We start from the raw sequence: 868442 nt of genomic DNA, 5'->3' as shown, positions 1-868442 counted from the left end.
CTGGCCTGGCCTGGCCTGGCCTGGCCTGGCCTGGCCTGGCCTGGCCTGGCCTGGCCTGGCCTGGCCTGGCCTGGCCTGGCCTGGCCTGGCCTGGCCTGGCCTGGCCTGGCCTGGCCTGGCCTGGCCTGGCCTGGCCTGGCCTGGCCTGGCCTGGCCTGGCCTGGCCTGGCCTGGCCTGGCCTGGCCTGGCCTGGCCTGGCCTGGCCTGGCCTGGCCTGGCCTGGCCTGGCCTGGCCTGGCCTGGCCTGGCCTGGCCTGGCCTGGCCTGGCCTGGCCTGGCCTGGCCTGGCCTGGCCTGGCCTGGCCTGGCCTGGCCTGGCCTGGCCTGGCCTGGCCTGGCCTGGCCTGGCCTGGCCTGGCCTGGCCTGGCCTGGCCTGGCCTGGCCTGGCCTGGCCTGGCCTGGCCTGGCCTGGCCTGGCCTGGCCTGGCCTGGCCTGGCCTGGCCTGGCCTGGCCTGGCCTGGCCTGGCCTGGCCTGGCCTGGCCTGGCCTGGCCTGGCCTGGCCTGGCCTGGCCTGGCCTGGCCTGGCCTGGCCTGGCCTGGCCTGGCCTGGCCTGGCCTGGCCTGGCCTGGCCTGGCCTGGCCTGGCCTGGCCTGGCCTGGCCTGGCCTGGCCTGGCCTGGCCTGGCCTGGCCTGGCCTGGCCTGGCCTGGCCTGGCCTGGCCTGGCCTGGCCTGGCCTGGCCTGGCCTGGCCTGGCCTGGCCTGGCCTGGCCTGGCCTGGCCTGGCCTGGCCTGGCCTGGCCTGGCCTGGCCTGGCCTGGCCTGGCCTGGCCTGGCCTGGCCTGGCCTGGCCTGGCCTGGCCTGGCCTGGCCTGGCCTGGCCTGGCCTGGCCTGGCCTGGCCTGGCCTGGCCTGGCCTGGCCTGGCCTGGCCTGGCCTGGCCTGGCCTGGCCTGGCCTGGCCTGGCCTGGCCTGGCCTGGCCTGGCCTGGCCTGGCCTGGCCTGGCCTGGCCTGGCCTGGCCTGGCCTGGCCTGGCCTGGCCTGGCCTGGCCTGGCCTGGCCTGGCCTGGCCTGGCCTGGCCTGGCCTGGCCTGGCCTGGCCTGGCCTGGCCTGGCCTGGCCTGGCCTGGCCTGGCCTGGCCTGGCCTGGCCTGGCCTGGCCTGGCCTGGCCTGGCCTGGCCTGGCCTGGCCTGGCCTGGCCTGGCCTGGCCTGGCCTGGCCTGGCCTGGCCTGGCCTGGCCTGGCCTGGCCTGGCCTGGCCTGGCCTGGCCTGGCCTGGCCTGGCCTGGCCTGGCCTGGCCTGGCCTGGCCTGGCCTGGCCTGGCCTGGCCTGGCCTGCCTGGCCTGGCCTGGCCTGGCCTGGCCTGGCCTGGCCTGGCCTGGCCTGGCCTGGCCTGGCCTGGCCTGGCCTGGCCTGGCCTGGCCTGGCCTGGCCTGGCCTGGCCTGGCCTGGCCTGGCCTGGCCTGGCCTGGCCTGGCCTGGCCTGGCCTGGCCTGGCCTGGCCTGGCCTGGCCTGGCCTGGCCTGGCCTGGCCTGGCCTGGCCTGGCCTGGCCTGGCCTGACCCTGGCCTGGCCTGGCCTGGCCTGGCCTGGCCTGGCCTGGCCTGGCCTGGCCTGGCCTGGCCTGGCCTGGCCTGGCCTGGCCTGGCCTGGCCTGGCCTGGCCTGGCCTGGCCTGGCCTGGCCTGGCCTGGCCTGGCCTGGCCTGGCCTGGCCTGGCCTGGCCTGGCCTGGCCTGGCCTGGCCTGGCCTGGCCTGGCCTGGCCTGGCCTGGCCTGGCCTGGCCTGGCCTGGCCTGGCCTGGCCTGGCCTGGCCTGGCCTGGCCTGGCCTGGCCTGGCCTGGCCTGGCCTGGCCTGGCCTGGCCTGGCCTGGCCTGGCCTGGCCTGGCCTGGCCTGGCCTGGCCTGGCCTGGCCTGGCCTGGCCTGGCCTGGCCTGGCCTGGCCTGGCCTGGCCTGGCCTGGCCTGGCCTGGCCTGGCCTGGCCTGGCCTGGCCTGGCCTGGCCTGGCCTGGCCTGGCCTGGCCTGGCCTGGCCTGGCCTGGCCTGGCCCTGGCCTGGCCTGGCCTGGCCTGGCCTGGCCTGGCCTGGCCTGGCCTGGCCTGGCCTGGCCTGGCCTGGCCTGGCCTGGCCTGGCCTGGCCTGGCCTGGCCTGGCCTGGCCTGGCCTGGCCTGGCCTGGCCTGGCCTGGCCTGGCCTGGCCTGGCCTGGCCTGGCCTGGCCTGGCCTGGCCTGGCCTGGCCTGGCCTGGCCTGGCCTGGCCTGGCCTGGCCTGGCCTGGCCTGGCCTGGCCTGGCCTGGCCTGGCCTGGCCTGGCCTGGCCTGGCCTGGCCTGGCCTGGCCTGGCCCTGGCCTGGCCTGGCCTGGCCTGGCCTGGCCTGGCCTGGCCTGGCCTGGCCTGGCCTGGCCTGGCCTGGCCTGGCCTGGCCTGGCCTGGCCTGGCCTGGCCTGGCCTGGCCTGGCCTGGCCTGGCCTGGCCTGGCCTGGCCTGGCCTGGCCTGGCCTGGCCTGGCCTGGCCTGGCCTGGCCTGGCCTGGCCTGGCCTGGCCTGGCCTGGCCTGGCCTGGCCTGGCCTGGCCTGGCCTGGCCTGGCCTGGCCTGGCCTGGCCTGGCCTGGCCTGGCCTGGCCTGGCCTGGCCTGGCCTGGCCTGGCCTGGCCTGGCCTGGCCTGGCCTGGCCTGGCCTGGCCTGGCCTGGCCTGGCCTGGCCTGGCCTGGCCTGGCCTGGCCTGGCCTGGCCTGGCCTGGCTGGGCCTGGCCTGGCCTGGCCTGGCCTGGCCTGGCCTGGCCTGGCCTGGCCTGGCCTGGCCTGGCCTGGCCTGGCCTGGCCTGGCCCTGGCCTGGCCTGGCCTGGCCTGGCCTGGCCTGGCCTGGCTGGCCTGGCCTGGCTGGCCTGGCCTGGCCTGGCCTGGCCTGGCCTGGCCTGGCCTGGCCTGGCCTGGCCTGGCCTGGCCTGGCCTGGCCTGGCCTGGCCTGGCCTGGCCTGGCCTGGCCTGGCCTGGCCTGGCCTGGCCTGGCCTGGCCTGGCCTGGCCTGGCCTGGCCTGGCCTGGCCTGGCCTGGCCTGGCCTGGCCTGGCCTGGCCTGGCCTGGCCTGGCCTGGCCTGGCCTGGCCTGGCCTGGCCTGGCCTGGCCTGGCCTGGCCTGGCCTGGCCTGGCCTGGCCTGGCCTGGCCTGGCCTGGCCTGGCCTGGCCTGGCCTGGCCTGAGCCTGGCCTGGCCTGGCCTGGCCTGGCCTGGCCTGGCCTGGCCTGGCCTGGCCTGGCCTGGCCTGGCCTGGCCTGGCCTGGCCTGGCCTGGCCTGCGCCTGGCCTGGCCTGGCCTGGCCTGGCCTGGCCTGGCCTGGCCTGGCCTGGCCTGGCCCTGGCCTGGCCTGGCCTGGCCTGGCCTGGCCTGGCCTGGCCTGGCCTGGCCTGGCCTGGCCTGGCCTGGCCTGGCCTGGCCTGGCCTGGCCTGGCCTGGCCTGGCCTGGCCTGGCCTGGCCTGGCCTGGCCTGGCCTGGCCTGGCCTGGCCTGGCCTGGCCTGGCCTGGCCTGGCCTGGCCTGGCCTGGCCTGGCCTGGCCTGGCCTGGCCTGGCCTGGCCTGGCCTGGCCTGGCCTGGCCTGGCCTGGCCTGGCCTGGCCTGGCCTGGCCTGGCCTGGCCTGGCCTGGCCTGGCCTGGCCTGGCCTGGCCTGGCCTGGCCTGGCCTGGCCTGGCCTGGCCTGGCCTGGCCTGGCCTGGCCTGGCCTGGCCTGGCCTGGCCTGGCCTGGCCTGGCCTGGCCTGGCCTGGCCTGGCCTGGCCTGGCCTGGCCTGGCCTGGCCTGGCCTGGCCTGGCCTGGCCTGGCCTGGCCTGGCCTGGCCTGGCCTGGCCTGGCCTGGCCTGGCCTGGCCTGGCCTGGCCTGGCCTGGCCTGGCCTGGCCTGGCCTGGCCTGGCCTGGCCTGGCCTGGCCTGGCCTGGCCTGGCCTGGCCTGGCCTGGCCTGGCCTGGCCTGGCCTGGCCTGGCCTGGCCTGGCCTGGCCTGGCCTGGCCTGGCCTGGCTGGCCCGCGCCGTTCGCACGCTCCTGGCCTGGCCTGGCCTGGCCTGGCCTGGCCTGGCCTGGCCTGGCCTGGCCTGGCCTGGCCTGGCCTGGCCTGGCCTGGCCTGGCCTGGCCTGGCCTGGCCTGGCCTGGCCTGGCCTGGCCTGGCCTGGCCTGGCCTGGCCTGGCCTGGCCTGGCCTGGCCTGGCCTGGCCTGGCCTGGCCTGCCTGGCCTGGCCTGGCCTGGCCTGGCTGGCCTGGCCTGGCCTGGCCTGGCCTGGCCTGGCCTGGCCTGGCCTGGCCTGGCCTGGCCTGGCCTGGCCTGGCCTGGCCTGGCCTGGCCTGGCCTGGCCTGCCTGGCCTGGCCTGGCCTGGCCTGGCCTGGCCTGGCCTGGCCTGGCCTGGCCTGGCCTGGCCTGGCCTGGCCTGGCCTGGCCTGGCCTGGCCTGGCCTGGCCTGGCCTGGCCTGGCCTGGCCTGGCCTGGCCTGGCCTGGCCTGGCCTGGCCTGGCCTGGCCTGGCCTGGCCCTGGCCTGGCCTGGCCTGGCCTGGCCTGGCCTGGCCTGGCCTGGCCTGGCCTGGCCTGGCCTGGCCTGGCCTGGCCTGGCCTGGCCTGGCCTGGCCTGGCCTGGCCTGGCCTGGCCTGGCCTGGCCTGGCCTGGCCTGGCCTGGCCTGGCGCCTGGCCTGGCCTGGCCCTGGCCTGGCCTGGCCTGGCCTGGCCTGGCCTGGCCTGGCCTGGCCTGGCCTGGCCTGGCCTGGCCTGGCCTGGCCTGGCCTGGCCTGGCCCTGGCCTGGCCTGGCCTGGCCTGGCCTGGCCTGGCCTGGCCTGGCCTGGCCTGGCCTGGCCTGGCCTGGCCTGGCCTGGCCTGGCCTGGCCTGGCCTGGCCTGGCCTGGCCTGGCCTGGCCTGGCCTGGCCTGGCCTGGCCTGGCCTGGCCTGGCCTGGCCTGGCCTGGCCTGGCCTGGCCTGGCCTGGCCTGGCCTGGCCTGGCCTGGCCTGGCCTGGCCTGGCCTGGCCTGGCCTGGCCTGGCCTGGCCTGAGCCTGGCCTGGCCTGGCCTGGCCTGGCCTGGCCTGGCCTGGCCTGGCCTGGCCTGGCCTGGCCTGGCCTGGCCTGGCCTGGCCTGGCCTGGCCTGGCCTGGCCTGGCCTGGCCTGGCCTGGCCTGGCCTGGCCTGGCCTGGCCTGGCGCCTGGCCTGGCCTGGCCTGGCCTGGCCTGGCCTGGCCTGGCCTGGCCTGGCCTGGCCTGGCCTGGCCTGGTCTGGCCTGGCCTGGCCTGGCCTGGCCTGGCCTGGCCTGGCCTGGCCTGGCCTGGCCTGGCCTGGCCTGGCCTGGCCTGGCCTGGCCTGGCCTGGCCTGGCCTGGCCTGGCCTGGCCTGGCCTGGCCTGGCCTGGCCTGGCCTGGCCTGGCCTGGCCTGGCCTGGCCTGGCCTGGCCTGGCCTGGCCTGGCCTGGCCTGGCCTGGCCTGGCCTGGCCTGGCCTGGCCTGGCCTGGCCTGGCCTGGCCTGGCCTGGCCTGGCCTGGCCTGGCCTGGCCTGGCCTGGCCTGGCCTGGCTGGCCTGTGGCCTGGCCTGGCCTGGCCTGGCCTGGCCTGGCCTGGCCTGGCCTGGCCTGGCCTGGCCTGGCCTGGCCTGGCCTGGCCTGGCCTGGCCTGGCCTGGCCTGGCCTGGCCTGGCCTGGCCTGGCCTGGCCTGGCCTGGCCTGGCCTGGCCTGGCCTGGCCTGGCCTGGCCTGGCCTGGCCTGGCCTGGCCTGGCCTGGCCTGGCCTGGCCTGGCCTGGCCTGGCCTGGCCTGGCCTGGCCTGGCCTGGCCTGGCCTGGCCTGGCCTGGCCTGGCCTGGCCTGGCCTGGCCTGGCCTGGCCTGGCCTGGCCTGGCCTGGCCTGGCCTGGCCTGGCCTGGCCTGGCCTGGCCTGGCCTGGCCTGGCCTGGCCTGGCCTGGCCTGGCCTGCGCCTGGCCTGGCCTGGCCTGGCCTGGCCTGGCCTGGCCTGGCCTGGCCTGGCCTGGCCTGGCCTGGCCTGGCCTGGCCTGGCCTGGCCTGGCCTGGCCTGGCCTGGCCTGGCCTGGCCTGGCCTGGCCTGGCCTGGCCTGGCCTGGCCTGGCCTGGCCTGGCCTGGCCTGGCCTGGCCTGGCCTGGCCTGGCCTGGCCTGGCCTGGCCTGGCCTGGCCTGGCCTGGCCTGGCCTGGCCTGGCCTGGCCTGGCCTGGCCTGGCCTGGCCTGGCCTGAGCCTGGCCTGGCCTGGCCTGGCCTGGCCTGGCCTGGCCTGGCCTGGCCTGGCCTGGCCTGGCCTGGCCTGGCCTGGCCTGGCCTGGCCTGGCCTGGCCTGGCCTGGCCTGGCCTGGCCTGGCCTGGCCTGGCCTGGCCTGGCCTGGCCTGGCCTGGCCTGGCCTGGCCTGGCCTGGCCTGGCCTGGCCTGGCCTGGCCTGGCCTGGCCTGGCCTGGCCTGGCCTGGCCTGGCCTGGCCTGGCCTGGCCTGGCCTGGCCTGGCCTGGCCTGGCCTGGCCTGGCCTGGCCTGGCCTGGCCTGGCCTGGCCTGGCCTGGCCTGGCCTGGCCTGGCCTGGCCTGGCCTGGCCTGGCCTGGCCTGGCCTGGCCTGGCCTGGCCTGGCCTGGCCTGGCCTGGCCTGGCCTGGCCTGGCCTGGCCTGGCCTGGCCTGGCCTGGCCTGGCCTGGCCTGGCCTGGCCTGGCCTGGCCTGGCCTGGCCTGGCCTGGCCTGGCCTGGCCTGGCCTGGCCTGGCCTGGCCTGGCCTGGCCTGGCCTGGCCTGGCCTGGCCTGGCCTGGCCTGGCCTGGCCTGGCCTGGCCTGGCCTGGCCTGGCCTGGCCTGGCCTGGCCTGGCCTGGCCTGGCCTGGCCTGGCCTGGCCTGGCCTGGCCTGGCCTGGCCTGGCCTGGCCTGGCCTGGCCTGGCCTGGCCTGGCCTGGCCTGGCCTGGCCTGGCCTGGCCTGGCCTGGCCTGGCCTGGCCTGGCCTGGCCTGGCCTGGCCTGGCCTGGCCTGGCCTGGCCTGGCCTGGCCTGGCCTGGCCTGGCCTGGCCTGGCCTGGCCTGGCCTGGCCTGGCCTGGCCTGGCCTGGCCTGGCCTGGCCTGGCCTGGCCTGGCCTGGCCTGGCCTGGCCTGGCCTGGCCTGGCCTGGCCTGGCCTGGCCTGGCCTGGCCTGGCCTGGCCTGGCCTGGCCTGGCCTGGCCTGGCCTGGCCTGGCCTGGCCTGGCCTGGCTGGCCTGGCCTGGCCTGGCCTGGCCTGGCCTGGCCTGGCCTGGCCTGGCCTGGCCTGGCCTGGCCTGGCCTGGCCTGGCCTGGCCTGGCCTGGCCTGGCCTGGCCTGGCCTGGCCTGGCCTGGCCTGGCCTGGCCTGGCCTGGCCTGGCCTGGCCTGGCCTGGCCTGGCCTGGCCTGGCCTGGCCTGGCCTGGCCTGGCCTGGCCTGGCCTGGCCTGGCCTGGCCTGGCCTGGCCTGGCCTGGCCTGGCCTGGCCTGGCCTGGCCTGGCCTGGCCTGGCCTGGCCTGGCCTGGCCTGGCCTGGCCTGGCCTGGCCTGGCCTGGCCCTGGCCTGGCCTGGCCTGGCCTGGCCTGGCCTGGCCTGGCCTGGCCTGGCCTGGCCTGGCTGGCCTGGCCTGGCCTGGCCTGGCCTGGCCTGGCCTGGCCTGGCCTGGCCTGGCCTGGCCTGGCCTGGCCTGGCCTGGCCTGGCCTGGCCTGGCCTGGCCTGGCCTGGCCTGGCCTGGCCTGGCCTGGCCTGGCCTGGCCTGGCCTGGCCTGGCCTGGCCTGGCCTGGCCTGGCCTGGCCTGGCCTGGCCTGGCCTGGCCTGGCCTGGCCTGGCCTGGCCTGGCCTGGCCTGGCCTGGCCTGGCCTGGCCTGGCCTGGCCTGGCCTGGCCTGGCCTGGCCTGGCCTGGCCTGGCCTGGCCTGGCCTGGCCTGGCCTGGCCTGGCCTGGCCTGGCCTGGCCTGGCCTGGCCTGGCCTGGCCTGGCCTGGCCTGGCCTGGCCTGGCCTGGCCTGGCCTGGCCTGGCCTGGCCTGGCCTGGCCTGGCCTGGCCTGGCCTGGCCTGGCCTGGCCTGGCCTGGCCTGGCCTGGCCTGGCCTGGCCTGGCCTGGCCTGGCCTGGCCTGGCCTGGCCTGGCCTGGCCTGGCCTGGCCTGGCCTGGCCTGGCCTGGCCTGGCCTGGCCTGGCCTGGCCTGGCCTGGCCTGGCCTGGCCTGGCCTGGCCTGGCCTGGCCTGGCCTGGCCTGGCCTGGCCTGGCCTGGCCTGGCCTGGCCTGGCCTGGCCTGGCCTGGCCTGGCCTGGCCTGGCCTGGCCTGGCCTGGCCTGGCCTGGCCTGGCCTGGCCTGGCCTGGCCTGGCCTGGCCTGGCCTGGCCTGGCCTGGCCTGGCCTGGCCTGGCCTGGCCTGGCCTGGCCTGGCCTGGCCTGGCCTGGCCTGGCCTGGCCTGGCCTGGCCTGGCCTGGCCTGGCCTGGCCTGGCCTGAGCCTGGCCTGGCCTGGCCTGGCCTGGCCTGGCCTGGCCTGGCCTGGCCTGGCCTGGCCTGGCCTGGCCTGGCCGCCTGCCGGCCTGGCCTGGCCTGGCCTGGCCTGGCCTGGCCTGGCCTGGCCTGGCCTGGCGCCGTGCGCACTGCGCCTGGCCTGGCCTGGCCTGGCCTGGCCTGGCCTGGCCCTGGCCTGGCCTGGCCTGGCCTGGCCTGGCCTGGCCTGGCCTGGCCTGGCCTGGCCTGGCCCTGGCCTGGCCTGGCCTGGCCCTGGCCTGGCCTGGCCTGGCCTGGCCTGGCCTGGCCTGGCCTGGCCTGGCCTGGCCTGGCCTGGCCTGGCCTGGCCTGGCCTGGCCTGGCCTGGCCTGGCCTGGCCTGGCCTGGCCTGGCCTGGCCTGGCCTGGCCTGGCCTGGCCTGGCCTGGCCTGGCCTGGCCTGGCCTGGCCTGGCCTGGCCTGGCCTGGCCTGGCCTGGCCTGGCCTGGCCTGGCCTGGCCTGGCCTGGGCTCGGCCTGGCCCTGGCCTGGCCCTGGCCCTGGCCTGGCCTGGCCTGGCCTGGCCTGGCCTGGCCTGGCCTGGCCTGGCCTGGCCTGGCCTGGCCTGGCCTGGCCTGGCCTGGCCTGGCCTGGCCTGGCCTGGCCTGGCCTGGCCTGGCCTGGCCTGGCCTGGCCTGGCCTGGCCTGGCCTGGCCTGGCCTGGCCTGGCCTGGCCTGGCCTGGCCTGGCCCTGGCCTGGCCTGGCCTGGCCTGGCCTGGCCTGGCCTGGCCTGGCCTGGCCTGGCCTGGCCTGGCCTGGCCTGGCCTGGCCTAACCTGGCCTGGCCTGGCCTGACCTGGCCCTGGCCTGGCCTGGCCTGGCCTGGCCTGGCCTGGCCCTGGCCTGGCCTGGCCTGGCCTGGCCTGGCCTGGCCTGGCCTGGCCTGGCCTGGCCTGGCCTGGCCTGGCCTGGCCTGGCCTGGCCCTGGCCTGGCCTGGCCTGGCCTGGCCTGGCCTGGCCTGGCCTGGCCTGGCCTGGCCTGGCCTGGCCTGGCCTGGCCTGGCCTGGCCTGGCCTGGCCTGGCCTGGCCTGGCCTGGCCTGGCCTGGCCTGGCCTGGCCTGGCCTGGCCTGGCCTGGCCTGGCCTGGCCTAAGAGCCTATGAAAGAGACATACTGGCACAAGAGCCTAACCACAAGAGCCTAACCAAAAGAGCATAACCAAAAGAGCATAACCAAAAGAGCATAACCAAAAGAGCATAACCAAAGAGCATAACCAAAAGAGCATAACCAAAAGAGCATAACCAAAAGAGCATAACCAAAAGAGCATAACCAAAAGAGCATAACCAAAAGAGCATAACCAAAAGAGCATAACCAAAAGAGCATAACCAAAAGAGCATAACCAAAAGAGCATAACCAAAAGAGCATAACCAAAAGAGCATAACCAAAAGAGCATAACCAAAAGAGCATAACCAAAAGAGCATAACCAAAAGAGCATAACCAAAAGAGCATAACCAAAAGAGCATAACCAAAAGAGCATAACCAAAAGAGCATAACCAAAAGAGCATAACCAAAAGAGCATAACCAAAAGAGCATAACCAAAAGAGCATAACCAAAAGAGCATAACCAAAAGAGCATAACCAAAAGAGCATAACCAAAAGAGCATAACCAAAAGAGCATAACCAAAAGAGCATAACCAAAAGAGCATAACCAAAAGAGCATAACCAAAAGAGCATAACCAAAAGAGCATAACCAAAAGAGCATAACCAAAAGAGCATAACCAAAAGAGCATAACCAAAAGAGCATAACCAAAAGAGCATAACCAAAAGAGCATAACCAAAAGAGCATAACCAAAAGAGCATAACCAAAAGAGCATAACCAAAAGAGCATAACCAAAAGAGCATAACCAAAAGAGCATAACCAAAAGAGCATAACCAAAAGAGCATAACCAAAAGAGCATAACCAAAAGAGCATAACCAAAAGAGCATAACCAAAAGAGCATAACCAAAAGAGCATAACCAAAAGAGCATAACCAAAAGAGCATAACCAAAAGAGCATAACCAAAAGAGCATAACCAAAAGAGCATAACCAAAAGAGCATAACCAAAAGAGCATAACCAAAAGAGCATAACCAAAAGAGCATAACCAAAAGAGCATAACCAAAAGAGCATAACCAAAAGAGCATAACCAAAAGAGCATAACCAAAAGAGCATAACCAAAAGAGCATAACCAAAAGAGCATAACCAAAAGAGCATAACCAAAAGAGCATAACCAAAAGAGCATAACCAAAAGAGCATAACCAAAAGAGCATAACCAAAAGAGCATAACCAAAAGAGCATAACCAAAAGAGCATAACCAAAAGAGCATAACCAAAAGAGCATAACCAAAAGAGCATAACCAAAAGAGCATAACCAAAAGAGCATAACCAAAAGAGCATAACCAAAAGAGCATAACCAAAAGAGCATAACCAAAAGAGCATAACCAAAAGAGCATAACCAAAAGAGCATAACCAAAAGAGCATAACCAAAAGAGCATAACCAAAAGAGCATAACCAAAAGAGCATAACCAAAAGAGCATAACCAAAAGAGCATAACCAAAAGAGCATAACCAAAAGAGCATAACCAAAAGAGCATAACCAAAAGAGCATAACCAAAAGAGCATAACCAAAAGAGCATAACCAAAAGAGCATAACCAAAAGAGCATAACCAAAAGAGCATAACCAAAAGAGCATAACCAAAAGAGCATAACCAAAAGAGCATAACCAAAAGAGCATAACCAAAAGAGCATAACCAAAAGAGCATAACCAAAAGAGCATAACCAAAAGAGCATAACCAAAAGAGCATAACCAAAAGAGCATAACCAAAAGAGCATAACCAAAAGAGCATAACCAAAAGAGCATAACCAAAAGAGCATAACCAAAAGAGCATAACCAAAAGAGCATAACCAAAAGAGCATAACCAAAAGAGCATAACCAAAAGAGCATAACCAAAAGAGCATAACCAAAAGAGCATAACCAAAAGAGCATAACCAAAAGAGCATAACCAAAAGAGCATAACCAAAAGAGCATAACCAAAAGAGCATAACCAAAAGAGCATAACCAAAAGAGCATAACCAAAAGAGCATAACCAAAAGAGCATAACCAAAAGAGCATAACCAAAAGAGCATAACCAAAAGAGCATAACCAAAAGAGCATAACCAAAAGAGCATAACCAAAAGAGCATAACCAAAAGAGCATAACCAAAAGAGCATAACCAAAAGAGCATAACCAAAAGAGCATAACCAAAAGAGCATAACCAAAAGAGCATAACCAAAAGAGCATAACCAAAAGAGCATAACCAAAAGAGCATAACCAAAAGAGCATAACCAAAAGAGCATAACCAAAAGAGCATAACCAAAAGAGCATAACCAAAAGAGCATAACCAAAAGAGCATAACCAAAAGAGCATAACCAAAAGAGCATAACCAAAAGAGCATAACCAAAAGAGCATAACCAAAAGAGCATAACCAAAAGAGCATAACCAAAAGAGCATAACCAAAAGAGCATAACCAAAAGAGCATAACCAAAAGAGCATAACCAAAAGAGCATAACCAAAAGAGCATAACCAAAAGAGCATAACCAAAAGAGCATAACCAAAAGAGCATAACCAAAAGAGCATAACCAAAAGAGCATAACCAAAAGAGCATAACCAAAAGAGCATAACCAAAAGAGCATAACCAAAAGAGCATAACCAAAAGAGCATAACCAAAAGAGCATAACCAAAAGAGCATAACCAAAAGAGCATAACCAAAAGAGCATAACCAAAAGAGCATAACCAAAAGAGCATAACCAAAAGAGCATAACCAAAAGAGCATAACCAAAAGAGCATAACCAAAAGAGCATAACCAAAAGAGCATAACCAAAAGAGCATAACCAAAAGAGCATAACCAAAAGAGCATAACCAAAAGAGCATAACCAAAAGAGCATAACCAAAAGAGCATAACCAAAAGAGCATAACCAAAAGAGCATAACCAAAAGAGCATAACCAAAAGAGCATAACCAAAAGAGCATAACCAAAAGAGCATAACCAAAAGAGCATAACCAAAAGAGCATAACCAAAAGAGCATAACCAAAAGAGCATAACCAAAAGAGCATAACCAAAAGAGCATAACCAAAAGAGCATAACCAAAAGAGCATAACCAAAAGAGCATAACCAAAAGAGCATAACCAAAAGAGCATAACCAAAAGAGCATAACCAAAAGAGCATAACCAAAAGAGCATAACCAAAAGAGCATAACCAAAAGAGCATAACCAAAAGAGCATAACCAAAAGAGCATAACCAAAAGAGCATAACCAAAAGAGCATAACCAAAAGAGCATAACCAAAAGAGCATAACCAAAAGAGCATAACCAAAAGAGCATAACCAAAAGAGCATAACCAAAAGAGCATAACCAAAAGAGCATAACCAAAAGAGCATAACCAAAAGAGCATAACCAAAAGAGCATAACCAAAAGAGCATAACCAAAAGAGCATAACCAAAAGAGCATAACCAAAAGAGCATAACCAAAAGAGCATAACCAAAAGAGCATAACCAAAAGAGCATAACCAAAAGAGCATAACCAAAAGAGCATAACCAAAAGAGCATAACCAAAAGAGCATAACCAAAAGAGCATAACCAAAAGAGCATAACCAAAAGAGCATAACCAAAAGAGCATAACCAAAAGAGCATAACCAAAAGAGCATAACCAAAAGAGCATAACCAAAAGAGCATAACCAAGAGATAACCAAAAGAGCATAACCAAAAGAGCATAACCAAAAGAGCATAACCAAAAGAGCATAACCAAAAGAGCATAACCAAAAGAGCATAACCAAAAGAGCATAACCAAAAGAGCATAACCAAAAGAGCATAACCAAAAGAGCATAACCAAAAGAGCATAACCAAAAGAGCATAACCAAAAGAGCATAACCAAAAGAGCATAACCAAAAGAGCATAACCAAAAGAGCATAACCAAAAGAGCATAACCAAAAGAGCATAACCAAAAGAGCATAACCAAAAGAGCATAACCAAAAGAGCATAACCAAAAGAGCATAACCAAAAGAGCATAACCAAAAGAGCATAACCAAAAGAGCATAACCAAAAGAGCATAACCAAAAGAGCATAACCAAAAGAGCATAACCAAAAGAGCATAACCAAAAGAGCATAACCAAAAGAGCATAACCAAAAGAGCATAACCAAAAGAGCATAACCAAAAGAGCATAACCAAAAGAGCATAACCAAAAGAGCATAACCAAAAGAGCATAACCAAAAGAGCATAACCAAAAGAGCATAACCAAAAGAGCATAACCAAAAGAGCATAACCAAAAGAGCATAACCAAAAGAGCATAACCAAAAGAGCATAACCAAAAGAGCATAACCAAAAGAGCATAACCAAAAGAGCATAACCAAAAGAGCATAACCAAAAGAGCATAACCAAAAGAGCATAACCAAAAGAGCATAACCAAAAGAGCATAACCAAAAGAGCATAACCAAAAGAGCATAACCAAAAGAGCATAACCAAAAGAGCATAACCAAAAGAGCATAACCAAAAGAGCATAACCAAAAGAGCATAACCAAAAGAGCATAACCAAAAGAGCATAACCAAAAGAGCATAACCAAAAGAGCATAACCAAAAGAGCATAACCAAAAGAGCATAACCAAAAGAGCATAACCAAAAGAGCATAACCAAAAGAGCATAACCAAAAGAGCATAACCAAAAGAGCATAACCAAAAGAGCATAACCAAAAGAGCATAACCAAAAGAGCATAACCAAAAGAGCATAACCAAAAGAGCATAACCAAAAGAGCATAACCAAAAGAGCATAACCAAAAGAGCATAACCAAAAGAGCATAACCAAAAGAGCATAACCAAAAGAGCATAACCAAAAGAGCATAACCAAAAGAGCATAACCAAAAGAGCATAACCAAAAGAGCATAACCAAAAGAGCATAACCAAAAGAGCATAACCAAAAGAGCATAACCAAAAGAGCATAACCAAAAGAGCATAACCAAAAGAGCATAACCAAAAGAGCATAACCAAAAGAGCATAACCAAAAGAGCATAACCAAAAGAGCATAACCAAAAGAGCATAACCAAAAGAGCATAACCAAAAGAGCATAACCAAAAGAGCATAACCAAAAGAGCATAACCAAAAGAGCATAACCAAAAGAGCATAACCAAAAGAGCATAACCAAAAGAGCATAACCAAAAGAGCATAACCAAAAGAGCATAACCAAAAGAGCATAACCAAAAGAGCATAACCAAAAGAGCATAACCAAAAGAGCATAACCAAAAGAGCATAACCAAAAGAGCATAACCAAAAGAGCATAACCAAAAGAGCATAACCAAAAGAGCATAACCAAAAGAGCATAACCAAAAGAGCATAACCAAAAGAGCATAACCAAAAGAGCATAACCAAAAGAGCATAACCAAAAGAGCATAACCAAAAGAGCATAACCAAAAGAGCATAACCAAAAGAGCATAACCAAAAGAGCATAACCAAAAGAGCATAACCAAAAGAGCATAACCAAAAGAGCATAACCAAGAGCATAACCAAAAGAGCATAACCAAAAGAGCATAACCAAAAGAGCATAACCAAAAGAGCATAACCAAAAGAGCATAACCAAAAGAGCATAACCAAAAGAGCATAACCAAAAGAGCATAACCAAAAGAGCATAACCAAAAGAGCATAACCAAAAGAGCATAACCAAAAGAGCATAACCAAAAGAGCATAACCAAAAGAGCATAACCAAAAGAGCATAACCAAAAGAGCATAACCAAAAGAGCATAACCAAAAGAGCATAACCAAAAGAGCATAACCAAAAGAGCATAACCAAAAGAGCATAACCAAAAGAGCATAACCAAAAGAGCATAACCAAAAGAGCATAACCAAAAGAGCATAACCAAAAGAGCATAACCAAAAGAGCATAACCAAAAGAGCATAACCAAAAGAGCATAACCAAAAGAGCATAACCAAAAGAGCATAACCAAAAGAGCATAACCAAAAGAGCATAACCAAAAGAGCATAACCAAAAGAGCATAACCAAAAGAGCATAACCAAAAGAGCATAACCAAAAGAGCATAACCAAAAGAGCATAACCAAAAGAGCATAACCAAAAGAGCATAACCAAAAGAGCATAACCAAAAGAGCATAACCAAAAGAGCATAACCAAAAGAGCATAACCAAAAGAGCATAACCAAAAGAGCATAACCAAAAGAGCATAACCAAAAGAGCATAACCAAAAGAGCATAACCAAAAGAGCATAACCAAAAGAGCATAACCAAAAGAGCATAACCAAAAGAGCATAACCAAAAGAGCATAACCAAAAGAGCATAACCAAAAGAGCATAACCAAAAGAGCATAACCAAAAGAGCATAACCAAAAGAGCATAACCAAAAGAGCATAACCAAAAGAGCATAACCAAAAGAGCATAACCAAAAGAGCATAACCAAAAGAGCATAACCAAAAGAGCATAACCAAAAGAGCATAACCAAAAGAGCATAACCAAAAGAGCATAACCAAAAGAGCATAACCAAAAGAGCATAACCAAAAGAGCATAACCAAAAGAGCATAACCAAAAGAGCATAACCAAAAGAGCATAACCAAAAGAGCATAACCAAAAGAGCATAACCAAAAGAGCATAACCAAAAGAGCATAACCAAAAGAGCATAACCAAAAGAGCATAACCAAAAGAGCATAACCAAAAGAGCATAACCAAAAGAGCATAACCAAAAGAGCATAACCAAAAGAGCATAACCAAAAGAGCATAACCAAAAGAGCATAACCAAAAGAGCATAACCAAAAGAGCATAACCAAAAGAGCATAACCAAAAGAGCATAACCAAAAGAGCATAACCAAAAGAGCATAACCAAAAGAGCATAACCAAAAGAGCATAACCAAAAGAGCATAACCAAAAGAGCATAACCAAAAGAGCATAACCAAAAGAGCATAACCAAAAGAGCATAACCAAAAGAGCATAACCAAAAGAGCATAACCAAAAGAGCATAACCAAAAGAGCATAACCAAAAGAGCATAACCAAAAGAGCATAACCAAAAGAGCATAACCAAAAGAGCATAACCAAAAGAGCATAACCAAAAGAGCATAACCAAAAGAGCATAACCAAAAGAGCATAACCAAAAGAGCATAACCAAAAGAGCATAACCAAAAGAGCATAACCAAAAGAGCATAACCAAAAGAGCATAACCAAAAGAGCATAACCAAAAGAGCATAACCAAAAGAGCATAACCAAAAGAGCATAACCAAAAGAGCATAACCAAAAGAGCATAACCAAAAGAGCATAACCAAAAGAGCATAACCAAAAGAGCATAACCAAAAGAGCATAACCAAAAGAGCATAACCAAAAGAGCATAACCAAAAGAGCATAACCAAAAGAGCATAACCAAAAGAGCATAACCAAAAGAGCATAACCAAAAGAGCATAACCAAAAGAGCATAACCAAAAGAGCATAACCAAAAGAGCATAACCAAAAGAGCATAACCAAAAGAGCATAACCAAAAGAGCATAACCAAAAGAGCATAACCAAAAGAGCATAACCAAAAGAGCATAACCAAAAGAGCATAACCAAAAGAGCATAACCAAAAGAGCATAACCAAAAGAGCATAACCAAAAGAGCATAACCAAAAGAGCATAACCAAAAGAGCATAACCAAAAGAGCATAACCAAAAGAGCATAACCAAAAGAGCATAACCAAAAGAGCATAACCAAAAGAGCATAACCAAAAGAGCATAACCAAAAGAGCATAACCAAAAGAGCATAACCAAAAGAGCATAACCAAAAGAGCATAACCAAAAGAGCATAACCAAAAGAGCATAACCAAAAGAGCATAACCAAAAGAGCATAACCAAAAGAGCATAACCAAAAGAGCATAACCAAAAGAGCATAACCAAAAGAGCATAACCAAAAGAGCATAACCAAAAGAGCATAACCAAAAGAGCATAACCAAAAGAGCATAACCAAAAGAGCATAACCAAAAGAGCATAACCAAAAGAGCATAACCAAAAGAGCATAACCAAAAGAGCATAACCAAAAGAGCATAACCAAAAGAGCATAACCAAAAGAGCATAACCAAAAGAGCATAACCAAAAGAGCATAACCAAAAGAGCATAACCAAAAGAGCATAACCAAAAGAGCATAACCAAAAGAGCATAACCAAAAGAGCATAACCAAAAGAGCATAACCAAAAGAGCATAACCAAAAGAGCATAACCAAAAGAGCATAACCAAAAGAGCATAACCAAAAGAGCATAACCAAAAGAGCATAACCAAAAGAGCATAACCAAAAGAGCATAACCAAAAGAGCATAACCAAAAGAGCATAACCAAAAGAGCATAACCAAAAGAGCATAACCAAAAGAGCATAACCAAAAGAGCATAACCAAAAGAGCATAACCAAAAGAGCATAACCAAAAGAGCATAACCAAAAGAGCATAACCAAAAGAGCATAACCAAAAGAGCATAACCAAAAGAGCATAACCAAAAGAGCTGAGGGGCTTCGCCCCCCCGACCCCCAATTATATCTCTTCTTCTTTTTTTTTTTTCACTTTCACATTGTTTTCCTTGGTTAGGGCGGGGGAAAAAAAATGCGTTGATCTACAGTAAAAAAAAACCAAACTATTGAGTTCTATAACGCAAAAAAAAAAGAGACCACTATGCGGAATTTCAATGTCATTATGCTAAAATGCATTAAACAAGCGTTAATCTGTAGAAAAAAAAAAAAAAACGAGAATATTGCGTTATACCACGTGCAGTTAAAAGGAAACGTTCTCTAGACAATATTTTACTTGTATTATATTTAAAAAAAAAAAAAAAAAAAATTGAACAATCGTTAATCAGCAGTAAAAAAAAAAAAAAATGTTGCGTTCATTAACGCGCATTTAAAATGAATCTTTCTCTATGCGATACTTCACGTGTATTATGTTAAAAAAAAAAAAAAAAAGTGTTTAAAAAGCTTTAATCTGCAGTAAAAAAAAATAAAAAAAAATAAAAAAGAGAGAAGGCCCAAAACATTTTGTTACTTAACACGCAATGCAAGTTAACCGTCCTCTGTGCTATATCTCACATTACGTTAATAAGCACTGAACAATTGTTAATCAACATTAAAAACCAAAATCTTGTTTTCTTTAACGCACAAACTAATTGAACGTTGTCTATACGATATTTGATTTGTATTACATGAAAAAAAAAAAAAAACATTGAACAAACTTTGATCAGCAATAAAAACCATTATACTGCGTTCATTAAAGCGCATTTTTCGTAAAACTTTCTCCATGCGATATTTCTCTTATATTATGTTAAAAAAAAAAAAAAAGAAGAGAAGAACATAAAACAAGCGTTATTCTGCACTAAAAACCAGAATATTACGTGTTTTAACGCGCATTTAAAATGAAACTTTTTCTATGCAATGTTTTACTTGTTTATGTTAAAAAAAAAAAAAAAACATTAAACCAGCTTTAATCTGCAGCAAAAAACCAAAATATTTTGTTCCTTAACGCGCATTTAAATTAAACGGTCCTTATGCGATATTTTATTTGTATTACATGAAAAAGCATTGAAAAAGTGTTGATCATAAGTAAAAACAATTATATTGCCTGCTTTAACGCGCATTTTTAATGAACCATTCTCAATGCAATATTTCACGTGCATTATATTAAAAAGCATTAAATAAGCTTTAATCTGCAGTAATTAAAAAAAAAAATATGGCTTTTTTTAACGCGCATTAAAATGAAACGTTCTTTATGCAACATTTCACTTGTGTCATGTTAAAATGCGTTGAACAAGTGATAATCTGCAGTGAAACCACAACATTGCGTCATCCAACGCGCATTTCAAATTATACGTTCTCCATGCCATATCTCACGTGTATTACGTTAGTAAACATTGTATTAATGAGCATTGAACAATCGTCGCTTTGCAGTAAAAACCAAAATATTACTTTCTTTAACGCGCATTTAAAATTAAACCTTTTGTGTGCGATACGTCACGTGTATTACGTTAGTAAACATTGAACCAACCTTGAACTGCGATAAAAACCAAAATAATTCGTTTCTTACCGATTTTTCTATATAAAACGTTATCGATGCGATATTTCACTTGTATTACATAAAAAAGCATTGATCAAGCGTTAATCTGCAGTAAAAACCAAAATATTGCGTTTTTTATACGCCGGTTCCTTCCTTCCCAGAGACGTCTATAATTCCGTCCCTATTTCCCCGGCTCTCCCTCACACAATGCAATATTTCATTTGTATTATGTTAAAAAGCATAAAACAAGCGTTGATCTGCAGTTAAAACCAAAATATTGCGTTATTCAAAACGCATTTTAAATTAAAAATTTTCTATGTGGTATTTTACTTGTATTATGTTAAAAGCATTGAACAAGCATTATTCAGCAGTAAAAACCAAAATATTGCGTTATACAACGCGCATTTCAAAGGGAACGTTCTATATGCGATACCTCACGTGTATTACGTTAATAAAAATTGAACAACAGTTGATCAGCAGTAAAAACTAAAATATTGCGTTCTTTAACGCGCATTTAAAATTAAACGTTCTCTATGCGATATGTCACGTGTATTACGTTAGTAAACATTGAACGAACCTTGAACTGCAATAAAAACCAAAATAATTTGCTTCTTACCGCTTTTTCTAGATAAAACGTTATCAATGCGACGTTTCACTTATATTACATAAAAAAGCATTGAACAAGCGTTAATCTGCAGTAAAAACCAAAACATTACGTTTTTTATCGAGCATTTGAAATATATCGTTTTCACTGCAATATTTCATTTGTATTATGTTAAAAAGCATTGAACAAGCGTTGGTCTGCAATTAAAACCAAAATATTGCGTTTTTTAACGCGCATTTTAAATTAAAAGTTCTCTATGCGATATTTTACTTGTATCATGTTAAAAAGCATTCAACATGCGTTGACCTGCAGTAAAAACCAAAATATTGCATTTTTTATCATTCATTAAAAATAAAACGTTTTCTATGCAGTCTTTCACTTGTATTATGTTAAAAAAAAAACAAACATTAAACACATGTTGATCTGCAGTAAAAACCAAAATATTGCGTTATCCAACGCGCATTTCAAATTGAACGTTCCCTATGCCATATTTCACGTGTATTACGTTAATTAGCATTGAACAATCGTCGCTCTGCAGTAAAAACCAAAATATTGTTTTTTTAACACGCATTTTAAATGAAAAGTTCTCTATGCAATATTTTACTTGTATTATGTAAAAAAAAAGCATTGAACAAGTGTTAAACTGCAGTAAAAACAAAACTATTGTTGCTCTTCGGAGCGCAGTTCAAATGAAATATTATCTATGCAATAACGGGAGGGTCGCAGATGCGCACAGGCCCAATTGGACACCACCAATTATAGCGGCCGATGGCTAGTGTATTTCCGTTGGTTGGGTTAGATTAGATTACGTGATTGGTGGTGTCCGATCGGGTCTGTGCGCATCTGAAACCCTCCCGCAATAACTCACGTTTATTACGTTAAAAAGCATTGAACAAGCTTTGATCAGCAGTAAAAACCAAATTATTGCCTAATTTAACGCGCATTTAAAATTAAACGTTCTCTATGCGATACGTCACGTGTATTACGTTAGTAAACATTGAACCAACCTTGAACTGTAATAAAAACGAAAATAATTTGTTTTTTACCCCTTTTTCTAGATAAAACGTTATCAATGCGATATTTCACTTGTATTACATAGAAAAGCATTGAACAAGCGTTGATCAACATAAAAAACCCATACATTGTGTTTTTTAGCGTGCATTTTAAATCAAACGTTCTCTATACGATATCTCACGTGTAGGTATTACGTTAATTAGCATTAAACAAGTGTTGATCTACAGTATAAACATAAATATTGCGTTCTTTATCAAGCATTTAAAATGAAATGTATTCTATGCAATATTTCACTTGTATTATGTTAAAAAACGTAGAACAAGCGTTGATCTGCAGTAAAAACCAATATGTCGCGTTTGTTACATCCGGAGGATTTCACGATTTCCTTTTTCCCATCCATTATACAAAATATGAAACGCGAAACAAGCTAAAAAGTTCTTTGTAAAATTTGTAATATTTATATCCGGAACTCCACGATTTTTTTTTATAACACTATCACCCGGTTACTATAAAAAAAATAAAATAAAAGTCAAATATTGTCTTTAGAATATATAATAGCATCCGGAGCAATAAGTCCGTTAAATAAGCAAAGAGAGGCGAAATCGTGCGACGACAAAACTACATATAACGGCCTATTCTAATACAATAATCCATATAAACGAACAAAGCCTGGACTCGAGAATAAAAAGAATCTATATGTTATTAAAGTCTGGCAACAATCAAAGTTAAGATTGAGTCGCGAAGCCAAACGGAAACTATAAAACTATGAAATCAAAACTTTCAATCCCGGCTTTGTTTATTTCAACCTATGTTTTATCACGAACGGAAAGATGATCCATATGGAAAGCTAGTCCCAAATAAACGGACGAAACGATATAAAAATCGGGACCGTAAGTTACAAGAAGAGAAACCGTAAGATAACGAATTCCTTAAGCGATTGTGTGGTGCAACTGCTCGCTTCTCTTAAAGTTAAGAACAATCGGGAGTAGATGGAAAACTAGCCAACGAGAGATCATCCGAGAAGATGATTGGTAGTGAGCGTTGGTAAACTACCCAACGAATAAGTTCAAAATTTTGATAGCAAAAAATATCCATGAATAGGGAAAAAGCTCGAAAGGGCTTTAACCAATCGAATCTCCATCTCACCCACTGAATCATTTCCACGCCCTTTCCTAAACTCTATAAAATGTGCAACTTCCCGACACTCCGTCGTCATTATCATTTTTATTTTTCAAGATTCGAGATTCAAGATTTTATTCTCAGTTTAAAGTCGAAGCTGTGCGCTTTATTTTTAAAATCGTTTTGAACTTAGAATCTGTGCGCGAGACGCAGACTGTCTAGTTTTAAGATCATTCTCCATCAACAATTTCCAAAAATCAGAAAACGCGTCATCTCTCTGCTACCATGAGTAAGTTTTGTAAGTGAGCAATCGGCTCACTCGGTATAAATTTCAAATCGGCCACCACTGAGGTGGCGTTGTCAGCAGATTGCTGCTAGAGTCCCTAGAAGTAGAGAGTCTGAACATCTCGGGGTTCCACGTGATTGGATGCACGTAATTGTGTACCTAAAATGGCAGCACCAATACGGATCCCTGTTTCATCCTCTTTAGCCAAATGCGATCACAGCATACAACACGTTCAAGTGCACACAATGATAAACATACAAACGCATAAAGCTCACGTACATACACTGATATATTCATCACCGACATTTTAGGGGCAGATGTCCAGACTCTCTACCTCTAGGGACTCTAATTGCTGCCTGCGTATTGCTTGCCTGATTGGCTGCGTGGGTCACGTGACCTTCTGTCTCGTGCCCCAATTGGTTTTGCGAACCACGCGATATATATACCGCCATGCGATTGGCCTTGCAAGGCTCACTAGCGCGCCCCTGCAGTCTCTCTCGTGGGTGTATCGTCGCAAGCGTTAAGCCCGTATCAGACTACGCATTGAAGATTGAGATTGAAGATTAAAGATTAAAATTTGACCAATCGAAACAAGGAAATTTTAACTCTTTTTATTTTGCTTAGTCAAAGCTCAATCTTTAATCTTCAATCTTCAATTTTTAATGCGTAATCTGATACCGGCGGGCCCCGATAGCGCACATCCCGATAGCACACTAACCACTCGCAATGGCAGATGCCTAAAGATTTTCCGTAGGTTGGGTTAGATAAGTCAAGATGATTGGTTGGTGGGCTATTGGGATGTGCGCTATCGGAACCTTCCCGTCTGATACGGGCTTTAGACTCGTCGAAGCTCTCTTCACGTGCGGCATAGCCGCCACGTTTCTGTACACCCAAGGACTTTGATTCTGTCCATAGGGAAATTTTCCATACTGAGAAGTCACCACTTTCTATATACTCGCAGTTTATGATTAATGAAACTTCTAGAGCTTATTAGTCGTTACGTTAATCATGAACTGTAAGTATGTAGAAAAATAGCGACTTTTTAGTTTAGAAGGTTTCCCCATGGACAGAATCAAAGTTCTGGGGGTGTACAGTCGTGAGCTAAAAGGTTGCAACACATTTTCTTTGATGGTTTTTGGAATGTAAACTTGCTCATCGATAGGCGAACGTAATTGGTTGGATCCACAGGTAAACCAATGACGTTCGCCGTTCGATGAGCAAGTCTACATTCCAAAAACCATCGAAAAAAATGTGTTGTAACCTTTTAGCTCACGACTGTACACGATCGGTGAATAAAGTTCAGTTCTGCCATTGTATTCTTGGTGCGCAGTTAATTTCTGTTACCCTTCTTTCCGTCGGTATTTCCGGCTCCTAACACACGAGGAACCGTGTCGAGATATTCCCTTTCCTAGTATTTTCCGGTTCGCAAGTTTTCCTCTTTTTTGTAAGTTGGAATTTTAAACTCCTAGTAACCCGCTTTTACAGTTCTTTTTCTCTTTTTCGGTATTACTTTAATTTTCCATTCAATTTCCCGGGAATCTATCGCTAATGACCAATCACAGCCGTTCACGTCTCAGCTCTTTGTTCCCAATATTTTTTTTTCGGATTAATACAGCAATTCTCATTTTAAACAATTCCCGACTTTTCCTCTACATATTTCTTAAATCTCTATGTAAATGTAAATGTTCTATTTCCATTTTTAATCTTAGGTTTTGATTTGATTTTATAATATGAATCTCAACGCATAATTATTAATCTATTAAAGAATAAGTTAATTCCATCTTCTCCTGTATACATAATAAAGCGTACAGTTTAAATTTTCAAAATTAATTATTTGTAATACCAATGTTAATTCAATATGTATAGTTTTGAAATCAATTATTCAATATGCATCGCTTAGCTTTCTCATTTAAACACTATACTTATAATAATAGATAATTTACACTAACATTAATTCTTTCAACTACTCGTAATTAATTATTTGTATTCTTGATAACTAATCATGTACTATCCTGTAATTTTCAATTTTTCCAAACCTCAAAAATAATGTTAATTTTATAAATTTTCTTACCAATATTAAACATTGTACTTAAATTTTTATTTTCTGAATAATCATTACCTAATCGATTGCGTACGTACACCCAAGGACTTTAATTCTGTCCATGGGAAAATTTTCCAAACTGAGAAGTCGCTATCTTTCTACATCCTCGCAATTTATGATTAAAGTAACGACCAATAAGCTCTAGTCGTTACGTTAATCATAAACTGCAAGTATGTAGAAAAATAGCGACTTCTCAGTTTAGAAAATTTCCCCATGGACAGAATCAAAGTCCTTGGGTGTACGTATGTGTATGTGTGTGTATATGCGTTCGCGCAAGTGTATCCTATTTTTAATCGATTCTTTCATAATTGTTTTATTTCAATCCGATTAATCGATTGTGAATTCCCTTCTGTAAAATTTAATCGATTATAAGAATCAATTTTTTTTGCAAAGTTGCATCACTACCATCTTGTAGGAACCAAAATGGCGGGTAAGAATACTTACATATCTAGTGCCTTAGTATAAACTATTTTTAGCGCAAACTTGTTTCGGCCTTTGCTCTTCTGGGGGTCGATTGCGTATTCCAAAATCTAGTGAAAATGGTAAAAATAAGCTCTCACTCAATTGGGTACTTTTCACCATATTTGAAATGCGACATTTCTCACGTGACATTGCTTGGCAAGTATTTTGATGTCGAGTTCAATCAAACTGTGTCGAATTTGGTCGAGTTTGCGGAGTTTTGTATCGTTTCAGAATGGAGTACCTTTTACTTTTTATCGAGCAAGAGAAAAATGCGAATTGAAAAAGAATTAGAAAAAGAAATTTAAATTTATTAAGAAGGAGACTGAGAGATACTCAGGGTCCATTCGATATTCTAGATAATATATTCTAAATAATACATTGTAAAATTGTATAAAGTATATAAATAAATTAATAATTATATAAGTATACAGGGTGTCAGGTAACGATCGCCCGTGGTTTCGTGGATTGCTAGATCAAGTAAAACTGAGCAGAAAAGTCCTTTACCATTTTTTAATATTTGCCATAGTTAACGAAATAAAAATTAATAAAGTTTGCGAATAAGCGCGTATCACCGCGCGCAAGAACCGCCCGTCGGTCGCCGAGACGTAGGCAGCCGCGGCTGTAGGCGTGGCGCGGTGCGGTGAGGAGGGAAAAGCAGGCCGCAGCTATTGTTGCTTTTCCCTCCTCACTGCACCGCGCCGCGCCTACAGCCACGGCTGCCTACGTTCCGGCAACCGGCGGGCGGTCCTTGCGCGCGGTGATACGCGCTTATTCGCAAACTTTATTAATTTTTATTTCGTTAACTATGGCAAATATTAAAAAATGGTAAAGGACTTTTCTGCTCAGTTTTACTTGATCTATCAATCCACGAAACCACGGGCGATCGTTACCTGACACCCTGTATAAATAATAAATAACAATAAATAAATAATAAGGTATAAATAATATAAGTATATATTGTAAATAAATTATACAATATTTACGCACCGTTTTTTTTAAATTGGTATCTTACTCGGGACACGCGTCGTCAATCGTCAACTTTGGTCAAATAATCTCCAATAATCTCAAAGTCCCTTAACGAAGAGAGATTATTTAACTCGGAGGCGACGCACCGTTTCTTAAAGGTTATATAAAGGTAGTCTACCATTGCTCGCACTCGCATTTGTGATTTTCACTCACGTGAGCATAGGGATATTGCATTTTCACTATGCTCATAGCCAATCGCGCGTATTTTTTCATGTGAGATGAAAATACGAGAAATGAGAAAAGTCGACAAAGATACACAATCGAACGCTGTATTCCGATATTAACTGCCAGTACTGAAAATGTATAGTATATGTGACGTAAACTATATTTTTTCATGTGAGATGAAAATACGAGAAATGAGAAAAGTCGACAAAGATACACAATCGAACCCCTGCTTTCTGCTTTTCTGTCAATTCTCCCTTAAGGGAAATTCACACTTTGACAGAAATGCAGAAACTGGAAAACAGCTACCAGCGCGAGTTCTGATTGGCTCACTGTTTTTCTGTTTTTTTTCTGCCAAGATGTGAATTTCTCTTTACTCCTATTGCCTGTGCTTTTTATTGTCCATTCAGGCCCAGTTGTTCCACCTTTTGGTAAGTATTATGTAATTTAAATGTTAGGTAAACCCATTGTTAGGTAAACCCATTGAAATATAAGGGCTTTACACATGAAATGCATAACATAAGCACAGCATAAGGCTGATGAACCAATGAGCATCCAGCATAAAGTCGCCATATTTATTTACATAATTTCCATTGGTCCAGAGGCCTTATGCTACGCTTATGCTCTATTATGCATTTCATGTGCGAGGCCCCTTAAAGGTTGGTTTATCCAAACCGTAATCACTAACTTATGCCGGGGTGTTCCAAAAGTTCTATCAAAAATATCTCTTTTAATAATAAAGTTGGTAAAGCCTGCCGCAGATGATACGTTTTTTCTTACGGGATTGCTTACGTGCTCCTATACTGGCAGTCTTACGTGCTCCCGTACTGGAAATGGGTAGCTTACGGGCTACGCTACTGGCTCGCGAACTGGATTTTCGTAATAGATCATGTCCTATTTTTCCATAGAACTTATAGTATATGGAACAGGAATACGAGCGCAAACGTGAGAGCAACATCTAAAGGACGGAGATATATCTCTGTCCTTTGCGCGTACGATCCAATGTTGTGCGCATGATTGCGCTCCGCCAATGAGCGTTCAGATCCTCTCCCCCTCTACTCGCCGCGTCGTGTCAGCTGACGGAGGATGGAGGATCGGGAGGATACAACACGGAGCGCTTTGCTTCTCATAATTATACTCCGTGTGATCATTAACATCGTTGTCGATTATTATTGATACGCAATTTACTGGTTATTATTCATAATAGGTCGTTACTACATTTTGTGTTACAATCATGATAAAGCAGAAAAACAAATCAGACAAAAATTTGCACGGACTCATAGAAAAAAAAATAAATGGAATTTAATTAACCCGAGTAAAGATGTCATTGTTATCACAAGTGCGTGCAAGAAAATTATCAAGGAAAATAAAAATGCAATTTAAAAAAAATGTTAAAGATTTTTTGGCGTCAAAAGTGTTAAATAGTATTCTTACTCGTTGTTTTCTTCAAGAAGAAATGATTGAACACATTCGGAATCAAGAAATGTTAAACAATTATAGAATTCAATTGGTTAAATGTATCATACGTTATACATAAGAATTTGTTTATTTCACAAGACAAAGATTTATAATAATACCGAAAAAAGAGCATATATACGTCATAAATACACAAAATTAATACACTTTCATCATAAATAAAAGACTAGAAAAGTCCATTTTACATTTACTTTTTATTTTTTCGCATCACATATTTAGAAATTATTATAAATAAGACAAAAAATGATTCAAATAAACGAATTAATGGACTCGAAAACAGGCACAATGGATTTCTAACTGACGATACGTGGTTCATGAATTATGCTCGCTTAGAAAACAGAGTCTAACTCAACGCATGCGCACTGTGTCAAGTAGGACGCGCAAAGGATAGAGATATATCTTCGTCCTTTAGATGTTGCTCTCAGTCGCCACTCATTGCGGAGATAAGCTATTCCTGTTCCATATACTATAAGTTCTATGTATTTTTCTTACGTGATTCTGGACTGGTTTATTGTGAAAGCCAATCAGGACGCAGTCTGTATAGGTTATACTGGGTTATACCAGGTTATACTGTCGAAGTGTTGTCAAAGTTCAAACGTAAATTCACTTCGCAAACATGACGTCGTGCAAAAATGAAAAGACTTCAAAATAGTCCAAAAAAAGTATTTTATGTTTAATAGAGGCCTACTAATGGGAACCATGTTTATATGCGATAAACAAACCAAATTACCATAATAAGCACAGTAAAAGTAAGGCATTAAAGAATGTATTGACTATTGACTCCATAAACGTCGGCGATATTTATTTTGTTGTCGCAATTTTTCAATAATTCAAAATAATGCAATAGCAATTTTACGACAATGTACAACTGTTGCAATAATTTCATCTATCTCATCCATATTTAAGCGTGCCGCTTCTATGAAACAAATTTCAGTTGCTCAGCCCGTACGAAAACTCACCGTGTGAAGCCACGGCCAGTAGCACTGCCAGTACCATTGCCCGTACGGTAGCAAGTAAGAAAATCCAGTTAGAAATCCAGTAAGAAAAAACGTATCGTCTGCGGCAGGCTTAACACTGTAATTAACTACGCTGTGTTCCGTAATGAAAGTTGAGTTTGTGATTTTGTTAGCTTGCAAAGATCATCGGAGATTTTTATTTAATTTCTTGTAATTTAATTATTTATAAAAAATAATTTTAACGACGTATTATTTATTAAAATAATTATAATCATGTATTATTAAAATAATATTTACTACTAATAATTTTTTTTTAATAAGAATTAAGCAAAAGATGGATTTCCAAAAATTCCGTGACGCTAAAAATTGCAAATTCTAATTAATTTTAAATTATTAATTGTAAGTAAATTAGATTATATCCGTTTGTGTGCTCTAATAGTGCATGATAAAATTGATTTTATTTAAATAGTTGAAGAGGCTGCAGTAGCTTAGCTGACATGCTTATTTATGATAGACTTTTATTAAATATTATTATAATATGATTTTATACTTATTTCAAACAAAATCAAATAAGTGTAAGTGATTATAAAATAATAATATCAATATTGGCAATATCAAAAAATTTATCCTACAAACAAACTTTGCAGTTAATTTTCAATCTTTGAAAGTTCTTGTGTTCTTTAATTTCTATTTTAAAATCAAAATTATTGTCAGTAAATAATATTTTGCAAACCAACAATAATCACAAATTAAACTTACATTTCGGAACACAGCGTAGTTAGTTACAGTGCTACCAACTTCATGATTAAAAAGACTATTTTTAATAGAACTTTCGGAATACACCCCCGGAATCTATAAGAAATTGACCAATCATAATCAATTTATACAAAAATAATCAACTATGATTGGTCAATTTCTTACAGATTCCGGCATAAGTTAGCGTTTATGGCCTGCATAAACCAACCTTATGGACCTCGCACATGAAATGTATAACAAAGCATAAGCGTGACATAAAACCTTTGGACCAATGAGAATCTTATGTAAATTAATATGGCAACCATATACTGGTTGCTCATTGGTCTATCGGTCTTATGTTGTGTTTATGTTATGTTATGCATTTCATAGGCTTGTTTCCTATTCCTGCACTAGACTGCCCTGGAACGTTCCGTTTTGCTTTGGACGTATTTATACTTGCATTTATACGTGAATCGGAGATAATCGGTGAATCGAAGAAATTCAAAGCTACTTAAAAAAAGAAGAATGTGAAGGTAAGGTTGAGACTTTGTACATTAATAAAAATTGTGATAATTGTTATTTCAAATTTTGTAAACTTGAATTAGAAGAAATTTGGAAAGTTATAAGAATGAGCTTATGTGTATGGCTAAATTGTTGTATTTCATGTTTATAACAACAGTATTTATTGCAACAGTGATTTTTGTTAAAGATAATAAATTTCAAGTATTTTTACATTTTTATATTTATTTTTTTTAACAGCATCTACATTTTAAGTATGTGTGACTACATATGATTGTTTCGTATTTAAATTGCGCGGATATATTTGAACCCAAATTTCATTGGCTCATCACATCGAGCCACGCCTCTTACCGCGCATCGAGCCGCCGACGATGGGCGTTGTTTCACCTTGTTTTTTACATCATGGGGTCGATCATGAAACTTTTTCCCTAGAGCGGAAACGTGAAAAGTGAAAATCTTTACCATTGAAGTTAATGGAGAAATTTTTCACTTTTCACGTTTCCGCCTTAAGGAAAAAGTTTCATGATCGACCCCCAGGAACAAAAAACAAACGGCATGTGCGAGGCCCTTTAAAGCCTAAAGCACATAAAATGCATAACAAAGCATAAGCACAACATAAGACAAATGAACCAATGAACATCCAACGTAAAGTCGCCCTTGAGGGCCTCGCACATGAAATGCATAAAACCCGTATCAGACTACGCATTGAAAATTGAGATTAAAGATTAAAGATGGAAATTTGACCAATCAAAACAAGGAAATTTTAACTCCTTTTATTTTGATTGGCCAAAGCTCAATCTTTAATTTTCAATCTTCAATTTTCAATGCGTAGTCTGATACGGGCTTAACAGAGCATAAGCATAGCATAGAGCTTCTGAACCAATGGAAAACTTATGTAAATCAATGTGGCGATCTTATACTGAATGCTCATTGGTCCATCGGTCTTATGTTGTGCTTATGTTGTGTTATGCATTTCATGCGCAAGGACCTTAAAGGCTATAACACACCCCTTCCATAACCGTAACCACAAACGTACCGTAAGAATTAGCCAATCACATTTGAGAATTAAGAAATAAGAATCTAATAGCGTTTTCGATTGGGAAAATGTTAGTGTGCACCAGTGCACACTCATTTCACGCCAACACTGGACAAGTTCCATGAGTTGCACTGAACAGTGCAAATGCAAAAAAACGCCCAAATTTTCAGTGCAAGTGTCACTTGAGTTAATTATAATAGATCACGCAAAAAAGAAAAAATAACCTTGAAAAAGTAATCTCGTGCTCAGTAAGTAATGATTTTTACTATATGTAATTAAATAGTATATAATCATTAAAAAAATGCTATTATACTACATCATTAAAAAAATGCTATTATACTACATCAAGTAATTAATTATATTTTAAAAAATTATATTTTAAAATAAAATTGATGTACTTGTATAAAAGATATAACACTTACGGTGTCATTATCCATTTTTTTCACACATGCTACATAATTTACAGTTTTTGGAATCATTCTTCTAGTTCGGAAGATTGCAATTATTTCTTCTTTCTCGTTTGAACCAGAAAAAGATTCCAAAAATGTCTCCAAAATATTCAAAAGATCCAAATCCGGATTGCTCATTCTTTCAAATTTGAAACTTTGTTTGTTATTGCTTACAATAAGGCACTGATGCTTGCATGCATCCAGTGCACTGAACTGGCACGGTCAAAATATCTCGTGCCACTTAGTGCGCACTAGAGTCCTATATAAAGAGAGAAGCGACATCGAACCCCCACCACAACCTTTAATATCCAATTGAGTCCTCCACCGCCATTTTGGGACCGCTCTAATGGCTCTGGCAGACCAGCGCAATTTGCGACACGCGACGCGCGATTATCCAATAGGCGTACGTCTTTTCAAAAAATTGTAAACGCCTATTGGATAATCGCGCGTCGCGTGTCGCAAATCGCGCTGGTCTGCCAGAGCCATTAGAGCGGTCCATAACGTCATCAAACACCATTCGTATCATTCTGCAAACAGCGTGGTCACAATATGGCTGCTCGTTTAGCCAATCAAGTATCAATAAGATTACCAATCAGAGCTTCGGACATCAATGTCGCTTCTCTCTTTATATAGGACTCTAGTGCGCACTGAGTACAGTCGTGTTGATTATAGTTGCGACACTTTTTCTTACATGCGTTTCTGAACGCGCAACTATAACAAGAGCTGAGAACATGATTGATTCTTACTTATGGATCCAGCCAATTACGTTCACCGCTCGATGAGCAAAACTACATTCCAAAAACCATCGAAGAAAAAGTGTCGCAACTATAATGAACGCGACTGTACGCACTATGCGAGTGTCGTGCGTTCAAACGAACACGTGACACTAGCCAAGTGCGCATTGGCACTGCCAATCGAACACGCGACTGTCACTGAGTGCAGCCAGTGCATCCCAATCGAAAACGCTATGAATTCTTGACTGTGATTGGCTAATTCTTACGGCACGTCTTGTGGTTACGGTTATGGAAGATGTGTGTTATAGCCTTAAGGCCGCAACACAGGCTTTTGCATAGCTGTCTAACAGTATGCATAAAGAAATTGATTAGTCCATTTCCTTATGCATGTGCTAACGGACCAATCAACTTCCTTATGCTTAGGATTATGCAGCTATGCAAAAGTCTGTGCTGCAACTTTTAAGTAGTATTGCACTCGTTACATACCGTTTGTTTTCTGTTCCTAAACTCCCTGAATTAGTGTGCACTTAAAATGAAATAGATATATATTTGAAAGTTAGTAAAAGCAAGAAGGAACGTTCTAGTGCAGTCTAGTGCAGGAATAGAAACTAAAGGGCCTCGCACATAAAATGCATAACATAACATAAGCACAACATAAGACCGATGGAAGTAGACATGGTGTGCGCGAAACTCGCAAACCACGCCCCTTTTTCGCATCGAGAGACTGTAAGTCCCCAAGTCTGCCAACTACGAAAAACTAAATGTTTGATGATATCAGGTTACTACAACTGTTTTGATTGCATCTTTGTCACACTCTGCTATATGTTCGTTATGTCCTTTTCTCTCATACCTGATACATATCATTATGTCTCTGAAGGGTACCAAATAATGTATCCCTCTGATGAATTAATTCATATTAGTAAAATTGTTGAAAAATGCTTTATAAATTTTCATGGTGACTACTTTTCCCAAGAAAATTATGTAATACACAAAATAATTACACTTGTTAAAGAAAATATCGAATACTATCAATGCATTCTCGATGAAATATTATAATTAATGTTTGGTACGAACTCGTACTTATATACGAGTAGAAAAATAAATAAAAAATATGTTCAAAAAGATAGTAGATTAATGTTAACGTTACGGCTGAAGAAGGTCAAGTAAGACCGAAACGTTTCGTAATCACAATCTTTTTAGATTTTAATAAATTTATTAAATTAATAATCGTCTTGCTTGTTTATGGCCTATAATTAATCTGTGATTTATAACACGAGCGCGAAACCATTGGTTTAAATATATCAGAGTTTTTTTTATATAAATAAAAGTCGTTTATTATTATCCTTCATTATATTAGTTTTTTTCCTTTAATATTATCTTACATTTATATACTTTATTATTATCTTACATATCGTAGTTGTCGTTAAATAAAATTGACCAGAAATAATCAATTACAATTGATACTGAACTAGTCACAAACAGGAGATTTTAAAACCAGCTCTTAGAAATTGTAATAATATTACGATATTCTTTGATTACTATGGAAAAGTTTATTTATAAAAGCCCGCGATGCTAGAAATGGCTAGAAATCGGTCCGAGTTCTCAGATCAAAAAGTTTGTAACCAATCAATGTTTAGCTTTTACGGAAAAGTGACAAGCTAATTGATCACACAGTTCTCAGCTTGAAAAGTTGCACCGAGTTTTAGCATTGTGGAGATGAATCTTAAGATTTTCTTTTCAAAATTATCGACATCTTCCATACGTTTTTTATATCGAATTTAATGTACATTTTATTATAATTATACGATAAGTGCAATCATACGACATTCACGCATGTATATGATAAAAAGAGACCGAAAGAATACTAAATGACGTGCGTGCAACGAAAACAAACACATTCAGTTGTAACAACTTTACGGAGTTAAACAAGGTTGGTACACATGGGGACTTACGGTCAAAAAATAAGTGAGAGGGCAAAGAATTAGAGAGAGACGCTTGCAAACTGCGCACACCATGTCTACTTCCACCATGCATAAGCACAACATAAGACCGATGGGCCAATGAGCATTCAGCATAAAATCGCCATATTGATTTACATAACATTTTCATTGGTCCGTCGGTTTTATGTTGTGCTTATGTTATGTTATGCATTTCATGTGCGAGGCCCTTTAAGCCTATATTCTTTAGTTGATTCTTACGATCCCTGATCAGGTTATTGCAAGGAGAGGGATGGGAGGACAGTACGCAATAACGGAGTATCGTGACTCGTGGAGATTCAAAAAATAAATAAACGGAACCTGTAGGCCCTGTAGCCAGTGCGTTATCGAACGAAGCTCCTTGAGCAACTGTGAGAAACGAGATTTTATGCCTCAAAAGGAATAGACGTGTTTGAGGAAAGAGAAACACAAATCTTTCGGTTGTCATAATACTGGAGTAAGTACATACTCTATCTACTCAATTTTACATGATGTTATATACATATGATCACGCCTTATGAAATGTGGCGTTTTGCTCCATTCTTAGCTTCACACAGTTCCAATTGACATTGCGATGTGCTTTTAAGTATTTTCATGAATTATTATCAGTAGAATGATGTACTCTATGGAAGTAATCAAATTTGTTAACTGTAAAAAAAAAAACAAGGATATGTTGCCATCAGTTGAAGCTCAAGCATTAAGATTGTTTTAAAAGAATCTAGTAGCACATTGCTAAATTTATTGCAACATTTGATAATAATTTTCTGAATTTTTAGGAAACCATATGGATTGCTGTTTCGCCAATCAATATGATAGCTCTCAAATTACAGAGACATTTCCAAATGTCTCTAGTCCAGAAATGTTTGACAGCGATACTGAAAGTGATACAGATAACAAAAATGTTGAAACGTTAACTGTGGCTAATACACTGGCGGTGATTCCTTCACGAGAACCTACGCAGGCTGAATTAATTGCAAAATCGGACAGTTACATGCTGATTAGAATTAACAAGTTTTTGAGTGGTGTCCCACCTCCACCGAGACAAACGACATGTCAGAGTGATTGCTCCGATTTTCTACAACATATTTATAAAAATCGTCAATTGTTCTACATCGGATATCCATTGTCTACTGAAAGTTTGGAATCTACAGAGAGCACCCAGCAATTGAGAATTGCGGAAACTAATGATGGAAATGCCTCTAATCGGTGTGCAAAAGGCACTTTGAAAAATTTGACAACTGCCTTTAATACTTGTGATTTGCCAGTTGATAGTGCAAAGGATACAAAATTAGATATAAACAATAGTAATAACGACGACTCAAATGTACAATATAGTGTTCCTAAGGAGTTGAAGAATCCAGTTAATGCGATTAAAGAAACAGTCCAAGTTCCACCTATCGTAGACAATTCAGACGTATCTCATGAGCGATCTCCTCTTCTTTATCATACAATTGATGAAAATGAAGCTAAAACATTAACGTGGCCTCAGGCTTATTCTCACAAATTTCATGGCATACAGTGAGTTTACGTCAGCGTTGAAAAAGTTACTTTTTTTTAACTAAAGTAAATTAAAATTAACAGCTTATAAAATCAATTTAGTTAAAAGGTGCATGAACCCAAAAATAACTTGTCATTCAAAAATTAATATTAAAAGTATTATATTTAGAGAATTGAAAATTAACTCATTACAGTGATTTTTATCATGAAGTTTACATTCAGCAAACTTTTTATCTAAAAAATATTGATCCCAATTTTGATAATAAATTCCAAGCGTGTGCGTTAATTTATTATGAATTATTAATTCAATTAATGTATTAAATATATTTTGATTTTAAATGCTTAAAACTATGCTTTATTGTATATAAAATAATACAGCGCATACAAAATGTTAAATATAATGAGTAAAATTAGTTGAAAAATAATGTTGAAAAATCTTCTATTTAAAATACAAGTGCATAAAAATTACAAAAAATTAACAGAAAGGTAACGTGAAAGATAATAACTTTTTACTTTTGAGTAACTATAACATGTTACTTTTTCAGAATAGAAGTGCAAAATCAATTATTTTTGTGAAATTGAATCGAATCTAACCATGTTGGAAATCAAATCTAATCTCATTGATTGGTATACGAATTGAATTCTAATCAAACTTTCCTGGATTTACATTATATGTTAATTTAAATATTTACAAATATTTAATTTGTAAAAGCGTTTTCAGTGATGTTGAAGATTCTTTTTAATAGATGAGAAAATTAATCACAAGAATTTAAAGAAACAATTGCAAAACGTAACGTATATGTACGTGTGTTTTAAATATTATTGACAGGTACTATATAAATAATAAGTGTGAGCGTATTGCATTGATAAACGAGTATCGAATATACAAATTACTTATCAAACGTTACTACCAAAATGATAGTACTCTAATGCGCTTCGTTAGGAAAATTATAATGGAACAATTTTTTTTCAAATTTTAAATTCTATAAAATCATGAAACAAAATGTTGCAACAAATTTATAAAGGCAATTTATCGTATACACGAATTTTTGAATGTAATTTATAAGGTACAGAAACGGTAGAAATGTTTTAGAAATTGACAATTAGACGCAAGACAATTGACACACGCGTATTAATTTGTACGAATTGACAGTTTTATTCGTAATAGCACAATGATCTAGGGGCTCGTTAGTTCTTGAAGTTTTCTATTGATTTTTAAATCTACCGAGTTTATACGCTTGTATCTTTTAAACGTTAATAACTTTTAAAATTAAAAGAAAGAAAGTTAATAAGTTAAAGTTTATGCATTTACAAAATAATTAATGGAAACTAACAATTAACTCATAAAATTAACAGAATTAAATTAAAAGTTATTAACTTTTTAACTAATTATTATCTAACGTTGGTTTACACTTTTACTTTATTGTCAAGTGCAATAGTCTATCTATTAATATATTATCTTTAAAATTTCAGTTATAACAGAAGTAGAACCGTAGAAGAGTTTGAGAATTTGACAGTTAAATTATGTGAAAGGTACATAGGAGCTGAGACGCAATCTACTTGTAATATATGGTTTTCAAAACAGCCACCGGGAAGTGCGAAAAAGCGAAGTTTATTGACAAAACGTGGAAACGGTCAAAGTCCAGAGAAAAGATTGACGCATTTAGCTAAGAGACGTAGAACTTTCTGTAGCGCTAACTTGCAAGGATTGGGACTCACTGATAAAAGGCAGTTGATGATACCAATCAAGTATGTATCTCCTAAAAAATATTACGATAATTAGCAAACAAAATATAATTTCATAAATGTTTGTATAAAATATAGGAAGCTTGCGCATAAAAAGGGGAAAAGTCCAAGAGGTAAAAGTTTACGTGGTAAAAGTCCAAGAGGCAAGAGTCCTCGAGGTAAAAGCCCAAGGAGTTCAACGAAAAAAAAAGTTGTTCGGAGATTAATGCTAGATGAATCGAGTCCCTGTAAATCCAAATTAGAAACTTCGAAACGTGCGTTGTTTCAAAGTCCTCCATCGGATCATGCTGGTCCTAGCAAATTGTTAGGTGCGAGTAATACGGATACTCAAAAAATTAAACGCGTTTTATTTTCAACACCGAGAAAAGATGAATCTGAAGATTCGAAACAAACATCTTCGAAGGAAGAAAGTAGAAAAAGAAAGTGCGAGGAAGAATTGCAAGGGCCACGATTGAAATGGGCAAAGAGTTTATCGTTCGATTGCACACACGATTTAAAAAATACCTCGAAAGTTACGTGGGATAGACATTCGTCGAGCAGCATTCTTTCGAAAAATGAAACCTCTTTTAATCAAGCGAAGAACGAACTAAGTGATACTCATAAAAAGGTTCGTATTCTTGAGCCTTCTATTTGCTTTGATAATAGTAACGATACATTGTTTCATTAATAATACGTTATTTTTAGAAATTACTTTGGGCGGTTGCGGAAGCCCTACGAAGCAAAGGCATCGGCATGAGTCACCCGAAATTTAAACAATATGCTGCAAACTTGGCACGCACAATCAAAAAATTCATGCCTGAACTAGAAAATAAAAATATTCCGCGGAAACCTGGAAGTACGAGCGATCGTATGTTGAAATTAGCCAAACATCACGTGCTGTTTCTTATCGATACTAGGCCAATAGATTGACAGTACTCGTTAGTACGATTAGTAAAATTCAATAAATTGCACGAATGATTTGCTTTTTAGCAAACGAAACATTACTGAAACGACCAAATATATATATATATATATGGGTGCTTGTACATTTAGCCGACGTGTGTTTACATTATGACTTTTATATAACTTAATAACGTAAGATAAATGTAATTAAAGAGTAATTATATAAGATAAAAAAATGGGATTGTATATTGTTACACCACATGCAGGGTATTAAACATTTTTTATCGTGTATAAATGAAAATGTGTTTTTTTATAAGCATAGTTTTATTAGCTTTAAAATAGTTATATTTCACAACTTATAAATAATTAATAAAAAGCGCTTTCCTGAAGTAAAACGCAATTTGCGATAACTATACGAGTTAATGACCGTATACATACATCAATCGTATCTAACATATGTTTATTTAAGATAGTAAAGGACAAGTAAAAAAATAAAAGACTAATCGCGATATCTTATTTTCATTCCGAATTTCCATGCCCGACTCTGGCGATAACTTCGTCTAGAATCTTCGCGAGTTCTTTGTTTTCCTTAGTTTTCTGTTCCACAAGCTCGGTAAGCGAATTACTTTTAAGATCCGCTTTCCTTATCATCGCGTGCAGCTTCACTGTTTCCGCCTCGTTCTGTTTTCGTATTCCGTCCAATTCCATATTAGCTCTAAAATATATTAATATATATTATAAAATATATATAATGTTTGTTTTACCCAAGGAATAGATAATGATACATAAATCTATATTGATCGCATACTTTTCTAGTTGAGCCATCGCATGTTCTTTAAGTTGATCGTATCGCGTTTCTAATGTTTTTATAGTTTCTACATTTTCCTGGATACTTTCTTTTAATACAGCTTCGTTATTTTTATACACCGATACAACTCCTTTAAGTCTCTCATATTTTTGATGCACATCGTTAAACGCTGCCTCCGTGTTAGTTAGATGATGATTTGCAGCTTGCAATTCTTCTTGCAATTTTGCCTTGTCTTGTTCGAAGCTTGTTCGATCCTTTTCCCGCGCTGTGACTAATTTACTAATCGATTTTTCATATTCTTCCAGAACGACTCTGAATCAATTATTTCCACATTTTATTTAAACAGATTTATTTCGAGTATAAATTATTTAAATAACAATTTGATAAAGGTCACAACAAGCATAATTAATGATCAATGTTGAATCAAGCACTACTATCCTCGTGGAATCGCTCGTTATGACCTTTATCGAATTGCCATTTATTTTCATATCGACGAGCTTGTAAAACTTTATTAATAAAAATCACTTACTTCATCTGTGTTCTATTTTTTATTTCTTGAGACAACTGTGCCTGTAGTTTATTCATTTTTTCTTGAAAAGCTGCTTTCTGTCTTTCCAATTCTGCTTCATGCTCCTTCTTCCGTTTCTCCAATTCTTCCTCCAATTGTAGCACAGTCGTTCTTACGAGTTCAAGTTCTTTACTCATATCTATATGATCGATAAGTTGTCCGTCGGATTTAGGCTCTTCTACTGGTTGTTCCTGAATAAATTTTATTTTTAACGATTATCTTACGATCGTAATTAAATACGATACGATAGTAATTAAATATTTCACATTTATTTACCATTAGAAGTACAAAGTCAGGATTGGGAAAATTGCTTTATAAAAGTAATAAATTACCGTTACCATTATTCATTACTAATTTTAAAAAGTTACACGTTATCACTACCATTATTTAAAAAATAACGATTCGTTACTTTTTTTGTAATAAAAATAAGATATTAAATTTTACAATTACATTATTTAATAATCAATATAAAATGTGATAATCAATATTAAAACTTACAACTTTAAACTAGTCTCTGCAGCTTAATATCAAACTTCTCTAATATAAAAAAAAAATCTTTTTTTATGTTAAATGTCTTTATTTTTTAGTATATTTATTTTTTTATCAAAATTTAGATTGTAGTTTACAAACACAAATTTTATCGAAAATTGTTATTGCTTTTATGAACATTAATATCGCTAAGAATGCATCTCGGTACTCACAGTACTGAAAATTTCTAGTTTTTATAATATTGTTGCAATGACTAATAGGAATGAGGCCTAAAATGTTAAGTACAAAATATTTTTCAATATTTAAAATAAAATATGAAAATAAATAAAACTTATCATTGGATTTATCGCAACCTTTGCTCTGGCAACCGACGTCGATTACTGCATGCATTTACATATTGAAAAGATGCACAAATCTATATTAAATAGATATACACTATACGATATTCAAAATAATAGAGTTTGAATAACGATCGATAATTGAATTTGTTACTATTGACATAACGTAACGTAGCATTATCGTCGTCAGAAAAAAATAATACGATTGTTAGCGGAAAAAAAAAAAAAAAATAACGACAACAGTAACGATGTCTCAAGAATAATGCGTTATTTCCCAACCCTGCAGATAGTATACATCTATAAAATTGTTACTTACATTTTTTTCTTGAGTTATCTCTAACTTTTGCATTGTTGTATTAGGAATAGGACTATAAAAGAGTAGTCTGTCTATAGCTGCTATGGCAGGATTACGTTTTGGTGTACCAACGGGTGTACAATCGGGAAGTGGCGATTCGTTTTTGCCATTTTTCTCTTCGTTTATCGTTTGGGCATTTCCTTGTGGCAACATGCTGGTGTTCGATACCAACGGGTCAAATTTAACGTACAAGGATTCCGCTCTAAGGCGATTTGTGTGCGTGGGATTACTTCGTGCTAACAAAAAATCAAATGTCGAGGGATCTTGGAAAACTAAAGACAAAAAATATTCATGTAATTAATAAATCTCTCAATAATAAAATCACAGAAAAAGTTCAAGTTCAAGTTCAAGTTATGCTTACTTTCGGGTGTTGCACTGACGAACTGATCTGTGTCTTCCGTGAGATCCAGTGAAAGATCAAGTTGCTCGTCGGTAACTTTTTCTACTGTAGACTTTAATTCTTCGAAATATAACTGCTCATTGATCACTGACAATGTAGTACTTTGTCGTTGAGGTTTAAATTCCTCGTATCGTTCTTCATCTGGTGTAACATTTGTCTCTGTCTCTTGTAAAGTAAGTGTACAATTGAGATCTTCTTCAACAGATATCTCTTTTTTAATAGCACTCGTCACATCTGCACTTTCTACAATATCATATTTTTCTCTTTCTATAATTACAGTTTCCGAGTTACATGGTTTTTCTACAATACGGGTCTCGTTGCATATGGCAATTTTTTCATCGGACAATTTTTCTAATTTATTCGATATCACGCTATTGTCTACTTTTAAATCTTTCTCATCGACATTCGTCTGTAAGTTTTCTTTAACTTCTGATATTTTTGGTTCTATAATACTGGTTTCATTTAGTAATTGTATGTTATCTTCTTTATCCGATATAGTGTGATTATGTAATTGAGAAAACACTTGTTCCTTGATAATTTCGTTCTTTTCAGCTTGAACGATAGAGTTCTCTACGATTACTTGATCGAGATAGTCGGAAGACAATGCTGTCGATGTGTTTCGCTCGGGCTCTGATAAAGCTTGTACACTGGTATCTTTTGTTTTACTATCGATATTTTCTAACGATGACGATACATTAGGTAATGAAAGATCCGCATATTGCGCTAACGAGGATATGGACGGAACAGAAATCTCGATAGGATACAACTGTGGATCTTCTAGAGGAAATGTTTCGGTGCTACAATTGTCTTCTACTGTCTGCTCTTCACTAAGCGCTATCACATTGAAAGACGTATTACCAGATGAAACGGTAGTCGTTATATCCAATTGATTATCATTCGCATTACTTATTGGCAGTGTATTCTTTACAGTACCACTTGCAATGTTGCACGTTTCAAGCTCACTCACTGTACCATCACTTTTCTGTAAGGGAATATGCTTATTACTCGAGTCTTCTACTTGCGATTCGCATTCTTTCGCAGGAGGATGTAAGGTCACGAATTGTGAATCTTCAGCGGGAAGAGTGTTATCAAACGGTTCTAAAATTTGCGTTTGATTCAAGGACGTCGTTTCATGCGATTGGAGATTTGTCTCAGTTACTTGGGTTTCATTATCAGTATTATCCAACGAATCTTCGTTGAGAGAACAATCACTCGTAGGATACGGCGTCTCGTCTATGGCCGATGCAAAGGTTTGATCTTGACTGAGATCCTGACCGTCGCGTTCGCTTCCCAGGTGGATGTCTGCGTACGCGAGGATCAAATCCTCTACACCAGGTATGTTAGAGTTGACGTATGATGTATCTGCGACATTATCTGAAATCTCGGGTGACGAATCGGGACATATGCCGCTACTACTCTTGGTACTGAGAGTGCTACTGAGGCTATGGAAACTGCTGGCCGACGAAAGACTCTCCGGGGCCAAGCAGAGATTCTCCGTGACCGATCCTACATCGGCAAACTCGCGGGCAAAATGGACCTTGACCTCATGCTCCGCTGTCTTCGCGACAGCCACGGGACTATCGTTGTCACTCTGAAAATAAAAAAAAAAAAAGAAAGCGTTAAGCGTGCTTTATGAAAACGTCGTATGTACTTCTTCCCTCTCTTTTAAATTAAGTATCTATCAAATATATAATCGTCGGTTTGTGAGAATTTTTTAATATAAAATAGAAATATGACCTTTTCAGCATCTTTCAGTGAAAAAAAACATTCTTCGATTTTATTTGTCACAAAGATTTATAGATAATCGTCGCACCAACGTGGCAACGAAAGTTCGACGGAAAACGCCTTCGAAAGCGTTTGCGACGCAATATACCGTCAGCGTGGGCGAAGGAGACGTTCTTGGGTTCGTGGCACGATGCAAAAGTTTATGGATATACTCCATATTATACCAGTCGCAGCCGATCTGTAATCTGCGAAATATCAACGCTTACTGATGACTTTGCGACTACTACGTCGCCAAGTCAGCTGACAGTTGGAGATCTGGCAATTTTCATAAAAGAAATTGCGCAATCACTTCACGCTTCGCTCAGGCTAATTATAAGGCATTCGGAGAGAGAGAGAGAGAGAGAGAGAGAGAGAGAGAGAGAGAGAGAGAGAGAAAGGCAGTCCTTGTCAGTTCCGCTCGCTTTTGCAAGACTACGACAGTACGGAAGTATCTATCTCAATAACGCTACAACTGCTTTATACTGGGCAAAGAAACGTTGAAAATCATGTAAAGTCAACATTCCTTAACTTATGGCAAAGTGCGATATAATGGTATCGATGCAAGGTACAGGTGTATATCAATTGAATACAGAAGAATTTCCAGTTACCACAAAATTAGAGTACAAAAATGTTTCCTCCCCCAAAAACTACAATTCATCGATACAGAGACTCGCCAGACAACATTCGTTCGACTATTATACGATATCTACTGAGGCATACTCAAAGGAGGTTGAACCTCTCCTCGACCCCTCTCCTCTCAAAATTTTAAAAATTATTTACGTAACACAATGCCAGAAAATCGTCCGAATGGTATCTCTCGTATCAATTCACAGAAATATTATGAATCCTGAAGACACGTTGAAATCGTTTTGAAAAATAAAAATCGTAATCGACGAGTAAAATAGGCCAATTTTACCACCTGAATGCCAGCATGAATGGCGGCAAATATTCTGTAGTTCGAGTTTCATAGTTTGAGTTTTTGTAAGTGCTAAATCTGATTCTGACCTTCAAAAATTTTTATTTTATCAAGAAAATATTTTAATCGATATAAAGCTATCAACACATTAAATACCATAAGTTATTGAGCTTTACGAACGTAATTCGTCTTCTCCTACTAATAACTAATAAAGCATGATAATATTCTCATTTCTAATAATTCATGTTCTGCTTGATAAAACAATTTTTTTTAATTACTATCTAAAAACAGAGGCATTATCGATAGGAGCCATTTGAAATCTTGACTGTGGCACTTGACAGCATTGTTGTACATACATTACGTCTTTCAAGGATTTTCTTCAAGAGTATTTTTTATATTCTATTGTAATATTTTATTACTGAAAATTTACTACTGAAAAGTACTAAGATTCGCACAAAAAATATTTTTAAGCACCATTTCGACCGTATAAAGCCTTCTTCTCTTATTAATTTGTGTTATTTATATATTGGTCAATTTTCACTTATTGTTTATTTTACTATAATTTTACATTTTTATTAAAACACCGCTCTCATAATAACTTTTTATATTTTTAATATAATATACATTCATCTCAATTTTTTCTGATAAATTAAAACTTTTCAAAGATCAGAAATAAAACTTTACCCCCTCCCCCTCCGATATTGACAATGTCGCGTGCTGCTCACTCAATTTATTACAAAGATTTAGTTGAATAAGAAGAAATTTATTTAAAACACAAATATTTATTTTGTTTATTTAAAACGCAAATATAATCTTTTTCTGCAAATAAATTATTTACATTGAGAAAATTTAGTTAGAAATTTAGTTGCTTATTTATGAAACAAACTTTTATATAACCACAACTTTCATATTTAAAGAAATCCACTTTCTTCTTTTAAAAAAATTGTTTAATTTTTTACTTTTAAATTGAAAAACACAAATTAATAAAAAATTACTTAATATATTTAAAAATATTATTACTTTAAATAAATAACTGTTTTCTTAAATTTAATAAATATTTCTTTTACTTAAGACTAACACGTTCAAAGAAATACATTTTTTTAACAAATATTTTTCTCAATATACAAATTAATATTATATTATTGTAAAAATAAACAAAAATAGATTAATTTTTTTTATATGCAACGAGAGAAAAACGAATATTCTAACTCTCTAGTTAAAAAATAGTACTCGTAAACTATCTTATTTCGCGCGGTAATTGACTCGTTGTCGAGCAGTATTCGTGTTGTCGAGCAATAATCCTCGTGTGTGGCGCGACTACTGATGAAACGTTAGAGATAATAAAATTAAACGTTTTATGACGCATCGCAGAATTACCTTCGAAAAAGGAATTCCCATGATTTTTTCGAATAGTCTCCACTTTGACTCTCAGTCACTAACGCATAACGTAGTCCCATATTTATACACAAGTTCAAAGAACCCCACCGCAAAATGGTTTTACCTCCCCTTCTATGTTTTTCATCCCTGACATAATTATTCTCCGCCGAAAAAATATACCATGTACAAAAAATTGTGAGATTAACACAGATATTAATCCTCCTACAGATATTATTCCAAGCGTTACTTATGTTTTCGACGCAATGCGCTATTTGATTCGTTTCTATTTTATTTTTTAGCTGCGTAAATATAAATATTTTTAATAGCCTCCTCTCGTTTTTTTTTCTTCAAACATCAAGAATAACTCATTACAATCACCGAACATTCATTCACGTAAGCGATTATTTAAAAAAATCTATTTACTAATATTATTTATTTTCAGAAACAGAAAACAGAGATTTCATCAATAGACAAAAAACAATTTTTTTTTTTTAGAAATGAGATCATAAACAAAAAAATAACAATTTAATTACTGCGAGACGCGAGTCTTTCGCGATCCTTATTCGGCGTGCTCTTGACACCATCGAGATTGCAACGCAACCATCGGAATGACTCATTCTCATCTGACCGCGCTGACAGAGGCTTCATCGCTATCTCAGGGTGTGTCTCTCTCATCCCTCTAAGATGAGCAACCCTCTCACTAGTTTTTAACGCGTACTTGAGCGCGGCACTTGACACTCGGATGCTAGCGATGACGTTTCCAAGTTTTTCTTTAAATAAAATGGACGCAATATACATAACGAGATAAGAACTTCGTAAGGAGGCACACGCGATGTTATCGCATTTACATTGTCATCATATAGAGTCGGATATATCGACCTTTGGAAAAAAACAATTGGAAAAAAAATTATTATCAAGCGATTATAGCAATAATAAAAAATTATAGAGTATAATTAGTTAAAAAAAATCATGGACAGGTAAATATGTGTAATCTTTATAATAAAATCAATTGATAAAAGAGTATTAAGAGAACAGTCATTAATCAGAACGAAGAGGAGGTAATGACGAGCAATGACACGCGATAAGAAATAAATTAAGTGATACAAAGAAAAGAAGCAGACGGACAGAAGAAACAAGTAAAAGAGTATGATTGACAAAAGTATATGGTATGACAAATGTCAAGTCAAATCTTTTCTAATCGATCGAAATCGACCTATCGCTGTGACATATTTCCGAGGTCGCGCATTGGAATTACACGACGCGAAAATGGAAATTCTTATTGGAATGTTCCAGGAGAAGAGGAAAGAAGGAAGGAAGGAAGGAAGGAAGGAAGGAAGGAAGGAAGGAAGGAAGGAAGGAAGGAAGGAAGGAAGGAAGGAAGGAAGGAAGGAAGAAAGAAAGAAGAAGGAAGGAAGGTATTCCACGAAAGCGGACCCAAAATTAGGGCCCGTGGCGGCGGGAGATAAACGGCAGATATATATCTCTCGTCGAAATTCTAATATTAGCCCGGCGCGTCCCTAGTCGATACTCCAGACGTCCACCGCCACTACTAACACTTGTATCGCTACTACCACCATCACCACCAACGCCAACACACTGTCGCTGTCATCGTCGGACCGACACACTCGGCAGCGCGACGCATGTACGTGCATGTGCACGCGCAAAAAGTCGTCCAAGAGGAAGAGAAAAGGCGAGGGGAAAAGGATAAAACACAACGCGGGGCGCAGCGTCTCACCTTTTAAAAACTAAATTAGAAATCCTCGCCACCGAGGTAAGGGCTTCACACGACGTTGTCGCGCGTCGACCGGACTTTCGGCGAAAGCTGCACCATGAGTAACATCGTCTCCACCATGCCACGATGAAGCGTACTAACACTAGCTGCACCGAGCCATACCGAACCGCGCACACGCCGTACGGACATTATGCCGCAAAGATCACCAACTTTGGAAGTGGTGGGAACAGGATTCTCGGCCATCGAGCCGCGTTAGTCGCGCGCGATCGACCGGCGTGGCGCTATCTGGAGCGATGGAAACGCACTTGGTAACGAAACATCGCGAGATAAAACGACGAGTACGTTACACAGGAAACGAACAGGCGCGAAGCTAATTAGCTTTTCGATATATTTTTCATCCCCCAGATTGCAAAACGACGAGAGCGACACACCCCGTGTGAATTCACGAAAAATATTTTCCCTGCGGAGATCGGGATGCCGCGCACGGATTTAGAGAAATGATGGTGTATACGATGACGAACTGGAAATCTCATTTAGAGCCACGATCATCCGGTAAATCGTTACGCTCAAAGTCCTATCTATCTTTACAAACAAAGATAAAATGACGCCAATAGTGCTTCGAACCACGGGCTTGAGACGCATCGAGAATCGTGAACGTACACCCAAGGACTTTGATTCTGTCCATGGGGAAATTTTCTAAATTGAGAAGTCACCACTTTCTACATACTCGCAGTTTATGATTAATGTAACGACTAGATTTTATTGGTCGTTATGTTAATCATAAACTGTAAGTATGTAGAAAGATAGTAACTTCTTAGTTTGGAAAATTCCCCCGTGGACAGAATCAAAGTCCTTGAGTGTACCCAGGATTTCAGTTGGGGGCGAGATGCCAAAAAAATTCATCTTTACACAAAAATTTATTTAAATGGAGAAAGATCGCCAATACAGGCATAGACTTTCTAAAGTCACACTTTATTTCTCGGAAACTAAACATTGCACTGTATTAAAATACTCTGATAAAACATTATCTGCTTGAATAATTAAAAAAATAAAAAGCCACATTTCATAAATTCATTCAGCTTCAGTCTATGTATAAAATCTGCTGAAAAGGGGAATTTTTGTAGAAAAGCGATATATTTGTAAACCAAAATACTCAAACTTTCCTACTATAACAATATCGTAATTTCTGCTTTATGAAGTAAAATTGATTTCCATTTTTCTAAAAAGCACTCTTGAGAGGTGATAATCCAGTGATAATCGGATCATCTCTCTCGGACTGATAGAGAGAGAGAGAGAGAGAGAGAGAGAGAGAGAGAGAGAGAGAGAGCGGATCAAATTTTGAACATTAAAAAGTCCTCTACCATGTTGCAAATATTTGCGATTATTTATTTCCGTGGCCTATGTTCTGTACACAGTTTTTGTTCTTAACAATAGTAGTTGTCGGTGTCGCTGTGGAGATATTTTATAAAAAGCTGCACAACGATACAGAGACAACTATCGTTAAGAACAGAAAGCGTGTAACGGAATAGAAATCCTGCTGTACTAAAGCCCGGTTGTCATCGTCAAAACGGGCACAATATAATACGCGATATAATAAAATTAAATAATAAAATATAATAAACAATATAATAAAATTTAAATAATTTCTCAAGTACTTAAACTTTATGTCTTAAATTTATTTATTAAATCATAACAACTTTTTGTTCTGCTTCTGAATATAATATCACTTTGTATCAGATGATAAATTTTAGAAACATTTCTTATGTATTGTACGATATTGTATTTCATATGACATTTTTGCAGAATCCAAAATTGTTCCACATAAAATTAAAAGATTAAAATCTTTTTGAAAATTTTTCGCAACAATCCATGCTATATTAATTATCATTGCACCACGGCTCCAAAAGTCCTTTGCATGATACCGATAATGGTTCAAGCCTGTTCATATTAGATTCCGTTATCACTCACAATTCTCCTAGTAATTCTCAGAAATTAATCATAAGAAGAAGACAAGACTTATTTAAATTTCAAAGCATAATATTCCAGCTAACGTTGGAGGATTACCGCTATTGAAAAATTAACGTTAAAATTCAAAGATCTCTCGAAATAAAAATGCTCCGGGAACAAATCCGCGTTCCTTGTACGCGTCAAAGAAATTCTCCGGCGTGGCAGTAAGTAAAACTTATTTTTGTTTCAAGATACTTCTGGAGAGATACGGAGTTTATTTATAGAAATACATTTTCCGGTCCGACTGTCAGTCGCGTAAACGAAGAAGGAAGCGCGAAGAAGGATGTAAAGAGAATATGCGAACGATAAGAGCGGATCGACCGCCACTGTCGCTTTCTGAAAAAGTATTATTAATTTACCAATGAATTTTATTCGTTTCGATTAATTCCCCAAACGAATGTGAGAAAAGTATCGTCGCAATGTACATACATTCCCGTTATGCTTTTCTCACCAAAGTCAAAGTAATAATTCTATCTTATCCTGAGAAGATAAGAAGATGAACATGAGAATAGTCATCAGTGATTTTTACATCCCAGTGGGGAGAAAATTAAACTCACGTCACAGCAATTTTTTTACTGATCTAAAATCCATATCTTCCATTCGAAGATTCCAAGACCGAATTTGTACAATAAAAACGAGTTATGACTTATATGTATATTTATAGCACCGAAATGTTATAAAAAATATATGCTATTAATATTTTTATATTTATACGATACAATACAAAAAATTTGTATCATTTCCCATAAATGTTTACTTTGTTAAAAAAATACATCATTTTTACGTTTATTTAACATAATAAATGTAATAAAAGTAAAACGTTTTTTCTTCATTCTGAAAGAGCAAATATAAATGACTCTATATGATAGCGACTTGGCCTTAAGTTGCTATAGAATGAATGTATATATTCTCTCTCATCAATTTTCAATTTTAGACACCTTGAGTTAATCAAAAATACCTTATTCGTCCCTCTGTGAAGTTGGCCCCACTTTTTCAAAATTTGAAAAAAATAACCACAGTTTTGGTTGCCTCCCGAAGAGTTCTAGAGTTCTCAACCAATTAAGAAAAAAAAGGGGGGGGGGTTCCGTCGATTAAAGCGATAGAAACAGCATTTGAAGAAACGGGGGGAGGGAGTGGGAGCCAACTTTACAATTCAGCAACTTCAAAGGGCTATAACTTTTTTGTTTTCAACTCTAGCACATTTGATCATTAAAGATAATCGATAGAACTCTTTGGGGGATTATCAGAACTCTAAAGAAATTGCAGAATTTTGCAAAAAAATTTTTCGAAACTTATAATTTCCTATCAAACGAAAAATTTTCGAAAAATCTAGTGTTCTACCACGAGTTCTGGCAGTTCCCCGAAGAGCTCTACCCTTTGACTATGCGACTGTAGAAAAAAAATTGGCTAGTAACTAGTTAAAAAATTGAAAATTAAATAATAAAGTTAAAAATTTAATAACTTTTAACTTAACTCAGTTAATTTTAAATGAATTGATTGCTAGCATGCAGTTATTTCTAAAATACACAAACTTTAACTTATTAACTTTTGCCCAAGTTAAAAATTCATGTAAAAGAAAAAATACATTCTCGTATAAAAAATAATTCTGTTGTTTCGTATAAACTTAATTTACAAATAAAATCTTACAATTTATTTGATAATCTACAATGTAATTATTTTATTTAGAGTTACCTAATTTTAAAACATTACAATATACTAATTTAATATAAATAATGCTTTTCGAAATTAACATTTAATTTAACTTATTTAATTATTGTAACTTTTAACCAAGTTAATTTTTCGTTTATGCAATCTTTACTGTAAATAAATTAATTTTATAAACCATTAACTTTAATTTAGTTTTAAAAAAATATTGATTTTTCCAATCCTAATAAATAATAAAAAACTTTTAACTGTAGAATGTAAAAATTACTCCAAGCGTTTACACAAAAAAGTAATTATTTCCAAATTAAGCAAAGGAATAAAAAAGTTAAATAAGAACAGCGCTGAAATGCAGAGACATTTAATAATTTATTAAAAATACCTTTTGTCGAGAAGGTTGAATCAACGAAGAGTTGTGGAGGGTCGCAGTTATTTCTTTCAATACGATTCTTGTGCCCTCACGAACAGATCCTCTTGGGCTCGACATTCTCAGACTCTCCTCAGACTCCCCTTTCCTAATAAAAAAAAAAATATATATATATATATGTTATTTCTATTTCAATAAAAAATTAATTTAAAAGAGTATTAATATCAGTCAAAATATTTAAAATGTTTTGTTCCATGTAGTGTTCCAATACAGCAAATGCATTACAAAGATGAAAAATAAATGTATATACGGAGTATACATATACTTTTTAATCTTATTTTTGGAAAATGTCGATTGTGTCTCTTTTTAAAGAAAATTTGATTTTTTTAAGACTTGAAAAAATCATGACAATTTCGCAAATAATAAATTCCGTTGATAAAATCAAGAATTTCATCTCCTCCCACTCTATCCTTTAGAACCAATCTTTGACAAAATATCACAGCGTATCTATACGAAAAGGAACGAAAGTTTAATTTTACTCACCGAGATCGAAGCACACTCGAGATGACTCGAGAGCGGCGAAGCTCGTACACTTCCACTCTCTAGACTCGCTTGGAGAACAAAGAAAGTTAACGCAAAGACGTGTTTACATTCACATTGCTGTCACTCGAAGTGTCATCGTCACTGGCATCGAAATTCAGTGAACGCAAATTTGTAGCGCACGTAACGCACTCAATGCCGTTCGTACAACACCATTCAACAGCGTCCAAGTATAAGAGGATGAGCAAATTCGTTGCACGACTCACGATCGGTTTGACTAACGGCTACAAGCCGTTTGATAAACTTGAATGCGAATGCATTGACGAATCAGAGCGCGCCGTTGCGTCGAGCCAATCATAGAGACTCTAAAATAAGAGTCTGGGGATAAGACAGCCAATTTTTATTGGTTACCCACTTTCGAGAGAGAGAGAGAAAAAAAGAGAGACAAAAGGATAAGTAAAAGATACAAGAGAAAGAAAATAACAGGCAATGAGAGGATAGTGGCACTATATATCTCTTTCTCTCTCTCTCTCTCTCACACACACACACACACACACACACACACAGAGAGAGAGAGAGAGAGAGAGAGAGAGAGAAAGAGAGGATCTCCATATTAACCATGGCCAGATGCTGATTATAGCGTCTCTACCAGGCGTCACTCAACATCAACAGTCTACTTCGCGATCGGTAAAGCAGGACTATCGAACGCGTTGCGATACTAATCGATCATCGTTCAATTTGAAATCAAGCCAGAACATCGTTCCCGCCCATTTGTTTGTACCGCGGCGACATCGATCGATAGCTATCGGCGAATCAAATTTATAAATTGCCAACTGTAAAACTTAAAACTGATCATCCCTAATCTTATTTTTTTATTTTAATTGAAAAATCACTTAATAATTAAAAATGTTAATCATATAACCATTTCAGATGAATTTATTACAAAAAATAAACAAGAAAAACAAAAATAATCGATCGACTTCGTTAAATATAAATGAATTAGTAGAGAAACAATTTATTTTACACTAATGTACGTTTGCAAAATATTTATTGTCAAACTCATCATACAAATATGTATAAACCGCCACGTTACTACATGCCTGGCAGTGCAAATTCACCACAAAATTTTAATGCTTACTCGTTAGAGATTATTAGTCTTTTTATTTTAATTAACCGTCATACTTTATCCTCTCATTCATCCCTCATCATTCACTCCTAATTTAAGGATATGAAGATTTTGTTTTCTATAGAATTTCATAATGTACATATACATAATAAAATGCATTCATCTGGCCAAGTAACACACCGCCGTATTACATAATTGTATTACACAATAAAGTGAGTGTTGTACAAAAGAATACTATTCACAATGCTCTTTCAAAAAATAGAAAGAAATAATCATTTAAGGACACTTGTTATAGACAGTAGTATTTCTCTTCTTACAGTTTACAAAATATGTGTATAAAGTATATAAAGTTGAGCCTGATCTAATAGGCATGTAAAATTTCACTGTATTGGATACAATCACAGAAAGCAGTCAAGTATGCTACTTACAATCATAAATGTGCTTTGAGAGACATTTATAAACAACGCAAAGCCATAAATCACTTTTTGTGTCTGTAATAAAATAAGTGATGTGAATTAATCGTGCTATTTTATGCATCATTATTTGCAAAATGCTCGATGTCTTGTACTGTAACTTATTGTTAATTCAAAAGTACAATCGTTCGGTATAAAGGATGCGATGAGGAAGCATCGTATTATTTACAATAACGTGTCACGACATTCAATGTTATCAGCATTTCTGCACGTATTTTTTTCCAAAATATCTCTTTCCATATAAATTATCGTACTGATTCACGCGACTATATAGTAAATATAACCAATTTACTATATATAGTATACGAAGCACTTGCAAATATTTAATTATGTATAAGGATTATGTAATTGTGGTGTAGGGCAGGCTGACAATGGAGAATTTTTCTGATTACTAGATGGCGGAGTTAAAAGGCCACTCTCGTTTGGGCTTTGCCTACCAGATTCAACGTTTATGTCAGAATCGTTCACATAACCGCTCGGGATTTCTCCGGCTAATCGTTGCTGCGCCTTTTCCAGCATATTCAAATCGACCACATGAGTCTGTATGCGATGCGATTCGTCCACAACGATATTAGGTACAGTGGCCTTCAGTCCAGACCCAGAGTGTGATTCTACAGGTGTAATCGTAGATCTTAAAAGACACTGGGATTCCTCTTCCGCAACGGTAGTAGCAAACGCTGTGAGCCATTTGACGCAAGGTGCAAGTTGTTCCCATGATAATCGAGATACCCTTAACGCGCATTCCCTTCCTTGGGTATGGTAAATTGCCGCCGCAGCTATGTGACTATACGGAAACTTCAAACAACCTTCGTCCAAAGTCGCCAGATCTAATAATTGAGCCGCTTGAGAATATTGCGATCCACCATACTGTGGATATATAAAAGTGTTTGGTCTAGATGAATCGCCCGATTCAATCTGCATATAAATATTGAGCCATCCTGGAGCGGTTATCGGGGATAGATTCCATCCAAGTCCTTTCAAGATCATTAACTCCTTTCCCAAAATTTCTTCTTCCGTACAGGCTCCATCGGTGACATATGCAAATTCCGCAATTTTAGGTGGATATATTTCTTCAACCTGCAACATTATTTTTTGTTATATTTTCTCGTTATAATCTATTTATTTTATTTTTTAATTTTTAATCCACTTTGCTAAAGATAGATATATTTTCAGATTGCAAAAATAAAAAATAAAAATTAAATTAAATTTCTCTTAACCATTTATTGTAAGGTGATGTCCCAATGATCAAAATGACATGTCCTTATACTCGGACATTCACACAAAAACTTATTATAAAATCTTAACTGTTTTTTTATAATATTAAAATTTAATTGTAATCCTAAAGATGTTTATAAGATAGGCTATTTTAAATATTATGAAAACTGATATTAAAAAATAAACTTATTATACTAGGTTAGAATTTATATTTTGACAATATTCTTAAAATTTTTTAAGAAACATTATGTTTGTTAAGATGATAATTTTTTATATTTATTTTATAATCAATAAAAAAATTAAGAACGAATATTTAGGACAGAGAAAGAATTTAAAGCATTAAAAACAAGTATTTTAAATTATCCACATATTCGTTCATTCAGATGCTTTACAAGTTTTTATTATTTTGGAAACAATCTAAAATTTTTTTGCATTTTTATATGTTAATAACAGCATTTTATATTTCAGTTAATTATATAATTCAGGTTTGGGTAAGATAGTATATTTTTTAACTAAAGTTAACGGCTTGCATAATTAATTTAGTTACATTGGAAGTTAGACAAACAAAAAACTAACTCAAAAGTTAATCTTGTAAAGAATTATTCATCATATTAAATTAAAAATTCGTAATTTTCTATAGCTACACTGTTCAAAACAATTATAGCATAAATCAAATTTTTAATTATTTTACTTGTAAATTAAGTTTATATGAAATAAGAAAAAATATTGTTTTTATGTGAGAATGTATGTTTACTTTCAACTTTTTTACATAAATTTTTAATTTAGGAAAAAATTATTAACATAAGATTGTATTTCAAAAGTGACTAGTTAAAGTTAAAAATTAAATCATTTAAAATTAACTATGTTAAGTCAAAAGTTATTAACTTTATAACTTTGTTCAATTTAACTTTTAACTTAACATTTACTATCAAATCCTGATATAAAAAATTTTAATATTGTAAATTCTTAAAAAAATTCAACAATTTTAACTCTGTATCATTACATATTCAATTACTAGAACATTTTTAATCTGCCTGTGATTTAAAATAAAAAAATAAAAATATTTACAAACCTTAGAAGCGATAAAAAGACACGTTATCCCTATAAGTTGCAATTGATTTTTAGGTACATCGTGATGAATAGACAGATATCTGTCTATATAGTCCATAGCGAGATAATAAGTTTCTCTATGTAATTTGTACACCTCGCAAACCTCGATCAACCAATCTAACAAAATTGCTCTCATCCGTGGCTGCAACGTTGGATGCCTTTGAAACATTTCTGGATCCCTCTGAATTAGAGTTTTTTGATCCCCGAGACACATGAGGGACCACACTTGAGAACCATCGGCCCATGGAAGGGATGGCAATGGACTAGGTCTAACAGATGTGCTATTAGAGGCTGAGGGTGTTAAAAAACAAGTTGCACTTCTTAATTCGGACCATGTAGCTGGCTCCTGCTGCTCTTTTAACGGAGATGTCTGATAGGGAGTACACGCGACGTCTACCGAGTGTGTGGAGTGACAGGACTCGGAATACGAAACATGAGACAGCGTGGGCACTTTACTAGGTGGATATATGTTTTCTGAATCTTCTGAGAGTTCTGTCGTGCGCCTCTTACGTTTCAAAGATTGTGTCTTGCCTCCTTGCAAATAGGTTTGTGACTTCTTTTCCTGCAAACTAAATACAAAAAAAAAGATTTTGAAATTCCTGTGCGTGCAATGTCTTTCGACATCGTCTATTTATAACAATTTGCATAAGGCAAGCAAAGTAAATATCTTCCAAAGATGTTAATTCCAATCAAGATGTAAAAATTGAATAGTCGTGAAAAAATTTTTGGAGCTAACGTTATTTTGTAGATTTACAACGCGAATAGCAAATCATTAAGAAACAACAAATTATTACATTGTTGGAGAAAAGCTGCTAAAGTTCCAGAAAAGAAACCAACTAAAGGAAAAAGGTTATAGGCACAAGATTTAAGTACGGATAGAAAAATTGTATTTTTAATCGGGTAACGGATAGGCATTAAATCGATCTCAATGTAAACTAGACAAATCAGTAACCACGAAGGAAAGATATATATGAATTTTAATGCCAAATGGAACGTCGATCGCTTACCTGCTCTGTGGCATCTTGTCGCGGAATTGCCAACGTGTACGAAAAATATTTGTCGTAGGAATAAATTTTGCCCGGGTGTACGTGACTACGGAGACCCTTGGAACAAGCGTCCGCACAATTTTCTTGAACCGGGCGCAATGATTTTCCTGGGAAAGTGACGAAAAGCAGAGGAGCGCGCGAAGCCTACACGCATCCGATCGCCATAATGCACGTTGCTCTCGATCGTCTTTGATTCAGCATGCGACTCACGATTTTGGTCCGGCGTTGATCCCGGTGGTCGGAAAATTCATTAATCTCCTGGACGAGCCGTATTGCAGCGAGCGTGAGCCGCGAATCGACGATATTCCGACAAAAATAAAGGACGTGGATCAGTGAGCGCGGGAGAGCAGCGCGCGAAACGACGACCAACCCCTGCACGTCCTATGACGCCCTCTATATGCGCCACATAACCTCAAAAAGGGGGCGAATTTTGGAGATTTTCACGATACATTTCATACACGACGTCGTTAGGACACCTCAACTCCCGAATACTCTTCCTTTCGCACTTCAGTCCCGATTTTCCTGTCCATCAAAACGCGACTCCAAGATCAGCGTCCTTCCGCGCGAGACCGCGCTTGGCCGGCTCGTTCGGGCGAGGAAATCGGGTAAAATTCGACGTTTGACGTCGGCCGAGCGAATAGACGCGTATCCCGATGTCGTCCCGGAGACGGAACGCGTCAAGCCCGGAAACTCGCGCGCGGGAAAGGAAGGACGACGAAGGAAGGACCAGCCGAGGCCGTGTCGCGGCTATGTGCGTCACTCACGTCCGCGTATCTTCCGCTCTCGTTCCGCGTTGTCGCTCTCGTGCGCGGATATCACTTCAGCCTCGGTGTCGGGACGGAAAGCGTGAGCACCCTCACGCGCGGATTAACACGGCCACACACTCGCGGAAGATCGCGGAACACTCGGAAGACACCGGGGCACGTTTCTGACGCGCGCGAAGCCGAACTGGCGGCTGCAAAGCAAATTGGCGTTTCGCGGGAACGCCGGAGCGATGGGCGCCACGCCGCGCTGCTGTCCTCCCCGCCGATTGGCCGAGGCGCGCGGCACAGCTGGCGCTCAGCTGATCCGTCGTACGCACACGAACACGAACCCGTACACACACGATTGCATTGCGGTCGTCAACGAACGTCAGCGGCCGCGAGCGGCCGTCGACCACACGGGAAATATGTGCGCGATGCGCGCGTAAATCGCCCGCGCCGTACGCCTCGTTCGCGGGCTTTTCCTACTTCCACGGTCAGCCGTTTCGGGGCGAGCAACTTCTTGCCACGTATCCATCGCGCCATTACCTGCAGCAATTACCCGATGTCGCATCGTGTACTATTATATACTTATCGAGATTGCTTCCTGAGGAGCATCGTCACACTTATTCGCCTCTTTTTTTCCGCAAAAATCGCTTAGCTTGACAAATTATCGGGAATTGTATCACAATACATTTCAAGACTATACGTCTACACGGCTTGTTTACTCTATGATTTCATGACTTTCCGTATAGACTAACAATATGTAAATTAAAAAAAAAAAATTATGGAAGAAAAATTAAAAGTTAAAAAATGACTAAAATGACTGCAATCTTTCTAAAATATTGCTGATCATATTAAAAAGTTACAATAAAAATTAAAAGTAGAATCTAATTAACGTTTTATTCTATTCATTTTTATTTATTATCTGATTAATATAATATTATTATATTCTATGTAATAATATTAATTGTGTCAAAATGTATAAAAAATCCGTTATATCAAATGCACGTGCGAGTAATGTGCATCGAAATTGAGACGAATTCGGTAATAATTATAATTCATCAATCTTAGAGCCACTTGCACCAACGCAGATTAACTTAATCGGCTGATTTGTCTATCGGAATTGACCAATCGTATTTGTCATTTTTACTTAACGACAAATACGATTGGTCAATTCCGATAGAAAAATTAGCCGATTAAGTTAATCATCGTTGGTGCAAATAGCCCTTAATAAAAGACGAGTTCGGTCTTTGACGTTAGCGTTAGCTCGGGGTTCCACGTGATTGGATGCACGTGACTGCACCTAAAATGGTAGTACCAATACGGATCCCTGTTTAATTCTCTTTAGCCAATGCGATAACAGCATACGACACGTTCAAGTAATACAGTGCACACAATGATAAACATACACACACTAAAGCCCACGCCTACAGTCGCGTTCATTATAGTTGCAACACTTTTTCTTAGATGCGTTTCTGAACGCGCAACTATAACGAGAGCTAAGAACATGATTGGTTCTTACTTGTGGATCCAACCAATTACGTTTGCCGCTCGATGAGCAAAGCTACATTCCAAAAACCATCAAAGAAAAAGTATCGTAACTATAATGAACACGACTGTATGTATGTACATACATACGACGTATTATAGAACAGGCTTAAATTGAGGTTGGTTTGAAGTTGGTTTATAATAGCCGTAACCATAAGAAATTGGCCAATCATAGTTGATTATTTTTCTATAAATCAACTATCATTGGGTTCAATTTCTTACGGTTACGGCTATTGTAAACCAACTTTAAGGGTTAGTTTATAACAGCCGTTACCGTAAGAAATTCACCAATCATAGTCAACTATTCTTCTATAAATCGACCCTGATTGGCCAATTTCTTACGGCAACAGATAATATAAACCAACCCTGAACGTCTGATCGAATGGCTGCGTTCAGCAGACTCAATAGTTGTGAGCGCTCGCTGTTATTGGTGTATTCTTCTAAATTTGAAAGTCTGATTGGATAATCTAGAAGAATATCTCAACATGGTGAGTCTGCTGAACGCAGCCAATGATTTAGATTATTTAGAAGAACATTTCAACGTGATGAGTCTGCTACATGCGTTGTAACGTTACAATAATATTTCTGCAAACTTTTGTGCTACATGGCATAATATATATTTTTTATCATCTTTCAAGTAAATTTAAAATAAAATTATTTTTATATTATCCAAAATATATTACATGCAACTTTTTATCTTTAGATAATTTGATAATTTTAAGTTATCTAGAAGCAATTAGATATTAATTGTCATATATTTCCTTGGCGAATTATTAAACGTGACTAAACGCGGTCACGGGCGTCACGCTGAGCGAGGTGCAGTATATGGTACGGCCAGTAAGCTCCTTGTTAGCGAAGAAAAAAATTTGCAATAATACGACTGGGTTTTGAGCCTCTGGATATCCAACAAAATTATAGGTACCGTGTTTCGATATACATTGTCAATATTGAAAATCTACAGTTCACGTTACATATATAATAGATTTTTAGTACTGGCAGTGTATGTACATTACATATATCGGAACACAGTCACGAATACGTAGTACTTCAATTCTAAATTGAGAATTCACAAGCGAAAAGGAAGAAAAAAAGGGGGAAAAGTAAAGAATCGACGTAGGCGGAAAGTGCGAAACTGCGGAGGGACGAAGCATGGTGTAAAAGATAATACATGAGACGAAACACAGAGCTCGTGGTAATGTGGGGCGCCCGTGCCAACCGCACGGCCCTGGTTTTCTGGAAATCGTCAGTGGTCCGGGGCCATTAAACGCGTTATATGTGTCTTGCAATTTGATCCCGCAGCGCTCGGTGCGGTGCCCCGATCGGGGAGTAATTTACACGAATTTCTGGGCATCCAGATCTCTGTACGACCAGACCTCTCGGGTTCTTTCTCACGCCCGATGCCACTGTCGTCTCTCCGCTCTCGTCGCGCAGCATCCGACACTCGTCGTGCCGAACGTCGACGGTCACCAGGAAGACGGAGTGCGCGTACACGGCATTGTCTTGTTCATTCTTCGGGTTCTTCGGTAAGTAACGAGACGCGTCGTCGTGGCCGTGGTGCGAACGCTGATCCGATCCTGATCGCGAGTACGAGTGTCAACGATGAACGGTGACGACGAGTCTCGTATCTCGTATCACAAGACTTCCGCATTTTTAAAAAACAAAAAAATGTCTCCTTAATCGCTGATTCGGATGCAGCAGAATTAGCGTACATTGTCCATTTATTATAAATCTTGAGATTTTCATGTTTTTGTGCGTACAACTGTTTAGAATTTTATTTATTCTTTGGAACATAAAAAAATTCTAGTATAATAAACATATGAAAGTTGGGTTTACTATTAGTTCAAAGATTAGAAGTGACATTAAAGGGATACTATGTTTTTGCAGAATAAATAAATGCAAGTTTCTGAGTAATGCAGGGCATGATGCCAGTTAAGACAAAATCACGTGTTCCCGAAAATATGGGGGTCACAGGTGGACTGGTGGATGCCCGAGCCAAACAAGTTCTAAGAGAAGCGGTAGATGCAGTCGTTAATAGCTTTGCGAAGCATAGTCAAGGTTATGGCAGAGGTATATATCGCAGAATCTTTCTCAAATTTTGTATTTACGATGCTAGAAATTGATTCAAGATCTCAGACTAATTTCTACCATTGTGGACGCAATGTTTTACAAGAGAAGATCCAATATATATCTCATGGATTTTGGAAAGTTTGATATTAAGATAGAGTTTGATGTCAAGAGTAATACATATAACATTCAGGTGTCAATGAATTAAAAGTTGGAATTAAGAGATTTACAGATTTTATAATTACATGTGTGATAAATATGAATGATTCAAGTTTCAAAATCAGTCTAACAGTAATAAATTCTCAAGCTCACAGGTTTTATTAAACATCGTACATTTAAGAACTAATTTAATGTCATTTGATTTTTTTAAATAATTTGTTTTTATTTTTTAAATAAATTAAAAAATATTTCTTTTGTAGAATCATAAAATTTATAAATACAAGAAAAAATAAATATTGAGAAAAAGAAATATTCAAATGGTAAAGAAAAAAAAATCTTGTTACCCCAATCCTTTAACACAGGGTTTTTCAAACTTATCTGGACTGCAGCCCATTAAAAAAAAAATGGTAAATATCAACCTATTTAGCTTTAGGAAATATGAAAAATGAATTAGGGGAAGAGAAAGATAGAAAGTATTATGATTGAAATTGATTATGTATTTATACCACTTTATCTCTCCTACCTTTTAATTTTTATCGAATGTAATTTTTATATAAATTTCTATATAAACCTGTTTGTCTTTGACTATGTAATAAGATATAAAGTATTAAATATACTTGTGCTATTTTTATCGATAACAGCTTTGACGTTGAATATGAATTGTTTTCATGAGATATAAGAAATTTGATAATTATCATGGTTGGTTAATAACTAGTTAAAAAATGAAATAATAAAATCAATAACTTTTAAGTTACATTAATTAAAATTTAAATAACATTAATTTTAACTTCAACTAGTTATTTTTAAATAACACGATTTTGAATAGTCTAACTTTAAAAAATTACAATTTTCTAATTTAATATAAATAATGCTTTTCAAATTAACTTTTGATTTTATTTAATCTTAACATAATTTTTAACTGAATTAATTTTTTGTTCATATAATTTAACTAAATTAATTTTATAAGCCATTAATTTTAACTCAACAAATAGTTAAAGAAGGATATTGACTTACTCAACCTTGATAATTATAGTTTAAATTTGGTTTTGATTCTCTTACCATGCCTGGAAAACTAGCTCACTAGTGGGGATTCATAGCTTTGGAATCTTTTAATCTATCGATATCCATTTCATTTTTATGATATCAAACTCTGTCTTAATATAGATTTCAAAATTTATAAGATTTGGATTTCCTCTTATTAGCTTAATTTTATTAACTATTTTCTCACTTTTAAATTTATAGTTTTGTACATATATATTTTTTTTTTCTTATATCTACAGTAAATGTCGTGGAGGCATTGCAAGAATTTTGGCAGATGAAACAAGCCAGAGGAACAGAATTGAGAAATGGCGCATTAGTTATTTATGAATCTGTTCCTGGTGCCAATCCACCTTATGTTTGCTACGTAACACTTCCTGGAGGATCTTGCTTTGGAAGTTTTCAAAATTGTCCTACAAAGGCCGAAGCGCGCAGATCTGCCGCAAAAATTGCACTAATGAATTCTGTATTTAATGAGCATCCGTCGCGAAAAATTACTGATGATTTTATTGAAAAAGCAGTTGCAGAGGCACGGGCTAGTTTTGCGAAACCTTCAGCAACATCAAACGGAGTTGGTAGCCAACCACAAGTAAATAAAATATTAAAAAAACTTTATTATGTTAAAAAGAAGGTGAATAAAATGGGTCGATTTTATTCACTAGAGAAAGAAGAGCAAGTAAAAACAGTATATATTTTTGTAGTTTTTAAGCTGCTGAATTAGAAGAGTATTTTGAAATAGGATTTGTTTTCACTTCTACACTTGTTAATAGCTCACTTGTTGTTCACCTATTGATTGATTTTTACTTAATATTGTTTATTTTATTCTAGTTTTACACTTATTAATTAATTAATTAATTTTTTTTATATAATGCTTTGTACATTTAATAGCTTCATATACTGATTTTAATATTTTCCCAATAAATTTTATATAAGAATCAGATTTAAAAGTTCAACAAATAAAGTTTTTATTTGCTATTTTGGACTCGTCAAATCAGCTCATTTTATCCATCGTTCTCATAATAAAAATGTTAACGTATGTGTGATTTCAGGGAAGTGGTGATGAGAAAGAAGATCCAAACACAGGTATAGGTGCGTTTCGTTTCATGTTGGAGTGTAATCGTGGAAGAACGATGTTGGAATTCCAAGAGCTGATGACAGTCTTTCAATTGCTTCATTGGAATGGCTCTTTAAAAGCTATGAGAGAGAGACAGTGTAGCAGACAGGAAGTAGTCGCGCATTATAGTCATCGAGCATTAGACGATGATATGCGTAGCCAAATGGCGTTAGACTGGGTTGCTAGAGAACACGAAAGCGGTGGCGGGATCGTGGCAATGGAATTGGCCTTAGCCGAGCGTGAACTTGAAACTGCGCGATTAGCGGGACGAGAACTTAGATTTCCAAAAGAAAAGAAAGATATATTAATGCTCGCACACGCGCAGGTCTGTCCACAGTGAATTCTAACGTAAATGTTACTAAGATAAATAATCCACAAGACTGGTTTTTCGCAAGAAACGATAAGTTGAAAGAAGTAGTTTCTTGAAATTGTTTTATAAAGTCTGTTTTACTTCATTTTTTAAGAGCCTAACTTTGTGGCACGAAAAGTATTCCGTCCTTTTTATAAAGTGTATCTCTTTATAGAACTTCTTTTTATAAAGCGTTCCTGGTGATAATAGATCTTAAATGGGATATTTTGATATGTAGGAATACTAACAAGAGGAAATCTAAGTATACATCTTGTGGATTTTAAAAAGTTTAATATTAATAAGACATTTTATGTAAAATGTAATTTGTAACATTCAGGTGGCAATGGATCAAAGGATTGGAGATACAAGATTTTAAAGTTTGAAATTATTGAACTCGTAACCGATGATCACAGTGATCAACGTTTTACAAAATCTGGCTGAACCCAATTTTCTCACAGTTTTTATGAAATATTAAATATTTAAGAAATAATTTTATATGTTTTGATCTTTTTATATAATTAATTTTATGTTTATTTTTAAATAAATAAATTTTAAAAATGTTTTGTAAATTGTGAAACAAATTGAGAACATGAAAAAAATAAACATATATCGAAGAAAAAAATATTAATCGAATAGCAAAAAAGAAAATAAAATCTTGTAATTCCAACTCTGACCTAAATATTATAATATTTTTACATTAAATATTCTATTTCTTAATATCAAACTTGCTATGATCCGTGAGATATATACCTAGATCTCTATTGTAAGTATATATATAAATGTCTGTTTAAATGTCATCACTAAGAATTACACAAATACTATACATAGTATAGGACACTTGCATTTTTACATATCACACAAATTTACTTGTATATGTATATATTTCGGAACGCAAGATTTTGTCTTCCATTATCTATATTTTGGCTGTGTTCCGAAATTTATTGCCGGTACTGAAAATCGATAGTTTACGCTACGTTACATAAACTATAGATCAGGGATATCCAACCTTTTTACATCTATGAGCTACTTTTTTTAGTAGAGCAACTTCGCGATCTACCTATGTATGTCTAAGATGTAAGAGAAAAAGTATACAATTATAAAATATGATTTAAACGTTTATTAAACATATTAATAGGGATAGGTGTTAAAACTATGAACAAATTAATAAGAAAAAGATTAATATAAAAATTATAAATTTTATAATAGAATTTAAATAAAATCAAAATAAAAATATGAATGTATAATAAAATTTAAAAAAAGTAAAAAATAATACAAATATTAATGAGATCTTTGACATTGCGTTGAGACTTGGCAATTTTTTAAAAATTAGGATTATAAGAAGACAAGGATAATTTTAAACATTGATCAAGATGTTCATTAGTTAAAGAATTTCTGATTTTTGATTTTACGATATTCATATCTAAAAATGCTGATTCTATTCTATTTTAATAGTTCTTGCAGTGCTATAATTTTTTAAATTTATTTGATTGCAATCAATTAAAATAATGAATTTAATTAGACGTAATTAAAGAAGAAAGATCTACCAAAAAATGTGCGATCGACTGGTAGATCGTGATCGACTGGTTGGGCACCCTTGCTATAGATTTTCAGTACTGACAGTGAATTTTGGAACGCAATCTTTGTAAGACTTCTACTTAATCATCAGAGTACAATTCGGTAAGATCGGCAGATATAATTGCGTAATGTTCTTGAAATTAAGAGAAAATAGAAGATGTGTGCGCACATGCACGTGTGATATACTCACAACAATAATAAATAGCGTTTTTAAGATAAAATTTTAAGATAACGGTTATACAAACAGGGTAGGTATATATAAAAACAGTTTATTTTTATGATCTACGACAACTTGGACTCTAAATTTTCAACTTGCATTACAAGCAGTACTGGGGGAAAATGGTTGAAATAGAAAATATAATAGTTTTATGGAACTATTTATTTAAAAAAATGTATCTATAAAAATAATATTTGCAGGAAGTAATTTATGTAGTAAATATAAAAGAGCAAATTGTATTTAACATGTATATTTTCATTTATTTGAAATAAGATATTTATAAAATCATATAAAAATTATTATTTAAATATTTACATCCTACAGTCGTTATCAGCCATTATCGTACACGCACGCACGCACGCACGCACACTTGAAACAAGATACTTATTTTAAACATTCAATATATGCGGTTTACAAAATTCAAAATTTATTTTACTTATTTCAATATTATGGACAAAAAAATAATTAAAATTGAGAAGACTGATAAAAGTAGCATGTTAATATTCAAATAATATTTCTTACATGATTCTATATAAATTTTTCAATTCTTCTAAATTCTGTACTCTGTTTCATATATATATATATATATATATATATATATATATATATATATATATGTATGTGTGTGTGTGTGTGTGTGTGTGTGTGTGTATATACATACACACATACACAGGATGTTGATTAATGGTTGTATACACCTTTTACCATGAGAGCACGCCTTAACTATGACTTACCAATTGCACTCCATGTAATTTATATGGAATAAAGTCGTAAATCATTTCTTATAGTAAAAGATGTATACAACCCATTGATGAACACCCTGTACATGTATATGTGCGTACGCGCGCGCAAGTGTTAAATAGTATTTGCTTTTTTTTATATTTGCTACTCAAAATATTTATTTCAATTAGTTTTTTAAATACATCCATTAAATAAATATTTTTATCAAATCTATTTCAATTTTTTACCAGTTCTGCGATTACGAGTTATAAAAGAAAAACTATTAATACACTATTCTTTAGGTAAAAAGTTTTTCATATTGCAAGTTGTATACTTGCTTTTATCACTATCACGCTTCTCTGAAGATATACTCTAAAGAACTAAATGATTATTCTAATACTCATTCATATTGCTGTTATATAAATCAGTATGTTTTATATATGCCAATTTGAAAGTGAATATGTCACTTTCAGTTGAATAGGATATAGTTTATATAATTGTTTTATAAATAGTTTATTATTATTATTAAATAATGATACATCTTTTTAATGGTCTTATTGCAACGTAACGGTAAAACAACCTATATATCCATCCCTACCTAGTAGCATTAAGATTTTGTTGTTATATTATCTGTTTTTTCTATCGTTGCTTCTGCAGTTTCTTCTTGCATAGGATGGGCCAATACTTTATCTATAATTCCAAATTCTTTTGCTTGTATTGGGCTCATAAAATTATCTCTTTCCATACTCCGTGCTGCAACATGATTTTTATAAAATAAAGAAAAATACTTTATAATACTTCAATACTTTATGTATGGTAAAGCCTAAAGAAAATGTGATAGCAGGAATACCTATTTCGTCTAAATTTTGCCCAGTGTGTTTGACATACAGCTCATTGATCTGTTGTTTTAACTTAAGGATTTCTGTAGCTTGTATCTGAATATCCGTAGCTTGTCCTTGTACGCCTCCTGATGGTTGATGTATCATGATTCTGGCGTTTGGTAGAGAGTGACGCATACCTTTGGTTCCAGCTGCTAAAAGTAGACTCGCCATAGAACACGCTTGACCTACGCACCACGTAGAGATAGGAGGAAGAACATATTGCATAGTGTCATATATTCCGAGTCCTGCCGTTACGCTTCCACCAGGTGAATTAATATATAAATGAATAGGATTTTTACTGCTTTCTGATTGGAGGAAAAGTAGTTGAGCAATTACTGCGGAAGCTACAACATCTGTAACCTGTAAGATGATTGAATTTATTATCTTGTGAACATTACTACCAATATAGATTATTTTTTTATCTCTAATTTAAACTTTTTTTTTTCAAGTCTTAGAACTAAAAAGAAAAAATAAAAAGTTAAACCAAGATTTAAATTAATATGTATTGGTGAAAAAAGACAATGTTAGGGCTCATGGATATTTAAAATTCAGTACCCAATCAATTTTCACCTATGCTAATTTTTCAAAATTTCAAAGATAATTATACATTTTTTTTCCAAAAAGAAGTAAAACAGACATTTGTTCTACAAAATTTAAAAATAGGTTCAGGAATTTCTAAGATTTTCTGAACGATTTAAAATGGTTGAAAAAGTAAAATGGACACAAAATAATCATAATTGGATTGATGAGGTATGTCAAGGTTAAAATGATAAATTTAATGTGTAAATTGTAATATAAGAAATTTGAATATCGTACTGGACCCATAAGACAAATGATTCTCTCCTTCAAAAGACGCGAATAAATGTCGTATGCACGTTCACCACGTCCACTTTGTTCTACTACGATAGGAACAAAATTTAGGTATCTGCTGCTCACTTTATGCCCATATGCCTATTAAAGAAAGACTAATTTAATTTTCACGAAATTATAAATATTTCAGCAAGTTCACTCTTGTATGGAATATTGAATGAAGAAAATACTTACGGTAACTTGTAGTAAACTATTTATTCTTTGCAACATCTTCACAGAATGGCAATTATGTAGAAAGCAATGTTTTCCAATAAGAGAACGTAATCACGTAATAGAATATGGCGATAATCACAATATCTTTGAGACAAAAATTTATTGCATTAAAAAAAAAGGGGGAAAACAAAAAGATCGGTCAAACGTAACCTATACCTCTAAACGTAACCTATACGTTTACTAATAAAGAAATAATTAAATTCTAAGAGATATTCGTCGGAAAACCGTGCACAAATGCGAGAAGAAAAAACTCTTTCATGCTTATTAATTTATTTCTTATTATTAGATATAGTTTACTATTATTTATCTCACATAGGTTATATTTTATATTTCCGAATACGTTCTCTTCTACACAAATTTTTTTAGTAATTTCCAGCATAAATCAATTCAAGAATAGAGAAAGACTAGAGTGGACTAGAGAGCGGTCTACTCTCACCACGCTTGGCTGCGTTCAAAAATTTTACTCGTCTGGTAGAGTAACTTTGAGTGACCAATCAGGATAAAGAAGTCTTGAGGTTTTTTTAAGATTTCTTCATCCTGATTGGTCATTCAAAGTTACTCTACCCGACATGTAGAATTTTTGAACGCAGCCTTTGAGAGTTGTTACACTGTTTGACGTTACCGGAAATCACGATACTACCCAATACTAGCTTCATCCCCGTGCGCTGTGCCTGGCTGCGCTGCGCCACACGACCGGCGACCACTACGCTGTAATCGTGGTCATCGTGGCGCATGGATGTGCATGTTTTTCTGTTTTACGATATAACATTTTAATAAAATAACTTGACAAAATATTGAAATAATTTTACAACAGTTTTGTTATATAATTAAAATTATTGTCTGAATATTAAAGTGTGCTATAAAATAGAAATATATTTCTTCATGCCACGTGGAGGTTAGAAGCTTGAAATTGTTTATACGGTAAGTCATAAAAGAATTTCTAGTATTTTTATATGAAAAATGTAAAGTGTACAAACTCTACAATATTTATAATTTATCAAATGTAATTTAAAAATATTTACGTTGTAAAGGCTTATTGAAATAGAAAAGCTATCGAGGAGTTTATAGGTTAAATGGGTCGCAAAGCAAAATTTGATAAAGAGGTTTCCAGTGGTCGTGGAAAGAAGGCAAAAAAGCAGGGCGATCCAATATTTCCAAAAGGAGTTCTAAGTATGAAAATATAATATATTTTTGTTGGCATTTGTATAAAGATATGTGTGAAATTATTCAATTTATTTTTTTATATTGCAGTTAAAGAATCAAATAAATTAAGTCATCGACAGAAGCTAAGAGCAAAGAAGAGATTATTGAAAAAAAATGCAAGAGAATTGCTCAAAAAGAAAACTAATATGAAGGAAGAACAAATACAATTAAAAAATGTATGCTTTTTACTTATGATAAATAACAGCTGTTATTACTCTCCGCCACTTTTATATAAGCAATCTTTTAATTAATTAATTAACTTAATTTTAGAAAGAAGATGTATTAAATCAGCAAAAATGGAAAAAAGAGAAAAAAGTAAAATTTGTCAATGACCGTTCTCACAAAAAGATGGAAATTTTGACTGATCGAGGATCAAAACTGGAAACAAAAGTAAAGCAAACTAAAAAGAAAGAAAAGGTGAAACAAAAAGATACAACTAAAAATATAGGAAGTAATAATGATGAGAATTGTTATAGTGAAGATGATAAAATGGAAGTGTATTCTAATAATCAAGTATCTAAATTAAATAAGAAAACAAAGCAAAGTAAGAAAATAAAAAGCCTAAAAGCTAAGGCTGATATAGAAAGTGACAGTGATGATCATATGCTATTTAACGATAATGATGACATTGAGGAAAATGAAGATGGACGAATGAACGAAGAGGATACGAGCCGAGATGACACTCGACTGCTTTCTACAGCGAAATCAAAAAAAATCTTGAGGAAAAAACAAAAATTTATGGAAGATATAGAAAATGACAGCGAAGAAATAGCATCCAGTGATGAGGAAGAATCTGTTGAAGATGAACAAATGGAAGATGAAGAGGATACGAGCCGAGATAATAATCGACTACTTTCTACAGCAAAATCAAAAAAAATCTTGAAGAAAACGAAACAAAAATTTATGGAAGATGATATAGAAAGTGTCAATGAAGAAGTAGCATCCAGTGATGAACAATCTGTTCAAGATGAGCAAATGGAAGAGGAAAATGATAAAAGTGATGATAATGATTTACTTCCCATAGAAAAAGCTAATAAGAAATTGAAAAAGAGGAAGGAGAAAGAAGAGTGAGTAAATTTTTTTCTATTACTCGTACTCGTATTAGTTTTTTTAATTCTTTTTGCCTTTTTTATTGAATAGCAAACTTGCAAAGGAAGAAATGGATGATATGATGTCGCAACAAAGTGTGTTTTCCTTTCCAACTGAAAAAGAGCTTGCCAATATTACTAGCTTAAAAGATATTCAGCAACGAATACAAGATGTTATCCTAGTATTAAAAGATTTCAAGAGATTTCGAGAGAAAAATAGATCACGTTCTGAATATATTGAACTACTTCGGCGAGATTTGTGTACATATTATAGTTACAACGATTTCCTAATGGAAAAACTGATGCAGCTATTCTCACTGGATGAATTATCAGAATTTTTGGAAGCGAGTGAAGTACAAAGACCTATGACTATCCGCGTGAATACCTTGAAAACGCGACGACGCGATTTAGCTGAGGTAAATTTATATCCTTACGATTAAATCAATACTATTTTTATGCAGGATTGGGAAAGTTACTTTATATAAATAATTACTAGTTTCTTCTAAAAAAAAAAACCCTGGTTTTCGTTACAAATTACCGACTCTGAAAAATAACACGTTATAGTTATAGTTAATTAAAGAGTAACGAGTTGTCACTTTGTCTATTAATTTTTTGTAATGTTCATGCATTGCATTCTTAAATAGAAGAATCTTACATTTCTAACATGACTCAGTTAATATTAATCTATTTTCTAGCTAAAATGTTTGTCAAATTCAAATTTGTGTTAAAATTATTATAAATCAGTGGTGCAGAGCTTATTTTATCAAATAAAAACTATTCTGAAAAATTATTTATCACTTTATTCCGTTGAATGTGTATGTTAAGGAATAAGTTTGAAATATATGAAGTAAATAGTAAATTAGTAATTTAGTTTTAAAAAATGTAACTTTAACAAAGTTAAGTTACAATAATTGTAAAAAAAGTTACTCTAATTTTGTTACAAGAAACGAGTTACTTTCAGATTTTATTTTATATCTCTAATAATATACTTGTAACGTCAAATCTATTTTCAGGCTCTCATTAATAGAGGTGTTAATCTTGACCCAATAGCAAAATGGACACAGATTGGTTTGGTAGTGTATTCCACACAAGTGCCTATGGGTGCAACACCGGAATATCTGGCTGGACATTATATTATACAAGGTGCTTCTAGTTTTCTGCCCGTAATGGCGCTGGACCCGAAAGAAAATGAAAGAATTCTTGATATGTGTGCCGCGCCAGGCGGTAAAGCCTCGCACATTGCTGCTATTATGAAAAATACAGGGACACTATTCGCTAACGACATAAATAAAGAACGATTAAAAGCCGTTGTTGGCAATTTTCACAGACTCGGTATTGTCAATTCTATAATCTGTAGTTATGATGGACGAAAATTTCTTAAGGTAAAGAAGTCTCTTTTATTAGAAGTCACTCTTTATAGCATAAATAAAAATCATGCTATAATGGCCAAAATTAATTGATGCAATAATTTTTAGGTAATGAAAGGCTTCGACAGAGTTTTGTTGGATGCTCCATGTACTGGTACAGGGGTAGTTGCGAAAGATCCCAGTGTGAAGGCGAATAAAGCGGAAATAGACATTCAACGTTGCTGCACGTTACAAAGAGAACTGTTATTAGCTGCAATCGATTGTGTTAACGCGCGTTCAGAAACGGGTGGTATTATCGTTTATTCAACTTGCTCGATTCTACCAGAGGAGAACGAGTGGGTCATCGATTATGCTCTTAAGAAGCGAGACGTTAAGTTACTGCCTACCGACTTGGAATTTGGGACTGATGGTTTCACGAGCTACAGGCAACATCGATTTCATCCCACGTTGAAATTAACTAAACGGTTTTACCCACATGTACATAATATGGATGGTTTCTTTGTGGCAAAACTGAAAAAATTTTCCAACAATGTTCTTAATCAGAAAGATGTAAAGGAAGAAATATCTAATTAAAATTTTATCAAAAATTTGTTTAACAATTTTTTTTTTAATTGAATTACAAGAATGCTATTGTATTATATTTATCGCATACAACTATTACCATAGCATTACTTTATCTTATTTACATATATCAATTTTTTTTTAAATTGATTAATATAAAATATATAGAGATAATTTACATTTTATATCACATATGTATAAATTACATTCCTACTACTAATTAATATAATGTATATTGCCTGTTGATAATTAGCGAGATAGAAAAATGAAGAATCAAGAGAAATTTATAAAGACATTTGTCTGAGACAAATTTCTGTTTTCCCAGATTACGGATAAAATATCGGATAGAATCGCACTATCATTGAGATATTCGCAATTAAAAGAATCTTCAGCATGGATTTTGTGGAGAACAAAAATTTATTCTGAATCTCATTCAAAAATTCCATTTGATCTGCACTATAATGCAGTTAAAGTGCAGATAATCTTATTTATTATCTTTTAAAAATAAAATTACAAAACCTTTAGATTTCACAGTTTTACAAAGCGTAAAGTAACAAAATGGATCATGATATAAATATTGATTCCATAAGATAAAAAAATATAGTTGATTAGTAGCCGGGATTCTGTAACTCTTAATAATAGTATCGGTATCGTTATATTATCGTTGCAAATCTTTAATCATATATAATATCTGCGCAAAGACGGTACAGCAGAGCCTCCCATATCCGACGTTCCATTAGCCGAATTCTTTAATATCCGTTCTACTATCCGAATATTATAACATATTGTGAAATTAATTTTGTTTTCTTTACATAATGAATTCAAGTTTTTTTTTTAATATATGAAGTCCTTTTTGTTGAACATTCAAGTTTCTGTTTAAATAAATAAAATTTAATAAAAATGTGTTTATTTTATTATTTCTCAAAAATTCCTTTATCTGAACAATTTTGTCTCCCTATTATTTTGGATATGGGAGACTCCATTGTATAACGATATCAATACTGTCGTTAAGAGTTACAGAATTCCAGTGCTAGATTATGTCTGTACCATGAGTACAGAGCAAATAATTCCATTTATTATAATATTTTTAAAAACAAAATTGCAAAATCTGGCTCTGGATTTCATAAAGTATACATAAATTATGAGCAAATATTACTTTTATGAGATAAATTATAATAAAGTACGGATATAAATTTGCTCCACGAATGGGATGCGAACGCGAGGTAAATGTTGGCTCCTGTCCACCCTTAATTTAATAAAATAGGAAAACAGTATTTATAAATTTCATCATTTCTATTCTTTGTTGCACATTCATCAGTGAAAAAAGATGCTTTTTAATTGTTTCTCGCAAAGCTTCTTCACTTCATCTGTAATAAACAGAGAGATTATTAAGCGTTTATCGTAAGTTTAATTGCATAGAATGCGTTGTACCCACCATCAATTTCTATGATACTTGCACTCTTCTGTTGTATGACAACAAAAAACTCTCTCAAATTAGACAACTTTCCAATAACCCAGTAATCGCTCATGGTCTTAATAATTATTTCTCCAGCTTCCTTCAATCTAAACGTCAATTGAATAACAGTAATTCTCATCGACACACATATTTTATGAATTTTGGAAACATACCTATTTCTATCATTGTATATATCAGTAATAATCCTCAATACTTCAGGTGTCGTAAGTACATTAGAACAACGTCTGTTATCTAAATGTATTGTACTTTTGTATGCTAAATTCAACTTATTAAAATATAGGTATTTGGTACACGATTCTGGCGTGACCATTACATGTTTGGAGCATTGCTCAGCTACAGAACTAACTAATGTGGTTAATTGTGGTCCCAGAAAACTGTCTAAGCTCTTGAAGAAGTCAATTAATAAACTTGTTTTCTCTGGAAAATAAAAAGATACGAATATTTTAATTTTCTCGCATTGATAAAAATATACTAATAATAACTTTTACTTACTATCGACGAAGAGACATATTGTAGCGCTTAGCGCGCGATACACTACTAAATACAATGACACAGGCTTAGTAGAATAATTGATAAAAACTTTTGGTGATTTTCCAATTAAACTAGGTTCGTTAACGCTAGCAGGCCCGGTAACAAATCTAAATAAAAATATTTTTTTTAATATTCACAGCTTATATTTACAAGGTGTTTACACAAATTTTATACAAAAAAATTCCAGATTTTCCAGAAATTCTATTCAAAATTCTAGATAAAGCGAGAACCTTTTAATGCAGCTTTGAAATAAATTTATTTTATTATTTTGCGCTTTTTGTTCCTTAATCGTACAATCACAAAGAAAAACTATTTAAGTTTTGAATATCTAATTAAAAAAAAATAAATAAATAAAACAGCATAAGATGCCTTATATATTGTCTGCTATATTATCATTACTTTCTTTATAAAAACACGTGTGAATGTACGCAAATGAGTATACTATATTTATTGCTAATTGAGTGTCAACATTTTGCATACATCGAGAAAAATTTATGTCAAGAAAATAATTTTGTCAAAGAGAAAGAGATAGAATTTAAATTTAAAAGTAAAACTCCCAAAATTTCTCCGAGTATCAATAAAATCCCATCAAAATCCATGATTTTCAAAAATATAAAAAAGAAATCCAAAAATTCTAGGTTTTCTCTATTTTTATCTGATAGTAAACACCTTGATTTAAATTGGAGCAAAAGTATATATCTGTTCTTACTTTCCATAATGTGAAGAAGTGAACGGTGAGGGAGAGTTTCTAGGTATTGAGCCTCCATGCAACTCTTTTTCGAGATGAGCTGGCAAAAGAGTGCTTACTAAATAATTGTAAACTACTTGCATATCTTCGGGTTCCAAGCCACTCCTAAATCATATATTGCATAAATCTCATACATAAATTATTCAAAGCATGCATATCACAATAGAAAAATAATGAATGCAAAACTTACCAAACAATTTGGTCATTATAGAGAAATGCTGTGTATTTTACTTGTGTAAACATAGCTTCTACAAGATTCATAAAACATTGCACTTTGAGAAACGTAATTTTGTCAAGAGGTAAGAATTGTAGACCTTGAAAAACATCTAGTATGTCACTATTATTCAGTTTTAATGAAAGGAGATACTGAAACAAATCAAAAGCGAAATAAATTAAACATATGATCTATTTGTCTATCTTACTCAATTTATATTTGATAAACAAGTGTTTATTTACTCGTGAGTAAAAATGTTCCAGTTTAAGCTTCAACAACATTACAGAACCACATTCAGGATCGTTAATGATGGTTTCGAAGGAGCCCATAAATAATCTAAACATCATATATGTTTGCTTTAATATAGCTTGGCAAACACTGCTGGACACTTCATCATTCTGATACTTATTACCATCTTTTTCTTTGTAAATGTATGGTACACCAACAATCTATAAAATATCAATATAGTTAGCAGAGCTAAGGCTAGACATTTTTATGCCCGAGACAAAAGAAAAAAATGTGTCTCTTAGTAATATAAAAATAATTTTTTCAATATATTATAAAATATGATATTAATTTGTAGTATTTGTATAGTATACATTAATATTAATTTATCCAAGTACACACACACACACACACACACACACACACACACACACACACACACACACATATTACAAACATACAGATTGTTTACATGTGTATTACAAATAAAAGAAATATATTTATTTTGAAAATCACAGTGTATATATTTTAAATAAATGTACGTTTAGATAATATTATTTTTTGTAAATATTTACAGAAAACGTATTTCTTTTTTTTTATGTAATACTTTTCATGCTCCAATAGTCACAAAATCATCAATTATTTTATGAATTTATATCCATATTTTATTTTCAATGGAAAGAATTGCCACATTAGATAATTTTTCTTGGCTTAGTAATAATCTTGAATAACTTTTTAATGAACTTAATTAACTTCAATTTACTTCTTCTATCTAAAACCATTGTTAACAGAATAAATACTTTTTTACTACCTCTAAATTTCTCAATTCAATTTGATTAAAAAGTAATCATAGTTTTAAAACATCTAAAATAGAAATTGACTTTGTATTAGAAAATGTATGCTGTTTGGAACTCAAATTTTCAAAAGAAATTCAATTGCATTTAGATCATTCATATACTTTGAATTTATACTGTCATTTTTGCACTTGAAATTTTTTACATGAGACAAATGCCTCGTTTGACATATCCTCGTTTCAGCTTTGATAATTCGTAGCTCAGAGTAATTAAAAAATGGTAACTGCCCATATTGCCTCATCTTCATTATCCTTATTAAATACGTACCATTACCATCCAGAAATTAGGCTCCGGTTGATAGTATATTTGACGTGTCTTGTGTGTATGACAGTAATCACATGGCTGCCCCGGGTTAAAAGATCTGCAATGCAGCATCTTTCATAAAATATATTCACGGAGCTCTTACTTTAAAATGTAATTGTACGATACGTACTCTGTAAACTTGATTATTGCTTCGCTGAGCCCTATGTTCTTGATTTGAACATCTAGATCCTTTTCCGGATAATAATACAATATCTTTTTTTCCTCCTAACAAAGAAAAGCATAAAGTCACGATATAGGCCACTTATTTGATCAGAAAAAGATTACTCTCTAATACATTTCTATATACTTGCCTCTCCTTCTTTCTTCGCATAAGTGCCATTAAAAATGTAAAAATGTTCCAACGTGATCTCAGACTTAGAAGTCATTCTACAAGTTCGACCAAGGTATCAACTTTACTGTAAACAATGCAAAAATCTGATTCATTGAAGCATGTCAACTGATAGTTACAGAAAAGAGATACTCTTTTGACTTGTCAAGAAAATTATTATAATCCCCTATCATTCACCAATTGAATTGATTTTGAAGACCTCTAGTGGTAAAAGTACGAAGTTTCAGATTCAGCTGGATGGGCTGGATGTAGCGTAGCAGAGAGGTGTATGCACATACATACATACATGTGGTGAGCTCTTTTTTGCGCATGCGCGTTAAAAGAGCTCTCATTGACGTACTCAAGTCGAATAAAATGAGGTCTCTATAGCCCCCTTTATTTATTTATTTATTTTTTTTATTAAAAACTATTTATTTCTGAAAACTTAACTAATAAATAAAAAAAAAATAATAAAAAAGTAATATTAAATAATATAATATTATATAACATATGCAATATAGTATGTCCGGAAAGATCAGGGTCAAACTTGTAAGTACAACATGTTAAAATAAGGCTGACAATGAGTAGAGTTCATATAAACTTAGATTTGATTTAATACAATTTTGAAATATTAATTAATATTACAAAGATAAAAAAGAAAATAATGTTAAAATAATTGTTCATAAATACAATTTTATATAAATAAAAAAGTGCGTACTCATTTTACATATATACATAACTGTACTTGCCACCTGCATCGCGCATGCGCAAATAAACCCATATGACATCTAAATATATATATATATATATATATATATGCGTTGTGTGTGTGTGTGTGTGTTGCGTGTATGCTGTGGTCTGTGCCCTGTGGTACGCTTGGTCCATACCCTGCGCTGATTCTGGCTGATCTCCTACAGCAGATTGATACATAAATTGTGCCCGGTGATGTCTTTAACAAAGTAAGAAACTGTTACTTTTATATACATACATTCGTGTACGTTTGATAAAATCGTTTCATAGCTATTTGTCAGAATAGTAATAGTTTTTAAGTAAGAGCTCCGATTTGACTTGAAAATAGATACCTTAATCTAACCTAAGTATAGATTCAATATCTACAAATCTTCTGATTGTAATAACAGCTTTCTCTCTGTAGCTTGTTACCTGCACCCACCCAAGTGGTGTGGGACAGGGAGGACGAGGCACGTGAACAAAAACTACGCCAAAGACCCGTTTCGGCGTTGGTCAAGGCTGTCGTCACCGCACCTCCCTATGGACAACGACGAGGATGGGTGCCACGCAACCCAGAAGTGAGTAATAAAAATTACTGATTTGATTGAAAACTTTATGAAAACCTTTACAAGCAGGCATTGTTCAACAAGCATAATTCAATTACTTTTATATTTCATGAAATCATTGTAATCCATAAACAGGAGTGTGCAAAGAGTTAGCCATTCACATAAAAATAATATTATTGCTTCAGAAATATACACTTACTATAGTTACTTATACTTGTGCCCTTTTCTTTGGCTGATCCTTATTTCTAAGGATCGACCAATGATAAACAACATAAGAAATGAATTACACTAAATACGTCTCAAGTTGGATATAATAACTAGCAGTAGCAGAATTTTGCAGTTCTTAACAATAGTGTCAATACTGTTACATTATCGCAGCTTTTTTACAATATCTGCGTAACGACAATATAATTATATCGATACTGTCGTTAAGAGATACAGAATTCCGATGCGGTTAACATATTGACATTATTTGTCATCACTTTAATGTCAAAAATAATGTCTTTGGCAACGTTTCAACATCATAATGATAACAAATAATGTCAGTTTGTACCGACTATAATTCGAAATAAATCTCAACCTCGGTCGCATCTAGCTTTGGCCACCTGCACGTTTAGTATACTCTCTAGACACGCTCCTCATTATGAATGATTTCAATGACGCTTGCAATATATAATACTTAATAGTTTGATATACATATTGTACGTTATACGTAGGACTTTGGGGATGGAGGAGCTTTTCCCGAGATTCACGTTGCGCAATACCCACTTGGAATGGGGATGAAGGGCAAGGAATCAACAAGCAATGCCTTAGCGGTACAACTCGACGCTCAAGGAAAAGTAAAGTATGATCTAATAGCAAGACAAGGTCATAGTAAAGATAAAGTAAGTTTCAGTCTTGTTACGAATACATTCTGGAACTATAAATTAGTATTTTTAATCTATATTTATAAATTTTTTTTATAGATTGTTTATAGCAAATTGAGCGATTTACTCCCATCAGAAATTACGAACGAGGAAGATCCTACTTTGCAACGACCTCTTGATGACGAAATTGACGAACTCACGGATAAGACGAAGAAAGCATTGGAAAAAATAACGAGATCAAAAATTGCAGCGGCTATGCCTGTGAGATGTGCGGAGAAACAGGCTCCTGCTCAATATATACGTTACACACCGTCGCAGCAAGGCCAGTCATTCAATTCAGGTGCAAAGCAGCGAGTTATCAGAATGGTAGAAGCACAAGTAGATCCTCTGGAACCACCCAAATTCAAGTATGTAGAGTGAAAAATAATACGATTGGAAAAATTTAACAAAGAACAGATATAATTACCAAATATTTTAATGTAATGATTTGCGATTGCAGAATTAATAAAAAAATTCCGCGAGGACCTCCGTCTCCTCCAGCGCCTGTGATGCATTCTCCCACGAGAAAAGTGACGGTGAAAGAACAGAAAGAATGGAAAATTCCACCGTGCATAAGCAACTGGAAAAATGCAAAGGTACCTACAAAAATATTTTATGCCTAACGTTGTATGTATTTCGCTGCCATAAGAGAGATAATACCGCAATGTAATATCATATTTGATTCTACCCGAGATTAAATAAAGCTATATTTCATTTCAGGGATATACAATTCCATTAGACAAACGTCTTGCTGCAGATGGTCGGGGTTTACAACAAGTTCACATCAATGAGAACTTTGCCAAATTAGCGGAAGCTCTTTATATAGCTGATAGAAAAGCTCGTCAAGCTGTCGAAATGCGCGCGCAATTAGAAAAGAAATTGGCTCAGAAGGAAAAAGAGAAGAAAGAAGATCACTTGAGGCAACTCGCGCAAAAAGCTCGAGAAGAGCGCGCTGGTTTGAAATCTGCCGCTACGTTAGGTTTGTATAATTGCTACTTGTTCACTTATAAAATAAAATTAGTAAAAAAAAAAATATTGTTGAGAGTAGCATCAAAACAAATATTTAAGTGATAAATCTTTTTCGCTACAGATAAAGCTGAAGAGTCACGTGAAAGAGACCAACTCAGGCAGGAGCGGCACAAAGATCGCGCTCGCGAACGTAATTTGGCTCGTGCCGCACCTGACAAGCGCTCTCGTTTGCAACGTGAACGCGAGCGCGACATTAGCGAACAAATCGCCCTTGGCTTACCCGCAAAGAGCATTCCTAGTACGGGAGAGGCACAATTCGATCAGCGTCTTTTCAATACCAGTAAAGGAATGGACAGCGGTTACGGACACGATGACGAGTATAACGTCTATGACAAGCCGTGGAAAGATGGCAATTCTATCGCTTCACATATTTATCGTCCTAGTAAAAATATTGATAAGGATACATACGGGGACGATTTGGAGAAACTAGTTAAGACGAACAGGTGAAAATATTTATATTTTTGTTTGCAACTGTTTTAACTTACGAATAATTACGAACAATTATCTATAAAATTAAAATTATTATTGCGTAATTTTTCTTGTAGATTCGTTCCCGACAAGGAATTTAGTGGAGTTGATAGATCAGTTCCGCGATCGGGACCAGTACAGTTTGAGAAAGAAGAAGAAGATCCTTTTGGTCTGGATCAGTTCTTGAAACAGGCTAAGCGCGCCAGTAGCTCGACCACGACTACAACAAAGCGCAAAGATGAACGCGAACAGCGTAGAGACGACCGTGATAAACGTAGGAAGCATTAAGCAAACTTGATGCTTTCATAAATCAGGCGAAATTTTCTTAAAAGTTTATCATTCTATGTTATAACAAGAATAAATGATTAAACGCATTGAACATGCGTTTAACACAACGCTTATGTACTTTTATTTATATGTAAAGACATGATACTTTTTAAATATAATGAATTATTAATTATTGAAAAAATGTACTATACACCTCTGCTTTGGAATTTTATGTAAAGGATAGCAGCACAATTTGTCAATATCATTATAATCGTGAATGGCATTTTGTTGAGTGTTCTTATTTTTAATTTGTGTAATCTAGAAAAGAATTTTATCAGCGCATAAATCACAAAATATGAAATAAAATAATGATATTGCTATGTCAGTATACACTTTTTAATAAAGTAAAATTTCCGAGATTGTGGTAGCATACGTATGAAAATTCAGGTTTATATCCACATATTTTCCCTTTTTATTTTTATTTTTTTTACACTCCTTGCTTCAAAGAAAAGTAAACGCGTTTAACATTTTAATAAGGAAGTTTCCACAAACTTAATATCAAACTGTAAGAGAGACTTTATAGGTCGCTTTTATGGACTTTATGGGCCGAAATTATTGCTTTCCTTATTTTCATTCATCTTGGGTTTCATCGTAGAATAACGTAGTGTTCCGCGCGTTTTTAATCAGCAACGATTTATTCTCGCTGTAACATCTAATAAACTTTTAAAAAATGTGCAATGAACGCAATTATATATAAATATAAAATATACATATAATTGGAAAGAACAATTTATCTTATAATTTTTATTAAAGAAATTTAAACCTACTTTTTGTAACATTAAAATTAACAGGAAAAACATTTAAATTAGTGTGATTTAAAAAATTCATAGATCTGAATTCTCTCGTAGAAGAAAATCGCTGATATATACACCAACTTTATGTGTGTTGTCAAATAATATTTTTTTAAACAAAAGGTCCCAAGTTCGATCTCTGACTGAGGTGTTATTTTTCTTATTAAATTTATTACAAATATTTCATATTTTGTAATTAATGTTTTTTCTGGGATTGGGAAAAGAGTGAGTAGTAAATTATAAAATTGTTTATCAATTTAATGTTATATCGCAGATTTCTGCTCCACGTAATGAAATGTGTTTTAAAGACTGACAAAAAATTCGGCGCGCAGTTCGTATGAATTGAAGATTGTAATAATAAAATTATTATATATACGCAAACATCCAGTGTCAGCCCCAGCGAACAAAAATAAATGCACATAAATTGCAAATTGCAATTTATTTTAATTTATCCGAATTCGTGCTTTAGATTCTCCGACTATTTTTTATTCAAATAAACTCAAATGAATTGCAATACGAAATGCGCTATTCATTATTTCGAAATCGAATGGATTCATGTTCCCATTATACAATATTATTTTTGGATTCAAATAAATTGAAATCGAAATGAGCAATTCATTATTTTGAATTATTCAGATGGATTCATGTAGCCATTATATCATTTTTAGATTCAAATTAATTAAAATACGAAATGAACTACACATCATGTTGAATTTATATTATTTTTGGATGCATATAAATTCGAAAAATCTGAAGCGCAAATTCGAAAATGTCAAAATGAATTTATTTCTGTCCATTTCAATTTATTATTGTTTGTTGGAGCTCCAGTATTATTATTATTTTGATGTATTTGTGATTTAGTTTTTCCGAGCCTAATTTCTTTCAATTTATCTAAAAATAAAACTTAAAAAATATGAATACAAACTAAAAAATGTCTTCTGTTCTATCAGATGGTATAACAGTTTTTTTTTTATTAATTACTATTTTAGATTATGTTACAAAAATATTATTACAAAATATTATTTTATAATTTGTAATAATTACTGTTCTAACAACATAATCCAAAAAGAACATTTGTGCCAATCTTTAGCCCCAAACTGATACAGTAGGCAGTACTCGGTAAAATAAATTAAAATCGATAGAAATGAATCTATTTTGACATTTTCAAATTCGCGCTTCAGATTTTTCAAATTAATTTTTCTATTTCAATCAAAAATAATATAATTATATGAATACATCTGAATTCAACATAATGAATAGCTTACTTCATATTTCAATTCATTTGAATCTAAAAATAATATAATGGGCACATAAATCCATTTGAATTCAAAATAATGAATAGCATATTTTACATTTTGATCCATTTAAGTCCATTTGAACTCAAAAATACTCTCGAACTCTAAAACGCAAACTCGGATAAATTAGAACGAATTGCCATTTTCAATTTATTGGAATTTGTTTTCGTTTGTTAAGTGACTAATTAGAGAAGAAAATATATGATTTTTTCTTAATTAGTCCATCACAAGTAATATCGTAACGACTGCATTATAGACATCCCTTAAGTAACTTTAATAATAAAAAAACCCATGTACCAAAATTTACTGCTAGCGCTAAAAATCTGTATCCAACAAAGCGCTTGAAAGTTCTGGAGTATTTTTGAATTAAAATGAATTCAAATGGATTGAAATACGAGATGAGCAATTTATCACATTGAATTTAAATGGATTCATGTCTATATTATTTATTTTTGTATTCAAAATGATTCAAAAAAATCTAAATTCGAAAATATTGAAATTGATAAAAATGAATTTATTTCCATCCATTTCCGTTTATTTTCGTTTGAGACACAGCTATAGATATTTCTACTTTTCACGTTTTCGCCTTAGAGAAAAAATTATGTGATCGATAACTTGACCGATTTGGAATTATCCAGCAAACAAAAATAAATTGAAATGGATAGAAAAAAATTTATTTTGACGTTTTCGAATTCGCGCTTCAGATTTTTCAAATCAATTTCAATTAAAAAAATAATAAAGATATCCAAATTTAACATAATGAATAGCTCATTTCGTATTTCAGTTCATTTAAATCCAAAAATAATACATTCGGCTTCAAAATTAAAGCGTCGCCTATTCTGACTCCCTCCCTCCCCTCCACAAAATTAAGCGAAATTCAAGATAGTGTAACTTTGTAAAAAATGATGGTAACAAAATGTTTAAACAAGCATTTTATAGCTCAAAATTTTTCATTTTGAGATTGGTAATTCATTAAATACGACTCACCGATTGTTTATTGATGCTACACAAATGCAAATGCTACGCGGATTCAAATGGGGATGCGTCAAATCTGAAAATTTTTTTACGAACTTTGCAAGGCTCTACGGCGTGAAAATCTCACATAAATGCAGTTTACGACATTTGATAGCGTGATTCTTTACTTTTAACTTGCGCACTCGATGAGCTTTGTGTGATTTTTTTCATCGAGTTATTTAACACTGAAGCAATAATTGTTTTTGAATAACTTGATAAATAAAAATCTGAGATGAATTAAAATTTTTCACACGGGCAAGAACATCCATGAGTAATACAACGTCACACGTTTGAACGTTTTTATTATTTTGAACGCAATCTTATAGTTACTATTTAACACTGTATATTCAATAAAATATTTTATTCAGAAACTTTTATTTATAGGTCATATTCAGGTCATATTCTTCATACCTACTGGATATCTGGTAAGGACCGAATCACCTTTCACGGATTGATAGAGCAGGCTAAACTAAACAGAAAAGTCTTGTATCATTTTGCAAAATTCTTAATAATTAACAAGGTAATAACCATTTATTGCTACGACCCGGCGGCGATGGGAAAGTATAGTGGACAATCCCGTTGTAATCGAAGAAAACAGTGTGCTCGGCCGTGTAAGGCCGAGCACACTTTTTCGTCATCTTTAACGTTTTCGCGACTGTCTTCTTCAAAATGTTTGTATCAATCGTAAACTGCTGTTTTCTTCATAGCAGCAGAGAGAAACCTGAGAGCGGCCATGCCGACACTTATTCTGATTGCCAAAAATTAAGCAAAATTCAAGAGAATGTAACTTGGTTAAAAATGTTCAAAAAAGCATTTTAAAGCTTGAAATCTCTAGTTTCGAGATTGATAATTCATTAAACGATTTACAGATTGCTTACAAAGTTACGCGGATTCAAATGAGGATGCGTCAAATCTTAAAATTTTTTACAAACTTTGCAAAGCTCCACGGCGGGAAATAAAAATTGCTCGCAAATGTGGTGCACAACATTCGAAAGCGCGAATCTCTATCTTTAATTTGCGTATTTGTTGAGCGCCGTACGATTTTTTTATCACCGAGTTATTTAAGACTAAAGCAACAATAGTCTCGTGCTTCACACGCACGCAGCGTCGTCTCTGTTAAATGCCCCATTCGGATTGTTGACCGCGCACGGTGCGGCATGCCGCGCGCCGAGTGCCACTGCCGACTGGTCGGCCGGCATCCCCACTCTTCTCGGTCATTCGTACTACCCGAGGCGCACGTGGCCGATGGGTTTAATGCCCTAGCGACCGAGGAGGGTGGGGAGGCACCGTGCGCGGTCAACAACCCCAGTGGGACATTTAACAGAGACGGCGCGGCGCGGCGCGGCGTGCGGAGTCTCTCTCGCTGTGCGAGACTATTGTTGCTTCGATGTTGAAAAATTCGGTGATAAAAAAATCGTACAATGCTCAACAAATACGCAAATTAAAGATAAAGATTTGCGCTTTCGAATGCTGTAAACCACATTTGCGAGCAATTTTTATTTCCCGCCATGAAGCTTTGCAAAGTTTGTAAAAAATTTTGAGATTTGACGCATCCCCATTTGAATCCGCGTAATTTCGTAAACAATCTGTAAATCGTTTAATGAATCATTAATCTCAAAACTAGAGATTTCAAGATATTTTTGCTTTTCAACAATTTGTTTTTAATTTTATATAAAAAAAAAAATACAGATGTATATGGACTTTTATTTCTTTAATTACACCATTTAACATTTTTGAAGGGCCTGAATAAACAAAGTATTTTTCGAGTGAATTTTTGGCGTTGAAAATAAATTTGGCGACCAAAGTTGAATTTCATGTCAATTTTGAGAAAAATGGCATCAAAGAGATTTAAAACAATAATTTCTAGGATTTTTAAGACGTTGCAGCAATGATATTAATTTTCTTTTTTCAAATTTTGTTAATGCCGTGAAAAAATATCAATTTTGACATGCATTTTGTCCTATTTCAATTTAATTCTTCGTCTTCGAGATATAGTTAACATAAAGGACACTGATCGCGTGTATTAATATCATGGCCATTATTATTTTTTTATAACAAGTGCAAATAATCATTGCTCCGAAGTATTTTTCACTGCTAAAAAGGTTGTCACATGATGTTGGCTCATATATAAGTCATCATTTATGATGCTTCTTTCGTTCATACATGACTCATTACCAGTAAATTGGTTAATTGTGATGTGATAGCTAAATTTAATTAACGGATTTGTGTTTAGCAATAAAAAATACTTCGGAGATGAGTATTCGTACTCATTGCAAGAAAATAATGGTAAACGTAATTTTAATATCGAGCTTACGCGGCTAGTGTTTCTTATTTGGACTAATGTCCCTTTTAACTGTACCTCGAAAGCGAATCAAATCGAAATAGGATAAAATACATGCTAAAGTTAAAAGTTAATACTTTCGCATTAACAAAAAAAAAAAAAAAAAAAAAATGGTATCGATGCTACAATAATGTTCTGAATATCCTGGAATTCATTATTTTCTATCTCGAAATTGTGACGTAATATCCTTTGGTCCAACTTTGGTCACTAGATTCGTTTTCAGCGACTAAAAATCTATCGGAATATACACTTTTTGAGGTTTATTTAAATCTCAAAAAAAGTCTTTTTGTATAATTATGTAATCTAAGCAGATTATGTTTTTGTCGATATTAAAAAAGTGCAATTAGTTTCCGAGAAATAAGAGAGTGTCAAAAGATCTATGCCAGTATTGACGACTTTCCTCTAATATTTGAATTCAAAGATCAATTCGAACATATTTCTTTTTCAATTTTCAAATGGAATAAATTTTGAATACATTTTATATTCATTTCTACCAATGTATTTAAAATGAACTTTGATCTTGGTTTAACCTGTCCTTGACCATTTTTCTTAAAACTAAAAAACGGTGAAAAGTTAAATCAAGATAAAAGTTAATCTATTTTGGTGGAAATGGATGTTAATCGATCCCTCTTTTACATGATATAACATTTCCGCGCGACAAACGTAATAATTATGTCATTGCGCACCAAGAGACATTACACTATTTCGATCGATTGGTAATCTTCGTGCCCTCGTGCCAAATTTGAACGTTGGTTACTTGGGACGTGAATTGCTATCTTCGAAACTGAATAAAACTGCAAGCCAAAGGTTCCGTGTGCGGTCGCAAAAGTTACAACAAATACATTACGCATACGCACTAACCTTGGTATGTCGATCAGAGATCGTTGGATGTTCGCCGATTTGAGAGAAGTTTTCACAGTTTGGCCGTTCGCCAATCGGTAGTACAAACACGCTGACATAGCTCGTTCCAAGCTGTTAACTTACCATATTCGAATGCCGCCACTTCAAACCGCCGCCGTTTAATTGCGAGATGGACGCATCTATACTGAAGATGTGTGCGGCTGAGACCAAAATCGGCTTTACCTACTGCGTCACCCGCATTGAGCAGGCACGGACTGCAAATAATACAATAATTATAAAATAGAGTTGAAAGAAGAAAGATTTTTTACTTTTATAAAAGTTGATATAGAGTTCATTTTATTTCTAAAGATTATTACGTGTATGTTAAAACAAGTCCAGCAAATTTTTCCATAGAAAAGAATTTTCCTGTCTCTATCTTCCTTTCTTTATCTGCCCAAGTGTCGTTCACCTAACAATGTTCATGATATACAAAGGTTTTTGATGATAAAATAACGCTGAAACTTGTTCTTTCATAAAGATAATACGTAGCTTCATCTTTCATGTGTTCGCCATTCGCGTCGACTTGATGCGGGTGGTGCAGTAGATATAGTCAGCTCGGATCAGCGCGTATCTCTTTAGCCAAGATATGTTTAGACAGCAGTTTGCAGCGGCACTGTTCAGATATAATAATGAAAAAACTTTCTTTTAGGAAAAAAATCTTTATATTAATAAAAATAGCAGGGTTGGAACGTTAAAAAAGTAATACTGTTATCGTTACTTTTTGTAAAAAGTAACTCGTTATTGTTATTGGTTACTGATGTCATAAAGTAACGCGTTACTGTTACCGTTACATCAAAAATAACGATTCGTTACTTTTTCGTTACTTTTTTGTAATGCTAACGTATTAAATTATTAGATTTTAAAATTATATTATTTAATAATCAATATTATATATGTATAATAATAAGTATTAAAACTTAAAAATCTCTAAAGTTAGTAGTCGTTCTCGTTCTCGTTATTTAAATGTGTTGATACATTTCCTGATTATATTAATATATCATTTATATTAACTCATTATATTATTAAAAACAAAGTGTCAAAGACTCTCAAGATTTCACACAAATTAAACGGCTAAAACAGGCTAGTGAGAGTCAGCGCGGGTATAAGAGCGCAAAACACAATCAGTGTTTAAATAGTTATTTATTTATGATGAATTAAAAAAATCGAACGTTTCGGCTCTCTTTGGAGCCCTCTTCAGCGAATTACAAAAGGAAAAAATTAATTTAAATCGTCATTTTCAACGCAATTACAAGTGGCTGTTCTAATCGTCATCAGTCCGTTACTGGGAATGAAATGAGTCACCAACGGTTTGCCAAATCCGCCGTGGAAGCATTGCCCGTTGTCGTGTCGATGAAATTGACAATTTTCTAAACAACCATCGTGTTCGTAGATAGCTGACATTACTATAATTAATGTTTTTTTGTTTTTTAAATTTTAAAAAAATTATGTGACTCACCCATTGGCACTGATGACAACCAGTGAAGCGTTGGATAACTTTGTCCGTAGGAAGCGAAATTCGCTTGTCAAAGTATACGCTTGAATTTTTCGTGTAATGCCGCGTGTTTACTATCTCACGCAATAACGTATACTGACCAAATCTTCGTTCGAACATCCTACCATCGCCGAGGAAGTCAGATAAACGCGAGAGAGCAAACAATAATAGATACATAGATACGTAAATATGAACAGAGAAATCATTTGATACAAAACAAAATAAATTAGCGGGCAACAATTAACAATGTTAGAATTATCAAATTAAAGGTAAAATTACAGACTTAACGTGAGTTGGAGGCAAAGAGATTAATATAATTAGAATCAACATAGTAGCAAATAAAACTTATCTGTTACAGTCTCTTTAATAGTGAGAGGTATGCGTGATGTAGAAATTCAGTATCCATTATATTATTAACTAAAAATTGTGTTTTAACGATTTGAATGGATTTAATTTGTAAAATTTTATTGATTTATTTTGATTCGGAATAAAAAAAAAAGAAAGAAATTCGATTCGACGTGGCATAAAGTAACTTTGATTCAAACACCTCTATTTAATATTCAATCTGTATTAAGATTAAAAAATAATTCGTTATTTAATTTATATTTCTCTTTATTTATAACTTCTTATCAATAACTTAAACTGCGTTCAGAAACATCAGAGATATTTTATTCCAAAGTTTATCGAATGTTGAGCAAGGATAAAATGATATCTGGATACACTTGATTAACGTTTCTGAATGCAGCCTCAAGGCAATATTTTAATGCAAATACCCATTTTTGCGAAGACAATTTTTAGGATTAATTTTATAAAAATAATTAAAGATACAGAGATAATATTTTTATTGTTAGTCAGATAGATAGTTTCAAAACCTCAAACTGTAAGAAGATAAAAAAAAAATCTTTTCCTATATGCAGCCTCACATTAGAATATTCCCTTAATTTAGCTACATGCTTTCAGTAATTAGTAACTAATTTAACGTTTACTTTTATAGTTACTTAATATATTTCAAACCTATTCGCAACTTATTATCAACATACAGCCTGCGTTCATCAGATTTTATAATGATTTTATCATAAAGTTTAAATTTGGTAAATTTTTTTGTTGCAAAATATTATTCTCATAATTTTGATAATACATGCCTAGTACAAATATTAATTTATTAGAAATTATTAATTCAGTTTATATGTTAAATATATATTTTGGTCTTAAATTCTTCAAGTAGCTACGATTCATTACATGTATCATTACAAAATAGTGCATTATACAATCGAGTATTTAATAAGTATAATAAGTAAAATAATTTAATAACGTTAGCAATGTAATATTCTTGTATTTAAAATAGCAATACATAAATATTGCAAAAATTTAACAGAAAAGTAATAACTCGTTACTTTTTAAATAGTGTAGAGAAAAACTGTAATCTACAAAGTATATTTCCAATCCTGATCTTTATATAATATATTATTTCATAAAGAGAAATCGATTTTCTTCGAGTTTCTCTTTATTTTTGTGGAAGTTTTATGACAATTCTGATGACGTGTCGATACAGCGATTCATAAAAGAAATGGTGGGTTTCCGGCGCGATCGGGTAAACGTATCGGTATTTTTAGCAACCGTTTCCGACATCGAAGCTAACATCCCGCGTACGTCTCCAGCGACGGAGAAACACCGCGACGCGCCTTGATGCTTTATGCTGCTTTTAACGATCTCATTACATCCGGTTGCCTCGTTTCCGTCTATGCGAGAGAAATCTACTTCAGGCAAAAACCTGGCTTTCTGTTTCGTACGCAAGTTAAATTACTACGTGCATTTAACGCACGCAAGTGCACACACAAAGTTGCCAATGATTGTGATGAAATCAAGTTCAATACATTTTGGCACTTAAAAATCTGATTCAAATAATCAAATTTTATTTCTGTGTATAGACACTATTTAAAAAACGCAGTTAAATTTTATGTAATGTGTGTGTGTGTGTGTGTGTGTGTGTGTGTGTGTGTGTAACGGAAGCAAGTTTCAAGCAGATACATTAAAAACATTTAATGTTGTCAAAGTGTACTAAATTTCATGCGTATACTTTTCAATTATAGATACATTAAACTTAATGTACTTGTGAAATTTAAAAGCACATTGAATTTCGTTTTTAAGAATGCAGGATTCCTAATAAAATACATAGATGATATGCTAACACAAAGAAATGGAATATTCCCCCCCCCCCTCTCCCCCACTCGAGTAACATGCACTTTTGCTTCGAAATTTCATAGAGAGACTTTGAGGCAATTTCGTCTAGGTCTACTTGAAAGTATCGCTTCTATCTTTCGAAATAATCATAGAGTGTTCGAAACTATGCAAGCAAATTCGAATCTACTTGAATAGAATAATACTCGATCCCATCGCTACCCAAAAAAGCTTTTCCGCGAGACAAGATGAGGCCGAAAGTTGCATCGGTTTAACGAATTGCAATACGAAACAATGTGTGACATTTGATAATTGCATTAACTTTTCTCGAAAGGTATATAAGTAAATAAACGACGTTCAATGAATTTTATAGAGCTTTCTCTAGCGCCCGACTATAGGAAAGATTTTGCATTTGTGTCACGTGTGTACCAAGCTAATGCATCATTGTACAGCAGCACGTTAGAACTCAATTCCAAATTTGCCGAGTTAATGCCATTCGAGAGCGCGCATTAAACCGTATACTATATGCTACAACAGAGCTTTAATCCTGGAACGCGTGACCTATTTTTCACTCAAATAAATGCAAATGAATGCAGTCGAAAAATCCTCGGATGCCGCGTTTTCGGAGAAATTCGGTACAATTGTGTATTTGTTATACATATGCTATACACACGCGTAAGTACGCACATGCACACACATAGAAAAACATTCTCCTGCTAAGAAAAGCAATTACTCAATTTTTAGTTTACTTCTTTTAAATAACGGTTACTTTTACAAAGAAGATTTTCTTAACGATTATTGTAAAACACACTTATCATTTACTGGAAACTAATAATATTTATTTAAAATAAATTGCGTGTACAGAAAAATATCAATATATTAAATTTGAATTAAATAAATATTACTTATTTCTAATACTTCATAAGTTCATTTATTCACTTTATCATAAATTTATTACAAGCATTAAAATATATTCAAAATATATTCTAGATTATAATAATTAGTACTTCAATCAAGAATATTAAGTTAAAATAAACATTTAAAAATTTTTGCTTATTATTCTGCTTATTTTCTTCGATACAATATTATAATATTATTTGAAAAATTATAAATTCTTCTTTTTAATATCATAATAAATTTTTTCTGAAATTTGTTGAATGATGCATTTTAAGATAATTATCAAAAAAGTTATTTGTTAAAGATAATAATTATATTTACTAAAAGAAGAAGTAAATTTAGTAAACGCTTTCCTTGGAATTTTTTTCTGTACAGGAAATAATTACCGAGTACCCCCCAGTCGCCTAAATCATATCTTATCAATATTTTATAATTTTACTTAATGCAACATTTAATGAAAAAAATATAAAATGAGAAATGAGTGATATAGAGAAACGCTAAACAGACTACGAGATATGCATGCTAACAGTTAAAAAAATCAAGTACAACTAATGTTAACTTTGAATCAATTTATTGAGTTGATAATAGTGTAATCATTTTTATCGAATCTTTTTATTTTCATAAATGAAGCTTTACCGTAGAATATTTTACATTTATTGTATTTATATATGCACGATTATTATATATGCACGATCAAGATTAAATAGATTTTTTAAAAATTTATTAGTTTTATTTATAAAATGTAAATTTCCTTTAAATTATATCACCACAAATTTTATTACAATGAATGATATTAATGTAAAACTGATAAGTGATAATAATAAAATTAATAATTAATATAAATAAAAATATGTCAAAAATAAATTCAAACCAATTTTATTTCATCTTACCTTTTAATTATCGTTATTTATTAATTACTAACTATTCGATCCTTTTTTCGGTAAATAATTAATAAGTATTAATTAATCATTCTTTATACTTTTGTCATTATTTTAAATTATAAATTCAATACTTTCAAAGGCAATATAATTTAGAAGATTCACAATTGGTTGGCTATATATATAAATCATTCCTTTTGTACAATGTTGCAACAAGGGTTATAATAAATTAATTTATTATTAATAAAAGGTTAAACACACACATATTGTAGTAATAAATACCTAAAATATCAAGCTACAATTTCCAACGTCCATTTGCGTACAAATGAGTATGTATATCAAATGGAAAAATATGATAAAAGATAATAAAATATCGCTCGTATTTACAAAGTAATAAAATAACAACAAATCCATGCGTAAAGTAACGAGCTTTCAGTACGAGATGTAGATTTACCAATATTTATTTCATTAACGCTAATTAACGTATGGAACGTTTTGACCTACTTGGTCCTCATCAGTCGTTAAACGTACAACAATTAATACTTGCCTAAAATCATCGCACGAATTCCAATAAATAAATTATCATCAGAGACGAAACTACGATAATTTTACGTGATGTTTTGCAAATCTATATAATCCATTATAAACTAAGTAATGTAGAACTCGTTATTTTCAGTGTGAGTTTTATTGTTGTTTCATTAAATAATAAAAAATAACTTGAGTCGAGTACGCATTCGATAGGTCTCCCCTTCATTGTACATATTTCTGTGTAAGAAACGTGTAGACAAAAGCACATGAGTATCGCACAATCGCAGCTATTGCTCGTAAATTATCGCGTTATGATCATCCTCGCGGCATTACGATGATCGAACGATGATCGGAACGAAATCGCCACCCCGCCGCGTCATCGCGGCGTCTTGGCCGAAAAATCACGCCCGTCACGCCGAGAGATCTATTTTTCACAATGGATAAAGGAGATTTTCACATCGCATTCCACCGCTCCCCGACCGGAGCGACCCAATTACCGCATTTCCCAATTAGATCGGGAGGCTTTCGCTCGAAAAGAGATCGCTCGAGCTCCTCTCGGCTGGGGTATCGTAGCTACGCGAGAAAGAGAGGAAAGAGGAGAGAGAGAGAGAGAGAGAGAGAGAGAGAAGGAGAAAGACGAGCCGAAAAGCAGGGAAATATCGCAGTTATTTATAAGCTCAGCGCGAGGGTCGGCGCTTAACCTTGCCCGACGTGGACCGTCAGGCATGTCACCTAGTCGTTTTATTACGACTGTACTCCCCGCTCAAAACGTAGTTCCAATTGGGTCAGGTCCACGTTTGCTTTTCGGAACGTTTCGCGAGCTGCCACCGGCAGAACGTAGCTCTGGCGGCGGATTAAGTCCGCGCCTTCTTGCCCGCTCCTGCATCTAACTCGATAATACGCCGGTAATAATTTATTATGACACCTCAAACGTGGACCTTCGCCTGCGAGCGACTACATTTTGTACTTTCGAATAAATGGCGTGATTTTCTAAAAAAAAAAAAAAAAAAAAAAAAAAACGGCTTAAAAAGAATTTTGCAGGCAAAAAGAGTTTTAGAATATTTTCAATATTTCAAGAAATTAAAATATAATGCGGATAATTGAAAGTCAACGGACCGATAACTAATAATTTTTTATATCTAATCATTACAATTATAAATTTTATAAAATAAACAGTAAGGATATTTAAACATACATATATATTTAGATAACAAAATAATTAGGATAAAGATAAATTATATGTAAACATATCTTAGTCATAATAAAGATAATTTAATTTTTAATTTATTTAAAAAATAAAATTATGTAATTTTATCTAAATAATTTTAAGATGATACCGCTATTGAACAAATTTAAGATTAAAAACGTTATATTTGTTTTGTTACTTTCATTTAATCTTTATTTCTTAAAATAATTTAATTTGACAAGAAATATTTCTCTTTTTATTTGGATCAATACGTAAATAAAAATCAAAAACCAAATATAAAGAAAATACATAATTCATATTATAATAACCGATAGGATTTCTTGTAAAAGTTTTCGAATCACTTTCATGGTTTTGAGATCATTTTTACATTGCATTACTATTTTTTCTTGAGTTTATGCAATCTATCGTCACTCAAAAAACTCTCTTGTTATAAAATAATAACACTTGTTTTATCTAAAAAAATAGAGATAATATATATTCTAATAATCTAGATAAATAACAGATAAAATAAAGCTGTTCTTTCCCATAGATAACTATCTAGATTATTTTATATAGATAACAAATAATGTTCATACATCAATAAGAGAAATCATGTAGCATTATAGTTTTCAAGCATCAAGTTACTATTCTTATTTTTTTATTATATCGTTGATCTAAATGTTGATTTTACATAAAGTTTACAAAAAGAAAATGTTTTCTTGGAAGAATAGAAAAAAAAAAAGATTTTATATTACATATTAAAACGCATAACAATATCTTATAAGTTCGTTTTAATCATTTATAACCAAGTTGTTTTTTCTATAAAGTTCCGTTTAAAATAAAATTATTATGATCCTTTGTACTTTATTAAAAATAAAACTGAAAAACTTTCTAAATAGATAGAGTATGACGTACATTGAAGCAAATGGTGATCGTCTTAATTAATAGAATAGGACCTCGAAATTGCATAACATAATTTTGTTCGTCACTTTATTTCACTTTACTTTTCACAAGCTTTAATACGAAAATTGACCTTCATGATATCTCAATATGTCTTACATTAAGCTAACACGTTTTCTCTTTTACTTTTTTTACTCTTTTATTATTTCTTTTTATATACATATTATGTATATATATATATATATATATATATATATATATAATTTTTTGTTGTTGTTTATGTGCGTATATGAGAGAACGACTGTACTAATGTACAACAACACTCACATTGGACGAATCATTATTAGAAGACTATTGATCCGGATAATTGATTTGGACGAACCGTCTCTCTCTCTCTCTCTCTCTCTAACAATAGAATGAAACTGTGAGTTTAATTGCGTACTAACTTTCGTTGCGACACTCGAACTGTCGTGATGCAATTGCATTAGAAAATCGCAATCGTCACTTCCTGCGCTTCCTCAGCGACTATCGATCCCACAGAGTATACTCGGCATGCGAGATCGGATTCATGGTATGCAAATGCAGCAATCAATGAACATTTTACAAAATTGATTCTTGTTAAATCATGCCTAACAGTATTCTTAATAAGATAGAATTCTACTCTTTAGATACTACCAAGTATTATACTGATTGGATAGAATTGTAATCCTTGCGCAAAGTTTAAAGAATAAATGATCAGATTACAATTAGCGATCATAATTTTTAAAAAATTTTAATTATTTAATCAAGTCAAAATTGTTTCGTAGGGACTATTTTTTTTTATAACATCTTGTAATTTTCAAGTTTTGCAAGAAAATTGAATTTGTTTCTGCGAGCTTTATATAAAATATCTAATCGACAATAAAAATGCATTTGCTTTATTTTTTGAACATTGAAATTAATTCTGACAATTTTCATGTATATTTAATTCCTTTTAATAATTATTATTGTGACACACTGAGAGTTTTTACTAGATTAAAATGTATTTGAGACATTAACTTTTAGGTAAAGATTTATGATATCTTATAAAAGATAATACACACGAGACCATCTTTCACACACGTAATGCACGTGCGAGAAACATTGTCATTTGCGAGTTACTGGCTTTTTTTTTCTTTTTGAAAAACATGCGCCACGATGTAATCCGCTGGCGGTAAAACAACAACGGCGAAAAGGGATTTCCAACGACTCTGATTAATTTCTATTCGCCGCAGCTCGTGTAACGACTTCAAAACGACGAATAGTAATGGCGAACGTGTTCTCGTCGTGTCGTCCAATGATAACGAACACGTTGCACTAATGAAACATTGTTGACGACAAAAACGCGAAATCCCGAACATCATGGGAACAGACGTGGTGAGTTTCGGTGATTTCCGGCCGGCAAGGGGTGAAGAATACCGACTGGGAGTCGGATGTTCCGCTTGCAAGAACGCAAGAAAAAGAGAGGAGCGCGGAGTAACGACGATATTTCATTCTTCTATGCTTCTGTTTTCCTTTGCGGGTAAAGAATACGACGATAACGAATGCACTAGAATCTTGCTGGAACGAACGCGGGAAGAGATAACAGCCACGTGTTTCGAATAGGATAGATATTCTCAGCAAAGAAGATTTATCGGAGATTCAACTCATTTCAGTTCGATAAACATCGATAATGTACTAGAATTAATTTGTGACTGTGATGCGGATAATTATCAATAACATTTATATCAATAATATGAATTACCAATAACATAAATATTATTTATAACATTCAACATATATATGTATATTACCGTCCATAGACTACTCTATTTTTCACTGCTTAGCTAGATTACATGGGTAAACAATTGGGTTTTTCAATGGAGTTTTAAAGGCTTTAAACAAATTTAAACAGAGTAGTATAGAGGATATAGATAAGAAAGAGTTAGTCGGGAGGTAGGGTGTAAAGAGGTATAAAGTACCACGATATTTCGTATAATTCTAAGAACGTTGAATTCTAAAAACCACCGTTTAAAATTACTTCATTACAATCTATGCAAACATTGTAGGATGGTTAGTGGTCACAAGTGTTCACTAGTTAGCGTTTTTTAAAAAAAGCTGAATTTCAATTTTGTACCCAGTAAACGGAAATGAATTGAAAATTTGTAAACCATTTTAATTCATTTGAATACATGTTGGATGAAAATACAGCAATTAAGTCATTTCAATCCTATATCTTGAATTAAAATGGATTGGATAAGTCGCGAAAACTCCTTTTACATTAAAAAAATAAAACTCACTTCATTTCAATCCCCCTTCGTTTCATGGATTAAAATGAATTATATGACCCGCGTAACTTTTTTGGATTAAACAAAATATAAATCCCATAATTTTAATCTCACTTTATGAATTAAAATGGTATCAAAGAATTCTTACACTTTAATTGGACAGAAATGGATTCGTGTGATCATTGCCAAATCCAAATTCTTAATTTTTTGAATCCATTTTTATCCATTTTAAATATTTTGAATCCATTTTCGGTTGCTTGGCAGATAGCAGAGATTTTTACACGTTTATATTCTACATAATTTTGAAAAGTATATTAAATATTAATTTTTATCTTTAGTCTAAAGTTAGCTTGAAGGTTTTAAGTGTGGTTTTCAAATAATGTAATTCTATTTAATGTGTGTGTATGAATTCGGTATATAAAATTATATTATGTATGGGAGAGGCCGGGTCGTGAGCTATTTGCGTTATGGCCGCTTGCGACTTTACCTCATAGTGAACGTTTCATAATGCTTACTAACAGCAAAAAGAATTATTTTAAAAAGTTATTTTTTAAAACAAAGAAATTATTAAAAAAAATTATTTTTTTTCAACTAAGATATACTTAATAAAATATTTATAAAATCTTATTTTGTGGCACTTATCAGTGTGTAAGATTTATTACGACAGATTACATATTTTAATTTACAATTTTTTATAATTAAAAATATTTTTTATGGCATTAGTCATTCGTATGCCACGGCTCTCCTTCTATCTCACAAACGCATGATCCTTTCCCCCCTCCCCCCCCCTCTCTTCCTGTAACTTGCAAATTACGTTCGTTCTATATACCCGATGAACTCTACCTACAGGGTGATTGGTAGAACTCTATGGCTAACAAATTATATTGAAATTTAGAATATTATGTTAAAATTCTGTGGCATATTTTAAAAAGCAAAATAGTATTTCACCATCCTCTTCTATTCTCTACTCTTTCACCATTTAGGAATACGATTGTACAATTTTATGAGCCAAAATGTTTTTTACTACTTTTGTACGTGTCCGAATTTGAGGCAGAATCGGCAAAATGGGAAAAGTCATCTGGGTCAATGTGATTCAGACCAGTCAGTGGATGCTTGATACGCAAAGGTTTCTACAAACATCTTCTTGCTTTTTATACTAACTTTATCATGATTTTCTCACAAAAAACCGTGTATATTATATTATCCCATAAAAATATATTAGAATCCCAGAGTACTGTAAACACACAACATTTTCCAAAGTTACGTGCCAAGCTCTAAATATAGAAATTATCTCCAGAAAATTTGTGGGACCTAGAGAGGGAAGAGTCTTAGGTACCAATCGCTAGGTACAATCCGTGCGCGATAAATCTCTCTTTATCTGCGATAAATTTAACAATTGCATAATTGGGTTACGTAAATTGGAATCGACGCAAAAATTACAAAGTTTCACACTTGTCGCGTTTCTCAGAGAAAATTTTCGGAGCGTGCTCCTTCGCGCCTTCGCGAAAGGAAACCGGCCTACCTCGCTGCCCGCGCCGGTTGCACCAGCAACCGCCAGCTAGTATCAGCAGCATCTGGACTAGCGCTCGCTCCGTCTCTGGTTCTGTAGTCCGGTACAACGCGCTCGTCACCAGGACCACGCCCTCGGCGAAGAACCGACGCCGACGCCGACGCCGTCGTCCCTTCCTCCCCTCTCGAACATCCGCTCCCGTCGCCCCCAACCGCTCTCTCTCTCTCTCTCTCACTCTATCCCTCTTTCTCCGCTGGCAACCCTCGCGTCTCACCCGCCGCCTCCTCCCCAGCCAGTCTGACGGCCCCCCAGGATCTCCTCGTCAGAGCAACTCGACTCGTCGTCGACGGTGACTCGCGCGTTGCCCCGCGCCAGTCCGCCACCGACCTCGCGATCGTCCACGTCGTCGTAGTCGCCACCAGTCGTCATCGTCGCGTCGTGCCGTGCCTGATGGTGGTGGTAGTAGTGGTGATGGTGGTGGTAGTGGTGGTAGGTGAATGATCAGTGTGCGCAAAAGGAAGCGAGAGAGAGAGAGAGAGAGAGAGAGAGAGCCGGAAATCGAATATACTACTGTCATTGACTCGGGGGTGATCAAGGAAGTGGATCGGCGATCGATCGATCGATCGCTAGCACCGAGATCGATCGACTTGGGATCAAGAAGAGCGAAAGACGCCGCGATCGCGCTGTAACACGGGGGTGTCTAGGGGTCCCAGGGGTTATCGCTTGGATGACACTGAGTTGGTGGTGCACGCTGATCGAAGAAGAGTCAGTGCACGGTGGTCATAGAAGATACGTTCGGTACCTGCCGGAAAGACCGCACGGAGACGCGGAGGACTCGCGACAGTTGGTCAAACTCGAAAGCAGTCGCGTCATATGGTACGTTGCAATCTCCTGCAGGTATATCGTACGTCGTGATAGACGTGTAGACAGATTTAGGCTACAGAGCGGGAGATGAGTAGCGAGGATCGAGCCAGTAGTAAGCATTGTTTGGTCTGGTGTAACGAGCCAAAGTAGTACTCGTACCGTAACAACGACGAAATGTTGAACGTGACTAGTTAGTGCCCGTGGCATCGGCCAAAGTTACGCGTTTCCGCGTTTAACGTAACTTTTAACGAAAACGACACGGGAAAACGTACGTTTCTTTCGAAAACGTTCCAGGTGCATCCAGACGATCCAAACGAACGGTAAAACTGGAAAATAAAAACTGAAAATGCTGAGTTGCAATTTTCAGGTTTGAAGAAAATTGATTTCCTCAGTTTTGGAGTGTCATATTAAAAGTTCGCGTCAAGCATATTTCCCTATAGAATTCTGTGGAGCGGAAGATTGTCGGGAGCTGCTTATTAAAAAGAACATTTTGAATAATGAAAAAACGACGAAACATATAATATTCGCATTATTGTAATTATTACAATAATGCGAATATTATATGTTTCGTCGTTTTTTCATACTATAAAATGCAAACAATAACTAATTCGGTGGGACTAAATTAACAGCGACTGCAGGATTAAATGTTATTTACAAATGTAGCGCGTCAATTTTGTATATTGTAAAAAAATATTGATTACAATACGATATTATTAATTGAAATTAACAGTCTGATCTAGATGAATGGAACGAACACCTGCGTGTTCTCTTTTCTTATAATTTTTCCACTCCAGCGTTTCTCTGTACACTGCCGCGTTGAAAGCGGAGAAATCGAATCCCTGACGAACTCGTCGTAAATTTTGCTACGATATAATTTGTTACGCCCGCGTTTTCTTCGCGTTGGCGGGTAGGAAATATACTAGACTATACGTTTTCGCGTTGTTTTCGATGATGTAACTGCGCGGCGGCGACGACGACGGACGACGGGCGACGGACGACGACGCTCGTAAGAGCGTGAGACTCGGTATGGCGCCGAGCGGAATTTCGATGTTCGCATATAGGGCACATGTTCCCTCCGCCAGAGAAAACCGCTTAATTAAAATCCTCTAAATCCTCTAATTAAAATTGCCGCCTGATCGCGGGTGAAGAGCGAGGGAGAGGCGACGCGAGACGGTCAGAGCGACGCGACGTCGACGCCATTCTTCGCGGTAACAAGTAGTAGTAACGAATCGCGTGCGAAAATGGTCAGACATCGGACCGCGATGGGATGTAGAATTTCGGTGCGCTGATACCCTACCGTTAACTAAAAACTCCGTTCCGTCATCTGCAAATTGTGTAACTCGGTTAAAAAGGTTAGAAAGTTCATTAATCAAATGTAATCGGAGTAATTAATTTTTTTCACGCTCGATGACACTATTTCCGCGGCGTTCTTAATTAATTACTAATTAATTAATTACTTTTCGTAAGTGCGACCCTACGTTTATTCTATATCCCATAATTCCAAGTAAGCCTATTTGCGATACGCAGAGAACAAGGATGGAGTAATTATTAAATAATGAAAGATAAGAAAATAATAATTTAATTCAAGTTACACGTATGTATCGATTAGTGCAATATAGGTAGATGACTTACACGATGACTTACACAAAAATAATAGCGTTGGCCTCAATTTTTTGTGTATTTAAGTATTAATTATTAGTAATTGACTTTTATATTATATTACCTGCGTCGCATCGCATCATTTTAGCTCGATTTTTTTTTTTTTATATTAAAAGATAATTCATAAAAATTAAGTATATAGTTTAAAATGCGACAAATTTGAAATCACGTTAGTCACGTTAGTTAAAAAAATCATTTTAGTTTCGTTTCTAATGACAGTGCATTTATCGAAATATCGTTACATCTACGTCTCGTATTGGGGAAGCTCGAGTTACTTTTGGCCTAGATTTGTTGTTGTTTTATCACTTAGTAAATATGAGCGATATTTTATTATAAGAATTAAGCTTGCTCTACGTTTTATCATAAAAAAAATCTTTTATTCATGAAAATCATCCTTGTTGAAATGGTGAAAATTTATTTTTCCATTTTCTCTTCGTAAACGAGTAGAATTATGCTCGTCGAAATTATAACACTTTCCGAATGCTGGCACGTGACGCTAAGATCTCTCATACTGACGTTTATTGAGTCGGCTCGGATATCGAACGATCTCCATATGGTTCCGACAATCTGCAATTCTTTTCAGGGATAATTGGACGGTGTTATAAAATAATTAATTAGTGCAGTTGATCGTGATGGGTATAAAATAAATACTCTTATAAGTTCAGGCTCTCTTCGTGTCCGTTTTGCCATTTGTATAAGCTAAATTCTTTTAATTGCACATCTCAACTCATTCTACAATTTATAAAAACCTAACCATTCGGTATAAAGACAGTTGAATTTTGGTTTTTAAATACTTATCAGCATTTTAACGATTGATTGATCGATGCTGATGCAGCTAATGCAAATCTTTGCGACACTGTATTGTCATACAGTTATGGTTAATACAGTTATGGAAAAATGCAGAAAATAAAAGCTTGAACAAAAAATATTATTTCCGGTATGTAATATTTTGCGCAGTCGATACACGTAGAAAAGTGCAGCGTCGCGTTTCTGTGCCTTCGGAAAGACGTCGCGCGTCGTCTTGCTGAAATCTCGTCGGCAATCTCATCAATCTCGAACGTTGACGTGCGTAAAAGTGCATTCGCTATCACGTGTGTCAGTGACACGCGGATTGTCGCTTGGAAGAAGCGCATCCTATGTAGGTCTCCCACAAACGTCCACTTGTACTAAATACATCAGAACCTTATATTAAATGCGTTTTTTTCTCGAGCAGCAGAGTTTTCTATTAAATACAAAGCTGACGTTTCATTAAAAAAATGTAGAAAGAAGAGTTACAAAGGAAAACTCATCATTCGAGATTAAACAATTTTAATTAATTGTGATAAGACGGAAGCGCGTAATAATAATTTGGCAAACAAAAAGTGATTTACGTTCTTAATAGAAAACGTCATTTGAAGTTGACTACTATTTTTGTTGACTTTCGATTTTTGATTCTTCGAATCCGCTATAAAATTTACGTAATAAGTTACAGTTTGCAGAAGGTATGCCAATGCGTTTCATACATTCTATGTCGAGTCTGCATATGATTTAAGTGCCATAAGTGCACAGTTTGTGAAAATAACGACGAGTGGTCGAGGCATGTCGGAAAATTCGAAACGTTTGCGACTAATGGACCTCGCTGAGTCAGCAGTATTTCCTACTGGGGTAACACGCGAAATGCTTGACTCGTGATGTATCTCAAGTTACTCTTGAATTTTATATTTTATCACAGAGTATTATATTATATAATACATTACATAAAAATTTATTATGCAATTGTGTGTGTGTGTGTGTGTGTGTATGTACTATATGTACGTATTACAGATTAATTAGGGATAAAAATGTGACGGTTATTTATTTGATAAATTACGACAAATTACCCAGTAATTTTTAAATTTAGAAATAAGAAATTTTAAAATAAAGCTTAAAAAGAGTACATTTAGCACGAGTAAAACATTTTATTTGACTCATTATCCATCAAACATTTTAGTACATTCGCACTCTACATATAGCAACTAAAAAACTAGCAGCATAACAACTAGTAAAATAAAATTTTATTATCAAAATGTTAAAAAAAAAAAATTGTTACAAGTGCAATCGTAATTTACATTTTTCTAGTCATCATTCATACTTAAAGTTTATAGCACTTTCATTTAATACCTTAATGCTTTAGTGATTAAGCTGTGATATATAATTGAAAAATTTTTTATATAAAAAATAAAAATAAAAATACTTAAATTTACAATTAAAAATGGAAAACGAAATAAACTTCTTGTAATCAAGAGGCGCGGTCTCGCGCCAAGTGAACGCGCAGCAAAGAAAAACCGTGTCTCTTTTTACATTACACTATACGTCAGAAATATCTAACAAAAGGATAAAATAATTAAAAATAATAAAACAAAAAGCTAAATTTTTAAAAATGTTACTAAAAATGAAGAATTAAATAAAAAATGGATAACTGAATAGAAAAAGCGGACGTTAGTGCTCGATAATAATTTTTTAGATAAATACATTTACAAGTTTCCCCGAACTGCGCGTCGCATATTTAAAACATCAAACTTAAAAACGCAACTGTTAAACAGAACGAGAAATGTAGCATTACAACTTAAATTGCTAGTCAGTTTAATAATTTTGATGTCTACAAGCATCTCTACAATCCTCCTGTCCTGAAAAACTATAAAGAATTTGTTGAGAAAAATTTTACCTCCGCCAGGATTTGAACTTGGATTTCCCTACGTTCGGAGAAAACTTATAAATGTATATAAATTCATCTAGAAAATTATTTTTGAGTCCCAAGATCCGCTTTCGATTAACCGTTTTTCTCAATTTAAATATGTTGATACACTCGCTGGTCATAATAGATAATTGTTATGTAAAAAATTCATTTCAATCCACGTCGCTCTTTAAATCTTGTTCACTATGCGACTTATTATCAGAGGCAGAATTTTCATTCATAACAGGTCGCGCATTCTTGTCATTAGAGCTAGAGAGTTGGAAAATTGATTTCATCAATTTGAGAGTACAATCAATTTTGAGAAGAATAGAAGAGAATGTTGTTTTATCTTGTGCATTCGTGCAAAAGATGGCTCCAGTCTATTTGCGAATAAATAAATAAATAAATAAATAAATAAATATATATATATATATATACATAAAATAAATTTTACCAACATTACCAATAAATTATCATCTTTCCGTAATTGTCACATTGAATGTGTCGGTAATTTTACACATCTCTAATTATAATATAAAAAAAATTAATAGAAATTATTTGTAATAAAATAATGTAAAATTATAAAACGTAACCCGTTGTAAATCGAGGTATTAAAATATACCGATTTTTTTCACATTTCTCCTGTATAAAGGCCAGATATCAAAGATATTCAAATACTACTGCCTTAAAAATGAGCAATTGAAATATTCGACAAGAGAAGAGATCTGAAAAATAGATCTCACGTGAGTGCTTGCGGCATGAAAATGCGCGAGGGGCGACGTCAAGTATCGCATGAGTCGCATCGATTGTCGATTGTCGATTCCGAATCCTTTGTCTAGTGTCCGCGTGAATAATGAAGAAAAATAAGATGTCCTCTGTGACAGGGAATAATAAAACAGAGGGAAATAATTGATTTAATTCCCTTGTCGTTAGCGAGGAATCGATCATCAGTCTAAATTATTCTAACTGTACGCTAAAACTGTAAAAGTAACTGTAAAATGCACGACAACTTTCACAGCGTTCATTAGTAGCAGGGTAATTGATCATCGATAATGACAGCTTGAATAATGTTTAATTCTTATGCTAACAATGGGGGAGGGGAGAGTAATGAAAAATCACATAATCGAATCATAAATTATCCGTCGTCGCGTCTCGCGTCGGTGAGAAGAAAAACGTATATGATCAATGGCTTCAACTTTCTAAGGGAATCGAACGTCCGAAGGGTTTATCCCGACGATAAATGAGTATATCAGGCAATTGCCGAGTATGTTTATCGGGATCGGGAAAGGAATTCGCCATCGTAAATTTATCGTCTTATTTACTCGCATCAGTGGCTGTGTTTGCTGGCGAGTATCGAATGCGAGAGTTCCGATATACGGGAAGAAATAGTCCGGATATATGGGCGAATAGATCGGATAGGATGGAGCGCGTGCGCGCGCGCGCGCGCGCACACACACACACACACACACACACACACACACACACACACACACACACACACACACTATATATATATATATATCGTTCGATATGTAACCTGCGATTTTTCGCGGGAGGGCGGGCGGGGCTCCTTCTGACAGTAGCGCGGAAAGGATTGGCGGGTTAAAAATGCTAGTTATTATGCGCATCTTTATTTCTGCCTATCTTACATCGCGTTGGATTTCATTCCACGAACGATACCGATATTATGTATGCCGAAACATTAATTCTGCGCCCATTCTTACATCTCTCGAAGCCACGCGCGCGAATTATTTTCGGTCGGAATTCTGTGCAGCCGCGCTGATTCATGCGCGACTTAAATCATTAGGCCGCGGAATCTGGGATGCGCGTGAGCGATTATGCGAGTCTGACCGAGATTTACTATCGGCACGGTATTGTCGCCGCGCTAATCCAGACATCGTGCAAGCTTTTAATCGTGTTAAAGAGAAAATCGCACGATGTATCAAGATAAATGACTAAAATTTTCTCCCGTGTAGTAATTTTTGCCCCCCCCCCCTCTCTCTCTCTCTCTCTCTCTCTCTCTCTCTCTCTCTCTCTGTGAGTTGTTACCGTAATTTTGAATATATTTCCATGCTGCAATGTAAACGTTTGTCTTATTTAATAATTATAATTAAATATAATTTCATAATATCACATAAAATTTTGGTAGTAAATTAAATAATTAGCGGAATAGCATTAAATTTATTTATCATGTTACATCTATTAAATCACGTATAGAGATTTTCGAAGCGTATTGTCATTCGGAGCAATTTATTATACAAAATACAAACAAATAAACTTGAGAAAAGAAACATTATCAAAAAGATAATTAAAAACCTTGTACAATAATCGTATTTCAAAGAATAACCGCTTTACATAATAAAAAAACATTGTATTTAAAAATCTTTAAAGATGTTTCTCTATTTTTTCTAAGCTTCTTCTAATGAAGAATATTGATACAACCACAAAACTAATTGTCCGGACATAGGATATATACGAAAGTTTATTTAATAATATTAAATAAACAAGATAATTTTACACACTGTTACAAAACCAATTGTCCGAACACACAGAATATTGCAAGTTTATTTTATACCACAAGACAAAATTATTTCGTCACAATTTCATCATCTTTTACACATCTTTTCAGACTTAATAAGAAAAAAATAAATAAATAAAAAAAACAGATAATAATAGAAATAAAATAAAATTAACGTTTTGCTGCAATTTTATGTACATACATCTTTCAATATGATTTTGTTAACAATAGGATAGTGAATCTTGCATTATTGAAAAGTTTTCACTTCCAAACGAATTTTCCCTGAAAAAAATTGTAATATTGAATGAATAAATATTGAATGTAGCATAAAATACTTCTATGTGCGAACAATTAGTTTCGTGACTATAGAGTTCATACATAAATGGATTTATTGATCTAATATTCAGCGTAATTCAATATAGGTATATTATATATCTGAAAGAGATTTGCTTTCAATATTACCTTCATATTAGTTTCATTATGTTGCCGCATAATTATTCAGCTGCATATAATTATTCAACGATTCAAGGTTTTAAAGCTTACTCTCACGATAGCAAGAAACGTCGTCGATGTTCTTCTTTATTTAGGTCAGCAAAAAGGTGCGCTTGTCGGTTGGAAAATTTGGCGTCGCAATTTGCGGTGGCGATTATGAAGTCGTTAAGATAACGCAATCTGCTTTATGAGACACGTAACGTACATTAACGTATGATCGCGATTAATCACGATGAAACAGCCGTCATTACAAATCTGCATAATAGCTCGGTTGGTAATTAACATATACGACTTTGCGTTTTCCTCGTAACATCTCATTTGTAACGTTGCGAGTTATTATATACTATATACTCTTCTTTGTCACGGGCTTAAATACGAAGTAAGCAGCTAGACGCGAGCGCACGTCTCGTAGGAAACAAGGATGCGCCCATGCGCCTCGGATTACCGGTAGTTACGGATAAAGATACGGCGAGCGAGCGGCGGCGGCGGCGCGGCGGTACAGCGGCTTATACGAATTCCGGATGACAATCGATTATGTACCCACACGCGTTCCTACAAGCATATAAATCCGACGACTATTCAGCGACGACGGGCATTAAGAGCGGCCAACCTGAGAGGGCTGTAATTCTCCGGCTTAAGCGTTTACGCAGTTATTGTTCCGTGATAAATCGTCCGAGTATGCGTGGTATGCATATCTCGCGAGGGTCTCCCGCGCGGCAATCCGTTTTGTTAATTAGCGCGTGAGAACGATTCGCCAGAATTAACGGGGCGTTTGCGGCGACGAGAGCGTACGCCGCCTTCACGCGAATTTAGACACGGCCTCGTACGCGACGCTTCTTTCTCATTCTGTGATCGGATTTCAAAGGACAGACGTTAACGGTCATGCCCGTCATGATAACGATCGAGCTATAATTAAAATTACAATTATATTTCGCTGCAGCAACCTTCGAAACGTGCGGCTTCTGAAAAGTTTCATAAAAATGTACCTTCGAAGTAAGAGAGACTGTTGTACTTATTCACACAGCGCACTATATCTAAAAGACGCCCCAAGGATGTTCTTAGAACGTACAAAAAACGTCCCTAGAAGATCTGTGCTGTGTGAGTAAAGACACTGCTTTAATTTTGTCATTTCAATTTTTATTTTATTTCAAATGTTGCTTATAAATAGTTATAAATTAATTTAAAAAACTTGACAAATTTATATTTAAAAGCAATTTAAAATAATATTTTTTTCTGGTGATCGTGGAGCAGAGAGTTGTGTGGGTGCTTTCTGTGCCAAAGATCGGGATTCAAATCCGACTAATCAGAAATATGTGATTTAAAAATTTATCCTATTCACACACACGCACGCGCGCGCGCGCGCACGCACGCACGCACGCACGCACACCTCTCGGAAGGTAATGGCAAACCACCGAGAATATATTATGAGAACAATTGATTATGCGACCTTAGTACAGTCATATTATTTAAATTATTATCAAAAAACCACGTTTTTATTATACAAGTGAATTTGAAATTAAGACTTTTGGAATCGGCGTTTAAAATGTAGGTCTCGTATATCTGTTTAAATTGTAAAAAAAAGCGCACACCACACGAATACGCTATGAACTCAGGGGGTAAGAGCTAATGATTAAAGAGAGAAAAGAGAGTATTTTATTCATCATTTTTAACAATTTTATTTCGTTCACAAAGTATCCCTAAGTTCAAAGGGTGCCTTATGCCTATAATGTGTATGTAGACCTTGAGGTTTTACATAAAATAAAACACAAATTTAAAAAAAGCAATGACTTGAATTCTATTATATTTGAGAGTTGACTATTAAACTGTAATTATTATTAACAAAGATAATTTTAAACAAATGTCGGCTTTCAATAAAGAAATTAATAAGACAAAGAAAATAAACAAATAAAAAAATTTTAACTATTGAACAATAATTGATATTGGACAGAGAAGAATCGGATCAATTTTTCTTCATAGGCAAAAAATAATCAAATAATTTGATTATTAAGGTAGCTTTACTATAAATTCCTACTCTTTACAACTTTAGCTTGAGTTTTACGGAATAAAATAATACATAAATATGGTATTTTTTATTGCACCACAAAAAAATGAAGAAAAAGCAATCGTCCGATTCGTCCCAACTTTAGGGAGCAAAGCAAATTGCGAATTTATAAGAAATAAAAATAAATGAATAAACTTTTCGAAAAAGCCTATTAAGCCTTACAAACTTATAAAATTGGAATCGTCATTTTATATGAGAGACAAAATTTTTTCGCGCACTCACAATCTCTGCGCTTGTATCATCTACTGACACTGAATCGCACAATGCAAAATTGTTGTCTATTGTTTCCGTCGCAGAGAAAGACGAAGTAACTAGCATGATAAAACAGATCATATAAAGTAAAAAACTTATAATGATTCGATTCGCCTTGGTCTACCGTAAATCCTAAGACAATAACTTGTATAATATAATTTAAATAAAGAAAAGAACAGTAAACAGTTATTGTAATATCTTAGTGTTGAAAATATTTTTTGTCTAATTTTAAATACATTTAAACAATTAACACTGCACATGTAAAATCAATACTTGATAAAATACAAAACAAATCTTTTAATTTTCATCAAACTAAAACTTAAAAAAAAGTTAAAATTAAATTTATGATTCGTCCTCTTACAAACAATCACTTTTCAGAAAACAAAACCATTGGCCAAATGAATTTGTCATTATTTCCACTGTTTTTTTTTTTGTTCGTTTTCTTACACATTTGTTTAGTCTCTAATTTTTCTGACGTATCAGTGAGTGTACTCGAGCTTTTTTTTTTTTCAAAGTTCATAATTCTTTTTTCGATCTTCTTTAAATAACGTAAGTAATGTTAAAAAATAACTTTTGTTATTGGAGTAAATAAACAAGTAGATGTAGTCAAAGATTAATATTATGTAGAATAAGATCTAAATAATGAAATAATTCAAGTAGCATCTCGAGAAAATGGATTTAATAAAAATAAAATTAATACTCGTATACCAGCTTTTCTCCTGAAGATACGTTAAAAATACACGTGCCTATAATAATAATACCACTTAAAATTTAAAAAGAGTATTAAAATTAAACAAAAATAAAAATACACCATTTCACATATACTGAATAATAGTTAAAATTCTTCCAAAATCTTAAATTAGAATTTTTCATAAAAACTTTTCAAAAAATCAAAAAAAGAAATATCAACATAAAGAAGGTTCAAAAACAAACTTTTAGCAGTAAACCCTAAAATATACAAAACACGTAATTATTTAGGTTAGAAACAAGTGATGATATCTAAACTGTCAATATTACAAATCTTGTTATCTTGTTACTTTTAATGAAAAAATTTGTTTCAAGTTACAACAGCCTCCTTTATTTACGCTTACAAAAAGTGACGTTTTTAATTTGCCATATATTAAAGTAAAAACGTTTCCTTTTCAAGAAAAAAAAAAGCAGATAATCGCGTTCGATAGCACCGCATTTGGCATTAATATTTAAAAAACATGACGATACAGCTGTAATTTCATGTTGAAACAAAGATCGAAATTGTTGTTATCGAATCAAGTACACTCGTCGACTTTCATATGGGGGAATAGCTCCTTTCGGAGAAGATATATTTAAAAACATGTGCATCGAAAAAGCTGACTTCGATCTCGACACTAGCTAGCGTATGAAATCTTCAAACGCTGCAAAAGCGTTAAACTCGAGACCCTTCGAACCCACTATTCTTATTGAAATATAAACAGTTACTCGCGGAAATTCAATGCCGATTTCCACGAAACCGGATTTATATGTATATATAAAATTGCTTCTGAAATAATTTAAATCAATATATGAAATCACAGAAGACCGATAAGATGAATTTGCAGAGTTAGTAGAGAAATGTGTAAACTATTCGAAAGTGAATCGTATCGAATCAGGTAATATTTGAATTTGATTCTCTATAGTTCGAATGGAAATTATTCGAAAATTTCGAATCTAACAATAAGTGTTTCGCATACGTATCATATTCGTATAGGTATATCGACAATCTTATTAAACGTTACGAAAGAGAATCAATATCGACACATCACTTTGGTTTTTTAATTGTATTTCTTATACAAAAATTAAGAACACAACTAATTAAAAAGTCTTATATCTAGTGCTGACACATTTCTGCTGACGTAACATATACATTTTCAAGCTCACCACCAACTGTACGCCGATAAATTTTTCGGTCTTGAAACGCTAAGGTTCTTTAATTACATAATTGTGTTTTCACATGTCGATCTATATTCTTCTAATTGTAAGTATTATTAAAAACAAAATATAGAAACACAAATACAAATTGGAAAGTGTCTTTTATCAGATGTGACCATTTCGAATTTTTCAATAATTAAGTGTTTCGTAAGAAACACGAGCGTTTGACATGTACCCCCAAAATCGACGAAGGCAATAGTGTTATAATACATTTTTCTTTTTTTTCCTTACACATGAGTCATTAGCACAACACCGGCAAGATGTTAATTCCTAGAATTCTTTCACTTCAATGTAAGAGTTTATTTGTTCATTTATACAAATACATTTTGCTGTTTCCCACAAGATGCAACGTGTGGCTATATGCAGCGCGAAAATATTTAAAGACTAAGTTAGTTATTTACTTAATAAATAGATCCCATAATGCTATGCCTTCTATTCTATTTTATGGTTTTTATTTATCTTTACAGTTTGCTTTATCCCCAATTTTATTTTTAAAACTTCATTATGAGAAAAATAAAAAGAAAGAAAAAAAAAACATTAAAACGTTATAAATATGTAAGACGATCTAATATTATCACAACACATTCATTATTGTTTAAACTGCAAAAGGAAAATCTTGCAAATCTCTTATTTTCACTTTTAAAGAATAATAATTTTATAATATTTTATTATATACGAGAAAAAAACCAAGGCTATACGAGTATAAATTGTGTTTTTTTACCCGTTTAATTTAAGATCATCTTTGCAACTCTATTAATAAAGTAAAATTAATTTCCAAGAAGTAACGGGGTGTCGATTTAGCTGACCTATATTGGTATTGAACCTCTGGCGATTTTCCTTTAGCATGTAATCAATAACATTTCATTATTCACTATTCATAGAAATCTTTTTCATTTGCTAAAATCTTTCTCTGAAATTCTTGCTAAAATTCAGCATGGCAATAATTATGTTGTTAAATAAAAAGTATATTTCAACAACAATTTAATTCGGTTTGATTCGAAGAAAGAAATTCGATTTGATTCGATTCGGTGTGAAAAAATCTCGATTCACACTTCTCCATGTGAGCTAGTAGACGTGGAGAGTTGTCGACCGGCCTTCCCAGTGGATTAAACTGTTACAGGACTAGACTGTCGTATTTAACTACTGTACGAGTAACTGTCCGCGTCACGCGCCAAAATTCAGTGCTACACCAACAAATCCACCAGATAATTTTGTCTTAAATATGTCATCGTCCATTTAACGAAAATGTGTCGCAGAATCATAGAATACAAGATAAGTTTCTATATATTTTCTATTTATTTTAATTTGTTGCAATCAACTTTTCACGAGAATATGCGAATCTTTGGAGGAATAATTTTTTTCTTTGCACCAAGTAAACTCGTTAAGAGATGCCGGAATTAATGTTGTATGAACTAATAGAAATGCTGTTTCGCCTTGATTCTCCGATGGCGCAGAATGAGAATAAATAAATAATTTCCATCTCTGTGCGTCGACTTGACGAGGAGCCAAACATCTGGGTTTTGTTTGCTGCATTCTGTATTGATTTTGGAATCAGACTGCAGTACAATGATTCTAACATCACGACGAAACTTGAATGGAAAATTATATCTCAAGAATCTCTCATTAAAGTCATTTTAAGTAAATTAATTACACATTAATTTCAGTCGTAATTTTCATTCAATTTTATGTTATCCTATTAAAAGTCCCCTGCTCACCTAAATATACGCTTTTGCACAAAATTAAATTTCGAACGTTAATATAGCAATCAAGGATAGGAATGTATCGGGGATAGAAAGCAACAAATATTACAAGTTACTTAATTTTTTATAATAACGATTTTTTATAATAACAATACAATTTTTCATAACGGCTACTAAAGCCAAGGTGAAAATGGCCACTTTTGACAACTTCAACGAGCAACTTGTTACTCATTGAAAAAGAAAAAAACCTTTTATTCGTTACGTAACGAGTCAACTAAAGAGTCATTTTTCAAAAATGACCGTTCCTGACGTTACCATTACCATTATGAAAAATTGTCATTGACGTAACATTATTAAATCGTTATTATAAAAAGATAAAAATAGCGCTAACTTGGATGCGTTACTTCCCATCCCTCTCTGGCAAAAATGGAAAGCTTCTCGAAGCATCGTACGCTTCTTTATACGTTCCGATGTTTCAATCTACGCTTCTTAAAAAGCTTTGATTACGCTTTCGTCACTCTTTTCATACACTGAGAAAAAAAGTTGATAACTAGACTAAATTTTTCAACTTGAGTAAATTTCTTTAGTTCATGTATTTATGTATTTATTAAGCAGTTAAGTACTTAAACTGAAGTTCAAGTGTTTTATGTATTTCATTGTCAGTCAAGTTAACAACTTTTTTTCTCGATGTACATTTTATTAATCTTTCGTTTCAATTACGTCTCATTTACGCATGTTTTACGCTACACTTTGGTTTATAAAATTCCAATTAGATATTACACAGCCAGGGCTGCGTAATATCCTCCAATTGCAATTTTATAAACCAAATATCTTATTTATTCGAGTGATTCCAAGAATTCTTACGATATTTTCAGCGATATTTCAGGATATATCTCACTTGTAAAAATAACAAAGTGAATCGTTACGAAGTGCGAAGCTAAAATTGCTGCGATCGTTACGGTTTCGCTTTGTCAAATAGAACTGATAACATTGGCCACCACGTTCCACATAGGTTTGCACCGATGAAATGGCGATAACAACCTCGGAACAAGAATTCAGAGGCTGGTATGGTCAATAACCGACCTTCGAAAGAGGCAAGGGCTCTCTCTCTCTCTCTCTCTCTCTCTCTCTTTGACTGGTTATAAAACGTTTAAAAATATCCGAGCGCACATGCCCACGCGAAACCTTGAGAAATTTCCTCATGGAGCTATGAAATTCTTTCCGTTATTTACAAATTTTCAGCGGAAGTACCGTGAATTATTTCGGACGAATTACTCTTTGTTTATCGCAATATACTTTTAAAATACTTCCTCTTTTATACTTGCGCCCTCGTATAAAATTTTCATCCTCGAGGTTCTAATTTAGTCACGTACATATTTTTAACTTTTCCCGCATAAATAATTATGTTTTTGTAACATTTAATGTATAAAATAAAAAAACATTACATGCCATAATAGTCTTTACTTTTAATAGGAGAGAATAATAAATATAGAAAGAAAATTTTGATTACATAAAGAAAAGTCATCAATATTAGCACAGACCTCTTAAAGCGGCACCTCCTCATTTTCGAAAAATAAACATTACACCGCATTGTATTAATACTGATAAAAACACAATCTGTTTAGCAAAGAAATAAAAATCCATAGTTTACATACACGTTCATCTTTCTTTTCTGTATAAAATCTCTGCTAGAGAGAAATTTTTGAAAAACGAGAATAAAATATGCAACATTTTCTTCTGCAAATTGCATGGTTTAAACGTATGAGTACTAAATACATGATTAATAATATTAGTTTATTTTTACATATTACCTTTCTAAAATTGTTTTGTTTGAATTTTTCTCTTTCATATTTTCCTCGTAATGCGGTTTGAAAAATCGCTGCAGGGTAAACCGGTATATTTTTCCATGAGAATAAACGGTAACTACAAAATCTTTAACTACAATGTTGACAGATGTTTCATCAACTTTTTACATTTTCTTTAATACCTTATGGTAGGAAAAATAGCGTCGAATGCGACAGATTCACTAAAAAGGAGCTAAAAAAATAAGGAGAGGATTTAATTCTAGTCTTTTTTATTTTATAAATTAATATCCTTTGTTGTTTAAAATATAAAAATATATATGTTATTGCTTAATTTGTCATTTCTTTTATCGATAACTCCCACCTTACGAGACCGTGTCTGAATTCCGCTGTTATTGCCTAATGTGCAAGTTTTGGGACTTAATTTCTCAGACGCTGTGTTTTGGTTGTATTGCGAAACGTCAATTATTGTAAAATGCAAAACAGTATTATAATTTCTAAAACTGTTATACTATTGATAACTATTTGATAGAAGATACATTCATACGTTTGCATTCGTGTTTGCAAAAAGTTTTACTTTTAGTTTTTTAAGAAATATTACCCAAATACAAAGTGATATGCCAGTATTGGAGAGTTTCCTCCTCTGTATAAAACTATCGAAAGTAATGCTCGTATTTTGTTGTCTTAAAATGAAAGAGGAGTCAAGTCGTATAAATTTTGTTTAGAATATATGAAGAATCTATTCCCGTAGGATCAAGTCGCGTAAAAGTAACTGTTGTATCTCGCTTCTCATCAGCTCTCGCAAAAAAAACCAATGTAGAAAAAGTAAAACTTTATTCGAAAACCGATACGTATACGCTTCGTGCTTTCGTAATACGCGTAAAATTATGACGAGAGCCGATCGCAGGGGAGATTCTCCTCCGCTATTCTTCTCGACGTGGTAAACAAGCATAAAAGCCACAGAGTTTTGTCGAGACACGTTCACTCACGAATGTGAATAAAAGTGAAATGTAAATAGGAACAATTATAATCCTGAGCAGCACGAGCAAAATCACGGATTTCATTTAGATTGACAAAAGAACCGCTGCTTTCGAGTGGCAGCAGAGAAACTCGCCAAAAAATTTAACCGAATTTTTTTACATGCGCGTATTCGGATTAAAAACTGTATTTTTTTTCAGACAGATTAAAAATCTTTCTCAAAGTTCAAAACTGGACTCAATGTACAATAGACATTTTATAAAAATCTCATCAGCTCGGCGGTGGTTATTAAAAGTTCAAGTATTAAAAAAATTAATTAAGCCACCCCACGTCTTCTTGAAATCTTTTCCGGGTTGAAGTAATGCATGCAATGATGCAGCCCATGAATAATTCATTGGCTTGAGAAGCTAAATCACGTGGCCGTCGAATTAAATTTAATTAACGCGCGGATGTAGCTATAACGCGTATAACGCTCACCGTAACGATGACGGTGAATTACAGAACAATGCGCGAAGAAACTAATCTTTAACGGAGAGTTGCGTAACTCCGACAGCGTGGTTGCGAAAGTCAATAACGATTCGTCCAACGTGCGACTGTTGCGCGAAGGAGAAGCGTCTACGTCCGTCGGTGTTTCGCGAGTATTTTTGCATCGCCGTCGCGGCCGTTCCCTCTCCCCGACCAACCGACCAAGCGATAAAATAAAGTTGCAAGTTTTTAAAGAGAAGAGCGCTACCGTAGACAAGAACAATATATATCAGTGTGGGGATATAAAAGGGAAAGACGACACGGCTTTTCTCCTTCTTTTCTCCCTCTCTTCGCCCCCCTCCCCCCCTTTTTCCTTCATTCTTTTTTCTTTATCGAAATGGTTTGTCTGGTACTAAACATTTTTAGGCCCGAATTTATGGCTCGCCACTATAAACTCGCCAAGCAAAAGATCTTTCATCAAATTTCAAATATCCCTATTTCACTTTAAAAGAAAGTGCACACTAGCTGTAAAAAAACTAGTTTAATATTTTTTTCTGTAATTTTCTGAGACATCTTCATTAGAGATTCAAATATTCTCTGTAATTTTAGCTATTGTTCAGTATATTTCAAGTATTGCATTTTTTTATTTATATTCAATTTCAATTCAAATACCTTTTTTATATTTTAAACAAAATTGTACCAAGGGGGACGTGTACCTAGGCTACCTACAGTTTTAACATCTTGAGAACGATGAGCTATAAATCCACCTTCTAGATGGAATAAACAGGGTTATGGGTTTGGGTCGAATAAATCCACCTTCTGGGAGTGATACTTGGATTATTTCGTACAATCTTAGATCCAATTCTGCATATCAATTTTCGCTTACAATCTGCTTGTTCACCTACAATCCAATAACAAAAAAAGTTACCTTTTTGATATTGTGTCATTCTCAAATCTGAATCTCGAAAAAGGAAAGCTCGAGTATACTCACTAATACGGCAGAAAAATTAGAGATTGAAGATAAAAAGCGTAAGAAAATGGAGAAGAAAAATAAGAAAAAAGAAAGTGGAAATAAGAGAAATGCATTCAACCAGAGGTTTTGTTCTTGACTGTTCATAAGATGACGAGTTTTAAATTTAACTTTAACTCTGCTTAAAGTTTCAAATTGAAGAAAATAAAAAAAATGTTTTATATTTTACGAAGTATTTATGTTGCAGTTAAGGTTTAAATGGTTTTTATTTATATAATTGTCACTTGAGGTAACTGTACTCTAATAATGGCCTAGTTAAGGTTTGCAATTTTTTCAAACGTTTTATTTAGTTCTCTCTCTCTCTCTTTCAAGACTAAAAACTGATTGCCAGATATAAGATAGGTAAATTTTAATTTAAAATAATTTTAAGTATAAGACAATTTTAGATATTTATGTAGATTTTTAGAAAAAGTTTAGGTCATATTGGGTACATACGTACTCGATATGGTATAAGCGTATGATTTCCTATTCTTTAGAAAAATAGATAATGAAGTAATCTAATGTTACATTTATAAGTTTATAAATTTATTAACATATTAACGTATAAGAACTTTCGTCAATAATCTATTAAGTAAACAATTGACTTATGATCTGAAGTAACGTAAATACCGAAAGAGACATAATCAATGTGTGTGTACTTATTATCGATATGGACTATATTAGTTCTCTCTTACAAAAAATTTTTTTTCTTTGACTATAAGCAGGACGTTATGACGAAAATATAAATTAAACACAGCGTTGTAAAGTATAAATATAGAGCTATAATAATATGAAGTACGGAAATTAATAACCATCACTTGATAATTATGAAAAGTAGTAACTTTCCCATAAAATGTTAGATCATGAGTAACATAATCAAGAAAATTCTATTATATTTTTGATGACCTCACTATCAAAAACAGAATACACAAGCCAAGTCAACAAGTGTTGTAAATGATCACGTTGACATACTATCAATTCACTACTAGTAACTATTCAGAAATATCGAGTAAAGCATAATTGGATACATTTATATTATTTAAAACTAGTAATAACTTTATTTATTACTAATAGTTATAGTTTAATTACAGTCAGTTTCCAAGTAGAATTCAAGCTGTTCTTTCTTACAAATTTGCGTTTCATTTTATGTGTTCCCAGGTACACCGTCAACATACGTTGTTCTTACGTACAATCACCCTTTGTATCTAATAGAAACGTTATATAAATAGAAAGAAATTGTTAAAAACAATAAGATACTGATACTTTTCCTGAAAACATAAATCCTATATATTTTAATAAAGTTATATGAATATCAGATATCTATAAACAACATTTGGAGTAAAAGTAAAAATTATTAAAAAAATTCCAAGTACCAAAATTAATAGTATGTCCTTATTGTCCTTAGGTACAATAGTCTTCCTTACACTCCTCGTTCTATGTCGGTCGTAATTTAACGCAAACACGAATTTCGATATATGAAATTTTTCGAAAACCGATGATGAATGAGGGAGCAAGAACGAATCATGATTAATGATTAAGTTGACGTCATTAACAATCACAGTTAATACGTATAAATTTCTAGATTACAACTAGATAGAATATATTGGCAATTTTTCAGCCGATCGCACTCCACACGCGAGCACGTAATTCCGTCTGCTTGATTATTAATTAATTCGATGCTATGGCGCCCAAAATTCTGATACAGAGCAATAAATGGCTTTCTAGTTTAGGTCGATTAAGCAAATCAGCCGGCCATTTCATTAGAATATACTATAACCATTAACTACAAGTTACGTGCTCTGATTTTGTAATCAACATATTTATATACTCGTACACACCAAAAATAAATAAATAAATAAATAAATAAATAAATAAAATACTTTTCTCTCTATCGCAATTTTACCAATATTTCCGTGAATTTAATAGCAGATTTAATAACAAAATCGAACAAAAATTTCACTCAAGTGTGAAACTTTTATTTTTATGAATTATATTTCGGGCGAATCGGCAAAAAGCGATGTGCATCGGCGCGGCGTTCGGTTCCGACCGATTAAACATTCGGTCGTTATTTAATTATGCGCAATTAAGCGCTGCCGATACATTCCTTCGTAAAGCATTTTATTGCGTTTAATTCGATAGAAAGAACGAAAGAGAATTCACGAGAATACGCGAGCGGGTAATAGTGTTGAAATACGCACCATTACGTTAGGGAGAACATCCATTATCGAGGCTCGAAGCGGACGCGACAGTGACGGATTAAACCTGCCGAGCACCGGCAACGTAATTCGATAATCGTTCTCGGAGAGATAGGTGCCCACGGTGATTCACGGTATCAATCTACATAAGTAATTAAAACTTGCCGCGAAATCAACACCCACGCGAGACGACGCGGGCAAATCTGTCCTAGTTGCGCTTATTTAAATATTTCTATAAGAAACTGGATTCTCAACTTGTACAGTTTCTTGCGATAAATCGGGAGATGCGATGAAGGCTGGTGCCAAGTGTACAATAAATAATGCTTCCGTGAAAGTTATACTTGAAGGATGCTACCGTCTTCATGAGATATGGACTTTTAAAACATTCGTAAATTCTACCGTGTCTTTTCTATTAATATTATTAATTTGCAAATTTCTGAAAATTATTGCTTTAAAAAGGGCTAGTCGATACAGATCTCAGCAAAAAAAAAAAAAAAAAAAAAAACATTCACTTATATTATTGAGAACGTAACGATCGTTGAAACAAAGGATGATGATAATCCCATACAGCGCAAAGTCTAAAATCGGAATGTAAGACGTGTCTGTCTTTAAGACACCTTTCTAAAAATAGCCTAAGAAATATCTTTTGGAACATCTCAAAAACGTCTTACGAGCCGATTTTAGACCTTGTGCTGTGTGGGGACGTTACGTAGTTCCCATTTAATCCCACAAAGAGTGTACGAGTGTACTGCGGTTGAATTTATACGCGAGGTGGTGCGATTTAGGAGCCGGAGCGATATCGGCAACCTCTTACCTCATTAGCTCGATATACTTGGTCCATCCACCATCTCTTTTCTAGTCTCTCTTCATTCTGTCAGTAAAATAGATTTGGTCAAATCCTGCATTTGCACTATTCACTATTTAGTGGCAATTATTTCACCATTGCGAATTTTTTTCTTCCTAACGATAACGCACGGAAATCGTGTATTATATCGGTAAGATGTATCTGCTGACGTCTCCCTCGCCTTTGAAAGATTAAAATACTTTGAGCGATTTGCATGAAAGATTTATTGCGAGGTTCCGCGAGAAACTTGGTCTCCGCAAATTGTCCCCTTAGAAGCTGCGCGTGTGCTCCGAGTCCGAATAATTCCAGCTATTCTACGCTATACTAGTGGAAAATGAATAAGAGAAACTTAGCACTGCTGTCGAGAGAGAAATAGTTTCCGCACATTGTACTAATTGCACAAGGATTCGCGAGATGGCTTTTTTTTTAATTTCACATACCGGAGATTGTTTCGCAAATTCACGATAAAATAAATATAATTTTGTGAAGAATCTTCCTAGAGAAATTTTCATTTATAGCAAAGATTTTAGGGACGCATTAAAAGTATCAAATTACACTCTGTACACCACAATATTGTAGATTACAATGCGTTTGTCAGAAAAGTAAATGTGGCACATTTGATGTAAAAATGTCATAAACGTGTTATAAAAATTGCTGCCAGATTGAAAGTTAAGCAATTTTCAATTTTTCATTCGAGATTTAGAGAATATAAAAGTGGCATCTCTCTATATTAATTTAGAGTTTTCATTTTATTAATCGAAGCTGTATCAACACTCGGTCTGAAAAGTTATGTCAATTAAGTAACTTAATGATGCTTTTAAAGGCATCTTTATTTCTTGGATTTTTCTGCGTGCAAATGCGATTAAAAGTACGCCGTTGCTAATGGAAAGTAGAGAGACATAGACGAGACTTGAAAACTGAATGAAAATGCAACGAGGGAAAGAGGTGATGAAATAATATCCTATCTATAGATTCTGCAGTTACATATGTATGTAGAATATGGACATACTTTGAAAGCAAGCTTGTCAACAGTGTTGTAAATGGACTGTGACTACAATAAACGGTTTTGAAAAAAAGTTCTCAGCTTCGCTCGTAAGAATTAATTGTATATGCTTAAGTTAAATATGTCAAATGCTGTAAAACCATTTTCAAGTTTTCACATTAAAAGCATAATATCTAGCTCTCTTATGACTCGTTTCACTGTTCAGTTTCAGTCCGCCTTCGCAACTTCGTCATTAGATCAAACAACTTTAATTCAAACAGCTCATTAATCACAAAAAAAATAAAAATAATTATAATCACAAAAAAAATAAAAATAATTATTACAGGGAATATTTTTAAGTTTGCCTTAAAAAATTACCGCAGTTTCCAAGTGCTTTTAAACACTTCGTACATTCGAGTTTCTGAACTCGATCATTGGATCGAAACTAAACGACATCAACATATTTAATTGTTTTTAGTCGTTTTTAATCATCAAGAACGTTACCGAAGGCAGATGTATGTACAAGAGGTTATTAACTTGTTACGTCGTCCCGATAAGCGATAAATATAGGCATGTCGAGGACATGTCGAGGAAACGCAGGAAAACACAACGTGATCTTCTGCGTCACGTTGCCAGCTGGCCCAACTGACCGTCTCTATTCTCTGTCACGTCGCGTGCAACGATAGCCATAGTCAATCAGAAGACAGGACGTTGCTTGTTTTAGACGCTCGTTGCGAGTTGCGACTCGCCTGCGAAATTTAGCGAGAGATCGGGGGGGGGGGGAAGGAGGGGGAGGAAAACTCGCGATCGCTTAAGGAAAAGACGTATCTTCTGGAAAATGATTACGAATAACAGGCCCGTTCATCGGCCGAGGTACCCGGAAGATGCCTAATTATATCTTCGAGAGAGTCTTTAATATGTTCTGTCACACGCTATCTCTGTGCTATATATGTTGGATATATGTTTCTCGGGAAATACGAGAAACATGATCGTTTTCTCAGCTTGACGTAGCAACGATTGCTGTAATAGCAAACGTCGCGCATAAGCTCGATGTACTTCAAGGCGATGGATCGTACGGAGGACGACGATAATCCTTCAGGGGATAGTGAGCGTATATGACACAAACAGCGTCGACTGATGCTTAACGCTGGGCTCTTGGACATACAAACCGTTTGGTTGCAAATATTGAAGGAGAATTAATGTTCGTATTGATTGATTGATCTTTTTCAATGTTTGCCCTCCCCTTCCGTGAAAGAGATGAAATGTATGTATGCGGCGGCTCTAGTAGGTTCACGAAATCGTTAAAAAGGAGATGTGATTGAAAAAATCAAAATGCTTCAACCCGTTTAAAAATTATATAGAATGTTATTTAACTAATGCATTAGTTAAACTATAATATATAATATTAAAATTTAGCAAAACTATAATATTATATGTATTAAAATTTCAAACCGATTGACTGCGTCATTTTTAAGAAAATAAAAATTGTAATTAAAGTTTATACATATAGAATCTTATGACAGACGCATCAAACTATAATGTATTGCGCGTTACTTTTTAAAATGCTTCAATATACATAATACACAATATATATAAATAGTTAGAGGCAACCTCTTTTCGTATCACTCTTGTAAAAATTCCATCATGTAGTTTTTATCGTATGTACGTAAAAAGAAGCTGATAGAAATCTGTAAATGAACTAAGGATAACTTTTAATGAACTAAAGAAACGTAAGAAAAAATTTGGCAATGCTTAAAAAAATAATTTTGACTTAAAAAATTACAGAGTTGGAAAGTGACACATTACTTGTAACACTGTTAATTTTTTTTGCAATAATCATTTTTTTTCGTCTGTAATGATAACGCGCGCGATAACGTCGTTACATTTTTAATTTTAACGAATCATTACTTAATAAATATAGATATAGTACATGTGTGCGGACTGGAGAGATAAAAGTGACTCAATCTGATGGTAATTCACTCGCTAAATTACGGTAAGTTACCTTGTAATTTTGAAAAACTGATCATATGGTAATTTAAAAATTTAAATAAAAATAAAAAATTTTGATATAAACTTTAAGAGGTTTATTTAATCTTTAACATGAGTAAAGCATTTTACTTAGTTCCATTCTCCAAAAAAATATTTTAATTCTCTGTATTCATACGCTACATACAGCATCATACACATAGTAGTTAAGGAATTAGTTATATAATAACTAGTAAAACTTGAAATAAATTTTTTTTTATTCGAATTTTCGAAATATATAAGAGGATACAATATATAGTCCTTTAATTTATATTTTTTATAAGATCATACTTTACAGTCGTACAACATCGTTGATTTCTTACCTTAATGTTTTTTAGCGATAACTGCGATACGTAATTGAAAAATTTTACTATACGAAACAAAAAACAAAAACACTTAAATTTACAGTGGTATATAGAAAATAAAATCTAGCGTGTTCTGTAATTGCGCTATACTGCAGGAATATCTAACAAAAGTATAAAATAATTTTAAGTAATAAAATAAAAAGCAGCAATATAAAAAGGTTAATAAATATTAAGAATTATGTAAAAAAAAGTGTCGGTCTACATTACTCTCTACTTCTCATTCACTATGTAATTCATCGTCAGAGACAGAATTGTCATTCATAACAGTGAAAATCGCACATTCTCATTATTAGAGACATAGTTTATAGGAAATTGGTTTTATCAATTAGAGAATACATACGATATATAAGAATATAGAGGAATGTTGTTTTATATCTTATGGATTAGTGTGGAAAATGATTACAATCTATTTAAACATAAAACTATCAAACACAATAAATTTCACCAAAATTACCAACTTACTGTAATTTTACCGTAAGTAATTGGCAAGTTGAATCTGACGGTAATTTTACATCTCTCGCACCATGTTGAGACCATGTTGAGATCAATCAAAACCATTACAGATCTCATATTAAATTAGTCAAATAGCAAAAAAAGCAATGAATAAGGTAACAAATCGTCATTTTCTAAGATAATACTAACGCCTTATTTTTAAAATTAATTCAAAATTAACAAATGATAGTAACGTGTTACTTTTATAAAATAACGTTTCCAACCCTGAAAAATTATACAAAGATATTAATTAAAACGTAAGCTGTTCCAGGTGTAGATAAGCACTGAAATATATGACATGCGATAAGCACTGAAACGTCGCAGGTTAAATGTACTAGTACAGTCATATCCAACATTTGTAACGGTAAAATTAAAACTATGTATAAATAGTATATAAAATCTTTAAAGACTGTCAAAAAGATTTTATTAAATTAATTTTACATAGTTATATCTAATAGCGATCTCATGATGAGGAATGCAAATGCCGGCTAAAATTTCAGCAATTGTATTTTCAATAATATAAAGTTACTTTTTGCTGAGATCTGTATCGATCATATCTTCTTAAAGATATAGTAAAAAACTTCGATAAATTTACACAAATAATAAACATAAAAATTATTTGATATTAATTTTATAAGTAAAAAAAAAAAAAAAATTAAAAAAATAATAATATAATTTTACAAAAATTGTGTAATTTTGCAAAAGGTAAATAGATCTGTTTTTATTGTATAAATATATTCTATTTTATATAGAAAATTACGTACTTTATGATAAAATATTTTTAAGATAATTATTCATTTTTTAATATTACGTGATACAACAGTAATATTTCATGTATTATCCAGGGATGGGCAAAAAGTATTTCAAATGCAAAATATAAAATATTTGTAATTAATATTTGAATTATAAAATATAAAATACAAGCTTGCATTTTGTATTTCAAATCGAAAAATTGCCACTATTTTAAATTTTATAATTCAAATACTAATTACAAATATTTCATATTTTGTATCTAAAATACTTTTTACTCAGTCCTGCATGTACCGCTGTAAAATATATAGTACGATTAGCTCATTCACTATGTATGCACAAAAATTCTCGCCTAGCATCACTGTGTACAAGCACAGTAGTCATTCTACTGTCTGCAAAGTGTATGCTAAACAACATGTGAATGTATAATACAATTGTAAAAAGTATTGTTACGTTATCATTTCTATAATTATTATGTCATTCCATACATATTGTAAAGTTACTTTCGCAATCTGCTCAACTACAAATGAAAAAATTATTTTTACTCTTGTATATTGCAAATTTTTATAAATATGTGGAAATTCACAACTACAATTATAGTAAGTTTCAAAATTTCCCACTACAATAGATGTAATTTTTCATAAAATTCTTTCATACATGGTATATTTGATTTATTTATAGCATTTAAAAAAGAGAACTCGCGTAAAGAAATTTTCCGATATAAATAAAGTAGGAGCGATTTACTAAAAATAAATGACACTTTTTCTACATAGTTTACAGGCAACTTACTTGTAGAAATGTTTTAAACACTTTACACAATTTTATAGAGTCTATATCTTATTTATATCTTCATTAATTTTATCTTTCCTCGTTTGATTTTGCAGAGCATGTCGTCCCTACGAACGCAGTCGACCGGTGGCGGTGTTCTCGGTCTGAGCAGCGTCGGTTCTGATCGTACAGGCGCTGCCTCGACTGCCGCCGGTTCCCATTCGCATTCCCACTCGCACAGGAAGCATCATCATCACCACAGGAGCAGAAGCGCGCCCCGAGCACCGGAGAAACCGCCCAGAAAGCGTCAGCTGAATCCCGGACAGAGTCTCGCCTCTATTCCCAGTCAGATCAAGTTGTCTATGCTGAACAGCGGCCTCATCTCCTTCGGTGAGACAACACGATCCCGTTCTCCTTAACGAATTACTTCGGCCTGACTTCTTGGTCTTCCCCAGATTAATCCCAGATAATACTAACGATTAAAAGAGACGTCTCACGGGTATCTGAGGAGACACGTTCCAATTTTCGTGATTGCTCTTTCTTCTTACCTTTTTTTTCTTTTTTTCTTTTTTTTCTGCCTGCCACACAATGTGCGACTTGAACGCATTCGTGCACTATACGAACGAATCATAAACAAGAAAATTTATAGAGAGCGTGAGCTGAATCTGAATTAGAAAAATATAATTGGTACAATTCCATTTGCAACGTTACTTTACAGGCAGTTCGAAAGTAAAAACCTAAATTCGATTTGAGACATGACACCTGCACTAAATAACTGTAATGAATTATCGACACAGCGCCGAGACGCGGTATCGATTACATGTGCTTTATATATTTTTCATATCGACACGTTGGATTCATATTTACTCTTTCAGCTGTGATTGTCATGAATGCATTAAAGCTACAAAACAAAATGAATATTCCATCGCAATTAAACGAAATGTATTATCTGTGTAAATACGGGACATTATTGCGCGCTGAAATTCCACGAGTTTCTGCATTAGTATCGTAAATGCATTTTCCATTAAATCAAAATAAATTTTATGCATTCAGGCCACGGAACCTTGAAGGCTCCACTTAACGACTGTGCAATCGACACTTGGTAAAGAACGCGCATAATTCGATAAAGCTGAACGCTCTCACGAGACCTTTCGAAGCATATTAGAAGCTTTTAGCGTCGAGCTAATTGCCTTTTCGTCGTCGTATCATTTTATAAAACTTTTCCTCCCGACGCCTCATATTTTAAATTGAGAAAAAAAAGAGTTTATTCTCTTTCGTATCGGATTAATTTGTAGCCACGGCGCAATTTCAAACTATCAACTCGCGTATCGCTCGAAGACTTTTTTTTTTTTTTTAATGTTTGCAAGTTTTAATTCCCTGTTTCTCCAATCTTATGAGCCAAGAAGACCGAAGCTTCTCTGCCATTATGTTCCCATAGGCTTTCGATTACGAGCACTCAAGACTCTTGAGAAGAAACTCAAAGTGTTCTAAATATTCTCAAAACTCTCGAGACCTTCGAGATCGCATTAAGACTTAAGATGGTTTTCGAGGTTGAAAAGACGTTCTGAAAATTCTCGTAAGTCTGTGGAGTTGTAATGCATTTTGCCCGAGATCGCCTTAATATAAGCTCGCACTCCAGTTGCGGAACTCTCGAGGATGCTTCAGAAAAGCTCGGGAATATTTTGGGAAGAATGTGAGATTATGATGGCAATATTTTTTATAAAGAAATTCTTTTCTACATGGTGTACTAACTACATTTCTTATCGTTACTGTTTTATAATTATATAATTACGTTACTTACTTTTTTATAATTTAATAATGGTGTTATAACGGTAATAGCAAGACTTATAATTGGAATAGTCATTTCTGATAACTCATTACCATCATGCGTTTTGGATACTTGCATACTGGCATACGAGTTATTTGTCAAAAGTGACTATTTCAACTATGGTCTTACCATTATCATTATACAAAATTATTATATCATTGCCAAGTCGTTATTATTATAAAAAAAAATAATAATAATAATAATAATAAAAGAAACGGTGACTCGTATTTGTAACGCGTTACTTTGAAGTAATTTCTTTTGACTTATACTTCACTGCATTTTAGAAGACTTTTCGATATTTTCACCGACATGCGTTGGATTACGCTATCGATCTGAATAACGAATCTACCATCGTTAGCAAGTCAACGACGTAAACATCGGTATTTCTAACGCTAGCATGCCGCCTCTTGATCCATATCCGTAATGAAAGCCTGAGGTATCGATAGTCTCGAATTCCGCGGCGAATATGGAACGTAACACCGAGCACTAAAGCTTTCGCACACCAAACATCGGTGCAAAATATGCAAAAGATTTCATATATTAAAAATCAGTTATTGAATAATATTTAGAAGAAGATAATACCTATATGGAGCGGAAAGATTACAGAAACATTGGAAAAAACGTTGCTCAATGTTGCAGACAAGGTTGCAGAAACAGTATCCTACTACTTTTAGAAATATTACGATAACAGAGTTTTTAATTTAAACGAACAATTTATGGGCTATGTACGGGTAAAAGAATTAAGAAAATAATTATATAAATAAATTTACAATGCGCCAGTAATAATGTATTATTGTTATAGTACATATTACATATGTACTATTATATGTATTAAAATATGTACTACATGTTAATACATTATTAACAGCACGATTGAAAATTTAATATTTGTTTATAATGGTTTTCTTTAGGTTTAGCATTTGTATGTATGTTCCACAGATTATTTGTAATTTAAATAATTTTTAGAATATCTTAGAATCAATTTAACATTAAAACTTTATTGTAAATATAAAATTATGAAATTAATTGTACTTTGATTCGAAAAATTTCTTTCAATTTATATACATATACTTGGAGAAATTGTTATCATTAGTTTCAAAAAATAGCTTCACGTGATTAATCATTCATGGTTAAATGGAATACAAGACATTTAATTGTATAAAAATGCTCGTAAGTCTCATGAATCGAAAAATGTGCACGTGTATAGAAATATTTATATACATATAAAATCTTAACAGTTTATTTTTACAATATGTTTAAAATATTGTTGCAACATTATTAAAAACGTACTGCATAACTATATTTTAACAAGTTTTTGAAACATTGTATTGCAATATGCAAGATTTGCAATATTACTATGTTATTGCAATGTTGTAATAGGAGTAATAATGTGATACAACGTCGCAGAGAATTTTCGAAATAATACGACAGACTAATTCATAAAACGCAAGTTGTATTTGACAATGTGAAAATATTCGCATGTATAATCTCAGGTAATTGTTAATGCAATTTTGTTTTGCAAATCACGAGATATTTCCGGTTTGCAAAGAAGTGAAACACGACGTGCTAGATTAACATCGTTAATTAATTCTAGACGATAGCTCGTGATGCACACGGAGGTAGCTTATGAGGATACATGCGTTGCGTTACAATAATGTCTTTAAGGATATTTTGATTCTGCGATATTAACTAAAAGTTATATTGCATATAATAATTAAAAAACAGTAGGCTTAGGTTTATTTATTTATTATTTTTTTTTTTAATAATTAACGACGAATTATAGAGAATATCTAAATTTTGGCTGTGAATCAACTGCAAAGGAGAAAAATAATGAAAATTTAGTTTGTAATTGCGTAGGCAGCGAAAATGACTCTTTTCGCAATTTCGTTGTAATTTTTGATAAATAACTTTTAAAGGAATAAGTGAATTCAAATGAACTTTTGAACAAATACTTTATTAGAGTTTAATTAGTATGCATTCTACATTTTGATTTAATTCATAATGTGCTACTTTGTCATAAAATTTGCAAATAGATATTACAAAATGCGATTTTACATAAAAATTAAGACCAAATAAAAAATTCAGTAACTTTTAAATCAGTGAGATAATTATGCTTAAATTTTACACACATACTGAAATAATATAGAATAGAACAATCTATTAAAAAAACTTGAAATTTTTAATTGTTTATAACATTTTGAGATGTGACCCGTAATACCTATCCTTAAAGAACGAATCGCTATATCGCAAATTTCTCCGTAACAAAGCCGAAAGGTTGTTTATCCTTAGTAGGCGTAATCACACAAATGACGTATGTGCCTTGACATCTGCCATTGTCACGCAAGAAACCAATTAACGCAAGCGTTTCTTCGTTCATGATAGCGCTTTAACGGGTCATTAAATGTCGACTGAGCTCTCACACTATATCGTAATATCGTAATATCGTTGAGGAAAGTTCTGAAAAATAAGGTTGTTGTAACTTGTGTTTCCAGTGGCGAATTATTTATTTTCTCATTTTTATTGAGAAAATAAAGGCTTACGCGTTTCTTTTTTTCAATGGATAAACATTTCTCTTTGTCGATGCACGTTGAATAGCGATGTCATTTTATTCGAAGGCATATATCTGAATGGACAATGTAACCGAGACACGTTAATCATTGCCTGAGACAATGACACTGCCAGTTATATATTCTCCATTGTAACGCGCCTTGATGGGCATTTTTCTTCCCTTTTTTTTTCTGCTTTCACACGCAGATTGTCTCGGTAAAAGATGGTCTCCTTAATGAAAGTAGTTCGGGCGGTGAAATGGAGAATAAAAAGTTTTATAAATAGTGTGCTGAAAACGCACGTTGAATGGACCGAGATAGCCAATCTTACCATCCAAAATGGATACTCTCGCGTGACATAAAATGACGATGCGTTTTCATTTTTAAGAAGATTGTGAGAGAAACGAAATAAATCTCTCGTATCGGCTTTATTTTCAGAGATATGAAAAGCCCTTGAGAATTATAAATGGCCTTATGCATTTTTACAGCCTTGTAATGAAAATTTTCCTCAAGGGACGAGCGAAAATGTTGAAGCCGTACGACACGCGTGTGACATTCCATTTTATGTCACGTAAGAGGAAATAATATTTCTAATTAAATCAGAAGTCTTCTGTATAAGACGGTAATCCACCGCAACTTAAATTGAAGAGTCGTTTTAAATTATAGGGATTTAATTTTTTATTAACTACAATTTAAGTTACAAATCTTTGATATCACCACGTTTTACCTTTGACACTTTACCATTGTATATTTGACGTTAATTGCAGAGAAAAATTACCAATACTCTTCATACCACTTCACATTTAAATAATATTTTTTAAACGACAGTTAAAAATAAAATTTTAAAACAAATTATGTTTTCATTAATATTAATACAGAGGGCAATATTTAATTTCGAAAAAATAAAGAGCTCCCCGATGCCTCTCTGCCAGTGTTAGTGGCTTTTTCCTCCGACCGATATAATTTGTAATAATTCTTTACACGTCGGCGCTGTAGAAACGATGGAAAATTACGATTAATAAATTGCATCTTTCACATTTATCTGATTGCAAAACACTTTCCAAATAACGGAACTTACTGTTTGTGCAACGTTGGCGATATTAAAACAAAATCGAATTTATTGAAAACGAGCGAGAATCAAGTAAACGTGCATATTAAGAGTGTAAATGCACAATTTATTCACTTAAGAAAATAAAATTGATAAGGTACGTTTATACTTGACTTCATTAGTCAGCCTTGAGCACAAAATTAACTTCTTTTTAATCTTACATTTTCCTGTGTGTGTGATACTTAATTTTATCAATTTATTCGATATCTCGATTCTTTTGTTTATACCAGACCATTTCTCTCTGTAATATTTATGCACTAGTTAAGTCTGTGTATTAATTTGACTTTTTTAAGTGAATGAATTATTTACATCCTTATTTACACTCTATGCTGATTTATTCGACCCTATTGCTTGATGAAAACAAATTACTTACAAAATAAAGAATTGCAAATTATTTAATACGGTTCTTGATATCTAGTGTCTGGTGTCTATTGGTATTGGTTTGCCGGGCCAAATGTTTGGCTTTGATTCACGAATTTATTCGGGAGAAAAGAAACGAGAATGCTGCGAGCAACGGCGCACTAGGTATTTTTAACTGACGCATATGAGACACACTAGAGCTGCATTAACGTTTGGCGTCCATGCCGCGCCCGTCGCAGCGATGCTGCTGTCACACAGGCGAACAAAGTTAGTTGATCTTGACACAAATGCAGGCGACCCAGTGCCACGAGCGTTGCTCCTTACGCCGCGCCGTCACGCGTCGTCGTTATCGTATCTGTCAGTGGCAGCGCGCGGCGCGCTACTCTCTTTCGTAACGAAAATAAAGCAACGCGCCGCTTTTCCGCGATGATTCATTCGACCTCCGTTCGTGAACCGGATACGGAGTGCAAGCATGAAAACTACCATATTGCATGATGACGACAACGACGTTGGAATTTGCCGGAATACTCGACCTCACAGTTGTTATGTTACAAGTTCAACATGCATCAAGTTTACAAGCACCTCATTCTTCCAGCAGCGAAACTTCTTTTCCCGATAAAACGCCAAACGTTCATACGGAGAGATCTAAAGAAGGGACGTTAAATAGGTCCCCACCCCGCCCTTAAAAAATCCAACAACTTGAACGAAAAATACATGTCGACTTAACAGCGCGAAAAAGTTTAATCATTTATTTTTACAAATATCTTAATATAGATCAGTAAAAACAATTGACTTTTTAAATGATATGGAGAATTCTATTAAAGAAATGATTTATCGACAAACGATTTCGAGATAATGATACAGTCGATGCGAATAAATTGAATCTAATGAGATTGGCGAGTATCGAGTGTGGTATCAGCTGTACATAATCAAGCAGAGACTCGTAATTATACGATCAAACGATAGCTAATACAAAGCAAGCGATGCGTGCGCGGTGCGCGCAACGAATGAAACCAGAATTTTATTTGCATATCCACTTAAACGGAAGTTTATCCGAATGAATACGCGGTTTAAACCCAAAGCCTATTATACTCGTTTTTGTTTCCCGACGAGATTTCCCGAAAACAAGTCCACAGGATATTCATCTGCGAATGACACAAGGGGAAAACATGCATAACGTACAATTACTTTTTGCCAGAATGACAATCCCCGAAATATGAAAAATGTAGAAACAAAAAATGTGTTGCACCAACCAATATGCCCTGCTATATTATTTTCTCAAAGTTTTAAACAACGTTTCACAAACATTTTAATTGTTTTTATCAGAATAAGTGATACAACTCAATTATCTTTTATGCCATCTATATACCGAATCTTTTCATTACAATTGTTCTTCTATTCGGGATTTTCATGCTATATTTGACAAAGTATATTATCACATTTAGCAAAGTATATACTTTTCATAAATTTAATTTTATACACAATGATTTCTAAGTGTAAAAATATTTGGTGTGCTTTCATGTGATATTAAGAACCATTTTACTTAATCATATAGAGTTTTGGAAATTAAAGAATAGCACACTATTATTTTTTTTCAGAAGATTAATTAAAACTATAAAAACTATCTTGTGTTTCTCTGTAATGTTATATATATTCATATACGAGTGCATATGATCATATATAATTATATATGATTTGATGTATGACTATATATAAATGACCAAATTATATATATATATATATATATATATATATATATATATATTTTATATACAATAATTATATACGATTATATATAAACTTTTTTCCCAGGCAAGTTTTTTTAAAAGCTACCGTTGTATATCTTTTATCGTTCAGATACTTTAATTTTCTTTTTAGAGACTATATTGCTTACCATTTCGATTTTTTTTTTTTTTCCGTAACACCATGATTTGTTCCCGAATTAAAAATAAAGCTATTTACAGATTTTATTTTTTACTAAAAGAAAGCACTTTAAGATGTTTTCTTTTCCTCATAAAATATGCGAAAAAATATCCTTTCAAATTTTTTACACTCAATTTCTAAAGAAATCACCATGCATACGTATAACGAAAAGTCGGTCGAATAATCGGCTCTGACTTCACAGTATGTGCTACATTGCACTCATCACTCTGTATAAATGATCGATTTGCAAATCAGTAATTTTAACAAACGTGCTTGAATATTCATTTGATCGATGGCAAGCACGCGTCAAATGAGCCGATCGGTAAAAATAACTTGGAGAAATCTTGCATGGCGCACAGTATCTTCAGGATTTGCGGAATATATTTAGGATGTCGAGATAAAACGAAAATATTTCGCTCGTGTACTCGGCTTCAAGAACGTTTTATAAATAAACTGCAGCCAGTTAAGGTTGCAATGCTCCTGCTGCTGATGATTATTTCACACAATCTCGCGAGTACGAACGCGCCTATACATTCGCGCATAATTAATATATTGGCTTAATATGTAAAATTTTATATTTTGTTGTTAATATCGGAAAATACAACGAAATTAAATTTTATTGCGAATTGTCTTGTTCTTCAAAATAAAAAAAAAAGGTACAACTTATTGCGCTATTTGGCGGCTCGCTAGAAGAAAGTTGCCAAATGCGAATCGGTCTCCTAAATAGTACCTCTTCAATTTTACAATACTTGTACTTAATATAAGAACATTTAGTGACAAAAATATGAAATAAATGAAAAATGAATAATATAGATAAAAATTTAATACCCTATGTCTTGTTTTGCTAACGACACTTAAAAAAGAAAGTTTTATTAAATTATCTAAAAATTTTATTACACACCCTAGTAGAATTTTCTACAGAACAGAGTCTGCTTATAGTTAATTGCAGCAGAATTGAGTTATATGTGCAAAAGATTATTGTCAATACGGCCCTGCTGGCAGTCTGTCAACAGTCTGTTGCAAGAGTTACTGCACATGAACTACGAGCAAAAATTGAGCTATCTCGAAACAGATTCTTCCCGTAACTATAATCTGTAAATAGAATGTTGCAATTCTTGCAGCAGATACGTGCATAAGTTTCTCGCAAGAATCTGCCTTGCAGAATCTTTTGTAAAACTCGAGCAAAATGAGGAAACAGATCATAAGGTTCTGCTGGCAGAATTTGTCAAGATTTACTGCAAGATTTGCAGCAGTCTTGCGGCAGAGCATCGCTACTAGGAGATAAATTTGAAAACGATGTCGTTAGTACCTCAAAATAATTATGTAAAATGCTCAAGATGATTGCTAAACTGTTAAAACATTTTGCAGCATTATTACGCTTGAGCGTACCGGAAAAGATCCGGATTCAATATTTTAAAAACTCGTTTATTAAATTTCAACAGGTATTATATTATAATGTATTAAATCAAAATTTTATTCAAATAAATTTTTTAACAAAAAGTCATTTTTTAATTTTAATACTTCAATTTATTATAACTAAGAGAAAAAGTTTTGTACTTCGAACATTGCTTATTTAAATTAAGTAAATTTAATAGTAATCAATACTTTTAATAGAAATAAAACTTTTTTCTTAGTGTACGTAAATCAAGAGAAAAGTTTCTTCGAGTCAAAAAGATTTGAATCAAAATTTGTGCATTGTTATACGAAAAAGTTTCTTTGAAGAAATTTTTAATTGTTCCTTTTTTAGAATTTAAAGAAATAGTTTGGTTGTGCAAATTTTTTCTTAAATAAAAGAAATATATTTCTAAAACCAAACCAACTAAATTATTTCTTGCACTTTTGACAGTATTTTCTTTGAATTAAAAAATTATTTGTTTAAATTAAATAAAAAATTTCAACAAATAATATATGTTTTTACTTAAAAATATCATTTCTGGAAATAAAATAAATTTTTATTTTTAAATATATTCAAATATTTTTATTTCAACTCAAAAGAAACAAAGTTAAAGATATGATTTCATCAATTTAAACATAACTTTTCTCTAGATGTATCACTAAACGTTTCTTTTATAATAAACGATATTAATATAAAACTGAATGTGATTCAAATAAAAAAAAATTTAATCAAGCTTACATTAATTAGTCCGAGAAGAAAATTTTCTTAATTCCAGTAAATATATTAATATTACAAAGAGTTAGATTTACTTACTTTAAAGAAATAATGTTTAAAAATATCAAGCTCCTTCTCTTAGTAAACTGAATTAAAATTTAAAAGTGAAAATTTCTAAAGTGAGTTTTGTTCTCGTAAAAAATGCTTGAATTAAATTCAGATAAGTGATAATAGTAAAATGAATAATTAATATAAATAAAAAAAATTATTTGCAAAAATAAATTTAAGCCAGTTTAATTTCTACATTTTTACCTTTATATTGTTATTCATGAATTATTAAATATTCGATTTATAGTTAATGATTCCTCATATTTTTACGAATTAAAATAATTCGTAAATTCGATACTTTCAAAGACGATACGATTTAGCAGAGCCATAGGTACGATTTAGATTACATAGAGGTTTAGGTTGCCTAAATTGTACCTTTTGCTTGTAAAATAGGCATATATATATATATATATATATATATATATATATATAATATATAATATATACAATAAATTAATTTGTTATCAATAAAAAATTTTACATTGTAACAACTATCTGAAATATTAAGCTACAATTTCCAACGTTTATTTGTGCTTGTAATTAATATAATATAAATAAGAAATATAATAAAAAATAACAGTGCATTGGGCAAGTCGCGCGTGACACGTTGCTCGTGTCATTTCCCACGGATGCGGAAGATTAAGCTCGCAGCACAAGCGCGTTTATATTTACCTTCGTGGCATCCTCGCGCCTTTATTCGTGCCACCTGTTATCGCGCTATCCATCGCGCGCCGGAAAAAAAAGTTTGGCGTTTTCGGCGCTCTCGACGCGTTTGCAAAATTTCGGAATTTCCGAGAGGAGGCACACTGTGCGCTGGGTCGGCCGGCCAACATCGGTCGGCGCTGAATGCCGAATGCCGAATGCCGAATGCCGAATGCGAACTTGTCCTGGCGCCAAGTAAGACCAATTGCTGCGTAATATCCAGATCCTCGGGTCGGTCGTTACCGGTATAATAGCGGTACTCACCATTGCGTCGGCGACGCGTTCTCGCCGATTGTCGCGACGATGAAAATTGAGGTGGAAAGCTTATTTGCATTGCATCTGGTACAAATGCGATAAGCGCTGTTCGCTATACGTACGGCATTACCATCCGTAAAGGCTCGCGAACGTTACGAATAGGCTTTGAATAATCAATAAGCAATCAATCTCAAATATATAATTAATCTCTCATATACTTTCGCGTACACATACTCGTATACTCGTTACCAAATACTTTTTCACATTTATATCGTTTTATAGTTGATATTGTTTTCTTCCTCACTTTGTTTTTTACTCAACTCAATTTGTTGCGAAAACAAACTGTAACATGGACTTTTTTTGTGCGCTACGTTCGTCAACATACATTAATATGCATTATATATATCATTGGATTATCGAGCGACTTCGTGACTGGCAGTAAAATTGCAAAATTCAATTCACGCCGTCGAGCTTCGTGTGTATATGCCTGAGACTTTTCCTGTCGGTAATCGATATTCTCCCCAACGAACAAAGCAAGCGTCATACATAAGTCCGATACGTGTAATATCGAACGCGGCAAGTTGATAGCCGAGTTGCGTTTGCTGATAAGATATAGACCTGTGCATATAGAGTTGTCTCTCACATCGAACTCACGGAAGCCGAGGCACCTATGTTTATTGTCGAGACTACGTCCGCCGCGCCGTTTGGTTCATTGTACTTGCCAGACTTGAGCAAATGCGATTGCGTACCGCTATACAGCGGCTATACAGCGCGAGCATAGGCGTTCAACAACCCGCGTTCAATGCAGTGAACTTGAATAAGTACAGCGGAATTTTCGCGTGTTAGATCACCGCCTAAGTAATACTGTTACTCAAGACTGTTGTGAGAAATATTGTAACTCGTCGTTATTTGTAATGAAATTATAGTTCAGGTTACTTTTTTTCCTAACTGTAACTTAACTTTATCTTTAAGTTCAAATTTGAATCGAATCTGAAAGGTTCGAATTCGAATAATTCTAGCATTTCGCATTATCAATCATTTAATTTCGAATCTATTTCTATTACCTATTTTCATTACTTTACTTGTCTCTTTTGCGCGACTAATTCTAATTAACGCGAGCTAATTCTCGTACCTGACCCAATCCTTGTTTCTTGGTTTCCAAAACTATTTTATTGTATCTAACAATAAATATTATAAACCATTCAAAAATTTACGTACAAGATAGACAATTGTTTTCGCAAATTTGTTTCAACATTTCATAGATTTGCATCATGATTTTATAGAATTTAGAACAATAAAATTTGAAATTGCTCCATTATATTTATCTACTAAAGTGCACTAAAGCACTACTATTTCGATAGTAATATTGTAATTTGTGTAAATATTCAGCTCACTTTTCGATATAATATTCTTATATTTATTGTCTAATATCACATATTTTTATTTAGCACATCATTTTCTTCAACTATTTTCTAAAATTTTTGAGATTAATTTTCTCGTTTATTAAAAAAAAATCTGCAACATTGAAAATACTTTATTACATTTAAATTAGTATGTAAATCCAGGAACATTTAATTCGGATTCGATTTGTTAAAGAGATTCGATTCAATTTGATTCAATTCCACTTTACAATTGATTTACACCACTACTTTATTCTACTTTACATCATATGTGTAACTAAAATTTAACTCAGTTACATTTTTCTAATAACTAGTAACTAATTTAGTAGTACTTTTATAATTTATATACTTCAAACTTTACGTACGTCAAACTTGTTTATCAACGTATGATCTGGGTTTAGCAAAATAAAGTGATAAATCATCTTCGAGAAAAGCTATCATAAATTGGAATATATTAGAGTTGATACTTAATTTTTTTAAATAAGTCTTAAATTATTGGTTTACGATAATTTCATCACAAAGTTTGATAAACTTTTTAGCTAAAAAATAATAATCTCATCATTTTAATAATATATTCCAAGTTATAATTAAATTATTATAAATTACTCAGTTAATTAAATATATTTTGGTTTTAAATTTGGTCTTCAAAAAATAACTGTGATTCATTATATATATATATATATATATATATTATATATATATATATATATATATATATATATATAATATATATAATGTATAATGTATAATAATATATATATGTATATATAAAATAATAATAATAATAATACAGCCCTCATTTATATTTTCTATAACAACTTTGTTAATAATTTAATTAAATATTTTAAATTAAAAATTTAACTTTTACATTCATTAATGTGTTCAATCAATTTTAGACTAAAGTTATGTATATTATGGTATATTGAACATTTATTTAAACATTATTTATAAAATTGTAATGAGGGAGGGAGAGAGAGAAAGAGACCACACGAGACGAAGAAAAACTGGGATGATCCCTGTACAAAAACAGAAAAATTAGTTTTGTCTTAGAAAACACATTGTTTTGTAAAATTATAATATTTATTCGAAATAAAGAGAAAATAAATAAAAAATAATGTAAAAATCAAAAACGAGCAAAAATATGAATGTTGTATAACAGTTGAATCTTTATATGAAACAAACTACATACGTACATACATACGATACTATTAACTGCAGTCTTCTTCGAAAGAAAAAATATTATAGACTATGTAAATGGGTGTAAGAATACACATTATATATTATCTCTTCCTCAAAAGAGTACTGCAGTACTGAAAATCTATAACATAATTTATAATAATTTAAAATTAGATGACAATTTTATTGTAATGAAAGAAAAATAGTAGTTTTCAGCATTAAATATGTAATATAAAATGTTGCATATATTGAGTATCGACAATACAAAATAAAATTTATTTCATTACGCAGAGAAGAGAGAGCAGGAAAAATAACGAAAGAGCAATAAGCAATAAGCTCGCCTGTTACTATTAGTGCTGTTTATCAATATATATTGCAACAAGAATGCATAGCGATATGTGTATCCGCTAACAATTGAGTTGTACGAATAATCGTGTAACAATAATACACGAACGCAGCATATCATCCACGCGAAACTTGGATCAAAAATTCTGCCTCTCGTTGTCATCGCCCTCAGTCGTTCACTCGCTGATAATAAAACCGCTGATTGCAAAATCAAATTAAATCACCAAGCGCGATTCGATCATTTAATCCAGCCTGAAGATTCTACAGTTCAGCGTAAATTTCACGCGAACAAATTTATCGCCTGACTTGATACGTTTTCATTTACACGTGTTGACCTGTCCAATTGGCGAATAATAACCGTCAATTCATTATAGTAGAGTGAATCCATAACAATTTTGCAATAATTTTTTACCATACCGTTTCTATCAAATATTCAGTGCTAGGGAAAAATTGAAATAGATTCAACAGAAATATTTATTTAAAGAATGTATTTATAAAAATACTATTTGAAATAAATGTTTTGTGTAATAACTGTAAAAAAGCAAATAATATTTCACAATTGAAATAATTCATTCATTTTAATATAATATGTATAATATATTTCAATATGTCATGGTGGATAAATAAATTTTCTCTATTTTCTATTGTTTGTTATTTTCATCTTATTTTGTTAGTTACTAAGCTACTTGATAACCAATAACAAATTGAATTTATTTTACATGTTCATAGAAAAATGAGTTACTCATTTTGTATATTTTATATTTATAAAATATGTTATACTCTTCTTTTTTATTTTAGTGTTGCTATTTCCTATTTTGTATTCTTAAGAAATAGAAAATAATTAATAAACAGTGAAAAAATAAACAAAACTTATTCATTACATAATGTAAAATAAGCATATAATTATATGCGTTAAAACGTAAAATAATCTCATTTCACGTAAATGTATATACATATGTTAAATTTCATTTTTTTATATTTGTACATAAAATTTTCTCAAATGGAACTTATTACATATAATAAATCTTTTGAATAAATATTTTCATTACTATTTTCTACTTCAACTATTTTCCTCAGCAGTGCAAATGTGTCTTTATAAATACAAAAAAATAAAATTTGTGACATCAGGAATTATATTGTTATAAATATTACAGTTTTAACAAAATGCTTGGAGTAAATAATAATTTTAATAATTATACGTGCAAAGATTGTTTTCTTGTAATATTGTTGCTCGTTAGATCCTCGCGACATCTTGACTTAAAAATATGACATAAAAACAATTCTAAATATTTTGCATTTACAATGCCTCCGAAATTGCTTACAATCGTCGGCAGGAAAGCCTCGTTTCAGAACCAACAACAATGGACCAATTAAAAAACTTTGTTCGTCGAAAGCAAGTGCTTTACCTTCTCGTACGAAAACCGCGATTCTAAAGCTGACTCTCATCCCCTTTTTCCCTATTTCCCCATTCCAAGTCTATCTACAGTTTTCCCCTTCTCACTTTTTATTTTTTCGTCTCACTCTCATTCTGAGACTACTACTTACTATCGATATCTGTCTTGAATATTGCTTGGCTACATCGAGCTCTTTCTACGAGATAAAATTGACGACGCTTTCTTCCTCGTTGTACGCCTTAACTTTTCACGAGCCGCTCGTAACTTGGTAATTTTCGCCGCGAGAGTGCTCGTAACCCTCAACGATCCGCCGTTATTCCAGAGTCTTATTTCGATACATCAATTTATGTAATTTCCGTCCATTACAAATTTGTGCTCGCCTAGCTTTGACCACGTCAATCGTTATATAGAACTATTGAAAAAGCGTACGGTTCTTTGAAATGCATTCCTAACTGATTTTCGAGGCGTTTCGTTTAATTCTGCTGCGCGCGCACGTGTGTGTTCCCATTCACTTTGTGTACATATTTACTATGCTTCAAGATTAAATGAAATTTTATGTTTTAATCAACGTTGCAATTATTCATGTTTTTTTCGCTTTACACAGTCTACTTATTGAAAAACAGAGTTTAATAAAATCGTGAAATCTAAAAATATTGAGAGTTATTTCTACGGAGTTATTTTAAAAATTAAAATATATTAGAGAGAGAGAAAGAGAGAGAGAGAGAGAGAGAGAGAAAGTAAAAAAGAAAAAAAATAGAGACTCAAAAATTGAAACACGGTATAATTAATTAAAATTTTAAACGTTTATACAGAAACTTATACTGCACAAAGTAATTTTCAACAAACTTAATTACATATTTGATACAGTAAGTAAAAAAATTTGATCAAATATCTACGCAGTTTGCCCAATTTCATAGATTGATTATAAATCAATAGCATTTGAGGTTGAAAGCAGTATTGGGAAAAAAAAAAAAAAACAAATTGAAAGAATTCGTTATGGTCGATTGCGATTGCCACCCTTGAAAACGTCGTCAGTGTCCATACTTTTGTTAGGTTCAAATCCGCTGATCCGCGCGCGCGATGACCTCAATTTTACCAACTCGCAATTCGATTTCTATTTTCAAGCTCATTTCGATAGGAATTGCTTTGCGGATTCCTCAGAAACATTTTCTTGATATGAAGCATGTAATAATGTCTCCTAGGGATATATCGAATCGCTTTGTGGCTACATATTTTGATATATCCTTTACTCGATTGAGTCCCGCTGCTCCAGAACTAAGCGAAGAATTGTTTGAGATGCTACGTGACCATTTCGTGCGAAACAATTACGTATTCAACGTCAGTCCTTAATTAAAATACGTGGAGTATAAAGACATGGTTTATATTATAAATGCGAGTTACAAAATAAGAATATAGAAAAATATTAAGTTTGTTAATTAACTCACGGTAAAAAAAAAGTCATTTAATTCATAACCGGAGACAATAATACCTGACAAGTTCCTCTTTTGCAACGATCGATGTTCTAATGAAAATGCAGAGCGATATTTTTTCTCATAACGCTCAGGTAGAAGCGTCTGTCGATTTTTTTAGTACAGTACACGTCTCAATAGAAAGTGCCATTAATTTTCACCGTACCGAACACGTACAGTATTATATTTAAAATAGATCGCGTGCATGTGTTACAGCGCAAAATGCTGAAAAGCTTAATAGCGCAAAGGTTAATCTTGGATTACTGCCTACGTGTCTTCCGACGCAGAATTAGACGTTGTTATTATTGACGTTATGCTATTGACATTAGCACCACCTGCAATATTCCACCCATAAAGCATTTAAATTAAACACCAAATAAACGTATTTTGGTAATAAAAATAGATATCGGTCGTAAAATTTACATCGAGCGTTGCAATTATTCTCTTTTGATATCTCGTACATGTATGAAGGAGAAAGTGGTATTATGGGCATTCATTTACATTTTATACAATAACTTTGTTAATAAACAATATTTTATATTAAAACTTGGATTATATTCATCAAAGTGTTGATTAATACACATTTTAGATTCAAAGTTATGTAATATTTATTACATACGGCGTGATTTACAAAAATGTGACGTGACAACACTGTACAATGGATGGAAAAGAAAACAGGGTGGTAATATGGGTCACCACAAAAATAAATTTAAAAATTAATTTTGTTTACGAAAAATTAAGCATTTTGTTACAAAATCATATATTTTTAATTTTCGAAGATTTAAAAGTTTTCTGCGTTCAGAAATATGAGAAATATTATTTTATCCTCGTTTAATATTAAAGGATAAAACAAGGATAAAATGATATCTCTTGTGTTTCTGAACGCAGCTGTGTAGAATGACAAACGATTTTTCGAAGAAATATTTCAATACGAAAATCTCAATAGTGTAGTGTCTAATGTCTGACCAACAATCTTCTATGCCTAAATTAACGAAATGTTATACTATTGAATAACTCTGCACAACTCGAAATCTATTTAGCCAAATAAAAAGTTAAATAACGAAAACAACACGTAGGTGTACATACATTCGAGTGATAATTCGCTCAAGTTTAAAAACAATGAGAAACTTTTTCAAGGTACATTTTAGCAATTAAGTGCTAAAATGTACCTTGAAAAAGTTTCAAAGTGCTCAAAAGTGAAAATGCCTTATTATGTATTGGTATATTGACTACATTACATAGCGGCAGGCTACTAAACAAACAATTCTATACCTAATTATATATATTATTTTACGTGTGTGTATATATATATTTGTTTTGTTAATTTAAATTAACTTATATCAATAGAAAAACTACACACGTGCACGTCCACGCACACGCATGCACTATATGCCTTTTCTATCAACGTAAGATAATTTAAATTGTAATGAAAAAAGTATCTATATCGGGGAATTCTGCGAGTCATAGCTTTAATTACTTCTCCTTCCATCACAAGTTACGTTTCTTTTTGACCGCCAATTTACTTTCCGGCGCGTGTACTTTTGCGATCGTATCTCTTTACCGCGCGATAGTCTCGCAGGATGAAAAGGGACATTGAAACTTTGAGTTATCCACAGTGCATTAAAAGCTGGAGGAAGGAAGAAGGACGGACGTCCGTATATTTCTCTGTGTCTCTCCTGAGATTTTCCTACCCGGGCAATGACAGAAATTGGCCAAGATTCAAGCGGCAATGTACGCAAACGCCCTTCGGCTCGACAAAAGCAGATTACTCCGAGAAAGACCGGGCAGACCGAGCAGACCGGGCAGAGCTAGCAGAGAAACATGTGTAATCCATGGAAATCTCTAGCGAAACACGAAGAAAAATCGCCGCGACACTCCGAGACTCTCAAACCGCGCTGGAGAAATGATATGACTTCACATCTTGGATTTACGACGATTTATGCAAAATAAGATGCGACGCTTACAATTGACAGCGTTACGAAAGTTGACAAATTTTCCAACGCGATTTCGCTATAAGAAATTTTTTGGCAGCATCAGCCCTGCTCCTTAGCACTTGTTACCTTGTAAAACGTTGGAGCTATTCTTTGCAAGCTATTCTTGGATGGTTTACACGAGGGTTGTTGCCTTGCCGCAAACCGGTCAATAAAATTGCACGATAGCAAAGTCTTTAGAAATCACGACCGCTAGCGGTATTCCTTTCTTTACTTTAGCAAAAATTCATCGGAGTGGAGTAGAGTTACGGACGGACGGGCTGAGCCGTGTTTACCGAGAGGATAACTACTCACTTTGATTACGACATTAGGGCGTAAACTTTATTGCAGACATAAAATGTCCCACGATATCTCTCGAATATGTTACGTAACTTTATTGACAAATGAGAATTATTATGAGAATTATTAAATATGCGGTAAAAGTTTCACATGTATATGCGGAAGTTGTTTAAGTCAATTCATATTTAAATTATATGCAGTGAAACAAGTCCTTATACCTTTATTATATTATACGAGTAGTACCTTTAAATTCGAGACACTAATTTCTAAAATGGAAATGACATTTCGAATTACATACTGACAGGAGGTATTTTTTTCCGCTATATTAGAACGCATGCGGCAAGAAAGAATTTGTCAATAAAGTTAAAATATAACAGTGGCAGCTACAATCTTCTTAAAATGGGCACAGCAATTGTCGTTCGCGACAATCGCCGAAGCTCATTTTACTAGCTGTTAAAATATAGGTGTTACAAACAGAAAAGTTGAGATTATACATACTTCGATCGATACCAATGCTTTGAATCTTTCCTAAGAGAAATGGCAAATTAATTTTCCTAAATTAATTTTTAAATAAAAATAAACAAAATTGTACCGTTAGAATTTATTTTACTTATCTTTATCTTGGAGCCCAATTTTGAAGACTCGACTTGGAAAAATTCTTTTATAAATTGGAATTCTTTTGTTTTAAGACAAGAGTGAAAAATCTTATAATGCCGTGCCTTTTATTCTATTCTTTGTGCGATTCTTTATTTACGAGAAGTACAGGAATATTTCACCGCGTTCACCTGTCGGCACGCGGCGAAATGTTGCTTATTACATTTCACTTCATGTACGTAAGATATTGAGGAATAACTGCCACTTTCTTAGCTACTAAAGTGCTAAAGTATAGTTTTAATTTCAGCTAATAAATTTGCAACAAAGATACATTTTACCTTTAATAGTCAACTTTTAGCAATCACAGAAAATCTTTCAACCATTCTACCGATATTTAGCTGATATATTTAAGCCATTTCTTTGCGTACAAAATACGAAATACATACTTAATAATAAATTTAGTGATACGATTCGATTAGAGGTATCACTCGTCTGAATTGATGGTAATGCTTTTCTTTAAATTTCTCGTACGTACATACCTCATGCAAAGTATCCGAATCGAATAAAGTCTAACTTGAATAAGGTCACTTTTAAATTTATCCCTTATAAACAAAAGCTTTACGCTTAGAGAATGTACTTAAAATAGGTGTCATAGGAAATAAATAAAGAGTAACTGGGGAATTGGAACCGGCACTGCGTTTGTTTAACGCAACAAAACTTGGTAAAGTGAGTGTGTTAAAAAAAATTCGCTGCAAAATGTATTATGTATACACTATTTTATGGTTTGTTATAACACGTAATAATATTATATGTTCAACATCCTAAAGAGATAGAAAATAACAAATATTAATACATATCGATTTTATGGAATAAATATATATTTTCTTAAAAACAACGTACTCATTAAATAAGATTCGCGCTTATATGCTATTGTTATAACACCAGTAACAATTATTTGCTTATGTGTGAAACTTACACTAGAAGATAATAATTTCGTCGCTACAAATTTTCAAAGTTTAAAAGATTGTGATTAACAGTAGACTAAATTCTAAGGAATTTTGTTGCAATTAATCATTTTAAAATTGCTTCAAAGATTATGTTCATTTGTTATTTTCAGTTTATTTTTTATTCGAACCTTACTATAAGCATATAATAAGGCCCAATAGAAGATTTAAAAAAAAATTTTTTATTTATTGACAAACATTCTATATAAAAAATGTATTTTATTTTTGTGAGTAATTGGTGAGTGAGGTCAAAACTGTATCACTTAATTTATATTTCAATATCCCCATAAAAATTTTGTATCTTATATAATATTATATAAAGCCAGGTATTGGCATTTTTACGTAATTTGTTCAGCTGTTGTTCACTGCTCTTCAACGCAACGTCGGCCTAAGAAAAGTTAATTGATTCTCTTACTCGATGTCGCCTTATGACTTAATATAACTGTGATACAAATAGTTAGCTTTTTTCTATTTTTTATAATATTAAAAATTATATTATTAGAAAATGATATAATTGGGCGCGCTGAATATATTATAAATAGACAATGTATAGTGCGTTTCAAGAAATAACGTAAGGTAAAAACTCGAAATCCAGAGATCCAATATTCAAATCCTACAGAGTAAGTGTTATTTTTCAAAGATAATATACGTAACATCAAATCTATTTAAATAGTTAATTTCAGGTAAAATTATCATATATGCAATAATGCAATTTTCAATTAAAGCAAAAATTTCGAAAATTTTTATATCAGAAATATGTATACAATTTTTTAGTATGGAAATTTCCTAATTTTAAGTAACTTTCTATTTTCTCTCTTATCTTTGATAATATTGGATAATATTGATGTCCTTTGTAATTATGTATGGCTTATATTTCAACGTATTTCAACGTATACCTCCAATTTTTGAAAGCACATGCACTTGAGAGTGTATACAAAATTATTACGTGACATTCAGAACATTGACGATAAAATTTAATTTCGAACGGAATTGGAATACTTTAAGCAAAATTATCATTGAAACTTTCATCGTTTTATCGCTTTACAAAGAGATCTTATTATTGGACCAAAGTTTGTATATATTTGTATTTACGGCAGGACTAAATAGTATTTATTTGCGGTCCTTTGATAAAAATTTCTCATTGTTCTTTAACTTGTTTTTCAAATGACTGTTGACATTATACTTGAAATTATTATATACAAGTATATATTATGCCCTCCACACTCGATCCTCAAAGGTTGTGGACAATCTCTTTAATTTATTTGGATAATAGACTGATCGTAACCATCAATAGATCGTCATCTTATCCGACTTATTTTTAACAAAGATACTACTACTTGTTAGTGAGGCTGGCCAAAACTTTGAGTCGAAACTAAAAAATAGTAAATAATCATTGATGATCACAGTTATATATTTTTTTTCAATGTAACCGCTTTATATTTAATTAATGTGCTCAATAAGCACCGCGTTGACTCCTATTGATCCATTTGCATCTTATTAGTTAAAATTATCATTGTTTCATGTTTAACATTACATGGTGAGAAGTGCTGCATTTTTCTCATCGTGTAGTGTAAAATCCGACACATTTCGTGGTTAGAATTATATAAACATTGAATGATGTTAAACCATCACATTTCAGAGTGTATTTAACAATTATTATTTTATATACATTAAAGCAAGAAATTATTATATATTCTCGCTTATACGTAAAACAATAATAATTTTGCTTATATATACAATGTAATCTTCTTTAAAAAAATTTGATAATTTCAATTTTAGCAAAATATAATATTTTTATTTCAATAATGTAACAATAGTTATATAATAACCACAATGTGATTGTTTTAATAATAATAGTATTAAAAAATTCCAATACTGAAAGATATTATTATTTGTTATGCGATATATTTTCCCTCGCATTATGGAATTTATGGAATTTATTATCTATTGAATAGTAAAAACATATTTTTCTTGTAAAAAAACGACAAAATAATTCTTCTTGTAAACAAGGTTTGTCTGGATTAATATTATACAATATAATCCGGCGACTTCAAAATTTAACATTTTGAAAATAAGAATATTTTCGAAATAAGAATGTCTTAAATTTCTGTATCAAAATGAAATTTCGCTGACTGAAAGGTTTACTTACTTCTCTTTTTCACGTCAGCCTTAAACAATTGACTTGGCCGCAGCGGTCACGCGACATGGCCAGCGAGTCCTATTAGATTAAAAATAGATTGCGATTGATTTCAAGTGGCACGAGTTTTGCGACGAACGAAAAGCGAGCGAGCGAGAAAGCGAGCCGTACTCCGTCCGCTGTCAGATTAGAGGTGTCTGGCCTTACGAAGGAACGTACTACTTCCCGCGAGGCTACTTCTAACCTTCCATCCAAAGCCGTTTCCCATCACTTAGTCGTACTCCCGCTCCTCTCACGTCAGTCCACACGGTGAGTTCGAATTCTCAAGATGGCACGAACTCAATCTATGGTATATCACGGGGACCAAGTTCCATCAAGTTGGTCCGTCTCAATGATTCAGATCCTTTCGCGCGTCGTGTCTCGCCGTTTAAAGTCTCTAGTCTACTGTAATCCACAATATTCGTTCATTTAAGTAAGTTTAGAGATTCTCAAAATATAGATCTTAAACCGATTTTCAGTGAGTCGTAAGAAATTTTTCAGCTATGGTAGAAATCAAATAAAGTATAATTTTTAAATTTATAATTATTAAACTCTTTGTTCTTACATAAAAATAATTCGCATCGAAGCGATGATATTGTATCATCAATCAAAGATGTCACACGATAGGAACAATTTTGCTGAAATACAGATCTAAAAGTAATTGCGTTGGACCATTAAAAAAATTATATTGAACGTCTAAACTGGTTGCTAGAATGTCAATATTTTTTGCAAGGGTATTATCATACTTGAACATCTTGCATAATTCAATATAAACCAAGTGCGTTAAAGGTTATAGCTAGATCTTGCTGCTGATATTTATTGAGTGATTTTATATTTTCAAGTTCAACAAACTGCGCACCGAATATAGTTTTCGGCCACAACACAATTTTACGTTGAACAAGAAGATTTTAATAAATTAAAAATTAATTTAATAATAAATGATGCTAATACGCACATCTGAATGTTCCAGAATCCTTTCCCTCCAAAAAACTGTGAAAACTTTTTTATATTCTACATCGGTCGAATATGTTCTCTATAACACTGACAATGAGAGAAATCGTTTGGTGATATCAACCAAAGTTTAAATAGTAATGAAATAAATTTTGTAGCTACTCGTTACATTTAACGAAACTTTTTATAATTAATGGTATGAAAATAATTGTTTGGTCGACTAGTAATCAACTAGTAATTATAACAAAGTAATTATAACTGTAAAATTCATTTGATCACTATTCAATTAGACTTTGGTTGATTTCATCAAACATTTCTCTCCGTGTATCTTCTCCATAATTATTTTTATGAGCCAACATAGAATTATTTTCTGATCGGTGTCTAGCTAAATTTTAGATATTACAGTAAAATTGTGCATCTTTCCGTTCAATAGAAATAAGAAATAAGTGCATTCTTCATAACTTTATCCCTCATATTATGAGAAATAAATTTATAAAATAATAAAAATTCAAAAGTAAGATATACCAATAAAAGTAAGTTATATAAACAATCGATTTACTTGCTCGTGTCCCGGTCCGCTTTTTCACAATCCCTAAAGCTAAATGGATCTCGAATATTCGTCTTTATAAAAAATTGTAATTCGTTAACTTGGAGAAAGCTTGATTTAAACATTATGTCTTTACATATTTTTTTTTTCTCTCGAGATGTGTTTTTCTTCGATATTGTAAAATTTTCTTTTTTCGTTTACGCACGCATTATATTGATTTTTAATTATTACGTTCTATTATTACGTAGAGAGATAATGAACATGTTAATGTCAGATAATGGATATTTATATTTACATCATGTTGCCGGGATTGTCAGACGTTTATGACGTACTTGTTGTAAGTTAATGAAATGAACGCGGCGGAACGTAAAGTGGACGATAAATGGCCGGATAAATATGTGAACAAAAGAGAAGAATAGGGAGGAGAGAGAGAGAGAGAGAGAGAGAGAGAGAGAGAGAGAGAGAGAGGATAATGGTCGCAGGCATTGTGGTCCTGTGATATATAAATATGGCAGTTGCCCACGAGGAAATTCAACTCTCCTCCGTTTCTCTGTCAACCCGTCACATATCAAACTCGTTCCAGCCTCTATTCGCAAACTCTCCCTCGGGACCATCACGTCTCGTTCTTATTTTTCTCATTCCTTTTTCGGAAACGATACGCTAGCTAGTGTGTCATTTACCTCTTTGCGCAAAATATTAAGGATTTTGCAGAAACATTGAAATTTGTAATTAAAAATAATTTTTGATCGCTCTCTCACCTGTTATCGATTAAGGATTTAATTTGTACGACAAATGTACGTGATATTACGTGAATATTAAATAAAGTTTCCGATTAACAAAGGATAAAATGAGATGAAATAAAAAGGAAATTTAAACTCGAATTGTTACACAAGACTAATTCTCGGACAATGCGATAAAATAGCACAAAATTTTCCATGATTTACGGTCAAATCTATCAAAATCGATAAGCTATCGTGCATGCCGAGAGGTTGGGCAACCCTGACGCAGGTCTCGAGAACTATTTCTGGCCCACTGATATATGTCTGATTCTGCACATAGCTGCCGGCGACGGCCGCGGCGTACGCGTAACAATCTCGCAAAGCCCATTGTTTTGCCGCAAAATTTCAACAATGCGGATTCAAGCGTAAAGCGTATTCGCGGACACTGCCAAAGCGCAACAGTGCAACAGTGCAACAGTGCAATTGAGCTCTACATGTTAAAGAGATAGATATCTGGATTCGCGTGCGACGAAGAGTGAAAAAAAGGCCAACGCGCTCGCGTAACCTCCAATTTCGTTGACTTTGTTTTAATAAAATAGGAACCTCGCTTCTCGCAAGAAAAAAATGCTAACAAACAAATCTTATCAATTTCAGATTGAATAATTACTCGAAGGTAATACTGGACGTAAAATACTGTTTATACGTTTATGCTAATCGAAGGTATATGCATCTGATAAATTTTATTTCCTAGGACAATCTCACTTTTATGCCGGGCTACTGAATTAAACATTAAACGCCGACAACTTTCTTTATTCTCGCTACACGCGGCGAGGCTTGCCGCGTGGCATTTAGCAATTACTCAAAAAGTGTTTCATGAATATCAAAAGAATCGATCGAAAGCTAAAATGCAGCTTGGAGACCTGTCCAACGCGATACATATTCGTAGAGGGAAATTTATTAACGGATCCAATTTATTAACGGATTATGGCTTTCAAATTAATCCTTTCTCTGCAAAAGTGGGTCTTCGGTAACTGAGTTCGATCGATTTTTATCCATGGAGATTTCTCGAAATGTCAAAGAGGCCTCCACTCCTTATCTCCTCGTAAAAAAAGTTTGTGATGATGGAGATTTCTGTGCAACAAAGTGACCAAGACATCGTAGATTTCCCTGCAAACAGCATCGAATTGATTTCTGTATCGAGCACTAATGACCCAGTATTGTAGGCAACGCTGCCTTTTTTGTGAAAAATAAAAATTTTGTAAAAAAATTATTGTACGTATTCTATTTTTATTCTAAATTAATGTCTGAATGACTGCTTCTATTTATCCTATTATTTTTCTCAAACTAAAAATCATTCATTCAAAAAAAAATAAATTTGAATAATTAAGGCATCGAATTGCATTATGTGCGAACAGAAAAACGTTGAGAAGGGCATTATTTTTTTCATCAAAATATTTAAAAAAAGTGTATACTTTTTACGATATTCGATTTTTCCTATTTGTTTTTTATTGAAATGCGCCCGAATAATAATTTATACCTTTTAAAGAATTTGAAATTTCTGTTTTTTTTTTCAAGTTAATACCTAAATTTAAAAATTTTCAATTTCTTACATGCATTATTATAAAAAATTTTAACAATTTTTTAAGTTAAACAACTTTTTAACCAATTTTTGTGATTGGTCTTCAGTATTTAATATAGTAAACTATATTAAAGAAAAGTCATCAAACTGGCAAACCATTTTATTTTCGGGTAATATTAAGCAAAAGCTAAAAGCAAAAACTTTAAAAACATGAATACAAATTAAAAATGTCTTTCATCAAATGGCAGTTTTTATAATATCGTATCGCATTCAAATTTATAAGTAATAACTAATGTTTTCCAAACGTATGCAAAAAAGCGTCTAAAAATTAGGTCCAAAAGCTTAGGCACAATAAGTAGTAATGGTAAAAATCAGACACGGATCCGCAGGAAAGGAGTTCATTACAAAACAAATTGATAAACCAAGTAATAAAATGTGTTTTTATGTTTATGTTTTTAAACAACAAAGTTTATAAAATTAAAAGATTCCTTTCTTTAAAAATCCTTTATACGTTTTACAGACTCCTTATTAATTGATTCAACGATAATTTCCTACCCTATTTCCTACCCATATTTAAAAAAAATGTAAAAAAATTCATGAAACATCTGTCAACGTTGTAGACAAGAAAATCGTGCAAATTTTATTCTAACTTTTCAAAAATTTGTTTTTAGTAGATGTTATATAGAAAAAGCCTACAAATGTGTGTGTATAAATTGCAAGTTTTTATTTCCTTAATTACCTAAACAGATCATGTTTCATCAGTATTAATACAGTGCAATCTTTAATTTTTCAAATTAAGGGAGTACTGCTTTAAAAGATCTATGCCAGCATTAACGACTTTCCTAGACATTTTATTTTTTTCCACAATAAAATACTGACATTTGTTTTAACAATTTAAAAGTAAGTTGATAGATTTTTAGAGATTTTTTAAACCACTTAAAAAAAAATGGATGCTTAGTGAGAGCAAATTCAGATTTGTGAAGGAGAAAATGCTGTTTTGTCGCATCGTATCGTAAAAATTAAATTAATTTTAAAGTCAAATTAATCTAGAAACTTTCCACATATCTATTGCGCACGTCTGCATTGTTATTCCGTTATACCTCTCCAGCAATGTTTATTCAATATTAATACAAACGTTACGTAGTCAATCACTCAGATAATAAACAGCCACAATTTGTTCCGAGATCAATCAAATCGATAATCAATCAAATATCACAAATTATAGGTAACAATATTCGCAGGTCCCTGATCGGTGAGCCGTTGCCCATATATAATTAAATCAATCACCCCTCTCGTTCCTTAACGAGAGAAACTTTAATTGCCATTCGTATTGCGCGCATATCTACTCGCAATGGAATCAGTTATTGGTATTCGGCTTCCGATAACGGTTTACTACGATGATTAAAAAAAAAAAAAAAAAAAATGATAATCCGGTAGGATCAAAGGACCTCCGCCGGATGGACGTCGTAATTACTTCTCATTTTCGTGCGACCAAGAAGGGGGGAAGCTGGGGAGGTAGAGTGCCGAGAGGTCGACGTTAGGCAAGCACGTTGATTGACCGATAATTGTGTTTCTCTTGTCGCTGGAACCAGCGTTTTCCGCGTGACCAACATTAATATTATTCGACCGAGTGCGAAATCAATTCGTTATTTTTGTGACAATAACGTATCGTTTCTGTACGGCATGATTTTTCAGACGGTCCTAATAATCGTGATTAAAATGAATCAACACACAAATGTTTCGTTCGTGTGCGATTACACGAGCCAAAGTGAGCTAATAAACTTCTATAAACGTTCTTGCGATTTGCGTGGTTGCGGAATAATGTTGCAAATTCCTGCGTTTGAAACAAAATTGGACATACCATTGTATTAAAAATAACAATGAAATATGACTTTTATTAACAAATGCAATTAATTAATGGATTGTGCGTTCCCGTGCGTGGATAGAAAAATATTTCCGTGAAGATGTAAATGGCTCTTGAACAACGGAATAAAATAAATAAATGCGTAGTATACACCCGCAAAAAATCCGCGAAATAAACGTTAAATATCGGCTAATAAATCTTCTTGCGAAGATAAAACGCATGAATTTCGGCAAATAAATTGCTATTAAATTCACTATCATCGAACTGAAGCGCATGAGATGAGAACGGGCAAGTTCCGAGATTGCGTTGAAGAGTGTCGGAATGTCCGAATGTCCAGAGGAACCGCGGTAATCTGCGAGTACGGCCGACGATCGTCTCGGATTACGCAAATTTATTCGACGCGAATGAATTCGATTAACGCGCTCCACTATTTCGGCGACAAAGGGACTACCAAGAATGTATGTAGCTTTTTTCGATATTAATGGGCGCCATAAAAGCACAATTGCAGCAATTTCCAGCATTTATTTTCGCTTACTTGGATATATCGCATGGCCATTCTCAAAGTTTTTTTCCAAATACAAAACTTCCGTCCGGAACAATCGAGAATCCGATTATAATCGCGATATCCTCTCGCTCATAATAGAATTTCATATTAACTTTCATAACAGTAATTCGAATCTCGACGATATAATTGACACAATTGTTACATAAATAACATGCTTTCTCATTAGGTACAAGAGAGATTGACTATTCTTGTGCAATCGATTAACAATTGACTAACAATTGTAGGGAAGAATTGCCGAGAGTACGTATTAAATCGTACCTCATCAATAATTTAGATTTTATAAAATAAATGAGAAATGAATATTATAGACAAAAATTTAATAGGTTGCATCTCTCATGCATAATAACTACTTAAAAAAATCATGCACAAACGATATTAATTTTTGATCAATTTGGGTAGCTGAAAATAATGTAAAATAGTGCAATTTTTTACTGAATTTTTTCATTTTCATAAAAGAAGATTGTAGAATATTTTACATTCATTGTATTATACACATTTGAAATTATTATAAAGATTATATCGATATCTTTTATAAAATTAGTTCCTTAAAATGTATTACCACAAATTTTAATAAAAATAAATGATATTAACATAAGACTAATTAGTGATAGCAGTAAAACTAGTGATTAATTGTCAATTACAAAAATAACTTTGAGCCACTCACGTTTTATTTTTACCTTTTTATTGTTATTTATGAATTATTAAATGTTTCATCTTTTTTTCAATAAATTATTAGTAGAAATAAGTATATTAGTTAATTATTCCTTACAGCTTTAATTACTTTATTTTATGAATCCAATCTTTTCAAAGACGATATGATTTAGGCGACTGGGTGTTCAAAGATGTACGTGTCACATCAAAAATATAAAAAGTTCATATATGTTCCATTATTACGTTAGTGTCTGTGAAAAATTTAAGAATTTTCCTAACTGTGTAAAATTTAAAATTTTCTTTTTGCTTTTTATTCTTATGTAAAATCGCGTTTTATATTACGAATTAAATGAAATTCTTTACTGATACTAATAAAACTGAAAAATAATCGTGCAAAAGTTCAATTAGATCCACTCATTCGTTAAAAAATTATTTATCAAAAACTGTAGCAAAATGTAGTTAATTACATTGTATAAATCAAACCGAATCATTACTTATTGTTTTGTTTTTTGCAGCTGATTTTAGAATCAAAATTCGAATGTTCACTAACAATTTCTATCATTGATTAAAAAAAGAATAAATGGAAGAAATTTGTAGTTTTTGAATTTCGATAACTTCTCTTTCTTTTGGCTGGTATCGTATGTTGCAAAAAACGTTGTAATAAATTAATTGATTATCGGTGAAAAAATAAACACTGCAGTAATAAGTATCGTAAATAAAGCTGCTACTTTCAACGTTCATTCGCGTTCTTATTAACACCAAATAGAAAAATAAGTATATATAAAAATACGCAACGGTCGGCAACTTTCCCCTGTATTTCACGTATCAGCTAATTTATAATTTACCGATTAATTCGTAATATTCAGATTGGATAGAGAAAGAAAAGCGAATCGCTTAAATAAAATGCTATTAATTTTATAATTGCATAACAATTATGCAACGCTTAGAGTTACGATGATTATTAAATGCAAATATTGCATTTGAGAGAAATACAAATATTTCCAAATACTTGCATGCCTAAACCTTTCACGAACCTTACTATTAATTGTTTCCGAGATAACACGGAATAATATGACAGGAGCGGTCGCGATATTAGCGTACTCCCTTCGCGTAATCGAGCGCGGTCGATGTTATCTACATAAATAATAACGAGGGTGCTATTTTTCGTGCCTTCTCTCTCGACGCGCGAGTATTTCGCGGAATAATTCGAGGCGGCTACTTAGGTCTCAAAGTCTGGCGCGTCGCCAAGCGGTGCGCGCAATAACAGCGATCTGCTCGATGGGAGTGCTCGGAGATGCGTCGATTTAGGCCAGCACTTTGTCTTCGAATCTCTCGCGACCGGGTCTACGCGCGATATATCTCGTGGTGCATCGTGTTTTCTTCGCGTTTCTTCCATCTGCGCCGCGATACGCGAAGAATCGAGAGAGAGAGAGAGAGAGAGAGAGAGGCTATCGATCGGCCTCCACGTAATACGCAATCGACAACGGTCGGCAAATAAAATCACACGTACACGTGTGTGTAAATGCACGTTGATGACCATTTACAACTCAAGCTTGCCATTTCCGTCGCGTATGAAACGTAATTCCGATACCGTACCGAATTATGCAAATGGTCTGCGACGGCAGTTAACTCCTTTCCGCATCTCAGACACACGTGCAACTAGCAGAGAGTGCTAGATGCGGATTAAGGCAAGCATCGATCGCGTTGCTAACGATGCGCCATGTATAATACACAAAAATTAATGAATCATTTATTTCGGAAGCTGCGTTTTTGAATTGAATTTAAATTTACATTTTAAGAGGAAACTCTTTGTTATTTCAGATTTCAACTTCATGTCTTTATTTAGTAATAACCTAATGCGGGAAAAAATTTTTTGTATGTAATTATACATATTATATATATAGTAATATATATATATATATATATATATATATATATATATATATATACAATTATGTATATTTTATATATACTTGTGCATCTTTCATACATAATTATATATAAAATATGTACATAAATGTTTCAAAAAACCGTTACCTCTTTATGTTTGAGAATTACAATTATTTTTTCATAAGTTCGTCAATATTTTTATCTGCAATAAAATTATTTTACTTGCAAAAAATTTTTTTCCGGAAATCAATTTAGTTGCGGATGAGAAAACATAATGGAAACTGCATATGATAATTTTAACTTTAATAATTTCAGTGGAGGTAAAATAATTTCATTGCAGATAAAAATATTGACGAAATTAAAAAAAAATAATTCTAATTCTCAAACTTAAAGAAATGGTTTTTTGAAATTCAATTCGTTGCTAGAACTCGTAGTATTAATTGGACGATTCATTTTTGTGTAAGTGTCACGATTTCAACCGGATAGATTGCATCAAGTTCCCTCGAATGTGCCCGGTTTTTTTTAAGTGAAAAAAGCTCAGCGCGATGGCGGTTTTGCTTGGGAAAACGTGCCACCAGCACAGGAACCAAGAAGAATAAATTACTGCACGCGCGGCAAAAGTACTGCGTATACTTTCTTCCGCGCGACAGCAGACGCTGAAATATGGCTGGCGTCAATGTCGGAAATTGTTTTCGCCGTTTCAACCGCGAATCGTTGGCTCAACGGCAGCGAGAAAAAACGTTGCTTTTACGACGATCGGTGATAATGAATTTCGCAGATAGAAAGCTAAGATTCTAAAGAAATAGGAGCACGCCAATTATAATAAAGTCAATTAAAAAAAAAGTCTCATTGTGGATTCAGCTATTGTGAAAACAATAGCTGAAAATAATGTAGGTCATAATTTCAGAGATATTTGAAAATATCATCTTATGCTGGAGATATTGGTTGCATAAGCAAAAGATGCAGACAGGAAAATATAATTCTCGTACTGAGAAAAGCGATTACTCAATTTTAGTTTTCTTCTTTTAAATAACGGTTACCTTTCAAAGAATATTTTCTTGATAATATTCTTGAAATACGCTTGTTATTTCTTTCTAGCAATATCCAGAAATATTTAAATAAAACTTCTATGTAAACAGAAAAATATATATATTTGGATTAAATATTATATTGAGAAAAAAATTACTAAGTTTTAATAAACATTTATTCGAATAGTGTACTAATAAAATATTTATTAAATATATTTGATATATTTATTTAGTACAAGAACAATTAATTTAAATTTATCATTTTTTCTTATAAAGTAAATATTTACGTACCGTAAGGAAATGTTTCGTTAGTACTATATTTGAATAAATATTTATTAAAATTTAGGAATTTTTTCTTAAGTGTATTTATTATGAATAAGTTTATATATTCGCAAATCTATCATAAGTTTACCGTAAGCCTTAAATTTATTAAAAATTGTATGAATATTGTATGAATATGTGTATGAATCCTAGTAATTTAATATTTCAATCAAGAACGTTAAGTTAAAACAAAAACTTTCTTAAAAAAGAGAAGAGTCGTGAGATAGGTAATGTAGTGAGATACCGCGATAACTCGTATAATTCACGTTGAATTTTAGGAGCAACCGTTAAAATTACTTCATTACAGTCCATTTAAACAATGTGGGATAGTCAGTAGCGTGTTTTCTATAAAGACTGAATTTCAGTTTGCAGATCAGATTTTTACAGGTGTATAAAGGAGAGTAGGGTAAATCGAACCGTGTTTTAAACGGAACTTTTTTAATTTTAATGAATACGGTTAAACAGATTTGCGTGCCATTTATAATATAAAATTCTCATAAGACACCGAACACGTGATAGCAGTTTGACAGTTCTCTGTCAAAACATTCATAGAATAGACGAGAAAACATTTTCAGCAATTGTGTAAAAATCTTTGTCTTTGTCAAATTGCTCGTTTTTACTCAATACTAAAAAAAAGCAACATTAACATTTTTTAAAATTCTATCTGAAAGTAGATAAAAATAGAAATGCCCGATTTAAATCAAGGAATGATCCGATTTAGAACCAGTGGTTCTACGACCAAGTCAGATTAGAAAGAACGTTTTTATTTATCTTTCCAAGGGCACCTTCGATTTTACAATCGGACTTCATTTGCGCCTAATAAAGAGCAACAATTGCAAATAAGTCCAATTTTTTTTTAAATAAAATATATTTGATATTGATGTTCATAAAACATCAGAGAGATCATTAATTCGTGATTTTTTTATAATTAAAAATGCTCTTCTTTATGCATTAAATGTTGGTATGTTGTGATCCCTTCCTATCTCACAAATGCTTTTTTCTCTCTTCAGCAAATTGTAAATACCTTCGTTCTATATACCCGATGAACTTCTACCTATAGAATTGATACAACTCTATGGTTAACAAACCGTTAATATTTATTGAGTTATTTTAAACAAACAAAATTATTTTATTTTACGAGTACCTACTCTTCTCTATTATTTTGACTTTTCTTGAGACTATAATTGACTATAATTTTCTAATATTCTTTAAAAGAATATACATTCTTTTGATATGCTAATGAGTTTTTCTCAAATTTGTGCAAAATGTTTTTTAAAAATGTTTTCTAAAAAAGGAACATACTTTATTATAAAATAATAAAAAAATATTCTCTATCTGTTAAAGGTAACTATTACTGAAAGAAAAGAAGTAAATTAAATAATTACTTTTCTTAGCTGTAAAATTGATATTTTTCTACGTGTAGGGTGACAGTGATGCCTGCTGCTGTCTTCATTTATTCCAATCTTGAAACAAATATGATAAACGACATTCGTCGTATTCGTGCGCGCATTCGAATGTTACGTCATAACGTTACACACAGTAGACGCGTAAAAATCATTGAAAACGACAATTTCTCTTCATATAGACAATAATACGACTCGTTGTCTTCGTCTTGGCTTTCATCTCTTTTTCGGTTTTGCGAAATTTCAAGGGCAAGTACGACCGTGTACTTTGCCGTCGCTGATCGATCAGCATCGGAACTTGGAAAAGTGTCGCTTCAACGAATTCACCGACCCACCTCCGAATCACTTCCTCCCGCCTTTCTCCGTCACCTCTTCCCTTAAATCGATCCATCTCCCGTTGACCTCCTCTTCTCGACGGAATCCCCCCCCCCCCTTCCGTCTTCGATGGTGACTTGTCGCCGTTTATTTTTGTGTTGCTATCAAAAATTTATTAAATAAATGTGGAAATGAGAGAGAGAGAGAGAGAGAGAGAGGAGTAAGGAGTAAGGAGAAAAGAGAAAAAAAAACATCCCTTTAGGGCGCACCATAGTTAACTTTAATATTACTATAAGGGATTGGAATTTATGAATCACGCTTTTTGACTAAGCTTAATCATTCATAATTAAAGAGAATAATCAAAAAGAGAAGTTAAGTCGTTCAGAAATTTTTTTCACAAAGAAAAGAAAGCAATTCAATTTCGTCCAGCCATCAACATTAAAAAAAATTATCTTATATTTTAATAATTAAAAATTTAATTGATATTATCCAACAACATTGTTTTGTACAAGTGTTTTATTGACACAATCAATCGTAGTTACAGCAATTTTTTCCTTTTCAAAAAAATTATACATTAATCCTTATATATATCCTCATATTGAATGGCGTCACAGATCGAATATTCATGTACAACCGATTAAACTTTCGTACATTTTATTTTGTTATCACATGTTACACATATTAACGTAAAATTTTTGTACATATTGTATATATTATTAGAAATATATTTAAAAAAAAGATAATGAAAGAGAACAAATTCATTTCTTTTCATATTTGACTTATTAACTCCAATATCCGGTGAGGATTAAGGTCATACTAAAGAAAATGATATTATCTAAGAAAGAAAATTGTTTTCGTATAATGCAAATATGGCAGACTTATGTTGCAGCAAATGTGAATACGACGAAAATGCAACTCGAGCGTTTCATTCGTCGCACCCAATCCGTGATTTCGAGAGTTCAAGTTCCGTCCCAACGGGATCTCGAACGGCTGATCAAATTTTCAACGTTGCGAACACCCTCGGTACCGTGAAAGTTAGCGTGGAAGATACGACCTTTCGAGCTTTCCCGTAATTTCGCGATTTAATACTCGATGCGAGCACGGTGTCGAGAGATGCCGGAGATGATCAAATGACGAGAGTCGTGCGATCTCCTTTACAGTCGGAAACTCGATTGAATGCTCGCCGGAAAATTTGTAAAGTTGTAGAAAAACTTCGGAGAATGCACTGTTCGTACTTGCCTTTTTTCTCAGCCTCTTCGCATTCTACGAATATCTCTTAGCACCCAATCTTTTTTTCTCCTCGCCCCATTGATTTCCTGATAACAGAAAAACATCCTTTCAGCGCAGAAGTAGGTCTCAGCTAAAAGATTTCGCTTTAGTACATTTCTCGGATGCGAAGCTTCTTCTTGTCGCTTTTCTCCTCGTCAGACGATCGCTTTCTCTGGTCTTATGCAAGCTTTAAAGCTCTCATATAATGAGAAGACGATTGATCGGAGCTGAACCACCGAGTGCTCTCTCCTCTGTCATAGCGTAGATGTTAAAAAGCGGATTGCAGCACTTTTACACGCCTTACGTTAATCATTTTTGTCTTGGCCTCAGAAGGGATACACTGTTAAAAATACGCAACAATACGTTACATTTTATGTAACGTAACGTAAACAAATTTTTACTAAGTACATTAGAAAAACTTAGCGTTGCCAAAAGTACACTGAATTTCATGCAAAAGAAGATTACTTATTTAAAAAAAAAATTTTAACAACAAAAATTGAGGGATTAAATTGCATTATGCACGAGCAAGACGTAATTTTTAAACTAAAATTTAAAAAAATAAGAAAGTACTTATTTTTTGCGGCACTCAATTTTTTCTAAATAGGAAAAATCTTTATTGAAAGTCATTCACTTTTATATTTTCAAATAATTATACTTTTTGTGAAAACTAAAAATTTTGTGAAACTAGAAAATCTAGAATTATTTTCTTTTATACGCATTTATTATGAAAAGTTGCAATTTTTTAAATCAAACAACTTTTCGTTCAATTTGTGTGATTAATGTTCGGTTTAAATCATACTACATTTTATTTTTTTCCAAAATAAATTACAGATATTTATTTTATTCTAGAAACTTGAAAGTACGGAGTAGGATCCCCTATAACGCGAAAAATACGTTCCGAGTTGTAGCAATCTCGCGTTATATAGCAAAATAAAGAGCGCAAAAAGTTGTTAGAACTGCGGATAAATGCCTTATGATGCTATTCTCCGTTCACTGTATTCGATATCGCAAATCAAAAAAATAATCGTAAAAATTTTTTGATACATAATTATACATAAATATATAATTATATTATTATTATATATATATGTATATGGACATATTTAATATGTATAATTGTACACTAAAGATGTTTTACCGGGTCATCGGGGACCCATGGTATTAATGATACACCAAAATTACGTCATAATTATACATTTGTATATGATACCAAAGAGTATTTGATAATTATGTACGACGATGACCAAATAATTAATGATTCGATTTTGTTACGCTGAAGATGACTCCAAAGCTGAGTCGAAACATACGGAAAATGTAAAAAATGTCAAGAATATTTTAAATAAATATATCTGTTTTTGCGCAATATTAACCGCGCTGGACTCCCATTCGCCTTGTATTTATCGTTTATTATAATTATGTGTTTCTCTTTAGAGCCAAAATATCTCTGAACGGAAAAACCTGCGTGAGCCACCGATGACCCACGTAGCGTGTTAATCAAAGTGTGATGAATTAATTGATACATGATACAATTATATCTGTATCTGGATGATTGATATTGAATCTCGAATAATGGCGCGTGATACTGTTGGCTTTCATGCGCTTCTCTCTTTCTCTCTCTCTCTCTCTCTCTCTGTTTACTCATCTTATCCGCGCTCAAACCGTTTGCGAATAAAACCACCGAACGTTTTCTCGCCCGACAGCATCTCTCTCTCTCTCTCTCTCTCTCTCTCTCTCGTGTGGATTGAAAACACTCCATCTTATTTTCCACCCTTTCTTTCTTATTACCATTGTACGAATTCGCATGCGAGGTTGCCTGATATATTTCGCGAAATACCAAATATACATATACGCTCGCGGCAATACGTCTGCGAAACTGGCGAAAGGACGACCCCGATCTATATGCAAAGATGCGGAATAATTGCATCCCGCGTCCCCCACTAATATTCTACATTTTTCTCGTGCAATCCTTTCATAAATCGTACTGCGAGTTCTGAAAAATGGATCGCGCAGCTTCAATTTATTTTATATTCAAGTTGTCTCTACAATATTGATGTTGATATTATGCAACGCCATTGTACGCGCGGATCCGCTTTCCTGCATAGTTTGCGCATTATCGGTAGCCGCAATATACGTACGCGGCGGCAAAAAGAAAGGCTAGGAATGCACGTCATACCATCTCGCCTACGACGCCGACGATGCGGCGTATAGCGAGCATGTATGAGAGCGCGATTCCCCTATAAGGATCAAATTCGGTCGCGACTTTAACTCATGAGCATTGAATTAATTGCCAGTGTGCTGCATCCCCGGGCATTTAATTGCACGGGGTCACACGTGCGGTAAACTCGTTTCGCCCAGGTAAATTTTAATTCTCCGACGCAGCTCGTTAGCAACTATCTTCTCCTTGCAGGAATATAATTATCTTTCATCGTGGAAATTATCGCATTAATATTGATTTAACTCTTTAAATCACGGCCCTGTTCAGTTCGCTCGACGCGCTTGCCGTTCAGGTCGCTTTCCCATCGCGATCTGAACGGCAAAGACAAGTCGAATCCCGTGGCCGTGGCTATCTCACTGAATTTTTCACACAACTCTGACATTCTCGGTATGATCCAGATATTGATATTATTTTTAATTTTTTATCTCATGGCAAAACATATCAATTTTCGTAAAAGCTTCAAATGCATTCCGACAGTTAGAAGATTAATACCTTGCGTCAACCCATCGCTCATTATTCATTCTGACTACAACACGAGAGAAATGTTATTTATATTCATACTTGGTTGATTCTCTACTATATCTATCTTCCTGTAAATAATAACTTTCTTTGCTTGTGTTATATAAGTTTTAAAACCATTTCTCAATAATAATTTTGTAATAAATATTTGCAAATTATTTTATTTCATTATATTGAGCGTCCCATTTTAATGGAAACAGTCGACTATCTTAAAAAGAATTGAGAAGAACATTTTAGAAAAAAATGTTTTAAATATAAGTTATATAGTCTGTAGAGGGACAAATATGATAAAATCAGTTTTTGAAAAATCGTTTTTTAAGATCATATAAAAGTCATCTGCCAAAAGTGGCACAGTAAGCAGTTAGCAATAATAGAATTCAGACACCAGAAAAAGAAAAGAATTAATTATAAAACAATTTGATAGACCAAGCAATAAAATATATTTTATGTATTAAACAAAGTTTATAAAATATAAAAGACTAAAATTAAACTCTACGATTTATCCACGGATCTGTTGCGTTCGACGCTATTTTTTTTCTACATTAAAGTATTATAAAGAAAATGTGACAAAATTCACGAAACATTTGTCAATATTGTAGTTGAAGATTTCGTCGAGTTATCGTCTGTTCTAAAACGAAAAGGTGTAGTAAAACCGGTTTATGCTGCGCAGTGGTTTTATGTTCCAAATCGCACTGCGGGAAAAATATGAAAAAGAAAAATATAAATAAAATATAATTTATGATTTACGATTTAATATTATCACTAACACTCACTAATGTTTAAATTATGCAATTTGCAAAAGAAAATTGTGCAAATTTTATTCTCGCTTTTCTCAAATTCATTTCTAGCAGATTTTACACATTGTACATGTAGAAAGAAGTCAGGAATAAATAATTTTTATTTCTTTAAGCATGTTTTATTAGTATTAATACAGTGCAATGTTTACCCAGCAAAACGTTACATAACGAGCGTGTCATGTAACAGTTACATTGTTGAATGGGAAATTGCAACTAACATTTATATAATTGTAACTTAATGTTCGCTGGGTTGTTTCTGAGAAATAAGGGAGATGCCGCTTTATATTCTATGCAAATATAGGCGACTTTCCTTCATATAGAAATTCATCATTATATATTTATATAAATGTAAGAATTCTTAGGATTGTACAAAGGATAAATACATGTACAATACATTTATTATATTTAACACTCTCTCTAATTTCTACTATTTTGCTACGAATAGCGAGGAATCTTTGAACGTATCGAATTGAATCGAATCTTCGTGAGTATCACGGATGAAATCTGACCGAGTATCCAGTGGATACACCCCACAAAGAAAGATATGGAAACCAACTGAGCTTCGACGAGCAGTATAAAATTTGAATACATTCGACATCCAACGTGTGGATTCTCGGACTTTACCGGTACATCTTGAATGCGAAAGGGGAACGATATTCAAAGAAATAGAGCTGTTTATATTACGCGGATCGTATTGAGTATTGCAGTAATGAAAAAGACGTACATCTCGAACGATCCCGCCGTGAATGCATCCAAATTCCCAAGAATCGTGATCCCCCTCGCAATCTGCGGAGGTACGGATACACACACAACGGTTTGACACGCGGCTTTCCGTGTCTTGAAAAACGATTGGAATTCGTAAGCAACGAAACACGCCGCTGCTCGAGGGCTCACTTTGAAATTGCCTGCATCACGATGTCCATTCGCGTAACACGTTACATATGCGCGTTGGATAGCGATGCAGCGATGGTAGCAAGTACACGCGGGATGATGATACTGTTTGCAAAGCCCTTATAACAAGCTTTGTCCACTGCGGCGTAATCACTGCCAAGTTGACTCCCTGAGCAGACGTTAGTGAACAATCGCGCAAACAGTATTAATTCGCGGTCGTATCGTATATAGACAGACAGCGTGTGTCTGGCAGAGATTATTTTTTCTTCATTAAATCATCCAATGTTTCGTACAAAATACTGATACAAAAGCGCGCAAAGAAACTATAAATAACGCACAAAATCATTCGAATAAAACGTCGAAACAATTTTATATAATCTATTCGAAACTATTACCCTATAAACTATAATCGACATAGTACTTGAAAAATTTTACGTATATTATTTTATTTATTTAAAATTGATTACGTTTACTATCTCATAATAATTAATTGCCAGAATTTTCGTGTCGTTGGAATTTAAATTGAAGGACCGCGAAGACATTTTATACATGGCATAATTATATATATTTTAATATATATGAACATATTTTATATTTTCTATATAATCCATGTATAACTATATATATATACAAAATTTGTTCCCGGGTTGAAGGATAAAAGTGACGAAATGCCGAATAAATATTGGAAAAGTCTTTTCCTTTTAAACTAATAAAATAAGATCCGCAGGTGCAAAGCCTGGATGAAAAGAGCGGTGACGAATATCTCGAGAACCAATGTAAACGCGCTTGCTTACGAGGGTTATATCGGTATTCGATGGTTTTGCAAGCGAAAACGTTACACGACGCGAAACATCACTCGATTCGACATGCTAAAACAGACACGTGTTAGACGAGAGGCTGTTCTCGATTGCAAACGGGCATACGGATGCGGGACGGTCGATCCGGTTGGCCTGGATTAGCAGCGAGTGCTAATACGCGGATTTTCGGTAAACATCCTCGCCACGCGTCAATCATCATTTATTCGATGATGGACGATCCGATCGCAAGGCATTGGTTATATTGATTTGTCGCTACCGCTCGACAAAGATTCGTCCACTCGTTAGCGCCACCGAAACGTTTGGCTATTTTGCGGGAGTAATCGTAATCCGATCGTTTTCATACGTACGTGCGGGAAGCGCAATTTGGAGATACGAATCCAAATTGCAGCTTAATTTCAGCAAAATTACCGCATATCCGCCCTTAATATTCTAAAATCAATTTCAATTAGCAATCAATAGCAAAAAGTTGCAACAGGAAATTGCAGCATTAAACTGTTACGCGGCGTTCATCCAGATCTTAAAATGGAAAGTCACAGATGGTAATTCAGTTCGATACGAAGCTCGAACTAAAAGCGAAATTAAATTATTTAACGGGATACATCCCATTTCGTGTAAGCTCACGCTCGAGCTTTCCGCACAAGGATTTATTTGCCTCCGCGATAAGGTACTTTACCCGTAACACGGGCGAGGAAGGGTTAAAGGGTTACCGCGCGCGGTGTCGGGTTGGTAATTTTTCTTCTCGAGACTTTGGCGAAATTCGATCGATAGAGAGCTCAGAACACGAAATAAATTCGATTGACCGTCACACGGGAGTAGCGAGGTAGACTCTCTGCGAAAGAGTCTCTACCGGCAATCAGTACTTTGGGAAATATACGTCGCGTCGTCGGCACCTTGGAACGTTTCCGAGTGGACCGTGCGCACGGTTTTCCTGTTTCTACTAAATGTAGGACATTGATTTGCTCATTCCCCATCGACTCGGAGAAATAACTTGGCTCTGCTCGGGAAGAGAACGGTTACGTCCAATTGTCTCTGCAGTGAAATTTTCTCAATGGAGAATAGGGCCAGAAGTATTTTATAATTATATATGTTATTCCGGTTGCGCGTCAATATCAAAATGATGTTTAATTCCATTTATTAATTGTACGGTCAGTGTAACTGTAACAAATTTTCATTCAAGAACATGTATCCTATATTTATACATAGTACATTGAAACATTCAGACAGATCCGGCCTCCGCGGGAAGTCTGGGAATAATTCTGAATCATCGAACCGTGTGCGTATTTATTATTGAATGAACTTGCAAAGATGGTATGCGAGGACTCTTATTGGCGCATAATTCCCGTTGTTATATGCTACTATTAAACTTTGCTTTAGATCTTTGGATCACACAGAGAGACGAAAGATGTAGCTAGCCAGCTATACTTAATCGGAAATGCTCGGCATGGAAATTTAATGCACGACTGCGGCTACTTTGCCGCCCTACGTGCGCTAGTAAAGCTTATCATGGTTGTTCCCTTTTTTGGTACGTATCAGCTCGCATGTACAACGCATCGCCACGTTTCAGGAGTTTAAACGAGGCGACAACGATTTAAGGAACAAACGTGTCTCGCATCGTATTAGGTTTAAACGAGCTTGAGAATTTAAGACCGCCTTATGTCGCGCTCAAGGATGACCGCTCCGGCAGGAAGCTCTCGAAAGACCGAGAACTTGAAGTTATCGAGGCTTAAGAGGATACTAAAACCGCCGGTATTCATAATCGATTTTTATATTTAAGACCGTCTTAAGTATCGTTTTAAGACGTTTTACTGTCGATCAATCACAGAGCCATATTAGCATCTTACTGGCTTGTAGTCGTCAATTTTACTAGCTAAACAGTTATTTACATGTGTACAATTTATTACACACGCACGCACGCACGCACGCACGCACATCTGTATCACGCTTCTCTGTTACTCCCCACCATTTACACAGTACTGGCGTTTACAAAGAAACTCAACAATTAGAGATATCGAGATATATTGGATCAAGAAGTTCTGCATCATTTTATAAGTTGAACCTTTTCTTTCTTTTATATATATATCATTTCAGACATAAGCCTTTTATTCAGTTGTAGCTCCTCGTCCAAAATCTGAATCCCATTCCAGTCATGGGAAAATTCTATATGACGCTCCGTAATACATAACTAAAGTTTGTATCATAGTTCTCTTTGTGAAAACTTCCATGTTCTCCTATTCTATTTTTTAATAGTCTTATAAATAACTGAGAGACTGATAAATTTTTTTCGTCATCATATAATTAATGTATGAAAGGAAAAAATCTCTGAATTTCTACGAGTATTCCTCAAAATTTTCAAACTAAACAAAAAATTATATAATATTATAACATCAAATGCCATCAAAATGATTACTAAAAGTCATTTTTCCATCATTCTCAATTTATTTGAATGTCACTTTGACTTAGCGTAACTTGTCTTGTTTAGGGCACAGTCTACAGTACAAAATTTCATCATCAAACTATGACTATACTCGTTGTGACTATATAATGCTGTTTTGAATGCCAAAGCAACAAATCCGCTATGTCATCCGAGTTCCCTAAAAAAGATTGGTAAACTTCCATATTTTTCAAATAAAGTCTAAAAACCAATACAAAAAAAAACCGAAAAATTTAGTCTTCTATTAAAAAATTACACACGCACGCACGCACGCACGCACGCACGCACGCACGCACGCACGCACGCACGCACGCACGCACGCACGTACACAGAGAGAGAGAGAGAGAGAGAGAGAGAGAGAGAGAGAGAGAATATAGAAAATCTTATATTTTGCCTCACACTATTCAAATTTAATTAGCAAAGAAATTATTATATATTATATAAAATAAAAAACGTCTTAAAGATTTAACAACAAATATTTTAAAAACCTATAAATATTTTAGAAATCACTATTGTACAAAGACATAGCTGATAAATCATGAAAGATCATGCAAATCTCAATTACCTGATGAAACAATATGAAACAATTAATTAAAGTATTATTCGACCAAGTTTACCTTCAAATGATTGATGAGCCTGAAAAAAGATAAATTACAACGTTATATATCATTAATTATTACTACACAATTATGTTTTTTCATTAAACTAATAAAAATTAATATAATTTTGTATTAATATAACATTTTATCTGCAATATGAAAAGATCTTATTAGCCAAATTTCGCTTCTAACTTTTCCATTTATTTAAAGTGATTCTAAAAAATCTATAAAAATTCATAAACATACTTTCAAGTTTATAAAACAAATGTCTGTATTCCTTTTTAGAAAAAATATAAAATGCATAATTTATCTTTGAAATTTTAAGAAATTTCCATAGATAAAAATCGATCAGGCACGAAATACCACGATTGAATTTTTGAAGGATTAATAACGTTGATTTATAAAGAAGCAAAATCTTTGTATCAATTAACGCATATAGCGAACACGCTTGATTATTGTAAAACTAAGAAAAAAATATTATATTTATTGAAAACAAATGCAATTCTCAAATTTCATTATTTTTACTTCAACACATACATAGGTATTGTATAAATAAATGAGCTTTGTGTTACAAAATATTGAATAGTAAATACGGACAAGATTTATATTAATAATAAATTTTTTTATTTTATTACTTTCGTTTTTTTCTCATTAACTAAAAGTAATATAAAATTTAATAACGTTTATATCTACAAAATATTTGTTTTAAAAATGTATTTCACATATTAATTTGAATTAAAAAAGGACTTTATTATTATAAGGTTTCGTTGCTATCGCTTGATTTCATTTTTCTATAAATTATAATAATTTAGTGATTCACCAATTAAAGCAAAAATATCGTTTTGTATAAAATTATTATAATTGTATTTTATCATAATACATTAACCAATTCTAGTTTATTCCATTGAATAAAGTTCAGAACGGTAAAAATTTATCAGAATTTATCATGATTTCTTCTATTGGACTTTTACGGCTCACCATGTTTCTAAGCACTTGGTGTTTCTGTGCATTACAGTATGCAGCGGTATGCAAAACTGTGTAAAAGACGTGTTTGAATCGTCCAAACTTTCGTGTTTAATGCCACAGTTTCATCCTTCTGTAATTCGTAGCAGTGAATTCATGAGCAAAGAGTTGTCGCGATTTTGCTGTCGCCTAAGAATTTCAAGACGACTAGTATCGCGATGCGTAACGCATATTCGCCGCGATACATCACAATTGCTTTTAACGTGCACATAGCACTTCGATGTCGCGAACTTTGTCGTTCATTAATCACTGCTTAGACTGTGCCATTAGCTAAACGATATCCCTAAGCTGATATTAAGTTCCCTCGGGAATAATAATCAGGCAATAATAATCACCTATATACTGTTCCTTCCAGTGTTTTATAGTATCGATTGAGTAACATCATTAAACATCGCATTGTTTAATTAAATTTTTACAGATTCGATATCACTAGTAAAATTTGTAACAAAAATTTAAATGTGTCGCCCGCGAAATAAAGAGGCGAGGGTATAACCGGGATAAAAACAAAATCACACGTAGCTGCGCGGTAGATTTTTCCAACAATAACTCTACGGGGCGTTATCAATCCTCTCAATCCCTGGGGAGAAGACGAGTCGCATCAAAATGAAAAAAAAATCCAAGTGGTGCGTGCGGTTATTTTTATGAGGCTCACCTCTGTCCTATTTTCTATATGTAACAGCTATACGAAAATGTACGCGAAAAATTTACGAGTAATAACACTTTTCTTATGTCATTAATAAAAATGAATCTTATGTCATAAATGAAAATATTTACGCGAAATAATCGAAAAACTAAATAACCACATTATTTCTTAAACATGACCAATATTGATAGTCGAATCTTATTTCAAGATCGTCTTAAATAATGCCTTAAAATAGTAATATGACTCTGTGATTGATTGATGACATCTTAAATATTGACTGTGAATAGCGGCCAATGACAAGTTCAACAAAAATGATTTTTTTACACATCAAAATAAGATTAGTTATTTTCAATTATTTTTTGGGTACTAAATACGAATTCGGTTTCCAAATTGCTCTATTGCATCTCTCTCTCTCTCTCTCACACACACACACACACACACACACACACACACACACACACAAACAAACAAACACGCGCGCGCGCAATTTTGAAAAATTTGTAATTAGAAGCTATTTTCACGTACTTCATCACATTATAATTATGACATGTTATGTACTAGAGAAATTTTATCGCAATCAAAATTAAATTTAAAATAAATGTTAAGATTTTTAGTCCTAAAAAATTTTTTTTTGTGTCACATACATATATAAATTTATAAAAACACGATTTAATTTTTATTTATACTAATTTCATCATTTTGAATTCGTCAATTTTATTATATAGATTCATATTCGATTACATTCATATTACGATAGACTTCTACACTAAGAAAAAAAGTTGTTAACTTCACTAAATTTTTCAATTTGACATTTCTTTAGTTCAAAAATTTATTTATTTAATTTATATATGTAGTTAAATTAAATACAAAAATGTATAATATAAAGTTCAAATATTTTATGAGTTTAAGTTAAATACATAAATGCTTGAACTGAACAAATTTAATCGAATTATAAAGTTTAGTCAATTTAACAACTTTTTTAGAACAAATTGAATTGTTTTGTTTTTCAACGCGAGATAATCTACGTAGAGAAAAGACTTTTAAATATCTCCAAGAAGTTGGGTTTGAGAAGAAAAGACTCATTTAAAGATTATGCATTAAACATTTGTTTATTACAATTCTACCAAACTTTGAAAAATCTAAAAAACAATCTAAAATTTTTTCTACAACTTATTCATTACAAGATAAAAACGCAACGCGATTTAAAAAATTCGAAAGATAGTCAAAAACTTTTTCGACAATTCGTATGCTAGAAAACAACTGCTCGTCGTGGTTTAACAAAATTTGAAAAAAAAGTCAAAAACTTTGTCAGTAATTCTTACAACGCATTATTCGTTTCATGAATTGCAAAACATTTATTAGAAATATTTCCAAATCAAGAAGACTTCTTATAAAAATTAGACAGTTTTCGACCATTTTTTTCAAAAATTGTATTATATAAAAATTGAAGACTGTTGATCTTATATAGTTATCATTGTATGACTTTTTCTAATTCGTTTTGCATTTTAATTTTTTTTTTTTACCAATAAATCTTCATTTACTACAAACTAAAGTGTTTCTTAATTTTCATAGAAATTTGTTAATTAATTTTACTAATACATTCTGACCACAACGCATATCATTTTAAACTTGGATTTGGTATTTTTCTTTTTTTTTTTTTTTATATTATTCCTGTAACTATAATTTCTCCGTATCGATACAAAATGCCTCACACTTATAAAAACAATTCTAATTTATTTTATGAAAAATATATATCAAAATTATCCATTAATGGATTATGTGCAAATAATGTATCAGTTATATTTTGGATTCAACGTGCAAAATCTCAGCAACGTTTATATTCCTACTTCATGTCGCAGCAGTTGTTCTCGAAATTTGAGCGGATGATATGACAATACTACTAAGAAATCAGTGCCATTCGGTGTTCATATGATACGACGAGAATCATCAAACCATGCTATCGATTGTTTCTATTTAATATAATTTGCGGAGATTTTCGAAAAAAACTAAACATTACATTAAATAGCCTAATGTCTCTTCCGTTACTCGTTCTGAATAATTACGGAGTACAAATACTCCATAATTGCTAGTACAAAAACCGCCATTAAAGTGTATAGCTTCAACTGCTGTGCTTTAGATGAGCAATAAATTGTTATCTTCAAAAAAGCTGAAGCTTCTAATTTACATACTTCCGATCACATATTATAAATCAATCAGAATTCTCGACCTTTGTCGAGATCTCGATTTATCGAAACAATAAAGTGAGAGAATTATTAGTAGAATCCGACCGAATATTCAATTTTGGTTTCGGCCAGTTTTGGCTAAAAATTCAATATTCAGTTGAGTTTCAGTTTCGACTAAATCTGAAGAGAAATTTCGGCCACGTGAGCAAAACTGAAGTTGCAACATTTATTAAAAAAGGAAATGTTTATTTTTTACTAATTTGCCAAAGACTTGTTTAAAAAATATTACTTAAAATATTACTTTTATTTTATGTTTTAAAATTTTGTTGTTAACAAGATAATATAACTTGTAATACTACAAAGAGTATAATAAATAACATGTGTTACAGTTCATAATAAATACCATAGATTGTAATTCTAAGAAGGTGATAATGACATTTAATACGTGATAAATAACTGATAATTAATTTACTGTATTCTATATTTACTGTATACATATATAAGTATATAACATATTTCTTGCACATTCATCTATACATGTATCCCTTTCTAGAATTTTTTTAGGATTTTTATATTTTTTGTATTTTTATATTTTTCTGTTTCGGTTTTGGTTTCGATTCCGGTTTCAGATTCGGATTCTACCAAAACTAAAGACTGATCGAATATTCGATTTTGGTTTCGTGAAAACTAAAAAAAATAGTTTTGGTCGGACTCCAATTATTAGATTTCAACAATGGACTTACTTCAGAAGAATATTACAATTACGTACGTTAGAAAACGCGCAAAAAATTTAAAATCGTTTTCCTCAATGGCTGACAATCTCATATACAGTAATGAGGTCAACAGTTTGATGGAGGAATTAGGACAGAAATATGAACCTCGTGAATGGCGGTTATCAGAGATAGTAACAAATTACGAATAACGCCGTTATTCGTTACTCGTTACTTTATTATAATACTTTCTATAATTTGGTAATAACGTTACAATTTTCCATAATGCTGACAGTAAGGCCAGAATTGGAATAGTCGCTTTTGACATTCAATTCGTTACCATCCTGCATTAGTCATTGAAAAATATTAACTTGTAACTTTACGTAACGAATCTATTAACGAGTTACTTTTTTCAATGAGTAAGTAATGCGTAATGACAACGATGGAGTTGCTTGTCAAGTGTGATTGTTCCCCAACTGTAACGTTACCATTATCATTATGAAAAATTATGATTATAATAGTTATTACTAAATTGTTATCATAAAAAAATAAAAAGTAACGATAAAGAAACGGTAAAGTAACGACTTCTCATCCCTAGTGGTTATTTATAGATGCATCAAAAGCTAGTTTGAAAGCAGTACGTCTTTTTAACGGAAACACCTACCCATTTATTCCGATTAGACACGCTCTTGATACGAAAGACACTTATGGCGATATAATGTTTCTTTTAATATGCATTAATTACGAACAACATCAGTGGCATATTTATGCAGATCTCAAGGTTGTAGGTATAATCCTTAGCTTACAGCTAGGTTATACAAAATATTGCTGTTTTCTCTGCGAGTAAGATAGCCGTGCGACGGAACAATGTTACGAAAAAAATGGCCTATAAGGGAAAAATTAGAAGGACCAGGGTTAAAAAACCGAGGTCTTGAATCATTGGTTCAATGAGAAAATATTATATTATCAGCACTATGTACATATAAAGTTGAGTTTAATGAAAAACTTTGTCAAGACAATATATGAAAAAGAACAAGGTCTCCTTTATGTGAAGGAGCAATTCCCAACAATCAAAGTAATCATATCGGAATAAAGGAAGGTATTTTGCAAAACTGCAAATTCGCCAATTAATAGAGGACAATGTCTTTGAGTACCTAAATATTAAATGTCGTAGAAAAGCACGGATGGCACGGATGGCACGGATTAAAGCTGCGCTAACTCTTTAGGTAAAACACGCTTACGAAATAAGCTGTTTGTATCTAAAGCGTTAAGAGCGTACCAAAAAATTGCCACGTATGTCCTTAAAAATACATTTCCTTGTCTCGCATTTAAATTTCTTTCCCTCAAATTTAGGAGACTTTAGTAACGAGCATGAGATTCCATCAGGACATACAGCAGATGAAAAAGAGATGACAGAGAAAATGGAATCCCAACATTCTCGCTGACTATTGCTGCACTCTGCTTACAGAGAGCGACAGCAGACGTACAAAAAGAAGTAATCTAGAAAAGCATTTTAGGTTGCTATAAAACATGTGCTGTCCTACATAGATGATGCCTTTAGTAGCTGCATTATTTCATAATCTTGCCTGTATTGGCCGCGACATGCCTCTATCTTGCCTTCGCTGACTGGATCATTTCATGATCTTGCCTTTATTGGCCGCAACATACCCCGATTTTTGCCTTCGTCGGCTGCATTATTTCACGATCTTGCCTTCATTGGCCGAAACATGTCTAGATTTTACCTTCACCGGCTGCATTATTTCATGATCTTGCCTTGATTAACAAAAGTTGACTTCGAAATAATCTTTAAATTTGACTCTGTCTGCGTAAAAAAGAAAGTCTATGTTTCACGATTTAACGGAAAGATAGCGGAGTGAAAATTTTATTTTTACTTTCGACTTCAATTAGACTTTTTAAGCTTCTACCTTAAAATGGTGATAGTTATTGGAAAATTTCCCATTTTGAGGTTAAAAAGAGATTTCTTAAAATTTCTAAAATTTCTTAAAACCCGTCTACAGATTGTAATCAATATTGTAATCAATAGGTTCGAAAGAGGTCTCTTTGAGTGTTAAAAATATTAAAGCAGGCGTAAAAGATCGAAGGAAGAGATAACTAAGATCAAAAGTAAAAGTAAAAGTATTTCGACTCGGGAGATGATCCCATTTCACGGCTCGAAGATTCTCTCCTACGATTCGCCAGTTTGTTAACGACGAAGCGACGGAAAATATTCGTCAGCAGGCTTTATCGCTTTTCACCGACCGATTGGATCGGCGAACTTCGCCGCTAGTTTGTTTTCCCTCGACTGACTCGATTTAGACTCCGAACTACGTTATCTTCTCACGTTCTCGTAACGTTAATGCATTATTCCCGCCGTTTGTTAACTATCTTGTTGCCGAGCTCCACGGACTTTGTTGGCTTTCGCCCCCTATGCCGTTACAATTTCGAACTATGTGTTTACTGGATCAAGTTTGAGTTGCAACTGAATACTGAGAGAAAGAGAAAGGAGAGAGTTTACGCGCACTAAATAAGATAGACAATTTACGTTGGAGAATGGCAATTATAAATAATATTGTTTCAGTTTAAGGTCATAAATGTGATAAAACAAATAAATTTAATAATTAGACATCCGTGTCGTAATATATAAAAATATAAATTAAAATTTCATTTAAATTTTATATAAAATATTATATTTGTTTTTAACCGTACTGTTCTTCATATCGCGCTACTTTAATTCCGTTCAATTGTAATATTGAAAAAACATGATTGGATTATATCGCTAAATTGCACGAATAACTGAAATAAAGAATAAAGAGAAAACATACTTTTAATTTTTATAATACGTTATTACATACAAAACTATATACAAAACTAATAACTAAACATTTTTCCAAGCAACAATTTAACGTTGTATAAACGTCTTGTTCTTCATCCATAGATGCCTATTTGATGTATTGAAAATGACTCGAAAACATCACCGAGAAACGTCTTTTCTACATGCAATGTACATACATCCTAAAGATAGTATTCAATAGATGTCGTTAGAACGGAGAACGTAAAGTTTAGAGGCAAAAAGGCATCTTAAAGACATCTTTTAGACAAGGGTGTCGTCATTATTACATTAAAAACATACAATTATTACATTTTGACATATCTCTCAGAAATATCAAATTTCTGAATTAATTTTTAAGTAAAACTGGAGAAAAAGTTATCAATATACTTTAGAATCCAATTTTCGACGATTCGACTAGAAGAAATCCTCCATCGAAAGACATCCGTAGGCTAAATATGTAAAATAAACTTATCCAATATTATTTAAAATTTTCAAAAGTTTAATTGTAACAACAAGTTAAAAACAAACGTATTAACGGCATCTCTTCGATCTCCCTCTAAAATATCATTATTATAGGATATTTTAGGGAGATTCAAACAACGTCCTTGAAACTCGTTTTAAACGTCTAATATTTCTGCGACATAACTATTTATGACGCAGTTTTTATTTACGTACTCTATCCCAGAACATCGAATTGTTGTTTGGGCAAGCCTACGAATTATCGATTAATTATAAAATTTGCAGCTCGACCGACGTGGATTATTTATTATTCTCCTTTGTGTATATCTCCACATCTCTCCGGTGAAGCGATTTAATATTTAATTTCTGTAGTTTCCGTAGTTTCCAGCGCAACCAGATTCTCCCTTGAAGAAAAGTCCGACTGTTACAAAGAACATTCCATATTAAAGGAAGTGGGTCGAGATGTCGCGGACTTTGCCGGCTTCTCTCACTCTCTCGAAATTTTCCCGTTGAAATTTTCACCAACTCGTTACCACAGATGTTTGCACTGCGAATGGCCAAATTTGCTCTTAACATTCTACTTAACTTGTCGTTAATGTGCGTTAACAACGATACATGTATACTCGTATTTTCCTCACAAAAATACTTCGCCGGCTTTTAAAATGCGCATATTAACAAGCCGGAAAGTGGGTTGAAAATAGAAAGTCCCTAAGAAGAGAGTTGAAAATAGGGAATTCTGAAAAGCAAACAGAGACTATAGGACATCTATTTAATTTTTGTTTAATCTACCGAACGGAGTAACAACAACAAAAGAGAAATTAAAGCTGAAAATGTATACATGTATATTATATATACATATACTCGCGTAAATTGATCTCTCGAATTATGGCAACCTGCTTTCGGACGATAATTCCCGCATCATAATGCTCCGTTGCTCTAGCGAGTCCAAGTGATTTTAGGCAACGGCTGCCAAAGGCAGAGAAACTTCCGCCCGGGACGATACGTCCAATCAATATCGTGCCATTACGTTTTAGGTATGTATATTTAGGATTGACTGCGGACGACACTATCCGTGAACGAAAAAACTTGGACCTTTTTATTTCGGCAGTCTGACGGAAAACGCTAACGTTCGCATAACAATGGACGGTACACGTGGAATGCCATTATTCCACGCTCATCAAAGCTGGCTTTTGAAAAATAACCGAAATTGAATCGAGCGAGGAGTATAATGGCGCAAAACTGGCTGTTATCTGTATGAGCCACGTAAAATACGAACACGGTGAGAGAGAGCGTCAATCTTTTTTTTTTGTTTTTTTTTATATTCATTTTTTATATTTTACATCGCTTCAATTTGTGTTAATCCGTTATTGACTGTGACGTCGCACAAGGCTATTTCACTTCCGTTTCGTGCTTCAGCAAAATATAAACAAAATATTAATGAAACGCGTTACAATTGCTCGATATTGAAGTTTTAATTATACGAAAAAAACGAATGAGATGAGTAATTCGTCATTTATGACGGCATCTGATAATTACAATGATCTATAATGCATTTGTATGCGAGTGTATGCGAGTTTAAAATGCATTTATTTCGCAACATATGATAAATATTGCGTTTCGAGCACATAAAATGTTAATTGGACATTTATGACCTGGCCATAAATGTCATTTTATATGGTACACACAGGGAAAGAGGCGCGCGCAACACGGGTAACGAAAATATATTCCGTTAAAATTATATGTTGCATTAACAATGTAGAACGTAAAAACCCTTGTACGGAAATTCAAGAGAAACCCATTTGAGAATATAAAATAATTTAAATAATAATTAAATCGCTAAAATTTATCGCAGAAATAAGAATTAATGCTGATTATTCATATTTATTACTCATGTGGAAGATATTAGGCAAACATTTGTAGTGAAATCAATTAAATTAATTAGTAAAAGCTACGCGCCGGTATTTCCGTGCCACATTATTTCGCTGTTGTAATTGAGTTCTCTATACTCGCGAACCTGAAACGGTCTCGGTGTAATTATTACGGCGTGCATATGCATGTCGCTCTGTGCGACTTTGGTCACCTAACAGCTCACGCCAGAGAAACTTCTCGATAGTTGGTTGCGCAATTGCGAAACTTCTGCAAGAGTAATAACAAACGATCTATGAGGTATTTGTATTTGCAGCGGTTTTTACTTAAGAAAATGATATAGAGAGTATGCGTTCGTGAATTTACGTCAAGGAAGAGCGTATCTTGGTCGACAGATCGATGGTCGAGAGAACTTTAGCGAAATTTAAAGACGATTAATCCGTCTTGCAAGAAATCTTCCAATTGTCGGTTAATTCATGACGATATTTCACAGGCGTGGAACGCGGAGCGGTTCTATGCATTTGCGATTTACGGCACCGTTCCTCTTTATCCTCAAGTTTCTTAAAGGATTACCAAGTTCTACATGACCGCAATTTTTAACTTTGCGATAGATCTTCCTGATAATACAAAATAATAACGTGAACAGAAAAAATTGTCTATCCTCGATTCCGAAAATTTATTCGATATCTTTTACGAATTTTTCTCTGTTCGTTCTCCCCCCCCTCCCTTCTCTCTCTCTCTCTTTGACTGCGGTCTGTTTAACAATACAAATACTTCAAAGCGTTTGGCTGGCTAATCGAAACAAAGAATTTTACAAATTGATTTATCAAAGAATGCTTCAAAGCATTTGTAACATCAAGTGGACTGTAATCTTTTTTTTAATGTTAAAAATTGTTTATACGTTGATTTATATTAAAATATTAATTTATGTGAGCCAACGTTATTATTTTTGCGTGAATTATTAGGTGTATTACATTAAGCAAGATATGCATCTAATTCGAATGCGTATATTTCATCCCTAATTTGAATCCTTCTCGTCTGTACATTTTGATAAAATTCTTTACATCTTCATTTTCATCTTTTATTCCTGTTAAAATGTATCATCATTGTCTCGTAAGTCCTCAACATGATGTCAATTATACGTGTCCGTGTATGTACATGTGGTTTTCTTTTCATTTAATTATTTTTTTATAAATTGTAACAATCACAATTACATTTCATCGATTTGATACATATTTTAACAGGAATGGAATGAAGAACTACAGAATGTCACAAAAATATGCATTGAAAAGAACCCGAATTATAGTTGAAATGCGTATTCAAATAATATGTATGTATTGATTAGTGTAAGGTCCTTCGTAAATTAAAAAAAATATTAGATATTAAGAATGGGATTTAAAATTTTAAAATCAATTTCACCAATGACCACTATAGATAAATAATAAGTTATCTTGTACATCACATTTATTTCCTACGTTTTATTCGTATTCATTGTGCATTTTATATTTATAAAGAAAACTGATTCTAAAATTTTATTTCCTGTTCTTAATATCTAATACTTCTCTAATGTGCGTAGAACCTACTACACATTCAGTAACTTACACAAAAATAATGACATTGGCTCAGATAGGCAATTTTTGTGTTTGTAATTATAATTTTCAAAGCTTTATCGTATAAATAATATATTATTTATTAATTAATTTATCTGTTGTAAAGCAAACGTCACAAGTTAATCGACCGAATACACGTTTTATACAAATACTGATCATTGACCATACAGTTCGCACGGACAAAAAATTATCAGATAAAAGATAAGTAAAATTATATTCTTACACTTTTAACTCGCGATTAAAAATGTAAGAATATAAATAATTATGAAAACAACTGCCTATACAGCGATCGAGATTAAAGTTTTATTCTATTAATATTTTTATCTTTTTGCTATATTATTTGCTTTAAATTTAGAACTTTGCAAATGTAATAATTTACCACACACGTAGATACAATTTAGTCTAATATAATGTAAACTCTTCGCGCGCGAAATTATTGACTCAATATTTGTCGCGCCGTCGGAGGTTCTAAACTAACGCGAAATACATACTCGTACTGTGTCTGACTTTCTATTACGCACGAATTGGAGTACAGGTGAACATCGGTTTCGTGTGTATAAATGTGTAATATTAATTTGATTCGTTTCTCTTTCTCGCTCAAAAACCAGGAAAGGTCATTCTACATGCAGTTTGCAAATACTGAAGCAACAACCAATCGCAAGCTTCTACGCGTGTTACGATGTAGATGAGTCTTTTAATTAAGGTTGCCATACTGTAAATTAAAAAGGGACTATAAGAAAAGTGAAATATATTCACCGGAAAAATACCTTTTAGTTACATTTACATAAATTATATACGCCTATTATATATATACACACACACACACACACACACACACACGCGCGCGCGCCCCCACACCACACACACACACACACACACACACACACACACACACACACACACACACACATATATACATATATAATACATATACACACACATCTTAATATAGACGAATATAATGCAGCTCTTCTATAAATATTGTATTAATATATATAATACATAAGGACATGCAAAAGTGCTCTAAAAATAGCGAAACTAATCAGAGTAATCAGAGTAGAGAACACAATCCACTCTAATCTATAATACTTACAGTTTTTTTCTTATAGTCTCTGCTTATACCCTATAAACACATAATATTCCAAAACTATTATTCAATATTTTTAATATTATGGAAATATTGTGTTAATGTTACATGTCCATCTTTACATAATATTCATAATGTATTACTTAAATATCCGTGGCATTATGAAAATATTCTACAAATATTATTGTGGTCAAAAATTCATATAAATTATAATGCATAAAATATTCATAAACTTAATAATTATTCTTATATTGAATTTGTTGTATATAAATCGCAGTCTTGAATTTATATCCTATTATGTTTAAAATTATTACATTTAAAGTTATATTATTCCCAATAAATTAAAATATTGAAATACTAAAATATTAAATATTATTTTTAATACAATACTTCTTCATATAATACTCATATAATATTATCAGAGGAGTAGACATACGAGTATAACCAGTTTTTATTAATATTTCAGGAATATTATTTAACCCTCAACTGACACCCTGGATGTCGTACACCCGAGTTGTTTACAAAAATGCTTGGCATTCATAAATTGTTCGCTCCTTCTCTTCTGAATATTTCGAAGATATTCAATCTCTCAATTTTCGCACCTATTTAGTCTTTTTCCTGACCTTCTGGCGTATCGATTAAAAAAAAAAAAATTATTCAAATTCTATACATACGCATCAAGATATACGCAATTAAAAATGATCGGGTGACATACACCCACGTGTGGCAAAATATCGAATCCAAAATATATGTATCAGCTGAGGGTTAATATTATATAAAAATAATATTACGCGCTTATAGAGTAGACTCTCCTTACAGACTCTCTACTGTAGGGCTGCGTTCCAAAACTGCACTGTAGTAACTACAATTCAATAGTTTACGTTACTTATGCTAGAAATTTTTAGTATGGTTTTGGAACGTAGCCTGGACGAGCAACTATCCCCTTCATCAAGGACTAAGCGCCAATATTAGAGGCGTTTAGCTCCTGGTAGTCTCTAATGGCGCTTAGTTCTCGATGGAGAGGATATTGTTGCGGAGAGGATGGTTGCTCGTCTGTAATATGGCAACTAATACTTGCACTAATACTTTCATTGCCTAAAAATATACGAAGAACGTTCCTGTTTCATTTGTATCGTTTTCACGTAAGAATCAGGTCACCAGTGATAAATCGCGACAGATGTAAAGAATCAATGTCGAAAGATCGGTCGACAGTTCGTCGTTGGGCAAAACGGCCAATGAGTCGTTCTCGCCTCGGCATAACTCATCTTGTCGCCTCAACCTCGCGTCTCGCTACTCCCGCAATATGGTAATACGCTTTACGCCAACATAATCAGTGCGCCCCGAGGATGAAATGAAGCGAGTGCACCCGCTTGCGCGAGATCCAAGAGACTACATATGCCGCGTTGATAAGCGCATGCTAGATCCAGATGCGCGTTACATGGTCATGATGTTCACGCTCGATTCACAACCTCAGTCTATATCGGAACAACGCATGATGGAATCAATCGTGACCTCCGCTCGAATACGATTATACTCTTCAATAAATTATGCATACGTAAATAGAATTTGCACTGCAAGCTTGCCAGTGCAAATCCATAATAATCCATTTTTATAGCATTATTCACAATAAATTCAATGCTTGCAATTATCTATATAAAATTATCTTGAAAAATAGTTGGAAAACAGTTTTATAATTTCGACAGATTATATTTTCGACCAATTGACTGGATACCCGTCCAGCACTCATCTAACGGCGCGCGCACAAAGCATTCTAATAAATAATGCTTAAACACAATGTAAAAAATTCAGTAAATTTATATATAATAGATGTAAAAATTACACGATTAGTCCCGCAAATATAAAAAAAAATCATGTAATTTTATAGAAATTGTGTAATTCCTCAAAAAAATATGTAGATTTGCTTTTATTGAGTGAATATATCTTATTTTATACGAAAAATTCCGTATATGACAGGATATTTAAATACTATAATTATTTAAATATCCGAACGCATGAACAGTGAACATTAGTCGACTAATGTTCACTGTTCATGCGTTCGAAAACTCTTCCCACCTAGCATCACTATGTACGGGCACAGCAAGTAGTTGCATTCTATTGTTTACAACATGTATGATAGAGAGACAATATTTGAATGTGTAATACAATTGTAAAACGTATTGACCTTACCGTTTCTATAACATGTTCCATACATGTTGTAAGTTTACTTCTGCAATCCGCTTAATTAGAAATTACAAAATTAATCTTACCTTGCAAATTTACAAATGCGTGGAAATTTACGACTATTTAGTAACTTTACACCTATTATAGTGGGTAATTTTGAGAAAATTTGTTTACAGTGTAGCGTATTTTGATAGGCGGTTTTTCGCCTATCGCAGAGAACAAATCTCACAGAGATCGATTGGAGTCGGTAGGTCGAATCTCGCGGAGATCGAATTGCACAAATTCCGCGCACCGAACTATTTCTACTAATTTCCGGAGTGGCCGGACTAATACGATACGCGATAGAATGATAGCGGAAGGCCTTGAGAAACAATACTGATTTCGCGATGAACCGCGGCCGCAAGAGACTTGCGGACTTGATGAAACTTTCAGGCGCGTCGCCGGCACGCCGGGATTGCTTCTCCGGTTCCTTCCACAATGTCCTGCATCCGCGGGGGTTATCGCCTCTCGTTACACAATTGGCCGCTTACATATACCGATCGCTAGGACGAGAACTTACATCTCCGTCGCGCTTCCGGTATCTCCATCCCGCTACTCTCAAAGAAACAATTAGGCAAAAAGTATTATGAATTTAATGAACAGTCGCGCGCTCCCGATTCCTTCCCGGGGAGAAGGCTACTCTCCGCGGACGTATCGGTGATACGTCCGCGTGACAGTGCTTGCGAAAGCGTGTCACGTCGCAGTGGAAGGAAGGGGAGAATCGATTAAAACCATCCGCAAATGTAGCGCAACATACTCGTATAGTTAGTCTCTGCTAATCTTCCGCCCTTTCCTTTCTTTTCAATGCGATTACGTTTGATAACAGACTCGAATTCTCCCTGCTTTTTCTGCGCGCTTCCTTTGTATTAAGACGCATTCAGTAAGGCAGTAAGGCAGTATGCGAAAGGCCTGATATATATGATAAAATCAATTAGATGTCACGCTATACTATCGTACCGTAAACTAAGATTATATCCTTTCATAACCGTGATTAAATTAAAGGATTACTGCTATTTTATTAGGATAAAATTGGGATATAAATGATAACCTTTACGCGACAGACAATCACGCAATCAATAACGTGTATTTCTATCAAATTATCAATTTGATTCGTCAAATAAGAAATGCTTCTATCCACCTCGAATCGTTAGTTTGATTCGCTAAATCAAAAGGATAAAGAAATCGACTAGAAAATCAGAATAAATTCTTACAGTTCCATGAACGCATTCGCTGTCATTCGCCTCAACTTTTATCTTTGTGCATCAACTCATTATAGATAATATAGATCAACCGATAGTTGTTCTTCTCTTGGAGCGAGTAAAATATCAAGCGTAGATGACTGGGAATTGAACCCTATGCTCTTTTCAAGCAATTGCTTTTTATCACTTAATCTATCCAAAGTCACACGATAATACTCTGCGTGACGAATCGTCTTGTATATAAAAATTATTACAAAAAAATTAAGTGTCCTATTAATTGACAAGAACTTAAAAAAAAAGTCTAAGAAAAATGTCTTCTTATTTCAGTAGTCAAATACTTTTATTGTATATAACTTGTATATATTTATATATATAATTTTAATATGATATATAAAGAAAAAGATATGAGACCCATTTACATTTTATTCAATAATTTTGTTAATAACCAATATTTTATATAGAAACGATTATATTGATCAGAATGTTTAATAGATTCTACATTAAATAAATAAATGTAATTATATTTATTCTAATTCGGGCATTAGACCCACTTGTTACAGACTTGAATTTAGATATGTAAGACGCGATCATAACAGCAAGTGCGAAGGACAATCGTTAACCAAGCGTCGAACAAGATAGTCGATCGAGTGAGCGTTAAATCAAAATAAAATAAGAGAATACCCGCGAACAAGTGTGACGACGAGTGATCGTTAAAAGAATCTCTGATATCCTGTAATCATGAAATATCGAAATACATTCAAATTGACTAAAGAAGAGTGTCTCCTTTGCAATCTCACAGTTGTAAAATATTGTATTTATTAATTAGAACGTGATTTATAAAAATGTGACGACACTGCAATAGGTAAAAGAGAAAACAGGATGGTAATAACCACCCCAAAAATAAATTTTAAAAATTAGTTTTGTTTAAAAAACACATTTTATTTTGCTATAAATTGATATATTTTTTTATATTTTTCCGTCGTTAAAAATTTTCCTGATTTAACATTTTCCTGCGTGCATAAATAACAGAAATATCATTTTAATCTTGTTTAACATTAAACAACATGTATGAAACGATATCTCTAATATTTCTAAACATAGCCAAGTGACAATCAATTTATCAAAGAAATATGTATTTCGATATGAAAATCTCGTTTAAAGGGAGAGGATCATGTATAACGAGTCAAAAAAATCGAAATTTTTTGCATAATTTAATATTTTAACTCATCGAGAATATGTCCCTTAAGTTTTTTTAAGATAAAATTTCAAGAATTAACGTAGCTATAGACGATTTTATTGCTGATTTTCAAGCAGGTAAAACGCAGCGCGCCAAACGCGCGGTGCATCCCCTTTTTCACTTCTCAGGCTCCGAATACAGCTGAAATATTTCTTTTTGTACTCTGTAGAGACGTTATACTTTATAGTAGCACACGCAGAATAGAAAGCAAAGTTTCAATTCGACAATATGACATTTGGCCCTTAAACACCTCAATTGCGACGTCAAAACAATCGAAATTGTTGTCGCCGCTTTTATTGTTGCTGGCTTTTTAATGAAGGCTACAGCTCCATTTTATAAATAATGCACAATATGAATATTGTTATTGGTCAGCAGTGCAAAATATTTGCTGATCAATACGATGTATTACAACGGTTACGGAGGCAGGCTTGAACTGCGCCGCAGTTCAAGCAACACCAAAGAGGCACGATCGATTTATCGAAAACAAAATGCGGCCTTACAAGAATTCTATGAAGAAACAGAGGGTTTACTTTATGAGCCTGGCATAGCGCAAATTAATTACAAGTATCCGAAAATTATTGATTCTATAGAAAAAACTGTAAACGCGCCGTGGAATAAAGCTCAGAAAACAAATATTCGTATTATACACAAACGTATTATACATATATTCTTTAACATGTTTTTCACAATATAAACCTACTTTTACATAATTATTTTTGCAATAAACAATTGTCTTCAGCACTATTCATTTATTTTGAAAACTATTTATTTATTTGTTTTCAATGTTGCATTCTTTAACTTCCGTAAAATAAGTCCGTGTTGAACGTACCTATTAATTTAATCTCCACCGCGTGAAGCATAAATGGAGTGTAGGACGTGCTGCTTATTTGAAATAAAAAATGCGAAATGGAAACTTTAGTTAATGAGTTCTTTCTTCTTAGGTCATCGTAATTCTGATATTTAAAGATGTGTTATAATAATAAAAATGTTTCTTAAATCATCGATTAGGTGATAAAGTATGCTAAAAGTTTCAAAAAAATTGATTCTATTACATTTTTTACAATAAATTCCAAAGTATTGATGACTTTTCAACTGTTTGCATTAACTTCCCTTTAAAGTAATCATATTAATAAAAATGCTACACTATTAAATAACTCAAAATGTGTATCAAGTGCCGAATAAAAAGTTAAATAACAAAAAAAAAACTTTCGAGTACACGTACATTTGTATAATATGATAAATTATGCTCAAGTTTATAAAGAATGAAGAAGTATGTAAAATTAAATGTTAAAATGTATCTTGAAAAAATTTCAAAGTGATGCTCAAAAGTAAAAATGCCTTATGACGAATATCGATTATTGTGTATTGCTATATTAGCGCCACAATATAAGAACGAATTATTAAACAAATGATTCCATAAGCAATCATTAGAATTTATCACCAATAACGAAGATAGGGCAGCCGTAAATGTCCACAATACTATTTACTCAGCAATATACATATTTCTTTTAATATATATATATATATATATATATATAAAACTTATGTGTATATCATATTTTACATTAATGCATCACTGTTAAATAAAGAGTAACGATAAATGGTCGAAAATTAATATAAAACTTTAAGTACAAACTGTCAGTAATTATCTGGCAGTACTATGTCCCTCGTGAATTAATGCGCAACATAGAGCCATGTAATCGTGAAATTAACATGATCCTGCTCGTGACATCGGTAGCGGTTATGCTTTTTGTGTTATACGATATTCTCTAATGTTAATACGAGATACAAAATACACAAATCAGTTCGGTGGGCTCAATAGCGTTGTAACCTGCGACAGAATAACAATTCGTGCCTAATTGCCTACGTGGCGAGGTCGTAATGAATCGCCATTGTAATTCCCTGAGTGGCTTCAAATTCCCGATCGATCAGCAAAGACAATAACAATCGCTGTTGGGCGCGTACCGAATAACGGGGGCGGATCAGGTTTCTTGTTAATTAACCATCTAGATTGGTGAGTTACTCAGTTAAAAATTACATCGCTTTAGTTTGAATATACAACGAAAAGTTGAATGTTTGATATCTCACGGATAAAACGTTCCAACTGATAACTTGATATCAAGTGTGTCTTTAAACAAAATAAAATTTTTCTAAAATGTTTAAATTTCAAAATGTTTAATTTTAGTAAAAATCAATAAAGCAAGAGAGACATTTACAATTTTTGAAAAAGCCGATATAAAAGCAGAAAAGATTTTCATGAATTCAGCTTCGACATTAAATAAGTAATAAAACTTTGTTCCTATAGTTAAATTTAAAAAGAGAGTTAAAAATCTCTTATTTTCAAGAAAACTCCAAATTTAAGCATTAAATTTTAAACTTTATTAAAACCCATTATTATTTCTTTTTCAAAAATACTCCAAATTGTATATTATTATAAATTTTAAATATTAAATTAAATAACAAAAATTGAGAAAAAGGAATTAAATTAATTCAATAGAAATTTTTTTATAGGAAACAATGTTCGAAAAACGTAAACGTTATTTTTTAAATATATTTTTCAAGTATACTTTCATTATATATTTTTTCCCCCCCTTTTTTTTTATCTGAAATCCGCGATGCCGATTGGTTTTCTCGCTGCGCTAACTTTGTGAGCGATTGCCATCGCGGAGATCGCGTACTCTGACTACGTATACGTACGTGTATTGAGTTATTAATAGGGTAATTTTCCTTGATCCTGCGCAGGACATTTACAAAACGTTAAAATATAATAAGAAAATTGATTTCTGACTCACCGATCCGATGCGCAACGAGCGGAGTTAATCAGCCACGAAGCTACGGTGATTACTGTAACACACAAACATAGGATTCAAAAATTAAAACTGAGCTCGAAATCAATAAGTTCGAAAGTTATTTCTTACACAGTCAGAAAAAAGTTTCTTTGAGTAAAAAATATTTGTTTGACTTAAAGAAATTCGTGCACTGCTATACGGTTAAAGAAAGTTTCATTGACTGGAAGAAATATTTTGATTGTTCCTTTTACTAGAATTAAAGAAATAGTTTGATCGTACGAAGTAAATCTTTTTTTAAATAAAAGAAATATATTTTTAAAACCAGAATAACTAAATTATGTCTTACATTTCTGCCAGTACTTTCTTTGAATTAAATAATTATTCATTCAAATTAAACCAATCATTTGAACAAACAATTTATTTACTTAAAAAAAAATTGATAAGATAATTTCTTGAAATCAAATAAATGTTTATTTTCCTCAAAGGTATTTTCACTTCAATTAAAAAAAATCAAGTTAAAGGAACGATTTCATTAATTTAAACACAATTTTTTTCTGGGTGTGTATACAATTTTCTATTCATTTTCTTTCTTTAAGTAGCTTTTTTTTAATTTATTGCGATAAACAAAAAGAAGAAAATTATCAAATTCATATAAATAAGGAATTATATTTACCCCAACGTTGCTCCGCTGGGGCCTGATGCCTCTCCCAGACCTCCTCCTTCTTTTCCTCCTCCTCCTCCTCCTCCTCCTCCTCCTCCTCCTCCTCTTCCTCTCAGTCCTCCAAGTAGTTAAGCTTCTTCCTTTCGTTGCACACGCGAAACACTCGCGAACAATATACTAAATTTGCGCGCGTGGACTAATTATTTATTAAGTTTTTCGCGTAATACTGCGGCATTTCGGGTTTATAAAACCCATGATATGAGTTCCCATTCAGAGGGATTCCCGTGGATTCAGCACCCCGAGTCGGCGAGTAGAACGCACGCGTACCCGCCCCCGAACAATGGTAAGTCCCACGCGGAAGAAAACGAAATCAATAGCATTGAATCCGACGCCTCTTGTCTCACAAAAATCACATCTAAAATTGACTCGTTCATACGCCCAGCCAACGGATCATCTTAATCAGTCCCACTGGATCTTATATCCAAGCGGCGTCGACAAGACACTCCGGCAGGACGAGAGAAGAAGATACTCATTGCCGACGTCTAGCATTTTAGACGAATCAGGAAATGAGAGCCAGCCTCTCGTCACAAGCTTAACCTACAAGGCCAGGTTCTGACCAAGTCAGATTAAACGTGATTCACCTAGCTCGAACCCCAGATCCAAAGAATCCAAAAAGGGTATCAAGGATCTAAGAAAGCCTTAGGATGGTGGACGAGAGCAAGAGAAGCGAGAGCGAATCCAAGGCAACTGATCCGAACTCTTACCGCTTAGGACCGAACCGATCGTCAGAGACAGAGCGTGTAACCTCACGCAACCAGACAGCCGCGCAACATGCATACGAACATGTCGTACATGCGGCCCGGCATTACCTCGTGCACGGGCACTCGGCATGGGACGTCGCGGTGCGCCGTCTTTCTTAGCCACCATGCGCAACGCCCCAGTGAAGAGATATTCACTGCCAAGCAGCGGGGGTGCGATTCCCAGCCCTCGAATTAGGATTCTATCGAATGGGAGTTATGAAAAGTTCATTAGTCCAATACTTAACGGCACTCCCGAAACAAACGCGCGACGCGACGAACCCCGGCTGCGGTTCGTTTGTTTCACAATAATTCGGCGACAATGGACGTTGGCTTCCTCTCGTCAATTACCTCGAGGAATATCTGTAATATATATACGATATCCATATATTGTATATAAAATATGCAAAATTTCGATGCCTCAAAAGATTATCAAAGACTAAAAAATTTATTTATTCATATCTAGAAAATATTAATTATTTTATTTTATGCTCTAATAATACCATAGATATAAAGTATTTATTTTATATTTTTAGAAATATTAAATATAATATTTTAATACTAACACCGGCGCGCAAGTACTTACACGAGAAAAAGAGTCGAGTTTTCATGTTCCACTAAAACTGAATGCACAATCACAAACAAAATTCTCAAAGTCGATTGCATTCTATCTAAATGTCATTCCGATACTCAAATTCATAAAATTCAATTTCATACACCTAATTTAACAGCGCATTTACCGCGCGAGCTATCGCGAGACATTCTTTCTGCAACTTGTATTTGTCAGTCTGATTACTTTCTATTTACATTGATAAAAGATGCGAGTTAGGATGAAATTTTCAGTCAACTAGTGGGATGAAAAATGCGGGCACACGGTGATAGCAACGTCAATGGAAATTGACGCTTCGCAAACAATATGGAAGCGCATGATTAAATTTCGCTATAAAAATATAACGATATATAGCGATTTCCCCCTGGGCAAATATATTTTATCTTAATCGCGCCGCGCGAATGCGAGATCGGCTGAGAAAGGTCTTTACACGTTGACACGTGTCGATGGCGAAAGAGATCGAGTTACCCTTCGGCGAATCACTCTGTGTAATCACCGAAACCCTTTCGAAAGCAATTGAATCGCTCGGCCGGAATTCATTGCGACTGTCACAAAGAATTGCACCTTTTCAAAGCGAAGGATCCGGAAGGATCGTCCAGCATTCTCGGAGAATATCCAACAACTAAAAATATAATGCTCAATCAATCTTTATGTGCAAGTTAATCCCAGCGGGATAGCGACTCGCATTGATCTGAGATCGGGAAGTATGTGCAGTTATATCGCGATTATGCAATACGACGAACGTATATAACGTATTGCGATCGAAATCTCGACGCAGTAAAGTTGGTTTGATGCGTTGTACATGTGTATGTTATATGGATCTAATAATAGATTCACCCAGCCGATAAATACGAACTAATAAACAACTACCAACGCAAATCATTGAGCTCTATCGTACATTATCGAGCTCAATGACGCAAACGCTTACGGTTCGGCATGCAGAAATTTAATAGAACGCGACATTTACCAACACGGATTTTCCGAAATATGATGCACCGTTTCGTTGGTGCATCCAACCGCGCGATATAATGTACTCGTAAATAGAAAGCTGGATACTAGTACAACTTTTCAATTCATTACATCGTTTCCTTATGAAAAACAGAAATTTAGTTTCTTCACATATCTTGGATTACAGCTAAAGGAACAGAAACGGAAATAATCTTCTCGTCTTATATTTATCGTTTACGAGTTTTATCAAAAACATCATAGTACTTTCGATCATTAATTTTACATATTTAATACAAAATGCTTGAAAACAAGTTCTAAATTATTCCAATTGTCTATTTTAATTTGTTAGTTGAAATAAATTATCAGAGGTCAAAAGTATTATCGCGATGCTGTTATATTATTATATATTAGTAAATACAAAGCCGGCGTGCAACGGAAGCAGCTGCGTTGTTCAGGTGTTAAACGCAGTTTCTTGTATCCGTAAGAGACAAAGGATAATGAGGCTGTTGTACTCGTATAGCCGACTTTACATTCCTGTGAACGTGCCACGTAATCAGAAGCCTCATTCTGTATCGTTGAACGTCGCATTTTAAGTTATTAATTTTTGCGCTCCTATTAAAAGCAAGAACATAATACAGAATTTTATGAAATATAAGAGAAAATGGTATAATGGTCACCCGTAATATCTCCGTTATTAAATGACAAAGACAAATCATTATAAATTTTTCACTCTTGTTTTAACAAGCATTTATTTCAAATAAAAATGAAAATGAAAAAAAAAACTAGAAACTTTCAGGGAAAAAAAACAGAATTAAAAAATACAGTTTTTTATTCTCGTAAATAAAAAATTTTCAAAGCAAGAGTAAAACTTTTTATTCGACTGTACAAATTTCGAGTTATGCAAAGTTAATTAATAACATGGGATTTTGATAATGTGACTTTTTAATCCTTTTATGCTTGACTTTTTTCTAGGAATAATTAGTATTTAAACAATAATACGTTATATCGGACTGACGAAATTAAAACACAAGACTAGAAGGCTTAGTATCTAGTAGTATTCACGCCTTACTAAAAGTTTTTAGGGTCGCTGGTTATAAATCTATGATCAAAATTTTTTAATTCAAAATGGCGGATTTAATATAGCGGACCAAAATATTACTCTCAAATCCAACAAAATTTATTATTTTTATCCGCCATATTGAATTTTGAAAGTTTAGTTATAGAATCATAATCAGTGCTCGAAAATCCTTGGAAAATGAGTTTATTCAAATCCAAGAAAATTTTACATTTTGGTCCGTCATTATATAACCCCCCCCCCCCAAAAAAAAACTCACTAAGTATCTTGAGTTTTGTGAAAAATATGTACATTAGAGATATTTTATCCTTGTAGTTTAATATTAAATAAGGATAAAATAATATCTGTAATGTTTTTGAATGCAGATAAATTCCAAATCAGAAAATTTCTAAATGATAGAAAATAAAAAAATACATATATAATTTTGTAACAAAAGAAAGTTTTTTTAAACTAAACAAATTTTTTAGATTTTTTAGCTCGCCATCTATTATCACTACTTTTCGTTATCCACATTATGCAATGCGTTACATTTTTTATAAATCACGTCCCAAGTAATACATGTTTTATTATTTTGTTTCTGGAATCTGTTAAACAACACTTTGACGAATATAATCATTCGAATTTCAATATAAAATATTAATTATTAACAAAGTTATTCGATAAAATGGATGGCATATTACCCCCTTCTCCTCTATTAGTTTTCGATTATTTTATCGATGCAGGATGCTCCGTAAAGACAGGGATAATTTAACGCTTAAGTAAATTCCTGAAATCAATGTGAGACGAATATCCTAAAGTAAAATGTCGAGACTATAATAATTTTTAAATGAAGAATATTTAAAATTTAGTTATCCAGAATGCGCTCAAGCATGTAGCACATGTCAGTAGAGAAGCTATTCCTAAACCTAAACATGAGATTCTCATTTTTCATATTAATTTTACATGCACCTTCACTGTGCAATGTGTCATATTTGAGCATATAAATGTTTGATTTGCCAAATTTAAATCCTTATTTAAAAACTATTATAATCTCGACATTTTAGTATTAGGATTTTTATCTCAAAATGATCTCAGAAATCTAAATATTGCTACAAGCTTTGTAGCTGTCATGACACTCTATATATTGTACTTGGATCTTTCATTGTATACGAATATGATATTTTGATTAAAATTTCTACCATGCACATGCATATGTAGAAACGTGTATAAGTAAATTATAAAATTTTGCATTTAGATTTGATAATCGGCAATCGATCGGCATTCTGTTGCATGTGCTATTGAGAATATCGAGAGAGTGACTTCTCTACAATATTTTTTATCAATTTAATTCAATTTCATTCGTACGTAAATACGCATATCAAGCGCAACATTATGCGCAGTTGAAATTCGTGGTCCACATGTATATTATCAAACATTGGCAGTGCGAAACGCGCGTCGATTGCTTTTACATTTAAATGTCGATAGCAAACTTTCCGCAAGCTGCATATCTAGAGCGACTCATAGGGATAAAACGCGATTAATTATCGGCAACTATTGCACTCTTTAAACGTATCAATTTCAAAGCAGTTTTAACACTGTAGAATTCTCGTCGTATTCGCAATTAAATATTCTGTATGATTATGATTAATCCTTTACTTTTCTGTACGGAGTTACTGAATAATTCTAAAAACATAAAAAAATTTAACAACGGCAGAATCCAACTCGTAATCTTCCGAGAATAATCTATATCGAGCACCAAAGTTAGTCATGCATTCGGCTTTATATTACTGAAATGGGAGGGGATAATTATTAGGATAATATTAGAAGCACACTTTCAACTTTTATGAGACCGTCGGAAGTGCCGCGGCCATTACGTTTTTAATGTCAGTTTACTCAACCAGGCAGTACAGATTTTATATTTCTCAACGGATTAATAATTTTTTCAACAGCAATAATAAATATAAAGCTATGCTAACACGTACACGTGTTTATAACTGTTTGACACAGGTGCGTGTACCTGCACACGTCTCGAGAGAAATACGTATGTACGTGCAGGAAATGCTGAGAGTGACATGCAGTTGCAAATTTTTCTCGAGCAAAGTAGCGGTTTGTCTCACCCTCACCTGTCTCTCGCATCTTAGCTTACTGCATTTTCCATTTATCTTTCTACCCTGGAGAGAGATCCGTGCTCCCGGACGAAAAATCTCAACAAGCGGAAACAACTTAATCCGCAGATGCTCGGAAAAAAAAAAGAAATATGATATTCCACCACCCCAGATATAGTCCACAACCGCTGCCCCCCTCCTCTCTCTCTCTCTCTCTCTCTCTCTCTCTCTCTCTCTCTCTCTCTCTCTCTCTCTCTCTCTCTCTATATATATATATATATATATATATATATATATATATGTATGTATGTATGTATGTATATATATATATATATATATATATATATGATAAATAGATAGATAGACAGATAGATAGATATAACAATTCTTTTAATTTTTATATTATATATAATATAAAATACAAAAATAAATAAAACTTATATTTGCATCTACTGCACGTAACCTTTGATACAGCCGTATTGTATATTGAAGAAATGCTCACTGAAGAAGAGGTGCGCGAATCTATTAAATAAGGATAAAGATAATAGAAAACTAAAGTAACGATAAAAGTAATGGCTAAATTCGTACCGAATTACCGTTACTGTAAAAGTGTATCGACGTTACAAACAGAAAAAAGATCGTTATCGAAAAAAAAGTAACGATAACGGTAACAACGTTACGAGTAACACATTGCTTCTCAATCTTGCTAGTATCATCATCGTTATTAATATCAGTCGCATTAAGATCCTTCTCTTGTCTCTCTGTTCGCAGCCTCGGAAGAATTGGGAACCAGCAAATTGAGCACCACATTGCCAACCGCTCCGACCGAGCTTTCGCAATTTCCGAAGCTGTGCGATCTGCGCCGAAAATTCCCGGTACTATACCGGGTGGAGTTTCAGGTGAGGCCCGGTAAATTCCATTTCCCGTCAACTCATCTAACTTCGGTCACCTTTCGATCCCGTCGGACTCGCTTTTTCGCTTCGATAACTCTTACGACCTTTTCCTCGCCACGTTCTTCGATACACGCGTTATCGATTATTGGTTACAACGATTAGTCATACTTCATTACACCTTATAATCTTGAAACTGTTCGCTTCCCAGTCTCACGTGCAGTTTAAAGGAAACATGCTTGCAATTATGCGACCGTCGTTAAAAATGTTGTTTCCTCATCGTATTTTGCTACAGATTCATGTTATTACGTCCATTTATTACGCAATTCTTTTTCGCAATTATATCTCACAAGTATTGAAGACAAACACCAATCGAGACACTGTGTGCTGTTAAATGCCAAAATAAATTTATCAACTTGTTTTTTTTCCCTCACTTGATATATTGAAAATATATAATGCAGCCGATCTTATGTACGTTTATGTGGCAAGTAGGCATACTTGTGAATAAAATGCTCGATAGACAGATAGCCAAGAGACAAAGCGAACTTCCTAAAGAAGAGTAGGTCGAGAAATTGAGACTCAGCATAATATCGGTTTCTCATTAGACAGTCGTTTTGGGACGTAAATTCTTCGATATACGAAGATAAGTTTTACTTTGGCAATTTGACAATGTAATGTGTTTCTCCGCTCGATCTACGAAGATCAAAGCCTATATAATCGCGAGAGTATCGTTAATTTTACATCTCGCATAAAGATAACGTTGATTCTGAAACATTTAGTCTGTTCTTTATCAAAATGCAAATGGCCCAAAATTTAGTTTTAGATTGAACAGTAAATAATCCGTCTTTATAAAAATACTGCGAATTTATATGTAAAGCATGTTTATCTTTTATTTATAGTCAGTGGATATTCATTCTTAATAAATAACTTCCTTCGAATTCATGAAAGCTAGTTTAACGGGACATTCTAGTTCGATTGATCAAAAAATCAATTTTTTTTCAATCAGTTTTTTAATCTTTATATTATTAATCCTTAAACGTATTTTGTCCGACTTTTTTTTATACAAGATTACTCATAAAAAAGTTTCATTGACACACAATGTTAGTCTCATAGACCCCAACAAAACTTTGCTGCCGTACCGTTCGAATTCTAGTTAACCGAAAAAGTTGATCAACCATATCAATCGAAAGAGGAGATGTCAAAACTTTCTTTCACCCCCTGATCCGATCTTCCCATCTCATTCCGTCTTGACACAGCAAGCGTTCGAAACTTCATATAGGGCCTCACGGACCCACTTGTGTGTTTAAGGGTTAAGAAAAAGCCTGTAAAATAATTTAACGAAATTCGAATAGTTTGATCTTTTAACGTTTTGAAAAACGCGACGTATGAATCAAACGATGCGTGATTTCACGCAGCGTGACTCACAATCAGAGAAAAATTTATCGTTATGGCAACTATAAAAATGCCAACTATATAAGTTTTATGTAAAATTAATGTACATAGTTCAATAAACTATTTCATAATTACTGCAATTAAAACTTTTAGTTGCGATAACTATAAAATAGTTTGTATCGTTACAAAAATATTTATGTACATATTAGTTTATTAAAATAGCATCTCAATTATAATAACATAATTATACAGATTTTACTACAAATAAGTTGTGACAACTTATTGCACACTTATTACATATTTATGACAACTTATTACATACTTCCAGTTTACGTGCAGCCAAATAACTGTGATGTGATCGGAATAATTATGATAGCAGTGGAGCGTGATGTAAAGCCTTAAATGCTAAAAATGAGGGATTTCAAGTTCGGAAAAATTGAATCTCATTGTCAGTCGATTCAATTTTTCTGTCATCTAAATTTGCATTACTATTATAATACAAATGGTTAATATTACTGTATTTTCTTAGTATTATTATAACTTTGTGATACATAGTTGAGATGCTATTTATTTCCACATATCTAGTTCACACAGTTGTTGATACAATTATTTTCTCTAAGCATAAAATAACGCGCAAGGTTTATTTACCATATCGCAAAGTATCCTTTTATTAATTATTCATAATCAAAATCGATCTTTTCTTCATCCCTAATAATATATCAAAAGAGAAAGATGTATTTTATGGACATGATATATAGTAGAATAAGATAATTCATTCTTTTTATATGTATATGTAAATCTTTTGTAAAACTTTAAATGCCTTTTTCTCAAGTCCTTATTTTTTCAACTTCGTCCCAGACGCTTCTCCAAAATTACTGTTCGACTTCTACCTTGAAACAAATATTCGTATACTTATGGTTATGGTTTAAACTAAAATTTTTTAATACCTTGGAAAGTAAAATAAAGAATAGTGAGCTCAAGAGCCACGCAGGATGTCGGGTGCAAATAAATAACGAAAGACTTCAATGTCAAGCAGGCAAACGTTTCGACCTTTAATAACGGTCTTCTTCAGTGATAATACAAGTCTATAAAAAAACAATCGCACTAATTAAAAAATGAATTCGTCGGAATAAACAAATAAAAATCGAAAAATTTAAACTAAAAACAAAGTTACCAAAAAGATAGAGATTACATCTTATTACAGCGTCTTAGCATAATGATATTGTGAACAACCTCACAGAGCGTGTGCCGAGACAAGAAAGACCTTGGAAAGTATTTTCAATTTTGCAACAAATTTTTGCAAAATTTTACACTATTTTGTAATCCCGTTCTTCATTTTTAGTTAATAAACATTTTGTTCAACATTGCGATAAATGATTTATTCTAGTTCCCATGATAACCACATTCGTGTAAATTAAAATCAATCTTGGATTTTAAAATCTTTACAAGCACACACGAAGGACACAATCTCTACAGAACAATATAAAAAGGATTTTTTTTAAATCACAATGTATCTATAAATTATACATCTGTTTTATATTAATGACTAAAAATTAAACTTTTATCAAGTTTACAAAAGTAATAAACACGCATCTATATAAAACGCCAAATAGCCTCAAGCGAAAAATTTGGAAAAATAGTTTGAAACGATCCTTCAAACTAAAATACCCCCTATAAAGATGAAACAAAGGAAAGTTTTTTTATTAAGAATTTCAAACTTAGAACATCAGCAGTACTATCATCAAAATTGTAATATAATTTAATTCCTAATCCATGTCATCGTGCCTATTATTATGCACACGATGCACGCGAAATAAAATAACTCCCCACGAATAACTAGACGATTAAATTCTTAACTGCAACACCTTCGAGAATGACATCAGGTTCGACATCCTTTACTCTTCCCTTCATATCCCAACCGCATCACGTACCATCCTGCATTGCTGTTTCAGGAGACGATGGATCTCAGATAATATTTACATATTTCACCGAGTTGCACTCACGTCCGTCTTCTTCGAAGCGCAAAATCGATCTTCATCCTTTGTATCGCGAAGAAAATATTTCTCCCTTATGTATGCAGTTTTATACTTGAGATATTCCAATTGCTGATGGACAGTCTCAGCGAGACTTCAGCCTTCATATTTTTGTGAGGACAGAGCCGCAAAATATTTTAGTTTCACGTGGAGATTTTTGTAGCATCTCCGATAATGACTTTCAAAGTGATTCTGAACTATTGGAATTACTGAAATTACAAGTTTAAATTTTCTTCAAATGGGCTTTACAAAATTAAAAATTGTTTTACACACACACACACACGCACACACACACACGCACGCACGCACGCACGCACGCACGTACGCACGCGCGCACACACACACACTGAGAAAAAAAGTGGTTAATTCGATTAAAGTTTTTCACTTTAAGTATTCATACATTTAACTTTATTACATATATATTTAATTTAAGTACATAAATACTTGAACTAAAGAAATTCAATCAAGTTAAAAAATTTTATCAAGTTAACAATTTATTTCCCAGTGCAAGAATACATTCCAGACCTAACTTAAAATTACTGACATATTATGTAATTTTTAATTTTTTTTTTACTTTTAAGCACTCAAGTAGTGTTTCGGAATTTATTTTTGTGTGTAACTTAACCCTTTCATGCCCGGTAGCACACATATGTGCAAAACCTTGAAAAATTCATGGCCACAAAAATAAAGATAACTTCTTTCTACACTCATTTTAAAGATAAAAGGTAAAACTCGCAAAAATCAACATCCTTAGGATTTTCCCCTCTTGATCTGCATACTGCATCAAAAATTTGTAAAATACGGTAAAAGTGAAAAATGCATATATCTTTCACAAAAATTAAGATAGCAAATTTTTTCTGGGCTTATTTTGAAGATCAATGTAAGGGCTATTTATAAAAAAAAACAGTCACTATTTACTTTCAAAATGGCAAATCCAATACGGCAGACCAAAATGTGAAACTTTTTTGAATTTGAATAAATTCACACTTCAAAGGTTTTGGGGTTTTACTAATTATGAATCTGTAATCAAACTTTCAAAATACAATATGTCGGATAAAAATAACAAATTTTGTTGGATTTGAGAGTGATATTTTGGTCCGCTATATTGGATTCACCGTTTTGAATTTTAAAATTTTGATTATAGATTTATATACATATATATAATCAGACCCTAAAAATATCTATAGCATGTATTAGATGCTAATTATTTTGTGAAGAAATCAGACCCGAAAGGGTTAAACACGTAACAGTATTTTCAATTCTGTAACAATCATTTGAAGAAAATTCGAAACCTGTGATATAAATATTATAAATAATTCTATCCCCTTAAACGATCGTTAATTTTATCTTTCATGCGTAAGTTACATGAAGAAAGTCGATGTTCTCAAAAGTTTACGCTGTCCGTTAACTTAAGCGTATCCGAGAAATCCGTGTGATGCGCGGTAAACGCCTCTCTTAACGCGGCAAATGCGGACAGCTTTTTTCCAGGCATCTGCCATCGACACGAGAAAGCTCTTAACCCTGCTCTCGCACAGTATGCATGACGACGCGGCGCGCGGCCTTCAAGTGCAATTTATACTCTGGTAGATTATCCCGAGGTATCCGATATCCTCGTGGCACAGACTTCTAACACTTGCATAATCGCAGGTTGTACGGTGAAATCCCCTTTTCGTAGGGTGGCCACTTTTGACGCTTCGATATCAGCAACCTCTCGTCTCGCGTCGAAAAACGTTCGCGTCCTATCAAGAAGGCGCGTTCTTTCCCACATTTTCTTTTCCGCGACAAATCCAGCATTTTTCCCCTGATAGGAAAAATCCAGCAAACTATCGGTACATACATAAGGACCAGTACAAATTTAAGTTACTGAGAGAAAAGAGGGAATAAATCAGTTGGATGAAAAAAATCTTAAAGGCAAGGAAAGAAAACAAATCCAAAGAGAATTTAAGAAGAATAAGCCTAAAGAATATAAAAATAAGTCCGTAAGATTAAACAGTCGATGACACACGTTAAAGTTTAGTAGGTCGTACTTTTGTATTATATGTTGTGTTTATTGATTTATGTTAATAGATCTTAATTTTATATATTGTTGATAAATTAAAATGTTGTTAGGTTGATGTAGAACCCGTTCAAAACCATAAGGCAAAGAACAGATATTCATCTACTTTTTAAATAACTAATACAAATTATAAAAGCTAGTCTAATAACGTTGTATATCCTTGATTAAAACTTGCAATACTTTCAGTACTTTCAATACTACAATTGTTATTAAATATCATTTTTTAACTAGAGTAGATGGTGAATCGGATCATTATAAGTTTTGAGTGAGTCATCGTTATAGTTTTTTTATTTTATACGATCCGTTTTATCATGCCAATACTTCCACGCGCATTCTCTGCAGCGGAAACAATAGACAACAATTCTGTATGCATGTGCAGAAATTGTGAGTGCGCAAAGAAATTTTATCTCACGTAAAATCACGATCCCAATTTTGTGAGTTTGCAACGAAAAGACTTGATATGCTCTTTCAAAAAGTTTATTTACTTTTATTTCTTTTAAACTGGTGATCCGTTTCGTCCGCAATATTGGCAATTTTCTTTTCTTGATTTTTTCATTATGCAATAAGAAATACTATGCTTATATGTATTATTTTATTATATAAAACTCGTGCCAGAGATGTAAAAGTTAAGAATTTATGGTAAAACTTAATAATAACATTAGTTTTTTTATTATTTTTTTATTTATGAAGAAAAATTGATCCAATTCGCCTCGGTCTACCCTATGTAAAATAATCACTCACATCTCAATCATTTCTATTTAATAAATTATTTTATCGCTGAATTTCCTAATTATAAGGCTTTTACATTTATTTATGTTTGTTGCAGACGGCAACGAAGGTGGAAACGCATTCGTGTAGACACGCCACGAAATCCGCGAACAAGGAAAAGAATCAAAATCAAAGATGTATTCCATGTAAGTAGTAGTAGTCATCAATTTTTGTTCCTATCTAATAATAAATTGATCTCTCGTTTGATCACTGCAAATATTAGGAAAATCGTTAATATCAACATACTTTGTTTTTAGATTATATTTCTTAAACAAAAACTAAGAATAAAACTTTGGAAATATAAGTACAGAATGAAAAAAGTACCTTCCATCAGATGATACAGTAATTTCTATAATGTTATTTCCAAATATTTGCAATAATCAAATTTTTCGTAAGATAAGCAATAAGCGTGAAAAAACCTAAAAAAATAAATCCCAAATAGTATAAAGTATCTAATACTATATTTTCCTTTCCTTTTCTTTCATGTAAGTCATCTGTGCAAAAAATATTTATAATATATAGGGTGGAGATTCCCAAAAGCTTTGTTGTAAAATATTTTCTATCGATTTACGCAAATACTTAATATTATTTTGCAAGATAAAATATGTAACGCGATATATAAAGATTAGGTGGTTGACTTATTGACTTGATTTCATAATGCTGTATCTTGTATTTTATCCTATATAGTTTTTTTACTATCTTATAGTCTGTCTCGATAAGCTAGTTTAAGAAAAAATTGCAAAAAGTGTTGAAAAGTAAGAATGCCTTATAATATAATAATCATTATGACTATTGCATACTGTATATTAGCGTCACTACATAACAGCGACCTTCTAAACAATCTAAACAATCGATTCCATAAGCAAACGTTAAAATTCATCACCTAATAACGGAGATAATGCAATGTTGTAAGTGCAATAGTACAATGTTTATTTCCCGAGAAATACGCGGAGCTGCGGCTTTATAAGGTCTATACTAGTATTGGCGACTTTCTTCCAATTAACTTTCTTGTAACGAAGGAAATAAATCACGGTTACATGATCGTTGCAATTGTCACCGTTGGTACACCGTTCCTTTAACGAGGATTTATTTCCGTTCTAGAATAAGAATTTTTATCATCAAAGGACTAAAATGTTTCCCTTCCCTTCTTTTTTTCGTAGACGATTATAACAGGGTAGTATTGGACACGATAGAAGGCGAGCCTGATTCCGATTACGTTAATGCATCCTACGTAGATGTGAGTATGCCGTGATATTCGGTAATAAGTATCCGTATTAATACGCAAAAATCTTGGAAACAAATCAAGCCGCGAATTCCAAGTCGCGAATCTCGCACGTGATCCAATAACTCAATTGGATCGTGTCTTTTATCTCGAGAGAAAGACGAGGCTTCGTCACGTCGCGCGTCGGTGAATTTGAAATCGCGTCTTTTCGCAAGCCTTGATTATTATTTCCGCGCGGTAATCTTAGACGAATATTAATCATGCGTCGAATATTATGTTTCAGAGTATACTGAAACCGAACGCTTATATCGTCACTCAGGGACCTATGGAGAACACAGTGACGGAATTCTGGCGGATGGTTTGGCAAGAGCAAGCATCCTGTATCGTTATGCTCACGAAAACCTTTGACTTTATCAAGGTAAAAGGTCATTCACCGCGAGACTTTCGTGAAAAGAAGAAACGTAACACTAACAATAAGCTCGGAAATAGTATCCATTAAAGTTGCCACGCCATAAAAAGCAATCTCTATCGCGCGATGATGTTGACCGCGCGAGTCAATCTCTATATAAGAGAGCTTAGAATCCGTTATATAAATTCTTTACGGCCCAACAGCTTTACAGCCACAACTTTTCTTTTTGTAGGTCATGTGTGTACAGTACTGGCCGGCGAGTAAAGAAAAACACGAGGAATATGGAGGTATCGGCGTTTCCGTCTTAAAAGAAGAGGAACTTGCTAATTTTCATATAAGGACGATAAGACTGTACAAAAAGAACGAGAACAACGTGAGTGTACTTGCTATTTTCATATCGGAATTTTTGCGTCACTGTTACCCGTCAAATATCTGCCTCGCAATATAAATTTAAATATGGCGTGTAAAAAATAAAACAAATATTACTTTTTTTTTTCCCAAAAACATTCTTGTATCCCAGATTAATTTTTAGCATATGTAGCAATATCACACACAGAACAAATAAATATTTGTGAAAAAGCGCAAATATTCACGCTGATCGATCGACAATTCATCAGTAACTCGTCGTGTAGCATCGTCCCGAATTTGTATAAAGTTGGAAAATTCGCGATATGCGTTATTCGTTAGTAGTAATAGAGTGATGTAAATCCGTTGTGACTTCACTCGAATATTCGTACACATCGAGGCTTGAATAAATCAGAAGAATGCGACGGGCGCTGATCATCGCGACAACGAGGATTATCCGGATGATTCACGGACGGACACGGTTTCTCTTTTTAACGAGAAAATTTCTGCAGAACAGCCGTGAGAAACTTGCGAAAGATTCCGATTAGATAATATAGTCGTCCGGCACAACGCTCGATATCAACTCGAGATTCGTCGTCTTAGTCTAGGAACGAATGGGCCGAAGAAAGAGTAAAGTTAACGAAAAAGTAGCGGCTAAATTAACCGTATATAGATCGTATCAGCCTCGTAATTTAGGCGCCGCCCGCGAATGCACGATGTGATATAAATTAGAATAAGTTTGCTAAAGGAGCTATTAAGCAAGTAGCTAATTTAATTGCACTTTTATCTTCGAGAACGAGAAACGACAATTGCGGGGACTTTCTAAAGCTCTTCCGAGCCACGCACGCTTTGTGATCTGATTCCACCACTGGCATCGTTACTTATGTTAGTCCTTTTCTTCGTTCAACTTTTTCCCGTTATCTAGAGGGGGAGAGAGAGAGAGAGAGAGAGAGAGAGAGAGAGAGAGAGAGAAAAAGTCCTCTCACAATCAGACTTTAAAGCTGCTTTCTCGCACATTAATATCTCCGTATTTATTCTTTTAACTGTACATTGTACCAGAAAAAGATGTTTATTCTTCCACGTTTATTCTTTTGCGATAAAACATTTTATTTTCATATAACATAATATATATAGTCCACTTTTACATAAATTGTAATTAAAAGAAAATATTAAATATAGATTTATATAATATTTTAAGAAATACAGTTTTCAGAAAAACTGCATAAGTTGATGCTAATACGAATTAAAAGAACAAGTTCATTAAATTTCAATTCAAATTTACATGTAATTGTAGAGGGTTACAAGTTATTTTTCAGTTTCGAATTTTTACAACAAAAACTGAGAGACTTATCGAAAAAGCAAATTCTTGTATCAATTATTATGTACGTTAGGCTATCTAATAATATTTTAATAATAATAATTATATATATATATATATATTAATAAGTGACATTCACATATATAACAAAGTAACGCTTTTCGAATATGTTACTTAATTCTGATTCCAAAATCCTAAAGTCGGGATAAGTTGACTATATGTATTGTTGACTTAAGAAATAATACATACATTGATTATTAATATATTTCAATATATTTTTAGTTATTTTAAAATAATTTATTAAAAATGAAAATAAAACTTATTTATATTTAACTAATTTTTAATTGTAATTCTATATTCACTTTTATGCAGTTATTTGCTTATTTGACTAAAGACGTACAGCCTCGCAATTTAAGTAATTAACTTTATAGTTCATGTTAGTGCGTAAAGAAGCCGGTGAAAAAAATCTATCAGTACTTAAAAGAATCTGTTGCGAGTTTTCATTGCAAATGTATATATTGGATGTAGAAATTAATTCGATGCCTTTTTACATAAATTTACCGTTTATTTATAGGTAAATCATATTTCTTTCAATCCTCAAAATATTCGCCATTATTTTCGATGATTTTGTTCCATTTTTCAAGCAACTAACGAATCCCCTTTTGAAAAAAAAGATGACGATTCAATAGTAAAAAATTTTGTCCTGTGTATCTAATTTATTTTAAGTACAGAAAATGTACACTAATTCAGCTATAAAAAAAAGAAAAAAAGAAAAAAGAAAAAAAACAGGCCTAGCGGGAGCTATCGGCACATAAACTCCGATGGACTAATTCCGGTGAATAAATCGCATGAGGAAAAACTTCCCAGCTCAATAAATAAATGACGACGTCCCTCGTCCCTTTTATGATATGTGACCGAGCTGCAAAGTAACTTGCCTCGTTCCGTGTCCAGTAAACGATCTTTTTCTTTCAAATTCGTCACTCAAACGAATGAGTTGCTGCTGAGAATACTCTAAATTAATAGTCTAATCAGATTCTAGCAACTTGTAGTACACTAATCTCTTCATATTTCACCAAATATAGAGTAATATATTGGCACAAATATTCGGTTTCGCGATTGATCAGGATGCGACCCACGATTTTCTTCATTTAGGATTGTCGTACAATTTTTGCTCACCCATTTTTTATCGCTCGTTATGAATTTGTTAACAAAAAAATCCTTCTGTTCAAATATCGCGTTAGCAATGACATAGCTGTCTCGTATCGTCGTTTTTTATTGTCCGAACTGAGCTCGTGTGGAATTCATCGGCCCAATTTTTGAATTTTTCCTTTATTAGTTCATTAAAACGATAGGAAATCGCTTTCCGGGTTCCGGGTCACTTCACGTTGTAAAACGAGTTTCTCATTTTGGGCAGAATTTTCACTTAGCAACTGTTCATGTTCTTCGCCTTCAATTTTTTCTTTATTTCGCCAGAACGTTCTTATCAAGATTGAAACCATCACGCCGAAATCTCTAGTACCATTTCTTGCATGTTTTATACTTATCACTGCACCTTCGCTCGCTCAAGGTAGAAATTATTTCCGCGGCTTCAGATGCTTTCTTCTTTAATTCAAATGCGAAAAGAATATACAGAATATAATGCTTATCAAAAGCTATTGTTACGTCACTTGTTTTGTCAACTTATACAGTTTTTTTTATAAATATTAAAGTAGATACTTGAAAATCCCAAAATAGCGAAAAAATGTTTAAATATAAAATAGATTTGCAATTGATTCGACGTAAAGGTAGGAAAAGAAATTAATTTCTACACTTTCTAACAATAAATCGATCGATTCTCTTAAGAATTTAATAAATTGGTGATCCATAAATATCTATAATAAATTATTTACAAAATGTACTGCTGAAGAGAGTACAATTTACATAGCTAAACGAACAGATGTCATCGTGAGACAAATGTCAAAGTGTGACACCTCGTTAAAGTCTATCGTTTGTCTCGCGTCCAACACTTTTCGGCGTAAAATCATTAACGAACCGTGCGAAACTATCGCGTGCGCCGTGCGCTACTCCATTGAACGACACACGCAACGGAGTAATTACTTTCAAAATTTACTAGCTGAGCGAAATTTAATATAGAAAAGGGGAGTCTCGTAACCCCATTCCGGGAATAGCAAAGCGCAAGCTGAGACGTTGCAGAACGTCTGGCTCGACGTGCAACGCAGGCCAGACAGCGCAAAATGCGACAGCTATTGTCGAGCTTAACGCGGCATTGTTGGAATAACAATACCGGAAAATAATATGTCGGCTACGCAAGTTGACTCCGCAACCAGCGTACCCGCCTTTCGCTAATTTGTTAGGCGACAACTTTCCGCATTTTAGCACCGATCATAAATCTCGAAACACTTAATTCCACACGCGTACGCGTTCCGAACGATTCGACAACGCGTTGAGAAAAATAGGGAACGATGATGAAAGAAGAACGTAAAGTAGGAAATGATAAGGTAAAGTCGCCTATTGTGAGATACCTTTTTTTAAAGACTTATAATTTATTTAGTTTGTACTATTAACTTTTATTTTTATATCCAAATTATAGTTAACATATTTAAGTTTCATCGGCAAAAATTTATATGAGATGGATCTTATCGACTTTGATCTAACCAAGTTCAAATTAGGTTTTAGACTCAAAATCTAGTTAACCAATCAAATGGCTTTTTTGATACTCAAAAACTTTGATACGTAACATTCTTCTTCAAAATCTATTCTCTTCGAGATATTTTTAAGTCTCAGTGCTGATGCTGAAGCCATAACTTTCAAGCCTCATAATTCGAAAGTCCTCAATGAAAAAAGAATTACTGCATTGTTATAGCATTTTGGAAAACTCTCGAATTCAGAATATGAAATAATAAATGGGGATTTTTGAGTGTCTCTCATATTACGAGTTCCACGCTTTACGGTTTTGCGATCATCCAATCTAACATTTATAATTAGAAAAAAAATCATCACATCCCGTATTTTTCTATTATTACAACGATTGTTCTATCACTGCGTGCAAAATTTATTATCAAATATTTGTTTACTTTATAACAAACAAGGTTTAAAGACTCAACTCAATAAATCTTGACAACATCCAATTTCAAACATTTTTTTTTCAACGACTGCACGCATGATTTAACAACGAATTTTCTACTAAATAGATTTCACCCCAAAAGTAATACGTTTATGATGGTACCAATCACAAATGCGTTTATTAATGTAGTAATAAACGAAATCTCGCTACCTCATATTAGGAACCTATCCTATAATAGGGGATTTTATCCTATGAATAAAAAGTAAAACGATCGTTATCGTAAAAAACGATAGTTGTAACTTTGTTGTGCAAAAACGTTTTCAGGAGATTACGGAAGAAAGGACGTTGTTGCAATTTCATTACACGGAATGGCACTCGCACACGTGTCCCTTCGGAAACGCGGTACTGGAATTTAGACGGCGTGTTCGAGCCGTGGTAGGATCAACGATAAAGAATGAATCCGGCCCTATGGTCGTTCACTGCAAGTAAGAACACTTGTGTTGCGATTATTTATGTAAAAGGGAGCAGCGCGTCGCTCTCGCGCTAATGAGATAATAAATTTGTGTTTGTTTGTGACACAAAGCGATGGTGGCGGACGATCGGGAGTATATTTAGCGATCGACGCAAACATGGAACTGGCTGAAGAAGAGGACGCATTCGACGTGTTTGGCTACTTAAAGAAGCTAAGGCAGAGCAGGAGAGGGCTCATAGAAAATATGGTATAACAACACTTAAATACTATATAAAAGCATAATTATACTGTTCAACAAAAAACTTTTTTAAACAACCGGATCAAGTGAGTCTTATAAATTGTTTTGCTTACCAAAAAAAAACAAAAAACAAAAAAAACAAAAAAAAACAAAAAAACCAAATCCGTAAATACACAAATGCTCTATCACTTTTATATTTTACAATTTTGAAAAAAATGGCATCAAAAAAGTCACAAAACCTCAAAATTTGTTTCCTCAAAGTTTTGTGACATAATAATCAAATTTAGATAATGAATTCGTGTTCAGCAATGAATTCGTGTTCAGCAGATAAAAATACCCTTGGCCAAAAATGTTGGGAATCTTATATTTTTTAAATATTTTTAATTGAAATAATTTTAAACAAAAATTAAAATGTAAATTATTCTTCGGTTCAAGGACCCTTTAAACTTATGCATAATGCCAATAATCAATATAAAATAATATAGCTGAAGGAGTTTCAGAAAAAAATGTAAGTGCCTAACAATTTTGGCTAAGGCTGTACGTCCAAAATAACTATTCCAATTCGTGTTGTAAGAATGTTGAGCAAAAAATGTGATTGTTCAAATTGCATAAGTGGACCATTATTGTCCTCCATTCTTTCTATCTATGTAATTGTAACTTGTTATATAAAACAGACAATACGATAGACTGGATTTTTTTGTCGCTGCAAACAAATTTGCAAATAAAACAGTTTTATCACATTACATCTTTTAAATATTTTAAATCAAAAGTACTTTTTGATACTTTAAGTCCAATTAAAAAAAATATATATATATATATATATATATATATATATATATATATAACGCAATAGAGCAATTTTATAGTGATCGTAGCGCAGAGAATTATGCGTTTGCTGTCCGTGCCAAAGATCCGGATCCAAATCCGATTGATTAGAAACATTTGATTTAAAAGTTTATTCAATTGCTACTTTTCAGAGGATAATGGCAAATTATCAAGAGTATCTTGCCATAAGAACCACTCTAAAATTAGGTCGCTTGGCATTTAAACTTTAAATTTCGTAAAAAAAATTGTAAAAAAAAGCGCACACTACGTAAATACGCTGAGGGATCACCACCACGCTCTGAAAAGAGCTAAAGATTGATGAGAGAGTGCAATCTTATGAATTCTTACGCTATAGATTTTTTGTAAAAATCACCTGGTCCAGTTTCTAATGTAAAATCAATGTTATCAAATAGTGTTATTGATAAATTCTTTGTCTTTAATTTTTCTGAAACATCTTTTCTCAAAAAATGATTGTTAATGATAATTTTCTTAATATACACGTCCGTTGATATAGGAACAATACAAATTCGTATACGACACGCTTGAGGAGTTCGTCGTATGTGGTGCATCGTGGTTTCCGGTAGCAGAATTATCGCACCGTCTGAAGCAGAAGAGCATAAAGAATCCGATAACTAAAGTGAACGAATATCAACGAGAATATCAGCAAATTTGTAAGCAGACACCGCGTTTCACAATTGGTGATTGCGCCGGTGGACATAGAGCCGATAATAGGGAAAAGAATAGAGACGTTCTGGTAGTACCACGTGAGTTTCAACTCAACTGTTTCGAACTAGACAAGTCGCGCAACCGGCAGCTTCGACAAATAGCTATAAAGCTCTTTCATGCCGTACAAATCAATTTTCCTTTTTGTTACAGCGGACAACTTTCGACCGTACCTTATCAGCTTTCAGGGCAACAGTTTTACGGATTACATCAACGCCGTCTTTGTGGATGTAAGTTAGTGAAATAAATCATCCCACTTGACGAATTTAATTTCCTTCAAATTGTTATAAAATCTATTTCACATTCCTAATTTAGACATGAGCTTTCAATAAGAGCTCTCAATAAAACCACACTGATAATTTAATTAATCAATTATCAGCGTTAAGATTGGAAATTAATCCTTAAAACATTTATGTAAATAGGCAAATCTTTTTTGGGCAACAAACTTGGGTAACTCACATCCGATTTCTATTCATGAAAATTTCTCGAAATCAAAAAGAGTCCCCCCCCTCCCTTTAATCCTTCGTAAAAACAAAAGTTTGTGATGGAGATCTCTATGCGGTGCGACAACCGAGATCGTCAATTTCCCTGCAAACAGCATTGATTTCTGTGTTGAACATCTGTATTAGTAACAGTTGTATATAACGTTGTCTTTTTGAAAAGTCCAAATTTTTAAAAAATCATTCCATGTAATTTTCATTCTAAACTAACTATCTGAATATCTGTTTTTATTTAAAAAATATTTTTTTTACAAGAAAACTAATATTTAAAAAAATGAACAAAATGGGACATTAAATCGCATTATGCAAGCAAGATAACGTTACCTCTTAGCAAAGACATTTTTCTTAACCAAAATATTTAAAAAAATGATTATTTTTTTCCGATACTCGATTTTTTCTATTTTCTTATTAAAAATGATTTATTTTTATATGCCCAAATAAAATAAATATTTTCCTTTTAATTTAAAGGTCCTGTATTTTTTTTTTCAAAGCTTTATATCCAAACTAAATAAAAATTTTTTAAATCATTTTTATATGCATTTTTTTATAAAAAATTACCATTTTTAAAATAATATTTTTACCCTCAATTTATGTGTGATTAATATTTGGTAATTAAATTGTATCTACTGTATATTATTTTTTCCAAAATAAAATATAGGTATTTGTTTAAAAAAATATATTTAAAGTATCCCAGAAAAAATTTATATATGTAATTATATATAAAATTTAACTATATATTAAAATATATATAATTATATATATTTATGTATAATTTTTATATATAATTATATATGATTATATATATTTTAATATATGTATATGGTCAAATTCCATGTGTAATTATATAGAAAATTTTTTCCCGGGATGTTTATACATTTTTTAAAACTTTTTGAACCACTTTAAACAGAAATTGAAAATCGGATGGTAATCAGATGCGAGTTGATAGCCAGATTTGTTACAAATAAGGTACCGTATCGTACTTTATCGTATATCATAAAGGTTAAAATTCGATCTACATTTATATTATATGTAATATTAATGCTAATAAAGTTTCGATTCATTGATAAATATCGAAAATATAAAAAGTTCTGCGAATCAAAGTATATGTCACGATATATTCGATAAAAACGATCGTTGCCAAGTTCTTCCAAGAAACACTCATCCACTATCATGCTATGCAGGGTTACACGAAACCAAGAGAATATATCGTAACGGAATGGCCCCTTCGACACACGTGCGGTGAATTCTGGTCTTTGGTTTACGACTATGAATGCGCCGCGGTAGTGGTGTTGTGCGTGCCACCTCAGGGATCTACAAATTTTCCCAGCTTTTGGCCGGAAGGAAGGCATTCCAAGAAATACGGGCCCGTGTTTACAATTGATCACATCAGCCACAATCATTACACCAATATAAAAACCTGGGTGAGAATCAGCCTAATCAGTTCTAATCCTCGTGACGCACATTTGGCCAATTTTCAGACTTTATTTGAATCCTCGCAAAAAAAATCAAATAAAATATAATGATAATGATAACTTCTTCTTACTTTCAATTTTATTTTAATACAATTGTGTTTCCCAGGTTTTTAGGATAAATAAAAAAATCGTTTCATTGACGGAATTAATGGCGGGAGTGAAAGCACCACCAAAGACCGTGCAACTGTTCCAATTAACCTGTTGGCCAATGGGCCACAAAGTGCCCACCTCCACAAATAGTTTAGTAGAGCTCATGAATATGGTTGAGAGATGGAGACAACGAACGGACTATGGACCAGTAGCTGTGGTTTCGCCCGATGGCAGAAGTCGTTGCGGGGTATATTGTGCCGCCAACGCGTGTATAGAACAGGTCATTCAACACGGAGAAGTCGACATCTTCCAAGCCGTCAAAACAGTGCGCAGACATAGGCCCCAGCTCGTAGAAAATATGGTAGCCTTCTTTAAATCGCAATAAAATATTCTCTAAACTTTCAACGCGTTTCGCGAATTGCAAGTTAATAGATGAATTATAAATAATAGTTTTTGTACATTATTATATAGCAATATATATTATTTAGCAATACTTTTTTTGAGCCAAATACAAAGATAAGATAGAAAATGTTAAAGAAACATATGTAACGTTCTTTTCCAGACGGAGTACAAATACTGTTACGATCTGGTTCTGCACTACGTACTGCACTATTTGAATAAAGACATGAATGAAAAGAAGTGAGAATGCGAGTTGAGGGACGAGCTGTGGTTCATCGAATTTGGTCGCGGAGCAGCGCTGCCGTTGACCCCGGAGGAAGCACCGGCGGACGGGGAACCGGTGGTGCCCTGTGCCCAGGGTCGCATCGTCGTGGAGAGTGCGAGGCCGGCGCCGCCACATTTCGCTACCTGCTCCAGCTATCGCAGACCGCTTCTCAGCCGTACATCGATTAACGATGGAACGGCACCGTCGTCCAGCGGAACGGAGCAGAATCAGCAAGAGCAGCAACAGCAAACTAGTGGCGGCAAAGGCGCCGTCAGTATAACAACGACGACGACGACGACGACGACGACGACGATGACGACGATGACGACGACGACGATGACGACGACAACGACGACGACGACGACGACGACGCCGCAAAGTCCTGCCACGAGGCCGGAGGATCTCAGCGTGACACCCTGGTACCAGGAAGATCATCCGACGAGTGATACTTCGCCGGGGCCAATTGGCAATCGAAGCTCGTACCCCTCGTACTCGTACGCCGATAGGGATAGCAAGCTAGATTTGAACTCGACGAGAAACAGCAGTCTCGAGAGCGAATTTCCGACGGTGCCGATAGCACGAAAAGCTTGCATGGATCTAAAGACCGCGATGGAATTGTTGGATGAAACCTGTCCGAACGTAGAACCCAGTCCGTCTCTCACTCCGAGAACGCCCAGAACGCCGTACGCGACACGGAGCAAGCGGGCTCGCTCCAAGAGCAGTGACAATTCATCCAACTACAGCAACGATCGGTTGAGCGATCGTTCGTTCGAGACGGCCAAAGACAAGGAAAAGAAGAGACCCTTTCTCAAGAAAATCGGTATCTCAAAGACGGAGGACCGACCATTCCTGGCAAAGTTGGCACCGAGAATCATCGGCAAGCCTTATTTACAGAAGATTGGACCTAGTAAAGCTATCGAGAAACCGTTCCTGGATAAAATCGGCTCGTCCAAGACTCTGAGCAAATTCATCTTCGATACATCGCGTAACGAACGTAAGAATGAACCTAGGACGAAGACGAACGACGCGATGAAAAATCACGAGACAAAAAATAATATTAGGCACGAGATCGAGCAAGTTGCTATCAAAGAGGATATCGAGAGCCTCACTGAAGTGCCAGAGACTACGCCTATTATTTCCTATCTAGAACAAGTGCCACGCAAACCTATACAGAGCTCGCAAACGACCTTCGAGAGAAGACGTTCGGGTAAAGAGTTTCTGCTCAAGATGTACTCCTTCGAGACGGAGGATCTCGAGTCGACTGTACCGCCGAAGGAACGAAACACCCTACACGGCACATCTCTGGACGATGTGCTGGATTCGGGCCCGAGCTCGTTGCCGACCGATAACAGTGACGAGCCAACGGAATCGCGGCAAGAATTGGAGAAAAGGCCAACTGCCGAGTTATTAAAATGCCGAGTGACCACAAGCGAGGAGATCATATCCTCCTCTACCACGTGTCTGAACTCACCAGGCGAAACTACTAGTTGGAGCAACTCGCCGCGAAAAGCACAGCGAGCGAAAAAGGAATCGGCCACTATGATTCGACGTAGAATCTTTCAGGGTTCTCACGAAGTCGTTCGTAGTGACAACAGCATGCCGAATTCACCCACGAAGAGGCCCATCTCGAGTATCTCTCCTGATCGTGAAATCGAGTCTACATCGAGAAACAATGGTCTGGAGAGAGGAACTCTTTCTCCGACCAAGACGAGGAAATCAAACATCGAAGGTATCAGAACGGTTGAAAATACGCGCAGGTCAATAAAATACAATCAGTTTGAAAGACGGGGCATCTCCTCGGATAATCTCTTGGCGAAAGACGCTCTCTCATTCGTCACTGCCGCTCGCACCATGACCGATAACATCGGAAGAACGCGGGAGATCTCATCGGAAGATTCACTGACGACTCATCGAGAATACACGAGAGAGACGTTCAAACAATTGCAAGACAAATTTAGACTGCAAGAAATACCCATGGAGAGTTACGCGGCTTTCAAACGACGCACTAAAGCCGTTCCGGGATTTATAAGTCGACAAGAAAGACTGAATCTTTTACCAGGTGATCTCGACATGACCATAAAGATTAAAACTAGAACAGAAAATGTTGCACCGGCTGCGGACAATGCGAATGCGAGCGAAACTGCCGTAGACAAACGAGATCGCAGTCAAGAGGGTACGGTAAGATCCATTTTGAGAAAGCAAGAGGGAATCGATCATCCCGATCAGGAATCGGATAGCAACGCGTCCATCAGACGGCCGATGAGGCGAATCTTTCATGAACCATCGCAAGAAACTATGGATCTACTGACGGAACTGCGCAAGGTGAAGAGCTTGTTGAAGACTCCGTCCTGGGAAAAAGATTTGGATGTCGATCAGAAGCCGGCGCGGACGCCGAAGCGTATTCTGCTAACGGATAAGGAATTCTGTCTTTCGGTAGAACGGGAGAATAGCGTGCGACGTCCGTCGAGGATACTTAACTCGCTAGAGACCACGGAAAAGGGTAAAATTATATCGAATCAGGAAAATAAAGAGAACAACTCTTTGCTCTCTAGCAATGAGACGACGAAAACCGTTCAGAAATCATCCGGACCAGCTCTGTTCGAGAAAAAATGTCTGTCGTTGGACTATGCTGACGAAGATAAGCCTCAGAAGCCGGAAGCCAGAGCAATCTCTTTGGCCTCTACGAGGGATTTGCCGTCCGAAACCGAGGAGACCGACGATTATCCCGACTTGGCGTTAATCTGCGATTCGAAGAGTTGCTCCTCGAGCGTCTTCAACTCTCCGTCCGAGGAGACGAACAAGAAAGATTTTGTCGACGACGAGCCAACGGAGGCCAACGGAGAACGATCGAAAAAGCTCAGTCAGAATCATTGCGCCGAGGTAGATATCGCCATTCCCATCGATCAAAAAATGAACAGTTCCAAAGGTGAGGGCGTTCAAGGGCGGACTAGCGATCTTTATGAGATCATATCACCCCGATCGACGCCGTTCCGTGTTAAGAAGCGACTCGGCAAAATCTCCGTTGAAGAGACTGTCAAGCCGGAGAATTTCACCCTCGGTTCTAAGGTCGACTGCCGATCGGTCGTTGCTCAGAAACGGACCAAGTGCTTCCCCTTATAACGCACGTCGATCTGCCTGTGGGCGAGATTCTCTGTGGCATCGACTCGTGTCTTCGTACCGTAAGAAGATACGTAGATAATGCTGCGTCTAGTCTTAATCCTTTCGATATCGCGTTAAATATAATATTATCGTGTTGTGTACATAATTTCTTATATTTTATTTAAACAAAAAGAAACTGTATTTATCCTGCAGAATTCGTCTGCAAACTGTCTTAAGGATGTTTAATATCTATTTTCAAAGAATTATGGATTTAACAAAAGTTTTACAAATTAACAGATTGTCGAAGATTTATTTTAAAAAATTCCGAGTCAGTTTACTAAAGCAGTAAAAAGTTACAAAAATTTTAGTTTTCAACGAATTTACCCGTAACTTTATAGAAAACATATGATCGCGTTAATTCAAATGACTAAAATAGATAGAAAAAAAATAGGAATTAGTTAAAAATTTGAAAAAATATAGTTTAGATATAGAAAAAATAGTAAAAATAATTGATTAAATAATTTTGACCAAGTACTCAATAATTCAAAAGATATTAATCCAACATATTTTATGATTGCACATTGATAAGAAAAATAAAAAGAGAATTATTATTAAACAGTTATATTAAAAAAGTATTATTGTACAACGCGTAGATAGTGAAAGGATTAAATCTATCGAGTGATTCTTAATAACAGTTATATTCTACGTTTATCTTTATACGGTACAAGCATTTCTTCTTGAGTTGCTTCTAAGATCAAACAAATTAATAACTGAAATCTTGTCAATAACTCGCCTAATAGAAAAGATGTCTCAATTCATGTTAAACGGATATTTTTCTCATATGATCATGCTCGTTTAAGGTGATTAGTACACTATCGTTATTAATTCTCAATTAGTTCGAAATTAATCGTGTAGATAAACGACAGTAACAATTTCTAGTTATATGTAAAAACATATAAACAGATGTAATGATGCCATCTGCTAAATATGACTTTTTAGCTTTCAAATGGCCCCTGTTGCATTTCTGTATCCTTTTTTATTTTTTCATCAATATTGTCACTCGGATACAGTGAACGCACAAAAAATATGATAATGATTAAAAAATAAAAAGACGCTCGCGCGAAAAAATTTGAAAGTATGCATAATGATAACAGATGCCATTTCATTTCGCTCTCTATTGCATAATATAAAGATATTATCTCGTCTATTGATCAAATAAAAGTGACAACCTGTCGAAAGTATAATAGACTTGGTTTAACGTTGGGAGATAAAGAGGAAGATAAAAAGCAACGGAAAAAGATCATTGAAGTCTCATAATCGGTAAAAAAAAAAAAAAAAAGAAAAAAGAAAACGTCAGCTTTATGAGGAGAATCTGTCCAGCTTAGAGCCTAATTTCGGAGTTTTCGGCGCAACGAAATCCGGGACGTGCGAGAACTCCTATCGAAATATTCTAAAGTGCACCCCGACCATTTTTTACTCGATGTTTTCGAGAAAGGCCCGAAATGGAAATGAAAGCTCGATACGGCTGTAGAGATTTTTTACTCGACGCGCGAGGACGTCCGGCGAAAAACCCTTCTGTTGAACAGAGAGTGCCTTGTTCATGTGGATAGATATTATTTAAAAGAACAAACATACGCGAAAAAAGTCCTAATCGACGATTTAATTCCGACTGCGCGCCGGATTTTCTGAATGGGTCCACGGAGTCGCGCTCTCGTCGAGTTGACATCGCAATTCTCTCCTTTTCCCATCTTTCTCTTTCTGAGAAAGATTTTCACAATATTGTGAGATAGAATCATCAGTCAAGCATCCTTAAATTCTTGATTGTTAAAATTGATTTCGATTTAAATTCGAAAAGAAAAATTTAAAGAATCTATTGACGACGGATAGGATTTGGAAGAATATTGCAAGCTCGAGAGAGTACGATTCCCACGCAGATTATAGGCGATTTTTGGCGATCGTCTGGTATATGTACCAAGGTATACCAAAGTATATCAGAACATTCTCAAGGTACCAAAAGCTCCACCCCTACCAATAATAACCTTGGTACATATACCAGACAATCGCCAAAAATCGCCTTATATGCGCCTGCCAAGCCTGCTCTTCATTTGGCGCGGCATTTAACGTTTTAGCGGCATAAAACTTATAATATGGATAAATAATGCAAATTAACCGCGTTTCTCTTATATAATTTTCTAGAGATAGGTAGGGTCGACAACGCACTAAAATTGACTATGGGGAAAGTATATTTAAATGTAGATAAATATAATATATATTATAGTATATAGTACATATATTAAGTATGTATCACCGGTATTTCGGTGAGATGTTTGTGCGAATTAATAATGTCGGTGGATGCACTCTTACCTCATAAGTTAGTACTTTTTAAAGCTTAATTCTCCTTCTCTCTCTCTTTCTCTCTCCCTTTCTAATATATGCTGTAATAATTGATGAATAATGTTGATACTTTCATAAATTTGTCAGAGCGGAATTATGGAGTATACTCTTATGTTCTAGTCGGATACAAGTCTAAATCCTTGTCTCTGTTATCTCATAATTAATAACGAGATTAAATGCGTTTCGTCTCAAAATATTAAACGCTCTCAAAGTTGAAATCCTTCATATATTATGTCCGCAGTATAAAAACGCGAAAAGATGCCTGTGACGAAATTAAATGCATCTGGATCGACCTTATACGTGTGTGCATTTGGTGAATATTAAAAATTAATACAAGCTAATGTGTGTGTGTGTGCGTGTGTGTGTGCGCGTGTGTGTGCGTGGGTGTGTGTGTGTGTGTGTGTGTGTGTGTGTGTGTGTGTGTGTGTGTGTGTGAGAGAGAGAGAGAGAGAGAGAGAGAGAGAGAGAGAGAAAGAGTGAGTGTACGTATATTTATGCGTGTATATGGATGCGTGTACCTTAGCTAGCTATAATTGTATGGATCCAATAGCTGGTGAAATGTGCCAAAGAAAAATTTATTGTACGTTACGAAAAAGTTACTTTTATATATACACGTTGTATATATATATGTACCTATTTGTGTGCACGCGCACAAAAATGTGTGTCTGTATATGGATGTATGTACAATGCATGTCTCTCTGTGCAATTGCATTCGGTATGTGTACATAAGTGTACAACGCGCGTACGAAATATGGTAAGTGTATGGCTTAGAAATTTACATGTATTGTACGTGCATACGATCGGTACGAAGATGCATACTGTATTTGCAGCGTTCGCGTGCGTCGAGGAAGATCACGATCCGCTACTTTTTCCGTAGTACCGTGCGCGCGCTTAATTTAATTAATTGAAAAAGAACGGAGTTGTTAGTGCTCTTATCGCAATCTCATTTCCCAACTGAAACGCATTTAAATGTCGTGCACGATTAATGTTTTAATCGTTAAATGTGACTTTCCGCCTACACTGCAAATATAGCAGCGTCACAGAGTCCAATAAGAGATATAAACACGTCCCCCCCCCCGCCGCCTTTAATTCGCGACTGTAATTACTTCCTTTCATTTTACAAATAGTACAAATACTCGGACAAATCGTGGTAAAAAAGAGATGTTTTCTCTCGTATTCGCAAAAAATAAAAAATAAAAAAATCTTTTGTATCCTCTTCATATTTATCGCACTGACATAATTCTGTCCAACTTTCTTCCAACCAGGGTTGGAAAGTAACACGTTATCGTTGCAATTATTTTTATCAGTAACGAAAAGATAATGACGTTACATTTCTTTATATAACGTTAAGAGCATTGCAGTTGCATTTTGTAATGATGAACACAATTTGAATAGTGTTATCATTTATTTTTTGTTTGAATACTCTTATCATTATTTTATACCATTTCTAATATTGCTAAAAGTATGACGCACTTTTTTAATGCTTATTTTATATTATAAATTATATATATATATAATAAGAAAAGTTTTGATCTTTAATCAGATCAGTGAGCTAACAGAAACGTTAGTAATATAAACAATATAAGTCGTTTTGCAATAAGATGTCAAATATAAAATATTAATCAAGTTAAAATTATATTGACAACTTATAATGAAAACAATGTTTAGCTGTTTAATCTGCATCTGTGAAAAAAGTTTCAAACAGCGTTTAATTCCGCTATAATTAACAAATTATTTTGTTTAAATTGTTTTGTTACCAATGTTTTTATAAGCGCACTGAAAATGACCTGTAATAGGATTTTGTAATTAACGTTTTTAATGATTGCGTCGATATCGTTACATTATCATTACACAGCTCTTTACACTATATGTACAATATAATAACTGCGCAACAATAGTGTAACGCTACCGATACTATCCTTAAGAGTTACAATATCTTGTTTGCTGAAAAGTCGAAACTTTTGCAGTATATTCATACATATTCATACATATTCGTATAAATTCAATTTATCAATTTATAATATAAAATACACATGCAATCCAATTTAGCATATTAGCCTACTTCTTTTTTTCTTTAATTATTAACATTTGTTTTATTTATAAAATACGACGAGCATCAGAGAAACCAACTAAAATTTTTATATTATTTCGCAACTATATAAAAGCCTTTAACTAAACTACATATACGATAGAGTTTATTAAATTTTTATCATCAACCTCGGGAAAAAATTGTTTATACATAATTATATATAATTATACATCAAATATGTCCATATATATTAAATATTAAAATATATATAATTATATATAATCATATATAATTACATAAAATAATATATAAATCATTATATTATAATTATACATAATTATATATGAAAACTTTTTTCCCGAGATATACTGTCAAGTATTATATACTACGTGTTAAATATATATATGTATAAAATAATAGAGAAAAGTCCAACCAAAATCAATGTACCATTTCGTTTTTGGCTAATATTTTTTAAACAAAAGCTAAAAATAAATTTTTGAAACATAAATACAAACTAGAAAGTGTCTTCTATCAGATGGTAGATAGCAGTTTTTATAACACTATTTTGTGTTTTGTAATAATTAATGTTTTTGCAACATAACCCAAGAATAACGTTTGAGAAATTGGACCCCAAAACTAGCATATTAGATAGTATTGGAAAAATTCGGTCTTATAGTCAAGGAGTTAAATATGAAATAAATGAATAAAATAATAAAATATGTATTATATAACAAAATTTGTAAAATTAAAAGGCTAGAATTGAAACGTAAAGTCGCTGTACAGTGTAAGTGGGGAAGTGCACCACCGGTATACTTCGCCGTGAGAACATGCTGTAGATCTGGTATAAACCTCACTTATGACAACCTTAATCTTCAATGTCACGCCACAAATACAGAGGAAAGACTAATGCTTTTTTGTCACGATTTAGGATTTAGACACTTTAACTTAATTATGTTGTTCTGCAGGTTAACAACAGTTTACTATTTTTAATCATCAAGCTTTCTTTTCAATCGTCAAGTTGAAGACGTCAACCGAAACTTAAACTCGGCGCAACCAGACATATATTACCTGTTCTCACGAAGAAGTCTTACGTTTCACTACAAAGAAAAAATATGAAGAAAAAAAATATAACCAAAATAATGTGAGGAAACTACAAACATATATAACGATCTAATATTATAAAGAATATATTTACTATTGTATAAACTATGTAATTTACAAGAGAATCATGGAAATTTTATTCTCGCCTTTCAAGAATTCGTCTTTAGCAAATTTTACATAAAAAAAGGGTCATGTGTCTATATATATATATAAAAGAATGTATAAACTATGGATTTTTATTTATCTAAGCAAATCATGTTTTATCAATATTAATACAGAGTACAATATTTAATTTCCGAGAAATAAGAAGGTATCGCTTTAAGAGGGATATGCTAGTATTATAATAAATATACACTAAATTTAGAACAACCGTATCCCTTTACTAAAAGATTGAATTCTATGATACTTATACATAATATTTCATAATACTAATGTCAAAATATAAGAGTAATGAAAACAGTAACGACTCATTAATTTTTGAGAGACGGCAACGGTAACGAGTTACTTTTATGAAACAACTTTACCGACCCTAAATATAATATTTATATTTGCGATAATGAGGATTGCGAGAGTCGATTGCCCACTTCTACTCGAGTCAATGGCCGAGCTTAACGGCTTGTGATCCTCCTTAATTGCGTAAACTGCAATAGTATTCATAGTATTTTCAACCGATGCAATACCAGATACATGGTGAGACAGGGTTCGCTTTGTAATCAGAGGGCAAAACTCGTCCACTCTCGTTTTAAACTTGATATAAAAACTCACCCTTAAACGCCGCGACAGCTATCCGTCCACCCTTTCGGCTGTCCACGCGCACCGTCGTTCTCGACCTCATCTACGATGACACTGTAACGATAAATGAAAAAAGGGCGTTGTAATGTTAATGTTGTAACAAATTTTCGTTCTCGCGGGCGAGATTTAGCGTTTAAACAACGCAAACACGACATTCATTAGTTGCTTTTAGAAGCGCACTCTAAAGAGGAGGATAAGATACTCCTCGAGGTATCGATCATTTCAACATGAATGTTTTAACGTTGGTTCCAAAATATAACAATTGAAGATATATTCTACACACACACACACACACACACACACACACAACTTTGTTTCTACATATAAGACTCCGTTTTAATCGTGATGAAGAAACAGAAGAAAGGGGATGTTACATCGGTCACGTGTACTACTGAACTAACAGTAAGAAGAGCAAGTGCGAACTGGCAAAGTGCGAACGTGAAGAAACGAAATGTACAAGTTAGTTAATACTCGAATCAATTCTAAACTACGCTGCTCGACTTTGCGTTCGACACACGTTTAGAGGCGTTTGGACGCGGTGATCGTCATTTGATTTTCCCATCCTGTAAACGTAAATAAAATCTCAGGATCAAACGATCGCGGCAAATCGAATGGCACGTAAAACCTCGCCTAACTCGCTTATGTATAGGCATGGCTTATGCCTTGGCTATTTCTCAAATTATTCCATCTAATCTCGTTTATTCCTGAAGATATTCACCAAAGTGTGTAAATAACGTTATAGACGTTAGCATAGAGCAAGATGGTACAATGAGATTGTAATGTTAATTAATTTCTGTTTTCGCGTCACGTTGAACGTGTTACGCTATGACACGTGTATTCACGTATTGTATATATGATACACATGCAATGACACGCACACAACACACGCGACGTGAGTGTATGGTTGTTCTGTGTGTATGTACGAGACAGTATCTCTATATGTGATGGGCGTACGCTACATTTATGTCAATAAAATTCATATTGTAACATGCCATTAGAATTACCGCCACGAACAGAACGAATCGACGAATACGAACGTGCGAATGAATATGAAAATGTAATCAAAATCCGGGGACTCGCCTCAATGTCCTTTTGACGATCAACGTACAAAATCGATTATTTACAAAAATTTTTAAGTGCCACGTATTATGAATGGCAAATCCTAGAAACTATCGCTGTACAAATGAAACAACTTGCGTGTTGAATTTCAACAAAGTGAATACGTAATTCTGCAAAAATTACGAATAGATTATTTTTCACTTTGGCTTTTACCTATTAAAGACTTTTAATTTCTCAAAAAAGTTTTTTACTGCTCGAGATATTATTTATCACTAAGATATTGTATAATACTGTTTGTCTGAATATTAACATGTATTTATAGAGGGTGCTCCAAAATTGTATATGTTAAAAACTTTACGGCGAATCTAAAATTGATCTTGGCAATTTGTTAATCGAAATTTTCACTTTTCAAAAAATATTAAATATTATATTAATGTGGTGATAAATGCAAATATCAGACTTAAAATTTTTTTTTATCAAATATAGGTAATTAAAATTTCATTTAAAGTAAAATTCATTTACATGTTTATATGAAACTATATTCAAAAGCCTTAAACTTATAATTTTATAAATTAGAATCCTGTTCTTCATCTTCGTTCAAAAATGATTTGTTCTAAATTGTTCGGAAAATTTATTCGTACAGAATATCTTGAAAACAAATTTTGAACGAAAGATGGAGAACAAGACTTCAATTCACACAATTATAAGTATTATATATACATATAGCTACGCGGCTGTCGTGACGGTTTTTTGAGGACACCACCGTATTCGATGAGTATTGCAGCATAATTTTGCAAAAATCAGTAATCATCGCGCGCCATTGTTACCGCTGCCATTTTCATTACCGTGTATCCAATTTGTGTAACTTAAATGGTATGACTTCGATCGATCTCAACTTCAGTGTTCAAAATTAATAAACAAAGATTTTGTGAAACTCATCATGGACGACTATACTTATGGACTTAGAGCCGGTTTCACCATCTACGGTTAATTAATTTCAACTGAGATAAAATTTACAATAATCAACTGCAAAACTTCAAACTGATTATTTCTAATCTAATTTTTTTATTTTAATTTGAAAAGTATTTAATTCTTAATTTAAGTACAAAACTGGTCACACACGTCCGAGAAAACTTGTCAAGTAGTTATATGAATGAGCAAGCGCGCTTGTTAAATTTGTTGGAACGTGATGATAAAATCGCACACTTAACTATTTTGACTTGAGCAAGCGATTACATGAAAACAGTCACACTTTTACATAGCAAATAACTCTATTTACATTCTTTTTTTTTTTAATCTGTTCTTATAAAACAATTGCTTCTCAATCAATTTTTCTTTATTGTCATATATTATATAAATTATAATTTGCCAAAAATCGACAAATAAAATTAATGATATCAAAATAATACAATTTTAAGTTTTACAGTTGAGTATTCCTAAATTTAATTAACCGGAAATGATAAAACCGACCTATAAGCCGGTAAAAGTTTTTTCATATATAATTATACATATATGCACACACACACACGCACACACACACACACACACACACACACACACACACACACACACGCGCGCGCGCGCGCACACACACACGCACACACACACGCACACGCACACGCACACGCACACGCACACGCACACGCACACGCACACGCACACACACACACATCTTATTTAAATTGTTTTAACACTTGCAAGGATACCATATTCATTTGTTCATTCTTTCTCTTCGTCTGCCCCTCCTCCCTCTTTCTCACACATAAGAAAGTCATCAGATTCGAACCTTCTACTGAGCTGCGTTCAGAATGAATATTTAGGTGCACCCAGACATTATTCTATCCTTGTTTAACATTCAATAAACAACAAAGATAAAACGACATCTAGGCGTACTCGAACGTTCATTCTGAACGCACCCCTGGAGATAATCATGCCGGAGAACTGCTATTCAAATTGTCCACTTTCTTAAGGTGCTTTTTTCGAAAAGGAACGAGGTCATCACAATTTTAAAGAAGTTATCCGGAAACTCTTTCTGTCTGCCGGAGAGCTGAAGTTAATTCTAGATCAATGATTAGACTCTTTGACACAGAGCTACAAATCAATCAGATACTTGTCAAACGTAGCTTGTAAAAATACGCACGCACCCACAAATAATTTGCGCTAACCCTGGATATTATCAAATAATTTACCGAGAGAAATACCCGGTTCAATCGATCGTCCAAATTCGCAAAAACTTATTCACGTTTTTACGCTTTACTTGGCGATTCCCGTCCCGTTATATTTCGTATTCGTCGAGGGCGCGAAACCGTTTGGTCGCATTCAGTGGCCGCCGATTGGTCCGGAATAACGCAGTAACGGAACGACCACGGGCCATTTTTTTAAAACTGTGTGATAAGCGATCTGTCGTTAGACGAAGTGTGATGTGGTTTTACGTAACACGTTGCTACCTTGTTGTAAATAATAAATAGATTGTACGTTGCATATATTACGCGGTTCGTGTACATTTATATCTCCCCATCACGAATAGTTTAGACAAGAATATATTTGTTAATAAACAATATAATTGACCAAAGAAATATAGGAGAGAATGGGGAAATTACGGACACTGCCGTTTTGGTATTTTCTTGTAATCCATCGCTTTCCGCTGCAATGTCACGTATATGAGCTTGATACGCTCAATGTTTAGTAAATATTCAGGGCGGTAGACACACAAAAATACTAAAATGACAGTTTTACACCGGTGTCCATAATTTCCTCACTCTCCCCTATACATCAAGAGGAATTAATGGAATTAATGGACAAAAATTTTTCAGAGATTCTTTCACCATACATTAGTATAACACAATTATAGCTTCTAAGAATATTTTCCAAATAAATTTTTTCTTTTTATTTTATTTTCTTTGCAATTAAAGAATTTATTTCCAAATCGTATTAATCTGTATTTTACAAACAAAGTTTTGAACTGAAACAAGCTATGCAAGATTTGGTTGTAAAACAGACAACTATCGCCTGCTTTAATTTAACCTGTTTTATACTTATCAGTTTAGTAAGACAAAAGATTTTAGCAATGATTTTGTGAAATGTTATTTCATAACACTATCTTACATTAACTCTTAAACTGTAACATTAGAAAAAGAATACATTATTCGTAAATAGTTGTCTAACAGACCGCTATCATGTTTTCGCTAATTTCACAAGTTCTTTATAATAAAAGATGTTTATTTTCAATTATACTGCACTAAGAGAAAAAATGTGTTGAAACAAAAAAATGTAATTAACATAAAACATTATTTATTTAGTGAATTTATTTGTGTGTGTGAAGCTGGCGTATCATTTCGTGGAAACTCACGAAATGTTGAGAGTTCTGGCTTTATTTACAATAGTTCTATAGTTCCTGATAGATAAAACAAATAGTTCTGGCCTTTAAAGCGAAAAAAACGTATAGGACAAAGTGAGACGCCAGGTTCACGCAGCGTCTCAGTTTGTCCTGCGTCATTTTCCAGACCCAATTCTTGTAGGATTTTAAAAGATCTATAGTTCTAGATGAGTTCTAGAAAGAGTTCTAGCGTTTAACATAGTTTATTTAATAAAAAAAAAAAAATTATTATAAAATATTTATTTTATAATATTACATAATAGAGTTCCATGTACAAAAAAATGTTTTTCCTCCAGTTCTGAATGTATATAAACGCCTTTCGAAGAGTTCCGGTCGATTGCATAATTTATTAGTTAATAATAAATTATTAACTACCGCCAAACACGTATTCTGTCATATATGGGTGAGACGCTGGTCTTTATTCGAGAGTTCTGTGTACCAAAAAATATTTTTCCAATAGTTCTTAACGTAACAAAGCGCCTTCCGAAGAGTTCCGGTCGATTGCATAATTTATTAGTTAATAATAAATTGTTAACTCCCGCCAAACACGTATTTTGTCATATATGGGTGAGACGCTGCAGCGTCAATAAATTATGTATGGAAAAATACGTGTTTGGCGGGAGTTAATAATTTTTTATTAAATATTAAATAACGAAATCGACCGGAACTCTTCGGAAGGCGCTTTGTTACGTTAAGAACTATTGGAAAAATATTTTTTGGTACACAGAACTCTCGAATAAAGACCAGCGTCTCACCCATATATGACAAAATACGTGTTTGGCGGGAGTTAATAATTTTTTATTAAATATTAAATAACGGAATCGACCGGAACTCTTCGGAAGGCGTTTATATACATTCAGAACTAGAGAAAAAATATTTTTCTGTACACAGAACTCTCGAATAAAGACCAGCGTCTCATCCATATATGATAAAATACGTGTTTGGCAGGAGTTAACAATTTATTATTAACTAATAAATTATGCAATCGACCGGAACTCTTCGGAAGGCGCTTTGTTACGTTAAAAACTATTGGAAAAATATTTTTTGGTACACAGAACTCTCGAATAAAGATCAGCGTCTAACCCATATATGACAAAATACGTGTTTGGCGGGAGTTAATAATTTTTTATTAAATATTAAATAACGGAATCGACCGGAACTCTTCGGAAGGCGTTTATATACATTCAGAACTGGAAGAAAAATATTTTTTTGTACACGGAACTCTATTATGTAATATTATAAAATAAATATTTTATAATTTTTTTTTTTTTATTAAATAAACTATGTTAAACACTAGAACTCTTTCTAGAACTCATCTAGAACTATAGATCTTTTAAAATCCTGCAAGAATTGGGTCTGGAAAATGACGCAGGACAAACTGAGACGCTGCGTGAACCTGGCGTCTCACTTTGTCCTGTACGTTTTTTTCGCTTTAAAGGCCAGAACTATTTGTTTTATCTATCAGGAACTATAGAACTATTGTAAATAAAGCCAACTCTCAACATTTCGTGAGTTTCCACGAAATGATACGCCAGCTTCACACACACGATTTATTTTGCTAATAGTTAATTTAGTCAAAAGTTAAAAAGTTTCTTAATTCAAAGATTTGTGTAAATCAAATAAAGAAATAATTCTTAATCAAATAATTTTGTCTTGCAGATCTGCAGAAAATATTTACTATTAGATTATTTTTATACTCAAGATAATCTGTTTTTTTAAACTAAGAGAACAATTTTATTAAGTTTAAAAATATTATTAGCTGATTTGTGAAATCAAATACATCAATACATTTATTTAAATGTAAAAAATGTCAAAATTATATACCTAATGTAATATGTCTATATTTACTTCAAAGTAAATATTTTTACTTAAACAAACTAAATGTTTGCTTCAGAATATATAGTTTTAAGAAAATGTATCTTTTTTTATTCAAAAAAATTTTTTCTCTTGTTAGTGTGAATACTTGTAAATAAGAGGCAAAAAAACGATTAAAAAAAGTTAATACTGATATGTAACAAATAAAATTAGAATATAAATAATTTTTTGTACAGTAAAAGATAAATATTTACTAGTTTCTTATCTCCTTCATCACAAATCATTTTTTTCCATATACATATATGACATAAATACAAATCATCAATTGACACAAACAAGAATAAGTTATAAAAAAATAGAAAAGTAATAATAACTTTATAAGTAGTTTATATATAGCAATTAATAACATGTAGTTAAATATTTGCAATTTATTTTCGTCCATCCATTTCAATACACTATAAAACATTGAATTATAATGTTACCTTTCAATTTTCTAATTGTTTGTCATTTACACTATAACAAAGTGTATGATTACAGATGACCAGCCAAAGAATGTTACGGAAAGGTCTGCTTTAACTGCACTCGGAGACACTAAAACAAACATTTTTTTCATAATTTTTGAGAATGAATGAACAATCTAATGGTGCACACTCAGTCGACACAGTTGTATGTTTACTATGCAATAGCTAGTAGTTGAAACTGAAGTACCACATTTTATATAACATAAAAGTTGCATTATATTGCATATTGTAATTACATTATTATTTTTCACCCTTTTTCAAAAGTAACGATGATGGTACATTTATGTCATCTTATTATAATTAATTACTTTCTTGTATAACATCTATACAGTTGCAATGTTTAAATTCTATATATTCTATTGAAGCATCACATATTTATTATGTAAATAATATGCAGCATTTGCACATTTATATTACATAAAAGAAAGCAATAGATACAAGTAATTATAACATAAATATCATAAAATATTTATTGTATAAAGTATTGTATTATTTCCAAATTATATAGCAGTTACAAATTGTGTCAACTGGACAAAGAAAACCGAGTTATATAAATGTTAATTATAATTTCCCACAATATAACTTCTTTTCTAAGAGGGACTCATTCTTCAAACTTTGCATGTAACTTCTATATAATACCCAAGATGTGGGTGCAAAGTTTTAAGAATGAGTCCGTGTTAAAGAGAAAGTCATGCAAATTAATTTTGAAGAAAGACTACTTTTGAAATTCATTTTTCATAACTTCTTTTCTAAGAGGGACTCATTTTTAAAACTGTACACACACTTTATGGATAGTATGAGACAGTTATCTAAAGTTTAAATAATAACACCCTCTTAGGAAAAGTTATGAAAAATTTATTTCAAAGGTAAACGTGTTTTGAAATTAGTTTGCTCACGATTTTCTTTCTAAGAGGGACTCATTCTTGAAACTTTGAGCACACATTCCGGATAATATAAGATAGTTATCTGCAAAGTTTACAGAGTAACTCCCTCTTAGAAAAAAAATAAAAAAATTATTTCATAGGTAGACGCTCTTGAAAATTAATTTGCTCATAACTTTCCATATAAGAGGGATTCATTCTTAAAATTTTGCACACACGTTCTGGGAAGTATGCGGAAGTTTCCTGTCCAGTTTGAAGAATAAATCCCTCTTAGATGAGAAGTTATTAAAAGTTAATTTCGAAAGTGGACACACACTACGATGCCATTGTACAGGTTAGATGTTAGATTTTAAATGTCGGAAAGCACGTCACTCCTCGCGGTCACCCACAGCCGCGATTGTTGACCACTGTTGGCACACCTGAGCGAAGGGAGCGTTGAGCGCGCGTACGGAAATACACGGAAATCAACTTGAAATCGTTCCTAAAATTTACCCGCTTTTGCACGACTGATTGATTCTCGTCGTATTGCATCGACAATAATTTATGCGAACGCAATCGGGATGAAGCGCGAGTATACTGAAACTTAGTGGCGAATAAACAGTAAATACAAATGAATTGACTCACCGTTCGCCGCTGATCACTCCCGGCCGCAACTCTCGAACGTTCGAGTTTGTCCAAGATTCTCCTCGCAACGATGCGTTTTGATTCACACTTGGCAGGAACGCGCGATCCTTCGTTCGCGGCATTCTCGAAACACTCCTGGTACTCGCACGTGTCTGGAACTCGGGATACGGGATACGGGATACGGGATACGAGGCAACGGAGAAGATGCGAAACACAATTAAACACGACACGACACGACGGATGTCGGCCACGAATAATGCCCACACTTAACTTTCGACACACTCCTCCACGACACTCTCGAAACACTCGCTCGAAACAACGAGGCACAACGAGGATACGAGAGGCGAGAATTGAAATCAATTGAAATGCGCCGCGACCTTCCGCCATGCTATGGTTATACTATGGGTGTCCATCTAGATGCGCAACCGCTCACTGAAAGCGCAAGTAGCAATTAAAGATTATTGGCTGGATCCAAAGGTAAGAACCAATCGTCTTTAATTGCTACTTACACTCTCAGTGAGCGGTCGCGCATCTGGATGCAGTCTATGGCGTAGCGGCGACGGTAGCGACACAGCGGCGCGCAGGTGCGGCCGCGCCAGCGCCAGTCAGTCCAGTTGGTCTCGTGCAGTCACGTGGCGTGTCGCGGCGCATTTCAACTCGCATCTTCGTCGTCCCGTACGACGTACGAATTTATTACGCGAGTGTTTCGAGAGTACCGTGGAGTGTCGAAAGTAAAGCGAAATGTCGTGCGAACATCCGTCGTGTCCAATACGATGCATGGTGCAAAGTCGTGCGTGAGGAGGATCTTGGACGTTCGAACGTTCGACAGCTGCGGCCAAGACGAAGCTGAACGAAGCGACCAGCGGCGAACAATGATTCAATTTTTATTTTTATCTACTGTTTATTGACTCCCAATTCAACTCGAGCATTAAATTTAACTTACAATAAAAATATCTTATTTTATATTAATTACAGTTTTTATTTTATGTAAATTAGTTTTCCTTTTCGCTGATGTATTAATTTACGTATCTTTCTATTCAATTTTTTTATTAAAACTATTTTAGGTTTTCTATTTGCTTGGAATTACATTTTCTTTGAATATTGACCTTTTAAGGTAATGGTCTAAAATCTGCACTGTGCGTTTTTTCGTTCTACGTTGGCTTCTTACGTTTGTTTCAAAGTTAAAAATTTGTGCTGCAAGATGCTTGGCATACTTTTCATATAGTTCTTTCCAATGAGTATTGGTAATATCGTATAAATTTTCTAAAATAGAATGGTAAAATAAATAACTCGTTGGCAAATACATTAAATGTCTTGAACAATAAATTATACTTGAATTTATCAAGCTAAATGCATCTTAAATATCACAATAAACAAAATATAATGGTTGATTCTTAAATTTGGATGTATACTTCCTAATAGCATTTTCACAGCCTTTTATCGTTGGAAACTCATTTTCATCAAAATAAGTAACATATAAATTGTTGCAAAAATCTTAAAACAACATCAATACATATTTCTCTTCATTATTATTCCTGAAATTTTATATATATGTATATAATATATATATATATATATAATATATATATATATACATATATATATATAAAATATATATATACATATACATACACATATATATATACATATAAATTTTTTGAAAATAGTATTTATATTTATTTATAGCTTAAATAAAGGAACAACATTGAGAGAGTAATACGTTGCAGTTCTACAAAAAAGTAAAACAATTTAACAGAAAAAAAAAGAAACAGAATGGAACTTAACATTTTTTCTGTATTTTTTTTAGTCGTTAAATATGAATCTAAATTGCTTCGTGTCGCAATTTTGAGAAATTTACAATTAATATTGCAAAAGAGCTATTTTCACTTATGAGTTATTTAAAATTGATGATCATTTGATGAATCCAAGTTGCAATTGTCACATCTTTGAAAAGCGTAGTCGTGGTCAATTGTGCGATAAAATCTAAATAATCAAACATGCATATCATGCAATCAGTCGTTGCCGACTTAAATAAATAATAAATATTAAACAATTCACGCGTATCAATGATCAATTGTGTTAAAAAGCGACGTTTAAACCTTTAAAACAAACCCTTAAGTTTAAAAAAAAATGTACCCTATTTAGTAAATCGTCAGTGACCAGTTTTCCACAATATAGACTCACAATACCCACATATATAGTTAAACATCTAAACACCTTATTAATCATATAGTCACAGAGTTGGATAGTAACTAGTTAAAAAGTTAATAATTTTCAATTTTACTTAATTTACTTTAAATTATTTGATTTGTAACCAATTATTTTTTAATCACGTTAATTTATTAACTTTCTTAAATTAAAAATTTATTTATGTATGAGAAAAAAGCTATAAAAAAGATATAAACTTAATTTACAAACATAAAATTTGTTTGATGATTTATATTATAATTGTTTAGAATAATCTAACTTTAAAAATTTACAAATTTCTAATTTATAGTAATATAAATACTTTCCAAATTAACTTTTAACTCAATTTAACTTAACATGACTTTTAACTTACAATTTTTTGTTCGTGTAACTTTCAACATAACTTTATAAGACATTAACATTAATTAAAAAAATATATTTAACGTACCCTCCCTATCATAGTTAAAATACTAGACTTTTTTTTTTAAGGATTGTTAGTTTAAATAACACAGTTAATTTAAACTACAATAAAACTCCTTCAGCGCATACCATCATAGTTATAATATGAAAAATACATAAAAAATTGCAAATTTCTCGAAAATGTAAGAGATAATTAAAGGAACAATTTAGAAATCAGATTCATATTCAGCACAAAAAATTATAAGAAATAATTGGTTCCATTCTGGTGTTTAAGAAAGTCATTTTTTGTTAAACTTAATTATTAAACAGATGTTTACGTACTTTATTATAAATAAAACTCTCAAATCAGAACTTGGAACAAATTTGTATGTCCCAATATTACATTTCCTATTTAATTTTGTACAAGGCACAAGATTATGAGTATTCTCCTCCTTTTTCTTTTATAAATTCTTGCATATTGCACCAATTATCTTTTGTAATATAAACCCATTGCTTTTTAAATTGTTTCAAGACTACATATTTATGTAAAATCTTTATAATGTAGTGTACAAAAAACCAATGCAATAGCTTTAGTATAATTATTCATTGCACTGTATTATTATTAATTGAATGTAACTACTGAATTTGGGAAATCTAAAAAAATATAGAAAATATTGGACATTTGAATTATTAATTAATAAAAAGAAATAATCTTAACATCAAAGCTTTTTATAATTGACATAATCTTTCAATAAACATACATCCAGCTTTTCAAATAATGATTTCATGTCTAATATACCACCAATGGCATTTGCAGTTTGACCCATAGTTCTGTTAAATATCTGTGGTATTGGTATCTTATTTGGAACTTTATTTAAAAGACTATATATTGTATACTTTATTAACTTTCACAATTTCTTGATGTGACAAATAATTCAAGAGAAACAATTTCATACAATAAAAGACTAAAAAAAGCTTGCAATGAACGGGCATCAATTTGATGCTTAAATTTCAGCATTTAATCTTTCCTTGTTTTGTTCTCTTGAGTTTCATATCTTTGACTATTTGTTGCTATTGTACATTTCAATTTACCAAAATAATTAAATCAATTATATCGATCTTTGAAGAATTCTAATATTGGTGACAATGCAGAAATAATACTATATAAATTAATGTTTATGTAAGATTCAGTAAGATCAATATTTGTACTTAAAATTTTATGGCAAATTTATTGCCCCGTCTTATTGGTCTCTAAAATATATTTCAAAATTTTTGTCATAGTACGATTTGTCTTTCTTATTCAACATCTAGATACAAACAATTTCACTTGAGAATTATATGTAAATGGAACGAGAGATGTGTGTGTGTGTGTGTGTGTGTGTGTGTGTGTGTGTGTGTGTGTGTGTGTGTGTGTGTGTCACTTTTTCTTTTAAATTTAGATATTGTGATTAGATGTTTTCTTCTGTTTACATCTTTTCCTAGAAAAAAAAACACATTTGACTCTTAAAGAAAATCGGATAAGGGGATACGCGCAAATTCCGCGGGATAAGCACTGTCCATCGGACTAATTTTGGACATCACTTGAATTTTTATTTTAACAATTGATACTCGTAGAAAATTTTAAACGCATCTTTTTTGCGTGCAAACCAAAGTTAGCCCAATGAACAACACATCCCTCGAAATCCGCGCGTATCCCTTTAATTATAGAATCCAGCTCCTCAATTATGCTGTTCCAAAACAAATATATATTCAAAACAAGAAAAATAATAACTTATTAAATAATAACTTATTATTCATGAAATAACTCACCTTTTTTAATTTTTTTTGTATTCTTTTTTCACGTGCACCCATTATTCCATAAGCAAGTAGATCCAAATACAAGTAAAAAAACTGTTAAAAGTGACACGCGATGTGAAACAAAACACTGCATTTGCTTCAGCCGGCTTTGGCGCCCATACATTTGTCCTTATTTAATAGACAAGAATAGCTGCGTTCAGAAAACGCAACAGTTGAGTGCAGCCCCCATCGGGATTGAGAGGTATCTTTGACTTGTTTGCTGTACTGCGCACGTGTGGTAGACAGTAATAGGAATCTTGCAAACGTAAATGAAATTTATATCGAGTAATATTTTCCTCAGTGAAGATGTTTGGAAATGTATCAAGAGGAGAACAAAAGAAAAACAAAAATTCATCTGACTGTTGAGAATAAAATTCGACTATGAATATCAGCCTTAAATTGACCAACGGGAATTAATGGAATGGACAAACTCTTACGATCCGGCCAATCCGAAATCGTGTCATCACTCGAGCACGCTCGCTTTGCACGTCACTTCACTGTTCACTAGAAACACTCGAGATGATCAAATGATGACTGTTTGCCTGTTCGTCGTGGTTCGTCGCTCGAGTGCCGCCAATTGTCACCAGCAATACGTCACCAAACTTGCTGCATGATAATTGCTCGTGAGACCGATCGCCGCTCCGAAATATTGTGCATGTGGCACGCACATTGGATGGATTGGCTATAATCATCAATGCTTTCTCTGTAGTTAAAATAATTTTACTAACTCTTTTGGAGGTACGTAAAGTGTCAGACATTCTCTGTTTAGCTGTCTACGAAATTGCAAATTCCGCAGCATCGCTTGTCAGTGATCATTAGATACCGCATGTACAAATTTAATTGTCCTGTATATTCGAAGTGACTGATATGTAGTTTCACAGCAAGTCTGAGTGAAGAGTCACAAAGTTTTGTCAATAAAATGCTCAGCCTTTTTTGTAAAAAAAAAATGCATCTCTGTCTCTACCAGAATTTTATTGATTAACAGAGACTTGCAACAATGTTATTGAATATGTGCACGTAATAATTCCTTCTTTATTTATTGCAGATGAGGGGGCTCATATTTTTTTACATACTCTCATTATGCTCCAGTCATCTTGGAGCTGACAAAATCAACAAATATGTAACAACTTTAATAAATGCCAAATGGAATGAAACGCCTCTTGTTCTCGAGGCAGCTGAATATCTTAGCGATGAGAATTCAAATTACTTTTGGAAATTTATCGATTCATGTTCCAGGTTTACTAATCTTGTACAGGGTAATTATTTTTTTATTTGATTGAATTGAGAATGTCAGCTAGTCATGTTTAATTTCTCCAATTATCCTGAACAGCAACACAGGAGGATTATTATCGCTTAAGTCTGGAATTGGCTGAAGAGTTTCTATCTCAGTCTGAAATAGCAGTTTTTAAGTTAGGATTGTCTTTACGTATATATTCCTCACGTGTGGAAATGTTCTCTCAAATGGCTGTGAATAAAAATGTTTCTTCATATGGATGCAACAATGTTGTTAATATTGGTGGAACATTTACTTGTTCTTTAGCAGATATAGATAAGCTGGTTGATCAGGTTAGCAATTTATTATATTTTGTCCAATGCTTTGTTATACTTTACTTATATATATAATTGTATTATTTATTTTTCAGGATACATGGGAAAATGTAGATACCTATGATGTAGATCATCGATATTTAAGTACTCCTGAATCTGATAAAATAATAATATTGTATGGCCAGGTTGGAACTCCTATGTTCACCGATTTTCATGAAAAGCTAAAAAACATAGCAGAAACAAAAGGGATCAATTACATTCTTCGTCATTATGTTAAGGTAATAAAGTTACATTGTAGATGATACATTTTTAAAGAGTGTATCATATTAATGATGCATTGAGATTTTTAAAAAATTATGGAAGATATGAAAAAATATTTCAGATGAAAGTTGTAGGATTTGAAGGTGGACAAATAATGATAAAACTTTTATGAACAAAAAAATCAATTTTTGAAAGTCATCCTCGATAGGCACATTGTATAAATATTGTTCAATAATGGTATCATAAAACAAAAATTTTGCCATAATTTTACAAGATAATATGCGATAACAATTTTGTTGAAAATTTCTGAATAACATTTGTCAAAAATTATACAAATTCAAATGTGTGGTATAAATATTTTACAATTATTGAAAAAAACATTAGATTTTTTTATTTAAAATGTCATGTTTAATGTATAATATTTATTACAATATTTCTATATTATAATTTAAGAATAATTTTCTGTTTTTGTAAACGTTATATGGATTAATTATATTTCTAAATGTCTTACACGTTATACAGCTAAAATATTTTTCTTAATTATTGAATAATTTTATTCTAAATTTAATTTTGCAGATATATCACTAAGATGGTTCATCATATTATTAGAGTTTTGCCAAAATACTATTTCAAAATTAATTGAACAAATAGTTATCAATATTTATAAAAAATCAATAGGTTTACATCTACTTTTGTAAATATATCTACATAATTGCATATTATAATTTTTATGCAAGAGATTTTGTTATATAGTTCAATAAATGTCTTATTGGAAATACGAAGATCATTACCATTTTTTGTAGAATAGAATTATGATTTTTTTTGCATAATATAATTTGTTTGATTATTTTTCATATAAAAGTATAAAGACAAAGTTATCAAAAAATTGATAGTTTACGAGATATTTTATACTTTATTATGCCATACTTAAACTATTAATTTTTTGATAATTTTGCTTAATACTTTTATGCACAAAATAATGAGATTAATCAATTGAGAAGAAATCATACAGTTTTTCAAAAAAAAAAGATGTAATTGTTAATTGCATATTTTTTTTTAAAGCAACTTAAGACATACGTGATTCTGTATATAACAGATTTATAATTACGTTTCTAATAATTAAAATGATTTACAGGACAGGGAGGAGAAGAAATTGCGTTTATCAGGCTATGGTGTAGAATTACAAATGAAATCTACAGAATACAAAGCTACTGATGATTCTGATATTGAAGACAACACAGGGAAAAGCTCTGAAATGGCAAATGATGGCATGGAGGAAATTGAAGGGATCAACTTTATGATTTTAAAGTAAGGTGGTTAGTAAGAACGTAAGGTATTTAGTTTTTTTATCCAATAACATTTTGTATTGCATCACTATGATGTAATATACTATTTTTTAGGAAACTATATCCAGATCAACAAGCTGAATTAGATAAAATACAAACGTATTTACTGGAAACTAGTCATGAGATTGGTGCTTTTAAAGTATGGCAGTTTCAAGAACTGAGTCACCAGGCAGCTGAAAGGATAATGAAGTCTCCTTCTGCAGAAGCATTAAATATCTTGACTGATATATCGCAAAATTTTCCTATGCAAGTGCGTGTTACGCATAATAAATTTTGTATTTATATCGTTGAGTATACCTGAAATTAATTTATTTTTGAAACGCAATCATAAATTGAAGCTAGAATTAACAATTATTGATGATCAATTTAATTTGTGTAATTATTTCTAATTTCAGTTTATGATCGCGTTTCAAGTTCGGCACGCAGTTTATAAAAACTAAAATCTATTCTTAATTTAAAATTTATATATAAGATGATAGACATTAAATCCTCGACCGTAGTTGACAGTTTTTTACTTACTTATTCGTATAATTACACTTAAACGGTATTTTAAATTATTATGATTTTTTTATTTTACAGGCAAAATCGCTAATTCGAACTAAAGTAAATAGCGATATGAAGAAAGAGATGAAATTGAATCAAGAAATATTTATGGCAAGTTTAAATATACAACCAACTGACACAGCGCTTTTCATCAATGGCTTATTTTTTGACTTGGAAGCTATTGATATTTTAACCCTTTTAGAATCTTTGAGAAGTGAGCTACGAGTGATGGAAGCTCTTCATAAAATTGGTATAATTTGCAAATAGCTAAATTAAATAAATTACTAATATTAAATTTGTACAAAATGATTCAGAATGATTGAATTAGCTTTTTATCATACGAGACAAATTATCAACTGCACTTTAAATTGGCTTAAGTATAGATTAGGATTGAACGTTTATACGTAAAATGTAAATAATTTACATTATGCGTATATCATATAAACTGTTTTATGTGTTATTTATGTAAACAATAATCTATGAATCATTGAAAATTTAGATTTTATCAGAAATAACAAAAACTATATTCCATTTCTTTGTTTTTAATTATGTATATTTTTATTTTTTATCAATGTTAAAGTCAGATATATTAACAATCTTATAACTCAATTATTTCTTTTCTTATTATATTATTTATAATTATTTTTACATTGCTTATATGAAAGATTCATGAAAACATAAACAATAAGTAAATAATACGTATAATAATACGTATAATCTTTAAATGTATACATAATACGGATTATTTATATTTTATGCAAATGGCTCATCTAGTACACATATCACTAATGCTCAATTTCTTTAACTCTAAATAATTATATTCATAAGGTATCTCCTAGAAAATATGATAATTTCTATTAAAATTCTAGTATATTTTGTCAAAACTATGAAGAACAGCTATCCATTAGATACGTAACCAAATATTTTAATGAAGAAAACGAATTTTTAGTTAATTGATGAATATTTTTATTTGCAAGGCTATTGGGAGGTGTGACGAAATCGGATGTAATCGATTTAATGTGCAATTAATAATTCATCGAATAAAAAGCTAGTTTAATCAATCTAATTCTCTGTATTTAATAATTATATTTTTAAATATGATTGCAGGGTTCAGTAATAAAAAAATGAGTAAACTATTAGCTTTGGATTTATCTGGAGGTACGGATAATCAAAACTTTGCAATGGACATAAGAGATTCCGCAATTAATTGGATCAACGATATCGAAAGTGACCCACGTTACAGTAATTGGTCACCGTCGTTAACTGAATTATTACGGCCAACATTTCCTGGCATGCTTAGAAATATTAGAAGAAATTTATATAATCTAGTTAGTATTAAACTAGAAATAATAATATTGCATATTTCATGTGGAATAATTAACATTTTTTTTTTTTAGGTATTAATTATTGATCCTCTAAGTGAAGATTCCATGCCACTAATAACTTTAGCGCAATCTCTCTATGCGCATTCCGCACCACTAAGAGTAGGATTTGTCTTTGTGACAAATTATAATACATCTGTAACAGGTTTAATGGATGCCAGTGTTGCAGTTAATAATGCGTATCATTATTTTGCAGACACTAGAAGTCCGAAAGAAGCTTTACATTTTCTGTCAGAGGTAAAGCTTTACATTTACATGGTGTTTATTGCCGAGAAAAACCGAGAAAACCTGGCATTTTCTGAGAATTTCTCTTTTATTTTTTAAAATCATGGATTTTTATGGAATTTTATTGATTATTGAGAAATTTTTAGAATTTTATTTTTAAATTTAAATTTTATCTGTCTGACAAAATTTTTCCTTTAATCATTTTTTCTTGATAATATTGCAAAATGTCAATAATTAGTACACTAAGGACCGACAATAAGTACAGAATACACATATATTTACATACATAAAGGCGTACTCCGGAAGTATGAACCAAACTGCCAAGTAGGGCCCAGCGCTTGGCTCGTACTCCCGGACAGCGTCTAGAAGACACCTTACGTGACGCAACTATCTTTGCATCACGTAGCCGTCGCTAACACTTTAGCTCAGAAAATTTCTCTTTGTTAGTTGCACTCAATTATATTCCTAAGCAAGTGCATAAATGTAACCTTAAACCCCCCCTCCTTCCAAAATGTGAGCTTATTTGGAGAAAGGTGAGGAGGGGAAAAGGGAGGTAAAAAACATAAGAGGATGTAAAATATTTCAAAAAACTGCAAATTTTTTTTTTAATTTTCTAATAAGGATCTTATTTTGAATAAAATTCCTGAAAAATCCGGAAATTCTCAAGGAATTGTTTTTTTATAAAATTTGAGTAAACATCCTGATTAAGAATTTAGATTTGTCTCTTTAAAAAGACAAAATTTTTTTTACTTTAGTTAGGAAATTACATCGGACAATCTGGTGCTGACGTAGATGATATTAAAAAAGTTATTAGATCCAAAGACTCGTCCGCTAGTATACCGTACATTCTTGGTGAAGAGTCGGAATACGACGTAGGACGGCATTTGGCTAGCGACTTTATAAAACGATGTGGTTTCAAGAAATTCCCACAAGCTTTGTTGAACGGTGTACCTTTGACGCCTAATCAGATTAATTCTGAATCGTACGAGGAAGCAGTGTTATCTACTATTATGTCACAGACACCTATGTTGCAAAAAGCAGTCTATCGAGGTGAAGTAACAGAAGGAGACGACATTGTTGATTTTCTCATGAATCAACCAAATGTTATGCCACGGTATGTAATTCTTATAACGCTGAGCAACAAAAAATCAAATTTTTTTGCCTTAAGGTTTAACAAGTCATTTCTTGTGTACTTTGGTTGCTAAACATGAATCTGAGCATGAAATATCTCTGTCACATCAGGATTTTGAAAAATCTGCTATTAAAGTTGCTAAAATCGCAATTTTAGCATTTTTCAATAATTAATAACTCTGGGCTGGGATGAGTATAGCTAGATAAGATTAATTCAATGACATTAGCAACCTTAAAGTTATTCTTATTTTTTTATCCTACACCGATAGTTTAGATCTTTTGTTTCAAACTTTGCAGACAGCTTTGTAACACATCCTAATCCAGAGTTTAATAGAGATAAAATAGAAACGTTTTACACTCAGATTTGCATTTAGCAGCCAAAAGTATATAAGAAATAACTTGTGAAACTTCAAGACAAATTTCGTGTTGTGCAGTGTAATTAAATCTTTGAAGTAATAGTTTTACATTTCGTTATATTGTTTATTTCACTTTTTAGATTGAATGAGCGTATTTTGAAGGTGGACAAGAATGCATGGTTAAATTTAATAGGTACACTTCCTAAAGATGTTGACTATATTAACTTAACTTCTCAAGATTTGTCAACTTATTTAATGGAGAAAATGCATTACTTCTTTGTACCGCGTCGTAATACGCGTCATCTATATTCCTTCTGGGTTGTAGTTGATTTAAAATCATTATCTGGCAGACAATTACTACGAGAGGCCCTTGAATATGTAGTATGTAATTTAAAACTAAATTTTATATTGTAATTATATGTATATTTTAATAGAATATATAAAATTTATATATATTTTTTATAGGAATCAAATACTGATGCGCGAATTAGTATTATTATTAACGCAAAAAATGACGCAAATCTCAACTCTGATATTAATAAAATTGTGCTTGCTGCAGTAAGTACATTGTCACCAGAAAAAGCTATACTTTACACTCGTAAAATCCTTAGAGAAGACAATGCTGAGCTCATTGCTGATGGTAACTTTAAAATTGAGGTAAGGTATTTATAAACAATATATAGTGAGTGTAAAATGCATTCGTGTAGGGGATTTTTTTAAATCTTATTTTTATTATATAAATAAAAAACATTAATTAACAACTTATTAACATGAAACAATAGGCTGTATATATAAATATATAAACTTGTAACTTACAAATATATGTATACGTTAACAAATTGCTAATTAATATTTATTTTTTAAAAATAAAGTTATAAAAAGTATCTTCTGTACGAGTACTTTTTATACTCACTGTATATATTGTTGAAAATTTTTTATATAATAATAATAAAGCAAGTGAATTACTTTATTAATAATTTGATTGCTACAGGATGAATCTGTGGCGACAATCTTAGAGGATCAAAATTATCGATCGATATTATCATTACATCAACATTATGTTAAAACTGTTCTAAACATGGAGTTAGGAGCAAGAGCAGTTTTGTGCAATGGCCGTATTATTGGCCCCTTGGATAATAACGAAGAATTTACAAGTGAAGACTTTTCGTTATTAGAAAGATTTAGTCAAAGCACTTATGGCGAGAAATTATTTATGAAATTGATAAAGGATCAAATCTTCAATGAAGATGAATACGGTATTTTACGATTTATTAGTTAAAAGCAAAAGTTTTTTAATCTGTGCAATGAAACTAATAAAATGTTTGTAATATTTTGTGCAGAAGAAAATAATATTACGGATGATACGATTATGAAGATTACTTCACTCTTAGTGCCACGTCCACAAACTCGAAGTCGGTATGATGTTCCTTTTCATGGAGATGATCATAGGTGAAATAATAATTTTTTTATGTATAGCATTTATGTTAAGTAAAAAAATTAATGCAACATATATAAAAGCATTTAATCACTAAACAAGATTAAGGGTGATATTTTTTTTAAATTAAATTAAGTTAAAATTAATGGTTTATAAAATTGATTTAGTTACATTAAAAGTTACATGAACAAAAAACTCAAAAGTTACGTTAAGATTAAATTAATTTAAGTTAAATTAAAAGTTAATTTTGAAAAGCATTATTTTTATTAAATTAAAAATTTGTAATTTTTTAAAGTTAGATTACTCAAAACAATTACAATATGGATTATTAAACAACTTTATTATTTTTAATATTTTTGTAAATTAAATTTATAATGATATAACAAAGAAATATTATTTTTCATGAATATAAAAATGCATTTTTTCTTTTATACATTTTTTATTTACGTAGATAAATTTTTATAACTTAGAAAAAACTAATAAGTTAAAATTTGTGTTTTAAAAATAATTAGATAAATTAAACAAATAACTTATTTAAAATTAATTAAATTAAAACGTATTATTTCTTTATTATTTTTAATTATAACTGTTTACTAGTTACTATCCAAATACATATTATATATAAGAACATTTATTTTTCAGCGTCATCAAAATTCCAGCAGCCAATTCCAATAAAGTTGCCTTCAACTTCATTGCCATTGTAGATCCAGTTTCACGTGGCGCTCAAAAATTGGGACCGATATTGAAAACGTTACAACAAGCTTTAAATTGTAATATAAAAGTATTTTTGAATTGCGTAGACAAGAATAGCGATATGCCGTTGAAGAGGTAAAGTTTCTCGAGTTTTTCTTTCTTTCTTTTTTAATTTTTTTTTGTTATATGTAACCTATAACATATTTTTCCTTTTTTGTTCCAGCTTTTATCGATTTGTGCTCGAACCTGAATTGCAGTTTACAACAAAAGGAGATATTAGTGGTTCTATCGCAAAATTTACAAAACTTCCCACTTCATCATTATTAACCCAATATATTCACGCACCTGAGAACTGGCTTGTAGAAGTAGTTCGCAGTGTTTATGATTTAGATAACATTAAGCTCGATAATGTTGCGATGGGTGTACACAGGTGAAATTTTTAAAATACACCTCATTATACATTTGAATTAAATAATTAAATTCTAGCTTTACTAACTTTTCTTTTATATTGTTTTAGTGAATTTGAGTTAGAATACTTGCTGCTCGAAGGTCACTGTTTTGAAGCAGTAATGGGGAATCCACCAAGAGGCCTTCAGTTCACATTGGGTACCGAGAAACAGTCCATAATGGTTGATACTATAGTAATGGCCAATCTCGGCTACTTCCAACTCAAAGCAAATCCCGGCGAATGGGTATTGCGTCTTCGGCAAGGACGATCCGCAGAAATATACGACTTTACTACTGTTGATGGGCAGGACGTTATTCAGAATGGCAACGATGTGAAAGTTCTATTAAGTTCTCTTAGGAGTCACGTGTTGAAAGTAAAGGTTTCCAAGAAGCCAGACAAGGCAAGGCTTGATCTCTTATCGGACAACGAAAAAGATTCCGGACTATGGAATTCCATTTCTAGGTACATTCAATTCATTGAATTACATATATGATGTTTTAATGACTTCCTAATACTGGGTGTTAGTATTTAACATGTATAGCATGATATTCCGTTATCTTTGAACTTAACTTTTATTTGTTCTCTCTTTTTTAGCATTGCCAAATTTTGGTAAGCTTCTCATTATTATGTAATTAATCTCTATAATTTTCTAAAATTAAGTACACATATACATATATTCTACAAAAAAATCAAGCATAAATACATATGCATAACAATGGAGAACATATTTGTGGCTTTAAATTCTAACATCCAGTTAATCTTTAACATTTACTCTCCCATATCATTGTTTGTTCTTCACTTGTCCTCGCGGAATCATTCACGTTTTACGTTTCTATTAAAAAGTTACACTATGAATAAAATGGTTTTCAATTATACTTAATTTCAATCTCTTAATATATAATTAAAAAGCGAAATAACGATAACAATGGATGAAATTATGTTACTTTGGCAAATATGTGAACAAACTCACGGCAAATGCAGAGTAATTTTTGAAAAATTGTAACTATTTTAAATATTATTATAAATAATTAATTCTAAGAAAAAATTGAAATTAAAAGATTATATTTTTATTTAAAAAATATTCCTTTGGTTTAGATTCATAATTTAATTTTGCAACATGAAAATGTCTACTTTATTTTAATACAAAGTCAGCGGATAGTATACGATATTCAATAAATATATCTTCAGTTCTATGATTTTAATAAATTTTAATACAAATCTAAAAAAAAATAAAAATTACATTTTTATATTTATATATTTGTTTAAAATATGTATATTTGAATATATGCGACATTTCTATAATAACAATATAATTATAAAAATATTATTTTTATCAAAATATAAAAAATATTTATATAAAATTTATTTATAATATTTGTTTATTTATTTTTATTAAAACTTAAAATAAAAAATTACAATTGCAAAACTGTTTTCTCTGTCGAACACATTATGTATATATGTATATAATCAGTATTCTTTTATATAATTTTGAAATTTTTACACAAAAATAAAATTAAATAAACTTTATAAAAAATTATTACTATTCAATTATTACGTTAAAGTATAAAATGTAATATGAGATTGACATAATTGTATAAAACTACATTATAAAATATATATGTAGTCTATATATTATGTGTTTAAAATATGTTTACATAATGTATTTTTATTTAAAATTTTTTTTAAATATTATTTAAACTATACATTAAAAACATGTTTTAAATAATAAAACATTGTTTTATTCTTTCAAAAAAATATGATTGTTATTTTATTATTAATCCCAAGTCACCAATATGTGTCTTTGACTTGGCCAATTAACATATCACTGCTTTGATAATGTAGCTTATTAATTAAAAAACCTTATTGGTTGATAGTGACTAACATAAAATACCTAAATCGCAATTAATTCAAATTTGCAATAATGCTTATATGTTTTGATATATTTCAAAAATTAGGACATTTACGGCGACAGATGAAAATGAAGATAAAGATGAGAAATTAAATATCTTCTCTCTTGCTTCGGGACATTTATACGAAAGATTCTTAAAGATCATGATGCTAAGTGTTATTAAACACACTAAGACACCAGTTAAATTTTGGTTCTTAAAAAATTACCTGTCACCAACGCTAAAGGTAAGTGTTCGAGACATATGTTTAATAATGAAATACATCTTATTTTAAAATTCTAATTGCAGAAATGAGTAACAAAATTTTTTTCATTACAGGACTTTTTGCCACATATGGCTAAGGAATATGGTTTTGAATACGAACTTGTTCAATACAAATGGCCCCGTTGGCTTCATCAACAAACTGAAAAACAAAGAACTATTTGGGGATATAAAATCCTATTTCTCGACGTATTATTCCCATTGAATGTTAAGAAAATAATATTTGTTGACGCAGATCAGGTAGACAAACTGTTTGAGATGTATATAAATATTTCAGAGTGTTTATTACTGCGAAAAACTGGGAAAACCTAGAATTGTCAAAGGATTTCTTTTCTAACTCTTAAAAATAGTGGATTTTTATGAGATTTTTTGTCAAGATTTTCTTTTACAAATTTGAGTAAACATTCTGTATGCATTCTTAATTATTTTATACGTTTCTTAATTACTTATTATTTTTGTACAGGTGGTAAGAGCGGATTTGAAAGAATTAGCAAATATAGATCTCAACGGCGCACCTTACGCGTACACGCCATTCTGTGACAGTAGAACCGAAATGGATGGATTTAGATTTTGGAAGCAGGGATATTGGAGAAATCACTTGCAAGGTCGTGCTTACCATATCAGCGCATTATATGTAGTCGATCTCAAACGATTCCGTCGTATTGCTGCTGGAGATAGACTACGAGGACAGTATCAAGCATTGAGTCAAGATCCAAATAGTTTATCAAATCTTGATCAGGTATGTAAAATAAATGATTTGAATATTTACAAATATATATATATAAGAATTATTGCTAATTATTATAATCATTAGATTGTCAGGTATGTAAAATAAATGATTTGAATATTTACAAATATATATATATAAGAATTATTGCTAATTATTATAATCATTAGATTGTCGATGTTTTGCGTTTTTATAAATTATCCATAATGGTTTTAGGATCTCCCTAATAATATGATCCATCAAGTGGCTATTAAGACACTACCGCAGGAGTGGCTGTGGTGTGAAACCTGGTGCGACGATACATCAAAGAAATACGCCAAAACTATAGATTTAGTATGTATTTTCATTTACAAAATCGTACAAATATGTTGTAATATTTCTAATGTTTTGTGAACGAATAGATTTTCTAAGTAATATGTCATTTTCTTTTCCATTTCTTCTGTTATAGTGTAATAACCCGATGACTAAGGAAGCGAAATTACAAGCAGCCATGCGTATCTTGCCCGAATGGGTAGGTTATGATGAAGAAATTAAAACTTTGCAACAGAAAGTAGAGAATGCAAACAGACAGACGGAGAAAGATAGTGGTATGTTTCTCAAAATGTCTTTTAATCAGAATGGAGTAATAACTAGTTTAAAAATTAAAGTTTAAATAATAAAGTTGAAAGTTATCTTAATAATAACTTTTAACTTAACTTAGTTAATTTTAAATGAATAAATTTTTTACTTTAATTATTTTGTTATTTTTAAAATACATAAATTTTAACTTATTAATTTTTTTCCTACGTTAAAAATTTACCTATGTAAAAGAAAAAATATATTCCTGTGTAAGAAACCTATTTCTTTGTTATTTTCTATAAACTTACTTTATAAATAAAATGTTAATTTTATTTGATAATTCACATTGTAATTATTTTATTATTTAAACTAATCCAATTTTCTAATTTAAAAAATTATAATATTTTAATTTAATATAATAAATAGGTTTTTCAAAATTTGTAATTTTAACCCAATTTTTCTAACCCAACTGAGTTAGTTTTTAGTTTATTTAATTTTTAACAACATTTTGAACTAATTTTATAAGATTTTCAAAGTCATTAATTTTAATTGAATTTAATTTTAAAAAGATTTAAAAAGAAAAGAACTTATCTAACTTATCTTTGTTTTTAATATACGTAAGTACTATACTTTTTTTCATTAATATACGTTTCTTCTTTTTGTTTCAGAAACTATTGATCATGTCTCAAGCCACAATGAATTGTAAATTACATTTATACATATATGACGATCTGAGGGATATATCAAACTCGAAGATTGCCGATCAAATTTTATAAAATTCTGTATAAAGAAATTCTCGTTTACGCTACAGTAACAAGCGTCAATACGTAAAAGTTTCCATATTTCACTTTTGTAAGTAACACTAGGCACTTTATGTGTAAATATTTGCCACTGGTGCTCTCGTGTAAGTTCTCAAAAATAAGGATATATTGAGAAAGCTGATGGTCTTTGTTACTTATTTTTATCAGATCCACATCGTATATAAATTATAAATTATGAACTTAAAAATAATCTCTCAACTTTTCATGTAGCGTACGTGCAAGACTATTTCTTCAGTCGAAGAAAGAAGTCGACAAATTCCATTAATCTAATAATTGTTGAGAATACAGTATTCCGATTATTTATGAACATACAATTCTGTTGACGTTATTAAGCCAATTGTGATTGATTATTGTCTACTATGATAGTTATAAGAAATAAATTTGTGACATTTTGTAAAATATTTTTAATATTTTCTTGCGGCGAACGAACGATCCTTCGATTTCAATTATATTGAAGGGGAATAATAGAGCAACGACCGGAGGCAAGATTGAAAATCATTGCGCACCATCATTGATCATTTTTCAATCGAGGATCGAGGATCGAGCGTAATGCACGAAATCGCGCGAAATGGGCCAATTTTTCGCGACATAGTTTGCGTTTATCGTTACTTATCGTTACGTTTCGCTCGATTTTGTGGAAATGCACGTCGATAGATGCACAAAATCGAAACGTTACTCCGTCTATGGTCTTCGCACATTCGTGCACGCTGCATGCAGCGTGATCTGATGAGAACAGATCGGAAGCGGTTCTTATCGCGGACGACGCTCGCAAAGAGGCAAGATATATCTCGGGCGAATTGATTCAGGTCGCTGTTTTGCACGCGTCTCCGTTGTTCATAATATTTATGTAAACACATTGGAAGAAAGAGCCAGCTAGACTACCACTAATGACATCTCCCGACGTACAGTAACCCCGCGCTGTCGCAGATTTGCCTCGGCTTGTCTTGGCTTGCCTTGGCTCACTTGGCTGCGCGCGGTCGGCTGTCGGCTTCTGTCAATCGTTCGATGCTCGTGCACTCGCAACTCGCATCGTCAGTCACGTCGTTCGCGCTCCTCGGCGACAATCTGCCTGGAAAGTGGAAAATTCACGGCGACATGGAAAACAACGGAGATAAGTCCGCCGACATAGGAATTCTCACTGTCGTTGTCGAGCAAAACAACAAAGCCAACGAGTGAGTCTCCTTACATCGTTGATAATATTTTCATGTTACCGGGAATGACCGGGAATGCCGGCGATAATACACAACTCGTTCGCAAATTTCACGTTTAATAGAATGCGACACGTGCCTTTGTAGAATTCGTCGAGTATTTGTGATAAATATGCGAAAAATGTGTTTCTTATTGTTTAAAGATGCGTCCTATCTCAAAAGTATATCATCAAAAGTGTAAAAATTTCATTGATTCTACTACTGTATTTAAGTATAATTCTCTCGTTCGTTTGCTCTCGAAAGCTATTTAATTTTTTTTTTTTATTATTATTATTTTTTTGTTATTTTTGATTCTTGTGTAAAATCGCGCGTGTTTTAACATATTTGCAAATTTAACGCAAATTTAAAAATAACATTAAAAATTAAATCAAATGTTAACCTATATCTATATATTAACCCAGACAGCAATGCATATTATCTAAAAGTTATCTAAAAGATATGAAAATTAAACGTTTTTTAGACATACATGTTTAAATGTTATCTTTGAGATATTTTTCAAATATTTTTTAGACGTCTTTTACATGTGTACATTATCTGGAAATTAAATATAATAATATCTAATAAATATATTTGTACAAAACTCATTTGGATCTGCTTATTTGTTTAAAAGTTTATTTAAAACTGCAACAAATAGGATCGTTTTTACTGTGTAAACCGTTATAAGCCGTTATAAATTTTTCATTATTTTATTTGTTTTTCAGTGTAGATTTTAGAGCTAAAATTCGGATATTTATGACGAAAATTTTTTTTTTCACAGACTAAAAAAAAATATTAACCCTAAGAAGTTTGCAGTTTTTTAATTTTGATAACTTTTAGCTGATATTGTAGAGTCAAAACAGTGTTGTAAAAGATATTTATTTTAAAATGACAAGATATATGATTACATCACAGTTATTTAGAGAAAAATGTATAAACAATACTAGATAAATGTAACAGATACAGATACACATTTTCTCATACACATGAATAACCAAATATAAATTGATTTATTGTAAAAATAGATCTTTGATACTAATCTACAAATACATAATATATAATAATGCGAACTTTACTAATATATATTATTTGTATATTTTAAATTTTTTCGTTTTATTGTACATTTCAAAAAGTATTTCTGTTTCTTTCTGACATAAGTAACATATCCAAATGTTGATCATCGGATAACCGATTACTTTTTTCTAATAAAATTTTTTCTTCTGAACATTCTACTGATGTTGAAGAAGGAGGTAGAACTCTGCTATACAATTTAAATATTTCAAGAATGTACATTATAATTATGCACTGCATATTTAACTCCTTCGATTTATCGTTTAAACACTTAAATAATTGTATAGTACATACAAATGAAGAAGACTATTATCCATTTGGATTTTAATTGCAACGTTGTTTTTGTTTTTTATTGTAGTAGTGAAGGCATGTTTCATGTATCTAAAATATTATTCGTAGATACCAAATAAAATATAACTAATTACATATACGAGTAAAACAGATACACCAAAGATATCTAGATATTTAGTAACTTGCAGTTAGATACTCTGCAATACTAGCTAAAACATCCTTCGCAATAAAATTATTCCGACATCTAACATACGCAATTCAAGTAATTGAAGTAATTTAAAGCGGCGCTACTGGGATAATATAATAAAAGCAAGTATGTAGAAAATGAAAGAAAGATGCTTAAATAGATTGTTACTTGAAAAATTAAAAATTAATTTTTACATATTAAAATTACGCTGATTTATAGTACGTAGTAAAGTACAAAATATAAATACATTTGTTTATTTTTCCAATTTTTTTTAACTTACACTAAATTGCATTGCATTGCTTATCTGTAATTTGAAACCCATTATGATAGCAAGTTATCGAGTATCGACCAAACTACTACCTTGACAGTGACAAAAAATGTGAAATAATTCAATCGACTATTGTCGTCGGAAAGTTTCAATAAATTTAGCCGCAATTGTAAAGCGATTCATCGAAAAATCTGAAATGGCGCGTTAAATAATCCACGCCAGGGACATGCCAATCATTAAAGGTCCTGCGGCCGCTCACGCTCCCCCTTTTTTTTTTTTCCGTCGGTGGCATTTGTACACGTAGTTTTTGATAGACAGACGGAGGTCGTCCAATAATATATATATATATATATATATATATCATTATTTCTTTTCGACAGTCTAATACTCTGTGTAACGACCTTTTTTCTTGCGATCCAGATCACGTTTCCGCGTAAACGTAAAAATGCAACCCCAAGTATCCAATTGTTTTACACGAAACCCTACTTCTCGTTTCGCTAATATCGCGAATGTCGTCGAAAGAGTTACAAAATATCATCGCGTCGGGAAGGAACCGGTAGTTCTGTTTCGAGCACCAACGAGCGAAAATGGACCTGGACTGCATCGTCAACGAGTAAATAACAAAATTGCTAGCTCTTATACTTTTCGCTTTCAGACTCTATTCGCGAATTCGCGATACGAGAGAAGAATCGTTCGATAATGGCAATCCATTTCGATTTCTGCCAAGTTTAAGTGTCAGTCGATTCCAATCGAACAATCGTACGATCCATGACTTGAAAATATTGTGGAGATCTCGAACAATTCCGTGACGTCGTACGATTTAGAATGCAAAGTGAATTTCCGCGTTGCATTGTGTTGATTTACGCGTTAGTTTTAGTGTTTAAGCGTAGCGATAACAAGACCTAGTTTGTCAGAGATAATTTATAAGTAGTCTCAGCTCCTCGCTTTACTCGCGTTCGTTTTTCCGGGTAACATATATTTGCATTGCACATCAATGCGTGATCAATGATGCGCAATGCAAACCGTGACAGCCGTGCACTATCGGCATTTAAAAAAAAATATAGTATGCGTAACAGACGGCATATCTTTAATACTTCATCGCACGTTGGAAGTAACCATCTGATTTTTATGCTGCATCGAGTATAAAGCACAAAAAAAAAAAAACACGACTTTTGTTATACAATTGAAACAACACTAGACGAGCGTTGTTGGCATCATTAGATTTGTGTTAATTTATGATTCTTCACATTTTCAATCTATTTCATTTCGGCTATTAAGACTAATCTACTATGTGCTCTTCGCTTCCTGTTTCACACCTTTTGCTTATTACCTTTGTGCCTCTTCGCGACAATGTTTTATCGAACGAGGCGAGATAAAAGTTGACGACCCAGGCGAAAATTGTTAGTGACAGATTGTGTTTACACCTATTTGTGAAGAATTGCCAATAAGCAAGAAACATTAAAGTAACATTTAGAAATGTCAATTTTACGTATATTTTTAAACGTTGTAAAATAATATTGTACAAATATTTTTAAAGAATCATTTTATACATGATTTTTTTAAACGTTGTTAAAATGTTTTAAAAAAATTGTCTCTAAGGCCAATATTTATGATCCGTTTTTAAGATTGGTTTCTTTCAGGACCATCTTGAGTATTCAGTCTTAAGATGCTAATATGGATCTGTGATTGGTTCACGACATCTTAAAGATTGTACTTGAGATGATTTCAAATATAAAAATGGAGTATAAACACCGACCCTAAATCATGATTAAAATTCGTTCATATTGATGTGTACAACATTAAACACGATATATTTGTAAACTTTACGCGTTATTGAACATTGTTGTAATAACATGGTAATAAATAATAAGAAAGTAAATGAAACCTAGCAAAAATTAAAACGGTGAAATTAAATCAATATGTATTACATATTTCAAAAAAATGCTGCATAGATAAAACGAAATTAATGAAATAAACGCGAATAATTAATTTGAAACATAACTTTGAACACGTTTCGTGCTACACTGATTGTGAGCCTTCATCGGCAATTATTAGAAACAATATTAACCAAAATTAAAGACTATGTAAGAGGTATAGAATTAAACATTAATTATTGATTGACGATTTATGAATATTAATCGTTTAATCGACGGTTTCATTGTAAAGAATTTTGTTGAACATTATTGTGCTGCTTTTTTTCTCTGGCTTATTTATCTTATTTTGAACTGTCTCTCTTCCGTAGCTGCTTTATTAATAATTTAATATTAATTCCAAAGAATATTCCAAAGAATTATACAGATAAATAGCATAAGTTTAACAAGAAAAGATATTTATTTCCGAGGGGGTAATCACTCTTGAATTCCGGTATAATTTCATAAATTCCATGTGTTATATCAGAAAATTTTGGCTTTTATAACGAATTTTTGATTGAAATCAGTTAATCAGTGATCAAGAAGAGACTTTTGATAGCCTTTTTTTAAGGGAGATCTCTTAGCAATCGTAATGAAGTCCATTGAAGTCTGCATAGTCCAGTGCACATCTATTTTCTGATACCCTGATTACCCCTTTCTCAAGAGTGCTTGGAACGCTCTCTAAAATATTTATTTATGCAAATTTGTTGTATATTCTCTCTCCGTGCAATTGTATCTCCTTCGAGTACCCAAGTCAATATTCTCACAATCTTTATCGTATTTGTAAGATTTTTCCGCCAATTTCTCTATATAATCATCTACAAAGGCTGTCGGATCGAGGCCTCAACATTTTTTTCCAAGGACAAACTGACTCTCGCTCGATCGTCGATCGAGTTAAGATCTTGGTCAAAAGCTAACGCTTCGTCAATGCGTGCGTGATGTGACAGCTAGAGGGACAGGAAGAGAGGAGCTTCTCGATGATGAAATCCGCTTCCTCATGCCATCGCGGCACGCGCTCAGCGATTCGTCGCGTGCTCCTGCATCACGTGCGCCCGCGGTACCTCTCTGGAAAGTTACGTGAACGTACCTGCATGTTTATTTCACCTTCGCCATTCACTCAGTCTCGATCCGCGATCTGCCGAGTGATCCACGCGATCGACGACCGCACGTAAGACTTTCGCTTAGGCTCGATCGTTTCGTCGAGCGTCCAACCTCTAAAAGTCTCCCGCTATGAATTGTATCGGTGAAGTTTTGAGGGCAGAAACACATCGTTGATCCGCGAGGAATTTATTTTCTTCTGTTTTTTCAGTCGAAATCTAGACCAAGCAAGATCAAACGATCCCGCGTTGGACGAAGGAGGCAATCGCGAGCGACCGTTGAAACTGATAAAACTGACTATACTACGTATTGGAAGCAGCGCGACTATAATTAAAGATGCGAGAGGGATAAACGACGATCGACCGATAAACGCGTTCGCCGATAAACCGCGCGAATTATTCGCGCGCGACTATTAAATCCATTGCGGATGCAATAAACCGGATCCGTCTTGTGAAAGCACCCGTCTTGTGACACCAAAATGAACGTGCGTACGTCCGAGATACGAGATATACCAATAGAGTATACCAAATGTAATAAAACGTCGAGAAGTTTTTTTAAAGAATGATGGAGTAATATGTGACGTGCGACGAGAAGAAGGTTCTTCACCTAAAAAAATACTTGACTCAATCAACAATTTTCGATTGGAAAATACAGCTTTATTTTTTCAACGATTTCTTCCATTCCAGTTCCAACGAGTTCAAAGACATTTAAGCGTTACGGGCTACTAAAAAACAGTCTGTCTGTAGTGTCTGCGTACTCCGTGAACGTCGAGTGTGGGTCGAAGACTCGATTACGACGAGACGTATCTTCTTCAAATGGAGATAGAAGAAAGAGACGGAGAGAACAGATAGAAAGGGAGCGAGAGAGTGTCGTATCAGCGAGTGGGGATTTCTGATAAAGACAGACCAACTGAGAGAAAAGGCAGAGAGACTGGGAGGAAAAAATACAAAAAAAAAGAAGGGAAAAAGAGAGGGAGAGAGTGCGCGTGATATGTGAAAAGAAGAGAGAGAGAGAGAGAGACTGACTGATCGCTAATGATAGATGTTTTATCTGCCGGACGAGTGGGCCCGGACTGAACACGGGCCCTCTCTCATCGAAAGAGTGGCAAGTTTCCGTAGTTTGATTCTTCATTCGACGAGTGACGGGTGCAGTCGATCCGCGTTCCTCCTCTGGTCGTCCGGAGGACGACAATCGACACGACTTCGCTGATTACAGCACGCACCAGTCGCCGCGCCTCCTTTCTCGTCCGCCGCCTCTATCCGCGTTTCTCTGCCTCGGACGAGCCGCGATCTCATCTTTCTCTTTTTTTTTTCCCTCTTGGCACTTGGCAGTCGCCTGCGATTCGACAAAACGAGGAATCTCGTCCCAGGAAGACCGATACAGTGGTGACGTTGCGCGATCGGCAGCCGCGACCAACTACGTGCTGGCTGGACTCGCGAACGCTCCACTTCGGAATCGATCATGGATGACGAGAAGCTTAAACTGTGAGTTTCCTTCGAGTCGCGATCGTTGATCCTCGCTGTACGCGAATCAGGTGAAACGCAAACGGAAGTTGTGCGAGACCAGTAAATGGAAAATTTGGCGAGATCGCAGAAACTTTGAGGGAGCTGTTGTCAATCTTCCGGATTATGTTCCGCCTCGCGGTTTGCTTGCTTTTAAGGGATGTATCTGTGATATTTTAATTAATTTTCTCAGTAATTTGTGACAAATTGCTTTCTGAAAAATGGATGTTACACGAAAATATAACGTATGATGATGTCTGATGAAATTGGAAGTTGAAATATGCCATTTCGTGAGATAATTGTTGCAAAAACGTTGAATTTCATCATTGATCTTTGCATACCTATCGCGCCTATCACGCTTCCACTCTTTTTCTTATAATATATTTACTACTGATATTGCAAAGTATTGTATTTTTGATATCAAATTAAATTGATAGATGAAAACAGAATCAAATGAAAAATGAATCCTTTGCGAGAGGAATTAGAGAAATACATTGCATGCTCGCAAGTAATATCATCAATCACCGAAGCCTTTCGATAAAACATACAATACTTATGATAAATATTTATTACTATTTATTTATTTTTTATATTATATAAATATTCTATGCATATCTTATATAAATACGTGAAAGAAAAAGTTATAAAATTTGTATTTGACGTGTATTAAAATATAAACTAAATATTTTATACAATAGTTATGGTAAAAAAAGAAAGTGTGTGGTAAAAAAAGTAAAAAAAGAATATTTGTAGTAATATTTTATATATTATATATATATATATATATTTTTTTTTTAACATTTTTTATAAATTTTTTATGCACTTTTAATATTTTAATATTTTTTCAGTAACATTAACGTTTATGTTATGTTGACACGTACATTTTATTTATTTTACTCCTGTAAATTACTCCTGTAAATTATTTACGTGCTGTATATTCCACACGAGTGACCATACATATATATCTTTATGAGCAAAAAGTAGTGTTCTTTAAAGCTTTTTTCAAATATAAGAAAATAAATATTTCGTATTTCTAATTTCTCTATAGTAATAGACAATATAAAATTTGTATTGATATAGTTTTTTAATAATAATAAATAATATTTGATAAATTAAATTTTAAATATAATATGTCATATATTTCATATAAGCTATCCTAGTACGAGAATATCGCGGAATATTTTTAAAATATTCTTATCGTTTGTCGACTGCTTTTTGACATTCGACATTCGTCGCGACGTCAATGAGAAAGCTTTCCTCTTTCGATTTCTCTTTCTTCAGACAATGTCTCCATGTGTTAACGAGTCAGCTGACTCGCTGATTGCCGAAATTATGCAGCAATTTTGCCGTGTGCGACATGCAGTGTGGCTCTGCAAATAACAAGGCCGCAATTCCCCTTCACTTTGCTACGCGACAGGATCTCTAATACAATGGTCACACGCGAGGACGTACAACCAGTTTCGCGAGTTTTAAACAAAAAGGCATATTTCTCCCAATTAAATTCTCGTACATAACCATCAACACAGTTATCGCGTGTAAAATTAATAAATCAGGTTTTTTCTCAACAATATGTATCGTCTTTACTAATCTCGGTGCGCGAGTTTTTTCATATTTTATATTTTTCTATAACACATGATTATTCTTTTATGTATCAAATGTATCAAATTATAAAATTAATAAAATTATAATTTTTGCATTATAGTTTTACGCAAAATTATAATTTTTAAAAAATCTATTATGCATCTGTGTGTGTGTGTGTGTGTGTGTGTGTATGCAAGTGCATATGTGCACAATATTTGTAATAAAACGAATATATAAAACAAACTATACATATAAAAATTATAATTTTATATAATTAATATAAAAGAATATATAAAAATAATTGTATCTGTTATTGAACAAATAAAATATGAAGAAACTCGTGCTAAAATTAGTACAACTCGTTTTACAAAAATGTATTGTACACACACACACGCACACACGCACAGAGAGAGAGAGAGAGAGAGAGAGAGAGAGAGAGAGAGAGAGAGAGAGAGAATTCTGGTAAGGATGATCATTACGTTGCGTTCCGTTGATAACTTTTGTTAAATTAATTTTATTTTTCCATTCTCCGGTATTTGCGATGAATATCATTGAACTTGGATAAAATCATGTCGAGTACTATGTAATTACGAGAAACTCGTGCGAAGATGACAAGAGAAGTGCACTCTCGCGTGATTCCCGCTTCGGTTTCGTTCATCACGGAATATTTTCAGTAAATGTCGAAATAACGGGATTAACTTCAAGCGACCTAAAAACATTGCGGCTGTGTCCGTGGACCTTCAAAATGTAGCCTTGGAATACTTTGTGTCGTCGAGGTTTCTTTCTTTACACGTACATTAGTAATCCACGTAAAATGTGAATGGATTCATTGTCACATTTGTATTTATAAATTCATTAAATAATTTAAAAAAAATTAAAGTGCTATATACATTCTCCAACATGACTGATCAATGCATCGGTATATTTCATGATTACCGATTCATATAATAGAATAATCTATTTGTTTTTATTATTTCGTATCTAGAGCTTTGAAGCTACATTGAAACTCTAGATTAAAGTTTTGAAGCTTTAAAACTACTTTCTTTATGTCTATATTGAAAAAGGTATACAATCTTTCCACACATGGAAAGATATTTTTAAAGACGAGTAACATGGAGTAAATACGATAATTATCAGCTTAATCGAGCTCTACATGCCAAATGACATGCCAGGTAACAACCGAATGATATGAGACAAGATAATTCTGCTGGACTATCTTCTTTAAAGACTCGTGATCGAATAGTCTTACGTCATTATAGTAATAACTTTATAGGAAGATCATCCAACGTTCGTTTAAAGCACGATCGTTTGACGATCGTTCGTGGTTGACTTCTTAGGTTTCTCTCTCTCGTTAGCGCATCGTACCTGTAAAACCGCGTATACCACAAGTCTTTTTCTTTTATTTTTTCACCAAGTTATCGGCTCGTCATGCTTTCTAAGGGAGTTAAGAACAACGAATCGTTAATTCACGATTGTTTAACCGAAACTATGCTATACGCAATTTTCATTTTACATGGGTAGGAGAAGTAGGACTATTTTTCTTTTACTTCTGTCGTTTTTACTTTTTGCCGTTAACATTGTCAAGCTAGGTTCGGCACGCTTGTTATCTCGCGTTAAGTCGCAAGTGCCAAGTAGTGGCATTTGCGAAGTGGATAATTTTATAGCCGGTATAACGATCACGTTTTATCGCGGGGAGGAAGGGTACATTCGCGTGTGCGATCGCGATCGTGCGATCGTGCGATCGTGCGATCCTGAAACGATCATAGGCGCCGCGATGCGTTCGTTCAAGTTTTCTTCTGGAGTAATCAATCAAGATTGGCTGAGTTAATACATACTATTTAATTAAATTAAGTGAAAGTTAATAGTTTTTAAAATTAATTTGCTCACGCTTAAAGTTACGTAAACAAAAACTAACTCAATTGAAAGTTATATTAAGATTAAATTCGTTAAGTTAAATTCAAAGTTAATTTTGAAAAGATAATTTCAATTTTATATTAAATTCGTATTTTTTAAAAGCTAGATTACTCAAAAACAATATGGTTCATCAATTGTAATATTTTATTTGTAAATTAAATTTGTATGAAATAACAAAGAAATATTGATTTTTATGTGAAAATATACACAATATTTTTTTTCTTATCATTTTTTTTCTTTTACATAAATAAATTTTTAATTTAGAAAAAAAGTTAATAAATTAAAGTTTGTTTTTGAAAAATAACTAAATTAAATTAAATTCTCTAAAATTAACTAAGTTAAGTTAAAAATGATTAACTTTTTAACTTTATTATTTGACTTTTAATTTTTTTAATAACTTATTATTCATGATCCTTTAATCAGGATATTATAAAAGAAGAATACTCTTTCTTTTTGGACAATATTAGCTATTATTTAATTATATTAACAATTATTATTTTATGCCAACAATTTTTTTAATTATCGCATTTATTCGTTCATTCAACTAACAACCTCATTTTCGTTAAAATTCTCTATCTAATACCTGTTCTTAAATTCTTCAGGTGTTAGTAGATGATTAGAACATGACGCAATTATTTCTCTTAAGAGTTTGATAAGCGTAAAGAATTCCTGTTATATCAGTAATATTTGTTCTATAAAACATCTTGTCGACTCCTATGAAAATGGTTCTTTCTCTTTCTTGACGAGGCGAGACTGTTGTTCTTGTATTATCACAGTATAATTAATATGACACGCAGACAGGGTGTCGGATAGCATGACGGCGGAGCAGCGAATTGATCGTCGTTTAATAATCCGCCGCGCCGCGCCGGTGCGACTGATTATTTAAGAATACGTGACGATAATCCACAATCCGATCACTCGACTCTTCCTCCCCTTCCCCTTTCTCTTTTCCGATCCAAAATACATGCTGAAAAAATAGCTGAAAATTGCCTATGGTAATTTAAGTTAGTTATACTAAATTACAGTTTTGATATAATATATGGACAACTAATATTTTACTTGTGATACCATATTATTTAATTGTAATTGAAAGAGTTTAGCTGATACACGAGTTTAGTTACAAAACATGTTTGCTACATCCAAAATTTAATTACTCTGTAGCTAAATGTATATTCAAGTTAGTTATATTAATTAACTACCAAGCGTATTGATTGTATGTATATCGGTTTGTGTCAATAATTACTTTTATGTTGCTGTACGCAATGTTATCCGAACAGACACGCATGTTTATTCATACTCGTATATTAGGAACAACCTACTAGCAAACCGTTTTGCTGTAATTTATAAATTTATCGTTGTACGGTAGCTTTAGCTAAATCATGATTAACTTTGGCAAGGAAGATTTTATTTTCCGTGTATAACTATATGCAGATAGTTGCCATGAGGATAATAAGGAGCGTTTCGACGATAAAATAACAATTTTTGCGAAAGCAAACTTCACGTAAGAGTGCTATTGCACCTCAATGATAAGGTTTACATGATAGTAAACAGGGAGTTTCCACAGAGTTTTCAGATCACTTGTCATTTCCTCATTAACTGACGTAGGAGGAGAAGAGATAGGCAGGACCGCGCGTGTATCGTGAACGAAAGGAAGTATGTCGCTCGAGATACGCATCGACGCGAGTCCTCTCATCCTCGGTATCGGCAAAAATCCACGTGTCACCACCGGCGCGCACCTTGATTCAACGATGAAGGCCGACACTAATCTATACGAATATCTATTATAAATAGGTATATAGTGCCGTTCGTCTACCGTTGAAGGACGAATTTCCGAGGGTCAGCCTTCCCTTTCCACGTTGAATGCAGTACTCGAAAAGATTAAGAAGTGATCAAAAATATATATCTATTTATACATAGGTATAACACTTGATACAATGGAAATTAAGAGCTTTAAGGAGCAATCAAACATTATAGTTTGCCGATAAAAGTCCTTTGCTTTGATGATCCTCTGCTTTGGATCATCCTCGGTTAAAATTATTACTTCATTCCACATGCGATGGTTGATAATCAGGGTTGTGTAGCGCAAGTACAAAAATTGGCAGTCGAAAATGTTGTGCTGTACAATTGCAGCCAATGTGATATATTAAGTACGGTTTGCATGCATCGTTGTATAAAAAGATTTTTGAATGGTCATAACGAGGCGGATGTATGTACAAAGTAACAGCGATGTGGATAGAACGAACGATTACATAAACTTAATTTGTTATTTTTTTCGCAAGGTAAAAATTTTTCCATGCAAAAGAAAAAAAATACACTTGTATATAATGAAATTATAAAAAAACAATATTTTTTTATTATTTTAAGTAAACTTAATTTACAAATAAAATATTTATTTGATCCGTAATGATATCGTAATTGTTTTGTTATTTAGAGTGATCTAATTTTTAAAAAATTGTATTCTAATTTAATGTAAATAATGCTTTTCAAAATTAACTCATAATTTAACTTAATTTAATCTTAATGCAATTTTTAAGTTAAATTAATTTTACAAGTCATTAATTTTAACTTAATTTAGTTTTAAAAAACATTAACTTACCTAATTCTGCATATTACATATTATTATTATGTTCTACACATATATGTGCATATCCTATATGATTATATAGATTGAAAATAATTAAGCCTAGATAATTACCAAACTTTAGTGAATAATAATTACACATTTCATTGAAATTTCATCAACGCTTGATTATTATTACCAAATTTTTTCAGTACATATAATGACACGAACATAATTTATGAATGCTGTAAATAGTGTAAATGATATAAATATATATATGTTCCGGATAGTCAAGACATGTGCGGCTTTATGTATATCCAGTTCTATCGCACACTTTTGAACGTAACGACGCGGCCGCGGCGCGCGCGATATCGCCAACCTTCATTTTCATCGATATTGTTCGATCGTATGACTTTGCACACGGCATTATTGTCATCGAATTGAATCACAGTAAGCGATGAGGGAATGTGTGTGATGAATGCGCATTTGCGCACGGCATCATTGATATCTAGCTGATAGATAATGGCGTTCTGCGGAAGACGATAAGAACTGCTCACGTATTAGCGTATATAATCTATTGCCGTTGTTAAAGCGTGTAATAATGTCAACAATACATATTATGCATACAAACGTTTCCGTCAGGCTCGTTACGGAATTGCTTATGTAATTAGAATAGTAGTAAAAATACATTTATGTCCTCTATACTGATATCTCTTCATTATATAATATATTTCACTTTTTTCTTCTTACAAGGTTTTCCTTTCTTAAACATATTGATTATGCTTAATAATATTAAGATTCAGATTCGTATTTACATTAAAAATGCGAATATAATTTTTAATAATAAATATTTTTAAAAATTTATTTAATCAGGCAAAATATGTATTTTACATTTACAAAAATTTAATAATACATTTTGGTAAAATAATTTCAATTAAATATTTCATTAAAATAACCAAATATTTAGTAATATATAATAATGATATTAATAGTAACCAAATATAGTACCAATCAATTATTAAATGGTTACTAAATATTTCGTTACATCAATGAAACATTGTTTTACCGAAGCTTAGTTAACTACTTTATTATCTACTTTAACTATTATTACTTGATTATTATTATCAAACTATTTTTCAATGTACAGATGTTGAAGAGTTCGATATAGATACAGAATTGAGATACAGTTGAAATATAGAATTTGTTATCATGTTAAAAATAATATGTAACGTTCACTCACATCAATGGGTCAAAGAGTTAGAGTTACAAGATTTTTTTTTACTATTCCAAGCTGACTGATAATATTTCTTGTCTTCCTCTATACACTGAAAAAAAAAAGTAATTTAGTAATAATAATCTAGCTTTGGTGAAATAATTTCAATTGAATGTTTGATTAATTTAATTAAATATTTAGTAATATTTAGTAATTATGTTAATAGCAATCAAATATAAGAATAGAGTAATCAATCAGTTATTAAATAGTTATCAAACGGTTACTAAATATCACTAAATATGGTTTTATTAATTAAATATTTAATTGAAAATTGAAACTATTTTACTAAAGCCTAGTAAGTCGAGGCTTTCATAATTCAACAAAGCAAATATATTTTTTAAATTTATTTACTCAACAAATAAAATAAATTATTTAAAAGGATTAAAGCACATTTAATTATTTCTTAAATAAGTACTGTTAGCATCTAGGCACTAAATTTTGTTTATGTGAAGTTTCAGCCATTCGCTGTGATATCTATCGTACAGTCATATCAAATTTCTAAATCTTTTAACTCCATTCCTTTGATCCATTAGTACCTGAATGTTGCATATTACTTTTATAACATCAATTTTTACATCTTATTATAATAATAATTTTTTTTAAATCCGCAACATGTACATACCAGGATCTTATAAAAAATATTAATTTATTATCAAGAAATACTTAAGAAATATTAAAAAATAAATGCATTTATGATAATTCAATAAAAAATGTGGAATATTAAGTGTCTCTATCGAATAAGTCAAATTAATAAAGTTACCGATTTTTGATGAATCCTTATCAAATTCTTATCAGAAAATAGATTCTGTTAAAAGTTGAAATTTTATTTTTATTAAAACGTGGACTTTATACCAAGTTCTCTTTTCTCTTTAGATAGTTGTACCTCTTCCTTTTTTCACATTAACTGACTAGGCACGAATATCTTTGTACAGATCTTATCTAAGAAAGCCAGAAAGCAGAAGATAATCGTGGGATCAACTTAATTTTAGATATTGTGATTTGTTGATCGATAAATAAAAAGCTGTCGAAATTGTTCTGACATAACTAAAAACATGCAATGAAATAAGATTAGCATGATGAGAGAAATAATTAAAGAAAAAACCAATTATTAAACAGGAATAACTACGGAGATATCTTTTTTTTATGTTTTTCCCTCGAATCAACAAGTCGCACGCAATTATTTTACTAGTACGTAATCACTTTCTTCCATTGCGCAACATAAGAAAGAGCCGATCGTCGTGCGCCATTTACAATCGTGAAGAATAGAGAAAAAGTCAAATAAATATCTTATAAGTAATTATTATTTATTATTTATAAATCTAAATAGTATGGTAAATAATAAAGTCTGTAAATATAATTGTAAGAAATTAATAAATTTACAATAATAATCAGAAGCCTAATTTATTCGTCTCAAAAACAAAAAGATTTTGACTCTGTCAGTACAAGAAATTGGCGAAGTCGAACTTTTTTTTTTTTTTTTTTTTATAAAAGTTCTTTCTTATTTAAACAGTGTTCAATTGCATGAAATAAAACTAAATTTGTAATGAATTACAGGTTCAAGGATAAGGCGATTTATGGCTATGGAACAAGTATTCCCCCGAATAACAACGAGGATGAAGAAAACGAGATGTCACCTCGGAAGGTCATCTTCTGCGTCCATGGAAAATTATCAGGTTGTTGTACGGTGGTGAAAGGTTCTAGCGACGAAAATACAACCACAGAGTACCAACAAAATCTGACAAGTATAGTTTTCCACAAAAGAAATATTTAATAATGCATATTTATTAAAAATTTAAAAAAATTATTCAAAAAGAGAATAATAATAAAAAGTCACCAATAATAGCACATGATTTTGTTTTCGGATATATTTCCTAAATGAAAGCTAAGAAATAAAACTTTATAAACGTAAATACAAAGTGTCTTCTATTAGATGATCTAGCAATTTTTATAATACTATTTCGTATTTTGTAATATAATATAATTGATGTTTTCTTATAATCCAAAAAGGGCGTCTGAGAAAATAAATTCCAAAACTGGCACAGTTGGCAACAGTAATAAAATTCAGACACGGCCCCGTTGTTGGGAAAGAGTTAACTCTAAAAATAAATTGATAAACTAAGTAATGATCTAATATATTATTGATGACACACTTTTTATTGTTTAAACTATGCAATTTGCAAAAAAAAAAATCGTGCAAATTTTGTTCTCGCTTTTCAAAAATTTGTTTTCAGCAGATTTTATATACATAGAAGGAAGCCGTGAATGTATAAACTATAAATTTTTATTTTTTTAAATATCTAATTGTAAGATGTTTTTATGAATATTATTATAACACAGTGCAATATTTAGTTTCCAAAAAATAAGGGAACGCTATAAGGTCTATGCCAATATTAATAACTTCCCTCTAAATGACCATAAAAAGAAAAACATCTAATTCTCTTATTTTAATCCAAGACATTAAGAGAGAACAAATTGTGCTTTAATTCCGTCGAACATTCTATTTCTACATTAATCACATAACTTTAATTAATATTTAATGAATCTGACCTTTCAAATAATTTCTTTCCTTTAAATATATGCTCTAACACTATTCTTTTTTTATGATTAATTTTAGTGCCTCTTGAAGATCATTGTCACAGAGAGAGAAATGAAGAAATCGACAAGAAAGCTCGAAAGAAGTTGCTGATTGCCAGTGTACTCTGCGTTATTTTCATGATAGCAGAAATCGTCGGTAATACAACAAAATACGTTATTCGTGTAAATGAGAATACTTTGTAGAAGTTATTTACGAAAACAGACAATATCATGCATACATGCATAAATGTCTTATTTTTCTCTTTTTCTCTTCAGGCGGAGTATTATCGAATAGTTTGGCGATAGCAACTGATGCCGCGCATTTATTGACTGACTTTGCGTCTTTTATGATATCTCTTTTTTCCATTTGGGTCGCTAGCAGACCAGCCACTAGAAAAATGCCATTTGGTTGGTATCGAGCAGAAGTGAGTATTTTTTTCTTCCTTTCTAATTTTTACATGCTTTGCGGCACAATATCTTATAAAAGAAAAGAGATATTTTACAATGCGTAGAAAGTGATAATGGCAACTTTTCTATTACTTTGATTTAGGTCATCGGAGCGTTGACTTCAGTTTTGTTAATATGGGTAGTTACCGGCATCTTATTCTACCTTGCGATAGAAAGAATCGTTCACAAGGACTTTGAGCTGGACGCCACGGTAATGCTGATCACGTCTGCAGTTGGTGTTGCGGTAAATCTAGTGTTAGTGATATCATTAACGACAATATTTATTTAATCTTCTGCGTGACCCAACTGTGATTCATACATAACATGAAATCGAAATTTCTCTAATAACAGGCATTACAATGTACATATTGTAATCGTGTCTTTCTAACAAACGTCAAGTTAAAGTTTATAAAACTGTTAGTTATAATTTTCCACTCAACAATAACTTATATAACACACTTGTTAAATAACAGTTATATTGAATGTGAAATTATAACTAACAGTTCTATAATTATAGCTTAGTGTTTGCTGGATTTCTTCGTTATGTAATAATGTAATCGTCAGTAGTAACGATACCAATTACGGCAATTTCAATATGCAAATATTAATGAAAAAAAATAATAGAGTTATATGAATGGCCTGATTTATACCTTATTTACATTTAAATAAAAACACAGATTGAAAACGAAAATTGCATAATTACAAGTATAAACTGATTGCAGCAAAACTTCTAAAAGATTTGTATTAGAGATTTAATTGAGAAAAAGAGAGAGAGTGTATGCGTACATGCGTGCGTGCGTGCGTGCGTGCGTTGGATTATATAGAAATACTATAAATATAATTTGCTATTGCAGAATGGGCCTATCGTTGCATCAGCATGGCCATAGTCACGGTGGACACAGCCATGGTGGACATAGCCACGACAGGAATAATGACGTGGAAAATGAGCTTGATGATGATCTTAAAAAAGAGCATTTAAAAAAGAACATTAACGTGCGCGCCGCCTTCATCCACGTTTTGGGTGATTTTATTCAGAGCATAGGAGTATTCATTGCTGCTTTAGTCATTTATTTTAAGGTATCTTCAAACATTCGTCAATAGCTTCCCAGACAGCACACGATATTTACAATAAATATTCATAAATATTTATTACTATTTATTTTTGTAAATATATAAGTATTTTAAAATGAATATTAGACCAAATTAACGAGAAAATCATTTACTCGTTAATTCGGTCTAATATTTATTTTAATTTGTTATTAACATAAACGAGTTGGTCTATTGGTTTGTTATGAATATTTTGTTTACATATTTTATAAATATTTTTATATTTATAATCTTTATGATCTGTTCAATCTGTAAAATCATAAAAATTTTAATATGTGAAATATTTTGTCCATATTTAAAATATTCAAATAATTATAAATATTTTGTAAATCTTTGAAATAATATTATGTTGTCTGGGTTACCAATGTACATTTTTACATATTTTTGTTACACTTCGTAGACCACCAGATAAAGTTTTGGAAAGTTATCGTTTATGCGTTCTTCGTATATTTATCTTTGATATCGAAATCAAGTCACGTCTTTATATCAAAAAATTTCATGACATTTTCTTAATTCAATGAGCAAACAAGCTTATCTGTCGATAACATAATTCCAAAATACGATTCAGTGATCGATTTATGTTTCAGCCAAGTTGGAACATAGTGGATCCAATATGTACATTTCTCTTCTCCATATTAGTCATCCTCACTACGGTGGCGATTATTAAAGACGTAGTTAACGTCTTAATGGAAGGAATACCCAAGGGTTTCGAGTATTCTCAAGTTGAGAACACTTTTATGCAAATAGATGGAGTCGTTAAGGTCCACAATCTTAGAATTTGGGCGCTCTCGCTCGACAAGACCGCTCTATCGGCACATCTAGCTATAAGTACGTATACCCAAAAATACAATTCCGACATGTATAATCTTTATCTATGTATTTTAATTACACAATCGGATTAAAGCCTTGAAATAATGTATGTCATTATGAAACATGCGAAAAGCTTGTATTTTTAGATTCTTTAATTCTTATAATAAAACCTGAAACTTTATATTTTCCAATTTGGAATTTAATAAATTTTTGCCTTTTATCAATTTAGGCTTTTTCGAACTTCTAAGTTCCATCATATAAAATCCTATATATTCGTCCTTTCATCCGTTATAGATACGTCTGATGGAAAAAGTTTGTTAAAATATTACTGAAAATGATATTTCAGCAAAATTAGTAAAAATTTGATGAAATTTGATTGCAAATTCGTTGAAAGTAATTTTTTTTTAACAAAAATATTGAAAAGTCGGAAATTGAAATTTCTCTACAATTTCTCTGAAATTTTCTCTGAAAATTTACTGAAATTTCTCTAACATCGCTGAAAAATAGTTTTCAGCCAAATTAAATACTGAAAATTTTATGAAAATAAAATAAAATAACATTTCTTTTAAAGATATTTTGAAAATTTAATATTTTTCTGAAAATGTAAAATGTCGAAATTTCTCTGAAGTTTCACCAAGTATTGTAAAACTACTAAAAATTGGAGAAAAAACGCGGAAATTGAAAGTCGTGATAATCGCTCAAACGCAAACGCGGTCTTACCGCTATCCAATCAGCAAAAGATGTTTTTTGAATATTTCTTAAATATTTATTCTTTATTATATTTTTTTTAATATTTAAAAAAAACTTTAAATATTTTTGCTATTTAAATATTAGATTTAGAAAAGACATTATCTGCTAGGTAATGACGAGGAGGTCGTCATTTTGGTTTGAATCGCGGAGGATGACGCTCGGTTTAATCAGTTTCTAAGAAATTATTCTGATAAAAATATTTGTAAAAAATGTAAAAAGTTTACATTTTATTAAATTTTGTTGAATTTATGTTAAAATTGTGTTATAATTTTATTAAAATTTTGCTAAAAAAATATTCCAAAACGACATAACTTCAGAAAATAAAATAGTTTCAGAAAATTTTCAGTTAAATAATTTTTGCAAATTTTTTGACAAAGTTTTTCCACTAGGGACGTATTATTTTGCAATATTTATTTGTTATTAATCATGTGTTATTTTTATTCGTAGAACCTGGGACGAGCCCTCAGAATATTTTGCGCACCGCCACACGGAATATTCACGACAAATACAAATTCTTCGAAATGACGTTGCAGATAGAGGAGTTCAACGAGCGAATGGAAAATTGCAAGCAATGCAAAGCGCTGTCACAATAAGTTACTGCAATTGTACTTATATACGTGTCTTAGTCACGATATAAGGAATATAATGTGCAACGAAGATACCCAGATAAGAAAACAAACGTTTAAGCAAAATCGCGCGAATCTACGATTGTTTATGATGCTGATAACTTGCCTTACATTTATCTTTAATGATTTAAAAAAAAAAAAAAATATATATATATATACATATATGTATATACATACAGGGTGTTCGATAATGGTTGTCCCCACGTTTTACCATAGGAGCACGCATTTGTAATTTCTAATATAATAATATGTTAGAAATATATATCCGCGGTAAATCATGCTCCTATGGTAAAACGTGAGTACAACCATTATTGAACACTTTATATATATATATATATATATATATATATATATATATATATATATATATATGCATTGCCAGTAATTTAACTGCAAGATAACAGCATCAAAGTTATATCAAAAATATAAAAGCCTCCGTGATTTTATAAATTATTAATTGTAGCAATATAACGGCAACAACACAAATTTTCATGACTACTATTTCAAAGTTTTTGGCATGTTGCTAGTAAATTGCTATTCAAAGTTGTCATATCGTGAAAACATCAATTTGCCAACAAATGCGGACTCAGTTACTGTGATTCTAATAGCAACATGATTGCAAGCTACATGCCAGCAACTATACAGAATACATACACGTTGCTACCACACGTTGCTACCTGAGTAATTGTAGGAGTCTCGTGAGCATTAACATGCTTCGGAATAAAGTCATTGAGACCGCTTTTGCTCGCAAAAGCAACACGCATTACATTGAACATTTATTATATTTTTCTGTCTTTTTTGTTCTTTGTTTTTAGTTACGTAAAGATACGTACGAACAATCTATGTTATTCGTACAACGTGATGTGTTTATTGTGAATAATTTGTTACTCCATTAGAAGATAAATTATAAGTAGTTTCACAAAGAAACCAAGTTATATGACGTTAATTGTTGTAGTTACGATAATTATCGTGTTTCTCGAATTGACTTTGTGCTAACAAATATCTTAAACACTTTCAAATTAAAAATTATAATTAAGATTGTATTTATTTTTAAAATCCGTAAGTATTTCAGTAAAAGTTACCAGTTTATCAGATATTACAGTTGTAGAGAATATTATATACATATATGCATAGAAAAGAAAACAAATGAATAAAATTTATTTTGAATTTAATGAACTCAGAACAACTAATTCATAGTGTAGATGAAAGTTTATCTCGCAAATTTAATCATTGCAGGATTATTGTATTGCCCAGACACAGCACAAAATATTTATCATTGATATTTACAAATATTCTAAAAATTTACCTTTAAAAATTATATAATAAAGATTTTATAAAAATTTTTTGTAAATGTTTATAAATTCATCTAGAAAAAATTATTGAGCACTAAGAACTGTTTTCGACCAATAATGCTGTATTCATTATTTCAATTTGTTATTTTTTATAAAAATTTTGAAATAATACAAAAATCATTATTATTACGATATGTAAAATATATTTTTACAATGTATTGAAATATATTGAGGAAAGTTACCAAAACTGACATATTATTTTGTTTTTGGATAATATTGAACAAAAGCTAAAAATAAAACTTAAAAAATGTAAATACAACTACCCTAGCAGCAATTTGCTGCAAGACTACAAATTTTGCAGCACTTGACGTTGATCTGCTTCCTCATTCTGTTCAAGTTCTCCGAAAGATTCTGTAAGGCAGATTCTTTCAAAAGAAACTTGCATATATCTGCTGCAAGAATTGCAGCATTCTGTTTACAGACTACAGTTAGAGGAAGAATCTGCTTCAATTAAATTCGATTTCTGCAGCAAGCCATTTCATCAGCAAACAAAGTTCGTTTGTTTGTACATTGCACAAATCTTGCTGACAGACTGGAACAGACAGTATGGAAAATAATCTTTTGCGCATCTGATTCAATTTTGCTGCATTTAACTGCACGCAGATTTTGTCGGATTCTGCTCTGCAGAAAATGCTACTAGGGTGCCTTCTATCAAATAATAGTTTTTATAAAACTATTTTGTATTTCGTAATAATTAATGTTTTAGCAATATAATCCAAAAAAAGAGTGAGAAATTAGGCTCTAAAACTGGCACACTAGACAAAATTCAAACACGGTCCCGTTGTAGAGAAGTTAATTATGAAATAAATTGATAAAGTAATAAAATACGTTTTTATGTATTAAAGAACAAAGTTTGTAAAGTTAAAAAGCTATTGAAATATAAAATCGCTGTGTATCGTAAACGGAAAAATGCATTATACTGATTATACCAGCACACAAAGAAATCTTGTGGAGAAACAAAGTGGCAATTGCTGCTGCTAAAGCAGCCGCTCGTAGCGGCTATGCTTCCCCATTCCGGATACCTTACACGGATTTTTTCGCAATAGCTATAATATCACAATATATAACAAGTTCAAAGCCTCGAGAAAGCAACTTGTGAAACAGGCACTCAACACGCCGCATTGTACTAGCAAATTTGCCATAAATACCATTCAATAAAAATTGAATTTTATTTTTAGATTAAATAATAAGTAGATCGGTTTGTTTTATTTGCCTAATTTTGTACTTATTTTCTAGGATCCTTGCGGTCTTTTATAAAAAAATGATAAGATTAGATGGAAAGATTTTCTTATGAAAAATACACCCAACTAGTGTCCAAAATGATACTCTATTGAGTGTTAACTCTCAAGTTGGAGGTTTATTTGAGAGTTAACACTCATTTGAGTATCGTTTCGTACACAAGTTGGGTGTATTTTTTGTAAGCGAAGAATGTATATTATTTAATATTAAATTATTATTAAATAATAGCGAGAAACATAGCGCATTTGTTGAAGCGCTGGAAACATCATAAAAATAACCAAGAGATTAATTCCGTATTATAAAATAAGTTAAGAGAGAGTTCAGTTTGCAGTTGTTCCAGGAAGAAATCCGGGATTTCGGGCTCGAGAAATCGCTCCTGATACGCGGGGATCATGAGGAGCAAAGAGGTAGCAGGAAGTAAACTAGTACTTACCCCATTTTATTCACTTCCTACTTTACCGACTCTCGATGACGGCGCCATAAATAATCGAGCGTCGATAAAGTAAGAAGTAAATCACACTCGATTATCTATGATGAACGCCGTTATCAAGAATCGGTACAGTAGGAAGTGAATAAAATGGGGTAAGTACTAGTTTACTTCCTGCTACCTCTTTGCTCCGCATGATTCCCGCGTATCAGGAGCGATGTCTCGAGCCCGAAATCCCGGATTTCTTCCCGGAACGACTGCAAACTGAACTTTTTCCTACCTTATTTTATAATATAGACTTAAATCTCTTGGTTATTTTTATGATGTTTCCAACACCTCAACGAATACGGAATGTTTCTCGCTATCATTTAATAATAATTTAATATTAAATAATATTAATATATATATATATATATATGTGTGTGTGTGTGTGTGTGTGTGTGTGTGTGTGTGTTGTGTGTGTGTGTGTGTGTGTGTGTGTGTGTGTGTGTGTGTGTGTGTGTGTGTGTGTGTGTGTGTCCTTAAACTTTTTTATCTATATATAATCTTATCATTTTTTATGTAAGACCGCAACAATTCTAGAAAATAAGTACAAAATTAAGCAAATAAAACAAACTGATCTACTTATTATTTAATCTAAAAATAAAATTCAATTTTTATTAATTCTATATATATATATAATATTCAAATAAATCACGTAAGAATACATATATATATATATATATATATACACACACACACACACACATATATATATATATACATATATGTATGTATGTATGTATGTATTATGTACATATGATGTGTATTTTAATCATATGGAATTTTAATATATACTAGAGACACAAAAAATATGAAAAAAATTGTTACAATAAAGTATCACGAAAATTAAATATTTGTATAAGCTTGTATTTTGTCTTTTTATTAAAAATTTAAATTTTAAATTATTTTATCTATCAGTGATCTATCTCAACTATTAATATACATATATTTATCACAAACTTATTCTCAAAATTTAATCGAGCTCTTATGTGAAATTATTATGTAATAAGATTGAAGAAACTTCTTAATCACAATTTTTCCAGGAAGGAATCGTCGAACTTTACCTCAATAATAATTCAATGCTGCTTCATGGTATATTCAGTCCTTATATTGCCTTTTCACATACATGCTTGGATACTCCACGTTACACACATAAACTTGGATACATCGCGTTAGAACACAAAGTACGTTACATGTTATCTGTAATAATACCTTGCTTAGTATCATTCACTACTGAGTAAAAAAATAAAAAATAAATTGATTATTACGACCCCGCAACACTATACCATTGGGGACGGGCATCATTAAAAGTAAAGACGAAGAAGCTTTTGATTGTTCATCTATAACCTATAAGCGAGATGGCAACCACGAGGAACAAGTAAGAATGTTTAATGTTTATATAAACATAAACTCGATTAAAATGTCGTGATAGTAATCACTGAATAGTTAATTTCTTCTTATCTTTATTTACAGATTAGAAGATTGCGAGGTATGCGGTGAGGCTAAGGCACTGTACACCTGTCCGAAATGCGAGGTTAGAACGTGTTCTCTCAGGTGTGTCAACGTCCACAAAAAGGAGTTGGAGTGTGACGGAATTCGGGATAAAACCAAATTCGTCCCCCTAACGTCGTTCACCGACTTGGATTTACTGAGTGGTAAGAAATAGTCGATCTTTTCTCTGTCTAAGTTGTATGGCTTAAGACTTGACATTTAATCTTTTACAGATTATCGCTTTCTCGAACAAGTTAGCAGATCAGTTGATATCAAAAAGAGAAATCCAGAAATGAAATACACGCGTCATATTACTAATCTACCAGTGGTATATCTTCTCTTTTACTTACATTATTTGAAGATACAGAGTTGCTGTATATCTATGTATTTCCTGGTGAAAATTTTTTCATATAATTTTTCAAAATTTCTGTACACAATTTGTAACATTATTAGAAAATTTCTCAGATATTTTTTTAATAAATCAAAACAGTTTTCAAAAATAATTTAAAAAAATCTAAATATCTTCTAGTATAATCTGAATATTTTTTTCACATTTTTTTAAAGAGAGGTCAATATCTAAAATACTCGTAAAGATATTTAAACCAATCTGAACTACTGAACACAGATATTTGTGCTAGTATTTAACATATTGTGTTGCCACATTTTATCTAAGGTTACCAACTCCAATTAGCTTGATCTTCCAATTAAATTTAAGAACTAGCGATCATTAACTAACGTGAAATTGATCATATTATTTTGTTTTTATTCTAAGAATTTCTCATTTTATAATTGCTAAAAAAAATCTTACAAAATCTGAAAAAATATGAATACATATGACAAAGTCTACATCACTTGTATATAAGGCTTTATAGATATCAATTTTCATGTTTTCTAAGATTTCTCATTCTATAATTTCTGAAAGAAAAAAACTAAAAAAAATGTGAAACAATTTAAAGCTTTTTTTCAAAAATCTTCATAAATTTAAAATATGAAAAATTCTGAGAGAAAATTTTCATTACGATTGTATCATCATTGTATGTAAATAAAAATTTTGATACAATGATATGCAAAGACACTACATTGTAACACTGAATCATTTAAATACACAAGTTTGTATCTTAAAAGTGCTACTGTCATATTTTTTTTCAGCATTTACATAAGCTGAGATATGCTGCGTCTTGTAGAAAAGTGTCCCTGTTATTTATGCCCCAAATCTTTAATCGACATAAGGAGAATACTACATATCTTAATTGGAAGACCAACAAATTGTTCTGGCGTCTAGAATGGATTTTTCCACAAGCTGAAAATACAAAATGCATAATGGACAGGTATAAACCAATAAATTATTTCTTAAAATTGAGATATTTTTTAAGCAATACATAATAAGTCATATATTAATTATAGAGCTCTAGACAGCGTAAGATTATCAACATTGGTAGAACAAGTTTTAGATCCAGTCTCTTCAACAGATAAAGCTGATATCGAAAAATTGAATACCACAATGGTTTTAGCTGATAAACTGCAATTTTATAGAGCAGTTGGATTAAGTGGTATCAAAGTTTTTTTAAAAGCCGAGAAAATAAAAAAGGCAAATTCTAGGTAAAGAAATATTTAAAAAATTTTTTAATCTTTAATTTAAATTGCTCGTTGTAATTCCTTAATTTTTAGATTTTATGATTTGGATCTTACACTTACATTGAAAAAAAATTTGGAGAATAAAACTATAATAGAGTTTCCAACATTACATGTCGTTATGAAGGATCACTCGAATATATACGAAATTATAGACACTGGTAATATTATTAATTACATCATCATCAATATATTATTTTAGATTTGTACGTAATTATCTGTGCATATTATTATCTAGATGAAGAAACGAGTGACACAGAGTGTACAAGTCGAGAAACGAGGAAAAGATACAATGATGATAATAGATCTAATAAGAACAAAAAAGATAAGTCAGTAAATTATTTTTTCAATGATTTTTCTGGTTCTGATGATGAAAAAACAGACAATAAATTAAAAAGGAAGAAACAGTCGCTTGATATACCAAATTATGAAGAGTTAATAAAAATGTGAAAATTTATGTTCATTATTATAAATGTTTACTTATATAGATATTTTTATTGTAAATACATCACCATTATAATTTTAATACAGATGAAATACATACAAATATAGTGGCATTAACCTTTTCGGTAATACGGAATAGTACCCTACATAGCTGGAATAAAAATAGTAATTCTTACTCTGAGCGCATATGCGCGCCCACAGACCAAAATGAGCTTCTTATTTCAAGTGCCAACAGTATTAAAAGGGTTAATGACATATAGCCATTTATATAATATATTTTTTTCTTTAATTGGTTCTTTTTCTACTGATATATGTATATATACACACATATTTATATATATATATATATATATATATATATATATATATATATATATATAGTCAGTAGATATATAGATATATGTATATCTGCGTATCACCCAAAAATACAACCTCAAAATAATATATACATTATTAATAAATATTTTTTCTTAAACCTATATTTTAACTCGGGATTTCACAAAGAATCAAACTACGCAATTTAAAAATGTAGAAATGATAAATACAATAATCTCTAGTTTTATCAGTAATAAAAGTTCATAACATCTCATTTGAAAAATTTATTTCCTTCCAGTCAGTAATTTAAAGGCAATTTATTTTTTACCATAAACAAACTACGGAAATAGATTACACAAATATTTGCTACATATATTAAAAAAGTGTTCATACATTTTGTATTATACAATATACATACATTTTTTTGAGAGATTACTAGATCCTTTACGTAAGATTACTAGAACAACTCAACAGAAATAATGTAATAAAAATTGTATATATTTTTATTTCTACATAACAATAATGTAATTTTTGTTATTGAATACCACTAAAAAATCGTAAATATTTTGTTATATAATTATATACTATTTTTTATAAACATAATTTTTACATAGACCAGTTTGAATACATGAATATAATTGTTTTTGTGCAATTTTTATCTTGTACATAAAATTTTAATTTTTCTCTTCTATAAACATAAACGGATGTTGGAATCATGAATAATCCACAATTGGCGCGAGATGAACGAAAATATTCTATCTATTCTTAAAAATGGAATATCTTTGATGTGTATCATTGAAGTTTTTCTACTCGTGTTATTTAACTAAAGAATAAAGAAATATAAAAGGAAGACCAAAAATGCAACAAGACCAGCAACAGCTTTCACATACATTGATTTACTGTTTAGATGTCTCGCATCTTTTTTATACTTCTGCGACAGCATGGATAAATTTTGTGTCTTTGTATCCAATTCTGCAAGATACAATTAATATGATTAGTATACATAGATATTTACGTTTCTGGCGCTTTAAGGAAGTATAATCGATACAGATCTCAGCAAAAACTGACTTATATTATTAAGTACATAATAATTGTTGGAATTTTAGAATGTGTTTGGATTCCATGAGATCATTATTGATTTTAACTGCATAAAACAAAATTAATGAAATATTTTTTAATAATTAATCGTTAATAAGACGTCACATACTGCTAATGCATATTCTTAATTTTACCATTAAAAATATTATACTGTACAATTAAACAGTTAATTGCGACGTTTCAATGCATATTATTGTATATTTCAATACTTATTTTCACCTAAAATCCCACAGTTTAGTTTTTAATTCATAACTCTTTGTAACAATTTTTTGAAATTATTTTCCAATAGTGTTACCAAATTTGTTGTTATATTTCATTATATTTTCTTCATCAAAAATCTTTCATTCATAGATATACTTTTATCACTTATATATGAAGAAACTACATGATGAAAGAAATTGAATTATTTACAATTCAAAAAAATTTGCTCTGTTTATATAATTTGTAGATATATCGAAGCATTTTAAAAAGTAATGAGTATATGCATCTGTCTTAAGATGCCATGTATAAAATTCTAACTTAAGCTTTTATTTTCTTAGAAATTACATGGTTAATTAGTTTGAAATTTTAACATATCAGTTTTTCTTTAAATAATATTCTATATTATTTAATTTGTAAATAGATCAAAGCTTTTTTATTTTTCAATGATACTTCCTTAGGTAAACAAAATGATTTTATACCTGAGAGTACAGTCCCCCTTTGTAAAACATCGTCAATATTTTGTACCATGATTCTTTGCACATCTTGCAACTGGGTGTTAAGCGTGTTCAAATTCCTCCGAGATCTACTGTCTGTGAAAATCTTCTTGGCTTTCTGAATGTATGTATCTAAGAAATGAATGATATCAATATGATGCAATACATTCAACAGCATTAATGTTCATAATTATCTATGGCGTACCAAATTCAATAAAAGTATAAGGCCTGGTCACTGTATTTACACGTTTACCATACTGAGCATGAAATTCTTGCGCTATGTCTTCCAGATAACTGTAAGCTATGCGTGTACTGTAATTTCTTTCGCACAATACCAGATAACACACCTCATTTTCGATTAAATAGCTGCAAACAAAGTATAATATAAAACTGTTGTAATAAAATCAGAATCATATCTAGCTTTTTCTGTGTCTTGAACAAAGTTTTATTTTATGATCTTTTAACTACTTGACTGACATTGGCACGTTTTTTGAAAGATAAAAGTAAAATTAGCACAATTTTCTTTTGTAAATTGCATAATTAAAACAATAGCGAGTATATTATTGATAATATTACATCATTTTACATGTTTGTAACTTTCTAAAACTGTTTTGTTTATATTTCTCCTCTTTCATATTTTTCTCATAATGTGGTTTGAAACTTAAAATTACTGTGCAGAGTAAAGCAGATCATTTTTATAATTACACAAATTCCAGTAAGATCATCGGTCTTTAATAAGTATCTCATTGGTGGTTTCAAACTTAGGTTACAATCAACGCTACAAATGCTTCAAAGCATTTTTTGATTAGTCAATTTGTAAAAAATTCTTTGTTTCAATTGGTTAAAGATGTTCTGGCTATACAATCCCAGACAAAAGTTACTTAAATTTGAAATTGATGAAATTCTATGTTTTTATAACTGAAGACATGCTGGTATCGTGTATAGGACTTAAATAATGCCCATTAACATAATATTTGGCACTACAAATGAATATATTTGTATATTTTGCAATTTTTGCGATCATCGACAAAAAACTTTTTGTACATGAATTTTACCTGAAATTAACTGTAAGAAATGAAAGACCTAAACGCATATTGATAACATTTAATGTATATCAGACATCAAATGATACAAAAATTGATAGCCAATTTTTTAATAGTAAAGACTTAAAAATACACACACCACACAGTGATGAAATTTTAAATTTGAAAATATATCTGACAATTTTTTAGTCAATTACATTTTAGGACTCTTCTTCGTCCTGGACCCTAAGCCTGTGCCACTACCTAGTTACAGCTCTTAAATAAAATAAGGGAAAAAAATTTGCCAACGTCACTTACTGGAAAAGATATGGTCCAGTTTCAAGGGTACACCTTGTCGGAGATTGAGGGCCTAACTTTCTGAACAGCATCTTTGCTTGATTCTGATACTCCACAATATTCTTACCATCCTGCAACACAAAACAGAACATGACAAACTCATATATTATCTAATAAAATATATTAAAATATTAAAATATATTAAAATATATTAAAATATATTAAAATATTAAACGAGATTGTCAATCTAATTTTCGGTTTGCTTTGAAAACCCAAACTTGAGGAAATAAATTTCAAGATCCCCTCTCCCATATCTTCAATAATGACTTCCGTCGACGTATCGAGTTAATTGCAGAAGCAAAGTACGATGCTTGAAAGTGAGGTGACGTTTCACTTCATAGCATATTTCTAACCTGCTCGTTGTCTTGCATGGTGGCCGCCAACGGCAGACCATCCGCCACTCTCGCGATTATCGTGAACAGAACCATTCTATCGAGATCTGTTCAACGATCCCGTGTGAAACGACCGAGAAGATATTAGTCGCACAATCGTCGTCGCACCACTCCACGATTTCAACGTCCGCATACCATTTGCACGTAACTTGATGTAACTTGACTGGCAGTAGTGGCAATCCGGCACTGGTTGGCACCGTTGGCACTGGTCACCGACACTGACACCCGACGGCCGACACTCGCCGATGTGGCCGCCGCGCATCCACCATCCACTCTCGACTCACCACGTCAGTCAATCCGGTCGATCCGCGCGCCGATCGCTCGAGGACACTCGAGGAACGATCGCGCTTATCCGTCGAGCAGACGAACGGAGACGAACGGCCGACAAAAGTACGTTCTACGGTTTTACCATCAGACGTCGAGTGTCTCGCGGTAGTCGCGGTGAACGCGGGAATCGGCGAATGCATCGCGAAAAGATAATTGGATATTGGGTGTGACGTGATCCGCGTGCGCGTGTCATAGCCAACGTTCGCCAGGGCTGTGCGAAAAACTTTTGAGATTCTGCTGATAAAAATGGGGAAGGATGCACAACCGATTATCCACTTATGTGAACTTTATGTGGATTTAAAAATTTAACCTAACCTAAATTATTTTATGATGAATCGGTGTAAAGGGAGACATAACAAATGTATAGTCTACACCAGAGAGGAACCTGAGAGGTGCCACGCCGGCCTTTTTCTTATAACGCTAAACTTTTCTTATAACACTAAACTCGAAGCGATATCAATCGATTTAAACTAACGGTATAAACTACTGTAAATTAGGTAAAAATCGCTGAAACGCCACGTTTGAATCGCGCACGCGTGCGCGCGTGCGATCGTGATCGGTGGCGGTGTGGTGGCGCTCGGCTCGGCTTCCGGTCTCGGGTTTTGAGGTTTTGAGTACAAGTGCAGAGTGCAGACTGGCTTTGACGTTCGTCGCGGTTCCGCTCGCGTGGAAAGTCGTCACGGAAAGCGGGGAGAGAAAGGATTTGTGACGTACTCCGAGGTCCGAGCTCCGACTGCTCCGAGTCGTGTCTGCCTCTCTCTCTTGCGCGCGCTCTTTCTCTCTCTCTCTCTCTTTCTCCCTCTTTTTCTTTGTCTCACTCTCGCGTACGTCGAAATGTCCAAGTACTCGTGAGATCGTGTTCGCGTGCGGCCATCGACGTCGACGACCGACGACGAGGACGAGGACGACAACGACGACGACGACGACGACGACGACGACAACGTTCGTTCCGCTGTAAGAAAGAACCGTGAAAGTGGCTGGGTGGCGACGGCAGCGGCCAATAATGCGCATACCGAACGCGTGGAGACGACAACGCGAGCGACGATAGCTTCAGGTAAGCGGAATGCGTATGTGAAACGTCGGCTCTCCCCGCGCCATCGAGCGCCGTCTCCCGTCTCCTCTCACAGCTGTTCGTCCGGAGCTCGTGATTCCGCCGCGCTTCCCGGACCGCCGCAGCCGGCAAGGCACCCTGCCACGTCCATCGTTACATAATTACGTTAAATCGAGCGCCTCCGCGTCGTCGAGCTCGACATTCTTCGGTTGGCGGGCCTTCTTATCGCGGCCAAAAGGCCGAGAGGCCCTTTCCCCGCTCGCCAAGCGAGTTTACGAATCGTCTTATCGCACACGATCACTTTTGTGGCGTCCTTCACGCTCTCATTCTCCTTTTCTTTGGCTCGCGAGGACGCGATGCGCTGAGAGGCCTTCGGGAATCTTCCAGTGCCACGAACACTCCTGGCTAATGACCCGTTTATAATTTACATCCGTGTACGCCAAGACTGTCAGCATCGCAATGATCAGCATTTTCTTAATGATAAGCACTTGCGCTTCGACGATTATTTTTTCCTTCGGGTCGTTACAAATCCACGTCAGCGCGAAAAATCACTTCCAATCGTCAAACATGCTTTAATTTTCAAACATATAAACGTGACATATGTACGTCAAACGTATACGCGATAAAATTGAACAAAAACATTTTTCACACTTCTAGGATCGTTCCTTCCTTGCCGTTAATTCTCCAACGAAGATATATCAACGCACATATGCTCAATTTTGTAATGTTGATTTACAGATCTCAAAGATTGCTGTAAATCAGACTGTATCGTCCGACAGGCAGCATGAGTGTAAGTACATGTCGAATTGTTTTACATGTTGAGTTATACAGTGGAATAAATGACTTGACTGCAATTTTAGAATCCTTATCGAGCTAGACCCACCAGATCTCGCGTGGATCACTCGGCTGCATATGGAATAGGCAATCAGAATATGTGGATGCCTATGTCAAGGCCTCAATCGGATGTTCCCCCGAGTGATACCACCCAGCAGTCTCTCGTAAACCAATCGAAACACACTGGCAATACATGGAAGGATCCCTGGGACTGGAATCTGGATACCCAACAATCGGACACTCAGCAACAGCAGCAGCAGCAACAACATCAACAACAACCACCACAATCACCACCACCACCACCACCACCACCTTCATCCCAGCAGCAACAGCACTATGTATCCCCGTATCAGAATCAAGGGCAGCTGATATCTGATCCTGCGCAAAACCATTATTACAAAAATGTTAATGGTAACATGTCCGATTTACTTAACCAGAATTCCGTGTCAGGCAAAAATACTCCTAGATCAGAGCCCACCCGTCAACCTGGATCGAATTACATGGATTCTCTGCCACCCTATAATTTAAACTATAATCAAAATCAACAGTATCCGTTACCACCTCGACAGAACAATGCAAAATCCGATTATGAGCATGCTCAATGGTCAAACGAGCATCAGTCGCAAAACGCGGCTTACACCCAGCAGAGACTTGTGTCACAGCAAAAGGATCAGCCACCAATGCATCCGCCGCCGACGCAACCATCTCCAATGGCGTCACATAATAGTTACAATTGGAGTAAAGACGACGCGACGAATTTGCCGTTGCAGCGTAATTGGCAGAATCACACCGATATGCTGGGCCAATGGCAGGATCAAAATATTCCACAAGAGATGCAGCAGCCAACTGTTGACAATATGGGCAATCAGTGTGTGCAACCATCGCAAATGTATAACGCGTCTATCGAAGGAGGTAGCAAGGAACATTCTATAAATTGGTCCACGAGTGGGCAGCAAGGTAATGAAACAGTTAATAAGTCTAATGCTGTGTCAAATCAGTGGCATAATCAAAATCGCGAATTCCAACAATCCTCACATTTAGTACAAACAAATAATGACACATTTGCTTCCTGGTCGCAGTCAGGCAATGTCGGTGCTTCGCACGATTGGAGACAATCCAACGTGCAAAGCAAATCTATACATTCTACGCAATGGTCACAACCAACGGGTGCGGATAACACTTCGTTCGCAGAGAACGTGTCGCAAAATAATAATGACGCTAAGTTTGCCGCAAACGAATGGCAACAGATGCACATGGCGCCTTTTCACTATGTTCCCACATCTACAACTGTACCTACAACCATAGAAAATATTGTTCATACGTCCAATAATAATGAACAACGAGAGAGTGAGAAGCAAGTGACAAATACTATGTCGCCTCACGATTCAATTAATCATACGAACTCAATTAATGTTGAGTCATCGATTGGAGATCATCATAATCCGAACGTACTGACTGACGACAGCACAAAAGGTGATTCTTCTAAAACCGATATCGGCGAAAAGGATGATCAGACTTTTGTTACTACAGCGGCAGAAGAATTAACTAGCAATTTTGGTCAACTTAATCTTGGGAGCAAGTCGGGAAAGCACATGGATTCTTTAGGTGAATCGTTAGATGTGTATTCGAACTCCGTCATTTCAGAAGGGAGGGCTCAACTCCCCGCTAACTTCGCGAATACCCGAGGTAATCCTGTCCCCGACAATATACCCATGCTTCCTTCGGATTATGCGTCAATCGGTACAGAAAACTCTCATTCTGTCGATAGCCAGCCAATTCTCGGTCAAGATCATTCGATATCAAATGCATATCAAAGTGGTGCTACCAAGATAACGGATACTAACTCGCAAAGTGGATACGATCAATGGTACAATCAAAACACATTGGATAATGCATGGTATGCAAAGGATCACTCGCATCCATCTCCCAAGCAATGGAACACCCCTGAGCAGAACGTAGAAAACTACGAGAACATCCAACAAACATCCGACTTTATAAATGTCGAGGTCGTTGCACCTGCGACGTTGAAAGAGCGGGATATTTATGGTTCGCGGGATTCTATAAACAAGGAAACATTAGATAATGATCCCAAGCCGAGCGTGAATCTCAAAGAAGCGACGAATATCCGAGATTTCAGGGAAGAGGTGAACAATGTCGAAGTGCCATCGATACAGCAACAGCAGGCGCGGCTTCATCCACCTCTGACGGAACAGATGCCAGATAACTATGAATTTGCTTCGAATGATAGAAACACATTTTTGGAGACTGGCGAGTTAACGGACTCACATCAAGAACATGAACCAACGCCACCGAGTCAGGACGACGAGAACGATGAAGTGCCTAACGATATTCCTTTTCTGCGCGAAGTACCCGGGCAATCGAGCACCATAGATCCACGCAGGAACGATCCTACGGGTCAGGAACATCACGTACAGATTGGGCAACGTCTGTCTGATCCCAGAAGAAATGATCCCTCTGGTCAGGAACAAACTGTGCAAGTTAGGAATATATCTGACAGAGTGGAGCGTCGCGATGTTCTTCCAGGGCAAGAGAGAAATGTTCCTCTGCTATTACGGGGTGACTCGGACACGCTAGAACGACGGAATGATCCTTCGGGTAGAGAACGTTCTCTTCCACCGCAACAGTCGCGGAATGATCCGTCAGGTGAAGAAAGATACCAGCTGCAGTCGCAAATAATGTTGGAACCGAGCGAGACCCGTGAAGTGCTCGGTAGAGGTAACGAGCCTGATGAAGTTACGCAGCAAACGGACGCGGAGCTTAGGCAGATACCAGGCGGAGCATCCTCCAACGACGTTACGCAATTGTCGGATGACAGAACAACAGGGGGTAGAGTTGTTACCGGCTCTCCTCCGGAGATTCCCCCATCGATGTCCGCGATGCAGGATCAAGCGAATGAATCGCGAAACAAGCGCGAGGAAGCGGTAGGTGCGTCTTTGGAAAGCGAAAGTCAAGGTATTTCTGGCTTGTCAAATCGCCGGGATTCCTACGAGGATGAAGAGGATGAAGGATCCCGTAACAGCCGGGACGAGAGTAGGGAGAGGCGACGGGAAACCAGTCCCGATCGCCGACGATACGAGTACGATCGAAAAAACGCATATTACGAATACGAGGACGATTACTATTACGAGCGCCGACGCGCGGGCGATAATGATCGTCAGTATAATACCCGTGACGATTTCGAGCGACGGGATGTTCCGTATCGGGATGAAGATCGTAAGCATCACAGTCGCGACGATCTAGATCGACATAGTAGAGATGATATGGAACGAAGAGTCAGGGGAAAAGAGGATATAGATGAAAGAGATGGTAGAAGGAGACCGGATGATCGTAGAAGAGGCGATGATTTGCGTCGTCGAGATAGAGATCCGAGAGACTACGATGCACGATATTCTAGGGATCCTAGAGAGCCTAGGGACAGAGAATACATGGATCGTGACAGAAGAAGGGACGACAGACGACCTCGAAGATACGACGATTACGATGTTAGAGATCCATACAGAAGGGATTACTATGACGATCCTTATGGAAGAAGGTATATCAATTTTTTAAATGCAAGATACATAGAAAAGAATCTGTTTTAATGATTAATATATTGTATTTTATATTACATTACATTACATTTATATGTTCTTTCAGTTCTAGGCCTTCCAGTAGATCTTCTTATAACGATAGAGATCGTGAATATTACATGCGTGCGAGAGATCCTTATTATGCATATAATGGTACGTGTTGCAATATAAAATACATATATATTTCAACAGAATATTTACTAGAAAAATTCTAGGGAAAAACCTAGAATTTTCAAGGAATTTACTCGATAATTCTTTTCAGTGACTCCATTTTTTACCCTTGAAAATTATGGATTTTCACGCGATTTTACTATATTATATTTTCAAATTTAAATACTAATAATTTAAAAGTAAAAGATCCAAAAATTGCTATCTTTTCCTTTCTGACAAAATTGTTTCTTTAATTATTTTTTCTTGATAATGTAAAATTGATTAGCAATAAATATGGCATACACGTTCACGTATATTCTCTTGTAACTCGCAAATTTTGATAAAAAGAAGTAGTAACAATAGAAGACAATAAATTATTTTAAATTGATGTATTTAATCAGTTTTCAAATTCTGTGTTTCTGGCTAGATCTTTGTCATTGCAGACAGAGAGATTGCTATATGGCGCATATTTAATTTATATTATTTCTTTTTAATACTATCTTGAATTTAATAATCAAGACTCAAGTGACTTTTCCTTGTGGTTACATGATTAAGAAACATTAAACGGTATAATAAATTAATAAATAAATATAAAAAGTATAAATTTATTTCAATGCTGCATTTAAAATGCTGCATTTCTCTCATCTTACCTGGAACTTCGAGTAAAATTTCTAGAAAATTCGTGAATTTTCCAGGAATTTTTTTATAAAATTTGAATAGACATCCTATTTAAAAAAATACAAAAAACAATATTTTTTATGAAAGTAGCTATTAAATATATATATATTATGAATGCAGGCTACAGTGGTTATGATTATGGTGCTCATTATGGCAACAATTATTATGCATATCTTGAAAACTTACGTCGGACGAATCCTGCCGCCTATTCCGAGTGGTACCACAAATATTATGCTAACCAGCATCAGCAACAACATATTGCTAGAGGAGTCAGCAATTATCCAGAGGATAGAGCCAGCGTTCATTCTGGTCGTAGTTCCTGCGACGACAGGTGTGTTCTAAAATCTTTTTTTCTTAAGAATTAAAAAAAAATTATTTTTCCATAGTTATTCTTTTTTTATCTCACTGTGAATTTTATAATGTTCGTTATATATCAGATTTTGTCCAATCCCAAATGCATGTTTCCACTCACCCAACATGGCACTCTATGTCCCACATTTTGGATATTCTGGATGGGCCGGAAATCTGCGGGAGCGCAGTACGGCTTGTCACAATTTTAATAGGTGAGACCGGGAGTTTTCTCTCTCGGTTCGAAACTGTTAAGCTAAAATCGAAAATCCAGTTCCCTTCCTGTATTTTAAATTATAAATGTATACATGGCACTTAGTTAACTAGATATACATAGAATATGCGTAGAATTAGTCGTAAATAATATGTATAATTATTATTACAGTAATTATTTTAAATGTAGTAAAATAGACAACACAATAATAATTGTTTAAAGTTATAGAAATACGCAGAATTGCATAATTTTGTTTATACTATAGGTGTGTGAATAGTTCAAATTCAAATTGAATTGAATCGAATCACAATGGATTTAATTCGATTCGCTTTCGAATGTGGAAGATTGGAATTTGAATATTTCAAGAATTTTGATTCATCTATGATTTAATTTCAAATTACCTATTTCGATTGTTTCATTTGTATTTTCCGCGAGATCAATCTTATATTAATATGTACCAGTTCTTGTGCTTGATCAATCTTTAAAAATTTTCTACCGTTTTTAAAGTTTAAACTATTAAAAAAGTTATATACACGATAAACAATTGTCTTCGTAAATTTATTTTAACATTTCATAAGTTTATAATTTGTATATGTATTTAATGCTCATTTATCAGTATAATATCCTCACATTTATTGTCTAGTATTTCTTATAAATTTTTACATCATTTTTGCAATTATTTTCTAAAATTCTTGTGATTAATTTTTTTGTTTATTAAAAAGATTTGCAACGTTGAAAACATTTTATTATATTTAAATTAACATGTAATGTAAATTCTGAAAAATTTTATTTCATTCGACGTTGAACAATTTAGAATTCGATTCAATTCGATTTTGAACATGTTAACAAAGATTTGATTCGATTCGATTTGATTCGACCTTGCAAATGCTTAATTCACACACCTTTACTTTATACTAAACTCGCTGTAAAGTTTACATAGAACATGCTTATTTTGTATTATTGTGTGTCTTTTAATATTAATACTTTGATTTATATTTTTTATAGTTATTTAAAAGTTGTTAAAAAAAGAAAAATGTTTATTTCAGGATCACTGGTGATAAGCGAACATTGGGTGACATGTCACTATTGGAAGATTCGATAATTACATCTGCTCGATTGACACCAACTAAATATTCTACATCTCATGCATATGGTATAATTTACGATCAATTCTGAATTATATTATTAAGAATTTTTTTATTAAGGTGTTATAGAGAAGATCCTAACGAATAAAAAATAGGGTATTTTTCGATATCATGTGAAACTTATTGAAGGAGATAGACAAATTATATTTTTGCTTCAAAAATATGTATTTTTATTTAAAAAAGATGCAAAGTCGAACAAATAAGAAAATTAATAAATAATTATAGCGCTCTGCATGGTGGCCATGCCTTGATAAGTTATCTAAAATTAAAAAGAAACCTTTTTTTACATTTGTAATTTTTGGGTCACAGAAGGAATTTTTTTTAATTTTATTTTATATGATATTGAAAAATACTCTATTTTTCGATTCCAATCTAATCTAATTAGAATCCAATAATTTCTTAATATTATTTTAATATTATTAAGCTAATTAAAAAATTTGTTAAAATAGGATGTTTTTCCATTGGATCTTTGGTACATGTTCATCCAAGCTATCCAGCTGATGGCGAGAGAGCTAAAGTAGATATTTTTCGTGTAGATAACTTACTTTTGCATGATCCTATCGCACGTGATTTGCGATTATACCCAGGACCTCTAATTAAGTAAGTAAATTATAAAAATACAATATAGCATAATATAAGCATAATCTATATAACAATGACTTATTACAGTGGTGTAACGCACAAGAAGACTATCATAGAATATTGTGAAAATAAAATTAAAAAAGCAGTGACAAATGAAGAAATAGTTGATCGCTCTTCATACATCTTGCTGTACGAATTGATGATTATGTTAATTCAACAAAATGGAGTAAGTTTTCTTTTGAAAACTAGTTTAGGAAATCTATTGTTCAACTAAATTATTATCATTTAATTTGTTCAGAACGTTGTGGGTGTCGATATTGCCGGGCTCTTGCTGCGTAATAAGGATGCTTATCCTTACGACGTGAATAAATTGAGATCTCAAGATGTGGGACGTAGAGAATCGCAAATATCACAGCGATCTGTAGCAACAGGCAGTGATGGGAGTACTCAGGATATTTCAGCATTATCTGAAAAAACTGAAACCAAGCAGCGTAAAACTGTAGAGCAAATAACAGACGAATTCAGAGATACATTACTCTATGGACGAGTTCAAGAAGCATTAGGTATAAAAAACAGTATTTACTATCTGGGAAAATCTGAAATTTTTAGGGAATTTTTTTACAAAATTTAAATAAACACTTTGAAAAAAGAATTCTTTTAAATACTGTTTAACATTGTGAATGTTACTAATTGATTTTTTTCTTTTTACTTATCTGTAACAGAGTATGCGATGAACGAAGGACTTTGGGGCCATGCTCTTTTCCTTGCTAGTAAACTGGATAAACGCACACATGCTTCTGTAATGACTCGTTTTGCAAACAGTCTGCCACCACACGATCCACTGCAGACATTATATCAACTGCATTCTGGTCGTGTGCCTGCTATAGTTACGGTATGAGTTATATTTTTGTCTTGTAAAATTATTCACTTTTCACAGTGATCCTATATAATTATTCGTTTACTTTTTCATTAGTGCGTTGCGGATCCACGCTGGGACGATTGGCGGCCTCACCTAGCTATGATTATTTCTAATACCTCAGCCAATCCAGAAGTTAATCGCCGATCAATAACGACTCTCGGGGATACATTATTCGCGAGAGGTGATATCCACGCCGCACATTTTTGTTACATACTTGCGCAAATTGATTTTGGGGCTTATGGGTCTAATGGAGTTAAACTTGTATTAATCGGCTCTAATCACAACAAGTCATATCCTGAATTCTTCACTATGGAAGCTGTCATGCTAACGGAGATTTACGAATATGCTCGAAACCTTAGCGATCCGTGTTTCACATTAGTAGACCTTCAAACATTCAAATTTGATTTAACCGTGAAGATGGTGGATTGTGGTTTAATAGAAAAGGCTCTATTATATATCGAACAAATTGCCACGAATATCGCAAATGACCCGTCGAAATACAAGAAATCTTTCATCAAAGCAGTTTATGTATTGGGTGACCGAATCAAGTATCACGATCCAGTCTATAAGGATGCTATCGAGGATGCTGCAAATGTAACGTGGCTTAATAAATTGGCGGAGATAGTTGGAAAAAATCAGGTAATTTTATGTGCTATTTTGCGAGATATATAATATTGGTCCTAATTTCACTTATTATGTATAATATTTAGGTTTACTACGCGATTAATACAGGTATTAAATGGAATTTTGTTGTAGGAACAGACCGTTGAAGATGAAACGTTCGGTTCCCGAACTCTGATAGAAAATCAGGAAATTCATGAAATAAAACATCAGCAACAATCGCAACAGCAATGGAACACTATCCAACCCGATTATAGTGACGGGCCTACATCGATGATGGAAGTTAATACGAGCGAAATACAATCAGATTGGCAACCATTATCTTTGCCCACGAATATTCAGGATACATACGATCCGAACGCGCAATATATGAGAAACGTGGACGAATCCATTCAGTATCAGCAGCCGCAGCAACAGGATTATTGGAACCAGCAGTCGTATTATCAGAATAATTATGGAAGAAACGAAACTATGCCGCCTAATTGGCAGCAACAGCCCGCATCAGGTTTAACTACCGATCAGACTGAAGCAAACAACTCGCAACAGCAAGACAAATGGAACTACGAGGTATATTAAAAAATAGCTATGGATTTATTATAGATTTTTTTAAATACAAAAATTTAATCATTACATATTTTTCTCATAATATATCTGCATTTTCACATTCATGTAATTCTTACACTACTTTCATATTTTTACAAATATCGATTTTTTTTACAAAAATGATACATCATTTCATCTATAATTTCACATATTATCAGGGTGTTTACTGCCAAGAAAAAACTAGGAATATTTGGAATTTTTAAAGAATTTCTTTTCTTCCTTGAAAATCGTATATTTTCATGGAATTTTATTAGGTATTCAGGGAAATTTTTAAAATCTTACTTTTAAATTGAAAGTTTGTCTTTTTTCTGACAAGACTTTTTTTGATCATTTTTCATTGATTAAATTTTAATAATTGGTTAACGAAAAATATAGCATACATATCCACGTACATTTTTGAGTGACTTGCAAATTTTAGAAAAAAATCTGTAACAATAGAAGATAATGCATTGTGCTAAATTGGCATTTAATTTTTTATATTCTTTACTTCCAATAAGCTAGTATATATATATATTTTTTTTTTTTTAATTTAATATTCAAAACTTAATTGATTTTTTGTAATTGTATGATTGAGAAACATAAAAAAATAAATTTATTTCAAAGAGAGCTGTATTGAAAAATGTTTAAATCTTTGAATTTTAAATAAAATTCCTGAAAACTTCGAAAATTACTAATGAATTTTTGTACAAAATTTGAGTAAACACTTTGATTTATCTCAAGGCATTACAATTAACAGTTTTCACTTGTTTCTTGATGCTTGCACACCAATAGACGGAAAGGGAAGACAAAACGCCTACCCCTGAAGTAAGTAATTGCAGACTTACCTCGGATAATATTTTCAATTTTGAAGGATCACCAGATGCTTTCGGTATTAACTCGTTACGTCGTCGCAATGTGTCTGTAAAATCAAATCCGTGTATCGGCTCTACATTTAACGATAATACTCCTGGCAATGTATCTTCGTTCTTTAATTTTTCCGGCAGTAATCTCGATGTTAAAAATCAAAATTCTCGTAGAGGATATCCCAAATTGACCATGAGCTATCCGAAAATTCTACCAAACAAGATACACACGAAAGATATTAAAAAACCGAGACGTGTTGATCCTATATTTTTAAAACCACCGTGCTCGCAACCACCGGTATTCTTAAAATGTAAAGTCAAGAAAAAGAATCCGTCCGAGAATAAAGAAGAAATAACGCCAGATAGACCGGATGAAGAAAATTTATCCGCTTCATCGCAAACTACAGATCTAGATATTCAATTTAGCAAATTGAAACTCGAGTCTCTTTTAGCGCCAGACTTATCTTCCGAAGTCAAAGAGAGCCACATTGCTTTCAATAGTGAAGCACAAACTTTGAAACAATATTGTAATTTCGAGGAAAAGAAAGTTATGAGGGTGGCACCGCACATTCGCAGAAAGGATGTTATTTGCGATACGGTAGACGCGTGGTCGTACGATAGTACCGGCCAGAATATTTCCGAATCGTCCAGATATAAGCCATTAATTTTCGGTGGCACGTATCCGATCGATTTACCGCTTAGATTTAGAAACAATAATTGTCTAATCGATGATACTTCCACTAAGGATGGTACGTCTTTGACCTATGACATTGATATGCCCACAGAATGCGATAAAAAATATAATCTGTAAGCACACACACACACACACAAAATCATGGCCAAGTTTTCTGTACATGTTAAATATAAAGATATGTATGATCATAACTCTATTGATCCTAAATATAACTGAATTTTCTTATTCAAATATTAAGTTCTTTTTTTATATAGCAATTATGTATATAAATCATTCTTTTTTAATGTTTAATATAATTATTGAAAATAGTAAAAAAAACTACCAAAAGGTTTAAAATAAATAAACTTGATTATTCAGTTCATATATTAAAAATGAAAGTTTTACATGTATTTCATGAAAAATATCCAGATGCAAATAAAAAAAGAATCCATACACTGCGATCAAATAAAGATGTTTTAAAAATGTTTTTGTCATATTAATACATTTTGTGTCACATGAGTCACCGGTGTTCCACTCTGGACTTTTCATTCAAACTGAAAAATGTTTTTGCCATAATCATGAAATACTTTTTGATATTATACATAAAATTATGATGTATCGTGCAATTAATTCTGTGGATTATCGATGATCAGTCCGTATGCTGCAATCAGTTTTTCAATTTGAGATATCAAATGCCATGACTAAAGCTTTTAGAATTTCTTATGTAACAATTACCTATTAAAAACGGTCGATTGTTTATAAAAGATTTTATTGCTACTTTATGAAATAATAATTTTGAATAATACCTATACGAGTATGTATGTACTACTCTTTTATTTTATAAAAACTAAAATGTTTATTTTATTACATACAGTCAATATCGTCACTTTAATTATGAAATGTTTAATTAATAATTACATAATTATGAAATGTTTATAAAATATTGTCATAAAGTGATTGTATAAATGTTAGTTTTTTTATTAATTAAATAATTAATAAAAGTATATTTGTTGTGTCGTGCATTGCATTTTATATATTAGAGTAATATCTTTGTAATATTTTTTTGTATTTTTTAATTTATTCTATTTTATATTTTCATGATATATATTATATTTTTTTCATTATTATGCAATATGTTTTACTCCACAAATATAATAATTATACTGCGCAAATCATCGACAATCCACACGATAATTACGTAAAATTAGTTTCGGCACGGAACGTGTTAATTATGGTACTGTACAATTTTACAAAGTTTTAATATTATTTTAAGTACTGTTTGTATAAAGGCGTATTGTTATTGTTGGTATCAAGTGCATAATAAAGTTTTGTCACATACATTTCCTTGAACTTCTTGGGATTATGAACACAATTTGTACATGTAGACTATCATATATATTTACAGGCTGTCGTAAAAAGATATTTTAGACTTAGGGGTCATGTAATATTCATTAAACCCAGCAAAGTTACTTAACGTAGCTTGAAAAGCTGATCTTGTCAAATTATTTCCAGTATAATATTTATTATGTGTCCTCTAGGTCTAAATTCTTTTTTTAACACATAGAATTCATCTGCACTTTTTACGTTCTGCTTCTTTGTACAATGTGATTTCGATTCCAAATCTTTCTGATCGTTCATTTTGAGTATCCAATATATCACCATAGAATAATGTCATTTCTAAAATAAACATGCTAAGCAAAGTTTCTCATTTTTTACTGTAATACATTTGTGAGTATCGCATATTTTATAAGTGTTCCGAACGTAGAATGCAATCAAGATTATTAATTAGCATGTGATAGGCGAACTCGCATTGTTACAGTAAATAGTGATAAACTTTGCTGGAACAAGTTTGCGATGATCAATCGTATATTTTATTTCAGCCTCCGCAACCAACAATCTCTATGACACCGTCGACGGGTAAGCAGTATGATCCATTGGAAGAATTAGACGCGCTTGAGACCCCACGATCGACTGCTAAATCTACCGCGGACACGAAGAAAACGATTGAGAAAACAGCTGAGAAGAAACCCGCGAACAGTAGTGGCTCCTGGTTTGGTGGTTTGTTCAGTAAACTCGCTCCCAAGCCGAAAAATCAAATGATATTGCCAGACGATAGCAACCCAACGGTAAGAATTTGTCACTGCACCGTATCTTTCTCCAGCTTATTAAAAAATTACGACGGACGATTTTATGTTTTATGTCGTTAAGGGTTTGCGCGGATACTTTTGGTAGTAGAATGCTATTTATGGTTACAACAATGCTTATAAGACGGACAATAAACAGGCCAGTATAATGCCAGGAGTTTGTTGAGTAACTACTTGTAGCTAACTATCGACTAACGAATTGCTACTAATACTGTTCTTATTTATTAGTTAGATTTTTTCCTAACGCACGAACGCAAACGATGGAGAGACTTTGCTCGTCGAGTCGTATCAACTCATGTTTTGTATTCCAGATTGTTTGGGACCCGGTCGCTAAAAAGTGGATGAACAAGGATGAGGACGGTGACAGCGGTTCCGGGACATTGGCCCCACCACCAAAAACATCCGATATGAGTTTTCGTGCACCGTCGATGGAACGTGGCCTCGATAGTTCGCAGCCACCTCTACCGAGTGCACATAATGAAGATACGCCAGCAATGGATATTTCGAAATTACCTACTGCTAGCAATATGTTCAAATTGCCGAAGGGTAGGAATATGCGTGCCAACTACGTAGATATAATGAATCCCGCTGGAGCATCCAAAGGTAGCACGGCGTCGTCTAACGTTGCCACTCCTATGACGTCTCCACTCGTACCTATGGCTACCTCGTCCCCGCAGATGTTTATTCCTGCACCAAGTAAGCCATTGAATTTCTAAACTTTAACTCGCCTTAATTTTATTCACGAATTTGATCCCCAGCTTGTTTTTCTCTGTATATTATAAAATCAGAGTTGGGAAAGTTAATATATATTTTTTAACTATATTAAATTAAAATTAATAATTTATAAAATTAATTTATTTATATTACAAATTACATGAACAAAAAATTAACTAGTTAAAATTAAATTAACTTGGTTTAAATGAAAACTTAATTTTGAAAAGCACTATTCATATTAAATTAGAAATTTATAAATTTTTAAAGTTAGGTAACTCAAAATATTTATGAATTATCAAACAAATTTATTATTTATGTGGAAATTTTTTTATAATTTTTTCTTTTTTTAGTTAAATTTTTAACTTAGGGAAGAAAGTAAATAAAATAAAGTTTCTGTTTATATATTTCAAAAATAGTTAATTAAAGTTAAAAATTAAACTATTTAAATCTAGCACATACATCTATATGTCTAGTAATTCAAATTTTCAAATTAAATATCTAAATATTTTGAATATTTTAGATATTATGTTGATCTGAAAAAATCTGAGAAGTTTTCTAAAAATTTTATAAAATTTAGAAATTCTGAAAAATTATACAAAATTCTGAGAAAAATTTTTATTTTATAAATAAAATATTTGAGAATTGAAGAACATAGCTGAGGATTAAAGTATGAAAAAAGTTTATTCGAAAGTAACTTCGCTTTTATCACGATAGTTAATGATCCAACCGCTCCAGTGGATTTTTTGACACCGGCAGCAACACCGCCGTCTGGAAACGTTGCGGAGAATACGCCAGTAAGTATTATGTAGTTAGAACCTACGTGATTTTACGAATATTGAACTATATATACGTATTACCGACGTCAAATTATACATTTATAATATAGTTCCACACAGTGTCCTTAAACTTCACATTATACAGTGTCTTTAAACTTCACATTACACAAAACATTTGTTGCCCCTTGCGTTGTGGCTGCAGTTTCTGGTATGCAGCTTAGCCTTTATTTCAGCGTGTTTCTGAAACCGTAACGTTAACATAAACAGATTCGTTTCTATACGTTCCCTCGTTGCAATGAACAATCCGTACACCTCACATTTATTCCCCTAGTTTTGCATATCGTCTATTTTTCTCAAAGGTATTGTAATATCCTCGAATTAATCGAACTTATTTTTATTTATAATTCCTGGGTACAGCAATTACGTGTTTATTGCAGATCAATCATGTAGAATTTTCATGAAATGTTTACATTTATGGATTAGATCGCTCCAGCACTGCCAATCCCCCTTCTATTTAAACGGATATGACAATCGCTAAAACGATCAATGTTATTAATAGCATTAATTAAAATACACTTCTATTGCTTTCTATATTAAATTTTAGTGACAGTGATACTTAATTAGACTTCTCCACTTTGCTACAGATTCTTTTTTTGTGTACCTGTGTTTAATATTACCTTTCTTTTTATGTTTCTTTATGCAAGCAGTCGGGGAAGCAGAATGATGTAGCCAAATAATAATTATTGCTGATTGTAAGGACATTCATTTTATTAATTTTACATATCATTGTTTTACATATCAGTGTCTTACGCACACGTTTTCTCCTTACCCACCGCTTCGCGAAAATGTACATATAGCTTTTTTTTTTGCATAAAAAGAGGAATGTTGTATTATATTGTATTTCATAATTAAGACTGTTAATATCTTATCTAGTCACTCTAGGCTAAATTTAATCCTCTGTTTAGACATTGTTTTTAGACACCTTCTGCATACACAATTGGGTCATTCACGTTAAAATTAATTTTCATTACTTTAACGAGTATAAAAACATTTTTCAACGACTCTCACGTATATTTTCATATCTCTAGAAAGTATTTGTATAATTACTAATTTAAAAGAAAATTATATTAACAAAATTTAAATATAAATATAGTCGACAAAATCAGAATAATGGACATTTTCATATAAAAATGTATAAGTTTGAAACATAAATAATTTAATGAAAAATATTTTTATATCTTGAAGTTGACATTCTACAAAAACAAAATAGTTCGAGTGTCGACTATTTAAAAAGGTGAATTATTCAGTAATTTAAAAATGTGTTTTTTAACATGTACGAATAGATATAAATTGGAAGTATATTCCATTTACATGTTAAAGATGAACTTTATTATTAAAATAGTGTTACAAAGCTAATTAAAAAAAAAAAACATTTTGAATTAATTTATATTTAACAAGTATATTTACAAGTATAATAACGCCGTTTCACAAATTTAACTCAAAATTATCGCTTACAATATAACTTTTTTGGAATATTTCATTAAATCCCTTCAATATAAACAAGAATTAAAAATAAAAAAATAAAAATTGACAGATATAAAAAGTACTCATTCCATATACGATAAGGTCACCTAAGGTAATTTTTCGAAACGCCCTGATTCGAATTGAGGCTGACATCTGTTCTCTAAATGTCAAACTTTTTTAAAAAAAAGGATATAGATCGGTGTTTATCCTGAATTCGTAGTATTTCAAAGAAAAGAAATGCAGTGGGTTAATGTCATGTCAATATGTGTAGACAGAGAGTTAATATTCTTTGCATGTTTTTATTTTATGCTATTCGCATTAATTTAGCTTGACAAAGGAGTATGGCACTAACTACTTTGTGATCGTGAATGATTTTATGTAATGCACGAACGTAAAATCCATTAATCATTTTATATGCTTGTACTGTGACTGAAGCATGAAAAAGTGTTCTTTTTACTTTGCTAAAACGTTACGCTATAACACACGAGAACATGAATACTGATAATTCGATGATAATTTCACGTTGTGTGATGTGAGGGAGAGCCTGTAGCGAGCGATTTGTTTAATGTGTTCGATAAAACGCCCTTCCACCTTTTTTTTTTAAGCTGTATCTTTACGCGTAAGTGCAATCGTAAATGGTATTACATTCGTAAATATAAGATAAGACTAACTAGCTAATCACGAGCAATATGACAATTATCTATTAGTGAGACAGCATTATTGTGTTGTGTATGGCATATAGCTCTCTCGCTGGAGCTCGACCAGCTCGTTATCACGAGAGGTGCAAAGCTACACAATGAGGGATCCGCGGCTCCTTCAACGGAACAAGGTAATCCAATAACACTTACCTTCCTTCAAGGTGATCACTTTCCAAATTATTACTGTGAAATATCTTATGTTGTGGAGGATTACGCTAGTACAATTTTTCTGTCTCTAATCGATCTGTTCATGTGCCAAGCAAGACTTATCATGACTTAATGCTATTTCTATTACTAAAATTAGCTTACGCTTATCAATCATTATCAATCGCTACTTTCATAAAATCATTAATCATAGACTCGCGGGAAAGCTTGGTAAAGGATACGTTGGGTTCAGGTTTTATAAAACAAGTTTATACATTAATGAATCATTTTTACTTTTGTCACTTGTTGATCTTATACACTGTAAATTAGAAACGCGCGCTTTTAATGAGAAATAACAGGAGAATTTAAAAACGTATATATATTTCCCTTACTGCTTACATACAGATTATAGTTAATATAAATAATTCCAAAGTAAAAAATTATGCAAGCTCGGTAAAAAAGAACTTGCTTTCATTTATATTTATAGTATACTCTTTAATTCTCGTAGAGTGAAATATCACTTGAAATGGAGTGATTTACAAATGTAGCAAAAAGTGAAAATTGAGCCTGTGCACTTCGAATGACTTGCCATACTTTAAATAAGAATCAAAGTTGGATAGTAACTAGTTGGAAAGTTAATAACTTTTAACTTGACTTACTTAATTTTAAATGATTTAATTTTAACTTTAACTGATTATTTTTGAAACACAAACCTTATTAATTTTCTTCCTAAATTAGAAATTCATGTATGTAAAAGAGAAAAATTATAAAAGGAAAAATACATTCCTACATAAAAAACAATATATTTTTGTTATTTGATAACTTTAACTCCATTAACTTTAATTTAATTTAGTTAAAAAATATATAGATTAACTTACTCAATCCTGATAAGAAATAAACTGTGTTTCATAAATTGGAATGAATTCCATTTGAAAGAGCATCCTTTACTATGAAATAATAATGTAATAAATCAATGTTCAGGAGTTAATTATCACTCTATATTTTTGAGTTAGAAATTTGACTTAGAATCTTAATTCAATCTATAACTTTAAAGTGAAATCTGGTGTCACTCTGGTAAATTGATTCACTCTTTGACAGAATGAAATTCTTATGCAATCTCTCTAAATACATTGTATTTACTTTTATTTGGGCTCTTCAGGCGTCTCCAAAAAATTATTTTATTAAAACACGCGTAAGGGATCTTATGTTGCACTTATTATTTCATTCTGTGCGGTTTTATTTACTACGAAATATTGGTGATGCCGCATATTATTATCTGGGTTGTCTCAACATTGCACTATTCCAGTATAGAGTGGATTTTTTCTTCGCTTCGCTCTAAAATGAAAGAGAACTTGTAGATACTGCATGGTGCCGCGTTATGTTAATCTCTCTAAAAATTTAAGTGAAAAGTTTACTCTTAGCTTATGATGAGTGCTCATCTTCACTCAAATTAGATTGACGACATTTCTTTCGGAGTGATTATCACAATCACTCTGAAATATTAGTGGTGAAACCATTCTATGAGACTTAGAGAGTATTATTATTGTACAGAATGTTAACTTTTTACTAATTTTATGTACTTTAAACTAAGAATAATTTCTAGGGACCAATGATGTACAACCCGAGTGACATGAAGGATCGTTCGATGAAGAACATGCCACCTAGCAGATATCATCCACGATAATTTTTGCTTATCAGAATAATTTGTTATTTAAATTAGAAGTTTTCTTATACCACTTGTATTTAATGTGAATATCTGTTCCTGTATAGAAAACGTGACAACAATAGTACATTTTTTTTAGAATGATTGTGCACGATGCACACAGTCTCTTTCGAAAGGATGTATATACCTATATGCATATTCACGCGACGTAAGAAAATAGGCATCTCTTTAGATGCTTTCATGCACGACGTTCTTCATATATTTGTGTTGTCTAGATAAATTTTTACATTTGGAATTCTGTTCGAGTTTGTTTTCTTGTTATATTTATATGTCGAATTAAATAGTATGTTAAAATATATTCAAAACAAGATTCTCATACAATGTAGGAGACAATTTAACGATGTAATGATAATATAGATAATTGAATTTGAGCACGTTTAAAGATTCGAAATTAGAAGTTTTCATTGCACACCTTTCGATTAAAAGAATGTGTTCCTTTCCGACCAATTGTCGCGGAATGTTATATCATATGCAATGTAACGAGTTTATTTAGAAGTTACGCACCGATTTCCGTTTTTATAAATGCGTATTTCCATTGGATAATAACCTATGCATTTGCTGATCATTATCCATTGTTATGGAAATGCGTAAGTGCGCATTCCCGTTACTACTTACTTTCGTCTAGCTTATAAGTAAATCGCCGTCGGTACTGGATTCAATGTCACGCCTAGATTGAAGTCTTGCGAGCAAGTTCGAATTATGTGAGTAAGATGTAAAATTGATATTTTTACGTGCAACCTATAATCAGAGATCTATCTAAGTTACAATTGAATAATCCCTCGCTTGGAAAAGTGTCTTGTAAATGTGTGGTGATAGAGGGAGGATTATAACATTAATTATAACTTAGAGTTCTATCGCAGAATTTGTTACAACACGGCCTCGGTATGTGCTGTAAATCTAAGTCTGATTTTATATGTACGAGGAAAGAAAGGAGTATCACGCGCAGTGCCGATAAATACGAAATGTTAGGGATGTGAAAATTTTATCGAATGTAAAAGAAGAGAGAGGCAAAATAGCGCGTTAAGTGTACAATAAGAATACTGTTGTTAGACATCGGACTTATATAATATTATATAATATGAGATAACATTGATACACCAATAATATGCAACTGCCATCAACGTGCGGAGAATGCGAAATGAATTTGTATCGCGTTAGATTTGTAAGATATGTCCGTTGGTGTCTATCTCTGCGAGGAATTTGATAGGTTTAGTTACGAATAAGTGTTGATCAAAGTGAACGCAAAGGATCCTGGCAAAGAATAGGCAAAATGGTTTAGTGATTGTTTCCGTATGCGCTGGGATACCTCTATCGGAAAATAAATGTCCTAGGTGATATATATTTTTCGGTAAAGAGTAAAGAGTGAATATCTCCGTGAGTAAAGACTTTTTACTTGGCTCAATCTGTCATTGCCCTGTGCTTCGTTCTGAATACTGTTGATCATTCATGGCAATTTTAGAATGTTTTGTTGAAAATATTATCGACTATAGCAGCTCGTCTCGATTTCTATCGCTGATAAACGTCCCGTAATATTATCAAGGTTGAGAAATTTTCGAGTTTTTCGGAATAGTTTTTGGATAAATATCCGTTTTGTCATTGACCACAACTAGACGGGACTGGTTTTAGAAATAGATTTTTGTAAATTGTGACACGTAATACATTTTATATCTATGACATACAAATTAAGTATATCTTATAGGTGCATATATTATATTATGATATTATAATATAATATTATATATATATATATATATATATATATATATATATATATATATATATATATATCATATATTTTACAATGTATACTTACAATATACAATATATAATTGTAATATTATAATATATGTATACTACAACACATGGTGATGTTGCAGAGAAGTCGTGTAATATATATACAATATACATATATACTCTAAGATTTGTACATACTTTAAATGTAGCTTTCGTAAACTTGTCCGCAATTCTTTATATAGAGAATTCGCGCGTTTGTTTTTTAAATATCGAGACAGTGAAACGAATCGCGCCACTGTACCCTCGCTGAAATGCAAAAGTAACCAGCCGCTTTATTTGTGGTGAATGGCAGGTTATTGCAATTAACACCATTAACCTCGTAGTTGAGCGATAATGAATTTCTGTTGAAAAATCTACATATATAGTCGTTAGCAAAATATGTTATATAATGTCTCTAATTCTTGCACACGATTGAGTTTAAGTCGAAAACTTGGGTGACGATATAAAATGTGCAATTAAACTACTGTCTCTTTTTCTCTTTTCTTATCATTTACTCGTCATGCGAGAACATTTCGTTTCGCAAGATATAATTAGCATAAAATACGAAATATGATCGACTCGCCCGAGAATTCTGAATAGTGATATTATGTTACGGCAGGATAGCGGGCGAGAAGAAAAGAAGGTTTTAAGGTTAGTGTTAAAGTTGAACAGAAGTATTAATCGAGCTGTAATGTAATGTATGTATAGGCCGGTAGGCCGGTTGGCCGGTTTTTGGAACGACGCGATTTCGTCTTTGATGTAACATATTGCTATGTACGTTCACACACTTTCGAATTCCGAGTTGATGTACGTTTCTGGGGGGGGGGGGATTGCGGATTACATTGATAATAATAACAATAATGATAATTACACTGTATATTATTAATATTACAATAAAGAATAATACAAATTGAGAAATCTTGCAGTCATTATTAAGCAATTAGACTAAAAAAATTTTTTTGTTATTATGGAATTGTTTGAATTTTAAAATTTCTGAAAAACTTTTTATTAAAATTTTAAAAAATTTTAAAATCAGATAGCCTTCAAATAATGCAATCGAATTTAATGTGAGTATAAATTCAGCATATACAGTTATATCAGACACTCGTAAAATTGTCGTAAGCAGCAAAAAAATTATTTTAAAATTTATTTTTTAAGACAAAGGACTTATTTTAAAAAATTTTTTCAAATAAAATATAAATTTATAAAATATTCATACAATCTTGTTTTGTTCCACACTTATTATTAGTGTGTAAGACCTACGAACATCATTAATTTGTGATTTTTTTTATAATTATAAATTTACATTTGCATTACGAGCGCTAATTGCAGTAAGACCGCTTTTGTGATTTTACAACCTCACAGTAGACGTTGCATAATGCTTAATAGCAGCTAAGAAATTATTTTAACAAGTAATTTTTTAAACCAAAGAAATTATTTAAAATATTACTGTCTTTTTTTCAAATAAAATGTTTAATAAACCTTTCATAAGCCTTATTTCGTATCATTTATTAATAATCTACGTAAGATCTACGAAGGATCATTAACTTGTGATTTTTGGATAATTTTATTAAGTACCTTTTATGAAATTAATTGTTAATATTTCACAACCTCCTTAACTTTTTCACAAATGCATCCTTTTTTCTCTCTTTAGCAAATTGTAAATCACGTTCGTTCTACAATTGATTACCCGATAAACTTCTATCTATAGAAAGATTGGTAGAATTATGACTAACAAACTAATATTGATAAGAATTGTGTCGCATTATTTACTGAGTTATTCAAAAAAAGAAAAACAAATAATTTTATCCCCTTCCTTCTACTAATATAAAAACATGTTTTCAGTGTACAGAACGGGGGGAGGGGGGGGATACGGAGGGCCACAGGAAGAGCATGAACAATCAAAGATGCGCTATATATTTTTCGATCATTTTATTAAGTTTATCATAATGCTTCAAATCGATACAATGATTTCTGTGGTATACTGTTGTCTTTCGGGCCACAACGTCGACGATCGTCTCTCCCGCGCACGGACGTTTGTGCTCTGAGATCATCATACACGAAAATGCGTATACGAAATCGGCAGCGAGGACGCCGCGTAGCGTATTTCCGATGTGTAATATGCAAAGTGAGGGAGGCGCGCTCTCGCGTTGTTGAAACACGAAGAAATCAATCCAAAAATATCGTCGTCTCTGTGAGTGCGATCCGAAATCATTGGGCAAATTGGTCGAGTCGGGCAGTCGGTGAAACGGGAAGGCGGAAGTAGGGTATAGAGAGGAGATGATAGGGCTTGCTCTTTAAGTGACGACAGTTAACGCCGTGACACCGATGACACTTCGAGAGGCGAAAAAAAGACAAAAAATAAGGAAAAAAAAGACAGTTAAATACACTTTAACAATCAGCGTTCTTATCAGCGTGCACGTCGAGCGTGTACGACCGTTTCTCGTTACTTCTACATCTTCTGCCTTCTTTCTCTCTCTCTCTCTCTCTCCGCTATCGCGTGTAGACGGAAGTCAAAGATGACGATGGGGGTGAGTGACGCGGGGACGAAGGAGAAACGGAGAAATCGGGGGTAGTGATGATGGTAAAGGAGGAGGAGGAAGAGGAGAAGGAGGAGGATGAAGGGAGAGGAAGAGAAGAGCGCACGAAGGATACAAATATATAATAATATCTTATACCGCGCGTATTTTCGTTAAGTACGCTAAACATTATTTCTTCCTTGTCAATCTCTCTCGCGTACGCACACACTCTCTCTTTCTCTCTACCTCTTATCTCTTGCACGCTGCATCGGTATTATCGATCTGTATTTTTTTTCCTTTTCTTCGTTTTGTTATCGTTTTATTTAATAAATGTTAGAGTAGAGCCTATAAAGGGACACCCGGAAGTGCGCTCATAGCGAACCTCGGGCGCGCTTTTTTTTTTCTCGTATACTAGCTGTGCCGGAACGCACTTGTACTGGTCGCGCGATCGGCGAAGGATTCGGCTAAAGATAGTGCGGCCATCGAGATCGAGGAGAGACGCGATCTCGAACGATCGTCGCAAGAGGATCCGCTTGTCCGCGGCCGGCACGCCGATCGCGAACGAATTCCCAACATCATAGTCGCGGTTGTCACGCGAAACGGAAATCGATTTCGTCGTATTTTACATTACTCGCGCGTAAAAAATTAAGCAACGACTCCAGATGTATCTCGAGAACGAGCGAATTTGCTTCAACTTTCTCTCGTTGGTACATTGAAGGAAAAAGGAACGGGTTTTCTATTCCTGAACTGATTGCACTACCGCGATCAAGAACAATAAAATGTTAAAGATGCTGTTCTTTATTGTAGCGCAACACACGGCATTCAATGCCGTCCCATTGCAACAACATTCTCTCCTCTATTGAGGACTAGAGCCACTAATAGTGGCGCTAGTTTGATTAGCACCTCTACTAGTGGCTCTAGCCCCCGATGGAGAGGGATGTTGCTGTAGTGGGAATCAGAGTGCTTGCGGATCAGAGTGGCAACTTTGGTCAGTGCCAGAGTTCATTGAACTGGATACGTTACGTCTGGAGCTAGTGCAAGCAGTGCAAAAACTGTCGAAACAATCAAATGGCCGTCAATTTCAATGTAAAAATCCAAAAATAATAACAGATTAAACAACAAATATAAAAAGAAGAGCTTTCTTTGACTGCAATATTTATATTTTAATATAAATAGTATTTAAAATTCACATATACAAGTTAAAATCATTACCAATTACTATTGAAAAATTAGTAATCATTAACTCCTTCCGTATGACACATTGGTGATCCGCGCTGCACTTTTCATTGAAACCATTTGATATTTTAATTATAAAAGAAGAATATAATTATCAGAGATACTTTCTCATAGTATGTGAATACATAATAATGATGTATGGTGATTGTGTCATATTAATATTGATTAATATTATAGTAGGTCACCGCAGAACCTACCGCGGCCCTGAAATCATTTTTTTATTTGAGATATCGAACTAACACTATCGTTATAATCTTTAATTTCTCTACATATAAAAATTGACTGATATAAAAATGATTGATCGATTTATATAAAAATGTTAACAAGTCAGGCACTATAGTAGTAAAAAGTAATATTTTTTGTGAAGACTGTCTCAACAAATCATATCTACGTTAATCATGTTTTAATACAAAACATATTTTATCTTAATATAAAATGTTTATTATTAATAATTATTTATGTACAATTCCACAAATGTTACATGACGCGGCATGTTACTTTTACTATATACTGTGCTTAGTTTTCGCTTGCTCTAGTATAATCTTAGCGCAGTTACAGTTCAGATATAGAAAACAAATCTATGGTTCATTGCAATGCTTGCTTGCAACCGTCCGTTCTCGCTAGCCTGGATTTTCTGGATTTGGATCTACACGACAATCGTACGCGAGTCGCACGATCGATATGAAAATCGTGTCGGGCGTTTCAACAGTTCTTTACTTTATCGCCGAAGGTTTAACGTTTGGGCAGAATTCGATCGAAATAGGAATGAAGATGAATTAATAAGAAAACGAAACGCGAGAAGAGAATTGCATTCGGCAGCCGATCTTTAGCCGAACGATTCGCTTGCGACATATTATTTAACAACAGAGTTTAACCACCTTATCGCTCGGAGGATACTCGTAACTCTCCATTTTCGTCTCGGCTTTGTTTATACAACGAATGGGATATCCTTTTTCTTCCTCGATTTTACCTACGTGCTAGGAAATCAAATATGATCCATCTGTAATTTATTACGATGACGAAATAATTGATGAACGGTAAATGGAAAAGAAAGGAGGCAAAAAAATTGTGACTCCGACTAAGGTGTGAACGTTTGAAAAAAAAGAAGAAAAAAAAACGTACATCTCTCTTTCTCTTTCTCGAGTCGACGATAAGCTTTAATAACCCATAGAGATACTTGCTATCATCATGACGATACAATTACAGTTTGCGATTATCACAATGCGAGAACCGCCAATAATAATAGTAATAATAATAATAATAATAATAATATCAATGATAATAATAATAATGGCAATAATATAATTAAAAATAAACTAATTAATAATAACTAATATATAATAATAATTTTCGCCATACTAATTACCATCGTCATTACAATGATTCATTTAGCCGTTATGGTTGCCTATATACTATCCTCTTTTATATACTTCTATATATATAGCTACAATATATAATATTTTCGTGTTGAAAAATCGTATACATTAATGTTGTGTCGCAGGACCATTGCTTCTCTAGTTCTCTCTCTCTCTCTCTCTCTCTCTCTCTCGTTCATTCTCACACCTTTATTTCTCTCAATGCGTCTGCTATATATCATTCCGCGTTCCGCTATATATATTTTTTTTGCTCTTGATGGATCGCAGATGAGAGGGGTAAGAAGGGAGGAAAAACACTGTCGTCGATGGCTGGAAGCATTCGTGTCGATATAGATAGAATCTTCAAGTTAAAAGTTTGGAACGCGTGCCGAAGAAAATCGCAAATCGCGGAATATCGCTCCGTAACGAATCGCGGGTCCCCTCAGTCCCTCTTTTCGCTCTCGCACAGGCCGTTTATAAAGCGTTCCGCGCGGGCATTAACTTCGGAATGCGGCTTTTCGCTTCGTAAAAAGCTTAGAAATATTCGGTGAGACACACTGGCAAGATCCGCTTCGCGAGATCTGTCGAGGGGGAGGAGATCCCGACCTCAAGAGCAACATTTTCGAGTCTCGGTTGACATTAGCGTAATGTGGAAAATTGAAAGAAACGTAAAGAAGAGAAATGCGCGCACGAGTAGAATTGACATCTCTCGGCTTTCTTTTTTTTTCTTTTTTTACAGATTCGCGGGCGAGAAATGGCGTTCGAGGGGACAGCGAATTGGATGAAAATTCTGGCCGATTTTAGGCGAGAACACGAGTGCCTCCAGACACGAGTGCATTACGTAATCTTAATAGCTTAATATCGATTTTTAGTTCGTATTACTCGCCGTTCAAAGGCGAGCCTCGGATCACAGATAGTGAGGTGATCGGATTACACGAGCGTTATCGCGATAACAACGCGGGTTTCGTATTCGTATTCTTTTCTGCTTCTCTTTTTTTTGCTCACTCTCGCACTTACGCACACGCACACGCACACGCACACCACACACACACACACACACACACACACACACACACACACACACACACACACACACACACACACACACACACACACGCCGCACGCACGCACGCACGCACGCACATATATATAATTTGTATGTATAATGCAAAATATGGATTTTTTATTCTCTCTCTCTCTCTCTCTTTCGCCTTTTTTTTTAAGTTTGTCAGTATGCGTTCTTCCTGCGTTTCTCCTAAGGATTTCAAGGCGACAGCTCCTGAAAGCAAACAGCATCCGGCCGTGTACGCGCGCGATGCGAATTCACAGTGGCGTGAAAAAAGATCATCCGAGAAGATTCGCAAGAGGGACCTATCTTGTCATCGTCTTCGTCGGAAACGGTCTCGCAAACCGATTCCGAGCTGATGCAGACGTATACATCCGTGGCAAACAGTTTCGTTTACCCAGGAAAATACCGAACATCTCGGACTTGTCCTCAAGCGACTGTGCACACGCGCGCGCGCTCACGCCCAGGTCGAGGGGTATATCTTTACACTCTCCTGCTCTTTTTTTTTCTTTTTCACTCGAAACGCAATCCTCGTGTGTCCTCTGCTCGGTTCGTTACAAGAGATCTCTTTTCTCGCCGCACGCGGAGTGGCGTGCAAGTTATACAGATACGAAAGTATAGAATGTATATATAATATATATATTTTTTTTATACACAGGTATATATACGTATACACAATACATATGTACCTACGTACGTACGGCCAACTAAGGGTAGACAGGCGCAATCACGTGTGATGTCAGATCGAATCCCATCGATCGGCCGCGCTTAGGATTTCGACGTCGTGAAAACTGGACAATCGACTTTCCTTTTTTAAATCGCTGCCGATTTCGGATTCAACGCTCTGTGCGTGCGTGCGTGCGCGCGCGCGTGTATGTGTGTGCGTGTGTGTGTGTGTGTGTGTGTGTGTGGTACGTGTTGATATGTGTGTTGCGTGTATCATGGACGTTGAAATTGATAAAAACAAAAAGATAATTGGAGAGAAACCAATTTTAATCTTTAAGTGGGGGTGGATGGGGTGGCCACAACACTTCAGAAATAATTTCCTTAACCCTCCATTGCTCTTGTATGAGGCGAACGTTCGCTTCACATTTGATTTTTTTAATTGTACAAAAGTACTCTAAAGCTTTCTGATTTTTCACTTACCTTTTAGATTATATTCGAGTATTATTTTATTTGCTCAATTTCGTTTGGTATAATTTTTATTAAAGGCTTTGAAAGTGTTGTAAGCTACTCAGAGACGTAAGGCCGTTAAATGATATAGGCGAACCAAATGATTGGAAGAACAGAGGAGCTGTTGGAACGAAGGATTCCGAGTTCAAATCTCGGTCGGCTCCTTTAATTTTTCTATCACTTACAGTTTCTTAAAATGTTGACATATGCGTACGTTACTCATAACAAGAACAAATACGTACAAATCTTGGAGGTCCTATGAACTCAATGGCCAGAGTGTACAGTCATATTATCAATAATAGAGTCAAAAAGACTCTTCAGCTCAACTAGTTATTAAAGAACTTAAGAAAAGGAGTCTTTCAAAGCTTGAAATAAATTTAATTATAATTCAATACTCTATTAAAAATATCACAAAATTCAATGTATTTTTAAGTTATACATTAAATTCAATGTACGTTAAATTTTATGTATCTTAAACTGAAAAGCATGTGCATGAAATTTAATGCATTTTTGACAACATTAAATTTACATTAAATGTACATTAAATGTTTTTAACGTGCCAGCTTGAGATTTGCTTCCGTTACAATACATAAAATTCTGCTGCCGATTTTTAACAGTGTACATAATTATAATTGTAATAGTTTGTAAATTAACATCGAATCTTCCATTAATATTTTTAATAAATTTAATCAAAGCAGACAACTTTATGATTCAAATACCTAATGTATTCGATTGAGAAAAGAATCTTGTAAATTCCCAATAATCTGGGTCTCTTGATTGATCATACGTGATTCGATCAACATATTTCGAATAGTTGATTTCGGAAAATGATTTCGGAAAATAAAAGCAAAGAAAAGGTAGCTATAAGAGAGCTGAACTTACATCGTTTCATTGTTCTTTCTGCTAATGCGAGAAAACAAATATTGTTATCTCTTTTTATCCGCCATTTTTGATTATCGCAACTCTTATTATTAGAATCTTTACGTATGTACAATCGCGACTCGCGTCGTTGCCTAACTTTATTAAATTGCTGTGGCAGAGCGACAAATCGAGCATTTCAGCCTTTTGCTTTTACAAGACTGTGTTGATATAATACAGACTGACTATATTTACTACTTTTATTTCTTTAATTTTTTTTTCTTTCACCGATTATTTCCATGTGATATAAGAACGAGAGCAATGGAAGGTCAAATAGTTGATACTTTTAGATTGCAAATGAGGTCATCAATTTGTATCTTCCTATTGTTGAAGCCTTAACGTTCTTTATTTTCACGTTCCTTTATTTCATAAAAGCATAACTAATGTAAATTTAACTTTATAATGTAATACACTAGTAAATCACCTACTAAAAGATTAATGAGACTTTCGTGCTCGGGGTAGCGCAATTACAAAAAAAAAAGAAGGGAACGGTAGGAACGAAAAGCGGTTCGTGTTTCTCGTTCGCGAAAATACAATCATGCACATCAATGTTTTAATGCAATCGCAATCCCTGGTCAATGCCTCGCATTACGAAAATCGAGTCACGAACAATTAGAAATGAGTTAATAGATCCAGAAGTCCGAGCGACGTCCAAGTTCTTTACGATGGCGTCATAGAGGTATTCCAAGAATTTCGATTCTAAGAACTTCGTTTCTGAGAGTGTATCCCGAGAACAAATTCTAAGAATCTTAGAACTTTCTTATATTAAAGTTTGATTGCTATTTATACGAATATAATAATAACGTATTTAAAAATGATTTCAATCCTTTAACGTTTCGTAAGACATATATGCTTCGGTCATTAAAAAATTCATAAAATAAAAATAGCGACTTTTATTTAGGTTCATTTTAAAGATAAAGGATAGGATTTTTCACAAAAATTAAGATAGCAAAGTTTTTTAAGATTTATTTTAAAGATCAGCGTAAAGGCTATGTGGAAAAAAAATCGCTATTTAATGTCAAAATGACGGACTTGATAGTGACGGAATGAAATGTTAAATTTTTGTTATATTCACATGTAAGTTTTTGAGGTCGCTCAATCAAAAAATGTCAAAAAAATGTTACATTTTGGCCACCATATTAGATCTGTTATTTCGAATTTTAAAATTTTAACTAGATTTACAAGCAACGATCTAAAAATCTTTAATAAGACGTAAATTAAATGCTAATTATTTCCAGAAAAGTTAGGCACGAAAGGGTTAATTCACTTTGTTGACCAGCTTTTCGAGAATTACTTGCGACTGAAATAAAACATTCCGAACTCGTCGTTGACGTACGCAATGTGCCAGGATCGTGATTGCATTTTAAAGCTAAACTTAAAAGTAAAGGACTATGAATAAACGTAGGAGACATTCTTCAGCATTACATAAGAATAAGATTGCCATGTCGGGGACGAGTAACAAGACAAACATAAAGAGTCGCACGGACAGAAGAATCGTGTTCGTGCGTGTATTGCGAAATACGATGCTTCGGCGCAGCGTTTCCAGAGAAACTAGGATCCCCGAAGAGAGAGGGATCTCTTCGAGGGATAAGCTTCGATTACTCAAATTTTCAATAGCTTCGATCGCCCGAAGCCGCGTCGTGCGATAAAATCATGACTAATTAGCTCCTTTTAGTTTCGACAGTCAAATAAAAAGAAAGGCTTGGAAACGCCGCGCCGTCGTATCCGTGTCAATGTTTCGTAGCGGTTGTAAATGTGTGATTGATCCGTGTACGCTTTTGCCCTAGCTAGGCGCGCGTGTACGTTGACCTATTGTCTTGAGAGAAACCAACTTCCGCCGTAAGGAGAGCACACTGACCCACGTAAAGACAAAGGTCGCTCGCGCGTGTCTTTTCTTTCCGTTGATTTTGCTCGTCCGCTCTTGCGAAAAATTGCTCGATAAGGCCAAGAACGGACAATAAGAATGCGCGTTTAATCGTTCCGCGGCCGATGATTCTCTTTGATTCCGAGCACCGAGGTACGCTCGCGTATACATTTGTTGATAACAGTCAATAGTCAATAGTCAGACGACTTAATTGCTCCGTCATCTTCCGAGTTCCGAGCTTGCCACCTGCCTTCTGCGACGATCTACCGCTTGGACATCCACGCATACCTCCGCACGCACCCTTCTTCTTTCTGATACAGAACCAAAACGAGAAGAGAGTTGCTCAAAGATCGAAAACGAACGCTACTTATTAGGAACACCAGCGGAACGACTGTATCGTGTATGCTTCGTGTAAGTTTTTTTTTTTTTCCCCACCGTGTTGTTTCGTGTTGTATCTTGTCGATGGGATTGCGATGCTGTATGAGACAAAGTTGCCAATACCGCGGACGAGCAACCATCCCCTCCAGCCTCCAGGAAATAAACGTCGCTAGTACTGGCGTTCAGCCCCTGACGGAGGGTTTAGCCCCGATCGCTCGTCCGCGGGATGGTAACCTTGGTGTGAGAACTCGGATGTTCTCGTTTTTTCGCTCGCTCGCTCGCTCGCTCGCTCGCTCGCTCGTTCGCACGCATCGTTCGTACAATCTCTCTCGCCTACCACGCATGTATCCGCCTCAAAGGGAAGGGTGAGGGAAGAAAGAAAAAACGAATGTGAGAGTCTTTAGACGCGTGGTCGCTTTTCGTTTTCCCGGTCGGAATCAGAGTCCGCTGAATCGTGGAGAGGCGGAAATTCGGGCACCGCCTCGCGCTGTTGCATCCATCCCGCCGCGCCTGGCCCCCCAGCCAATGCCTTGCCCTGCGTCATGTTTTTCGATTGTTTGTTTTTTGTTTTGCAATTGATTTTTAGCCCTCTGTCTTTATCCCCTGCAGGATGGCGACAAAATAGCGTGTCATTGGTCACTAAGCCTCGCCTCGATACCCGATAAAAAAAAACAACTTGCTTCGTATCGCGTTTCGCTCTCAAAGGCGAACGTTCGGTCTACTCGCTTATTGGGTATGCCGAACCTTCCCTAAGTTCGATCACGTTGCATCGGCTACGCAGGAATGAGAGACAGACTCACGTTACATAGCGAAAATTTCAAGGTACTTGAATACTTCGCTTAGGCGAGTGAAATTCTTGACAGGGTGTTTAGCCAAATTTTGTGAAACAATTTCCCAAGAGTGAGAATTACGGATTTTTCTGCAATTTCATTTAAAATTTCAAGATTGGAGAATTTTTTCACGCAGTTTTAAAGTTTAAAATTTATTTTATTATATCTTTTAATGTTCCTCAATTATCAATAATCGCAAAGAAAAACCATTTAAGCTTTGAATATTAATATTGAAAAAAACAAAAAATAAATAATATGAACTAAATAACCTATAATGATCCGTCTATAGCACGGAAATCTAGCTCACAGAAAGTACAGAATTCGAAACGTATTAAATACACAATTTGAAACGACGTATTATTCTCTATTGTCGCTCATTTTTTTTTAAATAAAAACTTGCAAGCCACGTGAGAATGTATGTGAATGTATGCCGTATTTATTGCAAATCGATTGTCGACACTTTGCATTATTTAAAAAAAAAAAAAAAAAAATCAAAGAAGCAATTTTGGTAGAAAAAGAAATTTTTAAAGAATTTAAAAGTAAATTTTCCCCAAATTTCTCTTATCAATGAAATTCCATAAAAGTCCATGGTTTTGAAGGATAAAACAAAAATTCCGGTTTTTCTAGTAGTAAACATCCTGTTCGATATCTTGGAACAATTTCGCGATATTGGTTACGATCATTCGTTTTTCGTTACCTGCATCTCGAAAGGATTCAAACACTCATCTCAGTTTTATCCTCAAAACTTGTCACTCGGATATTATTTTCATCATCGAAGTAATTGTAAAGGTAAACGTCAAATCGGGAAATCCTTTCGAAGTCGCCGATGCAACGAGCCGGCGTCTATTCTACAGTCTACGCGAAAATCTGAACTCTGCACAAAACGAACTACAATGAAATTTTTGATTCCATTCACTTGCTCTCTATCACGCTTTTTTTCTCCAGCTTTCGGTCTTCCACCTGTTCATTCGTTCATATCCCCAATCAATCGTCTCTCTTTCTCCCTTCCTCCCTCTCACACGCACACACACATACACACACTCTCTCTCCCTCTCTCTCTCTCTTTCATGCACATACACACACACACACACACACACACACACACACACACACACACACACACACACACACACACGTACTACCTTGTAAAACCAGTACACACGTGGGCCTCGGAAAATAGCATTAACGTATAACTTGAAACGTTTTTTAAATCTCTTAAATTAGCATTGACAAATCATAAATAGTTTCCTAATCTTTCGTGACTTGTAAAAACGTATTTCTTAATCGAGTCCAAAAATGGACAAGTTTTTTGCTTCGGAGGCTCTCGTGTCTTGAAATTCTACATGCAGCCATGCATGTCACGAAAACTATCTGTCCTAGTATCTCTCCAACTATAAGATACACTCCATGTTGCCTTGTTTTCCTTCTATCAGCCTATATATATTTACATATCATATATATGTGAAAACTGTGGGTGTGTAAATGTATGTGTATAAACTGTATAAAGAGCTGCCTTTAAATAAGTCTCTAAAGATTAAGTATCGAAAGCCGTGTGTAAAGAGCGACATGAAATCGCGCGCAGTACGTAGAGTAGTGGAGTGGGTGTACGCCGTCAAGTATTTATGTACAAACGGACACAGATTCGTGTGATTCACATTACTGATGATGTGTCTTCCAATGTTGATCTCTCAGACACCGAAACTGTAAAAGGAGGGAAGCAACGGGGAAAATTTTCACGCGAATAAATTTCAAGGCCTTATTTTCCGAAATCCGCGAAATCCGCGACTGGAAGAATCGATTCGCGCTCCTTAGCACCCGTCCGAGACACTCGCTGCGATCGACTAACAATCGAAACTAAAACCTATCGCTTGCTGCCACCAGAACTTTTACTATCTACGTAACAAATGGCCTATCTAACGTATCTCTATAATCTAAGGAAAAAAAAAAAGTTTCGCTATCTTATTGCACACTTGGCGAGATCTAATCCTAAGGGAAGAGCTCAAAGGCGAGGACGTCTTTCTGGAGGGTATAAGAAACGCACGGACGAGAAGCCTTTCGCTTTCCTCGGTGCGTGGCATTTCAATGTGTACGAAACATCCGGAAAGATTAAAGTCCGAAAAATCGATCCGCGCGTCTCCTCGATTGCCGTTGCGTTCTCAAATTCTTCCATGTCGACGTTATTCTTCAGGTTGATAGAATGTACGTCGATACGAGAGACGTCAACGAGAGAGATCATTTCTATCAACACTTGGGACCGGGACGTCTCGGTTTCTCTTCGTAACGTCGAAATCGCATGAAATCTCTATTTTCAATCTCTATTCCTCGCAATGTCGTTTATCGGCAAATTTCGCCGAGTTATTCAAAGACCGCTATCGACCGCTTCCTGGCGCTTGGACTAACACGAGTCTTTAACCGACTTTATATCGCACTCACATCTTTAACGTGTGTCGCGACGCACGTGGTCCTTTCCCCCGCAGCTTGGTTCAAAAATAAATTCTATTTTTCGAGGTCTACGGAGTGTGAAGATCTTCCTCTGCAGTAAACGCGTGACAATCTCGTTGCCGCTGGAACGCCTTTGCGAAGCACAGGGTCGGCGGAGAAAAATTTCGAAACGTCGGAACACGCGAGCGGACGTGTCTGCCTGCGTACATATTGCACTATCGATGAGTTAAATGAGAACGGAACTGGCATCTCGCGCGAGCCAAAGGACCTAACAACGTCTCTTCGAGCACATTTCTCTCGTTCCTAGAGTCTCTCGAAAAATCTGCGACCTTCCTTCGAAAATACTTGTCTTTCTCTCTTTGAAAACTGAGTTTTAGGGAAAGAGACTGGCCGCTTGTTGCAACGGAAAACACCGTGTCCCGACCGGCTCTCGTCTCAGCTTCTAATTTCAGCTTGCCTCTCTCTCTCTCTCTCTCTCTCTCTCTCTCTCGCGTGCACTTTCTCTTTCTCTCGTTATTTCTAACTCTTGACGTTTCTCTTTCACGTTTTTTTTCCCTCTTTCTCTCTTATCGAGAGCTTGCGGCAAGTTTCGCTCGAATTTCTCTCTACACAATTGCGAGCGTTTTTAGGCCGGCCTGACGCATCACTGGAAACACAATAAAAAAAGCACGAGAGGCCGAGATCAATGTACACGCACCAGTCCTGATTTTCACGTTCGCGTTCTTATAATCTTTTTCCCTGGCTGTGATCCCATTCTCTCCCTCTTTCTCTCCTCCATTCTCGTTCATCCCTCTATCTTTCTGTCTCTCGCACGATTCACACTTTCCCATTCTTTCTCTCCCTCTCTCGCTCTCGCTCTCTATCTTAGCTTCGACTGCGTGTCTTTTGCGTGTCTGTCTGATCCGGTGTCTCTCTCTCACTCTCTGTCGCCTTCTAAGAATTTCGTTTCATCTGCATCAAGAAAAAACGTCATTGAGTCGGATTGGAGTTTTCCGAATTGTTTTTTTTTTTTTTTTTTTTTTTTTGTTAGCATCCCGCGTCGTCGAATCGTAATTTAAGACCCTAACAAGAATTTGTCCGATTGCGATCTTCTATTTCCAAAGTTAAATCCGATTTGTGCGGCTAGTTGAAAATTCCTCGTTTAGATTTGCATAACGTAATCTCTTCGCGAACGATAAGAGGAGAATGCGCGTCGTTCGAAATCGTCTCCGAGTCGCGAACCGTTCGCGCGATTTCGCAGCTTCCGAGAGACGGATCGTAAAGGTGATGGAGAGTAGAAGAGACGGCGCAGCAGACGACCGAATGGATCGTGACAGTAACGTAGGTGGGTAGTAGGGACCGTACGAGAACTGTGCTTGCGACAATGCGCCGTCTTTCTCCTCAAAGTGTCATTCTCGATATTTTAGTAACGCACGTTGTGGCGATACGCGCGCAAAAATGGCAAAGACGGTAAATCCGAAAACGGCTGGATTGGGAAGGAAAAGCTTTCTCGCTTCTCCTCCGCTTCGTTCGTGAACCGTGCCTTCGTCCACGCGCTTCGCGGATGAGTCTTTCGTTGCAACAAACACAGTTCCGCGCTCCTTACTGTTACTGTTACTTGTTAGATTCCAAGTACCAACCAACAGCTGATTAGAACGAGATTAAAAAAGAAGAGTGAAGGGGCGGGAGGGACGGCGAAGACAAAACGAGGCGGTGGTAAAATAGTTATGACGGAATATACAAGTGTATTATTAAATTACTTGACCGGTGCAAAATGTTAGGAGTCAGTCGGTTGGCGTGTGATAGAGGCTCTTTGTGCTCGTGTAAGAGTGTACAAAGCGAATGCTCATTTGTTACGTATGCGATTACGGGAAAAGTAGTTAGTGCCAGCTGCAGCGTCGAAAGAAGAAGATTTGTCGTCGTCGCAAACTTTGCTATTAGAGCCGATCGTGTCATCATCGAACTTTGCTATCACAACTGATCACATGTATGTACGCAGAGTAGGAAAGTAGGGCGTTACCTACTATCGTTACTTTTCTTCGCTAATAATAATTGTTACTTTTTCTTGTCTGTAACAATAATGAATTCAGTCGTTACTATTTTCGTTACTTAGTTCCCTGTTAACTTTGTACCGATTCAATAGATTTGCACCTTTCTTTAGAACGCAAATAAAATAATCGGCATGTCGAATCAAAAGTTAAATGCAATTGCTTTATTTATTTTCATATTTAATTTAATTAAAATATTGAAAAATATTTTGCACTTAGATTTGCAACTAGAGATTTTCTATACTGGCAATATGTGAATATTGAAATCTATTTTTAATAATAATATTAGAGTGCTCTTAAAAACAATAAAAATTTTTGATAAAATCTGCATTTGTGAATCACAGTCGACATTTCTACCGAGATAATATAAAGAAAAGCTGTGAAAACTAGAGAACTAGTGTAATGTTATAACGATATAATTATTAAACAATGTCATTTTAAAATCTCTCATAAGTTATCAAAAAAGTAACGAACAACAGTAACGAGTTATTTTAAAAAAGTAACGATAATGATAATGTGTTACTTTTATTAAGTAATGTTCTCGATCCTACATGTACGTGTCGAAGACCTTCTGGCGAGATCGATATAACGAGAAATTACAAATTCAATCTCATTAAAACAGTGGAACTTATAGATTAAAATAAATGACGTCTAGCTAAAAGCAAAGTTGATGCGTGGACTCGCTGTGTCTACCTTTCACGAATAAAATTACAAATGTAAATTGAACATGTTGAAAGATAGTATTTTTATTCATGATATTTTCTGATAAACGACATACACAAAAAATGATTGATCGAAAAAAAATTGTAATGTGCAATATATAATGTTTTTTATTTCTGTTAACTCCTTGAAGAACGGTAGTATGTATAGGTATGTGATGTGTTTAAAATTTATTCAAAATCCGTTTAAACTTTAGTTTTCGTAAAAAATATTATATTAATCTTTTCCCTAAACATAATGTGCTGAAACTTGGTAGCCGAAAGTTTTTGGGGTCGCTGATTTTCTAAAGTAAAAAATTTTACAAAAATTTTCAAAATACAGAGATAATCGTAAAGTCTTATATTTCATTGAATATTTTGTATTCTTTAAAATATTTTTGTGACAACATAGTACGTATTTGCAAGTTAATTTTTCCATATTCGTAATCGGCAATCCCAGAAATCTCGAGACACCAAGAAATTCAAGAAATTCAAGAAATTTATTACTAAGAAAAATGTATGCTTCAAAGGGTTAAACAAAACGGTTACGCTTTATTGAGAAAAAAGAAATAGGTTTATCGTGAAGCTATCGTGAAGTTAAAAATAAAATTGATCCGTAAATTCGCTACGTGTTTTGTGTTTCTCCGCGAACAGGTTTGAAAGAACATCGATCGAACGATAATACTGATGGAACTTAACGCCAGCAAGAAAATACGGGAGAAGATGGGCTCCGTTTCGGATCGATAAAGAAGTGGAGAGCTATACAAAAGCCGGAAGTGACTGCGGAACAGCGCAGTTACGAGCATGCATTTTAGTCGCTTCATTTCAAGCCTTGCGGCACCACGTCCCGTGCGATCGTGGAATTTCGAAGTGAACCGGATCAGCCACGAAATTAATTTCCTCTCGGGCTTTCTTAGGATGGTCTCGATTCCAATCGAGTTTGATGCGCTTTCCAAAATAGGGAATTCGCCGATGGGAAAACGGAGATGAGAAAACGTTGCGCAGCTTATTATTGGTGTGATCTCATCAACGATAATTTAATATCCGTTGATTTTGCAAGATGAAAAACACGCGGACTGAATAAGCTCCTCGACAAATAATTCATCAGACGAATATAACGACTTTTTTTAATCCCACGATAGAATTGTAGTCGAAGCGAAACATCGACAAGTGATCAACGTATTGACATGTCAGATATTGGATCCATCGGCTAGAAATTCCTACAGGAATCCCCTGCCAGGTTCGCCGAATACTCCCGCTCGCTGTGTTTACCCGCAAATTTAATTTAACGTCACTCCGTGTCACGCGACATCGTTGAAATTGTACGTCAACGAGATTTACTACGTTCGAAGAACGAAGAGCTAGCTACGCTAGAGACGTTGCAAGAATGTATCCTCGTGCGAGCATCAAAGCCGAAATTAGTGCATGTATATAATGTCAATTCGCGAATTGCGAGACAGAATGTTCTTCGCCCTGGAATTCTTTAAAGGACAATGGGCAAAATGGTCCGATTTTGGTCTCCGAAATGGCAACTAAAACCGGTGTGCTTTTCGCAGTTTTCGTGTTCTGCGATCGTTGAATCTGATTTTGATCTTTAAAAAAATAATTTGTCAAGAAAAAGTATTAAAATCAGCTCCAATCAACTGTAATTCGATTTCAAATCGATCGCTTATTTTGTTTTATTTATATCTCTTGCGCGATCAACCTTAGCGCGTACCAATTCTCGTATTTGATTGTCGATTTCTAAAATTTTTCGATATCTAAATTTGATATAAAGCTATTAAACTAATATCGTAAATTATTGTTGTTGAGTTTTATGAACGTATTAATTCGTGTTTTTCTAGTAAGTTATGCTAATGCTCTTATTTCTAATATGGTTTATGTCCTGCTTGATGATTTAATAAGGTCCTCTTAATCTAATTAATTCGTTCCTATAATAGCTTCTCATATATTTAATAGCTTTATATTTTAATATTTACCCGATAAATTAAAATTTTTTAAAAGTCAGAATCAGATTCAGCAGGTCAAAAACTACACAAAAATATATACCGTTTTTACGCCACTCGGGGGCTAAACTCGATCCATTTTACCCATATCGTCCTTTGTATAAAATTCACAACAAAGAGTGTAAAAAGGCCTATGTCAATTTAAACGGTTCGAGGTGAGGGGCAGGCAGTGCAATAAACTATGGAGGCAAAAATCCGGGCTATAAATAGTCTCCAGCGAATTTACGAAGGTCAGAGAAGAATCTAATGAAGAAAGAGGGAAACAAGAAGATAACTGACGATTTATGTGAAGGTTCTTAACGACATTCGATGAAAAAAGCAATACGAGGCGCATTTATCGAAGATTGATAAAAGAAACCCCGCAGAAGAGCTGTCGAGCGTGGCCCGGAGAAACCTCGCAAATTTTCCACTATCCAAATTCGTCTCGTTGCGTTGCATCGCAGAGACGCCGCGCCGCGGCGACTCGTTAGGAGTGCCGGCGCGCATCCACTAGCTCCATTAATATGTGAGAGAGTCAGCCCTGTCTAAAAAGTGACTTAGCAACTCCAATGCATACTAAGCAAACCTGGCGCTATTGGCTGCTAGCTGTGTATGTACGTGTATCTTATACGAGTATGTGTTTGTACGTGCGTGTATCTGTGCAGATTCTAGCCTAGTAACCCTACCCTTCGCGCCGTGACTGTCGGCGCTCTCGAGTCTATCTTTACAGGACCAGCAATATTGTATCCGGCCTACACTGTATTCTTGCAACACACGCACACGCGGTTTAATCACACACTCCCTCAGGCACGCATGTCCATGTACAAGGTTAAAGGGATAATTTAAGTTCTAGGGCCAATTAAATTTCTTCAAATGTACACAGAGGGAATTGTTTAACAAATCTAACAAATTTTCTTAAATGCAAAGAAAAATTTATGCGTTAGAATAGTCCAACTAAAGCAATATTTTAACTATAAAATGCAATTGTTTGACTTTTCAAATATATTTTTATTTGAAGGAAAGTAATTTTTTGAAATAATTGATTTGTTTCAATTAAATAATTTTATTATTCCAATAAAACTATTGTATTATTTTACTTAATTATATTTTTAATATAAAAATTTCACGTTTAAGAATGTTAAAAGAATGCGAATCTTTGTGTCTTGATACATTGTTAAGTTTCGTGAACATACATCAAGACACGCGAGATACCTCGTAAACTTCTTAGCACTCTCAACAAAAAAATATCCATATAAAAATCTTAAAATAAAATTTCATTTTAACTCTTAAATAAATTTAATCTATTCAGGAATTAAAAGCATGTATATATTAATAATATTAGTATTAATTTTAACTGTTGAGGTCGAATATTCATGGATATTTGTATAAGTACACGCCGCGCAACCTTATATCATCCGTGTACCGAATCTTTGTTCACGAGTTATTAGCGGTCTCGCTGACCACGATGGTAGGCCATAATATAAATGGGAAACATAATGGAACAATCGCAAGAATTATTTAATAATTTAAGAAATTGTTATTTCGTCAAAAAATATTATTTCAAACAATCGTATTTTTTTTATCAAACAATACATGGCCATTATTAGGCACCTATATTTTTTTCGTTTATCTAAAATTTCTTTGTTATTTCATGTTAATTACTGACATTACATATAAATTTAAAAAATTCTTGAAACAAAAGATAATTCGCATTTTAATTTCTATTTAAATCCTTTTAGGTAGAACTATTTTAAAAAATGTAATATTTTTGGCCAGGGTTGAGTAATTTAATGTAACAAAATTAAAAAATATATATATTTTTAATAAAATAATATTTTAAAGTTATATTGTATTTGTGAAATAAATGTAAGCTAAATAAATAGAAATACTGAATGCAATGAAACATTTTTCTCTGTGTACGAATACTTAGTTAATCCCAAGAAAACATAATAAAATGAAATGCGCGTCGTATTTATATGTAGATCTAAAAAATCGCAAATATCTGGAAAAAAACCAAAGAGGTTGAGTTCAGTTCAATCATGTAAAATAAAATCAAAATGACAATATCTGTAATATTCTTTTTATGCATTTGGATAGTTTTACATGAGGGTTGGTTCCCTGTACATGGCATCGTATCATCTTGAAGCTCAAGCAGACTTCTTTACCCTTTCTTCTCTTTCTCGTTCTCTCTCTCTCTCTCTCTCTCTCTGTTCTTATCCTCTTTCTCTCTCTTCATTCTCTCCCTCTTTCTTTCTTGTAGTGAGTGTGAGTATGCGAAAGGTGAGATGCGCATGCATTCATTAGGATATAATGCTGTGGCTTGGAACTGCATGTGAAGCGATTTGCGCAAAGGTAGCAGATTTCAGTGATAACTTCATACTCACATTCAAATATTGAGATCTGCGATATTAATATTAAAAAAAATAAAATTAATTAAAAGTTACAACTAAGAAGCATTTAAAAAAAAAACAATGCTTGTTCAATATATTTAATTTTATTTTTTTAGTAATTTTAAATAAGTATTTCGGCGCATAAAGATATATACGAACTAATAAAGAATAACCTGAAAAATCCAATTTTAATTCTGGAATACGGTTTTAAAAATTCAAATCATATTCATATGATTATTCAAATATTAAAAGATTAAATACTTAAGAAAAGACAAAAAATTAATCTAAAATTATACGACAAAATTTCTTGTTTCAATAACATAATCAAATTCGCATATTCGCATACCCATTCGTCTAAAGTACAAGACCTCATTACAATAGAAGATCGTTATATTTGAATTATTCAATTGAATTTATTAATATTTTGTATTTTTGTCTCCGAAAATTGATCATTTTCAACAATCTGGAATATATTTCATTTATTAATGTGTTTCCAAGCCATAGCGTAATTATTTATCTCCTACATAGTGTAGATATCACTCTAAAATAAGCTCATGCTTAATAAGTGCGAATGCGTACTCCAAAAAGCGAGCGACAATGACTACCAGAACCGGCTAATGAGGAAACACCGCGCAAACAGTGAGCGCTCTGAGAAGCTACGTAAATTTTACCTGATGCATGGGGTCGTATCCCATGGAGCCGTCGTTGTACGGCTGCGAGCCGTAGTCACTGCCGTTTATTCCCATGCTGTATCCGGCCATATCCTGCGGTCCTCCGGGTGGCGCCGGCGACATCATCGGCGTTGGGGTGCCCTGGCTGGCACCGCCCATGCTGTATGGCGATGCTCCTGCAAAAGCTGCTGTAGAAACCATCGCGGTGCATACAGAATTCGAGGGTGCGTCTTTTTAAGTTCTTTTTTTAAGCCACAGCGATTTTTATTCTCTCGTGTCTCGCATGCTTATGCTCTTTTCTGGCTCTCGAAGGCGTAACGTCGAACGAGAACACAAAAGAGATCTAATTATTGCAAAAATATATGCAAGAAATGATATAACAGGGCAAGTTAACTCTTTTCACGCCTGATTAGTGTCTAATTTACGTCTTATTACAATGGTTTTTAGGCTCGCTGATTATTAAGTCAAAATTCAAAATAGTAGATCTAACATAATCCAAGTCCAACAAAATTTAGCATGTTGGTCCGCCACATTGAATCCGTCATTTTGAATTTATGTAACATAAAAAACCCAGCAAACGTACGTTGATCTTCAAAATAAGTTGAGAAAGAATTCGCTATCTTAATTTTTGTGGAAAATACATGTATTTTTCATTTTCACTTCATTTTACAAGTATTTAACAAGGTGCAGAAGGGAGAAGCTCATAAAGATGTAAACTTTTTGTAAAGTCCCAATCTGGAGTTGCCAGATTGGGAGATTCTTTTCCCAAATATAGGTTTTGTTACAGGAAACTTTTTGGATAGATAAAGAATTTAGAAAAATCTTTAGGAGAAGGAAAATATAAAAATCTATAATATTTTTATTCTCTTAAAAAAATCCCCCAAATTGTGATAGTAACAATTAACAAAACCCAAATTTTGAGAAAAATTCCTCAAACCTTAGGCAACTCCGCCGGCCACTAGACACGAATTCATTATTGCTCTCGAATATAAACGCGTCAGTAATTTCATTTGGTTGAAAAATAAGATTTCTTTCTCCTCGGGGAATATCCGAGCCTTCTCCTAATTTGCTTCAGATTTGTATAAACATATCTGCCTTCTGAAGCCGAATATCCCGTGCTTGTAAAACCTTCGCGCCATTCGAGGCAAGCGTTGTTTCGCAGGGCTGGGTAGCGCGGTCGTTAGAATTCCGTTTCTTTAATTACGAGAGGACCGCGGGCCGTTTCATCGCGTGGACGAGGAAAGACAAACGCAGAGAGTGTTGAAAGAAATGCGAGAAGCTCGGAATTTCCATCGTACCCTAGCGTCTCACCCATCCTCTCTCGCCATCTGACTCGTGTTCTTCCCTTCTCTCTCGTATAATTGGTGAGTTAAAAATATCTCATGCCGGCGTCCGAAATAAAGTGAGACGCCTCGGTAGTTAAGCGAAAGCGCGCCTAATTGCGACCGGGGTGAGATCCACGAATCCGTGGAATTTCGGAATGGGATCGGCAATTTTTCTTTTCACGAGGACTAGGGAGAGAATCGCCTTCGAGGTTGGGTGGTGTAGACGAAAGTAGGTAGCGAGCAAGGACGAGAGATGAGAATGTCTACCCTGGAGAATGTAACGAGAAAATTTCGTATATAGCCTTTTATATATATATATATATATATGCTCCGTCTGCAATACTTTCGAAAATATAGCAATTTTTGAAAAAGTTTAATCACGGAGATGTTTCTTCCGAGTATCACGTGCCAGAGAACACAATTGGTACGGTTAGATTTATTTTTCATCTGCGATTCATCGACGGCCGTAATAATAATGTCACTACCGCGCCGAACAATGAGCAGTAACTCAGTCGCCTAATGATTTACAGTAATGAGACTTCCTCTATCCTGATTCCAAGCTTAACGTTGTACAAAAAAAATCCTGGCATATGTATGATACGTATCGCAATTTGTCTGTTAACAGTGTTAACCTTTACAAGACAGAAACGCCAATGTAGTGACACTGTAATTTCCATGTCTACTTTTAGTACTTGTTCTCCGGACTTTTAATACCTATGAACCGATAGCTTTCGGAATGTAGTCATGCTTGTCGAGCAGTTGAACGTAATTAGTTGGATCTACAAGTAAGAACCAACCATTCAATTACTCTGTGAGTATAAACTACATTTTAAATAAAAAAATAATATGTTACTTTGCTGCGACTTAGTATGTAAGTGTTATTTGAATTCAACGGCATCTAAAACACTAACAAAAATTTATGTTTTTGATTGTTGGATAGTCATATTGGATTTGTTATTTTAAATTTTGGACTTTTCATGTAAAATGTTTAAATTCAGCGAACCTAAAAATCTCGTACAACAAATCTTTAGATGATTTGTCAATTTTTAAATATTGGCATTACTATAGAGAATAATGAGAAACCAATATAATAGCTCGGAAACAATATCATGTTTTAAGGAAAGAAATACAATCAGTTACAATGCATTTTACTTACAATTAAAGACAAGATTTTAAAATATAAGATTTTAAAAATAAACCCATTCGTCCTCTAAAAGTTAATTATTTCAATTTACAAGATCCCTCCCCTCTCTCTGAGAACAATTTACATCCTCCGCTTTTATCTTTTGTTTTTCCACGAAGCTCAACGATGCAACAAAGGAGCAATAAGCCCGAGAGAGCATTGAGAGATAGAAAGAATGGTAGCAATGTAAAAGCACTTTGGAAAACATTTTATAAATCGCCATTCGTAAAGCAAAATCGCTTTCGACTTTCAGATTAATAACAGAATGTTGCTTTTCGATTATAAAGATATTCGCACCTAGACATTTGATCAATTTCGTGAATTACTATTGTAGAATTTTTCTAGTGCTTAAAGCAAAACGAACTCATGAAGGAACACCCGTCGCTCGTTAGCGAAGGTTTGAACTTACCGGCTGCCTTCTTGGCTGCGTACAGATTCGCTTCTTCCTGCGCTTTACCGATATTCTTCTTGTAGCGTATTCTCTTATTTCCAAACCAATTGGACACCTGATAGCAAACGAAACGAAGCTCATTTCAATCAAAACCAGAGAATTCTCAAACGCACGTCTAACGTATTTAATTCTTTTTTCATCAACGCAATCATAAATATTCGACACCGTGATATAGCATATCTTTTCCAAAGAAGCTTAAAAACTTTTAAAATTAAAAGTCATAGAGTGACATGGAATATTATACAAGTTGCAAAAGTTTGTCATCGTCTAATATGTGGAAGAAAAAGATAGTGGACGATACCTGGCTCACGGTAATTCCACATTTTCGTGCAAGCTCCTCCTTGGCCTCTTCGCTCGGATAAGGATTACTGAGGTGGGAATAGAAGTATTCGTTCAGAATTTCGGACGCTTGTTTGCTGAAATTTCTTCTTTTACGTCTGTAATAAGAATTAATTCGTGTCATGTTAATTGCGGCGAATACTTTTTGATTCTGAACTGAGGGTTGGCCGGAAAAAGTCCAGCACGTGGCAAATATAATTTTATGTAAAAATAAACATAAAGAAGGCCAATTTAGTTTACAGCGAATCTTGATAATAATAATTTTTTAATTTGAATTTAGATTTGTACAATCTCCAGCTTATGTGAGAGAATGCGCGCCGCATGTTCGTTCGAGTACGAACATCAGCATTATTAAAATGTTGCTTGTCAATTTAATTCATAATATTACGTATTCCGATTTTGGTTAAGAATTGGAAACCACTAGACCGATAGTAACCCTCTCATTTTTATGTTCAATATTTAATGGAAAAAAAACCGGTAGTAATAGAATTAAAAAATTTATTACCAATATAAATCTAGTCCATTCAACATCTTGTAACACAAATCTAATTTATTTTTACAAAATGTAAACATGTTAAAGTAAAAATAATAAAATTTAAGAATTGCACTTGTTTTTAATAAATAAAATATTTTTAATAATTTATTATTAAATTTATAAAAATTTAAAGGTCTAATGAGAGAGTATACGCGCGGTAGTTGGTGGACAAAAAAATTTTTATTTAATCAACTTGTCTTTTACATGATTGTTTCAGTCCCGCTTCGGACCATCCTCAGCATAACAATAAATTTCGGATTGTAATGTCCGTAGCAGGAACAACGAGTTTCTCTCGATGAGTCAATGATGTTGCGTTGCCACATGCTTGAAAGGACCCGTGACAGATTTAGCGATTCGATCCATGCCATGGAGGACGCACGTTACAAGAAAATTCTCGAAAAACCATTGTACAGCCGTACTAATTGAAAGAAACTAACCTTCAACTAAAAGAAACTAGTTTCTTTCAATTAGTGCGGCTGTACAATGATTTTTGAAGAATTTTCTTGTAACGTGTGCCCTCCACGGCATGGATCGAATCACTAAATCTGTCACGGGTCCTTTCAACCATGTGCCTACGCAACATCATTAAGACTCATCGAGAGAAACTCGCTGCAAAGGACACTACAATCCAAAATTTATTGTTATGCTGAGGATGGCCCGAAGCGGGCTGCGAGGCCGAAACGTTCATGTAAAAGATTAGTTGATTAAATAAAAATTTTTGCCCACCAACTATCGCGCGTATACTCTCATTGGCCTTTTAAATTTTTAATTTTATTAAAAAAATATGAAATTTTGCTAGATTCCGGACAAACAAAAGACAAAAATAACATATTACTCATTTGCTACAATATAACTGAAAAAAAGTTTATCAATTTAAAATATTCACATTTTATAATATTTTTAAATGCGATATTACAAGTATTACAAGTTAATTTACTAGTTGTAGAGAAATGAAAATATCATTAGCGCTCTTGACTCAGTATGTACTGAATTCTCTCATCAGAATGTTCTTTTTTCTTTTACGCAGACAACTAAAAAATGGCAATTGTGTCGTAGCAAATGAGCAACATACGAGTATGATACACATTAAATGCATTTTATACGCATCCATTGTATTATTTCAACACAAACCTGGCGTCTAAAAATCGACTCCTCAGAATCATTACGGCTTCGCAGGTGGACTGTTTCAACTGCATCTGGATGCTGGAGAACTTCTTGTGAATAATCTGGACCATCCTTTCGATTTCTTTCGGTGTGATAGGCCTAGTGCGACTCTGTTCCCTCAACAGGTTCATTACGTGAGTAGTGAATTCGTTACAGGCCTGAAACAACAAAGACAAAGCGTTGAGCTTTACCGTTCATTAATCATCCGAAAGGAGGCGCGAATCTAAGACATTCATTAGCAGATAAACTATTAATTAAAAATGTAAAACTGTTTCAAGATAAATTTGGATAGCTCAGAGAGCTCGTCGACGTGATGAAAGGCGGGAGGACTAAGACTAGCGAGACACGAAGGAAAGTACTATGACCAGAGCGTGAGAGGAAAAGTCGAGCGACGAAGCAAGGGAGGAAGTGAGAGACGAAGGGCACGTACATATAATGCATTATTCCTGGTGGCTGCTCGGTTTAAGGGAAAAAAGGACTTTGCTCGATATCAGTATTCGAGGCGAGCACGTTGTCTCTCGAAAGGGAGCAAGCCAGAGAGATAGAGAGCGAGACGGGCGGTGTGAGTCGAGCAGGGGGAGTGGCTTTTCCTGAGGGAAGGAGCCGGGAAAAGGCCGCGGGAGGGTGTCGGGATACGGAGGGTGGATGGTGGAGAAAGGGGATCGAACAGGGTGGCTTGCAATTTCGAAATGGATTCCATTCCGCCGACGAAACCCCCCGTCTCCACCGGCTTCTCTTCCCCTCCGTTCTCTTCCTCTTCGTTCCTTTCTTCGCGCGGGACTCAACTGGGGTGGATCAACCCCGTTCTTCCTGGCTGTTGCACGTGATGAAGAAAGAGGGAAAGAGACAGAAAGAAAGAGAGAGAGGGGGGGGGGAGAAGATGCAAGGAACGAACGGAACGCTGCTGAATTGGATGGAAAAGTCGTAGCTAGTCACATTTCCCCGGACTGATTTCCTTTAATTTCTGAAACGCTTTAAGTCTCGGAGTAAATGATACTACTATCGGTGATCACCCGATAGGTTCTAATGCAGGAAATCGATTATATTAACTCTGTGGTTTTATATCGAGACGGATTCAATGAAATGCATTGTGATAACGTTACCAACTATATCTGCATTATGTATAATTACGAGAGGAGAAATCAAAAACTAAAAACAATTGTTAAATTACGGGATAATAGAGTATGTGGAAAAGTGATATATTCAATTACTCTATTAAATTACAATTAATTCTATTAAAACTGTTAAATGTATTTTGCTTTTACTTGATTTTCCGTTGTATATACTATGTCTCAAAATTCCTACACGCGGAGTTTACAAGATTCTTTACATTAGTAGCAAAAGAAATAACTTTTTCCTCTAGCGAAATTGCATCCGACAAGTAGCTCTTGCGAGAGAAAAGAATAAAATTAACGAATGAGCGCTCTTGTCAATGTAGCGTTCAGAATCGGCGCACTTGTATCTAGTCTTTGACTTCTTTCCATACTGTATTTCTTAAAATATGAAAAATTAACAAAATAACGATGATTAAAATCAACAAGAGTTAATGCGATTCTCAGTAGTATATACTAGTATATAATAACTAATTTTATTCAAAAAAAGACAAGATTCTACAAGGGACGTTTTGGCCTAAATTCGAACCATCTTTAGCAAATTGCAAATCTTGGTGGAACTCATGCTCTCTGCATCACGGAAGCAACAATCCTGAATGTACGTCAGTCACAATCGGATAGGTCGAGTGATTAATAGATTGAAAAGTCCTGTATGTGGCGAGCAAACAATTAATCCATATGTGAAATAATATATAGCAAGTTTGTCACTCATCATATGAAACAAAGAGCGAGAGTTCTACAATGATGTATATAATACGTAGTAGATAATATAAAATAAATAAATGATACAACTAATAAGAAAAACAACATAAATATTTGTAGTAGATACTGCTGCTTAGTTACCTCAGCACATATACATATATATATTATTCAAAAATTACGAAGCGTTATCGAAAAATCACATAGGCAAGCAAATGTTTTTACATGTCTTACATTTTTTTCTTAAATTATTGTACAGTCGTTTGAGTATTTCATGTCCTTAAATAATATAAGTGTAGATCTTACTTAACATATACCCATCGATCATTTCTATTTATCTGTCTCATTATTTGCATACTTTGAATTTCTTTTTAAATAAACAATGTGTAACAAATGTTAATACATATGTATATAAAGTGGATAATGTGCTACGTAAACTAATTTTATCTTGAGATTACAAATATACATACGTATTAATAGTGATAAATTTTATAACACAATGATAATAAGAAAGCCTTCTTCGGTCGTAGCTGGATCTTAGTGCCTGTATTTATTCGTGTGATTTTATATACTTCTTCGAATTCAACCAGAATGTGCGCCAAATTTGTTCCGGTCGTAACACAGCATGTCAAATAAGAATTAGTAACATCACGATTTTTATTAAATTAACTTATTTAATATAATAATTGATGCTGATTTGCATCTATATACCCATTCCCCCCTGAAAAAACTGTAAAAAAATTTATTGCAAAAAAATAACCCACCCGCACATTCTAGTTGAATTCGAAGAAGTATATAAAATTACACGAATAAATATAGGCACTAAATATAGGCTAAGATCCAGCTACGACTAAAGAAGGCTTTCTTATTATCATTGTGTTGTTACATTATCGGTCCAAAAACATATCTCTACGATAAATTTTATATTCTTTTTTTTAATGCACTCAATTCACACGGAACTTTAGTGGTTATCGAGAAGTAATTATAAAATTAAAAAATTGAATTTTATTTCAAGTTTCGATAAATTATAATAAAATAAATAAAAACATATTAAAATATATTATAAGAATATATCTTCATACATGTTATTTCTTGAGTCATAACAACGCTATACTTATCCTGAGACTATTTGACACATAAGAAACGTAAAAATAAAAATTAATACAACTTAAATTCCTATTAGAATGTTCAAATTTGTCTCAAATTAAATAAAATCACACTACAATACCAATTAAAAAATTTATTTTTATCCTAGATTTAGGTTTTTTATTTGAAATCAAAACAGAAACAATGCAAGAATTAGCATTTCTTTTTTTCGCAGTTAATTTTGTATACTTATATGGAATCAAACGGGTAGTCTCAATTTGACCTAAATAAGGTAATCGCACTGCAATACCAATTAGGAAATTTATTTTTATGCCATATGTGAGTTTTCTGTTTAGAATTGAAATAGAAGCAATGGAGAAATTCTCATTTCTTTTTTTCCACGATTATCATCGGTATACTTATATATGGAATCAAATAGAGAATTTTTCATTTTTATACCAAACATTGAATTCAGTAGAATAAAAAGATAAAAATTACTTTTATATTGATCAATCTGCATATAGTTTTTCTTGTTGTGCATTACTACTAATATTGTATTATTATTATTGTAAATAACATTATCAATAGTTTTTATTTTAACAAGTAAAACTGCAGTATGAAAATAAAAAATAAGTGCCATATTTATCGTTACGATCAAAGATTGACTGACTGATACGACGATCCGAATTGCTAAAATGAGGTTTGTTAGTGCAACTATGTATTAGCATTTAATAAAATGTATTCAATATTAACTCTGTCTTAACGACTAAACAAGCATTAATTTTATAAGATCTCAAATTATTACAACCAGTAATTGAATAAAGTATTTTTTAGAAAAAAGACAAGTCTAACCAACAATCTATACAACAAACATTTTTAGTATTTATACTTAACAATTTAAATGTGTTAACATTTTGCTCAATTTAAAATAAAAATAAAATCAAAATCAAAAAGCACTTTAGAAAAAACTAATGTTAGAAAAAACTAATGAGATCTGTTCAGATTTCCCAGATTTAGGATCGAGTTTACAAAATGTTATACTTTTAATCAGAATGTTTACAGATTTCTCAACCAGAACCTACAATATAATTTTTAAGGGAAATCTGGCTGGTTTTTAATTTGATCCAAAAAAGTTTTCCATGCGGTATTGACACTTTTTTCGTTTATATTTCTGAGAGATACTTTGAATAACTTTTTCTTCTCTATAGATGACGTCGGTAGACACTTGCGATACCGAGTTGCAAAATAGCAAAGATCAAAATACTATCTACGATATAAATCAGCTACAAGCATAAATTCGATTATGCAACCATCGAGAACTCTCACCGGATTGTTTCTCTAACCACGGGAATCGCGGCGAGAGAGAGAGAGAGAGAGAGAGAGAGAGAGTGTGTGTGTGTGTGTGTGTGTGTGTATGCGCGCGCGCCGGTATATTTAACACACGTTGGAATTTCCATAATGTTAGCGAAGCCGAGCATACTCGCTTCTGCTATATATTCTCGCGATACACGTACGCAGTTATATTAATAGAGCGTGTCGCAGTAAAATTAGAGCGTCGTGAGAAAATTTGCTTCGCCGGGAGGCACTGAACGCTTTCGTTAGGACCACAATCTTCTGTTCTAGCTTTTCGAAATAATAAATAATACAGCAGTATTTAATTTGTTGAAATGAATAAAGAAGCGTCAATTACGAGGCTAGATCTTGATGTGCACTATTATTTTTATATGTAAATCGTAAATACATTTTCAGTTTTTTTTTTTTTTTTAATAATAAACCGTTGATCTTGAAACGCAATCATAAACTAAAGCTTGAAATAATATTACAAATTAAGTTGATCGTTAATTTAACAATGATGCTACCAGTATTCTAAAAAAAAATTGTAAATAATTTATTGTTAAATATATTATAATCCAGCCATTTTTGGTGTTCGGCACGCAGTTTGTAAAAAAAAAAAAAAAAAAATGAAAATAAATTTACGATTAACATGTAAAAGTCCGACGAAATTAGACGTCAAGATCCAGCCTCGTAGAGTCGACGCTTCTTTACTTACAATACACATTGGATAATTACAATTAAGCGATCTAGTTAAAATTATTATTGTTTAATTTGTTCATACCTTCATACCCAACTTTCCAATGTATTCCAATTCCGTTTCGTCTCCGGTTATAAAATACCATCTTTTTTCCTAAATTATGGCAATAGTTTAGGAGGTACTTACGTAAGGATATGTAAGAATATTTACATTCCGCTATGATACTTATAATGCGATTTACGGTGGATCATACTAGTCGAACGAGTACATACAGTCGCGCGGGCAGTAAAATAAAATATTTATGCGCGCGTAAAAAGTGCCTCCCCCACCCGCGATGCATCGGAAGATGCATTCTGCATTGCTTTTTCCCCGAGATACAATGCAGGGATAGCCCGAGGTGCGCGCGGTCGGAATCAGAGTTGGGAATCGGATAAAATAAAGGCGGGCATGCACCGACAAAATTCATGGTAGAGACGATGTTTGCTGGCGGTGATCACGCGATCTCGTAAAACCCGATGCGGTTCTATTCTCGTGCTTGTCACGCCATGTTGCATAGTCAGGCAGACATTCACCCTAATGCAGCAGAGTCGACCGAATTTGAATAGTAAATTTCGCTTATGACCAAACTTTCTGTCCTGACAACGTCAGGCCGCTAACTAAACCAATTACTAAACTTTTCAGATCTAGCAAAATATTTATATCGTGCGTTTTAACAAATTTTCCTCTGAGCACCCTGTGCAATTGAGTTCTTGCCTCCCTTTCTCTCTCTTTTTCTCTATCCCTCTTTCTCTCGAGGGGTGCTGCTTAATCAAGTACCATTACTCGAAACACCGTTCTTTCACATACAATTTGAGCTACAAATGATAAAAATGATAATTTCGTCCAAGTCCGGTCGAAATTAAGAAAGAGATTAGAAAGGAGCTCTTTTTCTCGAAGAGGGGAGAGAGGGGACCTCCTCTTCGAGAAGGGGAAGATTTAAAACTCGTTAACGGCCCCGTTTATCGGCGGACCACCCCTCGGCACGCACTGCATTGCAAAGTGCACGCGAATGCATATATGTTTTCGGTGCGCTCGGCGTGCATATTGTTGCGGCCACAAAGAGCCGGGCACGCATTACAGGGGCGGGGCCAGGGCGTATCCGAGAAGACGGTCGCGAATCATCGTTTACGATTTCCACTGACGACAAGGCGAATTTCCCGAATTGCCCGAATTGTCACTTTCCATCAATTGTAATCTTCAATTTCCACATCGACGGCTCGCCGCGCCGCGTCGCGTCCCGTCGCGGCCAGCTCTAAATCGCGAGAAAAGGCAATATCGCGTTAACGGCTCGCAACCTTTCGAGACAAAAGGACGCGATACTGGCGATTACTGGCGAAGCCAGTTGCATTAAAATCATTTTGCGCGAAAATACAGTATGCCCTTTTAATCCGACCCTGATGAATGCGCGCCGAGCCGCGCCGAGCCGCACCGCGCCGCGCCGGTGGACCTCCGGGGCTGTGCGTGTTTACCGCGGGGAAACATCAAGCCCGCTGACACACGGTGAAATATGGGGTCGAAGCGGGTGTGGCAATTAAAGCACGCGGTGTGTGCCTGCACAACGGCGCACATATAACACCCGCAGGGAGCGGGCCGAGAGGGTCGAGCGAGCGGCAGGAAAAACTGCCGGTGAAAACGCGAGCGGCGTTAAAAAGAGTTATGCGCGTGGGGCCGATGAGCGGGCCCTATTTACGCTAAAAATGGCCGATTACGCGCGATGTCATGAGAACGTAAGGGCTTTTACGCGCGTACGTCAAGCGGAATGACTGGTAATCTGTCCCGTCACGCTGCTGAAAAAGGAATGAGAACGTGTCCGGCGATGAATACGCGCGATTTTATAATCGCCGCGCGACTTTGCGTCGCCGCGCCGCGTCGGCCCGATGGCCGCGTGAACGTTCCTAAATCGAGGCGGAGTATCTTTGAAATAAATTTATGAAAAATTTAACTGTGTACGTACGTACGTGTGTGTGTCGCGAAAATCGCCTTGCAATTTTCGAGTATTCAGTATTTGACACAATTTCTCATGTAAGATAAATGTCCCAGCAAGATTTGTGTAAAAAAATCCGGCTTTTCTTTTTAAACCCAGTGGCTTTTTTTTTAGGTTGTATTGAATTTTTTCAGGTTTTATGTTTTTATTTTATTAGTTAATCCATTAATGATTTTTTAACAAAATGTACTGTTCAATTGATAATTTTATTATGAATTAATTTCTATTTTTTAAGCACATTTAAATTGAGAAAATGGCTAATCAATCGGTAAAGCGGATCTTTGTGCTTAACAATAATTTTCTAGGTGAATTTGTATACAATTTCCCCAAACTGCGCGTAGCATGTTTGGACTTTACTTAAAACGCAACTGTTAAGTAGAACTGTAAGTATAATTCACAAATTAAATTGCTAGTTAATATAATAATTTTGATACTTAAAAGCATCTAAATTTTTTAATTCTCTTAAAATAAAAAAATTCTATTAGGTGGGCTTTTGTATGTAAATTTTTTTTTAATGGACCTTATTGACAGTAGATTCAGTGACTTTTATTGGGTTGAGCCCACCTCATCAAACGATTATCTCTGTAAAAGATATGTGCAGACATATGACGATGCAAACTTGAGACTGTTCCTTTTTTGTAAAGATTCACGATATCAAATGATCTAATTGTTAAAATTATTTAATTAACTGAAATATGAAATATATTATAAAACTAAAATTGTAAAATTATTACTAACATACAAAAACGACAATTTTTTAAATTATTCCAAAAATCAGAACTTATAAAGCATCCGAATAAATTAATTTTTGGACAATCTAAAACGTTCTTCTTAAATACATTTGTTTTTAATGCATTATTGATACAAAATAAATACAAAATATATTATCTTGAAAAATACATAATTTAAATTGACAAATACATATGTTAATACATAATGAAATATTTATATAAAGTTTCTTAAAAAATTTTAAAAATTTTTAAATATAAATTTTAACCTGGCATAACAAATTTATTCTTTTAACGTTAATTTTTATAATATAATCTATCTTATAAATATTTTTAAGCATGTAAAGAAATTAAATTTTAATATTATAAAAAAAATACATTTAAAATTAATAATAATAAGTTTAAGTATTCAAGTGTAAGTGTCCAAGTATAGGGATACGTTCAGTTACTGGAGCATTTATCCTAATTTCGTTAAACGCTTTGACCATTTAATATAGCAGAAATAACTAATCACGTCACATACGTTTAAAAGTTTTAATAGTTTAATTAATATTTTTCCAAGTACGGTTAATTGACTTATTTTCTTATTTCATCGAATTTGCAAAGTCTTATCCAGGTGAAATTGTCGCGCCGCGTCGCGACCGGTGCAGGCAGAGATTTCAAGAGGAAGCGACCGAGGGGGAAACTCTTAATGAAACTGCTCGCGATAACATCATCGAATTTCCGTCAGAGCACGACGAACGCGGCAATATCTCGACGCAGTGATTTGCGTCCTCCTGAAAGAACTCGTGTATCACGCGACATACAGGCAGGGTCCGGCACGCGAGATTTTACTTAGCGCGAGCGGGCTGGTTCATTAGCACGCGAGTCACCCTGTCCGAGACTCGAGAGCGACTCGACAACGGTCGTTTCTCGCGGCCGTGCATAACGTTCCCCGTCTTATCGGTTCCCATTTCGAGCGGTCGCAAAATGCTCGAATATCGCAATCTAGTCGCTGTTGAGCACTCGTACGGAAAAAAAGGAGCACGCGTTTGTCTTAACACTATGTACGCACGTTGTTTTTAGACACCTTTTCTGCGTACAATTCTGACTATCCATTTAAATTAATTTTCAATAGTCTTTTGTAGTCCAACCGGGGGTTTGAAGACCCAGACAAATTTTCAATTTTGAATTATTCTGCCTCAAATTTGGACCCATATAGAAAAAAAGTGAAAAACGTTTTAGGTGAAAAAAAAAAGAAAACCGTATTCTAGAATGTTGGAGAGAAGAGTGTAACAGATTTTTTTAGAATTTTTTAGAAAATAAAAAAAACACTATCAAGTATCAGTGAGACGGTTAGATTAGAAAAGCAGCAAACAAAAACATTAGGATCACGAAGGGTTAATATTCGTTAAAAATAGATACATACGATGCGGCCCAAGGGAATAATTAATATTTTCCTTTCGCTAAAAAAAACGTGAAAGCATATACCATGGAAATATCTCTTCGTGTTACGACAATCATCTCGTTGATGTGATTTAAGAATTATTTGTATCATTAACGAAGATTACCATCTAATATTCGCGAACTAGGCGGAATTACAACGCGAACGTTCGATCGGTCGTTTTATCGCGTGAACTCGCGACTGCCCTGGTGATCGCCGTTCGCATCACGGTGAGAAATCCGCTCTCGCTCTCGCTCTCGCATACTATAAACGCAACCTTAACGAGACCGCGAGATCGTCGGCGGACGATAAATTCGCGTCGACGTCGTTGAATTTCACGAGTGGAGAGATTATCGATAGTGGAATCGAGTCGGCTGATAGCGCGCCGGGATGGCCGAAATTTGTCAGCCGCCGGATCTCGACGATAACCGCGAGGCTACGCGTTTAAATTTTTCATTTCGCCGAGAGTTCTCTCGGCGAGGGTGAATAACGGCGCTCGTTTACGCGCCGCGAGTTTATTTTACCGTTCGCCTTTTCCACTTTTCTCTCTCTCTCTCTCTCTCCCCCTTTTCTTCGTTTTTTTTTTTCACGCTCACAAAGTCGGACGGCGATAAAACGACCGATGTAATTCCGCGACCCGAATTCAATACTCGATACAGCACCGATAATGGCGCGGCGGACCCCCGTCGCTCGCCCACAACGAATAATATTCATAAGCAGGATTTGCATAAAGCGAGCGTGCTCGCTCGCCCGCTCTCTCCTCGGAATGAATAATTTTCGTGCAAGTGGGAGGGGATTTTGCGACGTCGCGCGCGCAAACGTAAAAATGTTTGACTGCGGCGCCGCGCGCTGCGAAAATCAATACGCGAGTTAAACTTAACCCGTTTGGCTTAATGGGTCGGTTAGCCGTTTTGTATTTAAAATATATTGATAATTTCATCGAGATTAAATTCGCGAAGCAAACGCAAGGGTCCATTATGCAGTCCAAAGTCGGAAATCCGGTGCAAAAAGCACCCTCGTTAAAACTGAATATATTTCGAGCCGCTCGATAATGATATTTTTTCAATACTTTTTGTTTTGTACGAACCTGCTCGTATTTCTCTAGTTCTTGATGATAAATTTGCCTAATCTGAGCGAGTTTGGCCCTGTAGTCCGAATGCTCGATCGCGTTGTCCGGTTGCCCGGGTGGACCGGCCGCAGCTGCAGCGGATGCCGATGCGGCGGCTCCCGCGCCACCACCCTTCTCTGGTCCAGCGACTCCCTCGGCGATCAACATATTATCCAGCCTCATTAGCTGTGGATCTGGCGGCTCTTCTTCTTGCGTGTTTCTCAGCGACAAAACTGAAAACAGACGAACGAAAATGTCATGTCAGATAAAGTCAAAATTCTATTCGTGACTTTCGTGAGAATGTACACACAAGTAATATTGGGGAAAAAAAAAAAAAAAAAAAAATTTGTCTTCGAATTATTATTTTATGAAAATGCGCCTTTCAAAATCACCTTGGTATTCCTTGTATTTCACACTTGCAATTTCTATTATTATATACATGTCTCCAATGCAAAGTATTCGAAAACAACTAATCTGACTTGGAGAATTTTTAAGCGGCACCCTGAGAGAGGATCCGTTTGAACGAAACAAATTCTTTTTATTGTATCATTATGTTTCGTTAAATTTGTAACGTGTATTTGTATTAACAAAAACTTGTGTCGTTAGAAACAAGTAAAATGTTACGATAGCTAAATTTTTCGTTTGCATGAATTTGTTTGTTTCAATAAAATTTCATAGTTAACGATGATAAGCGCGTTTATCTCGCAATATGCGCCGCCGGAATGCGCGAGCATGCATCTGCTATGGAATTTGAGCAGCACCGATGGAAAATTGCGCGACTAAAAGTTCTCCCGTATACACTCGTCAGAGAAAAATTCATAGTGGTGTTATTGCAACTATAAAAGTGATAACTATACAAGCTCTACATGTAAAATTAACATGGTTCAGTAAACTTTTAAAATCAACTAAAACTTTAATTGCAATAACTATAAAACAGTTTGTATCATCACGAAAACAATATCTGTGCAATCTATTAGTTTGTAATGAAACAGCATCGCAGCTATGAATACATAATTATACAGACTTCACTATAAATAAGTTATGACAATTACATACTTCCAAGTTTCGTACGATCGATTGAGTATACGACCGGAATAACTATGACAGCAGTGGAGCAGTGATGCAAGGCCCTAAGTGCTAAGAATGAGAACGAGAGATCTTGAGTTTGAATCTCAGTCGGTTCAATTTTTCCGTCGTCTACATTTGCATTACTACGCAAATTTTTCTATGGTTTAGTCAACAATTTTACCGTAAATAGTTAAACATTACTGCATTTTCTTAGTTCATATAACTTATTATTGTTTTTATTACAACTTTGTAATATAAAGTTGAAGTGTGTTATTTGGTCAGAAATTTATAGTCGCTGATATGATTTTTTTCTAAACGTAAAAAAAAATAGAGCGCGGCGTATTATAATTAAGATACCCGCGTATATGATTTGACACGTTTTCTCAGAGAGAATGATCTGTCACAATAAAGTCATTCGGGCTTGTACATTACTGAAAAAAGCAGTGACGAAATTAGATAAATTTACTTTGATATGAAAAAACAAAATTCTTTGATTTAATAAAAAAAATATTGAATAATTTTTCAACGCTACATTTTAGTTTAGCGAATAAAATTTAAATAAGAAACCAAAAATTAGCTTTATATAATAAAGAATTATGTTTAGTGAATGAAATTTTCCAATCAAATTGTTTTATTGCGTCAACCAAAGTATTCGTCTGCCCATATCCAAATAAAAGATTTAGTTGATTTAATGAAATTTTGTTTTATTCGATCAAATGAGTTTTTCAATGGGAAATATATCTGCATGTATTCACGTAAAAATCCAATGTCCTGCTCGCACGGCGACCCCGGGTCGCGCGTTTGTCGATCATAAAAGAATCAATTTTGTCTTTGGCCGTCTCCCCAAGCGTCCCCCCGTCAGTCTTTCTCTCGTCTTAAGGGCCCGCTGCACGCAGTGGTTTAGAACGGGTAGTTCTCCGCGGTGTAACAGCGGTTTTATTGTACTTTTACGGCGCATGATGGAGCTGGACGACCCATAAAACCGCAGAGCGAGGGACTTTCTATACCCTACCTTTCGTACACCCCCGGTTTTTCCCACCACCCTCACGTAAGGCTCCCTGTCGCCGCACGAAGATGTATCCTGTCGTCTTGGACAGTTAGCACCCTCACCCGAGGCAAACGTTGGCATGCGAGGGAGACGAGAGAACTAGAACTCTCAGCTTCTTTGACGAAGCGTCACGAGAAATCCCTTCGTCAGAGAAGACTAAATTCTGCGCGCTCACGTACATCTATATATCTTGTTTATTATATAGTAAAATTATGTTCAATCCAACGTAAAATATTAACAGATTGCAAATGTAATAAAACAAACTATGTTTCCAATTCACCAATTTTTTTTAGAGTATCGTAATTAGGTATATTTGGATTATAAAGAGGTGTTAAAAAATCTTTGGAAAAATGGTGATCTTTAGAAATAAAGGTCGATTTTACGAAATTGTTTCGTATTTATATCTCTCGCAACTTTATCCCCTCTTTTTTGCAAATATACATTTTATTATTACTTTTTATATTTTCACTCGTATGATAACTTTGCGTTATTATATTCTTTCGGTCTCGGTGTGACTTTATGAATGAATTTGCGTTTGCAGTTGCCCGAGTCGCCGCTTGAATTCGCTGAAAAGTTTTTTCGTCCACCACTTTTCGCCACGGCTTGCGAAAAAAAGTCTCCAGAGACACGAAAGAAAGGGGGAACGAACAAGACTTCTCGTGGAGTCACGGAGGCGTGAAACGAATGCGCGAAGCTAATGCATTTATACGAAGTGTAACAATTATGCCAGTGGAAAAGAGGGGATAAAGTTCTGTTTCTTCGGTAAGACTCTAGGGAGATTGTCTATAGAGTCGACGTGTTGTTTTAAGTGACAGCGAGACATTTGTTCAAGAAAAGCATTTATAAGAATCATCGTAAATGTAAATAAATTTCCGAGTTTTTAAACAGTTTTAGACAATTTTAAAATAATTATCTTTGCGACAATTTATAGAAAATACAAGTATTTTTTAAGGGGAAAAAAACAATATAATTTGTAGTATTGACATGAGGATATTTTCGTGTTCTTTTCGAATTGAATAAACAACAATTCGTTATTGTTTTTTCGAGTTTCGGATGGATAACGCTGAAAATTGAATTACGATGGCGGAAGGTATGGTCAGATCGAACGGGTTCCGGGAATAAAGTCAAATAAGTTTCGAAATCGTAGCACGTCCCACGGCACTTCCAGGGGCAACTTAAGAAGGGGTTAACGACAGTCAACGCAGCCATTAAAACTTCCGTGCAGCACCGAGAACTTTTCACGGCGCTGTGGGTAATTAAAAATGAAAAACCTCCGGACGGCGCGGCGTCGCTCGCCGAAGGCGGTGGAATAAAACGTCGGTTTACGGCGATGCGGAAGAACTTGCACCATTGAAAGTTAAAAGGCCAAGCAATTTCGATCGCTGATACGAGCGCTCGTTCTAAGGTAGAAATAAATGTTTATCTTCTTTCTTTCTATAAAAACATTATATCAATTTTCATCCTTTCGAATTAATTATTTCGAATTCAATTACATTATTTTTAATCCATTTTTGGTCTTTTTGGAGTCCAATGGATATTTAGCGATTTATAATGTAATTTGCAAAAAAGAAGAAAGGATACTTCAAAGAAAAAAAGGAAAACGTTTTACCTTTTCATTTTTAATACCTATAAATATCAAAGCGTTCAATAATAGACATCTTGTACAATTCACAAACACATTGAGAGAATAAGGTTTAATACTTGTAATTATAATTGCACAATAGTAAAATAATTACGGTTAAGAGCTCCGTTTTTCTAGTTCTTGTTGATATAATCTTAGTAACCTTGTGTTTATAATTCTACCAATTATAACAAAATTTTACTATAAATTATAGTAGTTTCACATATTAATGTAAAATATTAAAAAATATATGAATGCCAAAAATAAAATAAATATTTTTATGTAGCAAATGTAATCACAAGTATAGTAAATATTTTATTAACATGACTTATAGTAAATTATGACAACTGAAATCATTTTTTCTTTCAGTAAAAATCGTATCTTTTGTCTTTTACTAAATTAATGATTATTGAAAAAATATAAAAAAGATTTTAAGATGATTTAAGATTTATATAAGATTTTTCCCTCCTCGTAATAAAAAGTAGAAATCGAAAGGGTTAACAGAATTGTGAGTTAAATTGATGCTAAATGTATACCGTACATGTATTACATATGTGAAAATCTCATAATATAAATTCGGCAATGACGTTTCGTTCCCTTGTATTGCCAGTAGCAGAATATAAGAAAGAGCGTGAATTAAACGTTCTTTCGGAATTATTTTCGTGCTTGCGGGGAGGACGGGCAGACGGCAGAATCGGGCGGGGGTGGCTGGCTTATGAGCAATAATCTGGCTATTAGGGGGTGTAAGGGGCGGCTCTGCGTGCTGCCAAGCTGAAGAGGGGCCAGAGATGGTAGCAGCCTCCTGCGGGGGTCCTTACAAGCGCGTAAACTCAGTTTTACTAGCAGTTAACATTTTACGACTCAGACGGTCTGCTCGAGCCGTTTGCTCTTGCTCTCGTTGCTCCCCACATCTCTGTCTTTCTGCCACATTTTCTTGCTTTCCCTCCCCCCCCCCTCTCTCTCTCTCTACGATTGACACGTGTGCGACGCGCAGATCTGTATATAGGACACCCAGTATATAAACTCATGCCTGCTAAAACGTAAACTGCTCGTCGCTCTTGAGGATCATTTGCGAATAAAGTACATTAATACGACACCCCATTGAAGAGGGTCTATTTGCAGGCTAATTGCACGACTAATTTGTCCGTCGCAAAACGGCCCTAAACGATTAAAGAAATCATGATACTGTGAAAAATAACGCGTTACCGTTAACGCTAACGCCTCCGATTACGGTGAGTGGCGAATCGCAGATATCCTACGTAAAACCGGATCCGGATTAAGAGCAAGCGAGAGCGAACAAACACGAACAAATAACTCGTTTCGATGAGTGCGAACGGCACCGTACTCAACCGACTTTAAGTATCACAAGCGGATTATAATTTCATGGGTCAAAACCTCGGCTCTGCTTGTCGACTGTTTCTCTACACTCTTGATCCTGTATCGCGTAGTACCTTTAAATTCGCTTCGAGGTATAATTTCTAAATGTAAATGACATTTCAAGTTACACAGCGATAGGTAATACTTTTTCGTTATATTGGCACGAGATACTGAATATGCGACAATAATAAATTTGGCGATACGATTGAAAGTATCATTCTTATTAATAGTATTATGGTATTTTTTATAGAAAGTGTACAAGATTTCTCATACGTACAGTCGTGAGCTAAAAGGTTGCAACACATTTTCTTTGATGGTTAGATGGTTCGATGCTTAATTGGTTGGATCCACAGGTAAGAACCAATGACGTTTGCCATTTGATGAGCAAGTCTACATTCCAAAAACAATCGAAGAAAATGTGTCGCAACCTTTTAGCTCACGACTATACATACCTTAATAATACTGTATATGAGGTATTCGGCAATTTTACGTTATTTGTCCAATGTGACGGCAATCCAAGACAGATTAACCGTAACACTGATCCGCAGCTGTTGTAGCAGTTGACACTCATATAGATTTAATATATTCTTAATATTGGGAACGTGTTAAAACTGCTGAAAGATCCAAATTTATATATAAAATGGGTGAAATTCTTTGTAAAATGTTTATGTAGAAAATATATATTATATGAATATAATTCTTTGACTTAATTCTAATAGAGAACTCCGGATTTCGAGGTACCTTATTTTTAATGATACTTACATACGTCTCTTGTAAATACATATTATTTCAATTGTAGCTTGAATTTTTGGCGATATCTGCCTAAGAGAGTAATAAACATAGCGGCTCTTAACATCCAGCGAGAATCGATCTCGTATTTTCTTCACGTATCCGCTACGTCCCCGTCCGTCCGTCCGTCCCTTTTCTCTTCCGCCGTCGCCGCGCTGTTTTCTACCGCGAAAAGCGGGTAGCAGCCGACAACCCTTTGTTACCGTGCCTTATCTTAATTGCTTTCACGGGTTCCCGTTTAGATCAATACACACCGCCGGCGTTCTGCCACCGGTCTTCTCTGTTGCTTCGCTCTGCTCCACGAATCTAAATTATCCCGGGGGTTGTGTTTCGTCGCGCGCGAATCCCAGTTGCCAGTGCTCTCTCTCTCTCTCTCTCTCTCTCTCTCTCTCTCCCTCTCTTTCTCTTGCATATTTTAAGAGCGCTGGCTGGTACCCCGTCGTAAGACTCGCCAGGATAGCCTGAGTTATCGCACACCCGGCGTCGTTCGCGAGATTAGGGCAGCTTTTCTCTACGACATTGTCACCATTTTAACACGGATGTGGAAAACGAGGTGTGGAAGAACATGAGGATGCCGAGGACGTCACTTAGATATGCATCAGTATGTATAAACGCAATGAAAACGATATAACGAGAGCCGTTATTAATTGCTAAAGTTAATAGCTCGCGAGTTGGAAAAGTACGCGAAACTAAAAGATAAAATTATTAATATTATTTTTGCGAAATAATAATTTCCGTTCCTTGAATGCGTCACTTTTACGGATTATACATTTCATTTGGCTGACCCAGCGTTTCACGTAATATCAACGCTATTCCATTCCTTCATCCGTTTCCCTCATCTTCTCGTCTCCTTTCTCACGCCTCCGTTTCGTAATCCGTACGGGGCAGGGCGCGAAGAGAGAGAGAGAGAGAGAGAGAGAAAAAGGGAAGGTGGCCGAGATGGCTGCTCTTTTAATTCGAGGGTGAATCCCAGGCAGTAGGGGTTCGCTTTCCGAGAGGGAATCAAGAGAGGAGGGAAGAAAGACGCCGCGCCGCGCCACGCCGCACCGCACCGGTGTCTATGCCCCCCTGGGATCCGATATCGACGCCCCTGCCGTAAGAATATACCGAGCTCTCCTGATTTACGAAGGAAATCGAGACGCCAGGCTCGTGTTTCGTCCTCCCTCGTTCGAGACTACGACGTGACGCTAACTCGCGTGCCGGTTTCAAATGTCGAGATAAAAAGAAAAAAATAACAAACGAGCGCGCGCGTCTGAATGCACGGTGAAAAAAATTCTTCATCGAAATTGGATATATATCCCGACTGATATATTCTGTTTCCTCAATCGGATTTAATTCAAGCGAGATACAAATGTGTTTTAAACGCGCAATCTGCTCGAGTCGCCACTGTTTCTTCTATCTTCTGCATTTTTTTATCGTGTCGGAAAAAGAACAATTGCGATTGAATCAACAAGATATGTTTGTTGATTAAGCAAATTTTGGTAAAATAAACAGAATTTCTTGCTAATATAACCAAATATTTTGGTATGTAATCAAAACATTTAGATAATTATAAGGATTTCATTAACACTTTTTGGTCTACTAAATTTCTGGTATATAACAGTACACGGTACCGCCTGATGATGAACGCGACGGTGTACTATTTCGTAAAAAGAAAAACACACAGAATAAAAGACGCAGCTTTGAGATTTGTCACCGATATTGTAATAAAATCATTTCTTTTGCGAGTTTTCAAAATTGGGTTCAAAAACAAAAGCAAATAAAAAATATCTTAAGTACAGTTTTTAGTTCTGTACAAAACATGATTCAGAAACCTGATAAATTCCTACACGAACTTTCTTCGTTTTGATTCGTTTCTGACAGATATGTGCACTTGAATTTACAAGATTTTAAATTAATGCAATCAGTTTTTTTTTTTAGTATAATCAAAATTAGATTACATACAATCCTATTTGTCTAGTTATCTCAACCAAAATGTAGGTAAATTGACTAAATTGGTCTAATAAATGAAAATTATAGATTATTCATTTTCCGGCACATTGTCAGGTTGCCATATACATATTTTAGATTAATTCAATTTCTTTTCAATGAGTCAGTTTGATCATAAAACCGATTACGACATATAAATAGCTCTTTTATAAGAAATAAATTCTATAGAAACTGAACAAAATGAAGGATTCCTTTTTGTATGATTTTATACATTTTCAAATTCATCAAACTGCGCACCGAATAAAATTTCGGTCTAGTAAATACAGTACTAAATTGAATAAGAATAATAAGAATATTAAATTTTTTAAACAAAGGAAAGTTGCCAATACTAGCTTAGCCTTTCTAAAGTAGCACCCTCTTATTTCTTGGAAATATTGCACCATATTAACACTGATAAAAACATGACCTGCCTAAAAAATTAAAGAAATAAAAATCCACATTCATACACAATTCGTACATTCGTAGCTTTTATTCTATATAAAATCTGCTAAAACCAAATTCTTAAAAAATAAAAATAAAATTTGTATGATTTTGTCTCTTACAAATTGCATAGCTTAAATAATAGTGAGTACATTATTAGATTATTTTACATGTTTGTACTTTGTAAAACTGCTTTGTTTCATATTTTTTCTTTCATATAATCATAATGCGATTTGAAACATAAAATCACTGTGTAGAGTAAATCGGTATATTTCTCCGTGAGAACAGACCATAGGTCTAGTAATCTCGCTTGGTAACCTTTAACCTTCAATGTCGCGCTGTGTACAGGTTGATGACCGAAAAGAAAACTTAGTGTGCCAATTTTAAGGCAGTTAAATTTCTCAGACACTTTTTGAGTTATGTTACAAAAACATTAATTATTACAAAATATAAAAGAGTATTATAAAAATTGCTATATTATTTCACAGAAGACACTTTCTAATTTGTGCTTATGTTTTAAGTTTTATTTTCAGTTTTATTTTTTTAAGAAATATTATCCAAAAACAAAGCTATGTGATATTAATAACTTTTCTCTATTAAATTCATAATCAATTTAATAATAATGATGCTAGAAGCATCTATTACCCAAATCAAATTGACTGAAACACCCATTCTGAAAAATCGGCAGAAATCAAATCCGGGCTTATGCAGCTATATAAAAATATTCGTCAAATAATTAAAAATTCATTTTCTTTACTAAAACCTCTGATTACGTATCTAACAAATAGCTATTCTTCCTACTACTAACTTTCGAAACAAAATATATTAAAATTTTATTAGAAATTATTCTCTGGCAGATATTTCATGAATAAACTTATCTAGAGGTGAAGAAATTGGGCATTAGGTATTATTTTTCACAAACAAATTTCTTACTGCAGTATTTGGAACACAAGATACTTGTAGAGGCTTGCAAGCATCGTTGTTATTAAATTGCTTAACAATTTAATATCTAATAATTTAATAATATCCTTCTTTAACTTGGAATTGTATTTCAAGATCGAAAATTTAATCGGCATGCAGTTTGATGAATTTGAAAATGATACAAAATCACGAGATATATCAGCACAAATATCCAGCTGTAACAACAAACACGACTCATCTTTAATTGATTTCGAGAAATTTATATTTATCCTAAGAGTAAAATTTTCTTCCGTTTTAACACGCCGACGAATTAGCCTCCTAGTCACACCCACCTTATAGTCGACGACGTATCCCGTTGATCGCGGATTTATCGACGCGGAAGTTCCGGGTGCCGAGGCGACGAGAGCGGGACTTCTCGGTCGGGCGAATCTCGAAACTCTCTTTCCGCCCGTGGAAAAACAATGTTTTGCGAAGTTCGGCGCTCGTTCGCGCGTATATCTCTCGCTTTATGTTGCTCGCGGGAGAGGGAGAAGAAGCGTCTTTTCGGCGATTTCTTTCGCGCTTCGGCAATTCCGTGCTTTCGCCGCCGAAAAAAGGATCCCGCGCGCGAACTATGGTATTTCGCTCGCTACGCTTCGCGATGTTTTTCCAGCATCGACGTCGCCACCCTGCCCGTTCTCTCTTTCGACCTCCGTTCTCTATTTCTCCATCTTACGACTCGAATTCGCTCGACCATATCTTCGCCATGTTCCGCCCGTCCAACTTTTCCCCCTCCTATTACTTTTTCTCCTTTTTCCCAGCCACTTCCGCCGGAACACTCGTTCCCTTCCCGCGTCCCGCGTCCCGCGTCCCGCGTACCGTATAGCCACCCCCTCCCTCCCGCTCTTCCGTACTCCTTCAACCCCGTAAATCAAAACTCGACGCGAAAACGCGGCCAAATGTACACAATGCGCAGCACCCAACGTACCGGGTGTCCGGAACGATCGCCGGCGGCCATCGATTTCCGCCGCCTGGATGGGATAAGTGCGAAGATATGCTTCCCGAGAATGCTCAGCGCCTCGTTCCCCGACTGCCTTCTAGTATAAATCTCGACCGCTCTTGAAAATAATACGTTTAATGTGAAATTGCCGACATCTCGATCTAGCAACTAATGTTGCAATAATATTAGTTTCGCCCCTAGCTCTTACATTTCGCGTCAACGACTCTACGAAATTAATTTGAAAGCGACTTGATACTGCTATTTATTTGAGCCTTCTCGCTCTTGGAGGAAACAAAAGACCTGTAGTCAAGAGGCTGCAGAAATCGCGGAGTGTCCCCCGTCGCTCGCGATCCGGAGAGCGATTGGAAACGGCGGCGGGGTGGCTCGCCAGCTCGCCAGAGCTCGCGGAGGTAGAATAAAATTTTACGGCTGCGAAATCGCCCAATAATTGTTACGGCTCGCTTTGATCGCGTAAAACACATCGTAAATGTCGAAAGGGACGGGCTCCTAGTCGACAGAAATTACTCTTAACTCCTTTACGGGGGTATAACCGACTATGTCGCGTTCACGTCCGTCAGTTCTCTGCGAAATGAGCGTGTCCCTGCGAAATCTTATTCCATGGGCTAAGAGAGCAAAGATGTCACGTTAAATCTACATCCGATAAAGTCGCCAAAGGGAGCAATGATCGATCCCTCCAAGTCTATATACCACGGCTTTTGAGATATCACGTGGATAAATTAGTTTCTCAAATTTATAGCAATGAAAAAAAATATATATATATTAACAGCATTAGCTAAGAGCAATCTAAGTAAAAATAATCTCATTAATTCAACAAAAAATTCGAGCATATCTGTAATAAGATAATTAATCAATAGTATTAATGAAACAGATATGCTCCAAATTTAATAAAAAAAAAAAAAAAAACCTTACTTGTTTTATCAATACTGTTTTGAGTTAACAAAATTATTTACAATTAGACTGTTATTAGTTAATGCTGTTAAACGTTACAGCGCAGTGATTCTTTTCCGGGTACATACCACTACAGATCGAAATATTAGTACTTGAGACAATAGATGTGATTTATAAGAATGTTTGAAGCACTATTGAGAATGGCAACGCCGTTAGCAACTTCAGTTATACAATTTCTCAAATATTACCAAGCCATTGTTCATTTCCATTACAGTCGAGCCGAAGAGCAACAAGTTTAATAGTCCTCGCATGCGGTTTTATCGCACAATGAATTTCTAAGCGATTGCACAGCAACACTGCGTTCGCGAGGTGTATTGATATCTTAGACTACCCGATCTCGATTACGTGTTTTGCTCGCAATAACGTGCAAAATGTGAACGGAAACGTCTATCGTGATATTATGTCGCACTTTCAAGACATAACGAGATTGTGGCGCTTATCTTAATTCATCACCTCTATTAAGTCAATAGGGCCAAGTCAACAACATCAAGCCAAATCTGTTGGAATATTTAGTATGTGTAGTAAATTTTATTATTACAAATAAAATTTTGTACCATTTCTAACGAAACGGTGGCACTACACAGAGTGCCATTTGCCCAATTTACTTGTTAAACAAAAGTAAATGTACTTTGTTGTAAGCAAATATTTTACATTATTCCAGTTTGCATTATTTATTTTCATTAGTAAGCATTATTTTTTCATTTTATGATTATTCTTGTTACATATACATATGCTATATATAACAAATTTTATTCTTATACAAAATAAATAAATTTCTTTTTTTAATTTCAGAGACGAGGAACTCCGAGATTTGTACAATTCTATATTAAAATTCTATATTCAATATTAAAAAATATAAATACGTGTAGATATATTATCATTAACCTTTATACTTTTATTACAAAATTTTGAAAATATAAAAAATTAAAATAAAACTGCATTATTTAGGTGTTAGAAACCATAATTGTTAATGTTCTTTTAAAAAGTTAAAACTTGCATTTAAAAATAGCAGAGAAAAAGAAAATAATGGCACTCATTTACATTTTAATAACTTTTCAGAACTTTATTAATGATCAATATTTCATATTAAAACTCGAACGATTATATTCGTCAAAATGTTGTTTAATAGATTCTAATTCAAAGTATTAGTTATTTATTACTTAGGATTTATACAAATGTGAGGATACTATATAATGAGTGGAAGAAAAAACAAAATAATAATACGGCTCAAAAATAAATTTAAAAAATTTATTTTGTTACAAAAATATATATTTAATTTTCTATCCGATTTAGAATTTTCCTACGTTAGAAACATTAGAAATATCACTCTATCTTGGTTTAACATTCAACAACAAGGATAAAATCATACAAGTAATATTTATGAACGTAGCCCTTTAAAATGACATTAGACATGTTACGCTATTAAATAATTTTGCATACCTCAAAACCATGTGTATAACCAAATAAAAAGTTACATAACAAAAAAAGCACTTGAGTGCACATACATTTGTATGTTAATACGCTCAATTTTAAAAAGAACGAAGAAGTATAATTAAATGTTAAAATATACCTTGAAAAAATTTCGAAATACTGAAAAGTAACAATAATTTATAATAATTGCCGGCTATTATATATAATACATTAGCGCATATTAGTGCCACTACATAACAGGCTACTAAAAAAATGATTTCATAAGCAATCGTTGTTCAGAATTCATCTAATAATAAAGATTATAGAAGTAGTCATAATACTCTTACAATAACCACAATATATTACTTTTTTTCTATATACACTATAAATTATAGATTAAAAAAAATATATTTACATACAACTAATTATAAGAATTACTTTTGTTCAGCTAAATTAGGCAGTGGCGCACTGTACGTTGCTAGCTTAATATATTAAATTGGTAGAACCACAAAAGAAATAAAAACAATAAAAAAATAGATAAAGGCAAAAGTGAACAGAATTGAATTAAATTTTTACTGATTTATAACGTTAAAAGTAATTTAATATTATGTATCTTAAAAATAACTATTAGTATTTACTTAATCTATAGTTTAGTGGCTCTAAGCGTAAAGTGCTTACTGTGTTATCAATAACATTAATAAAACAATAGTAAATTCTTTATATTTTACGTGTAAAAGTATTAACAATGAGATTATTCCAAAAAAAGACTACTTTATTGTGTTATAACTAATAAAATATGTAATAATAAATGAAAACGAAAACTAGTAAAGTTAATCTGTACCTACTTTTGATCTCTCATAATAAATGGCTACAACATTAAAAACAATTTCAGATCTTTATGTTTGGTAAATTATATATGTTTTATTATAAAATAAAAATATAATGAAAAAGTAAAACTTTCTCGATAATTATAATTAACAAAATGATTGACATCATACAAATGATGAAAAACAATTGATTTCTAATTTTGTTTCTTTTTTATAATTTGAAATGATCTTGCCAGCTTAATATTAAACAACTGTTTTTTTTTGTTTTCGAAAAGGCATAGTTAAAAAATGATCTTTAATGGTAAGTACAAAATAAGTATACACATGGGGACATAAATGCCTACCCATCTGTAGTTAGCTACGTTCCGATATTCCATAAAAGATACGTTACATGCACGTTAATGCCGGTATTCACAATCAGTTCTTATATAAGATCATCTTAAGTACAGTCTTAAGACATCATAAAACAATCACAAGCTGGTATTCATAGTCGATTCTTATATTTAAGAGCGTCTTAAACGTCATCTCAAGATGTCATCAGCCAATCTCAGGACATTATTTGAGACAATCTCGAACGCTCGGAATGATTTTAACTTTAGACGGATCATGGGCATTTATATCCCCGTGTGTATTAAATATTCCAGCTAAATTCCAATAGATTCAGTTTTTGTTGATTTGATCCTGCTAACTTAATAAAGGTTAATGCAGCAAGCTAACGTCATGGCAGATACCGTCATGATATAAAGCCAGTAATATAATCTTGGTGCATAGAAAGAAAGCTCGCCATCCGCGATGCTGCGATACGATCGTCAAGGAACGCGAGTCACTTCCGAGACACCTAGTGTATGTTGTACAGACCGGCGTGGTCCGTCTTACGCGAAGTGCAGCAGTCGTTACGCCGCGCGAGACGGCGGCGTAGCCGAGAGGTCGAGCCGAAAGATCTTTTAATGAAACGCGGATGTTAGAATGGCAGGAACGCTACAAAATGGTCTAGGCGTGCTATGTGCCCGGCGAGTACAGTACGCACACAGACGCACCTCGACGCGCGACTCTCTAGTTACGCGGACGAGACGTGAGAGCGCGATGCCGGTATAACTATGGAAGGCATCCGGCTAGGATACACATGCATATACAATATATATATATATATATATATATATATATATATATATATATATATATATATATGTATGTATGTATATATATTTACGCGTACACATGTAGGCATGTACATAAGTATATATATGTAGGCGAAGGAGAGTGCACGAGAGAGCGAGCGCGGTGTCTCGAGGCAAATTAAGCCCCCTCCCCGCGACTGCACTTCGGCTTCGTTATTGAAGTGGCATTCCTGCTCAAGAACCCTCGAGGACTCGTCTCGGCTTGGCGCGCACGTACACCTCGCGGCTAACGATAACCAGACTTTTTAATAGCTTAATAACCGCGGGGAGCTCTCTCGCGCGCGCGCGCGCGTCGGAAACCGCGAGAAGAACAGCTCGCGGCTACGCGCCGTCGTCGACGTGTCGGGAACGCACCTGCCAAGATAATTATCAAACAATTGCAAAGATGTTTCGTCTAAAGTCGAATTAAGAGTAATCGTGAATTTGGCGTGTAAACTTCTCTCGTGACTCTGCTATCCGTTAGGCGTTACGGCGATGCGCTTGTGAAAAGCGAGCTCGTTATTTGCATTCGCAAAGTCGCGAGACCTTCCCCCGTTTTTGCCATCGCGGACTCTCTATATGCATTCTAGTTGGAAACTTGTGCGTACACAGATGGAGAATTCACAGGGTCGCGCACAGGACGAAAGACGAAAAGGCACATTTGGGGCCGCCTTTTCTCTTTTCGTCCGAGACAGCTCTAATGCGCTCCGTATCAGCGAAACTAGTTAGCTCCGGTCCACATTGTTGCGAGACAATGAGAGGTACGAGAGGGTAGAAGCGGTAGATAAAAAGGTCGAAGGTGGTGCTTCAGCGACGAGACGCAGCGCGAAGGAGAAACGGACTGAGGGAACTGAGGGGGCAGGAGGGGTATTAATAAAGGGTTGCATGTCGACAAGGCGCGGAGGAGGGGCAGGCGTGCAAGGGATGAAGAAAGAAATTCTTATTGCCTGGCAAGTCCGGCTTTTCCGCAATATACAGCGCAGGTGTACCGAATGTGTGCCCTCCCTCCCTCCCTCCCTCCCTCCCTTCTCGCTGCTCCCGCGGCCTCGTCCGTGGAGGGTGGAAACACAGGGTGCGAGGGGCACGCATGGTCAGTGCCGTATCCTGTATTCCGAGGACCACCCCAGCCATCTACCCTTCTCCTTCCGTCCCTCCCTCGGCCGCCTTGGCCGCCTCGCCTCGCCTCGCCTCGCCTCGCCTCGCCTCACCTCGCTTCGGTAAAATGAACCGGATAGCGTCGATCTTTACGAGCGCGTGAAAAGAAAAAACCAACATTTTCGCGCTTTATGACCTTTACAGCGTTCGTAAAATATCGCATTATACGATAATTACAAGTCGTTTCGCGTTTCATCTCCTTTTGTAATTATTAATCCTTCAGAAACGGCAAACATCGTCGTTACTTTCCAATACGTCAAAAACGTGTTTGTAGTTTCTAGGTTTCTAGCGCTGCTCTCCAATATTGTAATATTCGCAAAAATGTTGAATAATATAAAGGCAAACAGGGGCGCTTACATTATATCTATTCATACCTCCCCGCGGTAGATCACAACGATCGTAATGTCGATGATAGAACATTGCCGCTATAACAGTTTACGAGTGCGAGGTATAAGAGGCACATTTCGCCCGGTAGGCACTGCAAAATTCAACGGCCACGATAATCGATTAAATAAACACGACAGGAAAACGCCTACGCGCGTCAGCCTTTCTCTCTCTCTCTCTCTCTCGCTCTCTCTCCGATATAAACCCCGTCGAAATAGGTCCATAACGCCTAATGACTCTATAACCTTGTTTATGCCTGGTAGAGCTGACCCTCAGCGACAAACGAGAAAACTGACCAGGAACGGACTCAATCCGTTTCTATTTCACGCGATAAGTCGCCATCCGGAGCGGAGCGTTCATGAAGCGAGCTCATAATTAAGTCGGTATCGTAAGTATCGAAAATAACGTGCGAGCCCAGCAGGAATTTTCGCAATCACCGAGGGTGATCGATCTACCTAGCTAACCGTATCCATCTCCCGCGCGATAAGCGTAAATATAATACCAGCAAACGTAAGTATGAGATAACGCCATTAGTAACGGCGCATTCGACGACGACGATCAGAAGAGAATGAAATCGCAACGATTCGCGAAAGCGATTATTAATTCCTTCGGAAATATCGCACCTGCGCGTTACACTTTATTCGAAAATATTTACGCTCTCGCGATTTCTCGAAAAGTCGAAATGTGACGGATTTCGCGGAATAAACCCGCTTTCCAGAAAGATTATCGCAAATGACCGGATTATTTTTTTCTTCTTTTCCTTTTTTTTGCATAGTCCACGAGAAGCGTGTGTCGAAAAATTCTGCTGAGCCAAGTATTTTCTTCCCGAGTCTTCAGCCGGCCGAAAGCCCGTTTCCACCGTATCGTCCCTCTTCCCCGGGGGTGGGCGAACACGTCGGCCACGGGGCAGAGGGGTAGCCAGTGAATAGAAGAGAGGATGGGAGAGAAAGAGAGAAAGAGAAAGAGAAGAGACAGGAGAGGGGTGGAAGGGGTGCACCGACGGTTTCTGGGGGTGGAGGCGCAGGAGGCAACGTGGCGTATTGATCGAGTGGCTCTCGCGACGAGACCAACGCCACTTTCGGCCCACCCGGTATACGCGTGCGCATGTGCGTGTGTGTGCGTGCGTGTGTGTGTGTGTGTGTATGCGTGTATGCACGATGCCTATGTAACCGGACCGACATGCGTTGTATATACAGAGCGCTTCACGCGAAACAATCCAGTCGTAAAGAATATTAGAGATGAAAGAAACGTAAGGCAAATTAAACCTTCATTGAAACACCCATTTTACATAATTAAAAAAAATTTCGAGTAAATAATCTAGATGGAAAACTCGTTTCGGATGGAAGGTGAAATGTATTCGTGAGATTGGTATTTCATTGGTATCAAGATGAATCATTTATAAATTTCTGTCACTCAAGTTTGAATTCATAGACGTTTCTTAGATCTGTTTCTCAAATCTGTCTTTGTCTCGCAAAAGGCAAAACGTAGTACACGAGACTAATCTCGAGATTTGAGAATAGACTATGAATTCGAAAGCTCGGATCCAAAACGCGAGACAACACGCTGCCGAATTCCCGTTGGTAAAAAAGATCAATTATGGAATTAATAAAAAGTTGATAACCGGAAGCGGCGCGGTCCGCAGCATCCCGTATGCCGTGTATCAACGTGCGATGGATCAGACTGTACGTGCGCTCTGCGAACAGAACGAGAGGCAATGGTCAGAAAATAACTTGGTGCGTTTCCACGTACGGACGCGCCTGTTTGTATGCGAGCGTATTTGTAGACGCGCGTATGAATGTGGATGCTGAAAACACCATGATCTATGGCGTGTGCATCCCCGCGAATAACGCCGAGGCACTTGGCCTGGAAAATCTCCGGAGTGCATTCGCGCGGATGCACCAGCGGTAGCCGCATCCACGTACCGTATCCACGCGCGCAAACGCATAAATGTCAATGAACGGCGCACGAGGAAGGGGACGTTACTGCTCTTTCTTCGTCGTTGTCGCTACCGCTGCCGCTGCCGCTGCCAACGTCGCCGAACAACTTTCGCTACAACGTGCGTGTCGCGGAAACGTCGTCGTCGTCGTCGTCGTCGTCGTCGTCGTCGTCGTCGTCATCGTCGTCATCGTCGTCGTCATCATCGTCGTCGTCGGCGGCGGCGACGGAGCGAAAATATCGATGTAATTCTGAACGGGCCTCGCTTCTCCGGGGAGACCCGTGCTAAGTTCTCCCTGGCGAATTTATGAGCCAGTCCGAGCCACGAGGGACACTAACGATACTCCGAAACTGTCAAACTATTGATATCTGGCGCTTGAATGTTTTTAAACTTAATTTTACAATTTTTAACAAATAAAATTGTTTATTATATTAATATTAAGAAAATGCAAATTCTATCGAAATAAAAATGTTCAAGTATCTCCGGCTATGACAACTCTAGCCACAACGTCGAATCGGCCACTTTATAGCTGAGCAACGCATAAAACCGAAGAGCCTTTACGTGCTGCGGCCGCGGAGTGTGACTAGTGAAATTATTCTAGACGCACTTTACCTGATGCCAAAACATCCGCGATAAAACCTAACGACGATAGTGCTTTCCCAACGTGCGCTCTCACGATCCTAGGGCCAATCCCATCAGAAAGATCGAAAGTCGTCAAGGAGGAAAAGGTCAAGGTTCAATTTCCGACTGGGATCCTTCGGGCGATTTAAAATTTAGGATTCCATCAGAGTCCGAAAGTCCTTCGGCAACCTCTTTCCACACAGTGGTGGCACCGGAATCTTTTCGCGCCGAACGAAATCAAGATGAGAAAAAAATCTCATTGAAAAAGATATCTTTATCAATTCGAATTCCAATCTCATGACATTCTACTTAACTTTAATTACGATAATTATAAAAATCCAGTTTGAAATGCGTTAAAAGCAGTCTGAAAACAAGATTACGATCTAGTTTCTATAATTGCACTCAATATTTCTTTTCAAGAGGAAAATAAATTTGTTGAAAAAAAAAAATGAGTGAAAAGATACTCGATTACGTTTGTTACTATAAAGCGAGACGATAGGGCGATACTACTATCGCCAGAATTATCGCTTTAGTTTACAACGTTTTCAAGTTGTGAAATTTTTCATGGAGCAATTCGAGAGTCCTCTTTTAAGGATGGTCAGGATCCGAAGTCTTCTTCGCGTTTCGTTTTCATGCCGGTGGCTCCCACGGGTACCGTAAACGCACACCTCCTGCCGGTGCATCATCATTGGAAAAACCACCCTCACCTTTTCCCCTCGGTTCCACGATTCTTCGGTTTCCAAGTTAACGAAGAGGGTTGTCTCTTATACGCGAAACATCGCAAGCTTCAAGTTTTGGCACAAAACTTTTCCTGATATTCTACGCTGCAACTTCGTTATCCACATTTAACTCATAAATTGCATAGTATACAACTTCAGTAATCTTACTTTTCTAGCTTAGAAAGTAGCGTGTGCTTCTCATAAATTCGCATTTGAATATCCCTTTAAATATAAATTTACTATAACGAGGATACAGTGCGCTTTTTACATTAATTTAATCTTTATATATTAATATTAGAAAAAATCCTGTTGCATTTAGAATCTGGAAGATTCGATCCATACATCTGTTCAAAAACAAGTTCAAAAACAAGACAAATTAGATTATATAGTCAAATCTGTCAAACGTTTTGATTATAATAACCAGAAATTCTACTTGATTTCACCAGAAATACTCAATCATACAAGTTTTGTTAATATAATCAGATTATTTTTCTCAGTGAACCTAATAAAAAAAAAAGGTACAATTCTGTTAGAACAGATTTAAAAAAAAAAACGTGCTCTCATACAAGTTCTAATGGAGTCATAGACACCAAACATAGCGACACCAAACATAGCCCATAGAGGAGTCAGAGTGGGCGATCCGTCCCTGAGGAAGGGTGGATGATCGCCACTGTCGGCTCAGCTTCATCCCCACCGTACCCTCGTCGAGGGGAAAGGCAAGGCGCTCAATATCAAATCGTGGAAAAACCGTCGGTGGAAATATCGAGGATGGAACTGAAGACGCATTATTGTGACTCGGTCGACCATAGCTCGTCTTTTTTCAGCTTTAATCTTGATAGATTTTTATCTTTTTATTTTCCCCAAACTTGACGTACTTTTCCTCGAATATTACACGCTTCGCGAAAGCGCGAACAAGAACAATGCACTTTTGTTAATTAAATGTTACTAATGGTGAAGAGGATACGTCAAAAAATATTAAATAACGTTAACAAAATCATTATTAAGATTGTGAAAAGTGTTATGTCGACTTGAGTTATTTTAGAGAATTATTAAAAAAAAAAAAAAAAGAGAGAGAGAGAGAGAGAAATTACATTTTGACATTGTTACATCGTCAAGCACCGTTTGCATCGTACATGATACAGCCTCGCTCCCCTCCCCCTGGTAAAATTGCTGTTAGAAAATCTTATAAGCGCAATTAGAGGACCGCCAGCAAAGTTGCAAGCATCTGAATCCCTTGGTATCGATATACGTACACCTGCATACGGTATAGCGCCGTACATCGGGCTGATAACGCCGCACACATAGAGACAAGGCAACCACTCCACACTTTGCGGCTGCCAAGACATTTTTCTCGCAGCGCCGTTGTGCATGCATAATGCATGCACATGCGAGGGAAGGAGGGCTCCGGCTGGTTCTGCCGCTGCAGACTCCTTACGCGGCGAGAATTCGAAATCCTTCGCCGTGACAATTTTTCTCACCGCTTTCCCCTTCCTTCCAACCACCACCGTGAAGATGATGGTCGCCCGGACCGTTTCGGTAACCTCCTCGCGTAAAAATGTCGGAATCAACAAGATGGTACCGTGATTACGTTTTCTACCTCGTGCATACCGGATACGCGGAGAATTTCCGAGATTTTTCGTCGGTCCTTTTCTCCGGCTTGCCCAGAATCCAACAATACTCATAAAAAATACACGAAATGAGTGATCGTGAATGATAGATATTCCGATAGAATATCCAGCACGTTCAGAATCGATGCTTTAAACGCGATGTCTGAAAATACGCGACTCCGAGAATTTAACGTGCACAAAAACATACAAAATATACCGATATTTCCCTTGCTCTCATCTTTGAATTTTTTTTCCTGAATTAAGAAGACTGAGAAAGAAATGCCTAACCGGTACGCACGCAAACGTTATCGGCGAGAGTGAACGTCATACGCTATTCGTAACTGTCCCTTTGCAAAGCATAAAAGATCGCCAGCGGTGCAGCGAGATGTCGGCAGTTCTTCGTGTACGTTCTCGTATCAACCGTCATATTCGAGAGCGGCATGACCGGCGCTTCTGCGGCAGACACACGGGACCTGTTGCTGTCGAGTTTACGGTGTTTTTACGAGCGACGTTACAGCCACCCCTGAGTACGGGGGTTGAACACACCCTAGCCGTAGAAACGATATCCCTCTCTTCATTGCCGACACCTATGTGAGCACCATCGTAGTAGGAAAGAGAGGGAGAGAACAAGCGCTCTAGCGAGATCGAGAGAGAGAGAGAGAGAGAGAGAGAGAGAGAGTGCAAAGGAGAAAACGACCGCCTCTTTCTCAAATGACGTGTCGAATAATGACTTTAATCATCGCCGAACAGATAAATTCACATAATCACACCAATTCTCGACTATCATGCGAGTGTCGTTCCACACATGGCGTGGAGAAAGAATTATAGTAATTGTATCAGGGGGAAAGCAGATTTAGAACAACTAATATCTGCCATGAGAACATTTCTAAAGATCGCTATATCCTTATTCAACGTTTAATCCTAGGTACATACATTGAAGTCTCCAAGATCGCAATTTCAAATTCGCCATTATTGATAAAATTAATAAATAGACAGGTTATATTTAAAAAAAAGTCTCTTCAATAATTCCCAGCAGCAGAAATAGTCAATTGTCGCTAAACTATGTGACAATACACAAAATTAGTCTCTCTCTTAGACTAATTTTGTGTATTGTGTCAATAACCTAATCCATAAAAATTTTTGCAAATAAATCTTCTTATTCATTTTATTTTGTTGAGTTAATAATATAAATTTATACACTTGAAACAGTAATCAATTATATTTTTATTTTTTTATATATATATTGTTAAAAAAACGGTTATTTTTAAATCTTGCGATTAACAAAATATTCAAGATAAATTTTAGGAGAAAATTCTCTCCGCATATACACAAAAGAGTTAATTATAGTACTCTAGTAGCTTAAATTAGATGATTGCCTCAAACTTAACATTTGTTGTATGTAGATGCTAATATATATTACCGTAATCTGTAATAATATAATTATATTATCAGAATGACAAAATGCTATCAAAAATATAATAAAATCTGTTCATATGCAACATTTAGTAGCAAACTGATGGCAAATACAGAACACAGAACAACTCTACACGTTGTTTAATAATTTTTGATGCAGAATAGTAGCAGAAATCGAGCAGAATCTGACGTCAATCTGCCATTACATTAATTTAAGTTATATCGATAGACTCTGCCAAACAACACGAGTTTAATGCGAACCACAATACAACACACTTATTTGATGTAAAAATTCTTTGCGGTAATACCGCTGTCTATTCTATTCTATTGCTGCAATGAAACTGAACTCTAAGTGCTGCACCGTGCAAATGTACTTAATAGATCTCTTAAGGGGATGCTAAAGTCACGCGAATTACCGACATTGACATCATCTAAATATCTTCAAATTGTGGCTTTACAGAATTACAAAAACTTTTTCTAGAATTGAAATACGCGTAAAAAATAGATGGGCAAAGACAAATTAGACAAGAAAATCGAACAAAAAGTTAAAAAATTCACTCGTACAGCCGTCACCTCAATCTTAATACAGAAGTTCTGTAGCTTGTACGTACAAAATGAGAATGTTGCACCTCTCGGAAAGCAAAACGAATAACACTGTCTGAAATTACGACTAAACACTTAACAAAAAAAGATATTGTACATTTCGCTCAGCGAGTATGAACTGTAGTAAACAGACTGTCAAGTAATCGTTGTCAAACGGTACGTGATATAGATCTTGCGTTGGATGGCGCTAAAGTCTAAGAACAAGAACAGTTGATATATTCATGAGTGTGTTGGACAAGGAGAAGCTAGCTTGCTCGCACGGCCTAAGCACTATTTCCCTTACTTGACTCTCGCTCGAAAAAAGAATATCTGTAATACCGACGTCGAGGAAGTTCGGCCTTAGCTTAAGCATTTCCCTTAATCATACTAATTATTCTGCAGATCACATTAGAGAGATAGCAATAAACTTTCGGTTAAGTCAACCATATATAAAGATGCGGGAATCTAAACGAATATTTATTAATCGTAAGAATTACGCTTGTGAAAAGCGTAGAGATGATCATGTCTCAACAGCATTCAATACAATATCGATACAACTTGAATTCATATGTATACATTTCTCTTCCAAACATAGAGAATATATGTTGCAACAACCATAGTAATTCTTTCCGTTCCGTTTTATCCTGGCCAACAGTTGTGAGGATTGACCGAGATGTTGACCGAGCGAAGACGAGTGGACGAACGGCATCTTGTCGGCATCTCGGCAACGAATTCCATGGGGATTCGCAAACGGCGGAACGAAGGGAACAAAGTTGGCGAGATTCCGCGGCGATAGCTGCAGACACGCGCGGATGCGATTGTGGAAGAACGGTATAAAGAGAACCGCGGCAGTGCGTTTCCGCACTGACTTCCGGCGAGAGACGACGCGGACGGCGCGGCGACGCGGCGCGTATACGGGCGGGAGAGGATGGGTCGACGGTAAAACAAGCGGTAAGTTTTGCGAGAGTTACGAAAGTTCCTTCTCTCGACCGTCGTAGCCGGAACGAAAGTTTCCAACTACGCGGAGTTTTGTCTCGCGCAATTAGAAGTTCTCTGTATTATTCATAGCTGACGTCGCTCTCTACCTCGTTCCCCCTGCAGCTCTGTCCCCGTCGCACTCCGTTTTCCGTTCCTCTCCCACTCTCTTTCTCTTTCTCTCTCCCTTCTTCTCTCGTCCATCCACGTCGCGGTGGCTCTGTACCACGCCGCCGCGCCGCCGCGCCACCGCGCCGCTTCTTCGTAACGCGCAAAACTCAAAGACCACCGCGGCGCGAGAGAGGCGCAAGTCGCGTACGGTTCATGAATTTTAATGAAATCTCGAGCCCGAGATGGAAGCTCCTTCGCGTTTCCTCTCGTTCTACCCCACCTCTCTCTCTCTCTTTTATCCGCCGCGCCGGCACCTCTCGCCGTCATGCGTTCGCGGCTGCATTTCGTACGCCGCGAGCATCTCCTTCGCTGCTCTATGCACCACCCCGTAAATGGCGTGCACATTGTACCAGCGCAAAAACGAGAAGCGGACTCGTGGGGGCGATGTATCGCGATATATTCCAGCTACGTGATACTCAAATTCGAATCGGTATCGCGAGGAATAATAATAGGTGGTTATCGCTGAATCAGAAATTAAAATTGCTCTCGAGTAAAACATACTACCGCGAGGTGTACCGCGGTGAGGAGGGGCGACGGAGTGTCATGTCGCAGGGTTGACGTAAAGATAACGCGACGGCGGTCGATGAGGCGGGAACAACGCCGGTGCCGGCCTCTAATTTGATTCGCGATAAAATTATGCCCGATATATTCCTTCGATGACGGACGGAAGGGAGGCAGGGAGGAAGGGAGGAAGGGACGACTCGCATTGAGGATGAGCTGTCACTCTCCTGTCATCTGGTACTCAGACGGAATTGGAATGGAGTTAGATCAACGATAACGCTCGCATTTGCGCGCGACAGAGTAAGTGGCGTTCGCGTACATGCACACGTACACGCATACACGCATACACGCGCGCATAATCGCAGGCTTCTTTCCGACGAGGACTGACAGTGGCGATTGTGAGGTCGTCGCGTGTCTGGAGTCGCCTGCATATATATGAAAACGAGACAGTATGATACTTATTTCGCGGCGAGAAGCAGCGCGAGGTTATTGTTATCCCCTCCCCTTTTGAGGGTGGCACGCCATTCACTTGTCACTTCGGGTCTCTACTCGAGGAAGAATATAAGAGGGAAAACCAGAGAACGCGCCATAGGAAGGTGGAACTTTGACGGTAAAACTGCGGGCTGTATGCTGTGTCGCCTGTGTCTCGTTAGGTATTAATAATTTTCTTGCAGCAAAGCATCTCTTATATAATTAACTAATTTAATTTTAAATTAAGTAAGATAAAAGTAAGCTAAACACATTAGAAATAAACGTAACGTATAAATGCGACACAAACTTACAATATGAGCTTTCGTCTGTATCGCGCGGAACAACTAAATCGCGAGTTAACTAACGTAGCATAGAGATACAGTCTCGCGCGCAGAGTACAATTTAGGGCAAGAGGCAAAAGTGAGCTAATTATATCTTTTGGATTTATTTTTGACGGGGGCAACGAGATGAGCGAAATGAGCGAGATGAGCGAAACGGAAAATAAGTTTCATAGGGAACGACGAAGATGATGGGTGAGGAGCGGGAGGAGTGATTGGAAGCCGGATAGCGGAACGCTGTTAGTTGGAAGGAGGCAGAGTGAGTTTAGGTCCCAGCGGGGACGAAAAGGGCCTAACGATCCCGAGCTACGAGCTTCTCCTCGCCCCATGCAATCTCCATAGAATTACCATACGATTAAGAGAACGCCGGCCCACGGCGCGCGTATAGGAGCCGCCGAGAGTAGCCCTCGAGAGTCTTCCAATTAGCTTCTCGAAGGATCACTCTTCCTCTCTCTCATCCACACCGAGACGTGAACGTGAGCACCGAGATAATCTAAGATCGCCGACCTAGCCGAACCAGCGTACCGATAAATCGAATCGGATAGAAGCGTAAAGTGCATGCATCTATAATGGTTCGTGTGTAAGAGAAGCAGAAATTATCTAATCTATCTCGATTTAAAAAATACATTGTCCAATATACCTCGAGTGTAAAATAGAATTCAATTTTCAGGAAATAAAAACTTTTCATCTTTAAATCGTTTATAGTGCAAATATGATAATTTTTCTTCAGACATACAATGGATGTAAGAATAAAGCTTTAGATTCTGAGGATCCATTTAAAAGAAAAAAAAAAAAACCTTATGGACTTGTTTGGTTCTTGCAAGAATTTTATACTTACTATCTATTTATCTCCATATTTTGCATTTATCTTTTTTCAATATTACTAATGATGAAGGTAAAAATAGAAATGTTATTTTAAGTATAAAACAATAATTTTTCATTTCTTGTTTACAAAATTTTGCAAATTGCTCTTGATAAAAATATCCTTTTATATTTCTCTTTGTATAAATATAGTAATTTTTCTTCGAACATATAAAGTTAAACTTTGATTAATACAAAGTTTTAAACTTTTATTAATTTTAAAGATCTATTTTTTTAAAAGTTAAAAAACCTCTTATTTACTTGTTTTGTGAGAATTTTATATCCTACATATTTAATTTTATATACTACATATTTATATTTTCCGTTTTCTATTTGATTTTTGCTGAAACAAAATTGTTTATAATGTGACGTTACTGATGGAATGATTTGGTGCCATAACCTAGCTTAAAAAAAAAAGACTTGTTCGGTTTCTGTAGGAAATTCTTCAATTATGTATAGAAGAGAAAATGGTATTATGGTCCTCCTAAATATTAATAAGATTTGTAATATCTCTGTTATTAAGTAACAAATTCTAATAATTACTTATAAAATCATTTGTTTAATAGCACACCGTTATGCAGTGGTGCTAATATGCCAATACACAATAGTCGACATTTGTTATAAATCATTTTTACTTTTGAATATTTCAAAGCTCTCAAGAAGCTTCTCTATTTTAGCATTTAATTACACATTCTCCTCCATTTTTTTAAACCTAATATATGTATGTATATTTGAGTGCTTTTTTTATTATTTAACATTTTATGGTCTCTTTATTGAAATTTTCATAGTTATTCGATCATGATTATAGTAACTGTTAATCTATAATTTACATTTACATGTAATTAGATTTTCAGTACTGCAGTCTACGTCTATATGCGGAAAGTTATGTGTACATACATTTGCATATGTTCGGTAATATTTTCTTTTTATTTTAAATAAATATATAATTTATAACAAAATACTGTTTTTTTTTCAATCTATTATGCAATGTCGCCATATTTTTACAAATAAGATATTAATTGTAAGTAATAAAAATTTCATTAAATTTAGAATCGATTAACCGACATTGACAAAAGTAAGGATTGAATTTTTCAATTTAAAATATTGATTATTAACAAAGTTATTATAGAATTGAAAGAGGGGCTAACGAGAGTCAAGACGCTGATGTTGGTGCGTATATTTCTAAGTTTATTCAAAATAAATTGAAGACTTGAATTATAATAATGACAGAAATATATACACCAACATCAGCGTCTTGACTCTCATTAGCCCCTCTTTCAATTCTATTAATTTTCGAGAGTACTTCCATTTTTTGGAAAGTTATTATATATAATATAAATGGGGAGCTGTAATATCTTTATTAATAAAAATTATTAATCATTTGTAATATATCAAAAAAATAGCAATTGGTCAAAATAAGTACAAATATCTCAAATTACAAAAAAAAACTGTGATACTAAATATTACTTTTTTCCTGTTACATTTGTGAACAATTAATTAAGCAGCATCTTTTGTTCGTCATTCAAATTTCGTAATCTCAAATGCGCAAATTTCTCCATCATTCACGCACGCACGCACGCGCGCCCGACACGCGTGAGCGCGTATTCACGACGAGAGAGTTTATAGTGCATCGCGACAACACGAGCCCCTTTCCTTCTCTTTCCCTTTTTCCTTTCTTTCCCTCGCTCGGTTTACGAGCTTATTTTACTGGATTTTTATGATATAACGTACCCGCACCTAGCTCGAGCTCGAAGTTTATAGGTTTGCGAGATTTTATCGTGGCGTAACGTATGGTTTGTTAAATCGACCTCCTGCGCTCGTAGACACATACACGCGCTACCACACGCGCGTGGCGTGTCACACGCACGACGAATTCCGCAAAACGTCCCTCTCTCGTCGCTAGATATTCGTCGTACGACTCGGAGAGCCAAGTGGATCTGTTTATTTGATGAAAACTCGAGTAATCGACCCTACTCACACCAAGAGCAGTTTTACACTCGGAAAAATAACACTTTAACCAAGTGCTCGCTATCAGCCTCAAATTATAGTACCGAATAATACGACTGTGACCCCGGGCCTCGCCGCGAGAGCAATGACCATGACGACGACTTCCGGTCAGCAACTCCGCACAATTAAAGAGACTTAAATGCAATTCCGTTAACGGTACGCATTGCAACTGTCGTGTACGACTTGACAGCACAATAGCTTTTCATCTTCTCTCCCCCCCCCTCTCTCTCTCTCTCTCTCTCCTCCCTTTCACGTCTCCACGAATTCTTCCTTTTGTCTCCTCGTATCGGTGCCACGGTCGGCACACGTAAGAAGTTGCCGCGCTTAAAAATGCTCGTCTACGTGACGCATCTATTTTCTAAATTAAACGAACGTCAGTCGCGACTTGTTAGCCTGAGCAATTGACAGTTTGAATAAAGAAAAAACAGCTGGCAGGAGGGGGGGGGGAAGGGAGGAGAAAATGGTTGAAAAATAGCTGCGAGACGGCATTTTAGGTATTCGCCGATAATGCCCGGAATAACAGCGCTCGCATTAACTCTCGCGAACAATGTGTGCTTACGTTATCTGTAAAGCGAGCATTACGGTAATTTCGCTACTTGATAATACGACCATGTCTTTATCAGCGTCTGGGCACACAATGCATAATAACTCGCGCGTATTGCGGCCGTCTTTTGCCCGTCACGGCGAGCCGCTTTGCGCGCCGTAATTAGCGAATACGTGACGCGTAATCGGCCAAGTTAATTAAAGCGACTCATGAGAATGCACAAGGTTCGCGTTCCGTGGCGCGAGAAACGCGGGAACGAATGTGCTCGTTAAGAAGCGTTTCCCTACGCTAACGAAAGGGAGGCCGCGATTTACCGCGAGCGTGCGAGTTTTTGCAATAAATCAGTGCGTGCGCATTACAGCGGGCTCACTCGAATCGGACAAATCTCGTTAGTCGACTCCGCCAAGTTCGAGACTCGAGAGGACGAGGCGAGGAGAAGGAGAAAGAGAAAGAGAAAGAGAAAGAGAAAGAGAAAGAGAAAGAGAAAGAGAGGACCAAGCGGAGCTCCGGTTCACCTTGGGATGCTGGAACCCCATCTGCATGTGAGTATCACGGATGAAGAAGAGAGAGAGAGAGAGAGAGAGAGAGAGAGAGAGCAAGAGAGAGAGAGAGAGAGAGAAGAGGGGGAGAGAAGAGGGCACGAAAGACGCGGGTACAAGAAGAAAAGGAAAACGAAGCTAGGGGAACGACATTCCAGCTGAAGCCAGAATGAGCGGCGTCAACCTCTCGAAAACCGAAGCCACATTTCGTACATTGTAATAATAACAGAAGGCAATGCGTACAAACTTGTCAAACTTGTCCGAATCGTCTACTTCTTTACGCTCTCGACGAGTGAATTTCATCTCGGCGACATGAAACGCGAAGCATCGTCACGTATAGAGTCAAATTAAAATTTCTTTTTAATTAAGAGCCCAGAAAATGTCCGAGATCGTCGACGCAAGTTGTTCGCGTCCAAGGAAGGAAATGTACCGAAAAAGCATTTTTAGTCGGACGCGCTCGCGCGCTCACCCGGCGTGCTGAAGACAGTTCGATGTCGTATTCCCGTAATAAATGGAAGCAAACGGAGCCATTAATTATTAAGGGAGATTAAGGACGGGGGTGAATCTCCAGCGTGAAATGCGCTTCGCGAAATCAAGGTCGGCCGGTTGTAGCAAAACGCACTGCGCTCGAAGCTCCGTTTCGCCTTTCGAATTAATATTAACGTATCATGCAACGCGGCGCGAAAGGTCATGCCTCTGAATAAAATGTTCTCAATACACGTCCGTTGTTCGTGGCCGAACAAAATGCTTCTCAAAATCGATTTCTACCGACGTTGTAAAGGATTTGCCCAATGAAGAGCGTGCTATATTAAAAATATCGACGCTACGTGGCAACGACAATGAGAGACATTGTGCCGCAGACGGACATGTATTGCACGCATTATATAGGTGTGCGGCGGGAAACGAAGTTGCCTGTGTTGGCCGACAGCCAAATCGAGTATGGATTTTTAATTGTTAAAAGCGCGAGCTGCCATTGTCTGGAAAGTGCGGAGGCAGAGGATCGAGGATTCGCGTCGCGGGCCCGCGCGCGGGGATTGCGGCGCGCGGCGTTCTAAATTAAATAAATTCTCGGTGAATCGACAGACCAACTAATCCATGTACAGGAGACACCCTATGTAACCCGATTGCGCCGCGCGCGCCAAACTCTCACGTGCGTCATATATGCAATGACGGACCGTAAGTAAAATCAGCCAATCGAATTGCGCGCCCCGCGCGAAATCAATATCGGCCGGTTCGTGATTAATGGTAGCGACGCGGATTATTATTCGGCCGAATTATCTGTTTTGGCCGCGGATTAATTTTGTTTTATCGGCCGCGCCGAAAAGTTCATCGTCCGGCGATCCTGCATCTGATAATTATCGAGGTCGGATTTTAGCTCTCCCGGCCCGCTCGGCCCGGCACCCCCCCCTCTCTCTCTCTCTCTCTCTCTCTCTCTCTTTCTCTCCAAGGAATTTTTTTCTCTGCGCACCACGCGACGGAGGATAATGCCAGCTGCTCTATGCGGGCTGAAGAGATCCGTCCGCACACGGAAGAGAAGGAAAAAAGGGGGATTGGGGGCCAACGGTTGAAAGGCGAGTAGAGAAATCCCGCGGATTTCGGGCAGGCCTGTCTCTCCTCTATTCCTTTCGGTATTCGGGATCTACGCGCGCCCCACGGGAAATCGTCCTGAGCGGTGTGTTCGCCCGAAACAGGTCTTCGAAGATCAGCGCGCGCGTTACAGAAGGAAAGCGCCTCTTCCAATTTGACCGTGACAAATCGTACAGTCAGGGACTGACTGCCTCTTAGGACCCGATCGATCGCTGATATTCGAGCGAGTAGGATGCTCCATTAAACGTGAATCGAACGAGTTGTCTGGTGTTTCGTAATTATATCGTACCTACGATTAGCGCCAAGTGCGAGCGCCCGATTCTCTGCTTGTAATCGCACCGAGTTTCATTTTTCGAGTAACGCAAAATTAAAACCTCTAATCTTTTGCAACGGCATTAAATTACATCGCGAACAAAACGAAATGTACGAAAAGACACGTGATTTGTTTGTACATCGAGATAGAATGTAGCAAAATTTGTAACGAAAATAAATTTTATCATCATTGATCAAGATTTATAGCTATCTATTAATTCACGAATAAAAAAAGTCTGATATATTTAATAAATCTACTCTACAACACCAACTGTGACACGTGTAAGTTAATTTACATAAATAATGCAAAAAATTTGTAAATTTTGTATTTTTAACTCTCAACTACATTAGCAAAGTACAAATACAAGTACTCGATGTACAAAACTGTCCTGCGGAGGTAGTCGTGTAGTTGATGGTTAATGCTATAAATCAATGTGATTGCAACAATGGATTTGAAAACTCGAAAAGATATAACGTTTACACATTTAAGGTTTCACGTAGCGACGGAGAATCCGAGTCCTCGCAGAATCGCGCGCAAATTTGAAAGGCTGAAAATACCTTTAACCAAAGGTGATTGGCCAAATAAAAATTCGCAACGTTATACGCATAATAGCGTGATCGAAGGATCGTCGGCGGCAAACAAAGGAGAACGGTCCCACCTTGTACGGTCTTGATCCCAAGTTATCTGAGAGGCGCACGCCAGAGCCAGAGAGTGAATGTGAGAGCCGCGATTATATTAAATGGCTGGTAAAACGGTCTGCTTAACATAGCGTTTATCTGCTCCTCTTGGTTTAGTACTTTTTCACTGCCTCGTCAGCCATCGCCCATAAACTCGACTACGACTATCTCGCGCGTCTCTTTTCCCCTCGCGTATATCGCGAGAGGGAGAAAGCTCTCGGTACATTTTTCCGCGCGTACGCGTGTGCCACTGCACGCAGCCGGACCGGAACTCATAAAAGATACAGGACCGTTAAAACGGTTCATCGTCTCGAGTGCTCATCATACTTTGACGCCTTTTTTGTTTACGATAAACTCGAACCGAAAACCCTTCTCTGTTGGTCTTTGCTCTTCTCTTCTCTCGTCGTCCCTTTTTCGCGTCGAAAAATTAAGTGCTCTTCAATGCAGTCTATAAGCGTTATTTCGTCATCGACTTTTTATTTATTTAAACTAATACTATTTAAAGTCTAATAAAATCTAGAATTAAATATTTTACACAAAAGGAAATCTGCGTATACATTATGTAAAATAAAATCTCAATAAAATTCTCAATATCACAAATTTCTTAATATTTTAATTTTCTTAAAATATTGTCAATCAAGATTATCACAAAAAATAACTTTTAAAATTTCCTGACTTATTCACGTTTTCTAAATGACAGTAGCGAATTTTCCACGATCAATTTGTAATCTGAAAAGAATAAATCGCTTATTTGCTATAACTCAAAATTGACTGCAAAATTTTGTCTACAAAAAATAAGGAATTCTCAAGAGGATTCAATACATTGAACGAAGAGCCCCAATAATATTTTTATTCCTTTGCAATCAATAGACCAAATCGTTATATCAAAATATCATCTACCTTAGGAATGATATAAACGACCAAATTTCAAAACACTCAAATTGGAAAAATGTTTTTTTTAAGTAGCAAATGAGTGACAGTTGTTAGAAAAGATGTGCGAAACTATCCGAGTATAAATTGAATCGAATCTTACTTAATTCGATTCCATTCAGATTTGAATCTCTACGATTCAAATCCGACCTATTAGACACTGTTTATGGGCCAAATATCTCCCCGCGCGCTTATTAATAACGACCGCTGGATGATCGTATCTCGAGACACGTTTGCATTTGACATAAATTAGACGGATCTTTAGTAATTAATATTTTGTTAACTATTGAAAAAATTGCAAAATGATATATAGAACGCGATTCGGTTCAGTCCACTCTACCTGCTTATAAGCGGTATTACACTTAAATGTCAGATACCTTTTATATAATTTTGTAATAAAATTTATATGTTACGTAGAGAAAAATATAATCTTCAAAATAAAATAAATACGACTTATTTATCTTTTTACGAACAAGGAATAATCGATTGTGATTGGTCATTTTACTTATTCCAGTCTTGAGGCTTTAAATACGAACTAATTTATATATTTTATGAAACGGAAGAGTTAATATCTTTGTGAGTTGGAAGTAAAGCGTAATTGAAAATCCCAGTGTACTAAACGACAACAAACGAGAAGCAATAAAGGCAATAAAGACAATGAAAAAGCACAAGGCTACAAAAATATACAGGACTTGCGAGATGTGTTAGCAAAACATACGATCGCATTCGAATTCAAATTCCTCGGAAAAACAATCAGTAGCAATCCCGTTCTCTCGCGATCGCAAAAAGAAAATGTCTTCTTTCGTTCCCATAGCACCCAACTCCCATTTGAAAATATCATAACATCCTACGTTACAGAAACGTAGGATGTCGTTGACGTCACAGCCTGCGCTACGCCAACGACATTTTCGTGTCTACCGCTTGTGTGAATGTGTGTACGCATGTATACACACGGAGACACACAGAGAGAGAGAGACACACACACACACACACACACACACACACACACACACACACACACACCGCGTCCGAGAAGCGATGGGAAAGAGGGTAGCCCTTAGCATGAGGGGCGTGGTGCGGTCCTTCCACCCCCAATGGGCAGCAAATACTTTTGACCCGCTATCTTTCTCGCTCTCCTTTCTTTTTCCTTTCTCGATTGCGTCCCCTAGAAATAATTGCGCGTTTCGCGGTCTCTTGATCCGCACGTAAAAGTAATCCAAACATCGCATAAAAATTATGTTTACGAGTTTCGAATGGGTCTCGTAGGGGTCGCGCGACCGAAGGGTGGCTGAAGGGAGCGTGAGCGTGGGTTGTGCTGTCGCAGATAGGGATCTCTCGCGATTTTTCGATTTCGGTCTACTGCGCTTACGAGTCGCGACACAACGAACGTCAACGTTTATTATTCATGGAGAAGTTACGTTCGTTTTCGCGTTCAGAGATTAAATTCGGAGTTGACAGAGCTCGATTTTCAATGTTAATACACTTTGAAATATAGTCTTACCGTCCATTGTCGCGTTTGTTTCGCAACAACGAAACGAAGGTAGGGATGAGCATCGCGTATAGATGTAAGAATGACGTCAATATTTCACACATCGAAATTAAAATCCAAGCCTACTATCGATATTTGAAAATCATCGTGTATAAAACATCGACGTTTTAATTTTTTTCTCAATAAAACTTAATTTATAATGTAACAATTTATTAGCAAATCTATTTAATATTAAAGCACGTACAATTCAATTTAAGATAATAGAAAATAAAGATTTATTAGAATAAAGAATATAAATGTTTCGCGAAATATTACCTGTTTATTATCCATTGCCATTCTCCATTAATAAATTTATCTAAGTGCCGTGATTCTTTAACTAGAAAAGACAGAGAAAAAATTCAAAAAGAATTCAATAAGCATCACTGTACCGTGATTTTGATTTGTTTTATAATTGTCAAGCGCGTTGATTGTCCGTAGAATAGACAAGTTCTCAAGTCTCTACAAAGACTTTCTATCTCGTAGGCAATCGACACAATTGAAAAATTTGTCGTACGATAAGTGAAATATTAGTATTAAATAACATCAGAACAAACTATCGACATTTTCTAACTTGAGATGGCAAATTATCAAAAAATGACCATCGATGTTTCCTAAATATCAACGTTTCCGCTCATCTCTAACCCGGAGGTCGTCATCGCCAAAAGCTCGTCGATTTCAATCGATTCCGAATTAAAAAGGCAATTTAAAAATCAATTCCAAACAAAACCGAGCGCCAAAAAAGTTAGCGCTTCAAATAGGACCTATGATTTATGACGCACAATAACTCGTGCGCACGCGGGAATGGAATAAAACTTTGCTCGAGCGCAGATATAATCAATGACGCTGCAAAAATAATAATGCATCCTCGCAACCTTCGATTTCCGCGTCAAATGAAAAATACGTACATATATAAGAACACGTGGCACTGTCCACCTGATACGACAGAAGAGAGAGAGAGAGAAAAAAAATACGTAGAAATCGACGGTCTCTCTCGATGGAAAGGTGAGTCACAAGAGTTTGTCGCATCCGAAATTAACTTGATTAAAAATTCCATTCATCCGTTAGCGCGGTACGAAATAGACGAGTCATTCGTGCGTAAAGTTTAATGATCCGAGCGGCGCGGCGCGGGGCGGCGCGCGACAAGAGAAGTAGAAGCTCGCGTTGCTCTGGCTGCAGAGAGAAAATCACTCACCTGTCTTCTCCTTGATCTCGCAGAGCACCGAAAACAGGGCAGGCTTCATCCTGTGGCAGTTGAGGGTGTGCTTCCTGCAAATAAAGCAAACGGTTTACCAAATTAGTTATCTCGGTATCGATGCACAAAGACGCGCAAAGAGCAATCGACGCGAATCGCGGGATCCTTCGTGGCCGGGACAAATTCGTGGCCGACAAAGGTCAAAGGAAAGCGCGAAGGAAGAAGAGAAAAATGCGGAGGATGAAAAGGATAAAGGATCGACCAGCGAAATCTAAGCACCACCGCTCCTCTGCACATAAATTACGCGAAATTGCAACTATCGTCATCGAAATTAGCGACTAGCGACTCGGTGCTAATAACGGCAATTAATTAAGGGCCGCGATATTTAAATGGCTAACGTTTAACGCACGTCGCTCGCCGAAATAACAAGTGCCCTCACCGGCTCACCCTGCGTTCCGCGCAAAATGCACGCTATATTCGTGGGAGACACATCTGGCACTCTTTGTAGCGGCGTCAAACACGCGGACAGGTACTTAATATAACTTAACACACATGAGCAAAGCCGACGCCAGATGAACATGGGTAGCCACACTTAGTCGCATGTGTGCGCAGACGATACGGACGATTTTCAAATACAAGGAGCTCGGCTGTACGTAGGTATGTATTACCACCACCGCGCGCTACGTTCCTCTTTCGTTTGTTTACTTGGTAAATCGTAGAAAAAGAAACCTATAGGCATCGATTTCATCTATAGACAAATCGTAGGTCCGTCAAATTATTATAAAAATGATCGAGAGGATGTTTACCGCGAGATAAATCAGGCTGATTAATGCGCTAATGAATAACGTGCGTACAATTAGCCAAGTACACACGTGCGAGTCCCGCAGTTACACAGTACAAGTGTATTATCACTCGTCGTCATTAATAAGCACGTCACACGTTTTATAATACCGTGTAATTAACTGCGAAGATTGTGCAAAACGCTCCGCGCGTTCTTTTTAATTTGATATATGAGATTACAGAGAGGAGAGAGAGAGAGAGAGAGAGAGAGAGAGAGAGAGAGAGAACAGACGAGATGCACTTGTCGTGTGACGTCGCGGGAATCGATGAAGAAGAGTGTACACTTGGTAATCTATGCGATTTAATGCGTTTCCATGAACCGCCGCGCGCCGTAACCCGGAGAGACTCTCGAAATAAAATCGCGCGCACCGTATTTTATACGCGAGCATCGTCTTGCTTTTATGAGAATTTCGTTTACACGGTACTCCTCCCGCCGGGTAACGAATCGACCTCGTAAATCGAAAGTACCATTAAACCTTTAATTCCGCTATTAACGAACCGTAAACATAATTTTCTGCTCCGACGTAACGCTGATAGACCCTACGGACATTTTAGCGCAAAAGTAGTCGTGGTAATTGCGAATACTATTGATACAAGATACTATAAACTAATATATATATATATATGCATGACAATATGCGATATATATATATATATATATATATACTAATATATATATATATATGCATGACAATATGCGACTACTCGCAACAGCATTGGAAATGAAAAAAAGTATGTGCGCGCGCGTGTTTGTTCACACAAATTTAGTGAAAGAATTCTGAGATTTTTCAGAAATTTTACTCAAAGTTCCGGGTTAGAGAAGATTAGAGAAATTTTTAACTTTGAAATAAGTTTATTTCATTACACTTTTTAATGTTTCTTAATCACGCAATCATAAAGAAAAACCCACTTAAATTTTTAATTTTTAAATTAATACGAGTCTAGTTTACAAAATTCGAAAGTTGATTAAACAACGCCAATTTAAAACCTTATGCATTATCTTTTATTGTCTCTTTTATATAAACATTCTATATAAACATGCCATATTTATTGCTAATCGATTTTACATTAAGAAAATATGATTAAAAAAAAGAATTTTGTCAAAAAAAAAGAAATAAAATTTAAATTTAAAATTCCAAAATTTTTTAGTATCAATAAAATCTCATAAAAATTCATAATTTTTTTAGGATAAAAAATTAATTTCCTACAAATTCCAGATTATGTTAGTTTTTCCCTATAAACAAACACACTGATTTTTGAGAAAAAAATGAAACAATTTTGTCAGAAAAAGAAAGATGTAATTTAAATAAAATTGCAAAAAAATTTAGTACTAATAAAATTTAATGAAAATTCATGATTTTTTTAAGATAAACGAATTTTCTGAAGATTTTAGGTTTTTTTCGAGTATTTTCCCCAATAGTAAATACTTATTCTGATTATCAAGAAAAAAAATACTGAAAGAAACAATTCCGTCAAAAAAAGAGAATAAGAATTTAAATATAAAATTCCCAAATTTTTCCAAATACTAAGAAAATCTGATAAAAATCTGCTTTTTTAGAATAAAAAAATAAAATTCCTTAAAGATTTTAGGTTCTCTCGGTTTTTCCAGTACTCTGATTATTAAGAAAAATAATAAAACAATTTTGTCAGAAAAGGAGATAAAATTTAAATTTAAAAATAAAATTTGTAATTCCAAATTTTTCAGAGTACACCAATAAAATCCCATAAAAATGCATAATTTTTTAGGGTAAAGAATAAATTCTCTGAAGATTCTAAGTTTGGTCAGTTTTCGCCAGTACTAAACACCTTGATTAGCAAGAAAAAATGATGAAAGAAACAATTTTGTTAGATAATGCGTAGGATTAAATTTAAACTTTGAATTTTAAAAATTTCCCTGAGTACTAAATTCCATAAAAATCCATGATTTTTTCAATCAACTTTTTGACAATTCTAGGTTTTCTTTTCTCGGTAGTAAACTTCATTCCTGAGGTGCGTTCAAAAACATCAGAAATATTTCATTCTTGTTGTTCATCGAACATTAAACAAGGATAAGATGATACCTAGAAGCATTCGGGTGATGTATCCGAACGCAGCTCTAAAAGAAGCATTCGAAGACAATTGCAAAAAAAAAAAGAAAAAAAAGAACGGTATTCAAGATAAGATCAAAGGACGCAACCCGCGCGCCGGCATTAAAAAATGGCGGAACACAGGAAAAAAGATAGAAACACATAGCATACCTCGCTTGCGCCTCGTCCAAGCTCTGGTCCGTGATGTTCATGATCTGCTGCAGGATCTCGCCAATGTCCTGCTTCCTCGCTTCGACCGCCTGGTCGGGGCCCTGCGCCGCGGTACCGTCGACCGGGCCCATGCTGCCGTAGCCGGCCGTGTTCTGGGCTGCCTGTCCCTGGTTTCCACCCATCAGACCAACACCTGATCCTCCGTGTTGCAGCATCCTGCCAGTCTCATCCATCAACCGGATGCTCGCTATTCCACTCGACTCCGGCGGTGGTGATCAGTCGGCCACCGTGTCCGCGGACGTGTGTGTGTGTGTGTGTGCGCGTGTTTCCCTTTTGCCTTCCTCTTTTTTACTTATATATCCGCTACGTCACGGCGCCCAGAACGACCGACGGAGCGCACCACCACCACCCGTGTTGCACCACCACGCACGTAAAACGCACCTACGCGTTATACTCGTATACCAGGTGTCGCGGAAGAACGCGAAACAAATTTAAACAGATCCGGTCACCTTTTCGTCGGACGTAATGATGCACGTGCTCTCTCTCTCTTTCTTTTCGTACTTTGAGTCGCCCACGTAAAAGTCACGCGTTACACATTTGCAAAAATATATTCTTTCTTTCTTTCTCGCTCTCACTCGATCTCTGTCGTTACGAATACCTCGTGACTTGACGCACCGCTGCCTCGCTCGTACGGCGCGAACGAATTAGAGGTTATGCCAACGCCGCGGTCTTTGTCCTTCTGCGTGTCGTATACGGCGGTTTTAACTCCGCACTCCGCTCAACTCCGCTCCGTTTCTGTCTCCTTCTCTCTCCGTCGCTCTCGCTCTCGCCGCGGCACGCTTACCTTCCCAACTCCTCACTCGTTCCCCCCGTATCACTCCGTTCAGCGATGCACACTCGCGCTACTAATAATCGGCTTCTAAAATCTGGTATACACAATATAGGGCAAGTTGAGAATGATTGCCTACGGCGGCTCTAACTTTGACGGATTGTCGGGTTTTACGTATACGCGGTTGTGTCGAGGCGGTCGGCGTTGCGCCCGGACCGCACTCCTCCTCACGTCGAGACTCCACACTATGTGTATATATATATATATAATATCTCTTCTTTCTCTCTTTCTTTCGCGATGATTCTACAGCTCTTACTCGTTATGGCTGAAGACTGGCGTCGTTCTTGGAGCCATCCGCGCCACAGACGTCGCACACGAAGCTTTTTTTGTCCTGCAAGGGAACTATCTGCTACTGCTACTGCTGCTGCTGCTGCTGCTGCTGCTGCTGCGGCGACGGCGGCGGCGGCGGCGGCGGCGCGACGACGACGACGACGACAACGACTACGACTATAACTACGACGGCGACGGCGACGACGCGCGCGCGGACCGACCGTTTCCGTCGCTCTTCTCACTGTCCTCGGTCGCTCGAGCGACTGCTACGCGGTTCGCGGGTGTACGTGCGCGTCCGTGCTGTGCCTTGGGATATATGCGTACGGTACGCCAATCGGCGGCCATAGCAGCCGCCGTGGCCAATCAGAGCGTCCCATGCATATGTCTCCCGCACCGTCCACCGCGTCACGCTTCCTCTCTCTTCCTCTCGCTCACGACAATCCGTCGTCGTTGTCCGCGTGCGCATCCACCTTATTTACAGTTGTCTGACCTCACGGTGCTCCGCGGTAGCCGCGCGATCTCATAACCTCTTCCTGGCTGGCGCGCAGACTACAGACAACGACTTCCTCGACTGCCTTCCGTGGACGTTCGAGAACCGCGTCGTTTTCCTTGATCCCGGAGCACAGCCGCACAGCTTCGTCACCGACTTGACCCAGGCACCAGGCACAAACTCCGCCCACTATCTCTTTCTCTCTCTCTCTCTCCCTCTCCCTCCGCAGCGGAGTCGTCCTGTTCTTTTTGCGCGCGCGGTGTTCCCGGGGCCGCGTTTCTCTCGTCGTTGTCGAACGACACGACGATCGAGACGATCGCCCAAGGAGAAGAGCTCGCAGATATTTACGAATCGTGATGACGCGTGAAAACCTACCGTTAAAATGGGAGAAACTGATGCGCGCGAGAGAATCGTAAATTACGGGCGCGCCAGTGCGCAGTCTCCAGTTTCCGCATGCGCAAAGATGGCCGCTCATCGCGGCGACCATGATTGGGAAGCGGGAAACGTAAATCAAACGCGCGGCATGGCGTGGTGTGGCGTCCTGACGCAGCACATACCACCGAGGCCGGTTTTTGAACCCACGATTCTGAGTATAACAACCGTACGGATTATCCGTAACAAACTCTTCTTCGGTATGAAGACCGGATTAAATTCATGCTTTTTATGCTATCAATATCAATGCTTTTTATGTTATCCAAGTCACATCCTATTAAAATCGTTTACTATTAATTTTTTACGTACAATACGTATTCCTCATGAAGAAGTGAGTTATTAATAGCAAATCATGTAAAAGTATATGTTTTTAAAATGCATTTGCTGTATAAACAAATAAATTGATAAATAAAATCAATATTAATTAAATTGTCTGATATAATATTAAAAGCATCAGTTGATAAACATTTTCAAAACTTGTTTAAAAAAAGTTCTATCACAAACAATATTAGAAAAAATTAACATATTTTGAAATTCGCATTTAATATAAATAAATTTTATATTTATAAGAAATATAATTAACGAAATTTCAAATTGTGATACGAGAAAAGAGAAGAGAAGTACAATAAAGAAATCAAAGTAAGCAATTAATAAACTATATTGTTACTACAAATAATATTAAAAAATTTTGGAAATGTTTGCCGACTGATGCTTCTAATATTATTTGATCAGATAATTTAAATAATATTAATTTTATTTATTAATTTATTTGTTTATACATAAAATCAGGATTGAGAAAATTACTTTGTAAAAGTAACTATAGTTACAGTTTTTTTCTTTCACAAACTTAATTACAGTTACAAGTTACTGACTTTGAAAAGTAGCTCGTTACAGTTACAGTTACTGAAAAATTAAGTAATGAGCTGTTACTTTTCAGTTACTTTTTGTTAATTTTTTGTAATATTCTAATGCATTGCTATTTTAAGTGCTAGAATCTTCTATTTATAACTTATTGTTAAATTATATTTATATTAAAATACGTTTTCAAAACATGTTTAGGGACGCTGTGATGCTGAGCTTTGGCTTTCTATGGATTCATTCCACTAAACGTTCGCAATATTCATGAGCATTATTAGTCCTTATTTAATATTCGATAAACAATAAGAATGAAATTCTACGAGTGTTGCGAGTATAAAGTGAAACGCAACCTCCCAGACAGCACAAGATATACCAATATTCCTATAAATTTTTTGTATATATATATTTTATTACAATAATTATATTTTATCCATTAAAATTACGCAAGATATAAATTTTAAAAAATTAAAAGTATAGACAGGTTTAGAAAATAATTGTTAGCGCGAATCGTATCGAACTGTTCCTTTTTTTGTTCATTCTCTCTGGCTCATTCACGCGTCCGCTCGCTACCTCTATTACAAGTCAAATCTCCGTTTTCGAATCTATTATTTTCGAAAAGTTATTTCTCTTTCTCCTTTAGAGCGTGTCCTTCCCGAAAATTCGTTTGACGTTTAATGTTTAACTTTTCGATAATCCGTTACATTTAGATTTTGTCATACGCTTTTATTACCACGGCCTGAATACTAATTAATTTATTCGTTGCATAATCCTCTGTTTTTATCGAATTTATCGTTTCTCAAAATTCATTGTGTTCGTCGTAAAGCAAACTAAACTGTTTAAAAAGTCGAATTGAGACAATACCATTTTCTCTTTCTGTCAACAAATCGAAGCAAAATATTACAAACTACTCCACCAACGGCTTCTGTCAATGTAATTTGATTCCCTTTTGTTTCTGCAATCAATTTATCATAATCTGATTATATATTTTCACTGAAATTTTACTGACAAACTGCTAATTTACAAGGTCTATCTCGCTCAATTTCTATGAATCAAGGCGTTTACCTTTACAGAACATGTTTAGAATCATGCCGTGCCTAGTGGTGGTTTCATGGAATTGTGGCAGTTATTATTAATTATAATAGCCGCGTTCGCGCTACTCACCACATACATCCGATTGCGTTCAGAATGAAAACGTCCAGGCGTGTGATGTCCACACCCCGAGCGTACTCTTGCGGGGGTGGCGATAAACGCGGTAAGGGGATATAGAGGATAAATTCGGCTTCACGTATGCGTAAACGTGCCGAATATTTCCGAGTCTAACCGAAGTTATCCTCTATTTCTCCTCTGGCCCATAAGCTAGCGTGTGTTTTTCCCCCTTACGTCGATTATCACACCCTCTCTTGTCAAAGATAGCAATTTACGCTCGGTTTATAGTTTCCTAAGTCTATGGTGATGTCACGTTACTCATGGACACTCGCCAGTGTAAAAGGCCTCGCACATAAAATGCATAACATAACATAAGCACAACATAAGACCGATGGGCCAATGAGCATTCAGCATAAAGTCGCCATATTGATTTACATAACATTTTCATTGGTCCGTCGGTTTTATGTTGTACTTATGTTATGTTATGCATTTCATGTGCGAGGCCCTTAAAACCTCTGGACAAATGGGAATCTTATGTAAATCAATATGGCGATTTTATGTTGGATGCTCATTGGTCCATCGGTCTTATGTTGTGCTTATGTTATGTTATGCATTTCATGTGCGAGGCCCTTAAAGCACATAAAATGCATAATATAAGCATCAAGCATTGGTGCGCACCAAACTTAATACGAGTACCAAAGTTTTAACGATGTAAATTAGGTCATTGGCTGCGGTCCACTTGACGCTACAAATGCTTCGAAGCGTTTGATTAATCAATCGGAATAATGAATTTTACAAATTGACCAATCGAAAAATACTTAGAAGCATTTGTAGCGTCAAGTAGACCGTAGTCATTTTCATCCAACCCATTTTCACGAACACACCCAGCTTTCAGAGGATTGGCTGGTCGGCCGCGTACCAGTAAGCGTGTTTGTAATAAATCGAAAAAGCGCGGTTAAGCCCGTATCAGACTACGCATTGAAGATTGAGATTGAAGATTAAAGATTGAAATTTGACCAATCAAAACAAGGAAATTTTAACTTCTTTTATTTTGATTGGCCAAAGCTCAATCTTTAATCTTCAATCTTCAATTTTCAATGCGTAGTCTGATACGGGCTTTAGGATTGCTGATGCAATCCTCAAGTTCTTCACCGAGTTTTAACTCGAGTATATTTCTTGGCATTCTTATTTACGTTTTTGTGTTCCTAAATTGTTTTGTTTTGGTCGTATCACTCCCGCCCAACTAATAGCGTTTTTCATTGGAAAAACTAGTGCGCACTGAAAGTGCACTTGCTACAGGTAATTGGGCATTTCCGTTGGCACCGTCATCGCGCAAACCGAAACGTCCAATTGCCAGCGGCGAGTGCACACTCAGTGCGCACTAGTTTTCCCAATGAAAAACGCTATAATATACAGGGAGTGGGTACCATTAATCAAGAAGAAGAAGAAGAAGACGAATACACCCATTCTCCACCATTATACGCACATAACCAAAACATTTCCAACCAACTACAATGGAGCTTGCGTGAGTTTGAGCAATACGGCACATGTAATAGATTTTTCGTACTCGACTGGTAAGTCGACCAAAAACATTCTTTCTGGAGAAAGAAACGTTGTTTTTGAAAAATAAAGCAACTTTTTGTTGTATCTCAGGTAAGAAAAATTAGTTTATTAAACAAAGAAAACAATTGCACGTGTTCAGAACGTGTGCATGGACGTATACACAAAATTTATTTCGTGTTAAAATAAAAAATTTCTATACTAACTTTATTGAAATAATTTTAGGTAAAAAAACTGAACATATTTAAAAAAAATCTAGGAGAACCTGATCCCGATTGTGATTTACATTGCATAATTTTTATATATTGTTGCATTATTTAATCACACTATATCACATCAAGGAACATAGAACCTAAAAGTTCTGAAGAAGGATAATTAATATTGACAGTATTTGCAAGAGTATTTATTCAGTACAATGGATTACCATAAATATTATAAAATAGAAGAAGATGGAAACTATAGTATACATTTTATGAACAAGGACAAACTCACTTTACCTGAAATAAGGAAGATATTTTCTTCTTATGGGAATGTTTTACATACACATGCTAACAGAGAAGAAGGTGGATTCATTTTTATTAAGTATAAAACTTTGAAGGAAACATTGTGCTGTTTAAAGGACTTACATGATGGTAATAAAATAAAGATATTGCCAGAAAAGAGTAAAATGAATAAGACTAAAAAGATGGATAAGAGAGATTTGAATCAGCAGCAGACAGCAAGAATGGGAAATTCGTTAAAGAAAATATCATGCTTCAGTCATGGTGAAAACTTTTCAAATAGAGAAAGTTCAACTTGTATGAGAAGTTCTAATGAGAATAATAAATCAGATGATTTTTCAGAAAATTTTGTGTATAATCATAAACCTAATCAAAATGAAATTAAAGACCATGAAGACCAACTAGATTTAGCAAAATTTGATAGGAGATCTTCAAGACAAACTTTCAAAGAGAATGAATATTCTGATGCTACAATGGATTATGAAAAATATTATCGGGTAACGAAAGAAGGAGCTTATTCTATACACTTTCCAAATAGGAAAGGACTTACTTCAGAAGAATTAAATAATTTATTTTCATCTTATGGAAATGTTTTATCCATATATACAAATAACAGTGGACTGGTATTTGTAAAATATGAAACACAGGAAACAGTAATAAAATGTTTAAAAGATTTACAAAATAGTAATGTAATAACTATATTACCACAAAAAGATAAAATTGCAAATGAAACAAAGACAACTGATCAAAAAAACGACGATCAACGACAAGCAGGAAAGGGGGAAGATATTTCACGGAGGATGCTCAATAATGACAAACAATTTAATTCAAACTTCACTAATAATGAAAAATTCTCAGAAAATCGAAAGAAGCATGTTTACAATGTGGAAACTTCTGATTGGAATAAATTTGAAGATACTGATATTTCAAGCACTGCTTCTTGCATTTCAAAACAGAGTTGTAAATCTATTGAAACTGAAATTAAACAGAAAAATACAGATCCATGGATATCTAATGAGAAATTTTCAAGACAACAAGATTTCATGGACAAAAATGATCAAGAAAAGAAGTTGATGAGAAAACAACTGGAATGTAAATTTTATTCTTCAAGAAACACTGAGACAGATACCAAAATGAATAGAGATGTGCCAGTCAGCACATGTGATTACAAAGTAACAACGTTAGTTTCTGACACAGAAGTAAAACGAAAAGAATACATTGAAAAAATTAAATCTGATAGGTCGGCGTTACTAGTTTTATTGTCAAAAGCAGTTACGGATTTTTCTGAATTTGAGTTTATTCCAATGCAAGAATTAATTGTTGCCAACATTCATATAAGTTATGGCATGTATTATATTTTACATTTGCTTCAGAAATACAATCCGATTTCAGCGACGTGTGTAAAGATTACTGAAAAAACTTGGACACGATACTGTCATGTATACTTTAAGACTGCACAAGATGCGGAAGCCGCAGAAGAAGAATTTGATAATTTTTATTTATCTAGTAAAAAACTTATTGTTTTACGAAAATCACGATTGATGGAACTCTGTAAATAATTTTTTTTTTTATTAATGTATAACAAACTTTTTACAAAAATTTTCTTTTTTTACCATTAATATAATAGCTTTTTGCTTAATCATATTAAAATATTTTTCAATGTAATATGTATAAGCAATCTTATGAAGTATAATAAAATATATTTACTCATTAAATAAATATAGACTGTAAGAATGATATTAAAAGTTGATTTTCATAGGACGACATATACTTTAATAAAAAGATGCAAATGTATGCATATAAGTATTTTGCTTTCTTTCCCTTTTTTTCTTTTTCATCTTATTCATTTAGGTATTAAAGATAAATATATTCAAGGTTGGGAACATTACCTTAAAATAATGCATTATCATTACCATTAATTGAAAAGTAACAGTTCGTTTTTTTTTTTTACTTTTTTGTAATGTTATAAGTCGTTAAATTTTAAGATTACGTTATTTGATAATCAGTATAATAATAAATATTAAAATAAAACTCGGTTTGCTCTATACATAGAGCAAACTTTTCTTCATGTTGAACTTATTTAATAACTTTTCTACTTCTTTATTTATAAAAAAAAATTCTAATTTAAACTTGCATTATAGCTGGAAATCATTTGATTCAGATTTTTTTTAAGAATTATTAATAATACTTAACTGAACGTAAAAATTATCTGAATATTCTTGTTTGTCGGTTCAAATTCAATAAAAAGATAAATATATCACAGTGTTTATTAAAAAGAAAAACTCAAAAAATCTTAACTTTCAGAAAATTTCTTTTTTACTTTTAAAAATCCTACATTTTCAGATACAGTATTTTGAATGCACTGAAATACACCTTATTCATCGACATAAAAATAATTCCATATTTTTATTTTGTTGCGTTTAATTATATTTATTTAAACTCATAATTCTTTTGAGGCAATTATTTTAAAACATTTATATTAGAGAACATTTTTTATGCCATTAAAAAGTGAAATGACTTACTATACACGGCAACGACGAACCAGCTCTGTGCACAATTTAAATTTATAATTTATTATGGCTGATGAATGTCAAGCGTGATCGAAACATAAAGTCCACAGTATATGTTAATACCTAGAATAAATTATATTTTATAAATGACAACCAATTTTGCTCGTTTCAGTCAAACGTACCGTGTATGTATATACGCATGTCGGTATGACAGGTTTCCTAACCTCAATAATCGTCAACTTTAGTGCTTGATATCTTGGTTCGCGGGGCAGAGCGATACTTTTTTTTGCCAGATTTGTTCGTTTCGTGCGAAAACGCGTCGAATGAGCCTAATTTCGTTAAAATTGGAGGCGGTGGGGATATTCTAGATAATTACCGAAATGGCATAATTTTTCTTTTTCCTTCCCGGATAAGAAAGAGAGGTTAAGTGTAGCATATCGCTTCCACGTGCTTCCACGTCACGTTAATTATCTTTTGTTATCTTCCGTGGTCGTGTCGTGTGATTGTGTTCACGCGATCGTTTTTGAGCGCTAAAATTTTATACTGCAAGTTCAAGATAAATCAATCAATCTTCCATTATGTCAAACAACATCAAGGTAAAAGAATTTTAATCTACTTTATTAGAATTGCGTTGACGTTGCTTGAAGAAAGATCTCTAGACTTTCGGCTTCGCATGTTGTTTATATTTTCAAATTTATTTACGTTAATTGACCGCAAAAATATTACAAGTTAATTTTGAAAATTACTTGTTATAGATATTTATGATGTAATACGTTATATTATCATTAAAATTGTCATGTTTTAATGTGACAGAAATGTCGACAAATTAAAGAAACATTTTTTATACAAAACGAACTGTAATAAATAAATGTATAAAGACCTGCGCACAATAGAGGATTATTAGATATTAGGAACAGAAATTAAAATTTTAGGATCAGTTTCCTCAATGAATACTATAGATAAATAAGTTATGTTGTATTTTGTACAGCACATTTATGTCTTGCGTTTTATCCATATCTATTTTGCGTTACATTTATTATTCATTGAGAAAACTGATACTAAAGTTTTAACTCTTATTTCTAATATCTTTTATTCCTCTATTGTGCACAGGCTCTAAGAATACTGTTATTGATATTCTTTTATATATATTTTTTTTAGGTAGGACTAATATGTGGCTCAGGTTTGGGTGAGACTCTACACAAAACATTTAATTGTAGTAGTGTTACAAGTCGTGAAAACGCAAAGAATGATTTTGGATGTCCATCCAGTGATCTTTATCACGGTTGCATTGATGGAGTAAATGTAGTGCTACTGGCCAGGTGAAATTTTTTAGATAACTTGATTCAGGCATCTATTTTTATGCATTTTGATTTTTTTAGGTCTACTGCTACAAAATTGATATGTTTTGCTTTCTCTATTCTTCAATGATGTTTATGTCTTATTTGTTAATGAAAATGTCTTCCTTTCTTTATTCAATACAGACATGGCACAGGGCATGTGTTTAGTCCTACTGGAGTTAATTATCGTGCTAATATAGAAGCGTTTCGACTTGCTGGATGTACTCATATACTGGCATCTACAGCATGTGGATCATTAACAGAGTCTATCAGTAGGGGACAGTTAGTTGTGCCTGATAGCTTCATAGATAGAACCAATTGCAGGAAGGGTACATTCTATGATGGAACATCTGCTAAATATAGTGGTATGTCATTTCTAATCACTCCACTACCAAGGTCAATGAATAAATAAGAAATTGAACCAGTCAATGAACAATTAAAAACAATTTGACTACGTTTTTAAATTGATGAAATGAAAACGTTTTAAAAAAAGAATATTTTAAACAATTCTGAAAGTTAAATTTGAAAAACAAAAAATATTTGCAATTTATTATTTTAAAGTCTTACTATTTTAATATTTTTCGTAAACAGTCATTTATTGGTAATTGTTTAGTGACGTATTGGTGATTGATACAGTGATGCTATATTTTTTTTATATGTACCACCTATTTAAGATGTATCACCTGTAAAATTACAGGAGTATGCCATATGCCGATGGAGCCTGCGTTCGACCCGCGAACATCCGATATCTTACTGCAAGCAGCAAAAAAATTGGGATACAACATAAGGAAGGGAGGAACAGTAATAACTATTGAAGGCCCGCGTTTTTCCTCCAAAGCAGAGAGTAACGCTCTGCGTCTTTGGGGTGGACATTTGGTCAATATGACTATATGCCCAGAGGTCTGAATGCCGCAATAAACTTATGTACAAATGCATAAAACTACATCCCTTACAAAAATTTAATACTAGCAGTATTAAATAAAGATGTGTCGTAATATTATTGTATAATATTTTGATCTGAATCAGGTGTTCTTGGCGAAAGAAGCGGGCCTGCTGTACGCAGCTGTAGCAATGGCGACTGATTACGATTGCTGGAAAGAATCCGAAGATAATGTCACTGCAGCCGATGTATTGGTTGTATTCAGGCAAAACGTTGATAAAATAACAAATGTGTTATTGGAGGCGGTGAAAATTATCGGCTGTGGAAATTGGGAGCAGGATCTTCTTAAACTGAAGGTAATATTTATTATTGTTTGTATATCTATAATGTTGGAAATGTTTTTTTCTAAATACTAGCGAGCAAAATAAGAAAGACGAATAAATATTTTCAGGCCTTAATTGAGAATAGCAATGTGACTACGAAGAAATAAATAACTTCTTTGCAAAATAGAGTGAAAAAAACCATAACAAATATGATATCAAATCTATATAAAATATATAAGCTTCCAATGAAGGCTCCTACGAAATATTCATGCCACGCACACAAATCTTTATACTGTTTATACAAAGGATTATTATATAAAGGACCAATTTATTTTACAAACTTTTATAATTATAGAGATAATGAACTTGTATAAAATCTATTAAATAAAACTGTGTTATACATACCGTTTTATAATTCACATGTTGACATCCTAATGTTTATTTCCAATACAAATTAAATTTAATCTCGGTTTAATTAATTTTCTTTTTTTTAGTTCTAAGAATTAGAAAAAAAAATAGACAAGTTAAACTGAGATAAAAATTGATATCAGTAGAAGCGAGTATAACATACATTTATTAATCATACATATTTTGTGTATGATCGCTATAAATTTTGCTACATTTTTTGTTGCTCTATAATAGACATCTAAATATAGAATCACTCTGTTTAATTATACAATCATGTACAAAAAAATCAAAGGAGCAATAAAAGAAATCAGATAAATATAGCACGCCACATCTAGGGATTTAATAATGCATATATAAACAAAGAGGCAGACAATTAAACTTAATATTTATTATCTACACAATTACATTTACCTATACAATTCGCAAAAGTCAATTGACTGATCATTTCTTTAAACATCTAGTATCTACATAATTGAACTGCCAATATATATATAATTCCTTCCATTTTATTACATGCCAGACAACATTAATCAGTATTGTCATCGATTTCCGTATTTAATATGATTTAACTTAATTAAAACATTGTACATTGGTCTGCATTTTACAATGATTTCGCAACTCAAAGTAATATTTATAATAATATGAAACCATGGATACTATACACGGATTTTTCTTATGTACAAGCATTTACATCAGTGTGAAAAATTAAGCTTGTTTTAATACGAAATTTCTTCAAAAAATATATCTTCATGATATATGTTTGTAATATAATATATTCATAAAAGATTTATTTTGTGCAATTTATAACGGTGCCAACTAAAAAATAACTAAATTTGATTTATAAATGGAACAACTGATTAAAAAACGTTTGTCTTTTCGAGTAATTACAATCAATAATAAATATTTTATATATTTGATAATATTAAAAAAATGGAACTCGAATTTTATAAAATAAAGATTTAAAAGCCGGTCTTTACTACTTAATTGTTTTCTCGATAAATTCGATATTAGTATAAGATATCTTTAATCTGTTAAAATATTTGAACGCTAAACGGTAATGATTGTAATATGTATGTAAATTAAATGGTAGTATGATTAAAATTCTTAGACTTTCATGATAATACCGCAATCAGTTTTCCATGTAGACAATACATAATATAATCTGCATATTACACGCACATATGAAATTTATTCTTGTAGTCCATAAATTTGAAACAATAAAATATTATAAGAATACATGATTCGAATCTTGTCTTAATATTCAATAATAAGATATCCATTTTTTCTAAACTGTGGTTAACAATTCGCTTTGTCAAATATTCACATGACACACTTGGTGTGAATGTTCTTTACAAGATGTAACAAGGTATATGTATGCATTTCTTATTCATAAGTCTTGATCTCTTACATATTAATAAAAAGATCAGCACTTTAACTTTGTGTACAACAGAACAGAGAGAATTAATTGCATTGTAGATCATATTCCCATTAAAATAAATACAAAAATCCAAGAAACACATAATTCTTATATCGGCCCAATTTAAGAGATAAAACAACTCAAAGCTATGAGAAATAAGAATACTTTGAAAAATATTAAATTTTTGAATAATCCAAATACATGTGCAATTACAAAATACATGAAAGTTTTTTTCTAAAACATTTTTATACATATCCTTCACTTTTTCATCGATAAAAATTTCATTGTTTAAAATTAAATGTAAGTAATATAAATATTTGTTTGGAGAGGTTTTAAGTCTTTTAAGTCTTAAATTTGATCGATATTATTTAACATATTTCAAATAAACTTAAATTTAGATTTCATATAGTGACCGGTCTCATGCTGGAGATAGTATGTATTTCTATGTTGTATTAAGTTCATTTTACATAAAATGCATAGTATAACAAACATCGCACAAGACCGCCGAATCTCCAATGAGCATCTTATTTAATCTTGTGTAAATCAATATAACGAATTTATTTTGGATGTTCATTGACTATGTTTACACATTACGATTTAAGCCCAAATTATAATATCAATGTTATAAAACTGACCAATTATGAGTATCCCTCTGAAAAATAGAATATCTTTAATTGGCCAGTTTCGTATCTACAGATGTTACTAAACTTAATGTATAAACGTAGTAATTGATCGAGTGATCTTGTATTATGCTTATAGTCTGTTATGCATTTCATATAAAATGAGCTATAACGTGTAAAATATGTTACGCTGTTTACAAGTATCGAGAAATAATCAAATAATTAATCGTTGTTATACTTAATGCCAAATTCAGTTATAAGTCGAAAACATGTGATTAATGGTAATTGCCTGAGAATTTATAATATTTATTATCTTCTATAACTTCTATAACTTCATTTGCTTTGTTTTAGGTTTAATATTTGGGAGGAAATATGTATAAGGGAATGCACGAACGATTATGCACAGTTCTGAGTAATATTACAGTTTATACATTATTTCAACTTTTTATCAATTTAGAAAAATAACTATTTCTGGAAAAGACTACATGACAACTTTTTTCGATTGCAAATTAGAATTTATAATTATTAGACGTAATAGCTAAGAGAAAGAAGTTTTCTGGAAATGCAAAAAAGTATTCTTTTTGTATATTAATACAAGTAAAAGACTTGTATGCATCTGCCGCTAGATTGATATAATAGAATTATATCATCCGGATAAATAAAAGGACGTATGACATTCGGGAGGAAAAAAGCTCTAATGATTAGACCTTATTATCGACCATATCCACGTTAATCTTGTAATAGACATACGGGAAATAATCGCTTTGGCCAAAACCTAGTCCTGGTATATCCACATTCTGTTGAAATCAAAGTAATATTTATAAATGTATTCCACATGAAAAATATATTTTTTATTAAATATATTTTTTATGTATATTCTTCAAGAATATAATAGATAATTGAAATTTATATTTCGAAATGATATTTATAAGAACGATAGGAATTTAATAAAATTTCAAAACTATGACTAAATGTACTATGAGATACAAATCAAAGTTCTTTTTATACCAAATTAAAACGTTGCAATAACTTTTAATTAATAATATAATTATTGTTAAGTTGAATTTTAATATACATATAGATGATAAAAGATTTCTAAATAAGAAAAATAATATTGATTATATATGATATAAAATCACTTTAAACATGATTTTATAAGATTGTCAATAAATGTGATTCGTAAAGTTTGTACATCTCTATTAAATATTATTGAATTTCAATAATACAATCTCTATCTTAAAAATCTTTACTTACGTCCTGATTATGTGCTGTCGAAGCAGTAGCGGATGAATCTAAGTGGGCATAAAGTTGATTTAAAGCGTCGCGTAATCTCCTTGCACATTTCTTATGTGGATGCAGTAATATTGCTTGAAAATTGACAGGTAAACCATATCTACAAATCATTTAAATTGTTATACTGTAATATGTTACGTTAATATCATATCGTATTACTCCCAATAAGACACATTAATATACCTAAGAACAGACTCAACAAATACACGCAAAGCTTTAACATGGATCCAAGCGCAGAAACATTCACTGAAATTCACTTTTAACCAACGGACAAGTGGACCAAATTGCTTCTTTTTGTCAGTTACCAACTTCGTGATTTCGTTCTTTCCTGCAAGATGTAATTAAAATAAAGTTTGCATTATGCAATACACATACATCTTTAGATTTAAAACTTTATATTTTTTATTTTACATTATTCTGTTATATAATGATTCAATTTAAAAATAAATATAAAGACTAAATGTCTATATATGTGCGTGTGCGTGTGTGGAGAGAGAGAGAGAGAGAGAGAGAGAGAGAGAGAGAGATTTCAAGGAATTGAAAGAGGTTAGAGATACAGTTATAGGATAAAATTTTGTAATATGTGATAATAAGGTAACAAGAATTATCCAATTAATAGGCTGTGTTAGATGGGATTCAAAATAAAAGATTTATAAACGATAATGAATCATAAGAGTTACTGGATTTTAGTTAGCAAATTTAAGGAAATGATGAATATGTGTGACCAAGTTTTATAATTTTTTATATATTGTAAATCACATCTTTTTGGTATATAAGCTAAAGTAAATATATTCTATTTTTTACATAAAAAATTAAATTATTACGTAAAGCTGTACCATGCAAATCATAAAAGATTTTAATGTAACAAACCTGCTGCTAATTCTTCTTCGTTATATGTAAAATCTCGCACAATAAACTTTTTTTCACGAGCATGCAATTTAAACTCATCTATTACTTTTTTAAATAAAGTGATCGTAAATAATCCGTATTCTGAGTCCTGAGTAATAAGTTGTGTACTACGCGGTACGATCATATCCGTTAATTTTTCATAACAACCGTACCATTCCTGAAAGCTGGATCTAAATAACATAAGATACACATAGATACTAATTACTTATCAACGATCTAATCTTTGCATGATAAATTTATATAGCAATTTTACCGTATTGTGACAAAAAATAAGTTGTAAATGTATTTACTTACCTTGGTACAATTACAAGCAAAGTAGTTAGATATTCGCTGTCCAAGATAAAGTGTTCTTTTTTCACTAAATCTGCTAAATTTCGTGTTAATAAACTTCCCCTAAAGATCGTAGAGGTTAAATATTACATAATGATATATGTATGTACTTAACTCTCGATTGCATTTGAAATATAATTCAAACTCACGTCTGTTTCTTCTCCAAATTTTGTAAGCTGCCTTTTAAATTGTTGTATATTGTAGATTTAGTTTTTAAATCAGCATCGATTTGCCCCACTTGTTTGCTTATAATATCCGCAATGTTCCTCAGAGATTGTTTGATAGGATACTTAGCCATGTCCCACTGGAATCGAGTTATATATGATGGCAGATCACCTAGTGAATTTCAAGTATTAATCCAATTGTTTTTCGAGACGATAAATCTTGTTAAGCAATTTTATAGTCAGAGCTTTAGAACATATTTCTATATTCATTAGCGTATAATCAATAGTAATTATAAGCTCTATGTGTAGTAATGTAAAATTTTAAACCAATATTGATATATTTCTTAAGCTCTGCATATATTATCAACATATACAAATGACACACGTACTTTTTTTATTGTAACAAATTCAAACACATTACTCGAAGTAATATTATTATAAAAATAATATATCCAAATGGTGAGACAAAGAAAGAAATGATTTCCACACAAGCAATTTTTTGATTTTACAATGCTTATTTATCATTAGCATTATAAGAAAGAAGCAGGACATACACAGAGTATATCATGCAACCAATTATAAACAAATCCGTAAACAACTTTATTTATATATAATTTTTTTTACAAAAATGTAACAATTATTTGCATAAAATCCTATACATGTTGTTTATAATGCAGAAATACAATGAAGAAATTGTAATTTTCTTAACACAATTTTTAATTAATAGATAATCTCTTAACGTAATTTATAATAATTTATAATTTTTTATACATATTTGTATATAGTTGTACATGCAGATCTTAGCTATATCCTAAAAAATATATTATTTTTTGCATTTATCCTTGTATCTTATTAAGTATATTATATGTGATACAAAAATTGTACACTAATCTAATTAAGCAAAATAAGTTCTCATTACACATGCAAATGTACCTGTATGCAATTGTGTATATTAATATTATAAACAATATTAATTATATCTTTTATTCATTTTTGCATTTCACTTTGCAATTATTTGCATTATTTTCTTATATATTTGTAAGTAAAAGTTAACTCTCCGTTTCTACATACATGCTTGATGAATCCAAATCAACTTTAGCATAATGCGTTTATACTAAAAAAAAAAAATGTTTACACTTACATTTGAGAACAAAAAGATATATTAAATATGATGTCTAAATTACGAAATTTCTCAAAAAATCTTTCACTAGTAACTAATATATCTTACGCTGCACATGTTTTCTCATAGGTACATATGTAAGCTTTTAAACGTATAATTAGCCATCGTTAAATGTGCAATAATGCAATATAATAAAAAAAGCACAACAGCCAAAATAAAGAAGCGATTTGTGAAAATTGATTAAATACATAAAATGGTAGTAGTATTCCATTTTATTAAATGAATATACATGAAATGGTTTCTGTAGCTCCTGTACTAATATAAGAGCATATAAATTACATGCGAAAACTATGAAGCGCATTTGTCTCTTCTTAAATTCTATTTTAATAATCGTGCAAAGTAATTAGCCATAAATTCATGTACCGATCGATAAATATCTATTAATCTCTACTAATGCTATTTGTGATCTGTAATCTGTGCCACTATCTACAATACCATTGTTTTGTATATGTATTATCGTCTGTGCTTATAATGTGATTTTTTACTGAAATTATACTAATTATTAAAATAATCAATATATCAAAAAGATCAATGTTAGAAAAACAAAAATATAACTCGGGATGAAATGATTGGAATGGGATAAAAATGTGTAAGATTTCTGGGTCCATTAAAGTGTCAAATTACATTTCATTCGTGATTTCTCCTTTTTATGCCATATTTGTTTTCCTAGATCTATTTCTGTTATTTCCTGCATATGCATAAATGGTATCAAACATAAATGATAACAAATGTATAATATATGTATATATTTCATTATATATACTATATATGTATGTATATGTATGCGGACGTGTAAATATACATATATATGTATGTATGCGCGCACGCGCGCGTGTGTGTGTATGTGTGTGTGGTGTGTATATAACAAAAAGTTGTAATAATTTATAAATGACAGCAGAAGCGACACACGAAAGCTATAGAGAAACAAAAAAGAGCAAAATTAGAAGAAGAAGCTGAATTATCTAGTCTAGTGGATAACCATTTATATATATATATATATATATATATATATATATATATATATATAACCAATATAATATATATAATATATACAGGGTGATTATTAATGACTGTTTCCATGTTTTATCATAGGAGCATGATTTACCGACGGATACATATTTCTAACATATTATTATATTAGAAATTACAAATGCGTGCTCCTATGGTGAAAAATGGGCATAGTCATTAATAATCATCCTATATATATATATATGCATACTGTATGTGTGTGTGTGTGTGTGTGTGTGTGTGTGTGTGTGTGTGTGTGTGTACACAGCATGCAAATTGATCCACCACAATCATTGGAATCCTAAACTTTTCACGTTTTTCAATTGTAATATAAATATACATAACCAATATAAAGGACGGAAGAGTGAAGACAAACGAGCCAAAAACCAAAAATACATCAGCGGAATTTCTTGAAGAAAATCAAATTGTGAAAAAAAGATATGCACACTCATCATAATTTAGGATGTGCTACGGAATGATGAATTCTCCCTTTGATAGCTTCGAATTTATTAATCATTTATTAAATGAATGCAATAGGAAACGTCTCTGATTACGACTTGGAGAAAGATTAATTGCAATTAAATTGAGAAAGATTAGATTTAATTTAGATTTAAATACTTCAATTTTATCAGAAGAGAGATTGTCAGATTTTTTGCTGTTTTTTCACTAATTATTAATAGATTGTTTTTTTATTTATTTTTATTTATATAATTAAGATTTATTATACGATTAAGACAGTAATTTTAAGTACAAAGAGAAAGAAAAACAATAATAAATAATTCTTACCTATTAAAATGAGTTCTACATTAAACTAATTTTACATATATTTTCATAAAAGTTTTAAAATGATATATAATATTAATATGTATGTATACATAATATAAAAATGCAAAGTTAACATTTAAAAAATATCACCAGAATATAAAAATTATAATAAATTGTTTCTTTATTACTTTTCTCTGTTCTATTTTCAGACTTTTTCAAGCTATAAATTAGAACAAATTCTCTATTCTAACAACCTCTGTTTTTTTTTTTTTTTTCAATTTTTACACCTCCAAAAACACGATAATGATTCAATTTTTAAATCATCGAGATACGTGGTGCACGGAACGAACAAAGCTTTGCAGCTATGTATCAAGAAGGAAGAGGACAAAAGGAAGAAGGAACGACGATCTCGTATCAGCCGGCAGCGGCAGGATGGGTACCTGGATTCGGCAAATTGCCACTATGATCTTGGTCTTGGTCGTTGTTTTGATCCGCATCATCATCGTCGTCGTCATCGTCGTCGTGGTCGTCGTCATCATCGCCTCCAACCGATTTGCGGGTGGATCGATCTGGATTTTTCTCGGTGGCTACCCGCGGGTTCCGCGGACGTAATGGCTGCTGCCACCCGAGCTCTCCTTCGCTGCTACAGTTCGATGAAAGGGAAGAGAGGGTCGGACTTGCGGGAATGGGACTGGAGCATGGCGTCGAGGATACAGAAGCAACGCACCAATGGGCATGGTAGCATGAGTATATCGACGAGGCATAGTTGTTGGATTGAGCTTTGACATCACAGATGCCCTGAAGATCGTACGACAACTTCTTTTCGAACGCAGAGAAATGACCGTCGTGATGATGCTTATGGGAGCTATGATAATGATGATGGTGATGATGATGGTCGTGGCAATGATGACGTTGGTGATGATGCTGACCTAAACAGGCGGCCGGCTCTGGTTCGGACTTGTCCAATTCCCTCCACTGCCTATGATGCTCCATCGTAGTCTTGTGTGATGGTGTAACAGGGGTGTTTGGCGGGGTGTCCGGACCCCCTTCGGAACTCAAGCTCTCCCCATCCATTGACGTTTGACCTATCCATTACAGCCCAGTCCCAATCTCCGCGCGATCTTTTTTATTGTCTTGTTCAACTATTATTGTCTCCTACGCAAATGCCTAGCGACAATGCTGACGAAACTGAATAAAAAATAACTCAAAGAGAAAAAAAAACAAGGAGCATTTAGCGCAGATCACCTTATTTTAATTAACTTGAGTGGCAAAATTTAGATTTAATTTAATGGTAATTTAATCGACTTGTTAAATGGCTACAGATACTTCAAAATGTAAACATAGTCTGATGTAAAAAGGTAAAATAGCAATTTTTTTTAGAAAAAGAATGAACAATACAATGTTTAATAAAAAGCCCTCACTTTTGAACAGTAATTTTTATTTTTACACATTAGAACGTGTTCAGAGAAAAAAATTCCAAATATATAAATTTTGATTTAATATATATAATATAAAATATAATTTCTTATGTTAATCATCTTATTAAACGTTAAATACTCCAATATACTGCGAAAACAATGAAGTAGAAAAACTAAGCAATAAAAGAAATATTCGAAAGAATATAATAATATTCACGAAATGTATATACTGGAAAGTAAAGGAAGTAATAGTCATTGTAACTTGAAATCATATGGTGCATCGCAAATAGTAATATGAAAGGATGATTGATGATAAGAAAAACCAAGGAAAATAAAATCTTGTAGTGGCTAATCAGAGCTTGGTGACCACAGTAACCCAAGCGGTTTTTTTTTGCGTCGTGCGGAAAATTTTATTCGACGCGTGTGGTCCGTAATTTTACACAGATCCGTCGGTACATTTCCGTTTTATTTGTCCTTTATATCTCACGTTATGTATTCGTGTCTCGAGAAGCATCTTTTGTCTGTCTTCTTTATACCTTAATGTAGACTTTTGCGTAGTGCATGTATACGAGAACATTTATTAATAAATGATAAAAAGGGTGGGGAAACAGGGTTAATGTGGTCGAAGTTAAACGAAAATAAGCCAAGCAACATCACAAATTAAAAAATGAGTCTGTAGTAGATAATAACGGAAACAACCAAGTACATAAATAAGCATTCTATGAATATATCAACTATGTACTATTATATGAAGCATATCATTCATGGGCAATTTACAATTAATTATACAAAAAAATTAAAGCATAATAAAGTTTCGCTAAAAAATTTGAAGTATGTAATTATTTAATTATTTAACATTATAATAGACAACAGATGACATAGAACAAATATTTAAGGTAGTCATTTTTAATTTATGATATGCACCATATACATAAATGTTAATACATATATGTACTACAGAAAAATTTTGTCTGTATTCACCTAATTAAACTATCGAAACATGCAAAAATGTTCTAATATTATGCAACATATCATGTTTAGTACATACTAAGTATTTGTGTATACAGACAAAATTGAGAATCTCATTCTATCGAACTACAATATATATAGTATTGTGGGGAGAAATAGGAATTATACTTCTCTAAAATAGAACTCATTATTATCTCCAACAAATCAAGAGTAAAATCTGAATTAATTATAACTAATAGATATCGAAGGTCACTGGCAAAAAAGATAATTCGAAGTGTGTGCATGTTTCGTGTTGTGTATAGTATTCATTAGTGCGTCAGTTAATTAACAAAATGTATTAATCTAAGTTTAGAACATTATAAGAAAATGATGCATAGACAATCGATCGATACCTGTTCGCAAGGGTCCAAAATATTTTTTACCAGTAACGAGTAAAATTATTTCTACAACCAGTTTTGATTAAATCAAATAAATAATATGCGTAATACACACTTATCCAAACAATGTTGAACAGTGTGGACTGCAATATGAACCCTATAGATTTGTATCTTCTAATCAAGTATAACATACACTAAGAAAAAAATATTTATTATTTGTGAAATTGTACTATTTGTACAGTAGATTAATTAATTAGACTGAGCGTTGCTTAATATTCGACATAAATGTAAAATCAATTAAACAAAGATTGATAAGTGCAGATAATGGTTTGGACCCCTGGATAAACAATTTGATCTTTCGTTGCAATATTGTTGAAAGATATATAGATCCAAGAGATAACCAGATGTTTTCTTCTACTTACTGTTGTTGGCCATCAGATTCTCGTGCAGTTTGTCCCGCTGGTCCTCCAAAACCTCACCCAGATATGTCGCCACCTTACGCGTTACTTGCTCCACATATCCATCAAGCTTGCCCAGATCGTCTGACAAGCCGACCAACTGATCTAACGTTCCAACCTTTAAATCCGGGATGTGAAATTTGTAGTTCACTGATAAGGAGTGCTGCTTGGAAGTCAAGTTGTTCATAGTCTCCCATGTCTGCTGACAAGTTTTGTCTCCCGGCGCGGATATCAACCAATACTCAGTCATCTTGAGTAATGTGTTTGGCAACTAAATTTCTAATATATCTGAAATATACAATAATCATATTACAATCATATTTAACTTAAAATTTAAGCAATCTCATCTCTAAATATATTTATATAAATAAATTACGAAAGAGTTTCTTTTATTTATACACATTTAATTACTTGTTTTCGTGAGAAATTAAGATAAATATTAGAATGCATATAAAATTACTTAAGTGTTAAAAAAAATAACTATACGAAAAACTCACTGTTATATTAATGTTATATCTTAATTTTGCTATGTTTTATGCACTATGCTATGATAATAAAATGCTACTTTGAAAAGAATTTTTAATAATATTGTTAAAATGAGACAAAATTAAGTTAAAAAAATAAATAATAAATTTAAAAAGGGACAGCTATACCTGAAATAAAGGTCATATGATTACCATAAATATATAATAGACAAACAAAAAGTATATTGTTTTACAATCTTGCTAGAAAAGCTGATCTCTTCCCTCCTCCCCATCCCAACAACCACCTGCTAGCTGTCAGTCTTCCATCGAACCAGGTAACTATCATGCCGCGCGTATATGCGCAGAAAAAAATCTCTCCAGACTGTAAACATGTTAGTTAATGCGTTTCATCTGGAAAAATGTGTGGATGATTGCTAGTGTAATCAACCATTATTGTATTCCAACTTTGAAATCTTGTATTCTAAATTTTATTAGTGTTTAATGGTCGTATCTCCGAGACGCCAAAGTGAGGACGGAAAGCAAATAACTCAAACTGAACTGATTTGCGCAGGACTAACCACCCTGGGACTAACGACTCTGCGTTCGCCGAGAGACGAACGTGATCGTTGGACGAAAGATGAAAGAGCGAATTAAATTCGTGGGGAAATCTGTAAATTTATGCGACGAGAATTCGCACGGAAGGGGGTGTGGCACGACGAACGTCGTGTCGCGTCTGCTTGTTATGTAATTAGGCACGCTTTCCACGTGACCATATGAATGGCCCGCGGTGTACCAACCGCATCGATCGGTAGCGAGAGAAACAATCTGCAGTGACATTGATGGACGCGCGTCCTTGGACGAGATTCCCTTAGACGACTATCCTCGGAGGGATACGGGTGGACGGATCGTCCAATGAGATGTAAATCGGCGTGAGATGGGAAAGAAAAATATCTGCCGTCTCCAGGTCCAGGTTGATTCAATGGCGTCGGGCCGCCCCCGAAGGGATCGATAACGCGCGACGCGTCAGAGTCCGGACGCGAGGAGCGCGAACGCGTGGGCCGCAATCAGGATAGAGGATTACGCTCCTGGAGAATTGCCGAAAATCCTCACAGCAACGAATTGTTCGAATATCGCCGATGTATACGTTTTGCTTCGGGACCGAGGATCGGCGGCGGCGGCGGCGGCGGCGACGCGGCGCGTGCGTCTCATTATGATGGACCAGTCGCTTACCAACGGAAGATTGCCGCCGAGCCTCCTGTTCGTTGCTGTTGTTGTGCTGTTGTCGATGTCGCGCAGCCAGGTCGTGACTTCCCAGCGAGGAGACTTCAAAGGATCTCGCGGGCTGGACGACGCTGCGAACCAACAACGGAATCACCAGAGACCATTGTGACCGCTCACGTGATGACAGATTGTGTGCCACCGCCGCTGCTGCCTGCTTGCGACCTGCTTGACAACTAGCCGCTATGGCGTGGCTCCTTGGACAACGCCGCGTGCCGTCAGCTGACTCCGTGCGACAGTGCCGCCAACTGCAGCGCGGCTTCTTGGGGATAGGGACCGAGATAGGGATAGAGATTACCGCGCATACTTGTCACTGTCACATTATGAAAACATAATAAAAATTATTTCAATTCTCTTCCCCACGTTTCTGTACTAACTCTACAGTGCTACTTATTTCTTTTATATTAAAATTACTTTAGATGAAGATTCACCTACGTAATAAAGAATTTCTTTTACACTTTTAAGACGTTTTTAAACTTTTTCCACTTTAGAGGTTGCAAAGTGTTAGAATGAATAAACTAACGTTATTTTAATATAAACAAAATTTTATTTCAAGTTATCAAAATTTTAATAATAAAAACTGCAACTTGAATTAGTTTTAATTATTACACTAATAATTTATTTTCTACGTTATCTGAGTGGGTCTAAAGGTACTTCTATTCTTACAAATTTGATACTTTATTGAAGTCACGTGCAGTCATGGGCATGCGCAGTGCGAGAGAACACGAGAGAATTCGGCGTCATTCGGCGTTACTGATATGGCGGATTAGACCAGATTAGACGCTGTTCTCTTGCTATAGTGTCCCGTTTGACTGTTTTTGTTAGTTTCTGTATTGTATCAGCTTTTATCTTGTGTAACGATCAAGAAATATTTGGAGTAAAGCGTAAAAAGTCGTCATGGGTTGCGACGGTGGCACTATTCCTCGCAGAGACGAACTCGTAAGGGTGAAAAGAAAACCAGAACAAGTAAGTCTAAAAGATCCATAACCTCGTTCGATTTTTTTAATTGCTGATGATGACATTTGTATATAATTTACAGAAAGACAAGGAGGCAGAATTAGCGTTCAAATGGAAGCATTGCACAATACGACAGTTGCCACTGCAACCGCCAATCGTGGGTTGCAGCTTGGGTCGCTTATACAGCAAGGAATCTGTGTTGGAGGGTCTTTTGGATCGTAATACTCTCCCAGAATCTGCTGTACATATTAAAAACTTAAAAGATGTGAGGAATCTTAATTTGACACCAAATCCAACATTTGATGGCGATAAGGCTGAAAAAGGCGATGGTTACAACGACAGTGGCAAAAGTCCTTATATTTGCCCAGTTATTGGTTTAGAAATGAATGGAAAATACAAGTTCTGCTTCTTATGGTCGTGTGGATGTGTAATGAGTGAACGTGCCCTCAAAGAAGTAAAGAGTACAGTAAGTGAAATGTTCAATATTTATACAGCAGAAATAAATGTAGGTATTCTAATTGATCTCAAGTTGAATAGTTTTTATGTTTCATCGAGATAAAATATAATTTATGCAAAATAATTATTAAAATATATTAAATGATTTATAGATCTCTGAGAAAATGGCAATTTTTTTAAGATTATAATATATATTTTTAATATATTTGCTATTATAAAATTAATATTTAGCTTAAGCATAGAGTAATTTTGACAAGTAATTGTCAAAAACAATATTTTTTCTTAAAAATATTTCTTAATTCTCAATATAATATTTAGTGCTATAAAATTAATATTTAATTTAGATCACTGGTTAATGAGTGTTTCATTAGCTTTGTTATAATCTACTGGTTAACTTTTAATCATTTGCATTATAAGTCCAAAAATTCATAAGCCGAGGTTAATCATAAGTAAATATCTATATCATCTGAATTTAAAGTCTAACAAGAAAATTTTGAATTTTACAGTCATGTCACAAATGTCAGCAACCGTACGAAGAAACAGATATAGTCATATTAAACGCGGAAAATGACGATCTGGAACTTATGAAAGAACGAGCGACGCTCAGGAAAGCTAATCAAAAGAAGTCTAAGAAGAAGAAGTTAGATGATAATGTATTAACAGAAGAGAAAAAAACGGATGAAGTGGTTAAGAAAAAGATAAAGAAGGAAGAGAAAATAATTCCTAAATTGAACAACAATCACAAGGAAGCTCATGATCCTGCTTATAAAAAGGCTAAAAGCGATTACAGTGTTGCAAAGGATCCTAAAGCGTCGGAAGTTTTCAAAAGCATTTTCACCACTCATAAATCTGCTACAGAGCAAGATAAAGCACATTGGGTTACTTATAATCCATTTTATAATTGATGTATATAATGTAGAGTTAGAAATTATTTCCTCAAAGAGAGGAAAAAATGTGAAAACAATTGTAACTTAATTTAATTTATATATTTTAAAATGTATAGGTAAGCGAAATATTAATATCATTTATGCTATTAAAAAAATGAAAATAAAGTCAATAAATAACTTGTGATTATTTTAATATCAAAATAATTTATGTAATCTACAAATTCATGTATGCATATTGTGTCATTATGTTTCAAAGGCACATAATATAAATCTAATTTACATATAAATTTCTTGAAATTTACGCCCTGCCTAAAGTTGCCTAAGTAAAATTTTGTTAACTGTGTATACAATACATAGTAATAGTTCTTGTCAAGAACTTGTCACATTACATTTGCGCAGGTATCCTTCGCACAACCAAAGCTCGAATAGCTCTAAGTATTCTGAGTATAGTACGTTTTCTGCGCGAATGTCTGTTCAATCCCAAATGATTACACAGATATAAGACAACTATCACTATAATAACTATTATTATCACGTAACTCCATTGGTAAACGATCACTTGTTCGTCTTCCTGATTTTCTTTTGTGTCATAAGCCATAATGTCAGTGTCGAGATGTTGCAACGTAGGGATACCAGCACCACCGACTCGTCTCTTAAGCCACATAGTGTCTGTATCCTGCAATACTGAATTTACTGCACTCATGGTATCTCCTATAGGGAACAGCTTTTGAGGCTTGTAAAGTTCTCTGTAAAAAAAGATAAACGAATATTTGAGTACATTCAAAAATATAGAAATGATATAACAAACACATCTGCTCGAACACTTGATACTAGAGCCATCCATTTTAGCTGTGACCTCTGACTAATCTATTCTTCATTATAATTACAGGACAATTGGGATGCAATTTTAAAACGTCAGACTAAATATCTTGATGATTTTCTTCTAGCATGCATTTACTTCTCCAAAATCAAAATAGAAACAAGTAAAAAAGTGAGTTTACGAAATGTTTAGAATTCAATTGATATTTATATATACGTGCGAAATTACTTACATTGGCACAGATTCATTGACTGGCATAGGTACGGCATAGACAGGGGTGGTACATAATGGAAATGATCTGAAGCTGCCTGCTGGTTCGTTAGCCATTAATACTTTACTATGACGACTAAAATGATTTTCCTTCATTCGATACGGTAATTCTCCAATTTCTATATTACTCGTTGTCTTAACAGTTTTATGCTTTTTCTGATTTTCATCCATGAAAACAGTAGGTACGTATCCTGTCGTTGTGTATTCTAAGATAGCATCGAGCATCCAAAAACAAGCTAAATATGAGTAATAATACTATTTTAGTAAATAATATTTAAATTGTAAAATTATACAATTCAAAGGTTATAAAATTTGTTTGGGAAATGAAAAAAAAAAATGGAAATATTCTTTAACATAAAATATTAAATATAAATTATTTGTTAATTATAATATATATTTATCAATATTTTTTAAGTTATTTTTTATTAGTATTTTTCCTGTAATACTTACATTTCTGTAAATGGCTGTCATCAATGCAATTTGAATCTCCATAAACAACGAGTCTACCAGACATGTTTGTCTGTTCTTTGACATTCTTTTCATCATTCCGATCTGCTTGCACTTCGTTATCAATTTTATCGTTACGTGCCGTTTCAACATCTTTCTTATTAGTCACTTGTAAAAGTCCAAGTATTGGTACAAATGTAGGTGTCCCTGATTCTTTTTCCAACAGTTCTTGACCCTGATCGTATAACTCCGCATATATAACGATCCCATCCTTTGGAAATCTGAATTAATATAAAATTTGCTGTATACAATCTAAATCAATTTTCCCGCGTCTAAAATATTTTACCTAGTTAGCGTAGTACCAGACGCGAATGTGACTGGCGCGTGTTGGCCAAGAGTGAACTGACCGTTTCGTACTTCGTCGCCAAATGCCACACCCCAATTAGGATAAAGCAAATCGTTTATGGCTGGAATATTGGCACCTCCCGTTTCCGGTATCCACCATCGACGGGTATTCTCGTCGTAAAATTTGATTTTTCGCATGACTGCTATATTATACCAGTCTGCAAATACAATTACTGATAAACCGTCCTCTTCTACATCCCGTTTTAGCTTTGCCACCTGCAGTTGAAACCAATTTATATTTTATACATGTATGTACAGCATAATCGGCAACAGCTGTCGAAGAAACTTCAAGGAATGATTCTAAATGATAAAAGAAGAGAAGATGAAAATCAAGAATAACAAAGTTGTGATTAAGGCTTTTTTACTTATAAATTACAAATAAAATATCCACGTAAAAAGTGCATGAAGCACATGTGAATATTTAAACATTTATAATTAAAAAACGAAGCCTTAATTGCAATTTTGTTATTTTTGACTTGAGTTATCTTGACATCTAGAATCACTTGTTGAGTTTTCTCCTACTTATTGTCGAACACTCTGTATAGAAGAAACACTAAGAAATAAGAAATATGATCTTATAAAACATACCTCTTCGGGGAAAAATTCTTCCTCCGTATCTACGATAAGCAGAGTTCCGTAATTTCTCGCGTCAAAACAGGTGAATGGATGACCGAGCACTTCAAGATAATATCCAGCATTACGTAAATGTTGATACATATCTTTAAAGTTAGTATGTATATGATCTCCGTTCCAGTCAAGAGGATCATTCTTTACGCGCAAATCATCTCTAGGGAAATATCCAGGTGGATATCGCAAATTATGGTATTGATCCCATAAAATACGTTTACTGAAGTAATAATAAAAGATATAAACAATTTATTAAATATCCGTGTGAACATGTTTTGGTACATTGCAATAAAAAGTATCGATTATCTAATACACTGTGTACTTTTACTTACTGCCTTGGTGGGGTGGGTATAACTTTTGCCTGCAATGGAAGCGTTACTGTCGATTGCCGTGGCTTACCCGCCCCATCGCTCTCAACCGTGAGCGAGATATGGCCTGTATGGAAATACAACCTGCTATAATACATACAAATCGATCTATTAGCAAAATAAAATTAATGTTTAAACCTTGCGCGATACCCTGCCAGTCGTGAGATGTCGATGGGACCGTTATAGCAACTGCTAACCAGCCAGACCATGGCCATAGAACATCGCTATATGTTATCGCTACATCAATATGTTCACCATTGCCGTTACCGGCATACGGATGCCAGGTAAGATTTACTACATTTCCAGCCACACCCAAACCGTTTATTATAGTTACATTGACTATTGTGGGCATACCAGTATGGTATATAGCTTGAGTACAATATGGCCACATATATTGACACTCCGTCAAATCTACGTAGCTAATCATTAACAGAAACATTTAGTAAGACTATTATCAAGAAAATATGATTTGTTAAATATAACTTACTTAAAAGAAGAAAAGTGAATTGAATAATTGCCTTGCCTTAGCAGTCAAAATAAAATTTTTCTGTGTGTAGTTGATGAATCAATAGAGTTAATTAATCAAATAGATATGCAACATAATACAATCAAAATCAAACAAGAGAAAAAAAACAATGTTTTTTTTCATTTTTTTAGTTTACCTTGGATGAAGTGTGACGGCAGGACTATATGACTGTAAAAAATGAAATGCCCGCAAGAGATCTAATTTTCCCGCACCTTGCTCGAACATACCAATCCCAGGTAAACGACGGGCTGAATTTATTAACGCTTGTTTCATACTCGCCGGTGTTACCTTACAAACATTCATTATTATTTATTGAGTACAAAACGCACAATAGAACTTTGTTATTTGATAATATTTTGTAGAATAATATTGGTATACTGGTGCACACAATTATAAAAAATTATAATTACCTTCTCTTTATTAATTTTAGATCCATTTGTTTCTATAAATGCACTAGCTAATAGCGCAACTGCACCGGCAACAACGGGACTAGAAACGGAGGTACCAGAGAGACTTCTGCATCCATGCTGTAAAGCGGATCCTCTTACTCCCGATCCATATATGACTAGGTCAGGTTTGACTCTACCGTATCCGTAAGGCAATTCCCACGTGGTCATACCGCGCGAAGAGAATCTCGCTATTTGATCATCCCAATTGATGCCTCCTACACCAATCACATCCATTTGATCGGCAGGATTATTTAAAGTGCTGTGCAAACGAAATTGTGACATACAAATACAAACTGATCATGCTTATAGGTTTTTTTTTAAATTGTGTTTCTAAAAATACAGGACATTAAAAAAAAACAATTCAAACTTTAAGGAGGTTCTCTAGTTTTTCACATATAACAATAATTATGATTAATATAATATTACTTGTTATTATATTTAAATAATAAACAATTTTAACTTTTTCCACATCAATATTTATAAATATTACAAAGAAAATATTTTTTAAAAATTATTATATCGCTAACATTGGTATTATTTATTATTTTAAAGATGGCAATGCCAAAATCTCCTTGAAAGATGTATATATGAATGAAAAGTTACATAACTCTCCTCAACTTTGTTTTTAAACTATAAACATTCTTAAAAACCATACTTTTTTGCTAAACCAAGTATGTTCAATTAACGTGGATTAAAAGATTGATTATTTTGAAGATAGAAGCAATTTCCAATTTTGGTAATATAAATCTAAAAAGTTGCAAACTCTGTATGTTCTGTAAACTGCTTAAAAATTATATTATTTTATTTACCCATATAGAGGTCCATCATTGCCAATTGCTGACACCATAATAATACCATTAGCTGTAACCTCCCATACTTTATCAACAAACGGTTGATCCATAAAATCTGGACCACCGATGCTGAGATTTAACACGGTTACCTTACGAAATATGGCATGATTGAATGCATCCAAGAACCACGAGGTATAAGATACCTGTTATATTTCAGATGGTACAAATTCTTTTAAGTCATAAAACTGCAAATGAAAAAAAAACATGTGAAGAAGTAGAGGTACCTGAGCATTCGTGAAAACGCGGAAAATATAAAGCTCTGCATCCGGAGCAAATCCAAAACAGTCCCTAGAAGATGACGCGATAACACCCGCGACGAATGTCCCATGACCTAAACCGTCCTCCCGAGTATTTTCATTCGTCCAATTTATCCTCTCTTTGATATTTCTGAAATGCGGATGACTAGCCGCGAGTCCGGTGTCAAATATCGCTACTTTTATATCTTTTCCAGTAATGCCCATTCTCCATAATATGTCAGCTTCGAGCATATACGTGATTTGTTTTGGTATAGCTCTTAGTAATTTTCGAGATGTGTGTCGATTTGACGTTTGTCCAGATTGGACATTCTGAAATAAAGTCTTTGCTTAACAACAGCTATAGATATATCATTTAATACCAAAACTTCACACAGAAAAAAATTAGTATTAAATCTATGATTTCATATATAAATAAATCAATAATTTTCAGGAATTAAAAGAAAAAAAATCAAATAAAATAACAATATCCTCAAAGAATTAGAATTTTTAATACTATTATGATCAAAGTAACCATATTGTAATTTTTAGATAACTATTATAATATATATTGAGAAACATATGCTTTGCTGAAATTTAAGATTATCAAACTTTTTAAAGATTTAAATTATGTAAGAATAAGATTATCATTGTTTCATATATAGACAAGAAATTATATTTTTGCAAGAATAAATAAAATTCTGAGATACTAATTTTAATTTGATATTGATGTTTTTTGTACACATAATAATCTCAATATTACATGACATTTTACAATTTTAACAATTTGCAAACTTACATTAATTCTTCTTTTGGAATTTTTATATGCTAAGACATTGGAATCGCTTGATGTTGTATTGATAAATTTTAAAGTTCTACGTATAAGTCTCTGCGGCGATACAGTCTTTACAAGTGGATGATTACTCAGAGCCTTGAGCCCATCATACTTATCAGATTCCTTTAAGTGCACGATATCAAAGTCGCTAGGATACCTGAATGCTGCATTGTTACGTGGTATAATTCTCCAATTTCTAACATCAAACGAGTTTAATGCAGCTCCTATGTAACTCTCTCGTGCATTTGCCTTATAATAACCATTGAATTTGATTATATACTCATTCTCTACTATACTAGAAGAAAATGTAACTTGAATTTCTTGAGTATCTTGACAGGAGTTTGAAGGTACAAGTGTTTCATGCAACGGAAATTCTGGAATACAGTTGCTACCATTACGTCGTTTGGAGCTGCTGCTCAAGTGATCACAGCTCAACCCATGAGGAATGCACAGCAAGAGTAACAGGGAGATGTATAGCGAGCATGTGTGCAGCTTCATACTATTGATTCTGACTCAGAACTGTGCTTCATACTTAGTCAGGACCGTAACGGATACTAAGCTGAGACGTAAAAATATTTACACGTGTCAATGCAAAAGAAACGTTTCCCTTTTTTCTTTATCCAGAATATTCTTCATTCGATCATATTCTTTTAACATTCATGTGACATAGAGAATTGGCGATTTTTGTGATTGGTTCGTGGTGCAGCTTGAAATTAAGTCTTCAAATCGATTAGCGATGGTTCAGGCGGTCGGAAATGATCCTGAAAGTAGCCTGAACGCACGCTCAGTCATTTTACGAGCATTCCTCACATCCTAACCTCATGCGTCATGGAAGTCTTCCGCCGTAAAATGATTTGATACATTTCGGACGATTTACAGAGCGCATTTTTAATTGTTAAATACTTTACGTCGCTGCAGACGTAATAACGCATCGATGTAAATGATTTACATTTGAACACAGTTTGTTAATAAGCGAAATGTGTACATAACCAGAGTGTCTATTATGAATGTACAACGCAACACATGTAAATAAGGAGATATAACATATAAGGAGATACGAGAGAGAGAGAGAGAGAGAGAAATCTAGGCTGTGTTCAGAAACTTCGTTTGGGTGTTACTCGTCATTTTATCCTTGTTCATCATTCAATAAACAACAAGGATAAAATGATAGCTTTGATATTTCTGAACGCAGTTTAATTAAAATGAACAGACCACCCGTTTCTTGGCGGCAAAAGCCAACAAAAGTCGTAATTGCCAAGCTAAACAGTTAGTGCCAGTCGATTGTTTCAAAAATATTTATGAGATTTGTTATGTTTGGTGTTAATATTATTTATTTGTCTAAATATTATTATTAAGTCTTAAGGCGGAAGCACACACTTTTGCATAGCTGCATAACCATGTGCATAAGGAAATTGGTCTATTAGCAAATGCATAAAGAAATGGACCAATCAATGTCTTTTTCCAATTTATGGTTATGCAAAAGTATGTGCTTCCGCCTTTTATAATGGAATATTGTTCGTACGTGCATAGCTTGTTTCTTGAGATTTTTAATTCTCGATGCAGGTTATGTTAAAATAAATGTCCTCTTCGTATCGGTGCTGATTGAATATATTAATTACTTGAACAAATAATACTTAGTAATACTGACAACAATGGATTTCGTGGCTACTCAAATTTGTGAGGATGAGAATTTTTCGTTTACTCAGAGAGTTTCCTACGAAAAAGGAGAGGAAGAATCAGTGCAGGTTAATTATAATTACATTTTTTTTTTTTAATGTAAAATCAACAGAGAAAGAAAAGATATGTATTGTATCTTATTTGTATTTTATTTATTTTATTGTAGTGAATTTATAACATCAGTATGTTGAATATTGATTATTCTTTTATCTTAAATTATTTTTTATTATATTTTTTAAATAATACCTTGTGTATAACAATTTAACGCAATGTTTTATATTTTAATAAATAATTTAGGTTGGAACATTAAGCATCGATGGCAGGGACTACCAAATAAAAAGAGGGATCACAAAAATTGGTAGACTAAATAGCTGTGATATCTTTATTGACAATGTAGTAAGTTCTATGTTTTATTTGTACAAAAATTGATTGAGAATAATTTTGTACATTGGATATAAAAAAAATGTTCTTTTAATTTTGGGTAAGATTTAATAAGATCTTGATATAACTTGAGATGAATTAATATAAATTAATATTAAAAACTGAATAATGTTGCATCTGAATAAATTTATGTATTTTAAAATACAAGAGAATTTTGCTTACAAAACAATTACCGATAATATCATTTACACGTACTTATTATATAAAATATCATATACACAGCACATATTATATTACATATATAAGACAGTAATGTAGTAACATCTTTTACATATATATATTTTTTTAGTCCTACTTTTTTATATACATTAAAGAATGAACAAATATTTGATGCTAATTACTGAGATGTTTTTAATGATTTGAATCTTTTTTTAGACAGTATCAAATCTACATGCAGAAATTGAAGTTAGTGGAGGCCAAGGATTAGCTTGGATCTGTGATCTAAATTCTTCCAATAAGACAAAGCTTAATGATGTAATGGATGTTACATTTCTTTATATATCACTATAACTTTCAGCTTACTATTTTATTTTATTGACATTATGATAAAAATGACAGTTTTCAAAACAAATTTATATTTTTTTTTTTTTTTTTTTTTACATATACAGACAATACTACGACCTACTCGTTTTTATGAACTCAAAGATGGAAGTGTTCTTAAATTTGGCTTAGTGTCTGCGACTTATCGTATGTATCGTCCAGTCGACGATACAATGATACCAGAAACGCCTGCACCATCACGGCAGAAAACTATGAGTACAATAATCCCAAATACACCAGACTCTTCTCTCGTAAGTGCTTTACATATATATAATGTTTGCATTAATTAAATAAAAATTAGTAATGTATCTATTCATTTACACAAATAGGAAAAACAAATATTTTTGTTTTGATGATTATTATAATATTGAAATAAAAATATAATATTTTGCTTATCAAATTTTAATTTAAGCTTATCAAATTTAAATTAAGCTTATCAAAATTCTTATAAAAAAAATGAAATTATACATAAACAAGAATATAATTTCTTGTTAAGTAGAATATGTTTTAGTTTTAATTTGTTATTATTTTTGTCTGCGTAGAGTAATTCCTTCATTGGTGTGGACAGTGATGGATCCGTTATTCTTGGAACTCAGAAAGATGACAGAAATTGCATCTTTCGACGGCCGCAGGTTCTGCAACAATCTACAGGCATTAGCAAAAGAAATAGCTCGTCTACATCCTCCATGAACGAAAGCAAGGATTCGCAAGGAATTGCAACCATGTTACATACATCGGATACTAATGTTAGCGATAATCAAGTTGATATATTTAATGCAGAAACGCAGGCATTTGAGGAAGTATACAAAACGAAATCAAATTCCATTCATGATATGGAAACGCAAAGATTCTACACAGATAGATCCGAACGTCTTATTGAAGTTAATACCAAAGCTGGCAAGCAGTTGTCAAAACTAAATATTCGAAATAAAACTACTGACAGATCTGTAATCCACGATAAAGAAACGCAAAACTATATAGATGATATTAGTGAAATGGAAACTCAAAATATTGATAATGTAACGGGTAAGAAGTTTATGACGGATATTTATGCCATGGAAACTCAAGTTTATGTTCATGATACTGACGAAAGGGGCAGCGGTGCTCGAAAATCTGAAACTGGCAACGCTCGGATCAGACGCGATATTTACGATTTAGAGACACAAAAATTTGGTAATGAACCTATTGCAAAAGATATATCTGACATGGAAACTCAAGTTGAGACAGATGGTATAGCAAGCGAGATTAGTAATAATCGAGCTAAGGAGGATGAAGATAAAGATGGTACGGCGAATACCGTTAAGGACGGAACAAATCACGAGAACGTTACCAAGTCTCCGAAATCCAGATCTAGTAGTCCTGGATCTCTGAATTTATCTTCACCAGGAATTGAAGACTGTTCTTCCTCACCATTAAACCAGAGTAGTCATTTGCTTGAATCATCGGATTTGTTAGAGTTTTTTGGTGAAGGTATTGATAAGCAAGAGAGACTGCGAGCGTCTAATATGTCTACGCCACTTACAAAAGTGTCATTGAAAAAGAATAGTGACATGCAAAACACAGTGAACAACGAAAAGGACAACGACGAGGACATTTTTAATGCTCCCACTCAACGCATCAATCATAACTTTGAAGCTTTACTATCGGATTCCGAGACCGATAAGGAAGATGCGCTTACTTCAAAGAAGCTTGGAAAGTCTCGATCGGAATCAGCCAACGATGATTCGGACACGGACGCAGAGGAATACATTACAGAACTTGCTAAAAAGACGCGTGAATCTTTAGGAACAGTAAATGAACCATCTAATAAAGATGCAAGCAACAGAAATGATCCTGGCACGAGTGTCGAGTCCGAAGATATATTTGATGCACAAACGCAACGATTGGAGGATTTTACTACGAATATATTGAATTCTTCGATTAATCAATCACACAAAATTAACGAAATTAATAACGCTATTGATTTGGCAGCCACGCAAATTATAAGCAATGTTGACAATCACACAAATACATCCGCGCCAGATGTTAATAATAAAGCGCCTACTCATTCTATTTTATCGCATAAAACTTCCCCAAAAACGGTGATTAATTCTAAAAACTTTGCGTTGAAAAGTAATCAAAACGACACGGATGTAATAACCGCGCGTATTGTTGATGGAAAATCTGTCGATAGTTGTACAAAGCAAAATCTTGATTGCGAAGATGCAGATTACGAGCTTGCGCCTACACAAATACTCAGCGAAATTGAAGAAAAAAGAAACTCCACTCGCGAGAAAGGTTCTTCTCGGGTGAATTTAAACGATACTATTGAACAAGAACTCAATAAAATGTTTGACGATGTAAATAACGATATGAGTAACATTCATGAGTCGCCGCATATGTCAACGCAATATCTGGAAGATATTCTGGAATCATCGCAACGTGATGACTCTGTTAATAAATCCAAGATTGACAACAGAGATACAGATAACGTGCTAAAAAAGCAATCAAATAAAAAAAGTCATGCACCTCGTGATTCAACACCTCAACATTCACATAATTTATTGAGTATCGAAGTAAGTACGAATAATGTAAATAAGGCGAAGACTGAATCGCAAGAATCAGACGTTTATTTTTCTACTATTACTACGAGACGAAAGAGAAATGTTTTGAGAGATACGCAAGAGCTCATAGATTTCATTGAGGATACAAATTCTCATCAGATTAATTCTTCGGAGGTGTCTAAAGTGAGTAATAAAAAAGCTGTAGATGATAGTACAACCATAGAATCTCAAGAGAAGAAAAGAAAAAAAAGAATCTCAAAAGTGGAAAACAAATCCGTCACAACTATGGAAATATTAAACGATAACAACGGTAAAACCGTCTCGAACGAGAAAAGTTTTCGAAGTTTGAGATCAAAACAAAAAGACGAAGCCGTATCGCAATCAAGCGATCGAGTCTTGGGAAAAAATCCAGTTAAAGTTGATGATACAGAAGAGAACACGTCGATTTGCACACCTTGTCCATTGGTATATGAACAACGTGCGCAAACGTTGGATACATTGTATGAGAGTGACGATGACATTCTGACACGTTTACCAGCGGTCAGAATATCGGGAACACTTTCAAATCCACCAAGTCCTTCTGCGTCATCGACATCGACTGTGCGCAGTATAGATCTAAGACCTAAACTTGACAACGCGAAGAAGAAAAGAAAAAGAGGTGCTCCTTTGAAAAGAAAATCACTACGCGAACAGAATCTTAAAAACTCAGAAAAAAACGAGCCTTCCATTGATAATCATTCAAAACCGCCGTCTTCAACGACTGATAAGATGTTTGACAAAATATCTGACAAGATGTCAGATCTCGTAGACACTTCTGATGATTCTGACAGCGAAACTAATAAACGATTTCAACAAATGGCAAACAGAATGTTGAGTAACGAGCTCGGTTGCCAGAAACGGCAGAATAAAGAAACTAGGAAAAATGCACGCATTTCACAAGATGTGTCGGAGGAAGTAGGACCAAATCAGGAAGCAGAATCAAAAAATCCCAAACTACTTCAAGCACAGACTAATTCAAGAATGACACGACATTCCAGTAGACAAAACGATAAAAGTTCGTGTGATATTCAAAGAGAAACTCGCGCGAAAAGTAAAACCTATGGAGCCACTTCTACAAAGTTAGAAACGAAATCTATTATAACTAAAAGAAAAATATCTTCGAACGTGATAGAAGAAAGTGTGGAGCTAGATACTTTGAAGAAACGTAAAACAACTCAAGTCACTGAGAAACATATGGTTTCTACACGCAGTCAAAGAAGTGCGAAGATTACAACCGACACTCAGTCTTCAAATATCCTTGAGGATTCTATTAAAAATCGTAAAGATTCTTCGACGATTCAAAATATGAAATTTTTCAAAGATAATAAATTATCTAAGATTGCATCGGAAGAAACTCAACAGACCTTAAATACAAGAACAGAAGGAAATGTCGATCTTGGAGGATCCAACGTTAAACGAATCGGACATACGAGTCAAGTTACAACACATATTAATGACACAATTGCGAATGAAAGTAATAAGAAAAATAAGCCGATTCAAGTAAAAGGAACAGAAACGCAGATAAGTCAAACGCAAGACAAGATTCTAAGAGTTGTACTTAGTCCTATGAAAAGTCCCGCGAATGATTCATCGCAGGAAGTTGAAAGGATTATGGCAAGTGGTCCAAGTAACGCAAAGGATAGGAATTTATCGCTTAGAAAAAGTAATAAGGCGAAAATATTTCAAAAACAATTAAGGACCCGAAGCGGCAAACAATCCAATTCGGACACCGAAACAGATTCTGCTTTAACTGAGAATGTGTCCTCTTCTATCTCAATAGAAGATTCGGATAACACTCAATTTGACAATTCTGCGCCGAGACGTAAACGCGGTAGACTTCCGAAAAGTTCAGTTTCTTCATTGCCAGATGCACAAGTCTTAAAAAAGCAAACATTTAAAAAACCCACTCGTATCGATCAGACTTCTGCAAGTTCGATTTTTGATTCTTCCGTGAAAAATACGATGTCGTCTGAGACAGAAGATTCCGATAACATTCAATTTGACAATTCTGCGTCGAGACGTAAACGCGGTAGACTTGCGAAAAGTTCAGTCCCTCCGCTGTCAAAAGCACAAGTTTCGGAAAAAGAGACATTTAAAAAACCCACTCGTATCAATCAGACTTCTGCAAATTCGATTCTTGATTTGTCCGTGGAATATACAGCTAATGTGAGTAGTATAGAAAGTGATGCTTCGACAAGCTCCAGATTTTCAAAATCGCAAGTAACAAGCGTCAAATTGAAGAAGATGAAATTGAATAAAAATACGCACAAACCAATTGATGATGATGCTTCTTCAAGTCTAAATACAAGTGCAGAGAGTACATCGTCTCTTCTTTCAACACCTACTAGAGCGCGCAGAAGTGCATCTGTCTTGAGCAATTCCACGCCATCCACAATAAAACATAAAATTTTGTTTACAGGACTAACAGAGGATTACAGTAAGATTGTTAAAGCATTAGGTAAGTATAAATTTTAAATAAATTGCAAAGTTCTTCGTTATAATATTAACATTTGAAGATTCCTACAAAAAAATGTATAAGTTCAAAAAGTTAAATTTTCAAAAAACAAATGCTTCTAATCTTTAAATCGTTCATTGTATAGATATAATAATTTTTTTTTGCGTAATAGATATTTATAAGAACAACATTGTGAATTTTGATTAATATTATGAGGATTTGTTTAAAAAAAATTTCTGAATTTTTTGGTTCTTAAGGGAATTTTATATGTTTATTGTTATATTTATCTCATATATTATGTTTATTTTTTTTTAATAATAATGAAGTAAAAATTAATTTAAAATATAAAACAATATTTTTTACTTTTTTTTTACAAAATTTTACAAATTATTTTTAACAGAAACATTCTTTTACATTTCTTTTTATATGAATATGGTAATTTTTCTCTATAGAGGTATAAGAATAAACTTTTCCTTATTTATTGACAATTTTTATTTTATAGGTGGAAGCAAAGTTGAAGATTCGGCAAAATGTACAGTTTTAGTGACAGACAAAGTTCGCCGAACGTATAAATTTTTATGCGCTTTGGCAAAGGGTATACCTATAGTGGCGATCGATTGGTTAAGAGATAGCGAAATAGCTAAGCGGTTTTTAGATTGGGAAAATTATATATTAAAGGATCCCGCCGCCGAAGCCAAGTTTGGCTTTAGACTAAGGAAGAGTCTTGATAAAGCTAAGGAGAAAAAAATGTTGGACGGTTACGTTGTTGTATTGACGCCGAGTGTCGCACCACCGCCTATAGAAGAACTAAAAGGTAATACAAACTTTTTATATCAATATATAAAATATGTTTGACGTATTTGTATTTTTATAGATATGGTGTTGTCTTGTGGAGGAAAAGCTCTGTTACGCCCACCAACCAAGTGGCCTGATCGAGCAGTAATTTTATCTCGTGAGGAAGATTTACCAAATGCAAAAAAGTTTCTTGCTAAAGCACCGAACACTGTTACAATACAATCAATAGAATTTATCTTGACTGGTATCTTAAGGCAAGAAACTGATTTCGACAAGTATAAATTAAAGTGAATGACTAGTGGTAATGTTATATATTATTAATTCTATCAGTATCCAAGTAGTGTATCAGTTATTAATTTAAAGGTTAGTCCATATATATTCACATACATTTCCAGTAAATGAGAATCAGTAATGGACTTTTAGGGAACTTCTATTCATTGTGTGTTATACATATATCGTTCATTCAATAACGACAATTCAAAAAACAAAATTTTTTAATTTGATGTTTTAAATATCAATAAAATTTCATAATAGTATTTTTAATTGCAATTTTTGTGTAACAATTTGATTTATTGTGTAACAATTTGATTTATTATTACTAAAGGAAAAATCACTAGTTTTTTATTCAGTGTATTAAATTCTCATCACTGTTCTTTTTTTACAAACAACTCAGAAATAACAATTTTTGAGTTATGTCATAGCAAATGAACGATATTATATTTTATCTATGTTTAATCGAGCAAATCTGCTCTATTTATTAAATAAATTTTATATGTAAGTTTTAATTACAAACTAACAATCTTGATATTGACTTTGTAAAATTTTGATTTCTGACAAAATTTTTGACATCCAAAATATAGTAAACGATTAAATTCCAAAACTAAGATCTTTTTGAAATTAAATTATTTATATAATGTATATAAATTGTGCTGTATAACTAGTTCCACATTAAATTAGGCTATACGCAGACGGTGAGTACATAGTGTCGTCATAATATATGGACTAATCTCTAAATTAAGTTTTATGAAATGATTCTATTAAGTCAATATCATTTTAGAATTGAGTTTAATTTAGAATTGAAATTTACATGTGAAACTTACTTGATAAACGAAGCAGATAAATTAAGCTGCGAATACCCAAGTTTTATCTGAATTGTATAATCATACATAACATTGAGCTAATATTTATATTAAATATAAGAAAATCCGGTTATAATAGAAAAGAGAAATGCTCAGTTATTATTTCATTCGAGTTTGAATGGATCATATAATCTTCTATTTTAAACATTTTTTAAAGTTATTATTGAATGTGCTGTTTTATTCAGGAACTTGGCCAATTTTACAATTTTATATTATTTTAATAAAACTCCAGATTTTATTATTCATACAAAAATTTCAGTTATAATTGTTTTTATAAATTAAAAATAAAGAGAAACGTAATATAGATTTGTATGTAAAGTTAAATAATATGAATAATAATATCTTTGAAAAAAACTTGAATTTAAGATAGATGTTTGTTTTTTATTCTAGCCTTACTTAAAGCTCATCTTTTTTGCTTCCAATTGTGTGCTTTAATATATTTTCCTTAAAATTAATTGAATTCCAGAATTTTTTTTCTCCAAGATTATCATTACTGTCCAATTTAATATCATCAGGAGCAGCAATATGCAAATAATGGAGTTCTTTTTTCAAAGGATCTAATCTTGGATATTCCACATTAGCTACTTTTGCAATTCTGAAAAAATATGGAGAATTGATAATTTCGTGTTGCATGAGTTTATGTACTCAATACTATGTGCGGTATTTTATACTTACCCTTCTGTAGCAAACAATACCCAAAAGTCGATTAAGTGTTTCTGCATATCACGGTCCTTTTGTGTTGTTGTTGGGTCTACCCAGGAAGTATTTAATACATAAACTACGTCGTCACCGTGAGAAACTCCTAATAAAATGGATAAATAAATTTTTAATTAAAGCTTTTTACAAAATATAAGTATATAAGTATATAAGTAAATTTTTTTCTTGGCGAAAATTTATCTTAGGATTCTTCATATAATTTTTCAGAATTTCTAAATAATTTTATAACTTTTTCAAAGAAAATTTCAAATTTTTTATAAAAATTGGAGTACTTTTCAGAAATGTTGAGAAAGTTTACATTGAATATTAATATATTTCACAGATTTACCATAATTCACAATGGTGCCGCTGTAAGCATCGCTCAAGCTTTGTGCACCTCTGTAAGAGAAATAGTGAAACCAAACTGGATTCCGATTTACTTTGGCTTGCATTCGTGCAGCCTTCTCGCCGTCGACCACAAAGAAGCGATCGCTCGACATTTGTATTAGTTCCTTCGTACTCTGTCGATCTATTGGTTTTGTACCAAAGTAATGATTCTTAATGAGACGAGCAAGTTCGATGTGCTTCTCTCTGGGAATTGTATAATTAAAATCTAGATAGTCTGGTCCAAGAATATCCCAATTGTCGTTCAACCATTTCAGATTTTTATCGTCGGCGATAAACTCTATGAGTTAATATTCATAGTAGTTATTTGTGTGTACTTATTCCAGAAAAATAGTTTTGATATTATTATTTCTGATAACAATTTTTTTCAGAATTTTTTAATATAATAATTTTCAAAACTTTTATATAAATTTAAAAATTTTTCAGAATTTTGTTATAATTTTCTAATTAAAAAAAAAGTTAATTTCTTATACGAATTGGAACGCTTTTTAAAAGTTTTAGGAAAGTTTTCTATTTTCTTCTTTCTTTTCTATATGTGTGTAAACTCTGAAATATTTTAAAATTTCTCAGTTTATAATTTCTTCAGAAATTTTCTAAAACTTGAAGAAATTTTAGGTATTTTTTCAGAAATTTTTATAAATTAAAAATGCAAAGAATTCTTGAAAATATGAGATATTATGAAAAATTTTCCATTAGGGATTTGCATCATTTTACCAGCTACGGGATAGAGGCCTTCTTCGCTCGTTACTCCCGTAATCCAGGGTAAGTCCTGGACGTCACCGCTACTAATAATTTCAATGGGCGTTCTATCAATGAAAGGTGTTTCATCACCAAACTTCTCAGTTACCGGCCCGAAAGGAGTAAAAGGATTGAAGAAGAACGGCTAAAATAATAGAATTAATCAGATTTCTTCTTTTTACGTTCACGTTCATTGTGTTTGTTTTAAGACAATAAAGAAAGCAAGTCTCACCATAAATTCACTTGTAGCTTGAACAATCACGTGAGCTGGACGATATCTTAGACAGCGTATCATATCTCTGGTGGTAATTGTAGGGCATCCCATCAAAGCACTCAATTTCTTGGCCTTTTCTAAGGAATTCTCAGCTTGCGTCCAACAATCAAATGTTGTACCGCTGAACGATATGCCACCTACGTTACATGAAATTACAAAGTAGCAGTCTAACATAATGGACAATTTAATCTTTGTATTAATTTCTATTGCTTTGTAAAGATACCTCGAAAAAGACCCGAGCTCATTTGTGATAAATAATGATAATGTACGCTTGCACCTCCAGCACTCAAACCGACCAAAGTCACTTTTTTCGGATCGCCACCGAACCATTCAATGTTTTGTGATACCCAACGAAGTGCCATATTTTGATCCTTTAAACCCATATTGCCAGGAACTACTTCATCTTCTGTACTAAGGAAACCTAATAATTTATAAAATAATTTATTGAAAAAATTAAACACATGAGGCGACGAAAACAAAATTGTGTATTAAAACACTTCACCAAAACACTAAGAAAATACTTTTACTAATATTTATATATACTAATACATTATAGTTTTATATAAAGTAATAATGCTGATGTTAAATACCCATTGGTCCCAATCGATAATTGATTGTGACAAGTATAACATCATGATCCATTAAATATTTAGGTCCATATAGTATGCCGCTTCCGCATTGGAAAGCACCGCCATGGATCCAAAATATTACTGGCATTGGAGTTTTATTTTCTCTTTTTTCTCGTGCTGGCACGTAAATGTTTAAGTACAAACAATCTTCGGTACCCACAACTTTCTCCGGAGGAAATGCTGGCACTTGATCGTATTGAATACACACGGAGCTTAATTTTGTAGCCGATAGTTCACCAACCCATGCCGGTATTGGCCGAGGAGCCTGTATAAGAAAAAAGATAAAAAATTTCCTAAAATATTTTTTGTCAATATTTTTATGCTGGAAAGATTTTATGAAAATTTAATTTCTCAAAATACAGGAAAATAATTAACAAAATATCTTAGAAAAATTGTTAGCATTTATTGTAAGAATGGACGTTTGCTTTAGTACACAAGAAATGTTATTTTTTTTAAATGCAGCTTTAATTATATCAATAATTAATTTGATTATATACTTTGAACCGTAGTTTCCCAACAGGTGGCAATGCGTAAGGCACTCCTTCATACGCTTCGTATTTTCTGCCATTTTGCGAGAATTTGTAGTAGCCCTTTAGTCCTCCTAGAGGCGTTTTGACCCTTGGAATAGTCTCATCCGTATTTGCATGAATGACGAAACCAAAACCGAACAGAACAATCAGTAGTTTCAGTAACATCATTTCTAGTTAGCCTGTTGCACTTTGTTCAGATTACTGCAAACTGACACTCTTTAGTACCAGTTGCTTGTTATATCATGTAATGAGCAGGCATTATTGGTGTTGGTACCTACGCAGATTCATGCATACCCACGAACCATTATAGAAGACAGAATATATTTATCTTGAACTTAATTGCATATAATCCTATACTTGTACATACTCTATTATCTTTTATATTACACTGTACATTTATTTTAATTAAACTGATCAATAATTATTTTAAGAAAGTGACAAAAATTCAATATTATTATTTGAAAGAATAAACGATTTTATAAAAATAAATTTTTAATCTAATTAATGTATAAAACATGTAAAAAGAAATTTTACATTTTAAAATGAATTAATGATCCAACTTAAAATATGAGCAAGAAGCAAGTTTTCATCTAAAAATATGGCATTATATAACTTTATGTACGTGCAATTTTTAATTTTGTTATCAAACAAGATAAGATAAATCTTGTCTGAGTCGCATATGCAAGTTCCTGCACTATCTTTTTATTTATTTTTTTATATATGTACAAGAACTAATGAGGACAACGTTTAATATAAATTATTCAGCATCGCACTCTATAATGATTTGAATTCTTTTTTAGATAGTGCTGAAAATATATGCAAAAATCGAAACTAGTATAGACAAAGGATCAATCTAAATCTACAAATTGTATATGTATACATTTACACATATTTATTAATATAGTTCTCTGTTTAAGCTGTGTCATTGTTTTAATCAGAAATGTGTTGACGAGTTTTTTGTTATACAATCTTATTTACATATGTAAATGTGATTGATATGCTATGTTTGATATTTTATTATTCATCTTACTTAATACTTAATATATATGCAGGTGGTGTGACTTTATAGAAGATCTGTTAATAAATTGCGCATAAAATATCCGCATATGCATGTAGATACACATTAACTTGTATAATATTATTTTAATTAATTTGTGTACAAATTTTTTAATAATTGCTTTATTTAAAATGACATAAGAAAAATATTGTAATTGCTTTTAAAAGGAATTAATGACATTTTTTTTTTATTTTACGTGTGCAACTAATAATTAATATGACCTATTTCGTGCGAACTTCTAATAATGAAACCAATTACAAACAATTCTAACAAATGCAGACAGAATATTAAGTAATCAGTTTAATTGTTTGAAACAGCAGGATAGCAAAAACAAGAAAACTGCCCATGGTTCATATGATGTATTAAATTATTAGATTCAAAGCAATATACCTTAACGTTTAGTTAAAAAATCTTACGCAAATTAGTTTCAAAATGATGAAATTCTAACAGACAAATGATATATAAAAGTTTATGATGTTTGTTTCTCAGAAAAATGCTTTGAAAAATACAGTCTCTGAAGCTGAATATTACGGAACGCTAATAACTTAAATTTATTATAGAGTAAAATGTTTTTATAGATCTAAATTTTGATCTATAAAAACTTTTTACTCTATAACATTTTAATTTTTCTAAGATTTTTTTTCCTAATTTCCAAAGAAAATTCATAAAATTTGAACATATTATCTGAGATTTTTTTTTTCTTTGAAATCTTCATAAATTTAAAATATAAAAAATTCTTATAAATATTATGATTATTTATATCATAGTAATGAGAATCTTTTTACTAGGATTTTAGTTTTACATTTGGATCACATAGAAGTTTATAGATGATAGAGAATACGAAGTCTTTCATCGATAACAAGATATTTAGAATTGCATTGAAAGAAACTTGAAAGAGCTCCTTCAATACAAGATACATGTCGATCCTGAAATCTAATATTAAATCAGCCTTGTATAGTGAATAGCAATTAAGTTACGACATGTTTCGATGATGTAACAGTGCATAAAAATAGAAGTAAACTAAGATCAAACGAAAGAAACAGAAACGCAAGCCAGCCAGTTGCAAAATGAGACTATGAAAATACTACTTAATCGATCCCATAAATAGGGATTTTAAGAATAACAATAATAATGTAAAACATAATATCTTAATATTTGTAATCTTATCGAGGGGAAATTCACAGCCGGCATTGGTGTACAAAATTTCGGCAGTGGACTGCCGAAAAAAGTAAGCAGTGACCTATAATATTGACGACATTGTCGTCAATGGTTGGGGAGTGGTGAGCTCACTTCAGAGTCGGTTTTTCGATCATGGGGTTGAGCACAAAAATTTTTTCTTGCATATTCCGAAAGTACATAAATAAAAGAATATTTTAAGCCTATAATCAATTTCATAATTGCTTTCTTTCTGGTAGTTTACTCTTGTACCTGAACGGTGGGGTGCTCACTTCAGGGGCGGTTTTTCGATCACGTGGTTGAGCACAAAAATCTGGTCTTGCATATTTCGAAAGCACATAAATAGGAGAATATTTTAAGCCTATAATCAGTTTCAGAATTGCTTTCTTTCTGGTACTTTACTCTTGTACCGTTAATGTGTATTCGTACTTTCGGGACGATTTTCTGGCCGAAGAGATTGAGTACGAACATTTATTTATATATCGTTGGAAAGCACATAAAAAGCACTTAATTCTAGTGTATTTATTTTTTTATTTTATTAATTATTTATATGAGTTGGTGCTGGCTTAACGTTAAGCTGGCACCCCCACCTTCAATCTCATTTTCCTGCTAAACCGCTCGAGCACAAAAATTTCAAATAGGGTACATAATTAGCACATAAAAAGCACTTAATTTTGGCATAAGTGGCGTTTCGATTTTTTGTGGTGGGGGTGCTAACTTAACAGACATTGTTATTTTTAGTATTCTATTGTTTGAAGTTAGGTATACCTATGCATAAGACATCACATAATAATGTGCAATTACAGTAAAATGTATAGAATTTTTAAAGAAGAATGTTTAAAATTTATTTTGATTACAAACAAATACAATATCAAGGTCATTATTTTGATTATTTTTATTATTATTTTTAGTGTTCCATTGTTTGAAGTTATATGCATAAGACAGCACATAATAATGTGCAATTACATTAAAATGTATAGATACAGTTCGTAAATAAAATTTTTGGAAGTTTTTTGTATAATTGTCTGGAATACTTCGGGAAAGCTTTAGAATTCTTGTGCAGGCATTGGCGTATGATAATGGGCACGCGGTAGTGTTCATAATTGCATGGCATTGCCTTAATTTTAATATAGGATTGACGGCATTGTAGGCATTGACTAACAATAAGCATTGTCGGCAGTGTACAAAAATGTCGGCAGTGTTTTACAGCAATGCCAAAAATCGGCATTGGTGTACAAAATTTTGGGTTGTGAATTCCCCCTCGAATCTTATGTAATAATAAAATGACAATAGTTAAACACGAAGAAACTCGCTGTATCCAGTAAGAAAGGGCACATTGAATCGACATCAAATCGATATAATAAAATACTTGTTTATCAATGTATACGTACTTAATTCTTAAATAAATTCATTAAGTTATTCTTTCCTACTAGATTAAATTGTAATAAATGACTTATGTATAATTAAAGGTGCAGCAGTATTTGTAATTATAATAATGCTTTTCAGACTTTTCCTGTTTAACGTCTTTTGACTCGAGAGGGCAGGCACATATATATTATAGTTATCATTATTTATATGTGTTGACGGTATTGATAATAGACTTATGATCTATTTTCAATTTTTCTCAATAAGGAATTGGAACATTATACGCATCAATTATCATAAAATTAAGAAAGGGATACAAGAACTTGATAGCTACGACATTTATTCTTATAGATGCATTTCTAGAGTATTTCTTTATTACTTATTGTTAGTATAAGGAAATACAAGAAAAAATTACCAGAAACTAGTATTGTTACAAATTGAAAATAAAGAAGATTTTCTTCAACTTATAACAGAATTGATATAAAATGTTTAAAATCGGAGAATATTAAATATTCAGTTTAAAAAAGTTTGTCTTTTACTTTAATAATATTTAAAGTTCTTCTTTATTGATTCCAGTGCGCCTCAATACATTCTCATTGAAATTAATCGAATTCCAGAATTCTTTTTCTCCAAGATTAGCATGGCTATCCATGTTAATTTTATCAGGACTAGCTATATGTAAATAATGAAGTTCTTTTTTCGAAGGATCTAATTTCGGCCATTCTACATTGCCTACTTTCGGAATTCTGAAAAATTAAATAAATCAATATTTTGATATTATGATAGTTTGTGCTGAAAACTATATGCAGTATGTATTTTACGCTTACCCCTCGGTAGCAAACAATACCCAAAAATCGATTAACTGTTTCTGCATATCACGATCTTGTTGCGTTGTTGTTGGGTCTACCCAGGGAGTAGCTAACACGTAGAGTATGTCGTCAGCATGAGAGACGCCTAAAAAAGATAAAAGAAATATGACTAATTTTGATCTAAAATTCTTTAAAAAGTATATGTAGTAAGAGAATATTGTTTATATTTACTTTTATCCCGTAACATTACAGATATTTCTTAGACTTACCATAATTCTCAGTGGTACCGCTAAGACCATCACTTAAACTTTGTGCTCCTCTATAACTGAAATAATAGTACCAAACTGGATTCTGGTTTACTTTGGCTTGCATTCGTGCAGCTTTCTCACTATCGACCACGAATAAACGATCACTCGCCATTTGTACTAGTTCTTTTGTACTCTGTCGGTCTATCGGTTTTGAACCAAAGTAATGCTTCTTAATAATACGAGCAATCTCGACATGTTTCTCTTTGGGAATGGTATAATTAAAATCAAGGAGATGCAGTCCGAGGAGGTCCCAGTTATCGTTCAACCGTTTCAGATTTTCATCGCCAGCGATAAACTCTAGTAAATATTTATAATAAATGAGTATTATCAATGAGCGGACAGTTTTCTTATTATACTGCGCATTATTTTACCAGCTACGGGATAAAGGCCTTCTTCGCTCGTTACTCCCGTAACCCAGGGTACATCCTGGACGTCTCCGCTATTAATGATTTCAACAGGTGTTCTGTCGATAAAAGGTGCTTCATCGCCAAACCTTTCCGGTACTGGACCGAACGGAGAAAAGGGATTGTAGAAAAATGGCTAAAATTGAAGTTTTATTGAAATCTTATTATTTCAATTAAGATTTTTTTTCTGCGTGCAAGGATCGTACGGATAATTGTGTTATTCTTGTTTTAAGATAATGTAAGAAGGAGTGAGTCTCACCATAAATTCACTTGTAGCCTGGACGATTGCGCGAGCTGGACGATATCTCATACAACGTATCATATCTCTAGAAGTATTTGTAGGGCATCCCATCAAAGCACTTAATTTCTTGGCTTTTTCCAAGGAGTTCTCGGCTTGCGTCCAACAATCAAATGCTGTACCGCTGAACGATATACCGCCTATAATACATAAAATTGTGACATGGTAATTTAACATAATGGAAAATACTTAATCGTGAATTTTATCATCTCATAAAAATACCTCGGAAGAGACCCGCGCTGAGTTGCGATAAGTAATGATAATGCACACTTGCACCGCCAGCACTCAAGCCAACTAAGGTCACTTTTTTCGGGTCACCACCAAACCATTCAATATTTTGCGATACCCAACGCAGAGCCATATTTTGATCCTTGAGACCCATGTTGCCAGGAACTACTTCATCTTCTGTACTGAGGAAACCTAATAATTTGAAAAAATAATTTTTTAAAAATTGAAAATATCAGACGATCAAAACAAAGTTATGTATTTATTCCAAAAATGGTACGTTAGAAAGATTCAGTCTTATTAGCATTAAAACACTGATTAGTCAATCTCTAGCTAAAAATATTGATTTTGATAACATGCTATTAATTTTATAATACCGTTCATAAATTCAGAAACGCATTTTTTCGCATCTCATGAGAAGTGTACCGTATTTTAGTAAAAAAAAAAGAAAAAAATCATAGAAAAGTTGTCAAAAATGTATTTTAAGAGGAGATAGATAAAGATGAAAGAACTGTAAATTTGTGGTTTTTATTCCTTTATTTTGACTTTACATAATAAAATTGAAAATTGATATTTGTTTAACATATTTGTTTTATATTATCATACTGTAACTTATTGAAACATTACTGAATAAGAATTAATAAAAAAAATATTTTAAAGTAAATTTTTAAAATGTTTTTTAAATGGTTTTTAAAAAGATTGGTGCGATTTTTTGTAATAATGCTGAATTATTTTTTTGTAAAATTTCATTTTTACCGAATGTTTTTTTTTTTTAATTTCGAAATTAAGGAATTTACAGAAAAGAGAAAGAAAACAAAAAAATATTTGATATAATGTACTTGATTTGATGTATAAATTTTTTCAGAACTTCAAAAATTTGTTTTAACTTAATTTTCGCGCGATACATAAAAATAGCAAGCGTTTCTGAACGATAGTGTACATAAATATATAATGCAAATATTACATACCCATTGGTCCCAACCGATAGTTAATCGTGACAAGTATAACATTATGGTCCATTAAATATTTAGCGTTATATAACATGCCGCTACCAAATTGGAACGCTCCACCATGGATCCAAAATAATACTGGCATTGGAGTTTTATTTGTTCCTTTTTCTTGTACTGGCACATAAATGTTTAAGTACAAACAATCTTCAGCACCCTCAACCCTCTCCGGAGTTACTGGCACTTGATTGTATTGAATACACTCGGAACCGAATTTTGTAGCCAATAGTTCACCAATCCATGCCGGTATTGGTCGAGGAGGCTGCAAAAGCAAAGGAAGGAAATAAATCTGAAGAATTTTGACTAAAATATTTTTTATGAGTATTTTTGCACTAGAAAGATTTTATAAAAATTTGATTTCTAAGTAACTGAAGACAGTTGACGGAATATTTTTGATTTGAAACTTTGAAAAACATATGATGTGTATTGTAAAAATTTATTTCCATTTTATCGTACATAAGAAGTCATACATTAAAAAAATTTATTAATATTTACGTCAATAATTAATTTAATTACATACCTTAAATCGTAATTTTCCAATAGGTGGTAATGCATAAGGAATCCCTTCATACGCCTCATATTTTCTACCATTTTGCGAGATTTTGTAGTAGCCTTTCAGTCCCCCTAATGGTGTTTTGACTCTTGGAGCAGTCTCATCTCTATTGGCATGAACGGCAAAGCCGAGGCAAATCAAGGCGATCAGTAATTTCAGCAGCATGATTCTCAGTTACTTTTACTACACACTACTGAGAACTGACAATTTTCTGCGTCCAGTCGTTTATCATATCAATAGGCATTTTTTACGCATGCGAACGTTGATGCACATGTAATAGATAAAACCTCTTCAACAAAATGTTTATCTCGAGTCTGATAACATGTAATGCTATTTGTACGTGTTATCGTCTTATGCTCGGCTATTTTAGCGAGACTAATAAGCAACAGCTGTATTTAAAGAAAAAGCCGATTAATGGCACAAGTGGAATAATTTATTGCCTAAGGATGGATATTTCTTCTTAAATTTTCATTCACCGAATATGTAAAATACATGGAAATAAAAGAGATATGCTATAACAGAGTTTGGTTAAAAATTTTTTTTAAAAGTAATTTTCAATGATCCTTTTTTAATTATCTTTGATGTATTGAACAAGAAAGCAAAATTTCACTAGATTGTAGTATAGAACTTTTCTGCATGTATATAATTATTTATTTTGTTACTAAACAAATGTTAGGCTTCTATTAATAAACACACCTCTAATTAAGTTTTTGATTTCATTACTTTCCGGATAAAAAAACGAATAGTAAAGGCACACTGCAATTTATTTTATACCTTTTTAATATTATTTTTTTAAAATCTCTGGTTTACAAGTTTAATAAATGGGTGTTTATTAATTGATAATGAAATTTTGGTATTTCGGTTCTTAATATAAAGATTTGTGCAATACTATGGCCGGTATTCACAGTCAATTCTTACATTTAAGATTGTTTTAAGTATTATCATGTCATTAATCAGAGAACCATATTAGCATTTTAAGACATTACTTAAGACAGTCTTGAAATAAGAATCGATTATGAATACCAGCTTATAATAAATGTCTTAGAAAAAAACTGAAAATTGTATACTATTTACTAATAAATGAAAATCAAATGCGATTCGATCAATTAAGCTTGTATTTTATTTCATTTATAAAATAATAGCAAATCTGTCCAAAAATGTAAATTTTGAAACCAAATTATAAATTTATTGATTTCACAAAATAAAATAAAAATAATATAAGCTAAAAAATATATTTGAGTTTAGAACTTAATATAAATTTACGTTTAAAATAAAATAATATTTTAAGCAAAACTTAAATCTAATTTAGAAAAAATGTATGTCTCATATTCCAATGATATTTAAAGCTCCTCTCTATTAATTCCGGCTGTACGCTTTAATACATTCTCATTGAAATTAATCGAATTCCAGAATTCTTTCTCTCCAAGATTAACATGGCTATCCATGTTAATTTGATTAGGACCAGCTATGTGCAAGTAATGAAATTCTTTCTTTAAAGGATCTAATTGTGACCATACCACATTTCCTATTTTTGGAATTCTGAAAAATTTGAGAAATTAAATACTTTCCTATTGTACGAGTTTATATTCACTACTGTATGCAGTATTTTACGCTTACCCCTCGGTGACAAAGGATATCCAAAAATCGATTAACTGTTTTTGCATATCGCGATCGTTTTGCGTTGTTGTTGGGTCTATAAAGGGCGTATCTAACACGTAATATGCGTCGTCAGCATGAGAGACTCCTAAAAAAGATAAAAGAACGCTATTTTGACATAAAACTCTTTAAAAGCATTTAAGAGAATATTTTTATTTTTATTTTTATTCCATAACATTGCCGATATTTCTCTGACTTACCATAATTCACAGTGGTACCGCTGAGACTATCGCTTAAACTTTGCGCTCCTCTATAACTGAAATAATAGTACCAGACTGGATTCTGGTTTATTTTAGCTTGCATTCGCGCAGCTTTCTCGCTGTCGACTACAAATAAACGATGACTCGCCATGTGTATCAGTTCTTTTGTACTCTGTTGATCTATCGGTTTTGTACCAAAGTAATGATTTTTAATGAGACGAGCAATTTCGACATGTTCCCCTTTGGGAATGGTATAGTTAAAATCAAGGAAGTGTGGCCCGAGGATATCCCAATTGTCGTTCAATTGTTTCAGATGTTGATCGTTAGTAATAAACTCTACGATAAGTTAATACATGTAATAGATATCATTAAGGAAAAAAACAATTTTCTTATTATTTTTTGCGTCATCTTACCAGCTACGGGATAAAGGCCTTCTTCACTAACTACTCCCGTAACCCAAGGTACATCCTGGACGTCTCCACTATTGATGATTTCAACAGGTGTTCTGTCGATAAAAGGTGCTTCATCGCCAAACCTCTCCGGTACTGGACCGAAAGGAGTGAAAGGATTGCCTAAGAATGGCTAAAAAAATCAAAGTATCAATCAAAATTTTTCCTTTTTACATCCGCGCGAGAATCATATGCTTTGTTCTTGAATTCTTTCATAGACAATAAAGGAAAAAATGAGTCTCGCCATAAATTCACTTGTAGCCTGAACGATTGCTCGAGCTGGACGATATCTCATACAACGTATCATATCTCTAGAGGTAGTTGTAGGGCATCCCATTAAAGCACTTAATTTCTTGGCTTTTTCAAAGGAGTTTTCAGTTTGGGCCCAACAATCAAACGCTGTACCGCTGAACGATATGCCACCTGTATTATATAAAATTATAGCAGTTTAATATAATACGGACAATATTTAATCATGAATTTTATCGTCTCATAAAAATACCTCGGAAGAGACCCGCGCTGAGTTGCGATAAGTAATGATAATGCACACTTGCACCGCCCGCACTCAAGCCGAACAATGTCACTTTCGTCGGATCGCCACCAAACCATTCAATGTTCTCCGATACCCAACGCAGTGCCATATTTTGATCCTTCAGGCCCATGTTGCCAGGAACTACTTCATCTTCCGTACTAAGAAATCCTAATTAAAAAAAAACATTTCTAAATAAAGACATAATGTAATTAAAACAAAATTATGTATATATTTATTTCAAAATTGCTACAGCGGATTAGACTAAGTCTTATCAGTATTAAAACAAATGACTAAATAAACTATAACATCGGAATATTATTTTTAATAACATCACTAACCATTAAAAACACTACTAATCTTACATTACATTGATAAACTGGCAAACGTTTGCGATTTTCTCACATAAAAAGTTACAAGTATCAAGATGAAAGAAAGTCGTAGAGAAATTTTCAAAAATGCATTTTAAAAAAAAGATATATAAAGCAATAAAAATTTTTTTTCAGTCTGGTTTCTATGATGTTTTGTTTCAAAATCACATAAATTTGAAAATTTGTATTCTTCTAATATTTACTTTATTTTAACACGCTTTAATAACTTAATGTAATAGATAAAAATCAGATAAATCTACATCACACAAAAATTAACGCAAAAAATTTTTATGTCGGTTTTCTAAGCTTTAAAATGTTTTTTTTTTAAAGATACAATTTTTTTAAAGATACAGTTTTTTTGAAATCTCATCAAATTTTTCATGTAAAAATTTATTTTCAGAAAACGTTTTTTAATTTCAAAATTAAAGAGTTTTTTAAAAAAAGAAAAAATTTTTTATAATGTTCTCGATTCGCATAATTAAAAAATGTTTTAAAAACTTTTTTCAAATTTTTAAATGACAGTGTATAATTATTTAATGAAAATGTACCCATTGGTCCCAATCGATAATTGATTGTAACAAATATAAGATCGTGATCCATTAAATATGTAGGTTTCTCTATCATGCCGCTTTCAGCTTGGAACGCTCCACCATGGATCCAAAATAATACTGGCAGTAGATTTTGATTTCTCCCTCTTTCCTGTGCTGGTACGTAAACGTTTAAATACAAACAATCTTCGGCACCCTCAACCTTCTCCGAAGTTTTGTAATTATATTGAATACACATGGAACCAAATGTTGTAGCCGATAGCTCACCAATCCATGCCGGTATTGGTCGAGGAGGCTGCAAAGGCAAAAAAAATAATAATAATAAATTTGAAGAATTTTAACTAAAATATTTTTTTTTTATATTTTTGTGCTAGAAAGATTTTATGAAAATTTGATTTCTAAGTTACTGAGAACAATTGACGGAATTTTTAATCTGAAATTTTGAAAAAGCATATATGCTGTGTATTGTAAAAATTTATTTTTATTTTATCATACATAAAAAGTGCCATTAAAAAAATACAACTTTATTAATATTTACATCAATAATTAATTTAACTATGTACCTTAAATCGTAATTTTCCAATAGGTGGTAATGCGTAAGGGATCCCTTCGTATGCCTCAAATTTTCTTCCATTGTGCGAGATTTTGTAGTAGCCTTTCAGGCCCCCCAATGGTGTTTTGACCCTTGGAGCAGTCTCATCTCTATTGGCGTGAACAGCAAAGCCGAAACAAATCAAGGCAATTAAAAGTTTCAGCAGCATAATTCCCAGTTGCTCTTGTTCAGATGCACTGACACTTTTCCCGGTCCAATTGTTTATTATATAAAGACATGTTTGACGCATGCGTTGATATACATATTAGATAAACCCCTTTAAAACAAAATATTTGTCTTAAATTTGATAACATCCCAGATACATTGTACAAATATTGCACAATAACGGTATCGTGAATTGATAAAGATTTTGTGATAAATGCGCTGATATATGCCATAACGTTGCAATTTTATCAAAATGAAATTTTTTAATATTTATTATTAAAAATTAGATAAAATATTAAATACAAAACATTTAACAATTATTTAAAAAACCACTTGATTATTTAAAATTTAATTGTGCTGAATATATAATATTTTAAGTTGCAATATTACTAAATTATAATTTAAGAATAATTATGCATTTTTGTAGTTTGTATATAATTAAACTATATGATTAAGATATGATTTGCTACAATTTGGACAAAATACTATTTTGAAATTAATTTCGCAAACAGTTATCAATATTTCGTAAGATCAATCCTAGATTTGCAATATTTTAGTAAATATATCTATGTATATATATATATATATATATATATATATATATATATATATATGTGTATATATAATTGCAGATCATAATTTTATAATGCAAGATTTTCTTATATAATTTAATGTTTTCCAACCAGAATATAATGATACTGATACATATTTACATTTCACGTTTATGTTACTTGCTTATTTTAGCTCAACTAGACGACAGTTGTATTTTAGAAAAACTGATTATTATAGTGATACAAATGTAATAACTTATTATCTACTTGAATGAATTCCTTCTTAAATTTTTATTCGTTGCATGAGTACACATGTAAACAAAAGAGTGTGGTTTTAAATTTCAAATTAAAGATATGTTTAGCGATTCATATCAAGACGTCTGATATATTTTCAACAAAAAACAAAATTTGATTCGATCGCAATATAAAATATATCTGCATGTACGTAATTGTTTATTTTGTTATCAAACATGATAAGATAAATTTTATCTTGATTTGTTATCGTATATACGTACGAAAAGGATTTTGTTAAGTGTGGGATATTTTTAGTTAGATATAAATTTGAAAATAATTTTGATAAGACTATCAAAATAATTATGTAGGATAATGAAATTAATTGCTAGAATATCAAAATTTTTTACGGTAGTGTTCGTCATACTTAAGCATTTTTTATAATGACCTTTGATATTTGAACAAAATTATATTTTTAAATCTGTGTTAATATATTCAATTTTTAAATAGATACTTTATCCATTCTTTTCGTGCAGTAATATAAAATTCAAATATTTTCTTAAGTTCTTTACCTAGTTCACATTTTACATTTTTTTAATTTTAAAAACTACTTAATATAAGTAGTTTTACTAACAACAATGTGTATTATTGATATAATACCGGTCAATAGATATTCATAATTCGTATTCTTTCCTCACATCAGAGACAGTCTTAAAATGTCATCACAAACCAAGCTTAGCATCTTAATTAGTATCTAACTTAATTAGCAGTCTGCAGTATCAATTTCTTAAAACACTACTTAAGACGATTTTAAAATAAAAACGGATTAAAAATACCAACATATGCCTATAACTTTTACTATTTAAAATATTCGATTTATGCCTCGTTCTTATTTTGAAATACATATTTGAGCGTAGTTTAATATCACATAATTTAATGTACGTAGGCATACACATAAATAATATAAAACAGTTGATCGAATCAAGACAGCGTAGATAAGGAGGATAAGAGACAAGGAAAGAGATCAACGAAATATGCCTTTATAAACAAAAGTATATTCTCGTTAATTAAAAATCTTTATTTCACAGTTCTTTCGATATAATCACATCATGATGTTCATGTCAATACAAGATAATGTATTTTTTCGCACAAAGAACTTGGAAAAATATATCACGTAATTCTAAACCAACAGTATATCATCAATAAGCAAGCATCTTGATTGAACATGAACATCGTGTATCCTCGAATTAATGCGAATCAATTAGTTTAGCCTTCTTTATAAATGTTTTTCGTAAAATGTTGCGATACACGTACTACTCATTATGATAAGGAACTAATAGTAAGATTTATCATTCAACCGCTGTTCCTTTCAACGACTGCTCATTGTTGCGACGTATGCGAAAACGCATGCATAAAAAGAAGGCTACAATTAATGATTCGCTATCATTTATTAAATCATTTCGATCATAGCTTATCAACGAATTTAATAATAGCACACATAAAAATTAATATAGTATCACCACATTATCTTACATAAGAGAAAAGAAGAAAAAGAAAAGAATGTCATACAAACTCCAGATTCACGAATAGGTAAGCCGAAGCGACGTACGTTATTTTGTACTTTCATAAATAACGTGATCTTTTGAGTGCTTTTAACATAAATGATAACGAAGGGACACGAATTATCGTGCCAATCTTAGATGAGAATCTATGACTAAATGCATTCTCGACAGTAAAAAAAAAGAATATATATATGTATATATATATATATATATATATAATTGGTTTTATTCCAGACGCCTTAGGTGAGAGATAAGTCCTTGTGAGATGAAATCCAATTTGACGTCGGCTACGAGGATAGGAACGTTCGTAATCTGAAATGAAAATTGAATTAATGAAGAGACAAATATTGAAGAAAAGAGTATCGTTCAGAAATTCTGAATATTATGGAATATCACGAAACTGCGAGAATATTGCGTATTACGTAACACAGGAAAGAAAGATAAATAAACACGTGTGCATGTGGCGTCGTGTGAGTCACCGCGTGTAAAGATAGTTGGTGTCGATAACGAAAGTAAGACGCAATACGCGCGCCTGCTTTTCACGATAATTTGCAACGGAAGAGGACAAAGCGTCTGATTCATTTTGTAAAGCAAAGTGAACAAACGCAATTGTTTTCAGACTGCTTTATCTATCGTTATTAATCTTTCCGAATAAAGCATATTTCAAAACGGAAATAAAGTCAAATGATTATGAATAAGTTCCAAGTACAATTAATATTTTACATTGTTGAAATTATCGGAGACAAAAATTACATATTATTTATCATTTCTATATCGTCCTGAACACTATCACACGAATATGATTAAGTTATTTGCGTTTAATATTCAAATTTGAAATAAATTTAAGACATTCGACTAACTTCACGTAGAGCTTTCGGTGTGATATCTCCCCGCGAGACAAAGGAATTGCGTCATTTTTGCTCAAGAATAATAATGATAGTAGATTTTGAAGCTAAGCGAACGAGGTAAGAAAGAAATATTCTAAACACGATATCGCGTTGCTCTGATTTTTCCATTGTCGTTATATTTTTCCGAATATATACAATGGAATATATTTGAAAACTAATAAAATATCGTTAAGAACAATTTCTGTAAACAAATTTTAATTTGAGACAAAAATTACAAATTATTTGTAATTTCTATGTCATCTTGAAAATTGTTAAACTCGAATGCGATTGAAATACTTACGTTTAAGATTTAACTATCTCCAGTGAGAAATGACAATGGAAACGACATCGAACTAATTCGCCTATCGAAAGGCGAATTTTTTACATTCATCGATTAATCAATCGCATTATGTATAAATGCAGTTTTTACACAGTAAAATTTTTGCGCATAATGTGATTAATCAATCGACGATTTAAAAAAGTCGCCTGAAATTATCGATTCAGCATCATTTTGATATCGATTCGATGGATCAACTCTCGGATAACTTCACGTGCAACAGTCTTCGGCATCGGCGTGAAGTTATCGAAGTGAGTGCGTTCGTGATTCACTCGTATTGCGTCGTTGCGAGGAGAAAGCGAGATAAAGGCCAATCTTTACGCGATTGCAGAACGGCCTTCAAGAAAATCACGTCATTTTTGCGCAGGTAATAAAAGCAAATTGATTGTATTGATACTCGGACGTGTACGTTCGAGTAAAATCGACTGGGGGGGGGGGGGCGAGGTCTAACCTCTACGCCTTGCTCTTGCTCGTGCTCGTGTTCGTGTTCGTGTTCGTCTGCCGTTTGTTGTGCTCGGTGTTCATCAGCTTGGTGAGAATCTTTCTGGAATGGCCGCTCGGGTCGAAGTGATTCGTGTGCGCAACGGCCTCGCGTTTGCTCCTCTGCTTGCCGCCGTGAGCAGTAAAGATATGTTTGTCGTAGTCGTAGTTGAAGTGCTCGTACTCGTCAACGTGCGCCTCGGACATAGTTCACGAGATTTTGAATTGTCGGGAACGTTTACGGAAAGAAAGTCGCGGCGCGACGCAAACTGCGGAAAATAACACGATCTGTGAAAACGGTTCGACCGGGAAGATCGATTTGCACTCAGACGCACTCAGACGCACTGGTCGCGCGGCGTTCCCCGACCCGGATTTATATACCGTCAGGTTAGCGTGCGGGCCGCGCGTGCGCGCTTTCGGCGCTTCGTCCCCATACTCCTCCATACTCCCCATTCGCAGCAATTCGCAGGATGCCGGTATGCTCCGATGCCCGCTCGCTCGCTCGCTCTTTTCTGCTCTTTTCGCTGACAATGGTCCTTTAATGATGGCTCGGCACGAATTCAATGTGTAATACTTTTCTTTCTGTTGATTCCAGTTGATTCCCCATGAAAAAGGAGAAAAAAAGGAAATGCCTTCTCTCGCGCAACTTTGTGCAACTGCGCAGTATCTGCGCGTCAAGGTGGTAACCTTCGCGGTGTCGATACGCTGATAACATATCGAGAAGTTTCTTTTCGACCTGTCTTTTTCGTAAAATTATGCAATTCCTGTTGTGGACTCTGATTATCTCTATCAGCTGTGGAGAGAGAAATAAATCGTGAAGCAAACAAGGTTCGTGGTGCAATATTATGACAATATTACAACAATATTATCGAGTAAAACGTCAGTAAGAGTTAAATTTTCACGATACGTTGCAGATATTTCCCCAAACGTAGAGTATTCGGCTTTTTGGACGAATTCTGAACCTTTTTATAAAGAAATGACAACGATGGGAATCTTATGAATGGTACGCACAGTCAAATGACATGATAGATGAATTTTTGTGCCCAATGTTTTGACTGTTTTTTCCTTTTTCTTTTTTTGAAAATCAACCTTCGATGAAATACTGGTCAAAAGGTGGCAACCATGTAAAAGTTCTCAAGGCTGAAAGTAACTGGGCAGATGAAACTACTCGGCAACATTGTGAGAGCACGCATCGTAATCTTTTGTGATGCGTTGCTGAGAACAACGAATGTATGTATTCAGCTGTAATTCTCAAAAACTTTAAGGCGACTCCAATCAAACTTCTTTGTTAATTTAATTAATTTATCAAGTATGATTTACTTGTTAATCGTCTTTAACACAGATAGAATTAATGTTTTATTTTACAATATATGAAAATGAAGATAGACAACAAATTATTTAATTAGAAATGTAAATATTTATATAATTTTAAGAGATTTTTTTGGTTGAATTAATAAACTAGGAAGCTTGGTAGAAGTCTTTCTTAATCTCTCATTTTGCATGTTTCATTGAACTGGTGTATCAATATGAATTAGATAGTTTCTATATATAGATATTGTTATCTGTATGCGAACCGAGTATAAACTGAATATCTAGATAAAGTAATTTAACGAGGAGTCGTCGAACGATATAACGTCAATTGAAGTATAAACGAGTATTCGGAAACTAAATTATAATTTTAAAGTCATCGCGTGAAATTTTCTACGATGACGGTTCTCTTCATACATGATCGCTTCGCTCCCATTGCACCCAATAGTCATTACTCACGTAGCTAATCTATACGTTCGAAGCGACCTAGAAAATTCCAACACGTAAGCTCGCCCGACGCCCAAGTGCATTGCCTTCTGCGAGTTCTATAGAGCGTGTATTTCCAGCGCCAGTGCAGCCGCACAACAGTGTGCCGTCTTTAGCAGAGTACGTATGATTTCCGAGGCAGCTCTTTTATTCAAAGCGATATATTCATTTATCTTGTCAAGTACTCGAGAAATTGGGTAATCGCGCAGCTATACTGTTGTGTCAAATTAGAAAAATTTGTAAGAATGAAAAAAATAGAAAAGGATGTAACTGTACAAATACTTACATTGAGAGAAAAGTGTTTGGTATTTGTAACTACAATTGAATATTAAAATAATTATGATTAAGAGCTCCATTTTTATAATTATTACTGCTATAATATTAGTAATAGTAACGTACAATATGTTACATATATTTTATCGCAATTACCATAATCTAAATGTAGATAATTTGCATCGAAAACGTGATTATAAATCATAATCATTTTGGTGCTAACTATATTTAAATTCTGATGATTACAATCATTTTTGTCAGTATAACACAATGTTATTATTACTAATGTCACAGCAACAACAAATATAAAAATGGAGTTTTTAATTATAATTTTATTCAATTCAATTATAACTACAAATACTAAACACTTTTCTCTCAGTGTACAATTAGTGAAATAACGTAAACATGGTTTAGAGGATAAGTGCGCGTCAAGTCGTATTCTAATCGTTCTCAAAAGATAAGATGTGACACTTGCAATCCACCTTGCAGAGGTGCGGCAAGACGCTCGTCGTAACGGGGACGTAAACAACTCGAGAAATATTTTGTTGTTACATTCACCGAGCTGAATATGGATATCACCGCACGGTACCGTGAAAGAAAGCCGATATCACGCATTAACACACGCGCAATCAATCGAGCTTGTTTCTACGTCGTAGACATCGACACGAGACGAAGCTATCGAAGCATGAAGAGATGCGTCACTCCACCGACGAAATTTTTAGATTGAATAATTCCGTAGTCTTGAATCGTCTTGTTCGCGATCACGCGAGAATTTACGAGGCTTCCCCTCGACGTTAACGATTCGATTACAATAAAATTGTGAAAAATACTCTGATGCGAGGACAGCAAAAGTTGTCTGCTAATAAACAATATTTTCTCGATATCGCATTCCAACATTTGCTGTTTACGAGAAAATTTGATACGTTTATCAGAAAGGTCATAATTCATCGTCACGCGCACTGAAAAAAAATTTACTAATAACTAATAATGCCAATTAAATATTCAGTTAATATAACCAAAAATAATTTTACTTTTCTGAATATTTAGTAAACGGTTCGTATTATTATTAAGAGTTATTTGGTAATATTTACTAAATATTTAAAAAGGTATAATTATTTTTGCTGATATTAACCAAATATTTAATTCTTTCTTTCAACATTTGGTAGCTATCAAAAAAATTCTTTTCCAATGAGTTTTCGCAACGCAACGAAATATTGATAATATTTATTCAAGCAGGCAATCCACCGATGTTAATTAACAATGTTTGTAAACCAAACAGATGTTTCATATTCGAATATTTATATTTTGATTGCTTTTATACGATGTTTCTTTATAACGTTATGTCATTCCTCAGGTTTTATAATTAATGTCGCGCCTGGCGAATCTGCTTGGCGAATATCATTTATATTCAAAACATCGGATTCCTTTTTCGGCGTAATTTTATTTCCAAGGTCGATACGAACGACGAATTATCTCGACTAAGCGCGAAGTACGTGCCCGTTCTCATGCACTCCTCTCGTGAACACAAGGCAACACATTTAATTATAACTTATAGAACATGTGCTGTCTTTGCTAAATCAGCAGATGACAAAGTCCATCCACGACCCCTTCTTTTTTTTTATCCTTTCCTCTTTTGGCATTTATAAAAATGCCACGCGAAGGAAATTGCGTCGATCAAAATTCGAAGGACGGCGATGATCAGACGTGGAGTACCGTTAATCTATTTGATCCTGATGGTTGGCATTAAGTCAACTCCAGTGGTCTGTTCTCGAACTGGCGAATAGCCGAGAATTCTTCTGAACAGGCTTCGGGAAAACAGGTTTCGCCGAGTCGTAGTAGGGGAAACGCTAATGCAGTGCCTTATATTTGTACGTTACTTCCAAAGCGTCATTTTGGTGTTGTAGAAAGCTCCATGGCTCCATAATAAGAAGATTAGTAAAAGGAGGGACGTACTGTGACGTACCAAGAGTACAAAAAGCAATTTCCGTGTAGGAGAATGCTTCAAAATGATTATTATTAAAATTTGTTTTTATTGAGTAATAAGATGATATAAAAAGATCTCTTTGTGAAATAGTCTTATAATACATATCTCTCATTATTATGAGTACATGTATATACATATATATGACAGTTTTTCATATTTTAATTATATGAAAATTTCCGAAAAATGTCCTTTTAGTTTTCTTCGGAATTTATAGAATGAGATATCTTAGAATGAAGATTCAGATTTTATATCATATAAGAGGAATTTTAGAAATGATATATTTTCTTAGCACATCTAAAAAGTGTTACAATTTGTATAAAAAAATTTGAAAAAAGTTATATATTTTTCTAAAAAGTTATACAAAAATTCTGAAAAATTACATGAAGAACTAAAAAAATGTTTACCACATATACAATGTTATAATGGAAAAGTTTATTAGAGAATTTTGCAGAGACTAACCTAGAATATGCAACGATGGAAATTGAGGTCTAATAAATAATACGGAGTAATTTAAAACAGGAAATAAATCTGAATGTTGATGTCAAGGTTCTTATACGTCTATAAAAACAATAGTAAGGCTAAAGGTTTTCAGTAAATATCACGTTCACAAAGCGTTGTATAGCTGCGCTAAGAATTCGAATAATACAGACATGTATATCATTGTACGAATGAAAAAAAGTTTATGAGTTTATGAGCAAGTTCAAGAGATGATAATAAATTGAAAATGTGGACGCGGAAGTTGGAAGAAAGAGTGATGCAAGAACAAGGTATGACTAGTGTGCGAGAAAGTGTAAAAGTTATATTGAACAATAATACTGATGTATCGACTTTTCAAACATGAACGTTTCACCGTTAATTATAACAAGATTAATCGCATTGGTCTTATAATAATCACGAGATGTTCAGTGCTGTTTGAGAAAAAGTTCCCTATCTTTCGTAGAAGGTTTGTACAGCAAGATGATGCAAATAAAAAAAACATTGTCAGAATTAATATTACACTGTATTACTATTTAATTTAATATTAAAGAATAAAATAAATGAAAATACACATGTTAATGATAAATTACATTTAAATTTTATGAAATATAAATCATATTATAATTATTAATACAAATAAAAAATAAATATCACTAATAATAAAATTAGCATGTCCGTTACGGTATGACCACTATGTGAGTTTTTTGAGTGACCGTAATCCTTTTCTGCTAGACTACTATTAGTCGAGCAGCAGCAACCTTTCTGTCTACCATATGTATTACCTGTGTCATAATTTGCCAATGTGACCCTCCAAAGGATCAAAGTTACTTGACTTGAACGTATTAAATATAGTTTGGCTGTAAAAAACCGCACATAGAATTTGAAAAAATAAATATAATATTAATTAAATAAGTATGGTAATACATTGCAATATTAGTTTTAATCACTTTTTTTCGTTTTTTCCTCTGTGTAAAAGCTAGATCGATTAATTCACGCACGCAAATCAATCGATTCCATAGACATCACCGCCTTTGCGATAATCAGCATTCGCGAAAATCGTGGAATTTTCATATAATATGACGCATACTACGCTACCACGAACCCTGTAACGCTTTGTGGTGTGTCCCAAACGTTTCAAACCATCGATCACCTGCTTAGGAATCCCGTACTCGTAAGATACCTTCGGCGGAAACAGTTGATGGTGTATTCTCGCTGAATCCACTGCCTCCTTAACCGTCTGCTTCATCCAAAGTATTTTCGCGGTCACCTAAAAGTATGCATGGCTTTACTCATCATCGATAGAACTGTCTATTGATTTGTTAATTCCTCCCCTTCTCCAAGAAACAATTCTCATTTAGCAAAAATATAGCGTATCATTACATGTATAGAGGATATTCTCTACATGTATTATTAAAGTTTCATAATTTTTTGTATTTCTACGCCGCGTGAGTTGGAAATCTTCCCTTGTTGGAATCTTTCACAATTCACATACATAAAGAAATTTAGAAAAGATGTAGACTTTTTCTACACTTTTAATAAGTATTAATCATTCTCAATTCGTATAAAATATTTGAAAATTTTTGAAAAAGTTATAAAATTACATATGAAGAAAATAAAAAAAAAAGTTTTTAATCCAGGTCGGTAACTCTGCGTAGATATTTGAATGTGAGTTATTAGATATTTAACATTAGATGTTACTGACTTGCGACACTGCTGTCGTAATTCTCGTCCCACCGGCGGCACCCATGATCATTTTGACATCGCCATGCCGATCGACCAGAACGGACGGCACCATCGAGGACAATGGTTGCTTTTTAGGCGCGATATAATTGTTAGGGCTTGGCGGCATATTGAAGTAATTGTACTGCGACGGAATACTGAAGTCATCCATGCCGTTATTTAACAGAATGCCGGTTCTTTTGCTCACGATTCCGCTTCCAAAACTGCAAAGTCGTCAGACGGAAAGCGTAGAGACAATATTTTAATGATCCGCGGACGATATAACTTTAGGTGTAAGTGCGCTTACTAAAAGTTGATGGTACTGGTAGCCGATACTGCGTCGCCATTCTGTGCCAGTACCGATATGTGTGCGGTACCGTGGTCTTCGACACTAGCATAGGTAGAAGAGCCATAGTGCTTTGGATCTTGCCACGTTTTCGTATCATCTATTTTTTCTCGTATCGCACGCGCGAAGCTCTTCGATGTCAAATTTTTGGTTATCTTCAAAGGAATTAAGATATTGCAGTTATTGCACAAACTCTCTATAAAGTTGGAAAAGAACAAGGATTCGGTGTATTTACCTCAATCATATCGACGAAAGCTCCATCGCCCAGATTCGTTCTTAATGCGAATGCGTACTTGAACGTTTCTATCATTCTGTGATATGTGAGGATAGTTGAATTAAAATCGGCTATGCTGGCTGGCGTGAAGCCATAATCGTCGAAGACATTGAGAATAAACGATAGAAGAGCTCCTCCACCAGGTAGTCCCGTTGTCAAAAGTTTTATTCCGCCCGAAAGATCTGTCTGTATCGGTTGATCCCACGAAACTCTGTAGATAAGGATAAGAAGGATGTATACATTCTTATATGTAATAACAAATTCTCTTTGTCACGTAGCGCGCGAACAATTATTATTCGATTACCTGTACTCGTTAAGATCCTTCATTGTTATGATTCCTCCTTGTTCTTGCAAATCCTTGACGAGAAGTTGTCCAATCGTTCCGTTATAAAATTCAGTCGCATTTCTCTCGGCAATAATCCGCAGTGTTTCGCAAAGTGCGTGGGGTTTAATCACGGAACCCGGTTTGCGGAATTCGTTGGTCGCGGGATCGACAAACAGTTCTCTAAAAGATCAATGAGAAGGATATTTCGTACACATGCGCTGTTAAATTTGTGATTTTGAATTAAACCTAATTTGAGTCATTTTTCATCACTTTGCTCCTATATTTAATTTGTTGTTAATTTAATTAAAACAATGAAGTAAATAGTTTTATTTAAGAAATATATTATTTCAAATTTAGTTTATTTATTCATCATTTACTAGATGCATACGTTAATATGAACACTTATTTCGAAAATAATTTAAGCATAGAAATAGATTGTGTAATTGTTTTTTTTTTTAACTACGTGTTTTGTGCAATGTTGAAATAATAAATTTTGACACACTTGGATATTAAAAAGGAATTAGTTTGATGATCCTTTAATATTTAACAGTGCATAAATATTTTATGCGTGATTATTTATGTTTGACAAATTCATACCTTAGAGTTGGATCGTTATAAATACTTTTCTTATTATACGTAAAGCCATCGTGTTGCACTAGTGTCAGGACATAGCCTTTTTCGCAGAGTTCGATGCTCGGTTTGAACAAGTCCGCCCATGGCAATCTACCGAACTGCTGATGAGCTTCCCAGTAACCGGCTAGTTCACCGGGCACGGCGACTGCCAATGCGCCTGCCGATAGTGCCGATTAAAACGCATTCATGTTAAATATCTCTCATACGAGGATACGCATGCGCAATGCGATCGAGACGCTTAGAATTAGTCATAAAAAAATTTGCCAAGATTTACCGAATGAAGATGCATTTGCGGGTTTGCCATTGTACATCGTGAAATTTGCTGCCAAAGGTGCGCGGTCCCTTGCATTGAGAACGAAAGCCTGGTGCGTGGATCTTTGATAAATCGTCATTAGAAATCCACCACCGAGGCCTAGACTTTGCATGTTCACGAGTCCGTTGCATATTAGTGCGGCCAGTGTAGCATCCACCGCTGATCCGTTCCGTTCCAGAATCGATCTGAAAAGGCCGAGTAAATCAGGCGTATTTCAAGTCTCGTATATCGACTATTTTTTGTGAATTAATCCTGATATCCTCAATGATCTCAACTTGTGTAATTTTGATTTGTTTTCCAAGACTGGTATTAGTTACATTTTGTTCAGCTGTCAGTTGTTATTTTTACTTTTTTAATTAAAAAAAGAATAAAAAAAATAAAAACAGCTGAACAAGATCCAAGTAAAATTTTAGTTTTTTAGCTTTTTAAAGCTTAAAAAATAAGCTATTTTATCTAAAAAAATTGAAATAGCTGATTATTTATTTTAGTTTTATTTTAACTTATTTTTAGCTTTTTTATTTAAATACACAATAAAATTATTACAAAAAAGTCAAAGTTTGTATTTCTTATCTTACTATTAGTCTAAAATAGATTGGGATCACTGACCTCGTGATATCTTGTATTTAACACAAAATATTACTGTGCCAGTTAAGAATTAAAAAATTCATGTCTTTGGTATACATACTTGCCGATAACAGCACATGGTGCTCCGTCCGCGCAAACGGCACCGCGTTTGAAAGTCCTCAACTTACTCCACGACGGCGGCTGAAAGCTCTCTGGATCGGGTGGCATCAGAAATTCATTTTCATTTCGCGAGTCTGACGTGCCGCTACGTGCATACGCACTTAAACCGATAATTACGGCGATTATCAACGCTGCTACGACGGCACCGATTATGATAACATGTTGCACGCGAAACTGTGATCTGGAAAAGAAACAATAATGTATTGATAAAGATGGTACTTCAGTCGTATCAAAGTGATCATTTTCATAAAGCGTAAACACGGAGTTATCGTCCATGATAATGATTCTTGACAACTTTATTTTGTACCGCCTCTTGTATATATTGCCCCTTTCTCGCATCACTTACTCTCATTATACGTTGGACCTTTTCAGCTGTCGTTGCAAAACCGTGTACTTTAATAGTTCAACAACATTGTTAAAGATTAATAATTACGTGAGTAATTCTATAATGAACGCTTTCAATATTAACTTTCTATTATTTTTGTATGACTCGAACGCTCAGTTTATATATATATTTTTTTTAATTTTTTAGATATCGCATAAAAATTAACTCTAAAACTTTCCATCTCTTCATTTTACAACCTTCTAGAATAAATTTATATACTTTGATGGAATATGCACTGATTTATCTTTCTTTTTTCTTTTTTTCAAAATGGAAATACAAACAGCATTAGATTTTACAGTCTTACAGTCGATATTCATAGTCGTAGTAAATAATTTTCAATTAAAAATTGACTATGAATACCGATTAAAGACTGTGAAATTTAATGCTGTTTGTATTTCTATTTTGAGAAAAAAAAAGAGAAAAGAAAGGTAAGTCAGTGCATATATCATCAAAGTATATAAATTTATTCTAGAAGGTTGTAAAATGAAGCGTATTTAATTGCATATTTATAAATTCATTATTATTTTTTTCTTTCAAAGGTAAAAAATTATTCATGATTATTAATACCGGCCTTTAAGTAGCAATTAAGATATATTATTAATCAAAATACAGATCAATATTTTAGATTTATGTTAATTTACTTTCTTTTAGTTATTTTATGAATTTAATGTTAAGGGATAATTTAATAATTGCGATAGAATGCCAATTATTTATAGGTATACGTGTACATTTGCATATTGAAGTGTACTAAATCAATTGCATTGTCATTCAATGACAATGCAATGTTAATCGCTTAGAACTTTGATATTGTTATTGAAACTTTCATGTTAACATTTTTAATATTAATTTTTACGCCCAATTAAGAATATTAATAGATTTGATTTAAATATATACATTCAATTAGTTTTGTAAATAATAGAATTATAAAAAAATGATTGAAAAATTACTTTATTTAAAAAGATCTATATGACTCAATGAGTAGATCATTTTAAATAAAGGAATTTCAAGAATTTAAACAAAAGTTTTAAATTATTAAAAAAAATATATTCTTAATAATAGTTTAATTTTTTTAATGGACTAATATACTTTATTACAGTTTTGTAAGATATTTTAATTTTATACGATAAATTTAATAATGTACTGTAAAGAGTTCCGTAATTGTATACTGTACAAAATTGTAATAAAATAGATATTCCATAACAAAAATTAAAACTGCCGTTAAAAATATCATAAATAATTTTTGAATTTGTCACATAAAGTATTGATAGTTTATTATTTCTAAAAGTCACATCAATCATTATGACAAAACATACTTTTTTGCCTCCTATTTCTTTAATATTGCTGTGTCTCTTTTCTTATAACAATTGATTTACTACTTTTTTATTAAGTATTTTAAATTATGATAAATACCAGACTTCGTGGATAACTCTACATACCGCACTTCATGGGTTAAAAGTTTAACTTGAAAGATTTATTAATTTTTCTTGAGATATACACATGCGTCATCACGCGCGCACGCGCGATCGTAATAAAAGTTGAAGTACTAAGGCTCTAGAAAGACTAGAGAAGTTTCTGCCCGCAGTCACTGCAATTGACTGTCAGTCACTGTTAGTCAACAAGTGAAGGCGAACCGATGTTGTACGTTTAAGCATAAAACGTTCTTTTTGTAATAATAATAACCACTTTACTTTTTATTTAACAAGTAATTACGATATATTATATGAATTCGTACCTGGCACGTTCAAAAAAATTTTTCTTACAATTGCAATAAATTAGAAGTTGGTCTTAAAATCCTTCGATAGAGAACAAACTGTGTTCCTACTACATTGAAGATCGCATCACTGCAGCATTGTGAAACTTGAGGTAGGGAAAAACAATGAACGCATCATTCTGCCAATATAAAATAGCTTGTTAAATTTCCTTTAAAAGATTTTTTAAGATTTTTTAATTAATTGAGTTCGTGTTATATGCAAAAATAATTCAAAATTATCATCTAATCCGGATAACATTGTGTCCGTTATTGATATCATTATCATTTCCTCTTTGCACTTTATACGAAAGATATTTTTAAAATATAATATATTTATTGAATCATCAAAGAGATTTTTATTATAAGTCTGCATATTGTTTCTCACGCTGATTTTTAGCGTTTTTTAAATAAATTCTCATTATTGTGAATTATTGGACGTCCTTGTTATTGTTTGTTTCATTATATAATGTGGTTGATTGCCATTATCAGTGGAAAGATTATTTTTATGATGATAAATGTGTGAAAGTTTTAATGCGTCTGATTCAACTTTCGATCAAAATGTAAGATTTAATCTATATTTTGATGGAATTTATGAAACAGTTTTGGTACTTTTATTTATTATTTAAACGCACATTAAACCGATATAATATTAGAATAGTTATTATATAAATTATTTATTAATATCTTTTATCATTTTTTTTTGTTGACATTGTTAAGTCGTTGAGACCATCAAACTTGGTATTTATAGTTGGTATTTATAATTCGTTTTTTTTTATGTGATGCTAAAGTCGTCTTTTTTTTACCGATTAAACGTTAATTTTCGCGCATGCGTTTCTTCTAATTACATTTACAGATTTGAAAATTCTCCACAATTAAAGTATAGACAATAATGTATAACGAATGCTATGTAAGGTTAAGGAAAACGAACAAACTTGAAAAATCAATTTTAAAATGTTAATGACAAAGTATTATCATCTTTAGATTAAGTAAGATTATCTTAAAATATGCATCGATTATCACTGATTAAAATTCTAAATTATTAAAATACTGAATCATTGTTGTTGTCAAGCTGGATTATACTCGTCGAATGAAAAGTTTTATCCTTGATAAAAAATACCAGTTTTAAAAAGATTCGAGAGATTAAATTATGCTTTTCATTTTTTTATGTTTAATTTTTATTTTTATGTACAGTGGTTGGTAACAGGTAAGAGAAAATTTAAGAAACCATTCTTGATGATAAAATAAGACGAAAATAAGGAGTAATAAAATTACGATTAAAGCTTCGTTTTTAATTATAAATTTTAATTTAAATATAAATATAAAAAGTGCTTACATCACGTGAATATTGAGATACAATTAAAAAACGAAGTTTCAATCACAATTTTTTTACTTTTATTCCTTCACAGACCAACTGAAATCATTTGAGATGCAGACAGTTTTTTCATTTTACCGTTTTTGTTTCAAGTTCAGACATGAAGTACAACAAGTAAGAAAACATTTTGAATCACATAATTATACAATCATATTTCTAAATGTTAAATGAATAGTCAGCATTTTTAGAGTTGAAAACCTTTATGAAAAATACATCTGTTTACCAGTACCTCAATTGATCTAATTAAACAGTAAAAAGGCAGCTTGGTATGCAGAAAGTAAATTTTTGTTTTATTTTATAGAATTTCTTAAATTTTCTCTCTTATTATCGAACAAGTAATATGTATAACGATAAAGAATAAGTTCTTTAAGATATTAAAATTTTAATAAACATATTTAAAATATAATGCCAATAAAGAATGAAACCCAAGTTGGTTACGTTAATGTATTCTTCATGAAAACGTTACACATAATATAGATGTTTCGGTCTCGAGATTTAGACTATCCTTAGTATAATAAAATATTTGTCGGCAGTATTAACTATGAATCGAGTTACATGCACACAAAGATGTGGTCTATCTTCCACATGACAAAGTAATTGTCAACAAAGTTGAATGTGAATCGAATTACATACAATCTATTATTGCCAATTTGAACGTTAAATTATAATAGTTATTTTGTTTTATTAGACGATGTCCATTAATTAAATGATTTAAAGAAGCTTTTGTCAAGTGTTTGTCAAGCATATATCAAGGCATGAATCAGCGTTCAGGCAGCAATTATTTAAATTGTATATATTACGCAACAATGTTGTTTTTTTCTCTTTTTTTTTGTTGTGACTTATATAGTATGGAACCAAAGGTCGGTTTGCAGACTTAATGCCCATTTTTGTTTGTAAATAAAAGTCTCTGACTTCAATTAAACATTATATTTCCAAAAATATAGATCGAGATGTTAAACGGCAAATGCGAGTCAAGCGCGTTAGTTGGTGCGCAGGAAATTATTAAAAATGTATATTATGGACGTTTCGGGTCTACTTTCAAGCCTCAGCAATAACTATATATAAATACTATGTTTTTATTTAATTGATTCTATTTACGATTTTTAAACATATTTACTAACAAACACAAATCATTCTCTTCAATGAGTGTGAATAGTATCACGACTGGTGATGGCGTTGTTCGCACTTGACTTGAAATAAATTATTGCATTTGTATTTGTTTCGAATGCTTAGCTTGATTTTGGTTTTAAATATTTAAAAAAATGTAATAAAGTCTTCTTATACATGCCCATTATTATATCTATCTCTATTATATCACATCAATGAAGAATCAAAGCTGCTTTATGTCGAAAATACAATTGCTTATTCCATTATATGCATCAAGCAATTTAAATTAGCTGTGAAGCTTTAAATAATAAACGTATACATACAAAAAGCAATAAACGCAGTGCGTCTGCGCGATAACGTGGCAGATGCCGTTATAGAGGTCAGTCCCTATTATGGACGCTGCTGATCTGACAACTTCGGGATAATGAACGAAGCTACTTTCGCTTTTCTAATTGAAGCTGAAGTACTTCCCCAAGTGAAATTGATATGTATACGTATCTGAGCTCATGGGGAAATGTTTTCCATCGGCAATGGAAACGGAATGGAAACAACTAATGTCACACGAAAACGAGCTCTGTACTTAGCTGATAGCGAACATGTGATACCACTCACTTATCTATTTTAAACCTCTCGAGCACTCGTTTCGATCTATCGTGCGAGGAGTGCGAGCCGAGGAGCCAGGCGGTCCCGACATCCTCCAAGTCGAGGAACTGAGTCCTCTCGTAGCCGGTGCACCGGGGCGCATCGTCGGCGCTGGTGCATACGGAGCTCGTGCTGGACGAAGGCGAGGAAGCTCTCATTGTTTTTCTCTGCGAAAAACTCCATTTATTAGTACGATAAATGGAATTTGCCCTCGCGTACTCCGCGAGGCTCTCGGCTAATTCAACATCGATTTCACTCACTCGGAAGACATGTCGTCCGTTTCTCACCATCTACAACCGTACTTTCTCGTGTGTACCTCTCGATCGGCGGGCGAGAAATTCCACGCCATGTCAGAGTTTTCGGCTACATCCTGTGCAACGTCAAGCACCCTTCCAACTATAAAAGTAATGTTGAGTTCAATCTTCGACACGAGTTGAAGAACGCATGTATGGAAAAACTCTTCTACGAGGGTAGTTATCAGATGTTACTGATACAAATGTAAAATTAAGCCCTGCGTGATAATTGTACACTGCGAAAAATAGCTTCAGTAGTCAAAATGATAATGAAAAGCTATACTTAAACGCAGGAGATACATGCCTGTTGTTACTAACGTATTTTAAGCGGAGCAGAACTGCGAAATACAGCAGCAAATGTATCAGCTGAGCAAGCAAGATCGATGCGAGCCTGCGCAGCTACCGCGCACGTCATCACAAGACAGGCCTGTAGCCATGAAATAAACAGAGAGAAGGAGAGAGAGAGAGAGTTCTACGACTCGAGATTCGAACGTTAAGATTGACTTTCGTATCGAAAAGATCAACATATGTGTAAAAACACTGAGAAAATGTTCGATAGGCATGCAATATGTTATACCTCCGTTCCTCCTGCGACTCGAATGTACACGTTAAAGTACTTTTCGCTGTCATCTTTCCAAATGAAGTATATGAATATTCTACACGCTTAACGCTTGGCCGCACTTTCCGCTCAGTCGCGTGCGAGTGCGTTTTCCAGTAAATTCTCACCGACGCTCAAGTCTAATCGAATCAACGGGCTATCTTGCACTCCCGGCCAAACGCACTTGAAATTTTTTTATGAGTCCGTTGAGTGCGAAAAGAATCGCGGATGATGCTAGGCCGCGCGAAAAACTGATGAACGCGATTTATTCATGAAGAAACAAATGACGGAAAGTGAAATTGGAGACTCGTTCGTTACATGTTGAGGCATCGTGCTCTATACGTGCTCTACTGACGAATACACGTTACAGTGTGCTAACGAAACGGAATGACCGTAGAAGAAGACCCGCGGAAACTTGTTTTGGAAACAGGTAGGACGAGGATGAAGTCACGTCCATCTTTATTTAACTCGTAAACGTTGTGACGTCTATGGAGCATATGGAACCAGACTCCAAAACTGGTTTATAGCCGTACATTGTTACGAATGCGTGTGCAAAGCAGAAAGAAAAATAATCACATCGGTTACAAAACTGATTGTTCAGGTTCAGTTGTTCATCTACATGGGATATTGGGAGTTTATTTTATGCTACAAATTAAAATATATACTTTTGATAAAAATAATGCATCATGGGCAAGAATTTTCACTTCCAATCGAGTTTTCTCTAAAAAGATTTTAACACTTAAATTTGTAGCAAAAAATGAACTCCCAATATCTTGTGTCCGGATAATTAGTTTGTTACTGTATCTTTCTGCAACGGTAAAGCACATGTTGTACATAAAATTCCGTGAAATTATAAATTCGACAGTTTTTCGTTATTCTTTTTATTTACACTAACTTTTTATACATTCAGACATCGTTTATGTCGCAACTCTTTGTAATACTCTTTAACATCGATACAACATATACACCCGACAAAGTTCCTGAAGTTTTGTCATTGACAACGATAAACAGCAAGTATCCGAGCCACTCGGTTTTAACTCGCAATCTTGTTAGAGTTCAACATACAGCTCGACCGCTCGTAGATAAGCGATTCTAGAAAATTTGCATAAATACGTGTTTAAACGCGTGGAAACGATCAAGTCTCGTGCGTACAATAATAAGGTGTTACTATAATAATATATATAAATTACCGCTTAAAAGTTTCAGTACGTTTGAGATTTTCTCCCGTTTTATGAAAAATTAAATATATATTATAAATATATAAAGTGTACAAAAAATTCTTTAAAAATTTTTGGAATTTAAATTATTTCTAACAGATATTTTTTACTCTTTTTTCTGTAAATTTTTTTACGACTGATTGCTGCAAACTGCAGGTTGTTACGTACAAAGTTCCTTATAACATTATGAGAAATCTTTGCACTAATTAAAAAAAAAAAAAACATTTTAAAACTTAGCACAAATTAAAAAGCTTACTTTAAAGTAATTTTTGTTCAGTAATGTTTCATAAAATTGCAGTGCTTTGAAGTAAAAAAAATATTAAAAAAAAACAATTTTAAATAACTTAGAAACAAAACGTGTCTCGTACGATAAAAAATAGATCCAACACTTTATAAACTCTTTAAAATGCGTTTTTGATAACTTTTCTATGATTTTTTGTACCAAAATATACACTACTCAAAAAAAATAGGGAACACTTTTCAGACACCAAAAATTAGGCTATTTTCAAATGACTGTAACTCGGTGAAAAATCATCGTAGATAAAAAATAAAAAAAGCATTTTGAAGCTTGAAGATCGAGCTTTAACGTTCTACCAGCAGATTTTCAAAATTCTTTTAACTTCCTTGTCTTATGCAGTAAAAAAGCACACCCTGTTTTGTTCCTTAAAATTTTGTATTTTTGACACTTTGCATCTCGACCAACAAATTTTTTTCGAATAATTCAAGTAAAGCTTCATAAACTACAACATTTTGCCTACAAAATGCTTTTTTTAAAATTTCTTTACGATTTTTTTTTATCGAGTTACGCAACTTTGAAGCTAAACCTGCATTTTTTACAAATGCTATCCGTACTCCGTGAAAAATCATCGTAGACAAAAAATTAAAAAACCATTTTAAAGCTCGAAGTTTCAGCTTTAACATGTTATCAATAATTTTCAAAAATTTTTTCAATTTCTTAGTACTATGCCCCAAAAAAGATACACTGTTTTTTCCTTAAAATTACGTATTTTTAATAGCCTGTAGCTCAATAAAAAATTTTTTCTTGACAAATCCAATGCAAGTGCCATAAAGTATGACATTTTGTCTACAAAATGCTTTTTTAAAATTTTTTCTACGATTTTGTTTGACCGAGTTACAAGACTTCGAAGAAACACATTTTTTACAGTACATTTTTTTGAAAAATGACGTCTACCGCCGACATTAGCATTACCCAATGTGCACCACGTGGAGGTTGCCAGTCGGATTTTTGCACATCGTGTGTGTGTGTGTGTGTGTGTGTGTGTGTGTGTGTGTGCGCGTGCGTGCGCGCGTGCGTGTGCGTATGTGTATCACAGCAGAGATAAGGACCCCACAGTTCGTGACTTCTGCGATATTTAATGACTCCAAACCCTTTCTGCTGTGTGTGTGTATGCGCGCGCGCGCATGAGTGTTCAATAGTGTGTATTTCCTCCTCTCTGATCAATTACTGCTTGCAAGCGTTCTCGCATATTTATACATCTTGCAATACGATCTTGCGGAATGTTGTGCCAAATTTTCGTTAAAATTTCTCCCAATTCTTCTAAATTTTGTGGCTGTTCTTCGCGACGCCTTAATCATCGTTCTTGGCGTCGACGAAATAAACGCTATGATCGACGTTGCGTTATGCCAGTACGATCTTACAACGGCGGTTCCTTGATGGGGGGAGGGGGTGTATATCACTTACAAGACAAAGTGATCTAGTGATCCTGCCACCTCCGGCAATGACGGGTGTTCGTTATATCAACGATATTCTACGACCACACGTTTTGCAATTAAATTGAACCTGTCGGAACTTTATTTTCATGCAGGATAACGCTCGACCTCATACGGCTAATATAACGCGACGTTTTTTTGAACGACACGCAACTAGACTGTTAAATCATCTCGCCAATAGCCCGGACTTAAATCCAATCAAGCACATTTGGGATAAAATGGAACGACGATTAAGGCGTTGCGAAGAACAGCCGCACAATTTAGAAGAATTGGGAGAAATTTTAACGAAAATTTGGCACAACATTCCGCAAGATCGTATTGCAAGATGTATAAATATGCGAGAAGCCTTGCAAGCAGTAATTGATCAGAGAGGAGGAAATACACACTATTGAACACTCATGCGCGCGCGCGCATACACACACACACACACACAGCAGAGAGGGTTTGAAGTCATTAAATACCGCAGAAGTGACGAACTGTGGGGTCCTTATCTCTGCTGTGATACACACACATACACACCCACGCACGCGCGCATGCACGCACGCACGCACACACACGCGCACACACACACACACACGCGCGCGCGCGCGCGCGCGCGATGTGCAAAAATCCGACCGGCAACCTCCACGTGGTACACATTGGGTAATGCTAATGTCGGCGGTAGACGTCATTTTTCAAAATAATGTACTGTAAAAAATGTGTTTCTTCGAAGTCTTGTAACTCGGTCAAAAAAAATCGTAGAAAAAATTTTAGAAAAGCATTTTATAGACAAAATGTTATTCTTTATGGCACTTGCATTGGATTTGTCAAGAAAAAATTTTTTATTGAGCTACAGGCTATTAAAAATACGTAATTTCGAGGAAAAAACAGTGTATCTTTTTTGGGGCATAGTACTAAGAAATTGAAAAAATTTTTGAAAATTATTGATAACATGTTAAAGCTGAAACTTCGAGCTTTAAAATGGTTTTTTAATTTTTTGTCTACGATGATTTTTCACGGAGTATGGATATCATTTGTAAAAAATGCAGGTTTAGCTTCAAAGTTGCGTAACTCGGTCAAAAAAAATCGTAGAGAAATTTTTAAAAAAGAATTTTGTAGGTAAAATGTTGTAGTTTATGAAATTTTACTTGAATTATTCGAAAAAAGTTTGTTGGTCGATCTGCAAAGTGTCAAAAATACGAAATTTTAACGAACAAAACAAGGTGTGCTTTTTTACTGCATAAGACAAGGAAGTTAAAAGAATTTTGAAAATCTGCTGGTAGAACGTTAAAGCTCGATCTTCAAGCTTCAAAATGCTTTTTTTATTTTTTATCTACGATGATTTTTCACCGAATTACAGTCATTTGAAAATAGCCTAATTTTTGGTGTCTGGAAAGTGTTCCCTATTTTTTTTTGAGTAGTGTATATTCAACTTTTCATGAGATGCAAAAAAATCCCAAGTGTACTCATACTTCATTGAGTAGTAGTGTATATATATATTTAGTAATAATATATAAATTAAGTAAACACCGATACAGAAAGTGATCCGTATTCACGCCGCGTTAAGCATAGATGTTTTATTAATTCTTCATTACAGCCATTAACTTATATAATATAAATAATATATATATGTTTATATATATTAATATTATATCTAAATTTATTATATATAACATTAGAATTGTATATAAATTAAATGTACACGAATGGAATGAGAGGGACTAGCTTGTAAATATCAATCGTAAACAAAATATGCGAATACGCACCGATTCTTGCACTGTTTTTAACAATTTCTCATCAGAAATGTTTCTACCACATCACGTCGTCAAACGTTCAGAGAGAACGTCGAGGATATTTGTACATATAGATTTGTACGCACATGTATGCCCTAAACAATTTTTTGGAGCATCAATTCCAACGGCTACTTACAATGGCTAATTGTAGCGTTATCTATGTCGCTGATAGTTATCGCGTAGACATCAGTTACAAAAGAAACGTGGAATTTACGTCACAATAAATGCGATTGTAACTACCGAGAGAAACTTGACATTTACAAAAGACACAAACGTGAGATTTATCTTTTTCTTAAATAATGTAACTCGGCGCCCAATTCGAACTTAAACGTTCGAACATTCTTCGGAATTTGCTTCTTTGATTCCGACGTAATTGTTATCATTTTCTATCAAAAGAACTTTCTCGGGTGTCCGACTTCTGTCCGTTGTTCTCCGCTCTTCTTTCTTCTACAAGTCTTTATGATTTGTTCGGCAAATTAAATTGGACCGGAACTCGTAGATAACGAGTTTTTGCGAATTCATCGCTGACGCAAACTTTCATCGACACATCGTTTCGATTAATTCTTTGGGATGTGAGCGAACAAATTTCTCGAAATCGAGTTTGCCGACGGTTGATCAGTTCTTTGGTTTTTGTTTGTAAAGAATGGTCTTGCGTCATTATTGCATCACGTAATGTTGCAGAATAAAAGTACAAAAATATAATTTCAGGATATGTCGATATATTAACGTCGAGCGTAAAGATCTGCGAAGATCAAATTCATATATATCTTCTTCTAAAACTTTTTACAAAGCGTTAGGACACGTCAGAGGCGATTGAGATCAGCCTACGAAACGTATACTTGTGAATAAGTTATTTGTCAAATACCTCCTCTACGTTCTCGTGTCGCAAACATGAATTGTTTTATTAAATGCAAGTTATCAAAGTAAACTCTTTATCGCAGTTCATCGACTAATTTTAGTTTTTCAAATTCGCAAAATAAACGATTCGATGCTCGCTTATTTCGAAATTGCCTGCAAATGCCATGCCGTGTATCAGTGTCGCTTAAGTACACGCGATGAAATTTCACACACACACACATGCGCACACACACACACACACACACGCACACGAATGAATTATCCAAAGGAAAATACATTTGAGAGGATAGGCTTAAGAGGAGGGAGTTAGAAGTGGCCTCAGCTGCGCAGCCTCCTCGCGATCATCGGAAACTTCGAGTTCGCGATTGCTGCTTTTCGACTTTCGTCGCGCAGGCCTTATCTGCGGATTCTCCTTTAATCTCTCAAGATTGTCATCGTCATCGTTTATCTCTGCCTTTGTAGTTTCGATTTCTTCGACGCTGCTCCAACTGCTGTCGCTCTCGCTAAACTCTCTTTTCTTCAAATTACCATTCATCCTTTCCTTCTCTCTTTCAATCTGTTCGCCAGTCTCCTGTATTTGCGCAATTAATTGTGTTTAAAGCTAGAATTGAATTAAATTATATATTGAGAAGAGTATAAAAAGATAATTATTTGACCCTTTGTGACTCGATCTACAAAGATCAATAAACGTTTCTAAAAAATAGTTACATCTTGGTCGCTTCAATACTTTTCTCTAAAAAAAATTCTTGAAGATATTTTTTTTTGACTCAACAAATAGAATACTTGTTTATATAATTATACAATTATTTAAGATAATTGTACAATTGTATAAAATTTTGAATCAATTGATCACTTACCATGGCGAGAGATTTAAGCAACGTGGTAGTTGTCGTCGTGGCCGTAGTCGTATCCGTGGTATCGCTGCTTTCGCTGTTATTGTTCGGCCTGATTGCGGCTGACAATGCACCTTCTTCCAAATTTTTGCCGCGTACGTATCGCGTACGTGACGACCAGCCGCCGTCCGAGTTCTTCGCGTTAGCCTTGCCGTACTTTGGGGCGACGCCAGTGGTCCATACGCTCGCATCGCTGCTTCCCGTGCTGCTCTCGCTTCCGGTACTGCAGTGTCGCCATCGACGTTCTATGCACGCGCGATAAACGAGGGCTCTCTTAAATAAGGTCAGACGCTAATCCAGTTGGAAGTAACTCAGTTACTTCGACGATCTATTCATTTGCAAATCTCCTATGTGAAACTAAGGGCGAACGTGTTCAGCGGATGTGACGTTGAAAGCTCACTTGATTTCTTCTTGCTTATAGAGAGAATAATGTTATGCAAAACTACAAGATTTTAGATGAGAGCAAATGAGATTCCTGATTCAGAATCGTAAAGGTGTGAGAATTTTTACAAGTCGATTTGATTTTAGAATTGCAAATGCAATGGAAGCATAAACATGTAAACTGCACTACAAACGCTAGGACACAAATATGACGTACTTTCGCAGGGCGGTGGATTAGTATTGGAATTGAGGGCTTTTCTCAGAAGGGGGCTGCCTCCGTCTTGACTCTCCTCGCTGTACGCGCGCGTTATAAGGATCCTCGGACTTTTCCTCGGGGTTTCGCACATAGCTATGGAGCATCCCGCGTCCAAATCCGCCCCAATAAAGTCGCTCCGATAATGGGGACCCATCAGACTAGTGGCACTCGCGCTCGCCCTCACCAATTTGCTCGGTTCACCTTAGCGCCATGATGAAAGGATGACGCTCATATCAGTGTCGAAACGTTTATCCATCAAGGATCATCAAGAGGTCTTTCAAAAATTCCATTTATTTCACTAGAGGTTTTTTTTTTTTTTTTTTTTTTATAAATATTTGCGTTAAAGTGCGGAAGGTTACCTCGGACTGTCGGTTGCGAAACTAAGACGAACTAAGAGCTATTTATAATACGATGGAAGTAGGGATTGTATCGCGATAAAACGATATCAACAGCAAGGATTGTGTACCTGATTCAGCGGTCGGCACTCTAAGAGTATTACACGAGACGGCGGGCTGTAATCTGCCGCGTTGGAACCCTAGATTATTGCTTTCAAAACTACTCCCGGTCCTGCACGAGCCGAGAGCCAATAACGCCTCGCTGAGTCTTCGCTGAAGAGGCGGGAATGGGAAGAAGGAAGTGTTTCCGCTGCCGGAAGGTCGCCTGGAGCCCGCAACGCTCGGTGTTCTCGCCTGTATCTCCTGGAACAGAATTTACAGTTGCTCTCACGCGACCATGTACGAGTACGTGTATGTATGAACTATGAACGGAACTATAAATGGAACATAAGAGCCGCAATAATAACCGCAAACTGCGAAAATTACTGCTGTCCTTTGCGTCGCTCGGCGCTCTCGAGCGCTCTTTCACGAGCGTTTATTTCTCTCACGGTTTCGCATTACCTGCTGCAATTCCGACTTTGTCGCCTTTTTCCGCCAGTAGTTTTTTACAGATCGTCGCAATGTTTGCGATTTCAGGCCGTAGAGGAGGCTGTTGATAAGTGGTGAACACGCGAGAAGGAGCGACGCTGAAGAAGCGACCATAGGGTGCGCATGAAGATAGTGTTGATTACTGGCACAGCAAGCCTCCCAGAGGATAAACCCACAATACGGAAAATAGAGCAGGTACAGAGAGCCGACTAATTGCATCACCTGAAAAGTTTACATCCGTAAAACTGTGATAAGACCCACAGCAATAGCCATTTGATATAGCGAAGCTATATTTATCTTTATCAGTGACATAAACCCGTGCGCACGAATATATCAAAGTTTAACTAATTATATTCGAAAGTTGCTGGACCGTCCTTGTATAGTCTAGAAATGGCCAAAGTGGTCCATAAAATCACGAGACGCTGAGAGCGAGGAAGTTTCGGAATGTACTTTATCGATGCCTCCCAGCGTGGCGTCTATCGATTTGACTTGCTAATTCCGAGGTAGAAAATGAAATTACAGATTAGTCTTTAATTACGAATGCTTTTCATTAGCCTGATTAGCTGATTAGCTGTCAAGTGATTCGACAAAAGCTAAATTGATTATATTCTCGTTGAAAAGTTGGTTACAAGACTTTTAAAGATATTTCGATACTCGCTAATAGAATATGTTTTTTTTTACCTTGCCGTAGTGTCTGATGCCGTGATTTTTAAAATTTGACAAAAACATTTGTACTAACCGTGCTGGCGGCACTGTGGAAACGCGGCGGTCCGCCGGCGGAGGGTGCGGTGACGGTTGGCACGAAAAATGGATTTCGCTGATGGGTGATGGTCACCTGGGCACTCAGGGTGACCTCGTAAATCGCGCTGGCGATACGATGACGATGGTACCGTGCTATGCCCAACACGCGTAAATTGCAGACCGTGACGAGGACGGCCGGCAGCCCCAGGCCAAGAATGGCGTAAACGGCGCCGTAGAATGCCACGGCGGATCCCCAAGTTGCTGCCCCAGTGCTGTTCCCAAAATCCGGGGCGCAGCAACCCAACACTTGATTATACCTGATCGATACATTGAAAAGAGCATATTGAAAGAAAGGAACAAAATCGATTTGAAGATGAAGCACGATGTCGCCGCGACATGCGGTGATATTTTTATTACATTTTAGGAGAGCTGTCTATTTTATCGCGCTGATATTTTAAAAGGTTTTTTTTTAGACATTTTTTTTAGAAAAGTATGAGTAAATATTTGTTAAAATTACTTTATGTTTTTTACTTATTACCGATTTCTTATTTTTTAATATAATATGAATAATAATTTATTAACAATAAATTTATTTGATCTAATGATTTAGCTGTGAACGATTCAACGGTGATCATGATTCCGGATCTCCCAATGGATTAAAATTAGACAAACGTTATTGAAACTATTCATTCAGATTTCGAAAACACAAAAGGAAAATGGAGTAAGAATCAAATTTCTTTTTTAAACAAGTGCTATTAATTTATTGGATGAAATAAAAAATACCAGTTCTGACGATAAACGCAAGTGTTTTTATTAAAATAATGTTTGAATTTTTAATTTTACTAAAAGATCCAGAATTATGTGATCACTGATGAACCGTGCAAAGGTCAAATGGATCTGTCATTAATAATTATGTTTATTTTTATTTTTTATTAAGAAAAAACGGGAAAGCAATCTTCAAACAATAATCAAGGATAAAAAGTAATTTTGCAAAATATTTATCCACTTTCCTAAAAAAATTCCTGGAAATCTCCTAAAAAATCAGCTTGACGAAGTAGGAAACCCTCTCAAGTGCGTGATCGAAATTAAATGAAGCAAATGAGTTCGTTGACACAGTCGACTTGTATTATTACAATCCGTTCCATTTAACTTAACCAACTCGCAGCCTACAAAAGCTGTTCTCTGAATGAGAATTGTTTTTGGGTACGTGTCGCAAGAAGCTGGTGCGGAGGTAGCCTCGCAGCGCGCGCGAGCGCGCGAATCTTTATGCAACGTGAAACAATTTATTTCGACGAAGAGATAACAAAGCGCAAAGTAAATTGAGTTTTGTTCATTATCGTGAGGAAATGCAGCAATCGCAAGGCAATGGCGTGTAGCCGAGAGTCGCGGAATACGGCGACGTCTGTGTACCGATGTACCGGTATGGTGATTAATGATGGTAACACGTGTATACAAACCTATAAGGTGGCACCAGACCCGAGAACGGCGGTAGACACAGGAGTAGAGCGCCCGTCCAAGAGGCAGCCAGCCCGACAACCACGCGACGCGGTGAGACCAGGGCGGCGTAGTGCAACGGTGCGGCGATTGCGTAATACCTGCATAGAGTAATTGCGAGGCGCATGGACTGGCGGAAATGTACGAGATCATAATTTAGATACCGCGACGCGAGATGGTTGGTTAGGCTGTTTCGCACTCGGACGAGTGTTTAACGATTTCTTATATGACTCGCAATTCGTTAGTTTCGACTTGTCACTAAATCGGATTAAATGTACGTAGGGAGCATAGTGTGCGAGGTCGTCGCCGAATCATCAGCGTTCTAGAGAAAAAAATTGACGAAAATGCAACGCTCCTCAGCGAGAAGCGGTGAGAAAATCCGGAGGCGGGAACTACGGGGCAGTGAAAAACGAGGTAGTTTAAATCTGTTTAAATTGCTGAATAAAATATTCCGTGGTCGATCGAGCCACGGTCGGCCCTGACGGTGCGCGGCGTCTTTTGCGAAGGGAACGAAGGGAAAGAAATTTTTCGTATTTTCTTAAAAGGATTTTGTGCGATACGATGGAATTCATTTACACGTGGAAAAAGGAATAAGAAATCTTAACGAGATTTTCAAAAACGATGTATACTTTGGTAGTATAATATTTACATCGAATAAACGGATGAAATTATTTCAACCAACGCAATCTAGGTTTGCCGTGCAATTGAAAAACCGCGTGGCTGTTAACACGAGTCTGCGACGGGAGATAAGCAACAAGTAGTGATGGAACAAGACGATTCTAGAATACAGACTGTATCGAACGAACGTCTCGTGTCATCCGACAGCCACAGGTATTTGAGCCTGTGGAATCCTCATTTGACATTCTACATCGGATATCTCGTTGCCTTTGTGTCGTGAAACCGAAGCTTCGTTCGTCGAAGCTTCGATATATCGATATACACGTCAGAAATTCAACTCGATCTTCATCGAAGGTTTTCGTAAGAGGGTTTTCTTTGATCCTTTCGGGTCCTTGCCCATTTACTCGATTAACAACGGCGATTTTTTTCCCTCATTAACGTGAAATCTGTTCAACGACACCCCGTAATTGTACGAAAAGTAAAATTAGTATCAAATCTACAATCATTGTCTTATGTGTAAGCAAGAATATAAAATCTTTAAAGAATTTGATTATTTCAAACGCATAAAGATTTTATATTTTTGCGAGACAATAATTGTTGAATTGATACTAATTTTTTTTCTGCGCGAAAATGTGCACGTTGCCTTTGAATGATGTAAAAAAAAAAAAAAAAAAAACAAATTTCCAAGCAATCATCAGGTGCCGCGAGACTAATTTTATCGAATTGTTGTATTAAATATTTCGATCAAAAATACGTGGGACGCGCACTCAAGTCGCACTACAGCGAGTGTATTTCAAATGCATCGTGTAAAAGGCGATATTACACGCAATTGATTCGAGCGTAATGATTAACAGACGTCTCTTTCCGTCCGCATCCCATTTACAAGTCCCCCGACGCGAGACGCATTGATTACCGTTTATTGAAAAGTCAGCTGCATATTGTCCGCTTCTGTGAGCAACGAATTAAATGGGAAACCGATACCGATCTTCGTTCGGATTGTTCATTCAGAAGTCTTTGAACACCTCTTCGTATCAAAATATCGAATAACGATGTTGTGAAAAGACCTAGAGTATGTGTGAAGCCTCACCTGTCGCAGTTTAATCCGGTAACGGTCCAAAGAGCGACTGGGTGTAACAACGTCAGTAGAAACCCATGAAGGACGCACCACGTATGTTCGGTATCATCGATGTCCGGTAACGAGGAGCCACGAAAGCCAGTCGCGAAAATTAGCAGTAGTATCAGGCACACTGCCGCTTCCACAGCGCCCAAATGGATCAGTAATAAAGTATTCGCTGTTTGCTGCTGCTGCGTCTGCGGGCACAATACGGTATGACTTGTTGCCGATTCGATTCTCTCGTGTTATCGTGATTTTCCGCGACGCAGAATCTCAATGCCCGACGGAATTTTGTAATTTAAACTTTTAATAGGTCGACCGCGCATCTCTTATCATTTAAAATCTTGAATTACCCTAGAGTTTTGTTTTTTTTTTATTTTGCTTCCCCCCCCCTCTTTCTCTCGTGCTTGCAATAAGAGTATTCAACAGTACCGAGAAAACTTGAAAGCGGAAGGAAATAAATAAATCCGCGCCGCCGTTTGTCGTAAAGAGATTTGCACCTTTATCTCGTTAGAAGATTCTCCAATCTTCTCGCATAAAAGGTCTTCATCAAATTTTGAAGTCAAATTTTCAATTTACGATTAATATGTATACATTCCTAAATTTCTTCAAATTTTTCGATTGTTTAATTTTCTTTAAATAATTTTCTAAAGTGTTGAGTCTCATAAGAAGAGTAATTTAATTGTTAACAAAATGTAAGAAGTTTATAAAACCATGTTCATAAAAAGAATATTTTGGAATTAAAAAAAAAAAGTTTTATTTGTTTTATTTTTGTGTATAAGTATAAAGAATATAAGAATATTATAAGTATTTATGAATTATACAATTGTCTTTAAATATAACATTACACTAATGAAACTGTGCTAATGTCACTTGTTACTACATTTAAATCATTATTATAAATGATTCTTTTTCCATTTTTTTCCAATACATTTATCAGAATTATAAAGAAAATATTTTTATATAACGGTTTTTTTTATTGCTTAGATTTTATTAATTATTTTGTAAATGGCAATGTTAAAAGCTTCTGTATTAAAAGATATATACAAAAATAAAAAATCATGCGACTCCACTCTTTTAAGCTGGAGAACCTTTTTAAATAAATCGTTTAAGTAAATAAGCTTCATCGAACGTACAACACGTGCACACATATTTTTCGAAGGGTTTACTTTTTTCTCCTCTTTCCCTTTTTGCAGTTTGTAGTTACAGCCCAGATATGTTTTAAGCGGATATCTTTTAATATCATGAACCCATTGATCGAAATGCCAGGAAAGTTCACGCTAATTTACATTCGAGAGAGCAGTTCGTACGTGTTTCTCGAATTTGTCATTTCTGACACGAGTGATTGCAATATTTGTTTTTTAATTTAAAATAAATCGTGCGCTTGCGGTAGCTTTTTCAAAATTATCTGACACATCGCATTTGATTAAAAACTATCCTGATTTGTGGAAAAAACGTCAAAAACACGATCAGGAAGTGTACGAAAGTGGAAGTGCAATAGATAAAGAAATGTAAAAAGAAATAAAAAAATAAAAATTGCACGAACGATTATGGATATCGTTATTCACCTGTTTACTAAGACCGAGAACGACAAGGAGAACGTAGCCATTCAGAAGAAGACCCAGAGTTGACACGAATAGTATGCCGAAGGCCCAAGGGCCCATTCCTCCTTTTCCTCTCGAGTGCTTTAGTTTTTCTTTTCTTCGGGATTTCTTCCTAGGCGATAGAAAAATCCAGTTCAAGTAAATTTGTCGACTTCGTTGGGTCTCCGGATCCCCCTTTGCAATGTCATAATGGTGATTTTGACTGAAAAATCCAAAGGCCACATGTATATTATTTTTAATTAATATCTTTCACATAACAATTTAGGTTTGTAGGCCAAATTTCAATATTATATTTATATAGAAATTATATAGAAAATTGTTAATTTTTCGTGGCATCCTAAAAATTGTGCCTGAACTAAATAATAGAAGTTTTTCTTTTTGGCTACTAAAAATATGATTTTAAGCGAACAAAATCATACATTTCTAATATTTCTGACAAAATCAAAATTTTCGCAATAATAGATTATTCATAGTTTATTTACCTAAATAACATGTTAAATATAGTTTACATTGTACACATATGGATACAGGTAATTATATTTTAGGCTAAAACGCCCAAACCCTGAAATCATTGATTTAAATCTCATTTAAATACTGATCACATATGTATGCGTGCTGTAAAATTGTTTGTGTCGTCTAGTTATTATCTTAAGTCACTTTAAGTCACTTTTCATATATGACTTGCATATCACGTGAAGCGATATCAAGTGAGTTTCGTATTTACGGCGAGAACATGATGTAAGCGATATTATTATCAGCGGTACGCTTCAGCTCATCTGTCATTAGCATTAGCATTGTAATATCATAAATATCGACATGTAACGCAAGTTAAATTAGATAGTCAAAGATCACAAACGTGCAAAAGGTCACATATTCCAGTTGAATGTTTAACAATTAGTGCGCAGTGACAGTGACGTTGATCGTAATTTTTTTTTGACTTCAAAGAAATAAATGCAGACAGGATTTATGCGCAAGGACAATCTCTTGATTTTAATGCATTTAAAAATTTTTGAAAAGAAGAAAAACGATCTTTCTGTTTCAGTAATGCGATGTAGAATAAGTAAATCAGATGTTTTCAAGGTGAACAAGTATTGAAATCTTAAATCTGTCGATGCATGAAGAATTTACATAATCTTTTTATAAGCGAGTTGAAGAATTATTTGCATAGATAATTTTATTAGATAAAATTATAAGCTATCTATTTGATTCTTGCTAAAATAAAATTGTTCACGATGCTACTGGTTCGGCATTATAACTCAGATTTAAACAAACAGACTCGTTTGATTTTTGTAGAAAACCTTTGATTTCTTATTTTATATATATATAAAACAATGATTATCAAGTAGAATATATTAATTTAAAATTGATACGAATATTTTCACATGTATGCGCATTCGCATATTTATACAATACAATACAATACGATAACACTTTTTGAAATAAGAGACTCTCTTTGACTCGCGTACACTCAATCTAGCATTCGGTGAAGCGTTCGTGTCGTAAACGCCAACTTTCCACTACACATTGTTTTGCGATTCGCAACGACAAGCAGTTGCCGGGTGGCATAATTTGATTTTGACGGTGCCGCGGCAGTTCCATTATCGACCATTAGCGTATCTCCCAGCAGACGACGACTACGTCGATACGATTTGCGAGATGCGGCTGCTGCAATTGCTGAGCTGGCCTGCCGTCTCGCGACGAAGGAAAAAGGCGACCTCGTTCGCCTGTTGTTGAATTTTACAGCGTCGACTATTAATAGTCGCTAGCCTACAATTTAAGTCGGGGATCCGAGCCATAAAGCATTACGGTACACATTGACGAAATTGTCCAGGCTAAATATTGCATCGGAGCTTAGATCTTCTTAAACATTTCTAAAATTAACGACGATTATCTATGACTGTTGACCCGATTAGATAAAACCCCTTGCGCTAATAGCGCGGCATTAAAACGTACAGTTGACATTTAGAAACTTTACATTTCGTCGACTGCTAATGCGAAACTGCTCTGTCTTGTTTCAAAATAATTATGCAACAATTTGTCGGTTGTTGCATAACTAGTTGCGACGGAATGCGAGTAATCTCAATAAAACTCTAAATTCCGATAAAATCTCGTCTTCATAAACCGCCGTCCTTTCCAATACAACACGTATCGATTCCGCAAATATAGTGAATGTGGAGAATTTCATTCAGAATTCCACCACGCGCTCCGATGATACGTGATTGTACGCGTTACATAGGTATTTACAAGAATTTATCGGATTATCGGCCTATCGGTGGTGTGTTATTTCCTATCGGTATGTTATTACATCACGTTCTAATATAAATCACAAACGCTCCAAGCTAATATAGAGATAATAAGAGATAAGCGGAGCAAGCATTTCAATATAAGGCATAGAAATCGAAATAATAATCTGATCGAAAGGAAGTGATGGTGGAGGAACATTTTTCCCGTTTCAAGCTTTTTAAAAGATTATACCAAGAGACGAGATTATATAGGATTTTTACCTTTAGAAAGTTCCATATTGATTTTTTAATAAATTACCAAGCTGAGACTGCAGATCTTAACGTCTTTATAGAGAAGCCTGCTTCAATTTTTAATCCGTACTTCACGCTTCGCTTTTCCGAGTCTTTATTTAGCAATCATCAGCAATTTCGGTTTAGATGTTCTTAGAGGGTCGAAGTGTCATTCAAAAAAAGGTCTATTATCGCGTAATATGATCGTTTTTATGTTATTTTACTAAGAAATTTCCGTTTGACGCGAGACCGTTAAATCCTCACGTAATTAACCATGAAATTGAAAATTTAAGAATGTCGTTAGAAACTTAAAATGTTATTAATATACTGAAAAATATCAATTCCATTGCCAAGATAAGCAATTATTTGATTATCTTTTTTTTTTTTTCTAGTAAATAACGGTTATCAAAGAATATTTTATTAATAACTGTCTTGATATATTGTACTTATATGTACACAAATTTTACAAAAGCTCTTTATCACATGCTAAAATAAGAATTTATACTCTTTCGAAGAACAATATAAAATTTTATCGAAGGAAAGTTAGAATGAAAAGCAAATCAAATTTTTGTTTAAATTTAATATTCTTGTTTGAACTATTAAATTACTAAGATTCAGAATATATATTTTAAATAAATTTGATGCTCGCGATAAGCTTATAAACCTACAGGTCAACGAAAATGGAAACTTATGAAATAAGTGATTTTTACTTAATTCAAGTAAATTACAGTATGTATTTTTTTGTACACAGATGTGTGTGTGTCGATTATGCGTCGATTTACATCTCAAGCTTTAAATTAGCGATCGAGTTTTAATTTGTCGGTCAATTTAACGCGGAACGCTCCGGAAGTTTCTCCCGTTTATGATTAATGGGTGTGGATGAGCGAGATATACGCGACGGAATAATAAATCTCCGCGAATACATAATCGCGCGTTATTTAGCGATCGCGTTCTGGTCCCCTGCAATTTTATTACCGAGTGTGGCTCTTCTCCGTAGGGGTTATATAAAACGCAATCCACCGCGTGTCCGTTTATGCGGTTTATACGTATAAACGACACGACGATGGTACTTAGCGAAATGGAAATGGCGACTGGGGTCCGTCTTGAAGAACGGCAGCAGACCTATCGAAGCAAAATAATCACGTTTCACGGGAAATTTGTTAAGAAGAGAGAAATATGTTTGAATAAGATTAAAAGATGACATTTCTTTTTATGATATCGGTGCGATATCGAAGCGATCGATGTCAACCCTTCGTTCGTCCGCTATCTTCGTTTTCGCTCAATTCTCCTGTGAAACCACCTGTACTCCGTTATCACGCGATCCGCAGGTATAATACGTGCATCGACATTAACGTGTTCGACCTTCCTCTTTTTTTCGTGCCCCACTGACCGCGAATTTTGTACGAGAATCTCCGAGAATAATTCATGCGCACGCGAGGCTACCGTGAATTCGCCACGCTGCCATTAATCCTGACCTGTCGTTTCATGATAAATTAACTGCCGCTTCGTCTGTCGTTGTATACTTATGCGGCGGAGATGATGGTAACATTTTTATCCTCATTTGCATCCTCGACACGCGATTACAAAGATTTTTCAAAAGCCGAAACTTGCACTGAGAGAATTACGTAATATTCTTTATTTTTTAATTAATATTTCAACATTCAGTCGTCACAAATATTAAATACTTTGCTTTTCGAGGATGCGCGCGGTGCAATACCCTGGAAACATTCCTGAAAGCTGATCGGTTTCGCCGAATTATTCGAACAAGACCAGTTTTGCCGAATGAGTTTACTGATTGATAAAGTTATATATATATATAACTATATGTATATACACACACACACACACACACACAATATACTATACAGCAGCGACTTCGGGTAACTTGTTGCGTGGCTTGTGCAAACGAGATACGGTTCTAGTCACGGGGGACTGTTTCTCGCGAGAATCCAAACTACAGAGCCCTTAGGGGGCTATCACTTATCGCTAGATACTTGTTGCACGGTACACTTCGCACGTCGCGCCGACGGAACGGGTCCTTGACGGATCTCACGGCCGATCGATAACTGACGAAAGCACTCGCGCGCATCCGGGAATTCCCGTGGGCGATTTGTTTCGTCGACGATCATATCCGCGCTTTCTTTTCTTTCGTAAAACTTGCCGTAAAACGCAAAGCGACGTGTCCGTCTATTCTCTCTCATGAAACGATGAAAAATCAAATTCATATCCTTCCCCAATCTGACGATGCAATATCCAATTTATGACATGTTACATTCATGATATAATATATTTACCGAATTAAACCCGGACGGTTTCACGTTATAGCGGTTTCGCGTTATCCAAATTTAATCATGATTGCGGAGGGTTAATGGTGCTTCGATAACGAGCATGTACACAGACGTGTGGGGTACCGAGCGTGTCCCAATTCAGTTGATGACCGTACGGTTTGCTACATGTTTTCGCGGTGGAAGATGGTAAACCACGATGCAAGCGTGGCACATGGTGCTTGGACATAGGGTTCGACGCATAGGAGGTTCGTTATATCCGAGAAACCGTGTCTACTCCATCATCGAAAGCGGAAACTTCTGTCGGGTGAGAGCAGAATATCGATATAACGTGGACAGTACATAGGTGACTCGATATTACGATGCAAGCGAACACTTATTAGGAAAGAGAAAATATCCCAAGTTCTAGTTTGCTAAATATGTTTACAAATAGTAGCAAATTTGTTTGCTACATTGAGAATAATTTCAATCGTACCAACGATATACATATGATAAAATGCATTTTGTGAAACCACATTTCTGATTATCTCCATTGAGAATTAGATATTTTATAATTTGATGTTTTATAATTAAACTTAATCATAAAGATTTAATTAGCATTTCCCTTTTTTTTCGGGGAGAATAATACGAATGAAATAATTCATGTATTTGATGCAAAAATATGTTCCGATTATTATTCTTTGTACATAATTTTTATGTATCGCTGCAATAATTGGTAGCAATTATTATAAATACAAGTAGCTTTATTACTATTAAAATCTTGCAGTAAATAGATCAATACATTTTATTTACTTGAGTATATCTTTTTGCAAAAATATCGTAACTAGAATGCCCAACGTTATCAATTGTCGTCGTTTAATCGGTCAATGAAGAGATGTGAGTACCGGAGATGACAATTTGTGATGTTCGCGCCTTCCTCCTGATTCACAAGCTCGTTACATTACTTAATGTTGATTCTGATAAATCAATCGAGTCTTGTTTGAACTCAAAGATAGAAATAAGTACTAATCAGATCGAAAAAAATTGTGTTTTGCTCGCGCGGCGAAACCGCATGAAACTGCATGAATTTCCGCGCACATTTTGCCTAAAAAATGCAAAACGTGCGCGGAAATTCATGCAGTTTCATGCGGTTTCGCCGCGCGAGTAAACTTTTCTAGGAGAGTCAATTAACCGTTTCCTAAACTTTGTACATATCAGTTTTGCTGGCTCAGTGATGACGATAACGAGAAATTATAGTTTATCCCGTATCGCGATAGATTTTGAAATTCTTAGGAGAGATAAATTTCGTTAATTATACGGGCGGTATATCGTAAAACACATCGTTTTATCTTTAGCGCAAGATACGTCGATTATTTCAAGCGAATGCATTTGAAAGGAGATGAATTAAAGGTTGGAGTTTTTGTGTAAAAAGATCTTTGTATAAATTAATTATTTTAATAGACTTTTTATAGTATACGAAAAGAACGGTTTTGCTAAAGTATCTAAAAATTTAACTTCCTATCTAGTTACCAGACGTGAAAATAATTTTGTTAGGTCATCAAAATAATTGTGAAGAATGATTGTAATGCTAAGTAATGCTGTAAAAAGCGTTTGGCATTAGCAGTTTAAGCGTCCAATCTAATCGTTTGTTGATCTAAAAATTATTATTTATATCCAGCTAAATTTTTGTAGATATTTTAGCAAAAAATCATTCGCTTCATGTACGTAAACTTATTTTACTTGTTTATACATTTGTACGTTACAGCAGCGCATGATATTTCTCTTTCGTATTAAACTGTATCTATGTATCCAGCAGCAACTGTTGCTTCATATTTAATTTTGACCGGAGTGGTCATATCCTTCTGTGTTCACCGACGGTGGCTATTCGCGAGAGTGAAGCACAGCAATATACCCGGTACGCTATATTGGTATGACTTGAGAAGAAGCGGCGATCCCCTTTGCTCGCCCACAAGCAATGTTTTTATTATATAAGTTTTTTTATTATATAATGTTGGAGGATTCTTCTCCTTTTACGATTTACGCAAAATATGATCTGAGAATACTCATGATTCTATCGCCATTGCTTTGCTCGAAAATAATGATTAATTGTTCTTAACGAATTGATTATTTAAAAAATAACAGTTTCACTTCTGGAGAATTGAAAAAAAACTTATAACTGTAGTGCTAAAAATAAATGTTAAAAATATGTAAAAATATCTTTTATTATATCATACATTAAGTAAGTGGAATATATTACTTTTAAAACTTATTAAAAATATTTAATTTTGAGAATTTTGATTTATTTTTCAATAAAATACATTCTTATATATATATAAAATGGGATTTTTTAACTCGAAAATTTTTTTAATGTCATAGCTCATAGCAGATCTCTAAAGACGTTACAAAATAACAGATTGTATTCTAAGAAAGATATTTAATTTTACTGGTAAAAAATAATTAATAAATAAAGTAAACTCGTAACATTGAATTACACTATGTTAAAATTCATTATTGAGTGTATTTTAATTGTATAAACTTAGCTAGAAAAAGAATGCTTAAAGTGTCCTTAATTATTAAAAGAAATTACGTGAGAATATTTTAGAACATGGAAGCAAGAATAAATTCCGATAATAGTTACAGGTTATAAAATATGAGCAAGAAGAAAATAAGAGATGATATATCCTTCCGTGACTACCAGTATTATCCTACTGTAAATAGGCGTTCACTGTTTGTCAATCGATTTACTACATATCCATTGCCTTCTTGTGTCCCTTTTTTCTCTCCTAGAAGTGCTTTTCCGACCTTTGTGGCAAACTATTACTTCACTGAAGTGGAGCACTTCGCGCCGTAGTTGTGCGCCTTCTTCATTTTGCTCCATTTTGCGTCCGCGAGAAGCGCGATAGCGAAAAGACGAAGATTAAGATGCCGGTCCAATAAACTACATAGCGGATGGATATGTGTTACTTATCGTAAAAATCACACGTCGATTTGATTTGATAAGTATCGGCAAACTTAAAAAACTGAGAGATCTCATAAAATACAACTTTTACTAAATAATGAGTGTTCGGTGACGTTTCTTTAAGGAGATTCTCCAGCTTAAAAAAATTAAGGAGAATCTAAGGAGAAATTAAATAGCTTTCAACAAAGTTAAAAACTGATGTTTAGCGTCCGAAGAACACATTGCTCAACTAAAATTGTTCAGTTTGATCAGATCTATCACTCTTTTGGATTTATCGCCACTTTCCGGGGAAAATATCGTGTATGAAAAAATTAATACCGTAAATGAAATTGACGTCTAGCGTTTAATATTTTATTTCCTTCACGGCACGGAAACGTCATGAAACGCTCGTCCATATTTAAAGGTCCGGATATAAATCTGAACATGATTATTTTATGTCGAATATTGAAATAATCTAAAGAAAATGTTCTCATTCGATCTACGCAATGATTATTTTAGCAGAGTGGATTCTTCATTCTTGTCTTTATCGTTCCCAAGGTAGTAGATTAGGAAACGACCGAATGATAATGGGAGCACGTGAAATCCAGGGTAAATATCCCGTGAGCATGTTACTCCTTTTACGGAGCCGTTTGGTACGGCCTATCACGTATTGCGCCTTGGCCAATTCAAGTTTGTCACGGAAGAACGCTAAAAGAGAGAGAGAGAGGGGGGGAGAGAGAGAGAGAGCAAATGAGCGAGTACGCTCGGAACTAATCTCTCGGTCCTTTCACGTCCTACGGGATAAATTAGAGGATGAGATCGCTACCTTCTCCGGTTTCGGCGTATATCTCGGCGTATATCTCGAGAGAGTGACATTATAATATATCGCGCGTCAGTTAGCGTTAGCCGGCTTCGTTAATGGACTTTAATTAATATCGCTTGCCGAGCAGCTGCGCGGACCATCTCTCTTTCTTGTCTAAGCCTAATTACGAGAGGCTCCACTGACCCCACGCTAACTCCATGAGTGTTTCGTAAATAATAAAAGTCCTTGGATACAAAAACGTTCGATCGACAACCGACCTTCAAAAGCGCGCAGAATTATTCAGGAAGCGCGATACAAATAAATCTCCATAAATACTGCATAGCGGTTCGATCGTTGGCCGCTACGTCATCTTTTATGTAAGGGCGATATGTCGGAAGAAATCGGTAAAAAGGGAGCGGCTAGAAAAAAATCCGAAGGAGGAAAAGAAATCCATTTAGATTAAAACGACTGAAACTTTGAAGATGTTTAGTGATTATATCTTTCAACGAATACATTTTTTCTGTTTCTCTTTCCGTTTCGTATTTCTTAAAGGAATTGTAATTTCAACCTCGAGACCGGTGAACTCGCTAATTGCAATTGTCCGACATTTATGTTCGAGATAACTCCGAGTCGATAACTCTTTCGTGTCCGCGAAACACGGCCGATATGTGGAACGGAGCACGCGCAAGTCCTTGAAACAAGGTCACGCACTTGGCGTGACCTTCAATAAGGGAGACCCTCTCCCTTTAGTCGAGGACTTTAAGTACCAATCGATCGGTCCTTCAGGATTCAAATCGATGAGCGCTATCGCGGGAGAAAAACGAGAGCAATATTCCGGGACACTCAGTCGGACGATTAATCGAGAGAAAAAGTGTCAGATTTACATGGAAAAATGATGGAAAAAAATTATGGTTAAAATTCGATCGCGCGCGTTTTCGCGAGTTGTTGGAGCGATCTGAAAGATTGAAGGGCTTTGAATTCAGAATAGAAATCTCCGGAATCGCTCGCCGGAAATGGCGATGGGAAATCGCCTCTATTTCCGACGGGGTAAATAGTTTCTGAAATCACCTTAGAACTCGGTTGAACAGGCATGAGGGACATGAGACGGGGTGGGTCCTCCCACCCAAAAATAGACGACCTTACGAAAAGGACAAGAGGGTTGCGAAGATCCCTTCGTTCGCGTCAGGCACGTCTTATCGGCGCACTATCGGTTTCGAGTACGCACGTGCCTTCGAGCGTACGTATGATAATACTAACGCTGACAATACACTAACTAGCACTAATTCGCTAGGATGGCCGATGAAGATCCCTAGTCGATGTGGGACCATTATACTCTCGGAGCGGCTACGCTGCAGCTCACTTGGCCATGTTGAGGGATTATTTCAAAATTATGCAAATTCCGTCCGTAGTTTGATAAGAGATAAAGAGATTACAACCTAAAGAGCTAGAATCTCCGAAGAGCCGCAGCCGCGTCGTTCGCGGTTAATATCACCTCGTATTACGAGGTCAAATTTTGTGCGCAATACCTCATTAAGCTTGGATTTGACTCAGATTAATATTTTAAAGGAGGTCTGTTTAAGCTTTCGCCGCATCACGATCATCCCTTTACCGTTTTCTCGACATGACGGATGATGAGGCGGAGGCGAAGCCATAAACGTTCCTCAAACTATTTGAAATTTCCAAAAGACCCGCTCGCAATTTCATATTTTCGTCAAAGGGAAGGAATTTAAATGTCAAATTGAGCGATCATATGTGTCAGAAATTTTCAGGAACGCGAATACTAATCATTTTTAATTATCGTATACGAGAGATGCTTGTTTTGCATTTTTGATATTTTGTACAGATATCTGCCAATTTGTTATAAAAACTTGGATTGACGTATTGTAATTTTTGCGCTATCGACGGCACGACGATTAAAGTCCTCGTTTCACTAATGAATCAAAGACATTGATGTAGCACAAAGTTTTTCAATCAATGTACCACAACAATTTTAGGGAAGATAAAAAGAAATTTATTTCTAATAAAAATTTCCAATTAAATAAAAAATGAAAAAGCGGATGCATCACGAAGTAAAATATATTTTAAAAGTTGTGAAAATTACCTAAATTATACTATGTTTACGTTCATTTTAACCCAAAAAAACGATATTATCATTACAGTAAAATAAGAAATCTATCCAAAAGTTAATAAGAAAATATATTACAATTGAGATCTTTGATAACCGATTTCTTTCCAAACTCAACTCTTTCCGTTTTTCAGTTGACAACAGTCGGCCATAAAGATTATTTTTAAAATAAATGAAAAATAAAAAATCTGATACAAAACTTATGAGCGCTAAACAAACAATAAACAAAAATGCGTTCAAATTATCGAATTAAACTTCGAGTCGAACCTTGAGCTAAATTTCAAGTCACGAGTATTTCAGCGAACATTTCTTTATCTTTTGGTTCGGCTTAATTTGATAATTTGGAAGCACCTTACGATAACGCTCGAATCCGAGTGTAAAGATGGACAATTGATAAAAATCTTGATTTGACAATCTTGTCAAGCTTAAGCAACGTCAGTTATTGCTCAGCTGTTAGCCAGATCGAGTGTTATTTTGTGAGATTGCGTTAATATTATGTAAAAAATGATATATTTTTTTAAATTAAAATGGATATTGTTTGCATTAATATAGTTTTAGTAAGTATATATTTTGTTTTAAATTATTTTGTTATTTTATTATTTCTGCATTTAGTTGGTATTTAATCTTCAACTTTAGAATTTATTGAATATAAGAAATATTTTATGAAAATATATTGAAAAACGTGAAAGCAGGTAATATATCAAAACAATAAAATGAGAAAAAAAGATTTGAGAGCATTCATACACTAGTCATTTATCAGGGATATATACATATACATATATATATATATATATATATATATATATAATTGTTAAAGAGAGAAAAGAGAAACATTGGTGTATCGTGTTATAAATTCAGAGGTTGCGGCTAGAAGTGTCGCCTGAATACTCGGACAACTTTCGTCCAATTACAATAAAAATGATTGGTACGACCTAGAAAACTTCCTGATCTAGCGTCAGTTTATAAAGCGCAACGAGGATAATAGTCTGATGATTTCTTCGACTTCTCCGACTCTTCTTTGGTGTCGTTCGTGAGTTTCTCGCGATTGTTCGGTCGTAAAAATCAGTGCTACTTTTAAGAGCCATCGTGGCATAGTTCGCATATACGAAACGATACAAAACTCGATTTCTTTATTGTTTTCGTACCCGCGTATTGGCACGCTATTTTTGATCCGCTCCTCGTCTCACTGATAACTCGAATTCATTAAAATGCTAATGTAAGCGCACCTTCGTGCCTTCGACTTTATGAAGCACAATTCTCGCGAGATAAACAAAACCTTAAGCCTAATCGACCGCGATCTTCATTTTAGTATTACTTAGCGAATTATGGTTTGAATATAGTTTGGCCGCGATAAGAAGTTAATTCGACGAGTCAGATCCCCCGCAGCAGCGATAAAGGAATTTTGTCATTATTATACGAAGCCGAGAAAGCCGATGGGTGTTAAACCAGAGACATCAGGATATTGAAATGCCCTCTTTGTTCTCGAAACGAGGCTGTCAATAATCGATTTCTACCGTCGTGATTTTACGCGTTAACATGCTTTAATTGGCAGATGTAGTTTGTGGATTCCATATTTTACATAAATGCTCGTTTTATGAGCGCTCAGAGTTGTTCTACGTACGCGTTAATTAATTTGCTGGTTTTCATGTCATCAAAAAATGATTAGGAAGCTATTTTCGTCATTCCGCGTGATTTAACGGATGGAATCCCGATAGATTAAATTATGAAAACGTTGCACAATAATGGCGTTATAAATAGACACAAACATATAATAACGCAATAATTGCATCAAGGTGATTCGCTATTCCGTAGCAATTTTGTTAACATAAAATTTTTGAAAATAATATTTATCAAAAATTAGACAGATCCAAATTTGAGATATAAATATTTGATTATTTTTAAAATCGCTTGATTCGTTATTTTGCCATGCTGAATGTGTAATATTCCATGTTGCAATATTTCTAATTGAAGTATTATGGTACATTTTTTTAAACATGTACATGAATTAATTTCCTTCCTTTATGTGCGCGATTATATTTTTAAATGTCTATTAAACATAATACAACTAAAATATTTTTCTCAATAAATTTTCTCTATGCATAATTGTCAAGCAAGATTTTTTCTTATAATTTACAACGCATTGCACAGCGCATTTAATTCGTTCTAATCCAAGCGGGCAATTATTATCTACCATGGGTATCATCCTAATGCTTCGTGATGTAACGCGATGTAATTTATCACCGACCGTCTTATATATAAATCAGATATCGGCCTGAGATTTTCAGTAGTAGATGCGAGGCGTGCTCGCTGACGCGCTTGTCGGATTCTCTCCTTCTTGAAACGCGATAATGAGAAAATCGAACGGAGATCCAGCGATGACGAGGGTAACCCCAGCGACAAATTACGCGGTCGTCCCGCACTCGGTTTTACACCCTCTCCCTCTAACTTGTGCTCTTTTTATCAGCTGGATCGATTCGAAAATGACGGATCGACCGACCCTTAACGAGACTACAACGGAAATGGGTGCCGCGAGTGTTTTTCCCTCAGACGAACGGGGGGAAATCCTCGTGTCTTCGTTCACGTGTCTATTTTAACAAGTTTTATGCGCGTCGACACAACGTTCGCAGCTTCGTATCGAAACGAATAAACGTCGCGATATATCGTATCACACGTGCGAATTCATCTAGAAAGGAGCGAGTTGTATGTTGTCTCGATTCTGTCAAGCACGTGTGAAATTATAAATTCGTGATATTTGGTTTACGTTGGTAGTGTCAGATTTGCAAATCACTCACTGATCGCCGTGAAATGTTTCTCATTCAAAATGTTCTCGTGCTTTAAAACAAAGCACAGAATAATTTAGAATGTATTTAACATGTAATTAGCTGTTTAATTTTAACTGACATAGTTTTTTGTCCTTTGCTGTAGATATCCGCCTTTTTATAATTTTTTTCTGGGTTTTGTTCTTCATTATTTTTATGTAACATATTTAGTACCTTTCCTAAGGTACATATGTATGCATGAACAATACAAATACGTAAATATTTTACATTGATGTTAATAAATTATAAATAAAATATCAGCTAAAATTAACACTTTTTTAAAAAAAATTTATGCTGTAAAGCGAAAAGTAAAAAACATGTCCTGGAAATGTTTACATTAACATTTTTGAGGTCGCTGATTTTAAATCTGCACTAAACATTTAAAATTTGAAAATAATAGATTCTTTCAGCGATCAAAATGACTTGAAATTTTGAAAAATTTTTTTTATTTAACTGAAACTTTATATTTGCTGTTTATTTACATTGGAGATTCCTCGTCACATCCTCGTTGTTAGTTTTGAGCTTCGCTTATAAGAGCGAAACTTTTTCGAAAAAAAATAGTAAAGTTTCTTTGATATTGAATCCGCTATTTTTTTTTTTAAATCTCAACTATCGAGATTTGAAATCAAAAGCCTAAAGGATTTACGTATAAAATTTTAATTATTTACATATAAGCCATTAGAGTTATTATTTTGACTTTTCAAATTTTAATTTTAGATTTGCAGTCACTGACAAAAAGATAGTAATATTCAGCAAAAAAATATTAAAAAAATTGTACACGTTAGAAACAGTTAGAGGCAAGATGGATGATCGGTTGAATATTTTCTCGAGGGTCCTTGAGAAGAAATGGGAGAGAGAGATGAAAGAGAGGGTGGGAGAGGTAAAAATTGTCATTCCGAGATTCCGCGCCCTTGCGAGGGGGACTCGCGTTTTATGCTCAGGTTTTTTTTATTATATTTTCGATGTGAAAGCGGTTTCGTGTCCACCCACTACTATCCATAATGCCGTCTGGTTTTTTGTAATGTTATACAATGATAGCGAATGCTCCTAGCTGATATCGCGGGTGAACCACACCACGGTGCTTGAACGAGCGAGGGGAATAGAAATGAGGCGAATAAAATGAACGAGATACAAAGGGATACCCGAAGGAATAACGCGCGAGTTCTCCTTCGAAGTACCGAGTATCATCGTAATGTTACCATCGACGAACTTACGCTTTGCGTTTTAATAAAACACAAAACTTTAATAATACATGAAATGCTGAGGATTTTATTCGTGTTCCTTATTTTTACATTTTTAAAATTCTTTCTCGTGATTAATCACATTGAGGCTTATTCAAGAAATAAGAAGAAAGTAGGAAAATCGAATAACCAGTCTGACGATCGCGAAATGACGTTCTTATTTCCTACGACTGAGAGCTATTTTCTACGACCGCTGCTCACATGATTGCCTTTTTATTACGCGTTTCGATCGTGATCGTGATCGCTGTTATAATCACGGAATATTTCTCAAGTAGGGAAGTTGTTGAGTGCGTATTCTATTTGAGTTATTTTTTTTTATTACATTTTCCATTTGGTACTGATTTGTTTTAATGAACGTCGTAAACGAACGTTGAAAATTGTAACTTGATGTTTCAGATATTATTATATGTTTGATCTTTCACCAACATAACAAATTAATTTATTATAAGTCTTTTTGTAACGTGTTGCAAAAGATATGATTTATGCTACCGACCTTGCCTGTCTTTTAAATCGTATCACTTTTGAGAGTGTTACGTTTATGAATTACAAACATTATTATAAAAATATAAAGAACCGTTAACTAATATTTCTTTTATTAATAAATTATTGAAAAAAGAATCAAATATTTAATAATTAATAAATAATAATGGAAAGATAAGGACGTCGAAATAGAACTGGCTTGAATTTATTTATGCATTTAACGTATATTTCTTTCTATTAATTATTATTTTTACAATTATTTATCATAAATACTTTACATTAATATTATTTATTGTAATCAAAATTGCGATGCAATGAAGCTTAATAGATCTTATAAAAATATTGATTTAATTTTTATAATAATTGCAAATATATACAATGAATATAAAATATTCGATAATAAATCTTTTTTTTATAAAAATATAAAAGTTCAGAATAAAATTGCACGTGATTACATTATTATCTGTTGCATAAATTGATCAAAAATTAACGGTAGTTTTATTGACTTTAAGTGTTGTTAACAACACGCGCAAAACAAGATAAAACTTGTAAAAATTTTTGTCTATATTACTCATATTTTATTTAGTTCATATTTTTTTAGTTCATACTAAATGCTGCTTATATTAAATTATTAAGTACATTTATAAGATACGAGATTTATCCGATTAGTATGCACTCAACAACTTCCTCTTAGTCATTAGGTGTGATCGCTCATGAATTATTCGGACAAGTGCATATATCCGCCCATTATTGGTAGTGGCACTTTCCACGTGGAAATCAGATGTTTCGTTGAATAATAAAAGAATCGCCACGTGTTCGTGTCAATCGACGAACATCCTAATGTATTCTCGGTTGCCACGGATATTGGACGATCAATAGTATATTTCCACGTGAGTGCTGCGTTCGTGCTTATAAGGGTCTGAAGAATATCGCAATTACAAAGTAGGTACCGGCCGCGTAATGCCTACGTGTATCCGTTTCCATCTCGTATTTCGTATTATAACGAAAACCGTTACCCGCATTTGCACAGGTGCCGCGGCTACGGATTCTCGCATCGCAGATGCTCGAGGGATTAAGGGGTACCTTTTCGGAACTCTAGCTCTCAGTTTCCATCTATTTGCAATAATTGTGTTTGTCCCAGGACATTAAACTGACGTGTGCTATTTAACTTTTGTATACGACTTTATAATATGCGTTAAAATAACGTGAGATGGAACAGTGAAGTATTCGTCCGAGAAGGATTATAAATTCGATTATAAATTAAGATTCATAAAAGCGAGTCTTTCTCCATCAGAAATATTTATATTTTAAGCTAATTGTAAGTGAAACAAACAATGGGGGATGACTTTTCCCAGTTTCTAATGACGACAGACGGTTTATATAGACTTAGCAATTTAACTTTAAGTAATCAATTCACTGACCACACAAAGTATAGCAGTTGAAGCAGACGTACGAAATGTAGGGACGTATTCTCAACGAAATTCGATCGTCTCTCGCCCACTTGTAATTTTACTTAGTAATTTTTCAACAATGATGCACAACGCCAAGTCAAAATTAAAATCCTGGTGCGCGCAAATTTCTTACGAGACGTTCTCTGCCGCACGAAACTCGTCTCACAATCAGATAAGGAATAGCCTTTATGCAAGAAGCATGGATTTTTTTTAATGATTCACAAGCGCCCTAATTTTTGAGAAATCTTCTGTATTTTTCCTCGCTCCCTCCTTTTCTCCGTTCTCCGCCCCCTCATTTTATCTTTTTAATAACGATGAGCTTCGGTTTGCACAATCTAACCAACGATATTGATCCGGAATACCGAATTGAAACTGGACGGAACAACTGACATATCGATTCCATAGCATGTCCTAGTTTCGTCAAGTCAGCCGTCGAAGGATAACGCCGCCCGCCTTCGTGCTCTTTTCGACTCGCCTTTATTCCGTCTGTTTCGAGTGGTCATGCTCAATGTTTGACTCGTTCAGTTTCCTCAATTGGTCGGGGGGAAAAGAAATTTCATATAGGAAATAATTCGAGGGATCGAAGGGATCCAATAGAATGATTCCGGACGTTACCAGACGACTCCGGAAAGCACCCGTCCTCCACGTGCATCGACCACGATAACCTTGGCACGCTTCCTTCAAGGTGCATCGACGTATCGCCACGACTTCTTTGTGCCACGCATCGACCTGATAACGACGAGATTTGCTCGGCAAGTTTCCTCAGTATTTCTTTGTGCACGGATAAATATTGCAGACAAATGTCCAATGCGATCAAATATAATGACTATTTAAATATCAATTTATGTAAATAAATCGATCATTTGAGAAATTCCTATAAATCGATTTTTGTCAAAATTGAGAATAGAGAATTGAGATTAGGAGATTCTGAATCAAGGGAGATAAATATATAATTCCTTTTCTGGCTACCAGGTTGAAAAAATTGTCATTCATATAGAGAAATATCAGTGACTGTTTTCCTTACATTATAAAAATAAACTCATTAATGAATCACTTTAGCATACTGCAATTCAATGTTACGAGTTTACTTTGTTTATTAACTGTACATTTTTCAACAATACAGTAAAACTTAAATTTACTTTTTTTTAGGATACCATCTGCCGTTTTATAACATCCTTAGAAGAATCTGTTATTACATTTACAAAATTTCCTCTAATTAAAAAAATCCCATTTTATATGTTCTCATTTCACTGAAAAAATAGAATAAATAAAGAAATATAAAAAATAGAATAAAAAAATAGATTAGAAAAAGAAAAGTTTTGCAACTTTTTAATTTTAATAAGTTTGATATTATATACTATAGATATCCTTAAACGCTTGCAAATATGATGACTATTTAAACACCAACTTATGTAAATGTTAATAATACTTTTGGTCCAGTTTACAAAAACTTAATCTTTAAATATCTTTTAAGTACATATGTGTACCACTAGCAATTGACATGTAGAAGAAAGGCAATGCGAACAGCTGATCTTGGAATAGTTTACGAGTTACGAAGTTATTAATGTGCGTTTTATCCTGGGCCTGTCGGTAACGTGTCCTATTCTAAAATAAGCACTCCGTGATTGCGACTGAAAGTTCGTTATGACATACACATCTCGAATGGATCTTTGCGGTTTGGATCGCGAAATGAAATTTTCGGCGGATAAATTCGGCTTAAAGCTCGGGGATATCTGACCGTGACGTGAGTCAGTGCGCGAGTTATTTGTCGAACCGCACGCGAGTGTTTGTGGAACAAACTCTCACATGTGTGCTCCGTGAAATACGCAGAGGAAACTGCTTCGAAAACGTCGGTCATCCGGGAAAAATACACGGGAGACCTTGGCCCAGGAAGCAGAAGCCCGACACGATGCCTTGACACGCAATCTTTCCCTACCGTTAATATTTCAATCGTTTCTGAGTATATTACGACGGATAAGATCTTATCCGTACGTTGATATCTCGCTAGACCAATTATAATATTATTCTGCATTGTTCTGTGCTCCCTCGGAAATAGAAGGAGAATGTCGCGGCACTCACGATCCATCTACTAATATTGATTAAGCGGCTACTCCCCCGGCCTTTCGCATCTGCCAGCGACTGCAGAGTTATTACTACAACTGACCGTCCAGCACCTCGGGGATCCGGTACATCTGCAACTCTTCTTTAATATACTACCCATTTCACGGGGCCGCAAGGAAAACAAATCCGAAGGTGTTAAATTCGGAGTTGAAATCGGCTGCTCGCGCGCATCACGTTACGACTGCAAGATTAAGAGGATGTTACAAGGACACGCGGCAGATGCGGAAGGACGCGTGTAGATACGGTCAAATCAAATTCAATAATTAATTTCATTTTCCAAGATTCGATAATAGTTGTAAGAAATAATGTTTCGATACCGATTAATTACTTTCGAATTTTTATATTATAAACGCCGGTGAGGATTCGAATAGTTTTTATCTTGCATCTTTTATACAAATAATATTCAAAGTATTGTATAAGAATGAAATAAATAAATAAATTTCTCTTTACTAGAAATATTTCTAATAAAATATTCGCACACACACATAAAGAAGTCGAACATATTTGAGTCGACTTGGATTCTTTTCCGAGATACTCTTCGAGAGAGTTCGAAATTGCGTAAATAGATTCGAATCTACTTGTAAGACACACAATCCCTTTGCGGGACACATGTGTGCGATGCGTATCTTCCAATTATTTGACTCGAGAGGATTATGTGCAATAAGTGGATATAAGTTCCGAGGATGACGTCGTTTAAGAGCGCGTTTAACGCGATGTAAAGTTTTATTCGTGGTATTTCCGTTTTACCGCGACGATCAAAGGAAGAATTTATATCGGTTAAGATTCTTCAAGCGTAACAGCGTAGCGCGCGCGACAGAAAATCAACACGACAAAGCTGCTTCATCGGCTAACTACTTTTGCCGACGAGAGTAGCGTGGATTCAAGATACTTGCCGTCAGAGAGCAACGCGCTTTTATGTATACAAGGGTAAGAGGAAAAACTGACGCGCATTTCTATGAGAAGGAAAGAAATATCGCAAGACCCCTTTCATATTATTTCGCCTCGTGAAACGCGGGGCAGAGACAATCGACAATACTCCCTGAAAAGCGAGTGAACCGAGAGCGAAAGAATATACCCTTTAGTATATTCCAACAACAAATGGATATTGCGCGAATGTATCCTCGGGCAACCGTTTTACAAACGAGCCAGCACGAGATACAAAATATCGCGTCGTAAAGTGAAATACAAAGGGAAAGGGGAGGAAGATAGGTCATGGGATCGTATTTTTGCATACAAATCGAAAATTCTCTGTCTAACCAGAAATTACGAGAATCGTTTGGTTGTAAAAAAAAAAAAAAAAAAAAAAAATTAGCCACGTTCTTCTCGCTAATGTTTCGGAGCGCTATCATTTCCGGTGGGTTGGTGGGTAGAATCGCGGAGAGCAAACGCATTCGTTGAGATAATACGGATGATGGTGATATTTTTCTTGCGGACCTTGGCACGACAGCGCGTCTAGCCGGGCATCGTTCCTTCGTCGAACGGAGGTGCCTGAAAGTCTAGCCAAGTAGTCCCGTTCTGCATGCTGGCCAAGTGTGGTGTCGCGTCGTACGCTCTTTTCTCGTCCACAAACTTCCTTCTACCAACCGCACACCACCGCGTTGGTCTTTCTGAACGAGAACTCATTGCGAGGGTTTGCGGCACCGCTTTCCAAACTAATTAAATCTCTTCCATCTCGAAGTCGCGCGATTATAGCTATAGCGAAAATAGAATTGATCGCGAGATAGAGAACGTATTTCAACTTGAAATTTAATCATTCAATGACATATAGTTTTATAGAGGGTGGTTCTTAAGTTATTCTAAAAGACTTTAGGTCGTGTCTCACATTAATTCAAAACGAAAATTTCCCATGACTATATCCGAAGCGGGTTAGTTTCAAAGATATAGACTATATAGAGAGTCAAAGTTGAGCGAAAAAATTTTTTTTCTCGAAAATGACTTATACTGTCGAAAATAATAAAGAGACTTTAGATTGATTTATCCCAGTTACAATAAAAAAATTTCAAGCTTGAAAAAATCTATGTCGAACTATACACTTTTATCAAAATAATTCGAATAGTTTTCGAAATTTTTGGAATGAACGCAATCTTTTCTTCAACTTTGACATCTCCTGTATCTTTGAAACTAAGCCGTTTCAGACATATGATCATATGAAAGTTTCATCTTAAATTATGAGGAATTATTCTTTAAAATCTTTTATAAAATACTTAAAAACTACCTTGTATAATTGCATCTTCCGCATTTAATTGTAATTTCACGACTGTAATTTCAATCTCGTGCAATATTTCGATTCTTTTGCGGGTGTCCCAATATGTCTTGCTTACGCATGTTTGCGAGATCATCATTAGCATCTCGCAGAGAATACAAGATGTTTCACGTTACCTGTGTAATATCTTCTTCTCATAAGACATAAGATATAATTGTTACCAAGGTTGCCTAATGAGGCGCCGCCAATCAAGCACGTAATTTAATGGGTCGAAATCTCGACTCCGCTTTCCGAAGAATCAACGGAATAAGTGGCGGAAAATACATTTCCATCAAAACTCGAGTTCCACGTATTACATTTCACAATAAGTCAAAGAGGGACTAACGAGATCCTGAAGTTATTAAAATGACGTGAAGGCGACTAAGATAAAAATGCGTGAAAAATTCGAAATTACAAAAATATATGTATATATATAAAGGAATAAATTTGCTGAAGTGTTTAAAAATTTAAATGCAGATCTGAAAATAATTTTGTTGTGCCATCAAAATAAGTAAACATTCAAATTGGTTGCTAGAGCGTCAACATTTTTTTGTAGCTTTGCTCATCACGCTTGAACATTCTATATAATTATTTTATGAGCCTAGTAAAACAATTTTCAAGTCCTTAAATTTTTAGATTGTGCAATAAAACTGTTTTTTCAGTGTACATATTACAGAGAATATGGAATTCTCTGTATATAAATTCGCATTTTTTTTTCTTACCACTGCAGCTATTCATATCTTGATATGTAATAATTTTGGATAATTGCGATATTTCGTACTTTATCCGTATTTTTTGATGAAAAATACTAGAGAAAGAGCGGAGAACCGGAATGCGATTAAGATTAAACATCCTATTGGTGAAAATAAGTATCTGATATTGCTTCAACCAGATTATAAATTTACGAAGTGGGAAGAATTTTGCATGGCGAACGAATGGAAAACATGTTTTCGAGATTAATGAAAAATCTGCAATTGGCGCATAATGGATAACAACGGTAACTCGGTATGCGAAGCGTAACGAGATCAGCAGCCGAGAGCATCGAGAGATCCTGTAATTATATCATGCAATTAATCGCTTAATTATCGATGCTAATCCCCTCGTATATCCAGCGTAAAAAGTCGCAATTATAAGGTGAAACTCACCTCATTGCGGCCATACGATCCATATATTTATCTCGATTCGTGACATTTACAACTAAAATCGGATGAGTTGTCACGCGATTCACAGCAGACGGGATTAGGATTTTTGCACGTCGAGGGTTGCCCGATTACAGACACATTTAATACGGTATTAATCCTGGAGTATTACTTATATTTTTTTCTTATATTAACACTACTCTGTATGAAAATTCTCTTACAAAATTAAGAATTTTTTTCAACTTTTTTTTTACTTTATAGGTTGCAAGGTGTTAAAATAATTGTATACTATTTTAATATAAATAAAATCTTATTAAATTACTTTAAGCTATCTCAAAATTTTCATTACGAAAACTATACTAAACTTGAATTATCACTTGAATGAAAATTCCCTCGCAGTAGCACTGATCAGTGATTAATTGCTTATTTTGGGCATTAAAGGCACTGTTGGTAATTAATCACTAGCCAATTTAATACTGCCAGTATTTCTCTAAGAGTGTAGAACTGTCGCCTAGAGAGAAAAGAGAGAGAAGAAGAAACCAGAAGTCGCACACTTGCGTGAACAAAAGGTCGCGAATGCGGTCGGTTGCGTCCGCGGAAATGCCACGCACAGAAAGTGATAGAGCGAGAGAGTGAAATAGAAAGAGAGACAGATTGTCTTTATATCCCCCACGAGAAAGGTCGATTCCGACTCGCTTGCGGAAGGTTATAGACCTTGCCGCTTCATTATTAACGCGATGTATATCGATTTTGTCTGCCTGCCTCCGTAAACTCGTTTCTATTCTCGCAGATACGCGCGTGGATGATCCCACCGCCGAGGATTCTCGCGTTCTTCCGCCGGAGGAACTTTTGTCGTTCCGTCACAATTTGAGAAATTAATCGCCACATCGCGACCAACATCAATGAACAACAACATCAATGGCGAAGGGCTCTCGTTTTCGCGAAAGGGTTTCCTCCGCGTGACTGCGATGAATGAAATTTTTATCGGGTTAAAAAAAAGAACGGCGAACGAAAGGAAACGCGCGTCAGACACGCCTCGTCGAGTTGAAACTGTAATTGCATAATAATTTTTATCGTAAGCGGGTGTGAGAGCCGATCTGCGAGATCTCCCGTAATTCGAAGTGCGCTATTGTGAGAAAAATTTATTGTTCGCGTTAGCGTATATTAATTCATGTACGACGCCGACGTAGGCACTCGCTAAAAATACGTCTCCGGGGCGAGCGTACAAGTGGCTCGCGACACGTTGATATATACTCCGCGCCTTTGCCGTGCCACTGAATTAGATTTTTACGAAATAAACTATCGAGCTAATGGAAGGGCAGATCTCGGAAAGAAGCAGATAAGAATCCCCCCTTTTTTCGCGCGAGAAGTTCATTTTTAATGCGGCGCAAGCTTGTTTTTTTTTTTTTTATTACGAGTTTCGAAACTGAATTATAGTTATTTCTTCGGAATAAATAATTTGTATCGTTACTTACATGCTTATGCTAATTACGCTAAGAATCAAGCCCGTTCTAACATGTCGTTTGTATAACCGATTAACCTTCCAGCAAATTTGAAACACAGCTGATAGGGGAAGGTCTCCTCTCTACTCGAAAATACAAAAAATTATGTAACTTTGACAACACATAGACATCTTGATATGTAACAAATTATTTCTTTTGCTGTATGAATTCTGAAGGAATATAATCAACTCCTGAAAATTGTGATTTAGCTTTTCGTTTTTGTTTTATTCATAAATAAATGCATTTTCTAATCGATAAATTTCATTAAAGGAAATGAATTTTTTCTGGGAAATGTTGCTTTATCTGCTTTTGTTGATGAATAATAAAACAAAAAAGGAAAATGAAATAATTTTCAGGGGTCGATTTTACTTTCTCAAGATAGGAAGGAAATAGTTTTTATATATCAGGATACTCTTGATGTATCATCAAAGTGTCATAATTTTTGGATTTCCAAGTTAAGTCCTTTTTCTTACGAGTTAAAGAGATTTAGTTGACAAAATCTGTAATTTTTAATAAGACAGATTTTCCAAGCTTACCCAATGACGTATCCATCCCAAGATCATTCGAGGAGTAATATCAACTGACTTTCATGTTCATTGTTCGTGCCGGCGAGCGATGATCGAGGATCCAGACGGTAACGATACCGATCTCTTTAGCGCGAACTTAGCGATAGATTCCATACGACGAAACACCGTCTGGTCTAAAACTACGCTTGGAATTGCCTCAATCGCCCTGCCTGGTACTTGGCTTATTCACTTAGGATCGACGAGACGACCGGTCGGGATGGTGTTAATTCGACTTTCACAAGAGACTCTCGAATCCGCGCGCGCGAATGAACGACGACGAGCGAGGGTCGTCGCCGTTTGGCCGGGAAGACCGACCACCCCGATGTATATCCTTCTCTTTGATGCCACGTGCTGAAGTCGACGGGTAAGGAGAGCGAGGGAGAGAGGAAACGGGTGAGAGCGACCACGTCGGCGCGTCGCGACGCCTCTTCATCGACGCGCGCAATCGACGCTTCCGGGGTGCCGGGCCGCACGAGAATCGTGTTCTTACTCTCGAAACAGCGCGTACTCTCGCAAATCATTGACCTATCGTTTCGACATAAGAATAATTGACGCACTCCGCGAATTGGAATTATAAAGAATAAATTCTTTCCCTCTTTTAAATGTTCACATGGTGAACAATTTTCTTTATATTCTTCCTATAATTTTTCAAAATTTTTATAAATCAAAAACTTTTTACAATTTCTATATGATTCCATTTTCAAAATTCTTAGATTTTTTTTATAATTGAAAATTTACGATTGAAAATAAAACAATTTTTAAAAATGTAGAAAAAGTCTATACCTTTTTTGTACATACAAACGTATTTTGTTAGCGTATTGCAATATTTAATTAGTGTTTTCAAATATAATAATAATAATAGTCAATCGTGTGGGAATAATTACTAAATATTTAGAAGGGTAAAATTAATGTTTAATTGATTTTGATTTTATTAACTGAACATCTGATTGAAATTATTTTATTGAAACTTTAATAACTATCTAGCTTGATTATTACCACCAAATTTTTTTTCAGTGTGTGAATATTCTAAGATTTTTTATTTTCTAATTCCCAAAGAAAAGTATGTTAATTTATAAAACCTAAAAAAATTAAAAGTATTTTTTTAGAAATCTTCATCAATTGAAAATACGAAAAATGTTTTACAATATTATTCAATTCACAAATAGTTTGTCATTGATTAATATTATACAAATTAATATTGTAAATTGCTTCTTAACATATACCAGTAACAAGTTCTTTTCGGTTAATTCTCGGTTAATTTTCGGTTGTCTCCATTTGCTTACAATAGGATAAGGATTTCTCTCGTTAAAATTCTTGAATAAAATTGAACTTGACATTAATCTAATCTCGGCATGCAATTCGTACAGACCGATAATTACTCGTCACCATTGGTCCTCAAATGGGGTATAACGGGTTAATCCATCGGTTATTGGATTATTGCTTTCGTATCAACATGCGTCCAGGAAACGTCGAGAGGAAATTGACAGCGTATAATCTGTTTCGACAGGTATAAGTACGTGGATCGAGTTGAGTGCGAAATCGACGAGCTGCAAAATCTGACAATAGCATAGGCATTTTACTCTCGATCTTTCCGATAATTCTTTCGATCATTTTAAAATTACTTAAGCATTAGGATTTTATGAGCCCTTCCCTCCCCCTCTTTTTTTTAAGGAAAGTACCCATATCCTTTTTTCATGGCAAAATCGGCGGGATCGGAAGTTTTGTTGCTCTTTCAGAAATAGTGTTCCATCGAGAGATGGTTAAAGTTACACTATTAAAGTTACATTACGTAATTTAAAATATAAAAAAATTTTTTGAAGTATGTTTCTATTTCAGCCTTCGAGTAAAAAAGCTGATATATTCGACAATCTGTGATCATATACAATAAAAAAAACTTTGTGTTAAATTTAAAACATTTTATATGTTTCAATACGGTCCGTTAAAACTTTTGTGTTATTTAATACAAAATAAATATATGAGAGTAATACAAATGTTATGTAAAACATTAACGCAAAAAATAATATTGGAAGCACAATTTGGAAGCATATTTCTTCAGTAAAATAAACGTTTATAGTGTTAAACTAACACGTGCATTTTATCTTAAAATTTACGTTTTAAAATTACATTATATTTTTTACGTTGTCTATTTATCTATAAACTAATATTCGGCTACCTTAAAAATAACGGTTTCAATTCAAGTACAAAAGGTTTTTTATACTGTATATCTTTTTTCTGATTGAAGCACAACGTAACAAAAGATTGTGTGCTATTAGAAAAATAGCTAAAGCTAAAATCGATTCCTCTCTCTATGACTAGTCTATAAATTTATGAATTATACTGCTTGCTAAAGCCACTGCGAAATGCGATGTTTCCGCAACGAACAATAAATATTCATAAAGTGGAAATTGCAAGAGAGACCACTATGAAATGATACTTTTATGCGCTTTGTATAGTTTAAACAACGACAATTCTGAAAATCCTAGGGGACACGAAACACGGCGAGACTAGCTTGAATGCCTTTGTAAATACTTATGTCGTTTCACAAATCGATAATCGTCAATGATGATACAGATGTGAATGGACACAATATTAGTCATCTCCTTTATTTCTCATATGGCCACTATTTTTTTTATAATAAATTAGAGATTTATTATAAAAATCTTTTTTGCGTTATGTTTTTTGGGATTCGGGAAACATTTTCTTTGATAATAAACAGCCGATTTATATTTTATACAAAAGATAATTTTTTTATCCATATGTAAAGTAAATTTTCTTTGTTTCAGAATAGCATTAGTGCAAATAGAAGTGAAACTGTCGATCCGATTTTAAAAGCATCGAATAAGGAAATTCAATAATGACTTCATTACCTTTTCGCTACACAAAAGATTACGTCAATCGTCTTACGATAAACCAAAGGATATTCTACGAGAAGAATGGATATTTAGTGTTTCCTCGTCTCATACCGCAAGATGTGCTTGACAAATGTCACGAAAGGTATACCTAGTTTGCAATACGAGCGCATCAAGCGTTAATTGTGATATTTTTTTAGCATTTTGAGCTAATTATTGGAAATCTACGTAGTAAAAAATTTTGTATTAGATCTAATACATATTTTATATTTTCCAAATTTTTGTGTTAATTTGTGTATTTTGTATTTGCATATTTCTATACAATTTGTTGTAATTTTGTGAATCCACAATATATAAAATTAAATTTTACACGCAAAATGAATATATAAGAAAAAGTAACACAGATAACATATGTTTCTTTAGAAACATTAATATTTTTAATATGTTAAATTAACACGTATATTTTATTCATTTGTTCTAAGAATTTACGTTTTAAAACTACATTAATTTTATGTTATTTTTTTACTTAAGCTATCAATTGTGTTACTTTAACGATAAGAAATATTGAATATTAATTTAAAACAAAATATCCAAATAACATGATTATATATTAATTTGGGTATTTGAAAAATTCTACATAAAAATTTAAACAAAGATCGATTTTAACATAAATATAAAATATTTTTACTGTGTAACTTTATATAGAATTTATATATGAAGAGAATCTTACGCAATATCGAATATATATAAATTGTTGAGTTTTCTTTGACCTGTTTTTACAAACGCATAAAATATTTATTCCATGTATATGGATATGAAGATGCATATTAAACAATTTTTAAACTGTAAATTGTTGCGAAGATATTAATCGGAATAATCTTGTGGACAGTCCACACTATGAGTAACTCGGCAGTAATCTAGCAGAGTTATTGAAATGTTCGACATTTCAGTAAATTTACCTGACTGATATTAACACGCGCGCAAATACTGCGATCGGCTATAATGTCACAGATGATCGATCATTCAATACGGAATATCTGAAATGTCGGCATACAATACATTGTAGATATAAACTTTGTTTTTACAGATATCGTGTGCGAATTTCAATGGCTAATCGCATCTCCATATTTTTACGCGTTGAAAAAGAATCCATTTTAAAAGCTGTGTATTTTGAATAAAGTTTCCTTTTTATTTCTCAGATTTGACGAAATCGCCGAAGGCAAGGTTTCGCGAGATGGAATGATAGTAATGTACGATGTGAAAGATAGAAAATCGATAAATAAAATACAGGATATACATATAGATCCAGTCTTCCGTCAATATTATATTGAAAACGAGAAGATCATTGACATAGTCGAGTGCTTCACGGGACCAAACATTATGGCGATACACAATATGCTCATTGCTAAGCCACCCGACATTGGATTTGGAACTTCAAGGTAATCGTTAATAATTCTCATATTTCTTTAAGAATACTTCGTGTTTTAATTTTATAAAGATTTTTGAAAAATTCTTGAACTTTTTCAAGTTTTATAAGTTTTTTTGGAGAGTATAGAATAAAAAATCTTTGAATTTTTTAGAATTTACACACACACACACACACACACGCGCGCGCGCGCGCGCGCACATACATATGTATAAAAAATTTTGAAAAAGATATAAACTTTCTCAGCATTTTTTTGAAAATTGTTCCAATTCATGTTGAAATTTTCTAAAGTTATAAAATTAAGTAAAAATTTTGAAAAATTCTGAAATTTGTATAAATTGCACAATTGAGAAGTAACGCAGAGCTCCACTGTTATCCCGTTACACTTACGTTGACTTGTAATCAATAGTTTCTGGATTCGATCTCAATTCTCATTCTATACAAGCTTCAAGTCTTATAAGAGGTTAATTAGAGAGATAAAGGATAGTGAAGAAAAAAAATAAATTGAAGATAAACTGCAATTCATATTTCATTTACCTCACTGAAAAAAATGCTGTAATACAAATTAAAATACAGGTTAAATTGAAACGTAGTTTTAATTAAATACCGTCATGGACCGTCATTAACATATATAATTGATTCAACTATATTTATTATTGACTTTTAATCTTTTTGTTTCATTAATACCATTGTTGAATTAATAAGATATTTCTAATTAGATTCTGCTAGTACAACAGCATTTTTTCTGTACTATAAATTATATAATTGAAAAATTGTGTGAAAAATTCTAAGAAAAATGTTCATTAGTGTTATTTGCTGTAATGTGATACTACTGCATATTTTTTTAGGCACCCACCACATCAAGACATGTATTATTTTCCGTTTCGACCAGCTAATAATATAGTAGCTGCGTGGACAGCCATGGAACCTTGCGATAGCGAAAATGGATGTCTCTTTGTAGCACCTGGATCACACACTTTAGGACACATGTTCCCGCATAATTATCCTCCAAAGACAGAAGGAATGGTGAACAAGTTTTATCATGGCATACACGTAAGATATCTTTTTCTTTATTTTACTGAAAATCCTTACGATATGCGGAATTAACATCCCTTGTAAAAATTAGCCAAAAAGGGATGTTAATTTCGCACATCTATTCTTAATTAACATTTTACTTTTATATAAAGGAATTGCCTTCAATGTTTAATCGTTGGGTGAATCTCGAGATGCAGCCCGGCGACACGGTATTTTTCCATCCGTTGCTTATTCATGGATCTGGCATTAACAAATCAAAAAGAACGAGACGAGCAATTTCCTGCCATTACGCAGCAGCAGATTGTAACATTATCGATGTACGTAAACAAGTAATTACTAGTCTGTTACAAGTATAAGTAAACGTAAATCTAAAAAAATAACAAATAAAATATATTCATTTTTGCAATAGGACGACCCGCTTCAAGACACCATCAGGAATGAAATTTTGGAGCTAGCGAAGAAAAAGTATCCCAATATAAATGTGACATACCCGGACATATGGCGCTTCAAGTCCTTACTCGTGCGCGGTATTCAATCCTCTTTATAAAAATGTTCGAAGATTTAAGCTATTAACTATAATTATGTCAAGATAGGTTATAACCAAAAATTCTTTTACGATAAAATAATAAATAGATAATATTAGTACAAGATGCGGAAGTTATAGGATTAAATAAATAGAAGTAATATCCGGGAATGGGATAGGTAAGTAATGTCACCACAGAAGAAGAAGTAACGACAACGGCGGGATTGTCGCCGTTATTATTTAATGAATTAATATTGCGGCGATATCGTTGCGAGATATAGCAGTGTTTTGCAAGAGGATCTTTGTAAGTGTTCTCATGACGCACACTGGAACTTGAGGTGCGGCATACGGCCAGACAAATCTGAAAGCGGTCTGAATTACGAATAGGCGTTCTCCCTAGATCCTTTTGTACTTTCGCAGATACCACATCCTTCCGCCCTCTTATTTGCTACAACAAATTTCGATCGTGATAAAAATAAAAAATAATAATTTTAAAGTAATAAATATGGTAAAAGTAAACATGAAAATAATAAATATGGGATGAATAAATAGTGAATATAAAATTCTCGCAAGAATCAAGCAAGTCGAAATATTTCTTTTTCTTTTTAATTGGTTCAATATTAACCTACAACTGTTTTTATATCTATTACATGCCCGGAGAAAAATTTTCATATTTATACCATGAACGAATGATTTGAAGATGAGCCAATTTCTTTTCGTATTTTGAACTTGTTTGGTTTTTGTAGGAGAGCCTTCAATTATATTCATAAAATTAATAAATATTTACCTTGTCAGGGTGTAGGCAGCAGGAAACGCAATACTCGTAAATAGTACAACATCCTTGAGGATTGCACGTTTTGCAGCTATATCTTTCTCTTCTAGCCATAGATAATGATTCTTCATTCTTTGGAGTTTGTCTTTGTTCTACCATACAGCACCCATTTGATAAGACTTCATGTCTCGAACATACTAGCCCACGGTCATCAACTATCAAACCTTTTCCCTGATAAAAATATATATTATGAGATGCTTGTCAAAATGAACAAAACAAAGTAAACTTTTAATACATTATTTAACACAATGACTGTTACTGAATTTTAATTAGCTAACTTTATTTTTGATACCATTTTTATATTAGCATATTATTTTAATACATTAATCATATATATACTCTTCATAAAAATTAACAATACAATTTTTACTTTTTAAAAAATAAGCAAATAATTGATCACAGAGTGTCAACTACAGAATTTATATTTGGCAGTTAATATCCGGGAATGGGATAGGTAAGTAATGTCAACTGTAAATGCTTACTTGAATAGAATTACGACAAGACTGAGCAGAAGCATCACTTTCATTTAAATTGGATGCATCCATGTTTCCTGCGTTGTCACTAGCTGCTCGATCAAGTATTTCCATCTGCCACAATGGAGATTTATCAGATACTCTTAGCTCTTCTAGTGTATTGTCCTCGGATATCAGGTCTTCATTGTTATCATTAATCATCATGAGATCCATATCGACATCACTATCCAGATTTGATGAACCTTTCTACAAGGAAAATGGCAGAGCTTTCTGTAATAAAAGTTACAACGACGATGTTGTGCAGTTATAGCGAGATTATCTGATTGTAATCTGACTTTAAAGAATATAAAAAATGTACCTGCCTTTTCATTTCGCAGCAATGAAAAGGCACAATACGTTAGCGATAGGGCGAAGATCAGTCCAAGAACGAGACGTCGTCTAAGCAACCTGATTAAACCCGTGCAGCTTGGCATCCTTCCTGCGTTCCTTCTGCTTATATGCTCCTTACCAAAATTGCTTCGAGTTTTCCGGACATAGTCCTCGCAGGTCGATCATCGTGCCGTAAAAGATGTCGCGTGCGATTGTAAGAAGGATCCGTAATGTCATCGAGATGCAATCGTAGATCTGGAGAGATCAATGTTTCTTTCTCGAGTTCTTCTCATGCGATAGATCGGTAGCGTCTTCAAATTGCTTTAGAAGTTTATATAACGTTTAGATGATTTTCCTTCTTCTACTTTTAAGTTATTTTGCGATCTTCTTCAAAATTAAATTAAATCTAATTTTTTCCCATGTTTTTTGTAGAGATCACAACACAAGAGGAGGAGGAGAAGGTTAGGTTTAGTTTCTTTACCGAATGTTTGTGAAAGATAAACATTATTTTGCCGAGCAAATGCACAAGATCGGCTTCGTTGTCACGAGGATGAGCACGTGAAACGGCATCCGTCAATTATCGTCTCGTAACGAGTTTCGTTAATTACAAGAGAGCGAAATAAGCACGCGGTGATACAGAATGTGATATGACATCATATGGCCCATTGAGTTCATTGAACGGTCCATGAGTGTAGTTCCAACGCGCCGCGGTAGATGTCATTACCTGTTTTTGCCTCTTTTTTATCGACATATATTACTCATTCAAATTTATATTGTCAAACGTTATTATTAATTTACTAAGTATGCCTGTAATAAATTTCTTTTATTTGTCCTTTTCATTTACATGTCCTTTCAAACAAAAATGTCAAAAAACCTCGGGGCAAACATATGGTCTCTATCCCCTCCCTAAAATAAGTTTGGTATTTTTGCACGGTGGAAGTATAACTATCCCTTCCACCATATACTTTTGCTTGTAATACCTTATCGGTCTCACATCACTTGTCCCAGATCCCAGTTCTGCCCAGTTCGTGCGTGCCCTTCATCCTAGACACCACGGAAGAAGTACCCTGAGAAGTAAATGACCCGAGGTGTCGTGTGTAAAGTCAATATTTTTTTAGCTAATTCTTTTTTTATTTTGTGCCTTATTGATCAACAAGTATACATAAATACTTTCTAGAAAAATGTTAAAGTGTGTGTGTAAAAGTCACTTTATAATTTTTACATACTTGTAAAAGTGGTAAAAATTAATAACGGATATGGACAACCTACGGCGTAAAATAAGGAAAAAATTGAAAAGAAAGGTGAGTATTAAAAGTATTATATTTAAATAATTTTAATATATGTATTTAGTGTATTGGTGTTTGTAATATGTAAATATGCTGTATTATAAAAATTGCTGTCAACATGTATGGTATTTTTATTGATATTATGAATCCAGACAGCACACATATCCAAAATCAAAACATAAAACGACTTTAAAAACTAGCATGATGACATTTGGTTTATTAAAAACATTTTTAAGTTATATTTTTAAGATGTTTATTATTGTAATTGTGGACGTAGTGCTGAAGAACTCAATAAATCGTATACACCAGTAACCTGTAGAAATTAATGCTTGTGCTTACTTATATTTAATGATTTCTTTATTTGTGATAATTATAATTATTGTAATGTTTTAAAGAAGATATAATATACAGATTCTGTACATTATAATGCCATGAATATTCTTTTATATAAAGAAAGTAGAAGGGTAAATTTTTTAAAATAATTTTTTAAAAATGTTATTGATGTGATTAGAGGTAATTCCAGTATAAAAAAACTTTTGTATAAAACATTTTTGGTATCTTGAATAATTTTTGAAACATTATTATTATATCGTTCTTCAAAACGTCCTTCGATGTTGTGCGATGCCCAGTCGCTGTTTCGGTTGTCCCAGTCTCCGTCTCGCAAACAACTTTGAATGTGGCATATATCGAAAAGCATTGTCCGTTTGCGTAGTTTATCTAATATACGACTAATTGTTTCCGCTTAACTCCGTCCGTGGTTCCAAGGCTATTTCTAGACTGTTTAGCACTTCTCTATTTTTTTCTAAGAACCAAGTCGCTGGCCTGACGTCTCAACCCCCAATTTGGAGGACCAGGTAATTTTCTTTTAAGGTTTTTTTCCCTTAAATTGGTTGCCTTACTGGGCTCTTGGGACTAATTTTTCTTGGTATTTCGACCTATCTACCTCATCCATCAGTCATTACTGTGGATAGGCCATTGGTCGATTTTTACCTGTTCTCTAAGTAGGGGCTCTTACAGGGTGCTATTGCCCAGGCGAGGTAAACCAGTTTTTTATAGAGGTGTTATCCCCTATCCTCCCTTACCTACCCTCCCCTATCCCTTTCTTTTCCTTCCTTCTCTCTTGTGTGACGATGCTCCAAGCTTGGGACTGGTTTAGCGAAGTTTATTTTTGAGATATACAAAGCTAAAATCAAAAACTAAAAATCGTTTCTGTCTATAATTAGATATATTCTACACGTTTCTCGAATTTATTTTGTACGCGTTACATTATACCTGCATTCTTTGGTTTATTTTAATAGAGGAGAAGAGGCTACTGTTTATGGCTACTGTTGACAATACAGGTACCCCATTATCTCTGTTATTAGGTGACGTATTCTAATTGTAGGATCAGGATGATAAATTAATATCACGCTGTATTTTTGCTTTGATGATCTTTATTTTGGCACTGCCTAGCAATTGGCAATCCGCGACAACGCCGTGGAGTCGTGGCCCTGAGTCGACTGGATTGCGATATATTTAAATCTCGCTTTATCTAGTTTGAACAGGTTGGACTTATCTCGGTACATGGTTTGTCCTCTCCCAAAAAAGAACATGAATTAAGAAAAAGACAAAAGAGAAAGAAAATGATAAAGATAAAGATAAGATAAAAGACGGAGACTTTTAATTTTTCTGGACGTAGAAAACTTTATCTGAGCGAGAAATAGAAAAGAGTATTTTATTAGTTTTTTTCGGTGAAAAAGGATCTTATTTATGATTTTGAAACTTTACCTCTTCCGATATCATGACTATATATTTTAAGTTTCCAATGAATATGCGATGCGCAGTTTAAATAAGTTGGAGATCGTTGAAGATTGAAAACTAAAAATTATTATTCGGTATAAGAATCGCTGTGACTGACATAGGCCTTCTAATTTTATGTTTATCTTTTTTATTGAATGTGTTGTATCGAGCAACGTGGGCATTACATTCTAATCAAATATTGTTTTCTGTCTAATCACTTAAAATTTCTTAAAAATTTATCAAAAATTACAATATTTTAAAAATTAATGAATGAGGTCAGTGAGACGAGCAAAAAAATTTAGGTGTTTGTATAAAGCATAAATTATATTTATTAATATCTTTGACACAAACGTTTCGACTCTACGGAGTCTTCTTCATTGGGTACTTTTACATTACTAGCGCAACGTTTTCAACGCAAATATCTTTCCTGACGGCAATGTTCTTAATGCAAATACTTGATTTTTGCCGTCATTTGCATTGAGAACATTGCGCCAGGAAAGATATTTGCGTGAAAACATTGTACCAGTAATGTAAGAGTATACACTGAAAAAGACTTTATATTGAAGTCGTGACAATGAAAAATATGTTTTGCGACAGTCGAAGCAATTTCTGATAGTCAGCATTTCTTCGATTAAGTAAGAAAAATACAATTCTTTTTAAAAACTTTGAATATATCGTGTCAGTTAAATGTATTTGAAACAATTTGTGTCTACTTTTTGCTGTGTAATATCTATTTTTGTAAACTATACGCAATAATACACAGAGTTGACGCCAGGGTATTCGAAACACCAAACGTCGAATCGTCGTTCGGACGATTTTTTCTTTCATATTCGCGTTCTATGTACCAAAATACACAATTTAATACTCAACAGATGTAATTACACGAAATACGAATAGTCCCTGACTTGTTCCGAAAATGCTAAAGCAATAAAATTCTCTATTGTGTATATCACAAGTCTCTATTTTATTTTTTTTATTGTATGCAACTATATCCAGCATATTTTTGACAATGAGACGCCCCTGAAGCTACAGCGCTCCACAGGTGTTCGGTGGTTCAGCTATCGACCCTTGAGCGGTCTCGAACGACCGGCGACCGTGGGAAAATAGTGAACGTCGTATCAGAAATCGACCCAAAATGTGCATTTCATGATGAGCATTGCTTTAGAAGCATATATATAAGATCCCTCATCCCTTGAAAAACTGTCAAGAATTTTATCGCGAATAAATAACGTCTCACAAGGAGAGGACCAGGTGATTACTCCGAAACTAAAGCCTATTCAATCAAACGCCGGGAAATGTATCTTTTCTTTCATCTCCAGAATAATTTAAAAAATTGAAGTCAAAATCCAAGGGTGAGTCCTCGCCTGGTCCTCGTCTTGTCAGCCAGGATTAAAATCTGCATCACTCGAATTCTGTGCGAGTGCCCTATCAATTGCCACTACCAAGGCATGTGATGATATTTTCTCGCAATAATCAATATAAGTTAAATGAACGTCTACGTGACGTACAATAAACAATAATAAGTCATATCTGACTGACGAAATTAAAACATAAGATTAGAAAGTCAGTGATAGCGGTTTTTAATGCCAAATAATAATTTTTAATTTTTACAATCTCCGACTTATTCAAACTGTGCGCCGCATATTCGTCTGACTTGAAACGCAGTCAAGCCAAAATATATAATATTAATGCTTTAGAAGCATAAAAAATGATAAAGAGTTGATGACTGTATCCATCTATCTCACAGAAACTTGCCCCTAATTGCCTTATAGCAGATTCTGATTGTAAGGATATGTGCAAATAATTGCAAATAATTTTTCTCCATGTATATCGACATAATGCGCTATTGCATCATTCTATCTTTATCGTTCATTACAAATGAAACAAGCATAACACAAGAGTAACACAAATAAAATTAAAATACATAGGAAAGACTCTGAAGAAGTAAATCAAAATATGAATTAATGTCGTGAAAGTCAACCCAAGATGTTTGTGTAAGAATTAAAGTAATTAACAAGCAATTATTATTACGATCAAAACGTCTGTAATAATAATTGCTTGTTAATTACGTTAATTCTTATACAAACATCTTGTCTTGCCTCTCACGGCATTAATTTATATTTTGGTTTACAATATAAGTATTCTAAGGTCGGTATTCATGATCGTCTCTTATTTCAAGATCATCTTAAGTAATGTCTAAAGATGTTGATACCCTAGACTACATTAATAATAAGTCTAAAATCAAGTCACAAGACGTCTTTAAGGCATCTAAAAGACGTTTTTAAGATATATTTTCAAAAGTAGTCTTAAAGCTAATTTATAGACGTCTTAAAAATGTTTTATGACCCGATTTTAGACTTCGTATTGTCTGGGACAACTCTTTATGATTGATTGATGACATCATAAAATGGTACATACTTAAGATGTTTTTAAATAGAAGAATCAACTATAAATACCCAGGATCCACTCTGTTTCTACATCGAGTGTGTAGATATTCCAAGATGAGGTTGACCAGAGCAAAGTTCCAGAGGAAGAAATCTTTCTATATTGCAAAAATAAAAAATATTGGAAAATTTGTAATCGATCACGGATTTCGGAATACACTAGAAAGACTATCGATAATAACTTACAAAATTTTCAAAACACTAGCGACTGAAATGTATATTTCGATCAATTACATGATTCTTGAATAATTAATTAAAATTATCTAGATAATTCATAAACGTTTCTAATGACTTCAAAAGTCTTAAAAAAAAAAAAAAAAAAAAAAAAAAAAAAAAAATACAAATAATTTTAAATCGTAATTTAAAATCCTCATCCGGAACTTCGCTTCGATTAATCTCATTAAAGAAAAACGGAATGGATCCTAATTTCCATACATAAGTATGTGTGAATAGTATTTTTTAAATACGTAATTTAAAATCCTCATCCGGAACTTTGCTTCGATTAATCTCATTAAAGAAAAATGGAACGGATCCTAATTTCCATACATAAGTATGTGTGAATAGTACGTTTTAAATACAAATCTTGTTAATGTATTTCTCAAAGCTTTCCCGCATTCAATTTTCTCATCACTCTTCATACCGATCAACTAATTAAATTTTAAAAATAATTAAATTTCCACAAAAGAATTTTCAATTTAAATAAAAGTTTTCGCGTTAGTTTTCGTTCGTATATCGATACATTTCATTAAGGATTTTCTATTCGATTTCTTTGTACGGTTTTAATTTTATTTTTGAGAGTTAGAATACATGAAATTCTCTTTTTATATAATAAGTTAAAAATCATTAGCTTTAATTGTATTATTTAACTTTTGACTTTTTAGTTACTATCTAATCCTGGTAACATTTTACTAGAATTTTTAAGATTATTGAAAATTTTTTAAAGAAGATTAAATTATATATTAGCACAATTATCATGTTTCATACTTGTATACATATAAGTATGAATTATACGTTTTATATGTAAGCAAGAATATACAAGATATCCGGTAATTATTGATACAGCGTTCGTAAGTAAATAGAATGGATTAAACTGAACAAAAAGCTTCTGTATCATTTTCAGATTTTTGCAACAGTTACAAGAGAAATTAATTTATAAATTTAAGATTTACAAATCAACACGCGTCTATATAATTTATTGACAAGAGATTATTTAATATTTATAAGTTTCAGATGTGTAGCATGAATGTATAAAAATATATATTATATATCTTTATATACATATATAAAGATCCACGAATAAATGTAATTTGCTGACAAGAGAAGCTTCGTGCTCAGCCGTTCTACAGCGAAGGTTGTTGAATAACATTGTATTTTGTGTTTAGTCTGTCATTTTTCGTAAAACCACTACAAGGCCCGGTTTCACAACTTTCAGATTAACCCGAGTTTAGCTGAACGTCCGTCAAAATTGATGCCGGCGTTAAACCTGTATGGCGTTCCACAACTCATTTTTAACCGTAGGTTACGTAACCCTATACCCTATTTATTGAAACTCAGAATATATGCTTCTTTCTCCTTAAACGTAAATTGTGATTGGTTAGTTAAAATTTTGAAAAAAAAGAGGGAAACGCATGCCGATGTAGCCCATTTTACAATAGCCGTAACATAAAGCCATAAAGTTCTAAGGTATATATTATAGTTGAGAGCTTGTTTGTGACCGCATACACGTTCGGACGTTTTCGCCCGTTACTGATATATTTTTCTTGTGACTGTCGATTATATCTCAATCGGTCTGCCGGAATGATCACTGTCTTTCTGTATTTTATTATTGCATTTATTTTTGCATCATAGTCAAATCGTTCATTTCCTGTTCATCGTTTCCTGTTCATTTATAGTTACTGGGTATCACTCAAAAGGATAAGAAGAAGAATTGTTGTAAGAGCTCGTAAACGGCTGAAGAACTTTTACTTTTGTTCAATAAAAGTTATATAATAAAATAATTGTGATGTCCTGTAAAAAAGAATTGTCCGTGAAGGATAATATGAATAAAAAGCGGCTACCGAATTTTTCAAGAGATGAAAAAATTACATTAGTTGAAATTATTGAAAGCAAAAAATGATATATGATATATCATATTTACTCAAAAGTAAATATGATTACGAGATGTGCGAAACTTTCACAGCAATTTCATTGGTGCCAGGGTTGTAAACCTCGGTTAAATTGGTTAAACGCCCAAAATCGGGGGTTCATCTTTAACCGAGGCAAGTGAACCTTAACGAAGGTTTAAGGTGGTTGTGGAACACCACAAATGCGCTAAACTGAGTTCAGCGAGTTAAACTTCAGTTAACTCGAGCTAACCGTGAATTGTGAAACCGGGCCTTAGTAGAACCAAGGCTAATTCTACTAAAAAAACCCGTTATCCTTCTGCCTAAAAATAAGAGAAAGATATTTCTTCTTTCGTAACCAGGATGATTACGCTTGGTCTGCAGCACATTTCTACATACCTGTTTCCAAGGACGATCATTTTGAGATCCCGCGTTCCACGAAGTGCAAATTCAATATTAATCGTCGTCTTTACGTCGTCTTTCTTACACTCTTAGGATTATTAAAATTTTATTATACTCGAGGGATTCCACCAAGAAACTTGATCAGAATTGAGCTTTAAGATTGATTCTGGATGCAATGGATGCTTGTATTACATATCTGATGAGAACGGAGATTATTCCTTCGGGTGAACTTTTCTATAAGCAATTTTTACACGGCTGATGGATGTCGGTGAGTAGCCTACTACGGTGGAAGCTCAACAAATTTTTATTTTGTTAAATTTAAATTTAAACTTATATTCTTTTCTGTTCCCTTTTTTCCTTTGTCATAATTAAATAAATAAATTTGATAAAAATATAACAATTAATTAATATAAAGGAAGAAAAAAATTATTTAAAAAATAAAGAGATATTTATTTTATATTATTTAAAGTTGTTTCCTGATAATATTATTTCTGGTCTCTTTTTGTACACTAATATAATACTAATCTTTGGATGTTGTTTGTTATTCTTATATACCGTAGTACTTATAATAGTTTATTGGTTTCGTTCATTTATGTTTACATTATGCATTAATATTTATCATTATTTATTTTTATGGTTATTGATTATATATGTTAATCTAATTTTTATTTCTTATTCGTTTATTCTTGTTACTATGGTAGATAATCTTAATATAAATAATCATAAGAGTTAAACCAAAAGAATCTTCCTTCAATAATTTTTTTCCTAAAACCAGACGTGATAATAATACTTCCAAAAAACGTTGTACTAAATCTAATAAGATTGATCCTTCAAAGTACTGTAAAGGTAATAGTGGTTCTTTTTATTATTGCCTGACAGGATGGATTCCTTACATCTCTAATTATAAAGTTATCGGGTATTATTAAAGGTGTTGGTTTAGATAATTTGATTAGAGATATTTTTAAGCATATTCGAACTTTTGACATGCATATTGAAATTAAATCTATTGATAGACTCAAGTTTATAAATGAAAAAAAAAAAAAACAAAAACGATAAAATTCTTAAGGATTCTACGATTGTTAAAATTGACTTTGTCTACTATTTTCTTCCAGAATCTGTATCTATTTTTTGGGTAAGATTTAGGATCTCTCCTTTTGTAAATAGTGTCAGGAGATGTTTCCGATTAGGGGATCATTCTCCTCTTTTCTGTAAAGGAAAGCCGACGTATTCTCGTATTTCGATTAATAGGAATTCTGAGACGTTAACTGAGGAGGGTATCCCCATCGGCTGCCTTCCATTTTAAAAACCTGGTTCAAAGGAATCCTTTCACTTGTGTCAACTGTCAGGGCGATCATTAGTTTTTAATACTATTTGTTCAGTTTCAAAGAAAAATATCACAATATCCCTCCAGGTTTTATATTATGATGTTTATGCCTATTGTTACGAAATGTTAGACAATGATAAAATGATACTTGGGGAGCATCCGAGAAAAAATTCAAACACACACTATCAGATCAATTAAACGCGCATCGCAACAGTTTATTATTTTAAAAAGATAAAATATTTTAAAAAGATCCATTAATTAATTACAGGATGTAATTTATGTCCTGTAATTAAATAAACTATTATGTACACACATATAATTAATATCTGTTGATGCTCGTTAATTGAGCTTTTTCTAATACTAGAACAAAACAAGCGCGCGCTACGCGAGCGCTATAAAGCTTTTAATAGTGAATGTATATTATATTTAAATAAATATAAAAAAATTAAAAAATTAATCAAGTTCAATAAATTTTACATAAATTAATAAAAACAATTTTTTTAATTTTTTTATTATTATTGATTTATGTAATACAGTTATAATTAAGTATAACTAAAGATGTGTGTGTGTCTGTGTGTGTGGCTGTGTGTGTGTCTGTGTGTGTGTCTGTGTGTGTGCCTGTGTGTGCTTCTGCTTCTGAATAATTAAGGGGCATAGTAGTGGAAAGAATGTTCTTAATCCGTTACCATAAAAAAAATTCGGCGGTAAACAGCGGGAAATCTTTTTTAACATTGACATATACTTAAAAAAGATCTTAAAAAAAATTTGTTGACGATACATTAAAATACCATCGCTGAAATTATGTAAATTTTTATATTTATTATTACCGCATAGCTGTTGCTCCCATGTTTAGATTGTGTCACCGATAGAAACCAATTTTCTTAAAAAACTGCAGTTTGTCTCAAGGATACTGTCTCAAGGATACAATCAATTCAATGTCGCCCACTCAAAGAATGCGGAAAGATTTAAATATATGTATGCTGTGCATCCAGTTCCTCTCTCTCTCTCTCTCTCTCTCTCTCTCTCTCTCTCGAAAAAAGAGAAAGTAATAAAAGAGAAGGTAGATATAAAAAATATGGCAATGGGAGTAACGAAATTAAAGAAAGGTAGCAAAGGAGTAGTAATTATGGGTTGTGAAACTGGAGAAAAGGTGAAAAAATTGAAAGAGACAGTACAAGCTAAGCTGGGAGAGCATTATAAAGTGCTCGAGTCGTCTCAATCGAAACCAAAAGTAAAAATTGTTAACATAAATTTAGAAGAGATGAACTTAGATGATAATGAACTTATAAATTCAATTAAGAAGCAGAATAAAATAGATACAGTAAATATGCGAATTGTGAATGGTTAAAGAAAAGAAGAGAATGATTAAAGAAAAGAGTAACAATCAAAGAAGAGGAAATGACGAAGGATCAATAATAATGGAAGTAGATAAAGAGACGCACGAGCTGATATTGAAGAAATCAAAACTAAATATAGAATGGAAGAAATGTCCTGTATTTAATCACATCAGTGTCTAAAGATGTTTTAAATGCTGGGGGTACTTCCACATTGCTAAAAATTGTACGAGAGAAGAAACATGCTGCAAATGCGCAGGGAATCATAGCTCGCGTGTTTGCACAGCGACGGAGAGCAAATGTGTGAATTGTATGTTCAAAAATAGAACATACAATCTAAATGACGACCATAAAGCCATCAGTCAAGAATGTCCTATTTTTGAAAGGGCGTTACAAAAAGAGAAAAGGAAAGCAGGTTGGGAGGATACAAAACAGCAACTACAGAGGAAAGAAGAAATAATTATGTATACAAATGCGCAGAGCTTACCAGCGTATATAGATGAACTTCAGCATCAGGTTATTAGCCCAGGAATTTTAGGATTTTACTTCGGAAAAAATGCCACCTAGCTAAATTTTTGCACACACCTTTATTTAGACATTATAAACAAGGTGCAAAAAGTCCCCATCGATATCATGTTAGCTTCAAAAGTTATTCCCTTATTTAGACATTATAAACAAGGTGCAAAAAGTCCCCATCGATATCATGTTAGCTTCAAAAGTTATTCGAGGTCAAAGGTCACAAAAATTGATTTTTTGTGAATATATCTCTTTCTATTAGTCGTACGTCAATTATGGTTATTATAAAAATTGTAGATTGAACTGTTCTCTACAACAAATGTTCTGTACATTTTTCATGTACGAACAACCGTTTTCACGTTATACGGTGTTATACTTATACGTTGTTATACTTAACAAAGTGTTCGCAGAACACTAATAGTAATACATTTGTTTCCACACCACCTTCGAGGTAGAATATAAGGCGCGTTTTTTTTTACATGGTTTTCCCTGTAGGGAAGGGAATTTCTGAGCAAAGAACCTGCATCAAGTTTTGTTTCAAGCTTAAAAAAACTGCTGCAGAAACCCATCGCATGCTTGTGGAAGTATTAGATAAAATTTTAATTTTAATTGGTTATATGATAAGACTTTTTACTCAATATAAATTTTACTTTAAATCCAAATGTACTTTTTTACATATATACTTGTAAATTAATTGAAAATATTTTCTACATATTTCTTACTATTTAAAATCAGAGCGTATTCGAAACATATTAATTTAGCACATTTAAATATATTAAAATATATTTAAAATATATTTTAATATATTAAAATAATATATTTAAAATATATTTGTAAATCTGAAAAAATGTTTGATTAAATTAATGAAAATAATACGAACATTTTAAATTTTAATTAAAATATCTGGATTGAAATAAAGTGGTTCTTATTCTTTCAATTCAAAAGAAGTTTTTATAGGTTACATAATCCATTTTAACTCACAGGATTAAAATAACAATTGTTATCCTTCCTTTTTTCAGAATCAATCATATGTTTAAAATATTAATAATTATAATAAAATACATTTGAAATTAAATATGTTTTATTTATCCTTTATAGTTTTGTTACATTTATATAGAACAGATTTTCTAAGTTGTTGCTTGATTGCAGAATAATAGATTTTTATAAATTTGAGACTTTCCTCTTTTTGTAACCATTCAATACATTAGAAAGATTTGTAAGATAAATGTAATACTGGCTTAATAAAACTACATACAAGTATGTACAGTTAGGAGCTAAAAGATTGCAACACTTCCGTGTCTAAGTTATATCTAGGAATGACGAAATTGATCGGGTGGAATCTCACATAAAATCAAATTATGGAGGTATTTTCATCATGCACTTTATTCTCTTTATATATACATGTATGTATACATACATGTACGACATACGTATATTATAAATGTCGTATAATTAATAAATTATTTTGATCATTTTTTAACAGATTATTTATTTAGACGGTGCACATTCTCGTCTACCAAAAGCAACTCAATTTAATAATGGAAATGTTAATTATGAATTACAAATCTCATTAAGTACCGGAATTTCATGTTTAGGAAAATATAAATTTGAAAACACATTAAATCTGCCAGAACCGGAAGAAGTTAATTTTTCGGAAATTTTGAATACAACAACAAGTCAGTAAGTTTCTCAGGTTTATCAATTTATTATATAAATAAAGAAAGTCGACAATACTAACAAAAATTAATTATACAATACATCACATTTTTTAATGCATCACATTAACATTTTAATATAAAATAAAATTCTTCTTTAACAATAAATAATCCTTTCTGAAAAAATCCGTGTTAAATCGATAGTCGCAGTCTCTCGAAGTTTATTGTTGCCGCTTTTCCAAAATGCTCATTGGTTCTCGCGTTGTGCTTACTTCGTGAGCTGCTGTCATCGTGGAGATTGCGTTTTGACAGTTATAGTTTTAACTACGTTATAGCTGCGCGCGCGCGCGCGTGCGTGTGTGCGTGTGTGCGTGTGTAATACTAAATATACTAAATTAAAAATGGGAAAAAATGTCCATGTAATCATGTAGATTTATTATAAAAAATATATATTTAGTTAAAAGTATAAATATTTTAATAAATTGATAAATAGATATGGTAATTGGTGCATACAAATAAAAAAAAATTTTTTAATTTTATAAAAAGTGTATAAATTTTTTCACATTTTTTATATTATATAAATTTGTACTCATTTCTTTTATACTTTACCTGTTTATATCATTACTATTATTTTTATTTTATCTCCCTTTTTTAAATTTTAGTCATCATAATCTTCTGTATCGAAGTTTGATACGTGAACTTCCAATTTGTATCTTCCGTCAGTTATTGAACCGCAACCTATCTTTTTATTTAATTTATTATTATATAATGTTACAAAATTTGTTTTGATATAATCTTCTATCACTATAATAATTATTTATTGTTAAAGAAGAATTTTATTTTATATTAAAATGTTAATGTGATAGAAGGTTATATCAAAACAAATTTTGTAACATTATATAATAATAAATTAAATAAAAAGATAGGTTGCGGTTCAAAAACTGACGGAAGATACAAATTGGAAGTTCACGTATCAAACTTCGATACAGAAGATTATGATGACTAAAATTTAAAAAAGGGAGATAAAATAAAAATAATAGTAATGATATAAACAAGTAAAGTATAAAAGAAATGAGTACAAATTTATATAATATAATAAATGTGAAAAAATTTATACACTTTTTATAAAATTAAAAAATTTTTTTTATTTGTGTGCACCAATTACCATATCTATTTATCAATTTATTAAAATATTTATACTTTTAACTAAATATATATTTTTTATAATAAATCTACATGATTACATGGACATTTTTTCCCATTTTTAATTTAGTATATTTAGTATTACACACGCACACACGCACGCGCGCGCGCGAAGCTATAACGTAGTTAAAACTATAACTGTCAAAACGCAATCTCCACGATGACAGCAGCTCACGAAGTAAGCACAACGCGAGAACCAATGAGCATTTTGGAAAAGCGGCAACAATAAACTTCGAGAGACTGCGACTATCGATTTAACACGGATTTTTTCAGAAAGGATTGTGTTTATTACTTTTGCTATATTCGAGTCGGATATTGTTTTTGTTTTTAGATTGCGATTTGTTCTAAAATGGTTGAATCCTTCTACAGAGAATTCTGCCTTTGACTCCTATATAAAATTTAACGGAAACAGAAACAAATTGACAAAACAATTTGTTTGTCACAGTACTTTTTAAAAGAATAAATTTTGTTATGGCATTTGGACTGACCCAGTGGTTGATATCATTTGCGATATTTCTAACCATTTTGACTATTATCACCTGGTCCGCGGTACATTTGGGCAAGAAGGATCAAAGCTTTATAGATGCCAATCTGAGATTATTCAACGTGGACGATTATTCAATTGAAGGGAAGAAGAGAGAGTACGTTTACGGAAAGAAATATTTTCCTTTACTCACAGAAATTTAGTATCACATCAACAATCAATTTTTCATAAGCAAGAGTACAAAATTTTCCTTTTTTAAAAATTTGACAAAAACAGACATAACTTTTCTAAATAATTATTTATTATATTTTTACCAAGAAAAATATATTCAACATTCCTTTTAGTCAAAAATTTATAAAAACACAATTTATAAAAAAATTCTAAAAATATATTTAATTTTGATTGCAATAAAATTTCTCTAATACATTAGACATTATAATTATAATATGAAGTATGTGAAAAATAGTCCTTTTTGCAATTTTAGTTGTAAATTTTAAAACTGTGATATAATAGAGCAATTTAGAAATCGAATTCGTACTCAGTGTCCAAAAAATATAAATAATGATTAATTTTATTGTAATGTTAAAAAAAAATTTGATTTTTGTTGAACTGTGTAATAATGTTCAAGAGTTGAGAGAAAAAAATATCTAATAGAAAATAATATTTTTAAAGAATTAAAATTTTTAATGCTGTCATTATCAATCAAATATCATACAGACTTCTTTAAGTACAACTATAAATTTTTAAACTGTTATAATATTGAAATAAAAACATATTTTTGCTAAAATTAAGATTATTGAATTGTTTAAAGAAGATTTTATATTTTTGCTTATATATAAAATAACGGCTGTTGATTTAAATCTTTTTGTGTTTCGTAAAAGAAGTACTCTTTTAACTACAACCTTGGTCATAAGTATAAAGCACCCCCACAAATTGACGTAAACTTTTATATCTAATAAAAAATATATTATAAATAGGTTTATTAAAAAATAATAATTATTTTTATAATTTGAATATTTTGTTAGGCCTCTTTTAACTTTTATTACTGCCTTTTCGAAGAAAATACGATAAACTGAGGGTGTTTTATACTTATAACCTAGGTTATACATGCCTATTCTTTCAGTAAATCACTTTATCCCACAAACGTGCATAATTCGATGTTGCGAGTGACAGAGAAAACCGATAGTTTAACGTTATTTGCAAACGAGCAAGGCTCCGAAATACCAGACAGCGAAGAATTTTACAAAATATTGCAATCCTTTTATTCAACCAAGAGTAGTGTCTTTAATAAGTCAAATTATGATACTGCGACATTTGCATCTTCTGTCATCAAGAACGATTCAAAGCGGAATTATGACATTACAGTTACGTTATCCAACACATCTGACAAGACTTTCGTATTAAATGACCGTCAACACAATAACGAAAAAATTACGATATTGTAAGCGTAGACCTTTTTCTTGCTAATACACAGTTATTATATTTATATCTATGCGTAAATCTTAAATAGACGTATAAATTGTGCAAATACAAAAATTCTTAAAATTATTTCGTAGGCCAAATAATATTTCACAAACGACGCACTCGACACATTTAACATACAAAATAAAATTATTTGATAATACAAATAGATCAAGGGAAATAGATTTGAATCAGTCTGCAAGAACGGAGGTCACTGAATTTCATCAGAATGATTAAAACGGGACATTGCAAGTATCTGCTTTTTCGCTAAAAAAAAAAGTAGATGCGACAGTTTTTTAGGCGCAGAATAATCTAATATAATAGGGTGATATAAAATCCAATTTGAAGGACAAACTCAATATGTGTTATCCGAAATAGAAAACGTGATGTTATCAATTACATTCCTATATGTTTAAGCACGTATGTTTCTATATATTTTTCTGTTTGTTACTATTCTGTACATTTGTTACTATACAATACACATATTTGTTATATTGCTAAAAATAAATGCAATAAATTGAAATACGTTATTTATATGATTTTATGATTATATAGACAATAAAATATCGGTGGGTCCTGTATAGTGTCATAAAACTTAATATATAAAAATTTTAGTTTTTTATAATAACTCTATATTATAATATGTTTAAACAATTTTTTCAAATCTATACATAATATTTCTTAATATTTTTATATGTAATATTTATTTTAAAAGGGGAAAAAATAATCATAAAACACATTTTTTTAATTACACATCAAACAGTTCAGAAGAAATCGATCTGGGTGCCTAAAATAATCAATTTACTTTGTCACTATAGCAACGTCAGCTGAATAGCAATTATGTAGTACGGTAATACAGGTCGTAATACGGTAATACAATATTACGTCTCGGGGCAAAGAGACCATATGTTTTTCAATTACCCTACCCTATTAAAACTATGGTCCAAAAAAATTAGAGCGTTTGATTAACCAATCGGAACAATGAATTTTACAAATTGACCAATCGAAAAATACTTAGAAGCATTTGTAGCGTCAAGTGGACCACAGCCTAAATCGAGAGTAATCAACCGAACAGTTTGCTGAAGTGATTTTTACCCCAACGCAGTGAGAAAACAAAGCTCATCGGTTATAGTATTTTTTTTATTGACTGAGAATTGATACTGTTTTCTTGTTTTTTTTAATTTTTTTAATTTTTTTGAAAATAGTAAATATATATATATATATATATATATATATATATATATATATATACATATGTATATATATATTGCTGTTCAATATATATTAATAAATTGTACAATCAATAATATGTAATTCATAATAGTGGCCTTTTTGAGGTTTAAAAACATCCCAGATCATTATTTACATAAGCAAAAAAAAATTAGGTTATTGTTTTAAATCAGAAAGGAATCTGAGAGCGGCTATGCGGGCATTTTTTCTATAACGCTCGAATTCCCGGCGCGCTAACATTTCACATCAATTTCGACCGGAATGTGAACTAAAATCACTTCTATTTTGCGACACTGCCGATAAAAATATGATACTTGAGACGATTTCAAATATAAGAATTGACTATGAGTACTGGTCTGCGGCTAACGCGCGCGCTGCGCGCTGCATGCTAGTCTTTTCTAAAAAAAGCATGTAAAAAATATATCGAAGTTATAGTTTTCGCTAGAGACCTTCTAAGGGTCTTTAATTCTCGCTTTTCTGCGATGCTGATTGATTTTTTCGTTGCACTAACTTTCAGAGCGGTTGTCATCGCGGAAATCGTGTAATTTAACTACGTGTATTGAGGGGCTAATAGTGTAATTTTCCTTTAATTCTACTCACTTCAAAAATGCGGATACGATTGCGCAATAATATTATGCTTTGATCCTGCGCAGAACATTTGCAAAGCATGCAAATATAATAAGAAAATTGAATTCTGACTCACCGACCTGTTGCGCAACGAGCGAAATTAATCAGTCACGAAGCTACGGTGATTACTCTAATACAAACATAAGATTTAAAAATTAAAACTGCGCTCAAAATCAAATCTGCGTTCAAAAGTTATTTTTTATACAATCAAAAAAAAGATTTCTTTAAGTAAGAAAACATTCGTTTGACTTAAAGAAATTCGTGCACTGCTATACGATTAAAGAAAAGTTTCATTTACTTGAAGAAATTTTTTAATTGTTCCTTTTACTAAAATTAAAGAAGCAATTTGGATGTGCAACGCAAATTTTATTTATTGTAAATGAAAGAAATATATTTTTAAAACCAGAACAACTAAATTATTTTTTACATTTCTATCAATACATTCTTTGAATTAAATAATTATTTATTTAAAATAAGTAATTTGAATAAAATAATTTATTTATTTTTAAAAATGCTAATAACGTCATTTGCTAAAGTCAAATAAATTTTTCTTCAAACATATTTTCTCTTCAACTTAAAACAACCAAGTTAAAGAAACGATTTTATATTAATACAATTTTATATTAATACAATTTTATATTAATTTTCTCTCTTTAAGTAACTTTTTTTAAATGACTTGATAACATTAAAAGAAAAGGAAAAACATTATAAGAAAAGGAAAAACATTATTATATTGATATAAAATAAGAAATTATATTTACCTTAAGGTTGCTCCGCTAGGGCCCGAGGCCTCTTTCAGGCCTCCTCCTTCTCTACAAATCCTGTAAATCTGTAACATACGAGTATAACAAAAATTATAACAACGATCAAGATAATTAATATGTTAAAGAATAATTATGCAGTTCGTTGAATTTTATTCACACTTTTGGTAGATATTGATAAAATATAATTTTTTAAAATCTCTTTATATAATAATTTTTTATTTAAATTAGAATAGATGATTAAAAATCTTTTTTTAAAAAAGCATCCTTTTTTTTAAAAATATGCAAAGAATAAGTACATTGAATATATCGGAGTTATTGTTGTCGCTTTTCTGTGATGCTGATTGGTTCTCTCGTTGCGCTAATTGTCATCGCAGAAATCGCGTATTTTGACTATGTGTATTGAGGGGTAAATAGTGTAATATTCAATTTAAAATTTGTATAAAATTATGTAATATTAAAAGTTTTGTAGCGCGCGCGTAGCGCTACTTTAATATAGAACAAATAATTTTGTTTTATTCACCGACATGATGCGTAGCAGGGGAGTTATAATTACATTGATTTGTAAAATGCAAATACACGATTTAAATTATAGCGACATTCAAAATAATTAGTACTTTAGGAAACAGTTGCGTGCGTAAGATAATTACAAACAATTCCAAAAGTAACAGATAAAATTCTAAATAGCAGACAACTCACCTCCAAGGTTGCTCCGCCGACGCCCGATGTCATCCAGAACGTCCTCCTCTTCTTTTGTTCCTCCGTAGCAGATCTCCCGTGGCACGACTATTAATTATAGTACGAAATCAAAGCATCATTTTACGAGCGCAAATAAGCTATAAAGCTATTTGACGTTTCTCCGGTCTTTCGTTAATAATTCAAGAATGAAACCGGCGGGTTTAATCTAGAATCACACAATACGACGTAATTAATAAAACGGAATTAATAATTAATTGAAACGCGATGGACCATTGAAAAATATAAGTACATGATTTAGTTGATATTTCGTGAGATAACACACGGAACGGCTTGCAACGGTACCTGCTCGCTCGAATCTCGGAATGCGAATGATAGCGTGGCGACCTTGCGTAAACACAACGCAATATACACAAGAGCAACAAACTTTCACGGCCATGTATCGGCCAAATTTCTCGAAATGTCTAAAACGTCGTATGAATACTGAATATTATTTTGCACTTTAAACTAGAATTATTCAACACTGAAGCAACAATTGCGGTGTGATGCATGAAGTCGTTGATCAAGAGACGCGGTGGTCTCGCGCAGAGAGACTCCGTATTACGTGTACGCTGCGCCGTCTCTGTTTAAATGCCCCACTCGGGTTGTTGACCGCGCGCAGTTTCGTAAGAGAGTGGGGAGGCGGCACAACGCGCGCCGTCTGTCTCGCCTCCCCACTCTCCTCGGTCGCTCGGCCACGTGCACCCCGTCGGCCACGTGCGCCTCGGGTAGTGAATGACCGAACGACTGAGAAGAGTGGGGAGGGTTCGAGATGGCGCGCGGCGTGCTGCCTATCTTACGGAACCGCGCGCGGTCAACAACCCGAGTAGGGAATTAATACGGAGTCTCTTTCACTGCGCGAGACTACCGTCCCTCGATCAACGATTTTTAGGGAGATCTTCTTGCATCGTACCGCAATTGTTGCTTCAGTGTTGAATAACTCTATTCAAAAATGCAAAATAATATTCAGTATACATATGACGCTTTAAATATTTCAAGAAATTTGGGATGACACACGGCCTTGGAATTCGTTGTTCTTGAGTATAGCGTGCTATGATTCGCGTTTCAAAATTCCTGCAAGCAGATAGCGGCGCAACCCGCTCCGTGTTATCTCGCAAAATATCAACTAAATCATGTACTTATATTTTTGAATAGTCCATCGCGTTTCAATTAATTATTAACTTCGCTTTATTAATCACGTCGTATTGTGTGGTTCTAGGTTAAACCCACCGGTTCCGTTCTTGAATTATTCATGAAAAGCCGCAGATGGAAACGTCAAATAGCTTCATAGCTTATTCGCGCGCGTACAATAATGCTTTGATTTTTCCGTCGTAATATAATTAAGTATTTTGTTATTGTAACGTGAACGTCGGGAGTGCTGTACGAAGTACCGCGCGATCTATTCTTTATCGTGATGTGTAATTAATCGATGTTTTCGCAAGTGTCGTGCCCATAGAGATATTATATATAGAGTAGAGGAGCCATAAACAAATCTGTAAGTGGAAATGTCCCCCCGTTAGAAAGAGAGAGAAGATAGGACCTATATTCTTGTCTTTGTTGTACTAGCGCCATTAAGAGAGAGATAGACTAAAGCTCTCGTTTTCTGTTTTTTTTTATCAATGGGTCACTTTTGAGGCTGACTTCTCTATTCTATATGTAATATCTCTATGGTCGTGTCACGGAAGAAGTTCAGAGGGTCGATCATGAAACTTTTTCCCTAAGGCGGAAACGTGAAAAGTGAAAATTTTCTCCATTAACTTCAATGGTAAAGATTTTCACTTTTCACGTTTCCGCCCTAAGGAAAAAGTTTCATGATCGACCCTCAGGACGGCATCAAACGTCGGCGGAACAACCCTAAAAGTAAGTTCTCTGCTATTCATAATTTTATCTGTTATTTTCGAAATCATTTGTAATTATTATACGCACGCAACTGTCCGCTAGAGTACTAATTATTTCGAACGTCGCTATAATTTGAATCGTGTATTTGCATTTTACAAATCAACATAGTTATAACTCCTCTGCTGCGCATCGTATTGGTGAGTAAAACAAAATTATTTGTTCTATATTGAAGTAGCGCTGCGCATTCTACAAAGCTTTTAATATTACATAATTTCATACAAATTACAAATTTAAAATTACATTATTAAACCCTCAATATACATAATCAAAATACGCGATTTCCACGATAACAGCCGCTCTGGAAGTTCGTACAGCGAGGGAACTAATCGGCATCACAGAAAAGCGACAACAATAACTTCTATCTATTCAACATACTTATTCTTTACATGTGTTTTTTTAATAATTTTAATCGTCTATACGAATTTAAATAAAGAATTACTATATAAAAAGATTTAAAAAGTTATATTTTATCAATATCTATTAAAAGTGTAAATAAAATTCAACGAACTACATAATTATTCTTTAAAATATTAATTATTTTGATCGTTGCTATAATTTTTGTTATACTCGTATGTTACAGATTTAAAAGATCTAGAGAGGAGGAGGGGAGAGACATGTCTCCTGGGAGAGACATCGGGCCCCAGCGGAGCAATCTTGGGGTAAATATAATTCCTTACTTATATGAATATATTAATGTTTTTCCTTTTCTTTTGATGTTATCAAGTCATTAAAAAAAGCTACTTAAAGAAAGAAAATTAATATAGAATTGTATCAATATAAAATCGTTTCTTTAACTTGGTTGTTTTAAGTTGAAGTGAAAATAACTTTGAGGAAAAATTTATTTGGCTTCAAGAAATGACCTTATTAGCCTTTTTAAAAGTAAATAAATTATTTTATTCAAATTAATTATTTAATTTAAACAAATAATTATTTAATTCAAAGAAAGTATTGATAGAAATGTAAAAAATAATTTAATTGTTCTGATTTTGAAAATATATTTCTTTCATTTAAATAAAATTTGCGTTGCACAATCAAATTGTTTCTTTAATTCTAATAAAAGAAACAATCAAAAAATTTCTTCAAGTAAATAAAATTTTTCTTTAAGCGTATAGCAGTGCACGAATTTCTTTGAATCAAACAAATGTTTTTTTACTTAAAGAAACCTTTTCTTGGTTGTATAAGAAATAACTTTTGAACTTATTGACTTTGAAGACACTTTTAATTTTTAAATCTTATGTTTGTGTTACAATAATCACCGTAGTTTCGTGATTAATTCCGCTCGTTGCGCATCGCACCGAGAGAAAAATTCTGATTAAAGTCAAGAAATCTTTTCTTTAAACATATTTTTTTAAGTTGAAGTATAAAATATTTTTGAGAAAAACAAAAATTTATTTGATTTCAAGAAATGACAATATTAGCTTTTACTGAAGTAAATAAATTATTTGTTCAAATTATTTATTTAATTAAAATAAATAATTTTTTAATTCAAAGGAATACTGATGGAATTATAAAAAATAATTTATTTATTTTTTATTTAAAAAAGGATTTTTGTTGTCCAGCCAAATTATTTCTTTGATTCTAATAAAAAGAAATAACCAAGAAATTTCTTCATACCGAAGAAACTTTTGTATGGCCGTATAGCAATGCACAAATTTGTTTCATACAAACAAATTTTCTTTGACTCGAAGAATCTTTTCTCTGGGTGCGGGTTGGTGAGTTAAAACTCAATTTTCTTATTATATTTTAATATGTTGCAAATGTCCTGCGCAAGATTAAAGCATAATATTATCGCGAGATCATATCCGTATTTTTGTGAGTAGGATTAAAGAAAATTTACGGTGCTGGATTTAAAAGAAAGTTTCCATTCAATTCCTATACATTGCGAATCGACAAAGTATTTTTCTTTCGCCACTTCAGATGGACAATATGAGTTCATCAAATTACCGTTTGGTTATTCAAAGTCACCAGCTGAATTTCAAAAAAGACTCTCATGGGTATTGCAACCACTTAATAGAGAAAATAAAATACTATTATACATGGATGATATCCTAATAGCGTCAGAAACAATAGAGGAAAATTTACAAACTTTATATCAATGTTTAGTATTATTAAAAGAATATAACTTTGAAGTTAATTACTTTAAATGCAAATTTTTAAAAACTAAAGTCGAATATCTAGGTTATCTCTAAGGAGGGCATTACGCTCAGTGATCGACATGTTGTCGCTATAAAAAATTTTCCTAAACCTAAAAATACACACGAAGTTCAACGTTTCCTGGGACTCGCAAGTTATTTCCGAAAATTTATCCTAGAGTTCGCCATAATAGCCAACCCGCTATACTCTCTCTTAAAGAAAAATTCAGAATTTAAATTCAACAACGATTGTTTAGAGTCATTTAGTAAGCTTAAAGACGCTCTGATATCATACCCCATTCTGCAATTATACGATCCAAATAAAGAAACCAAGTTGCATACCGATGCTAACGCAATGGCGATCGCTGCCGTTTTGTTACAACGTCAAGAAAACTGCCAATATGCGCCAGTCGCTTACTTCAGTCAAGCAAATAACTCCGCCGAAACAAGATATCACTCCTATGAGCTGGAAATGCTCGCAGTTGTCAAGTCGGTAGAAAGATTTCATATTTATCTATATGGCATAAAATTTAAAATTGTTACGGACTGCCATGCAGTTGTCTTTGCTATAAATAAAGCAAACTTAAATCCAAGAATAGCAAGATGGACCATTCGTCTTCAATCTTACAATTTTGAAATTGTACATCGACATGGAACTAAAATGAATCATGTCGACGCGTTGAGCCGCGTTGTTGCAGCCATCGAAACAGTACCTCTCGAAAAAGAACTATATTACAGACAACTAACAGACCCGCAAATTCAAACTTTAACAAACTCTCTTGAAGAGGACAATAGCGACAAATTCGAGCTCATAGAAGGGCTGGTATACCGTAAATTTCCGGACAAAAGCCGTTTCTACGTTCCGGAATCAATGATGCCAAATATAATTCGTGTATATCACGATAATAACGCCCACTGCGGCGTGGAAAAAACTGTTCAAGGCATTATAGATACTTACTGGTTCCCATCGATGCGTCAGCGAGTGCGTATACACATAGACAACTGTCTAACCTGTTTGTTGAACAATTCCTCGATCAACGTCAAGGAAGGGGAAGTACAATTAGAGGAAACACTGTAACTGCCAATGCAATCAATGCATGCAGATCACTTTGGTCCACTCAAGAAAATATCTCAAAATTACAAACATATTTTGGTTCTATATAATCGACTCTTTTACAAGATTTACTTAGCTTTGTCCTACACGGTCAACTAGCTCGAAAGAAACAATCTTAAAACTAAATCAGATTTTTAATGTTTTTGGCAACCCAAAATTTTTAACAACAGACAGAAACACATCCTTCACCTCCTTTGAATTCACAAACTGTGTTCAACAAAGAGGTATCAAACATCGTCTAATGCGGTCGCCGCCATAGCTAACGGTACCGTGGAAAGAATTAATCGATTCCTCAAATCATCGCTAAGAAAAATAGTGGATGATCAATATGAGTGGGCAGACAAAATCAATGAAGTACAGTACACAATCAATAATTCACATCACTCTTCCATAAAATGCTCACCAGCAAAACTTCTATTCGGTATAGATAAATAAAATCAAATGGACACACCACTAATTCAATTTTTAAATAACCTAGCAAAATCCGACCTCGATCATACAGAAATAGAACAACAACGCTCAAAAAATCGCGAGATAGCTAGACAAGCTTCAGATACCTTAAAATTATATAACAAAACCTACTATGATAAAAGACATAAGAAACCGTCTACATATAAAGTAAATGACCTCGTATCTATTCGGGATACTACATCCAAGCCAGGGGAAGACAAAGAGCTGAAGTCGTTATACAAAGGCCCCTTTATAATAACTAAAGTACTTAACAATCGTTACGTAGTACAAGACATCCCCGGGTGCACAATTACACAAATGCCGTATAATAAAATACTCTCGCCAGATAGAATAAAACTCTGGATCAAACCTTTACCTGAATGATATACTCTTCGACTTTTTGTCTTGACCTACTTTATACCTAACGTTAAGAAAAATACACACACTATATATATACTTTCGTTTTGCTTTAAATCTCTATTTTATTATATATATATATATTGTTACCTAGTGTTAAATCATTCCTATTAATTCGAATCAATACATTTTTTTAGTTATAGTTCATAACCCACTAAGTTTTATTACATTATCTAGTAACAATGCGTACCTATCTAATCATGAGTAAACTGTCTTTCATTTGCAATACCTAAGTCAGGGGGGTCTAGGTATATACACCACGTCATACAGAGACGCCACCGTAGTGGCGACACAGGATATGTAAGAAAAGAAGGGACGATCTCGCTTTCTCTCTCTCTCTCTCTCTCTCTCTCTCGCGAGGTGCAAGAAGATGGTCGCTCGATGTAACCACGCTGGAGAATGAAACAGTGTTATTCTTAAGGCCCAGTTTCACAACTTTGGGTTTAACCCGAGTTTAGTTGAACTACCGTCAAGTTTAACGCCACGGTTAAACTTCTATCGCGTTTCACAACCAGATTTTAACTCTAGGTTACGTAAACCTATAATCTATGCGAAGAAACTTCAACAGACTTATCTTTCTTCTAGAACAAGTAGTGTGATTGGTTGTTACCGAAAAGTAGGGAATGAGATATTACAGGTTCTATACACCAAGGCAAAAAATAATGAACAAATTTAAAAGTTTTAAAGTTTTCTTCTTACATGTTTTCAAATCAGTTTGAACTAAACAATTAAATTCAATTGTTACTGTAAAAATTTACACTTTATTAAGTACATTAAACATTGGAACACTAATTAGAAAAAAATTTCTCATAAAATAAAGAACAACAGATTAGAATAAAAGACAAAATTGAGTTTTGAAAAAAATAAATAAATCTAAAAGACAGCCACTCGAAATAAAAAAAAACTGTTCTTTGGAAAAACACATATATGGTCATCGTAATCATAGTATGTAATCTATAAGTACTAATTTAATAATATTACAAAACTATTTTTACTGTTCTGTTTTATGAGAAATTTTTTCTTTGATTTCTCTTAAGACTGCAGTAACAGATTCCTTGGTTAAGCGAAATCGAGCATAAAAATCAATGTCATCAAATTCTTCAAAATATGACGGTCGTCTTCTAATTATTCTCGGGCGTCGATTTATTATTTGCACAAAATCTTCATCGTCAGATGACGATAACATATATTCCAGAGCCATATCTTGCAACATAACCTTTTTACAATTTCGTGGAGATATCAGCCATGAAGTACAATACTCGAAAGATTATTGAAAGCAGTGGCGCTGCAGTATTAAACCTCGGTTATCTACTTTAAACGCCCGAATTTCGCCGTTCAACTTTAACCGCAGTTTAACAACGTTAACCGAGGTTTAAGACAGTTGTGGAACACAATATTTACCGTAAACCAAGTTTAAAGGTTTAAACTCCGGTTAAACTAAGTTGTGAAACTGGCCCTTAATAATCTGATTGTGAACCTCCGTTCCCTCTTCCGGCTTTCTGACAATCCACTCGGGCCGGTATTCATAGTCGATTTTTATTTCAAGATCGTCTTAAGTAACGTCTTAAGATGCTAATACGGCTCTCTGATTGATTGATGGCATCTTAAGATGATACTTAAGATGATCTTAAATATAAGAATCGACTATGAATACCGGCCTCGGACTTGCAAGCCAGTCCCTTACAGCCTTTACACTTATTAACCTCTCAATACACATAATCAAAATACGCGATCTCCGCGATGATGGCTGCTCACAAAGTTAGCGCAGCGAGAGAATCAATCGGCATCGCGAAAAATCGACTACAATAACTTCGATATATTCTTCTCTAAAGTAGACAAAAACTTACAACTATACTTAAATTTTATTTTTAATAAAACCTTTGACTTTGTTTGTCATTCACCAGTATTAATGTTTGACTTTATTATTAAAGAATTAGTATCAAACGTTTTTAATGTTAATGATGCATTTATAGTAAAACGAGCGCCAGAGAGCGCAAGTAAAAATACATTTTAATAAAATACGGTTATTTTATTGCGTCATTTTTCATTTTTTTTTTCTTGTTTACTTAGGGTAGGTGTGCCGCGAATTGATTACTCTCGAGACAGGCGCATATGTTAAATATAAGTTGTCTGCTGAATCAGTAAGGAATGTGACCATCTTATGCAAGGGCATTATAATGCATGCGCGTTATGTATTAAAATATTTTGTTGTGCAAAATCAGAATGGAAAGCATTAATAATTCGAACTAGTCTTCCTTGTATTAATCATCTCTTTGACACAACAGCACTACGCACATAGAAAGATATCAATTCTACTACGAAAAAAAGCGACTACTCAATTTATTAATTTAAAGATTTTCTTTAACAAAGAATATTTTCTTGATAACAGTTTAATAATATACTTTACAAATTTAAGAAAGTTTATTATCATGAACTAATAAAAGGAATTTATATTCTTTTGAACAACATTATAAAATTTTATTTAAAAAATCAGAATAGTGAACAAATCAAACTTTTGTTTTAATTTAATATTCTTAATTGAAGTATTAAATAACCAAGATTCAGAATACATTTAATAAATTTAATACTCATGATAAATGTGAAAAATATTTTTGATATTTTGAATAAGTAATATTTACTTAATTCAAGTAATTTACAGTATGTATTTTTCTGTGTGAGTATTTTTTTCTTATATGTTTTTAATCGCTACATTTGCAATGACATAAATTACAAAATATTAGTAACGCAAAATTACCATATTTTTCAATATAAAATAGACGCTTCTGAAATTACTATGATTACTAGCTTTCTTTTCGCTGTTTCGCAATATCAGCATCACCATTTTCTTTATCTATAATGACTCATTCTCTATCATTTATTACATTCTGTTAACCCAACGAAGAAACAACAAGAAAATGAGAGAAATGCTTTGTGGTTATTAGCAAAAGTTTGTGTGATTTTATTCAATTAATCTGAAACAAGCGATATTTCTGCTTGTAAATTTCTTTGAATGAATCAACTGTGTCTGCACCTAGCAATAAGTATAAATAGTGGGACAACGTGCGTTCGATCGACGTTCATCGTCAGTAGGAGAGAAAGTGATTTCTGTGAAGTTGACCACCTTTTTCTAAAGAAAGTGAAGAAGTGTCTGTATGATATAATCGTGCAGTTGCTCTGACCGGGTATTTTCCATTCACAATTAGTGACACAAAAGTTTTATTTAAATATTAAGAAAAATAAAACGATACTTGTGTCGTTTTACTACCTACTACTTCTAAATGACTTCTCCAAGAATATTTAACTTTGTATGTTTTCTTTTATTAAAAAAAAATTAGTAAACAAAAGAATATATCTCTCTTAGTTTAACCGACCAAATAACATCGATTCAAACGTAATTCCGAAGGGGAATGACCTCGAAGAGGTCGTTTCTTTTTTCTTCTATTAGAAAAAATTTATATTAATTAATGTCAGATATCACGGCAAGAAAGAGAGATGTGAAATATATAAGTGTGATAAGAAATGCAAAGAATATTGTTATTATTAGACATTTCTAATGATTAGCTTGTCTGCTCGGCATATGAATCTCAAGTTGCTGCAAATCTATGTCCCATGCGTCGCAAAAAGTGCAAAATAATTTTGAGAAAATATGCACAAGTAAAAGTTTAAAGTAAGAAATAGAAATCATTTATTAACGAGATTTGCAATGCAGAACTTTTTATATAATGAAGATCAATAAAATTCTACTAAAAAAATCATAAATATAAATAACTTCATTTCCGTGTCTATAACTCTCATAAAGAAAAAAATCTTGTTTTTTTATAAAGCTTATTTTATGTGAACAAATCTATGAAAAAGTTTGACAAAAAAGATATAAATATTAATGAATGAGATAAAAAAAAAAATTGAAAAAGTTTCACGAAAAAAAAGAGAAATAAAAGATTGGAGTAAAAAATAAACCTTTTGTAGCGTTTAATGATTACGTGACAAACACCCATACCTAATAAAATAATAGTTTCTTAGGTTAAATTCCAAAACATTCTTTCCAAGAAAAATTTTACTTGAAATATATAGTACACGTAACATAGACTGTATATCGGGTCAAATTTTTCTCGAGGATATTTTGGAATGTAGTTTTGAAAAGGATATCATAAATTCTACACTCTATATCCCCCCCCCCCAGTTTTCTTTCACGATTTCCCAAAAGACGTCGTCAGCATTCCACAAAGTTCGTTTGGGACCGTCTACGTGTTCGGACGCTTTCTGTTTCATTATATTTTTATGCCTGTCGATTGCATTACAATCGGCTGGCAGAACAATCGTTGTTCTGAGCATTGAAAGCAAGATTAAATTTTGCTGTATGATCAAATCGTCATCGCCCCGACTAATTACAGGGGACAAGTGCCAAATTAAAAAAAGCAAGCAAGTCAGCATTCTACAAGCAAATTAGGAAACTGCAGAAACTGTTTGGAGCATAAGAAAAAGGGGGGCGGGGGGGGGGCAGAGCACTTTATCACAATTAGGTCATTATCGCGTTGGAGCTTGAATATACAAGACGCATAGTGTAGCATAACATAAAAGTTGGTTAATAATAGCTAATAATAGCCATAACTATAAGAAATTGGCCAATCATAATTGATTTACAGAAGAATAATCGACTATGATTGGCCAATTTCTTATGGTAATGGCTATTATCAGCTATTATAAACCAACTTTAAAACTGTTGAACCAACAAGTATTCAGTGAAATCTTGATATTACATAAGGAATTACATAAGACTCATTGATCTAGCGATTTTGTGCTCGTGCCATACTATGCATTTTATGTCTCAGGAGCTTTAGACAAATCGAAAGAAAAGCGAATGAAGAAAGGAAGGTCGAAGAAGGTAATAATAAATGAAAGACTAACCCCAGCGTATTGTGTTCTTTTGTGGTCTCTCGTGAAAATTCTTCACCAAATATCTCATTCACCGATTGCGTAGTTTAAGAGCGTATTAGTTTGCTTTTTTCTCGATAGTTCAGTTCTTTAAAACTTCGTGTGTAAGTTCCATTATATATTGTGATCAAGAGTAAGGATTGTTACAATTGTTCTTTAATTTCTGAACTTGAACAGGGACAGGAATTTGGATGTCAAAAATCAACGAAAAATTGTATCGGCTGTGCCGGCAATAATGGAAGGATACAAAAAGCAAGCTACATTTATCTTTAACAACTACTTCCAACTGAAGAGGAGCCTTCACGGAAACAAAGATCGTCGTCGCATGCTAGTCAAGGTGCGAACTTCCTGTGGTTAATTAATTATCAGCTTTACTGCATTAAATTTAGAAAACCCGTAAGATGCATATTAAAGTAATCAGCGACTTTTTTTTGATCTGTTTAAAACCTTTTAATACAATATGTATAAAATTTGTAGTTTTCCCTGGTGAAAAATTTTGTTAAAATTTTCATATATTTTTTAAAAATTTTTATACAAATTTCAGAGTTTTTATATAATTTTATAACTTTTTAGAAAATTTATCAAATTATTTATACAAATTGGAATAATTTTTAGAATAACTCAGAGAAAGTAAAAAAATAAAACAATGTTTTTCAAAAATTAATTTACCATTGTTCTTTTTCACAGATCATACAATTTTTATATGACAATATTTTTTATTTATTGCCCAAGCAACAATTTGACACTGTATGAATGTCCAAACAACGTCCCGTTCTTCATGCATAGCTATTTGATGTACCAAACATGATTCGAGGATGTTCGAGAGAGACTTCTTTTTTACGTATAATCAAAATACTGCACATTGTCCAAAGATATACTTGTCCAATAGATACCATAAATTAGAGAACTTACTAATAATTTAATATAGAACATCCATTATATGTGAATTCTAAAATATAAAATTTGTAAGAGATTTTATAAGTATTCTATTTTTAATTTTTCTCATTCTAATTTCCGAAGAAACTTGAAAGTAAAATTTGAAGAAATTTAAAATATTTTTTAAACAGAAATTTTCATACATTTCAAATATAAAAATTAAAAGTTTTTTGGTTCGCAGTTTGTTATACTGGAAAAGTTAAATAAAATTATACAAGAAATATTGAGCAATAATCTAGCTCTGAATGAGGCTTATCTGACTGAATAAGGCTTATCTCTAATTTGTTGTCTTAAAAATATTACGAGATACGAGATATTTTGCGCCGGGGTCTCGGTTAGCACATTTAACTGTATGATTCATTTATTACTCTGGGTTTCCTTCATGTATGTGTATAATATAACGTGCGTAACATGCGTGCATTTGAATGCATTTTGAAAAAGCATGCATTTGGCATAATTTTTTGAAATACACATGTTTGACATGCGGTAACACTTAACGCATACATGGAAAGGTTTTATAGTTTTACTCTCTCAACTTCAGTATAAAGGAATGAGCTTAAGTAGCAAAAATCTATTTTGTCTAAATTGAAATTTGATATGACTGGAATCTTGTCTACAATCTTTTCTGAGAATTTTTCATATATGTTAATTATGAAATAGACTAAAATTTTCAAGATTTTTGTTCTATAATTAAATTTTATCCTGATAAAATATAAAATATAAAAATGTTAAAAGTATTTTTTAGAAATTTTGGGAACTTTCAGAATATTTCAAAATTCACATGTAAAAAAATTTTTAAGTAGATGTAGACTTTCTGAATATTTCTGAAAAATGTTCCAATTAGTATAAAAAATATGAGAAAAATTTTCATGAGGATTTAGTTGAAAAAATTCAAATGCTAATGAAGAAGAAGAAAAAGAACCATGAATATAATAAGACTTCATAATAAGTTTTTTGTTGTAATTATTATTAAAACGTCTATGAGAGTTAACGTTTTCATGGACGCCGCTGTTTTCACTGGAACTGCCTTAACTCGCGAGTCGCAGTAACAAAAACAGAAAGCAACGACAAAATCTATGACGTTATCTGAGCACAAGCATGCTTTGAAAGTTTACTGCCGTGTATATCGGAACAGTATTCTATCAGTATTTACAATTAAATCAGCACCTATTATTGTACTATTGTTGAACATTTAAAATTCGCTTTAGTTTTACATGAGGAAAGAAGTTAAAGGAATATATTGAAATATCACAAAATAATTGTTTCAGCTAAGAAAAGATCTGCGGAAATTAGGACTATCAAAGCGGGCGAGGCGTGCGGGATTAATGCAACTAGCGGTCAGACCATGCGTGGTTCTTGAGCGATTGCCGGTTTCTAGCTACAAGTAAGTATCCACTCAATTTGATTTTCTAATTCAAATGCAATATCACTGCATGGAGTGCAGCTCGTATTTATAATTACGCTAATTTATAAACACATAAATTGTAATGTGTCAACATCGTTCAATTATTCGTTGTGCATATGCAATATTTATTAATTTGCATAAAGTGGCATGAGGTACATTTTTGCTGCGATATATGTGCTAATTACAAGATAAAGGATTTTTTTTAACATTAGACTCAGATCGTAACAAAAAGTTATAATTGCATTAAAGATACATATGAACACGTACGTTATATCGATTGCGATTATATTATATAAATTAATACATATTAATATAACATACAAGTACATTATACCTGAAATATCTTTACGTTTTTCAAACTAACAATGCAAAATGAATCAATTCTTCGGCATTCGTGTCATTTTAATTGTTTAGCGACAAAATTCTCAAAAGAAACAGCGAGTTATTGTGTTAAATTAAACTCTTCTTTTTGTTAGTATTAAATGCCGTGCTTTAAATGTTCAAACTATAAATTTTTTCTCACACAAAACACACTAAGTGTTTAAAATATAATTTTTATAAGTACTAGGTGAGAACGGAACACATTACGCTATATGTACATCTTTTTTTAATTTTTTTAAATTAATATTTATTTAGAGAAAAACATTTAGAGAGAAATGTAAGCTAGCAATTTTTTAAGAGTTTTTCAAATATGGAATGCAAATTAATTTAAACTCTAAACGCCATCAAACAAGCTTTGGCATTAATTTACTCCAAAAAAGAACTGTTCCAATATTTCTCGATTATACTTGCTCATATCGTTTTCTCACGTTTAATTTATTATAAATAACAATTATTATAAATAACATTTTTGAACTCTGAAAGCCTTTTTTTAAAAATTTTAAGAGTAAGAACCTTCGGTTGGCAGCAGTTGGTCGTAAAAATGTTTTTCAATAGAAAAAGTTCTATACAATGAAAGAATCTCACTGTATCATTATTTTCCTTTGCCCCTTCCTCATGTAGTTTGTATTGGTGACCTGCAGTGTGACCTGGTAGGCGTATTCTGTAACTCTTAATGACAGCTCGGTATCGTTATGCGCAGTTTTTCTACCATATATAACATCTGATACCGAATTTTCACTAAGAGTTACAGAATAGGTCTACAGGGGTTGTAAAAGAAACGACAATTTGGACAAAACGCTTGGGCCGGTTAGACGTCTGCTTTTATTGTATCTTCTATTGTAAGATTAGCGAGTAGAAAGATTTTTTATACAATGTTTGATACTCGAAGTTGGTGCGATTAACAACGAAAAACACATTTTTAGTAATAATTGACACAAAATACTACGAAGGATGCCTAATAAAATTATTTTAGCATTTTAACAATTTATCAAGTGGTGCATTATTATTCGTTTTGTTCAAAGCTAATGAATCTGCATAATAATTAAAGATATCTATACAAGGATTTTAGTAATAAGTGTAAATATCGTGAAGTAAAATTGTGAAAGTATCGAGCATGTGACTTTCATAGTGCATATTTACTAAGTAATAAACACAATTGTAATATCTTGCATCTGTTTTATGAAGAATTATCTTTAACGCTCTTTGATCCAAAATCCGGATTTTCGCAAATGGTTCGTATTTTGACGCAATTGGAATATCAAATCTCCTAGAAAATTCATGGACAATTCGAGGCGACCAATGAAAATGTTCAAGCCCAAATGCGATAAAAATGCTAAAGAAAAGAGAACAAAATTTCCAAAGCGATACACCACTTCGTAACATTTCTTTGCAAGCAGATGATTTGTAAAATCTTTTTGGGATTTCTGTATAACAGTCAACCGAATGCGCGATTCGACAGTCTTTGTATAAACAGTTGCACTTCAACTTTTAAAATATTTATTGATGAATTTCAATGGAATCGACTTGCATAAGTGTCCGCTCTGAAATATAGAAATCTTTTTTTCCTTAATAATTTGCTTTATTAATATTATTAAATAGTATTAAAATTAGCACATATCGCGCAGCAAAACTGATTTATTTTTTAAATATATATGAAGGGTTCTATAAAAAACAAATAAATCCGTAAAGAGTAGAATTTTTAGGAAACAAAAAACTTCTCATTTTCAAACCATTTATTGTATGTGTTAATTTTACCTGGATATATAAAAGATATAAAAACAAAGTTACAGACCTTAATTAATATTTTGAGGAAGTATAAAAATAAAATAAGAACTTTAAGACTTGTGTTTCTTTTACAGAAATTTTACATTATCTGTTTATAATTATGTTTCCTGTTTTCTATTTGACTCTAGAAAAAGATACTGAACGTGATATTGATAATAGAGAATAATTTAACGTCATCGTACAGATTTTAAAAAATTTATTTGTTTGGTTTTTATGGAAAACCATTTATATATACATGTTTTCTACTTGTTTCAACTATCTTATTTGTCTAATTTATTAATAATTGCGCAGTTATAAATATTTTTCGAGGTAAATGTCACATTATGTGATTACATTTATAATGTTTATAATTATTATACATAGAATATTTCTGTTTTAGAGAAAAATCACTGCAGTCACTGCATAACAATAATAAAAATTTTATGACGTCCTACAAGGAATCGCAATACGAGCACCGAGACGATGCCCAAAAAAGGCGGATAGAAGATTCTCAAGATCTTCATCAACAGTCTAACATACAAATTTTAAACGCTGCTGCTGAAACTGCATCGATCAATATATTAGATGCTAGTAAAACTTGTCGAAATGAAGAGCAAGGATGTAATTTGTTAGAAAAAGAATTATCAAAGCCAAGGGAAAAAATTATCAATCTTATACAGGATTTCACTCAAAAAGCAACAAAAAAGAATTCTCATATCGATGTTACGTCAACAAAGCATATGGATGTGTCTGAAAAATTAGATATTAAAGCAGCATGCAGCTTGTCTTCGTCGAAAGACGAATTGCTAAAGAAACAGAATTTTACACACAAGTTTGCAAATAAAAATTCTCGTTCTGAAAGTAAGATTAATTTTTCAAAAGATAGATCTATTTCTGTTCCTGCAAAAAAAATGAATATATTTGTTAATGAGGAATGTTCTTCGGAAAACGAATCATCAGACACAACCGTACCGCTTCGATTGACGAAACATCGTTCTGATCCTAAAAGGAGCATTAATTCCTCGGAAGATGCCAATGTTTTTGCTAGACAACATAAGAAAAACATTTCTTCATTAAAAACCAAACTAGATACATTACAAGAATGTTCCAATGAATCTAGAATTGTTAATATTTCTTCTGAATGCAATATTAGCTCAAGCAACATAATTTCAGAAGCAACAGCTAATGATTTCACAAACGAGAATGAAAATGTTCAATTAGATTTAGAATTAGTTAAACATATCGATACATCGTTACAATATAAAGGCATAAAAAAAAATATCAGACAAACAAAAATAAATTTAAAATCTAAAAATCTGTCAACAGTTAACCTACATATTGGAACAAATTCCAAGGTAGTAATTAAAAGAAAAGTAAGTTCCAGAAATTCAGACCAAAATGCATTGCCGATAAAAATACGAAAGAAGAATGAAATTAACACGTCACCAGATAAAGTAGTACCACATAGTAATATCGAAATATTCAAATATAAATTAGATCATACAAACCAAAGAATTCGGGGGAATATTATAAGATATAAAAAACGTGAAAATTACAAATCGCATAAGCGAAAAAAAGATAAATATAAAACAAAACGAGAAAAACTTCAGAAATATTTTGAAAGATCCTTCGATTCCAACACAAGTGAAACTGAAGAAAACAACGAAATTCTGTTAAATTATAGGAAAGGAAGGAAACAAGAATCTGACGATCTATTGCATGATGACAAAAAGTTAACACATGATACTAACTTGCAGAAAAATATAGAAAGCATAAACTTCAATAACTCGTACGATTTCACAACAAATTTCGAAAAATGTGCTACGCACGATGCTACAACGGACACGGAAATAGAAGATGAAGCATCGATAGATAAACGTGTTACGTTAGCTAATAATAAGCAGGAAAATGTGGAGAGCGATAATTCTGATAATTCATGCGATTCCACAGCATGTACCGAAAAATATTATGCTATATATAATGCTGCAGATGAAGTGGGAGAAGCATCGACACGCGAAAACGAAACATCTGTTAATAATTCGCAGGAAAATACAGAAGACATAAGCTCCGATAATTCATGCGATTCCTCTGCAAGTACCGAAGAAGATTGTGCTATAAAAGATGCTGCAACCAAAATCGAGGCGAAAGATGGAGCATTGGTATGCACATATGATACATCATCTACTAATTCGCAGAAAAATATAGATATTGTAATATTTTTGGATAAAGTAAAATCAGACGATTCATGCGATTCTACTGTAACGGAAAAGTACTTTATGCACGATGCTACAATAGACGAAAAGATAGAAGGTAGACCGGGTAAGCATGGCACATGTGCTAATAATTCACAGATAAATATAGAAGATGCACAATCGGTTAAAGAAAACTGCAATAATTCATGCGATTTCACTGCAAGCTCCGAAGAATGTTACACTACATTCGATGAATATGCAACAGATGAGATAGAAGATCGTAGAGCATCGATACGTAAACGTGACACTTTTGCTAATAATTTCCAGAAAAATATTACAGAAAGCACAATACTGGCCAAAACAAAATCTGATAATTCATGCAATTGCACTATTAACACCGAAAAAAATTATGCTACACCTGACACTACGACAGAAAAGAAAATAGTTGAACCATCGATAGCTGAAGCATCAATATGCATACGTGACATGTCTGCAAATAATTCGCAGAAAAGTATAGAGAACGCAGAATCAATTAAAAAAAACTCCGATAGTTCATGCGATTCCACTACAAACATCGAAATACATTCTATGCATGATACTGCAACAGATGAAAAAGTAGAAAATCGAGCATCGAAATATATAAGTAGCACGTCAGCTAATGATTCGGAAGAAAATAAAAGAAACGCAATCCCGGTAAAAAAACAGTGCGTAGAGAATTTTTTATCAATTGTGGCTACAGAAAACAATAGCAAAAGTGATACACGCGCAGAACAAGGCAAAGATAATGACCTATCAACTATTGAAATGGGTTTAGATGAAAATACGAGTGACATGGAGAATCGAAACATAGAGAAGCAAGCGGATATGACTTGTATGCCTATTCTACAAAATCAGCAGGAAAATCAAGAAATATGCAATAGCGACAGTGTTGATTTAACGCAAGATACACGAAGACGTGCAATATCAAATTTGGAATTACCGATCGCGTTTGCAAATGATTCAGCACTGTGCAATGTTAACGAAAAAGACAGCCGTGGCATGTCGCAAAATATTAAAAATTTATTAAAAAGTAACGATATTTTAAAAGATGGAAAGACAAGCCTTGATCAGTTTTCAGTGACGACATCAGAAAAAAATTCTTTGGAAAGAAGACATGATGAATCTTCTTTCGTACAAACGACAAATTCATCTACATCTCTAAGTCAATCAAATTGCAATGATAATCACTCGTCAGATGATGACAACAGTAACAATATTGAAGTGGAAATAAAAATAAAGCCCAAATTGAAGTCTCAAATATCGCAGAAATTCTCACTAAAAGCATCTTCGTCTGCAGTAAATTCATATATCGAAAACTTATACACGCTTAAGAATAATCCAAATTTCCTTAATGAAATTTTTGAAATTAACCATAAATCATCTGAAAGATCCAAACAGACGATTACAAGTAAAAGGCCAGAAAACAATATGTCATTAAGTGATAATCAAAATATTACTGCTGAAACTGAGGAAATTGTATATGATTCTGTTTTTACTGTTAAAGATAATGCAAAATGTTCTCAACAACAAAATTTTCAAGACTCTCCAATTTTAAAAGAAGATGAAAATGCGATGGATTCTAATCAACGAGAAAGGAATAAATGCATGCAACCAGTCAAAACAACAACACAAATAACAACTGAGAACAATTCTGTATCAAGTGAACTTGCATGCGGTACGTCTAATTTAGAAAAACAAATACATGACGCTTCCACGGGCGACAAACGGAAAATTAACGAAGAACAACATTCTCAAGATAATGCAATTACAAAAAAAATTAAAAGTGAGCGAGTGCATAATCAGCAAAAAGAGGATAAAAACGCATCGTTTATCGAGCGGAAAAAGATACAAATAGCAGACAATCCTGAAGGAATTAAAACTGCATACAACATGCCTGATTTAGGACAACAGCTACCACAGACTTTTTTGGATGTGACGCATAGCAAAGTTCGATCTATTACGGAAATTAATTGTCAATGTGCCATGAAATTGTCGAGCCTCAATGCATTAGATACAAGAAAATGTGTATGCTTAAAAATCTGTCAGTCAGCACATTCTAAATCCGTATCTCCTCAATCAACATCTCATCGATCAGAATCTCTTCAATTAACATCTCAATCAACGCCTACTCAATCAACACCTCATCCATCAGTATCTTCTCAAGTAACACCTACTCAATCAGCTCTGTCAATATCTTCTCAATTACCATCTAGTCAATCAGCACTTCCTTTGTTAATACTTTCTCAATTAGCGCCTACTCAATCAGTACCTTGTGCGTCAGTACCTGTTCAATTAGCACCTACTCAATCAACACTTCGTCCGTCAGTACCTTTTCAAGTAGCACCCCCTCTGTTAATACTTTCTCAATTAGCACCTACTCAATCAGCACCTCGTCCATCATTATCTTTTCAAGTAGCGCCTATTCAATCAGCACCTCGTCCGTCAGTATCTTTTCAATTAGCGCCTACTCAATCAGTATCTTGTCCATTAGTATTTTCTCAATTATCATCTGCTCAATCAGCACCTACTCCCTCAACACTTCGTTCGTCAATATCTCCGCATTTAACATCTCAGCCAACATCAGTACCTCCTCAATTAATATCTCAATCGACTTCTGATCCATCAGTATCTTTACAATCAACGCATCCTCAATTAACATCTCGATTAATATCCAAATTGCCATCATATGATACTGCTATTAAACAAATATACTTTTCATCTAGAACAAACGCACCAGTTACACCAGTTGCACCAGTTGAGATTAATACTCCAAATGTTAACAACGAGCGCACAAATTATAATTATACATTTCAAATTATAATGAAAAGTCTCAACGATCACATTAAATATTGTCGCAATTTTATTCGACATACACGTATAAGACATGTTACTATAGAACTAACAGAAAAAATGTATGTACATGTGAAACAAATAGATTTAATTTTAGCAAAATTGAAAATATTGCTCTGTACGAAAGATACTCAGGACATTTTAACTTACATTAATCAATGTACGTCATTAAATCCATCACTATCATTGGATGAATTAAACATGTATTCTAATATCGTGGAAACTCGTACCACACTAATTTCACAACAGAACGCAAATGCATCACAATATCCAAATGTTAGCGAATCAGTTTCGAGTGCGTCAATGTCAAACGCTATCACGCAATCATCTTTTAGAAACGCTCCATTTCCAGACACAGAAAATGGCAAATCTAAGCAATCTTCAATAATACCACATCCGGTGCCAACGATCTCGAACATCAATCAGCAACAATTGTTTGGCAATTCGGCTAATTATTCACAGATGCCACACTCGAGACAACTTGTGCCAAATATATGTCGGATGGCAGATATATCGGATGTTGGCATTTCAGAAGCTTCCGTGAATACAAGTAACGTTTCATCACGGAATATTAATATGCACTCATGTGGGCCAGTACATCGAGGGAATGTAAACGTGCCTCCTATAACCAATATGAGACAATCACATGTTGCAAAAAGTACCGTTAGCAGTACTGCAATCGCGTCTGCTGCTAATGCGCAGCAACAAAAACAAATAAATTCGAGGACAACAATTTGTCCGCCACTTATTGCAAATCAAAATGTTGGGATGTGCAAAACTGTACACAATGTTACGTTATCTGGATCTTTCACAGTAAATCTTGATGCTCCAGAAATCAATACTACAATGAGAAATGTTAAACATCAAAGCGCAAATCAAGTGAATCAAATAAACTGCATTTCGCAAGTCTCTCAAGCACCTTTGGGAAGAACGAAATTACTACCACAATACAATTGTCCAAATCCAAACGAAGCTCATTTTTCCTTACTTCTACAATCTACTACAATACACAAGATGCAAAATCATTCAATTCAGAATATTTTACCAGATCAAAACATACAGATACCACAGCAGAAATTGCCGGTAAATCAAGCGAATGCAAATGTGCCTTCTGCAAACAATAGGGGACAATCAAATGTCGCGTTAAAGAATGTAATTAGCAGTACCAAAACTGCAATAAATCAGCACTTACAACCAAACGATTCATGTGCAATTGATTTATCGATTAGGAATACATCGCAAAATGTACAACAAAGCGTGAATAAAGAAATCCCTCAATCGCAAAATAAAGATTATGTGCAAAAGACACCGTCTATAAATCTACATAAAGAAAATTTAAGCGCACACGACATATTGCAAAATACATCTAGCACTGCTCCAAAAACTTCCACTTCGCAGAGTTCAGATGTATTTCCAAATACGATAATGTTTTCACAACATTACAGTGATACAAGTAATAAAATGTCTACTTTACCAAAAAATACACAAGCAAATGATGTTGTCTATAATTTTAATCTGATGAATTTGACGGATAATCAGATAAGTACATTATATAATCAAATACGATCGTATTTGCGCATGTCAGAAGAAATGACAAATTCTCTTAACAAACGGCAATATGAACGCATTCACCATGAAAAAACAACACTATTTTATTTTTCTCAGCATTTACGTAATTACATAAAGAGCAAGATAATAAAATCACAGACTGTTGAAAAAAATGCCGATGAAGATTCACAAGACAATACGTCAGGAAGCAGGATAATCTTACAAAAGAACACGATACAAACATCCGTAGACGAGTTAACGAAGACTCAGTCTAATCAAGTCAATGAAAATAATCCAGTCTATAATAAGAATTTAAAGGAACAATCTTCAAAACAAGATACTGACTTGTATATTTTGGAGACTTCAAAATCTACAGCGGTAAAGAGTAATTTAGCACAAAATAAAGAGTCACTTTTTACGCCTGATTTTGCAACCAGAAAATCACTTTCAAAATACATGAGCTCACAAGAGCAAAATAATAATTTACTAAGGAAGCTCTTGCAGAAAAAGTCACCGATCAAAGAACGGCCTAAGATTACAGAAAACTCACACGAAACTTCTAATGTTGCAACGTCAAATAGTAGTACAGAAAACGAAGCACCATCACAATTCTCATGTAATACGAAAGATCAAAATAACGAAATATATAATGACGGTAATGAAATGATTAATAAAGATTTGAATGATAAACTGCGTAATGATGAAAATATTGCAGTATTAAATTCCACAGAGATACAGTCTGAGCCATTAAACATATCGCCTAGTCTAAAACAAAGTTCATTAAACAACATGTCGGACTTGGTATCTTCGATAGAGAAATGCAAATCTACGGAAATAACGCAACGTGAGACGCATGCCGAAACAATATCAAAGTCTTACTTAGCACAGCAAGAAGATCCTACAAACGAATGGAGTGACGATTCTGATACAATATCCTCAAGCTCTTTTAAATTGTATATCGATGAAAGTTCACAAAATTTGGACGAATGCGAGATACCGTTTTCTCAAGAAGATAATTTAAGTATATCACAAGATTCAGCATCATTAATTAATACGACAAAATGCAAATCTACGAAATTAATTCAAGGAGATTCTGAGGAGATACACGAGAAGCAAGTTGAATCAATAGAATTTTGCTTAAATGCACAACAAGAAGATTCTACGAACAGTTCTATCGATGAATCGTCCGGAAGCTTCAGGGAATTGTATATCGACGAAAATTCGAAGGAATCACAAAACGACAAACAGTGCGACGAGATATCGTCTTCTGAAAAAGATAACTTAAGTACATCACAAGATTCAGCATCATATGATACGATGTACGAATCTACGAAAATACCGCAAGTTACGGAAAAGCACGCCGAAACAATATCAGAATTTTGCTTAGATGCACAGCAAGAAGATTTTTCGAACGAACAAAGTAATAATTCTATCGATGAAGTGTTCGAAAGTTCCGGAAAACTGTATACCGACGAGAGTGCGAAAAATACAAAAGTAGCATCGACTTTTTCGAAAAACATCCCTGAGACAAATTCAGCTGATATACGTCAAGAATTTGTGACCGAAACGCAAGATACTGAAAATACAGAGGAAGAAAATAGTCAGCAATCGCTATTAAAAATAGAAGAAATGTGCCTACAGGAAATGCCATTAATAAAAGGTGAATCGAGTACGAGAGAACATGCGACGGAATTGACCTATCTTTCTGAAGATAACAATGATATAATAGAGTTTCTTGAAGATACAAAAGAAGAAAAGATAATAATAGATCACGATGATATTAACATGATTGTTAAAAAGGAAGAAATAATAGACACACACGGTGATATTAACTTAATCATTGAATATCTGGAAGAGGAAAAGATGATAAAAGATATTCACAATGATAACACAATCAATGAACAACTCCAACAGATATATCAAACTTCTTCGTGTAACTTCGTTCAAGAAAACGATCCTGTTGATGTAAATGAAAAAAAAGAGATTTCCGCTGAAAACAATGTTCTTAATGTCAATACTGCTGAATGTACTTCCGTAGAAAATGATAACGATTCCAAAGTCACTGATATCATACCAAGTATTGTAAGCATTAGAAGCATATCGCCATCGTTGTTTGAGAAACTAGATACGAATATATTTTCTGAAAATAATTTGGAGATATTAAATAAAAATGATGAAAAATCGATGGATATAAACGACGATCTGGAAATTTCAGATGTGGACAACGTACCCTGTTTACGCTGTAAACGTAAGAGTACGGTATATTGTCGAGCTTGCTTGGAAGCGCCTTATTGCTCAAAACGTTGCTCATCTTTGCATTGGAATGCGGTACATTACAAACAATGCAAAGGCGATAATTTTACCTGTATCGATCTAGTTTAAAACACATATTACCTAGCAAACCATGAATACAACAGCAATATAAATGTAAAAATACTATATTTACGTACTATTTTTCTACAACAGTTTTATCTGTATTTGCTGGGTAGCATCATTTTAAGATGCTATCAAGAATATTTTCTTAACACTTTAAGCTTCTCAGATCAAAATATTTCTCAATTAAACAGTATTACATTGTTACTAAAAATTAAAACATAAAAACTGGTTGGCATGTTATTTTCATAATGGAATTTTTCTGTACGTAGGACGATTTGTACTAATGCTTTACGTTTTTTTATTCCGTTAATAAAATAGAGAAACAGCAAAAAAAGTAACAAAAATATTGATTTTTAAACTTCTTAAAGCCTTACATTTTTCACAACTACAATGAATATTTTTAATACACAATTATAATTGTGCAATCTATGAACGTCACTTTCAATCAGTTCAACGAATTTTATATACATACACAAAAAAGAGAATTTTATTAGAATTTATCTTTAAAATTACGGTAAGTAATCGTGTGAGATAACATAGTATTTTAAAGGTTTTTCCTATAATTTTAATAAAAATTGTACCAAAATTTAACTAAATTTTTTAAATATTTTATTGTGATAGATATCAATATATTTAAAAAAATTACATAAAATTTTTCAAAATATCATATTGTCCCTCGACTATTGTAATTTTAAGAATAAATTTTAAACTCTTAGTTTATATATTCTAGTTGTTTCGTAACTGACGGTAAATAGTCGGAAATAGAGTGATTTTACGTGACAAAAATAAATCGAAAACATAGAATAAAATGTTTTTGTATGATACATTTCCGAGATCAAATTAAAAAATTGACATATTTTGACATAAAATATAAAATATTTCGTAAATCTACTACAATAATATTTTGATAATTATTTTAATCAATAAGTTAATACTTTGATGTATGTAATAATGAGATAAATGATGTAATCAGTGATATAAAAAATCATTGATGTAATAAAAATGTGTAATTGCATAATTTTTTTATATATAGTATAATTTTTTTTTAAACAACTGTGTATTTTCGTTCAATTTATTCATCTTATTATTCTATGTTTAAAAAGTATTAAGGTAAAATTAAAAAAATTAAATAGTTTACAAAATTTTATATTTTATAATTTATGTTAAAATATGCCAATTTTCAAATTCGATTATTTTGGAAATGACGTACCATATAAAAAAATTTTATTTGTTTTTGACTTATGTTTTCATGTAGAATCATTCTCTTTCTAGTTGCATCAGTTTCGAAACATCCTATACATGTACTTATTTCTCGCACGCGCGCGTGTGTGTGTGTGTGTACGTGTGTACATGTATGTACGTATTTATTTTAGTAAAAAATAATGACATAAAAAAAATAATGACATAAAAAATTAAATATTTTTCAATTTTCTAATTTCTTTTACAGTTAGTTATAAGAGACATTTTTTCCTTGAATTTTGTTTAAGTTACCTAGTACAGATATAAGTAATAATAATATGTTTATATGTAATATAAAGTGTTAATTTAATTATATTAGTGACTTAAATATATAGCTTAAGGAAAATAAAAAAGTTAAAATAATTTGATCAAATTTAAATCATTTCTTTTATCAATATGATGTCAAATTAATGCATTTTGACTTTTCTGTTTTCCTTGAAAAGTTGGATTGTATCAGACTGTATAGTTACATATACTGCTTATTCTATAAAAATTAGTTAACATATTACGTATTGAAGTTTTTGATATTCTTATACTAGATTTAAAATAACACTATTTGCGATTAAAAAGAAAAAATTCGTTATAATACCTTATGAAGTGATAATGTTATATTTGTTGTTATGTAATTAATTCGTCATATGTAAAAATTATCATAAAATGTGAGAGAATGTTTATCTTTTAATAAATTAAGAAAACCACTAATAAATTAGAAAAACCACTGTTATTTTTTCTTGTAAATAATTATTTGTTCTGCGGTATTATATCTTTCGAAGAAAGAAACTTTTTAGAAAAGGTTAAAGTTGAATCTAAATAATTTATGTTAATTAAAGCCGTAGCTTTCGTAATAGCTGACAATCAAGTAAACGTTCGAATTAATTCCAACATTTCCAGTACTTTCATGCGGTTACACATTCGCGTAATCAAATAATCAATTTATTTAACAGAGTTAACAAACTTGCTTTTAAATCTTACTTTTGTATTAACAAGTTGGTTTTGCTTAATTGACGTCAGCAGTAGCGAGCCTTGTGTGACTACTCTTTTTGAATTCTTCTTTTTATTTTTACAGTAGTTAATCAACTGTTTTCTTCTTTTGTACTAATTATTAAAATAATTATTTATTATATGTGCAGTATTATCTCACTGATGCCGACTGGTGTTAATGTATTCTTGTACTTATTGTTCGTTCATTGGATTTTTTTAAATTTTTACATAAATAGTTCTCCTACGGAATCTTGCCAAATTTCTTTCACAACGTCTTGGATTGCTTTAATTGTAAATCGTACCTTCATGAGTTTCGCATCGACTACAAGAATTGAAAAAGAATTTAGCAATATATTTTGCTTTTTTTCACCGACATAATTAACCAGTTAAGAAGTTTGTTTATCTTTATGAAAGTGCTACGAATTGTATAAAAGTTTAATATTACATTCTTGCAACATAACACATTCACAGTTAAAATTTTGGGAAATTTGTCTACATAATTTGAGAGAAATTCAAAGCTAAAAATCATGTTTTTTACGTGATTTTTGTGAGTAAAAGTGCGAAATTCATGGAGCGAGAAATCGCTGGTGATTTTCCCCCTCTATTCCAATTTCTTCTTAAAAAAAATAAATAAATAAAAAATCTAGCGATTTGAGAGAAGTTGGTAAAAAATGACGCTATCGTCAAGTATCTGTCGCTTTCTCCCGATAACAGCAATTATATTTATGATGTAATGTCAAAGTTCAATGCGATCAACTGTTCAGAAATGGCGATGTTGCTATATCTCATCCCATAATTTTATATTCTAAATTACAAGTGATATACACATTACACAATCATACAAACCGTTATTGTTTCGGTCTATATATCGTAATAAGAATCTTTTGCAAGTGCTACTTGAGATCATTCTCGTGCTACTTGATCGTGTACTCGCGTTATTCGCCAAAGTAGATACGATTAATTACGTATTTACGGCTAGGAGATAACGGTGAGGCCCATTAGCATTAATAGTGGAAATATATCTTCGAACGGGTGTGAGTTCGTTGTCTCAGCGAGAAAAACGAGCGACAACATTTCTGCCAACTCTTTCTAATTGATCTTGAACGTGGTATAGTATTCAGGACACGAAGTTTTATAAACTCGGTAAAAGCGGAGAGACACAAATTCTTTGCTTCCTAGATACAAAGATATTTTTTCCTCTCGTTATCTCGTTATGTACCGCGCAAAGACATCAAAATATTATAAAGAAGAGGGTTGTAAAATATATATTTTTTTTTTTACAATAGCTCAGGAAATATTAACCAACGTCCAGTCTCGAACATCGTGATGCAACTAATCGATCCAACGTACTAATAATATATAATATTTGGAAATACGAATCTTTAGAAACTGTAATTGTCTTCTCCATCCCACGAATGAAACGAAACAAAAGGCAATTGCACGTAAAATATAGGTATATATCGATGGAATTAATTGTGAGAAATTTCCTCGCGATTCGCAGTGCCGTCGGATGTCAGTCATCTCAACGCGCGCGCGTTCGAGAGTTCTTTTCTGGCATTGAACTGCTATTCGCTATTAGAGGTCGATGGGAAGAGAGTTGTGCCGTAAGGTTAGAAGTTCTTGGCTATTCTCCTTGCCGCAACGCCCGCAACGAACGCGTTCGGATCGACTTTTTCTCTGCGATAAAGGCAAATAAACATCTATTCGAACAGCGAGTTTCTCTCTTTTTCTTACTCGTCTTTGTCTTTTCCTTCTTCCTTCTTTTCCGGACGCGCGAGAGTCACACACCAGATTGCACCGCCGTGGAAAAATTCGTCGAAGAAACCCGAGACAAATTATTTATTTTTTCCAATATCGAACCGAGAGAGGTACGCGAGTCTCGATTTACGCGGTTTTAATATTGAATAGGCCCGTCGTCGCATCGCTCAGCTCGTGGGTATCTCTTATTAAGAGAAACTTCGAAACGAGATGCATAAAACGGGGTTTATTCCTTGATCAACGATATTTTATATGATTGATATTTTCAAGACTCGTTGCTATTTTAATAGAAGTATTTCTCCTTTTGTGTATTACAAAGATATTATTCAGATATGGATTTATGCTCTGACATATTATCAATGACTATCAAATAAATTACCTGTGAAAATTGATAAAGAAATTTTTATGATGATTCGAACGTGATTGCACGATTTGTTAAATACGAATAGCGGTCCAATACAATGTTTGTCATTTTATCTATATAAAATTATCTAATTATTTAGATAAAGAAATGGCTTTACTGTTATATATAATCACGTCGTTATCTCTTAGGATTCAGTAAGTTACGATTTTAAATTAAACTAAGTTAAAGTTACGCTGTATCTCAACTACAATGATTTTAAGGATAAATTTAAGAGAAAATTCTCTGTTTATAGAAAGTGTTAAGAAATAAATAGAACAAATTTATTCTCTTTTACAATGCGCCTCTATCGACAGAAAGCAAAAAATTTTACAATACAAATAATCCTAATAAGACCGGAAATTGTAATAACAAATCGATAATGAATACGGCATTGCTGATGAAAAGCAATTCTTAGTGCTCAATAATTTTTTAAGTAAATTTTAGAAACATTTATAAGATTCCTTCCAAACTGCGCACCACATATTTGCCGGATTTAAAACGCAACTCTAAAGAAGAATCTTAATGTAATATCACGAAATTAAGTTGCTAATCAATTTAATTATTTATTTGATGTTTGTACAGAAGATAATAAGTGGCGTATATTACATAAGATAGTGGCAAACTGCGTACGTATTGCGTATTACATGAATGATATGTAGTTTGTATCGGTGCTCTAATGAACTTTAACCTATACTGTAATGCTAACTGTTATGCTCGAAACCGAAGGATTCGTAATCCTCAGTCACGTTTCTTCACTTTTATCAAATTGAAAATTAGCGATAATAATTGCGAATCGCTGCGTATCTCTAACATTTTATCTACCTGCGTTAAAAGCAATAACGTGTATAATTATCAATATATACGTATTGCGATAAAAATAATTTTAGACGATTATATCGATATCTTTGATAACTTTTGTAAACAACTATTGTACATATAGGATATCTATAAAAGAAGATTATTACGTTTCGGCAATGTGAGTGTGAACAAACGCAAAACTTACGTACAACGCACATATATATGTTTAATACATTTAGTATTTAAAATATCACAAAATAGTGATATTCTAATCTAAACTCAAGAGCCACCAAAAGTGGCTTTCCTGACAGTCCAAAGATTATTACCGTCCGGGAGGTAATGACACAAATTTTCGACTAATATCGACAAAGCTGATTTTCATTTATACAGTTGTTTTCTTGTTACAAATGAATAAAAATGATCGTCAGTCCACGATACCGCGGGACGGGGAGCTTCCACAGTGTCTCAACAATGTAAAAAAAGTGTTAATATTAATGGAAAGTTAATATCGACAAAGCTGAAAATTCTTGTACTTACTATTAACAACATAAAATGTCGAAAGAATACCGTCAGTCGCGGCAACTGCGGAACGTCGTGCGTCAGTCACTCATATTAATATGTGAAAAAAATAAAGTAATTATGCAGTATAGAGGACTCAGTTCCAATCATGTTGACCTTAACAAATGTTATAGAGGCAAGGATACTAAACAACTTTTCCTTATAAATTAATTGGCGCTTTCGTACGGTTTTCGAGATATACTTAGAGAAAAAAAAACAGTTTTTCTTAATTATTTCTAAAAATATTCATTTTACAAAAAGAAAGGTCAAATAAACAATGAAGCTCGTGATAAGCTCTACAATAAAGATTATAAACATATTTTACCTAACTTCAATACTTTAGTCGTTATAATAAAAAACTATTTTAAGAGACACTGTGGGAGCCCCCCGTCCCGCGGAATCGTGGGCTGACGGTCATTTTATTCATTTGTAACACGAAAACAACTGTACAAATGAAAATCAGCTTTGTCGATATTGGTCAAAAATTTGTGTCATTACCTCCCGGACTATTAATAGTGTTATAAACGTTTTACAGCCGACTGCATGTTTTCGGTCTTGTTCTGGGGGTTGTAGATTCTCTTTAAGGATCCATCCATTTTTCGTGCGCGGACGGTGCCTTGAGTGTTATTATTGCGCGTATCCTCTACACAGAAAAAAATTAATATCCAATCAACAATTCATTGTTTCATATATAAGCAAGGTTCTTTGAATTCTTCTAAAAAGATTTTATATTCTTGCTTGTACATAAAACAATGAATTGTTGATTTCACACTAATTTTTTTCTGTGTAATAACGCGTTACAACATTGCGTACTAGCGTTTGTTTGTAATAATCATAATCGGTATCGTTTGCCGAATGTTCTGGTGCGCTCCTCTATTTCTTATTCCCTTCGTCGTCCGAAGCGAAGAGAAAGAAAACGTCGGAGAAATTGTACTTGGCTAAACGCGCAATCATCGCGTTATAATAACACGCGCGGTGCTCGTGTCTCTCTTTTTTTCTCCATAAATTCGTACATCAAGATGAATATTATGAGGTTTCTTCCTCTTTTTTTTTCGTGATATCCTATGACTTTTAAAGTCATGTCACGCCGATAAATACGAGATAAGTGGTAGTAAGAAAGTTTTTCGAGCGTCAAACAGAAATCTACATGATAGAAGCGAAATAAATTACGACATCTGCGAGAGAGCGTGTTCGCAGAAACACGAGAGGGGACCAAAAAGGACACGTGCAGTCGTGAAAATCTGATCGATAAATCATTTATTTTCGAGTACTTTATCTCAAACGTCGTTACGATTCGGTCTGCATGTTTATTGCGTGTCTATTTAACAGTAGTGGATTATAACGTGTCAATCCATAAAAAAACTAAACAAATCGATTATCTCATTGAAGATAAATTAATATAAGAACAAGACAAAAATTTTACACCGAGAAAAGGGATATTTCGGGCACCTACTTTCTAAAAAAAGAAAAAGATAAATGCGGCATAATATGTAAATGGATATAAAAAATGGACTATACCAAAATAAAAGCGCTTTTAGTTTTTGAATTCTATATTCAGCTTGATTGACTCATTTATAAATGATTATATCCCTAAAAGCCCACAATATTCTTATACAAATATTATTAAAAATTAAAATATTATTATAAATATTTTGAAAATATTATTTAATATTTCTAAAATATAGAAATATTCTGTTAATGTTAAATTTTCATTTTTTATAATACTTTTAGTGTTTTTCCTTTATACCTACAGAATATTATAAAAATATTATAATATATTAATTAGAATATTAATATTTAATATTACAGAAATAACCCTCTTTTTATATACGGCAAAATGCAAAGGTTTTACAAATTTTTCTTTTCAAATATAAAAAAATATTTCGTTAAAAACAATTTTTATATTAATCGACAATATAAAGTTTCTATTGGAAGTTTATTTTGGCACAACTCAAATGGAGTAAATAGTGCTTAATAAATTAAAAATTTTGGATGCGTGCAGCATATATACTGGAATTGCCCTACATTTTACGGTCACATTTAGCTCACGATAATTCCAGCTAGAGCTGATTCGAATCGTGGACCCAAGGTCATCCCGTCGTTTGGCCGCATCAATATTATCGCAAAATGGTTCAACGACCGTCACAGTAGTGGTGGGTAATGGTGGTGGTGGTGGTGGTGGTGATGGTGATGGTGATGGTGATGATAATGGAGGTGGAGGTGGAAGCGGAGGTGGCGGCTCGTCATGGTGGGGATGCACGTGTCGTCCCTTTCGTCATCTTTATATAACAATCCGAATCAATTCAAGCCTTCGCCTCGTGTACTTCACGGATATAACATAGTGATTGCACGTCGTAGTTCAGTCGATTTGTGACCATCGGCGCGTGTAAGTCAATGAAAGAGGAACGACAACGTTGGGTAACAATTCTTGCGCGCTCCGTAAGTATATGTATACGATGTGTACATATATAATTTTTTTTTTAATTTATTTATCTTCATACTTATTTTTACATTTTTGTATATATATATTGATCATACAAGATCAATGATATACAGTTGAGATATTTCACCATAAATTTTATGTTATTCGTCGCAGCAAAAATTTGATTAAGTTATGGTAATAACGTATCGTATCAACTTTCATAAATTATTTTGTAAATGGACATTTCAATCAAATGGAACTCGAATATTTCTTCCATAGAATATTATGACATTTTTGCATTTAATTGTAAGATTTAATTCTTAATTATATATTCCTACATCGCTCATTTGTTAGAACAGATTACATAAGTAACTCAAAAAAATAAGGTTTTCTGAAAAACAAGTTAGAACGTTTTGAATCATTAAATCATTAGATCAATAAAATAATGAAAATGTTATTTTTAAATGCGATTTTAACGTAATATTTAATTGTAGTGGAATAAATGGATCATTAGCTTTTCATTCAATGTACTGAGTTCTCAAGTTGAATGAATTAGGGCCATAACAATGAATTAGAGCCAGTTTCGCATTCTCCGGTTAACTTAACTGACCGGTTAAATGTCAACAATGAATGATTATTTCTGGTCAATTCTACTTAACGACAAATGCAATTGGTCAATTCCAGTAGGAAAATCAGTCGATTATGTTAATCTGTGATGGTGAAAATAGCCATTAGTGATGGTCCATAATCTTGCTTCAAGAGTCCGGAAGCCATATGGTTAAAAGAAATTGACTAACCATAGTCGATTTTTCTTCTCACATTCAACTGTAATTAGTTAATTTCTTACGATCTTACGGCTAACGGCAAGGTTCTTAAAGTAAGGTTGTAGAGCGACACTTAAAAACAATACTTTTGACTTGTAATACTCTTGAAATTTTCTTTTTTTACTTTTTTTTACAAATAGAAGCTCAATTACATAAATTTGCCAATAATAATAAAAACTCCAAAGATTCGTTCTTTTCTTGCATTCTTTTTTATACCATGATTCTAGCAAAGAAGAATAGCGAGAAGATAAGAGGCTTTATTAGAGGCAATACAATTTCTTAGAGAGTTTCTTCATGTTTCAGCGCAAATCTTTTAGATACAATCACACTATTTCAATACTAATTTATAATTTGGCTAAATGAATAAGTATAAATATTTATTTTCAGTTAAATATTACATGAGAATTGCTGATAGAGCTAAAACCAACGGCACGTAAATAATTTCATACATATTTTGAAAAACTGGGATGCTTTCCATTTTTACTTGTTTTCATGAACATATTAGATCCTTACACACGTTGATAATCTTGCTCGCCTTCCCCTTATACGTCAACAAAAACGGTATTGTGCAAACGATTCATGTGCAAGGTCCATATATTTGCGCATATCTGTGAAATTTAACCTTGAATGTGAACAGAGAGAAAGGAGGAGAATGGATCCTGGGAAAATAAGTAATGTATTTTAAGAGTATATAATACACGAGTAAGAAAGAATCGCTCATGCCTTGTCGTCCATCCTTCTTCGACACGCGCTGACTAGCAATAAGAGAAAATACGTATGGACACAAGTTCGAATCGTTAAATTTTGCAGTTGCCACGTGTTCTTTATGAGTTCCTCGAATGTAGAGAAAAAAAAAACCAAGAATTTGGTATCTACAGTAAATTCGCGGAACATGATAAGAGGATGAGGAAAGGAGGAACGTCAATTACGTAATTGTTATTTCTTCCGGTTGCGTTTATCTCCCAATCTGAAAGTTTCAATGCAATGTCTATGCGTAGTTATTAAAAAATTACGAATCAAATGGAATTCAATCTTTCTCAACAAAAACTGAAATTATGAAGTTGAATAAATGATAGTTGTTATTATTAAATAATTATTTGATAAATGATCAAACTCTAAACCAAGTTATTAAATTAAATTTAAATAGCTATCCAATTTGCGCAATTTTAATTGACTTAGAAATAAGCAATTCCATCAGTGAGTTCTTGTTTTTGAAATGTATTTGAAACTTATCTAAAAAGGCGTTTCGAATTAAGATGTATTTAATAGTATGTAAGTATATATGAAAAATATGAAAAATATTAAAGTCTAAGATAATTTATAATTGTTTTTTATATACGAATCAAGTATATGTTCTTCTGAGAAGTCTTTCTCTTTACAAAATGCAAAAAAATTAAGATTATTTATACAACTTTTTTTTCTAAAAAAATTATCAATTTTAAGATTTATATATTTATTTATATATCTTCTATGTATCTTCAACAATGTAAAAAATATTGTTAAAAAATATTTATTTAGTTAAAAAATAAAATAACGACCAAAGAGCGAATATGACATTAAAAAAATGATTGACTTCTATTTTAGCATACATCCGAACAATTAATCAGAGAAGTGAGTTGAGTAACGCTGTTACGTCACCTCTACTTTTTTTATAATAACGATTTGGTAATGTCATTATGCAACTTTTTATAAGGTCAGGATTAGGTTAATCACTTTTGACAAACAACTTGTTATTAAATGAAAAAAAGGGTACGCAACCACTTAACTAACAAATTATTTTTTTCAATAAGCAATAGTAAAAAGTTATTTGTCAAAATTTTGATTATTTCAACTCTGACGTTAATATTATCGTAATGAAAAATTGTAACGTTTTTATCAATTTATTCATTATTACATAAAAATAAAAAGCAACGTGTTACTTATAATGCGTTAGTCCCTATCTTCCATGTCTTTAGTATATCCATGTCTATTTAGAACTTAAATCTGTAAAATTCCGCAATTTTGAAACCAATATCTTTTTTGCTGTGATAAGGGCTTTTTTAAACTTAGTAATGTCAATTTGGAATCGATGTCATTTTGTATTTTTAATTTTTTCTTAAAATAAAACCTGAAGTTAATGCTCTACATATACCTATTAATAAATAAAATAAAATAAAATTTTTTTATGTTTTCTTGAGTCAAGTTACGGAGTTCGTAAAAAAGCAAGTTTTTTCAGAAGCCTTCGTCATTATTTTTTATCTTTTACACAAATTAATACTTTTTTTAACAATTTTTATTTTACATATTGTTAAAAATACATATAATAAATTTGAAATCAATCCGTCACGTTGTTTTATAAAAAAATTCGTAGAAATAGTTTTAGTTTATTCGAAAGAGAAAATATTAGTTCATGATTCATTTTTAATGCCAAAAATTTCTATGAATTATATATATAATATATAATTTGTGTAATATCAGGTAGTGACATGTTTTTAAAGTGCATTCTTCATTATAAGCAAGAAAAAATTAATTTTTACAGCACTAAAAATAGAAATAAGTGCATGTTTTTATTAAACGACATTAAATGGTGTGGTAAACCGATAATACGAAATTTGTGTTTTTCAGGATTCTTGCATTGAGAATGGTACCGACTGTAGCAGAGTTTCCAACTGCGGAAACTTCCGTTAATTTGCGCACTCGTCGTCAACGCTCTCCAAATGATACGAAATGGGAGAGATACGCCTTGTCTCCAGAGGATTACAGAAGATTCGTCATGCAAAGTAGAAAAGGTAAAAAAAAAATATGTTGAATTGCTTGATTATATTTTATTTTAGACGATTATTATTTTAGACGGTTATTTTAAATTTTAAAATTTCATCAAATTCTTGCGATTCAGGATATGTATTATGAAACTGGTCGGAATGAATTTCGACCGGAATTATTCAGTTATTCCACAAATTTCTTTTGTATCTTTTATGGAAAACAGAATAATTTCGATAGGAATCTGTTCCGAAGAGTTCCCTACTACATACCCTGGTCGTAATATCTCATAATTTTTACGATAACATACATTTTCAATTCGAATCACAAACGCAAACAATTCTCGCTATAGAAGTCTCTCGTGTTGCGTCGCACGTGGCAAGGTTTTTCGCAAGTTTGCTTGAAATTGAAAAAACTAAGAGATAAATATTAAATGCATGTTTAAAAGGGAGGGTGCATTTTAAAATGTAAATCCCTGTATCACTTTATAATTTTTTTAAAGTAAATTACTTTCTACGCATTTTATTTCATGTTAAATTTTTTAACGTCTAAATGTTTAAAAAAAAAGATTATAGTTCTCCGCTGTTAAAAACAGACGATCGAGAAATAAAAAAGTTTGTTTGAAAATTATGTTTAATTTGTTACCCAATAGAGTATTTTTGTGACTTTGATTTCAAATAAACAAAGAAAAAGACAATAAATGATTACGAGAAATGTAAAATTATGACGTCAAATATCAAATAATAAAAAAAAGTTCGTTTTCCAAGTTTGATGATACTTTTGTAAATTGTTTTATGTTATGATAAGTTTTCTTTTTATTCTCCGGCTGGAGAGCTAATGCCTTCAGCCTTCCGCTATATGGCACAGGGTCACTTTATGATAAGTTTTATAGTTATTAGTTGTTATAAGTTTACAGTTGTTTAAACCTTATAACGTTATAACACACTTTCTAACTTTAGTCCATCAGCCGATACACTGACACGTGCAAAATTTCTTGAAACTTTTTATTCTTAGTATAAAAAAATCACATTGCGCAAACTTTTTTTAGTTACTTGAAAGCATCAAAATCTTTAAAGCATTTTTTTCTATAAAATTGTTTTTTTTTTTTTTACTTAACGTATCTACCTTTTTCTTGGGGAGTACAATTTCTATCAAACTGTTTTTATAATTACTTTCAATCTCTTCAGATATGAACGGAGTATAATTTAATTCGTTGGTTTTAAAAACTCATAATTGAAAAGAAAAGAATAAAGAAAACTTTTTTTTATAAAATTGTTTATTTATTTTTATACATCTTTTTCTTGGAACAGAACCAGACTGTTTTTTATCTTTTTTTTCAATCTCTTAAGAAATAAATGGACTATGATTTAATCTATTGATTTAAAAACTCATAATTAGAAAAAAAGAATAAGAAAAAGATTGATTCGCATATTGAGCAGATGTGAGAAAGAGGAAGATAAAACTAAATAGTTTTGCTCTATGATCTCGTATTTGCATCCTCCCCCTTTTGAAGTAAAGCAAAGCTCGCTACAAACATTTTTCGCCCACGATCCCTCGTAATCCTCATATCCTCGTAAATCCCTCGTGCTCGCCCGAGAGATTTACCATTTCGCGCGTTATTTCCGACGCGTTTCTGATTTTTTTTCAATCGTTCCCGCAGATCTCTCAAGCAGTACCGTGCGCACGATAATTCTCGTAAACCGCAACCGTATCCATCAAAAGCGTTCGAACGCGTTGTGGGTGGAAAGACGAAGAATCCTCCGTTCTAGGACGATTAATCCGGAAAATCAGCAGCAAGAGTCGCAAGTGTCGTCACATTCGGAAGACTCGTCCTCCACGGAGAAAGGCATTATCTCGGCATTATCATCCCCACGTATTATCGCTCCACGCTTTATCGTCCCCCAGCCTTATCGTGACGACGATAAGTTTGCGATAAGAGCTACCCTGGCGAAAATTCAAGGTTGGATGGGTGAAATAAATATAAATAACGAAGCGGGAGTCTGTGCTGGATGAAACAAGAAAAATTGTTTATCAATCTCAGTAAGATCGACATCCCCTGATGAAGTACAATATCTTTTACAACTCGACGATAGATTTCGACTACTTTTTAGAGAATAATAGACAACTAAAGCAACAATTTAAAAAATAATAGCTAAATTTGTTATCATATTACTGTAAAAATGTAACGACACTACTGTTACAGATAGAAAAAAGAACGATTGTTAAGATACTGGTAATGGTATTACAAATGACACATTACTTCTCAACCTTGTATTATATATTAGAATACGTAATTTTACATGAAAAAATTTTATTTTAGTATACTACGCGGTTTATACCCAGAAATATGATGCATTTTACGAAAAAGAAAAATCAAAGAGATCGATATTTACAAACAGAAATTAACACCATACCACAATGTAATATGTTGAAGTCTAATCGTATGAATATTCGATGCTTACTGTTAATCGTATGAATACAATTTACTTTTAAGTTCGATTACTTAATATATTTCATGAGAAATGTAAGCTAGGATCATCTGATTGTATGCAGCGGTTGGATTTATGAGTATGCTCAAGATTAGAAGAAGCTAGGCCAACAACTTTCATACGATATCCTTATATTAATTTGATGTATGTACGACATTCAGTCGTTAACGTATAAAACATGCAAAAATTATCGCAAACTTTTTAATCATGATTTGAATTTTACAATCATTTCGCATATCTGTCAGAAAAAAACGGTCATGTAAGCATAATAACATATCTAAAGAAAAAATTTGATATTTTTCGCAAATATAATAAATCCTTATTTATTTTACGATTGCAATGTATTTTAAGATATCTAACGAATTGAAAGCAATATTAATACCGCATTTAATCTACTTTAGAAGTGTGTGATAAAATCATAGTTACACATATATTACTAAACCTACCGCAAATATTTGATCAATATTTAATTAAACGTTTGATAATTATATCTCAATGTATTATCTTCATTAAACATTAATACTAAACTAAATATAATTTTTTTTCTTAACCGGTCATGTGATCGGTCACGGTAGGAATAGGTATACATAAAATGTCGGTAGGTTTAGTAACATACATTTTAGAGATATAAATAAACATATTTTTTTAGCATTATATTCAATCAAACTGTATGCGAATAAAGAGAATTTGTGCTTAAAGTGTATGTACGCGCTACTTTCAACACTGCTACTACAATCATTGCTACTACAAATACTGGCAATACAAATCTATAATAAGCGATAATTAAATAATATTTAGATTCAATGTAGTGATTAGACCTAATGTTCATCGTAATATTTACTGTACGTATTTACATAAGAATATTTTAGTATCGACATGATACTAAAATATTTTATGAATCCAATCTTATTATACATATACGATGGACGTGCGTGTGCATGCGTAAGAATAAATCTATTATAAAAACATTTACAATTGTCTTGTAATATCACTGTGCTAATTAGTTCTCGCTAATGGAAAAAACGGAATCAAATATATTATTTAATTATTTAATATTATTATTATAAGGAATTAGTATCTATTTAACAGAGCAATATTCACAATTATATCATATTTTATTACATGTATTTGTAGGTCTAGCTTGTGACTTAAAAATAATTGTGAAAATATATACTACACAAACTACATGTTGTATTTCCCAAGATTTTTTAAAGAAAGAACAGTCTTTATTACTGTAAAAATTTTGAACTGGTTAACTGATATATGACATTTTTATATTATAAGAACAAAGTAATGTTATACATCGTATAATTACTTATTAACACCTTTAATTTCTTCATCGCTCAATTTTATTTTAATGTTACGAGCATTATAAATAAAATTGACACGCGTGACTGACAATGAGTATAATGCGTGGGATAAGATATAAATGTATGTATGTACATACATACAGACAATAATAAATAAAAAATCACGCAAACGTAGACGTAATTAATCATTTGTGTATGTACATTCTCGAGCCCCTGTTATGGATGCAGCACGCGGGCACGCATCAAATTTTATCGACAGCAAAATGCATGTTAGCACGGACAACAACCCACATTATTTTTAACGACGGGTCGCAAAATGGATGTGACTTTTAGTTCACATTCCGGCCGAAATGGATATGGGTCGTTAGTGTATGTACCGGGAGTTTTGCAGCGTTGCAGGAAAAAGGCCGGCATGGCCGCTCTCAGGTCCCTCTCTGCCTCCGGCAGTTAGCCATCTGTTTTCCCGTGTGATCCGTGCCGCCACGCCGGCCAATCGCGCTCGAAGAAACCGTTAAGAGTTTCCGTTGTATGCGCGTTTAAACGATCTAGTGCACATTTGTCATCTGCGTGCCGTGAACCACTCCCGTGCGGTGTTGTCCTGTGTTTTCGCGAATCTCGGTAAGTCGAACACGGAATTCGTGGCTGGATCGGACGGCGCCGTTGCAAGGTACGCACTCGAATGACGGGCGGCGGCAACGGCGGCGGCAACGGCGGCGGCAGCGGCGGTCGCACGAGGTCACCCGAGTGGCGATCTCGTGCACCGAAATCACGATGAGAATAAAGAATGCCGAATATGTCGACCGCGACAGTTTCGTACCAAAAAAAGCAAATGGAATTTGCCGTCCGCCCCGGCAGATCTACTCAAGCTCGGTCGTCAGGGACTGATCAGTCCCCCCGACCCGACCGTGCTCCGAGACGTGACGGGAATTCTTTGATGTATTAAAGCTTCAGTTATTGTTCGAGATCCCTCCCGTTGACTTAATAGTTAATTTACTGGACAATACTGAGTTGCGGTGCAATCGCGGTTTTATTGCTCCTCTGGTTTCCAGAAGCCGATAATCGTGCTAATAGTCTGAATCTCATATAGTCTAATAGTCTGACTCGCGACTAATCGCGGCACGTTACTACGCAATGCCTGTTGCATTCTAGAATTGGCCAAATATATGCCAATACGTTAATGCCTAATCTATTATTCTTTGCCTTCCAGCTAAAACAAACGGAGAAACATGGCTGTTAATGTGTATGCCACAAATATGACGTCCGACAATCTCAGTCGGCACGATATGCTTGCATGGGTGAACGACTGCCTGCAGTCCTCGTTCACCAAGATTGAAGAGCTTTGCACCGGAGCAGTTTATTGTCAGTTCATGGACATGCTCTTCCCGAATAGTGTACCTTTGAAAAGGGTCAAGTTCAAGACCAATCTGGAACACGAATATATACAGAATTTCAAAATTCTCCAAGGTGGTTTCAAAAAGATGAATGTGGATAAGGTAAGAGCAAATAGCTATCTTCTTTCCTCTAGCTAGCTCAGATCACTAAACTTTAAAAACAAATCTCTATTCAGAACGCAATTATAATGATATTAGTGCGCTGTTTGCGTTACTCTAACCTTGTTTTAAATGTAAAAAGCAATAAAGAATAATGTAAGAGTGCACTAATATCTTCAAAAAACACCTTTTAAATATGGGTTAATCAATATGTAGGGTGAAAGATTTATTCAAAAGAAAAAAAGATTATTTTAGACGAATATCAAAAGGTAAGCCATTGTGATATTGGGCAGTATAAACTGCAATGTTACTTCAAAATTTAGAGATTGCATTCCCGCGTGTAATATAGCATAAACTTTGCGCGAGGCTGGATGAAATCATAATGACACAACAGTGGAAATGGTTCAGGTAATACCAGTGGACAAGCTGATAAAAGGGCGCTTTCAAGATAACTTTGAGTTTCTACAGTGGTTCAAAAAGTTTTTTGACGCAAATTACGACGGGCGTGAATATGACGCTTACGATGCGCGTGGCTGCATACCACTAGGTTCCGGCGTGGATGGAACGCACACTTTGTCGAATCCTCAGTTGGTACCCTTACCGCCGCAATCAAAACAGTTGCAAATTCAACAAAGACACATACAGCAACGTAACATCGTTCCGCGGCAGCAACAGGGTATATTGTTGCAGTCTCGATTTTACGCGGCCGCTTCTTGCATGCTGCTGTATGTTTAGATAATGTTTCACAAGAACAATACACATGCACATGCACATGCAACTTATAGCGCAATAGCATTATGTTTTAATTTGTTTCAGTCACAATTTTTTAAACTTATGTGCATAAACATGTGTGTTACAAGCTATTTTTACAGTGTTACATGCAAGTACACATACTTCACATTACATGCACTTTTCTTTTCTATGTCACGGACATTTGAATATCCAACACAGAAATCGAGTTAATCTGTAGATGTAGAAATAAGTTGCATATATATTTATATGTAAAGGTCGCGACACAGGCTCTTGCATAGCTGCATAACCGTATGCATAAAGAAATTGATTGGTCCATTTCCTTGTGCATGATGCTAACGGGCCAATCAACTTCCTTATGCATACGATTATGCAGCTATGCAAAAGCCTGTGCTGTGACCTTAAATCATTGATATGCACTGTTGAAATAATTTTCCTATGTGTGTATATTATATATATATATATATATTAGACTGTTAAATATTTCCTTTACATGTATTCTAATTTTCTACAGAGCGCGATAAGAGGAATTCCAGGATTCTGTTTATTTTTAAATCATAAAAAAACGTTGATTTTTTTAGCGTTAAAATCGATTAATTTTAACATAGAATTGTGCTCATTTGGAATTCATTTATATTTGATTTTGTTTTATTTTCTTTTGTTGCACACATCTTCCGCTCCTCCTTTGCAGATTGTGCCAATTGATAGGCTGGTGAAAGGCAGGTTCCAAGACAACTTTGAATTTTTACAATGGTTCAAGAAATTCTTTGACGCAAACTACTCGGGAGCGGAGCCATACGATGCGCTTGCTATGCGAGGAGGGGAGCCTATGGGTAGTGGCGGAAGTAATGCACCTCGTGGTGGTTCTAACGTGAAACGTGCTTCTCCACGTGACACAATAAATTCAACTAAACCGGCTCCTCGTACTACTGGTACATCATTTAATGACTTTACTCTGATGCGAACAAAATTTGAATCTTAACACCATTAAAAAGAATGGGATCTGATAGTATAGAAAGAGAATAGTCTCTTTACAAATGCAATTTGAAACTTGTACATTAACACGGATTTTATACTAATGAATAATTGACTTGATGATTGCTTGATTATCCTTTGATACACATTATGAAAATCTGATTGATCTTATACTGCAACAGGCAAGGTAAATATTACCGAGTCTATAGGAGGATTAAACTATCGAAACAATTTATTCAACACTAAGAAGTTCATAATGTAGAAATTTACATACTTCTCAATTGCTAAATATTTCAACAACAGGAGTTTCAGTTATCGGTTATTGCATAATGCATTCTCAATAACTTGAAATGAAATTTGCCTTTAGGTGAGGGACATCCATCTACCATGCGTGCAGATAGTACAAACACTTTAGGTGAAATTTAATCTCTTTTTGTTTTTAATTGTAACTCTTGTTACTTATATTTTGCTTCTCTAGCTCCGTATAAGTTTTAATACTGAGATATATGAAGGAAAGTATAGAGTAAATTATGTGTGTGTTCTTAGTAGGTGGTTCTGTATTCACCTGATTACATTCAAGTAATTTTATTAATAATGTAGTTTTATTAATATTGATTATTGCAATATGCCAACAAAAAAACTATTGAAACAGATAAAATTTCAGTGAATACATAATTCTGAGAATGAAATATGTAGTTATAATTATTAATATATGTAATTATAATACATTGTCCCCTCACTCTATGCAAGTACTATAATTTCTATTAATTTATGGTAATCATTTGTATCAGTAGTAGTCTTTAATCACTGTGCTATCACAACTTGTTAATATATTGTATTATTACATGTTATACAAGTTATTATACAAGTAACCCAGACAGCACCATGTCCAAAATTAGAATACAAGACATCTTTATATCTCTATTTTGAATATGCATACTGTTTGGGTGAAAATTATTTCTTATTTTTTAAAAGCATTGTCTTGCGATTTTTTCATTACATAATACAAAGATTTCATACATATGTCTGTATGATTTTAATTGCGATTGTAAAATACATATATATATATTTTTTTTTTGCATGATTTTAACTGTATTTATGCATGCATTGTTTTGCTTGCAGAAAGCTTGTATATTTATATATTTTAGGTAGCTTTGTTAATTTCTACATAAGTTACAATGGAGATACAAAAAAATATTCTCTGATTTATATTACAGAAATATAAATAATTATTTTATGATTTTAACATAATGTTTTAAAACGATGCATTTTTTTATCTAGTAACTAAAGTTCAGCCGCCGTACCGCGCACAACCCAAAAACACAGTTGGCAACCGTGGAGACAATGGAAAAATTGAAGAGCTTAGTGCACAGGTATAATATTTTACTCAGTTATTTTAGCAATAAATATTTTACCTACATGTCTTTCAATCAAAATTAATCAAATGTTTCAGTTGGTTGAACTGAAAATGTCGGTCGAAGGTCTGGAAAAGGAGAGAGATTTCTATTTCGGAAAATTACGTGACATAGAAGTCATGTGTCAAGATTGCGACAACAGCGGCGATCCTCCACCTATTGTACAGAAAATTTTAGAAGTCCTTTATGCAACAGAGGTAATTATATATATATATATATAATGTAATAATACAATATATTAACAAGTTGTGAGCACAGTGATATATATATATATATATATATATATATATATATATATATATATAACAAGTTGTGAGCACAGTGATATATATATATATATATATGTCTGCTAATTGAAATCGTTTTTCGATAAACGCCTCAAGTTATATCTCTATTTATGTTTTCTTTTTAGGATGGTTTTGCACCACCTGAAGAATTGGAAGGTGATGGACTTGCGCCCGACGATGAGGAGGAATATTAACCTTTTTTATTTACGGATGTAATTGAAATGAACAAGCAAATTATCCAAGTGCGTTTCAGTTTACCATGCCTGTGAGCCAGTATCACTATCCCTTGCATAATTATATAAGCTATTTTACATGAGCAAATTTAACAGTCTTAGCGCGAATGATACAGATGTTTTGTTAATAAAGTTCACTGAAATCATCAAGATTCGCACAATGTTAGACTAGACTTAAGTTGAGTGCACTTGAATAACTTGTTCTTTATTAGCCGTTGACGCGCGCACGAAGGAAGAAAATTGAAAGGGATTATTGAAGAAGGAAATTTAACTAGTAATCTATCACAAATTGTCGCAATTCCTTATAGCGTTAAAATGGTAGAGTTCCGAAGATCAATGGCTCTTGAATTGTTTCAAAAATTTATGGATACCGATACCTATTGATGTTATCCACATCCGTACTGTTACGTAGCGACTACGTTAACTACACACTTTTTTAATGCGTGAGTGTTCTGTTTGTAATTGTATTAAGTTTGTATCGATAATGAATCACGAAGCTCCCATGAACAAATTTGTCTTCTGAAATCATCTATAATATTAATCCTATTGAAAAATTCGGTTGAAAGCTGCTCAATTTGTTCCACTTGTTTTCTATGTGCAATATGCTCAATGCACTCAGCGATTTCGTGTGAAGCAATAGGTTTTCATTATTTCATTTAGCAAAATAAATTTCGATATATAATTTTAATAATTAAAATCTCAGTTTCGCTTTGACATTTTATCTGCATTTTACCAATATAAAAACTTGCATAAAAATATTTGTAGGGATACCAACACCACATACTTATAGTCCAAATATTTTTATTTCAGTGAATTAGATAGTGTGCGCTTCGTGAAAACAGATTGTACGAGACAAAACGCGATACGCTTATACACTTGATTGAATTACAAAGATGTGAAAGACTTTGAAGTTAGAGCTCATATTGAAAGATTCATCTATTAAAGTTTATCCCGTACAAATCAATTTTAAAAAAGACACAATCATGTTTGCATCTCCATGACAGTCTCTCGGGATATAAGAATGGCCTTAAAACGTGGTGAATTTGAGATTTTGATAAAATACTCAAAATCGCAGGAGTAAGCGCGAACTGTTTCTTCATTATATCATAGAAGCACCATCAATTGCGATGCTGCTACATCTCACTTTCATAAAAAAAAAAAAAAAAAAAAGGTAAAATCATACGTTCCGAGAGCAGACGAGTGAGAGGGACAACGAGCGAAAGAGTTACGGCATGTAGACGTTTTGCGAACGCTTACGTGTTTTTGGCATGTGTGTGTGCTTTCAATATTATTAGTTTCGATTGTCGAGATCAACATTCATTGTAGATGCGGCGTTATAATCGAATTAATTTAAGCGAAAAGCGTCGATCATCATGAAATTGTATTTAGGATGTAATTTGCATTACGTGCTACGTCTTTATTAAACTCCAGCAAGACAGAAGAATACAGTTGGCTTGCATTCTGTTCATCGCTCTTTATGCGCGCATATGTGCTGCAAAATTAAAAATTTTAATGCCAATATAATAAACGTTTAATAAAATCGATCTCAAATACAGATTGTTTTCGAATCCTTAAATGTTTCGAAATATTTTGTACAATCAAGAATATTGATAATTTTTATTATAATTTTTTAATGTAAATTCGCGAGAGAAAGAGAGAAAAGTCTTGAATTAACGCTAAGTTACAATCTTGTAATTATGTAGTTAATTCCATAAATCCGTATAAAAAATAAAGCTATCAAAGATAAATTATCCGTTGTAAAAAATTAATTTTGATGTAGAAACGTGACGTAATAAATGGCACAAACTTTTTTAACGTTTTATTGCAAGATGTATATTAAGAATATGAAATAGATATAGAGGTAAACGATGTGATTGTAAATCTTATAATTAGCTAGAAAAAAGTCTATGAAGATATGTGCTTTCAAATATTCATGAACAGTAACTTAAAAATGTTTTAAATATGAATATATTTTAACTGGAAAAAAAATATATATATATAATTTTTAGACTGATTAGACGAAAAATTTGCAATACTTTCTGCCAGTATATTTGTGTTAAAGTTTCTTTTTTTCTGAAGTTGTGTTGCGGTAAATGCGTTTCTTCGTATTTCGCTTTACTAGAAATGCGTGTTGCGTGATCGATGCATTTCTAATAATTAGCTTGCATGCAATCTAACGCGCAGAAATAAATACATCGCAAGTTTGATTTTCTTTTTGGGATTCGAAAAATCGCTGCGGGCCCTTACATGTAAGGCGCCGCTTATACACTCTTAATTGTTGTTACGTTACTGTCCGTGAAACTTCTGCTTTCCCAGTTCGCGCTCAACATCTCGCAGTCACAAAAGTGTCGGCTTCGTTCGCGCGTGATTGAGTATTCTTCAGGAGCACAGTTTCCGTTAACGATCGCAAAAGACACTGTTCTAGGACATTGCAGCACGTTATCGCGACAAAAGTCATAATCAACAGCAGTAACAGCGATAGTTCTGTATCCAGTCTTTGTATTTGCAATAAGAGGTAATTGAAGCTAGAGTTTAAAAACAGGCAGGTTGCAAATATCACTTGTGACTCCAAGTCTCGAAGAAGTTTGATTAATAATTAACTGAAAAAGTTTCCTATTATACTGCGCTTTAATCAGATTTGTTATGTAAAGAAAGATTACATCTACCAATTTTTATATAACTGCAGAAATCAATTATTTAATAAGATTTTAGTTTGTAGATAAATAGTATCGAAATCACACAACTGGAGATTTATGTATTGACCAATGTGTGATGCTATTTCAAACTCTCTGTCCTTTCTGACCCAAACATTCTAAACACTCGATCAAATTATTTAGTAGAATCAACGGACAAGAGAGAGGCATGTTAGATTTTGACAAATAATGATGTTTCGAAACGAATTCTAAACGAATAATGAGTTAGTTTATTTATCAACGAACAGATAAACGATTTATGACGGTGATTATTTTTGATTTTTATTGTTTATGCTGTAGTAGTTTTTCTCAAATAATTACTCGGAAATGCGTTTGCAAAAAACTTTGTCATTGTTAAAATACAATAAAATCTTAGAGAATGCTTATAAATCTGTCGTCAATAATTTTTACATAATTTTTTTTATGATACGCAATTTAGTAGATATACTTCAAAAATAATGACCAATTATATACGTTGTTGTATAAAATTTATAACAATTGGCGGCTTTGTTCAAAATAATTCCAATAATACGGCTGGAAGATTTCATATCTTTTTAGCTTAATCACGTGTATGTGTGTGTGTGTGTGTGTGTGTGTGTGTGTGTGTGTGTGTGTGTTTGTGTGTGTGTGTGTGTGGACACACGCTCACTACATGTTCAACGAAAAAAAATCATTTCTTTTTCTTATATTGTGCCGATAGGCAGCATAAGATTTGACGGTCAAGACGATTTGCTGTATGAAAACGAAAACACGATAAAAGCCGAAAAACGCAAATATCGTTGACTACGATAACAAGGTGACTCGTGTAAATAAGTGAGTAAAATGATAGTGGTCGAGTTAGATTTTTACTAGACAGCGCACAGACACACTTCTTAATTATCGCTCGACATATAATGTAAAACAACACGGAGCGGTCTCGCGCTGCATTTACTTGGCGCAAGACTCTACCGTGTCTCTTGATATACGGTTGTCTAAGATATTGACCATTATCTATTTAATCCTGGACTTTCGAAATCAAAGAGAATACAATCAAATAACTTTACGGATACTATAAAACGTCATTAATCACATGTCTCTAATTTATAAACTTTGCCCTTAGACCATATTTCTGAATATTAAAAATGGAGAGTGAACAGCTTCGAGAAATTTTATTCGCGCGAATCTGTTAATAATATTGACATTTCGCTAATCTAAAGTTCAAGCTATGTTGCATCACAGCATGGATTATGCTTAAAAAAATTAAATATATTAATCAATTCATTATGTATCCATTTGTCAATCCATTATATATAATAAATTTTTATATTAAAGATTCAATATCTGGATTTAGAATAAAAATAAAAATTAATTAAATACTAAATTAAAGATATTAACATATTGTTTATTTTAACATACATGTAACTTACAAAATGTTTTAACTCTATTATTTATTTTATTATATCCTATCGTTAAGCTGCATTCATTTAATTTGCGAAAGAAAAATATACTAAATTGTCATTATCTGTTAAATTACAAATTATAAAATTGAAATAAATTACATTGACATATCACAGAGATTTAGCTAAAATTATTTTTGCAAATTATAATTTTACAAAAAAATATGTCTCGTTTCTATAAATAAATTAATACATACAGATAAATTAAAATCTATTCGATTATAAAACGACAAATATTAAAAAATTGCAAACATTAAAATTATAAATATAAAAATTATAAATTGTAAACATTAACTCAGTTATTTTTAAGTATATTCTTTACGGTTTATTGTAATATTTTTGGAAATTAAAAATTGTTTTGTTGAAATTGCAAGAATTTCTGTAAGTATAAATCGCCGATATGATATATACATATATATATATATATATATATATATATATATATGTATATATATAAACGAATGCAAGAAAAACTACGCGCGTAGATCAATGCCGTATGATAAAATCCATAAAACGTATCTTTTGGATATTTTTCATCGAGACGCTAAATTCATCTGTTGATGATCGTGTGCATATTGTGTTTTACGACGAGAATATAGGATTTCTTTCGGCGTTCCGCCCTGATAAGCCGAGGTCGTGCCTTCTCGATAATAATTTATCATCGTCGCTTTCTTCATTGTCTATTTTGCATTTATGAGTCATTAGGACTTAACTTGAGTCATTAAGACTTAACGGGGGAAATTTTTATTCATGTACTCTGATCGCGGACTATCATTAGGGTACTGTCTCCGTACAAACATTAATTACTCATATACGTTGTAGAATCCCATTCTTCAACGCGAAGCATTTGCATTTTATGAAAATCTTCACTGAATCATTATTAAATCACATCTTCGCTCACAGATGATGAAAACGAATAGAAGTAATTAAATCAATATTAATTAATAATGTAGCAGAAGCAGTTAAATCAACGCTGCTATCTGGATAAATTTCTGGATAAATATACATTTACGTTTTTTGTCATAGGGGAAGAATACGTAAGGAAATGTATGCTTATTTTCGTTGAAAAGATCGATGAGACTTATTTTCGCGACTTATCCCTTGTTATACACTACAACAGTTGTAATTTCTGATTCTTCCTTTTAAAAAGATAACATGGTTTTTTACTCCGTTGCCTTAAAATTAAATTGATAATTAACATGGACAAGTCCGTTTATACTCTTAAATGATTTTTTAGATATTTATTCACTTCCGATATAAATATGGCCATGGCAAGTTCATCAAAGACAGTAAGCATTTCAAAATTATATCTATAGAAATATATTCTGATGAATGTTCGACTGATCGAGCAAATTATTCTTCACTCGTTAGACAATCGATGAGACACCGCAAGAGAATTATATTTGGATGGAACTGAGATTGCTGCAATCAATCGTGGTGCAGAGCAGGTTGGGTCAGACAGTGCTGAAACTCGTGGATAATTTCCTATGGACCGCAGAGAAGTGTATGGAATGGAGTCTACCTAGACACGAAGTGGGCGAAGGTGCGATTTAAGAATCATTTTAATGAAAAATAGTTTTCTCGACGATCGAGCTTGCATGAACGCTATTTCAGATGAAAATCGAAAAGATTCGGGAAAGCCATGTCTCGTGAGACCATTGCCATGGCTTTTGTTCCTGCCGAGCTTAGTGATGCTGCGTGTAATCAAAGTGACAATGAATGTAGGTGCTTTCATATTGGGCTATTCTCAAATCACATCGAGTGGAATGGTACGTCCATTTTACGTGTTTCATAGTTTAACGTTAATGTTATCGCATTAATTAAAAAAATAAAGATCAACGAAAATAAGCCTCACTGCATCGATGTTTCCTCTATAAAACGCTTGAGCAGTTTTAGAACTCGTTAAATGTTATTTAACATTATTTGTCTTGTTTTATTCGCGTTCATTTGTTTCAATTTTTGTTTATCGTTCAATATATTTTTCGACAGATAAGATTCGTGCAGATAAGTCGTAGGTATCTGAATGCCGCAATGAACAAAGGGAAAGAGAAACACGAGATCAAGGTAAGATGCGCGTTTTTTGTTGGTGAAACGTAACAAATGCAACAACTGCAGAAAGATAATAAAATTAGCACGATAATAGTCTCGGTGGTGGGTGTAGGACAAGAGACCATCGATGAATGAGGCCAAGAAGGCCCTGATCAGGTCCATTCGTCTGACCTTGTCGAGTCTATCCTGCCTGGATACATCCAAACCCTCATTGTCACCACCGCCCACTAAAATTCACGTTAGTAGCATCCTCGATCCCGATCCAGTAAGTAGAACGCATCCATTAGTTTTAGCCCTACGTAAACGTAAATCACATATGTTCAATTGTACTTTTTTTATTGTATAATTATATCAAATTTTAAAAGTATAATAATTTATCCTTTTTTCCAAATATTTTAATCAAGAATTTTTTTGTTAGCACATTTTTTTTCCTTTTGTTTATTTTACAAATGGATTTGCCTTCCGGCAGATTTTGTTCATCTACTATTAAAAATCTTGAGAAACAAATATCTAAGATAATCGTAAATATGAGTTTAAGTAAAATTACGATTACTCTTTCAAGAATTATACTATTATCTTCATTATATTGAGACTAATAAAATATTCGATAAACAACAACGAAACATTTTTTTTCAAGGTAACAACATCGGAAGAAAAGTCAGTGGATTCTACGACAAAAGTAAAAGATTCAACGAGCGAAGCGGAGAAAGAGGAGAAGAAGGAGGAGACTTTAAATGAGAAGCTCGATCGACTCGCTTTGGAGAACAGCGAGGACGATGAAGATTTCGACGTGAGTAACCAAGTTTCACAGTTCAATATTTGATGTTCATTTTCTCATATTGGATGCTGTCATTAAATTCATAGTCGATTCAATTCATTCACAAGGCATTTCATATTCACAATCAATTCGCGGATTCGAAGAAAACTCGGTAACTTGACCCTTCTTCGACAGATAGCCCGCAGCGGCTTCGACGATACGCCACTCGCTTCATTTATATTTTTAGTACGATGTTGCACATGTATGTGCTTTTGCACACGATAGGGAAGATTTATCTGGTCACGTTTTCGCCTATCGTTTTTTTCAGCCAGCCAAATGTTCTTTGAGCGACACGAGCGACGACGACGATGACGAGAACAGCGACGATGGCAACGTGTCCCCGACTGAAGTTCTCGACATCATTGAGGACACTAAGGCATTCCAGAAAAGTCTGAATCACATCGAACAATTTTTGAAAGCCGAACAACAGACTTCCACATTGACTACCCACCAGGAATTAGTCGAGCCGGTTTGCGGGAAGGTAAACACCTCGAAAGATCCCACCCTTACGGATAATTTTGAAGATTAAGGAATAAGAGGAATAAGAGAATCGATCTGTCGTGTGTGGTTGTCTTGTGTTTACTCAACAGTATATGCTCCAAATGAGAATAAGCGCCCGAGTGAAGTAGACGCGCGATACTTTTAGCGTTTCTTTGATGAATCCACCGCATCGTATCTTTCAGCTTCAAACGAAATGCTAGTGTTGTAATGTAAATTAATTAAAATAGCAAAATATTCGTGTATATCCATACGAAATGCTAATAGCCATATGCGATTTTTCGCGCAGTACGAATGAAATGGTACATCGAGAACATGGTACATCGGTATCGAGGAACGTTGATAGCGTATTTAGGGAGCGTATTTTTCACGCAGTACGTAATGTGCTTGTTGAACGTATTTAGAGATCGTCGGCCAAGGAGAGCCGCGATAAGGTAGAAGAGCGCTTCGCGACTTCACGACGTATCGAATCGCCAGAGTGTTACACACCCGATAGATCCAGTCAGGAAGGCGAACCGACCTTCTACTCGCCGATCAGCTCGGACAGTGACGCGCCGAAGGAGTGCTCGATGTCATCAGTTTCGGTTGCTGAACGTAAGTGATTCTTCACGCGTCTGCATCTCCTGTGGCTGCGATCTCTCAATTAACTCTTTTTAGCTTAACTCTTTAACTTCTCGCTACCTTACGTTCCTCCTACCCGCGCTTCTGCATTCGCTACATGTGCATTCGCTTTCGTTCGCGGCGCCATGAATTCCCCGTTTCCTCGCATTACTGAAATCGCTTTCTGTCTTCTACTCAAGTATCATTCAATGGCTTTAAATATACATATATAATGAGTACGCGCATTAAGCTGTTGCGTCGATGTAAGCTCTTAACATTATTAGTGATCGTTATCGTTATTAATGATTAAATTGTAAAATATGAAGCAAACGTATCTACAATCTACGGGGCTTCTTATTTTACATGTGTTATATGTGTTACGATATATGCGATATTAATCTTATTTTGTATTAAGTTATGTGATTATATGCGATATTAATTTTCGACATATTTAAGAATTTTTGTTAAAAAGATAGTGTCTATCGTTATTAAATTATTTAAATTATTTTATCCGTTTTCTCTCGACAATCGTAAAATACAACACCAATAAACCGATCAAAGGCTAATTTAAATCATTTGTGTCAAAGGTAAATTTTGTATGACTTAATTGACTTTAGAAAGTAACACTACTTCCCGGCGTCACTAAAATGTTCATGTGAAAAAATACTGAAACTTGTACATCGGTTGTGTTTATTTAATCGATCGTTTATGCAAATTAGAAAAAATTTGAATAAACTATAAATAATTATAATAATTATAAATGAAATGGATTTGATTATAATTGCACGACCGATTTAATTGTTACAATTTTGTATGAAATATATATCGACATCACCAACAAAAAACATCGTGATTATATTTTTGGATAAAAACATTTTGCAAAAATGTTTCTTTAATATATAATCATGCACGTTTTGATATGACCGGATTTTCTAATCACATATCATTTGTAATAAATGTTAATCGTTCAAGAATGGATCATGCTTCTCTTAATATTGAATATATTCGTGTTGATAAATGTACTATTTATGATAATCTTTAAAAAAGAAAAAATACCTTAGAATTGAATCTAGCGTAATATTGTTCAATTAATTAGATCATGTCGAATTTATCGATTTGGATATGTCTTGTTGTATATTTTAAATATCTGTTATTAAAAGATACTCCATCATGTTAAGCAAGTAAAATATATGTCCGTAAATAAAAATCACTGAACAAAAACTCCTTTTTTGTTTTATAATATCTTTTTTACAAAATTTAAGCGGTTTGAAATAATCTTAATATCCAATCTGGTGTTGGATTTTATGCCCTGCTGAAGTGATACGCATATTCTATGAAATATTCATGAAATATTTGTAATATGACTTAAAGACTCTTTTCTATATATACATATATAATAGTATCAATGAGCTTGTGGTAAACCTGGGAAGAACTGGTGATCGAAAAACTTGATATTGGTGCAGTAATGCTATATTATTTACATTGCATATAATCGCATATTAAATAAATAAAGTCAATTACATTGAAATTATTAATTGTTTAGAACGTATCCCAAGAAAAATCTTAAAGACAAATGTCAATGGCGAAGCACGTTTTATCTCATCGTCAACATCAACGATTTCAGGTATACCATCAGTTACGCCTTTTGCATGCGTTTTTCATAACTATATTATATAAAATTTATTCTGATTTGTTTTAATCAACTTGTCTCAAAAAATTAATATTTATTTATTTATTTTTTTTTTATAGAATCGAAATCATCCGGACAGATCAATAACGGCGCAGTAATGGAAAAGCGCAGTACAAATGTAAGTAAATATCATAAGGGTAAGCGGATGAGTCACGGTAATCGCAAGAAAAAGTAGTGAATTAATGAAAGCAAGAGCAAGAAGAAGAAGAAGAAAAGAAAGAACAAAATCCCTTCGAGACAAGAGATTATTATCGATGATACAATATCGAACGTTATTGAAAGTTACGCAATTGTCGAGAATTAAACACGATTTCGATTGAAAGATATTTATCCGTCTCAGTCAAGAGATATTACAAAGATATCAGGTTTTCAAGACATATATCCGAATAACAGTCGAGTTTGTAAAAAAAATCTCCAAGTCATCGTAATCACTTATTTTTAAAAATCATTTGATGAATTAAAATGCTTGCAGACGTTTCTGTTTCTCTGGGAAATTTTATTCGAGCTGCGACTGTCCAAAGTATATAGCTGGTCCAAAGTATAACTGGTTCAAAGTACGTCGTCATTATCATATTCATTCGAACGCAGTTGAGTTTCTTTCCATAATAATGCAATTATAATTTGCATGATGAGATAGAAAAAGAAATAATATAATATATAATTTTGAATCGCTCGAAATCCGTTCGTCAGTCGACACTTATTGATGATATAATAGCAAATTAATTGAACGATCACCGATTCGCAACTCCGAAAAATACGTAGGATGTTCCTCATTTAGATGGTTTTATCTTTTTCCGAATCCGGTTTAACGATAAGCTTTACGATAGAAAGTTTGTAGGCAAGCGGAAACTGCTTCTAAATCGCAGCGGTACGTTCAAAGTACACAAGCATTATCATTTTTAGACGAAACATCGTATCTGTCTCGACAATTGCGTAATTGTGATCATGAAAGTTGTGTCTTCGATAGTGCAAACGCAGCGCGTGCAAATATATGGTTAAAGTTTGCGTATTATCTCCGGAACATTGTTGAACTGATTTTTTTGGACATACTCGTTTATTTATATAATAACGTCTGTAGCAATAATTATTATATCTTATTAATTGAGTAGCTCGATATAAAGGTAGAAATCAACTAAAATTCAATTTTTATCGACGCACATTTGTATCTTATATAACATGCAAACTTTGAATATTTTCGTTAGACTATAAAAAAAGACTATACGTTAATGCAGAAGTAAAAAATACTTTATATCATTTTTTAAATCTATTTTGTTACTCAAAGCGAAATAAGAAGTCATAGTACTTTCACACACTAGTTTAAAGCATTAGCGTTATAACGTATGCGTTATAGCAGTTAAAGCATTAGCGGTATTCAAGTTATAATTCTAAAAATGTTTTCTTTAGCGGTATAATAAAAATATTTAACGTCATCATCCATTTCTTTCAAAGCAATTGTAGCAATTGCATTTCTCGATTAATGATGATCACATATCATCGATAAGCAAAGTGAAATAATTACTGTTATACGCTTATTCCTTAGTAGTTATTTCGTGTGTCTGTAATTTTGATTACTTTTATTTCGATTATCAAAATGCAAAATATGCACGAAGATCGACAACGATGTAATGTATAATTGTTATATTTATATAATCTCTAATTAATATATTAAATTGAATTATAATTATTGTCCTTTCTCGTAAATGTACGATAATATTTAACGGAGATTGTTTTATATTATTATTATTAAATATAGATATTATTTTGATCATAAATTATGATCGATAATAAATTATTTAATCATATGAACACGCTTCTTATTGATTACCGAAAGATTATTGCATTTGTTATACATATATCAACTAAAAGTCACAATATGCACACATTGCATCGGCAATACACAACCGATGATAAAATAATCTAAATCAATACCAAGCGAAATGATTGATAGCTCGTTACGACCCCTTATCTTTCAAGGCACAAATTTTTGCGTCGAAATTATATCAATCTTTTACACGCTACGGCGCTCTCAATTTCTTTACCCCACCTTTCCATAAAATTATTAGAGATACCGCGAACGTGTCCATTTTTGCGACGCGCAACTCGCCCTTATCATTTTAACCGCGATAAGTAAAGATTAGACCCATATGTCATAGATGTGTTGGATGGACAGATAAACGGTGTCACGGCGTTCTGGAAATTTAACGAACAAGTTAAACCACGCGATAATAGTATCCAACATCACGTGCGCTTAAATTGCATAATCATGGATCGCAATTATTAAATCATTAGGTCATTTTTCCTTAAATAATGATTTTTACCATTGTTGATTTTTAAGACAACGCTTAATGTTTCTTATCTTGAGACGCAAAATGATGCTACTCGCAATAATTACAGCAATTAATAAGTATTACGTGAAGTGACGTGAGGATCGGCTTATCTGTGCGAATTGCTGCATAAATAAATACAGATAGTGAGGAAAACGATGTTACTTTATCAAGTGCACTCGTAGCGGGCTCCGTTCGGTAGCACTTGTCCGGTTAAGCCGCGGATACTTCACCTCGAGGGTCTCTTGTCATTAACAAATTGTAAGGTAGCTACCGATTGTCGAGTAGCAGCAACAATTGGCCGATTACTACCTCTCCAGAGTTGCTGTTTCTCATTTAGAATTCAATGCATTCACATTATTGTTATCTGAAAATTTTTTTATCTTTGCAACTTTACGTCGGAATGCACTTCAGATGATAATTTACAGCAATCATCCATGTGTATTGATACGAATCGATCAACGAGAATGAAACTCTGCGATTGTACAACAACCAAAACAACATAATTACAAAATAATATCGATAATAGTAATAAAAACGTTCTTGTGTTGACTGAAATTACGCTACGTCAGCACGGCCTGGTAGAAAATCCCAGCCTGGCAATACACTATCGATTATTATCTTAAAATCATTTTATATCTGGTAGATACGGTAATCAATAATTTTCTTCTTTTTTTTCGTTTGCATTTAAGTAAAGACGCAGATAACAGGTAAAGATTTTCCTTTTTAGTCTTTGAATTACACGTGCGTAATAATGCAACGCATTTTGGGCACAATACAATCTACATACATTATTTATTAGATGTACAAGTTAATTCCGTGTGCTTTTTTTCAATTCAAAGTTTATTCATAAAGAAAAACAAATTGAGGTTTAAAATAATTTCTATTATTTTTTTTTTAATTTTGCTCCGTCTGTCAAGTCGCCGACAAATATTTTCGCGAAAAAAACTCGGCAATTTTAAATCGATAAAAATTTCGAAATTTTTACGAACATCTACTATCTTAAAACGTGTATCAGCCAGGTGATATTAGGGCAACGAAACGGGCAGTAATTCAGCGAGATTAGGTCTGAAGAAAAATCTACATAAAAGAGAATTTTCCATTTTAAAACACAAGTGACATCTTATTCTTGCTACATATGACCGAATGTTCTGCTACAAACTAAAATCGTGTTCACTGTTGTTTTATAAAATTATGACAGCTACTTCGCCACGGTATATAATATTTTAAAAACGTAAGATCCATATTTGCAAATTGCAAAAGAGTGGAAAATATTTAATGGAATTATAAAAGACTGAATATAAAGGCACCGAAGTAACTTGCGCATCAATACATTTTTCATATTTATATGTACGTGAGAAAATTGTAATTTTAATTACTAATTGAAAGACTAACAAAATTTTAACTATTATATTAATTCATAAAATTATTGTAAGTTTATAGACTAAAATTCTTTAGTCTATATAAACCTCCAATAATAACTGGATTAATTATATTTGAGAAAGAAAAATTAATTTTTTGGAAACGTATTTCAAAATACACATCACAGGAAGAAACAATAATGCAAATGCATGTTTTCTTGCGTCATCAGAGATTGAGAAAACTCGATAATATTTTGGACCACGTTATGATTGGCGGTAGTAACACTAATCTATAGGTTGTTATCACACCGATAAGGTTGCCGGAGTTCCTATCAGGTAGCCATATTTTTGATACAATATATAGGTGATCGATATATTGCCACATAGTTCTCAGTAAACGGCTATCATGAGATGGAGTTATAATCTCGGTGCTGTTTTCCACGATAATTCCTATTAAATTCCTTTTTCAAGTATCGGATCTTTAACAAATATTTATTGTTAAGTAACTATCTGCGCGACGTTGAAAAAAAAGTGATACTTAAAAATCTTGTTTTCGCAAGAACTTTCTTCATATTTCAACTATTAGTGATTAGACCGCTATTATTGGTTTGTTGTATTTAGTTTTCGGTGCATTTAATATCGGTGAATTGTTTTGCAAAATTAATTTTTCGAGAAATTTTAAAGATATACAAGTTTATCGTGTTATATCGTATAAAGGACTTGGTCAGATTTTTTTTTCTGTATTTTGTTTAAATTCGCCGGGAAACAAGACTCGTGTCATAGAGTCATTGTAAAAGGATATGCGATGACCTTTAAGGGCAAAGTACACGTTAGATTTTCAAGGAAAACGTGCATGAAATACGGATTTATCGTGCCTGAAAAAAGATTTACGTATTAAAGCAATACACTAAATCGTGAAGGAATTTCTTTGGTTGGCTCCTCAATGAGTCAGCTAACGGCGGTACGTTTTTAACTTCGACTGAAAAAGCCGTAGGAGATTTCTCAACTTTTGTATCGACTACGGAAACCGTACGTTCGTTAATCGAGACGAAAAGAAAAAAGCGAGAAAAATGGCAGCCGGATATGACGATTGTTACGACGCTTCTTGGCATTTGATACCGCCCGATTATGTCAGCAACGAGGAGGATTACAGGTAAAAAAATTTAATAACAAAAGAGATTTTACAGACACAACCTTTTGTGTTGGAAGTAACAGTTGAAAATAGTAGTGTGGTTGGTGATTTTTATATTTTGTGCTTTATCGTATGAAATCGAAATTTTAATGGTAAATTTTAGCTGTATGCAAAACTAATTAAAAACTTGTTCAACGGAAAGTTTAATATTATCCTTCAAAAAATTATATTCGTTTTGATATAAAATTATCAAATTTTTAATACATCGAGAAGATAAACGTGCTTTCTCTTATACAGATATTTAATACATTATTTTATGAAAACGAAAGCGTCTTCCCGAAATACTAATTATTCTCGAAATACTAAAAGAATTATTCGATCCCCGCGAGTTTGCGCGAGCAATTAACATATCTGATTAAGCCGATAGTACCGGAAACCGGAAGCGAACGTTTAAGAGCAGTCACGCATATCGGTTAGGCGAATCCTTCGGCGTAGAGTGGTACGCCTTGTTACACACCGGGACACACACGAGGAGCGAAAGGGCCGTGCGGTATGCCGACACCTGTTGGTTTCCATCATAAATTTCGGATTAATCGTATTTCGCTACGATATATGATTCTGCTACTTCCCCGTTCGTTCGTTGCACCTGTGAGATCGCGAGATGATCGAATCGGAGCATCGCCGAATGAGCAATTGTTTAATTTAATACATCGCCACCTAATTCTTATTTTTATCTCAATATCTCTACAATCGTTTCGTTTTTTTTCTTGCTTTTATTACATCTCAATATAAATCGCTTAAAAAGAAATGGGGGAACACTGTTTTTCATTGCGTAATATATAATTATACACATCATGTATAAAAAAAAAAAAATAAATAAAAAATAAAAAAAAACCCAATACTAGTATTGAGTTACTCTTTTTTAAGATTTTTACAAGATTAACGTAAATCAATTATTGTGAATAAAGTTTTAATCAAAATTAAAGTCAATTTAGATTTTTGATCATTAACATTTTTCATCTTTTCAAGTTCTTAAGTTTTTGCGGATCAGATCTTTGCGCGTCGTATTTTCTATATAAATTATTTTTATCAATTTATTTGATAACGCAACCCATCACAAACGTAATACGCTTCACAGATGCGTTTGGAAAGAAAGTAGAACTTTTAAAAGTACAATGTAACATTTCACCTCACACAAAAGACCTTTCTCTACCTGTAGAGACTGCAAGAGGAAAAAAATCATCATTCTGCCATGCTTAAAATAACATCTTAAGCGGTTCTTAAACGACGTCGGTGGTTGATGGCTTTTAACGAGCCATGCCGAGTCTAGATCGTGTCTAACAACACAGCTCAGGGGGTTTATTTTAATAGAAGAGGAACCTTCCTCTCAACAGGCCTCTTGAACAGGAATACTAAAGAACTGTCCCTTGGGACCTACCCGACGTTCGGCCGACACTAAGCTACTACGCTCATTCATGTGCTTGCAGGAACCCCCTTTGTGCTGACTTCATGAATGAACGTAAGATATTCTCCGATCGGTTTCCGCTAAATTCCATCGGCTTTTCTTTCAGTCAGTCTCAATGAGAGAGATCTTTCGAGTAACGGTGTGAAAGAGCACAATTTTTTCTTTATTACGTTAAATATTGATGCCAATCATTTTTAAATATGTTTTAATAACTGGTGTATTCGTAATACACTTAAGAAAGGAAAATTCATAATTTAATCATTTAATAGAAATTTGATAATTAAAGCAAACGTCAAGAGAAATAATACATATATTAAACATCAAACGCAAATAATACACAATCGAAGAATAATTAGTTTCTATATTGCTACATCTTTGAAGATCATTATTTGTATGTATTACGTTGGCTACACTTGGTGAAGCTATTTTATGAAATAGTAGATTTCATGCACAAAATATTCTTTTAGAAACCATCAATTATGAAGAGGCTTTTGAACATGGCGTGTAGAATAATATCCTTCAATTTTTGACAATAAGCTAAGAACGTATTAGTCATCTATTTTAATATTCAAAGACTGGAAAGAAGAAACCTTTATTTTGGTTATCTTTTTAGAGTCTTTTCATTTCACAAATTTTACAGTGCTTTTTAATAGTCACTCGAGTTGATATTCTAGAAAGAAAGAGAGAGAGAGAGAGAGAGAGAGAGAAATCGTTTCAATAGCCTGACATTAAATGGTACTCGACAGCTAATATTAGTTCAAACCTTGACCACACGTATAATGATGAAATATGATCTCTATTGTAAACGCAATATCATACTTCGAGGAAAAAAATTCACGGTCCTAGAATGGTCAGGGTTATACTTGCAAACTTACAGAAATGTTCATCTCTACACGTAGGCAATAAAATAGAAGAATCGTCGGCATGATCTCAGGTGTTTTTCTTTCTGAGTCGGCAGGTACTGATATTGTGATGTTAATGGCGAGATATCCGGTAAAATGGAAAAAGGTCATTCATCGCGACACGTTTTCCCGTTTCCGGGGCACCTGAATTCAAAAAAACGAGAGGATTCGAAGTGTCAAGTGCCCACTCGGTCAGCAAGTATTTCACAAAGTTTAGCTTTGAGCCTACCGAAATCTCCCCTCGAGTTTGACGATTCGAGATGAAAAGAATACCTGCTAGCATTAAAAGAGCAATATTTTGCTTTTTATATTTTCCACACCAAATCTATTATTTAATCAAATATTATTAAAAACATAAATAAAGTTTTTATAGTTAATTATTTTAAATAACGATTCAAGTTACTCCAAAAATTCGCTTGAAATATCAACGAATTATTAATAGTAAACTTTATATACGCATGACAACCGTAAATTTATTGCATTTGTGGCTTTAAGAAAACTTGCAAAATGGATTTCAATCTGTTGTTTATTAACGTGAAAACTTGAACGTTGAAAAGGCGAATAGTCATAGGATGACCACTCGACGATCCTTTGACCGTTAAACCGCTATTTGAAGGAGCTACCTCCTTCTTAGTCGAGTTAGTTTTCCATTGATCATCGGGCCGGATTTACTTTTCAGATATTCATGACATTTCCGTCGGAAGTATTTTCGTGATTCTTAAAAGAATATAAATTGAAACGACAGTCGACTATTTCAAATAAATAGAAGGAAGAAAAGATGAAATCGACAAATAATGTTTTTCAAATATTTTTTAAAACATTTACAAAACGTTTTTAAAAATATTTCTAAAAATGTTAAAAGTAATAAGTTAATTCTCCTTTATTGCATTAACAAATTTTTTTTAACGTTTAAAGCAATGTTTCTTTGACACTTTGACATTTGATACTTTGAAAAATGTTTAAAGTTAAATCAGAAAGCAAAAAACATATTGTAGATTAGACTTTATGTATAAAATTTGAAAAAAGTGATCATCGTTTCACGTTTAAAAGGTTTTTCCAATATTTAAAAAAAAACATACATTATCAATATTTCAAATAAATAATTAATATAAAACGTATTAACACGTATATAAATAAACGTTAAATAAACATATTAAATAAATACTAAATAGATACTTCTTTTAAAACAATATTTTAAATAAATAAAGTAAGACAAATATTTAATAAACATTTAATAAATATTTTAAAAACATTAAAAAATATTGTTGATTGTAGAAAACAACAAGCAAATGAACAAGAAAGGGGGGTCTTTACTTGGCCACCTGGTTAATTTGAACCGCTGTTGGTGGCAATAAAATTCTATGCGTCACACACAATAAATTGTTAACTACTATTTTATCAAGAATTTATTTCATCGGTACTAATGAAGATAATAATATAAAAATGAGAATTTAGTCAGCATAAAATCAATTAGTTACAGAAGAAGACCTAAAATACGTCCTTCTCCAGTAAAGTAATAAGCACTGAGATTTTACGTAGAGATTTTACGTTTAGATAAGAAGGTATACAATGTTAAATTTCAGTTATTTAAATATACTTATCGCTTCTCAAATTGATATTATCAAAGTAAATAATGTTTATAACAATTAAAAATTTGATTGACTCTATTTTGACTAAAATATGATTTATTAAAGTGGAAGAATTCTACAAAGAACACAGTAAGGTACTGAACAGTATTTCTAAATACTCCAAGTTAAATCCCCGTCATATCGTTTGCACTCGTACAAGTTTGCATCTAAAAATGTTATTAAACTAGAAAGCTCGGGAAAGACTCCACTCGATCATTGGAGGGTTGCAATAATTCGCGGGCAAGACTGCACCGGTGAAGCGACTACTATACGCGGCAGGGGGGCGGGAGAGAGCAGTAAAACAATGAGACGCAGACAAATTGGGTTGCGTGCTCGAAACAAGTTGGCACAGCTATCGCCAAACAGTCGTGGGAGCCCGGCAAATGTTGCTCGATTGCCCGGAGAGCTCGAGACTTCTCCATTTTTTCCCGCCAATGCTCGGAACTTCCGGGACGAAGAGCGGGTCGAGGGGAAAAGAGAGATTCGAGAAAAACGACCAACGTCTCGCGGATCTCTTTTTCGTGTTGAACACGATTCTAACCGAGTTAGACGATGCAATGCACAACGTACCAATACACCTATCGTTTGATCCCTTAAACTGCCATTCTGACCTTTTATAAACTAAGGATCTTGTAGCACACGCAACAACATTTTTCTATAATGCTATGGCGTTCCATCAATAGTTTCACTAATTATTCGTCAATGTGCTAATAATTGCATAATATAATCAATTTACTAAAATGCACTCTTTAGCATTTTATTTATTGAATATCGCAGAGATATTATTAAAAGATCACTTATTCCTGCCACCTGCTTTCAAGTATTTGTTACAAAAAGTCGATCGTTCGTACATTATATTTTCTATTTAAGCTGTACACAAAAAATATTTAAATGTTTAAATTCTGCGAAAGATTGTTAAGGTAATCATTGTCTTTAATACATTGTCTTTAATTTTCATTATTATAAATCCTTATCATCCACATTATCATTGTTACAAATCATGCATTCATGGTACACAATCGGAACTCGGGATCAGATAAAAAATTTAATTTAATTTAAAATAACTGAACAACTTGACCACTAGAGAATATAGGTGTGTCTCTGCTTTCCGGTAGCCGTTAGATTTTATTTCCAGATATAAATTTGGTCAAGACGCGGCCATGAGAAAAGCAGGAAAGTCGGGTCCACCCTCTTCCGCACTTTTTGACTTTCTGTGTGGTGGAGCCGCACGATTGTATAAAGACCGGACTGAATAAACCGGAAACTCGCCCCATCGTCGCTCCTGTCCCTTTACCTGTTCCTCGTTTCTAAATCGCGCTTTTCGAAATCCCATTTTCCACCGTGCTACCGTCGCCGCGTCGGTACGCGCGTGCATTTATTGTGAGTGCCCGTATTCAGGTGCGCATCTCTCCTCTTGCGATTGGATACAACCTGCGACTCCATTCACCGGACACCGACGAGGCCAACGAATCATCAATTTCGGAGCGTCGACCTGATCGGAAGATCAAAAGTGTGGTCTCCCTCTTAAAACGGAGTCAATATTATTCCAAATATTTCTTAAAATTTAACGATACCGAGAAGTGTTTGAAATAAATTAAAGATCTCAAAGAACGCGGATTGATTGTGAAATTATTGAAAAATATATCCTCATCATAAAGATCTTATATTCCGTTTAGTCTTTGTATTTTCATTACAGAATTATAAAATAATACACGCCCCGTGTTACGCAAGAAATGTTGTAAAATACGTTGTGCGTCACAAAATCTTTTGTGACGCACGACAAAATCTTGATATCTTTGGTAATCAATAATGTACGATCCTGATGTGTAATATGGCTTTGGAATTAACGCGATAATATTTTATCTGCGATTGAAACGTCGTGAAAAAAGGTCACAAAGCGAATTCGATTCAATCAAATCGCGCCAGAGCTCGCGTAATTATTTTTATGCGCGCAATTGCGACAAATGATAATCGCGACGAGCTTTATCTACCGTTCCGATGTAACAAATGCGTGTCCGCGAATAATAAGTGGATGGATATAAAAAAGAAATCGGGTCAGACTTGTCATTTTTATGCGCCGACATGTATTTTTCTTCGCGCGCGCGAACATCGCGATTATCGAAGAAATAAAAAGAGAACCGATCGTCACGGAATGCGCACGTAATAAATGTCTCACTATATAAAATTAGCCGTCACACCCTTCGCCTGAATTATGCTGACAATCTGGATTTATTTAACTGTCGCGACAAACCTGACTTTTTATCTGACTAGTATGCTAATTTAGTACTTCTTCGATTACAGTTTTAGATTGGCATCTTCAATTTGATTTCGTATCTTTTATTTTAATAAATAATCCCTAAAAGAATTTCAATCGATTAAAAAAATCAAAAGCGCAATCATTAAACTAGTAGATTTATGTGTGCCATAAACACATAGAAAGATGATTATTTTATACTCTATATAATCTCTCGTAAAATCATTGAAAATTGTACAAGCTCAATTTTCACTGTACAAAAGTAAATTTTGATTCTAAAAGTAACAAATTACTCGAAAAGTTATACGCTCTACGAAGAGGCTTAAAAAATATTAAAAAATGCAACACTTTTGAAAAGGACTTATAAAATTTCATTTATTATTGCATTAAAAATTAATAATGTACACGATGCAAACGCATCATATTTTATTTGCGGAGACATTTTCATTTTCATAAAATTAGATATATATCTTTCTTAGCTTTCCGCCCCTTTTCAATTATACTCGAATTCGCACCCTTCGGTTTTTTGCTCGATCAAACAAGCTCCTAAAAGAGGACAGTCAAACTGATTGATCATATACGTATCTCGTTCGCATTTGTGTAACACTCGCCCGTAAGTCGCGACCGCGCTTCTAACCCAGTTTTGCGTATCAATAGGCAGCGATCTGAGTGCCACGAGGGACGGAGAGGAAAAGGAGAAAATAGGGCGGGGGCAGAGGGAGGGGGCGCGAGTGAAAAATCGAAATGACACAGTAAAAGCACCGCTAATGCTCTTTCACATTAACACTCGACGTAAAGTATGCTCTCGGTGTAAAAAGCCCCCTGATCGATGAAGCCCGGCGATTGGCTCGCTCGCCTGGCTGGATTGAAATCAACCCCCGGGCTGTCGGGCGAGGGTTTCCCGACACGCGACTACCCCATTGGTCGGCCGACGGTACCACCCCTCGGCAACTTGCCCCGGTAACATTACCAGTCGCACGGAGTCTCCCGAGCAAGGGATATCCTTCGTAAGATCGCTCGAAGTGGCGAGATTGCGAATATTAGACCAAGTGTGAAACTCGTTTTTACATATGTCAAAATTTAATAAGACGCAATAGTCGTAAAAAGATACAGCGATAAATATTGTAAAAAATTACGTTAGAAATTATATGAATTAGAAATTACATAGTCCAACTAAAGTTACATCTCGAGTTATGTCGAGAGAGAAAGACTACATTAAAACTGTATTGTTTAAATTTAAATATTTTTTTAATATGCAAGGACTCTCGGTTATTGATATCTTTTGTAAATAGTTATAATGAAAACATACAGCGCATCTTGTGAAAAGTTTACAAATATTTTTTACTTTTGTTATAAACGTTGAAGATAAACCATTTTACGAAATTAAAAAGCAAGATTAACTTTAATAAAAACTATACTTGCAGTTTAAATGAAATAAAACGATTGAATTTTCATCAGAATTACGTTATCTTCGATATTTCGTTTATTTTTTAAATAAATAAAAACGAATTTTTAAAACGATAATAACAATGAAAAAGGAACAAACAGCATTCTCCTATTCCGCGCTTCTCCCGCGGGAAACCTTCCCTAAGTTACCACCGCGTGTCGATGGCAGGGAGGGATACGCGACGAGGAGAACGAGCTGGGGGGATGAACGAGAAATCTCCGCCTCCACGTAGAACCCGCCCTGCGCTTTGAGGGTGCTTGACAAGCGAAACTGCTCGAGGTAGGGAACACTAGCCGTCAAGTGCTCGTCGAGGACACTCAAAAACTACAAGGAGAGTCCTTCAGTAGCTCCGAAAAGGAATCTGTAGCCTACTTTTCGTGCCACTCGGACAGAGTCGTCTTTCGTGCAACCCGTTGATAGTTATTTGTGATAGTGACCGATAGTTGCGAGTGTCTCGAGGAAACAGCACAAGAATCGGTGATTGGATTAATCGGACTAACAATTCATGTGCTAGACACGCTTTGGTCACGCACATCCAAACTGTTATTGTGTGAAAAGTCAAAGTTATTTGTATAAACTAGAGACCTACGACAGTGTTGTGTGATAAAGGAAGAAAGTGAAAAACAGAGGAGAATCAAGAAGATTACGAGAAGTGGCAATCGTGAAAAATTTAAGAGACAGAAAAGATTTCTAAAGAAAAATTACTCAAGCCAGTAAAAATGAAAAAATATACCATAAAAAAGATGTAATGCACATTGCACTGTCAATTTTCTTGAAGTAAAAACAAGTAGATTAAAAATACGTGGTGGATCGAAGACAAAAATTTCATCCGTAGCTTCTATCCGTAATATGTAAAGCGAGTGAAGGGCAAGAACAAAAAATGAAATAATGAAAGGAAAGATCCTCTGAATTATTAAGAGAAGAAGAATAATTTCAAATCAAGAGAGTGAAGAAAACAAAAGTTATAGACAGAAATTGAATACGTATTGAATTAAGAGAGATTTTTTTAATCGGAAGATGTGCCATCATTGAAAAGTGTAACATGTATCGATGCCAATAAGAACTCTTTGAAATCTTCAATATTTCCTCAAAATGGCAGATAAAAATAAGCTTTTACCTTGGCCGTTACTACCGTATCCGGCGAGTCTTTTGAATCATGTCTGGTACAGTCAGCTCGCATTAAACACTAGGTAAATAAAATTAATGAAAGATTGATATATTTAGTTCTTTTCCTCTTTTTAATTTCTTTCTTAAAATTATTTAAACCTTAAGAAGATAAGAGAATATCGACGCGCAAATCAAATAATTAAATTAATTATGAATGATAACTAATTTCTCTATAAAATCGGTATAAGAACAAGCTATTAAATTTTAATTTGTACGATAAACAGGTAAAGTGTCTGATGAATAAGTCTTCACGCGTCGCATTTTTGCGACCCTCGAGTTCTTTCACACGTGACTTCATTAAGATATATCGCATATTATCGTGCAATATCGCTAAATATCCGGTCAGTTATGATATCCTTGATGCTTACTGAAACACGTATTACTTATCGATTAAATCTTACACGCGACATCGAAAAATCACTACTAAATACTTGACATTTTACATGACAAGACAATGATATTAAACTCTTAGATGTTTAAATATTAACAGATAATATTATACAAATGTAATATAAGAGAGAATTATATTATTTAAATATTTAATTTTAATAAATAAAAGCATTATTTATCATTTTTTAAATATGTATTGAGTAATTTGTATTTTAAAATTTACGTTTTGAAATATATTACTTTATTATATATGTAAATTTAATCTCCTTAATTTGTTCTTTGGGATTCATTTGTCGTTTTAAATGTTTCTAAACGTTCTTTTTAACATAACGTTTAATATTATTAAAATTAGTCAAATGCCATCTAAGAAACCAAAATAAACAGCGTTAGCTTACTCAAGCATGTTTAGGCTTCATGTATCTTTTGAGATCATCAATACCAGTAATCTAAAATCTACAGATGATAATATACAGTAATAGAATTCTAGTGTAGACAATAATTTATAATTTTTGTCTTGTCTTATATTCACAAAAGAGATCATACAATAAACTTCTTGTGTTTTTTTATGTAATCGGCTGATTATTTAAACCAGTTATTTATCTCAATTAGTTCGGATAATAGAATTTCCATCATAAACACGTGATGAAAGCTAAGTTCGTACTATTCAATAATTTTCTGATGACAAAATTATAATAATGTAAAAGACATTGTAATTGGAGTAATTGAAATCGCCCGCGATTTCAACGCTAGAACTTCAGAATAATTATTGGCTTTTTGTGAAAAACTCGATTAATAATAGTTTTACCAATATTTTAATTTGATTTTACATAATTAAACTAAAATATATATTTGATAAAATAAATAAATAAATTAAATTTATATATGAGTATTTATGTAGCTATAGAACCACGTTAAATAAAAACCGCGTCAATGCGATCAACATTCACCAAAATCACGTTCGTAACCAAAAAGTGAAATCAATCCGTCGCAAACTTTTTGTACCCATCAAAGTTTCCTAACGGCTATTTGTAAAGAATGTGTGATTCGAAAAAAGCTTATATGAAAACATCCGTGCTTCGTGCCAAGAATATTTGAAACGTATGGTCGAACGTGACGTGATAATAGCTCGTACGGCTTAGCAAGCAAACCCAAAAATTCACTTCTATACACAGGTCCGAAGACAGGTTGCTTGTGATCAAACGCGCACAGGTATTGTGCTTTTAAAGACATTTCTAATCGGGTCTTAAAAGGACCAGTGGCTTTTTGACGGTCGTTACACAGCTTCCGAGACCGGCGGTGATCTCGAAAATTAAATCTTTTCGTCAAGGAGTGACCTTTGTGTATTCACATCCAACTCGCGAATTCCGACCGCGCAACATACCTTCTATCCAATCTTATTGCAAATATACAGAATATAAATTTATTAAAAAATATTAAATTTATTAAAATAAAAGAAATGCAAAAATAAGCAAAATATTAATTAATCACTGACAGAGTATTATTGTAATTTACTGTAACGTTTTAACACTTAAAACATATCAATATATTCATTATTATATTAATAAAGATTAGTAAAAACTAATAAATTTTAATATCTAATATCGTAATAAATACGTAATGTGAAAAAATTTTGAGGCATTAACAAGTATCTTACCAATTGCATACAAATTAGGCTCTATGTAATCCGATAATTGTACATTACTTTCATATGTAAACTTATCTTACATAAAAATTCTGTACAGTATGCATGTAATTAAAAATTTTTTTTAATTTCTTCTAATGCTATTTAATATTTCTTTAACGTTAGAATTATAGTAGTTGTGTAATTTTTTTGTTACAGGCTACTGGAAAGTATGAAAATGCCGGCTAGAACCTCCGGTTTCGCCATCAGTGACATTTTGGAGTTGAACGATGCCAAACCATCGCAAGAAGAACAAGATGTGCAAGGTAATGTGAAAAATTATTATATTAACTAAACGTAATTAAAAGAAATTGATAGCATTATTATACTAAGTACAGTTAAAAAAAAACTCTGACATTAATCTATTGTAATTTGAAAGTGACCAAATTTACGAAGTATACAATACAGTTTTCTTATCTCAAAATGTAAATCAACTTGACATCAATTTGTTTTAATTAAATTAATGTAATTATAAAATTGAGAAAGTTGTAAGGTTTTAGAAAATTCTTTGCTACACTGAGAAAAAAAGGTGTTGACTAAATTTTTCAATTAGATTAAATTTCTTCAGTTCAAGAAATTATGTATTTGAGTTAAATATATATGTACGAATATAATTAAGTTAAATATACAATTGTTTAAACTGAAGTGTAAGTATTTTATGTATTTAAGTCAAATACATAAATGCTTGAAGTGAAAAAAATTTTATCGAGTTAAAAAATTCAAGTTAACAATTTTTTTTCCTCAGTGCACATATTTTCATACAGGAAAAAATTAATAAATTTATTGGGATTTTATATTCTAGGTACTACAACGGTTTTACCAACAGCCAATGACGTGCCGTCGGCTTACCAGCAATTTCTGGAGCACACAACCGCCATGTTGCAACCTATGCACGCTAATCTGAATAGGGGTACGCTACCACCGCCTCCACCAGGATTATTAGGATGGCCAACTGGACCAGCACTACCGTCGGCATTACCTCAACCTTTGGAGGAAGTAAATGGTGAGTGGCTAAATAGAATTCTTTATATTCTTTATTTAATTATCTAAATCGGGAATACGCGACAGCGACGTTATTAACATTCCTCGCGTAATTTTAAGAGAATGTTTAATTGTATCAAGGAATTATAAACTTATATAAATAAATTATTCTGATTGCATTATTAAAGTAGTCACTTACAAGGAAGTAGGAATGAGATCTGGCTTCGATCACATTGCAGTTAGTGTCGTTCGAAGGGGCAAGTTTTCTCGCCTTCTTTTCTCGCTAGTGCGCGCAAAAAGGACGCACACGCGCTTTTGCGGGCGGACGGGGCAAGGGGGTGCGAGAAACCCTTATTTATTTAGCACCCTACAATTGGTCCGCGAGGGTTAAGCAGGATCTAATGGTTCTGTAAAAGGTCCTCGTGGGTACCGCACAGTGATTGGTCCGCGAAAGAGGACAGATGTTGAGTCGGGGACAGATGCGAGAGAGGGGTCCCGTGTCCCCGGCCCCCCCAATGAATCGGTATCGTCACGCCCAAAAAATTCGTCAGCGACCTATCCCGCGTTCCCGTCTCCTTTTTCCGCGATCACGATTTGCACGAGCGAGAAATCCAGGCAACGCGTCGAACCGTTAAGAAACGCATCGCGCGCGAATAATTGCGGTTCTGTAGCAGGTAAAGAGGGGAGAAGAACACGATTGAGTGGATCTTTTTTATATCGAACGTTTACATTGTTCAGTGGATAGCGTATTACTGAATCCTCTTCGAAACTGATTTATATGTATAAAAGTTTAGACAGAGGTAATACGTCTGGAATGATTTTGGAAAACTGTATACGAGCTAGATTTTGCAACATTCTTTCATCGCATTAGATATGGTATAATTATAATTTCAAACGAGGCATAAAGTTTTTTCTACTTTTAATTTTATATTAGAAAGAAGTTATTAGATTAAATCAATCATTGATCTGTTTTTCGCGCTAAATTCTTCGATAAATGAATCCAAATAACAGCAGTCGTATATATATCTTCAATTCGCTCAAAGATTAAGGTCCCGTGGGAAAAACTGATTTTTAATAAATGATGAAAAAAACACGCCATATTATCCTTTTCTTCGCCGTTGCGTAACTTTCTTCGGAGACATTAATCGACGGCGAGTGTCTAATTGAAATCACAGTGCGACTGCGAGCACGGTCTAATCTCCCATGAAAATGATATGGTTGATCCCATGGGGTCCAGCAGGGGTATCAAATAGGCTTTATATTGGTTCACACCCTCCCCAAGCGGGTTTCAGGGGTCGCTCACAAAAGCATATTGTACTACGACGAAAGCCAGCATCCCGACGTTGTACACGAAATTAGCCGGTATCTCGGTCGGGTCGTAACATTTACTCACACTTTGCTAAATGAAGTTATTGTATATGTATTTCTCGTAGCATAATTACCGCGTCAGCAAAATGACATTTGCTTCATCATCGTTTCATATTTTACGTATTGTTTAAATTTAATCCTTCATTATGTCGCGTTAAATTGCAAATTATAATAACAGTTTGTATATTCGACCGCTTCTATTCTCACAACTAATTAAATAAATTCTCTCGTTATTCAGTGTCATAAAACAAAAGTTTAGATATTGAAAATAGAAGATGTATTATTGATAGATAAAAAGTTTTATATTTATAAAAAAACTGAAAAACGGAAAATTTAACTCAACATACAAACGACTGCGAAAGTCAACCGTCTATAGTGCGATTAGAAGAACTATTAAAAAATCAATGCAGGCTAGCATCTGCCGGTAATCAACGCTAAGAGCAATCGGCGTTGGCTGAATCGAAATGCAGCTGCAGTTCGTTAACATCAATCAAGTAATTGAGTTGATTACTAAACTTGTGCTACACTATCACTCCATCTAACTTATTTTGATGATAGCCTAACTACATCAACAGTTTATCTAATTCGCTACAAAATTTATAACAAGATCAATTTAATTGATAATAAAAGAATTAACTTTTTTCAATCAACATTTCGCGTTAAATTAAAGATGTAATAAAAACAAAATCCTTTTAAAACGTTATCTTAGTTTTTCCCTTCTTCGTATTTTCAGTCCTTCAACAACCGGATTCGACGAGCCCGGCGATCTCGGATATGTCGTTCCCGTCGCAGCAGGAAAACAGTCACGAGTCATCGAAGGACGAAGAGTCACAGGACTTCGAGGACGAGCAGCAAACCGGTAACGAGACGACGCAACCCCACGAGACCGAACACAAGAAACGCAAGCGACGCGTGCTATTCTCCAAAGCACAGACTTTCGAGCTGGAACGACGTTTCCGTCAGCAACGTTATCTGAGCGCGCCCGAGCGAGAGCACTTGGCCTCTATCATTCGCCTCACGCCGACCCAGGTGAAGATCTGGTTCCAGAATCACAGGTATAAGACGAAGAGGGCGGCGAGCGAACGCGTCGAGGCCGGCGGCAGCGGCTGTTCACCCAGAAGAGTCGCCGTGCCGGTGCTGGTGAGAGACGGCAAACCTTGCCAATCCAAGCTGATGGAACCTACCGCCTATCCTGGAAGCGGTCAAGTCCCTATGGGACCGTACATGCAGAAATATTGGTGGTAAGGTAGCTAACCTAGCTAACTGTAATGAAACGATTTGAAGCAATCCGTGGTGATTCACGCTAATCGATGATTATTGCGCGAGTCGATAGCAATTGCCGATGAAGAGACTATTGCGACGAAAAGTCATAAAGACTGAGGCGATAGATAAAGAAGAAATTCAAGCTGAAAGTCATGAAAGATTTCATGGCAGTGATGTTGAATCTGTTAAAAGGCGTTCGCAGATTTTTGATAATATACGATAATGATGATACTTATAAATCGTTATAATCGTCAATATCATCGATACTGTGTGTAGAAGAATGAAAAATTAACTAGTGAACAAGTATTAGTTGAAAATGATTGACGAAATTAATTTTGGGACATTGGTTCTTACGTTCGACTTCTAGTGTATAACTGGTGCATATCTACTTAAACTCTTCATGCAATGAAATTACAGATATAGTTATATAATAAAAAGCTAAATTATTTCTGAATTTGACGACGTGTTTAATCATCGGATGTATTTTAAAAAACGCATCGGACTTTCCAAAGTAAAATTGGATGAAGTACGACGTTTTACGAAACACATTTTCAAAAATGTTTAATAGGCACATTCAACGAATCCAAAGCAGAACTAAAATCATTTATTACATTATTCGTGCGCGATAAATAGCCCGTCAAAGATAAAAGAAAAGTTAAAAGTATCAATTTTCTTTAAATATAAATTTTTCTAAATCTTTCTATCAATATACCCGTTATCCAATTATCTTTGAACTTTCGTCATGATGCTAGAAAACGAAAATTGGAAAACGTTTTGCGATAACAATAGATATTTGTTTAAGTTGATGTATTTTTTCGATAATTGATGATTTGTTATAATGAATATACGCCAAGATTTAGCAAACAAAACAGCATAATTTCGAAAATTCGGAAAAACTTAGACAATTATGGGTAAGTATATCTCTTACATGCAATGCAAAGAAACCTAAGAAAGTTAATTGATCTATGTACAACTATACCCTGAAAAATATTACAATGGGATTTTAATCCCATTCCTTAAAACGAGTAAACATCGCGACTATTTAGTCACTTGTGTAGAATACTTAATACATATGCACAATCGTTTACTTTAAAAAACAAAATGTTGATATTGATAATTCAAAAATTGATAAACCTTTAAAGGTATAATCAAGTGCTGTAGATAATTAAAAACATAATTTGTAATTTCTTCAATTGAAGATAAATGATATCTAACAATGCGGTCACTTGAAAGATTTTACGACAAGTGTTGATATTTATAAAAAAATTAGAGTATGAATATTGGCAGAAACCAAAGATCGCTTTCGCGTCTAATGAATTAGTTTGACGTAAATAGGTAAATAATTATAAATATAAAAAGCATGTAGAAAAAAGCACAATTCTTATGAGTTCTGGTTTGCGATAAAATTAATTGCAACTGCAGTATCTTATCGTTCTTGACTCACTAATCAAAAGTCTCTATAAAATGGTTATAGTTACAGCCATTTAAAATGTTATATTTTATTATTATTTTAGTAATATTCCAAGTTAAAAAATATGAGTGTTAAAAACTATAATATATTACAGTCAATTAAACCGAGAGCCAAAATCCATAAGAATTATGCGGAGTCCTTTCACTAGACGATATCGATGTCGCATTCTTACGAAATAAGCTATTTGTACAAACTGTTACACATTATAATGACTCACGTATGTAGATTTCAAATTAGTCCTTAAAACGTGTGTCACAAGAAACAATATCTCATAAGTGCAAAGAGTTTCAATTGAATCATAAAATGCATAAGGTCGTCTAATAGTGTCGTCTTCATATTGCATAATTCACGCGCATTTAACTCTTTCTGAAAATCCGCACGAAAATGGATTACTGCCACAATAGATCGAGATCGAATTTATAGCTCAATTATGATCTATTAATTCGAACGTCAAAAAATTTCTATGACATAGGCATTTCTTCACGATTCATATACATAGCTAATATAAACTATGCACGGTTTTTCTTCGTGTCGTCAAAAAATTTGCAATATATGTATTTGATAAAATTTCAAAGTAGAGAATTTTATACTTGCAAGATAGAGTTACATAATTTTGTGATTTCTGATATTTTTCATGTCTCGTAATAGATTTTGTATAAAAAAAGAAGCAGAGACTTGTTTTTAAATGTACTTAATGAGTACGTAATTTTTATAGCGTACAATAGAGTTGAATATTTGTATCAAAATAAAGATCAGAAAAAAATTTATTCCGATAGATATCAATGTGTTTGTTAATAATTTATATAAATAAATACGTACTTTGAAAAATATTAGAAATTTAATTGAAAGAAAAAAAATTTGCTACAAGAGCAAAATTTTGTTGATATTAGATTAGACTTTGTAAATCACTATTTTAAATTTAAAATATTTGAATCTTAAAATAATGTGTTTGTATTATACTAATATAATAATATGTTTCACAATTATTGTAATATTACAATAATTAAATTATATGCGAGGTCCTAACACTGCGCGAGCAATCACAGAAATATCCCAATGTTTCATCCTTACTTAATTAATTATTGTAGTTGTAAGCTGTATATATGTACATTGTGTATAATATATAGTAAACTAATATATCAGAATATTTAATAAATCTGGATCTTAAGAAATCAAATATTTACTGTCTGTTTTTTCTTATTAATTTTATCTTTCCATGCCAAAATCAATCCATGCCTTTTCTCCTTTTTTCTTTCTCTCTTACTTTCATTTCTCATCTCTTTATAAAAAAAAAACAAACAATTAAAGGTTTGAAATTAATTTTTTCATAATTCCGTCGCATCAAAATTGTTTTTAAAATAATTCATCTACATCAAATTGAAATGTAAATTCTTAATATCTAAATGTGCATAATTTTCTCTCTCTTTACATTATCTTACTGATATAATTTTATAAAACTACAGAAATCTATAAAAATATAAAATATAGAAAAAGACATAACAGAAAATTCAAAGATTTTACTGATAACAAAGTGTTCTTTCTTTGCTTTTAACAGGGAATATAATGAAACAATACATTTGAAATAATTCTATCCTTTCCCCTTTCTTTCTCTCTCTCTCTCTCTCTCTTCCTTTCCTCGTCCGTTCCAGAACCGCTTCCCTTTTTTTCACGACACGCCGGAAGTCCGCGTAGCTTGAGTGACAAGTTTCCGGTTTCCGTTTCCGAGCAGCCATCTTGTTACCGGTTTAGATTTCCTGAGGGCGCCCTATCGAGTCTCGATGGGGATCACGTTTGACTTCTGCGACCCTCAGAAAAACTTTTCATTATTCGCATTATGATGTCACATATACATGGGTCGAATAACTAACTCGATCGACAAGAAACTGATAAAGAATTTAAATTTCTTATCAATTTCCTTTTGCGATTAAAATAATCAATTCACGGTCATGCAATCTCATCTGATTGCAGTCATGTAATAAAGCGCGATCAATATCAGCTCTGGGGAATTTTATTAATCAGTTGAGTTTCGTGAAAAACGTTAACGTGCCAAAACAGGAATAATGATTAATCATATCTATATGAATTATCAAGCGATAGTGTGTCATCAAAAATTTTTATCCCTTGTAATCTAAATTATATTTAACTACCTATTTATAACTATATTCTATCTTTCTTATAATTTTAATCGAGAATATTAAATATATCATAAAGAAAGTTGAAAATTGATTTGCGAGTAATCTCGCACATTGCGCTGCAAATACATGAACCGTGTACGAGGCATAAATTAGGATGCACTTAGGAATATCTATCGCTGCTCCACTTCTCCTATCGAAGCGGGACGATACAAAGGGTTTCCTTGGTCCCTCCGCGTCCCTTATCTCCCCATGCTGCATCACGGCGAATGATGTAACGAGGTAAATGGAGTGGACAGCGGGCAGCATATGCTTTGTGGCGATTTCTCCTGCTGCTGTGTACAAAACGAAACTGTCCCCACACGTAGAATATTCCGAGCGGCGAGCGGCGGTGTGCGCGAAATGTCGGCGGTGCGCCGAACCGGAAGCGGGAGATAACATTCAACCCGCTACCGAGCCCAAGTCTATGATTTATATGACCAGCCGTAATCTATAGATTTGGACATAGTCCACCGACTTTTACTCCACGTACCTACCGCGCCGGCAAGGAGCATGTTTTACCGCTTAGCGCTCGCAAGCTTTGACCTAACGATCTTTAGTCGAACCTTGTCTTCAAAAATATTTTTCATTTATTTCCCACTTTTTAGTTTCTATTATATTTTTAGTATTTTTTACAATTCGACAAAAATTATTGTAAAAATAATGGCAAACATTATTTATACGGCAACGCACAAAACAGATCGTTCGAACTGTCGAATATTTATAGCATCGCAGTGCGCGACTATCGAGAAGATGCATGCGAGATAAAAATTTCGCAGGGTCAGTGTATCGCGCCGAAGTCGTGCCAATCAATAGCCGAAAATAAATTGATAGTTTGTCGAGCGACGGGACGTCCCCTAATATTTCCGAATGTAATCGAGGGGGTGTGCGCGCTCTTCGAGAACCCAAGAAAAAAAAAAGGAAAAATACAGAACGACAAGGGAGGCGGGGGATGGGGAGGGGGTGGTGGAGAACGAATGAAGGAAGAGAACGAGGATGAACGTCGCCGAAAAAAAAAAAGAAAAAAACTTTGACAATGCAGTTATGGGCACACAAAGAGAGGGAGGACGAGTGGACGACGTGTTCCGGGGGTGTTTTATTGGCTGGTTTCCGTGGGGTGGAAATTTCGTATAATGTACGAGATGTTTGCGTGGACTCTTTTAACCCTCTACCCCTTCGTAGCGGCTATCGCAAGCCTCTCTTAATCGGTCCATCGATACGTAAAACTACGACCGGTGAATGGATGTCCAAATGAGATACGCGTCTATCTGAATTTTATATATTATCACTTTAATCAATAATATATCACTGGTAAATTAATTTTAATGCATTTAGATCTTTTTAGCTGAAAAAATATTGTTCTGTTTAAACCTTCTTTTTTTTATTAAGAATAAATAATATTAAGCTACATAGCTATATATGTATTATTTTTCCTATTGTATTTTGAGTCATACGTTCAACAATATTTTGCTTTGATATCTATATCTCCATACCTGTTCTCACGCTTTGCGAGTATGAACGTTGGTGATTGTTTCGATAGAATTGTGACAAACGCAGTACGATCTTCGATAACTCTTGAAATCACTAAACCAAATTTCAGCGAACCGCCATTGTTCCGGTTACCGTTGGAACCGGAAGCGATGTTCCCTTTTTATCATTTTTTTTTTAAAGGCCTACGCTCGCGGCACGTGCCGACATTATGCCAGGGTGCTAAGTCGCGTGACCGGAAGAAGCATCCTAATTGGTATCGATTCCGAGTCAACGTTGCTCTTTTCCATCCCCCGGTCACGCCGTTCAGCGGCCTTTGTTTGCATTTACTGCGTTTTACATCAACTTTAACAATCATAAAGTCATAGTTTTCATAAATATCAATGTAATATCATCACTGATCGTGCCATTTTTAATACTATCTCAAATTTAAATATTATTGCAAACCATTATTACGTAACCGTAACGAATAATTATTTTACAACAAAATATATTATCCAAACTTTCGTTACACGTCTCATAGCCTTGTTACCCGCCTGCAAGCCTTAAAAAGAAGACATCGTGAAATGCATATGCCAAAATACCGTGGAGAATAAGTCATCGACGTTAACTTATTTCGGGTTCGACGTGTTTTTGTTCAGAATCGAGTGAAAGGCGCGTTTAGTACTCGTTCGATCGGTATTCTCTCGGTATGTCCGACGGAAATCTGAATGTCCGTCCGCGTCGAGGGGTGGCAGAAGTTCGGACGAAACTTTTTCAATCCCGAAAACTTTCCGCCGCGGGCAGTTTATTGTGCTGTTAGGAGTTTCAAAGGAGTCGGACGGATGTCGAACGGTCGAATCGTCGACCGTCGTTGGCGTTGCTCGAGAGCGTTGTCGTGCAAACATTGTCGGGCGTGCCGTAGATGGATCTCGATCCGTCGCGTCCTGAGATTGTGTGTAAATTCCCCGGGATTACGAGACGAGAAAAATACGCACGGTTCGTACGTTGACAGCGGCAATTTGGGACCAGTGATTTACCGGTGACCGGCTTAAATATATCACAATTTGGAATAGTGGTTGAGAAATACGCGATGAGGAGTGACGCACCTAGTTGTAATAATTGTGTAAGATAATTGAAACACAGAGTTCTATTCTACGTTTCGCGAACGCTATTTGTCTCTGGTATCCGTTTCAACTTTCCTGAAGTTGACAGTACAAAACTTATTTCTTTTTCGCGAGAGCTTTGATCTAAATATTCTCGAAAGATGTTGCAGAAAAACGTCGTCACAACATGTTTGGCTATTTTGCAGGGGACAAACAACGAATTGCTTTCTTCGAGTTTCCTATTGTCGCAATTCACCGAAACTCGATGCTTTCCGACGCAACTTGTATACTGCAATAACAGTGGTCTTGGCGGTTTTCTTGTCGCGTTTTGGCAACGTGGCCGGGATTCATAAGGGCACACCGACTTTTCCCGTAACATCCCGCGCGATATCTCGAAACGGTAACAACCTGAGAGTGCAGAGTACGCTCTGGAAGCTTGCCAGAGAGTCGTGCATCGCCAGTCGAGATGATAAGTCTCTTTCGCGGGTAGAAAAAGTCGAGGTAGATTAATCAAAGCAGAAATTCGGAGCGGCGAGAGCGACCACCGCCGACAAAGCATATTCCCTGCTAAGAATGGATCGTTTCCGGTTCCGCTCTCTTTATGGTACATTGCGGCCCAGCGATGTATTAAGATTACTTAATCAATAAAGTACCGTACGGAAAACTGATTTGTTTTTCAGTCCCTTTCACCCTTCCCTTTCGCTCCTTCTCTTTCCACGCTATCTCTTGTTTTTGATTGCAACGTGCGTGATGTGTCAATCAATATTTAATATATAATAGTTTCTTTCGTTTTCTTCCATCTACGAAGTCCTGTATCAATTTATCTTACATCACAGTTGATATGCGATTTCCATTTATCAAAAGTTGTATAATTTTCTAAAATATCTTTTTAATAACTTTTTATGATTCAACATCAAATATTTTTTTTTAGTTTTTAACTAGAATTCTCTGTCAAACTGTAACATGTCTCTTACCACTAATCAAATCTTATAATTACTGATGAAAGAAGAACAATTTCACAAGTATATTGTTCTAAATCGCACATTTTGAAAAGCACAATTTTCGTAGGGTGTGCACTATTTGCACCCAAAGTAAATTCCGCTTTCCGCATCCTTTGGGAACGAAAAGTCGAGTCGTTTGTTTGAACGAAACGCGTGCACGAAACGATTAAACGTGGATTGAACAAACAGAACCATGGTTAAACGACAGTTAGCAGGTCGTTAGTCATAGTTAAGTGATCAAACATTGACATTCGATATGCACGGCATTTCGATTAATATCAACCAGGGGAGAAGCGGTCCTACGTAATTACTGTTTTGTCAGAAATAAGCACATCATCGTTTCGAAACATTTTTTTACGCTTTCAAAAGTCATATAATTCTTCATTTTCAATGACAAAATTTTAAATATTAATATTCCTAATATTATATATTCCTCAATTGTAAGAATTATATTTCTTCTGATTATTTTTCATCTTTCTCTCTTAATCATTAAATTTATTTTTATATTATTAAAATAATTTCTAACACGTGTGATAAAAGTTTTAACATTAATGTAAAATGTTATAAAAGCAAAAATCTTTGAATTTTTTTATCACGCTTTTCAAACAAAAAATAAAATATGTTAATAACTTCGCTTTGTAACGACCTATGTAGCCGGGGTGTTTCCAGAAAAGCTATCGCGTGATTCGCAGCGGCGATCAATGAGAATCACGCGAAGGGTATGATGCGTCATGGAAAAATATATCGATTCTCACTAGAGGTTATTTCGAGATACAACATGGCGATACAATAGATCCTTTTGCCTGCGGAATTGTGAAGAAAAATTGGAACCGTGCCGAGGAGGATGAGAGTTTTTTTTCTGGCCCTTTTAATCCCGACTACTTTGCACCAGTCTCCTTACGAAGCCCTTCGCCCTCTTAAACGTTTCCCGGTTTCGCGGCTAAATCTGCTTAAACGAGCTGCCCGTTTCAGAACGGGACAACTTTTTCTTCCACTTTCACGAGCGGTGACAGTCGTGATTTACTCAAAGTTGTATCTATCGCCCGAGGTGTCTCCGCCACGTGACTTTACAACTTAAAGATTAAATGCAGGAAATCGTTATAAGCTAAATGTGATAAACTGAATTTTAAGAACTATAAAAAATTCCACTCTTAAGTGTGTATTTTCTCACTGACAAAATTTATTAAAACGTTCAGATATCATTAGGAATTAAATTTTGTAGCGTCGTATTATAATCATTCTCATACACACGGTAATATTGAGTTTTAAGTGTCATTTGTTAGTAAGCCTATAAACCTAGACGTTATGTCAAAGATTGAATTAAATTTTTCCATTCTATTGTACTTATCGGGATTTATGAAAATTTGAAAAGCTCTTAAAGGACGGCGAGGATGATCAAGAGCCCGTGCCGGGCAATACGCACCCGGTCGGAGCACCCTAATTCCACGAGGACGTGTCGGACGACCCTCCCACGCCCCATCGGGGTTATTTCGCCCGTGACAATGGGGTGCACACGCGCTTAAACCATTAACCGATGGTTACGCCGATATATGTACAAAATCGTTCGGGAATCACCGACAATGACGGCGGTGACACGCTGTCACCATATTTCCCGCGATCCTATCGTTTCTTCCTACGTCCTAACGTACCACGAAATGTATAAAAGCACACTTGAGAGTATAATAAAACGTGTATCGCGAATAGATAATGAATCATGCGCTCTAATGTATGTCTACTGTGAATATAAAAAGATTTGCTCATTTAATTTCATGTAGAAATAAAGTGATCCTGATTTTTTATGGGCGAATTATAGATGGATTATTTCGATACACAACGGAAAAAACAATATAAAGATTTTATAGATAAAAATAAAATATTAATGTTTTTATAAATTTATAATCAATCTTTAATCCATTAAACACTGTGCACCAATATTTATTTATTAATTTTCACATAATCAGCAACTACCAAATTGTGCGCAAATTCGCGATGTTTTCCTAGGTCCCTTTAATAATAAAAAAAAAAGTATTGATCGTTTCTGAACATATCGAACCGTAGTAATCGCTTGAACGTTTGCTTCTCATCGTGGACAATAACGCGTGCAGCGAGGAGGATTTAAGAAACGACGCGTAGGAGACGCGAGCGATTATCCGGTGGGATTTTCGTCCGCTGAAAACTCCATGAAAACACGGCGCATTCATGATGGGCGTTAGCGCGTGCATTGATTTGCCGCTCAATTTCTCCCAAATATTTCTTCACGGAAATCCCGCGGTGCACCGGCTGCAGCTTTCCCCCCTCAGCTGATGGTAGTCATAAGCCAGCATTTACTCGAATTGAGACACAATGCCGCGTTTACTGTACTATGGATAAGCCTGTTAAACGTGGACACCCAGCGAATAAATACCAGCATATTCATGGAAATCAAATCTGTTGCTACGTTAGGTCACGTTTGCCCGCGATAAAATATTGCATATCAGAAATCTATTCAAATGCGCATAAAACGAAAAGAAAATTTATATTGTTGTTTAATAACGAGATGTCTAATAGCATATATATAAATTTAAAAATAATTCTGGTGAAAAATTAAAGTAATTTTTTATCTAACAAAATATAATTAGAAACATTAAAATTAATTAATAATTGACAAAATTTTAAATTTAAATATTGAATATTTGACAAATGTGTATTTAAAACGTTATTAAAGATTTCATGTAAGAAATTATGTAAAAAAAGTAAAGCCTTGTATTTGAATCGAAACTTCTTGTCTTTGAATGGTTCATAGTTCTAGGATTATTCGATATGTCGATTTTCTGAGAAAAGAAATCGTAACTTATTTGTATTGAAATTTTCTCGGACAAAACGCAACGAGTTAAATTAATTTTCATATCGGTATAAGTTCCTATTAAAAGATCCATTCTAGATAACGGAATAGCGGCACAGTATTGTACATCGAAAGGTTTCGTTCTTTCTCTCGAGTTGCATTAAAGTTAGTTATGATGTGCCAAAGTGAACGCGCGTACATTTCACGTGTGTGAGTATGCGTGCGCGTGTATGGAATATACCACCCTAGAGAGAAGGGTGGAAACAGCTCCCTGAATGCTCACCTGGGCAAAGGCGTGGCTTTCGCGACAGTGGTCGATAGCGCGGCTACTACCCCGGAAAGCACACCCCTAGGCTCAGGGGCGAAAAGAGGCGAAAAAGAGAGAAGGAGAGAGAAGAGAAAAGAAGAGAAAGAGGAGGGGAAAGAGTGAAGGAGAAGCCGGAGGACTCTCAGTTATCGACACTCTCTGACGACGACATTATTGTCAGAGCAACGTATATCTCGCCCGTTATATCAAGAATTATTTCCGGCGGCTTTTGCGCAAAATGAGAATAAACGCTGGTGAAATTTGCTAAACTGCAGACTGGGAGAGAGAGGAACTCTAGATCGCAGAATGTTCTACCATTTATTATCTACATTGTACGTAAAAATATCAAATTTTACTTGAGATACTTTTAAACTGATCATCGCTTTTGAAATATTTTTACTAATCATTTGTATGTTTCTGTATTTTCTTAATATCTTTAATATATCTTTCTTTCTTAACTTTCTTGTGCATTTAGTATTCAAAAGGAACAGAAAATAATATGAATTAATAATAAAATTCCTAATTTTAACGTTACAAAACATTCTAGATTAAAAGAACATTTATGAATCTATTGCATAAATTTTTTTAAATTTCAACTAATTCTTATTCAAGAAAGATATTTTGATTAACGCTTCGTCATAGTTTTCGACATTAATTCACAAAAACAATTAACAGCTAAAAAAGATAATATTAAGAAATAAAAAATAAAAAATGTGTAATAGAGAAAATTAAACCTTTCGTATATTTATAGAAAAAGAAAATCATTTCAAAGAAACAGTTTTTCGAGAACTGATAAAATTAAATGACATTAAGGCAATTATTATATTATTTTCGCGTGATGTTACGAGCGCAAACAAGAATTTCTAATGTCAGGTGAATGCAGCACTCTATTGCAGTTAATTAGACTTAAAGAGGTGCTTTCATCAAGAATAAGGCCGTTTAAGAACTCCTTCAGCAACAAATTATGAAAACTTCCGACAAATATGTAATAGCATGTTGCCATATATTTTGGAAATATGAAGTGCGAACCTAGATATATTGTATAATCTCTGTAGAACTTTTTGTAATTTTCATTCAGTAATACTGCCAGAAATAAATCTGACAAATCGGTAGTGATAGACGTCAATGAAAAAGGTGCATAATTACCAATCATTTACCTACAATGTTATTGAAATTGAAAATTCATATCTTTGTTATTATATTCCGTCTTTTCGAACGATCTCTGATAAGATAATAAATTACAAAAATAATTTCTTATCACACAGATGAAAATGTTCAATAAGCGCTCAGTTCAAACTGGTTACGCATCACTGAGATTTTTGTTTGTGGCAGCCTGCGAATTCGCGCTACGTTTGATGTATTATTTCGGGTAAAGAAATCAACTAAACTGACATTCGCGGCCGAATTGACGAGAATTGTAACAAATTGACTGGCGTGTCTAGATCCTGCGCGTGGCTTACAAGGGAGCGAATAAGCCCCTTAATAGATCAAGATCCGACCTAAACATCACCGTGTCAGCGTTATGCCAGCAAAGTGCTGGTTTGTGTTACCGGAAGCAACGTAATAGCCAATGTGGAAGCTCATCATATATCGAGCCATTGTCTCACGGGCCGCGTTTGCTCGCGCAAACGATCGCAGCCTTTTTTCGCACGCATTCTAGCCGTTAAAAGATCGCGAACCCAATATACGTGCAGTAAACTTGGTAAAATTGCAGAAAGTCACTCTTACATATAACAATACACGGTATTTTATCCTACATGATTTTTACTATTTTATAGTTTCATCATAAGATACACTAGTTTACGCTACACTCAGATTTTATATTTAAATGCATTACGAAAAGAATAAGAAAGAGAAAAATATTACTGAAATATTAATAAATATAAAATATTAATAAAACAATAAAAATATTAATGAAATAAGAAAGTGTCATTTTGAAGAAGTCTATGTGAATATTGACGACTTTCTTTTACATCATAGTTATTTCGTGCGTATTATCTCAATTTTATCTTTATTTTAGCAAATGTTAAATTGACCATACTATTGGTGCCAATAAAACTTTGACATTTCTCGATAAAAATTTCTACAGCGACGAGCACGCGTGATCATTTTACTTTGCTCTTTCCATAATTCTTCGAGCAGCATGAAAACATAACCAGTGCGTTTCTCATCGCTTTGACTTTTCCGCGGTAGCCAGGTAAAATTCTATGTCCTTTGACGAAGGGAGAAAGCGAGTATGACGGTAGCACGATGCACGCCCAAATGGGGGACTAACATGACCACAATTATACGCATAGGCCATGGTCCACGCTATATGGTGGGCGCGACAATTGGCCGGATGTTTCCATTGTTATGGTCGATGTGACCCGCGGCATTGTTCACCAGTTTAGGGATGACTGAAAAGCGTCGATTTCGAAAGAAATGGCCTTTAAACGCAAAGAATTTCAGCATTGACGCGCGATCAATGACACAGTTATCGATGGGCAAAGTACATAATCGTCATTATCTTCATTTCTCGCGAAATGGCTTAAAATAGAATATAAACGGTTAATGATTGTTACAAACCGGAAATACAAAATGTATATATTATTGTAATTATATTAGGAATTTTTTTTAATTCAATGGTTGAGTTAATTCATCGAAAAATTATGATTTCCTTTAATTCACGTACAAGTAAAATTTTTAGTACATAAATTCGATAATAAAGTTTATAAATATTTAAAAATATAAATGAAACAAAATAATACTAAGATGACTTCCCTCCTAAAAATAATATTCTCGACACGCAATTTAAACAGTTATACTAATGATTCTCCAAATATTGGTAACGGAAGGGTGCTCCAACCCCAAGAACAGCCCTTGAACCATCACTCCATTTTAAAGACATATTTTTAAAACGGAGTTCACTCGCGGCACGCCGCGACTTTCGTGTACGATGCGACTTTAATTTTTCCGCGACGCAAACCCGATGACGACGGCGAATCACCCGCTCGGTCGAGCAGCAAATCAGCAGCGGACGGCTTTACGTTTTCATTTGTAAAAGTGCACTCGTATCAGTCGAATCCTAGCCCCCCTCTTTCTTGATCCCGCGTGTTTCCGGTCGTATTGGCCCTCATTGGTATCACCCCTCCCCCCATGGATATTTTTTTTCCTTTGCCAGGGTAAGCTCACATAAAATTAAATTCACAAAGCGCCGCGAATTTCCGTGTTCTTATGACCGTAAGGGTCGACGCGCCATAGGCCGTCGTTTCGTTCAAGGATGGCTCGCATCCATTCAAATTTTATTTTTTAAAAACATGACTTCGATAAATAACTTTACAACGCGAAAAATTTACATAATGGAGGAATAAAAGAGCTTTCCAATTTTACTTTCTTCAAATAATAAATTATAGTTTAAAAGATAAGCGTTTCAATAATCTTATCTATCCGATTTGCGCGACACGCCATGTTAAAGATTAGATTAATATTAACAACTTATAAACAAAAATATACTTTTTGGCTTCTATTTTTTTAAATAAAGACAAACCTAACTTCTCAAACATCGATATTGATTTTTGTTTTTTTCTAAATCGAGAGAAGTTTGACACTCTCTCGCCTCGTTTTCCTTTCTCGAAATAGCAAATTCACGAGACGGGGCGGATCGGTTATAAGTGCATTCTCGACGGGACCAGAGGTGTGTACTTAGGATTCTTTTTCTCGCGTGTCTCGAATGAGAGTCGTAGCGATGATAAATCAAAATTTTCGGCCAGCTGGTGCGCATTGCCCGAGTTCGGTTGCGTGTTGCTGGCATTGTCGGCGAGGCGGTCGTTTAAATCCATTTAACGACGATGCACGGGGCATCAGAAAGGAGGGTCCTTGTCGGGGACCCCGTTTCCAGGCCCCGCGAGAGAAAGAGGCGATCCCTCTTCCGACGAGGCGTGTCCCGTGTTTCCGTCGCTTTTTCCGATCTCGTTTCGTCTCTCTCTTTCTATCCTCTCCCCTTCCCTCCCTTTTTACTTTTCGAAAGAGAGATCGATGGCCGTCGCCCATTCAAGAAATTTGTCTCTGGATGGTGTAATGGGCACAATGTGACGAGGGGCGATAGATAATGTGTGTCGATCGACGATTCATATCTGGGAAGTTTACGAGATGCGTTTCACTAAAAAGCGATCAGTGTTTCAATTATTGCAAATAATGCCAAAGGAAAAAAAAACAGTTTGCGTTGAATCTAAGAATGACCGAGAAGAGAAAGTAAATTTGCCGAAGAGAAGTACTTGAACATATATCTCAATCTCTACGTCTTAAGAGTAAAGTCGACTTCTTGTTTCACGAATCAGCCGAAAGAATCGGCGATGCTCACGAATTCCTACCTCGATAATGGGGAAACGGGCATGCCCCAGGGGTGTGTTCGACGGAAAACACCCCCTTTGCCATCGCCCGGCACCCTTTTAGCATCGGCCTCACGAGCGAGCACACCCCCGAAACGTCAGAGGCTAATTGATATAAACGCACGACGTAATATACTTGTCATATAGGCGAAACCCGAGCTAAACCATCATCCGAGTGAACGAGAACGAGTACTGGAGTAAGAGAGAAAGGAGGTATATACATATATACACGGGGGTTTGTAAGCCTTAAGCCCGGATTACGTTAGTCGATATTAGACTTGGCGGTCTGATGTCTGATCATTAACATATGAAAGGCTGATGGTCGGCCGGTGGGTCGCAACAGTAAACGCACTTAAAGTAGGTACGAGAATTGATTTCTCGTTGGCTACCAGAGAAAGTTTATTGCGCAATGTCGATGTTACGTGTAATACGTATCGTATATGCGCTAACACTAAAAAAGCATACCTATGCAGGTATAGAAGAGAATGCAGAATATTTTTAATAATTTTTGAAAAAAGCTTCACTTGTCCTAAGTTTTATATTATAATTACTATAATAACAAAATTTTTGAAATAAAATTGCTTTGTCATCATCAGAGATGCCAAATACATTGTGAAAACATAAAAACCACATTAATTTCATTTGTCTCTTTCTTCGTCAACATTGTTCTTTTTCCCTTTCCCAACCTCTGTCTAATTTCACGTTCATTCTTGACTTAAAAAAATAATATAATTAAAAAATTTTTTTAAATCGTATAGATGAATTATAGTTATTAGGAAAGTAAAAGTTTAATACGGGCACACAAATCCAGAAGATTTTCATCGTTTTAAATGCCACACGATGCATCGTTTTATGCGCTATTTATTTAGTCATGTGCACAAAACCATTTGAGATAATGTGAAAACACGAGGAAAAGAAACGCGGAAGAAAGTCATAGATGGAAGGTAAGACAGAGGCGCGATAGCATTAAATCGGATATATCGCCAATACTTAGACTCTATTTACAAGCACATTCAATAAAGCGGGATAAAACGTAACGCGATACAAAGGATCATTAAAGTTGCTATAACGAGGATCTTTATACGACTGCTTTATACGTTGGCTTCGTTGTAAAGCTCGTTACAAGCAACGTCTAACGCGTTTCAATAAATGAATCATTAACAGTAATTGTACAATTATTAATAATTTAATTATTTACATTCAATTTATTAGAGCATCTACTCGCCAAATATTTGTCTGCTGCAATTTTCAAATAGTGATCGATAGCAACACAGAAAATTAAAATTTCTTTTATCTTTTTTCTGTTAATTTTGAGTCTTGGAGATATTTCTTGATTAGTCCTCAATAAATAAATACCTCATTTGCATACATCTAATAAAAAAAAAAAGATTCTTGTTATGTGTCAAAGTAATCTTATATCTATTATGTTTTTTTAATAATATTTCTTTATCGGTGCGATGTATTCAACAATATTAAAAATGTATATAAGACCAAAACACGGTTTAAATCAGCCGCCATTTATACTGCTGTAAATGAAATAATATAGTTGTCAAATAATTGTGGATGTAATCGACTACGCCGGTCAACGGGATAATCCACGCAAGACACGTACACCGTGGCGAGTGCGGGATAACGGGGGTAAGAGCGGATATTGTCTTAGCGAGTTTTCAAGCGTCGGCAGGGGGTTCACCCTCCGCCACCATAAACGTATTCATGGCTCCGACGGGGGTTTTCATGGGGTCCCGGTTAACGTCATCGTGAAATCACCGCTGTCGATATGAAGCCTCGTCGCCTAATAAAGATTGATGAGATTTAATCAAGCGCGTGATAAAAACGTCAGTGCTTGCCGTTTAAGGATACGATACGATGTCAGCCGCCAAAGTAGAAAGAGAGGTTTAAAATCGACTGCCTGTCATCGCGCATAGACCTGCTTCTTTTCCTTTACCATTGTAATTTGTATTTGTATTTTCCTTTACCATTGTATATTTGTATTTTAAAAAAGCTCATTTAATTTCTTTTATATTATTTCTTTGTAATAATATTACAGTATGACTATATATAAATAAAAGGAATAAAATTATTTAATATTGAGTTTCCTTTAACTGAATATTTCATGTTTCTTTTTCTATTTTGGAGTAATTTGTCACGTAAAGAAACATTAAAGTTCTAAAAGATAATAAGTACATCTTTGAGAGATATAGCTACTTCTGCATTAAGGATGACGGCCTAGAAATATGCGTGGAAAGGTGCGAGTGACTCGCATCCTTTTGTTATGCGGCATCTGCTCCATTGACAATGGTAATAGGCGTGAAATTTCGAAAATCTCTGTCATTTCCGAAGTCATGATGCGCTCTGCAAAGGGCAACGGCGGCAGGGAACTGCTGACAAATTTTGTTTTATGGGTTCTGAGACCATACCAGGTGGCTCGAAAATCGTACGAAGAAACGAATAGTGTATACCACACAAAATAAACTCGATTAACATAAATTTATCGTTGACAACTTGTTAACAATAAATTAATCTCTGCTTCGCAAAAGATAAATTACGTAACAGCACTCTTTTGCAAAAACAAAACAAAATTCAATTGAACAGTAAAAAGCAGAAAATTTTGCTTCAATCTAACGTATCAAAAAAACTAAAACGCACTTTAAGTACATCTTGAAAGATTTTAGTTTTCTTTTCGCGCATTTAATATGATACGAATATTTCGTACAATTAAGTTTGTCTCAAGGGAAACGTGTGATAGGGATGTGAAAGAAGTTATTTGTGAACGAGATTCGTAATTCTTATAATATCACATAATCCGCAAAAAGCAACGAATTCGAAGCAACGAATACGCTTTCTCAGCTGTCATTTACACGTATTCGAGAGGGAAACGATAGACTACGGGAAGATCCCTCTCGTCTATCGGATGGCGCGCAAAGGGAGGCGGTGTCGCGTGAAATCGCGTCTGTCCAAAATATTTGTATTTTCCGTTCATTGTATCGGTCCGCGTGGTATTGTTGTTGGCCCATGTGGCTATGGAATCGCCGACGGCGTCACAGAATGGCCTGTGGCCACGTGAATGAATTTGATGGCTAAACGGTAGCCCACCCAAATCGCTTAAATATTTTTCAATGGCCAATTCAATATATGCACTAGCGAATCCCATGCTGAGATGTATCAACGAAGCTCGCGACGACAATTAATCATGGTGATATTGAGTGTGCTATAGATAATTGTAATCGAAATGACTGAGTATGCGTTTTGAAAAGTCCCTCCAAAAAGATATACCGTCAAACAAGTCGAGTAGATGAAAAAGCAGATTGCTTTTTACATTGTATTTAAAATGACATCTTCATCGAATAAACAATTATAAATTTTGACTTCATGCCGGTTAACCGTTAACATGCCGATTAGTAGAGTGAACCTTTCGGTAGTTGCCTTCCACTAAAGCTCCTCATATTGGTATCGTAGGAACGATAAGAGCGCATGGAAGGGACAGGGCGTTCGTTCCTGAAGGGCACGGAGACGCAGGACGAGAGGTGGGTTACTGCGCAAGAGAAATTCAGGACCGGTGGGCGCATGATCCTCCTGAGGCTCGTAAGGTGAGGAGAGCAGCTAATAAGGCGTATCAGTTACCAAGGAGACGAGGTCTCCTTAACGGCGAAGAAGAATGGCGGACGCGAGTGAGAAGAAGAGGCGGCCGAGAGAGCCCCCGGACTGGGAAACTCATAAGTTTCAATTTAGTCGGGGGATCAGCGTCCTCCGGACGGGCTTTACGGCTCGCGAAGACTGTGCGCCTCATATTGATTTCCGCGCATTTCAACATCCAGCGTGACGTGTATCCGGCGAGACCGAGAAACAAACACCGAGAAAATTGATCTCGTCTCTCGTCCAAGTCCTTTCAGCTTCCTCGTCCCGTTTCCAATGAAAGTGCAACGACGTTATATCGAACATATTCACTGTACAATATAGTTATGTAAAATATACAAAAGACACCTATCGATATCCATCGTTTATACTCCTGTTTACCGTTATTTTAACGCTCGTAATATTTTTGTGACATAAACTCGTAAAATATCGTTGATGTAAATGCGCAGCAATTCTGCTTACGTTGCGAATATTTTCGATGTAATACAGATTTAAATTTAGGTACCGACGCGTATCACGCGCGTACGATGTTTGTTGTATTACTGCAGGAATGATTCTGCGATTCAACGGAGTAGTGATTCGTCATAGTTATAATTTTAACTACGAGTCTCATTCACCGATTTTCGCATGTGGCTTTTAAAGTCTGATATCCTGTAATCTTTATAATTTCTATAAACAGCGCTGTATTTAACAATAAAATATGTATTATATGTATCTTTCTCTTTTTAACATGTATATATATATATATATATATATATATATATATATATATACACGCATAATATATATACAATATAAAAATTGTAAAAAGCATATCATAAAAATTGAAGTTTTTTAATATGACAATAATTTTCAAAAGCTACGCAGTTTTCTTAATCGGTAATTAATGAAAAAACATTTTTTTTTTTTTTTTAAGAACACCCTGTATACAAAGTAAATGCTGCGAAAGGGGATATCTAAATTTAAAACGAGACTGAAACGAATAGTCAGGAATTAGGTCAAGCGGGATCGGTAAGTTGTAACCCTAATATGTGTCAGCGCATTTACACGTGGCAGCGGCTCAAGAGATTGAATGCATCAATTACCATGAAATCTTTTCATTTCCATTCATAAATTGTATCAGGCATTACATAATTATCCTTTGCTTTAATAAATGAAATTTATATTAAAAGACAAAATAGTATTATATTATTTTAACAAAATAATATTATATTATGATAAAAATTAAGCAATTTAAGAAAATCAAAATTTCAAAAAAATAATTTTTATGTATCTCGAGTTCTTTGACTTCCATGTTTTTCCAAGACAGTAAGAGTTAAGTTCACTTAGAATTGCTTCCTAAATTATCCTACAGCTGATTTTAAAGTCTTTCTTTTCTTCCTTCCGTTTCGACAAAATTTCCAGTAGTCACGCAACAAAGATTAAATTTATTAAAATGGCAACAAAAAATTGAGTAAACGATTTCTCACTAAAATTTTACACGGCCGTAATTGTTTCGAGTATGGCGTAAGACTACTAAACGTTGTACATTTTTGAGCATTTCAATGTAATGCTCGGAAAATTTGCGCCAAACCGCATCGTCAAATAGCAGGAAAGTAAATGTAAAAGGAATTCTAAGTTTAGTTCGCGAGGTAAGCTTACCAGAACTACAATTTGTATAAAATGCAGTAATTGAACTTTCAACCAGATAATCGTTTAACACAACAGAAATGTTGTACAGAAAGCACAATTGCTTATTATTTAAATTACAATTATTTTTGTCTAACAATTAATCTTTTTATCTCCCCCTTAAAAAATATATTAAACAAAATTATATATTTTTAATTTATATTTTTAAATTTGAATATACCTGTTTAAAAGTAGAATGGCTAACATAAGTACACTACAAAGAAATAAATGTTGAAAATTTTTATTTTTAATTTTTCTAAAAACTCGCCTTTAAAATATTCAATAAATTTTTGCGATATTTTGGAAAATAAATCTAAAAGTTACATTCGACAGTTAAAAATCAATGAACAAAAATTAAATAGTAATTTTTGTATACGTTTGATAATGGCGTCTTGATAATATCTTTATGATGATCAAATGTATCTAACGGATGCACGTGGAGTGCATCGAAACAAGTCGGGGGCGCACAGTCAACACGTGGGTCACCGTAAGACTGCATCCTGGGTGTCGATCGACGTCGTGGCCGCACTGGCCGTGGCCGAATTGAAAATAAATACGGTCTTCGCCCGTCGTACCTGCGTTTCACCGGGTCCACCGGCATAAACGTGATAACAAAAATAGCGTTTAGCATTTAGCGCACCCGGTATATGTATGCTAGGAGGCCGCGCGTGAATCTGCGAATGACCGAGGTAGTGCCAAAAACGAAAAGATCACCTTTCTTCCGTCCTTGTTAGTACATTTGCATTACGCGTTTATTAGGCCTTACGCGGACGCGATCCTAAGGAAGTCCGACCGCACTTCCGGAATGCCATGGTTGCATGGTTGAAATTAGATCAACAATAGCGTATATAAATAAGACTGCACTGTCATGATATCTTATAATATTTTTACTATATATATATATCTTCTTTTAATATAAACTATAATTCTATAAAAGACTTTAAAAATTATTTTCTTTGATAACAATAATGCAATGTGTCCCTTTTTCAATTTTTATACCTATGTATTTTGATCCTTTGCAATTATTTATGCAAAACAAAGCAAAGTTAAATATATTATTCTCATTAAATCACTAGAACTAATTAAAAAGTAATTTTCTTTATTTATAATTTATTTTATTATGATTTATAAAAGAATTATATCGCATATTGTAAAAGTACAACTGTATGTATAAAAAATATAATTTATATGTTTGTATAATTTGACTTTATAATTTCCCTTCTATATTATTTTTGCAATTTTTTGCACACGTTTCTGATCAAAGTATTCTCTTTGGATGACGTAGGTTTTAAAGATCAATTGACGTCATTGCCTCCCTTGCAAACACAGATATTTACGTGGAGTCAAGTGGGAATCAATTACTCATTTTCTTAGGCGGTCCGATAAATCCTTGCACTGACATGATCTTCGACAACGTAGTTAATTTTGTTCGCTCATATCCTAATCCATTTCTGATTTTTGTCTTTTATTTGCGTAAGTTTCTAATAAACATTTTAATAAATAAAAACTCTAATCATTCAATCAAAAATACTTTTCTTTCCATTTTTGTAAATTATGTTCAATATTCGTCCCCATTGACATCCATTTCATTAGTAAGATTTCTTAAATTTGTAGTGATAAATACGCCAAAGATTTATGGTTGCTATTATTATTTATATATATCTAAATGCAAATTGATTAAAAAAAATTTTTCTACAAACTTTAAAATGGTGTTAATAATGTGATATAAACACATTACGATATATTTTGCGACGAGAATGCATTTGACAAGAGTGGCCTTCACTCAAGAATCCACGCGTCACGTACTGGCAACGTCAATCTGGCTTAACATGTGTTTCATCACCTGCCAGGTACCGCGTGCTGCTTAACGCTCCATCATCTGCTTATTTATGAATAAAAACGACTGCATGTGTTAACGTTTTTTTTTTACATAGTTTTTTACACGTCAGAAATTAAAAATAATATTATAATTAAACCCATGGTATTCATAAATCGTAAGGTACGCGTGTGTCCCCGAGATTCAAGGGGAGCAAAAATATATCAAGGGCGCTCATTGACAAGGAAACGTGAACTACGACGCGAGAACAAAATTGAGCAATCGAACGCCTTTTTTAGAATCGCATCCGCGCGTGGCTGAATCACGCGCGTATATTTAAAAAAAACGACATATGACTGCATATATTTAGAATTAGCGTAAGTCACGAGTGGTTTGGTGCAGCAGCGCGAGTACGCTACGCCGCGTCGCGTCGCGGAACCATCGTCATCGCGTGATTCACTTTCGTAAATCGGCGGCATTGACTTTCACGGCTCCGGTAACGAACGAGTATTGACACCTCGTTATAGCCGCGCCGTCGCGGAAAAATGGACCGCCAATTTAAAGTGCATTAGAGGTTGATTTGCAGTCGCTGTGCTACTCCGGAAATTGAGCGACGCCCCGTTTTTGTACTTCACGCAACGCATAAATAGAGCACGTGCACGGTAACGACGCATCTGCATTATGGTGCTGCAACTTCTCTCTCGTATTAGAATGAGTCATTGCTTAACGGAACAGAAATAATGTAGGCGGCGTTGATTTATGTCGCGAGTAAAACAAGGAACGGCTAGCGAAATTCAACGATTTCATCCAAATCAGTCAAAGAAAAGATCATGTTTTACCGTCTTTTGCAAACAACGATAATTGAATTCTAAATTCTAAAAATATTATTAAAAATAAGCTTTAAAAATTAAATAACTGCTGCACTATTTAATAATACACGCATTTCCTAAGAGGAAAGTTTCAATCCATGCGTACGTGTTATAGCCTCGTAGAAGCCATTTCTATTTTCAATTAGATAAGTGAAAGCATACGTCTAATAATTCATAACATAAATCTCTCACAAGTATGTATGTGTGTGTAATATCTATCTACACGAGGGGCTATTCTCTCAAGTATTTGCACTGGAAATGTGGACGTACGCAATTTTATGTTATATAACGCCGCTGTTTCTGGGCGATGTTTTCAGAATCCATATACGCATTCCCAATCCCTCAGGGGTACAAGGTATACGACATGATCGTACGAGTACAGGTACATCCACGTTATAAATTCAAAGCGTATAATCTCAAGTGCAAGCAAACTTGCAGCAAGCTACGACGGTGGATGCTGCGTCGCGCACATTTCTGCTCTTTCCCTCATCTTCCTTCCCACGATGGTCTCATTCGACCAATCGTCTCTCGTTGGCGGGGGTTGTGCCATAAATGTCGCGTGGCTTATCCCGGATCCCGTCGCCAGATCGGCGCCACCGTGTACATCACCAACTGTATACTAGTCCACACTTTTGGTGGCAGCAGCCCAGTCTAAGGTCCAATCCCCGAACCGAACGGTCGCCCGAAATACTTAGGTAAAGGTCTACATCCTTTCTCTCTCTCTCTTTCTTTCTTTCTTTCTTTCTCTCTACATCTTTCTCTCTCCTTCTTTCTTTCACTAAATGAGACAAGCGCAAAATTTTCTATTTTTTTTTTTTTAAGAGAGAGAGAGAGAGAGAGAGACAGGAAAAACTGCGGTAAAAAGTTTTAATTACAACAAAAATCGAGAAAAGGGTAGCAAAGGGGGAGGGAGCGATATAAGCGCTATTGTGAGTGCACCTAAGGGAGAAGCAAGAAATTTTCTCTCAATCGCGTGAAATACGACGAGATTTTCCAACGCGTTTTCCAGAACGCGTCTACGATCTATTGTGCGACAGTGAAGAAAGAAGCGCCTGGTCAGACGTGGTCCTCCTGCGCTGCCGAACTACGTCGCATAGTAGGAACTCGCTCTTCCACTAACCACCCACGCAAGATCGCGTGTTAATCATTAACTATTAATTATTAACCATGTTCTCTATATTTTATTCTATTCTTTTACATGTGTACTCACAAGGTTGTACATTCATAAATTAATAATGTCATTAATTTATCGAAGGCTTATGGATGGCTAAAAAAGATTTAGACTAATAATTTTAATTAACCCTTCGTCTGCAATCATACTTTGCAATCTTCCTTCCGTTTGCAATCTGGATTTTCTTCGTGTTTTTTCAAGGTTTTAAAAAAATAAAAAAATTCAAGGTTATTTTTTAACATTTTTGTTACATTACCAAGTAGTTTTGTAATTCGAACCTTTATTTAATACAAGTGAAATTTTGCTTGTCCCAAAAAGACCCAGATTACAGACAAAGTTAATGTATATAATATTAATATATAGTAAAAAGTATGTAATGTAAACAAAGAGACTGTGAAGTATTAATTTTATAATTATGTATATTAGACTTGTCACAGTTTGTCAAGATCTTATAACAATGTATTGAGGATAATTATTTAAAATTTATCATTTCAAAATTCAGAACCTGATCTAGTTTCATCGATCAATATAAGAACAATCTTATTTTAATATATGTTATCTTTACTCACAAGAGTACTGTCAGTTACGCATAATCGCGCGACCTCATTCGTGATCTCACGTCTAGAATACTATTTTTGCTTTGCGTGACTAAATTGCTACTCGTTTAAAATGACGTTTCTCTCTGACAGCTGTATGTTTAAAATCGAGTACAATCGCGCAAAAGTATGCAAGTCTTTCAGGAAGACGGACGAGTAACACGAACTTGTGTAATATGTACCTACTTTTTCATTTAAATATTCACGCGTTATCATTACTTTCTGTAAAATTGCATTTACATTCCAAATAAAAATTTGTTGATTGCATTATAAAAGATTATTTAATTATTTGATGAATCCCCCTGTCAAAAATTAATTTTATTTTTACGTTACGTACATGACATTGATACTTTTTAAATGACTAGACGTATCTTAGGATATAATTAAAAATGTGAGATATATACAATATATATAAAAGCATTCTAGGATGTTCAATCATATTGTTATAGTTTAAAGAACAATTGTTTTATTTTATTAAACAAAAATTGTTTAATACTCAAAGCTTAGAGAAGACTAAATATTTATTCATTGCAATAAATTTAATATCGCCATATGGCTATGAAATTAATATTAATTGATTTTTAAAAGATATTGATCGCAAATATGGAACACAAATTGATCTTTAGGAAATCTAGGAATTGAAAAGGGTGTTTACAAGCGTGTAAATAATCTGCTGTTGATAGATGATTTCATTAGAAAAAATGGCTTGGAACACAAAGAGTTAAGATGCCTCGTGTAATATCTCTTGAACACGATGACTTTAAGAGATGGTCCTCGTTAACGGCGGAAATTTATCGTTCCCGCTTTTCCTACCGATCTCGCCTCCGCACCTCCGGTGAATTCTAATTTCGTGAATGCGAGACTTGGCAATGGCCGGCACGCGTCGTCTACAGTTTCCTTTTTATTACAATACCAATTTGAGACTCGCGCGCCACGCCTGCGACGATCGTCGAGCTTATGCCAATCGTCTGCAAGTGGCGGATTGTTTATAATAATTGGCAAGGATTTGTTTAAAGCTTATATAACACGAGCGCGCGCGCGATCGCGTATTTATACCGCCGGACGAGAATAGCCGATCCGCGCGTTCCGCCAAGACCGATGCACGTCTGTTATAGTCGTTCTCTTTCTACTGTTAAAACTCGAAACAATTTACCTGTTAATCGTCGAGGAAGAGCTCTCGGTGAGAGCTCTTTGCATTTTTCAGTTTTTTTTTGTTGTTTTGTCACAAGAAGAAACAGTTTTGCAAGACTCACCGAGCTTGAATAAACATGTCTGATCAGATTGGGGCGTTACTACTTTTTGGTCGCATCGAGATTAAATTTAACACTGTTACAGACGCGATTTGAGATCTGTCACAACAAGTGAGATCAAATCTAAAAATCAAGTTTGTTTATTTGAAAATTCCGAAAAACACATTCTTAGCTTAAAATAAACTTTGACGCGACAAACCAACCTTTCAAAGCTGTGGGAAAATTTAAAATTCTGCTATTTTTTTTTCTCATTTTCTCATGAAACTTCACTCGTTATATATTTTTATTCATAAATAACCATTAAGAATAAAATTATTAAAAAGTTTATTCTTTTTTTCTATTAATTCAAAATTAACAAATAAAACGGTAACAAAAAATCTTCAATAATTTTTTTACAATTTTTTTTTAACGCAATAAGAATTGATCATCGTAAACGATACTCATTATTAATTTTGATTATATGTAAAATGACGTAATATAAAATAAGTTTTCTGACTAAAAAATTACGTCTCTCGTACATAAGCCGCGTATCCCGGCTGAAACGTTGTCTAATCAGAATGGCCACTATTACTTGTCTATCGCGCAAAACTATTTTTTTTTTTTCCATAGTGGCGATAAAGTTTTGGCATTAATATTGCAATGTGCGAAAGTTTTCCTTCGTGTGGTTTCCTTCGAGACAGTCACGTGGAATTCGGAGGCTTTTAACAAGTCACGCAAGCTCTGTAAAATCTAAAGAAGCGTGCACTTAGGAAATTCGCGTTCGACTGCCTGCCAAGTCATCAATATTGGTTTCTAACACTAGCTAACACTTTCTAACTTAACCGCATGCACATTACCAATACTACGTAAGGCACTTTTATACAAATAATCGTTACAATATACTAACTGTGCTTAAAAATCACGTTAATTACGTAATATTATATTCTTTAACAAAAGTAATTTTTCTCTGCTGAAGATAATAACAAAACAGTAATTTTTAAATTATCAGCGATTATAAAAGCTCTGATAAATTAAATCTAAAGCTGCACGTATTCGTGAATACAAATGAGTAAATTTATTAGCTGGAAAAGTTTTATTGAGAACAAAAATTGCATTAATTCAAAGTGAACTTTAACAGGGTGCACGAGGTATTATTATTTAATCAAGCTGTATTATGTCAAGCTTGGCTGTCTTACGAGGTCGCGTGGCGCGGGTAGCGCGGGAATTTTCAGCCAAGAATGCTAAACGACAGGTGGAAGCGCAGTCGTAAACTGTAATCCTCTTGCAACGCATTGGGAGGGTCTAAAGCTTCGCACGTGTTAGCGAGAGAGTGCCAAACCTCTTGATTATTTAATTCCTTCGTCACGCGTTTTCGTGACGCGTACAACAGAATGACGTATTCGTGAGACATGCATACGCAAACTTTTGTATTTTTGTACGATATAAGCTTGATCAAATAACAAAAAAAAAAGTATTCTAAATACAAATCTTTATTTGTATATAACAATGTTTCCGGTGAAAATAATTAGTGTAATTTTTCTGTCAAAAAAATTATTAATAAGATGTTGTTTTATTATTCTTAGGTTCTATTTCTAGTTTCAACTTTCAGTAAAAGTTCTCGTGTACTATGTTACATATTAGTGGCAAAATGATCAATATAAGATATTCAATATAAATCGCGGTTAATTAATTGCTATAACTGAAATTCGTGTGACAGATTAACTTTTTCTCATTCATGAAAAGCAATTAGTCTATCAATTGAAATATTTTTACGATAATTAACTTGGTTATCGAATCAACTGTACGGATAGTGGGACATATTGCAGTTTTTGGATCTACGTCCCAGATGATTTGATCGCGCCATATATATTTTTAGAAGCCATCTAGATTACCACGCTCGTCCGGATGGGGATTTAATCTACCTTCTTTGACACGTGTACTTCTACCACGCGTCTATATCTTCCAATTTCTTCTTCGTTTTTCTGTCAGCGCGTCCGTGTTGTCTGATTATAGACGTAATAACAATATAAAAATTGCGATAATCCCCTCCCTCAACTTTGTATTTATTTCATATTTATCGTTATATATAATATTTAATTCTTAAAAATGTTTAATGAATCTTTCTTAATTCTACGCTTTGAAGTCTGTAGAAATCTGTGCAATTGGTTAGCGTGTCAAGCACTCGTGACTCGACCTATTTTCATGCGGATATGATTTTAAGGTCAAGATATTCTCGGACGATCTAGTAGAAGTAGACACAAATCAAAAGATTAAGCGACTTTAGAAATTTTTTTTAGCCGATACAGCTAGCTGAGACAATTATCAGTATTCTAGATATCTTTTTATAAACGTGCCAAATTGATGATATAAAAAAATTTCTTTAAACTTTCTTAAAATTTATAATATAATCTAATCTCTACGCCCTTTATTCAAGAGATACTCGAGATCGTAAAAGCGTAAATTTATATTATATGCATTCGAGGTCCGGTTCTAGAATTGTCATAACTACGATGGGTTTTACGAGGTCATTATCGTCGGGACATGGTGTCATGAGTCTCCAATGGGGATTCGCGAAAATCGGTCAAAGTCAGACGCAGACTCGTTGACTATGCGTTGCCTCGAGCACAGCTTCTCTCGACGCTTCCACCTGTTACCAACTAAAAACGGACCGGGGCCCGGGCAGTCTAAATATAGTGACCGCGCGGGCGCGAATCCGGGACTCTTGCGTCACGACGCGTCTCTTGTGGGCGCCGCGACGCCTTCCTTTTTGCTTACTCGAGAATGCAGACTGGAGAACAAATCACGGAAAACTTTAGGAGGCCTGCCTATCTCACTTGCATACTTTCTAAACGTTCAAAGACAGAGTTGAAGAGTTCAATGTGACAATAATACAACCTAATTCACTGTATAAAAAGCTCGAATTAATTGAAACTTAATTATCCAACTTTTGTACACATTCCATTTTTTATTTGAAAAAATTTTATTCTAATAAAATTATTACTGCATATACGCATACACAAGGTGTTCCATAACTGATGGTACATCTCTCATCAACGAATGAGATTCTACAAGAAAAAATAAGTTTAAAACATTGAATAAAATTTTTTTAAATAATGCGTCATTTTCAAAATAATTAAATTAAAAGTTGATATATGTTGACAAAAAATATAAAATATCTTTACTCTCAATTTTAATATCTATGAAATGTAAACTATTTATATTTTAAAACACGTATCTTTATAGAATAATAAAATGAATCATTTAAGGCAAAGAAAACATATAAATACTTTAAATAAGTAAATAAAATATATAATATATATGCAATTATGCACATATTTTTTAAATTATGTATTTTTTTTCATCAATTGATTCATCTCATTATTATGTGTATAAAAATATTAAGATACGTTATTAAAAAATAAATAATATATGAGATTTTATTTAATATTTTATGTCAAAATATGCCAATTTGTTAATTCGATTATCTCAGAAATAATGCATTACACGAAAATTTATTCTACGTTTCTAACTTATTTTTTATGCTGAATCATCCATTTTCTGATTAACTCTTCAGTTAAGAAATACCATGTAGATACCATGTACATACATATTTTTTGTAGAAAATATAAAAATTAAGTTGGTTTTTTATTTTTAATGGACATAAATATCGAAGATAACGATGTATCAGAATTTTGTAATTTTGACATTATTTTAGGAGAAAATAATTTGATATTATTTTTTAGAAAAAAATGCAATTAACGTAATTTCGATATTTACATTTAAAGTATGACATCGTATACTCGAATCATATTGTACACATATGCATTTAATATAAATAAGCCAGCAGATAAATTTTTTAAATAAGATCGACATGACGAGTAACCCCATTTTCACTTCATCTTCACGACCTTCAGTCATTCCCGCCGAGAATGAAACAGGAATATCTGCGAAACTGCTCGGACGATCCAGGGCGACTATAAAGTACGCGTGACTCTAAAATTAGCGACATCCATTGCGTCAACAAAAAGAAAAACGACGCTCCCGTTTTGTGTCACAGTCTACTATTGGCCGACGTAAGAAACCAATCTTGCTTTCTCACGCGATCGAAAACGGAACGCGGCTACGTGACAATTTTCAAATTACAAATTTGAATTTGACAACATCAATTTACCAAGTCGTCAATTTGAATTAAAGAAAATGTTATAGTATTATATTTTTTACATGATTCAAAAGCTGTTAAAATAATGTATATTATGTAGAAGATAAAAATTTATTTGTATCTTTTATATTAGAGATTTTTCTTAAAGATTCCTAAAGTCAACCAATTAAAACAAGTGAAATGTTAAAATTAATTAAACTAGGGCCAATCTGAATTTATCTGCCAGGATTGTCTCATACCATAAATAAATAAAGGAAATGACTGAGTCATGATAATGGATTGCGGAAATGGAGCACAGTTTACCGAGGCAAGGTTAAAAAAGCACAGCCGCACCTACGCAAGCCGTTAAATTTAAGATGACTTATGCAATCACCTTGGGCCACAAGAATTTTGTGTAGCGCTTATTGCGAGAGTCCCTCATAGGAACTTTGTTGCATATTGTATTTAAAAAAACTGCAAATTCATATTTCTTTAGTCTACTCAACAAATAAAATTATCAAATTTTCTCGATATAAGACTTTTTTGGCATAATTTTTTTCGTTATCTGATATTTTTTTTACATGTTTCCTTTTTTTTCACAATTTAATTGATTACTAAATTGATTACTAAAACGTCATACATGTAAGAAATTAAAATATTATTTATCCACGTCTTAACTATTTTGAAAATTAATGAAATCTGGAATTGACGAATATGTTGTATATATGTTCTACAATCTTCCCAATATTCTTTTTGAGTATGACAGTCTTTATATTCTTATACGAGAAAAAACAGTCCTTTCAAAGAATTGAATGATAAAAATTATTATAAATATCTATAAAATTGTATTCGTTTACAATTCACGCAATTCACGAATCTAACAAATATATTCTCGATTAGAAATGCATGCAACTTAATTATCTTTTTATTTTTTTTTATTACAGCGAACGAGTGTGGTTAGCAGTTCAGTAGAGTGGCAAAATGGACGCGCGATTCAGAAGCAATCTCGACATGATCGGGCGCAACGAGCCCATCACAAGAAAGGCGAAATTTTGGCAAAGTTACGTACGGGCCCTGAAAGGTGAGGCGCTCACTTGACATGAAACTATTTGTTTCTCTTCGAATTTTCTATAAATATGAATTTTGCATTTACATAAACTATTCATCAATTTCCACATATGAAACAAGTAAAACTTTTCTAAAAATTTCTTGCGTACGTATGATCATATTTTCTTATACTTTAATTTTTTGCGGCGCTTACTCAATTGAAGTACATTTAGTACATTAATGTTTATTTTCAACAATGTGTGTGTGTGTGTGTGTGTACATTAATTTTGATCACGATTTAATTCAATCTTTACACTTGTCTAATTCTAAGCAATAAAAAAAAGACAAAGAGCAAATTTTTAAACTGAGATTTTAAAAAATTACCTTACATTGATGGAAATAAGCACCAATCGCTTATGCGATCATGTTGCATTTGTATTTTTTGTTTAAATTTAATATCGCACATTATTCACCGTAAATGAAACGTCGGAAAGACTTATTTGTTTAATGGTAATAAGAATCTAAATGAAAACATAGGTACTGACGACATCAGAGCTCCTGAGCACACTCACAGGCCCCGCAGCATTTTCCGCTCGGAATTTCCTGAGCTGCATTCCACCTCGTGGCCGTTTGGAAAGTCAATCTACGAAAACCCGATTCACGCAGCCGACCGTATTAATGTTCCCGGATACAGGTGTGTACGCAAATTACTTTCTTTCCATTCGCTATTCGTAGATAAGGTGATTCGCGGCTTATTGTTAGCTAAATTGTTAGCTAAATTAGAGGATATCCAAATTAAAAGACAGAATCGTATTATCGCATTCTTTCAAGCATATTCAGCACACTATTTGTACAACGAATGTATTCTTGATAAGTCTTGTATATCGCTTCTTGGCAGACAGCCAAAAATACGGAAATCTAAATATATCCTCGTCGGCCTACTTTGCAAAATTTTACTCCTACTTTCTAATGATAATAATCGATATAGTGATAAAACATGTATGTAAAATCTATCATGTTAAATATTTTATCTAAGCGAAAGATATTGAGATTTAAGTATATTTATTAAATATTGTGAATTAAGTATTTATAACATTTATAGTTTCGATTTTGCGAAATATTAACGCGATTACGTTTCGATCTCTCTCTTTTCCAGGTATCTACCCGTGCACCGTGAGATCTACGGTTACTCACCAAGGCAGCTGTATCCCCATCAGTACAAACCCATAGAGCGCTTCACCCCCGGTACGTACTAAAGAACTGTGACCAAAAGAGTCCAAAAGAGAGTGAACGACGTCTTAGAGAAAGAATCGAAAGCGCGAAACGAAACGAAACTCTTATAATACCTCGATATCGAACGAGAGCGAGAGCACGAGAGTGAGAGAAAGAAAAAGAGAGAGAAAGAGAGAGAGTGTGTGTGAGAGAGAATACGTGAAAAAAAAAAATGAGAGACTGGAAGCGTGACGAAAACCAGCACGAGCAGAATAGAGTAGAACCGAAGAACGGGAGTAAGAAATGAGAAAAAGCATGAACCCAGAGAATGGATTATGAAAATCACCAAGACGTACCGAAATGTGTTAACAGATAACTACACTTGTTTTCGTGGACCTTCCTAGATTAAGTTCTCGATGTATAACCCGGTGCTTTTGGCTTCTGGCCGGCGTTCTAAAGGGGACGAAAAAGAAAAACACGCGAAATGAACGATCATTCTCTACAGAAAGACATCGTCGCATCTTATGCACGCACGCGACTCTCCGGGCCTTTCTCAGAAGCCAGAAACGCCTTCCCGGAGAGATACCGTACATCACATTCTTACCCTGCACCTTGCCTGCATATTTAACCAAAGAGAAAAGAAACTATCAAAAACTATCAAGGACTTATCACCCGCCTCCCCCCCCCCCTAAACCCGATTTTACGCCACGTGTCGCTACTCCGATGTGTAAAATGCGTATGCACTTTTTGAACGTACGTGTCAAATAGACCGTTTGTTTAGTCTCACTGTAAATCGTAATAATAATCGTGTCTACCTTCATATCATATCATGTGTAATACTAATTATTTTACGCGTCTCTCTTTGTATCTAAGTTATTATACTTATATCGCTATATGAGAACACATTTACGTACGTATAAATATATGTACAATATGTTTCAATATCTGAAGACTTCTCTGCCTCGCGACGCTCCACTTTAGAATTACATCCCTGTCTTTGGATCCTAATCAATTGATCGAGACCAAACTCACAATCAGAGCGATCGACATGACATAAATTCATGATAATAAAATGCTCCATGGTGTAAACTCGATTAGAAAAGCTCGAGGCAGATTGTAATAGTTCCAACAAATTATTTAATTAATTAATCATATTGTAATTTCAATATTTGATACATAATATTTAAATTATAACAATCGCCTCAAGTTTCTCTACGTTAAATTAACATCGCCTTTCATTATCATATCAGCTTTTTTAATATTCTAATTTAATAAATTTTAAATCATTATGACGCTTAAATATAATTTGTCATTAAAAAAAAAAAAAAAAACAACAGTATTGAAGCAACTAGTTTTGAAAAAATTTATTCTTCTAAATTTTTAGCACGTTTATTTAACCTCGATCCACTGCACGATCAAATAAATAAAAGAAATATTTTTTCGTTATAATAATGTATAAAATTTTTTCATTCTAACAACCATCGCATATTTCTAATGATCAAATAAACTATTTATCAACGAGTAATTATATCAACGAATCGACCATTATCGATATACCATAATGCCTAACTTGAATCGAGCATTCAGGCGTCACGGATCATCGTTCATCGTTCACCGTTCCATCGATCATGGATCACACGTGGGTCATGTCGTGCTCGAGGTGTCGCCCTATGACTCGTCTCTAGAGAAAAAGCATTTCCTAGCTCATCGTATGTCCAGTAACGATTCAGAGTCATCAAAGTGGGGTATTTATTGTCGATGATTTGCGCGGTCTCGCACGCCGCTGAGCAGAGATTTTGGTTTCTGATTTCCAGGCGCTAGACCCAACAAGTGGCTCATACTGAATCGCATCATCGATTTGAGCGACCTTAGATGCCAACAGATCTCCCGAAAATGGGAGACCAAAGAGCGAATCGCGCTCACCTCCCGAGCGCGACGTCATTGCTTACGAAACACGATTAACTAACACATCATGCACGGTCCCGCTTATCCCAATAATCCCTCTTTCACATTTACGAATATCACGTTATATTATACATACACATGCACTCTTCCACCCACAGATGGAAGCAAGTAATTGCTTAGCGTTTAATGTCTAATAAAATTGTTCCGCGTGGTTTTGCGATCGCTAATATAGTGCTTCTTTAAATATCGAGCTGCAATCTTTTTAACAATTTTTTATATGCTCTTGTTATTTACAATTAAATGTAAGTTTAATCATCAAATTATAGATTAATATAATTATTATAACGTGTTATTATGGACAGATAAATTGAATTAGATTTTTTGATAATTTTATTTGTAATAATTGTAATCATATTTTTTAATTTAATTATTAATTATGTTTTATTCAAACTAATAATCATTACTAATAGTTAAAGATAAATTAAATATTAGTGCACATTAAATCACGCATTTAAAGTATACGTACTTATGTTCGTTACTCTTCTGAATCACGCGGTAAGTCGGATAGGATTATACATAATTTTGTATAAAAATAAACACAGCAATAAAATCACGTACACGACAGTTTACACCTTACAATCACACACTGTAATTTACTATTACTTACAAAATGTTAACCGCTTTTTAATAATAATACGAGACAATTTTATATCGCAATCCTAAGCATAACCACTTCCTATCTTTCTTTCAATATTTTAAGATCATAGTCGAGAGAACAACACAAATTTTCACGAATAAACTCGTCATGGAAAAAAAAAAAATAATTTTGAAACATATTGCGATGACAAACCAAAATCGAAAATTCGACGTTTTACGAAAGTGCAACATAAAATTATTATACTTTTAAAAAGTTACAAATAAATTTAAGACATCATGAATAAAATATTTGTCAAAAGAATTTTTATTGTAAAATACTTTAATTTTATATTTTTAATCTTTTTTCTTCAATTTGAGAGATAATGTTAAATAATATTAGAAAATATTTGTAAAATAAATGTTTGATAATAAAATTATTTATCGTCATAAATATATTTTATATTTTGATGTAATTATAAATATATATTTTTGTTATATGTATTAATAATGAAAACATTTTGAACTACAAAAGCAATTTACTTTAAATATAAATAAAAATCGATAGTATTCTTTAAAAAGCTAAAACAAATAAAAAAATACTCGTTTCTTTTTATATAAATTTTTTAACGCGTTTTGTATTCTTTGTTTTAATTTTTTACGTAATTTACAACATGAGACACACGGACAAGATGCATGCACGCAGTATTCAGGAATCCTTAACTCTTGCAGCTGAGGTGGAAGTCGCAGCTTGACTGCGAAAAACTGAATGAGCCAAAAAGAAGATATTAAACGACGGATTGAAAATGGGATAAAGCGGTGGAAAAGCTGACTTTTCTGATTGTCATATGCACTATATTAAGCAGCACTATACGTAATCATATAACGAGTTAGTAAAAATCATTATATGAAAACAAAATGAGACTGCGATTGGAGCAGAGTGTGTGATGAACGCATGGTAGCTCTGTCAGAAAGTGATAATAAATGCGTGCGAAAAAGCGACGTGCGGAAAAGTTTTTCTTCTCGAAAAAAATTTTGACGAAGAAATAAATTGAGATAAAACATGGCCGCCAAAACTTGAAAAAGCTGGAAATTTTCTCTCGACGCTTACGCGTTCTAATTCGTGCTTTCGATTTTTCAGACACTAGATCGTCGCCTTATATAAAAATTAGTCAACTCTTTTTTTATTAAAGCATATGCGTAATGCAAATGCAATAAAAAATAGTACAAGGATCACTCACACAAGTACACTTACACTTTGTAATTTGCAGAAATTGTTTTTGACAACGTACACTTTTCAATTTTACTTATATTATTTGTGCATTATTACAATAAACAATTACAAAAAATAACTACAGGTCCCTTTTATAATCCAATATAAAGTAAAATTGCGTATGGATGTTCAAGGCGATGCGAAGAAAAATCGAAAGTTCTTTTTAATATATGCTCTCTAATCGGCAATAATACATGCACGCGTATTTACTAACAATGAACAAATTAACGTGCAATTAATTACAACCAGATCCAGAAATTTCTATCTTTTTCAGGATATGGCATGTACTTTTCTTTCGTTAATTTTCGACCCCCAACTTCCTTAGAACCCCTTTTCTAGCTTTTAAGTGATCCACCTCCGCCAAACAATTTTTTTCTGACTGGAATTGCATAATTAACGGCTGCTAATCTATGATGATTACATGGACGTATACGGATCGTCGCAATATTCGTAAAGGATCGCCACGAATACTGTACATAGTTTACGTCGGATTACACACCTGGATTTTAGTACGTACCGATCTTTAACGAAGAATTTTACGTAATTGATTCAAGCTTAGAAAGCTTAGGCAGTGTGATCGATTAACTGACTTACGACAAATGGTAGAAAGTTGAATTATTTATCCAACATTCGTAATGGGAGAAGACGCATAGCCACAATATCTACAAATTAGAAGACTTTAAACAGAGAAATGGAAATTATTAATATATCGACCATTATTTTACCGAATATTGTGCTAAATAATCAGCAAATACTTTTAATTTAGATTACAAATTTAATAATCATGTGCAAAACATTAGAGTTAATAGCGACACATTATAAAATAAAAGCAGTCAAAAATTGATAGTCTTACGATATCAATAGTCATTGCTAGCGCCAAGCTTTCATTAGCCTTAAATGCTAGTGCTGAGCACACGATTAATAATTGCAAAAGGAAAGCTAAGCCATAGTTCAGCTATTATAGCTATAATAAGGCATATAAGTCGTATTTTTACAGTACAAATCGTCGTTTCTCTATTTCTTCCATTATCGTTTTATTTTTACCCACATAATTTTTTTATAACCGAGTCGTTTTTTTTACGAGAATCGTCGCAGCTTTTTTTCCGTCACCAACTTTTTGAAGCAGCCTTTTCCTACAAGGTCAGTATGCTTTTTTTTCACTTTACGTGACGTCATGCTATTTTTTTGTGACAACGCTGCATTTTTTTACACACAGACTCGTGTGTGACGCGAGTTTACGCCAGCTTTCGGCAAAATAGACTTTCTACATACAGAGATGAATACTACTTGATACTTAGTAGATATTTAGCGCACGGCTTACAACGATATGAAAAAAAAAAAAAAACAGGGACAAAACCCTAGCATTTTAACTTCCCGCATTTCAGTGAACCAAATTATAATTTTAAGCGAGAGTTTGAAACAGTTTATCAATAGCGCGAATCAAAGTTGCAATTGCTTAATTATATTCGTTAATCATTCGCCATCATTCGCTAATTAAACGCAAAAATAACAAGAAGCCTGTATTAATATAATTTATAATTTTTAGTATTTTCTTAGAACAGAGCAATATATTTATATAAAAGTAACTTGTACTAAATAATTTTCCCCTACCTATTTTAATATAATAATTCATCATAATTTAATAACGCTTGCTGTGTTTCTCATATGCATGATGTATGTACAATATATGTGCATAATACAAAATTATTATTATTGCAAATGTTGCAAAAGTAATTAAAAGTTAAAATGCCTACTCGCTAAAACACTAGAAAAGAGAAAATGAAGCGTAAAAATTAAATATCAGTTTGATCAACTTTGGGCCATATGCAAACAAATTCAATCAAATCGGTATGCTATTAGGTGTCAAAATAGATTTTAGAACTCAGAAAAATTAATCGTACATTAGCGACTTGAATAATTATGAGACTTTGTATTAATTTTCTCATCGAATATCAAGAAGTATTATACTATTACGTTAATTACTATTAATAAACATCTTTAATTTAAAAAAAGAAAGATGTATATTTACCCAATTTAGACACACAATTCACAACTATTTTTTAATTAAATTTATGTTTTTTTTCTTCGATATATTTTTCTTGGTAGCGCAAAAAGGAACTTATATCTATGTATTAATACACGTATACATATGTATACAAATATGTATAATATATATTATATATATTATTTCAAGTTTTTTCAATAATCGGTAATATTTGATCGCATAATATAAAAAATTTTTAGGTATCATATATGCCAAAATAATGGTGATTCTGCGCGAGCGCGCGCGTCTAGAAAATTTAATTTATCTATACTTTAATAAATTCTTTAAATTAATTTATAAAATTAATTGATTAACTCATTTTTCCTTTGTGCGCTTGCCAATTTTGTAAAAATAAATTTAACGACGAGAAACCCGATACATTTTTCGTAAACCTCGGGATTAGTATTCCAACATTTATGAAATATATGCAATATTTGCATGTTAAAAGCTAAATATAATATAAAAGATATAATATAAAAACCTTCTGCGGATTCTCGGCGTTATAAAAATTGACTGATACATGTCTTTCTTGAACGAAACGTAGCGAATGCTTAAACGAAACTCATTTTAATTTACGTTTGGAATATTTTAAGAAAATTATTCGAACAATTTACATATAGCTCAAATTATTTAGAAATCTTAAGAATATTTAGTATTTGAATAGTACCAATCACGGAAGGCGTTCGCAACGTGTTCGTCGAAATAGATAGTTGAGCAAAGTTGTAAAATTATATATCGATTAATTTTTTCTCTCATTTTCATAAATGGCAAAATTACACAAAACAGCAAAACCATTCGACGCTGAGAAGGCTTGGACTGATCATCTCAACCGCTTGGCGGATATCGACAGAATGTACCCTAGCAAATCACCGCTCTTGGCTCGTCATTTAAGCCCACCGCTCAGTATGAAACGATTGTTCGATATTCATGGTGAGTATAAAGCGCAAATACAACATTTATTATACTTTTAAGCCAATTTCAATCTAAAGTAATAGATCTGTAAGACGTTCTATACATTTGTAATATTCCTATGTTTTCATGTTACATTCATATATTACACATATATCTAATATAATTTTCATAGATCTATTACTTTAATTTATTTTCTCCTCCGCAAAGAGGACATCGTTGCTGCGCAAATAAAATAACAATAATAAAAGATATAAGAAGACAATATTATGCTATGATCCTGCGCAGGACATTTAAAGAGCATGCAAATATAATAAGAAAATTTATTACTGACTTACCGACCTGATGCGCAACGAGCGGAGTTAATCAGCCACGAAGCTGCGGTGATTACTGTGACACAAACATAAAATTTAAAAATTAAAATTACGCTCAAAATAATCAATACTTTAAAAGTTAATTCTTATACACAGAGAAAGGTTTCTTTGAATAAAAAAGTATTTATTTGATTCAAAGAAATTTGTGCATTGCTATACGGTTAAAGAAAAGTTGACTCAAAAACATTTTTTGATTGTTCCTTTTATTAGAATTTCTTTTAAAAAATGGTTTTTGTTGCGCAACGCAAATATTTTTTTAAATAAAAAAAAATATAATTTTTAAAAATCAGAATAACTAAATTATGTCTTACATTGCTATCAATACATTCTTTGAATTAAACAGTTCTTTAAATTAGTTGTTTAAATTAAACGAATAATTTGGCCAAATAATTTATTTACTTAAAGATTGGTAATGTCATTTCTTCATCAAATAAATCAAATAAATTTTTATTTTCCTTTAAGGCATTTTCACTTCAATTTAAAAAAATCAAGTTAAAAGAACAATTTTATCAATTTAAACACAACTTTTTTCTGGCTGTGTATACAATTTTATATTCATTTTCTTTCTTTAAGTAACTCTTTTTTAATTTATTGCGATGAACAAAAAGGAGAAAGATTATCAAATTCATATAAATAAGGAATTATATTTACCCCAAGGTTGCTCCGCTGGGGCCCGATGCCTCTCCCAGGCCTCCTCCTCCTCTCAGTCCTCCAAGTAGTTAAGCTTCTTCCTTTCGTTGCACACGCGAAACACTCGTGAACAATATATTAAATTTGCGCGCGTGGACTAATTATTTATTAAGTTTTTCGCGTAATACTGCGGCATTTCGGGTTTATAAAACCCATGATATGAGTTCCCATTCAGAGGGATTCCCGTGGATTCAGCACCCCGAGTCGGCACGTAGAACGCACGCGTACCCGCCCCCGAACAAGGGTAAGCCCCACGCGGGAGAAAACGAAATCAATCGTATTGAATTCCTACGTCTGTTGTCTCACAAAAATCACGTCTAAAATTGACTCGTTCATAGGCCCAGCCAACGGATCATCTTAATCAGTCCCACTGGATCTTATATCCAAGCGGCGTCGACAAGACACTCGGGCAGGACGAGAAAAGAAGGTACTCATTGCCGACGTTTAGCATTTTAGACGAATCAGGAAATGAGAGCCAGCCTCTCGTCACAAGCTTAACCTACAAGGCCAGGTTCTGACCAAGTCAGATTAAACGTGATTCACCTAGCTCGAACCCCAGATCCAAAGAATCCAAAAAGGGCATCAAGGATCTAAGAAAGCCTTAGGATGGTGGACGAGAACAAGAGAAACGCGCAAACCCAAGAGAACTGATCCGATTTTCTAACCGCTTAGGACCAAACCGATCGCCGGAGACAGAGCGTGTAAACTCACACATCCAGACAACCGCGCAACATGCAGACGAACATGTCGTACAAGCGGCTCGGAATTACCTCGTGCACGGGCACTTCGGCATGAAACGTCGCGGTGCGGCGCGCACGCCCACCATACGCAACGCCCCAGTAAGGATATTCACTGCCAAGCAGCGGGGGTGCGATTCCCGGCCCTCGAATTAGGATTCTATCGAATGGGAGTTATGAAAAGTTCATTAGTCCAATACTTAAACGGCACTCCCGGAAAAAAACGCGCGACGCGACGAACCGGCTGCGGTTCGTTTGTTTCACAATAATTCGGCGATAATGGACGTTGGCTTCCTCTCGTCAATTACCTCAAGGAACATCTGTAACATACAATACACATTGGTTAGATAGGTTAGATATTGATATAAACCCTGCAATGAAAAAAAGACTAGCAATAACTATCAAATGTACAGTGAAATATTATCAATTAAATATTTGGCCATTGTAACCAAAAATAATTTTTCTTTTTTAAATATTTAGTAAACTTATACCAGATTTGATAATACTTACAAAACATTTAGAAAAATAAAATTATTTTTGGTTATATTGACAAAATATTTAATTAATACTATTTCACTAAACATTTGGTAATTGTTACCTGACTTCTTTTTCAGTGTGTATATGTTGTATATTTGTGTGAACTCACCTAAAAGTTGCGTCGCAGGCCTCATCCTCTTCCTCTCCGATCATCAACAAGATTGCACTAACTCACTCACGAAAATACGGTTACGATCGCGCGATGATACACTGAAAAAAAATCTGATAATAACTACTAAATGTATAGTAAAATAATATCAATTAAATATTTTGTCATTATGTCAAAAAATAATAATAATTTTATTTTCTTAAATGTTTAGTAAATATTACCAAATCTAGTATAACTTTACTAAATATGAAAAAAAATAAAATTACTTTTGGTTACATTGAAATAGTTAATTGATACTATTACACTATACATTTGGTGCTTATTACCCGACTTTATTTTCAGTGTACTTTACACGGCACTCCCGAGGACCGATCGCGCGCGATTGGGTACTCGGTTTCCCCTTCGAAAAATTATTTGAGTCCACTGAAGAAAAGAGTTTAGTAATATTTTTGGTAATATCTATTAATCAAATGTTTAATTGGCATTATTTAAGTCAACATTTAATAGCTATTACCAAACTCTTTTTTTAGTGTCCTTTTTTTAGTCCTGCGCAGGATATTCGAAAAACATAAATAAAATTTAAAAAATTGATTTACGACTCACCGACCCGATGCGCAAAGTTACTTATTGTCAGCTACGAAGCTACGGTGATTACTGTAACACATAAACGTAAGATTTAAAAATTAAAATTGCGCTCAAAATAATCAATATTTCAAAAGTTAATTCTTATAGGTTCTTAATGCAATTTTCAAAATGTTAAAAATAAAAAGCTAAATGGCGTGCGCAAAGCGCGCGTTGGTGGTACCTAGTGTTTAAAAAAATATATACCTCGTAACTTGATTCTACATGAAAGAGATATGCGTAAATATAATACATAAATAATTCATATAAACGTAATTTTGAAATTTACACGACAACCTTGCTAGAAACAAATTTATGCAACTTTGCAATTACGACATTACCTATTTCGCGTACTGCAAGCAGTGATCAACGGCTAAATTAATTAAATTTAATAATATTATTAGCTTATTTGTAAAATTATTATTTAAATGTAAAAATGTACTAATGTAAATTATATATTTAAGGTATATGTCTCTCTCTAAGATATTTAAAAGTAAATAATTCTACTTAAAACAAATAAATGCTTGTATTAAAATATATTATTTTAAAAAAATGTATTTCTTTTTCATTTAAAAAAAATTTTCTGTTTCCGAAAAAATCTTTTCTCTTAAGTCTAAATTCTCATAGAATTTGATCAACAATTGTTCTCTGTATATATTACTACAAATTCTTAATTTATAATTCATATCATCTATCGTTTTGATTTCTTCTTCACGCGCGAGAAACTATATTAATAAAACTATTTTAGTAAAACTGTTATTTTGATTTTTATTACAAGTCAACGGCAAATTTAATTGTATGGACCAAAATTGTGTCATTCTAGCAACTTTAGTAGGCCACAAAGATGTAGTATTTGCTAAACAATCGCGGCTAATAATATTTCGTTCTAGCTCACAAGAGAAGTCTCAAGGCTACTTTACAGTCGCGCTATACAGCCTTACATAACTAGTATATATTTATAAACAATATCTACCTACCTCGGCAAGAGCTCAGCGCCGTCCGCAAATCTGTCGCAGTCTGCAATCGATTCCAATTAAATTCGTGTCGCTCGCAGGTAATCTCGTGGACGACGATTTCTTATTGCCACGTCCAAGGGTCCTGTTGCGCAAGAAGCCGTTCTACGATCTCCTGGAACCATCACCAATGGCACCGATTAGTGCGTTTACCAGGGACCCATGGTGGTACCCGAGCTACGCGCCTTATATTCCGAGTTACGCTCAATACCGCACACCGTTCTTTCTGAGGGACAGTTATCTCAGCCCAATTAAGCGTAGCTATCTGTGGAGCCGACATCCCTTCAGGCCCTTTGGTATGTATGCCCATTAACCGTTTGATTCGTGTAATGTTCTTTCTCATGACGATCAAAGATCAATACCAACTCAATTTTTATTATTAAACCGATAATAAATTAATAATAATGCATCTAATAAATTATTGTATATTCAGTAATAATGAAAGCTTTATTTTAAATATAAAAATATATGCTCGCAGTGAATGACGATTGCACAAGTTTGTGTGACGTGATTGGCATTGGTCGTTGATAAACACTGACTACAGATGCTATTAAAAGATGTCGAAGCATTGCGAAATTTCCGCTAAATCGCGGCTATTATGCTACTCGTAAAACTCTCAATTCTAAATTTTAGACTAAATTAAAAAGTGTATACATATGAAATATTTAAATAGTTGATAAAAAAAGTGTCATAGAATCTGTAGACAGTAACTGCATTACATTTGCGATTGCTATTGCTTTTCAATTTTCTTAAAAGGATTTTTGTAATCGCAAATGCACATCTAAATCTAGACTACTGTGACAAAAAATTTAGAGAAAATACTATTATAACAATATTGCAAAATACAAAAAATGTTATGATTAAAATTTCACAACTTTTTGAAAATTAATGTAATATTTCAAATAGCAAGGCAATAGCATAGTAATCTAGAATACAATGCATTTTCTTAACATGCACTTAACATACATTATTAAATTACAGTTTAGACACTTATGAAAGACGAGATATTTTTCGCACAAGAGGTGTTTTTTTCGTTTCCATTCGTTTTCGTAATATACGTGAGCCATTGGAACTCATACTCAGCCGTCTATCTTTTTACCAGTAGAATAGTTTTAATCTCGGTATGGATTTTGATAATTTTTTATGCTTATCAACGCTATTAGATATTTAGGAAAACGTTTCTACTGGCGAGAAACTTTTCTCTCGATTATTCTTCAATCATAGATCAATCAATCAATAAATCAATCACGAATTTTCATCTAAAACTATAACATGAAGATTTTCTCAAATAATAAAATTAAATTGTATAAGGTTTAAAAAAAATTTTTAAATAATTAGAAATAACATGTGACGATCGTACGATTAAAGTTTAAAAGTTTTTCTCGAAAGTTGGCTGGCTCGAGCATAAATCAAGTGATAGAAGTCATCGCCAGTGGTGACGTCGAAAAACGGGTCGGAATATCCTTTCACGTGTCACCTCGATCGAAAATATAAACCGACGTGGTTATGCGGAGATATTTGGCACCTCGGCGATATTGCTGGTGATTTTGGCACAAACATAACACCGTGCCATCAGCTTCGTCGAACGGTAAAATTGAGAACACCTGGTGCCAAGCTGGCGAAATCGACATTTCGAACAGCTTTGTTTTTTGAATGAATTTCTACATTTTTCGATAGACTGCGAAGTTTTATTCTTGCTTAATTGCCAAGTAGCTGCTTTTCTTTTGAAGTCGAACATAATACAATTCCTTTACAAATTGAATAACATACACGAATACATAGAAACAAACTCTAAGAACGTCCAAAAGGTGCCTTAACTTTGCAAATTTCTTCAGGCCTTTTAGACCTTTTAGACACGTTTCTTATTTCTGTCCTGTTTGAGATTTCACCAAAGACAATTGATTAACGACAGACTCGACTCTATCGACTTGAAACCAAGAGTGTTCGATGCAGATGTAATGTAATGAGACCGATGCTACAGCAAACGAATATCTATCATTTCAGGAGCGTTATACTACTATTATTCGCAGCCAGTTCCACGATTTCACTTTACCAGCCCGTGGTACAATAAACGTACCACGTATTAAACGAAAAAAGTGAGCGATAAGAGATTAAAGTGGTCAAAGTGTTGAATCCCTCGCACCCCATTTACTCGTTTAATAAATCAAACAGTCAATAATCTCAGAGTCGGCGGGGATAGTGGTGGCACATCACGATTCACTCCGAAAACGGTCCTCGTTTGGGCCATATTAAAGCGTATTACATTCGCTATTAACATGCAAGTAGAACGTAACACATGAGTGATCAGCGTATATACATCGTAATGGACCCGTGTTACGACGGCTGTTTGAATGAGAGAATTTGGGCCTCTTAACCCTTGGGCTACCACGCGTATTTTTCTTGGTTTTTGTACGTTATTATTGTATATATCGATAGTCCCATCGCAAAATGCGTTCCTCCCTTCGCGTAATCCCGATTACACTCGTGTATTAACTCGACTGTTTTTTTTTCCCAAATGTTTTCCTCAGAATGCGTTACAACAATGTTCCCTAATCCTTGTGGTAATTATTAATTACCGAGCCATTACTCCGGCTGAGGAACCGCTGACAGAATCTCGAACACGCGGTACGTGCCCGACAATATCTGTCTGTCCAAGTGGTGAAGTAATTGTTTGTACAGTGATAAAAAAAAGTTCCGTTCCGCAAATTACAATCACTGCATGATATACATTCGCCACATTTATTTATTAACACCAGAAGAATTTTAAATTTTTATTCCTCAATGTCGAAGTACTCTAATTTGTTAAATTTTTTCAAATAACTAAAAATTTTGTGGAATTTTAATAACTGTGTGCTGTCGATAAAGCCAAGTCGATAGGAGTACGTCTATTATTAATTTTATAATTTAACTTGTGATTAAAATAAAAATATAATGAAAAAGATAATATAAACGATATAACAATATAACGATTTTTTAATATAATGAAAGTTAGTATATCTTCTAGTGTTAAAATCAACATGTCACTCACGATTATTAGCGTTTGCATAGCATAATACTCACTTCTTGTGGGATCGACGTTTAGCATAAAGACGAGTCGTTCTTGTCTGTCGAAAGCAAGGGCGGCAGTCTAGAAGCGTCGTAGCCGAAGGGTTTTGTTAACGAATATCATCCTAATTTCTCATGTAATCGGTAGCATCATCTAATCATAAAGTTATTTTACAATCAACATCTCTCACGACGTCTGTACATGATTTAAAAGCCTATATTTTACGAATCATTATTTTACTCAATTTTTTTTCATGTATGTATATTTTCAGTCAACTAATATGTAATGTGTATACTATATTTTGAGTTTTTTCAGTGAGAGACACTTATGAATCAAATACTTACGTCTCAAACACCCCCAGATAAATGTACTAGGGGGCCTCGTTTACGGTGTAATATTTCTATTCGACATAGTATCAGCTAATATATCAATAAATTAAATCTCGCGTAGAATAGTTAAAATTATTTAATTATAATTTGCCAGTTTTAGCTTGCTGTGTTCAATTTAGAACTCATATTTAGGGATTGTTATTAATGCCTTAATACAATATTTACGTTGTATTTATGAATGACTAACTGCCATCAGTATAAACGAAACATTACACCGCATACAACGAGGACGTGTAAAAACTTATATGAGTTTTCTAATGTTTGTACATTGTATAAGTTCCATGAAATCGTTTTGCTGAATTTTCCGAAGATTTCTTTAGGAGGACATATAACGTGTAATTTAAAGATTAATTACCTTCTCAGCATAGCAAATATCAAATCTTATTTTATATATATATATATATATATATATATATATATATATATATACACACACAATATATATGTATAAATTTATTTTTACATATTTCCTCCAGTAGAAATCTCGAAATTAAGCTCTTATGGAAAAATAATAAATAAAAAATTACATTTATCTTGCCGCATCTTGATAAGCGCAAATAATTTTCATGAATTTATAATTTCATTTATAATTTTTCAGCCATTATTTTTCTTGTTAAAATATTTTTCCGTAAGTGCACACGATTGTTATTTCATCTTTTCATATTTAATCAACACGTTTCTTTTTTTGCAGCTCACGCTTACTGATGACTGCCTGGTACCATACGGAAAGCGTGAAATAAAAAAAATCGACGAAAAAAGAAAAAAATAATGCCTGAAAAGGTCAATCAAAAAAAGAAAACTTGTATCACGTCCCAAAAGAATTTTGGCGTCTCTCTATCACAGTGCATATTTCCACGGAATTTTATTTATTTATTAACATTTCTCGCCATATGATTTATTGTACCTTTCATCCATTATCTGAAATAAAACACTGCCAAAATTTTATTACAGAACAATTAATTTACCCGATCTTTCCTTCCAGACATAATGTTAAAAATCATGTTCTTATAATTTTAATTATGACAATTTATAAGTGCTAATAATTTAATTTTTTAATTTAATAAAATTCATTATTGATTTTGACAAGTTAAAATAATCGTAAAGCAGCATAATCGATTGAATAACTGCTGAAAAAGAATACATACATATATTTATAAATTGGTAATATATAAATGAAAAAAATCCAAGAATTAGTTTAGCGCCAAATATTACCTGAAATAAAGCACTGCCAAAATTTTATTACAGAACGATTAATTTACCCGATCTTTCCTTCCAGACATAACGTTAAAAATCATATTCTTATAATTTTAATTATGACAATTTATATGTGATAATAATTTAATTTTTTAATTTAATAAAATTCATTATTGATTTTGTTAAGTTAAAATAATCGTAAGCAGCATGATCGATTGAATAACTGCTGGAAAAAATACATACATATATTTATAAATTGATAATATATAAATAAAAAAAATCCAACAATTAGTTTAGCGCCAAACGGTCAATATTTTTTTTCAGATATTAAGAAAAAAATATATTGTATTCAGAATAAGCATAAAGATCAACTTATTATTTAGTAGAATTACCTTACCGTATCTTCCTATTAAAGTAAGAGAAAAACAGCAAGCTGAAAAAAGGTTTGTACAACAATATGCATGTTTATTATCTGAAAGTTTTACATCTCTAGGATGCCATTGCATAGCGTCTTCCGTCATCGGCGATTCGAACGATGTAACAACCTACGATAGTCGCAAATTCCTCTTACGAGAGAGCGTCTTTCATTTAATTATTTATTTAATAAAGTACCGTCGAATCGCGAGCGGCCAACCCTTTACAAATATAATATCTGTATATAATATATGAATCTCGGACATAAAAGAACGCATATATCGAGGGATCACAACCGCTCCTTTGACAATAATTAATTTTGCGTTTCTTTTGAGGGGATGGGGGAGAAACGCAGGGAGGAAAGAGATGGAAAGGACACCTTCCGTTTCGTCAACTCTGGATCCAATACGTAACAAATTCGCACTGCATTTTTCTCATACAATAAACAACTTCATCGAACGCTATTCGATAACGCTAAATAACAATCAAATAATGAATAACTATTGAATAAAATATATTATAATAATGTGAGAACCAATCGTGGTGTCACCACGAAAAGGCTCATTGCGTTTGATTGATCTCTGCTTCAGGGGGAGTTTTCAGTTTTGATGCACGGTCTTCGTAGTTTCCGGATCGTCTCCTTAATCATAATAGTTCGCACGACACAATCTCATTAATCAGTCTGTATTTAATTGTCGACAAATGCGCTTTATCGATACCTCATAAATTTTGACGTACACATCACTTTGGTTATATTCATGAACATTTTGCCAATAGCAAATATTAAACAATAAATCTCTTAAAAACACCATTGTGCATTATTAGGGAAAGATATCCTCGCTGTGAATACAACCTCGTCACTACTATTTTTAATCGGTAGCTGCTTCCATAGAGGATTGCAAATTTTCTTCTTCGTACATAACATTTTTAAGATTCCTGCCTGTATATAATTCGTAATACAATATTTCCACAATTTTCCTGTAATATATTTTTCCGGCAGATGTAACTTCTGCTAGATAAACGATCGCAGGCAATAATACAATGACGCTTATAGAACAAAAGCACAGCGCAAGGATGAATCCAACATTAAAACACTTAAATAATCAATGAAAAAAAAAAAGAACACAAAAAGCTAGATAAACATATGCTACTTTAAATAAATGCACCAAACGCGACTTAATGCGATTTGCTATCGCACGTTTTCCTGTTCAAAAAATTAGTGAGTTTTATATCTTACGTCTAGAACACATAAAAAGAGTAAACATGTGTAACAAATGCAAAATTTTAATTCATCAAAATCACGCAGGTTGACCTGTAAAACCATCACCAAGAGGTTCGCGCAACTTGAAATAAATCTTTACAATATAAGCGAAATAAATCTTCCATAAATGAAATAATAATAACATCCGTGAGAGTAAAAAGCTGAGATTCTGTATCTAAATCGTGTTTCTCTTCATATGACATGTCCTCATTTTTCTTTTCTTTACGATCCCCCCTCCTTCTGGTATCCTTCGAATAAAGGCGTAATCATTAGCATTTATTCTAAAAATACTTGTTCTCTGTGTTTCTCTCCGGATTCATCGCCCGAGAATAAACAACCTAATTCGTCTACGACATATCTCTGGAACGTGCAGTCACTACCACGCCCGGAATACTGCACATGACAACACAATTAAATTCATTTAAGAGAAAAAATAAATGGTCAAAAAAAATATATATATGTGTGTATATATATTTATATGTATCTATCTATATACACGCGCAACAGTTCTCATGAAACGATGACATTTAAATTATCTGCTAAAGCAATGATAAAAATACTATTAAAAATAAAAATAATATTAATAATAACAGCGAGTCTCATAATTACACTCAACATCAACAGTAGAAGCAATAAATACAAATGAGAATGATAAAATGCTTTTTAAAGAGTACTAGCTTTAACGAGGGATCACTTCTTTTATGGAAGATACCATAATTGCCGCAAAAATTCTGAAAGCGATCCTTCATCAGATACGATGATAATCAAAACTTGATTCACCACGGATCGTTTATATTTCTTATATCGTTAAAATGCAATTGAGGGAGAGGTAAATCTTACATTTTTTTTTTAGGTTTATCTGATTAGATTATTTCTGTATCTCGACGTCTTCGTGCTGAAACACATGAAAATCAAAGGCTAGATCAGATACATAGCATCCAAAGCACTCGATGTCTGATCGACAAGCGCGTCGGCTAAAAAGCATTAAGAATTTTCACAAGCCGATGTGTCAGAGTGAATGAATCCATTAATCTTTGCCCCGTAAACCACGTTCATTTAAATCACGTCCGCCCCCGGAGTGCGTGTACATGTGTTGGAAACGTCGCGTGCTAAATATTACATTTAACTCATCGGTGAATCATTGCGCGAACTTAAACATACATCGAGTAATGTCCTACAATTCGCTTCCTTCCGTTCTCCTTTCGTTTCTTTCTTTTTTTTCTGTTTTTTTTTTCGCTTTTTCTGTTTAACTGATAATCGTGGGAAATAGACTCGTAATAATGCACATAAGTGGTCAGCTAGTATGATTAAGTAAGCTTTGACAAGCATAAAGCAGATTTACCTAGCATGATAGCCTCCATTAAAGATAATCGCGTTTGTTGCTGTGCAGGTTCGGTTGAAGGCTGTCATTTCTTTTTCGCTGGATTCCTTTGTGGTGTAGATGGTCTACCTGCTTGACCCGTGTTCATTCCTCCATATTGGTATTTTGCCTTTTTCTCTGATGGTTTCAAGATCTGCAAAAAAATGCGAGAAATGGCGCAATAAACTTGGAATACTACATTAATGCCATTAAGAAGAAAAAAAGAAAACTGTCAATCACCTGAAAACTGCACATCAACGTTTCATCAACGCTCATCATTCCGCCGGCATTATCGAATTCGCCGCAGTAGTTTGGGGCTGAGAAAAGTGTGACAAGTTGTCGCTTGGCAAAGAATTCATAGCCATCTTCTACCACTTGATGCGCCCTGCATATGAGATCCATATCGTGACGATTCAGGAACTTCGACACAACATCTGGACCGAATGTAAACGAGACGCCTCTATCATTTTCGCCCCAACCCTGAAACATAACGTGAGCATACGGTTAAAATAATTCTTTTTATATTAATCTAAAATAGATGCGTTGAGATTTGCTTTTGCATAAAAACATCTCACCTGAACATCTTTATCAGGATCGGACCATAAGAGATCACAGAGGAGACCGGTATCAGGTACATCAGTTGGACGCATGATTCTTCTGATCTGCTCCATTCCCTAAAAAAAGATGTATAAGAAGAAATATTTATCCACTCTAATTTACGTTTCTTTTATAAAGAAACAAAAGATTTCTCTAATCACCTGCAGATCAGGACTGAGCCCGCCATGACAACAGAAAATTTTCTCGTCAATGATCGCGGCGATCGGCAAGCAGTTAAAGCAGTCTGTAAAGGTCTTCCAAAGTTTGATGTTATATCGTCGCTTACACTCGTCGTAAAAGCCATATATCCTGTTTATGCTCGCGCACTCGTGATTGCCGCGCAATAGAAAGAAGTTCTCCGGATACTTGATTTTGTATGCCAATAACAGGCATATCGTCTCTAAGGACTGCTTCCCCCGGTCAACATAATCGCCTAGGAATAGGTAATTTGCCTCGGGCGGAAAGCCGCCATACTCGAAGAGTCGCAGCAGGTCAGTGTATTGGCCGTGTATGTCGCCACAAATTTTAAGCGGCGCCTCTAACTCCAACAGGATCGGCTGTTGCAGGAAAATCTCCCGCGACTTCAGACAGAGGCCACGCACCTCGGCCTCCGTCATGACAACGGTCTTGCCCGGTCGACATCCTCTGACTGTGTACCCAGAAATGTTAGCGGTTAATCACGTAATTTTATTCAACATCACAAAACGATCCTTCATTAGTGCGATAAATTTGTCTCCGTTACACATATTTTTGTTCGAAATAATAATAGTAAAATAAATAAAAGTGCCATATATAGAAAATATGTTACATTTATCGTCGATACATATTTACAGCTGATTTCAATTTCCTCTTAAAGGCATTTTACATCGAAATAAGAGTCTATCTTTAACGTAAGAACAGGCGATCTATCTCTGGAAAAAAAATCAATAATGCCATTGTCACATATAATTAGCGCCATACTTATACCGCATTACTTATACCGTTACGCGTGTATTGCTTCTGGAATTACTCGAGCGCGATACGCCAATAATACATCATTATCCCGTCAATTTACCCCGTGAGTCTCTATTGAGACTCGTGAGACTCGTCGTCTTTGAGAATACCCGTTTTGCCTTCAACTGACTCACCGTAACGTCGTTACGCACGATTATGTAATTCTTTGATTCGCGTCGAGTATAAAACAATAGAAAAACACGGCCGACTATTGTATCGACATTCTTGTTACTTATACCGGTGCTGTTGAATCGATAATGACGCCTAACAAGATATATAGTTCTCGCTTCTATCCATCGCACTAACGAAGGATGGTCGTGCTTGTTCTTACAGATACACCGAGCATAACTCTACTTTGGGGCATGGAAGATGATTAAGTTCTGCCGGTATTAGCCGTCTCAATAAACAGGGGTGATACACGATTACAGATTACGGTGAGGCCAGATCATCTTTGCCTATTCTCGAGCACTTTGCACATGGGTACAATCACGGTACTTCCGGCGTGGTCTACGGTGGTATCGCATCGATTATAATAGCGTCAAAGGCGTGAAATTACTGATAAGCTCGTTGGATAATGGATATATAAATGTGTCGGGAGTGCGAGGCTCTCTCGACGAGAGAGAAAGGAAGAGAAAGGGAGCTATTTTCGACATGGGTTATACGATTCAACATAACGAAAACTTTGAGTACCACTCTAATATGGATTCTAAATCCTAACTGGATCTGTAGCTCTGGATGATTTAATTTGCTTCGCGTTTCCTAATTTCTATCCTAATTCAATTTCGCACGATCACAATGCCACGTAGAATAAATGCATCAGTGAATACACAGATGTATGCACGTTTCTGAGACCGTATAAAATAACACAACTGTATTTTAACGGAATTGATCATTAAGGCAATTATAAATTAAAGCGATTATTTGTTGCAAGAGAAGACAATCAACCCGTTTAAAGTTTTATCTAAATGTAAATATCTGATTTTATAAATCAATTTATAAATCAACATTAAAAATGTTAGTAATTATATCTGAAGTGTGAAATAACTTAATTTGGTAAAAAGGAGTTGAATATTTACACATATATTCGTAGACAAATTCACTAGCGCATTTAGTCTTAACACTTCATAAAGGTGCCGAATCTTTAGATGACGTCACTCGACATTCAAAGCGTTAATAAGCGGCGAAGGCAAAGGGAACAGGTGATTTAACCGACATCCAGTGCAGATCATCTCTCTGTATGACGCTATGGATGTGTCGTCGGATTGTTATTTATAGACATAAAAGGGAATTCACGGTGCGGCTGAACTAGTCTGATACTGGCTATCGGAAAACTGCATATTAGCAAGGTCACGGCGACTATAGCGCGAAGATGTAAAGATTCCATTACCCCGAAGAGAAACTATTGTCACTTTGCTGTTATATAGCGGGTATATTCCCGGCGAAACGCTGAAAATGTCACTTTGCACCGTGGAGCCATCGGATGCTTAAAATAAGTGCTTAAAATAAGCTGAAATAAAAACAGATTTCTTCAGAGATCTAAGACCACTTGGTGCCACGATACATGAACATTTGATCGCGTACGATGGCTCTTGCTAATAATTTACGAATTTATGTGAAAATTTAATTAAAAGAAAATCTCGATATTTATATACGAGTATAATAATTATTTTTAAAACGGATCTACTAACATTTTTTTAATTGGAAGATTTCTTTATCGCTTTCTCAGCTTTCTTTTCACAACGTAAAATTTAATACTATTTGTATGAATAAATTTGCATGATCCTATAGAGAAAATGCATGGAGAGAGTATATGATAAATCAGAAATAACTTGTCCCTGAAGAGGTTAAAAATAATTGTAAGGTCTCGTTAACGATGACTTTGGAGTGCAAACTTTATGTCTCTGTTTCAGGGACACGCGGCGTAAATGCACTTATCAGTGCAGTAAATTTTCATCGTTAATTGTGTCGTTATCAGCATATTTCAAATGTGACAATTCCAGAATTCAGAATTTAAAAACTTAATAATAATAATAATAATAATAATAAATGAAAAAATCACGGATTTGATAAAATTATTTTTACAAATCACGCATGCGCTTAAGATGAACTTCACCATGAAAGACTAAGAATTTAAAATAATTTGTCCCTGAAGTAGTTAAAAATAATTTATTGTCGCATTGAACTGAAGTTTCATGAGTAGAGTTGATATTAATGAAAGCTCAGGAAAATGTTCTTTAAAGTTAATTAATAATAACTAATTTCAAACTGAGTAAACAGAGAAATGATATGTAATTACAATGTAATATAACTTCCTTCCTTACCTTATATAATATAATTTCATAAGGAACGTTAACGTTAAATATATGCAGTTATTAAAAAATTTTTGCCTGAAGTGCGCGTGATTTTATATGTACTTTCAGAAAAACTAATTATACAGACACGAGATATGAAAGTTTATTTTATGCTAGAAATTTATCAGATATTACAATTTTTTAGGGAAAACTCGAGTAAAAATGAAAACTCTTACGAATGATGCAATTCCATCAAAAGTATGCTTTTAATTTGTAGCATAAAATTAACTCTCAATATCTTGAATGCCTAATTAATTTCTGTAACTATATATAAGCTTATTTTTCGTTTATTTAATATTATTTCCTCACAATTGTATCATTTTTTACACATTTTCAAATTTAAGTAAAAACAATAAAGGTAGAGATAAGGAAGAAAATTGCGCTTTGTTACAATATTATTTATGTAAATACATCTTTCAATTTGATCTTGTTTGTAACAGGCCAATGAATTTTTCCAGTTTGAACACAAGTTTTATAAAAATGTATCACTGGCAAGGGTTATCGTTTTTAATCGAATTTTTCCTTAAAAATGATAATATTTTGTGAATTAACAGCATAAAATAAACTCTCAATATCTTTTGTCTGGACAATTAATTTGATGATTGTACTTTTGCAAAAATTTTCAATCATAAATGCATTAACTCAAACATAAAAACTGATTGAGATACTAGATACGTTATATTAAGTGTTAATCTAAACGATAATGGCTTTATATCGTAAAACAATTGATGTGCACTCTATAGATAATGATAAATTGTGTCGATAAGATATCTCTTTCGATCAAAATGATTGAGCTGACAAAACCTGCAACTATACGTACTGCATCTATACGGATAATTCAAAATTATGATTTTCGGATAGTTAATAATTTAAAAATTTTGCATTTTGAGGCTGGGGCAGAAAAGAGGAAGATAGGAATATTATATTCGAATAATAGTGCGAAAAGGAAATATAATTGAAGCACGTGCACTTTGCTATAAATACATCTATTATACCAAGCGTGCTCTAACATTTAAGCTAACATCTTCAGCCAATGTTGCTCTCGATTTTTGCGTAGATAAAGCATTTCAAACGAGAAGGCTACGAGTGCGAAGGGGGAGAAAGTGAAAAATCCTAAACGATCGGCTAAGTGCATCGATAGATCCAGAAATAACTTCGAGTGGTTCGAGAAGCATTTGTGTGGATACTTATATTCCAAATAAGATTACAGATATTTGTCTTTAAGTAAGAGAGTGTAGCTATCGTGTCTTCGTGTCTAAGGGAGGTTCAATAGGATCGACGACCGAAGAGCAAGCGAAAGATCACATTTACGCGTGCAGGGTCAGTTTTCCTTTACTTGGAAAATAAATAAAAAAAGAAAAAACAAGAGAGGAAAAAGAAGGAGCAAGCACGCGACAACGAGAGGCAACGGCCCGTAATTTGTAGCGCGCGGTTTAACGCTAAACGTGGCTACCTGAATGTCACTTGTACGGTCTATCAATTATATCATCCTCTTTACGAAGATAACTTTTAGAACGCTACGACCGTTGTTTTTGCGAGAACTTTAATATTATTTCAGCTTTAAACGCACACCGTCTAAACAGGAATATAAATTGCTTTCCACTTACAACAAGTGGCCTCCTAGAGTCAACTCTGCTTTCCATTTAATTTGTGTCAACGTGTGTCGGTGAATCAAGTTCAATCATCTTGATTCCGCCTGACTTCGATATTGAACGTTTCGCGGTAGAGACAAAAAAATAGATACGGATCAATTTTCACTTATCAAATTACATATAAGCGGGACCTTTATACGTAGAGAAACTAAATGTTATACATCTAATATAATTTTCATAAAATTAAATAGAAGAGCCGAGAAACGATGATAGCAGAAGATCTTAGTATTTAATATTTCTTGTAATTTTATATGCATTTTTTTAGTTCCTCAATCTGCGCCCAATTACTTTCAGATCTAAAATGCAGTTCTTAAATTAAACCAGAATAACAAAAAATATTACAATATTAAATTGATAATCAATTTAATAATACTGATGCTATAATAAGCATCTCTTATACCAATGTTAATAAGCCTTGAGTAGAGTACTACAAAAAATTTATTGCGAAAAATATTATTTTAATCAGGATATGAATCTTTATATTTCTATACTCTTATGTTCCATAACGAGCATCTTAATCAGTTTGATCATTCAGAAGTAATATTTATCATATAATAACTGATAATCTTAGGAAAAGACGCGCGGTTTGAAAACTACATGGAAAGAACAGTTTTGCTGAAGTACTTAAAAATTGAATTAGATTTGAAAGTAATTACATTAGTTCAAATTATTATGAAAGATGAAGGAAGTATGATAAAAAATGCTGCAAAAAAGTTTTGACACTCTAGCAGCCAATTTGAACATACTACATCATTTCAATGATTCAACAAAAATTATTTTCAGATCTAAGCATATCTAGCTAAATTTTTAGACGTTTCAAGAAAACGGTTTTTCCTGTAATAATATAAAATCACATAAGAAACATTATACATATCATGGTTTTACTTCAATTAAAATTATAAACTAACTCATCGTTATGTTTATTCAACGAATTGTACTGCTATTATAAAATTTATTTCTGAATTGCTCGAAACATTATATTGAATGGATATCATTTCTTCCTCAATTTGTATGTTATATATCTGCTTTTGTCATTTATCATTTTGCAACTATAAAATCCAGTTGACTCAAGTTAGCACAAATCCATTAAAAAAAAAAAGTTGCATAGAGAACGAAAAGCAAATGTAGATCAAAGGCAAGAGTGACGGCGCTTTTACAGCTATAATCGTGGATTTCCCAACTCTTATCACCAAATGCAATTGTTATATTTGAATAGCCACGTTTAGAGATAATGCACGCGACGCCAAGTAAGCGCGTGTTTACATGCCAGGCTGTGGGACGATAATGGAATACAAAAGTCAGGAAAGCTGACTAAACGGACGCAGGAATTCTACGACGTGAAGGAAGTTTGTCGTTTTCTGTTGTTGCTGTGACGGTAGTAGTAGTGATGTTGGTAGTGGTGGTGGTGGTGGTGGTGATGTTGTTGATGGTAGTGGCAGTGGTTATTGTTGTGTAGTAGCTGCGTACCGACAAAGTCCGACGAGAAAATATCTTTTAGCTTGGCTTTCTTCTGAACCTGGTCTTTCTGCGTGTGGTATACTTTACCGCACAAGGGGGTTCCCGCATTCGCGTAGCATGAGAGAGAGAACAAACAAAAAGAGAGAGATTTGTTTCTTTTTTTTGCTGTGACGAAGAAAGAGGGATAAAAGATCGTGATCACGCGGTGGTTAGCGCGGCGCAGGGTCAGGGAGGATGGGGGGGGGTGATGCGGTGGCAGTTTGCGCGAAGAGAGGGGAGAGGATAGGTTCTTTAAGTCACGAGAGAGATAGATAGAGATATATCGCGGAGTGAGAAAAACGAACGCGACCAAACAGTGAAATAGAGAGAGAGAGAGAGAGAGAGAGAGGAACAGAGAGAGGAATGGCAAGAGGACAGAGATAGGAAAATAGACACAGCAAACGCGGAACGAAAGGAAGGAGGAAAAGAGGGACGACAAACGGTCCCATAAACTTCTTTTTTTTCCACTCGATTTATGTATCGCGACGACGATGACCGCGACAGTTCGGCGAATGCGCGGGCGAGATCGATATTCTCTTCGCGCGTCTTTTACTCCGATCGACACGGGAAAGTCGCACGGATCTGAGTCGGAGCACACCGCGTCACGGCTCCCGCGCGTTACGCGCCCTCGGAGAGCAAGGAGGAAAGAGAAAGAGAAAGAGAGAGAGAGAGAGAGAGAGAGAGAGAGAGAGAGAAAGAAAGAGATCGAAGGGGCCGCGCAACGCGAATCCGGACCCGCTCCGGAATCCGTCGTGCGACTACCGCGAGAACAGGCGAGAACGAGAGCCTGAGCAAAAGCATTTGGCGAACATTGCATTTGACGCGCGCGCGAATCGGCTGCAATCGCGACAAGTTGGAACGCTCGATTGGACTTTTGCGTCGCGTCGCGTCGCGTCCGTACCCGGCTGCGCCGCAATGAATCGGAGTCGACCCGCGCGTTCGGACGACACGCGTTCGCGCGTGCGACACGGCCACGGGGAAAGCGCGGACGACATCGTACACGCGTTGTCTCTCGCGCGTCGGCCGTTCCATCGCAATCACATACCTTCCAACAATCTCTGTATCAGGTTGTCGATATTCAAGTCGACATCCGCCATTTTTTCCTGCCACTGACTGACTCCGATGTTCGCGGACTGGCTCGTACTCGCCTGGCGCGCGCATTTGCACCGCCGCGACGCAAAACGCAACACCGGCGCGTCCTAATACGTATGCGTGCCGTTATCGACTGTAGGTTTTCGCCCGGGGCGAACGACGAACGCCTTTTCGCGTCAAACGTCGACGAGAGACTCGATCACTCGCTACGCTACGCTTCGCGAGGTGGTCGCCGGATATCTGATAGAAATGATAGAATCCGTTGTAGGGACACCTATGTGTGCCGCTCGCTGATTGGCTGTTAGCGAGGCTCGGATAAGAGGATTGGTCGTTCCTAGCTATCGAACGAGGACTGATTACCGGAACTATCGAGCAAACGGATTGGTCTTCCGATACAACTCTCAAGCTTTCAAATTTATATCTACGGAACATTTTATTGTTTCAATTTTTTAAATAATTATAAATCATTAATGTCTATTTTCATCAACACACATTATCTTTGGTTTCAGTTTAATTTACTTTTTATCTTTCTTTAGTTTTAAGAATTAGAAAAAGATAAAAAGTTAAATTGAGATCAAAGTTAATCTACATTGGTGGAAATGGGCACAAATCTCAGAAAGCCGTGTGGTTTATAATTAATTAAAACTGGAGATCTAATTCGTTAGTTTAGTTTACCTAAAATCTCGGTCGTATTCGTCATAAATCATTTTTTAATTGTTATAATCTTTGTTTTGCAATAGTCTATACCTTTGTCATTGTAATAAAATTATGATTTATTAGCTAATTATAATTTACTGGCTGAATGATCAGGCTATGCCGTTTTAAATGGATTATATAATAGCTTTGTGAAATAAATGGATTTAAACAGCACCGCTATGAGATATTAAATAAAATATTCTGCATAAAAGTAAATACGTCTGTTAAAATACAAATAAATTTGCAAAATAATTACTGGTGATTTAACCGTATTTTCGATGATAGTCCGGTGACGGATCTGTGTAGTCTTGTTGAAGACTGAAGAGCTCGGTATTATTTTTTTGCAAATATTGCAGAAAATCATGAAAATGCGACAGCAACAGCTGTATACTCATCTCGTCTAAAGGCGTGTAAGAGAGCATACCCCCGAGTCGTACTGCAAAGTTAAAATTGTTATTTAAATATGTTTAAAGCAGTCTCCAAACGATCAATAATATTGTACAATATCTTTTTAGTCGATTCAAAACATACACAATATAGCCTCTAGGTTGTTAATAATATTGTACAGCAGTATTGAGTGTCAGGAATTGTTTAAAAATATCAAATGTTTGATCATCATGTTTTATGAAAAACACGCTTTACCGAACAATCTGAGGAGATGGAACGCCCCATACAATTGACTTGGCAACGCTTCCGGATTGTCATTCATTATTTGTATAAACTGCGGCCGTTCCCATTTATATAGCAGTTGAAGGCCCAATGTAGTATTGAAATATTCACGAATACCTTTCGTTACTTCCAACGTGCTTTCTCTAAACCAAAATTAAACATGTGTATACATTTGCAAAATGTGATTTAACACAATGAAGGAATCACCGACTTTCACTCGCAGTATACCTAACATCGTTAGATTTCCCAGATGATTTTGCCTCTACATAATCGTCTAAAATTTTGTCGACTGTATTTTGTACAGGTAACGCAGGTAATTTGTGATGCTTCAATATTATTTCGGATTCGTCTATCAGCACAAATTTCAATTCTTCAGGTAACTTGATCTTAACTTCTACTTTAGTGAAATATTCCTCAGTTTCGCCGGATGGCTCTAGCCGACTAAAAGGGAGTAATTTCTTACAATAGATTGTAATATATAAATGCATCAAAACATTACTATGTAACAACATTAATATGTAACAAACCTTCGTTTCTTACGCGGCGGTTCAGACACGGACTCATGAGAAGATGAAGGTGTTACTGTGCTACTCGTACTCTTGTTAAAACGACTTGTACTCTTGTCAGCAACAGGAGTGCTCGACCTACTGTCAGTATCTTTCTCCCTGCCCCCTTCACTTCTTCGTCCTTGTGTTTTAGTCGTTGAATTTCCCTTTTTGTTCTTTTGAGCAGACTGCTGATTTGAATGTGCTCTCTGCACTTCTTTTTGTTTTTGTACATTTGCTTCATTATACTTGAGCACTCTGTTCTCGGGAACCCATTCATCCCAGCTAGTTTTACAAAATATAGTATATAGTTTAGTTTTAATAAGTTGTAAAAATGTAAAATTGATTGAGCATATATTTTAATTCATTATATAAATAAATCTTCTATTTAAGAAAAGTAATATAATTAAAATTCTATATAAAAATGTGAATTAGAGAACAAGATTTCTTATACTATATTGTTTTTAAACTTCAAAATTTTTTTTCTTATAGACTTGTTATATTTAATGTTGCTATAAATGCTTATTTTCATGAAGATACATTGCTTTATAAAAATAAAACGATATATATATCGCATATACAGAAATCTTACTTTTTATTCCAGCCAGCATAGTGAATGAAATATTTGACTTGTTTCTCTTTACCAATAGAGGACTTTAAACACTTTGCTTCATAGATTAGAGGTCCATGAAAGCACAGAACCTTTTCCCCTAAAAATATAAACGTAATTGATTCATTCGCACGTAATTAAAGAAGAGACGAAAGAAAATTCGTTAATTAGCGTCTGCTGCAAAATCTAAAGACGTCTTGAAATTTACCTTCTTGAAATTTACATTTCGGCGGCATTCTCGTATTTCTCGTACACTTATTGAGCTATTTTATTTTGTCAATTAGGTAATAAATTGAACGATAAACAACGGGGGAAACTTTCATACAATATATTTATAAAATAACATTCACTTTTCGACCGTCAGACGCTTTGATGGTTATGTCCACTATTCCGTAAGGTCCACAATTTTTCGAGACGCCATACGCCATCTCTACAACGTGAACATACATTACGACGCCAACGTACAATATACATACAGTCGGTCAATACCTCGGAAAGCACATCAATCGCGTCTGTTGGCATACCTGGCGAAGGGATGAGTGCCGAGCGCGCGTACACGAACTTTAAACTTTTCCTATCCCAACGACTTATGCGCGATTTATTGAGTCGCAATTTATGCGAGCGTAATCAGGTCGAGACACAGATACCGAAATATGGGAGCGAATAAACAACAGATACTCGTACAAATAAATTGACTCATATCGTTCGTTGATCGTTCCGTCCAGCTCCGTCTCGTAGTCTCAACCGCCGCTTTCGAAGATTCAAGATCCTCCTCCTCCTCTCGATTCATACTTGGCACAAACGCGCGACACTTGGTTCGTTTTCGACACCCCCGATAATCACGTCCGTCGAAAAGTCGAGATACGGGATACGGAGCAACGGAGAAGACGCGATTGAACGCGCGACGTGACTTCGTGCCATCCCGACCGATCATTGTCGTCTAAGCGACACGAAAGATCCAAGATTCTTCTCACGACGATTTGTCTTGATTCACAGTTGGCATGAACGCGCGAGCCTTCGTTTTCGGAATTTTCGAAACCCTCCTAGCTAGTGCTCACGTTTATCGGAAACTCGGAATAAGAGGCAACGGAGAAGCTGCGAAACACGATTGAACGCGACACGACTTCGCATCATGCATTCGATACGACGGATGTCGATGTACGAAGGCGGCCACTTCACTTTCGGTAGTCCACGACACTCCCGAAACACTCGCTCGCATCAAACACTCGTATAGGATGACGAGTTGAAATGCGTTGCGACGCACCGTGACCTTTCGCTCCCTAACCGACCGACTGCTGGCACTGCGTAGCGGCGTGACGTATGACTCACGTGACTGGCGCCTGCGCGCCGCTGCTACGCAGTGCCAGCAGTCGGTCGGTACGTCGCTTAGGGAAGACGGGGGCAGACGGGGGAAGTCGTGGAGCGTCGCAGCGCATTTAAATGAAGCCGCTACCAATCACAAACGTTCCGCAGTTCCGCCATTCCGCATCTCATGTGTGCGTACCCTAACTAGAAGAAACTAGTTACAAACTTTGAAATATGAATCTCTTTCGATGATTTTTAGAACGCTGCTGACGTCCAACAGAGAATTTTACTTTCGCACGTGGTGGTAAATTTCGAGATCCGGTAACCCTGTACCCTCTCCCATTCCTCTCAATTCCTCTGCGGGTACGTTTCCTCCAACACGTACTACAAATTTTGGCTGTCGAGCAAACATTGAGCTAATTCGACCTCTAGACGTGGCTCAAGGTACATTTTTTAACAGAATATTCGATATGGAACCGATTCTCCCTCGATTCCCGCTTACTAACGTATTAACTGGCTAATTGCGAAAAATACGAGTTCACAAATGCGCGTGAACTCGTCGATCGATACTCCACATGGGTAGATCAGGGCGAGCTATAACATACGAATGTACCTCGCCAAAGTTTCGAGAAAAAATCAGTTTGTCCTAACAATCAGTCTTAAATCTAATGATATTATCAATCTTTTGGTTTTTTCGATTAAAAGTGAGTGAATACATACATGTATACGATGAAAGTTTTATTTTTTTTGAAAATATCTTGCTTGGTGATTTTATAATAAATCTCTGATGATTTTATAGCCAAGTTATATTGATAAATAGAATAGAAATTCAAATAGTTTTTTTTTATTGTTATCTCATTTTATGAAATTATCGGATTGAACAGAATATAGTGAAATTGTAAGGTAAACATATAATTAAAGATTTTTAAAGATTATTATTTAGAATGTCTTTGTTTATGCAAGCAAAATATTAAATGTATTAACAAGATTTATTTAAGTGAGTGTAAATACTCAGTTATCAGATTTCAATTAAATGATTTATTCTTAATAATTTGTTGCTTTATTTTGTGACTATCTTATTATGCACTAATACACCCGTTTAGGCTTGATTGATATCTGGATTCTTCATTGCAGGAGCATTTTATGCCTCAGAATGTCCACGTTCCTTGGGTTTATCAAGGAGATACCTGGCATCTCAGTGGATCGTTTTGATGGAAAAAACAAATACTCCTCTGCGTATTTTCTTAGCCATTGTCATACTGATCATATGCAAGGCCTGAGCCAAACATTTTTTGAAGATTTAAAGCAGTATAACAAGTTCCTTTATTGCAGTCGTATTAGTAAAGTTTTCTTAGATGCTAGATATTATGGAATAGAAACCTGTGTAAAAGACATTGATATCGATGAGAGAGTCCTTATTGAATACAAAAACAATGGTTACAATACAAATCTTTTTGTAACGTGTATTTCTGCTGGACATTGTCCTGGCTCTGTAATGTTTCTTTTTGAAAAAATGGATAAATTAATATTATATACTGGAGATTTTAGAATTAATCCAAGAGATTACAAGAAAATAGTATCACTGCATTATTGCAATGATTTCAATACATTTCCAAAAAAGTTTGCTAAAATGTACTTAGATACAACATTTTTAGATTATAATTTCATTGTTTTCCCAACAAGAAAAGAAAGTATTAATAAAATGGGTCATGTTGTGAAAGAGTGGCTAGAGGAAAGCCCAAGGAATGTTGTGGTTCTGGAATGTTCCGCTTTATATGGCTCTGAGTTTTTATACATGGAGTTGTCAAAAGCTTTAAATTTATCTATTCACGTTAAGAATACCGTATACGAGAGCTATTGTCGTATCCCAGACTTGGCACGTCACATTACAAATAATCCACTAGCTACGCGTATACATGCATGTATGAAGAAATTGGACCGTTCAGGTCTGGAATGCCGTGCCGATATCCTTGATAAGAATATACTAACTATTGTACCATCCGTACAAAAATGGAGGGGAAGAGATACGAGTGTCGTTGGAGAGTGGGATCGTGACAGGGAGAGGACGTTCAATGTATGCTATTCCACGCATGCCTCTTTCGACGAACTTAAGAAATTTATACAATATTTTAAGCCAGAGGAAATATATCCTTGCGTGTGTCCAGAAAATTTAGAACGTACAATATCTCATTTGCTAAGTCAAATTAGAAGTACATATTAATAAAGCTAAAAAAGAAAGGAACGATGCAGTTGAAAATTGTGAAAAATATATGTTAAGTTCTTAAGTGCAAAATTATAAATAAACCACTGAAATATTTCATAAGTATTCCAACATAAAATATATATAACATAATAATAATGAGTTTAACTTTAAAAGTACTTTTGTACTTGATTTTTTGAATAGTTTTAATTCTCTCTTAACAATTGTATCAATCTTATAATTATATACTATTAACAGATACATTATTGTTATATTATTCTTCAGATAAGAGTTTGTATTTTTATATAATAAAATGTAATGAAATGTTTTATTTATTAATGATGTTCTTATTGTTAAACTGATTCTCGAGTGTAGTGTGAAGAGGCTGTAACTCGGAGAATCACGCAAATTGAACCCTATTTTTTTATATTGTTTCTCTTATCTTATTTGCAGAAGTTCATAGCATTTTTGCTTCATAAAATAAAGTATTGAAAAGATGTCAACTACTACAGTGCCAATTGGTGTAATGAATAAAGAAAAAATATGGTTTGACAAACCATGCTACGATAGAGCAGAACGAAATTATTATGAGAAGAAAGCCAAGGTAAGAAATTGTTATTATTGCCGTGATTATCCACTGCTCAATAAATAAAAAGAATTGTCGGCAGGGAATGGGATAGAGTAAAAATGTTTAAACATATAGATCATTGGGTAAATCGTTTGTCTTCAATAACCATGAATTTTAAGTAACATGAAGATCGTTTTTTTTTTTTTAATTCATATCCTTTGAAAAAGTACATTCATAATTCACCAAGTGGATTCACTAATCATAGCATCCATAGCTAGTGCGCATTTGTCATTCTCTTGTGTTTGTGTATGCATCATGTTTGTGTTATTGTATAACTTACTAACATTTCTAACACAATGCACATACGCGGGAATATCTGGTGATAACAAAATTGTGCTCCCTTTGCTCTCTTTTTTTCTTCATACTTCTCGAGGTGTCGCGGTAGAAATTTTATTCAATGAGAAATGGAATAAAATTCTTTCTCAGTGTGATATCTCAAATTTGCTTCTACCTTTTTAAGGTAAATTGATAAAATATTGTATTGCATCTTTTGATCAATCACGTTGCTCTCATATCTCTTGATCAATAATTCAAGCATATATATAATATTTGATGCTTATATACTAACATATTTAAACACTGTACATGATTACATAAACGTGTTTAATTATAATACGTGTCGAGCAGTAGTTATACGTATCGGTTGCACAAAAGAAATGATTAGTTTTTGCTTTTTGCGTTATTTGGAAGACGTTTGATCTATACTTGCATAGCTTGGAACATGTTTCAAGGTGGTGTCTCGTAAGATTGCGGAAAGCTGCACGCTTAAGTCTGACAATTCTATAACTGATAAGTGCCAAGTTGTAATTAATATTAGTTCATTGAAATCTAAGGCTGAAAAATCTAAAGACAACAAGCTAACTCATGAATCGAACATGAAACGTTCCAAATGCCGAGCAAGAAACGCAAAAGTCAATAAAGATGCCGCGGATGTATGTAATATGCAAAATAAAGAAAATACAAAGACAAGTGAAAAATTCGATAGTGTAAAGGATAATGCAAAAGAGAAGGAAAATACTTCTCCGAATGAGAAAGCGAAAAAGTATAACGCGAAAGAGGCTAAAGAGAAAAGGAACAAGGAAGATACGAGAAATAAAAATAGGGGAAGTGAAGAAAATAATGCCGGGGGAAATAAAGAAACTGCAGTGCCATTCGTGAGGAATAAAGAACAATTGCCCGATCAGGTATATGCGCCAATGCAATCTGTGGGTTACTGTTCAGTGTGTCTCGATACTATATATATAGACAAATTGTATTTTTAGTTAATTACGTTATATTAATTACGTAATAATTTTATTTCATTATACACGTAGAAAAGCGCGTCTGTTAATTTTGCAATTAAAAGAATGGCATCTGTTTCTTTGTTCCATTTTGTTTTCATCTTGTATCAAAAGCTTTATTGTAATAATATGCGCATTTCTGCCTGCTAAAATATGCATACCATAAATATGCATGTATCATTACTAATGATGCATGCAATCACACGTTCTTAGTTATTTAAATAATAAAAAGAATCACTTATTGTGTACTCAGCTAAATTTAAACATTTTAATTTGATGATAATCTAGATATTTTAATTTGATAATAAACTATCATAAACAATTCAAACACTTTCGTTGATAGATTTAATTTGAAAATTTATTTTTTTAAATATTCTTTTGTTCCTTTTCTAACGTTGTTAATTCTTTAAGTGCTTGCTTAATAGAAGTTACATCAATTGTTTAAAAATGTGTAGAAATATTTCAATTTTGCTTTTCTGTGTGTAGATAATTTTTTTTTTTTATATATTTGTCTTCAACGAGTTTTCATTTTATGTTTATTCATAAGTAATAATAAGTTTTCTGCATGTCTTTCTCTATAAAAATATGTGCTAATAAAAACATGCTTATTTTAATTATTTATAAATACTGTCAATTTTTGTAGTATACTGCCGCATTTTTTAATTTAAAAAAAAAATAGTATTATTCGACTTCTTAATATTTTTGCTACAATATGCGCAATATGTCTATCTCCACGTGTGTGCTAACTTATCCAGAAATGTGTGTGACAATTTTAAAATGTTATTGTATCTTTTATTTATATTTTTCGTAAAAATAAAAATGTATGTCTTCTTATGATGAAATTAATAATTAATACTTTTATTATGAAGTAAACTTACTTATATCAATACTGTTATTACAAATCACATTATTGTATTTTTATTAAAAGAAATATTTAGAGAAACAATATTTTACTGTATAAATACATACATATTATTTTTATGTCTAAATGTTTAATTGAAATTTTGTTTCTTTAATGCATTAATATGAACATTACTGGAGATATGACATGTAGTTATTTCGAATAATCAATCTGGGTATGAGCTTATTTTTAATCTCGGTGGATGCAGGAAGCTCAACCGCCACTTCGTTCATTCTTGCCTCCTGGAAGTTTGGCTGATGAGGTTGCGAAGGCTCGGCAGCATATTAAACAATCCTTACAGTGTGTGAGTACTATACTCTCTTTGCTCGCGCCCTTTATACAACATAATTTTCACACAATCTGCTTACTAATTTAACATTTCATATTATTTAAATCTATTCTTGCATCGCCTTTCATCGCTTCTTAAGCATTTTAAGATAAATTTAATATAAAACTAATGTCGCGAATGAAAAATGAATGCCAAATAAAAAAGGATTTTACGTTTGTGAAATAATTATTAAATATGCCTTATTCATATAAAAGTGTCTGTATATTGATATAATAAATTATTCACATTACTAATACAATAATGTATTAAGTAACGTATAAGAAATTTATATTTTATTGAATGTTACAATTTCCATAAGTCTGGATACAATAATTAAATTTATTCCATTATTTATTTTATTTTAATTGTACTATAGCAAAAAGTTTAATTTTTAGAATGTAAATCTTATTTTTCAGATGGATGATATTGCAAATATCGCAAATCACGATGTTACACCTCGTATTGTCAAACTTGAAAAAGAAAATCAGGATCTGAAGAGAAGTACGTATATTACATTATATAATTATAATTACAAGTATTATGGAAATTAGTTTAATATTAATATTAATTTCTCTACTATATTAAAATGTTCTGTCTAAAAACAAGATATTGGTATATAATAAATAAATATAATAAATAAATAAAAGTTTAAGTAATAATTTAATGTTTATTATATTTGTTTTTCTATTACATTATTTATTATATATTTTTATTATATTTATTTTTATTTATTTTTATTTTATTACATATAATATGTAATTATATATGACATTTAAAATAATTTGAACATAAATTATTATAAATATATCTGAGTCTTGGCTGTTATATACTTTTTTTAAATTATTATCATTTTAAAACATTATGTAAATATAAACATATATTGATCAAAAATACATATGAAGTAAAATAATAAAAAAAATCGTATCAAACTAATGATTTCTCTCTAGAGAGTATCAGAGATCATAATCTTAAAGATAAATGATAATGGCAAGTATAATTTTGAAAGAATATTAAAACTTGAAAATCTTTTTGAATAGTTATTCAGGACCTAAGGAATACCACTGACAAATTGACAAAACGTGTGATAACTTTGGAAGAACATGTAGAAAGCCTTGAGACACGCATGCCTTACATAGCAATTTGTCCTGCGAAACCTGAAGAACCAAAGCAAGAGCAGAAGCAGAGCAAAGAAAAAAATGATGAGGACGACGAAGATGTTGATCTGTTTGGTTCCGATTCAGAGGCAAGTGAGCAAAGATAGTAGAAAATGATATTAATTAATCTCTTTGTCTAAGGCGAATGTTTAATTTCTTATGATATAGAAGTAGCTAAACACTACACACTGATATTCTTAAATTAACACGAATGTTAAGCTATATGAATTTGTATTTATGTAAAATTATTACTTTTATTATTTGACATACACCAGATATTCCCATAATACTGATTCATCCAATATATTAGCACTTTTTCACATTCATATAATCCAATATGTAATGTACTGTCCCTTCGCGAACTATAAGGTCCATCTCTTTTAATAAATTCGATGAAAATTCTTACTGTATTTGATTTGATAGGGAGAGGATGCAGAGGCTGCCAAGATTAGAGAAGAACGACTTGCCGCATATGCTGCCAAGAAGTCTAAAAGTATGTAATATAATTCAACTTATCTAAAATATGTTATCATTAATCAACTTGTATCTTGCAGAACCAGCCTTAATAGCTAAATCAAACATCATCCTGGATGTGAAACCATGGGATGATGAAACAGACATGAAAGAGATGGAAAAGGCGGTGCGGAAGATCGAGACTGATGGTCTTCTTTGGGGTGCTTGTAAGTTTTTGTTACATCTTTCTATAACAGATGTTTTTAACATCTTTCCGTTTTTAATATCATATATTATAAATTCTTATGATTAAGGCTACTTTTTCTTTCGTCTAGCTAAACTTGTACCACTCGCTTTTGGAATTCACAAGCTACAGATATCGTGCGTCGTGGAAGATGAAAAAGTGTCAATAGATTGGTTAACGGAACAGATTCAGGAACTCGAAGATTATGTACAAAGCGTCGACATTGCGGCTTTCAACAAAGTGTAAAAAAACTAGAGCCAAATTTATAAAAAGTGCGTGATGGTATAGTCGAAAATAAGCATGGGTCTATGTGCCATTTCTGCATTCCATTAGCAGTATCTACAATCGAAAACTATTCACATGTGCGTTTTTCCACATTAAGAGTCAAAAGATACAGATATTCTAAAACTATTTGATGTTATTACAATGGCTATCTAAAAGCTTATAAAATATGGAAAACTGATTCAACAGTAAATTTAGCAGATTGAACAGATTTAGATCAAATTGATCAAAGGTATCTATTGTTAATCTCTGCGACATTGTAAATGTCAAAATTAGACTTTCTCTATCTTTTACATATATATATATATATTTCTTTGCAGCAGATTGTTTTCGCTAAAAGTCAAGTTACCTCTTATCATTTTATATTCTCATATTGTTATTATCTTAAATAAAAAACATTTGGCCAATGCACTACATGCATCTAATAATTTTTGAATTATATATTTGTGTATTGTGACTATTTAAATTTAATCAGAAACATTGCCTACCATTCTTAGATTCACTTACAGAAACTTTATTTACAGTTACGAATTTATTATCTAACGTAGCTCAATTATATGCATATATCTAAAACTTTTTAAATAAAACATGATATTATTTCCTTATACGTGCTCATTTAATGTTTTTTACATTGATATTTTCTTTCATAAATAGTAAGAATATTTTAGCAGAACTCCAGGATACATGATTAGGGAGAAGATGCAGAGGGTGAAGATGAGGGGTAAGGGCGGCGAAGAGGGCATGGAGCTTCGAGAGGAGATTGGAGGAAGGAAGAGGCGAGGAATTGACAAAATTATGCTTGGAGGAAGTGAGAGAAAAAGCGGAGAGAGGTAAAGATAATTCAGAATGGGAGAAGAAAACAAGAAAGTTTTTTGGGGATAGAAGAATGGAGATAGAGAGCGTGTGTGTGGAAAGAAGAGAGGAGGAGGGGGGAGTTATGGTGGAGGAGATAGAGAGGAAAGAGAAAAGGATACAGGAGAGGGAGAGATGGGAAAAGATAGGAACATCAAGGTATAATAGGTGGCATGGAGCAATAAAGGAAAGAGGGGTACCAATGTACTTAAAGAAAGGATGGAGGAGAATAGCGTGGTTTAGATTGGGAAACGAGATGAGAGAAGGAAGATATTGGGAAAAAGAAGAGAAAAAGGAGTGTAGGCTATGTGGAGGAGAGACATGGGAACATGTTTGGGAAAGATGTAGAAGCTGGGGGGGAGGGAGAAAAAAGTTGGCAAGTGGCATGTTTCAAGATCTTAGGAGAGGAGGGGGAGGGAGAGGAATGGATGAGAAGGTTGAGGAAGGAGAGGAAAAGGATAGAGGGAGAGAATGGAGAGAGAGAAAGAGAGAGGAAGAATGAGTGTGAAGGGAGAGGTGGAAAAGGAAACTGAAGTCGCGACGGATGAGGAAATGGGGAATACCACGTACGTGGCAGAGATCCTTGGCTAGAATCTACTATCTGCTCTGAATAAGAAACTGGCACTTAGTCCCTTCAAGAGCTGAAATCCATTACCATCTTCTCTTCTAAGCATTAGTATCATATGTCCAGTAAATCTAATCTCAGCAAAATTATATATCACCGTGAGCTCAGAGTTATATGACAGCACAACTGTTCGTTGCAGTTCAAACTACAGCCCTTGTGAAAGGTGGATCAAAAATAACTTTTGCATCTTTTAAAGAGAACGTTACAAAAATGGTAAGCAACATTTTAATGTAATTTGAAGTGAAAATAATAAATAATTTTTATATATTTTACATTAAAAAAAAAGTATTTGTTATCTTTGTATTTCATATCTTTTCTCTAAATTATATGGCAATTGTATTTTTTTATAATAGTGATATAAAAATTAAGTAATAAATAATAAACCAATAAATCAATATTATAATTATATAATTTTTAACTGTCTTATATAAGTATCACAAAAGATATAAAATATCTACATATTTTGGCGAAATTGGTTAAATTCCAAACCATTTTTTTAAATATGTGTCTTTATACGTATGTGTTGGTATGCGAGAGTTTTTGTAATGTGTGAATTTTTGTATAATTATTTTTTTTCTTTTCAAATATATAATTCTATAACAGATATATAAAAACATTTTTATATGTTATGAATATATAATGCATTTAATAAACATAACATTTAATAAACTTTAGTAAAATTAGGAAAAAAAATTTTTTTTAATTTTCATAAATTGTTCCCTGTTTAAATTTGTTGTTTTTTGTATAAAAATCTACGTATAATCATACCATTAAAAAATTTGAAATCTTTATTTCGGCAAAGTACGCAGAAATTTTTTTAAGGGATTGTATTTTCCATAATTATAATTATCTTTATTGTCACAGTTATAATTATAGTCTAAATTTTTGTTCGATATTTATTTTTTACTGAATATTAATGTTAATTTTATTATAGCTGTTACCTTTAAATCAAGCTATTCTTTTGTCCTAAATTGTCTATTATATTATTTACAGAAATTGGGAATCACGAAGTTTGTCTTCACAATTGTCATCTTATTTTCACAATTGTCAACTTGCTGCTGGTCCACACTAATAATCAACAATGTTCACATTACCGAAAAATTCCCAAATCACGTGGAAGAAACGCTTCGATATCTGTGTGAAGATGATTTTACGATTTCATTAAATTTTTCCAATGTAGAAATCTCTAAAATCAACCAGGATTTCATCAACAATCCTTTAATTACCTGCCTCAAACTTACGGGCAATATTAGGAACATTGAGAGAGGCGCCTTCAACAAACTTCCAAATTTAACTCGGCTGTTTCTTTTTAACAATGGATTCGAGAGTTTAAGTAAATTCTTCAACATTGGAAGTTACAATAACTTACAGGTTCTCGTTATGAACAGTGCAGGCATTCCTTTGCATAGCTGGGATCGTGAAAATATTAACATTTATGATGAATATCCTAATTTAGAAATTCTATCTCTCCGTAAAAATAATTTTTACGGACATCTAGAGTTTTCTCCACAGAATACACCATTGGAGCTACGAACAACACCTTCTTATGAGATAACTCCAATGGTGAATAGAATCCCATTTCCTAAGTTAAAGATCTTGGATCTTTCCGAAAACGATATACAAGTGACTAATTTTTTAAATTTGCTACCGAATAGCTTACATTTCCTTGACCTTCACAATAATTCACTTAGTTACTTGAAATTTGAAAATAAAATAACGAAATTGTTTGCATTAAATTTGAATAACAATCGTTTCAATTGCATTAAAGATTCTCATAATACGAACAGTAATTATCACAATCCGTACGGAAATTATGATAATCAGGACGGTTCAAGTCTATCGGTAGCTGGTCTAAAAAATTTACACTACCTTTCTATTTCTACATGTAAAATTAGCGTTATCGAACCAGATGCTTTCGAAGACAACAACAAATTGCTTTACTTGAACTTATCCTCAAATTATATAAAACATATACATTCCGTAACATTTGCAAATTTGCAACAATTGAAAACTCTCGATCTGAGTAACAACCAACTCGAAGAAGTTCCGCAATTCTTAAATACGACAGAAATCAACAATTTGTATATCAATTATAATAATATAACGAATCTATCCTCCTATTCTTTCATGCAAATGACGAAATTAACGAAATTATTATTAGGATGGAATCGGATTGATCAAATCAATGTTAATGCATTTGCTCATCTTTCTAGCCTCGAAGAATTAGAATTATCAAATAATATGTTGAGTTTTCTGCCAGAAAAATGGGCGGAATACCTTGTGGCTTTGAAATATTTAGACTTGAGTGGTAATCAATTCACTTCGCTAAAATCTTTATCATTAACGAATACGATACCATTGATAAAAATATATTTAGTGATGAACCCATTAGAATTCAATATCAGAAATTTAGAGAATTTACCGCAGAATCTCACTATCAACTTTGTAAATTAATCATGTTTTGCAAAATGAATACAATATAAGAATACCGAATAAAGAAAAATATGAATTTTAGATAACATATACTATTATATTAAAATTTTATCACTAATCATAATAATATTTTCCTTGTTTATTGGAAATAATGGAATTTTAAACATAGGTAAGATTTTTGTATGTAACATAACATTATAGCTTGTAATCCTATATTATATCTGTATAAAATTGTTTTGTTGCACATTACTAATAAATGAATTATTTCAATTTAATTATTCGTACTTAATAATTGCATTGCAATAAGGATTTTACTATAATTATAAAGTATTATGTATTATAAAATATATAATAAATAAAAATAATTTTGAAATAATTGTTCATTTATTATAAATTTCACCATGTTAGAATATTAATTCTTACCATTAATAATTCTTATTGTATTTTATTTTTATAAATTGTTAATTAAATTCACATTTTTCTATATTTGCATATATTTTATAACGATTCAACAAGATTTTTGAAAATTTATTAAAGATTTAATGTACAAATAGCAGACAAAATTTATAATTTTTATAAATCATAATAAAATAAATATCTATAATTTTATTGTCAGAAATGTAACATAATTTTATTATCACAATAATATATTAACATAGTAATTAACTTAGACATTCTAGTACTATGACAGAGAAAAACTTGAAAGCGGCTGCAATTTAACTGTAACTTTGCATGTTTATATCCATAAAATGGTATTGAACTATGTAGCCAATGTCTATGAAACACATAGATGTTCATAATTTTGTAATTCGTTTTTATGCAATGCCCAAGAGCAAAGTTGTGGTGTTTAAAAAGTTTTATGATTATCAAATTTTAAGATTATGTCTATGTGTATTGTTTTACCTATTATTTACGTTATTTATACGAATCTTTTTCATGTAGATAACACAAGCAATGTAAATGATTAATAAATTGAATAATATACGGTAGTACAGAAAGAACGACTTGCCGCATATGCTTGCCAAGAAGTCTAAAAGTATGTAATACAATTCAAGTTATCCAAAATATGTTATTATTAACTGACTTATATCTTGCAGAACCAGCCTTAATAGCTAAATCAAATATCATTCTGAATGTAAAACCATAGGATGATGTAACAGACATGAAAGTGATGGAAAAGGCGGTACGGAAAATAGAGACTGATGGTTTTCTTTAGGGTGCTTGTAAGTTTCTATAACATCTTTCTGTAACAGATGTTTTTAACATCTTTCCGTTTGTAATATCATATATTATAAATTCTTATGATTAAGGCTACTTTTTCTTTCGTCTAAACTTGTACCACTCGCTTTTGGAATTCACAAGCTATAGATATCGTGCGTCGTGGAAGATGAAAAAGTGTCAATAGATTGGTTAACGGAACAGATTCAGGAACTCGAAGATTATGTACAAAGCGTCGACATTGCGGCTTTCAACAAAGTGTAAAAAAACTAGAGCCAAATTTATAAAAAGTGCGTGATGGTATAGTCAAAAATAAGCATGGGTCTATGTGCCATTTCTGCATTCCATTAGCAGTATCTACAATCGAAAACTATTCATATGTGCGTTTTTTCATATTAAAAGTCAAAAGATACAGATATTTTAAACCTATTAGATGTTATCACAAAAGCTATCTAAAAACTTACAAAATATGGAAAGCGGATCCAATAGTAAATTTAACAGATTTAACAGATTAAGATCAAATTGATAGGTCACTTCACTTTTGCGAAAATAATCTGTTGCAAAGAAATATAGTATATATATGTAAACAATAAATATTATCCTATTGTTAATGTTTGTGGCATTGTAAATGTCCAAATTAGATTTTCTCTATCTTTTACATATATACATATATATATTATATTTCTTTACAGTAGATTATTTTCGTTAAAAGTGAAGTTATCTTTTATCATTTCATATTCTTATATTGTTATTATCCTAAATAAAAAAACATTTGGCCAATGCACTATATATAACTAATAATTTCTGAATTATATATTTGCGTATTATGTAAATTATTATTTAAATTTTAATCGAAAACATTGCCTACCATTTCTAGATTCGTTTATCAACAGTTACGAATATCTAACGTAGCTCAATTGTATGAATGTTATGAGCAGAAGTCAACATCGTGTGAAATCAACATTTTACAATGCGACTGGGTAAAGTTTAAAATAGCTTATCTAAAAGTTTTTAAATAAAACATGATATTATTTTCTTATATGTGCTCATTTGATGTTTTTATATTGATGTTTCCATTCATAACTGATTAGAATATTTTAAAGTAATATTGCATTTATTTCAAAAGTAAATGCAACCTACTGTCTCTCATTATTGTTACATATTATAAATTTCCTGAATAATTATATATATATATATATATATATATATATATATATATATATATATATATATATGATATAGTACAGAACAGTAAGATTTACAGAAACAAAAATTTTTTTATAATATATATGTTTAATTAATCTATTCATTATTTTTTTAAAGCTCATTACAGTTATTGATCACAATTAAAAAAATTTTTTACTGCTAAATAATATATCACATAATTACCCAGATAGCACATTGTCGTCTTTGTTGTCGTTTTGACACCAAAATGATGCCAAAATTGTCACTTGACACCAATTTGACGTCAAATTTTGGTGTCCAAACGACAACAAAGACGGCAATGTGCTATCTGGGTATTTTCAAAAGAGATTAGCACAAAAACGAAGTTGAAAAATATTCTTATACGTAAGCAGTGGTATCATACATAAATAACTCTAATCTCAACAAAATTATCAGTGCGAACGCAGTTACATGATAGCATAACTGTTCGTTACAGTATTCGAAATACAGTCCATGAGAAAGGTAGTTCAGAAACATTTGTATCTTTTAAAAAAGAACAAAAATGGTAAGAACATTTTAATGTAATTTTAAGTGAAAATAATAAATAACAAGTTCTATTTATTTTACATAAAAAAACAAATAACGTTTGTTATCTTTGTATTTCATATCTTTTCTCTAAATTATATGGCAATTATACTTTTTTATAATAATAGTGAAATAAAAATAAAGTAATAAATAATAAACTAATAAATCAATACTATAATTATATAATAATTTTTAACTGTTATACATAGGTATCACAGAAGATATCATAAAATATTTTGGTGAAATTCGATAATTCCGAATCAATTTTTTAATATATGCCTTTATACGTGTGTGTCGGTATGCGCGAATTTTTGTGGTGTAAATTATTTTACAATTTTTATTTTAAATCATAATTCTATAATAGATATGTAACATTTTTATATGTTATAAATATAATGCATTTAATAGTAAGGTTAAGGAAAAATTTTTTTTTCATTTTATATATTTTTCCCTATTTAAATTTTTTGTATTTTATATAAAAATCTCTACACGTATAATCATGGTATTAAAAAATTTGAAATCTTTATTTCGTCAAATTACGCAGAAATTTTTTTTTAAAGGCCTGTATTTTCCATAATTACAATTATCTTTATTGTCAGTTATAATTATAGTCTAAGATTTGTTTGATATTTATTTCTTACTGAATATTAATTAATATTAATTTTATTATAGCTGTTACATTTAAATCAAGTTATTCTTTCATCATAAATTTTCGACTATATTTACAGAAATTGGGTATCACAAAGTTCGTCTTCACAATCATCATCTTAGTTTCACAATCGTCAACTTGCTGGTCCACACAAATAGACAACGATGTTCACATTACCGAAAAATTCCCAAATCACGTGGAGGAAACGCTTCGATATCTGTGTGAAGATGATTTTACGATTTCATTAAATTTTACCAATGTAGAAATCTCTAAAATCAACCAGGATTTCATCAACAATCCTTTAATTACCTGCCTCAAACTTACGGGCAATATTAGGAACATTGAGAGAGGCGCCTTCAACAAACTTCCAAATTTAACTCGGCTGTTTCTTTTTAACAATGGATTCGAGAGGAGTTTAAGTAAATTCTTCAACATTGGAAGTTACAATAACTTACAGGTTCTCGTTATAAAAAGTGAAAACATTCGAAGGAATCAAGAAAATATTAACAGTTATTATCAATATCCTAATAGGGATCGTGAAAATATTAACATTTATGATGAATATCCTAATTTAGAAATTCTATCTATTCGTAAAAATAATTTTCACGGACGTCTACAGTTTTCTCCATGGAATACATCATTGAAGCTACAAACAACACCTTCTTATGAGATAACTCCAACGGTGAATAGAACCCCATTTCCTAAGTTAAAGATCTTGGATCTTTCCGAAAACGATATACAAGTGACTGATTTTTTAAATTTGCTACCGAATAGCTTACATTTCCTTGACCTTCACAATAATTCGCTTAGTTACTTGAAATTTGAAAATAAAATAACGAAATTGTTTGCATTAAATTTGAATAACAATCGTTTCAATTACATTAGTGATTCTCATAATTATAATAAACAGTACAGTTCAAGTCTATCGGTGGCTGGTTTAAAAAATTTACACTACCTTTCTATTTCTACATGTAAAATTAGCGTTATCGAACCAGATGCTTTCGAAGACAACAACAAATTGCTTTACTTGAACTTATCCTCAAATTATATAAAACATATACATTCGGTAACATTTGCAAATTTGCAACAATTGAAAACTCTCGATCTGAGTCACAACCAACTCGAAGAAGTTCCGCAACTCTTAAATGCAACAGAAATCAACAATTTGTATATTAATTATAATAATATAACGAAGCTATGCTCCTATTCTTTCATGCAAATGACGAAATTGACGAAATTATTGTTAGGAGAAAATCGGATTGATCAAATCGATATTAATGCATTCGCTCATCTTTCTAGCCTCGAAGAATTAAATTTATCAAGAAACATGTTAAGTTTTCTGCCGGAAAAATGGACGGAATACCTTGTGGCTTTGAAATATTTAGACTTGAGTGGTAATCAATTTACTTCGCTAGAATCTTTATCATTAACGAATACGATACCATTGATAAAAATATATTTAGTGATGAACCCATTAGAATTCAATATCGGAAATTTAGAGAAATTACCGCAGAATCTCACTATCAACTTTGTAAATTAATCATGTTTTGCAAAATGAATACAATATAAGAATACCGAATAAAGAAAAATATGAATTTTAGATAACATATACTATTATATTAAAATTTTATCACTAAACGTAATAATATTTTCCTTGTTTATTGGAAATAATGGAATTTTAAATAATAATGTAAGATTTTTGTATGTAACACTATATTAGTTTGTACTTCTATATTATATCTGTATAAAATTGTTTTGTTGTACCACATTATTAATAAATGAATTATTTGAATTTAGTTATTCGTACTTGATAATTGCATTGCAATAAGGACTTTACTATAATTATGAACTGTTACGTGTTATAAAATATATAATAAATAAAAATAATTTTGAAATAATTGTTCATTTATTATAAATTTCACCATGTTAGAATATTAATTCTTACTATTAATAATTCTTATTGTATTTTATTTTTATAAATTGTTAATTAAATTCACATTTTTCTATATTTGCATATATTTTATAACGATTTAACAAAATTTTTGAAAATTTATTAAAGATTTAATGTACAAATAGCAGACAGGATTTATAATTTTTATAAATCATAATAAAATAAATATCTGTAATTTTATTGTCAGAAATGTAACATAATTTTATTGTCACAATAATATATTAACACAGTAATTAACATAGACATTCGAGTACTATGACAGATAAAAACTTGAGAGCAATTGCATTTTAACTATAACTTTGCACCTTTACGGCCTGGTTGTTCCACCTTTTGGTAAGTATCAAGTAATTTAACTGTTAGGTAAACGTATGCATTTCTCATAGGTTTACCTAACAGTTAAATTACCTGATACTTACCAAAAGGTGGAACAACCGGGCCTATATCTGTAAAATAGTATTGAACTATATAGTCAATGTCTATGAAACCTATAGATATTTATGATTTTATAATTCTCTTTTGTGCAATGACAAAAAACAAAATTGTGCTGGAATTTTTAAATTATGACTATATGTATTATTTTTTTATATATTATTTACATTATGTTTGCACAAATCTTTTTCATGTAGACAACATAAGCAATGTAAATGATTATAAATTGGATAATGCAGAAAATATATAAAAAATCAATATAGAAAAAGTAATTAAGTTATAAAATTGTTAATATACCTAGAATATACTTTAATATTAATAAAATAAAAATATATAATATTAAAAATTTTTTAAATAAAACATAATTTTTACTGTTTCTTATAAAATATGACTCTTCTGTGATACATTGATTATTTCTTATATAGATGACATAAAACATAATATATACACATTGTATATACATAGGCTGTTTTCCTTTTGAAGAACACAGTCGACACTTTTAACGCAAAGCAACACATTTCGCTTTCCATTTACAAACTCAATAGACACTTTTCGACTCTACTCAGGAGGAGAGTCAGACTGTGTTCAAGTGTGTTAACTTGTGTCAATTTGTGTCTTCTAAAAAGAAAACAGCCACAATGTAGACTTATATATTTTATGTGTAAACCCTCAAGATGCCCTGATTAAGAGTAAGATGAATTAGATAGACAAAGATAAACAATTAATATGACAGGTGTCTTTATTTAACCCACCTCACTTCTACATTTACGGATTATTTGTGAGATTTATAAGCATAAAGCTTAGTTCATACAGGATGTAACCGTAAGAAAATAGCCAATCATAATCGATTTATAGAAGAATAATAAATTATGATCAATTTTTTATGGTTACAGCCTACACAAATCAGGCTTTATTGGGATTTATAGACATTGAGTTATGCATTAACGGAAACGGATATCTTCTACTTTAGTTAGTTAATTATGTAAGCAGATTGTTTCATTGATTCACTCACCAATTGTTGCTGTTGCTGCTGCTGCTACTGCATTCTCCTTTTAGTTAATTCTAAAAATATAATAAATATAATTATTCATAAATATAAATTATATTTGAGCTATAATTTTGTAATTTATAAGCATTTGAGATTAATAATATTTTTATAATACAGAATTATTGTATGCTTTTATATTATCTTTTTACACAGAAATATTACATATTTTCTAAATTTTATTAAGCGTAGGAATAAAAATTTATTTTTATTTTTATATTTAAATTAAGAAGATACGAAACCAAAAATATGAAGACTATCAATAAATAAAATAGTATACTAACCGAGTTTATTCACAAATGACTTCTTCTCACTGAAGTTTACCGACATTTCGTGTTTTCCTCAAACCGCACATTAATGATGATTCGATATTTATTTGGTACTCCCGAATTACGCGGATAATATATCACATAAACGCGAATAAAACGCACACGAAAGTGTATAACTTGTCACGACACAACAGGTATATTTTGCACGAAAAAGCATCGTACAAACGCGATTATTTTTAATGTGTTTGTAGATAACGTAATTTGCGTATTAAGACAATCAATCGTCTATTACTAAATTTACCACTTTTCACTTCGTATCTGTACACAACTTGTATTTGAAAAACGCGGATGGCACAGATCGTCCGACCAGAAGCAAGTAACGACAAACATGGTAGAGTAGAAAGAGTCGTGAGTGGTCGACACTTGACGTCACGCACGGCAAATGATAAATCCGAATAACAAAAAATGTTCGAATAAATGCACGCGTAGACACAACGCATTACTCGCACGATTACACACGAAACACGTTTTTCGTATGCAATACAAGTTAACTCGCACGACTAGTCCCGTATCGTTCGACATTCACGGCAATCTGCGCGGTTAAAGCATCCCTTTCAAACGAGTACGGGCACACGACTTTCCTCAAAGCAATACGACCGGATCATGAAGCTACGCATCAGAAACGAGCATTTCCATATACGACAATATCACTTTCGTGTCACGAAGATCGTTCACGAACACATTCGGCAACCTCACTTGACCTCACTCTCGTGTGTATGTACATACAACAAATCTACGCACAATTCGAACTTGCGACACAACGCACGAGAAGTACACAATACGTCCGACCGGTGGCGGAGCAGAAATCAAGATGGCGCCGGCAGTAGAGGCGGCAGTCACGATGGCGTGACAATCGTAGTCGTGTCTGGTGTCGCCTCGGCCGCCCGGCCGCTTCCGCCGCCGCTCGGCTACGATCGTCGCGCCACCGTGACTGTCGCCGCTACTGCCGGCGCCATCTTGGTTTCCACTTCGCCACCTGTCGAACATGCTTCTCGTGCATTTCAAGTTCGAATTGTGCGTAGATACGAGATACGAGAATGGAATCGCCGGTATTAGTGGACGATTTTCGTGATACGAAAGTGTTAATGTTGCGTATGAAAATGTTCGTTCGTGATGCGTAACTTCATGAGCTTGTCGTGTTGCTTCGAGTCGTGTGCCCATTCCGTTTGAACAAGATGCCTTCTCCGCGCAGATTGTCGTGAATTGCTTTGAATGTCGAACGATACGGAATTATAGTTAAGTGAATTAACTCGTATTACATACAAAAAGCGCGTTGTGTCGTCTGTAATTTCTTTAGCATTCTTCTTTAGCTGCACTATCGCTTGCACTCCGCATGTGACTCTTCCCGAAAACTTTGACGTGATCTAAATCCGCGATATACGACAGTTCCCATGCTTGACCGAGGATTTCGCGAGAGCCTTATACAACGCCTTATATGGGAAAGACTAACGTAATTTTTATTAATATACAGCAGATTAATTTTACGTGTATGATTCAACGTGAGATTGACACCGAACGAATCACAGATCGCCGGTACGTTTTCAATGAAAATTGATCGATTCGGTAGAAACGCTACAAATGTAAATTATCGATGTATGTACAAGATTCTCTGCTGTGGTTTCTTTGTTGTCGCTTTTGATGTCTAGAAACAACGTAATAATATGCAAAGAGTTTTATATATTTTCTTGCGTCGCAATTAAATATTTTAATTTTCGTTCTGACAATGTGATAGGTGCAACTATCAAATAGATGTCGCTGCGAACGTAAACGCACATAAACGTAAACATTTTGACAGCTATCGATTACGCGGAAAGTGCTTTTCTTAATATAATTGACAATATTATATCACAATATTATATCACACATATTACAATCATGAGTGAAAAACGTGAACACGAGGGCAGTGACGCGGAAGATGGTTGGATTGGACCGTTACCTTCGGAAGCTGCTCCGCAAAAGAAGCAACGAGGTTAACTAGCCTAACCAAGACATATTTTCATTAATTTCCCTTTAATAAACACGAAATAAAATTTGTGTGTTATTACAATGTCAGTTTGTAACTCCTTATTTGTCTCACATTTGTCATGTGTAATTATTTGCCAATTATTTTATACGAATGAATGTAAATGCAATGGTTCTCTGTTCCACAGAAGTTTGACAAAATTTTGATTTTTAAATTGCTCCTGACATTCTAATACTTAATATCTTGTCATAAATAATAAGATTTATATTTTATTTTAGGAAATTTATATGTTTTTCAAATATTCCTTTTAATTTTACAGTTTTGGAGTACGAACAAGTTTACATAGATAACTTGCCATGCTGTGAATGTTATGAGAAATCGTATATGCATAGAGACATCATCACTCATATTTTAGTAACAAAGTTGGTATTTTAAAAATAATTACAATAATGTGCAGTAGTCTTCTTTCCACAGATCTTACTATTTAAGTTTAATGATACAGGTCAAATTTTGTGATAACTGCTAGCTGCGATGGACATGTTAAATTTTGGAAAAAACAGGAAGAATTGATAGAATTTGTAAAACACTTTCGAGCTCACTTAATGGCAATACAATCAATGTCTGCTAGCTGCAATGGTGTTCATGTATGTTCAGTCAGCATAGATAAAACAATGAAAATATTTGATGTTATTAATTTTGGTAAGCAAAGTTTATTCTTATTTAAGAGATATTAAAATAGAAAATATATATTTAATTTATTCTACTTTGCATGTTATTTAAGATATGATAAACATGATAAAATTGGACTTTGTGCCACTTTGTGCTGAATGGGTATACTCGGCTGGTGATGCCATATCTGCTGTAGCTGTGTCTTCGCAGGAATCAAATAAGATATATGTCTATGATGGTCAGGGAACAAGTACACCTTTACACGTGTTTGAGAAATTGCATACTAAACCTGTTGTCATTATGAAGGTGAGTCAGTCTCTAATGGAAGGTATAGAAAAGAATATCGATGTGAGTAAAAAAAAAAAAAATGTGTGTAATCTTTTTTTACAGTATAATTCTGTATATGAGACATGTATCTCTGTCGATAAAGCTGGAATATTAGAGTACTGGACAGGTCCAAAAATGGAATACAAGTTTCCCAAGTGCATATCATTTGAATCAAAGTTGGACACTGACCTGTTTGAATTTGCTAAGAATAAGACTTATCCATGTGGTTTAGCGATATCACCTGATGGTAAACGATTTGCGTCCCTTAGCGGAGACAGAAAAGTTAGGGTTTTTAATTTTCGAACGGGTAAACTATACAGGGTATTTGACGAGACGTTGCAGAGATTCAGTGAATTACAGCAAGCTGTACAGCAACTTCCAAATATGGAATTTGGACGCAGGTGAGACATTTGCATTGCATATGAAATCAAATGTAATTTCTCCAGCAATTATTACATTAAATTATGTTATAGAATGGCAGTCGAGAGAGATCTGGATAAAACTGAAACAAATTTAGGAAATATTATTTTTGACGAATCTGGTTATATTATTCTATATCCTACCATGCTGGGTGTCAAAATGGTTAATCTTTACACAAATCGTTGTATTAAAATTATGGGAAAGCCAGAGAACATACGACCAATGCGGCTGGCATTATTTCAAGTATTCGATAAAAGTTTGATAATTAAAACGCCAATTATAATTAATAAATATATATTGTAATTCGATAATTTTATATAGGGAAAAGCGAGAAAGACTACTGCTGCGTTGACCGTTGAGATGGAGGCTTCCGAAAACCCCACGATGGAGATGAATCGGTCAGATCCAACGTTATTTTGCACAGCTCATAAAAAAAATCGGTTCTACATGTTCACGAGACGAGAGCCGGAGGATACGAAGAGTCAAGAGTGCGATCGCGACGTATTCAACGAGAAACCCTCTAAGGAGGATATCATATCTTCTACAGAGGCTACAAACATGCAAAAAATATATGACACGGCGATAATCCACACGGCGCTTGGTGACATCCACGTGAATCTCTTTGGCAAAGACGTTCCTAGGACAGTGGAGAACTTCTGTGTGCATGCGAAAAATGGCTACTACAATGGTCACATATTTCATAGAGTTATCAAGGGTTTCATGATACAAACAGGCGATCCCACTGGAACTGGTACCGGTGGTGAGAGCATATGGGGAGGCGAGTTTGACGACGAATTCAAGCCGAGTCTGAAGCACGACAGACCATATACTCTGAGCATGGCAAATGCAGGACCAAATACGAATGGTAGTCAGTTTTTCATTACACTTACACCAACAGTGAGTACAAATTCTTTGAACAAAATTCATCAAAATCATAGTCTCAAGATTTCGTTTAACATAAATATTTCACATGTTATTTTCAGCCCTGGTTAGATAACAAGCATACCGTATTTGGCCGTGTTCACAAAGGAATGGAGGTTGTGCAGAATATTAGCCAGGTAAAAACAAATCCTAAAACTGATAAACCATATGATGATATACGAATAGTTAGCGTGACTGTTAAATAATGATATATAATAAAAAGCGATATACATTTGTATAAAATATATTAATGCATATCTCTTCTTGATCATTTCACGATTTGCATATATACTGTTATACTGTTGGCGTCTATTCACTTCTGCGACATTTGATATAAGAATCCTCTGACGAAGTTATAAGCTCCCATAATGCAAGTGAATGAATTGACGCTGAACAAATTATAATTCTTTGGTATGATTACTAATGAATATCTAGAATTGCGTAGATTGAGATAAGTCAGGTTGCTCAATCTTGTACAATAAATTAAAAAATCTCAAACAAGAGATATCTGTACCTAGACCATATAGCGCCCGTAACCATAAGACTCGCGGTTTGGCTGAGAGAAATCGTATCTGCGGGTCTTTTAAGATCTCCTATACTCGCAATAACAATGCCCCACTTAAACGTTGGCGCCCAAAAGAATACAGTAGTTGGACCTGATAAATAATTTTTTTTCTCGAATTATATTTTTCGGTGAATTTTGGTGCAATCTCCTTTTCGCAGAAATTTTAATTTAAAATCGTACCTGCAGGATGCAAAAACGCGGCGCGGAATCTTTCGGGTAAAACTGAAGCAATCTTTAACATTAATCTCTGATAAGCACTGGGTGATGACATAATTTTGCTTGATAAAATTATTTTGTCAACTTGAAAAAATATGTTTTATAAAAATTATATAAAATCATAATATAAATCGTAAAAAAAGATGTAGATAACAGTAACAGATAACATTCACACATATCTCGCATTTCAGCAATGACTTCATTCAGTATTAATATATACTGGGTATCAAAAATGTTTTAATCATTTATGCATTGTTATATTTATATTTAAGTTTGTTTTAAATTACATAATTATTTGTAAAAATTAAGAATTGCCAGGTGACATGCTAATTTCCTATTTTGTAAAATGCACATTTTTGATGGTTTTGCTTTCATATTTTTATTCATAAAATACTGATATCAATCGATTAATATAAAAAAAAATACAATTGCTTTTAAAAAAGATATGCAATTAAACTGCAATTTCATGTCAATAAAATTATCTGTCATAAAGATTTGGCTTACAATCTAATTAAAAGTGAAATACAATTAAATTTAAATAAAATAAAAATAAAATAATATAAAAATACAAAACAAAAAGAAACTAAAATGTCAATAATAATAAGGGATATGTCTTGCAAGAAGAAATCGGGATCATGGAATGACATGGACGAGTTGAAGTATCTGATATGTGCTATTGACTGTAGGTACGTGCAATTTAATTTAGGAAATCCCAATGATCCAAATTATCGCGTATTTCATGTAATAGAAGAAAAATGTTTGATTGTTAGTCCCTGATAATATATAGCCGACAAAAAAAAATTAGTCGTTCTAGTGTCATAATGCTTCAAAGTGTCATAATGTTTATAAAGCAAATGCCCAAGTATTTCACCACCGCCGTCGCACAGCATAATTTTGCCCCCGAGAATTGAAGAAATTCCTTGCGAGATCCGAGCCCGGAGACCGCCTTGCGTTCCGCCACCTCGATGTTGTCCGATAATACCTGGACCTTGCTGTCCTTGGCTTTTAACACCTTCGATACTTCCGGCAACGTTACCGCAATCATCACCGAATCCGTACTGTAATCCTTGCCGCCCTTGCGGTCCACTACCATGTTTAAACGAATAAGAATCAAGAATTTTAAAGAAGAAAAAAACGTACAAAATTAATTGATTGTCACGTCTCTTATATGAATGACATTCAATTTCATGGAAAATTTCCAGAAAACTAAATATGATTTCTTTCATAATTTATTTTCTTTTTGCCATAAAACATTTTTGATTAAAATGTTAATAGAATTTGCAATGTTTTCTATCATAAAATAAGTAAATTGTGAAAGAAAACATAGTTGGCTTTCCTTTTTGGAAATTTTTCATGAAATTATGTCATTCTTGATCACGATTGGCAATCAATGTGTTAATACGTCGTACATTTATTTTAGTTTATGCCAGCTTGGAATAGCCAACGAGCAAAGAGGAAAGTCTTTCTTAGCAGAGAAATAAAGGAAAGAAATTTATTACAAATCCATATAAAACATTCACATTTTACTCGATTTTAACGGAAAGTCCATACGTTCAGCCGACAGAGTCTAATCAAAATATCGGATATCTTTTTTTTTATCTCTTTTCGGGAAAACGAGCTCGATGCAGCCACAGCGATGTCAAAATAATACTGACGATCGCGTTTCGTAGAATTGCATGATATGTTCCAAATAAAAGCGTCACCACCATTCTTATACAATACAAACAGGATCACATTCGTACATCACACGCAATGAGTTCTATCATGGCCTGAATCAGATATCGGCATCTGAAGCTATTTTACCTACAAGATTACTTTGCTTGGTCGGTTGCTTTTGTTGATCCCACTCCCGCGACAAGAATACCACCCATATTCGTGCATTGCTTGAAAATTCCGATATTGGCGAACGCATTCTTATTGATCGCGTTTTATAGCAGATACGCTCTCCTTTAAGTCATTCAAATTATTCGGTTAAAGGATTCGTGCATCGCAGATTTTGATGAAGTAGTTTCTTTCCGTTCAGAAAATCGCTGCTACGAATCTCCGTGATTCTTTTTTAATCGAGCAAGTTTTAATCAGTACGGATCTGCATCTTTGATCTATTATCGCGGATTTTCACCCCGCGAGAAATAGTTAAAATGTCTGTACAAATTAGTGTTTTTTTTTTACAATTAATCTCCCAGCAAACATGATGACGTGTTATAGTAAAATTAATAGTCAAAAGTACGTATTTTAATGATGACCTACAATGTACATCTTTTTAATGTGATTTTAATGTCATCTTAATTAGCTGGTGCTAATCAATAAAATTTATTTTACTTTTAATGTAACGTATTTGGTCGAAAATAACATGTTTCAGACAAGTCTAAATGATATTATAGATATATAATATTTTGACGTTATTTCTATTTATTTCCATTGAAGTTATATTTTGGTCATTATGACATATCACGACATATTGACATCATTTGCTATGCTTAATATTCGAAGTAGTGAAGCGATTGTTCAGCAAACATGATATCAATTTATCTTTCTCGTGACTTTCTCATTAGTTACGTCCTAATGATTAAAATAGAACTTCAATGGAACGTAAAAATAATGCTGAAATGTTACTGATATTGTCATTTAAAATTATCTGAAAGACATTATTTTAGAGTTATTAAAAAAACAAAAATACATTTTTTTCATGAATGTGAACATAATAAAGTTACAGTTTTTACTGATTTTTATATATGCAAAATAGCTTTTCTATTACTTACTTGAATATAACATATTAATATATTGATAAAATATAATTAAATTCTTTCATCTTTTATACTTAATTATATGTAACAAACTAGCTAGTGATATAATTTATATTATATAAATTACGTCACTACATACCACATATATTTGAGATAGACGTAATAATGAAGCATAATTAAAAATGACATAAAAACACATAAAAAGAACTTATATGGTATTGTAGATTTATTTGACGTCAATAATCCTAAAAATACGTTCTTTTGACATCATTAATACATCATCATGCTTGTTAGATGACTTCCCTGTTATCAGCTGATATCATTAATTATTGTTGTTGCGTAGCGCGCGCGCGCGCACACACACACACACACACACACACACACACACACACACACACACACACACACCGTCGTGCGCGACACGTATAGTCACATACACACTTATACGTAAAAAAAAATTCGAAGGATTTTCGAGTGCTCGCCGATTTCGAAAGGACAAAACCCCGAGGACTCACTTTTCTGTCCGAAAATCCAAGTGCGTGCGAATCGCAAATTTTGTCAAAGTCTAAAAATCAGAGAAATTCCGAAATTTATTACATTACGCGCCAGTAGTGTCCGAATCTTTCGATTCCCTCTCTCGTCAAGGATCGATCGAGACTCAGAGTAGCTGTTCCCAGACGATGTCCTCGGACCCAGGGGCAGCTGCCCCTGAGCGTTATCGAGATTTAGTCACCAGAGACGCATACGAGCGTCGTTGTGAAAGAGCGCGATTAATACAACAGTGCGTACGCGGATAACTTACACGGGTCTATCACAAATTACTCTATTGTACATTTTCGATGTGAATAAACTTATTGTAACAGTCAGACGAAAACACAGTGAGTGAGAATTAAGTTTTTCCCGCTGAACAATTATTGTTATCATTACTATTAGCATGCTGAATTATAAACATTAATAATCTATATTATTGGCCACATTATTGGCTTGTCTATAATTCGGAGAAGTAACGAACTTACAGTAATCTTTCAAGTAGACCGTTAGCATACATACATAGCACAAATACGATGTGCGACATTGAGAGATCTTTGCAGAATTTTTCTTTTTGAAACGTCAGAACTAATTTTGCACCTCAAAATTGCATTATCGCATTTTACATTCCTCTATTCGCGTGAGCTTATAACAGCTCGGATATCAGATGTTGAGTATTTGCATTTCGTAAATGTAATTTTTATCACGCGCTCCGTTTCATTATCGATGACTTTATTTCCGATATTATATCGCGATGTGCTGTTATTCTATTTTAACGTCACGTTATCCTCATGATGAGTCACAACTTTATGTCCGCGATGACGCGTTATGGGAGAAAAAACTCGTTCGAAATGGAAATATATAATAATAATAATAATAATAATAATAATAATAATAACCATTCTCTGCATGCGCAGATAGAAGTGTGAAACAACGTCGAAACTCTCGTAAAATTATTACTTACGCGTTTACCACACATATACACGTGTGCATGTTTCGTTTTAAGAGGATTACCCGACTGCTCAGTGAGAAAATGCATTTTAAGAGCAGATGAAATGGAAAAAAAAACATTTCGACGTTTATATTTATTTATACAATCTCATATCTAAAAGACTGTGAATTAAGAACGAAATTTGCACAATTTCTATCTCTTTCATATAAAATATTTACTATTGCGAAACTCTGCATCTCGGATTGTACCTGCGTAACTCCTAGAGGCTTTATCTGAAGCACAAAACCCTAATACCTTTCTGATACGTACTGTCTATCGAGACTTAATAAAAATAGATTTTAACATTTCAGCTTTTTACTGAAATTATGATTTTTTCCCAACTTGTTTGAAACTCGCTCTTCTTTTCAAAAAGTCGCAATATTTAAAACGTTAAATTCTCTCTTCACTACGTTTCAAAAAATTATATCACATATCTAAAAATAATATTTAGATTCTGCTTCATATTAATTTTTTTGGAGTTATACTGAGTATACGATAAAATAAATACACATATTCGCGGCAACAAATATTTTATATGAAAAACATAAAAAAATCGAAAATTTGTTCTTCTATTTTATAGTTTTTCAGATATAAAATTATACAAATAAATATATATTTTAACATTGAAATGTACTTTTTATTCCGTCCCTCAAAAAAGGGAAAACTAAAACCCGATCAAAATTATATTTCCTCTCCAAACGGTCCGAATAAACGGTCCCTTAATCCACGTTTAGCTTTTTTTGAAAAGGGAAACATACATGATTTAATTATTTTTTAAGTTTGTGCAGAATATAAAAATGAGATTAAACATAACAGTTCAAAATGGCGCTTTTATTATGGCAAATGTAAAAAAACAATAAAAATTTTTATCTTAATAAGTTTATATCGAAACATTTTCAAAGTCATAAAATATAAATTTAATTTATAAAACAAATATATCATCATATTGGTAAGAAATACGTAATAAGGTCCAAAAATTTTCAATCTGATCGACGTTATTATATTCTTCTATTATTGAGATAAAATATATTATTAATTAAATTATATCATCGATATAAAAAATTTGATAGTTTTTTTTTATACTTTATATATATATATATAATAAAAACATTATCAGAATTTTATTTGAACGAGGCTAGTACTGTGCATTGTGTTAAATCTTTCACAACTTAATTAAAAAATCTTTGGATCTTACTACGAAAATAATTCTTTTATATTTCATAATTGCATTTATCACAATATTTTTTTTATAAAAATTTTAAAATTATTAAAACTTTTTATTATATAATTCTTTATAAAAGAAATTCCATTAAACCTTAATGATTCAATATTTACCAGAGATATAATTTTTTAAATTGGGACATACATTCCAGTGGGAAAAGATTAATCGTTCGTCCTCGCTTGAATTATTTGCAAGTGTGGCTGCGTTCCGATATACACTGCAAGTACTGAAAATCTATAGTTCATGTTACGTATACTATAGATTTTCAGTACTGGCAGTGAATTTCGGAACGCAACCTATGTCTCTAGTGGGGGCAGCAAAAAACTTGCGTTGCATTTCGATGAAAGAGCTTCGTTTTTATGTTGAAAAGACCGGCGTGATCTATTATTTTTCTGCGCACGAATACAAAAGCCCTGAGGTCTTGTTTCTTTCACGCGCGCTACTCGCCATCGGTACGTGAATTTCTTTGTATTCCAATTTAAACCAGACATTCCGAGAATTTGCTCGATATTCTTCGCGTTGTGTGCCTCGCGTTACTGATTCACCGCGTGGCATCCTATGTCAGATACGTTTACTCGACTACGTCGCACGATCCTCACCTATTCGCGAAGATAGCACACGTATTTGCGGACCGAAGAACGACACTCTTGGGCGCTCGATATCCGTTGAAATCACTTTCCTTTCTTGCGCCGTACACGAGGCGTCATACGAGAAGAACGTTAGAGAACGAAGAGGTTCTCGCAGCTCTTGGTTTTCCTCTTGAAGCCGAGCAGATGCTTTAGAATACGTCTGCGGTACTTGTTACGACGGCGCCTGGTCGCTTGGTCCCGGCTGCGCTGCGGATTCAGCTTGATCTGTGCCAGAATGCCGACCAGGAGCTCGTCCACGTGATGGGCCAAACCCGAAGAGGTTTCGATGAACTTGCAACCGCAACTGTTCGCCAGACGACGGCCAACTGTCGGCAGGAACGGTGGACTCGAATGTCATACGTGCGATTAAAACTTAAAACTGCCTTTAGACAATTTCAAATTTCAGAATAAAATTCCATTTATAAGTTTACATGCTGCGTGTACTTTGATACGGGTGCTCTGTAAAATACATTTTACGCGTTTTATGCTTCATTTCTTAAACGTTTTTCATATCGAGTCCACTTCAAACGATTTACAATTTGTACGTATTCTCGATAAAATTCTACAATTTTACATACCGTGTAATACGTTTGGAGAAAAACGTTTAGAGAATCGTAATACGTATATATTGTATATTATAAAATATCCACATACTTTAAAATACGTCGCATATAAATTTGTAAATAAAAATCTATTCTAAAATTTTATGTGAATATTATATCGTCTAAATTTAACAGGAAAAAGATATAATAGAACTGGAAAGTCCGCTTAAATATATCTTTTTTCTGTTAAATTATGTTTTTATTCTTATACAAATATAGATTTGTTAAACGTTTTTTTTTATGAAGAAACGTACACTAAAATTACATACTTACATTTAAATATACGATATACAACATAATATAGGAATTTTCTATTGAATCGAGTTTGAGAACTAGATTTATTATATTTTTCTCAACAACTCCGATCGGCAAACGGTTCGTGGATCGTAGTTACAATGAAAAAATTGATACAAAATTCATGTACTCACCCACCGATGGGACCTCCCGCTTTCTCTCGAGGTCCACTTTATTGCCAACCAAAATGACACCGTGAGTCGCCATGTAATCGCTCTTCCACAAATAGAGCAGCGTCTCCTCGGCCACCTTTAAGCTTCTTCTGTCCACCACCGAGTACACCACCACGTACACGTCCGGATTGTAAGATGAACAAAAGGTCTCGACCTCAAAAAGATGAAGGTAGGGAAGAAAATGGGGGAAACTTGCGGAAAAATGTCGATTAACGAACGAGAGCGATTCACCTTTCATTTCCCCGCTGAACAATAAATTTCATCGTTCGTGTAACCGGTGTAACGTAACGCAATATCGCGATAAATGGAAACAAGGGAGAGAGTATTGTAACGTTTAAAGAAGCGTTATTTATTTTGCAATAGTTCACATATATACCTATGTTTTATTTTTTAATCTTTACGGTCCTATAGTTCACCACACAAAATGATTTTTACACATCTATTTGTAGCTATCGTTTTATCGTATCAAACACCTACGTAAGAACCTTCTTCTTCCGATTCATTTTGAAAAATCCGAGGAAATAATTCACTTGGGTGCTCTTCCGCGTTATTGACCCTTTCGAGTCTGCTGGTCTTCTTTACTTGATAAAAAGAACACCTACATTTTTTACAGCTCTCTCCGTCATTTACGCGCATCACATCGTGTTACATACGACGATTTATATTAGGATGTATCCCGTGGGTTTACGCCGACATCTAATCGACAATAATAGAGTAAACTCGATAAAGGTGACGTCGTGTTATGACTCTATATACGAGATCGGCGAATAAGTTCCTTCCGGTATCCGACAGTTACTTATTTAATGTAATTTCTTGGGGTAATTGACCCCTCGATGCATCACTGTAGCGCTCCGACATCGTGCTATTTTTATTATACGGAAAAAACATCACATTTTACTTACTGACATCTCTGCGGCGGGATGATCAATGATTTCCAATTCCGTCTCCTCGCCATCAAGCATCACGGACACATTCTTCTTTCCGTACTCGTCGTCTGAAAAAATGCAGCAAATCGACATTTGCAATATCGTCCGACTATCAATCAAACTCGCACGTTATCGGTATTTCCGAATACATGCAAACGCGTGTAATTAAAAGCAAAAACTGATGATTAATGTTCTCGCTTCAAAAGCAGTATTTGAGTCTAAAGATAACGTACGTGCATCATAGCGCATCGCACTTGATTCTTTTTTTTCTCGCACCACCAGAAACGAGGCTTGGCCTTCACAAGTATATGCGCAGATGTGTTTATACAAAGGGACAAATCTAATTACACCGGAAAACAACAACGAGGCAATAAAGTTTCACAGAACTTCCGTTGATCGTTTTTTTCAGAGGCGTCATTATCTAGGTTGAACCCGTATCGTCAAAGCGGATCACCGAGAGGAATATATGCCTCTTTCGTATACAGAGATATCAATAATCGCTCTCTCTCTCTCTCTCTCTCTCTCTATATCTATCTTTTCCCCCCTCTTTCTAGATACTTGGTAAAAAATCGATACAGCAGGGGTCTACTTTGTAAGCTCGCGCGAAGGTACTCGCGATGAGTACCGATACTCGCGGCGAATTTGCAAGGATGCGATTTCAATAAAATCGACCATAAGAGAGTGACCTCGACAGCGGAAATACGACGGAAAATATCGTATATACGTATGTACATGCATTATCCAACACGGCGAAAAGACAAAGGAGAAACAGGAGAGACCGAGACGAGAGCAACCAAAGCATCTTCCTTTTCGGGTCAACAGCGTACGATGTGTTGTCTTATGTGTAGTTTTCGCTCAAGTGTCTACTGTACCAGATGAATAGGGATTTCACCAAGCGGTATTCAATATCGTGAAAGAGAGAGATAGAGAGAAAAATGTTGGTACAGGAAAAAATTTGATTGATGCAAAATACTTAAATATTTGCGCTAGGTAAATCGTATGAAAGAAAGTTCTGCATTTCTCATTTGAACGGCTGGGATAAGAGCTGTTTATCGTCGCGGAAGTGCTCGCTGCAACGTAAAATGAGTGAATTTTAATTACATTATGAGTTTACAGCTTATTGAAAGGACGAGTGAGCGATGTCGAGAGAGTTCGCGGGGTGAGACAAAAGCGCAGCATCAATGCGTCACGGACAATTCATTACAAGCGAAAATTGCTTCCGAACGAACGGCTCTCGTGCGAATTAATTGGCCTGACTGGACTGCTAAATTACAGGTTATTACTATATTGTTGTTTGTGCGTGTAAGCGTAATGAGAGAGTCGTTTACACGCAACGTTTCTCACAACACTATTGGATTTTGTCCTCGCATTTTAACATCGATCGCGGCGATTGATTTTGATCAGTGACAACGCAAAAAGCAAAAGTTTCGCAAAAATAAAAATACCATCTTACCATTTGCATGAGAACGTAAGGACGTAAATGTGGTTTGAGAAAATAAAAATTCAAATTGCAGATGGAAACCGCAAATGCAAAAAGTTAATAAAACGTAAGATGCGACTTGCATAGCAAATTAACTCCTTCGACACTGTACGCGAAAAATAATTAACGTCGTGTACGTGACGCGAAGAAAAAATTACACTATAAATTACGTAGAGAATATTTTTCTCCTTATATTTCTTTCAAACCTAGAATAACGATATTCAATTGGCAATCAATTGTATGTACATTTTTACTAATCATATAAAAAATTCTAAAAGTTATTCATATTTTGCTAAATCATGCCACGATATATAAAACAATATATAAAAATATATGACAGCACTGTAATCAATCAAATGTTTGTTATAGGGGAGAGTTGCTTCATTTGCTGAATGACTAGGCATAAATTATACCTCATCAATATTTTATATTTTTACTTAAAATAAGCAACATTTAGTAGTAAAGATATAAAATATATAGAAAAATGAGTAATAAAGACAAACATTTCACAAATTACAATTTGTTTTGTCTGTGCTAATGACATTTTTAAAAAATTAGGTACAACTGATGCTATTTTTTTATCAATTTATCTACCTAATAACAATATAATCATTCAATTTTATATTGAATTTTTCATAAAAGAACGTTGTAAAACATTTTACATTCATTATTTGTACATATTTGCAATTATAATGATTTAATTGATATTTCATAAATTCTATCAAGTTTCTTAAATTATATTACCACATATGTTATAATAAATGATATTTTTGTAAGTCTAATAAGTGATAATAGTAAAACAAATAATTTTTATTTGAATAAAAATACGTTTAATACGAAAATAAATTTAAGCCAATTTTATTTTAATATCTTTATCTTTTCATTATTGTTATTAATTATTAAATATTTGATTCTTTTTTGATAAATTAATAAAATAAGAAATTAGTGAATCATTTCTTATATTTTTAAACATTTTGATTTACATTATAAATTCGATATTTTCAAAAACGATACGATTTAGAAGATCTATAGGTACGATTTAGGCAACCGGTTGCAACATGTTGCAAAAAGATTTATAATAAATTAATTTGATATTGGTAAAAGATTAAACATTGTAGTAATAGATACATAAAATATCAAGCTACAATTTTTAACTCTTATTTGTGTACAAATCGGTAATTGGAAATCATCAAATGGAAAATATAATAAAAAAAAACTTGAGTAGTACGCAACTCTCCTCTATTTTAAGAATTATTATATTAATATTTTACTTAGAGCTATAAAAACGGTAGAAAATATGTAAAAGTATAACTGTGTGCATTCAGATTATAAGATTTCGTCCCTATCTTAAAATCTTGCTGTTACAAATTATAAAATATTCTGAACATTTGAGCGATAATTCTTTTGTAAAATGCACATAATATTTTTGAATTATAAATTATATCCGTTTTTCAGAATAACACATAAAAACTTTATTATAACTGCTACTATAACACGCTATTCGTGCGGAATAATTTATCGGAAGCATAATCAAACAATTAATTGACACAATCAAATCGCTTTAAGAGAAATGTTCGTTTCGCGCAAATATATGTACCGCTAACGTTTTACCCAGCAGATTAATTAATTCTGTTTAATGGAAGTGCGCGATATCGTGAACAATCCAGCACGGCTCGCGACGAGTGCTACATAATTAAATACGAAATAGTCGCGAGGCGATCATTTACTATGCGCAGAATTTCAGAGGCAATGTCCATCTGAGAGTAAACATCCGAGGATGCCTCTTTCGAGAACAGAAACGGAAACAACGTCAATTTCCTGTACCAAGATAGAAACCCTCCGGTTGAACGTTGGCCGTACGATAGAAAACAGCTGTCTATCTCTTCGTGAAAGAAAAGTAATCATCATTTCTCCTTCTTGATCTCTGGGTTTTAATCGCGCGCGCGCGTGTGTGTGTGTGTGTGTGGTCTTAGAGAACTGTGTGCGTGGTCCAATTTCGCGGTTAATCGAGATCGAATTAATTCTTCCGAGGTGCTGAATTATATCGAGATTAAATGATAGGAATGTAAAGACGTGTGCTTACCGAGAGAAGCATCGTAAGCGCAAATGTAGTCGCTCGTAGTGAATTGTGCAGTTAGAGCAGTTTTCCCGACTTCCGACGCGCCCAGCATGCCCACTTTATACGTCGCCACTTTCTCGCCAGCTTCCTCTTCTGCCTCCATGCCGGAGAGCTGCGAGGCCGAACTAAAGAGGAGAAAAAAAAGAAGGGCGTAACTCGGCGAATGAGATATTACGTTCAAACGAATTACGCGAGAATTTGCTTCTGGAAATTCTATCAGTACTTCATCCCGGTCATTTGCAATTACGACTACAACGGTACTCGTCGCCATTACGATAGATACGTGCGATTAAAACGGTTCTCTTTCATTAAAGTAACAATGTCGACAATTTTTTGTTAAATATGAAGTTTATTTAGAAAATGTACGTCCGACGTGATCTTTATCAAGATCGTCGCGATTATCACGAGCTATACATCAAGCGGTTTTATTTTTCACGATTCTGCAGAAATGTTGTGCATAATGGTAATTTACGTGGGAAAATACGCTAGAATGATTACACGTCATTTTTATCAAAATTAAGATAAGCTTCTCTACAAATATCAATTCTGTTTCATATTTAGAGATTAAAGAATAATCTTTCGTCATCATTAGTTATTGGAATACCTATTTTGTTGTACCTTTTGTATGTATTATATTCTATGTAATATATAGTTGCATGTAATTGTCTTTTGTGCTCTTCTATATTTTCATATCATATATAATTATGATACATAATACGTATAAAATTTGATGCGTGTTTATTTACACAAAGATCTTTTGATTTGTTATGAAAAACTTCTCCTTTCTTCGTTTCCTTTGTATTGCATATTATTTCTCGAGAAAATAACCGATACAAACTATCTAGGTTTATCCTATGGAGATCTACGTTTTACATAAAATAAAATCAAACGGAGAAAAAGCATTAGACATATTTTCCTTTATCTTTTTTGTTTGTTTAAAATTAAACAAATACATGTGATTGGTTTGAAAACAGCGGAAGGAGAACGAATATAGAAAGGGATAGACTCGTGAAATGTAAATCTCGTAATGGCAAATGCCATTAAGACAAAAGCTAACGCGAAAGCGTAGTAATGCATATATTTAAGATATAATGACATTACAAAATCTCTCTCTCTCTCTCTCTCTCTATTCTTTCGAATCTGCTTTTTTCTGAGAAAACCAGAAAAGAGCTTAATTTAAATTATGTCGCGTTGTCAGCACACGCATGTAGCACCTTTAAGCCACACATTCCCATCCGTCTGAATCCTTTCCGACTGCCCCTCGTTGGGGAAGCACTCTACGAAATTACTCACTGTAGCATGTTTCGTCAGTCTGGGACGGTCTCTCGGAGGATTTGACGGTATTAAAAATCGTGTCAGTAAATGCAATGTAGAAAATGGAAAGAGAGAAAAAGAGGGAGAGGGATATCTCTAAATTCTAATTCGGCCTAAACGCGATGTAGGTTGCCTTTAATCTCTTTTAACGTGACATGAGGACCAGAGACAGATCTCTTTATGACTGCTTCTCCGCCCACTCAGGATGCAATCTATCCACCGTGTAATTATCCGTAGGCAATTAAGGCGCCTTCAAGCGCTTGTGCAGTCGCGATTACTTCGCGTGGTGCTCGTACGACGAGTTAGCGAGTAATCGAGTGATCGAGTACCTTACTGATAATCGCGGATGAGACCAAGTGGAAAACGTCGCATCGAATCTGCTCGCAAGTATATAGCGCAAACAAGCGTAAATAACCGTCCAGAAAGATTAACGTGAACATTCGGGATGATTAATCCAAATAGAAACCGCTGATAAATTTATATACTTTCGACAAATTTGGCTTCCATAAAAGGAAAGTAGCTCCCACGGATAATTTTTCACTTACACATGCATTCTGCGTGTTTAATCAGATAGACGCAAACTCTCTCGTGAGAGTGAATCACGAGCATTAAACCCGTACCTAATAATTTCATATAAATTAGTAATTAATGTAAATAATTATTTGTTAATTGTTATATTTAGTTCATCTATTATATAACACGTAATTATTTCATTAATTAATAGAGATTAAGAAATTTTAGCAGAAATAAATTATTTTATTCCAAGAATTTATATTCAAGTTTATGATAACAATAATAATCTTGTAATACTATTAAAATAAATTATATAAGATATTCCTGAGCCGAATAAACTCCATTTAATTAATTTTATTTTTTAAAAATTCTATGAAGATCTTGAAATAAGTTAAATGAGAAAATTATCTTTGTTTCATTCACTAAACATAAAATATATCTTCCATAGAATATTTATAAATAAAAAATTTTTGTAATTCTAATTTGAGGCCTTACGTGTATATTTATTACTTAAACAAAATAAATTTGAAAATAACAAAGAAAACTATCTTCTAAATATTATATCTTCCAAATCAATTTTAAAAATGATTATTAATCACAGGAACAATATTTCTTAGGGTTTATTCTACATCGCAATTATCTTTAATTTGATTTTTAATTCATCTTTTGATATTTGGAAGTTTCTAGACACATTTGGGTACAATTTCAGTTTCTCGAAAGTTAGCAGCATGAAAGTTGTTCTTTGATGTACAGTAAATGATAAGCAAATAATAATAGCTCACATCAAAGATCATGTAAGTTGGCTTTATTTAACGAGTGTTTTTAAAAAATTTATTTTTATACTTATTTTTCAAACAATCGATATAAATTATTTTCTACAGTTACAAAGTTGAATAATATTATAATGTTATAAACTATAAATTATAAAATAATATATATATATATATAATAATTTTTATAAAAATGTCGATATACCCACTTCGTTACAAAATTTCTGTTACACAGAGCAAGTACTTTGCCGTCGGTTCCAATTTCCCGACTCTTCTTTTTCTAATTTTTATGACACATCTTTTAAGAGTATACTTTAAGTGTAAAACACCGTTTTTAAATGATAAATTTAAGAGTGGATTTTATTTAGTGCTAGACTTTACTCAGCTCAGGTATCTTATATTATTCCATTTAAAAAAACTGTAAGATACTTTTAAAATATTTTAAAGGAGAAATAATGTACGCATATGATACAAATGTGTACTATATTTAATTGTGTAAATATATTTAATTGTCAAATAATTATCTTATATAACATATCGCTACTTTTACTTACGTAAAGACCTTTTAATTCATTACACTCGTTAAAAAAAATCTATTTCACTGTTTGCATATTGTTTCCCGATGGATATAAATAGAAAGCCGTATCTGTCTACACGAGGGACCTATGTTTTATGTAAAGTCATGCGAGAGAAAACATTTGATGTATTTTTCTTTGTTTCCTAAACCGTCAACCCCGGCTTGCGACGATGCTCTCGAAGGAGAAAATAAACAACCCCTGAGCTTGAAGTAGAGATGAAAATGCGGAGGAGCATCACGTCCACACGTGTACAATGTGGAAGATTATTTTCCAGAGTGTCTCCTCCTCCCCCCCTCCTCTTTTTATTCTCTCTCTGTCTTCGCGGTCACACATATTATACTTTTATGCATTATATTTATATGCAGGTAACCATAGAGACGAAAGCGTCCAATTATAATGTTCAGCCGTTGAGCTTTAGCCGCAGCACCTTTATAGCCCTCGTTATTATTATTCGCGAGCGATAGCACGAAAGAGAATGTAATTATCTTCATTTAATCTGGCAGCGGCTCTCCTCTTTAATAGCTGCGAGTTGCAAGCGTATCGAGGATGCAGTCATTACACGGACGCGGATTTCGATGCATCGCGTATTGCAATTTCACAATCATAGCTGCGAAACGAAACAAGTCGTTCATTTATCCAGCGTTATACATGCAATTATTTGCCGAGTACTCCGGGATATTTTCAGGATATATCATTCCAGAGGAAATCTCTGATCCCAAGTCGGAATCCGACCGCGCGTACCAAAACGAGCGGATCGATGTTATAAGCGAGATTTATCGTGCACTTTCAGCATTCTGTTTACCCTCACCTGAGTAATCTACCTTCCCGGGTGCTGCTGCAGCTGGTGGAGGAGGTGACGCTGTTGATGCTCCTGCTGCGGCGTGTCTTCAACGAATCACCCAAGTTGTAAATCCCGTTCGCAGTTATGGAGAAAGATCGGAGTCTGTAATACTCGATCCCGTCTTCGATCTCACCTTCTTCACCTCCCGCTGCGCCACCTCCGCGTCTCGTATCGGCCAGCATCGGCTGTAACAAATAACAATCTATGTCTATCATCGACAATCTCGACGGATAAGCAAATTTTCATCTGAAAGATGAAAGATTAGAGATCGTTGGAAGTCAAGTTCACATTCTGATTTTTCTAAATTGAAATTTTCAACGATAATATGAAAATGTAGACTGCCGATATGTAGATTACTGAAAACCCTAGACTTTTAATTAAGGATGAGACCTCGTTCGGTGAGAAATATCAGCATGACCGAATAAGGTTCATCTTTAATCAGTCATTTTTTTAATTTTTCTTCAGTAAAGTGTTCTGAGCGTTATACGTTCCAACATACAAATGAGAGACAATTTCTAATACACTGAGAATAAATAATCCCATCATCCACAAATGTCATCATTAATCAAGAGATTCTGCGTTGCGCGTGATATCTCGATGCGATTTGTCGACAGGTTCATTGATTGAATTATGAGCTACATGACGTAAATCGATGTATAAAGTTCTGTAAATTTTCCGGAGTGGCGTGCGCGCCGTCGGCATGGGCATGAGCATGGGCATATGGCATATACTCGTCATCCTTCGCAAATGCGAAACGGGGTAGAAAAGCGGCAGAAATACGCGACGCGTGCCATATTAGGGTCGCAGCGAATCCTAACGCGTTCGCTAATCGATGCGAAACACATTCGGTGACATAATCGTCGCGTATTACCGTCATTCAGCCCGTTCTATTTGCGTGAACGCAGAAATTTAACTGAATGTCATTTCGAGAATGTCGACAGTTTGAATTTTGCCTCATATCCTCTTCCTCGGTCAAGTTCGTTCCATTTTTTTTTTTTTTTTTTTTTGACGGTTGCAATGTGAAGCTTGTGACACAAATATCGACCTCGCCGCTCTGCAAAAGTCGCAATAGTAATCTTCTCTCGTATTTCTCGCGACGAGGAATTAACGTCGACCATGTTTTCATTATGTCGAAGAATCCCCGCGTATGTCCGAATTACATCGCAACTTCAATTCGCTGAGTCCTAAGTCGCTTAACAAAACAAGAAAGACACCGAAAGTTCTAACGAAGATAAAACGTGAGAACCAAACTGATTGCCTCGGGGCTCTAGACAGAGTATTGAATTGAAAAATAGATATCTATATGTAATATAATATAATATAATAAAATATTAATATAGTAATAAAATGTGCAAGAGGTTATAAGTAAATTTATAGAGGGCGCGTAATTTATAAAAGCGCATAATGATTATAAATGTATAAATTCGAAACATGTAATTTCGTAATTTCGTAACGAATATTACTTGGATAATTAAAATTGTTTGAATTGTATTGAGAAACTTTTGCTATAATATCCATAATAACGTATTCGACTAAAATTTTTATCGTTGTAGCACGAAGATAATAATTTATTTTACGGCACACTGAATTCACGATGGAAGCACCGAGTTTCGCAGATCTTGGGAAAAACGCGAGGGAAGTTTTTAAGACGGGTTATCATCATGGCAAAGGGCTTATCAAGTTCAATGTCAAAACAGAATCTGCCAAACGATTCCTGATAACGAGTGATACAACGTTGAACTTTGAAGCCTCGAAGGTTGTCAAAAATTATTATTCTCTCATTCTTCAGATCTTATCTTCTCTTATGGGAAAATGAATTTTCGGTTATTTTATCTACGTTAATAGCACATCGATCAATATTTATTTATTCGATATGTCGATTATTCATAAAAAAAAGCAAACAAGTGATGCGGATCGCGCCGCTTATTTCGTAAAAAAATTTTGCGTGAAAATGTAGCTGAATCAACTACTTCAAGCGGTAATATTTACATTTAATTACACATCAAATTATGCAGACAATATAAGCGTGCCACTGAATTCGAACTTGCAGCAACTGTTGCTTTAAAAGCGAAAAACAGTGATGGATTTTTATGTTTTGCAGGAAGCGCTCTCTTATGTAGCAATATTTTAATGGCTATAAAATATTTATTAGTTTATCAGCATTAATAAATTCTCGATAAACAACGTTTGTATGTTAAATTGCACGATATGATTGATTTAAATAAGAGTGAGAGAATAATAACAAGTATATCTAAATAGCAATATGAAGTAACGCGTTGGAATTACATTAACGAATACTCATTATTATTGTACTTGGCGTTTCAAGGCCAGGTAGAAAATTGAATAATTTATTCATAATGGATTGATGACAGTTAAATGGTTTAATGGAGACGAAGTACAAGGCGAACGCTGGAGCTCTGCTGTTAAAATGGACGACCGAGGGAGTGCTTTTCCTGGGATACGAGTTTAACGGGCTGCTAATGAAAGGCGTTGATTTGCTCTCCGAATGTTCTTACAATCCGGAAACGGCCGCGAAAAGCGTGAAGGTCGGCTCCAAGTTCGCCAACGAGAGGATTAACGCACGCTGCGAGATCTGTTAGTTTACTTAGATTAGTAATTAACTTTACGCATCGAAAACCGCATTCTTCTCGCGTATGATCGGATTCTCTTGAATGTTAATCTCTTTATCAATAACACTCGTGAACTTGCTGGGCTTCCTCGTGAAACAGCACGAGCGGCAAAATTCGCGTAACAAATTCATCCTCTATTTATAAAGTTTTGCAAGGTAACGGCTTTGGCCGCTGCTTGTGCGACGAATAAAAGGGCTTCATATATTGTGTTCGTATATTCCCGCCCAAGGGACGAAGAAGACTAATTATACCGTAGTCTAAACCTTTCACCGACCTCGTCGAAAAAAATAGTATCAAAATGAAACTATGTCACCGAAGAGACATCTTTTTTCACATGTACAATTAGAATATTGCACAAAATATATATATTTATAATACTAAATATACAAAGAAGGGTGGGTTGTATATATCTCTTTACAAAATCAGTATACTTTCTAATATTATGAAATATGAGAAGCATTTCCATAATGAAATCTTGCGTTAGCAGAATATTTAATATCGGTTATAAAAAATTACTGGAGCGTCGAGTTTTCTATCTCTGTTTCTCCAACCCTCGCCCCTTTCCTCCCATTTAATTAATTATTTCAATAAAAGTAACGGCAATGATATTCTCGATGTACTTTTTTTTTCTTGAGATGAGCAAAGAAATTTAACATAAAATCAAACGCGGAAACGATCGGAGCTTGTATTCAGCTTGAATTTTCTTTCTTGTTTCTCGTCTCGCGCTACACGTTGCGTAACATAGAGGGAAACTTCAATAAATAATTCCTTCTCTTCGAGTAAACTCCTTTCCAATATCACGTAAAGTTTCACAGGAACAATAGCGGAACCGCGTCCCGAATGTTTACTAACAAGTCACGGCAATTTTCGCGAAACACGAGTTTCCGCGATGGTGACCGATATAGACACTTCTGAAAGCTTGTGAACAGCCACGCAGCTGTCGCGTTTCGCTGCCCACGACATCGAGGGAATTTCGAATTTTTTAATGAAATATAACGCAATGTGAATAGGCGCGGGTGGAGAGACAGGTAAATTAAATTCCAGGGATTCTAATATAGAAACAGTTTAGCGTTCAGTTAAATTCCGATAAAAGAAATAGGTTTTCTATTTTTCTTTTTTGGGGTTTTTTTTTTTTGATGGGAAAAACGTGCAGTATGATGATCGAAACACCCCGTATTTTTTTTCCTGTATTCAGTTACATGCGAGTAATTTGAGGATATCGCGTGTCGGTTCGTCGAAATTAGTGGATTTTCCGTTTGCAGCTAACGATCTGGATTCAGGCACCAGCCTGCTCGGCTCGGTGGTACTGAAATGCCGTAACCTGCTGCTGGGCTATCAAGCTGGTTACGACGCGACCTCGAACAGAGTGACGAAGAACGACGTCGGTGTCGTTTATGGTTGTCCCGACATTGACCTGCACTTCCGATGCACCTGTATACCGCACGTGTATGGACTCTCCGTGTTGTACAAAGGTAAAACTGACCAAGGATCTTTGGTGAAGGTAACGCGGGTTTCCCGTAGGTGACCTCTCTTCGCGCAAGTTAACGCGCGCTGAGACGCCGACGGAAGAATAATCATTCCCCTGACAACGGAGTAATTTCCGTCTACTCCGTAATACCCTCCACTTATTCATCGCCTCTCGCGCCGCGAAATCGCGTCGTCGACGACTAGAGACGAACTGCTAAATTACCGCTGTCTTTCCCGCGTGTTAAGTAAATGGAGGAGGTTAAACGTGTCTGGTTCAGACGAGGGTAATGAGATCCTGTCGCTCCGTGTTCAGATAGGTGGAACGCGGACGTGTAATTCAAATCGTTTAGCATATATCGGCTCACGTCACGGCGGCGTTATCAATTTTCTCTGCGGAATCGGCAGAGGACGAGGGTGAAGAGGGCGATAATTAGCAACGTTAGCGTGTAGAGAGTTCGTGACGGCGTCGTGTAATAATGACGTATAGCAAAGCTTAGAGCGTAAACTGACACCAGTGGGATTACGCGAAAATTACATAATACCCTAAACGGCAACGACCTCGCTCAAAATTGGGTTAAAATTTGTTCTCTCGAAACATACCTCTTAATTACGTTAATTAACAAAACAAGTTACATTAATCAGCGAGAGCCGCGGGTTATTAGAGCGACGTCTGTAATATAGTTTACGATATATGTATTTTTCTTAATCAAAATGCATCTTTCTCCTTTCGTCCTACCGATCGCAACACCTCGCGTCTGTTCTTCAGTGCAGCGCGACCTAGACATCGCGGTGAACGGCATATACGCGAAACGAGGCGACGTACAAAAGTGGACGGTCGGCGCCGGAGCGAAATGCATGATCGACGAGAAGTCGACCCTGCGATTCAAGTTCAACACCGATCTCCAGTTAGCCACGAGCCTCCTGCAAAAGCTCAGCGACAGCGTCACGTTGATCCTCTCGTTCAACATCGACTGCGCGAACGTCATCAGGGGTGGTCACAGAGTCGGACTGGCGCTCAACGTCGAGGCTTAAACTCGCGATAAATCCTCGACGGATTTGTGTATTCTGTCCTTGTGTCGTTGTCTGCTGTGGTCCCTGCATAAGTCTCAAGGGCGATCAGATCGGCCAAAGGATGTAACTGCATTTTTCTTTTATACGGAAATTCTGATCCATTGGAGAATCAATAAAGGATTCTCAAGAAAACATTTTTCTTCATTCTTATAAGAAGCTAAAATAATAATTAATAATAACGGGAGAATGTACACAGCTAATTAAAGATGAGATCACGGGCGATAACCTATGGTATAGACAGATTTTATATTCACCAAACTCTGCGCGCCGATCAAGTTTTGAATGACCGAATAAGGCTCATCTTTAATTAGATAAAGTAATACTCTTTGTGAATTAATTAAAATGATTAGTTTTCTTTTCTATAATTCTGATGATTGCAAGTTGATGGTTCGCTGTTAAGTCCCGGTGGTCGTAACGACACGTAAACAGTTTTCAGAGTAATCCAGAGAGATGAAAAAAAGAGCTAATCATAGCGACAGAGAAAAGCCGTCGTTTTCCTAGGTCCCATATCGCTCCGCTTTTTCATTTTCAGTTACGCGTTCCGCGTTTCGCGATCGCGTTACGCGGAATTTCGATGAAATTCGAGAAGAGTGACAGCCACGGGAGCTGTGATATTTCCAGGTTTATTGTGTGCCGCGACTGTATACTGTTCGGCGAAATTTATTCCGTATTCATTTCACTTGCCGATACGCGTAAATCGTCTCTGTGAATCGTTAGAAGGAAAGTCAAGTCTTTCGGCAACGGTTTTTTCCAGGTATTGCAATGGTTCGCAATGACTCAAGAAATTAACCGCTCCATCGATCTACACACGATCGATACGTACGTACATAGACTAATCGTTACGCGTTTTCGCTATATTTGCTTTTCCACTGAGCTCACAAATCGTAAATTATTCCATCTTCCTCTCCTGTCTTATGCATGCTCCGCGAGATATTCCAAGGTCTTTTCCTACCGAAAAGAGACTTTGATTTCTACATTTTACTCCGTATATATCCTTACCCTGTGACGTGGAACCGCCGGCATGCTACTCGTTCTGCTACGATACTGCCTCGGGGCGGAACCTCCACGCATTCCGGACGTCAAGCCAGCTGAACCGGAAGGACTCGTCGGACTGGGACCGCTCGGACTCGCGTTTGCGCTTAAACGCGATGACGACGACGCGGCACCAGGACTCAGCGCCGGTGTTCTGGTCGGGCTCCTAGGAGAGGGTGACAGGTGACCCCAGGGGCCGGCCTCCGCTTGTAGAAATCTGCCAGCGAAAATGGAATGTTGTCATTAGACACGTGCCGCGCGTCGTAAGCAATCTCGTCTTCGCGTAAATCCGAGATTTTCCAACGATCAATTTACATTTCGCGGTTCGCTGACGAGATCCAGCGCCACGCGGTGGATCTAAGGCGCTAAGGATTATTTTCGAGCGCTCGTTAAACAGATTGATTGCCGTTACGAACTATACGAGACAACGATCAATCACTTTTACGAGGAGAGACGACCTGTGTAAGTCCGGCGTGGGTCTGGCAACCGCGATGCTGGAGCTTCTACGTCTCGAGGGGGTCGGTGACTTTAGTCCATCTACACAGCTGTGACCCTGAAATCCGGACAGCGATGTATTATGTAGACGGACCTCGACCTCGCTGCTCCGCCTCTGGACACTCCTTTTGCTCCAGCGCCGGCTTTTCGCGTCGACACTCGTGCCATCCGGCTTTCTGTAAGTTTTTGGCTTTAGCATACAAGAGAGAGAGAGAGAGAGAGAGAGAGCGAGGAGCGCGACGTATTTCCTGGTCGCCGCCGCGCGTCGCCATGCTGTGCGAAGCCAGGAAACGTCGCGCTCTAAACGTAAGCTCTCGGAACGGCATAATCCTATTTTTACGCACGCATTGCGTTATCGATTTTCCCCGAGTATCACCGCTCTATTTCCGCTCCTCGCATTAAACTCGGTTTCGGTGGAAGATTGATTCATTACCCGCAACGGAGGATAGCGTAGAATCGCCCCGCGACGGGCTCTAATCCGATTGCGAGAATCTCAAATGGCTTCAACCAGTACCAAAGACTTCCTACGCGCGTTTGTCACATGCCGCGAACCCCAGTGTACGACACCGATCTAACGATCCGGATTGCTCTCCCCACATTGAGAAATGTAATTTCGTAATTTCGATAAAATTGCGGAATTCTCGATTGCGTGAAGTATTACGGCATTATCGGATCCACGGAAATCTCATATCATTTGGATAACTCAAATTTCATATGCTTCGTTAAAACGTCCCTTCGATTCGAACGATCGGCGTTACGTTACTTTTAATGCCGCCAATATTGAGATTTGCGATGTTAAAATAACCTATATACGCAAATTATCCTTTGTTTCGATATTACGCAGCATCGATCATTATTTAATCGCATTAGGCTAATCTGATCAGCGTCCGTAACGCTATTTATAGTCATTAAATTATAGCGATTTCGATGTTTAGCAGTTAATTAAGTCTTTCACGTTTCAGTAAGGTCACTTTAATATTACGTTACTTTTCGTTGTTAATTGACAATTGATTTGTAAATCTCTGTATAACTCTGCCTTCAGTAATTAGTTAAACTTTTCATATTTCAGCGAATATATTTTAACATAGTATCTGCTCCTGAGTAACGACCAATTTATATTTTCTCTCTCTCTCTCTCTCTCTCTTTTCTTTGTTATTCTTACGAATCGTTTTCTTTCTTTCCCAAATCTCTTCTTTCTGTTTTAAAATGAAACTACTTGTTGCCTTCTTTCTTGAGAATTATTCATGTACGTTCTCTTATAGACTTTATTAAACAAATGTTTGCCATATTCACCTCGGTATAAGCTTATCCTCGAGCATACTGGGTAGATCATCACCGTCCTCGGTAAGCGCCGCAAAGAAATCCTGAAATTTGTCTGGGAAGCTGCTCGGCGGACAGACGTTCATGGGAAGGACGCGCTCGAAAACATCCGGGGAAGTTCTTTCGACGATTTCATGACGATCCGCCACCGTGGATGTTGCCATATATTCACTAGAAACTTCACAAGTCCTCATGAACCATCGGTGACGTCTCGGATTCGTCACAAACTCATTCTTCTCTCCACTCGCGCACTCCGCACGTGACTCTTCCCGAAAACTTTAACGTGATCTAGATCCGCGATACACAGTTCCCACACTCGACCGAGGATTTCGCGAGAACTTTATACAACGCGGGGAAGACTGACGTAATTTTTACCAATATGCAGCTGATTAATTTTACGTGTACGATTCAACGTGAGATCGCGACACCGAACGAGTCACAGATCGCCGGATACGTTTTCGATGAAAATTGATCGATTCTGTACGTCGCGTGATAAAGATCGAAATGCAAAGCAGCCGCTTCCGCATGCAACAGTGCTCGCGCTTTCACTCTCGTTCGAGAGCTATTCGCGATATAATTGCAACGAGCGTGCCGGCTCCGACACGTTTTCGGATACGCGATCTACGAATCGAAGCACGTGCTCATCGTCCATCGCGTTTCCACCTGACGAGCGACTCGCGCCACGAGGACGATCGAGATGCTACTACGAGGGTGCCTCTCGTCCACGAGCGATCGCGACCCTTTTTTCACGACGAGAACCTGGCGAAAACTGAAGCTCGCATGGTTGTTGCACGTCGTTCTGGCTCCGGCACCTTGTCGCAAGGCGCAAGCGTGGCTCACCCCAAAACTCAGCGGACGGGTGGATTCGCGGTAACGTCGTAAAAGTGATCGTCTCCCTCTCGTTTCGCTCTAGCTACCGCAATCATCATGAAGTGAAGGGGCATTTTGAGCCGGCTGATAATGTCGAAACGAGAAAGAAGTCCGTCACGAAAGATTCGAGACTTGGAGATTGGCGAAATTCATCTTGTTCGCGCAACGAAAAAAACAAGAAACGCAAATGAGAAATCATCTTTTTAGGGAATTTTAAAACTATACCTCAACCGCGATTGCAGGGAAATTGTAGAACGATAATTTTCCAACGTTATCGAGGAGAGCGCGATAACAAAATTGCTGGAACAGCCTTCCTCGATTAGACTCGTGCTACTTCGGGTGCGTGCCACATGAATGAGAGAGGACATGAAGAGAGTAATTCGATCAACCTGGAGCCCGTGGTCACGGAACGCGTGTAACGCGGTAGAAAACCTAACGATAAAATTAAGGATGTATGCATTCCAGAGAAGCAATTCCTGTCCAATAATAGGCGATCCGACCTAACGCAGCAAAAACGTAAATTTAAGACCAAGCGGAATAACAGGGAGAGATGTAGTAAAAAAAAACTCAAAATCCACGAAGCATCCTAAAAACCAATTAAAACAGCGTTTATTTGACTCTCGCGTGTGCACTTGTGCTCGTTAAATACTTTCGCGCCAAGGAGGATAAAGTCTTCATTTTAGCTTCTATAAATGCGTCACTCGGTTTTATGCATACAGTGTTTAATGAGAAATTTCTCGAAGCCTGTATTACAAGTAAATGTCCGCTGTGTTTCCTTTGTGCAACACGGAGTGCAATATGCTTTGAATTGATTAAAAAGCTCATTTAATCTGAAAAGTAGAGGGAGGAAGAGAGAGAGAGAGAGAGAGAGAGAGAGAGAGAGAGAGAGAGAGAGAGGGGAGACGTGGAAAGAGAAAAGTAATTCAAGGAGCTTCGTAACAAGGAACATTCTCCTGATTTCAGCATGATACTCGTTTTCACATCTTGGAGGGAGCAAGTACCGTTCGGACTGATTATATAGTCGACGTATACGGATATGCGTCGCGCGTAAGAGGGTGATAAACGATCTGGAATGTAAATTCACGAAATAAGAACGTTCTTGGGGTGCGCTGTGATAGGAGGGACGACGTAGAGCGAAGTAGCGAAGCTCTGGTAGATTTGATACAGGAGGTAAACTCTCTCTTCGCGTTATTACTATGTACGTTGTCTCCACTCCAACAACTATTTTTCCGAGAACTATATTCTACGAGACACGAGAGGAATCTCGCTATAACAATCTTCACGTAAGGACATCCTTACGGATTGCCTTTGACAAGAATGTCTTATTTTCAACGAGGTGACTTCTCTTTCCTTTCGACGTCGAAGTAAAGTGCAAAGTCCAAGTGAGATATTAACATTTTTATAGAATCAATTTAAAAGTTTCGCATGGCGTAATCCGATGCCATATGGCCTTCGGCGTGTAATCTCGGGGATTTGCGACATCGATTGTTTGCGTAATGTGGTACAGTACGACGACAAAAGGTTGTTCTCTATTCTGGCGGAAATTGTGAGAGAAATTAGATATTAGTACTTTAGTAATTAATATTATTGTGTAATATGAACGATATATGCAATGTAACATATCCCTAGGTGCTAGTATAAGCGAGTAAATATTAATATATGACTGCAAGGCGAACTATCCGAGCGGAAATACCAACGGCGGACAGTGTCAACATTTTCCGGATTCCGTAACGGAACGAGTTACGGTATTAATTAGCTTACGAGACACGTTAACGCGACGTGTTAGTCGCCTCCTACTCGTCCTGCTACGTACATGTTTTCGATCATACCTTGGACCATGTACTCGATATTCAGAACTGTCCCGGGCTATCGAAGCGATAACAGTTACGCAATACAGACCCGTAAATCGGAAACAATGACCGCAATTGCGCGGCATAATAACTCCAACGAGGTAATAAGAACTGCAACAAGATAATAACTTGTTACCGCAGCTTTCCGGGCAAAAGAGTTTGCCCGGCTAGTTATTTCTTCTTAACTACTTTAAACGCGAGCAAATAAGATTTGTCATGCTAGCGAAGAATTTTTCTTCATAAAACTTGAAGGGTTTTCTGCAGTCGGAAATCGTAGTGGGAGTAAAATGAGAATTACATATGGAGATGGATCGATGCGATTTGCGATATAATAAGAATTGAACAACGCGTGTACATCGTTAATTAACGAAAGGTATTCACTACAAGTGATTAAATATTTGTCCAGAGCATTCATGATTTACTGCTATTATTATGATTTATATGGGGATGGTAAGAATAAAAGCCGGGGGAAAAAAAAGAGAGGGAGAGTGAGAGAGGTTCAGGCGAGTGCGGACCGACCTCGTCTGATTCGGGAGGCTCTCCCAATCCACGGAGGGATCGATATAGCGCACGTGGAGGGCTATGAGCTTGGGAACAAAATAAAGCGCCTCGTGATAGGAGGAGCAACAGTTTCCGGGCGAAACATCGATAATACCTAGCTGTAGCAAATCGTGGCACGCGTTGTCCTAAGCTGGAGCTTCTGTCCTCCGTAACGTTTTGTTTTAATTAACCCTTAGTCCGCCGGAAAGTTTAAATATAAACGCTACGGAGGATCCCCTATTATGTAGGTTATATTCAAGATACAAGTACAATATTTCGGGAATTTTCTGAGGGAATTACAATAGATCCAATGCCGGCGGTCTAAAAGTTAAATTTCAATATAAACTCGGATATCTTAGAGGTAAATCGTCTCTCTCTCTCTCTCTCTCTCTCTCTCTCTGCCCCAAACTCCTCCGTAATAATTTTACATAATTCATTGATTATAAGGTAGAATTTCAATAAGCAAATTATGTAAAACTATCCACTAGACACTATACCGCTGAATTAAAGCAAAGTGGAAGAAAACGTGGGGACAAAGAGACGGTTGTTTCTCGTTTTCTCGAAGGAAATTAAATCCAATCCTCGTGATTTTTCAAGGAGAAAACGCGAAGGCGCGATCCCTCTCGAAGTGTCAAAGCTTACAGCATTGACATGCGGATTATATTACCGGGGAGTTAAATTATGATACAAACCGGCGTGCATCGTGGGAGAGATCGTTTCGCCTCTGCCTGCCTGTCTCACTCGTTGCTTTTATCTTTAACATAACACGACCTTCGCTTATCAACTTCGTCCACGAAACCTTTGAAGTTCGAAACGCGGAATTTCCTCTGCGAACCCAAAGTTCAACCCCTCCTGCTCCTTCCTACCCCGGCTTCTCTTTAATTAATTGCCTCTGGAGGGATGACGACGATGCGATATGGAACGTCCGATAGAGTACCAGAGTTATTTTTAATTCAATTAGTTTGCTGATTTCTTCTTTCCTCGTAGAACCTCAGCCTCGTATAAAACCATCTCCGCGTTCGAAAAGGATATAAAAGTTAATCCTTGATCCTCTGAATCACCCATCAAAGCGGTTAACGGCGCTTCCCCCCCCCTCTCTCTCTCTCTTTCCCCATTCGTTGTCGGAAAATCTCAAAGTCCATGGTAACTCGTTCGTTATAACTCGGTTTGCAACCATCTACCATGACGCATGATGACATATCGTACATCGTCGGTGTAATCCGTGAACGCGTAATACACGTACGCACGATCGAGCAGGTGACAAACGTGTCATTCGGTTCGATGATTGGTAGATCGATAGGACTCTTGATTGTATCTGATGGCTGGTCGCAACCACCCTTGTCTCCGTGATGTCAGCAGCCCCTGGAGTCCCTCCTGAAGAGTGATAAATAAAGGAACAGCGAGGTACAGGGGCTCTTATTCACAGACCGGTGACCCTTTCGAGAGTTTGCCGAGGCGAAAGAAGACTTTCCGGCCGCGTCAAGACAATACGCCGGCCTATCTTCGCTACTTATACACGCTTCTTCTTCTTCTCCCCTTTTACTTTTTTCTGTTTTTTTCTTCTTTTTTACGAGGCGGCGACAAAAAGCGTCAGCAATGCATCGTCAGCTGTTGGCGAGTGAAAAATAGGATTTAAACTTAGCGCTAAAAGTCACATGTTCTTTTGGTATTAATTCACTATCGATCTGTTTCGATTCCATTACCGGCTACTCTCGCGTTCGTTTCCGGTCCTCTGTTACGAACACTGTCATGTCTGCCTTACAATAAAAGCACTCGTAGAAATTATTTCATTCCTAAAATCTACCTCAGTCCCAAGATCAGCGATGCACTTAAAGATTTTGCACGAGAGGGAAAGTATTTCTGATTAAGAATCTCACGTACATATCATCGACATGGAAATCCGCTGTATTTAATCCGCGAGACGTAGAGGATGGACATAATAATGCCGTGTATCGACGACCGATTTCAAAATTTGATTGATGCGGTCACTCATCCTGCACTAAACAAGTATCACGCTGTATGTACTCAATTCAAATTTTCGTTCGCGTATATAGATCTCGGTGACGAGATGATGCGAGACTCGAACAAAGAATGAACCTTGTGGTAACGTACCTGTCGCGGGATTAGACGTGACGAATCGGGAAGAAGCGGATACGGATGTTTGCGTATTTATCAAAGGTGACATGTAGAAAAAAAAAGGGATCGGACCTAATCCGAAATACGTAATATATGTCGGACACGGGTTCAGGATATCAAGATATATCGCACGATTACATTCTCCATCACTGAGAAAAATATCTTTGTTAATTGAACAAAAAATGATTTATGCGATGATTTGGTAGGAATACGGATCGATTTGTTAGTATTGCGAATCTTTTGTCATCATTCGTCAATGTAACAAATAACACACGGTTTACAATACAAATCACATTTGTTGCAGTATATTTGTTATAGATGTCAAAATATTTTTTTACAACTTTACAACTAGTGTCTGTAACAAATAACAACAAATTAATGCATCAAGAAAAGGCACTTGATTCTTAATAACCTTTTCTAGATATTATTATTTTTAATGTTTGAGAGCTTTTTTTGAATTTTATTGAGAAAAGAATACATAATTGTCTAAAGTAGAACAACCAAATTGCTAGATATTATTTGTATCTTTTGCAAATAATCAAAATTCCTAACTGCTAAAAATCTATCCAGCAGAAGCATAATAGTTTCTATTACTAACAATTGTTTATAATAGCAGATTAATTGTTTAGAATAGCAAAAGAGCATCGGTCTCTACAAGAGATGTATTGTATTCGACAGCAAATCAAAAGTAACAAATCATATTCGTTGTCGGTACCGACACATTTGTTTTCACTAGATCTACAAATCAAATGCTTGTTAAATTAACAAAATCTTTTTTCTCAGTGATTGAATCGCGATGAATGAAAAATTTCCTCTGTGACATTCATCGTGAATATCTTTTCACAAAAACAGTCTCGCGAATTGAATCTCGACCAGTTACCAAAGGAGAAAGCTTTATGAAGCCGACGCCCGGCGAGAACACAGAGGGATGTTTGTCTCGAGTAAGAGTCGAGAAAGCTTTTGAGATATTTCGTTGCGGACGACGACGACGGCGGCGGCGGTGGTGGAGACCAAGGCCAAATCGACGACGCCCACGTATAAAAATGTAGCCTAACAAAAGGGAAAAAAGGCAAAAGAAGAGAAAGAGAGAGAGAGAGAGAGAGAGAGAGAGAGAAAGAGAGAGAGGCGGTGAAACAGTGGGGTTAAATGCCGTTATTACACCACCCACGTTCCGACCGTACGATAAAAGTTTATTCACGCGGCCTTCCGACTCGTGCCATCCCTCGATAAATTCCGACTTTTAAAGTAGCAAACGAATTTGGATAGAATTTAAAATTGTTGCAGGTACAGCCCTTATGATGGCCGGGAACAGATCCTCCAACGCGTGTGTACACACATTCCACGGACGCGCGGAAATTCGCGTAAATCCGCGGTGAACGCGGCCGCGCACGAACGAGATTAAATCCTCTCATTTACGAAGCTCGTTTCCATAATCGTGCGTCAGATCAAGGATAGGTACGTTAATAAATTAGTTTCCCAACGCGAAACACTCTCTCTCTCTCTCTCTCTCTCTCACATGAAATCACAATTAAGCTTTCCTCTCTCATCAATATTGTTTTGCTAAATTATGTTATATGAGAGTCGGATCTATCATTTTTCTAAAAGGACAGAACAAAATTTTCGTGCCGTCAAATTGATATACCTTCCACAAGGCGCTCTATAATAAATTTCAGATTTTATAAGGTTTGATCGAAAAAGAAAGATACGCGATCGCAGGAATTGGCCATTGAAAATTGTTTCGTAACAGTGACATTGGTGGCAAGTGAAATTCTCGTGTGTGCGCGAAGCTGCGGTGTTCGCTCGTAAAGGAGTTGAGATTGCGAAGGAAACCACCACGAGAAGGAAAAGTCACTGTGTCTGCCGCAGACTGGAATGCAAAGTTTTAATTAACTGCATCGATAATTAAGCACACGAACACACGTGTAGCCTTGAAGTAATCGCAAACTGTTGCGTGACACGTCTTTACATCCAAAATTTTGGGTATTTTCCTGATTGCTCCTCAACCGTTACTCTCATTGTCAGTGACACGATGTGAATTCCAACATATTTGATTTATAAAAAAATCCCACAGAATTGCAATCTCTGCTTATTCACAATCGAGCGTCTACAAACGTTCTTCAAGTTCCTCCTCTTCTCGTACTTTTTCATCAAGAAACGCAACGAATCGATCCTTCCGATATCATAATTATTTTAGGGAACATACTCGCCACTCATCTTTTATTTACAAAAAAAAATGTTCCATAGAACGGCAGCACAGTGTCAATTGTTTTGAAATATAGTTTAACGAATAAACAATAAACAATGCTATTTATTTTTGAAGTATTGCAGCGTTGATTTCTAATAAAATGCACGTGTAGGAAGAATCTAGCTTTCCCAGAGAAGCGATCAGTGATTTATTGACGAGAAACGATCTTGTTTGTACGCGTGTCGACGAAAAGCCGATTGATGTGTAATTGGTTCTCGTGAATGGTCCGTGATCGCTAAGTGCACCAATCGCGTTTCTTTGCAACAAATCATCACGCGAGTCAATTATTTTTGTTACATTCGCGAAGCGGTAATAACGCGAACATTATACGTCAAAGGGATGTATATTTGGTATTGTGTATGCAAAAATATCTTCTGCAGCCTTTTCGCATTGCGCGCGAGAGGTATTCAATTCGTTACAAACTCGTTACAGATATTTCCGATATTTGTTTGATGACGCACTCAAAAGGGCGGTAACGCGAATGGAAATTAATAATGTTTATACATCTATTGGCCGCCGCGGGCGTGTAGCGATAAAATAGATTTTGGCGTCCCAAATGTAGCTGGTCGTCGCGCCTCGATATGATGAGTGTCGCGGAGCGTATGGAGGAAACGTTCTAAATTTTTGAATCATTAAATTAATGTCGCAAAAGTGACCAAAAGTGGTTGAGACTGTACAAACGATCGATAATGCTTATCGCGGTTTCCATGGATACATTAGTCACAAAACCGAACTCTTCGACGCTTCTGTTTAATAACGCATATTTCGTAAACGTCTTCCCTGCAGGTCTATTCTGTAACTCTTACCGATAGTTTTGGTATCGTTACAGTTGATGTCGTTGCGCAGATGTTACGCGTGGTAAAAAAGCTGCAACGACACATTGTATCGTCACGATATCGAACTGTCGTTACAGAATAGGTCTATTGTAATCAAAATTACAGAGATAAAAATGCTCGTCGCGTTGAGGATGAATCCAGTGCGAGTGAGCGAACGCGAATGGACGCGAACAACTCACTGTAACGAGGACCATCGCACAGGATGGATGGAAACGTTGGAATTAATGGACATGACATTTTTCTCACGATAGAAACTCGACATGCATCTCTTCCATGCATTTTAAGACGTAATTAATTATGAATAAATAATATTGAATAATATTTTCTGGAAATTTAATTCAATTAACTCGTTTGAAATAACTCTCAATTATGTAATATATGCGATGTGATGTATCATCGCAATAAAATATAAAGGCATATCTTGTGAATATCGGCACTTTAGAGCATTCAATCTTCACAGATCAACATTTAAAATAAAAAGAATCATAGAATGATGTTCACAAATTTGAATTATTCGATCAAATGTGATCAGTTTTTTTATAGGGTTCGAGAAATTTACGATTATAGAAGATATCTGTTTAAATATAGAAAAAAAGGCAATACATGGGTAATACATAGGATAATATACTCTTTTAAGAGGGTTGGGGAAGAGATGGTGAAGTAGCCCCTCGAAACACATATTTCGCAGTTTTACATAATTTCGAACAGTTTCCGAAATATAGAGGATTGGGGACAGACTTTCATCAGCAATTCGCAATGATACATTGTTAATATTTAAGTGACATTTGGTATTGTTAATACGTATGGCATTGTTAATATTTAAGTGATGTTTAAATGACGAGAAAACTAGCAAAAAATATATTAATCGATTGAGAGAACTTTGGTTGATCGTTCTACAATATACATTTTACGTTTTACGTGATTTAAATAATAGAAAAATGAAAAATCTCAAGCTCATTTTTTAACTCATGTCCATTGATTCGATCATTTCGATCCTTTGTACGACATATCGAGGCAAATCGTTCGCGCTTGTTCCATATGCCTGATCTGCGGTTTAAGAGACGCGCAATTCGAGATTCGCACGGGAATCGTTCGTCCTCCGCGTGCGCAAGATATCAGCGAACGCTCGATCGATCGCCGCGGACTGGCACAGCAATGCGTATCATTTCACACGTACGCACTATTTGCGTATCCATTATCGGAACATATTATCGAGAACAAACCCCAGCGGAATACGGGAAAACTCGTATCGCCGCGGGATTTCAGTGTAACGGCCGCCGCGCGAAATCCTTAAGCGTTTCTCGACGGATGTACTCTTTCTCGAATCGCGCGAGCGCGATCAAAGCTGAATTTTGGCTCGAACGAAACCCGAAGCGAAAGCCAGCCCATCCGTTTCGAGAAGTTCATTATCGTCGGGATAGTTTCAACAAACGGGATACCATCGCGGCCGTTAATGTGGCCACTTAATGGCAGCTAACAATTTGCACTTCAAAGGCGTTTCTCGTTTGTCGTAACTCACGAGAGTTTATCGGTGCTGTCGGGCGCGCATTAACCGAAATCGTCTGACATCGTAGCTGCTGCATTTCGAGCCAATTTAGAGGTAGACCCGTATAGGTCAGACACGTCCGGTCTCAATGAAGCTGAGCTAGCTGTATGTACCACTTCGCTGACTAATCACATTTTAAGTACGATCTGCGTTGATAAGAGCAAACATGTTCCTCGAACAAACTCCCACGATTTTCAAATAAAATTGCCGTGTTTAATTGGCGCCATGTTAAAATATCGAATGGCAGAGATAAAGTAGTTTGCAAAACATTTAAAAGCTTTCGCACGCGCGATTTAGAGAATATGTGACCTTTCATTCGCGTTTTCCCTTATTCCGCGGAGAACGAGCGTTCGATAACACTTTGAGATGGAAATTGCATTTGCGGTGCGAATACCTCTCTCGTTGAAATTCGTTTAAAGAGTCCTATTTTCGGCAGCCGCGCGATTCGTTCGCGTAAATTGACGATTTAACACGTTATAATTGCTAACCATTAATTTTATTCCGCGAAACAATTTGTGTATTTTATATCAATTTTGAGCTGCGTAAATTTTTTTTTAATTAGATTATAATCCCTTCCGAGAAAAGTGAGTAAAAGTCACTCGGGAAGTACTTTGCGCTTCAACGGAAATATTAATCGATAAGTTTCGCCAAAGTTTCTGACGGCGCGGCACGACGCGGCGCGGCGGCGACCCAGCTGCCCTCCGTAATTCCCTTCATCATGTTTTAATGTTCGTTAAGCCTCGATTCAATCGCGCGACTCGTACGACTCGAAAGATCCAATCTAACGGTAATACCGAGCTTTTCGCTAACTTACAGAGCTAAAAATATTTTCGAGAATAAAGTAAAGATCGCCGGTTTTCCGCGCGGTGAAAATGGGTCGAGAACTCTCGTCGTGAGTGCACCAACACGAGACATTTGGTGCGATGAGATCCGCGTATTCGAACATCACCGACATACACAACATGATCGCGCTATGCAAACGGTGAGTACTCACGGTAAAAGTTGTAAGTCGCGACGACTGTTGCATACCGCGGGCAGCGATGCGCTCTAGAGTATCCGAGACTGACGGCGATTGATTCCAGAACGAGGTCCTCGAAATACTCCGGCCGGTACAATTACGGGCTGTGGACGATCGAGCCGAGTATCTTGAGCATTATCGGATATACCGTGGTCATTCCTGTAGTTTCCGCACTCGGAATAATCGGAAATTCTCTGATCCTCATAGTCCACTTCAAAGCGAAGACATACCTGAAAGCGTCGACATACACATATTTAGCAGGTCGGTGGAGATGCCGGAATCAGCCACGAATCAATGTAGAATTTATTCGCGGTCGCCGGATTTATTATTGTTATACAGAGAGAGAGAGAGAGAGAGAGAGAGAAAATCTCTCGTAATCACCCTTCATGACAATTATTCGGCGTCGCCGAACTGACCGCTAGTGAGGATTTTCGGATATTCGGAATAATTCGATACAATCGATTTTAAAATATTCCAAGTAATTGTATCAATATTAATCGTATCAAGAGTTTTCTCACGTATTGCGCAGTGCTCGCGACCTCGGATCTGATTACCTGCATCTTGCTCGTCTTCTCCAGTCTGGCTCGGGGCATTTTCCGTTGCTACAAAGGATGGCTGGAATTCGACGCGTTCGTATACTTTCCGCTCGGCTCCATTACGTCAAACATCACAGTCTGGGCCGCATTAGGTGTGAGCGTCGATAGACTGATAATAGTCTGCAGGTAAAAATCTGTTAAACTCGCAGGTAAAAATATGAAATATATGCGTTTGCCAGCAAATATGATTTGTCGTGAGTTTCTCGTCATTAGTATTACATTTCAGAATACACAAAATTATGAAGAAAAAATTATTCGGGAAAAAACACTCTCAAGCAGGCACCTATTTAACCCAGGAACGACCAAACCTTACTTGAACTCTCTGATCTAGAGAAACTGACACTTTGCGACGATCCATGAACACTTGATGTTAATGAATTGTTTATGCGTAATGTAGCTCAGTTCAATAGGATCATCAAAACGATAAAAAAAATTTTTTTTTACAATATGTGATGTGTATGTAATATTCATAAAATGTGAATATAAAGTTAAAGTTTTTACTGATATTTACATATGGGGAATATATATATTTTTTTTTTTATCTGGAATAACTCTTCTCTCACTAGTTTGAATATAACATTTTACGTATGCATATAAACGTAAAAAAACCGTTGTAGATCATTTGATATCAGTGGATATAAAAATATATATTTTTGACATCATTAATAAATCATCATGTTTGCTGGGTTGAATTTAACAAGGTCCAATTTTTACAACAGCATGCCGCGTAGCAAACCACCGGGATTCTGTAGCCAGCATATAGCACGCAAGCTGATGATCTTCGCCAGCTGCTTCGCCATTTTGATCAACGTACCATACTGCTTTATGTACAAGTACAACGATCGTGGTGATTTAGTGACGACCAATTTTTTTCACTCGAGGTAAGAAAAGACGGTAATGGTAATAGCGATCATTGTGCCTCTATACCCAGCTCTCTCTGCTCCCAATTCCCATCCAATTTCCCAAAATATTTTCAGTCACCCGGAGACAACTCTCCCCGGAGATCGCATTAATATCTCTTCTCCCATCCATATTTCTCGAACAATGATCTTTTCGTTATTCTTCTCACGAATTCAATTTTGCTTGAAAGCCTGAACTAAATGGCATCGGGATGGTTTTTACAGGTGGTACTATCTTCAGAATTGGTTTCAATTTATAATATTCGGCCTGATACCGGCTGCATTTTTGCTCGTTGCGAACGTTATAATGTTATACTTTGTGAGAAAGGTCCTCAAGCAAAGAGAAATACTGCTGAAGCGCAAAAACATACGCGAAGGGAATAAGTTGCAGGTAACGTAATTATGTTAATGCAAAAATTCACCAAGATTTTATCGTTCGTTTGCGACGAGTTCTGAACAAAGCCGCGAATCGTTGTTCCGTAATTAGTTCCGACCTAAAAACATGCCTTCGGACAGGAGTTTTCCGATTGTGGACCGTTGAAATCGTAATCAGTTCTGAACTCGTGCTGCTCCACTTCAGGATTCTATTCCATCCTCCGAAACCTGAATGAACGGCCGTTGTACTCCACTTTAGAGCGTCTCGGAACGCGATTTGCATGAAACTCATCCGGGAACCGAGTGGTATCCGGAAACAGAGTCTGGCGCGAGTCATTGTTGTCTCGCGTAATTGGAAAAGTTTTCCTCGAAAACCGACGATAACATCACTGTCTTTGTGAGCGCAATTATTAAAACTTTGTCGTCGTTTGCTGCGTAGACATCGGTCTCTACCATAACTTCGAATAGCGTATCCAAATGACTTTGATTCACTTATCTTGGTATAATCTGATTAGCATTCTTCCTTCTTTAATTATTAATTATTAATTATAGATTTTTCTTCATTAATTAGTAATTGTAGATTTGCCCGATGCTACGTGAAATATTTTCAAGCAATACGCGTATCTAAAAGACGTCTCGAAGACGTCTCACTTTGCCTAGTTTTACCACATTAATTTGCTATCTGCCAGGATCAAGCCCGGCTAACCATCATGCTGATCGGCATCGTATTACTGTTCCTCGTGGGCGAGCTGCCAACTCATTTAGCATCACGTCGCAGCGCCGTGTCTTTGCTTTATGGCGGTGATCCTTCCAGAGTTCACGAGGACTTCATGGAAAGGTGGGTGGTCGCCACGCGATGCGACGATTGTTAAAGCAGTCCTGGTCAAAAGGATATGTGTGTTACGCGCGGACTGTTTCTCGAAAGGACGGGAGAAACGTTTCTCGTAGAACGTGGTTAAAGAGAAACGTGAAAAAAAAAAAAAAAATATATATATATATATATATATATATATAACTTTCAAAGGTAAAATAAAAAAATGTAATGTGTGATATTCGAGTCTTGCACTTTCAGCATTTTGAATTTAAACTGAAATGACGGCGGGATTATGGAGTTATTTTCTCATATTACAGAGAAATGCCACTTTATTGTGTATATAATTATAACGTCCTACGCAGATTGGAATACACTATATGTGAAGCTACGCGCCCTTGTGTTTTCTTGATAATTTGTTTATTCCGTTGTGCTTTTTCGCAGTTTCCGCATGTGGGCGACTCTTCTCAACGCACTATCGAGCTCGACAAATTTCATACTCTATTATTTGCTGAGTTCATGCTTTTCTATGCATTTCAAACGCATGTTACTTCCGAAGCATATTATGAAGAGGAAACACGCTAGGAGAGGACCGATCGCTTATTTCCACCAACAACCAGGCGGCAGAGCGCAATGCGAAATATTTGTATTATAGTATTATTGCGTGTATGTATGTATTGCGCGAGCGATAACAATAATCAGTACCCTATTTATCTACAGATCTTCATTTAAGACGCAAAGTATATCCTATTAATTGGAGAAATGTCTCCAGCAACCTTAGCTTCACTATAAAAATCGGTTCGATTAAAGTAGACAGCGCTTCAAAATCTAATGTGTTTAATATGATTTATATCGTCGAGATTCGTTATTTTACGATGCTGAAGGGATGGTTGATACCACGTGACGAGAACATCCGATCTCTGACGATTTCGCGATTTCTGCAGTTGAGCTTTGTCTTTAATAGGGATAGACAGAAACATGTTCGACGCCGGCGGCAATTTTGCACGTGATTGTTCTTGTCCTTTGCGGAGCTGTCGACTAAAGAGCTGCCTGGCCAATAGATAAACTAGTTCTATTACGCTCAACATGGAACCACCGAGACAAAGACCGAACATCCCACCGAAGGATGCTGAAATAATTCGTATAATTTCGTTAGATTCAATCAAGTTAAATTAAATCGATCGAGATAAACAAATTTCCAGCTAATCGAAATTTAACCCACCGAGGAGTGAATCCCAGCTGATGATGCTCTCCTTGCGGTATTCGATATACGACACATCGCCGAAAAATACGTACACGAAAGAAACATTATTTATATTAAAACCGTGTCTGCAAAAGTGAGAATAAACTTGTACATTCGTTAAAATAATATAAACTATAAAACATCACGAAGGATAAGCTAACAGTTTTTTTTTTTTTTTTTTTTTTTTTTTTTAAAGATACAAGTAGACTTACGTTAAATCAGAGTCGAACCCTACGTCATCCATTTTAATATCTTCCGGAAATATATCGTACATCATATCGGTGCATTGGGGTAAACACTTACAAGTGCTTGACTTCATGTATTCTGGTATTAATTCTGAAAGATCGCACTATGTAACTCTGTACAATCTGTACAATCATGATATATCTGATTATAATATCGATATATTAGTATGAAGCATGTGAAGGCTCATTCACTCACGAAATCAGTCAAACACTCATCATTGAAATTAATTTGAAATCGGAAATCAGTTGAAGTCGCTCAACATCAAATCTTTAAAAAATTAAATTGAAAATTAAGTAAACATGAAATCATACAAAATTTGTAATCGTTTCAAATTTATAAAAAATCGAAATCGCTTTAAAATCACTTTGAAATCACATGAAATCACAAGGAATCGGACATCAATCGAACAACCTATTCGTGAATGAGTAATCCTTTAGAAACATCATTATCTTACTTCGTACTCTCAAAAGACAATTTATATCTGGCAAGTAACATGTCCTCCCTCTCTTATCTGCCAGCACATTAAAGATTATTACATGTGTGTAGTTATTGTATTAATTGCATTGTTTTCTTATTATATTATATTAATTATATCGTCAATTATTGTATTAACTCTCCGGAACTAATGGTGAATTTGCTGGATCTGGAATTATAAATCTTGACTTTCTTTGTTATTAAAATAAATCATTCATTTTTTTTCAATATGAATTATGTCATTATGGTTCCATTAGCGTCTTTTAACCAACATAAATTAAATAGATCTCACAGATCCAGCGTTAGCAACTGTGTTATAGATTTTAACGTCAGTTCCGGAGGATTAAAGCATTTCTAAACTATCTCCTTTCGACAGATATATTCTAGACTCTAGACGATTTATTTATAATATTAAACATTGAAAAATATAACATCTATATGTTACTCCTAAGAAAGAATTTACCTTAATAATATTTAATTTTGTACACACTCACTTGTCTCTGGATAGTAAAACGGCAGGCAGCCGCACAGATTATATGTACGCTCAGCTATGCACTCCGATATGCACGATTGATAGCTGTAGTGAGTTTCGCCTAATATCTGCACGTGTATTGCGATTACGTAAAATATGTGAATTTGGTAAAGGAACGTGAACGCTTGTAACGAATGTCTTGCGCTTAACTAAACAATACGCGATCAAAGCACGTAATTTTACCTCGTTGTCGAAATAGCATGAACGTTTCTCTTGGGGGATGCCCCGCAAACTTTCCATGCTTTTGATGAACGTGCCGGCGACGGATATCGTTAGGACGTGACCGGGTGGCACGGACGCAATGTGTGCACCGATGTCGGGAAAATCGATTGGGTCGTGTATCATAATGGAAGCCCCTACGTAAGGGCGCGTAGTAGCCTTATACATGTCGGGCTCGATGTTTAAAGCGACCGCGAGTCCCACATCGCGGCCACTTCCAGGCGCGTTCTGCAAGGGAAGATTCACCGTATGTAAATTCCAAAACACAGCCATGAAAATTAACGCGTTAACGTCGAGCTTTACCAGAATTTTGTGCACACCCGGCAGACTGTCAGAGGTGACGTTGAAATCGGTGGAGTCGATAGATCTGCGAGATAATGATAGAAAAATGCGTAAAATAATACGTCTAAATGTCGAATGAGCCTGCATCGAGCTGGTGCCGAAGATTTCTTGTTTTTTTTTTTTCTATCCAGTTTTATTAAATAACATTTCGAGAACCAGAATTCTTTTGAGCGAAGAGTTTTCTTCTAGATAAAACAGAGGTGAAGTTTATGGCGATTATATAGAAAGTTCATCTATGACTTCATCTGCAAATATAATGAATCTTTCGCACCAACTTGGTATAATAAGATCTGTCTAAGGAAGCGGTATATATATCCGTGGGAATTACGTGTAGTCACTGTTTACATCGTAGTGGGAGTTGAAAGCGCAACAGAAACCTTCTTTAGACTTGATCGTCTTGAAAATCTTGCCGCAATCGTAAATCTTACCGACCCAAGCGCATCTTAGTAGTAACGCGCTGCACGGTTGCATCAACTGCGAGCGAGATTATTAATTAAAACAACATTATTTTTAAGGGCTCGAATTGTTTTTCACAGTTTGAATGGAATCTCTCTGAATAGAGGCACAGATTAATCATCAGAACAATTCATTTTTCACCTGCTCCATAAGCGCTTCGACTGTCACACCGAGATTATCGAGGAGCTCTCTCGCGGTCACATTGTCCAGCGAGATCTTATTTGGTCGTATCAGCTTCATTAGGGATGAAAAAAATTTGTCGCTGTCGTCCGCAGTAAATCCATTCGTGTATCTGTATTGAGTATCTAGGTTGAGTATAGAGTAGTACAGAATCGGGAGGTAATATTGAACACGGAGACTCAACTTCGTCGATCCGAAATTAATTAAATTGATTTTCGCATACAGATCAACATGTATCAAATAGGCGCGGAAGATTTGGCGTATTTTATTAAATTGATTGAATTAAAAGCAAAATTCCAGCGAAACTAAAACAAAATTGCTGGATTTCAATATACTCGTTTTTTTTTATCTAGATAGATAAACTTACTTTTTAATCCCCCTTTTTCAAGGAATTCAATTTTCTAATTTTATTTAATACAATTAAGGCTTCATGAAAAACCGACCAACTCTTCGCACCCCAACTCTCAGCGTATCGATAGATTTATTAATATCTTACAAATACTTAGCAATAAGGTCGGCTTGTGGACGGTAAACCTTGTTATTGTTACATATGGTGACAGCTGGAAAAGGTATGTCCCATATCGGATTTGATGGGTAAATACTCGTTATTATGGGATTTTTTGAGTAATTTGCCCATAAACGCATCATTAGTAAAACGCAGAACATGATGGACAATAAACAAACCTATCAGATATAAGAATAAGTTACGTTTCCCAGGCAGATATTACTGAGCTCATTTTTATGTGCTTTTGAGATCATTATAGGATCCTTACCACGAGCCAAAAGACTTTCTCTACTATCGACGATTCGTCTATATTTATGTAACGGAAACCATGTAAATTTGTATTCTTGCAATAATCGTAAAACCATTCCATATATTTTTTCATCCCATATACCAGGCATTTGCAATATCCTATCGCAACATACGGGATATTGATTTGTTTAACGCTCAGAAGAGATAAGTGATTATAGATATCGACTAAATATTAAAAATCAATATTAATTAATTAATTAAGGTAATATCGATATCTCACCTTGTTTTGAACTGTCGAATCTAGTTTTCTTATTCCAATGTGTCTTCATGTTTCTTGAAGCTACCACGTTAATGCTTATGAAAAACAAACTGGTATGTGCCAAGGGAACCACCGAATGACTAGATATATTGAGGAACGCGTACTGTAATTTCTTCGAACAGCGACTACTCTTCATTTCCGGTTCGATCGCTGCGTGTCATTCAATTTTCTACCAATATCCCTAAGTAAATTCGATGGAATGGTATTAAGATCCCAATGTGATGGTTCATACCTGAACATTCACTCTATTTTGATTATCCGTTCGCGAAGGTCGCAAATTACATACTCCAGTATTGTGTGGCTCTATAATTTAAAATTTATTACGTTCGACTAGTTTTCTGGTAAGTAATTGGAAAACCATTTTTGAAATTGTGACGTTTAACAAAATCTGTATATATCAGTACAAAATGCACCAAGTATTTTATATCGTTTTATCGCAATTTTAATAAGAGTTACTTTATAAAGTTATTTATAAAAAAATTATTTACTTACTTTTTTATTTGTAAGAATATTCTTCATCATGGCGATATTAAATGGTACGTGATGTGTAACGTCAAGAGACAAGACAAATTTAATCCGCTGACTCTATTGGCCGGCTGACTTGACAGGATAAAAACAAGAGCGGTCCTGCTTTGTACTAACTTTTATTTGACAAATAAAAAGTATCCGTTACAAATAATTGTAAACTGTTTATCTTATACAGTACACGTAATCGTGATACGTACGAGTGTATAGCGTTGTCTCTTTCTCTTTCTCTCACACATACACATTCGCGCGCGCTCTCTTTCTCTCTCTTTCTATCAATCACTTTTGCGATCATACATGTTATCTCTTTCAACCCTCTCGCGATACCAAAAGCCCAGTTGCAATAAACCGGTTTATATATCTGGCGTCGATATTTTCCTCATGCACACACGCATTCAGACACATACGCGTCCTCGCGTACTGCCATTCATTCACGCGTGCTTATGTGCCTCGTCGTAGTGAAATGGGTTACAGTTAACAAGTGTATGTACGTGTGTTTGTGTTAGACAAAAAAATGCATAACACGCGGTCGAAGTTGCGCGCGGTATATAGTTTTGATTCATTTCACGTAGTTTTGTTTCATTTGCGATCTCATTCGCACGCCTGTTCAAACAAGAGAAACCGCGATTCCCTCTGCCTTGCGGACCGAGATAATCCCACGGAACTGTTCACAGATCGACAACCATTTCTTTAGATAATAATGATGAAATAATATTACTCGATCTCAAGCGAATAAATCGAAAAAATAAATGTACAAAACAAATGTTTTGCGTAACGCGAGCGCCACGCGAAAAAAAAACATATTTTTCTCTCGGTGCTCCGCATTTGAATTTGAACAATGATGTAGAAACGCAATGGCACCAGAACTAACAAGGTAATTAATAAAAGGGGAAGAAAAAATTGGGAAAGCTCGTCTCTCTGTAAACAGTTGATTGGAATCTTGTTGCGAGAATAACGGGAGATCTCTCTAAAATCATCATCTCTAATCTGTAAAATTCATCACATGCGAATTTACATATGAATCGTGATTTCACATTTCATGACTCGAGCATGTCATTGTTCAAGCTCTTTGTGTATCTATGCAAATCCACACGCGATGATCCTGAAAGTGTAACAGACTGCGAATGCGTCACCTACTGCCTACTGGTCGATAGATCTCTGTATAACGGATACGATCCACACGGTCAAGATGCTTAAAAATGCCCTTTGTAGGCACCCTGATAGGGGTGACGTCTACTGACCAGACTAAATGTACTTTCAGGGACTGGAGGAGAAAGAGAGAGAGAGAGAGAGAGAGAGCAAGAGAAAGAAAGAGAGAGAAAATGAGATAACTCGGGGCTGACCATCGGTATACGTGAAAGCTGAAAATGGCATTTAGAATGTTATTTACGTTGATTATACTTCATACTTTATCTTCTTCGTCGAAAAGGTTGTACTGGCTTAACACAGCTTTGCGTATATCATGACAATTCAATCATCCAATGAGTACGGAGGTTCAAGGGTAACCTTGAATTTCTTAGGCATGTTTGGACGCACTTATTCGAGTATTAAATCGACTATCCAGGACGGGGTTTTCACGCGATTACGATCGCTCGAATGGCTGTGAACGGCTAAATAATATCTTTTTTCAGTACAACTGCTTCTAATTGCACTTGGAAAATCATGGCCACTATTTGCCAAAAGATACATCCGTTCGAGCAGTCACATTTCAAAGTGGTGCTACCTAGCAGAGGTATATATTTACAGAGATCATGTCGTACGCCGAATTCGGCTGTTATCTTTAAGATATTCGTGATCGTATCTTTGTATGATTTTTGCGTAAGAATTTTGATAACGAATTATTTGCTTTTATATATATATAGCAGTAGCAACAGCATCTTAAATCAAACTACTTTAATACATTCGAATTCACACGTTTCTCGCAAGATTCTGTACAATATAACACAGAAAAATAACTGCACGGAGAATGGAGAAAACTGAAAAATACGTTTCATTATGTTTGTTAGAGAATCTATAAAACAATAATGAACACTAAAATACTATATTACTATGATGGATTTCATAACAGATTTAGTTTCGTTCTTGTCATTTTCTGAATCAAATCGTTTCATAACAGTTCGCTTTTCGCCGATGGTGCCCCCTTAAAGTTACGTCTTTTCATTAAGCCTAAATATTTCTATCCATTATAACACTAAGAACGCTTACGCGTCCGCTAGCGATTGAAGATGGGATTAATATAGATTTGGGATATAACGCAAAAATATTCTTATCAATAATCATATAGTAATAATAATTAGTAACTATAATAATAATGCAACAGCAGAAACGCATATCTGCCAGTGTATGCAGTAATTAAGGAAAGGAAAGGGATGTTAGTAGTGTCTTATGTACAGTTTCTTCTTGCGAACATACTTGTCAGTTCTTTTCCTGCAAACGTTAGCCTAATAAAATCTCTCTCTCTCTCTCTCTCTCTCTCGCTCACTCGATCTATCTGCTTCTTCGATACTGTTCCCTCGCATTCACTCTATGCGCATTTATTCTTACTTCCGTAGGATTAGAATTTGTAAAGAATTTATCAAAAAGCTGGAAAGAAACGTAATGGGAAAAGTGTGCGTTGTCAGGTCTCGATGTTCAGGAGAGTCGCATCTAACGGTTTCAAATTGGCTGTCTTGCGCCAGCGTCTTGATTGTTCGTTGGCACAATCTATATAATTCAAAATTAAAATACAGTGATTTTTTGGGCGAAAGAGACAAGATCTAATGATAATGATAACGAAAAAAAAGAGAAAAAGAAAAAGATACACGATGGTTCCCTGCGAAATATAGCGCGCACTTTATGATAAAAAAAATTGATCATTCTTTGGACTTCCATTAATGGATAAATACGTTTTCTTGGGAATGCTAACATCGGGGAACATGGTGCAATTACTCGCCAGTTTGAAACCCCCCGCTGTCACATCGACAGTATGTGTGCCTCGTGGACACGATACAAACAAGAGAATTCTACACTAAAGAAAGGCCGACATCGAAAACGTTTAACGGTACTCGATTCGTGAATCGATTTACTCTGCAGGCTGCAATGAGTGACTATTATCCTTGAATAAGGACCGCCACGTCAAGGTCACGTTAGCATCGACCACAAGCGTTTATCTTCCTGGGAGAGGGTGATTCGCGTGTGGTATATGTATGTCTGTGTGTATGTATGTGTATGTATGCGTATATAGTATTAAATTCTACGGATTATCCCCCTGTACGCAACATTCTATCGGAAGTATCCCAGTTTCTTGCGCGCGTTTCTGCAGGTGCATGTCAAATGTACTTGTTTCAGGTTCCATTTTCAGCGTTTGTATGTGTGTTTGCCCAAGAAATATTTCTAAAAAAAAAAAAGTTACAAAAGCGCATCTTTGGCTCCCCTCTTCCCCGAATGCATCCCTCACCACGTCTTAGTAATGATGCTCTGCATTCTCGTGCACGCTGGAACAGAAAGAATAATGGAGTTTTTAGTCTGAGACCAATAACGGTTAGAACTGAAGACAATAGCAAAGAGATGATAGAATTAAGACTATAATGGCATAGATTCTTATAATAACTTGTAGAAAATTTTTCTCTCTCCATTATGAGCTATTTTCTTTAAAAATGATTCATAAGAAATAAAGCGCAGAATAACAAGAATGGAAGCATCTCGTGTTGTAAATAAGATTAAATAAAGGTTGATATAAGAAGCCTTAATTCATATGATACTCGAGCAACGCCATGAACGTACTCAGAATAAATCGCAATGACAATAGCGAACAAAGCTTTAATTTTGTATTAGTATGCATTAACAATGAAATCGGGTTACATGAGTTATCAGGAATCCAAAATGAATCTCGAATATGAATAAATGCTACAGTCTTTATCTGACTGCGATTACTTGACAATTATAGTCATTGTTGAAGATAGTATTACTGTTTATTCGTGCGAAATTACGGCGCGTTGATGAGCAAACGGAGCGCAGCGGGAATGGTGTTAGTTCCGAAAGCAGGTCTCAGGCAGAGGCGAAGTTCTTGAACGCCTTTGTAGGATGATTAGTGATTCCTTGTTACATCGAAAGTAGAACAACAAAATCACTAGTCTTCCATACAACGGTGCTCCATTCTCCCTCACGATGGGCTAGAGATTCCTCCAGCGCGTCGTCCTCCTTCCATCCATCTTTTTCCGTTTCGACTCCTTCACCTTTGCGAATGTTACGGTAATACCTCGATCGTTTGGTTAGTTGGATTGGGTTAGTTCCTAAAGATGTGATGAGTTGACCCGATGCAATAGCAGCGATGTCGATTACAAAGCGGATGAAGTAGGAAAAATTATTAACGCACGTGACAACGACGAAGAAACATACTCCAATGTATGATTAGATAGCAGTATATAAAATCGAAGAGTCTGAATATGTATGCTATATACATTATTCACGTAATGGTAATGCACTGTAAACGGACTTTGCACTTTTGCACTAATAAGGGTGTTTACAAAATCAATTCGAAATATCATATAACGTATGAAATATCATATAACGTATTATTTTTCCTTTCTTCGATTTTATTTTAACAATTATCTTTTTATATTCTCAAAATATTTATGCAAAGCTTCGCAAATAATAAAATGGCGGCGCAGAAAATAATAATATGAATTTTACAATGTGGTACAATGTGGTACAAGCATTACGTCGAACAATTTTTATTACGCAATTACAAAAACCATACGTGCTTAAAAATCAAGGCTTCATAATATATTCTTTTATCTTTATTCAATGCCGCAACTAACAATAAATATGTCCGATTCCAAGTTTTGTCAATATAATATAAAGGCAATATTTACAGTGTTAACAGTGAAATAAGAAGCAGGTTTTTATGTTTCATGTTAAGTATACGATTGAAGTAAGTGTGTGTGTGTGTGTGTGTGTGTGTGTGTGTGTGTGCGTGTGTGTGTGTGTATGTCGTAATAATTACCTCTGCTGCAGCAGGTACTGGGCCATTTGTATCTGACTGGGAATTCCAGTGATGGTGATGATGCGATCGTTACTACCTGGCAGTGGCTCATCTATAGTTATTCCAGCACCACTGTCGGATCTAATCTTTCTGATCCTCGCACCACCTTTGCCAATTATGGCTCCGGCCAACTGTAAATAAAGATAAGATTTTATAAATAACCAAGCATATTTTACTTCAAAAAAGCTAAGATCAAATATGCTTCAATCGAACAAGGCAATCATCAACATAATAAATATTTATCTACAATAAATTATCCTCGATCCTTAGTCTCTTATTAGCATGGTGACCTCTCTGTATATTTCTGTGTTGTGTGTTTTTTATAGTTTACACAGATATACAAAGCCTACAATTTACACGCCAGTCCTGTTATGTGATCTCTAGCACCGTAGATTAACTTCAATCTCTGTTTAACATCTTGCTTTTTATCTTTTTTAATTTTATAAATTAGAAAAAGATAAAAATAAGTTATAAATTGAGATAAAGTTAATATTCATTTTAATAGAAATAAATGTTAGAGGGGTTTTCATGGCAAGAATAAAAGTTGATATTTTTGACCTTCGATACAAAATATAGACGTACAATTTTTTGTCATGATGTCATAACAAATTAACGCGACGAATATTTTCATAGAAAATAATACAAACATGAGAAGTAATCTTACAATCGACTTACATCTTTCGGAATGGTGACTTGTGTACTGGTCTTGTTTCCACTCATGTTGCCCTGGTTGCCTTGGTTGTTCCCACCCATAGGTGGGCCACCCATTCCCGTGTTACCGCCGCCACCCAAGCCATTGGGTGCGCCTCCTTGCATTCCCCATCCATCACCTGTGACAAAAAAAACATTAACGGCTCGTATTTCACAGATATATACAAATCCCTAAGCATTTTGGCGACATACGACGATTTAACGCCCGTATTTCATCAGTATCCTAATCTTCGTCGCAAAACTTTAATATCTCTACCGGGTACAAGGATGTTTGGGTCTTTCGATTGAAAGACTAGATCGAGATGTTCCTTTGATCGTCGCTTAAGTGGATCATCAAGATTCCTTCTTACCGTTGTAATTTCCGCCGCCGTAGGGTGGCGGGCCACCTCGGTTTCCGCCGCCACCGCCGCCGCCGCCGCCGCCACCACCGCCGCCGTATCCGCCACCGCCGCGGCCACCCTCGTAGCCGCCTCCGCCACCACCGCCGCCCACGCGCGAGTTACCGCCGTATCCGCGATCCGGTGGGCCGCCGGACATTCCGCCGCCGCCACCGCCGCCACCTCCGCCTCCGCCGCCGCCGCCGCCACGCGGGCCGCCTCGTGGTGGCGGAAAACCGCGATTCATGTCACCAGGACCGCCGCCGCGATTGTCGCGTCTCGGTGGCATTCCGCCACCGCCGCCACCGCCACCACCGCCGCCGCCACCACCGCCACGGCCACCGGGACCACCAAATCCGCCAACCTTGCTTTGACCACCGTCGGCGTTACCATAACCGCCGTAGTCATCGGCGTAAAAATCGTCAAAGTTGTGCGGATCATAAGGATTGTTCACACCCTTCAGTGGAGACTGGAAAATAAAAACTTGACGTTACATTTTCACCAAGACCGATCTCCTCTCTGTTACATACGTAACTTTTAGCTAAAGAACCAAAAAATGATATAACCAAAAAAGATATTACAAAAAAAAACTATAGTAATATATTCAAACGTGGAATTTAAAGGTGGATGTAAAACAAATCATCTTTTTCCTGTCCAACAAAAAGAATCGATATATTTGCCCACACGTGCAAGATGTAACTATTAAAGATTTATAGGAAAGTCATGACCTGCTGGTATACTCACGGTCTTAATGGTGGCGATCAATTCACGTATGCATTCGATGCACGTCGTGGGTTTCCCGCAGATGCTGATGAGACGATCCGTGCTGCGGGGGCAGGTGTTCGAGTAGATCTTGATCCTGGCTCCGGTTTTCTGAAATGCAAAAGGTATTCGAGCGTGTTAGACGACAGCTATACGGGCTCAGAGAGATCGAGATAGCTCGGGAAAACTTTCCACGTACGGATATGCATTGAAAAGAAAACTAAACGCAACTATGATCTTCCGTTATAGTCAACAAGTTGCGGCGATACCAGCTAAATAACGGCTTTCTCAAACGCTTTTCAACTCGGAATGCGTGATATCGCAAATAAGAATGTTGTCACGTTTTTAAAAATGTCGAGATTGCAATTAGTTTCTCATCCTTCTGTCTTGTATTTCTTTCACCTTCGACTGATAAATCATTGACGTAACAAAGCGAGTAACTCGACTCTCCGCGTGTACGATGGTTCTTTTTAATTACTCCGGCAATCGGGAATGAGTCACGATCAGGGTGTGATACTCCGTCTGCTTCCTCGACAAATCCCACTCACCCCCCCACCCCTCTGGTTAACGACTTAACGATGCTCAAATGTTTTCGTATTCGCTCCACTAATCTGCGCTCTGCTCTTTGCCGCGAGGTTTCTAAGTAATACCCCGAGACGACAATGTTCAGATCGCGTGCTGATAATCGTTTAACAGTCCTCCCCGTGCTTTCCGAGATCGCGATCATGCCACGTCGGGCCACGGCTAAGAGGAAAACGTACAACCATTCGGTGGTACTTAAATTTTTCTTAAGCTAATTCGACCTGTCGTTCGCGTCGTAAAGTAATCAAGTAAGCTTTCGATGATAACAGACGAGACTTGCGGCCGTAGGTGAAACGAAACGTTATACGAGTAATTTTGCGCATTTGCACGTGAAGGAGCGGAGACGATGAACTGACAGACAGTGATGCATATAGAGAAGATACATACGCAGAGATAGCTTTGATGTGAGTAACGTAAAAACGAAAAATTGCCGATAACATCGACAGCCGCGTGCTCAAACGCGAAATATCCAAAACAGATAACAATCTAGTTCGCTCCGCGTACATATACACGCGTGCAGCGTCCGGCAACCGTGGCATTGTACGGAGAAATCGCGCCGTTTAATTACGCAGATCAAAGCAACCCCCCGCCCCTCCCCGAAAACCCTGCCAGCCCCCAAGTACAGGTCCATTCAAACGCTTCCGACGCAGACAGTCCAGCGATATTGAGGCTTACACGCGTCTGTTACCTGGATAGAGCATTAATTCTCACACTGATAGAATCGAGGAATGTATACGAAGACAGAGGAAGAAAGATAAAAGCGCGAATGCAATTTACACAGGGTGTCTATAATGTCTGTTTCCACCCCCTTATATTTTGAAAACGGTTCAAAATTATCAAATATGAATGAAAATGAATGAAGGATCGCAAAATACCTGTGCGATCATTTTGAGAGGCTACACCTTTAATTTAAAAGAGCGGCGCTTCGAAATGATGGAATATTTTGGGATTTTTTTAACCGTTTCCGAAATATAGAAGGTGAAAACAGACTCTATAGACATCCTGCACAACTCTGACAGTTCAGTTTCACGGTGCAAGAAATGACGCGATTTTTTTTTTTAAGGAAAAAATGAAGTCAAAATACCGTTGCATTTTGTTTCGATGTAGTGAAAAAAACAATCAATGATGTTCGATCGGCAGCGAATAAATGGCGAACAGGCAATATTGCTCGCAGATACCTACATAATTGGTCAATGGAATTCAAAGGCGGGGAACGAGTCGAGAAATAAAAGCGTTGTATAACCAACCGTCCCATTCGAACGCGCGATTTGAAACAGAAAAATCGATCGCCGTCGCAAACGATGTTCATACAACTCGCGCCAAGGGCGGGAAAAGCCAAATGTGATTTTAATCGAATTAATTAATTCTGTTGATCGCAACCACGAATCAGCCGGATTAATCTCGGCGCGATAGAAACGCGAACGAACGTGGATTCTTACACGCGACAACAGTTTTGGATTGACAAGAATTGTTTTTGCAGCTGGCATTGTCTCTTTGACGTTTGAATCATTTTGCATTTACCAGAGCTTGCAAATGTATCACTGATGTATCAGTTCCTTCATTTATATTAACCGCGTGTATCTCCCGATCTTCTCTAAAGGAAACCAGTGCGTTGCGCTTTATTTATTCCGCACTCAAAATAAAATTTATTGAGATAGGAGGTCTGAGGTAGCGGACTTTGATAATTAATCGAAGAAGCTCGCTAGAGAAGGGGGAAATAAAAGATAAAGATGAAAGCTCCTAGTTACTTCTCGACTCGCATTTCTCATGGGCAGAGGGAGGGAGAAGAGAAATCCTCTAAAGAAACTTTAGCTCGCCTGCCTGGACTTTCTTCTGACATTCGGTATCGGTAAACTCGAAAAGAACAACGTGGATCGATTGTACTTTAAAGAAACCAATATGCCATAAATAGTGACATAAAATAGTAGCATTCTCTCTCGTTGCGAGATTATTTCGGCCGAAACGTCGTGTGATATTACAGTGTATTGTGTAGACCTTGTGTAGACGAAGCTTCCTGCACCCCTTGATCGTCTTGTTCCCCGTACGCCGTAATTACTGCAAATTTTCAATTTTCCAGAAAGTTTCCGAGCTTCCGAAACTTCCCAGCGATCGCGGGGACTTCCGACCTGCCCTATCGAATGGACATTTTCTTGAATATTCAAGAGACGATAGAGATAACGAACTGTGTCCCCCCCCCCCTCCTGAAGTTTCAAGGGCGCGAACTTGAAACAATTATGTCATCTTGTGCACTCGTAGCTCGAAATAATAAACAGGCGCAAGAATGCCGATAACTCTTCGAAACTAATAACGTTTATTTGTATCATTCGCGTTTCTCATTCTCGCGATCGTATTATTTGCAGAGAGATACTATCAAACGTAAAGAGATTTGTATTAGAAGATGAAGATGGCTGCCACGTGCTTATGGTAATTCGGCGCAAACATCCAGAGGACTTCAAAGTCCTCGGGCTGGTTGGATAACCATACGAGAGCGGTTTCGCGAGAATGAACCGCATTGCGCCACCGAATTCGCGTTTGCTCAACCGTCCTCCGTTGCAACGGCATCCGTAGCACAAGTTTACAAACTTCCACCGGTATTACCGGCGGCGTCATGTACTAATCTAAACGTGAATCGCACTATTCAATTCGACACGACAAAGTTCCGTCCCGTGGTAAGTTCCCCGACGAATGCTTTTACGTAAACGCCAACAAATATTGCAACAATAACAATTGCGTAAATGTTAAACGAGTTGAAGGTGTTATCGCTTAAATGTGATATTTGCCTTTTACTACAATACTTCATGATAAGTGTTGCGAGCGATTTCCGAACCATTGTACTATTTCGTTCCAATTATACTGATGGCTTTAGTCAAACACGATCGGATTTCTGTATTTCCTGACTTTGATTCTTCCATTCGTTTCTCGACATCGGTGACTAATTTTCATCAATTGTCAACCAACTATCATAGAGATAGGACGTATGAAATTTAAAATTCGTACTTCGAAAATAAGTTCTAAACAAAAAATTTTGCTAATATTTCAACGTAATTACGATGAAAATAATTCAAAGGATAGTTTTTACAAAAAAACAACAAAAAAAGTAATTGCAAACGGAGATGGTTTGGAAAACATTATGTTTTCGCAAATAACAAATTTTTATTAAGAGCAAAGATAAGTTTAATAAATAATAAGTTTCTTTCAGATTATAGTAACGTTTCCGCTCAGTTTTGTTTTACAAGTCATTCGAGTCTACTCGAATACTACTCGGAGTGCGACTTGATAAATTTTCATAAGATTGTAGTTTATGTGAAATTCACACGCATTCACGACGCACCGTTTGTAAAAAAAAGACAGTCATTCCGCTTTGTTGCTTTGATTCGCTACTGTGATTTACCAATTGCGCAGTGACTTCATAGTGATACGAAAGAACGCGTGGCCGTTTCTGCAGTCGCAAAGTCATCTCTCAAGATATTCTCTATTATTTTTTTATCAGGTAAGAAGCTGTGACGTAAACTCAAAACTCGTGTTTTTGATTATCAGCAAAGTACAAAAAAAATCTATGAGTTTGCTCCGGTTTGCTCCACCGAATATTTCTTCTACACCCCGAGATAAAATTCTACGTTCCCCACACCTGACACCGATTAATAAAATAAATCTACTGAAAGAAAAAAAAAATTTGGTAATAATATATATTTAGTAAGTATTGACAAATGTGACAGATTGTAGTACTACGTTTGATAATACTTACTAAATACTTAGAACGATAAAATTGTTAATCCAATATTTAATTGGCATTATTTCATTTGACATTTGGTAGCTATTATCAAAATTTTGTTCAGTGTACAAAGTGTCAATTCTTGATCGGTGCTATATTCGTATAAGCCGACTTAAATAAATAGTAGCGGTCGATTAAATATGAATAACGCGAAAACACGCTGCGCGGATTCCATGTCAGTCGAAATTGGACGAGATATGAGGAAGACCATAAAATAAATAAGACACCACCGCTCGATACCGCGCGCGCGCGCGCTCGTAGCGTTTCGTCGGAGGAATGTTGGGAAAAAAATACGGAGAAAGAGAGAGAAGTCGCTCCTTGTGGGAAACCGTTTCACAACGTGAAATGCGACAGGTACGAGAAACCCGCTTTCGCTGTCGACATTCGGGAGGAGAAACGAAAGGAAGACTAGAGCAGTGGCTCTGAATGCGCGAGATACCGAGGACGCGCGACAAAGCACATCGTCGTCGTCGTCGTCGTCGTCGTCGCCCTCGTTGTCACCGCTGTCGCTATCATCATTGCAGTCGTGTCGTTTCGTTTACAGCCTATTTTCCCTTTCAAAGTGCTCCCGTACGCGACCAATCTGCGACTGAGATCGGGTCAAAATAGACCGGAGCGTACACGCGTCGTCCGAAGGTGACGCCAAGAGATAAACCTTTACCTTTTCACGAAACGATTTAACATACAGCGAAGAAGTGGTAATCGTTAAGTGAATCATCGTTCGCACGAGGCATCTCAAAGATTTTGACTTTGCGTTTCCTCATAGAGTTCATTTCTTCTTCAATAGTACTATGACGACCACCTACACGATCGAAGAAGTTGCTCGTCACAATAACGCCAAGGATCTGTGGATCGTGGTACACGATGGGGTCTACGATATCACGAAGTTTCGTAAGGAACACCCTGGCGGCGAGGACGTGCTGATGGAAGTAGCGGGGCAAGATGCGACGAATCGTTTCGAAGACAATGGCCACAGTTTCGAGGCAGTTAACTTGCGCGAGAGTTTCAAAATTGGACAACTGGCAGGAAGTGTTGTAGGCTTGGATAAATCGTCAAAGACGACAAAGACAGGTTTGACAACTTCTTCCTTTCCTCGATCGCTTTCTCGCTTGAATCGCATCACAGTGGATTTAACATTGCTCCAAACCATAGTAAATTTAATAACTACGAACAAGATGATCAGATTTTTTTATAAGAGAGTAAAAGACAAACCTGAAAGTTTTAAGATTTTGTTTCTATGTGTTAAAAAACTATTTTGTGACAGTCAGGAGTCTGGGCATTACGAAATTTTCTTGCACAGTTTTCTGATAGTTGGAAACCAGTTAGACTGTGTTGAGAGACAAATTCTTTAAATCTGAAATGAATTTAAAATAATAAAAATAAAAATAGATCTAATCTGAATAATTTTTATAAAAAAAAATTTTTTTAAATATAATTAACAAAAGATAAAACAAATATAAAACTAAATCTGTCGATTGTTTTCGTAAAAATTTGCTCATTAGTAAATTAGACATTGAAACGCTAATTAAAAAAAAAATTGCCCGCAATATTGTTAAAATACAGAACAAAATTGAGTTTTAAAGAAATTAAATCTAAAGGCTAGCTGCCTGAAATAAAAGACAGACCTTTATAATAAAGAGCGTGTGATGGTCGGTTATCGTATCTACAAAGTTAATCGAGTTTTTTTTCGCAATGTTAGCCAATGTGACTCATGCATATATACATATTTTTACATGTTTATTTTAATTGCTATTCACTACGTAATTAAACTTTTAAATATTATTTTAGTTGTTTACGATCGATAGTTATGAACAATGTACAGCAAATTATTGATACATTCATTGCAATTATGCTGTTGTCTTTGGCAAGAGAATCATTTATAAATCATAGTCATAAATTATTCGCCCCTTTTAATGTCTAAGCTCTACAGGAACTTATCTTTTTTATTTGTAGAAGTAAAAGAACCAATGGAGAAAGATGAGCAGAATCAAGAATCGAAGACAGAAACGTCCTGGAATTTGATGATGTTCATATTTATCGCTGTCCCAATTTATGCCATAATTTTTTATTGGTTCAGTACAGTATAAAACGATGGTAATATAAGACGATTTGTACGCGTGATATGTGTTAACTTAATAAAAATTAAAAATTAGCAAGATAAAATATTATAATTTCACTCAGAGCTATTAAGTTTATTCTTTTTTCTCGCAAATCTCTTGAATAATTTATTAGCTGCGGCGGTACAAAACTATTATTGGGCAATTGTAATTCATTACCTGCGGCAACGTAAACCTGTTGGACAAACGTTTTATCAAATATAAAATTACATAAAAATGTATTACATAAAGAAATATAAATATAAATTAGTTTTTTTTTTATTTGACTCTCTTTAACTAAATTCTAACAATTTCTCTGAATAAATTTCTAAAATAAATTAGTCCTCATCGCTTACATATACGAATATATAGCGTTGTACTTGTTATATCCGTATATGTAATAATGTTATGCGTGATAACGCAACCTGTAATGAGGCACATTACAAAGCAAACTTTCAAAAGGAATAACACACAGAAACATAGATTAATAGCTTCTCTTATTACGATAATTAATTTTCATATGCGTTGTGTGCGCAGTATATATATATATATATATATATAGTTTTTAAATAAGAATAATTTAAGATTTTACTCTCTATCTTTCCGAAACTTTAACTTCCATAAAAGGATTATATAACAACTATCAATTACTATGACCATTAATATATGTATAACTAGAAAAAGTATATGTTACATATCTGTATTTTTGTGCGTATATGTTACATCTAGTTTACTATTAATGATTATGAATATAAACGTATTAAAAAAGATGAAAATACGCTCATAAATATGCAATATATAGTTTTTTTTATGCGTATAATATAAACATGCGTCCAATGTATGCATTTACAAAAATGCGATCGATCAGCTCGACTGTCACGTTTATCTTTCTGCGATTTGCGCGGCGTCACCATGACTAGACGCTTTTGCATATGAATCGGACAACATGCTCGCCGCACAGTACGTGAGGTCACAAACAGAAATAGTACCTAGAATCTTATACCAAAACGTCAGGGCAATCGCTATTATTCTTGTTGCGTGTCTTCGAGTTATAACAGAACTTTCAAAAGATCTTGTGCCGCAATTGAATTACCATCAATGTGATAAAAAGTGAGAGTAAAAAATGTAATATATATCGCGCGTATGTTTATTAATCGACGTACTGACTGTATACTAGGTTCAATTGGATGCCAAAAATAGAATTTTATTTTATTCACTATTTTTATCTGTCTAAAATGCCGTCAATAAAATTTTTTCCGATAAATGGAAAATGTTTGTCGGCATTTCTTGTGGTTCGAGTACGCGAGATAAAATGAGACTACTCCTATTGACACTATGAAAAGTACATCTATTGACGTTTTCAGATATTCTGTATACTGTATGTTACGACTAAACTCGAATTGGTAGAATTGTTTTATCAGTTCCGCGATCTTCTCTATCGTACAAAAGTTTCAAAAGTGGACAGTCGCACTATGGCTAAGTCGTTTTGTGATTGTCCGACTGACTGCCATTTCGTACAAACTTTTCAGAGCTATTTTTACAAACGAAAACCTTGGCGAGCTTTCTCGTAAAAAAAAAAAAAAAATAAAAAAAATAAAAAAAATAAAAATAAAACTCCAAGATTTTCCAGTCAGACTTTGTCATGAAAAACAACAGTATGTTATTGCAAATTCGCAGACCTTTATGGAAATTGTTCGAATCCGCCAGCTAGGTAATAGTCGCGATCTATCGCGTCAGCATAGAGCCCTGTTATAAAGCGGCGGTTGGCAACGTCGCAACTGGCCTCCAGATAACACGAGCCGGAGCAGTGGGGTCCGAATGAGAAGAGGAAGAATGGGGGGAATCATAAAGCTCCAACAACAGACCATACTCCGTAGTACGTGCGAATGCAGTTTAGAGGAGAGGTTCGCGCGCAACATCTCGTCAAGGAAAATCATCGAGATTCGCATCTGCGTCTTATTTGCGCCGCTGCCACGCGTTTCTCTTTGGAACCGTCTACTCCCTTCAGGAAAGTCGACGTATCCGCAACATACTCTTCGAAGGTGCGAAGAGGAGGTACGTAGCTCGACGAACGTCTAGTTTCCGTTTGTCACTCTCTCAGACGCGACGAGGACTCGACGACGAGCCATCCGTTTGGAGGGAAACGTGGAAAAGGACCCTATCGATCCGATGCACTTCTCGAACTCGTATCTCGTTCGTTTCGACGGCGAAGATCTCGCGAATGGACGTCTCGAATCGGTATCTCGTCACGAAGTACTCGCGAGTGTACTCGTCGTTCAACTGCCTGTGATCGAACCAAGTTTGATTATTGTAAGAGTCAAATCTGTGATCCTTCAAAAGCATATATTGATTTCTCCAATAGTAAACGAAAAGCGAGAGACGTAGTCTCTCGAGTTGCGAGTTTTCACTCCGGAAAATATCTCCCGTCTGAGAACGTTTTCCTCGCGCGCCTTTCCGCGCACCGCACTCGGGCAAGTAGCGTTATGCAAATTTCGAGGAACCTATTAACTAATGATCTCCAATCTTACGGCAGAGGCGTGACGTGACGTGGCGTGGCGTATCGGCTCCACGAAAAATGCTGTTTACCGAAATCGCTGCGTAGCGATACTGCAGTGCAGCGTCACTATGCGAGCGAATGATTAGACAGACATTTATCATGTCGTTAATATTGCAAGGTGTAGCAATTGCGTAATATATTCTTGTACAGCATTACATCCAGTGCTGTATATATTGAATTAAAATGTCAAGTCACCAGAAGACGTCGTTATCATAAATATAAAATAAATTGCGTATCAATATCAATGTAAATAACAATAATTTCACAAAGTAGCATTACTGTGAACTATTGATAACGCCGACCGAATGCTTGTTACGTAATCACTCCTACTGACCTCATCATCGTTTTATTGAAGCTCCTTGCTCGTTGAATGTCGTAAAACGCGTATACAGAAGTTTCTAACACACATATGTGTTCTAAATTCGTTTCTGACGTCAGTCACTAAATTTATTGTGATGTTTACACTGATTAGCTTTTCTAAGATTAAGCATTATCAATCGCGACTATGATCGTGGTTTTTCTTTTAGTCTTATCGAAAACTCAATTTTAAAAAGAAAAGCAACAGAACCATACCTTACGATAATTACAAACACATTATTGCATTATCCAAAACGAAAGAATTAAAGCGTCGATCGCGATAACGCTTTAAATCACGGTTCCAATCTTATCGAAAAACGTCAATTTAACAAGATAAAACGAGAAAAATACTTTGTAATTGTTACCGGATGCATTACGTAAAATACAAGGATAACATTTTACGTAATATCAAAACGATGAAAACAATTCTAATAAACTCTTTTTTTCCTGTTTAGATTGACTGAACGAAGAAAAAATAGCAAAAAGTCGACGGAGACATGGCGGAAAACAAAGTATTCACGCGTAGCGAGATCGCAGAAATCAAAGATTTGGATAAAAACATTTTCATCTTGCACGACAAAGTATACGACGTCCATAGCTTTCTCAATGAGCATCCAGGTGGCGAGGAGATTTTGGTAGATCACAAAGGCATAGACGCCTCCGAAGACTTCGACGATGTCGGGCATTCGAAAGATGCGATGGAGCTGATGAAGAAATATCAAGTCGGCGTGCTCGCTGAATCGGAAAAGACGAACAAATCGCCGAAGAAGGGCTGGGTAGCAGGATACAACAAAGTGCCGGAACAGAGCGAAGGACCCAGCATGCTTCTCTATCTAATCATGGGCGGAATCGCAGTCGTAGTAGCCTTTTATTACGTGTTTTAATCGATCCGTGAGGCTTAATCTGCGAGAATGTTGTGTGATATGTGATGTGTGATCTCGAAGGTGTAAGGTATTAGAACAAGAGAATTTAGTCTTCAATGCCGTTAAGAAATCCAAAACGTATCTTAATTTTATTATCTTCTTCAAGGGGAAAAAGTCTTACTTTTTGTACATGGTAAAATGTCGTTATAGATTCGATTAATGTTATTATTTTTAATATTTTTAATATCTAAACATTGTTAATTCAACTAGAATCTGTAAATCTGCAATATGTTTTTTATATGGAGAATATAAATGTAAAAATTAGAATCAATCGCTAAAATTATATATACCAATGTCAATTTTTAAATGAGTTAGCAATATTTTTTGTGCAATTAAAGTTGTATATTTCCATCGATTAACTTTGATCAAGCAATGTTACGTAAATCATTAAACAAAACAAGTTTTATCTAACATCTTATCTCGTATAATACAATTATGTCTGTATGTGTTACAAATTGCTTTAATTTTAAAGCAGTTTGCGTGTCATTGCTCTATCAGATTGCTTACGTAAGTGTATACATCTGACAAAAAGCACTGGAAATATATGCTCAAGATATTGTAAAAAAATTCCTAAGAATATATAAAAATATATATTTTGTATATGTGTGTGTGTGTGTGTGTGTGTGTGTGTGTGTGTGTGTGTGTGTGTATGTGTAAAGATTTTATTTAATTTTGATTCGATTATAAAGCCACAATAATGTCAAAATTGTGAAAATATTAATATACTTCAATTAAAAATATCAATTTTTTAAATAAAATGTTTCATCGTAGCGTAACATTTAAAAAACTGCAGAATAAATAGAAATTACAAAATAAGTCGAAATAGATTATAGCGCGATATAAGCTATACAAAATGTTTAAATGTGAAATTTACTCTAACCAATTCAACGAATTATTTTCGACAATATTAGTTCAATATGTTATTAAAAATTTTTATCACTAAATTTTTTATCTAAAGAATGCAAATCTTTCGATCTAAATAATGCTATCTATGTTTTATAAAATGTATTTTTGAAATGTATAGCACTAATATACTTCTTGGAAAAAAGTAAAATAAGAACACAAATCCGTCATCTATAGATATACTTATCTAAATATATACTTCTACTTACTAACGATAAACTTATTGTTAATTTTCATACGGTTTAAACGTAGGCGTTTTTTAAGCATTGGTAAAAATTTTCGAGGCAGAATAAATTATGACGTTTTGCTTCTTGTTTCTGCAAACTATTATAAAATGACACGTAAAGGATCGCTAAAAAAATTGTGAATTTTCACACTCCATTACATATTTCTTATTTAATTTTCCCACGAAAATATACGAGTCAATGAATCGTAGATGATTGATTGCGAGAATTAAATATTTTATTAATAAAATCAAGTACGAACTGGTTAACTGGAATGTAAGAATTTAACAACGCGATATGTGAAATCAAGGAAGATTGATTGATTGCGCATTTATTACTACTTTAGGACAAGCAATCTAAGAACATTTATCGAGCGGAAAGAAGATACAGTGCTAAAAAGAAAGAGGGAAAGAACGTGGGAGAATCGACAAAACTCAATTCAAGGCTAAATATGATACCTACATATGTTGTTCGCGAACGTATACATTTTATCCAACAAAGTAGTATGAAGAATAATTATACCTTTACATGTTGTTTGTCTACATTGTATCGGGCAAAAAATACTTTTTCAAGTGCAAGTGCGTGAGCTATTATTGGGCTATCGAATAAAAGCTTCTATTGTATTCATAATTGTTTCGATCCGCTTGTTAGGTGCTGCACCTATAATTGTCATATGCCTATCGATGCTAATTGTAAGCCACGGCGAACGTTACACGCCCGCGGCCACGTGTCGGCCTTTACACATCGGTCACACATCCGAGGGGGTTCATCGCTTTTCCGAACAAGTTGTGGAAAGTGGTCGCATTGTCGCGCCACCACGTTCGACTACCCCCGTCGGCTTCGCGCATGCATGCACGCGAGTTAAAACTCGCGAGGGGAGCGGTGACATATGTGGAAAACCGCATATCCTTCCTGTCAACCGTCGGCCATCTGCTTTACATACCGACTTCCGGCGCCGGAGCAAACTTTGAAACGCGCTCAGTCCTCCGGCTTCTCTGGGTCGCGGTTCTTCAACCTCTCATAATATTCTCTCTCTCTCTCTCTCTCTTCTTTTCATTTCCATCTCTCTCCGTGAATCCTTTGACGCTGAGCAAAAAGATGTCAACTCTCGACACGGTGACGGTCTCACATGTTGAAAACATTGTACTACTATATGGAAACCGCGACGTTGGTATTGTCTCATTTCACTCATGACACTAGCATTCATGGTACTCTGAACGCAATAGAGATACGATATAAAAAAAAAATTGTCACCAATGATAATTAAGCTAATTTAAGCGAGTCAAGTAAGATCATATTGATCTGGATAATTTCTTGTACTCTTCGATATTAAATAAGTACAAATTATGCAAAACGTTCGTCGTGCAAATTCTAGCTCGTCGAGACGCTCCTCGGTTTCTCTGCCGGCGCGGCGGCGGTAAAAGATCGTTTACATTTAGATGCCAGAGCAGACAAGCGATTTTTTTTCTTTATTTCTATTTGCCGACCTCTCAATGGTGCTCGGCGTCGCTCTCTTTGCAAAGAAGCGGAAACTCAATACGGTCCCTTTGAAGGGTCACGATTCCCTCTTCTTTTCCACCCGAAACGTAACTTTAAAAACACCGATGCGTGTCTCGGCGTAAAGCAGACGTAAATTTTTCAAAGGATCTAATGCACGCCACTCTAAGAAAACCGCCGCGGTAATGCGATCCAATTCGCGTTTCAAAAGAGTATCCTCTACTTATTCCGCTTTCCGATTTCGCGGTCGTTCGCGAGTCATTAAGTCGTGTCGTCGTGTCGCGTAGGAATCAACGGAAGGCAGCCGATTCGGATAAATGACATCACGATGATTTAAACGATTTTCCGTTGAATGGCGCAAGAACACGCCGCAGCAGAGTAGTTGGCGAGCGAGAAGAACGAGGGGCGGGAGAGAGTAAGGTGCGCAAAGAAAGCGAATCCGCGGTGAAACGAGGGAAATTCTCAAATGAACGTAACGAGTTCCTGGCAGTTTCCCGGTTGCTTCTTGCTATCGTTCACCCCTGTTCCACCCTCGCACTTACTTTTCTCTCTCGTCCCCACTCGTCCCGATCTCTCGAAAAGCAGCAATTTTTCCAATCCTTCTTAGATAAGGCGCTTTAACGGAGAGAGCGCCGTAACAAGACGCTATCTTCCTCGTTGGCGACGAAGAAAATAAACTGGAAAACGCGCGGTAACAGGTGCATACGCAAAAGGGTAACAGACAGTGGAGAAGGAGACAAAGTACTTGGGCGCGTACCGAATCGTAAGGCGCGTCGCCGTCGCGGCGAGGATATAATAAATATTCTGGTAAATGTGCACGCGGCCGCCTTCTCGAGGACGGCGATATTTCACCGCGCCGCGAGATGAGCGCGCGGCACGCATGCGGATTTATGCGGCAAATTGTTTTTCACTTTTCTTGTTTGCGAACGCTCGACCCTGCACGAGCACGCGCGTATAAGGCGCACGCGAGGGGTCCCAGCCGATAGGGAAGATGAATATGATAAAAATTTAATTGCCTGAAGGATAGATAAGTCTGTCCGCTTCACCTTCGCGCGGTACAAGTTTGCAATACCGTGTGATTAATGAAGAGAGGGAATTTGTCCAATACCAGCCGCACCCGCGCCTTCGAACGATGATCCGATCGATTCGCGTTTCGTTCATTTTTTTTTCCGCGCGTGTAATCGCGATGCAACCAAGCCGACTTATATGGAGCAATTGAGTTGCGATCGAAATTACAGCCAAATTACGACGAGAATCAAAATGTTTTTGATGAAATGACGATAAACACAACGGAAAATGATACGAATAGGTGTTTCTGTTGCTTCGAGAAAATATTGGAACGAAACTCGAAATTATTATTCTATAGTTTCATTCCGATTGTATACGGAATCTTCATTTCGCAATATTGTTGCTCTCAGATATAAATGAATAAAACTGCGAGAGAATCCATTACTTGACGCTTCGTCTTCCGACGTGATAACAAGATGAGTGTATTATTCTTACGAAGCTGTGAATCGATCGACAAAAAGAGCGTGATATCTAGTAATATCTCAAGAGGCATTCAAAACTGACAATTATACGGCAACATCCGTTTTCCGGTTCATGCGTCGCAAGACGATGCACGTGCTACGTCACGTGCTTGAGATTGCGGCAACGCTCGCGGTGATGTAGATGAAACATCGATCCACGTGAGATTATGGCACGACCATTAGAGTAAAGGAGTGCCTAAAGTTTTCATAATGCGGGCAAGTAGAGAAGAGTAGAGAGGACGACGCGAGGTCGAGTAATGGGCGCCATCGGCTGTGTACGCAGCTTTTCAAGTGTATTTTAACGAACTCCAGACAGCGTCATCGTGGACGACAAGGGGAAAGAAATGCTGAAGGGCACTTTTTTTTCTTCCAAGTTGCGAGATCGACGAACTGACGAGAGCTATTCATGAAAAGGATCGATTGATCGTCGACGAGGGATCGAAACTTTCAAGTATCGAGGTACACATTCTTCAATTAGAAAAGTATTTTAACACAATATTTAAGAATCACTCGAATACGAATGTCTGCTTTAAGCCTAAAGAAATAAATTTCTTGAGGGTTTCGTGATTTTCCCAATAAAATTAAAATATTTTTCAAATGTAAATATAAAATAAATTGGATTATTATCCGGATATTTTAACCTCTTCTTCCTTAGCTTCTTTTAATTTTAAAAATAATATTTGAAAAATTACTGAAAAGAATAAACTGCATTTTCAAGAATACAAAGAAAAAAATTTAAATAAACGTAAGGAAGGTATACTTAAACACAGTAGGGGGGAAAGTTCTCTTAAAAAAAAATTGAAACTTACCTAAAGATTTAAAAAACTACAATTTATATGAAACTTCGATATTCATACAATGAAAAAAAAATTTCCGAAGGTATAGCTTTAACAAAAGACACAAGAAAAACTTTCCAGTCAAAGCGAATCTCAATGTTTAATAATATTTTTCTCTCTTTCTATATATATCAATTATTAAATGAAGTTTACGGTTTTAACAAAAATTTCTCAGGAAATGGAACTTTTCCAAGGAAAAACATAAAAAAAAATATGTATATATATATATATATATATATATATATAAAATCGAAACTACTTCATTCACGTCAAGTTGTGTTATGGGTAAGCTAACAAGAATTCATCGCTTTTCAATATCCTCGTATTTACGTTTCCGAATGTCTCGCAGCAAGTCCAGTTCTCACTCACGATGATGATCAAAGACGGAGGAGCCTGTCCCGTTCGTCTGAGAGGAGGCTTCTGCTCAAGCTTCTCTCAGTGGACAGTCTAATATCACTAAAAGCTTTTTAATAAACAGAGTCTTAGAGTTTCGCGACGAGTGCGCACCAACATGCGTGCCGCGGTATGAGTTGCACACGTATATACACACGGGGTGAACCGCCTCTATACGAGATTCCCATGGGAAATGGTTGAGGTACGCTATGGTCGAAGAGGCTCCTCCGAGGGGAGGAAGAGAAATAAAGTAGCGCATAGAGCAGAGGAGGTATCACGAAAATTCGCCTTTCGTAACCCGGCAGACGCGATGTATGAAAATGTAGTCCGTGGATGGGGCAAGAAGACGAAAAGGACATCCGCGGGGAGTGACGACATACGACGAGGCGAAGAGGGAAACTGTTTATTTTACAGAGTGGAGGCTAAGACGTACGATATTGTCCCCAGCAAAGTAGCCAGCTTCTATTTTCGAGATCCTGTTCGCTTCCCCTATGCCCATGTCTTTCTTTCTCTTCCCTTTTGCTCGTATATTTCGCAGTCCGTTTTCCGCGAACGGCATAAATTTCCGCTCTAGAAGTACGGCACAATGACACGCGAGCTCTCGTTCGCTTATTTTTTTCCTACCACCACCCGTTTCTCGCGAAATCGAGCACGAGAGCCTTATCACTGGGAATGAGATTGTAATTACGTCGCATCTATCGAAAAACTTTAAAAATTAAATTGATATTTAATGTAAACAAATTTTCTTAAAATTAAAATATGACACGTTGGAAGCGAGGGGTTCGCTGAAATTCGCTCCTCTCGACAGACGTGGAAAGTGTACATAATAAAAGCTTCCGGATCAATTTTCTCCCGTTTTTACGTGCAAGGCTACAAAGATTCTGACCTCTTCTTCAAAGGTCCCATCCGCGTCCCGACGTGAAAACAAAAAGCTACACAAAAGTCACCGATAAAACTTTCCGATTGATAGCGTGACATTCATCGACAATTTAGCATCGCTAAATCATAAAAATTCTCCGTCTTTTCTCAATCGGTATAAATATTACTTTCAATATGTTGTTGAAGAGAATTTCGTCGGTGATTATTTCGGAAGTCTTCGTGGAAATTTCACCTTCGTAACAAGAATTTTTGATACGTAGAGAAATCGGTGCACGTGTGTACGTCGGTGAATGTTATTGATGGAACTTGACAAAATCGCGTTCGTAAAAATATTGTCGACGAAACCTTCGCCGTTGATTGCAATGTAAACCGGAAAACATGAAAGAGACACGCGCGACCTGGTTCCCTCCCTTTTTTCCCCAATCGTTCCTATCCGACTGGTAGATTCGAGAAATGTACGTCGTTGCTGGGAACGCCGGTGTCGATAAAATATGATTTTCATCGAATATCGCGCGTGAGATAATCCACCGGGACAAAATTTCATTAGCGCCCATGTCCTATTACGATAAACTATCGCTGTATCGCAGTTTATTTAAATTCAAGTAAGTCATTTTGAAATTTTTCTAAAACCATGTTAACATAAATTAAAAATATTTCAATATATCGTTTTTCCTACAGAATTTTTGTAATAAATCGAAATCGATGATAGGGAAAACTCTGAATTTAAGGCCCGTCTTTCCACGAATTTGATCATTCACATGCATGTATTTCCGCGCGAGATTAAACTTTAGAATTAAAAGTAAATCGAGCTTCGAAATCTATTTAGATTCAATAGCTATCGTGAGAGTAGCTCAGCACATCACCTTACGAGAGCATAAACGACGGGATCGGTTGTCCCGTTAACGATAAAACAGCCGTTAAAGGAACAGTTTTTCTCGCTTTCCTAATGCTTTATCCAGCTAGAAGAATCATCTGGAGTTTCCTACTTTTCCCAATTTCGTTTGTACATTCATGTACGCACGTGGCGTAACGCAAAACGATAAAGCGGCGCGGATGAGAGAACGAACGGATATCTCCAATACAGAGACTAAACCCAATCATTCGCATAATCGATCATGCATAAGGAATCCTCACTAAGCATTATGCGTTCGATCTAAATTCAGCATTCGAGGCACTGACAATCGGAGTATTAGAGAAAGAGAGCGGCAGCGGAAACGCGTGTCTGGAAAGCGCGCGGCGTTGGGCATCACATAGACGCAGCTAAGGCAAATACAGCCTCTTCTCTCAATTCCTTCATTTTTCACTACGGTTTTTCCGCTACACTTTATTTCCATCGCTTCTCTCTCGCTGTTTTAATAAACAGTTTATAAATCTCAGCGCAAACTCCACTTTTTGAGCCCGCTTCCGCGTTTACTCGCGCAGCCTATTCCCGACGCGGACAAACAGATGAACGTGCTTCTCTCTTTCCTGTATCTACGCGCCCGTATCTACTTGCTTCCGCCTCCGGTTAATATTTGAAAGTTTTGTTTAGTAGTTCCTCGATAGTGCTTTTGTTTTCAAGTTACAACAACGGTACAAAGTTTTACAATAGATTCTCTTAAATGCTTCATTAACGGAAAACTAAAGTTTCAAAAATTTCTGTGCTAACGCAAAGAAATGAACGCACTCTTAATGAACGCGGCGCACGATATACGACAGGAAAAGAAAGAATCCTCAAAAAGAAGTTTGCTATTTCGTATATTTAAAAACAAACTGGCGCGCGAGCGTAAATTAATTAATATCGGTCAATTAACGTACCCGTGATAGACGAAAACCCCACGGGAAATCCACGAAATCATCTTCCGAATCGTGTGCACTGAGAGCATGTCTCGCTTACGCGAGTTAGTCGTACCGGGACGTGGAGAACCTCGCGAACGTACGAACGAACGACTACTGAAAAGGTGCGCGCGGTAGGGTTCGTGGATCCGTCATGCGCTCCTGGCTTGATTTCGGTCGCTGTCACGACTCTACACTCGGATCTCATTCAAACCACAATGAGGCCTCACCATCCTTCCGCTCACTACTACGCTCGCTTCCGCCGCGCGACCGGCGCGACAGACGCTCCCCGCGTTAAGTCGCCCTTGGGACTTGGGACTATGCGGCATTTCGCTCAAATTGCAAATCGCTGGAATTATTCGAACAGTTGAATAGACCTTCCCCGGCCTTCCATACATATCGATTTCAATAAACTGCTTCCAAACTATTGCATATAAATGGTAGTATCAGTTCTTCGCGCTCTTCCCTAATAAATTAATTTTCAAATCGCTCTTTTTTTTTCTCTTCATGAAAGCTACGCGTGTAAAGAAGTATCTTACAAACGAGTCTATCTCTGTGACGCGACTATGCAAATTCACAGTGAAGCAGCAACATTGATGAGAACGAGATATCCTCGGATCTCGCAAAAGGACGCAAGCAATACCCTCGCCAAGGGAGAAAGGAAACGGAAGGTTAAGGTGGTCCGAGGACTCGTCTTGCCGCGCCGAGCGTCACCGGCGGAGCTTAGGGACTAGTGCTACACCTGGCGTGGCAGCTGCTCGGTACCGTCCGTTACCTGGTTCGGCAGCACCTGTTCGGGGATTGCGTGCGGCGCGGGGCCTCAGCGCTAGTAGAAAGGCCCATAGCAACACATGTTGTCCGCGAATGCGCCTCCCCAGCGCGGCAAAGCGACGAATGATTGAAAGAATAGGAAAGAGAGAGAGAGAGAGAGAGAGAGAGAGAGAGAGCTTATCGCTGGAACGTCTCGCGCCATTCCTCCTGCGACTTCCACATGAAAGACACGATCGTATTTTCACGATTAGAAAAGCGAACGCTGTCAAATAGACTGCTCAAATAGACACGACGTTGAGAGAGTGAATTTCAAAAAAAAAAAGAAAAAAAGAAAAAAAAAGAAGCACAATGAATCCCTTTTACGAGCAAAACTCGCTGCGATGTTCGGTAAAATTAAGTATGCATTGATGCGTACGACGAATCGTACGCGACAAATATTTTTATACTTAAATTAATCATACAGTTTAATCGAGAGCCCGAATCAAACATTTCGCAGAGTCAAACGGACGGTTCTTGCCGCGATGATCAAACATCGCGGTTGTTTGAGCCGCGTTTGCGTTCCGCTGATACAATAAATTTATAGGAACACGCGCAATTTATTTCGGCTATCTATATATATAGATCTGCCGTCATTCGCATCTGTCCGCGATAAATGACGTTAATCTAATTGCAATTGAAATTGTTCGCGCTATATATAAAAGTTGTCCGAGCATGCACAGTCTTCATTGAAAACAGCTTTATATAAATTAATTAATTTTAATTTATTGTGCGTGCACTCTCTTTTTGACACTGGCGTAAGAAGCAATCTATTTGTTCGATGATAGAAAAGTTCGTGTAAACATCGAAAATGCGCGGGGGTGTGCGGAATTGCACACCCAAACGTAATTTTACAGTTCGCGGTGCAATGCGTTTCGTTCTCTCTCCCTCTCGCGCGCTACCTCGCCCCGTGCCATAACACGCGCCGTAGACAAAACGGCGTCGGCGGATAATAAAGGCATCGCGTGTGCATAATTATCTGGTGTACCTTCCTGGAATTAATTTCGAGCTTCGCTGGAAGAGAGCTTTTTTTGCTCGCCCCTGTCCGTTAACTCGGTACGCTGCTCTCTTTCTCTCTCTCTCTCTCTCCTTCTCTTTCTCTCGTTCGCCCGTTAAACGCACGAAACTTGCGAAGCAACTTCGACCACCTCAACGAGACGGCGAGACGGCGCGGCGAGTGGAAGCATTGTCACAAGAAAGAGCACTAACGTCGCGAAAGAATGCGCCGAGAAAAGTACCGCCTGAGCTAGTTTCGCTCTTTTTACGATCCGACCACCGCGCCGTGATGAAGTTTGTCAATAAAAAGTTGGAGTCGTTAAAAAAAGAAATGGAAAAAAGAAAAACTGCGCCGTAAAAAAGGAAGAGGCGCAAGAAGAACGAGACGTCCGCGTTCGTATTTGCAACGCGACCTGTTGCGACCGATTTTCTTTGAATCGATAGCCTTAGCGGTTCCCGCGGCATTAATGGCGTTCGTTGACGGTTGCGTTACGCGACTGGAATGACGAAGATCGAAGATCGGTAGCGACGTAAAGCCACGCAATTGCCACATCGTGCATGTAGATCGCGCACGCGGTTGTAGATACGCGAACGGCGGACACGTCGCTACGTGATAGAACGCGCTTCCCTGATGACACGCACACGTGTGGTTAGCACGCGATGAGCTGCATTGTGTGTGCGCGCCTAATGATTAGCTACCACAAGTGGACATATGGCTTCCTCGTGTACGTCAATACGGCGTGCCCGACGTCCGACGCACGCCCGCGTACTCCGAACCTAGCGTAGTTTCTTCCTCCGAATTACGCCAAGGGGAACAAGAGCGCCCCTGCATGCGCGCCGTACACGAAACGGCGCTCCTGTGTGCCGGGCATGTTAACTTTGCGTTGGCCGTTGCGCAACGCCGAGACCCGGTTGTTGATCCCGACGAGACGTATCTCTCTCTCTCTCTCTCTCAAACCGACCAGTTTTTGTCGATTGATTGGACGAACGCTCGCGTTGGCACGGATATGACGAATCTCGCTCGATGTTGTCATCGAGCGTAGCCGCGAAACCTTTGCAAAATTAAACGAACGCTTCGAGATACGGGTTTTGACTCAATTGACAGATTGCCGGTTTTTTCGCCGATATAATATCTTTTTACACGGCAGTAGTATGCGATTGCATCGGACGGTGTGAAGAGAGAAATAGCCTTCTTCTAATATTTTACAAGTTCTCGCGATTACAAATAATCTTGAACAGCTCAATGCTTATACAAAGATCATTAAACACCGAACGAAATTGATTCGAAGGTTTGCTCGTTCATTGACTACACCGTACCGACATCGCGGACCCTTTTTCAAAGTGTACGATCGTATTTGCATTATACTCACAAATGCAAGCGCTTAGCGTCTCGTATCATCATCGTGTACCTTGCGTCATGCATATTTTCTCTCTCGCACATCTCGTATTCTTTTCACATCTTTCGAACATTGTTATCAAGGAGAATCCGAGCCTATAAGTCATTCTATTTGCATAGACTTCGTGCCATTGAAAATTCCGTTTCGATAATAATGCTGAAAGAGAGGAGTGTTGCGAAAGGAGGATATTCAGCGAATTTTTTTACATTAAATGCATGCGGCAATGTCTCTCAGAAGTCGGTTAAATCGAGGAAGTTAAGCGTTTCGTCGTCGTCGTCGTCGTCGTCGTCGTCATTGTTATCGCGCAAATATTGGCCGAGTTGTTTGACGTTGTCAACCGAAATCGCGCACTACTCTGCAATTAACTAGTCTGTTATCGAACGGCTGGGAAACTCGAGGGGTTAATTAGGGGTGATAAACCCACAACCGTGCTTCCGTGTGTGCGATCACGCGCGTGCTTCAAAATAGTCGATAAATTTCGATCGGCCGCGATTCTCGTCGTCCCGGGCATTGTCCGCGCGTACACGTCGCACCGTACGCATTGTTGTTGTCGACCGCGTAATAATTTGTGCGGTAAACAAAGCGCTCGGTCAGCCTTTCGCACGGCAAATTTGCAGAAAATTGCTACCTATTCAAGCCTCGTGCGCGCGCACGTTTTGACAATCTGCAACCGTTTTGTTCGAGCCTATGTATAAGTTACGAGGAAGAAGACCTTCTCTTTTCGTCGCTCGGAAAGGGCCAAAGAAAATCGAATTCCGGACAATTGCGCGCATCGTACTCGCGCGGAATAATAAACAACCCGTTCAATCTTTATCTCTCCGACGACAAGCCGACGATCAGAGAGCTGCGCGTTTTCTGGCAGCGAGACGAAATCCTCGATGACACGATAAAAAAAAAGGAGGAACGCGCCGGAATCTCGTTCAAAATCAATAAAGTTACCCCTACCAACCCCCGCGGAATCGAAATAAAACGACTCGGCGATGTCGCCGAGTGGCGGTGCCGTGTCTTTCACCCCCCCCCCCCGCCGCTCAAAGGGGGGAGGAGAAGGAGTAAAGGGAGAGATCCCCTGGTCTGACAAGCAGCGACTGTTTTTATTATCTTCCTCGCACCAAGATACACAGAGTAATTTTCGTATTTTTCGTCTCGTGAATTGCGTCAAATTATTCAGGTATGAATTTGGATTGGTCGCCAAAACGGCGGAATTTATCTCATTTGTTGCGCGGAACTTCTCGTGTACCAACACCGTTTAAAAAGTTTAAAACGCGCTGCGCACGACACATAACACGTAAAATGCATAAACATTCTTCGTGATTGATTAAAAAGCTCGCTGGTTTTACATTCACCTTTTTAACGTAACATCATGCTATGAAATTCGATTGTTCCAACTCTTCTTCCCATCCACCTCGAGCAATACGTTTAAATGTATTATCTGACGCGGCAGTTAACTAAACTCTAATAGACTAATTATCTCGCTGCTCTTCACCGGGGAGGATGTTAAGGCTGACGAAATTACGAATAAGTTTTCAGCAAATTGCCAAACAACATTATTCCGCGCGCGTTGCGCGAATATACAGGCGCTATATGAAATTTGCTAAATTTGCCTGCAACCGGGTAATGATGGCAATAACGGAGAAATACGCAGTAAATAAAAACTCTCACGGGTTAATATGTTTTGATTAATTACCCGGTATGCGCCACTGCAAATGTATAACCAGTTAAAAATCGTAGAGAGAAGTAGCGCTGAATAAAATGTTATTATTCTTGTTATGTTTAATTCTATTTCACATATAAATTGCCATTTTACGTACGATTAAATTTCAATTGGTTTCATCGTAATAATAATTCAAGTATCGGAGAGAATAATTCAAGTATTAAGAATTACAATTTTATTAGTTACAAAACACGATATCCTATAAAACGGTCGCTGGGCGCTGTCGTCAACTTCCGAGCTTGTCACCGACTTAAATACGTTAATAAATTAGTCCACAAAAAAAAAAGAAAAACGAGATGGACGAATCATTTGGGAAATAAAAACAGAAAGAAAAGTACGGCGGAAGAGGAAAGTGACGGCACTCCAACTCGAGCATTCACCAATTCGAGGAGAGACAAAAGCTCGGTCAGTCGGTTGACTACGTTCGGTTTTGTTTCTCTTGCGAACGCGAAAACGTAACGAGCCACTTGGCCACGTTGCATATTTCAGAACGGGCCAACTGGTTAGTCAGCCAACCCGAGCCAGCTAGGCCGAGCCCTTCGCTGGAAAACCCAGACGAGTATAGAGCTCGTTATGTAAAATCCAGGCCACAATGTCGGAGAGAGATCGCTTATTAAAGGAAACTTAATTATCGTTCCGTCGAGCTACGCCCACTGCTTTGTTGCCATCCTTAAACTAGAGAGAAACAAAATGATATTCTCTTTGCCGATACGAATCCTTAAACACCAATAACTCGCGTGTCCTACACAAATCAACACGGTGTCCGTCCGAGAAATTTTCGTTTCGATATACAACTCGCAAAAGTTCCTTTGTGCCCATAATTAAACTGAGAGAGAGTTTAAATACATTATAAACAAGCTCACTTCAAAGTTTTGAGCTCTCTGTCTCTCACTTCGTTAATAAGTTAATATACACTTTAAAGTCTATAAACCGATCGGAGTGTTTGCGTTCACGGAGGCAAAACTTGGCGATCGCCGGTGAATTGTTAATAAAATAAAAGCTCCGCGAGAGAGCTCCCGACGAAGGATGGGCCTGGATTTACCTTCAAGCTGTTGGCGTCACTACTTTGATGTTGTATCAATTGATAAATTAAACATCCAATACTCGGTAAGCTGACACGTACAGTAGTTTGAAATCGTAAAAAGGATTCGAAGAACAAGAACATTGTTTTTGTCCTTCCTCAGTTTCCTCATTCTTATTTGCGTCATTTCCGATTTGCGTTTCTTGTGTAAAACCGTCTACTGGCCGAGAACACGGAAAACGCATTATGTCATCTTTAATCACGAGTCGTGAGTAATTATAGAGAAAGAGTGACTCACCTCGCGGAGCTCCTTGATCTTCAAACCCCCTTTGCCAATGATGCATCCCGCTTGGCTCTGGTGCACCAGCATGCGCACGTCGATCTCGTCGCTGCCATGACGAGATCCATTCTGAAATTGTGTCTACAATAAGTCGTGGAAATTTGAGATATGCTATTTCTGTGACTGTGAAAAAAAATCAATCGCCTCGAACGGGATTGAGAGAAGCACGATATCGCGTACACTGGAGAAAAAATAAATTTGGTAATAATAATCAAAATAGTTACTAAACTTTGGTAAAATAATTTCAATTAAATGCTTGGTTGATGTAATCAAATATTTAGTAATATTTAGTAATCGGTTAGTATAATCGATTAGTTACTATTAATGTTTGGTTACTATTGATATAATTATTAAATATTAACAAATATTAATTATACAAATCAAATATTTAATTGAAATTGTTTCATTAAAGCCTAATTATTATTACCAATCCTTTTTTTTCACCGTGCAAAAATTCGAAACGGCCAAGTGAGGATAAGAGTTCGTCAACACTTACCTCCTCCAGATTAGGTACGACCTCGTTCAACACTTGCAGAACAGTGGGCAGGTCCGAGCTGATGGTAAGCACCCTAGAATCAGAAGAAATCCCAGAATTATGCTGGTCTTATCACGCGTGATTTCGCGTACGTGCTATATCGACCATACAGCCCCGTGCGAATGACGTACGTGCGTACGAGACGCGTTCGCGTGTGATTACATCAACCAGCGATGCCATCCCCTTTCCCTCCCATCCCCCCTTTTCCTCGTGCGTATTTTGGCGTCAGCCGTTAAAGCGCTTTAAATGGAGCCAAAGTGAGTGAGGCGTCGATGAAATTCCAACGCGCCCCCGATGGAATAGAAAGTAATTAAATGCGCGCGGGTCGATCGAAGCTGGATGTATGTATAGTGCATCGCATTTGTTTCGAATGTTTAATTGTATTCCGAACGTCTATACTTGGACGCTGGACTCGACTCTGATAGAGTTACAACGAGCCTCAACGGTATATAATGTCGCGCGCGATTGCAACGCATTGCGCATTAAAAGCCGATGCGAATTTAACGGCAGACGTCACCGCGAAATGCACGCGATTAACGCTGTTACGCTATAAAGTTGATTTTAAACGCGGACACGCGCGATCGTTAACACCATTCTTTGTCAACCAACTCTGCAACGTACAGTGGATTAATGAATCTCTGTCGAAGCGCCGCCGTAAATCCTTAACCGCGTGATAAATCCAGACCACCGGGGGCATCTCTCGCAATGTTTCACAAAAATTACGAGCGTTACTAGGGCGCGCGGGACGGTGCGTTAAGGGATTCAGATTTATTGCGTTATACGGTAAATCCCGGTGTCTCCGAGCACGACGCGCCGCATCGCGCTGCGCATCGCGCTGCGCTGCGCCGCGCTGCGCCGCGCGTATTCCAGCAGTTTCGCCACGTAGGAGAATCGACAGCGCGGAGAGCTTGCGAGAACCGCGTAGGATCGCGTGCAATCGTGGCCACCAATCGACCGTAAGCTCGGACTAGATTCGGCCTCACGGTATTTTCCCGACCTACATCCATTCAGCCGCAATCGTACCGCGCGATCAGAACGATCGCGTTTACAGCCGTCCCCACCGGGGCGAATTACGCGTCGCGGAAAACACCATCCCCGGTAATACGCACACAGTCCAATTCTGTCGACGGTAATCGATACCGATCCGCTTCCTCTCCGACCGAATCGTCGCCGCTCGGTGAAACGAGAGAACGGTGCGACATATATATATATATATATATAAAAGAACAGAGAAAACCCGAACATCGTCTTCATTCTCTTAACCATTCTTACTCCAGGCTAAAGCGTAAAAACCGATCAACGAGCAAGAGTCTCAAAGTTCTGTCGTAAAACTAATAAAAATCGTTTCTCTGGAATTAAGACAGTTGAAAGATACAAAATTGATTGACGATTTACTTATTTTTCTTTCCTTCTCCGTTTGATATTCGGTACGTACTCAGTTTTAAAAAGGAGAATGATATGTATTCGGGTATCCCTTTTCCTACCTTAAGAAGCGCACCGAGAACTTCCGCTATCATCTCTCACGATCGAGAACAAACACGGAACTTTTCGAAACGACCGGCACGAATCCACCCCCAGCTAATACGAAGGAATGGCCGGAGAGTTCGGTCTCTCCCTTCGTCTTTTCACCCTTTCACCCCTTCTCGTCGTCCACTTCCGTTCTACTTCCCCGCTATAACGAGTTGAAGCCTCGTATCTTCCATTCGACTGAATGTATATATCATGGAAATTTCGCAAGCGTTTTTTTTTTTTTCGACATTCTACTGGTTCCACGAGAGAAGCATCCAGTTAGCGATTTAATCGGCGGTCATTCGTGCTTTATAAAAAAAACCATTGCTTTCCCGCGTAGCGTGATTGCGAGAATATTGCGCGTTGCGACTTTGCCTAAAGCTTCGTTTCCGCAATCCTGTGTATTTAAAAACGTAAATATTTGTTATTTGTTAATTTGTTATTTATTCGTATGCGTGCGCTCCTAAGAATCCTCCAAGTCGACGACATTCTCGACGACTGGCGAAAGTTTGCCATCACCCGTTACGAGTTTTCCTACTTAACCCAGTTTGAGGACAAAACAGGACAATTACACACTGATCAACATCGATCAGTGGAGAACGGCAATCCCGATTAAGAAAATCGAGATACGTGTATTTGACGCAAGTTGATCGGTGCGATACTTTCCAGAGAAGCTCTGTAACCGGATGAATCACGTTATAGTGCAAAGAGCTACAGGGGTTGGCTGGTCGAAAGTCATCCCTTCGAGAATCGCAGGGAACGCGCGTACATTTAGATTCGCGGACGGCGAGTTCAGATTATGGCGTTTGACATTATTTCACGACGGACGGGGTTGGAAAGAAAAAGAGAATACTATCGGCAGTTAGAAATCTTCATGGTGCATAAAACGTTGAAGAGCGCTCGAACAATTCTACGGTCTGATGACTCTCTAAACGTTACGAGGGCCGCGCGATTCCAAGGGAAGCGCGGAACAATCATATCTGCGAAGCAGATTGCGACTTTGAGCATCTACGCGTGTCGCGACATATCGCCTCGTCGAGAGCAATCGAGCGCAAATGTCGATTGCGCAAAGAATGAAAATCGCGCGAACGAAATGACACCTTTTAAACGAGCCGTTATTAATATTAACTTGAAAGTTGTAAAACTTTCTCCAAGGTTTATTTCCATTCATCCGAGAGAGTGACGTTGTATCGAGAATAAATCGCGGCGATCGTAGTAGTGCGGATTATTCGGAGAGATCGTTCTCGACTTCCAAGTACTTTATCACGTACCGGCGAAATTCCCGGCCGTATCGGTACAGCCGCGAATGAAAATCGCATTAGGGACATCCTCGAGGAGCTTCACCGTGTCGGCGATAAAAAAATTTATTGCCGTCCCAGGACGAAGATAAATTTTCCGTTAATACCTGCGCTCGTGCGCGGACGACATAATTTCTTAGGAGAAAGGAACGGCACCGAGTGTGCGGTTCGAGGCGTGACATATATATTTAACGTAATCATCGATAATCGACAGCGATAAAGTAAGACGATTAAGTATAACAACCGGTCCGTGCGCGGTGTTATCGTTTAAAGTATCTCTTCTCTGATGGGATTCGCATAAACGCGCGCGGCACTAATCCACAAGCGCAAAGTATCGGTAATGACTTTCGACTTGGCAAGTTAATTAATCAAGTCGGAATACTTTTAGCGGGACAACCACTTATCAGGGCGGAATATCTAAAAAGCGAAGGTATTTTGTCGCGTTGAAAGTGTTGCTTTGACGCTCGCGAGTACGTCATTACGACTAATCGAAATTTAGCTCTCACTTTCGTTTCCGCTGAAAATAAGAGACATTTCACCACGACGTTACGTTTGGCTTTTCAACGCGATAACAACACCTTGATCCGTAATCCTTAACACTGAGCCAGCCTTACGGCCGCGTGCGTCACATACCACATATTAGCTTCCGTGTGTTAGCCACATATTACAGACACCGTTTAGAACATATCCCGACATCGTACGTGTGTGTATAAACGTGTATGGGTGTCGAGTGATATCGCACACGTTTCGTTGCGTGGCGCTTACGCAGGAGAAACCAACAAATAACAAATTAAACGAGAGAGGGAAGGTGTGTGAAAGAGAAAAAGAAACGAGTGAGAATCCGTATGTGCGCTTACGAGACCAGCGAAATCCTCGGAGCACGCTGGTCGTATATTAAGTACACAAATCCATAGGATCGAGCGCAAGTGCTACACACATAATATCCAAAAATTTTAAGAAAAAAGAAATCGCGAAATATATTTTTCCACGTGTCCTCGCGTGGCTTGCGTCACATTCGCGTCACATCCTGTCAAATTCGCAATGGTGAATTTATTCCGCGATTCAACAGCGCGACGCGTACATGTAAATTTCGAAATAATTTTTCTTTCTTTCCGTTGCGAAATTTAACAAAATCGAATTAAATCGGTACGATCTGTATACAAGCGATCTCGCGAGAGGCGCGACAAATCAGAAAACGACCGCGTGCCAACGGCAGGTGCAGCACGTGCTGCGCTCGGCTTTCGCTTGTAAGACCACCGATTTTTCATCCAAAGCCGAAGCTGCGCAAGGAGCTTGAGGATGCTTAAGGTCTAATAGGATATCGACTTCTCGCGATATCGATCGATAATTATGAAAAAATTTTCTATAAGCATAAAACTTCAAACGATTACTATGTATTTTCTGAAATATTTTTCCGCTCTTCCAATATATCTCATGCGATGTCAAGACAGTCAAGAGAGGACACGCACAGAGACGTTGTATGAGAAACGAGAGAGAAAAAAAAAACGGAGAAAGACACGAAAGTAGACGACGAAAGTGTCGGATAAATGATTCCCGCGTTAACACATAATATGCCGATAAAATGAAAAGACGGCGTGATGGAAAAACAGATAGATTAACAGAAATAAACAGATGGACAGACAGACAGAAAGACAGAAAGACAGATTTCTAGACAGATAAACAGATAATTAGACAGAGAGAAGAAGAGAAAAGAATAGTAGTAATAGTAGTAGTAGTAGCACGATAGATTACGAAAGGTGGAAATAATAGTGGTGTATATAAAGTTTACAGAAAAAAGATTCGCTGCTCTCGCCGCAGGCGTCTTAATAGGTACCTCGTAATTAGAGACAAAGAAAAATAAGAACATTAAGTAGTTGGTGTTGGTCATTACCGTTCGGGTCCGGGGCAATCGGGTACAATGATTGAGGCTTTGTACTGTCGATTGGGCCATGGTGGTTGGTGGTTGGTTCATTGGTGGTTGGTTGGTGGTTGTTGTCGATTGTTGGTAGGGTCGTGGTGGTCCATTTTCCGATCGAGTCGGGGTCCGTCGTTCCGGGCAGGGCAACGGCAGGGCAACGGCAGGGCAACGCCAGGGGGGCAACGCCGGGGTTGGGGCGGGGCCAGGGCACAAACCATCAACCAAGTTAGACATCACGTCTGACGGCTGGATTAATTCGCGGCTTAACCTCCTAACCCGATTTTTCCACCCGCACTCCGCTCCGCTCTCCACACGTTCACACAACCCACCCTGTTCTATCCCTCCTAACCCTTTCTCCCTCCCTCCCACCCTCCCTTACGTCATCGGATCGGCTGCGAGGAGGCGAGAAAAATATTGGCATGGAAAAATGAGGTCGAGCAACGAGAATCGCGTGAGAACGGACGCCTCGCATTCTTGTACCGAGAGAACTACGACGCGTTCCTTTTTTTTCTTTTTTTTTATTTTTTCCATTCGATAAGCCTACAAGTATTCGATTTAAACTTTAAGCCCGATGAGAAAGTCTGCTGATTCTTTTACGATCGTAATACGATTGGCGAGAACTCGCAAAGTTACGGGCGAGACACCGCGGCGGCTTCTTCTCTTCGAGGAAGTGCTTAGTCAACCAGACGTACTTGTATCATCTCTTGGCAAAGACGGCGCGGCCGGTATCGTCATCCCTCTCACCCCTTTTTTCTCTCCCTCCAAGTCATTAGGAATTCTGAAGGCGTACTCGAATAATTTTCCTGTCCCGGCGCGGCATTTAATTGACGTCACTCCACAGCGGCCCGGAGAATATTTCAATTGCTAACGAAGTGCGCTAAACGCCGTTAATCAAGCAAGTTTTTAATCTTTATAAACGAAGAGGTCTATTAACTATCCCGTATAACTTGAGGGGTGAGCTCGGCACGTAACTGATAACCGTACGGAAAGTTTTATCGACGCGAGCCTGAAACTTCCGCGACGAAGCGTGGACGCCGCACGATAGAGGCTGCGCGCGACAGTTCCGCGAGTTCGCGCATTCGCGAATGGAAATAACTTTGCCGTCCGTTCGCCGATGTGTGCAGACAGAAAAATCGCTACGCGGCGAACGCAGCGAGCGATGCGTCCGCCGCCTCCCCCAAGAAAAATGGTTCGTAAGCATTATCTATCGATACGCGACACAATTCACCCGTTCAATTTGTTGCACGCGAGTAAAGTTATTCCCGTGTGTGTGTGTGTGTGTGTGTGTGTGTGTGTGTGTGTGTGTGTGTGTGTGTGTGTGTGTGTGTACGATTCTCCAATATTTTTCTCCGCACGACCGAGGCAGTCCTTTCAGTCACTTATGGAAGTTTGCGTAGCGTCCGCCTAGCGTTCGCGAACGATGAAAACTCCACAAGACGGTGGGGAATTTCGCGTAAGGAAGGTCCCGTAGAAAGTTGCCAGAGAAGGCAGCGCGCAAACTAAAAGTGAATCGCTAAGAGATCCCTAGGATACAGCACTCTTCGGGAATAACGAGCATTGTGCCATTTACCAGGCAAAGTGAACTTGAGACTGGAGCTTTCGATATCTCAGTCGTATTGAACGATCCTCTTTCAAGCTATCGGACTAATTGAATATCCGTTATTATACCGATAATCGTACCGCTCCATTTGCTCCATCCGGTGTAACTTGCATTGATTAAAAACAAGAACTGACTAATAATGCAAATGATGAATCAACTTCATTATATTCAACATCTGTAAATTCAAAGGTATTTTACGCGTTTAACGACAGCAATATTTCCACGAATCGAATCGCGATAATTCGTTTCTCGCTAATTGCCGCTTCCCAAAGTGCTGTATCCAACATTCCGTCTTGGAGACGCGCAGCTGCGTGGAATCCCTGACTATTCTAGCGGCACCCCACGACTTCGTCTCCGTGCTCTCTCATTTATGCCAAAATATACAAATCGCGACGTGGCTCATCGAAAGATAAAGATGCGTCCGTGTGTCAGTGCACCCGAACGAAGGCTGTGTGCGTGTGTGCACGGAACTTTTTCGATGGATCGGACGTGCCGCCGGTGTATTAAACTCGTGGCCAACGTCTCCGAGTGATTTGCCACGGCATTCACAATCACACGACATTAATGCGCGACATTTACGCGATTAACCCCACGATTACCCTGGTACATCTTTTCCAAGTGTGCATTTAAACATCGCAGCTCGATAACGATGGCTGAAACTGCGCACTCGAAATTCCCATTGAAAACCCCACTCGGAGAGATGGTAAATGCGAGTAACGTAATGGTGTAAATGTATCGCGAAATTTATTATTAGCAGTTACGGACACACGATACGAAAGATATGATTACGGTGCCCCCCTTCAGCTATTTCAGCGGAGATATCTTATCCATATATCGTCACCAGAACATCGACGTTACATTTATAATGAATTAAAATGATAGTATATGGTAATACGGCAAAACCAGCAGACATCCTTTCAAAAAATCCGCTTTACAAGATTTAATAAAACTTTACAGATATTGGTATCTGCCGATTTTGTGATTATGGAATCGAAATAATTCGTCGTCATTATTATTTCGTTGAAATTAATTAGCCATCATAAGTTAATTGTGAATTGATTGTGAGTCACAACGTTGACAAGATCACTCGAAATACTTGAGATGTACCGCGCATTCATGTACTCATTTGGTTCAAGCGGGACAAACGAATCCCGGTCGTTTGTTAAAATACGATCAAGAGATTCTCAACGCGTGGTCCAACATTTACGTTACGTTAACGCGACGTAAACGTAAAAATAGTGTGAAATATCGACCGTCGCGCGTGCGAAGCCGAGAGAATTCGTCCACGTTGACGTCTCCGTTGACATTTCGTGTCAAAGGACGAGTTCTTTCGCCATCGATCATTGCGAGCGTGCACAAAATTTCACGTGTCACTCTTAAAATATGACGCAAAAATAAAATTGAAGCTAGCGATGGCCGAGGCTTTCTTGCGACCAAGAAGTAATAAATGTCTCATGAAACATTGATACGAGCATACGACGCGCGAGATATACGAGAGACGAGGAAAGCATCCCGCCTTTCAACGAACCAAATGCATAATGAAGCTCGTACGGATATATGAAGTATCTTTGGAAAACGAGACGAGTGCCTGGCGAAACAAATTTTCGCGACAAAGCCTTTTGTACGCGCGGCTTCCATGCCTCGCTCTTTACACAAATTACATGAATCTTCGTGTATCAACCCTTTACCGCGTGTCGTAATTATATAAACCATAATTATTTTAGTTTCAAACGAAGTTAAAAGGCTCCAGGGAGCTAAAGGGTTAATTACGTTACGGGCACTCGTGTCATCGATCCACAAAGACGGCGCACAAGAAAAGTAAAACATAAGCCGCGCGTCTTTGATTAATATGGCAATTCACTAGTCCCCAAAAAATCGACAGACAAAACAAAAATGACTCTCAATCAACTGAAAACCCGACACATAATTAGAATTAAACATAAAGGTATAGAAAAGGTTAGAAAATCGTAAAAACAAAGTACCGCTTCGTTACAGTAAAAATGCCGACTTGAAAACACGTTTCGGTGAACATTTTTACGATCTTCTGCTTGATTATTCGTATGATCCTTGTCTTTCACTATCTCTTTTATGCTTACTCCCAGTAAGGAGTATGGCGAGAAATAGACGAAGACAGGAACAAAACTATAGCGAAATCACAAACGAATCGAAGCGCAAAAGCTTACCTGACTCCTGAGTTTCGTGATGTTCTGACCACCTTTGCCGATTATCGAACCAGCAACCTGTAACACAAATATAACTTAAATAAACAACGGTTATTAGATTAAATAAATACACTGAGAGAAATCGTTTGGTTAGAGCAACTAACGTTTGATTGAATAGTGATCAAATGAATTTTGTAGTTACCGGTACCAAAAACTTACAACTGTTAATTACATTTAACAAAACTTTTGGTAATTTGTTGTATAATTACAATTATTTGGATAAAGCTACAAATTGTTTGGTAAAACAACTATATTTAGTAATGATAACTATAAAATTCATTTCATCACTATTCAAACGTTGGTTGATTTTACCAAACATTTCTCTCAGTGTATCTTCAATCTGTTAAAAGTATTTTCGGAGAGAAATGTTAACAGATCGAAAGAAGTGACAGCGAGTGATGTTTACAAATATTTGATATCTAAACTTCCGCCGAGATTACGGTATAGATCACAAAGAGCAGGTATATATTTGAGTGGTCGTCTTCTCAGTCTTTGTAATATTAATTAAACAACTATCTCCCGTCGAGGGCGTAGCCGGCAAATATTTAATGAACGAAAAATCTGGAAGTGAGATAATCTGCCTCGGAGCATAAAGAGGATGAAATACGGAAATTCCATTCCGCCGTCACGAACTCCGGGCTCGTGCATCAATATTTCGCTTTCTCCAGTCTCTTCTGATGCCCGAGATAAACCTACCGTCCACTTCTAGTTAGGCTTTTAATTTTACCGCAGCCTAGACTTCCGGCACGTGTCAGATATCGCGCGAGAGCATGATCACCCGTTTCTCCATGAAACGTAAAATAATTGCAACTCGGTGCGCGATCTATACGGATTAATTACGCCACGCACGGTGCGCTACCTTTAACGACAGGTCCGCCGAGTTAATTAAATAAGCTCTAGCAATGTCTGGCAATTAACACTTTCTCCTCCGCGAAAAGGCGCGTCAAGGACGCGCCTCGATGCGCGGCATTATGACATACAGCAGACGTAGAAATGCAATCATTTTCATCCGGCACAGCAACGTTGTTCGTGCTTCGAGAAAATACAAATTCGTAGACGAAGGGATCGATAAAACCTCCGAATTTGTACCTGTACTTTAGTAGAAATTGAACCTCATGTCTAGTCATGAGATGAAAAAGTTGTCTTACATTAAAAAAAAAATTTTTATATTCAATTAAATTTATTTAACATCATTTCTTTTATTAAAAAAAATGTTTTCAAAGTTTAAAAATAAATTATTTTATACTAGCTAATATTTATTTAAATCAAAAAAATAATGCTAAAATAAATATATTAATACTTGAATACAAACATTTTTTTCAGCGTAGCTACTACCTACTAATCAATGCTCACTTGTCTTAGAAGTTATCTAAACTAAACTATTTATATTATCTTTTTATTACAATATACCTTGTTGCATATTCAGTATATTGAGGTCATGTTTCAATATGCATTATTCATATTGAAAATCTACAGTTTATATTATAAATATTACAGCTAAACTGAATAAGATAAATTCAAATTGAATCTGTTAATTAAAACAAACTCTTAATGGCTAGATTATACATATATATATATTTTAAAAGCAGCATATATAATCTGTTACCATTTACCATCATGGTCTTAAAATACACTCCTCAATTACTTGAAGCAAGTAATATTTACTTAAAATAAACTTCTGTGCGCACACAGAAAAATAACAAAAATTCGATTTGTTTATTATTCTAATTCTGGGTAATTTAATTCAATTTGTTTATTATTCTGACTCTTAGCAATTTAATATTTCAATCAAGAATATCATGTTAAAACAAAATTCAATTTGTTTATTGTTCTGGCTTTTCTTAGATACAATTTTAATATTCATCGAAATAGTATAATAATTCATCGAAATAAATTCTTTTAATATATGATAATGAAGTTTTCCATGACAATGATTATATTTTAATTATACAAATGTATAATACAATCACCAAGAAAATATTCCTTGTTAAAAAAATAATCGTTACTTATTAGAAGAAAAAAAAAGTAAACTGAGTTAGCTCTTTTTGACATTATTTTTCTGCGTGAGATTCATATTTCTATTAAGATACACACGAATTTCCCTAAGAAGTGTTCCTCGAAGAACGTGACGAATCTCGCGACTTCTCGCGAAGGTCGTGGTACCTATCAGTAATGCTGCACACAATGCGGTCGTCCCTGACACAACGTCGGGTACCAATGACAGCGCGCGATGATATCGTCGATTACGTAGCCAGAGAATCGACCGCGATCAAGCGCGACGAACGTTCGCGTTCGTGCTCGACCGGCTGGATCGCAATAAGGCGCCCTCGCGGCGCCGATTAAATCGCACGCATCGGGGCACACCACCTCGGTGTATAGCACACACATCGCTCTTGTTGTCCATTACGAAATTAACAGGCGCGATCGCCGCTTCACGGCCGTTCGCGATGATGTCACGTGCCGCGAAAGGTCGAATCTCACCAAAGTCGGGTAACACCCTGACGAACGTCGAGCGTCGAATTCACAAATTTCCCTCCTCCCTCCTCCCTTCGTCAAAAGTGATCCACGATAATTAAGAGAGACGCGGGCGAGCTGTAACCCCATCGCACGCGTTAGGTATCATTTTCACGCGACGTTAGGTTTTTTCGGGCATTCGCGTGCCAATGGACGATGATGACACGCTTATCTGTGCTCCCTCCCGTGACGATCGGTCATTCAATTCAATTAAGCTTATTAGCGTGCGCGAGACGCAAACGGTTTACGGGATTATGCTAAGGACAATGTCGAGCTGGAATTATTTCGATAATTGGATGGCCTTGCGTCGCGAACTCGCGCGCGGAATTCGCGAAATTGGATCGTTGCTGGTGAGAGTCCAGCCCAAAAAAATATCAATGTATGTCACGTCGAAGGAAACCACGGGGAAATGATATAAAATAAATATAAAATAGAAAAATAAAAATAAAATTTAAAATAAAAAAAAAACTCGTTCCCCACCGGTCGGCTCGCAGAACGTTGGGCGATAGAATCTTCGGCATCCTCCTCAGAAAATACGTCGAACAAAGGAAGCGTAAGAAAACGAGTGCTTTACTGCTCCCTTCGATATTCTCAATGCTACAATCAATCACTACCGAGCGAAAGGAGGTACAGATAGACCTCGATTCACGATATTACTTCTCTCTCGATGCCCTCGAAAGCGGGCGGCAGCAACAGCAGCAGCAGCAACAGCAGCAGCAGCAGCAGCAGCAGCAGGCGGCGGCGGCGGCGGCGGCGGCGGCGGCGGCGGTGGCGGCAATCGCGATATTCGCCTGCTGCGTCTTATTGTACCACGGAGGAAATGGTGGCGCAAGAAAATATCCGCCCAGTCGAGAAACATCCGGTCTGACGATAAATCGGCGATAGAGATGGAGAACTTGCAGCAACTAAAGGCAACCTCGATACCAAGAGAGAGGCACCTGCACCGGTCTCTAACCCAGGCTGTACAGACAACGGCTGCATTTTCGTCGATCTACCAAAATTCCCGAGGTCTCGACGTTCGCAGATCCACAGGAATTTCCCGCGGGGAAAAGAAAGCAGTCGAGAGAAACCGATAACGGTCCGCCGAGCGTGGCGACAATGACCGGAAGAGCCGTCCGGCTGTCCCGACGATGAAAACGGACTCGTCGGAGGTGGGTACCGTGTTGCGCGTATGGGAGTCGTTTTACCGCATTCACATTCGTACACGGATGCAACGGCGAAAAGAGTCAGACCGGGTACGCGTGACTGGAAAATACAGTGACCCAGTGGCGAAACACGTGGGAAGCACATCCGACCTGCTCGCTCGCATCGTGCGTTGGAACACTATGCACACTGCACACCCGGCGAAGAGACGGAGGAGGGCGTTGCTAACATCGACATTTCCGAGCGTCAACGATTGCAACTCGGGGAACGGTACAAACGCTTCCAAATCGTACGATGAACGTGAACGTTAATCGGAAGCCAGGGCGAAACAATAGTTCATGAAAACAGGCGCAAGAACGCCTTTTTGCTTGTCTTTAAGTTTTAAGTCCATTTAAGACGATCTACATAATTCGCATCAGAATTCAAGATTCTGTTTGTAATTTTATGTTTACCATGTGTAATACGAAAAATATTTGTAAAATCGGAATACTCGCGTATAACACATGTGCTTTAACGTACATACATAAATGTATATTAATACTTTGTACACACGTTGTTTTTCGACAGCTCAGTACACGTTCGGCCATATGACATTTCTAAATTAATTTTCATTATTTCTTCAAGTGTGAAAAAATTCTTCAATGACTCTTACGTTACTTAAAAAGTTCCAGAAATTATTTGTATAATTGTATATTTCAAAAAATTATATATAAATGTTATAACTAATCACAGTAGATATTCTTTTCAAAAAAAAAATTTGCAGGACAAAATTGTCGTATCGCGTGCACAAAGTGTTAAAGCACATACGCGTGTTCAAAATAATTAAAACTAAAATTACAATTAAATCAAATAATAGAAATTACAAGTAAAGTTTTATCCTGAAATCTGAGGCAAATTATACCACGTTTTGGGCGATAGTTTCACGATACCGCGACGTATCGATCGACGACACTCACCTTACTCGGGATGAGAAGACGGAGTTCATCGTCACCCTGTCGATAGCGCTTATGGGGGCTGGTCGGTCCCCCGGAACCTGTCATGGCGCCAGCCTCGGCTTCTCTCTTCATTATTCCTGAAACAAGCAAATGAAGGATCTTTCTTCAGAAAATATTCGTCTCCTCCGTCGTATCGCATCGCGAAATTCGTTTCACGGACGTAAATAATGAATTGAGTTTACACACTCGTAACTCGACTCGCTTTTATTACAATTTTCATACAACGTCATCTCCGTCACAAAACGTGACGCCAAAATTATGGTGCATAAATTTATAATGGATTAACATACACCGTTTTCGTCAAGAAAGCCCGCGACCATACGCCACGCGACCAAAGATCGCGTGGCGTATGGTCGCGGACTTTCTTGACGAAAACGTCGAATTAATGCAATAAAAGACGACGGCGAGTGTACGCACGTCATCTCGTAAAACGGCTTTCCCACGCCGTTGGCGTCATTAAGGCAAACGAGGTGATTTAACGGACGATGAATTACGATGCTGCTCGCACACCAGTCCATCCAGTTCTACAATGCGTGTTAACGTATACAGATTTAGGTGTTTCATCTACAATGTTATTCCGTGAAAACAAGTCAATGCCTCGAGAAGCATTTTTTATTAACACAGAGCTAGTAATTGTGCAAAACGGTTTATTATTCTTAAGGCTGTGCATTCCAATAAACGACACATCTGAGTGAAAGGAAAATGCACAGCTGTTTTAACGGCAGGTGCCACGGCAAATTGCCGATAAACAACGACGGAAATATGTCTGGAATGATAACTCGATGGAATTAAAATTCCATTATTTCTACTTTCCACGGAACTGCTCTAACGCAGAAGCGACAATTAATTTTCCGTCGGCGTCCCGATAACTCTTTGCTATGTGCGTCGTCAGTACCCTTCGCATCACCGCAAAAATTCATTGCGGAATTAAAAATTTAGCTCTTTTAAATGACCACGAGCGTAAATGCCACGACCCAGCGATTTCTTTTCCCAGATAAAATTGCTAACACGTTGATTTTCGTTCTTTAACACGATCAAACTCTTCTAACGTTTTGGCGGCTGACGTGCATCGGCAATCAATCGAAAGAATACGGAATCCCTTAAAAGCTCAATAGCTATGCTTGTGCTTTCTACGCCTTACAATATAAATCTAATAAATTTTATTTTTAAGCACAAATAAATTGATAAGCCTTAACGATCACGTCTAGATCTCAGTGTTGAAATAATATTTTTTGCATGATTTTACATACAATTTCTAATTCTTTCGAAATGTATGTCGTTACTTTCGATTTCAAACACAGCTCTTAAATAATTGAAGCAGAAAAGCAACATCCGGAATAAGAGAGAGAAATTGACGATCAATTTAATACTACGGATGTCAGCAAGCATCTTTACGATCCTCCCGCAAATTTGTTGCTAAAAATTCAATTTTTCCTTTCGTCACTTAAAGTTGAAATATAGGATCGGGTGTAGATCCTGTATTTCAATATCCCCAATCCCTCGATATCGTAATTATATTATTTGCGTAGTTGCAGCAAAGGAGAATCAAATTTTGTCAAAATCAATAGAGATTATGTATTTAAATTGTCATGATAATCGCTGTTTATCTGCTCACCAGTCCAGAATGTTTAATGTAACACGATTGAACTGCGAATAATTAATTACATAATCAGTCTGTTTGATCGAAGAACAGTGGGGCTAACCGCACAATAGCGTTTCTCCGGTAATAACACATATCGCGACATATCCTCGTGACACCACGACCGTAAGCTTTGTTAACTAAACTCACATGCGCGACTCATGTCTCCGATATATCCAATAGACGAGTCGTTTCGCTCCGAAATTCCGCGTCGCGTAGGGATTGCGACGGTATCGTCGTTCCTCCTCCCAGAGGAAAAAGAAACGAGAATGTAACGCGTCGAAGCTGCTGACTGCCATTTGTCGGCTCTGCTGCGCGTTTAGCATAGAAATCGCAGTTACACGCGCGGCATACGAAAACACGTACGCCTGACAATGGAAACGTCGAAACATAAGATCATAGGCAGTTACAGGAGAATGCAGAAACTTGCGCGTGGCATATTTCTAACGAGGCGACGAGCGTACGTGCGAGTACGGTGTGTCTCGGTGCATCGGTACTGCACGTAATGCAGTGTGTATCGCCTTTCGTGTATCGAACGAACACATCTTCCAATTGCAAATAGAAACGGTCGTGTCTTTCATTTGACTTATTTACTTTTTTCAAGCCATAATTTTGCAAAGTTAATTTCGCAGCAATGTTTTTACGTAACGTAAAATCGTTTAATTTCTCTCGATCCGAAAGTGCAGAAACGCTCCGAATCCAACTATTTAACAGTTTTCCGTGGGCAATTCCCAAATTGAACTTTTTCCTTTCGATTTTGCACACTTCCGTGGAGCGTGGCGTAACGTTAACCGCAGTTTTAAACCCGTGACGTGACAGTAAAGCGCACTCTTTGTACTCGGCGTGGTATGCAAACCAAATATGCAAACGAAACGCGTGGACTGAACTAGGTCGTACCCGTCGTACTCGAGACCTAAGCTGATTACAAACGCACGCGACTACAGTGTCGAAAGAGCTAAAGCTTGACTTGGCTTTCGACCTCGGGTCGCGCGATGACGATAACGATACACTGACGTACACTAGCCAAACCTGGTTGCGGGATAATTAACCGAACTGTACGCAATAATTTTGTTTTGTTTAATAATTTCAAAACGAATCGCCGGATATATTATATTCAGATATAAGATAACGCGGAAACTTTCTCCTCCGTGCGGCGCAATTTCCGTGCTTGTTTACAACAGGAGCAACGAACGGAATTATTTTTAAAGCCGCGTCATCGCAAATATTGCGCTTCAGACTATTCGAACGGATGATTCGTAGGCCCGCGAGAAAGGAATCCCCCGCTACGAGGGATTCAGCGGCAATTATTTTCTTGCTGCGGAAAGGGTCGTCGCGACTCTCGCCTCCGCGAGGGAAAGATCGAGTGTTCGCGAGACTCGGGGCTTAATAACAATGTCGGCGGGACGCAAATGGAAATTAAAGCGACGCGGTGGCATCTAGATGCCTCCGCGTGTTGCATACGCACGCGATGAAAAAGCGGGACGGCGGAATCGATACCGGTACACTTGCTTGATACCGACACGCGACGTTAATAATTTGCTGCAACAATTCCGTGCAAAAGGGCGCTTTTCCGATTCGTGGCCGACTTATCCCTTATTCTTTCCCGTTACGGCGTGCCGAGAATAACTTGAACGGAACGCGCAAAAATATCTCCGACGAGCAACGAGGATTAAAAGTCCATCGTGGAACTGCCGTGCCGTCAGGTCATCGCGTACGACGTGTGAGATTGTTCTCCGAGGTGTGAAATACCTCATGTCCTTGAGATCACAAAGCATGTATGAATTTTTTAATATTTCTGGAAATTAATTTAGAAAAAAAACGCGACATTATTTATATTAAATTTGATTACATTTAATTTTTAAGTTACTAATTAAAAATTTATTAACATGTATATTAATAGTCTTTTTAATTACAGAAAATTTAAATTTAATTTGCCAGTGTACATTACAAATTAATGAAATGTTCAGACTATTTCTAACAGTAACTATTTCTATTTCTTTCATTCATACACGGTACAACAATTAATTTTTAAGACTGGACCAATAAAACACGATAGAAACAAAATACACAAAATCTCAAGTTGTTTTATTCAAAATAATCTCCTCTTGCTTCAATACACTTGTTACAGCGATTCAAAAGGGATTCAAATGCATGATTAAGCTCATTTTGTGGTATTGCTTCTAGTTCCCGTGTTGAAGCTGTTTGGATGGTCGGAATGTCTTCGAAAAAGCATCCTTTTAACTTCAATTTCAATTTTGGAAATACAGAGAAGTGGCACGGGGCCAAATCAGGTGAATATGGCGGATAATTGAGCACACAGACTTGATTTCTGGCCAAAAATTGACAAACACTGAGTGACTTGTGAGATGGCGCGTTATCGTGCAATAGCGTCCAACTGTTTGGATCTTGATAATCGGGACGGATACGACGGATTCTGGCCATCAAACGCTTCAAAACTTCAAGATAATAGTCGCCAGTAACTATTTGATCAGATGGAACAAATTCTTTGTGAATAATTCCTTTACTATCAAAGAATGTGATGAGCATTGTATTGATTTTTGAAGGCACTTTTCGTGTTTTCTTGGCTTCTGGTGAATTTTTCGACTTCCATTCCGCACTTTGGCGCTTGGTTGTTGAATCGAATTGAAAGCACCATATTTCATCCCCCGTAACAATGGATTTCAGGAAGTTTGGATTATTTCTGGCAGCTACAACGATGTCTATGGAATGGCTAACTCTCATTGCTTTTTGTTCATCCGTCAAAGTGTGTGGAACAAACTTAGCACAAACCTTTGTTTTGCCCAAATCCTCGTGAAGAATGGTCCGAATCGTCTCTCGGTTGATGTTCAAAGCCGCTTCCATCATTCTCAGTGAAGCATTGCGGTGATTTGCAATAAAATTACGTATTTTTTCGATCGTTTCGGGTTTTCGAATTGACACTGGCCTTCCCGTATGTTGGTCATCTTCTAGCGATTCTCTACCATCCAAAAATCGTTTATGCCACACGAAAACATTTGATCGACTTAAACAAGCATCGCCATACACTTGCTGCACCAACTGGAATGTTTCTGATGCACTTTTACCAAGTCTTGCGTTAAATTTAATAACCGCTCTTTGTTCCATGATACAATTTCTAAGGATGCTACCGATCGACAGATGTCGCCACTACTTGCTGAGATTTGGCGCCAGTCTTAAAAATTAATTGTTGCACTGTGTATGAATAAAAGAAATAGAAATAATCACTGTTAGAAATAGTCTTAACATTTCATTAATTTTTAATGTACACTGGCAAATTAAATTTAAATTCTCTTTAACTAGAAAGACTGTTAATGTATATGTTAATAAAAGTTTAATTAATAACTTAAAAAATTAAGTGTAATCAAATTTAATATACCTTTCATTGGTGGATATAAATGACATTTTAATTAACAATAATTGAAATAATTATTTATAACTTTAACTAGTCATTAACTAAGCGTGTCTGTTTCACAGACCTTTTATATGTCATTAACGCGTAAATTATTTTGTACAATACTACGTTCTTTAAATTTAATGCACACGCTTATTACATTTAAGACTAATATAACTTATTGTTAATTTTCATGTCATTCATTACTTTTCAGTTACATAATAATCACAAGCTTTGGAAGCTTTTCCAACAATGTATACTTGAGAATATTTAATAAAATATTATTTAATAAAATGACTGTGTATTATTACACAAGCACCATTTACGGAATTATATTTTTTAACTCGAGTCTATGGTGCAGCCATCGATCCGCGACTCGGGTGCGTGATCATGCTTCTCGTGACGCGAGTCGAAAAGGTCTCCTGAAGGCAAAGGGGAATTTCAGTCGAGCGAGCGCTTCATCGTAGTCGCGCGAGAGAAATCGAACGACGAAATGATAGAGGGTGCACATGGTGGTTGATTGTGTATACGCGTGCGTGTGTTCCTCGCTCGTGCGCAAAAAAAAAACAAGAGAGAGAGAGAGAGAAAGAGCAAGAATAACAGAGACAGACTGAGATTGGCGAAGCACGTGAGAGGGAATGAAAAAAAGGGCGCCGCGGAGTCTACAGTGGTAGTGGCGTGAGGCGCCTGAAAGTCCACTCTCGGCAAGAGTGTAACGACTAACTAGTCCATAACCAGTCCGCACGCTAGTCCATATGTGATATATTGGCACGTGAGACAAAAAGAAACGACGCGACCGGAGCGCGAGAAAAGAGGGAAGAGGACAATTAATCCTTCGATGCGCGCGGTGCTCCATTTCGCGATCATTACGCGAGGTTGAATCTCCCCTTCCAGACGCACCTCTCGTTTCTCGGAGACCCGATAATTGGGCCGGCACAGCCCGCCGCGATTTACGATGGGTTTACAGCCTCGTTCCCGGACCCCTCGACACAAACACCTTTTCGTATCTTCATGTTCGACACGGTTGATACATATGTACAGCAATCGATGAGCAATTTGTTGTTTAAATTAAGTTATCCTTTCGCTGCGCATTATGAGAAACAAACTTTTGATATTACGATGGAAGCTTTTTCAAGCGTTAAATGCACAACGTCTGTTAGTCGAGTACTCTCGAAACTTCAATTTGAAGCTATACTACCCAAGCTATCGACGAAGTCTGGCACGGACGCGGCGCTATACTATATGCTCTTCAACTGCGTATCACGAACCACGGTCAATTAAAACAAGTAGATACCATGGTGTATAACCTGATTAACCAAAGTACCGTTAAAGTTTCACGGTGAAGCATACCAGGCGAAATGTAATCAGTCACAATATCGTGCTCGTCTTTCTGCTCTAATCACAAATTTGTGCAAGTGACTTTATTCGTCCGTTCGTCAAAAATAACAGGAGATAGCAAAGAGCAAGAAAGGAAGTAAAGGAAGAGGGAGAGAAGTAAAGAACGACGAAGGGAGGAAGTGTATCGATAGCAATATCGCGTCGAGAGTTAAGCGACCGACCCAACTATTTCAATTTTCCCGAAAGTTTGGTGAAAGAGGAGCGCAAGTAGCGCAGTCGCTCGTATCGTGACAGGAACCGTTTCTCCGAAGAGCGGATAATAGTGTTCCCCATAGTTATATACTGTCCAAGTAATTATTTCGTCGCCGCGCAGACGGCGAATAATTGCGGCGACGACGCGACGCTAGCAATCCCGGCGTCGTGGAAATTGTGCGGGTCGCCGCGAAAGTATCGGATATCGATACCTTCATTCAATATTTGAGAAATACGCGCAGCGATACCTCTACTGGCGCCCCGAAAGTCCACGATAAAGGACTTGACGCCTAAAACGCTTTTGGAAGGAATATCGATTTAAGAAAACAAAACAAAAAAAAAGAGTACTCACACGTTTCTCGTCCAGCTAATACCGCAAGAAAGATGCGGAAAATCGTGATGCGACAAAGAGCGCGTGGGGGATTGAGGAAAGATCGTACGCGGCAGTTTACAAACGACGGGTCGTCGGCTACCCCCGTGGACGAGGAAAAGCACCGTAAAAGGGAAAAAAAGAACGAGGGGAATATCCTGGAAAGGAACCTCGATGGCTCGGTGCACGCTCGTCGTACAAAGCCAGGAGGAGGAGGAGGAGGAGGAGGAGAGGCTGTCCATAGACCGGACAGCGGAGCCTCATAAATCCAAGTCGTCGTTGCAACGAAAGAAGCTTGTTTACCGTTTTTGCTCCGAACCTCTCATCTGGCCTCTCCTTTCACTCCGCGTGCGCGCGCGCGTTTCCCGCCATCACGGCCCTCTTCCTGTTTCCTACCTCGGCCCCCAACGTCGATTCCCACTGGGATATCTCGTAATTTTGTAAACTGCCCTGGTCGCATTATATCCGCGCGATCGATTTGGCCCTGATCTACAAGTCAAGGACCGGGTAATATCCCGAATGCGATACGTTGTCTCGAGACGGAAGGATAGGGTGTTTCTTGTCGTTTGGAGCATCATGTAAAAGGCAACCCGTAAAAAAAGCATCACAAAGCAATAATGTTCTTTTTTCGATGCACACAACGATTATATGAAATAAATCATTCTACAGCATATATTCTACTGTACTCATTTTTTCCTCAAACGATAGCTGTCTCTTCGAGATCGACGAGGAATGTGTCGGAGGAATGCAAGAACCTCGCGATCTACTTGCAAAGGCATCTGCGTTTCAATAAATAGCGAGCTCGGATAAAGTAAAGCGGAAGTTGCGAGACTCAGAAATTGCCAGCTTGGTGCGGAGATAAAAGAAGAAACGGGGGATTGGTCAGTAGCATAAACGCGACGACGAACGTATCGGCGACTAGCGGAGCAGTCGATGCACATAAAAAGCGATGTAACATCGTGCGCTATTCGCGGTTCGAAGTACCGTAAACCTCGGTCGTCGGAACGAGAGAGGTGCGTTTCCTGTTTTTCCTGCTGTGTTCACGCGGCTTTCGCTCCACGCGATAGCTGCCTCGTAGACGATACCTGCTCGCACGATGGACTTTTCAACCGCGGCGTCCCGCGCCGCGACCCTTTTTCTCACCGCGAATCAAAATATTTCCCCTCGATCACGTTTCAATTCGCTCGCGCCAGCGCCGTAAAATAATTTTTTTTTTTACGAGTATTTTATTCGAGAAAAAACCGCACTACGTGCGTATAAACAGTGCGCCAAAAAATCTCTCATTGTTCTTTTTTTTTTAAATACAACTTTAATACGCGGCTAAAACATAACAGCGGCAAAACCCCGAGCGAGAGTGCGGGAAACGTTAAATGAATCGCGTACATTTTATCGATTGAAGCTCGCAGCACGTAAAAGGAGTTTGTTTAACATCGTTCTATCAAGCGTTTCGAGATATCCGTTTCTCTTCGGGATACTATCCTCATACTATCCTTTATCCACAGTTATCACTATCCTATCGATTTTTTTCGTAATATACGTCACGTATAAAAAATATTGACACGTCAATCTTCTCGTAATCTCGATTGACTCGTTGTAGACTTTCTGAATAAATTTTGATTAAATAAATTCCTATTGGCTATTTTTCATAAATTCCAAAACAAAAAGATCGCTAATGAGTTGCGCGAATGAGGCATATAATGCGTCGGTTGAACACGGCATTATTAAGCGGAAAATAAAATCGACCGTTCACGCGCGACGAGTACAGAGTCGCATGGAAATTAGCATGAATATGGATGAGCGTTGCATATGTGCACATACTTCGCTCGCGATCGCCGCCGAGCATAATGTTCGACTTGGACGAGCAGAAGGGAGGTTCAAGAGGGAGGGGGGGGAGGGAGGACTGAGGGAAAGGAAGGGGCTGGCAGGTGAACCACGAGATTATTGGCCGAGACTAAGCGGAGTTGGCTTAGAAATTCGACGTTTGACGTCAGTATATGAGAGACGCGTCTGCTAATGCACGCGTCGCGCACCATTCGCTCTTCGGGGAACCCGAAATAGAATGATTAACGCCACCGAACCGCCCGTAAAATTCGATACCCGGTATGCGAGACGTCCCCATTTTGCTTACGGTACATGGAGTTGGCTGAAACGCACTAGGCGAGCTGCCTACAAAACACTTCGCGCGTTCCCACCGAAAAGAAATATGCCTGAAGAAATATGCAAAGTACGGACAGACAAGAAGATTGGAAAGCCGGAAGCTCGGACAAACGTGGTTGCGTGGTAACAACGTAGCCAAATAGAGAGAGAAAGAGAGAGAGAGAGAGAGAGAGAGAGAGTGTGTGTGTGTGTTCTCTCCACGCAGCCACGATTATATGCGAAAGAACAGCGGCGTTAACACATCGAACCCGATGGTAAAGATACACGATCTATTCGCGATTCGCGGTTTCATAATTCTCTGCATTCGTAGATGAAATGCCTGACTGTATGAAGTTTACGGAATACTCGAGACTACAAAATTCACAATTTGCACGCCGATAGACCCACACTGACAAAACTCGAACATCGTTATTCGGACATCAAAGAACAAGACAGACGATTAGACGACGGGCGATGTAAGACGAATATTATTCACGCATACAAATATACTCTGTGCAAGATTTCACGCCAATTTGTACTCTTGCAAAGACGTTTCACCGTCTGTGACCTATTTACAGCGTTTAGATATAGTCACTTTAATAGGATTGTCCCTTTTGTACTTGATATAAATCGAGTTAAGCTTTGTGCCGGCCAATACTGACGAGATGGCTCAAACGGACCGTGTAATATAATATCACCGAACTCTAAAGATAGAATAATTGAAAAAGAATAGCTAAACATCTTTTTTCTATTATGTAATCACGTATTGTTTAATTGTTGTTTATTAATATACGTCATTTTATTAATTAATTATACATTATTATATAATTCATGTTTCAATTAAATATTAATTTTACATAAAATTAAATATTGCCTATATTCATTAAATGGCCGATTCGTTTCAGTGAAATGCAATAAAATACCAAAAATCGCCGATGTCATTAAAAGCGTTTGTAACGAGAATATATCGTTTTTACGATATATTGTATATGCAATTTAAAAGCTATTTTTTTCAATGCAAATTTTCTGAATAATGTTAAGCAATATTCACGCGTTACGGAATAAAACAAATTAATTTTTAGATTTTTATTAAAATACTTAACAATATTTTCTTCTTCAATAAACTCTAACAACCGTATCTACGCTTTTGGAAGATGGAACAGAAATCGATCGTCGCGCACACGCGTTTCTGCGGCTGACGATCCAATTATTTCCATAAGGCGAGCATCTAACGAGCTTCCATGTTCCACATGCATTCCCATCCGTTCGTCCATCCACCCACCCATCCATCCATCCATCCGTCCATCCATCTATCCATCTATCCACCGCCTATCCATCCATCCGTCCGTCCGTCGTCCGAGCATTCGTTCGTCCGGTCGGCCAAGCTTAAAATTAGACTGTATGAAACGAACAAGCCGGAAGCGAACAAGACCGAGCGAGCTACTACCAAATTTATTTAGCGCGAGTGTGAATTCCGTCCCGTGTCCGCAAATTCATTCATTCATTCGACCAATTCGGCCGAAGCGCGCTCTCTTTCTCTCCCTTCCTCTTTTGACGGTTATTTGCAAAATTGCCGCGATAACCGCGCTGGAACGTAGCGAAACGCGTCCGAGAAAGATCATTTGGACAAACGACGTTGCGCCCCGGGTTGCGTCTCGCGTGAGCATGGGCACGCGAACGAACCAAGAGTGCCGGCGTTGCACCCTCTCGGAGTTGACGGAAAAGTCCGGGCGTTTATTCCGACAGCCAAAGTTGCGCGTGTTGGCCAGAAAGTAATTATTTGCCCGCACGATATTGTTCAACGTTACGAAATTGCACGCGCACGCTCTCTTTCTCTCTCGCTACACTTCGTTAGCGGGCATTTTGTTAGACCGTCCTTGATTAATATTACGTAATATTATGCTGCGTTTTCGGACGGGAACAAATTTTACGATGATGTCTGGCGTTAATTACGCCAGAGGCGTTGTTTGCAGGAATTTCCATGTAACGGTCGTAAATTTGTAAACGTGAGTGGCGAATTTACAGTACAGAATGTTTCGCAAGTTCCGCAGCGCGAAACTTACCATGTCTCCAAGATTTATCAGTCCTTGATTCTTGGCTAGAAATTATTTCAACGCGTCGTAATCTGTAAGGCTATCTATCAAAACTGTTACTCGTTCGGCCAATGTCGACGATTTCACGCAACCGCATTATTCAAGAAGCGCGTCGGGCAATGAAGAAATAAAATTCCTCGACTAATAGAGACGAAGCAAAATGATGGTTAAAAGATTAACAGTCGACCTTTAAAGCATTCCTCTCTACGATATCGTAAACGGGGAGTGTCATAAAAGAAAATTGTTTAGCCCGCCACGCCTGTGAAAACGTACCAGAGCTGACATCAACCTAGTTGCAACAAGAGTAGTAATTAGTCGGGAAACTCAATCCTTAAAGCCGGAGCCATTTAGACCGCGGTCGTCAACGCAACAATGGCGAGAGAGAGAGAGAGAGAGAGAGAGAGAGAGAGAAAGAGAGCTCGTAAAATTATCAATCGCAACGCGTTCCGTTTCACTGATCTCGATGGTCTAACAAAGTCGATTGACAATTTAGATGACGCATAAAACTTGAATGTCATTTTTAAATACATCGTAAAAAACGCCAAAACGCACTAAATGTACATCATCTTTCATGATATCGTACTGACGCACTTGGGATTTCGAAATAACAGCGCGATCAAGTTGCGGAATTACCGCGAAACCACCGAGTGCTATTATTCGCGTTTGCTGATTCCACCATAAGGACCGATCCATTCGGCGCGGGCGCCGCGTCAACTATCCCATTTCGTAGCATTAGGTTAACCCTTTGCGGTCTACACTGATACACTGATTTATAACGAACGCGTAAATAGAGAACATCTAAAAGGGTCCGCGCACTGCGAACGAGTATATTCGAAACGATCTCACGTATCGGCGTGTATCATGATTACGAGTAAACACGATGAAATAACGTTGCCGCGAGACAAAATCTATGACAACGCGTGATTTTTAATCTCCGCAGGGCCATTTGTTTTCGCTACTTCGCGTTTCAGCGTACCACCGGGACATCGACTCGCGGCGCGGCGGGAAGTAATGAAAATGCGATGGGAGATGAAAAGCGAGATGTGCGAGGCGAGTAACAATGTTACTGCAGGTGGAACGCGGTGGATCGAAGGTAAAAAGCGAAACGCGCGATCGACAGGATTTCGACTCCGTCCAATCCTCGTTACCTGCATCGGAGAAAACGAGGAAAATGGAAAACGAGGAGGAAAATACGAGTAAATCCCTAGATAAATACAAACGACTGAAAGATATTTTCTAGAAAAAGATATTTTCTAGAAAGATTTTTTTTTTAATAAAATTCTGATAACAACTCTTGCGGTACAATAAAGGACATTTTATCTTATTAGTTTAATTATACAGGTTTCTCGTTTTCGATCATTTCTTCATTTTTTTTTAAGTGGTTTAAAAATTTCTAAAAATTCATGAATGTTTCAAGTTTCTAAAACAAATGTCCATACTTCTTTTCAAAAAATAAAATTTAATACAATTTAATTAATTTGGAAATTTTGGAAAAGCATAGATTGATCGGACACGAAATAGTTACGATTAAATTTCAAGTTATTAAAAAAAAGAAAGGAAAAAAAAATAGAAACTCTGTATATCCTTTTCCAAACAAAGCAAAATTATATTCGATTTAATTCGATCGCCGAGAATTGAAATAAAAAATAATGTTCAACATTTGGGAAATGCCCAAAGGTTGAGGCTTTGAGAACCACTGGTTGCCCGCAGCCGAGAATCGCGCGCGAAGGATGAAGGAAGGCGCAATAACAATATCGCGTCCTGCCCTTGCCGCATGCAACCAGAGGGTAACGTCCTGTTACACCAGTCTGACCACTTCGCGCGTCTCTCTTCCCTAACCCTTCTCCGTGCGCACGGACCGTTTTGCTTTGCACCGGCTTTGCTTTCGCCTTCGCCTTCTCGCGGCCAGCAGGCGAAAACGTCGCGACCCGCTTTTCGCTAATCGCAATCCCATTCAGTGCGCGGCTCGTTTCCACCGCACGAAGCTGCGGTAATAGGGGCGTTTCAACAAGGATACTTTATGCACGAGTCATCCGCACCACGAAGAAATACATGTACTGAATAGCGACCCATAAAACGGAACTTTGATAAAAAGAAAAAATTATTCAAAGTGAATAATCGTTACTCACCAATAATGATGACTGCCCTTGCAGTCTCCGCGTTGAATCGGCACTAAGACCTGCACAATCAAGACAAAAATGGTTTTAGTTCTCGCTTAATATGCGTACGCGTGTTTGTATTATTATTATTATTATTATTATAATTAATGTCTCGCGAGCTAATATCACGTATCTCTTAGACCAATCTTAGTACTATTGTGCGCTAAGGAACGCGATAATTAGGATACCCACGTCTTACGCGCCTAGAATATCAGATAACTTCTTGCGCATTCCACATTGTTAATATACGTTATCTAAATTAGTTGCCGGTAAAAAGAAATAATGGTGGAGCAAATTGATCTACTTGAATAACGAGTTAGAGTGCATCTAGATATTTTGTTAATTGCGAACGCGCGCGCCTTCGCCATTAAAATTGAACAAACAGATGCGGCCCTGCGACAAACAGACTGATGCAAATTTCGAGTTACGAGTCTATTATGTTAGCATGAATTAATAAGAAAACATCGCTTCGGCAGAATAAAATCGTGTTTCGCATTTTTAACGGCGTAGAAAAACGCACTTATGCGTCCCACGTCCGAGCGCATCGCGCGGTCATAAAACTGCACCGAGAGCACGGTCGAGTATCGCTATCACGTGCGCGGAATTAATTATAACTACTCGTCCAACTATTTATCGCCGTCCGGAGACGGGGCCGCTCTAGAAACGGGCCATAAACGTTGGCGTTTTTAAAAGAAATTGCGAAACCGCTGAAAGATAAATCGTCGCGATTAACCGACGCGCATCATTTCTCTGGAATCTACGCGGGGTCACTGCAGGCCGACCCGCATACCGTCGTCGGTGGAGAGTGTCCTTATTAAATCCTCGCTCGCTGCATCAGTCTCGATGCTGCGTCGTCTACGAGTGCAGCGGTGAAAATAACAAATAACAGAAACGCACGAGTTTGGGCGAATATCAGAACGAATGGTGACGAAAGTCACTTGATCGTGGATCCATAGATCGACAGCCATTTAAATTCACCCACTCGAAGCAGAACGAACAGAACTGTGCGACGTTAAAACGATCGACTGCGCTGCCCTCGCATCGCGAGTCCAAGGACTGACCGACGCGGAACCTTGAACACTTTCCTAGATCACTGTCACCAGGTGTCGGAGAATAAACTTCACTCGCCGGCTGCACACGGCCTGCACACGGCTCGCGAATCACGATCGGGCACTCAAGGCTGAAAATTCCAGACGCCCCCCGGGATAGGTCAGGGACAATGAACGTGCCAAACGCAGCAGCAGCAGCAGGAGTGGCGGCGGCGGCGGCGGCGGCAGCAGCAGCGGCAGCAGCAGCAGCAGCTGCTGCTGCGACTGAAGTTCATTCAACTTTCCCACGCGAGAGAGCGATCTCTTATACCAGTAAGCGTCTTCGCGTCGTTGTTGGAAACACAGACGGTTGAAAACACGATGTCTTTACCATTTCCGGTTCTCGTTTTCGATCGACATATACACGAACCTGGTAAGAGCGGCTGGAGCATCAACGCCCGGATTTCCAAATGTCTCTCCTGATTCTCGTTGAAAGATTCGCCGCAAGGAAGAATCTTGAGGCAAAGAAGTTTCGTGCGAGCGTGAATCTCGCGTACGAACGCGATTGCGCCAGAACTAGTACTAGGCCGAGAACACGAGTAAACTTCGCCAAGTGGCCGAAGCTCGTCCACCTCTTCCTCGTCGCGAGGAGCCGCGAGTACTGGTGGGGCGAATCGCTCGCGGAGGGAGATCGTAGTGGCCGAAGAGAAGAGAGAAGAGAGAAGAGAAAAGAGGAGCGGCATGTGCTACGCGCGAGCGATGTATGCGCAGCGCGGTGCAGCGCGGTGCAACGCGGTGCAGCGCGGTGCAGCGCGGCACATCGAGCTGCAATGTGCGCGCGAGTAATGCGGATGCATAGCGATGCAGCGCGGCGCGAGGGACGGAGGCGGCGGATGCGGAGAAAGAGCGGCGAGGAGAGTCAATGAACGGCTCTCCGAGATCGCCGCGCGATGAGAATTTTACGGTCGCGCGGATGAGAAGGGCTTCGGTCTGCTCCGCGCGATCCCATGCAGAGGTCACGCGTAATAAAACTCACGAGTCTTTAGGTCAGATTTTCCCCGATAAAAAAACGCACGGGAATCGCGTTCTCGATAAGACGCGCGACCGCAAACAGGCACCAGTTGTTTATACCAAAAGCGCTATTACGTCGCTTACGTGAGTGGCAAACGCTGACTAACCGCGACACTCGACACCGACGAGATTATGCGCCTCGACGAATTCATCGACGGAGAATGCGACGCCTGGCAGAGGCAGGAGATACAACGAGAATACACGATTATTGGATAGTTAGAGAGACACTCTTGAAAGAAATGAGCAAACTGATAACAATAAGACAATTCCGAATTTCCCAAGTTAGATAGTTAATGGGAAATTCGTAACTATTGTCTATTGTGGTTAGGTAACAATAGAACTTGTACCATTTTTAAACAAAAAAAGAAAAAAAATTAAAATTGATTCTGGAATGAGAAAGTTCCACTTACATTTCTATAGGTTTACACAATTGAATAAATCACTTTGATCAAATTAAAATTTTGCACAAAATCTTGGCGCTTATGGCAAATGTGACCCCGATTCTTCATTATATTAGAATGAGAGAACTGGAAACGTCTCTGACATTTAAAAGCGAACGAATTTAAATATGCGAAGATGGAATCTCACTTCGGTGTCGCGAGATCGTGACCGATGTAAGGAAGAATAGCGCACTACGTGAGACTTCAACACGCTTGCACGTTTCGACGTACCTGCGGCTGCTGGCCGAAGCTCTTTCTCTCGCCTTCGGAACTCTCTCGAGGAGAACTCGCCGCCGAGACCCGTCCCGCTCATCCACGACGACAACGAGAGAACACGGACGACGGGTAGACGTAATGGAGATACGAAATCCCGAGACGCGGACCGAGCGCGATGAGGGTTGTCGCGCGGCGCGGCGCCAAGTCGCGGCGCGTAACGGGTTAGCCCGATGTACGGCATGACATGACATGCGTGTCGCTCACGGTACGGCGCGTATGACGTGGCGTGCGTGCGGATGTATATCGATCAGCTGACGGTCGGGCGGATACTAGGCCGCTTCGCGGAATTCACCATATTGTTGCGTCGGCACGCATGCGCCGAGCCCTCGTCCCTTCGTTCTGTCACTCTCGTTCTTTCCCTCTCCCTCTTTCTCCTCTTTTCATCCCTTATTCCCTTCTCCCTCGCACTCGCGCGGTACGTACAGGGTGATTCAGCAGGAATCCGCGATGTAGTTTCCGAACGTGTTCCCCAGGGGGAAGGGAGATGAAAGAGAGAGAGAGAGAGAGAGAGAGAGAGAGAGAGAGAGGGGGGGGGTTCAAAATAATCTACGATGGACTTGCGCGCGCCCGTTTATCGATAAGGAAAACGCAATTTTAGTCACGCGGATAACTAAAGGAGACACTTTGAAATAAACAAACGAAATTTTCGTAGAGAAGACTCTCACGCTTCAAAAGTTACGTGTGACGGAAGAAGAGAAACGAGTTCTATGATCGAAGGCAAAATTGGGTTCGCTCGTCTCGTATCTCACACGAGTGGTACAGGATCTCCGTGGTTTTCGCGGACATCCCGTTACTATCCTCTTTACCCGACCATCCGCTCTTTCCATTTCCCAGGGCGAGCATCCCGGGACTTTTTCACCGCCATACGTCGCTCCTCAATATGCTAATAGCTCAATCCTACTTCGCCATACCGTTAAATTACATTATCGTATTACATATAAATTTATTTCTTTCTCTTTCGCTTCGTTTCCGCCGTCCTTCCATCCCTCGATTTTACAAACGTATTTTCCCCATCACGCTCCCATCGCAGCATACGATCGCGCCCGAACGACTTTCTCCGATTTCTACGTTTCCGCGTTTCCCATTTTCATCGACCTCGGTAATACTCGCAACTCCAGGAAACTCATACGAGAACTATATGCACCGCGTGCATATGTATTTTTATCGTCACGCGAGTCGCGCAGTTTTAATACACACGTACGAAGCATGCAGACAACAATAGATCGCTGCAATAACTTCCCTATTAATCGCAATCGCTCTCTACGATGATTATACGCGATATGAGGAAAAGCGGTCGACGTTGGTTGTCTCTCGCGGGTATCGATCCATTCTCTGGAGGACATATCGCTCGCATCGTCAAGGCTGCGGCGATCAAAAGAGCTCGCTCAACGACGCGCGGACTGATTAATATTCGGCAAATACGCGCGACAATCCGCGATGTCCGCTATCGATCCCCTTCTATTCGCGTTCAAATTACATCCGTCCGTTTTCCATTAGCGCACGCTCCGCCGAGACATTAACGAACCGTGACGAACGCGAAGGAATTACTTTTTGAAGCGACGATAACGCAACGTGGCCAGATAAGCGGGACGGGTAGAAAGTCGGAACACAATGTTGAATAACGAAAAAGTTCCGTGGCGTCTAATCAAGTTTTTTCCCCCAAGGAAAGATCGATTCTAACGTGCGCGCGCGCGCGCGCGCGTACATTGTCGGGATAAAAATTGGCGTTGTAATTGCACGTACATTGTCGGGAACGGGAGTCAAGTTCGCGCTCGATAGAAACGCTCAAGAGAATTGACGAGGACTCGCGCTCGAGCACGTTAAATAATTACTGGTATCAATGGTGGCGCGTAATTGTTGGTTATAGCAATATAGCGATAGCATGCGGTTAAATAATGATCGGCCATTATTGTAGCGATTCGAGAAAGACGAAACGAGATGAGACGCGACGAGACGTTTCCGTCCTACGGTACCAGCGCAGCGCGCGGCGTGATGGAAAAAAGAAACGACGAAATAAAGACGCGAAATAAAATATATAGCGGAGAAAGAGAAAGGACACACGGAACGAGAGTGAGAGGGACACGATGTACTGCGATTTCACGGCTGAGACGCGCGCGAGGATCCGCAGTCACGCTTCGTGATTCCCTCTATCTATCTCTCTCCTTTTCTCGATCCAGGGGAAAAGAAACGGAAAGCTTTATTTCACTCTCGTGTCGAAACTGGTTATCCACGTCAGGTGTTACAGCGACTTACGTCCCGTACCTTGATCCCGCATCGCGATGTAACGGTTTAATTGAATTCTCCAAAAAAGGGAAATTTAATAAGCCTTTGGGAAAAAATCGCGCGCGTTATCTTGGGAAACCGCGAGATATTTATCTTGCGTATAACTACTTAATCTTTCCGAAATATAAAATATAATTCGCTACGGGCAAAGTGGTACGAATGTTGACAATATTCACGATTTCACGAATCGCAACAAAAAAGCCATTGCTGGCTATTATCGTAACAACGTGTATCGAAACAGTTGTATCCTCTGCGGTTAAGTAATAGTATTAAATGGAATTATACGATCACGCGCGAAAATGCGCAATTTTAATGACATCCATTCCGGTTTCATTAGCTGTTCAAGTGACATAATTAAAAGCGTCATGCGGAACCTACCGCCGCGGTTAGAAAATCGTCGCGCGTTTCCGACACTTGATTATCATCGAGTAATCTCCCGAGGCTCGCGCTGGATATAAATAGCGAATCTAATTGAATGAAAACGGCGCGGAGGGAACAGTTAGCTTTGGCAAAGCAATCGCGAGAGTTTCTTCGTTCGCCCTCGGCTCATTCGAATGCAGTGCACGTACACGATGTAACGGATATCTTATCCTTACGCGATCGGCTAAGAAAGCATATTTTGAATGGGCGAATTTCGCACGGTGATGGTGGAAAAGCGGAGAAACCGAAGGATCCCAACGCCGACCCGGTCATTCTCTTTCCCGGAATACGAAGAAAGAACAATGGTGATGGCGATCTTATCGGATATATTCCTGTACACGAGTAGAGAGCGCGAAGCTGGTTCTTAATTAACAATTAAAAAAAAGTATGATAATTGTTAGCGCACTTGTGCAACACTGACTCGCTACCCTTGAAATTTATACGCGCGATGTCGTTCGCGCGAGAAGTTATCGATCCATTTAATTTATACGCGACGGGGGATAATATCAGTGCGATCAATTAATCGTCGTCAATCGCGACAAACACATAAGTCTCAATATCGCATGGCACTAACTTTATCATATTCTCTCAAGTTTGCGAATTCGGTAATTCCCAGAGTAAAAAGAAATTTATCAACTCACCTTGACACGGAGGTAAATTACTCTGCGATCAACGGCAGCCTTCCACCCGTCTGAAACACAAAACACGACAAAGTTACGACCGGTTCGCCACAATTAACGACGTGAGCCTGGCAAGACGAGACTGTCCGCCAAACTGTCGTTTTTGGAAGAGACACGCGCACGTGTTGTGCAACTTTCTAAGCGAAAATTACGACACATTCGACGTACACTCGCGACACACAGACAAAACATGCGAGACGCGCGTTTATTTTCGCTACAATAACGCACTGGATGTTATTGACTCGAACGTATTTTCCCTGTAAGGTGTTTACTCCTTAATAGCTCCGGACACAAAATATTATTTACGTAACTTCTAAAAATTGAGAAACACGCGTTTATTTTCGCTCCAATAATACATTGGATATTATTGACTCGAACGTATTTTCCCCATAAGATGTTCATTCACTCCTTAATAACTTCGGACACAAAATATTATTTACGTAACTTTTAAAAATTGAGAAACACATTTTAATTGTAGAGAAAGAATCACGAATTCACGGCACGAGAAAGACGGAAATATATCGTGAAAAAAAATAGTGTCGAATTTGAGATTAACGTGTCACTTAATCGTGCGAGAGACAAAAGCTTATAGAATCCCCCTGATACGTCGTGCGAGCTTTTTTTTTCTCTCCGAGACGGACGAAGCCACCTCGGCGCCGAAACAACGGCATGTCTATACAGACGAGAGTAGCTACAATGGCGTGCGATAATGAAATAACTTAATTTCGCCCCGACAAACACATAGATCAAGCGAGAGGGGTTGGCAGTGACAGTGGTGACTAGTAGCAGCGGTGGTGGTGGTGGTAGTGGTAGTAATGGTGGTGGTGGCTGAAAGCGAGCGAATCCGATGCAAAATACGCGCTCGACCGACGAAAAGTGTGTTGAAGCTCCAAGTACACTGTAATCCACTTTGTTAGTTTGCGATCTACTGCTCTAGGACGTATCCTTTTCAACCGGACCGCGAGCGAGTCGAGTCAATCGGTTTGAGTACCCTCGAGAACATCGAAATACGAGAAAATTGAACGAAAGAAAAGCCAATCCAATCGTCTCCCGAATAAATCAACAATTTCAAAATATATAAAAAAATATGTAGTCGCGAAATTCCGATTAAAGCTTTAAAAAAAAAAAAAAAAAAAAAAAAAAAAAATTATTATTTCGAGTTCACATAAAATGCAGAATTATTCTATTGAAACTCTCCAGTATCAAACGACAGTAAGAGTTTTCTTTTTATGAAGAAATAAAAATTTATTTAATTTTAAATATTTTAATTTTTGTTGAAATATTTTAAGAAATAAAATATTTCAACAAAAATTCCAAGCAAAAATAATACGACACAATACATTAGATCAGTGTAGTCTTTGTGCAAGAAGGGACTCTAAAGAAGATTTTGTTGTATCTCTAAAATCTCTAGATCGTTTTAAACATGATTTAAAACGAAAGACGAAGGTTTTAAAGATATGGTTTTAAAGCAATCGTCAGAAAGACATTTTAAAGCTAGTCCCGTCTTACATTCAGATGACAATGTGGTGCATAGAAAAACTGGTCGAAGAGAAAGCGACGGAAATCCGCTGCTTTTGTCAGATCAAGAGGCTACAGATCATGAGACGGAATACAATGTGAAACATCGAGTGCGTCCATTGTAGCGTGCGATGGCCGTGTTGGATGTTGAGCAACCGAAAAGCTGATTGTAAAAGGATCTTACACAGAAGAGGCTTGGTACCGATAACCGAGAGATAGACACAAAATCCGAATCGTTATCCGAGGGTCGCGTCACACACGAAGAAGAGTGAGACGATCGAGGACGACGACGACGACGACGGCGGCGGCGACCAAGTTCGACGTGAAGGAGGACGATGAAGAACGACGAGCACTTGGCGCCGCAGCAAGCCGATGTTCTTCACTTGACGTGTCCACGTTCATTTGTGGGTCTCGATGGCCTCGAACTGGTCTCTTATCCCTGGTATCGCCCAATCAAAAAACCGGCAGCGTACCGCTAGACGATTGGTCGAGTACGGCCACCGTGAAGACTGCAATTGGTCAACCAGCCCAAGTCACCCATGGTTACCGTTTGCATCAACAACATCTACGGTCGATATTACACGGTTTGCTATACTCGATCCCGTATATGTTCTCCTCTACCTTCAGCGATCCCGCACACAAGCCGCGATTAACACCTACGTAACCCCCGGGAGGGGGCGGAATTCTCGAGGGCAACCGCTTTTCTTCCACCACCGATCTCCCCTGTCGCTCTACGAGCGATCCCTACCCTTCGCGCGACCAGCCGCCGAAGGGCTTCGAGAAAGTTGAAAGCGACCGCTACCGTCGCAACCTAAGGGTTGCGAAAAGCCAAGCCGCGTGGTACCACGGCACCACCACCGGCCTGGCACCCTAACATCCCGCGACGATTATTTTCCAAGCTAACTCGCAATCTCCTTATCGCGGTGAGGCCGTCTTGGTCTCTCTACCACGACGCCTAGCTTGCGATAGAGGAATGTATTTACGCAAGGATAATCTTGGCAATTAAGTCGGAGCGACAGGCTAAGACTCGGAGGATCTACCGATGCCGCTGAATCCTATTTTCATAAAGGGAATCCTCCGCTTACACATTGAGCGTTCGTCGTACCGTAGTCTCCCGCTTTGTATCAAAGGCTCACATTTAGGATACAGCCTTTGTACGCGAGCGGATGTCGATCTTATCCGCCTTCAGCCTCTACGAATAATTCTTCTGACGAGTTACGAAAGGACGATAGCTATTTATAAAGCGTGAAAATATTTTTAACTCGAATAATAATTAAAGAAATACATTATTTAAATCGAAACAAAGTCGCGACTGTTTAATAATAAAAAAATTGATCGACATTCAGCGAGCGAATGTGTACGTAGAATGGAAAGCTGAGCGCATATTCCATGGAATATATTTTTGCCACAGCTAACGCGTACCAATTTCTATCTCTTGTTATTTTGCACGTATATATGGAATCTCAGTTCCGAAGTGTCGCACAAACGGCTTCGTCTTCGAAGTCTAATTGCCACTTTAGCGATTGTTGGGTTAATGGTATTAGCTTCGGCTCTGGCTACGTCCCAGAATTCACTGTCAGCGCTTCGAACATCGTTCTGTCTTATTTTGAATTAAGCCGTGCGATGGAGATACAACGAGCGCTGTTAGCGTTAATTGCTAATTTCGTACGGCCACAAGTGCGAATATAAATACCCAATTGCATTTCCCCATAACTGAACGAAACAATCGGTGTGAATACGTTTTCCATAGAATAAATTTCGCAGTAATACTATGTGACTATATTAGTTATATCTCATCTTTATATTATTTATTGACCACTTGGGCAACGGAGAGAAACTTTTAAACTTTAGTAAAAAAAAAAAAAAAAGTAGACAAGTCTACAGATAATCTCGCTCTACAAATAAATCAAGTTTAATAACAAGCTAGTAATTCAAATCGATACGCGATTTCTTGTACAATAACACGAGATGATACTGCGTTAGAAGATCTTATTACCGACTCAAGGATTGAACGTAGAACGGAGCAGACGTCGTTAGACGTCGTCTCAAATCGACGAACATTTGTCACGCGGTTCGTCGACGTACCTCTTCGCACCATCGAAATCCACCTTGAAGACTCGGTTATCGAGCCCAACCCGCGGCATTATTCGCGACTTTGGAGAGGAACCGGAGTGCTCGAAGCGGGAACGAGGAGGAAAGACTCAAACGGGCACGTCCCCGTTTGACGTTCGATTATTTGCGTTATCGATCCTTGGGTCCCTCTCTCAGTAACTTGATTCTTGTACGACGAAATGAGCGCGAATGAGAAAGACATCAGATGTGGCCGGTGCGGTTTTTCCGCATACGCGATGCTACGTGTCACGGTCCACCTGTCACAAGGACTCATAAATTTGAGGTTTGCTCCGAAATATGAGTATCTCAACGCGGAAGTTGGTATTATATTTTTACAAGGGTTCGTTCATAAATAACATTAATGTTTGGCAAAAAAATAAAATATTTCCAACAAAATTCATCATGTGACACTGTAGATCATTTTGAGCTGTCAAAATTTAGGTTGTGTAATAATTTATCCAGATTCGATTGATAAGCATAGTAAATATCGCGGCGGAAGATGACAAATGAAAAAATTGACTAAATATTCGTTTCTAGCGATCAATAGCGTAAAATCGATACCGAAATGCGAAAGCGGCACACGATCCCACGAAAGAAGGGCGACGTGTGATAAATAATTCAGAAATTAGATAATATCGTGCACGTTACTCGTTCCGCGGAAACTGGTTCGATTGGTTCGCCTTGTTTTTTAAGAGGAAATCGTATTACCCGACACGCCAACCTTGTTGTCCTGAACAATGCGAACGAGTTCGCCAATGCCGCTTGTCAATTAAGCCCATACGATCACGTATCTTGTCCGATCTAATAAAATATGACAAATGTCTGTCAATCCGAAATAAAACCAGTTGTTTTTTGCCGCGTCTTAAATGCCAATTTCCGTAGACATTCTATTCTTATATTGACTTAGGAAGCTATTCGAACTGATTCAAATAAATCTGAAGATTACGTAAAAACTCTAAATGATATAAACATTGATTTTGATCAGAAGTCACACATATTTAACGTTTGTCTAATAGAGTTCATGACAGTTCATTTAAAGTTTAATCAATCTTCCTCTGCAAAGAGAAGAGGTAAGGGTGCCGATGTTTTTAATTCACTGACTCTTATCGACTCTTATTCTTTTAGCGATGCAACGCGCGATCAAATTATGAAAACAAAATTAAAGCATCACGCGAATCATAGTACTACGGTATGGCGCTAAGGCGAGATTCACTTTAACGATGACGAACGACCGACTATGAGAACATTTCTAAACGTGGTACGACAAACTCGGCGATTACGCGATGCATTTTCTGCATAGAGTCAGTCGGCGATAAATCCTTCATGGAGCCTAAGGGTTTCCATGTTTCTTATTTGTGAGTGCAACACATCTTTCTTCAGCGAAGCCATCAGTGAAATCACTTTACGCACCACCCTCGGAGAAAGCGTAATTGCGAAAGTTGAAATTGGCGATAAAATTGTCGCAGCTTGTTAAAATTTTGCAGAGCAGCCGTGGAAAAGTTGACAATTGCAAACGCGCTTAAGAAATACAAAGTTTATCGGTATAAATGTGTGAATTGCAACTGCGTCGCGTGGTTATCAAGGCTTTCATTCATTATAAAGTTTCAAAAAGTAAATCTTGTTTATACACGCTACATTATCGAGCTCGTCTTCTTTTCCGACTTTTTTTCTAAAAAAAAAACAAAAAAAAAAACAAAAAGAAGGCACATTCATCTTTATTTATTAAGAAGGTGGATGCTGTGTAGTAAACGATTCCGAGAAGAAGTCGCGGAAGTGAGTTGCGAAGAGACAACAATGCGGGAACAGTGAAGATAGCGCGCGAAGAGAGGGTGATGACCGGAAAGGGTGAATGAACGGAAATCACGAGCGACTTCGTAGGAAAAGGGAGAGTACGTGAGAGAGAAAGCGGCAAGAGAAGACACGAAGAAAAAGTCAGGAAGTGCAGAAAGAGAATTTATCGTTACTCAAGGTGCTTCGTTTCGTAAACGTAAAGAACACAGGAGAAAAACTATCGTGCGATCCCGTTTTCTTTTTCTGCGAAGAAACACACGAAGAAGCACGCGCGACAAACTGTGTCCGTTATCGCGACGAAGAACGCGAGCCTGACAAAGTTGAAATCACAACTACGACAGAGAGCGAAATCCTCGGGATCGAAATAGACGCGAGTCACTCGCGTGCCGAGCACAAGATAATTTCTAAAAATTCCTGAAGGGATTTTTGAGATTAATAGAGTAATCGTACGTTATGCGATGATCGACGATCGTTCTTCGCTCGTTCAAGCGAAGAATCGCGCGGATACATCCGGCCGAAAATGGGACTGTCCAGTAAACAGCGTGTCCAGTAATAAACGAGTGGAATGTCCAGAGAGGTCGGCGTGGCGGCGGCGACGGCGGCGGAGTAAGCGAAGAAGGATAGTCAATCGCCACGGTCTCGTTCCCTTTCATTTAACTCGCAGTCCTTCGACACCGCGCGATTCCAGGATGCCCCCGGGTCGTGAGAAAGATTCTTCAGATCGTTTTCATCCAGCTACGAGGAAGGCGAGTACAACACCGCGAGGAGGACTGTTTCTATCCATCTCGCTCCTTCTCCCTCTCCGTCTTCGTCTCCGCTCCCTCTCCACCCTCCTATCGGCCACGATTTTTTCTAGCTTTCGAAACCGGCTCCGGCGCGAGGACAATGGTCTTCAGCATCGTGCGACCAGGCGTTCCACGCGAAAACGCTCCCATCGTTCACGATCAAACGGCGGCGGCGGCGGTAACCGTGCGGTTTCTTCGTTCCTTACGGATCATTTCGCGCGAGCTACTTTCGCGCGAGGAGTCCTCCTCTTCGGGCGGAGGCGTTTTTACCGCGAAACCTCCACCTCGAGGAATTTATTGCCACTGCTTCGCCAGTGGTTGCACCTCTCGTAAACAGATACGACGGGATGTCGTAATTAACCCTTTCAGCCTTGAGTCGTATCTTAATACCGGTATACGCGCTGCAGCCACGAAGATAATTCTATTACAAGTTTACGTCAAAAGTGTTCGGACGAGTTATACTCACGTTTGCGGTCTACGAGAAACGTACGCATGCGAAAATGTGTAGTAAATCGTATGTCGCGTAATGTGCGACTGAGAAGAGATGTGATTCATCGGATTCGGTGAATCCGATACGATTGAAATTTGTTTTAAAAGTGTAACTTGGGAATTACGAGTGTAGTAGGATTCAGCGGCCAAAATTTCTGGTCGGTCCCGCCCAAGATTTCTGGCATGCGTTCACCATTGAATCGTGCCAATTTTCCAGTTTATTTTCGTCCCAATATGATATAAATACATGCAACACGATCAATATACATGATTCCGAGAAATAAGAAAACGTCATGTTTATAAAAGAATTTGCAGATTCAACGCAATTTTTCACTGACAATACTCAAATACTGCGATTAGAAGAAGATGGTATTTCTTTGTATCTTTGACCATGTTATTCTGTAAAATATATTGAATATTTGTAAAAGAATAAAATTATATAGTTTGCAGTTTGCAAAAGTGCTTTACAACAATTTTAATAATAAAAAGAACTAAGCTACTACAAAAAATCGATTATTTAAATATAAACAAAGTTTTAAGTTATAAAAAGAGTTTTCTTAAAACTCAAGTACTTTATACGTACATATATTCTATCATATATTTAAATCATTTATATTGCTAGTTAGCTAGAAAAAATTATTTAAAATTCAACACTGTCAAATGTACTTTTAGTAACAGATATCGTACCTTAATGAAAGTAAAATTAAATTAAAGATAAACTGAAGGTAAGATCTTTTACAAAGAAATTTTACCTTTCATAAAAATGTATTGTATACTTATTTTATAATCCTTTTATTTTGGTTCAAGTTAAATTTCATATATTTTTTATAAAATGTTATGCAATGTAAAGAAATGTTAAAAATATAAATAAAAAAAGTGTAAAATTATTTTTTCTTTATCCTTTTTATACATACATATTAATCAAAAGTACATCGGCGGTGTTATATTTGAAGTAAAATTGACTTTTTGTCTAATGTTAAAAAAAGTATATAAAAAACGTAATAATTTAAACTATTTAAATCTACAAAAACATATAATATATACATATACACAAAAAACAATTCTAAAATATTCTTTCAAATATTGAGATATTTGAAAGAATATTTTAGAATTGTTTTTTGTAATTTCAGATATCAAAATAAAACTTGCACGATGAAAAATGTCAAAATTGATTAAAGGTACACAACCTTCTACAATATATATTCATGTTTAATCTCATCTAATAGCTTTGCGAACCATCGATTTATCGCGTATCGGTGAGTAGGCTTTTATCGCACAAACGTGATCTGGAAGTTAAAAATCAACGTTGCAAATTTTCTAATCTATAATGTTTTTTATTAGCATCGTTTGATCAGTATCGTTACAAGCGAGCTCCAAAGCAGCTTTTCGATTATAGAACTCACTTATCAGTGGTATTTTCAAAACGTTTTTTCGCTTCAGCCTTGACTTTTACAACACTACTGCGCTGACGTGACGATTACGCAGCAGCCGTTTCGCAATGCTTGATGACGAAACAAATAGGCCCCTTTTTATCACGGGTTATTCATTAGTATTCAAACATTTATACTTGTATTATACGCAACGCTGTAGAATCGTAAAAACAATGATAATTAAAAAAAACAAAAAGATATTTCTTTCAGACTAAATAAAATTTGCATCGCCTTTTCTTCGATTGGAACGATATAACCGTGAGAACATGGCGTTTCGCTCAATGTACCGCAGAAAATGCGGGAGGCTCGGACTTTCCTCGTGGCGAGTTTCTTCAACTTCAGGGAAGAAAAGTGTAAAAATGCTTGCTCCCGTCACCTCCCTCTGCGATCTTCTGCTCCCCCGTGTCGGCGTGCCGCGGCATTGACGAACTTGGAAGTTCCGCAGCGGAAATCTCGTCCGGACGGAACTTTTCTATTAACTCTTCTCTTTCGCGAAATAAGAGGAAATTCTCTCAGGATACTTGGTGGCGGGGGCGATTAGCGCGGAGAGAAAGAAGGATGGGATAGCACGGAGGACAGATGTTGTTTGGCGTCTTCCACATTATCGCCGTCGACCATTATTAGATGTTGTTATACCGAGTGAAAAAAGGCTGCGGTTGGCTCTCGACTCGTCGTCGGAATAATAAAGGGAGATGGAAAATCCCAAAGTTAAATAACTGCGCTGTTTTTACGCTGAACTAAAACTGCGATTTTTTTCTTTTCTTTTCTTTTTTTTCGTTAAATACAATAAATTCTTCGAGATGGAAACGATCTGTGCAACGGACGCTTATTCAACAATCGCATCAGGGGTAAAATACAACAGGGGGTTAAAACTGTTTCCTCGTACGAACATGAAGATTTAAAGCGTCTGCGCTTGGATATCACGAAACAAAAAAAATTACTGGCGCAGTAATAATAAGGTATGCACATGTACATGATACGGAAAGCAAGCAGATGACGGTTTCCGAACGCCCGCCTACTACCCGAGGCGAATATTACTTTTCACTTGGGTGGATTCGATATTACAGGTATAGAACAATCGAGAGAGTCTGCGGCGCGGCGCGGCCCCCTCGCTCGCTACGAGTCCGCGGCCTCGACGGTTGTTAGATCGAGGGTAGAGAATAGTAGAGAGCGGTTATGGTAGTAGAGACCGTTCGTGGTATCAATATTTTAAGGGTGCACGTTCCTCCATCGATCGCAGCTTTTCTGCATAATTAATCGCCACTCCACCCCCGGCACGTCGACTCTCACCGTTCTCGTCGAAAGCGCCCGCACACATGTACGCGGACACACGTACGCGCACCACCACCGCCACCACCATTACCGCCCACCCTCTGCCTTCTTTCTCTTCCACGGCCGTCGCGGCCGCCACCGTTGCCGCTGCCGCTGCCACCGCCGCGGATATCAGGCCGAAAGCGGCGAATCTCGGGGATCGGATCCGCGCCACGCTGGCAAGTTAAGTGGATTTCGATCGAATTCGCGGCACCGCGAGAGATACCGGCGCGGAGCGACGCGGCGGGTGGATGGAGGGCGGTAGAAAAGAATTCCAAATGTTTGTTCTTCTGCAAGTGTCCCGCGGGAACGCGCGCGCCGGTAGATAGGCAAGCCAAACGCGGTCCGGAGCAAGAGAGAAGGAAGGCATCGGGAGGAATGAAGATATTTCCCCATCTCGTTTGTCGCAAAACTCGGTTACTGTTTCGTTACGAATGCATGACTTATCGCTTCGGAATAATAAAGTTCGGAAAAGCAGATAGCCCGTCCCAGTTTCCATCCCAGTCTCTCACCTCGGAGAGACGGCGAGACGAGGCGAGGCGAGGCGAGGCGACTTATTCTCCACCTAGATTGCCTCGGCGGCTATAATAAAGGTCAGTCGACTGACGGGACCCGATACCTTACGGAAATCTGCCATATAAATCTAAATTTGCGCAAATAAGATCGTCGTCCCGGACGACGTATCGTCGACTTAAATCTCCAGCCATAATCTCCCATAATATAATCTTTTAAAACGAGGCTTTCGCGAAGAGAATTAAGATGTGGCGTGCGTTTTTATTATGCAATTATTTTTAAATTATAGCCAAATATCACGCAACTTTGCCTTAAGCATGAATCTCTGTTAAAGAAAGCCAGGTAAAATATGTAATTAATTTTATATGTAATCCAACTACTAAGAGAAGGATGTAAAGAATAAAGAGTTACTCCCCCCCCTCCCTCCCAAATCAAATTTAAAAACTTTACAAAACGTTAATTTTGTATGTACAATAAACCTCGCTTCTTTCACGTGGCAATATAAAACTCTTTAAAAAAAGACCTTCTTTGAAGAGTCCAAATATTTGACTAATACAGAAAGCAAACATGAAAAGAGAAATGTTATGAGACCTACATGTGAAAATTCAACACCGAGCAATGAACGCGAACGAGACGGAAGAAGCTAGTCGAAGTTCAATATTTAAATCCGGATTATCCACAAAGGATAAATTCTGAAGATCCAGAGTATGAGCGATCGTATCCCATCCCGTCATTAAGCCGGATTTTGAGCCCTAACTAAATGGAGTTTCCTTCCTTTCTTCCTTCCCTCACATCGAGGAGATGTGCTTCGCTGACAGTAATAGACTCGCGAGAGCTTCGCCCTTTTACAAAAATACAGGATGTCGTTATCTCGAGATTCAAAAGCAAAATAAGCACAATGATTTCAGCTTACACGCCTGTGATTAATGATAATTTAGATTAATCGTATTCGTTTAAAGTCGCAGACGCGATGGAAAAAAAATTAAATACACGCTTCCTTTCAAAAATTTAAATCCAGCCGCGTAATAGTACTAATTTTTGGTGATGCAAATGAATAATAAAACGCGCGTTCTTGAAACGTGAACTTTTCCACGTCGCAAATATCGTAAAATGTATTCCCAAGCTACTATAGACTATATGTATCCGGTGCATGCAACAGTGGAAACTATAATTACGCGAGAAAGAGGAAAAAAAATACGGCCGATCGAGAGGGCTTCGCGAGGGAGGCTAGGCGCGAGAAATGCATGATAAGAAAGAGAAAGCACGAAGGGTAAATGCGGCTGGATAGAGAGAGCAGTTATAAGGGGAGGCAATTGTGAGAGGAGAAAAACGGGGAGAGAAGAAAACGTTTAGAGGGAACAGGTATTGGAAAGAGCGAAACCAGCAAGAATGGCAAACTACTGTGGGACCATGCATCTGTCCCAGCATATTTGATATTCCTCCTCTTTTCACCCTCCCTCCCGCAGTCCTTCTATCCGCGGCTTCCCCGCGCCTCCTTCGTCTCCTCCTTCACCGTTCTCTTGCATCCATATCCGCGGCCTTAAGTCCATGTCACGCTGCACGAAATCCTCCTCGCCGAGTCGAGCGTATACACACGAAGAGCAAAAACTTATGCGAGGAAAAATATTACAAGTGACAAATAATCACTTTGAATTATCTTAAACGTCTCTACCTCCGCAGTAAATTTTGTTTTATGCTTTTTATTTTTTTTTATTTTTGTTACCAACTAGACTCTCGCGTTAGAATATTTCTTATTACTTGTCAGGGAATATATAATGGATGCAATGTTCAACGAGACACGACAACAGACGCGTGAAATTATATAATTGTCGTGTACGCGCGCGTGGAAATAACACCGCAGAATAGGGCAAACAATTATACGTTATTACGAATACGCCGGTCACGATTTAGACACGGCTGGCCGTTCATATCGTTTACTTTGTTTCTTTTTAAAAGAAATTAATGCGCGTTTCTGTTGTCCGAGCGAAATGGATATTTAATGCGGGATTACTACGTCATTAGGCCGCTTCGACGCGGTGGCAGGCGCGCGATTTTCATCAACTGCCGATTGCAACACTGCGAATCTTACCGTGCAAGTAATTTACTTACTGCCAAAGGACGTAGCTCGCGAGTGACACGCTCGACCCGAGCAAGGATTCAGGCCGCTTGAAAATTTATGAGAGGATATTTCAGGTAATCGTGAGTACGCCACCGTTGCGTTGTATGCAGCTTTGGCGTCGGCAACGGCGTAGAAAAAAAAGGCGACCCGATTAAAAAAATCGATCTAACCGACGTTTCCCACGCTGCGACACGGACACGATTGCAAATCACGTGATCTCGCTGTTGCACATCATAAATTAAACGGCCAGATGGAGGACACGCGTTATACGTGTGTAGGACGAATACAATGTAATTTAGAGTTACATCAAGCGTAGCGGGGGCGATCGATCGGTCGGTCGGTCGCGGGTCGGGGCAATGAAAAAAACGCCGATTCCGGCGAATGTAAATTATTAACCGTCTCGTTTCTAGCGTTCGTAGGGAACTTTTGCTTTAAGTGGAACTCCTAATTACTGACCGCCACGCCGCGCCGTGCCGCGTAGTTTCGTCTCGCGAACGCAGCTCGCGTGGGCAGCCAAGTAATGTAATTAGCTGGACGCATCGAGAAAACGCGTGGGAGGCAAAGGCGAGCTTAACAGACCGATGCGTGATGCGCTCGTTAGATCGTAAATGAATTCATTAAGCTTCTTTGGTCCAATCGTAAAATTTAATGCTACCATTGTTTACGCATCTCCGACCTATTTCAGCCGGCAATGGTAAAGGCGATAAAATACAGATTTTTTTCATATGTTATTACAGTTACTTTTATACCATTGATACTTTTCTTTAAGTAGATATTAGTTCACCCAGCACGCCATTGCTAAATGTTGTAAAAGAGTTTAACGAGGACATGCGATCATTACTATCAACGTTAATGAGTGTCGCAATTAGAGACGATATAAGTGGCGAATGACCTAAAACCTGAATGATTCGCCCAACTGTAGAGGAACGATATGCCTGTCTCTCTTTTAAAATCGTTTCTATTGGTCCCAAAATAATTCGCATCGCGCGTTTTAAGATCGACTCGTCGAAGAGCGCGGAGATGTACCCGTGCGTTGATATCACCCGAATTGGAAACACTTCGATCCAAATAATTGATATAAGCAAATTAATATTTTACTAGTGATTCAATTTTTACTCGACGATATTTTGTCGATCGTGTAATTTCAAATTAACGAATTTTTCAAATTCTATCAAGAGAGACGATTCCTGAGAGCGTTGAGAAAAATGATCTCTTTCTCTACAGACTTAAAAATCATTTTCTTCTTCCTTTAGAAATATTAACTTGGAAATGAGGGAAATTCTATTTGTTCGTCGGAACCGCACCAACAGTTCCATATAACATTGAACGTTTCGAATCTACAGCACAAACGGAGAAGCGATACACGACCGTGACGCTACGTTGATGGCAGCGAGTCGCACACGTTGCATCTTTAATAATTCACGAACGGCTCTATCTTCCACCGCGAACTATTCTCATTCGATCCTCTCCGAGGAGAGGTATACTCGTCAGGGGCTCGTGAAAGTCTTAACGAAGTACGCAATAAGAAAGACGAAGACGAGCGAGCTCAATGACGGAAGATCGCGCGTAAACGATGGACCGCAATGCGGAACTGTTGCCGTTGCGATTTCATCCCTCGACTCTCGTCTCGAGCACTGCTGCTAAATCACAAATATTCATACAACTACAATTAAATTAAACCATTTTTTTAGTTGCTCAACAAGTGCTTAATAAAAATAAATCGAGAGATATCTAAACTAGAATATTATCGAACGAAGAATATTTATCTGATTCAAATAAATCAAAAACATAAAATTTTTTTTTGTTTCATCACGTAGGAGTGGATATATTACAAAAGTTAACAAAATATTAGATTAAAATGTACAGATGGATTAAAATTTATAACTTTGTTAATCCATTTTTATATTAAACATTCATAATCGAAAAACAGCGCGTACGCGTTTTAATAAAATTTAACATTTTAAAATTACATTTGCTTCTATACTTGTAGAAAAACAATCCTATAAAAAAATTTCATCTTAAATATATACAGAGAAAACGATTTCTTTGGACTTGATAAATTTTATTGTATCCAAACAAATTTATTTAAAAATGTCCAAATAAACCAATATTTGAATCAATAAGTACGACTAATAATAGTGTTATTTTCATCAAATAATAAATGTTAAATAAAACAATATTTTGATTCAAATAAATAATGTTTTGTATAAGCATATGTTATTTCAATAAAACAACTTTTAGTAAAATAAATAGGATTATTAATTCCAACGAAATCTTTTTCTCCGTGTACATATCCTTATAAAAATTAAAAATACTTGCAACTAATCTATTCTTTAGAAGACTTTAGTCTAAAGTTAAAAAAATTTTTTTAGTGTTTATTTTAAAATAAAAATTATGAAAATAAATTAAGAGAACAATTTTTTCTTAAATGGAGAATTTTCTTAAATTGACAATTTTTTCGATGTATGCACGAAACACAATCTTTCTCTTTCGCAAATTCGTAAACTCGAATCGATAACGAGAAAAGAAGAAACCGAGAGAAGAGAGACGATGAGAATGGAAAGGGAATTATTGCATAAGAAGTCAGGATGCTTTTCTGATATCCTATCGGATCATTCAAGTGTGATCAAGCCACGAAAAGAGAGACTGGGGAATTTAACCCTTCGCCGAGCGGATCCGTTCCCAACGAAGAATTCCACTTGATTCGTTCGTCCCGTAATTCGATTCATTTTTAATTCGAGACTAATCGCCCTCTCGGGGCTTTACGATTTAATTTACAGACATCGTAGATAAAGAGTTTCTCAACTCTCGTTACATAATTGCATTCTTTATAAATCGCGCTTGTCCATTAATATGTAATCTCTCGTCCCGTATAACTAAAGCCAACCTAACTTCGCCTTTCTCTATCCGAAGTAAGTACAATGAATACGGCGGGATCATCCTTCGGCATGTTTCCCAATTACAGCATTCGCCTTTTGTTCTCACGAGTGCGGTGCCCGCTCGTTGTTGAATTGCAGCGTACGAGCATATATGAGAATATCGGCCGAATTGTGAATATTGCAAAGTAAATAGAGAACAGAGTAATCGAGACGCTATGTTTAAAGACATGTAAAGTTGGGAAAAGGGCAAACGGCACTAAAATAACTGGAGGATACACAGCGTCTCCATATGCGTGTGTAAACGCAACCTCATTCCCATCGATTAACTTTGGCATTTCGATCGAAATGGTGGAATCGTGCTATCGAGGACACCGTAGCGCCTGTTATATATTTGCATACGGTTCTGTATACTCAGTTACGTAATTCTGTGTGACATGACACAAGATAGTACCTTCTAGCTAAACACTTCGTTAACGTTCCAAGCCTAAACGTCGTAAATGAAGAAAATTCAAGAGCTAATAAAATAATAGATATATAACTATAAAATAACGTTTAAATGTCCACTTTGATTTACTACACAGAGAAAAAGGTTTCTTTAGATTCAGTATTCCTATTTATTTAACTGAAATTTGTTTCACTAAAATAACATATGCTTATACAAAATATTATTTGTTTGAACAAAAGTTTTGTTGTTTCGTTAAAAAATCTCTATTATTTGACAGAAATAACACTATTATTTGAAGAAATATCTTTCAACCAAATAATATATTATTGATTACAATAAGTATACAAACAATAAAACAAATAACTGATATGAAAATGGAAAAATATATTGAGAATATATCTTTCGTTTCAAACAAATAATTTATTTAAGACGAAGATATATATTTTTTCAAATTTAAATAATCGTACTTATTGATTCAAACATTGGTTTGTTCGGACCATTCCAAATAACAAATTTGTTTGGATACAATAAAATATATTACGTTTGAAGAAATCGTTTTCTCTGTGAAGTGATTTTATTTATTTTTTTTTTTTTTATCGACAGTAAATGTATCACTTACAACATCCGCAATATCACTTTGTTTTAACAAGCAAAGTGTTCACGAAAGAAGCGCAAGTTTCGCTATTTAACTTCTTATCTGTGCTTGTCCCGCGCTGCGCGAGATAAAATAATTTACATTCAAGAGAGATAGCCTTTGAAATAAAGGTGTTTAATGAGTGTCGTTTAAAGAGAAAATTTTTTTCGAGAATATTACCACACAACGCACAGTGCTACTGCATGATGTTAATACCAGCGACCTAGCTTATCTAAAAGCAGAGACAAATCCTGATCAGATATAGCTACAGAAGTTGACCATTTAATTACTCCTTCGGAGTAACATAACACGCGATCACGCGAACTACGTTTGGGTACAAGCTCTGATTAGCTCCGAAACGAGACGAGGCGAGGCGGCGCGGCGCAGCGCGGCCCAATGTCGGCATGTATTCGTGTATTCGTGAAAAAGTTGAAGGTAAAGAGGCATGCGTGTTCCAGAATTTCTACAAAATTTCGCGGCGCATTAATGAAGGTAGGAACGACGCGTCGCGTACAATCCTAAGAACTCGAACCACTTTGGACGCCTATCGCGGCATCACTTTGGTTTCCGTGCCAAGATCGCACGGAACAATGAGCGTCGTACTCCGGGAAATCCTCTGGCACCGCTTGCTGCCGCAGCTGCTACGCTAACTTGTGAATTGAATACCATTCATTGATATTAAGTCAGTGAAGTTGTTACGGTCGCGTTGTATTATCAGCTTTTGGCTGGCGTTCTAACCGCAGATGGGATTAGAGAAATGTATACGCGACGATTCTATTACTAAATTTACGAAGAAAATATCTCAAGCTAATATCTGCTGCGAGGAAATATTTTCATTTATCGCGATCGATACAACTGCTTTGAAAAATAATACGGCGGACCGTCATGTCGTCGCTCGTCGCTCGTCGCTCGTCGCTCTCCTTTCTTTCCGCATCGCGTGTGTTAAGAAGGACGTGAACGAGAATCTGGTGCAAGAAGAGGTGAAAGCAAAAGTTTCATACGTGCAAAAAGCGAGAGGAAGATGCGCTCTCAAACGGGTCATCCCATTGCCAAGTTCAAGGTCATGTAACATGTCAGAGTCAGAACAAGCTTCCGCAACGCATTTGCATCGCGATCACAGGCCCGTGACACCTACAAAGCCAGTGACACTGCACGCCCACACGTAGTCCGAGCGGAATTCGAGGCACGAACAGCCGAAAAAATATTCTCGAGGACATGAGATTTATCGATAAATACCAATTCCATGCGAAACAAAACTTTCACTCTTGTTGATTAATAATTATTAGATCAATTCTTTCTTCTTAATGACATTTTTTTTATATCATTAACTGTACGGTTAAAAATTATTCTCCCACGTTCACTAAATTGTCAAAATTTTCTCGGTCACGTTTATATCGTTTGAATTTGACTGCTTGATAGTGCGTAAAAGCGATTAAGTATAGCCGAGAGCATGTTTACACGAATTATCCAAGGCCAAACGTTTCCATTCATCGGCCTCAAGCACAATACGGTCAGATGATCGCTAGTACCGGAAGCCTTTAATTAAAGCGTGTCGAATGATAATAGAAGCGACAAATTCTCTCCTAACAACCTTCGAAGAAACATGTTTCCAATAGTACACGTGTACCAACTACCTATGCATACATCGCCGATACATGACTCGACTTCGCCGGCATTTAACAACCGAGGGAGAGAGGGGGAGAGAAAAAGAGAGAGAGAGAGAAGAAAAAAAAACCGAAAATTATATTTAACTAAAGTAACACGTACTTCCGACGAGGCATACCCAATAAAACCGCTTCCGCAGACCGACGTCTGACGTGGCAAATTGGCCTATCAATTCCAATTAGGCCTAAAAGACACTCGTCGACTTTTTACAATCGCGTCCATTAACCGCGATTTGCACGTGGCTCGTCTGACAGACAGTTCCCAGAAGATACCTTGAGCAACAGCACCTGGCACGCAGGCGATTCGACCCGTGTAGTCTGCCCGCCGCGAACTCGTTACGTAAAACGACGACGCGAGTTGCGAGGCTCCGACGTTCAGTTACGCGAGATAGGGACGCGCGCGCGCGCGCGCACGTTTATAGAAGTTGATGCCTCGATCTTCCTCGAGATTCCTGGTCTCGAGTTCTCTTACCTACCCGAATGGTTAACCTGCTTGCGTAATCGGAGAGCGCTTTAAGACGAGAGATGCACATCTCGTACGCCGCGCGCCGCGCCAGTTTCTCACAAACCGTACCTCCCTTATGATTGCGTTTTTACGAGAATGGGAAATGGAGAAATAACAAGGTGATAATGAGAGAAATGGAATGAAAGGGATAATGAACAATATTTAAGCACTCGCGGTAGGAGTAACCGAGTAACAAACCCGATTGACGATCGTGAAACAAATTACGGATCGATATCAATTTCTTCTGATGGTACCAAGCGCACCTTGAACGTTGCAGCTATTACGCAGGCTCGTAAATCTCTTTTGCCAGCAAAGACGACGATCAGATTTAATAGCGCGCTCCCACATGGGCGTATTAATCTGTCCGGTACACGCGCGAAATCGCAAAAGCCGCTTTCAATCTTCTCAGCTAATCCCTACACGACCGGCGATTTTTGTTTCAAAGCAACACACGGCATGCCATCAATATTATCTGTACGCTCTCTGTACTCTATCCACGCTTGTAAAACATCTGCCGATACATCAAACTAATCCTTTTCAATTCACACTCGACGCTTATACTTAGGTCATGATTAACGAGATGCGGAATCAGTAGTTATTCAACAACACCGGCTTTGGTAAACATTTATGAGAGACACTCGAAGATTTTTGTATTGACAGATAAAAACGCTCGCGTGAAAGAGCAGATATGAACAATTATGAGCTAAATTGGCATAGATTGAGGACACGGGCTGTGCTGTGCCGTTCGCCGTTTTAAAAACATCGCGATTGAAAGTGGAAACGCGACGCAATTAACGCGGTGCTCTCAGCGACGATAAAATTCCATTCGGCATCGCAACTTGCGAGAGGCAAGAATTAACGGGGCGAGTAATCTCGTAACCTCGCGAATGCCATAAGAGCGGCGGCTGCGGCTGCGGCTGCGGCGGCATCGTGTGGAAGAACAGAAAAAAAAGCGACGAAGAACTTACGCACACGCGTTGGGCGTGCGTTTCGCGTTGCGCATGCATATGTACTTATATATGTGTCCGTGTGTATGTTTCATGATTCGCCACGCTCGCGGGGAGGACCTAGATAGATCAACACCGGCGGCGACGGCACAACCGCTGCATTCCATCCGTCGTAAAAGTGCATGCGGAGCTCCAAGGACTACGAGTCGACGGGACGACGACGGCAAGCAGGAGAAGAGGGAGGAGATGAAAGAGAAGGAGGAGGAGGAGGAGGAGGAGGAGGAGGAGGAGGAGGAGGAGGAGGAGGAGGAGGAGGAGGCGGTGGCAATGGCAGAGGAACGTGAGAGGGGGCGAAATTCAAAAAGGGAAACTCCGCAGCAGAGGAACGAGGAATGCCAGAGCGTTGTCGCAATCCTCTTGGGCAATCCTCCCAGCGCGGCGCGGCGCGGCGTACGGGACGTATACCACCCTCCTGCGTATCGTCGAGAAGTTAAACACGAGGATCGTCGTCGCGACACGAAATTAATTTTAAAAAAAATCTCTAAAAAATAAAAATGTCATGGGTTATTGTTTGGCGAGTGTTTTCGAAAATTTTTGAGCGACGAACGGTTTTGCGATAAGAACTGATAAAGACCAAGGACCACTGCATGATTAAAACGCGTCATTATTATGTGAATCATTCGAAACACTCTGACTCTGTCAACGGTTCGCATATGAATAGTTAAATGGTGGCAAGATAATATCGCTTGGCCGCGCTAGCGCAAATAGCGCGCGGCGAATAGATGTGCAATCACGTTCCGTGCTATTAATGAATTCTCGGCTGTCATTGTAAATAGATGCATGCTGATTAATATTCTTATAAGTAGAATTGTAAATAGGATGGAAGCGAACGCAAAGCAGTGCTTCACAGATGTTACGCAGTCTCTGCAGAGAACTGGCGAGGCACTTGTTTATTTAGACGAGGCTCGAAGGGTGAAGATGTCGCGAATAAATTAAAAAAAAGGGCAAAACAAAAACAAAAAGGTAAAACAAAGAAGAAACGAAAAATAGTACAAAACGTATAAAAGCGAATGATTTAAATAGTTGTCCGTGGAAACACCTTATCGGACTCGACTAATCCAATTTTAGCTCCATGTCATTCGCACAAAGCAGTTTCACTTTACTTTAGCCGAGCATTTTCCTCGAACAGATGGTTAACTGGAACGCGACGAAAGTGTGCGAATCGATGAGACGTATCGTTTTACCCGCGATCTGCGAAGAGCGCATTCGCAAATTGTCACCGCGAGGATAAAAATTCAATTAAAAGCCGGACATTTGTGACTTTCGGATACGAGCGAGTGAGAAAATAAAACATAATCCGTGGTCAGCGGATTGACTCTACTGCACTTATCGCCACTTGATTTTCCCGTAATTGCCTTATTAACATCACGAGTATCGTAAATAAGAATCGCACGAAGAGACGTATTACAAAATACGTTGCAGTTATTCGGAATAACAAGTCCCGCGATGCATTGGAATTGAATTAATTAGCGAGTAAATAATTCTCTCATTTTAAGAGAGAGAGAGATGAAAATCGAACGTAATCAAGTGAGACTAGGAGAGGGGAGTCGAGAATTACATGGTTAATTTATCGCTCGGCGAAACACAGTTCGCTAGTTACGGAAACAAAATATCTCGTTCCGCTCGCGAGAAGAAGGAAGGAAGGAGGGGAGGGAGGCGCGGATCTACGCGCGCGGCAAGTTCTATTTTTCCGATATCTAATTAAGAGTTTTGCCATCCATCGTGCGCAAGAGATAGCGGAACTTGCGCCGTCGTTTCATTGAAGTCGCGGAGTCTTTCGCAGCGAATAAAATAAACCATTAATTTCCGTCTCTTCCGCGAAAAGCTAAAACGTCCGAGAACGCTCGTTCCCTCGTCCCTCGATCTATCGGCGTAGTTACATCCGCTAAATAAATAATCCGGCCGTAATACAGGTACACCTTCCCACCCTTTTAATTCAATTTAATATCCGTTGAACCGTCGAGATACTGAAGGGCCCGAAATACCGCAGCGCCTAAGGGCTTTGGCCGACACGAGTGCTCCATTGCAAATTGCGATTGCAAATAATACGAATACATCCATCATCCTGCCTCTCCCTTCCTCCCACCTCCCACCTCCTCATTCCTCCCGTGTATCGATTACGTCGCGCGTGGGAAATAATCGACGCCGGCCGCGAATGACGTCCTACGACGATTCGTTTAGCGTAAAAACATAGGCTTGCCAAGCTAGATTGTAAAATTACGCGCAACTGGGTCAATTCGCCGCCGCGCCGCGCCGTCCACGTGTTATTACGCGCGCGCGATGTCAGTGTTATGCCGGCTGCTACGCGCTGAAAGTGCCGGACCTGTTTTAAGTGATAAAAGTGTAATCAAGGTTGACCAGCGGCGGCGGCGGCGGCGGCGGTCGATCCCTTTGCATAAATCGTGAGACCAACCCGCGCGGGAGACTGCAAAGTAATCAAGGCTAACTGTAACTCGCACCGCGCGTTTTCTCAAGACCTAGAATCGCAGCATACCTGCGTATTTGAAGTAACAACACCCGGCTCGCGCTCCAACATCGGCTAACGTTAATCCCGGTTAACTCGGTCTCTCCACCTTCGTTTACATTTTATAGATAGACTTAAACGAAATTAACAACGTTCCTTACCGTTCGTTCTTAAAACCGAGATTCGAGCACATTCGAATGTTTTCAATCCACGGCCAGATAATCCGACGAACCATAGCGGTATCGATACATGTCGATGACCGTTAACCCTTCGTAACTCGTAACTCTTTTTCGCGCGCAACATAAAAATTGTAAAAAAAATAAATATAAAAAAATATTCAACGTTAGCTACGGGGGCGTTAGCTTTGTCCGCGCACCTGCTATCAGGTCTGACACTTCCTCTCTCGCCACAAGGGAAAACAAATTCAACCTACAAAACGGGTAATAAAAGGAAACCTTGAACCATAACGATTCACAAAGAAGCATCGACCATCGCCATCATCCTCCCTCACCTCCTGCGCGGCGCCGCAGCCGCCGCCGCCGCCGCCGCCGTCGTCGTCGTTGTTTTCCACCCGGCACTTAGTGGAAACAACAAAGTGCGTGTCCCAGGCACGCGCGCTCGCGTGCCGGACGGGCGTGTGAGAACGGCGTGTCGTGCGTGTGAATCCGCACGGCAGCGCGCGTGTGCCGGCGCGGCGACGCTAATGTTTGCAATCACAAGTTGGAAAGTTTTGTGATGGCAACCGCTCCGCCGGCCAGTTACCCTGGTAACGCTTTGTTGTGCCATTGTGTCGAGCGGGGCGGAAAGGAGGAGAGGAAGGGAGGTACGGGAGAAATCCACCCCCGTTCGGGCGAACCGTCGCCTGTTCCTCCCTCCCGCCGCCTCCTCTGCCGCTGCCACCAACAACCTCTTCGTCGAGAAATTGGATGAAACGGCAGAGAGAGAGCGAGCTACACCCTGAGCCCTTATCCCCTCGATTGCCACTCGGGGACCAACTAACTCGGCTTGACCTAGCCCAAACTATTCGTCTCTCCTCAGTCCTCCAATCCCTTCGACGGCCCCCCTTTACAAGACGCTCGTGTCTCCTCTGGACTCGCGATCTCTCATTTTCTACGCAATCGTAGAATTTTAAATGAGAACGATCGGAAGAGGTCAACGAAAGGTCGACAAACTGATGTAAATTTAAACGTATCAGCGGAAAGAATGTTTTATTACAGTTTTTACGAATTTATTTTCTTAACGGATCAGCACGAATTAATTAAGACTTAGCTGGTTTTGTGAGAGACACGCTGAATTATTGGTCCTCGATAACTCGACGTTTCGTACAATTACTCGGAATCGATCGCTGAAATTTCACGTGTTCGAGACAAGGCCAAGCGAGCGAGCGAGCGAGCAAGGCTCAACTCGTGCAGGTCTAGAGTCCAGCAGTCGTTGAAATTAATGTAGCATAATTATCGTGGAACAGAATTGGTATCTCGAAATAGTTGATAATACATATATAATTCGGGTTACATCGCACCGAAAAGGTACGTCATTTCCTCGGCGATTGGCCGCGAGGTAAAAATGTCTACCAGATCGAGCTATTAATAGAATTGTTGCCCAGTGAATTTTCAGGCGTCGACGCGTAAGAGCAACCGTATGACACGTATATGCGTGGTGTTATTCGATACTCCATCAAATTTTCAGGCATAAAGTGCCGCGACATCTCCCGCGATTTTCAATGACCCCGTTCGATCGTGCAGAATCAATCTTCCATGTAAAAGAATATTGATTTTTTCGAATTTAAAACGACTCTATCCATTCTATGAACTCGCTCATATTACGAATATCGCGCTTATAAAAGTGCGTTCGATACATATTTATTGGTCGAACATAGACATCCTGTTTAAGCATGCCAGAAATAGCGTCGCCCTTCGCGGTCTTTGCGAGCGATGGAATCTTTAAGAAATCGTGGAATTGGCACTAAATCACTACCCGATGACTCGTCACGGCCGTTCGCGTTGAATGGTAAAAATTATTAGCGAAAGACAAACGTTAATCCTCGACAGAGGCAATCACGACGAGTGGATTCGTCGCTGGAAAAATTATTACTCCATCGAATTATTTAGAAATCTACGTTGCGTCACGCAGTTCCACTTTATTTTCGAGAAATTATCATTGTGTTACAATTGAAACAAATCGCGATACTCCAACGAACTCTGAGAAAATGTATTCAACGAGTTCTGTGCGCTAGTTGGTCGCGCAAGTCATTCGCTTATCGCACGAGATAACGCTGCCGTAGATATCGAGCTCTCCTTTTCATTGCGAATAAACAATGCGTTACGCTACGGATTAGCCTGTTACCCTGCTGTGTTAGCGATACGCGAGATAGTCTCAAAGCTCGAGCCGTGAATATAAAAATATTCATCTTCAAAGAAAAATACGTCGCAGCGTAACAATTGGTTACTATGTTCGGCCCCAAGTATCTCATTTATTTATTCGGTTTTCCGACTCGTTGCGCTTCAACGTATCCTCGACGACGAAATCGTCGACCCGAGGAAAAAGAAGTATCGACGCGACCGTCGGTGCTTCCTCGGTCGCGTGTAACCGCTCACGCGGCGCCGCGCCGCGCCGCGTCGCGTCGCGTCGCGTCGCATTGTCGCGACGTTATAACCTCCAAAAGGCGAGCGGTACTACACTCGATATCGTGGTATATGAAGGCGCTCGGAATGTTTTGAGTTATGAAAAAGAATGGAATGTGAAGAGCGAGATGTTGGGGACCATCGGTGATTCGCAATCAGCGTCAGCGGAGCACGCGCGCGCGCACGGACACGCCGCGGAGAGAAGCGAGGCCGACGGCCGACACGTCGACCGCCACCGCCGTCAACCGGAAGTTACGGGATTAACCTCGCGATTCCCGTGAGAAAAGCAAAAAAGGTCGGGAGCGTGTCTCTCCGTGACGCATGACATTTCTGTCTAGGGCGCGCGCGATTCCGCTTTGCGACCGGCAACGGCGAGGACGAGGACGAGGATGACGACAGCGGCGGCGGCGGCGGCGGCGGCGGCGGCAGCAGCGGCGACGATCATCGGCGCGATAGAAAACGATTCTCCAACTTACTTGTACTTGCGTAGGCCGCGGGCTAGGGAAGTCCGACGTGGGACGCACCGGGACGAATTCTCACGCACGAACGCGAAACGAAACTTCGATAGGCAATCACGTCGCAATGGCGAACTCACGGATGCGTTGTGAGCACTGTGATCGTTCGTTACCGCCATCTCGCGGCGCCGAACGCACGACGCTGAGCCATTAGCGAAGCGCGGGGCGACGCTGTTTTACGCGGGAAACGCTCCGCGCTCCATCTTGCGGGACGCCATGTTGCTCGCTCCAGCTCGCCCGTCTTTTAATCCGACTGGCCGACGCCGTTAACGACAAAATGCTAATTGCAGGTCGCGGGATAATTCGGATCGCGTTCGTTTCAGATTGCGCTGGTCGGATTTAACGCGGGACGAGTTTAATGCTTGCTTTAATGCTGGTAAAGAAAAAACCAAAAATAGATGTGGGGGGGGGGAGGGAAGTGCAATTAGGAACAATCACTGCTTGAAATAAATTCGGAAATGTTGCAATAAATATCAAAACCAATCAAAAGATAACGAATTCTCAGAAAAAACAATTAATGATAGAACGATGCGTTTGCACGTACATACCTGGTGAGCACCTCGGGAAAGTAACATGAAGGATGATCCCAACGACTCCTCCGGGCCTACCGAGGTGGATTCCAAAATCGTGATATCGTGACGATCGTATGCTATGCCCGATAGATTACAGATTACAACGGATGTTAACACCATGCGAACCACTCACAACTTCTTTTCACGCGCGATGTTTACTTCCGAAATGGCAAACGATCACGAGAAACACGGTGCGACGCGGACTCGACCTTTGCAGTCGGGCAAAAGGCCGAGTTTTGTTACTTTCGATACTAAAAGGATTCGAGAATCGCAACATCGACATTCGCGAGAAGCGGCTAACTTCAGCGCGATAATTACGTCATGCGCATGTATGCATAAATCGATACTTATTAGTCATGTAATTTCACATATAATTAAATTTTTCACATTCAGTACATGTATAATCTTTCCTTCGTCAATGTAATTCTTGTTCTAATACAATATTGCATTGACAGAAGACTGCTTATTCATGTACGAAACGTGAAAAGTTTTACGTAAAATTTCATGATCGATCTCCTAAAGTCGGAATAATTTGTACGCAATTTATAGACTTATTATGCAATATCTCTTTACATAATTATTTACAATGCATATCGAAGATAATTGAAATGACGAATGAGTCGTCAAACTAATTGTACCTGACGTAATTTCTGATGTCGAAGCATTAGAACGCACGATAGCTGTATTTCGCCCGCCCGTGCACTTAGCTCTCTGCTTCCTACTTTGGCCGCTACAGTTCTGAGAGGGCGTTAGTGCACGGTGAAATCCCTGCGCAATTTGCAATTGCCCGCAGGACCGATCTTCTCACAATTGCAAATACTGTATTGTCGGATAACTAAAATCTTTGAAAATCACTGATCAACGATTTATAACGTTGATAATATGGATAATGATAAATTTAATCAATACTTCGAATTTATGGATGAAGGCGCGGCTGGTAATCGTCTCGCCAATCTACTTTATCGTAGTTTCACAATTTAAAATATTTTTCGTAAATGAAAAGCGTTACAAAGGTTAAAAAATGATCAGCTTTATTGCCTTATCCATTTACTATTTTTTTTTCCAATTATCTTTAACTTTTATATTTTACAAAATTTTATTTTAATTTAAATGCTGCTCTAGGCAAGACTATATTTATAATAAATATTTACAAAATTATTTATTTTTTATACATAAATATTTTATATAGATATTTTTAAATATTTTATAAATATTATGTGCTGTCTAGGATCGAGAATTTATTCTGATGAAAAAAAGTTTAATCGAATAAATGGTAACGTTGTCTCAAAAGTTATAAAGATATTATAGCGTGCTATTAAATCACTCTATCTTTATCATTGATTATACATAAAATAAAAGAACAATTTAATAGTGCGCCAACATTTTTATAAGCGCGTTCTGAACGCGAATTATTGTTCGCAGCATACAGTAAAATCGGCGTAATAAACGACAGCGTCGATCTCATCAACAGCAAACTCAGTCAAATTGAAAGGGAGATTGATTGTAACAAGCCGATGTTACAAAGCTGCCGCGACAAGTACGAGAACATAGAGACAGAGATTTGCAACGCGAGGCAACTGCAGCGGAAAGCGCAGTTTGTGCTGGATAATGTGCGGTCGGAGGAAGAGAATCTTCATGAGAGTTTCAGGAATTTACGTCTTAACTACGAGATGTGTGTAGAAAAATCAGGTGGTTACCAAGATCCAAATGAGACGATTCGCGTAAAGATAAACGAGGTAACAACGCTGCGGAAGAACTTGATGGAAGAGCTCTTGCAATTGCGAAAAAAATTAGATGACGATGGAAAAAAGCTCGTTCGCGTAAAGGCCATGATCACGGAACAAGAGGTAAATTTCACTACTGGCCCAATTAACTCTAGAATGTTACTGTAGGTGAATTTTCACCCAAGTGCTAATTCAAGTTTAGTACAGTTTTGTTAAAATTTTGACAGTTTAAAATACTTAAAAAACATCAAATATAATACTCTCTCAAAATTCAAAAAGAACATAAAACAGGACCAATGAGAGTAATCATCACGATTGTAAAAGCGCAACTTTCAATTGTAAAAATAAAATTAATTTATTTATATTAAACGTTTCGATTCTCTTTGAAATTTTCTTCAGCGATACAAAAAATACACTCTGCCAATTTAATTCGTCCCCTGGGAACAAAGAACGTCGAAACGTTCGACATTTTTACAATAAATTTATTTTATTTTTACAATTGAAATTGAAATTACAATTAAAATCGCGCTGTTATTTTTAACATATTTAATGTATTTTTTATTTAATAAGTTAAAAATAATGTTATTTTAACATCTTGCATCTATAATGTAAAACAAATCTAAAACAAAATTCATAATTATACAGGTAAATTTACACTAAATAATATTAATGTTGGAAAAATATAAATAGCACTCTAGGGTTAATCGTAAAAGCATTTACAAGTGTTGTAAAGATCTTTCATTGTTTCATAGAAAAAAAATGTCGCACAGCTTCGAAAATTGAAGGAGATATCCGAGAGCGCTGTACCCATTTCGTTGGATGTAAAGAAACGGATAGACACTGTTTTGAGTCAAGAAATAAATGAAGGCGACGATGTTCTTGACGATGATACGATGCAATAAAATTTTTCATATAAATAAAATATTTTTATATTATAAATATTTAAAATACTAATGTGTTCACATATTAAATTCCAAATATATATATATATATACATACACACACACACACACACACACACACACACACACACACACACACACATACGTGTGTGTGTGTAGCATAATTAATAAATATATTTTCATTGTTTATTATTTTTAATTTAAAATATTGTGCAAGTTTCTAATTTAATTAGAAAAATATTTTGACAATAGAAATACGTTATATACATTATATACAGCACGCCTCCAAGATACATCTCATTCATTTTCAATCATTTTAAGGCAAGTTGTTAGTTGTTCACACGTCTTGTCTAATCGTTGCAGTGTGACTGGCGCATGATCCAGAATTCTTATCACATTGTCGTTCATGGCACGTATCCTTGTTCTACTTTCCGCGATTGTCCTCATTAGGGTTTCGTTCTTCTTTTCCATCTCATTCACCCATTTCTCCAATTCCTCGGTCGCCTCTTTGATCTTGTGCGCGTCCAGCGATCTCAAATGCGAGATTACATCCCCCGGTGGACGCCTACAATCAGACGATGACTCTTAAATAAGAGATTACATTGAGCAATCACGAGACGATTTTTTAACAAATCTAATCACTGACCACGCGTGTTTATTGGTGGGTATTGTGTTTTCCTCGGATAGTTTGGCTATTTTAGATAAGGTTTCCTGCAAACTGCCTTCTTTCATTATATCCTTCAGACCATTATTCATGCTGTCGTACAGTTCCTTTATCATGGCTTTGTGTAGCTTTTGGGCAGTCTTGGGATTTGACTTGAGAATCGTAAGTATCTCGAGGAACTCGTTCTCACTGGAACGAAAAGCATGACAAAATAAATTTATTAATAAAAGCGAAACAAATACTGCACCACTGTTAAATCAGTAGTTCGCGTAATAATAGTGTTTTGAAATGAACATTGTTTTATCTTAAGATTAACCATATCCGGGAATATAACTTCCGACACATTGCTACGTGGCAATCATTTACTCTATCTCGTTTCGCAGAAAGGCGTCTTATCGATCTCGACCCGTGACACACACACACACACACACACATACAAGTATACACGATACAAGTATAGGAAAATACTCGCCAGATAACAAACATGTCTAAAAGAAATCTTTAAGATATCTTTGTGACGTCTTTTAGACATGCGTGTTATCTGGGACGTGCCCTTACTCCGACGGCTTTCCAACGCACGACCGGATGTGCGTTCCCTCGTGTACAATGCATCGTAGTTAGTACGTGACGACTACCGCCAAGGATCGAATTTTTTTCTTTGTCCCGACACCAGACAAAGAGCAGCGGCACCTTCAATCACAGAGGACGGGAATCTGAACGGTTTCTAATCGACTTGTTGCCGTGTTACAATAAGCATACAATAGGAAGATCCAATCTCCTTGCTCAGCTTCCAATGCTTTTTAAAAATACACCAAAGCGTATTATGTTTAATCCATCATTCGCGTAAAATTTGTGTATCATGCTACCTGCATAAAAATACAGCTACTCTGTGTTAAACTTACCCAGGATGTTTGTATTGTCAGGAAGAGCACAACGTTGTTTCTCACATGCTCAATCAGGCCGGGACTGGTGCAATTTGAAATCGATGCTACATATTTGCATTAGTCCAGACCTAACTAAGCACGCTTCCATTTCCAATAGTCCAGTAGAACAAATCGCTTACCTAAATCAACTGATACACTCGCATTTTCTTTGAAATTACGCGCACCAAATTAGATATTATATTAAAGACAAATATATGATTAAATTTTATATTAAAAAATCTATAAATATTGTAGTGTTGAGACTTAAAAAAAAAACAACGATAACAATCATAACTATCAAAGACAAATTCACCATCTGCAGAATTAGAATATAACGAAAGAATCAACTGCCTGTTCTGCGGAATACGCACGCGTGCGTGTACGATTCCCGCGACACGCGGCACAAGAATGACCATCGCCCTCGCGCCGGTCACCGTGGCACGAGGCCTTTGTTTCCCCGAACGCTTCGTGGAATTCCTTGAAGGTCAACTGGTGGATTCGCGTGAAAGAGACCTTCCTGGAAGCGTCGACGCTGAGAGAGGGATTGCCGATTTAGCGGATCGCTACGGCTCCGACGATAGTCGCGGTCCGCAGTTCGACGCAACATACAACGACCATGTGAGCGGCCACAGCGAACCGGGAATTAACATGCGAACCGCGGAGGCCAATGACATCGAGTAACACCGAGTGGCGTTTAGGTCACTGACGATGCCGATCCCTTCCACACGTATACACACAATCTTGACTCCCCGTCTCGCTACAGCGATAAATCACGAATCGGCTTCTTATGAAAGGCGGATCTCTACGCATACAAAATGTGTTTTGCAAGATGTGACCATTGTATTTATTTATCTAAAACACAATTTCGAATTTTAGATATTATGAAAATATAATATTCATTTGCATCTTTCGACACGAATTTAATTACAATATTCTAAAATAAGAACTCATCGGTTCTGATTAAACTTAAAAAAAAAATAATTAAAAATTTTTAATCTATCAATTGAAAAACTTAAAACTGATTATTTTGTTTTCCTAGTCCATTTTTTGCAAATCATTATTTATGTAAAATATAAATTTTTATATTAATAATTAATCTTTTAATTAAAATAATTTTAAAAATTAGGGTATGACAAGTTTTAAGTTTTGCAATTGGTAATTTATAATTTTAAGAAATTATCTAAAATTACAAATATTTTACTCATGTATACAGGTATGTGTGCACTGACTGAAAGTTAACGTGTAGAGAATTCATTATGATGTAGAACATCTTAAAAGATAATATCCTTTCCATATTTTTTGGGCTTGTGCTATTTTGATAACATTTAAATTCCAAAATCATCCTGCTAGCATTTTTTGTTAAAAAAGACTATTAGAACAACAGAAAATCCTGAAGCTGTATCCGAGATGCTTAGATCAGAGATATCTTCTCGTCCACGTGACGCACTTGACACACTTCTGATAGCGGTACTGTTATTGCGTGGGCGTGTACGAATCGTGTTTTTTCTAGAGCTAGATTCTGAAACTGCAAAGAGACATAAAGACGAGGTGTTGCCTGTCATTGTCAGTTCAGAAAAAAAGTAGATGTATGTACAAGAATAAATCTCACACACACACACACACACACACACTCACACATACGCACAAAAGACAACAAAGAAACCTCATAGAATCTTCGGAACATCTTTTTCTTTTAGAAAAACAAAAAACTTTTGGCGATACCGGCAAAAATGTCACTGACGTAGATTCATCGCTTAATTCAATGAATCGGTTTCTAAAGGGAAGAAAAATCGCGCGAATGACAACGGATAAAAGAGGTTAAGGTAAACGCGTGAAGTTGCGCGGGAAGAAAGAAGAAAACGCGCGGTCGTGCAAGCCAGCATTGCTCACCTCACAGACTCGGCTATGTTCTTGAGGATGTTGGAGACGGCGATTTGGAACAGCCGCGCGTTGTTGGAGCAGTCTGCTTCCTCGTCCTCCGCCATTTCCCGGCGATCCCAGTTCGTCCGCGCAGAAGAGGCGAGCCACAACGAAGCGTCAACGACGCCTCGTAATAACGGTTTCCGCGAACTGTCGTTGTTCTCCTTGCGTCTCGGCGGGATTTGAATCGCTCGGAGAGCGCATCGTCTTGCGAGTTCCACGTACTCCGTGAAGATGGCGCTTAAGTCGCATCACCGCGGCAACTTCGTGTCGTCGGTCACCGCGCGCATGCAGCTAACTTCACGGAACAGCTGTTAATCAAAATATGATAATCGCATAAATATATCAATGTTGCTTTTTATCCTTTCTTTCAAGAAATTCATGATGAAATATGGAGGTAGGTACAGCTCCGAATTCAGTTCACCCGCAGCTAAAAAGTTAATCATTTGTATCGCATCTTTTCGAATCGCTAGATATTTTTACATCAGCCTTAATTCATTTCAGACGATGAGAAAGCGGCTCATAACGCATTATAATGCAAAACAATTAGATTGGCTCACAACTAATACGATTATATCACTGTTCCCTCGCTTGTATTGCGTCTCAATTTAATGCCAATTTTCCGGATCATCCAGCAATCGCGGAACCGGTTTGCAATGAATGAAGTCTTCACAGCGAGCTATTTGCTAATGATTGTGGCGAAAGTTCTGTATTGATGGAGATATCGAAAGTACGGTACGAATAGTTAATTAGTCCTCGTTGTGATTACAGCACGCCTCACGTCAATACGATATAATTGCTTTGTGGTTAAAAGTTAAAAGGCACACTCGCTCGATCGATCGATCGGCCGTTCCTTAATGTACCACTATTTGCTAGAGAAATTCCAACGAGCTGTCGCACACGCTTACAAAGCAATTGTTAATCAGCGTTACTTGTTTTTGTCAGAGCGAAAGATATTTTTAACTTTGCTATTAATCTTTTCATAAAAGTTGAAATGTATTTGCGTCAATGTATCTGCATCATCCAGACTTGCGCGCATTGCAGCAAATTTATTAGTTCGTTCGTGTTCGTTCACGCTCGTTTGTCTGCTCGTTCCAGATCCGATCCGACTTCAGAGTTGCATTCATATTCGACCACATTACCAAGGCCCGCCACACTGGGACGGCTGCACCCCTCGGGGTACACGCGCTTATATGTGCGCCTGATGTTTCCCAAAGGTCAACAATGACGGCGAAAAGGAGCCGCTCGTAAAACTGAGAGCGACGTGCCTTACTTTATTATTATGCAATCGGCTCTTTACCCAGCGGCCTGAACTATATTTTCTTTTTGCATGGCTAACCTCGCGGGAAGACTCCAGCTACCGAGAACTGAGATGCCCATTCACTCGCTTCTCCAACGAGAGAGGAGCAATCGAGAGAAAGATCGCGGTAGATATCCCATGACAGATCCCTCTCTTTCTCTCGCCTAAAGGGATTATATCGCGAAGCAAACAATAAATAATGCTTTCTCTCTCTCCGCTTTGATCGATGAACACAACATAACGATTTCACGATCGCGGATCGAAATTCCATGACACATTTTCGAATTCCAATACGGCGGACAACACGCGATTGCGTAAGCACGCGCGTTGCAGAAGTGCATTGCGTTTTTTCTGCGATTCCATCAAACACAATAATAATGCCTTTTAATAATTTGCGTATTTGACATCGATGGATATTAGCGTAAATACTGTAATGAGTACAGTCGAAAAATTGATAACTGAGGCGAGTTTTTAAAGTATAAAATTAATTATTAATTATTAATTATTAAAAAAAGTATTTCAAACTTCTTTAGGTTTTGTTCAGTTGTGTGTTGTAAATTTTTTTCAGAAATTATAAAAAGCATGCAAAATCTAAAAGATTTTCTAAAAAGTTATAAAATAATACAAAAATTCTGAAAAATTATATGAAGAAAAATGTTCCAAGGTTTATCTATCGAATATAATTTTATCGTAAGCGAATGTTTTAATTTATCAATTAATCATTCACACTATGCAAATGCAACTTTGCTCAGTAAAACCTGTATTTGCACATAACACGACTGATTAATAGATGAATGAAAAAACTCACCTATGATCAGATGATATCCAATAAATTTTAATGAAGATATTTTTTCATGTAATTTTTACAAAATTTTTTTATTTTTTTTATAAATTTAGAATTTTTTATTGGAATTTTTTAAGTGATAAGAGTCTACAATTTGTTTTAGAATTTCTTTATATACGTAAATTTTAAAATTTCTTATTCTATAATTTTTGAAGGAAACTTACAAAATCTGCGAGTATTTATATTTTTTTTAAAAATCTAAAAATTTTAAATATAAACAATTCATGAAAATATATATGCATGCAAATTTTTTTTTATCGAGGATGAGATGATTTCAAATTTTTAAGAATTTTTGAATAATATTTAAAACAATCGAATAAAACTGTTAAATTATTTGAAAACTTTCAGAGGAAAGTTTCAAATGCCCGATTACTATCGACAGACCTGAGATATCTTACATATCGATCAGCGACGCAAGAAGCATCCATCATGTATCATGGAAAGTACATATCGAGAAAGATGATCGTGGGAAGATTGCTAGCTGGTAATAAAATAATGTCAGTCTACTTTGCGACGATCCACGAGGAAGGTGAAGGATTGTGAAAATGAAGCGACGGAGGCAGGGACGAAGTTCGTTTAATGACGGTGGAAAGCGTCGCTGCGACGAAAATTAATGGAAGTTAACGGAGCATCCCAATTATGCGCCTCGCGAAAACGGCGCGTCGAGACGTCGAGTCGCAGTGTTGCAACGGTGTCTCATGCGTTTTCCATTAATTCGCAACGCGATCTCGGCAAGCGCAAATTGGTAGGTACGTAATTAAGTTTAGCGTTTCATATGTGTGAAGAAATTGACTCTTGTCAGACGTTCATACGCATCTCCCCTAAATTATTAGCAAGCATTCGTGTCAGTGATGTTGAATGAAAAGTGCTTAAAGTTGGCAATTAAAACATTGTAAAGTGCAAAGTTGCTAAGTCTGCCAAGTTCAAGTCTTGCATTTTTATAAACATCTATACGCTTAATGAACATAAATATCAAGCACATATTAACGTTAAAATTGGAACAATTATTTTAAATGATTGAACGACGAGATAAAATAAACCTTTTTTCAAATTTATACCTTTTTATTTGTACAGCAAACTGCAATTAGCGAGCTCTCACTCTTAATTTGACGTAATCTAAATTCGTGCCGGTCTGGAACGCAGTAAAACACGAACGACGACCGCTTTTTAACCCCGCGCGAAGCGTTGAAATCTTCGTCCCTTCTACCTTTTTTTGCCATGTCGCCGAGTTGCGTCAATACCCGTAACGCGTAATAGAAAATCGCCGGAGAGACCGCAGTGATTTTTTTTTTCTTTATCGACCTCCACGATATGGACTTCTATTCTTTCGAAACGGTACAATCGTGTGCACACGAGGTCGTGAGGAAGAGAGCGAGCGGAGATAGAGCATATGCTCCCGGTTCTGCACAATCTCTTATATATCTCGATACCTCGGGAATACTTCCGCGATACGCTGTCGAAATCCTACAGTTCGCGCCTTCGGCTGGCTCCGCACATTGCAATAATTGGACGAACCAGGTACAAAGCTGTGCGCTGCAAAACATGACGTTTCAACGGTAGAAGTATCAAATAATTTTGCACGAACATGTCATAACATGTTTTTTTTCCTATAGAAAAAAATTCTGCATTCAAGAAGCAACCGAAGGCTATGCATAATCTCCGAAGGACGAAGCCTCTATTTTGACGTAGTTAATAAGATCTGAAGGACGCTGAAATCTTGAGGATTAATCGTGAAGAACTACGTCCAATCGATCCTTTCAATTATTTCCTGACGCCGCGCCGTTTGGCGAACGTACGAAATTCAATACACTTCGAGAGATTCATGTCAGACTAGTTCCGAGAAAGATTTCTTGCCAATATAAATCTGCCTGCGGGCATAACATGAGCAGTAAAACAGATAAATGCACGGATTACGTGCCAAAGGGATAGGATCTACTCAAGGATTATTAGTAACTGTATACAACTGTTTCCCTTAAAGAACAGGGTAAGACGCAATGTTTTAATAATGTATATCGTCATATCCTGCTAATAAACTCGTAGCTCACGTTCGCAATTTTTTGTCCCGACTGTCTGCATCAGATTCGCGAAATATATCTATTAGGGGTTGGGGGGAGGGAGAATAATATTTTTGAAAATTTATACACAGACACACACACAATTGTCTATTTATTTTTTTAATTCTGTTCTTGAAGATGCTATCTAGTTTTGATTCGAAAAATATTGATAAAATAATTCGAACATCACTTGCTCTTACAAAGTTTTTTCTTCATAAGAAGTGCTCTAATGATTGGAAAAGGTAATAATCTGATAGGATGAATACAGTGGATGGAGGAGTACTTCTCATTCTAATCCTCTAATTTTTTGCATTTATCTCGCTGAGAATCTCACATAATGTCGAGGCGTATGATTTCAGGCTACGATTTCTTAATATGAATCCGAAGTTCGACCGCTCTATCTCCCTGGGAATCTAGACGAGAGCATGTATGTTATTTTTCTCTCCATTACGAGGCAAACGGGATGCCTATTCGGATGCGATCGTCGCTTCGTCTACGGCGAAACGTGAGTACGGTGACCCAAGGTGGATCGTTAACCGGCGAGTTACGTGCCGATCGGTAATACCTTGACGATTTCAAATGCGCTTCGGTTTACGGCAGTTCCATTTTATGGAACTGTTTACGGCACTGAAGCCACGTTGAAATCGCGCAATTATATGGATGCGTAATATTCTCGCGATCGCGGATGCGAGCTTCGAACCTATAGTCGCGGGTTAGTCTTATAATTCCTCTTACGTAATCTTCAAATCTTCGGCTAACCGGATCTGATTCTCTCGGCTATATAATTATCCGAATATCCAAAGATGGTCTAAATAAAAACGCGAGGTTCTGACGATATAATAGCTCTCATTAATAACTCTTGCTGTAACCAGCGAGGAAGATAAACTTTACGTCACACATGGGCACGTTTGAGAGCCGCGTTCCGCGCGGGAGATCATCCCGAGTTGCCCAGGCACCTAGTTCCCGACCTAGCGCACACGTGAACGCGATCATCATACGTGCCACGCACGTATCGGCCGATGCGCTCCGGAGATGCTCTCAACGCACGATTGCGCAATGCTCGATTGCGGAGCGCGCGTTCCTCTCCGTAAACTGCGGCGGCGTCTCCGATGACGCCGACGATAATGACGACGCCGCGACCCCGCAGGTATAATTCCCGCGTTGAAAGAGCCGATATAATTACAAGGGAGAAGCGTGCGGCGAATGCATACCAGTCGCATCATCGACTCGGCTCTGCTTTTCCACGCTTTCTCACTGCTTCCCTTCTCATCCTCAAAATGAACCAAATAAAATTTGTTCTTTTAATTTGAAAAACTTGATAAAATTTTGACGACCACAGGCTACGATATCTATTTTACGTCAAATATTGAATTGTTTTAAATAGTGTCGTTTAATTAATAATCTCTATAATAAAAGCAAAATTATATTTTAAGTAGCCAATGGTTGCAGCATTGTTTGACTTGCTTTTCTCTTACAGCTCATCGCCTCGACTCTATCGCTTCGCTTTCATACCGATCCCATTGGCCGACCTTCAGATCTATTCGGAGATGCCTGTCGATCTGTATCAACCTGGCATTGCGCAACCACCCCTCATCCTAGTCTCGACAGAGGCCTCCTTCGCTGGCCTCTCTGTCGCCCCCTCCGATAGCTCTTCCACTGTGCGCATCTTCATTCGGCAGCTCTAAAAGATCTCTTTTTCTCTCTTCCTCTGCTCTTAGCACTTTTCATCAACGAGGATTCGTTGGCGAATCTTCGAGGAACACATCACCGGATTATCTCTAGCCGTGGTGCCATCCGCGGTTGCTCATTGGCGGGTGGGAGGAAGACGATCTTCGCACGGGACCGGTATATAAGCATGTTGGATTCGACCTGGATACGTACAGACAATTATCATCGGTTTGACGATACACGATACACGATTTAAACAGTGCGGCGCAGTAACATTGCTAGGATTTACTTTACGAATATACGCGCAACCAGTGAGATGAGACCGGTACGAATCGTATCTAAGATATAGATTTCTTTTTCGGCTGCCAAAATATGGAGTGAATTTTGAATTTTTTTGAATTTTTTGATCGCGACAATCAATTGAAATAGGATCTATCGCGCTCAAATATTTCATCTTGGACAGTTTTTTAAGCCGCATGATTGCTGCTTCGTATTCAAAATAGCGTGTATGAAAAAAAAACGAAATTTGTATTTGCTTGATTGCTTAATTTGTACTTTTTTATTTTTAATATTGTATAATTTTTATCTTTTTTGGATTGTTTCAACAGCTCGCCATTGCGCTGCTGGCCATTATTGGTACCTGCTATGCCGCAAGATTAGACACTACTTATCTTCCACCTGGTAGTGCCGGAAGTGCGGGTGGCGCAGGATTGATTCATCCTCCATCTCCAGGACACGGTCGAGGTGGACCCATTAAGTATAGTGGTCCAGTTGGTTTTGGTGGCCCAGATGTTTCTGGTGGTCCAAGTAGTTTTGGTGGTCCTAGTGGCCATAGTGGACCAGGCGGATTTGGCCCTGGAAGTGGTGGCAGCGCTTATGCAGGTGATAAGTTTCATTAAGAGCATAATTACTCAGCAAGAGAAAGAAATGAATAATTTATGTCTTATTTCATATGTCTCTTCAAAATTTAATTTTATTATTGTATACGGTTGAAATTCAAGTTAACTAGATTTTTTTTAATATTGAGACTTCTTGAAGCTAGCTAATTTTTTCTAAGTTATGTGACTTTTAACACTTTACATTTTAGGCGGCGGGTTGGGTGGTGGTGGACACGGTGGTCAAGAAATACCCATCATTTCTTATAGCAACGAGAATACCGGTGATGGAAATTATCAATACAGTTATGAAACCGGAAACGGTATTTCTGTGCAAGAAACCGGTCATCAGCAAGGTAGAAAATTATATTTCTTGACTAAATTATTAATTACTCAATTGTTAAAATGTTGTTCGTATTTCAATTTTAAATTCCGTTTTGATTCAATTTTTTAATGAACAAACACCATATACCTCTAAAATTATGGAAGTATTGTGTCACAATGACAGTGAGATTGACATGCAGTGGGGATATTGCGTCAAAGTATGAGTGTTGCTAACGTTGCAGGAGAATCCGAATCGGTGAGCGGATCCTTTTCTTATACTGGGCCCGATGGCATGCAATATTCAATCACATATACGGCAGACGAGTACGGGTTTCATCCTCAAGGCGCTCACTTGCCGACACCGCCTCCGATACCACCAGAAATTCAACGAGGCGTTGAATTGGCGCTCGCTGCCGAAGCTAGGGGAGAGAATCAGGACGGTGGCGGTGGAGAATATTCGCGTGGAGGAGGTAGCGGATATCCTAGCGGAGGTGTGTTATAGCTAGAATTCCGAGCCAAATATAAATAAACGAACGTTTCTAATCACGCGTATAAATATTATACGCACGATCTATCTTGCTTTCTCATCGTATTGTACGTTATTCCAGGAGGTGGTCATGGAGGCAGTGTGTATCAGGGACCAAACTCGTACCAAACAAGTTCAAGCGGTGGCTACCAATACTAGGCAGTGGATTAGCGAGGATTATTATGTGCATTATACGCAGGCATGCATACAATTTCTCGTGTATCCATTTTATGTATATAACGATATATCATTTGTGCAATTTTTATATTTATATAAAGTGACATGACTTTTATTTATGAATTATCTACTCTCTAATTTTTCTTTTCTTGAAGTTACTTTTCTACCAGAAGTAATCCTTCAAGCGCCTTTTAGACGTCATATCAACTTTAAGAAATATATGCTCCTCAACTGTACACATGACATATCTGTGTAATTAAGGACTTAATAATTGCGATATATATCATGCATTATATATTTCATACGCTTAATATATATATATATATATATATATATATAATTATATATTAATTTCGAGATGTGTATCTATGAATAAATAAATGGTCTATTAACGTTGTGAAAAATAATGTGTATTGTGTAAATAATTATTTACATATGTAATCATTTAAAAAATGTATACATACTAATATAATACTGTAAATAAAATTTCTAATATTTTTCTCTCGTGTGTATAAATATCTTTAATACGTATCGTTGTAATAAAAAGTATTTTGTAGATAATGTGATACAATTAATATTAATATAAGTAAAAGGTGTGCTACTTAGTATATTTAATTAATATTATAATAGTGCCAATTAAATTTTACAATTTTTTTTAAATGGTTTATAATACAATTTAATGTTAAATCGAATTCTATCTATTCAAAATCTATTCTATGCATTAAGTATATTTTTGTATCCAATAAGATATTCAATTTATACGGTTTCTTGAGGACTAGTGATATGAAGTTCAGACTCGTTAGATTCAACCTTTTCAGTTCCTCTTGCAAATTGAATAAAAAGTTGTTCCAAAGTTGCAGATAAAACAGCGTAATCTTCAATGCAGTTATATCTTTGCTTCAAACTTTTCATTATATCATACATTTTTTCCCATGTTGTATTACAATCTGTTACATGATAAGCAAGAAGACCCTGTAAAAGGAATGCATAAAAAATTAATAGTAAGATAAAAAAATTAAAATAATCGTTGCAGATCTAAGTGAAGCATCATCATTACCAGGTTTTCATCTCTAATATCACATGTTAGACTAGATTCAATAATTTGCTTAATATCGTTAACATCCTCGTCCATTCGGCCTGTATTTAATTTTACGTGAATATCGTAACCCGCGCCAAATCGCTGTTTCAACTCTTGACTCGCACCAATGCAGACTAATTCACCCTTCACCATAATAACTAATCTATTGCAAAGTGCTTCACACTCTTCCATGCTGTTGAACAAAATAAAGTTTTGAATAAAATTAATTATTAAAATCTTAATGGAAAACATATTAAATACTTGAACTCTAAAAGATACCTGTGAGATGTGAGTATAATAGCTTGCCCTGCTGCTTGACATAATTGCAAAGTATTCCAAAGCGATCTTCTAGCTGCGGGATCGACACCGGTTGTGGGCTCATCCAAAAGAACGAGAGTAGGATTACCGATGAGAGCCATCGCGATGTTTAAGCGTCTTTTATTGCCACCGCTATAAGTACCGCTTGGTTGCTTCATGCAGGCAGTTAAATCTAAAAAAATATAATTATATATTCATATGCACTATTTTTACATGTACTCTCTTTAACATTCTATCTCTCTTCACTTACTCAGTCTATTAATCCATTTATTAACTTCCAACTCTACGTTGGATTTTGGTATACCGCGAAGACGAGCAAACAGTCGTAAATGATCAAAAGTGTTTAAGGAGGGTATTAAAGCATCAGTTTGTGGACAATATCCCATTTCAGAAAGATACTGCAAAATAAAATTTACTAATGCTATAGATGATATAGCACAAAAAATTAAATTACTATATAAATTATTACCTTTGTCTTGTCTGAATGGATTTCCGCTTGTCTTAAGTACATTAGGCCACTATTAGACATTTCTTCACCAGTCAGTATCCTGAAAGTTGTACTCTTTCCGGCGCCATTTACACCAAGTAAACCGAAACATTCGCGTGGTTTTACTTGAAAACTGATTTCTTTTACGGCCATTAACTTCCCATAATATTTACTTAATTCATATACTAAGAAAAGACTGTTGCTGTCACTTATTGGACTATGTAACAATTCGATATTAGTAGTCTCCGGGGAATTTGTTTTTGGTTCTTCTTTCGTAAATTTTCCACCTGCACCTAAAGTCATGTGTAATTATATGCTTATACATGTTTTATATAAATTACAAAATATGTAAATTTAATTTCTCTATAAATTTAACTTATATATCTTATTTATTGGAAGATACTAAAAATTATTTCTTACTTTGGTTGTTAATTTTATTAATTTCCATCGCTACTGTAAGTTTCTCCTTCTTCACTTGATCATCCATTATGTCTTGTTCCTTTCTTAGTTTCGTTCCAACTATCTTCATAAATAATTTCGAAAACAGCTTTTCTTCCAATACAATTAATAGAATAAAATATAGAATTGGTGTTAAAGCCAGATATACTATACTTTCTTCGAAATTCATATCCTCTGTAAAGTCTCGAAAGTAAGAAAGTTGATTTTTGCACGATCCGTCCTTGCAATCCAAGCCTAAAAAGAATTATAATAAAAAAAATTATAAATTCTATCATTAATAATAATATGAACCAGGATTGTGCGTTTACGCTTAAAATAAGTACAATATAAATGGCACAATCCGGATTTAAAGTAACACTTGATATAAATATCGCACAATCTTACCACAACAAGGATCATTAGCTGCAAAACAAACTACAGCATGAAGTGTATTTGGTAGACGACGACACCTTGCATTTTGCACTGCTATGTTTAAGAAAGATATTTGACCGTGGAACAAGCTTACATATGGAATTAGACGGAAGATTCTCTTTTGTAGAATATGTAGTGGATTAAGGTAATCAAAACTGTGTATTACTTCATGTAGAAGATATTGTATTACAACTAAAATAATTTTTCAGTTTATTACTCCTCCTTATACATAATAACTTATTTGCATTTGTTAATAGAATATTCAATTTATTTCTCAATTCATATATTTAATGAATTTTTTTTAATATCTTTAAGAACAAATATTGCAACAAACTCACCAAAGCCAAAAGGTGCAATACCCACAATAGTTGTTACAGTATTCCTTGATTTGTTCATAAAGCTGAATAGATACACAAAAAGTAAAACATTAATACCGAACAATTCCAGAATCAATATTGTGCACACTGTAAACCAAAAAAAGAAATAAATTTATCAAGATTAAAAAATATATTAATATTAAACACATTTTAAAATCAAGACTTACATATCTCTGTTCCATAATATAGGCGAACATCGAGTATAATATCCATAATATACAACGCTGAAGTAATTATTAATACAGACAACGTAAATATCAGAAAATCAAAAGTGAGCATTGTACTCCAGTATGATATCGACGTGATACCGGTCATACGTTGGAGTTGCTTCACTTTTGTCGCTGTTTCTTGCAAGGGATGCGCTACAAAAAGTGCCACAGTGGGAAAGAAGAACGAACAGAATATCAAAACGCGCGAAATCGATTCTGCTTCCGGTACTATCATGGTCGAAGATAACGTATTTGGTAATTGCTGCCTAGACACAGCAATAGAATATTGATCGCCAGCGAGATCCTTCATGAACGCATTACTTAAGAGATTCACTGTTAAGGGCACACTGTGAATTGCTAAGCCAGAATAAAAACCGTTAGCCCATGTCGTGTTGCCTTCAGTGCCATTAAATTCGGCAGATACGATAAGATTATTTCGATATTCCACAATGTTCTCCATAGAAGAATTCAAAAGAGCTAAAAAAAATAATAAATAATGAAATTATTGTTTGAATAAATTTATTACCATATTTCACATAATATACTTACCATTTGTAACACTTGTATCCGAAGCTACACGTTTAACTTCACCAAAATTCTGAACAAAATCTCTGTATTTCTTACCAATCAGTTCGTTGCTCGACGAATATAAAGTTTTAGGATATCTATACATATCAAGCTTTAAAGGAACAATATTTGTATTATCGCTTGGTACATTGTAACTTATGGCCATTATAAGCACCGACAAGATAGGAAGAAGTAGCTAAAAATGTTAATAACAAATAGATAGAAGAAACTTTTCGATTTCAAAATATTATGAAAAAAGATATCTGCAAGATACGATGCAAATATAATACTTAGTAACATATTTGTAAAGCAATTATAGGAAGAAATACGCACAATCAACAGTAAGTCAACTAGATTCTTTCTCGTATATGCAAATTTCTTGCAAAATAATGCAAATATTGATTGCATGCATAGTTCACTGCCTGTAATTTTCTGTAGTGGTGCAGTAAATAATTCATTAAGGTGTGTCCCACTGTCTTCCTTCTTCACGATCCTACGACAAATAGCAACGTAAGAAAATAAAAATAAAATAATGATACAAAACGTATTTCAACGAACATACTGCAAAAATACTTGTTCCAAAGTAATCAATGATACGCTTATTCCAGTAACTCCTAATTCTTTCTTTTCGCTTTCTACTTTGTCTAGTGATTGTGATAAAGAGTCAGTATATGGTACATTCAATACAATCTTTTCACTGTCAACGCTAAGCTGTTGTGTTCTATCATCAAATTTACTTATGACTTTTTCAGGACTACACCAAGATTTTGTTGATAACGTAACTTCGATATGGCCGTGACCTAAAGAAAAAATATTACAATTTATAAATTATATCTAAATTATGAGTATAAATCTCGTTTTAAATGTGCTTAAAATCATACCATACTGTTTTTTTAAAAACATTGCAGTGCCATAACTTCTAAGATGACCTGTATGCATTATCGCAATTCTATCACCAAGTATATCAGCCTCTTCCATATTATGTGTACTAATTAGTATTGTTTTCTCTCCTCTAAGTTTCTGTAAAAAAATAATAATAACGTATCGTAAAATATACATCTTTATAAGAAACTAAATTATAAATTTGCTTACTAATATAATATCCCATGTATCTCTTCTGGTTTCAGGATCCATTCCTGATGTTGGTTCATCCAAAATTATAATCTAAATATAAATTTATTTAAATTTAGATAAAGATAAAAGCCAGTGAAAAATCCTTGAATTATTGAGACATCAATATAGAATACATATACATACGTTTTTTTTTTCAAAACTTACATTAGCATCGCCAATAAGTGCCATCCCGAGACAGAGTCTCCTTTGTTGTCCACCGGAAAGTTTGCTAGGTAGAAAATCTTTCTTTTCGGAAAGTTTTAATTTAGAAAGCAAGGAATTAACATTTTCCTTGATTTCGTTTCTGGTTTTATTTTTAGCTTTCAACTGTCATAACATACAAATTATATTTAATTGATATTATTGATTTGATTGTTATACCATAAAAGTTGTTATTGTCCTCACCAAGCCAAAGAATTCTATTTGTTCAAATACATTCAAATCTGGAAAAACCATATTTTCCTGAGGGCATAGTCCTAAATTATTTCTAATACTGTCCAAGTGAATCCTTATATTTTTATCATTTATAAAAACGTTTCCTTCTGTTTCGCTTATCACACCTATTAAATATAAATACAATAAGTGTTTTCTAAAATAATATGCTCTTTAAGAGCCTTCTCTTGATATAAAATAAATACCTGTTAATATAGACATAAGCGTAGTTTTGCCTGCCCCATTGTGTCCAAGCAGAGCAGTAATTTGTCCTTTATAAAAGTCCACGGATACTCCTTTTAAAGCATGAACTTTCTGGAATATAACAATATTTAAATATGACAAAAATATATTTATAAGATATTTATTCTTTTACACAAACTTACAGATTTTCGTAACCAACATGTTGTATAAGATTTCTTAAGATCACGTATTTGTATTCCAGGTGTAAGTGTCCCACTCATTACTGGTTCAAAATCTTCATTAGCCTTATCATAATCAAATTCACCAGCTTTTTCATCAAAAATTATTTTATTGTTCTTGAAACACTAAAATATAATAAATATAAAAAAAATCTCACAATGAACACATAACATATTATTTATGATTCTTGCTTAAACTTGCCTTCAAAAAATATAATGGATCCTTTCGGACTCCATATTTACCGGGAAGTACAGCATTTATATATACCGCAAATGTAAAATGTATCACAGCACCCAAGAATGAAAAGAGAAATATAAAACCTGGACTTCCTACAATACCAAATTCCGTTTTCCCAGGAACAAACAAAGTACTCCATTGAATACCAATCACTAAAAGAAAAGAAACGCTTACTACTTGTTAGTAAAAGAAATATATATATACACACTTCATTTAAAATTTTAAAAAGCTATTAATATAACTAATTAACACAAATAAGTTAAAAATTATTACATACATTTACTTTCGTATGCATTTGTTTCTTGAAAAAGTCTATAAAACATGATATTTGGAAATATTATACCAACATATGACATAATTCCAAAAACTTCTTGCCTCATCATATTTTCTTGAAGTGAAAGCGCTGCCGTATAAATTATAGCTAAGACAGTTATCACAAATCGCGCTATAAAAATATTAATAACAAGGGTATTATATACAGTTATATTATTGAATGGAAAAATATAATTAACAGTTTTATAACTATAACTTGGAACTGGAAATTTGTTTTACGAAAAGACATTTACGTTTTGAGAAATATGCTGCAATATGCATGCCAAATGTTATAAGATGAGCAATATGCATAGTGAATAAGAGCCAAAATATAAACCCGTTGCTATATTCCAAAAAAGCCTCAACATTATTCGAAAAAGTATTTTTAAATAAAATTATAGTTGGTATTGTATAAATAATGCTAACTAATAGCCCTGTAATTAACCAACTAAATAAATTGTAGGCCAATTTGACTCCATTCATTGCCATTAAAACCTGAAAACAACCAGACAAATAAATATTTTACAGTGATTAAGAACATAAAAGACAAGAAATAATACTATGTACTAACAGTTACACCAATAAATTTCTCCTTCGTTGCATAGTTAGCTTCTATGCAAAGTGGAATCACAAAAATTGTAACGGCGATCCCACAAATTAGTTCTCGTACTATTACATCAGCATCATCTATTCTGATATATGGTGGATATGGCATTCTTTGTATTGATAACTGAAAAATATCAAGAAATGATAAAAAATAATCCTGTGATATGTTATCAGCTTATCTACATGTAATGCAAATGTTCATCTGTTTTTAAACATTATAATAATAAATTATTCATATAAGATGTCTATATATAGCCTGTTTTATTGCTTGTATTTTGGAAACGCCCATATTTCAAAATTCTGAAAATATATATTCACTCAGGAACTATTCTTTTATGGGAGTTGAAAGCTAAAGCTAGAGTACAGACTTTGTAAACACCTTGTATATTTGTTTTTTTTTTTAATTTGTACCTTTATATTAGACTCTGGTGCTGCTTGTTTTATGAGTGTTTCATCCAAACATATTTGAACTTGAGTAAATGGCATTAATTCAAAATATATTGTAGGTGACGAACTCATACGTTCACCATCTGCCACAGTTTGGTACAAATTATTTGGAATTTTCCATGAATGTCTTAGTTTATATTTTATAGCAGGTTTGTCATACTGCTCAAAAACAACTGCCACTACAGAAACTATAGGATTTTTTGCTTGAGAAAATATATAATCCTCTACCATTCCAGTCTCATTAGCAAAACCCATCATGTCTATACGAAAATAGAAAGAATTATATTAATATAATTTAAGTTATTAAAAAAACACTATATTTCTCAACCTGCATTTTATACTTACTGTCCGGTAGAAGTCTAAGACAATATCTAACAGATTCCATGATTTGATGTGTACGTATATTATTTGGTGTATAATACACTTTGTTTAAATCATTATTAATTTTCTGCATTAATTCGTCTTGTGTATACACAGGATAGTAAGTGCTCTGATTTACCACAACTGGTGGCTGAGCAGTAAAATCTCTCACAGCTTGCAATAACGCAAATAATCCAATAGGTATTAAAGCTTGTAAGAATATCGTCATGCGCCAGTGTCTTTTGCGCACTATCAAATTCTTGTACATCAACAAACCAAAAATTTTCCACCCACTTGCCATTTTTATTTTATTTTGTTAATTTTTTTTTAATTTAGTAGAAAATACTTCCAATAATTTATTAGTGGGTTTGTATTCAAATATTTATAAACGTATATGCTTTGATATGGAAAGAGTATAAAGCATTTGAATAAATTATTAGAATAGTTATATACATATATCATATAGATAAGTAATGTATAGCCTTGGTCATCAAAATGTGGAAATTCCCAATAAAATTCAGAATAATTTGTGTTACCATGGGAAATGCAGTCAAATGTTATTCCTTCTTTACTTATTAAGTCTTGTTTCTGTTACTGTTGTCATAGCAAATTCCATCTAAACAAACATTACTTATCAGGACGTGTCAGAACGGTAAGTCAAGGTAAAGCTTATAGAGCATTATATAATATTCATGAAATCATTATATTTATAGATTTATCAATAACTTAATTTTAATTTACCTTTAATTTAATTTAATTTAATAGTTAATTTTAATAATTATAATAATACAAAATAGATTATTCAGCAGAATTTAAACTAAATGAGATCAATTACTAAAACACTACTAAAAAAATTTCTAGACTTCATGAAAAACTTTACGCTGGATAAGAATAAAGCCTTTAACTTTAAGCTTTTAAAAACTCGTTTGCCTACAAATTAAAAAAATTATTCAAAATTTCACAAAAGATTTCACTGTTTCTTTGAACATGACTAATATGAGCATGACGAATACACCCAATCATTTATATTCAACATTCAACTTACTTGTCAATAGCATGCTGCCAAACATGGACACAGGAATGGATTTGCAATTTACATCGAAATAGACAAACACCCGATTATTTAATTTCCACGTCCTTATCATTCGGTATGCAAACAAAACGGAATGTAAACGAAGTTGTTAAATGCGATAATAATTCGGAGTAATTGTACTAACAAGAGCTGTCACATTTCAACAATGGTATTTTTCGAAAACGCATTCAGTAGTAAGACTGTTATCTGCCTTATATAGCTTTCGCTTATCACATTATCAAAGCCGATAACAAATTTTTGCCACGCATTACGTAGAAGCACTTAATTATAAGATATCTCGATATACCACAGATATCTATTTAACATTACAAGCGTTACTCGTTCCACGAATGGCAGGAATGTGACAGCACTCATGGCATTCAGCGTCATACGTCATATCGTGGAACTTCAAAATACAAGAACGATAAAGTGATATAGAGGAGAAACTGAATACGCAATATCGTATCACCGCGGTATATGAATAAACCTATAGTAGGGACAGAACAGACACTATTCGTTTCGATTCACACTTGGCACGAACGCGCGATCCTTCGTTTCCCACACTTCTAATATTCACAAACTCGGGATAGGAGACAATGGAGAGAATGCGAAACACGACTTCACATACCATGGCTCGTATCCGACACGACACGACGCGGCGACGGGTCAGACGGGTGTTGACAAAAGCCCGATACTCCCATTCAATTTCGGGACTCTCGAAACACTCGCTCGCGTAAAAAACTTGCAGGAGACGACGAAGCTGCGAGCTGAAATACGCCACGACCTTCCATCATGCTCCCTAACCGACCGACTGCTGGCACTGCGTAGCGGCGTGACGTATGACTCACGTGACTGGCGCCTGCGCGCCGCTATCGCCGCCGCTACGCAGTACGCAGTGGTACGCAGTCGGCACTGTCGGCAGTAGCAGCAGTCGGTCGGTTAGATCAGGTCACAGATATCTATAAATAGGACGGCGGAAGATCGTGGCGCGTTGCGGCGCATTTCAATTCGCATCCTCGTCGTCCCGTATGTATGTTGTATGCATGTACATACATGTATGACACGAATGAATGTTGAGAGTACATACCATGGAGTTTCGAAAATAAAGTGACGTATCGGGTGTTCGTGCCAACATCCGTCGTATCGGATATGATGCATGGAGCGAAGTCGTGTCGCATTCAATCGTCTTTCGCATGTTCGCATTTTCTCCCTTGCCTCGTATCCCGAGTTTCAGACGCGTGTGAGTACCAGGAGTGTTTCGAAAGTGCCGAAAACGAAGGATCATGCCAAGTGTGAATTGAGACGAATCGTCGTGAGGACGATCTTGGACGGACTCGAACGTTTGAGAACTGCGGCCGAGACTACGAGTCAGAGCTGGACGGAGCAACCAACGGCGAATGGTGAGTCAATTTATCTGTACCTATTTTGTTTATTCGTCTCTACAATTCGGTATTCGCGTCTCGTCCCGATTACGCTCGTATAAATCACAAGACGAATGAATTGCGCGAAAGCCATTAGGATAAGAAAAATTTCAAGTTCGTGTACCCGCGTACTACATTGGCATCGTAGTGTATGTCCACGTTGTAGAGATGGTGCTATATCAGCTAAATCATGAGCATGGCCATTCTCTCAGACTTCTTTACTTCGAGTAAAATTACTTCGAGTAAAATCGATCCGGAGCAAACGCGAAGTTGACGCTTAAACTCCGTTAAACTTTCTCAACTAACCCATCACTCTCGAAAATTTAAAACTTATTTAGAGTTGTACGCAAACTCGTACACAAAATCTGAGTTCTATGTCGTATACATACATAAAATAAAAAATTTTGTAAATTATTTTTGTTTTTACATTCATTTTAGAGATAATTTTTTTTAAGTTCTTTTACATTTATTATAATTAATATTAAAAGGTGACACAGCTTTTACAAAAAGATATATAGTTGAAATTACTGATTGAATGAGCGCAATACACATTAAACACATTAATTCGAACCACTACTTTAGTTCCATATATTAATTATGCTAATAATACTGTATTTCTTTTTTGTTAGATTGACTAATAGTGTTTGCACAAAGAAACTGTTTACTAGTAAATATACAATTCTTACTATAATTTATAAACTAGTGTTAATATAATCTATGTAAATACATATCTGCAAAGTTAATTAAACTTTGAGTTTAAAATTTTATTTTTTGTCTTTGCCATGATGTATTCCACCCTGTATTTGTTGTAGATGTGTATCCATTGTAATGGATATTCTATCTAATTTATTCTCCAACATAGCTATAAGCTTTTCTATCTCGTTGTCCACTATCCTCTATCGACTTAATTAGTGATCTACAGGAACAGAAATGTTTCTGCTTATAATACCTAATATTACAAAAGATAACATTATTGCTTCAGTCTTTCTTTAAGATAACCTGGAATATCAAATAATATAAAATTACATAAATTGTTTAATATATATATTGCAATACAACTTACATAACAATAAATCCTTCAATTTAGTGAAAAGAAGATTAACAATGTTATTAATAGTTTAAATAAATTATTTTTTATAATACCTCTAATAACTATAGATATTTCTAATAATTTTTACCGTAGAGTAAAAATTCTTCTTTTAACACAGTTCTAATTCTGAAATCAATTCGTAATTTTCAATCATGACGACTTTTCCGAAATAATAGGATTCGCATGTCCTGCACATGGACGCATGTGTATGGTTCGGCGTGATCCGCAATAGGCTCTACATAACCTTAATTTCTGTCATAACCTAAAAGTTAATGACTGTGAGTGAGTGTGACCATACAAAACAGGACTTTTATTGTCATCATGAATAAGATACACCGTCTCGAGAAAACATTAACGTATTTACGATCTCTGAGTGTTTTGAGAGTGAATTTCTTGTGCACGAGAAGTTTCTGTACAAATAAGAATTCAGAAGAGCAAAGCAACGATTCGCACTCGAAGACTGTGGAGCACGGCATCGAGAAGCAGCAAGTTGTAACGCAAACGAAAGAAAACGCAGAAGCATCGGAATCTGAAGCAAAATTGAGCGGCTTTGCGCAAAGTTACAAAAAGTTCTCACACATTGACGATAAAAAGCCAGAAACGCCGCGGACGTTTGCTTCCTTGGTTCGAAATTCAAAGTTTGTCGATGTAAATATCACCTCACAATGCATATAACTATGCAGGTATTTGTCGACTGTTCTTTATAAAATACACAATTTTACTTTAGTTGGGCGACCCCGAAGGGAAAATCGTAACTGGTGAGATATTTCATGTGGTTGGCGATGACTTGTACATCGATTTTGGATGGAAGTTTCACTGTGTTTGTCAAAAACCTATCAAGAATGGACAGTATGTAACTCTAAATCTTTTTCTTAAAATATATCTTGTGTGTTTAATGACGTGCTATATTTAATATATTAATGAATATTATTTGGAACAATATTCATTTATATTTTGTTCTGTATTTTAGATATTATGTGAGAGGATCTAAAGTTCGGTTAAGGATAAAGGATTTGGAACTTTCTTCCAGATTCTTAGGTGCTGTCACAGATATAACTCTTCTGGAAGCTGATTGCACTTTAGTTGGCTTGATATCGTCACCATTACAAGTGGCAGAACAAAGAACAAGGATGGCTAGAAAACCGAGAATACAAGACTTTTAATAATATTAATTTTGTAATATTATTAGAGTCGTAATTTAATATTTTTTAAATATAATATCCATACTAATTCAAAATTAAATCTGCAGTAATTTTTCTCTAATTAACATATAGATTATATAAATGTTATTTTACAATACAAAGAAGTCTTATTTCATTTGGTATCCACTATAAATTGATTGTATACAGGCTTGGATAAGTTAATGTATTTTTTAAACTACAATAAGTCAAAGTTAATAGCCTATAAAAACAATTTAGTTATGTTCAAAATTACGTTAAAATTAAATTAAGTTAAAAGTTTGTTTTGAAAAGCATTATTCGTATTAGAAATTTATTAAGTTTTTGAAGTTAGATTACTCAAAACAATTATAACATGGCTCATCAAATTTAATATTTGTAAATTAAGTTTATATAAAATAACAAAGTAATATTTTTTTACGTGAGAATGTATTTTTTTAATAATTTTTTTTACTTGGCTAAATATTCAACTTAAGGAAAAAGTTAATAAATTGAAGTTTATATGTTTCAAAAATAACGAGTTGAAGTTAAAAATTAAATTATTTAAAATTAAGGTAAAAGTTATTACCATTTTAAGAGGATCCTAAAAACCGATCGCATTATAGAATAAATTAATTTTCGAATTGGTTTGACAGATCACAAAATCCTTTTATAAAATAAAAGTACACACCAAAAAAATTTGGATAGGATAGATTTTATGAGAAAATCGAAAGAAAGAAAAGAAGTCTGAGAATAGCCAGCCCAGGTTTTAAATTTTAGCTGATATGATTTTTTTTCTTTTTTATTGAAATTAAAAAAAACTTGTTTAATTCGCATAGTACAGTCGGTATCGTTATCATCAGTTCGACCTATTGAGCTGCTAATTTCGCGAGCGCTCGCAAGATGTCAGTTTCGTACGAATTGTCGGCCGGGCCGTTCCAATCGTGACGTATGACGTATGTACAACGCGACGGTTTCTGGTTTCTCTTCGCAAAGTCCACCGCGCGTTTTCCTTTCGCTCTCGTTCTGCGATACGCGAGGAATAACGCGCGAGTGACCACGTTGGGAGTCACGACCAGCCACGACGTGCCCTCCTAACAGTTTTCTGTGACGCGCGTTTCGTGCTGTGTTTGTCATCTGGCCACCGTGTTTCACGCCCAACCGAGCCGAGAGACGATAACCTAATTCGTCAACGATTACGTGGACGATTGCTTAATTCGCCTGCAGGACACACGCTGAGTACGTTTTTGTATGTACATTGTCTCCTCAGTCTTTCTGCGAACGCAATAAAGCGTCTTCTTGCCGCGGCGGACTTTTTTTTTTCCCTTTTTGCGCATCGCTCATTATCATTTTGTTAACATTACGATCGAGACACGCGTGAGCTCGTGCGTCAATGTGCGTTAACCTTTGTATACACGATGCTAGAAATCGCTCTGAGATTTCGAACGGAGAGAGAATTGATTGATCACATTAGTTAGCCGATTTGTTTAAATGCGATTATCTTGAATTCTGTTTTGTGTGAATTTTGAAGGAATTGCACGCATTAAAATGTGCACATGAATTATTTACGAACATCTCTGTATGCGCTCGTAATTAAAATTTTATTGCCAATAACTTGTAAAGGTGAATTTTTGCCTTTGATCAATTTTGATATAAATATACTTGTTTCTTGTTGTTAAAAGTGTCGATGTTTATGAAAATAAGAATTTAAAGTTTGAAACAATTTTAACTTTTTTAAACTTTTATCAAAATTTCGGATGACTCATGTCTGAGGGTCAGATAACCGTTAATAATTCAGATAACATTAATTAAGCTTACACAAAAAATAAGCTGCACTTATCATTCAAGTTTAATTCTTTTTCCTCATAATATTCTATAAAATTATTTGTAACATTTTTCAAGTTTTTCTAAAATAATTTTTTGTGATATTTGCATTTCACTCTTGGAATATTTTATACATACATAATCCATATATGCAGATGTTATAAAAAGTTATTAAAAAAAAAATTAATTAAGAAATAATTTTGATAAAAGTGATGAAAGATAAGAGAGATATAAGAAAGCTTTTATCATGTAAAATGGTAATCAATTATACATCTATTTAATTCATATATAGAATGTTTAGCAAGAAATTTAAATAGTGGTTTTAGATAATAAAATAAGATGAGTTTCAAAAATAAAATTGCAAGTAAGGCTTTTTAAATATTGTAGTAATGCTTTATAATTATTTAAATATGTGTTTTAGATTTTCTTTAAAGAATGTTTATATATTTAATTTTTATTAAATTTTTTTTATGTTACATATGGAATGGCTTTTATACATATGTATATAAAATATTTCAAATATAATAATTTTCACAACAAATTATTTTTAAAAAATTTAGTAATAAAAGACTACAAATAACATTAATAATTTTGTAGAATTTTTAAGGAAAAACATTTAAATAAATGTAAATACATTATATAACCATCATATAATTTTGCATTATTATTGCTTAATTTAAAACAAGTAATGAGAATATTCACTTTTTTTATATCCGCGTTGTTCATTATTCTATTATTCTAATTTATTATTCTGTTTATCTGATCTGAAGCGAGCGTATAATAGAAGATCCGGAGAAATCACACTGCGGAAACTTTTCAAGGAATGATCTGTAACAGATAATATAAGCTTGCGTTTTGCCTCGTACGTTTGCATTCGCTGTTAATTAAAAGCGATTACGATTTCATGAAAGCTTCTCTTAAAATCTGACTTTTTATTAATGGCCTGCGTAGGTTTTCATTTCCTAGCGGAAGCATTGAATAACACGGAAACGGAGATTGAAACAATTTATTTCGCTAGGCAAAAATACAAGAGATAAAGAAACTATCCTTTTGTAAGAGAGTTTCTCCCAAGATATTTTCTAAAAGAATTATACGTAAATAAATGTAAGGAAGCTATTTGAAATTTTGCTTTAATCAGGGATGCTATCGAGTCTCTTTTTTCATTTTTAGTCCCTTTTTTATCAGCTTTACAAAGCAGCTGCTGAACATCCAAAACCTATTTTAAAATTTGAGACAGCTAAACATTTTTGGTTTCTTCAACCTCATAAGTTGAAGAAACCTGAAACTAGTTTTATATTTAGTATCGCAAAAATCAATCGAGTCCTTCCACTAGGGATTTCTGAAACTCATCTCTTAGATGAATAACTTATTCTTCAGCATGAAGATGTGCCAGCTTGCTGAACATGAGCGAATAGATCATCACTGAAAAAAAAAATTTGGTATAAAAAACTTAATGGAAGAACCGAAATTTCCATTAGTAACGAAAATTGTGAAAGTTAGTTTGAGTCTTGTACATGGTAGTGTTAATGTAGAGAGACCTTTTAGTGATTCTGGTAATCAATTGACAGAAAAAAGAGTCTTAATGTCAATAAAGATACTCAAGGCCAGAATGATAATTAAAGATGGTTTGAAAAAATATAATAAACTCGATCGAGTTCTCATCACGAAACAACTTATTACAAAAAATGCAGAAACAGCTTATGAAAGACCAGATAAGAAAGAGAAATAACATCTCTGTACTTGAGGCTCAATGTAAAGAAGTGAATCAAGAAAATGATAACAATAAAAGGCTAGAGAAAAACTACTAGAAGAGGGAATTAATAGGCTAAAAATGCTGTAAAGGAAAAAGAAAAAGACTTTCAAAAATTACAAATTGCTCACGGATTGCTTGAAGGAGCTCAGGCAAAATCAAATTTGGATAATTCTCAGGTTGAGCCACTACATAAAAAATTAAAAACGTGTAAAACTACTCTTATAGCTAGTTTTTTCAAGAAGGCTTGAATTGAAAATGATATTGTAACTAACAATGATATGCATGTACCTGATAATTCTGCCTAGAGAAAACGTAAATGATTATTTTTACAATATATAATAAGTTATTTTATTTTGTTAAAATATGATTTATTAAATTTTATTGTTTTTTTTATTTTTTTTTAAGATGAAATATGATACCAAAGAACTGTATTCTAGGATGTGTATTAGATTTTCATGTCTAGTACATAAAATACATATTAGATTGTATTTATTTTTAAGGTATTTTAAGCAAAAACTTCCTTGATACTAAATGTGATATCAAAAAATAAGGTATGTGTGAATAAATGCGTGTTTAAATTGTTTTTAATTTTGTTTATGTATTGAATACGATCAAAGTAATAATTAAACGACACTACCGTGTATTTTATTTATTGTCCATTTTGTTACTTTTTTTGTGAAAAAGATACTTTTCCCCTTTTTTTTCTTAGATATTGCTAGCACTCTCAATTAATAATATATATATATTATGGAACTGTTGTATTTTTTTAACTATTAAAAGATTTACGTTGGTTAATGGTTAGTCAGTTTTAAAGTTGAAGAAATTTACTGATAGAGAACAGTGGAAATTCTCTTTATATAGTCTAGCCGATTATAGCATCATGCTAATATAGATCACGTTTATTCAAGCGCGTAAATGTATTTGCTCTTTTGTATAATATAGGCTTTAAGGCAAGACATCGTAATCCGTTCAAAGTATTACGAGGCACTAGCATGCACTCGGGATTCTAAACTTTCTATGCACGGCTCCGCTGGCAAATATATATCGTGTCTCCGTTACTTAACATCCGCCCAACTTTCTATTCGCGCGCCAGCACATAAATTGCTCATTCGTTATTTACATTTAAATGTTATTGCGCGTCTCGTTACATTCCGTGATCTTTCATCTAAACATCTCACAATTTCTCATGTTTCTCTTTTTGTATGCTCTACACAGATAGTTTATTGATGTAATATATCTAAATCCTACTGAAAATTAAAGTGCCGAGAATCTCTTCCCTTGGATTTGAAAGTTTGTTAAAATTTATATTTTGAAAAGTAAATAATAGATATATTGTTTTCTCAATATTTAAAGATATTTAACATTGTGACTATCACACAAAAAGATTTGTTAATCTTCAATAATATATCTTTCTAGCGGCATCATGATAGTATTGCAATAATTATAAGCATATTTTAGATCACGCGATGATGGTTTGACCTTGTGATATTATCGTGTTATTTACATAAACGCATGTGTAAGATGATAAAATACTGCAAAATATATATTATTTCCTCATTTATAGATTTCTAAGAAACTTGTTTGAACCTATCAATGCTAATTTTATATGCAAGAAAAAGAAATGTATTTTGTACAAGAAAGAAATTACGACCGTCACACTTGATAATCTCGTTCAGTTTTTGCGAATAAAGTCATAACATGTTTCTGTAGCTCTTGCGTGGCATTTTATTGCAAACTATAGACATTAATAAGAGACAAATATGTTAATACAATTTTTATTATGTTTTTCTTTTTTGGAACATATAACAAACCGAGTAACAAACTAACAAAAAATAGATTGTTTTATTATTTTCCATTTATTATAATTATATAAGAACGAATCGTGAAATTATAAAATTATAATAAGTAGAAAGATTGTTATTTATATATATTAATTACAATGACAAAGAGAAAATATAAAGTGTAAGAAAATATACTTGTAAAAATTCGAGAATTTTTTTAACGTTATAAAGAAAAATAATTTTATATAACTTTGGTATTTTATGTGTATTACTAAAATATTTTTTGAATAAAATATTACATTGACTGAAACTTTCTTTTTTTTTCCAGAAAAAAATGGAAAAGAACATAGGTTTTGGTGCCCAATCTTCCGCTCCCCTGCCAACGGCTCCGCCGTCTTACGAGGAAGCCATAGCTAATACAGGAGGAGCACCCACGCATCCTCCAGTTGTTCCCGCACCATATCCTGTGGGACACGCATCAGTACAAATGCCTATGCCATGTAAGTTATATCTTGATATACAAAACGGATTTAATTAAAAGTTGGGGAATTATCTGAAAATTTGTTTATCACATTTGTGTGTATATATTTTTTTATTTATTTCTATTATATAAAAATTGTTACATTTTTAGTTTTTTTCTAATGATAAAAGGAAAATGTTATGTACATATGTTATGTATATATAGGATAGAGAGTAAATCTTATATAAATTTTATTCAATTTTAGACATTCAGCCACTAAATCAAACGACGATGCCTACGCCATCACTTCACCCGGGTTCGAGCCAATCCACATTGCAACCGCGTTTCAATGCCGAGTTGAATCCCGTAACACAGCCGGAACACGTACGGGTCGTTCAACATCATATAGTTTATGCCCTCGGGCCGAACGCAGTGAAAATGTCCTGTCCGACATGTGGCGCCGATATCAAAACTACCACAATGTCGGATCATCAGCCGAGCGCTCACATTTGTTGCATCGTACTTTGCTTACTTGGGTGAGTGATGAAACTTGCATTGTACATATTTGTAATTCGCACTTACGATATTATAATACATATATTAATCACATCTGCTATTGAAGTTTCTCATTACTTTGATTATAATGTATACATTTTTTTTAATTTATATATTTTTTTTATTTGTTTAGAAATAGAAATCTAAATTTATTTTTAAATATTTATTAATTACCGAAACCCAAATTATTCTCAAATTAATAATTATTAATTTGTATATAATTATATAATTACTTATAAAATATTGCATTTTGTAAAGAAATTATTTGTTATATAAATAAAGCTTTTTTATAAAGCTTTAATTTTAAATAGATTTGTTGTTTTCTTGTTTCAGATGCTGCCTCTGCTCATGCCTGCCATATTGTATGAACGCTTTTATGAGCGTTCATCATTACTGTCCAAACTGCAAAAGTTACATTGGCACGTGGAAAGGTTGATTTTAAAATTGCATGCGTGCATACATATAAGTTCCAACCTCCCGCGTATCGAGATCTCCACAATTCTATAAAGAGCTGCTCCATATCCCTTTGCTTATCGCACATTAAGGCCAGGAAGGAAGGATTGTTGAGAATGTGAGTTACATATTGACATACATTTGACAGATACACGCTTGCTTCAGACTTGAAAAGATTATTGTATTATAATAATGATGATTTATTCAAGTCAAGTCCTGTTTGATCTAATGCGTCATATGCACTATAGATATAGACGAGTATATAACATCTAGATCGTATGACAAATAAAAGTGACAATGATATCATGAATATCACAGACTTATATAATAATATACTAGATTGTATACATATATTTTACAATGTGCAATTGTAAAGCAAGAAGTGATACAAAGTGCGATTTATAAAGAAAGAATTGCAAATACATTTCGCAAAGACAGGTCTTCTTTACATGTGAAGAAAATCTATATTTTTTTCTTTTTAGAGACGAGATATAAATTTCTTGTGCGTGGAGAATTTAACAAAAAAGAAATGTTAATTAACGTTTTGCTTATTTATGTGACTTTACTTTTTTGTCTTTTTAAAGCCCGTATTTATGCTCGATTCTTATTTTAAAATCGCCTTGGGTAACATCTTAAGATGCTAATATGGTTCTCTGATTAGTTGATGATATCTTAAGATGATACTTAAGACGATTTTTAATATAAGAATCGACTATGAATACAGGCCTAAACATGATGAAATTCTCATTATCTTTCCATTTAATCCTATTTTCATAAATGTTATATATATATATATATATATATATATATATGATTAATATTTTTCAATATTTAAATAAAAAATTTGCGTAATTTTATAATGAAACTCGTTTAAATAAGGAGTTAAACTTTATTTTAAACATTACCATTATCGGTCTAGTATATTATGTAGAAGTCTCAATGTGCAGCTCTTAAATTTTCAATATAAAATAAGAATTTTATATATATATATATATATATATATATATATATATATATATATATATATATGTGCGATTTTATTGTTGGAAAGTTGGATACAATAAACAACACTTTAGGACACTTTCATTATTTTACGTTAAGCATATATTTGAACCGATTTTTCTCATGTTTCGAGAATATCGTTTAAGTACTATGACATAGTAGTAAAGTTATGCATACATACATATATATGTATATATATGTGTGTGTAATGAATTCAATTATTATGATAATCTTATGATTATAAACAAAACGAAGAACAGAAAATAACGTTAACCATGGAAATCGTCTTGTTTTGTGTCCAAAGTAATACTCTCGTGTATTTTTATTTTTGTATTACCAAATACTTTACGAAGAATAGTATTTACAAAAAATATAATCTAATTTTTTCTCTACGAAACTTGATATGCGGGAGCACAAGCGTGTATATTTAAGCGTGCCTCTGCGAATTTAGCCGAATATATATAAGATAAAAAAATAGCATAAAAAAAAAGAGTATATATTTTTGCGTATAATGAAAAAAGATTTGCAAACCTCTAGGATAAAGGCATGTAAGTTATGTTTTATTTTTTATTAAAAAATTATATCACTCAAACAATATTATGGAAACAAAACTGATAAGCACCTAGGGCAGCAGAAGAGAAATTTTTACAAAGTAAGTTTCATGTCATTGCGGCATAATCCAATGTGTATTTTCTTTATCCCAAGTTAGATTGAAAAGTTTAATCTTGAATAATATAATTTCTTGGTGCCGGACCGAACTTTCTTTGGCTTATCATTTAAGTTTTAATTTTATTTACTATTTTATCATGTGATATCAATGGATCCATAAACTTTTCAAACTTTTCGTCTTTTGTTCTCTTATAATACTTCAGAAATCTAGCAGTGTCTTCCACGTTTTACTGAAAAATCTTTTTTAGAAAAAAAATCAATATACAATTTAAATGTTATATTAATTATTGATAGATTTTCCAGGCTTTTTTGAAAATTTATATATATATTTTTTTATTTTTTTTTATAAAATGTTAATTTCTTTATTCAAGATTGTTTATAAAATTAACATTTTATGAACAAATTTTTTAAATATTTTGTCTTTTATCTTTTGCCTTTTTTTCCATTTGTTAATCGATTATACAGTATTTACATTTAAGAATAGTCATCGGTATATGAAACTACAAGTTATATGTATAATAGCTTTATATTCTAAATTGCAATGGTAATAATATGTTCTTGATAATTCTTCCTGTCTGTGAAGACATTGTGAAGATATAATAAGTCTATGACTTTATTATTTAATTTGATTTTAATGATATATTTATATTAAGACTGCAGAGGTATATTTGTACTGTAGGCACACAAATTTATAATGGCGTAAAGCCTTATTGAAATGTCAATGATTGTGATGTATGCACTTATCGATTACAAATTTCAAAATCTATGATAAGTTGAATAAGGGGAAAAAATTGACCTGTGCATTATTGCTCTTATTTTACATATCACATTATGACATAATTTTGCCTATATACCAGATAGCCAAACAGATAACATTCCACAACGAGCGAGTTTGATGAAGAAAAGTTCCAAAAATATAGTATTTCTCAATGATTTGAATTTCTCATTTTATACTTATCTTTTATTTTTTTAAAGTTTCATAGTTACAGAAAAAAAATTTGTTTCTCAAGCAGTATTAAATTAGTATTACGGTTTAGAATTATAATATAACATTCAACAAGAATTCTAAAGAAAGTTTTTTACGAAATACTTGTTGATTTTTTAAAAATTATTTTCTAGCGATAACATTTTACAAACCTTATAAAATGAGCAATGCTTTATTAATTGAGGAACACTGCTTTGTAGAAATTTACAAATTATAAAATGGATATATATATATTTAACCATTTTATAATTTGTGAATTTCTATATATAACTGTATTTTTTTATATCTATTTTTCTGTTATCTTCATATCAATCATTGTTAATAACTTTCATACTTAGTTAAATGTTTAGCAATTAATGACCAATAACAGGAGTTGTATATAATTACAGGTAAATTAATTAATCATACGATTCAAAACATATTTAATCAATTATTTTTTGAAATTTAAAATTTATTCACCAAATAATATTTATTTTTATTTCAGTTTCAAAGAAATAATCTTATAATTTTAAATAGATTATGTATCAAATAATAACTTTGTGAAACCATTTTATACGATGCAATTTTCACAGCATGTCTTTTCTTATATTTTCAGGATGTATTTTGATTTTATTGAATTACCTTATATTAAATAGTAGCTTACGTACGTTTTATTATTCGTTGCGATGCATTTGTTAAAAATTATGTCTTCTATAGTGCCAGAATACGAGAGCAGTAAATAGCACGGTATACATAATATAGTAAGAGTAAGTAATTATAATTATTATTCTTGTTTATTCAGCGAGTCCTTTAAGAAGAACCTTGTTACTTGAATATGTAGTACTGGAAAATACCAGAGAATTCACAAGAAATGTTTGACAGTGAAAAATTAAAGTTTTTGTAGAAATGTAAGATAGAATAGTAATAACGAAGCATTTTTTTCGTTCCTCTTCCTCGATCTATGTAATCAAGTTTTTCTTTTTAAACCCTGTTTTTCTTTTTAAATTCAATTAATATCCTTATTAAATCTGGTCTTGTGTAGATCGGAACAACTCAGGGAGCTGTACTGTCCTAAATGAACCCGTTTTCTAGTATCTTCGTGTATAATTATGATCATCCTCAATTAATAATTTCTTGTTTTTATTCACTTGTTAACGAATTCTTTTATAATGTTTCTATAAAACTCCTTATTTTTAGGGTTCTTCTATTGCTATTCTAACATTTTTTTCCAGTGCAATTCTAATATAAATTAGAAATCGAATGTTTTTACAAGTCAGTGCGATTCTTTAATTACATAATTAAATAAATAATTAGTAAAAAATTAAGTAATTAAATCTGAGAGCATTTGATTTTTAAAAATTTGTATTGGGTTTTTAATAAATAATTAAAACAATAATTGAGTCACGATTTTTATCAATTTTCTATTTTTGATGAAATAATTTTTATTAATTTACAGATTTTGATTTTCGGTATGTTCTTTAGTTTTAATTAACGTGTAGCATATTTCTACATTTGTTTTCGACTGAAATCTTTCACTGTTCTAATTCTTTTATTTAACTCATAAACAAGTATATAATTTTAAATTTAGGCATTAATAATAAGATATTATACTAGTCTGCGTAAAAATGTGTTTTTTCTTATCTATTTTACGTTTATTTCGCACATATTGATGCAAGTATTGTATCATATAACTTTTGTATAATGTAGGAAATAAAAAAACATTCAGTTACAAATGCGTTTATATTTATCAGATTAAGATGTATATATCACGTGTTTATATTTAATTAAAGAAAGACTTAATTAAGGTTTAATTTTTAAAACTTTTATTTTAGCTTTCAATGTGCACATCAGTATATCGAACAAATTTGAGTGTATATATACATATACACACACACACACACACACACACACACACACACACACACATATATGTCTCGTAATAAAAAAAGTCCTGTTTATAATTTATCGAAAAACTACGCTACATATATGAATCGATTGCTCTTTAGGAAGATATTAATTGGAGCATGAAAATTATCTTATACATAGTTAGATTTTGGTGTGCGGATAAGATATCACCGTTATACAATATCGTCTGTGTAACTAACGTTACCAAAAATTTTACAAATAATATCTATCGTGAAGTCTTCTGCTGTAACATTGCGAACATCAATAGACGTTATTATCAAAGAACGAGTCGCGCACTATTTGCGCGTATAATAGTAGATACAAAAACAATTTCTTTCGGGAATATAATCGTGTTGTAATCATCGCTCACGAGGCAAGCTAGCGAATTGTCAGTTTCGGAATTAATCACGTTTATATCATTAGGCCAGTTCCTAGAACCGAATATATACTAGCATTAACTATATTCCATATATACGTCTTAAAATTGAAGATCGTAATTTATCTAGATATAATTTGAATATTCGAGTACGAATCGTTATATATATATATATAATGAACGATTGCGAACTACGTTTCGCATTTGGAGATGTTTCTTCGGTTCCACGGCCATGACCTATCACAACTTTGCTATACTCGGAAAGACAGTTCGCTGCTTCCCTTTCATGTTGATAATACATTAGAAACACATCGCGCGTGTCCTAACGAATACGATACATCTACTATACGATAGTCTTCAATAACTCCTGACCGGGTGGGAGAAATTGCTGTTGAGCAACATTGGAATATTCCGTATCGATCGGTTTCGTGTCATCGTAGAGTGCCGGTGCTTCGCATAGAATAGCGAAGGTTCCGGCTATTGAAGCTATTGAGAATATCCACAGAAAGAGGCGATCGATAACCATTGCGACGAAACCCCAATCTTGATCTTCCTGCGATGACATAACGGAGAACACAATAATTAATAATGCCGGGTAGAATGTAATATATCTAAACGAGAAATAACACGGAGATGTGTAACTATTGAAGAGAGTAATAATTTTAAACAAATTTTTTCTCTGTACCATAAAATTTTTAGTTTCTTTCATACACGCCGGTTTTATCGATTTTTTCATAATATTTTTTGAATCTTTGAAAATAATTATTAAATGCATTTCTTTTTTAAAATATTAAATGTTTTCTTTTGTATGCTTGCATTATATAATTATTATTTGTTATTTTTCCTTTTTATTTGTGTTTTACCCAATTTTTAAAAGTGCTTACTGCATTGAATTCATCCTGGCGTTGTATGTGGTGCTGAATGAACATAACATTGTGCAAAGCCTTTTCCAGTTCAAAGGGATATTTTTTCTTTGGCGTTACATCGCTTAATGACTCGTCAAGACCAGACATAACTGTTGGAAGCCCGTTGTATCCTAAACTGCCTACTAGGAATCGGTTATGGGCAGTTGTCCTGTGTAAACCGTTGCAGCCTGAAATGCCGATAACTATATATAATGATTTTTTTTTGTAATTTTATAATGTGAAAAATATATATGTATCAAACACGTTGTTATATGCATTGATATTTTTCTTATAATATTGCGTGAACAATATTAATTTTAATTATTAGACTAAAGATGTAAAATGCATGTGTGAATAATAAAATTAAAATTAAGATAGTAAAATTAAAATTAATGCATATAAATAATAATTAAAGATCCGTTACTCTATTTAAAGAAATCATACCGTCGATTCGATGATGACGTGCAGAATCCGGTGAAGATATTACCGATGATGATTGCGCCGCAGCTGAGATAGCAGCATTGAACTTGCTCTTCTTTCCCGATCTTCCTCTTCCATGTATCTTGTGCGCGGCGAGATCACTGAGAAGATCATCGGGCACCCTCATCAGAAGTAGCTTCGGCAATCTTCTGATGAAGATCTTTCTCACCCAAGGTGCCATCTTATGGGTGCTCGGTTTGCGATAGTGCACGTTCAGAATAATGATCGTTACCACGACTGAAAACGCAACTAGTATCATCGTGAAGAGTAGATATTTGCCGAGCAACGGTAGTGCTAGCGACGTGGATGGTATAATCTCAGATATCAATAAGAAGAACATAGTCTGCGATAGCAAGATATTGATGCAGAGCGCGATCTTCTCTCCGGAATCGGCCGGCAAATAGAAGGCCAAAATCGACAGGTAAGAGATGCTGACGCACGGCACTATAAGATTCACCGTGTAGAACAGTGTTTTTCGACGTAAAGTTATGTTGAAGAAAATGTCGGGATAGGGCTCGAGACAACATGGGTAGTATTTTTTATGTCGTTCTGCCGGAACGCCCAATATATCCCATTCTACACTTGGATAATATTCTCGCAAGTCGATACCTACTTCGACCTTGTCGCCCACATTTTGATTAATGTGCTTTAAGTCGATCTGAAGAAAATATTTTTAAATGAGTGACGCACTACAGATCTTTTAATTAATATGCTTTGTCTTTCAAAACAGTACGTATTATACTAGTAGTAGTTGTAATTATTGCGTACATGTATACCGTTTGTATAATTTCATGTTTCTATTCGTGCAAACTTGTAAGCATATATGATTACAAAATTCTTGTACAGTTTTAAGCTTTTATCTGATCTGATTAATAATTTTACAATTACTTTGTATTTGTTCTATTAAAATAATAGATTTTTACTTACTTGGAAACCATCGTACGTCCACGAGCCGAATTTCATAAAACAGGTTTGCTGATCGAAGGGAAAGTATCTAACGTCTATTTCACAGGAGGATTTGAAAATTGCTGGAGGAGTCCAAAGCACCTTGCCAGTATAATGCAAAATGGCCTTAGTCATTGTCGTCACACCATATTCTCCGTCCGCGCTGAAAATGAGACTCATTATTTCGATTCGATATTGTTTGTAAAAATTTTTAAATATGGATATAATTCACAATATTTGGATGAATCAATAAAACTAGAAATACAATTTGCAGTACATCATGCACAGCGTGCTTATATTTTCTGATCGCGATAATCGTAAAAGAGATAAAGCGATACTACAGCACACAGCATCACGTACTTGTTATAAAGTACAATGTCGGGCAGCCATATATGCTCGCTGGGCACGTAGAGTTCAGTGACACCACCGTATTCGAAGGGATCCCACTGGAATTTATGATCTTGCCATTCCTGAAATTATTAATTCAGTTTCGGTCATGTTGATCTATTCACTTGTAGTCTTGACAGCAAGTAAAAATTGTTGAAATTTTTTCATGTAATTTAACACTTACATGCTCTAACCAGACGTTCGTTGTTAAGATTTGATCCTTTAAATTCTGCAAATGACGAATAGTTTCGTTAGAGGGAGCTCTGTATCAGCTGGAGGTATCATATGGATGTAATTTACATATGTATTACATATTAATTTATTAATACAATTTTTGATAATAACAAAATTATATGTTTGTTGCAAAAAATATATATTACGTACGAGGTCTATCAGCTGCGAGAGACGGAGCCCTAATTTCACGACAACAGTGTCAGTATTGTTGGATACAGGTCGAATCAATCGATTATAATTTGAGAGCAGATCATCGTAAAGTCTCTTAGCGTCTGGATTGCTGTAGCAAATTCCCACCGAAAGGATCAGGATGATTAGAGAGAACATCATTTTGCTTTGTGATCAAACGTGCGATTAGATTAGGCTCATCAAAAGCATCCTGCACAAAAATATTAATAAACCGACATGTGGTTACCTGATTTTTTGTTCACAGATTTATGAAATTAAAAGTGATCAGATTTAATACTTGAAACATTAATTATTATATTTATTATAATACTGCACAAATTTTCTTCTATTTAGGTTTTTTTACTGCATATTTTTACAACTATATTCTATAAACTGACATAAAATGATTTGTTATCCAGAAAGCAAAATACTAAAAATTTTTATATAATAGTTGGGATTATTCTACATTTATGATGTTTTATTTTATTTAACTGTCATTCACATATTTTTCTCAATTATCTTGACTGAAGCTACTTTTAATTTAATTTAATTAGTAGTTACAACGCTATGTCGATAGCTTAACTGAGCTTTGCGAGTTGTTAGTTGTAGAATTATGAACCTGTTGCATTAAGTACAGCCGTCTGTCGGTATTAATTTTTACGAGAAGTACTTTGGTGTATCAAATCTTTATTGAGAAATTAATATGCAAAGTGAAAACTGCGAGCTTATTGATAACGGATTTAAACTCGTAATAATTTGAACTATTCGAGTAGCACAATTCTTCTGTTAGAATTGTACTGATAACATAAATTAATATAACTCACGGATATTAATTGTAAAAATTTGACTATATAAATACGTTCGCAAACATATAAGCTCAGAAAGTACATTATTTCATAAAATGAAGTCTCAACAAATATTCAGCACAATACCGTTATTTTTTGCAATATTTGAGCATAAATTCAAATGATGTGCAATTGTTGTCGCTCTTACACTATAATTATTCACAGGAAAGGTTTATTCAGAAACGGAAATTACGTTCCGAAAACTACTCATGGCGTCTATATTTTTACAACGTTTATCGATTTCGTTCACCAAACAGCTACATATATATCGAATATTGAAGCCGTGCATGTATATCGAACATAATCTAAACGGTCGTGACATACTTGCGCTTCGGCCTGCACGGATTCCCGGATTCCTCGTTACTCGTTCTCTAAATACGGCGCTTTTATCCCGCGTCCCTCTTGTGTATCATAATCTGTCGTAAATCTGAGCGTTCGATCTCCGGCGCGCGTTTATCAGTCGGCGATACCCCGGGCGGACTCCGGTCCGGCTCTCATTACTCGCGCGGATCGTTTCGCTCGCGAAACGCCGGAAGAACGTCGAGCAGAAATGACATTGTGTACAGCCGCTGGACCACTGGGATGCTGGTACGTGCATCTGAAATTCGCAGGATCAATACACCATTGCGCATGTACCAGCGTGGTCTGCTCTGCTTCTGCGCGCTACGAGTGCACCCTTGTCGCGCAAACTCGTCGATTTCTACTGCGTCGCCTCGCAGTGGAAAAAGACGGACACGTCGACCGGGCCTCGGCACTTTCCTGGGCGTACTACGCCCTTTCCCGGCGAATCTCGTAGCTCTCTTATATTTACATTATTTTCTGTTTTATGTCTACTATTTAACAAGAGAGCACTATAGCTTTATAGCATTATTACTACATGAACATTTAATTCACGAGAAAATAAGAGAATTATATTAGCCATTTTGATAATTAAATTTTTATGAGAGAAAAGTTTATTTCTTCGGTAATTCTACACAGTAAATTTGATTACTCTATTGCTGTCAACTTTCTTTTCTTTACAAATATATGTATAGTAAGTATTTATAATACTCTTTATATGAATCCATGTAATTTCACTGATTTACGGTGCTATACTTGTAACTGTGAATTTACTGTGATTATTCACTGTCTTTCAGTGAATAATTGAGTGAATAACTGATACCACTTTAGAGAGCATATTATACCATATATATAAAAGTTCAATGATAAACCGGTTTATTTTCTCGAGCATTGCAGCTATCGCAAATCCACTCTAGAGTGTCAGAGTCACTGGTAGCTAGTTTCTCTTTCTGCATGGTTGTGTGTGCATATATATATATGTGTGTGTGTGTGTGTGTGTGTGTGTGTGTGTGTGTGTGTGTGTGTGTGTGTGTGTGTGTGTGTGTGTGCGTGCGTGTGCTGTGTGCGTGCGCGCGTGCGTGTGTGTGGCGTGTGCGTGCGTGCGTGCGTGCGTGCGTGCGTGCGTGCGTGCGTGTGTGCGTGTGTGTACATCACATACATTTATATTTCACTTTGCGATCTTTCTTATTTGAGCGCATTAACATTGCTTTAAATTCAAAAACATCAAGTGTGACTATTTTTACTTTTTGGTTATATAATTTTTTTAAATTTATTTTGCTTATAAAATAGGTACTTTTAGGTGGGAATTTCTCGAATAAATGGAAAAAAGGATAAAACGATGATTTCTTCGTTATGCACAATCCACAATTTGCCACTTGATTGTATCTTACAGTTGATAAATTATTACAATTCATTAATTACGATCATATTTTAATATTTAATGCACATACTTGTACATTCTTGATTCGTACAATTTGTGTTCTTCATAAAAAAATTAGTATTATTTTCAACTATTATAGTTGTTTTTATATTACAATGATTTCACGAATTATGAAGAAAATTTGAATTTAAGCCATAATTCTGAGCTAAAATGTGAGAAACATCGTTATTATATTTGCATTGAATATTGTAATATTCAAAGATGTTTCTTGTAATAAGTTTTAAATTTTTGTAAAAATGTAATGTTATATTAATAGAAAAAATGCATTGTTTAAAATATAAATGCGATATACCTTCAATTTACCGCTTTATGCATATTAAAAGATATTATTTTCAGGTTACTGAGTAATTCAATGTTTCAGACAGCCAACATTGGAATTATTTTTGTTTTTATAATTTCAAATGTCCACCTTAAGATATAAAAGTATTATTTCTTAAGTCAGTTTTGTTTCAAAGTTATAATTTTTATATGAAAACATGCCTTTCTCTAATCTTAATTGGTTAATTAGTTACGACATTTGTATACACATTTTACAAAATTAACGTCTATACAGATTTTTTCTAGAAAGTTAAAATATATGTAAAAATCACTTAATAATTTTTAAATGCTTGTAAAAGATAAAAATTAAAGACGACACGAATGACCCATGGGATGCTATAAGGGAGCAGAAAACAAAGGTGTGCATTAAGTGTTAATAACTGATTACAAACAACGAATAAATAAAGGATGCCACCGCATGGCTTATGTTTCGTACGAACTTTACGTAATGAAATCATTGTGTCGAGTGCTCCCGCGCAGCCAGACATTTAGCATTCTTCTTTATGGCGAGGAACGAGAGACATTGTACATTATAGCACTTTATTCTTACGCGTAGGCCATTCTCCTACGCTTATACCTCCTGCACATCCGCTTCTCGCGCTACTCTGTTTCCCGAGCTCCATGATAAACGTGACTGTTTTTCCGCATTTCCCTCCTCTCTCACCTCTCGCTCTCTCGGCGAGCTACCAGCGAGAAAACTGCAACCGCCGCCGCCGTTCTCAAGAGTACAACGCCTTAAAGTGGGATAGGGTCCCGTGTTTTGTGTACGTGTCTCAGACATCCACGAACGGATATATACGGATGCGGATCGTATCAAATGTTCTCGCGGGATACAGCACACTCGTGCGTGTAACTCGAGGAATTCGCGTTCAGCATCTTATTTGATGCGTCTCAGTCCCTTTCGCTTCTCACAATTTCAAGTTCCCGTTTGACGTTACTTTGCGCTCGTGATATGTCTTCTAATCATATGTAACTCGATTTTCTAATTTAAAAAGTTGATCGACCATATCTCACTCGACCAAGCAACTATTGTACTCGAAGCGCGCATTGCCCTGGAGAGCGTCCAAAATTGCGCCATTTACTCCGTTCACTCCTTAATTGCGGCAAAGTTAGTCGAGCGTGTTTGAAGTTTCCGACGACACGACAGCGATCGGTTTTGTTCTTCCGCGCGTGTAACGGAAGACAGTTACCCGATGTTCGGCAACTACTCCCGGTAAAGCGAATCTACGAGGAGACCCGTAGGACCTCGCCCTTTTCCCCCTTGTACTATGCCGCGAATTATTAATCAGACTACCCGTTGCGTAGAATCTGGCGTCAGGCAGAAGCGATCTTCCTTAATCACGGAGAAAGTTGTACCGGCAGTGTTTGAAATTTCCGACATCCGAGCAGCGTGACACGAAGATAGGGTAGACTGTGAGAAAACGCGAAAGGGAGACAGAGGGCCAGAGAGATATGATTGCGATACGGGAAAGCGGAGAGAGGGAGAAAGAGAGTTGCGGCGCACAATCTGGACATAATCGCAGGCTGGCAGAGACGGTTACGTTGGGAACGTGGTTGGTCTTCGGGATGTGGCGGTAATTAATGTGGTCTCACGCATCAGACGATCTTCCCGTCTCTCTTACCCGTCTGCCTTACGCGATTCGCTTTCGTCTGTTTCAACCCTTCCTCCGTGCCACCGCGCACGGAGAGAAAACTTTCAGGGCTGCGAGATAAGCCGAAACCCCATTATAGTTCGCTGTTAGATTCTCCCCGTTGTGGCCCCGAACAGTCAGTAGCGCGAGATCTCGGCTCTATCTCCGTTCCAACGACTGTTCGTATCCGCCGTTTGCCGGCCTGCTCTTCGGGGGTCCACCTTTAACCCCAAGATAATGGGGCTGAAGCGGTGTTGGAGTTTAAATGACTGTTTGCGCGCTTTCTGTAAATTATGGCGACCCCTTTCGGGACACCCGTTGCTGTGTATGTACGAGCGGTGTTCAGAAGGTGCGACGTCGTCACGTATCACGCTTGGTTGATTATTGTGCAGCATGCGTTAAAATAGCGTCTTCATGCTCTTCTTCTCTACGATGTGCAATGTGTGTCACGCGCCGATATTTTTATTCATTTCTTTTTTCACTCGATTAGCTCTCTTTCTGTTCGATGTTGAATTTGCGACCAACGGGGAGTATAATTATCTGTCCCTTGTGCCGATATCTAGTTCTTAACGAGGAAAATAACGTATTGTTGATTTTATGTGATCGTACGATGTCGTCGTTAATATTTTCTCTATAGCACGAGACTCTCATTTAAGCGCAATGAGAGACTTTCAGATTTCAAGCGTAACAAATTCGATTCTAGTCGAGGTATACTTTACGCGCGATCGAGTTTAAGAAATACATTTTCGCCCAAAGTATTTCTCCGAGAAACGCGTATGAAATTGTCGTAAGATCAGAATGAAGTACACGAGAAGAAACATAAACGTCTTTAGGTTTTTATTGCGAGCAGTCGCATAGTTTCGCAATAGTGGTATCGACTATTTAGCTGTCGCTACCGTGCCATCAAAAGCAAGCCAACAGCAATAGCTATTTCCCAAGACGCTCGTGCGGCAATGAGTTACACCTCCTCAACTTTATTATGTATACTTCGCTTATGATGGCGACACATCGTACAGATATTACGAATATAACATCGTACTATCCGGAATTGAAACTACAGAATTCGCTTCGTGCCGTTCAATGCTGAATGAGGCCAACTACCGGCGCGGTTAAAACAGCTACTTCTGCTTAATGTCAGCACCTTTACGAAGTTAGCATTCCGCTTTCAGAATTGCGATATAACCGATAGTGTATTATTCTTTGAACAAGAGCATCTGGCTCTTTCATAAAGAGTTCTAAAGTTCTTGATCCATTTCAAACAGTTTTGACGATTAAATGCAGAAAAGAAATAATACGATAGCTTTCTCAAAAATGGTTAAAGATCTTTCTATTTCAATCAGAATAGATCATAATATCGTTTGATGGACTCTTGGGATGAGATGTAGGATTACCAAGAAAAATACGAGATTGCTAAAGAAAAAAAGATTATTGCAGTATTATGTAATTTTACTGAACTCGGGAGTGTTTGCGTCCCGAGTTATATTTTCTCCGCTTTTTAATTATATCGTCCCTTCTCTGTTGGCACTTTTGTATTTTTTCTTTGAAGTATATTTTTTAAAAATCCATTATAAGGCCGCGTACATGCTGCTCTGCTCTTATCGCATTATGTATGTACCTAAGAAGCGGAAAAATGCAAACTTCTTTTTTTTTTAGGAAAGAAGCTTGCAGAGGTTCAGAATGATGGATGATTCGTAGTAAAATTTACTTTCAAAATTCATTAGATAGATATGGAGATGAGCTCAATTAGATTAAAACTTGTATGTAATATATAGGATGGATTTTTTTTTTCAAATAAAATTTATTTTTATAAATTAGTTTTTAATAGTTTATAGTAAATATTAATAGCAATTTTAAAAATTCTTTAAAATGATATGTAAACAAGTGATTACTAATAATAAATTTATTATATGTATACAAATTATTTTTTCAGATAAAAATTTCAATTATTGATTAAATATTTTTAAAAATTGAATTGTCTAATAAAAAATTTAAATAAAAGTAAACATTTATTTCTATTTTATGATTGAAAAATAAAAGATTTCAGATTTTCATATTTTAAGAGAAAAATATCTTAAGAATTATTATGTGATTTTAATTTTGAAGTATACTGTAGATAAATTTTTATTCAAGTGTTACACTGAAAAAAATCTGTAATAATTATTAATATATCATAACTTTAAACTCGATTTCTTTGTTAAAAATATATAAATTTTTTTTTAGTGCGGTTTAAGTTTTTTATAATTTTTGTTATTAAAATTTTGATAGCTTAAAATAACATTTAATTAAATTTTATTTACATTAATTTGTGCGTTAAGAAAAATATAAATAGCATTTTAAGATTAAATTGAGAAAAAAATTAATCTTTCCATTTCTCGCTCATTAAATATTATTTTCTTTCTTATTAAAATAAATTATGAAATAAATCATAAAATAAATTCTATTTTTTACGAGATATCAAAATTTTATATGGAATAATAACGACAAATTAATTCAAATAAATCTTACTCTCTTTATTAATAAAGTCAATCAGTAAAACTTTATTTTTTGAATGAACGTTAAATGCGCGATAAAAAAATTTTATACAAAAGAATTGATACGGTATAAGAAGTGGGAATTATAATAATATTATTTTCTATTTTCAGATAGCGCTAATCGCACATTGTTATTAAACAACTTGACTCGCGTTGTGTTGACATCACAATGAAGTTGGCGCGCGTCACTCTCGTCTCTCTCGTCGCTGTGTGGACGTGTCGTCGTGGATAGGAGACGGATCTACTCGCCGCAACGCGTTTAATCGGTGAGTGCGAACGTTGTGGGCCTCATATTCAATTGCGTCTTTGTGCTCGATCATCGCGTGGCGCAGATTTGATGCTCGTATGTCGGTGAATTCCTAAAACGCGCCTTTCTCGAGATACATGCGACAATCAACCGAGATCCGTCGTGCGAACAATTGGACAAAGCGAGAAACGCTCGTATTTTTGGTTATTTCGTAAACCGTAAGCGTTTAACCTTCATTTTATCACGTTCGCCCATACGTTTGTCCGTCCGCGTTATAATCCGCGATGCTATTTGTTATAAGATAGCGAGCGAATGCTATTTGTTATACCAAGTGCGGAAACGACTACATTTCTTGCGGATCGCGGTAATTAATTAACTTGAGCAATTATGAGCTGTTCAATAGTGAATCAATAACTACATATTATTTCAAAACAGTTTTTTGGACGATCTAATTGTTCAAAAGAATTGAAACGGTACAAGGAGTGGGAATTATAAAGTATCATTTTCTATTTTCAGGCAGCCAGTCGCATTATTAGACGCTAACTTGACTCGCGCGGAGTTGGCATCGCAGTGAAGTTGGCGCGCGTCACTCTCGACTCTCTCGACTCTCTCGACTCTCGTCGCCGTGTGTACGTGACGTGGAGTCGTGGATAGGAGCCGGGCGGGCCGCCTACTCGCCGCGACGCGTTTAATCGGTGAGTGCGAACGTTATGGGCCTCATATTCAATTGCGTCTTTGTGCTCGATCATCGCGTAGCGCAGATTCGATGCTCGTATGTCGGTGAATTCCTAAAACGCGCCTTTCTCAAGATGCATGCGACATTCGACCGAGATTTGTCGCACGAGCAATCGGGCAAAGCGAGAGACGCTCGTGTTTTCGGGTATTCCGTAAACCGTAAGCGTTTAACCTTCATTTTATCGCGTTCGCCCATACGTTTGTTCGTTCGCGTTATAATCCGCGATGCTATTCGTTGTAAGACAGCGAGTGAATGCTATTTGTTAGGCCAAGTGCGAAAAGTGCGCAAAAGTGCTGTTTGGAGCAACAGGTGTAGCATCGCGTCGCAGCGCGGCGGCATTGCTCCCGGGCGTGTGAAGTTGACCGCGTAATTCACGCGAGTTCCCTTTCGCGAATACATCCGTCGCGGTACGTCACGAGTGTCACGGGCGGATCCACGGTCTCGTGAGAGCGTACGCTTCTCGCCACGTATCAATTTTCCGCCTGAACGTGATAAAGTTCGCGTCGCGTATGTACCTATGATGTGATCGACGCCGGTGCGTATAAAGAGTCGTTCGCGCGAATCGTAATTAATCGCGTTCTCGCGAGTGTCGCGTCGGGTCGGCGCGGCGCCATGGAGAAGGAGCAGCCACGGCGGGGTCGGCGGGATCGGCGAATCGAGGGAGGAGGAGAGGACCCAGAGACGGCGGAGCGATTAAATAACGCAGCCATGGGGTAAGCCAATTTATTTATCCGTTATTTACTTTTGGATTTAATCAGTTTTCTCGCGAAATCAACACGATCGCGATCCATGCACCTTTGGGCGTATTCAGAGGGTAGGAGAGTTTGAGGTTAAACCCGTTAAAATTTTTTTTATTTTTTTATTTTTAATTATTAAATATAAAACTACTTTTAACTCTGAATAAATTTTTTGTTGTCCTGTAAAATATAAAATATATTATTACAGCCATATTAATTGATTTTGGGAAAAAAATTACTACATAATTCTTTAATTTTGTAAATTTTATTGAATGATCTCTATATTTTTATTATTCCGTCTTTTTTTATAGGTTATTATTACACTTTTTTATAATATTTGCCATTTGTTTTTCGTACAAAAATTTTTTCTATGATCTTATTTGAATTTAAAAAAAATTTTTTATAGGAAAATAATTATGAATATTTTATATGTAATAATAATAGCAATATTTAAAAAATATATATTTTGTTTTTAATTGTTGGTTTTACCTATACATTCTTCAAGAAAAAATAAAAGTTACGTGATTTACAATATTTAATATTTTTTAAAAATATTTTTGAAAAATTAAGGACGAGGAGATAATTATAACAAAATTTTATTTTTTAATAGCATAAAAGAAATGCTCTCTAATATAAATATTTTAAATAATAAGTGTCTTAAAAAAATTATGAGTTTAAATACATAATTAAAATTATGTCCAAACATAATAGTAATTCCATGAGTTTAAATAAATTATGAGTTTAAATTAATAATTAAAATTATGGACGTGACATAATAAAAATACAGAATTATTTTTATGTCGATACATAACTTTTGAGATAATGTTTTAAAGACATTTGTATTAAAGAACATTTCTTTTACGCTATTAAAAAGTAAGTAAAATGGCTTGTCATAGACATTCTAAACATTAAAATATCTAAAAAAAGAAACAAATTCAATAATGTAAAATTTGTTGTTTATGTAATAAGAGTATTGATAACTCCCCTCCCTTCCGGAAAAAAATTCTGGATACGCCGATATGCATGCACCGGTCAGTAATACGTAACATTATGTACATCCATGTCCAAAATTATTAAACATCTGATATTTTAAACATTAATTAAAAACGTTTGCATATAAATGTTGTAATTAATTATAGTCGACAACATCAGAAATACACATTTTCATATAAAAATTCATAACTTTGAAACAAAAATGACCAGAAGAAAAATATTTTTATATTTTAAAGTTGATTTCAAACTACAAAGAAAGAAATGTTGAAGTGTCGGCTGTTTAAAAAGTTTGAGTTATTCTGTAACCTGAAAATGAATTTAATCTGGATGAATGGGCAATTTGAAGATATATAATTTTACATTTTAAGCAATGCATTTTTTATTAATATAACGTTACAAAAACTTAAAAATTAGTTATAAGAATTATTTTTGAATATTATTTATAACATTCAAATATGATACCGATGTTTCTTTTATACGTCAAAATTATTACTTACACTTTAATTTTTCCCAATTGTTTGTAAACTCCCATCAATATAAATGAGAATCAGTTAAAAATAAAATCATAAATAAAAGTATATAGGTATAAAACAAGCATTAACTTTGTACACATGTAGTAATTTGTAATCCAAGGCAGATATTAAAATTTCTATTTACAACTTTTTAGTTTTATTTATTTTTATATAGATGATAAGATTCATAAAAAAATGTTACGATGCTTAATATTTTTGGACATGGCTGTATATGCAATATTTTACATATCGTATATTTGAGAAGCTTAAAATATTTTACATAAAGTATTTATAAAATTTAGCATGTGTACGATATTTAACAATATTTAAAAATATAATTATTAAAATTGTAAATATACAAAAAGTAGAGAGAGATTTTTATTTATCAAATTTTTTAAAGTTTTCATACAAAAAGATTTTATTTAGAGATAAAAAATTTACATGGAATGATTTATATAATTTTGTATTAAATATTAAAAATAATTAAAAAATGAGAAGAATACACATGTTAAAAGATTAAGAATTTATGAAAAAACTGAAGGAATATTAAGAATAAAAAGTTAAATGCGAGCAATAATCATTTTTCCTAATATTGATTATTTTGGATATTAATTTAAATATATTTATATTTTACATACATCAATATTGTATGTTGCATCATCGCGCATTGTACTGCTAAATACTTTCAATACATACATTATATATGTATGTATTTTATAAAGAGATCTTATAGTTGATTTATATATAAAATTATTTTAAATAAGACATTAACTAATAAGTTAGTAGATTCAATTGTTGATTTTGCTACAACTCCGGCCAATCGTACTATACATTATGATACCATTAATCTTACGTAGTTACTTCCAATTTCGAGAGCTTTCTTTTCGCGGATCGTTTCGTGTAAGAGAAATGATTCACGATAAACAATCGGCGTTCTCTTCTTCCGGACTAAGGGACTGGTCGGTTTGCCTGTTTCTCTCTTCGCGCGTTCCCGAAGGTGTCGTCCTGGTCCGTCTGTCACCAACATCATTCGCCCTAGTTCTGATCTTTCAGCGACGTTAAAGCACGACGTTCACTCTCGGGAGACCGTAGCTCGGGGTAACACCATTATAGACGGCGGAAGGGGCCCGTAGGCACCCGTCGGGGGTGATGTCTAGTTAAGAAAATACGGTAACGGGATACACGAGTGACGTCTTCTTAAATGCCTCCGGATGAAACAGTTATTGGAGTTCGGGATTCCGTGGAGTAATAGGCGTGTGGCATGTCTGTACTAGTTGAAGACTTGATAATTAGCCGCATGTTTTCGAATTCCGTCTATGTTTCCTTGCAGCTGGCTTTTGGGACAGTAAGGTTTCATCTATTCTCTATTCGAGAATATCGAAATTATTTGAATATGTTATCTAAATATATTTATAATTAAAATAATAATAATAATTTAATTGAGAGCTGTAATTATTTAAATGCAGAAAATATATTTTTTGCATTTTTTGAGTGTATAAAGTTATGTGATAAAATATTATAACTTAGTCATTACTTTTGGCACTTGAAAACTTTTACGTTAAATTTTTACAATCTTTAATATTGTACAAGTTATAAATTAAAAGTGATATTTTCTTTTTACGCAATTGATAGTTTATTATCACGTCTTACAATTTATCCGAGTATTAACGTAATAAAATTCTGCAAAATGAGACAAGTTGCAAAAGTAATTCAATCTGTAAGAAAGGCGAATCTTCATTTTGCAGCCGTATCTTGAACCAATTCTTTCTTTCTGTCAAAGCCATGCGAAATATTGAAGCGATATATCTTCTTTATATAAGATTTCACGAGATAAACGGGAGCCGTAGAAATTTGAGTACACGTAAGTGAAAGATGGACGAGAATTGATTCGACAGTTGTGTCAGTACAACGATTAGCGCGGACGGAAAATAATAACAAAATATAAAGTAGACCAATGCAAAATACACGTACACACGCACACGGAATAATGGAGCGTTTTATATTGGGGAATTTCTCGAGTTAGAGTCGAGTGGCATACCAGAGATAATTGCATTTTTCGTCGTAGCGCTTAATTGTACAGGATACCTTGTTTACTTTTATTTTTGTCATTAGCGTAATACTGGAATAGAATTATTAAGATACGAAAGTTAAAGAGGTTTTGTATGTTATCTTCATCTGCGACATTCGCGGTAATATTACAAATTACGACATTGAATTGATATGTGGTCGATGATTTATTTTCAACGGAGCTCGATGGAGAGACAGATCTATTCAGGGAAGCTGGATAAGGAAACTCGATAATGCTTGTGGCATCATGATCCCGTGTCGCCATACTGAAATCGCGATAGCCATTATAGCGAATATATATTCTGCAACATCGATATGTGTTTATCTAAGTGCCACATACATTTCGAATTACGAGCAGCTAATAAATTCACATATCTTCTTGATTGCAGACTTCATTTATCTTTGCGGAATTGTAAATTTATAAACTAATTGTCTCTTTGGAAAGGACAATTTTATTTTCATTGATTTAACAAATTGTTTAAACCAGTGAATAAAAAATCCAAGAATTAAATTGTTTTCTCATTTTTATACATAACTAAAAAAAACAGGTGCGTGCTACAAAACTTTCAATATCACATAATTTCATACAAATTACAAATTTAATATTACACTATCAACGTCTTAATACACATAATTAAAATTAATTATTTTTACTTTTTTTATGCGGGATTATCAAATATTTATATTAATTAAATAATTATACAATTATTATATTTGTATTAATTAAACAATTAGTAAATCAACAAATTTACGCTCTCATGTAAAAAAGG

At 35.3% G+C, this 868442-nt stretch overlaps 58 protein-coding genes and 4 long non-coding RNA genes across 147 annotated transcripts; 37 read left to right on the top strand and 25 right to left on the bottom strand.

Annotated features, from left to right (window-relative positions):
- Positions 1–34285: 34285 nt before the first annotated feature.
- LOC105195891 lies at positions 34286–38596 on the top strand. Its single transcript, XM_011161515.3, has 5 exons — positions 34286–34528; positions 34848–35589; positions 37042–37317; positions 37393–37921; positions 37999–38596. Exons 2-5 carry the CDS (start codon positions 34856–34858, stop codon positions 38221–38223), a joined length of 1764 nt encoding a protein of 587 aa, XP_011159817.1. The 5' UTR covers positions 34286–34528; positions 34848–34855; the 3' UTR covers positions 38224–38596.
- LOC105195890 (kinesin-like protein KIF15) lies at positions 38500–51793 on the bottom strand. 5 transcript variants are annotated; one of them, XM_026138137.2, is made up of 8 exons: positions 45745–46251; positions 45212–45392; positions 43028–43124; positions 41116–42745; positions 40716–41026; positions 39534–39763; positions 39005–39316; positions 38500–38911 (listed from the first exon to the last, which is right to left on the bottom strand). In XM_026138137.2, exons 1-8 carry the CDS (start codon positions 46007–46009, stop codon positions 38716–38718), a joined length of 3222 nt encoding a protein of 1073 aa, XP_025993922.1. In that variant the 5' UTR covers positions 46010–46251; the 3' UTR covers positions 38500–38715. The 5 variants fall into 5 exon arrangements, with proteins under 5 accessions (XP_025993922.1, XP_039306203.1, XP_011159814.1 ...); XM_039450269.1 differs by having other exon boundaries at positions 45212–45510; positions 45745–46079; XM_011161512.3 differs by lacking the exons at positions 43028–43124; positions 45212–45392; positions 45745–46251 and adding exons at positions 50995–51127; positions 51523–51793.
- A 755-nt stretch (positions 51794–52548) lies between these two features.
- On the bottom strand, positions 52549–57535 carry LOC105195892 (G1/S-specific cyclin-E1). The gene is made up of 3 exons (XM_011161516.3): positions 56451–57535; positions 55406–56012; positions 52549–54195 (listed from the first exon to the last, which is right to left on the bottom strand). The coding sequence occupies exons 1-3, from the start codon at positions 56462–56464 to the stop codon at positions 53446–53448; spliced, it is 1371 nt and encodes a 456-aa protein (XP_011159818.1). The 5' UTR covers positions 56465–57535; the 3' UTR covers positions 52549–53445.
- A 1981-nt stretch (positions 57536–59516) lies between these two features.
- LOC105195893 (protein limb expression 1 homolog) lies at positions 59517–63681 on the top strand. Of its 2 annotated transcripts, none has more exons than XM_011161518.3 (4): positions 59517–59698; positions 60665–60847; positions 62284–62630; positions 63091–63681. In XM_011161518.3, the coding sequence occupies exons 2-4, from the start codon at positions 60691–60693 to the stop codon at positions 63493–63495; spliced, it is 909 nt and encodes a 302-aa protein (XP_011159820.1). In that variant the 5' UTR covers positions 59517–59698; positions 60665–60690; the 3' UTR covers positions 63496–63681. The 2 variants fall into 2 exon arrangements, with proteins under 2 accessions (XP_011159820.1, XP_039306228.1); XM_039450294.1 differs by lacking the exon at positions 59517–59698 and adding an exon at positions 59725–60303.
- Positions 63682–66510: 2829 nt separating this feature from the next.
- On the bottom strand, positions 66511–68442 carry LOC105196267 (ATP-dependent Clp protease proteolytic subunit). Of its 2 annotated transcripts, XM_039450296.1 has the most exons (5): positions 68293–68442; positions 67942–68064; positions 67714–67848; positions 66867–67257; positions 66511–66769 (listed from the first exon to the last, which is right to left on the bottom strand). In XM_039450296.1, the coding sequence occupies exons 2-5, from the start codon at positions 67975–67977 to the stop codon at positions 66624–66626; spliced, it is 708 nt and encodes a 235-aa protein (XP_039306230.1). In that variant the 5' UTR covers positions 67978–68064; positions 68293–68442; the 3' UTR covers positions 66511–66623. The 2 variants fall into 2 exon arrangements, with proteins under 2 accessions (XP_039306230.1, XP_039306229.1); XM_039450295.1 differs by having other exon boundaries at positions 67942–68433.
- A 183-nt stretch (positions 68443–68625) lies between these two features.
- On the top strand, positions 68626–72227 carry LOC105195895 (25S rRNA (cytosine-C(5))-methyltransferase nop2). 2 transcript variants are annotated; one of them, XM_026138139.2, is made up of 7 exons: positions 68626–68901; positions 69049–69150; positions 69232–69359; positions 69454–70250; positions 70324–70687; positions 71285–71653; positions 71747–72227. In XM_026138139.2, the coding sequence occupies exons 2-7, from the start codon at positions 69054–69056 to the stop codon at positions 72209–72211; spliced, it is 2220 nt and encodes a 739-aa protein (XP_025993924.1). In that variant the 5' UTR covers positions 68626–68901; positions 69049–69053; the 3' UTR covers positions 72212–72227. The 2 variants fall into 2 exon arrangements, with proteins under 2 accessions (XP_025993924.1, XP_011159821.2); XM_011161519.3 differs by having other exon boundaries at positions 68627–68901; positions 69012–69150.
- Positions 72228–72597: 370 nt separating this feature from the next.
- Positions 72598–77271, bottom strand: LOC105195898 (vacuolar fusion protein CCZ1 homolog). Its single transcript, XM_039450293.1, has 10 exons — positions 76863–77271; positions 76682–76776; positions 76516–76609; positions 75412–75618; positions 75146–75321; positions 74917–75060; positions 74169–74314; positions 73829–74093; positions 73635–73762; positions 72598–73566 (listed from the first exon to the last, which is right to left on the bottom strand). Exons 1-10 carry the CDS (start codon positions 76935–76937, stop codon positions 73514–73516), a joined length of 1383 nt encoding a protein of 460 aa, XP_039306227.1. The 5' UTR covers positions 76938–77271; the 3' UTR covers positions 72598–73513.
- Positions 77272–77695: 424 nt separating this feature from the next.
- Positions 77696–82135, top strand: LOC105195896 (puff-specific protein Bx42). The gene is made up of 8 exons (XM_011161520.3): positions 77696–77838; positions 78033–78186; positions 78891–79058; positions 79140–79447; positions 79540–79675; positions 79800–80058; positions 80170–80551; positions 80654–82135. Exons 1-8 carry the CDS (start codon positions 77825–77827, stop codon positions 80862–80864), a joined length of 1632 nt encoding a protein of 543 aa, XP_011159822.1. The 5' UTR covers positions 77696–77824; the 3' UTR covers positions 80865–82135.
- A 3565-nt stretch (positions 82136–85700) lies between these two features.
- On the bottom strand, positions 85701–89719 carry LOC120358171. The gene is made up of 3 exons (XR_005575121.1): positions 88701–89719; positions 87562–87857; positions 85701–87459 (listed from the first exon to the last, which is right to left on the bottom strand). It is a non-coding gene; the product is annotated as an uncharacterized LOC120358171 (long non-coding RNA).
- Positions 89720–99444: 9725 nt separating this feature from the next.
- Positions 99445–214647, top strand: LOC105204456 (receptor-type tyrosine-protein phosphatase kappa). The gene is made up of 14 exons (XM_026138145.2): positions 99445–99974; positions 126073–126346; positions 196899–197026; positions 203325–203412; positions 204427–204503; positions 204772–204906; positions 205130–205270; positions 209949–210109; positions 210208–210343; positions 211674–211923; positions 212036–212112; positions 213564–213803; positions 213961–214305; positions 214507–214647. The coding sequence occupies exons 1-14, from the start codon at positions 99972–99974 to the stop codon at positions 214585–214587; spliced, it is 2136 nt and encodes a 711-aa protein (XP_025993930.1). The 5' UTR covers positions 99445–99971; the 3' UTR covers positions 214588–214647.
- Positions 214648–214741: 94 nt separating this feature from the next.
- On the top strand, positions 214742–227565 carry LOC113004545 (cell wall protein DAN4). The gene has a single exon (XM_026138143.2). The coding sequence runs from the start codon at positions 214921–214923 to the stop codon at positions 217726–217728; it is 2808 nt and encodes a 935-aa protein (XP_025993928.1). The 5' UTR covers positions 214742–214920; the 3' UTR covers positions 217729–227565.
- A 9676-nt stretch (positions 227566–237241) lies between these two features.
- On the top strand, positions 237242–250484 carry LOC105204451 (UDP-glucose:glycoprotein glucosyltransferase). Of its 2 annotated transcripts, XM_011173531.3 has the most exons (24): positions 237242–237459; positions 237767–237977; positions 238052–238287; positions 238365–238547; positions 239666–239838; positions 239931–240126; positions 240456–240669; positions 241527–241747; positions 241817–242038; positions 242782–243140; positions 243654–243894; positions 243979–244170; positions 244505–244769; positions 244854–244962; positions 245591–245776; positions 245865–246071; positions 246159–246551; positions 246684–246698; positions 248045–248222; positions 248315–248497; positions 248721–248996; positions 249201–249317; positions 249433–249571; positions 250211–250484. In XM_011173531.3, the coding sequence occupies exons 2-24, from the start codon at positions 237767–237769 to the stop codon at positions 250246–250248; spliced, it is 4554 nt and encodes a 1517-aa protein (XP_011171833.1). In that variant the 5' UTR covers positions 237242–237459; the 3' UTR covers positions 250249–250484. The 2 variants fall into 2 exon arrangements, with proteins under 2 accessions (XP_011171833.1, XP_011171834.1); XM_011173532.3 differs by lacking the exon at positions 246684–246698 and having other exon boundaries at positions 237243–237459.
- A 422-nt stretch (positions 250485–250906) lies between these two features.
- LOC105204450 (zinc transporter 2) lies at positions 250907–271674 on the top strand. 4 transcript variants are annotated; one of them, XM_026138163.2, is made up of 9 exons: positions 256332–256442; positions 256584–257856; positions 266757–266944; positions 267817–267933; positions 268053–268201; positions 268327–268478; positions 269078–269300; positions 269918–270158; positions 271338–271674. In XM_026138163.2, the coding sequence occupies exons 2-9, from the start codon at positions 257834–257836 to the stop codon at positions 271481–271483; spliced, it is 1239 nt and encodes a 412-aa protein (XP_025993948.1). In that variant the 5' UTR covers positions 256332–256442; positions 256584–257833; the 3' UTR covers positions 271484–271674. The 4 variants fall into 4 exon arrangements, with proteins under 4 accessions (XP_011171831.2, XP_025993948.1, XP_011171832.1 ...); XM_011173529.3 differs by lacking the exons at positions 256332–256442; positions 256584–257856 and adding an exon at positions 250907–251535 and having other exon boundaries at positions 271338–271670; XM_011173530.3 differs by having other exon boundaries at positions 256391–257856.
- Positions 271675–275626: 3952 nt separating this feature from the next.
- On the top strand, positions 275627–278419 carry LOC105204449 (box C/D snoRNA protein 1). The gene is made up of 7 exons (XM_011173528.3): positions 275627–275954; positions 276050–276231; positions 276301–276395; positions 277217–277395; positions 277472–277666; positions 277736–277860; positions 277938–278419. The coding sequence occupies exons 1-7, from the start codon at positions 275935–275937 to the stop codon at positions 278147–278149; spliced, it is 1008 nt and encodes a 335-aa protein (XP_011171830.1). The 5' UTR covers positions 275627–275934; the 3' UTR covers positions 278150–278419.
- A 339-nt stretch (positions 278420–278758) lies between these two features.
- LOC105204447 (vesicle-trafficking protein SEC22b) lies at positions 278759–282415 on the bottom strand. The gene is made up of 5 exons (XM_011173521.3): positions 281984–282415; positions 281592–281701; positions 280457–280617; positions 280237–280383; positions 278759–279430 (listed from the first exon to the last, which is right to left on the bottom strand). The coding sequence occupies exons 1-5, from the start codon at positions 282056–282058 to the stop codon at positions 279282–279284; spliced, it is 642 nt and encodes a 213-aa protein (XP_011171823.1). The 5' UTR covers positions 282059–282415; the 3' UTR covers positions 278759–279281.
- A 14-nt stretch (positions 282416–282429) lies between these two features.
- Positions 282430–305013, top strand: LOC105204448. Of its 3 annotated transcripts, XM_011173522.3 has the most exons (18): positions 282431–283403; positions 284139–284190; positions 284261–287787; positions 287892–287977; positions 288773–288983; positions 290261–290367; positions 290809–290959; positions 291029–291167; positions 291240–291504; positions 291664–291833; positions 291915–292499; positions 292617–293048; positions 293856–293888; positions 296480–296725; positions 297055–297439; positions 298172–298251; positions 300500–300586; positions 302203–305013. In XM_011173522.3, exons 2-18 carry the CDS (start codon positions 284185–284187, stop codon positions 302281–302283), a joined length of 6591 nt encoding a protein of 2196 aa, XP_011171824.1. In that variant the 5' UTR covers positions 282431–283403; positions 284139–284184; the 3' UTR covers positions 302284–305013. The 3 variants fall into 3 exon arrangements, 2 of the variants coding, with proteins under 2 accessions (XP_011171824.1, XP_011171826.1); XM_011173524.3 differs by lacking the exon at positions 293856–293888; XR_005575020.1 differs by lacking the exons at positions 298172–298251; positions 300500–300586; positions 302203–305013 and adding an exon at positions 296808–296882 and having other exon boundaries at positions 282430–283403; positions 297055–297185.
- Positions 305014–306012: 999 nt separating this feature from the next.
- On the bottom strand, positions 306013–381568 carry LOC105204454 (homeobox protein extradenticle). Of its 14 annotated transcripts, none has more exons than XR_005575021.1 (9): positions 379559–381144; positions 376482–376555; positions 340835–341088; positions 330612–330802; positions 328908–329043; positions 328565–328661; positions 325648–325835; positions 310393–310484; positions 306013–309399 (listed from the first exon to the last, which is right to left on the bottom strand). XR_005575021.1 is itself a non-coding variant. In XM_026138168.2 (8 exons), exons 1-8 carry the CDS (start codon positions 379789–379791, stop codon positions 314490–314492), a joined length of 1221 nt encoding a protein of 406 aa, XP_025993953.1. In that variant the 5' UTR covers positions 379792–381144; the 3' UTR covers positions 312585–314489. The 14 variants fall into 14 exon arrangements, 12 of the variants coding, with proteins under 12 accessions (XP_025993953.1, XP_039306615.1, XP_025993952.1 ...); XR_005575022.1 differs by having other exon boundaries at positions 325648–325823; XM_026138168.2 differs by lacking the exons at positions 306013–309399; positions 310393–310484 and adding an exon at positions 312585–314537.
- A 3466-nt stretch (positions 381569–385034) lies between these two features.
- Positions 385035–387501, top strand: LOC105198005. Its single transcript, XM_011164634.3, has 2 exons — positions 385035–385296; positions 385429–387501. Exon 2 carries the CDS (start codon positions 385619–385621, stop codon positions 387260–387262), a length of 1644 nt encoding a protein of 547 aa, XP_011162936.1. The 5' UTR covers positions 385035–385296; positions 385429–385618; the 3' UTR covers positions 387263–387501.
- Positions 387502–387996: 495 nt separating this feature from the next.
- Positions 387997–388552, bottom strand: LOC120358038. The gene is made up of 2 exons (XR_005575001.1): positions 388396–388552; positions 387997–388336 (listed from the first exon to the last, which is right to left on the bottom strand). It is a non-coding gene; the product is annotated as an uncharacterized LOC120358038 (long non-coding RNA).
- Positions 388335–391155, top strand: LOC105204446 (S-methyl-5'-thioadenosine phosphorylase). The gene is made up of 6 exons (XM_011173520.3): positions 388335–388809; positions 389372–389532; positions 389695–389915; positions 390248–390450; positions 390577–390786; positions 390882–391155. The coding sequence occupies exons 1-6, from the start codon at positions 388792–388794 to the stop codon at positions 390918–390920; spliced, it is 852 nt and encodes a 283-aa protein (XP_011171822.1). The 5' UTR covers positions 388335–388791; the 3' UTR covers positions 390921–391155.
- A 374-nt stretch (positions 391156–391529) lies between these two features.
- Positions 391530–404062, bottom strand: LOC105204453 (V-type proton ATPase subunit C). 3 transcript variants are annotated; one of them, XM_039450509.1, is made up of 9 exons: positions 403764–404062; positions 402034–402357; positions 399288–399932; positions 395880–396066; positions 395695–395793; positions 395362–395570; positions 394675–394819; positions 394453–394591; positions 391530–393995 (listed from the first exon to the last, which is right to left on the bottom strand). In XM_039450509.1, exons 2-9 carry the CDS (start codon positions 402317–402319, stop codon positions 393900–393902), a joined length of 1806 nt encoding a protein of 601 aa, XP_039306443.1. In that variant the 5' UTR covers positions 402320–402357; positions 403764–404062; the 3' UTR covers positions 391530–393899. The 3 variants fall into 3 exon arrangements, with proteins under 3 accessions (XP_039306443.1, XP_025993931.1, XP_039306442.1); XM_026138146.2 differs by lacking the exon at positions 399288–399932 and having other exon boundaries at positions 403764–404014; XM_039450508.1 differs by lacking the exons at positions 399288–399932; positions 403764–404062 and adding an exon at positions 402747–403726.
- Positions 404063–404536: 474 nt separating this feature from the next.
- Positions 404537–406398, top strand: LOC105204444 (replication termination factor 2). The gene is made up of 3 exons (XM_011173519.3): positions 404537–404777; positions 404851–405234; positions 405731–406398. Exons 1-3 carry the CDS (start codon positions 404709–404711, stop codon positions 406127–406129), a joined length of 852 nt encoding a protein of 283 aa, XP_011171821.1. The 5' UTR covers positions 404537–404708; the 3' UTR covers positions 406130–406398.
- On the bottom strand, positions 406286–412962 carry LOC105204443 (membrane-bound transcription factor site-1 protease). The gene is made up of 12 exons (XM_011173518.3): positions 411907–412962; positions 411099–411440; positions 410833–411017; positions 409985–410282; positions 409711–409862; positions 409187–409467; positions 409013–409115; positions 408642–408900; positions 407995–408269; positions 407652–407929; positions 407164–407437; positions 406286–406857 (listed from the first exon to the last, which is right to left on the bottom strand). The coding sequence occupies exons 1-12, from the start codon at positions 412438–412440 to the stop codon at positions 406497–406499; spliced, it is 3342 nt and encodes a 1113-aa protein (XP_011171820.1). The 5' UTR covers positions 412441–412962; the 3' UTR covers positions 406286–406496.
- A 139-nt stretch (positions 412963–413101) lies between these two features.
- Positions 413102–420737, top strand: LOC105204442 (major antigen). 5 transcript variants are annotated; one of them, XM_011173517.3, is made up of 8 exons: positions 413102–413208; positions 413506–413687; positions 413917–414015; positions 414436–414534; positions 414669–414851; positions 415143–419640; positions 420140–420451; positions 420512–420737. In XM_011173517.3, the coding sequence occupies exons 2-8, from the start codon at positions 413595–413597 to the stop codon at positions 420721–420723; spliced, it is 5496 nt and encodes a 1831-aa protein (XP_011171819.1). In that variant the 5' UTR covers positions 413102–413208; positions 413506–413594; the 3' UTR covers positions 420724–420737. The 5 variants fall into 5 exon arrangements, with proteins under 5 accessions (XP_011171819.1, XP_039306435.1, XP_039306437.1 ...); XM_039450501.1 differs by having other exon boundaries at positions 413130–413208; positions 413581–413687; XM_039450503.1 differs by lacking the exon at positions 413102–413208 and adding an exon at positions 413243–413261 and having other exon boundaries at positions 413581–413687.
- Positions 420738–421718: 981 nt separating this feature from the next.
- Positions 421719–433059, bottom strand: LOC105204452. The gene is made up of 16 exons (XM_011173534.3): positions 432013–433059; positions 431454–431754; positions 430483–430680; positions 430222–430400; positions 429930–430098; positions 429520–429855; positions 429269–429395; positions 428995–429187; positions 424811–425017; positions 424275–424578; positions 423908–424105; positions 423643–423821; positions 423387–423555; positions 422617–422952; positions 422247–422373; positions 421719–422166 (listed from the first exon to the last, which is right to left on the bottom strand). Exons 1-16 carry the CDS (start codon positions 432208–432210, stop codon positions 421968–421970), a joined length of 3420 nt encoding a protein of 1139 aa, XP_011171836.1. The 5' UTR covers positions 432211–433059; the 3' UTR covers positions 421719–421967.
- Positions 433060–433149: 90 nt separating this feature from the next.
- LOC105204441 (venom carboxylesterase-6) lies at positions 433150–436869 on the bottom strand. Its single transcript, XM_011173516.3, has 8 exons — positions 436362–436869; positions 435799–436093; positions 434853–435050; positions 434595–434773; positions 434315–434483; positions 433902–434237; positions 433663–433789; positions 433150–433584 (listed from the first exon to the last, which is right to left on the bottom strand). Exons 1-8 carry the CDS (start codon positions 436638–436640, stop codon positions 433386–433388), a joined length of 1782 nt encoding a protein of 593 aa, XP_011171818.2. The 5' UTR covers positions 436641–436869; the 3' UTR covers positions 433150–433385.
- Positions 436870–438372: 1503 nt separating this feature from the next.
- Positions 438373–440971, bottom strand: LOC105204436 (nuclear protein 1). Its single transcript, XM_026138162.2, has 2 exons — positions 440575–440971; positions 438373–439211 (listed from the first exon to the last, which is right to left on the bottom strand). The coding sequence occupies exon 1, from the start codon at positions 440808–440810 to the stop codon at positions 440577–440579; it is 234 nt and encodes a 77-aa protein (XP_025993947.1). The 5' UTR covers positions 440811–440971; the 3' UTR covers positions 438373–439211; positions 440575–440576.
- On the top strand, positions 439246–499826 carry LOC105204439 (phytanoyl-CoA dioxygenase, peroxisomal). 7 transcript variants are annotated; one of them, XM_011173512.3, is made up of 9 exons: positions 439246–440490; positions 441199–441431; positions 441518–441606; positions 441717–441833; positions 496221–496431; positions 497486–497725; positions 498561–498765; positions 498900–499064; positions 499157–499294. In XM_011173512.3, the coding sequence occupies exons 5-9, from the start codon at positions 496292–496294 to the stop codon at positions 499292–499294; spliced, it is 888 nt and encodes a 295-aa protein (XP_011171814.1). In that variant the 5' UTR covers positions 439246–440490; positions 441199–441431; positions 441518–441606; positions 441717–441833; positions 496221–496291. The 7 variants fall into 7 exon arrangements, with proteins under 7 accessions (XP_011171814.1, XP_011171812.1, XP_025993941.1 ...); XM_011173510.3 differs by lacking the exon at positions 439246–440490 and having other exon boundaries at positions 441133–441431; XM_026138156.2 differs by lacking the exons at positions 439246–440490; positions 441199–441431; positions 441518–441606; positions 441717–441833 and adding an exon at positions 442495–442517.
- LOC105204437 (scoloptoxin SSD14) lies at positions 444681–456044 on the bottom strand. 3 transcript variants are annotated; one of them, XM_039450507.1, is made up of 11 exons: positions 455339–456042; positions 455002–455137; positions 454712–454908; positions 449427–449666; positions 448703–448926; positions 448393–448585; positions 447775–447975; positions 447432–447681; positions 447158–447351; positions 446834–447074; positions 444681–446398 (listed from the first exon to the last, which is right to left on the bottom strand). In XM_039450507.1, the coding sequence occupies exons 2-11, from the start codon at positions 455029–455031 to the stop codon at positions 446135–446137; spliced, it is 2034 nt and encodes a 677-aa protein (XP_039306441.1). In that variant the 5' UTR covers positions 455032–455137; positions 455339–456042; the 3' UTR covers positions 444681–446134. The 3 variants fall into 3 exon arrangements, with proteins under 3 accessions (XP_039306441.1, XP_011171807.1, XP_011171809.1); XM_011173505.3 differs by having other exon boundaries at positions 455612–456042; XM_011173507.3 differs by lacking the exons at positions 454712–454908; positions 455002–455137 and having other exon boundaries at positions 455612–456044.
- On the bottom strand, positions 460032–494079 carry LOC105204438. 4 transcript variants are annotated; one of them, XM_011173508.3, is made up of 10 exons: positions 493408–494079; positions 469199–469436; positions 467604–467827; positions 465862–465999; positions 464403–464721; positions 463637–463885; positions 463207–463438; positions 462702–462941; positions 462068–462348; positions 460032–461781 (listed from the first exon to the last, which is right to left on the bottom strand). In XM_011173508.3, exons 2-10 carry the CDS (start codon positions 469292–469294, stop codon positions 461503–461505), a joined length of 2058 nt encoding a protein of 685 aa, XP_011171810.2. In that variant the 5' UTR covers positions 469295–469436; positions 493408–494079; the 3' UTR covers positions 460032–461502. The 4 variants fall into 4 exon arrangements, with proteins under 4 accessions (XP_011171810.2, XP_039306438.1, XP_039306439.1 ...); XM_039450504.1 differs by lacking the exon at positions 493408–494079 and adding an exon at positions 469717–472125; XM_039450505.1 differs by lacking the exons at positions 465862–465999; positions 493408–494079 and adding an exon at positions 469717–472126.
- On the bottom strand, positions 498763–501608 carry LOC105204440 (SREBP regulating gene protein). 4 transcript variants are annotated; one of them, XM_011173514.3, is made up of 5 exons: positions 501426–501608; positions 500938–501265; positions 500585–500821; positions 500058–500273; positions 498763–499718 (listed from the first exon to the last, which is right to left on the bottom strand). In XM_011173514.3, the coding sequence occupies exons 2-5, from the start codon at positions 501046–501048 to the stop codon at positions 499332–499334; spliced, it is 951 nt and encodes a 316-aa protein (XP_011171816.1). In that variant the 5' UTR covers positions 501049–501265; positions 501426–501608; the 3' UTR covers positions 498763–499331. The 4 variants fall into 4 exon arrangements, with proteins under 4 accessions (XP_011171816.1, XP_025993939.1, XP_011171815.1 ...); XM_026138154.2 differs by having other exon boundaries at positions 500938–501199; positions 501426–501588; XM_011173513.3 differs by having other exon boundaries at positions 500938–501588.
- A 151-nt stretch (positions 501609–501759) lies between these two features.
- LOC120358036 lies at positions 501760–546674 on the top strand. 2 transcript variants are annotated; one of them, XM_039450500.1, is made up of 5 exons: positions 501760–502245; positions 522767–522845; positions 531409–531568; positions 533436–533551; positions 536118–546674. In XM_039450500.1, exons 3-5 carry the CDS (start codon positions 531467–531469, stop codon positions 544726–544728), a joined length of 8829 nt encoding a protein of 2942 aa, XP_039306434.1. In that variant the 5' UTR covers positions 501760–502245; positions 522767–522845; positions 531409–531466; the 3' UTR covers positions 544729–546674. The 2 variants fall into 2 exon arrangements, with proteins under 2 accessions (XP_039306434.1, XP_039306433.1); XM_039450499.1 differs by lacking the exons at positions 501760–502245; positions 522767–522845 and adding an exon at positions 530810–531181.
- On the top strand, positions 515298–517457 carry LOC105198127. The gene is made up of 3 exons (XM_011164777.2): positions 515298–515630; positions 516597–516914; positions 517030–517457. Exons 1-3 carry the CDS (start codon positions 515461–515463, stop codon positions 517169–517171), a joined length of 630 nt encoding a protein of 209 aa, XP_011163079.1. The 5' UTR covers positions 515298–515460; the 3' UTR covers positions 517172–517457.
- LOC120358039 lies at positions 518532–520840 on the bottom strand. Its single transcript, XR_005575002.1, has 3 exons — positions 520252–520840; positions 519553–519620; positions 518532–518921 (listed from the first exon to the last, which is right to left on the bottom strand). It is a non-coding gene; the product is annotated as an uncharacterized LOC120358039 (long non-coding RNA).
- Positions 546675–552639: 5965 nt separating the features above from the next.
- Positions 552640–559899, top strand: LOC105202125. Its single transcript, XM_011170516.3, has 3 exons — positions 552640–552898; positions 556310–556473; positions 558105–559899. Exons 2-3 carry the CDS (start codon positions 556326–556328, stop codon positions 558455–558457), a joined length of 501 nt encoding a protein of 166 aa, XP_011168818.1. The 5' UTR covers positions 552640–552898; positions 556310–556325; the 3' UTR covers positions 558458–559899.
- Positions 559900–560632: 733 nt separating this feature from the next.
- LOC105204023 (microtubule-associated protein RP/EB family member 1) lies at positions 560633–566944 on the top strand. 5 transcript variants are annotated; one of them, XM_039450495.1, is made up of 7 exons: positions 560633–560861; positions 561451–561736; positions 563175–563415; positions 563826–563873; positions 564740–564831; positions 564912–565070; positions 565286–566944. In XM_039450495.1, exons 2-7 carry the CDS (start codon positions 561470–561472, stop codon positions 565352–565354), a joined length of 876 nt encoding a protein of 291 aa, XP_039306429.1. In that variant the 5' UTR covers positions 560633–560861; positions 561451–561469; the 3' UTR covers positions 565355–566944. The 5 variants fall into 5 exon arrangements, with proteins under 5 accessions (XP_039306429.1, XP_025990100.2, XP_039306432.1 ...); XM_039450496.1 differs by having other exon boundaries at positions 560684–560910; XM_039450497.1 differs by lacking the exon at positions 560633–560861 and adding an exon at positions 561158–561179.
- Positions 566945–567173: 229 nt separating this feature from the next.
- Positions 567174–576978, top strand: LOC105202133 (protein starmaker). 2 transcript variants are annotated; one of them, XM_026134313.2, is made up of 11 exons: positions 567174–567908; positions 570760–570811; positions 570894–571065; positions 571137–571291; positions 571512–571586; positions 571684–571836; positions 572209–572361; positions 572657–572869; positions 573291–573480; positions 575030–575110; positions 575236–576978. In XM_026134313.2, the coding sequence occupies exons 2-11, from the start codon at positions 570785–570787 to the stop codon at positions 575349–575351; spliced, it is 1335 nt and encodes a 444-aa protein (XP_025990098.1). In that variant the 5' UTR covers positions 567174–567908; positions 570760–570784; the 3' UTR covers positions 575352–576978. The 2 variants fall into 2 exon arrangements, with proteins under 2 accessions (XP_025990098.1, XP_025990099.1); XM_026134314.2 differs by lacking the exon at positions 571684–571836.
- Positions 576979–578957: 1979 nt separating this feature from the next.
- LOC105202141 (homeobox protein Nkx-2.5) lies at positions 578958–597178 on the top strand. Of its 2 annotated transcripts, none has more exons than XM_011170534.3 (4): positions 578958–580014; positions 591087–591193; positions 591730–591930; positions 594010–597178. In XM_011170534.3, the coding sequence occupies exons 1-4, from the start codon at positions 579932–579934 to the stop codon at positions 594519–594521; spliced, it is 903 nt and encodes a 300-aa protein (XP_011168836.2). In that variant the 5' UTR covers positions 578958–579931; the 3' UTR covers positions 594522–597178. The 2 variants fall into 2 exon arrangements, with proteins under 2 accessions (XP_011168836.2, XP_011168832.2); XM_011170530.3 differs by lacking the exon at positions 578958–580014 and adding an exon at positions 588782–588879.
- A 20595-nt stretch (positions 597179–617773) lies between these two features.
- LOC105202151 lies at positions 617774–641854 on the top strand. Of its 5 annotated transcripts, none has more exons than XR_005575130.1 (9): positions 617774–617931; positions 625315–625451; positions 625955–626111; positions 626574–626662; positions 633271–633414; positions 637516–637770; positions 638456–638595; positions 639479–639570; positions 641601–641854. XR_005575130.1 is itself a non-coding variant. In XM_011170551.3 (9 exons), exons 3-8 carry the CDS (start codon positions 625352–625354, stop codon positions 639559–639561), a joined length of 828 nt encoding a protein of 275 aa, XP_011168853.1. In that variant the 5' UTR covers positions 617915–617931; positions 618246–618332; positions 625315–625351; the 3' UTR covers positions 639562–639570; positions 641601–641854. The 5 variants fall into 5 exon arrangements, 3 of the variants coding, with proteins under 3 accessions (XP_011168846.1, XP_011168864.1, XP_011168853.1); XM_011170551.3 differs by lacking the exon at positions 638456–638595 and adding an exon at positions 618246–618332 and having other exon boundaries at positions 617915–617931; XR_851084.3 differs by lacking the exons at positions 638456–638595; positions 639479–639570 and adding an exon at positions 640003–640099.
- On the top strand, positions 634357–635418 carry LOC113003724. Its single transcript, XR_003268642.2, has 2 exons — positions 634357–634701; positions 634796–635418. It is a non-coding gene; the product is annotated as an uncharacterized LOC113003724 (long non-coding RNA).
- Positions 641855–642547: 693 nt separating the features above from the next.
- Positions 642548–656270, bottom strand: LOC105202177 (serine/threonine-protein phosphatase PP1-beta catalytic subunit). Of its 7 annotated transcripts, XR_005575129.1 has the most exons (8): positions 656049–656270; positions 655823–655940; positions 655213–655515; positions 654914–655126; positions 654659–654828; positions 654273–654452; positions 652199–652270; positions 647089–647235 (listed from the first exon to the last, which is right to left on the bottom strand). XR_005575129.1 is itself a non-coding variant. In XM_026134317.2 (7 exons), exons 1-6 carry the CDS (start codon positions 656074–656076, stop codon positions 654280–654282), a joined length of 1005 nt encoding a protein of 334 aa, XP_025990102.1. In that variant the 5' UTR covers positions 656077–656270; the 3' UTR covers positions 646171–646384; positions 654273–654279. The 7 variants fall into 7 exon arrangements, 5 of the variants coding, with proteins under 5 accessions (XP_039307216.1, XP_011168874.1, XP_039307218.1 ...); XR_005575128.1 differs by lacking the exons at positions 647089–647235; positions 654273–654452; positions 654659–654828; ... (2 more) ...; positions 655823–655940; positions 656049–656270 and adding exons at positions 642548–644673; positions 645121–645292; positions 645379–645618; ... (1 more) ...; positions 645897–646384; positions 653274–653567 and having other exon boundaries at positions 652199–652291; XM_026134317.2 differs by lacking the exons at positions 647089–647235; positions 652199–652270 and adding an exon at positions 646171–646384.
- A 1171-nt stretch (positions 656271–657441) lies between these two features.
- On the top strand, positions 657442–665026 carry LOC105202206 (probable elongation factor 1-delta). 3 transcript variants are annotated; one of them, XM_011170613.3, is made up of 9 exons: positions 657442–657589; positions 659799–659949; positions 660807–661157; positions 662363–662458; positions 662899–662983; positions 663520–663725; positions 664060–664129; positions 664191–664316; positions 664425–665026. In XM_011170613.3, exons 2-9 carry the CDS (start codon positions 659842–659844, stop codon positions 664577–664579), a joined length of 1197 nt encoding a protein of 398 aa, XP_011168915.1. In that variant the 5' UTR covers positions 657442–657589; positions 659799–659841; the 3' UTR covers positions 664580–665026. The 3 variants fall into 3 exon arrangements, with proteins under 3 accessions (XP_011168915.1, XP_011168906.2, XP_011168931.1); XM_011170604.3 differs by having other exon boundaries at positions 660705–661157; XM_011170629.3 differs by lacking the exon at positions 660807–661157 and having other exon boundaries at positions 657443–657589.
- Positions 657596–659680, top strand: LOC113002623 (protein artemis). The gene is made up of 2 exons (XM_026134352.2): positions 657596–657849; positions 658280–659680. Exon 2 carries the CDS (start codon positions 658299–658301, stop codon positions 659364–659366), a length of 1068 nt encoding a protein of 355 aa, XP_025990137.1. The 5' UTR covers positions 657596–657849; positions 658280–658298; the 3' UTR covers positions 659367–659680.
- An 888-nt stretch (positions 665027–665914) lies between the features above and the next one.
- On the top strand, positions 665915–668800 carry LOC105202230 (toll-like receptor 3). Its single transcript, XM_011170641.3, has 2 exons — positions 665915–666305; positions 667086–668800. Exons 1-2 carry the CDS (start codon positions 666207–666209, stop codon positions 668544–668546), a joined length of 1560 nt encoding a protein of 519 aa, XP_011168943.1. The 5' UTR covers positions 665915–666206; the 3' UTR covers positions 668547–668800.
- Positions 668801–671349: 2549 nt separating this feature from the next.
- On the top strand, positions 671350–673937 carry LOC105202239 (leucine-rich repeats and immunoglobulin-like domains protein 2). Its single transcript, XM_011170653.3, has 2 exons — positions 671350–671472; positions 672221–673937. The coding sequence occupies exons 1-2, from the start codon at positions 671470–671472 to the stop codon at positions 673679–673681; spliced, it is 1464 nt and encodes a 487-aa protein (XP_011168955.1). The 5' UTR covers positions 671350–671469; the 3' UTR covers positions 673682–673937.
- Positions 673938–676893: 2956 nt separating this feature from the next.
- LOC105202257 (peptidylprolyl isomerase domain and WD repeat-containing protein 1) lies at positions 676894–702000 on the top strand. 5 transcript variants are annotated; one of them, XR_005575017.1, is made up of 10 exons: positions 676894–677864; positions 678178–678280; positions 678361–678557; positions 678640–678833; positions 678918–679255; positions 679328–679517; positions 679596–680171; positions 680258–680332; positions 700593–700802; positions 701564–702000. XR_005575017.1 is itself a non-coding variant. In XM_039450642.1 (9 exons), the coding sequence occupies exons 1-9, from the start codon at positions 677771–677773 to the stop codon at positions 700638–700640; spliced, it is 1815 nt and encodes a 604-aa protein (XP_039306576.1). In that variant the 5' UTR covers positions 676894–677770; the 3' UTR covers positions 700641–702000. The 5 variants fall into 5 exon arrangements, 4 of the variants coding, with proteins under 4 accessions (XP_039306576.1, XP_011169005.1, XP_011168999.1 ...); XM_039450642.1 differs by having other exon boundaries at positions 700593–702000; XM_011170703.3 differs by lacking the exons at positions 700593–700802; positions 701564–702000 and having other exon boundaries at positions 676894–677130; positions 677628–677864; positions 680258–680442.
- LOC105202283 (sperm mitochondrial-associated cysteine-rich protein) lies at positions 680817–684595 on the top strand. Its single transcript, XM_026134379.2, has 2 exons — positions 680817–681662; positions 681828–684595. Exons 1-2 carry the CDS (start codon positions 681565–681567, stop codon positions 682081–682083), a joined length of 354 nt encoding a protein of 117 aa, XP_025990164.1. The 5' UTR covers positions 680817–681564; the 3' UTR covers positions 682084–684595.
- Positions 686050–705470, bottom strand: LOC105202297. 2 transcript variants are annotated; one of them, XM_026134383.2, is made up of 8 exons: positions 704689–705464; positions 703359–703571; positions 702868–703117; positions 696668–696885; positions 692649–692809; positions 689062–689153; positions 688121–688313; positions 686050–687416 (listed from the first exon to the last, which is right to left on the bottom strand). In XM_026134383.2, the coding sequence occupies exons 1-8, from the start codon at positions 704907–704909 to the stop codon at positions 687181–687183; spliced, it is 1584 nt and encodes a 527-aa protein (XP_025990168.1). In that variant the 5' UTR covers positions 704910–705464; the 3' UTR covers positions 686050–687180. The 2 variants fall into 2 exon arrangements, with proteins under 2 accessions (XP_025990168.1, XP_039306577.1); XM_039450643.1 differs by having other exon boundaries at positions 687262–687549; positions 704689–705470.
- LOC120356788 (voltage-dependent anion-selective channel protein 2-like) lies at positions 696912–700582 on the top strand. The gene is made up of 2 exons (XM_039450658.1): positions 696912–698456; positions 699073–700582. Exons 1-2 carry the CDS (start codon positions 698295–698297, stop codon positions 699298–699300), a joined length of 390 nt encoding a protein of 129 aa, XP_039306592.1. The 5' UTR covers positions 696912–698294; the 3' UTR covers positions 699301–700582.
- LOC105202290 (neuropeptide Y receptor type 6) lies at positions 703446–719156 on the top strand. 2 transcript variants are annotated; one of them, XM_039450646.1, is made up of 8 exons: positions 703446–703573; positions 711396–715720; positions 715821–716017; positions 716286–716478; positions 717072–717233; positions 717477–717642; positions 718316–718464; positions 718882–719156. In XM_039450646.1, the coding sequence occupies exons 2-8, from the start codon at positions 715662–715664 to the stop codon at positions 719090–719092; spliced, it is 1137 nt and encodes a 378-aa protein (XP_039306580.1). In that variant the 5' UTR covers positions 703446–703573; positions 711396–715661; the 3' UTR covers positions 719093–719156. The 2 variants fall into 2 exon arrangements, with proteins under 2 accessions (XP_039306580.1, XP_039306579.1); XM_039450645.1 differs by lacking the exon at positions 703446–703573 and having other exon boundaries at positions 709050–715720.
- Positions 719157–719224: 68 nt separating this feature from the next.
- On the bottom strand, positions 719225–723682 carry LOC105204036 (pickpocket protein 28). The gene is made up of 12 exons (XM_039450853.1): positions 723164–723682; positions 722903–723042; positions 722626–722813; positions 722091–722241; positions 721821–721967; positions 721455–721616; positions 721116–721379; positions 720895–721000; positions 720381–720437; positions 719893–720016; positions 719660–719766; positions 719225–719566 (listed from the first exon to the last, which is right to left on the bottom strand). The coding sequence occupies exons 1-12, from the start codon at positions 723336–723338 to the stop codon at positions 719259–719261; spliced, it is 1929 nt and encodes a 642-aa protein (XP_039306787.1). The 5' UTR covers positions 723339–723682; the 3' UTR covers positions 719225–719258.
- A 148-nt stretch (positions 723683–723830) lies between these two features.
- On the bottom strand, positions 723831–813455 carry LOC105200473 (heterogeneous nuclear ribonucleoprotein K). Of its 4 annotated transcripts, none has more exons than XM_026134386.2 (13): positions 813327–813455; positions 788525–788574; positions 782336–782385; positions 768931–769046; positions 764279–764335; positions 760469–760512; positions 755732–755804; positions 755194–755304; positions 730583–730711; positions 729812–730307; positions 729426–729580; positions 728712–728881; positions 723831–727200 (listed from the first exon to the last, which is right to left on the bottom strand). In XM_026134386.2, exons 4-13 carry the CDS (start codon positions 769039–769041, stop codon positions 727170–727172), a joined length of 1377 nt encoding a protein of 458 aa, XP_025990171.1. In that variant the 5' UTR covers positions 769042–769046; positions 782336–782385; positions 788525–788574; positions 813327–813455; the 3' UTR covers positions 723831–727169. The 4 variants fall into 4 exon arrangements, with proteins under 4 accessions (XP_025990171.1, XP_025990173.1, XP_025990175.1 ...); XM_026134388.2 differs by lacking the exon at positions 813327–813455 and adding an exon at positions 790266–790408; XM_026134390.2 differs by lacking the exons at positions 788525–788574; positions 813327–813455 and adding an exon at positions 785136–786453.
- On the top strand, positions 734365–738641 carry LOC105198074 (cytochrome b5). Of its 4 annotated transcripts, none has more exons than XM_039450653.1 (3): positions 734365–734672; positions 735742–736025; positions 736908–738641. In XM_039450653.1, exons 2-3 carry the CDS (start codon positions 735746–735748, stop codon positions 737039–737041), a joined length of 414 nt encoding a protein of 137 aa, XP_039306587.1. In that variant the 5' UTR covers positions 734365–734672; positions 735742–735745; the 3' UTR covers positions 737042–738641. The 4 variants fall into 4 exon arrangements, with proteins under 4 accessions (XP_039306587.1, XP_039306589.1, XP_039306588.1 ...); XM_039450655.1 differs by lacking the exon at positions 734365–734672 and adding an exon at positions 734692–735590; XM_039450654.1 differs by lacking the exon at positions 734365–734672 and adding an exon at positions 734692–735652.
- On the top strand, positions 738780–742639 carry LOC120356752 (cytochrome b5-like). 2 transcript variants are annotated; one of them, XM_011164727.3, is made up of 2 exons: positions 738780–739360; positions 740420–742639. In XM_011164727.3, the coding sequence occupies exon 2, from the start codon at positions 740462–740464 to the stop codon at positions 740846–740848; it is 387 nt and encodes a 128-aa protein (XP_011163029.1). In that variant the 5' UTR covers positions 738780–739360; positions 740420–740461; the 3' UTR covers positions 740849–742639. The 2 variants fall into 2 exon arrangements, with proteins under 2 accessions (XP_011163029.1, XP_011163024.1); XM_011164722.3 differs by having other exon boundaries at positions 738809–739105.
- LOC105200558 (histone-lysine N-methyltransferase SETMAR-like) lies at positions 772694–773731 on the bottom strand. Its single transcript, XM_011168190.2, has one exon. It carries the CDS (start codon positions 773729–773731, stop codon positions 772694–772696), a length of 1038 nt encoding a protein of 345 aa, XP_011166492.1.
- Positions 813456–813588: 133 nt separating the features above from the next.
- Positions 813589–816615, top strand: LOC105200472. Of its 2 annotated transcripts, XM_011168034.3 has the most exons (4): positions 813589–814874; positions 815166–815210; positions 815360–815784; positions 816414–816615. In XM_011168034.3, the coding sequence occupies exons 1-4, from the start codon at positions 814820–814822 to the stop codon at positions 816561–816563; spliced, it is 675 nt and encodes a 224-aa protein (XP_011166336.1). In that variant the 5' UTR covers positions 813589–814819; the 3' UTR covers positions 816564–816615. The 2 variants fall into 2 exon arrangements, with proteins under 2 accessions (XP_011166336.1, XP_011166337.1); XM_011168035.3 differs by lacking the exon at positions 815166–815210.
- A 154-nt stretch (positions 816616–816769) lies between these two features.
- On the bottom strand, positions 816770–820317 carry LOC105197929. The gene is made up of 3 exons (XM_026134339.2): positions 820041–820317; positions 817210–817416; positions 816770–817128 (listed from the first exon to the last, which is right to left on the bottom strand). The coding sequence occupies exons 1-3, from the start codon at positions 820133–820135 to the stop codon at positions 816861–816863; spliced, it is 570 nt and encodes a 189-aa protein (XP_025990124.1). The 5' UTR covers positions 820136–820317; the 3' UTR covers positions 816770–816860.
- A 16-nt stretch (positions 820318–820333) lies between these two features.
- On the top strand, positions 820334–827953 carry LOC105200474 (pupal cuticle protein 20). Of its 5 annotated transcripts, none has more exons than XM_039450649.1 (10): positions 820334–820467; positions 820575–820805; positions 821169–821497; positions 822563–822959; positions 823828–824198; positions 824628–826261; positions 826545–826818; positions 827024–827167; positions 827378–827626; positions 827744–827953. In XM_039450649.1, exons 6-10 carry the CDS (start codon positions 826253–826255, stop codon positions 827818–827820), a joined length of 753 nt encoding a protein of 250 aa, XP_039306583.1. In that variant the 5' UTR covers positions 820334–820467; positions 820575–820805; positions 821169–821497; positions 822563–822959; positions 823828–824198; positions 824628–826252; the 3' UTR covers positions 827821–827953. The 5 variants fall into 5 exon arrangements, with proteins under 5 accessions (XP_039306583.1, XP_039306585.1, XP_039306582.1 ...); XM_039450651.1 differs by having other exon boundaries at positions 822563–822963; XM_039450648.1 differs by having other exon boundaries at positions 822563–824198; positions 824628–824773; positions 825746–826261.
- A 472-nt stretch (positions 827954–828425) lies between these two features.
- Positions 828426–837556, bottom strand: LOC105200476 (retinal-specific phospholipid-transporting ATPase ABCA4). Its single transcript, XM_039450638.1, has 26 exons — positions 837375–837556; positions 836720–836811; positions 835660–836290; positions 835279–835574; positions 834833–834991; positions 834516–834756; positions 834227–834394; positions 833914–834101; positions 833676–833837; positions 833496–833604; positions 833263–833417; positions 833023–833184; positions 832837–832908; positions 832626–832764; positions 832307–832544; positions 832078–832237; positions 831727–831940; positions 831136–831654; positions 830930–831055; positions 830565–830783; positions 830142–830414; positions 829704–830014; positions 829485–829632; positions 829196–829406; positions 828896–829109; positions 828426–828810 (listed from the first exon to the last, which is right to left on the bottom strand). Exons 3-26 carry the CDS (start codon positions 835973–835975, stop codon positions 828595–828597), a joined length of 5016 nt encoding a protein of 1671 aa, XP_039306572.1. The 5' UTR covers positions 835976–836290; positions 836720–836811; positions 837375–837556; the 3' UTR covers positions 828426–828594.
- A 247-nt stretch (positions 837557–837803) lies between these two features.
- Positions 837804–848834, top strand: LOC105200478 (lipopolysaccharide-induced tumor necrosis factor-alpha factor homolog). 3 transcript variants are annotated; one of them, XM_011168050.3, is made up of 4 exons: positions 837804–838146; positions 846101–846272; positions 846498–846768; positions 847121–848834. In XM_011168050.3, the coding sequence occupies exons 1-4, from the start codon at positions 838144–838146 to the stop codon at positions 847221–847223; spliced, it is 549 nt and encodes a 182-aa protein (XP_011166352.1). In that variant the 5' UTR covers positions 837804–838143; the 3' UTR covers positions 847224–848834. The 3 variants fall into 3 exon arrangements, with proteins under 3 accessions (XP_011166352.1, XP_011166354.1, XP_011166353.1); XM_011168052.3 differs by lacking the exon at positions 837804–838146 and adding an exon at positions 841354–841663; XM_011168051.3 differs by lacking the exon at positions 837804–838146 and adding an exon at positions 841355–841653.
- On the top strand, positions 839364–840556 carry LOC105200479 (28S ribosomal protein S28, mitochondrial). Its single transcript, XM_011168053.3, has 3 exons — positions 839364–839905; positions 839985–840106; positions 840228–840556. Exons 1-3 carry the CDS (start codon positions 839579–839581, stop codon positions 840418–840420), a joined length of 642 nt encoding a protein of 213 aa, XP_011166355.1. The 5' UTR covers positions 839364–839578; the 3' UTR covers positions 840421–840556.
- Positions 848835–851600: 2766 nt separating the features above from the next.
- On the bottom strand, positions 851601–856715 carry LOC105200477 (acetylcholine receptor subunit alpha-L1). Its single transcript, XM_011168049.3, has 8 exons — positions 856445–856715; positions 855258–855486; positions 855058–855102; positions 854847–854956; positions 854469–854649; positions 853506–854199; positions 853041–853249; positions 851601–852709 (listed from the first exon to the last, which is right to left on the bottom strand). Exons 2-8 carry the CDS (start codon positions 855435–855437, stop codon positions 852500–852502), a joined length of 1629 nt encoding a protein of 542 aa, XP_011166351.1. The 5' UTR covers positions 855438–855486; positions 856445–856715; the 3' UTR covers positions 851601–852499.
- Between the last annotated feature and the right edge of the window lie 11727 nt (positions 856716–868442).

The sequence above is a fragment of the Solenopsis invicta genome, chromosome 6, assembly GCF_016802725.1.
Source record: "Solenopsis invicta isolate M01_SB chromosome 6, UNIL_Sinv_3.0, whole genome shotgun sequence".
Lineage (NCBI taxonomy): Eukaryota > Metazoa > Arthropoda > Insecta > Hymenoptera > Formicidae > Solenopsis > Solenopsis invicta.
The sequence above is the reverse complement of the archived record's forward strand: the minus strand, read 5'-3'. Positions and strand labels throughout refer to the sequence as shown.

What these genes read in the sequence shown, in the direction of transcription:
- LOC105195891 (XM_011161515.3), top strand. Translation starts at nt 34,856, where the DNA reads ATGGATTGCTGTTTCGCCAATCAATATGATAGCTCTCAAATTACAGAG. An exon ending in CACAAATTTCATGGCATACA is followed by an intron (nt 35,590 to 37,041) that starts GTGAGTTTACGT and finishes TTAAAATTTCAG; the next exon opens with TTATAACAGAAGTAGAACCG. An exon ending in CAGTTGATGATACCAATCAA is followed by an intron (nt 37,318 to 37,392) that starts GTATGTATCTCC and finishes TATAAAATATAG; the next exon opens with GAAGCTTGCGCATAAAAAGG.
- LOC105195890 (XM_026138137.2), bottom strand. Translation starts at nt 46,009, where the DNA reads ATGTATATTGCGTCCATTTTATTTAAAGAAAAACTTGGAAACGTCATC. An exon ending in TGGGAATTCCTTTTTCGAAG is followed by an intron (nt 43,125 to 45,211) that starts GTAATTCTGCGA and finishes GATATTTCGCAG; the next exon opens with ATTACAGATCGGCTGCGACT. An exon ending in AAAAATAGAACACAGATGAA is followed by an intron (nt 39,317 to 39,533) that starts GTAAGTGATTTT and finishes TAATTGATTCAG; the next exon opens with AGTCGTTCTGGAAGAATATG.
- LOC105195892 (XM_011161516.3), bottom strand. An exon ending in GTCTTTTTATCGCTTCTAAG is followed by an intron (nt 54,196 to 55,405) that starts GTTTGTAAATAT and finishes ATAATGTTGCAG; the next exon opens with GTTGAAGAAATATATCCACC.
- LOC105195893 (XM_011161518.3), top strand. Translation starts at nt 60,691, where the DNA reads ATGCAGGGCATGATGCCAGTTAAGACAAAATCACGTGTTCCCGAAAAT. An exon ending in TAGTCAAGGTTATGGCAGAG is followed by an intron (nt 60,848 to 62,283) that starts GTATATATCGCA and finishes TTATATCTACAG; the next exon opens with TAAATGTCGTGGAGGCATTG. An exon ending in GAGTTGGTAGCCAACCACAA is followed by an intron (nt 62,631 to 63,090) that starts GTAAATAAAATA and finishes GTGTGATTTCAG; the next exon opens with GGAAGTGGTGATGAGAAAGA.
- LOC105196267 (XM_039450296.1), bottom strand. Translation starts at nt 67,977, where the DNA reads ATGTTGCAAAGAATAAATAGTTTACTACAAGTTACC. An exon ending in TCATTTGTCTTATGGGTCCA is followed by an intron (nt 67,258 to 67,713) that starts GTACGATATTCA and finishes ATCATCTTACAG; the next exon opens with GTTACAGATGTTGTAGCTTC. An exon ending in GCAAAATTTAGACGAAATAG is followed by an intron (nt 66,770 to 66,866) that starts GTATTCCTGCTA and finishes ATCATGTTGCAG; the next exon opens with CACGGAGTATGGAAAGAGAT.
- LOC105195895 (XM_026138139.2), top strand. Translation starts at nt 69,054, where the DNA reads ATGGGTCGCAAAGCAAAATTTGATAAAGAGGTTTCCAGTGGTCGTGGA. An exon ending in AACAAATACAATTAAAAAAT is followed by an intron (nt 69,360 to 69,453) that starts GTATGCTTTTTA and finishes ACTTAATTTTAG; the next exon opens with AAAGAAGATGTATTAAATCA. An exon ending in AAGAGGAAGGAGAAAGAAGA is followed by an intron (nt 70,251 to 70,323) that starts GTGAGTAAATTT and finishes TTTATTGAATAG; the next exon opens with CAAACTTGCAAAGGAAGAAA.
- LOC105195898 (XM_039450293.1), bottom strand. Translation starts at nt 76,937, where the DNA reads ATGACTTCTAAGTCTGAGATCACGTTGGAACATTTTTACATTTTTAAT. An exon ending in CTAATTTCTGGATGGTAATG is followed by an intron (nt 75,619 to 76,515) that starts GTACGTATTTAA and finishes GATATTTTATAG; the next exon opens with ATTGTTGGTGTACCATACAT. An exon ending in AAGTATCATAGAAATTGATG is followed by an intron (nt 73,567 to 73,634) that starts GTGGGTACAACG and finishes TGTTTATTACAG; the next exon opens with ATGAAGTGAAGAAGCTTTGC.
- LOC105195896 (XM_011161520.3), top strand. An exon ending in AAGGTCATAGTAAAGATAAA is followed by an intron (nt 79,059 to 79,139) that starts GTAAGTTTCAGT and finishes TTTTTTTTATAG; the next exon opens with ATTGTTTATAGCAAATTGAG. An exon ending in CTGGAACCACCCAAATTCAA is followed by an intron (nt 79,448 to 79,539) that starts GTATGTAGAGTG and finishes TTGCGATTGCAG; the next exon opens with AATTAATAAAAAAATTCCGC.
- LOC105204456 (XM_026138145.2), top strand. An exon ending in AAATCAAAGATGTATTCCAT is followed by an intron (nt 203,413 to 204,426) that starts GTAAGTAGTAGT and finishes TTTTTTTCGTAG; the next exon opens with ACGATTATAACAGGGTAGTA. An exon ending in CCCAGCTCGTAGAAAATATG is followed by an intron (nt 214,306 to 214,506) that starts GTAGCCTTCTTT and finishes GTTCTTTTCCAG; the next exon opens with ACGGAGTACAAATACTGTTA.
- LOC113004545 (XM_026138143.2), top strand. Translation starts at nt 214,921, where the DNA reads ATGACGACGATGACGACGACGACGATGACGACGACAACGACGACGACG.
- LOC105204451 (XM_011173531.3), top strand. Translation starts at nt 237,767, where the DNA reads ATGAGGGGGCTCATATTTTTTTACATACTCTCATTATGCTCCAGTCAT. An exon ending in TATTTGTTGACGCAGATCAG is followed by an intron (nt 248,498 to 248,720) that starts GTAGACAAACTG and finishes ATTTTTGTACAG; the next exon opens with GTGGTAAGAGCGGATTTGAA. An exon ending in ACGCCAAAACTATAGATTTA is followed by an intron (nt 249,318 to 249,432) that starts GTATGTATTTTC and finishes CTTCTGTTATAG; the next exon opens with TGTAATAACCCGATGACTAA.
- LOC105204450 (XM_011173529.3), top strand. Translation starts at nt 251,369, where the DNA reads ATGCTCGTGCACTCGCAACTCGCATCGTCAGTCACGTCGTTCGCGCTC. An exon ending in CATGATAGCAGAAATCGTCG is followed by an intron (nt 267,934 to 268,052) that starts GTAATACAACAA and finishes TTTTCTCTTCAG; the next exon opens with GCGGAGTATTATCGAATAGT. An exon ending in CTTTAGTCATTTATTTTAAG is followed by an intron (nt 269,301 to 269,917) that starts GTATCTTCAAAC and finishes TTTATGTTTCAG; the next exon opens with CCAAGTTGGAACATAGTGGA.
- LOC105204449 (XM_011173528.3), top strand. Translation starts at nt 275,935, where the DNA reads ATGGCAACCACGAGGAACAA. An exon ending in ATATTACTAATCTACCAGTG is followed by an intron (nt 276,396 to 277,216) that starts GTATATCTTCTC and finishes ATTTTTTTTCAG; the next exon opens with CATTTACATAAGCTGAGATA. An exon ending in ATAAAAAAGGCAAATTCTAG is followed by an intron (nt 277,667 to 277,735) that starts GTAAAGAAATAT and finishes CTTAATTTTTAG; the next exon opens with ATTTTATGATTTGGATCTTA.
- LOC105204447 (XM_011173521.3), bottom strand. Translation starts at nt 282,058, where the DNA reads ATGGTTCTGTTCACGATAATCGCGAGAGTGGCGGATGGTCTGCCGTTG. An exon ending in CCATGCAAGACAACGAGCAG is followed by an intron (nt 281,702 to 281,983) that starts GTTAGAAATATG and finishes TTTGTGTTGCAG; the next exon opens with GATGGTAAGAATATTGTGGA. An exon ending in TTATACTTTTATTGAATTTG is followed by an intron (nt 280,384 to 280,456) that starts GTACGCCATAGA and finishes TTCATTTCTTAG; the next exon opens with ATACATACATTCAGAAAGCC.
- LOC105204448 (XM_011173522.3), top strand. An exon ending in AGATAGTTGGAAAAAATCAG is followed by an intron (nt 292,500 to 292,616) that starts GTAATTTTATGT and finishes ATTTTGTTGTAG; the next exon opens with GAACAGACCGTTGAAGATGA. An exon ending in GATGTTTATTCCTGCACCAA is followed by an intron (nt 297,440 to 298,171) that starts GTAAGCCATTGA and finishes TTATCACGATAG; the next exon opens with TTAATGATCCAACCGCTCCA.
- LOC105204454 (XM_026138165.2), bottom strand. Translation starts at nt 379,791, where the DNA reads ATGGATGAGACTGGCAGGATGCTGCAACACGGAGGATCAGGTGTTGGT. An exon ending in TTGGACGAGGCGCAAGCGAG is followed by an intron (nt 376,556 to 379,558) that starts GTATGCTATGTG and finishes CTTTATTTGCAG; the next exon opens with GAAGCACACCCTCAACTGCC. An exon ending in CGCAGCCAAGAAGGCAGCCG is followed by an intron (nt 325,836 to 328,564) that starts GTAAGTTCAAAC and finishes TGGTTTCTACAG; the next exon opens with CAGCTTTTGCAGGAGCATCG.
- LOC105198005 (XM_011164634.3), top strand. Translation starts at nt 385,619, where the DNA reads ATGGATTACCATAAATATTATAAAATAGAAGAAGATGGAAACTATAGT.
- LOC105204446 (XM_011173520.3), top strand. An exon ending in ATATGACTATATGCCCAGAG is followed by an intron (nt 390,451 to 390,576) that starts GTCTGAATGCCG and finishes GATCTGAATCAG; the next exon opens with GTGTTCTTGGCGAAAGAAGC. An exon ending in AGGATCTTCTTAAACTGAAG is followed by an intron (nt 390,787 to 390,881) that starts GTAATATTTATT and finishes AAATATTTTCAG; the next exon opens with GCCTTAATTGAGAATAGCAA.
- LOC105204453 (XM_039450509.1), bottom strand. Translation starts at nt 402,319, where the DNA reads ATGACTGAGTATTGGTTGATATCCGCGCCGGGAGACAAAACTTGTCAG. An exon ending in AATTTGGAGAAGAAACAGAC is followed by an intron (nt 395,794 to 395,879) that starts GTGAGTTTGAAT and finishes TACGATCTTTAG; the next exon opens with GGGAAGTTTATTAACACGAA. An exon ending in TTTGTTGAGTCTGTTCTTAG is followed by an intron (nt 394,592 to 394,674) that starts GTATATTAATGT and finishes AATGATTTGTAG; the next exon opens with ATATGGTTTACCTGTCAATT.
- LOC105204444 (XM_011173519.3), top strand. Translation starts at nt 404,709, where the DNA reads ATGGGTTGCGACGGTGGCACTATTCCTCGCAGAGACGAACTCGTAAGG. An exon ending in TGAAAAGAAAACCAGAACAA is followed by an intron (nt 404,778 to 404,850) that starts GTAAGTCTAAAA and finishes TATAATTTACAG; the next exon opens with AAAGACAAGGAGGCAGAATT. An exon ending in TCAAAGAAGTAAAGAGTACA is followed by an intron (nt 405,235 to 405,730) that starts GTAAGTGAAATG and finishes TGAATTTTACAG; the next exon opens with TCATGTCACAAATGTCAGCA.
- LOC105204443 (XM_011173518.3), bottom strand. Translation starts at nt 412,440, where the DNA reads ATGAAGCTGCACACATGCTCGCTATACATCTCCCTGTTACTCTTGCTG. An exon ending in GCGTTTTCACGAATGCTCAG is followed by an intron (nt 411,018 to 411,098) that starts GTACCTCTACTT and finishes GAAATATAACAG; the next exon opens with GTATCTTATACCTCGTGGTT. An exon ending in ATACCCACCCCACCAAGGCA is followed by an intron (nt 408,901 to 409,012) that starts GTAAGTAAAAGT and finishes TTATTACTTCAG; the next exon opens with TAAACGTATTTTATGGGATC.
- LOC105204442 (XM_039450501.1), top strand. Translation starts at nt 413,145, where the DNA reads ATGAACAGACCACCCGTTTCTTGGCGGCAAAAGCCAACAAAAGTCGTA. An exon ending in CGTAATTGCCAAGCTAAACA is followed by an intron (nt 413,209 to 413,580) that starts GTTAGTGCCAGT and finishes AATAATACTTAG; the next exon opens with TAATACTGACAACAATGGAT. An exon ending in ATATCTTTATTGACAATGTA is followed by an intron (nt 414,016 to 414,435) that starts GTAAGTTCTATG and finishes ATCTTTTTTTAG; the next exon opens with ACAGTATCAAATCTACATGC.
- LOC105204452 (XM_011173534.3), bottom strand. Translation starts at nt 432,210, where the DNA reads ATGCTGCTGAAATTACTGATCGCCTTGATTTGCCTCGGCTTTGCCGTT. An exon ending in AGGCTACAAGTGAATTTATG is followed by an intron (nt 430,099 to 430,221) that starts GTGAGACTCACT and finishes CTTCAATTTTAG; the next exon opens with CCATTTTTCTACAATCCCTT. An exon ending in GAGCTCGGGTCTTTTTCGAG is followed by an intron (nt 423,822 to 423,907) that starts GTATCTTTACAA and finishes CATGTAACGTAG; the next exon opens with GTGGCATATCGTTCAGCGGT.
- LOC105204441 (XM_011173516.3), bottom strand. Translation starts at nt 436,640, where the DNA reads ATGCGTCAAACATGTCTTTATATAATAAACAATTGGACCGGGAAAAGT. An exon ending in TTATCGATTGGGACCAATGG is followed by an intron (nt 435,051 to 435,798) that starts GTACATTTTCAT and finishes TTTTTTAATTAG; the next exon opens with GATTTCTTAGTACGGAAGAT. An exon ending in CAGCGCGGGTCTCTTCCGAG is followed by an intron (nt 434,774 to 434,852) that starts GTATTTTTATGA and finishes TATATAATACAG; the next exon opens with GTGGCATATCGTTCAGCGGT.
- LOC105204436 (XM_026138162.2), bottom strand. Translation starts at nt 440,810, where the DNA reads ATGTCCGAGGCGCACGTTGACGAGTACGAGCACTTCAACTACGACTAC.
- LOC105204437 (XM_039450507.1), bottom strand. Translation starts at nt 455,031, where the DNA reads ATGGTGAGAAACGGACGACATGTCTTCCGA. An exon ending in CCATGTGCTGTTATCGGCAA is followed by an intron (nt 448,927 to 449,426) that starts GTATGTATACCA and finishes CGGCCTTTTCAG; the next exon opens with ATCGATTCTGGAACGGAACG. An exon ending in ACCAGTACCATCAACTTTTA is followed by an intron (nt 447,075 to 447,157) that starts GTAAGCGCACTT and finishes ACGACTTTGCAG; the next exon opens with TTTTGGAAGCGGAATCGTGA.
- LOC105204438 (XM_039450504.1), bottom strand. An exon ending in AGTGCCGACCGCTGAATCAG is followed by an intron (nt 462,942 to 463,206) that starts GTACACAATCCT and finishes CATGGCGCTAAG; the next exon opens with GTGAACCGAGCAAATTGGTG. An exon ending in TAATCCACCGCCCTGCGAAA is followed by an intron (nt 462,349 to 462,701) that starts GTACGTCATATT and finishes GCGCGTGCATAG; the next exon opens with AACGTCGATGGCGACACTGC.
- LOC105204439 (XM_026138155.2), top strand. Translation starts at nt 496,292, where the DNA reads ATGACTTCATTACCTTTTCGCTACACAAAAGATTACGTCAATCGTCTT. An exon ending in ATTGGATTTGGAACTTCAAG is followed by an intron (nt 497,726 to 498,560) that starts GTAATCGTTAAT and finishes ATATTTTTTTAG; the next exon opens with GCACCCACCACATCAAGACA. An exon ending in AGTTTTATCATGGCATACAC is followed by an intron (nt 498,766 to 498,899) that starts GTAAGATATCTT and finishes TTTTATATAAAG; the next exon opens with GAATTGCCTTCAATGTTTAA.
- LOC105204440 (XM_011173514.3), bottom strand. Translation starts at nt 501,048, where the DNA reads ATGCCAAGCTGCACGGGTTTAATCAGGTTGCTTAGACGACGTCTCGTT. An exon ending in CTTGTCGTAATTCTATTCAA is followed by an intron (nt 500,274 to 500,584) that starts GTAAGCATTTAC and finishes TATTTTTATCAG; the next exon opens with GGAAAAGGTTTGATAGTTGA. An exon ending in GCTGCCTACACCCTGACAAG is followed by an intron (nt 499,719 to 500,057) that starts GTAAATATTTAT and finishes AATTTGTTGTAG; the next exon opens with CAAATAAGAGGGCGGAAGGA.
- LOC105198127 (XM_011164777.2), top strand. Translation starts at nt 515,461, where the DNA reads ATGGCATTTGGACTGACCCAGTGGTTGATATCATTTGCGATATTTCTA. An exon ending in ATTGAAGGGAAGAAGAGAGA is followed by an intron (nt 515,631 to 516,596) that starts GTACGTTTACGG and finishes CTATTCTTTCAG; the next exon opens with TAAATCACTTTATCCCACAA. An exon ending in AACGAAAAAATTACGATATT is followed by an intron (nt 516,915 to 517,029) that starts GTAAGCGTAGAC and finishes ATTATTTCGTAG; the next exon opens with GCCAAATAATATTTCACAAA.
- LOC120358036 (XM_039450500.1), top strand. Translation starts at nt 531,467, where the DNA reads ATGGAAGGATACAAAAAGCAAGCTACATTTATCTTTAACAACTACTTC. An exon ending in GTCGTCGCATGCTAGTCAAG is followed by an intron (nt 531,569 to 533,435) that starts GTGCGAACTTCC and finishes TAATTGTTTCAG; the next exon opens with CTAAGAAAAGATCTGCGGAA. An exon ending in TTGCCGGTTTCTAGCTACAA is followed by an intron (nt 533,552 to 536,117) that starts GTAAGTATCCAC and finishes TTTCTGTTTTAG; the next exon opens with AGAAAAATCACTGCAGTCAC.
- LOC105202125 (XM_011170516.3), top strand. Translation starts at nt 556,326, where the DNA reads ATGGTACCGACTGTAGCAGAGTTTCCAACTGCGGAAACTTCCGTTAAT. An exon ending in CGTCATGCAAAGTAGAAAAG is followed by an intron (nt 556,474 to 558,104) that starts GTAAAAAAAAAA and finishes TCGTTCCCGCAG; the next exon opens with ATCTCTCAAGCAGTACCGTG.
- LOC105204023 (XM_039450495.1), top strand. Translation starts at nt 561,470, where the DNA reads ATGGCTGTTAATGTGTATGCCACAAATATGACGTCCGACAATCTCAGT. An exon ending in ACCGGCTCCTCGTACTACTG is followed by an intron (nt 563,416 to 563,825) that starts GTACATCATTTA and finishes ATTTGCCTTTAG; the next exon opens with GTGAGGGACATCCATCTACC. An exon ending in TTGAAGAGCTTAGTGCACAG is followed by an intron (nt 564,832 to 564,911) that starts GTATAATATTTT and finishes CAAATGTTTCAG; the next exon opens with TTGGTTGAACTGAAAATGTC.
- LOC105202133 (XM_026134313.2), top strand. Translation starts at nt 570,785, where the DNA reads ATGGCCATGGCAAGTTCATCAAAGACA. An exon ending in ATCAGTTTCGGTTGCTGAAC is followed by an intron (nt 573,481 to 575,029) that starts GTAAGTGATTCT and finishes TTAATTGTTTAG; the next exon opens with AACGTATCCCAAGAAAAATC. An exon ending in GTCAACATCAACGATTTCAG is followed by an intron (nt 575,111 to 575,235) that starts GTATACCATCAG and finishes TTTTTTTTATAG; the next exon opens with AATCGAAATCATCCGGACAG.
- LOC105202141 (XM_011170530.3), top strand. Translation starts at nt 588,782, where the DNA reads ATGGCAGATAAAAATAAGCTTTTACCTTGGCCGTTACTACCGTATCCG. An exon ending in AGAAGAACAAGATGTGCAAG is followed by an intron (nt 591,194 to 591,729) that starts GTAATGTGAAAA and finishes TTTATATTCTAG; the next exon opens with GTACTACAACGGTTTTACCA. An exon ending in ACCTTTGGAGGAAGTAAATG is followed by an intron (nt 591,931 to 594,009) that starts GTGAGTGGCTAA and finishes TCGTATTTTCAG; the next exon opens with TCCTTCAACAACCGGATTCG.
- LOC105202151 (XM_011170544.3), top strand. Translation starts at nt 625,352, where the DNA reads ATGGACGCGCGATTCAGAAGCAATCTCGACATGATCGGGCGCAACGAG. An exon ending in ATTAATGTTCCCGGATACAG is followed by an intron (nt 626,112 to 626,573) that starts GTGTGTACGCAA and finishes TCTCTTTTCCAG; the next exon opens with GTATCTACCCGTGCACCGTG. An exon ending in CATAGAGCGCTTCACCCCCG is followed by an intron (nt 626,663 to 633,270) that starts GTACGTACTAAA and finishes TACACAAAACAG; the next exon opens with CAAAACCATTCGACGCTGAG.
- LOC105202177 (XM_039451282.1), bottom strand. Translation starts at nt 653,325, where the DNA reads ATGGCGGATGTCGACTTGAATATCGACAACCTGATACAGAGATTGTTG. An exon ending in TTTCTCGTCGGACTTTGTCG is followed by an intron (nt 646,385 to 652,198) that starts GTACGCAGCTAC and finishes CTGGGTACACAG; the next exon opens with TCAGAGGATGTCGACCGGGC. An exon ending in GGCTCAGTCCTGATCTGCAG is followed by an intron (nt 645,813 to 645,896) that starts GTGATTAGAGAA and finishes ATCTTTTTTTAG; the next exon opens with GGAATGGAGCAGATCAGAAG.
- LOC113002623 (XM_026134352.2), top strand. Translation starts at nt 658,299, where the DNA reads ATGTCCACGTTCCTTGGGTTTATCAAGGAGATACCTGGCATCTCAGTG.
- LOC105202206 (XM_011170604.3), top strand. Translation starts at nt 659,842, where the DNA reads ATGTCAACTACTACAGTGCCAATTGGTGTAATGAATAAAGAAAAAATA. An exon ending in AAATCAGGATCTGAAGAGAA is followed by an intron (nt 662,984 to 663,519) that starts GTACGTATATTA and finishes CTTTTTGAATAG; the next exon opens with TTATTCAGGACCTAAGGAAT. An exon ending in TGTTTGGTTCCGATTCAGAG is followed by an intron (nt 663,726 to 664,059) that starts GCAAGTGAGCAA and finishes TTGATTTGATAG; the next exon opens with GGAGAGGATGCAGAGGCTGC.
- LOC105202230 (XM_011170641.3), top strand. Translation starts at nt 666,207, where the DNA reads ATGACAGCACAACTGTTCGTTGCAGTTCAAACTACAGCCCTTGTGAAA. An exon ending in AAGAGAACGTTACAAAAATG is followed by an intron (nt 666,306 to 667,085) that starts GTAAGCAACATT and finishes TATTATTTACAG; the next exon opens with AAATTGGGAATCACGAAGTT.
- LOC105202257 (XM_011170703.3), top strand. Translation starts at nt 677,771, where the DNA reads ATGAGTGAAAAACGTGAACACGAGGGCAGTGACGCGGAAGATGGTTGG. An exon ending in ATTTGATGTTATTAATTTTG is followed by an intron (nt 678,558 to 678,639) that starts GTAAGCAAAGTT and finishes ATGTTATTTAAG; the next exon opens with ATATGATAAACATGATAAAA. An exon ending in AACCTGTTGTCATTATGAAG is followed by an intron (nt 678,834 to 678,917) that starts GTGAGTCAGTCT and finishes CTTTTTTTACAG; the next exon opens with TATAATTCTGTATATGAGAC.
- LOC105202283 (XM_026134379.2), top strand. Translation starts at nt 681,565, where the DNA reads ATGTCAATAATAATAAGGGATATGTCTTGCAAGAAGAAATCGGGATCA. An exon ending in ATATGTGCTATTGACTGTAG is followed by an intron (nt 681,663 to 681,827) that starts GTACGTGCAATT and finishes ATGTTTATAAAG; the next exon opens with CAAATGCCCAAGTATTTCAC.
- LOC120356788 (XM_039450658.1), top strand. Translation starts at nt 698,295, where the DNA reads ATGGAAGCACCGAGTTTCGCAGATCTTGGGAAAAACGCGAGGGAAGTT. An exon ending in TGAACTTTGAAGCCTCGAAG is followed by an intron (nt 698,457 to 699,072) that starts GTTGTCAAAAAT and finishes GATTGATGACAG; the next exon opens with TTAAATGGTTTAATGGAGAC.
- LOC105202297 (XM_026134383.2), bottom strand. Translation starts at nt 704,909, where the DNA reads ATGAGGACTTGTGAAGTTTCTAGTGAATATATGGCAACATCCACGGTG. An exon ending in CGGGAAGGTAGATTACTCAG is followed by an intron (nt 692,810 to 696,667) that starts GTGAGGGTAAAC and finishes TCTCCTCTTTAG; the next exon opens with TTCGGCCTCGCAGCTCTCCG. An exon ending in ATCCCGCCGCAGAGATGTCA is followed by an intron (nt 688,314 to 689,061) that starts GTAAGTAAAATG and finishes CATCTTTTTGAG; the next exon opens with GTCGAGACCTTTTGTTCATC.
- LOC105202290 (XM_039450646.1), top strand. Translation starts at nt 715,662, where the DNA reads ATGAGATCCGCGTATTCGAACATCACCGACATACACAACATGATCGCG. An exon ending in AGACTGATAATAGTCTGCAG is followed by an intron (nt 716,479 to 717,071) that starts GTAAAAATCTGT and finishes TTTTTACAACAG; the next exon opens with CATGCCGCGTAGCAAACCAC. An exon ending in ACCAATTTTTTTCACTCGAG is followed by an intron (nt 717,234 to 717,476) that starts GTAAGAAAAGAC and finishes TGGTTTTTACAG; the next exon opens with GTGGTACTATCTTCAGAATT.
- LOC105204036 (XM_039450853.1), bottom strand. Translation starts at nt 723,338, where the DNA reads ATGAAGAGTAGTCGCTGTTCGAAGAAATTACAGTACGCGTTCCTCAAT. An exon ending in ATTCGACAGTTCAAAACAAG is followed by an intron (nt 723,043 to 723,163) that starts GTGAGATATCGA and finishes ATGTTGCGATAG; the next exon opens with GATATTGCAAATGCCTGGTA. An exon ending in CATGCTATTTCGACAACGAG is followed by an intron (nt 721,001 to 721,115) that starts GTAAAATTACGT and finishes ATACACGTGCAG; the next exon opens with ATATTAGGCGAAACTCACTA.
- LOC105198074 (XM_039450653.1), top strand. Translation starts at nt 735,746, where the DNA reads ATGACGACCACCTACACGATCGAAGAAGTTGCTCGTCACAATAACGCC. An exon ending in GTCAAAGACGACAAAGACAG is followed by an intron (nt 736,026 to 736,907) that starts GTTTGACAACTT and finishes TTTTATTTGTAG; the next exon opens with AAGTAAAAGAACCAATGGAG.
- LOC120356752 (XM_011164727.3), top strand. Translation starts at nt 740,462, where the DNA reads ATGGCGGAAAACAAAGTATTCACGCGTAGCGAGATCGCAGAAATCAAA.
- LOC105200473 (XM_026134386.2), bottom strand. Translation starts at nt 769,041, where the DNA reads ATGAAGAGAGAAGCCGAGGCTGGCGCCATGACAGGTTCCGGGGGACCG. An exon ending in TCGTACCTAATCTGGAGGAG is followed by an intron (nt 755,305 to 755,731) that starts GTAAGTGTTGAC and finishes ACACAATTTCAG; the next exon opens with AATGGATCTCGTCATGGCAG. An exon ending in CGGCGGCGGAAATTACAACG is followed by an intron (nt 729,581 to 729,811) that starts GTAAGAAGGAAT and finishes TTTTTGTCACAG; the next exon opens with GTGATGGATGGGGAATGCAA.
- LOC105200558 (XM_011168190.2), bottom strand. Translation starts at nt 773,731, where the DNA reads ATGGAACAAAGAGCGGTTATTAAATTTAACGCAAGACTTGGTAAAAGT.
- LOC105200472 (XM_011168034.3), top strand. Translation starts at nt 814,820, where the DNA reads ATGGATAATGATAAATTTAATCAATACTTCGAATTTATGGATGAAGGC. An exon ending in AAAGTTTAATCGAATAAATG is followed by an intron (nt 815,211 to 815,359) that starts GTAACGTTGTCT and finishes TATTGTTCGCAG; the next exon opens with CATACAGTAAAATCGGCGTA. An exon ending in CCATGATCACGGAACAAGAG is followed by an intron (nt 815,785 to 816,413) that starts GTAAATTTCACT and finishes ATTGTTTCATAG; the next exon opens with AAAAAAAATGTCGCACAGCT.
- LOC105197929 (XM_026134339.2), bottom strand. Translation starts at nt 820,135, where the DNA reads ATGGCGGAGGACGAGGAAGCAGACTGCTCCAACAACGCGCGGCTGTTC. An exon ending in AACATAGCCGAGTCTGTGAG is followed by an intron (nt 817,417 to 820,040) that starts GTGAGCAATGCT and finishes TTTTCGTTCCAG; the next exon opens with TGAGAACGAGTTCCTCGAGA. An exon ending in CCCACCAATAAACACGCGTG is followed by an intron (nt 817,129 to 817,209) that starts GTCAGTGATTAG and finishes GTCTGATTGTAG; the next exon opens with GCGTCCACCGGGGGATGTAA.
- LOC105200474 (XM_039450652.1), top strand. An exon ending in TGGTGGCAGCGCTTATGCAG is followed by an intron (nt 826,819 to 827,023) that starts GTGATAAGTTTC and finishes TTTACATTTTAG; the next exon opens with GCGGCGGGTTGGGTGGTGGT. An exon ending in AGAAACCGGTCATCAGCAAG is followed by an intron (nt 827,168 to 827,377) that starts GTAGAAAATTAT and finishes CTAACGTTGCAG; the next exon opens with GAGAATCCGAATCGGTGAGC.
- LOC105200476 (XM_039450638.1), bottom strand. Translation starts at nt 835,975, where the DNA reads ATGGCAAGTGGGTGGAAAATTTTTGGTTTGTTGATGTACAAGAATTTG. An exon ending in CACCAGAGTCTAATATAAAG is followed by an intron (nt 834,992 to 835,278) that starts GTACAAATTAAA and finishes GATATTTTTCAG; the next exon opens with TTATCAATACAAAGAATGCC. An exon ending in AGCTAATGATCCTTGTTGTG is followed by an intron (nt 830,415 to 830,564) that starts GTAAGATTGTGC and finishes AATTCTTTTTAG; the next exon opens with GCTTGGATTGCAAGGACGGA.
- LOC105200478 (XM_011168050.3), top strand. An exon ending in AGTACAAATGCCTATGCCAT is followed by an intron (nt 846,273 to 846,497) that starts GTAAGTTATATC and finishes ATTCAATTTTAG; the next exon opens with ACATTCAGCCACTAAATCAA. An exon ending in ATCGTACTTTGCTTACTTGG is followed by an intron (nt 846,769 to 847,120) that starts GTGAGTGATGAA and finishes TTCTTGTTTCAG; the next exon opens with ATGCTGCCTCTGCTCATGCC.
- LOC105200479 (XM_011168053.3), top strand. Translation starts at nt 839,579, where the DNA reads ATGAATAAGATACACCGTCTCGAGAAAACATTAACGTATTTACGATCT. An exon ending in GAAATTCAAAGTTTGTCGAT is followed by an intron (nt 839,906 to 839,984) that starts GTAAATATCACC and finishes ATTTTACTTTAG; the next exon opens with TTGGGCGACCCCGAAGGGAA. An exon ending in AAACCTATCAAGAATGGACA is followed by an intron (nt 840,107 to 840,227) that starts GTATGTAACTCT and finishes TCTGTATTTTAG; the next exon opens with ATATTATGTGAGAGGATCTA.
- LOC105200477 (XM_011168049.3), bottom strand. Translation starts at nt 855,437, where the DNA reads ATGATGTTCTCTCTAATCATCCTGATCCTTTCGGTGGGAATTTGCTAC. An exon ending in GACATTGTACTTTATAACAA is followed by an intron (nt 854,650 to 854,846) that starts GTACGTGATGCT and finishes TCTCATTTTCAG; the next exon opens with CGCGGACGGAGAATATGGTG. An exon ending in GGACGTACGATGGTTTCCAA is followed by an intron (nt 854,200 to 854,468) that starts GTAAGTAAAAAT and finishes TATTTTCTTCAG; the next exon opens with ATCGACTTAAAGCACATTAA.